The sequence below is a fragment of the Chlorocebus sabaeus genome, chromosome 21 (genome assembly GCF_047675955.1).
Source record: "Chlorocebus sabaeus isolate Y175 chromosome 21, mChlSab1.0.hap1, whole genome shotgun sequence".
In the NCBI taxonomy this organism is placed as follows: Eukaryota; Metazoa; Chordata; class Mammalia; order Primates; family Cercopithecidae; genus Chlorocebus; species Chlorocebus sabaeus.
Genome location: NC_132924.1, coordinates 44,775,589 through 45,929,021, shown reverse-complemented (window position 1 = coordinate 45,929,021; position 1,153,433 = coordinate 44,775,589). Strand labels below are relative to the sequence as shown.

Genomic DNA, 1,153,433 nt, shown 5'->3' with positions numbered 1-1,153,433 from the left:
GAGGTTTCTTCCTCTTTCTCTCTCTCTCTCCTGCTCTCACACTCCCTCCTACTCTCTCCTACTCTGCAATTCCCTTTCCCAGATATCTAACTGGATGAGAGATACCAGTCTCCACTTTGTTCTCAATTTTTCTAAGTGACTCTTAAGGAATCACTCACAAGATTGGAAGTAGGGAGCACTACATTCACGATTCACACTGCAGGGAAAGGAAAAAAGTGTTGAAAATTTCCCACTGACCCAAGGAGTCGTACTTCATTGACTCATTCTGTTATCTTTCCACTTACAAAGACTGATTGGGAGGCAGTAATGAAAGGATGTTTGGGACTAGCACAGTTAATTTGGTATCTTCCTAAGATGATTCTAAGGAGGTCTGATCCCCACATTTTTAAAGTATTTTATTTTCAATACTATTTATTTAGATATAATTCCATATTTCCTGAAGATTTTAAAGAATATTGCAAAGAAACTCATTTACCTAGATTTATCAATTTTGTATATTTTATTTTATCATCCTACCCACGTATCTATCTCTCTCTCTCTCTGTCTACCTACCTACCTACCTACCTACCTACCTATTTTCTGAAAGTTGGAGACAGTAAGTCTCTTTAAATACTGCACTGTGTATTTTCTTAGGTATCCGGTTCTTTTTAGAATGTGACAGAATCAGAAATTTGTCCCTAGCTTTTGAATCTAGTGACAAAACCCAGAGCAACTAAGAGTCTAACTCAGCCATACTATTATAAAAACATTCTACAAAGTATAATTTCCCTAAAAAGAAAATTGATAAACAGTAGTCTGACAGAAATTTATTATTATATATCAACTACTTATTCAGGTTTTAAGATATATCAGGCAATGTATTTGTAGTTTTACATACTATTTATTGTTCTCATCATATTTTTCTAATCATGCTATTCTTTACAATAAATTTATGATGGAAGCCTTATTTGAACAAATTAGCCATAAAATATTAGTTCACTAAGTAAGGAAACCTAAAAAGTATTACTAGTTAATGTTGTATTAATTACTAATGTATGTGCCTTTACATCAGAGGGGATGAATATCATGTTCTATTAATACAAAACATCATTAAGTGGTTAGGAATATTCACTAATTCTAGAAAATTGTACCCAAGATATAGTGAATGTGTTTGCTTTAGACAGCAAGCTTGGTTAGTTTAATTTTGTACAGGCTTTACTTCACCCTTTTTCAATGGGTAGTCCAGTAGTTCTTTGTTCTTGATTCTTGGAGTTGACTACTTGTTCACTTTTCTCCTGATGTCTCAATGTTCCTTTCCACTCCCTTCTACCCTTTTTATTTTCCTAGTCATATCTATGAAAGACTTTGGACCTTGGTGACCTAGGAGAATAAAAGCAACAGAAAGCCAAATATCTACCAAAAAAAAAAAAAATTCGATCTCTTAGATAGTCCAGGGTAAAACCATTCTAAGCATAACTTCAATGTTAAGATCTTCCTTTTCCCTCCTCCTCTATAAGTGACACAATTTACAATTTTAAAAAGTTGATTTAGCATCTTCTATGTAGCATGCATCGCTCAGTCACTTTATACATAACACAATTTAATCTTCAAAACAATCATCTGTGTAACTAATGACTGAGAAAAAAATTATTATTGAAAAATCTATGACCAGAATAGAAATATTATATACTAGAATATAATGATAATAGAATATAAATATAATAAAATACCAAATGCTTAAATATAAATAAAATAACGTGATACTCACATAATAATATCTCTTTATTTGGGGCCATTCTTTTGAAATCATATTTCTTTTCTCATACTATTGAGTGTCATTTGGAGAAAAAAAAATTAAGAAGTTGCTTCAGATGTTCTCCTTTCTTCAACTTCACCTTGTGTCTTCTTTTTCTGCTACCTGTAACAGATAGGATGGCTGGAGCTCCAGTGATTAACTGGGACCAAAAAGTGACTTTGAGAATAGAAATCTTGTGCTAAGCATGGCAGAGCAAAGGAGACTGAGTTTTTTGATGACTTTGTGAAACCTCCATAACAGCCTAAGTCATCCTGCCTCCACACTTTTTATATATGACACAGAAATATAATTTTCTCATTTATAGGCTACTCTAGTATCATTTTGGATTTTTCTATTAAATCAAAGTAAACCCAAAGCTCCTAACTACAAGTACTTAACTGTGCTATATATTTAGGTGCTTGCACTTTATTCCATCATAAGCTTTGCAGAGACATTAACGATTATTAAACAGAAATCCGAGTGTGATCAGAATTTTTGTTTCAGGTATTTCTGACTAAAATATATTCGATACATTTTTTGAAAACGCAATATTGGAGCAGAAAACCATTTAGGAGGTTGTTACAGTAATTCAATAAGAAGATGATGAAAGCCCAATCTAGAAAAGCTATACATAGGGTAGGGTAGGGGAAAGAAGGAATAAATAAATACTTTGGATCTAAAACTGTCAAGAGTAGATGGAACTAAGATGAGAGAGAGAGTGGGGAAATTCTAGAAACTCTTGAGTTTCCAAAACTGTGTGGTGCAACCAATAGTGTTAGTGAATATTGAGAGAAGCGTCAGTGGGAAAGTTCAACTTTGCACATGATGAATTTGAGTTATTTATGGGAAAGCCAAATGGATATATGCAGAATGCAGCTGGATAAAAGAAGACTCTTGCTGTTGTTTACCAGAGAAATTCTGAATTCTACTTACAGAATGTGTGTGTGTGTGTGTGTGTGTGTGTGTGTGTGTGTGTTTTATCAGAATAAAAATTAATCAACCAGAGAGGGAATGAAGAGTGGAAAAATTCATAAATTCAAGACGAAGTCTCAGGGAACCTTAAATTTGGGGGTTGGTGGAGAAAGACAGATGTTCAAAAAGGAGACAGAGAAGAAAGGGTGATTGAGGAACAAAGGTGTTCAAGAATTGTTTCAATAAATGTCATCTGAAGTGACAAAATAAAATGTGCTCAATGCAAGATCACCCTTGGATTGGGCAATGAAGAAGTCATTATTGTTAATGAGAAAAATTTCTGTTGAGTTGTTGAGTTGGGAAAATACTATATTAAGTTAGGGGGTAATTATAAATGAAGATGGTTGACCATTCTTTGGAGAAGTTTAGATGAAAAGTAAAAAGAAATATTCAGTAATAGGGAGAGCAAAATCTAGATTAGAAGATGATTAAATGACAACTAATTTAAAAATAAGAATTTTGAAGTTGTCATTATTAAATACTATTTGATTGATAACTTTTGGAATAACACCTGTATCAAAATGATGCCCCACATCCTAGGTTTAGAGAAATGTGGTTTCAGTTTTAAATATTCTAAAGAGAGAGGAGCAACTCAATACAAATTCCAAGTTCTGTGTAGTTATGGATAAGGTAATAGAGACAGAAAATTATAAATAATTAGTTTGAATATTGATATCAATAGGAAAAAATAAAATAAATCAGGAGAAGAGTGAGAACAATGTTACCATATTAATTGGTCCACTAATATGTTTTTACATGTCTCTTGGCAGTTAGGAAAATAATAAACCAACCACATCTGTACTTTTTCAGTCAGCATACAGATCCAGGAATAGACTCTAAATTAGTTACCATGAAGCCAATGAGCTCGTGCAAATGTCAGAACTCACGTTTCTGAATTTCACCATTTCCCAAAGCAAGTTGACCCAATGATCTATATTTGGTGGTGATTTTTATTCCCAGATGTTGAAAACAGCTTCTTTGCTGGCAGTAGGTCCTTGAGGATGCATGTTCCCTAAGCTTTAAATAGCATGCCCTAGGGAATTAGTATTACCCAAGATATAAAAAGATTAATAAGGATTTAAAATTGAATAACTCCAGTAATTCCTTTAATGGATGTGCATCCAAATTATTTCCTTGGTCAGTATTATAACTGCTTGTTTATCAATGCATTCCTAAGAGATAACTCTCTTAATTTAGTGCCCATAGGGTTTCAGTCATAATGCAGTGCTGAGGCGGCCTGCCTTATTTCTTGGCACATGAGCAACCTTGCATAAGTCCATGTGTGAGACTTTGGAGAGCCTATATCCTTCAATACCCTGTGTAGCTTCTTTTTAAAGACATCTGAATTTTCCCTGTGTCTTTCTGGCTTTCATTGAAGATGTTTATTCAATTCAATGTGAGATAATTGAATTCTCAACAAGGATCATGATGAATTTTCTAATTCAAACTGGGTACCAAGAGGTGGCCTGTCATCGTTTTCCTTTTGTTGTACTGGGGAAAAAAAAAAAAAAAAGGCGAAGAGTCTCCTTGAGAGCCGTTCCCATTTCTGTTTCAAGTTCCCCCAACAAGTCATTAAACATTCTCTGGATTTTGTCAACAGCCTGGTAAACATCCAGAGAAAGAATCAAAATAAGATTGTTTATTTAACATTCTTCAGCTCCAACTGCTGATTAGGGTAAATAGTTTGGATAAAACTCCTATATGATCCAAAAATCACAAGAAGAAAGCATTAGCTATTGGGCAAGTTTAGAATGAGTTAGAAATTCTTTAAACAGCAAAGACATTTTTGCACACTTTGATATTTTCTTCATCTTCAACTCATCTTGTGAAGGCATTGTTAGAGCTAAACATAAAAGTTGAACAACCACTGAGAAAGCTCCTTGGATTCTAAGTGAAAATATAGACAGTGATTTCCAGAACAATATGATGCCTCATATTATATAGCTGTGCAAGCTTTTTAAAGAAAATATCTATCATAATCCTGAAAAAAGATCTAGTGAAATATGCTGCTAATATATTTTTTAAAATGTTATTTTCTTCTTATGACCTCTAATCCAAATTTCAGTACATTAATTGTGCTTCAATAAGTGGAATATTTAGCAGATCAATTTACATTTTTGGTGGGGGGGGAAATGTCTCATTCTGTTGCCCAGGCTGGGGTGCAGTGGTGTGATCTTGGCTCACTGCAGCCTCTGCCTCCCAGGCTGAGGCAATTCTAATGGTTCAGCCTCCTGAGTAGCTGGGGCTACAGGTGTGTGCCACTGCACCCAGCTAATTTTTGTATTTTCATTTTAGTAGAGACAAAATTTTCCATATTGGCCAGGCTGGTCTAAACTCCTGGCCTCAAGAGATCTGCCAGCCTTGGCCTCCCAATAGATCATTTTTTAACATGAACTTTAACATAAATTTAAGGTTCTGAATAACACAAAATTTCCTCCACCAGCCTTGCTCTTATTTTCTGTCCTGCTCCAGATTAACTAATTTAGTTACAAGGGCCATAGGATAACACTCACGTCAATGCATTCATGTCTTTTCTTAGAAAGTTCTCTTTTCCTTCTTCAAGGCTGATTATAATCCTATTATTTCAGAATGACTTCAAATGACACCATGAAATATTATTTTACTAGAAATAATGATTGAAAGAAAAACTATCATTCTGCAGACTTGGATATTGGGCAGACATTTCCTTAAAAATGAATAAAATGAGCCTGGCACTTTGAGAAACACAAGTGACAATAATTATGATAAAATTTGAGCTGTCAAAAGAAAATAAAAATTTTGGAAAGTGTTTATCTACCTTCATGAATTTGGTAGTTTCCTGATACTTAAAAATATGACTTTTCAATAATGTATATCAACCTTTGGAGACCTACATAAGCCAATAATCTAATATATTACAAATGAGTAATGTATTAAGTTACAAAATCATATATGAGAAAAAAGCCATCTAAAGTATAAGATAAACCAGTAGATTTTGCTATACAAGGTAAGAAAAGTTTGTTGATATAATTTCGGATTCTTACATTTCAACTAACTTGTAAGAAAATACTACTTGTCAGTTGTTAATTTAATACCAAAGAAGAGTATCTGCAATTATCTCCAATCTCCTCCTCTTTTCAATTATATATCTGTGTAAAAGAAGATTTTCTTCATATACTTCACGTAGAAAGAAATATATTGCTACAGAGTGATTGCAGGAAAAATATAAGAACCCAATTGTCTTTGATTAAGACTTCAAAGAGATCTCCAAAAATGTAAAATAATACCATTCTTCTGGCCAAATTTTTGAATATATTGGTTATTTTTCAAAATGACTAATATTAAGGACAATTTAAAATGCCAGTATAAATTTATCCATGAAAAATATTTCCAAAGAAATGCAACTTTATATAAACTCTAGCTCATTTTATTTTCTTAAGTTTTATAAAATTTAGTTGCATTTATTTTTTGAATCCAAGCAAGTTATTTGCCTAAAGAAAAAAATATATCTAATCTCATTTAAATTTAAGGATTTCTTAATTATTTTATGTTTGATGCAAATCCTTTTAATCGCTTTCTTCCCACCTAATTTGGTGAAAGGAGGATAATTTGAGATGGGATTGTGCAGGTGCTATGAATCTCAATGGAGCAAGGGAGTGTTAACTTCTCAACCTTGATCTCAGATCACTTCGTGTACCATATATGGAGTAATTTGTCATCCGGTTCTCTACATTGCTGGTACTCAGGAATTTCGCAATGTTGCACAATGGGTACTAGAGAACAAGTTAAGTAACCTGATGTGAGAAGAGGGATGAAAAGCATATTGACTAGAAATTTGAAATATTATCATTACTGTGTTGATAAATATAGAGAGAGCTGGGTACAATGGCTGGCACCTGTAGTCTCAGCTACTCAGGAGGCTGGGGTGGGGAGACAGCTTGAGCCCAGGAGTTCAAGGCCAAGGTAGACAATATGGTGAGACCTTGCCTTAAAATATATATACATATTTCATCTTTTCTTGTTTTCTTGTTACATCTGCTTTATAAACAATATATTGGGGACATTTTATCTTCTTATTACATATTCCTCTAAATTATAATTTATAAATGTTGCATCATATTTTATCCTAATGACATACTTCATCTAAGAAATTTCATTTACATGTTTCCAATTCATCATTATTATAAACAATGAGCTTAAGACGGCTGTTCATCTCTTCACCCAAATCTCTGTATTCATTCATGATTATTTCATTAAGACAAATTCCTAGCAAAATAATTATTGGGTCAAAAGTTCTATATATTATTAAAGATTTGAGGGTTTTTTTTCAAGATTATTCTCTAGAACAGTTGTACAATTTAGAATTCACCGAGAACCGTATAAATATACTTAATTTAGTAGAGTGAACATTATTTCAGATATGAAATGGCTGTTTCAATATTTTTTGTGATCATTCTATTTATATTTATTGTCCATTTTATTGTTTGTATGTTGGGCCTTTTCTTATTGATTTAATTATTTGTACAATAATTCTTTGAGTGATCTTAATGATACCAGCCTATTCTTTCTTTTGGTTGTTTTACTTCTCTATCCTTTTATTTTTAAACCACAGCTATCATTCTGTTATGAATATATTCTTTTAAAAAGCAAATGTGCCTGGTGCTGTGGCTGATGCCTCTAATCCCAGTACTTTGAGAGACCAGGTGGGAGGATCACTTGGGCCCAGGGGTTCAGACCACCTGGAACAATACAATGAGGCTGCGTCTCTACAAAAAAAATAAAATAAAATAATTGACCACATGTGGTGGTTGTGCATGCCTGTAGTCCCAGCTACTCCAGAAGCTGAGGCAGGAAGCTCTCTTGAACCTAGGAATTTGAGCTGCAATGAACTGCGATCACACATCTGCACTCCAGCCTTGGCAACAGAGTGAGAGGCTGTCTCTAAAAATACAAATAAATAAATAAATAATAAAAAAGTAGAAAATGCTAGATTTTTGTGTTTTGTCAAATTTGTATAGAGAAATTTAACATATTGATATATTTTTATTTTATTTTATTTTATTTATTTATTTATTTATTTATTTATTTATTTATTTATTTTTTTAAGACGGAGTCTCACTCTGTTGCCCAGGCTGAAGTGCAATGGCACGATCTCGGCTCACTGCAAGCTCCACCTCCCGGGTTCACGCCATTCTCCTGCCTCAGCCTCCCGTGTAGCTGGGACTACAGGTGCCCCCCAGCACGCTTGGCTCATTTTTTGTGTTTTTTTTTAGTAGAGACGGCGTTTCACCGTGTTAGCCAGGATGGTCTCAATCTCCTGATCTCGTGATTCGCCTGCCTCGGCCTCCCTAAAGTGCTGGGATCACAGGCGTGAGCCACTGCGCCGGCCCATATTCATATATTTTTAAAACTAATATCGAAGTTTAGTTTCAATGCTGTCATCCTCATTGCTTTCTGGGTTTTTGTTTGTTGTGTTTTTCAGTGTTCCTTTCTTCTTCTATCTTTTGCTTTTAGATCATGTTTTCCTTGCAATTTTTGTTAGTAATTTGGATACTTTGCATCCTTCTTATAAAAGTTGTCATTACTTTTTAGTTATTAAAATACATCATAACCACAACAACAACAAAAAAAATTACTTAGCATCTGTTTTGTAATTAGAATAGTATCACTTGAATTATTTCTGTGTCTCATTACTGATCCAGGGGTTGAATTCTACAGGGGAAGAACCCTTTGGGTGAGTTTTTTGTGACAATTTTTGTTATTTTAATAGGATAATTTAACATACTCAAAAAGAGTTCAATGAAACTCCATGTACACATTATGCAGATTCAAGTAAGGCTTGGCTACAGCTGTGCCATTTATTATCTTTGTCTAAAATATATTTAAATCACTGTTTCTTCGAATTACCAGTTCCAGTGATGAAAAAGAATCTATGTAATATCTCTTGTAAAAATAACTCCAGCTCGTTTTCTTCCTATTTTTCTGTTTTTGTTGATATATGCCTTATTAATTTTTAAACTACACAATGTGGTAAGAATCTTTTGAATACAGATATTATTGTATATCCTCTGAAGTCAATTATTTAGACTTAATTCTGTGTCTACTGGTTTCATGATACACCACAGTTTCTTTCATGCCATTATTCTCCAATCTACCCTAGAATGTATTTGTGTCATCTTTACCAGGGAAGTATGTGGGTGACATCCTTCCTATGCCCTTGCATGCCTGATAATGTCAATCCATTCCTCTCGCACATAAATAGAGTTGGCTGGTCATAGAATTTTGCCGCTCACTGACAACATGACTCCTTTGTTTTCTGGCAGTTAAAATGTCTATATGATAAAATCCAAACATTTCAATTTATTATCCATGGTTGGGCACAGTATAATCTTTAAATAGTCTTTCTTATTCCAGCTCCCAAGTCTTCTGAACACAGTTTTTTGTTCAAATGAGACTGTTTCCTCATTGTTTTCCAAATAAGCCATGTTTAATTGTACTTGCTCTCTTTTCCTCACGCTGTATCATTGGTCTGGAAAGGTTTCTATGCTATAGGCAAATTCTCTCCATTATTTTATTTCTAGCTCAAGAACTACTTTTTTCACTGAGCTATGTAAAGTTATCCCAGTTTACACAGTATTTTCTTTCCTGTGACACTCAGATTAGTAATTAATTGTATGATGTCATATATTTGTTTTCATACATTGAATGAGGAGTTGTCTCATCTCTTCTACTTAGATAATACCTTAAGGTAAGTGGCAGTTAGCAGTAACAGTTTTTGATCTGCATTTTACCTTCAACATTGCTTTCAATAAGTACCTGCTGAATAAATAAATGTGTGAATAAACAGAGAAAACAAAACAAACAGACCTAAAAATTGATTTTCACTTTAAGGCACTTTATACGTTCTTGAAAAAAAGTCTAAATTTCTCACTGAAAAATTCAGTTGAGTTAAACTGAGCCTGGCATGGTGGCTCACACCTGTAATCCCAGCACTTTGGGAGCCAAAGGAGCATGGATCACCTGAGGTTCAGGAGTTCAAGACCAGCCTGGCCAACATGGTGAAACCCTGACTCTATTAAAAATACAAAAAATTAGCCGAGCATGGTGGCGGGCACCTGTAGTCCCAGCTACTCAGGAGGCTGAGGCAGGAGAATCGTTTAAACCCGGGAGACGGAAGTTGCGGTGAGCCGAGATGGTGCCACTGCACTCTAGCCTGGGCCACAGAGTGAGACTCACTTTCAAAAAAAAAAAAAAGTCCAAATTATTATAAATGAAAATTATACCACATTCACAGGGTACTTGAAATGACCTTCAAGGTATCCTTTCTAGGACGAGCAGATAATTGCCTCATTATACAGGCAGAATGGTGAAATGAGCTTTGAAGTGAGGTCGCTTTGAGTTCAACTCTCAGTCCTGAGTTCTGTGACTGTTTAATGATATTTTCTTGGACAAGTTTCTAATCCCACTTTGTCCTGTTCCTTCATCCGTAAAATGGGAATAATAATGGCATATGAATGATGTGTCAGACTAAATATTTAAAATATCTCTGGAAGCACAGGGTCTGGTAGAGCAGAGAATAATAATCACATCTAGCAAACATATCTTTAACCCCTTAAAATGCATTCATTCATCTTTCACAGCTTGATGAGTTGGGTAGTAGTATCACTTCAGTTAAAGATGATGAGACCGACAGATAAAATAAGTACTTTTCTAAAGCCAGATAGTTTTTTAAAAAAACCAACAAACAAGTAGCAGAACCAAACAATTGATTTTGTGTGCATCTAGAGCACACATTCCTGACCTTGAGGCTATCCTGCTACCCAGAGCCACAGGTATTCTTGGCCTGTTCTTATTCATCTTGACTCACACTGGCAGTCAGACCTTGTGGGAGTTACCCATCCTCTTGTGGAGCCGGTGTAAGCCTGTTGGGATGTTAATGGGAAATGATAATCCTCCATTTCCCTTGAGGTATGAACAGGAGACAGGAAGGATTTAAGAAAATAGATCACTTCTCAAAGAGTCATAAAATCTCTTTTCTGGAGATTTTCAACAATATTATTTGAAATGGTTTAGCAATTTCTGAATGAATGTTACAACTTCTCATGGTGCCCTTTGAGGCCTATAGTACAAAATTTGATTTTTTGATGTATGATTCAGATGTGTTTCCCTCCGTGCGAAAAATGAAATAGCTGGTATCCTAAGTGGGAAAGAACTCAGAATTTCTAAATTAGGCTTCTATTTATATTCATATATTTTGAAAAAGGTTTTAAAAGTTTATTCTATATGCATTTAAATGAGACTATGCCTTTTATAGTTAATGAGGGAGCTGTGCTGGAACGAAGTTCGAAATATCTCATTTTTAAAGTCCTTTCTGTGGCTTTAACGCATTCTGCAAATTTTGGTAAAAGTAATTAAATGTCTATCCTAACATACTCATAGCATAGATATATTGAGCAATATTAAAGCATGACAGGAAAAAAAAGGAAAGAAAATTACAGGTCAGCGAAGGAGGAACAAATCACGAGGCTTGAGGCACTGCTCAATATGTATTATCTGATCTCCAGTATCCACATTGGAATATGATGACAACTCTAAAGGCAGCTCCCAGGATCAGACTTGGATGTGGGTGGAGTGAACATGAACGAGTGTGTGAATGTTTTTTCCTGGCTGGACAGACATTTTGCCATTTTGCCAAAGCCATCTTCTGTGTCAAAAAGATGAACTCCCTGTTCCTGATGCCATCACATACACCAGGAAGCAGCAGGAACATCCTGGAGCCAACGCTTTTGGAAAACCAGACAAACTCTTGGAAAAATGCCTCTAAATATTGAGTTCATCTTTGCGTACAAAATCATTCTTTTGGAGTTTTGTATCAAGTTATTTAAATATCCTGAAACCGAGATAGGGAGATGGCACATTATAAAAATAGAAGGGGGCTGGCCTTAAATGCTCATGTGGATCTAGTCTTGTGATGCTGTCATAAAATCAATGACATGCAGTCATGCAAGAAGATGAGCCATCGAACTTCCTTAGCACAAAGAAAAATATCACAGTTTTCGCTTATGAGGCCATCCCTACATCTCATCACCTTACAGTAATTAAATGTCTCTTTACAGATAGTAAATGTAGATGACTACAGGTGTGGGATATGCAAGAGAGAAAGAAAATGAAAACAATGTTGCTTAAGTAGGTTAGCATCAGACATATCGAATATACTCAACAAGTATCTTCCCCTTTACAAAAATCAATTTTACAAAAATCTTAGTTCCTTTCCCTTTATAAAAATCCTCTCAATAGCCCTTAAATGATATCACTCCCATTTTTCAGACACCGAGTCCTAACTACTTATAAATGATGAAGATGGACTTGATCTGTTTGACCACAACCCCACATATGAGTTTTCCACAACATCAGGACGATTCCTCAGATTGTACTAGCTTTTCCAGAACCAAAGCAAAAACCCCTTTTCCTGCTTTTAATTGGTATAGTTTCTTACTGAGATATCTGATTTAATGGCTATACCTTCCTCTCACAAGGCATTATAAAGTAACACTTAAAGTTTGGGCCTCTGGAGTTAGAGCTGGAATCCAAGATCTTTCAACTACTACTGGAAGTTACTTTAAACATCTCATGCTAGGAACACTAAGGAGACATTAAGAATTAATGAAATCTAAAAAAGTATGGAGTTCAGTTAATAATAATATATTTTTATTGGTTTCTTATTTGTTACCATAGTAATGTAAGGTGTTAATAATAATGTTACTAATACCCTTGGATATGTGGCATATGCAAACTCTCTGTACTATCTTCGTAATTTTCTGTAAATTTAAAATTGCTCTAAAAATTTATTTAAAACAAAAACAAAAACACTGTGTTTCAGTGCTCTCACAGTTTTATTGTTAAAACTGAATGAATTAATTAATAGTTATGCAGTACTTAGTTTCTGATAAATGTAAAATGTGCAATAATTGTTAGCTATTTTTAAAGTATTAGCTATTTGGGAGGATGTTTGGAAAGAGGAGAGGGTTTGAGAAAGAAAGAAACTCTCATTTATTGGGAATGTACTCCAAGTGGCAATGGATTAGTAGTCAAACTAGAGTCCCTGCCTTTCTATGCACCAAAGGTTTGTGCACCTAAAGTCTTACCAGAAATGTGCTTTTTAAGGTTAACAAGTATCCTTAGGTCTTCTAGGGAAAGTTTATCTGCCTGCTTCTCTCCAACCTATCCCCAGTTATGAAGAAGGGTAAGGTGAGATTGAAGAGAAACACAAGAGGAATTAAACCAAGCCCCGAACAGAGGCAGACGAATCACACATACACATATAAGTTAAAGATGTTTTGCTTAGACTCAATGTGACCCTGGTTGCTGCACTATGAAGCATGTTGGAAACTCAATATTCTGTTGCCTAAGACTCTCAGTCACCAGTTGCCAATCACCAAATTCCCTCATCCCTCAATATTTGCCTCTATTGCTTTTGGTTACAATTTTCTTACATAAGATGAAAAATTCAGTGTAGTGCCAAAGAAAGAAAGCATATGTGAAAAGATAGCACGTTCATTAGGAAATGAAACTAGGTGTCAGATGAAAAGAATTAACGACTGAAATGAAGACCTATGAATCATCTTGGGAAAGCTTCCATTTGGATGACCTCCACGCGTTGGGGAAATGTCCTCCATCCCTTTCTTAAGTCCATGCTTCGTTCATTTTTTAAAGTACTATCAAAAAACAATAATCTACTAACTTCAAAAGATTTTCCAATAGCTGAAATTGTATATCGATCCTTTCCAAACTTGAAAGTGCATGTAAACCTCCCTAGAGAGTCTTGTTAAAAGGCACATTTTAAATTCAATGATTCTGTCATGCGGCCTGAGATTCTGCATTTCTAACAAGCTCCCAGATCTTTGAACCACACGTTGTTTAGTAAGGTTATAAAGGGTTAGCTTAAGATATACTGCATTGTCTGCACATGAAGACCTTAATGTCATCTGGTAAAGGGTTAGCTTAAGATACACTGCACTGTCTGTACGTGAAGAGCTTAATGTCATCTGGTGAGTTTAAACTCAATATGGATGAGCAGTCCTATCTATTTTTAGGTGAATAAACTCCTATATTTTGAAATTCTAAAGATACAATATACTTTTACATTTTTTTTAAATAGAAATATTCACTTAGCTCAATAATTCTTAACCCTGGCAGCACCACAGAACTTTTGAAAACTGCCATACCTCATCTACAGAGATTTGATGCAATTGATCTGGTGCAGGGCTGAGAATCAGTAGTTTTTAAAGCTTGCTGTATAATTCTACCATGCAACCAAGATTGAGAACCACTGCAGAAGAAAGATGAGATTAATGAATGTCTTTCCAGTCTGTTTTATTCATTGATTAGCTTCCTTATGACACCCAAGTAAAACACTAAATAAGTCACCAATGGCCTCTAGAACTCAGAGATCAAATATACAGTGATTGTCTATTTCTGTATACAGAATACATATCCTGTATATATACATTTCTTATCCTTTTCTTAGAGATTCACAATACATACGTTCAAGGTGTATATATAGATTATCAGAATTTCTGTTGAATATGAGAGGAAAGTCAGAGCTCTGGAGCTCTGTCATCCAGCTAATTGAAAATGAACTTTGGGCAGACATTCTGTAGATATTACACATCTGTGTAGTGTGTCTAAAGCCAGCTCCATCCAAAACCAACTGGTCTCTAGAGATCACTGTGAGAATAACACCAGTGACAGAGAGTCTCTCTGGCCTAATTAAGAACATGGATATCAAGTTAGTATCAAGGAAGTACACTCTAATAACACATTAATTGTAAGATCTTTAAATAGGTCTATGCTAGCGCTTGTTCCTCCTGCTGCTTATCTGAGAGGAGAAGAAAATTTAAAAGGTGTTACAAACAGTAGGGAAGAGGCCTTGCCTTCCAAAGGAAATGTGGTGTCTTCTGTGCGCAGCATAGGATCTTGAATACAATCGGGACCAGCTGCTAGCCAAATTCTCCTTCACTCCACCCTTGGAACCAGGCCAGAGCTGGGCTTCAAAGTATATTTCAGTGAAAGTTCATTTCAGCTTTATCAACAAACATGAGTGCAGCCAAGTAATGCTGAATTACCCTTATGTAAACAATGTTTATCTGTTGTTTCCCTTTGAAAATAACTATTGTGTTTTTTGAATAAGCCAATAAAATATTGTTTTTCTTTGTGATTCCTATGTTTTATTTTTCATACAAATTCCACCTATAAAATCTACTTTTAAAGGTTCCCAAAATTTAAAAACATGTAGTGTTTTGCTCATGAATTAGAGTACAAACACAAAGAAGGATATTCCGTATTGTTGACTATTCAAGAGTGTTGTGATAAGAAATGCTACCACAAATATTTTCCCCTTCTCAAACTTCAGTTTCCTCATCTGTAGAAGAGGGTGAAATCCATCTACCTGAGAGGATAATGAAGATTAAGTGAGAAAATATTCACTGTATTTAATAGTGCTAATGGTTTCTCTGTCAAGGGTTACTTACATGATGCATAACAAATGCAAATTAAGACTATTGTGCATTCATTTTGTGCTTGACCCAGTGGTGGGGGCGGTAGCATACTGAAACAAACAAACAAAAAAAGTGTCATGCAAGTCGGGTTAACTCAGGAAACTTCTAGAGTGTGCATCCAAATCAAAGACACAGAGATAACCTCTCATCTCCTACTCTCAAACTCAGTGATACTCATTTTGCTTTTAATCAGCGCAAGCAGGCACAAGGGTTGGTTGCATTTACATTTCCTTGATGGTCTTTACATTTTAGAATCAGTGTTTTCCAAATGGGTACTCATGGAGCCTAAAAACTCCTTGGAGGGGTTAGGTTGTGAGACATGAGTTCAAACAGGTGAGGCTGTGCCTCCACTGCCACCAGAACAGCTTTATGCCTACTCACTTATACTTCTGCTTTGGAATAAGGTTTCTATGGTGGAAAAGGGTTTTATAGCTAATGTAAGAGTGATAACAATTGCTTTAAAGAACCACAAGCAATGAAGCACACCCTACAACTTATATCAGTCCTCAATCATCAAAATAATAAATGTTTAAATGACCTTACATCTTCCTACAAACTCATTTAATATTCCTTTGAAGTGGTATGATAAGTGGCAATTTGTATGTTAAATTTCATTTCCACCTTGACTTTCTATGTGCTTTCAGATCTTTGCTTTCATTTAAAAAGTTGTTTCCTGCTGTCTCATTGAAAGGTTTCATCAATAAAAATGCTGTTGCCAAGTTGGTTAAAATCCATATATTTTAACCTAATTTTATTGGGACATGCTAGTTGAGCCATCATTCTGGGCATCCAACTGTTTAAAATGTGCAGAAATTAAATCAAGAACAGAAATGGCCACATGGAGATGCTTTCAGGGGCAGTACAAGGATCTCTAACATGTGCTTAGAAGATTCCTTTAAATTGCTAAGTTTTTAAAGATATTTGCTGATTCTGCACAGCAGCTTTTGTGTGTCGGCTGGCAGGATGACTTCAAATATAAAGAAATAGGCACCAGATAAACAAATGAAATTACAGTAACACTTCATTAAATGCAAGGATGTGAGAGTTCATTCAATAAATATGAATACAACAGACCGACCTATTAATGGAATTAATGGGTTAAGTATGTACCTTATTAAGAGGTATGTGAATCTCAAATACTATTTCTTAAATATAAAATTCAAAATGTGCTATTGCTATGAAATAATTTTTTAAAAAACATTCAATTATTCTCCAAATTTGATTCAGACCATTGTATACATTTGGACTGATTTTTAAAATGATCACAGGGGAAAAAATACTGTGTCTTTGGTCAAGTTCACCTAAGTAGGTTACAGGGGTAGGCACGATTTATTTCTCGTTTGTTTTAGAAAAAGCAAAGAAGAGAGAATATTTTTCTTTTTTCTTTTTCTTTTTCTTTCCTTTTTGTTTAAATCAGGTTCTGACTCTAGAGAGCGCTACAGGGGAGAATGGGTGAATTATATTAATACAATTATTTCAAGGAGTAAGCTACATTTTCCATGAGGTTATCATAAATCGACTTTTCAGTGTTCCTAAGAGACACAGAAAATTTGAAACCCCAATAGATTTCTCTTTGTTAAAGTTTGTTTTTATATGCCTTGAAATTGATGTGTGCAGGTCCATCAAAAGGTATGTAAGAAGATGTTAACCCTAGCATCTTTTTTGGTGGTGAGGAATTGGAGGGAACCTGGAAAGTCCTTCATCTCTTGGAGAACATATAGGTACAATGTAAAGGATGCACTCTATGGAGATTATGGAGCAGGTAGATGCTGCAGATTCAATTATACATTGCAATGTAAATTGATTTTGAAGTCATGATGGTCAATGGAAAGTACAGAAGAGAATGTGATATATAATACCATTCCATATATGTAAACTAAAAATGTGTGCATTCTAAAAGAACACATACTTTGCTAGAGTACCTATAAACTAAAAAATGCATGCAATGACTGAAAAGATAGATTATTTCAACTCTACATAATCAGAGGCCACTACACACAGGTGTGTAATGTTAGTCCTCAACCATATGTTGTTTAAGAAAATCAAAGACACAAAATAGACAACTCACTGCTTTATCATCCCCTTTCCCTTTTCTGACATTTAATTAAAAAAAAAAGAATTAATACTGAACATACACAGTACTCATGGAATAAAGGTCAAAGTTAGAGGTGACCTTGAAGCTAACTTAATTTAATCATCCCTCTGATACTCAAATTTTTTTATAACATTTTCTCCAGGTGCTTGTCAAGTCAACACAGGAATACTTGCATTGAAGAGGCCTCTATGGTCTTCAAAAGGAGCACACATTTTCTATGAGTGTATGAAGATATTCCCTAACAAGGAAACCAACTGGGGCATGAATAAGTCTAACTCCCTTTGTCCAAGACATTTTTTCATAAGATCTAAAGCAGTGTTTTCTCAAAATTGAGAAAAGGACCAATGGCATCAGTGGGAAAAGGAGAAAGTTATATTTTAAATTTACATTCCTGGGCCCCATTCCAGACCTACTGAATTAGACTCTCTGCATCAAGAAACTTGGATATTTAACAAGTCACTCACCACTACTAAGTGATGCTTGAGTTCATGAAAGTTAAAGAACTACTAGTTACTAAAAATACAAAAATTAGCTGGGTGTGGTGGCACATGCTTGTAGTCCCAGCTACTCAGGAGGCTGAGGCAGGAGGATCACTTGAAACCAGGAGGCGGAGGTTGCAGTGAGCTGAGATCGCACCACTGCACTCTGGCTTGGCAACAGAGCAAGACTCCATTTACAAAAAAAAAAAAAAAAAAAAAAATTTAAGGTGTTCCAGTGATGAATTATTTTTCCTGTATTTACACTTCTTCTTTCTTTTCAATCACTGCTCTAAAACATTGGATACACGCTGAAATTTAAAATAGAAGAAACATAAATCTATTAGCTTATTTTAAATTTAAAAGTGTTTGTTGTTGAAGAATGCCAAAAAATCAGGAATAACCTTATAACATTATGGTTATAATTATGTACTTCCATTATAGCAATAAAAAATATTCATTTAGTAAATGTCCCTATAGTTATCTAATTCAAAAAATTCCTTTTCCTTTCAATACTGTTGAAGAAAAAACAAAACAAACACTCATTCACTGGCAGAGTTGAGAGAAGGCATTAGGGATAAAATGTTCAAGTCTGGCACTGATGTTAATACTTGTCACATATATATGTATGTGTGTGTGTATGTGGGGGGTGCTGTATACACATACACATATATGTAGGTATTTTACAAGAAAAGGACTTTACATGAAAATTCTTAACAAGGATAACCCTCTTTTAAAATGTAAGTTTCAAAGCCAAAATTCATTGCTCTGAGTTGAGAGGATTACTTTCCCCCCCTCCTCCCGCTTGGTCATTCCTTCTCACCCTTAAAATTTGAAAATTTATAATTATGCTAAGCAAAAAAAAAAAAAAAAAGGATAAAATATACTTTTCCTAACAACATCCAGTGGAAAGGGGCATTTAGTAACCAACTCATTGTGTTTTGTAAGGCTGTTATCTTCCTCATTCATTCAGCCTTGCAATTTTTGGAATTCTGACAATGATGCTACAATCTGGGACTTGGGACTTGTAGTATTTTTCTTTCTCTAAAAGTTCAAAGAAAACTACTCCCAGTCAACCCACACACATTAACTACACACTCACAAATACAGGTGAATGTATGTCCATACACCCAAACACAGCCCGTCCTTCTGAAGATAGAAATCTGGCCCTTTGTTGCATTACAAAGAATACTAAGGACCAAACTTTTTAGGCCTGGAAAATAGCTAATGTTCTTGCCAGAGAGTTAAAGCTGGAATATCCCCTTTGTCATAGTCAAATTTATGGCATGGATCAAAAACTATAAAAAGCTACGTTGCATCCTGCCATTAAGGAGAATTAATATTTTCAGTGGTATGTTAACCAACATTTTTCCAGTGTCTCTCGTTAAAAGCAGATTGTTGACTTTTCATCGTGGTGTGCCAAACATTTTCATTGAAACCCTAACAAGACTTTCATCTTAGAACCATTATTTCTTAATGGACTTGGATAAGGGCAATGTAAAGGAATGGCTTTGCTTTGCAGCATTGTGGCATGTGGCAATGGCCTGTCATTAGCGCATTGGGCCTTGCTGAATCATTACACATGTAGACACTTAAGGCATTTCCAGTGTGATTTGATTGTTTTCCCTGAAGCACACTTCATGTTTTATCTATTACACTTAAACAACAGAGGTTCTTTTTCCACTTTCATGTATCTTTATTATGATTCTTTCTATTCAGCTGTTCAGTAAAAACCACAATAAATGAAATCATTCACACTCACACACACATACACACAGACACACAGAGAACTTTTGCTTTTTTGTTTTTTATTGAGGATATCTATGAAATTTTTCTCTGTGCTTAGGAAATCAATGCATCTTTTTAAAACCCCTGGGCTTCAACGACTTAGCAATAAACTGCGTGACATCAGTTGTTCAGATTCCTCAAATATATATATTTTCAAAAAGCCTTGTCTCCATGCAAACTGGAATCAACTGTACTATAGCAAAAGAAGTCTGTAGTCTTGGAGACAAAAGGTGCTGTGTAAACAGCTTGCGTCTTTTTTCTGGACCCCTCGATTTGGCTGAATTTGATATACATGATGTGAAAATGATTGTGATATAGTTAGTGAGCTGATGTCGACAGGCTCTAATTTGCCCAATAGGCCTTCTTTTTCCTCAAATACATATTCAGAGTCAATGACAATTAAATCTAGAGATGGAAACTTTGGCTTTTGGCCTGGGCTCTCACTTGAATGTGTTGGCCAATATTTCTATTGAGTGTTTTATGATGTGGTTGATCAAATTGTGGGGTATAACTACAGGCCCTACCACTGATTCTGAAACTGGCAAGCTGAGAGTCACCTGAAGTTAGCTATCAGAGTCAGATAAACTGAAATTTAAGAATGCCTGGAGGAAGGCTGGTTATCAAAGAAATAATACTTAATTCTAGAATCTAGATTTTATGGAGTTTAATATGCCTCCCAAGAAGTTTTATGATTTGGAAACCTGCATGAACTAAATACATATTACAAAATCCCTTACTTGGAATATAAGTAAAGACATTCCATTTTTATTCCTAGGAAATAAAAGTCATCCCACTTCCTCTAAAGGTATTATTTCAGTTCAGATGCTTTTCACTGCAAGTAACCGATTTTCAAAACAAAAGTGGTTTTTAAAAAGAAAATTATCAATATAGCTCACGTAAGAAATTCAGAGGTTCCTTTCCAGGTGGGTTAATTGAGCAACTCAAGTTTGCAGGGCCCTGGGTCAGCACCTCTGCCATTTGCTTTCCCTCACAATTGACAGACTGTTGTAGCACCACTTCCCTCACTTCCCTACACCAGAATCTTCAAGATGAGGACAAAAGTAGTGAAGGCTTCTTTTCACATTTCTCTTTTTTGTCCCCAAAGAAAAGACATTTCTAGAGAACTCCTCAATAGATTTCCACTTACGTTTTTATTTGTTTATTTGTATGTTTGTTTTCAGCCAGAAGTGAAGCATATATAAGGTAAATACATTGTTAAAAATATTTGAGAGAATACCAAATGATTATTTCTATTGGATCTAAAAAGTCATGCTACTAAAAATGTTTGTAAATGGTGCAACTTGGGAAATAACCAGAGTGTATGCAGTGACTAGTCAGAATGGATGACAGGTGTGAAGACCAAGGAGGCATCAGAACGGGAAGAATGACATGTGTTCATTTAGACAGAACATGGACGGTGACGGAAACCCAGACTGGCATGTCTTCCCCTGAACTGTGTGTTTTACTCATGATTGAATCCTTAATGTATAGCATGATGCTTAAAACATGGAAGGCAATTTCTATTCAGTTAATTAATGAATGAATAGATATAACCAATCACAAAATATCTGGATGTAGCTTAATATGAAATTAAGGGTTTTTTTTTTTTAAACTCTTCCATCTGTTACATTCTCTAATTACTTGCTCAATAGTTTTCTTTCTCTATGCTTTTTTCTTTTTGTGCAGTATAGATATAGTTGGTTGGAACATGTTATTCTTCATGTGACAAAATACCTAACCGTTTTATCATAGGCATTATAGAGTTTGCATAGTCTATAGCTTTGAATTAAATAAATGTAATATAAATGTTCTACAAAAATATACTCTTTATGTGGCATATTTTGCTTCTCCTATGAGGGCAATGATGAGGTTAGAAATAACAGTTCATTTTATACTTTAGCATAACCTATTTGGTTTGTTTCCTCTTAATTTCTGGGTGAGGAAATAATCTGTACACAAGAATTTACCTTATTATGAGATTATTATCATATAATGTGTGATAAGAGTTTACCTATGTAACAAACCTTCATATGTACCCCCGAACCTAAAATAAAAATTTTAAAAAGCCCAAAATAAAAGTTATCTTTAAGAAACATCTTGATTTAGTATATTAGTATGCTGTCAAAGTTTATAAATGGAAGACTATGATAATGAAATTGCCTTAAAAATATAAATAAAATAGTATGATCGTGAAATTAAGCCCTTGTTATTGGTGCCCAAAGAGATTATGTATTTATAAAATTTATACCACCAGGGAAAATCTATGAAAAAAACAAAATATTCAAAATGTGATTTTTTTAAAAAAAATGGAAAGAACACTATTAATACTACATTTGATGTGCTAAAAATACTTTTAATTATTTTCGAATTCAGAGTTGCTTTCTCTCACTTGAAATTGTTGCATAACTCAAAAGTACTGTTATAATTCAGCCCAAATGGTACGGTACTTCAGTGAGCTGGTGAAATTGATTCAGGACATTAAAGAGATGTCGGCAAAGTTATAAATCGCTATTCTAATCGGGAGTGAAGAGGTTAATTCAAGATTCCACTAAAAACAGACTGGCAGAAATGTTTCCAGGGACGTGCGTATTTTTTTTTCTTTTCTCTCTCTCTCTCTTTTTTTTACTCAGTAGGGGTTTGGAGAAGAGGTTTGGAAGGGAAGGAGAGGGCTGGTTCCAGGCCCCTTGCATTCCCCAGAGCCCCGTTAAGGAAGGGGGAGGGCTTCCTGCCCAGGCAGCCATCTGTAACATTCTATGAACAGCAGGAACCTGGGCTGCTCCAGTCCGTAAACCCGGGTGAGGATTCTGTCTGCATTCAAAGAAAAAAAACAGAGGAGTTTCCCCTCTTATTTCTGCGTTCTATCATTTTTCTTTCTTTCTTTCTTTTCTACTATCTCTTGCGAGTGAGCAAGGTAGTTGGGGATCTCGGAAGTTGCTTACATACGTAAACTATCATCTCAATGATATCTGAACAGTACTATTGAGAACTGGCCCAACTGGTACCAAAATGCCGGGCCTGCCATCTGGAATGTGCTGGCAGCAAGCTGGGAATGTCATCATCCCCGCTAATGTCACACTGTCACACCGTGGAACGCTTTCTGGGATCAGTGGACGTGTGTCTAATGTTCCCTTAAGTTACTGCTTTCTAGGCTTGAGTCAATTAGAGCTGGCTTTTTGGAAAGTGGTGTCATTTAAAACCTATTTTATGAAAGTTATTTTTGTGCCTATAATTTTGGGGCTCACACGTCTGTTATTTCCTCCAGTTCTTGGCTTGCACAATATGCTGCCTATGGAAAGTAGTAAAGAGTGACAATGGAAAAAATAACAAGCACTTTTTTTTTTAACTTCCAACATCTGGAGAAAACACATTTAAGGAAATGTTAACAAATAGGTACAGGGATTGATAACATTAAAAAATATATATACTTCCTTATAGAGGGAAAAACAATCAGAATAGATAGAATCTTTTAGATCAGTTTTATACAAAGAATACCAAAAAATTTTACAACAAAAATGATCTCATTCAAGAGGCTTCAGTTCACATCCTTTCCTAGGGTCAATCAAATGACTAATGTCAAATCCCCAAAGCACATAGGTACAAAAATCTTTTCTCCAAAAGAAGAAAGACATAGAATTTCGATTTCCAAAAATTTTCTATTTTCTATTTTTCAATAAAGTTTTACAGTTACATTTAACTTCCTGGCAGCGGAGTAGAGAAGTAAACACATTCTCATGTAGAATATGAAACTTAAAAATAAAAAAGAAAAATTCAAGAAGCAATTCAATGCAGAGATAAATATTAGAACGAACAATGCAGCAACAGTTTTATTGAAGAAAAAAAAAAAGCACAAATGTGAATGTACTCTGGTCTTATACACCGAAATAACATAAAGACAAAATATGCTTCAAGGGAAAATAAATCATAATGAATACCTACTACTGTATTACCAAAAGAGTGGTGGATACATTTCAGCCCAGTTTTTCTACTTTCATTTATTCACATTTTTATACCTTAAAGTAAATATTGGTAAATATTCCACATGTGTCTAAGTTTTTTCCTTTTTTTATTTTTTAACCGAGTTTTACACTATCAGTATAGACTAATTTATAAAGTCATTGCATCAAAATCTGAAGACATGAAGTACCAAATATAACTTTTTTTTTCCTGGAATTACTCAGTGTTCAGATGAGGAAAAAAAATCCAAGCCAGTATTTGGAAATAAATAAAAAATCTTGGTAAAATACTTTAAGAAACATATTGAAAATGGAAAAATCAGGTTTGTAGGAAGTTTTAAAGTTTTAGAAAATAAATGGATTGTTCCCAGGTGCATGGGGAGGTGGCCAGTGCTTATGGGGTTATAAGTGCTCTGGATGGAGTATGGGGGAGATACTTCCTGAGGTGACATTAATTTTCTTCTTGTATCCAGTCATCTTGGTGTCATGTTTGGGGTCAAGATTTGAGTTAACATCTCAGAAACTTCATTTTAATCTTGCAAAAGCAAAGGCAGTGCCATCAACAGGATCAAGGACTTCCATATAATACCAGAAGAGTCAATTGTTAATTTACAATGACAAATGATTATTGTAAAAAGCAAGTTGCCCTCATCCACACAGTCAGCCTCTTCCTTACCTGTAGTCAAGTCACAAAGGAAACCAAATTATATTTCAACCAGTTTATTGTTTTGCTGTGAGAACTTCTGTGCATGATGAGAATGGTCCAAATTCTATGACCCACATGATTTCTCCATGAGGGTACATATTCTTTCCTTAAACAACTTAATACATTGAAGAATGTTACAGTCCAGATAGGAGGGTCTGGGATCCATTTTGACTTTTTAAGGAAAAATGTAAATATGTTAGATGATATAGAATTCTAAAGTAAAAGTATCAGTAAACAATTTTATCCTCCATTGTTTACATTTTTTCAGGTGCTTTTTGTTTTACTCAATTTCTAAGTATTGACAGCAGAGTTTACTTATATTTATTGACTTTTTTCAATGACTATTCAAGAGAAATGGTTATTGTAACAAACTCCGAATTAATGGAAGGAAGCCTCCATTTTTCCAGCCTAAAGCAAGATATTCATGAACTCTTAGCTATATATGTGCCAATAAAAGGCCTTGAAATTTATTACAGGATGTCTAAACTCAGTTAACCACATTAAACTGCCAATCTGGTTAATCTACAAAACCCTAGGATAAGAAAAATTACCCCTATTTTTCTGGTAAGAAAATTCAACTTACATAAGATTTTCTAGTCATTCATCTGATAAAGACAGAGAAGGTATTTGAATTAGACCTCTCTGACTGCTCAGTATGACCACCTGACTCTTCTCTATGTTGATTTATATTTCACTAAATAAAAATAATGCCTCCTAAATTAGAGATAAATAGAGAATAGGAACTATGGCATATGACTTACACAGTCCCAGAAACTAGCACAGTGAAATAAATATGAAACATCCAGTATTTTCTGAATGAAAGAAAGGAAAAAAAAAATGAATGAATGAATGGTATAAACTCAACAAAACATTCAACTGCTGCTTTGGAAAGCTGTGGGTTGAATATAAAATAAACTGACTTGTATTTCATTAAGCTGTTTCTTTTAAATTTATACTAATCATTTAAAATATATACACTTGTACTATTTAAATTCATACAACTTTGGAATTTTCTTTTTATTTAGCTCTTTTTTCTTAGAATGGTCAAATGGCAGGGAAAACAGTTTCATATCTACACAATTAAAAATATATATAATCAGAGAAAAATACATTGGTCCACACATGTAAGTTCCTTTTTGGACCCTATTCAGCATTGCCCCCTCTCCCAATATTTGGTTTGTTACTTTAATATAATTTATAATCATCCAATTGTTCTTTTTATTATGAAGGAGAACATAATGATCTATGGATGCTGGTTAATTACTTAAGTGAACTTAACATCTTTCAAGTTGAAATAACCTCTTTGATCCCAGAGATTCCTGAAAAGCCCATTCTTAGACATCATAGGAAATATTGCTGGAAAGTCTTAAGAAAATCAAGAGTTATAAGAAAATTCAGGATTTAAAAAAAAAAACATTATCACCAATACCACCATAGTATGAATTACTTGTTAGCAACAAAATATAATTTATTAAGACCTAGACATAAAGAGATAGCAACAGCTAATTAGAATTGTTTCCTGTTCCACACTCTATGGATTCTACGAATTGATTTGTGAATTCTAGCTTCTGATCAAAGATGTACCTGCGGGCCATATGTTTATTTAGTCAGCAATTAATTAAAATATGTATTTTTTAAAAAACTAGCAAATATTATTGATCACACATTCTAGCCCTGAGTAGGAAAAATACAATAAATATGGTTGACATGGACATATTAAAATGTGTGTTTCTGTAAAGAAACAACTCTTAAATAGAAATAATTACTGTATATTATACACTTTTGTTTTAAAAGTGTATATAACTCAAATTTCCAACATTGAATTAGAATGGCTAAAATATAGCCCTATAATTGATTGGAAAAGTTTTAAACATCATATCTTTCTATTAGAGTTTACAAAGAGTGGTGGTCAAATTCGTACGCTTATGGTTAAGAAGCCCTTTAATGATTTTTGTTTCTGTCCTGTTTAATAAGATCAAGAATGATGTACTGTATACTATATTATTTCTCTTATGCCTAATTTTATATTTTGTGGCCAATTATAAACACTCAAATATTTAAGAATTCAACTAAAAGAACCATTAAGGAAGTAGAGATACGCAGAAAGGACTCTCAATATTGATTCAAGTCAACAAATACGCTTTTGGCCACAGAACACATTGTTACATGCTATTAAAAGAGTTAGGTAAAAGAAGGCCATGTGGTGTGCTCCCTTCCTTTATTCAGGAGGGTGTCAATGCCAGCAGCCTTCTTTAGGTGATTTGAAACCACTTGGCTTCCAAAGGGAAACTTGAGGTGAATGAACTGAAGTAGTTAAATTTCGCACACAAACCAAGTAGCCAGGAACTCCAAGACACAGACAGGTAATCATTATGGTATCTGGAGGAACTCTTTTCAATACAGAAGTTCAACAGGTAACAGCAGAAGATACTTTTGATACTAAGGAAGCATAAAGCAGAGAAGGCCGAGAACCTAAGTAGCAGGATTCACCCACTTTGAGATTCACAGCATGGGCTTCTGGGCACGTGTGTTTGGTAAAAGGTAGCAGCGAGTAGTTTGTGGAGGGGGGAAAAAAGAGGGCAATTAGTTATTAATAAAAGCAGTCATTAAAAGCTTTCAAAAAGTAGAGATGCCCAGTTTTCATTTTGTAATGCTCGGTTCTGGAAAGACTTTTGCAGAAAAACAAATTCTATATTCATGAGGAACATGAAGATGGAAGGGAGATACAGTCGGTTATGGTGATTTCCCCTGCTGCCAGCGCAGATCCATCTTATCCCAGCAGTGGTTTTATCCTGGCCAGACAGGGGATCAAGAAGTAGTAGTGTAGAGGCAAGTAGAGAGCAAATGACAACTTCCCCCCACAATAATCACATTCTACTGTTTTTTCTAAGTCTGAAATTGGAGTTGAAATTGGAAGACTATAATCTATTGTGGTAGTGGTAGATTTCTCTAAAATATGGCACTCATATTTTATCTGTTTTAATTCATGATCAACTTAGTATTTGCGATGTTTGGACTACTGCAAAATAAGTTAGACTATACATATATTTCACAGTTTGTATAACTGGTTTCACATGCAATTTGTGTTTCATACATTATAACATGTGAACAAATAGTTTCTTCCCCCATGCAGGGTTATTGGATTATAACTTTGTTACCTGGAAGGTGGCAGATGTCTTGGTTTGTGGTGGTGGTAAGTTTATCATTACAATTACAGAGTAACATGGAAGACAGACATTGTGAGTACTATGAGAAGGTAATTTTTACATTTGCCTAGTGAAAGCCAAGGGGACTACAAAATGTGTGACAAATGAAATTAGTAATATTGAATGCAGTAACTTTTGAAGATGTGAATTCAACCATGACCACTCTGTGCTCTTTCCCACTGTTTCTTTATATACTTACATGGTTATCTCATTTGGTCCTCATATGCATTCTGTATTTACCCCATTTCAGATAAAGCTGAAGCAATATGACCAAGTAGAAGTGGGGGAAATAAGGCTGGGATGGGGGCTCTAAATCTAAGAGTCTGTTCAAGGCTTACCAAGCATGCTCTCAATAAACACATTCACCAACAGAGACTGAGGATGACTTCCCTGAATGTCATTGTTTTCCTGAAAGACCTTTCAGCAAGAATTGCACTAAAAAATAAATTGAGACATAGTAATTTGATGCTCCTGTATTGTTGTCTACTCATTGTCTCTCTTTTAAACAAGAACACATTGAACATCCATTTCTCAACAGCATCAATGAATACAACTATCTAATTTAAGCTTCATTCAGGAAATAAACAGCAAGTTCTAATATGGGCTCCAGAGGCGTAAATACATGTGTATACATACCAGCATGAATGTACATAAGTGCCTTTGCTCTGCCCGGTCACAGCAATTACTACAAAAGCTTCAGTAACTTCATTTTGGCAACAGAATGACAGATCTGCAAACCAAATGTTATCCTTAAGTGTGTTTTTCTCTTAGATCATTAGGTTTCTTTTTTTTTCTGTGCTTAACAGATGCGTGGAAATTAAATGGGTCTGGAATCATTAATATTTTATGAATATGAAAAGCACTATCCTTTGAGTAAAATCATTATCCAGTTAATCTAAATAAAATATTTCCCTGCATTAAAAAGAATTTCTGTGCTCTAACTCCAATTTTTATCTTCTTTGCTTCTGGAAACATGAACAACAACAACAACAACAAAAAACTACCAGGCTGTGGAATGGAATAAATCCCTTACTTTTGCATTCTTCCTCACTTGCCTGTTAAACTCAACTCATGTCCTTTTTAAAGAGCAGTGAGTGTCATGCAAGTCCGCCGGCCCCAACACTGTAAATAACGCTAAAGCATGTGCTATGTCATCACACAGGAATCATTGTAAGGAATAACAGGAAGGGACTTCAAAGATTATCTGGTTTAATTCACCCACTTTATAGATGAGGAAACCAGGGTCTAGAGAGGGAAGTCCCCTGAACAAGGTCACATGTATAATTAGTGGGAGACCATGTTTGTCTGTATTAATACGATTCTACCTTCACTGTTCTCCAAACAGCTGGGGGCCCTACAACAGGGGGAAAAAAAAAAAAAAGTATAATACTGTTTCTGTATGAATAGTGAATGAATAAATATTCATTTATTCAATCAATTTAGTCAGTCAACATTTAACAAACATGTATTGAGCCTTCCCCTAGGCAAGGCAGTGTGCTAAAAGTTGGGGACCCAGAGTTGGACATATTAGGTGGAATCCCAGCAGGAAAGAGTTGCTCTCTGCTTCCACAGGCAACAATTACAATGAGCTGGTCCTTAACAAGCAAAGGCCATTGAGGACTCTTCATGGCCTATAGGCATGGCACCAAGATAATGTCTCCTGCTACATGGAGTGAAAAAAATCAAAAGGTCCTATCTTAATATTTTCAAAATCAGGCCGGGCACGGTGGCTCATGCCTGTAATCCCAGCACTTTGGGAGGCCAAGGCGGGCGGGTCACAAGGTCAGGAAATCAAGACCATCCTGGCTAACATGGTGAAACCCCGTCTGTACTAAAAATACAAAAAAAGATTAGCCGGGCGTGGAAGCGGGCGCCTGTAGTCCCAGCTACACAGGATGCTGAGGCAGGAGAATGACGTGAACCCGGGAGGTGGAACTTGCAGTGAGCTGAGATCGCACCCACTGCACTCCAGCCTGGGTGACAGTGCAAGACTCCTTCTCAAAAAAAAAAAAAAAAAAAAAATTCAAAATCAGTCACAGGTGCCACTGACTGTTAGTACCACAATCGTGAAAGGCAGCATGTAAGTAGCGAGAATGGAGGTTATGCTAGGACATTGATTCGCACCCTTCACTGATTTTTGAATTGCAGTTTTCCTTATACTTCCTACTCTCTAAAAACATTACTTTAAAAAATTATTTATTCATTTATTTATTATTTATTATTATTATTTTTTGAGATGGAATCTCGCTCTGTCACCCAGGCTGGAGTGCAGTAGCGTGATCTCAGCTCACTGCAACCTCCGTCCCTCTAGGTTTAAGTATTTCTCTGCCTCAGCCTCCGGAGTAGCTGGGATTATCCACCACACCTGGCTAATTTTTTGTATTTTTAGCAGAGACGGGATTCACCATCTTGGCCAGGCTGGTCTTGAACTCCTGACCTCGTGATCTACCTGCCTCGGCCTCCCAAAGTGCTGGGATTACAGGCGTGAGCCACCATGCCCAGTCAAAAATGTATTCTTTAGGTTCAGGAATAAGGGTCAGGAGATTAGAGGACTTTTCCATCAGGTAGATACTCTCAAGGTGTTAAAAAACAAAACTACATTGCAGTTATTTAAGAATATCAGGTTAGATAAATGTCAGCGTTCCTTTTAGAGAACAATTATATTTCAGTAAATGCTTCACAACATATTTTTTATAGAAAGTATATATGTATCATTGAAGTACTTTTAAATAGAAACATATCCTAGGGGTGAATATTTAGAATCAGAAATAAGCACCTAGGATATCCTTGTATATACAGGTCACAAGAGACCACTGAAAAATAGTGAACCCTCAGAGACTTTCGACAAATCTCACAGGAAGGATCCCAAATCCTAATACTAAAGTTAAAAACTAATAGAAAATTGGTCGGGTGCGGTGGCTCACGCCTGTAATCCCAGCACTTTGGGAGGCTGAGGCAGGCAGATTCCTTGAGGTCAGTAGTTTGAGACCAGCCTGGCAAACATGGTGAAACTCCGTCTCTACCCAAAAAATACAAAAATTAGCTGGATATGGTGTGGGCGCCTGTAATCCCAGCTACTTGGGAGGCTGAGACAGGAGAATCTCTTGAACCTGAGAAGTGGAGGTTGCAGTGAGCTGAGATCCTGCCACTCCAGCCCAGGAGACAGAGGGAGACCATGTCTCAAAACAAAAAAAGAAAAGAAAGAGAAAATATGGTTAATTTCAAATAGGAAATTGTATTACTCATGATACAACTAGTTCACTAACAAATAGAGAGACTATAATTTCTAATTCTAAAAGTGTATTGATTAAGAGCCTTGACCCTGGGAAAGACAGATCCATTTTGAAATACTGGCTCTGTCACAATAGTTTCAGTAAGATTCCGTAACATTGATGACTATTAAGATAAAGTAGCAGAGTATTATATTTTATTTTCTTATGTCCAAAAATATTTGAAATTGAAAATTTTTTATTTAGTATTCCAAGCAACATTTCAGAAATGTGTACAGATCATATTACATGTCTCCTTTAGTCCAGTAAGATGCATATTTCACCAAACACTGTAAATCCCTTTCTGGTTTCCTCACACTGAGATCTTCCACAGCCAGTTGTTATCTCTTATGGACATTTAACCACAACCAGATTAAAAACTGAAGTTAAAGAAGTGACTGAAAACCAAAAAGGATTTACTTAATTGCCTATTTTATGTAAAAACAGGCCTTAGGCCCTAAAGAGGAAAGTGAGTCTGTTTCTTAACAGTTAATTACTGGGAGGATAGTTTCAGTGACCACTCCACTGCCAGAAGAGTCAGCAAATTGGCAGCTTGTTCTCTCCTTCTCTCTTCTTGGTATTTCACCAAGATAAGGTGGTATGAGATCAATTTCCCCCACTTTCTCCCTCCCTAGGCTTTCCATCTTTCTCTAGAAATCAAGAACAGTTCCTTTCCTTTTTTCAATGCCAGTCCCCCACCCTGCTTAGAAATCAATGGAATCTGCCTTGGTTTAGGAAAGTTCCAAAATACTTCCTAGGCAGAATCATGGAAATTAAAGATGTGGAAGACCTCATTGGATCATCTAGTTCATCTATTTCCTATTAAAGAGTTTTCCAGATGGAAGATTTTTGTATGTTGGATGCCTCCTCTCATTTTTGCAGGGCCTGAAGTCAGATTTTGAGCATCCAAGTCTAATGTAGAGAGGTGAATAAGGCCTGCATTCAATAATTTCATAGACAGAAAAGTGCCTTATCCCAAAGGTGTTATCATATTACAACAGCTTTTGGATGGAAATAGGCGACACCTCATCAGAACAGTTATGTGAGAGTGCTGGATGGTTCTCCAAGCACCATGGGCTTGACATTTCTTTTGCAGAGAACAGTGTTTTGTTGCTGTGTCCTGAGCACAATGGAGCCCATTGGGAGCTCAGCTTTTTCTTTCCTTTTTTTTTTTTTTTTTCTTTTTCAAAAAATTGCTCTAGGTTTCTACATATAGGAATTGCTGTTTTGGTGACTTTTCCAGAAGGCTCTTGGAAGTGGGAGTATTGTCCGACAGTACATAGATAGAATTGCAGGAGGCCATCGGCCAGTAGCAGACACTTGTTTTATTAGCAATTTATTTATGAATATCCCCATTCATATATTTTCATCAGCATCATGCAGTGCTTCCAAAAAATGACACCAGTTTCTTCCTTAGTGTTATATTCAAGAGCTATCTTGAGTAAGCGCCATTGTGTTTACCTGGCTATGGTTATATTGTAGTCAAGAACGACCTTCAGTTTTATCACAATATAGAAACATACTTTAAAATCAGGTGAGGTGGAATCCTGGCTGGCTTGTTGTATTAACTCTATAAATTTGTATAGATTATTTACCCTGAGTCTCAATGTACACATTTGTGCTGTGATTTTTTTACAAGGCAAAACTAATGGTAAAATATCTGACCCATGCTCAATGCAAAATGAATAATAGTTTCTTTCTTCCCCTTTCAAAAATGACAATTAATTTGAGAGCCTTGGAAGAATCCTAAACATCAGAAATAAATGTTGTTTTTCTCCCCAGTGGCACTTTACAAAAAAGCCCAAATTAATTCTACACTTTTCTGGCAATAATGGTTTGCTTTTGAATGCATAGCTCCTTGATACATCTAGTATAGAGTTGATAAGAGCAACTGAAAGAATTTTAGATACTGAGTTTATTAGATCCTTCAGTACTCCATTTACCCTTCCCCTAATAAATTAAAATTACGTCCTTTAAAAAATTATCTAATGACATAAGAATCATCAGACCGTTCACACTCAGGGGATCCAAATTATTAAGTCTCTTATTTACCAGTAGCAGGAAACAACTTGAACTAACAAGCATAAAGGGCAAAATATAGGAATGGTTTTGAGAGTCTTTGCTTAGAGTCCTCTTCCCTCAGATACGTCTCAGTTTTTCTTGTTTTTCCTTAAAATCGTTATTCAAGTGTAACTTTCTGAGGTCTTACACGACCTCTTTTAATAAAATTATAATCCCCTATAGATTCTCAACTCCTTTTACTTGACATATTGAATATTGACTTATTTATATTGTTTATTTTCCATCTACTCTCACTAAATATAAGATCCATGAGGGCAGAGATTTTATACAATTTTAAGATTTATATATAGACCAATTGCTTTGGCCTCAGCAACTAAAACAAATGGCATACAATGAGCATTCAAATATTTGTTGAATAAAGGACTGAAACTGAATTTTATAAAATCTGAGAAAAAATAAGTTGTGACTTCAGAAAGAATCAGGGTCATGTCATTTCAAAAGAAGACTATTTAGATTTTTCCCCTGGAGACCTACCATTAACATGGAAGACCATTTTTATGGATAGAATGTGTCTAAAGTCCCATTAGATGTTCATTCTCTGTTAGCATACCCAAACAGTTAGTTTGGAGGAAGATACAACTAACTTGCCTGTCATTAAATATCATTAAATAGCACCTCAAACATTTCTGTGCTTAGATTCTGGAGCAGTGACTGAAATGCCTACTTACCATGTTCATATAAAGATGTGAGACAGTCTAGGTGTAATCCAGTGGGAGAAGTGTACCCTGGTAGTGTACCCTGGTGAGAATGTGTTGAAGTAGAAAAAAAAAAAAAAATTCCTCTTTGAAAGAGCAAAGCTCCTATTCCATTTTGGCTGAGTGTTCTATTGGGTCAAAGAACATACATGTTGTTCAGAGCTTCTTATTTTAAAAAGAAGCTGCATATATGGATCTTTTTATAAAACTTCTCAATTTCAAAATTCCATCAACCACTTAAAATATTGAATTAAAATATACTGCAAAGGTCATACAAAGTGTATCTAGCAGACTGGTGTGACTGACAGACCATGTATTTATAATTTCTGGTCTAGCTTCCAATTCTAATTATCTGAGTATATCTGAGCCTCCTGTCCACTCAGCAGTGGCATTAGATTCTCGTAGGAGCACAAACAATTGTGAACTGCACATGTGAGGGATCTAGGTTGTGCATTCCTTAAGAGAATCTAATTAATGCCTGATTATCTGAGTCTGAGGTGGAACCATTTCATGCTGAAACCATTGTCCCTGGTCACCATCTGCGAAAAAATTGTTTTCCTTGAAATTAGTCTCTGGTGCCAAAAAGGCTGGGGACTGCTGTTCTAAGCCATCTTCACTTTATTTGTGACCTTTATACAATTACTAACAAAATCTACTGCTTTTCAAACTAGATTTCTAATACATATACATTTTTTTTAAGTTTTCTTTCTATAGAATCCCCTTTGCTCTTTTGATTATTTTAGTATGCTCTTTAGGATTTTTCTAGTTCTTTATATCCATATCTTCCTTGAGTGCTAACTAGCACAGATTAAAAACAAACAAACAAACAAACAAAAGAAAACAGAATTTGCCTACAGAAAACCTAGACTCTATCCCTGGACTGATCTACCTCTCACTAGCTATGTAAGTTTGACATAAGCTATTTAAACCACTTAGATCTATGTAATTCTACTTGTAAAATGAACGTAAGAGCCCTGTTCTTTTTCACCTGATGTGAAGTCACGTATGTGAAAGAATTTGCAAACAATAAAAAGCTTTAAATGTTAAGTCTTGCCCATGCCTATGTTCTGAATGGTATTGCCTAGGTTTTCTTCTAGGGTTTTTATGGTTTTCGGTCTAACATTTAAGTCTCTAATCCATATTGAATTAATTTTCATATAACGTGTAAGGAAGGGATCCAGTTTCAGCTTTCTACATATGGTTAGCCAGTTTTCCCAGCACCATTTATTAAATAGGGAATCCTTTCCCCATTTCTTGTTTTTGTCAGGTTTGTCAAAGATCAGATGGCTGTAGATGTGTGGTATTATTTCTGAGGGCTCTGTTCTGTTCCATTGGTCTATATCTCTGTTTTGGTACCAGTACCATGCTGTTTTGGTTACTGTAGCCTTGTAGTATAGTTTGAAGTCAGGTAGCGGGATGCCTGCAGGACACAGGGTGGGGAACATCACACACTGAGGCCTGTCTTTGGGTGTGGGGAGGGGAGAGGGATAGCATTAGGAGATATACATAATGCAAATGATGATTTAATGAGTGCAGCACACCAGCATGGCACATGTATACATATGTAACAAGCCTGAACATTGTGCACATGTACCCTAGAACTTAAAGTGTAATTTAAAAAATTAAAAAAAAAAATAGAATAAAAAAAGTTAAGTCTTATTCAAGTGGAGGAGCATCGTGGCTTTACAGAACAGTTGGGTCTCTCTGAATGCTTTATTTCTAATAAAATGCTTTATTGCCAATAAAACTCTTTATTTTCAATAACATTTAGAATGCATAATTGCTTGGTTTTGTTGTTGCTGCTGTTACCATTGCAACAATATTCTACGGTGTTTTCTAGACTCCATGAATTTTTCCTAGGTCATGATTTATAATTCAGAGTGTAGTAACTTATACATTTACTTTGCCCCATCCTAACTGATCCTTTTTTCTCCCTTCAATCAACTTTCTGAGTATTTTTTTTTATTATTGTTAACTATCTCCTTTCAGTCACACTACATTTTACTTAGGAAATCATATTCAGTCCTTTCTTATCATTTATTTTAAGTCATTTCCTCTAGTTTTACCTTTAAAAATCATATTCACACATCAATAGCTACTCAAACAACATGGTTTTTATGAAGCTCCAATTCTTCCAACTAAAATGTATCATTTACTATGTTGAAACGTCTATATAACTTTGTAACTTTGAGGCTTAATGCCTTTTATTTTGGGGAAAATTTGCATTCATGTTTCAAGATACAATGACTCAGGTTTGTTCACTTCTATAACCCTGCAGTTTTTAAAATAGGACTTTGTATTATATATAATAAGTACTCAAAATGAGTTGAATTAATGGGTCTTCTTTAACTCTATTACTTTTCCTACATCAAAGTCAAATGTCATTATTCTTTATTTTCATTGCTTTCATTAAATTCTTCCCTGCTATATCTACCAACTCAATATTTCACTACACAGAAGACCTTGTAATAAGAGAGAAAAAACTTAAAAATTTTTTTGTCTTTATTCTAAGCAATATATTCAACGTATTAGTTGAGATTGTGTTCCAGCCTCAGTCCCTAGGGAACCTTGACACTAACCCTTCTCTAAGTAGAGAAATGCTCATTTATTCCTACACATTACTTCCTGTTATTAAGCCATTTCCACGCTTAAAGACAAAACACTTTCCATAATAACAAGGAAATCGGTTTTTGAAAATTGTGTTTGACCACCTATAGGATATACACTTTCAATCTCTTTGAAAGTGGAAATAAAATTACCTTCTCTTTTGTCCATATCACCTCTGAAAAATCTACACTCGTTTGTTTAATAAATCTGTACTGATAACCTTCTATGTGCCAGGTACTATAAGAGACTCTAAGGATACATACAAGAAAAGCCCATTTTGCTTTCAAAAAGCTTTGCTGTCTGCAATCTGCTAAGAGCTGTAATGAGATAGAGAGGCAAACCTCTAACTCTACTTTCATGGATGTCTACGGAGATTTAACTGAGGTGAACACTTAAGTCTTCAAAGACAACTCGCTTGATACCCAAGGGACAGGAGTTGCATTCTGAGAAAAAGGAAGAGCATATATTGAGGCATGAAGGCAGGCACCAGCATCATAATGTGGTGGAGGGCATGCAGGCTAGCAGGTGTTTCAGGAGAGGAGCTATGGAGGAAGATGAGATGGGAAGAGGCCCTATTGCAGAAGGCCTTCTGAGCTACGGTGGAGAGTTCCTACAGTCTGGGCAATTAAATATTTGCAGGCAGGGGTGGGTACCAATAAGAGATATGCTAGAGAGTTTACTCTGATGGCAGAATAAAGAATATACTATGGAAGGCAAGGCTGGAGGCAGGCAGGCATGTTTGCAAGTTATCTGAAAAATCTAGTCTAATACTCTGAACCATTAAAGAGTAGCAACAGTAAGGAAAGGAAGGGAGAAGATGTATTTTTAGAAGATTTAATAGGAATTTCCAATTGTGATTGAGTTAATTAGTGGGACACTATTTTCCCCTTATAGAAGCTATGTTACATATCTCCCCAAAAGTTGTGTTTTTCTAGGAATTCATGATGCCATCATTCTTTCCAGCTGCTGCCCTCCTGACAAGTATGGGGATACGAATCACCACTCTGAAGTTCCCAGGTTTGCTTCCAGTTTCCTCCCAAAGGACACTGTGTACTGAAAACCATTAGTCTTTGCTACCACAAGTCAGCTTAGCATGACAGCTTGCACATTCTAGCCAAAAGTTTCACCAGAATCCCTGATGACTTATTTATACTAGTCTGTCAATTAAATATAGAGCATAACTCTTTATTTACCAAGTAAAACTTTGTTTTACTATTTAACCTGCCATAGTTTGTGTATCTCTTGATTTCCTTTAAAGATGATCTTATCCCTTCTCTCGACCATCTCTGATCATTCCTCATTTCCCATTTTAGCTTGCCAACGTGAGCTACAGTCAAGTTATTTTTTATATGTGACACATATTTTTCCTTAGGTTTCTGATAAGGTCATTGTAGGAGATTCCAGGCTTCCTGTGTTCTAATTCCTCTCTAAATGATTCCTGTTTCCTTTTACCAGTTTATGTCAATAAGTGAAGATAAAGGATTATGGGCAAAATGGAATTCTGATACATTGTAATTTATATACCATAAAATTAAAACTGTTGAGTCTACCCTTAATTTTGTAATGTTGTTATTTATAAAGAACCAGAAATACAATTAAAGTACTTTGCACTTGTTCCAATAATTCCATATATTAACTCTAGCATTGTTTTTAAGCACAGAAAATATTTAAAAATAACCTAAATTCTCTAAGATTGTATTCTTAGTGACAGTCACAGTGTACACAGATAATGTGCTAAGCAGCTATTAAAAATTATTTTAGTATTTTGAAATGAAAAGCTATTCATTATATGTAATAAAAGAAAAGCATGTTACATAATTAGATATAAGCTATGAACTTACATTGTGATAGGTTTTGTCCATAATTCTATTTGGGTAATAGAATTTCAGACGACTTTAATTTTTACAATGTCTTACCTTCTGGCAAAGAAAGCTTTCTTTGAAAATTCAGCTCCTTGAAAATTCAGAATCCTTTCTCTGTTTATTTGGGAATACTTATCCTGGGTTTAAGCTCTGCTAACATTTTCAACAAGATATTAGTCATGCAAATGACCAACATTCTATTTTAAGAATGTTTTCAAGAGATATTGCAAAACAAAACAAAAGTAAAACAAAAGCCTTCCATTCATCATTTCCTCATAGTGTGGAGCAAAGAGAGATACTAGGTCTCACCTGTGCCTGAGCCTAGTCAGGGTTGTCTGACCAAAGAGAGCTACTAGGCCTCACCTGTGCCTGAGCCTAGTCAGGGTTTATTTCACAAGTAGTAATGCCATGATGACTAAATCAAATTGACAACTCCAGAGTAAACGGAGGTAACATATTGTGAATATGTTTAATCAATAAAACTTTCTTATTTCCTATTTCAAGGTTTATTTTGAAACTTTATGTCTATTTTGTAAAATACCAAACAGTGTCTTTTCCCTTTTTTTATACTCTGTCTTTGGAAAGAATCTGCACCCCATCACCCTTCAGTCCAGCGACCAACAGCAGCATTTAGCATCGTTATTCCTATACTAAGAAAAAGAAAGGACAGTTCCTGGGCCCGCTGACATTCTAATCTATGATCTCTATTTACTTGGTGGCTCACATTCTGCCATTTCACACTTGATAACTAGCGTGGGTATATTGCATGCATTTTTCTCTTATTCCCCTTTACTTTGGCAAGTCTCATGGAAAGGGGAGGTGACTCCTTCCAATATCTAGTGGTCTTTTTTCCCTCACAATCTTGGAAATTACATTATAAAATGTGAAACTCAATATCATGCCACCAACGCATTTTGCATGTTAATTCACCGAGAAGATAAATCGCATTTTCTCATGTTTCCAGAATCTCTAGGATTTTACGGCATCCAACACTTGCTCCTGGGATGCTCTACCCTGGAGCCCCATCTGGTTTTCTTTTCTAACCATGTTCCCCTGAGATCTTCTTTAATTTGAATTGAATTAAATTCATCAAACTCTTTAATGAGCCTTGGGCATTGTTCGACTTGTGTGGTGGCCTCTCCTGGATAGTAGCAGAGGGGAATCTTAACTGCCTTCAGTGTATATACTTCTGGGCGTTCCCATCAGGTCTAAGCGCTGTTTCACATTATGTGAATGTCATAAATAACTTGGTTGAAAGGGTCAATGTTTTCTTATCTTGAAGAGAGTCAAAGGGCAGTTTGCATTTATCTAGGAAATGCACCTCACAGATGCTAGTCTTAAAAGCTCCTCAGGGGATGGGTGGGGAAATATTATTATCCTTACATAATTCTAAAAATCTGGGGGGTAGTAAACCAACTGCATAAGTCCTTCCCTTTCCTTTTAATCAAGGCTATAGCAAAAATAATAATAATAATAAAAAAATACCGCTCATAACCACAAGTAATTTTATTTTTCTTACAATATACTGTTTTTCTCAGTAGTATATGCTTTCTTTGTCCCCTCTTGGCTTATTTTTTAGGATCTCTTTTACTTGTATACAAAGTGGGTTGTAAGAGGCTTACTTCAATAGTATCCTCGAAACTGTCTTAAGTACCCCTCCCCATATTAAAAGAGAAGGAGCCAAAGAATTTTGTTTGTTTTGTTTTGTTTTTGCTGTGATGAACTGGGATCTGATTTAAGATTTTAACACAAACCAAGTTAAAATAGAGTTTTGCAACTGTATTTTAAAGGCCCCCTACACAGTCTACAGCTGTCTGGATCTGTTCCTGGATGGAAATCATAGATGAAGTCGGTAATATCTCCCTATTGAATTCTTAGTCCACCACCCATTTTCAGTTCATGCAATCTGTCTCTTGCCAAATTCCACTTCCTTTAGGCTGAATCTATGTCCATTCATTTATGTTTAATGTCTGGGAAAATGAGCTTCTAAATTCCAAAGAAGTGGAATTTTACCAGTGACTTTAAAGAATTGATAACACATTCCTGCAAAATTCTTTTTTAAAATAAATACTGTAAAATCAATTCTACTTTATTGTTGAGTTCTACAACTGAACTAGTGAATCTATTTTTGTTGTTGTTTAGCCAACTTTGTTGAGGTGTATTACAATGTACCTCAACAATACAATATACAATAAAATTGACTTAAAATATACAGTTTGAATTTTCACAAATACATTTATATCTATCCAAGTAACAACCAATTCAATCACGATATAGAATATCTTCATTCCCCTAAAAAATTCCCTTATGCCTCTTCCAGAGAGCACAAACAGTGCAAAATTTGTAAGGTGGGACTGAGCTTGGCAGGTTAAGGAAACTGACAGAAAGCTAGTGTCGCTGTGGCATAGTGAAGAGGCAGAGAAGAATGACATGAAAAGAGGTCAAATAGGCAGGTGGGTCCTGATCTTGCATAACCTTTTATTTTGTGGAGAGAAGTTTGGCTTCCATTCCGAATTCAATATAAGAAACACTACTGGACTCTTGATTGGGACCTTGTACATAGAAGAACGTTATGGTGTGATTTTTCTTCCATCTCCAGCTGTTTAGCCCTGCACTTTCATTCTGGCATAGGTCCTCTGCTTCCTGCTTCCCTGTCACATCCACCGCTGCATTAAATCATTTCCTGTGAACTCTCTTTTTTTTTTTTTTTTGAGACAGAGTCTTGCTCTATTGCTCAGCTGGAGTGCAGTGGCACGATCTCGGCTCACTACAATCTCTGCCTCCCAAGTTCAAGTCATTCTAGTGTCTTTGCCTCCCGAGTAGCTGGGATTACAGGCACGACCACCACGCCCAGCTTATTCCTTCCCCTGAACTTTCATAATACATTGTGCCTTCCATTACTTCCATCGTTGATTCCATTCCATCTTTGAGCATGTAAAAGGAATGGAAGGAAAAAAAGAAAAAGAAGGAAAAGGAGGAAAGAAGCAAGGAAGGACTGGGAGCCCTTTCTTGGCAAATCCCTTGCACATAAATGTTCGTCTCAGGATCTGCTTGTGAGGGACCATGCTTAAGGCAGCTTTCCTTGGAGGTCAATCGTAGTCATAAATGTAGTTAAGAAACTGAAGAGCTCTGCAGAACAGAAACCCACTTCAAGTTGTTTAACCAGCATGTCCCTGATTTATGGAACCATACTTAACATTGAGTAGACAATGAAAGTAGTTAAGAAAAACCATTTTTAACCTTTGATAGAGTACTCAAACTCTTAAACAGCCTACTCTAAGTGTAAAAACTATTTTATATTGTAATTATGTCCTAAGGGGATTATAAGCACATAATTAGTCATTATTTTTATTCTGACATTTTTACCCCCAGACTCTCCTAAATTGAACTGCCAACCCCTCACTTCATGTGGATATAGTTAAGGTGATCACTCATGCTCACATTCATTTGCAAAAGTGTTAAAATTTGGGTGATCAACTATATAAATCCCTAGTTATAGGGAAATCATAATTTTAAAACATTGTCACACTGGCTATGACACTAAATTATATATTTGTTCGGTAATACAGCATTTCCCTAATTGGGACTTTACTGCTTGATATGGTTTGGCTCTGTGTCCCCACCCAAATCTCATCTTGAATTGTACTCCCATAATTCCCACATGTTGTGGGAGAGACCCAGTGGGAGATAATTTGAATCATGGGGGCAGTTTTCCCCATACTATTCTCATGGTAGTGAATAAGTCTCATAAGATCTGATGGTTTTATCAGGGGTTTCTGCTTTTGAATCTTCCTCATTTTTCCTCTTGCCACTGCCACGTAAGAAGTGCCTTTCACCTCCCACCGTGATTCTGAGGCTGCCCCAGCCATGTGGAACTGTAAGTCCAATTAAACCTCTTTTTCTTCCCAGTCTCAGGTATGTATCAGAAGCATGAAAATGGACTAAGATACTGCCATATAAGTGGTTATATGAAAAGTGAGACAAAGTAAACAATCTCAAAGAAAACTTATCTTTTATATTTCATTGAAAATGAGACTCAAAGAAGTTAAGAAGTTTACTCGAACTTGCACAGCTCACTGAGGCAGAGCTGGTACTTGATTCAGCTGTGATGGGTTCTGATACCTACATTCTTTGCACCTAATATTAGAAAGTATGGCCATAAAGAAGAGTCAACATGTATCTCTTGGGCTGTAACTGACACAATTGTCTTCTTTGATTACAACAGATAAATACATAAATACGTAAAGAGTTGGACGTAGAAACATTTAACATGAGATTACATTAGTCTATATTTAAAATTTTAACTACTTTCAACTATTATTATTTAGTTGGGTTCTTTAAAAGCATATATACAAAGGACTTATGAAGTAATGGTTTGACTTAGGCCAAGGACACATTATGGCTTTGAGGTTCTATGTTTGTAAGAAATCATCCCTTAACATCTCCACTCCCAATGCATTCTTCTGTACTTGGTAGGACATTTGGTGGATTTGGTGTAACCTCCAGATGAATCTGATATTACAAATATTGATAGACAGCCAGAGATTCCATGAGAGAGTCTCTCTAATCTTTCTCTGTGTTCTAGGCAGTAGTATTTCCAAATAATTGTGAATAGAAGTGATGTACAAAATCTGTTCTGTCTTCTCTTAATACACAAAGTCAAAAGACTGCTGCCTACCCTCCAAGTTTTTCTCTCCCCAACTCTCAAACCACTAGAAAAGATATTTAGAAAATTCGAGTGGATCTTACGGACAACAGATTCTGATGTGTTGCTGACTTTTTCTGGGGTCTTTTAAACAAATTGTCTTTTAATAGATCCCAGAAAAAAGAAATATCTAGAGCATATGATTTGGAGTTTATTATTCACACCAATTTTGAAAAGTGGATGTCTTACATACATGTGTACGTTAATTGAAGCACTATTCACAATAGCAAAGACATGGAATCAACCTAAATGCCCATCAGTGATAGACTGGATAAATAAAATGTGGTATATATATGGTACATAGAATACTATGCAGCCATAAAAAAGAACAAGATTGTCTCCTTTACAGGGACATAGATGGAGCTGAAGGCCATTATCCTTAGCAAAGTAATGTATTATCCTCAGAAAACCAAATGCCACCTATTCTCATTTATAAGTAAGAGCAAAATAATGACAACACATGGACACAAAGAGGGGGACAATACACACTAGGGGCCATCAGAGGGTGGAAGATAGTAGGAGGGAGAGGATTAGGAAAAATGACTAATGGATATTAGGCTTAATACCTGAGAATATAATCTGTACCACAGACCCCCATTACACAAGTTTACATATGTCACACACTGCACATATACCCCTGAGCTTAAAATAAAAGTTAAAAAACAAAAGTGGATGTCTTGCAGTGGTACTGATATCTTAAACTACCCAGGTAATGCCAGCTGAATGCTTGTTCTGAAAGTATTGAGGAGAAAACAAGAGAAAACTTCACCATGATCATCTCAGTATGCTACAAATCAATTTCTGCACAGGCAAAGAGAATTTCTTCACTAGAATGTATCATTTGCAGCCAGGGCCACCACTGTTTATTTATGTAAATTTATTTTCAAATCTGAAAATCCCAATTAGAAACTCAAGGTATACCAGTTTGAACTGAAAATCATTTTAATGGCTAGTTTGGCTCTGTGCCATCTAATGATATATTCACAAAGAGGAGATATGGATATGGAATGCATTTGTGATTTTTATACTACCTTTATAATGATCTAGTTCTTGTTTGTGAGATCCTAATCTAATTATCACAATATAAATTATACAAGTCAGCATATTATAAGAGTCTTCATGTTAAATATTAACTTAATGTTTTAGAATATATTTTACATACTAATCAATTTAGGCCATTTAATATTTTATTCAGAATTATTGGGATTTTTGCCAAGTAGCAACTTAATTTAAAAAAGGGAAAAAAGGGTGCTTATTTTTTTTAATGGGTTCAAAATTATTTCTAGATATAATCAGTGAAAAGTCACTGATCCAAAACTGCAGTTCTCCTTCCTAGGACAATGGAGAAGAGCAAAGTAAATCAGTAACCAAATAAATGCACATCTTGATTGGTCAATCAGATAAACAGTCCAAATGGATCCTTTTAACTTTGGTAATGAAAGGGACTGGCTTTCAATGACAACACCTGCATTGTTAAAGATAAAATTTAGAAATATATGTCAAGGAATTTATTGCATAAAGCATACCTGGAACAGATTCCTTTTTATTAAAACTATTATGCCAAGGGCTTTTGTGACTTCCAGTTCTTTTATCACCTTGCAGTCTTCCTGCTGATCAATTGCCTGCTGAAATGCTCCTCTGTGTTTCCCCCAGAGAAGGCAACTTCATTTCTCTTGGAAACAGCTCCATTTCCTGTTCTGTGGCTGGGGGCTCTGAAGTGTAGACCTTCTCATGCTTCCATCAAAAAGTGTCATTAATTCTAGGGCACTTGACAACCATGTTCTCTTTCAAAGACACGGAGGAAGTGGAAGGGAGATCATTGACCCCTCACTGCCAGTGCAAGATTTTTCAATTTCATCTATGAATGAAGGTTTCTTTAGAATACGTATATTATGCACTTTTTTATTAGCTCCAGAAAGATTATGCCAACTTTTCCTTTCACATTCTACTTGTGACACTTTTTGCACCTTGGAATTTGCCATCCTACTTGCTCAAACACTTTAGCACTACTCAGAGAATTGTCTAGAAAAGGTAAATAGAAACTGATTTTTCTTTTGGTTAATATGCCCACTTTGAAGGTGTAAACATTAAGATTCATATTTGTAATGAAAGCAATCCCTACAGACGTAATGCCTCAAATATAAACATTCCCTTAATTTTTAATTGCTGGCTGTGTTCTTCAATTGATTCCTCTAAATATGTTAAAAACAACAAAAATAATAATTAAAAAAAACCCTTACAAAAGACTTTGTTATGAAGGCCTTCCTGTTCGCCAGAGCATCAGCTGGAATTGATGTGAGGTCAGAATAAGATGTAATGATGCTTATGTTTAAAGTTATCTCATAGGCAAATCTTCTGATTTCTCAATATAATGTTTCTTCTTTTTGGAAATAATCTCTTGAAAAAACACAAATTAAAGAGCATGTATCCAACTGTAATGGAGACTTTCTAATGATTTCTTTCATAAAGCGTACATCAACTCTCAGCTCATACTTTGAATATGGGAATTTTCTTAGTGATGAAAGCTATACTTAGCAAATGTGGAATGTGGGCTTCATACTTTAAGTGTTCTTGAAAATAATAACTATGCCAGTGAACTTCAAGACGATGAAGTTTAATGGGCCCTGGAGTCTGAACAGATCTCACTGCTTGGATCCAAATATGAGCTTGCAACCAAGGAGTGTGTAGAATCAGCACAAATCAGCAGAGAGTCATGGCTTTGGTGGGAAAAGCATGTGTGCCCATCAGAAGAGCCCCTGGCTGGTGTAAGTGATTGAGGAATTGAGAACCTTGGCTCCACTGAAGTGTAACTGGGTGCTAGACAGGATTCCACTAGCAAACTTGCACTGAGATTATAGTGGTTTGTAAAAGATGCCAAGAAAAGCACAGTTGGTGCTGCTGGGGCAGACCGAGGCATGAGTAAAGAAATCATTAGACATTATACAGGATTAGAAAATATGAAGAATTATCAAATAAAAAGTGTTGCTTTAGTCTTTGGACCTGCTTTTTTGTTTATTTTCTTTTCCCTTTTCCTCTACTTCGGTGGTTGACCTAGAGTTAGGTTCACTTATTTGAATTTTCTGGCACTAGTGTCATCTGGCCTGGGAAATCCAATTAATTATTTTTGTGAAATAGCTACTATCTTAAAGCAATTCATTTATACTGGCAGGAGGTCAAAGCTAGTTCCAGAGTTTGGGGTGCCTAAAAAAACGGAAAATGTTCTCTTCTCATGCCCTGACAATGAAAGCCAGTAGGTAGTACTGAAGGGAATTGTGAGGCTTCTGGCATTATTGGCCTTTGCTTTGGTACCAGGAAGAAAAAGGAATGACTTGGAAACATATTTAGCTCTTACCTGGATGAATCGCGTCAAAGTTTTGGTTTTTCCATTTCTCTACATTTCATTTATTTGTGGGACAATGCTCTAATTTCACAAAGTGGTTGTGGAAACACTGCTGACATGACAGTTGTTTATATCTGTGGGTCAGGATGGTCACCGAGAGGTTGGGTCCATAGTGAGTAAAGAGGAAGACTCTGGGAAGAGGTAATGGGCACAGAGGTATTCTTGTAAATAGCACAAGATATGACCCATCTTATTTTTTTTCAATCAATATAGTTACAAAGTATTTAAACTCTCAAACCCAGTGTGAGGAAAGAAGTAACACATGTAAATTAACATAGGCACAATGGCTCACGCTTATAATCTCCATGCTTTGGAAGGCTGAGTTGGGCGGATCACTTGAGCCCAGGAGTTTGAGACTAGCTTGGGCAACATGAAGCAACCCCATCTCTACAAAAAAATATAAAAATTAGCCTGGCATGGTGGCATGAACTTGTAGTCCCAGCTACTCAGGAGGCTGAGGTGGGAGGATCGCTTGAGCCTGGGAGGTCGAGGCTGCAGTGAGTCTTCATCATGCCACTGCACTCCGGCCTGGATGACAGAGTGAGACTCTGTCACTAAAAGAAAAAAAAAAAATTCATAATAATTTTGAGTTTCAAAAATGTAACACAAGAAATACAAAAATCTCATATATACACAAGAAGGATATATTAATATATTTGAAATTTGGAATTAAATGCAGTATTATTGCCAAATAATGACTGAGTTATCTTATTTCCAATAAGGTCAAGGAAAGAAAACAATCAAACCAATCCACTGAAAACATTTCTTTAACTATTTTGTCGATAAAAACTTACGAATCGAATGAGTCTTGTGATCCATAATCTAGAAGAAAGAAAGCTTATCTATTTTTCTCTTGCCATTATTTGATGAAAATCTGTAGACTTTTATAAACTCACAGCTGTGTGCCTTACTGTAAAAGAAGGAAAGTCTGAGGCCAGTATTTAGAGATATCTCCTTTATACCAAATGTTTTCTGTACACTAACTCAGTCTGAATTAAATGCCATTAAGGGTAGCATTATAGTTATCCATTTAGTGAATAAAAACATGAATCTCCAAAAGAGAAAATAACATCACCAAGAGCATGCTGTTGAAAGTGAAGTTGGATTTTGGGCCAAATCATTCTTATTCACAAAGGCATATTTTATTTACTTCCCTGACAAGTGAGAAATGGAAAGCAACTAAACACAGTTTTTAAACTGTACTTAATACCAAGGGAGTAAAAAAATAAATAAATGGAAGAGATTTGGCTTCATTCACACTTCATTCATTCGGCGAGACTCATTTGGAGCAGTGAACTGACCAAGGCCCAAGCAAAGAAGCAAAGAAACAACAAATGTGTCTGCAGCTTCTCCACATATCCTTGCTCCCTGGGAAAACCAGACTGCCTGCCTCACCTGTCATGTTTATTGCAGGCTGTTGGCTTTTTTGGCTTTCAAGTCACTGTCCCTTTAGGCCTTTAGTTTGAGAATACAGTAAATATTCTTGGCAACCTGACTAGCAGACACTTTTTGTTTGCCTTCCAGAGAAGCCTGAGTCAGTTTGGTCAGGTTTCCAAACATCCTTCATGCAAACCATGTGCCTCAAAAGAAGGGTGACTGTATCAGTCTCTGCTTATTAGTGGGCATGATTCATCTAAGGTAGCTTCCTTCTTTTACTGGTAACTGAGTCAAGTATGAATATGTGACTTCACTTTAGCTAAATAGACATAAAGTGTTCTGGAGGTTCAAGAGAATTTCTTTATGGATCTGCTGAGAGGGACAGAGGGAGCTTCTCTTTCACGTTAGAAATGGACTAGATCATTTGTGACTTTAATGGTTCAGACAACTACTCCCTAAGCCTAATAAGAAAGAGCTTCAGGATGAAGTCAGCACTGGGTAGGGCAAAGCAGACGGACAGAACTTGTAAACTCATAAAGGTTTGGTGGGGCCAGGGCTCCATCAATCCTAAAGCATGCCCTACCTCTGTCCTTTCATTGTTTAAGCCAGGCTGAATTGGATTTTCTATTGCACATATGGCTCCAAAATCTTGCAAACTGATATAGGAGCTTTAAGACAAGTGGGAAAAGGCTGAGAGGATCCCTGCCCCTATGTTGGCTCTGCTGGTTATCCAGGACCATGGATTAGAATCTCTACTAGTCCATTTTTGCCTTCCAGAAGGTGTCATATTGAAGGAAATAAGAATGAAGGAAGGCATTTTCAGTGAACCTATTCCCGGAATTGAATCACACAATAGGAAGTTAGTTGAGCCGTGTCAATCACTCTTCTAGGCTGGAGAGAAACAGTAGAAAATCCAACAAGATTTCCGATGACAAGCAGTTTACTGTTTCAAAGGAGCAGAAAGGCAATAAACAAATAGACCGGTCTATAACCTGTCATACGGGAATAAGTGCTAGGAAGGAGAGCAAGAATGAGAGTAAGTGGTAGAGATGATAGATAGTACGAGTGTGTGCTATTTTAAGGAAGGTGGTGAGAAAAGTACTTAAAAAAAAGAAGGAGGAGAGATTTAAGCAGTAACTCAAAAAAACAGAGAAGCCATCATGCAGTTGTCTGGAGGAAAAATCTTCAGGCAGTAGGAATAGGCCATGCAAAGGTCCTGAGGTGGAAGAACACCTGGTGTGTTATAAGCAAACCAAAAAGACAAGTGTGGCTGGAGTAGAGTGATTAGCAGAGTGATGAAAAATAAGGACATGGAGAAGAGGACACAGACCTTGGAGCAGACGTAGAGGTAAGGACTATAAGTTTTAGTAGACCATGATAAAGGCTTCAGAATTTCCTCTTCTCAAGAACTTTGGGCAAAGGTGTGACATTCTTTTTTTTTTTTTTTTTTTTTTGAGATGGAGTCTCACTCTGTCACCCAGACTGGTGTGCAGTGGCACGATCTTGGCTCACTGCAACCTCTGCCTCCCAGGTTCAAGCGATTCTTGTGCCTCAGCCTCCCAAGTAGCTAGGATTACAGGCATCTGCCACCATGCCTGGCTAATTTTTGTATTTTTAGTAGAGGTGGGATTTCACCATGTTGACCAGACTGGTCTCGATCTCCTGACCTCAAGTGATCTGCCTGTCTCGGCCTCCCAAAGTGCTGAAATTACAGGGTAAGCCACTGCCCTCTGGCAAGGTGTGACATTCTTGATGAAGTGAGAAAACAGACTGTGTAAGGAGGCAAGGTTAGAAGCAGGAAGACGTATTAGGAGGCAAATGCAATAGTCCAAAAAGGAAACAATGGTGGCTTGAACTCAGGAGACAACAGTGGAGGTGAAGGAAGTTGCAAGATCCTGAATATATTCCGAATGTTGCTGAAAGACTGGCTAAAGACTGTGAGAGAAAGAAAGGCGTCAGGAATGACTCTATGGTCTTGCCCTGAATAAACAGAGTACTCTTTTTCTAAGATTCTCGCACCTGCAGATAGGCTATTTTGGAGGGAGAGAGAAATACGAGTTCAATATTGGAATTAGCAATTTTAACATTTGGAATTAGTGGGGGAAAATATGATTTTTATGGATATTCATTGAGAAGTGTTGAAATGGTTGGGTATACAACTCTAGAGTTCAGGAAAGAGGTTGAGATTAAGGATTTATATGTAAAAGTTACCAGCATGTAGATGTATTAAAAGTTATGGGATAAGAAAACATTATTTGGAGTTGTGTGCAGACCAAGCAGAGGCTTAAGACTGACTCCTGGGCATACCAGGGTTTAGCAGTTAGGCAATAAGTACATAAACTAGGGAAGGAGAACAGAAGTGGAGGCCAGTGAGTTAAAAAAAAAAAAAATGAATCAAGCCAGGGGTGTTCCAGAGGCCAAGTAAAGAACGTAAAGAACGTGTTTAAATGAGGAAGGAATGAACGAGCGTGTTTAATGTCACTGATTGGTACAGTAAGATGAGAACTGAAAAACGACCACAATTTTATGAGAAAAAGACCAAATTCAAGCTGCTTGGCTTTTCTTTTCTGCAGGTACTGCCTTATCATATTTCCTCAGCATTTGGAATGCAGACTAATTAGACTATTTATTTTTGAGATTCTATTTGACTTCTTATCCTAGCTTAAAATGAGAGTCAATAAATGGTGTAATATTTAGTATGATTAACAAGCTGAAAACCCCGCAATGGTGCTAGCTAGACTCCAACTATATGAGTGAATTAGGAGTACTCTGAGGGACAACAGGAGACACTTGAGAATATGCAAATAAACCAGCAGAAGCATTACATCTTTCATTAAACATCAGTACACACATCTACAAAACCAACATGAAATAAGTTTAAAACCAACCTGATTGGTTATACCAACAGTCAAAGGACAAGAAGAGTAGAGAGTAATGTTCTTTGCGGACATAGGTAGATACATGATTTGACTGAATGTTTGGCAAACCTTTTGAAAATTTTTATTTAACTCTCATTATATATAGGTGTTAAATTATCAGAGACCTTATGTCAATATGATAGAGTTAGTCTTCCAAACCAAAACATTTATACATCTGTGAAACACCAGAATATATGTAAGTTTGTAAGTCTACGTACTTATACATTTAATTAAGTTCTAAATGGTGTAATAATGAACAATGCAGACTTCCCAAATTCATGTTATACCCAGACTTGAGCCTCTCTTCTGTGTATTCCTTCATCTTGATAATGAAATAGTCAAAGAAAATGTTTTGGGCTTTATTTTTGTCATTTAAAATTTGTTTGTAGGCTGAAAGAAACTAATGCAGTGCGGTGCAATAAAATGAAGGCCACGTTGTTATTTAAATAATAGGTAGCTTTTACCCTTAAGCTTTTTCTTGGTTATTTTTATATAATAGGAGTAAAAAGGAAGAACTGCCCATTTGAAATTTTTGGTTCTTAGTCCTACTTTTTGCTGAAAGATTATTTTTTCTTCCTAATGCATGATTCACAGATGTGTTAGTTTGCATTATGTTGGCATTAGTGAATTTCTGTGACTAAAAATTTGAAAGATCCTCAGTGACACTGAATGAGCTAAATAGTCATAATAATCATGTATTGTAGACAATATATGTTAATCAGCATTTTTATAGGTAATTATACTACTAAACAATTATTTAATAGTTTTTCATGTTTCAGACGATGTACTTAACACTTGATATGTAATTAATTCCTCAGAAGGATTCTAAGGGATAGGACTATTTCACAGCAGAGCCCCATTTTAAACAATGGAGATTGGGATTTGGAAATTTAAGTAATTTGGTGAAAATAACAGTAATTTGGTGTGCCAGGGTCTTAATCAATACTCTGTATTGTGCTATGTGCAAGTAAATTCTACAAGGCTAATAGTACGATACAAAGTCTTTTACCATTAAGAACGTCTGTTCCCATAGGCGTATCATTTAAAGTTTCATCATTAGAATATTTGTGAAGATCTTCTGGACTTTTAAATGTACTAAGAGATGAGGTTTCCTTAGCCCTAGCTAATACAATAGCACAGATTCATTATTCATTATTAGTCATTACTTTCATGAGTACCTAGAGACTTAAAATAGCATAAATCAATAATCAAAATTTTTGCTAGTGTGCCTCTAAAAGAATGTTTTGAAAGGCAAGTTTAATGCTTTAGACACATTTAGGTGTACATTTTTTAGAATATCCTCTTTCAATTTGTACCATTTAAATTGTAACGGAAATACAATAGCCATTTGACATTCAACATCTATCAAAATACTCATGGCAAGTTCTTCTTTAGTATTTGGGAATTTCACTTCAGTTTATTTTTTTCCTTGAAATACTATTTCTGTTCTCTTTCTCCCCAAATTCATCTCTAAGTAACATATTTTTATATTTGAAAGTCTTTATATTAACCATCCTTTTTTTCACCCTTTGCTGTGACTACAATATATATTCATATATATTTACATTGAATTTGAAATTTTTTAAATTTCCTGTGACAATAAGTTCTTAAGGCTTAATACTTTTCTTCTGGATTTAATTTTTATTAGGATGATTACTGATATGAAAATGATCATTTTTGAATTATTACAAATAATAATTCATCAACAGAACATAAAATTTATTTATTTATTTTGTCTCTTCATGAAGTGGAAATTAATGTTTCCTTATTTAGTGCCCTGAGGTTTTACATATTGAAACAATATATTATAGTAAGATTTGATATGAAATAAGAGCTATACTTATTGAAAAAGTGTGATTATGATGATTGCGATAAGGAAGATAGGAAAGAAGAGTCATCTTCACATGACCTCAGGCATATTCTCAAGACAGATTAGTTTTAGGAAAGGTGCATATGAAATTCAAGGATATTGCAATTGATTGCCATCGAACCTTGTGTACCATAATATCACCTGTGACGAGAATTCCTAGAAATCTCAGGTACCATTAGTTCTCCCACAGGGAGGAAGCAGGGATGTTTCCACAGGTGAATCTTGCAGGTCAAACAGCCTTATGGCCCTGTGTGCCAAAGGGACAGAGGGACAGACGAGAAAGAGAGGGAGAGGCATTGAAAAAGGAAATAAGGCCTATAGAAGAAAATGAAAAACTACTATATACTATTTTATTTTAGACAGGATATTTATTTTAGCACAGATTTACCTGTGCTAAAAACAGGTAATTTGTTTTTACAAAACATTTGGATTTTATTGAATTAGTATTTTTATAAAAATACTGGCATAAATGATTTTTAACATATATTTTACAGTGCACACATGCATAAGTGATATTATTGGCTTAAACTGTATTAAATGGTTATTCAAGTTGTAAATTTTATCAAGGCATTAATCTTTTAATTCCTTCCATGGATATGAGTTGAAATGCTGACTCAAACATAATCATGTAAAAAAATTATAATCCACTCTCTGAGAACGTGTTCATTTAATCATTTTTTTTTTCATTCAATAAACATTGAGTACTTTGTATGTGCCAGGCACTATTCTAATTTCTGGATATAATAGTATTGACTAAAACCAAGTCATTGCCCTTACGAGGCTTCCATTCTAGAGGAAGATATAAACAATTAAAAAGATCAATATATGCAGTTTTCTCACATTATCCCAAAGTTTCTCAAGATTTTATTTTTTCTGAATGGTAAATAAATCCAACAGATACAAATTTTACATCTTATTCTTTTTTAAAGCAAGACATATTTTAATTGTTTACTAATTAATAAACAAGGGATCATTAATAACTGTTATTAAAACTATTATTAATAAATGAGCCAACCAGGACAATATTAGAACATGTTTAAAAGAAAACTAAATGAGTACAATATGAGCACTCAGGGATGCTGAAATTACTTTGTAAATAGGTACAAAACTGATTTCTTGGAGGTGCATTAGATAAAACTGATTTATGTTTTTATGAATAAGAATATTTTTATTGCTACTATTTCTCTACAAATTACAGTAAGAAAATAGCTCAAAAACAATGGGAGGCACATATAACCCAAAAGAGTATGCTAGACAGGACACCAAATAATCTTTGCCTGTTCAAAATCTTTCACATTTTTTCTGACAGTCTATCCCCCTGTGATCATAATCTCAAACGTTATTCCTGATTATAAAAGGCCTATTATATTGGACCTGATTATTTACATAGGTACAGGAAGAGTATTAATTTACCATACAAGCTCCTTGAGTTTGCTTTGCAATTCCTGAGTCATACAGTATTGAACAGCTACAAAGTCCATAAATTAACCTTTGCCTGAATATGTCATAAGGAATCTCAGATTGTACCTTTTAAGAGACTCTATTTTTCTATCTCAAGGTCAGGAAGCTAAGCCTAAGAACCTCTCCCCATCAGATTTCACCAGCAGTATTGGTACATTGGAATGAATTATACCATCTTCTGGAAGTCCCCCAAATTTTTTAATGTTCCTTGCCTGCCAAAAATGTTTCTTACGATTCTTAAGGGTAAGCCTTCCCCCTGTATGCCAGGTATCACTGGGTCAGTTTCCTTGGGAGAAGTTTGGAGGCATTGGCTCCTAAACAAAGCCCCCCCTTTTTTTTCTTAAATAAAGACTTGTCATACCTGATTTAAAAAGCATAATTTTCAACTATAACACCTCAGGCAAAACATTAGAGGATAGATTCTATTTGTCCCTATGTAAATATTTCCATGCAAAGTTGGGAGACTTACTAAGTTTCTGAATTATGGAGATGGGGTGGTAGTGGGTTAAACTATGTCCCCAAAAATGCTATGTTCAGATTCCAACACTTGTGAATGAGATCTTATTTGAAAATAGGCCCTTTGCTGCTGTAATTAGGAATTTTGAGATAAGATCGTCCTAGCTTTAAGGGGGATCCTGTATCCAATGACTGGTGCTCTTAAAGAAAAGAAAGATTTGAGACACAGACACATTGGGGTAAGACCATGTAAAGACAGAGACAAGAGATTAAAGTTATATACATACAAGTCAAGGAGCGCCAAGGATGCAACCACCGTCAGAAGCTAGGAGACAGGCAAGGGACAGATCCCCTCTCAGAGTCTTCAGAAAATACAAACTGTGATGACACCTTGAATTGTGGACTTGTGACCTCCAGAATTTTAAGATAATAAATTTCTGTTGTTTAAGTCGTCAAGTTTGTGGCAATTTGTTATGGCAACCCTAGATAACTCATATAGGTGGTTATTAAGAATAAAGTATTATCTTAAAATGCTTTAAGTTTAAAAAAACCGATTTTACTAAGTTATATGCAGTATAGACAGCTTAAGAAGAATAAGAGCTTCATATATTCAGAAAATTGAAACTTAAAACAACAGCAACAGTATGCCCAATTATGATAAAATTTTCTTCTTTGATTTTTTTTATTCCCAGGAAACTAATTTTTGTTCTGCTGGTCCTTGGATTAGTAGTCTGCTTTCATGAGGCAGTCTACTAACATGGTTTTAAAGTTGTCTATGTGATGATGTTAGCTCTGAAGCCTGTACCTGAGTCTAGTCTTTGAAGTGTCAATCATTTAAAAACTCAGAGACTTTCGGCAGGGCGCGGTGGCTCACGTCTGTGATCCCAGCACTTTGGGAGGCTGAGGCGGGCAGATCACGAGGTCAGGAAATCGAGACCATCCTGGCTAACATGGTGAAACCCCATCTCTACTAAAAATACAGAAAATTTGCCGGGCGTGGTGGCGGGCGCCTGTAGTCCCAGCTAATCTGGAGGCTGAGGCAGGAGAATGGCGTGAATCCGGGAGAGCCGAGATCGGGCCACTGCATTCTAGCCAGGGCAACAGAGTGAAACTCCGTCTCAAAAAGAAAAAAAAAAAAAAAAACCTCAGACTTACTTTATTGGTTTATAGCTTATGTCAGAGACTTCAGGCAAGCATCAGAATAAAACAAAATTGTGTATAGATGAAAGAGACTTGATGGCTCTTATTAATTTGTTACCACAATCAGAAACATTGTTATCATAATAAAAAGTATCCAAATAAAAAATAGTAAGATTTTCTATTGGGGTATAATACATAACAAACTTATAAGAGTTTTGAGCAGTTTTCCTCCTGGGGATAAAGCACATTAAATAGGGAAGACATTGACAAATTCTGATATGGACAGAAGACAGGAAAATACTGGGTAGAAGAGGGTGGTTCCCCAGCAAATGCTCCGCTCTCAAGCCTGGTTACCCACGGCCCTATGTGAGAACAGGCACCCAAATTTTTTAATGTTTTCATGACTAAAAAGTTGCCTTTTGGCCCTCCACACCCCCTATCCTGTACCCATATAAACCCCAAACCCCGGGCTCCAGAAGCAGACAAGGAGATGATCAGACAAATGGCAGAATGGCATGGCAGAGAAGGAGAAGAGAAGGAACATCGGGAGGAGTTTAGCTGGGGACGGTCAGAGAATTGGCCACTGGAATGCCAAAATGCAGAGGAAGATCATCTTCCTGCACCATCGTCTGTCCAGCTCTCCATCCGTCCTGCTGAGAGTCACCTCCATCACTCAGTAAAACCTCTGCATTCATCCTTCAAGTCAGTGTGCGACCCAATTCTTCCAGGATGCTGGACAAGAGATTGGGATACAGAAAACTGTCACACTGGCCCTCTGTTCTTGCAAAAAGGCAGAGGGTCCACTAAGCTAGTTAACACTTAAGCTGTCCATGGATGGCAAGACTAAAGGAGCACACTGTAACACATGCCCATCTGGGCTTTGGGTGTCACAGACACCCACCCCTAGATGCTGCCGTTGGGCCAGAACCCAAAAGTGCTTGCCTCAGTTCCCTCACCTGTCCATCTGCCTGCTCCCCCTCCCATAAGGGGTTTAAGCTGAACAGAGAGCCACACTCCTGTCACATGTCCTGCGGGGGGGAGGGGGCACAGAAACTCTCCTGTTTCAACTCCAGGATTTTCCATATTTCCAAATATTTGTATTAATACAATTTTACCTAGATAATACACACAGTATCCAGAAAAGTCTGTGTCTCTCCTAACCTGACAACTCTTCCCAAGTAACTCCTGTAATAATATCACATCACATGAACATAAATTTGACTCACATCTTTCTTTCTGTAAGGTTAAAGAACATATCTTGGTGATTTCCCATGGGGCCTCTCGGAAGTCTGAAATATAGGTTTAGGTGCAAAATATGCCTTTAAAATGTTTTCATTATTTTCTAAATTCAGGGACCAATTTAGGGAAGGCAAAATCAAGAGCTGTCAGAGGCAATTTTGGAGCTTTAATAGTCTAGAACGGGTACTAAGAAATAATTCCTAGTTGTCTATTTAATAAAACTGATGTTATTTTAAAAACAAACCTAGAGGATATCATTATAAGAACATTAGCTCTTGCATAAGTGAGGAAGTTTTGTTCTTTTTTATTTTTTTCTTAAATAATTGGGAACCTAATAAAGTCAATATAAAGCACAGAAAACTATTCTGGTGAGATAAAGCCTCTGCTATCTAGGCAGGTTGCATAGAAATAAAGAAAACCCTTTCATAAAGTAGCTTAAAGCACTAATCAGTAAACTAAGGATGTGAGCTCCTCAAAAGTGAGCAAATGTTACTAAAAATTTAACAGACTTCATAGCTTCTTTTCAGATATAGGTACATTAAATCAAGACTAACAAAATCCACTTTCCAAGTTTTGTCCTTTATTATGCTCTTTCATATTTGCAACATGTTGAGCCTTTTTTTTAGGATATCATATGGTCTGGGGTTCCTTGGAAAATCCTCAGAAGATCTGTGAGATCAAAACTATTTTTATAATAATGTTAAAATGTCATTTGTCTTTTTCATTCTCATCCTCTCATAAATGTGCATTGGAGTTTTCCAGAAGCTATAGGCATGATACTGCCATAGATTGGATGCAGAAGCAGGTTGAGAATCTTCCTGTTCTCTACTAATTTATATTAAAGACATTTACAAAAATATACATCAATGCTACTCTTCTCACTAAGGACATTTTTGAAACCATTATTTTTATAAAAATATTTTCTATTAACATGAAATTTGCTTACCACTTCTATCTCTAAATAAATCAGTGAGCCAGTATTTAAATAGCACTTAAACATTTTCTGTTATAATACAGAAATATATAATGGCAAAAAATTATAGTTCTAATCTGAAAAATTATGATGTTTGAGATCTTCAGCAATTTCTAAGAGTGGAAAGGTATTCAGAGACCAAAAGGTTTGGGAAATGCAGCTTTAAGAAAGTTCTACTTTTTCCTTAAAAAGCAAACACACATACACAGTCATTTTTCTCTGTCACTATTACTCCCTGTTTAGTCTCAACCAACATATTAATTACAACTTTTAACCAGAGTAACCAACTTCTATTTCTAAAGTCATTGGAAGAAACTTATTTCTTAAAATGTAATTTTAAATGTATACACAGGCCATCCTTTTAGTTCTGAACTATACAGACAGAGAAAATAGTAACATCTAAGTAAGTGAAAAAAAGCTCAGGAAGATTAAAGGGACTAGACACAAAGGAGCACATGTTTTAGAGATTAACAAAACATCATTAAAATCACAAGTTATCACACAGGGAATTCAATATTCACTAAGAGACAGGCTCCCTATTTTATGAATGTTGCCAGAAAAACCTAACAAGAGGACAGGAAGGAGGCCTGTCAGAATCAGAGCCAAAGCAAATAGGCTTTAGTTAAAAAGACTTGGTAGACTCACTGAACAGCAACACACTCCTGACTATCTTACTTCTCCCTAAAGGAATGGCAAAACCTGCACTATCTGAAAACTAACTAAAGGTCTAATGACAGACAGGAGCTCCCCAAGAGACTTTCTTTAGTAAAGATGATCATGTGACCTATGGTAGTGTCTCTATCTGTTCAGGTTGCTATAATAAAAGTGCCATAGATGGGATGGCTTATAAATAACAGAAGTTTATTTCTTACAGTTCTGGATGCTGGAAAGTCCAGCATCAAGGCTTCAGAAGTGCCTGGTGAAGGCTTGCATTCTGGTTCATAGATGGCATCTAAGCTGAGCTCTCACATGATGGAAAAAGTAACAGACCTCTCCTGGGCCTCTTGTATAAGGGTGCTTATGAAAGAGAAATGATAAGCCCTCCTGACCTAATGACCTTCAAAGGCACCACCTTCTAGTATCATCACACTGGTGATCAAGCTTCAACATATGAAGTGTGAGGAGACATAAACATTCAATCTATAGCATGTCCATTTTGCTTATTGTTTTCTGCAAAAACTGGATCTTAGTAGGAAATGATGACCAAACAACAGAGTACAATCAGAGCCTGGTGAAAGAGAAGAAACTACACGTGAATGTGGAAAGTCAGTTAGGCTTGAGGAATTTCTAGAAATTGCTCTGTGCAGTCAACACAGTTTTATACTGTTGCTAACAAAGTGATCCATACACTTATTGACTGAGAGAGATGGCACCATCTAGGCTTTAAAGAAGCATTGCATGAACAAAAAGCAATGCTGAGATAGCAAGTTTTTGCTATCACATTGGGAAGCATTATAGAGAATGATTATACTCACTATAGCCAATACATTGGACTAGAAGCACTCACATACCGACTTTACATCTTTTCTGGAGGACTACTGGCCAAGTAATTAAAGTGTTAAAACGATGACAATTCTTTTTTTTTTTTTTTTTTTTTTTTTTTTTTTTTTTTTTGAGACAGAGTCTTGCTCTGTCACCAGGCTGTAGTTCAGTGGTACGATCTCAGCTCACTTCAACCTACACCTCCCTGGTTCAAATAATTCTCCTGCCTCAGCCTCCCGAGTAGCTGGGACTACAGGCACGCACCACCACGCCCAGCTAATTTTCCTATTTTTAGTAGAGATGGGGTTTCACCATGTTGGCCAGGATGGTCTCGATCTCTTGACCACATGATCTGCCCACTTCAGCCTCCCAAACTGCTAGGATTACAGGTATGAGCCACTGCACCTGGCCAAATGATGACAGTCCTTTAATGCAGCAATTTTACTAACAGAAACTTACCTTAAATAAACACTTAGATGTTGTCACAAAGTTATTATAGTGTGTTAATACTAATACACAGGTTAGGTGAGAAATAACCTAAACACGCATCAATGCAGAATTGGTTCAAAATAGTAACAGTTCATCCATGTAATAAAACACTATTAGTAGTTACAAATAATAATGTGACTTCATTTAATTTGTTTATTCACTTGGCAAATATTTAACTGCTCATAATATTCTAGGTACTATTCTATATTCTGGGCACACAGAAATGAATAAAACAGAAAAAGCTCTGCCTCCCTAGAGATTACATTCTAGCTACAGATAGTATTAAGCAATGTACATAGTATATTAGCACTAAGAAGAAAAATTAAGCAGTTAAATGGGATGGTAGGATTTTAAATAATGTGGCTGAGAAAGGACCCTCTGAAAGGGTGGAATTTGCAACAAGATCTAAAGTAGGTGAGAGAATAAGTCACCCGTGTATGGAGGAATAGCACCTAACCCAGAGGGAAGGGCAAATTCCAGTGCCCCTGAGCAACAGAAAGGAGCCTGCATGGACTGAGGGGAATAAGCAAAAATGTGAGCAGTAGGAGATGAGGTCAAGGAGGAAAGGAGGTCCTGTGATGGGCTTTGGAAAGGATGGAGGAGAGAAGAAATGTGAACTTTCCACATTGTAATAAGATCACTCTGGTTGCTGCATTTAGAAAAGACTAGAATCACCTAAGAGTAGAAGGAAGGAGACCAATAGCAAAGTTTCTTCAATAATCTAAACAAGGGATAATGGGGGCTTGGACCTGGGCATAGGAGGTGGTAAACAGTAAGATTCAGGATTTATTTATGTTAACAGAACGTTTTTAAAAATCAGACCAGATGTGGGATATTAGTAAACAAGTTAAAAAATAGTTCAAGGTTTTTTTCTTGAGTAACAGAAAGGATAGAGCTGTCATTCAATGATATAGGGAAGAGGAGTAGGTTTGGCAGATAACATCAGAAAATCAGGTTTGAACTTAAACTTTGAAGTTTTTAATATTAAGTTTGAGGTGCCTATGAAACCTCTAAATAAAGATGTTAGTCAGTTGTATGCAGCAGTAAGGAATTCAGGGAAGGTAGCAGAGTAGAGATATATATTTGGGAGAGGCCACCATACAAATGATATTTAAAGGTATCAGACTGTATGTGTACTAAGAAAATGGTTGTGGAACTAGAGGGAAAGTAGTGTAAAGACTAAGCCCAATGATATTCCAATGTTTAGAGACATAATTGAGGAGAAGTCAGTCAAAAAGACCAAGAGGCTGGGCGCGGTGGCTCACGCCTGTAATCCAAGCATTTGGGGAGGCCGAGGCGAGCGGATCACCTGAGGTCAGAAGTTCAAGACCAGCCTGGCCAAACCCCGTCTCTACAAAAATATAAAAATTAGCCAGGCATGGTGGTGGGCACTTGTAATCTCAGCTATTCGGGAGACTGAGGCAGGAGAATTGCTTAAACCTGGGAGGTGGAGGTTGCAGTAAGCCAAGATCATGCTACTGTACTCCAGCCTGGGCAACAGAGTGAGACTTTGTCTCAGAAAAAAAAAAAAGACCAAGAAAGAACAGTCAGAAAAGCAAAATCAGAAGAGCTCTGGAAGTCACATGAAGAGAGTGGTTCAAGAAAAAAAAACAACAGGGATCCACAGTGTCAAGTAAAATGAAGAATGAAGCTTGCACATTGAAATAGAAGTTAGTGGGGAACTTATCATAGAACCGTTTCAATGGAATGGATATAAAAGTCCAATTAAATCTATATTTATAGATATGTAACATTTCTAAATCATGTTTAAGAGCAAAAGTAGCATATAAAACAACACATACTTGGAAAATTATATATACACATATATATGTTTATATGTGTGTGTTTATATGTGCATACATGTGTATGTTTGGTATTTAAATACATACATAGAAAAAATCTGAAATAAAATCTCCGAAGATAGTAATAGAGGCTATTTTAGCAAGTGAGACTTTAAAATATTTACTTGTTATGTTCCCTCTACAGTTTTTTTTTTTCTAATTACTATCTATTACTCTTGCAATCAGAGAAAAATAAAAATCCCAATAATGCAATCTCCTAAAAAATAAGGAAAAAAATACCTAAAGAAACAATAAGGTAATCTGTATTATGGTAAAAATATTTGTAAGATAAAGGATAAGTTAAAGAATTTTTAGTTCCTGTTAAATTAGGAAATGTTTCACAAAAGTTTGGTTGTAAAATATATTTGTATTTAAACATTTGAAGAAGCCATAGAACCCTTTCTTCTTACACTGTATTGTTTAGTAAAATGTGTTCTTTCACTTAAAAATACAAATCTGATTTCAATTTCTCTTAATGGTTTAAAAACAAGATGCTGAATTTACAAAATTGAAGAATATGCATTAGAAAATTGGAACTTCATTCCTTCTTGCTGCAAATTTATTCTTATTTTTTCTACAGCTGAATAAGTGTTTAGTGTAGTAAGAACTGATATTTGCACATTTTAATAGTGATATGCTTCAGGGAGGCCTCAGTTTACCAAAAAAGATTATCAAACATAATCATGACCCAGGAAGCAGCTGTATCCCATTTCCAAAGAAAAAAATGTACCATGCCGAACTGTTTAAAAGAAGTAATATAGTGGTGAATTTTTTTTTTTTCATGTGATTTAGTTTGAAATACTGTGCCTAAAATGCTGAGCTTGAAGTCCCATAAAGCTTGGTATGCTTTGCAAAAAGCACACCCAGTTTAATTTAGGCCAGGCCTCCTTTTGCTTTGAAGAAACAAAAAAGAAACATTAGCTGTTCTTGGCCTTATCCTTAGGAATCAACTCAAGACTTCCTAGTGGTCATGGTGATATCCATTGCAAACTGAGATAATTTCTGAATGAATGAATGAATGAATGAATGAATGAATGAATGAAAAGAAAACAGTGAGTTATATTTTATCTTGATAGAATGTAAATGTAAATCCTTGAGTGGCTTATAATCAAATATATTTTTCATTGATCTGAGGCAGTTTTCTTTCAAAACTATAATAGCTTTCTATAATAGCTTCAGGTATGCACTATTATTTTTAGGCCAAGTCTCATTGTGCTGTATCACCTATCTAAAATATATTTAAAGAAAATATTTATATATTTACTCCTAGGTTCAAATAATATAAATAAGGCTTAGTCTATCTCAGATTTGTTATTCCCATCTTCCTGTCTACTGTTATAAGAACTACCCTCCTCTCTCATAGTCACTCTGAAAATACCTTGTCTTTTCAATATCTCCATAATTAGAGCTTAGAACACAAATAATATTTGTGTTAAATAACCAAAAACTTTTATCCTGATCTCATAGAGAGAAGTTCAAATGACAAAAGCATATGGAATGCATATTTTAGTCTATAAAACAACAAAAAATAAAGCAATGAATTATAGATAAAACTTATTAAAGGGAATGATATGAAATATGTGAAAATATTTGATTGTTCCAAAGAAATATAAGAAATGAAGACTAATATGTATATTAGTCTAATATAATATACATAACTAATATATAAATATATAATCAATATATAAATATATAACACATAGTCTTATAATAATATGTCTAATATATAAGAAAGGAAGACTAATATATGTATTAATCTAATATATATTAGCTGAATATATTATATATAATTATATTTTATATACAGGAAAATGGTAGACAAATTCAACAGTGCCAAGAACTACATTAAATGTAAATGGACCAAACATTCCTATTAAGAGACAGAGAAATCAGTATAAATTTTAAGAAATATCCAAGAATATGCTTCTTACAAGAGAAACACTTAAAATTTAAAAACACAAAGCTGAATGGAAAAAGCGTTACCATGCATATACTAATCTTAAAAAAGTTGTTAATAACTATATTAATATCAGACAAAGTAGACTACAAACAAGCAATACTATCACACATAAAATGAAAGTTATATGATAAAGGATCAATTCATCAAAAAGATGTAACAACACAAATATTAATTTTAAAAGAGTTTTACATACCTGTAATCCAAGCCCTCTGGAAGGCCAAGGCAGGAAGATCACTTGAGCCCAGGTGTTCAAGGTTATAGTGAACTGTCACTCTGCCACTGCACCTCAGCCTAGGTGACCGAGCAAGATCCTGAAAAAAAAAAGTTTTAAATCAGGAAGAAAAATTACCAGAACTAAAGAAAGAATAAGGCAAGTTTGCAATAAAAGTAGGTTTTTTGTAGAAGTTTATCACTCCTTTTTCACTAATGTATAAAACAAATGGTTAAAATAAGCATATAGAACATTTGAACAGCACTACTGCCTTACTACAAACTGCTATACAAAAGTATCATAGACTGGGTGGCTTAAAAGCAGCAGAAAATTTTTTCTTACAATTCTGGAGGCTAAAAATCTGAGATCAGATTATGTAAGTCTGAGATCAGGGCATCATTGAGTTCTGGTGAGATCCCTCTTCTATTTTGCAGATTTCTAACTTTTCCTTGTATTCTCACATGGCAGAAAGAGAGTTAAAATCTTTCTGAGGTCTCCTTTATAAGGCCACTAATCTATTCAGGAGGGTTTCATCTCATGACCTAATTACCTCCCAAAGGCCTCGTCTCTTATTATCATCATATTGGGGATTAGGATTTCAACATACTAATTTTGGGTAGACACAAACATTCATTCCATTGTAGCTATCAACCTACTGAACATATATAGACCCAACAACTGCAGAATATATATGTATTTCAAATGCAGATAAAACATTCACCAAAGTAAATATATTGTGAAATAAAACCATAATAATTTCAGAAGGATGTCAAATAGGGTATAAAGACAATGGAATTAAATTTATAATAAAAAGTCTAGATAACTCATTTATTTTTTGTGCTGAATAATACATTAACAAAATATAATTTAAATCAATTGAAGATTAATTCCATTAACAACAGCATAAAAACATAAAATGCCTAGAAATAAATATACCAAAAAATGTACAAGAACTCTGTTCCAAAAACCACAAAATATTGCTGGGAAAGATTAAGAACACTTATAAACACATGAAGAAGTACACAATGGTCATGGGTCGGGAGACTCAATAATGTAAAGATACCTTATTGTGATGCTAATTTGTATTTCCTTGATAAAAAAAAAATGCCTACGATCATTCTCACATCTTTTTGAAATTTGATCACTAACTGATCCAGCTCTCATTTCACTGTATCTATACAGAGGAGTTGCATCCTCAAGGTATTAATTAACCCTATTTAGTGATAGCCCACTGACCTTCTGACTGAGCTCTTGGTTTATAAAGATAAATAACACAAGGTATCTGTCTTCAGGGAAATTGTAGTCTATATTGACTCTGCTGTAGCACACTGGAAGACACATGTTTTCAAAGCACTGTAGAGAAATTCAGCTGTAAAACCATTTTCTAAATTATCTAATGTACTGAAAATTAAATTAGACATCTTGATCAATATATAGTCTATCAAAATATTCCTTTAAAAAAAGTCTTCAGACTTTTAATTTGCCACTCATCTAACTGCTTGAACCATGAATAGTAGTTTTTATTCCAACAGACCAACATGCTAAATGTATGCCTTTATTTCTCAACTGGAAGTAGAGGCCTCAAAACCTCAGAAAGGAAACATTTGGTTTGGCCTTTTTTTAGCTGTCCTGATTGAGAATATACAGACAGCTATGAGAAGGAAGGATCCTGTTAAGTTTCCATAAAACTACCAACTCTGACACCACAGAACAGTTTGTTCCTTTTGTTGGTTTCACAGTCCCTGAAACTTGAAGGTGATGACAGGAAGAAAGGTTCATCAATAAAGAAATGAGAAAGTTACCTTAGAATAATTAGAAGCTTGGTTCTCCTGCAGAATATTTTTTATCTAATAAAGAAAATAGTATCAATTTCACTGTGAAAATTAAAACAATTTTAATTCTTTTGAAATGAACTTACTAAGAATATCATTCGGCCATAATATTTATTTTTCATTACTGTATGTCCTAAAGTTTAGGACTACCATGCTTAATTTTGCATTTTAAATTAACAGAACAGGATAAATATATATATAGTAACCTTTTTATCTTATTTGGACATACTAAAGTTCATAGCTTTTAATCTAGAAAAAATAAAAGATGTTAATACTTGATATGAGCTTTGTGACAAATTACAAATTCCCCAAATTATTGTGTGAATAGTGAGATGTGGAGCAACTAAAATCCTCACTTGACACTTTAATAAATGTCAGAAATAACTCTTATTTAACATTTTAGATGAGGTTAATATATTTTTATCCATTTTTATATAAAATATAATTTGCAATTAGTCTGCAGAATAAGAAACACTTAAAGTCTATAAATGTAATCATAAAAATAACAAAAAATGAGAATAATAGGAAATATTTACATAGTACTCAGTAAGAAAAGCAACTGGTGTTTGAATTATAAATCTTAATCAGGAATGACTATGAATATATTGAATAACTTGTTAAATCTTGTAGCCAGCCTGAATGAGAAACTCTGATCAAAAGAAGAACCCAGTTTCCATTCCTGGTTTTACCACTAATTAGATGTGTGGTGTTGAGTAAAAATAGAGAACTTTAGAATGAGATGAGGACTCAAAGGTCTCAGTGAAGACATTTTCTCCAATAGACAGGACTGTAACAGCTGATCTTACAGCCTCTGCTTTCACACTTACGTTGACAAAAGCTCACTACTTCATGAAGCATATAGTGTTTTCTAAAAATTACCTGCAATTACTTCAGTTTAAATACAGTGATATAAATGTGCATGTCCCCTATGGATAATTAGTTACCTGGAAGAATCCTAATCAAGACCACACACCCTGGGCTAGGCACAGTGGTTTACTCCTATAATTCCAGCACTTTGTGGGGATGAGGTGGGAAGATAGCTTGAAGCCAGGAGGTCCAGATCCCCATCTCTACAAAGTTTTCTAAAAAAAAAAAAAAAAAAAAAAAAAAGCAAAAAAACTAGCTAGGCATGATGGCATATAGTTGTAGCTCTAAATACTCTGGAGGCTGAGGTAGGAGGATCCCTTTGAGCCCAGGAGTTCAAGGCTGCAGTGAGCTAGGATTGTACCACTCCAGCCTGAGTGACAGCTCTCTTATTAAAAACAAACAAACAAACAAACAAACAAAAACACTTCACACTCTAGGGATGATTAACTACTACCTGGAAAATCCTAATCAGAATCTCACACTGGAGAATTATGGTCATAATCAATTCAATTGTCTTGAGTCATTATCCCTGCTCAGGGTTAGATGGTATGCTAGTCAGTCTAAGGAAAATTAGCAGTGCTTTTTCTGTGATAAAATGAGTATTGCCTCAGACGACATGGACGTATCACTTCTGCTACTGATTGAATAGGACATACCAACCTTGGTTGAATCCTTCAAAATAGTGCCTTACGTTTCAGGTTATAATCTCCCATGCTGACTAGCAAACTAATATAATTCTGCTACTGGAATATTGTGACATTTACCACATGGGGACCTTTCATTTAAGTTCATTGCAGGAGTGCCCCCACGTACCCCCCCCCAAAAAAATACTTCATCAGGTTTGCTGATGAATTTCGAAAGCCTGATTTGTGTGTGTTTGCTAATAAATACATCTGTGGCAGAATTCAGCCTGGGAGTTGCTTTTATTGTAATGTACCAAATGGTAGCAGGGTGCTGCAGGCTATAGATATCTAACCAAAGGAACCCAATCTTTCTGAGATTCATTTAGGTAAATTCACAAGAGCAGCCCCTTCTGTTTTATATTTGTGTTAATGTCTCAGAATACCATTTATTAATCTGCAAAGAGAATATCAAATTTGAAGTAGACTAAACCATGTAAATTAGCTGAACACATGAAATATCCTTTATATTGAGCTGACACAAACTTCTGTAAAACTTCTATGCATTTGTCATGGTTTTTGCCTTCTGGGCCACACACGTGAACTTAATTCTTCTAAAGTAGTGCTAAATTTTTAAATATAAACTCAAAGTAGAAGACCCAGAACATGACTTAATTTTCTATTCTGGCTGAGACTTCGCTTGCCAGAACAGCATAAAATTCCATCTCGGTCAGTTTGAGTGCTTGCCCTTTCCAAGTCTTGTGAAAACCCCAGAGTCTTACAAAAGCCTATTCAAGGAGTGCTTTCTGGTCTTTAGTTTGTGTTTATCTGCTCTAATTTACTATTTAAGACCAACCCATCCCTTGAAAGAGGCTACTCCTGTGCAAAGTGGAAAACCGGGGATCCTTGCCATAGCTCACAGGCCTGGTGCTTATACTGTAGAAGCTCTCTAGTTGCACCAGGTCATTTTACTCTGACATTTCGCCACTGCCGTGGAACACAGCACCTTGAGAATCTCTGCTATTGACAGAGCCAAATCATGGCCCTCTTCCTACTACTGGGGAAGCAATCCCAGCTAGATTTCTGCTTCCCCATCTCCAAAAACTGTGACCTTATACACAAGCACATGCACACCCGTTATCTTCATCCTGTGATGTTTCATCGTATCCTTCCCCATCAGTTCCTACTGCCATCCTCCAGAGGCAGTCACTGTTCTGATTTTTTTTAAACCATAGAATAATTTTGCCTACTCTGAAATTTGTGTAAATACAACCAGGTACATAGAACCATATAAAATGTACTGTATGTTTGTGGAAGGCTTCTTTCACTCAGCAACATGTCATGATTCATCTATACTGTTTGCATCAGAAAGTCATTCCTTTTCATACGTCTAGAGTGGTATTCCATGACATGCATAGGCCAAGTTTTAGTCATTCTCCTGTTCATTGAAAATTTGGTGATCAGCAGTTTTAAACTACTATGAAAAGTGTATTTGTAAACTTAAATTATATTTTAGCTAAATGTATTGGGGTGGCATTGCAGGGTCACTGGGTGGGTACATGTTCAGTTCTATAAGAAATTGCTAAAATGTTTTCAAAAGCAGTTGTACCATTTTACATTCTGGCTAAAAAATGAATAGCTCCATATCTCCATCCACATCTGGTGTTGTCAGTCTATATAGCTTTAACCTTTATACTGGTTGTGTAATAGCATCTCATTGTGGCTTAAAGTCATTCTTGTCTCATATATTTCTGTGCCTTTTAGTATTATTAACTTCAACATTAAGCAATAATGAAACCATCTCTTGTGTATCCAAGTTTTAAATCAATAACTTGAAAGAAGCAATCGACTTGGGAAAAGATGCATATACATGCCTACTCCTATTGTTTGCAAGGGCTGGAAAAGGAGTATAAATGGAGATCAACATATGATAGTCTAATATTTAAAAGTTCTAACTTGAGCTGGCAAACTCTTATGTAACAGGTTTTATCCTCTTACCTTGACATATCTACCTGCAGAGGGATCTAGGAGGGCAAACTCACAGTTCACACCTGAGTGTAGACATGTGAGGAAGCCAAGCCAAAGCCTTCTGACCTCCAGATTCCCAGCTCTGTCTCCTCTCCACCCCACAGAAGGTTACCCAGTGCACACCTTTGTGGACTGTCCAGATAAGGCATCTGAGCTTTGTTCCTCTTTCCATATACAGCTTCCCCTGAGCCATCCTTGGGTCTAGTGAGGAACATGTCAGTGTAATCATCTGGAGGGTGGGCCAACAGATGGACTTTGGTGGGTGTGTCGTTTCAGCCCTACCCAAATCCTTGCTCTTTGGAAGAAATGTGGCCAGAGGCACAGACTCCTTTAAGTAAATCTGAGCAGAGTAGAGTGGGCACACCCATTTTATTTGCTACTGAAGTTTCATTTCACTATTTGCCTCAGAGACATGAATTTCGTATTGGGCCACCACGGTTGCAATAGTGGCAGATCCTGAACAAATCTCTTATTTCCTCAGCCACCTTGGGCTTTCCCCAGCATTTGGCTGAGATGAATGTGATATTTTCACAAGGAAACAAAAAAGGAACAACAAAACTAACAAACAGATTGCAAAAGCATAGAAATGGATGTTGATCTATCTCGGATAACTTTTTATGGCTGACGTGTAGAAATACATTAGTGAAATAGTCAAAATCTAAATAACAAGAGGAAAAGAACACATACTCCCACAAGCAGGCACGCACACATTCCTACCAAAATTGTATACAGCTGAATTAGAAATGCTTCAGAAAACATTTATTCATAGAGGTTAAATTTGTAAAACACTATATCCACTAGTCACTGCTCTAAGTGCTCTACATGAGTTATTTAATGCTTACATGCCATTTCTTTTCTTTTCTTTTCTTTTCTTTTTAGAGACAGAGTCTTGCTCTGTTACCCAGGCTGGAGTGCAGTGGCGCTATCTCAGCCCACTGCAACCTCCACCTTTCAGGTTCAAGTGATTCTCCTGTCTCAGCCTCCCAAGTAGCTGGGATTACAGGCATGCACCACCACACCAGGCTAGTTTTTTTGTATTTTTAGTAGAGACGAGGTTTCACCGTGTTGACCAGGCTGGTCTCGAACTCCTGACCTCAGGTAATCCACCTGCCTCAGCCTCCCAAAGTGCTATAATCCCCCAAAGGGATTACAGGAGTGAGCCACCACGCCCAGCATTTTCATCTCCATTTTAGAGATGTGGAAACTGAAGATCAGAGAGATTAGGGTAAAAAGATTGTTACATTTACTTGCTAGGGAGTGGCATAGGCAACATTCAAATCCAGACAGTCTGGCTGCGGAGTCCACAGGCCTGGCCAGGAGGCTATGCTGGGTAGGTCTACTATGTGTTAGGCATTTTATGAGGTGTTTTATATAGATTAGCTAATTCAAACTGTGACATAGGTATAATTATCTCTGCTTGACAGATGAGAAAACAAAGGCTAACTAATTTGCCAAAATTATAAAACTAGTAAATGGCTAAGCTGGATTTTACTAACTTGCCAAAGCTATATAACTAATAAGTGGCTGAGCTCGGTTTTACACTTGATTAAATTATGTTCAGGACACTTTGCCTATGAAGGCTACATGTAATATTTTAAAGAATTAAATTTTTTTTTTTTAATTTTTGATTTATACATCAAGGAATAAGATTCAAGTATCTGAGTTTTTTTGTTTTGTTTTGTTTTGTTTTGTTTTTGTTTTTTACATGGAGCTCCTTGTCCTTTAACAATGCCTGATAAATGAGTCATTACTGTATCTCACTACACACAGGGGAGATGTGATTTAATTTCCAGTCTACAGCCAACACCAAACCTAGGGTTTTGAAGGGTGCATTACAACTGGCTTTAAATGTATTTGATTTTTCCCCAGGAGAAAAAAAAAGTGTCTTAGACATAGAAAGAAATATATCCATTAAGTATCAAACACTATTTCATTTCTATGTAAATCTATGGATAAGATAACTTAGTGATTTCATATTTCCCTGTGAATGCAATAAAATCTGATGGAAACTGAAGAAAAAATATCTACACCAAATCATTCAATATGCATTCCTCAGTACATTCCAGAGCTTGGAGCACATACAGGAAAGTATGGAAAAAATGACTGCCTGTGTTCTTCTACTTAGATTTAATTTTCCTTTTGAGCCCTTAGTGTGGGCATAGGTGTGGTGTTTTATTGTACATTTGTCACATGTTTCCAAGTTGCCACTGAATTAAGCATGTGCTTCTTGAATATAAGAGGAATTGAAACAGAAAAATTTCTTAAAGGAACCATTGCACTCTCTGTTCCTAAACAGATAAATACCTGCACATTTTAGCATAAAATGGAGAGACTTTTATGCTTGCAACCATACTCACCATGCCCTACTTTTACAATAGTGGGTCTTACTTGAAGAAACATTCATTAACTAATTATTACAGTTAAATTGTGCTTCAGAGTCTTCACACACACCAAAAAAAAAAAAAAATACTTTTCACAGATCTTGAAAATCCTAGAAGGTCTAAAAAGAAAGTAGTTCGACAATGGGAATTGCCAGTAGCATTCAAGGGCTGGTGATTAGAAAAAGAAAAGCAAATACAATCGTAGGTAACTCCATGACTTTTAAAATAGAAATGTCTGTGTGGCCGGGAGCAGTGGCTCATGCCTGTAATCCCAGAACTTTGAGAGGTCAAGAAGGGCGGATCACCTGAGGTCAGGACTTCAAGACCAGCCTGATCAAGATGGCAAAAACCCCTCTCTACTAAAAATACAAAAAATTAGCCAGGCGTGGTGGCACATGCCTGTAATCCCAGCTGTTTGGGAGGCTGAGGCAGAAGAATCACTTGAACCAGGGAGGCAGAAGTTGCAATGAGCTGAGATTGTGCCACTGTACTCCAGCCTGGGCAACAAGAGTGAAACTCTGTCAAAAAAAAAAAAAAAAAAAAAAGGAAAAGGAAGAATAAAGGAGAGGAAGGAGAGGAAGGGGAGGAAGGGGAGGAAGGGGAAGAAGAGGAAGAAGAAGAAGAAGAAGAAGAAGAAGAAGAAGAAGAAGAAGAAGAAGAAGAAGAAGAAGAAGAAGAAGAAGAAGAAGAAGAAGAAGAAGAAGAAGAAGGAGGAGGAGGAGGAGGAGGAGGAGGAGGAGGAGGAGGAGGAGGAGGAGGAGGAGGAGGAGGAGGAGGAGGAGGAGGAAGGAAGAAGAAGAAGAAAGGAAAAAGAAAGAAGAAGAACAAAGAAGAAAGAAGAAGGAAGAAGAAGAAAGAAGGAAGAAGAAGAAGAAGAAGAAGAAGAAGAAGAAGAAGAAGAAGAAGAAGAAGAAGAAGAAGAAGAAGAGGAGGAGGAAGAAATAATATTAAAATAGAAATGTCTGCAACATGTCTCCAATTGAGAATGCCATATCAGTATAGGTCTAGGTTTACCAAGCATGGCAACGTTGTTGCTGTTCTGTGTTTCTCTCAACCATATTATAAATATCAATGTATATTGTCACAAGATTTATCTGTGCTGTTTGGTTAGCTTTTGGAACTTGATTTTCCAAGATTGCTTCAGCAATAAATGGGAGGCACATGGTGAGAACAGATCCCACACAACTTTTGGTACCAAAGCCTGGGCACAGCCCACACATAGCAGGGAGCTACTCTCACACATTTGGCAGTCCTGCTGGGGCATGGAGCCATGGGCAACCTGGTTGCCCCAAGTCCTTCCCTAAATGAGAGGGTCTCCTTGGAAGTATGCAAACCAACATCTCCAGTGGCAAAGCTTAGAAATAAATACTTGGAGTAAAAGGAGATGAGAAGGAAAACAAACACATTGCAGTCTCTTTGCCAGCATCAACAGTGGGAGAAGAAATCCTTTAACTTGGTATTTTGGAAACAGGAGCTTTCAAGGTGAAGAATATTTTTCTGTTGTTTAGTGATTGAATTCTGTCCTGCTTTGATTTGTGACTTATAGCGTACTGGGTTTTTTTATTGCTGTTGTTTGTGACTTTTTTTCTTTAAGAAACAAAACCATATCCAATAGGACATGACAAAAGGCAGTTACCCTCCAGATTTTAATAAAGTTATGCAGAGGGTATTTCTAATGAACTTTAAAACATTTTATGGAAGGAAATACAATATCTTATGAATCTGCTATGTGCTAGACAGTATGTTAAGTGTTTAACAAGTTATTTCATTTGGTTCTCATAATTAAACTGATAAAATATTTATTTTTATCTCTGTCTTGTTGATGTAGAATTTAAGGAACAATGAAGTAAACTGACATGCTCATAGTCATACAGCCACAAATGTGATTTTAGAAACTCAAACTTCAGCTCTACCTTTGTTTAACAAAGAAATCCGTTCTGCGTTACCACACTATAAAGAAAAATGCATACATTTTCTCCTCAGTTTTAATTACTAAATAATTTTATCACATAACAATATCTTATACCAAGTATGAATTTAGGTATTTTCCAGAAATCTCCATTGTCAATTGTATAATTTTATTTTAACAGGATTTCTAAGAGATATGTTTTCAGCCTATCTGGTTACATGATTCGAATAAAACATTATTACACAGAATCAAAAACTAATTAAATTAGAAGACTACCTAGGGATTGTCTTGTTCTGCAATGTCCATGGTCATCACTAGCCACATGTGACCATTTAAATTTAAATTAATTAAAATTGACTTCTGGTTTCTGGTTCCGCATGTAACACGCTTGGAAACTGGCAACCCATTCTAACAGCAAGTAAAAAGCTATACAATCAGAAAAATTAGTAACTCTTCTTGAATCCAAAAGAGAGAGTCAGGACACACAACGAACTGCTGCCCCAAGATTGGAAAGACAGGTAGAATGCCAGGAGTCACAGCTTAGCACAACTGCCTCACAAGCAGAAACCTCCAAGGCAACCTGGGCTACAGTAAGAAACCTAACCGTAATTAACAAATTGCTGAAGGCTCAGTGTGGACAACTCCAAGAGTTAAAAACTCCGGGGGAACTCAGTGATTTGGCGGCCCTCACAATTTTGTAAGATTTATGTCCAGGAGATTGGCCAGGTTCTCACAATAAAAATCACAGAAAGATCCCTTCATGGTTTCTGTAGGGAAAAGGAAAATAAACCATTTTGAAATTTGCCAAAGCATCCTGTTCTTAATACGACCTGCCCTCAGAAGAAACTAGTTAATCACAGCCTAACATGCTGGGTTTTTATTAAAGCCTAACTAACCTGGAGGAAGAGAAACACTCAACTTCAGCCTACTGTAGCTATCCTGTCCTATCTAAAGTGGGTGGACTCAGTAGCACAGTAGCACACACGAAGTTCATAGTTCGGAGGCATAGACTAACCAGAAGACTGAGAGCTAATAATAAGTATAGAATGCTCCCCCTTCCCACACACCTTACCACCACATTTCTAAAGGGCTATTTACAGAAATTCCTTTTACCCAGTACATCACATCCCACTATCAATAAAATAATTACAAAGCACACCAAAAGACAAAACACACACACACACACACACACACAATTTGAAGAGATGAGCAAGCATCAGAACCAGATATGGCAGAGATGTTGGAATTAACAGACTGAGAATTCAAAACAACTGTGATTAACATGCTGAGGGCTATAAGGAATAAAGCAGACAGCATGCAAGAACAGATGAGCAAAGTAAGCAGAGCAATGGAAATCATAAGAAAGAACCAAAAAAGAAATACTAGATGTCAAAAACAGTGTAACAGATATGAAGAATGACTTTGATGGGTTTATTAATATGCTGGACACAAGTGGGGAAAGAATCTCTGAGTTTGAGGATAGATCAATAGAAACCTCCAAAACTGAAAAGAGAACACCAAATATTAAAAACAAATACAGAATATTCAAGGACTATGAAACAACTACAAAAGGTGTAACATATGCATAATGGGATAACAAAAGAAGAAGAGAAAGTGAAAGGGGGAGGAGAAAGTAGAGGAGGAAGAGGAATATTTTAAACAATAGTGGCTGAGGATTACCCCAAATTAATGTCAAACAGAAAACCACAGACCCAAGAAATGTAGAGAACACCAAGCAAGATAAATACCAAAAAACAAAACAAAACAAAACAAAACAAACCCCACATCTAAGAATACAAAAAAACTACAGAAAATCAAAAATAAAGAAAAAACTGCAGAAAATCAAAGATAAAGAAAAAATCCTGAAAGGAGTCTGAGAAGTAGGGGTAGAGATGAAACATCTTACTTATAAAGGAAAAAAAATAAAAATTACATCTTACTTCTCCTCAAAAAAACATTTAAGTAAAAAGAAATTAAGGGAAAGTATTTAAAGTGTTGAGAGGAAAAAAACTCCACAAATCTAGAATTCTGTACCCTGCAAAATTATTCTTCAAAAGTGAAAGACAAATGAGGACTTTCTCAGATGAACAAAAATTGAAGAAATCTGTTGCCAGTAGACCTGAAATGTTAAAAGAAGTTATTTAGAAAGAAGGAAATAAATATAGTTCAGAAATTTGTATTGATATAAAGAAAGGAGGAGGATTGAAAAAGAAATAAGTGAAGATAGGCTGGACTTGATGGCTCATGCCTGTTATCCCAGCACTTTGAGAGGCCAAGGAGGATGGATCACTTCAGGTCAGGAGTTCAAGACCAGCCTGGCCAACATGATGAAGCCCCATTTCTACTAAAAATACAAAAATTAGTTGGGTGTGATGATGTGGACCTGTAACCCCAGCTACTCTGGAGGCTAAGGCAGGAGAATCACTTGAACCTGGAAGGCAGAGATAGAGTATAGTGAGCTGAGATCACACCAATGCACTCCAGCCTGGGAAACAGAATGAGACTCCATCTCAAAAAACAAAACAACAACAACAAAAATAAATATGTACACATTTTTTTCTTACTCAATTAGTCTAACACTAACAGCTTGTTCAAAATAATAATAGCAATAATATATTTGACTAGGTATGCTTATGTAAATATTTGTGGGCTGTTTGTGTGTTCATGTGTATGTCTGTGTCTGTGTATATACCTATGTATACTCACATATAAGTGAAATAAATGACAGCAATGATGCAAAGGTCAGGAGGAAGGATTTAGGATTATTTTGTTAGCCTATGAAGTAGTATGGTGTTATTAGAAAGTGGGCTTGGATTAGTTGTAAACGTATACTGCAAATTCTAGGACAAACACTAAAAATTTTTTTTTCAATGATCTAGTAAGAAAGGAAAGAAAATTGAATCATTTAAAGTACTAAACTAAAACTACAAATGGCAGAAAAAGAATGAAAGACAAAAAGGTAACAAATAGAAAACAGGAAGAAATATAGTAGATATTAATCAAATTACATCAATAATTATTCTAAACAATGATATTCTAAATGCACCCATTAAAAGACAGAGATTCTCAGGGTTCACCAAAAATAGACCCAAATTTATATTCTCTACAAAAAACCCACTTTAAATATGAAGAGATATATATATAGAGAGAGATAGATTGACAGATAGAATAAAAATAAATGAATGGAAAAAAATACACCAGTCTAACACTAATCAAAATAAAGCAAGAGTAGATGTTATAATTTTAGATTAAACCCATCAGTTTGCTGTATTCAGGAGATCCATCTCACATGCAGAGACATACATAGGCTCTAAATAAAGGGATGGAGGAAGATCTACCAAGCAAATGGAAAACAAGAAAAAGCAGGGGTTGCAACCCTAGTCTCTGATAAAACAGACTTTAAACCATCAAAGATCAAAAGAGACAAAGAAGGCCATTACATAATGGTGAAGGGATCAATTCAACAGGAAGAGCTAACTATCCTAAATATATATGTGCCCAATAAAGGAGCACCCAGATTCATAAAGCAAGTCCTTAGAAACTTACAAAGAGACTTAGACTCCCATACAATAATAATGGGAGACTTCAACACCCCACTGTCAACATTAGACAGATCAACGAGACAGAAAGTCAGCAAGGATATCCAGGAATTGAACTCAACTCTGCACCAAGCGGACCTAATAGACATCTACAGAACTCTCTACCCCAAATCAACAGAATATACATTCTTCTCAGCACTGCATCACACTTATTCCAAAATTGACCACATAGTTGGAAGTAAAGTACTCCTCAGCAAATGTAAAAGAACAGAAATTATAACAAATTGTTTCTCAGACCACAGTGCAATCAAACTAGAACTCAGGACTAAGAAAATCAATCAAAACCACTCAACTACATGGAAGTCAAATTGCCCCTGTTTGCAGATGACATGATTGTATATTTAGAAAACCCCATTGTCTCAGCCCCAAATCAAGCTGATAAGCAACTTCAGCAAAGTCTCAGGACACAAAATTAATGTGCAAAAATCACAAGCATTCTTATACACCAGTAACAGACAGAGAGCCAAATCATGAAAGAACTCCCATTCACAATTGCTTCAAAGAGAATAAAATACCTAGGAATCCAACTTACAGGGGATGTAAAGGACCTGTTCAAGGAGAACTACAAACCACTGCTCAGTGAAATCAAAGAGGACACAAACAAATGGAAGAACATACCATGCTCATGGATAGGAAGAATCAATATCGTGAAAATGGCCATAATGCCCAAGGTAATTTATAGATTCAATGCAATCCCCATTAAGCTACCAATGACTTTCTTCACAGAATTGGAAAAAACTGCTTTAAAGTTCCTATGGAACCAAAAAAGAGCCCACATTGCCAAGACAATCCTAAGTCAAAAGAACAAAGCTGGAGGCATCACGCTACCTGACTTCAAACTATACTACAAGGCTACAGTAACCAAAACAGCATGGTACTGGTACCAAAACAGAGATATAGACCAACGGAACAGAACAGAGCCCTCAGAAATAATACCACACATCTACAGCCATCTGACCTTTGACAAACCTGACAAAAACAAGAAATGGGGAAAACATTTCCTATTTAATAAATGGTGCTGGGAAAAATTGGCTAGCCATAAGTAGAAAGCTGAAACTGGATCCTTTCCTTATTCCTTATATGAAAATTAATTCAAGATGGATTACAGACTTAAATAACAGACCTAAAACCATAAAAATCCTAGAAGAAAACCTAGGTAATATCATTCAGGATATAGGCATGGGCAAGGACTTCATGTCTAAAACACCAAAAGCAATGGCAACAAAAGCCAAAATTGACAAATGGGATCTAATTAAACTAAAGAGCTTCTGCACAGCAAAAGAAACTACCATCAGAGTGAACAGGCAACCTACAGAATGGGAGAAAAATTTTGCAATCTACTTATCTGACAAAGGGCTAATATCCAGAACCTATAAAGAACTCAATAAAATTTACAAGAAAAAAACAAACAACTCCATCAAAAAGTGGGCAAAGGAAATGAACAGACATTTCTCAAAAGAAGACATTTATACAGCCAACAGACACATGAAAAAATGCTCATCATCACTGGCCATCAGAGAAATGCAAATCAAAACCACAATGAGATACCATCTCACACCCGTTAGCATTGCAATCATTAAAAAATCAGGAAACAACAGGTGCTGGAGAGGATGTGGAGAAATAGGAACACTTTTACACTGTTGGTGGGACTCTAAACTAGTTCAACCAATGTGGAAAACAGTGTGGCGATTCCTCAAGGATCTAGAACTAGAAATACCATTCAACCCAGCCATCCCATTACTGGGGATATACCCAAAGGATTATAAGTCATGCTGCTATAAAGACACATGCACACACGTCTGTTTATTGTGGCACTATTCACAATAGCAAAGACTTGGAATCAATCCAAATGTCCATCGGTGACAGACTGGATTAAGAAAATGTGGCACATATACACCATGGAATACTATGCAGCCATAAAAAACGATGAGTTCGTGTCCTTTGTGCGGACATGGATGCAGCTGGAAACCATCATTCTCAGCAAACTATCACAAAAACAGAAAACCAAATACCGCATGTTCTCACTCATAGGTGGGAACTGAACAATGAGATCACTTGGACACAGGAAGGGGAACATCACACACTGGGTCCTATTGTGGGGAGGGGGTAGCGGGGAGGGATAGCATTAGGAAATATCCCTAATGTAAATGACGAGTTAATGGGTGCAGCACACCAACATGGCACATGTATTCCTATGTAACAAACCTGCACGTTGTTCACATGTACCCTAGAACTTAAAGTATAATAATAAAGATTAATTTGCAAAAGTCAATCACTTTCCTATATACCAGAAATAAACAAGTGAAATTTGAAATTAAAAACACAATATTATTTATATTAACACCCCCAAAAGGAAAAACTTAGGTATAAATTATATATGTATATGTATGTGTGTGTGTGTATATATGTGTGTGTGTGTGTGTGTATGAGGAAAACTATAAAAACTCTTATAAAAAAATCAAAAAAGAACTAAATAGATAGTCCATCTTCATAAATAGGAAAACACAATATTGTCAAGATGTCAGTTCTTCCCAACTTGATACATAAATTGAATGTAATCCTAACCAAATCCCAGAAAGTTATTTTGTAGATGTTGGCAAAGTAATTCTTACGTTTATACAGGGAGGCAAAAGATCCAGAACAGTGAACACAATATTGAAGTAGAAGAACAAAGTTGGAGGACTGAAACTACCCAAATTCAATACTCACAATAAGCTATAGTAATCACGACAGTGTGACAGTGGCAAAAGAACAGGTCAAAGATCAACAGAACAAAACAGAGAGCCCAGAAATAAATCCACATAAATACAGTCCACTGACCTTCGACAAAGAGTGAAGGCAATCAGGGAGCAAAGATAGTCCTTTTAACAAATGGTGCTGGAACAACTAAACATCCACATATTAAAAAAAAAAAAAATTAATCTAGACACAGACATTGTACCCTTCACAAAAATGAATTCAAAATAGATCACAGACCTAAGTGTAAAATGCAAAATTACAAAACTCTTAGAAGACTATGTAGAAGAAAATATACATGACCTTGGGTACAGTCATGACTACATACCAAACCAAAGACATAACTCATAAAATAAATAATTTGTAAGTCAGACTTTATTAAAATTAAAAATTATGCTCTGTGAGAGACAATACCAAGAAAATAAAAAAGATGAGCCACAATGTAAGAGAAAATATTTGCAAAAGATACATCTGATAAAGTAGTGCTATCTAAAATATACAGAAAAAAACAAAAAACAAAACAAAAAAAAACAACCTCTTGAAACTCAACAATAAGAGAACAACCCAATGGAAAAAAATGGACCAAAGATCTCAACAGAGAAATAAGATATAGATGGCAAATAAGCATACGAAATGAAAAGATGTTCCACACCATATGACATCAGAGAAATTCAAATTAAAACAAGATACCACTGCACACCTACCAGAATAGCCCATACCTAGAATACTGACACCACCAAAGATTGGCAAGAACATGAAGCAACAGGAACTCTCATTCATTGCTGTGGGGAATGCAAAATGTTAGTCACCTTGGAAGACAGTTCTTCGGTTTTTTTTTAAAAAAATAAAACATACTTTTATCATGTGATCCATTAATTACACTCGTTGGTGTTTACCCAGAGTAGCTGAAAACTTATGTCCATGCAAAAATATGCACATAAATGTTTATAGCAGTTTTATTCATAATTGCCAAAACCTGGAAGCAACCAAGATGTCCTTCAGTAGCAGAATGGATAAACTGTGGTACACTCAAACAATGGAATACTATTCAGAGTTAAAAAGAAATAAGCCATAAAGCCTTGAAAAAACATGGAGGAAACTTAAATGCCTTTTAACTGAAAGAAGACAATCTGAAAAGGCTACATACTGTACAATTCCAATTACAAGACATTGTGGAAAAGGCAAAACTATGGATACAGTAAAAATATCTGGTTGGAAGGGGTTAAGTGGGAGGAAAGGATAAACAGGTAGAGAAGAGAACATTTTAGGGGCAGTGAAAATCCTCTGTGTGATACTATAATGGTTGATACATGTCATTACACATTTTTCCAAACCCACAGAATGTACACCACCAAGAGCAAACCCTAATATAAACCACGGACTTTGGACAATTCTGATGTGTCGAGATAGGTTTGTCAATTGTAACAAATGACCACTGTGATGGGGGATGTTGATAATGAGGGAGGCTGTGCATGTGCAGGGGCAGGGAGTATATGGGAAATGTCTGCATCTTTCTCTCATTTTGTTGTGATCCTAAAATTACTCTAAAAAAGTAATGCCTTTAAAAATTAATTAAAACTAAGTGAACTGAGAACAATTCATTCATTAGTCACATGTTTCAAGGGTTTAATAGCTACATGTGGCTTATGACTACCATATTGGACAGTGCAGATTATACAATATTTCCCTTGTCACAGAAAGTTCCATTGAGCAGTACTGCTCTAGTCCTTACTACTTTACGTTTCCTATGAAAACACAAAAGCCCAGAGTTACTGATCATATAACGAAACCTGTCTTGATGTGCTTTCTCATCCTGCTTTCTTGTCACCACACCACACTGTCCCCAAATAAGTTTTATGTGAGCAAAACTTTGGTAAACAATTATAGGAAAAACTGTGAGAAATGCATTTCCTGTTTATGACATGCCAAAGTGAATGAGAAATAACACTTTTATAATTTCATCATAAATTATAGGATTGATGGCAAAGGTAGTATTCATCTGCCAAAATAGCATGTTCTTATTAAACTGCGTCATAATCTTAAAAAAAGGCTATGAAACTTTAATGAATATTTTTTTCCTAAATACATACACCTGTAAGAATTTACCTCTTATTTTTAAGTGGTAACAATTTAAATGTCCATGTTGTGATAAAATAAAGTGATTCATTTAATTATACTTAAATTATAAGGTTAAAAATGGAAACTATCAATATGCTTTATACATGAGAAAATAATTCTCAAATTGTTTTAAACTATAATTCTCACGGTACTTGGATCCTCAAAATACCTTCATGTACAGATGCTCCTCATTTTACAATGAGTTTACATCTAGATAAACAAATTGTAAGTTGAAAATATTCTAAGTCAAAATGCATTTAATACACCTAACCTACTGAATACCGTAGCTCAGCCTCATCTACCTTAAACATTCTCAGAAGCCTTACATTTAAAACTTCATGTAAATAATTGCAAACATATAGGTCAAGACATTATGATTGAGACCAAAAAGTTTCTCTTTACTTATTTACTGTTAACTTGGAGGATCATGTGATTGCCTATTTTCCCTGTAGTAATTACAGCTGACTTTAACACTCCATTGAGGCTTTGCAGTAATACTGGTGCTACTGCATTGTAATTCATATTAGTTTACCAGGAAGGATTAAAAATGATTCAGTGATTAAACTTTCCTTACAGCGTTCTCCTGAAAAAAAAAAAAAAAAAAAAAAAAAGCTAAATTCTGGTTCACAGGTGGGAAGAATGAAGTGTAACGCTGTGATTATCTAAGGGCTTGTTCAATATACCAGAACATGCAGCAACTTGAGAGTCAGGAAACCTGGATTCAATGGCTCACAAATGACCACAAGCCATGTAAGACTCTTGGGCCTTAATTTTCACATGTATAAAATCAGTGTAATAGCTAAAGGACTCTGACAGATGTAACATCTTATGAATACACCTCGTATACTTGTGAGTACGTTCATCTCCTAGGATATCAACCAGGGGGCTGGATTGTATGAAGTAGCTTGGGTGAAGTAGCATGATTGTAACATTTGAAGATGCAGTGTCTTTCATTTTAACCCTCCCTTTCCATCCTTTTCCACTATTCAGGGTATCTCCTGAGAGAGATTGAAGAAACTTAGATTTTATCTCTTACCCTTTAGTGTAGACATTTCAGTTATTTTAAGTTTGCTTCCTTCTTTGCTTCTGTATCATCCAAGTTTTTATTTCTTATCTTTGTTTGTTTGTTTTGGTCGCTTTTCTTTCTCTTAGGGGCTTTTTTCTGAACCGTGTAGTGATCTTCAGCAGTGATCTTACATGATGGGTGTAGCATGAAAAACTGATCAAGGGGCAGAGGCTGCACATGGGTGGGCTACGTCGGTGGGGCTCTGACTGGCCTGGTTCATGGGCGATCCCAAGTGTAACATCTGCAGACTCTTTCTCTTGGAATACACAGTTTCTCCACAGAATTGTTTTCCCAGCTATTCCCAGGACAATTATTTTCTGAAAAAACTGCCCCCTCCCGATGAGGGAAAAGGCCTGAGTGGAGTTTTCTCCTCTTTGCCTGTGCTACTGACCTGTGAAAACCAAAAGGAAAGATGGTCCCACAAACAAATGAATCCTACCCAATTAAGTTCCAGATAAGAGTTTCTGGACCTTATTTTGGTCCCCAGAAATAGTAAAAAAAAAAAAAAAAAAAAATAGTTGGAGCTTCATAACCAGATCATTCTGCCTCCAGCACATACTTGCTTAACCACCTATTGCTTCTCACATCTAATTCATCTCTCCTAATCACAATCTCCCTCCATTTCTTGAACCCATATTACCTCTCGTTCATTTCTCCCTTAATGTGTTTATTTTCCATGTGTTTTGTTCCTCAGTGCAATTTGAAGGACATGATCCCGAGACCAGTGGTTCTCAAACTTCAGTGAGCATGAACATCACTTGGAGGGTGCAGAAGCATAGAGCATTGGGCCCTGCCATCAGAGATTCTGATTCAGTAAGTCTGAAATGGAGCCTGAAGATGGCATTTCTAATAAGCTCTCCTCAGATGATGTGCATGCTGCTTATCCAGAGACCATACTCTGAGAACAATAGACAGAGAGTCTATATTCATTGAAAGATCATAAGGCATAGAAGTAACAAATGACTTCAAGCTATAGCCTTGGTGGGAAGAGAGTTTCTAATATCATTTCTGCTTGGTTGGGTTAACATTTATTGAAAGCTTTATTCAATTATGATTTAAGGCGATACTGCCTTTAATATTGAGGGCTAATTTTCATTTTCTTACATTTAACTTTTTATTCATTCAACATGCCTTTTAGTGAATAAGATTAGAGATAGGAGTACGCTGTTTAGTAAAAGAAAATAGCGTGGGAAAGGCAGAATATGGGAAACAATGAGGTGGTTTTCTGGATGGGTAAGTGCCCAATTTGTTAAATAATACACACACACACACATACACATACACATCCTGCTGGTTCAGTTTCTCTGGGGAACACTAGCATAGTAAGAGAAGAAAATTGTGTATATGTGTGTGTGTGATAGCACATGTATGAAGAGCTAGCACATGTGTGGACATACATGCATATGCATTAGCTCTTACATAAATGCACGCATACATGCTAATTATTCACATATGTGTTAGGAAACATATATGTATATATGTATATTTACATATATTAACATGCATAATGTGTATAAAGCACAACGGTTTGAATTAACATTTTAATAAAAGCAGATGTTTGAATAAGGAGTTACAGGAAAAGAATTCAAGCTTAAGTGACATGGAGGCAATAGCATGATGAGCAAAAATAGCAAAATCAAAAGGAGTACTTATTTGGGAATAGGAGATAAGGCAGTACAATGAATTCAGGTTTATTTTGGAACATGTTACATTTGATTTACTAAATGGATCCCCAGAAAGGAAATTTAGGTAGTGAGTAGCGAAAGATTAGTAATGTATAATAAAATAATTGGGGAGGATAGCAACATCTAAATTCTAGTCTTTTTTTTTTTTACTTTTTTTTAGCAACATCTAAATTCTAGTCTATTTTTTTTTTATTCCAGTTATTATTTTAAACTGGAATAAAACTGTCAAGATTTTTAACGCATAAATATGTATACTTCTATTAACAAATATTAAGGAAAGACTAAAATTTTAATGGAATGGATAGAGCAAATTCTGTATTTTAACAGTAGTTTCTGCCAGTCCTTCTATTAAAGCATAGGCAATTAGGTGTTATGAATTTATAATACATTACTTATATTTTTCATTTTTGTAATGCTTAAGGTGAACTGCTACTTCATAAAAGTGAGTTCATGTGTCAGGTGTCAAGTATTATTAAGCAGAATAGTATTAATGCTGAACTACCAAAGAAGTAAAAACTTATGGTCATACATACCTATGTATAATTTGTTACAGTGATCATCCATTGTATGTCAGACTCTGTGGTATTTACTCTAGTTCTTCCTCAGAATATACCTGCTGGGTAAGTATTTCTTCCCTAATCTATCCATGAGGCTCTAACTAATTCCCTTGAGCACAAACAGCTAGTAAGGATCCAGTTTGATCAGAACCCAAACTCTATGTGATTTTGACAACACTTAGGTGTGTGGAATAGTTAACAGAAGAGATTTTTTTCACCCGATGGTTATCAAAATTAAGCATTTCTATTGGTTAGAAATGCCTCAAGAGCATTCTGTGGCTTAGGGTTTTGTATTCTTTTTGGGTTCTGCTCAGAGTCACAGAGGAAGTTGTAATAAAAGTTCTCTCATGGAAAGACACTTAATTTTACTTCAGCTACTGTCTCCTCCCACTCGCCATAAAAAGTTTATGTACCACAGACCATAAAGAATACAACCAAAGACAGAGACTCACAGAACAGGGTTGATGTAATCTGTGCTCTGCAAACACTCTTCCTATACGCCATTTGTGGAAAAGCACAATAACTTTTCAGACATCTGTTTTTGAGGTTACCAAATCCGAAAACATCTACAGACTTCAAATAACTTTGTAAAATTTAACGCAATCTGCCATATTGGAAACTAATATCAGTCAAAATGTATCATCTTAAAGCAACCTTTTCTTCTTCTATATATTATTTGGACAATTATTCCATTATCCATTTGTCTAGCACTGAGTATATTTACTGTACCTAGGGATGCTTCCTAGAGCTAAAATAACACTACAAATTGAACAAGATTGCATACTTATTGTCCTTTCACATGTTCAAGCTTTGACAAAAACCAGGATAAAAGCCTTTGAAGATAGTCCAGAATCTTGTAACAGAAAGGGATGCGTCAGAAATTCAGCTTCCTGAGGTGCTGGAGCTCCAGAAGCTCCTGGAGCTCTGTGCTAAGTTACAAATTGGCTACGGGGCGGGGCAGGCAAGCGACTGCTTACAAAAAGCACTATAAAAGGTAAGTGGAAGCTGACCCCCAACCAAGAACCTAATCTGTTCCTGTTCAGTGATCTCTCATAGGTCAGTCTATTTTTTCCTCTAGATGAAATATTATAAATTTCACCTACTCTTGGGAAAAACATTCCATACCTCAAAATTACCAAAAGAAAAAACTTATAAAAACAAAGCACACATATATGCTTTAAAAATACTTACTAAGTAAGTAAATTAAGTAGAATATAAAACCACTTTGTAAATGCCCTTTATGGTGGACGATACATAAGCAGAAATAGCAAACGTATTTAGAAGGCAAGCCCAGTGAAATTAGGAGTGTATATTCCTCCAGCGTCAACCTTTAAGAATACAGACATTTCTCTTTGCACCAGGGTCAAAATTAGGTTTATTATAAATTTGCTATGTATTAAAAACGTTGAAAGCTTTTGAATTGGTAAATGCCAGAGACAGGCTTGCTCTTAAGGTCTGCAGGGCCTGAGACCTGCGTGTTGCCTGTGAGACTATTTTAAAGCTACTAATCAAGCTGGTGTTGTGGCCTGGTTCTCACTAGGCCCCTTGAAGACTATTTCTGTACTAACCCTTGAAGCTGATGCTCAAGAGGTATCACTCTCCCCTGGGCTGTACCACTCCCTGAAAACCTGATTAGCAATCTGGATCTGCTGGCACAGGCCAAGGCAAAGGCCAGTCCAGTGCCCAGGATGCCCAGCTCTCACTGCACTTGCCAGAACTCAGAATGGGACTGACCCACTCAGGCTCCCTAGAGAGTCACAGGGGCAGAGTCTCCTCCCACTCTCCTCGCCTTTCCAACTCAAGATTTCTAGGCCATTCTAATCACATCCAAAGTTAAACCATCCCTGCACAGGGAGAGGTGGAATTCAGTTATGAAAAATCTAGTCTGACTAAACCTCACTTTGGGTGATTTGAGGCAGTCAGCGTAAAACAAGAGCAGATCCTTTCCCTTGGCCTTCAGGACAGGGGTTGTGATTTTCTCCCTTTCTCTGCTCAGCCTTCTCCCTACTGCCCCTGTGCACATGTGTGTACACACACAGGCACACAGATTTCTCTCAGCTCTGTGTCCTCTATCTAGAGGTCTGGATTTGGTTTCAAACATTCTTCCCAAATAATTATGTCTGTTTAGACAACCAGCTATCAGACTTTCAAAAATTTTCCTTAAAAGATCAAAAAGAAAAAAAGTCTTTGTATTTTTGTGTTTGGGATATGCATTGCTCCTCTGAAGCCTGGACTGACTCTAGGAGATTCCCCTTGCTTATATTTTAATACTATCTTCATTAATTTTCCCTAGCTAAAGCAAGTCTCTCAATTCAATTATATCTGCAAGAGAAACGTATAATTGACTAATTGTCATTCCAAATGCAGTTATATTGTTTCTCATTATGCAGTATTTCTTCCAAAGCCTTTCAAATCCTTTTCTTTAAGTTTTAGAGTATCTTTTTCATGTTTTATTTTATTGGGATAAGAAGGCAACATAAGATCTACCCTCTTAGCAAAGTTTTCAGTGTACGATACAGTCTTGTTGACTATAGGTATAATGCTATGGAGCAGATCTGGAGAGAAAGGCAGAGCATCTTATTACCTCTCTATGGTTAGATTGAGCTTTGGAAAGAACAGAATATGCCAACCAGCATTCCCCCTTTCCAGCAGAGAGTCACCCCTCTCCATTTCATGCAGTTCTCTTGGGATAGTCAGTCGTGGATTTTGACCTGAGCACTGGCACCTGGAACAGGAATGTAACCAAGGATTGGACAACCTGAGTATTTCATGCCCTGGTAGCATGACTGGGTCATGACAAACTAAGTTAATCTGACAGAGATACTGAGAAAAGTTATGTTCTCTTCCTCAAGAATCAAAAGTATGTAGAATTAGGAAGGTCAGCTGCCATCTTATTGGCTTGTAGAAAAAACCTTTCTGGAATTGAAGCCAAACAGAAGCAGGGAGAGATGAGAGATAATGTTCTAGCGACAATGTTTAGATCTCTGAATTCAGCTGTGTCCATTTGCAAAAGTCAATAAATTATTTGATTTGGCTTAGTTTGAATTGGATTTGTGTCACTTGCAACAAAACGTGACTGGAAAATAGCATTTCATTCTGAAAGCAACAATTCCATCTGATCCCTGGCAAATCCACACAGATGTCTCAAAAGCACATCATCTTACAAAATAAACTTGTTTTCCTCTCCCATATTCCATGTCACCAACAAACAAACAAAAGACAAAAAACACTCTCACTGACATTTAGCTTATATAAGTACTGCCACATATACACCTAAAAATGCTTGAACCCATCCTCTCCTGTTTTTCCACTCTTGCTGCTTAATATATAATCTCGATATATTTTTGGCTAACCTATTGCAATAATCTTTTCCTAATTGCTCTCCCCTACCTCCAGTTTTTCCCACATCCAACTGTATTTCAGTTGTTGCCAGAGTGAAATTTCTAAAGTGTACATTTAAACAGGTGACACCCACATGAGCAATTTCAATAGCCCATTACTGCCTAAAAGATAAAGTTCTAATTACATAGTATATCCATAGCTCCTTTATAGCTTGGTTTCAGACTCCACACTTCTAACCCAGTCTCCTGCCACTACTACCCTGCAAATAATCTGTGTTCCATACATAACAAATTATCTCTGTTCCTTGAACACACTAGTTGTTTGCATATAATGTTTCTCCTTTACCTGGAAAGATCTTGTCAACATTTGGCCCTATCAGAAAATTATGTGCCTTCTGAGACTCAGTTGAATTTTGCTTCCCTCTGGTAGATTTAAGGTTCTATATTATCTAAAAATCCTCAGTCCTTCTGCTTTATAAGCTTAGTATTCTATTTGTACCCTTTTTCTTAAATTCACTTGGAAAATCAGTGAGGTATGTCACAAGGGAACAGGAAGTAGTAATGTATCCAAGAACTTTGCTGCAAAGAGGCAATGTTTATTATCTATTGTTCTGGGAGCCAAGGCAAAAGTAAAAATTTAAATCTTTTGATCCTGTACTATTTGGCTAGCTCAATATATCCATGGATTACATACTTGTTCTATAATAGAAGCCCTAAATATGCACTGGCATTTGCTGAAATCATAGAGGACATGCCATGTTGTTTAGGGCCTGCCCCCTTCAGCATAACTTCTTTCCTAGGGCCCAACTGGTAACTTTGCTACACAAAAAAATTAGGGATTTTCCTGTGTTTTCACAAGCGTCTTGCTTTGGGCATTTCCTCAAGGTCTCTGGCACAGATTATTTTTGCTGGCTGTCTCCACTTCAAGCTACTTTGTAGAGTTTACCTATTGTAGCCAACCCACTGGAACTCTCTCCTTGTACATTCCCCCACTTCTTATTACTGACCAGAGCCTCCTTTTAAGTCTGGTTAAGAAATATGGATGTTAGCTTGGCCATGAGCACACTTTTAAAGCCCCAACAGTGATCATGAAATCCAGCCAGATTTTTTTTTTTTTTTTTAGTTACTTAGCACTTCTTCCTAAGTCTTATGTTTTAGCGTCTAAATGGAAGGAAACAAAAGTTCCTGTTTATTTCTCTAAAGAGCCTGCCTGCAACACTGATTTGTTCATTTTGAACCAGAGAATAGCCAAAGCCAGCAATAGTGAGACTTACTCATTTAAAAAGGTTATTTCGGTCCCTCTCAGCAGCCTGGCTCCTTGAGGCTTTCCAAGGCAACAATACCTGGGTAAAGGTGGTTTATCATTCACTCCTTGATTGAATGATGCTTAATGCTAGATTTTTAGTCATAGGTGTTCTAAGAAACCCTCAATGCCCAGGCAAGAGACATGCCGAATATATTCTGTGCATTCTGGTAAATACATCAAGGTAATAATTACTTCCACATTTCCCCTTTTAAACACACATTTTTTACTCAGGGCCACAGTTTGCCCTTACATACACCCAATGCATTTCAGATTTCTGTGTAATTTAAAGAAAAAGCATTGCTGAGGTGAGCCAAATTTATATATGAGCTCTTTGTGTAAGCTATTTCAGAGCTACAAAGGCTATGTCCCCACGCTTATATACAGTTTGTTTCCTCAAAATGGCTTTCTGCCATCAATTGGAATACCTTTCTTACAGTACCCCAGATCCCAATATGAAAAGCATTTACTTATTTTTATTATTTTTTTTTAAAGAAAGAGTTCTTATGTATGTTTCTAAAACAGGAGGACTGGTTTGCATTTTTGAGATCCTCAATCTGAACATAATAAAAAAGGTGATACATTGGGGGGAAAATAGTGACTTGTAATGCCAGTGGAAAGAATGGGCTCATTTTCTTGCTTTGGAAGCAAGGTAGGGGGTCATATATAACTTTTATTTTATGGTACGGAAACTGAAGACAAAGTATTATTACATGTCTCTATGAAGCAAAGCAAATGTAACAAAACATACATTTGTAATATTATTTATAAAAGAATTCACCTCTGTTATATGCATTTCTTCCTTATGCACATTATATATATAGTATATACTATATATATATATAGTTTTATAATACTTTGAAATCTTCACTATGATTATCAATTAGGTTAACATTTATAAATTCTGTTCAGTATTGATAATGTCTTTTCAAAACGACAATTGTTCATCTACAAGCATTTTTGTTTTATTAACATTTGAGACTGACTTTAATATTTTTTTCATCACAGGTTTTCAATATAGAACTATGTTTCTTAGTTTCAACTGCTCCTTCTAATTATATTTGATTTGAGAACGTTTGGGACTTGATTTTTGGAAGTGGGTTTCTTTGTGCATTATTTTCACATTTTTCTAAAACAGCCAACAGTTTATAGATGTATTGGGAAGTCACCAGGTTTTACTGTGTTTCTTACTTTTATCCATACTTTCTATTAAAATACCAATTTAAAATAACTCAAAATTCTGTCTGTGGTTTTGGAGACATTAAACTTAAGTGCATCTTGTGAATCAAATACATGTCTCTGCAGAGACAATCAAAAAGAAAAAGCAATTGAAAACTCAAGTACAATGTTGTTATGTTTTATTATAAAGAGTATTTAAAAAGCCAGATATTGTGGTGCCAGATACATTACTTTAATGGTTAACTTCTTGGCATCTCGTCAAAAGGTAGAATTTGTATCTGGAAAAGCTTGATGAGAAAAAAATGTCATAGCTTTAATTTTACTGCCTCAGACTATACAAAATTGTCTGTTCAAGTTTTACCTGCATAAGTCTGTGAACAGTCCTGTGTTCAGCACCATCCACGGAGGTTTGTGAAGGCGGTTATCCAGGAACACAAAAAACAGTCATTTGGATGTTTCCTTAGATTGTTTGCATAAGTTCAAAATTAAAAATGACTTTTGACTACCTTAACATGAATTAAATTCAAACCTAGACTTAATTGACCTATTCTCCAAAGGAGAAGTCTGAAATTCCATGAATTCTCAGGATTTTTGCAGGCTTTGTATGGGTAAATCAAAAGACTCAGGAATTATATTTTAGAGTATACATTCCTTTAATCACATTTATTCTTCTCTATTTTAATTAAGATCTTCATATCTGACTTCCCAGTAGGCAGAGGGACAATCAGAAGAACAGGGACAGTATCTTTGTATCTTTAGCATCAAAAGCAATGCAACTTATAAATGTGAAGAATTCAATGACTTATCTGTAAAGCAGGCCAATGCCACATAGCAGTAGGGACGTGTCATAAGTGAAAACATTTATGTCTGGCATTCAATGGATGCCCCTTCTCTTTCTTTCCCTGAGTAGTTAGTGGTCTATTCTCTGTAAATTACTCAAATGTATTTTTCTTCCTGTGTAATTTGCCTTAGTTGATCCTTCATACAGCAATGTAAAAAAGATTTTACCCAAGGAATGAGGAGAAAGAGAAGAGGTAGCTACTAAATGTTGAGCATTTACTTTCTCTTTGAGATAAACAACAGTGCCTCACTTGGGTTGATGCTTCCAGTTGTTTCTAGTCCCATAGCTTTTCTTTGGAAGAGAGTATAGTCAAGTGACTAAATGCTTTGACCCTGGAACCATGTTGAAAGTGTTCAAATGCCAGGGTTTTAAAATCCTGTGCACTTGGGAAAATGATGAGTCCTCTCTAAGCTTTAATTTTCCCTGGAAAACTTGAATAAATGTTAACCTACATCATCAGGTAGTAGAAAGGATCAAATAAGATTGAAGCAAGTAAAATGTTTATCTTAGACTCTGGCACATGGTAAGATTTGTTAAATTATTTCCCAAGTGTTAAAGATGAGGCTGAAGGTAAGGAGCAGAGGGAAAATGCATTGATTAATGGCATCCTAACACCGTTTGCTAACTTTCTGATAACAGGAAGATGTTGATAACATTTAATATGGGTCCATCTTTATCTTCCCACTTCTCTTTGCAAGCCAACTGTCTCAGTCACAAGCTCTGCTAAACTCAGAGCAAAGTGGGCATTCTGAGCTGCCAGAGAGGGTGGCAAGCTACAGAAGGGTAAATGTCTGTTAGTGCAATGGCTTCTTATGCTATTAAAACTGCAGTGTAAGGATTGGGTGGATGAGCATGTGGCTTACCGTGTCCCAAGTGAGACCATATCTGTTACACCAGTTGCTCTTCATCACAATTAAGGATGGAGAAGGGTCGAGCACGGTGACTCATGCCTGTAATGCCAGCACTTTGGGAGGCCGAGACGGGAGGATCACCTGAGTTGGGAGTTTAAGACCAGCCATGACCAACATGGAGAAACCCCGTATCTACTAAAAATACAAAATAATAATAATAATAATAATTAGCCGGCCATGATGGCACATTCCTGTAATCCCAGCTACTCAGGAGGCTGAGGCAGGAGAATCACTTGAACCTGGGAGGCAGAAGTTGTGGTGAGCCAAGATCATGCCACTGCGCTCCAGCCTGAGCAACAGAGCAAGACTCAGTCAAAAAAAAAAAAAAAAAGAAAAGAAAAGAAAGAAAAAAAAGAAAAAAAATTAAGGATGGAGAAAATTGAAATGTGGAAAATGTGAGCAGCTTACATGAATTCACAAAATGTTTAAGAAGAAGAAGTGAATCTTGCCCGTGTTTTCTATAAAAGGTAAATACAATAGCTGTTAATTCCTTGCTCATTATTTTAGAGGCATTGCCAAAGAAAGATAAGTAGCTGCATGTATACTTACTGAGTTGTTTTCTTCAAAAAAGAATGTGTAATTCAAAAGACTGATGTCAGTATAATATAAAAGTGACTGTTAATGTGAAAAAAAAATCCACAATATTTTCTTGAGCGATTGGCATAACATATCACTTCCACGTGAGTGAAGATTGAGAGGGAACGTATCAGTGTCATATCCCTGGTTCAAAATGACAGGTCTATGCACAGGTTTATTCCGGCCTGTGTCTCTTGTTTTTGTGTCAATCTTTGTTCTCCACCTACATTTTAATTTTAAATATAGGGGCCATGACTTATCCTTCTGCTAAGAACAGTTATTACCAAATAAAGTATACATGAACAGATAATGCTTAGTAAGCCATAACTATGTCTCGAGAAGAATTAGAAGCTTGGCAAATTGGTCCAAGTGGAAGCAAGAATTCATGAATACTTAGTTGAAGTCAGGATTAGAGAATCTTACTGGTTCATAGGAAGCTAGAGGCAGAGTACAAAGGCTGATAACTTCAAAATCAAAGTCCTGAGGAGATGGTCAGGCAGTCCACCCTAGGATGTTGTCAACCCAAAGGGACTAGATCATTGAGAAAGAGAGAGAGAGAGACAGAGAGAGAGAGAGAGAGAGAGAGAGAGTCTAAAGCAGTGAGTGGTAAACAAATTAGTAAGAAAAAATCAATCAATCCCATCAAAAAGTGGGCTAAGGACATGAATAGACAATTCTCAAAAGAAGATATACAAATGGCCAACAAACATATGGAAAAATGCTCAACATCACTAATGATCAGGGAAATGCAAATCAAAACTATCATGCAATACCACCTTACTCCTGGAAGGATAGCCATCATGAAAGAATCAAAACACAGTAGATGTTGGCATGAATGCGGCAATCAGGAAACATTTCTACACAGCTGGTGGGAATGTAAACTAGTACAGCCACTATGGAAAACAGTGTGGAGATTCCTTAAAGAAATAAAAGTAGAACTAAGATTCGATCCAGCAATCCCACTACTGGTATCTACCCAGAGGGAGAAAGGTCATTATTCGAAAAAGATACTTGCACATGCATGTTTATAGCAGTACAATTCACAATTGCAAAATAGTGGAACCAACCCAAATGCCCATCAATCAATGAGTGGATAAAGAAACTCCAGTATATGTATATATGTACATATATTATATACACATATATACACATATATAATATATACACATATGTGTATATGTGTATATATTATATATGTGTATATATATGTGTGTATATACATGTGTGTATATATATGTGTGTGTATGTGTGTGTGTGTGTATATATATGATGAAATACTACTCAGTCATAAAAAGGAACAAATTAACAGCATTAACAATGACCTGGATGAGATTATAGACTATTATTCTAAGTGAAGTAACTCAGGAATGGAAAACCAAACATCATATGTTCTCAATGATATGTGCAAGCTGAGCTATGAGGACGCAAAGGCATAAGAACGATACAGTGGACTTTGGGGACTTGGGGGGAAGAGTGGGAGGGGAGCCAGGGATAAAAGACAATAAATGTGGTGCAGTATATACTGCTAGGGTGATGGGTGCACCAGGTTCTCACAAATCTCCACTAAAGAAGGTACTTATGTAACCAAATACCACGTTTACCCCAATAACTTATGGAAAATTAAAAAAAATACATAAGTAAATAAAGCAGTGAGTGGGAAAATAATCTGAAGTAAGTAGATGAACTAAAGATAGTTAACTGTAGCAATTTTTTTTCCAGGGAAAGGGCAAGACAGGGAGTGGTGGTGGTGGTTTTAACCCGGGACAAGCAGAGGAAAGCAATCATTAAAGAGGTCAAGCCCCTGTGGGTCACTATGGCTATTTATTGTGAAGACACATTCTCTTAACTTCTCAGTCTCCATCAAGCAGTCATGCTAAATGATAAATGAGTCAATCGGATAATATATTATAAATATTAATTTTTATTAATATGGAAAAAAGATTAAAAATATGATTAATTAAAGAAGGATATGGTATGATCTATCAGAGACAGATTTGTGTGTGTGCATATATGTGCAATGTACACTTGAAAGAGGAATTGAGAGTTTACACACTGAATTATTGGCAGAATTCACTGATAGGTGCTGGTAATATGGTTGTTTACTCTTTCCTTTTTGGTGTGTAACTTTTCTACAATTTTTGTTTTGTAAATGTGTTTTACTTTTGTAATGAGAAAATATACATTTATACGTGAAGAATAACTCTAAAAAGTAAATAGCTACTCGGTCATATTATAACCACCATAAGAATAGGTTATAATGGAGCAAAAATATGCATGAGAATCATATAGTCCTTCATTGGACAATACACCAAGGCATACTACACTTTTCTGATTTCTTACACGGATATATCACTGACTGTCCAAAGTCCCTTAGAATATTTTACTTCTTGTCTGCCCATCACATTTCTTAGCTTTGGCTAAGTTTCTTTGCCTTTTTCCCAGCCAGTGTTTCTAAAACTAATACAGAATGAGAACATAACGACATTGGTTCTATAAAGAAATTGTTCTCCAGCCTGGTCAACATGGTGAAACCCTGTGTCTACTAAAATTACAAAATTTAGCCAGGCGTGGAAGTAGGTTCCTGTAATCCCAGCTACTTGGGAGGCTGAGGCAGGAGAATTGCTTGAACCCAGGAGGTGGAGGTCGAAGTGAGCCGAGATTGCACCATTGCACTGTGGCCTGGGCGACAGAACAAGACTCCGTCTCTAGAAAAAAAAAAAAAAAATGTTCCTCACCTGCAGAGATGCTACAGAGGCATTGTCAGTAACACATGCACTTAGAGTTATGTGTTTGCAAATGTAGATGATGGTGTTGAGTCACCCATACTCTGTCTCTTGATCCTCTTTTCATCAGCAGCAAACATTTGCAAGGCAGCTGGCTGGAATCATGGTTGCATGCTGCATGAGCATAACACTAGCTTTGGTCATATGTAGGAAACTAAAGGGATAAATATCATACCCTTGGCATTATTAACACTGTATTCTCCACAACTGCTAAACTGCACGCCACTTTGTATATTTGAACTGGGAGCAAATTCACTGTGACATCTTAGACTAACTTTAGATTCACTATTGTTGAGAAACACAAATCAGAATTTTTATAAGTATCGTGTGCCTAGTGGGTGGGTGGACTAGAACAACAGTGGTTTAGAAGAAAGAGACCTGACTTACTTAAATAAATCATCCTTTAGATAAGTAATTTTCATTGGCCTTAATTTTGGTATCTGCAAAACAAGGGATTTGAGTAGTTCATTGTTTCCAAACTTATTCAGTGTTAATAAGTTCACAAAGTACCGTCTTATGTGACATTTCCCTGTTTGCTGTACATTGCTATTTAGCAGGAATGGAGCCTACGAACTATGATTTTAGCAAATACTCCAAGTAACTGATATGATAAGAAACACTGGATAACACTGGATGAAGTGTTGTTTGACCTCCCCACCCTAACCGTAAAAAGCCGATGGTATGCAAGGTGGTCATCAGCACATTATTGTTAACACATTCCTGTATGATTGGCTACGGTGAGAGATTTGCCTATTGCAACAACAACAAACAAATCTAAGAGATCATTTCCTTTAAGGACACATTGTTTTGCTTTTACAGTATAACTAAATGGCCAAAGAGAGATTCACTCATACATACTGTGCCTTGAAACCAATGGAGCGAACATGAGTCCTTAGAATAAATGCCTGTTGACATCAAGCATTCAGCTGTTAATCAGAGGGAAATCAGTTGTACTTTTCTACGTTGTAGTCTTATCTGTAGTGACAGAATTCTTTTGCAACATTTACTCTTGTAAGATGTAGAACATGGTGAAATGTTGTAGAAATCATGGAAATGTAGGCTTGAGATGATGCCAGCTTTGAAGATTGTAAGTGTGGACCCTATTAGCACATCAACATGGCACATGTATACATATGTAACAAACCTGCACGTTGTGCACATGTACCCTAGAACATAAAGTATAATAAAGCAATGAATCAAACAGAATATAGTACACACACACACACACACACACACACTTGTGCTCATACTCAAACATTCACACACAGAAACATACTTATGCTCCCCAAAACAAGAACACATGCACCCCTTTTCCGAACACATGCTGTGCCAAACTTTCAACTCTGGATTGAGTTTTTCGTTGATTAAACACATGAAACTGAAACTATCCAAATAAACTCTTTTGGCAGTTATTGAAAGTCTTTTGAAGTAAACCAGAATGCCTCTACAGTCAATGTTTCCATACTGAATCAGTCCCTGTCACAGTGATATTATGTTTATTTTTATGCTGGAATGTAGATTTCTTCTTTCTTTGCACCAGCTCTGCAAAGATAAAAATAAGAGGTAATGAAGCAGAATGCTGTGGGTTTGAGGACCTCTTCCCTGGAGAGTGTGTAGGCTCTAATTCTTTTTAGAGTCTCTTTATAATAAGATTGGCCTGCTACTTCATAGTGGTAATTGCAGCCTTCTTCTATTCCTCAGAAAGAGAAACTATTTTCTCGCTTCTGTGAATCAGTAATCCGTCTTAATACTTAGTGATTCCCTCAGTCCTCTTATGTTTCCAAAGCCATGTGGTCTCTTGGAGCTTGTCATCTGTGACAGGAATTGACTGGGAGCAACCCATGTGGGAAATTCTAAAGGTACTTTTGAAGATTTCCCCAAATGCTTGCTTGTTTATTTCAGCACCCTTTACTGATCAGAAGAAAAAAATAAATTGATAAACCAAACTTAAAACTTGAGTACAAGTATGACAAAATTAAACATATCCAAAAGTGAACTCACAATTTTCTGCACTCCCCATAAAACTACTTCCTTCCTCTAAAAATCCCCATTTTTGGATAATGGCATTGAGCTAAGTGTTAAAGTCATAAACCAGAGTCACCCTTCTCTGCTAGACAAATCCAGTTATTCATCACACACTGGCTATTCTAAATTCAAAATATCTCTTATTTCTCATCTGTCTGTTCACTCCCCACTCATGAGACCTCAAAGTAGGATCTCATTGATTCTAGCCTGTTCATCTCCCTGCCATTAGTCTTTGCTTACCTAAAGTCCTGATTCCACTGCCAACAGCCCTATTTCTAAAGTAGGAATCTGATTTTGTCTTTAACAAATTCTTGAATAAGATGATAAACAATGTTTTTTGATTGTTAGCTCCTTTATAACCCAACCTCAGTCTGACATCTCAGACCCATTAGTTATTATTTCCTTTAGCCTTTATTGACTTTCTTTTAGCTGCACTGACTTTCTTACTTCCTTCCTAATCATACTTCCTTGTTATTTGTCTATCTTTGCATGGACTATCTCCCAAAAGATGGAATTCCATTACCTCTTACACCACAACACTCCTGCTCTAGTCTAAAAAACTCCATTCAACCTTTAATCTTCTCATGTCACCTTCCCTATGATGCATCCTCAATTTCCTCACAGAGCACTGCATTCCTAATCTATTAATAAAGTGCAAATCATATTATGGATGGTGCAGTGGGTTGAATGGTGGCCTCCCTAAAAGGTACATCACATCATAACTCCCTGAACCTCCGAATGTGACCTTACTTGGGAAAAGGCTCTTTGCAGATATAATTAAGAATCTGAGGATGAGATCATCCTGGATTATATGTGTGGCCTTTAAATCCATTACAAGTGAACCATTAAGAGATACAAAGAGCAGAGCCACACAGGGAAAATGGGAGACCATGTAAAGACGGAGGCAGAGATTGGATTGACCAAAACCCAAGAAACTCTGGAGCCACATGGAAGAGGCAAGGCAGGATTGCCCCATTAGAGTCTTTGGGAAGAGTGAGCCCTGTAGATACCTTGACTTCAGACTGCTGGCCTCCAAACTGTGAAAGGTTAACCTTCCATTACTTAAATCCATCAAGTTTGTGGGAAGTTGCTATAGCAGCCCTACGAAACTAATGTAGGTAGCTATTTATACATTCGCTCCTAACTATATCTTAAAATTCTGCAGGGCAGATGTCACAGATTGTTTTTGAATTGATAGACTTTATTTGTTGAGCAGTTTTAGCTTTATGGAAAAATTGAGCTCCAAGTACAGAGCATTCTCATATATCCCTTCCCATTTCCCTTATAATTAACAGTCTGCATTAGTGATGTACAGTTGTTACAGTTAATGAGCCAACAGTGATACGTTATTCTTGACTGAAGTTCATAGTTTACATTAAGGTTCACTCTTTGTATTGTATACTCTATGGGTCTAGGCAAACGTTAATGACATGGATCCATGAATACAGTATCATACTGAATAGTTTCACTGCCCTAAAAACCCTGTGTTCCACCTATTTATTCTTCCCTTCTCCCAAACCCTGGAAACTGCTGTTCTTTTTTACTGTCTCCACCCGCCTTTTCCAGAAAGCCACATAGTTGGAATCATACAGTATGTAGCATGTTCAGATTGACTTCTGTTACCTTATCAGCATTTAAGTTTTCTTCATGTCCTTTGTTCGTTTGATAGCTCATTTTTTAAAAATCACTGAATTATCTTCCATTTTAGAAGTATAAGAGGCCATAGATTTGTATTTCACCCTTGTAGCCTTACCACACCACTCAGAGTAATACACACATGTTCATTAAATTAATAGATACACAAGTAGATACATATACATGGATGACTGAATAAACAGTGAATGAGTTTTAATGACTTACTGAATATAAAGTGAAAGCATGAAATCCTATAAAATGACTAAGGTGACTATGTTATTTTTTTGCTGTCACTGAAAGCACCCAGTGGATGTCACTCAGGAGTTCTAGGCTCATTCTGGGTTCTGGCTTGCATTGAACTGGTTTGTGTTAGATCCTAAGGCCAAAGGAATAAACTGAACTGAAAAAGTCAGTATACCTAAACGACTCCTGGCCACATAAGAAATAGCCTTAAACTGCTAGGAAGTGTATAATTCATCTTCACAGATTGAGTGTACTTTCAGTTTCATTATTGTTGAGTTTTGTTATTGATTTTAAAAACAGTTAAAAGGTAAAAAATATGTAATACTTATGAAGCTTCTTCAGGCCACAGTTTCAGGCTGAATAATATTTCTCTGTCCAATAGCTGAATGGCTGAGATCAGAGGTGTTTGCTTCAGTTACCCTTTTATCTCACCCTCTTTTTTGTTGAAAAGATTAACTTTCAGTAACACTTAATATTTATGAATGAAATCATATGAAATAGAGAATTCAAAATAATTTTGAAAAGTCTTATGGGAAAAGGAAAAAGATTGGTCCTGAGAAGATAATTGTTGAAGCTGAGTAACAGAGATAAGAGGGTTTGTTTTATTATATTCTCTACATTTGTATATGTTTGAATTTTTCCATAGTTAAGAAAACTCATTTTATAAAATAATGATGAAAAGAATGTCAACATATTTTGTTGTTATTGTTATTGTTATTGTCGTTGTTGTTGAGACAGAGTCTCACTCAATCACTCAGGCTGGCGTGCAGTGGTCCAGTCTCGGCTCACCGCAACCTCTGCCTCCCGGGTTCAAGCAATTCTCATGCCTCAGCCCCTCAAATAGCTGGAATTACAGGCGCCACACTATCTCGCCCGGCTAATTTTTGTATTTTTAGTAGATACAAGGTTTCACCATGTTAGCGAGACTGGTCCTGGCTGCAAGTGATCCACCCATCTCAGCCTCCCAAAGTGCTGGGTTTGCAGGTGTGAGCCACCGTGCCCATCCCACATATTTTTAAAATATGTTTTAAATGTAAACTGAAAGTTGTTTTAATCTGATGTCAAATCAGAATTTTTGATACCCCTAAAAGACCTAATACCCTAAAAATCTGTGTGAATTAAGCAACTTCAGATCTTTACATTGCCTAAGTTGCTTCTCTCTCATTCTGCCTCCATATATATATTATTATGTAATTATATTATATAATCTCTCTTCATATATTTATCTCCATATATAAAATATTACTACAAAAAGTTCATATATTACTATTAAATAGTATAAAATATACACTGTAAGAAAGTTGCAAGAGAAAACATTCGAATAGTCTCTTAAAGCTGTCAGCATATAATATAATTTCCAGTGCATTTTTTCATGGTGACTTCAGAGAAGATACAGGAAATATTGTCTGATAATGCAACCTCACAGCAAATAATTTCGTTTATTCTCAAATTATTGGTACACCACAAATAGGAAGGATTCCCCTTCCCCCATTGTTGGCAATCCTTAAATAAACTGCAAATTCATGTCACCATCTGGCTGGCAATGGACACAGGCAGATTAATCATTTCCTTTTTGAATAATGAAAAAAGTTCCCTTCAAAATGCCCCCAAAATACTGGATAGGAAAGAAAAACATGGAAGTTTTATTTACAATTTCAAATGGTTTGCAACACACGAAACCCTGCAACAGAAACTTGCTTTGCTCAAGCTGGCATTACATAGTTTGATTTCTTATTAATAAACATATTTATTATGTCTATAAGAAATGTCATTTAATAAAAGAATGATATAAAAAATTGAACTTTCGGTTTTCAGAAACCACAGATTGCTCAAACACAGCATCTTAGCTCCCCAGGAAGCTCCACTCAGTGCCTCCCAACACCTCTCACACTTCAGTCTCCTGCCTTTTCATTCTTCTCTTCCCCATTGTTTATAATAAAAATTTTTAACACATTTATCATCGTTGGTAAAGTAAATCATTGAAACCTGAGTTGCCACCACCTTGCTGTTGAACATGGAAAAGAGCCGAAATCCCTCTGAAATAACCTGTATCACTTGGTTGATATTTTTTTCCTGCCCATAGCAATGTTGCTTTGGTTTTGTTGTTTTGAAGCTTTCTGATTTATTTTGCTACACACTTTGATGTTTGACTAATAGAAAAATACTTCCTTATTTTCTTAGTCATTACTATGCCAAGTGATTCATTTCTTCTCTTTTTTTGTAGCCTCAGGCATTCTTAGTGGTGCCACTAAATTTATCCTGCAGATGTTAAAAAAGAATCCCCACTAGAATCCTAGTATGTAGACTTTTACAGTGTTATGAAACATGCCTATTTTTTAAGATTTAATTAATATTTTAATGTGGTATAAAAAACAGCATCTCTGAAGCCATTGCTGTTCCCAGGAGTCAGGGCAGGCTACATAGAAGACTGTCTGTTACAGTAATGTTCTAATGATTTGGATTATAGTCCTTGCTTCCTTTTTCTGGTGCTGTAATAATTTGACCCCTGACCCATACCAACTTCCTAGTCACCTATTCAGTTTTTATTTATTTATTCAAGAAATATCTCTTGATCACTACTTTTTTGCCATGCACTGAGTTAAACATTATTAACTATTAGTTTAATACATTGTTAATACATTCAAGTAGCTCACACATCCTGAGGCCCTTTTGTGTTCAAAGGGTGTTTATAGACAAGAAAAATGGGAGTAACAATGTCCTTCTGTGACATAAGCATAATTGAAAAAAAAGTAAAAGTATAAAAGAGAGAGTTTTTGGAAAGAAGAGAAGGTTCTGAAACATTTTAGATTGGGAGAAAATATTTGGATTTGAACACCAGGCTTTCTAGCTTTTGACAAAATTCAAAACCCTTTTATATTAAAAACCCTCAACAAACTAGGTAGAGAAGGACTTTACCTCAACACAAAAAAGGTCATATATTAAATATATATATACACACACACACACACACACACACACATATATCCCACAGCTGACATCATACTCAATGGTGAAAAACTGAAAGATTTTCCTATAAGTTGAGAAACGAGGCATGAATGCCCCATTCCCTACCACTTCTATTCAACAGAGTACTGGAAGTCCTCAAGATGACAATTAGGTAAAAAAGAAATAAAGTCATCCAAATTGTAAAGGAAAAAGCAAAATTATCACTGTTTGCAGATGACATGACCTTATATGTTGAAAATGTCAAAGACTCCACCAAAAAAAAAAAAAAAAAAAAACTGTTAGAATTAAGAAATGCAGTAAAGTTGTTGATTCAAAATCAACATACAAATATCAGTTGCATTTCTGCACACTATCAAAGAATTGTTCAAAAAAGAGATTAAGAAAGCAATCCTATTTACAATACCCTCAAAAAGAATACAAATTTAGGAACAAACTTAACAAAGGAAGTGAAAGTCCTTGTACACTTGAAACTAGAAAACACTGATAAAAGAAATTAAAACACAAATAAATGGAAAGATGGTCGGATGCGGTGGCTCACACCTGTAATCCCAGCACTTTGGGAGGCCGAGGCAGGTAGATCACCTGAGGTCAGGAGTTCGAGACCAACCTGACAAACACGGTCAAACCCCATCTCTATTAAAAAGAATACAAAAAAATTAGCTGGGTGTGGTGGTGGGTGCCTGTAATCCCAGCTACTTGGGAGGCTGAGACAGGAGAATCACTTGAACCTGGGAGTTGGAGGTTGCAGTGAGCCAAGATCACGCCATAGCCCTACAGCCTGGGCAACAGAGTGAGACTCTGTCTCTAAATAAATAAATAAATAAATAAACAAACAAAATAAAAATAAATGGAAAGACATCCCATGTTTGTGAATTGGAAGAATAAATATTGTTAAAAGTGCTCATACCATCCAAAGCAATCTACACATTTAATGCAGTCTCCATCAAAATCCCATTGACATTTTTTACAGAAAAAGAAAAAACAATCCTAAAATCCACATGAAACCACAAAAGACTCCAAATAGCCAAAGCAATCTTGAGAAAGAACAAAGCTGGGGGCATCACATGTCCTGATTTCAAAATATGTTACAAAGCAACTGTAATCAAAATAGTGCGGTAGGTATAAGGAAAAATATATAGACCAATGGAACAGAATAAAGAGTTTGAAAATAAACACACAATATGGCCAACTGATCTTCAACAAAGGTACCAAGAATACACAATGAGAAAAGGGTAGTTTCTTTAACAAATGTTGTTGGGAGTGGTGATGGAGCAAGATAGCAGAATAGAAATCTCCACTCATCATCCTTTTTGCAGGGACACCAATTTAACAACTTTCTATACCAAAAAAGCACCTTCATAAAAAACAAAAACAAGATGAACACTCTACCTGGTTTTAACTTCATATCCCTAAAAAAGTCACTAAAAAGAGAGGAAAAGCAGTCTTGAATTGCCAACACCACCCCTCCTCTATCCCTTAGCAGTGGTGGCATGGTGTGGAAAGGGAATCTAAGTGCTTGAAAGAGGGAGAGTACAGCAATTGTGAGACTTGCATTGAACTCAGAGCTTCCCTGTTAATAGCAGAAAGCAAAATCAGAATGAACTCAGTTGATACCCGCCTGTGGAGGAAGCTTTTAAACCAGCGCTAGTCAGAGGGGAACTACCCATCCCAGCAGTTGGATCTTAAATACCTGCAAGCCCCACCACCATGGGCTAAAGGGCACTGTGGCCCTAAATGAGCTTGAAGGGTAGTGTAGGCCACAGGACCACAACTCCTAGGCAAGTCCTAGCGCTGAACTGGGCTCAGAGACAGGGAACTGGACGGGTGCACCACTTACTAAGACAAAAGTGCTGGCACCACACTTCCCCTAGCCCCAGCCTGTAAAGCTCATGGCTCCAAAAGAGAACCCTTCATTCACATGAGGAGAGGAGACAGAAGAGTGAAAAGGACTTTGTCCTGCATCTTGGGTACCATCTCTGCTACAGGAGGATATAACACCATAGTTGCAAGGTCTCCTTTCTAGGCCCTAGCTCCCAGATGACATTTCTAGACACACCTGGGGCAAGAAGGAAACCTACTACCTTAAAAGGAAGGACACAGTCCTGGCAGGATTCATCACCTGGTACCTGATGAGCCCTTGAGCCCTCAATAACAAGCAGCAATATCCAGGAAGTATGCTGTGAGCCCTCGGGTGAGGCTCTGAGACTTGCTGGCTTCAGATGAGACTCAGCACATTCACATCTGTGATGGACACTGGGCAAGACTCATTTTGCTTGAGAAAAGCAGAGACAAAAGTAAAGGGAAATTTATCTTGCACCTCAGGTACCAGCTTGACCACAATGGGGTAGAACACTAAGTAGCCCCTTGGGGTCCCCAGTTCTAGCCCTTGGCTCTTGGATGACATTTCTGTACCGGCGCTGGGTCATAAAGGAGCCCACTGCTTTGAAGGGTAAGTCCAAGGCCAGATAACAATTACCATAAGCTGACTGAAAAGCCCATGAGCCTTAAGGGAACATCAGCAGTAGCCTCCCCGTGGGCCTCTGGTGCCAGTGGCCACAGGGTGAGGTTCCTCTGCCTTTGGAGAGGGGGAGGGAAAAGTGGGAAGGACTACATTTCATAGTTTGAATGCCAGCTCAGCCGCAGTACAAGAGAACACCAGGTAGACTTCTAAGGTTTTTGGCTCTAGACTCCTAGATGATACCTGTGGACCCACCCAGGGCCCGGAGGAACTTACTACTCTGAAGAAAAGGACACAGACTTAGCTGGATTTTCCACCTGATGATTATAGAACCCCAGGGCCTTAACTGAACATAGACAGTAGCCAGGGAGTAGTTAGAGCAGACCTTGGGAAAAACCCAACACTGTGCTGGTTTCAGGCCTGACCCAGCACAGTCAGTAAACTACTTTTATCTTAAGTATAAAGGTTAAATGATGAACCAATTAAAAACAATCAATAACTACAACAACTTTTCAATACATACGGAATACAATAAGATATAAATAGAAAAAAGCAAAAAGTTTAAAAGTTGAGGTAAAAAGTTAAGGCATAGAGTTTTTATTAGTGTCTGTGTTTATGCAAATACTGTTAAGTTGTTGTCAGTTTAAAATAATGGGTTATAAGATAGTATTTGCAAGTCTCATGGTAATCTCAAATCAAAAAACATATAATAGATTTATAACAAATAAAGAGGAAGAAGCTAACTCATATTTCCAGAGAAAATCACCTTAACTAAAAGGAAGACAGGAAGGAAAGAAAGAAGGAAAAGACCACCGAACAACCAGAAAGCATACAACAAAATCACAGGAGTAAGTCCTTACTTGTCAATAATAACATTAAATATAAATGGAATAAACTCTCCAACAAAAGACATAGAGTGACCAAATGTAAAAAAAAATAAGACCCAAGGATCTGTTGTCTGAAATACACACATTAATCAATGTGATGCATCATATCAACAGAATGAAGAACAAAAACCTTCTGATCATTTCGATTCATGATGAAAAAAGCATTTGATTACATTCACCATCTTTTCAAAATAAAAACCCTAAAAAGATTGGGTATAGAATGAAAACGACACAGTAAAAGTTATATACAACAGACCCACAGCTAGTATCATACTAAATGGAGAAAAACTGTTTTTTCTCTAAGATTGGAAACATGACAAGGATACTCATTTTCACCACTGTTATTCAACAAAGCACTGGAAGTCATAGCTAGAGAAATCCGACAAGACAAAGAAATATGGCATCCAAATTGGAAAGGAAAAAGTAAAATTATTTTTTGAATATTACGTAAACTTATATTTGGAAAAACCTAAAGATTCCACACACAAAAAAAATCCTAGTAGAACTGATAAACAATTTCAGTAAAGTTACAGAACACAAAATCAACATACAAAAATACAAAAACCAGGAGCTTTTATTTTATTTTATTTTATTTTTTTGAGACAGAGTCTCACTTTGTTGCCCAGACTGGGGTGCAGTGGCGTTATCTCGGCTCAAGTTCCACCTCCCAGGTTCACACCATTCTCCTGCCTCAGTCTCCCAAGTAGCTAGGACTACAGGTGCCCACCACCACACCCAACTTTTTTTTTTTTTTTTTTTTTTTTTTTTTTTTTTTTTTTTAGTAGAGACGGGGTTTCACCTTGTTAGCCAGGATGGTCACAATGGCCAGGAGCTGTTTTATATACCTACAGCAACAATCTGAAAAATAAATTAAGAAAGTAATCCCATTTACATTAGCTACAAATAAAAGACCTAGGAATTAACCAAAGCAGTGGAAGATCTCTACAATAAAAACTATGAAACACTGATGCAAGAAATTGAAGAGAACACCAACAAATGGAAAGATATTCCATGTTCATGGACTGGAAGAATCTATATTGTTAAAATGTCAATAATACTCAAAGCATTCTATAGATTTAATGCAATCCCTATCAAACTACTAATTATATTCTTCACAGAAATAGAGAAAAGTTCTAAAATTTAAATGAAAATACAAAAGACTTGAATAGCCAAAGTAGAAAGAAGAAAACTGGAGGAATCACATTACCTGACTTCAAACTATACTACAGAGCTAAAGTAACCAAAATATCATGAAACTGGCATAAAAACAGACCATGCGCGGTGGCTCACACCTGTAATCCCAGCACTTTGGGAGGCTGAGGCGGGTGGATCATCAGGTCAGGAGTTCAAGACCAGCCTGACCAACATGGTAAAACCCTGTCTCTACTAAAAATGACAAAAAAAAAAAAAAAAAAGTAGCCAGGCATGGTGGCAAGCACCTGTAAATCCAGCTAATCTGGAGGCTGAGGCAGAAGAATCACTTGAACCCAAGAGGCAGAGGTTGTAGTGAGCTGAGATTGCACCACTGTACTCCAGCCTGGTCAACAGAGCGAGACTCTGTCCCCGCCAAAAAAAAGAAGACACATAGTTCAGTGGAACAGAATAGAGAACTGAGAAACAAATCCATACATCTACAGTGAACTTGTGTTAGACAAAGGTGCCAAGAAGATAAATTGGGGAAAGGACAGTCTTCTCAAGAAATGGTGGTGGGAAAACTGTATATCCACATGCAGAACAATGAAACTAGACCCCTATCTCTTCTATATATAAAACGATCAAGGATATGGATTAAAGACTTAATCCATTGTATTAAAGACTTAAGCAGATTAAAGACTTAAATCTAAGACATCAAACTACAAAACTTCTACAAGAAAATATTGGGAAAACTCTCCAGGACATTGGAGTGGGCAAAGACTTATTGAGCAATACCCACAGGCACTGGCAACCAAAGCAAAAATGGATAATTGAGATCACATCAAGTTCAAAGCTTCTGCATAGCTAAGGAAATAATAAAAAAAGTGAAGAGACAACCCACAGAATGGGAGAAAATATTTGCAAACTGCCCATCTGACAAGGAACGAATAATCAAAATATATAAGGAGCTCAAACAAACACATATGTCCATAAATAATCTACTATCAAGTCTCTGTAATCAATAACAGGGGTCACAGGTTGTATTCTGGTTGCTTTCTAAGTCCAAGTCATGCCCAGTTTTGCTCCCAGAAAAAACATTTTTTTAAAATAGGAGTTAATGGTGTTACTTTGACTTTTTTAACTTTTTAACTCAGGATTCTTCAAAACTTCTCATTATGTTACATTAAAATTCAAAATCCCTAACAGGAACTGAAAGAACTACCTGATTTGACTCTTCCTATCTCCCCAAATATATCTTGAGCCCTTCTTTTCCTTGTTTGGTCCACTTCACAGTGGACATCTTTATGTTCATTTGAAGGACATGCTCATTTCTAAATTCAGAACCTTCACACATGATCTTCCTTCTGCCTGAAATGCTATTCTGTAACTCTTTTCTTTTCTATTGCCTTTTTATGGTTTAATCTATATGTTTCATCCACAAAATAAAAAGACTCATCTTGAGTCCTCTCATAACAAAGACTTCATCCTCTATTCTCATCCTTTTTAAGTTGTAATATAAACTGCTAGAAATATTGGCTATTGACTACCCACAGTTTCATCTTTCACTGGAAATGGTCATTTGCTAGAGCCTATACCATCTCTGAGATAGGGACAAAAATGCCTGGCGCTATTCACAATAGCAAAGTCATGGAACCAAGTTAAGTGTCCATGAATGTTTGATTGGGCAAAGAAAACGTGGTACATATACACCATGAAATACTATGTAGCGTGTGGTACATATACACCATGAAATACTACATAGCGATAAAAAGTATGAAATCGTGTCCTTTGTAGCAGCACGGATGTAGCTGGAAGCCATTATCTTAAGTGAAAATGGATTTCATTATCCTAAGTGAAATGTTTTCTAACTCAGAAACAGAAAACCAAATCGTGCAGGTTCTTGGTTATGAGTGAGAGCTAAATAATGGGTACACAAGGTCATAAAGATGAAAATAAAAGACACCAGGGACTTCAAAGGAATGAGGCAGGGGTAAGGGAAAAGGTTGAAAAAGAAGGTTTCTTCTAGTGTTTCTATAGTTTCAGGTCTTACATTTAACTTGTTAATCCAGCTTGAGTTAATTTTTGTATATGGTAAGAGATAGGGATCTCATGTCCTTTGCAGTTGAGCTTCTTAAAGAGTTGTTACATTTACTATTTCTGCTTCTTTTCTTCCCAGTTCTCTCCTCAGTCAGCTTCAACCAGCTTTGTTGAATCCATTATTCTTCTAAAATTACCCACACCTAGATTGCCAATCTGATTGTTGATAAATTCAACAGAATATTTTCAAACATCAGATTGCAAAGCCTATCTTAAGGTTATATAATAGTTGTCCTGTCTCCTGAAATGACGTCTTTCTTGGCTAGCACACACCTGCTAGCTTTGTATTCCTCCCATCATTGTTCAAAATTGTTCTCAGCCAACTTTGTCAACAGTGTTCTGCAACTTCCAAAATTGTTGGAGTTTTTCTGGAATTCTTGGCTCTCTTTTTTCAAGGTTTTATAATAATCAGAAGGTAATACCATTCAGTTTTTTGGTCTTATTTATTCCATCCATAACTCTAATGCACATCTCTATTTTCAGTGTCAGATCCTGCTCCACCCCTTACTCTACATAGTGCAACCCCACATTTCTAACCGTGAGTTCATTATCTTCCTCCCTCCTCTCTACTGTTCCATTCATCCAGCAACACAAACCAGGAACTTGAGACAGATATTTATCTCATCTCTCCTGTCTCTAACTCACCACACAACTATGAGATGAAACTTTCTAAAATTGTACCCAGTTATGTCAGCCCCTTGCTTAAATCCCCTCAATGATCTTTATTGTCCTCAAGATAAAGCCCCATTTTGTTTGCAAACCTCACTAAAACTTTCATGAACTAAACTTCTCTCTCATCAGAGATATTCTATTTTAGTTATCTTTCTCTGTCTTGTCTAGAAAGGCAGTATAATTCAGAAGAGTCTTGTTGCCTAAATTTGAGTCACATGGTTTGCTATCCATGTGATGTTTATTTGTATGGAGCTAGAGACTGAATTTGCCCAGGTCTCATTTTTCCCTTCAGGTTAAAATAATAATAGTATTCATTTGGGTATGTATGAGACTTGACATCAGACCTGTAAAATCCTGTCACGATGCCTGGCAAGTAGAAATCACTCAACAAATTGTAGCTGTATTCATTATTATTAACAGTAGTATTTCATTTTAGACATTAAGTTTCTCCAGAGCAGGTGCTATGCTAGGTATACAGTACATATTAACTAAATAATTGTTACTTGGATATAAAATAGTAGAGCTCTACTTTATAAAGCAAACTTATTATACCACCTAATATTTCACTTCTTTAAACTCTGAAATAATTGTGCAAATTAAGCACACTTGAATGAATTGAAGTAAGTATACTCTAGGAGGTTACAGTAGAAATAACATATTCTAATACATATAAAATAAGAAGAGACAGTAAGACTAACCCAGGAAACTCAATTACTTCACATGTAGAGGCTTGATAAATATTTTCTGAAATATCTAAAAAACAAAAGAAAAGTTTTCTGTTAATCTGTTGTGCCTATGCCATTGGAGAAAGTAAACTTTGTAAAAGAAAACTCAAAGGATGTCTTTTCAAGCTTTTTTATTCAACCTTCTGGCAGAGACTGAAAACTCAGCCACTTTACTTATCAAAGACTGCAATCAATATAGCAAAGCTTAAGAAAGATAGGAATGAATAAGCTGCTCCACAGACTCTGAAGATTATTAGAGTCTGATAGAGTCAGAGCCAGCCACACCATATGGTTGCTGAAAATTTCACTCATCAAGGAGAGTCATAAAATTGCAGTACATTTCTAAAGACATAAACTCCCTACCTGTTAAGGTTCAAAAAAAACCAGGGACAGAGAATTTGCCAGGAAGGAAAGTAAAGCAGGATGAGAAATCTTCACAAATACCATTCCAGGATTTGTACTATATACAATTGCATAGAGGCAGAGAAACACATGAATTGTCTTTAGACAATACTGCCTCAATGCTTACCCACTACTGACATATGCACATCCATTGGGCGTTTCACCAGTGTGTGTCCTGATTCAATTACTGCCATAAATTTTCTTCTCTTCCACAAACTTTTCAGAATGAAGCAAGCACAATTTTTTTAAATAAAACCACAACATTTAGATATAAAAGCATATATATTTCCAAATCAAAGTAAGTCCAACTCTGAGTCACTAGTGAGAAATTCTCTCTCTTGTATTGCAAAGCCCCAGGTCCCACGGATTGCATATAATTCAGAACAATTGAAAAGAACCTCCAGGTTTTTTTTAAATTTCATTTTCCATTATTCGTGGATCAAGTGGGAATGGTCTTCTGAGGGCAGGAGTCACCACTTGTCTCCCAGCAGGCTTGAGAGAGGAAATTTTGCCCAGACTGGCAGCCTCGGTGTACTGGATCTAGCCTTTCTAGGATCACCCTAAAGGTATGACCCTCCAAAGTTCTTCTACTTCCTCAGAGGTTTGCAAAGAAGCTGGAAGTGAGTCTTCCAAAATAGCATAAATCATGAATTGTAACTAATCAAAATGTGACTTTATTTTTGTTTCCCACAGACCTTTTAGGTTTATTCAATGGGTAATTTTTCTTCATTCTTGGATGAAAACTTAAGCCCTGTGATTCCCTGCACATTCTTACCGGATTGGTTGCTGTAAGTTACAATCATTGTCTTGTTTCAATAATTAGCATGTCCAGAACAAGATTTTAATTAGAACTTTGAATTTGTTTAAATATAAATCTCTCTTCTAGTTTAGACCAGTTTTATTCTGGAGCCTGCAAAAGCCATCAGGAGAGTGGGAATCAGATATTTTAAGTCAGCTGTACTCACTGCTCTTGGCACATGATTAAACTTGACTCTTGTGAGGCACTTGTATAGGCTTTTCAGAGGTGCTCAGCTCTAGAAACTTCTATTCTGAAGTCCCATGGCCATCTGATGTTCTAAGCAGATACTCTGATTTTTCTTTCAGAATCTAGTGATAAATCCTAACTAGCCTCTCTTTGATGGGATCTTTGCAGGCCTCTATTCACCCTCTTTGGCATGATCTTAGATTACCTCAAGCCGACTCTCTATTCCACGTGACCCACCACTGACCTGCCAATCACACTCTCACATCCTTTGCTCTGACAAACTCTAGGAGTGCAAGATGTTTGCAATGATGCAATGCTCTGTGGGCTCTGTCACCAGGCAATTGGCTTGTCGGTCTTCTGCCCACTACTGCTGTCAATGTGACCCCAAACTGCAGAGACACACATGGCTTTCCCACTTATCTCGTGAAAGCCTTCCTTACCACGCTTAAGGAAGTGCCACAGACCCAGGTACATTGTGTGGAAGGTGCCAAATTGGTCATAGAGCTCACAATACCATTTTCCCAAAGATATTGTCCTCAGAAATCTGCTGTCTTCACATTTCAAACTTTTGTATATTCTTCATCTGCTAAGAGTTCTCAGATTGGTGAAGATGGAACTCAAGATATTTTATATAAATATATACTGCATGTAAAGATGTGCCTCATATCCACTCTGGCATCCCAGTCTCTCTTATGTTAGCATATTCGAAATGGAGTCAACATGAGTCTCCTAACACCCTGCCATAGCAGCATCCCCTGCCAACACCACAGCATTTCCAGTTTGGGGCAGGGTCCCAGACTTTCCTATAATATTGCTACTTCTTTCTCTTTTGTTGATCTCCAGAAAAACACACAATTTCTCCTCAATTTAAATTGGCTTTTAAATCCTCCATTCTTGGACTGGAATGGATAAATAAGATGCTCAGACCAATTTTATTTTTTTCTTACGAATTGATCCTACTGTATGAATAATAAAATGAAAGAACTGCAAGGGTTTCTCATGATCTACAGAGGTCAGTTACTGCTGGAAAATTATATATATTTTGTATATGGATATACACTATATGTAATTTCCCCAGAGTAAAAAAATACATGTATAAATATACACATGTATATATGTGGTTTTAAATTTTACTATCCAAATATTTAATGCATTTGTAAGCTCTGACAGCATTTGTGATGAATGATAAATCTCTAATTGCTACTGAAACACTCCTTAGACATGCCAAGTACATTCAAAAGAAACTTTCACTGAGGGTGAAAATATCAAAATCAATAATCCTAACAAACAACTTGTTGGTATTCCCAGAATATTCTGACAGATGAGAGAGAAGATTGTTCATCTCTAGATTTTTCCCTCTCTTTTTTCTTTTGATATCGAGTGAGCATATATGTCTTATTTGTGTGCAGAAGTAAAAATAATGCAATAAAGGATTACAAAAGAGGACCTCCATCACAACTGATGAGCCTTTTTTAAAATTAACAGAAGAAAAAGATAAGGACCATACTGAAACAATTGTCTGAGGTCCCAGAGGTAAACCTTAACACCTACATTTTAACAGGTGTTTGAAATTGAACCAAGTATTGGAATAGAGGAGGCTATAAAAAATGACTATATTGCCAATTATTTCACACTTCAGAAAAATACACATTTGAAATCTGGCAAGCATGAAAAAGGTCAAATGGAAAAGAACTCTGCTACAGATGAAGGTGTTGCTTTGCTGTCTTACACATAAACTATTGAATAAATTATAGTATTTACAAGGAAAGAAATATTTCAACTGTCTAATAACTAACAATGCCACCTATCTCCCTCCAAATAGGATGAACTTTGAACATTTTTCCAGGTCTATTCAAAATTATTTTCTCATTCCTTATTGTATTAGGTTGTGATAAGAATTTTTCTCTGTGTATATATGTGTATGTGTACACACACATATGCACCTACACACACGTACACATATATACACATACACATATGGAGAGAGAGAGTTTATTCAGTTGACGAATCAAGAGTGGTAACATAGGAGAAAGAATGGTTCATTATAATTGTTGCAGGACATATAGTATTTTCTGGCCACAGGTAACATAAATAAGGAGGCGATAATGTCCCTATATTTACAATAATTAAAATGTGTGTGGGACATGCTTAGTGACATATTTTAAAGAGTATTTTAAGCACACGGAATAAGCAATAACTCATTAAAGTTGTGGAACAAACTTTACACCAATTCTTACATTTCAAATGACAGGAAGAACTAGGAAAGTTTTCTCTGGAGAACACAGCATTTCGTTGAACAGGTACACTGAGAAACATGAGTACTATGTTCACATGTTTAAAACAGCTATGTGGAACAGGAGATAAATGTTTCTTTAGGTGCCAGAGAGGAATGAGAAAAAGATAGAAGGAGATCATATTTGGATCATAGATAGAATGGGATATCTCAGAAGGAAGCAAGTTCTCTACAATCTGAGGTGGTCAGATAGGTGATTTGAATCATGTCTAGGATGGAATTTGACTTGGCTCATGGATAAACAGTATTCATACTGTTTCATCACCTAATGTCACATTAAATTCATATGGAACATATTCAAATGGGTTAAAGAGGTACAGTAGACAGATGCCAGTGGATCCCTGCCGCAAGTAGGGCCCCAGATTGACTCCTACTTTTGGGCCTTGGGCAGAACAGAGCAAGTAATTCGGAGTCACAAAATACTTCTGTGTTTTAGCCCTTTCAAAATGGTCAGCTTCCTCTAACAAGCTCTAAATCTACTCTTTAAAATCCTCTATTTTGTTGTTCAATTAATTTATACCCTCGTTTTTTGTTTTCAACCATAAAACTATTCTTTATGGATTTCATAACTTAAAAATTCATATGCTACATTGACAGCCCAAAAAAAGAAAAGCACTTTCCTTTTTCAACATCTGTACTATTGTGATTTATGACCTCTTTTTATTTGGTTCTCTGTCTTACATTTTTTAGTTGGTGGGGGAATAGGAATCTATTCTTTGAAGAGAAACATATATAAATATCTGAACTGAAGTACAATAACGGGTCTGTCGTGATCACACAGTAGAACCAGAAAGATAAATAATGTAGCTGCATAAAAATATCTTATTATGCTTATTATAAACACCTTTGATTTTACCTAAACACAGCCAAGTACACAGTGTTCATACTACCCTAGTGTTTTCCATAGAAACCATGAAACATATAAACTTGTATGTGTGTTTTTCAGTAATCTCTAATCATTCAATGGAGTTTAGTGTTAGTTCATCTTTAAATTTAAACGATTATTCTATACACATGGAGCTATAACATTTTTTTCCACATGGTGTCATATTTATTTCCACAAAGGAAAAGTGATGACAGAAACATTTTTTTTTAAAAGGGGGTTCCAAAAAATATGTATTAAAACAACAGTAGATTTCCCATTAAGCAAAGAATTCAGTACCTCATTTTTCAGCCAGTTGAAGGAGCGCCGAGAATGTACTGGCTTTGGAAAAGATACCTCTTTCCAGCCAAAACTCTTCAGAGAAGTTCAATAGGAATAATTTCCATTCAGGAATTCCATCTTTCATATGCCAGGTGTCAGGACTGTCAAACCTTTGGACTGTTTAGTCTTATCAAACCTAATAAAACAATCGTACATAACCACAAGGAAACATTTTGTTGCTCTTTTCCTCACAGCATCACTTTTAAGTTCAACTCAATTTACAAAAAACCAGTTTTGCATTTTTGAACATCTTGTTCAGATTTCTAAGGAAGATTTTTCTTGAAAGCACATCAATATAATGAGTTATTAACATATACACATAAAACAAGAGAGATATTCAAGTGGTTATATACTGAATGTAAACCCTGAGACATGAAGTTTAAATGGTATTCTTTCTGGAGAAAAAAAATCTGTGGTTGAAATATTTTAGCCTTATCTTACACAGGGAGTCAGATAATGCTGGCTGGCTGCTGCTTTGTGCCAAACATTGGAAATTCAGTATAGAAAAGGGGCTTGTGAATTGTCTTCTTGACCCATGACTCAGTTTTGTGAGACGATGGTTTTCCATGCAGAGTTTCAAGTTGAAGATACCCTTGTTTTCTTTATTTCTCACAGTTTGTAGTTCTACAAAAGGAATGCAGTGGGAAGAATTTCTCAAACCAAATATTTTAAGGGTCACCTACAATTGATATTGTTTAAATCAATTCCTTAACACCATTTCATTAAAATCTGTTTTAGTTTCTCCATCAATATATTAGTGATAAGAAAGCAATTCATTTTCATAGACCACTGTATTGCTCTAGCATAGGAGAAAGCATAATAGAGATTGCATTTTAAAAACCCTCCCTAGATCACATTTCTCCTGATTTAGAAGATAATAATATAAATTATTTCTTTACTGACCTATCCTGAAATGGTTTTGAATGATCTCAGTGATTCCTAGATTTAAAAATTCCTGGCATTTAGGAAGGAGGTAAATATTTATTTTGCCCAAGTGCCAGACTATGGGCTGGGTGCATATTGTCTCACCTAAGGGTCTCGAGTGTCCCTTAAGGCCTTCAATCAGTCCTGCCCTTAGTTAAGGGGAGGTCTAAGCCACGACTCATTTTCAAATCACTGGGTCCATGAGGCCCTTTCTGACCATAAATTGTAGTTCTAAATTCAGGGAATCAGTATTAGGTTCAAGAGCAAGTCCTCGAGCTCTACATCAGTTTTAGCAGGTGGGTTCATAGTTTATTCTGCCATGCCTGAGTCCTTCTCTCAATAACTGATGTAATATTTCAGTTCCTCCCAGAATGTTTAGTCCTGTTTGCTTTAGCTACATTTCTACAGTGACTGGAGTCTAGTTCTAGTACTTGCTACTGGTTCTGTATCTTTTATTGCTGACTTCCAGCATATCCAGTCATTAATCTATTCTAGCCTCCTATGATAAAAACATCCCTTTGAAATTACAACTAATAACTAGTGGAACGGAAATATTTATAAACCTGTATATTCTCATAGAAATGCGATACTTTGTAACATAAGCTGTTATATTTACCATGTTAAAGAAAAGGAGAAAATCATTAATTTTAAAGATTACTGAAGTAATGTGGAAGTTGAATTTTTTATTTTGTCCCCGAGTGTGAAAAATCCTCAAAACCAAAGAGCTATATTCATCATTGTATCCCTTGTCACCAAAATGGGACCTGGCCCAAAGGCCTCTGTCCCACCAGCAGGTCTAATTCTCAGGTTCTAATTCTTTCCAGTCTGATGCCGGAGCTTGATTCTGGCATCTGATAGCTTCATTTTAGAGCTTTCATGGCGTTGAAAAAAAATGTCAAAGATGTCAAGATAAGATTAGCAGCTGCAAAAGTTTCTGACACAGCAGAGCAAACAGTTAATAAATTGAGGCAAAAGGGATAAGGAGAGAGTAGGCCTCCTTTTACATCTTAAAACATCAAATATATAAGGTGAATCAAGGTGACTTATTGCTTGTTCCACAGAGCCACACTTGACAAAGGAAAACTTTAGCTTAAAAAAATCAATGTGTTAGGCTAAAAGTATGTAACCTGCATCTTCTTGTTCAAGATTATCCTAATTTACTTAAATTTCAGATTGTTTTTTCCATATTAGTTTCCCTAGCAATTAATGTTCCCATGCATGGACGTATCCAGGGCCAGGCATCAAAAATCTACAATTTTGTTTCCTGTAGTCAGTAAAGCATGGAAATGTGAACAGCATAATACATATTACCTTGATTCTTCAATCACTATTAAAAGTAAAATTTGTACATTTATACATTTATAAAAATGCACAAATATACTCTATTTCATACATCTAGTTGCATTATTAATAATCATGAGATACAATATGTAGTATTAATCAAATGTGAACATTAATCTCTGTTCTGTTAACCAATTAAAATTTAAATACAAAAATATGGCTTACCAATGAGAACAAATCATTTAAGTATTACAATAGATAATAATTTTTTGGACAAGGGAAACCTTTCATATTTTTCAGTGACAGTATTTAGTCCATTTTAGTAACAAACAGTATATCTTCTCAGCCGTCCAACAAAGTGACCATATAGCAGGTACAACAGGAAATGCTTTTGGAAAATGCCGGGCATTCAGAAATTGACATCTACAAGGTCCATAAAAGAATGTCTAAATTACAAGTTTTATATGGTTGTGTACAAAAATTCAGGTAGCCTATAGAACTCGATAGTATATTAGCCTTCTTAAGGAAATATTTGTGAATCCTAAACACATACACACATACACACACACACACACACACACACACACACACAGAGAGAGAGAGAGAGAGAGAGAGAGAGAGAGAGAGAGAGAAAGGGAAGTTAAGAAAGACAAAAGTATTTTTTAAAAATGTACATTAGACTGGGCGCGGTGGCTCACACTTGTAATTCCAGCACTTTGGGAGGCCAAGGTGGGCAGATCATGAGGTCAAGAGATCAAGACCATCTTGGCCAACATGGTGAAACCCCGTCTCTACTAAAAATACAAAAATTAGCTGGATGTGGTGGCACGCACCTGTAGTCCCAGCTACTCAGGAGGCTGAGGCAGCAGAATCGCTTGAACCTGGGAGGCGCGGAGGTTGCAGTGAGCCAAGATCATACCACTGCACTCCAGCCTGGGAAACAACAGCAAAACTCTATCAAAAAAAAAAAAAAAAAGGGAGAGAGGGAGAGAGGGAGAGGTAAAGGGAGGGAGAGGGAGGGACGGAGGGAAGGGGAGAAAGTGGGGGAGGGAGGGAGGGAGAGGGAAGAAGGGAGAAAAAGAAAGAGAGAGAAAAAGGTATATTAAAATGTACATTATTAATATGTTTTGAATGGGTTCATCCAGAACATAATGGGAAGACACCCATACATTTCCTAGAAACAATTGTTTTCTTAAAATCTCAGGCATAGCATACCCTCATCTCTTGCCTAAAATCATCACCTTTTAGTAAATGATTTTAGTTGATGTTTCCATGGAGATCAAAAAGTGCCTATGTGAGAATGTATATGTGAAGTTCCTTCTAAACTGCATACCATTAAAATGATTCCTGTTAAAATGATGGGGTTTTTTTTACACACACTTCTACTTATCTATCTTATTTTTTGTATTATGGTTCTTCAAACTATGACCCAAATGTCCCCTGCTAGTTCTATTTCCTGAGACTTCCAAATATAAAACCCTCTCACTCATTACATACAGTAGGGATCATAGTTTCTTGTCATGAGAAGATGTGCTATGAGATTCAATATAGTGCCACTAGAATAACTTATTTCTCAACCCTCATGATGGTCAGAGACCAAGATGGCATACAATAGTCACACATATTATAGTAAAACACAAAAGATAACTATCAATGTTTAAATGTATATAAAAATAATGGTTTTGCCTAAAACAGATTTGGATTAAAAAAATAGTAATGACTGATGTCTTTAAACATACATGAACAAACAGTTGTTAGTGGTGTAATGAGAATGATCAAGTCCTCTATCTTTTTTATCTAATATTTATCCAGTCTATTTTATATGTGCAATTTTAAAATATCTTTATGCTTTAAAATATAATCTTAAAGAAAATCTTATAAATGCAATTCATGAGAACTTACAAAAGTAATGAGGAAATATTTTCACCAAGTTGGAAACTACATTTTACTAATAATTTAAAAAGGTAGCAGTTGGTAATTTTCTCAAAATTAATGTTGAATTATTTTAGTGTTTGAAATTATTTTTCTCTTTTATTTCTGATTTCTCATGTCATCTATATAGACTATGGAATCATGTTAAATATTTTAAAACATTTCAAAAACACATTGTACATATATTACATAAATATATGTGTAATATGCATATATATGTATATGTGTGTATTCACACACACACACACACACACTTTGGAGAATATTTATCTATGTATTTGTTTTACCTTGAGTTTTGATTCAAAACCTATGTTTTTCAATAAGATTGTAAGTTTCATGAGATTTAAATCTAATTCAATACTGTTTATTTTCAGCATGTGTTATCATTCCTTAAGGATAATGCTCATTTTTGTAGCTAGCTTTTTGTAGCTTCTATAAATTGTCATTCCAGATGGCACTCCATTGTTTCAAAGTTGATGCCACTCACCTTCTTTTAGGAAAAGATTGTATTTAATAGGAAGCCTGGGCAGTGTTTTTCTACAAAAAGAGAAGGTGTAGATTGAGGAATGATATTAGGTTTTGCAATTGAATTGTTCTTCTATGAATTACTTCCTAAAGACTGATGTAAGCAAATAACTCTTCCAAGTCTCCAAGAACTGCTTTACCACAGGAAATATCCCAACAATTTGCTGCAAATATTTGCATCTGTTCACTCAGAAAGTGAAAATCAGAAGTGATTATTATCTTTTTCTCCTTAAAGAAACCATCGTAGGTTCCCTGTGTCATCCAACACACACCCTAGCTATGGGTGTATGCTGTGTTGAGAAATGCTAATAATACACTCTTGAAAAGAAACGTATCTCTATGTTTCCATTGCAGCATATATTTTTTAATGAATTAAACATAAAGGTCACTGGCAGCAAGAAAATACTTTTATTATTATAGTCAACTCAGTGCCCAGGTTAGAGTCTGACACAGACTAGATGCTTGATAAATATTTACTAGATGAATGAATGAATACAAGTTGTTTATAATCTCAGCTGCTGAATAGGCTAATATACTGCTGCCTCTCCCTGCACATTTTATCATCTCCAGAGATTAAAGAGACCTAAAAGATGTATCAATATCATTTTACCATTCCAAGTGATAAGGCTTAAGAATTGCTTACATTGTGTCTGGTAAAGACCAAATATGGAAACAGATGGTATATGAAAAATTGGCAGGAAAAAAAATCACGCAAGACTGAGAGCCAGGCAAGGGATATTTTCTTGTAGTCCAGACTATCCCTAGCTTGCTGTATGTTCCTAAGCAAATGACTTTATATTTCTGGGGATCTTGGCACATCTGCTACATGAAGAAGATGCTCTAGCTGCCAAAGTCTCTCACAGGTTCCATGTTCTCAAATGAAAACAACTAGCAATAGTGAAGAGTGGTTAGCTTGCTGAGCAATGAGGAGCACCCATACATTGCTGGTGGAATTTTAGAAAATGCCACAACCACTCTGGAAAACAGTTTGGCAGTTTCTTATAAAGTTCAATATGTATCTACCCATAAAATCCAGGAAGTCCACTCCTAGGTATCTACTCAGAAGAAATGAAACATTATATTTACACAAAAACCTATTCACAAGTATTTACATTAGCTCTGTTTATAATTCTTAACAATTAGAAACAACCTAGATGTCCTTCAACCAGTAAAGATGTAAACAAACTGTGGCACATAGCTCAAATGCAGAATTAGCAATAAACAGAGCAAACTAATGGTTCAAAGGACAACATGGATGACTCTTAAATACATTTTGCTGAGTGAAAGAATATGCTCTAGTTTGTGACTTTGTTCCTTTCAGGGATATGGATCAGGAATTCTAAAATAATTACATTTTTATATTAGGATTAAACAAATAAATGAATGTATTATACATAACAAAAGCCAGGTATCCTGCTATCAGAGAAAGAAGTTGTAAAAAGTGAGGGGGAAGATTAGAATGGCTCCTATGGTGCTGACTTGTAGTAAATGGTATCAATATTACCTTATTTTTAAGTATGTATATGTATACACACACACATATATAAAGACATGTAAACATATACAAAAATAGCTATGAAAATGAGTGTAAGCATGAATTAGTATGCTACATGTATTTCTTTCTTTTATCCCTGAATGGGGCTAGAATCACTAAGACCCCTGTAACAAAATAGCACACCTAGCACCCACACATTGGTTTCTAAATACCACTCTCCAATAAATGGAACCAGGACTCCTGTGAGACATGATTGATTCCAGGATTGAGACAGGAAAGTTCAAAGTGAGCCTGAAGTAACTTCATAATGCCAGAAAATAAGAAACTGGGGTAAAATGAGAAATAAAGAAAACAAAGGATGGAGGAATACTGAATAATCACAAGAGCCAAACTGAAAAATCTCCCAATGGCTAAAGCTGGAATAGCATGAACAAAAAATAAGTAATTGGTATTTGAGATAAACTCCTAAAAGTAAAAATTTGAGTTCATAGTAACATAAATAAATGGGGTGATATTGTCTGGCTATGTCTCCACCCAAATCTCATCTTGAATTATAACTCCCGTAAATCCCAGGTGTCGTGGGAAGAACACAGCAGGAGATAATGGAATCATGGGGGTGGTTTCCCCCATACTGTTCCCATAGTGGTGAATAAGTCTCACGAGGTCTGATGGTTTTTTATGAGGTTTCCCTTTTCACTTGGCTCTCATTATGTCTTGTCTGCCGCCATGTCTGATGTGCTTTTCACCTTCTGCCATAATTGTGAGGTCTCCTCAGCTATGTGGAACTGTGAGTCCATTAAACCTCTTTTCCTTTATAAATTACCCAGTCTCAGGTATGTCTTTATCAGCAGCATGAAAATGGACTTATACAGTGGGGCATGGGTAATGGTTCTTCTTTGTGTGTGTGTGTGTGTGTGTGTGTGTGTGTGTGTATATATATATCAATGGAAAATCACAATTAGAATACCACAGTAAAAATTGCCACAGGCATGATCCAGAGATGGACGCTAAAATGAATGGGCAAAAGTTTAAGCTAAAAGCAGGTATTTGTAACAAGGAAAACAGAAATTTAGAGTGGAAACTCTTCACAGACACTACTATAGTCAAGTGATTAAAGTTAACATTACCTGTCATGCAAACGGTGTCATCTTCAGTACTCTGACGTGATGCCCGGAGACAAGCACATTATCTGTGACATTCATCTCATAAATGCATAACCTCAATCTAATCATGAAAAAACATTAGACAAGCTTAGGTTGAAAGTTTAAGTATATATAAATATGTGACACTTCCACTGACCAGTTCTCTAATCCATCCTCTTCAAATGTCAAGGTCAAGACTGATGATTGTCACAGACTGAAGAAGACCACAGAGCTTTGACAATTAAAAGCAATGTGGGATTTGAGATTAGATGTAGAAAACAAAAAGTACATTAATGGAAGAATTGGGGAAATTTGAATAAATCTTGTGCTTTGATTAATACTACTGTACGAAGGGTAATTTATTTTGATAAATATTTTTTAGTTATATAATATATAAACATAAGGATAAAATGATTAAGGGTAGATTGAACTCTCTGTGCTATTTTTGGATTTTGTAACTGTAAAATTATTTCAATATTAAAGAGTTACATTCCTTGATCATTCAACCAGTAGGTATTCATTACATGATGCCAATTTGAGATTTTTTTTAAATTTAGGATAATCTCTAATTTCCTCCTGTATGTTTTCTATGATCATAGGGAAACATCAAAATATCTAGGCACTCCCTAGTCTTAAGAAATTTCTTTATATATAGCACACATCACTTTAGCCTGAGATGACACTTTAAACTGAGACATTTGGCCACATCTAACTGTAAGGAAGTCTGAAAATGGTATTAGTTACAATTCTAGTGCTGTAGAAGAAGGGAAGAAAGATTTTTGGTGGTTGGCTATTAGCCTGTGATGCAAGAATAAGGAACATTATAGGAGATTCTCAACCTAACATTTATTTATAACGTTGATGCACTTCATACCAAAAAAACGCTCTTAAAGAAATATGAGTACTGTCGTAAATATTAATTGCAATAGCTAACATTTAAGGTTTTATTTTACAAAGGATCTTTCTGTGAAATACTGCTTTTAAATCTATGAAGTAAATATAACAATCCCAATTTATATATGAAAAAATTAAAGCAGAGAGAAATTACATATCTAGTGACACAGCTGGGATAGAGAGATATTACATATCTAGTAGCGTAGCTGGGATATAATTCTAGATTTTCTGACCCAACATGGACATTTTTCTGTATAAATTATTTATAGATACTATCAGTTTAATTGTTAAGAATGTTTTAAAAATTGAAAAAAATCTCACCCAATATTAAAATCATGTTGTCAGAAAACTGTCTATCTCTTGTCTTCAGAGAATTAGGAGTTTAAGAATGAGTCAAATTCTCCTTTTGAACTTGACCTATCCATATTTGTGAAGTTCATAACGACTGAATGTTTCATTTGGGTCAAAGATCCACCAATTCCAGGCTCTGGGTATAAGCCAGACCTCGAAGTCTCCTATTATTCCAAGAGTACATTTCCAAATATTTTATTTTCTTAATTTGTCTCGTGCTCTGGTTTTGTCCCAGTCAGGTCTCGTTCAAGTCCAAGTTCAAACAAGAACCTTTTAGTCTCACAGTCTCTCATCTCTGCCCCAATTTGTTTTGGCTGATCGCCTCCCTCTGTGGCCACACTATTTCTCTCACTCAAACAGTTGATCCCATATGTCAATGCTGTTTGCAAAGGAGCACTTGAAAGGGCAGGGTTATTCATAGGTAGCATTGTTGACGGACAGAAAGCCAGGAGAAACTCCTCAGTCTATAACATTCCATTATCTACTACCTTACTGTGGAGTGATAAAATAAAACCCTATGTATCACAAGATTCAAAATCAGTATCTAGTCCTTTTTTCCTATTCATATAAAATTGGTATATCAACATTGCAACAAGACTGTCGAGAATGCTAGTCTGATTTGCATCAATGAGTGGGTAAATGTTCTGAATGGCAGAGCTGATATATATGTCCTTGCTCTGTGATAGTCAAAGTATACTGGAGTCTTTAAGCAAAAGTCATAGCCTCATTCTTTAAAAGACCTACAGAACTTATGCCTGTAGAACTGTATGAAGGGTAAAGGGACTCAAAGACATTCAACAGAAGAATAACAAGGGAATATATGAAGACTACAGAAGAGAAAACTGCAATTGGAAGAGTTTTCTCCAACTGTCTTAAGAGCAGCCCTGAAGAAGTCTTTAGTGAGGCATCATTTGGATTAACTAAAAGGGAAAGCCAGACTTTCTAAATGGTAATTCTTAGGAATAACATATTAGCTCAACATAAAGAAAGATAAGTGTAAGTATAACAAGTATCAAAAAAAAAAAAAAAAAAAAGAATGGATATCTCAGCAGACAGCGAGTTTCTCATCTCTTGGAAGGCTTCAGGCAGTAGATCAAAAGTAAAAGACTCTGACTATGTAGCTACATCACAACTGACAAAGTTTATTTAACTATTTTAAAAGTCAATTTAGATTTATTACTGGATTTACTTTTTAGCTGTCCATAAATCTGTTAAGGTAGGTGTAATGGAACTAGTGCAAGTCAAAAAAGTGAGCAAAAGAAAAACAGTATCATAAAAGGAAGGCATGCAAATGAATTCCTCTCTAGATAAACATATATACACACATATAGATATACATATATATATATATGATGTAAAAATTACCAATAATTTGAAGATAAATAAATAGGCTTCTTGTAAAGAATTAATGTTGCCAGGGATCCCATTTGTCTCCAAAGCTATGGTGCTGGATGCCATGTTGAGATGTTAACGTATTTTCTCCTCTCCCCTTCAAGGAGTTATTTAACTCTATATTCAATCATTTCAAGACAGACATGGCAGGACAAAAAAGAGGAATTGGTCACAAGTCTTTTAAGATCTTAGGAAAACCTGGAAGATTTTATGATGAAGCCAAGATTCTTTGGTTTCATGGGCATAAGCTTCTGAATGCAGAGGGAGAAGAATTATCTCTAGACTGGAAAAATATGCCTGCAGTATATAAAGAGGGACATATAGAAGGAAGCTATAGATTAGAGACAGGGAGAACTACATCTGGTTTTCTAGCAGTTCCTCTGGAGAGCTAACAAGATGGCAGACAAAAAATGGCTTGACTGTGTTGTGCAGCTCAGTACACAGGATCCCTGAGTCCTATGTTGGTCAGGGTTCTCCATAGAAACTAAACCAATAGGGTCTGTCTGTCTGTCTGTCTCTCTCTCTCTATATATATATATATACACACACACAAAAAAAATATGTATATGTGTATATACATATACACACACACACATATATAAATTTCTCTCTGTGTGTGTGTGTGTGTGTGTGTGTGTGTATAATTATGGAGGCTGAGAAGTCCCATGATCTGCAAGAACCAGGGAAGCTGCTTGTTCAAATCAGTCTGAGTCTGATAGCCTGAGAACAAGAGAGCCAAAGGTATATCTCTCCAACTGAGGTTAAAAGCCTGAGAAACGGGGAGACTACTGGTATAAATCTGGAAGTCTGAAGGCCTAAGACCTGCAGTTCTTATATACAAAGGAAAGAGAAGAATGATAAGAATGATGTCCCACCTTCGGAAGAAAGAGCAAATTTGCCTTTTTTCAGCCTTTTTGTTCTATCTGGACTTTCAGCCAATTGGATGTTGCCCTCTCACATTGGGTAAGGGGAGATCTTCCTTACTGAGTTCACTGATTCAAATGCTAATCGCTTCCAGAAACACCCTAACAGACACACCCAGAAATAATGCTTTTCCATCTATCTGGGTGTCCCTTAACTCAGTCAAGTTCATAACTAAAATTAGCAAGCCCTCTAGACCAAGCATGTCAGGGAAGCAGCAGGGAGCAACTGAACTTGAAGAGTCTAGAAGGGATCCTCAATGGACATCATGAAGGCAAATCACAGGAACCAATCGCAATGGTCTACATCTTCGGTGACCAATGATCTTGGTAGCCCAGGACTTTCTAGGTGTTAGCACTGAGAGATGCATATCGAGGAAAATCCTTCAGTTCCATGCAAAGCAGCATTTGTCATTTCCCCATCCCATTCTGTGTCTGCCGCACTAGTCCAAGAAGGATGGATATTTCAAGGACTGAAGTTAAACCTTCTACCTTTTTCCTAAGTAGTAGAGATTCGGGTCAGAATTTTTTTAAAAAATGACCGAGAATAAAGTTTTATTTTCTGACACAATGGAGTTTGTGAATCAAGAGTAATGCCTACCATAACTGAATACCATAAAAAAGGAAAGAATGAAACTTTTTCAGAGGAAAATTGCTAGCCTCCAATTCTATACTGAGCCAAAATACTCTATAGAACCACCAAATAGGCCCGTCATTGCAAAAGTTAGAAAACATTATAAATATGTATTTTAATGAAAGTACAAAATAAAAAAATACAAAGAAAAGGCAAAGAGCAGAATGTATTACACAATTACTCAAGTAGGATTCGTCATATTGCTTGTGATAATAAATATTAATGAGTTAAACTCCCTTTTAAGTAACAAAACTCTCCATTTGTATTTTTAAAAATAATTCATTCACATGCTGTAATAAGAGTAATGCCTAAAATCAAACATGGCTCTGAGCCATCCAATATTCAGGCTCTCTCCTGAAATCCCACTATAACATGAATAAAGATGTTATTCTAAAAGACACAAAGTGAAAAATGGAAGAAAATGAAAGTAGAGACACACCAACAGAACCCTGAAGCCTGGAAAGCATATGAATAAGTGGCTTTATTCTGATTTACACTGCCAAATCTTTCAAAGGCTCAGAAATTGATGTCCAAAGACACTGTAGTGGGGCGGTGTTGAGAAAGGAGGTTGGTTGAGAGCTGCTTGAGGAGTGTTATCTGCCTAGGTCTCTCCCACTCTGTACCCTTAGTGGCTCCTCCCTAACCTAGCAAAATAGATGTCTAAAAATGTATTCTCTGGAAACTTGAAAGAGAGGGTCTCTGGAAAGAGGGACACCAGGAAAAGTTGAGAGCACATGTGCTGCAACAAAATATACAAACAACAATAAAAGAGAACATCTGCAAACTGAATGATGAGACTTTCTACTCAGTTATCCCTGCCTTGTACCAGAATGCTACAGCCAGGATTTAACTTCCAGGCAAGAGGCTAGAGGGATTTTTCCTAGGAAATACAACCAGCCCAAGAGGAGAGGACTTAAGAGACTCTCATTGAGGAAGCCCCAACAAATGTCTCAGATAATCTTACTGTGCCTTACTGTGAATCCCAAGGCCAATGAGTCCCATTCTCATGCAGAGTTTAAAATTAGATTTTCAGATCTTTCACTCTTAGACACACTAAAGGACCCAAAGCTACCAGGTGTTTTAGGAAAGTCTCTCAGATAAAAGATAACAGGCCAAAGCAAACAGAAAAAGAAGACAATCTGGAGGAAAAGAAAATAATTTAAAAAGAAGGAAAAAATATCATTAATAACCTAAGAGAGATACTGAAGCTATAATTAAAGTATATACGGAATCTTTTTAAAAAGAAATAACCATTTAGATAATTTTTTAAGCCTTGGAATTAATAACACCCTGAAAGCCAAGAAAAAATGATATAAGTTTTGATAACAAAAAAGTTAATAAAAAGATGGAAAATAACTAGTAGGAGTAAGAAAAATAGAAATCTATGCAAGAGATTTAACATCTGAATAAATGGATTTAAGGAAAGAGAGAATTGAGACAAGATTAAACAATGAATGATGTAATTTAAGAACATTTTCCAGAATTAAAGGACTTAGATTTCTTAATGTAAAAGACCTATCTAGCGCCCAAGACAATGGGGTAAAAAAGTTGTACTCCAAGGTATATCACTATGAAATTTCCAAATAATAGAAAAAAGAAGTTCTATAAGCTTACAGAAAGGAGAGAATAGGAAGGCTCATTTAAAAAAAAAAAAAAGTCTTCCTTCTACACAACAACACAAATAACCAAGAATATGAAATCATGCCTTCAAAATTCTGAAACGAAATAACGATCAATCAAACAGAATTTTATTGCAGCCAAAATATCAACAAAGTGTTAAGATAAATTAAAGATATCTTCTGACAACCAATGTCTCAAAATATTCACATGTCATTTCAAAAAATATGTTATAGAATATGACACGCCAAAATCAATGAGAAAAAAAGAAGATATGAGAATATAGAAAACATAAAAATCTAACAATGGAGAAAGCGAATCTCTATGAGGATGATGACAGGAAATTTCATGGTGACAGTTGAATTCTGAATGGACAAAATATCTAGTGAAAAGGTGAAGCTGGCCCAGATTCTTATTCATTATTGTGCTGATTTAACCACGTACTGAGAAAAGTTTTATTCTCTCCTTCATGCCATATAATATTTTTTCTTTGGTGGACTTGTAGGAGCTAGAGGTAAACCATAGTAATTTGAGAGGCAGAACATGCAAAGCAGCCCCAAACTCCCTTCCATGCCCCTATGGAATACCTGGTACCTGTCCCAGACCACAGCTCTGCCAGACAACTGGACAGTTGTGATCCTTGTGTTTTGACACCTACTCTAGGCCACATGCTCTGGCTTTCTCAGGAAACAACCTTGAAATCATGCTGTAAAATCTTGGTTCAACTCATCTTCTTCAGAAAACGTTTGTCTAATAATACAACTATTGCCCTTTTCTTGAGCTTGCAGAGTGCTAATTATGAATATTTCATATTCATTTGGATTAACAGTGGTTGATATAATTTTTAAAAAATCCTTGAAAAAAATGAAATAAGAGGAAAGGCAAAAGCTTACCAAAATATGCCAAACCAATGATAACAACAAAAAAATCTAAAAAAAAAAAAAAAATCAAATGAGGAATATTAATTACAGATAAAGTATATTTTAAGGCCATGAAAAGCAGAAACATTGTGTTGATAAAGTGTACAACCCACAATGAAAATATAATAGTGTTCAATATGTACATGTATTGTGCTATGTTAATGCATACTGATAACTCACATCAGAATTCATGAAACAAATGCTGTCTGGAAATTGATGGATATAAAATTGTCATGGGAAACTTGAACTTGACAAAATAAATACACAGAAAATATGACCAAAAAATTAATATTAAGAACTATTTATGACAAACCCATAGGCAATATCATGCTGAATGGGCAAAAGCTGGAAGCATTCCCTTTGCAAACTGGCACAAAAAAGAATGCCTCTCTCACCACTCCTATTCAACATAGTATTGGAAGTTCCAGCTATGACAATCAGACAAGAGAAAAAAATAAAGCATATTCAAATAGGAAAACAGGAAGTCAAATTGTCTCTGTTTGAAGATGATATGATTCTATATTTAGAAAACCCCATCATCTCAGCCCAAAAACTTCTTAAGCTGATAAGCAACTTCAGCAAAGTCTCAAAATAAAAAAAATAAACGTGCAAAAATCAAAAGCATTCCTGTAGACCAACAATAGACAAGCAGGGAGCCAAATCATGAGTGAACTCCTATTCACAATTACCACAAAGAGAATAAAATACTTAGGAATACAACTTAAAAGGGATGTGAAGGACCTCTTCAAAAAGAACTACAAACCACTGCTCAAGGAAATAAAAGAAGAAACAAACAAATGAAAACACATACCATGCTCATAGATAGGAAGAATCAATATCGTGAAAATGGCCCTACTGCCCAAAGTAATTTATAGACTGAATGCTATTTTCAACAAGTTAACAGTGACTTTCTTCGCAGAATTAGAAAAAACTACTTTAAATTTCATATGAAATCAAAAAAGAGCCCATATAGCCAAGACAATCTTAAGCAAAAAGAAGAAAGCTGGAGGTGTCATGCTACCTGACTTCAAACTATACTACAAGGCTACAGTAACCAAAACAGCATGGTACTGGTACCAAAACAGACATATAGACCAATGGAACAAAACAGAGTCCTCAGAAACAACACCACACATCTACAGCCAACTGATCTTCAACAAACCTGACAAAAACAAGCAAGAGAAAAAGGATTCCTTATTTAATACATGGTGCTGGGAAAACGGGCTAGCTATATGCAGAAAGCAGAAACTGGACCCCTTCTTTACACCTTATACAAAAATTAACTCAAGATGGATTAAAGACTTAAATGCAAAACTCCAAACCATAAGAACCCTAGGCAAAAACCTAGGCAATACCATTCAGGACATAGGCATGGGCAAAGACTTCATGACTAAAACACCAAAAGTATTTACAACAAGAGCCAAAATTGATGAATGTGATCTAATAAAACTAAAGAGCTTCTGCACAGAAAAAGAAACTATCATTAGAGTAAACAGGCAACCTACAGAATGGGAGAAAATTTTTGCAAGCTACCCATCTGATAAAGGTACAATATCCAGAATCTATAAGGAACTTAAACAAATTTACAAGAAAAAAACAACCCCATCAAACACTGGACAAAGGATATAAACAAACACTTCTTAAAAGAAGACATTTACACAGCCAACAAACATATGAAAAAAAAAGTTCATTATCACTGGTCATTAGAGAAATGTAAAGCAAAACCACAATGTGGTACCATCTCATGCCAGTTAGAATGGTGATCATTAAAAAGTCAGGAGACAACAGATGCTGAAGAGGATGTGAAGAAATAGGAATGCTTTTACACGGTTGGTAGGAGTGTAATTAGTTCAACCATCACGGAAGATAGTGTGGCGATTTCTCAAGGATCTAGAACCCTAAATACCATTTGACCCAGCAATCCCATTACTGGGTATATACCCAAAGGACTATAAATCATTCAACTATAAAGACACATGCACATGTATGTTTACTGCAGCACTATTAACAATAGCAAAGACTTGGAACCAACCCAAATGCCCATCAATGATAGACTGGATAAAGAAAATGTGGCACATATACACCATGGAATACTATGCAGCCACAAAAAATGAGTTCCTGTCCTTTGCAGGGACATGGACGAAGCTATAAACCATCACTCCCAGCAAACTAACACAGGAACGGAAAACCAAACACCACATGTTCTTGCTCATAAGTGGGAGTTGAACAATGAGAACATATGAACATCACTCACTGGAGCCTGTCAGGGAATGGGGGGCAAGGGGAAGCAGAGAATTAGGAGAAATACCAAATGCATGGGGAGCTTAAAACCTAGATGATGGGTTGATAGGTGCAGCAAACTACCATGGCACATGTCTACCTATGTAACAAACCTACATGTTCTGCACATGTATCCCAGAACTTAAAGTAAAATAAAAATAATGAATTTGTATGCAACATTTATCTAGATAAGATTCACGTTTTAAGGAAAACATATTACTAGAATTGAACCAATAGGAAGAAAAATCTCAATAATTACTTCCCCTAAAAGACGCTGGAGTCAAATGGTTATGATGGTAAATTTTCTCAATTTTCAAGGAAGAATATGAGAATATTTATATAGTCTCATTTTGAGGATTATGCTTCTACATATGCAAGTGAAGGCAGACTCAAAAAGCAAAATATAAATAGTACCTAAATGCTTTATGTAAAAAATAAATAAAATGTAAAAGGAAATGACAATCTTAGAAGAGGAGAAGAAAATTGTGAATATATATGACAGAAATTTAATATCCTTAATATGTAGGAGTTCTTAGAAGCAAATTAAAATTATAGAAGGCGCAAAGGGCAAAATATTGAGATTTGCTCAGGTTTGTGTGGTGGGCACACAGGTTGCTCAGAAAGATTTACAAATGACCAAAAAGTTATGAAAAAATTATTTGATGACTATTATTTAAAGAAATGCAAATTACATCCACAATGACACCTAATTTTAATCTGTTTCATGAAGGTTAAATACAATAATTACTATAATGTATTGCTATAAAATGTGGGAAGTGGGAATTGCCAAAACAATCTAGGAAAGAAATATGAAATAGTAAAGGAAGAGATATTAAAGCTGACATAATATTTTTGCCCAAAAAACCCAGTTCTAGAAAATGATCTTAGGAAAATAATTATACATGCACAAATTGATATATAAGAACAATATGGATGTTTTCATGATAAAGTGATAAAGTGAAAATAAGGTGAGTTTCATTGAAAAGTGAGAAACATTCCAAATGTGTATCAAAATTGAATAGTTTGCATATAAGGTGATTTATCTACTTAAGAAGTTGTTTTAACCATGAGAAATCATAGTAACAATTAAAAATTTTGGAAATTTCTGTAATATTGTGTAAATTAAATAACTCAATAGAAAATTACATATGTGGTACAATCCCAATATAAACATGTTTAAGCATGGATGCATGTGTTTTATGTGTATACAATTATACACAAATGTGAAGAAGAAAAGGCTAACAATTCTACAAAAATTTAACTGTGCTTATTTCTGAGTGATGGAATTAAGAGTGATATTGCTTTTCAATTTTTTCTATTCATATTCTACTTAATACTTTTATTCAGAAATAGTAAACATTCCAAACAGCAAGCTGCAACGCTCTTCAATGGAATTGGAAAGTGACAAATATGAAATGAATGGTTCTCCAAGGCATTTGATTGCTATTAGAATAGGCTTAGTCTTCCTACTGGCAGAAAAAAATCCAAAATAACCAATAAAACTTGTTCACACAACTGTGCTGACAATGATATTAATGCCTAGAACAACACAGCAGTTAACTAAGGGAAAACCATGCTGGGTTTGACTCAATGAGAACCAGAGGAGGGTAAAAGAAAATGGAAAAAGATGAAATTGACAGGAAAAGCAAATGGTAATTTCAAGCTCCCGGCCTGGGTGGGCAGTTTGGGTGGGAAACTAACCTCTCCAGAGTTTGGGTTCACTGACCACAAGCGAAACAAGGATTGGCAGAGCAGGCCAGATTGAGGCAAATAGTTATAAAAGTGTTCTGCCCTGTAAGTACCACCCTGAAATATAATTAACCACCAGAACAAAAGAAAACAGTGCCCAGGGTTTCTCCATTCAGGAAACAAATCTAAAGAGCAGGAACTGGAGCCATGTGCCAACACTTCCCCAAGATCAGAGGCCAAGAAAATAGCATAATATCTGAAAAATAAATTTGGTTAGATTCTCGCAGGACTTTCTAATTCACCTCTTTGGAATTGTACTGTTTAGTTCTAAGGACTACTTATGAAAGAAGACTGGGTATTAATTCTATCCTAAAATCATAACAATTATGAAGTTATGTTTACATGGTATATTTACTTTGATAAACTATATGAGTTATTTCTGACATATTGGAAGCAAGAGCTAATCTACCTGGATTATGAAAATGTTTATTCTACTTTAAATATAAACACACACACACATACTCATATACTTATAAGTATGTATATGTAGATTTAGTAGCTTCAATTCTTTTTTTTTCCTTTAATCCCTTTACACATTCAACCATTCAACAAATATTCTCTAAATACAGGACATTTACTATGCCCTAGGCATTAAGAAGTATATAAAGTTATACAAGTCACATGCATACTTTTTAAAATCTAGTGGGAGGGAATAAAGTATTAATATGTAAATATAAATAAAAGGCTCTTACTTTCAAGAATAGGCTAGGCTACACTATAGTAAATAACAAAAACAACCTGGTACATCAGTGGCTTCCCATAATAAAGGTTTATTTATCATTCACCAAAGTCTTAAGGAGGTAAATTGGTTCTCCAGAGCGATGTTCCATCACATGACAACCCAAGAACACAGGATGCTTCTAAAACATGGCCTCCAAAGTTGCTGTCAAAGGAGAAAAGAGATGGACGAGGCACACTGGCTCTTATTTATCTCAGAGCAAAAATGACGTGTCATTTCATTTACTATTTGTCAGAACTCAGTAATACCAGTCTTTGGTTGGTTACTCTGTGAAACAGACTCAGTCAATGTTTTACATCCAACTGGTTTATTTCACAAGTAATCCCAGGAGAAATCAATAATGAATGAGAAACACAAGATATGAAACCTAAGCAAGGAGGCAATTTCAGTCATTATCTACGAATATGCCATTGGATTTGGTGAAATGAACACAGATATAAAACTCAGGCGTTTCCACATCTTAAAGATGAGGCAGCATCAGCACCTGGAGGAAACATCTAAAAGTGAATGTACCAATCATTAGCAACAAGCTGGCTGATGGGCACACAGACTGGTTACAGGGGATCTGAGGGTCTGGGCAGGGCAACAATAGTGTCTGCTCCAAGTTGTAACAAAAATTCAAGAGAAGTTGAAAAGTAAGAACTGTCTTCAGGAAGAGGAAATTTTGTAGTAAACATGTGGTGTTGAGTCTGCCATGTTCAAGGCTATGTCATGTAAGTAGAGAAGAATACTGCAATGGCTTTGTTATAAGACTGAAGTTTGACAGCTCTGTTCATCCTTCCAGTGATTTGAAAGATGAACAGAACAATGAACAATATCAATATTAATTCTTTATTGATCAAAGGATGAGTGTGTGTTTTATATATCAGATAAGCATTATACTATTATGTCTAATAAAAGAATATGGACTAAAATTCAGATTTCAACAGTAGTTTCAAAAAGCATAGGATATCAATGTAAAGAGGGCTATTTTCTTCTTTTAGTAGAAAAGGCTTTTGATGTATTAGCCTTAGAGAAAAATGTTGATCACTTATTTAAAATTATACATTTATTAATGTAAATGAAGGAAGTTACTTAGCACAATGCCTGCAAAAAACAAGTTCTTAATAGATATTTATTTTGACATTACCTAAAACCAAAATAAGAAAGTGACGCCTTAGCAAGCACAAAATAATGTACGACAATGTTAAGCTCTTAAGAATTTCTTTATAATAACAAAATTTTTTCGAAAGAACCTTAAGAGATAAATGATCTGATTGTGATCCAGACATGTAAGAGAAACCTCAACTCAGCCTTCAAGCCCAAATTGACCACATTTCTAATTCAAGTGAAGAACACAAACCGTTTTTTAAAATTCAACATCATTACAGACGTAATAAGTGATCCTTTTCAGAGATTGTCCTACTTATAACTTTGTAGAAATTTCTTAACAGATTTTCTTTCAATCTTGATTATGTTTTATTCCACGTTTTCCTCTTTTTTTGTTAATTTGTTCCATTTTCATGTAATTATGCTACTCATATGGTGATTTTCACATTAATACATACAGAACTACTATGCTATGTGATTATAAAAAAGATGGTTCATGGCCCAATTTTTCCGTTGCACTGTCACTAACCAGAAACACAAGAATGGTATCAACCTTAAAATATACCGTACCTGGGTTTAAACAATCATCTCAGCTACAGCATTATCATTATTGAAGGTAAAACAAAAATACTGCACTAATGCTATGCAGCCATAAGAAAAGATGAGTTCATGTCCTTTGCAGGGACATGGATGAAGCTGGAAACCATCATTCTCAGCAAACTAACACAGGAACAGAAAAGCAAACACCGTAAGTTCTCGCTCAAAAGTGAGAGTTGAACAATGAGAACACATAGACACAGGGAGGGGAACATCACACACCAGGACCTGTCGGGGGTTGGGGGTCTAGAGGAGGGATAGCATTAGGAGAAATACCTAATGTAGATAACGGGTTGATGGGTGTAGCAAACCTCCATGGCACGTGTATACCTATGTAACAAACCTTCACATTCTGCACACGTATCCCAGAACTGAAAGTATATTTAAAAAAAAAAAAAAAAACTTGACTGTCAAAAAAAAAAAAAAAAATACAAAAACTGAACAAACACATTGAAAACATTTCATCCATAACACTATGTCTTGAAGATTGTTCCTCACTGATTCTAATGACTTGACCCACCCAAACAAAGAAAAATTCCCAAAAAGAGCAAGTACTGATAAAGACAGATAGCAGTACTGTGCAAAGTCCTGCTAAAAAAAAAAAAAAAAATCCTAAAACATTTTTCTTATGCAATTATCCTTAGAGCAGCAAGAACACAGCTCTCAGTTGGCGTTAGCTGCCAAAATGCCAAAATAAGACCCAAAGAGTTGTAAAACTCCCACAAATTTAGTTCAACTGTTTAAAACATATTTTTGAACCCCCTACTATGTGCTGAGCCCTATTGGCTTTTGTAAGTACAAAAATGTGTAAGATGTTTTCATGCTGATACTGGAGTACACACATTTAATCAAAGCCTGATATCAAGTCTAGATAAATGATGGCTATCTAAAGAATATTCCCAAAGAGATCTATTAGCATTATGATTCAGTCAAAACTGGTGCTTAAATAATAGTTAACAATCATTTGTTAAGCTCCCATAGCACTCTAGACTCTTGAAACCAACCTAAATATATGAAACTTTCACTTGTTCCCATGGTGATGTTGGGAATAATGGCCCTATTGTTTGAAGGTCTCTCATCTCTAATGACTTATCTGCAAAAAAACACCATGTACATTGAGATGCTTTGTTTCATTACATTTAATAGAAAATTTACACACGGAGACTGCCCGGTACTTTGTACATACGCTACACTATTTGTCCTTAAGTCTAGGGATTTCCTTTACTTGGCATGAATTATAGGAGAAGTGCCTAACACCCAGACTGAGTGAGTTATTCTAGCTTATGGTGGTGTTGGAGAGAAAAGTGCATAAACCAGAGGATGTCATTAGACCAGTGACAATGGAGGAGAAAATATCTAGTGCTGACAGCCCTGCTCACTTGCAAGCTGATGGGTGTCAACGTGCAGAGCAGTACAGACAGAATGGCTTAGGAAGGGGTTTGCCGCATCTGGCAAGAAAGGAAGTGTAACAGCAAAAAGAGAACGAAATATTGTATGTCTGTGTTTGCTCCACCTAGGAAAAGCAGACACAATGAATCTACAGTATGTATAGAGAAGGAACTAACCACATGTATTAATACCGTCTTTGTGCCTCAGCTGTAAAACAGATTCTGGGCTTGTAGTTAAAGTGGCTGCACAGATGGGGACTGTTCCCCTTTCTCTGCAATATTCCATATTCTAATTATGATTTGCACTGCTTCTGGCATGAAAGCAAGGCCACTGATGTGGCCCCAAGAGTAGGCATGATAAAAAGCCAGGCTCATGAACTCATGCGGCTGCTCTTTTCCACTTCCCTCCTCCTCCCTCTGCTAATTCACTATGAAAATTTTCTTTTTTTGGACAGCATTTGGAATTCTTCAGTCTGTCTCTGGTTCCTTTTCACTCCCTGAAAGAAAGAAGATTCAACCTTCTAAAGGAACTCAAGAATTACTGGCAGGAAAGGAAGCATAGACTGATTAATAATGTGGTACAAAACTCTGTAAGTACATAGAGTGCTAATAGCCGATTATAGTAAAATAACTTTTAAGAACTAACTAAATTATCTTGGAGTCTACATAAAATCCAAGTGCAAAATCTGTATTATAGGGCACAAGTCTCCCAGCTCATATGGTACTTCATTTTGGCTCTATATGTGAAGTTAGTTCATTGTAATCCTTACAGGAATAACACCAAAAAGTTAATGAAAATCTCTAAATATGATGTTCTAAGTCATCTTATTTTATTTATGTTATTGCCAGTAGAGCCTTACAAATTTTCTGTCCCATAAAATTGATGTTTAACTAACGAACTTCACCTTAATATTCCGTCAAACTCTTATGAGAACAAATGTTCTTAATAATAATTTATCATGTAAACTGTATAGCTGTAAATACAGGAAAGAATTTTACATAATTTGTACAAATGTTTAAGCTCTTTAATATTCTAACACAATTACCAGGTATGCCCTTCTATTTCAGTGTCATCTTTTTAAACAATCAAAGAGAATTTTTCCTCTTTTTTGTCTGTTGCAGCCATTTTTTCCCTCAGAATCTCAATAATAGGTTTTGCCATTAGGTAATCAGAAGCATTGCTATACCTACTCATCAACTCACTCAGTTTTTCATTCAGCAAATATTTACTGAATACCAACTACGTTCCAGGCATTATTCTAGGAAGTACAGTAGTTCATAAAACAGAATGGAGCAAAAACGCTACCCAATAGAGGTAGATAATAGGTAAAATAAACAAGTAAAGTGTATAATAAGCTAGATATATGAATAGGTGTCACGGAAAAAAATAAATGAATATATAAACAAACAGAATGGAATATCAAATATTGTGACCAAGAGATGTTTCACTGAGAAGGACAGTTAAGTGCATCTGGAAAGACAGAAATACAGTTAGATGGATTTATGATAGAAAGTTGTTCTGTAAAGGAAACAAGCACAACAGTTTTGAAGATAGATTATGAGAGAAGTATCCAAGGAAGAGCAAGGTGGTGAATGTGGCCGAAATAGATTAACAAGTAGATGATGATCACAGAGCCCTGAACAGACCATATTATGAAGAACAATGTAAGCTCATTCCTGCTCTGTTTAAGATGAGAAGACATTGGACAGTTTGTGTAGAAGAGTGACATGTATGAATTTACACTTTATAAATCTCTTATACTGATGATAAACTGTTGGGATAACAAAGTCAGAAATAAAGATACTAGTTAGAAGGTTATTGCAATTACTTAGACAAAAATTAATAATGATCTGGAATGAACTAAGAGCCGTGAAGAGAGTAGAGATTGGTTGGATTAATGATGTATTTTAAAGGTACAGTGAGCAGCACTTGGTAACAGATTGGACACATGTTATGAAAGGAGAAAGGTCCCATATGACTCCCAGGGTTTAGATTTGAGAAAATGAAAATGTGGAGTTGCCATTTATGGAAATGGGAAGACTCTTTGAGAGCAGGTTTGGAGAGAAAGATGGAGTGTAACTTTGGACTTGCTAAATTTCAGATGCTTATTGAATATCTAAGAAAAGAGGGCTGAAGTTGAGGAGAGAGACCTAAGCTGGACACATTCATTCAAATAATTTTTAAAATAATGATAAAGATGAGGTTGTCAAAATAGTGAGAATAGGGAGAAAAGAGCAGAGTCTAAGGACTGAGCCTTGTGGTACTTTGGCAATTTGTGTTCTGAGAGGTTAAGAGAAATTCTCAAAGGAGACCAAGAAGTAGCAGTCAGCGAAATAGAAAAAAACTGGAGAGTATAGTGTCCTGGAAGCCACATAAGGCAACTTCTAGGGAGGAGGGAGTGATCAACTGTATCAAAATCTGGTAAAAGTTTAAGTAAGATGGTGAATAAATAAGAACCTACCATTGGATTTAGTAATATGGAGGTCGCTGGTACTTTTGATAAGAAAATTTTATTAGAGTAGTGGGTTCAAAAGCTTATTTGGAGAAGGTTTACGAAAGAAGGTAGTAGAAGAATTGGGGAGTACATTTAGACAATGTTTTGAAAGGTTTTTCTGTAAAAGGAAGTGAGGAAAATCAATGGTAGCCGCATGGGCTATATGGGCAATAATATCCTCTTTTCAGAGGGGAGGAATAAGAGCATGTTTATAGGTTGACATAAACAATTCAGTAGAAAGTAGGGGGAAATGATACAGGAAGGAGAATGTCCTGAAGCGGGAGAGAAAAGCAAGCAGTCTCCTGCTACATGGAGAGATTGTCATTGGATGGGAACACCCTTAAGTCATCCACTGTCCAAGAAACACATGCAAGTATGTAGTTTGTTATGATGGCAGGAGCTTATGGAAACTCTCTTTTAGGTGTTTCTATTTTCTCTGGAAACAAGGTCATCAGCTAGGGGTTAGGGTTTAGGAGAAAGTATTGGAAGTTAGAGGAGAGAATAAAAAAGTATGACGTATTTTTCAGGGAGAGTGGGAGAATGAATGATGTGAAGAAATATGATTCTCAGGTGGCATTAAGGACCCACTTGAGATTAGACGTCATAAAGTTGAAAGAAGACAATCATTAGGGTTATGTTTTTCTACAACCATGTCTAGCAGTATAAAAGCAGATGTGGAGAAGGTAGAGAGATGGATTTAATCACAGGTTAGCCAGGGATGAAAATGTCAACACAGATACACTGTAAGGAGAGAAGATTATTATAATGATAGAACATGGAATGTAAGGTGAGTAAATAAAAGGACCAAAAATTGTGCTAATGGACAAGAAAAAAGTGGTATGAACAGTTGATTTCAGCCCCAGTGGGATATAGTGGGAGTGAACTGGAAAGACAAGTGGTGATCATAGAGAGAAATGCCTGAAACTGACATCTTTAAAAGTCAACAATTGTTGATAAAAACAAGAAACTATACTGTGTAGCCATAGTACCAACTGTCTTACATAGATGAAAGGTGATAATTTAAGAGGAAAGGATATCAAAGAACTGAGAAACTGATTGAAAATAGGTTTTGAAATCACAAAGAATTAAATCAGGAAAAGTTTGGAGAAGAGCAACTTTTACCTAAAAACTAAACTGCTGAAGGAAAAAGAGAGAGTGACCTCGAGGTCAGTAAATGAGCACAACAAGGATGGAAGGGTAATGTATAGTCTCCCAGCATGAGCTTTAAAGCTGCAAAGATGTGCAAGTGAAAGAGAACAGATTACCTAGAAGTGGCAATGAGCAACAAGTGCATCTGCCCCATTTCCAGGCGAGTTTTTAAAAATACTTTTAAAAAGCATTTTTCACTTTTACTGTTTAAAGTTCTCGGACGAGGCCTGCCATATGATTCAACCTAATTTTTCAGACAATTAAATTGTATGATTGCTATTATTTACATCCTCTATTACATGGCTAGAAAACTGTCGAAAGTCATGCACATAAAGTTTACATTATTCCAGATGAATTAATCAAATGTGAATGGACAGAAAACAAACTCACTTAAATATTCTTTTGGTTTTTAAGTTGGAACTCTCAAACAATAATAAAGGTAAATCCTCCTGGGACTGGGCGCAGTCGCTCACGCCTGTAATCCTACCACTTTGGGAGGTCGAGGTGGGCAAATCATGAGGTCAGGAGATTGAGACCATCTTGGCTAAACAGTGAAACCCCATCTCTACTAAAAATACAAAAAATTAGCCAGGTATGGTGGTGCACGCCTGTAGTCCCAGCTACTCAGGAGGCTGAGGCAGGAGAATAGCTTGAACCTGGGAGGCAGAAGTTGCAGTGAGCCAAGATCGCGACACTGCACTCCAGCCTGGGCGAAAGAGCGAGACTCCATCTCAAAAAAAAAAAAAAAAAAAAAAGATAAATCTTCCTTTATGTGTTGCTTTGAAGCCTGGGAGTCGAGTGTGGCACCAGTGGGAGATGACTGCTGGTACAATTACAGACAAGCCAGCCTGCCATGTGGCACTAAACACCCATGCTGCAGCCATGATGTCAATCTTTCAGGCACTCTACCCAAGGTGATCTAGAAACTGGTGTTAGTCTACCATATTAATAAGAAATACTACGTTTCTTTTCTGTAAGGTGCGTGGTATATAGTTAATTATACAAACAGGGCCAGATAAAAAGTCAAGTGCTTAATTATAAAAGATTAAAGACCCAATTCAAAACTATTTTTTGAGGTTATTTTATCATCTGTTATTTTTTCATTTATTCTCTCAAACAACATGTTTCGAGTGCCTCATAGATGCAAGGCACTTTGCTGGCCAGTGGAGTGGCGAATGGAACCTTAACTTGTGAGAGTTTACAATCTTCTTGCTCTTATGAAAAATAAGAGTTATTCACCGCCAAAAAGGCAAGATATATATGCACCCGCACAAATATATGGGGGTGAGAATAATTTTCATTTGAATATGTTCTCCTATGTATTTCCTTAAAACTCTTGTGAAAACTGAATATAGGTAGGAGGTCTTACAAAACTTGGAATGAAGAATCAAATCAAAAATTCAGAGAAAACCAGCTTCTAGGTAAATCTCCTGTGACTTTGAAAGTTAGAAATAAATGTTTCTGTCACCCCTGGTGTGGGGACTAGGTGATTAAAATCAACTCGTATATCTTCTTAAAAAAAAAAAAAGTATGAATACTAAAAACATAGGTAAGATTAAATAAAAGCAAGAGAGACCGAGGGTTTAAAAAAATGCATTTGGCCATGATTCCTCTTAGGAGCAGCTAAGACAAAATAGAGTAGTGTTGCAGAAAGAAATGAAAATCCCCAAGGCAACCTAGCAAAGGAAGAAGAGGCTCTCTTAAAGTATAAATGGGTCTTTGTTGAATTTTAACAAGCCCTCAATGCACAGATTCCTGGAGATGTCTGAAGTTCTTCATTTAATGTAAAAATACTTTACACTTTTCCTTAAACAAAAAAAAAAAAAAAAAAACCACCCCACTGGCAAGGAGCCAAAGCTTGCACATTTTTTGAGCCACCACAGGAAAAGAGAAAGATGAGAGAGGCCAAGCACTTCCACACTCACACTGGAGGAAGAATGTGCCCCACTTCCCCGAGTTCTAATCAGTGGCAGTTCTGGATCCTGATTAATGAGCCCTTCCATGCTCTTGGCCTTTCTACCCCCAACTACTGCTCTATAGTTTCAATTTTCACTCCAAATCTGGAAATGCCTCCTCAGCGAAGAAAGCCCTGAGATGATGTGGAGGGAATAAACGGGAAATGCAGATATTAGTGCTACCTGGCCAGCAGGAAATTTGAACTGTATCAACTGAGATGGCCCAAAGAGCTGCTGAAATGTAAGATGAAGTTCAGAATGGGACTACTATGTCAAGAATACGAATTTGAATTTCTTTTTGGAGGAGAGAGAAGGGGGTCAAAGTTTGAATTAAAAGTTTATGAGTCAATGGGACACACCATCACTTTTTTGTTGTGTCCTGCTCTGGACTGAGACTTCTCTGAGTCACAGCTGCAGGGAGCCTTTTTAGTACTTAACCTTCTGAAAAGGACTTTCTGCACCATTTGGGTGGCTGAGCTGGACTAGCTTATCAATGGGCTATGATTTATTTAAATATATAAATATGACATTGACAGACATATGTAATAATAATAAAACACCTGTATTTGCATACGATTTACTGGGCACTGTTCGGGTTTTATAAATATTAACTCATTTAACCTCAACAGCATGGCTATATGGTATGAAAACTGAAACACAGGAAATGCAAGTAATTCATCCATGGTCCCACAGCTAGGAAATGGTAGTCCTGGGAATTGATGATGGTTCCAGAGTTGGTGCTCACAAGTAATAAACCATCTGCTTCACTTTTCCAATAAAATCTCTGATATGAACACTAGTGATAATTTTCAAACAGGTATAGATGCACAAGAGGAACTAACACTTTAGTAAAGTAGAAAAGGAAGGAGTATATAAGAAGGCAACATAAAACAGTGGTTAAGAATTGATACTGAATTTGAGTTCTGCCTTCTGCCTGTTTTCAAGCAGACTTGGACAAGTAGAAACCTCTTTAAGACTCAGTTTTCCCATCTGTAGTATGGGAGCAATAGCATTACTGTAAAGTTAAATGAGATGATACATATTAGGTAACATACAAGTAACATAATAACATTATAGTAAATTTTAGCAATTACTTTAATGTCTTTTATATACGTTGCCCCCAAGCAACCTATTAGTGAACTCACCCCAATAAAATCTAAATTTTCCATTTATTTTACTCTCAAAATATATATTAAAAGATTATTTTCTATAGACCACCAAGAATTCGAGAATGGCAAGGGTTTTCTTGGTTTTAAGGGATATGAACATTATTTTTAGTACATCCACATTTTTGACAAGCTGACCATATGAATGAAGAAATAATTAAATTTAGAAGACACTAAGAAGTGGCTGTCTTAGACACATCAGAACAAATAATGCCTCCTTAAGGAGGAAACTAAGAGTTTGCACCCCAATATGTCCCTCACTCTTAGGTTTCTTCTAGACCTTCTAGTGTATAGTTAATGTGTCCCTGGAGCAGCAGTTACTTATAGTCAGCATTGTGGCTTATGGTACCAAAAGCAGCTTTGTGACCAGATCACCCTAAGTCACTCTGATGTTTCAAGCTGCCAAAGACTTCATGGTAAGAAGAATGGTAGAAGGCTTCTATAATTTAAGACCAGAGGGGTTTTTTTTTCCACTGGAGTGATTCAATGTGCCTGGTGTGTGCACATGTGTTCCAGTACAGATGGAGACTCAAATGACTATCAGACCCTTTGGTGTGAGTTCAAATTTCCTGAAGGTGTTGGAATGTCTGTAAAACATCAGATGCCCTTTTGCCTGCATTTAAAAAAATAAATATAATTTAATTATACGCTGATTTGACGTTTTGCTTTATTTTGGGTACGACTTCACAGTGTCTTTGAAAAATTGTTCACAAAAAACGTTTTTGAGTTTCTGGCAGGTAGCTGACTTTTGTTAAGGAGTTATATCTGATCTGTCTATAACAAAAGACCAGTCTTTGTTTGTGTGTGTTCCCTCCCAAAAAAATCTTAAATCTTTATTCTTGTTCCAATACTACTAGTCATATTTTACAGAATTATTGGTGAGCTGCTGTCATCACTCTTACAATGCATTTTTCCTACTTAAGCTTCAGAAATTTTTTTCAGGGAGCCTTAGGCAATGTTATCAATACAAGTGCTGGGTTTTTTTTTTCCCCTAAGCTTTTTGGTAATTGCAAAGAAAGTTTCTCTGAGTTCTTAATTTTACATAAATCACAGTTGTTATAGTGGAAGGAAAGAAGCCTTCTGATAATGTTGTACTTTAAAGCAAGTGAATTCTGTAGTCAATGTCTCCCATCAGCTACTCATATATTTTAGGTAATATCTGAGAATCAAAATGCTAAGAAACTGTATGAGAGGAGGAGAATGGAGACAGATATGACCTTAAGTAGGTACCCATATTTTCATTTTTAACCAAAAACTCAAAACACAAAAGTATTGATCAGTTAAACTACCATCAGCAATTAACCTTGTAAGTAGACTGAAGTGTAGCTTCTTATATTACATGCTTTAAGGAGCACATAACAATTCTATTTTCCCCAATTATTCTTCAGCATAGCAATTCTTGCTCCCTTTATCATGGCAGAAATTTTACCATCAGTCACTCTTATAGATTCCATACCAAAGATTAAATCAATGCCCTTAGAATGTCACTGTGACTATCTAATGCATGCTACTATAACAGTCAGCATAGGCTAGCTTATACTATTCTAACAAACAACCTTCAAATCACAATAACAATACAACAAAGGTTGTTCTTTTTTCTGGTTCAGATTACATCACTATTAGTGCAACAGAGGGCTTCTGTTGAGCACAGTCACCCAGGGACTTTCCTTATCATCACTCTAAAGGAAAAAAGGATTCCTCAGTCTTGCAGTAGCAACTGGGTGTTCAACCCTCCAGAGTGACACCTATCACTTCTTCCTACAACTCATTGGCCAGTCCTAATCACATTGTGCCCTACAACTGCAAATGGGCCATGAACTGCATATAATGTGTCTGAATTTGGGGAATATAAAAGCATTTGCCAAAAGCCCTCATGACTACCAACAGCTACTTCAAAGAAGGACTTCTGATTTTGAAAATAGCATTTTCCTTTTAACCTGCAAATTGTAAAGTAAGTGCTTAGTGAATAGAGGGAAAGTAGAACAAGCACCATTGAATTGAGAGGCTTCATGGGATGGAAGTCAGAAGGAGAGGACCCTGTTCATTTGGAAGCAAAAACAGGTGTTAGCAATGCAAAAATGAAAGAGGGAGACCAATTTACTATGCAACTTTGTTCATATCCATTTTGCTTAAAATTACATTGTTTTAATTAGAGTCCATTATTTTAATGCAGATATACTTTAAAATCACATAAAATAATCAAGATTGTTCATGAGAAGACTGTCACCAAAAATATTGCATACATTTACATTTGTGGGGTACTACAATGAACAAAACCAGGTTAATTAACCTGAAATAAAAATCATTGAAATTTGAAATGTACATACACAAAGGTTTATCTATACAAGTTTCTATGCATGTTTAGATAAGTGTATTATAAGTATCCTCTGGATTCACTAATATGGATAGCAACTTGCCAGATAATCAATTTTACTTTGAGGACTCCTTGCCAGCAGCTACAGTTCAGTTTGTCTATTTCATTCTGAGATGTCAATGGCATTATAATTAATCGCACTTTTATTTGCAGTCAATCTCTCTAAGCATTAAGTTACCCATGAATGCCAGATTACTCACTGGTTCTTAATTGTGTCTCAATAACTAATTCCTTTTTATCTCTGCATGCCATCATATTGTATGAATATACTGCAATTCCTCTGTTGATGGACATTTAGGTTGTTTACAGTTTGAGGCTACTATAAATAGAGATGCTTTGAACATATAGGTGCAAGTCTTTGTATGGACATGTTTTCATTTCTCTTGGATATATACCTAGAAGTGGGATGACTAGGCCATAGGAAAGTGTATTTTTTTACTTTTTAAGAAATTGCTAAGCTGTTTTCCAAAGTAATTGCTAAGCTATTTTCCAAAGTAATTCTACCATTTTACATTCCTTTGAGCATTATGTGAGTTCCAGTTGCTCCATATTTTCACAAACATAATACAGTCTCTTTAATTTTAGCCATTCTAATAGGTGTGTAGTGGTAACTGTGGATTTAATTTTAGCTTCTCTAATATTGAGCATATTTTCATATGCTTATTCACCATTTGTAATCTTTTGTGAGGTGACTGTTCAAACACTTTGTTTATTCTTTGATTGATTTGTCTCTTTTGTAAGAGACTTGTAAGAACTCTATATACTATTGACACAAATCTTTTGTCTAATAAATACACTGTGAAGTGTCCACTAGGTTATGACTTGCCTTTTCATATCCTAACTGTGGTTTTAGAAGTGTAAAGTAGGCCAGGCATGGTGGCTCACGCCTGTAATCTCAGCACTTTGGGAGGCCGAGGCGGGCAGATCACAGGGTCAGGAGATCGAGACCATCCTGGCGAACATGGTGAAACCCCGTCTCTACTAAAAATGCAAAAAAATTAGCCGGGCGTGATGGCGGCGCCTGTAGTACCAGCTACTCGGGAGGCTGAGGCAGGAGAATGGTGTGAACCCAGGAAGGTGGAGGTTGCAGTGAGCCGATACCGCGCCACTGCACTCCAGCCTGGGTGACAGAGCCAGACTTTGACTCAAAAAAAAAAAAAAAAAAAGAAGTGTAAAGTGCTTTTTTAAAAAAGGCAATTTAATCTTAGATTAGATATTAGTTTTCTTAATTAAGGAACTGTCCTCAAAGTTGCATCCTATTCCTTCCGACTCTGAGATATTGGGAATCATTAAGATGAGAACAGTTCAAACCTAGACATCCTCATAACAGCCACCACCACTACAACATACATTTCCTGAGTACCTAGATTCTATCAAGCAATGTGGTTGGTTACTCAGATAGGAAGTGACTAAGACAGAGGCATTCTGAAAATTATACTTTTATCTCTGCCAAACCCAGCACATTTCTAGTAATATTTTGTCAGTATTCTGACAACTTAAAAAGCAGTAAATTAAACACACACACACACCACACACACATTTGTAAACATCTGCTTCTGGCTTTTGTAAACATCTAGCTCTTTTAAATACTGCAATACTGAGATAGAAAAGAAAAATCATGCAGGTGATCTCAGTACGCAGGATCAAATCTCTTTCCATTCACCCCAGCTTTTAGGAATTGATTGAGCCAATGATATAGCATTACACAAAATAACCAATAAGAGGGCTTGTTTATTTTTTATTAGTGGGCACTTTACATATAGTTTTAAATATTAAAGCAAATAGTGTATTAAAGTACACTGTGAGGAAAATACGTGTGAATTTTTAAAGTAAGACATGAAGTTTCTAGAAAATTTTATTGTTATAATGACTTCTGTCAATTCTACTCTCACGGCCTAGGGTTCTTTACTCATTGGTGTGCGTCATTTGACTCAATAATAACTGAGTTTTAAGCCAGAGAGAGTTTGATGTTTAAGTCTTGAATGGTGGTAAAAAGTTACACATGCAAAGAGTAAGCTCTGGCTTCAATATAATCAGATTTTTCAAGTTAATGGGCTCATATTAAATAAAAAAAAATTCAAACTAAAAGAAGGGATAAAGTAGAGCAAAGATATGGATGTAAAATGTGAAAAATATTGTAAGCACATAGTAAAATGTAGGGTTAAACACAAGTATGTCAGTAATTTCAGTAAAATTCAATCCAATAATATTTAATGAATTAAATACCCTATTAAAGTCAAAGATTTTCAGACTGAATTTATCAACAACAGCAATAAATTTATGCTTATTACAAGAGAACATCTAAAAATAAAGCTAAGAAAATAGTTAAAAGTAACAAATAGGAAAATATAAATAGCTGAAACCAAACTAAAGAAAAAGCAGCTACTATAATGATGTTGATATCAAAGAGTTTTATAAAGTGGAGATATGAGTCTAGATAAAAAGGAACATTTTATAGTGATAAGGGGTGTGATTGACCAGAAAAACTTGACACTTCTAAATGCTTAATTACATGGCTTTAATTTTATGATACAAAATTAACAGAAAAAGAAAGAAAATAGAAAAATAAATATGGAATATTTTATAAATTTTGACCACACCCTGGGCTAGAAAGCAAGAATTAAAAAATCATAAAAATCACAATGTGAAAATTCTAAAGAAAAGATGTACAAACAGAATCTAACAAAATATAACAGTAAAGTGTTCCAGTAAGGATGAGATCATTCCAGTAATGGTAGGTCTGTTCTGTGTGTTTCATTACCTTAACAGAATTTTAAAATTCAAGAGACTTTGTTTTTATGTACAGAAAAAGAATTAGCCAAACATCAACATGTATTACTTATAAACACTTTAATAAAACTGAATTTTAAAAATCTTCCTTCTGTAATAAAGTACATCTACAAAAATCCATGGCAGAATACAGAATTATAAAATATTAAAAGCTTTCCACCTGAATATCTTATTATCAATTCTGCTATTCAACATTCTATGGGATTCCCAAGCCATTTTTTTTCTTTTTTGAGACAGAATCTTGCTCTGTCGCTCAGGTCAGAGTGCAGTGGCACAATCTGAGCTCACTGCAACCTCCGCCTAGCTGGGACTACAGGTGAGCACCACCACGCCCAGCTAATTTTTGTATTTTTAGTAGAGATGTGGTTTCACCATACTGGCCAGGATGGTCTCGAACTCCAACCTCATGATCCGCCTGCCTTGGCCTCCCAATGTGCTGGGATTACAGGCGTGAGCCACAGCGCCCGGCCCCAAGGCATTATTTTTTAAGCGAGTTTATTTAATATGCATCATAAACTGCTGTCTTTCAGTGAATGGAAGAGTTTGACAGAAAATATCTTTGTAAGCAAACATTGAAAATATGTTGTTAGAACATATTTCTTTCTAATGGTTTGTATTATGAGTTTACATACGCAGCTATAAAATGTAAGCATGCTTTTCTCTCTCTCTCTGTTTTCTAATATAGTTTTATTTGTGCAGGTTTTCCCTAGCCATTAAAAAAAGACAAGAAAGGAAATAAAATATGTAAGGAATGGAATAAATAAAATGCTTATTCTTCATAGTCAGAAAACCCAAAATAAGCTACATATGAATTATTATAATTAATAAGTGGGTACAAGATACTTGCTGGATACAAGATTGTATTAGTAAGGTTTCTTCAGAGTAAGAGAGCCGAGAGGGATTGATTTAAATAAAATGGTTCACACAGTTTTGGGGGCTGGCAAGTCTGAAATACGTAAGGTCGGCCAGTAGGCTGGAAATTCAGGTTAGAGTTGATACCGCATTTCTGAGTTTGAAATATACAGGGGAAGCCAACAGGCAGGGTTTCTATACTGCAGTCTTAAGGCATTTGTGATTGAATGCAGCTCACACTGTGTAAGGTAATCTGATTTACTCAAAGTCTAATAATTCAACTGTTGATCACCTTTTAAAATACCTTCACAACAACATCTTGACTAGTGTTTGGCCAAACAACTGGGCACTATAGCTTAGCCAACTTGAAACATAAAATTAACCATCATAGTTCACCCCATGTCAACTTGAAACCCATAGGCATCTCCTTAAACAGTAATTAAATCTAAAGACAATCACAGAGTCATACTTCTGCCTAACATGATACAATGTATCCTGTGTACAACTAAAAATACACTAACCTTTTTATCAGAAGAGGATGCAAATTCCTTGGGTGATAAACACTCATGTTCTTGATAGTCTGTAACTTAAATACAATGATGTAAAGTTAACAAAAATACTATGATGTGAAGTTAATACATCTTATGTTTCATGATAAGGAGTAGAGAGGAAAGAAATAAAAATATTATACACACACATAAATATATTCATGACAAAATAAGGAATAAACCCTCATAGCAATTACAGTTCTAATTTCTGCAACTAGTCACATGGTCATAGCTGATATTTATAACTACCTTTTCTCTTTGTTCTGTGACCTCTGAAAGCACCCCACTGGTCAGTTGGTGGTGTTCAGGTCAGTCAGCATCTCAGTTGGTGGAGTGACCCAAACCTTCATTCATTCCTTAAGGATCTGGGTCATTAGTAGTTTTGCCTAGATTGAGTTGTTGTAGTTTTCCAGTGGCTTTAATCAAAGCATGGTAGTACTAACAGATGCCCTACGGGATCTCCTTCAGTCTTCCTTATCTCCATTATATAATAGGCACTCAATTTCTTCTGGGTAGTCAGGATTAATCACCCCAACCAGTATAATAACTCCTTTCCTTCCCAACTGATTCAGAGACATGACGATCCCAAAGTTGCCTGGATGGCAGTTTTAACTTCCATTTCCATGGAATCGTGGATGTCTCTTGGTAAAAACATCCTTTTCTTTGGAACTATAACCTCTGTATCAGCATAGATAAGGTCATGAGAACAGGAAGTAAAAATGTTGCTAGTGAATCACTATGGTTAATAGCAAGTGGTGCCACTTCATTTCTATCCCTTGATTCTTTAAATCCATGAAACCTGGCTATGAGAGAAAGAGTACCATATGCTGAGCACTCATATAGGACATATATAGCCTGCTGGAAAACTTTGTTTCAGCCCTGCAAAGTTTCACTACCTATCTAGCAATGTAATTGAATCTTCAAAAGGCCATTCCCCCATTCTGTCAAGCCTGTTTCTTTAGGGTGGTAGAGAACATAAGACCAGTTAATTTCAAGAGCATGGGCCCATTGCCATACTTCGTTTGCTGTTAAGTGAGTTCTTTTATCAGAAGTAATGTTGCCTGGAATACCCTGATGGTGGAAAAGGCATTCTATAAGTCCTTGATGATAGTTTCGGCAAAAGCATCTTGTGCAGGGAAGGCAAATCCCTATCTAGAGTCTCTATTCCAGTAAAAACCAAAACACTGCCCCTTTAGTAATGGAAGTGGTCCAATCTACTCAATCTGCCACCAGGTAACTAGCTGGTCACCCCGGGGAAATGATGGCATGACAGGTGCTCACTGTTGACCTCTGCTGATGACAGACTGGGCACTCAGCAGGGTCTGTAGGCAGGTCAGCTTTCATGAGTGGAAGTCCATGTTTCTGAGCCCATGCATGACCTCCATCCCTGCCACTATGGGCTACTATGTTCATGACCCATTGGACAATGACAGAAATCATAATCTTTTCAATAAATTTCATTCAGTTAGTTATATATTAATTTTTAAAACAACAAGAAAACAAGAAAGGAGTTTCTCTTTTTTACCATACTCAAAAATTAATTAAATTCCATGTAGATTTTCAGACTAAACGTAAAAGATACAACATTACAGTTTTTAAGAACTATATAGGGAAATACTGTTACGACCTTAGTTTAGGAGCTTTCAAGAGAACACACACACACACACACACACACACACACACACAACATTAATGTCAAGAGTAAAAGATTGAAAATGTGGACTGCATTAAAATTAAGAACTTTGTTCATCAAAATACTACTCAGAGAAGTAAAATGGCAAATAATTTAAGAACATATGCCACTCCTAAATGTGACAAAGAGCTACATCAAATATATAAAGAATACCTGCAATTCAATGAAAAAGACAGGCCGCCACACCAAAGAGGCAAATGGATAGAAAACAGGAACAAGATTTTTCACAATATTTTAGAAAACAAACTACTAGAAATATATCAAATGCCCATCACAGTAGAATGAATAAATAAAAGGTAGTATATGAATATAGTGGAATGAAATGGCAGCAAAACAAACTATGGCTACATAGAACAACACAGGTCAACTGCACAAAACAATATTAACTGCAACATCTTTATTCAGTTAGTAAACATGTCAAAAATAGACAAAATGATTATTTAATACTAACATAAGGATATTTAGGGGAAGGGGTGTGAAATGGACTTTTGGGAGAAAATATTTGCAGTTCACATAGTTGACAAAGTATTATTACTTAGAATATAGAGATAACTTCTAAAATTAAATTTTTCACACATGAAAAATCATCCAATAGAAAATGAACAAAGAATATAAATTCTTTAAAAATGTAAATAACTAAAAATCATATGAAAATGTGCTTACTACATGTCTAATTAGGTAGACAAGTAGTAAATTTTAAAATGAAATACCATGTTATGCCTACCTCTTAGAATAGCAAAGTTTTTCATTTCTTTATACTATGTGTTGGCAAAGATGGGAGGAAATAAAACTTAGAAGGATAATTTGATACTTTAAACATTTAGTAAAGTTGATGATGCATAAAACCCTTTGGACCAAGATTTCTTTTTTTTTTTTTTTTAATTTATTTATTATTATTAAACTTTAAGTTGTAGGGTACATGTGCACAACGTGCAGGTTTGCTACATATGTATACTTGTGCCATGTTGGTGTGCTGCACCCATCAACTCGTCATTTACATCAGGTATAACTCCCAATGCAATCCCTCCCCCCTCCCCCCTCCCCATGATAGGCCCCGGTGTGTGATGTTCCCCTTCCCGAGTCCAAGTGATCTCATTGTTCAGTTCCCGCCTATGAGTGAGAACATGCGGTGTTTGGTTTTCTGTTCTTGTGATAGTTTGCTAAGAATGATGGTTTCCAGCTGCATCCATGTCCCTACAAAGGACACAAACTCATCCTTTTTTATGGCTGCATAGTATTCCATGGTGTATATGTGACCATATGACCCAGCCATCCCATTACTGGGTATATACCCAAAGGATTATAAATTATGCTGCTATAAGGACACATGCACACGTATGTTTATTGCAGCACTATTCACAATAGCAAAGACTTGGAATCAACCCAAATGTCCATCAGTGACAGACTGGATTGGACCAAGATTTCTATATCTAACTTAGGGAAGAATACTGTAGGAAAATTCTTATCTATGTGCATAAAGAGGTGGAAACAACCTAAATGTCTTTCAGATAGGAGAAAGAATAGATAATGGTATGTTCTTACAACAGATTATTAAGAGCTTTAAAATACATGTATATTATTCACATAGTCATAGCTCATTCTTTAACTTGTACTTTACTCTTACTATTTTTTAGATTCTCTGCTATTTATGTATCAGAGAGATATAGAGAATTTTGTTAGTCAAAATACTATTCAAAGAAGTAAAATGGCAAATAATTTAAGAACATATGCCACTCCTAAGTGTGACAAAGAATACATAGAATACATAAAGAATACCTGCAATTCGGCCGGGCGCCGTGGCTCAAGCCTGTAATCCCAGCACTTTGGGAGGCCGAGACGGGCGGATCACGAGGTCAGGAGATCAAGACCATCCTGGCTAACACGGTGAAACCCCGTCTCTACTAAAAAATACAAAAAAATAGCCGGGCGAAGTGGCGGGCGCCTGTAGTCCCAGCTACATGGGAGGCTGAGGCAGGAGAATGGCGTGAACCCGAGAGGCGGAGCTTGCAGTGAGCCGAGATCCGGCCACTGCACTCCCGCCCGAGCGACAGAGCGAGACTCCATTTCAAAAAAAAAAAAAAAGAATACCTGCAATTCAATGAAAAAGGACACCAAATAGGCAAATGGGTAGAAAACAGGAACATTTTCCACAATATTTTAGAAAACAAACTACTACAAATATATCAAATGCACTACAAATATATAAAACAAATACTACAAATATAAAACAAACCACTACAAACATATATCTATATACACATATTTATCTATCTCAGGGTATCTTGAGTATAGTAGTAAAACACAAATTAAAGAATGAACTATATATTTATTGTACCATTTTATGTAACATATAAAAGCACACATCACAATATTAAATATTGTTTAGAGATACATAAATAGTAAGATACTAAACAACACTGAAAGGCTACACAAAAATGCAAGGAAAGGGTTATTTTTAGATAGGCAGGGTAATCGAAATATAAAGGAGCCTTCAATTTTTAACTTTTTATTTAAAAAAAATAAAAAAATATCTGAAGCAAATACAGCAAAATACTATACTTGTCAAATGAAGCACCTGAGTCAAAGCTATGAACTGAATTGTGTCCCCTGAAAAAATTCATATGTTGAAGCCCTAACCCCCATGTGATAGTAATTGGAGCTGGACCTTTGGAAGGTAATTATGTTACCATGAAGTCCAGTAGCGTGGGGCTCTCACAATCCAAGGTTGCTGTCTCTCTAGCTGTCTCTCTACCATTTGAGGACAAGGGAGAAGGTAACTACCTCCATCTGCAAACCAAGAAGGGAGCCCTCGCCAGAATCTGACCTGGCTGGCACCCTGATCTCAGACTCCCAGTATCTAGAACTCTGTTGTTGAAGGCACCTAGCCTATGATATTTTGTTATGGCAGCCCAAGCTGACTAAGGCAGTCATCATTATATTATTCTTAATTCCTTATATTTGAAAAATCACTCATACTTTTCAAAAATGTATAACCATAAATACCTAGGTTATATTGGCCTAAGATTATACAAAGAAACAGAATATTATTACAATTAAAAGTAAACAAAGGTATTCTTCAAACAAATCAATGTACTGTAAAATCTTTGTAAGCTAGAACTGCAAAAGTATCCTGCTACACACTGGTGCTTAATGTTTGTTGCAAGTGAAGCATACACAGGTTAAACAAAAATTATAATGCTACCTGGGAAATAAACTCCACAAATCAAAGTTTTTCTGAAATCCCCAGTAAAGAAACAAAGCTACAACAACAAAATACTTGTTTTCAAACATTTAATGTCTAGAAACAAGCTTTTCAACTTTTTTTTTTTATTATTATTATACTTTAAGTTCTAGGGTACATGTGGATAACGTGCAGGTTTGTTACATATGCATACCTGTGCCATGTTGGCGTGCTGCACCCATCAACTCGTCAGCACCCATCAACTCGTCATTTACATCAGGTATAACTCCCAGTACAATCCCTCCCCCCTCCCCGTGATAGGCCCCGGTGTGTGATGTTACCCTTCCCGAGTCCAAGTGATCTCATTGTTCAGTTCCCACCTATGAGTGAGAACATGCAGTGTTTGGTTTTCTATTCTTGCGATAGTTTGCTGGGAATGATGGTTTCCAGCTGCATCCATGTCCGCACAAAGGACACAAACTCAACCTTTTTTATGGCTGCATAGTATTCCATGGTGTATCATTTTCTTAATCCAGTCTGTCACTGATGGACATTTGGGTTGATTCCAAGTCTTGGCTATTGTGAATAGTGCCGCAATAAACATACGTGTGCATGTGTCTTTATAGCAGCATGATTTATAATCCTTTGGGTATATACCCACTAATGGGATGGCTGGGTCATATGGTACTTCTAGTTCTAGATCCTTGAGGAATCGCCATACTGTTTTCCATAATGGTTGAACTAGTTTACAATCCCACCAACAGTGTAAAAGTGTTCCTGTTTCTCCACATCCTCTCCAGCACCTGTTGTTTCCTGACTTTTGAATGATTGCCATTCTAAATGGTGTGAGATGGTATCTCATTGTGGTTTTGATTTGCATTTCTCTGATGGCCAGTGATGATGAGCATTTTTTCATGTGTCTGTTGGCTGTATGAATGTCTTCTTTTGAGAAATGTCTGTTCATATCCTTTGCCCACTTTTTGATGGGGTTGCTTGTTTTTTTCTTGTACATTTGTTTGAGTTCTTTGTAGGTTCTGGATATTAGCCCTTTGTCAGATGAGTAGATTGCAAAAATTTTCTCCCATTCTGTAGGTTGCCTGTTCACTCTGATGGTAGTTTCTTTTGCTGTGCAGAAGCTCTCTAGTTTAATTAGGTCCCATTTGTCAATTTTGGCTTTTGTTGCCATTGCTTTTGGTATTTTAGACATGTCCTTGCCCATGCCTATGTCCTGAATGGTATTACGTAGGTTTTCTTCTAGGGTTTTTATGGTATTAGGTCTAACATTTAAGTCTCTAATCCATCTTGAATTAATTTTCATATAAGGAGTAAGGAAAGGATCCAGTTTCAGCTTCCTACTTATGGCTAGCCAATTTTCTCAGCACCATTTATTAAATAGGGAATCCTTTCCCCATTTCTTGTTTTTCTGAGGTTTGTCAAAGATCAGATGGCTGTAGATGTGTGGTATTATTTCTGAGGACTCTGTTCTGTTCCATTGGTCTATATCTCTGCTTTGGTACCAGTACCATGCTGTTTTGGTTACTGTAGCCTTGTAGTATAGTTTGAAGTCAGGTAGCATGATGCCTCCAGCTTTGTTCTTTTGACTTAGGATTGTCTTGGCAATGCGGGCTCTTTTTTGGTTCCATATGAACTTTAAAGCAGTTTTTCCAATTCTGTGAAGAAACTCATTGGTAGCTTGATGAGGATGGCATTGAATCTATAAATTACCTTGGGCATTATGGCCATTTTCACAATATTGATTCTTCCTATCCATGAGCATGGTATGTTCTTCCATTTGTTTGTGTCCTCTTTTATTTCACTGAGCAGTGGTTTGTAGTTCTCCTTGAAGAGGTCCTTTACATCCCTAGTAAGTTGGATTCCTAGGTATTTCATTCTCTTTGAAGCAATTGTGAATGGAAGTTCATTCCTGATTTGGCTCTCTGTTTGTCTGTTACTGGTGTATAAGAATGCTTGTGATTTTTGCACATTAATTTTGTATCCTGAGACTTTGCTGAAGTTTCTTATCAGCTTAAGGAGATTTTGGGCTGAGACAATGGGGTTTTCTATATATACAATCATGTCATCTGCAAAGAGGGACAATTTGACTTCTTCTTTTCCTAACTGAATACCCTTTATTTCTTTCTCTTGCCTGATTGCCCTAGCCAGAAAGTACCACAGACTTCTTAGTCTGATAAAGCCAGTTTCTTAGTATCCTCTTCACACAACTTTCTAATTCTGGCCTCAAAAACTGTGATGAAGCCCTTTCCCTTACTCTCTTTACAATCTGCCTTCCCCACTCATCCTTTTGTAGTCCAAATCTTCGATCCTTGCAGACTAAACTGGGGCATATAATAGCTTCCTTCTTTGCCTCCTTTTGAGCTAATAGTCTGGAGTCGGTATTACTTTGGATCAGTCTCAAGATGTATACTTCAACTTTGTCAAAAAAAAAGTGATCATATTTTGTTTGTAATCCTTCATCACATAAGGCTCAGAAGATGTTTTAAATTGATATACTGATAAACTGTCATTGTAGGGAACTGCATCCAGATTATGGGCCTGGGTAGAAGTTCTAGAGATGGAGCTATCAGGAAAAATCTGAAATGTGTGGCTCCAAGAAAGAATTTTACGTATGGTCCTCTCCATTTTTTTTAACATCATATGTGTTTATACTTTCACTAACTTTTCAAGTGTTAATTCAAATTGGTCTCCTAAGTATTCCCTCCTGTTGGTAGCATTTGGCTGTATAGTCAAATGAGCAGCTGCCTCTCAGCATTTGCTAATGTTTCCTTCCTCAAAGGAAGACTAACACAAATTTGTGTTAATTTCCACCTGAGGCATGATGGCCTCTGTTGGTTTTTGGCAAGTTCAGATAATTGCTACGAAATATTTTTTTTCTTATTTCCATAATATAGGGCTGTAGCAACAATATTTCCACTGTATTATTAACCTGTTTTATAGTAAATGTTGTTTATTTATGGTATTGTACATGTGGTATCTATTAAGTAACATCTCAAAGAATAAAAACCGCTTACTTGTTAAATGGAAAGCAAAATGTCAAAAACAATTTGGAGGAAAATAAAAGTAGATGGCAAATGCTGATAGTCATGAGGCTTACTGAAGTTATCAAAAATGCAGATTACTTAGCCATTAATGAAAAGAAATAATAATAGTTTTTCAAACTTGACCAGGACCACTTACGGCAAGATTTCAACATCACTTCACACAACTTGACATATGCAAATTTTTCCAGTGCAGTTTCAATTATAATGCCATACAAATTTTATTAGTCACTTGGTAATACTGTAGATAATTGGAAAAGTCAGTGAATGATTTATAAAACAGAGATTGATTCCATGAGGCCTTCTTGATTTCAAGAAGAGAGAAAATTAACATTTTTTATATAAAGGAAAAATATCATATACTGTTTTTGTTATTGAATTCATAGCTTATATTTCAATTGTCGTTACAAAGGATTTGAGATGGCTAGCCTAAGCACAATGCAAAACATGTTAATTTTTAATGTAAATAATCAAGACTCATTTAGAAGAGGAGAATCTCGAGTACTTTGGCCTTAGTATAAAAATGGTATTTCGTCAACTGTTTTTTGCTCAAAAAGAGAACTGCCATTGCCTGAAACCTCATGTGATATCAGATCTAATACCAAAATATTCAACTATTCTTCCCTAAGACTGTGCTACACAGAACCTAAGCAAGAAATGCCTGTGGGCAATTGTTCTGCGTAATTTAACCACCTCGTTCATAGTGTGGGAGAATAATGGAGCCTGACAGAACATCCAAAGTGTTGGAACCACTGATCAGTAAATACTTGTGAGCTATGTCCCTACTTGGCCCTTGATGTAGCAGAGTATTGTAACACACATTCCAAGACTGAAAGAAATTGGGAGATGCCTACTATATTGACTATGGAGAGGTAGAAAAAAAAGAACTAAAAAATAAAAATACTATAATTTTGGATCATTAATTCAGCTTGCCGATTTTCATTGATAAATGATAATAAATCCTAATACAAAAAAATACTGCATTTATTTTTTTATTTAATCAAACTCCTTTTAAATCTGAGTTCCCATCCTATAAGACTGATGGAAGATTCAACCTTATTCTTGGGGCTCCCCTGATACAGTGGTGTGAAGCTGCTAGTGTTAAGAAAAGGGAATTCTCTTTGGTTGAATATCTACAGTTGATACTGGCTGCTGAGGGAGGCCTGATATTTCATTGCTCTCAGAAACTCTGGTGCTGCTCCCTTTTAGGCATCTCTGAAAAAACTGGGATTCTGGAGCCGCCTTCTCCACGAATTTCTAGAGGCTTGTGTGACTTACGGATTTCTCTCCCTTGGGTCACAGAAAAACCCTCCAAATTTTCTGCTTCTCCAAAGCACACCTCTTTGTCCTGCCCTTGCCAGACTCTAACATAATGCCTTCACTGATTTTAGGAGGTATCTACGTTATACAGCTTCTATTTTCTGCTGCAAAGTAACCCTAAGGAAAGAAATGACAAAGATTAACTACCAGCTTAGAATAAAAGGATAGGGAAATATGTAGGAAGCATAAAAGCTATTTAATGTGAAAATAAAATGCTGCCACAAGAGTGAATAAAGAATAGTGAAAAGTTTGTCACCAGACTTTAATTTTAATATAATCTGAGCCTAAATCCACAAGATACTTTGTCTTGTCCCATCAATGCAACCATTCTAAGAAATCTTCAAACACATGATAGGATTTTTCCCCTGTCACTTTTGTTCATTTTCCTTTGAACTCAAATTAGAATTGACTTCATTATTCACTAGATTTCCCTCTCCAACCTCCTTCCATCCAATCATTTCTCCTCTCTCATCTTCTGTGAATTGGCAATTGCACTGCCAAGGTAATTCCTCAGAAGTGGTACATCTTGTACTTACTGACTCTCAATGTTTCAGGAACATGTATTGATGTAAGCTGGGTTCTGTCATAGATGCATTCCTTCACAAGTCAACCAGTGATATTTTGCCCACTAGAAACTCAGTTACCAGGTCCTCTTGATTCTACTGTTGTCCACTAATTTCTTTGAAGTGGCATTTATGGTGTTTTGGTTGTCTCATAGCACTTTATCCAGAACCTTGTCTTGAAAAATCTGCCTGCCTACATGCAGATTTCCACACATTCCATCTGCACATCACGAGTCTCTCGACAATGCTGGTTTTGCTTGCTGTGGTCCTGCCCAAAAGTATTAACTCTCTCTGTTGTCAATAAGATTAAGTTCATGCAATTCAGCTTGGTAATTTCCAATCTTCTAGCATCTAAATCCAACATTGCTTTTCCATCTCTTTTAAAACAAAAAACAAAACCCCAGTGAATCTAGCCAAACACTCAAGTTGCCCTCCATGCAACCTATAGATCTCCCCATCCCCTATTTTTATGAAAATTATTTCTCTAGGATATAGATTCTCTTTCTACATCTGGGAAAATCCCTAATATTCTCTAAGTTCAGGTCAGGGCCTGCCTTCTCCAAAATGTGCTTTACAACTTTCTTTTTAGAGGCAGTGGCTTCTCTTGTCCAAAAACTTCCAGCTTTGCTTTACTGTAACCATTCATTGTTTCTTTGAAATATATACTTGATTTAGACTTCTTGGTATTGTCTGACATTTTTAAATCATTCATATTATTAAGTTTTACCTCTGTGTCTATAGCCTCCCCAACCAGGCTATAGACTTTGAGTATGAGGCTATGATTCTCTATCTGCCCCCACTTAGAGCTTGGCACAGCCTGTGAAACTCTCTTTTCCTCCCATTAAGAGATCTGAAATGAATGAACAGTCACACATTATACCATAGTCTGGTGACTACAGCAGAGAGTTTAGAGATGAAAATGTCTCTAGTGTTAACATAAAAGAAGTTGCACTCTTATGTCTAAATACAGCCATTTGATTCTTTTATAATTTTCACATAATACTATTTTTAAATGTGTTCTATTAATATGTACCTAGGTGTTTTTATACATATACCTATTAAAGTGCCTATTATAAGTACAATGGCTAAGCGCACATCCTAATTTTTCAGAGTTAGAGAAAGGGATCCCACATTTCCCTGAAACAAAGAAAGTAGTAATTTAACTGGTAGAGGCAATGTCTGTCCTCCAAGAGAAGGGAAAAACAATCCCTCCAACAACTGAAATTAAATTTAATTTTTAAAAATAGTTCATACGCATGTAAATATATTTGAATTATCCATTTGTCAAAGCGTAAAACAAAAAACTCATTTCTTCTCTCCAGAATGGCACCATTGCACATTTCTACTCCAGAGCAATTCTGGTGGATATATCTGGCAGCCAAACATGAAAGTGTGGGTGCTGTGGTGCTGGCAGCCAGCCCAGCATTTAACCCTGCTGTTTTAGAATGTCATAAAATAAGCACAATTTAATCTTTTCAAATCATTTGGTCAGTGGCTGTGATTTCCGCAGAAAATAACTTCAAAGAAGACAGGCACCTTTGTTGATGCATGTTTAAGTGCCTTGAGTGCCAATGCATTTAAGAATAGGAAGCGAAAACCTCAAAGCCTGGAACACATTCCTGGGATTAGATACCAAGAGGATGTATAGTCTGGCCTATTAAATTTCTCTGGTGGTAAGGATGTGCTCAAGTTGATATAATTAAGAGAGAGAGAGTCATCCCCCCCAAAAAAAATTAGTAATCACAAGTGACTAGACACTGCTTATTGTAATGTATCTAAGCAGAGATGTTCATATAGGGCACAGAAATCAACATATAAAATACTAATGTTTACTTCTGACATGGGCTGGGGGGAGCACTTTATGACATGGGTCTGAAATGCATATAACATCTTTTTTTTTTTTAAGTTGCAGGATACACATGCAGAATGTGCAGGTTTGTTACATAGGTATACATGTGCCATGATGGTTTGCTGAACCTATCAATCTGTCATCTGGGTTTTAAAACCCACATGCACTCAGTATTTCTTCTAATGCTCTCCCTCCCCTTGCCCCCCACCCCACAACAGGCCCTGGTATGTGAGGTTCCCTTCCCTGTGTCCATGTGTTCTCATTGTTCAACTTCCACTTACGAGGGAGAACATGTGGTGTTTGGTTTTCTGTTTGTGTATTAGTTTGCTGTGAATCATGGCTTCCAGCTTCATCCATGTCCCTGCAAAGGACATAATATCATTCTTTTTATGGTTGCATAGTATTCCATGGTGTATATGTGCCACATTTTCTTTATCCAGTCTGTCACTGATGGTCATTTGGGTTGGTCACAAGTCTTTGCTATTATAGTGCTGCAATAAACATACATGTGCATGTGTCTTTATAGTAGAATGATTTATAATCCTTTGGGTATATACTCAGTAATGGGATTGCTAGGTCAAATGGTATTTCTGGTTCTAGATCCTTGAGAAGTCACCAAATGGTCTTCCACAATGGTTGAACTAACTTACGCTTTCACCAACAGTGTATAAGCGTTCCCATTTCTCAACAGCCTCGCCCCAGCATCTATTGTTTGCTGACTTTTTAATAATGACCATTCTGAGATGAGATTGTATCCGATTGTGGTTTTGATTTGCATTTCTCTAATACTCAGTCATGTTGAGTTTTTTTTCATATGCCCACTTTTTGATTAGGTTTTGTTTTTTCTTGTAATTTTTAAGTTCCTTGTAGATTCTGGATGTTAAACTTTTGTCAGATGGGTAGATTGCAAAAATTTTTTCCCATTCTGTAGGTTGCCTGTTCACTCTGAGGATGATGATATTTGTTTTCTGAGCAGAAGCTCTTTAGTTTAATTAAATCCCATTTGTCAGTACTGGCTTTTGTTGCCATTGTGTTTGGTGTTTTACTATGAAGACTTTGTCCATGCCTATGTCCTGAATGGTATTGCCTAGGTTTTCTTCTAGGGTTTTTATGGTTTGGGGTTTTACATTTAAGTCTTTAATTCATCTTGAGTTAATTTTTGTATAAAGTGTAAGGAAGGCGTCCAGTTTCAGTTTTCTGCATATAGCTAGCCAGTTTTCCCAGCACCTTTAATTAAATCAGGAATCCTTTCTCCATTGCTTGTTTTTGTCAGGTTTGTCAAAGATCAGATGGTTGTAGATGTGTGGTGTGATTTCTGAGTTCACTGTTCTGTTCCATTGATCTATATGTCTGTTTTCGTACCAGTACCATGTTGTTTTGGTTACTGTAGCCTTGTAATACAGTTTGAAGTCAGGTAGCATGGTATCTCCAACTTTGTTCTTTTTTCTTAGGATTGTCTTGGTTATACAGGCTCTCTTTTCATTCCATATGAAATTTTAAGTAGTTTTTATCTAATTCTGCAGAGAAAGTCAATGGTAGCTTGATGGAGATAGCACTGAATCTATAAATTATTTTGGGCAGTATGACCATTTTCATGATGTTGATTCTTCCTATTCATGAGCATGGGATGTTTTTCCATTTGTGTCTTATTTCTTTGAGCAGTGGTTTGTAGTTCTTTTTGAAGAGGTCCTTCACATCCCTTGTAAGTTGTATTCCTAGGTATTTTATTCTCTTCGTAGCAATTGTGAATGGGAGTTCATTCATGATTGGGGTCTCTGCTTGTCTATTGTTGGTGTATAGGAATGCTTGTGATTTTTGCACATTGATTTTTGTATCATGAGACTTTGCTGAAGTTGCTTATCAGCTTAAGGAGTATTTGGGCTGAGACAATAGGGTTTTCTAAATATAGAATCATGTAATCTGCAAACAGAGACTATTTGACTTTCTCTCTTCCTATTTGAATATCCTTTATTTCTTTCTCTTGTCTGATTGCCCTGGCCAGAACTTCCAATACTATGTTAAAACAGGAGTAGTGAGAGAGGGCATCCTTGTCTTGTGCTGGTTTTCAAAGGGAATGCTTCCAGCTTTTGCCCATTCAGTATGACACTGGCTATGTTTTGTTATAAATAATTCTCATTATTTTCAGATATGTGCCATCAATGCCTAGTTTATTGAGAGTTTTTAGCATGAAGAGATGTTGAATTTTATCAAAGACCTTTTCTTCATCTATTGAGATGATCCTGTGGTTTTTGCCATTGATTCTGTTTATGTGATGGATTACGTTTATTGATTTGTATATGTCAAACCAGCCTTGCATCCCAGGGAAGAAGCCAACTTGACTGTGGTGGATAAGCTTTTTGATATGCTGCTGGATTCAGTTCACCAGTATTTTATTGAGGATTTTCGCATCAAGATGTCATCAGGGATACTGACCTGATGTTTTCTTTTTTTGTTGTCTCTCTTCCAGGTTTTGATATCAGCATGATGCTCGCCTCATAAAATGAGTTAGGGAGGAGTCTTTCTTTTCCAATTGTTTAGAAAAGTTTCAGAAGGTATGGTACCAGCACCTCTTTGTACCTCTGGTAGAATTCTGCTGTGAATCCATCTGGTCCTTGGCTTTTTTTGGTTGGTAGGTTATTAATCACTGCCTCAATTTCAGAACTTATTATTGGTCTATTCAGGGGCTTGGATTCTTCCTGGTTTAGTCTTGGGAGGGTGCATGTGTCCAGGAACTTATCCATTTCTTCTGGATTTTCTAGTTTATTTGCATAGAGGTGTTTACAGCATTCTCTGATGGTAGTTTGTATTTCTGTGGGATCAGTGGTGACATCCGTTTTATCATTTTTGTTGTGTCTATTTGATTCTTCTCTCTTTTCTTATTAGTCTAGCTAGCAGTCTATTTTGTTATAATTTTTTCAATAACCAGCTCCTGGATTAACTGATTTTTTGAAGGGTTTGTTGTGTCTCTATCTCCTTCAGTTCTGCTCTGCTCTCAGTTATTTCTTGTCTTCTGCTAGCTTTTAAATTTGTTTTTGCTTGCTTCTCTAGTTCTTTCAATTGTGATGTTAGGGAGTCGATTTTAGGTGTTCCCCACTTTCTGATGTTGGCATTTAGTGCTATAAATTTCCCTCTTAACACTGCTTTAGCTGTGTCCCAGAGATTCTGGTATATTATCTCTTTGTTCTCATTGACTTCAAAGAAATTCTCGATTTCTGCTTTAATTGTATTATTCACTCAGGAGTTATTCAGGAGCAGGTTGTTCAATTTCCATGTAGTTGTGTGGTTTTGAGTGAATTTCTTAATCTTGAGTTCTAATTTGACTGCACTGTGGTCTAAGAGACTGTTATGATTTCCATACTTTTGCATTTGCTGAGGAGTATTTTATTTACAATTATGTGGTCAGTTTTAGAATAAGAGCCATGTGGCACTGAGAAGAATGTATATTCTGTTGATTTGGGGTGGAGAGTTCTATAGATGTCTATTAGGTCCACTTTATCCATAGCTGAGTTCAAGTACTGAATATCCTTGTTAATTTTTTGTCTCATTGATCAGTCTAATATTGACAGTGGGGTGTTAAAGTCTCCCACTATTATTGTGTGGGAGTGTAAGTGTCTTTGTAGGTCTCTAAAAACTTGCTTTATAAATCTGGGTGCTCCTGTATTGAGTGCACCCATATTTAGGATAGTTAGCTCTTCTTGTTGCATTGATCCCTTTACCATTATGTAATGCCCTTCTTTGTCTTCTTCGATCTTTGTTGGTTTAAAGTCTTTTTTATCAGAGACTAGGATTGCAACCCATGCTATTTTTTGGTTTTCATTTGCTTGTTAAATATTCTTCAATCTCTTTATTTTGAATTTATGTATGTCTTTGCATGTGACATGGGTCTCCTGAATACAGCACACTGATGGATCTTGACTTTTTATACAGTTTGCCAGTCTGTCTTTTAATTGGGACATATAGGCCATTTACATTTTAATATTGTTATGTATGAATTTGATCCTGTCATCATGATGCTAGCTGGCTATTCTGCACATTAGTTGATGCAGTTTCTTCATAATCTCATTGGTCTTTATATTTTGGTGTGTTTTGCAGTAACAGTTTTTCCTTTCCATATTTAGTGCTTCCTTTAGGAGCTCTTGCAAGACAGGCCTGGTGGCAACAAAATCCCTCAGCATTTGCTTGTCTGGAAAAGATTTTACTCCTCCTTTGCTTATGAAGCTTAGTTTGGCTGGATTTGAAATTCTGGGTTGAAAATTCTTTAAGAATGTTGAATACTGGCCCCCACTCTCTTGTGACTTGTAAGGTTTCTGTGGAGTGATCTGCTGTTAGTCTGATTGGCTTCCCTTTGTAGGTGACTTGATTCTTCTCTTTGACAGTGCTTAACATTTTTTCCTTCATTTCAACCTTGGAGAATCTGAAGATTAGGTGTCTTCGGGTTGATCTTCTACTGGAGTATCTTAGTGTTCTCCGTATTTCCTGAATTTGAACGTTGGCCTGTCTTGCTAGGTTGGCAAAGTTCTCCTGGATAATACCCTGAAGTGTGTTTTCCAACTTGGTTCCATTCTCCCCGTCATTTTCACGTACACCAATCAATCATAAGTTTCTTCTTTTCACATAGTCCCATATTTTTTGGAGGCTTTGTTCATTCCTTTTCATTCTTTTCTCTAATCTTGTCTGCATGCCTTTTTTCAGCAAGGTGGTTTTCAATCTGTGATATTCTTTCTTCCTCTTGATCTATTTGGCTACTGATACTTGTGCATGCTTCACGAAGTTCTCCTGCTGTGTTTTTCATCTCCATCAGGTCGTTTATGTTACTCTCTAAACTGGTTATTCTAGCCAGCAGTTTCTGTAACTTTTTATCAAGGTTCTTAGTTTCCTTGCATTGGCTTAGAACATACTTCTTTAGCACAGAGTTTATTATTACCCACCTTCTGAAGCCTACTTCTGTCAATTTATCAGCCTCATTCTCTGTACAGTTTTGTTCCCTTGCGGAAGAGGAGTTGCAATCATGTGGTGGAGAATAGACATCCTGGCTTTTGGAATTTTCAGCATTTTTGTGCCAGTTTTTCCTCATCTTCATGGATTTATCTACCTTTGATCTTTGAGGCTGATGACCTTTGGATGGTGTTTTTGTTGGTGGGAGGTCTTTTTTGTTGATGTTGTTGCTTTCTGTTTGTTTCTCTTCTAACAGTCAGGTCCCTCTTCTGCAGATCTGCTGCAGTTCGTTGGAGGTCCACTCCAGACCCTGTTCACCTGGGTATCACCAGTGGAGGCTGCAGACCAGTAAAGATTGCTGCCTGCTCCTTCCTCTGTAAGCTTCATCTTAGAGGGGCACTGGCCTGATGCCAGCTGGAGCTCTCCTGTGTGAGGCAGTTCTCCTGCCTTGCTGGTGTTCCAGGTGCCACTGGTGTATGAAGAATGTCATTGGTATTTTAATAGGGATTGCATTGAATCTGCAGATTGCTTTGGGTAGTATGGGCATTTTAACAATATTGATTCTTCCCATCCATAAACATGGAATAGCTTTCCATTTTTTGTGTCCCCTTCAATTTCCTTCATCAGTGTTTTATCAATTTCATTGTAGAGATCTTTCACTTTTTTGATTAAATTTATTCTAGGTGCTGTATTTTATCTATAACTATAGTAAATGAGATTACTTTCTTGATTTCTTTTTCAGATCATTCACTGCTGGCATATAGAAATGCCAGTAATTTATGTATGACCATTTCAATTGATGGTGGAAAAGCATTCAATAAAATTTAGTACCTCTTCATAAAAACTCTCAAAAAACTGGGCATACAAGGAACATACTCAACATGATAAAAGCCATATATATGACAGACCCACACCTAATATACTGGGTGAGAAAAAACTGAAAGACTTTTCCCTAAAATCTGGAAGAAGATGATGACTTTCACTACTGTAATTAACACAGTACTAGAATTCCTAGCTAAAGCACTTCAACAAGAGAAAGAAACAGAACACTCAATTGGAATGAAAGAAGTCAAATTATCCTCATTTGCTGACTATATGGTCTTAGAGCTAGAAAAATCTAAAGATTCCACTAAAAATAAACTATTAGAATTGATAAATTCAGAAAAGTTGTATAGGATAAAAAATATATGTGCTTTTATATATTTAGTCACTTTATATTCATTATAGAAAATTTGTTCTATAAATAAGTATTTTCAGTTTAGCAACAATTGCTGCAAATAAATGTTATTTAAATAAAGATTATTAGGTTATTAAATGTTACCCTTTCTAAGCCTTTTCTATTTGCATGACAATAGAAAATTGTTTTCCAAGAACAGATCTATTGAAATTTTCTCTTGCAGGCAATAGAACTAATGCCTCTATATTTCTGTTTCAGAGGAGAAACAGTCTTTTAGCTGAGCAACAATATATCCACCTAAATTTGGCTTTGTTTGCAGGATATGAGAATAAATTTGAATGGACTTTTGAAATAAAACCTAAGGAAAAATGAAGTGACAATTTAATAAAACAAAAGCCGAGTTAATTATTTAGAAATAAGAAAAACAGTAGAACACACAAAAAAACTCTGGTTCTTTTGTGGGGGCATAATAAAATGGATTAAATATTAACTAGAAATATCAAGAAAAATAAGAACACATATTGAGAAGGAATAAAAATATTTATAAATAGAAGAAATATTTAAAATTCTAACAGAAAATTCAGTGTAACATAAAAATGATTTTGAAACCATGGATCAATTGATTATTTAAATGAAAAGTGTAAATTACCAAATTGATTAAAGATATAAAGAATTGAATGAGACAGTATCTATGAAAGAAGTTAAAAAGTTTATTCAGGAACAAGGTCACATCAGGACAAATAGCTAATTCACGCGGGGCTTCAAACCTAGATGGCGGGTAGACATGTGCAGCAAACCACCCTGGCACATATGTAACTATGTAACAGATCTGCACGTTTTGCACATGTATCCCAGAACTTAAAGTTTAAAAAAAAAAAAAAAAAAAAAAAAAACAACTAGCTTACAACGAGCCTAAGTACAAATTGTAGAAACCCTTAGGAACAACAGCAAAAGTCACCTGTCATGTGACTATCTCAAAGCATAAAGGAAGCCTATATCATACAAAAAGGAAATTAAATTCCAGTATGACTTGGTTTATCCAAGCTAATAAAATAACATATACTAAAAAATATTATAATCTAATTTGTGATATATTAAAATGCATATAAAATCCAACAATATATTAGATAACTTAAGAATTTCTTTCAAAAAGAGTAAGGATATTTGGTATTGGGAAACTTATTAATAAGATTCACTACATTAATATATTAAATAATAAAATGGCACATGCACCTTAATATAAATGGATAATCATCTGATAAGATTCAATACCCATTACTAAATCAGAAATATGTCAGAGGTCTTTAACAAGTCAAAATAACTCTCCTATCACAAACCAATAAGAATATACTTTAGGGTAAAAGTTTAATTTTAAAGAGTACTAAAGTTAGAATTAGCATAAGGGTATCAGTTATCACTATTATTTTATTTTTCCATAAGAAGTCAACAAATCAGTAAATGCATAAAAAAACCAGCAAAGAAAGGATGAAACAGAACCTTAATTATTTATAGAAGGTTGTATAATCATATCTATATCAAAGTATAATTACTATACAGATTATTAAGAATTATAGCTCATTTCAATACAGTAGCCAGTAGCAAAATATTCTTCTCTACCAACAGTAACTAAATATAAAACATTTATTTTTCTATATTTTTTCATCTATAAAATTGGTAAAAATATAATATACTTATAAGTAAACTTTTTATAAAATAGCTAATACCCATACGAATATGATTATAAAAACTCTACTGAAGAACAATTCAGAGATCATGAATGGAGATAAATATTGTATCTCAAATAGTAATATTACATTTTCTACAAGATTTCAAAACATCAGTTATTCCTAAGTTAATGTAAAAACTCAATGTATTCCTAATGAAAGCAGACATTTGTCTCTGGTCTTAAACATAAGTAAAGCTAAGAAAATATTTGAAATAAAAGCAATGAGTGTGACAAATCTTATATAACATTAAATTTTACTACAAAGTTAAAGTGATTGGAAACATTTGGTATGATGCAGAAACAAATATATCAATAGCATACAATAGAGAATCTAAAAATAGATGCAAGCACACATGGGAAATTCATATACATGAAAGTTGACATTTCTAAGTAGTCTAGATCATTCATCAAATGACAGTGGGCCAACTGGCTTGCAATTGGAAAAAAAATAAAATAAACTTGGAAAATAAATCTGAACACCTACTTGCACCAAAATAAATCTCAAATTGACTTCAAAGTGTCATGCATGTAAAAAACAACAAACATACTATAAAAAATCATTTGTAAATATCTTTCATCTTTGAGGTAGGGAAGCTTTTTTAAGCACGTTACAAAAATCCAAAAATCACAAAGAAAAAAAACAATTTTAAAATATAAATTATACAAGCAAAACAAAATTTTAAAGACTTAAAAAATTTGAAAGAAAAAATATGATGGCCAAATGGTCAACAATTACAATAGAGAAAAAATGTTACATGAGTCATAAAGTAAGTGAAGAACACCACAAAAAAACTTTAGCAAATTTCCTGATGTGGCATTTTAGAGTCAAAAACTTTTGATGACCTAAAAACATTTATTTATTGATTTCAACAATATAACAATATTATGAGTACAAACGATAAAATATTGGGGCACTGTGGCTGGAAAATGTATTCAAACAATTAGAAAACTTGGCAGAATTTATCAAAACTTCAATTGTGCATATTTTGACCCCCTATTTCCAATTCTAAATATTCTTTGCAAATACACAGGTGGCAAAGATTTCTATATGTACTTCATATGTACCGATTTTATAATAGGTAGTGATTTTATACTGTTGGTAGAGAAGAATAAACTAGTTATAAAACCTAAAAATAACCTAAACATTGTTCAATAAGGAAAGAACTAAATTAACATATATACTACATAATACACAGACATTAAAAGTAACATGAAGATATACATGATACATTTTCAAGTGAAGAAAACAATGTTGAAGAATAAAATATAGAATAAGATTTTATTCATGACTAATTAGTAGTATTTATATTAAGGAAACATGCTCAAACAGAAATGCTTGGAAATCCACAGCATGCACAGTGGAGAGGAGAATGAGATCAGTGTGTGAGTGTGGCACATGGGGGAGCAAAGAGAAGGATGGTGAAAATGGCCTTGTAATCTTATTTTATATAGTTCTGGGTTGCTAGAAGTTTTTTGTATGAATATGTACTATTTGCATTATTTTAAAATGAAAAGAAGAAAAATGAGAGGGGTTGCTTTAATAACTATGTTTGTATAACAGTAAAAAGACAGGTATCCTCTGACAATTTTATGACAATGTAAGTTGTTACAATTTTTTGGAAAGCATTTGGTAGCATCCATGAATTGAGTAATGTTCATACACATTGAGCCAATCATGATATATTCAAAAATTACACAATAGCTATATAGGCCCAAGTGAACAAAACTGTTTGAGAGAATGTTCATTAAATTATTGTTTCTAATATTCAAAATTTAGAAATAATCTAAATATTTGACCAGTAAAGAATTGGTTAAACAAATTATAGTAAGTTTATTTATTACAAGGATACACAGCAATATTTAAAGTATTGAAGCAGATTTCTGTGTATTAGCAGAAGTGGCCCATGAATTATTAAGCATAAGTAAGAAATTGCAGGACCTGACTTAAAATTTGATAATTTCTGTACATTGATAATAGTAACATTATTTATGTAACAATGAGAACCATTAGTCTCTACCTTGTTAGTGTATAATAAAAAATCAGCAATAATATACACTAATCTATTTACATATATATAAACCTTTGTTATATTTCAAGGGTAGCATTAAAGGGGTTCCCTGAATTTCTGCTGTCATATTGATGAATTCTAATGAGCATTTATTACTCCGAAAATCACAAAAATTAAACTGTATTACAAATGATAATTTAAAAACACCTCTTTTTAGTTTGGATGTCTATACAAATACATCATTAACATGAATGGTAACTTGACTAGTGAAATTAAGCATTGTGTCTTTGCCATAAAGTAAATCAAAGTTAATCTAATATATGTGAATACCTATCAATACGACGTAATTTCTGTTCAATATCCACGAGCTTAAATATTGTCTATTTACACATATCACAGCAATAACTCAGGTGACATTCATAAGTAGATATGCCTGAAATTATTTTCAGAGCAATTAATTTCTCTGTAGATCTGTGCAATATCACTGTAAACAATTTCACTGATGCCCAGATCCTAAAGTTGGTATTGTTTTCTCATTCAGTAACATAAAAATAGAATAACAAGGTTTTTTATCCTCACCTCCCTTGACTATAGTTGAGAATTTTTCTTTTCACAGAACTTCAAATGTGAAAATTAATGAGCTACAATGGTGTTAACCAACCCATATTTCTCACCGTATGCATTATTGGCACACTCTTAAAAATTAATTGCTCAGATTTTCTTGGAAGAAACACTCTGAATATCAAATCTTCTCTGCTAGTTATCTGAAATGTTTCCAAAACAAAGAAATAGTATATATTTGAGGTGATGAATATCTTAATTATCCTGATTTGATTTTTACACATTGTATGCACATAACAAAATATCACATGTAACCCACAAATATGTACAGTTACGTACTAATTAAAAATGTTAAAAAAGAAACCTTGTTCTCATATGATTTTGACATTTAATCTGAAATTCTTGAGCATAATATTAAAAAAGAAAATTTTATATTTATCTCAAACTTTGGCCATAATGAAAATATCTAATTTTTACTTTGAGTTAAAGAAAAAAATAATATAAAAATTTTTAGATTGGTAAGGTACATTTTAAATATAAGAAATTAAAATAAAACTATGAACTAAATCTAATATAATTGAGGTTGAGAAATACATCATTTAAATTAAAGTGTTAAATAGCTAATGTTAAATATTTAATTTATATTTAATTTAAAATGGGCTATAAATGCATATTTAACATGATCTCCTTGAATACATGTTTAGTGAAAAGACTACCTTAATAATATTTATTTTTTATTGTTTAATTTGGAGTTAGTTCTAGAGATTTTAGGTTTCCTAGACATATAGTAATTATGCACCTTAAAAACCCAATTAATTTTTATTTTACACAAAGTCACACAGGAAGGCAAGAACTCTAACAATTCAAAAATTCTAAAATCCAAGCTGATAATATAAATAACACCAGGAATCTGGGCGCAGTAGCTAATCCCAGCACTTTGGGAGGCCAAGGTGGTTGGACCACCTGAGATCAGGATTTCAAGAACAACTTGACCAACATGGTAAAAATCCGTCTCTACTAAATATACAAAAATTAGCTGGGTGTGGTGGCACATGCCTGTAATGCAGCTACTTGGGAGGCTGAGGCGGGGGAATCGCCTGGACCCAGGAGGTAGAAGTTGCAAGTGAGCCGAGACCACGCCATTGCACTCCAGCCTGAGCAACAACAGTGAAACTCTGTCTCAAAAGGAAAAAAAAAAAAAAAAGTAGGTGGTAATGTATATTACACACATCACAGCAGTAACTCAGGTGATGTTCATAAGGAGGGATGCCTCAAATTATTTTCCTGGGCAACAAGAGGAAAACTTTTTGGAGGTTTTATGTTACAGAAGTCAAAGGTTGCAAAATAAGATATATGGATTACCATTCCTTTTGTACAAATTATTTAATCATATACATAATTTCACATGTGCATGTATATAAACATATACACATGTACTGCATTTTACATATGTTTACATATATATAACGTGTATGTCTACATATATAGCACACACGCATATACACATACATGCCTAATCATGCACCTCCTGGACTCTAGAATCAAATTGCCATCTCTCAAGTACAATCACACTCACTTAACAGTTTAAAGAGTAGGGTATGCCATTCTTTAATAAGGCTGTTTTTAAATTTTGAATAGTTTCCTCTAGATTTCCATGGCAAAATATATTTTTTAATATTTATATTTTTAAAATACTGAATGGCCTTATTAGCTGCAAGCTATAAATGCCACAAAACAGATTTGGAAATTGGAACACACCCAACATAAATGGTTACCAACAGCAAATGGGAAGGCATAAGAAACAGGGCAGTAAAGCCACCACACAATATGAGGAAAATCATTAAACGATCTGGAAAAGCATCAAGATGGCTGGCCTCTTTGTAGTTCCAGCACAAAGACTGAGCCTTATTTCTAAATATTTTCCCTGGTGGGGAATAACAGCTTGAAAATAATCCCAGATGTATTCATTTGTGTAACTATTTGCTTCTTGCAGCATATAGGCATGGAAAAATTATTGAAGGTTTCAATTTTGGACTTGTATTTTTTAAATGTCAGGCTTTTGAAAAATAGCACCATTTTTCTTTAAAACCATTCATTTACCTGGAATGTTGGCCAGCAGGCCTATAATATGGACTTGGTTTTGTTAAGATTGAAAAAATGCCCAATGGCAAGAGAGGAACAGGCAATTTTAGTGGATAAAACTAAATTTGAACCCAAACTCAGCTGAGCAAATGTCCAAGCAGAGTATAAAACAGTGTTTTTACAATTCTCTAAGCCGGCCAAGGACTTCTAGATCCCGTTAAAGAAACATAAATTTAGAGAAAGAAAGTAATCTAGAAAGCGTTCTTTAAAGATACTGAAAACAGCATATTTAAAATAAAGTTTAAGGCAGAAGTCAACTTTACACTCAGGCACTTTTTTTCTTAAAAGCATTCTCTCATTTGAGATGATTCTAGGTAGTGAGACAAGAGCTCCCAAAACTAAAATTCACTGTTATAAAACCATTTTTAACACAAATATAGATTAAATGGATTCATAGTTCTCTATCCATTGTTGACAAATTTATTTAAACTCAACTTTTTGGAGTCCTAAACATTTATGCAATCTTAAAATTAAAACAATTTCTCTTAAATATGTGTATAACATGGCCTCACTTCTGCAAATGGTCTGTTAAGTATCAGTTCTGTTTTCTACATTTGAGAATACATTATTTTCTTAAAGCAGGGTCTCTTGTAAGTGTGGAGTGTGTGTGTGTGTGTGTGTGTGTGTGTGTGTATGGAGAGAAAGATTATTATCAGCGTCTTTTTTCCTTCACTTATTTTTTTTTTTTTAATTTTAAAGGATACCAGAAATTTAAACAATTGAGTGAAAATAGCAAAATTTCTAGTAAGCATTCCAGTGCTAAAATAAATGTTGTTGGTGGTTGTTTTATAATTACACTGTTATTTAGAATGTGAAGGTGTGTGTTTGAATCCACCATCCATTTTACAAATATTTAATGAGCTCTGTGGTATGCCAGGCAGTCTAGCAACTAGGATTTTAACCATGGTAATGTAAACACGGTACATTGGTCCTCCAAAATGCTTCTTCAGAAACAGCTAGAATCATATTCCTGATTATCTTAGGAAGACAATCTGAAACAAGAGATAAATGGAAGAGTATTTTTCACTTACAGATCTCTACATATTTTATAAACATTACATCAATCCCCACATAATTTATGTAGATGATTTATCACCTGAGCATGTGGAACTGCCATCCTCTGCTTTAGAAGAAAAAGATCTCCTTGACTCAAGTGATCTCTTGCTTTGAGACATACTATTAGCCATCTGACAATGACACCAGGAGGAATGGATTGGATTAATTTCAAACAAAAATAAGGAACTCAATCTAAACTATGTAAAACTCATCTCTGATTTATCACTTTTTTCAGACCATAGAAGCTGCAAATAAAATTTATGAGGGAAGAACAATAAATTAGGATTGGATAAAGGCATAATTTTAGGCCTCAAGTTGCTTGTACAGTTAGATTTTAACACATAAAATTGGGAGCATAATACTAACAAGTTAATAAAATTAGCTGAGTGCTGACATGTAAAAACATTTCTTTAAACAATTGGTGGGTTCAATCAGTTAGCCTTGTTGACAACTTGAAATTTTAAAAACCTACATTACTTATATTCAATGAAATTAAAAATGTAGAAAAGTTCATAAATGCGTGCATCAGAAATTCATTGGTCTTGGAATATATTTGGTGGGGGAGGGGGGAAGTTACCTTTAAAGTTAAAACTGTAAAATTACCACATAATAAAAACCTGTGCTTTGAACACTAATTGCCCATGCATTAAGTAAGAAAAAGCTCTCTTCCTACCATTGTGAAGGTTTGATGGAAGAACTTTCTTTTGTTTTACTGAGCTGTGTTTTATGTATTTTTAGTTCTACTGCTCTTTTTAGTTTATTCTTGATGTTAATTTTACTAATATGCATTAGTATCAATAAAGCATTAGGTCTATGAAGATTCCCACAGCGTTTTAATTGAGAGTAAATTGCCTACAATAAAAGGGGCCTCCTACCAGCCTAGAAGGCTGGCCCACCCTAGTGGCTGGGCACAATTGCTTGTTTGAAGAGTTAAACCGAGGCACGATAGCCCACTTTGTCAGCTGCCTAGAGGGAAGTTGTCAAGTCTGGGACCCTGCTGCTTTATTCCTATAACTGTGTTTTAGAAACACCTCACAAGTGGAATTGTGGTTGCCTCATCCAGAAAATGTGGAAAGGATTAATGTGGCATGTAAAACAAATCACTCCTGAGCTCAGCTGAGAAAGTGGGTATTAAAAGCACTCCAGTCAAAAGAGCTTTAGTGAGAGGGTCACGGTGATATACAGTCAGCATATGTTGGGCTGGTAATGCTGCAGGGTGTTTGGAAATGGTAATGGTCCATGAGTGTAAAGTCTTTCAAGACCTCTTAAAGGCACATGTGTTTCTTGAGCGTGTTCTCCAAACAAGGACCTGTTATGGGTTAGATTCACTGAAGCTTTTAAACTTTATTGATTGGTTTGTGAGATTCCAGGTTCACTTACTGCTTTAAAAAAAAAAAATGTTGATAAACACAGGAAAGAATCCCACTTTAATCTTAACCTTATGAATCAATAAACAATGTGGGATGTTGCCTCCTCATCGATTACAGTACACGCTATTTATTTTTATTATGGAAGTGTTTGCTAGTTTTCAGAGTTAATGGGCAATATATCCATGTTGTTCTTCTAAATCCAGGTGCTTTGTAGATTTATTTTGAGGGGGAAGAAAAGGGAGAGACCTGAAGATTTCTTGCTATTTGAAATATGAACCATAGCCTTAATAAAAACTTGTGGGTTTCAAGTTGAGAGAGAACAAATAAACCTGCTAAGTGTAATTTCATAAACTGAAATGATTTTCCTTGGTATTTCCACTTTTGGAAAGAATTCGTTCAGACCCCACATTATAATACAAATATATAATTGTAGCCAAAGATGCATGAACTTGTAAAGAAAAGAAATGTAATACAACAGTTTTGTACACGAAAAAAAAAAAAAAGAAAAACTCTGTGTCTCTTCTCTTTGGTTTACATTTGCACTTCTTTTATGAGACACTCATGCTTTTTCCTACAAAGTTATACCTCATCAATTCATTCATTTTTCTAAATAACCTATACCAAAGGATCACACAAAGTCTTTGAAAGATGAAAGCACAGGCAAAGGTTGCAATAAATAAGGAGTGCTGCATCTAAGTAGTTGTTAGCACATGTACACAAAACAAGGCTGGGTTTTTAGGTAGGACTTGGTAAAATATCAAGATAGACTAGAAGGAAGTACTAGTTAACTAACCTAAAAATCTCATCAGTAAAACTAAACAAATAAAAATATGATGTGAAACTGAAAAAAGTCAGGGTGCTTTTGGGTTTAGGTTCAGTGCTTCCAAGTTTCGTCCCAACTTACAACCATGACTGCAAATATTTTTTCACTAACTTCAAGCATGACATTATTTGTTACCTTTGCTTTACTGCAGGCCTAGTAAAAGTCAAGATCAATAATTTCTCAGGAACAGCTCCACTCTACACTGAAATTACAACCAGCCTGAGGGACACGGCAGATATAAAATTTCTTGCCATCACTGTAAAACTCATAAAGCATCACCATTGCCTTGTTTTTAAACTGAACTTCCTGTCTTAGTCTCATTCATGTCATTGCTCTTTGCCTCACACATTTGGCACAGAGAAAGAAGATGGTAAGTGCTCATGGTATTGAATATGAAATGAGTATGTATAGAAAGGAGAGAAAAATGTAACAATAAAATAACAAGATGGTAAGGACAAATGAAGCTGCCATTATCATATCTTCCGGCTTAGCTTATATTTCCAGCTACTCTTTCAGAACTCCTATGTCAAGAAAGTATTTCTGCATTATATGTAAATGGGTGCAACTTTTATGCTCTCTGTTAGAAGTCATCACTTTCAAACATAAAATGATTCAAAATTGTCTATTCTAGGTTTAAAATTTTTCAAATGATTTCCTGATAGTTAGTAAAAGTACAATGTTTGTCTGTCCTGTATTATTGACAAAGGTATTTTTTTTTGTCAGTAATACTGTAATGATGATGGGAAATGGATGATCCTGAAAACAGTCTTGATTTTGTTAAGTATGTGTGAGTCTGTAACATTTTTGCCACTTTAAATTGAAAAGGATTCTGAGCCTGAATGATGGATTCTGCAGCATCTAACAGTAACCAGGTTTGGATTCTGGTAACAAGGAAATCACTGAAAGCTTGTTCCCTGTGCTCAGTGGTACCAACTTTGAATGCTTCCTCAAACACTAATTGGGGACCTGGATTATGTTGAATTTTGCAGGTTTCCACATCTTCCAGACAAACTGCACATGAGGGCAGACTAACCCACGCCAAGATGTGCTGCACACCTGTACAACAGATGACCAATTTTAATGTGCAAAGAAAAAACTCCACAAAATAATATGATGTTACTTCACATGGTGTACATACAACTCAGACAGCTAAGGGGCTGAATCATGCCATTTAGCTGTAAGTTTTCATTGCTGAAGACATTTTATAGGGCTTAAATTTTATATAGTCCGGTATCAAGTAGTACCCCTAATTGCATGACTTCAAAGTAGACATATGAGCCCCGCTTTCATATTATTTTAGTGGCAAGCAATCATTGCCCTTCCAATTGTTCCTATGAGATCCTATATTAATATTATTATTGGGAATTTTATTTAAGTTCAATTTTAGTGAAAACTATGCCTCCTTCTTTGAATGAGAATTTGAACATTGAGATTAAATTGATAGAGAAAATCAAGTCTGAATCATTTTATAGCCAAGAGGTACATTGTGAATCCCATAAAGCATTGTTTCAGGAACCTGGTTAGTGTTCTGTACACCTGCTTAATGTTTTTTTCATCATCACAAATGTCAAAGTGCTCAGTAAGTCACTGGGGTTTGAATGACAGCCATGCGCTAAGCAAGCAGTTATGTTTTTTCACTACTAAATTGGACCATAAATGATGAAAAAGAGGTCAAAAAGGAAGTATGGAACCATACAAATTTGAAAGGGGAAACTGCTAATAGCCATAAACCCTGTGCAATCAAAGGCTTGGCAAGTCATTGCAAATTACCTGCTCTGTGAATTACTGATCGCACTGTGTTATGATATATAACTTTCTAACTCCTTTCATCTGTAGTAACAGTGCTTCTAATAGCTCACAGATCAAAAGCAAAACTCTGCTAGTGGAATTCTGATACAACCATGCCACGGTTGCATAGGCATAATGCATGTGAACAAAATGTTAATATACAACCAATGCTGCTTTTGATCAACTGTTTAATATAGTGTATGTGTTTTACAATCAAACTTGCCAATAGAATCATTATAGGAAGGGAAGATTGGTAAGGCATGCATGACTAATTTAAAAGGAAGAGTGAAATATTGCATGATACTTTCATTAGGGATTAATGTAGGTTGGTATGCTTTAAGCAAGATCTTGGCAATCTTTCAGATGCAAGATGCCAAATTCCTAAATCCTTTACTTTTAACTCAAGACTAAGACATGTGGGAATCAGGAGTACTCAAAAATACCCATCCAAATACTTTTTCTATTAGGGAAAATATCTGTATCAATAAGTTTCTCTTTTAAATGTGACATGCCTATGAAGGGTGAGGTTTAATCAGATTGCTTTTGTCCTTCCCCTTTGCTGGAAAGTATGGGTACTGATTAAATGGATATTTTTATTCTAAGTGGAGAAGAAGAAAAACTACTGGGCCATGAGATATTTCATAGCAAAGATTTGGTTGAAGTGTTACCAAGCTAGATTTTCCCTAATACAAAAATAGCTCCAGTGCCTGGGAGGTAGAGAAGAGGAAGAATTAGATGAGGTAAATAGTTGCCAAAGAGAGATTTTCAGTTATCTTGCTGCTTTACTTGATAACAACTCATATGCTTACAATGGAAAATCATTTTCTCATTGGTTTTTAGATCTATATTAGAACCATTATTTGTTTTTTGTAAGAATTATTCATCAATTAGTGCTACTCATTGCTGTAATGCTGCAAATGTAACAATGAAATAAGAGATAGCATTCCCGTCTTTATGGGAAAATGCACATAAATGCACACATGTATATAAATGCACACATTTATATAAATAAATATAGAATATTATAGTGCAATAAAGAATACAAATAGGAGGCTGAGAGAGTTTTTGCATAGGGGTGCTATTGCGGGTAGGATGGTCAGGTGACATTTGAGCTGGCATATGGTCAATATGAAAAAGCTAGCCTTGTATAGATCAAGGTAGATGGAAAAGATCTGACAGATGATAAGAATAGCCAGTGCAAAGGTCCTAAGTCTACACAGAACTAAGAGTGGTTAAGAAAGAGAAAGAAGCACAATGTGGCTGAACCATAGTGAGCAGGGACAAAAATAGAAGATGATCAGGACTGATGACTTAAGACTGTGTATCACATTAAGGAGAAGAACAGCATGTTGTAACTGGCTATTCTGTGAAAAATAGGCGATACATCGAAAAGAACAGAAGCAAGAAGACAGGCTAGGTCAATATTGCAGTTGTCCTACATGATGTGGTTTGGACTAGAGTGATGGCAGAAATGAAAGTAATCTGTCTACATGCATCAAGCTCCCAAAGACATTTTGAAAGGCTCTCTTAGTCCTCCAGTACTTGTTGATACAGTGGCCCAACCTTCTGGTTGAAGTGTTCCAGTAAATGAAACTCTAGCCTCAACTCTCCAATCAGAACATTTGTTTCTCTTAACATTACACTCCTTAAATTGGTGAAGTATAGTTTAAAAAAAAACTGTTTAATTGAGCTAAGTACAGAACTAGTTAAAAAAAAAAAAAAACATGAATTCTTCATGAGAAGTTTATTTTAAAGTTGTTTCAAATATTTTTTGCACCTGTGGGGTTATATATCCATTGTTGAATAAATTGCAGTTGATGAAATCTGAGCAGCTAAGATAAAGTTTTATTATCATCAGAAATAAAGGTTGGGGAAAATTACCTGGGCAATGGGTATGACACTGGGGAGAGTTTTAGAAAGAACTGTAAGTTCCCTTGTACATACTCTTGCTTACTATGATTTTCACAAATAGCATGCATTCCTGGACTCTGTATAAACTAAGCAAGTTTCTCTATATTAAAGTTCTTTCAAGCATTTGAAAGAGAGACTCTGGAGACTCTCTGCAATAAATACCAGACTGAAAAGAGAAGACACAAGCATGTGGCAGAAGAGCAGACAAGAGAAACGAGAGGTAGGCAAAGGAGTAACTGTCTATCAAACGGAAATGCTAAAGTCTAGTATCCCAGCATTCCTGGGGCCAGGGTTCTGGGAGAAGCAGTTGATAGATAATACTAGATACTTATTCCTATATCTTACTTATAATTGCTTTTGGTACTTACTGGCTCCTTTGTTATTTTATAATTTCTCATGGGAGAAAGTAGTTTTAATTCATTAGTAAATGAAGTGAGATGAGCAATATTGGTCTGTCAGTTATCAGTAGCTGATACTATAAATGTAAGGCAAGTAACAAACATGCCTTACTTCAGGGCTTCCCCATGCTTTTCTAGTCATAGCATACAGAGAAAATGACGATATCTGCATGGCTCACTAGAAACCAGAGGGATTTAAGTGTGTCTATAAAACTCCTTTTGGGAAAAAAAAAGCATAACATTCTCTTAACATTATACAGTTATAATAATACAAAGCATAAGGGAAAATATTTAATGTTAAATTTGTATCATACTTCCAAATGAATTATTTTCAAATTTCCAGTGAGACACTTGAGTTAAACTTTACACTAGCTTTTCAGCTTGAAGAACTCATTCTTATCTTTCACTGATAAATGTATTGTTGGCATTTCTAAAGGTAAAACATTTTTAATCCAATTGAGCTTTCTTATATAAAATATTTCAAACTAGGACTGAGAATGAGTATGCATTACTAAAGCAGTCAACATACAAGAATCTCGCTATAGTTTGAAAGTGTTCTCAAAGTTCATATGTTGGAAACTTAATCCCCAATGCAACAGTGTTGAGAGGTGGGAACTTTGAGAGTTGATTAGGTCATAAGGGCAGAAGGATTAATGTCATTACTGAGGGGATGCATTAGTTATTTGAAGATTGTGTTTGTTATAAAAACAAATGATGCCTCTCTTGCTCTCTCTCACCATGTGATGCCTTTCACCATGTTATGATGCAGCAAAAAGGCTCTCACCAGATTTGTCACCTCAACCTTGGACTTCCCAGCCTCCAGAATCATGAGCAAAATAAATTTATTTTCTTTATAAATTACCCAGCCCTGCTATTCTGTTACTGTAGCACATAATGGACAAAGATGAAGTTTAAACATTATTAGAAGAATATACATATCAAAAATAGGTATAAGTATCCATATATGTGAAGACAGAGATTGAGGCTGCTAGTCACAGCTAGGTCTACTAAGAGTTCTTGCAAAAATATCCTCCCACTAAAGGCTGTGTGCCATGATTTTGGGTGTTGGAGACCTGATCTGCTTTTCTAGTACAACTAGCACAATCTGAACCTAAGTCCTGAATAGATGACCATGTGTAGAACACTTTCTTACCCAGGAAGAAAGACTATTCAGATTGTCTGATGGCTGCCGGCATTATTAGGCCTTCCCTCATATTTGGGTGCTTTCAGGCCATCCATACATGGATCATCTGAATATTGCTTATAACTAGAGGTTACTGAACCAGGATGACAGCCACCCTAGGCCCTTCCTGGACTCCTGGGGGCTGCAAATCTGCAACTCATTGCTGAGGTCACTTGTTGGAAAGTTCTGCTTTACAGGACACTGTGGAACCAGGGCATATGCCTTCTTCAGAATGCATAATTTATATGCACAAAACATTTGATCACAGGTTTATAAATATAAGTTGTAATAAAATGTAAGAGCAGATTTCTACTTTAGCAACTAATTGCTCTTAAAGGAAGACTTGGAGAGTTAGATAGACCAAAGGAGGTAAGTAGAGCATTCTGTTTCCTATGTGCACAGTATAAAGGAATGAATCCAAGCCCCGAATGTTGAGTGTGAGTTTTAAAGATTTGTCTAATACAAGAATAAAAATTAGGGCAGGAGAGGACTACCATTCTTACTAATTAGGTAAAAAGAGAAATTACTACATTGTATTCTAAGGCAATACTGTCTGACAGCAGTATAATATTAGCCACATATATAATTTAAAATTAAAAAAATTTTTAGTACCCACATTTTAAAAACTGAAAAAGGTGAAATAAATTTCATAATATACTTTATTTTTAACCCAATATATCTAAAATGTTAACATTTCAAAATATATTCAATATTTTTTCAAATTATTAAAGAAATATTTTATATCCATTCTTTCAGAGTCTTCAGAAGCCCAGTCATCTATAGCACATCTCAAATGAAACTAGCCATCCTTGAATTTTTTTATTTCAATAGTTTTGAGGATACAGGTTGCTTCTGTTACATGGATAAGTTGTTTAGTAGTGATTTCTAAGATTTTAGTGCACCTGTCACTCAAGCAGTATACACACGACCCAATATGTAGCCTTTTATCCCTCACCCTCCTCCTAACCCTCCTCCACAGGTCCCCAAAGTCCATTATATCATCATGCCTTTGTATCTTCATAGCTTAGCTCCTACTTGTAAATGAGAACATATAATATTTAGTTTTCCATTTCTGAATTACTTTACTTAGAATAATGGCCCCCAGCTCCATCCAAGTTGCTGGAAAATATATTATTTTGTTTCTTTTTATGGCTGAGTAGTATTCTATGGTGATATATATATATATGTATATAACATTTTATTTATCCACTCTTTGGTCAATGGTCACTTAGGTTGATTCCATATATTTGTGATTGTGAATTGTGCTGCTCAACATGTATGTGCATGTGTCTTTTTCAAATAATGACTTCTTTTCCTTTGGGTAGATACCAACTACTGGGACTGCTGGATCAAATGATAGTTCTATTTTTCTTTTTCTTTTCTTTCTTTTTTTTTTTTTCTTTCTAAAGAGAATCTCACTCTGTTGCCCAGGCTGGAGTGCAGTGGCACGATCTTGTCTCACTGCAACCTCTGCCTCCTAGGTTCAAGTGATTCTCCTGCCTTAACCTCCCGAGCAGCTGGGACTACAGCCTACTTTTATTTAAGGAATCTCCATGCTGTTTTCCATAGAGACTGCACTCGTTTACATTACCACCAGCAATGTAAAAGCATTCCTTCTTCACCACATCCATGCCAACCTCTATCGCTTTTTTACTTTTTAATTATGGTCATTCTTACAGGAGTAAGGTGGTATCTCATTGTGGTTTTAATTTGCATTTCCCTGATGACTAGTGATGTTGAGCATTTTTTCACATTTGTTGGCTGTTTGTCTACCTGCTTTTGAGAAATGTCTATTCATGTCCTTTGCCCACTTTTTGATGGAACTCTGTTTTTTTTATTGCTGACGGTTTGAATTCCTTGTAAATTCTAGATACTAGTTTTTTCTTGGTTGCATAATTTGTCAATGTTTTCTCTCACTCTGTGGCATGTCTGTTTACCCTGCTGATTATTTCTTTTGCTGTGCAGAAGCTTTTTAGTTTAATTGAGATTTATTTATTTTTTTGTTGTATTTTCTTTGGGGTCTTAGTCATGAATTCTTTCCCTAAGCCAATGTCCAGAAGAGTTTTTCCAATGTTATCCTCCAGAATTTTTATGGTTTTGGGTCTTAAATTTAAGTCTTTGATCTATCTTGGTTTGATTTTTGTATCATATGAGAGATAGGGATGAAGTTTCATTCTTCTACATGTGGCTTGCCAGTTTGCCAGCACCATTTATTGAATAGGGTGTCCTTTTCCCAGTTTATATTTTTGTATGCTTTGTTGAAAATCAGTTGGCTGTAAGTATTTCACTTTATTTCTGTCTTCTCTATTCTGTCCCATTGGTCTACATGCCTATTTTTATACCAGGTACCATGCTGTTTTGATAACTATAGCCTTGTAGTATAATTTGAAATCAGGTAATATGATGCCTCCAGGTTTTTTCTTTTTGCTTAGAATTGCTTTGGCTATTCGGGCTCTTTCTTTGTTTCATATGAATTTCAGGATTTTTTTTTTAGTTCTGTTTAGAATGATGATGGTATTTTTGATGGGAATTACATTGAAACTGTAGATTGCTTTGGGCAGTATGGTCATTTTCACAATATTGATTCTTCCCATCCATGACCATGGGATGTGTTTCCATTTGTTTGTGTCATCTATGATTTCTTTTAGCACCCTTCAATTTTCAGTAGCCACTTGTGGCTAGTGGCCACTGTATTGGATGGCACAGCCCTCAGGAATAACACAAGCAAAAGTCCACCTCAACTACTGGCTTCCTGTTGAAGATAGTTCCCTGATACATTCATGCCTAGCAGGCCAGAGGGAGAGGGAAAAGAAGTGGAAGTGAGGAGAAAAGCTAAGTGACTGGTTCTGCTTAAGGAATGCTGCATTTTTTCTTCATTAGGCTATATAGCTGGCTAATCTTTACAATATTTCACGGGCTGGCCTCTTTCTTGGTAATACAGAAATACTCCAAATTCTTTTTCCTACCTCATGAAAATGAAAAAACAAATTCAGACAGCACAGTATAATTGCCTGCATTAGGTGATGGTAGAAAAGTTACATTGATGGAGAGGCAGGCACATTAATTAAAATGGTAAAGGAAGAAAAATTATTTCTCAGTTATGGTCAAAATACCCGAAGTGTTTTTCTTTGAAACAGGAATAGCTGGTATCTCCAGATAATCCATTTGCATGTTTAATAATAGTACTGCAACCATTTTATCATGGTGTACCTTATCCAGCCTGAATTTCAACTTCAAACCCTCTGATCTTCTGTACTTAAGCTTTGTCTGCCACATGTGCACATTGCTAAACTTCCTTTTCCATATTTTGCATTTTATTTATATGTTTCTTTTTATATGGGCGCAATGCATACGCAGAGCATTAAAAAAAATAACATAAAAACCAAAAGCATTTTTGTATTTATACATGTAGTGCACTATTTTTGAGCGACAATATTTTTTTAGTATTTTTCCACAATGTATATTTTCCTCTGAAAAATAAAATTTGAAAATAATTGCCAAATCTGTCTTGGAACTTCCACTTTAAATTTAAAACAGATCCCAAATGTCTACTGGGATATATCTCTAGTATGACAAAGAATGTGCACCTGTGATTACCTAAACCAGCCAAAGAATGGCACCATTGCTTCACATAAATGTAGTCACAGATATTTTTTATTTGGTTATAGAATTGTATCATAAATCCCATGGCTCAGTGTAGAATTCTATCTGTCCTACAGGTCCACTTTTTGCCTTTAGATAACATTTTACAGCAAAGGCTTAATGTATTGCTTCTGTCACCCTTTGACCACTAAAGGAACTTAGTACAGCACAATGGGTGAATAATAAGGAGACAAAGGGAAATCTCTGTCCTTCTGGCTCAGTCCATGCATATGGTCATAATTTTCCTACTTTATGATAATAAGGGGAATGCATTTATCATTCCTCTGCTCCTTCTCAAGTTGATCCTCTACTGTTAAGTTCAGCAGTTGGCCATTGATATTATAGAATTGTTAAATAATGTTCAGGGTAATGAATGAGAAGGCCAGTTGAGTTTTACAAGGAAATAATGAATGAGGCAGAAAGAGTGGCAGATTTGAAGGACAGTTTCAGAGAAGCATTAACCAAATCAGATGGTCATCTTAAGATTTCCAAGAGTTAAAATAAAACTCAAAAATAGGCTGACAGATGCCAGACTAATTTGTCCTGTCATGCTCTGCTCCAGATAGGACAGCTCTACATTAGCCCTAGAGTAATTGAAATTAAAATCATATTTTTTTCTCGTCGATTGTAGACCACACCTGATGGCACTTAACCTGCTTTATCTACAATCACTAGTACATTTGGATGGTTTTATAAGACTGAGTTTTTCAGGCAACTAATTAAATATCAGTGATTTCACCTGAATTCAATATTGCTCCGTTTTCACTATCAGGCAAGAATAAACAAGCAATCAAATTTTTTAAATTGGGCAAAAATATTGAACAGTTTACAACTGTTTGGTTAAAAGCTATTGAAATTGCCAATTTGCACATGAAAAATTATTCAGTGTCATTAATTATCAGGGAAATTAAAATTAAAACCAAAATGAGACACCACTAGGTATACTCCAGAAAATCTAAACTTTAAAAGACAGAAAATATCAAATGTTGGCAAGCTTGTGGAGTCATCAGAATGTTCATACAGTGTTGATGAGAATGTAAAATTATGCAAACCCTTTGGGTAAAGGTCTACCAGTTTCTTTCTGAAACTAGGCAAATGCCTACCTCATGATCCATCAATTCTACTCTTAGATATTTACCTAAGAGAAATGAAAACATGTGTAAATTAAAAAGCTTTGTGCAAAAATAACCATAGCAACTTTATTGGTAAAACCCTAAGCTGAAAACTAGCTGAAGTTTTCATCAGCAGAAGAATGGATAAACAAACTGTGATATGTTCATACAATGGAATATTACTCAGAAATAAAAAGGAACAAATCACGACAACAACTTGGATATATCTCAAAAACATTATGCTGAGTAGAAGAAGTCTTACAACAAATGAGTTGGAGATTATCTGATTCCTTTGAATGACCATGAAGTCTAAAATGGGTAAAACTAATGTATAACCTAAAAACTGAAACTAAGTGTCTCGGTTTTGGTCAGCAGAGGCCTAGGAGGTGAGGATTAAGTTGTGAATTTGGAATAGTAACATTCTGCACCTTGAAAGTAGTTTTAGTTATACAAGTATATATACACATATACTTTTATATAGATATATATACTTATGTATTTATATACTTATGTTCTTATATACTTATGTACTTACATACTTTAATATACATATACATAAGTATATATGTACTTATATATGTATATATGTATATATGCATATATATACATATATACATATATAACATATATACATATACTTATATATACATATACATATATGTACATATATACTTATACATATTCACCAAAAAACCATCATATGATACACAAGACTTGTGCATTTTGCCTTATATAAAATTTATCCAAACAAAAACGCTAATAAATATTAAACTCTAGTTAATGACATGCATACTAAGTGTTTAGGGGTAATGAGTACTGATATCTGCAGTTAACTTGAATTGCATTGGAAACATAAGATCAATTGATTTAATTGTGTAATAAATCCCATGGCTCAATGTAGAATTTTTTTTTCTTTTTTTTGAGATGGAGTCTCGCACTGTCACCCAGGCTGGAGTGCAGTGGCGCGATCTAGGCTCACTGCAAGCTCCGCCTCCCGGGTTCACGCCATTCTCCTGCCTCAGCCTCCAGAGTAGCTGGGACTACAGGCGCCCGCCACCATGCCCGGCTAATTTTGTTTTGGTATTTTTAGTAGAGACGTGTTTTCAGCGTGTTAGCCAGGATGGTCTGGATCTCCTGATCTCATGATCTACCCGCTTCGGCCTCCCAAAGTGCTGGGATTACAGGTGTGAGCCACTGCGCCCGGCCGGCTCATTGTAGAATTCTATCTGTCCTCCAGGTCCACTTTATGAGAGACAGATTGATGAATGGACAAGTGAAATGTAAAGCCAGCAAAATTATAGATGCTGGGAGCTGAATATATGAATGTTCATTTTGTAAGTCTTTCCAATTTTCTATGTGTTTGGAAATTGCCATGATAAAATAGTAGGAAACAGATCATGCAGATGAACTTTTTTAGGATTGCTCCTGAAAACTAAAAGTTGAAATGAAAACAGCAAGAGAAATATTGAATATAGCTGTCTAAATACAAGTCTTTCATGTTCTGCTTGCTATTCTATTTAAATCAACATCGTGCGATTTAACAAAGGAATTTTGTATTTAACATACAAAGAAATGATTTTCTTACCTAAAAGGACACCATTCTCAAAATGAAGGGCATGGAAACCAATGTAGAAGTGTGTTGGCCAGGGAATGAACAAGCCTGGTGCATGGCTGCCTGCTCACAGACGTACATCATGACAATGAGCAAATGGCACAAGCTCTTCCTCTATACATAGGGGGCAAAAGTCATGGTGTTTTAATCTTGAGGTCTTGAAGTCAGGAGAATCTAAGTTTGAATTGGGCTCACCCCCTCATTAGCTTTGTTTCCCTGTAAACATTATTGAAACTTTCTGAGTCTTGGTTTCATCATTTACCAAATGAGCAAATTATTGGCATGTACCGTTAAGAGTCCTTCTGAGGAATAACAAAGTAATGTGGGTATTAACAACTATTATCACACAAACACACACACCCCTACACACACACACACACACACACACACAAAACTGAAGAAGAAAACAGAAAAGAAAATTAATTTGATGGGATTTAATGAAAAGTAAATTTGAGCCAGACTTGTAATGATAAAATAAGGAGCTGGAAAGAAAGTATCAAACTACAGAACTTCTAATAAACTGCAATTACTCTGTTGCATTTTTTCCCTTTTTTGCACTACTTGGGTTGCAGAAGTCCCTCCCCCGCCATACCCTGCCCTCTTACCCCCCGTAGAGGTAACAGCAATGATTACTCTTAAGCACAAGTTTGAATGAAAAGCCACATTATGGACTTTTTTTTCACTTTCCCTGTAAATCTTCTCTCAACCTTGTCATAAATAAATGGAGCTAGAATCAAGGAAACTGGACTAAATCCCTCTCTCACTACTTGGACTTTTCCCAAATCATTCATCATGGATACAGGCAGATGGGAGCTTCTTTCTGGCATATATCTTCCCCTCCCCACAACCCCCCGAGACAGAGTCTTGCTCTGTCACCCAGGCTGGAGTGCAGTGGCGTGATCTCAGCTCACTGTAACCCCTGCCTCCTGAGTTCAAGCAATTCTCCTGCCTCAGCCTCCCAAGCAGCTGGCATTACAGGCACATGCCACCATGCCCAGCTAATTTTTGTATTTTTCATAGCGATGGGGTTTCACCATGTTGGCCAGGCTGGTTTTGAACTCCTGACCTCATTATTCACCTGCCTTGGCCTCCCAAAGTGCTGGGATTACAGGCATCAGCCACCAAGCCCGGCCTCTGGCATGTATCTTAGATCTGGCTGGGCTAAGGATAAGAGACAAAGGAGATTATGGTCAAATATTCAGGGTATTTTTTGCCAATCTACTGCTTTAAAAAAATACATGAACAGCATACTTAAGTCAATAAATCCTCTCTTTGCTTAAATTGGCGGTGATGAAAATTGTTCAGGTAGCTCAGAAATCATTTCTAGAACTTTCAGCAGAAAGTGAAGTGATCAGTGAAGATGGGAATGTCTTTCTCTTACTTCTAAGGTCAATGACCTCTAAGAATTCCTAGTGGTTTTCACTGGACTAGAATTCACAGACTCTTTCAATTTGAGTGCTATCTATTTCAATTTTGCCATTATTCCTGGGCAAGGAGGATGATCATGTGCAGGGGCACTGGACCAGGGTAGGAATAAAAATATCCTGATCCCAGGGAAATTATGGATGCTGTACATGTTATGGTCCCAGGGAAATATATGTATGGTAAGAGCCACAAAACCCACAAGAGATTGCTCTAACAATGGATCTTAACTCTGCCTGAAGTTCTATGTTCTATTTTAAATCTTTGGAATAAAATTTCAAGCCATACAGTTCTCAATGAGAAGAAAAGTTAAAGGGGAAAAAAAATGAAGAGTAAAGCTGAAGCAAAACAACTTTCACAATATGAGTGGCTGTTATTTTCCTTTAACTCAGAGAAACACATTTTTAAAACTGTGCTTTCAATTTTTTTAAATGCTTTTTTTATTGCTTTATTTGGGGGGAATAAAATTATTTATGGTGCTTGGGAGTAGAAGACCACCATGCCTTATCTTTGTCGAGCTCCTATGCTTGAAAGATTTTGCCTAATTGTGGTTGGGCAAGAAAACTTCAAGTGAAAAGTGCATTTTATATTTTATCTAATTAAATATGATCAAAGGTGCCCTCAGAGCATTTGAATGAGCATTTTCCGAGTTATGTGGCACAGTCTGTATAAGAATATAGCCATTGGCTCAATGTCCTTGTTATTGATTCAATAGTTCCTTCTGCTATGGACGACCAAAATTTTCCATTCTTTGAAACCTCATGCTTTGCCACACAGATGAAACACACCTGTTTCTGATATACAACCACTTTCAATTCTTGTTAACTGTGAAAAATTCATGAAATGTAAAAAGAAATCTGCATTTCCCATTCTGAAGTTAAATATAATTTGGAACTTCACATTGTCAATTAAAAGAAAAAATAGGGGACACCTACTCCATGCAACGCAGCCTCTATGGAGTCCAAAAAAATCTGAAGATGTTTATTGAACAGCCCCTTTAGGTCAGGCCCTCTTGCAGGCTATGAAAGGTGAGCTATAAAAACAAAAAGAGGAACAAACAGGGAAGGAAGACAGAGTGCTGGAGGTAGGTTGACTTTTAAATAGGATGATCAGGAACATGCTATTTGGGAAAATAAAATGATAGCAGGGAAATTCTAAGAAAGATTGAAGGAAGTAAGGGTGTGAGCAATGCAGGTCTTTTGGAGAAGACTGCCCCCCACAGAGGGAGCCGTCAAGGCCTTCAGGTGGGAAGTCCTGGACACTTTCGAAAATACAGAAGGCTAGTGATGCTGTATGTGAATGCCTGGCGTGGGAAGTGGTAAGAGACAAGTTTGCAGAAGTAACAGGGCAAATTATAAATGGTCCATAAGCCATTAGAAATTTTTTTTTTTTTTTTTTTTTTTTTTTTTTTTTTTTTTTTACTGTGGTGAAATGGGAGCTTTTGGAGAGGTTGACTAAGGGGAGACAGTATCTAATTTCTGTTTTATTAATAACGTAATAATGCCAAAAACAATATGGTTGCTTTGTTGCCTATATACAGTAGAGTGTTAGTATACAAACAGAGAAACCACTTAGCAAGCCATTGAGTACCCCAGGTAAGAGATTATTATGACTCCTGGAACCAGGTGATGATGTGAAATGGAGAAAAGTGGTCTGCTTCTGGGTATACTTTGAAGGTAGAACCAGCAGAATTCGTTGAAAGATTGGATGTACCATATGAGAGAAAAATGAATCAATGATGATTCTAATATACGGATTGCCATTTACTAAAGGTAAATAAAAAGGTACCTCCATTGACTAAGGAAGTAAAATAAATTTTGTAGTGGGGGTAGGGGGTTGGAATCGGGATTTCCATTTTGGACACATTTCAATTGAGGTGCCACGTAAAGATACAAGCAAAGATGATGTGGCATGCAGATAGACATAACCATCTGGAGTTCAGTGGTGAGGTTCAGGATAGAGATATATATTTGGTAGTCATCAGTATATAGATGGTATCTAAAGTCATAAAATTCATTGAGATCACTTAGGGAGGGAGTGGATATTAATCAGGTCCAAAAACCGAGCCTTACCACACGGTTAAGAGTCCAGATTAAGGAGCCAAAACCAAAGCGGGGGGAAAAAAAAAGACAAAAAACAGAGGCAGAGGAATAGAGATAAGAGACCAAGAACTAACTACCATGTGGGGGCCTAGGGGAGACAGATGGGGGGTAGAAGTTAGGAAAGTATCATGTCCTGGGAGCCAAGAGAAAATGGTGAAATAAAATGAGGACTATACTTTGTAGTTATGTAGAAACAAATAAAGAAAATAAGATGATATAAAACAATATTTAAAATGTGGTATAGTAAGTGGTAAGTGCAACAAAAACCCTTAGAAGAAGTGCTCCAGTTGTACAAGGAACTTCATGCCACTCAGTTCAGGAGAGGGCTGCTTGAAGTAGGCAGTATTTAAGCCCAATGTTGAGAGATGGATGGAAAAGTGAAAGGCAGAAGGAAAGGAAAGAAGGACAGTTAATTAAGAGGTAACATTTTATAAGAATAGAGCAGGGAAAATGTAAGATATATTCTGCGAACAGTGAGGAGCTCAAGCTAGCCTGAGTATACAGGAGTTAGAGCGTAAGCCTACTTTCTGCACACCTCTAACGCAGGAGTCCTGGGGCCAAAAGGTGTTCAGACTTTGTTACTCTTGTAGTATTTTCTGAAACCAAATCTTTAGCAGCAATGGGTATAAGAATTAACACAATATTGAAATGCTTTTTTCAGTCCTTTTTCCCCTAATTTAACTCTTACTTACCAAAGCTTGTATTTTCATCTGCAAGTGTAGCAAGAACTATTCAGAACATCTATCTCTATCCATTAGCATCTATTGAGTTCTTGTTCTGTGTAAATTCTGGTAGGAAGAAAAAAGGACTTACATAAATATGCAGAAACATTCACTATGGTGCAAGTCCCTATTGTGTTCCTATTCTGGAGGTTGGGGAAGGAGGCAGAGACAGGGGAAATATTAATAAGATAAGGCTCACTCTTTGGACAGCTGTTCAAATTTATTAGTTAGGACAGTCTGCCTTAACAATTAGAAAATAGAAACTCCATGCTAAAGTTTGGAATTTGGCACGGCATAATCTGACCTATGCTCCAACCCCATGGAGACAGGGAAAGTTGTCTTGCCTATAAACATACACACAAAATTCCTTAGGAATAACAGTTATCATCTCTGAAGTCTGATCAACTCATGGCATTGAAGAGAGGAAGGAGATAAAAAGAGAAGCAAGGAATCACAAGAGTTTGTGGGGTTTTTTCCTAGTAATAGGAAATATCTTAATAGATTCCATTCCTCAAAATATGAACATGGTAAATTTTCTTACAGATTTTTAAATGTGACTTAATTTTAGGGCCAATTTTATTGGTTATTTCCCCCATCGTTGGGTTTCCAATGGCATAGTGAAGTAAACTGAGTCACAAGACCTGTTTCCAGTCCAAACACAGACATCAATTTAACTTCTTTATACTGCATGGCTGTCATATGCAAAATTAGGAAGATAGAGGCATGGAACAGAGTGGAAAAGATTCAACATTTTAGAGTCATACAGACTTAGTAATTATATGACATTGGGCAAGCTACTGAATCCCTGTGAATTTCAGTTGTTAAACTGCAAATTAGAGAGAATAACAGCTCTCACACAGTGTTGTTATGAGGATTGAAAGAAAACATTTATGGAAAATTTCTGGCACATAGTAGACCCTCAATAAATGTTAATTTCCTTCATTCTCTTAACTTGGGTATTTCAGTTCCAATATCACATCAAGCCTTTGGCTCCTTAATTTGGATAAAAACCATTTAGGAAAGAAATTATCCAGTTTTACCATTATTGGCCGTTTTGTAAGTTGTTTTTTTCTTTTTAATTGGGATCAAGTCTGTTTTAGAGCATAAGACAACCTGTATCTTCTTTAGGGTAAAAATAAAAACTGGAAGAGTGTTTTTACCTTATGAGCAGTGAGGAGAAAACTGGTATTTCCCTTGAGTAAAAGTTTAAGATTATTTGGGAGGAAAAAAAAAAAGGAAGGACGGGAGGAAGGAAGTTAGCTAAACAGTTAAAAGGTCTGTAAATTTAAAAGGAACAAAGTAGGAGAAGGTATTTGCTGTGTTGCCCTCCTGGTAAGACAGGTTAGGTATTATGCATAGAATGACAGTCATCTTTCTCTCTCCCAAAATGTAAAAAAATATATATTTTTCTATGAGACCGAATGAGTTTACGGCAGGAATGTCAGTTCAGTGAATGATTCTGTGCTTTTTGTAAGAGGAAATGTATACTTTACAACTTTGACCTTTCTATATTTTTCATATTTTGACTGGCTATGTATTACAACCATTCCTTTCAGTTAGCAATTAAAATCTAATTTGCAGATGCCTTTATAAAACCCTCCCACAAATGAAAATTGTAAAGTCCTCTTGTTTGATCTCATATGATTGATATAACTCAGTGTCATACAATTCAGTATTTGAAACACATAAAATGCCCCAAATATGAAGAAAATGCAATAAAAAGTCACTGGCCATTGGCACCATTGTTTTAATTTGTCATATAGTATAAAACATAAATGAAGAAAAAAGGAAAGGAAGACGTAGTAGTAATTTACACCTGTCTAGAAAGTTTGGCACTGCATCCCCAAGTACAGGGAACCATTTACAGGGGAAAAAATGTAACCAGAGACGATGTAAGTATAGAAGATGAGATCATCTACCAACAGCAGTCTTTCAAATTCATAGACACTTCTGGATTCATGAGCTGAGAATGAGCCGTGCAGAGGACTGTAAAATTCATCTGTAGTGTTTGAATTTGTTAACACACATTATCAAGCTGTCATTGTTATGAGATAGAGCTCATATTGTAAGTGAAAAAATAATCAGTATAGAAAACACCTCTGTTAATCAAAATCATGACAGTCTTAAGTATCAGAAAGACAAAATGGAGCTCTGAAGTGCTATTTGAAGTGGAAAAGTAAGTCAATTTAGCAGAAACTTACAATCATATTTTCCCCAAAATATTTACCTGCTGTTCCTTTTAAAGACTCATTTGAATGAATTAATTAATTTCAATTCATTTTAATGCATTTGTCTTCTATTGGGCATAATTACATTTTTATTTTTTTTCTAAAGTTCAAGACAGAATTAAATTTATCAAGAATTTAATAAAGACAAAAGAAAAATAATTTATAGACTTGTGAAACTATCCATACCTCTCTTCTTCCTTTCCTCCTATAAAACCCAACGTAGATATTATTTCAGCTTCCAGATCAGGAGAGGAAAGCGAAAAAAAATCTATCTTAGTAGTTTCTCTAGAAACAGGCAACTTAAAGTCAAAATCTATGATTCAGATGATGAAAGGAGTAAGTTGTTTCAGAGTGAGACAGGGAAGAGTAACTGTTATCAATATTGCCTATTTGGAGCCTAGTATGTATTAGAAAACATTAAAATAATGTTAATAAGTAAAGTATTGCCTATACTTTAAGACCTGTATAGCCATTATTGGGTTAAAGAAAATATACAGGAAAAATGATAGACATTATTACGTTAGGGGGAAGGTCAGAAAAACCTGAAAGGATACCTAAGGACCTCAGCTGTATAGACCAGGGTTTTCAAACTTTAAAATGCACACAAATCACCTAAGATCTCATTAAAATACACATTCCCAGTCAGCAGGTGTGGGATAGCACCCCAGATTCTACACTTCTAACTCCCCAAGCAATGCTGATGCTGCTGGCCTGCAGACCACATTTTAAGAAGCAAAGCCCCAGGTAATGACAAAGGAGACAAGATTTATCCTAGAAGTTGCATCTAGGGAAGTCTGAATAACAAATGATCTTTCTCACCAATTATTTTCCTTTCAATGGAACTCACTCTAATAAACATTAAAAAAAAACTCTAAAAAACTCCTTCTGCCTCTCCCATTCTTTTCCTTTCAAAGCAACTCACTCTAAAACACATAAAAGTAGCTAACATTTTAAAACAATCACAGTATGACATTTTACTAAGGTGAACAAATTATTTAATCTAACTCTCAAACAGCCTGTGAAGTAAATACTTTTATTATCCCCACTTGACAGAAAGAGGAACTTCAGCTTAGAAAATTTAGTTAATGGTGTCAAGGCCACGTATACAGGATTTAGAAGCAGAATTCTGAATCAGACAATCTGACCCCAGAACCTAAATGTCTTAGTCAATGTGACAATTATCAAGGCATTCTTGAATGAGTTCTTTGCTTGGTTGCAAACAAAGAACTGGATACAAAAGGTACGATAAGGGATATAGTTATGTAAGAACTTTAGAGGACGCCACTATCATTGCTAGCTTCTAAAATGGGAGTCCCCCGGGAATAACTGCCTTTAACATTAGAAATTGTAAATGCATGATGAATAAGAACCTCAGTGCAGTAAACAATCAATTGCAAGAACCATAATGAATAAAAGATGTGGATAAAGCACTTGCTGGATTCACCTACTTAGACTAAAGAAAGCACATATAGACTCTAGATACGGATATACTAGAAGCTCTGCAGACTCGAACATATGGGATAGCCCTTAAAACTTCACGTCAGAAAAAAAAAAAAATAGCTCTTAAACTTTAGAATCTCTAAAGGACTTTTACTATTGAAGGGTACACTGTTAAATATTTTATGCATTCTGTTATTTTTAAAGGGTATAATCCCTCCTAAGGTGTGTTGGCCTTAGGGTCTTTGAACCAGTCTAGATCAGAATTAACTAGGAGTCATCATGTTCATTATAAGCCTGTTATAATTATGTTTGCTTATTTCACACTGTTTAATATACTCCCTCCTGTTAAACTACATCACAATGCCTTCAGCACCTGTTGCTTATTTCTGCCAGGCTGAAAATATTCCTTTCTCTTTATTATTCATGTGTAAGGATAGGATGAACTTGCCAAGAGTTGTCATTCTTGAATGCACCTGCCAAGTGTCAGACTTTAATAGTTGAAATGCTTATAGCATATGCTGTGGTTGCTGCAGCTACCAGCTTCCAGTGTCCAGTATTTCTTGAGGAATTGAATATATTTATGGTGACAGATTAACCTCTTGATGTATACACGTGAACATATACCTACGGGTATATACCATTTTGTTTATATAACACATCCCCAGATTTCCTTTGGCTAAAAATATATCTTACAGAAATTTACTACCTTACACCTTCAACTTTTTCAAATCAAGAATAAAGCTCTTAGACTATAATTATAGATTTGTTGGTAGTTGCTCACATTAATGATGGCATTAAACCATGTACTAAAAAAAAATTAAAATTAGGTTTATGGCTACAAGTTTGAACTTTTCTTCCTGTTTTGATAAGTTCTTTAGTTTTCATTTCTAAAGATGCCTAATACCTTTTCCACTCTTTTTAAAGGTCTTCCATCCAGATAGGAGTACTTCTAAGCTACATTATTCAGAAGTGAGCTCAGCTTAGATAAATAGACAGGGTGAAACTATTTAACTGCTGGGACCTGGCCAGTTGACCCTGGGAACACTAGTCCATTACGTAAAAGACAGCAGCCAACATCCTCCAGTTAGGCTTTTCCTTAGACATAGATGAGGAACAGGACCTAACAAAGAGTTGTTCATTCTTGAATCCTATGTAAAGTACCCACTATGGTAAAGATGGGAAGGGAAGCCATCTCTTTTCCATGATTTATTCAAGTTTATCCTGCCAATATTTTTAGATCTTATCACTGAAGTAGAATGCAGAGAAAGAAGGGTAGAGAAGGCTTTGTAGAATCCTGGCATATGGCTAATACTAAGAAAGACAAGAATGGAGATGCACTATTGCTTTACCACATTCCCAAGGACAGGTGAAGACCTCACAGTTTTGCTCAGTTCCTGGGCAGTTCACATGCTTCAGTATACCTTCCTTCCCTGCCCACATGAGTATGTGTCATTGGCAGCACGTGAACCTCCCTTTCTTCACAGATATAGAAAAAATGCACCTATCTTGTTCTTGGAACTCACAGTGAAATGGATCTTGGCAGCAGCCCTATTTCAAGAGCACCCTGCCTGAAGCAATCTCAGAACCAAGGACAGTTTTCCCTTCTGGAACAGCATAGCAAAATATTCCTAGGTCTTTCCCTCTGCTGCTCCCTTTTGTTCATGTGTACACACACACCACTCAGAGCCCAAACTGCTTCATAATTAAAGACTGAATTATATATCTTAAGGCTTTTCCTATTAGGATACACATGACTTTAGTCTGTTAACGGCAAGCTTTTACGAATCTAATGCTCAAGAACCTAGGCTGGGCGTGGTGGCTCACGCCTGTAATCCCAACAGTTTGGGAAGTCCAGGCGGGCAGATCACTTGAGGTCAGGAGTTCAAGACCAGCCTGGCCAACATGATGAAACTCTGTCTCTATTAAAAATACAAAAATTAGCCTGGTGTGGTGGCACACACCTATAATCCCATGCACTCCAGCCTGGGTGACAGAGCGAGAGTCTGTCTCAAAAAAAAAAAAAAAAAAAGAAAGAAAAGAAAAGAAAGAAAAATAAGAACCTTCATAGTATAGCACCAGGATGAGATCAGGGACTTTTCTCAGAGGAAGACTCTCCAATGACATTATTTTTCAGAAGTAACTTGGCTAAGCTCTACGTGGACAAATTCATTGCAGTTCCTGGAATGAGAGCTCTTTCTGCAGAGCCACAGTCAAGCTGGATTTTCCTCATCCTGGGTTACTTATGGTGCCTCGGTAACAAAACCTCCTTGGATAAGGATATGGTTCAGTCACAAGTAGGATTTTCTCAAAGCTCTTTGTCATACTTAATTTCTAACTGATGCCACTGATGACATAAAACAAGGACAGAGATAAACTGGAAAACACAAAGCATTTTCTGGTATACTAAGCTCATTTTACCCAGCGAAGAAACAGAGCATCTGCATGTAAGTCCTCTTTGTTCCCATGGGCTGCAAGTCTATTACCTAGCTGGTAGCATGATTGGATAATTATCTAGAAAAACAACACAAGAAGAGGGCTGCTGGTCTTCAGCGTACTCAGAAAAATACAAAGGAGACAGAATTGGACCTCTTTCCATTAGGGCCTAGGCCACTAATCAGAGAATTCCAAAGAGAGTTCTGTGCACAGACACAACTAAAATTTAAAAGGAGATTAGAGACCTATTTCCATCCAGAATAATTTGAAAGGCCTGACATGTACCATTAGATTGTTTGATGAACATTTCCAGAAGAATGAGATGTCTGTTTTGACTTTTGCAGTGTGAGTAACACGTGTCGAAAAAGCAGGACAGGCGGCTTATTTTTCTTCAGATAGCAGAAAACTTCTCTACTTGTTAAGAAAGTATGGCAGCCTGCTTTTGTCTTTCTTTTTCCTTTGTAATTTGAAAGTCCTCCCAGATAAACCTTTGTGGTATACAACTTGGTTTTGACATCCTGGCTTTATGCCTCTGACTGTTTACAAGTCATGCAAGGAAGTCATCTATCTTGACCAATCTGACTCAGACATATTTTCCATGTTAATTACACATGTTTGGACTGACATTGTAGTGATACTATTTCATTTGTTTAAAACAACAGAAGGACTGGCTCTTTAACTCAACAAATGTAGGTAAAAATTCTTCCCAGGGTAAGTGTAGCAAGTCTGGAAATTATAAAGTCACAGGCACTGGTGGGTGAAACCCCAGAGACTAAGAGGCTGATATTCTACAAGGATCCCTTATTTAGATTAAAAGCATGTTGGAAAAGTACAACATCATTATCAAAAAAATCATAATTATAATAATATATGTGTTAGGCCCTCCAACAAGATTGGCATCCTAAAACTAATCACCAGTTTAAAAGGAAGAGAGGCATTTTTCACTTTGACCCAATGGAAATGTTCACATTTTGGCTGTGTTTTTGAGCAGGACCTCAACATTTTTTTACACTTACCAGAACACCAGTAGTTAACCCCGTAATGGCCAACAGCTAGTTATTATTCTACATTTGGTCCACAGCTGCATGGTTGTACTCACTTTATTGTCGTTTCAGCCCTCAACCCATTAGCTGCCTGGTGACCGCTTGCATGCAGAGGGGCCTTTGGTTAACTAAATCCCCATCAGGATCACAGCTGTTGTAAAATATGTGGTGACAAAAATATCCATGTGCAATGCATTGTAGATAAATCTGTAAGCCAATTTAAGCAAAACTTGAAAAGCAAATGAGGGGACTAGTTGGATTCCCTGGCTTCTGAACAGTACTAACTACATTTCCTTTATTTTTAGGAATATCCATCATGAAATTCCAGTGTTCCCTGTTTTATGCATTGGATGATGAGGGCTAAATTTCAAAGTGATAGGGACAATTCAGCAAAAATACCCTTTTCTAACTTCTTCACTCAGCAATAAGAAGATGAATGTCATACTAGATAATTCAAACAAATTCCTCATTTTGGCACAACTCTGAAGTCAACATTAGTATTTATTCAACTGTATGTCTCAACTGAAACCCCAAATGCTTGTCTCAGTTTCTCCAGCCAAGAGGCTTAGCTCTGTGCTTCTATACATATGAATGTATCACACCATAATTATTTAAAGGCGCCAAAGCTGCCACATCTGACGCACCTACCAGACCGCCCTAGAAGCCCTATAGGTAATTATGGTTGGAGTTAGAATGGCCACCCCATGTCTGGTTATGATATTGGGAGATTTTGCGTCTCATAATTTGAAAACATTTAAGAATGGGAAGCACACAAACAATTAAATGACCTATACCAAAAAGGATGGAGAAATCCATTTTCTCTATTTTATCATTGAATGCCACTCTTTTATCACTTTTTCAAGACCCCAAATCAAGTGATAGAGGTGATCTGAAACTTTCTTAGCTCTAACTAAATTTCAACCCACCAAGGGGAAGTTGTTTCTGGTTCTAATGTAAAATTTAGTTTTTATTTGCTGGTGCTTATTGATTGGAGTCCCCACCCCAGATTCTGTTCTTTCCATTTAATCATTAAGAATGATTCTTAAAAGTCAGTGACCTAGAGTTTTCTTTTTAATTAATTTAAACATGCATTAAGCACCTACTATGTGCCAGATACTAGAGATAAAATATTGAGTCACAGTCCCTGAATGCAAGGAACCTAAGGTTCAGAGGCATGTAATCTCCCAAGTGTAAAAGAATGAAGATATTTTTCCCCTTCCATTTGTCCTCCTTATATAGTGCTAAAAATGATGCAAATGAGAGGGAAAAGTGCCATTAGCTCCTGGTAGCTGTTTACCCAACTTGGTAAGGTAAAAGACAATTGCTAAGGTATGTATATTAACTATGCATTAATGACTTATTAACTCATTTCTCAGTAATGTTCACTGAAGAGAAAAATATTAATTATCAGGTAAGTATCTGGAGCATAACTAGTGTATTTTTATGTGTGTGGTATCTAAAAATAATACAAGACACAAGTTTTTTCTTCAAGGAATTTACAGTTAAGTTGGAGAAAACAAAATTTTAACAAATATTTTAAAGATAGAATAGATTGCATTGCACTTTTGTGTGTGCATGTGTAATAATTGATTTTAAAAATGAGAAATGTTCGTTTTATAGATAGGAGAGAACTGCCCAGCAAATCTTCATTAGATTCTCATTATCTCACATTGTGTTGCGGTATCCCAATTAAGAAAGAGTAGGTATATGTCAAATAGGTGAAGGGTGGGGATCAATCAGAGGAAAGTGTGCCCAAGAGGAAGACAAGTTCTCAATCCAGTCCGAAGATTTAACTCGCAGCATGGCTTTCAGGCTTTAAACTGTCTTCAACTTGGAACGATGATTAAATTTCCACTGATTTCTCATCAGAAACAATATACTTTATTATATTATATAATATATATTAAAATATACTTATATATGTTTTTAATATATAATTATATTTATAATTTTTATAATTTATAAAATATAAAATATAATTTATAAATTATATTTATAAATATATAATTTACTTATAAATTATAATATATAATTATATAATAAAGTATTAAAATATACTTTATTATATAATATATAAGTATATTAAAATATACTTTAAGTAAAAAAGCTTTTATATTACTAAATTTCATAAGCTAGATATCAAAATAATGAAAAATATACATTTTATGTATCTCTTGAGCACTATTGTTTTATTATAATTATTTTAAAAGTGACTATATAACTTTATTAATCAGGAAGTATAATTAATTAAAAATTTTTGTTTTCAGTAATGCTGAATAATGGAAAGAAGCTGAATGTGTTTCCTTCATTTTTAATCAAGTTCTGCCTTTCAAAGGTGTAGCATACACAGTACTAACTGAATGTACTAACAGTTACATTCATCAAGACCACATAACTGGAAAGGAAATGACATACTCCAGAGAATGCCTTAAAGAAATTAGGAGGCCCATGTCATTAGTTGGTCTTTGTTTTCAATTTTGGATTATATCAAACTTACGAAAACTTATATTTATAATTCATTAAAGCAAAAGCAAAGTTTAGAAAGAGAACATTAATCAGTTCAATTTCAATAAGTACACAGATTACATAGGCCAATAAATCATGCAAGCAGCTGTTTCTTTTTTTTAAAGCATTGGTAAATAATCAGTTGGACTGAAATTAATTGCATCCGTTCTACACACCCCTACACTCAGCAGTGTGAAAGCATCTGCACACAAAAAATAAATATAAGATTGTCATAAATAATATAGTATCACAAAATCATTCAGCATGCATAACAAGTAATACATAATAGAATCATAGAATCATTGAGTTAATATGTCTACAGTCAGAGTATTAAGAAATTAGAATGCAAATTTTCCCAAAGAACACAAACATTTTTGAATGTATGAAAATTCATATATATACACATATATGGATTTTATTCCTTTTGTGGCATTTCCATGAATAATTGTTTTATTTACTCAATTATGTTTCTTAAACTCATCAATTTAATCCAATTATTTCTGATTATAACCCTTTGTGTGAAATAAGAATATACAGGTTGTAGATAACATCTCATTGTACGCTATGAAATTGGGATAATGATTGTGAAGAAACTTTGTTAATTCTGAAGAGTTCTATGAAGGTGAAGGGGGAAGTAGAGGAGGGCTGCCTCTGTATAGTTCCTTCCCAAGCACACCTGCCATCTTGAGCACCAAGAATAAAACTGAATTGTGTTGCTCACAAGGAGCTCACAGCAGACAGCTTCAAGCTTTGAGCTGCTACAGAGGACAGGTACCCTGAGGCCTCTACTTCATCACTTTGCATATCAGCCAGGAAAAAAAAAAAATTCCACACCCAGAAACTTCCTAAAGTATCTTTCCTCTCTCGAAGGTAGAAATCAGAGAAGGCTGAGACTGTATGTTATGGATTCAAAACTATCCCTGGAACTGATTATTCTTTTCCCTCTAGAGACCTAATCAGGACTAATCCTATCAGGACTCAAATTCCTGTTTATTTTGGTCGACCCTAATTTTAAATCTCCCAAACTATTATTATCTCTAGAACTGCTGAGAGGCCACGTAGCCTGGACAAAGATTCTAGAACTCAATTGCTACTACGACCCTGGATCAGTTGCTTAAATTTCCAGCATTTCAGGTTTTTTCTCTATAAAATGGGAAAATATCATAAGGATGTTAGGAGGATTAAATTATAACATTTGTTAATCATTTAGAACAATAGCTGACACAAAGTTTTTCCATGTAAATATTTGTTAACTAAATAAATAGAGTATATCCCCTAATGTGACTCAAGTCTGCCCTCGCTCTCAAATCTTTGTCCTAGGTCTATGAAATTCCAGAATATGTAAGGCCAGCTTCACGGGTATGTGATCTGTACAGTCACACACAGGATCTCACACTTAGAAGGGTCCACACTTGGTATAATGGTTGGAATTCTTAATCTTAAATATGATATCCTGCATTTTCATTTTTTACTAGGCCTCAGAAATTATGTAGCAGATCCTAAACAACATGTCATCAAGAGATATCCTTATAACTTCAAGTTCACTCTTCTCTGGATATTCTCATTAGCTTCTTAATTTGAGTCCTGCTGATATTATTCTCCCTACAACAAACAGTATAAAATGGAGGATATATTTTTCTTTATACCCTATATATCACAGTATCACAAGCCAGGAAGTTGAGATACTTTCTGCTTCCAATTTTCTTTATCAACCCCACCCATTTGAAGCTTGAACTACTAAACTACACATTGTACCTCCTTCCTACTCTCATATACTGACCCATTCATTCTCAAATTTGCTAGATTCATTTCCTTCTTCTTTATCTTCATCTCTTATTTCTTTGACATATTTTGAAATGGCTGCAACAGGGGTTACCTCAAAGAAAAAAAAAAAAACCCAGGGTTTGTTCTCCTGGTGAATAACAAATGACTCTCCAAGAGAATGCTGGTTTTGATCAAATAGGAGTTTTATTACTTGGCACAAGTAAGGAGAACACAGGGTGTATTCTCCAAAGCAGTGTTCCCTGGACGGAAGGTGACAGGAGGGTTTTATGGGGTGATGGAGAGGGGAGAGGGTGCATCATCTCATGTAGAGGAGGAGTCCCAGTTGTGCAGACGTAGTGAGTCATTATGCCAGCTCATAGGTTGCATGTTATGGTAAAGAAGATACAGCTCTTTCCAGGGTAATGAGGAAAATTCACTAGGGTTCATCTACAAATTGTTGGGGTCTGTCAGGAGCTGGTTCTAACCAACTAGGTGACTGCAATCCACACAGTTTAGGAAGAAACAGGCTACAGGGCAGGAGGCCTTAAAACAGGCTGATTACTCAAATTGATTAAATTCCTGTAATCCCTGAAGACTCTTCCAGTTGGCTGACACCAGCCGACTAAAATAACCCTGAAAAACTGTCTTTTGTGGGGGAAATTTGCATCCAGAGAATCTCCATTAATCCAGGCCTTTCCTAAATCTAGAAGAGATTGAGAATTGACACCTTTAAAGGTCTGAAAAGTAACATTTGCCATCTATTCTCTCTGAAGACTGTTACCTATGAGGATTCAACTACATAACAACGAAACTTTGCTAGCCAGGCCTCTTCCTTTCTACCTCCCATAACCTGTCTTGCCACTAAAACCTGGTCTACCACCATAACTTTTTTTTGGCCATGCTCTGAGCCCTTATTCTTTTTATAACCTCAAGACGGCATATAAGCTTCTGTATCTTATTGGTAGTTAGGTCTTCATTCTGAAGGCTCCCATGTACACATGTTAAATACATTTGTATGCCTTTAGTCTTACTAATATGCCTTTGCAAGCTGATTTTTCAGCGAACCTTCGGAGGGCCAAGAGGAAAGCTTTCCTGCATCACCATTCTTGATAACTTCAGAATTCATAGGGATGAACCATTCAAACCCTGCCTGACAAACACTTTCCTTCCTCACTGCCAATCACCTTTTCCTCCACCAATCCCCAGCCAGTGGTCACACCCTTGACATTGCATCAGCACTAACTCACCGTACCTCAAAAGCTTAAAATCAACCCCGGTCTCCTCTGGCTGCCACTTGGTGTTTTGTTTGCATTCTCAAGTACTCATTTTGCAATAATTCTTCAAACTTAAATGAAACCTCTAAAACATTGACTTTGCTTTTCATTATCTTCCTATGTGCTTCTGTTTCCTCTTCCCCCTTTACCTGGCTTTTAATCCACGTTTCACTAATTGAAGTAATTATCTTTTCATTATTTTAACTTGCTTGTCTTCCCTAGTATCCTCCCTTGGAAACCCAAATACTGATTAAAAACCATTCAAAAACTCTTTTTCATGCCAATGCCTGAGAAGCTGAATATAATTGTAGAAAATCACACACTAGGAAGAATAAAATCACATTAAATTTATGCTAAAACATCCATATACATACTTAACACTGCCTGACAAGCCTATTCTCCCCAGTAGAATTGAGACAGCCAGGTGGGAGAGGGTCCCTGGAGAAACTCCAAACAGCCTGTCCACTGGGGTGGAGCCTCAGGAAGTTCACTGTTTGCAGAGGGGAGGAGCCTGGCTCCTCCTCTTCCTGTGTGGAAACTGGGATTCCAATGGCCCGGCTGTAAGCACTCTAGCAGGGACTGTGGACTAGCTGGAGTCCCTGTTTCCTCCTCCTTTTCCTTTTCACCCAGTAACAGCCTGTATTGGCAGGGCACGGTGGCTCACACCTGTAATCCCAGCACTTTGGGAGTCTGAGGTGGGCTGATCACGAGATCAAGACATCAAGACCATCCTGGCTAACACGGTGAAATCCCATCTTCACTAAAAATAAAAAAATTAGCTGGGCATGGTGGCGCACACCTGCAGTCCCTCTGTTGGGAGGCTGAGGCAGGAGAATTGCTTGAACCTGGGAGGTGGAGAGTGCAGTGAGCAGAGATTGCACCCTTGCACTCCAGCCTGGAGACAGAGTGAGACTCCGTCTCCAAAAAAAAAAAAAAAAAAAAAAAAAAAACCTGCCTTACTCACCAAATTGTCTGCGAGCCTGAATTTTTGTGGCCGTGGGACAACGAACCCTGCCTTTAACTGAACTAAGGAAAAGTCTTGCAACAGAATCACACACACACAATAAAAACCCTTTTGTATTTTCTCTTCTCTTCAACTACTGCCCATCACTCTGCTCCCCTTCAATGCAAAGATACTGTGATGATTTTTTCACACTCACTGATCTTTTTTCCTACTCTTCACTCTTCAACATACTACAATGTAGCTTCTTTCTTCATCACTCCTCAAAATCTTATCTTCTTTAGGTAATTTGTGACCACCATCTTGTCAAATCTGCTGTTCGATTCTCCTCTTCCTTGACATTCCCTGGCATCCTATGGTTGGCATTCTCTCTTTCTTGAAACCATCTTTTCCTTTGGTTTCTGAAAAATCTGACACTTTCATATCTTCTACCCACATCACTGGCTATAATTTCTAGGTTTCTCTTTCTTCTAAACAGTTCCCTGACTCAATACTTCTGTGTGATCTTCTTGGTTGCTCTCTTATACATACCGTTTATCTAGAGTATCCAACTGTCCTGGTTTGCCAAGGACTGAGAAGTTTCTCAGGACTTGGGACTTTCAGTGCTAAAGCGGGAGTGTCCTGAGCAAACCAGGAAGTTTGATCACCCTAGATCTACATGCTGCTAACTCCCAAGATTATGTTCCCAATCCAGACATCTCTGATGAGTTTTAGATCTGCTTGAATTTGTAATATTCATTTCAGACTTAAATTTTTTCAAGACAGAACTTGATTTTTGCCTTCAAACTCATTTCTCCTTATGCTTTATCTCCACAGATGTCATCAGTAATTATGGCAAAATAAAATAAAGCAAAGAAAACTAGAAATCTTTTATGGCTCCTTGTTACTCTTCTCTTTTCCTCACCCCTCCCCAGCAGCTGCTACCCTGCCCAAGCCACCAGCAGCTCCTCCCTGGACCACAACAATAGCCTCGTAATACCTTCCTTAATTTAACTCCTCTTCCTTTGTAATCCATTCTGCACAATATAATCTAGGGTAACTCTGGCTTTAAACTAGAGTTCTTTTGGAAAACATATGTAAAAATTCACTTCTTTATAAAATATTTTGGTGGGTTTCTTTGCTCTATGAAAAGCAACCAAATATCTCTCCAGGACTTAACAACAGTGTTTCTCTACCTATCTGTAAAGAGATGAGTTTGTTTTACTTTTGTTTTTCTATTTCACTGTGGCTCTATTTGTACATGGTTAGGAGCAGTTAGCAATGAGATATACCATGTAAGTTTGAAACACCTGAACTGTTCTATGTCCTGAAATGAGTCCAGTGATCAAGTGTTGGAGTCTCAGCAATGTGAAAGGTTACAGTAAAGGTATTTAACTTTCATGACCAGAAGTGGTCCACAATTTTACGCTGATCTTCATTTATACAACCCATTCTTTTGCCCCTGAACACAGAGGGCACCTTGGCTTCTTTGTCATTCAAAAGAGCTATCAGGTCCATGGACTCAGCTTAGAGTGTTTTTTGCCCAGCTCTCCACAATAAAGCTTGTTATCCTTCAGGTCTCTTGAGAGGGGCAATCCCAAACCACCCTTTCTAAATTAGCTGAATTCAATTATTTTCTGACTCATCATACAGCTTATTCCCTTTATAACATATTCTAGGATATTAGCATCTATATTTGTCCAGCTTTATTGAGGTATAATTGATTCATAAAAATTGTGTATTTAAGGTGTACAAAGTGATATTTTGATACACATACTTTTTGTATGTCATTTTTATGTTTTAATATACAACTTTTATTATAATTATTTTCTTTTTAGAGATAGGGGTCTCCCTATGTTTTCCAAGTTGGTCTCTAACTCCTGAGCTCAAGCAATCCTCCTTCCTTGGCCTCCCAAAGTGTTGGGATTATAGGTTTGAGCCACCATGCGCACCCTGTATACACTTCAACTTTTTTATGTCAAACAAATCTCTGTTTTTTGTGGGTATCTAGTTAAGAGGTTTCCCTCAACCCTTATATTGTTTATGTCACTTTGATGACTTTGTTCTTAGTGTTTTATATTTATAATTAATTGAGAACTATATATAAGATATAATGTACTATATAAAATATATTTTATATTTATGTATATACATTTATGTTCATATTGACATATACATATATAAATTATACATAAATATAGCTAAATATTATATATAGAGAGAATGAGACAGAGAGCATTCTATCCAATTGAATCTTTTGCAATGATGGAAAAGTTTTATAATCTTCATTGCCTGATAAATTATACACTAGTCACATGTAGCTTTTGAGCACTTTAAAATATGGCTAATGTCACTGAGGAGCACACTTTTTAAATCTTATTCAATTTTAATCAATTTACATTTAAATGTAAATAGTGCTTCTTGCTAGTGGCTACTATATTGGACAGCACAGACATAGCGAGAGTGGGTTCAGCTTTGTTTCTCTCTGGATAAATAGCCAATTGTCAGTCTTGAGTATTAAGTAAGTCATTCTTTTCCCACTGAATAGAAATATGAATGTTGCCGTATATAAAGTTTTCATATACAGACATCTATTTTCCAGATTGTTTGTTTTTTCATGGATCCATATGGCTAAAAACCATATTGATTTGATTATGGGTTGACTTTATAGTCTGACAAATAATGTGTAAAGCAAGTTTCCCAGCTTCTCATTCTCCTATATCAAACTTTTCTTGGCTGTTCTCAGACATATATTTTTCCAAGTGAACTTTAATATCATTGTATCCAATTCTAAAATCAACACTTGAAGTTCTATTTGGAAGTGTCTTGAATTTATAGAACAATTTGTTTAAGAATTGGCATTTTTACTGTATTAATTCTTCTTATCCAAGATCACAGTATGCCTTTCCATAGTTCAGATGTTATATTATGTTCTTCAATAAGATTTCTCAGACACTTTTGCTTAGATCCTGTGTTTCCTTTTTTAAATTATCTATAAGGATATTATGTTGTTTATTGTAAATAGAGTGTTTTTCAATTTTCATTGCCATTTGTTTACAGATAATATAGACAAAAACGGTTTATCTGTACTTATTTATCATGTTTCTATTCTAATAATTCAGTTATCCAAGGTTTTATTCATTGGTATTGATTTTAACAAGAATCTTGGGAGTTTAGACATACAGTGTTATAAGAAAAAAATCAAATTTTCCAATGTTTACACTGACTTTAATTTTCTTAGTTCACCATATCAAAGTAATGGTGGTAGTAGAAATTCTAACCTATTTTTCATATTAATTAAAATGAGAGTTCTGTAATTTAGAACCATAACTAGATTTGATTTGAGGTAAATTATTTTGTTGGATTCTGTAGTATATTTTTATTCCTAGAGTTTTTGTTTAAAATGCTTATTAAATATTATATAATCTTTTCAGGATTAGCTGATATATGGTTTTGATTTTTACAGATCGATACAAACAATTTTACTGATAATTTCTGACTATTTGGAAATCTCTCTTATTTTACAACTATTTTTGCATTTGTACTTATATGTGAAGTTAAGCTATACTTGTGGGTGTTTTCTAACTTTATAAGGCTTTATATTAAACTTTTTCTGAATAGTCTGTAATAGCATAAGTAACATCAAAATTATCTAGTTTTTAAAGTTTTGATAGAACTCAGCTGTGAAAATCTATAGTCCTAGTTACTTTTGTTAGTGACAGATTTTTAAATTTCTCAATCAGTTTTATGATTATTGGGTTTTTTTTTTTTTTTTTTTTACTTTCTTTGGGATCATTTTGGAAATGTACATTATATTAGAAAAACATTTTATCTAGGTTTTCAAATTTGTTGCCATAGAATCTTCTTTAATTGCATTTCTCTAGTTATACTGAGAGGTGAAGCCAGCTGGACTTCCTGGGTTGAGTGGGGACTTGGAGAACTTTTCTGTCTAGCTAGAGGATTGTAAATGCACCAATAAGCACTCTGTGTCTAGCTAAAGGATTGTAAATGCACCAATCAGCGCTCTGTGTCTAAAGGATTGTAAACACACCAATCAGCACTCTGTAAAAATGCACCAATCAGCACTCTGTGTCTAGCTAAAGGATTGTAAACTCACCAATCAGCACTCTGTATAATGGACCAATCAGCATTCTGTAAAATGGACCAATCAGCAGGATGTTGCTGGGGCCAAATAAGGGAATAAAAGCTGGCCACCTGAGCCAGCAGCAGCAACCCGCTTGGGTCCCCTTCCATGCTCTGGAAGCTTTGTTCTTTAGCTCTTCACAATAAATCTTGCTGCTGCTCACTCTTTGGGTCCACACTACCTTTATGAGCTGTAATACTCACCGCAAGGGTCTACGGCTTCATTCCTGAAATCAGCAAGACCACAAACCCACCAGGAGGAACAAACAACTTTGGACACGCCACCTGTAAGAGCTGTAACACTCACTGCGAAAGTCTGCAGCTTCACTCCTGAAGTCAGCAAGACCATGAACCCACCAGAAGGAAGAAACTCCAGACACATCTGAACATCTGAAGGAACAAACTCCAGACACACCATCTTTAAGAACTGTAACACTCACCACAAGAGTCTGCAGCTTCATTCTTGAAGTCAGCGAGACCAAGAACCCACTGGAAGGAACCAATTCTGGGAACAATAACTCACATCTCATTCCCTCTCTTGTATGTTCTTTTAATCAGACTTATTTTTCATGCTTCTCAAATTGCATATCCTTTGAAATTACATTTCCCCTTTGGGGAGTCCTGACACTGACAGGAGCTGAGATGATTCCATGCAGCCTTTACCTCATGCATGGCACTTATCCTGTGTGTGGACTCAAGCAGTGTGCCCTTTGCTTTGAGAACCTCTGAAGAAGAGAGCCAATCCCAGGCTCCCTCTCCCTGATTCTTCTATCAGCTGCAGCTAGTCACTTAACTGTGACCCTTAGATTTAACAGATTGTATCCAGAAGCCAGTCTATTGTGTCTCCCCTAATCTGCCATAGTTTCCCATCAAGCTCTCAGTGTTCTCTCTAAAGCTCTTCCTTTAGATCTAAAGAGAAGAATAAAGCGCATTCCCACCCTCTGCTTTTATATCTTGTACTCACAGCACAGCTATTTCCAAATAATTTCACTCTTTAAATTATAATCGTAGTTCAGTCTCAGAAAACTAAAATGACTCTAGCAGTTTTAAGTAGAAAAAGGATCAATCTATTTAATTACTGCTTACCAAATTTTGGCAAGGTGGTATGATATAGTTTGGATTTATGTCCCTGCTCAAATCTCATGTTGACTTGTAATCCTCAGTGTTGGAGGAGGGGCCTGGTGGGAGGTGATTGGATCATGGCAGCAGATTTCCCTCTTGCTGTTCTCGTGATAGTGAGTGAGTTCTCGGGAGATCTGGTTTTTAAAAGTGTGTAGCACCTCCCCCTTCACCCTCTTTCTCCCGCTCCAGTCATGTAAGATCTGTCTGCTTCCACTTCATCCTCCACCATGATTGTAAGTTTCCTAGGCCTCCCAGACATTTTCCTGTACAGCCTGTGGAACCATGAGTCAATTAAATCTCTTTTCTTTATAAATTACCCAGTCTTGGGTTGTTCTTTATAGCAATGTGAGAAAGAACTAATACATGGTGAAACAGCCGCTGAGTTGGCCTGAGGATTGACTCCCAGACAACTGGAAAAATGACCCATCAGAAACTGGCCACTTGTGCTACAATCAGGAAACAACCAAAACTATATACCAGGTTCTACTGTAGTTCCTGAGGATGCAATAGTGAACAAAATAAACAAGTTTCTGTAGTAACAACACTTTACTTTTAGGAGTAGAGTGGAGATGAGAGTCAGGGAGAGAGAAAGGCAAATATGTAAAATATGTATTATGTTTGAGGCTGATGATTGCTATCAAGACACAAAGCAAAGGAGGTTTGCAATATCAAATAGATTAAAGGAGGGAAGGAAACAAGATATGTTAATAGAGAAAGGAAGAAAGTCCCAGAAGGAGGAAGAATACCTGGCATGTTAAAGAGATAAGGAGACCAATGGGGTTAAAGCAGAGTGAGCAAAGAGTTAAGTCATAATAAAGTGTGGTCACAAGGTTATGAAAGTAGGGGGTCATAAAAACCAAGAACTCTTATTGGGGCTGCAAAGCAGGTTCACCAATTACCAATCCTAAGGGAAGACACCCACTCAGTGTAGGATGGCGAAGATCATCACTACGGAACCACCAGGAATAGGAATCCAAACACCTCTGCCCACTGCATTTTGGGCTACAGTTTTACTAAATGCCTGAGTCCAGTGGGACAGATCTCACTCACATGCAACAAGTTACGTGAAGCAGGTTTATTACTTACAGACAGGCAGTAAAGGGAAAGAAGTTTCAGATCTATTGTGAGCCAGTCACTCAAGCCTCGAGAAAGCTGCCTGGGATGGACAGAGTCTCTAGTGGACTTGCTTTGCTAGTATCATAGCTGAAGGACCTTAAAGACAGCCTGCCCAGGTTATATACCTCAGAGGCTACATTAGTGGTCCCCAAACTTTTTGGCACCAGGGACCAGTTTCATGGAAGACAATTTTTCCATGAACCAGTGGGGTGTGGGGAAGGGATGGTTTCAGGATGAAACTGCAACTGTTCCACCTCAGAGCATCAGGCATTAGATTCTCATAAGGAATGCACAACCTAGATCCCTCACATGCTCAGTTCACAATAGGGTTTGTGCTTCTATGGAGTCTAATGCAGCAGCTGATCTGATAGGAGGCAGAACTCAGGTGGTCATGCTCGCTTGCCTGCTGCTCACCTCCTGCTGTGTGGTCTGGCTCTCAACAGGTCACGGATCAGTACCAGTCTGCCGCCCAGGGGTTGGAGACCTCTGGGCTACATGACCCACTGGGAAAAGCTTTGAAGGACATTTTGTTTCCAGGGGAGAAAGGAACAAAGCCCTGAGCAGCTCCTCCCTAACTCAAGATATTACATTCCCTAGGAGGTACAGAAACAAGGCCCAAGCCATTTCAGGCAATTCCTTCCTATCTCAATATATTGTATTCCCAGCACATTCTATGGTTATTCTGAAAGCTGCATGCAGGAAGTAGGGGGAGCACTGGGTCAGTGCAAGACCACCCAGAGAACTGTCCTGCAGGGACATGACATGCAGGATCACCAGCTGATCCTGAGGTGGGATAATCTCCTGAGGCCAGCAATTCAAGACCAGCCTGAACAACATAGCAAAACCTGTGGCTCAGACAAAAAAGGAAAGAGAGAGAAAATCTTCTATTGTCTCATTTGTTACCCTGGACTTCTACCATGGCATCCATACTGAGGACTGAAAGCATGTGTTTGCTCTTTCTTGTATTTAAAATAAAAAATTCACACCTGTAATCCCAGCACTTTGGGAGGCTGAGGCGAGTCGATCATGAGGTCAGGAGATCGAGACCATCCTGGCTAACACGGTGAAATCCCATCTCTACTAAAAATACAAAAAATTAGGCAGGCGTGGTGGTGGGCACCCATAGTCCCAGCTACTCGGGAGGCTGAGGCAGGAGAATGGCATGAACTTGGGAGGCAGAGCTTGCAGTGAGCCGAGATCACGCCACTGCACTCCAGCCTGGGCAACAGAGCGAGACTCCATCTCACAAAAAAAAAAAAAAAAAAAAAAAGAACTCTCAGAATGGTCCAGACCCACACTTTATCTGCTCAAAATTTTGTTCCTTTTTAGGGGAGAGGGAAACAGAGGTTCCAAACCTCCATGGGATATCTTAAAGTGAGAAAAGGAAGAAATGTAAGCTAGCATTGATTTAGCACCTAGAATGTGTCATGCATCAGGCTAGGAACTTCCATCTTATCTAATCCTTGTAACTATTCCACAAGGTAGATCATATTAATTTCATGTATATATGAAGAACCCTGATTCAGAAAGAAGATAAGAAATTTATCAGGATCAGTGTCAATGCAAGTCTGTCTGAACCCAAGCCCCATGGTTTTGCCATTTAACTCTTTTTACCCTTGAAATATCATTACTTATCTCAACAAACTGACATATATAAGTATGAATGAACATGCTTTAATTAGATTTTTTTAATATTTTCTGCATGTACTATCTTTTTTTTTTTTTAAACAGAATCTTGTTCTGTTGCCCAGGCTAGAGTGCAGTGGCATGATCTCGGCTCACTGCCACCTCCGCCTCTCAGGTTCAAACAATTCTACTGCCTCAATTCGCAGCCTCCCAAGTAGCTGGGATTACTGGCACTCGCCACCATGCCCAGCTAATTTTGTTTTGTTTTGTTTTGTTTCAGTAGGGACGGGTTTTTGCCATGTTGGCCAGGCTGGTCTCAAACTCCTGACCTCAGGTGATCCACCTACCTCAGCCTCCCAAAGTGCTGGGATTACAGACATGAGCCACCATGCCCGGCCTGCATGAACTATCTTTTGGGATAATCTTCCACATCTCTCAGCCAGTTTCTCTGACAATAAATGGTGGAGTGGACCTTGGAACCCACGAGTGGCTATCTCCAAAGCATATGTTGTTTTCATTTTCTGTAGCGAAATACAAATGATTTTGGATTGATAAAATTCCCCATCTCTCTCTATTTATATACACACTATATATATACACACGCACACTATATATATATATATAAAATTAAGAGTTGATATTATTATCAACTCAACTCAGTTCCCCTTTATCTATCTATATATTCATATCTATCTATCATAGCTATCTAATTAACGTTGGTATTATTTAGCAAATTTACAGGACTTAATTTTTTTTTTTTTTTTTTTTTTTTTTTGAGATGAAGTTTCACTCTGTCGCCCAGGCTGGAGTGCAGTGGCGGGATCTCGGCTCACTGCAAGCTCCGCCTCCTGGGTTCACGCCATTCTCCTGCCTCAGCCTCCCTAGTAGCTGGGATTACAGGCACCCGCCACCTCGCCCACTTAATTTTTTGCATTTTTAGTAGCGACGGGGTTTCACCGTATTAGCCAGGATGGTCTTGATCTCCTGACCTCATGATGCACCTGCCTTGGCCTCCCAAAGTGCTGGGACTACAGGCGTGAGCCACCACGTCCGGCCCAGGACTTGAATTTATCAAAGAAAATTTCTCTGTCTTCCTTGCCATAAAGCAATGCCTGGAAAGTTCTGATCCTTTGCCTTGAGGCAGCCCAGTTATTGTTCAATCTGACAACATGGTGCCTTGAGTTTGGGCCTTGGAAGATGCCAACGATGTCGGCAGCATAGAATTGCTGAGGTGTGTTTGGCATGAACTACTTAGTCCTTCTAGTAGTCCCAGAACGACTCTAGTCCTTCCACTTTATTATACTGATATGCTCAGGAGCAATCATCACTCAGAAGTCTGGACTTTGTCCAGGCCCAGATTCCTGGACTTCTCTGAAGCTCTTATAATGGCCCCATAACCAAAATCCATTAACTGCTAAAGACCACCCAAGAGTAGCCTTTAAATTGGATGTGGCCATATCAAATTTCCCAGGGCTTCCCCAAGCTAAACTGGGTCACCCAGGACCACCCAGAGGCAGAACTGCAGATCAAGTGGAGTTTTGGTTTGGACTCAACTTCCAAAGAATGTGTGTTGTCTTCTCCAGCATTGAGAAACCTGGCTAGAAAGGCCAGAGTCTACTCACTCATGAAAACAGCTTGGATGGAATATATCATCCCACCACTTGGCTTCAGTAATATGTATAGCATCAGCTGTCCTCATCTAAGAATCACAGGCTGTGAATCCTAAACTGTGAACTTTCCAAGAATGCTGCAAAAGTCATCTTTCTCAGCTACCCTATCCAAAAGATTGAGGGGAAAAATGAACTTTGTCTCCTCTCAGTCATCTGATTCTTGAGAAGTTGAGAATATTTTACTCTGGATTTTACATACATTATTAACTGACTGATCATATAGTACACTGCAATTTTTTGATGAAATTTGTTATATACATAAAAGATATCAGCATTATTTGTCATTTAGCTAATTTCTTTGCATGAGTTTTGAAAATAAACATCTATATCATAAAGATTATATCAGGATGAATCCTGTGAATTGACAGTAGGTTGGGATTTAGTACTTTGTTTTTAAGTCTGATTGTGCAGGTGCTACAGTTCAACTTGCATGTAGTTGTATGTCTTTGTTTAATATAAGCAAAAGTAGAAAGTGATGAATGAGCATACTGAACCATTCTCTAGCTGAGAAATTTTGACCTTCTGAATGTGTATTACCATGGCCATATTCCAAGTCGCTGTATTAAATCCCTTGAGCAATTCCAAACTGATATTATTTAACAAAAATTTTTTCTTGTGTACAGATGTAAAGAGATACTAGTATAGTTACACTGCAAGTCACCATATAATCTGACTTCAGCATAGACATGTCTCTGAAAAACCTAGGATGTTGCTTTTCCTTCAGCCATCTGTCAACTCAATGACAAAATGTAAGAAAATTATATTATTTTCCACCTTCCCCCAAAAAACAAGAATTAGAGGTTTCGCTAGTTTGTGAAATATTTAAAATTTCATCAAAGATAGATAAATTGATGCCCAAGTGATAGTTTAGTGAGAAAAGAGAAAATCCTGGTAGATTTATCTATTTCTTGGATAGGAAGAGGGGTTAACCCAAGAGTCATTTGTCACCTACCATGTGGAATCAATTATGTCAGACTGAGCCACCAATTAAATTGGAAGGCATTGCCGTTATGCTTTCTAGATTATAGAAAAAATCTTATACAAATGAGAAAGAGAAAGCAGCAAGATTGTACCTGGTTGATTGAAACCCCTGCTTTCCTGCAATTCTATTACTAAAGATTGTCTTTCATCACATCCAGGATTTTCACCTATGACTGCACTGCAATACCAGCATCCAGTTACACATCCACACTACTGCTTAGCAGACAGACTAAGAAATCTCTCCAGTTTAGTCATTTATGTGTCAGCAAGCAGGGAGCCCCACTTCCTTCATTGCCAGAAAACTTACTTCTGCAACACTGGAGTGATGGCTAGACATTTACAAGCCATTTTCTTTGGCTGACAATTTTGTTTTCAAACCCTTCATGAAGCATCTGCAACTACTGTTTTATTGAACTAATTTCAAATGCAGTTGTGTTTCCAGTAATCTATGACAGTTTTAAAAGTTTGAAGAGATGAGGACTTGGAGACAACAGTAGAGCAGATGTGTTTCATTGGGACTTGTTAGCATCTTGCTAAACTATGTTACAGACATTTTTCGGGAGGCAAACATCAGGTCAAGCAACAACAAATCCTCTCTAACCATACATAATTTCATGTCAAGAGATAAAATGGGACTACACAAACCACAAAAATTTTAGCTCATCATGCAAGGATTACACATGTACATAAAATATAACATGAATGATTTTTTAAATCTTGAAACTATCACAACAGATTATTAATTGTAAAGAAAATACGTTTGTTAAAAACGGGCACCTATGATATGCCAGACATTGCTCTAGATCTGTGCAATTCATCAAAGTCTAAGGGGCTTGATTTCAAGGAGTTTCTGTCCAAAAAGGGTTGGGGGGCAGGAAGGGTGGCAGGGAGCAGACAGAAACAAAGAAAATAACAAGTAAATTATAAAGCTTATGGGAAGATGGTAAGTACAATGAAGAGATGAACAGGTGGAGTAGGGGAAGGGAGGTTCCAAGTGCAGGGATTGGAGAAGGAGGGCAGGTCAGAGAATCTGAATTATCTATATATTCTTCGATAAGGTGACACTTGAACCAACACTTGAAGGAAGTGAGGGCATTAGCAAGTGTTTTTAAATATACTTGCTATATTATACTTGATGTATTTTACATATACTTGCTATATTTCAGTTCTGTTTATTAGATCAGTGTGTAATTCTCAAATCCATAGAATTACACACCAATCTGATAAATGAACTGAAGACTAATCATTAAAATTTTAGAGAGCACAAATAGTAAAAATACACTTTCATCTCACTTGGATTGCTTCTCCCAAAGGCTTCTTTTCTATACCTCTTTCTTCGTTCTTGTTTCTTGCTTTACTCTTCTATTTTTCCTGCCAAATTAATGTGATTTCTCTGTTTCTATATAAGCACTTTTAAAATTAAGTGAATAACCAGAAGTGTTTCCAGTATTACTATCTTCTCAGGAAACCAACGTGCCCACTTACCTTATCCTTGCTGTGAACACTTTTCTTTACTGAGGTGACCATAGGAATCAAGGTAAAGTCTATGTCTCATTTAATGATTTTAAGTGTGTTCCTGAAACCCTTGTCCTAAAATGAAAAGCCACAGATTGAAAAACCAAAACAAAAAAAGCACCTCCACTAATTTCAGCAGGAAATTAACATTCATATTATCCCAATCCAAAATTCCCAATTTTTATAGATTTGAACATACATCAATTGAACAGTGAAAACAAGTTTGTATAACTAATATATATGAGAAAGATCTAGTTCAAATATAAGATGTAATGTAATGAAGTTTCTTATGCTCACCAAGGAAGGCAGCAGTTGAATTGGGGTGGCAGTTGGTGCACATCATCAGGCAGGCATTTGATATCAAAGTTGGATATGCTGGATGTATTGATTTCTTTGGGTTAACAACAAATTATCACAAGTTTGGTAGCTTTAAAAGGTAGAAATTTATTCTCTCATAGTTATGAAGGCTGAATCCAAAATCAAGGTTTCAGCAAACTGTCTGGACGTGGTAAGGGAGGAGCCATCCCATGCCTCTTAGCATCTAGTGATTGCTGGCAATCTTTGCAGTTCCTTGGCTTAGAGACAGATCAGCCTCTGTTTCTGTCTTCACACAGCATTCTTACCTGTGTCTCCGTGGCCAGATTTTCCTTTCCTTATATGGACACCAGTCATTGGAGGATCCACCCTCCATTGTGACCCCATCATAACTTGATTACATGTGCAAATATTGAGGTACCAGAGGTTAGGACTTGAACTTAACTTTTTATTGAACACAATTCAGCCCACTGGATAAAAAATGTCTTTTTCTTGGACTACAAGAAATTAAAGGCTCAACCTGAGACCAGTTCAAAACATAGAAAACACATGTGTAAAATAAACTGAAGATTCAGAAGATGCTTCCTCTTCATTCTTCCCACCTGGCATATCAACAAAACAAAAGTGACTTTTTATTCCAAACATGATGCTCACTTTTAATTTTTTCCATGTGATACTCTTTGATTAGAGATTATTATGTGAAGTGGATAAGTGGGTCTTTTCTAAAATATTATTAATTTAGTATATTGTATTCAAGGTGTTTTGGGATTTAAAAAACTGTTATTTCCACCCCCCAAAAAATGTTACTTTGAGAAAAGTGAACTGCGTGGTAAAAGTGTTTAACTGAATAGTCATAACATGAAATAAATATACATCTTCAGATTCACAAACAATCCCGCTGTGATCCAGATAATTTCATAAGGACTGAAAGCAATATTTTCAATGTATGCCATTAAATAGGCCCTTAAAAATTCTCAAATACCTCTATAGTCTAAAATTTCCTCCAATGAAAAGGAAATGATTGTTGTAATGTGGAGGCTTCAGGGTTAGGTAAGGGATCCTCCAGGTTCATTTTTTAACAAATGAATTTGCATACCAGGTATTATGAGATTGAATTATGTCCCCCTAAAAAAGATATGTTTAAGTCCTAACTCTCAGTATCTCAGAATGTGATCTCATTTGGAAATAGGGTATTTGTAGATGTAGTCAAGATGAGGTCATTAGAGTGGGCCCTAATCCAATAGGACTGTTATCCTCATAAAAAGGGGAAATTCAAACAGAGACAGACACTATGTGGAGATAAAGGCAGAATGACATGTAGAGATGAAAGCTGAGATTGAAGTGATACATCCACAAGCCAAAGAACACAAAAGGTTGCCAACAACCCACCAGAAGCTAGGAGAGAGCCATGGATCAGATTCCCTTTCATACCCCTCAGAAGAAACCAATCCTGCCATCACCTTGATCTCAGACCTCTAGTCTTCAGAGCTGTCAGACAGTAAGACTCTGTTGTTCCACTTGGTGAGACTTTGCTATGGCAGTCCTAGCAAACTAATATACCAGCCTTGGTTGTAAAAGTGACTTGACAGAAAAAGTTAAAGTTATTGTATGCCATGGACTTTAAAGGTTGGCCTTATCAATGAAAACCTCAAATGTTGAATGTCAGAAGTCTGTCCTATGCTGTAGCTTTCCTAGACAATCTCATCCACACCTTTCCGAGTGTGTTCTCATTGCTGCTCCATTAACAATGAGAGATGAAACTTAGCTTCCCATTCCAAGGGTCACTGTGGATGAAGTTCTGTTTCTTCTCTTTCACTTTGGTTGCTTAACTCCAAACAGAAGTCTGAGATGGCACTGAAATGCTACATGTATGTAACAGTAACTCTTCACTCCCAGTACTATCTACATTCTTTACTTCTTCCTTTGTAAGAGAGAATAGGGGAAGGCCATGTACGCAGCTATAAACGCATTTCTCAGCCTCACTTGCTCAAAGAATGGTCTATAAGTATACATATATATATTTATTTTATTTTATTTTATTTTTGAGACGGAGTCTTGCTCACTGCGCGATCTTGGTTCACTGCAAGCTCCACCTCCCAGGTTCACGCCATTCTCCTGCCTCAGCCTCTCAAGTAGCTGGGACTACAGGCGTCTGCCACCATGCCTGGCTAATTTTTTTTGTATTTTTTGTAGAAACGGGGTTTCACCGTGTTAGTCAGGATGGTCTCGATTTCCTGACCTCATGATCTGCCTGCCTCGGCCTCCCAAAGTGCTGGGATTACAGGTGTGAGCCACCACGCCCGGCCTATAAGATATATCTTATAAACAAGATGTTGGGTGACACTTTTGGAAAAGTTTATTCAGCTAACAGATCCCTGTTTACCCTTCTCATTTTTTTCTTTTGCAAAACATGGTGGTAATATCTTGAGGTCCAACAGCCTTTCAAAGATCATGAGTAAAAGGCTAAGAGATCCATCTCTGAGTTCCTGACACTCTTGTGCTATTCAACAGATACCAACAACTGCCATCTCTATACTTTTTATTGATTGACAGAAATAATAGCAATATAAAAATAACATAATTGACATCATTAGCCAGTTACAACTTTTCACATATAAAAACCTATCCATGCAGAAATCATCTAAGCTTGTCATACTTTACAACCCAGACTCATATATTAACATTCTTCATTTTTGTCTTTAAAAAACAGTTTTGTCATTGTTTGACCAAGAGAATGTTATTTCACAACTCAAATAGCACAATGTTAATCAAAATAAATACTATTCTTCTGAGGTTTATTCTCATTACATTAGGCAGCTACCACAGAAATACAGAAAACAAACAAACAAACAAAAAAGATCTTTGACCTACTTAAAAATTTTTAATTCGTCAGAGCAAGTGATCATCTTTCAGTGGCCAAAGAATGGGCAAAGTCTAATTGTTCGATATGGGTTCAAGAAAGTTTTAAATTTTGTGGGCTACTAAAACATAGGAAGGTAGTCAACGCTTATTCACTATTCACTGAGACCTCTCCAAACAGCTTCACTAGCAGAGGAGTAGAAAAGTAGGAATTTTAAAAAGGAAGACTTGAGGATTCTTTATTCTTTGGGTATATTAGCCACTTTTCTGAAACTCAAGGAAATGTCTAGGGCATCGTTCTAAGAAAAGGATAGGCGGTTGTCAATACAAAAATCACTTCAAATATTATACCACTGAACCTGAGGACCTATCAGTCTGGAGTTTTTGGTTTTGTTTCTACTTTTAAACCATAGCCTTATATATAAGAGAATAAATGAAAGCTACCCTTTGCTTTTAGTAATTCTTATTTCCTTTCTCCATGCAAAGAAAAAGGAAAGGAAATAGAAAAGGAGGCTATCATCTGATTTATTCTAAAATGAGGCTACATCGTTACTTAAGATAAGGTATACATAATCTTTAACATCATAAAGTTAAAAGCATATTGTCAAAATGCCTATTTAAAACAAAGAGTGAATTTTTAAGAGATTTTCCCTTTGTTTTCTTAGTTAACAGAACTTATTAAAAACCTATACTTTTTTCAGCAATTTCTCCCTGCCAATTGCATTATTTCATTTCAGAAGCCTTAGTTCAATTCAATTGCTGAACTGTCAGACATTATTTCTTTGAGGGAGTTACCTCCCATGTGAGAAAACAAGTTGCCATGATGAGCAAAAACCTGAGATGTTTCATATGATTTGGTTTTCCATCTAAACCACTCCTTGGCTCAGAAAAAGCATGTCATTCAAAGGCACAAGGAAAAATATTTTTGATTAATCACCATCCCAGAAAATTCAGCCAACAAAACATTTTAGGATAGATCTTCCTGATGCTACATGTCACTCCCTGGCAATCTTAAACAACAACAGTTTAAGAAATATGCCATAGTTCTTGGCCATAGGAACAAAAGTCTTAGGTGTTTCTTGCATTCTCATCTTTTTATCTTCCCCGAGGCAGATTTTCAGGTTAGGACTTCTAAATCTGCTATCTTAAGGTAGAGTTCCACCTTGCAACCACCCTTCTGTTTTCCTTTTTATTTTCATATCTATTAACCTTTCAAATCTCATTTCTAGATGATAGCATTCTTCAGTTTTTTGACACTAATATGGATCTATAAGTGTAATATCTTAAATGTGTATGGCATCTTAGAGTATAATGAGATTTCATGTTTCTTATCTTGTTTTTGATGAGGTAGGTCAGGTAGGGAGTGTTACAAATATAAATTTGGAGATTGAGGATAAGTTCAGCTATTTATATAACTTAGGTTCATTTACAGTAAGGGAAGGAGCCAAGCCTGGAATCCAGGATTCAGCTTCCTAGTCCAGTTCTTCACCCACTCTCCTATACTTTCCTTCTGTTGTAACTTGGGAAATGGGTACTTTTGCCCCATCAACTAAGAATGAAGTGACCCATAAAAAAGAGTTCTCTCCTACTGAATGGAGACATTCAATAAATGTCTCCAAATTGAATTATTATTGGTGAAAGCTTAAGAAGGTACTAGGGTATAGAAAAATGTCCTTTTGAAATAAGCAAATTATATTACGTTACTGTCAACAATTAGGCCATTTACCAAAACTGTAATATTCAATGCCATTCATTGCAAATTTAATACAAAGACATTTTTAAAAGCTGAACAACTGACAAATATTTCCAGAGGTATCCTGTGCCTGAATTATATGTTTACCTTAGGAAATGTTACAAAGCCAGGTACAGGATGTCATAACAACCTCTGCTTGGATCAGAAGATTGTTGCTCCGAAATTTAGAGGACAATTGGCTTGTATTCTTTGTTCCCCTATCTCATAAGCTATTTTTAAGGAAACTTATATTAGCACAGTATTGGGAAATAGTCCATAAGGTTAGCAAAGGCTGAAAATTGGTGGCAAAAAAAATTTGGTTTCTCTCTTCTGTTCTTCCATTTCCTACTCAATTTTAGCTCTATCTGTAGCGATGATAATCAGCTTAGCACAACTACAAATTAAGGTTGAATAAGCACACTCACAGCCTAAATAAATGAAAACAAAATTGCAGGTGAGGGTGTAAGTAGATAGGCTTAAAAATCATGTATCCCTGTATTTTTTCCTTCATTTTTTTTTCTGTTTGTTTTTCCTGGACATCTTTGTGGGAGAGGAGTATTCTGAGTTTTTATACATTAGAGCAAAAAAGTTAAACCTTCTCTCAAACCAAGAAGTAATTTGCTCATTCAGTTATCCATTCAATAAATATGTATTTTGAGAGTTTGTTCCAAGAAAGCCACTGTAATAAACAGTGGAATATGATATATGGTATGTACCTTCATGAAACTTATAATCTCTTGAGAGACAAACAAAAATTAAAATTAAAGTCAAACATAATCAGTGCTACAATATTGAGAATACAGGATTCTGTAAAATAATTTAGAAAAAAACATTTCCATGGGCATACTAAGATCAAACACAATTCACTGAATATTTTGTTTAAATCAACTTGAACTTTCTCTTGTCAGAAAGCTTTTAGGAGTAAAAATAAGAGTGACAGTACTCCAAGGATATCCTTGAGCCTGCTATAATGCAGACAAAAATTAAGACCATTCTTAAACTTGAATTCATTAAGTTTTTGGAGTACGTTAATTGCAATGTGGTATATTGCAACACTATAATTGTGATTATTTTGAACATGGGTTTGGAGTAAAATAAAAGGATCTACTCTTTTTTAACAGTGGAACTCTACCTTCCTTGGTTCATGTCTTAAATTGGATGTGCTTAAGGGTGTAATTCCATGAGGAAATAAAGTCAACTTCAGTCCATTAAAAAGGTAAAAAAAAAAAAAAAAAAAAAAAAAAAAAAGGCAGCTAATGTGTATCTGCATTCAAACTGATGAGGAAATATATCATCCCATAATGGAGTCTGTGCTTTAGCATAGTAATACCACAAACATAACATTTTCATATTGTTTACCTAAATCACCGTTAAACTGTGAGTTGTAGCCTGGTACTGATTCTAATAGTCAAAAAATAATAAGGAAATGGAGCAAAGTACAAATTTGTCTTCTATGTCCTACTAAATATACAAAGTATTTCTATGAGACATAACCAATAAACTTTTGACAAGACTCCATATTGATTGAACAATGCCAGCACAATAACTTTTGGTTGCGGTAGAATCCTCAAACCTCAACTACAAAAATCTCAGCTTTGTGTTGATAATTTGAAAACAGCACTCAAATAGAAGAGACATGAACATTTATTTCTGTTTATGGGTTTGTACTACTATCCACTGGTTTATAAAAACTTTCCAAAGGAACTTTATTCCAGTAATTAAGATAACCCACAACTGGGATAGATAATAATACATATCCAGAGATTAGCCAGTTTGATTTTCAAGGTCTTTCATAATTTGAAATGCCTTTTAATTTCAACAGTAAGAATCAAGTCTACTGAAGTTTAGTTTTTTATATCAGAGTTATTGTGGTATTAATTTAACAAAGGAATATCTTATCGAAGACATTTCTTCCTTGTCTTTCTAACACAATACATGTCCTCTTAACAGTGATGCAGATTTAAATACAAAGATCCATGGAACTGACATGGATCAGTTTTCTGTGGAACTGACACAGCTCAGGCTCCCCCAATCTTAGAATCTGAGAAAAAGTTTGCCAAACTCAGATTTACATCAATCCAAAAGAAATACCTTCTAATTTCTCCATCTAGTCTTATCTACTGAAGGTTACCAACCCTGGCAGCTGCTACACTAAACAGCTCTAGCTAAGCCCATTCTAGAGCAGACAGCGCCAAAGAAAAATTTTTTTGATGTTCACAATCCCCAAGAGAGTAGTTGTCAGCTGGCCAGGGAATGAGTCTGTGTGGGCCAAACCACAGAAATATTCTTATCTAGTGTATATTTATTTTACTATTTGGCATATCATAAATTTGATCCAAATTTCCCTTTCTTTATGAAATGTTAATATATGTGTTCTGATCAGAGGCCGGAAATCTCTGCCATACTAGCTTTTAAAAGAATAGAAAAAAAAAAAAGTTTTATATTATATCCAGATATTTTGACTTAACACGTTTGTAAAATCTACATTTATATAACTAGCCTCAAATAATATTTAAAATATGCACAATATTCAAAAATAGAAGAATATTCTTATTTCTTTAGCACAACTCTAAGGAAAATATCCTAATTTTTTCTGTGAATATTTTTACTGGGCATATAGCATACAGTACATGCTCAAAAAGATTGAATTTATTGCAAGAACAAATTAGACATATAATTGTATATAATATCTTATCATATTAGCATGTTAATTGTGATTGTCTAAACTTTCATATATCCAGTTCAGTATAAAATCTTTTTTCACTAATCTACTACCAGTCTTTCAAAATAAAAAATAAAGAATATCAGATATTTATTTTTTTAACTTTCTGCTGTCTTCTATTTTGAAAATTAGCATTTTAAAAGAAGTAATTTAGAAGACTTCTCATAATTTATAACTTGAATTTGACTATATTTGTCTTCCTTTCCTATGGCAGTTCACGTAAAATGACAGTAACAATAAAATTAAAGAATGCACTCATTATCGTAGAAGAAACAGAAGAATAAGTAGCATACCAGAGAACTTAAGAACAACAACAACAACAAAAAATAGATGAGGAGAATTCTTTTTCTGGCAGTGTGGCAGCCTAACATAATCTGCCCTGAAAATAACTAAAATTGCTGGATACAACATGCATAGCATCAGTTTAAATTTGTGAATGTGCTATAAAAAGGTAAGAGTTATTTGAAGGCAAAAAGTAAATGACAAGAACTAAGCAATAAAACTGTTTTCACCTTCAGGATATTTTCCAAACCTAGGTAACCTTGACTGCCTGTCAAGGATACACAGGTCACAAGAAGTATGAGATAAGCCCTATAACTAATCCAACCCTACCGATAATTTTTCTGCATAAACTGAAGACGATGTGGTTAACATAGTCTTGGTTGGAATACATGTAAACTCTGTTCCCTAGAAGCTCCCTATAATTCCCCATTCTCATCCCGCCCCTACGCACACCTCTGCTGCTAATGATAAAAAGAATAAATTGCTCATCTCGAAACTTAGTGCTGGTAGAGGGGGGAAAAAAGTAACTCTCCTAAGCATTTGTAAATACATGTGGGTTCTCAATGAGTTTTGCAAACCAATGCTATACTACCTGGAATGTCTGAAAATGTTAAGCCGTAAATTTATTTTGAAGTGGTCCCAGATTAGTAGTAACTCTAGGCTCTGACAGAAAAAAACTTAATATCCTTGTTGGGGACACCAGTGGTAAGCCAATACCTTAAGGAAATAACAGACACGTTTCCAAGAAATATGAACTCATCAACAAAATTACAAAACATGTAGGAAGTCAAGCACCATGAAGGTGTACAAAAAAATAAACACAGTAGAGCCAGATTCTCTGTGTGTCAAGTAACTCATTAAAAATTAATATATTTTTTCTAGCCAATATATTTATATTGGCCTGGATAAATCAAAATTCAAAGAAAGAATTAGATATGTGAGTACAGAGCAAAAAGCTCTAAAATAACTCAGATTGGAAAATAATCAAATTTAACTGTTTTGGCCAGGCGTGGTGGGTCACGCCTGTAATCCCAGCACTTTGGGAGGCAGAGGTGGGCAGATCACCAGGTCAGGAGATTGAGACCATCCTGGCTAACCCAGTGAAACCCCGTTTCTACAAAAAATCCAAACAAACAAACAAAAAAAAATTAGCCGGGCGTGGTGGCGGGCGCCTGTAGTCCCAGCGACTCCAGAGGCTGAGGCAGGAGAACGGCGTGAACCCGGGAGGCGGAGCTTGCAGTGAGCCGAGATCACACTCCAGCCAGGGTGACAGAGCGAGACTCCAACTCAAAAAAAAAAAAAAAAAAAAAATTAAATTAACTTTTTTAGTAATAAAAAAATGAATAACTCAGTGGCTAACTTTTGCTTCTGGTCAAATTAAAATATCAGGAACCAGCTTTCTCTTTCTGCCTTAAAGAAACAGAAAATTGACAAAATATATGAAATTATAGTTTTCAGATATTATACATCAGAATTTTGATCCTATAGAAAAGCAGAAGTAATGAGGAGAGTTCTGATTGTCAACCCAGGCAGGGGAACCACGCAGAGCCCAGTGGTGTGAAAGAGTTGAATACAGAGAGACAAATTTGGAGAGGTTAAAACAGCTAGCATTTGTTGTACGGCTGCTAAATAGGAGGGAGCTGCATATAGAAAAGGCTCCAGAGAGCAAGTATTTGTTGGAATACTGATCTGCACATATGTGAGATAAAATTGCCTGAGATAGTAGAAATAAAAATCAGGAAACCTTTAGGCTAAACAATCTCTGGCGTTCACACAAATATGAGAATAGTGTTTTATATAGTTCAAAAAAAAAATCCTAATACATGGGGTATAGAGAACAACTTTCAAAGATTTATATATAGAGGTTTTATCTATATATGTATTTTTTACATTATATAAAACCAAAAAGATTGTTAATTGATAATTTCATCACTAATTGATGATGCAAAGTATCTGATAAATGTAACAACAATTCATGGCAAAAAAAAAAAAAAAAAGAAACAAAACTCTCAACTAACTTAGAGGGAAACCTCATTGTCCTGATAAAAAGCATATGTCTAACCTACATGCAAAAATCAATCAAAAATCATACTTAATTCAACCAAAATTATACTTAATGAAAGACTAATACCTACCCATTATAACTGAAAAAAAAGGGCAAAAATATTCCCTCAAACAAATTTTATTTAACATTGTACTGAAAGCTCCAGCCAGTACAATAACACATAAATGTATATAGACATATATGCATTAGAAATGTATACACATTGAAAAGGAGAAAGTAAATCTGTCTGTATTTGCCCATCATCTGGGCATCTACATAGAAAATCCTATGGAATCTACTCCCCCACCTCAAAAAAACAACTACCAGAACTACTAAATAAAATAGGAAAACTACACCACATAAGGTCAATATACACAAATCTATGGTGTTTCTATATGTGAATGACAAATAATTAGATTAAAAGTTTTAAAAATAATACCATTTACTACATGACCAATAAAGTGGAATACTTAGAGATAAATTTTTAAAATTATGTTTAAGACCTCTACATTGAAAATTACAGAATGCATAAGAAATAAAGCACTAAATACATGAAAAGATATACTATTGCATGAGTCAGAACACTCAGTATTGTTAAAATGTCAGATCTGTCAGTTTGATTTTTAAATTCAACTCAACTTGAATTTTGATGGGCTTTTTAAAGTAAAAATTAACAAGTTGATTTTGAGATTTATATGCAAATACAGTAATAAACCTTTGAAAATGAAGAACAAGTTTGAATGACTTATACTACATGATTTCTAGACTTGTTTTAATGCTACAATAACCAAGACAACACACTATTGGTATAAGATCAATGGAAGAGAAGAGTCTAGAAATGGACCCCTACACATGAGGTTAATTTTTAACAAATATACCAAGATAATGAGAAACTAAAAGGTGAAAGGTTTATATGCACTAAAGAGAAACCAGAGAACCCAAGATAATGCAATAGGAAAAGGGTAGTATTAAAAGAAAAACTTTTGACAAATTAAATTTAACAGAATGTAACTGAGAAAAAAAAAAAAATGATTTGCAAACCAGGCAACTCTCAGCACCAGAAGATGCTTAGAGAAACTGGGGCTGCTGCATGGTTGGATAATATTTCTGAGCAGAAAAAGGAAAGCGATATACAGAAAATAGAAGTGAGATACAGAAACTGCTGATTTGGTTACAGCTCAGCAGTTGCTTTATTTGAACAGTTTGAACAGTTGGTTGTCTGTGATTGGCTGAAGCACAGCTGCTGTGGTTGACTGAGCCTCACCTATTTTTACAGACACATACTCCTAAGTTGAGTTTTCAATTTATTTATGTGCTAAGTTAGGTTGCAATTCATGAAAACTGAACTATGCAAGTTAAGAAGCCTTTCTCAGGTCAAATTTAGTTTAACAATAGTTGTATTAGTACATTTTCATGCTGCGATAAAGAACTGCCTGAGTAATTTATACAGGGTAATTTGTAAAGGAAAAAGGTTTAATTAACTCATAGTTCAGCATGGCTAGGGAGGCCTCAGGAAACTTACAGTGATGGTGGAAGGTGAAGGGGAAGCAAGGCACCTTCTTCATAAGGTGGCAAAAGTGCTGTGCAAAGGGGAAACAGCCCCTTATAAAACCATCAGATGTTGTGAGCACTCACTCACTATCACAAGAACATCGTGGGGGAAACTGCAGCCATGATTCAGTTCCCTCCACCTGATCTCTCCCTTGACACATGGTGATTATGGGGATTACAATTCAAGATGAGATTTGAGGGGGAACACAAAACTTAACCATATCAGTAGTCTCTCTAACAAAGTATGCTGAACAATTGAATATAAGGGAAAAATTCACCGTAACCCTTATCCTATGCCATATACAAAATTTATTTTGAAAAACATTATCAAAATAAAAGTTAAATATAAAACTTCTAAAGAAAATATAGGGAAAGACCTCCACAAGCTGTGGGCAGGGAAAGATTCCTTAGGGCAGGAAAAGTAGAAACAGTAAAAGAAAAATTAATTGATAATTGAATTTTAAAATATTTATTTGTCACTAGACATTGTCAAAAAAAATAAAAGGCAAGCCATAGACTTGGAAAAAAAATTTTGTAAAACATATAATTAGTAAAATACTTGTATGCAGAATATATACAGAATATAAGCAACATGATAGAAAATAAGAAAAACTAACCATCTGGACATGTTATACACACACACACACACACACACACACACACACAATGAGATATCACTATCACCCTCCAGAATAGCTAAAATTATAAAGATTGATCATACAAAAAATTAATGAGGATGTAAAGCAGCTGGGACTCTCATACATTTCTAATGGAAATGTGAAATGGTACAACCACTTTGGAAAACATTCTCGTACTTTCTGATAAAGTTAAACAAATCACCCAGAAATCTCACTTCATATTTACCCAAGAAAAATGAAAACATACATCCCCACCAAAGATTCGTAAGCCAATGTTTATAGAAGCTTTACTTACAGGAGCCAAAAATGGGAAACAACCCAAATGTCCACTCTTCATTTAATGTGTAATAAATTATGTTTTATCTATATAGTGGAATGCTATATAGCAACAAGATGGAATGAACTACTAATATGAACAGCAATGTGGTTGAATCTCAAAAGCATTATAAGTGAAACAAGCAGGCATAGAAGGCTACATAATTCACGATACCATTTACATAAAATTTTAGAAAAGATAAAAGTGTAGTGACAGAAGAAGATCAGCATTTTTCCTGGGGTTGGATTGGAGAAAGGGTTGATGACAAAGCAGCATGAGAGAATGGAATTGTTGGAGATGGAAAATATCCATATCTTGATGCAGTGGTGATTATATGACTATACACATTTTCAAACTCATTAATTTATGCTTTTAACCTTGATGACTATACTCCATGCACTTATACTTCCACAAAACCAGTATTTTTAAACCAGTGGCAAAAAATATAATTAGGTGAAAGCAAGTCAACCCCTTAATGTGATTGCATTTGGAGCCAATTTAAAGGAAAATAAATGAAGAAATCATTGAATACCAAGCACTGGAGAATATGTGGCTAAATGCAACATTTTGTGCATTACTAATGGACGTATCTTCCAGTTGCAACACATTATAAAACATTTTTGTATTAACTTTTGAAATTGGATAACCATATACTCCATAGCCAATAATTTTACCATATGAGCATATTCAAGTTAACTCTTACCTATATGAATCATAAAACATGTTTAACAATATTCATTTTAGCACTCTTTGTAATATAAAATAATGAAACTATTAAATGTATATCACCAGGATGACAAGTTACAGTATATTCTCTCAAGGGAGAATTATACTATAGTAAAAATCAGTTAATCAAAGCCACATGTGACAACACTGAATGAATGTTAGAAACATAAGAAAAATAGTCTCAAAAGATTACAAATTGTGTGATACCCTTTTTATAAAACTCAAACAAAACTGATATTAGTTTTCTAATCCTTGGTTATTGTTGTGAGAGTTCATTATATTAATAATATATTAATGTATGGATCAGTGATGGCAATGTCATAAACAAATAATTATAATTATTTTAATTCTGTATTCTTAGAAGTTATTTTAAAATAAACATATAAATATGCAACTAGAAAGAAAATGAATAAACAGATGAAAGAAAATAATAGAGCAAAAATATATCTTTTGTCTCTTAACAGGAGATAGAAATGTAAATAGGAAACAGAAAGTGGAAATGTTTCAGAAAAAATTGAAAAAAATTACAAAAACATAATGAACTAAAAAAATGAAGCATTGAGTTAGATAGCATTGAGAAAGAAAATCCATTTGAGACTGTTCTAAAATTCTTTTTTCTTACAAGTACCACATAGGTTATGACATTTGACCCTTTTAGAATTAAGTGAGAGAATATATTTCCAGCACAATTTTTGGTTTTGTATATTATTTATAATAATCATAATTTTAAAAAATTTAGGATTATACTACTAATACAGGAGACAAAATTTAAAGCATTCTGTGCTTAAGATTCTAGCACAGTATGTAAACCTTATCAATTTTGAAAATGCAAAAGTAAAGGTACAAATGAACAAAGTTAGGAGATGGAGGAAAGAGGGACAGAAGTTAGTAGCATGAATATTCTCATTTATAATTGGGAATTACAAGAAACTGGTATTTGATGAAATTAGAAAGAATTGTCTAAGTGCTTTAACTCAATAAAACCAATAAAATAAAGAAATAGTATTGTAATTATTGAAATTCGAAAACAGGGACATTTTATCCCTGCTACTGTGGATAAACTATACCACCATTTGTCAGATTGGAAAATCCATAGTTAATATTTCATAAAACCAAAACATTGTTATAATGATATTAATAGGAGAGACCTCCTCTACTAGGTAATCTTTCTCCTATTTGAATAAATCACTTTCATCTAAATGAGTAAATAATGAATAAGTGATAAATAACACAACACCAAAATAAAATGACTTGTGCAGAACTTTTATCACTGAACTACTGTTAACTAGATGACAGAGCCTTATCTGACATCCTCCACGCAAGACTATTTTTACTCCTGTGTCCATGCACTAGCCCATATCATGATACCTATCTTCCTTTGCATGAAGAGAACCTGAATAAATCCTAGAGATGAATTGCAGGAAGTTTTGTCAATAGCTTGTAAAATATTTTATCATCATCCTGATAAGTGAGCTGAATTGTCAGTGTCAGTCATGGGAGAGGAACAGAAAGACACAATCAAAGAGTTCCTGAAATCATTCAAGGTAACCTATAGCCAGAGCACAACTGGAATTTAGAGATCCCACAGGGTTGCACAGATGGTTGCTCAGCCCTCTGAACAGCACTGCCCCTTAATCCAAACACACCTAAACAGATGCAACGATGATCTCCGTCTGAGGATCACTCAATTAACCTTACAGTGACATAGAACCAGCCAGCAGAGATGTGGCTCCTCTGACGAGTCGGTCCCATTCTGTCTCTAGTTACCCCTGTACAAAGTGTACTTGGTTTGCCTTTTTTTTTTTTCAAGCTTTAAAACTGAAGAAAATATTGGAGTCAAAATATTCTCTTTTTGCTTTCTTCCCATAGAAGCAGGAATTACAAATTGAAAATTCGTCCCCTAGTGTGGTAGGTGGCTGACGTTCGCTCAGTTCATTGGGTTGTTTGCTGTTAGCTACCTATGCTATCAATGCAGCTCCCTAGACGCTGTCAAAGAGAATGAAGGATCTTATCAAGGGGCCAAAATGTATTCTCTTCCTTTTGCAATTAAAAGAGGAAAGAGGGAGAGTTCCAATCTTTGTCTTATTGCTAGTTTTATTTTTCCTTTTTTTTCTTATTTTGGCGGGGCTGGGGGCGGGGGCTAGCGCAGGGGGACAGAGTTTCACTCTTGTTACCCAGGCTGGAATGCAATGGCGCAATCTTGGCTCATTGCAACCTCCACCTCCCAGGTTCAAGTGATTCTCCTGCCTCAGCCTCCCAAGTAGCTGGGATTACAGGCATGCACCACCATGACTGGCTAATTTTTTTGTATTTAGTAGAGATGGGGTTTCACCAGGTCAGGCTGGTCTTGAACTCCTGATCTCAGGTGATCCACCCACCTCGGCCTCCCAAAGTGCTGGGATTACAGGCGTGAGCCACTGCGTCTGGCCTTATTGCTAGTTTTAATTTATTCTTTCTTCTTTCAAGAGATTACTCCCCAGCACATTGCAACCCAGGAACATAGAAACCCCAAATCACATCTTCCTAAAATTATCCCATGTTGGTGGACAAGTGTTCATTGCATGAAACGGATAATTAATATCCCACTTTTGAGTTTCCTAGATCTTGTTTGCTGACTCACCATGTATTCCTACGTCCTGTCCTATTTATTCTCTGCAGTTTTACTTCATCAGAACTGAATGAATCTTGCGTTTGTATCATTTACAAAGCTATGCAAAGAGAGACGAGGAAATAACTTTTCAGGCTAGGCTTCCCAAAAAGAAAGGATTAGTAAGGAATCACTGCCAATCTTATGATAAAATCTGTTTATAGGTTTGGAGTGCTTAATATACAGTTAAACATTAACACAATATAATCACTGTAATGATCAAATAACTACAAACACACCAGTATGTTCTCTAACCTGACAGTTGCTGACTTAGGGCGGTGACTTGAGAATCATCTTTCAGCTCCCTGGGTTTGCTGAACTTTCCATTCTCATGCAAAGAGCAGATTTTCCAAAGTTCAGCTAAGCCTAAATTATGAATAGTATCCCTTCGCATTCAGTGAGAAAAACTGTGTTATTGAAGAAGTATTTGCTCTAAATCTCTCTGGCATTTTGAAGCACCTACATGTATGAAGGAGAGAGGTGTGTCTGCACACACACGTGTGTATGTGATGTGTACTTATGCTGGCCGGCACAGTACTGTGGTATACATATGCTGGCCAGCATAGTACATATGGTGTGCTGTTTCTCCAACACACCACATGTCCCCTGGGCTCAGGCCTCTTTTGTTTACTTTTCACTGCCTGCAATGGTCTCCTGAAGGTGACTATATGGTTTGTTCCTTTCACAGCTTTATGCATTGCTCAACTGTCACTTTCTTAGTGAGGTGTCACTGGACCACCAAATTTTAAATTACAACCCCACCATCCCAGCACTCCATACCCTTCTTCTGTTACATTTTTTTCCATAGCACTTAATGTCTTCTACTGTATGACTTAGTTTTTATTTTATATATTTATATTAAATATAACTTTTTCTCTGTTCTCTAACACCAATACACCTGGTACATCTAGATGCATGAAAAAACATTTTTTGAATGAATTAATACATTTAAAGATTATGCAAATGATGTCAGCTGTCTATCTAGACATGGCTATTAATGTGTCATCTTTCCACTATAAACATGCATTTTCTTTTACATTTTATGTTTCTTCTAATACCCAAATGCTGTGGGATTTTTTTTCCCCTCAAGAGACTCCTCAGCTTCCTCCATTTCCAGTTGCTAACATCTCACTGGCTATCTAGTCTGTCCTCAACCAGTGTTTGACATTTCCTAGTTTACTGAGAACTAACTCAACAAAGAGGGGTTTTCCAAGACAAAAAAAAAAAAAAAAAGGATCCCACAGAGAAAAAATAATTGGCCCCATTACAAGGGTGAAGAGAACTTGCTGCAAGAGGTCACATAAGCAAACTGAAAGATACCAGAGATATAGGCTACATCCACTCAGGAGGAGAAAGAAGCTGGACTGCCCATGGGATCCCCTGGTCTCCTTCTCCTTCCTCAGATGAGATGTCTCTGGCATAGGTTCCATCTACTCCTGTTCAAAGGCAATAATTCACTAGTGGAGCCATTTGGACACATGACTACTTTCCAATCACTTGAGAAGTTCTCCAGCAAATGAGTCCCGTGAAGATGTCTACAGTGTATGATTTCAGAAGATGGATCTGCCTGAATGATTTCTTGTCTGGACTTGGCCAGGACTCTCTTCCATGTAGTCTAATTTTTTCAGTCTAGATTTTTATAAGTATCAAATAATAAGAACATTTTAGATGTCTCTAGTAGCTGAGATCAAGTCTTAGACAAAAGACCTCTAAGACTGAAATATAAATAGAGAAGAGTTCAGGATGACATCATGCTGTATGCACACCAGAAGTGACCACAAATAACCTACAATAACCTTTAAAATTAGTTTTTTCCTGACTTCATAAAACAATATTTTATTTGGCAGGCATCTATTGGCAAGCTTTTTCAAAAGCTCTATTTGTTTTCTGTATCCAGGAAGACACAACCACTGTTTTCACATAGGTTTCCTCCTATGCTGTGGTTTTGCCATTTTCTGCTTCTTTATGAGTGGCTGCTGCAGAATATTTTTCTTTGGGACATTTATTAAGAGCAATAAGGATATGAATGAAAAACCATCCTTGTAACAATACAGGGTGGGTTTCTCCTTCCATATGTAATGCTGACCAAATCCAAAGTCAGAAGTGGAATATATCAACAGTTATATTATTGCTTTATTCTAAAGCAATTCTATAATACTATACAGCTGGATAAAAATACTCTATAATACATTAAAATAAATCAATCCATGTGCCCTTTGATGCATTAATTAAATCCAAGTTTAGAAAGATAATGTGACATCGTAACATACCTTTAGAAAAAGGTATAAAATCATACAAGCCAAATTGAGGTGTAACAGAGAGCAGGAAAACATAATTCCAAAGTTCTCTCATAGGTTAGCCAATTGTTCTAGCTTTTAAAACATGTTCCCATTTAAAGTAAAAGTGATATATTTTTTCTAAATGTGTTAACATACTCTAAAACTTTTTCTGAATCTAATTTCACATCAAAATCTTCTTCCACTATTTCCTAGAAGACAAAGTTGAGTATGTGTAAAATCTTTGAAAGTATAATAAAAACACTTCCCAAATAAACAGCACTTCTAGAATAAGTCACTATATTACATTTTCTTCTATTTCATGTTAATATTGTACTCTCACAGAGGCAAAAAGAGGAAGGTTCCAATAATTAACCTTGTGCTATTGACCTAACCAAAATTAACTGGCTATGCAACAATTTAGTTGTCCATATAAAAACAGGAAGAAAGATTTCCCCAAGTAACCCTTATTCACCATGAGAAAAACAGCTGGTGCTCTCTCCTTCCATGTAAGCCTGTGGGGCACGGATGAAAGGATGTATATTTCTGATATCCTCTCTTGTAAATGGGTGGTTTTTTCAGTGGAAGTGTGCCAACAGTCAGTTCCTGAGAGGCAGGGGCCCAAGAAAATCTGGTCAAAATATTTAGAATTATTTCAATATAACATGAAGTCTGTGAAAATGAACAAACTTTCCTTACCAGTGTTACATGAGTAATCACTGCAAAATCATAATGGAAACCTATACCTTTTCCACCTAAGAAAGGAGGGAAAGATTAATAAAAAACATTGCCCTTCCAACGACAAAAATCAAAGTTTTAGTACCAGACTTTTTTGTGTCCCTGTTTTCCAGTAGTTCTGCTACATTTCCCACAGTACACTGCTGGGATTTTTTATTTTTTATTTTCGCTACGCATGCTCACACATCTGTTGCACATGTGTGATCAACCGACTAGATTTTCAAGTTAAATGGACAGAGTGGGCAGAGTATTCCTTTGAGAGTTAGGCTCTGCCTCTGGTGGATTGCCGCCAAATGCAATGGTGTAATAAAGAAAAGAAATCTGCTCATTTGAATTGCATTGAAATGAACTGTGTCGTCTCCTAAAATACCATATGGTAATGATCCCTGGAGGTATGGTGCATAACACCTAGGTCTGGCAGACACCATAGGAAGGCTGTAAACGTCCCTGTGTAGTCAGACTGTGAAAGGCAAGATAGTTGACAAGAAGCATGCAGGGTGAAACAAGAATCCTATCTGATGTCCCTCAATCAACTCGAAATGAAAGAAAATAGATTGAACAAAGAAATCCTAGCAAGTCGTCTTGGCGAAATCCTTCTTTTCCCATTAAAAAGCATTCTTGAATCTCACCTCCAGTAAAGTGAAACCTTATGGAAAGAAAGCTGTTTCACCTGAGCAGTAGCCAGAGTTTCTTTGCAGCAAATTATCTCAATAAGATTCAAGTGTATGTCTGTAAGGCAAAATGCAGTCTTCATAGTCAAACCTCCACCAGAGCAGAGCGCAGATGGACCAAGTAACCGGAGACGCTAAGAGTCATGCCTCTGCTTTGGCTAGCACTCTCGGTGAACCTGATCTTACTGCAGGTAGTAGCAGCTAGTGACCTGCACGTCATTCTGTGAAGTCTCTCAAGGGAGACACACCACACATCCACACACCACACTATACACACACACACACACACACACACACACACGCAGAGTTTTTTAGTGAGGAGAAATAATTCAGGTGACATTGGAGAAGTGGCAGTGAGATATCTGAAATGTCTGTATGCCAGACAAGAGAAAAGGATAAGTACAGCTATAGAAACTTACAGTATGCACTTTACAACAAAACCCCAATAATCATTAGTAGTTACAAAATTTTCATGTATATCAATAGTACAATTTTGATCTTTTGTCTTCCTTGAAAAGGAATAAATTCCCCACTAAGTCTAAAATCCTGATACATTGTATAGAAATAACATGGGAAGTTACCTCAAGACAAGAGGTTATCCTTGCTTATATTTTTTCATTTCTAATAATTTGATAATGGTGTATGTTAACGTGGTGCAAGAATTCCTAAAACTCTGGCTTCTTCTCAGCCTTCACTTTTCTTTCTCTAGAAGTGTAGACAACTAAAGAAAATTCTATCCATAAACCTAAATATCAATTTTAAATTTATTTGACTGTGGTTCTTAACTTTCCTGAAAATTAGCTTCATTTTTTATGTCAAATGTGACTTTGCATTTTGATTTCTACAATTCCTTTGTGACAATTTGGAGGAAACTTGGTTATCATTACTTATAAAAACAAAAGATACTGTGTAATCAAGTAGCAGTTAGTATACATTGGTAGTTTCATCTCATATCAGTTAATAGTAACTCATTTAATCTTAACCATAACCAAAAAAGATAGGTGTTATTATCCTGGTATTTTACAGATGAAGAAACTGAGATTTATCAGGATTTTGTAATTTGTCCAAGGTCAAAAGTAAGCAATACACCGGAGATGCAACCCCACCTTGCTTTTCCAGAGGCAGCATTCTGAAATGTCTATCATACCATCGTGATAAAGGGTTTTAGGTTTGGTTTCGTTTGGTTCTTGAAATTCAGATTCGAGAACTGTCATTTTAAACATGTCTTCTTTATATTTTAAGACAATCAAAAGGGAAAATTCTATTTACCTCAACAATTTCATAGCACTTTTAAAAACCATTATGTAACCATTTTTCCTTTCTTCAGATCTGATTTCCCATGACTAAAGCATTAATCCATTGTCTCTGATTTCTGCCACTAATAATATTATCTAAAAAGCTTAACTTCTTCCTCAACCTTTTTTCCTCCCACAGAAAAAAAGTTTTAAAATCTCACCACAGAAGTCATTACTCCCCTGCATTCTAAACTGATGAACTTTGCCAAAAGTAGAGATCTATGAGTAAATAATATGTAAGTAAATACGTGAAAAATGAATTTTGAATGAAGTAAATATGTTTTCAATCAGAGTCTTCCTATCTGTAAGGTCTCTTTCTTTTCATGAGTCATTTTTAGTTGAGGACCTCTGAATATTAAGATCACAAAAATGACTCTTGGAAATTATGTAGTAGGCAGCTGACATTTCCAGGGATATTCATATTTCAGAATAAATCTTATAATATCAACAGAGATGTTTCTTTTTTTCATTAACTCTAATGTCTTCAAATTTGGTGATACGGAAACACCAAATAAATTTCAGTCACTCTTTGTTGATAAAGAGAACATTGGATTCTGAAGCCATGCTCAAATTCATGTATTACAACACTGCTTATTGTTTCAACAGAGGAGCTCTGAGTGTAAAATGTGTGGGAAGAATACTTTTCTTCTTACAGCTCAGAAAGCTGATGTATAGAGATTAAATTATATTTATGAAGTCAACAAAATATTAACAGAACTGTGATGAGCCAAATCTGCATTCCATAAAAAGTCTAAAATTAAATTGAGTTTCCAAATGACATGTAACCAGTATTTGAAAACATCTCACAAAATTAATGTATTCCTGTATCTATGCTTTTCACTTCAGCTCTAATTTGGACTGTCAACATTTTATCATATTCTCAGGAAATTCCTAGGAGTTTGTCAGTCGATCTCAGACATAAAGTCTGAAGAAGTCACATACATACACATATCCCTTTTTTAAATTTAAAGAACGTCTATCTCTAAAATGCACAATATCATCTGTACTAGGTCAACCTAACAGTACTGAGCTTGCTTTTCGATGAGGAAAAAAAACTGCAGAAACGCAAATTCTCTCTCTTCTCAGCTTGGCACTAACAGGTATTTTCTGGCCATTTTAAGGATGCTAATAATTGACCTGGATGGAAAATGAGTTTTTTTCCTAATTATTCAAATCTTGATTCCAATAGAGACTTGATTTGTTCTTTTGGGCGCCCATAAGAACAATTCCGATACCGTGCTGAATTTTAGTAAAATTGTTAGATGTGTTTTAGTGAAAGTGAGTAGCCATCTCTGTCCATTCGCATTTCCAACATTTTAAGAAATAAGCTTCTCATCAGAGATGGTCTGATAATATTCTTAAAAATTCTTTTCAGATTTGAATTACAGTTAAGACACTAACATATGTAGCATCTCTCTCTCTGCTATGTGTGGATGAGAGACAGTGAGCAAATAAGCCAAAAATAAGGATTTTGCAGACAAGCCTCAGATGAATGCCTCAGAGACTCTTTAGTCCAGTTGCATTCTCTCCGGTTAGCATACAATGTACCCTGTGTGCAAACACTCACAAGTAAACAGGAATCTGAGCTCAGCAACACTCCTGCTTACTTTCTCTTCCTCTCTCCTCCCCTCCACATGTCTTTTTACTTCCTAATCTGCCAAATCAAATGCTAAATCAGGAGCAATAGCCTACAATTAGCTTTTTCAATTAAAATGTAGAGTTCAAAGTTGACTCTAGAGTGAGTAATTGCTTTTGAAAACCACAACCAGCAGGCAGCTGCCAGATTATTACAACAGTTTATTTAACCTCAAAACATCTGATCAATTTTATTATTTGGGCAGAAGGCAGATATCCTGGAGAGTAGGATTTAAAATATACTATACATCCTAGTTGTCTGAGAGAAAATTAAAATTCTTCAACACCATAAATATCCTTTTGCCATCACCTTGCTGAGAAAACAAACTCAAACCACACTTTCTTCATTCGAAAGTCAACGGAAAGGAAGAACATCGTGACATTCAGCTGGGGTGGGAGGGTGGGGAAGGGGCCAGGAACAGACAATTTACAAAATTACAAGGTTTAAAAACATTCAAACATCCGGCTCATGATGTTTGGGGTTTTTATTCATCCAGAAAGGAGAAGCAGAGAGGGCTGCCAACCTCACCAAAACAAAGAGTATCACATTTCGAGAATCCTGATTTGGCTGCCTTCGCACTGGTGACCTTATTATTCCGAAATCCACTCTATGGCTCTAGTAATGCCCTGGATTGAAACCGTGGTAATATATAAATTGACTGGAGGGCTCTCAGAGCTCCTCCCTCCATGGAGTGGCACCTCAAGGAATTTCTCCCCACCCCTTTTTCTTTGACCCTACTACCCACAGACTAACAGCCTTTCCTGCAGAACCCTTGGATTTAATTCCACAATGTCTCTGCAAGTCCATTAGAACCTAAGACATTAAGCAGGTTGTATTATTTCAGCCCCTCCCCAATCTTCTTCAGAGGCAATATTGGATAAGAACGTAAACAGTAGCAATCTCTCCGAGTTTTGATCCCAGTTCAACCATTTACTATTAGATAATAGGATGATCTTCAGCAAATAAGTTTTTCATTGCTCATTTTCCTCATTCATAACCCCATACCTTTGTTGTGAAGACTGAACGATTATGTGTAAAGTGCTTACAACTGTGACAGGTACATAATAAGTGCTATGAAAGTTTTAGCTGTTGGTCTTTATCACTCACTCAGGATGCAGGCTTTAGTTCCCCCTGGCTCTAAGCCTTGCCTGTTGGACAGCTTTACCCAGTCTCAGGCCCAGCTCCCAGCTCTTGAAACATCTCTTCAGATAGTCTGGATGAAGGTTCAGACAGCTAGCTACCTGGGCTATCCTTGTGCCCTTACTTGGAGGTCACGTTGTAAGAAAGCTGTAATACAATCATGTACCTCTCATATTTCCAAAAGTTTAACTACCTTGAACAATGCCCCAGATGGATGCAGAACACAAGTAACTCTCAACTGTAATTGTCTCCAAAATACACCATCATTTGCTGCCACAAGAGTGTTGCTGGATACTACTTCCCATCTCTGCATTGGAGGAACATTTGCATTGCATCTTTTCTGCCCTATTCCAACAAATGTCAACTTGACAGAGAAAAAAATTCTCATCACAAGACAATTTAGAAAGTGTTCATTGCAAAGGAACCATTTATTTCTAGAAAACAACACGTCAGTGTCCCTGAAAACACAAGAACACCATCTTTGTGCTTTATTTTTTGTAAAAGATCTTTAATGCCTATTCCCCAATCCCCATTTGCTTTCCCATCTAGAACCATACTAACGTATTTGGTATCATTGAATTTCTATGAATTCTTATGGAATATGTAGCATTTTGTACTTTAGTGTAAAGTGCACTGATTTATAACCTAATAATCAATGAAGTTTATTGAGTCACACAGATTGTTATTGTTTGTCACTTTTAAGCTCTCAACAGTGTTCTTATAATATATGCATGTTATTTTGTCTATCTGTCATTTGTTGCTTTTAATTACTCCAGAATACTCCAGAGTATGTGCCTACCGCATTTTTACCTAACCACTCAATGCTTGCCATATACAAAAATATTAACATCCAATAGTTAACCTCATATTCCATTAGCCTCATCTAAAGTCACAGCGATTCTGGTTAATTCAGCAAGGGAACTTTTTCCCTCCAATCTTTTATGTAAGAGTTTTCCACCTGAATTATCGAGACAAATAATTCTTTCACTTTCTAGTAAAGATGCACCTAGAGAAATCAGCTTTTTTTTGTTTTGAAATCTGATTGTTGGCAACCAACATGTTTTCTTGATAAAAGTAAATATCTTTCAGAGACACTGAACAACATAAAACACAGACATCTTAAAAGCTTTGTGGAGGTAGTCAGGCCATGAATGAAATCTAAATAATAACAAGCCAGCTGTGTTTTCAATATCTGTCGGATTTTATTTAGAAAAATGTAGAAAATGCACACGATCCAAAGGTGTTTATTCAAGTTTCTCCACTGCAGCACTATTTGGTATAACGAAATACTGGAAACAATTTAAATATATATTAATAGAAGTCTGGAGTCTAAATAAAATATAGGATTTTATGCAACCATAAAAAATGAAGTACTTCTGTAAGTACTGACACAGAAACATCTTAAAAATACATTACTAGCAAAAAAGTCAAGCCACTGTAGAATATTTTTCATATGACCCAATTTTTGTAAAAAAAAAAAAAAAAAGGAAATATGCATAATAACGTGTCTATATACAGGATTGCATGTGCTAGAAAATATCTGAAGAGATTTCAAACTGCACAGAGGAATAGCAAGGTCTAAGGGAAGGAGAAAAAATATTTGTTTACCTTTTAATCGTTATCCTTCAGTACAATTTACATATTTTTATTTATCTACAACCAATATGTGCTAATTTCATACTGAACTTTTCTAAACACAAGAAAAATAAAATGTGACGGGTAAGCCTGGCTTTTGAGGTAGGTTGGAGGTATGGTTTTACTTACAAATGAGAGTAACGAAGGAGCCGACCTAGTCCTAGAGTCATTCAGGAGAGGAGGCAGATGTAAAAAAAAAAAAAAAAAAAAAAAAGGATGTGAAGAGCAGGTCAAGGAATCAGCCTTATCCCAAGTCGCTTATAAAATGGCAACGTACAATCAAAATAACTTCATTGTTTCCCTGTTGACACATCACTTGCAAAGGTGTGTGTGTGTGTGTGTGTGTGTGTGTGTGTGTGTGTGTTTTATTGCAATGGAAAAGAGAACAAAAATATTTTCATTTAAAAAGCAGGAATATTCAGTAACTGGAGGAGTTGTGGCCACTGATATTAACAATAGGTAACTAAAGAAAGAAATCAGTTAGAAATGGTTTTCAAATAGCTAAGATCATATGAAATTAAGTTTTTTTCATTAAAAATAAATTTGAAATAACCATACATGTGCTTTTTTTCTTGCCGAAAATTACGTAAATTCAAATTTAAAATGTACTTTAATATATAAGGAGCTAATAGCATCTCGATTTTTCATAAAGATTTTCCTTTTGAACTTTGAAAATGCTGTTTCATTGCTCAATGTTTCAAAATGAGTTACAGAAATTATTTTTAGTTTATTTCCAAATGATCAAACATAAAAAGTGCAATCCAAAAATCGAACTTGGAGTCTTATGTTAGAATTTGACCATATTTCAATTTATGGAAACCAGGAAAAACATATAAAATTTTTAATGAAAATACAAAAAAGTTAAAATACAGGCCATTCATTTTACCAGAAGGGCTTTTACTCTTGAGAAATACTAATTGCTATTTTTCCTAATGCAGGTAGCAGATTGTTGCTTTGAACTTGAGAATTAAACATTTGATTTTGCTACTGTGTAACCAAAACAGTTGCCCAGTAAAAAAAATTTATCTTAAATATCTGGGAACACTGTAACAAAAAATGACAGACTAACAGGTAAATATATTGATCATATCCAAGGCAAATAAAAACAACAATAACAACAAACCCCCCCAAAATTTGATGATGTATTCTCCTACTCCAAGATGCTTTACACTGTTAGATGCAAACAATCTATATTTCATTTTGAGACAATGATTTTAAATTCTGAACTTTTCACATATAAAAATATTAATGTTACATATTATATACTAATTTTCTTGTTTTTCTTTGCTCATCAGAATATTTCATAAAATGTGAATAAGAAAAAATTAGAATATAAAAGAGATTCTAGATATTTGCACTCAATCTTGCTTTCCTGCCAGCTTTTACCAGAAGCAAGGCAGCAAGCAAAAGGAAATATTTATGATGTTATACTCCCTCTAGTGGGCACTTTTTAAACGGAAAGTTCAGCAACCTCCCTGCAAGCGCCAGTGCATTTTGAGTTTCAGGATTCTCACCATCCTGAATGGGAAGGGTCTTTGCAGTTTGTCTTGTGTTGGAGCAGTTCTAGAGTATATCAGCTTATGATTTACCTAAGTGTCGTTCCCTCAGGAAAGGTACTGTTTCTATATTAGTATAACTATTGTTAGGAAATTATGTTTATAACAAATCCAAATTCCACTCTTTGTACCACGTAATTAAGAGTATACTCTCTTTCTCCCATTCTTCCAGTCCTCATGGTATATTTCTAAAATATCTCAGAATGAGAGAAAATGCTAAAAATATGAAAATCAATAACAATAAGAAGCCATTTTAAACTAGATTGTTTCAGGCAGGGGTAACAAAATAAGAATGCATTAATAATCCATGAAATTAGAAACATCAAATGGTTATATTCTTTGCCATTATATATGCCATTGCCCATCACAACCAAAACTAAGGGTTGAATCCAATAGACAATAGTTTGAGCATAGAAAATATGCCCCAACAATGTTTAATTCAAATTTTAAAATGTTTTTCTCTTCGTATGAAACTACATAATTAATTTCTACTTGATGGAAGATCTAGAGCAACTCATTATTTTTGCTAGCCCACAGCAGAAGAGCCCCGTGTGAAGCCTAAAAGGCCTCAGAAGACTCACCGCCCAAAGGGTGAAGCAAAAATATGTGTAAAAAATAGCAGGATTTAGTCAAAGTGACTCAAGGTATGCCTATCTTACCAGATGGTCGAATTCATCTTCCCAGTTTAAAAGGGTTCATACTACCAGGCATAGTGGCTCATGCCTGTAATCTTAGCACTTTGGGAGGCCAAGATGGGCGGGTCATCTTGAGGCCAGGAGTTCGAGACCAGCCTGGCTAACACAGAGAAACCCCATCTCTACCAAAACTACAAAAATTAGCCAGGTGTGGTGGCGCACGCCTGTATGCCCAGCTACTTGGTGGGGGTACTAAGGCATGAGAACTGCTTGAACCCCGGAGGCTGAGGTTGCAGTGAGCCCAGATTGCACCACTGCAGTCAGCCCGCACAATAGAGCAAGACTCTGTCTCAAAAAAAATAAATAAAAGGGTTCATACTGGAGGTTCCTCAAATAATTAAAAATAGAACTATCATATAATCTAGCAACCCCACTCTGGGTATATATCCAAAGGCAATAAAATCTCCACCTTGAAGTATCATATGTACTCCCATGTTCATTACAGTGTTATTCACAATAGCCAAGATACGTAAATAACCAGTGTCATCAATGAATGAATGAAGACAATATGGTATGTGTATACAATGGAATATTATTCATCATTCAAAAATAAGGAAATCCTGCCATTTGTGACAATGTGGATGGACCTGGAGGACATTATACTAAGTGAAAATAAGCCAGAAATGGAACGAAAAATACTGCATGATCTTACTTATATATGGAATTTTTAAAAAAAGGTTTAACTCATAAAAACAGAGTAGACGAGTGGTTACCAGTGGTCAGGCAGGGGTGGGGGACAAGGATACATTACTGAAAATTCACAAACTTGCCATTATGAGTATTTCTGGAGGCCTAATGTACACTGTGCTAACTGTAGTTAATAATATTGTTACTAATATTACTTACTTTTGCACCAACCTAATATATACTTAATATTTGCTAAGTGAGATCTTAAGTCTTCTTTCCATACACACAAAAGGTAAATTTCTGAAGTGATACAGATGTTAATTAACTTGATTGCAGTAATCATTTCACAATGTATCTCAAAACATCACATTGTACACTTTCAATATATACAACTTTTGTCATTTATACCTCAAAAAAGCTGAAAAATAGGATAAAGGCTTTTTTTCCTCAAATTCCTACTATTATATGCTCTTTGAGCAGAAAAATCTTCCTGTCTCTGAGTTGGCACAGAACCTACAACTAAGTTGATACTTAAGCCATGCTTATTGTTGATGAAGATGAAGCCCTAGATTGAAAATGCTTGGGCTTGCCAACATTTATTAATTCCCATTTGCACCATATGATAATTATTACCTCTTGGATTATCTGCTGCTGAAAGAAGCGTTTTTGTGGGAAGAGGGAGTCAGGAAAGGTATGGAGATCCATGTGATCCTGGACAAGCCTTGTGGTGTGTGACGGTGGGGAAATCTTGGCAGGCAGAACATTATCAACATAGGATGAGATGGTATTTGAGAAAGAGTGGTAGAGATACCAAAGATACAAACCTATCAAGGGCCAGGTCAGATCTGCTATGCCACAGAAAAGAAAGCTTAACCTTTTTTGAAAGCATAGTGCTACCTATGCCAGAGAATTACGGGACTTTTTGGCAGTAATTCTATCTGCCCTAGGTCTCCTCATAAGCATGACTTTGTAAAATCATGGGGTGGAGTCGTGAGGCAGGGGAGAGGTATCAGGACAGGGACCACTATGGCAGCAAATTTACTTGTAGATGGGGTTGCTTTGGCAACTATTGAAGATTGTACAACTAAACAACAATGTAAGTGCACCAAGCGATCTAAGGCAACATTTCTCACAGCGTGGCCTTGGATCAAAACTTTAACATTGACCTGCAATTTTTATAAATACTTGCAGCCGAAAGGCTACTCAATCTGTATTCCTACGGGGGCTACCTGATAAGCAACATATTTAACAAACTTACCAGCTGACTTTCTATATAGAAAAGTATTAACATATGAATTATAGCACCAAGAATGTAAACATTTTCCATGTGGTGGGAGGGAATGGTGGTATGGGAAACTTCAGGCTTTAAAATATCGGCCGTCATGAGGGAAATCACGTATAAATCTTTACAAATCTCTTAAAAATTGACATCTGAAGACTAATATACCATTCCTCAATTTTATTTTCCTTCTGTGTGGAAAAAGAATTTTTCTTCTTTGAGCACTACATTACATAAGTCGGCTAACATTTAGAGGCCATATTGAAAAAATATTTATCTTTGAATTCTAGAACCATCTTGAGCTTAGGAAATTACACTCTGAGAAGCCCAGGGCAAAACTGAGACCAGCTAAAGTGGCAGCAGCTTTAGATCCTTTTGGTTAAGTGAGAATATGTGCCAATAAATGGAAAAGATGGATGTATCCATTTATTACTTCATCCACCCATATATTGAGCAACTACTATGTTTAATGACATGAATACCAAGATAAATGGTGACATTAGCATTTGTTGTGCTTCCAAAAAAATAACATGGTGAAAAATTTAAAACGTAATGTGAGAACTTTCTACCCTAGATTTTACTGTCAGGTTGATATATTAAAACACATTAAGTATTCTAGTTAAGTTGGAAAAAAAAAATCCATAAGGATAACCAGTTAGAAGTTTAGAGATAGGTTTCAATTATTCATGGGTTAACAGAAAGAAAACAGCCAAAAAATAGTGGCTCACACCTGTAATCCCAGCACTTTGGGAGGCCAAGGCAAGAGGATCACTTGAGGCCAGCAGTTAGAGACCAGCCTGAAGACCATAGCATGACCCAGCCTCTAAAAAAATTTAAAAATTATTCAAGCATGATGGCATGTGCCTGTAGCTAGGAGCTACTCAGGAGGCTGAGGTGGCAGGATCACTTGTGCCTAGGAGTTCGTAGTTACAGTGAGCTAAGATAGCACCTCTGCACTCCAGCCTAGGAGACAGAATAAAACCCTGTCTCTATTCAAGAATAAACTTTTTTTTTTCTGTAGAAAAGATGTATTTAAATGTTCATTTTAGAGTATCAGTTCATTGACCTATTCAGCTGATAGTATTTAAATGCAGTCATAGTATCCCTGGACTTCTCTGTGCAAATCCAGCATATTCTCAGGAGTAGCCAACTGTGAGATCTATTTCCATGAATTTCTGCATCTGGGGGCTTGACTGTGAATATGTGTTAACTACATCATCCCCCTTACACCACCACATACCTGACAGTCAGTATACTTGTCAGTGATACTACACAGACTGCAAAGCGGGTCTTACAGTGCCATAATCTCATGGAAACATTTTAAAGCATCATTCTCCTAGCAGGTTGCAAGGTGGTTCAGTAGTTTTCTGTCATTCAAAAGCAACAGAAAGTTCTTCCTAACAAATATTATGCACCTCAGAGAATAAACAGCAATAATGTGAACAACATGATAAATAACACATACTCTATTCTTAAGGTGGTCATCTGCAAGGGCCTGAAAAGGCTACACAAACTTATGCTTTTAGTTTCTAAATATTATATTCATAATAAAGCTGGAAGAGTATTGACTCAGACTTTTTTGGCTATAAAAGGAGCATTTCCAAATTGGAGAGAGCGTTCTGCAATATATTTACATATAAATATGTGATGTACATTTAAATCCAGTTCTATTTAGAAATTCTCAGTATCTTGACATCTAAACTCTCTCCCACTTCCCCACTACAGATCAATTAACTATGCTTCCTACTCAATCCCTTCAACCTACTTTATCCTCAAAAATCTACATACTATGAGTCTGAACCTGGATGTCTTTACGTCTGTAACACCAGTGGCTATGGCCTTTCTATCTCACTAGAAAAACTATGAGCAAAATCACCTCTACTACTTTGAGAACATATCCATATGTCATTTTAAACATCTATATAATCTACCCAGAGACTATGGTAATCTTCAGGAAAAAGAAAGTTTATCTTTTGAAACCTCCTCCCTATTATTAACTCTTACCACAGTTCTATTTGCCATGGCCTGCCCTCCTTGCCATGCTACAGAAGTACAGTTCTTTAACCATGACCTTCTCTCCCTGCTATACAGGGGTAGGGAGGGATTAGAAAAGTAATTCTCAAGGGAATAAGGAGCGCAAGGAAGGGAATGGTAGGCAGTTTGCATGCTTAGTACTATAATTTAATATATTGAAAAAATATTCTCACAAGAACTTCAGAAAGCAAACTTCAAAACTTCTTTGCTGGTGTATTAGTTTTTTTTTTTTATTATTATTGCCCTAACAAATTACCACAAACCTGGTGGCTTAAAACAACACAAATTCAACTAAATATCTATCATACTATTTGAAGTATACCTACTACACCACTAAGCCATTGTGAAAAACTATAGAGAAAGCAATTGAATACCATTTGGGTGGTTTTCGTTCATATTTTTGATGGTTGTTAACTCGTTTCATTTTCTCCTTGTGCTAAACTAAAAATTTCTCAGAGAGACATTACAAATAAAATATAGTGGTCATAAATGTGAATGACTACAGAAATCAGGCAATAATGAGTGAAGAAGGCAGTGTGTTACCTCAAGGGGTAAAGGGGCTTGAGAAAAATAAGTGTGCCTGTATTAGTCCATTCTCACACAGCTACAAGAACTGCCTGAGACTGGGTAATTTATAAAGGAAAGAGGTTTAATTGACTCACAGTCAGCATGGCTGGGAAGGTCTCAGGAAAGTTACAATCACGGCGGAGAGCAAAACTGGGCACCTTCTTCACAAGGCGGCAAGAAGGAGACGTGCTGAGTAAAGCAGGGAAGAACCCCTTATAAAACCGTCAGTCTCGTGAGAACTCACTGTCGTGAGAACTCACTGTCATGAGAACAGACTGGGGGAACCACACCTGTGACTCAATTGCCTCCACCTGGTCTGTGATTCAATTACCTCCACCTGGTCTCTCCCTTGACCTGTGGGGATTATGGGGATTACAATTCAAGATCAGATTTGGATGGGGCAAAAAACCTGACCATATCAGTGCCCCTTCTTAAAAGGCTAGCTACTCTTCAGGTTGAGGTCACTTGCCTTGAAGGAAAAAGATCCCTTGGCTGGGCGCAGTGGCTCACGCCTGTAATCCCAGCACTTTGAGAGGCAAAGGTGGAAGGATTGCTGGAAATCTGGAGTCTGAGACCAGCCTGGCAACATGGCAAAACCTCGTCTCTATAAAAAATACAAAAATTAGCCAGGTGTAATGACAGGCTCCTGTAGTCCCAGACACTTGGGAGCCTGAGGTGGAAAGATCATTTGAGCTCTAGGAGGTTGAGGCTTCAGTGAGCTGAGATCACACCACTGCACTCTAGCCTGGGTGACAGAGCAGACCGTGTTTCAATAAAAGAAAAAAGCCCTTCATTGCTAGATGGCTGCATTTTTATAATGAAATGCCCCAATTTGCAAATATAAGCACCTATTTTGTATTTTTAATACAGATCTAACAACAGATCTGTGGGCTAAATCCAGCTGGAGGGCTTCTAGTTCTTATAAAGCTAAATGTTACAAACTTCTGTCACTCAACATAATAATGCTCTTACATGAGAGAGAGAAAAGACATAGTCATGTATTAAGAGTTGGACGAACCAGCACTATTACTTGAGTTAATATTTTCAAGTATTTCTCCATTTTTTATTTTATATTAGTCATAAACTACTATTACTATCAAAGCATAAGTCAAATTCTTTCAAAAACAATCTTGATATGAAACAGAGGAAAGATTTTATCACAATAAGATCATTCTGGTCACTGATGGGAGCCTGAACATCATGAGACATTAATAAGCAAATGCTGAATGCGTTGCTTTAAATGCCAATAAAGCACAAGAGTAAGCATAATTCACAACTTTTGTGACAGAACATTTGAAAACACACACACATATAACACATCAATGTATACATATGTTTCGATGTATACAGATTTTGTTTCCCTGCTGAATACATCTCAGTGGACATGCTGAAGTCCAAAGACAAAAACCCATTCTACCACCAGGTGGAGCTTAGTTTCCATTAAAGCAGCAGATATATAAAGAGGATTTCCAATGCTTGTTTGAATTCTTTGTGTCCCTCAGGAAAGACCTGAAGAAAAAAGGTGAACTTCAAAGGAGAGTGTGTGTTTTAAAAGCCTGTCACAAGTGCCAGTTACCACAGGCCTTTAAGTATTTTTCATCAGTACTCATTTGATCAGGTGCTAGGGGACCACTCATGAATGGCTTGACAACTGACTTCCTTCCTTTCTGTTCTTTTTCGTTTCTTTGTATGAGAATGTTAAATTCCTATACATTTAAGTGCCTGACTTTAAATAAAAATTACAGATTATCACAATAACAGAGCCTAAGAAGTAAAATTACCAAAACAAATCGCCTATATTATGTAAACATTGACTCTAATTCACACAGCAGAACATGTTTGCCATTAGATGAAATGAAATACAGTACAGAAAGCACCTAGGTGTAGTGCCTGAAATAAGGGTTAGCTGGTAGCAAAAGTGTCTTCCAACATATTCTCAAAGAAGATAACCATAATGATTCAGTCCTACCAAATCAACGTTTGCATATATATGAATGTCATTGTGTGTTCAAATATGGCAGGGCCTTGCAGAAGAGCCTGTTGTAAACTAAAACATGTTGCTTGTTCTTAAATTGAGGAGAAATGATGCTACATTTAATTAGTATATCCCAAGTCAGCATGTATACAGTATGGATTTGTGAGTTTACAGCCTTTAAATATCAAAATAATGGAAAGGTCCGAGAAGGTATGCTAGTTGAGCAGCAACAGGAATAAATACTGTAGGAAGCATGGGAATTGAATAAAGAGAGGGCAGGTGATGTGTTCCCAGTAAGAGCAAGGCCATCAAAGTGCAACAGCAAGAAGGGGATGCATGGGTATGTGGTCAGGAAGGCAACTGGTCTGATTCCACTGAAGGTGCAGGACTAATGTTGGCCTAATAGGTAGGACTAGAATGCAAATAGAGAGGTGGACTACAATGATGAAATATACAGTAAAGGAAAAATGATGGATTTACTTGCCAGAGAAATAAGTAGAGAGTTACTGAAGATCGTGGAATAGGAATGTAGAGTGAGAAGAGCATTATTTGTGGAGCTTAGGAAGGGAAAATAATTGGGGAGGCTCATTTAGTATTGATTCTGCATTTCTAACTTCTTTTATACCTGTCACCAACATTTATTCTTCTAGATTCAAAGAAAATGAAGAACATCTGTATGCCATCGATATGCCCTCTTCAGTTGTCTAGTGTTAAAATACTCTAAGTTCTATAATAAAATATGACATAAGTCTAAAGAAGAAACAAATATATGTAAAAAGATAACAGCAGGCCACATCAGACAGCAATAGCATATTCAAGGACACAAGGCAAAAAAGACAGTGCTGATCAGGAAATGGCGAGTGGTTTGCTGGAATGTGAAGCACGTAGGGCGTGAGTGGCTTGTGATGATTGTGTATGTAGATGGAAGTGATGGAAGGAGAAGTGAAGAAGCCAACTTAGATTTGAGGGATAGCTCAAAGAGAACTAGGTGGTTGGATAGGGAAGAAGGAAAATAGAAAAGGGTCCGAAACTCCAAAAGCAGGAGAGCAAGAGTGAGCACCAGTAACATCAACAAAGACAAGAATGTGGAGAACAAGTCAAGCTTGGGGGAGAAAACATAGTCTGTTTCTAACTGAAAAGATGGACAGATATAAACATGTTTTTCAGTAGACAAAGATACAGGATTGCAGGTCATGCAATAGTCATTGGGAGGCAGCATAGGTCTGGGAGGGAAGAGAAAACTGCACTGCAAAGAGAGGCATTCATAATCTGTACCTCTCATTTACTACTCAGTATACAGAAGGCAGGACTACTTTGATTATTCATTTATTTTGTCCTGTTCTTTTTCCTCCCCATTCTACTGAAAAGCTTGTAGCCTGGTTTTACAGTTCTTTGCTTCAGAGATTTCAGAAGGAAGGTGATAGGGTTTGGCTGTGTCCCCACCCAAATCTCATCTTGAATTGTAGCTCCCAGGATTCCCTCGTGTTATGGGAGGAACCCAGTGGGAAGTAATTAAATCATGGGGGCAGGTCTTTCCCCTGCCATTCTCATGATTGTGAATAAGTCTCACAGATCTGATGGTTTTATAAAGGGGAAGTTCCAGAACAAGCTCTCTTACCTACCATGATGCTCCTCCTTAGCCTTCTACCATGATTGTGAGGCCCCCCAGCCATGTGGAACTGCCAGTCCATTACACCTCTTTTTTTCCTTTTCTTTCTTTTTATAAATCCCTGTCTTGGGGATGTCTTTATTAGCATCGTGAGAACTGACTAATACAGAAGGAGAGAAGGAAGAGCCTAAATTTATAAGTGCTACTGGTTGTGGTGTAAAAGACAAAATCCATTAGATTATACAGATGATCCTTGGGTAAGGGAAATGAGGCAAGTTAATTTTAATGAAAACTGGCATTAACCACATAGGTACAACTTAATGATTAGCCTGAAGGAGATTACATCTTAAATGTGAACAGAGATACATAAAGAGAGCAATCTGGAATGTAAACAGCAAAGTAAAGGTGTCCACTGGTGCTATGTGAATACCAAGAGGATATGTTGCCCTCTAGGAAAGTTTAGGGAAGGAATTTTGTAGGAGCCTAAACCACACCTTGAATATCAAGGCCATAAAGACATAGAGTATTCTCTGCACATCAGATCCTGGAAAGTTCTCTCCTCTGAGCTTCTATGACTATGTGACAATATAATTTACTTCACTCTTAGCATATACCACTTTCCATTGTCATAAATTGTGTCTTTCTCACTTTTCCAGAAAACATATCAAGGAGAATAGGAATCCTGACTTTTATTCCTTTTTAGAATTTCCATGTAAGCTAGAGGTCTTGATCATAAGAGATGCTCAATAAATAATTAGGAACCAGGATTTGGTCTGCTACACAGTTCTCATCTTAATGACCAAGAGGCACACATCTGTTGCTAATGACACTGCCAACTGGCCTGAAGCCCATAGAAGCATGAGAATCAAAATAAAAAAACTGGAACACAATTGAATATATAGACTCTAAATATATATTTTGTCACCAGATTATTTTCTTATTTTTTAGGATCACTTTTATATCCTAATTGATATGAAGCAGTGTAGGGAGAATACAAAAAATAGGGGCTTTGGGTACTGGCCATGCAACTTACTAGCAGTGTAATTTCAGGATCTTCACTTGGCTTCCATGAGGCTCAGGCTCTTCTGTAATATACCAGTAACTGTAAGTTCTCAAGAAAGTTACATCAGATAATGAGAAAATTATTTGGTAAAAAGTAAGACACAACTTACTGGTAATTATCATTAAATAACTCATTTGTTTCCAAGATACTTTTTTACCGTAGTAAAGATCACAGAGGTTTTATAAAGAAAAAAGCAGTCTGTCTTTTATATACATTGCCCATGCTTGTGTTCCTTGGTGAAATCGTATGAATATATTCAAGTCACAAAATATTTCCCCCAGTTAAATATACTTTTGAAAAAAATCATTTTTTAAAATTACAATGTTACAGTTGACTGTGGCTACTCCAGACTTAGGGAAATGTATCAATACCCATGCTATTTTGTGTTTAACTTGCTGGACACATGAGCATTTTTCTTGAAGAGAATGGATGATAGTGGTATCACCCATTCTAGGAGTATCTAATCTTCATATAACCAATAAGGCACATCCTTTGGATGGGGGTAGCTATTGCTTGCCCTCTGGTTTAGGAGTAGTTAGGGTCAAACATCCAGTGATCTGAAGTGTTTCTGATAGGCAGGTGGAAACAGGCCTGATATGAGTGGCAAAGCCACCTTTGCTTCTGATTGTAGTACATGTTTCTGTTGTCCAGAAAGATTATTGAAGTTTCAGGGAAAGTCTAGCCTCTACCTCCTTCAATTGCATGCATCTGAGATCAAGCTGGAAGAGCATCCCAAACTGATACCTTCGATGCAAGGAAAGGATAGTTAAGACGGGAGGCAGCAGTGCCAGGCAGAGTGGCTTTCTCATGAGGATCATCAGCATCAGAGGTAACAGCATGGTGACAAGATGAAAAATTAAAGGTATAAGAAATCAAGGGGCTTATTCTAGAGCATGCATAAAATTGCTAAGAATAACTTGAGTCAGGTTAATTTCTAGCAGTAATAATGTGGGCTGATGTTACAATAATTTGGGTTAAAAAAATGAAAGTGTAATCTCATTTTTATGTCACAGGCTTTTTATGTCGTCAGGCTGCCAACATAAAAGATATGCCATTGCTTTAAAAATGTATTTAACCTGCATTGCCAATGCGCATTGTTAATTGTGCATGTATCATTATTAGGTATAAACATGTATTTTTTATGTATACATATGCACCAGATATATTCATTTACTCTGTTTTCCTGCTTTGCCAAATCAGTGACACCCAGTCTCTAGAAGTTATTGTATATGCATGCAAAGCACAAAATCACAATGAAATTGTTTTCCAACTCTTTCTAGAAAATGTTCACCAAAAATACACCTTTCCTTCTCTACACTCACACGAAAATTAATGGACATGTCATACTGGTAAAATAAAACTTTTGTGTTATCTTTCTTAAGAGGGAGTTTTACATTTAAGTTGTAGCCCTGGGTCAAAGGTAATAAAACGACCAGAGAACACCATATTACTTTGTATCTCTTCGAACACAGTTTTTAGTTCACAGGCTGAGACTGACAGTTTCAAGAAGAGAGTATATCAAAAAAGCTCTTGGAGGAAAATCTCTAGTCTTTCAAACTATACCTTACTGTATTCATTGATTTATGTAAATATATAAATAATAAAAATAAGTAATTTGCATATTTTAAATATGTAATAGGGTTTGAGAATATAAGTAGCTTCTAAGTTGAATAGTTGTTTGATATTAAGCAACAATTAAAAGTTAGTAAAATGAAAATAAAATTCTCTTTAGGCAACATATATAGGCTTGGGAAGGAGTGACATTATGCAAAACGTCATGATTAACCCAAATATTTTAATATTCATTAAGATTACCAAACCAGAGCCAAGAATAGTTGGTCTATAGCTGCTTCTCCTGGCTATCTTATTATAACATACTGCATTTATCTTCATTTATCTTAAATTCCTGTATTATAGCAGAACTTATAGATATTCCCGCTGGGATCCTCAAACTCTTAATTTGTTTACATATTTTGGCTTCTTTCCAGATTTATGTGAATAGTAACTGATCCAAGAAACAAATAGGCGGAAATGTCTTTGAATAACATTCTTTTACCATTGGGTCATACATACCTCCATTCAGTAAAACAGGCAACTGAATTCCTGAACTGGGCAGTTCAATAATACATTTTTGAAACTCAGGTGGGATTAAAGAGAATGATCTTCTATTCAAACAAGAAAAGAAAAAAGAACTATGAACTTAACAAGGTCTTAAAAACACACACAGGATGGAAAAAAATCCTCCAAACTATTGAAGAAAATTAGTAACACAGATTTTATCATCTATTTCCTCATCCTCAAAGGGATGTTTTGTTATCCACTTAGGCTGAAGAGCTTGCTTTCAACCAAATTAAGAGCTCAGATGTTAAGAATAGAAAAGGAAAAAAAAAAATAGAAATAAAAACCTGACATACCAATAAACCAACCAATTTCAATAGCCCACTTTATAATGAGGTAGAACAAAGAACATAATGGATAGCGCCAAATGGCAAAGCTCCAGAAAACTCATTCAGTTAATCTTACTAGATGCTTTGCCAAACCTTATCCAAATAACACAATTATTACAGTCTGCAGACTAGTGGAAATTCTTACAAAATTGGCCTCTACCTAGAATCTCAAATCATGTCTCCAACTCGAGTCAAAACCATCTCTACGATTGTCTTGTTGAAGCTTTTGCCTCTGGGCTTAACTGCAATTTTGCAAAATGGAAAATAAGTGAATGCATCCAGGTAAAATTCTGGATATAGATTTAAATCGAGTTTTTTAATCCTTAAGAACAGTCCTTCCTATATGTGATACAATTTCCTAAAAAATTATCCAGAGTAGATGGGCTATTATTGGTCCAAAATTGTCCTCCATTAGAAATGCTGGAATTCCAGTCTGGCTTCCAGTGTGCCCAGTGATCACAAGTTCTTAATCTCTGCATCTGCCTTTTTGCAACTGTCATATCAAGAGGTTGATACAGACCTACCTCGTAGAGATCCTGCAAGGACTAATTAAGGTTAAATTGAAAGCAAAAAACTCATTTGACAAGCTAGGCTTTATCAGTGCAGCTAAACAGATTCAGATGTTTTAACAACTGTTCAGATCATTTGGTAGCAGCCTAAGTAGAATTAATTTGCATAATACATCTCAGCTGTGAAGACATTGTTACAAGCGTCCAATGTTTCAGATAAAGGAAAACCCACCTGGCTCCACTCTGGCCTCTCATCAAACTAGGCACCATTCACCCCAAAATTTTCCTGCTGACCAAACATTGGTGAACATACGTGATTAGGAGAATCCCAAGACAAAGAAAGACTTTATACTTTCTCATTCCTAGGCATTTCTCTGAACCTTTCTCTCTCTTGTAAGGATAAATAGATTTCAACTCTCTTTCATGTCTTGCTGTGTTGCTGAGGCACAAATGGCTACCTGCATCTTTTGTCCATCAAGAAAGTGCTTGCTTCTATTTTCATCTTCCACTTTCAATATCCAAGTGTATCTCATCATTCATTGCCTGAGGAAATCCCAACAACTTTAGAGCTCAAAGAGGTAACACTGATAATAATCTTATGTACATCAACAGTCTTCATTGGTTTCACCGGCACATACAGATCCAAGGATGTTCTAAAATATGTCTTTTGGGCATGGAGATGGGGAAAGGAAGAGTACTGAAACACTGAAAAGTAATGGGCTTTACCCATTTTATTTCTCTTGTTATTAAATTTTAAAAAGGTCTCATTTTTGAGAGTCATTTGTTTAAGGGATCTTAAAATAGTATGTTTCTAAATATTGCATAGCATACTGCTCACAAATATAGGTTCTGGGGCTCAATAACCAAATTTGAATCTCATTCCTCCCACTTGCTGCTTGGTTGACTCTGAATATCTGAATAAGTTATTCAAAATGTATGCGTCTTGGTTTCCACAACTTTTTTTTTTTTTTTTTTTTTTTGAGACAGTCTTGCTCTGTTGCCCAGGTTGGAGTGTAGTTGTGCAATCTCGGCTCACTGCAACCTCCACCTCCCAGGTTCAAGCAATTCTCCTGCCTCAGCCTCCTAAGTAGATGGGACTACAGGCGCGCACCACTATACCTAGCAAATTTTTGTATTTTTAGTAGAGACGGGGTTTCACCGTGTTGGTCAGGCTGGTCTCAAACTCCTCACTTCATGATCTACCTGCCTCGGCCTCCCGAAGTGCTGGGGTTACAGGCGTGAGCCATTGCGTCCAGCCGGTTTTGACATCTTTTAGATGGTTATAGGTGTACTACCTAGCACATAAAGTAATTATGAAGAATACAGAAGTTACGCACAAGTAAAATACTAAGAACAGTTTTGAGAACACAGTGATCATTCAGCAAGTTTGCTATTTTTATTATTTATTATTTTAAATGCCCATATATTTAATTCAATATAATTTCATGTCTAAGAAAGTTTCACCTCTTTCAAAAACTTTTCACAAACACTCAGGTCTATCTTTCTCCTTTAAAAACTATTGAGTAGGAAATGAGTGATCCTCAGAACTTTCTAGTACTTTGGGATCATTGCTCTAACAACTCTCCTATAAGCATTCTGCTTTAGCAAAATGTATGTCTCTAGGTATGTCCTAGATTTGTTAAGGTAAGTATACCTCACATTGCCAAAGATTTTCATTTGTTACCAATCGGTGTGCAATAAAACTACTCAAAACTCAGTACTAGCAAAATCTATTAGCATTCATTTGGCTCACATATCTGCTGGAGGCCAACCTAACGGGGCTAGGTGGCTCTGCTGATCTTAGCTAGGCCGTTCGTCTGTTTTTGGGTTAGCTGGAGGTCAGCTGATGTGGGCTCTCGACTTCCTTCTGGAGGCAGCAGGCTAGGCTGAGTATGTTCTTCTCATGGTGGTGGTGGAAGCAGGAGAGTAGAAACATGAAAGGTCTCTGCAGGTCTAGTCTTAGTGGCACACTGACATTTTTGACCCACTGTACTGGCCAAGGCAGGTCATATGATGAATACCAAAGTCCTGAACAAATATTTCTCCAGAAGGCAATGGGAAGAAAAGATTATTTCTGAGCAATAATTCACCTGATTACAGAGATTAAGTCATCATCATACTTTTCTTCACTGTGCCCAAGTATAGGTTTTATATCCTTAGCAGCCACTATAATTGCTAAAAACTTGGAGAAGAGGAAATCTAATTAAGACTTCTGCTTTTATAATTATATATACATGTTTATACACGTAATTATATATATGTGAGTACTACAAAATATATATATTTACATACATATATATTTAAATATATATATTTAGAGAATATAGATCTGGACTTCAAATTCTATCTTTCTATAATATAAACTATCACAATGTTATACTTTGAGAATGTTACATGTAGTTATTCAATTGTGACTGAGTTTGAAAAAACATGTATAAACTAAAAAAAAAGAAAATGCCATTAGATTTTAAATCAATTTATTTACGTATATTTTGTTTTGTAAAAACAACATATTTAGACTCTTTATAGTACTTTTTCAATGTCACCTTAAAAATATGCATATGCTTTTTACAATTGTGAAACTGAAATTAATAAGAACATATGTAAATGCAACTATAATGCCAACCACCACCTACACAGCTACTTCTAGTCCACTGATTTTAAGCCATATTAACAAATCCTGTATCAATTAAAATGCTCCATTATTCTATTTTCAAATGAAACTTTCTAAATAACTTCTTTTTTCTTGCATATGGTTGACATTTTAATTAAGATGTTATGATTTATGCCTCTGAATTTGCAGTTTCAAAATTAAAACAAAGTGAAATGTATAGATTTTAAGACATTTTTCAATTTGATTTTTATAAGATGATCTCTGTATTTACATAAAGTTGATACTTATAAGTTAGTGAAGAAAAAAAATTTCTGTTAAATTAATGCAAAATGCTTAAAATAATAACCATAACAATGACTCTGAGAGAATATAGGGAGCTGGCGCTTACCCGTAAATGAGTATACTTGCGACAAGTCATCTCAAATTGAGCACTTCTATGAAAAAAAATAGGATCTCTACCAAAATGTCATTAATCCAACCCACTGCTTACGCTGTGATGAACTCCTAAGACGACTAACTTTAATTTGCATTTAACTAACTAGCATAAGTTTAGAAAGAAAATAATCATTTTTCAACACAACTTCTCACAAGTAGAAGCATTTTCAGAAACCTTGAAGCATAATCACTATTATTTTTTACGAGATTTTGGAAAATAAAGTGAGAGTAGACAGCTTTTACTAAAGTAAATTTACAGAAGCAGTGATAAACATGTAACTGTAAAGTTGCCTCTGGATCTCTTTTTCTTTTTTTGAGACGGATTCTCGCTCTCTCCCTCAGGCTGGAGTGCAGTGGTGCAATTTCGGCTCACTGCAAGCTCCGCCTCCCGGGTTCACGCCATTCTCCTGCCTCCGATTCACTGGCGCCCGCCACCTCGCCCGGCTAATTTTTTGTATTTTTAGTAAAGACGGGTTTTCACCGTGTTAGCCAGGATGGTCTCGATCTCCTGACCTTGTGATCCACCTGCCTCAGCCTCCCAAAGTGCTAGGATTACAGGCGTGAGCCACCATGCGCGGCCAAATCTCTTAAACAACAACATAATTTTTCTTTTGGTCAATACTTCTCTTCATTCCCTTAACTTTAGCTACAATTTCTTTATGTTGGGAAGGTGACAGGATAGCCAAAAGCTCCAGGACTTTCATCTAGTCCTTGGACATGTGTGTCCCACCCTTCTTGTCCCTTTCGCCAATGTTCATTTAGTGCCTCTGGCTTATATATCACATCTTTCAGGTATCTTTGCCAGAGGTCATCGTTAGACATGAATATAAGCTTAACATTTATTATCAGTCTTCCTGAGTTTAAGTCCAACCTTTCATTACTATTCAGTCACATGATTTCGGCAAGGTACCTAAGATCCCTGAGCTCTAATTTCCTCAAGAAAATAGTGAGGGACACACACACACACACACACACACACACAATATATAAATATAAATATATGTATAAATATATATAAATATAAATATATAAGTATATATAAATATAAATATATAAATATAAATAAATATAAATATATAGAAATATATAGAAATATAAATATATAGAAATATATATAGAGAGAAATATATATATATATATTTCAATGTTGTGAATTGCTTTGTCTGCTACGAAGGACCAAATGCTATTTTGTTAGGCACAATTTAATATTTTATTAACTAAATTATACTAAATGTTACCAGTTGCCCAGGGTAATGTTATAGTAAGTGCTCTGGGATAAATTCTTGTCTGCCGTAGGATTCCTTAAGCTGAACTCTATGTTAACTCAGCCAGCGCTCCAGAGATCAGAGTGATTTTGCTGTGCCACAGATATGCCCAGTTTTCTTCTTTCTTCTTAAAGGCACTTACCCTGTCTTTAAAGCCTTGATAACATTTCCCCTTCTTCCTTCATGAGCACTTTCAAAGTCTTAAACATTTTCACCTGATGACTTCAACAGGTGCATGTTGTGGACTCAGCAGCTGTGGTTTTCGCCACACACACGGCCAACACCTGAACAAAGGCACAGACATTCTAACCACAATCCACACGTTGCTTACCTATTTCCACCCTCAAAAACTTAAATTAATGGGTTTTAAATTTCTTAATATTCCTAGAGAGAGAAAAAGTGGCAGGCCCAGGAATTTAGATACAAGCCTACATTCAAATAACACATTTCAATTAGGAGAATGTAAAATAGAAATTCTCCTACTATATAGATACTTGAACACTAGAGGGAAAAATCACCCAACATGTTAAATAAAAATTCCACAAGGTAGATATTGTATAGTGTATCTTTAATTGAAAACATTTCATGTAACTTTTATAGTTTCCATGTGCAGCCTAAGCCCTAATCTGTTTCAATAAAATAAATGTATGTTGGCTGGGTATGGTGACTCACACCTACAATCCCAGCATTTTGGGAGACCGAGGCAGGCAGATCACTTGAGATCAGGAGTTCAAGACCAGCCTGGCCTACACGGCAAAAACCCTTCTCTACTAAAAATACAAGAAAAAAAAAAAATTAGCCAGGTGTGGTGGCAGGTTCCTGTAATCCCAGCTACTTGGGAGGCTGAAGGAAGAGAATTGCTTAAACCCAGGAGGCAGAGGTTGTAGTGAGCTGAGATTGTGCCACTGCACTCCAATCTGAGTGACAGAGGGAGACTTCATCTCAAAAAAATAAAAAATGAAGTAAATAAAGTAAGTGTATGTACAGATTAAAAGGCACCTCTAATGAATTAAAGGACAGCCATAATTATAAAATATAAGGGAAAATATTAATATTTAAGATGGATATACCAATGGAAAATGGAAATAAGAACTTGATTTTAAAAGGTAGCAGCATCTGAATCAAAATAACTAATTTAACTCTACGATGTATAGTAAATTCTCTACCTGGAAGATAACTAACCAGGAACTGACCAAAATCACTTACGAAACTTTCCAGACACTTTTAAGTTCATTCAGAAAACTAGAGACCCTTCAAAATAATGTAAGTCATAATTATAGTTCGCAAACCAAGAATAACATACAATTTAAAAACAGAAAAGAAGGAGATGACATCTCTTTTAGAGATCTTGAGTAATACGTGGCAAATGGGGAAAACACTAGAAACAAACAGTTCCGTTCCTTGGTATCCCCTCACCCTTTTTTACTAAGGTGTAGAAATTTTTGACACAAGACAAAAAGACAAAATATCACCTGGTGACAGGACAATTACAGAAGTGAGAACAATTCTGAAGTTTATCCATTAGCTTCATAATAGTGTGAATTATTAATTATCAGTTAGGATAATAGCTGAAGTTTTCTAAATTCTCATTCCTTGAAAGAATAGCTCACCCATCATTATTTCTATTTGACCTTTCATGTCTCTGTGGAAAGATTCATTTGAAGGCTATTATTTTCCACTTATCTACTATTTTTTTCCGGTTCAGGCAATTAATATTTGTCATACACAAAAGTATTCTTTATTTTATAAATATAAATGTTAATCTGCTTTATAATCTAAGCATCACATCCTACATAGAGAAGATATAAAAAAGACAATTGAAACATTCTACCACACACAGTAGTGGGGGCATAAAGCACAATGAAGATACTCAAGTAGATGTTTTAGAAAGTAGGTAATTTTCTGTGTTCTTCATGCTATCAGAAGCTGACCAATGAGTCCAGAATTTCTTTCCTTGACTAATGAAGCAATAATGATAGCACCTTGCCTTAAACTCTCCTGTAGCTTCTGTTCATCCTGAAAAGAAAGGATAAAAAAATAATATTTTAGAAAAAAAATATGCCATGTGTTAAATTTGAAAAAAAGTCACTTTTCAAAATCTGCTGCTGTCCGGATTTGGCATTTTAGAAACTCAGACTCTAGCCACTGTCATGGACACAGTTCCCAAATAAAGAGGAAATACTTTCACAAACACTTTGCATTAGAGACCAAAAAATATTTGCTTAAGATACAAGGAAAAACACGACACAATTTCAAATGCTAACAGAAAGAAAAGATTATTTTCCCTTAATCCAATTTCTGACAACCTTTGGCTCTTCACTGAAGTGTGAATATTTCATCAATGATGCAATCCTTTTATTCATCTTGTTTCTGAGTGTTCTCCAACTTTGTTAGGAACTGTTTGTGAGTACTGGTATGGGGGGAAAAACCCTGCTTGCTGTTTGTAAAGTAAGAATAGAGAAAATTCAAGAAATGAGTTATTTCACAAGTTGCTAAAAAGTGGTTTTGCCTTTGAAATCATATTGCCTGTAAGAATCCATTTATTCTAATTATTTATAACGAGGACATTATAATGTGAAGGGAAAATAGAAACAGAGCTAATATCTTTCAGGTCTCTGTGTTGTGAATTGTGCTATCTTTTAAAAAAGGATGTGGTAACCAGTCTCTGAACTCCAGAATCATCCTTAATGCCTTAACCCAATATCCAATATATCACTAGGATCTATTGTAGCTCCTTCTTCTTGTTTCTTGCATCCATATACATTGGGATAAGGCATTACGGATAAGGTTGCTCAAGCTGCCACTGCCAGCATAGCACCTTCTGTCCTCAATAACTGGAATATTCACACAGATAGTCCCTCTAAAGTCTTGCCCTCTTATACTCCATTTCCCACAGGGAAGTCAAAATACTTATTTTAAAATATAGATCTGATCACATCAGTATCCTGACTAAAATCCTTTGCAGATCACTTTTAAACCTCAGGATAAAGTCTGATCTCTTTACCTGATAATAAAATGTCTCTTATCCTCTTGGCCTCTTCTTGATATTCCCCTAAAATTGCTCAATTCTCCAAGCCACATAGAACTGCTTAAGATTGTGCAAACAAGCTATTTTTCTGAGCTTGAATCTTTTTGGGCCAGCTAATTCCTTTGCCAGAAAAGCTTTCCCACACCCTTTCTAGCTTATCTGACCCTAATTACTCTTCACGGTTCAACCTAGGTATCAGAGATTCTTGAAATCCACTCTGACTCCTATCCTCCAGTCCAATTTGGGTGAAGTGACTATATGTTTCCACAGCTGTGAATTCCTCTAGCACACTAAATTTTAATCGTCTTTTTTAGTTGACCATCTACTTTACCAGATGATGCGTTTTTTGATGTAAAGAATTTTTCATTTTATCTTTGAATATGGAACACTTTTCTCAATGCCTAACACATGGTAGCACTTCATAAATTACAACAAATTCAAAGCAAAAGAGGTTCTGACTATGATAGACATATCACCCTTTTAGTTGAGCTCAGTTGTTAACACTAACTGCAATTGCTTACTTTGTTTTCTCCTATTTGCATATTTAGCCTAAAGCCTGGCAATAGTACAAAATGAATATGTTATTGAAGCCTCACCACAACTACTACATGCTCCCACCACCGTGTCTGGGTTCCTCAGCTATGAGGATGATGGTGAGAGGCCATCTCTGCTTAAAGTGCTCTTTTCTATCAATTTCTCCGATTGTGTTCTAAGGGGTAGAGCTGGAAAAGATCTGCAAGATGCTGAATGTCAGCTGCTTTGCTTCTTGAAAGCGAGTTTTATATGACATTTTAAAATTGGATTCAAATGCCATTTTGGTTTCCAGAATATCACAATACCTAAACCACATCTAAACAAATCATAAAACTATGTATGTTTGGGCTTAAAATACGATTGATTTATATAAGAGTAGATTTCATCTGTGTCACATCATTCATAAACATATAAATATTCTAAAATGAGCAAATACAAACAACTATTGATATGTATTTGTCATTCTTAATGATCAATTAATTACAGTGCTGCAGGGTCTATAATACATATCTATTCCTAAGTCTCATTCATTAAATTGAGACATAACACAGATGATAATTAAGGTTCCTCTTTCAAAAATAAACAGAACAAGTCTGTCTCTATCACCCTGTTGAAACCAGTTTATACTTGTTATAATGAAGGCAGCACAGTAACAAATGAAGAAATTAAGGAAAAACTGTTTAAGATCCCAGGGCTAGAAAAATTACATTTCTATATCTTACAATAAATCATCTATGTTCATTTTGATATCTCCATAATGTACATATTTTTAGTAAAGAATTTAAGATGTCCTTTTAAAGATTAATTTACTTATTCAATTTTTTACAGGCTTCATTTTGAAAGATTAGAATTGAAGGACAAGAAACTATGTCATTCTACTGAACATTTGTTTTCCCTCTCTGTCTGAACTCATTTGATCATTCTACCCTTAAGAAACATGGAAATTTAAAAACTGATTAAGATGGTTAGACACACATATATTCAGGAAACTCTAGTATGTGGAAAGATTAGATAGTCACACAATTCATGGATTTCAAACTAATCTCAAAATTTCATATCTCTAGAACAGTATTAACACAGGAAAAAACTGCAAATCCAATATCTCTTATAAAAGCACTTCTTGCCTCCAGCAAATCTACAAAAAAAATGGCTTTAATCCTTGGGGAGAGTGGGGAGCAGAGGTGCCATACAGGAGATCATTTTATTATTCACATACATAAATGTGTGTGTGTGTATATATACACAAACACATTACTTTGTGAGTTCCAAATATTATAAACATTTAAAATGTTTATTAAACTCAGGTAAGGAGGGTCAATATGAACAGTGAAAAATCATGCTGATAGTATACACTCTTTAAATTATGTGAAAATGACATTTATGTCTGTGGGCTTCCTCCCAAAAACCTGTACCTCCAGGCTAATCATGAGAAAGACATCAGAAAAGTTCCTATTGGAGGGACATTCTACAATATACCTGACAAGTGCCCCTCAAAACTGTACAGGTCATCAAAAAACAAGGAAAGTGTGAGAAACTGTCACAGCCAAGAGATGCCTGAAGAGAACTAAAAGTAACATGGGGTACTGGAACAGAAAAACAAATTAGGTAGAGCTATGGAAATCTGACTAAACTGTGGACTTTGTTAACAATACATAAATGTTGGTACATAAACTGTAACAAACATATCATATTAATAATGGGAGAAGCTGGAGGTGAGTGTATGGGAACTTTCTGCAGCATCCTCTGAATTTTTCTGTATGTCTATAAACTGAAGCATATTCCCTTCAAAAAGGCATTTTTTAATTGATGACCATTTACAAATGTTATGTGCTGGATTACAAAACCTGAGTTACAAAGGTAATTTCTTTTTGCACATTGGCCCATTTGTATATTCCTTGAAAAATGTACAATATTCCTTTAATAAACTATGCAGTTGGGAAGTCAGATTGCTGCTATTTATATACAGCTTTGACAACTTAAGTGATCTTTGAGCAAACTGCTGAAGTTGTATAGCTCTCCATTTTTTCGTCTAAAAATGGGATAACATTTTTTGTGGGAATTTAGATAAGACATGTAAAACACTGGTACCTAGTAAATATTCAATAACAATCGCAGTTAGAATTATTACCTTTATGAAGTAAACTAATTTCAGCTATGACAGAGTAGTACATATCTCTCTCTCACCATATATAGCCATTAAGTCTGGAAAAGTTATGTGAGAATATTTTTTGCAGGTCTTGGACAGTAACATATGCATGTCTACAATCCTTGAAAGAAGAGCCTCCTAACATTCTCCCCAGCTGTCATGCTGAGAGCATTTTTGCAATCTACACAGAAGAAAAACAGAACCCAAGGAGAGCATAGCAATCTCTCTGGGTAGAAAAGACATAGATAACAATTTAAAGCTGTCAGAGTGGCTTGTATTTCTGCAGGCAGCATCCCTGACAGGAAGGAATTGCTGAGAACTCCTAAAAATCTGCTAAAAATTCCTTCAGTCCTTGGCCAGCTCCTAACTGTGCATGCCCAGGGAAAAACTCAACGAGGCCTAGCAGAGAATAACTGCTGGAAAGTTGGAGAGCTGAAGAGAGATTTTTGAGGCCCCACTGTGCCAAGGAACAGGAGGTTACATTTGAGTCCAGCTAGAATGAAGAGGCCTTGGTGAACACCCACGGCTTTCACTGGGATGTCTGAAAAGCCATGACTACAGCCTGGGTATAAGGCAAGACTGAACCCAACCTGCCCTAAAAAAGCGTCAACAACATCCACAGGATCAAATTGATTCAGCAATACAACTGCTTGCTAGAACAAATTTCATATTCCTTAGAGGACATTAAAATAATCTAGAGCTTTTATAATGTTTGTACTCAAAGCGTGGCATCAAAGATCACTAGATAAGCAAAGACGTAGAAAGCAAAGATGCAGAGAAAAAAAAAAAAAACTTATTATCAAGAGAAAAAATAATTTAAGCAGACCCAGAAATGAGACATACATTGGAATCAGTATGCAAGGATTTCAAAATAACCATGCCTAACACATTAAAAAATAGAACTAAAGATAAAAATGTTGATGAAAAATGGAAATTTTCAACAAAGAATCTATAATAAAGAGAATTTTACAGTTATAAAATCCTTGAAATTAAGAATTAATTGGACTGGTTTTATAATGAATAGGCAGTGCAGAACACAGTATAAGCGATCTTGAAGACAGTAAAATAACATTTGACCTGTAGCACAGAGAGAAGAAAATGACAAATTAGTTTTATAGTCATTTTAATACTTCATGATCATATTACTATTCTATTTTTCTATTCTTACCTTATCTATTGGTAATCCCCTTAACATTAGGAAACCTGTTTGGAACATTTAGAAAACCACATGTGGGCTATCCTAGCAGCCAAGTCATTTGGGAATATCTGCTTTCATGAAACAAACAAGATAAAGGAAACATCAACCCCATTCCTAGAAAAGCAATGTGATGTAATAAACACAAATAAGTATAAAGTGAGAAGGTAGACAGTATCACCATTGCTGGGCATAAAAAGATGAGGGAATTCAGAGCATGATAACATTAAATAATGCTGAGATGATTCGTAAAAGAAGTGGAATCAAAGGATGAGAGAAAGAGATGGCAAAATACGTAGCATCTTGCAAGTGTGTAAGTGGTCAGTTTTATATGATGCCCATGTCCTCACAAATCCTTACTTACTAACAGTCCCTTTCAATTTTCTCAAAGGATAATTTTGGGAGAAACTATTCCCAGAGTACTTAAAATTGACAAACCTTTTTGAAAAGTATATTTTAAAATATTAAATCCCATAATTGAACTACACAAATATCAGCATTTGAATTTAAAAAGTGTAAACAAATTTATAGTAGGCTGTTAGAATCAAATTTATGTGGATTTGGTGGAATACCATCTCAAAGAATAGCAGGAAAAGCTATGATGTAATTGTCCTCTAAATCTTTATGGACAAGCTGAAAGGAAATCTCTTAGCGATATCTATCTTCTATACACATCGCTTCTAAAGAACACAATGTACTCTGCTAAAAGGAAAACTATAAAGTTAAAATGTATGCATATGTATTTAAGCTTTAGATGTCTCAAGAGATTACACAATGTTTCTTTAAGGGTAAACATTACATTGTCTCAGCAAATTCCACACCTAAAAATTGAATTACAATTTCCATGAGTTACAAAATCTCCTGAAAATCAGGTTGCTTATAGTTTGATATTAATACCCATCTTCCATCCTTGTTTTGGTGAACTTATGCAAAAAGTATTATTTAAATGTCACAAAATTTCAAACACTAAACAAGTGTACTAGCTATATTTACATCTAGTCATAAATATACACATCCCTATCTCTGTACCATATACAATATACAAAAACCACAAGTGTTAGACTTACTAAACCTTCAACAAGCTTGTTATAAGACCATTAATATCAAATCAAAATAATTTGAAGCTAAATTTTCTTTTTGTATACATTTTGCCAATATGGAAGAAAAAACTTAACGGTGATACACTGTCCCCTAGTGGAGATGAAAGTAACTTTTCAGTGTATGTCAATTGCCAAAACTGTAGGAAAAAGCGATCACCTATTGATAAGGTGTGAGAAAAACAAAACAGCCCTCTCTGAATGAGAAACATTTTCCTCTTGCTCCTGTGAGTGAAAACAAATGTCTCTCAAAAACTTAGATAATACTAATGAAAAGACACTTGGGTTTACTGATTAACATAATCATCACACAACAGTTTTAGTCTTTTTTATTTTCTGTGTCTAGAAACAGGGCCTTACAATACAGTAGGAATTCAATAACCGTTTCGGAAAGAGATAATTAAGAAAAAAGGATCAGGAAGACAGGTGCCATGGCTTAAGCTCTGTAGTTCCAGCTACTCAGGTGGCTGAGTGGGGAGGATCCCTTGAACCTAGGAGTTCAAGGCTGCAGTGAGCAATGATTGTGCCACTGCACTCCAGCTTAGGTGACAGAGCAAGACCCTATCTCTTAAAAAAGACAAGAGGGAGAGGAGGGAGAGGGATAGGGACAGAAAAAAAGGAAAGAAAAAAAGGAAAAGAAAGGAAAAAATGAAGGGACAAGAAGGGGAGGGAAAGGAAGAATAGGGGAAGGGAGAGGGAAGGGAAGGGAAAAAGGAGGGATGGAAAAGGGCAGGAAAAACAGAAGGAGAAGGGAAGAGGGAAGGGAGGGAAAAAGGAAAGGAAAAAGGGAAAGAGAAGGGAGGGAAAGGTTAGTCAATAAAATTCAGTAAAACCCTGTAAGGCAGCACCAATACTTTGCTGAGTAGGAACAGAGAGTTGGAAAGACCCAAACTTTACTGAGCAGGAACAGAGAGTTGGAAAGACCCAAACTACAAGTGCTCAGAGCCAGACGGCAGTGAGGAAAAATGTAGACAGCCAAAAGGCATCAGACATCTGGCCTGAAGAACAAAGAGTTCATTACTGCATCCAATATTTCTAGATCTGGGACTCGTGACACTGTTACACTTTATTTTCTGAAATCAATCATAATGTAAATTCCACAACTTAATAAAGTTGAAAAAGCAGTGTCATATACAATGTCCTTTTTAATCAGCAAAAAATGTTTTGATCCTACACAACTCACCCAGCAGGTACCAACACCTGCTAGTTTTCTACTGTCATGCTTCAACCACTGTAAGCTACATTAACACCATCCTATGCCTGGACTCCTCCAGGATGCTCTAACTGGCACTTCTCTCTGTTTTTGGCTACTGCTCCAACCTCCCTAAAATAGTTACCTTCACTCTATCAAACCCAAATTTTCAGCTACTCCTCTTAGCTTTCAAGGCCATCCACGATCAACCTAATCAACTCTTCTAACTGCAATTCTCATTCTTTACTGTTCAGAATCCACTTTTGTTGCCATCCCAGTATAATCATTATTTCAGCCCCCAGAAAAATGGTTTCCCAGCAACTGTCTTGCTAATTCACATATTTTTTAAAGACCCAGCTGTAATTACTACCTCTTAAGATGTCATCTATTTTTTATTGCATGTCAGTAATTTATGTTATCATAGTTTTTCTCAAAATCCCTAATGTTTTCATCTGGTTTGCAATCTACAGGACTTAATTTCTCAGCTAAATCGTAAGATACTAAAAGAGAACTCTTCCAAATTCTAAGCTCAAACATAGTACTGTGTCCATAGTAGGCACTTGGTAAATATTTATTAGTTAGAATAACTGGCTAATTAACTTTATAAAGCAGTGACTTTTTAGCTGACCTTAAGATATCTTTGAAATATCAAATGTTTTAGGCTGAGACAATGGGGTTCTCTAAATATACAATCATGTAATCTGCAAACAGAGACAATTTGACTTTCTCTCTTCCTGTTTGAATATGCTTTATTTCTTTCTCTTGCCTGATTGCCCTGGCCAGACTTCCAACACTGTGTTGAATAGGAGTGGTGAGAGAGGGCATCCTTGTCTTGTGCCAGTTTTCAAGGGGAATGCTTGCAGCTTTTGCCCATTCAATATGATATTGACTGTGGGACTGTCATACATAGCTCTTATTATTTTGAGATATATTCCATAAACACCTAGTTTATTGAGTGTTTTTAGCATGAAGCAGTATTGAATATTATCGAAGGCCTTTTCAGAATCTATTGAGATATGTTCCATAAACATCTAATTTATTGAGTGTTTTTAGCAGGAAGGGGTGTTGAATATTATCAAAGGCCTTTTTGGCATCTATGAGATAATCATGTCATTTTTGTCATTGGTTCTATTTATGTGATGGATTACGTTTATTGATTTGTGTATGTTGAAACAGCCTTGTATCCCAGGGATGAAGACAGTTTGATCATGGTGGAAAAGCTTTTTCCTGTGCTCCTGGAATCAGCTTGCCAGTATTTTATTGAGGATTTTTGCATCATTGTTGATCAGGGATATTGGCCTGAGACACAACTTTTTTTGTTGTGTCTCTGCCAGGTGTTGGTATCAGGATGATGCTGGCCTCATAAAATCAGTTAGGGAGGAATTCCTCTTTTTCTATTGTTTAGAAGAGTTTCAGATTAATGGTACCAGTTCCTCTTTGTACCTCTGGTAGAATTCGGCTGTGAATCAGTCTGGTCCCAGGGTTTTTTTGGTTGGTAGGCTAATAATTATTGTCTCAATTTCAGAACTTGCTATTCAGTGATTCAACTTCTTCCTGGTTTAGTCTTGGGAGAGTGTATGTGTCCAGGAATTTTTCAATTTCTTCCAGATTTTCTAGTTTGTGTAGGTGTGTTTATAGTATTCTCTGATAGTAGTTTATATTTCTGTGGGATCAGGGGTTATATCCCCTTTATCATTTTTATTGCATCTGCATGATTCTTCTCACTTTTCTTCTTTATTAGTCTGGCTAATGGTCTATCTATTTTGTTAATCTTTTCAATAAAACAGCTCCTGGATTGAGCAAAGTCTCAGGATACAAAACCAATAATTACTAGCATTCCTACACACCAATAATAGGCAAACAGAGAGCCAAATCATGAGTTAACTCCCATTCACAATTGCTACAAAGAGAATAAAATACCTAGGAATACAACTCACAAGGGATGTGAAGGACCTCTTCAAGGAGAACTACAATCCACTGCTCAAGGAAAAAAGAGAGGACACAAACAAATGAAAAAATATTCCATGCTCATAGATAGGAAGAATCAATATCGTGAAAATGGCCCTACTGTCCAAAGTAATTTATAGATTCAATGCTATTCCCCTAAAGCTACCATTGAATATCCTCACATAATTAGAAAAAAAACTACCTTAAATTTCATATGGAACCAAAAAAGAGCCCATAGAGCCAAAACAATCCTAAGCAAAAAGAACAAAGCTGGAGGCATCATGCTACCTGACTTCAAACTATACTACAAGGCTACAGCAACCAAAACAACAGGGTACTGGTACCAAAACAGATATATAGACCAATGGAACAGAACAGAAACCTCAGAAATAACATCACACATCTATAGCCATCTGGTCTTTGACCGACCTGACAAAAACAAGCAATGGGGAAAGGATTCCCTATTTAATAAATTCCCTATTTAATAAATGGTGTTAGGAAAACTGGCTATCCATATACAGAAAACTGAAACTGGATCCCTTCCTTATACCATATACAAAAATTAACTCAAGATGGATTAAAGACTTTAATGTAAGACCTAAAACCATAAAAATCCTAGAAGAAAACTGAGGCAGTACCATTCAAGACACAGGCATGGGCAAAGTCTTCATGACTAAAACACGAAAAGCAATGGCAACAAAAGACAAAATTGACAAATGGGATCTAATTAAAGCACTTCTGCACAGCAACAGAAATGATCATCAAAATATACAGGCAACCTACAGAATGGGAGAAAATTTTTGCCATCTATCCATCTGACAAAGGGCTAATATCCAGAATCTACAAGGAACTTAAACAAATTTACAAGAAAAAAACAAACAACCACATCAAAAAGTGGGCAAAGGATATGAACAGATACTTCTCAACAGAAGACATTTATGAGACCAACAAACATATGAAAAAAAAAGCTCATCGCTGGTCATTAGAGAAATGCAAATCAAAACCACAATGAGATGACATCTCACGCCAGTTAGAAAGGCGATCACTAAAAAGTCAGGAAACAACAGATGCTGGAGAGGGTATGGAGAAATATGAACGCTTTTACACTGTTGATGGGTGTGTAAATTAGTTCTGCCATTGTGGAAGACAGTGGCGATTCCTCAAGGATCTAGAACTAGAAATACCATTTGATCCAGCAATCCCATTACTGGGTATATACCCAAAGGATTATAAATCATTCTACCATAAGACAGATGCACACATATATTTACTGCAGCACTCTTCACAATAGTAAAGACTTGTAACCAACTCAAATGCCCATCAATGATAGACTGGATAAAGAAAATGTGGCATACATACATCATGGAATACTATGCAGCCATAAAAGGAATGATATTATGTCCTTTGCAGGGATATGGATGAAGCCAGAAACCATCATTCTCAACAACCTAATACAGGAAGAGAAAACCAAACACTGCATGTTCTCACTCATAAGTGGGAGTTGAACAATGAGGACACATGGACACAGGAAGGGGAACATCTCACATCAGGGCCTGCCAGGGGGTGGGTGGCTAGGGGAGGGATAGCATTAGGAGAAATACCTAATGTAGATGATGGGTTGATGGGTGCAGCAAACCATCATGACACGTTTATACCTATGTAACAAATCTGAACATTCTGTACATGTATCCCAGAACTTAAAGTATAATTTTAAGAAAAGAAATATCAAACGTTTTAGATGAAGGCTACGTTGTCATGAAAATAACACCATAAAAATAAAAACCTTATATTTGTACTTGGGAACTGGAAATGGTGTCAAAAATTAGGAATTTGTACTCCAGGATTCTTCCTCCTATGAAAAAATACCCTGTCTAAGAAGTAAGTATAAGGGACACAGACAAATCTGCACTAACACACCCAAGTCTGGGGGATAAGGGCAGACAATGAGGCAGGCATTCTCTTAAATGGGGTGGATGCATAAATAGAAAGCTATACACAATCTGTTGTTAACCAATCAGTTGTTATCAGACAACTGATACAATTTCCAGAACATATGTTAACTTATAGGAGGGATAGAAAGCTTAACTTCTCTAGTTAATGGTCCAGGTATCAGTAGAATAATATTGATAATTTCTTATGAAGCAGAAAGACTGGTTAGATTTGTTCGCATAAAATTTAGTTTCAAAATTTTAAATTATAAACTTAACACCAAAGAAAAAAAGAATAAAATGGACCAATTCAAACATATCTTCTTGGCAGAAACATGGGGCAAAGAAAAGGATCATTTAAAGGATATTTTTGACTAGTGAAAAAGACCCCTGGTTAATAACTATTAGGCTTTTGAATATTGGTTAGTGGGTGGATAGTTAGTATCCAAAGTATTAATCTCAAAATTTCACAGTTGTTTACCATTATATTAGAAATTATTTCCTTCCAAGAAGGTGGCCATGAATTACAACCTGCAAAAGTACTTCTGTTCTGAACAGAGTAGTGCCAATTTTTATCCGCCTTAGTTATCAAAATCCTAGCCTGGCAAAGCTCCCTCCTAGAATGAAGAGCAGAAGCAATCCCTTCTCGAGGTCACAGATGGTAGAATTATTGCCTATAGAGATTCTTCCCAATAGGGAGGTAGAAAAAAATCAGCATATAGATGAAGTAATTCTCCAGGTAGAAAGAACTTCTAAGAATCAGTATAATTAAATGTCTCTCTGAAACGATACTTTTGAGTGAAATTGGAAAACATGTTACACATTTTCTGATTTTCTGTCTCAGGAAGACTAAAGAAGATGTTTCAACTATAGAGGTGGGCACAAAGTAGGAATAATCTGTGTCAGAAGAGTTCATGTGAATATTTAATGTATTTTGAATTAAAAGTCTCATTAGAGGCTGGGTGCGGTAGCTCACACCTGTAATCCCAGCACTCTGGGAGGTCGAGGTGGGTAGATCACGAGGTCGGGAGATTAAGACCATCCTGGCCAACGTGACGAAATCCCGTCTCTACTAAAAACACAAAACAGTTAGCCAGGCATGGTGGCATGCACCTGTAGTCCCAGCTACTCAGGGGGCTGAGGCAGAAGAATTGCTTGAACCCAGGAGGCAGAGGCTGCAGTGAGCCGAGATCATACCACTACACTCCAGCCTGCGCAACACAGCGAGATTCCATCTTAAAAAAAAAAAAAGAAAAGAAAAAAAGAAAAAAAATCTCATTACAGGTAGTGTACAACTTACTTTATCACCAAAACTGTATTATATACATAGAAGATATATTTGAAATGTCTAGAACTCAGAAGAAAACAGTGAAAACAGTGACAGTAAAATCAAGGCATTAATTTAAAATCTAAGGGAATCCTGGAGATAAAACACAACAGATATTGTGGAAGTCATTATACAGGTGTAGAATGGGTGAGGTCAGCAAGATGACAAAATGGGAAGTCTTCTCCTCCACTGCCCTCCAGAGAAAGTTCAACTAGCAACTATCCACAGACTAGAAGAATATCTTTTTTAAAACCCTAACACTTGGAAACAAGACTAAGACACCAATGTGGTCCATAGAAATGAATGAAATTACAATGAGAAAGGTAAAAAGAATGGTCTCACTCCAACTATGAAATCCCATATGCTCCTTTAAGTTGGCACAATGCCAAATGAAAAGAATTTACTTGGGCCCCCATAGTTTCTATGAGTTGAGGGCAGGGGTGTGAAATAGAGGCAGTCATACCCTCCCTACCATTCTGGGATGCTTCCTAGACAGCCCACTTTGGTTTTATTATTTCATAGAAAACCGTAGTGAAAATGTCATGGCTAGACCACTTGGGATCAAGTAGAAACAAAGAAAGGAGGCAGAGGTCCTAGTGATCAGGTCACGGATCTTGGTGGTACCTCTGTGTTCCTACCAGTTGTGGTATCCAATTGCAGATACCAGTCAACGCCCACAAAGCTGAGCTGGTTGCCTTCAGAAACCTGATGGGATATTCAACAAAAGTTAAGTCCTAGCCATCATAAGTTGTCCTGCCCAATCTCAGAGACCACCCGAAAGATCCTGTACAGGCAGAAAGGTGCTCACTTCCTTCCATTTCAGAGACATGAAGAGCCTAAATTGGCTTAACCCAGGAAGCTAAGCAGCAGCTCTATGAAGCTAAAAAGTCTACCCAATGACCCCATTCAGGAAAGAAGAATCCTACTTCTTTAGATTTTAGAGAAATGAATGGATGACACCAGTTTGACCAAGAAAGTCAAACATTGGCTCCCGTAAGCCAATAAGCTCTCCTAACAACTTTGCACAGGCAGGAAGACTTCCACCTCTGTACATCTCAGAGAACTGTAGCCAGCTTGACCTAGGAAGTCAAGCAGTGGTTCCACTCAGCCTAAATCTCAGTTGTTCCACTCAGTGGAACCTAAATCTCAGGGGTTCCAACCAGCCTAAAAGCCCACCCAATAACTTTCCCATTTCCACAAATTTGGAGAAGCATAAGAGCTAGACCTGCTTGACCACGGAGCAAACAGCCACTCAATTCTGCAAAAAGACCCATCCTGTGGCTCCACCTTGACAGGTAGTCAATTGTCAATCATGCATTTCTAAAGAGTATAGCCTCTCTTCTGACCTGTCCTGAGCAGCAATTCTGCCTAAACTTGGAGTCCAGCCTGAAGCCCTGCCCAACTATAGATCCCAAAGAGTTGAATTGGCCATCCAGGGAATATATCTTGTGACTAGTCTGACCAGAAGCTACTACAGTATCCAGCCAGAAACTATGCCTAACAGCAGACCCCAGCCACTGGACAGCAGAGCCCAACCAGTAGCCCCACCTGACATTTGAGCAAAAGGCAGTGACTCAGTCAACTAGAGAACTGACAACAAGTTCTACCTGTCTGGGGTTGTTACCAGCTGTCCCTTCCAGAACCACAGGCTAGGCTAAATAGTGAAGATCTATCCCTGCCAAAGAACACCTGTTAGGCTAGAAGAGGGGGCTGCTGTCTCAAATGTACAGACGACAATGCAAAGACATAATAATTACGAAGAATAAGGGAATCATGACACCTCTAAAAGAAAGTAATAAAGCTCCAATTTTCTACCTCAAAGGAATGTACATTTATGAAATGACTGATGAAGAGAATTCAGAATAATACTCAAAAAATTCAGTGAACTATAAGAATATACAGACAGGAAATTTCATGGAATTTGGAAAACAAAAAATAAGCTTGACAAAGCAATAAAAATAATTTTTAAAAATCAGATAAAAACCCTAGAAATAAAAAATACAATTACTGATCTGAAAACTCAAAAGAATCCTTCAACAACAGATTCAATTAAGCAGAAGAATCAATTAGTTGGAAGACAGACATTTAAAATTATATAGTTAGTGAGGAAAAAACACAAAAGAAGAAAGAAGGCCTATAGGAATTAAGGGACAGCAGCAAAGGACCGAACATTCCATAATGGGGAACTGCAGAAGGAATAGAAAGCAGAAGGGCCAGAAAAGAAACATATTCAAAGAAATAATGGCTGAGAAATGTCTTCCTGGGGATGCATGCCAACAGCCAAGGACAGAAAGCACAGAGGTCTCTAATCAATGCAACCCAGAAAGAAGTTCATCAAGGCACATAATGAACTATCAAAATCAAAAAATAAATAAAATTCTGAAAGCAGCAAGACATAAGAAACATATCACAAACAAAGGAATGACAATGTGACTATAAGCAGATTTCTCAGCAGAAACCTTGTATGCCAGGAGAAAGTGGGATGATATATTCAAAGTGTTTAAAAAAAAAAAAAAAAAGACAAACAACAAAGAATACTTTATTCAGCAAAGCTATCTTTCAGAAATGAAGGCGAAACAAAAAGTTTCTCATAAAATAAAAGCAAAGGGAGTTCATCGCTGGTATACTCACCTTACAGGAACTGATAAAGCAAATTTTTAAACTGAAACAAAAAGTTGTTAATTAATAATATGAATCATAAAAAAGCAAAAAAAAATACATTGTGTAAGTAAAACAGTCATATTCAGAATACTCTAAAATTGTAATGATGGTAAGACTAGTATGAGGGTTTTATACTAGTATGAGAGTTTAAAAAACACTATTAATAAATATAGCTAAAATGGTTAGGGATATATATTATACAATATGAAAATTCTGACATCAAAATTATGAAATGTAGAGGACAGGGTAAGTACAAAGTAGAGTTAAATGCAATCAAAGTTAGTTTTTCACTTTGAAATAACGTGAAATAGACAAATAGACAGAAGATGTTCTACATAAGCCTCATGGTAACCACAAAGAAAAAATATTTAGTGGAAATACAAAACAAAAATAAAAAGATTCAAAGAATACTAGCACAGAAAACCATTAAATCACAAGAGAAGAAAAAAATACAGTATCTACAAAATAACAGAAAACAACAAAAATGGAAATAGTAAATCCTTACCTATCAATAATTACCAAGAATGTAAATGAATTGAATTATCTGAGACATAGAGTCACTAAATGTGTAATAAAACAAGTAGGCCCAATTATAGGCCTACTAGAGACTTACTTCACTTTTAATGACACACATAGACTGTAAATTAAGGGATGGAAAGGATATTTTATGCAAAGGGAAACCAAAAGATAGCAAGGGTAGCTATACTTATATCAGACAAAATAGACTTTACACCAAATACACCATAAAGAGACAAAGGATATTCTGAATAATAAAAAGGTTCACAGAATATAACAATTATATATGTACCCAACAACAGAGCACTTAAATATATAAAACAAATATTAAAGATCTGAAAGGAGATAAATATTAGAATATAATAATTGTAGGGGACAACAATATCCCACTTTTAACAATGAAAAGATCATCCAGACAGAAAATTAATAAGGATTTGTACTTGAACAATACTTTAGGCCATATGGACCTCACAGACTCATACAGAATATTCTGTCCAACAGCAATAGAATACTTATTCTTCTCAAGCAGATGAAATATTCTGCAGGACAGATCTCACATGTTAGAGCACAAAATAAGCCTCAGCAAATTTATGATATTAAAATTACATTAAGTATCTTTTCTGCCACATAGTGTAATATATAATTAGACATCAATAACTGGAGAAATGGTGGAAAAAATATAAATACATAAAAATTAAACAATACGCTACTAAAAGACCAATAAATCAATAAAGAAAAGGAAAATTTGTTAAATATTTTGTGACAAACAAAAATGGGAACACAACAGCAGGCCTTAGGAGAAAGTTTGTAATGATAAATGCCTACATCAAAAAAAGAAAAAACATTTCAAGGGAACCACCTAGTGTTACATCTCAAGGAACTAGAAAAAGAAAAAACTCAGCCTTAAGTTAGCAGGAAAAAAAGTGGTAATAATAAAGATAAGAGCAAAAATAAATAAAAGAGATTAGAGGACAACACGAAACACAAATAAAACTAAGAGTTGGTTTTTGGGAAAGATAATTAAAAAATATTTAGGCACAGTAAGAGAAAAGAGAAGACTCAAATAAAATATAAATGAAAAAGGACACATTACAACTGATAACACAAAAATACAAAGAGTAAGAGACTATCTCAAACAATTATAAGTAAATTAGTTGGGTAACCCAGAATAAATGTATAAATTCCTAGATAAATACAAACTACCAAAATTGAACCATGAAGAAATGAAGAAATGGAAAATAAGCCCAGACCAATAACAAGTAAGGAGAGTGAACCAGAAATAAAAACTCTCCCACCAAAGAAAAGTCTAGGACCTGACAGTTTCGTGGCTGAATTCTACCAAATATTTAAAAAACTACAACAAAATAAACTGTATTACAAAAACATCACACTACAAGAAAGGAAAATTACAGACCAATATCTTTCAGAAACATAGATGCAAAAGTCATCAACAAAATACTAGCAAACCGAAAAACAAAAGGATAATCTACTATGACAGATGCAAGGATGATTCAACATATACAAATCAACAAGTGCTGTACATCATTACTAACAGAATGAAAGACAAAACCATATAATCTCATTCAGATGCAAAAGAAAAGCACTGGACAAAATTCAGCATCCTTTCATGTTAAAACTCTCACATTAGGTACAGAATAAACTTACTTCAATACAATAAAGGTCATATATGGGAAACATTATGCCACAGCTAACAGTATAGTTAATGCTGAAAAACTGAAAGCCTTCCTATAAGTTCCAAAACAAGATAAAGACGCCCACACTTACCACTTCTATTTAATACAATATTGGAAGTCCCTCCCAGAGCAATTAGCCAAGAGAAATAAATAAGAGACATCCAAATAGAAAAGAAAGAAGTGAAACTCTGACTGTTTGCAGATGACATGATCTCATGTATATAGAAAGCTGTTAATACTTGAAAAAAATACACAAATACAATAAGGTTGCAAAATACAGAATCAATACACAAAACTTGGTAGCATTGCTATATGCTAGCAACATACCTGTGAAAAGGAACTCAAGAGGACAATTACATTCATGATAGCAGTACAAATATTTGGGAATAAATTTAATCAAGAAGGTAAAACCCTATATAGTGAAAACTGTAAAACACTGATGAGAAAAATTGAAGACAACACAAATATATAGAAAGATATCTCATGTTCACATATTGGAAGAATTAGTATTGTTAAAATTCCCCTTCTATTCAAAGCAATCTATAAATTTAATGCAATTCCCATCAATATTCTAAAGTCATTTTTCATAAAAATAAAAAATATTGTTAAATTCATATGGAACTGTAAAAAACCTTGAATAGCCAAGGTAGCCATGAGCGAAAAGAACAAAGCTGGTGGCATCACAATACCTGATTTCAAACTATACTATAAAGCTATAGTAATCAAAACAGCATGGTACTGATTAGAGAGAGAGAGAGAGACATACACAAACATACCCAAAGACCAACAAAACAGAGTAGAAAGCTCAGAAATGAACACATGCCTATACAGTCTATTGATTTTTGACAAAGGTGCCAAGAACACACAATGTGAAATGGATAGTTTTTTCAATAAATGGTGCTGGGAAACCTGGATATCTACATTCAGAAGAATGAAATTGTTCTCTAATCTCACACCATATATAAAAATCAACTTGAAATGGACTAAAGACTTAAACACAAGAACAAAAGCTATAAAACTACTAGAAGAAGGCTGAAGAAAAACTGCACAACATGGGCAATGATTTCTCAGATGTGACTACATAAGTACAGGGAACAAAAGCTAAAGTAGACAAGTGTGATTAGACCAAACCCAAAAGGAAACAACAGTAGGAAGAGACAGTCTACAGATTGGGAGAAAATATGTGCATGCCATATACCCGATAAGAGGTTAATATTTAAAATATTTAAGTAGCTCAAACATTCCAATGGCAAGAAAACAAAACAAACAAAATAAAAAAAATTAAAAACGGCAAGGGACGTGAACACACATTTCTCAAAAGAAAAAATACAAATGGCCAACAAATGTATGAAAAAATGCTTAATATCAGTAATCATAGAGAAATGCAAACTTAACCTACAATAAGATATCATCTCACGCCTGTCAGAATGGCTACTACTAAGAAGGTAAAAGACAAGAAATGTTGGCAGGATGTGGAGGAAAAAACTCTTGTGCACTGTTGGTAGAAATGTTAATTAGTACACTGTGGGAAACTGTATGGTTGTTTCTCAAAATCTAAAACTAGAAATACCATGTAATTCAGAAATCCTACTTCTGGATTTTTTTTTTTTTTTTTTAGACAGAATCTCGCTCTGTCGCCCAGGCTGGAGTGCAGTGGCAGGATCTTGGCTCACTGCAAGCTCCGCCTCCCGGGTTTATGCCATTCTCCTGCCTCAGCCTCCCAACTAGCTGGGACAACAGGCGCCCGCCACCTCGCCCGGCTAGTTTTTTGTATTTTTTTGTATTTTTTAGTAGAGACAGGGTTTCACCGTGTTAGCCAGGATAGTCTCGATCTCCTGACCTCGTGATCTGCCCGTCTCGGCCTCCCAAAGTGCTGGGATTATAGGGTTGAGCCACTGCACCCGGCCCACTTCTGGATATTTACCCAAAAGATTTAAAACCAGTTTTTCAAAGAGATGTCTGCACTCAGTCCCATGGTAATTGCAGCACTATTCACAATAGCTAAGTTATGGGATTAACATAAGTGTCCACCAACAGATTTATTGTTTAAGAAGATGCAGTACATATACAGAACAGAACACTATCAACCTTTAAAAAAGAAACTGTCATTTGCAACCACATGGATGGAAGTGGAGAACATTATGCTAAATGAAATAAGCCTGGCACAGAAAGACAAATACCACAGGTCCTCACTTACACATGGAATCTAAACAATTGAATTAGAAGCAGAGTAGAATTGTGGTTACAAAAGACGGGGTTGGGGGAATGGGGAAATAATGATCACAAGACATAGAAATCTCAGACAGGATAAATATGTTTTCATTTTTATTTTTTAGTTCTGTAGGAATGTGGTGAATATAGTTAATAATGGGAATATTGTACATTTCAAAACTGCTGAGTAAATTCCAAATGTTCTTACCATAAAAAATTAAGTACTTGAAGAGATGTATATGTTAACTAGATTGATTTAAATATTTCATATTGTATTCATAAGTTATAACATCACTTTGTACCCCCATAAACTTATATAATTAAAAATTGCCATGGCTGATGCCTGTAATCCCAGCACTTTGGGAGGCTGAGGCTGGAAGATTGCCTGAACTCAGGGGTTTGAGACCAGCCTGGCCAACATGGTGAAACCCTGTCTGTACTAAAAATATAAAAATTAGCCAGGCCTGGTGGCATGCGCCTGTAATCCCAGCTAATCAGGAAGCTGAGGCAGAAGAATTTCTTGAACCTGGGAGGCGGAGGTTGCAGTAAGCTGAGATTGTGCCACTGCACTACATCCTGGGCAACAGAGTGAAACGGTGTCTTAAAAAAAAAAAAAAAAAGCCAATTTACTAAAACATTTTTCAAGAAAGAAAATACCATTAGTTGAACTAAGATCAGGATCTGTAGATAGACAGCTATCATTTGGTGCCTTACAAAATTAGTAAAAGAACAGTAAAAAAGAAGTCATATCTAGAAGATAGCTTCAAATTTAAAGAAAAAAAAATCAATAACCTCCAGCAGACAATACAGATTGTTTTTAAGAGAAGAATGATTGATGTGTAACTTCTCTAGAATACTAAGTAACAAAAAACAATGGAATATAAGTAGTTACCTAAGACTCCTGGCTGTCAGAGAAACAAAAAAGGAGACATTGTACTATGTGCAAGGACTTTGAAAGTAGTGCAATTAATGAAAACTTTCTTGGGGGGAAAAACTGCTTACAAACTAGAAACTTAATTTGTCCAGTGATTAAATAAGTAAGGTTGTGGGAGAAGGGAGAAGAATGGGAACTCCTTTATTCATTCAAGGACTATATTTCAGGAACTTACCTTATGCCAGACTCTAAGCTATATATAAAGATATGAATATATAGACTTTTTTCCCCTGATGGAATATGTAGTTAGGCAAGACAGACACATACATAAATACAGAAATGCATTCATAAAATAAAAATCTATGAAAAACAGACCCATTAGCATCAAAATAAATTCAGCATTAAAATTTTCAGGCACAAAATATCTTTCAAACTACGTAAAATATTTAAATAAATACATATAAAATCATGAAAATAAGAAAGCAAGACAAGGCTGTCACAATGAGAGCCTTGAAACAAAATAACAAACAGAAATGAGACTTGAAACACAAAAGACAGATTTTTTGCAAATGAAAAGCATTGTTGAACATAAAGGAAAAAGAATCTCAAGAGCAATAGATTAGATGCATTTGAAGAGAGAATTACTGAAACTGGAGAAATAATTAAGGAAATTACTCAAAATATATATTAAACAGACAATGAAATGGAAAACATAGTAGGAAGTTAAAAGATTTGGCAGATACAATAATATATATTTAATCAGAATCCCATAAAGGGAGAACAAAAACAACAGGCAAAAAATAATAATAATTTATGGTTGTAAATTTTCCACCAATTATAGAACAAAAATTCATCAAGGAAACCTAATGAATTTCAAGGTGGATTAAAAAAAAATCACAAGTAGATGAACTGTAAGGAAACTGAAATACTAAGTAGAGGCCATCTTAAAGCAACAAGAAGGAATACATCAAAACAGACCAACAATTAGCCTTGCAGTGTCTCTCCCAAAAATAATGGCAGCAAGAACACAGTGACAGTATTTTCAAAGTGCTAAAATAAAAATAAAAACTACCCCACCCCTCAACAAAGCTATCAAACTAGAATGTTTACAACCCTCCCCCCTCCAGACAGCAACATTATTTTTCAAGGTTAGAAATAAAATACTGCTTCCTTGAAATAAAATATGAAAGTGTATCCTTAAAATCCCTTCTTACACTAAAGTCTGCAACTCATAGGGAAGGAAAATAATCTCTGAATCAAGGTCTAAAGAGCAGGAAGGCTTGAAAAATTTAAAAATGATTTTAAAATAAGTACATAAATCTAAACACAGCACTGTCCAGAAAATTACAAAAAAGTAACATCTAAATATAAAGGATATTTAAAATAACAAAATCAAAATACTGGACAAGAACAGTAGCATAAAAGTTAGGAGGTAAATGATCAAACTTGAAATGCTCTAAGACTGATAAAAGTGTTGGGAGAGTAAAATACTGACTTCAGATTTTCAAATAAATATGCAAAGAAAAATTTTAAGAGACTGCTCAATGCATAAAAATAGGATGTGAAACTTCTAACAAGTAGAGAGAAATTGGAGTAAAAACAGTGGGGATCTCAGGTGGCTACAGCCAATGGAAACTCTCAATACTTTCTCCAAAAATAGTACTGAACAAGATCAAAGTAGACACACACACACACACACACACACACACACACCCCTTTGATATCATTTAAGACCAAAAAAAAAAAAAAATCCAAACTTCAAAGTAACTGCAAGTTAAAGAAAATAAGAGAAAAACAGCAAATCTCAATGAGCAATTTCTCCTTCTTCTGTTCTGCCATAAATGTTTGTGTGGCAACTAAGGGCAAGCTGAAAAAATATGAAAAGAAAGAAGGGAGCTACTGATGAGTATAAAGTTTATTTAAAACCACCACCAAAAACAGTAATCCTGACTTAAATGTGAAAATACTAAAATGTGTGAAGGTATAACCAGCAAGACTTTAAAGAAGGGACTTATGCTTGATTTGGCAGACTTCTCCTGGAGAAAACACACACAACAAGAACAAGGGAGAAGAAATCTTTGGCAATAGAGTAATGAAGAGGAAAAGGAAAAAAATTAGGGTCCTGAAATACAAAAGACAACCAAACAACTGGAGGACACATAACTCCTTTCTCCACCATTAAATAAGACTAATTAATTAAAGAAGCCAGATTCTGCTACAGTGACAGAAGAGGGCAGCATTGAATTAGGTATCTTGTAAACCCTAGTCAAATCCACAAGAAATTAATCAGAGAGAACTTAATAAATGTATAGTTATTACATAAAATAAAATTCAATTATCTCAATTAATGACTCGCCTGCTCTTCAAAAAACAATGAGGCAAAAGACTAAGGTAACACTCCAAACTGAATAGCCTTTGACTATCTGACTTTCAAAACTATGTTAATGTTTAGCACACTCCAAAAAATAATTAGAATCAAGCAGGATGGAATGGGAATACTCCAAAATCGATTAACAATATGAAATGAACCAAAATATACTATAAATAAAGAACCAAACTGAAGAAGGTGGCCCTAACTAAATTTGGAAATTAGTATTTTGATTCAATATTCTAAGACAAAGAGCTATATATAAAACTATCATAGTAATTAGTACTATTGTTTTCTAAGAGATATGGGTTAGCAATTCTGAAAGTATACTATGTGTTTGCTGTGTTGAGTAAGGTACTGTTGGAGAGAGGGATTACATATCAGAAAAAGGAGAGCTAGAAAATTCTATGATGTTGGACTGAAAAATAGAGATATCAACAAATGGTTTCTTTTAGCTAGATTATAAATTACATATAAATACACTCAGTTACAAATGTAGAAACAGTTATAGATGAGTTTTTCTACGTATAAAAACAGATATATTCCTAGTCCTGTTTGCTTTGAAAGGGCTTACAAATTGTGACATGCAAGTTGCAATGAGCACCCTTCGTGCTCAGGATCTTGGTTTCTAAATACCAATCTTTAAAAAAATAAATTTAGGTTTCTTGCAGAAATTGCTCATTTCAAACCTGGATGAAGAATAAAATGAGTCTGAAATATCTTTTGGTGCCAGAATGTAGGGACATCCTCAAAATCTGATGAGAACAGTGTTAAAGACAACATAAGGCAACACGAAAGAGCTCCCAATCACACGTAGGAAAACTGGAGCAACAAAATCCTAAGACTATGGAACAGAATCCATAAAATAAGACTAAGACTAATGAGTTCATTCAGACAGATTAGATAGATAGAAAGGGGAAAAGAGCAGAAAGAGATAGATGGCACCAAAGGGAAAGATATTCTTTATTGGAAAATTCCAATCAATACACATTTGGAAAGAATGATGGCAACAAAAAAACACTATATGACAAGCAATACTATATAAAGGCTTCCAACAAGAATCATCGATGCATGCTAAAATTATCATGCAATGGTATGATTAAAAATTGGGATATTTACATGGTTTACAAATATTTTACCATAATTATTAATTATAAAGGTAGTAATATATTTTCAGTGGAGAAACCCAGCAGATGCCACTTTAACCAAGTGATCTAGGTTAATATCAGCAGTAGTGAGACAGACATCATATGATTCCTGATATGACACACTGAGAAGGATATAACACTAATTCAGTGGTATTCTTGCCTAAATACATTTATTCATGAGAAAACAGCAGAGAAATCTAAATAAGAGACATTATACAAAACAAGTCAGTATTTGCCAAAAGTACAAAGTCATGAAAGACAAAGAAAGAATGAGTGGCCAGGTGCAGTGGCTCACATCTGTAATCCCAGCAATTTAGGAGGCCTAGGCAGGTGGATCACCAGAGGTTAGGAGTTTAAGACCAGCCTGACCAACATGGCAAAACCCCATCTCTACTAAAAGTACAAACATTAGCCAGGCCTGGTGGCACTTGCCTATAGTCCCAGCTACTCAGGAAGCTGAGGCAGAAGAATTGCTTGAACCCAGGAGGTGGAGGTTGCAGTCAGCCAAGATTGCACTCCAGCCTGGGCAACAGAGTGAGACTCTGTCAAAAAAAAAAAAAAAAAAAAAAAAAAAAAAAAAAAAAAAAGGGAAGGGAAAGGGAAAGTGAAAGGGAAAAGGAAGGGAAAGGTCACTATTGCCCATACAGGTCAGTTCCAGAGTCCTCAGTCTTGCTCTTCCAAATATGCAACATTTCCCTTGTGTTATTGTAACTTACTTCCCCACCTTTGAGTCCTGGAGTGACTGTCTCCTAAATGTGCCGAGACATGACTAAGCTTTAGAACATAACAGGTCAGTGTCAAGGTGGTAAGAAGCTTCTGCGTTCTAATGTAATTATATATCCCAAAATCATGCCATTAAGATCATCCAACTAACTCCCTTTCCTCAATAAATCTTCATCAGGTTTTTGAATTGGCTCTTAGAATGTATCCATTCATTAAGTACTTACAAGGTCTCAGTTCCATGCCAACCACTGTTCTATATCAACTCCTCATGAACTGGTCGCCAAATCCAGCCAATTTTGGGCGCACCAGCCAAGAAGAAGTTTCACTTCTGTCCCTCTGAAGCCCAGACTGTGGAAGGTCTTACCAACATGGGGCCGCCTTGTGTAGCCTTTTCTCATAGAGTAGAAAGCCAGCCAACCAAGAACACATCTCACTCGGCCTATGGGACATACTGTGCCTGCACTGCTCCTACACGTGACTGCTGGCATTGGGTTAGACTGATCTAAATCCTAGACAAGGAGCCAGAAAACATGCATCCAAGCCCTGCTACTTACAAACTGTGTTCTTGAATAGTCACCTAGCATCTCTTCTTTGACTTCTTGTCTTTAAAAGAAAGTACAGAGGCACAAATACCAATCCCAGTGTATAGCCTGCTTCCTGAGAGTCAGCACAAGTGAGATAATGTGTGAATCAATAAAATGCTGGACAAAGGCAAGAACTAGGGCTGCCTGGGATTCCTTTTCATTGATAGTTAAGATGAATTCATGACTGTTAACTGTGATGTCTGCAGTGTCTGAGGATGACTGGAAACAAGGTTCCCCAAGGCATTGCTTTCTACCATGTCAGCTCTGAAGAAGTTGGCTAAGGAAAACTAAACCTGAAGTATAAATCCTAGCATCATGGAGCTCAAATGGATAAGCTTTTGTTTTTAAGACATTGATTATTTCTGACCTAAAGACCTCCTTGGTTTAGAGATACGAAGCCTGGGCAGTAGTTGTGTCCTCAGTGGCCCTTGCTCAGCTGAGGATGGAGGGAACCTTTGAAAACAGATCAGAGATAGGAGAAGGTACAAAGGAGGGCCATGGGCTCACCTGGGCCTGTGCCCTCATCCTCAGACAACCTCTGCCCCATTCACTCACTTGTTTTGCCTGGTCTCCGAAGGAGTCTTCCTTGATGCCCCAGCCCCACAGCCAGCTCCATGCTCATTCCTGTCCCCAACTTCCAGTCTTGATTAAAACCCACATTTTCCAACCCTGGACTGTCCTAGATTCATCACTTAACTGCTTGATAAGACTCAAAACAATTTCTAATTACAGGGAAGGCTACTATGTGCACAGATGGTAAGACAAGGACTGTGCCCTCTACATCATGTGGCTCCTTTGCCCAGCTCTGAGCAGGCACACAGTAGGATCATAGAAAGTGGGTGCTGAATTGAATTATACATCTCATTGGTAGACTGTGTTCATTTTCAATGTTTCCATTAAATCTAAAAATCTGAAAAAATATTAAAAAAAGAGAAAAACATCAAAATCCTTAAAGAGCTAAGAAATAAAAAACAAAGACAGAAAGCAAAAAATAAGCTGAGATATACAAGTCCAAATAATTTTCCACTTTCAATAAATGTAAATAGACAAAACTTGAGGTGAAAACACAGAGATTGTCAAGATGGATTAAAAACTAAATATAACCATATGACCTTTATAACAGTCATACCTAAAACACAGGGACCCAAAAGTCTGAACGGAATTTAAAAAGATATGCCAGACCAGGCATGCACCAAAAGAAACTTTTGTTCACTATATTCACCATAAAATATAGACTTTAAAACAGAAAGCAGTATTATAGAGTGTCACTACAAAAGTTATAAAAAGTTTAATTCACCAGAGGCTGGTTTTGGATGTTAGGAGCAATGAAGTATGCTTTGGATAAATCTGAAATGCCAGGACGACATCTAAGAGAAGGTATCAAGTAGACAGTTGTATATGTTGAGTCTGAAACACGGAAAAGAGTCATTTGCAAATCAAGGGTATTTAAATCCTTAGAGGTGTGCAAGAATTCCTAGGGATCACACAGGAGTGTCTTAAGAATCTTCAGTATTTAGGAATCTAGTGGAAGTCAAGCTGGCAAAGAGTCCAACAAGGAGCAGACACGTTTTACAGAAAGAAGCCAGGACACTGTTATGTAATGGAACCTGAGATTAAAAAGTCATAAAGAAGAAAACGGTACCTTGTTAACCATTAGTATTTACAGAGTATTACTAACAAAGCCTTTCTCCTTGATCAAACTGTAATCAGGCTCCTTTAAGCCCTTTAGGTTTTGACCTTGGTCAAGTCTGTATCATCCAGTTTTATCAGGAATCTTGCTAAATTAATTTAGCAAAAATTCTCCACCCTCAATATCTTATCTACTTCAATATCTGATCAAATTTCTCATCCCCCACCATCCTTCAGGTGCTATCTCATCACCCTGGTCTGCCTTCGATAAGAATCCCATCAAGTGAGTTTAACCAGAATTACCCCTTACCCCTAATGTTTCTCTTAGTGATTGTAAAACATTAAATCCAATCATTGTACTATATAGATGTCAGCACTTAAAGAAGGGCAAACAAATTTATGGTAGCTTTTAGAATCAAATTTATGAGGATTTTGTAATGTCTCAAAGAAATGTAGAAAAGGCTATAACATCATTGTTCTCCAAATCTTCATTTCCACCCACTGGCTCCTCATCTTGTTCCTTGGCTATAAATCCCGACTTTTCCTTGCTGTATTCAAAGTTGAGGCCAATCTCTCTCCCCTACCACAAAACCTCATTGAAGTCATCCCTTGAATAAAGTCTTCTTTACTATCTTTAACAAGTATTAAAATAACATTCAACATTATAGAAAAAAAGAATTGGTCATAAAGAGATAGACAATTGTTCTTAATAGATTATGAAGCAAAGCAACATGTCTAATAATTCTGCAAAGATAAGGATTTTGAAAATACATTATTTAAAGTATATCATAGAACCTGGGAATGTAAAGAGATAATGATAGGGTTGAAAGTGGTAGTGAATTTCTCATTTTACATAACGACAAGCTAATATATATTAAATTATCACTGATCTTAATAAGAAAAAATATACATAGAGAAAGAAAACAATCAGCAATAGTATAAAACAAGCTTATGTCTTACAAAATGACTAGGGATAGAAGGTAATAAAACTTGAATAACTTGTCCAAACTCACATAGGTAGTGACTGAAAAACCCAGATTTCAAACCAGAATTGAAATCTAGAGAGTCCAACCACTTCATAGCTACATTAGAAATATTATCTGAGAAAACATGCTTTTAAATGATAATTTGAAGTTTAGATTCATTTGTTATTTTATGCAATTTTATATCAAATTTCAAAATAGAATCCCTGTCTTGAGATTTTAAATGATTTGGCAGCAGAAAATTGGCTGTGTGGTCTAATACACATTCATACCTCCATAGTATGTATAACTTGCCTCCAGGAATACCCCCTCCACCTCCAAAAAAAGAAAAAAAAAATACCTAGTTAATTTATGTTTACAATGTGAATACAGACTAATGAGAGAATCAAATCTCTTAGGTCAATAATAATAAAAACCTTAACTTGAAAATTGGAATACTAATGATTCCCGAATTTGCAACATGCAGACAAAACGCAGAAATAAGCATTTTTTTCAGTGAATATTGATGGAGGAATAAAAAAGACTTCTGTAAAACAGATGTAACGGACATAAAGCAAATATTTATTGAGTCAAAATGTCATTTTCTCTTATAGTTTATATTGTCACACATATGCATTACAAAGGTAGGCAGGAAGCCTTGTCAACTTCAGGAACTGTCATGCCATAAAATGATAAGCCATAGGGAAAAACAAATACCAGAATCAAGTTGCTAAAGCAAAGGCAAAAATAAAAATTTAAACCAAAACATACATTGATTTGACTGTCATGGTTGGTCGGGTTTGGCATGATCCCTGGCAGGATCTGTTTTATATTGAGAAATGATGAACATTTGCTTTCTCTGCCGACATGTTTTCAGTGAGGTGTAGGACATAGGAAACGCTAAGGAACATTTAATTATTGCTCCAGCATTATAATAAACTGAAAGAGATCTGGGGAAAATACAAAAAAGCAGCACATTACAAATCTCCTGTGGCTCCCTGGAAACCCTACAAAGGAAATGTTAACATGTTTTCCATTCACTCAGCCTAGGGCATAATTCTCCCATTTCCTGGATATACTAATTTCATAAAGAATAATTTAACTGTTACATAGAACACACACAATCAAAAGGAAAAGAAGGGCTAGAGCTACAAAATCTTTCTTCCTTTTAATTGTTTATTCATTCTGATTGGGATTGGAAGGCCTTTAAAAGACAAATGTCTGGCAGCTATAAATAATTAAAATACTGGCAAAGAGCAATAATAATTACAAAAAAGAAAGAGTCCATCTTGATTATACACATTTCCAATGAAAAGAATGAGAGACACCACTGAATACTAAACTTAGAAAATAAAAAACAATTGATAATCTTTATAGGAGCATGTTGTAAGACAATTAAAAGTCAACATGTTCAATAAGAAGTTCTTATAATTACATACATCATTCTTATAAAAACATACTCCTCTTACAGAATAAAATATTTATTTCCATGACATGAAAAATGAAAGGAAAACTTGCACTGAAAACCCCATCTCACTCAGATTTGTTTTGTTTTACTGTCTTACTTGGAAATAAGTCATCATGGCAGGCACAAAAACGAAGCAAAAACATAAACTCATCTAGATTATCTATGAAAACTGTAGCTTACACTGACATTCTTGACGCTATTGTACTCCTTTTTAAAACAATGGTAAGAGTTTAGGAAGAAAGGGTGGGAGAGTTTTGTCTAATTGGTATGGGAGAAACTGGAGGGCCTGCTCTTCATGTTTTCAATAATCAATGCAGGAAGAATATACTGATTTACAATATTTTCAATATGAGGTGACAACTTCTTCGTACACCCCTTTATAGCGTATTAACCTTTCTGCCATTCATGAGTTATATAGCATATAGAAGGAATCAAGTAGGTGTTTTCAGAAGGAGGCAAAACAGATTTGTTTCAAAAATAGTAAAAAGTGTCTTGGTTTTAGCAAGGCACATATTTAGGTATGAGGTTACGGGGCACATAAGGCGATGCAAAGATCTTTTAATATCTTATAGTTTATTTATGCTTATTAATCAAAAAAGTTATGAGAAATTATAAATATAACTGATATATGCTATAGTTTAATATGCTTGAAATTTAAACACCCTAAGACATGACTTTAAGCTTGTAAGTACTTATTTTTCTTCCCTTCAAAACAAAATAATTAGTTTTCATTTTCTTAGGTCTAATGTGTTGCTAATTTCTAGGGTGCATAAAACAGTAGGAAATCCATTTAAATTGGAGAAGAAGAATATCAAATATAGATAAGCCACAAGAGACTCAAATTTAAAATAAGTCCAAAGGCAAACTATGTCAGACTCATGAGAATTTGTACGTCAGGAAACAAAATGCAAAAACTCCAGTGACTTAAGCTCTGTCCAGCAATACTCATTTTCACATTAATCACAAGAAGCCAAGGATAGTTTCAAAAAAAAGAGTTTTATAGCTCTTAGCAGGGACAACCTAACATGTTAAGCCACCCAGTAAATATCATGTAATAGTGATGATAAAATCAAATATATGGATTGTATGCCGAATTGTATGGTGCCTAAGAGGCATGGGAAGAAGTCACTGCAGCACATGAAACTCTGGAAATCCACGAGTCGAGGATTTAAAGGAGATTCTAAATTTGTGATTGTTTAATTGTTTTACTTACAATTTTTCACATTTTAGAAAAACACCTAAACGAACAAAAATATGGAAAGGTCTTCTCCAACACCAGTCATTTTACAAAATAAAACTTTATTTTAAAACGTGAATTAAATTTAACTTAAATAACAAACATTCACCCTATTTCTTAATTTCTACTCATTGCTTTACAAAACCCACATAGACATCCATACCGACATTTAAAATAAAATGCCTTAGGTTGATTTCATATCTTGGCTATTGTGAATAGGTCTTCAATAAACATGGAAGTGCAGATATCCCTATCACATACTCCTTTCCCTTCCTTTGGATAAATAACCAGTAGTTGGATTGCTGGATCATACAGGCTCAATTTTTTTTTTTTTTTTGGAACCTCCATACTGTTTTCCATAATGGCTCTACTAATTTACATTCCCCTCAATGGTGTGTAAGAGTTCCATTTTCTCTGCATCCTTGTTATTGCCTTTTTGATAAGTAGCCCTTCTAACTGGGATGAAATATCTCATTGTGGTTTAGATTTGCTAATGATTAATAATGTTGCACATTTTTTCCATGGAATTTTTTGGCCATTTGTATTATTTTGAGAAATGACTTTCAGATTAAACTGTACTATATATATATGCAATGGAATACTATTTAGCCATAAAAAAGAATGAAATTCTGTCACTTGTGATAACATGGATGATCCTGGAGATACTAAGTAGAGTAAGTCACGCAAAAATAAATTTGAAGATAATGTAAGAAAACTATTGTATATTTTCAAATAGCTATAAGAGACAATTTTGAATATTCCAACACACAAAAAAATGATACATGTTTGAAATGCTGGATATGCTAATTACCTTGATTTAATTATAACACATTGTATACATGTATCAAAATGTCACACTGTACCCATAAATATGTACAATCAAATGTCAATTAAAATAATTTAAAAATAAAAAATATATATAATCCCCTATTTTCATTAAAGAGTGGAAAGAGGAAGATAAAAAGAAAGAATAGCTTTTCTGAAACCAAATCATGCTACTTTAAAACTGTGAATTGGCCGGGTGTGGTGGCTCATGCCTGTAATCCCAGCACTTTGGGAGGCCGAGGTGGGCAGATCACCTGAGGTCAGGAGTTGTAGACCAGCCTGGTCAACACAGTGAAATCCCATCTCTACTAAAAATACAAAAATTAGCCAGCCATGGTGGTGGGTGCCTGTAATCCCAGCCACCTGGGAGGTTGAGGCAGAAGAATTGCTGAAACCCGGGAGGCAGAGGCTGCAGTGAGCCAAGATCGCCTCACTGCACTCCAGCCCGGGTGACAGAGGGAGACTGTCTCAAAAAAAAAAAAAAAAAAAAAAGAAAAGAAAAGAAAAAAACAACTGCAAAAAAACGCAAAGCAGAGTTTTTGTTCCTTTAAATATAATAACTTCTCAATTTCTCGCCTGCCCCCCAATTATAAACAGTACCAAGCATAGTCTGTCGCTTATTACGGGGCCATTTATATAATGTACAATTCATCTAAAAATAGCTTCTCTAATACAACCCAATAGAATAGTTCAGAAGCTGATTAAAAATTAATTCAATGAGTCAACTAGAGAGTAAACACCATAAATTTGAAGATAATGTAAGAAAGCTAATAGCCAAGACATGGTATACTCTCAATTGACTAGATCATAAGTAAAGTTACAGTAATGGACCCCCTTTGTAAATAAGCAAGTGTTACAAATCCTAAGCATATCTTTGAAAAAGAAATCATTATTTTTTAATCGTATGAAACAGGTTGTCTAATGGGTGATGAGTTCAAAATTTATCAGAAGGCCAATATTTTATCATTGTAAGAATTTATTTCAAAAAATTTTCAAGAAGCTGGATCAAGATGGTAGCCTCAGGACACACGCCTTTGTCATTTTAAATCCCTACAAATATATATTGGTGATAGCGGTGTTAGACGCACAATAGAAGCATGCCCCCCCACACACACATACACACACACACACAAATACATACAAAATAATACTAGAAAAGAAAGGTGAATTCTATGATGTGACAAGGAATTGGAGAATTTCTGAGAAATAGAAAAAAATAAAATTAGACTGGAAACAAAAATCACAGACAAAAACATGCACAAGGTAGGGCTCTATAAAAGCCAACACTGGATTTATTTAAGCTTCGGGGATGGGGGCAGGAATCAAGAAGCAGAAAAAGATCCTGCGCCAGTCTTCGAAGTAAGCACCCCTAAAGCTATATTCTTAGCAGTCAATAGGCTCTTCCCCCATTCCCTACGTGAATTAAAGAACTAGCAATAAGTACGTTTATCTACTGTCTAATAAAATCATGTGGGCACTTCATCCAGAGAAATAACAGTGTCTTAGGTTTCCGGGAAATCCTAGAAGGAAAAGGGATTCCTCTATAAAGGAAACAAACTATCAGGATGCAAGGCCCAAATGTCTCACATGTTGTTTGTTCTCTCACCCCAGAACCACTGAGTTCTACTTTGGCTAATTTCAAAGATTAACAATACTCAAATGTGTATAGAAGGCCAATACCATGAAAGGAAGTCAGAGAATTTAACAAAATATTCAAAGAAACTGTTGGTAGTTCAAAAAAATAAAGAATGTTCCTAATATAAGGTCCATATCCAAATGAGAATTAAAAATCTTCCATGTCTAAAATATCTAGAATTGCATTTGGAGATACTGAAAAACAAAAATATAATCACTGAAAAACTCAATAGAACACTACATAGCAGAATGAGTACAGGTGAAGATAAAATTAGTGAGCTGGACAACTGACTCTAGGAGTTCTTCCAGAATACAGAGAAAAAGAAAGACAGAAATACAGATGCAGACATAAGAGTTCAAAAAATGACTGATAACTTACATGATGTGCTTATGAATGAAAGGAATATTAGAGTTTTGTCATAGAAAAATGAGGAATAAAAGGCAAAGAAAATTGAACTAATGATTGATTCCCAAATTTTTACAAAGAAAAAATAGTATGCTACAAGACTCAGAAGTAAATACTATTTATACAATGAAAATAATGTGAACAGTGAATACTGTGTTAACTAAAAGTTGTAATAATATGCAGACAATGTTCTCTCACTGCATTACATTGTGAGAAAGAAGTATGTATACTAGGGTTTCAAGTTTGGTTCACATATAAAAATCAATCAATGTGATTTAATACATTATGAAATTAAAAACCAAACAATATAAACTTTGGACACCAAAAAGCATTTTGCATTATTCAACAACCATCTCTATGAAAACAAACAAAAACTAAATAAAGGAAAAGAGGGATGATTTTTACTTCATGATTAAATGCATAATATATAAATTATTTCAGTCTTACAGTTCTGTTACAAACAGGAAATGTTGGTATATATTGCTTCAAGTATTGTAGCTAAATCATAAGAGTAAAAGCATATGAGCGAAAGATTAAAAATTTCAGTAATCCATTCAATTTTAATTAGTATTACCACACCCCCTATTTTCAGGGGAAAATGACATTGATTTCTCTTGCCACATCATACATCATGCTCTCCCTTTCTCTCATCTAACCTAATTAGTTCATTTTCAGTCCTCTGATTTTAACATTTCCTCTGTCACAAGACCCTCATGTATGTTCCCTCCCCTCTAGAATGCTCTCTTCTACCTTCAGATCTCTGCTTGGATGCAAAAGTTGCTATTCATTCTATTCCTCTACCTCAACAAAGTCTTTGAGCTCCTGCCTAGGTCAAATCCATCTGTCTTAGGCTCTCATTATCTCTCTCATTTTTAGCACATCTCTGTCCCAATTTTTTTGTGTTAGAATGGAAAATTTGCTATTCATTCCATTCCTCCTCCTCAAGAAAGTCTTTGATCTCTTGCGTTGGTCCATCCCTCTCAGGCTCTCATTGCCTCTCTCCTTTTCAGCACATCTTTGTCCCAATTTTTTGTGTTAGTTATTCTCTTCTTGCCTGAAGCTTAATGCCACAATACCAGAGATCATGTTACATCATCTGTTTTTGCTCAGAATTCCATCCTGAATATGTGCCACGTTACCGAAACCTGAGGAGCTGCTCAGTACATATTTTATCGTCAAGGGGAGGGGAGCTAAGCAAGCTTTGTACAGATTCTGAATAAGTAAAAGTATAAGGAATAGAACTTTGGTTTCTGGAACTATTTGTTGCTGAGTTTCTGCAGCTGTTTCAGGATGCAACTTTTTGTCTTTTCCCATAATATTTACAATTCATCTCCCTTCCTCTCACCTGTTCCTTTCCTCATTGGTATCCAATAGCAATGACCAGAAAAGACATTTCTATTTGTGGGTTCCAACCCTTCTGATATATAACCATTCCAACTCACAGGACCCATTATTTCCTGGTTGGTGCCCTAGCTTCACAAGACTGAGGAAGCACACAAATAAATAACTATTGAATTTTTAAAAACTTGTTCCCATTCTACCTTAGATCATCAAACATTCCATCCATAGCATGCCTATCATACCCCTCAAGAAAACCCATTGTTCTGACTAAACTCTTGACAGGAGTTATCTGTAAATAATAACACTATGATGTTAAAAATAGTACACATTTTGTTGTTGTTGTTGTTAATGGGAAATGATGATGTTCTGCTTTTTAAAGCAAGATTTCTTTTTTTTTTTTTTTTGAGACAGAGTCTAGCTCTGTCACCCAGGCTGGAGTGCAATGGTGTGATCTCAGCTCACTGCAACCTCCACCTCCTGGATTCAAGCTATTCTCCTGTCTCAGCCACCTGAGTAGCTGGGATTACAGGCACCCACCACCATGCCCAGCTAACTTTTTGTATTTTTAGTAGAGATGGGGTTTCACAATGGTCTCGATCTCCTGACCTCGTGATCCGCCCGCCTCAGCCTCCCAAAGTGCTGGGACATAATTTGTTTCTTTAGTGGTACAATATTGGATATTTTCCAGGCAGGAGGAAGTAAGCAAAAGTGAAAACAAAGGGTATCTCTAAATAAAGTTTCCAGAAAATCTTTAGTTATATCACAGAAGCCACATCAAGCTACAACGCTGGCTGGGAAATGCTATCCCAAATAAAAATTGAGTTTCTATAGTGAAGAAAAAAAGAACTCAGCAGACTGTGTCTTGAGTTTTATTTAATTCTTAAAACAGAATTAAACAATAAAAGGAAAAGTTCCATTGCTCTGTTCTACACTATCCATTCCTAAACTAAGGAATGGATTTCCAAAGGGCAAGAGCTAACTTTGTAACACTGACCTCACCCCCGCTTCTGCCAAATTGCAGTAATTGGAAGTCTTCTTGGAATATTTTCTTTTCCTTTTGTATACTAAATAGTACATTTATTTATGGGAAATAATGAGTAATTAGTGTCTATATCCTATTTTTAAAATTAGGTCCAGATGAATATCACCTGGAAAGTATTCCCAGAAGTTTGGGCTTTAAAGATGACAAAGTTTCCTCCCATAGACTGAATATTTGTGTCCCTCACAATTCCTATGTTGAAGCTTCATGCTCAATGAGATGATTTTTGGAGGTAGGGTCTTTGGGAGGTGATTAGGTCATAAGGACAGACACATCATTACTGGGACTTGTACCCTTGTACAAGTGACCCCAACAAGTTCCCACGCCCTTCCACCATGTGAGGACACAGTGAGAAGATGACCATGTATGAACCAGAAGGCAGGCACTCACGAGACACAGGATCTGCCAGGACCACCTTTACCTTGAACTTGCCAGCCTCTACAACTGTGAAAAACAAATTTATGTTGTGTCTAAAACCACCAAGTCTATTGTATTGTTACAGCAGCCTAAACACACTAAAAGAAAATTGGCACCACAAAGTGGGGCTGCTGTAACAAAACCGAAAAAAGTGGAAGAGACTTTGGAACTGGATACTGGATAGAGACTGAGTTTTGAGGTGTATACAAGAAAGAACATACATTGCCCTGAACAGACCATTAGAGGCAATTTTAGAAGGAAAAGAGGAAAGCTATAGAGAAAGCTTTAATTTTTTTACAGAATAAGTGTTCCTGAATACAGTGTTGATAATAACAAGGAAGGGAAAAGTCATTCTAATGAAGTCTGAGATCGAAATTAGAAACATGTTATTGGAAACTGGAGGAAAGGTGATTCTTGTTATAAAGTGGTTGCCCCAGGTACAGCTCCAGTGGGCTGAAATGTGACCTGGGATGTGGTGGAAGCCCATTTTGGAGTACAAACTCAGCACATTTTGGCAGCCATGTGCAGAGTGCCCAGGTGTCAAGGCTTTGCCCACGTAGATTTTTCTTTTTTGAGACAGGGTCTCACTTTATCCCCTAGGTTGCAGTGCAGTGGCACAATCTCGGCTCACTGCAGCCTTAACCTCCTGGGTTCAAGTGATCCTCCTGCCTCAGTCCCTCAGGTAAATGGAACTACAGGCTGCACCACCATGCCCAGCACATTTTTGTAGTTTTTGTAGACGGAGTCTCACCATGTTACCCAGGCTGGTCTCGAACTCCCAAGCTCCCGAGCTCAAGTGATCCGCCCAGTTTGGCCTCCCAAAAGCGCAGGTGTGAGCGAGCCACTGTACCCAGCCACCACTTAAGTTTCAAAGGACATCAGGCAGAGCTTCAGGCTTGGGATCCCACCCATGGAGAGTTACAGTATAGGACCCAAGCCAGTAGGGCAAACCCTAGGCAGTGAACCACTATAGGGGAAGGGGTACTGCAAATAGCTTCCATTAGGGCAACGCCTAGCGGAGCTGCAGTGGGTGGGAATACCTACAGCCTTGGGGAACCACCTCCTGCCTGGCAAAGCTGTAGGGGTAAGACTGCCAGCTCCACTGGCCTAGAGAAAAGAGTATGGAACCAAAGAGCGATCTTGAGCCTTATGATCTAATGGCATTTGCCTTAGGTTTTGGACTTACTTAGGACTGGTTACTCCTTTCTTCTTTTCTATTATTCTCTTTCAGAGTGGCAATGTCCACCGTATGTCTGTAACATCACTGTATTTTGGAAACATATAACATGTTTGTTTCACAGGTTCCCAGCTAGAGAACAATTTGCCTCAGGAGACCTTGACTACGGTGATGAAGACAGGATCTAAACAAATGAGTCTTACACATATAATGAAGAAAGTATATATAGAATTCTCATTGAAAGAGAATAGAAAGGATTAAGAATGACTCAGGACTTTGTAAAGGGAAAATAGTACTAAAAAATGTAAAGTTAGAGAAGTATATGTTTTAATGAGGTGAGAAAGAGGTAGAAAGTGAAAAAGAGATTAAATTATTTCTTCATATGAAACTAAAGTCTATAATAGGTTTTATAATACCGTTGACTCTTGAACCACATAAGCTTGAACTGCATGGGTTTACTTATATGCAAATTTTTAAAAAGGAAATTTACTGAAAAATTCTTTGGAGATTTGCAATAATTTGTAAAAATTGGAAAACACTGTAGCCTAGAAATACCAAAAAAATTAAAAGTTAGGTATGTCATGAATGCACAAAATATATGTAGATGCTAGTCTGTTTTATCATTTACTACAATAAAATATGCCCAAATCTATTGTAAAAAGTTAATATTTGGCTGGGCATGGTGGTTCAGGCCTGAAATCCCAGCACTCTGAGTGGCTGATGTGGGAGGACTGCCTGAGCTCAGGAGTTTGAGACCAGTCTGGGAAACATAGTGAGACCATGTGTCTGCAAAAAATACAAAAGTTAGTCAAGCATAGTGGCTGGTGTCTGTAGTTCCAGCTACTTGGGATACTGAGGCGAGGGGATCACTTGAGCCTGGGAGGTCAAAGCACTTGCGGTCAGGAGTTCAAGACTAGCCTGGTCAACATGGTGAAATCTCATCTGTACTAAAAATAAAAAAAGTTAGTTGGGTATGATGGTGCATTACTATAGTCCCAGCTACTTGGGAAACTGAGGCATGAGAATTGCTTGATCCCAGGAGGTGGAGGTTGCAGTGTGTTAAGATCACACCACCGCACTCCAGCCTGGGTGACAGAGTGTCTGTCTCAAAAAAAAAAAAAAAAAAAGTTAAAATTTATCAGACCTCAATGCATACAACCATTTACAGACAGTAAGACAGTACACAGCACCACTTGCAGTCAAGAGAAACAAATTTATAGTATTAAGCTACAACTGCATAAAATTAAGTGTAATACATACTATACTACTGTAATAATTTCAGACACCTCCTGTTGCTATTTCAGTGGGCTCGAGTGTTGTAAGTATCTGCTAAAATGCTGTGTGATGTTAATCATCTCCACATGAGCAGTTCATCTCTCCAGTAAAATGTGTTATTATAGTAAAAAGTGATCTCCCATGGTTCCTAGGTATTTTTCATCATGTTTAGTGTAATACTGTAAACCTTGCATAACACCAGGGGAGCTATACAAAATATCACTGATGATGCTGGAAGTGCTCTCAAAAAGTTAAGAAAAGTCATGGCATTACCAAACAAAAAAGCTGAAATGCTTGATATGTATCATAGATTTAGGTCTGCAGCTGAGGATGCCTTCCATTTCAGAGGATTCATCTTGTAAAGTAAGAGATGAGGTAAACTTACCATATCAACAAATACGGTATTGCACATGTGCTTATGATTTTCTTAACATCCTCCTTATGATTTTCTTAACATATTCTCCCTAGCTTACTTTATTGTAAGAATACAGTATATAATACATACAGCATACAGCAGGGGTCTGCAAACCCCAGGCCACGGACCACTACCAGTCCATAGCCTGTTAGAATCTAATGATAAATGTAATACACTTGAATCACCCTGAAACCATCCTTCCACCGACCCGTCTGTAGAAAAATGGTCTTCCATGAAACTGGTCCGTGGTGCCAAAAAGATTGGGGATTGCTGGCATACAAGATATGTATTAATGAATTACGTTATCAGTAAGGCATCCAGTCAACAGTAGGTTAGTAGTCAAGTTTTTGGGGAGTCAAAAGTTTTACACACATTTGACTGCATGAGGGTCAATGTTCCTAGCCCAATGTTGTTCAAGGGTATAATAATCAATAATCAAGAACACTTTCTGAAGTTTCAACAGATAAGTAAAAACAAAAATAAGATTAAATAACAGAAAAGACCTAAAAATATGGGCAACCCTGATATTTCTAAGACTTGCTTTTGTAAATTACAATTGAATCACAGCCAGATCATGTGCAAATTTCTTAATTGTCAAGATATTAGAAATGCTCCTAAAAAGTACACATAACTAAATCTAATCATAAAGCAAAGGTAGTGTGAAAAGATTTAAGTGAATACTATGTAAAATTTTTCTGAAAAATACAGAAAAAATTTTATATTATGATCACTTACTCATATACCTGTTTTGTTGTCTGGATTTTTGTATTATGTTTTCTTTAAGTGGAACACACTATATTAAATTCATAAATAACTAACACTAGGAACCCTTGGCCAATATCTCAAAGCCATATTATTCCAGTATTCCTGGAGGAAGCAATGGGGATGGATGATTTTCTAACTTTTGAAGATCATGTTTACATCAATGGTTACATGCTCTTTGAATTGCTCACAACAAAACAGAAAAACTTTGCAAAGGTTTTTAAAACAGGATTAATCTAAAATGCATACCCAGAAGGTTTTAATAAATCTAAGCAAGTACAGTGTCAAGCAAAATGTTAACATATACCTTTGTGAAGACCTCTGCTTGACTGGTCCTTGAATGTTTTGTGGTTAGGTAAGATTTTATTATATAAACTCTATATTGAGCCTTTATGCCTTATAATTATGTTAAGTGGTTTTTTTTGTGAAAGTTTCTTCAAATTATTTGGAATTCTGCTTCCTCAGCTGGCAGCAATTAGACCCAAAGACCACCAGAAATAATTCTTCAATCCCTTTTGGGATCTATGAACTTGTTATGAACACTTAAAGAAGCATACAGAAACATTACATTCTGATTAAAAAAAAAAAAAAAAAAAAAAAAAAAAAAACAACGCCAGAGGGAAGGTTATTCTTTTCCCTTAGAAAAGGAAAATTCTGCTCATAAATGATTCAAAAGCCAAAAACAAATAAATAAATAAATAATTCTACCAAGGTATGCAACTTTATCTGAAATCAGAGCCACCTTCTATAGAAACTTGTACTTTGAAAGTAACAACTCACACAAATTATTGACTACTTCTTGCCCAGTCAGTACATACATCTAACAAAGCAATTTCCATATGAGCAACCACAAACATTTGGGGCTTCAGTTGTTAATCTCCCATGAAAAACTATTTCCATAACTATTTTTAACTTGTATGTGTTAGTGATTTTCTGTTTATCTCTGGAGCATGAAAATTCTTATGGTGCCCTTTATTATGTATTTATGTATCATTTTCCCTTATGTGCCCTCGGCAGATGGAAGATTCACATCTTCCTCCCAGGAACAAAAGTAGACAGGCATGTCGTTTTCTTTACAATTGGCATCTATTCTGTCTCCCAAATTCTCGCATTATTGGGACTAATTCTTAACAGCTTTTCAATTTTCCCTTCTTAGATAAAAAGTACAATTATATAATACTTGAAACCAACTAATGTGGAAGAGTAGATGAAATGCAAAATGAAGTTCATAATTCACTTTGACCACGTAAAATTAAGTATTACATCTTATACTACAAATTAGAAACTGATATTTTAAAAGTATAAAAATCCATTTGAGGTATTTAAATGTAGATCTGAACTGAGATTTCTTGCATGCTTTTTATCAAGTTTGTAAATTAACTCATTTAATACACTTAATAACCATGAGATAAGATCATTATTTCAGTTTTGCAAATGAGGAAAATAAACTTCACAAAGATTAAGTATCTCATCCAAGTTTAAAAACAAATAATGGTCCTGGGTATTAAAATCAGTTCCATCTGAATTCAGAAAACTATTCTTTTTGTGACAATGTTGTATCCGTTTTGAAGTTCAAGAAGGACCCAATTACAAACTAGACTGACTTCAAATAGGTAGATCCTGAAACAGAGTTACAGTACAAATTATTGCCAACAATATCACACATTCTTAAGGAACTCATAATTACCGTTGGGCACAAACATCTTTATTTCCAGCTGTCTCCATTACGTTAAATATGTGGATATAAGACCTGCACTAAGATGATTTCCTGAGAGAAAGAAGGTGTCTATTGTTTATTGGAGTGAGAGTAGTAGGAAGTTTATACACATATACACACATACACAAACATTTTGTACACACAGATCTCTTAAAAATAAGATATATATCTTTGAAAATTTATGTCTAGATTATGATATCTAAGAGACTTCACGAATGGGATTAGTATGCTGCTTAAAGAAGCTCCAGAAAGCTGCTCGCTCATCTTCCATGTGAGGAAACACACAGGAGGCACTCACTGTCTATGAACCAGGAATCAGGTCCTCACCAAACACTGAATATGCCAGTGCTTGACCTTGAAATTCTCAGCTTCCGAAACTACAAGAAATAAATTTCTATTGTTTATAAGCTACCTAGTGTATAGCTTACAACAGCCCAAACAGACTAAGACACCTCAGGAAATAAGTAGAATAAATGGATGAAGGAAAACATTTTATCTTTATTTGATATATTGCTGTATTTTAAAAATTGTTCTCTAAAAAAAGGGCTCATGTATTAACTTTTTAAAAAATGATAATAGCAACAAAGATAGCATTCAAAATTAAACATTCAAAGGAGGGCTGAATTTCACAGACAGCTACACAAAATATCCTTCTATTAGCATATGATTAAGAATACTATATAATATTTAAACTGATTTTCAATTATCCGATTCCAACAAGACATTTAACTTTTCTTTCAATTAGACTGATCCTATACTTTAGTTTTTATTAGAATATCCAATATTTTGATGGTTTTATTTTTTGTAAGCATTTCCTACAGAAAACTATCTTGGGAATAAACTTAATAAACAATTCTGCACCAGACTTAAAGATAACTATAACCTTTGCTTTTTTATTACCACAATGTATGCAGTACACAAACCATGATGAATTATATAATAAATGCTTGTAATTATAATTTTATGCAAAATATGAGCCCTGAGTGTTCATTAAACTAGTAATGCTTCATTAAAACCTAAGAAAATATCCTATAGGAAAATATTTTACAGCATAAGCTTTATTCTTTTTTGAAGTGACAAAAAATAGATAACATAAACATTAAGACAACAATAAAACCAGCATGCTGTGAAAGTCAGCAAAGTTAAAAGATCATAAACTATGTCAACCATTTATATGTATATATATTTGACTTCTTTCTCCATCCAAAACCTTTATAGCTAAAGATATTTATGTGAAAACAAGATAATCACTTCTAAAGAATGTATGCTGTTTAGTAACCACCTACAATAATAAACTTCCAGGTAGAACAATTGGTTTACAGCTGAAATATCTATAATACCTCAAGAAGAGAATTTGTCTGTGCAAGGATAGCACTGGCAAAGGTACTACATCTCACAGAAAAAGGGAAAAGCTAAAACTGTATACCAAGAATATTTTAGAATCATTTAAAAGCTTTTATGTGAACATGAGAGGATATCCAAATTATACTGCAAATCTACATTTACCTATATTAACCTATGTTTCATGTTTTATCTACTATCAATTAGAAGTGAGCTTGTTGTAACTGCAATCCTACACAAGCTCCAAAGCATAAAAACAGGGAAAAAAAAAAGGTAATCTGATGGCTTTGATATACTTTTCTCATTATGTAAAAATGTTTACATCTGGCCGGGCACGGTGGCTCAGGCCTGTAATCCCAGCAGTTAGGGAGGCCGAAGTGGGTGGATTACGAGGTCAGGAGATCAAGATTATCCTGGCTAACACAGTGAAACCCCGTCTCTATTAAAAATACAAAAAATTAGCTGGGCATGTGGTGGCGGGTGCCTGTAGTCCCAGATACTCTGGAAGCTGAGGCAGGAGAATGGCATGAACCCAGGAGGCAGAGCTTGCAGTGAGCCAAGATCGCACTACTGCACTCCAGCCTGGGTGACAGAGCGAGATTCTATCTCAAAAAAAAAAAAAAAAAAAAACTCTACATCTTACGAAATTATAGTATAATTTTCTTTAAAGTTATCTTATACTTTGACCAATGGTAGAGAGTAAGAATGAGTTAAAATATCTATTAAATATTGTAAAGGGCCCATTTACCCCCCACACACATTGTTTTTTTGTTTTGTTTTGAGATATAGTTTCGCTCCTGTCACCTAGGCCAGAGTACAATGGCATGATCTCGGCTCACTGCAACCTCTGCCTCCCAGGTTCAAGTGATTGTCCTGCCTCAGCCTCCCGAGTAGCTGGGATTACAGGTGCCCACCACCACATCCAGCTAATTTTTATATTTTTAGTAGATACAGGTTTTCACTATGCTGGTCAGGCTGGTCTCTAACTCCTAAGTGATCCACCCGCCTCGGCCTCCCAAAGTGCTGGGATTACAGATGTGAGCCACCACGCCTGGCCAATTTACCCCCTTTATGAGCTCACTTCAAATGAGAAAGCCATTAAAACTAATAATTGAGGAAGAGGCAACATGGAGTATTTGGAGGAATACAAGGGGGTGGAAACAGTAGTCTAGTCAAAGATCTGAGACTTAAGAACATTGTGACCTCGGGTAAATCATTAAGCTTTTTAATTTTTTTCCTTTTGCAAATCAGAGACAACAAAACTTGACCTGTACATCCCTGAACCTACCTGTTCATGCCAGAATTTGTCTAAGGTTTAAATGAAAAGTCTAAGAAAGTCCTAATCAAATATAACATGTTATGAAGTTAATTCTCATACACACTTTATGACTGATTCATTTGATATTACTGGGGGTAAAGGTAAATTTAAAACCTTATATAATGTGTTTTTCATATCTAAATAATATTAACACTAAAATATTAGGCTGGTACAAAAGTTACTGTAGTTTTTGCGATAAATTTTAATGTTAAAAACTGCAATTACTTTTGCACCAATCTAATAATTTAAAATAGAAATGCTGTCTAGAAAAGAGAAGCTTCTATCTTTCTCTTTCAACTTGATTATACTTGCCTTTGGATCCCTTTTGCCTGGAACATAGTAATCACAGGAAAAATCGATCAATAAAGGAAGAAAGGAAAAGAAAAGTGTCCCTTGAATTACCCAGGCTCAACTCTGCCACATGATTTAAGAATTAACACAATTTAAATATTCCCAACATAGATACTTAGTATAACGTTCTATTTTGGTGTTTAAAGATTAACCACCCAGAATTTCATTACTTTTCCAGAGCAGATAATCTGCTACAAGATGCAGAAAAGTATCTTGTTTGACATACTCTGTCTGGTTAGCCATACTTCTCACAGACATAATCAAATTTAAGATTACTAGTATCTTGACACCATTAAGATTTCTGTTAAAAAAAAAAAAAAGTCAAGTAAAATTATTATTTTTGATTAAATATACTCAAAGGAATACTATACAAGATAGAGTAAAAATGAAAAGTACCATATTTATGTTATTATAAATACTACTGGTTTTTATTTTTTAATTAATCAATTATTCATTTAGAGACAGAGTCTCACTCTGTTGCCCAGGCTGGAGTGCAGTGGTGTGATCTCAGTTCACTACAATGTCCGCCTCCCGGGCTCCTGAGTAGCTGGTACTACAGGCGTGTACCACCATGCCAGGCAATACCAGGCTAATTTTTTTGTTTTGTTTTGTATTTTAGTAGAGATGGAATTTCACCATGTTGCCCAGGCTGGTCTCAAACTCCTAAGCTCAGGCAATCCACTGGCCTTGGCCTCCCAGAGTGCTAGGATTACAGGCATGACCCACCGCGTCCAGTCCTATACTACTGATTTTTAAGAAGTATGGCCGTATATGCTTTAGTCATACAAATTATTACACAGAACATAAGGATATAACACATGAAGTTGAATCAACAGAAGCCCCAGAGGCAATCTGTCAAGTACTTCTGCAGAGCAGTTTGCAAACTGTGATCTTATATAATGCTTTTTATTTCAATCTTGTATAGGACGCCCTTTCTGACTCGCAGGAGACTTTCATCAGGTTTGAAATTTTTGCAGACAGCAGTTTCAATGGGTATCAAAAATTCCCCAGCATCTCCTGTATATCTTTTCCAGTAGTCCAGAATGTTTATTTATAAATTTCCGCCATTTCTTACCAATAGAATACCTTTTAACAGGTCATGAAATACTAAGAACTATTCATTCATTTATTGTTTATCAAACTGTTTTTTGAGCACCCAGTATGCCCCAAGCACTAAGGATAAGCATGGAACATTTCACATGAAAAAGGAACCAGTACACAACATTTGCTTGTGAATGCCTAAAACTGACTAAGGGACCTGATATTAAGAACCTTGCCTAGAGTAAACATCCCCACTTGTCTAAGATCTCGTTTCCCGTGTCTTCTTTTTTCTATGTCAATTGGCATCTTAGACCAGAAGTCAAGAAACTGTTGCCCTCCGACCAAGTTTTTATAATTCAAGTGCCATTGGGACACAGCTGTCCATTCATTTATGATTTGTCTATGGCTGCTTTTTCATTGCAATTGCATTTGAGTACTCCAAAACTCCTGTATCTTCCTAAACCCTTTATAAGAAAAAGAAAACACCAATTTATAAATTATTTTGAAACCTAGGTTTTAATGTATGCATTCTGAAATATTTAATCAACCCTCAGCATCTGATTTGTAAAAATTATCAAGAACCATTTTTTCCATCTATTCTTCTGTAATTTATGCAAATAAACTAAAAAATAGATCCTAATTAACAGCTATTCAGAGATTTTTATTTAGTGTTCAACAAAACTAAAAAATCTGAAATATTAAACACAAGATAATTTAAGTGAGCTAATATGAATATTAAAACATTTCATTTTAAAGGGCATATCAAAAAGGCATCATATTATTCTATCATTCGCTATAATTCTTAATCCTTCTCAAGCTAGTAATCATCAGTGTGTTAGAAGGATTGTTTAATCATTGCATTTGAAACTGCATAAGAAAAACTCAAGCCAAGCATCTGTATAAGCGATTTTATAAGCCTTGATCTTCCACTCAGTATAATATATGCATGTACTCATCTACCAATGTCAAACATTCAACTTGCACATTACTCTTTTTCTGGCTTGAAGAAAACAGAAATTTATTTTCAGAGGTTGGGTGTCAAGTGCTCCTGTGGGGCTCCTTGGGTCAGACTGTCCTCTATCCTGTCACCCTGCCATCCTAGATCATTGTCCTCACACACACTGTCATAGATGGCCCACCCTCATGGTTGAATTTCAGCCTGTAAGAGAGAGAAAATAGGGGAAGGGGAAGGAGAATCACCTTTCTCTTTAAGAAAACCACCAAGAAATTATACACGTCATATGTACACATGAACAGAATTTAAATCAAATGGCATAGCTAGCTCCACAAGTTCTGTTACCTAAGAGGCACAAACGAGAATGAATATTAAGGGGCATCTAGGAACTCTGCCACAGCCAAAAACTGGCTTCTACATTTGAACTAAGGCAAAAGAATTTTCTTCTTTTCTTTAGCTCCTATTTTAGGTTCAGGGGTACATGTGCAGGTTTGTTACATAGGTAAACTTGTGTCACAGAGGTTTGTTGTACGTTATTTCATCACCTAGGTACTAAGCCTAGGACTCAATAGTTACTTTTTTCTTCTCCCCTCTCTCCTCCCACCTAACTTGTATATTAATTTAAATAATGGACAACACTTAATGTGAAACAGTTTCCTCTTTCAAGAATGAAGTCCTACATTGTTGTATTAAAAAGATTGTGCAGGAAGAGAAAAACTCTATTTACAATTTGAGTTGCTTGGTAATTTGAATATAAATGCTGGTAAAACTTTTAGATGTTGAGTTATTCTTGGTCAAATAGATCTTCCAAAGTAGTTCCCACTTATTTAAGTAAAATCTGTGATAAGGGTTTTCCTAGGTTTGTATTTACCCACTATCATTTTAAATTCACTTGGACATTTTCATAGCCTACTTAAAATGCAACATCTAAACTGTAGTATAGATCTGTAATAATTCTTCCCATGAGAATAATATATAATTCAAAATTCTATCCTGTGTTAAATTCTAATGAGGTATTAAGCAATTTTGTATTTTTAGAACATTAATGCATTATAAAATAACTAGCACAAAGAGTAATGAATCTCAATGCTAATTCACCTATAACTTACTTTTTTCATGTCCAAATAAAGTTTGTGATAACAATTCACGAAGATGATTTAAAGGTGAATAATAAATGCCTGATATATATCAAGAACAAAATAATTATAGTAAAGACTTGTAACTAGGTAGGGTTGGCAGTTTTATACTGTATTCAAAGCTCACAGTTGACAATGTTGGAAAAAGAAAAATATCTTTTCTTGTATTTGGCTGAGTTATTGCAAACAAGGTACTGAGAACAGTTCCTGGCACAGAGTAGGCAGTACCCAAAGTCTGCATCACAATCATTACCACCAACACCATTATTATCACATCTTAGAAATAAAACAAAAACAGAAAACCTCATCTGCAGACAATTTTCCTCTCTAGGAGTGAAGCACTTGAGAGTACAAGAGGTGAAACTGTATGTTTCTGGATATTTACAAGGTGAACATTTCCACCATTCAGGAAAGGTTTATCACAAGACATTCAAGAAATAAAAAACTTCTTTGGCACAACAATGTCAATATTAAAGTCAGTGGAAATACAGGGCAAAGAAAGGGAAGCAGTGATATCTATGAGGTAAGAGATCTATTTAAGCCAGGGGTAAGGAGGATAATAAGTATCCATAGAGACCAGTTTATGATCACCTGAAATGAGGTATTAACAAGGTCACTGCATGTACAACTGCTACTCATTCCTCAAAGGAATCCTAAAATGCTGGACACCCAATTCTGACTGAAGAAATATTAATAAAGTCTATTGCTCTCTGACAGGGGAATGATGGAGCTATTGGTTTCTGTAGTTACGTATAAAGCACTAGCGTACCAAGCATCACTCTCTCTTAATGGTAGCACAACACATTAGCAATGGAATAAGAAGATACAGTTACATGTTTAAACTGTAAAATGCAGGGTAATTTTCAGAAAAGACAACTCTAGAGGGGTAACATCTGGAAAAGTATGGCAGTTGTCCTGCCAAGTGGTAACCAACACCTGAACTACATTGGTCACAATAAAAACAACAACAAAATAAAAGAAAGGTGGGTAATGTCGAAAAAACAGAACTAGAATCCAAAACATTTGGAGGGGCATATTAACCAGATGGGGGAACAGGAGGTCCTCACACTGAATCCCTCTACAGAAACAAATATCTGACAGCTATCCACAGACCAAAGTGCCTATGTGTAGCTTTGGAATTTAGGTAGAGGGCAGAAAATTCTAGTGGAGCCAAAGACCCAGGAGGACTGCTTTAAGAAGACAGGCTTATACATTGATGACAAGCCCATAGACCTTGACACCAGCTTCAGAATAGAAACAATGTTGTTCCCGTGTGGAGCAGGCTCCAGTCCCACTCCTCCCCAGTCCTGCCAAGAGCCCCTTTCACCAAAAATCCAGGGATGAGCCATGCCCATTCATGCCCGCAGTAACACAGCCTGCCAACCTTAAGCCCAACTGAAGTTCCTGAAGCAGTAGTGTGACCTGACTTCCAGCTCCATTCTACTTCAGCCGAAGGCAGTCCTACCTGTCTAGAGACATGCCCAAGGGAGCTGGGAGAAGTCATATGCAGGAGTTCAGTCAGGGTGGTGAGAAAAGTTGTAAGAAAATGTTTCAAGGAAAGATGCAAGCCTTCTTGGAAGGCCGGAAGGTTTTGCAAAGCTTTGGGGAAGGATGAGCTGAAGGCCGCTGTTCTTACCCTGGGGCTTAGGGTATAGGTACAATGGAATGCAGAGGAGTTTATCTAAGTAGCTTGTTTACTCAAGTTGTCCTAAAACTTGCCTTTGATCACTCACACACAGGACTTCTCTACTGTGCAGGGGGCAGGGACGGGCGGGGGGCAGTGACGTGGTGGGGGGGTGGTCAACAATGTTTTAGTCCCCACAAATTGTGTTTGCTCCAAGCCTTTGTCATTAAATCTGCACTAAATAAATGTGAGCGGGGCAGGCTTATGGGGGCTGCACTCTTGGTTGCTGCATTCACAGCAGCTGCACTCTCTCAATGGCTGCCAGATTCTCCAATCGGCAGTGTAGACCTGAGCGGTATGGTCCCCTAGCTGCACTGTCAGGTAAAATACCTGTGTCAGTGTACTTCTTTCATCTGTTGCTAGGCCAGACTCTGTGGGACAGACTCGGCAGTCATACCTATAGGCATTCCAGGTAACAGATGTACCAATCTCAGATCCAACTTTAACCTCTGAAGCAGCACAAGGCTCCAGGCTTATCTTGGCCAGGAGGCTGTTGTGCTCACCCAGTTATCCATCAGGAGTCAAAACCATAAGTGCCCCAGGATTTGGCCTATCAACCTCAGACCTGACTGCTGTCCCTGAAGCAGCATAGTGACTTACGCTCCATCCCTGTGCTACCATAATCTAGAAGCAGTTCTACCTGTTTGGGGACACGCCCTGGCAGACACATGCTCAGAAACCTGAAGGAAGCTACACTAATCTGTGCCCCTAGTAATAGGCCTGACAACTGCGGATATGAGTGAGGATCTTGGCACAACCATAGGACCCCACTCCATCTCACCCAAGTACAATTCCAGAAACAGTCCTATCAGGTTAAAGAAGGTCTGTACCCACTGAAAACAGTTTATAAAAAATGAAAGAGGAGTCTTCTGTTTCACAAGCACAAACACCAATGCAAGGTTATACAAAACATGAAGAATGAGGCAAATATGACACTATCAAAAGAAACTAATAAACCTTCAGTAACCAATGATAAGGAGATGAACAATCATGAATGGCTTGACAAAGAATTCAAAATCTTTAAAAAGCTCAATAAGCTACAAGAGAATGTGGATAAACAACTTAATAAAACCAGGAAAACAATATATGAGAAAAATTAGAAGTTTAACTTATAAATAAAAACAATCATAAAAAAAAAAACAGAAACCCTGTAGCTGAAGAATATAATCCCTGAAATAAACAAATAGAGATCTTTAACAGCAGACTCAAGCAGAAGAAATAATCAGTGAGCTCAACGACACGTCATTTGAAATTACTCACAGGAAAAAAAGAAAAGAAAAAGATGGAAAAAATCCAATTTAATTAAGGAAACAGCATCAAATTAAGCAACATATTCATTATGGGAGCACCAAAAGAAGCAGAGAATGAGAAATGGTAATAAGCTTTTTCAAAGAAATAATGACAGAAAACTCCCAATGTCTGGGAAGGGGATTGAACATCCAGCTCTTCAATGTACAAAGAACCTCAAGTAAGTGGAATTAAGAGGTTATCACCCAGTCACATTACCATCAAATTGTCAGAAGTCAAAGACAACGAGAGAATTTTGAAAGCAGCAAGAGAAAAGTGAGTTGTTAAATACAAACATCCAAATGACTATGACTGGATTTCTCAGCAGAAACCTTTCAAGCCAAGAGAAAATGGGAAAATGTAATCAAAGTACTGAGAAAACAAATTTTAAAACCTCAAACAAACAAACAACAACAACAAAAAACGCTACCAACCAAAAATATTATGTCCAGCAAAGTTGTCATTCAGGAGTGGAGAGATAAAGACTTTCCTTTATCTCTTTATTTGTCCTTTCCAGACAAATAAAAGCTGAGGAAGTTCATCACTACTAGACCTACCTGACAAGAAATGCTAAAGGGAGTTCTCCAAGTTGAAACAAAAGACACTAGTTAGCGAGATAAAAACAAATGACAGTATAAACTAACTGGTAAAGATAAGTATATAATCAAACTCAGAATACTAATATTGTAATGGTGGTAACATAAATCACTTTCAACTATAGTATACAGTTAAAAACAAAAATATTAAAATTAACTATAGCTATAATTTGTTAATGGATGCAATATATAAAAGATATAAACTGTGACATCAATAAACTAAAATGCATGAGAAGAGATGTAAAAGTGTAGAACTTTTGTATTAATCCAAAGCAAAATGTTATCTTAAAAGAGACTGTTATACCTATAAGATATTTTATGTAAGCCTCATGGTAATCACAAAGATAAAATGTACACAAAAGATACAGAGAAAGGCAGGCAAGCAAACCACTATAAAAACTCATTAGACCACAAAGGAAAACAAGTTAGGGAGAGAGGAACAAAGGAATTAAAAAGCAAGTCAGAAAACAATAGATGAATCACAGTAATAAGTTCCTACCAGTCTGTAACAACTTTAAATGTAAAGAGATTAAATTATTTAATCAAAAGACATAGGGGCTACACAGATTTTAAAAATAGGATCAAACTCTATGCTGCCTGCAAGAAACCCATTTAGGAACTCATTTTCAGGGTGAAAGTGAAAAGATCTGGTAGTTTTAAAAATGGGAGTTCCTCTGCAGAAACTCTCTTGCCTGCCTACTGCCATGTAAGTTGTGCCTTTGTTCTTCCTTTGCCTTCCGCCATGATTGTGAGGTCTCCCCAGCCCTGCAGAGCTGTGAGTCCATTAAACCTCTTTCTTTTATAAATTACTCAGTCTTGGGTATGTCTTTATTAGTAGCATGAGAATGGACTAATACACTCACCTTACCTTTCAAAGAGACAAAATCTCTGGCTTCAAGGAAAGCATTTCCCTGATGCAGGCCACATGTTTTACCTCTATCCCTTCTATACACTCCCAGGGATTAACCCCCAAAATCAAACCTCCCATCAGTAGCCTGATATAATTATGTGTGGTTATAATACCTTCAGTTTAACTTATCAGTCACTAAACATCCTTTGTTGAATGTCTCTACCAAGCACAGTCTTCTTATAACCGATGTCATTTATGCACTTATTCATCCTTGTTCAATATGTAGAATAACTTATTGAAGAAAATCAATAAGTTCAAGTAAATGAACTTCCTCCCTTTTAAGAAAAATCTGAAAAGGATGTTTTGCTACTCAGAGTAAGTTGTACTCTAAGCTCTTTGAGGAAATAAAACATTTCTGACATTTTCAGTGCCTATCACAACGTCTTGGCGCATACTGTGGATTCAAAAAATATTTGTTCAAACAATAAATAAAGGCAGATTAACAGGTATCCCAAGCATTCTACCATTTTTATTCTGACTTGCCTAACCTCCTATAAAATTTGACATTCATCCATATTTTACACATATTTTAGTACAAACTATGTGTCAGGCTTTTCATCCTGTTTATTAATACAATGATGATTTGATCCCACCCTCATTCTTATAACTTGTGGTATTTCGGGTTTTTCAGCCTTAACAAATTTGATGTTGAAATTTATTCCATGAAGTATTTCTCAATCACCTCAAACTAAAATAATCAGTCTCTTCCAGCCCTTTATTGTCTATCCCTAAACTGCTTCATACAGCTGTTATTTATATACATACCTTATTTCTCCCAATGCAAACTTATATAGCATGTCAAAAACCATTTTACATATAAACAAACATGTATATACACTACACATATACATAAAATAATTTCAGCATAATTAGACATAACTTTTTCCTCTTAAAAGAACAACCTCCAATTTCTCAAAAAAATCAAAAATACAACTGTGATATCAACTAGCAATCACACTACTCTTTATCCAAAGGAAAGGAAATCAGTATTGTTAGATATCTGCACCCCCATGTTTAATGCAGCACTATTCACAACAGCTAACATGTAGAAATAACTTCATGTCCATCAACAGATGAATGGATAAAAAATGTGGTATGTATATACAATGGAATACTATTCATCCTTTGAAAAACATGGAAATCAGGGCCCGACGCGGTGGTTCATGCCTGTAATCCCAGCACTTTGAGAGGCCGAGGCAGGTGGATCATGAGGTCAGGAGATCAAGACCATCCTGGCTAACACGATGAAACCCTGTCTCTATTAAAAATACACAAATTAGCCGGGCGTGGTGGCAGATGCCTGTAGTCCCGGCTACTCGGGAGGCTGAGGCAGGAGAATGGCGTGATCCCAGGAGGCGGAGCTTGCAGTGAGCGGAGATCACCGACAGAGTGAGATTTCGTCTCAAAAAAAAAACTGAAATCCTGTCATTTGCAGAAGCATGGATGAACCTTGAGGATACTTAGTGAAATAAGTCAGGCACAAAAAAAAGAAATACTACATGCTCTCAGTCATAAGTGGGAGCTAAAAAAATGAACTCATATAAGTAGTAGAGAGTAGAACTTTGGTTATTAGAGGCTAAGAAAGGTAATGGCAAGGAGAAAACAGGGAAATGGTTAATGTATAGAAAATTACAACTAGATGGGAGAATAAGTTCTATAGTAGGGTAAATACAGCCAATAAGACAGAACAAATCTGTGATAATATTATGGAATGCATTATTATAATTTTTGCATATATTTATAAAGTTAGGTAGATTTTAAATGTTCCCAGCACAAAGAATAGATAAAAGACTGAGCTGATGGATATGCTAATTACCCTGATTTTATCTTTACACATTCTATATGGGTACCAAAATATCACTCTATCTCATAAATATGTACATTATGTATCAACTAAAAATGAAGAAACTGTATAAAACCTCAACAAAAACTTACAAAAAATATGTTTTCTACTCTGAAATGTAATTTATATTTTCATTGAATTTATTTTGTCTTTATCAACAATAAAATATTCATGAATCCTAGTCAATAAACATATTTAGAGTATGATTACAAAGTAAAAGTAGGGTATGAATATACATATGGTTTGTTTCACCAAGTCACCATGAGCCAAGTGCTTTGGAAGGAACTGGGTTGACTCAGATTCTATGGATCCCAGGAATCTATATTTTAAAATACTTTTCAGAGGAGCTATGAGTAGCCAGTTTTTGCTCCTCTTGGTCAAGTTCACATGTAACAGATTTGAATAGTGAGGACATTTAAACATTTTTACTCTATCCTGCCATAGCATGGAAAGACAGACCAAGTCCATGAAAATGTTACAGAATGCACTATCTAGAAAAGCGTTCTAGAAGAAAAGGGCAGGAAACATGCATAAATCCTTTTCTTGCCATGACCATTAATTTCTCATTAGGGTCTGAGAAATTCTAACAATACACATTGGAAACGAGGAAATTAAGGCCATTATCTTGTACTATTTCTACAAAATTTAGCATTCAAGCATACTATCACTTATATTTAAAGAGATACTATATAGCATGCCTCTAAATTCAGAAGGTAACTAGCAAGTTGATTCATAAAAATTACAGTTAAGTTCTGATTACATCTATATAATTGACAGAAACTATTGGCCAGGAGTGGTGGCTCACGCCTGTAATCCCAGCAATTTGGGAGTCTGAGGCAGGAAGATTGCCTGAGCTCAGGAGTTCGCAACTAGCCTGGGCAATACAGTGAAACCCCATCTCTACTAAAATACAAAAAATTAGCTGGGCATGGTGGCGGGCACCTGTAATCCCAGCTACTCGGGAGGCTGAGGCAGGAGAATTGATTGAACTTGGGAGGCGGAGGTTGCAGTGAGCTGAGATCGTGCCACTGCACTCCAGCCTGAGCGACAGAGTGAGACTCATTAAAAAAAAGAAAAGAAAAGAAACTATCATTTACCTCCTTATAGATTCAGCTTATTTTTTAACTTCATTGAGATATTGTGTGTACAATGAAACCGGTATTCCTCATTTTATATAGTCATAGTATTTTTGTAAAATCATTACTTAACCCTTTTATTCTTATAATTAAACAAATATTTTAAATGAGCAAAATGCCTTTGTAATAATGTTAGATTTATCAAAAACTGTAACTGAATACTTAGTGGAATAGGGTTTATTAGTTTTATTTTTCCTCAATGTAGGAATAACCAGCAACTTTCTGACTTTCTAGTTTTTAAAACTTATTTTAACTATTAAAATATAAAGTTCCTTGTCTTATTAAGAAGGATAGATATCCTCAACATTAACCAAACAGCTGTGCATTGGAGAATGTTAAAGGGATGCTGGGGATAAATCATCATTTTGAGGATGCTAAATGATAAGACTGAATTTGAAAGAAACCCAAGACACTTTGAAAATATGAAGCATGGCTTTTTAATGATTGTTTTCATCTCACATCAAAAACATGATATAAAATAGGAAACTATGCTATTTTGCTATTTTTAGAATTTAAAAACACTACCACCATACAAGAAAAAAATGAGTAAGAGTTAAGCCTGTAAGTCAGCAACATTTACTGATCACCATCTGCTATAAGAAAATTTGAAAGGTGCCTTGTCTTAGTCCATTCTGTGCTGCTTAACAGAATACCAGAGACTGGGTAATTTACAAATAAAAAATTATTTCAGTCCTAGGGGCTGGAAAGTCCAATATCGAGGTGCCAGCAACTGGCAAGGGTCTTTTTGCTGTGTCATCCTATGGCAGGAGGACAAGTAACAGAGTGGGATACCAAACGAGTCCTTTTTATAAGAAACCCACTCTCCAGATAATAAACCCACTCTGGCAAATGGCATTAATCCATTCACAAGGGTAGGGCCTTCATGGACTAATCTCAAACCATAGCATGCCTGTTTTGCTGTCACTAATCAAAAAATCAAATTCTTTGTCAGAATTTTGTTAACAAACCAGTAGGGTTCACTGGTAGACTGATAAAATGAGACAATGTAGATGAGGTGGGAACTGTGTACCTCAACGACTAAATGAGTCAAAGATAATAAATCATTATTCATTAGTGTGTTGCCTCTTCTAAAGCAGGTAATATTTCAGTTAATAACAAACATAAGACAAAGGAGCTTCAAACTAGAAACCATCACCTGAAATCATCAATTTAGCAAAATCTATTGAATAGAAAAAGTACTTATTCAAAACTGGCCTCAGGCTCAAACTTGAGATAATCATATAAAGGAAATGTAGGTTGTGATGATTTGTTTTTTCAAGCAATAGTAAACAAAGGCACTCTGCTCACAGAGGAGCAGAAATACTATCTTGCCTTGTTCCTTGCTACAGTCAGAAGATAACACTAGAGTTATTATGCCCATCTCAATGGTTATATATATTCCTAATTCCAAAACATTCATTGTAGATGGGTATAAAAACATTCTAAAATACATTTTTTAAAAAAATTGATTATCTTCTTCCTAGACATTTTGAAGTGTATTTCTGCCATATGCTTTCTATTTACATATTTACATTCATGTACATACTTTACAAATTGAAAAAATATTGTACCTATTGTCTGATCTTCTAGTTTACCATATATTAGTTAGATTATTTTAAAGACTCCACTTTAAGAAAAGCATAAAATAAAACATTTTCAAAGTAATTTTCCTAGAAAAATACTAGTAAATATTGTAGGAAATTACAATATTCTATGTCTTAGGTTAAAACTATGTGCAAATTACACACAATAAAGTTATTCCTGACTGAAAACATTGTGAGCAAATAAAAAAATTCACTCCAAAATTTCATGAAATATTCTTCAAACATTTGAAGTTCTCAAGAAATTCAAAATGGCAAAGAATCTATGTTCCATTCCTCCATAAATAATTTTTAAATCATCACAAATAAAGAATGATTATATATAATCAATGTGAATGTGGTAATAGAAAAGAAGCTCTGCATTTTAAAAGTGTAAGAAACTATGATGGAAATGTGATACCATGTAATTCTAGTATTGTATGTATAAGTAGGTAGGTATTTCATAATTAAGATACAACTGGGAATAAAATCAAAGTAACAAATACATGAGATATTAATTTGAAGTACATTAAATGTGTACAAAGTATTATAAAATATACTTTATATAAATTTAAAAGTTATATAAGATAAACTTGACTTTATTTTAATAGAAAAAAACAGTAATTTTCTATTTGAAGTATAATACACTCAAAAAAAATGATAAATATCTCCCAGTGAGGGTATAAAAATGTTACACTGGGACTTCTATTGGACGAATACTTCTTTTGCCTTACTGTGAATTAAAAGTGGTATTCCCATTGTTTAAAAGATTTTCTGCTAACTATTTTATTATTTTCCATAAATATTGATAAAATGAATTAGTATTAGGACTGAAATGTTGTGAAACTGAAGTTAAAACAACAGAAAATACTTTACCACTGCTTTTCTTTTTACAGTTCCTCTAATAAAACAATTATACACTGATTCTGCCCTTAGTATTTCAACATGAAAGGCAGGGTCTTGGTTTAAAGTTATGAATATGATTTTTAAATTATTTCCAAAGCCTTTAAGTGGTTCACAATGTAAAACAGGACTTTTATTCTGTAGCACCAATACAACAAACTCAAAGATCTTATAATATATAAAGTTCTCAAAATATCTTCAGAAATGTGAATTTGTTCTATTTTTCTCTTATATGAGTTTTTAGTTTCTAATGGGCACTTCTTAGGGGGCTCAATGTATTTTCCAGAAAGAAAGCCAATGTTGTATGTTGTTCAGCATAAATTTTACTCTGCATATATTATGATTAGCCTAATTGTGATATTCTTAATAAAAAATGAATATTTGGGATTTTCTATATTTGGAATATTCCAACTTTTAGGGCAAAGGAGAATGTTGCTCACAGCTTCTTTCATTTATGCTTGGCTTTACATAAAACTAACAATGCCAATTTTGGCTTATCAAATTGGGAAAAAATTAAAGATTATTACCCTATCAGAAAGATTCACTGTCAATTTCTTTTCACAATTTATGTATAAATTACCTATGAGATATTTAAACTATTATGACATCAACATAAATCAAGGGTCAACAAACCACAATCGGTGAGCCAAGCTTTCCCTGTGGTCTATTTTTATTCAGCTCATGAGCTAACAACAGTTTTCACATTTCTAAAAGGTTTATTCAAAAGGGAAATAAGAATATGTGAGAGACTATCAGTAGCCTATGAACTCTAAATTATTTACAATATTACCTTGTAGAAAAAAAGGCTTGCTTCCCTGGTATAAATAATTTATTAAATATTTTTAATTGAAAAGCTTGAGCTAACTTTCAGAATGTATTTACTGAACAAAGCAAAGCAAACTGCAGGTAAACATATAAACATAAACATTTACCAAGTCCTATTTCCTATACTTTTCTCACATGAAGTGACCTAATTTTTTTTCAATATATCATATGAAGCAGGCAGATATTACACAAAATACTTCACATTAACTTAATATGTCTCGAATAATCTCATGTCACTGGTATCACGAGGTCCATTTTACAAAGAAGGAATCTAAACTTCTGTGAGAGTAATTTTTCTTTAGAAAACTAAACTGTTCACTTTTTTTAATCATAAGTAGCATTATCTTTCTACCTCTCCTCTTGAGATAAACTTTAGGAAAGGTAGAATCAAGTGTTGCATTTTAATTTTTTAATGAAAATAATTTGTTTTGTGTTTTATGTAGCAGACCATTAGATATTTAACTACTTAATCCAAAACTACAATTATAGATTTTCATTAGAAACAACTGTATAAGGAAAGCCTTTCATTGAATAAATTGTTTGTAGTGACTTGTGGCTCTCAGGTCATTTCATATGGTCAAGTAAACTACTAATAGGCAGCAGTATTAAGTAAATAACTTGATGTTAGCAGGGGTTGTGGCCTGCCTCCCACTCCTTGTAATGTGGTAAACAAAAACTCAGTTTTTCTTTCAAGAAATTCAGATATAAACACATTTATTGAACACTGGGTAAGTTTTCATTTTTTGTTATTTCTTCTTTAAAAAAAATAAAAATAAAACAGGATACATGTGCAGAGCATGCAGGTTTGTTACGAAGGTAGATGTGTGCCATGGTGGTTTGCTGCACCTATTGCCCTGTCCTCTAAGTTCCCTTCCTCACCTCCAACCCCCCAACAGACCCTGGTGTGTGTGTTCCCCTCTATGTGTCCATGTGCTCTCATTGTTCAACTCCCACTTATGAGGAATACCAGGTACATTTTAAGGACTTGATTTCCCTCATGAATTATGTTAAATGTGAGGAAATGCTTACGGAGAAGAGTATATCATATATCCTCAGAGTAATAAAACTAAACTTCTGTTACACAATTGTAAGATAAAAAATGTGTGCCCAAGTATTAGTTATAAAGGTAATCACTGTTAAACTAATGTCTATATTTGATCTTTTCTTGTTCTTGACTGTACAACAAAACATGAGTCTTTCCAATAGTTACCCTTGATTAATGCTTTTAAATACTATTAATTTTATTTTACAGGTGATTCAATCTTCAGAGTTTGACAAAAATATAATCAATATTCAAGATGAGTCTTTTTTGTTTTTGTTTTTGACGGAGTCTCACTCTGCTGCCCAGGCTGGAGTGCAGTGGTGCAATCTCAGCTCACCGCAACCTCCGTCCCCCGGGTTCAAGCAATTCTCCACCTTTAGCCTCCTGAGTAGCTGAGACATGCACCACAACACCCGGCTTTTTGTGTTTTTTTTTTTGTTTTTTTTTTTTTTTTTTGTATTTTTAGTAGAGACAGGGTTTCACCATGTTGGTCAGGCTGGTCTTGAACTCCTGACTTCAAATGATCCACCTGCCTTGGCCTCCCAAAGTGCTAGGATTACAGGGGTGAGCCGCCACCCCAGTCCTCAAGATTAGTCTTTATTACATTTGAATACATCAGTACTGCCACTTTGTGTAGTGTGTATTGTTCTATTTCTTTTTCTATAGCTGTGGGCCAGCTATCAGTGCCATAAATAGTCTACAAACATAAATCGTCTTGCTTTAGAGGTGCAAAAATTTCTGCATATCATATTCCCCCCATATTCAGGGGGAAATGACATCACTGAACAGGCTACACACTGGTTCAGACATAAACTCTGACGGGTCTTATTTACAGTTAACTCATGGACAACATAAGTCTATGCAGGTCCACTTATCCAAGGATGTTTTTTCAATACAAGTTACACTGAGTGAACTTGCCTCTCTTGCCTCCCTTTCCACCCCTGCCACCTGACACAGAAAGATCAACTCTCCTCTTCTGCCTGCTCAGCATGAAGATGATGAGGATGAAGATCTTTATCATGATCTGCTTCCACTTGAGAAATACTACATATATTTTCTCTTCCTTGTGATTTTCTTAATAACGTTTTCTTTAACTTACATTATTGTAAAAATATAGTATATGACACACATAACATACAAAATATCCATTAATGGACTGTTTGTGTTACCAATAAGGCTTCCATTCAACATTATGCTATTAGTAATCAAGTTTTGGGGGAGTCCAAAGTTGTATGTAGAGTTTTAACTGTGCAGTGTGTCGGCACGTCAATTCCCACATTATTCAAGGGTCAACTGTGCAAGCTGCTTACTAGGCATGAACAGAAGAAACACAATAATAGAGGGAAACTTTCATATACAACAAACAAGGGTTCCTTAATCTCATTTTGGGAAGCCCTGCTATCCAGGATATGGCAGGGATATAAGGGGAAGTGAACAGGAGGGGGTAGCATAAACAAACATGATTAAGGCCAATATGGATACTGGATACATTTCATGAGGACTACATCATTTTTTTTTTATATTAAGCCAACACAAATGCAGCTAAACCCTGTATAGACTTACTGAGTTATTCAAAAGCAAAAAAAAAAAAAAAAAAAAATGCTATTTAATTACACTATCTAGAATCTTAAGAAGAAGTGTGTTTGGGTAACTGGTCAAGGTTCAGACCTAAAAATAGCTCTAGGGGCAACACTCATTTTATTTCACTTGCTTTAGCTAGTAACTGTCACTGTTCTATCTTAGACAAGACTTTCCGAAGTTTTGGCCACACTTGTACTTTGCAGTCAATTTTTGTGTCTGTACAGATATTGGCAGCTTTTTCAAAGGGCTATGCCAAGGGGTTAACGTCCTTTCTGATGGTGTTCATGAGTAAAGGGAAGAAAATCGAAATAGGCTTCTACTCTTAAGGGTCAAATGGCAGAAATTTTGACCACACTCAGAATTTCCCTCTGGTGACATCTCTGTAACTTTGCTCCTATTCCTGCCTCTCCCATAGGGACCAGATGCTGGAATTTTATCAATGGTATCTTGGAAGATCAGAGAAAAACTAAAAGACAAGGCACAACCTATGAACGAATTTGTAAAATAATACATCTACATCTAAGAAAATTCCATTCTATGTTATGCTGAATATTTTCACCTCCATCAAAATTCATGGCAAGAAATCCAGTCTTCATGTTAAAATGATCATTATAACGTTTCTTAAAACATCTTTTGGGAGTACCATAACCCTAAGAATCTGCTGAAAGCTGTCGATGTTGTTGTGGAAGAGTACTTGCATTAGTAGAGACTATTTTTCATTAGTAGAGACTATTTTTCATAATATTTTAGGGGGCTCATAGATTAACTGAAATCAAGCCAACAACCCCAGGAAAATTTTGATTCAATAAAATAGCAAAATACAGCTACAAAGAGGTGACATCTTTTGCCTAACACAGCAAAGCATGTTAGCAGCAATAACATACAGGTTTTTTTTGGTGGTGGTTGTTGTTGCTGTTTTACTCCCAATCTAATGGCCTGAAGAAAGTACTTAACCTAATTCCTTTGGTAACAAAGACTTCAAAGTAAATTGCAGGAAGTTTTACAGAAGGAGAAGAAATATTTATTGTGTTTTTGAGGCATTGGGAAATCTTTCAGAACACAAATGCTGCACTTTTTTTTTTTTTTTTTTTTTTTTGCCCTAAAGAGCTGAGAAATGAAATTCATAAGCTTATTGCTATTCTGATTTGGAAAAACAAAAGTGAGGAAGATAAGCAACTGGAGTTAAAGAAAGTACCTGGAAGGACATCTGAGAGCTGGGAGAAGGTTCTCATATGGAAACAATATGATTCTGCAACAAGTCCGTATTTATTAGGATAAATCCAAGTCATCCCAAACATTATTGCAATTATATTAATGAAATATTAAATTTCTAAACCAAAACACATGTTCCAGCTCCCTCTTCTAAAGCTGCTCCCTCTCTCCCAGTCCCCACTCTACTTGACATCACCACCACTTATGCAGACTGCAAGCTTGAAACCAGAGTAATTCCAGGTTCCTACCCTCCTTTGGCCTCACTCTCTAAGACCTGTCAATTCTATCACTATGTTTGAAATCCACCTTGTGCTTCCCTACTCATCATCCCAGCCAAGTCTCAAGCTCAAGTCATCTCTCACCTTGCTTCCTTTTTGCTTGCATTTCTACTCCCGTATTTGTCCAATTCATCCACAAAGCTGCTCTGAAAGGGATCTTTCTACAAAGCGAATCAGATCTCATTATTCTCAGGTTTGATCCCCCTACTTCACTGTCTACCCTATTACCTACAACTTCACTCCAAAAAGTTTATTGGATTTCTAAAACATTTCTAAAATGTTATGTGAAAACCACTTTATGGTTTTACATGGCTTAGAATAAAGCAGAATATTTTAGATCATTGTATTAGCAAATATTGTACCAAGTTATACAATGTAGTCTTTAAACTCATTTTATTGACTAATTGAAAGAGGATGCAAAAAATAAAATAAAGAAGGCTGGGTGTGGTGGCTTATGCCTGTAATCTCAGCACTTTGGGAGGCTGAGGCAGGAAAATCTCTTAAGTTGAGTAGTTCAAAACTAGCGTATGCAAGAAAGTGAGACCCAGTCTCTAAAAAAAAAAAAGTTACACAGGAACTGAAGCAAGAGGATCTCTTAAGCATAGGAGGTCAAGGCTACAGTCAGCCATGTTCATGCCGCTGTACTCCAGCCTGGGTGACAGGACAAAACCCTGTCTCAAAAAATAAAATAGAAAAGGGATGGATGCTATTTGTATTGTTTTGTGTTTATTATTTAAGAAAAACAGATGTAAGACATAATGCATATTAAAACGACCGAAATTTTATGCGATTATAAGGAAAAGCATACTATTGTTTCACTATTTTGAGCTACTACAATTGCATAAAAATTATTGTACCCTGAAATTTGAATTTCATATTTTGAGGTTAATAAATCAGCTAGTATTGTTTTAATAATGATACGCCTTATGTTTAAAAGCTACCAAAAAAGGGACTACTGTATAATTCCATTTGCAAGGACTTTTCCATAGCGACATACATCCCAGAAATACCTTCACCTACACCTGTTTTAAACAGCCAAATAGGTGAAATACCTTCACCTACACCTGTTTTAAACAGCCAAATAGGTCCTGCTGACTTGCCAGCAAAGCACCAAGGTCTACCTTAACATTTTGCCCTATCTCTGTCCCTCACTCGACTTAAATCAACTAATTTGCAGTTCCCCATGCCCTTGAACATACCATACTTGCTTCCTGTTGTGTCTTTCTGATTTCCCTTTTTGTAAATGTAGATATTTCTTTCCTTTTTTTTGTTTTGTTTTTGTTTTGTTTTTGAGACCAAGTCCTGCCCTGTTGCCTTTCTGGAGTAGAGTAGCGCGATCTTGGCTCACTGAATCCTCCACCTCAGGTTCAAGCAATTCCCCTGCCTCAGTCTCCTGAGTAGCTGGGATTACAGGCGCGTGCCACCACGCCTGGCTTCTTTCTTTTTTTTTTAATATTTTAGTAGAGATGGGGTTTGACCATGTTGGCCAGGCTCATCTCTATCTCCTGACCTCGTGATCTGCCCACCTCGGCCTCCCAAAGTGCTGGGATGACAGGGGGGAGCCACCGCGCCCGGCCAGATGTAGATAATTCTATTCATTCTGTACATCCCAGAGTAGGAATCGCCTATTTTATGAGGCCTTCTCTAAAATATTTTTCCTTTGTACCACGCTTTTATTTCATATATTATACATTATTGTCATTACATACATTTCCCCTTCTGAATTCTGTTTCTAGGGAGTAGGAACCCCAAATCCAAACACAGTATGGAGCAGCAAATACTTATGAATAAATTTCTAATGAAATTTCTAAATGGAATAAAGTTACTTTAGGAAAATAACTCAAGATATTAGGAAATATTAATAGAACAGGGACAGGTGGAAATTTTCTACCCACTGGCCTTTTACACAATTTTATACTAGCATTCTCTCCTTTAAGAGATGTTTTTTATATCTAAAAGATGTTACATGAACTTCATGTATTGTAATTGAATCTACAATCGCACAGAGTAAACTAGTAAAATATTAATGTGACAACCCAAAATTTTACTTTTCAAAAATATCTTAATGGGTATAAAAATACTCTTAAAACAGTATAGCTTTCCTTATATATCCATTAGTATCCATGCTGACATTTGTTAGCTATCAGCTAAAGACTTTTCTTCACCCTTCTTCGTAACAGTAAAGCGTGGTTGAGACATGACTGCTGGCTAGGAATTGGGTTTCCCAGTCCCCTTTGGCACAAGTGTGGTCATGTAATTAATCCCTCATTGCTCATAGAATCCAAGCAAGAATTATGTGACTAACTTCTTTTTTTTTAATTTTGTGTTTTGTTTTTATTTGTTTTTTAGCAATACTTATTTTGCAATCTATAAACTGAACTGATTTCCATAAAATACGTAACAATTTCTATTTAACTTGCCTAAGAAGATATCCATGGCCACGGCTTCTGTTTTTTCACCACCACTTAGAGTGGTTACAACCAATGACTTTGAAAGTTATGCATTAAAAATTGGGAGAGTGGCCGGGTGCAGTGGCTCACAGCTGTAATCCCAGCACTTTGGGAGGCCAAGGTGGGCTGATCACCTAAGGTCAGGAGTTTGGGACCAGCCTGGCCAAGATGGTGAAATCTTGTCTCTACTAAAAATACACAAATTAGCCAGGTGTGGTGGCAGGCGCCTGTAATTCCAGCTACTTGGGAGGCCGAGGTATGAGAACTGCTTGAACCCAGGAGGTGGAGGTTGTAGTGAGCTGAGATCATGCCACTGCACTCCAGCCTGGGCGAGAGAGCAAGACTGTCTCCAAAAAAAAAAAAAAAAAAAAAAAAAAAAAAATTGAGAGAGCCACTGCTGCATGAAGAACAACTCCTAATTGCCCTGGACAGTCTACCTTGACTGTCACCAAAGACAGAAATAAACATCTATCTTGTCTGAACCACTGCATGTTGTAATCTCCTTGTTAGAGAAGATTAGCTCTTTCCCCTAACTAGTACAGTATGATTAGCTCTTTCCCTAACTAGTACAGTATGAGGTGTGAGAAAAGTACAAAGCTTTGTATATGCCTAGAAATACTATATTTTTATCCTATTTCAATAGATCCTCAAGGCAGAACTTTTAAAACTAGCAAATATTAATTTTTATAATGACAAATATCTTCTGAACTAAAAAAAAAAAAAAAAAAAAAACCTTTGGATACCAAACTTTATCAAACTGATCGTAAAAAGTTAGCTTTCTGTTTTATGTTTATAAGTGATTTGCTGGCAAAGGAAAACCAACTTTTATGCAGAATAGACATGATAAAATTTCTTGTTATGAGGCCCTATAGAAAAGAATGCATAAATGCAAAGATACTAAAAAATAACCATCCAGTAAAACTCCACCACGTTGGTGTTTTCTATAAATCACTGGGTTACATTAAGTTGTTTTGAAGTTAGAGTAACTTCTGAATCATTAAACATAACTAAAAAAAGTATCAGTTTCTTTTGTTATATGTGGGATATTTAATTACTGAAGAGATCCTAGCTCCTTTGAATATACATAACAGTATAAATACAAGGTAGAATTATATTTGATATCTAGTTTCTGTTAGTTTTCAAGTTGACTTCATTTAGTATAAAAAGTTCTGGTTTGTCTGTGTCACATATTTCATAATTCATAATGGAAATAAACATGGTAATAAAGTTTATCTTCTCTGTTTATCACCAAACAGAGGAAAAACACATAAAAATAGGTCTATTAAGAAAAACTGATTTTTTTGTAGGAAGGTATTTAAAGGAGTTTTTGGTACTACAGATATACAGATGAAGAGGTAAGTACTTTCTGAATATTTTTCCTAACATTTGAAGATCATTTTTACTCAAGGAAAAAAAGAGTTGACAGCTCTACAGTATCACTTTTGGCATTATTTTCAAGACTCTAATCAAGATTTGTTTAGTAAAACAGACTTTTGCCTCCTTGGGATGCTCATCAATGCCACCAGACCAAAGCTTCATCATCGTTGGTCCTGGGTACTTACAGGGTTCCAACAGAATGCTAAACCATGGGATCCTATTTCTTAAATAAGTAATTCCTATTGAATGGGTCCAAGATTGATTGCCTCGGCTGGGCGCAGTGGCTCACACCTGTAATCTCAGCACTTTGGGAGGCCGAAGTAGGCGGTTCACCTGAGGTCGGGAGTTTGAGACCAGCCTGACCAACATGGAGAAACCCCATCCTTACTAAAAACACAAAATTAGCCGGGCAGACACCAGTAATCCTAGCTACTCAGGAGGCTGAGGCAGGAGAATTGCTTAAACCAGGAGATAGAGGTTGTGGTGAGCTGAGATCCTACCATTGCACTTCAGCCTGGGCAATAAGAGAGAAACTCCGTCTCAAAAAAAAAAAAAAAAAAAAAAAAAAAAAAAGATTGATTGCCTCCATAGCTATCAAATTTTACTCCAAGGTACGTATAATACTTCTTACTTGGAGACTGGGTTTATATAGTTCTCCTTAAAATGTACATCTTTATTTCAAGACAGTGTTAGCCACCAAAGTTTTGTACCAAAGTTACAAAGTAGCTGTATAAGAACTCAGTCTTTTCTCCTTGCATTCTGTTATAACCCAGCAGTCTGCCTCTTTCAGGCTCACCACGGACTGTATCTTAACCTGCTAGCTATCCTTACACAAGCCCCTCTCTATCCCCACATTGCCACCTTCTTAGTGTCTCTTTACCATTAGCATGTTTTCCCGTCTTAAAACAACACAGATCCACACCTGTCAGCTGCATACTTTCCTCCCCTCCTCCACAAATATCATCATTGTTCTACAGTTTTCCAGCTCTTAGCCTATTACTTCCTGCTATTTGGTTTCTCCCTAACAACTACACTGTAACAGTTCTGGTCACAGGTTACCACTTTTCTACTTAGCTACAACTTTCCTACTTAAGCAAATGCTTTATCTTTCACTAACCTTACCTGGCACCTTTTGGAAATTAGAGAATCCTCTTTGCACCAGCCAACTTTAAGAATACCACTCACCTTATAAGATATGAACATTACACAGAGAAGTCTATCTATATAGATTATAACCTAATGGTGACATGTGGCATTATGAAATGTTGCAAACTGTTTTTATTTGTTTTTTTTGTTTTTGTTTTTGTTTTTGTTTTTTTTTGGTATTTGGCAATGTTAACCAATTGTTTTTTCTTGATCTCTTCTTTTCCTTAGTTTCTACAATATCATATTTGCCTGATTTTCTTCCTATGTGTATGGCTACTTAGCATGTCCTCATTCCTCTACTTGTCCCTTAAATGCTGGATTCGTTAGGACTCTGTCCTCGGTTATTTTCTCCACTCTTCACAAGTTGGCCTAGGATACCCTCTCAAATCTTATGGCTTCACCTTCGTATACTCTGATAAGATCTATGTTCATATCCTAATAATAATGATCATAGATAGTATTTCTGTAGCCCTTATATTTTGCTAGACACTTTACAAGTTTAACATTTAATACAACAAATCCTATGGAAAGTTCTGTTTTTATTCCAATTTCAACGATGTGGAAAGTAAAGCCCAAAAAGTTTTAGGAAACTTGCCCACAGTCACAGTGCTAATTGGTCACAGAACGAAGATCTAAACCAGATAACTGGCCTCCAAGTTTCTTCCTGCATGCTTACAATATTACTACACAATTGCCTAGCTCCAAGTGCACACCATTAAGTCTTATCCACACTCTTCTCCGTAGGTAATCACTCAACTGAAGAGTCATTCCAGTGATAGGACATTCTCTTTAATTTTGGGGCTGAAAGTGCTGTAGAAAACACTGTTTTACTTTAGACCATTTTCTTCAAAATGATACAAAATACATTTGTCTACACTCTGCTTTTGCAGAGTCTACTAAACCTAGCTGGTGTTTTAGTGATGGAGAAACATATAATGCCTTTTGAGGTTATTAATAAAAAACTACTTTTTTAATAACATTGCTAAATTTTATTTATAGAAAATACAGCAGAACACATTAAAAAACCAAGCATACAATAGATGATGAAAGTCATTTTTTTAAAAAAGCTGACAATTATCACTAACATCACAAAATCTAAAAAATTACTTTATACACTCCTGTAATACTTTTTATTTTTATTATAAGTTCTGGGATACATGTGCAGAATGTGCAAGTTTGTTACATAGGTATATATGTGCCACGGTGGTTTGCTGCACCCATCAACCCATCAGTTACATTAGGTATTTCTCCTAAAGCTATCCCTCCCCTTCACCCCAACCCCCCAACAGGCCCTGGTGGTGTGTGATGTTCCCCTCCCTGTGCCCATATGTTCTCATTGTTCAACTCCCACTTATGAGAACATGCAGTGTTTGGTTTTCTGTCCCCGTATTAGTTTGCTGAGAATGATGTTTTCCAGCTTCATTTATGTCCTTGCAAAGGACATGAACTCATTCTTTCTTATGGCTACACAGTATTCCATGGTGTATATGCACCACATTTTCTTTATCCAGTCTATCATTGATGGGCATTTGGGTTGGTTCCAAGTCTTTGCTATTGTGAAAGGTGCTGCAACAAACATACGTGTGCATGTGTCTTCATAGCAGAATAATTTATAATCCTTTGGATATATACACAGTAATGGGATTGCTGGGTCAAATGCTATTTCTAGTTTTAGATCCTTGAGGAATCGCCACACTGTTTTCCACAATGGTTGAACTAACTTACACTCCTGCAAACAGTGTAAAAGCATTCCTGTTTCTCCACATCTTCTCCAGCATCTGTTGTTTCCTGACGTTTTAATGCTCGCCATTCTCGTTGTGGTTTTGATTTGCATTTCTCTAATGACCAGTGATGATGAGCTTTTTTTTTTCTTATGTTTATTGGCCACATAAATGTCTTCTTTTGAAAAGTATCTGTTCATATCCTTTGCCCACTTTTTGATGTTTGGTTTTTTTCTTGTAAATTTAAGTTCTTTGTAAATTTTGGATATTAGCCCTTTGTCAGATGGATAGATTGCAAAAATTTTCTCCCATTCTGTAGGTTGCCTGTACACTCTGATGATAGTTTCTTTTACTGTGCAGAAGCTCTTTCATTTAATTAGATCCCATTTGTCAATATTGGCTTTTCTTGCCATTGCTTTTGGTGTTTTAGTCATGAAGTCTTTGCCCATGCCTATGTCCTGAATAGTATTGCCTAGGTTTTCTTCTAGGGTTTTTCTGGCTTTAGGTATTAATGTTTAAATCTTTAATCCATCTTCAGTTAATTTTTGAATAAGGTATAAGGAAGGGGTCCAATTTCAGTTTTCTGCATATGGCTAGCCAGTTTTCCCAATACCATTTATTAAATAGGGAATCCTTTCCGCATTGCTTGTTTTTATTAGGTTTGTCAAAGATCAGATGGTTGTAGAGGTGTGATGTTATTTCTGAGGCCTCTATTCTGTTCCATTGGTCTATATGTTTTGGTAGCAGTACATGCTGCTTTTGTTACTGTAACCTTATAGTATAGATTGAAGTCAGGTATCATGATGCCTCCAGCTTTGTTCTTTTTGCTTAGGATTTTCTTGGTTACATGGGCTTTTTGGTTCAATATGAAATTTTAAGCAGTTTTATCTAATTCTGTGAAGAAAGTCAACGGTAGCTTGATGGGAATAGCATTGAATCTATAAATTACTTTGGGCAATATGGCCATTTTCACGATATTGATTCTTCCTATCCATGAGCACGAAATGTTTTTCCAGTTGTTTGTAACCTCTCTTATTTCTTTGAGCAGTGGTTTGTAGTTCTCCTTGAAGAGGTCCTTCACATCCCTTGTGAGTTGTATTCCTAGGTATTTTATTCTCTTTGTAGCAATTTTGAATGGGAGTTTGCTCATGATTTGGCTCTCTGTTCGTCTATTGTTGATGTACAGGAAAGCTTGTGATTTTTGCATATTGGTTTTGTATCCTGAGACTTTGCTGAAGTTGCTTATCAGCTTGAGGAGATTTTGGGCTGAGACAATGGGGTTTTCTCCATTTTCTCATATACAATATACATATACAATCATGTCATCTACAAACAGAGACAATTTGACTTCCTCTCTTCCTATTTGAATACCCTTTATTTCTTTCTCTTGCCTGTTTGCCCTTGCCAGAACTTCCAATACTATGTTGAATAGGAGTGGTGAGAGAGGGCATCCTTGTCTTCTGCCGGTTTTTAAAAGGAATGCTTCCAGTTTTTGCCCATTCAGTATGATATTGGTTATGGGTCTGTCATAAATAGCTCTTATTGTTTTGAGATATGTTCCACCAATATCTAGTTTATTGAGTGTTTCTAGCATGAAGAGGTGTTGAATTTTGTCGATGGCCTTTTCTGCATCTATTGAGAAAATCATGTGGGTTTTGTCATTGGTTCTATTTATGTGATGGATTACATTTATTGATTTGCATATATTGAACCAGTCTTGCATCCCAGGAATGAAGCCGACTTGATATGGTGGATAAATTTTTTAATGTGCTGCTGGATTCTATTTGCCAGTATTTTATTGAGGATTTTTGCATCAATGTTCATCAGGGATATTGGCCTGAAATTTTGTTTTTTTGTTGTGTCTCTGCCAGCCTTTGGTATCACGAGGATACTGGACTCACAAAATCAGTAGGAAGGAGTCCCTCTTTTTCTGTTGTTTGGAATATTTTCAGACAGAATGGTACCAGCTCCTATTTGTACCTCTGGTAGAAATTAGTTGTGAATCCGTCTGGTCCTGGACTTTTTTTGGTTGGTAGGCTATTAATTCCTGCCTCAATTTCAGAAATTGTTATTGGTCTATTCATGGATTCAGCTTCTTTCTGGTTTAGTCTTGGGAGGGTGTATGTGTCCAGGAATGTATCCATTTCTCCTAGACTTTCTAGTTTATTTGCATGGAGATGTTTATAGTATTCTCTGATGGTAGTCTGTATTTCTGTAGGATGAGTGGTAATCTCTTCTTTATCATTTTTTATTGTGTCAATTTGATTCTTCTTTCTTTTCTTCTTTATTAGTCTGGCTACTGGTCTATTTTCTTAATCTTTTCAAAAAACCAGCTCCTGGATTCACCGATTTTTTGAAGGGTTTTTTGTGTCTCTCCTTCAGTTCTGCTCTGATCTTAGTCATTTCTTTTCTTCTGCTAGCTTTTGCATTTGTTTGCTCTTGCTTCTCTAGTTTTTTAAATTGTGATGTTAGGGTGTCAATTTTAGATCTTTCCTACTTTCTCCTGTGGGCATTCAGTGCTATAAATTTCCCTCTAAACACTGCTTTAGCTGTGTCCTAGAGATTCCGGTATGTTGTATCTTTGCTCTCATTGGTTTCAAAGAACTTACTGATTTCTGCCTTAATTTTGTTGTCTACCCAGGAGTCATTCAGGAGCAGGTTGTTCAGTTTCCATGTAGTTGTGTGGTTTTGAGTGAGTTTCTTAATCCTGATTTCTAATTTGATTGCATTGTGGTCTGAGAGATTGTTTGTTACGATTTCCATTCTTTTGCATTTGCTGAGGAGTGTTTTACTTCCAATTATGTGGTCAATTGTAAAATATATGCAATGTGGTGCTGAGAAGAATGTATATTCTGTTTATTTGGGGTGGAGAGTTCTGTAAATGTCTATCAGGTCTGCTTTGTCCAGAGCTGAGTTCAATTCCTGAATATCCTTGTTAATTCTCTGTCTCATTGATCTGTCTAATATTGATAGTGGGGTGTTAAAGTCTCCCACTATTATTGTGTGGGAGTCTAAATCTCTTTGTAGCTCTCTAAAAACTTGCTTTATGAATCTGGGTGCTCCTATATTGGGTGCATATATATTTAGGATAGTTAGGTCTTCTTGTTGCATTGATCCCTTTACCATTAGGTAATGCCCTTCTTCTTTGTCTTTTTTCATTTTCTCTTTTTTTTTTGAGATGGAGTCTCACTCTGTTGCCCAGTTTGGAGTGCAGCGGTGCGATCTCGGCTCACTGCAAGCTCCACCTCCCGGGTTCATGCCATTCTCCTGCCTCAGCCTCCCAAGTAGCTAGGACTACAGGTGCCCACCACCATGCCTGGCTAATTTTTTGTATTTTTTAGTAGAGACAGTGTTTCTTGTGTTAGCCAGGATGGTGTCGATCTCCTGATCTCGTGATCTACCCGCCTCAGCCTACCAAAGTACTGGGATCACAGGCGTGAGTCACCGCGCCCAGCCCCTTCTTTGTCTTTTTTGATCTTTGTTGGTTTAAAGTCTATTTTATCAGAGACTAGGATTGCAACCCCTGCTTTTTTCTTTCCATTTGCTTGGTAAATATTCTCCATCCCTTTATTTTGAGCCTATGTGTGTCTTTGCACATGAGATGGGTCTCGTGAATACAGCACACTGGTGGGTCTTGACTCTATCCAATTTGCCAGTCTGTGCCTTTTAATTCAGGCATTTTTCCCATTTACATTTCAGGTTAATATTGTTATGCATTAATTTGATCCTGTCATCATGATGCTAGTTGGTTGTTTTGCCCATTAGTTGATGCAGTTTCTTTATAGTGTCAATGGTCTTTACATTTTGGTTGGTTTGTGCAGTGGCTGGTACCAGTTTTTCCTTTCCATATTTAATGCTTACTTCAGGAGCTCTTGTAAGGCAGGCCTGGTGGTGACAACATCCCTCAGCATTTGCTTGTCTGTAAAGGATTTTATTTCTCCTTCACTTATGAAGCTTAGTTTGGCTGCTTATGAAATTCTGGATTGAAAAATCTTTTCTTTAGTAATTTTTTGAGATGGAGTCTCGCTCTGTCGCCCAGGCTGGAGTGCAGTGGCATGATCTCGGCTCACTGCAAGCTCCACCTCCCAGGTTCATGCCATTCTCCTGCCTCAGCCTCCTGAGTAGCTGGTACTACAGGCGCCTGCCACCATGCCTGGCTAATTTTTTGTATTTTTTTAGTAGAGACGGGGTTTCACCGTGGTCTCGATCTCCTGACCTTGTAATCCGCCTGCCTCAGCCTCCCAAAGTGCTGGGATTACAGGCGTGAGCCATCGCGGCCAGCGTTCTTTAATAATGTTGAATATTGACCCCTACACTCTTCTGGCTTGTAGAGTTTTTGCTGAGAGATATGCTGTTAGGCTGATGGGCTTCCCTTTGTGGGTAACCTGACCTTTCTCTCCGGCTTAACATTTTTTCCTTCATTTCAACCTTGGTGAATCTGAAAATTATGTATCTTGGGGTTGCTCTTCTAGTAACTTCCAGTATCTTTATGGTATTCTCTGTATTTCCTGAATTTGAATGTTGGCCTGTCTTGTTAGGTTGGGGAAGTTCTCCTGGATAATATCCTGAAGTGTGTTTTCCAGCTTGGTTCCATTCTCCCTGTCACTTTCAGGTACACCAATTAACCGTAGGTTTGATGTTTTCACATAGCTCCGTATTTCTTGGAGGCTTTGTTCCTTCCTTTTCATTCTTTTCTCTCTAATCTTGTCTTCATGCTTTATTTCATTAAGTTGATATTGAATCTCTGATATCCTTTCTTCCACTTGATCCATTTGTCTAATGATACTTGTGTATGCTTCATGAAGTTCTTGTGCTGTGTTTTTCAGCCCCATCAGGTCATTTATGTTCTTCTCTAAACCGGTTATTCTAGCTAGCAATTCCTCTAACCTTTTTTCAAGGTTCTAAGCTTCCTCGAATTGAGTTAGAACATGCTCCTTTAGCTCAGAGGAGTTTGTTATTACCCATCTTCTGAAGCCTACTTCTGTCAATTAGTCAAACTCATTCTCCATCCAGTTTTGTTCCCTCGCTGACGAGGAGCTGTGATCCTTTGGAGAAGAAGAGGCATTCTGGTTTCTGGACTTTTCAGCCTTTCTGCACTGGTTTTTCCTCATCTTCATGGATATATGTACCTTTGGTCTTTGATGTTGGTGACCTTCGGATGGGGTTTTTGTGTGGTCATCCTTTTTGTTGATTTGATGCTGTTGTTTTCTGTTTGTTAGTTTTCCTTCTAACAGTCAGGCCTCTCTTCTGCAGGTCTGCTGGAGCTTGCTGGGGGTCCACTACAGACACTGTTTGCCTAGTTATCACCAGCAGAGGCTGCAGAACAGCAAAGATTGCTGCCTGCTCCTTCCTCCGGAAGCTTCTTCCCAGAGGGGCAGCTGCCAGATCCCAGCCAGAACTTTCCTGTATGAGGTATATGTCAACCCCTGCTGGGAGGTGTCTCACTGTCAGGGGCATGGGTGTCAGGGACCCACTTGAGGAGGCAGTCTGTCTCTTAGCAGAACTCAAGCACTGTGCTGGGAGATCCACTGCTATCTTCAGAGCCAGCAGGTAGGAACATTTAAGTCTGCTGAAGGTGCGCCCACAGTCACCGCTTCCCCCTAAAAGTCACTTCTCTTTAATTTTATAAGTCTATTTTCTTACACATTCTCTTCCATACTTAAATTTAATATTTATAATTGTTCTCTATGCATCTCTCCCAACCTCCTCCAAGAAAAAACAACTATTTTGGACATTTTAAATTAATATCACCTGTAAATATTTATGATTATATATGATAAAGGAGAAATACTAAGAGATGAAATGATCTGTTTCGATTATAAAACAAGCAAACTAGCAACAATACTAGAAGCTTAATATATTTACATTTGTCTCACAAACTAAACCCAGATACTTAAATTTTGGCATCTAGGAGAAAGCAGCCACATTTATAAAATATGTTCAGTTATCATCAGTTCCAGGAACTAGGTCAATACCATACACATGTTCTTGTCAATGGAAAATAATGTAAGACCACATATGCTTCAGCAGCAATGTCTGTATGGAAACACCACACATGACGAGAAGTCAACAATTAACTAACTCTCATATATTCATTGTCAGATGGAATCCACATGCAAATGCAAATTCAAAAACAGCCTTTTCCTTATAAAATACTTAGAACAAGGTTATAAAAACATCATAATTCCTTTCTTCCACATTGCTTTCTCTTTCCTCCCCCACCCACTCCCAGTTAGACTGTTATAAAAATTATCTGCACCTAAACATAAAAAGGTGGCATAGCTCATGTTGGTAGAACTGGTCAGATGGACTTCTACAGAGGTCATGGCTCAGTGAACTATAACACTTCATAACCCTTTTCAACCTGTAAAATCTTCAGGTTGAAAAGACCATGGAGTTCTAGCTACTTTTTCTTTGCTTTTCCTTCACTTGAACAGCTCCAAAAGCCTATATTAAATTTTTCTTATTTGAAAGAAAGGACAGAATTCCTCTGATCACATTCTGTCTGAACATGAACGTTTTATAGCTACCCCTTTATTCCTTATCTCTTAAGTAACACCATTATTGGTACACAAAGTCAAACCTGTGGGTCTTTTTTTTTCATCAGACTTTGTTAATTACACCAGTTTAACCTGTTTTCATTTGTACAGTCAGACTAAAGGTGATGTGGCTGATAAATATTTATTTCAATGGTTCTTTTTGACAGCATTAGGAGTAGATAGTTGCATGAAGATTCCTAACACTATTGCTACAGCCTAAACTTTTTTTTTTTTTTTTTTTTAAGATAGAGTCTTGCTCTGTCACCCAGGCTGGAGTACACTGACACAATCTCAACTCACTGCAACCTCTGCCTCCCAGGTTCTAGCGATTCTCCTGACTCAGCCTCCCAGGTAGCTGGGATTACAGGCTCATACCACCAGACCCAGCTAATATTTGTATTTTTAGTAGAGACAAGGTTTCACCTTGTTGGCCGGGCTAGTCTCGAACTCCTGACCTCAGTTGATCCACCCACCTCAGTCTCTCAAAGAGCTAGGATTACAAGTGTGAGTCACCACACCTGGCCAGCCTAAACTATTTTTAACAGGCTATAAGGAAGTACATTCTATAATTCTCATTTGTTATCAATTGGTTAAAAATACATTGTCCTACTCGAGAGTCTCCAGAGCCTCCTTACTAGCTACTGTGCCAAGTGTAAATTCTCCTGATGACTTTTCAGGACTCTTACATCATGATCTTGCCAGGTTTCCACTGCTCTCAATATGAGCCCAGTACTACTCTGTAAAAACATCCTACTTCTGCCTACCCCTTCACCCATGCCAATGCCCTTCTTCTTGCTTTCTTCCTACCTAACAATACCATCTTAAGCTTGAGTGCAACCTCTTCAAGAAAGCTTTCCCCTTCTTTTCCAACCTGCTTTAATCACCAACTTCTCCAAATTTGTAAGGTCATAACACAAAGTGGCACTCATTTATACGCTATCTCTTACCTGTTTGGGTTGAGCTGATCAAATCTTGTCACCTAATTCATAAACTTTGCAAAGCTCAGGAAAAATCTCATACTTTCTTTGTATATTTGCTGTCAGAAGGTGCCCATATATAAGAAGGTGATCAGTATATTCAAATGTATTAAGAAATTAAAATTTTATCTGCCCCAAGTTTTCCGAGATGGACTATCCAGTCTGAAATAAAGGCATTGGGTCCAAATTGCCGGGTCCATTACTTATAAATGTGTCTCTATTACCCTGGTCAGTGTAGTACAGTATAAAAGAAATGGGCTTGTGAATATTCCAACTTTCTGCTTATCGGCTGTCTTATTTAGGCACACAAGTCAATCTCTGAGCCACTGACACCTTGGAAAAAAAAATCAAGGATAAGAATATTTACATTTCACGGACTTCTTTGATTTCTTTGAATGTATGATGCATACTCTGCCTCAGGGCTCTTCCCTCGGCCTAAATATTTCTTTCCCATCTATTTACCTAGTTAATCTCTATCAATGTATTCTTAACAGAGCTTTCCTGACTCCTCTCTCATCCCACCCTATTTATCTAATGACCATCTTTCCTAGTAGAGACTGTAACATGCTAGCAAGAATGGATCACACTGTCTTATTCTGCATTGTATTATCCCGTGCTCTGTGTAAATATGCAAATATCTGTTACTATTTTTCCCTTCCCCTTTCTTCTTGTTATGTATGACTTACTTTTAGCCTAAATTCTGTAAGTGACTTTTCTTATTCTTTGATGTGTTTCTTGGCAATTGATTATGGTCACCAATCACTATGTAATAACTTGATATATAAAATATTTTTTAAGTTACATAAGAAAAGTGACAAAATCAGCCAAAAAATACAAACAGGGGTCAATATTTCCTTCGTGTCAACTGGCTAAATAGATAATTCACATTCATTGCCAAGTTAGTTGCTCACTTTAATACCAATAAATACTTCTTACAACTTGGTTTCCTATAAATGTACTTTTTAAATAGTTAATGTAAAATTGTAAAATTAAGTGAATAGGGACATATAAGGAATATGACATATCTGAAATACTTTATATACAACCAGTATTAATGGTACTACATTGAAATAGATTTATATGATAGATAACATAAAACTATTAAATTTATAGTCCCCATTTTCATACCTAGTATCCGTGTTTTCAGTCTAATTAAGTCTGAATAAATTAGGACCTAAAATGACACAAGACACTGAGTGAAGTAAACACACACACACACACACACACACACACAATTAACATACAATTGAAGAGAGAATGGACATTGATATTCTTATGGAAACAATACACTTATGGCCAAAACAAGAATTCTAACTCCATTCAACCAGAAATATTAGGATATCTATCTAGAATTCTAAAAAAGGGAAACTCAGAGACTGTACAAATAAATTATCTTGTTCAATGTTAGCCAGATTGACGGTTAGGTTAACAAATACACATGCTAAAAGAGAAAGAAATGTATACTACATGGCTTTATTTACACAACAGTTAATAAAAGGAAAGTTTCTCAACAAATGAGGTGATGATAACTACTCAAGCAATTGCAATTAGATTTGGCTGAGGGTACCTGGAAAACCAGTGGTCCCTGAAGGGGTTCTCAAAATCACAACCCTATACCATTAAGGAATTGCAGTCAATGTCGAACTATATGGGAAATTGTGTTAGGAAAGTTTATGAATGTAAGGTTTTTAGGAAACTGAAATTCAACTGTCAGAAACAAGAACTTCTATTCTCCTTAGCTGGCAGAATTGAAACATCACACCTGTCTTACATGAATAAAAAAGATCACAGAAATTACATGTTATTTCCACTCCAATACGTAGCTTATATCTTCCTTAACTTATACAAGGTAAGATATAATTAAAATGGAGAAAAATATGACAGGGGACGTTTAAAAAGTATATGTGCTACATTAATTAAATGGAAATTAAGAACAGGAAATAATGAGGTCAAAAAATTATTCCATCTGAAGAAATAAAAATAGATTAAAAAAGCTGCAGCTATATATTTGTTTACCTTTACATTCTGTCTAATAAAGTCTCACAATTAAACATTGCTAATCATAATCTAAAACTGTGTGCCAGAAAGGTGAGTACCAAAATGGAATATTTCTCAGACTGGTAAAGTGATTATCTTGCTTTATCGTTTTACAAAGTATTAAGTATTCATAGGAGAATGCTTTTAGACTAGAATGTAGGTAGCTTACACATGAAATTGTAAGGCTTTAAATTCAAGAAAAAAATATGCATTTAGTGAGACATTGTCCAACTAACAATATGACTCTGTTGCCCAGACATAACCGTACTTGAAATGAAGTTCGTTTTGTGCTATGCTGTATCACCATTTCACTAGTGCCTCTCTCATAGACTATATCAGGAAAGAAAGTCATACACTTCTTCTGGACAACTGGCTACAATGAGGTTATTTCCAACAACAGTTGTTTTGACTACTTAGACAATGGAAAACAATTCTCCTTAGATCCAGAAAACAAGAAGCACTGTACTGAAGGAAAAGGAAGAGGAACACAAAAGCTAATATTAAGCTATAAATAATTTAGATATTACTGGTAGATATAATACACTGAGTTTAGGAAGCTCTACATTTTTCTGTGACCAGCAGCTAGCATTTCTAATTAATCATTAGGTTGGTGCAAAAGCAATTGCGGTTTTAACACATATTAAAGTGAACTTTTAGGCCCTAAATAAAATAGACGATTATAAACAAATAAAATACAGAAGTCTAAATCATAATCTAAAAGTAGGATCTGATTTTTTTTTTAATTTATAGAATTGACTGTCATAGCTCCTTAACAGGGTTATTTGCCAATTTTCTTCTGTTTCTTTTCCAAGAACAGAAAGTAAACGATTAAATTATACATAATTAATCAGCAAATTTAGAAATGAGCTGCCAGAGGAAAAATATTGGAACTCAGTATCTTCTGAAAATTACTACATGATAGATTTTTGGCAGAAAGACATTATTTTTAAATCTCTTAGTAGAAGCATCTGTATAGCAAACATTTAAAATGTTTCTCCAACCTTTTATGTAACTCAACATTGACTGCTCATCCCTTTATGATTAAAAAGCTAATTCGTATTAAAAGTTACACAATAAAATATAGACGTTACATATCTTTTTATACTACTTGTTTCTCTTTCTTACTTTTTACCTATCTGTTGTTCGATTTTGAATGTATCTTGTTGATTTTTAAACTCAAAGTTTTTCCAACTCATTAAATAGATCTAAAAGTATTTTCCAAGAAAAGTTGTTTGGAACAAAGAATGCATTTTCTCTTAAAAATAAGTGCTTTCTCTCAGAGGTTCTGCACATTGACACTTTCAGTATACTACACATTTTAACAGGTACGCTTGCTCACTGATATCCCTCTTCAACCAATCCTTTGGATAATTGTGGTATAAATGTTTTCCAGTGGTTTAGACACATAATAAAGGCCAACTATCTTACAAGTAGCTATATTTTTCCTCATTTTCTATTGAAACTGTCATTTCAGTTCCCTATGGTTCACCTTCACTTACCAAAGCATGCTTTCTTTGCTTCCTCCCTCAAATAAGCAATGTGACTGCTGTTCCACCTCCTACACATTCTTTACTTGGCAATTACAAGAAATTATTTCCCGATTACTTGCCTACCATAGGTAAGGCAGTAGAGACACTGTGGAATTTCCCCTCTGCAATCATACAAGAAGACTGTAAAAAGTAGAAACTAAGGAGCTTGATACTCATTGTTCTGAAGTTGGGTCTGCATCTAGAAGGGAAAGTGCAGCTATCAGTCAGCTGCTGGGGTGGGCTCCATCCTCACAGCCGGAACAGTCAAAAGCAAAGTGGCATGAGGATTGGGTGGCAAAGGAAAAAATGGTAAAGAGCAGAGGACCGGTGTGTCCTACAATACAGGGAGTCTAGAAGGAAATTTCTTGCTGTAGTTACAGTCCAATCAGCCAAGAATATGAGTGTTGAAGAGATAACATTTGGTTATATGTCATGTCTGTCAGGTTAAACAGAGGGTTGCCAATATTGGAGTATTGAATAAATGCATGCTGATAATATATGTGAATGAAGACCTCTTAGAGGGTGTTTTTTTCATAAATTACTCATGTATGATCATAAATATTTGAACTGTGAAACTCCTCTCTCTCCTATGTGATTCTTAAATAGTTCTAGAATAGGCGTGTAGGTAATGGACAAGATACTTAACATGGTAATTTCAATCCTAACTCATTTTAGGAACATTTGAATAGAACATGAGTGATCCTGGGGTGGGACAGATCTTTTAAGAAAAATCAATTTAAGTATCAAGAAGTCATCAACACAAACAAAATATTATAGGAATGCCTTTCTCCCTAAGAAACTAAAACTGTCTTCTTAAATATTAAAATCCATGATACCCGTGAAGCATTCCATTAAACATACTTTGTTTTTAACTGGAGAAATCCACAGTTCTCTACAGTTTTATCACTATAATTTTAAATGTGTAGTCAATATTTAACATTTTAAACTAATTTAGACATGTATTCTTTCACAATTAATTAGTGACCTGCTCCAGTGATTATCAAGGTAGTTGCATATAAGCATTATCTGAGAATCTTGCTGATGCCTGGCTCCTAAACCAGACCAATTCAATAAAAAATTTAGGAGTAAAGCCCAGATTTCACTAAGTTCATCCAGGTAATTCTAATGCAGGCTAGGAATAAATTCATTAGTCAAGTGCCATATCTACTTCTTCTGGGGAATATGCTAATTGGTATTCTGGAGAAAAGTATTCCATTGTTATATGTTTGAGACCTAAACCTAGAAAATCACTATACATAATAATATGCCAATCATTCTTTTAGTGAGAGAGAATATGACAAGTATTTCTACTCTCACCACTACATTTAAGGTAGTTGAGCAAGTCCTAGTCAATGCTATAAGAAAGGAAAATGAATAACATATGGAACATGTGGAAGGATGAATAAGATTGTTACTCTTTGCAACCTACTACATGGGTCACTTAGAGAAACTAATAAACTGTTAAAACTAATCAGAGAGTATAACAAGATGCCCAATAAAAGACCAATTTATAAGAATCAATGGTACTCCAGTTTAGCAATAAATATCTACAGAATATGATAAAATGAGAGACCACTCACAAAAGTAAAAAGCTATGTAGGAATTAGTTAGCAAAGTATTCACTTATCCCTACAGAAAAAAGGTTACAAGCCTTTTAAAAGGCGTAAGGAACAGAGAATAGATTGAGATATTCCATGCCACCAAATAGAATATTAACAGCCATGATCTACAAGTTAAACTATGCTTGTATATTTAATACAATCTGAATAAAAATGTAACCCGTATTTGTCTAAAAACACTGATTAATAGATGGCATTGAAACAAGTAGCTCATTATATTGAGAAAAAACTCAATTCTTACCTAAAACAACATAAAAATTGGACTCCTGATGGGTTAAAATTTCCAGATGTGGAAGGTAAATAAATGATAACATATACGATAATGTAGGAGAATACATTGCCTTTGTGATCTGTGAGGAAGGACTTCTTTAAACACTTCAAAAAAAAATTACTACAAGAAGCCAGACCAAAAAGGCCACAAACTGTATGATTCCATTTACAAGACACATTGCAAACATGCTTTCAATGTAAACAGGTGGTGGCCCAATAGCATCATCCTGATGTAACTTAGAACTGGGTTCTAGAAAAACCTCAAGGATAGGGGGAAAATGCAAGGTTCAGGAGTGGCAATCTTCATCTTATGAAGTCAGGGTCAACAAATCTTTTCTGTAAAGAGGCAGATAGTATTTGTGGACCATATGATTTGTGTCACAACTACTCAATTCTGCTGTTGTGGCATAAAAGCCACCCCATAGACAACACATATGAGATTGGCTGTATTCTAATAAAATTAGTTAGAGAAATAAGCAAATGGAAGACTTGGCCCATGGGTGTAGTTTGCTGATCCTTGCAAAAAATCCACTTTCAAATAAAGAATAATGACAAATTAATAGTCACTGGTCTTTTAAGCATATTCATAATGAAAAAGCATTAAATGATGAAGACAGGGAAACTGAGTTACAGAATTAGAGGAAATACCCAGTTCTAATTTTTATTTTTCTTTTTGGCAGAAAGTACCAAATCAACCACAAAATACTTAGATGTCATAATTTCCATTTTTTAAAAGTAGCACGTGGATATTTATATGGAATTCTGTAAAGATAAGTCAATGGATTCTGAATTATTTAGAAGAATTAAATATTTCAGTTAATATATTCCAAACAGGACTTCAAAGGAACCCTTACATTATTCAGCAAACAGCTCAATTTAAGATCAAAATAATCTATAATTTTCATCCTACTCTTTTTTAGAGAGAAAGGGTTAAACAACTAACCTGGAAATATTTCCACACATTATTTTCAATAACTAGAAGATATATCTCAGGTCTCCAACTGAGAAAAGAGTGATATTTTGTTTGGTTTTGAGCAACATCTGGAAATTCTTCATAGTTATACACTCATATGGCTCGATGGAAATGTACTGTACTTTAGGCAGTCCATGGAAACCAATGAAAATGGTTCTTAGAGGCAAAGTCTTAATATTAAAGTTAAACAAATTTATGCATATACATAAAGAGAAGTTTTAAAACTGGACAAATTTGAAAGCATGCTGCTTAGAAGACTTAAACTGATCAGCTTTAAACATGATAGAAACCCAAATCACAGTACTCTCTATTCTACCTTAAAATAAGCAAAATATTAATATTAACTACTATTAATATAGTAGATTAAAAGTCACAATCTCTCAATATAATGTTTGTTTCCATTAAAGTGATTCCACTTTTAACTACATTTTTATATACATTACTTGTTTTTAAAATAAATCATCTTTAAAGGCAGTGAATATCCATTCTAAGTGCATGCATTATTCTAGCTTACTCTTCAACGCTAATGAAAAAGTTAAAAATACCAGATGCAAAGATTCAAACTCTTCTCCATCTTGTGATTCTGTGACTATAACCACTGAAAGACCAGAGAACTCTGAGAACAATTTGTTTCTGCACAGAATCTGCACACCTACCTTTGTTTGCTTTGTAAGCTCTCCAGTCTTTCCTCATTAGATTATCCTTTTAAGAATGTTTCTATGCTAGTCTACAAAGTGGCAATAATGAGAAAACAATGTTTTAATAATTATGCAAATTATGTATAAATTATATAAAGTTTTGAAATTTAACTTTACAAATGAAGCAGGGAAAAGGAAAGATAAATTGTGCTTGAAAAAGATTATTATGGAATGCAGAGGACCAAAGATTTTGGCATTTCTATTGGATCTCTGAGCTTTTATCTGAAATTAAACTGTATATATGTCTCTCCTATTGATGACATTACTAAGAATTTCAGAAAATGGTGGAAATATTTAGGAGTCATGAATATCTAAATATACCCTTAAAAGACACTGGTGCAAAGCTCCTCATTTATTGTGGGAATAGTAGGCCCCTAAGCTGCCAATCTTTTTCTCTTATGAAGAATTGTGGTTAGAAGAAGTTACAGATGATATACATCCTGAAGATATTAAGCTCTATATTCCATGTTCTCTGTAAACAACCTTAAGTCCAACTGCCCTTCAAAGCTACATTGTATTAAGAGAATATGATTCCAACCATCTTCTTCAGTAATAAAAATGCCATTAAAATAACAAAATATTTAAAGAGAGAAGACCAAATGTCAGTTTAATATCCTAGAGGAAATTGTTTTTCCTAAACACTATGAGTCATTCTACACTCAAAATTTGTTGAATGTTTTCTTATCAGTCCCAATGCCTCTGAACTCTTGACACCAACCAAAGCAATTTACCAAAGTAGCTATATAGATAGCAAACAAGGACATAAAGAGATATTCAGTCTCATTAGTAATTGTAGTTATTTTATGGAAATACAAATTGAAACCACATGAGGTACTATTACACACCTATGAGAATGACTAATATAAAAACAAGAATAGTAAGTGCTCTTGTAGGCATGAAGCAACTATCAATTATACATTTCTAGCATAATGCAAAATAGTAAAATTATTCAGAAAAAGTACAACAGTTTAGGAGCTTTTCTTAATAGATGGATTCTCACTATGTTGTTCACACTGTACTCTAACTCCTGGGGTCAAGTAGTCCTCTCACCTCAGCCTCTGCAGTAGCTGGGAATATAGGCAGGCACCACCATACCTGGCAAAAATGTCTTCCCCAAGTTAAATGTGCACTTTTCATATTATCCTCTACTGACCCTCCCAAGTGCTTACTCTAGAAAAATGGAAACATATGACCATATAAAATATTTAATAACTGAACATGAATGCTTATACAAGCATTATTTATAGTCACAAAATCTGGAAACAAAATATCCTCCTATGGGTTGAGTAAATCATTATATGGTACATCCATAAGAATACAATTCAGCATTAAGAAAAATCTATTGATATACGCAGCAACACAAATTAAGCTCAAATGCACATGCTAAGTGAAGGAAGTGAGACTCAACTCAGTAAGTTACATATGGTTTCATTGCATTTATATGACATTGTTGAAGAGCCAAAACTATAAGCACAGAAGAGAAATCAATAGTTGGCAAGTTTTAAGGGTATGGAGGAAGTATGACCAAAAAGAAACATGACGACAGAATTTTTGTAGTGAGGGAACTGTTTTGTACCCTGGTTGTGCTGATGGTTACTCAATACATTTGCTGAAACTAATGGAATAGTACTCTAGATAGGTGGATTATTATATGTAAGTTTTAAAACTAAAAAAAAAAAAAGTATTACATATAAAATAAATGAAAAGGAATGAAGTATATAATATGTCCTATTTGATATAAATTCATTAATTCAACTTTTTACAAAACAATGCAACATACAGAATCGTAATTTTGTGAAACAGTTACAGTCAAGGTTGTGGAGATCAGATAATCAGGTAGGATTAGAGATATTCACCTGGGGGGTCATCTCCATGTAGATGAAGACAATAAATGTAATAACCCAGAGTAGAAAAGAACGTACGTATATGTTTCTACTAAACACTATACAAAACTAAAAAGTTTGAAGGAAAATGATAAAAATACCAAGAGGAATTATATTTATTTTTACTATTTCTAAGACATCTTGTTATAGTACTAAGAGCAATTAATTGTGGGAAAAAAATTCTCTAGAAATAAAATATTCTAATTAACATTTTTCTTCACAGTTCCAGTTTTCTTTTTAAATAGAAGTACGCAGGAGCAAACAGCAACAATTATATACATTATCATTTTATAAAACCAACTATCTTCTTATATAGGCCACCAAATGGATGGCTACTTTCCCTCTGGAATTTCTGTGAGCCTACTATAACCATTGTGGTTCTTCCAAGCTTGAGAATTCTTAAGCAAATTCTATTTTTATCTTTCTGTACACCCTCTGTACCAACTTTTTCCAGAAAATCAAGAGGAAGAAGATAGCTTCAATAAACAGCAGAGAGATTAATGAAGATTTCTTGGCTGTTATCTAAAAGAAGAAAAAAAAAAAAAAGGAAAAAATATCAAGTTTGACTAGAATTTAAGACACTGGAATATTTTTAAAGGCAACTATGTGATCTTTTCCTGATTGATAGAGAGTTCTGGATGCTGAATTTACAGGAGGAGTGTTTACTTGTAAGACTTTGGTCCTAACTCAGTCAGATGTATTGCAGGACAGTGACAGATGGAAGTGACATACGCAAAGGACCATACAGTAATTACTGTGATTCATCTGCTGGCATCTGGAGATGGGTAAAAGTGGGTTATTAGTGATTCCAACACCATATGAAGTACAGTTGTTAAGCAGAACTTCTGAAAATTTATGTCTGTAATGCTTCAGAATTTAAAATAAAGAATTAGTAAAAGATTAAGATGAAAGAAAACATTTATGCCTGCACAAACTTTTACATGAATTACTGAGAAATTGTGGGATAAACCACGTTGGTTCAGTTTCAAGAAAGAAATGTAGTATTTATACATTATAATCAAACTAAAATCATTTCTCTGTATCTCTCTTAGACTGCTTTTAAGTTTCCTTGCTAAATAGGATATTATCTATTCAGTTGAGGGCAGAGCATCAGTGACTTATTTTTATATCACTATGGCTACCTCAGGATCTCAAGAGTATGGATACACAAAAACATTAAATGAATATATAGAAGATACACAAATCACCAAGTCAGACAATAATTAAATGTTAATAGTGTCAACATGAGCATTTTTAAGAGATAAATCTACTATACTGACAGCAAGTATTAATTTATGTCTTTATTATGTTCCTACCCCTGTGTGAAAAACACTGAGTGCACTTCATTGCTTCAGTATCAAACCCCCATAAATTTGGTTGAGTCTCTATTTACTGACAAGAAATACGAAGACATGGAGAGATACAGAAATAGAGCAAACAGTGTATGCCTTGGGAGTGTTTCAGGCACACACAAGTCTTATCTCAATTTAGACACTATGTTGTAAAATCAAATTCTAATTGCATGGTAAAACAATCAGAAAAGTAATACAGAATAATGAGCTAAAATATTTTTACATAATTCAAACGCGTCAATATATTTTATAGTTTTCTTAACAAGTGTCAAGTACTTGTTAAGAAACAAGTATCAAGTACTTGTTAAGTATTGTTTGCACTGTCCTGTTTTCTGAAACTCTAGCACTGAAATTTCTTTTTGTTCTATTCTTCACAGGCATCCTATGCTATGAAAAATTTAAAATGCTGCATTTTAAAAAAGTAGCTCAACTTTATAAATGATAGACAAAATAAAGCCTTTCTAAAGATGTCCATTCACAAATTCTAGAACCCGTGAAAATGTTGTCATGCATAGCAAAAGAAGTTTTACAGGTATGATTAAGTTAAAAATCTTGAAATGAGAAGGTTATCCTGGATTATCTTTATCTGAGCGGGGTCAACATAATCACCAGATTCCTTTAAAAAAGGAAGGTAGATGGCTAAGAGAGAGAGAGGTGTAACGACAGAGGCAGAGGCTGGAGCCTTGCGCTTTGCAGACAGAGGACAGGGTCACAAGCAAAGTAATGCAGGCAGCCTTGAGAATCCAGGAAAATAAGGTATGGAATCCTCCACTAGAGACCCCAGAAGGAATGCAACCTGGCTGACACCCTGGATTTTAGTGCTTGTGACCTCCCAGAACTATAAAATAATAAATCTGTGAAGTCACTAGGTTTGTGGCAATTGGTTACAGCAGCAACAGGAAACTGATACACTGTGACATACATTTGTTCAGTAAAAAATACCCAAGGGTGTTTGCAGAAGTTTTTTCTTAGTTATAGTCAACCAATCATGATGTTCATTTATGTCAGCAGATGATTTTCCAAAGAATGACCAGCAATAGCAGGAGCATCCATTACATTTTGTTACATTACATTCATTTTAACATGTATTAAATGAAGAAATCTATGTTTTCTGAGCATCAGCAATAACATCATAAGGTTGTAAGTCAAGAAAAGGTTTTTTCCTAATTTGCTAGGTTTGTTAGAACTCTATAAGTCATGGAGATAAATAAAATTTTATTTCAGTGGTGTGCTATGATAGTTTTATATATAATCTTGTACCACACAGACAAGAGGTCCTCAACCCAAACTGCATGTTAGAATTACCAGGATAATTCTAGAAACAAATTCTATTGCCCAATCCTACTCTGAGAGATTCTGATTTAATTGGTTTGTGGTGGGACCCAGGCATCAGTATTTGTTAAAAGCCCTTTTGGTAATTCTAATATACAGCTAGGGCCAGGAACCAGAAATATAGATACAATTTAAAAAATATACAACACTATATTTTCTATGACTCTTAATTAGTAAGAAAACTTACTTGAGTCAAAATGTTAAGTTATAATATATAACAACATAAGCAACAAATACATGAGTGTATTTGTTACACTTTTTAAATATTTTAATAAGATGCTATCCTTCATAGATAATGTAATGGTAGTTTTATTGATCTAGGCCTAAGTGGTTGCTAATTTCTCTAATCTCATTACATGCATTTGTGGCAAGCATTATGTTGTTCATTAATTTCAAAATCATACAATGGAATATATTCATCTAACAATATTTTCTACAATTTTATTCTGGAATTCACTGAAGTTTCACTGTGAAATGCCAATTCTCCAATTGTTATAGTCAGCTTTTTGTCAATAAAAACAGAAAGCCATAAATTCTATGGTAAATATTTAAGGAAAGAAGTCCTCCGTAAAATATAAATATAGCTTATTGGAATTATGTCTACATGTGCTATCTAATGAAAGTCAAAATCAAATATTCATAAAACTAACATTTTATTAAAAAATATCAAAGATGTATGTGACTAAGATGGCTAAACTTGTATCTCCAAGCTGCTATGGTGCCTTATTCTTGTGCTTTTATATAAAAAGGAAAATCTTTTTTGATTGTGTGTTTCACAGAATGGCAAATAGGTGCGATACACATGATTAGAAAAGCTTCACTGTAATTTTAGGTACAATGTTTGTAGAAAAGCCATTATATAAAGATGAAGACTTTAAATTTGTAATATTTTTTCCTCAGGTTTTGATCTTTACTACAGTCAAAATTTTTAAAATTCTAATTTTTAATTTTATTGAAAATTTTAAAAACCAACTATATGATTAAACAATTTTTATTTTATATGTACCACTGAAATGTGATACAATGTAATTGTTTTAAGAAAATGTATTTAGGACTTTTCCTTAGGAAAAAAAATTAAATAGTAATTATAAACCCTTGAAAACATACTTCCTTTCCAAATGAATTTAAAATACATCCATATCCATAATCATTGTTCATTAAAATGTTCTAATAAGATTAGAATCTCTTTTATCATTCATTAGCTATCACCATAATCAAATTGAACAGGTCAAAGAATATATTCATGATGTTAAACAGGTCAAATTATTTAATTTTGTTATTCTTTATGTGACTCATTTATCAAATCTCTAGCTTCAACGCATAAACAAAACACATATGTAGTATCAAGTACACCAAAACAAAAACACAAACCTAATGATATGAAATTGATTATTTTCACTGCTATAATCCAAATCATCCTGTCAGAGTACATTTTTTTTTTCAAAATCACATTCTCTTTGAAAATAACAGAGCGCTTTTCTCTACTTAAAAAACAGCATAGGCTAGGCGCGGTGGCTCAGGCCTGTAATCCCAGCATTTTGGGAGGCCGAGATGGGCGGATCACGAGGTCAGGAGATCAAGACCATCCTGGCTAACATGGTGAAACCCCGTCTCTACTACTCGGGAGGCTGAGGCAGGAGAATGGCGTGAACCCGGGAGGCGGAGCTTGCAGTGAGCCAAAATCGCGCCACTGCACTCCAGCCTGGGCGACAGAGCGAGACTCCGTCTCAAAACAAAAACAAAAACAAAAACAGCATAAATTATTAAATTAATTCAAGGATATTTCACAACATATGTGTAATTATTTTTCTCCACATATATAACAGCCTCTAAGATCCTTTTATGTTTTAAAATAGAAATATTTGGTGATATTACAAATGCTGAAAATAAGGAAACAAAAAAGTACTATATTCTTCAACAATTATAAATTGTTTCTTTTTTTATTATTATACTTTAACTTCTAGGGTACATGTGCACAACGTGCAGGTTTGTTACATATGTATACATGTGCCATGTTGGTGTGCTGCACCCATCAACTCGTCATTTACATTAGGTATATCTCCTAATGCTATCTCACCCCCTCCCCCTCCCCCCAGTAGGCCCCGGTGTGTGATGTTCCCCTTCCTGTGTCCAAGTGATCTCATTGTTCAATTCCCACCTATGAGTGAGAACATGTGGTGTTTGGTTTTCTGTTCTTGAAATATTTTGCTGAGAATGATGGTTTCCAGCTGCATCCATGTCCCTACAAAGGATATGAACTCATCCTTTTTTATGGCTGCATAGTATTCCATGGTGTATATGTGCCACATTTTCTTAACCCAGTCTGTCACTGATGGACATTTGGATTGATTCCAAGTCTTTGCTATTGTGAATAGTGCTGCAATAAACATACGTGTGCATGTGTATTTATAGCAGCATGATTTATAATCCTTTGGGTATTATAGATTAATTACATTGTTTATATGTTTATGTATATGAACTGTATATTAAACAGTTTAAAAACCGGTAACCTATTTACTGTTAAAACATTGTATTTAAGAAACAATTTTGGCAATGCGGGCTCTTTTTAAAGTTCATATGGAAACAAAAAAGAGCCCTCATTGCCAAAATTGTTTCTTAAATACAATGTTTTAACAGTAAATAGGTTACAGATTTTTAAGTTGTTTAATATACAGTTCATATATATACATATAAGCAATGTAATTAATCTATAATGAGCAACAGAACCATTATAACTATATCATCAATATTTATTTCTAAATTTATAAACCTAATATATAATTGCTATAAAGGTTGGTAAACATCAGTGAGCAATAAATAAAAACATATGTAATACATACTCTACATTTGCTTTATAAAATATCTCTGTGCATCTGGCTGAAATACACTGTTTAACATTGTTCTACAACTACCTAACTAATTGCTGCTAGCAGCATTAATAGGGATAAGAAAAATATTTTGTCCTAGAGAAACTATATCAACTATTATATAATTTTAACAGTAATAATATTACTAATAATTTTAATTAGTAAAGTTTATGAAATATAAAAAGGTTTATTAGGAATTTGGGGAGGGCTGGGGTGTTAGTAAATAAGCCACAGTAAAATTCCTTAACAGAAAATGAACATTTAAAATCACAAAAATATATTGTCACCATAGTTTGTAAACATCATTTCAAGAGCATCCTATAATAACATCTTGGTCCATTGTTACAAAGGGGCTTTGTATCCAAAGTGTTAAATAAGTGAAGTATTTCATAAATTATCCAAAGCAAAACTCCAGTGTTAACCTCAACAAAATAAATTAACAACCAGGAACCGGATAGGTCTGTACAGAGCATCTACACAATCTTATTATAATAAGAGAAACTGGAATCCAAAGAACTATATTTGTTTTCTTCATGACCAAGTTCTCAGCCCTGGTTCCCCAATTCTCACTTTGAGGCACTGCTCACTCACAGCAATTTTAATCAATCAGTTAGAATCCACCCAAAGTTTAATTGTGACTTATGTCGAGTTTGTCATCATCTTATCTTTCTTTATTTCTTTTACCTAACCTGTGCCCCTCCACTTTGAGTGTACCCTCATAGAATATGCCAATGACATTGAGTTGGGGAAGTAACAAAAATGCAGTTAAGCTACTTTCTGCAAAGGCCCAAGAAACATCTATCTGTAAAAATCTTTATGTTTTGAGTAATAGAAAATATTAAATCACAAGGGCTGACTCAAGTCTAAAAATGACTACTTCTATTTCAAAGTTCAAGTTCTTTACAGTCAGAGCATCAGTTTCTCATCTCAAAGATCTGGGGTCTGTAACTAAAGACCCCAGGGAACTGTAACTAAAGACCCCAGGGAACTGTAACTAAATGATAAGGTAACTATCTCTTCACATTTACACATAAATCGGTGGTAGAGAAAAAAACAGAATAGCAACAATGACAAAGAGAATGACAGCAAAGGAGTAAATGAAAAGCAATCCAGCATCATCCATAACACCCTCATAGTCGATATTCCTAGCACAGGAAAGTACAGGTTTCCAGGTTTGGGAAGATAACATGTTCCTGGATAGCCCAAGTTTCTGCTTTCTGAAGGGCTGTCTCTTGTTCATTTTCCCCCATGGCCATACTGAGAAAAGTATTGTGGAGAAAGCCATTTCTGGGAGCCATAGTTATCAGTTCATTTTGTCAGAGATGGTAAGCCTGAGAACTTGCCTGATTGATTGAACAGTCTCAGGCTGTTACCAGGACTAGCATTTCTTTGGATACAGGTTTCTCATAAAAATTCGTGAAGCTTCTAGTGTGTCTGAATCTAGTCAAATCTATGGCCTTGTAACTATAACTAGTGAGTTGCTTTAGAGTCCTTCTAGGACTCTGGACACTCTAGTGTTTCAGAGGCATAGGGCTCTAACCTTGTCTATTCTACCATCCTCAGTGTAATGACCTGTGGCATAGGCAATTGAAAAGATGAACCCAAACTGAATTTATTACATACAATTCTGCCCCTTTGATAGAATAGAGAATGCTCAAAGGAAGGTGCGTAAGAGAAGCCAATAAGGTTAGGTTTGGTCTTTTCCCAACCTTATTTCCTGAAATATACCCAACCTGATGACCGTTGCCAGCATTAATTTTAGTTTAAGGTACAAAATTAAACTGTTTTTCTTTATAAATTACCCAGTCTTTGGTAGTTTTTTTGTTTGTTTTTGAGACAGAGTCTCGCTCTGTCATCCAGGCTGGACTGCAGTGGTGTGAACTCGACTCACTTCAACCTCTGCTCCTGGGTTCAAGCGATTCTCCTGCCTCAGGCTCCCGAGTAGCTGGGACTACAGGTGCACACCACCAAGTCCAGCTAATTTTTTGTATTTCTAGTAGAGACGGGGTTTCACCATGTTAGACAGGATGGTCTCAAATCTCCTGACCTTGTGATCTGCCCACCTTGGCCTCCCAAAGTGCTGGGATTACAGGCATGAGCCACCACGCCCAACCTGGTACTTCTTTACAGCAGTATGAAAATAAACTAATATACCAAACATAATCCATTTTTTTCAGTAAATTTTTATAAATGCATTTCATAGAAACATACAATATTCTAATTAGCAAAGAAAATATAAAATACTCATATTGCTTCATCTCATATTTCATATTTTGTAGAACAAATCTGCTTTTCATATTTTATTGCTATCCCACCTATCTGACAAGTATCACATTTAGTAAATAAAGTAAATGACTTCACTATGAACTAAATATTTAACATGAATAGAAAGTCATATTATTCTTAATAAAAACTCAGAAGATACTGTTTGAGAACTACATTTTTTGCTGCTTCTCAATGGCAGAGACACTCTAGGGCAATATAATTCAAAGGCACATTCTATTTATTGAACATTTTGTTATAAAACAAATACAGTTTCCTTGAAAGGCACACAAAGACAAAGCCCCACAGTGCCTCATCATACTACCTATAGTCACTCTTGGTAATTTTACTTATGTTGTCTTTTGTTTCCCCCAAATGTTTAGGCAGATTGGGTTTTTACAGTTTTGGTATAATTTTGATTGTTTATTTAACAAATATTTCCCATGTTTCTCACAATTGTCATTAGTGATTTTTAATAAATTCATACTCTACCATTGAGGGTATACATCAGTTTATTTAACCATCCCTATAGAGTCTTTTAAGTGATTTACAATGTTGTTTTGGACATTTTTGTGCATGTGATTTTCTACACTTATGAAAACTTAAATGGGATGGACTGTCAAAAGTAAACTAACTGGTTGTAGGTACCATAGACTATTTTCAGACAGACATATCTCTCCATGTGTATTAGTCCATTTTCATTCTGTTGATAAAGACATACCCAAGACTGGGAAATTTACAAAAGAAAGAGGTTTAATTGGACTTATACTTCCACGTGGCTAGGGAGGACTCACAATCATGGCAGAAAGTGAAAGGCATGTCTCACATGGCAGCAGAGAAGAGAAGAGAGCTTGTGCAGGGAAACTCCCATTTATAAAACGATTCAGATTTCAGATCTCATGAGACTTATTCACTACTTGAGAACAGTATGGGGGAAACTGGCCCCATGATTCAATTATCTCCCACCGGGACCCTCCCACAACACCAGGGAATTATGGGAGCTACAATTCAAGGTGAGATTTGGGTGGGGACACAGTTAAACCGTATCACCATGGCTCATTTTACTAATCCACACCTTCATGTTTATAGTAGTGTTATTATAACAAGGCATAACAGAGGTGGTGGCAATAGGAATAGAAAGAAAACTCCAATATTTTTGTATGTGGCTCCTGCCTCGCTTCTCCTCATCTGGATAAGCAAGTTTATACTTTGGATGACCATTTCTTTAGTTTTGTCTCAAGTCAATTGATGATTAAGAGAATAATAGTAATTGCAATACGAGAACCACTTGAAATACGTATTTTATATTCCACGAGGGGTTGAAAGTCAGGCAAAAATAAATTTTCTAGGTATCAAGTTCTAACAGATACACCACTATACAATTTAGCATCATGGTCAGGAGGCATTGATTGGAAAAGTGAACAAGGGAAAGAAGTGGCAGTCAAAATAATGACTTACCTATGATAGAAATGAATAAGGAGGCAACTATAAAAGAATGTTTACCTAAGAATTCCATTTCTTAGATTTCTCTTTTGCAGAAATAAACACACATGACTGTACATATTCATACATCTTAATATTCAGAGCAGCACCAATAGACCATAAAATAGCTTATAGCAGTGAAAATAAATGATACATTTAGATAAACTGGCATTGAAAGTCCTCCAGGACATACAAATCCATATGTATACATACATATGTAGACAGATTTGATAATGCAAGTAAATTTATCTAGGTAGATATCTATCAAAATGTTAGCCATTATTTTCTTTGGAGGATTTTATGGACTGAATGTATGTGCTCCCCATACCCAGTTTAAATATTGAAACCCTAATATCAATGTATTAGAGTTCAGTTAATCCTATGGTATTTGGAAATGGGTCTTTTGGAAAGTAATTAGGTCAGAAGGGAGAAGTCCTCATGACCTTCCTGTAAGGGAGAATAGTATCCTTGTAAGAGGCTAGAGAGCTAGCTAGCTCTTTTCTGCCATGTGCGTGTACAAGAAGTCAATCTTAGCAACCTGGAAGAAGGTGCTCACCAGAATCCAACCATGCTTTCACCCTATCTTGGACATCCACCCTCCACAACTGTGAAAGATAAATTTCTGCTGTTTATAAGCAACCTAATCTATGGGAATTTGTTATAGCAGCCTAAAATGAGTAAGACAGAGGGGGAACAGAATTGAAAGGAATTTACTGGTTGATACATTTATTTTTTATTTTTCAAGAAAAATAAATCTTACAAATGATAGGCTACTTAGTCAAATAAAAATAATAGACTATCAAAAAGAAGTCTTAGCCTCAGTATATGGTACTACACAATTTATATGTATTAAATAGTTTGAGTCCTGATTTTTTGTAAGCTCGAAAACAGAATTTGCTCCCAGGGTTCCCAAATATACACAGAGGATATAGCAGATATAACAGAGCAAAACCTAGAAAACTCAGAGAAGGAAAAATACCAAGGAGAGAATTTTGTCCCACCATCAATGGATTCAATGCATTCAACAATATTCGTTAACCTACACGGAAAGTTTGCTGAAAGAATCAGACAAGATCTAAGATTAAGATTCACATTTTAGGCATACAATTTTAATCTTTGCTCAGGTGCAAAGATGAAAATTAATTATTTAAGTGAAAGTTCCTCTTTCAGATTCATAGTCTCCACTTTAATAATTTTATTTTTATTAAGTTTCATGTATGCTTCGTGAAAAAGAAAATATTTTTAGTATCCAATATTATTCAAAAACTGAAACAACAAAGATAAGGTTTTCTTTCCACAAGTATTACCCCAATGATACCTAAATCATTGCCTATCAAAACGCTTAGGCCCATTAAGCATATGCACTATATTATTCCTATCTGTTCTACTCATATGCATTTAATTAGTCATGGTACACTAAAAACATACACTCAGTTTCTTGACAGATTTCTAGGGGATTTACCGTTCCTAAAACTAGAATATTTCTGAATTATGGACCAATATGTATATTTACAGTTTTCTGTTTAGACAAAAAGACATTTTATTAGCATTTCAGTAATCCATGCTAGCACAAGCACAAATATTGTAACAGAGAAAACAAAGGAACTGGGACATTTTTCTGAATCCCTTTCAATTCTAACTTCTGCTTGTAATATAATAAAATATTCTTGCTACTTCATTGTTCTGTTAACCTTAAGAGATTCAAGGCAACTCAAAAGTTGCTCAACAAAGAGCATGTGTCGACAATGTGTATAGTACAATTATAAATGTCCTGAAGGAAATAAAAATGTAGTAAAACAAAAACATGGAAGGCTTCATGTGAAGAAAAACGACTGTGACTTTGTAGATCCAAACTCAAATTTGGTAATTTTGAGGGAATATGGGATTTGTAAGAATTAAATAATTCCTTGAGAAAAAGGGAGTTGATGAGGAGGAGACATGGATTTGAGATGATGGGAAGGAAAATCTCCTTTACTGAAGCAGAAGCAGGAATAATGTAATGAAGAGTCTAGAGATTTGTATGGTTGAAACAGAGAATTACATTGACGATGAATAAAACATCCTTAAAGATTAGGAAGTGCTAATACCCAGGAAGAGTGTTTCAGGCTGCAAGGTAATCTAGTTTGTGGTCTTAGATAAATGAAGAACTGAACCAATGCCAGGACAGTTTGTATGAATTTGGGTGAATTCTTTTTTTTTTTTTTTTTTTTTTTTTTTGAGACGGAGTCTTGCTCTGTCGCCCAGGCTGGAGTGCAGTGGCAGGATCTTGGTTCACTGCAAGCTCTGCCTCCCAGGTTCACTAATTTTTTTGTATTTTTAGTAGAGAGAGGGTTTCACCGTGTTAGCCAGGAAGGTCTTGATTGCCTGACCTCATGATCCACCCACCTTGGCCTCCAAAAGGGTGAATTCTTTATTTCAATCCCTAAATAATTTTGTCCTATTCTATAGTCAGGACAATGAGAACAAATGTATGGTGTGAGCAAAGACAGGAGGTGAGGGAGCACATTAAACAGATGACTATTAAATACATAGTTCAATGATAAAGATAGCACTATAGTTTCAAACCATAATTACTGTTTGAAACAGGTGCAAAACTATTTGGAGAGTATTTTTAAGCAATGCAACATATAATATTACAGTTATTAAAGACTTAGAAATCATACTGGCTTGGGATTCTATTCAATGTCTGCCTCTGCTAGCAGTGGGAGATTGGACATATTACAGAAACTCTCAGAGCCTTGTTTTTCACCTATCAGGTTAACCTAGAGAAGTCAGTTCATTGCAGGAACACAGTAGGCCCTCAGTAAATAATATTCATCAACAACCCAACTTTTCAAAAGCAGTATAATCTATATTAAATGTATTTACTTTTATGTGGCTTTCAAAAGAAATGTACATATACGATGATAATCTGAAGAGTAGCATGGGAACTTGTCATCATTCCAATTCAAATGTATTTTATTAATATAAACAATTGACTAGTATACAGCAGGTCTCCAGCTCCTTGAGAAGTGGCTTAACAAGTTCCAAAATATAAACAGCCATATTTTCAGCTTTTCTAGTGAGAATAATTGAAAATAACAAAAATATAAATAAAAATAAAAGAAAAAAATAACTTAAATGCAGATTGGATGATCCACACTCACGCAAACATTTAGTATGTTGCAACATCATTCAATGTCTCTCAAGACTCTAGTAGATATAAACACACATTTTAAAAAACCTTTGAATGCACATTTCAAAGTTTCCAATTTCCTCTCTCTTATTGTTACAGATCATCAGGACAAGAATAAATCTCAGCAAGAGTGTGACTCAGACTATCTCACAACCTTTATTAGAAACTGGTATATTAACAAGGGAAGTAGTCCCTTAAGCGTGAATAAAATCACTGCAACTCTAGAAATCTGAGATATCACAGAACGGGTTGGGCACAGCAGAGCTATTTTGCTGTAGTCCAATCTCATTTGATATTCACAGAGGTAAAAAGTACACAAGAAAAATTCAGAATGTACATTGATTTCTACCCAGATGGCAATATTATCTGCAAAATTATGGCTGCATATTTACCATCTAACAAGTGAAAAGTATTAGCTAATAAGCATCTAGATGTTTGAGCAAGAGCTACCACATAGCCACATGTGTGTAAAATCTGAATCAGGAACAAAGCCAAAGGCTAAGTCTTACCAAAGAATGAATATTCTTGAGGTTGCCAAGTACCACACAGGTTACATTAAACACAACTGTTATAATTTCATATTGTTATTCTGCCTGACAGCAACATCAAAGATCAAAATAGAACATGATATAAGATAATTCATTGTGAATGTGTATTTACTTAGTATTAAGAAATGAATTAGAGACTAGCAGTAAACACAGAGGAATGTTTCTTCTGAGTGGGAAAGAATATTGTACAGAAATAGAATATAGACCACATGGAGAATCCCAAGTGAAAATATTCAAGGTAAATAGCAGGTTTGAGAAATCCTCTACAAATATGTCATGCTTTAGTCTTTTAAATCTGAATATGTTGACACCCATCTTTCTTTTTCTCAATTCTCTTAACAAGTATTTATCTCAGCTCTAAAAAATCCAATATTAGATAACAGTAGAGGAACTTTTACTGATAGTAAACATTTTGAAATCTCTCATACAATAACTCTTTGGTTCACCATAGTCTTATCAAGATCAAATTGAAAACTTCAAATACAAAAGACTACACTTTCAAACATGAGGCTACAAAGAAAATACATCCAGACTTACAAGTGTCAAGCCAGCCTGCAGACACATAAAACAGATACCTACTAGCATGTACATATACCTGCACAAGTGTCTGCCTTAATTGTTCCTAAGGTTTCACTTGAAGTTATCCAGGCAGAGCTAAAGTAGAAAGCCATTTTCAATTGCTAACTTTTAATAGAAGACAGTTAACTTAAAAACATTGCTTTATTTAATGTTCAATGCACAAAAATTGGAATTTGAAGCTGTTTTAGGATAATAGGAACAAACAAATTAGGTATGGTAGATTAGGTCACCATGTTACAAAATGAAAATAATAACTATAATGAAACAATAAGCATTCCTCAGTAGATTTATTCCATTTGGCTTCACTGCATACTGAAAATAAAAAGTAATCTTCCAAACAACACAGGTCTGATTATGCTATTCCTCCTGTTAAATTTTCAAAGATCTCCCTTGTCTTTAGAAAGAGTACATTTTGCTGTGGCTTTTAGAACTAGTATTTTTTTTTTTTTTTTTCAATAGGTTTTGAACAGGTGGTGTTTGGTTACATGAGGAAGTTCTTTAGTGGTGATTCCTGAGATTTTAGTGCACCCATCACTCAAGCAGTGTACACTGCATCCAATGTGTAGTCTTTCATCCCTCACTCCTCTCCCGCCCTTTCCCCCAAGTCCCCGAAATCCATTATATGATTCTTATGCCTTTGCATCCTTGTAACTTAGCTCCCATTTAGGAGTGAAAGCATGTTTGGTTTTCCACTCCTCAGTTATTTCACATAGACTAATGGTCTCCAGTTCCACCCAGGTTGCTGTGAATGCCATTATTTTGTTCCTTTTTATGGCTGAGCAATATTCCACGGTATGTATGTATGTACGTATGCATGTGTGTATATATACACACCACATTTTCTTTATCCACTCATTGAATGATAGGCATTTGGGCTGGTTCTATAATTGGAAAATTAGCAATTTTCCAATTGCTAATTGTGTTGCTATAAACATGTGTGTGCAAGTATTTTTTCATATAATGACTTATTTTGCCCTGGGTAGATACCCAGGAATGGGATTTCTGGATTAAATGGCAGATCGACTTTTAGAAGAACCAGCAATCTTACTTTCATAGTGTAAAGCAAAGGTCTGCCCAGTATGTTCCAGAATTAAGACCCTCTCAATATCTGAAATGCTCACAGACTATACAACTACTGAATTCAATACAAATAGTGAATTTTCAGTATTTATCAGTTGAAAATGCATAATTATGAATTTAGAAATACTTTTAAATTATCTTAATCAGTTATAACACCCATATATTTGAAGATAATTATTTATCTCTTACAAAGAATTCTGAGAGTAAAATACATTTGCAGACTTTGATAATGGTGGTATGGCTCATGGTGTAGGAACCACTCCTAAGGTGAAAGAGGAAGGAATTAAGAATTGCCTTGGCACTGTGTTTTTGCTGTTGTAGCTCCAAAGGTCAGCACTATGCTTGCACACAGTTCACTCGATATTTATTTGCTAAAAGAATGAACTAGTGAATATAAGAGTACTAGTCTTAGTTATATTGGGCTTTGGGACTTTGCACTGGTTGCTTCCTTTAGTGAAATGTGCTACCCCAAGGTATCTCAAGGCGATTTCCCTCAGCTCCTTCAAGAATTTGGCTAAATGACATCTTCCCAACGAGGCAAATCCAGATCTGGGATCCTCAATGGCTCCTCTATTACTTTATTCCACTTTATTTTTCCCCCTAGAAGTTATCACGGTAATTATCTTACCATATAATTTTCTTTTGTACTATTTTTACTCTGTCTCCCACTTACAGAATGTAAGATGTACAAGGGCAGAGAGATTGTATGATTTTTTCACTGTGCAGTCCAAGCTTCTAAAACAAAGCCTGGCTTAGTGAATTTTTTAATGATTTAATCTTTGACAAATCATTCCATCTTAGTGTTTCTGATCCTTCTCTATAAAAAAGGGATGAAGTCTCCCCTGCTCAGCTCAGAGTGGTTCAAAAAACAAGTGGATTTCTCATTAGTAAATGAAATTCAATGATAGTTCTTAAATTTATGTAATTATACTTGTAATTTTTCCACATAGGATGGTGCGGGTGATAAGGTAAGAGAATAGAGGCATCCTCTCTCTGCTAGATGCTTACTGTTTGGGTGGACGTGATAGTTCACCCCTTCAGAATATATATATATATTCTGTTGGTTCTGTGTCTCTGGAGAACCCTGAGTGCTACATAAGGTTCTGAGGCAGGCTAAGTTGTAAAACACAATGTTAGTGACATGCCTGCTTAAAGATGCACAGATAACATGTACAATCTGATGTGATTTCTTAAGGAAGCTAGTTGCTACAGAGAACTACAAACTGCACATTTCAAGTGTAAAGCTTAATGAGTTTTAACAAATACATAAAACTGTATATCCTCCATGCTCATTAATATGTAGAACATTTCCATCATCTCTCTTGCCCTTTTCCAGTATTCTGATTTCTATTACCTTAGTTTTGCCTGTTCCAGAACTTCAAAGAAAAGGAATAATACAATACAAATCTTTCATAAATGGTTTCCATCGCTGAACATGTTTGAGATTCGACTTTGTTGTTGTATGTCTGTAGGTTTGTTTAACCTCCATATTTACATTTCTGATCATCTTGAGTTTACTTTTGTATTAGGTGATAGGCAGAGATTGAAACTCAATATCCTCTAACAAATGTTTCCAATTCTATAACAATTTGCTGAAATGACTTTCCTTTTCCTATTGAATCACCTTGACACGTTTGTCAAAAATCAGTTGTCTATATATGTGTGGGTCTATTTCTAGACTATTTTAATTCCTCTACTTATTTTTCTCACACCAATTCTACACAGTCTTGAGTCTGTAGCCTTGCAAGTCTTTAAATCAATTGGTATGAGTTATCTAACTTTGTCATTCCTTTAAAAATTACAGCTAACCTAGACTCTTTGCATTTCCATGCAAATTTGAAAATCAGCTTGTCATTTTCAAAAATAAATTCCTGTTGGCATTTTAATTACGATTGCATTGAACTACCACTCACTCAGTGGAGAACCGCCATACTGTCAATCCATTTATATACATATCCATTTATTTGGGTGTTATTTAATTCCTCTCAGCAGTATTTTGTACTTTTAAGCATAGAGATCTTGAACATTGCTCTATACTTATATTCCTCTTTTATATTTTATTATGCTACTGTAAGTGATATTGTTTGCCTCTAATTTCCAATATTTGTAGTATATAAATTTTTTATGTTAACCTTATATTTAAGAAAACGATTTCTCTAAAATTATTAACTATGGGACTTTTTCATAAAATTCTTACTAAACAAGTTTTTTCTCACTTGTGAAATTAACATTTTACATAAATTACTTCTAAGGCAAATTTGTTTCAATAAACAAGTCTTCATTTACATTAGTGATACACTCATGCTCTCAGTCTCCGTAGTTTAAAAAATATAAACATTAAGATAATAATTTCACCATATTTTAAGTTTCTGCTCATATAAGCTTGGGAAGAAATCAAATACTTAAGTATAAATACCATAAATATAAAAGGGATTAAATGTCAATTTTATATATATGTCTGTGTGTGTACCTATAGGTATGTATACACACACTCAGGCATATATATAAAAGTCTTTACAAATCAAAGAAACAGCACTGCTTTTGCTGAAGCCGGACAAAGATACCTCAAAGCACAACTCCTCTGTGTGCTTATCCCCTGGAGTGTAAACAGGGCCAATTCACTGGGTCTTGTTTCCTTTACTTAGGCAGGATTATTTCCCCAACTTTTAAGGAATTCAGAACTCTCCAGACCATTTCATCAGCAACCTCCTTCAACCAAATAGCTGTGAATCTCATCTTTTATATGTTTTGACTGATATCATGAAAATTGAAAACACTAACGGTAAAATTTTACCAGGATCAGACCATTTAATACTTAATGTAGAATTAAACAAACTTACCTAAGACAAAAAAATTTATTTGTAAAACAGATGAAAACCTAGAGTGACAGATGAGAAAAAGAGGCTTTTTTTTTTTTTTTTTTTCAATTTATTTATTATTATTAAACTTCAAGTTGTAGGGTACATGTGCACAACGTGCAGGTTTGCTACATATGTATACTTGTGCCATGTTGGTGTGCTGCACCCATCAACTCGTCATTTACATCAGGTATAACTCCCAATGCAATCCCTCCCCCCTCCCCCCTCCCCATGATAGGCCCCGGTGTGTGATGTTCCCCTTCCCGAGTCCAAGTGATCTCATTGTTCAGTTCCCACCTACGAGTGAGAACATGCGGTGTTTGGTTTTCTGTTCTTGTGATAGTTTGCTAAGAATGATGGTTTCCAGCTGCATCCATGTCCCTACAAAGGACACAAACTCATCCTTTTTTATGGCTGCATAGTATTCCATGGTGTATATGTGCCACATTTTCTTAATCCAATCTGTCACTGATGGACATTTGGGTTGATTCCAAGTCTTTGCTATTGTGAATAGTGCTGCAATAAACATACGTGTGCATGTGTCCTTATAGCAGCATAATTTATAATCCTTTGGGTATATACCCAGTAATGGGATGGCTGGGTCATATGGTACATCTAGTTCTAGATCCTTGAGGAATCGCCATACTGTTTTCCATAATGGTTGAACTAGTTTACAATCCCACCAACAGTGTAAAAGTGTTCCTATTTCTCCACATCCTCTCCAGCACCTGTTGTTTCCTGACTTTTTAATGATCGCCATTCTAACTGGTGTGAGATGGTATCTCATTGTGGTTTTGATTTGCATTTCTCTGATGGCCAGTGATGATGAGCATTTTTTCATGTGTCTGTTGGCTGTATGAATGTCTTCTTTTGAGAAATGTCTGTTCATATCCTTTGCCCACTTTTGGATGGGGTTGTTTGTTTTTTTCTTGTAAATTTGTTTGAGTTCTTTGTAGGTTCTGGATATTAGCCCTTTGTCAGATGAGTAGATTGCAAAAATTTTCTCCCATTCTGTGGGTTGCCTGCTCACTCTGATGGTAGTTTCTTTTGCTGTGCAGAAGCTCTTTAGTTTGATGAGATCCCATTTGTCAATTTTGGCTTTTGTTGCCGTTGCTTTTGGTGTTTTAGACATGAAGTCTTTGCCCATGCCTATGTCCTGAATGGTACTACCTAGGTTTTCCTCTAGGATTTTTATGGTATTAGGTCTAACATTTAAGTCTCTAATCCATCTTGAATTAATTTTCATATAAGGAGTAAGGAAAGGATCCAGTTTCAGCTTTCTACTTATGGCTAGCCAATTATCCCAGCACCATTTATTAAATAGGGAATCCTTTCCCCATTTCTTGTTTCTCTCAGGTTTGTCAAAGATCAGATGGCTGTAGATGTGTGGTATTATTTCTGAGGACTCTGTTCTGTTCCATTGGTCTATATCTCTGTTTTGGTACCAGTACCATGCTGTTTTGGTTACTGTAGCCTTGTAGTATAGTTTGAAGTCAGGTAGCGTGATGCCTCCAGCTTTGTTCTTTTGACTTAGGATTGTCTTGGAGATGCGGGCTCTTTTTTGGTTCCATATGAACTTTAAAGCAGTTTTTTCCAATTCTGTGAAGAAGCTCATTGGTAGCTTGATGGGGATGGCATTGAATCTATAAATTACCTTGGGCAGTATGGCCATTTTCACGATATTGATTCTTCCTATCCATGAGCATGGTATGTTCTTCCATTTGTTTGTGTCCTCTTTGATTTCACTGAGCAGTGGTTTGTAGTTCTCCTTGAAGAGGTCCTTTACATCCCTTGTAAGTTGGATTCCTAGGTATTTTATTCTCTTTGAAGCAATTGTGAATGGAAGTTCATTCCTGATTTGGCTCTCTGTTTGACTGTCACTGGTGTATAAGAATGCTTGTGATTTTTGCACATTAATTTTGTATCCTGAGACTTTGCTGAAGTTGCTTATCAGCTTAAGGAGATTTTGGGCTGAGACAATGGGGTTTTCTAAATATACAATCATGTCGTCTGCAAACAGGGACAATTTGACTTCTTCTTTTCCTAACTGAATCCCCTTGATTTCTTTCTCTTGCCTGATTGCCCTAGCCAGAACTTCCAACACTATGTTGAATAGGAGTGGTGAGAGAGGGCATCCCTGTCTTGTGCCAGTTTTCAAAGGGAATTTTTCCAGTTTTTGCCCATTCAGTATGATATTGGCTGTGGATTTGTCATAAATAGCTCTTATGATTTTGAGGTACGTTCCATCAATACCGAATTTATTGAGCGTTTTTAGCATGAAGGGCTGTTGAATTTTGTCAAAAGCCTTTTCTGCATCTATTGAGATAATCATGTGGTTCTTGTCTTTGGTTCTGTTTATATGCTGGATTATGTTTATTGATTTGCGAATGTTGAACCAGCCTTGCATCCCAGGGATGAAGCCCACTTGATCATGGTGGATAAGCTTTTTGATGTGCTGCTGAATCCGGTTTGCCAGTATTTTATTGAGGATTTTTGCATCGATGTTCATCAGGGATATTGGTCTAAAATTCTCTTTTTTTGTTGTGTCTCTGCCAGGCTTTGGTATCAGGATGATGTTGGCCTCATAAAATGAGTTAGGGAGGATTCCCTCTTTTTCTATTGATTGGAATAGTTTCAGAAGGAATGGTACCAGCTCCTCCTTGTACCTCTGGTAGAATTCAGCTGTGAATCCATCTGGTCCTGGACTTTTTTTGGTTGGTAGGCTATTAATTATTGCCTCAATTTCAGAGCCTACTATTGGTCTATTCAGGGATTCAACTTCTTCCTGGTTTAGTCTTGGAAGAGTGTAAGTGTCCAGGAAATTATCCATTTCTTCTAGATTTTCCAGTTTATTTGCGTAGAGGTGTTTATAGTATTCTCTGATGGTAGTTTGTATTTCTGTGGGGTCGGTGGTGATATCCCCTTTATCATTTTTAATTGCGTCGATTTGATTGTTCTCTCTTTTCTTCTTTATTAGTCTTGCTAGTGGTCTGTCAATTTTGTTGATCTTTTCAAAAAACCAACTCCTGGATTCATTGATTTTTTGGAGGGTTTTTTGTGTCTCTATCTCCTTCAGTTCCCCTCTGATCTTAGTTATTTCTTGCCTTCTGCTAGCTTTCGAATGTGTTTGCTCTTGCTTCTCTAGTTCTTTTAATTGCGATGTTAGAGTGTCAATTTTAGATCTTTCCTGCTTTCTCTTGTGGGCATTTAGTGCTATAAATTTCCCTCTACACACTGCTTTAAATGTGTCCCAGAGATTCTGGTATGTTGTATCTTTGTTCTCATTGGTTTCAAAGAACATCTTTATTTCTGCCTTCATTTCGTTATGTACCCAGTAGTCATTCAGGAGCAGGTTGTTCAGTTTCCATGTAGTTGAGCGGTTTTGATTGAGTTTCTTAGTCCTGAGTTCTAATTTGATTGCACTGTGGTCTGAGAGACAGTTTGTTATAATTTCTGTTCTTGTACATTTGCTGAGGAGTGCTTTACTTCCAATTACGTGGTCAATTTTGGAGTAAGTACGATGTGGTGCTGAGAAGAATGTATATTCTGTTGATTTGGGGTGGAGAGTTCTATAGATGTCTATTAGGTCTGCTTGCTGCAGAGATGAGTTCAATTCCTGGATATCCTTGTTAACTTTCTGTCTCGTTGATCTGTCTAATGTTGACAGTGGAGTGTTGAAGTCTCCCATTATTATTGTATGGGAGTCTAAGTCTCTTTGTAAGTCTCTAAGGACTTGCTTTATGAATCTGGGTGCTCCTGTATTGGGTGCATATATATTTAGGATAGTTAGCTCTTCCTGTTGAATTGATCCCTTTACCATTATGTAATGGCCTTCTTTGTCTGAAAAAGAGGCTTTTAAATCACAGGAAGATTCCTCTGCTAGTCCTGGAGGAAGCCTAATCTAGGCCTCTTAGTCTATGTTGTGGGCAGAGGAGAATGTGAACTTAGATTTTAACTCATTAGACATAACACTATTGCCCTAGAACACTGAAAGATAAGGTAGCCTTATACAAGTAGATGAGACATGGTGCTGTCTTTGGCTCCCTTATGACCTGAAATCTCTACTTCCTCAGAGCTTTGACACGCACAGATACTTTTGTTGCTACTTATGTTCCAAGTTTCATACTCCCTTACCTAATATCCATATATCTTTGTCTCTTAGCTGTCCCCTAAATTTGACTATAAAGCTTCTAACAAAGTAGCATGGCAAGAAACTACAATCTGTCAACACAAATTTTCTAAACATGTATTAGAAAAGAGAAAACCTACGGAAAGTATTTCCCTATACCCAGAACAATCTGAGTGCCAAAGAAAGCTAACTTTGGATTTACACCTTGTATTACGTTTTATTTTGCTGTATTGCTTTAATGGTAAGATGTTTCTTGCACAAACCATCTGAATTGCAGCATATAAACTATACTCTCAATTATAAGGGTCAAGACAGAAGGTAATGAAGACAAAGACCAAACTGAATGATAGAGTAGTAGGATCTATATTAATATTCTGGAAACTTGTGCGAACTTTGGAAATTATGCTCTAGTGAGTTTAAAACCTTGTTTTTGGTCTTTTGGTTTTTTTTTTTTTTTTTTTCCTTCTCTTAATATGAAGAATGTGACACTTGGATGGATATTGTTGGGAGGTGTCTTCTTGGAATCACTAGCATAAGAGATTGGAGTAGAGACTTTTGCAGCTTGAAACAATTCCCCAGATCATTCCGATAGGTTCCTGCAATACCACGATTATTGCCTCATCCCACCAAGAATGAGAGTGGTAAATTTTTTAAAAAGCATGCAAAACTCTGTTTACAAGGTTCTTTATATAATCTACAATTCAGAGCCCAACCCAAATCAAAGTAAACCACACAATGATGCCTTGAAGCAAAAGTAATTAAGATGTGCAGATAATTAAGGTGGGCATTATCAGAAAAGCAGTGTTACAGCTTTCTAGTTCCCTCTGGAATGTATCCCACCGAGCCAATTCTGGCAGCGAAACAAAGCAAGTGCCAAAGAACTATTCCTCCTAAAACCAAGTATTTCCACTGAGATTTTGCTTTTTTAAAAAAGGGTTGATATTTAAGTTGACTCACTCTTAATACTTCACTGAAAGATTTGCCCATCTCTTCCTCATACCACTGTAGCTGATTGAGGTAGCCCAGGTAACAGTCTATCTGTATCTTGATGATACTGTAGCCAATATTAGATCTAACTGAGATAGGCATTTCCCAGAAGAGCTGGGAAGGGCCTCAGCTTCCCCCATTTAGAAGTCCTGGGAATCCTCAGCTTCCCTCTGGCCAGAAGACAGAGTCTAAGAAAGTGCAGCAATACCTGAACTAATCAAGCAACTTTAATATCTTCCTCCCCATCTCTGGGGCCAGGCTGTGGCTGCTCCATTATAAAAAGCTTCTTTCCTTTCATATGTCTTCTTCTCAAGGAATCTCATTAGAAGACTCTGATCTCCAAGTCCCCTCCCACCCCTGCACATCCATTCTTGCCATGATGATTACAGACCATCTGCTCAGGTCCATTTCTTGCTCTGCACTCCTCCAGAAGAACTGATAATATTGTCGTGTTTTCCAAGCACAACCAGGCCAGATTCCTTGGTTCCTCTGCATCCAAAGCTGAGGAAAGGCCCTGCCAACCCCCATTCCCCACAGCATCCCATCCCCAAAAAGGCAAAGAGAGAAAATGAGACCATAAGATAATCTGGAGATTAATACAAACGAGTTTGCTTCTTAGGATAAAGTGAAAGCTCACTAAATATTGACAGTGGAACATGGCTTTCATTTTATTTTGTACATATATATGTGTGTATATGTAGTATATGTATATATGCAAACATATGTGTATAGAGATATAGAAGGTATATACATTGTATTTGTTACTTTAAGAAGCTCTTCTGCTAAAGCCTCACTGAGCATTTGAGCATAGTGGTGTATCTGAGGTCCAAATCTAGTTCAGTCGCTTATTAGCTTATGCATGTGAAGTGACTTGAGTTTCTGGGCCTGGGTTCCTCACTAGCATATGACAGAGCTAGCAATTCCCACTTCACGCAGCTATCCTAAAGTTTCTGTAAGAGTTTATATGACAGTTCCTGGTGCACACCATGCTCTAAAAAATGTCTTCTTTCCATACGTTATGAATGGCTAATTTTCATGAATACCCTTCATTTAGCAGCTTTACTAGGCTACTTATGTGAAAAAAATATATACAATCAGAAATAGTGAGGTTATATTCAGCTAGGATGACAGAAGACACACGGTAGATACTAACAAAAGCGCATTCAAGAGAAATGTAGTGTTTCTGAGTAATGTAGCTGGCAAATTCAGACAAACAATGTCAGTGAACTTTTAGACTTTCTACAACACATTATAGTATCTAGATAAAGACACTCAGGTTTGAGACTTCAGAATTACAGGACTCACTCATAGTCTAAAACAAAAGAGCCATCTTCCCTAATTAGGTGAGAAGGCCTATTTCTATCACATCAAATTTCTGGTCCCATGAAAGCAATAATCACTCTCAGTTTCATTTTTCCCTAAATAACCAAGACAGTGAAGCCACCTAGATCACTCTTAGAGTTTTGCTGCTGTTTCCATACTAATGTGTTTTCACAACCTAATGATGTATATTATTTTTTACACACAAAATAAGCAAACCCTGTTGATTACTCAAATGCTGACGCTTCTGTTTTAGTGAAACACAACAGGTGCTTTGTTCATCTGACAACATGTTGGGAAAAACCCTTGGAAAAAAAAAAAAAAAGCAATCTACCCAAACCCAGGTCAAACAGAATAGGGTAAACATGAGAAACATGGCACACCTACATCATCAATGCACCATTGTGAACCTGAAGAATGCTGGAGGGCAAGAAGGAAAACCAAGTTATGAAACCAAGCCACACACCTGGGAATCAGGGTGGAGAATGAGGACTACGTTGATAGGGACACAGTGGCTTTCCACTGTGTACAAGTATATGTGATTTAAGTTAAAAACCATGTGAATACACTTTCTCAAAAAATAAGCTAAAAAAGACATACGTACTTGAAACCTTTAAAAGAATCAGTAAATTATATTTTTTCTTTTTTGAGTCAGGGTCTCCACTGTTGTTCAGGCTAGAGTGTGGTGGTGTAATCAATCATGGCTTACTGCAGCCTCAGATTCCTGGGCTCAAGCGATCCTCTGGCCTCAGTCTCCAGGGTAGCTGGGATGTCAGGTATGTACCACCACATTTGCGCAATTTTGTTTGTTTGTTTGTTTTTTGTTTTTAAAGAAACAGTTTCACCATGTTTCCCTAGCTAATCTTAAACTCCTGGGCTCACGCAATCCCTCCTGCCTCTGCCTCTGAAAATGCTAGGCAAAAATTGGTAAATTCTTTCATCTGAATTTTATATAATATAAAGTAGTAAGAACTGTGAAACTTCCAACACGTAATGACTCCATCCAAATCTCTGCACTAGAGGCAACCAAACTCCATCAGCAGAATAGGAACCTCTGTTTCCAGTCTCTCTGGGTAAACAGAATCTTAACTTCTTTGATTACCAGCTAACATACACAACTAGTCTAAACACATACACACTGACCAACCGTTTGTAATTTTTTACTGGAGTGCTGCCCTCTCCCAGACTCCCAATACATTGAGAAGCATTGACCTGGACCCCGATGGCTAGTTGAGGGGTCTAACTGGACCAGTGGTTCTCAATTCTGGTTGTACATTACAATCACCTGGAGATTTTAAATTATCCTCTCCCCATCCCTTCATGCTCCCTTAAAAATGACCAGTCACTTCTGCACAAATCGGAAGGAAGCCTCACTCTTCACCCTATCAGTAGTTACTAAATAAAATTTGTTCTCACCACTGTAATCAATGTCTGCCTTTGTTTATCTTTAATAGTAGTTAATGCCTTTCCTATGTGTAAAGGATATGTCCAAAAACCTTAACTTAAAAAAAAATCTGTATCAAAGAATAAAATTTTCCCAATAAAATGGATAATAAAAGAACTAAAATATTTAACTGCCTTTCACACACCATTTAGAATGACTCTAAGTGCAAACTCTGCAGGATGAGCCCTCCTCAAAAAAATTAATCCCATAGTCATTTCTTATTACCATTAAAATAAAATTCTCCTGAATCTCATTTCTATGTAGAATTTGCATGTTTCCTGTGCATATGCTCAAACCATAAGTTCACTTAAAAAAATTCAGTAAAGATTTTTCTCTCACTTGAAGTATCTTTGCACTGGCTAGATAATTCACTACAGTAAATTACTTAATGGTGTTTCTGGTTTCCAGATTTTGTGATTAACATGGATTCAAGAAAATCAGAAATTTACACTCTAATTTATTCCAAACCCATTACCTTCAGATCTGTAGGTTTTTTTGTTTTGTTCTGCTTTTTTTTTTTTTTTTTTTTTTTTGAGATGGTGTTTTGCTGTTGTCAGATTTTTTTGTTTGCTTGTTTTGTTTTGCTTTTTTTTTTTTGAGATGGAGTTTTGCTGTTGTCACCCAGGCTGGAGTGCAATAGTGCGATCTCAGCTCACTGCATCCTCTCCCTCCTGGTTTCCAGCAATTCTCCTGCTTCAGCCTCCTGAGTAGCTGGGATTAGAGACAGGCACCACCATGTCCAGTTAATTTTTGTGTTTTTAGTAGAAATGGGGTTTTACCATGTTGGCCAGGCTGGTCTCAAACTCCTAACCTCAGGTGATCCACCGCCTCAGCCTCCCAAAGTGCTGGGATTAAAGGCGTAAGCCACTGTGCCCAGCTAGATCTGTAGACTTCTAAAAGTGACTTTGCTTCTATAGGCATTACTGCTTTTCTCCAAAAATATAAACTTCAGTCACCTCTCAGGAGTTCTTGTGCAAGAAGCAAAGTGGTTATGCTTACATACTAAGTGACTTAGTCTTCAACAAAGTGACTCAATTGGAAAACATTCTCTCACACCAGAAATTAGAAATGTTGACTACAAACCTCAAATCTATACAGTATTTCAAAAAGTTGTATTACACAAAGAGTAGTATTAATTTACAATAATTGTAACATCGACAATGATCATGTGGGAGTACTACATGCATGATCTAAATTAAACATTCTCTGCAAAGCATTCACATCCTACAAATTCGAAACATTGGAATGAATTGACACATAAAAGTTCAATTAAAAATATATGTTGCTGCCTAATTTGATTTTTAGACATTATATAATTAATCAAGCTGCAGCTATCTTATAATGTCTTAAGATTTTTTACAAATCAATGGAAATCTGTTTACAAGAAATTTAAAGTCACAAAACTTCGCGCAAGGTTTTTTATAAAGTGTAAACATTATGTACATTTAAATGCTTAGTATTGTGAAAGAGTAATAAATTGGCATATCATCAATTCCCTTAAGCAACAATGCAAACCTAACAGACAATAAATTTTCACACGGTAATGCGGTGAGAAAACATGCAGAAACCTGAAACAAATATCTAATACATAGATATCAAAAATTGTTCTTGCTTAACAGTCTACCACATACACTGAATTCTTCCAACCCAAAAGAAGTCCTATTCTTGTTCATCTATGTTTTTTATATAAGCATTTTTCCTCAGTATTTTTGAGCTATGTCTAATAATGAAGAAAATTAAAACACACATGTGAATACATAAAAATATTAAATTTACTGCAAGGAAAATAAATTAAAATAATAGTCACATATCTCATAAGATGAAAGGAGAGATAAAGGGTACACACACACACCATTTAGTTTGATTCCATTTCATAAAATATAGCATTTGAAGTTTCAAAAATGTGTTGCATTTATGTTGAAATAAAAACATGTAAGTATTGCTCGCAACAGGAGACAGACAAATTCCCAGGCAGACAGGGTCGGGTCTCCAGTGAAACTCTACCTTCAAACCAAGTCTAAAGCCTGGAAAACCAAGCTACCAGTTACAGATTGAATCCATGAACCAGAGTGAGAACCTCCATCGCGTCTTTCTCTCAATTGGTTCTTTCTGAATGATGCCTTTTAGCCAATCAAATGGTGTCTTTTCCAAGGCCAACCATAAACCAAATGGCACACATTCCCCCATTCTAAGCCCACAAAAACCCTGGACTCAGCCTCACAGATGGCTACCCACTTTTGGATCCCCTCTTGCTGTTGAGAGCTTTTCTTTCACTCAACAAATTCTACTCTCCCTTACTTTGTCTCCAGTGTCCCTGTATCTTATTCTTCTTGGTTGTGGGAAAAGAACCTGGAACTTGCTGAACTGTGGGAGTGAAAGAGTTGTAAGCTCCTACATGCTGAGCTGTAGGGCAGTGGGAATTAAAGGTCTGTAACACTCTTGTCCACTGAACTACAGGAGTAAAAAAGCCACAACTATATGTTGCTTGCATGTGCAAAACTGTTGAGTTCTTAAATAATTGTATTATTTGCAAATAATGACTGATTTGTTTCTTACTTCCCCATCCTTTATTCTTTTACTTCTCTTTCATCTGACTGTGCTAGTTATAGCATCCAGTACCAGGTTGCATAGAAATGGTGATTATGGTCATTCTTTTCTTGCTCTTCAATTTAAATATAATGTTCCTAACACATTAAGTTTGATGTTCAATTTAGATTTTTGTTGTATAACTTTACCAAAACATTTTAATTTGCTAAGAGTTTATCATGATTGGTGCTGAATTTAATCACATCTCCTCTCCAACTATAGAGATGATGTCACTAACTTTTAACTTGAATATATGATAAATTACTACAATTCAATTTTTAATAAACTATCTCTGAATCCCTAGGATAAATCAGTTTATACTCATGTTTATGAATGATAATAGCCTGAAATTTGTAACTTGTTAACTTTTACCTCTATAACTTGAACCTATAAATATATAAATAATTTAACCACTATTCTGTTCATGCTTTACACACTTTCAGGAATATCATATCTATAGCATAAACAGAAACCATTAGGGTAGTACATTAAAAAAGTGCTACTACTCAAATCTATGATGTCCTTACACAGCTTCTAAGTGTTTGTTCATTTTGCATATTGGTCACTCAATAGTCACTGAGGGCCTACACTAGACCAGGAACCATTCCAGTTCTAGAAATAAAGTGGTAAACCAGACAAAAACATCTTGTCTTCTTTGGCTTCATATTCTAGATAAGGAAGTCAGATGATTAGCATGAATAAGTAAAGCATTTTGTGCCAGGTCATGTTAAATTGTTATAGAGAAAAAGCACGAAGAATGACAGGGAATACTTGAGTGAAAGATGGGAAGGTCATTTCATGCTCAATACAAACTGAAGCACATCTGGAAAGACACCAATATGATAAGGAAGCCAAAGCTAAGCATTATGATGAAAACTGTATAAACAAACTATTTTTTTGTGGAAAAGACAATTTTGGCAAGACTGACAGATATGGTAGAGTAGTATTTCTAAGCTCAATTCATCCTAATGCAACAAAAATAAGAAATGATGTCTATGATGTGACCTACCCTTTCCTTCCTTGCCTAGGGAATGTACTGGAACAAAGATGAGACACATGGGTATCACTATTAGTTATTTTTATTAAAATAAATCCCAAATTTTAGAATTATTTTTAGTGTACATAACTTACGTATATTTCACAAGTGGTTAAAAATCACTAGGTTGGCAATATTTTAAGGGTCTTATCTAGCTGTGCTTTAAGGTCCCCTGAAAATCTGAATCTTTATAATTCCACAGCTAATTAATAAACAAATATTCAAATGTTATATATTGGATACAAATCTTTAGTGTCTTCATCTTACTCATTTGCTAAAGAGGAAAACTGCTAAAAATAATAAACATAATGACCTATTGTTTGGGTGTATCCAGCATCTGTTCCCCATCCTGTGGGGAATGTACCTCATCCTTATTCTCATTCATGGAGTTTGGGTGGGGCTGACCTGGTTCCAGGTGTGGACAAGTTAACTAGGCCTGATTGACAGAAAGAACATTCACATGGGCCACAGTGGTTGAATCAGAAAATGAAGACATATTTTACAACAGGCTTAATGAGAATTAGAACTATGGTTTTTAGTGAAAATATTGGGATAGAGGCATTCTCTTTCCACTGAGTTTACAAAACATAAAATATAAAGTGGGAGCAGTATATTATATAGTATATGCTTGATAGTACTTAGAAAACCTCCTGAGAATAAAGAATCAAATTATTGGGTATAGATAGGGATGAGGAAGAGACTGATGAGAGAGGAAACTGCCCTTTTACCATCTGGGTTTGACAAAGCCTGAAGCCATTATCTTAGAATTTTTTCAGTTATATTTTTAAATCACTCTGTGTTGTGTTTCTGACATTTGCCATTAAAAAGCACCAACTGATAAACCAATTAGTTCATCAATTAATTCAATTGGATTAAAAACCACTCTTCCTTGATACTCCTCCAGTAAATTTAGCTGAAACTGACATGCATGGCTGCATTTTAAATCATCACAAAATTTTATTCAGGAAGCAAAATACTGGAATCCATATGGCAACAAATCTACATAAAGATTTGACATATGTATTAATTCATGTTATAAAAACAAAGATCACTATATTCAAAATTTTAAGGATATTGGTTAAAAATTTAGAGATGAAATTAAAATTTGCAACTGTGGTGAGCATGTATTTCCTAGCTCATTAAAAATTATCAACCTAGTCACCTAAGTTATAATTTTGCAATTTACACACATTAGTCTACATTTTACTTTTTAAATTTTTAAATAAATTTGGCATGTTGGACAAAACATTTTTACACACTTCCATCTAAAATGTCATAAGCATCAGAAAACTGTATGACAATTGAATTGAGGAAAGGTTAATCTGAATCCAATTAATATCCAAATAATATAAACCAATTAAAATTCTGAGATTTTGCAGCAACATGAGTGGAACCAGAGGCCATTATCTTAAGTGAAGCAACTCAAACAGACACTCAGATACTAAGTTTTCAGTTATTAGTGGTAGCTAAATAACGTGTACACATGAACAAAGAGGGGAATGACAGATATTGGAGACTTGGAAGTGGGGGAGGGGTAAGGGGGAAATTAATGAGAAATTACATAATGGGTACAATGTACACTATTCAGATGGTAGATACACTAAAAGCCAAGACTTCACTACTACACAACATATGCATGTAACAAAATTGAACTTGTTCTCCCTTAAATTTATACAAAATTAAAACAAAAAAAAAAAAACTGAGAAGGCACAGAGTTAGCAATCATGTAGCCACCACACCTAAGTCACATTTTGAAATTTTGAGTCAAACTACAGAATTTTGAAATAATTCATTCAAGTTTAGCACCAAGTAAAACTGAAAAGTCATAGAGAGATAATCGCCTGTCTTCATAAGCTTTGTTAAAGCCAAGGCATCTATAACAGTAGAATCAAATGTAGTAATTTCTGTGACTTTTCCTAACATTTTTTAAAAATTATAACTTGGTAACCTTTTGGATTTGTACTGATTATTTTTCTTTACTGTATATTTTACATCAGAGAATTCATAATTCAAAGACCTAGAAGAGATATCTCTCCACGATTCTTAGCACATATGCTTTCTTATTAAGCCCCAAATATAGACCAGCTGAAAAGATCCTTAATCTCAACACAATATACACAGCACTTCGCAAGACAGAGGCTTGCAAACAACTGTCCCACAGGCAGCAGAAGGCAAAACAGCTATTCACCATCACACTTATGTTCTTGCATTTACTACAAGGGCCACATTTGCTATTGCTCAGCTAACCTCACATGCCTGAAGAGATAATTAAATTCTAAATAACAAAAGGCATGCATTTTTTAACACCCAATTAACCTGATGTAACTCTGGTTTACATGACTTGAGAAAGTTACTGGTGAAGAAAATCCATGTTCTCATGATGTTGCTGGTAAAGCCTGGTGTTCTCAGTTTATTAGAAAAACTGAAATTATGATATAGAAGGTAAAACTGTAGAAAATATGAATGAGACTCTGAAATTATATTGGCCACATCACTTGTTAAAAATTACCCCCCCCCCCATCACCAGTTGTGTTTATATAGTTGCTTAAACTGGTAATTTTTAGGCTAAATACAATGCCTTCATTATTGAAATTGCTACCAAAGTTCAGAAAGATTTGCCATTGCATGTTTTAATGTTTGTTCTATAATCAGCATGTTTTAGAAACCTTATGTAACCATTTTCATGTAAAAAGTCAGACTCAGGAATCATGCTTATTCATTTCTCCATGGGCTAGAACTGGGACGTGAGTAACTAGATTTGAGCAACTTCTTATCTAGGGGCTTTGGCTTATTTCCTCTTATTACAGTGAGAAAATTACAAGCAAGTCTGTGCTAATGCTGGACTTTCTTAAACTATAAAAGTAAAAAAAAAAAAAACAAAAACAAAAAAACTACCCTCCCTGAAGAGCCAATATCCTTTAATATCATCAAAACATCTTAAATAACAAGCCAGAAATTTAATAAAGGGATAAGAGAATTAAGGTGGTGAACATGGCACAATTAAATTTAAATCCTAGTAATATTTTAGAAAACATATTATTCCTACTTAAAAACAAACAGATCAAGTCAGAATTTAAGATACCTAACCAGTAGATAAGCAAGAAATGACCTGACTCTTCACTGAAAGGCAACTAGAAATGAATAGTATAATGCAGATAGATGTATTATAAAACCACAAATGCGTATTTTCATACATTAAAAAACTGTATGTGGCTTAAAATTTAGTGATTGGTATATTTTCACAAAAGCATATCCCCACTGGAGGATCAAAATTTTTTTGTTACCTTACTTTATAGTAAGAATGGAGCATAAGGTTGGCTCAAACCAATGATGTAAATACATACCAGTAGGTAATATATAGTTTAGTGGTCTGTATTTTAATACATTTTATATTCTGCTGATTTCAGCTTGCAAGCCTATGAACAAAATTAAACTTCCTTTCCTTGCGTCTTAACTTAAATACTTCTAATACAAAAGTATTTTTGGTAAACAAAAAAAAGTAGTATGTTTAATAGTGAACTTTTAGTTTCTTGTGTTTCTGAACCCCTCTTTTGAAAGATTTGTCTGTACATAAGATCTGTGGTCTAATTATTTCAATTGTGACTTAGAAACTTTTGAGCCATAAGTACAAATTCTGAACCTTTTTTTAAAAGAAGAAAATAGTAAAAATGAAAAGATTACAAGGTACAATTTTAGCTGGAAAAAGTGGCAAATTCTCTGTGGTACTCTTTTTGAACACTATTTCTTTATATTCCTCCTTACAAAGTGTTTTAGAATGATACAGTGATTACAAACATACATATAAACAATGACAAAAGCATAATAATCATGAATAGTGTCTATGTAAAACATCTGTGTTTCTCCTGTCCATTAAAATCCAGAATCTAAAAGGAATTACTGTAGATGTGTTTATTATTAAACCAACTCATTTCTAAACAGCATTAGTACATTGTCACTTTCCATTCAGTAAGAGGAAGTTTGAATCTTAATTAAAGTATACTTCCTTACCAGTTGTCAAAGGTGAATAATGAGATGGAAGAAAAACTAATAAATCTTGCTATTTTCTATAAACAAAACTAAATGCCAAACATTACACACCTTCCTGATTCTCCATGGAGAAAGTCCTTTTATATTTCCATTGTGATCAAAATCAGAAACATTGATAGGATTCTCAGAGACTATAAACACATGCCCTAATTTTACAAACAAGTCTCTTTACTGAGTGGGAAAGAAAGTAAGGAATTTTGCATATGACCAAATTCTACCACTCTTCCACTCTCATTCCTGGAAAATGGTTCTTGGGCAGATAGCTCCTGATTCTGGAAATCACTTACCTTTGCTCTAAAATGATATACAGCATCTATAAGGCAATACACTGCAAATGTTTCAAAGCATTCAGACTTACTGCCATTGACTTAGAATGTCAAATCTTTAAAATTAGGTTGACTTCACATTTCTCCTATCTAGTTTCATTTCCTACCCTTCTTGATGCTTTCAAATCCTCCAGCATGAACGTGATGCTCTCCACTTGACTCCATTAAACACTGCAATTTTACAGTTCCTTGTACAGCTGCTTATGCAGTTTGGATAATTAGTGTTGCATAAAGTGAAAACAAACAAAGATCTCTCCCTCACTCACATATTATTCAAGGAAATTCTACATAAAACTGTTGCAAGCAGGATACACACATTTTATTTCAATGCACTAAAATAATGCCATGTACATTAGAAAACACTCAATTTTGCAAAGCCTAATTATTCAGTTTGTTCTTTTAGACTATTTGTCATGCCACTATTTTCTCTATATTTCATTACTCAAAATATCAGAAACTGGACAAAGACTAAAATCAAATCCCATTTTAAATTTTTCATTGATATAAGTAATAGAGCTGGAGTTTTACTGAGTAAATAGTTATAGGAAATCAGACGAATCCCAATGAAGTATATCAATATTTTCTGTAAGTCCACAACATGTTTTCCCTGAAGACTACCAGTAGGATTCCACTTGTCAAATTGCCTTCTTTTTGTTTCTATTCCTCTTAACTTACTATATAACTATCCCCTGGAAATACCTTTCTAGAACCTCTGCAACACAACACCTTTTGTATTACATGCTTTTACTGTATGCATCTCAACTTTCTGAATTGTAACACCACCATTTCTAGCAATTATTTTGTAACACCGACTTCACTAACGTGAATCAAAATAATATAGCCTACCTATGCACTGCCATTAATACAATGCTCTAATTCAAACATAAAACTCATAGTGTCAAAAATAATTCCTTTTATTATGACATGAGTTGGGATAGTGAGGAAGTCTCACAAAAACAAGGGATATGGAACAATTTTTAAAAAATAACTTATACCTCTATTTTTGCCAGTTTAATATTTGTCTTAAGTAAAGGTCCAGTCTCCTCTATTTATATTCTTAACACTACTTTCATTGATTTTGCAGTGTTCTATACTGAATCTCCTTTCAAATACGTAAGCTGAAAAAGCAATACATTAGGTAAAAAAATGCAGTCTGTAATTTCATAATTTCAATATAATGCATTTAATTTTCTCACTTCATAATGATCTTCTAAATTGTGGTGACTCTATGGAGTCTCCTTTTATGACACACAGAAGCTGCCCTGCACCAGGTGAGACAGCACGGCAGGCAAGGTGAACATTAGCCTTCCTCTTATACTATTGTGTGTCCCACCCTTATCAAAGAAGGCTATCTTTGACTAATTCATCTTAAAAATGTGGTAGAACAAGGTAGAGAATAAGTGTATAACACCCATTCTTCATATGTATGCCCGTGTAATTTTGAAGGATATCATCTCCAGGTGTATGAATTTCTTGAGGACTGAAACCTTGTTGGAAGTTCGTACTACCCCTTGGTGGCCGGCACATTACATTGTACAGAATAGACATTGGGCACTCAGAAAATAAGCTGGATGTTCGGACTTAGAATGAATAGAAAGATTTGAGTCTTTCCGTGCCAACAGCACTCCCACAAACGTGAACATTCCTAAAACCCATCAGATTTTCTGTGAGAAGTGTGGCAAGCACCAATGCCACAAAGTGACAGAGGACAAGAAGAGCAAGGATTCTCTGTCTGCCCAGGGAAAGTAGTGTTATGACAGATGGCAGGCTGGCTCTGGTGGGTAGACTAAGCCAGTTATCCAGAAAAAAGCTAAAACTACAAAGATGATTGTGCTAAGGCTTGAGTGCATTAAACCCAGCCCAACTGCAGATCTAAGAGAATGCTAGCTATCAAAAGATGCAAGCATTTTGAGCTGGAAGAAGATAAGCAGAGAGAGGGCCAAGTGATAGTTCTAAGGGTCTTTGTTTGTTTGTTTTTGTTTTTGTTTTTGTTTTTTTTGAGACGAGTCTCGCTCTGTTGTCCAGGCTGGAGGGCAGTGGAACAATCTCGGCTCACTGAAGCCTCTGCTTCCCAGGGATTCAAGTGATTGTCCTGCTTCAGCCTCCCCAGTAGCTGGGATTATAGGTGCTCCCCACCACAATCGGCTAGTTTTTGTATTTCTAGTAGAGACGGGGTTTCACACTGTTGGCCAGGTTGGTCTCGAACTCCTGACCTCAGGTGATCTGAAAGCCTCAGCCCCCCAAAGTGCTGGGATTACAGCCATGAGCCACGGCACCCAGCCCTAAGTGTCATCTTTTGTTTTATTATGAATAAAATAAAATCTTGAGTTTACATTCACACAAAAAAAGAAAGATTTGAAAGCAAATCTAAAACGCAGAGTTTTAGGTTGTACCATCTGAAATACAACCACTACGGAATGAGATCCTTTAGGAATGTATATAAGAACAAGCTATTAAACAAAATATTCATTTTGGTTTTTAAAAAAATTTAAGCTTGGTATCTAAAATAATATAGCCACTTTATAATTAAATCGAGAAAGACAAATTTTAGTAACTTGAGAATGACCACAAGGTTACTGAAGAACCAGAACTTAAAGCTATGGCTGAAGATGCCCATTTCAATATTACATCCACATTTTTTTTCACTTATATGCAATTTCTCTCTCTTTAATAAAAATTAGAAAATGATACAATTGCACTAATGTGTTTGATATGTATCTGATCCAAATCAAGCTCTTTAAAAACAATTGTACAGATAACATAAAAATAAGTTTTGCCTTTCTACTACCCTATGTCCTCTTCCAGCTGTTATCACTCTACATGCAACAAAAAAAGTATATACATATACACATGTGTATGGATAGATACATGTATATAATTGTATTTTTTTTTTTTTTGTATTTAAACATGTGTAGCCCTATTTACCCTATAAACTCCTTAATCTTCATGGCGGTGAGTAGCAAGAAATACTTAGCCTACAATATCAGCACTCCAGTATTACTGTGGTAGGCAGCATTTGATATGGTTCCCAATGATAACCCTCATGTAGTTACCTCCCCTGAGTGTGGGTGGAGCATAGTGATTTGCCTCTGGAGAACCGAATACAGCAAAGGGGATGGGATGTCAGTTGCTGATGTTACAGAGGACTGTGACTTCCATCTTCTGGTTCTCTCTTGCTTTCTATGATGTTTCCAGACACTCTGTGCAAAGGCCCTTGTGGCAAAGAACAGAAGCAGGCCTGCAGTAAGGAGCTCATGAAATCGTGAACTGAGGCCTCAGTGCAATAGCACACAAGGAACTGAATTATGTCAACAGCCAGGTGAGTGAGCTACTTGGGAAAATTTCTGGGAGAGCTTTGAGATGGTTGCATCCTTGATGGAGACCCAGAGCCTGAGGACCCACAGAAACCGTGAGACAATAAATATTGGGTTATGTATTAATAGCTAACAAATGCACTGTTCAGAGGAATTTGCTCATTAAAAATTTCCATGGCAGCACCCTCCCTAAGTTAGAGGATGCTTCTCTTCATTCTCATACAGAAAGTAGTTTTGATCCAGAAAAAAAAAAAAAAAAGAAAGAAAAGATCTGGATACAAACATACTGTTAGATAGAAATAAAACCTACTGTTCAATACGTCAGCAGGGTGACAATAGTTAACAATCAAAATACATTTCAAAATATCTGGAAGAGCATAACTAAAATGTTCCTAGCATAAAGAAAAGATAAATAATATTCAAGGTGATGAATATCCTGATTACCCTGATTTTATTTTTACACATGATGTGAATTGATCAAATTACCAAATGTACCCTGAAAAATGCATTATGTATTGACAAAAAAATCTGTAGCAGAAGGTGTGTGTTTAATATTGCATTTCATTTACATATTTCTAAGTAAAACAAGCTTAATGCCATTCTCTAATGAGTCTGCCAAGTAAGCTAACCAAACTCTCTAAAAACAGTTTTTTTCAAAATTACAAATTTTTGAAAACATATTTTATGACCTTTGCATTTTCCCAAAGAATGACTAAGTCTAAACAATAAAAGCCAAAACAATATTGAAAGTGAAAAATATTTAGTCTCAGAAACATTCCCACATCAAAAAAGCCTGATTACTTTGAAGAGGGTATTATGGGTTTCTGTAAACAGATTTGGTGTTGCATGTTTGGTACATCTGCCATATGATTCAGTGCCATGGAAAGTTTTGTGTGTTTAGTAAATAATTCCCAGTTAAATTCCAAGTAATCGTTCATTGCAGAAAGTCGAACTTCTAAATCTAACCTCACCCATAATTACCATAAAAAAAAAAAAACAGTGTTCTGCTAACTGAGAGCATACACCCATTTGTTCTCCAAAGGATCATGCATACTTAAAGATGATTTCTCTATCTAGTGGACACAGAGCAAATGCTGACCTTTGAGATGAAAAAATGGATGTCGGTGGTACCCTATACATTCAGATCTTTAGGACCAAAGCTGTAATAGAGCAGTGAAAACTGTTCCTGTATCATTATCAGTTGACTTAAGGTAATCACACGGAGTTTGACAATCAAGAATGTTTCTTGGATGTCCTTTACAGTGAACAGAAAACTTTCAAAGCCCAGACAATAGAGAAGAACAATAGTACTAACGTCATCGAGTAGAACAATATGGTTTATACTTTGTAACACAAGACCAATACATACAGGTTTATATAATTTAATTTCATTACCAAAAATATTTATTTTATTGTTCCATATCCTGTTTTGGAGATTGTTTTATAATAATTCTCATAAATCTTTTACAATTTTTTTTAAAAAAACAAAAATGTACAGAACTGCTTTGGCAACTTTCTTATTTGTATGTCTCTCAGATCTGCAGTTGTAGGAACAAAAGAAAACATAGAATTCAGGTTAAGGGAGAGGGTAAGAGTGTGCTTCTGCTTTATCCCGTGGCCTCTCCATGGCTTGGTTTTTGCAGGTCTGCCAATTAGTGCCATCCTTTCCAATGTCCCCATCGAGTTAAATACTGAGTAAGCTAACATGGCTTTCAAAAGTTCTATTTCCCACTATAAGTTAGTGAAATGACAGTTTAGTGGGGAAGAAATAAGAGAAAACAGATAGGCTAAAATGATATGCACTCCTCACCATGCTGCCACATTTAATATGCTCCTCAGCCTTCCTCTGATGGATCCTAACTCCCCAACTGTCTTCCACTGTACTTTGATCAAGTCATCTGACAAAAGAACAGCTCCCTCTCTGAACTCTACTGAAATATATACACAGTAATGAGTAATTTCTCCAGTAAAAGAAAGGAAATAATAGTGCAGGTGAAGTTTGTGGTTACACATGGAAAGGAAAGAAAAGCCAGGCTCAGTTCCAGAATGTCTGTGTCAGAGTGAGATATGTATGTAAAACGCATCTCTGGACACAGCCAGCAACACCATCCTCTGTCTCCACTTTCTCATCCAACATAGGCTTTAATGTGGAAGTTCTGACATCTGCATTTTACAAATGAAGAACCTAGGGCCTATAAAACTTACATTGCTTGTCTGAGGTGATATAACTAGTTTTTCCAATGTGGAGGGCAACAGACACTAGTTCAGTGAAAGAAACAATCAGTTGTAATAGCTTATGGGAAACTTTTTAACTTTGAACTTATGTGCTTCTATTGCTAAATCCCTAAGCACGTAAAATGCACAGGTTAAAGACAAAACTGCTTACAGTACTTTAGATATTTTATAGGCTTTAAAATTTTTACTGTCACAGAAGTTTACATGCAAAATTAATAAATATATAGTTGCAAATATTTGCATTAAAAAGTCATTATAGAGGTATTTTCAGATTTCAACAAAATTAAGACTACACACTTTAAGCTATTGGCTTAGGCTATTCATGCCAGAAATATTCTGTCTCTGTAAGTTCACTGCTAGATCAAATACAGATTTTTAGGTGATTAGTACAGGTTCCTCAAATATAATTTTGAATCATGGACCTTAACGATGACTTGCATAGCAAAGTTAGATTAATAATTACAAGTGAATAATATTTTACACATAGAATTATTTAAAATTATACTTAAAAGGGACTTACTCTAATTTAATTTTGCTACCAAAAAATCTCATTTTATTGTTCCATATCCTGTTTTGGGGATTTTTATAATAATTCTCAACAATCTTTTACAGCCAGGCACAGTAGCTCACACCTGTAATCTGAGCACTTTGGGAGGCCGAGGTGGGTGGATCACCTGAGGTCAGAAGTTCAAGACCAACTGGGTCAACATGGTGAAACCCCCGACTCTAATAAATATACAAAAATTAGCTGGGCATGGTGGTGGGCGCCTGTAATCCCAGCTACTTGGGAAACTATGGCAGGAGAATCGCTTGAACCCAGGAGGTGGAGGTTGCAATGAGCCGAGATTGTGCCATTGTGCTCCAGCCTGGGCAATAAGAGCAAATCTTTGTCTCAAAAAAAAAAAAATTAACAGAACTGCTTTGGTAACTTTCTTATTTGTCCCTTAGTCTCTTTTAAGTATTAAACTATGAAAGCTCATTTTAATTATCCACAGTCATGTCTATAGGATTATTTGAGAGAGACAGATAAGGCCTGGTTTCAATTCATTCAACAAATTGTGAAAGCAAGCTTTATGTTACACTTCTAATCTAGAGCAAGAATTTCAAATCATCCCAAATTACTTTACATGAGTTACGGAGCATTGGATAAAGTCAGAAAACTTTATACTATGTGTAAATGGCCAACCCAATAACATAATCCATAAGTCTATATTTAAGGTATCTACAAAGAGGTTGTTTTAAGTAATAAATTTTCTTTTTGAGTTAATGTTAAATCTGAATTTCAAGTAAACATCAAAGACTTTTCAATTCAAATATGTTCTATGTAACATTTGGAACATGCACTAAAAATTACTGTTTATGTGAAATTCAAATTTAACTGGACATATATAACCTGGCAACATTACTCTCTACTGGAAAGTCAACTACAGTGCAGTGCATACAGACTCTTTTTGCCTGACCAAATGAGAGTTCCAGCGATTATTTATACTCTCCAACTTCTGATTGAGATTTGCCTCAATAAACTCTATTTTCTAACTGCGCTATGTGACAATAGTAGCGTTTGTCAATGACTCCTTTAGACAACAAGAGAAAAAGAACAGATTTTCCCCACTGTAATAATCTGAGTACAACCAAAAAAGATTTTTTTTTTCTTTTTCTTTTTTTTTCTTTTTTGAGACAGGGCCTCACTCTGTTTCTCAGGCTGGAGTGCAGAGGCGGGGATCTCTGCTCACTGCAACCTCCGCCTCCACCTCCCAGATTCAAGCAATTCTCCCACCTCAGCCTCCCAGGTAGCTGGGACTACAGGTGCCCACAACCATGTCTGGCTAACTTTTTAATTTTTTTGTAGAGACAGGGGTTTCACCATGTTGGCCAGGCTCCTCTTGAACTCCTGACCTCAAGTGATCCACCCAACTCAGCCTCCCAAAGTGTTAGGATTACAGGCATGAGCCACCACACCCAGCCCAAAAAGAATCTCTTAAAGAGAAAATATTACTGACCATGGATACAGATCTGAGTTCTGTTATTCTACCAGTTATCTGTCTTTGGGCAAATAAATATATGTAACTCCTTGGGCCTTGGTTGTCCTGACTTCAGTAGCCTCCTACAGCATTAACATTTTGCAATTCCATTATCCGACATGAACTAAAATTTGCCTAGTTCTTGATAACTGAGGTCATGCTTGCATATTTTGGAAGCAGAGGAAACCACCACCTCTAAGTTAAAAGAAAACCAAGGGACTAGCTAAAAGATGGTCCTTATATTTAACTAAAATGCATAGTTTCAGAAGAAATGTTACCCACAGGTTAAAAATGCAGCTGAAATAATTTCATAAACAATAGCTGTTGTTAGCCATAAATAACTTTAAATATCTGTCATTCACTGGACATTCAGTACCAAATTATTTTTGAGACCACTAAAAAAAGCAGTGGACTGTTTAACTTGCTAGACTCTTGTATGGTACCTCCAAGAAACTCTAAAGTAGTCACAAATTCAGTGAAAGCTATCTGTGCACAAAGAACAAATCCACAGATTCTCCAAATTTTTTCCCCTAAATCTATTTCCTAATAGATTTTCCAAATTCTTTGTTTTAAATAGCATTTCTCTGCACAAAGAATCTGTAATGCTAGCTCATTGTGCCTTCAGTGTACCTAGCATGCAGCTGTTGAAGACAGTGACAATGAATGCATTTCTCTGGTTAAGTACCATGCCCTCGTATAATCTGAATGCTAGGCAGTGCTTTCAAATGATTAAATAACCTGTTTAGGAAGAGAAACAATTGACTACCAATACCTTTAACATAACATAAAAGTAAACAATCTTAAATTATATCAGTGGACAAGGATTCTGGCTTTGTAGGGTTTCCAGATAAATATAAGAATTTTATTAGATTTGAAATTCAAATTTCATATTTGGAACAAACTTACAAAAAGTATTATATATTTGAAATTAAATTTTAACTGGGCAAATCATGCTTCTATTTGATAAACTTGACAGTTCTATTTGAGATACCTAATATGAGATGTTTGCTCATTAGCATTTCCCCAATACTAGTGAGTTTTATTGGTTTCTATTTTTTTCTAGAGGCAAGAGGTTCTACTATGATAGCACACACATAGATGAGTAACTTTCCGGCCATAATTTCACTTATCATTAATATCCTCTGCTTTTGACAAATCAGATACCTACCATTAAAACTAGTCTACAGAACAGACATTTGGAAGATAAACATTTTACCTACCTGTGGGTAAGATATGAGAAGGCCATATAACAAAATATTTCTTTCTTTTACTTTCTTTGAAAATTCTTTAATCTGCATTAGGTTTTCCGTTTTCTGACTGGGAAGTACTAATTTAAAATCAAGAAAATGAACCTGCAAAACACAAAAGACAATCTTTAGAATATCATTCCCTTCAACTTTCTCTGTAGGGAAAAAACATTAAAGAAGCTCAAAACCCATATGATTACAATATTGCAATAATCTTTATTAACTTGTGTTAATTTCTAGTTGTGCTTCAAGACATACTTAAGATCAATGAATCCTCCTTTATAAATTCAGATGTAGTAAACACTCACTGAGAACACGAGGTTGAAAAACCAAATGCTAATATTCTCTTTCGCTTAGAGTCAAATGCATAAAGTATATGTGATTTCATCAAATCACTCAACTTAATTCATAATTTTTAACTAAGTGAGATAGAAATACAGTATTACACATACTAAGAAATTAACAATATAAATAAAATTCAAGAAGAGTGATTATCCATTTAAGTAAATTAAGTTTTTTAAAAGAATCTCTTTCAATGTAATCAATAATCATCATCTCTAACATGTAATTATTTCTTAAACTAAGAGGGTTTTTATAGAGACTACTTTTAAGCAGTTACGTTTTTCTTGAAAATATTCTAGTGATCATTTTTAAAACTTTTAAATTTTTTATCGTTACATAATACTTCTACATATTTATGGGGTACTGTGATATTTTGATCAAGTCAGTATATCTAAGTTGACCACTGATATTGAATATAGAACATTTATCATTTCTATATTTTAGGAACATTTAAAGTCCTCTTTTCTATTTTTAAATACACAGTATATTAACTCTTGTCACTCTTGGCCAGGCATGGTGGCTCACTCCTGTAATCCCAGCAGTTCGAGAGGCTGAGGCAGGCAGATCACTTGAGCCTAGAAGTTTGAGACCAACCTGGGCAACAAGGCAAAATGCTGTCTCTACAAAAAATACGAAAGTTAGCCAAGCATGGTGGCATATGCCTGTAACTCACTACATACCCCCATGCCAGCTGGACTAAGGAACAACACTGCTGCTTAATGTTAAAAGTCTCAACATACTATTTAACTTTTTGAACTACAGAATTACCTTTGTTACTTAGATGCCATCTACAGACTGACTTATTTCTATGTTATCCCATCAAACCAACTACTTAAATTACAGGAAAACTTCAAGACTTTAAGGACATAGGAGAAGTATTTACAGGCTCTTTCATGAATTAACTTAAACACAGATACAGAACTCAACCTTATGAAATGCATAATTAGGTTAACAAAATTCAAGCATGAAGAAGTAGGATGTATCTCAAAATTCTCTTTTACCAGATGGAAAGGCCTGATGATGACATGAAAACAGAAGACAACCTCCTGCAGATGTTCTTCTTAGTACCATGAAACTTAAGTATATACTTTAAATAGTGCTACTAAGTTTGAACTTCTAAAATATACCAACTACTTATATGTTCTAGGAAAAAAATTCAGTTGGTACAAAATCACAATTTTAAAAAAACAGGGCAGTTTTACATAACCACAGCAGATAGTTGCGAAATGATAACTCAAGAGAAATGTAAATGTTTTTGCCTTAATAAAATAAACTTACAGCCAGGACAGGCTTGCATCTGTTGAAATACAGCCAAGCATTTCATATAGGTTGAGTTCTGCAGATTTGCTTATAGCTACACATCCAGTAGATATTTTTTGATGTCTTTTTGTACCGTTCACTAATTCACTACATAGAAATTACAGTAAAACAGTATTTCCCATGTAGCGTGACATTTCCAACAGTTCTTTCTTGCATATACATAAAAAAGATAAAGCTATCCTTCTGCCCTCCAAAAAAGAATATCTAATTTCATTTTAATGAAAGGTAGCACATTTACTCATATAAACTGGTAAACTGCTTAAACATTTAACATGTGGTTAGCCTCATGGCTTGGTGGGTGGGCGAGGTTTCTGGCTCTCGGTGTTTGGAAAAGGCTCCTCTGCGTCTTGTGTGTCTTTACACTCAGCTCTATGCAAGCTTTATGTTTGTCTAGCAATCATTTCATATATTCCTGGTCCCAGATGAATTTCAGTTAACTTTTTATATGTTAAAATGGGATTTTTTACTTCTGAGAACAGACATATTAATTAAAGGACTATAAGAAAGTATCCAGCACGAGGTACTTTAAAACCCCACATTTCACACTTTCCTCTCATTGCAGAGTCTATGTTCACAATAAAAGGCATGCGAAGGGAGTCAGGACTGGTGGTATGAGGGGAAATAGTCTCTGTTTATTTCACTAAAAAGAAAGTCAATTTCTGAAGCTTAAGTATATACCTAAATATTGCACTGCTTAATGCCTAACAAAGTGGAAAGAAGGATGGTCAAAATGAAAATTCTTATTATGAGTTAGAAAGAATTGGCAGATAAGCTAGAGAGAGTCTGAATCTACATAATAGCTGCAAAATTATCAACATGTGCATAAAAAAGTAAATTGCGTTAATGAGACCCAGAATCTTCAAAACATCACTTTTCAAAAGAAATATAATGAATCTAAACACTGATGAAACCAGCCAATACTAAACAGGTCAAAGTAATATTTGATATGAAGGGTTAGAAAAGATTTTAGAAAAACTATCTTATCAACTATTTAAGAATTAGATTCTATTAATTAATTTAGTATATTATGTTTAAAAATAAGCTTCTAATAGTGAACCACTTCATTGTAGAACAAAATTAAATCAGAGTCATCATCAAAGTCAACTCATAATTCTGATGAATAGAAACTAAATTATAAACTATCATTGAAACTCAAAGCAAATGTTTAGCAACTCATTGGTAAATCTTCACAAAATAAAATACCAGCAACACTAAATGCAGAAATAATGGCATCTAATAGAAGGTAGTAAACAAAACACATTGCATTAAAACATTAACCATACAAAAGATTTAAATGTTTCTTTTGAGTCAAAGAATTAAAAAGTAAATGAGTTTCATAACATCAGTACAAATGTTACATGAGTATACACTGTTTCAAATCGTTATTCAAAAGATCAAAGTAATGAAACCAGAAATTCACATTTTAAACAGTTAATAAGAAAACCTAACTTCAAAAGTATTTTAAGTCATAAAATAAATATTTTTTCAAATTATTTTACTTTACAAGGTGGTCTCTCTTACAAGAACGTCACTTTAACACTTGTATTATAGAACAATTATCTCAACATTACATACATCTACAATTACCTTAATTAACATCTGTAACAAATTTTAGAATCAAAAGAACAATCCCACTGATTAATATAAAGCATTGATTTGTTTAGCTAACTAAAAACATAATTCTACGTTCATTTACTTTCTCCAAGAAAATTGTCAGAATATAAATCAGCAAAGAAGTTACAAAAAAAAAAAAAACAGGTATACGCTTCTTCAAAATTTACCTGAGTTTACAATGTCATGTTTTAGTGAATTGTCAAAATTTCATTTTACATCATAAAAACTATTACTGCTTAAGCATCAATCTGTAATTTATTATTAAGGTTCTCTGCAGGCCATGTAGGCATGCATTACTTGTCATTTAAAAAAAAAAATACTAAACAGTTTTAGAGTTTACTTCACAAATAAAGAGGACTTATGCATTTAGGCCAACTACTACAAGTCCATCATGCTACTTTTAATCTATAAGAATCAATTATGTTGTAGGTACCTACTTTTGCAAGTTTTTTAAAAAATAAATATATTTAATGTGTTCCAAAGGCGAAATAATCTTTTAAAAAAATCTTTTTAGAAAAGTTTTTTTAAGAAGATGAGGTATTCAGAATACACAGGAAAAAAAATATTCAAAGACGTGACCAAGATGCCTGTGAGGCAGTTATACACTGTATCCAAGTCATATTAGAACAGCCTCCACCAATTTACCCTGTGCCTTCTCTTAGGTGTGACCCAAATCATTAAAAGTCTTGGTAATGAGTAATTATTTAATAACCTCAGGAACAATGTTTTGGCAAAATAATCTTAGGTTTATTTGAGCCCAGGAAATAGATAATCTAATAATCACAATCAAGGTAGATACATGATTAACATCTTATACATATTTATCTGAATTTGTCATTAAAAATGTGAAAATCTATGAAAAACTGTGCTAAGAAATGTAAAAAGAATGACCATAGACAAAAAGATAATAACAAGAAGTTACAGTTACAGTGCTTCCAATAAAAAACGGGAAGGTCACTGTTGTTTTACTTTGTTGGGCTATTCTGGATTAAAATAAAATGCCAACTTAACATTTGATTTTGAATAGATTTTTTTTTTCCATGAAGCTACATCATGTGATAAAGCAGACCCAAATCAACGGTTGGCAAAATAAAACAGTCTACAACTGCACTGTACACTTGAGTAGCCATTAGCCATATACTGCTACATTTAAATTCAAATGTATTAGTATTAAAAATAAAAACTCAGGTCATCAGTTTAGCTATATTTTCAAGAGCTCATATCCTCAGTTAGATAGTGGCTACCACATATAAGAGAAAGACAACTTTTTGTTAATTTTCATATAGGCAGATAAGATTTATAGTTTACTCTATACAACACAATGTTCTGAAGTATTCATTAGTTGTAGAATGACTAAATCTATACAATGTACACATGTACAGCCTCATAGTTGAAAGTTTATATTCTTTGACATTTCCCTAACCCTCTACTATCTACTGCCATAATATCAACTCTTTCGGATTCCACATGAGCAACATCATTCAGTATTTGTCTTCCTGTGCCTAGCTTACTTCACTTAATATCATGTCCTCCAAATTCATCCACGTTATTACAAATACCAGGATTTCCTTCTTTTTCATGGCCGAAGAGTATTTAGTTGTGTATATTTCATATTTTCTTTATCCATTCATTTGTGGATACTTAGGTTGATTCTATATCCTAGCTACAGTGAAAAATGCTGCAATGGACACAGGAGTACTGATATCTCTTTGAAATAATGATTTCATTTCCTTTGGATATGTAGCTAGTAGTGGGGTTAGTAGACAATACGGTAGTTCTATTTTTAATTTTTTTGGAGCCTCCATACGGCTTTCTATCATGGCTGTGGTAATTTACATTCCCACAAGGGAATGTAAGGGGTCCCTTTTCTCCATATTCTTGTCAACACTTGTCTTTGTCCTTTTCATAACAGCCATTCTAATAGGCGTGAGGTGATATCTCACTGTGGTTGTGATTTACACTTCCCTGATGATTAGTGATATTGAGTATTTTTTCATATACCTATTGGCCATCTATTTCCTTTTCACATATGTCTATTCAGGTCTTCTACCCTTTTGTTAATATCTTGTTTTCTTGATATGGAGCCAAGTTTTTTTATAGAATTCTGACATTAAGTCTTTATGAGATGTATAGTTCGCATATGAGAGGTATGGGTCCTCTCATTCTGTAAGTTGTCTCTTCATTTTTCCTCAGGTGTGCAGAAGCTTTTAGTTTTGATGTGACCCCAATTTGCCTATTTTTGCTTTTGTAGCCATTACTCCTGGGGTCATATCAAAAAGTCATCGACCAGATCAATGTCATAAGGCTTTTCTCCTATGTATCTTCTAGTAGTTTCATAGATTCTAATCTTACATTTAATCCCTAATCTATTTTGAGTGGTTTTTGTATATGTTGTGAGACAAGGACCTAATTCCATTATTCTGTGTGTGGATATCCAGTTATCCCAACATTTATTGAAGAGACTGCCCATTCTCTATTGTGTGTTCTAGGAAATTTTGTCTAAATCAGTTGGCTATAAACATGGGATTTCTGGGCATTCTATAACATTCTATTTGTCCATGTGTGTTTTTATACCAGTACTATGTTGTTTTGGTTACTGTATCTTTGTAGTATATTTTGAAGTCAGGTAATGTGATTTCCTAAAGCTTTGTTCTTTTCCCTCATTATGGTTTTGGCTATTCAGGCCCTAGCAAAAGGTTTTCCAAAATTTTTAGCTCTTCAAAAAAATTCTTAGTTTTGTAGATCTACTCTACCATTTTCCTACTATTTCATTCATTTCTGCTCTAATCTATATTATTTCCTTCCTTCTCCTAACTTTAGGCTTAGTTCGTTGTTTTTTCTAGTTCCTTAAAGTGAAAAGTAGGTGAAAGGAAATGTTTCTTCATTTTTGATGTAAGTGTATATTGTTATCAACTTCCCTATTAGAACTGCTTTTACTGTTTCCCATAGATTTTGGTATGTTAGGCTTCCATTTGTTTGTCTCAAGGAATTTTTTAAGTATAACTTTAAATTCTTCATTGACCCACTGTCTAGTCAGAAGGATGTTTAATTTCCAAGTATTTGTGAATTCTCCAAAGTCCTCCAGTTCCTGATTTATAGTTTCATGTTTTGTAGTCAGAAAATATTATTTGGTATCTTAAGTTTTTTAACATGTTTCATAGCCTAACATGATTTACCCTGGAGAATGTTCCATGTGCAGTTGAAAAAAGTTACACTTTTCAGCTGTTCAACTCTTGGATTGAATATCCCGTGTATGTTTGTTATGTCTATTTGATCAAAAGCATAGTTAAAGTCCAATATTTCCTTATTGGTTTTCTGGCTAACTTGCTCATTGCTGGTGGCAGATGTTAAAGTACCCCACAATTATTGCATTGCAGTCTTTCTCTCCCTTCAGATCTATTAATATTTGCTTCATATTATATATGTAGGTATTCCAACATTGGTTGCATATATCACAACTGTCCTATCTTCTTACTTGATCCTTTTGACATTATATAATGACCTTTTTATATTTCTTTACTAAAAGCATATTTTACCTCATGAATACAGCTATTCCTGCTTTTTTTGTTGTTTCAATTTGTGTGGGATATCTTTTTCTACGTCTTCACTTTCAGTCTGTGTGTGTCCTTACAGGTGAAAAGAGTCTCTTTTTGGCAGCATATTGTTGGATTTTTAAAAATCTATTAAACTACTTTATGTCTTGTGATTGGAAAAATATACTTACATTCAAGATAATTATTGATAGGTACAGACTTACAACTGCCATTTTTGTCCATTATTTTCTAGTTGTCTTGCCAAGTTTTGTACCTTTCTTCCTCTATCTTCCTTTATGGTCAAGTAATTTTTTTAGTATTACATTTTTAATTTCTTGCTTTTTATTTTTTTTTTTGTGTATCTAATGTAAGTTTTTGCTTTGTGGTTACCATGATGCTTACAAAAACCACAATAAATTGTTTTAAGGTGGTGAACACTTTGATTTTAACAACAAAAGCTCTACACATTTACTCCACTCACTCCTCCATATTCAGTAATAATCATGTCACAATTTTCATATTGCATATCCTTAAATTCATTACTATTTTTAATAGGTTTGCCTTTTCACCTTCACACTAGTGATAAAAATGATTTACACACAACCATTACAATATGAGTATTGTGGATTTCACTGTATACTTTTACCATAGAGTTTTATATTTTCAAATGTTTTCATATTATTCACTAGTGTTGTGCTTTTTTTTGGCTTGAAGGATTCCTATTAGCATTTCTTGTATATCAGGTCTGGTGGTGATATACTGCCTCAGCTTTTGTTTGCCCAGGAAAGTATTCATCTTTTCTACATTTCTGAAGGACACCTTTGCTGGGTACACTATTCTTGGCTGACAGTTTTTTCCCCCCTCTTTCAGCATTTTAAATATACCCTTTTGCTTTTTCTTCACCTATAATATTTCTGCCAAAAAGTCTGCTGCTAGCTATATTTGAATTTCTTTACGTTATCTGCTTCCTTTCTCTTGCTGCTTTCAGGATCTTCCTAGCATTTAATTTTTGATAGTATTATAATATGTCTTGGAGTCACCTTATTTGGTTTAAATTTGATTGGAGATCTTTGACATTTCTGTCCCTGGATATTTACATTGATATCAAAATTTTAAAAAAAAAATTCTATTTAAGCTTTCTACCCCTTTATCTTTTCCTCCTTCATGAATGCCTGTGACTCAAAGATTGGCTCTTTGGATGCTGTACCATAAACCCTATAACCTTTCTTCATTCCTTTACTTCTTTTTTCTTCTATTTATTTCAAAATAACCTGTCTTCAAGTTCAGGTTATTTCTTCTGCTTGGTGAATTCTGCTGTTGATGAACTCTATTGCATTTTTCATTCCCTACATTGTATTTTCACCTCCAGGATTTGATTTTTTGAAAATTGTTTCATGCATTATCTAGTAGAAGCTAAAAAATATTATTTCAATCTCATTATGTTTCACATTCTGGTCACTTAGTGTTTTCTTCATTTTGTTGAATTGTTTCTCTGTATTTTCTTCAAGTTTGCTGAGCTTCCTTAAAGTTTTGAATTCTTTGTCAGAAAGCTCACATGTCTCCATTTCTTTAGGGTCAGTCACTTGTACATTTTTTCCATATGGTCATGTAATGTTTTCCTGATTGTTCTTGATTCTTGTGATCATTTCTCAATGTCTGCACATTTAAAGATGTAGATACTTATTTGAGTCTTCACAGATAGGGATTTGACTTTGCTTGGGATAGCTCTGTAGCAGGTGTGACACTGCCCGAAGCCTGAGGTTCACTACAGCAGGTGTGGCACCAGATCTGGCCAGAAGCCAGGGGCCACCTGCTGCTGCTGAGTGCTGTTCAGAGGACTGACACAAGCCTGGCAGTGGTATAAATTGGAGATTGAGTCTTCAAAAAAAGACTGAAGCATGGGGCTCTGGGGTCCCACCTGGGGCTACATCTGGTCTAGAGGTTCAGTCTGCAGTTACTGGCTTGAAATACAAAGTTGTGGGAATCACCTTGGTGTTGAGTATTATTGTGATGGGCCAAGTGTTGGAGTTCAAGGCAAAATCTCATACTCACTTCCTTCTTTTTCCTTAAGCGAACAATCTCTCTTCTCCATTCCATGCTGCCATAGTTGGGGAGGAGTAACACAGGTAACAAACTGTCCTTCCTACTCTCTTCAATGCATATTTTCTTACTACCATGCTACAACCAGGTACTGGAATCTCTCACTTGGTTTCTTTAGCTCTTTTGAAGGTATTTTGATATATGGATAGTTGTTCAAATTGATATTTCTGGGGGTGGGGTGACAATCACTGGATAATCCTGCTTTGTCATCCTGTTCCACCCATCCACAACATGTTATCATTGTAAAAAGTGTTAATAGAAAGGGTTTGTCTAAACAAAAGTAGTGCTTATATATTATGATTGGTGGCCATATATCCCATTAAAATTTTTGATCATTAATTTACACATCCATACTGCACAGGAATTTTTATTCCTACCTAGTGTTACTACTTAAAATATCACTGTGAAAAATTAGATCTGGAACAGGCAAAATTACACATAATCTAAACTAAAACAGACTGAGCTTGTTCTTCTTTACATAAAAATATTTCTGAAAATGTGGATGAGTATTAAATGTGTAAAAATTAAACACTCAACATTTCAATGCACCCAGTTTCTGTTTCTGACTAAGGAGGAGTACTAGGGATGAAATTGTTTTTCTTCCTCAACCAACTTAGAAAAGCAAACTATATGAAACAATGTTTTTTAAAGACATTATACATGTTACAATGAGGAAATAATCCCTAAGAGACACAAAACAAAGTGAGCTGTACATGTACCCCATCCTACTGCCCACAAGAGAGTTTCAGGACGTGGTACATGAAGGAATCCAGATTTCATTTCTCTTAATTGAGAGATGAAGTTAAGAATCTGGGGAGACCAAGGCAGACAGAATAGAGTCACAGGTAGAGTACCAGAGAGGAGAGAGCTTCACAGTGAGAGAGCTCTATAGAACATCAGAATATCTTCCTCATAGAGACAGCAGAGGTGTATTGATCAGTGCACCTATGTGAGAAAATTAGTCAAAGGACTAGAAGGAACAGTACTCCATGCACACACAGGGTTGGGAAGATTGGCAATAGCCATGAGCCATACTAGAAAACTTCATAATTAATATGGTTTAAATTTCCCTACCAAAACTCACATTAAAACTTAATTGCCACTGTAACAGTATTAAGAGGTAGGGCCTTTAAGAAGTGATAAGGTCATGAGGGCTCATGAAGGGACTAATGTCTTTATCATGGGCATGGATTAGTTACTGCAGAAATGTGTTCTCGACAAAAGAAATGAGTTCAGCCCACTTCTATCTGCCATGTGCACTTGTTCCCACCTTCTGCCCTTCCACTAGGGGATGATCTTCACCAATTGTCAGCAGCATGCTCTTGGACTTGCCAGTCTCCAGAATCATGAGTCAAATAAATCACATTTATTTATAAATTACCCAGTTCATGTTATTCTGTTATAACACCAGAAAACAGAGTAAGACAATAATTTATAGGGCATTAGGTAGAGTATAAACAAGGGTCTTTCCTCAGTTGTGGGAAATAATTATCTCTACACTAAATATACTAATTAGTCCTGTTAAAAGATCAAAAAAACAAGACCCAAATGGATCAAACTGTTTTGAATTACTTGCATCTGGAACAAAGTTCATATTTATAAGAATATAAAAATACCCATCTCCTAAGATAAAATTCACAATGTCTAATGCCTTAAATACCGAACATTTTAAAAAGCAGAAAATATGGCCAATTATGAGAAAAATCAACCAAAACCAACCCAACTGACACCAATATTAGAACTAAAAACATTGAAACAGTTATTAAAACTGTGTTCCATTTGTTCAAAAACTACAGGAAAGACTGAACATATTTAGCACAGATGTAAAATAGACCTAAACCTAACTTCAAAAGATGAAAACTATAGGATGTGATATTTTTAAAACTCCCACTAGAAATAATTAACAGAAGATTTGATATTAAAGATTAGTGAACTTGAAGACACAGCCATAGAAATGATTTTAAGTGAAACAACAACCAAAAAAAAAAAGACCAAAAGAGGAAATTAAACAGACCACCAGTGAGATATGGATCATATTTAGTCAGCCTAATACACAGGTAACCAGAGTTGCCAATAAGTTGGGAAAACAACAGAAAAACATTTGAAAAGTTAATGCTGAAAACATTCCTAATTGAATGAAAATTTTAAAACCACATGCCAACACATCTTAAGTATGCATGCAAAAAAGAAAAATCTTAGGCAAGGAAAGGAGGAAGACACTGCGACCATAATGAGGAGATACAAACTTCCTTTCAGTCTAACCCAGAACTGATAGGCATTAGAATCTTCAAAGATACTATAATGGTTGTTGTAATTAAATTACATATATTCAAAAGTTAGAGACTATATTAAAAAGGACCTAAATCAGACTTCTAGAGGTGAAAGCTACAGTGCCTAATACAAAAAATACGTTGTTTAAAATTCAATACATGTCTGCATACATAAGACAGTACAATGATGTATACCATCTCAGCACATGGATGCTGAGCTCAATTAAATCGCCAGCCAGAGCAAGGGAACATCTGTTTGGCACATGCTTTCATAATTACATAAGTTGTGCAACAATAAATGAATGAGTGAAATATCAATTCTGTTGACATATTATAATATTAGCGTTTAAGTTTGAAGGTAACTTTTGTTCTACTTTATATTGATGACAAGGGTAGAGGCTATTCACTTTCAGGCTGCCAGGTCCATTTAATTGAAAATGATAAGTTGCAAGAAAAAAATGCTTCTGTACCTGTTAATATTACCAGTATTTAATAGGGCAGTCAGTTTACAATATAATCTAAATAAAAGGAGACAGGAAAAAAAGAACAATTATCATCCATAATTTTTTATTTCAAACTTTTGTTTTCAACCTAACATTTCTAAATGTTGCACATATAAACTAAAACAGCAAATTAGTGTTCATAATGTAATTTTTGTTTTACTTAATATAGTAGTGATATATTTAAAATTTATTCTGGGATAAATAAAAGATGCTACCTCCAAAAAAAAGTGTGAATATCACTCCCCAAATTTAATTTTTAAGAGGAAAATGAAGTCCCATTTTGAAATGAGAAATACTTTAAAGGTTAATACTACTGTTCAGGACACATACAGAAAATAATTTAAAATAAGAAATAAGCAGTCATTTATTGACACAATAAGATGCTTCATAAAAACTAAAAGCAGGCACTTGTAAGTTAGACAATTTTGAAATAAAAAATGTTTTTCTAAAAGGCAAAATAAAAAAATTTAAAATTGAATTCTACTCAAAAGATCAAGATAGTAAAATACATGAAGTTGAAATTTATATACTGTAAATGTCATAAAAATGCAGAACTAGTATTATTATTCTCCTTAATAGCATGTAGCAATTACTTGAGTTGCAATTTTTATTATTTCCTCATATCAACCTCCTTCTTTTCTGCAAGTCACCACAAAGCACCTCGTTGTAGAAGACAGCACTGAAGCAGGGTAGGATAGCAGACAACATAACTTGAAACATTAAGGCATGTTCAAATGAACAAATATTTCTGAATGTCTACATATGCTGACTTGTCAAAGGAGAAGGGATATGAGCACAAAGGTATTAGGGAAGGATTCCAAGAGGAAATGTCACTCAAATTTTTAAGGAGAGTTTGGCAAGTAAACAATTAAAAAAAAAGTGTTTCAGGTAGAAAGAAAAACTCATGCAGGAAACACATCTAAATCAAGTTACAGGGTACATGTGGAGAACTATAAATAACTTAGTGATTTCCAGAGGGCAAACTACTCAATAAGGAAATGAGAAAGACAGAACAGTAGAATTAGCCAAGAGCCAGACCAGGCCAAGGCTTTATGATCTGATTTTTGTCCATTAGGAGATGAGAAGCATCTGAAAGTTTTCAATAAGGAGAGTAATTTGGTAAATGTATACTAGCAAAATCTCTCACAGTAGCTATGGTAAGCTCAACTGGAAACAAAAGATAGAAGCTGAGATGAATAGTTCAGAGAAGGAAAAAGACTTTTAAACATTTAAACTGCCTGCATTTGAACATTTCTATCAAAATTTTGAGAAAGGATGAAATTTAGGGATAAAAACATAAATCAGTGCATGAGTAATACTTTAAATCATGAGGCTTCATGACCCAGAGAGTGCATGTCTGTTAAATAAATGCCTAACACATATAGGATAAAGGTACTAATAACTGTGGCAAACTAGGTCATTTCAGATTGAAAATCTAAATCAAAAATCAGCAAACTATGGGTCAAGCCTATTTTGTAAATACAGTTTTACTAGAAAACAGCCATACCCATTCTTTTGCATATTGTCTATGACTGCTTTGACATGAAAACAGCAGAGTTGATAGTTGTGAAAAAGACTGTGCAGACAGGCCACAAAGCCTAAAATATTTACTATCTGGTTCTTTACAGGAAAAAACTGCCAATTCTCAAAATAAAACAAGGTATCTTAGAGCCAGGCAAAGAAAGTGCTTGAGTTACCTCTTTAAAATGAAAGCATTCCACTAAATGATTTTCAAGATCCTTTTCTCTTGTAACAAAATAGGTTTCTACTATTCGAAAAGGACAAGTATTGGCATTACTCATGAAAATTATGTGATACAGTGAAATGATCACTAGGCTTAATTTTGAACTGGGGATAATGCTATCTATGATAATCAACTCTCAGGGTTGCTCTGAAGACTAAAGCCCTGGGATCATTCATTTTAAAGGAAAAGAACGGTGACTCATTATTTCCAGCTTTTCAGTAAGTGTCTGTTGTTACTAACATTAACCTAATTATACTAATAACATACATTGGCAGGCCACATTTGCTGGGAAGGTTCTGGAAATTATAAACGTATTTGAAGTTCCATCTCATACCAATGGGAAGAGCAAGAAACACAAGGTCATAGTTGGAATTTTGATAGTTGAGGAAAAACTCAGAACTCAGTCATTACTATAAACACGTTAACTAAGAAAGTTTAAATCTAGAGGCCTCTCACTATATTCTAGAAGTGGAAGTAATACTTAGCACTCAGAGGAGCCATGCTGGTGACTTTAACCAGTCCTACTGTTCCCAAATAAGTTTTTCAGTATTGACTCTGGGACTACCTTGACAACACTTCCTACATTCCACCTCAGCAAGTACCAGTAGAATTAAGCTTAAGTATTGAGCATTTAGCTAAAATTAAGTTCCATAATTCCATAAAACAAAATCTCTGGTGCCCAGAAAATTGAATCATATAATAGTTTTCAAAATTATCACACATAAACTTATTGCTAACAGGATTCAAGCCAAAAAAATCTGAATCTAGAAGTTTCTGGCACTGATTCCATTATCTTTCTATACTTTCCATACCAGAACAGTTCAGGCTTTCCAAAACCTGCAAAAGTAATCTATTTTTAGGTGGCTACAGATCTTAATCCTAAGGCAACAGCATATAAGCCTGGTAATATTCTTACCATCTTCCTGCCTGCCAACAATTCAACCAATAGAAAAGGTTTTTTTCTGTTTTTGTTTTTCAGAATATGAAGTATTACAATAAAAACGATTTCACTAAAAAAATCATCTGCCATACAGACACTATAGAAGGCTTGGAAAAGACATTGTAATATAAAAGATATATTTTAAATTTTGTCTATCCCTGGAACTCTATTAAAATTCAATATTAAGAAAGTCATAAAGGAGTCTAACTTGCCTTTCAAAGTAAGCTTTGAGAGCTTTTGTACACACACACACACACACACACACACACACACAAATGAACAGAAAACTTTTGAATATGAATAAAATCTTTTAAATTATACTTTGCCAAAAAATCTGGGATCTTCATATGCCTATTCAACCTTAAAAAACAAACCACAAAGTTCTTGCTTTAATCTTCCCTAGCTTACTATCATTCGCCAAGTTTTATAAGACATAAAATTAGAGGCTATACTTCTTTTCTCTCATTTATTTAAGCTTCAATTCTTAATGCTTTGATCTCTTAAATATATCTTGATTTCATTTTGTTCACTCCCACTAAAACTACCTGCCTTTGTTTCGCCTGCTGTAACACATACCATCGACCAGATGGCTTATTAACACCAGAAATTTTTTTCTCACAGTTCTGGAAGTTGGAAGTACAAGATCAGATTGCCAGCATCATCAGGTACTCATGAGGGCCATCTTCCAGCTTGCAGACTGCCAACTTCTCATTGTGTCCTCAGGTAGTGAGAACAAACTCTGACTCTTCTTAAAATGCCATTAATCTCATTCATGAGGGTGCTACTCTCAAGATCTAATCACCTCCCAAAGCACCCATCTCCTAATGCCATCATTATGGGGGTTAAGATTTTACCATATAAATTTTGAGGGGACACAAATATTCAGTCCAATACAGTAACCTAGTCCTCACTACCACTATTATTTCTTGTACTATTATACTGCAGTAGCCTCCTAACTAAACCAGGAATTTCTCTGCTTATTTTAATCTACTTTCCGTCCTGCATCGAGGATGTATAAGATGGAAATCTGATCACATCAATTACTACTAGGCAGTGCTGCTTTTATAGACTTCAAACTTAGAAGGCCCAGCTCAAACTCAAACCAGTCAAGACCCCACACTCAACACTTCATAATCTGCCATTCCTTCAGTTTCAGACGCACTCAGTGGCTCTTTCTAATTCCAACCACTCTATGTGTTTCTTTGTCCATATAGAAATGCCAGTCCTCTCACTCCTCACAGAGTTGGACCCTGCTCCGTCTTCCAAATATTGGCTTCCTCTCACATCCTTAAGATGACTTCTCCAGGCTGAATTACCTCTTTCTCAAGCACACCTGACTAAAGTTCTCAAACCTTCCATGGTAGATAGAAGGGAAAGGGACCAGGGATTTTGTTAACTCCCAGTCACTAAAGCACTTCCCTGGCTAACTCTGGTTATTTTAAGTAAATTCTTATTACAAATCCTTATTTTGGAAAAATCAGACCAATACAATTTTTTCCTTAATATATAATAACCTGGAAAATTAGCTTATATAGAATATTTCAGTAATCTAAAGTAAGATGCTGGTTTTTTTAAAAAAAAAAAAGATTATATTATTAAATAAGTTCCATGTAGGCCAAAATATCTATCGCACAGACATTACATCAATACTGTGTGAGTCCATATTAAGTAATCTATTAGGTAAGGGAGAGAATAAGATCATTCCCTGCCAAGTGCTAACTGGATAGTATACACAAAATAAGTTTAAAATGAAATGGTAAGAAGAAACAGTGTGAGCATTACTCACTATGGAGTCATTCTCAGATGGAAGGGCTTGGATAGACATGAAAGGATAGATTCACTGATGAAAAAAATTTTGTAACAGTTATTAAGCAGAGAGAAAAATAATGAAACACAAAAAGGGAAAATTTAGACTTAATCTGTAAACATTAGATATAAAAAAGAGGATAAGAAATGGACAAATACAAGAGAAAACATCAAAATGACCTATGAGTCTTGTGATAAGAATTAACACAGAAGGTCTCAAAAATGGCTTGAAATAGGAATATCATATCACCTGATTCATATTTAATATAACTGTTTAAACCTGAATTATTCTACTAAATCTACACATTAAAATCATGCATAAGAGCATATGAAAGCAAAAAGACTTCACAGCATGTTCTAGTATAGAAAATAATTTTAGAAAAAAGAAGCCATTTAGGGCCGGGCACAGTGGTAATCTCAGCACTCTGGGAGGCCAAGGTGGGTGGATCACTTGAAGTCAGGAGTTCGACACCAGCCTGGTTAACGGGGTGAAACCCCATCTCTACTAAAAATACAAAAACTTAGCCAGGCGTGGTGGCGGGCACCTGTAATTCCAGCTACTCAGGAGGTAGAGGCAGGAGAATTGCTTGAACCAGGAGGCAGAGGTTGCAGTGAGCTGAGATCATGCCACTGTACTCCAGCCTGAGCCACAGAGCAAGACTCTGTCTCAAAAAAAAAAAAAAAAAAAGAGGCCATTTAGATGCCATCAAAGGCATCCTACTCTGTTTACAGATAAGGATTTTGAACTAAAGTTCAAAAACATTAAGTAACCTGGACAGGTAAAGAGACACTTGTTATTTGAAGACCTAGTACTTGTAACTTAAATCTTAACTCTAGATTCAGTATCCTTACCATGCTCATTTTACATTTATACATGAAGTAATGCTCTTTTAAATATTATAACAAAGCCATATTAAAAGGCATATTTAAATTGTATTTATTACAAAATATAACCATTAACTTTAATGATATTGAAAATATAATAGTTGGTTCCATCTTTGTAAATAAATAGCATACAAGAATTAAAGCTAAAGTCTCTTTCCATTATTTAAATAGAAGTTAGTAGCAAAAAAAAGAAAAGGTAGTGAGAGAAGTTGCCAGGCATCTTTTTAAAAAACTGAATGACCACATAAATTGTTCACGTTTCTTACCTAGGGCTACAATCAATGTGAAATGCCTAACAAAGTCTAGTTTCATTTATTTTGCCGCCTGTGCATTTCATCTTAAATGTTATAAAATGATTTACAAGAATAGCACTGGAAAATAAATTCACAATCTTGCCAATCTCAGTCATCTGACCAACTTGAGAAAACTACTTCCAATACGGAAATAAATGGCAATACCAAACTCTGTGCTTAATCAAGAAAAATTTACTCATAAAACTTAGACAAAGTTCTCTGGAATTCATTTTATTCACATATTGCTTCAGAATACCATTCTATCTGAAAATAACTTATCATTAAAAGAATGAATACTAGGGAGGTGTGCCCTGTGAGAATCATTTCTTTACACATCAGTTACATATCCATCACAACTAATCTCTGGGGGTATTCTATATCCCATAACACAAACTTTCCATTAACGATTTAGTCATAAGCAGAGATCCCTAAAACTTATAACAACACCCTCAATTCTTTCTATTCAACATCTCCTACTAGAATGATTTCATCAATCCTCATCTTTGTGTAAGAAATGAATCCATTCATAACTGCAACTAGATAAAATACGCAAAGGTATTTTAACCAGTATTTATTTAGGTTTTCTTATTGATTTAGGTAGGAAATACCTGAGACATACTACATTAGCAGAAAACAAATGAAAAAATTTATAGAATTTATACAAGTCATTGTATTTCTGCCACTGGAGCAGTGCACAACTATGAAAGAGAAAATTTTAACATCTCTTAAGTGCCAACATAAAAATTCAGTATATAATAAAGCTATACTTTTTCTGACTAAAAAAAAATGAAAGAATCCATAAGGCTACAGTAGCAATAAGGCTGAGAGAGGAGTGGAAGAGGGATTTGGACTGGTTTGCTCTTAAAGTCAATCATTGGTTATTACACACACACACACACACACATATATATATTCACACACACACTATTCATTTAAAAATGCAAACTATCAGGGACCTGAAACAGATTATAAAAAGTAAACCCAATATGGATGCAGTGAGAATGAAAATAGCCAGCTCTTTTGTTTGATATGAACTTGTGCCTTGAAAACACATTTTCTTAGTCTAGTAATAACAGAGTTAACAAAAGAACAAGTAGTTAAATAAAAGATGACAAAGATATGTCTGGAATCTGGTATTAAATTTAACAGCATCATCGATTTTTATAACAAATTCAGTAAGGCTCAATACCCTCTATGAAGCTAAAGAAGCCATTAGCACATAGAAGGAATCACTGTTTTTTAAATTGTCATTTTTTATTAAGAAGGAATATTAAACACATATATGTGTATATATTTTTACTTTTTCCATGTTATTACTTAGCACATTCATGAGAACATAAAAGTAACAAGTATATATGATACATAGTAATACACTAGATTGATTCAGCTCCTGGCTCTGCCACTGGTGAGCTTTGGAACATTCTGGAAACAATTTACATCTGTGACAGTTTCTCCAGATGTGAAAATATCGAGTGTAAATGGATGGTGACTTTCTTTTCTTTTTTTAATTTGCTGACATGTTCAAATGCTAAATATTTTCAAGTATTTTAGAGATAATTTATTGTAATGTCAATAAACTACTTCCTAATAACTAGAACTCAATTCAATACTTTTGAAGGTTATGTTTCTCACAGTATCAAAATTCCCCTTGGTAAATTATGCTTTTAGCTAAAGTAAATTCATGAGATTTTTAACTCTCATAAAACACCAATAAAATCATTGTATATACAAGCAGAGTAAAGCAAAGCTCTCATATAATTAGATAATTACAGTAAAACTTTTGCTATGGAAAATGCGATTAACTATTTCATCAAGCAAAATTTAAGAGTTTGCTTTATATTTTGAACTTAGATTTGTTGCCAATTTCTTCCCACTTTTAACAATTAAACACTTATTTGGTACCTATTATGTGAACTTGCTGTGTTTCTTTAAAAAAAGCTTTAAATAACAAAATATAGTCCACTATTTTACCTGATAGTAGCAAAGGATATTTTGTGAAAACCTTGCCAGAACCAAATACATAAGGAGCTCTATTTTACTTTTTGGATGTGGGAAGGTATTTTTTGTGGTTTTACAATCAGTTTTACATAATACTGCTAAAAACACACAAACAGTTAGCTTTTTCTCCTGAAATCTCCTTTCTCCATCCCTGGGTAAAAAATAGCTCTCTGATCACTAATTTGTAAGCAAGGAACTCAGCCTACAGTTCAGATTCTTACTACCTAATAAATCTTCTTTAATGTAGGTAATTTTTTTTTTTTTTTTTTTTTTTGGTGAGACAGAGTCTGGCTCTGTCGCCCAGGCTGGAGTACAGTGGTGCGATCTCAGTTCACTGCAACCTCTGCCTCCCGGATTCAAGCGATTCTCCTGCCTCTGCCTCCATAGTAACTGGTACTACAGGCACATGCCCCCACACCCCGCTAATTTTTTGTATTTTTAGTAGAGACAGGGTTTTACCATGTTAGCTAAGATTATCTCAATCTCCTGACATCGTGATTTGCCCACCTCGGCCTCCCAAAGTGTTGAGATTACAGGCTTGAGCCACTGTGCCCAGTGAAATCTAATCTGTTTAAAGTGATTTTTACATGAGAAATTTTATGAATTTACCTTTTAGTAGTACTGCAACACATTTACTATATTACTTCATTTTTCTAAGAATTTTTTCATCATTACTTAATGAACAAAAACACATAAGAGTAGAAAACAGAGAACTCGGTATGTCCCATGTTCATACCATATTTTTTGTGACAGGTCACCACCCAAAAAACTTTTAGAAAATCGTTTTTGAAAGATGCAATCTGACAGAGGTGTTAGCAATACTACCCACCCCTGTAAATGCAATGAACAGAAGGCTAACAACAACTTCAGTCAAATCAGGGCAAAAATTGAGCACCTCAATAACAAAGTGCAGACTAAGCACTTAGAGAAATCATATATGAAAAAAACAGTTTCAAATATAATTCTGACACAATTTTATTTTTACAAAAGAAAGTGCTGGTTTATAGCATTAGATTTTTCTTGTTAAGACATAAGGGATCTAAACTTATAAAATTCCGTTATGCTGACCAGTCTCTAATAAAAAATATATATATTTTCACTTAAGTAGGGATATTCTCTTAGTATAAGGTGTGCTTGTTATCAGGCAATTGTTTCTAAAAGCTCACAGTTAAAAGACTGCATAGAATCATATCATGCTAACATACACAGATTCATTAAGAACAGAATATTTATAATACGACCCACCCAACAATTTCAGGCCACTTGACGGTGAAATCTATTTTACTTCAAGTAAACAATATTACCAATCTCTAAATAATATGGTTTGGCTCTGTGTCCCCACCCAAATCTCATCTCAAATTGTAAATTCCCACATGTCAAAGGCAGGACCTATAATCCTCATGTGTCAAGGGAGGGAGGTGATTGAATCATGGGGGTGGTTTCTCCCATGCTGTTCTCGTGATAGTGAGTTCTCAAGAGATCTGATGGTTTCGTAAGTGTTTGGGAGTTCCTCCTTCATTCTTCTCTCACTTGTCACCTTTTGAAGAAGGTGCCCGCTTCTCCTTCCACCGTGATTGTAAGTTTCTTGAAGCCTCTCCAGCCATGCGGAACTGTGAGAATTAAACCTCCTTTGTTTACAGGTTGTCCTATCTAGGGTAGTATCTTTATAGCAGTGTGAAAACAGACTAATAGAGTAGATGATGGTAAAAATCTGTAGAATTCTGATAATTCAATGTAATTACAATAAAATAAAGTTACATCTAGCAAAACATAAGTATTGTATTAAGTTGGTCAAAGTAATATTGGCAGACGCCTTAAATCATGCTAAATACCATAGGAATGAGAACTTCCCAAAAGAAGACTACGTAAAACATATAAAAATAAAGGAGAATGATGACCAAAGAGATGGCCCAAAAATATTTCTAATATCAAAGGATTAATCATGAACATTTTTAGAGATCTAGAAGTACCCTAAAAATATTTTTGCAAAAATAACCACCTGAAGTCTGGGTGTAGTGGCTACATCTGTAATCCCAACACTTTGGGAGGCCAAGGTGGAAAGATTGCTCGAGCTCAGCAGCTCAAGACCAGCCTGGGCAGCACAGCAACACCTCATCTCTACCAAAAATTTAAAAAGCTAGCCAGGCATGGTGGTATGCACCTGTACTTGCAGCTACTCAGGAGGCTGAGGCAAGAGGATCACTTGGGAGATGGAGGCTTCATTGAGCTATGATCACACTATACTCCAGCCTAGGCAACAGAGTGAGATCCTGTGTCAATCAATCAATCAATAACCACTTGAAATGAAGCATATCATAACATACTATTATATAATGTCCACAAGATTATACAAAAAATTTAATTTTGCAAACATAACCTAAAGGATTTTTAAGAAGATAAAACTATTTTAATAAGTATCTTCATTCTTTTAAAAAAAAGTCTCAAATTTTTTTTTCTGCTCTTCATGGTGAAAATTTGCTCCCTTCTGTAAGTGGATCTTAGAATAGTAGCCTCTTACTTGTGCCAGTTTACCTTAGCTAACAAAAATTTCCCACGTTAAATAATTTCTAGCCCATTTCACCTTTCATCAGAGACAAAAAGTTGATCTTCATGTAGTCAAGACCTCTGCAGAACTTAAATAAAAACCAGTTATGCTACATACCAATGTACCAACAACCAAGCACCATTAACTATCCACTCACTGCTTAACTTCTTCCAGGAGAAATAATATAGATGAGGTTCAAAGTTACATGTCCCTATTGAATGACAGATACCAGGGAATTTCAAAGTATTTGTATATACTTGAGAATGTAAGAGACAATGGAGGTTTCATCAGTATTGTAGACTGAAACAAATTGCTACCGCTTAAACCTAACCCAATGTTGTTTTTGCCAAATGCCCACCTAAGTTGACATTCAGCTTCATTTTTCTTTAAATATCTGTTCTTGTAGAGTAAAAAGTGATGACATGGCAAATGACAACCTTAACTAGTCTCTCTATTGAAAAACCTCATAAATGCCTAATAGCTACAATTTTACTTGGCGTGTGACTCGTTCCTGCTAAGCCTTCCACTCTTCAGATGGACTGAAATTGGAACTTGACGACCCTTGCATAAGAAAAAGAACAATCATAAACTATTGTAAATCTCAGCCAAGACAAAATAGGCCTTTAAATATTTACAATAAATTCATTCAATATCTATGGAATCACATAACTCAAAAATAAAAATGGACATATTTTTCTATAACTTTGATATCACTTTGTAATATATTTTCTGATGAATAAAACCTACTTGTTTAGAGAGGCAAGTGATCACACTTCTTTTGAATATTCTTTTCAAATTTTAAAGTTGTTTAACAAAAGTATTATATTTAAAAAAAAAAAAAAAAAGCTTGTGGTAGGGCCTCTTCCTTGGTTTAATCTTCCAGAAAAGTTAATTGAGACAGAATGAAAGAGAACACTATAGCCTCTGAAGTGCCTAGTCTGCAATTTTCCAATTACAAACATATGTATCCATGTCTGTATATGAATTTGCACATGCAACACTCTATGTATGTATGTGCATTAATAGTTTTTCCTCTTACTAATGAGTAAACTGTGATATATCTAGATTTAAGACTTTCATTTTACTTTATTTTATAATTGTCATATTTTCCATACATCTATTAATTTGGTGCACATTTGAAATGTTCTGCCAAATTTTCATTAATAGGAAAACTGAAATTGCTTTCTGGCCATTTTTGGTGAAGGAAAAAGGATGAAGCCTAATCAGTCATATTCACAGTCACTGACAGGACAACTCAAACGTCCAAACACTATTCACTTGCCTCTCCATCCAAGAAGCCAGCATTACTTACTGTACCCTTTCTAGTGATTGGTTCCATCCTACAGATACTAGATATAATCTAGTGACACATTTTTCTATTAAGTTAATAATGCTCATAATATCACCACACTAAGTCTGCCTATGCAATGGGAAAGTAACAGGCCTGCCTCAAAAATATCGGGAGTTTCACTCCAGACTCCTGGAGCAAATAAAGCAAATATCATAATAAAATTAGTCACATGAAATCTTTTATTTCCCATGGCATGTAAAAGTCATATTTACATACTATCATCCATTAAGTGCACAATAGCATTGTGACTAAAAAATAATGTACATATCTTAAATTAAAACTGTATATTACTAAAAATCCTAATTACCATCTGAGCCTTCAGTGAGTCCTAATCTTTTTGCTGGTGTAATGGCTGCTGACTGTTCACAGTGGTGGTTGCTGAAGGTTGGGTGGATGTGGCAATTTCTTAAAATAAGACAACAACATAGTTTGCCGCCTAGAGTGATCCTTCTTTTCACAAAAAAAAATTCTCTGTAGCATGGGATGCTGTTTGATAGCATTTGACCCACAGCAGAATTTCTTTCAAAGTTGGACTTAATCTTTTCAAACCCTGCCACTGCTTTATCAACTAAGTTTATATAATACTGTAAATCCTTTATTGTCATAACAACAAAGTTCACAGTATCTTCACCAGAAGTAGATTCCATCTCAAGAAACCACTTTCTCTTTGCTAATCCATAAGAAGCAACTCCTCATCCATCTAAGTTTTATGAAATTGCAGCAATTCAGTCATATGTTCAGACTCTACTTCTATTCTCTTGCTATTGCCACCACATCAGCAGTTACTTCCCCCGTTGAAGTCACATCCCTCCAAGTCTTCCATGAGGGTTGGATTATGACCCCCCATGAATCATGAATGTTCCTAATGGCAACTAACAGGGTGAATCTTTTCCAGAAGGTTTTCAATTTACTTTGCTCAGATCCATCAGAGGAATCTACCTAGGACAGTGATAGCCTTACAAAAGGTATTTCTTCAAACATAAGACATGAAAATCTATATGACTCCTTGATTTATAAGCTGATGAATAAATGTTGTGTTAGCAGATATAAAGTAACATTAATTTTCTTATACTCCATCAAAGATCTTGAGTAACTAGCTACATTGTCAATAAGCAGTAACATTTTGAAAGGAATCTTTCTTTCTGAGCATTAAGTCTCAAAAGTGGGCTTAAAATATTCAGTAAACCATGCTGTAAACAGATGTGCTGTCATTCAGGTTTTGTTCTTCCATTTACAGAGCACAGGCAGAGAGTAGATTTAGTATAATTCCTAAGGGTCCTAGGATTTTAGGAATGGTAAGTGAGCACTGCCTTCAACTGAAAGTCACTAGCTACATTAGCTCCTAACAAGTGTCAGTTTATCATTTAAAGCCAGGCATTGACTTCTCCTCTCTGTCCATAAAAGCCCTAACTGGCATGTTCTTCCAGTAGAAGGCTGTCTCATGTACACTGAAAAATCTGTCATTTAGCATTGCTATGCTCATCAATTACCTCAGCTAGATCTTCTGGATAACTCAGTGCGGCCTCAACATCAGCACGCGCTGCTTCACTTTGCACTTCTCTGTTAGGAAGACAATGCTTTCTTTTTAAACCACATGAATAAACTTCTACTAGCTTCACACTCTTCTTCTGTAACTTCTTCACTTTCTGCAGCCTTCACAGAATTGAAGGGAATTAGGGCCTTGCTCTAAATTAGGTTTGGTAGCTTTTGATTGAAAGTGACAGACACAGGACTCTTCCTTTCACTTGAACACATAGGGGTCATTGTAGGGTTATTAATTGGCCTGATTTCAATATTGTTTTGTTTCAGGGAATAGGGAGTCTCAAAAAGAAAGGGAGAGATGAGGAAACAGTCAAAAGAGCAATCAGAACACACACAGCATTTATCAGTTAAGCTGGCCATCTTATACAGGTGTGATTTGCAGGGTTCCAACACAATAATAGTAATATCAGCGATCACTGATCATAGACTACCATAGTAGATATAATAAAGACGAAAAAGTTTAAAATATTGTGAGAATTACCAAAATGTGATAGAGACAGGAAGTGAGCATACACTGTGGGAAAAATGGTACCAATAGACTTGCCAGACACAGGGTTGCCATAAAACTTTGATTTGTAAAACACGTATCTTCAGAGTGCAATAACCTGAAATATGCCTGTGTTCAAGTATTATAAAGGGACAATGTTCTGATTTAGTAAACATTTTACAATATTTTAACACATAGGCTTTTAATTCTATTTTCAAACTAGTTGTGAGAGACACGTACACCCTAACTAAAGGGTTGTTTATCTTTTCTCTTAGCTTGGTACATGAACAACAGCCAGACAATTCTGGCATTCACTGGGACACATGACATGGAACTCAATAGAAGTCAAGAGAAAACTAAACTTAAATATTTACAGAGGAAACAGAAAGGCCTCAGATTGAGATACAATAGCAATGAACAGAAGAACTAACAGTTCAAAACTTAGGGCTAAGCACAGTGGCTCATGACCATAATCCCAGCACTTTGGAAGGCAGGAGCATTGCTTGAGGCCAGGAGTTCATGACTAGCCTGAGCAACAAAGTGAGACCCATCTCTACAAAAAACAGAAAAAAAAAATTAGCCAAATGTGGCGGCATACACCTATAGCCTCAGCTACTCAACGGGATGAGCTGGAGGGATCACTTGAGCACAAAAGGTTGAGTCTGCAGTGAGCCATAATCATGCCACTGCAATCCAGCCTGGGCAAAAGAGTGAGGCTCTAACTCAAAAAATAATTATAAGAGAGCCTAGGGGCCTGTCTGTGTGCGTTTGGTGGAGGGGGACAAAGAGAGAAACATAAAAGGAAAACTCATAGGTGGCAGATTCCAATTTGGGTGCCTGTATAGCCACAGCTGTACTACCATTAAGAAAAGAAGTCAACTTACAGAGAATGTGCTTCTGTGATAGATCTGATAGGCTAAATTTGAGAGGGGAGAACTCCAATGGAAATATCTAATAAAATGTTGGGAAATAGTGAGACAACTCAAGATGGCTGAATAGGAACAGCTCCCGTCTCCAGTTCCCAGCGAGATCCACGCAGAAGGCAGGCGATTTCTGCATTTCCAACTGAGGTACCTGGTTCATCTCACTGGGACTGGTTAGACAGTGGGGGCAGCCCACAGAGGGCGATCCAAAGCAGGGTGGGGCGTTGCCTCACTCGGGAAGCGCAAGGGGTCGGGAGATTTCCCTTTCCTAGCCAAGGGAAGCCATGACAGACTGTACTGGGAGGAACAGTACCCTCCTGCCCAGATACTGTGCTTTTCCCAAGGTCTTTGCAACTGGCAGACCCAGAGATTCCCTCCAATGACTGGCTCAGTAGGACCCACACCCACAGATTCCAGCAAGCTAAGATCTATTGGCTTGAAATTCTTGCTGCCAGTGCAGCAGTCTGAGATCAACTTGGGATGTTCCACCTTGGTGTGGGGAGGGGCGTCCGCCATTGCTGAGGCTTAAGCAGGCAGTTTTATGCTTACAGTATAAACAAAAGCTACCAGGCAGTTCGAACTGGGTGGAACCCACCAGAGCTCAGCAAGGCGGACTGTCTCTCTAGATTCCACCTCTGTGGGCAGGGCATCTCTGAACAAAGGCAGCAGCCCCAGTCAGGAACTTATAAATAAAACCCCCATCTCCCTGGGACACAGCACCTGGGGGAAGGGGCAGCTGTGGGCACAGCTTCAGCAGATTTAAACGTCCCTGCCTGATGGCTCTGAAGAGAGCAGTGGTTCTACCAGCACAGCATTCAAGCTCTGATAATGGACAGACTGCCTCCTCAAGTGGGTCCCTGACCCCTGTTTAGCCTGACTGGGAGACACCTCATACAGGAGAGCTCTGGCTGGCATCTGATGGATGCCCCTCTGGTACAAAGCTTCCAGAAGATGGATCAAACAGCAATAGTTGCTGTCCTGCAGCCTCTGCTGATCATACCCAGGCAAACAGGGTTGGGAGTGGACCTCCAGCAAACTCCAACAGACCTGAAGCTGAGGGGTCTGTCAGAAGGAAAACTAACCAACAGAAAAGATAGCATCAACATTAACAAAAAGGATATCCACACAAAAATCCCATCCGGAGGTCACCAACATCAAGACCAGAGGTAGATAAAACCACAAAGATGGAGAGAAACCAGCACAGAAAGGCTGAAAAGTCCAAAAACCAGAATGCCTCTTCTCCTCCAAAGGATCACAGCTCCTCGCAAGCAAGGGAACAAAACTGGATGGAGAATGAGTTTGACAAACTGACAGAAGTAGGCTTCAGAAGGTGGGTAATAGCAAACTCCTCCAAGCTAAGGAAGTATGTTCTAACCCAACAGAAGGATACTAAGAACCTTTAAAAAAGGTAGGATGGGACGGGACGGGCGCAGTGGCTCATGCCTGTAATTCCAGCACTTTGGGAGGCCAAGGCAGGAGGATCACGAGGTCAGGAGATCAAGCCCATCCTGGTTAACACAGTGAAACCCCATCTCTACTAAAAATACAAAAAAATTAGCCGGGTGTGGTAGCGGGTGCCTGTAGTCCCAGCAACTTGGGAGGCTGAGGCAGGAGAATGGCGAGAACCCGGGAGGCTGAGCTTGCAGTGAGCTGATATCACACCACTGCACGCCAGTCTGGGTGACACAGCGAGACTCCATCTCAAAGAAAAAAAAAAAAAGGAATAGCTAACTAAATAACCAGTGTAGAGCAGAATACAAAAGACCTGGTAGAGCTGAAAAACGCAGCACAAGAACTTCATGAAGCATACACAAGTTTCAATAGCTGAATCGATCAAGCAGAAGAAAGGATATCAGTGATTATTTAATGAAATAAAGTAAGAAGACAACATTAGAGGAAACAGTGAAAAGGAACAAACAAAGCCTCCAAGAAATACGGGACTATGTGAAAAAACCAAATCTATGTTTGATTGGTGTACATGAAAGTGACGGGAAGAATGGAACGAAGTTGGAAAACACTCTTCAGGATATTATCCAGGAGAACTTTCACAGCCTAGCAAGGCAGGCCAACATTCAAATTCAGGAAACACAGAGACCACCACAAACATATTCCTCAAAAAGAGCAACCCCAAGACACGGAATCCTCAGATTGACCAAGGTTGAAATGAAGGAAAAAATGTTAAGGACAGATAGAGAGAAAGGTCAGGTTACCCACAAAGGGAAGCCCATCAGACTAACAGCGTATCTCTCGGCAGAAACTCTACAAGCCAGAAGAGAGTGGGGGCCAATATTCACCATTCTTAAAAAAAAGAATTTTCAACCCAGAATTTCATATCCAGTCAAACTAAGCTTCATAAGTGAAGGAGAAATAAAATCCTTTACAGACAAGCAAATGCTGACAGTTTATCAACACCAGGCCTGCCTTACAAGAGCTCCTGAAGGAAGCACTAAACATGGAAAGGAACAACCAGTATCTCAAAATAATAAGAGCTATTTATGACAAACCCACTGCCAATATCATACCAAATGGGCAAAAACTGGAAGCATTCCCTTTGAAAACTGGCACAAGACTCAGTTTTATTTTATTGAGGATTTTTGCATCGATGTTCATCAGGGATATTGGTCTAAATTTATCTTTTTTTGTTTTGTCTCTGCCAGGCTTTGGTATCAGGATGATGCTGGCCTCATAAAATGAGTTAGGGAGGATTCCCTCATTTTCTATTGATTGGAATAGTTTCAGAAGGAACGGTACCAGGTTCCCTTTGTACCTCTGGTAGAATTCAACTGTGAATTTGTCTGGTCCTGGACTTCTTTTGGGTAGTAGGCTATTAATTATTGCCTCTATTTCAGAGCCTGTTATTGGTTTATTCAGGGATTCAACTTCTTCCTGGTTTAGTCTTGGGAGGGTGTATGTGTCCAGGAATTTATCCATGTCTTCTAGATTTTCTAATTTATTTCTGTAGAGGTGTTTATAGTATTCCCTGATGGTAGTCTGTATTTCTGTTGGATCGATGGTGATATCCCCTTTATCATCTTTTATTGCGTCAATTGATTCTTCTCTCTTTTCTTCTTTATTAGTCTTGCTAGTGGTCTATCAATTTTGTTGACCATTTCAAAAAACCAGCTCCTGGATTCATTGAGTTTTTGAAGGGTTTTTTGTATCACTATCTTCTTCAGTTCTGCTCTGATCTTAGTTATTTCTTGCCTTCTGCTAGCTTTTCAATGTGTTTGCTCTTGCTTCTCTAGTTCTTTTGATTGTGATGTTGGGGGTGTCGATTTTAGATCTTTCCTGCTTTCTCTTGTGGGGCATTTAGTAGTATAAATTTCCCGCTACACGCTGCTTTAAAAATGTACCAGAGATTCTGGCATGTAGTATCTTTGTTCTCATTGGTTTCAAAGAACATCTTAATTTCTGCCTTCATTTCGTTATTTACCCAGTAATCACTCAGAAGCAGGTTGAACAGTTTCCACGTAGTTATACAGTATTGAGTGAGTTTCTTAATCCTGAGTTCTAATTTGATTACACTGTGTACTGAGAGACAGTTTGTTATGATTTCTGTTTTTTTACATTTGCTGAAGAGTGCTTTACTTGCAACTATGTGGTCAGTTTTGGAGTAAGTGTAATGTGGTGCTGAGAAGTATATTCTATTGATTTGGGGTGGAATGTTCTGTAGATATCTATTAGTTCTGCTTGTTGCAGAGCTGTGTTTCAGTTAGGCGATACCATTCAGGACATAGGCATGGGCAAGGACTTCATGACTAAAACACCAAAAGCAATGGCAACAAAAGTCAAAATAGACAAATGGGATCTAATTAAACTAAAGAGCTTCTGCACAGCAAAAGAAACTACCATCAGAGTGAACAGGCAACCTACTGAATGAGAGAAAATTTTTGCAATCTACTCATCTGACAAAGAGCTAATATCTGGAATCTACCAAGAACTTAAACAAATTTACAAGAAAAAAATCAAACAACCCCATCGAAAAGTGGGCAAAGGATATGAACAGACACTTCTCAAAGGGAGACATTTATACAGCCAACAGACACATGAAAAAATGCTCATCATCACTCACCATCAGAGAAATGCAAATCAAAACCACAATGAGATACTATCTCACACCAGTTAGAATGGTGATCATTAAAAGTCAGGAAACAACAGGTGCTGGAGAGGATGTGGAGAAATAGGAACACTTTTACACTGTTGGTGGGAGTGTAAACTAGATTCCTCAAGGATCTAGAACTAGAAATACCATTTAACCCAGCGATCCCATTACTGGGTATATACCCAAAAGTTTATAAATCATGCTACTATAAAGACACATGCACACATATGTTTATTGTGGCACTATTCACAATAGCAAAGACTTGGAACCAACCCAAATGTCCATCAATGATAGACTGGATAAAGAAAATGTGGCACATACACACTGTGGAATACTATGCAGCCATAAAAAAGATGAGTTCTTGTCCTTTGTAGGGACATGGATGAAGCTGGAAACCATTATTCTCAGCAAACTACTGCAAGGACAGAAAACCAAACACCGCATGTTCTCACTCACAGGTGGGAATTGAACAATGAGAACACTTGAAGAAGGGTGGGGAACATCATACACTGGGGCCTGTAGTGCAGTTGGGGGAGGAAGAAGGGGGAGGGGGGAGGGATAGCATTAGGAGAAATACCTAATGTAAACGATGAGTTAATTGGTGCAGCACACCAATATGGCACATGTATACATATGTAACAAACCTGCATGTTGTGCACATGTACCCTAGAACTTAAAGTATAAGAAAGAGAGGAAGAGAGGAAGAAAGGGATGGAGAGAGGGAGGAAGAGAGGGAGGAAGAAAGGGAGGGAGGGAGAGAGGGAGGGAGGAAGGGAGGGAGAAAGGAAGGGAGGAAGGGAGGGAGAGAGGAAGGGAGGGAGGGAGAGAAGGAAAAAAAAACTGGCACAAGACAAGGATGCCCCCTCTCATCACTCCTATTCAACATAATATTGGAAGTTCTGGCCAGGGCAATCAGGCAAAAGAAACAAATAAAGGGTATTCAGTTAGGAAAAGAGGAAGTCAAATTGTCCCTGTTTGCAGATAACAAGATTGTATATTTAGAAAATCCCATTGTCTCAGCCCAAAATCTCCTTAAGCTGATAAGCAACTTCAGCAAAGTCTCAGGATACAAAATCAATGTGCAAAAATCACAAAGCATTCCTATACACCAATAACAGACAAATGGAGAGCCAAATCATGAGTTAACTCCCATTCACAATTGCTACAGAGAATAAAATACCTAGGAATCCAACTTACAAGGCATGTGAAAGACCTCTTCAAAAAGAACTACAAACCACTGCTCAAGGAAATAAAACAGGACACAAACAATTGGGAGAACATTCCACGCTCATGGATAGGAAGAATCAATATCGTGAAAATGGTCATACTGCCCAAAGTAATTTATAGATTCAATGGTATCCCCATCAAGCTACTGCTGACTTTCTTCACAGAATTGGAAAAAACTACTTTAAAGTTCATATGGAACCAAAAATGACCCTGCATTGCCAAGACAATCCTAAGCAAAAAGAACAAAGCTGGAGGCATCACACTACCTGACTTCAAACTATACTACAAGGTTACAGTAACCAAAACAGCATGGTACTGGTACCAAAACAGAGATATATAGACCAATGGAACAGAACAGAGGTCTCAGAAATAACACCCCACATTTACAACCATCTCATCTTTGACAAACCTGACAAAAACAAGCAATGAGGAAAGGATTCCCTATTTAATAAATGGTACTGGGAAAACTGGCTAACCATATGCAGAAAGCTAAAACTGGATCCCTTCCTCACACCTTATACAAAAATTAACTCAAGATGGATTAAAGACTTAAATGTTAAACCTAAAACCATAAAAACCCTAGAAGAAAACCTAGGCAATACCATTCAGGACATAAGGATAGCCAAAGTCTTCATGATTAAAACACCAAAAGCAATGGCAACAAAAGCCAAAATTGACAAATGGGATCTAATTAAATGAAAGAGCTTCTGCACAGCCAAAAAAAAAAAAAAAAAAAACTATCATCAGAGTGAATAGGCAACCTACAGTATAGGAGAAAATGTTTGCAATTTATCCATCTGACAAAGGTCTAATATCCAGAATCTACAAGGGACATAAACAAATTTAGAAGAAAAAAACAAATAACCCCATCAAAAAATGGGCAAAGGACATGAACAGACACTTCTCAAAAGAAGACATTTATGCAGCCAAGAAACATATGAAAAAATGCTCATCATCACTGGTCATTAGAGAAATACAAATCAAAATCAAAATGAGATACCATCTCACACCAGTTAGAATGGCAATCATTAAAAAGTGAGGAAACAACAGATGCTGGAGAAGATGTGGAGAAATTGGAACGCTTTTACAATGCTGGTGCCATTGTGGAAGACAGTGTGGTGATTCCTCAAGAATCTAGAACCAGAAATACCATTAGACTCAACAATCCCATTACTGAGTATATACCCAAAAGATTATAAATCATTCTACAATAAAGATACATGCACACATATGTTTATTGCAGCACTGTTCACAATAGCAAAGTCTTGGAACCAACCCAAATGCCCATCAATGATAGACTGGATAAAGAAAATGTGGCACATATACACCATGGAATACTATGCAGACATAAAAAAGGATGCGTTCATATCCCTTGCAGGGACATACATGAAACTGGAAACCATCATTCTCAGCAAACCAACACAAGAACAGAAAACCAAATACCACATGTTCTCCCTCATAAATGGGAGTTGAGCAATAAGAACACATGGACATAGGGAGGGGAACATCACACACTGGGGCCTGTCAGGGGGTGAGGGACTCAGGGAGGAATAGCATTAGGAGAAATACTGAATGTAAATGAGAGGTTGACGGGTGTAGCAAACCAACATGGCACATGTATACCTATGTAATAAACCTTCACGTTGTGCACATGTACCTCAGAACTTAGAGTTATAATTTAAGGTATAATTAAAAAAAAAAAAATGTTGGGAAATACTTGGCTGAAACTTAGGAATCAGATTAGAGCTGTGGAAGTTAATTTGGAGTCATCTCATCCAGAGCCAAAAAAAAGAGGACCAGACTATTAAACAGAACTAACCTCACATGCCTGCTCAGGGCCTAGCACTGTGATAGAAACTACATTTTGCATCCACTCACTTTCATCCTTATAACAACTTAAGAAGTAGAGTTACTAGCCTTGTTTCTACATCGAGGAAACCAAACCTCAGAACAATTAAGTAACTAGACCAAGAAACAAGTGTTCTGAGTTCAAAGCCTCTGTTATTTTCACTACATTGGACAGTCTCATCAGCATATCTGGGAACATGGGAAAATGAAATTTCTAAGCAAGGAAATGTGGAGAGAGGAATAAAAGGCCATAGAGCTTTGAACTTACCTCTATCCTACAGAGCCTCAGAGGCTTCCAACATTGGATATATTCCATATTGTTCCTAAAAAGCTCAATGAAAGCTTCTGTGTTCTATGAAGATCAGTTACAGAAGAAGCTTGGGTTTCAAAACCAGATGCAACCATGAAAGTTATCTTTATGGTATATGACGAAATAAAGAGGCTACTGAATTAATTAAATCTCCTATAGTTGCTCATTTGTTACTACTTGCATTACTTAGTCAAGAATTATTTATATTGCAAATTATCTTTATTCTTTATTACTAATCTTACCTGACAAGAATTAAATTCCCACAGTATGGGATGGGACTGAGCTTTAGGAACTGGGAAGTTGCTAGGCACTTCTGAGAGTTTAATGTCTGGAACTCCTTCACACAGCAAAATACTACCAACTATAGATTCCACTCCTCAGCCAATTTAGAGGGCTTGGGCTCTGATTTTGTTCCTTCCTGACTTTACTGATAGTCCCCTCTGCTATATAGTTTAATGGGCTAATCAAATAAATTCTGAACTAAACGCATACTTTTAGATTTTCAAGGAAAAATCTCTCCAAAATTTTCCTAGGCCATTCTTCTAGGAACTCTCTTTAATTTGTTGCTCATTCTACTTTTGCTTTCGGTGGAACAGAGAAAATGAAACAACCCAAGAATCACTTTTCTTCCACTAGGTTTTTTCCTCACATTAACATCTGGAATGCTTCCCTAATATGTGTGTGTGTGTGTGTATGTATGTGTGTGTGTACATATATATGTGTATATATATATGTACACACACACACACACACATATATATACATATATATATATATATATATATATATATATATATATTTTTTTTTTTTTTTTTTTTTTTTTGCGATGGAGTCTCGTGCTGTCTCCCAGGCTGGAGTGCAGTAGCGCGATTTCGGCTCACTCCAAGCTCCGCCTCCCGGGTTCACGCCATTCTCCTGTCTCAGCCTCCCAAGTAGCTGGGACTACAGGCGCCCGCCACCGTGCCTGGCTAATTTTTTTTTATTTTTAGTAGAGACGGGGTTTCGCCGTGTTAGCCAGGATGGTCTTGATCTCCTGACCTCGTGATCCGCCCACCTCGACCTCCGAAAGTGCTGGGATTACAGGCATGAGCCACCCCGCCCAGCCTATTCTGATAATATTTTAAATAAAGCTGTTTTACATTATCAAAACAACCAGTTGACTTAAGCTGAATACTTTGCCATTTTAATGAAGGAAAAAAAAATGAAATTGGTTGCTGGGTTGAAAAAGATTTCCAAACCTGTGAGTGCAACCAAATGATTGCAATAATAAAGGCATTCAGTCATAGAAGTCATAGCTAGACAGTAAGCAGAGGAATCCACAAAGAAGAGTTTCTTTTGAGTTTGGGTCAGTGCTCTCAACTGGATAAGTTTTTAAAAGTATGTACATTGAGTTACAAAGAAGGAAGCATAAGTGAAAAAAATCTGCATTAATTTCACTTACTGAAACAACAACAACAGGATATAAAATGGAAAGATTACTCTCTTCAAGCACGCTCAGTAACTTCTGGGTTTCTTGAAAATCAGAGGTCATAACCTAAAAGACGAGAAAAATAAAACGATACGAGAAGACTTTTTAAATGACTTAAAAGTTAATTCAAGAAATAAATGGAGAGATTCTGCATAACATTCAAAATATTTATCAAGCTTAGTTTTTAATTTAGAAACAATTTTAAAGGATATCCATAAAGTTATGCATGTCAAATTTTGATCTACTAATTGAGTCAAACCTGTCTCTTATTATCTACTTTGGACCAGGTACAAATAGAAAATTGAAAATATTGTCCAAAATACCACTCTTCTCATTATGGGAATTAGCTTCTTAAAAGTATTATTTCTCTTTCAAAGATAAAATCTCCAAAAACATGTAAAAGAACTCATCATAATCTCATATATAAATATTTAAGAATCAAATTAGTTCTCTTTCACATTACATTTGCTCATATCCTTAAGTGCTTTCAATCATTTGAATTGACTTACATTCACGCAAACAAAATTGTAGCATTGATCTAAGATGATTTGCTGAAGATGTCTGCCAGCATGACAGAGAGCCTCAGATGTGACTTTTACATGCTAGTAGGAAAAAACAGAAATGAATTCACAAATTAGACCAAACATAAACATCTTTGTTACAAAGGAACACATAATTGCTAGAAGAGAAGTACATAAAGTGAAAGACCATGTATTTTTTTAAAAAATTAATACATGCTGAAGTTCATCAGGCTATCAAGAAAAAGTCATTTGAACTATGCTATGAATAATGCATATTTTAGCAAACAACGATATAGAAAATTGTTTCACATAGGAAAAAAATGTAGACATACACAGAATATATTCTGGAACAGGCTAGTAGTGTGGTTTATCTTATACAAATAAATATTGAAGAGCATGTTGAAGGACTAAAAGAGAAAGGTTGCAGAGATGATTGCAGGCATCTGGAAGCACATTAAATAACACAGTTTTAATACAGGGAATAGACTTCACTGAACTGGACATAACTAGAAATGGGGAAAGCAGTAAGAAATCATCACAACAATATAAGTGAGAGAGAAATAAGACTTCAACTATACAAACTATTCCTAAAACTGTTGGGGAACTTTATTTCTACTGCTATAAGTAGTCCCAGATTAGATTAGATTTAGAAAAGAACACACATATTATGCAAACTTTCCTAGTAAGATATTTTTATTCCATATAGCTTAATATTCCATATAGCTTAATATATTCCATATAGCTTAATATTCCATATAGCTTAATATATTCCATATAGCTTAATATTCTAATTAAGCTTAATATTCTAATTAAGCTAATATTCTAATTAGCTTAAGATTTTTCTATTATAACAATACGAACAAAAACTTAAGAATTACTAGACATGGGATCTGTGATATCTTTGCTATAATAATTCCACAGGAAATCACATTTCAGTGATTCTTACTGGTATTACATTTAGAATGCTTTACATTTCACAGTTCTAAAAATAATAAAATGCTGTTCCTTAGTAAAACATCAAACTCTGTAACTCTACATTATGTGTTTAGTAGCTTAATTTGCTATAATTTTGACAAAACACTGGAGAATGAGAAAAGAAAGTTTGCAAGGCCTTAGCTTTGCTCCAGAAATAAGTAGGCTATTAAATTTTAAAAATTTCAGTTCAGTTTAAAATTTGGATTGAGCTTAAAGCTCAAAGATTATTAAGAAAAAAGCCAAAAAGTCCATAGTCATCAACAATATATTAACACTACAATAAAAAAGAAACCAGTATCCATTCTGCAATAGTAAGTTTGATAAAGTGGTAACATCTAGATATTACAGGGAGACAATTTTTCAAAAGTCTCTCACGTATTCAAACATTTTCAAAGGCATTAACAGCTAACTTGTTCCATACTTTCTTTGTAAGTATGTTTGTACAAATTGCAGAAATAGAGATATTTCTTCCTAGAACAGATTTATTTTCCAGTAAGATAGGGACATCTCTCTCCCTGGATTAGGCTTACTTGGCATTCCAGAGTTATCTCTTGAGGAGCAGATGGGCTGATTTGCCTGTATAAGGCCAGGGTTTCCTACTATCAAGGTTCTTTTTAAAGAACCCTACTGCCTAGCAACAACTAACCCTAATTGCATCTCTCCATGGAAATTGGAATTAAGAAAAAACCGAGTGCTACATTTTTGTTCTTGCTACTGCTATGGTTGTAATAAATGGTCTTTTCTCTGACCCTGTAGTCTCAGATCTTCCACCAGTATCTATGATACTGTGTCAGGTTGACTTATTTGCATGCAAGTAAGATATAGTCTCACATCCTGCCAAGTTTCTGACTTCACAGATATGAAATAAGGCAACGATATCACCAGATCTTAACTTCAGCAAAGATGCACAAGTGAATTCGGATTCAGAAAAAAAAAAAAAAAAATCTTAAAGTTTCCTTCTGCATGCAGAGAATGAGAACATGAGGGAGATTCTGATTCAGTTTTGTTGTTGTTGTTGTTGTTGAAGTATTAAAATAAATTTCTTCAGGACAGAGTTTGGGATCTTTGAGGACAGAAACATTCATGTTTTTACCACTAGCAAATGCTTAATAATGTTAAAAACAAACAAAACTTTGCCACCAGTTTTTTAAAGAAAAATATCTCGTGTCAAGAAAATAGTATATGTTCTTAGAACGAACAATGTGGAAAAGTTCTTTACAAATAAAAACTCATCAAAAAATACTACATAGAAATAATTACTCTGAAAGGTAAGTATCATTCCAACAATTCTCTATGAATAATATATGTAGTAATCAGGAAAGACAAATGAAGGACTAAAAGCATGAATGTTTTATTAAAATGGAATAATATGCATGTCATTTTAAATTATGTAATTTTAGTGAATACAAACCAAATGCAGTAAAACCAAAAGTATTGCTAAACTTCAGACAATTCATTTCCAGGAAGTATAATTTCTAAAGGTTAAGAAGAGATGCTATGGGAAGGATAAAGACACTATACTCTTAATAACTCACTTCTTTTTGTAAGTTGGTATTCACTGACTTCCTTCTGTGAGAGAAGGAGAGGGCACATTTTAAGTTCTACCCATAGCCTAGGTCTGGTCAATCATGTTGTTTTAAATCTAAAATGTTTATTAGATTCTTATTCTATTTTGTGGCCATAATTAACATTAGACATTATCTACCTTCAAGGAAAATGACTTAAAATTTCCCCTAATTCTAAATTTTTCATTTAATTCACATTATTAGATGAATATGTACAAGTAGTGGGTTGTTTTGGAGCAATTTTTTTTTTTTTTTTAACAAAAGCGGTAAAAGTTTTAGGTTCCTTGAGTTATCTTAATGAAATAATTTTTGCCCCCATTACAAGGTCTGGGAGATCCACGGGAAGGGTTTAGAAGACATCAACCTGATTATCATCTGCACTTACTTTCTTGACTGTTACTTTTAAAAACGTCTGCATTAAGTGGGGCCCCTCATGTTTGTTTGATTACTGTTAATTTTGCTTGTTTTCTATTGTTTTTAAAGCAATGGAGAAGGAAGATTTTTGTGAATAATCTTTATCAAGACTTTTGTGAATAATCTTTGTCACTATTATTTTTAAGTACTTTAAGGAATTATTTTATTTTTATATGTACATCTTTAGACAAAAGGAAAGTATTCCCTAACTATTAAGAGTATTTTAAGTATTCCTAGAAGAGCTTCATTTTTCTTATTAAGAATATGCAATTTTATATATATATTACATGTATATGTGTGTCATTCCCATTAGATTAAATCTAAAATAGTGGCTTTGACATTAAAGCCCTTCATAGTCTGCTTATATTCTACCTATTCAAATCCTAGCCACCCATTCCACTCTTCAACACAAATATTCTTAAACTCTGAAGAAATTTTTCTCTATTGTCACAAATACTGGGCTCATTCATACCTATGACAACTTCAGCCCATATTGACTTCAATATCTACTTGCTTCTTCAAAGCTGTTATGTATTTCTTAAACTAACAGTTAATAAGATGTACACTCTTAGAATATATAATGTAGGCCAAGCGTGGTGGCTCATGCCTGTCATCCCAGAACTTTGGGAGGCCAAGGTGGATGGCTCACCTGAGGTCAGGAGTTCAAGACCAGCCTGGCCAAGATGGTGAAACCCCATCTCTACTAAAAATACAAATATTAGCCAGGTGTGGTGGTGGACGCCTGTAATCCCAGCTACTCGGGAGGCTGAGGCAGAGAATTGCTTGAACCTGGGAGGCAGAGGTTGCAGTGAGCTGAGTCACGGGACTGCACTCCAGCCTGAGCAACAGAGTGAAACTCCATCTCAAAAAAAAAAGAAAAGAATGTACAATATAGATATATGGAAAGCACAATGCCCAGCCACATAGTGTTATTGTAATTGTAATTAAAATATATTTGTTCACTTACATGATACATTTAAAACTGCACTTAAAGTCAGTCTTCAGCTAATTGCCCATAGACTAAGACAGAAATGCATACACAATATTTACATAAAAGTTATCAAATATTAGTATTTTTGTATTCTTGAAAAACCAAACTGTATTTTTTTTCTTCTTGAAATTGAGATTCTTAATAATTGTTCCCAGTTCAGTGTAGTTCTTTTAGTCATACTGCTTTCCTCCCAACCAGAAAACAATCAGCATTTTCCATGCTTCAGTAAAGAAACTTAGATTTTACCTAAATATAGCAAAGGTATGTGTGACACTTTTAATCAACAAAGACCACATTAGACAATGCTATTAGGTTGTTTATAAAAAAAAAAAAAAAAGTCCTATGGCATCATCATATGCTGTCATTCCTGATGTTTCCACACTCAAACACAACAAATGGAACAATCTGCTGGCTAGAACTTCTTCTGTAAATATTTTTGTTCAAAGGACATTTAAACAAAATTTAAAACAACCTTCCAATGTGTTCAGTAAATTAAAGTACAACAACAAAAAATCACACTTTCCTTATGTCATAACAAATAAGAGTTTAGGAAAGATTTACCATAAACTAAATGCAAACATCTGTGTATTCACAATATTAATACTATACAAAGCATGGATATTAGGAATAAAGATGGATTGTCAAAAAAGTTTTCATTTCAAAAAGCATTAAGGCCTAACTAAGGCTGAAAGGTTTTGGTTCAATTCCCATGAGTCAGAGGTTCAACCTCTATGTGTTTCTGAAAAGTCAATCATCTTTTTGCAGAAAAAGTTGGCTGGGTCATCTCTGAGTCTGAATCTGCCAACTTCTAGCCTTTCTACCGTTCAAACAATGGCACTAATATAGGTATAAACAAGTGACTTGTAGAGAGATGTATTTTCTTTCCACTCTGTGAACATGACAATTAACAACCCTTTTTGTCTATCTAGCATTCAGCATTTACTATTTCTTAGAATAAGCTTTTAAGTTTTTCTTTTTGTATGTGTGTGTATGTGTGTAGTAAAGAGCATGGACTCTGGTACCAAGATCACTGGGTTTAAATCTCTGGAACATCGTTGCCGTGTGACTTTGGGTAAGCTACATAAGCCCTGTGGCTCGGTTTACTCCTCAGTAAAATGAGTACGTCATAAAATTGATATGAGGATTGGCTAAGTTAGTATGTGAAGGGTAAGGGTTAACTTTTCCAAGATGTCTTCTCTATAACTTGTCCTCATAGAAGGCTTTAAAGAAGTCAATCCTGGTAGAGTTGTGAGCTAATAAATAAATTGGGTTACCAGTCAGCTAGGTTGTAGAAGCTATAGCCTGCTAACCATGAATCATAAGCTGGTGGATCATACCAGTGGCCCTCCACTTCATGACCTGCCACCATAGGACTTAAACCCTAGCTAGCTGGTCATACTAAAGCAGGTTTGATACTTTCCCAATCCCAGACACTGGGTAGGCAGAATAGTACTATAACTAAGGTTCTGAGACATTGCACTGCTATTGGATCCCAATCTCTTATCACACAAGAGAGTGGTGCTTCCCTCACTATGCAACTTAAAAGTCCCAGCACAAAGACTGGAGTCTAACATTCAGCCCAGAAGATCCATTTGCAGTGCTACATAATGCAGTGGACACTGCCTCTGTCTGAGTCCAAGGACTTCTCCCAACAACTGCTGTTCCAGAAAGTCTAAAGTCTAACGTGTATGCTGTCAAGTCATTCATCTTTGAATATATGTAAAGACCCAATAACATTCATGTTTTGGGTCACCTAATGCACAGTGCTTTATTAAATGCTTGCTGTTATAACTCTACCCACTTCTTAACTTCCACTTTTAGAGGACCCTTTAAATCGTATCTCCATTATCCCTTTACATTTAATATATTGTATTTATTGAGGCTTTATAACTTTCCAGAATCTGTGCTAAATACTTTCAACAATTATCTTGTTAAAACTGCATAGTACACCTATGCACGGGCAGGTATTATCATCCTCATGTTATAAAGCCGCACAGGCACAAAAGTTTAATCAAAGATTACACAGCCAGTAAGGGGCTAGCACTCAGACTCAGGCCTGTTGAAACTCCCAGGTCCACATACACAACCTCCAAAGCACACTGGACATCAGTGTTACTCTAGGTACTATTACCTTGTCACAGACATCACAAGACCCTTACCCAGAGAGGAGTAATTCTACATGTCCCAAAGTTAACTCCAGGGGGAAGGGGTGCGGGGGAGGAACATGTATTCTGGAGAAAGTCAGTTAAGTACCAACAATCTTAATTGCCAGTATACACATTCCCTTAACAGTGATGTTTCTGGGTCCTGGATAGGGTAGAAAGTACTTAAGAAGTGTCCTCAAATTTCAGTCTTCAGATTTGATGTCGAAGTAATATCAAGTGCTTCTCACCCACTGCATTAAACGTGTGCTGAGCCGTTGGTGGTAGAAGACATTATTGTGGTAAGTCTTCCTTTGTGCATCCCTCTCTCACTGTTAAAACTCATGTTGAAAACCAACTATTGTTCTGATGCAACATTACAAGGACCATGGAATGGAAAATGACAAGCTCTAATGCTAACGAACCTTGAGCACCTAACACAAATAATTTAAAGCTCCTGTTTTATTTTTTATTTTATTTTATTTTTTGAGACAGGGTTTTACTCTGTCACCCAAGCTGGAATGCAGTGGTGTCATCTTGGCTCACTGCAACCTCCACCTCTTGGGTTCAAGCGATTCTCCTGCCTCAGCCTCCCAAGTAGCTGGGATTACAGGTGCCCACCACCATGCCTGGCTAATTTTTGTATTTTTAGTAAAATGGGGCTTTCACTATGTTGGCCAGGCTGGTCTCGAATCTCTGACCTCAGGTGATCCACCTGCCTCAACCTCCCAAAGTGCTGGGATTACAGGCAGGAGCCACCACACCCAGCCCCGTTTTATTATACATCCAAAGTTGTGTAGTATCAACACAAAGTGTAAAGCTGCAAAATACTACCCTGCTCCTTTTTCTGTTGAGCTTTCATGACAGATTACACTATAACTAAAAGACAATGTGTAGTAGATGGGAAATGACTGGCATTAACTCATAAATCATGTTTGGCAGGCATGTTCTGTCCTATTAGCGGAAATCACTAATGATATGTGAAAAAGATACAAACAGTAATATGATCCCTTTATATGTATTAGTAATGCATAAAACATTTGCAAGCTGAGAATTGGCAAGTTAAAATGAACAAATCCTATCTGTCTTAATTAAAAATAAAACAAAGTCACAAAGAACAGAGTATCTTAGCCATTGATGGATTAATATAATTTCATTCATTTGACCAATATTTATTGATAGCTACAAGCCAGACACTAAATTGTACACTGAGACCATGTCGATGACTAGACAGGTTTCTTCCCTCAAGAAGTTTATAGCCTAATGGGAAAACGAAATAAATTTTAGATGTGTGTTTCTCGAATTTCAATGTCCATGGGAATTCCTGAGAATCCTGTTAGAAATGCAGATTTTAATTCTTTTAGATTTGGGGTAAAGCTAAGAATAAACATTTCTAAGAAGCTTCCAGTTGATACTGATATAACTGTTGCCGGGATCACACTCTGAGCCAGAACAAGGTTCTATCATTTGAATCCACTTTAATCTAAAAGCCCTCTCTCATTTTGAGTAGATATTTACTGAGGAGTGTGTCTTCATCTAGCAAATGAAAAACAATTGCAACCTTACTGAACCAAAGCTATTGCCTTTATCTTTATTACATCTATTGGTATGGCAAACATAAATGACTAACATTAAACAATTCATTAATTCAACTTTTTTCCTTCAAATTCTTGCTAAGTTTACAACATAATTTAATTTAAATGCATAAAGTTTTCATTTTTCCTAATAAAGACACTGCCTAAATGTAGTCTGCCTTCAGAATCGGTTGGTTCCACAGCTAAGGATTTGAGCAAGGGTCAAAAACATTTGAAAAACAAAAACAAATAATAAAAATACAAATTTATAAAAATACAATGTAATTATATAGCATTTATATTGTATTAGAGATTGTATGTAATCTGAAGATGATTTTACGTATACAGGAGGATGTATATAGGTTATATGTAAATACTATTTCATTTTATGTAAGGGATTAGAGCACCCATAAATTGTGGCATTTGTAGAGCAGAAAGGTAGGTTCTGGAACCCCCCTCTAAATTGAGGGACAACTGTATATAGAAGTACAATTGCAGCCTGTTTCCATATTAAAATGATGTGATGATAAAATGACAATCACTTAAATGACATGATTGATCGACATTGTGCTGCAAATGTTACAATTGCTCTCAAAATGTCTAGATAAGAAATATTAAAAAGGTTCTCAACAACCTCCATTTTCCACTTCATTTTTACAAAATGATAGAAAATAAAGAAAATTAAAATCAGCTATAATATGTATGAATAGCTTACCAAAGAGTCCTTTCACATGTAATCCCAAGAAAATCACGCAAGAGTCTTTCAAGTAATATTCAAACATCATCCCAATATTTGTTCAACCTGAAAACTGCCATCAAACCCTATGTAATAAGCAAACTATTTTTCATTAAGGTATATTCCTCTTGTATGAGAAGTATACTTGCAATATTTATATATAAAATTTCCCTCTCATACAACTTTCCCATTATGACTTATTAGTAGCCTGTTGAATATACATTGTTTAGCTTAGAGGTTCAAAATATTTTAAAAATACTAAGGATAAATTACATTTTGAACAAAAACTCAATCATGTGACTTGTTTCAGAACTATGTATATACCATAGAATATTTTGTAAACAGTACATTTCTAGACAATATAAAAAATAGATTCAAATATCAACAGAATCTTATTGCAAATTCTACAGAATACATTTTAAAAATATTACTTATGGATTATCTTCTTCACTCCACTAAGAAGGTCCCCTCTGCAGTGCTCATTTCTCCATCACTGTCTTTCTTTCCTGACAGAAGGCTGCTCACCACCAATTTCATCACTGTTGCTAACTCCAGCTCATCTAATCTCTGCAACATCTGCTACCAACACCTTCTCTTCCCTCCTTTTGTGAACATAGTTTTTTCTTCTGGTTAGAAAATCAGTTCGACCTTCTTGGGTATGCTTTGTGTTTTAAACTCTTCTCAACCGGTCCCGTGATTGATGGATGGCCAGAGGCTACCTCTTTATCTCCAGCAACATATTTGGCTGTTGGCCAGGTAGAGAGGTACTCCAGAAGCTTGCTGGTTCATCATGCTCTCATCTTTAACCACAACTATTTATCTGGCTCCTTCCATCTCCACAGCACTATGTGAGGGATCAGTGATAAGAGATGGTGAAAGAGATGTGCAAATGGATAAATAATAAGCAGGATATGCAGAATGACACAACTATTGATGAGTAATTTAGAAGATCTAATAACTAAAAAAAATGATTGGGGACAACTTCATGGAAAGAGTAATCAACTAAGCCTTAAAACATAAAATTGACAAATAGAGAAGGCATGCAATCCAGTAGAATAGAGTGCAAGAGTTAGAAGACTAATCGCTTCAAAACATGTTGAGCCACAACAGCAATAGCATTGTGACAAAAAAGTTCAGTGTAGAGAGCAGAAGATCTTAAACGACGGATCAAGCTGTACAGACTTTTTTTTAACCTTCATATGCTGAATAGTCATTTAAGGTATATAATGCCAACGTGAGAGAGAAAGATAAAGATGTTTTTTTTAACACAAGTTGTAGGCCTTGGAAAGAAGGTCTCTGGTAACAAGATAAGGAATAATTTACTGTGGTTATAAGCTCAAAGTGGTATATTTGATTCAGTTGTCCCAGAACCACCAAAACCTTGGAACCATTGTTTAGCTAAAGCTACCAGAACAACAAAATAATCTATTTTGTGGCATTATAAAGTAAAATTATACTACACGCAAACACTTGACATAAAATACATTTCCAAACTCAATTATTAGGGATAACATAAGCATAAAAAGATGCTTTGCAGACATGTATCCTATAACTGGAGAAAAAAAATTTAATGAAATGAAGTGAAATCACTGAGTTCTGAAACTACATCTCAATTTAAATAGCGTAAGCAATTTAGTATATAACATTCTTCAAAATCAATTGCTGACGGTTAACTATAATCTACATACAAAAACAACTTTGGCAACTTTTTATATCGATTTTCCTCTGAACATATTTACTTTCTGTGTAAAATCAAAAAAAAAATTCCTGAATTAAAGGCTAAGACTTGACTTTATGAATACATGCCCAAAAATTGATGGTGGTTGGTTTCTGTTTTTATTTCATAAGCTTAGTATAATGGCTGTCCAGAACTTGTAAACAATGACCTCATTTCGAAGCAGACAAGATGCAAAAGACCGTTTTTACAGATTAACCATCTGGTTCCTTTAGGAAGAGTAATATTTCAACAGGTTCCTGTATTTCAAGAATATAAACAATTAAAAAGATGAAGATATGTGAAATATACAAAGAAAAAAATAGAGAAAATAGCATTTAAAGCAAATCATCCTAGCTCCCTCAATTAATATTTTAAAACCATGACAATCAGTCATTAATATAAACTGTTAATTTTATTTAATACAACATGAATGTAATTCATACCACCTTCTGCAACTAGGTGGTCTATCATTTTGGAGTTTCTTTCCACCTCTGGAGAATTGTTCAGGAAATCTGGCTAACATACCAAATAAACCAAATGAATTTAATAAGATGGTTTTTGGCTAGTTTCTGTATTCTTGTATATACATGCATGCACCACATAAATGTGGCACCATTCAGAGTGAGAGGCGCAAGAGAAAAAAAGTAGCTTTCCAGTGTTATTTCATTGTTATTGACTATACAGTATTCAGGTGCAAACAAATGAAAAACCTGTATATTCAGACTAAATATAATATGTATCAGAATAAGCATAAAATAACTGTTTTGGATAGGTCTTAGGATACTGCTGTGGCTTAATTTGCTCTGTTTATCTTCTCTCTGCTTTTCTTTATTGCATGTGCTATTTTTGATGTTTTGTTTGACTAATATGTCATACAGTGAATTTACTGAGGTCTATAATAAAAGGCATAGATCCATACACTGGACACAACCTTGAGGGCATAAGAAAAAAAAAAAAAAAACTAGGTACCATAGAACAGCCTCAACAAAATCAAAGCATGCTTTACACATGATTTTCAGTTACACCCTGCTTGTCATTTGTGATTACTCAAAACAATAATTAAATTATGTGCTCCAGGAAACAGGAAGGAGTGGATAACCAAAATACATGAAAAGCCCCTACAGTCCCTGTTTGTTAAGAGTATAGATCAGCATTCTTTAGGAGTTCCATTCTTTTATTACAGGAGTGAATATCGGGTTGAACCCACTTATATGCATTTAAGGTAACATGATGTATGAAAACAAATACTGCAGAGGTTTCCTCTGTAGAACTGTACTTTTAAGAGGGAGCAGCCAAAATAATCTTCTTGTAAAGATAAAGTGGATCATGTCATTTTCAAATAAAGTCTTCTCTCACTTCATTTTCCCCTGAAAACAATATATAAATGATAATAGTAGCAATGGTAACAGTAGAAGTGGTGAACTCAACATAAAAAGCCTACAAGGCTGTCTCTGGGTCTGTCCCCAGCTCTTTTCTCGTCTCCTGCTACTCCCACTTCCACTCCATTTCCATCTCCAACCACAGATGCTTTCTTTCTGTGCCCCAATGAAGCTCTTTATGTGCCTTTCACATACTGTTACTTCTGGTTTGTTCTTTAAATCGATAATTATTATCCTTAAAGGCTTAAGTTAAATACCACGTCTGCCAAGAGATTTCACTTACTGCCTTCCACTCCCAATCTAAGTCACTTTCTCTGGCTCTCTTATATAAGCACAGTTAGGTTTTCCTTAGAATATTCATCACAAGTTGACATTTTAATTTGCATTCGTTTACTTTTTTATCCCCAACTGGACAATATGCTCCTTGGAAATAGGAAATCATACTTGTTCAGTTCAACTCCCCATATCTAGTGAGTATATCATGATAGGCATTTATTATTTGGTAAATAAACTAGAGAATTTAGGAATAAAAGACTAATCACATCTTCCTACTTATAAATTTCTTACTACCTTCAGTTCAGTATGTAGTATAAACTATTTTGGATATTTACTGAAAATTGGGAAGAAGTGAGAGAGGTCCCTTTACAACTGTCTACCACCTTGATCTATCTCTGGAGAGCTCTATCTCCAAAGCTGGTAAGGTCTGTGAAATACTTCAAACTGCTGAGGAAAATGGAAGAGGAAAATAGCAAGACTGACAGCAAAGCCTTGTTCTTTAAGAATCAGTGAAAAGTGCCTGTGAATGGGGGAAGAAGGAGAGGTGCCTCTCCCCAAGTTAGCTCTTTACTTAACTTTTTAACAACCTCTTCCAGGTATTTGGTGTTCATCATTAAAGTTAGATGTTTGGTTCACCTGTAAGGTATGTTGCAAAATTCTAGTACAGATAATTACAATAAACATATCCAATCTTTTCCCTTAATTTCAAAGGAAAACATTTTTTCTTTTCATGTTAACAAAACAATCCTCCCATTATGTGTTGAGAAGCTCCACACCCATACTGATCTGCCCTACAGATGCCAGGATTTCAATAGTGGTGACATCATCCTCTTTACACATTCCTTTCAAAGTAGGATGAAAGTTTTGAGAGGTGAAAATGTTAGAATACATTGCATTTTGTGTTTGTAAGTTATTAAGCTGAAAAATGTCATGACATAAATTTACTTTCATAAAGGAAGAGAAAAAGTATATAAAACTAGATAAATCCTTTCCCAAGGGGATGTCTTTTAGACATTAGGTATTAGCCCTTTGTCAAACTTAAAAATCTCAGTCTTTTATCTCACCTTTCCTTAGAAGGATATTAATTAGTAAAGACCATTTTGAATCAACTAGCATCTATATTCACTAGTTACATGATCTTAGGCAAATCAAACTGCAAGTTTCCGTATTTCTATTTGTAAAATAAAAGGGGGAAATCATAGGATTATTTTAAAGAGAAAAGAACTGCATAGGACTGATACAGACAGGAAGCAGGGAAATACTGAGTAGAAGAGGGCAGTCCCCGGTGAGGGCCACACCCTTAAGCCTGGGTACTGTGGCCCAAAGTGAGAACATGCATTCCTGTTTTCCCACTCAAATGCTGCTTTTTAGACTGCCCTGCCTCCCATCCTGTACCCATAAAAAACCCCAGGCTCCACTAGCAGAGTGGTGTCAGAGGGGCAGCAGAGTGGAACAGAAGAGGCTAGAAGAGAAGCAGTAGCTGTCAAAAAGAAGCAGTTTGACTTCAGAGGGACAGCTTGAAGGTGAGATTTCAGAAGGAAATCTTGACGGTAGGACCTCAGAGAAGAGTTCAGCAGAGGACAGCCAAACTCCAGGGGAAGACCACCTTTCCACTTCATCCCCTTTCCAGCACCCCATCCCACTGAAAGCCACTTCCACTCCTCAATGAAATCCTCCACATTCACCACCCTTCAATTAACTGATGCGGCCTGATTCCTCCCAGACGCTGAACAAGAACTCTGGTACCAAGAGGGCTGGTGCAAAAGGCTGTCATCCTGACCCTCCACTGAGCTATTAAACACTTAAGCTGTTTGTAGAGAGCTAAGGTAAAAGAGCACAATGTAACACATGTCTTCTGGGGCTTCAGGGGTCATGGATACCCCACTAGATGCTGTCATGGAGCCACATGAAGTTCTACTCCTGTCAGCGTACCCAGAAGCACTTGTCCTGGCCCCTGTACCTGCTCACCTTCATGCTCCCCTCATCCCATGAGAGGTTAAGAGGTTAATGAGCCAACCCCTTAGCCAGTCCTACGAAGGGGTGAGGTAAACTACCCATTTCAGTACTACTCCTGACACTCCATAATCAGTGTTGTGACTGTTTCTTTTTCTTTTTAAAAAAATTTTAATTTAGTTTAATTTAATTTTTTGAGACGGAGTCTCTCTCTGTCGCCCAGGCCGGAGTGCAGTGGTGTGACCTCAGCTCACTGCAAGCTCTGCCTCCTGGGTTCACGCCATTCTCCTGCCTCAGCCTCCCGAGTAGCTGAGATTACAGGCGCCCACCACCACGCCCGGCTAATATTTTGTAGTTTTAATAGAGACGGGGTTTCACCGTGTTAAGCCAGGATGGTCTCGATCTCCTGCCCTCGTGATCTGCCCGCCTCAGCCTCCCAAAGTGCTGGGATCACAGGCGTGAGCCACCGCACCCCAGCCTGTTGTGGCTGTTTCTAAGAGAAAGCATTCTCTTAAGTTTGTGTGGTATAACAGGTTTTTAAACAAATTCTTTTTAACCAAATTAGAAGCCAGAGAAGGCTTAGCAGGAATATCTCCTTTCAAGGTGAACCAAGATTCTCTGAGTAAAATAACAGGACATCCAAAGTTCAGTTTTAGAAGTTCTACATTAGCTACTCATTAAAAATACATAAAAAGTCTAATTTATCTCCAAAAAGGAAGATATTACAATTGGTGATTTTCTTACTTTTGAATATATGAATACTTCTTAGTTTTATTATATGAAGGAAATCCCTAACTTCAAGTCAAACCTAATTTTTTAAAAATTCCAAATTTGCTATGTCTATCTATATTTATAGATGAATTCGATACTTGAAATTAAAAGAGAAATGTAAGTGCTCTTTAAAAATTATAAATGGCCAGAAGAGCACACAAAGAATAAAGGGGAAAAAGATTCTGGAACCCTAGAAATATCATTTTAGTCTTTGAATCTCTGCAGACCCTTCATAAAAACAGAAAAGGCAAGGAGGATATCAAAACCAAAAACCTACAGACATTATCTACTATAAAACCAATATTTGGGAGGCTGAGGCACGAGAATCATTTGAACCTGGGAGGCGTAGGTTGTGGTGAGCTAAGATCATGCTACTGTACTCCAGCCTGGGCAACAGAGTGAAACAGTGTCTAAAAAAAATAATATTAGTGGGTAGGGATAAATTGGTAGCACATATAAAGACACACACAGTTTAAGAAACTGTAGGAAAAAATGGGAGTAAACCAAGAAAGACAGAAAACAACAAAATCATCATCAGATTCTTTCTGGATACCGTAGCAGGCCATTCCATTCTGGGAATAGCAACAAAAACTAGCTGAAAAATGTCATGAGATAAATTTACCTTTATAAGAGAAGAGAAAAAGTATATAAAACTAGATAAATCCTTTCCCAAGGGAGGATTTTTCCCTTTCCCAAGGGATAAATCCTTTGTAGATAGATAAAATCCCTTTCCCAAGGGATAAATCCTTTGTAGGCTTTAATTCAAATTTGAAAACAAGCCACATGAAGGTTCTCTGCTAGGGATATCTGGGGGTATGGGTCCAAAGCACATTCAAAACCAATAAACAGAAGCACCCTAGTATGTTAAAGCACCAACCTGAGAAGTCTAGATGGACCAAAAGAGGTGCACTAGGAACAAAGGAAAGACAAAGTACAAGCAAAGCATGGCCACAGAGGTGTTATTTTGACTCATCCCTTCCTCCTAAAACTAGAAAAAGCTCTTTTACTTAAAAAGCAACAATAGGGCTAGGTGCAGCAGCCATGCCTGTATTTCTGCCCTTTGGGAGGCCAACATGAGAGGATCACTTGAGGCCAGGAGTTTGAGACCAGCCTGGGCAAGATATGGAGACTCCTCTCTCTACAAAAAGGAAAAAAAAAAAAATTAGCTGGGCATTGCAGTGTGTGCCTGTGGTCCCAGCTACTCTGGAAGATGAGGTGGGAGGATCGCTTGAGCCCAGGAGGCCAAGGCCAAGGCTACAGTGAGCCATGATAGTAGCAGTGCACTGCACCCTGGGTGACAGAGCAAGACCCTGTCTCAAAAATATATATATTATTTGATATATTAATGACAGAAAGAAAGAAAAAGAAAAGATTAAAAAGCAAAATAATATCCCTACAGGAAACACATGCACATCAGAAACAGCCAGTCATAAAGTAAATAAATACTGTAACCCAATATTTAATAAGCTAAAAGAAATTAAGAAAATGACAGAACTATAAAAGTCAGACTTGGAATAACTTAGAAACAAGGTGATGAGAAGAGAAAAAATTTTAAAAATATTTCAGAAATGAAGACTAAATTAGAAAAAAACACAAAAGGTAATGACTGAACAGAAATAAAAGATGGAAAGTAAGAAAATTAAGAAGAAATTAAGAGATTAGAAAAACTCAAGAGAAGGTAATAGCTGTAGATGGCCAAAGAACATGTAAGCTTCATGCAACAGGAATCTCTGAAGAAAAGTGAAGTAACCAAACAGAAAATACTGAAGAAATAATGTCATAAAAAAAATTTGAAACTACACAGAAGAATCTACTATGTACCTAGCAATATCAGCCAAAATGACCATAATTAAGAAACCTGTAGTAAAACAAATGGACTTTAAAGGAAAAGAATTATTTGAGCATCCAGGCAAACAGACTAAATCACTTATAAGACAAAGAAAGTCAGATTTTCATCACACTTGACCAAAATACTTTATGACAAAAGAAAATAGATTGGCATATCGAAGATACTCAACAAAAAATTACTGAATCAAGATTGTTTTTAATCTAGCCAAAACCACCTTGAAGATTTTGAGCAAAAGATAATTTTATTCACATGGAAGAACTTGGGAATACTGTGCCCATGAGCCCTCACTAGAACATCTATTGGAGGATTAGTTCCAGAAAACCGAAATGATTTTTAAGATATCAACATAAGGATTTGTAGTGACTATTACATATATATTTACTTATATGACTAAGAATAATGGTTTGAGGGAGAAAGTATAGTAGGTAATGACATGAATGTAAGAATATATACAGTAAGAAAGTTCACTGTCATCTTTCAGCTATAAACTTTAAGTTAAAGCATACTAATTCAAATTAGACTCTTCAGAAAGGAGGAGGTAGAAGACACTGGTTAATTTGTTAATTTTAACAACTCATGTATCTATATAGCACTAAAGTATGAGAACTAACAGTCTGTACTATCTAATACTGTCACACCACTCTGTCAACTTATCATTGAAAGTTTAATTATAGTTCAAATTCATTGAAAACGTACTGCATGCCAGATGCTTCTCTAAGCACTTTAAATATATTCATTTTATTCAACTCACCCAGCAACTTTAGAACATAGATGTTATTAACATTTTCAATGTACAGATAAGGAAATTAGGAAACAGAGCTGACATCCAAAGTACAAGCAGTCTGATATCAGAGCCTGTTCTCTTTCCAACTGCGCTATCATGATAAAATTACACAGCTAATGGGTGTGGTGGAGGCTGAGGCAGGAGAATCACTTGAACCCAGAAGATGGAGGTTGCAGTGAGCTGAGATCGCACCACTGCACTCCAGCCTGGCGACAGAGTGAGACTCTATCTCAAAAAAAAAAAATTACAAAGCTAAAATGAACTTTTACCCTCTGCTTTTGATAAGAATTATGTACGTTGTTAAAAAGTCATCCCATGTTGAATATAAACTCTGATTAGAAGTTATATATTTTAATGAAAACGGTAATTAATTAAAATATACAAAAATAAGTTTGGCAAACAAAATGCTTGAAAGTTGTCATAAAAATGATTAATCGCAGTGCTTGGTGGTAAAATTATAAAAAGTTCCTATAGACACCCTCACACTTATTGCATCTTCTATTTTCCTAGCCCTAATATTAGATATGAGTTTAACTAGGAAGTTGGTCACTTCATATTCACTCGCTTTTCCAATATCATGATTATTTCACCTTTTGTCATCATGTCTCTTATTTTTCCCGTCCCTCTGCTTAATCTCTCTAATCTTCATAGAGTCTACAAACTTTACTAAGCATCTAGCATGTGCTGGCCACCATGCCTCTTAAGACAAGTCTCAGCCTTATGCTAGGGAGTGCAGGCATCAGGCAGGGCTTCCTAAAGGACATCACACACGGAGACTGGAAGAAAATCCGCAAAAGGAATGAAAAGGGTGACGGAGTATGTTTCAGATCCTAACTGCTGGCAGACCAAAGGATCTCATCGTGGCAAAATAAGAAGAACATTACGATTAAAGGATTTTTATGGTTTTTTTCAAGAAAGATATCTTTATGCTATAAAAGTTTTTGGCAATCAGAATTTATCAAACTCAGTCTTTGAATACTTACATTTAATTCACTTTTTAGCACTTCTTCAAGAAGATGACCTACGTGTTTGTTATCTTCTTTTGAATCCATAACTACACAAATCTCTTGGGAAATTATCTCTGAAATGAAAAAAAAAAAAAAAGAGTTTTAAGTTTCAAACAAAACATGTAACAAGGCCCTAGGATGCTGAAACATAAACTTACCTGATGTTCTTAGCTGTTGACCAAGAATAGGGAGGTTTTGATTTCAGGCCAAGTGGAGTAATCTGTGTACACAATGAGATGGCCCTGATTCAGTTTACTACTCAAGTCCATAAATCTATCCATTAAACACTACGTGGGTGAAGAACCAGTCATTGTGCAACTAACAGAAATAAGATATTTTAGGATGCATTCAGAAGGGAGTAACTAGAGGTGACAACCATTTTAAGTTCAGCAATTCAATCCTTCCATGTTTATAAGGAGTCTCCCAGAACGTAACAGATTTCTACTTCTCAAACAGATTCATTCTTTAGGCCATAGGTTATCTCCTGGGCACAGATTCATTGTGCCATCCAGTGCGCTGGTTAAGTACATCTTTTTCTTTGACATTCCTCTAGATTTTCAATTCAATACAATTAATTTCCTGTTTTGACTATTGGAAGAAGCAACTGAAAGAATTTTCTTCACATCTGAAAGACTTGAGATGGTCTGGTTTAACATTTATAAACTATGTGACACAGTGATAGTCATGTCACCTCTGAAAACCCTGCATGCATTCTTCCAAAAGATATGAAGTCCTCCTCTACAGTAGGCAAATCAGAAGGCCCCCTGATTCAAGGTAACTTGACCTCTTGTTACAATAATACTAAGTTCAACCATGAGCTGAAGTCTGAGTAGAATTTTTCTTAATCCACATCTTTCTGTCTTATAATTAACACCAATTCTTCTAAGTCTCAGGTATCCTATAGAGAAATTGCCTACATAGCTGCCAGTTGAAGAGCCATTACACAGCATTATATCATGGATTAAGAAAACAAAGTCTAATTTTAAGATAGGATTCCTGAATCAAAACTATGTTTAGCTTTTGACCCAACTGCTTCCTACCTGAGCAACTCCAAAATACGATCCATATAAATCACTGATGTAGCAATAGCTAATAATTCTTTCAAGCAAAGCCAGGGAGAACAGGTTATTGAAAATAATATCACCAGTTAATAGCACTACTATTACTACCTCCTACTTAACAAGAATTTTATGTATTCCAGGAGCTATATGCTATATATGAATATGAATCCTCATGATGACCATACAAGATCAGTATCATTCTGAATCTATGTAACAGATTCAGGAAGCTTGAATTCAGAGAAGTAACTTGGCCAAGGCCACAGGGACATGAGTAGCAGAAAAAAGATTCAAATCCAAAAATAAATAAATAAATCTGTATTTCTGAGTTACATGATGCTAATAAAATTCAACATAATTAAAAACACAAATGAATGTTTTAGACAGTAATGCTATAGAACATCATTGTGGAGAGAGAAACTGGAGACAAGATCAGATAACTCTAAAACACAATGAGCTAGGAGCTCACTATTGAAAGGGGAATAGGTTTTGCTTAGGAGTGGGAGAAAGGAGCTTTACAAACAATCAGAAATGATAAGAAAGAAACAAGATTTTAATGTGTATTGAGGTAGGTAGTCACATAAACATAGTGTGACCAACAAGCAAGAGAATTACTTGAAAGCTATATTAGTTTGTTTTCACACTCCTGATAAAGATATCTCAGAGACTAGGCAATTTACAAAAGAAAGAAGTTTATTGGACTTACAGTTCCATGTGGCTGGAGAGGCCTCACAATCATGGCAGAAGGCAAAAGGCACATCTCACATCACAGCAGACAAGAGAAGAGAGCTTGTGCAGGGAAACTCCCCTTTTTAAAACCATCAGATCTCATGAGACTTATTCACTGTCATGAGAACAGCATGGGAAAGACCTGCCCCTAATGATTCAATTACCTCCCACAACACATGAGAATTCAAGATGAGATTTGGGTGGGGACACAGCCAAACCATATCAAAAGCCATAAAATGATTTAGTAGTGAGTTCTAAAGTGGGATAGTTAGTGAGATCAAATCAAAGGGGTCCTTTGCTGTCTTGGACACTAGAGTGTCCTAGGGCTTTCATTTAGAAGTTAACTCATAAAAACAGTGGCTTTTGAAAACAAAGTTAGCCCAAACTTATACATCATGAAATTACATGTTTAGAGAAATCTGGGCTTTGTAATGTCTTAGGCTAAAGCCCCAACAGTTCTATTTCTGAAAGCTCCTCATGAAAACATTAGGAAAACTAAAAAAAAAAAAAAATGTACAAATACAAAGTAGTCTGCAAATGCAACAATTAATGTGATGGTGCCACAAACATTTACATAAATTTGTAAAATAATGTATAACATTTAGATAATTTAATACAAAACAGCATATGTAGGTTTTCCTTGCTTTGTTTCATCATATATCCTTCTTTATAAAATTCTAAGCTCTACCCAGCAAGTGTACAGCAATAAAACTGGTATATTACTACCAACTTACAAAAATGAAATATTTTTTAAAAATGAATTCAAAATCTATTTGCTGGCCAGGCACAGTGGCTCTCTGTAATCCCAGCACTTTGGGAGGCCAAGGTGGCAGATCACTTGAGGTCAGGAGCTCAAGACCAACCTGGGCAACATGGTGAAACCCCATCTCTACTAAAAACATAAAAATTAGCTGGGCATGGATGGTGCACTCCTGTAGTCCCAGCTACTCAGGAGGCTGAGGAAGGAGAATCGCTTGAACTCAGGAGGCGGAGGTTGCAGTGAGCCAAGATCATGCCACTACACTCCAGCCTGAGCAACAGAGCGAGACTCTGTTTCAAGGGGAAAAAATCTATTTGGCATTTATCCTATGCCATGTTTCAGTTACCCTAAATAAAAAACATATTGTTGTTTAGCAATCTTTCATTGTCACATAAATTTTTACCATCATTTCCACAAAAACATCTGTTGAGTTTGGTATGGAAATGACATCTTTAAAATAACAAGCCTTCCAATTAACGTGATTTGTCCCCCATGTCCTGAAATCTTTAATTTGTTTCAATATTGCTTCATAGTTTCCAGTGCAGATCCCTTTCATCTTTTGTTAGATTTATTCTTGTTTGTTGATAATGCTATAAATTGATTTTTAATTTCCTATTTGTTGTTATGTACAAAAATACATTTTGATACAGACCTTGTATAGTCAGTAACCTTGCTAAATTTACTTATAAACTGATGGTTTATAGATATTAAATTCTTGGTATATACAAACATGCTGATAAATGATAAATTTTTATTTCTTTCCAATCTATAATTTTATCTGATAATGAAAATTTTTAAATATTGGCTCTATGCTCATGAAAAAAAATTAGCCTGCAATTCTACTTACTTATAAGGTCCTGTCATATTGTCATTAAACAATTATACTATCCTCACATAATGAGTTAAGTGTTTTTTCTACTCTCTAGAAGTGTGCAAGATTGGTGTCATGTCTTCTTTTGAATGGTTTTGTAGAATTCACTGGTAAAAGTCAACTGCTTCTTTGTGGGAGAGCTTTTAATAAAAATTCAGTATCTTAAATGGATGAATGACTATTCACATTCTCTATTTTCTGTCTCAGGATAGTAAGGTGTATTTCCCTAAGATTGTGTTCATTTCATCTAAATTCTCATTAACAGTAGTATAATGTTGTTCATAACGTCTTAATGTCTGTAGAATTGTATTGATTCTCATTTCTGATACTGCTTACTTGAGCTTTCAATGTTTTTCATGATCACTCTTGCCAAGGTTTTAACAATTTTATTACTGTCATCTGAGGAAATCATGATTGATTCTGTCTTGTATGTTTGTTCTCTAGTTTATGGGTTCTTGTCATTTTCTTCAGTATTTTCTTCCTTCCACTATCTTTGAGTTTTGTTTGCTGCTTCTCTTTTTAAAAACGTTTAAGTTGCTGACTCTCTTCCTTTTTTCTACTACTTATATTTAAGGCTCTGAATTTTCCTCTAATAACAATTTTAGCTGTACCTCAAACATTGTGATATATTCACTCAATTTAAATGACTTCACATTTAGTTTAAAATATTTCATTGCTTTTCACGTCTTTCATTTAGAATCACATTATTAGAAGCATCTAATTTCTATTGTGGTTTCTTATTTCACCTATGGATTATGTAGAATTTTATTGTTTTTATTAGAATGGTATGTAACAAATTACTATAAATTTGGTGGTTTAAACACCATCCCATTAAGTAGTTCACAATGCTACAGGTCAAGAGATGGAGGAGGAGGAGGAGGAGAAGAAAGGGTGATATGGAAAAGGTGAGAGGGGAGTACATGCACAGAAATGATAAAGTAAGTGAGGCAAAATGTAAACAACAAGGTAGGTAAAAGATAGGGAAGCTATTTGTGTTATTCCTGTATCTTTTAGGTTTGAAAGTTATTAAAATAAAAAAGCACCCTCTCCTGAAAACAAAAATTAAGAAAAAATATATGAAGCTATATTAATAGTAGGAGACTTTAAAGTTCACTTCTCTTAAGATAAGTGAGCAAAACATACGGATGTAGATTCTAGGCAAATTAACATCATAAGAAATATGGTGGATTTGTTATTGTATTGGTTTCTATATTGTCAGCTAATCTCAGGTATTTGCATTCCATAGGGTCTGCATCTGATAGGCCAATTTCTTACAGTGTCTATGGACCCAATCAATATGTCCTTTACTACTACTGATAAATTCTCACTCTGTCTACATTCAAAGATTAGACCACATACAAAATCATCATCAATTTCTAATGTGATGGTTATCAACTGGTTGCACATCAGAATCAACATAAATATCTTGTTTTCCTTTCATATTTTCAAATACATATGCCTAGTGCACAAACAAGATACTAGCCTATATTTTTGTCCAAAAGTGATTCTGATGTACAGCCAGATTAAAAACCTCTGCTTAGCTATTGCACTGATTTTTTATGATGTTGGAATTATGAAAGGGTTTATCATATAGAACCTTTATAAATATGGTTTCATATATGATACCACATTTATATTTTTTATATGTATAGACAGGATCTACTGATCTACCATACATATATATATATATAAATGATACTATCTATAGAGATCTACCTATTCACACCTATATTGTATCATATATATATGTTATGAAAGTTTTATATGAAAGTTATTTAATAACTTTCAAACTTAAAAGATACAAGAACACAAATAGCTTCCCCTTTATCTACTTAGATTCACTAATATATCACATATATATCATATGTGATATATATATGACACTACATACATGATACTGTATCTATGGGTATAGATAGGTAGATTTATATATATATAAATGATACTATCTATGTGTGTGTATGTGTATATATATAGATATACTATATATGTGTGCATGTGTTTATAAATAGTAGGAAATATACATATTCTACTATAGCTTATTACCTAAAATGGAATAAGTTTGGGGGTAATTTCTCAGTTTTCTTTAATCTTCTGTGTGGCAATTGGAAGATGGTGAGTTTAGTGAGACAGAGCTGTGTTCGTTGTCCATTGCACAGAGACTTTGACATTTCTGACATAAAACTATTTAAAAAACCCAAACCTACAACAACACTACTCTTATGTGCATGTCTCACTGGGTTTTACAATTAAGAAATCTCCAACCTTTATAAAGTTGATATTAAATAAGGTAACATATTTAATAACTACAGATATAGGAGACTTGATAGACATTCAATAATATTTGCTAAATTGAGGGAAAGACAATTTTTAAAATTTTATACAATTTCAATTCTATATTGGAGCAGATGCTGAAAGTAGCATATTGATACTTTGGCAGCACTTTGCATGTATGAAATGCAAAGAGACCAAAGAACTATTTCTATGCAGAGTCAAATTTTCTTTTCTTTTATTTTTTAAAAGAGTACTAGGAAGCACACATCTGTAAAAGGACAAATCAAGTGCAAGGAGATGGACTTGAAAAGTCTTTTCATTTATTGATGCCTTCAGTGTGTTAGGCATTATCCACTCAAAATTGAGTAAGAAGTGACCTCTGCTATTAGTGAATTTTCCAACTATTACAATGATTTGAAGATTCATCCCTCAGTATAATAAAATACTGCCATTTAAAAAATAGACCTATGTAAGATGAAGGCAGGAGATATCCGTAAAAGACTACACTTTGAGATTTTAATAAGGATTAGATAATGTGTAAAATTATTTCTAGTGCCTGGTACAAGAAAACACCTAATAGATGACAGAGTTATTGCTGTTATGGACACATACATTCAATAAGAACATAAATTGAAATAACTTTGTCCACTAAAAATATGATAAATTTCTGACTTCAAATTAATCTCTTCTTTATAGTCTTAATATTTCAGGGTTTGGTAAACAATCCATATCAACTGCATCCCACTAAGCCTTTGTTTCAAATTTCACTAAACATGCCATAATCATATGTGACAATGGAATATACATTTTGAGTAATACATCTATGTTTGCATCTCTGATTTGCTTTAAAACAGATGCCAACTCATTCTCATTGTTTATATCTTAGTTTGTCCACTAGGATCTAGGCTGAAGCATTTTATGCAATTGCTACTGATAATTTCAAAAGCATGCTGCACTGACAGTCTTAATTGTGAATGGCAATTAAGATTGTCTCAAAAAAAAACCCAGTAATGACTGTACTTGTACCATGTGTTTGGAAGTTCAGAACAGAAAAAATATATAACTATAGGAGCAGGGCTCCAAGGAGTTAACTGAACCTCCTCAATCCCAGAGTTATTCTAGGATCCCCAAACTAAAGGAGAAGACAAAAGGCACACAAAATATTTATAATTCATTTTTTCATGAAGCACAAAATTCTTTCCAAAGATTAATACTGATAATTTTCTCAAAGAAAACAAAGTACATAATAACTACCTTGAGTTTAATGAAATCAAAACAAAAATAGAAACCTTGAGAATTCTTAATCTTCTGTTATATTAATAAAGCACTTCCTAGAAAATTTCAGAGGTTGAAGTAAAAATATTGAGGGGAACCACAAAATCATTTTACATCCCAGAATTATACAAACTTTAACACAAAGATCTAGTCTTTGTTCTCTCCCTGAAAATAGACTGGGAATAAATTATAAAATACTTAGATTTAACATTAAATAATACATGACCTGTCAACTTGACTGATACGAGCCTCTGAGTTTTAGTTTTTACATTATCCTATTTTTTAAGTAGTTTCTAAAAAATTCCTAAAAGGCCAGTGGCAGATGGCAAAATATTGATGACATAACAAGTAAGGTTCCCCCAAAATAATTTCAACATATACTCTGATTTACACTGAATAACTCTTTTTTGGTCTACGGCATTTAAAGGTCACATAGCTTGGTGTGATTTAAGAGAGAGAAAATTCACGCCAGAATATGATAAAATCTTTAGACTTATATTGAAAACCGTAAGCATTAGTTAAGGAGCTCAAATTTTTCAGTTAATACCTCAGCCCATATCTGAGAACCTCTAAATAGTAAAGGTATGTATATAATTGCCAATTAAAATTATGTTGACTAGGCACGGTAGGTCATGACTGTAATTCCAGTACTTTGGGAAGCTGAACTCCTCACCTGAGGTCAGGAGTTCAAGACCAGCCTGGCTAAGGTGAAACCCTGTTTCTACTAAAAATACAAAAAATTAGCTGGGCATGGTGGCCCATGCCTGTAATCCCATCTACTTGGGTGGCTAAGCAAGAGAATCGCTTGAACCCGGGAGGCAGAGATTGCAGTGAGCCAAGATTGCACCACTGCCCTCCAGCTTAGGCAATAAGGGTGAAACTCCATCTCAAAAAAAAAAAAAAAAAAAAAAATATATATATATATACACACACACACACACACACACACACACACCCCAAAAAGAAACAATGTACAACTTAATTTTCCTGGCTCTGATGGTTAATTTGTGTATCAACTTGACTGGACCACAGGGTGCCCAGATATTTGGTCAAATATTAAGTGTTTCTGAGAAGGTGTTTTGGAACGAGATTAATATTTATCTAGGTAGAATGAATAAAGCAGATGGCCCTTCACAGTATAGGTAAGCCTCCTCCAATCAAATGAAAGCCTGAGACATCCAGTCTTCAGATTTTGGACTTACCAGCCTCCATAAGCTGGTGAGCCAAATGTTTATCTGTATCCATATCTATATCTCCTCTTTGGTGTTTCTCCATAGAACTTACACTGGCATTCTAAGCATTCTTCACCAGATAACTCATAATTCCCAGGTCCTCATCATAGGATTCATCAATCAACCAACACTTCCTACCAATTTCCCGAACGTATCTAAAAAATAAAATACATGTTCCCCTGCCTGTAGTATGATCTAATTCTCCAACAAGGTCCACCTCGAGTACCATCTGTTTTAATAACTATAGCCTGTGTTTTAGATATATTTTGGTTTGTGTGTAGGTTGGTTAGGAGAAGGAATGCACAGGTGACAATCACCAAGGAGACTTTCAAAACTACAAAAATTCCTATTTCGAATACATAAAAGTATCTCTCTCAAACATATATCAACACACACCCAGCATTCTCCTTCTACTCAAGTAGAAATCAGTGCATTATTGAATCTGAGTATTCCTGAGGAAAGGCTTTACAGTATAGGGTTTCAGGAAAAAAAAAAAAAAAAGAAAGAAAAGAAATCTATATGTCATACAACCCTTATAAGTTTATTCAGAGTTGATACCCATGCCTTAGGCACCAAGAGAGCCATGCCAGTTCCTTATAGCCAATAATCATTTCAATAGTCAGCAGATGCATTATGATTATTTAGTGCTCATGTCATACTATATATTTTTAATACTGACCTTGCTTTTTATTGTGGTAGATACTTTTATATATTTTACCTAATGATTACAATAAAGCAGTATGAATTATTTTTCCCATTTTATAGATCAATAAAAGGTGTCTATAAAGCAAGAAAATTGCCCAAGTTCACAGGCATAAAATTGTCAACTTTAAGATTTCCAGCAGAAATCTATGTGAAGTTAGTATCCTGAAAGATTTCTTTCCTCTAACACTGTTTTATGTTTTGATTTTACTTTGATTATAGTTTCTACATTACAGTACATTTTTTGTCTTTCTCTTCCACAAGATCACAAACTCCTGAACTCCAGCTTATGATTTCTCAGTATCATCCCAAGCTTTGGAACACAGTACCAACAAGAAGATATTCAAGACTTATTTTCCAGGCTCTGTGCTAGGATCATGACTAACACACATTGTTACGGGTTGAACTGTGTTTCTCCCACAATTAGCACGTTGGATTCCTACCCACCAGTATACCTCAGAATGTGACTTTATTTGGAGATGTGGTCTTTAGGGAGATGATTAAACTAAGATGAGGTCATTAGGGTGGGCCCTTATAGGCAAAAGAAGTATTGGCTGGGCACAGTGGCACGTAGTGGCTCACACCTGTAATCCCAGCACTTTGGAAGGCCAAAGCAAGTGGATTGCTTGAGGTCAGAAGTTCAAGACCAGCCTGGTCAACATGGCAAAACCCTGTCTCTACTAAATATATAGAAATTAGCTGACCGTGTGGGTGTGCGCCATTAATTCCAGCTACTTGAGAGACTGAGGCATGAGAATCTCTTGAACCTGGAAAGCAGAGGTTGCAGTGAGCCAAGATCGTACCACTGTACTCCAGCCTGGGTGGGAAAAAAAAAAAAAAGAAAGAAGAAAAGAAAAGAAATACGTACACACACATCTACAGAGAGAAGACTATGTATAGACAAATGATGAAGAAACCACCTGCAAGGCAAGGAGAGAGGCTTTAGAAGAAATGAAACCTACCAAAACCTTGATCTCAGACTTCTAGCACATAAAGTTGTGAAAAAATAAATTTTGGTTGTTTAAGCCACCCAGACTTGGTACTTTGTTACGGCAGCACACGTAAACTAACATACACATTTCCTTACATCAATTTGAATAAAAATTGATGTTAAAGACTGTTTAAAAAGGAAGAGAGAGGTAGAGATCAAGAAATTATCAGTGGATTCTTATTTTAGAGAAATAAAAAATACAACCTTTTTTCTTTCAAGCCAGTAACAACCATCAATAAGTCAAGCTAAAATATTTAAATATATATATTCTAAAAAAATAAAATAAGCCTTAAAAAATACCTTTAACATAGTGTAATTCCAACTTTATTAGGATGTAACATAACAAGCTGATGATGCACCCCAAGGAACTACAACAACAAAAACCCAAAATTTGTAGAAGGAAAGAAATATCAGAACTAAACAAAATAAAGACTAAAAACACATTATAGGCTGGGCACAGTGGCTCACGCCTGTAATCCCAGCATTTTGGGAGGCCAAGGTGGGTGGATCACCTGAAGTCAGGAGTTTGAGGCCAGCTTGGCCAACATGGTGAGACCCCCATCTCTGCTAAAATTATAAAAATTAGCCAGGTGTGGTGGTACATGCCTGTAATCCCAGCTACTCAGGAGGCTGAGATAGGAAAATTGTTTCAACCTGTGAGGCAGAGGTTACAGTGTGCTGATATCACACCACTGCACTCCAGTCTGGGCGACAGAGTAAGACTCTGCCAAAAAAAAAAAAAAAAAAAATCCCCCAAAACGAAAGACAAAAACAAAAAAAAATACAAAGATCAACAAAAGAAGTTTGATTGTAAACCACCCAAAAATAATAATCATCTTCAATAAACTACTACACAAAAAAAGAACCACCAAATAAAGAGACATTATAACTGACACTACAGAAATACAGAGGATCATGAGAAATTATTATGAACAACAATATGCTGATAAATTGGAACACTCAGAGGAAGCTGATGAATTCCAGGACACATACAACCTACCAAGATTGAAAGAGGAGGAAATAGGAAAACTTAACAGACCAATAATTATTAATGAGATTAAATCCGTAATGAAAAGTCTCTCAAGTACAAAAAACGCAAGACCAGATAGATTCACTGCTGAGCTCTACCAAACATATCAAGGAGAACTGATACTAATCCTCCTCAAACTATTTCAAGAAATTGAAGAGGAGGAAATTCTTCCTACCTCATTCTTGGAGGCAAGCATCACCCTGATACCAAAACCAGACAAGAATACAACATAAAAATAAAACTACAGGCCAATATCCCTGATAATTTTTTTTTTTTGGTTTGTTTTTGTTTTTGTTTTTTTTGAGATAGTCTCGCTCTGTTGCCCAGGCTGGAGTACAATGGCAGAATCTTAGCTCACTGCAACCTCCGCCTCCTGGGTTCACACCATTCTCCTGCCTCAGCCTCCCGAGTAGCTGGGACTACAGGCGCCCACCACCACTCCTGGCTATTTTTTGTAATTTTAGTAGAGACAGGGTTTCACCTTGTTAGCCAGAATGGTCTCGATCTCCTGACCTCATGATCTGCCCGCCTTGGCCACCCAAAGTGCTGTTATTACAGGTGTGAGCCACTGCGCTGAGTCACACAAAACTGCTGAAGAAAATATTAGCAAACCAAATCTAGCAGCATATCAAAAGATAATACACCACAGTCAATGGGATTTATCCCAGGGATGCAAGATGGTTCAACATACACAAATCCATAAATGTGATATACCACTATCAACAGAATAAAGGCCAAAGACCATATGATCCTCTTAATAGACATAAAAAAAGCATTTGATAAAATTCAGCATTCCTTTTTCACGAAAGCTCTCAACAAATTAGGTAGAGAGACATACTTCAACACAATAAAAGCTATATGCGATAAACCCACAGCTAACATTATACTGAATGAAGAAAAGCTGAAAGCCTTTCCTTTAAGAAACAGAGGACAAGAAGTGGATGCCCACTTTCTCTACTCCTATTCACCACAGTACTGAAAGTCCTAGCCAGAACAATCAGAGAAGAGAAAGAAATAAAAGTCATCCAAATTGGCAAAGAAATTAAATTGTTGTTCTATCATAGATGACATGATCTTATATTTAGAAAAACCTATGACTCCAACAAAAAACTCTTAGAACTGATATTTATTAAGGTTGTAGGAAACAAAATTCAACATACAAAAATCAGTCGTATTTTCATATACAAATAACCAGCTGAAAAAGAAATCAGGAAAGTAATCCCTTTTATAATAGCTACAAAAAGTAAAATAAAATACCCAGGAGGCAAAGACCTCTACAACAAAAATTACAAAACACTAATGAAAGAAATTGAAGAGGACATTAAAAAATGGAAAGACATCCATGCTCATGAATCAAAATAATATTGTCAAAATGACCATACTATATCCAAAGCAATCTACAGATTCAACGCAATCCCTATCAAAATACAAATTATATTCTTCACAGAAATAGGAAAAAAAAAATCCTGAAATGTGTATGGAACCACAATAGATCCCAAATAGCCAAAGCAATCCTGAAAAAAAAGAACAAAGCTAGATGCATCATACTACCTGACTTCAAAATACACCAAAGCTACAGCAACTAAAACAATACAGCATTAGTTTAAAAACAGACACAGAAGACAATACAATGAAATAGAGAACCAAGAAATAAATCCACATATTTACAGTCAACTGATTTTCAACAAAGGTACCAGGAATCACAAAATCAACCTAAGCATCTACTAATGGATATGTATGGGGAAAAGGACATACTTTTGACAAATGGTGCTGGGAAAACTGGACATCCACATGCAGAAGAAAGAAACTAGACTCCTATCTCTCATCATATACAAAAATAAACTCAAAATAGGTTAAAGACATAAATGTAAGATGCAAAACTATAAAAATAACTCGAAGAAAGAAGAGGAAATGCTCAGGACATTGGTGTCAAAAAAGATTTTATGGCTAAGATTCCAAAAGCACAAACAAGAACAAAAATAGAGAAATGGTACTTACTAAAGGAAAAAGTTTCTGCACAGCAAAGAAAATCAACAGAGTAAGGAGACAATCTATTGAATGGGAGAAGATATTTGCAAACTTTCATCCAACAAGGGACTAATATTTAGCATATACAAGGAACTCAACAGCAAAAAAACAAGTAATCCCATTAATAAGTAGGCAAAGGACACGAATAGGCATTTCTTAAAAGATGACACACGAATGGCCAACAGGTATATAAAAAAATTGTTCAACATCACTAATCCTCAGGAAAATGTAAATCAAAACCACATGAGTTATCAACTCAACCCAGTTACAGGGCTATTATCAAAAAGAAAAAAAACAACAAATGCTGCAGAGGATGCAGAAGAAAGGGAACTCTTATATACTGCTGGTGGAAATTTAAATTAGTATAATGCCTCTAGGGAAAACTATGGAGATTTCTTAAAAAACTAAAAATATAACTACTATGCTACTCAGTATATCAAAGGAATATCTGTACCCCAATGTTTATTGCAGCACTCTTCATGATAGCCAATAAACAAAATCAACCTCAGCATCTACTAATGGATGAACAAAGAAAATGTGGCATATTACACACAATGGAATACTACTCAGTCATCAAAATGAGTGAAATCCTGTCATTTGCAGTAACATGGAGAGAACTGGAAGTCATTATTTTAAGCTATATAGGCCAGGCCCAGAAAGACAAATATTGCACGTTGTCACTCACATAATGAAAGATAAAGAAAGCTTATTTATTAAAGATAAAGAAGAGAATGATGACTACCAGAAGCTAGGAAGGGTAGTGGAGAAAGAAATAAAGGGAGGTAGGGGGGTACAAACATACAGTCAGATAGAAGAAATAAGTTTTAAGGCTCAATAGCACAATATGGTGACTATCAGTAGTTAACAATATATCGCATAATTTACAATAGCTAAAAGAGAAGATGTAAAATGTCCTCAAAATAAAAAAATAAATGTTTGAGATGACTGATATTCTCAATACCCTGATTTGATCATAATACATTGTATCAAAATATCAACGCACCCATAAATATGTATAAATACATACCAATTTTTAAAAATCAGATTTTCCTGAACTTTAATGCAATAGGCACATGCATTATTTTCTCCTTACTTCCATTTGAGAATATAGATACACATACATTTACTTATTTCCATCTGGAAGTAGAAAATATTCAATTATGCACTTTATGGTAGATGAAGCATGGTGGAAATGTACTTGTTACACGCCTCCCTAATCACACAACATAATTCTCATTGACAGCTGCTTATCTAACAGAACATTAGTCATCTTGTACTAAAATCAAAGTCATACTGTCCTTCATTTGCATAGTTACATTAACCAATTATGAGTTAACAATACCCTCCAATAGTACTCCAAATCTGATGGTTATGGATATAGAACTTAAAAGTTTTGGCTGCTTCACTGGTCCACAATGTACTAGAGAAGACAATATCCTCAAATACCAAAGACAATTAGTATTTATTGAAGCACATACAATATGAATCAAGAACTTCTCAGGAGGTCAATTGTCCTTTTGTGCAGGACTTTTCAATGCTATAGCTGTGTACTATTAGGTCCAAGTAGAGGAAGTAAGAGAAGACATGGAGGCTCTTCCAAACAAAATATGTTCATCTTCCTCTACTTCTTTCAAGGAATTGATGGTAGCACAGAGGCAGAAAGAATTAGAATTCAAGCCATCTCCCCTGAAGGGTACGTTAAGAAATGCCTAGCTTGACATTCTGAATGTTCGAGTTTTGACTATATCCATCTGTCTGCCAGACTCCTTTTAAATTTTCTCAAATTTCAATCTAGTTGTAAGTGCAACAGAATTTCTTCAGGGGTCAACTCCCTGATTTAATGTTATTTGCAATCTAAAATATAGCCACTTTTCGTTCAAATACATGATTTAACAAAATGTAGTTGTATATAATGTGGTTTCATAAATTGAACATTTATTTATTCCAGTATTATTCTAACTAAAATCTCTCATAAGCAAAAGGATTTATAATGTATAAATCACAAAGTTTATAAAAGAGGGCAATCAGTAACACACATCTCTTTTAAAACTTCTTACTTTCCTTGAACATCGTATCTCTTGGTATACAGAAAGTATATTGTCCTCTATAGACAGAAAATGGATGTAATTGGGGGTCTTTTCATTTAATTTTACAAAACAGTAATATGTAAAGTTTCTTATACACACAGCTTCTGCTTTACCATATGACAGACCCATGACACATTAAGAAGCAAGGAATATGCATATGCCTGTATCAATTAACCACTCTAGTAAAAATGCTGTTTATATTTTACAGGAAACTCAGTAACAATAGAAGAAAGGCAAACACACACTGAGGTAGATCCTTAAGCAGGTAGGCAAAATATCCAGAAATCTGTCTCCAATTTTCTTGGAAACATTCAACACCATGCAATTCCTCCATCAAGCCTCATGGTCCAATGTACTGACCTCTTGAGTCAAAGTTAGGTGTGCCTCAAGAAATAAGAAACAAATATATCAAATCGAAAAGTAGCCATTTCCAAAAGATGTTTCAAGTTGTAATCCATTCAAAGTGAGAGCAGTGGTTTCCATTATCCTATTTCATTCCTTGAATCAAAAGCCAATCTTAGAGTCTGTTTTCTGCCTCACATGAAAGAATTTTAAAGTGATATTAAAGAGAATCACCACTATTGAGTCCTGATGTCTCTAAGTTTCATCAGTAAAGGATACCCAAGGTTTATCTGAACACCTTGCAATAGGAAGATATTAGAACAGGAAAAAGGAAGGCAGGCAGTAAAGAAAGGAAGAACAGCCAACAGGGCATTACTGCATTACAAATGGACAGAGACAACAAATAAAGACTTGCAAATAAACCATACATGCCCACACTGAAAGGTCAAAGTGATCTTCTGAAAAGTTAGCGTAGAAGCTAAATGAGCATGTTTCAACTGGAGGACAAATGGCACATAAGCGGATTTTTAAAAGACATTTAATATTATCAGATCTTAACCACATTTTTAAGTGAGTCACTGAATATAGGATGAAGTTTCCTAACTTAGAACTAAAAGTAAGGACCAGGCATGTGACATCTTGTCTCCTGCACGTGTTTTTAAATGTAAGCAGTACAGTCAAGCATATGACTGATTTCTAACTAAATGATAGCTTTCTTCCCCCTTCTTTCTTGTCTATTAAACTCCCTGCTCCTTAAAACTACTCCACGTGTGTCCATGTTTTTTCTAATTCAACTCAAAATGAAAAACCTGGTGTTCTCCACTCATCGGGGCTATATCAACACCATAATTTTTTTTCCTTTCAAAGTATATATTCTCTAAGTTACGTGACGGAAAAGTTAGAAGGAAAAGCAAAGTTCCAAGGTTAGTGACTCATGAGGATATTTACCAAATGTACTATTTGCTTTGAGCATAAATATCATCATTTGGGTTTTTTTGGGGTTTTTTTAATTTTAACTACCTACATCAGAGTGAAGTGTCAGTGGCTGGCTTTTGTCTGTTATCAAGTCTTATTTAGCTAGTTGCTTAATACCTCAATGTGACCTTCAAAAGTGACAGATTTACTTGTGTTTGCTTAAATTACTATTTCGCAAATTTATTTGACAACAAATTAAGGAAATGGTAAAACTAAAGCAAGTGAACTCTACTTTTCCTAATCCTGACCCAAATATTGAACTTTCCAATTTACTTTTTTTTTTTTTTACAGTAAGATTTCAAGGGGAACAAACTGCTCTTAAATCCTGTTGCAGACTTCCTGCTTTTACTAATTAAAGCTTGACGCAAATGTTCTTACAGATTCACAAAAAAATACAGTCACAGTATTCTTTGAGAGTGAAGAACAAAAAAATATTATGTATAAAGAAGTTATGGTGGTATTGTGAAAATTTGGAAAATGAAGTGTCATACTCAAAGCCAGAAACATCAAATATTGGGGTTACTATATAAATAATCTTAGCTGTCACTCTGCATTGTCCAAAACACATGACTAATCACATAAATGGTGTTATCCCTGGGTATTTAACAAGAAAAAGCCTGTTGAGAACATACTGCAGATGCGGAATGTTGTCTGGTCACAGATGTGGAAAACCTGATTTAAAGTTCCTCATCTTTCCAACTTGATCCAAGGGATTCAAAAACAAACAATCTTACACTTCAAATGTCATGATTTTAAGTAAAAAAGTTAAAGGATCACTAAGAAATCAAGGGACTAGTTTCTGCATATGCATAAAACACACTCCCACAGAGTCTTCCTAGTTCTCAGCAATTCTGAACCAAAGGTATTCTCATGTCATTTTATTCCTTGCCATCAATGCCAATTAAAAGTATATTTAGCTACTTTCAGTGTATAAACATAAAAGAATTTAACTGCTCTTCTATCAGTATAGTTTTTCAAAAACAAATAAACAAAATATGGCATGAGGATAACTTGACAGTTGCTAAGTACTTATTGAAAGAAATCTACCGGTATCACTTATCTGAATAGGATGTAGGTTTCTGAACCAATAAGACGCTATATTTCAGAGAAATCAACTTCCTTAAAATACCTAACAAATGGAAAGCATTACATAATGACTGGAAAAAAGATTAACTAAAGCCAGTTAAAACCAAAAGGGATGAAATGGATTTCCAATTTTACCTAATTTCCCTCTTTTTCAACACACACCACCATATATGAAAAGAGGCACCATGAGGCAATTTTGCAGCACAAGCTTACTTGGGTTTGTACAAACATAACCAAGAAAGAATAAAATAAAACTTTAAAAGTACTCTTTAGCCACAAAATTAGATATATTAAGTAGTTGAAGAATGAAGGTAGAAAATAAATGCAATATTTTATTTAGAAATTCCACAGGGGCTTTTCTTAGAAACTCTTAGAATATTGACCTTCATATGCCAGGATATGGTCAGCATACTAAATCAAGTGTGGGTTGGAACTGTTTGTATGGCTTATGTAAATCTATATAAAGTATGTTACCACTGGCATCTGTTACCACTTTAATCATTTGGGTTCATCTGAGCATGCAGAGCAGACTTGGGTGGGCTCAACCAGCTTGGGCGACAAAACTACAATACCTCTTTGTTAAGTGGATATTTACAAACTTATCAGTCAGTACAGTGTCTTGTTGTACCAATTAATCATACTACTCCCTAGAAAATTGTTTTAAATTTCACTCACAGTAGAAGCCTGAATGAGTCAAACATTAAAGAACAACCAAATCCAACCCTCTACCTAAGAAAAGGGATTATTATGAATCCTTTGTTTTATATAGTTTTAACAAATTTTTAATTATATTTTAATAGACTCTGAAAGACAAATGAAACTACTACTTTCTATACATGTTTTTTCAAACAGTTTACTGTAAATGGAAATCCATATAAACATATTGATGCTAACATAAATTAAGCTTTAAAATTATCCAAAAACATAAGATAAAAATCAGATTTGGAGACTTTCTGTCTACTACAATTTGGAGATTTTAGTCAAAACATGCCTTGAAGTTAGCAAACCTACACCAAATACCAATGAAAGAACATTCATTTTTCTCCCAACATCAAAATTCCCATACTAAACCAAAGATGTTGACTTGAACATAAATTAAGATGGACCAAAACACACAAGCTACTTTGGTGACAAGTAAATTTTGGAGTACAAAATGTTCTTGCAAAACATGAGACATGATATTTATCCTAGAAATGTTTTCTAGCACCTGAAAACAAACTAAGTAAACAACGAAATAGTTACTTTAATAGAGTACAATTTGTTGACCAGCAATAATTGTTATTTGAGAGAAAAAACAGCTCAGGAATGACACACACACAAAAAAAACAAACAAACAAACAACAACAAAAAAAAAAACCATGAAGCACTCATCACAGAACAAAAAAAAGTTCCATCCTGGAAAGGAAATCTGTTGTCTAGATAATGAACATCAACTACCTGAATTAACAACAACAGAAAAAAAAAAAAAAAAAAAAACAATTAAACAGTACCCCAAATCATTTTAAAACAATTATTTTGATTTGGAATTTTATTATTTTTTCTGAGCATGTCTAGAAATCTGTCATTACAACATTATATGCTTTTCACACACCTGTGATGCCAGTAACAAACACTTTCTAGAAGACTGTACTATGTGCTTAGGAAAACACTGGGATAGAAAATTTTCTGCCTTACTTATAGGATCATTCTTAATCACACCAGCTGAAGGTAGAGTTTTCAACTCAGAGGAATCAGAGATAGGCAAGCTGAATTTTATAAGCCACTGATGTACTCACCCAAGAGAGAGCTCTTGAATCCAGCATCTGCTTTAGCAGGCAGCAGGAGTAGCTATGTGAATCAGAGGTACAAAATGGACATGTCCTAGAGTAGAGTCAAACTTAAGGACGATGGAGACCTGAGCTTAAATAATGGATCTTGCTCTAACTAACTGTGTGACCCAGAGGAAAGTAACCTAGGTCAGTTTTCCCACCTGCAAAATGAGAGCAATAGTATATATCTTACAGCATTATTGTAAAGAATAAGTGAGATAACATAAGGCACCTAGCATAAGTTCAATGTCCTCCAACTCTTGGTTTTAAATCTTGACAAAGAAGGATCAAAAATACTATACCACTTCTATGTTTAAAAGGAAAAAAAATGATATAGTGATAGATATTCTGGTTCCCTATAAGCATGTGTCAGGAGCAGGCAGAGTGGTAAGGCAGGAAAGAAGGGCCATAAATTCCCTTAGATTCTAGGGAAAAACTGCAGCTGCATCTGTTAGCCTATTATGCAATTCAACTCAACTAAATGTTAGGGGATGCAACATAAAAATTAGACATTCTTTCCACCTTCACTGAATCACAATGTAAAACAGGTTCATACAGCATTGCAGGCAATGCTGAAATCTAAAATTTTCTTAAAACCATAATAAACAATTGTTTTTATATAAATTTGTGGGCAAAATCAGTCCTGAACTTGAACTGGCTTAGAAGCTTTATAGCCTTTATTACTGCTTTGAGCATAAACATTTATGCATCTTAAGTTTCACCTTGTGGTGGAATCCAAAATCCCACCTTTGGGTTTGTACTGGAACTCTACCATTGGCTTTCCTGGGCCTCCAGCTTGCAGCTGGCAGATCATGAGACTTAGCCTCCATCATCACATGAGCCAATCCCTCATAATAAATCTATGTATACATCTTATCTATAGCTCTGTATATCCTACTGGTTCTGTTTCTCTAAATAACCCTGATTAATACATTAGGAAATGCCTACAGGTAAATATACAGCTCTCATAGTATGCTATATGCTATATTATATTTTGGAATTTTGGAGTTTTCTCTTTCCTATGGCCAGAGAGGCATTTCTACTATCAGAGATAGTCTTGAGTACAAGTCATAAATGGAAGGGGTAATCTCAGGTGAGCAAACAAGCATTTGCAGCTGGGAGAGCATCGTAAGACTTAAAGCTCTTAATGCAATATAGATATTACTTAGAAATAAATAACCTATAAAAGACTGAGGAGCAAGCTAGAGGAAGATGTCTGGAATTTAATGTACAAACTAATCAACCAGAGCTCCTGTTAAAATGTAGATTCTGATTGAATCAGGTGGGGGCTGAGATTCTAGTTCTCAGGTAATCACAATGCTACTGGTCTAGGGCATTCACAGAGTAGAAAGGCCCCAGAGCAGTGATCCTAGAAGTGTACCAGAGGCATCAGAATCTCCTGGGAAGTTACTAGATACACAAACCCTAAAATATACAGAAACTAAAATTTTGTTGACCTAAATGAGTTGTGTAAATACCTTCCCTAAGAATAAAAGTAGAACATGTTTTAAATACTTTAAATAATTTAAAAATGAAATACTTTAAATACTTTAAAAATGAAAGTAGCAGACCAGAACCTATTACATAAATAAAAGCCATTTCTGCAAACAATTTCCAAAGTCATAGCTCCTGCAATAACACTTGCAGTATAGGTTTTTACATTTTAAGAAGCCTCTGATAATATGTAGGCCAATTATTACAATTATATTTCTCAGTTGAACTACTAATTGTTAACAACAACAAAAAAATCATTTCTATTTTTCCTACGTAGTACATGCAAAGCTCTGTGAAGAAACCAAACTGAGTTTTATATTTCCTTGTACTGAGGACATGACAACCACATCATGGTTCAGCTGACTTTTCCAGAGTAATGTTTACGCACTGCTTGGTTGATACGTAAATATATGTCAACATTTTGATTTATAGCTATAAATGATCTGTTTACATACACACAAACAGATTCATAAGTTATAGTACATTAATAGTTTAAAACAAAATATCCTTGAAGGACAAAGACCTTCAGGGCAAATCACAAATACATTGTCATGATCGGAGAAAAGATTTTCATTTTCTGAATGTGAAGTCCTTAGATGGTTAAATAGGGTTTCCAAAAATTGTTTAATAAATTGATGCACTCAGAATGCACATTCAGTACATTTTTTAACTTCAAAAAAGTTTAAATTTAGAAGTTCACCTCTCAATGAAAATCTGAGCATGTAGCTCTAGCCATAATCTGTTTTCAAAGAAATCAGTTACTAACACACTGTAAAGCAACACGTGTATTTCAGGATTGGGGTGAACATCTCTGATTTTGCTAGGAGTCCATATTTTAAAATAGTGGTTCTCTATTAGTGGAAATGTGTGTGTGTTTTTCCCCCCCGCCAGGGAACATTTGGCAATATCAGGAAACATCTTTGACTGTCAAAACCAGGGGAAGGGGAGTGAGGGATGGGTACTCCTGGCAGCTTCTGAGCAGAGGCCAGGCATGCTGCTAAACCACTTGTAATGCACAGAATAGTCCACACAGCTTAGAATTTTCCAGACTAAAATGCCAAGATAGTGCCAAGACTGAGAAAGCTGACTTAAATAACAGGCTACGAAAATACAGAAAGACTGTCCCTAGTGCATCTTAACTACATTCCTTGCACAGTGTTAAGCAAAATAACAAATACTTGTTGCTTATTAAATCAACTACCTCTATTTAGCTGGGATCTTTGAGTCAGAGATGAAAAAGAACTAAAAAAGAGTTACCACACCTAAGATATCTACGATTACAAAATTGCAGTCATTGTCAGAACCCAAAAGAAACTTTAAAAATCACCCTGTCCAGCCTAATTTCTCCATTTAGGAAAAATAATGTTTCTCACATAGAAGATGCTGTCTAATGTACTGATACGACATTGTTAATGGGAGAGGGCAGGCCTCTTCATAGTAAAAATGAAGTGAGATCTTTACAAAATTATTAAAATCAGGTTTTGCTATTTTCCTTCTAATAGTATCAATGTCCCATACTTCCCTCAAGTTAATAAAGTATTTCCTTTATAAAAATTAAAATCAATGTGGTATCATAATAACTGCTATTTCACTAGCATGAAACAACATAAAATGTAATTATTTTCAAAAAACATATCAGAGACCTTAGTGGCCTACAGGTTTTTCTGCTTTCAAGATTGCTGGGATTTAAACTGTCATGAGAAATTCCAAACTGGCTTACATTTTTGAAACACAGGAACTGACAGTCATAAGGCCAAACATACCCTTAATAATCGATTCAGCCGCATACAGATCTCGTTTGTAGGTCACCTAAAGGACAGATAAACTTCATTAGACTTAACAGAGCAGGAAGGAATGTGCAGGCAATAAAATAATGCCCCCAGGGAAATTCTTGATTTTTCAGAAGCTATAAACATGTAATACTGACATTTTCTCGATTAGAAAAGCATCAGCAAATTCACATAAAATATATTCTATTTCTACAAATGGCTGATTTGTTTTTAAATCTTTGAATAAATTAAGATATCATGTGGCAGTGGTTACTGAAATCTTAATGTAACTCAACTATTATACTTAAAGAAAATGTGGCAGCATTTAAACAACAGTGTTAACATGACTGCATAAAAATTAGGCTTTATACTAGGAAAAAAAAAGGGGCAGAAGTCTCCATATAACAAAAAAAGTCACCAATTTGCATTATTAGCTGAAATAATTCTGAAAGGTCAATTTATGTTAAGAGGGACTTTCTTCTGAATTACGTATATCTGTATAGACCTAGGTAAGATTCACCTTGTAAGATTTTTATTAAAATGTCAATAAAATAAAAAGAACCTATAGGGTACCACTATGTGCCTAAGAACAATGATGATCTTTCCTTAAAAATATGCAGCCTCCTCCTAATTGTAATCTGTTCCTTGTAATGTATGTGTCTGTCCTATGGCAGATACTTCACAGACCCCCACCCAGTGAGCTCAGGTACAGAACATGTAAGTGCACTGTGTTGCAGAATTCTATATCACAGAGCTGAAATACACAGTAAATAAAGACACAGTATTAATAAGCTTTTATAAGGTCCTAGAAACTGCACTCAAGTACCTAGGTATTTATGATGCAAGTGTTCTAAAAACCCATTTTGAGAAATTCCCACCATATTATTACCTCACCATGCCTAAACTCAGCTGAAATAGCACACAGAAGCAGAATCAAACAAAATAGAGAAAAACTGAGCTGAACTAGGTGAGTGCCAGGTGTTGGGTTGGAATTTCACCTGTACAGGTGAAAGGTACAGAACCTTTCCTCTTCTTCAGGTGGCCCCTGAGGCTCTAGTGAGCACAGTCTGAAAACCAGCAAATTAGAGGATTGAAGTTCTTTGTCATCACTACAGGACTGATTTTTTTAAGTAATTTTTCATTATAGAGTATTGTGCAAGGTCAAAGGAAGACTACTGATTATGCTAACAGAACAAGAGGAACTTTAATACTCATTATCAGGCTGCTGGTTTTTTTAATTAAAATAAGGACAAACCATATTGTAAAAGTTAGACGGAAAAAATGAATAACCCATCAATTGAGAATTACCACATTTTCCAATCATACCGCTTTTGAAGTATGTTAGTTATGTAGGAAAAAAATAAGGCTAAAAGTACATCAAAAGTCACTGGTTTGGGTTGGCATGTGTTGTTTAAAAGATACTATATAGCATTTCACATTTTAATAGATTGGCTGAATTGCTTGAACAACTTTTTATCTATGTTACCCAGTTAGCTGCTACTTTATTTCTGGATGGTAAGGTATAGTTTTGGTCCAGGATTTACCTGCCAGGATAAAGGAATAGCAGAGGAATCTATTTTGGATAGAAGTGCAGTAACCCACTTCACTAAACAAAGTTTCTGTACAAATCTAGTAGTTAGCTAATCCGGAGGATAAACACTCCAATCTCATAGACACGGTAAGGTAATAATATGGTGTGAATTTCTCATTCCTATCACGTCTACATGTTGTTCTTTCTGTGTTGAGACATAAAATGGTTAAAAAAAAATCAGACACAGCCAGTTGGCCACTATCTTCAATAACTTAAGATGACACATAATGTTCTCCCATCTTACCCTTCACAATAAATAGGCAAAACCTACATTTCAAAGATAACAGAATGTTTATTAGGTATAGATTTTTCAGAACTTATTTCCTTACCAATCACATATGTGTAGAAAATATTCTTTTCTGGACACCTATATAAAATGCTGGATAACTATATAAAAATATCTGAAGAGAAACAATTTCACCATATTGTGTTTTTGAAGTTACAAAAACCAAATAGAGACTATTTTGTTTCTTTTGTTTTTAAACAGATGCTGAAATACTTGGACCTAAAAAAAAAAAAGTGTATTCCCCAACAAAACGAATCCTCAAAAGTCATTCATTCCAATAATATTATGATTATACAAAAACTTCAGAAACTCCTAAAAGAACACATTCAGACAGACAATGGAACACAGTGGTTAAATTTCTTCAGTAACCTTGTATGGCTTAAAGACAGTTTTGACATTTAGAAACAAGACGTCTGTTCAATTAAGCCTGTACAGTGTAGTAAGAGACCAAGCTAATTAAAAGTATATGGGGTCAAAAATATGGTACAACTCTAAATTAAAGGGACTCAAGTTGTTATGCAGACTAGATGAAATCTCATCAAAATAAGAGTGTTTACTTGGGCCTGTCAAAGCAAGATTACTCCAAGGAAGCATGACAGCTGATCCCTACTCCCAGAACCAGTTCTGTACTCCTCAGTGCTCATCACCCTGCGGGGCAGTGGGGTACTGTGGTCATTTTCTACCCTGCATGGTATTTGAAAGAAAAAAATACTGATATTATCTCCAGACCCCAGAAGAGCTAGCACAGGAAGGTGACATCAGGCCAGAATGTTTACTTTTTACTTTTACCAAAACATATTTATAAAATACAAAATACAGACCAGCTTGGCCAACACAGTGAGACCCCGTCTCTACTAAAAACCCAAAAATCAGCCATGCATGGTGGCATGCACCTATAGTCCTAGCTATTCAGGAGGCTGAGGCAGAAGAATCACTTGAACCCAGGAGGCAGAGGTTGCAGCGAGATCTTGCCACTGCACTCCAGCCTGGGTGACAGAGCAAGACTCCATCTCAAAAACATAAATTAATTAAATAAAATAAAATACAAAATAATCCTCCTGGGACTTCTGATAGCAACTGAAATTCTACTACTGAAATTCTAGTACCACATGCATTCCTCAGAAATTTCAAGTCACTCTCTAAACCAGTGCGAAGTGAACTCCCTGACTTTTGACGGAAAGGGAAGGTATATTGCTCTGTGTTTCAGAATCCTCCTTTGCCTTATGCTGTTCAATGGTAATAAAATGCCTCCACTATGTCCAAATGTGTATTTTACTGTCAGATTTTGAATCATGTTTCAAGTACATGGCCATGCCATCTGAGTCCAGCATCTTTGGAGATAGTGTAGAATTAGGACACTAATTTCAAAGCATAAACTCCACTGTTGTGTAAAACAAATACTCTCGTCATACAAAATAAGATTACAAAATTAAAGTAAAAGCCTAATGACAAATCTTACAATGTTATCAAAAGGGGTTAAATAATCAGCTATGAAAATACCAAAAAGAGAAATCAAAGATGAGACAAGAGGCAGAAAGAGAAAATAGGGACACTGAAAAAAACCTGCAATATTTGCATTCTAGTATCACCTCACTTAACAGGAAAAAAAAATGTGATACTAAAAAACAAACAATCCAAAAACCCTCATAACGTCTATCTGTAAGACATTTTCCCCAATCCAGAGCATGACAGGCCTTTTAGGGTCCAAGCTCCCTTTGAAGCACGGCATTATTCCAATCTCATTCATAAGAGTAAAGTTCCCTACTTCCGTTCCATGTCGAAAGTGATGCTATGATGCTCATTTCTAGGGGACCTCGCCCTTTCGGCATGTGTTTCCCAGGCCTGCTACAGTGAATTACTACAAATTGGCAGGCTTCAAACAACAGAAATTTGGCTGGGCGTGGTGGCTCACGCCTGTAACCCCAGCACTTCGGGAGGCTGAGATGGGTGGATCACAAGGTCAGGAGATCAAGACCATCCTGGCCAACATGGTGAAACCCCGTCTCTACTAAAAATACAAAAATTAGCTAGGCATGGTGGTGCGCACCTGTAGTCCCAGCTACGTGGGAGGCTGAGGCAAGGGAATCACTTGAACCAAAGAGTGAGAGGTTGCAGTGAGCCAAGATTGTGCCACTGCACTCCAGCCTGGTTACAGAGCAAGACTCAGTCTAAAAACAAACAAACAAACAAACAAAAAACAGAAATATTTCTATTCTCTCACGGTCTGGAGATTAGACATCTCAAATCAAGATACAAGTAGGATCCTCTGAAGGCTTTTGGGAAGAATCCTTTCTAGCCTCTTCCTAGCTTCCAGTGATGGCTGGCAACCCCTGGCTTGCAGATGCATCACTCCAATATCCACCTCCATCATCACATGGCCTTCTCCCTGTATCTGTGTCTCTTCTATTCTTGTACAGATATTAGTCATGTTGGCTTTAGGGCCTACACTACTCCAGCAGGACCTCATGTTAACTTGATTATATCTGCAAAGACACTATTTCAAAATAAGGTCACATTCACAGGTGCCACAGATTAGGACTTGAACATACCTTTTCAGGGGACAGTTGAACGCATAACAACATCCCTAAAAAGGGACTCACCAGTGGAACCAAGAGAACCACTGTGTGGAAAGGCCAATCAGGTTAGCCTGCACTAATATTTGTTGCACATAAAAGGGGAGCAGAGCATCAAGACATACCTGAGGACTAACACTCTCGCTGGAGAGAACAGAGAAATATGAACACCTCACCAAAAAGAAAACACTGAAGACGGAATGTAACATTCAGAGAGCAATGTGCTGCTTCCCTTTCATTCATAGATCTCAATAGTGCTTTACAAACGTGATGAAGCCTCTGAACATGCACAAGAGGTAAATAATCATAGCCCCAAAGATGTCAAAAGTGAGACGAGGGATTATTGACATGTTAGTAGCAATAAAACGCCTTAGAGTTTTCACATTTTTTCTTGGTCTTCAAATTAGGCCTGCCAGACAGCCAAAGGAGTTCCAAAGAAATGTGGGTCAGGATCTTTAAGGAAGCATCTAATTGGTAATTGCCAAAAATCCTCATAATTAATATCACTGAGCCATATATAGAAAAGGATGAATAAAACGTTTGCCTGCTGGGTTGTCATCAACCCAGCAGGCAGGCATTTTAGGTTGTCCTTAAATGAAGAGTAATACTGCACGAATTTTCTCTACTGCAGAAATTTTCTCTACCAGGCAATAATTCAAACATGTCAATATTTTGGAGTCTTAGAATTCAACATTTTAAATATTTAAGATTATCCTGAGACAATCTTAGCATGCAGTGAGGCTGATCACGTTGTTGTGCAAAATAACTGATCAACTTATAGGGCTTTCTGTTTTAAAAATCAGTAAGGAAATATGCTTATAGACTCAATTAGAATGAATCTTTACTAATCAGATTTGGATGGATGTTTCATAAAGATTTCCAAAGACTACAAGCAATATTTCAAAAGCAGCAGTATGTATTTCAAGATTATGAAATAATCTTTTTTTTTTTCTTTTCTTCTGATATATATTTTTTTAATTTATTTATTATTATTATACTTTAAGTTGTAGGGTACATGTGCATAACGTGCAGGTTTGTTACATATGTATACTTGTGCCATGTTGGTGTGCTGCACCCATCAACTCGTCATTTACATCAGGTATAACTCCCAATGCAATCCCTCCCCCCTCCCCCCTCCCCCCTCCCCATGATAGGCCCCGGTGTGTGATGTTCCCCTTCCCGAGTCCAAGTGATCTCATTGTTCAGTTCCCACCTATGAGTGAGAACATGCGGTGTTTGGTTTTCTGTTCTTGTGATAGTTTGCTAAGAATGATGGTTTCCAGCTGCATCTATGTCCCTACAAAGGACACAAACTCATCCTTTTTTATGGCTGCATAGTATTCCATGGTGTATATGTGCCACATTTTCTTAATCCAATCTGTCACTGATGGACATTTGGGTTGATTCCAAGTCTTTGCTATTGTGAATAGTGCTGCAATAAACATACGTGTGCATGTGTCTTTATAGCAGCATAATTTATAATCCTTTGGGTATATACCCAGTAATGGGATGGCTGGGTCATATGGTACATCTAGTTCTAGATCCTTGAGGAATCGCCATACTGTTTTCCATAATGGTTGAACTAGTTTACAATCCCACCAACAGTGTAAAAGTGTTCCTATTTCTCCACATCCTCTCCAGCACCTGCTGTTTCCTGACTTTTGAATGATCGCCATTCTAACTGGTGTGAGATGGTATCTCATTGTGGTTTTGATTTGCATTTCTCTGATGGCCAGTGATGATGAGCATTTTTTCATGTGTCTGTTGGCTGTATGAATGTCTTCTTTTGAGAACTGTCTGTTCATATCCTTTGCCCACTTTTGGATGGGGTTGTTTGTGTTTTTCTTGTAAATTTGTTTGAGTTATTTGTAGGTTCTGGATATTAGCCCTTTGTCAGATGAGTAGATTGCAAAAATTTTCTCCCATTCTGTAGGTTGCCTGCTCACTCTGATGGTAGTTTCTTTTGCTGTGCAGAAGCTCTTTAGTTTAATGAGATCCCATTTGTCAATTTTGGCTTTTGCTGCCGTTGCTTTTGGTGTTTTAGACATGAAGTCTTTGCCCATGCCTATGTCCTGAATGGTACTACCTAGGTTTTCCTCTAGGATTTTTATGGTATTAGGTCTAACATTTAAGTCTCTAATCCATCTTGAATTAATTTTCGTATAAGGAGCAAGGAAAGATCCAGTTTCAGCTTTCTACTTATGGCTAGCCAATTTTCCCAGTACCATTTATTAAATAGGGAATCCTTTCCCCATTTCTTGTTTCTCTCAGGTTTGTCAAAGATCAGATGGCTGTAGATGTGTGGTATTATTTCTGAGGACTCTGTTCTGTTCCATTGGTCTATATCTCTGTTTTGGTACCAGTACCATGCTGTTTTGGTTACTGTAGCCTTGTAGTATAGTTTGAAGTCAGGTAGCGTGATGCCTCCAGCTTTGTTCTTTTGACTTAGGATTGTCTTGGAGATGCGGGCTCTTTTTTGGTTCCATATGAACTTTAAAGCAGTTTTTTTCCAATTCTGTGAAGAAGCTCATTGGTAGCTTGATGGGGATGGCATTGAATCTATAAATTACCTTGGGCAGTATGGCCATTTTCACGATATTGATTCTTCCTATCCATGAGCATGGTATGTTCTTCCATTTGTTTGTGTCCTCTTTGATTTCACTGAGCAGTGGTTTGTAGTTCTCCTTGAAGAGGTCCTTTACATCCCTCGTAAGTTGGATTCCTAGGTATTTTATTCTCTTTGAAGCAATTGTGAATGGAAGTTCATTCCTGATTTGGCTCTCTGTTTGTCTGTTACTGGTGTATAAGAATGCTTGTGATTTTTGCACATTAATTTTGTATCCTGAGACTTTGCTGAAGTTGCGTATCAGCTTAAGGAGATTTTGGGCTGAGACAATGGGGTTTTCTAAATATACAATCATGTCATCTGGAAACAGGGACAATTTGACTTCTTCTTTTCCTAACTGAATCCCCTTGATTTCTTTCTCTTGCCTGATTGCCCTAGCCAGAACTTCCAACACTATGTTGAATAGGAGTGGTGAGAGAGGGCATCCCTGTCTTGTGCCAGTTTTCAAAGGGAATTTTTCCAGTTTTTTCCCATTCAGTATGATATTGGCTGTGGGTTTGTCATAAATAGCTCTTATTATTTTGAGGTACGTTCCATCAATACCGAATTTATGGAGCGTTTTTAGCATGAAGGGCTGTTGAATTTTGTCAAAAGCCTTTTCTGCACCTATTGAGACAATCATGTGGTTCTTGTCTTTGGTTCTGTTTATATGCTGGATTACGTTTATTGATTTGCGAATGTTGAACCAGCCTTGCATCCCAGGGATGAAGCCCACTTGATCATGGTGGATAAGCTTTTTGATGTGTTGCTGAATCCGGTTTGCCAGTATTTTATTGAGGATTTTTGCATCGATGTTCATCAGGGATATTGGTCTAAAATTCTCTTTTTTTGTTGTGTCTCTGCCAGGCTTTGGTATCAGGATGATGTTGGCCTCATAAAATGAGTTAGGGAGGATTCCCTCTTTTTCTATTGATTGGAATAGTTTCAGAAGGAATGGTACCAGCTCCTCCTTGTACCTCTGGTAGAATTCGGCTGTGAATCCATCTGGTCCTGGACTTTTTTTGGTTGGTAGGCTATTAATTATTGCCTCAATTTCAGAGCCTGCTATTGGTCTATTCAGAGATTCAACTTCTTCCTGGTTTAGTCTTGGAAGAGTGTAAGTGTCCAGGAAATTATCCATTTCTTCTAGATTTTCCAGTTTATTTGCGTAGAGGTGTTTATAGTATTCTCTGATGGTAGTTTGTATTTCTGTGGGGTCGGTGGTGATATCCCCTTTATCATTTTTAATTGCGTCGATTTGATTCTTCTCTCTTTTCTTCTTTATTAGTCTTGCTAGCGGTCTGTCAATTTTGTTGATCTTTTCAAAAAACCAACTCCTGGATTCATTGATTTTTTGGAGGGTTTTTTGTGTCTCTATCTCCTTCAGTTCTGCTCTGATCTTAGTTATTTCTTGCCTTCTGCTAGCTTTCGAATGTGTTTGCTCTTGCTTCTCTAGTTCTTTTAATTGCGATGTTAGAGAGTCAATTTTAGATCTTTCCTGCTTTCTCTTGTGGGCATTTAGTGCTATAAATTTCCCTCTACACACTGCTTTAAATGTGTCCCAGAGATTCTGGTATGTTGTATCTTTGTTCTCATTGGTTTCAAAGAACATCTTTATTTCTGCCTTCATTTCATTATGTACCCAGTAGTCATTCAGGAGCAGGTTGTTCAGTTTCCATGTAGTTGAGCGGTTTTGATTGAGTTTCTTAGTCCTGAGTTCTAGTTTGATTGCACTGTGGTCTGAGAGACAGTTTGTTATAATTTCTGTTCTTGTACATTTGCTGAGGAGTGCTTTACTTCCAATTACGTGGTCAATTTTGGAGTAAGTACGATGTGGTGCTGAGAAGAATGTATATTCTGTTCATTTGAGGTGAAGAGTTCTATAGATGTCTATTAGGTCTGCTTGCTGCAGAGATGAGTTCAATTCCTGGATATCCTTGTTAACTTTCTGTCTCGTTGATCTGTCTAATGTTGACAGTGGAGTGTTGAAGTCTCCCATTATTATTGTATGGGAGTCTAAGTCTCTTTGTAAGTCTCTAAGGACTTGCTTTATGAATCTGGGTGCTCCTGTATTGGGTGCATATATATTTAGGATAGTTAGCTCTTCCTGTTGAATTGATCCCTTTAGCATTATGTAATGGCCTTCTTTGTCTCTTTTGATCTTTGATGGTTTAAAGTCTGTTTTATCAGAGACTAGTATTGCAACCCCCGCTTTTTTTTGTTCTCCATTTGCTTGGTAAATCTTCCTCCATCCCTTTATTTTGAGCCTATGTATGTCTCTGCGTGTGAGATGGGTCTCCTGAATACAGCAGACTGATGGGTCTTGACTCTTTATCCAGTTTGCCAGTCTGTGTCTTTTAATTGGAGCATTTAGTCCATTTACATTTAAGGTTAAGATTGTTATGTGTGAACTTGATCCTGCCATTATGATATTAACTGGTTATTTTGCTCGTTAGTTGATGCAGTTTCTTCCTAGCCTTGATGGTCTTTACATTTTGGCATGTTTTTGCAATGGCTGGTACCGGTTGTTCCTTTCCATGTTTAGTGCTTCCTTCAGGGTCTCTTGTAAGGCAGGCCTAGTGGTGACAAAATCTCTAAGCATTTGCTTATCTGTAAAGGATTTTATTTCTCCTTCACTTATGAAACTTAGTTTGGCTGGATATAAAATTCTGGGTTTAAAATTCTTTTCTTTAAGAATGTTGAATATTGGCCCCCACTCTCTTCTGGCTTGGAAAGTTTCTGCCGAGAGATCTGCTGTTAGTCTGATGGGCTTCCCTTTGTGGGTAACCCGACCTTTCTCTCTGGCTGCCCTTAAGATTTTTTCCTTCATTTCAACTTCGGTGAATCTGGCAATTATGTGTCTTGGAGTTGCTCTTCTCGAGGAGTATCTTTGTGGCGTTCTCTGTATTTCCTGGATTTGAATGTTGGCCTGCCCTACTAGGTTGGGGAAGTTCTCCTGGATGATATCCTGAAGAGTGTTTTCCAACTTGGTTACATTTTCCCCCTCACTTTCAGGCACCCCAATCAGACGTAGATTTGGTCTTTTTACATAATCCCATACTTCTTGCAGGCTTTGTTCATTTCTTTTTCTTCTTTTTTCTTTTGGTTTCTCTTCTCGCTTCATTTCATTCATTTGATCCTCCATCGCTGATACTCTTTCTTCCAGTTGATCGAGTCAGTTACTGAAGCTTGTGCATTTGTCACATATTTCTCGTGTCATGGTTTTCATCTCTTTCATTTCGTTTATGACCTTCTCTGCATTAATTATTCTAGCCATCAATTCTTCCACTTTTTTTTCAAGATTTTTAGTTTCTTTGCACTGGGTACATAATTCCTCCTTTAGCTCTGAGAAATTTGATGAACTGAAGCCTTCTTCTCTCATCTCGTCGAAGTCATTCTCCGTCCAGCTTTGATCCATTGCTGGCGATGAGCTGCGCTCCATTGCCGGGGGAGATGTGCTCTTATTTTTTGGATTTCCAGCTTTTCTGCCCGCTTTTTCCCCATCTTTGTGGTTTTATCTGCCTCTGGTCTTTGATGATGGTGATGTACTGATGGGGTTTTGGTGTAGGTGTCCTTCCTGTTTGATAGTTTTCCTTCTAACAGTCAGGACCCTCAGCTGTAGGTCTGTTGGAGATTGCTTGAGGTCCACTCCAGACCCTGTTTGCCTGGGTATCAGCAGCAGAGGCTGCAGAAGATAGAATATTTCTGAACAGCGAGTGTACCTGTCTGATTCTTGCTTTGGAAGCTTCCTCTCAGGGGTGTACTCCACCCTGTGAGGTGTGGGGTGTCAGACTGCCCCTAGTGGGGGATGTCTCCCAGTTAGGCTACTCAGGGGTCAGGGACCCACTTGAGCAGGGAGTCTGTCCCTTCTCAGATCTCAGCCTCCGTGTTGGGAGATCCACTGCTCTCTTCAAAGCTGTCAGACAGAGTCGTTTGCGTCTGCAGAGCTTTCTGCTGTGTTTGTTATTGTTTACTGTGCCCTGTCCCCAGAGGTGGAGTCTACAGAGACAGGCAGGTTTCCTTGAGCTGCTGTGAGCTCCACCCAGTTCGAGCTTCCCAGCAGCTTTGTTTACCTACTTAAGCCTCAGCAATGGCGGGCGCCCCTCCCCCAGCCTCGCTGCTGCCTTGCCGGTAGATCACAGACTGCTGTGCTAGCAATGAGGGAGGCTCCGTGGGTGTGGGACCCTCCCATCCAGGTGTGGGATATGATCTCCTGGTGTGCCTGTTTGCTTAAAGCGCAGTATTGGGGTGGGAGTTACCCAATTTTCCAGGTGTTGTGTGTCTCAGTTCCCCTGGCTAGGAAAAGGGATTCCCTTCTCCCTTGCGCTTCCCAGGTGAGGCGATGCCTCGCCCTGCTTCAGTTCTCGCTGTTAGGGCTGCAGCAGCTGACCAGCACCGATCGTCCGGCACTCCCCAGTGAGATGAACCCAGTACCTCAGATGAAAATGCAGAAATCACCAGTATTCTGTGTCGCTCGCGCTGGGAGTTGGAGACTGGAGCTGTTCCTATTCGGCCATCTTGCTCCAACAATCTGGAATTGGCTATGAAATAATCTTATTTCCAAAAGTACTTATTTCTTATTTCCAGACTCTTATTTCCAAATGTCCTGTTCAATTCAACTAATGAAACAAAGAATCACACTCTAAACCATCCCTGGCCTTGATAAGAAGCTGCAGTATGATAGTGCCATTATCTTGTTTGCAATAAGTACTCTATTCCCTCCAAAAGAGGTTAGGCCAGGCGTGGTGGCTCACACCTGTAATCCCAGTACTTTGGGAGGCCGAAGTGGGCAGATAGCCTGAGTTCAGGAGTTCAAGACTAGGCTGGCCAACATGGTAAAACTCTATCTCTACTAAAAATACAAAAATTAGCCAGGTGTGGTGGTAGGCACCTATAATCCCAGCTACTTGGGAGGCTAAGACAGGAGAATCGCTTGAAATCGGGAGGTGGAGGTTGCAATGAAGTGAGACGGCACCATTGCCCTCCAGTCTGGGCAAGAAGAGTGAAACTCCGTAAAAAAAAAAAAAAAAAAGAAAAAAAAAAAAAGTAAGTTAGCCATTAAAGGAGCTGGGCCCTGCCACAGGAAACAGTCTAATTCCTCACAGTGGGACAGAGAGTGGATCCAGCCACTACTCCCACTAGGTCAGAACTGTTGCAGATATCCTTTTAACCCAGTTAAGTTGGAGCAACCACCCAGGGCCTGAAAGGAAATGTTGATACTGCAGGCAAAGGTGTAGCTTTAATCCAACTGAGTGAAGGAAAAAAAAAAAAAAAAAGGCTATTGATATGGTTTGGATCTGTGTCCCTGCCCAAATCTCATGTGGAATTGTAATCTCTAACAATGCAGGTAAGACCTGATGGGGGTGATTGGATCATGGGGGCAGATTTCCGCCTTGGAGCTGTTCTGCAAGTGAGTGAGGCCCCAAAGTGTCTTACTCCTCCTTTGCCTTCTGCCATGATTGGAAGCCTCCTGAGGCCTCCCCAGAAGCAGAAGCTGCTATGCTTCCTGTACTGCCTGCAGAACCATGAGCCAATTACACCTCTTTCCTTTATAAATTACTCAATCTCAGGTATTTCTTTATATCAGTGTGAGAACAGACTAATAAAACTATCTACAGAGAGGAAGAAAAAGAAAAAAGTGAATAAACCAATCACAGGTTAAAATGAGATATGTCTGAGTAAATTATCTCCAAGTGAATTTTCTTGAAGCCAGGCAATAGAAGGGACACTACACACTGATGATTCAGTAAACCCGTGAGATTCCCTTAACTCCCAGTCAATGCACTACTGGTTTTAAATGTACACCCACACAAACACATAAAAGCACAGAAAAGAAACCAAGCAAGGTATCATCCCTCTTACCTTCCAGAGGTCTGGTGATCCTTCTACAAGTTTGGCTTTAGTGCGACAGTATTTTAGGGCCAATTGCAAACACTCAGTTCCAAATTCCAAGTCATAGTCAGTACACTGGTGTAGAAACAACAAAAAATTAAGCTAAAACACTATTTTAAGTAAAACTAAGGCTTTTATTTCATAATCAATTGCAAACAAAGGAAGAGCCTAGAGGGCTCAAACTATTTAATCAGCTACTGATTGAGCTATAATATCCCCATTAGCTAAAAGCAAAACAGTGAATAGGAATACTGCAATCATCATATGAAGCAAAACAAATAGTGAATAGGAATAGCGCAATCATATGAGTTTTGAGATTCCTCAGTAGTTCTAGGTGTAAAATAAATGTAATACTTGGTTTCCTGTGCTTATAAGTTACCTTTCCAAACATGTTTATAAAATGCCTGAAGGTATAGCTGAGGATTATCATAACTATTGATAAATATATATCTAATCTTATTTATCTTAATCTTAATCTCATATCTTGTATTTACATCAGGTCATTTGCAGGTCACAGTTCTCTTGTTTTAATAATTAAAATATCAATATCTTTTAATTATTTACATTTTGTTTATAAACATGGAACATTTAGTCTTTCATTGTGAGAAAAAGTGTAAACATATACATTTAGTAAAAATAAAGAAAACAATTTTTAGCATTTTAAGCAGAGCCATTAAAATAACCAAGTAATAATCCAATTCAGCTGAACAATACTTAGGGTACATATCCTGTCTCCAAGTTCTATTTTAAGTACCAGATATATAAAGGTAAATGACACGTGTATTATGCCCTCAAGGAACTCAGGTCTAGAAGGGGAGGCTGGCATCTAACAAGCAGTTTGTAACAGAACCTGATAGATGCAGCACTAGAAGAATGTCTAGAGGTAGATATTTTATCCATTCTCAGTGGATAAAATACTTAATTCTATGTGAGGGCATCAGGAAGGCCTATCAGAGGAAATGGCTTGATCTCCAACAGTATAATAAAATTGAACAAGGGGGATTATGTTTAAATCAAAAGGTGCCATGCAACGTTATGGAGGTTTGAGACATTTGGTAGACTAATTTTTTTTTTTTTGGAGACAGAGTCTTACTCTGTCACACAGACTGGATCCACCATGCCCAGCCAAGACTTATTTTAGAAAGCATATCCATGTAAGGATTGCAGGAAGGCAACAAATATGAATATGGCATCAAGCACCCCTTGCCAAAGCTGTTTTATTACACTGAAGGTTACAAAATTCCAACTGTAGTGATTTGTAAAATTAGTGAACAAAATATAACCAGATATGCATAGAGTGTTAATTTGACCACAAGAGTCCCAGTTTATACCTTCTATTTTTATATACTACATAAAACAACATATATGTAGGTATTTTTAAAAGACTACTATGAACAGTAGTTACATTCAAATAAGTTGTGATGAATGTTGGTAAACCTTTGTTTTGTACTTCCAACATCCGTACCACATGTAGTTGTTTGTGATTGAGATGTATGTATAATAAACGAAGTCCTCTTTAACATATGGTTAAATCTTAAAAATAACCTTGACTCTTTCTGAGTCACTCCAGAGGGGCAAAATATCAAACACATCCCTGGATTGCCTTAAAAGTACTCACACGTGCCATATTGAGAGGAGTCCATAGAAACAGGTACTTCCTATCTCAGGTAGTGGTATGAAACATACTTGATGCTGTGTTCCCACCCACAGTGCCACCAGGCACTGTCCTAGCCAAGAGTGCAAAAGCCTGCAAATTGCATGAAGCCTTTAGGATTCCAGTCACCAGTGTCAAAGGGAAACATGGACAATTATAGGTTAAGTACATTTGAAATATTTACAGAAAATGGAGGCTGGACAATCTTAGACTAGTCTGAATTGGTTATTAATTAAAACTGAGATTTTCATATTTTTTGCAAGAAAACCTTTCTTAGCAGTCAGTTCAAAAAATGTATGCTTGGCTGGGCACGATGGCTCATGCCTGTAATCCTAGCACTTTGGGAGACCGAGGCAGGTGGATCACCTAAGGTCAGGAGTTCGAGACCAGGCTGGCCAACATGGTGAAACCCCGTCTCTACTAAAACTACAAAAATTAGCCAGGTGTGGTGGCAGATGCCAATAATTCAAGTTACTCGGGAGGCTGAGGCAGAAGAATTGCCTGAATACAGGAGGCAGAGGTTGCACTGAGCAGAGATCGCACCATTGCACTTCTGGGTGACGAGAGCAAAATTCCATCTCAAAAAAAAGAAAAAAGTATACTTAGTAAAAAATTAAAGTCTAAACATTTTAATCAAGAATATTGATGACTTTTTTTTTGAGACAGGGTCTCACTCTGTCACCCAGGCTAGAGTGGAGTGGTATGAACACAGCTCACTGCAGCCTTTATCTCCTGGCCTCAAGCAATCCTCCTACCTCAGCCTCCCAAGAAGTTGAGTACACAAGTTCACGTTACCATGCCTGGCTAATAATTTTTTATTTTTTATAGATAGAAGATCTTATGTTACACAGGTTGGTCTCAAATTCCTGGGTTCAAACACTCCTCCTGCCTAGGCCTCCCAAAGTGCTGGGATTACAGGAGTGAGCCACTGCATCCAGCCTGGGTTTCTAATTTTGTCTAGGATACAGAAAATTGCAAAAAGTAGGGCTCATATCTGAACAAAAGAAAATGCAAATAAACTATAAAAGTATAATCTTTTATTCAACCCTTCAGAGCTGAAGTCACAGGACAACCTAGGAGCCTTAAACCTAAGAAAGACATGTCTCCCCACCCTGAAGGGAGAGAAGATGCGATTACCAGCACAACTAAGTCAGAGCACAAGAGGAAGAGACATTGGGTGCCATGCAGTCAGGTAAGAAGAAGAAAGCTAAAAACTTCAAAAATTGGTAAAGAGCAAACGGAAGCTACTGAAAGAATATAAAACCTCTAGGACCCACAGTCGCAAAAGGAGTTCACAAACACATGCAGGCTCCTCTCTTGTGATCTCCTATTGGGTGCCCATAACTAATATTATTGGAAGGAGACTGTCATTAGATGTATATTCTAAACTCAAGTCAATTGCTAAATGAAATTTCAGTTTAAAAAAATCAATAGTGTTGATAAAATGAAATCATAAAACACAGTAAATTAATCCAAAGGCCAACAGAAAAGTGAGAAAAAGAACAGGTGGAACAAATACAAAGCAACTAGCAAGATTATTTTAGACAAGAAAGTTAATGAATGAGAAAGGGTATTGCACAAAATGTTTTGACATTTGTGATTCACTATGGGGAGGATTATAGTTATAATGATATCATTGATTCCATGAGAAACACACACGCAAACATACAGACACTGAAAACCATCTGCCTCCCCAAACTTGGCCCCCCCAAAATAGTGTCTAACAGCCTTCTGCCAAGGCAAAAGCCCTAAGGACACTTATCAGAGATCCCCCAAAAAGCAAGTCCAATCAAGTTATGTTACAGAGAAACGCACAGTCAACACACCCCAAGTAGAAAACTCACCAAGTCTAACCAGTCCCCAGGTAAACATGAGCAGAAAACCCGTATTAAACTGTCATCCAAGGAAAGACTGTAACATGAAAGACCAAAATGGCAAAAATAAAGCACCCAAGAATTTCAAAACTGCAATTTTTAAAAAACTATTAATAGATCTAGGAAGATAAAGAATTTGAAATCAAGTGACAGAGTAAAATTTAAAAAGGTGGAAAAGGAAAGAGTCGTATGACTCATCAACTAAGTCAAATATCTAAATAAAAATATTAAAATTTCAGGAAAAACAGAAAAAGATAGACAAAAACAACTAAACAATTCAAGATATTCCAAAGATTAAAAACATTGAAATTCCAGATTAAGAGAAATTATAGAGTGTGGAAGCTAACGGATGAGGTGAAAGTATGCCAAACCCACTTAACAAAAATTATCTTACAAACAAGCTGTAATCCAAATGAGTTGGGACTTCATAGAAACAATAAAACTTAGAAGAAAGAGGCAAATTATTCACAATTCTTGGGGTAATGATTTTAAACATAGAATTCTACACCCAGGAGAGCTATCAAGTTTGAGGGCAGAATATGAACTTTTCCTCACATTCAAAGTATCAAAGGAATTTTATTACCCATGCATTGTTTTCTTTCCTACACTTTCTAAGACTTTAAATATTAGATTCATAGCAAAATGGAGCAAAAGGTAAAGATTTCCATATACCCTCAAGCCCCCACATACACAGGACCTCTCCTACTATTGAAACCTTGTAAACACAGTGGTATGTGTATTAGCATCAATAAACCTACATTGACACATCATTATCATTCAAAGCCCATAATTTACATTATGACCCATGCATGGTATTATACTTTCTATGAGTTTTCACAAGTGTACAATGATACACATGCATCACTGTAGTTATCATAGAGTAGTTTCACTATAGTGAAATTTCTCTGTGTATCATCTATACATACCTCCTGCCCCCAACCCTGTGCAACCACTCATCCTTTTAATGCCTCCATAGTTTGTCTTTTCCAGAAATACATAGCTGCAATCATAGAATATTTAGTTGTTTTACATTGGATTCTTTCACACCAAAATATGCATTTAAATTCCCTTTTGGTGATTTTATAGCTAATTTCTTTTTAGGAGTGAATAATTCATTATATTCAATAATTCATAATAATTCATTATCTTGATGTACTATACTTTGTTTATCCCCTCACCTAAGCTATTTATGTTGGTTCCAGTTTTGGCAATTATAACTAAAGTTGCTATAAACATTCACGCGCAGGGTTTTAATGTGGACATAACTCATTTGGGTCTTATGGTAAAGAGTATGTTTTGTAAGATGCTGCCAAACTGTCTTTTAAAGTGACTGTCACTTCACATTTGCATTTTAAGTTTTACATTTAGGTCTGATCCATTTTGAATTAATGGTTGCGGCAGGTTGAAAGTGTGTCCCTAGATTTATTTTTGGTATGTGGTTGTCTAGTTGTTCCAACAACATTTGGTTGAAAAGGCAGCAAATCTTTGCTATATTGTATTGCCTTTGTTTTTCTGCCAAAGACCAATTGATTACATTTATGTGATTCTATTTCTAGTGTCTTTATTTCATTCCATTGAATCATTTATCTATTCTTTAAGCCAACACCACACAGCCACAGTTTCTGCAGCTTTATAGCAACTCTTAAAGTCAGGTAGTGTCAGTCCTCCAACTTTATTCTTTGCTTTCAATATTGTGTTAGCTATTTTAGGTCTTGTGCCTCTTCAGATAAACTTTAGAATAAGTTTGTCAAATCTCCAAAATAACTTGTTGACATTTGGATTGAGATTGCATCAAATTTGTAGATCACAATGGGGAGAATTTTTATTTTGATAACTTTGAGTCTTCCTATTCACAAACATGGGACACTTCTCCATTTAAGTAGTTCTTTGAAGTCTTTCAGAGTTTTGCAGTTTTCCTCAAAAAGGTTTTCTACATTTTGTTAGATTTATGCCCAAGTATCATTTTGGGGGTTGCTAATGTAAAGAATAATCTATGTCTATTTTCAAACTACACATGTTCATGCTGGTACAAACAAAAGCAATAGGCTTTTATTAGCCTCATAGCCTGCAACTTTTGGGCTTTTATTAGCCTCATAGCCTGCAACTTTTCTATTACTGTCCACTAATTCCATAACTTCTGTCAATGCTTTCAGATTTCCCACACAGACAATCATCTCATCTGTGAAAAATGATTTCTTCCTTCCCAATCACAATACTTAGTTCATTTCCTTCTTTTATTAAATAGAAATTCCAGGACAGTGTTGAAAAAGAGCACTGAGAAGGCACATCCTTGCCTTGTTCTTGATATTAACAGGAAAGCTCTTGATTTTCTCACCATTAATAATGTTAGCTGCAGGTGTTCTGTGGGTATTTTTTTAAATCAAGAAAGATCTCTATTTCTCATTTTTGGAAATGTATCATAAACGAGTGTTGTATTATGTCGAATGGTTTTTCTGTATCCATTAATATGATCATGTGATTTTTCTCTTTCTGCATGTTGATGTGAGGAAATACATTAGATTTTGAATTTTGAACCAGTCTTGTGTGTATCCAAGATGAATCCCAGTCAGTTGTGGGGTTTTGCTTTTGTACATTGTTGAATTCAGCTTGGTGATATTTTGATGAGGATCATGACATCTCTACATCGATGAGAGAGATTGACCATAGTTTCTTTGTAACATCTTTTTTGTATGGTTCATTGAATTAGGATAATTCTGGTATCACAGAATGAGTTAAGGAAGTATTCCCTTTGCTTCTATCTTCTAGAGAAACTGTAGAGAGTTGGTATAATTTCTTTCTTAAAAGTTTGGTAGAAATTACCAGTGAACCCACCTAAGTCTAGTACTTTATATATTAGGTTGTTAATTATTGACTCTATTTATTTAACAGATGCTGCCTTAAGATTTCCTAATTCTTCCTATATGATTTTGGGCTACTGTGTCCTTCAATGAATTGGTCCATTTCACCTAAGTTACTAAGTTTTTAGGCACAGAGTTGTTCATTATATTCCTTTATTATCCTTTAAAAGTTCATGGGATCTGTAGTAATGTCCATACTTTCATTTCTGATGTTAATTTGTGTATTCTTTCTTAGCTTGGCTGATCTATTTTATCTTGTCAAAGAACCAGATTTTGGTCTGGTAGATTTTTCTCTACTGACTTCCTATTATCAATTTCATCTATTTCTGCTCCAATTTTTATTCGCTTTCTTCTGCTTAATCTGCTCTTCTTCATTCTAGTTTCCTAAAATGGAAGCCTACATGATTGATTTTAGGTCTTTCTTTTTTAACATATGCATTCAATGCTATCATTTTTCCTTTAAGCACTGTCCTTGCTGCATTGCAAAATTTTGGTGCATTCCATTTTATTTAGTTTGAAATATTGTTCTGAGATTTCTTTTTCACATGTGTTATTTAAGAGTGTGTTGTTTAGTCTCCGAGTATTTTTGGATTTTCCAGGTACCTTTGTTATTGATTTCTAGTTTAATTTCATTGAAGTCTGAGAATAGGGCTTGTGTTATTTCTGTTCTTTTAACTTTGTTAAGGTGTGTTTTATGGCCCAAAAAGTGGTCTATCTTGTTGAATGTTCCACATGAGCATGAGAATAATGTGTAATCTGCTGTTTGTGAATGAAGTAACTAGATGTCAATTTTACTCAGTTGATTGATAGTGTCATTGGGGTCAAGTATGTCTTTAACCAAGATTCTACCTGTGGATCTGTCCATTTACCTTTCTCTTCTTGCAATTCTATTAGTTTTTGCCTCACATATAAGGATGGTCTGTTGTTAGATGAGTACACATTAAGCATTGTTTTATGTCCTTGGAAGAGTGACCCTTCTATCATGATGTAATGCCCCTTTAGTAAATGTCCTAGATTTTGCAATATACTTTTACAACTAATCTGTGACCACTTTCCAATAATGGTGTGCCACTTGGTGAATAGGGCAAGTGTCTTACAAAATAATCCTAATTACTTCCTCCCATCCCTTACGTCATTGTCATTCATTTCACTATGTAAGCACACAATCAGATACATTGTTGCTATTATTGTTTTGAACAAACTTACCTGTACTATTCAGGAAAATAAATTTTACCTTCACTACCTCCTCAACTGAAGTTTTTCCTTTATGTATATCCATGTTTCTGACCTACATAAATTTCTGAAGATTTTGAACATTTTTTACAAGGCAAGTCTACTGGAAAAAAAATTCCATTTTTGTTTGTCTGTGAAAGTCTATTCCTTCTTTACTTTTGAAAAAATAATTTTGCAGGGAACAGAATTCTAGGGTGGTAGGTTTCCTCATGGCAAACATTTTAAAAATATTTTATTTTCTTCTTGCCTGAATGGCTACTGAAGAGAAGTGAGATGTAATTCTATGGGTAAGCTGTTTATCTTTTCAGTATATTTTTCTTATTTTTTGCTTTTGTGTAGTTTGACTATAATATGCCTAAGTGTAGTTTACTTGGAATTTATACAGTTTGGTATTCCTGAAGGTTTCTGGATCTTTGGTTTGGTTTCTAACATTGATTTGGAGAAATTTCCAGTCACTGTTACTTCAAATATTGCTTCCATTCCTTCCTTCTTCTGGTATGCTCATTATATGTGTGTTATGTGTTTTATAGTTGCTTTTTTATAGTTATTTTTTTCCATCTTTTTCTATTTGCTTTTCAGTTTTGCAAATTTCTGTGAAGATATACACTCAAGTTTAGATAGTCTTTCCTCATTCGTATCTAGTCTACTGATAAGGCATCAAAGGCATTCTTCATTTTTATGATAGTGTTTCTGATCTCCAGCATTTCTTTTGGTTCTTTCCATTTCCATCTCTCTGCTTACACTGCCTACATCTGTTCTTGTTGCTATCTACTTTAACCATTAGAGCCCTTGGCATATTAATCATAGTTGTTTTAAATTCCCAGTTGGGTAATTTCAATGTTGCCATATCTGGGTCTGGTTCTTATGCTCACTATTTCTTATACTTCATAAATTTTCCTTGATAGCTGGACATGATTACTGGGTAAAAGAAACTAAGGTAAATCGGACCTGTGCTTTCACTTTCTCAGTTCTCCCCCTCTCCCCAGAGGATGACTAGAGTGGGATGGAGTTGAGTGAGAAGGCTGGGGTTAGGTAGAGGCAATAGTTTAGGCCCTTACAAAACAATTTTTGAGGATGGGCCTCCTCGTTAATAACAGAATGCTCTAGCATTTTTCACAATGGTTGTTTCTTTCCTCCATAGGAAGCACAATAAGATTTTTCTCCAGTACCCATTTTAAGAACCTGGTCAAGCTCCTGGAAGTAAAACTCATAAGACTGTGGGGGCTCCCCTTTGACTGGGTCCTCCTGAAGCTAACTCACACTTGTCTATACTGAGTCTCTAACAATTCTTCAATTGTAATTTAGGTTTTCCTACCTTGTCACTATTTCCCAAGGAGATTTCTGCTCTGGTAAATTGTGATTCTCTGTAGTCACCTGTCTGTCTCTCCAGTTTCGGGGACAGCAATTTGCCCTATGACCTCGCCCCTCTGAAAGATATGAAAAGTTTATTTTTTGGTTGTTCAATATTTTACTTGTAAGATGGAATAACAACTCCTAAGTTCCCTACATGCCAGACAAGAAACCAGAAGTCCCCCATGCACTCTTTTTCAGGAAACTATAGTAGGATATAGTCCTCTATAAAACTGGGAGAGAAAAAAATGAGAAAATGACATGGGATACAGATATCCTATATAGAAGAGCAACAAAGGGAATTGCTAGGACAGTGGTGAAGAAAAACCTCAAGATGATTGCTGTGCAGGCGGCAGAATGAGAAACCAGGTAGAAAAGGTTAAGAATAAACAAAAGCTCTCAGAAGAAATGGGTTATCCCTGGGAGACAGAAGAGGATGGGGTTGGCATGAAGACTTTATTTTTGTACCCTTTGTCATGTGTATACTATTCTTTTATTAGTTCTTGCCCAAAAAAGTTATTGTCATGTTATGTAATGTTTAAGTTATATGTCCTGTGTAGTAAAACATGTTATATTCCTGAAAAACATGCTTATAAATAAGAGTTATGGTTTTGTTTCTGAACATATATATTTAATATTTCCAACAAATTAGTCTCATGTTCTGGTGATATTTAAGTTACAGATCATTTAAAATTTACACAACTGGCCAGATGTGGTGTTTCATGCCTGTAATCCCAGCACTTTGAGAGGCTAAGGTGGGATCAGCACTTGAGGCCAGGAGTTCAAGACTAGCCTGGGAAACAAAGTGACTCTCTACAAAAAAGGTAAAATATTAGTCATGTGTTGGGATGTGTGCCTATAGTCCAAGCTACTCAGAAGGCTGAGCCAGGTGACCTGCTTGAGCCCAGGAGTCCGAGGCTGCAGTGAACCACAATCACACCTCTGCACTCCAACCTGGGCAATGCAGAGTGAGACACCATCTCTAATAGAAAAATATTAAGTTATTTAAAAATCTAAACACCCATTGTAAAAAGAATACCTATGTGTTATTGCTATATTATAAAATTTTAGATCTGGTTACCATCATGATAAAAACACAGGGTATTCGTTTTCTCACAAGCCAATCAGCTTAGTTTTTTCTAATAGTAATTTAAACGAATGTACAAACTGTACATTACAACTCATAACATGTCCTTAAATAGGATTTGCTTTAAAAAAGTGTACATGCATTCTCAAGAATATGAGGCACCATTACCAATTGATTAAGAGCATGGACACAGAAGTCAAATAGACTTGGGTTCCAACCATGGTGTTGCCATGTAACAAGTTGTCAGACTCTGGACAAGCTATTCAATCTGTCTCTCAGCTTCTTCCACATTGGGGAATGGAAGATAAAAGTTATTATAAAAAACAAACCTAACAGCACATCTAATGTACCTGGCATAGTATCTAGTTTATGACAAGTTCTTCATAAAATCTAAATAATTACTGGTTATAGATGTAAATGGTTAACCCTAAAAATTGAGGTTTAAAAGTTCCCAGATGCTAATCAACAACATCTAATGGTTGTGTAGAGGCGTTCTACTTTCTCTGCAGAGAGATTGAGGGTTGCTCTGACAATACGCACCATCTTCTCCTTCTGCTTTTTCTTATACCTAATGTCCATTTAGAAAAAGGGCAGATTCATTCATGTTGTTAAAAATAGTGGGATTTCCTTCTTTTGTGGCTAAGTAACATTCCAGTGGGTGCACATGTGATCACATTCTATCTATTCATCAATGGACACAGGGTTTTTTTCCATATCTCGACTACTGTGAACAATGCATCAGTGACGTTTCAATGAATATGGGAGTGAGGCGCTTATTTCATTTCCTTGGGACATATCCATAAGTGAAATTGCTAGATTATATGCTAGTTCTATTTTCAATTGTTTGAGGAACCTCCTCATTGCTTGTTTTAATGGCTATACCAATTTATATCCCCATCAACAGAGACTCAAAGCCCTCTTTTGTCCACACCCTCACCAACACTTGTTATTTCTCTAGTCTTTTTGATAATAATCATTCTAACAACTGTGATTTCACCCTTATCTTCACTTGACCAACTGGTTTCTGTAATCAACCTGGAAAATTGGCTTTACTTCTCTCATGGCTCCTCTGGAATTTTCATTGTCAACACAGTCTCTAACTGGAAGCTCCATCCATCATCTCTCTTTCTTACTCCTAACCGAGGCCTTTTACCTCACTGAGGTGTCCAACCCCATGAAACCTCCAATTGCTCTTGGTTAGAAAACCTATTTTCTTAGACTACTCTTATCAACAAGGAGACTATGGTTAATGGCATGAATAATTTTATTAGTAGCACCCCAACTTCCTTTTCCATCCGTTAGATCTTCTTTACAAACCCTAACCACAATATCATGTAATCTGTTTTATTATCTTAACTTTTGGCTTATGCTTTTATCAGTCACACAGGCACATGGTTTAAGACCCAAATATCTCTACAAGGTCAGTTATGAAAAAAAGTCCACCCCACTCCCTTCACTCCATTTTGTCCTCCCTGTAGACAATCATTGTTCATTTAACTATTCTAATATGTTTCTCCATATGTAACAATTTTTGCTGAGTAACAAACATGCACAAAAAAAAAACTCAGTGGCATGCAGCAATAAACTTTCACTTCTCACTCACATAGTTGTGACATGGCTGAGGTAACTGTTCCAAGCTGCAGGGCTGTGACAGCTCTGCTCCTTGTGTTTACTCTGCAGCTCAGACCGGAGGGGCAGCAACCAACCACAGTATGCCTTCCTTAAGGCAATAAAAGTAGCAAAACAGGGCAAGTCCAACAGCACAATCACAATTTTGGCCCTCCACCTATATCAATCACATCTGCTAAAAATCTCATTTCGAAAGCAAGTCAGGCAACCAAATCAAGGAGAAGGAAAACAAACTTAATTCACCAGGAGGCCATTGCAAGGGCACAAAAGTAGAATACTATTGCTGAAGACTGAACAATTGAGACTATAATTTACCTTTCATTCCATATCTATAAATTACATTCTTATGATGATGTCTCTCGACTTTTCTGTCTTGGCTATGATCTACAGAAGAATTTTGTCCTTCTTCCAAACTTCACCTCAATATACACTAACACTTCCCATTCCCCCTCCTTTAAATATCATAATTTTGGTTAAATCAGTATTGAGTGTTTAAATCAGTGGCTATGTAAACACTACTCATAGCTGAGTCACATATTATTAAAATTCGTTTCCTATACAACTCTGTTTACCTGGAATTATAGCTTATCTTTTGTTTTATGTGGTTTTATGTATGTTTATGACTCATTCAATGCCAAACACTTAGCTATTCATTGAAATCTACTCTCAAAATGTTCAGACACAAGGCACTGCACCAATTTTATATTCCTGAAAAAGTCACCCTTAACGTCCTCTGATCTTATCCAACAGACTTCTTGTCTTCTCTGCCAGTCATTCAGCCATCATCCTAAGAACTCCCTACATCGTCGTCTTGGAAAGCGTCTTCATCTCTCTCCCATCATGGATCCCCTAGCCTCTGTATCCCATGCAATCTGCTTCCTTGATTGACTCATTTTGGAACTCTCATTTTGGAGGGTTGGAACAAATCCTCCAATACCTTTCTGTAGAGTGACTGGGTTAAGGTGTTTATGGGTACTTCTGAGGTTAGTATTTTTAGGTCTTTCTTCCTGCACTGGACAGACTGCCCAAAGAAAATTCTTCCAGTCTCCAGCCTGGAAAAAAAAGCCAAGCCACCAAGATAACAGCTGGCTGAGTGGGAGAAGCAGCCATGGACTTTCCTATTTGGCAGTCAGTAAGCATATGGTTGTTAGTCACTGTTTCTGGCAACACACTCAGTCCTTCTACAGCATCCTATGTTCTCCCAGTATAGACAGAGCACTTCATCACCACCTGCCTCTGTTAGGGTGGAAAGGAGATTTAGAGATCAGACTGCTTAAACAGCTTCAGCCAACCCTCCTTATTTTGTCCCCCTCATTCCATTCCAGAGGTACCTGGTGCTGCTAGGTCCTGGACTTTGAGAATTCTACAGCAGACAGTTTTAATTCCTAGCTTCCCCCAACCATTTGCTTGTAATTTGGCCTTCTCCAAGCTGAATCTGTTAGTACTAATTCACTTGTTTTCCAGCTATTCTTCATGTGTCATTGTCACCTCTCCTATTCTTTTGAGAATTTGTAATTTTTAATCGCTTTCTAGTAGCTTTTTTTTATTTTTATTATACTTTAAGTTCTAGGGTACATGTGCACAACGTACAGGTTTGTTACATATGTATACATGTGCCATGTTGGTGTGCTGCACCCATTAACTCGTCATTTACATTGGGTATATCTCTTAATGCTATCCCTCGCCTCTACCCCCTCCCCACAATAGGCCCCAGTGTGTGATGCTCCCCTTTCTGTATCCAACTGATCTCATGGTTCAATTCCCACCTGTCAGTGAGAACATGTGGTATTTGGTTTTGTGTTTTATGATAGTTTGCTGAGAATGATGGTTTCCAGCTGCATCCATGTCCCTACAAAGGACACAAACTCATCCTTTTTTATGGCTGCATAGTATTCCATGGTGTATATGTGCCACATTTTCTTAATCCAGTCTGTCACTGATGGACATTTGGGTTGATTCCAAGTCTTTGCTATTGTGAATAGTGCTGCAATAAACATACGTGTGCCTGTGTCTTTATAGCAGCATGACTTCTAATCTTTTGGGTATATACCCAGTAATGGGATGGCTGGGTCAAATGGTATCTCTAGTTCTAGATACTTGATGAATCACCACTCTGTTTTCCACAATGGTTGAACTAGTTTACAGTCCCACCAACGGTGTAAAAGTATTCCTATTTCTCCACATCCTCTCCAGCATCTGTTGTTTCCCGATTTTTTAATGATTGCCATTCCAACTGGTGTGAGATGGTATCTCATTGTGGTTTTGATTTGCATTTCTCTGATGGTGAGTAATGATGACCATTTTTTCATGTGTCTGTTGGCTGTATGAATGTCTTCTTTTGAGAAATGTCTGTTCATATCCTTTGCCCACTTTTTGATGGGGTTGTTTGCTTTTATCTTGTAAATTTGATTGAGTTCTTTACAGGTTCTGGATATTAGCCCTTTGTCAGATGAGTAGATTGCAAAAACTTTCCCCCGTTCTGTAGGTTGCCTGTTCACTCTGATGATAGTTTCTTTTGCTGTGCAGAAGCTCTTTAGTTTAATGAGATCCCATTTGTCTATTTTGGCTTTTGTTGTCATTGCTTTTGGTGTTTTAGACATGAAGTCCTTGCCCATGCCTATGTCCTGAATGGTATTACCTAGGTTTTCTTCTAGGGTTTTTATGCTTTTACGTCTAACATTTAAGTCTCTAATCCATCTTGAATTAATTTTCGTATAAGGAGTAAGGAAAGGATCTAGTTTCAGCTTTCTACTTATGGCTAGCCAATTTTCCCAGCACCATTTATTAAATAGGGAATCCTTTCCCCATTTCTTGTTTTTCTCAGGTTTGTCAAAGATCAGATGGCTGTAGATGTGTGGTATTATTTCTGAGGGCTCTGTTCTGTTCCATTGGTCTATATCTCTGTTTTGGTACCAGTACCATGCTGTTTTGGTTACTGTAGCCTTGTAGTATAGTTTGAAGTCAGGTAGCGTGATGCCTCCAGCTTTGTTCTTTTGACTTAGGATTGTCTTGGCAATGTGGGCTCTTTTTTGGTTCCATATGAACTTTAAAGCAGTTTTTTCCAATTCTGTGAAGAAAGTCATTGGTAGCTTAATCAGGATAGCATTGAATCTATAAATTACCTTGGGCAGTATGGCCATTTTCACAATATTGATTCTTCCTATCCATGAGCATGGTATGTTCTTGCATTTGTTTGTGTCCTCTTTTATTTCACTGAGCAGTGGTTTGTAGTTCTCCTCAAAGAGTTCCTTTACATCCCTTGTAAGTTGGATTCCTAGGCATTTTATTCTCTTTGAAGCTATTGTGAATGGGAGTTCATTCGTGATTTGGCTCTCTGTTTGTCTGTTACCGGTGGCGGGCGCCTGTAGTCCCAGCTACTCGGGAGGCTGAGGCAGGAGAATGGCACGAACCCGGGAGCGGAGCTTGCAGTGAGCCGAGATGGTGCCACTGCACTCCAGCCTGGGCGACAGAGTGAAGACTCCGCCTCAAAAAAAAAAAAAAAAAAAAAGAATGTTTGTGATTTTTGCACATTGATTTTGTATCCTGAGACTTTGCTGAAGTTGCCTATCAGCTTAAGGAGATTTTGGGCTGAGACGATGGGGTTTTCTAAATATGCAATCATGTCATCTGGAAACAGGGACAATTTGACTTCTTCTTTTCCTAACTGAATCCCCTTGATTTCTTTCTCTTGCCTGATTGCCCTAGCCAGAACTTCCAACACTATGTAGAATAGGAGTGGTGAGAGAGGGCATCCCTGTCTTGTGCCAGTTTTCAAAGGGAATTTTTCCAGTTTTTTCCCATTCAGTATGATATTGGCTGTGGGTTTGTCATAAATAGCTCTTATTATTTTGAGATACATTCCATCAATATCAAATTTATTGAGTTTTTAGCATGAAGGGCTGTTGAATTTTGTCAAAGGCCTTTTCTGCATCTATTGAGATAATCATGTGGTTTTTGTCTTTGGTTCTGTTTATATGCTGGATTACGTTTATTGATTTGCGTATGTTGAACCAGCCTTGCATCCCAGGGATGAAGCCCACTTGATCATGGTGGATACGCTTTTTGATGTACTGCTGGATTCGGTTCGCCAGTATTTTATTGAGGATTTTTGCATCGATGTTCATCAGGGATATTGGTCTAAAATTCTCATTTTTTGTTGTATCTCTGTCAGGCTTTGGTATCAGGATGATGTTGGCCTCATAAAATGAGTTAGGGAGGATTCCCTCTTTTTCTATTGATTGGAATAGTATCAGAAGGAATGGTACCAACTCCTCCTTGTACCTCTGGTAGAATTCAGCTGTGAATCCGTCTGGTCCTGGACTTTTTTTGGTTGGTAGGCTATTAATTATTGCCTGAATTTCAGAGCCTGCTATTGGTCTACTCAGGGATTCAACTTCATAATTTTAATGAAGTTTGAGTCATGAGCCAAATTAGGTAACTGCTCAGTTTGCTATCTTTACCCAGGAACAGGAGAGAAACAAGATAACATGCATTCTAATTAGATAAATATTCCAAATTGTCTTCTATAAAAGTGGTTTCAATTTATATATCCATAAACAATGTATGAGAATATGGCAGGGTTATTAACATGAGGTAAATGTATATGACTCAGAGGAACTGGAAAACTTCTGAAAAAATATTGTATATATAATGTGATTATTTTTCTGAGAAGGGATTCTACAACTTTCGGAGGTTTTATAACAAAAAAAAGTTAGAAACCACTGTTTTATGGTAACCACATAATGGTCCATGGCTACAGATAATCTGATTACATATCCTCCCAGCCTTAACATCATTCACAGTATTATTTCTGCTAGGCAGCCCGGGAAGTTTGCCCAACCAAGAACAATATATACATTAGAGTAAAACTAAATCAAAGGCATGCATGCACAGGTTTCTCACTCTGCAGTTATAGCTCCATGCTCACAATGTTTCAAGTAGAAACAAAATAGACAATCTTACAATTAGGTAAACAATGAACACCTGCATTCAATTTATCACCTAAAACTCAAACTTAAGCATTTTGCATATATTTACATTGTTTGAATTATGCAATGTATTTTGGGATTTCATGAGAGACAGTTATCCAAGCAGCTTTGTTCTTATATCAGTCATTTTATGAGTAAATAAACAACTTCAGACTAAGTCCATATGAGGCTCATAATATAACTACAACCATTACTGTTCCAGAAACAGTATGAATGATCTGGCCAAGGATAAGATTTCTTCTTTGAGTAAAATTAGTTAAATGGGCCTAGACAATTATATTCATGAGAAGTTTTCAAATGCCTATCCATGGGGAAAACAATAAGCTTATCAGTTTATTCAAAATTTTCTAGCCCCACCTAACCAAAAATCCATTACAAACTTAGAGGCAACACCAACCATATCTATCAAATACTGCCTAATTTTTTTTCAGAGTCCAAGTAATTGGGGGAAATAAGTATCACAGGAAACAATTTTATCAGTAACTCTATAACTGCCTTTTTAGACATGTCTATTGACCTTCATATCAAACTATTAAAAACTAAGAATCTCCTAAAATGTTTTAGACTATTATAACTTTTGATAAACTCATCAAGAATTAGACAATAAAAGGAGAAATTAAAATACTTCCCTAGCACACAAATTATTAACCTTATATGACAACACGGAGTAGATATATCACATGTAATGTATCTAACCCCAATGTAAATAACTTAGGAAAAAAAATTAAAACTATCACCATTCAACCCCAAAGGAAAGGTGTGGTTTATATTCATGCAAGGAGAACTGTTACAACGCTGTTGGCCATAATCTTACTAACAGGTTATAAGAATCTGAAATAAGTCCAAGAAATATAGGGAAGGGAGGGCCCAGATCCAGAAATTGTTTTATTAGCAACAGGACTGGCTACATCATTACTCAAGTTGGATGATGCAGCAAAAAGAGTAAGTCTATTGGTGAGTTGGAGGAATCAATCAGATTTAAGTTACTCATAGGATAACCACTAAAAGTATTCATAGGCAGTTAAAAATATATGCCTAGTATGTATTGGAGAAACATGAAAAAGACTAACTGGAAAACTGCGGAACATCTATCCTTTTCCAAAGCAAATATTTATGGAAAATTTGCCAGGCAATATACTAAGTCTTGAGAAAGATGGTGAAGCTTAGGAAAAACCATACATGCAAATGTAAAAGACACTGTAAAAGAAAAAACAAAGCATTGCTGGCCAATGGAAGAAACTAAAAGAGACAAAAACATTCTGCTCTGGAGCCAGAAAGAGCCTAGTGCCCTGATGACACCTCAATTTTGGACTTTTAGCCTCCAAAAAGTGAGATAATACATTCCTGATTTTAAGTCACTCAATTATGAAATATTTTTACAATAGCCCTAGGAAACTAATATATTACCCCTCAAAAATAAACACAAAATACCAAAACCTAGTATATGAGATATTGGCTTTGGAAGTTGGCACCAGGGGCAAAGAAACAAAAGTGGGAGGGAAACCCTTGTTATGTAGTGGCCCGTGACTTAGAAGATAATTTAATCAATTTACAAACTTGGGCAAGATAGCTTTCAGAAAGAAGGCTGAAAGCATCAACCAGCATCTTTAAGGTGAATATGTTAAGGTACCACACAAATGAGAAGGCCTAAGAACTGGCTAGTTCGTAAACAAATTTAAAAGGAATTTGAGCCCAGAATATGACAGCCTAGAAAAACAGAACTCTAATCTCCCATCTCCCCCAAAAACAATTCTCAAAAGAAGAAAATCCTGAGGGTGTAGATGAAATCCAGGGCCCCGGAGGCCAATTCTAGGAAGCAGAGAATTGCGACTTAACTAAGGAATAGTCACTATTCTCAGGGTAAGGAAACCTGACAACATTTGTTGAGCAGGATTTCAAAATGTCTACAGACTAGTGATTGGTATTTGCTTCCTCTTCTTATCCCAGGGAGGTAAGGGAGTATTTAATGAATGTGAGGGGGAGTAATTAATGTGATTATTCCATATAAGTTCCACAACTATATATTGGGTATACAGTGAACAATGTATCAGTCCGTTCCCATGCTGCTATGAAGAAATACCCGAGACTTGGTAATTTACAAAGAAAAGATATTTAATTGATTCACAGTTCCACATCGCTGGGGAGGCCTCAGGAAACTTACAATTATGGCAGAAGGCACCTCTTCACAGAGTGGCAGGAGAGAAAATGAGAGCAAGCTGGGGAAATGCCAGACGCTTATAAAACCATCATATCTCATGAGACTCACTCACTATCATGAGAACAGCATGGGGGAACTGGCCCTGTGATCTGATTACTTCCACCTGGTACCAACCTTGACACATGGAGATTACGGAGATTACAACTCAAGATGAGCTTTTTGGGTGGGGACACAGCCAAACCATATGAAACAGAAAACTTCATTTTTAATTCACAAGTCTCCAGGTAAAGAGCCGCTGAACATGACGGTGGGACTAGATGAGAATTTAAGAGGTCCTGGGATATTATTCAGCATATTTAGTGTCAAAAGGATATGACCTAACTCTAAACACTTGCCCATATCTATACCCTTTGCCATGTAACTTTACATTTTTCCCTACTAAGGGGTAAAATATATTTCCCCGCCCCTTGATTTTAAGTTTGGTCATATGATTGGCCTTAGTCAATAGAATGAGGCAGAAGTGACAGTATACCAGTTGCAAATCTAGGTTCTAAGAGGCCTTGTATGTTTCTACTCTTGTACCTCTGCCATCTACATGAGAAGAACATGGTTGGATAATCTGCTGGTCAAAGAAGGATGAAAACAAACTATAGCAGAGGCATCCTGCCAAGTCCATTCATCAAGTTCACTCCAAATCAGCAGAACCTCAGTTAATCCACAGAGGCATGAACATAATTTGTCAGTAAGCTACTATCTTTTTGTGTATTTTATTACATACCATTTGTGTAACAAGAGCAAACTGCTATAGTTGCTTAAGAAGTTGTTTGAGATTAGCCAAAAATGAGAAAATATAATGAATAATTCATAGTACATTAATGCAATCAACAAAAGTAAAAAGCTACAGAATAAATACAATAGAAATGAATATCAAACATTGTGCAAAAAGAAAGCACATCACACAAATATATTACCAGCGTTATTCTATTCATAAATACATTCAAAACTAGGCAGCTTTGAAAACACCTACACATGTGGTAGAACTGTAGAGGAAAGCAAGGAAATTAACAGAAAATTAAGGACAGCAAATAGGAAGGAAGGGAACACAATCAGTAACATGGATGCAAATAGAAGGAAGCAGAGAAGATGTCCATGCACTGGCAATGTTCTATCTTGTGAGCTGGATCATGACCACAAAGTGAAACACCTCTTATTTGTCTTTAAATCAGTTGACCAAGCGGATAGGATACATACTAAAAAAATGTGTTATCGCACACATACACACAAAAGCCTTCCTGAGGGGGAATGGACTAAGGCCTTCATGTCCCTCCTTCACTGGCAGAGAGCTAAGATGTGGTCCCCTATTCAAAATGTACTCCATATCACAGACAGCTGCAGACTGGTGAGCCATTATTTAAAGGTTATAGGTCAGGATTGTCTGATGACACTAGAAAACAAACCTCCTCAGCATCAAGAAGTTGAGATCATTTGTTTTTAACAGCTACAAAAAATGGGTAAACACATAGCCTAATGGACCAGTTTCCTGTTTCTCTAAACATTCTGTTAATTCTAACATAGGCCAGCTGAGAATGCTATTGGCAAACACCAACTCCTCTGGTCCCTCACACCTGACTTTGGGCACTGGTCTTTGATGCAGTTAGACCTCGGCAACAAGACACTGCATTCAAATAACTACCTTGGCTCTTGCCACCTTGAAGGCACCTCTAGCACAGATGGAGGGAAACAAATTGTGCATTACTATCAACAAGGCCTAGAACTACACTCTTTACATCACTAACTTCATTATCTGCTCATGACAAAACAACATAACTATAAAAGGCACTGATAATAATGAGATGAAATCAGAATTATCTCAATAGTGACAGTACCCAAAACATGGAGTTTGCCATCTTTGACTAAATTTATCCACTTTGGCTCCCATACTTGGAACATCAAATGAGATAATGTACTTGTGATGTTTTACAGTTGACTATACTACAGATGTTGAGTACTCGCCCTGTCCTCATCCTGTTTTAAGGAAATGTCTAGACCACAATTCCTGCTAAGGATGGTGCAGCCTTATTTCTTGTCATTCCCTGCCTCCCACTCACCTCCACTTCTGCTAATTCATCTACTGATGTAGACCTATTCTGAAAGCAGCAAACTTTTTGCTTTTGTGGAATTCATAAACACATTTCAAACCAAGCACTGACCCATCAGATAATCAGTGACTTATAATCTGGATGAATTGGTTGACAAAGATGAGTAAATCATGTTCCATCTGCAAGAAATTTGAACTACAACACGAAGAATTCACAAGTTGAGAAAGGAAGTCAAACCTTAAATGCTATGTACCCCTTCTTTGAGCTGGAGAAGGATGGAAACTAAAGCAGAAATTACAGGGAAACAAATTGTAGATTAGGTAGATTAAAGAGATGGGAAAATTAACAATACATTTATCACAAGGAAGGAAAAAGCCTAGAAATAACTCAGGTCTCAGCAACCTGCCAGTTGCCAATTATATTTTTCCAATAACATGTCTTTCTTGAAAATGGAGTTTCTTTTCCTTGCAAATACAAGAGCTAGTCAGGAGGATTCCATGGATATTGGACTGTTTCAGGGACAATAAGAACTATCAGAGGCAATCATTTCAAAACACTCCTGAAAGAGTGATGACTATATAACTTTGACAGCATCACTGACAACCATTTGTAAATGTGCCAAAGTACCAAAAAACCTTTTCCAAGGCAAAACAAGGAATTATTAGAATGAAATTCGTGAGTATACTATTAGGTATTCCATTCACCGGACATTTGAAATCACCATAATAGCTCATCTGTTTGAACAGTGATGGAATATTCTGATATGCATAATGGTCTTAAGATACTCTATGAAACAAAGGATTTGATTTTTAACATTAAAGTGCACCAATACAATGGAATCCAACTACCATACAACTAACATCAACAAGAATGATATTCATTCATTTTAGAATAGTATCTTGGTTACATGTAGTAAAATTGGCAACACAATAAAGGTAATCTATCCAAGAACTACTGTTAAAAACAACCATCATGCATAAAAATCATGGTCTAGTAATACTCTTTATAAAAAAAGATTAGAATGTTTTAACATAAGAAAATATGCTTTAAGTAAGAAAATCTCAAAAAAAAAAAAAAAAAAAAAAAAAAGCGCAGTGACAGTACTAAGGCTGAAACATTGAACTCCTATCTACCTCCAACTCCAAGTCCTCTGAAAGCTGTATTCCCTCCCTAGGTAATAAATATTTCCTCAGTGTTGACATTTATTCCTTGGTATTTAATGTAAGCAAAAGCATAGTCTCTCCCAAAGGATTATCATGATATTAAACAGACATCTAACAGACACAAGCCTAGATCAAGTACAAAGACATGGGAAAAAATAAAACCCAGCTTGCTGATTAGCTTTCACTGTGATGATATCAAGGTTAGGAAACATATGTAGATATTGAAGGAGGAAATCCCTCTTAAAGTAAATGTCATGGAATAAGATAGATCATCTTTCCTACAAAGTCAATCAAAGAGTTCTGTTCCTCTACAGAATTCTCCTGTGAGGAGAGGATTTAATAACCATCAAGTTCATTGCGAGCTAAAATTATCTTAATTTTTAGGCACTGGGACCACAACAAAAACTGAAGCAATGTTCACGGAAAAAAGTGATTAAGTAGATGTTAAAACCTTTTTTAAAATTCTGTGTATATTATATTCTGAAGTTAAAGAGATTCAGTACCTACCTACTAGTTCTTGCCAAATCCTATAGCATTTGTTAAGTAGTTGTGTGATTCTCTTTTTTGCCAATAAGTATAATGCTTGTGAAAAAAAGATCTCAGGATGATTACACTAGAGACTAAATGTTCTCTCTTCATCATTCAAATGTATACCAAAAAGGTATAACAAACCTCCTTTCTGATATAATTCCAAATTGGACCAATTTGGGAGCAATTTTGTCAAGAGCCTAAATACTACCAAATCACAAAAATGCTGCTTTATATTTTCACTAGCCAGTACTCCTCTTCTGGCTGTCCTGATGCAATGTATAAGAAAAAAAGTAGAAGATTGGGTCTTACCATCTTTCATGTTAGAACAGTGAAAATTCATGCCTGGAGTAAGACGTTCTAGCTCATTTTTGCCACAATTTAATTTTTTGTTCTATTTTTCCCCAGGAGAGTAAAAATATTTCATAGGATCTTTACCATCACCTACCTCAAACAAACAGCAGTTCTTTTGCTTTCCCTTTTCTCAAGAATGGAGATATCTTCAACTCACTCCAGGTAAAACTGATTATCTTCAAGTAGAACTCAACCTTAAAAAAAGCTAAGGAACATGGCTGGCCCTCGCCCTTTGTTCAAGATGCATCCTGTGGAGACAGGTAAAGAGTAACTCCAAGACCACAACTGTCAAGGAGATACACATGCTCTTTCCAGGGAAAGATAGTCCTACATTCATACATTCAGTTTATTTAAAATATTCAAATTAACTGTGGCTTTTATCTTAAAATTGATGCTTATTAAGAAAACCTATCAATATAGGCAGTGAAGGGGGAAGGAGCTCCTTGGTTTAGTAATAAAGGGGCAGCATGCAACACATACTCCTTCTGCTTGCTTTGCATGATGGTGGAAATGCACATCTGATCTAGGTGTGTCCTCAACACCAACTTGCTACAAAAAGCTAGATCACAGTCACCACCACATATTGTCTTTGCCCAAGGCTAAGACAAACCCTCCATAATTTTACTTTCTCACTTCTCCATGAAACGCAGTTGAGATTTCCTGTTTTTGTTTCTCCTTTCATCATATTTAATGTTTTTAAAATCTACATATGTATTTCACTTTATACTAGGTGACATTAATGAACCACATGTCCATTTATTATGTAATCTTTAGGGAGATAACATCTTCTGATTTGTCCAGGATACTAAAGTCTTTTTATTTTCATGGTTTCTCTTCCTGTAGTTTGTTGTTTTATTTTTTTATTTTATTCAGTCTTCTGAGAAAGTCAAGAATCTTGCCTTCATGCCCAAATGATTTATATACCTGGATGTTTCATTATGCAAAAATGCTAACAACTAAGCACACAATCTAAGTAGTTAACTACATTCAAAAACTACCAGTCTTGCTTTCAATTTTCTGTATGTGAAAAGCACTATATAAGCACTAAAATTATATTAAATCATAATATTGTTAGAAAAAAATAAGTGGTTGCTTTCTTTAAAATAACCACAGATAAATAGCACTCTAGCTCCAGGTTTTTTGGGGATTTTGTTTTGTTTTGTTTTGTTTTCCTGAGACAGAGTCTCACTCTGTCACCCAGGCTGGAGTGCAGTAGTGTGATCTCAGCTCACTGCAACCTCTGCCTCCCAGGTGCAAGCGATTCTCCTGCCTCAGCCTCCTGAGTAGCTAGGATTACAGGCACATGCCACCACGTTCGGTTAATTTTTGCATTTTTAGTAGAGACGGGGTTTCACCATGTTGGCCAGGCTGGTCTAGAACTCCTGACCTCAGGTGATCCACCCGCCTCAGCCTCCCAAAGTGCTGGGATTAAGCGTGAGCCACCCTGCCCGGCCTCCAGTTTTCATAATGGAATACTTACTACTGCATTGTGAGAGAGAATATATGGCAATTTGGGGTTATTTTTCAATGTGATAGCCTGCCAACTATCAAATAACAGCACACAGTTGGGCCACAGGAGGAAACATGGACCCTTTGAAAATTGCTATCTTGACTGTACATAACACCTGGACTTAAATCATTAAGACGAGTAACACTATAACTCCACAATGGCAAAATTCATAAAATTAGAAATCTTACCAGAAACCATATTATTCACAAATGTCCTTAAGGTACAGCTTTAAAATGAAATAAAATTTGGGGATTTTTCTATAGGCAATTTTAGTTACTGATTATATTCAAGAGGCAAGTCGGGCTTGTTCAAGACCCCACACTAAAATTAATTTTGTGGTGGCAATAGGAGCTACTAAGATAACGAGTGTTTTCCTTTACAGATGACTTCATTGCTAGCATTTCTACCTGTGCCTGACAAATGGAAGTTACAAATGAAAGGTTGCCCCTTGAAGAAACAGCACATTCAAGTTACATTCCAGAAATATCAAAATAGATTCTTACTAAAATTCATGTAAAGTCCTGGGCAGGCCCTGGAAGCTACAAAATATATTCCCCTCTAGATTATCTGGTAATGTATTATCTGCAGGAATTTTTCATCTGAAACTGGCTTTCAGAATACAATCAAGCCTTTGATTATCCAAAGAGTGTGCATACTCAGTAAATATTTGACTAAAAAACACAACTAGGGGACATATTTAAGTCAATCTGATGGTTTTAAACTACATACATGAAAAATAGACTCTTTACAAGTATTGTATCAGACCTTGCCTAATCTTTGCCTCTCATCAGTAAATTGCAGTTATAATACAAACACGTAAACAATCCTCCACACACACATACACAAAAAGCTGAGGATTCCGTGGTCAGAGTAGGCCTTAAATTATATATAAGAAATCTTTGATTAATAACAAAATGCCCAAATAAAATGTAGTTCTCTTTTGGCTGCAATCACAAAAGACATAAAAAGGAAAAGTATAGAGGAATCATGATGTTGGTTACAACTGAAAAGAATACTACCTGAAGCCCTGTGTGATTTTCAGATCCAATTAGGCCACATAATATTGATTGTTACAGACATTTTCAATAATCTTTCCTGAATTTATCTCAAAAGATAAATCTAAGTAACTGAGAATCAGGAGCTGAAAATTATAGTGTATCATTTCCTTCTAGCTTGCTTTCTTGTAAGTGATAAATTCTCTGGAACTAACTTTGAAGATCACAATGAAATCTATTCATTCATTACATAGCACACACGTTAACAACTACCATGTGTTAGAGACTGTGCAAAACAATTAGAACCAATTCATTGTATTCTTAAAGTTCTAAGACACATACAGAATTTACATTTTATAAGCTTATGAACACTTCATTATTATACAAACTGTATGACACAGCTTAGCAGAAATGAGTGGATTCCATTCTCCAGAGGAGAATTTAAAACAAGATTGTCAATACATATAGTTTTTGTTTCTATACATAAGGAGGTTGGAAGTCTCGCAACTTCATCCTAACATGCTGAACTGCTGAAATATGAACCACTCCCTTTTATATCCATAAGAGAAGTGAGGTCATTGGTCAAGCTGCTGTCCCCAGAATCATAGACAAAAACAGGCAGATTCAGACAATCACAACATACGGAAGCAGAAACCACTGGAGGAACAAGTGCCTGCATAGGGAAAGCTCAAATGTAATTGATGAATTCCTAGAGACCCACTGTGGACAAGTCTGAAAGTTAAAAACTCCAGGAAAACCCAGTCACAGAGGAAGGTTCCCATACTTCTGTGAGTTTTACCTCCAGGAGGTTGATCAGATTCTCATACTACTAATATAGGATAAAAATTTCCTCCTGCTTCCAAGCAGGGAGAAGGAAAACAAAATTTTTTTTTAAATACTCCAGAGGCTGCTCTTCTTAGCAAGGTCTACCCTGAGGAGACTCTAGTGAGCCAGAGCCTAAACTGCTAAAGGTTTTATCAGAGCATAATGAACCTGTGGGAAAGAAAATGCCCAACTCCAACCACCCAGTCCTCCATGTGGGAGAAGGGACATACCCACATACCCAACTCCAGCACACTCTAGCTACCCTGTCCCACTTAAGGTTGAAGAAAAAATTAAGAAACATGTGTTTTACAAGGTATAGGATCACTAATAGACTGTGATCTAATCATAGGACTATGGAATGTTTTCCCACCCCCACACCTTGTCACATTACTAAGGGTATATGTACCGCAGATCCTTCTACACAATACATTATATCTGTCTGTTAATAAAAAATTACAAGGCATAGTAAAAGGCCAAAAAACACAGAAACCAGCTTAAATAGAAGGAAGAAGATCAGAATCACACAGCAAGAATGTAGGAATTATCAAATATTAATAGAACATTTAAAACTATGATCAACTACATACCAAGGATTCCAGTAGTTAGATAGTATGCAAGGAGATGGGCAATTTAAGTAGGTGGAAATCTTAAGAAGGAATTGAAAAGAAATTCCGGAGATCAAAAACACTAATAGAAATGAAGAATGTCTTTGATGGGCTCATTAGTAGACTGAAAATGGCTGAGGAAGAATCTCTGAGCTTGAGGATATCTTAATAGAAACTGCTGAAAGTGAAAAGTAAAGATAATGAAGACTAAAAAAAAACAGAATAGAATAATTAAGAGCTATAAAAGGTGTAACATACAAGTATAATGGGAATACCTGAAAAAGAAAAAAATTAACAGAAGAAATATTCGAGACAACAATGACTGATAATTTCTCCAAATTAATGTAAGATAGCAAACCACAGATCCCAGAAGTTCGGTGAACAACAAGCAAGGTAAGTGCCAAACAACTCTACCTAGGCATATTATACTCAAACTACAGAAAATCAAAAATAAAGAAAACAATTCAGAAAGAAGCCAGAGGAATGAACACCTTAGCTATAGAAGGGCAAAGATAATTACATCTGTCTTCTCACAAACCATGCAAAAGAAGGATTGTTGAGTAATATTTTTTTGGTGGGAGGGGATAAATACTCACCAAGAATTCTATCCTCTGAAACTATACTTCAAAAGGAAAGGAGGAATAAACATCTTCTCAGACAAAAATTGTGGAAAATTGTTGCCAATAAATCTGCTTTGCTAGCAATGTTAAAAGGAGCTATTTAGAGGGGAATGATACAGGTCAGAGACTCAGATCTACATAAAGAAGAGCTTCAGAGAAAAAAAAAATAAAAAGAAAGAAAGTTTGTTCAAAATAACAGCAAAATGTATTTCTTCTTAAATGTGTACATATACATGCTTATCTATGCTTATGTATAAGTGAAATTAACGACAGCAATGTTACAACGGATGCAGGGAATGATAAAGACTATTTTGTTATAAAGAACTCACATTACTATAGTGTTATTTGAAAACAGAATTAGTTGTAAATGTGTACTAGAAACTGGCAAGAATGAAAAGAATTTAATGGGGAAAAAGCTATTACTGAGAGAGAAAGAAGAAAACACAAGTCACAAAATGTTCAATTAAACTAAAAAACAAGGCAGAAAAACACTGGAAAACAAAAATAGCAAGGACAACATATACAAAATAGTTTAAAAATGTAGTCAATATTAACCCAACTATATCAATAATCACATTAAATTTCAATGATCTAAATATACCAATTAAGAGAAAAATTGTCAGACCAAAGTACAAAACCTAACTCTTATCTACAAAAAACTCACTTTAAAAATAAAGACACATAGATGAAAGTAAATGAATGGGAAAAAAAAACACACTAACACTAATCAAATGACAGTGGGTGTAGCTAATTTCACACATAGCCAAATTCAGCACGATCAGAATTATCAGGGATAAAGATTATAAGATCATAAAGGGGTCAATACTCTTAAGAAGGCTAATAATCTTGAATGTGTCTGGACCTAACAAGAGAGGATGAAAACAGGCTAAAACTGATAGACCTGCAAAAAGAACTGGATGAATACACTGTAATTGGAGACCTCAAAACCTTTCTATCAGAAATGGACATACTCAGTGCAAACACACACACAAAAAAAGCAATAAAGACATAGTTGACCTCAACAGCACCAATCAACAGAATAGAATTGATATCTATTGACTACTTCATCCAATAACATCAGGACACATGTGCTTCTCAGACTCACATGAAGCATTCACCAAGGAAAACCACTTCTGAGGCCATTAAAAACCTGTTAACAAGTTTAAAAGAACAACTCAATAACAGAAAGATAGCTTAACATTCCTAAAACACGTGGACATTAAACACCTCTAAATAATACATGTGTAAAAGAAATGAATTTTTGAAATTCATGAAAATTAAAACAGAACTTAGCAAAGTTTCTGAATGCAGCAAAAGCAGTGCTTGGTAGAAAGTTTATAAAATTAAATGTATGTATTAGAAAAGAATAAATTATCTAAGCTTCCACCATGGGAAACCAAAAAGGGTCAATTAATTCAAATATAAGTAGAAGAAATCAATAAAATTAGAGCAAAAAATGGATGTAATGAATCTGTGACATCAGCAAGATGGCTGATTAGAATTTCTTTAGCTTCTCCCCCAATTTCACAAACAGAAATCCACATAGCAATTATCTGCAGACAAAAAATCACCATCTTGAATATCCCAGAACTTGGCAGTAAGGTTGAGACACTCCCTTGGACCACAGAAATGAGAAGCCACAATCAAACTGCTCTCTTTGACTATACTACCACTGCCCCAAGCCAGAATTCCCCGGGCACAATGGTTTCTATCACGTTTGGAAAAGTGAGTTGGAGGCGGACATCCACCTTCCTCACTATTCTAGTACTCTTCACAGGGCTCACTACTGTCTCATCTAAAAAGAAACATTGGGAGTACCAATGTGGCTAGACCACTTGAAGTCAGTTAGAAACAAAAAAAATCAGGGTGAGGGCCACAAACTCATGGATTTTGGTGGTTGCTCTACATTCTGGCCAACAGTGGCAGCACACCAGATAAACTAGCCAACTGAAGTGCAGTCCATGGGTCTTCCCATCTGGAATCCCTAGGCAGTTTCCCGCATAGCCCAAGTGTCCTCGTTCAGGTCAAGAAGCAACTACAGGTCAGCGATTACCTGCACAGGGAGCACTTGGGCCCACTTAATCCTAGTAGTAGAGAAGTAATCAAACTAAGCCCTGGTGTTCTTGTTATATCTTCCAAGGTAGGAGGTACCAGCAGGTTAAGGAATACCCACGGAGGGAGCATCTGCTCCCACCTAACCCTAGCTGCAGAGCTGTTACTCCAAACTTCAGTGCTCTGCTTAATCTTAACCTAGAAAGCAAGCCAAACTTCACACATATCTATGAAGCATAGTCTCTGGTCCTGCCCATCCTATGTGGCAATCTCATAAGACCTCACTCAGCCTTGAAGTCCTTCACACAACCCTGCCTAACTACGGATTCTGAACAGTACTGCCCAGAAAAAGACGACAATATACACAACTCTGCCAAATCACAGATGATTGCAGAGCCCAGCTGACAGCATCAACTGATGACAAAGTTGAGCCAGTGATTTTACCAGAGCACAGCAATACTACTCAACATCAGAACACAGGAAGCAACCAAGCCCAATTAGAGAAGCTGACACCAAGCTCTGTCTCTCTGGTGGTGTCATCAGTGGTCCCTTCCAAATTCCTAGACTAAATACTAAAGGTCTATTACAAAAGGACATCTGAAATAAATGGCTAGCTCCTCAAACACAGGCATCAATGTAAAAGCATGAGAATTATGAAAAATCAGGGAAATATCACACCACCAAAATACACTAATAAAGCTCCAGTAATGGACCCCAGAGAAATAGAGATGTATGAAATGACTCAAAAAGAACTCAGAATAATCCTCTTAAAGAAGTTCAAGCCAAGTGAAGTGGCTCACACATGTAACCCCAGCAATCTGGGAGGCTGAGGCAGGAGAACTGCTTGAGTGCAGGGGTTCAAGATCAGCCTGGCAACATAATGAGACTCATCTCTACAAAAAAAAAATAGGGAAAAAGAAAAAAAAAAGAATCAGGCGTAGTGGTATGCACTATGGTCCCAGCTACTCAGGAGGCTGAGGCAGGAGGATCACTTGACCCTGGGAGGTCGAGGCTGCAGTGAGCTGTATTTGTGCCACTGCATTCAAGCCTGAGTGACAAAGTGAGACTCCTTCCCCCACCCTCTGCAGACAGAGTTCAGGGAACTACAAGAAATACAGATAGAAAATTTACTGAAGTGTGGGAAACAATTCAGAACAAAATGAGAAGTTTCACCAAGAAATAGAAACAAACAAAATCCAAGATAAAGACTACAATAACTGAACTGAAAAATTTGTTAGAAAGCTTCAACAGCAGACGTGATCACGCAAAAGAACAGTGAACTCACAGAGAGGACATTTGAAATTGAGCAAAACAATAACAACAAAGAAAGAAAAGAATAAAGGCGGCCTAGGAGAATTACAGGACAGCATCAAGCAAACTAATCTTTGCATAATAAGAGTTCCTCAAAGAGGAAAGAAAAAGGCCTGGAAAGCATATTTGAAGAAACAATGGTTGAAAATTCCCAAATCAGGGGAAAGACAATAACCATATACAGGAAGCTCAGAGATTACCAATCAAACCCAAAGAGGGATTCACCAAGACATATCTTCATCAAATTATCAAAAACCAAAAGAAACAATATTCAAAGCAGTGCGCAGGTAAGAAATGTTATTCAAAGAAGCCCCAAGATGGCTTTCAGCAGATTTCTTAACAGAAACCCCTCAGGCCAGGATAGAGTAGGATAATATATTCAAAGTGCTGAAGAAAAAATACTGTCAAACAAAAATACTTTGCATGGCAAAGTTGTCCTTCTGAACTGAAACATAATTAAAACTTTACCCACAAAAATAAAAGCTCAGAGAGTTTGTTGCTAAAAGGCCTGTTTCACAGAAATTGATAAAGGAAGTTTAAGTTGGAAAAAGGCTACTAATAACAAAAATCATGAATTAAAAATCTCAATGGTGTAGATAATACATAATTGCCTTAGAATTCTGTAATATTGTAAGGGTGATATATAAATCGAATTAATCCCCTTTAAAAGAGTTAAAAGACAAAACTATTAAACACAACTGTAGCTGCAGTAAGTTGTTAAGAGACACAAATTATTTTTAAGTGTAAATTTTGACATCAAAATAATAGAAAGGGAGAGTGAACGCACAGAGTTTTTGTATGTGATTAAAGGCAAGTTGTCACCTTAAAGTAGGCCTAATATAAAAATATTTTATGTAAGCCTCATAACTATAAAGTAAAACCTACATTATAGCAGTACAAAATAAAAAAAGAAAGTATCAAAGCATACCACCAAAAAAAACTCATGAAACCACAAAGGAAAAGAGAAAAAAAAAAAAAGAAAGAAGGAACCTACAGAACAATCAGAAAACAAGTTACAAACTGGCAGTGGCAAATCCCTATCTGACAATAATTAGCTTGAATATAAATACAGTAAGTTCTCCAACGAAAAGGCAAAAGTGGTTGGAGTAAAAACTAAACAGGATCCAACCATATGCTGCCTAAATGAGATTCACTTTACTGTTAAGAACACAGACTGAAAATAAAAGGATGGAAAAAAGACATTCCCGATGAATAAAAACCAAAAAAGAGGGGTAGTGGGGTAGCTATACTTACAAAATAGATAAAGTCAAGACCTACAAAGAGACAAAGAAGGTTAGTCTATATTAATATAGAGGTTAAAATAGCAAGACCACCAAAAATTTATATATATGCATTCAACCTTGGAGCACCTAAATACATACAGCAATTATGTAAAAATCTGAATGAAGAGAGAGACTGCAATACTGTAACAGTAGGAGAGCTCTATATCCCACTTTCAAATATGGACAGATCATTGAGAAAGAAAAAAGAAACACTGGACTTTAATTATACTTTAGATCAAATGGACATAACAGACATGTACAGAACATTCAGTCCAACAGCAGAATACATTTCTCTCAAGTGCGCAAGAACTATTCTCCAGCATAGATTACATGTTAGGCCACAAATCTTAAGTTTAAGAGGCTTGAAATCTTCTTAAGTATTTTTTCAGATCACAATACCATAAAACTAAAAGTCAGTAACAGTTGAAATCATGGCAAATCTAGATACATGTGGAAATTAAGAAACATGTTCTGAACCAAGAGATCACAGAAGAAAATCAAGAAAACAAAATCAAGAAATACCTTAAGACTAATGAAAATGGGAATACAACATACCAAAACTTATAAGATGCAGCAAAGAGTCCTAAGTGGCAAATTTATAGCATTAAATATCTATATCAAGGTAGATCATAACCAAAATTTAGAAAAAGTAAGGAACATCCAGGCAGAAGTAACTGAAATAGAGTCTAGAAAAACTACAGGAAAAAAAAATTGACAACTGTTTTTTTGCAAATTAGAAAATTCCTTAGCTAGACTAGGAAAAACAAAGACTACTCAAATAAGATCAGAAATTAACAAGGGGACATTATAACTGATACCACCAAAATACAAAGGATCATAAAAGATTACTAAAAACAACTATACTCCAACAAATCAGATAACCTAGGAAAAAAGCATACATTCCCAAACACAGACGACCTACCAAACTGAATTTAAATAAACCAATAACAATTAAGGACACTACACTTAGTGTTAAGTTTCCCCAAAAAAGCCCAGAACCAGATATCTTCACTGTTGAACTTCACCATACATTTAGAGGAAAACTAATACCAATTCTTCTCAAACTCACTCCGCCCATCCAAATAGAGAGGATATTTTCAAACTCATTTTACAAAGCTAGGAGTACCCTGATACCAAAGCCAGACAAGGACACTACAAGAAAACAAAGTTATAGGCTAATATCCCTAATGAACATAGATGCAAAAATTATCAAAATATTAGCAAACCAATTGGGAATGATAGTAAGAGTACCAAAGAAAAAAATATTACTAAACAAAATTCAAAACATATTTTTTAAAAAGTGTTCACAATGACCAAGCGAGATTTATCCCTGGGATGCAAGGATAGTTCAACATAGGCAAAACAATAAATGTAATATACTACATTAACAAAATGAAGGATAAAAGTCATATGATCTTGACAGATGCAGAAAAAATATTTAACAAAATACACTTTCATGATAAAAACTCAGTGGTTTAGGTATATAGGGAATATATCTCAACACAATAAAGGCTATATATTACAAGCCAATGGCTAACAATCATTCCAATGGCAAAGAATTGAAAGTGTTTCCTCTAAGATTAGGAATGAGACAAGAATATCCACTCTCATTGCTTCTTTTCAACATAGATTAACCTGGCTAAGAAAAAATAACCTGGCTAAGAAAAAAAGAGGGTAAAAATTACTAATACCAAAATGGAAGAAAGGGCATAACTGCAGATTTCATTGACATTAAGATCATAAAGGAGTATTATAAACAACTCTAGGCCCACAAGTTTGATAACCTATATCCTATATGAAGTGTACCAATTCCTGGAGAGGCATAATCTAAAATTCACAAGAATAGAAAATCTGAATAGATATAATGTCTATTAAGGAAATTAAATCAATTATCTTTAAAAGCAGAAAGCACCAGCCCCCAATGGGTTCACTCATGAATTCTTGCAAACTTTTAAGGAAGAAATTATACCAATTCTCTACAATCTTTTTCAGAATATCAAAGCAAAGAGAATACTTCCTAACTCATTCTATGAGGCCAGGTTTCCCCTAATTCCAAAAACAGAAAAAGACATTGTAAGAAAAAAAAATAACTACAGACCAATAGCTCATGAATATATATTCAAAAATCCTCAACAGAATAATAGCAAATTAAACCTACTGTATAAGAAGAACTATACACCATGACCAAGGGGGATCTATCTCAGGTGTTTAAGGCTCATTCAACATTCAAAAATCCATCAGTGTAACCCATAGTATCAATAGGCTGAAGGAGGAAAAAAAAAATCACATGATCATATCAATAGATGGAGAAAATATATTTGATAAAAATCCAACACCCACTTATGATAACAAGTCGGCAAACTAGGAATAAAGGAAACTTTTTCAATTTTGTAAAGAACATCTGGAGGAAATCTACAGCTGTCATCATTCTTAATGGTGAGAACTCAAAGCAGTCCTGCTAAGACCAGGAACAGGGCAAGGATTTCCCCTTTCACCATTCCTTTCCAACATCATACTGGAATTCTTAGCTAATGAAATAAGGTAGGAAAAAGAAATAAGTATTCCTATTGGAAAGAAATAAAACTCATTTGCACTCATTTTCACAGGTGACATCATTGTCTATGCAGAAAATGTAAACGCATCAACAAAAAGAACTGGAGTAAGCTATTACGTCAAGGGACTGACAGTACCAGACTTCAACAGTTACTGTAAAGTTGCAAAAATAATGTAATCAAGATAGTGTGATATTGGTTAAAAAAAAAAAAAAAATGGTCAAAGGAAAGGAACAGAGAGCCCAGAAATAGACCCACATTAATACAGTCAACTTTGGCAAAGGAACAAAAACAATACAATAAAGCAAAGAAAATCTTTTCAGCAAATTGTGCTGAAAGACTGGACATCCAGATGCAAAAAAAAAAAAGTCCAGAAAGACTTTACATCTTTTACCCAAATTAACTCAAAACTGATCACAGACCTAAATGTAAAATACAAAACTATAAAACTCATAGAAGGTAACAAAGGAGAAAAACCAAGATGACCTTAGGGATGGCTATAACTTTAGGTAAAACCCCAAAGGAACAATAGGTACACTGTACTAAATAAAGAATAAGTTTCTGCTCTGTAGAAGACACCACAGAAAAAATGAAAAGACAAGCTACAGACTGGGAGATCCTAAGCACAAAAGATATGTGGTAAAATACTTATCACAAAAACACAAAGAACTCTGAAAACTCATCGACAAGAAAACAGCCCAAATAAAATAATGAGCCCAAGACCTTAAAAGACACCTCACCAAAGAGGAAGTACAAATGTTAAATAAGGATATAAAAATGATGCTCATAGGTCATTCAGGAAATCCAAGTAAAACAGTAAGATAATAGTTTACATAATACAAATGGCCAAAATCCACAACATTGACTACCAAACGCTGGCAATAATGTGGAGGAAAAAAAAAAAAAAAAAAATCTCTCGTTGGCAAGAATCCAGAATAGTACATTCACTTTGGAAGACAGTTTTGCAATTCCTTGGGAAACTTGATAAACTCTTACAATATGATCCAGCAATCTTACTCCTTAATGTTTACCCAAGAGTTGAAAACTCAACAACCTGCACAGATATTTACGGCAGTTTTAAATAATAATTTCTAAAGCTTGGAAGCAACCAAACATTCTTCAGTAGGTGAATGAATATAGAAACAATGGTACATCCAGACAATGGAATATCATTTACTTCTAAAAAGAAACTATGGAGCCATGCAAAAACATGGAGAAACCTTAAATGCATATTACTGAGTGAAAGCATCCAATCTGAAAAGGTTATATACTGTGTGATTCCAACTATAACATTCTGTAAAGGCAAGCTATGGAGAGAGTAAAATCATCAGAGGTTGTTAGATGTTGGGGGAGAGGGAAGGTAAATACAGCACAGAAAATTTTTAAGGCAGTGAAATATTCTATATAATAGTATAATGGTAGATACATGTCATTATACATTAGTTCAAAGCCTTGAAACATAGAACACCAAGAGTGAACCCTAAACTATAAACGCTAGGTGATAATGATAATAACGTATCAATGTAAGTTCAATGCTTTTAAAAAAAAAAAAAAAAACCGGTACCACTCTGGCAGGGGATATTGATCATGGGAAAGGCTATGCACACCTAGAGGGAAAAGGGCTATAAAGGATCTCTCTGTACCTCCTCCATCTTGCCGTAAAATTGCTCTAAAACAAAGCTTTTAAAAAATAAACAATATTGACTTCTAATTGCCACTACTTCTTGCCTATCCATATTTTCCTTTCATATTTAATTGACATGAAAAATTAAAATAAGTGAATAAAATTACCTACAAGTCCTGTTTGTTGTGCAGAGCAGCCCTATTTTCTCAGTGTGTTACCAACTGCCATCCACAGAAAGTACTGTGTATACATATAAGGTGGGGAAATGCTAGCTTAAACAAGTTTCAAGTTTATTTTAGGGCCTTTAATTAATAACATGTACCCTGAATACTCAAATGTGGGATATTATGTCTACCACTTCTCAAATATATTTTACAATAAGATTTATCTCAACAATGAATATCTTAGAGAATAATGTTCCATGTAACAGAGTCTGGGAAGCGATGGTTTAACCTTCCTTTCTAAGAGCAACTAGGAAAAGTAGCTTTTCCACTATTTCTGTAGAATCTGCTGTCTGACTTCCCTCCCTTTCCTTGTCTGTCTTCTATTTCTTTCTCTAGTCATTTCTTCCCTCCTTCCCTCTTTGCTCCCCACTGTGGAGTGTGTCACAATATTTCTTTCTGGCTACCTTTCTATTTATTGGTTTCTCACTCTGTGCGTATTGGTCTCTGTCGCACATACTGTACTTCTGTACCCCCTCCACACACGCAGGTACCCACACACCTTATAAAACTCTAATCATGGGTTTTGTGAGAACCATAACATCTAGGTATTAATAACCAACCCATACTTCACAAGTGACCCTCTGATTCTGTGTCCTAAAATTTTATTTTCAGTTCCATAAATGAAGGTGTATGCTTCAATTTATTTCAACATTAATGTTACTGTTTCCAGAAATCTTGTGAATAAGAGCTTAAACATCACCTAAGGAATTAAAAAAAAAAACTAATTCTTTCTAATGTAAAAATAATACATTTAATTGGAGAAAATGACACAGAAGAAAATATGCTAAGTTAAGAGATCAGGTAAATAATTATTCTAATGGTAATTAAAAGGTCAGAAGAGGCACAGACTTATATTTTAGGAAAAGACATTCCCAACTAAAGGAAATAAACACTTAAAATATTTGTATTTAGTACTGAAATATAATTTTAAGTAAGTAACAATGGATGTGGCATGTAAAAGTCAGTAACAAAGCTTTGCGTATTTGGCTCTTATTTCATGTTGATAATCCTCACCTCAGGAATAAGTGAGACTTAAAAACATGCACAAGGCTGGACACAGTGGATCACACCAGTAATCCCAGCATTTTGGGAGGCTGAGGTGGGCAGATCACTTGAGCCCAAGAGTTCAAGAGCAGCCTGGGCAACAGGATGAATGCTGTCTCTTAAAAAAAAAAAAGAAAAGAAAAAGAAAAAAACCAGAAATACAAAATTAGCTGGATATGGTAGTACCTGCCTGTAGTCCCAGCTACTTAAGGGGCTGAGGTATGACAATTACTTGAGCCTGGGAGGTAGAAGTTGCAGTAAGCCAAGATGGTGCCTCTCACTCCAGCCTGAATGAAAAAGTGAAATCCTGTCTCAAAAAATAAATACATACATACATAAATAACACATGCACAAAGCCAAATATGTGACAGTCAAATAATAAATTACATTTTATGGGGACTGAATCAGCAGAAATGGCTTAGTAAGCAGTTCCAAAAATTCATTCATAAAAGTCATGAGAACTTTGGAAAAATGATCAAAATCATTTTTTTCCAGAAATCTGAAATTAACCAAAAGCATACAACATCTAGGGGATGTTTATTCAGGTATAAAACACTGAATCCTGGTAATAGTTGAAGCTGTAGCAGTTTAATTAACCTTACAAAAAAACCACTTCCTCTCCACCTCCCAACTCTTCTGAATCTGAAGGGAGCCTTGAAAACTAACATTGTACAATCACAGTAAAACCAGAAGCCTAGTAGCCAATGAAGAAAGCAAAATAAGGTTGGATTTGCTCCATGTCCCAGTTCCCAGATAAGTGCCATATTCAACCTGTCTGGAAGTTCCCTGCAAAATCTATTTCCCAAGATATGTTTTACTTGACCTGACTCTGTTTCCCATTGCAGCATTTTCTTGGAGGCATTTGCAAAAACAGTCAGTGGTAATTGTTTAACATCACAGTTGCATTAGATGGTGATCACAGTTGAGGCGCACAACAAGCTTACCAAAACACTGAAAAGGAAACTCTGCAGAATGAGATGTTCACGGGAGACTTTGAAAAGCTCTAACCTATTCCTGGAAAATACCTAGAAAATGCCACATACATGCATTGGTATACAGAAAGTCATGTGCTCTCCCCTCTGGATGACCACGTGTCTCTGCACATATACAAACTGAGGACTAAAGAAGAGTTGTCAGTAGCCTCTCTGAGATTTAAGTGTGACCCCACACATGCATAGAGCCCCTAGGCAAAATATGGGACAGTTATTCCAGTTATTAAAGGAAATCTGTCTAACCATGGCTGACCATCAAGCTAATCTAGAAGAGATTTCAGTAACCATATGTAACAAAGAAAACAGACTTTATGGAATTAGTTCAGGAAAGTTGTTAAAGAGCAACAACAATAAATTAACACTAAATCCTAGGGAGAAGAGATCTGATTTTTACAGTTATCATATTATGTTAATGAAAATGTTCAGTTTTTAACAAAAACCCAGGAGGTAGGTAAAGCAGCAGAAACATATTACCAATATAGAGGATGGAAAAGCAGTCAAGAGAAACTGTCCAGCAGAAACCTAGAATTTTGACTTATTTAAAATAACTTGGGCCAGGTATGATGGCTCATACCTGTAATTCCAGGGCTTTGGGAGGCCAAGGCAGGTGGGATCACTTGAGGCCAGGAGTTCCAGACCATCCTGGACAACATAGCAAGAACCTATCTCTACCAAAGAAAAAAAAAATAGCTATGTATGGTGGCATGTGCCTAGTCCTGGCTACTTGAGTGGATCACTTGAGCCCAGAAGTTCAAGGCTACAATGAATTATGATCATGCCAACCTGAGCAACAGAATGAGACCTTGTCTATTAAAAAAAAGAATGAGCCTATTTATAGTCTTTTTCTAATATGTTCAGTCAACTTAAGGACTTAAAAGCATGAGAAAGTTGCCCTATCAACTAGAAGATGTTAATAAAAAGGTACAGATTATTTGAAAAAGAAGACCAAGGTATAAGTTCTGGAGTCAAAGTACAATACAAATGATTAGTCCACTAGATGGGCACAACAGCACACTTGAGCAGTCAAAAGAAAGAATTGGCACACTTGAAGATATGCTAACTGAGATTATACAAACTGAGGAATAGAAGGACCAAAAAACAACAACAACAATCTCAGAGAGCTGTGGATAATCATCAAGCATGCCAAAATATCCATAATGGGAGAACCACCCAGAAGGACAGGACACAGAAGGAGGCAGAAATAATTTTTGGTAGTAATAATTAAAAACTGCCCAATTTTGATGAAAAAGTATTAATCTACATACCCAAGAAGCTCAAACTATAAGCAGGATAAATACAATCAGGTCCACATATAAATGCATGAAAATCAAACTATCAAAAGCCAAAGGAATAAAAAAGGGAATCTTGAAAGTAGTAAGAGCTACTCGTCATGCACAACATTCACCAGTAAGATTAACAGCTTACTTCTCATCAGAAATCATGGCGGTCAGAAGGCAATGGGGGATGATGTTCAAAGAGCTAAAAGATAAAAGACTGTCAACCAAGTATTCTATTCCAGCAAAATAATCCTTCAAAATTGAAGTAGAAATTAAGACATTCCCAGGCAAGCAAAAGTTGATAGAATCTGTTGCTAGTCAACCTGTGCTACAAGAAATACCAAAGGGAGTACTTGAGGCTAAAATGAAAGGACATGAGACAGTAACCTGAATCTACATAAACAGGACCAGCAAAAGTAAGCACATAAACAAGTAAATATAAATGATTACATAAATGTACTTTTGGTTGAGCCCTTTTATTGTCCTGATTTATATGACAACTATAAAGAGTAATAATACAAATATTAAAAGGTATACAGTATATAAATATGGAATTTATGTGACAATATAGCACACAGGAAAGAGAATCCAGTATTGCTGAATCTTACATTGTTTAATGAAAAAATGAATTCCTATGCTAAAAATTTTCAGCTGAAAAATATGTAGATATACAGACACACTGGAGGCTATACTTGACCCTCAAGCTGTTAGTTTGGCAACCGCTATAATGTCACTCTCAATCCTTTAGAATTTTTGAAGAGGTAGAATTATCTTTTTATACATGGAAATTGACTCTATAAAAGTATAGAACTCTGCAGCTACAACTAGAACATTTATTCAGGTTTTATCCTCCAGAGTCCAAATGATTTCCTTTAATTCTTTGCCTCATTAAGTTATAAAAACTTCCGTTTACCCATTGCTGAATTCACTTATAAAAACATTTCTCAAAGTCTCGTTGTATATGTAAGTGTTCTAAGGTGTTATTTAGTAAATGCCTGTAATAAACTGATACACCAAAATGAGACACACTGGAAAAGATAATTTTATCTCAAATAGAAAGCTGTTTTCATAATTTCTCCAAATGTTTCCTTCTTATAGGAACAAAATAATTACTGAGTGGCTATTCAGTGCCAAGCACCATTGCTCAGCCCTGGGGATGACACAGTGAACAAGATAAAGTCCCTGCCTTCATGGACTGCATATTTTGAAAGGATAAAGGTAACAGACAAGTAAAAACAAACTAGATAATTACAAATGGAAATAAGTACTATGAAGGAAGTAAAAGAATATTAAAAACGAAATAAGAGGAATAACAACAAAGGCTTCCTAAGAAGTTTCTATTTAAGCTATGATCTAAAGGGTGGAAATTAAGCCGCAGGATAAGGAAAAGAGCTGAGTCAGTTGAGAAAAAGATGCGGTCAGTCAGGCTTGTAATGTGTTAAAACCACAAGAATGTTACAGGTTCAGCACCCATTGTGTTCATGCAAGAGAAAAAAAAAAAGAAAAGAAAAATTAAGATAATTAGTAGAGGCAATAGCTAGTGTTTGTTGACTATTGCAGTAGGCTGAATTATTTCTCACAATGGTTTTATTTCTCTGTGGTAGAATAATGTACTCATACCCTTGCCCTGTCTCATAGATGTGAGGTACACCAGCTTACTGTACTGATGTTGGCTTTGTCACAAGGCTTGCTTTGTCCAAAGGAATGTAAATGGAACTGGCAGTGTGCACATTCCATGCCTAGTCCTCATGAAAAACCACATCTGTCCAATTAATCTCTTGCACCTCCACTACTATAAAAACCTCACCAAGGTAGCTACCTCCCTTTCAGCATGGGCTCCAGGAGAAACAGTCCTTTGTACAACCCTCAGTAAAAAGCCAAGCACAGGCAGATGGGCAGCTATAAGCAAAACCACCCAGTTGGCCAGGCACGGTGGCTCACGCCTGTAATCCCAGCACTTTGGGAGGCCGAGGCGGGCGGATCACAAGGTCAGGAGATCAAGACCACGGTGAAACCCCGTCTCTACTAAAAATACAAAATACTAGCCGGGCGCGGTGGCGGGCACCTGTAGTCCCAGCTACTCAGGTGGCTGAGGCAGGAGAATGGCGGGAACCCAGGAGGCGGAACTTGCAGTGAGCCGAGATGGCGCCACTGCACTCCAGCCTGGGTGACAGAGCGAGACTCCATCTCAAAAAAAAAAAAAAAAAAAAACCACCCAGTCAAGCCCACTCTAGGTCAGCAAACACCAAGTCAATCCACAGACAAGTGATTAAGAATGATTGTTTTATGCCATGGAGTTTTGAGAATATTTGTCCATAATAACTAATAAATATTTCCAATATCAGGCATAATACTAGATGCTTTAAATGTGTTAGCTCGTCCCAACTTTCCACCAATCTCATGAGGGAGATATGACTTTCAGCCCTATTTATCAGACAAGGAAAGTAAGATTGACACATTAAATAATCTGCTAACAGTTATATAACAAGTAGGAAAACCAAAAAGCCCAACCAGTCTAGTTTCAAAATTTTATGACTCTATTACTGTGATATTCACCCTTTTCCTAAGTGGCTAAAGTCTTATTGCATTATCAAAACATTAGTATCAATAAGTATATCTTTGTCCTATTTCAAGTCTACCACTTACAGAGTGAACAAAAAATTAACCAAGGACTTCTGTTATCAGTTGTTCTTGCCTCAGTCAAGATCCACTTTACCTAGATGCAAACTGAATAGAGTTCTACCATGTTTTGATGCCACTTTAAATAATGCCACTATTTTAAAGTTCAGAAAACATAGTGAAGAAGCAGTCAGGGATAGTAAAATTAGCAATATGGCAGAACAGGAGGCTCCAGATTCCCCCTTCACCCATGGACACAGTGAATGGACATCTATTCACAGATGAATTCCCTTATATAAAGTCAGACATTAGTCAAGTCTCCTACCCAATAAGGCAACTGAGTAAACATCCACATTGAATGGGTAGAAAAAGCTGAGGCACACTCAGGCACAGATTCTGCCACAAGTGCTGTATCACAAAATTGGAAGAATCCCCAGCACCCAGCTTCTCCCTGTGGAAAAGAGGGTTGGAACCACATATAGCACCCTAACCTAAGTTTCCTTATGGCTTGGCTCTTAATTCACCAATGCAGGGAGTGAAGAGGATTAAAGACTCTCCAGACCACAGGAAAAAAAAATGGTGGTTTTCTACAGGCACAAAAGCACTTCTGGGGGCCTCAGTCTCTGAGAGCAGTGCAGAGAAGGGACTATAAACAGCTCCCTGTTTCTCCCTGGAAGGAGCTTTATGACATATTCTTCCAGTGGCTACTTGGCACAGCCCAGCTTCCAACTAGCTTGTATCAAGGAGAAAAAGGGTCAGCTAGATAATAGCTTGCTGGCAGCCTGAGCAGCAGATCAGCACTTCCTAAGCCTTCTTCCTCAGCTTACTCCAGCTATTAACTCCAGGTCTATTAATTTCTCCTGAAAAGAATTTGTCCATCCACTGAATGCTCAACTTTTACTGCTTCCACTTCAGAAACTACATCCTAAACTTCTTAACTCTTCAAGAGGAGAGCACAATAAGCAAGTCTCTCTAGACGGCAGAAAAAAGCAGCAATTTTATATGAGCAAACAAGCATGTCCAGGGGCTTAATCCCCTGAGAGTAGAGAAAGGGCTCAAAAACTGCTGCTCCCTATTTCACCCTGGAAGAGGTTTACACACACATTCTGTGCCTAATTTTTCACAGCTGCCGCCCTGAGGTAATGCATTCTATAAATCTCCTAGCTCTGGAAGCAGAAGGGACTAGGTATATTAGCATCTCCCCAAGAGCACCAAACCAAGAGGTAGTCTTAGACATGAAAATACAAGGGCTATGCCCTTTGAGAACAGTGCAGAAAAGAGCTCTCATTTTCTCTGGAAGGTGGCTGTTGCACACTCTTTCAGTGGTTAATTAGTGGTCTGGCTTCTCGTCAGCTTGCATCTGGGAGCTAACAAAGCAGACAAACAGTAGCCTCTCAGCAACCTGAGCCAGGGCACTGCACATTTCCTAAAACATTTCCTCTGGTTCACCCCAGTGATTACTTCAGGTCTACCCAATCTTTTTAAGAGTTCATCCATGCACCAAGTGCCACACTTCTAGGGCTAGCTCCCACCCAAGGGACTGTCTCCTTAACAACCTACCTCTGGAAGTCAATGGGGCTTTGTGTTCCTGAACAGCCCTAGACCACAGAGGACAAAGAGGTGGACATACAACAGGACCACTTTCAGCAGCTATCTCCCTAGGATTAGAGGATGCAGCTTGAATGTAAGTACAATATTTGAAACATATCCTCTCCCTAGTTCGATGCAGAGAATGGGAGATAAATACACATGCTTAGCTTCATCATGAAAACAGAAGAAAGTAGACACCATCCAACACCTAAACCTTTTCAGCTACATCTAGAGGGTCTTGGCTTCTACCTTACAGGTATCAGAGTACTGCCAGGATGTGGCACATCCTAACCTCCCGGAGGTCCACAAAAAACACACAGCAGTCTGAATAAACATGAGATCGATACGTACCTTAAAATCCCTGGCCAGATGAATTAGAAATCCTCTCACTACATGAAATTAGTCTGACAAGACAGAGAGGCAGATGTTTTACCTAATGTGCAGAAAACAACAGCGTCAAAGAAAATGAAAAAGCAGAAAAATACGTTACAAACAACAGAACAAGATAAATGTCTAGGAAATGACCTGAGTGAAGTGAAGATATGTGATTTACCTGACAGGGAATTTAAAACAATGGTGATAATAGGCCGGGCGCGGTGGCTCAAGCCTGTAATCCCAGCACTTTGGGAGGCCGAGGCGGGCGGATCACAAGGTCAGGAGATCGAGACCATCCTGGCTAACACAGTGAAACCCCGTCTCTACTAAAAAACGCAAAAAAACTAGCCCGGCGAGTTGGCGGGCGCCTGTAGTCCCAGCTGCTCGGGAGGCTGAGGTAGGAGAATGGCGTAAACCCGGGAGGCGGAGCTTGCAATGAGCTGAGATCCAGCCACTGCACTCCAGCCTGGGCGACAGAGCGAGACTCCGTCTCAAAAAAAAAAAAAAAAAAAAAAGGTGATAAAGATGCTCACCAAGGTGAGAAAAGCAATACAAAAATGGATAATTTCAGTAATAAAAGACAAAGTATAAAAACAGGTCAAACAGAAGTTAACGCAGAAGAAAATAACTGAAAACGTCAATAGATGGAATCAGCAGCAGACTAGATCGAGCAGAAGAAACTCAAAGTGAACTCAAAGATCACCAGAAATCACTCAACCTATGGAGCAAAAGGAAAAAGAGAATGAGAAAGAGTACAGATTACTTGTGAGATTTATGGGACACCATCAAGTGGAAGAACATATACATTATCCACATGCCAGAAGAGAAAACAGAAGAAACAGAAAACTGATTCAAGAAAAATTATAACAAACTTCCCAAGGTTGGAAAAGGAGATAGAAATCCAGATCTAGGAAATCCAAAAGATACCAAATAAGATGAATCCAAAGAGACCATATCAAGAAATATCAGAATCAGATGGCCAAAAGTTAAAGACAGAATCTTGAAAGCAGCAAGGGAAAAGCAAGTTGTTAGAGACATGTGAGCCCCCATAAAATGATCAGTGGATTTTTTTCTGCAGAAACTTTTCAGGGCAGGAGGGAGTGAAATAATATTTTCAAGAACTTGAAAAAAAAAAGTCAACCAAGAATAGTATACCCAGGAATCCTATCTTTCAAAAATGAAGAGGTAATAAAGACATTCTCATACAAAAGCTGAGAGAGTTGATCACCAGTAGACCTACCTTATAAAAAATGCTAAAGGGAGTTCCTCAGCTTAGGGAAGATGACACTAATTGGTAATATGAAACATATGAGTACATAAAACTCACTGGTAGAAGTACATTGTCAAATTCAAAACACTAATACGGTAATGGCAGTAAGTCAATTATATCTGTAGTGTAAATGTTAAAAAACAAAACTATTCAAATCACCTAAAGCTGGAATAATTTCTTAAGGAATACAAATTATTTAAAAATGTAAATTTTGACATCAAAAACATAAAACATAAGGGAACTAAAAGTGTAGTTTGTGTATGCAATCGAAATTAAGTTATCAACTTAAAATAGCCTGTTATAAAATGGTTTATGTAAGCCTCAGGTAACAATGAAAGCCTATCATAGACACACAAATGATTTTTTAAAAGGTGATCCAAAGCATACTACTACAGAAAACCATCAAACCACAAGTGAAGCAAGCAAGAAAGGAACCAAGGACCTGTAAAACAACCAAAAACCAATTGACAAAATGTCACCATCAGTAATTACTTTGAAGCTAAATGCACTGAATTATCTAATGACAAGGCATAGAGTGTGGCTTAACGGATAAAAGGTCCAACTATATGATCTCTGTGAGAGACTCATTTCATCTTAAAGAACACTCAGACTGAAAGTGAAGGGATGAAAAAATACATTCCATGCAAATGGAAACCAAAAGAGAACAAGAACAGCAGCACTATTTTCAGAAAACAGACATTAGGCCAAATACTGTAAAAAGAGACAAAGACAACCATTATATAGTGATAAGGCACCCAATATCAGAGCACCTAAATGCCTAAATGTATAAAGCAAACACTAAGTGATATGAAAGGAAATGAACTGTAACACAGTAACAGATTTCAATACCAGAAATCTGGTATTTAATAAATGGTACTGGGAAAACTGGCTAGTCATATGCAGAAAAACTGAAACTGGACCCCTTCCTTAAATCTTACACAAAAATTAACTCAAGATGGATTAAAGACTTACGCGTAAAACCTAAAACCATAAAAACTCTAGAAGAAAACCTAGGTAATACCATTCAGGACATAGGCTCGGGCAAAGACTTCATGACTAAAACACCAAAAGCAATAGCAACAAAAGCAAAAATTGACAAATGGGATCTAATTAAACTAAAGAGTTTCTGCACAGCAAAAGAAACTATCATCAGAGTGAACAGGCAACCTACAGAATGGGAGAAAATGTTTGCAATCTATCCATCTGTCAAAGGTCAAATATCCAGAATCTACAAGGAACTTAAGCAAATTTACATGAAAAAAAACAAACCACCATATCAAAAAGTAGGCAAAGGATATGAACAGACACTTCTCCAAAGACAACATTTATGTGGCCAAACATATGAAAAAAAGCTCATCATCACTAGTCATTAGAGAAATACAAATCAAAACCACAACAAGATACCATCTCATGCCAGTTAGAACGGTAATCATTCAAAAGTCAGGAAACAACAGGTGCTGGAGAGAATGTGGAGAAATAGGAACACTTTTACACTGTTGGTGGGAGTGTAAATTAGTTCAACCATTGTGGAAGACAGTGTGGCAATTCCTCAAGAATCTAGAACCAGAAATACCATTTGACCCAACAATCCCATTATTGGATGTATACTCAAAGGATTATAAATCATTCTACAATAAAGACACATGGACACATATGTTTACCACAGCACTATTTACAACAGCAGAGACTTGGCACCAACTCAAATGCCCATCAATGATAGACTGAATAAAGAACATGTGGTACATATACACCACGGAATACTATGAAGCCATAAAAAAGGATGAATTCATGTCCTTTGCAGGGACATGGATAAAACTGGAAATCATCATTCTCAGCAAACTAACACAGGAATAGAAAAGCAAACATCGCATGTTCTCACTCATAAGTGGGAGTTGAACAATGACAACATATGGACACAGGGAGGGGAACATCACACACCATGGCCTGTCAGGAGGTGGGGAGCAAGGTGAGGGAGAGCATTAGGGCAAATACCTAAGGCATGCAGGGCTTAAAACCTAGATGGCAGGTTGATAGGTGCAGCAAACCACCATGGCATGTATATACCTATGTAACAAACTTGCACATTCTGAATATGATCCCAGAACTTAAAAATAAATAAAACAAAAAATAATTTTAAAAAAATAAATGGGCAAAGGACCTGAATAGACATTTTTCAAGGACAAAGGGCCAGATACATATGAAAAGAAAAATGCTCAACATCTTTAAATACAGAAATGCAAATTCAAACCATAATGAGATATTATCTCATAACTGTTACATTTCATCTTTGATAATAGCAAATCTAAGAAGCACTGGTGAAGATGTGGCAAAAAGGGGACCCTTGTACATTGCTGGTAATACTGTAAGTCAGTACAGCCACTTTGGAAAACAGTATGAAGTTTCCTCAAAAAATAGAATTATTGTATGATCCAGCAATCCCACTTCTGGGTATAAATCCAAATAAATTGAAATCAATAAATATGTCAGAGATGTCTACACTCCCATATTCACCACAGGACGTGACATTAGCCAAGATATGGAAACAACTTAAGCAACCAAAGGTCACAAGGATTTAAGTAAGGTCACACATACACACACACACACACACACACAATGGAGTACTATTTCAGCCTGCAAAAAGCAGGAAATTGTCATTAGCAAGAATACGGATGAACTTAGAAGATATTATGCTAAGTAAAATAAGCCAGGGATAGAGACAAATGCTGTATGATCTTACTTATACTTGTAATCTTAAACAGTTGGCCAGGCGCGGTGGCTCACACCTATAATCCTGGCACTTTGGAAGTCCAAGCAGAGAGAACTGCTTGAGCCCAGGAGTTCAAGACCAGTCTGGACAATATAGAGAGACTCTGTTTAAACTAGAAAATAAAATTAGCCAGGCATGGTGGCACTGCCTATGGTCCCAGTGACTCGGGAGGCTGAGGTGAGAAAATCACTTGAGCCAAGGAGTAGAGGGTGCAGCGAGCTATGACTGAGCCACCGTACTCCAGCCTGGGTGGCAGAGCAAAGCCCTGTCTCTAAACACTAAGTAAAGATAAAAACAGAAAAATTAAATTCATGGAAGCAGAGAATAGAATGGTGGTTACCAGAAGCTGGAAGGGTGAGATGTTGGTCAAAGGGTATAAAGTTTGCTAGATAAGAGGAAGAACTTCTGGTGACCTATTGCATAGCATGATGACTATGGTTAATAATACATTGAATATTAACAAACAGTTTAAATTTTAATTTGTCAGCTGGGTGCAGTGGCTCTCACCTGTAATCCCAGCACTTTGGGAGGCCAAGGCAGGTGGATCACCTGAAGTCAGGAGTTAGAGACCAGCCTGGCCAATATGGCAAAACCCTGTTTCTACTAAAAATGCAAAAATTAACCAGGCATGGTGAAGCATGCCTGTAATCCCAGCTATTCAGGAGGCTGAGGCAGGAGAATCACTTGAACCCAGGAGGCAGAGGTTGCAGTGAGCAGAGGTCACACCACTGCACTCCAGCCTGGGTGACAGAGCGAGACTCTGTCTCAAAAAAATTAATTTGTCCTCGCTACCAATAATTCAGGTGGTGGGTATATTAATTAGCCTGATTTCATCATTCCACAATGAATACACACATCAGAACACTACATTGTACCGCATACATATATACAATTATCAAAAAAGTATAACCAAACTTATAAAAGGAATCAAGCAGCTATACCATTAAAAAATTGTTTTACTATTTATCATTTAAACATGACAGAAAAAAAATTGAGTTCAGTTTTTAAAATGTCCTGCTGAAAATAATATTGTCAGGTCACATTGTAAGTATACAATTTGATTGTGACAATATTCTCTTGGAAACAAATGATGCCAAGAATGTTCCTTTTATCAAAAATAATTATTTTATCTGTATTAATAAAGTCATAATAAAAACTGAAGTTTATTTAAAATGCAACATTCAATATATAGCTCACTTTTATCATGTTATTCCGCTTTGTATTAGCACCAGGACATGATATAACATGATTTGTAATATGGTTGAAAACAAAGGGCATTTATGCATTCCAAAAACAGAATCAGGTATGCAGTAAGTAGACTAGCCTACTTCTACTAAAAGAAAAGTCTGACTTCCTAAAACTCTTAATTCCATTTAATATTTTGTGGTAGGGAACACACAGACTGCACAAAATGATGTAACCCATCTTTATCAGCCTAATGAGACTTTGGATATTAAAAAAAAAATTTTAACTTACAAAGAAACTTGAGATAATTTTAGAAGAGAAAAATAGAAGAGTTCATTTTAGCTCTTCTGAGCAATGGTGGATATAAATTTTTTCCTTGCAGTTTTTATTATTATTATTACCCCAAAGACAACTGTGGCTAAGAAAAGGGTGTGTTTCCAAGAAAGGAATTTAGTGTCATTAAACACATATACTTAATGGGAGGTTTCCTGAACCTCCTCACTGAAATGCAGCCATCAGAAAATAATGGAGTTAGTCATCTTTTTTAATATATATTTCAAATACATTCATTCCCCTAAGGCATGTATATAAAAAACATTCAACATTAAAACTAAACAGTGAAGTTAAACCAGAAAGATGAAAACCACACAAATAAAGGTAGACAATATGCTATAAAAATGTACAGCCAAATATACTCCCAACTAACCAGCAAGAAAATATTCCTTAGCCTTTTCATATTAGGTTACCAAACCTAATCAAAAAGATATTTACATGAGTAATTGTATCTTTTATAGACAAGTATCAAAATGTATCAAAATAAAGCATGTCAATGTTGTAAGAATCAGCTTCAAGAAACATAACAGGTATTGTAATCAGACTAACTTATCTTGTTTTTGCCATTTAATATATATTAACCTCATGTACTACCTTGACTTCTTAACTAAAAATGGGAATATCACTTACCAATCACTATGGCTTCTACTGAGTGGGTAGTCAATGAACTAGTTTCCCTTTCCCTTCACATAAATCAAGAATCTCTCTTTAAAAGCAACTGTTTCTTCTCCATCATAATTTAAGACATCCTTACAGTGATTGACCCAGCCAATGTCTTCACCGCTACAACTCATCATGTACTTTAACCGCATCATTCCATCAGTACAGTCTGTTCTGGTTGTTCATATCTCATGCCTATTGTGCTCATGTAACCAAATGACCATTGTATGTCTTTTTAGTCTCTACTCGACGCTTTTTGGATAATCATTACTTTACCCAGCACTTTACTTGTTTCTCAGTCAAAGTCAGAGTTAGAAAGTGTTTTAGTCTAAACTCCTCAGTTACAGATGTGGAAGTAGTCCCAAAGAAATTAAAGTCTGGGACCATTATTGCTTAAGACCACTTAGCTAGAAACAAAAGGTAGCCATCTTGGACTCCCAACATCCTCATTTCTTCTGGCATCTACCACCATTGACTGGTAGAAGAGGCTTGAAGTAGAGAGGTTTGGGTGTTGAGATAGCAGGGTGGCAGGGCAAGTTAACCCAGCAAAGGGGCCACCCACCAGAACAGTGGCTTGAGTAGGCATCTGTTGATGGTTCTCATTCATTATTACAGTATAAAGATCTGTGTTCACTGATTACCTCCTATCACTGCAAGCTCTTCACTCTCTAAGTAATTCTAAAAGATCAGATGATTTGATCAGTGATAGTGGTGACAATACATTTTTACTGGTTTGACAACTTACATGCCATAGCTAAGCTAAGTAACAAAGGATTAGTGGAACTGGAAAAAAAAATTTTACAGAGAAAAATTCTAGATTGCTTCCAAGTTTATCCCAAAATCATGAAAGAAAAAAATTAATGTTTATAAACTTATCTAAAACTATCTACATATAAATACTTTACTAGGCACTGAACAAGTTAAGCCAAACAATAAAATTATTAACATGTAAGTTGTATTCATTTTTCTATTTCTACATACTTCCTTCTCAACAACCCAGCAAGGAAGGTACTACCTTCTTTCTTGGGTAAAATACCACAACTCAGAAATATAGCACATCAACAACAATAAATAAACTCAAAGCTGTCTGATTCCACATTTCCTGCTCTTATAATGATTGTGGTGGATTAAAGATAGCCACAAATGCTTTTGGAAGTGGGGGAGTATCTGGTTTTCCTCTTTTTAAACACAGGCTGGCCTCTGACTGCTCTGCTCTATGTGGTACAACAGCAGTGATGCTGCTTGAGGTCTGGCTCAGGCTATAAGGAGACAGGCAGCTTCTACTTTGTTCTCTTGGAACCCTGCATAAAGTTCCCCAATTCATTCTTCAACCTGCTGTTAATCGCAGCCAATAGATCCACTACATTTCACATTCAGGACATTTTTCAGTTCTGGGATTGCCATTTTTTACCCTTTCCACATCTGTCTTAAATTTCCTCATCTCTCATACATGATATCAACCTTTTTCTGTAGATTCATCGTAGTTGTTTTAAACTACTCTGCCATTTCCAACATCTGGGTCCTTTTCTATTGACCTATTTTCTTAGCACGAGTCACAATATTTAATAAGTTTTAACTACACACTGAGCACTGTAAATGATGTTTTACATTTAGAGAGTCTGTTAACTTTCTCTGAAGGATGTTGAGTGTGTCCTGGGAAGTGGTCTTCACTCCTAAAATGTGGTTCTCTGGGATATCAATGAAAAGCCAAAGATGTTTATCAAACTCCCATTAATATAGCAGGATTTGAACTCTAAACTGTTTCTCCTCCACCTCAGCAGCTGCTGAAGAATCTGCTTTTCTCTTTCCACCTTCCCATGGGAAGGTGGATGCTTTCCCATGAGTCCCTTAGAATATCGCTCCCTGTGTACACAGTTCAGGAGTCAGCAAAGCCTTTAGGGCATATTTATTTATTTTTGAGACAGAGTCTCGCTCTACCACCCAGGCTGGAGTGCAGTGGCACAATCTCTGCTCGCTGCAACTGCCAACTCTCGGGTTTAGGAGACTCTCATGCCTCAGCCTCCCAAGTAGCTGGAATTACAGGTGCATACCACCATGCTTGGCTAATTTTTGTAGTTTTAGTGGATACAAGATTTTACCATGTTGGCCAATCTGGTCTCGAACTCCTGACCTCAAGTGATCTGCCCTTCTTGGTCTCCCAAAGTGCTGGTATTACAGGCATGAGCCACCACCCCGGGTCAGCTTTAGGGGATTTTATAGACATGTGCAGCCTCCCTCCTCTGTGGCTCCACTATTCTAGGATATCCCCCTCAATTTCCAGCTGCCTTGGCAGCTGCAAGCTCCTACTTCACAGGACAAAAAGATAGTAGCTGTCTGCCTTGTCACTACAGGAACTGTGAAATGACCTCAGGAGAAAAGCTATCATTCAGCATTCAGTCAAGAGTCATAAATGCCACAATAATCTCAACAGGAAAGATTCCATATAAAGTGTTAACTATGGTAGTTTTATTGCTGAGAAGGAATAAGACAGGACTCAGAGATACCCAAAGTCTGAGGGGGAGTACCTGATGAAGGAGCATACCCTCTCCATGTCTGAGCTGCAGTCCACCGGATGGCAGGGAAGTTTCATGGCTTGAAGTGGGCCAGAGTTGGTGCGTGGACGGCAGGCCAAGGCTGTGTCAGAAACTGCAAATGCCTGGCAACCTGGGAGCACCCGACTGGATGGCCAAGGAGCCTGAGGCTGAACACAGAATGACAGACTGGCCTGACAAGCTGGAAGTCTACTGCTGGGGTACTAGCAAAATGAGCCTGGCAGGCACAGAGCCACAGGCCAGGACTGGCAAGCAGGAAAATCTCCACAACGGTGTACACAGGCAGAAGCTGGCAGGCAGAGAACAGCAGGCCAGATTGGCAGAGAAAACCTGCTAGAAAGTAAACACCACCAAGTGCCACACACATGGCCATGGCAGCTGTGGGCCAGCAGGGATGGAAACATGCCAGAATCAGGAAAAGAAGCCCCCTCCTCCCACAGCGTCCCTTGGGCACCCTCCAGTGATGAAGCTTAAGACATCTTAAGCAAAAGAGATGTCCAGCAAGCAATGATGGGTGGTTTTGGAGCTGGGAAGCGATTAAGTGGTACAACATATAAAGGTAGCTCTTACCCAGTACAATTACCTTTCACGAGCTAAATCCCTTCTGATTTTTGCCTACCTTCACTCTTAACTGCCTTTATACAAATAGGTCAAACCTATCCTGCCACCCCCATTCACCCATCCATAAAATACGTATCGCAGTTTATAATTTGTATCCAGAGGGTTGGGCATGCTATTCTGTCATTACTAGGAATCAAAAACCTTGGGTAATGACTTGACACAGAATCTGAAGAATACTATAACCAGAAAACTCCCACTATTTCACGTTTCAGAGTACCTACTTGAGGCAAATGTACAGGTATCTTGGCATTCAATAGTATAAATTCCACTTGTCCAAAATATTCTGAAAAAACTGCTTTCTACTAATTCTAAAAAATTAAGAAATTGATTAATGTCAAAAGCATTCAAAATGACTCTTCTAAATTGTCCATATAATGCAAAACTACATCTTTAGCTCCCAGCCTGAAACATCAAGTTTTTTCTAGATATTAATGCCCACAAAGAATGTCAGTAAATTGACAACTTCGAAATAACGTAAAGAGAAAAATGGATTTTTATTTGTTAAATCCATAATGTCTAAGTTCTTGTTGAAGAGCAAGTAATTTTGTAGGGCATGAATCCCACAAAACTATTTCAGGCTTGATTAATTTCTACAAAAGTAGTTCATGAAAATGCTTTAATATTAGCAGTTAATAATCTTTATGTTGTGTTTTTGGTTTGTGTTTTTTTGAGACAGAGTCTCGCTCTGTCACCCAAGGTGGAGTGCAGTGGTGCAATCAGAGCTCACTGTAACCTAGAACTCCTAGGCTCAAAGTGATCCTCCACCTCAGTCTCCCTCTTGAGTAGCTGGGAGCACCACCACACCCAGTTAATGCAAGTTTTTCATTTTAAACTTCATTTCTCCCCTGAAATAATGGCATTGTTACTAGTACACAAGTAATTCACAGTGTGATCACAAGTACTGTCGTCATTGAATTGCTTGGTAGTCAACATTGTCATCGTTGGAAGAATGTCAGAGCATTGCTTGGATACTGGTGTGCAAAGCCAGCAGTTTTAACTGTCAGTTATGTCTAATTCTTTAGTGTCCATCTGTGTCACTTCTCAACTTCCTTCTAACTTTTGTCCCCTCCTGACCATCCTCCAGAAGTGAGAACCTAATTTAAGATGCAGATTCTTGCAGTAAATAATCAAGAGAAGATATATCTCTCAGTTAACTTTTATTTACTCAGGAGAAGGAGCCTCCCTTGCCAAAGTCTGTAACAAAAAACAGGATTTTAGAAGATAAAACAAAAATCCTTTGACAGTGCCAAGAGGACCTTTTACCTATTGCTTATGAGAGAGTAAGTGTTATATGCCTCTTCTCTAGTATTTTATTCTCCATTTTAACTTTCTTACCAGAAAGGCACAAACAGCAATCTTGTGCCTTTGAGATTTCCAGTAATCTCTCAGACTAAAGTCTTTTTACCCCAGAATCCTACTTTCCAATACAATACCATGAACTCAGGACAAGACATAGGAAGGAAGTAACAACTCTATTATTGTTGGTGTCCCCACTCTAGCCTCTGCTTCTATGTCCTCCATTTTCTTTTTTGTCTTCTGTTGTTCTTTAGATGTTTACAATTGGACTTCATCCACACTGCATTTTTAGAAATTGTCTAGCCTAAAGACAGATGTTCATGTCTTGTTAAGACACGATTCCTACAGAACAAGTGTGAACTAGGATAAAAAGTATTTTTTAGAAAGTCATATTGATACCTAAGGATTCTACAATAAGTTCAATTTTCTATTCTGTAGTACATGAGGAAAATAAGTTGTTTTAAAAGCATGCGGTATTTTGTACTATTAAAAAGTCATCAAGTCTCATAGTAACATTCATTAAACATCTATTAGATTTGGGACACTACACTAGATAATAAGACAAAAGGAAGAAAGAAAATATGGTAAGAGTCAATTACATTAAGGAGTACTTTATCACTCCAAATAACCAAAGCAGTCTTGAAAAAGAACAAAGTTGGAGGTCTCATACTTCCTCATTTCAAATGTTACCATAAAATCACACTAATCACAACAGAAGAGGAGGAGGAGGAGGAGGAGGAGTTGAAGTAGTAGTAGTAAAGAGAGACCTATAAACTAATAGAGTACAGAAATAAACCCCACATATATGTTCAAATAATTTTGGCCAGGGTGCCAAGACCATTTAATGGACGAGAAACACTCTTCAACAAATGGTGCTGGGAAAACTGAATATCCATATACACATGAAAGAATTTGAACTCTTACATCATGACATACATAAAAGTTAACTCGAACTGGACCAAAGACCTAAATATAAGTTAAAGCAACAATTATAGAAATCTTAGAAGACAACATAGGGGCAAAATCTTCATGACTAACCTTGGCAGTGATTTCTTGGATACAACACCAAAAGCATAGGCAACAACAGAAAATAAATTGAACCATATCTAAATTTAAGAATTCTGTGCATCAAAAGATATATCAGTGAAAAAAGCAATCTCTGGAATAGAAGAAAATATTTATAAATCATACCTGAAAAGGATTAATACCTAGAATGCATAAAGAACTCCTAAACTCAACAAAAAATAACCACCCAGGGAACTGAACAATGAGATCACTTGGACACAGGAAGGGGAACATCACACACCGGGTCCTATTGTGGGGAGGGGGCAAGGGAGAGGGATAGCATTAGGAGATATACTTAATGTAAATGATGAGTTAATGGGTGCAGCACACTAACATGGCACATGTATACATATGTAACAAACCTGCACGCTGTGCATATGTACCCTAGAACTTAAGGTATAATTTAAAAATAATAATAATAAAATAAAAAGAAAAATAAATAACCACCCAATTTTAAATGGGCAGAGGAATTGAATAGACATTTCTCCCAAGAAGATACATAAAAATGGCCAATTAGTGGATTAAAAGATGTTCAACATCACTAATCATTAGAGAAATGCAAATCAAAACTACGATCAGATACCATTTCATCGCCATTAGGACAATTACTTTGTTTTTTTTTAAGTAACTGTTGACAAGGATGTGTAGAAACTGATTGGAAACCCTTGTGAACTACTGATAGAAATAAAAATGGTACAGCCACTATGAAAAAAGTATGGCGAATCCTCAAACAATTCAAAGTAGAATTATCATACTTTCCAGTATTTCCACTTCTAGGAATATACTTAAAAGAATTGAAAGCTGAGACTCCAACAGATTTATATACCCATATGCATTAGCAGCATTATCCCCCATAGCCAAGAGGTGGAAGTAACCCAAGGGTCCATTAACAGATGAGTGGATAAACAAAATGTGGTATGTACACACAATGGAATGTTACTCAGCCAGCCCAAAAATGGAAATTCTGACACATGTTCCAACATAGATGAACCTTAAAGACATGATGCTAAGTGAAATAGGGAGTCACATGCAATGATTACATGAGGTACACCTAGAACGGTGTACTGTTAACTCGAACTCAGAGTCAAAGTAAAATGGGGATTGCCAGGAGCTGGGAGAGAGGGGAAGAGGAGTTACCCTTTAATAAGCACAAAGTTTCAGTTTTGAAAGATATATTCTGAAGATGATGGTTGCAGAAAAGTGTGAATGGACTTAATGCCACTGAACCACACACTTAATAATTAAAATTGTAGATTTAGTTATATATTTCATCACAAGTTTACAAAGTAACTTTTTAAAAGAGTGCATGTCTCAGTCTATTCAGACCACAACAACAAAATACCTACAGACTGGGTAGTTTATCAACAATAGAAACTTGTTCTCACAGTATGGAGGCTGGAAAGTCCAAGATTACTGTGCCAGCAGATTTGGTGTCTGGGGAAAGCATTTTCTCATGGTGTCTTCGCATGGCAGAAAAGGTGGAGAGGCAAAAAGGAACACACACTGTGTCTTCACATGGCAGAAGAGGTAGAAGGGCTGGGCAGCTCTGATGCCTAGGACATTAATCTCATTGAAGACAGAACCCTTGTGGCCTAATCACCTCTAAAAGAGTCCTACTCCTAATGTCATCACTTTGGAGTTCAAGCTCAACATGTGAATTTTAGAGGAACACATACAAACCATAGCAGTGTGTCAGATAAGAAATTATCCACGCTTTGAAAATATGTATATTTAACTTTATAAAACAAAGGAGAGAATTATTTGCCTGGACACCTGAGGTATGAGAGAAAGTTATTAAATACAGGCTATAAGATAATGAAAGCACTGTATCTCAATTTGTCATGCTAGAGAAATTCTGATTGTATTAAGTATAAGAAATTAGCGGCTTAGAATATATTTACTAAAATCTAAGAAAGATTTAAAGAATGATCTATGTATTTAATTCAAGATGTATTTGTTTTACTCTTCCTTTTTTTGGCTGATAATGCTTGTCAGAAGTTTGTCTCAGTTTTTCTGCTTTTGATAATCACTTTTCTTCCTCCAACACCAGCTTCATCTCCCCTTCCCCATCCCCTACAGATACGTCTTCACTAAAACAAAATACTATGCCTATAAACTTGAGAATATAAAAGAACAGAAGTTTTAGAAAAATATACAAAGCGTCAAAATTGGCAGAAAAAAAGAGAAAGTCTAGATATTCAATAACCATTATGGAAATTGAAATGTTAATTATCAACACCATCAAAAGGCTGCTCCTCCGCCCTGCCCCACCAACCTCTAAAGAAGCTCCAAGTTTAGAAAGTCTTACTGAGGAGCTCTATTGGAATTTCAATAACGAGCTATGACTCTATCTTAAAAGTGTTTCCCAAAAAGAGCAAACAAAAAATGACCCAACTCATTTTATAAGATTGGCACAGTCTTGCACTGAAAGTCAAGGACAGCAAATTATGAAAAGAAGAATTTCACTTAAACAGAGGGAAAATATCCCAAATAAAATATCAGGTAGCTAAATCCAGTAGTCTGAAACATTGCAGCTAGCAGTATTCACCCCAGAATCACAAAGGCAGTTTGAAATCAGTAAGTCTATAATGCTAATTCACATTAGACAAAAAAAGTAACATGAGAGCTACATGTAGGAAAAGGATGAGATTTCAAAAAGCACAATAGCTATTTGATTTTTTTTAGAGAAATAAGCCTTTTTAGAAAAGTGAAAATTAAAGGTAGATTAAATTTGATAAAGTCTTTAGCAAAAAAACCCTGCATCAAGCATTATACTTAAAAAATGAAACAGTCTCTTTAGTGATGGAATCTAGAAAAACATACCCCATTACTGCAACAGGATACTGGAGGTCCTGGCCAAAGCAACAAAGATAAATAAATAAGGACCAGTGGGAAAAAAGTACAAATTTGTCATTATTGCAGACAATACAATCATGGGAGTAGAAAAGTTAGAATTCAAATAGAAACAACACCAGAGTTCAATAAATTTGCCTGCTATAAGTTCAATACACCTGACAGAAAAATGCTGTAAGAGCAAATGTCAGTTAGAAAATGTGATAGAAAATAACATATTAGAACAGATAAAAACTAATCTAAGAAATCACTAATATAAAAAATCCTTCAAAGAATGTAAGAGATCTGAATGAACTGTACTATCTTCATAAATAAGAAAATGTAAAGACATCAACTTAATCCCTAGATCTTTTTCAGTTATAAAATTTACTGAGGGCAGGAAATAATTATTGGAATACAGTCTTTACACTTAATGTGCCTGAAAGTTAAAGTTGTGTCTTTTTACATTAAGGCATAAAATGTGAGCATCTGAGCCTCAGGTACTTATACCCCAAAGGTCATAATAATAGTGTCCATCCTAAAAGCACTGGCCACAAAAGACAAACATCTTAAAAAATAATTTCAAATCCAAAATAAGTTTGATCAATTGATGAATGAATTCTTAAAAGTCAAAACATCCTAGCATCCAAACCCAAGGTTTGCCCTGGCAGTTGGTATGTGTATGTTGCCTTTTGTCCAGATAGATAAGGAATAGAGGCATCTGAAGAACTCAATTTTATTTTCTATGAGTCTCGATTGGTAAGGAAATCCCACAGCAGTGCGTTGCATGCTTTTCTTTATTTCAACTAATGTTTTCAGTGTGTAAAATGTTGTGTAGAAGCAGGAGACTTGCAGGTTGCTCAGTGAAATTGGCATGATGCAGATGTCACAGGTAATGTTCAATGATGAACTAATGCTCAACATTATCTGCCATATAATCAATGTGCAGTGTGGCCTAAGCACCACAAAACATCTGGATTTAAAGCATGAATTCTCTTGGGTTTCGAGATTGCTTATTTCCTGAAAATTTTAGTAAATTAAAATCTGCCCCTCAAGCAAATCAGGGAGTAATTGTTGTCATGGCTTGATTTTTATTAAACATCAGCCAGCCCACATAACAAATGTTGAACAACAACCTGTTGTTGATGTGTCTCCCAGACTGTGAGAGACACATCAATTTAAAATCTTAAAGAATTCCAATAAAATCTTCCAACTGGAGGGAACTTAACATAAGATTTCAAATGTATAGAAAAGATATAAAGGTCGATACCAAGTGTATCAGTCATATCTTGTTCCCTGCCTCAGTTTCCCTTGGTCTCATCTGTCTCCTAGGACCCCTCTACCAGAGTGACTAATTGCATGTGGGGCCTCATAGTCCTTTAACTGAGGACAGCAGCCAGAGTCTCTGGTTTCTACTCATAGCTTCCTCTGGAGACGGAGAATCATGATACAGGTCATGGGATCTGGCTTCTCCCTGTGACTGAAGGAGCCAGGAGTTCACTGCCTCTGGGAGAAATGCTAACACAGGGGGAGATGCCAGATGAACTCTGAGTCTTAGAACAGTACATTGGATGTAACAATACAACAGTTTTGGATAAGTCCGTCTGAATATGTCCCCATGTGATGAAATGACCAGCTGTGTTTGTGAAATAATGGCCAGATTTGTAATCATCATCTTACATCAGTATTTAAGCCTTGCCTAAGGCTCTATTTGCTAGGGAACCTGTGCTAAAACAGATAATCTTGAAAGTAATTAACAGAAAATAAAACAATATGGTGGTATCACAGGAGACAGTGAATAATGAACCCAGAAATAAATCTACATATATATAAAAAGTTGGCAACATAATAGAGGCACAAATTAGTCAAAAAAATGGATGATTTTATAAATGATGTTGAAAAATCTCTCTTTATAAAGATGAAAAAGGCAGGTGCCCTGTATCACAGAATATTTTTAAATGACCTCCAAACAAACTTAAGGCCTAAGTGTGAAATGGAAAAATAGAATAAAATAAAATGATGATACGATGATACGGACAACAACTTAAACAAGACCTTCCACTCAAGATTTGGCAACAAAGTAATACATGAATGTATTTAAGACAACACTGACAAACAGATTCAAATATATTTGTAACCTGTAAGACCAAGACAAAAATAGTATCTAGGATGTATAAAAAACCCTACCACATCAACAAAAAAAAGATAAGACACGCAGAAGACAGTGGACAAAATACATTAAAGCATATTAAAATGTTAGTAAGTGCCTTACTCCACTTAGGCTGCTGTAACAAAATACCTCAGACTGCATAGTTTATGAAAAGAATTTATTGCTCACAATTTGAGAGGCTGGGAAGTCCAAGATCAAGGCTTCAGATCTGGTTTTTGATGAGGACCCATTCCTGCTAGATAGCACCTTCTTGTTGCATCATCACATGGTAGAAGGGGCGAACACGCTCCCTCAGGCCTCTTTTCTAAGGGTACTAATCCCATTCATAAAGGCAGAGCCCTCATGATCTAATCACCTCCCAAAGGTGCCACATCTCAATACCATCACCTTGGTGGTGAGGTTTCAACAGGAATTTTAGGGGAAACACAGACGTTCAGACCACAGCAATAAGTAACACAAACATAAACAAACATACAAAGCTGCATCCTCACTAGCAATGTAGCTCTAATTAAAACACAAATAAATATACAACCATCAGATTGACAAAAGCTAGAAAACTAAAGAACATTAAAAGCTACAGAAAATGTGGCTGAAACTATAACCACTGCTAACCTTGTATAACCATACTCATTAGTCTTAAAGAAACTCACAGAAACTTACAGAACTAGAAACACTTATAAACTGCCATACATATGAACTGAACAACAGATAAAAGTAATTTATGCTTTTAGGCTAATTTATGCTTTTAGACTAATGGTTGAGAATGAAATTTCTGGGGGTAACAAATACACTCAAAGAAGATCCCAGCCAAGTCACAGGATCATTTTTTTCTACAGCTCTTCATAATTTTTCCAAAATGGAATCAAAGAAAATGACATGACTATATGAACCTACCTAGTAGAATAACTGACAGAAGTAAAAAAAAAAAAAAGGCAAGAGGGAGGAAAAAAAAAACATGGGAAATATGACAAGTAGGAAGATGCGTGACCTTGAAGAGTTAAATGCTTTCCAAATCCATCATCAAGATTGTCAATTTACCTTCTCTGATGAAATACCATAAATATATAGATCTTGTTTTCATTAATAACTGAGATGTGCCACTTTGCTACTGTGGTTTGCAACTGACTTGTATAAGAAACGATGGTTTGCAAATACTTTCACTAAAGTAACAAGTCAGCTCTTTCTGACTCAAAGCTTCATCTTTAAATCCCTATTCATCTCGCTTTATAAATCATTTTTCTTCGTATGTTCTTTCACTCACCCTCCTGAGAGCTTTTCATTCCTTGCCCCTTTCCTCAAATCTCCATTTAAAAAAACAAAACAAAACAAAACAAAACTTATGCCCTCTTATCTTTCTACTGTACCCCTTGCTCCCTGTGCCCACTGCGCCCCTTATCCAAAAACCCAGTGTGACATGAGGTTTCCCCTGAGGTTCTTCCTTATCTGCAAATCCAATCCAGGTTCAACCAAACAACTAGCAAAAACAGCCAGGGAGGAAGGCAGGAAAGGAGAAGAAATGGGGAACTACACTGTAAAAATGGAAATAAAACTTCTGAGAGTTGTAATGCTTTGTGGATATAAAGAAAAGACACTTCATAAAATTTCATCTTCTTCACTTATCCCTGTTAACTCAGTACTTAAAACCCAAACTTGTTGACAGTACAAGTCTTATTTATTCTAACGCATGTGGGGTACAGGCAGGCTATGAATTATGAATTGGAATTCCTGTCATATTTCTTTAATTTTACAGCTATTATATTCAGCTCCCCACAGATAAGCAACAGAAATCTTTAAAAATGGGGGGAGGGGTTGTTTCAATTAAGTTAAACAGGCATTTAAAAAATACAGCTTCTCAATCTCCCTTATGAGATTAACACTTAAATATTACATATCTCCATAGTCAAGTCTAGGATATCAAAGCAAAAGGTACATAATTAACACCCCAGAGACTCATTCTGTCACTGGCTGAATCCTGCTGTATCTTTCATGAATTTTCATTCAAACCTAATTAACAAATTACCTTCTAAAATTCTCTATGTACCAAAAACTTGTGTTAGAATCAAGGCCAGGTCTCTGAACAACAAAATTCAGAATACCATCTGTGTGCACAACAAAATTTTCTCAGGAAATGGATTTTAAAAAGTTTCTTTGTATAATAATTTATTATTTTTCCTCAAACTGCACAGAAAAGAATTTCACATTTGAAGATTCAATAAGAATCCACTGGACCAATCCGTGGGCTTTTCTTCATGTTCCTGGAGATCGCATAGTTTCCACTATTGAATTTGTATTATTCTTTTGTTATTTTCTTTAGAAATATTTTCCTTTAGCAAACTCCTAATGTGTCATTAAAAATTCTCAAGGATGAAACAGTTTTCTCCAATCTTAATAAAAGAAAACTGGACAAATACCTAGTTACATGGAAAAGTCCGAGATTCTTTGAAAACAAACACATACGAATTTATGTATCTTAAGTAAAATACAATAGATTTTGACTTTTAAATTATCAGTCATTGGCACTAGCAGCATTTTTGTATTCACAAGTGCAATCAACCTTTCTGATTTTGTATGTGCACTTACACTTACAAACAGGCGTATACACATTTTATATAGTTGTTATTACAACTTTATGTATTCGTTTCTCAGTAACATTCTAACATGTACAATTTCATAGTCAAATTCTGCAAAAATAATGTTTAGTGACCCTTTAAAGCTTCTATTAGTAAATGTCACAATTTTCTTGATCTCTAGAAATAAAGACTCAGTAAAAATGACGACACTTATAAAAATGCTGCAAATCACCAACCTTACACACAGATCTTTGCCCATACTTCCAAAAATTTTTCAGATGAATTTCTTAAAGATTTTTTAAGGGGACTTCATTAATGTGTATGTACTTAATATATGCACATATATTATCCACACCAAATCTGTTTATATAACTGGCATTAGTGTTAACATATAAAATATGTGTCTACATATATGTATACACATGAAAGTCATCCAACAATATTTAAGAACCTAATCCATGCTATAAACTCTTCTAGGTGCTAGAGATGAGACAAACAAGATAAAGTCCCTGTCCTCACAGAACTGAGGTTTTAATAGGAAAGATATACACCAAAAAAGATATATTAGGTAGTGATATCTAAGAAGCAAACTAAAGCAGAACAAAGTATGATCTTTTTTTTGCCCCCAAGGTGGCAGATAGCAGGCAGTGTTAGAGTGACTAGCCCACTTGGAAGGACAGAATAGGGAGTAGAGATTTACACTGTGATTTTCTTTCCCCAAGAACCACAATAGGAACTTAACAGGAAAAACCAAAAGAACCACAGACCCTTTGAAAGACGTGGCAGGCTGCAGACTACTCTGTGAAGACAGTTGAAAAACTCTAAGTGTCCAGGATATGAGAGGGGGAGAGCCTGCCTCCAATCATACATCCCCATGGGGGAATGTGAAAATCCAGACCACGGGAGAAGGCCTTAACCCTACCCGGAGCTGGACTGGATTTAGGGAGTGGTGTGAAATATAAAAGTAGAAGCAATAGCAGGAAGTCCCTTGCAGGCATTCCCAGTCTCCAGCACTAGCCAAGGGAAGCCATTCCTGACTATATTTCAGAGCATCCCTCAGGGAAGTTAGCCAATGAACTCAGGGAGGGGTTGCACGGTGAAAGAAGCTCCCAACTGAATTCTGTGATATAATCTCAAATGGGGATAAACTCCCTTGAACAGAACCCAAGGGTAAGTTGGAAGTGTGCCACAGATAGGAGTGCAGGATCTGGGTGCCCAGCCTTGTGGGCAGATGGGGAGGGACATGGTCTGAAAGCCATGGTTGCTATTTCTGCAGGGAATCTAATGGCCTGGGGCAGATTTGAGTTCTGTGTGCAGGCTGCCCAGATCTACATGTGGTGCTGTTAGCAAGGCACTATGGGAGTAACACAGGCCTTACCAATTATGTGGGAGCTGGGTAAGGCTTACTGCTGCCTGCTACTTCCTACTCACTTTGTGAACTCTTCTGAACAACAGAGGCAGTTATACTCCTCCCTGAAACACTACCACAGTGGCTGGAGAACCACCTGTTCCCTACAGTGGCCATGGCAGCCTCCACCCAAAGAGAGTCTGAGCTAAGATCCACCTAACCCTGCCCCTACCTGGTGGTATTTCTCCACCCTCCTTGGTAGCTTAACAAAAAGGACAAACTTTTGGGAACTTTACAGCCCCACTCATCTCCTGAGAAGCCAGAATACTTCCCCACGGCAACTTAGGGCAAGCTCAAATCCTACTGCTAATACCACAGCTGCTGCTCTCTTGCAAGTACCACCTCCTGGCTGGTAGCCAAACAACACAGGCCATTACAGCACCTCAGCAGAATAACCTATCAGACTAACAGCAGATTTCTCAGCAGAAACCTTACATGCCAGAGGGATTGGGGTCCTATCTTTAGCCTCCTGAAACAAAATAATTGTCAGCCAAGAATTTTCTATTCAGCCAAACTAAGCTTCATAAATAAAGGAAAGATAAAATCTTTTTCAGACAAACAAATGCTGAGAAAATTTGCTACTACCAAACCAGCACTACAAGAAATGCTAAATGAGTTCTATATCTTGAAACAAAATCTTGATATATCAAAATGGAACCTCCTCCACATAAACCTCACAGGGTCTATAAAACAACAACACAATGAAAAAAAAGTACCTAGGTAAGAGCTAACATGATGAACAGTACCTCACATGTCAGTAGTAACATTGAATACAAATGGCCTAAATCCTCCATTAAAAGATACAGAATGGCAGAATGGATAAAACCAACCAAGTATCTGCTGTCTTCAAGAGCCTTACCTAAGACATAAGGACTATCACATAAACTTAAGGTAAAGAGGTGGAAAAACATATTGCATGCAAACCAAACGGAAAACAAAAGTGGGCAGGAGTAGTGATTTTTATACCAGAAAAAGGGATACATGATAGATGCTGCTACTTTAAGATTATAAGATTATCAGGTAAGACTTCTTTGAGGAGGTGATGTTTGCTACAGACCTCAATAAAGAGTGGAAATAGGCCGAGTGTGGTGACTCATGCCTGTAGTCCCAACACTTTGGGAGGCCAAGGCAGGTGGATCACCTGAGGTCAGGAGTTTCAGACCAGCCTGGCCATCATGGTGAAACTCATCTCTATTAAAAATACAAAAAATTAGCTAGGCATGTTGGCGGGCACCTGTAATCCCAGCTATCTGGGAGGCTGAGGCAGGAGAATTACTTGAACCCAGAAGGCAGAGGTTGCAGTGAGCCGAGACTGTGCCATTGCAGTCTAGCCTGGGCAACAAGAGTGAAACTCCATCTCAAAAAAAAAAAACAGAGTGGAAATAAGCAGTTTTAGATCTGTGAAGAGTGGCCTAAGCAGAGGAAGAGCAAGTATGTGGACCATTTTAAAAATATATGCACAGCCTTTTATGATCATTCCTTTGAACGAATATATATACTTGGTATTAGTAATATACCAGGCAGATTGCTAAGAACAAGACAGGTACCATCCCTGCCTTCATAGGGCTCACAGCCTAGCAGAGGAGTTTGACATTTCACAAATGACTTCAAGCAATTATTCAATTATCAGTCTGATGCTGGGGAGAGAAGAAAAACAGGCACTAGAAGAACACAGAATGGGTCAGCCTAACCTGGTGTGGCCAGACAGGAAAGAATTCCTTGAATAAATGATAATTATAGGATAACTAAATAATAAGTAGCAAGGTGGGATGTAAACTTCCAGATAGTGGGAATCTTGTATTTGAAGAACTAAAGTGAACATGGCTAGAGCATATATAAGGGGACAAATGAGATAAGCCAGAAGAAACAGGGAGAAGCAGCAATCCAGCCAGTCAGCATATAGAATGGCAATTAGACACCTGTGACCTTCCAGCACCATTTGAAGAGGAAGAGTTATCTATAACCTAAAATTGCACACCTTTTATTTTACCACATTCTACAGTGACCACGGATCAGCTTGCAATGGGTATCTTCTAACTGACTCAACTTCATATGACACCTTGGTTACAATTGCCAGATATCTGTTTGTGATGGTTAATATTAGGTATTAACTTGATTAAAGGATGCCTCGATAGCTGGTATTGTTTTTGGGTGTCTTTGTGAGGGTGTTACCAGAAGGGAGTTACATTTGAGTCAGTGGACTGGGAGAGGAAAACCTACCCTCAATGTGGGTGGGGCCATTCAATTGGTTGCCAGCACAGCTAGAACAAAGCAGGCAAAAGAAGGTGGGATAAGCTGGCCTGCTGAGTCTTCTGGCCATCATCTTTCTCCTGTGCTGGATGCTTACTCCTGTTCCTTCTGCCCTTGGACATCAGACAACAGGCTTTTCAGCCTTTGAAGGCTGCACTCTCAGCATCTCTACTTTTGAGGCTTTTGGACTCTAATTGAACCCCTACTAGCTTCTTTCTTCCCCAGCTTGCAGACGGCCTATTGTGGGACTTCACCTTGTAACTGTGTGAGCCAATTCTCCCTAATAAATTCTTTTTCATATATACGTATACCCTGTTAGTTCTGTTCCTCTGGAGAACCCTAATGCACTGCTCAGTTCCCAAATGGTCAACACTATTATGTATTTTCTGCATTCATTCCTCAAAAGGGACAAATTCCAAGTCCTCTCATCACATCTACCAGTCTATCTGCATCTGTCTTCACCTACTCTTTCCTCCTGTCCCTATGGATGAACTACCCATATTCCCAGCCAAGGTCAACTTCAATACCACTAATGTAGTAGGTCCCATCCACTCTCACTTTACCACTGTCTTCTCACTGCGGAATCACCCTCATCAGCATAACAATGTGCTATTTTATCATCCATCTGAAAAAAAAAGTCAGTCTTAATCTATAACTATTCAGCTACCTCCTCCCATTTCTCTACTCAATATGTATAAAAGTTCCTCCAAAAATCAGCCCTTCTATTCTTAGATCAATTCCAACAAGATTTTCATATCCACCACGCCCATCAAACACTGGTAATCTCACACTGCAAATGTTTATGTACAGTTCTCAGTCCTCACTTTTTAGAAATCCTAGGCAACATTTAACAGAATAGACATCTGTGACCTTCCAGCACCATTTGAAGAGGAAGAGTTAGCTATAACCTAAAACTGCACACCTGCTTTTATTTTGTCACATTCTATGATGACCATGGATCAGCTTGCATCTGATTCAGCACAATCAGAAAGTACTTTCTTCATTAAGTTTCTGGGATACTACCCTCTAATCCTTATGGCCACTCTTCTATCCTCTTACCTAATTCTTCCTCACCTCCTATAGCAAGTTGACTAAAGCACTAGATTAATTACTCAAACTTATCTCATTGCAAAGTTTCTGACAAGCTCAATATCTGATATTCAATAACTATTTACTCAAATGGGCAAACAAATGACAGTAAAATTATGTAAGTACAGCAGTATTTCCAAAATGTGAAAACCAGAAGCAATCCAGTAATATTAATGAAAATACTTGATTTTTAAGTGACTTACTTTTAACTAAAATTTTGATTAACAAAATGTCTAAGGAGCTGTATAGATAACTTACCATAGTATATCTGAAACTGCTGTTCTTAAAAAGACTGGCTTATAAGACAGACCCTCAGCCAGCATCTGAGAATTAACTGATAAGGGCAAGTCACTGTGCCTGCCTAGACTGTAGGTATCAACAATATGATTTATGCTGAACACCAACTTTCCTTCTCGAAATCTGGAATTTTTGTATGTGCCAAGCAGAGGATATCCACATGACCAATCCAACACCCTGGGCACTGTGTCTCCAACAGGAGAGCATAAATGTCAATTTGCTGCATTTTCATTGCTGGAAAGAAAGTGTGCTTTGCATGATCCTTCAGGAGAGGGAGGGAAGAGAGCATCTAGAAGCCTGCAAATGGATTCCTAAAGATTCTGCCTGTGTGTCTCTCTTCTGATCCAGCTGTATAACCTTAATACTTCATTGTAATAAGTCTTAGCCTTGAGTATAACTATACGCTCAGTCCCATAAGTTCTGGAAATTTTCCAAATATGGAGGTTGTTTGGGGAACCCAACATAACAACAGCTTATTCAAAAAGCCTGAATTCTTACCTGCTGATATGCTTCATAAATCACATCAAATAGAAAAGCTTGGGGCATTTCACTTGCTCTGTGTCTGGCACGTTCTAGCGAGTGGTCTAAGCAACCATCAGCAGATGGACTGATGACAGTAGATACAAGAGGTCGAATGGCTCCTGCTGCCTAAAGAACAAACAGGCAAAGAATATATTATTTCACCTACAAGCTATTTTAAAGTGAAGTTCTGAATTTAGTATCTCACTTTTGATAGATCTTATTCATACCTTCAACAAGTTACCTTGAGAAAACATCTGAATAAGTGTGATTGGTTCACAAATGGTTATTTCAGATTAAAAAAAATCAATTTTATAGTATTACAGTTGCATACATTAATGTGAAATTTTTCTTCATTATAGGTTCAAAATCCTTCTGATCACAGGCCATTGAGGTCAACACTTAAAAAAAAGATGCTAAGATCCAACTGGGTATTCCCTGAAGATGAAGGAGGCAGAGAAAGACTATCATGAAATAATTGATATGGATTGCAAATGAATATTAATATACCCTCAGGAGATTTACATATTAGATACTTAAGGAAATAAACAAGTTCTTCAAGATCCCCTAGATGAGACTCAACAATCCAAACAATGTGGGTTGCTCTAATTTGTGTCTTGCTTTAATTCATGAGGAAAAACAGTTCCTTTCAAACACAGTCTCCATGCAATGCTTCCTCAGGCAATACCCACTGACTACAATTGCTATGATGAAAGCTGTCTTATTAATAGTTGCATCTGAACTTTAGAAGAGACATTTCATGTCTGACAATTTTTCCCTTTATCTTTAATGGAGTCTCATTGTAATACAGTTTTGAAGGCCATTACCAAAACAACTGCCTTAGTGAAACTGCTTTAAAACACAGTTCAATGGTGGGCAGTTAACCAAACTTTATATGATCTCCAAAACATCCTTTCTTCCACACAATTGCTACATGGGGATTGCAGCATATGAAATTAGTGCACAAATAAAACAAGTGTCTTCTTGATGAGACCAACATCTGAATAAGATAGATAGTCCACACACTGGTTTGCAAAAGCCAAGGAATTGGCTGAAAATCAAAGTGAATGTACGAGCCAAATAGACAGTTTATAAAATGTGTCACCCCTTCCAGTGCCTCAAGTAGAAATTTGGAACCTAACCATAAAAGCAAAAATGAGGACACAGGGTGACAAAGAGGAAGCGGTATCCAAGTAGGTGAAGGGTAGGTCAACTGGTCAAGCTCAATACCTATCAGTAGGGCTAGAAGATAAGAAGGAAATGCGTGTACACACAAACGTGTGCTGCTTTAAGAAAAAAGATTCTGCTAAAACTGTATATTTTTGGAATTCTATACCAGGGCATGAAGTTAAAAAATGCTTAAGAGAACATGAGACATCCAAAATGCCAATGCAAGGGGCTCTGTAGACTCTCTCATCATTGAAACTAGCAAAAAGTATTTTAAGAACCATTAAAAGCCTCTGAAAATTGTCCTAAGGACATTCAGCAAATGAAGAAACATTTATTCGAGAAAATCTACTAAATTTTGGTAAGAACAGACTGTGGTATTCGAGCCATGACTGATTTCTTCTTCTATCCCCCAGCCAGCTCAGTGTAATGACTAAAAAGATAGGGCCTCCTCACCCCAACTTCCCAGTATGAAGGGCAGACTGCCAGCATTTCCTATGCCCCTCAACACTATGGCACAGAGGCTAAAATCTATGCAAGTGTGGCCCACGAGGTTGAGGCCCACCTCTTTCACATAGTTCCCACCCATGCCCCCAGAATATTGGAGCCCTGATCAGTCTTCTTCCAGCTCACACATATGGCAATTTTCATACCAGTGGAAATAAAAGACTAGAATCTTGTACTGCCCCCGTGTAGGTCAGAGTAGCGATTTCACTCCCAAAAAATTAGTGCACTGTGCCCACCCACGGTTTCCAAGTAGTGATGTGGTGATTTTCCACAAGTAGAAGACAAAGGATGTGAGAGTAGAGAGCTATGAAGCACTCCCAAAGGGAACTCGCTTTATTTGGAAATTCAAACCTAAGTGTACTCTCAAAAGAGATCATCATGGTAAGCAATTAAAAGAATGCTGGAGATACACGAGTGCAAAAAGCTAAACTGTCAGACAGCCAGTTTACCAGTGAAAGCCAGGGGAAAACACAGCTAACAAAAGCTCTCCTGGGATTAGGAACAAACTTCCAACACTGGCCTCAAAAACTACCCCTGCAAAGGGGCTAGAATTTAACTGAGACTACAAGGGATATATGCCCAAGGCCCCAAGGCATTATCAAAAATAAAGGTGAGCATTAGCACACAATGAGTGAAGCTTAACAGCTAGGTGAGATATCAAAGGCAGACAATATAATAGAGATCAGGGAAGGAGACAGTCAAAGAGAGCCCCACTGAAACCACTATCATTCCAGGATGACTATATAATACTCAAGTGTCCACCCTCTGAAAAAGCAACATCAGAAGCTTTTCCCTGTGAAAGTAAAAGACATCACTAAAATAGGCCAGCCAAGTCATACACAAATAAGCAAACAAGTCATGCATCCAAATAGGAAAGTGATAGCCTCCAAGGATAGGGTGGGAGGGGAAGGGCAGGCAAGAGGAACTGCCTATGAGAAGGCCCTGCCCATATATCAAACTTAGCAGATAAAGACCTCAAATCAGAATCAGCTACTATAAATATCATCAAAGAACTGGAGGAAATTACACTCAAAAGTAGTAAGGCAAGGTATGACAATATCGCTAATGTTAAACAGTTTAAAAATATAGAAATTCTGGAATTGAAAAGTATAACTATAATGAACATTTATAAAGGAGCTCAGTGCCAAGCTTGGACTGGAGAGGAATCAATGAACTTACACTTACATCAATAGAGGTAATACAATCCAAACAACAGAGAAAAAAGGATGAAGATAAATGAACAGAGCCTCAGAATAAAGGACACCATTAAGTACACAACAATTTTGTATTGGGAGTACCAAAAGGAAAGACGAGAAAGAAGCAGAAAAAAAAAAAAATTCAAGGAAATGACTGGTAACCTCCCAAAATAAAGGAAAAATTAGTCGTCAAGAAGCTCAATGAACTCCAAAGTAGAAAAATCAGAAAAAAATCTACGTCTAGACACATCATAGTGAAAGTGCTGAAAACCAAAGTCAAGGAAAAAATCTTGAAAGTAGCTCGAGAAAAATGATTAGTAAGAGAACATCAATATTAACAAGTGACTTATCAGAAACAATAAAAGTTAGAAGGCAGTGGGGTAATAGTCACTAAAAGTAAAAATATCTCATATCCAGCAAAACCAGTATTTCACACATGAAAGCAAAATGAAAACACTTCCACAGAAACACAGAATTATCTGCTAACAGATTCATCTTAGAAAAAAATAGCAACAAATGTTCAGCCTGAAGGAAATCAACCCAAGACAGCAATTCTAATTCACATTAAAAAACAAAGTGTACCAGTAAAGATAATGTAAGTATAAAAGACATTATATAAAAGTATAAAAGATTTTTCTTTATATACTGGTTTTAAAAGCAATTATGGAATGTGAGAGTTCCCTGACCCCCTCACAGGACCTGAAACAGGGGTGTGGCTCATCTGTTTGGCTGCCACACACTCAAACCCCTTATGGGATGCGGAGCACCCAGATGGGCAGGTGCAATAGCCAAAGCAAGTGCTTTTGGGCTTCAGCCCCACAGTAGCATCTAGGGGTAGGTACCCATGACTCACAAAGCCCCAGTGGGCATTCATGTTACAGTGCTCCTTTAGCACTGTCATCCACAGACAGCTTAAGTGTTAACCAGCTCAGTGCCCTCCTGGTATCCAGGTACTTGTCCAGCGTCCAGGAAGAATCAGATCAAACATGAACTTGAAGGATGGTGAACGTGGGGGTTTTATTGAGTGGTGGAGGTGGCTCTCAGTAGGATGGATGGGAAGCTAAAAGGGGGATGGGGTGGGAAGATGATCTTCCCCTGGAGTTTGGCTATCCAGCAGTCAATCTTCTCTCCCGCCATCCCCATCTGAACTCCTCTCAATGTTCAGATGCTCTTTCTCTTCTCTCCTTCTCTGCTGCACCATTCTGCCATTCTGCTGCTCTTCTGTCTGTCTGTTCTTCTTCTCAAGGAGCCTGGGGTTTGGGGCTTATGTGGGTACAGGATAGGGAGGGTGTGGCAGAGCAAAAGGCAACATTTGGGTGTGAAAACAGGAAAGTCTATTCCCATTTAGGACCATGAGTTTCCAGGCTTGAAGATGGGGCCTTTGCCAGGGAACAGCCTTCTTCTACCCAGTATTTCCTTGCCTCCTGTCTGTATAAATTAAATTAAACAATAGATACATAGTTAACTGATTAATCTATAACATATTAAACTGTGTATATTTGATGAAAACAGCAAAAAGGAGGTGGATAGGAATAAAGGTGTACTGGATTAAGGGAATGATACCAGATGGCAACTTGTACCCACAGTAACAAATTAATTAAAAATGGCAGGCAAGGAAGTTAATACAACAAACTCTATAAATACATACTTGCAGCTGGGTACAGTGGCTCACACCTGTAATCCCAGCACTCTGGGAGGGAGAGGCAGGCAAATCACTTGAAGTAAGGAGTATGAGACCAGTCTGGCCAACGTGGGGAATCCCTGACTTTACTAAATATACAAAAATTAGCAGGGTGTGGTGGTGAATGCCTGTAGTCCCAGCTACTTGGAAGGGTGAGGCAGGAGAATCACTTGAACCCAGGAAGCAGAGGTTACAGTGAGCTGAGATCATGCCACTGCACTCCAGCCTGGGCAATAGAGACTGTTTCAAAAAATTTGTTTTAATTTAAAATTTTAAAAAGTACATACACACACACACACACACACACACACACACACACTTGCTTACCTTTCATCTTCTATAGAGAGCAAAATATAAACTAATAATTATTAGGTTGGTGCAAAAGTAATTGCAGTTTTTACCATTACTTTCAATGGCAAAAAATATAATGGATTGTTGGGTTTCTTACATAAATATAATATGCATAATAACAGTATAAAAAAGGAAAATAGTAGAGCCATGTAATTTTTAAATATCTCACTGGAATTAAGGTAGTACATTCTGAAGCAAATAAATGTTTGCATGTATACTGTAGGCCCCAGAGCAACCACTAACTTAAAAAAATTAGAGAATATAAAGGAATTAAAGTATTACAGTACAAATATTCACTTACTACAAAAGAAAGCAATAAGACATATGAAAAAAGTAAGCTAGCAGACAAATCTAATTATATATTATAACGAATGGATCAAAAGGCAACAATTGTCAAACTGTCTACAAGAGACAACTATGATTCAAAGACACAAATAGGTTGCATTTAAAAGATGTCCAAAATACAAGCAAAAGCGAACAAAGCTGAAGACATAAACAATCCAACAATAGTTACAAACATCAATATTCTACTTTCAATCGCAGCTGGAACTAGGCAGATCAATATGGAAACAAAAGACTTGAAAAATACTATAAACCAAATAAGCCTAACAGACATCTATTGAACATACCACCCAACAACAGCAGAATACCTATTTCAAGTGCACATGGAGCATTCTCTAGAACAGACCATATGCTGCATCATAAAACAAGTTTTAAGAGGATCAAAATCATACCAAGTATAGTCTCTTAGAAAAGAATAAAACTAGACACAAAGTTGGAAACTTCTTTATTCTTTTCTTTCTTTGGCGGTGGGGGAGGCAGGGTCTTACTCTGTCCCCCCAGGCTGGAGTACAGTGGCACAATCACCGCTCACTACTGCTTCAGCTTCCTGGGCTCAAGCAATCTGCCAGTCTCAGCCTCCCATGTAGTGGGGATTACAGGCATGTGCCACCCCACCTAGCTAATATTTGATAGAGACAGGGTTTCACCATGTTGCTCAGGCTGGTCTCAAACTTCTGGGTTCAAGCAATCTGCCTGCCTTGGGGTACCCAAGTGCTGGCATGAGCAACCATGCCCAGTCAAAGTTGGGAATTTAAAGTATGTGGAAAATGAACAATACTAAAAAAAAAAAAAAAAAAAAAAAAAAAAAAAAAAAAAAAAAAAATTAGTCAAAGAAACCAGTAGCAAACTTGAAAATACTTTTCAATGAAAACACAAACAATATGAAAATTTATGGGATAGTTAAAGTAGCCCTTTGAGAAAAAGTGTAACTGTGAATGCCTATATAAAAACATTCTAGACAAGTGTAATTTTTCACCTTAAGACAATGGGGGAAAAAAGAAATAAAATTAGAACAGACAAAGAGTAAACAAAGAAATAAATTAGAGAAAAGAAAAAGAAAAAAAGTCAAATATGGTTCTTTTATAAAATAACAGTTGCGCTGGGCACGGTGGCTCATGCCTGTAATCCCAGCACTTTGGAAGGCCAAGGAAGGTGGGTAACTTGAGGTCAGGAGTTTGAGACCAGCCTAGCCAATATGGTAAAATCCTATCTCTATTAAAAAATACAAAAAATTAGGCAGGCATGGTGGTGCATGGTTGTAATCCCAGTTACACAGGAGGGTGAGGCAAGGGAAGCACTAGAACCCAAGAGGCAGCGGATGCAGTGAGCCGAGATGGTGCCACTGCACTCCAGCCTGGACAACAGAGCAAGACTCCATCTCAAACCAACAAAAACAGTTCACAACCTTTGAACGAAAAAAATGCAAATTAGTAAAATTGGAAAGTAGTGACATTTCTATCAACCTCAGAGAAACAAAAAGGAATACAAACCACAAACTATATTCCAACAAATTAGAAAAGTGATAAAATTAAATTCCTAGAAAGACAATTAGCCAAAATTAACTTGATAATAGAAAGTCTGGATAGACCTATAAAAAGGAAATTGAATTAGTAATTTAGAAACTTTTCACAAAGAAAAGCCAAGATCCGGAAGGCTCCACTGGTTGTGCCAAAAATTTAAAGAACAGTTAATACTAATTCTTCAAACTTTTCCAAAAAAATAGAGAATGCTTCCCAACTCATTCTGTAAGACCAGTGTTATCCTAATACCAAAAACAAAGACAGCACAAGAAAAGAAAGCCAATTAGGGATATTGGTTTATAAACAATGCAAAAACAGATGCAAAAATTCTCAACAAGATACTTACAAACCCAATTCAGCAACATATAAAAAAGCATTATACACCATGACCAAGTGGGATTTATCCCAGGAATACCAGGTTGGTTCAACGTATCAAAAAAATATATAGTCAATGTAATATACCATGTTAATAGAATAAAGGACAAACACATGAACATGTCAACAGGTGCATAGAACTCATCTGACAAAATCCAGCACCCCTTTGTGAGAAAAGCACAAAAATTATAAATAGAAGAGATCTTGTTCAACCTGAAAAAGAGTGTCTGTGAAAAATCCACAGTTAAGATCATGCTTACTGGTAAAATATTGAGTGTTTTCCCTTTATGATCAAGAGTAAGCAAGGAAATCCACCGTTGCCATTTCCAGTAAACATTGTAATGGGAGTCCTAGCTAGGATAATTAGGCAAGAAAATGTAATAAGTTATCCAAAAGAAGTAAAGCTGTCTCTATTTGCAGATAGCATGATCCTTATATACAAGATACCAATGAAGTGTCTTGTAACTATTAGAAGAAGCAAGTTGTCAGCAAGGATACAGAGAACAAGCTTAGTATACCAAAAAAAAAAAAAAAAAAAAAAAAAATTCAGTTTATTGCTAGTATACAGAAATACAACAACCCAAAAATGAAATTTAAAAAATTCACTCACAAAAGCATTGAGAAGACCACTTAAGAGTAAATTTAATGAAGACGTTCAGAAGTTACTACAAAAACTCCAAAAAAAAGTCCTGGCTTCTAATGGCCAATGTCTCTACTTAGCTACTTTTACCCATTCCCTCTCAAATACTTCTCCACATTTAGTATTCTTTCTGTCCTGCCTCCTCAATTTCCAGTCTTCCATTTAATTATGCCCATTAATATACAAGTATGCCATAACTTCTGCCATCATTAAATCAATTCTTTTAATATATATCTTCTTCCAGCTAATAACAAGTTTCTTCACACAAGTATAAAGCCCAACTCTGAATTATCTGTATAAGAGCACATCTCCAATTTCTGTCTTCCTATGCTTTCTGGAATCTATTTCAATCAGGCCGTTATCGCCACACCACCACAAAAATACATTTAACCAGTGTCACCAATGACCCCCACATTGCCAAATCCAATTAATAGTTCTTAGTCTTCTTGAGTGTTTGTTCACTTAGTTTTCAAAAATCATTCTCAACCACACCCTCTCATCTGCCCACACTAACTCCTAGGTCCTTACTTTCTCAGACTGTAAATGGTAAAATATTCCAGAGCTGCATCCTCACACTTCGCTATTGTTAAATGGTAAAAAAAACTTAGACAAGTTTGCATTTTAATCGAGCTTGAGCAAACAAAACCAGCAAAACAAAAATGACTTGTGAATCGCACAGCCCTCCAAACTGGAGCAGTTTTGGAGAACTCCAATAACATAATCTGACAGCATTTACAGGAAATGGAAGTGCTGTGTAAAGATGACTTAATAGGTTACAGCTTAATTGGTTACAGGTCCTCCTGCAATTAACTAATGCTCAACTATTGTAGTTAAACTCTATTGGTTTGGTCTGTTAGGCTTAGTCCAGGAGCCTAGTGCAAGTCAATGGCCTCCTATAAATTTTATGTAACACTATCTACGCTCATTCTATTAATGACCACATGAAGTCCCATGACTTTAAACACCATCTACATGAAAACTTCCAAACTTATAATCCAGCCCAGAGTTCTTTTGAATTCTGGATTTGCACTTCCAAATGTCTGTTTAACATTTCCACTTAGTTCAAAACGCATACCTCAACTGCAACAAACTGAACTCAAAGTTTTGGTTTTACCCACTCCACAGCCTCCAAACCTGCTCCTACAGACACAGTCATCTATGCAAACATTAACTCTATTCTTCTAGTTATTCTTGCCCAAAATCTTGAATGCTGTCCTTGATTTCTCCCCGACTCTCATAATTCAGTCCATCAGTAATCCAGTCCCTGTCAGCTTCAAAGTATTCCAGATCTGCCACTTCTCACTGTCTCCACTATCCGTGTCTAAGCCACCCATCCTCCCTCTGAGATTACTCCAAGAGCCTCCCAATTGGTATCTCCTTCACTCTTGTCCTTCCACAGCCTATTCTTCACAAAGCAATAGAACAAACCTGTTCATGACGAGTTATATCATGTCTCTCTTCTGTTCAAAATCTTCCAAGAGCTTTCCATCTCAAATAACTAGTCAAGTTCCTTCTATTTAATTCAACGTAAATAATGTTAAAAAATTCAGTTCCTCATTTCCACTAGGAGCATTTTAAGTACTCAATAGCCACATGTGACTAGTAGCTTAAGTACTAGATAGTGGAGTTAGACTATTTCCATCACTGCAGAATGTTTTACTGGACAGCAGTGCCCTAGAATGTTCACTCCATGGCGCCGGGCGCGGTGGCTCAAGCCTATAATCCCAGCACTTTGGGAGGCCGAGACGGGTGGATCACGAGGTCAGGAGATCAAGACCATCCTGGCTAACACGGTGAAACCCCGTCTCTACTAAAAAAATACAAAAAAAAAAAAAAACCGGGCGCCTAGCCGGGCGTGGTGGCGGGCGCCTGTAGTCCCAGCTACTCAGGAGGCTGAGGCAGGAGAATGGCGTGGACCCGGGAGGCGGAGCTTGCAGTGAGCTGAGATCCGGCCACTGCACTCCAGCCTGGGAGACAGAGCGAGACTCCGTCTCAAAAAAAAAAAAAAAAAAAAGAATGTTCACTCCATGGCTGCTGTCTCTCCAGCACCTAGAAAAGTGCCTCATACATAGCATGCACTCAATACACAGTGAATCAGTGTTGTAGGTCTTAGAGATACTGATCAGGCCACATAAAGAAGTCAAAGTGTCACTTGGTAATACACATATGTCTTCACGATATTTTACACAGCAGCAGCATCTGAAGAAATTTCAAGATGAGGTCAAACCAAATTCCATTCCCTCACTAAGACACCTATCTTGCTTGATAGAAGCACGCTGTATTTGTAGTGTATGAACAATAATGCAAGTCTCATTTATGCCACTTAATAGCTGTGTTATTTGGAACAAGTTCATCTCTGCTTAATTAATATTCTTTTCTATGAAATGAAAAATTTTGACCAGGTATTTTATTTCAGGCCCCTCCAGCTGTAATACTATAATATTTTATGAGGAAAGCTTCCACATGTCAAAACTTCCAATCCAACAATTCACACTAAGTTGTCTCAATAGTCATCATACCCCTACAGAGTAATAGTTACGTGGTGACAGTTTCCAAAACCAAAATAGAAATATCAGCCTGACAAAATGGCAGAATATTGTGAAATCATCCAGAAAAATCCACAATATATATCATCACCCATGCAGAAAACATCCATCTCAGTAGAGCGCATGGGCAAACAGTAGCCTTAGATTCTTCATATTTTTGTCCTACTTTCACACAGTTATCTAGTTCATATGATAGATTTACATTATCTGAAAGAGCTTGACAACTATATTCTAAGCACTATGCTCCGCATAATGAGGAATGCGCAAAATGCAATCCTTGCTCTGAAAGGGTTCAGTTTCGGTGAGAGGGAGAGGGTAGATGCATTCCTTCCAGAGACCAGTTATTAGATGCTAAAGTGCTACAAATACACTATGAACTCATTTCCCTCATTTCAGTCACTTGATGAACATAAGCCATTAATAAATTGTTTTTGATATTTTAATCTCAGTTCCTAGTATGAAAACTTCCTAATAGTTTCTCAATACTATATTCACTCATTTTTATAACTTTTAAAGAATTATGTAGTTTAAATAAAAACTTGAACACCCTCTCATACACCCAGCCTCCTCCCCTACCCAAAAAACAGTGAAAAGCAGACAGGCTCACAATATTCTCTTTCCACCTGGATACTCCAAGTAAGAATCTCTTAATTACTCCATCTTTTCTCTAAAAAGTATTCTTGTACTTCTTTAAACATTTCTTGACCACTTTTTTTGTACTATGTATAAAGAAAGAATCCTGTTTTAAGGATTTCAACAAATAAGATAGAATTGCTCTTGTCAAGGAACTTAAAGTCTCATGAACACGACAGATTAGCAAAGCAACAACTATAAGATATAGTAATGCAAAATATTGGGGGTGGAGAGTCCTGAGTTCCAGATCAAGGTGGGAGTCTCTAACTTTCTGAAGTGGTTCTCAAATACTTGCTGGACAGATAAGTGATTGAACAAACTACTTCTTAGGAAACATTAAAAATTACCTAATAGTTTAGAATGCATATTTACACAGCAATATTAATATAAGAAAATTAAACAACAGAAGTGGTTTAAGAAGTATACTTAAGAACAGTAGGGAAAGGGACTTGATCTAGCAGTATGCAAAGTTATAATTAGAGAGCTGTCTCAATAGTGACTAAGACAGGGTACAAAAACAGACTGACAGCATGGAAGAGAGTCCCAACAGACCCATGCTTACATAGAAATTCAATATATGACAGAAGTGGCAGCGCAGGTCAGTGGAGAAGGGGATAATTATTCAACAAATGGTGCTAGGCAAAGAGTTACCTTTGTAGCAAAAGACAAAAGTGAAATCAATCCTTACTCCATCTGTAAACTCCAGAAAGAGATGGCAATGTAAAATTCAAAACTATAAAACATTTTTTTTAAATGGTGAATATCTTCATGACTTCAGTGTAAGACAAAAATTCTTAAACCAGGCAAAAACAAAAACCATTAATGAAGACATTAGTGATTTTAAGTATATTAAGATAAAAAATGCTTATTTATAACAACATCTTATGACTTTAATTATTCCAGATGGAAGAAAATAGTTATAAAATACAGCATACACTGCCCAAAGTATTAGCGTCCAGAATATGTAACTCCTACAAGTCAAAAGCTTAAAAATAAAAATAGGGTAAATTCTTACATGGGCATTTCAATAATATTTAAAGCCCATAAATATAACAAGATGCCCAACCTATTAACAAAACGCTAAATTTAAACCACAAAGAGAAAGCATTTTCCAGTAAATAGATTGGAGGAAAGTCTTATATCAAGTAGTGGTGAGGACTAGGGCAACTTGAATCTGTTATACATTACTGATAAGTATAATTCAAGACAAGTTTGGAAAATAATTTGGCATCATCTAGTAAAACTGATAACCAACATATGTCAGAACTGTAGAGAAATCCCTGCACATGGGCACAAGATATATAATAATGTCCATACTAGTAATGTTTACATCAGCAAAAACATGAGAAAACAAATGCCCATCATCTGTAAAATGAATTATGGCATATACAGTAGTGATTACGAACAAACTATAGCTGCATAGACTTATATGAATACATTTCCCCAAATATACTGTGCAAAGTAACTATGCTGTCAAAACACATGCCAAGCATGTTTAAAAATCATATAAACATAACCAAAACATTCTTTAGGAAAAGATGTTACACAACTAAAGAGAAAAGCAAGACAACGAGAAAAACAAAGTTTGGGTAATGTTTATTCACTGGGGGGATTAGATAAGACTTGGGAGCAGTTTTGGGAGAGTTTCAATGTGACTGGTGATGATCTAATTATACCAGTAGTAGACACAGAGGTGTCCAAAGTTCTTCAGTAGTTTTTTAAAATTCAACATGTGTATTCATGGGTTCCCATCTTGATTACCAAAAACTAGCTTCAAGAGCAGAAACCATCCATATTTCAGATAAAATTATGGCAGGATTGGCAAATTCCACAAATTACTAGGTTCTTGTCTGTGAAAGCCAGAATATCAGATGGGAAAGTAATACAACAAGAAGAGAGATCAAAGCACAAGGTGACAAAAAGCTTCAGACATCTTAAACTAAAGGCCCATGAAAACAGATAACAAGTGAAAATAACTTCTTGGCTGACTCCATCACTTGCCTTGCCATCTGCTATAAACAGATGCAGAAAATGCTAATGTTAAAAGGCATATATTCCACAGCTGTCTTCGTGTAAGAGACCTCTGTTCACAAGCGAACATGCAATGAATCCTCAATTTTGTGATGTTTTCTGAAATTCAAAGTATCAAAATTATGACAAGGATAAACAAGCTGGTTAGTGGCCTGCAAGGCACAGCTACCTGGGAAGCTTGTTGTAGGAGGCATCATTCCCGAGTTATCAAATACAAATGTCTCCTCAAGTATTAGTAATAGGCCCTGAATGGAAGCTTAACAGTTCAGCACCAACCTCAGTGATTACTTGTCTCTCAAGCTAATGTATCACCATATTTCCACATGTCACTGCATGGAAATCATTGATACAAATCATAAAATGTGGAATAATAAATCCCACCTCTACTGTTTGCTTTATTGTATAATACTATGATGCATCCATACAGCAGGCACTAACATGCATTTCTCCTCAGGCAACTACACTCTAGCTAATTACAACAATGTACAACAGAAATCCTCCAACCATGTAATTTTTATTTTAGTTAGGCAAGTTGTCTTAATTGAAAGGTTTAATCAGTGTTTGCAGAACGGCATCTCCAAAGCTAATCGTTGGGAATTATAAGATTGAATATTTAACATTTTTAATCATAAATTACTTCCAATCTCCTTCTGACAAACAAACTGAACTGATACAATTTGCCCAATATAGAAATAGAGGTATCTTAGAAAAATCTCTATTCATATTACTATAATACACCACTAAAAGTGGATATGCAGCAAAAAAGAATAGAGAGGCCTTTGTTTTACATGCTACCTATAAATTTCTAAGATTTCAATAGTACCATTTACCCTAATTATGACATGATTGGGAATATACTAACATGTTAAACATTATTTCATGTTAAACCATAGATACACTCATCTGTCTTTGACCTATCCTTTCCCCAACTTCCTTTGAAGGTAATTCATAGAGCAGAAACACAGAAGTGGGTAATTTGAAATCATTAAAGTAAAGCAAAGCTTTTTCACATAGTAGTTCTTTAGCATCAAAAATAGATCAAGTTTCACTTCATTCCCATAGCACTCCAGAGAATAAGTCAGTCCTTGCTCCAGGCAATTTACCCTTTGTCAAAATAAACCTGTATTTCTTCATGAATCAGAACTCACTGCTTTCTCACAAGTAAAACTTCTTTAGATCTAGGATTTAAACCAGTATCAAAGTTTCTCTAGGAGACAATGCTACGGTATCCAATAAGCCAGGAAAAAAACATTGTCTGATTCCCATGCAGAAACCAGGAAAAACCATTATCTTACCCCCACACATGAATAAACTCTGACCAGAAGTATATTGATCACAATAGACGAGTACAAGTCATTATTAGCCATGGTGAATCCTATTTAATATCACATTTCCAAATGCAGAGTTCAAAAATCTACCAACTGATGAGGGAAATGAAAATCAAAACCACAATGTGATAACACCTTACTCCTGTAAGAATGACCAAACCCAAAACCTCAAAAAAACAGATGAGGTGTGGATGTGGTAAAAACAGAATGCTTCTACACTGCCAATGAGAAAGTAAAGTAGCACAACCACTACGGAAAATGGTGTGGTGAGGAGATTCCTTAAAAAACTAAAAGTCAAACTAGCATTCGATCCAGCTATCCCACTACTGGGTATCTAGTCTGAGAAAAAGAAGCCATTATATGAAAACGATACTTGCACATGCACATATGTAGCAGCACAACTTGCAACTGCAAAAATATGGAACCAGCCCAGATACCCACCAGTCAATGAGTGCATAGAGAAAACTGTGATGAATGATGGAATACATATGTATGACACACACGTGACAAAACATGTGACATACGTGTGAAGGAAGACATGTGTAACATGCCTGTAACTGAAGACACGTGGCACATGTGAGGGAATACATGCTATATGTGACAAACGTAACAGAAGATATGAGACTAAAAGCATGTGTGATGTGACAAAAAAACGTGTATGACACGTGAAAAAAGATAAATGTGACGTGTAATAAAATGACATGACACAAAAGACATGTGTGACACTGGTGACACATGTGACACATTACCGAACTGGAACACATATGCAAAACAAGTGCTATAAGAAATGTGCAACACATGGGACACATGCAACAAAAGCCACATGATGTGGAAGACATGTGTGAAATACATAGACATGTAACTGACATGTCAGAGACATGTCTGACACATTACTGACACATAAACAACACATGACTGACACATCAAAATGTGATGGACGTGTGACACAACTGACATGTGATAAAAACATGTAACTGACATGTGCATGAAATATGACCAACAGGAGACATGGAGACAAGTCTGACACATGACATGTAACTAACACATGATAGACACGTGTGACATGACCAACACATAACACATGTGACACGTGATATGACTGGCACATGTGACGAAAGACACGTGACATGTGACTCGTGGCTGACATGTAACAGACATGACTGACACAACACGTGAACATGTGACATGAACACAATCAACATGATTGACAATCAAAATGTGACTAACACGTGACCAATGTGACCAACAAGTGAGACACACATGTGACAGGTGAAGTGTCTGACACATGACATGTAACACGTGACAAGTGTGTAAAAATAACTTACATGTACCTGACATGTTACTGTAAGACATGACCAACAGTGAAACAAGTGACTGACACGTGATACATGATCAACATATGGCCAACACGTTTGAGACACGTGACTGATGCAACTGACATGATTGACACGTGACTAACATCACTGATGTGATTGGCACATAATTGGCACGTGCTTAACATGAGACCAATATGTAATACACAAACTATCAACACATGATCACATTGATCACAAATGATCAACACGTGACACACAACCAAAGCTTGACTAAAGCGTGTCTGACACATGACCAATACAACTGGCAGGTAATTCACACATGACTGACACGTTTGACATGTGACTTACACGTGACTGAAACTACCACCTGACCAACATGTGACTGATAAGTGATTAACACATGATCATGTAATCAACACATGTGACACGTGACTGTGACCAGGGCATGATTGACATGTGACCAAATGACACACTACTGATATGACACGTGATTGACATGACTGGCACGACGCATTGTGACACATGAATGACACAACTGACACATGATCCACACATGACCAACATGACACTTGAGTGATCAACTATCTACGAGTGATCATCACATGATCAAGTATGACACATGACTGACACATTGACACGACCAACATGTGACAGGTGATTCACATGATTGACAATCAACACATGATCGTGTTTGACACGTGTCTGAGGCAAGACCAGTGCTTCATTGACACATGATTGACTCGTGACTGATGACTGGCACGTGACCATCATACGTGATTGGCACGTGTCCAACATGACTCACACATGATCGACACAATCACCCCATCACGTGATTGACACAGACGTGACCAACGTGATGCAATAGCATGATTGACATGTCACAAACACAACTGACATGTAATTGAAACATGACTGAAACATGACCAACAGTTTGGTGAAGTGACACGATTGACACCAGTGGCATGTGATCAACACATGAGTGAAATGTGACCAATGCTTAACCAATGACTGACGTGACCAACATGTGTGACACGTGACTGACAAGACACGTGATTGACCTGACAAGTCTGACATGTGACCATGTTTGACATGACTGTCACAATTTATACGATTGAAATGCATCCAACACATGACTGATATGTGATTGAGTCATAAATGACACGTGAGCAAGTGAGCAGCACATGTGACACGTGACTGACCCATGACAAGGACGTGACTGACATGTGACCAACACATGACTGACACGTGATTGACACGATTGACATGGGACCAACACGTTTGTGATAGGTGACAGGCAATTCATGACTGGCACATGACCAAAATGTGACTGATGTGATCATGTGATTGTGATATGTAACACATAACCGATGCCTGATTGACACGTGAGTCACACAATTGATGAGACAGGAGACTGATGCAATTGACAGGACTGGCATGTGGTCAACATGCTACTGACATGAGATCAACATAATAGACATGTGATCAACATGTGACACGACCATGTGACCAGAGCATTGACACTTGACATGTGACTGACATGACACGAGATTGACACATGATTGACATTTGTGACACAACTGACATGACTGAAATGATCAGCATGTGACCGACACATTTGTGACATGTAAGAAACAACTTACAAGATTAGCACACGCCCAACACGAGATGTAATCAACACATGATCCCAACACGTGATGATGATACATGGCCAATGTGTTACCGGAAATGACATGTGACCAACATGACACTTGACACATGACATGTAACTGACATGCTTGTCACAAGTGACTGACAAGCAATTGACACAATTGTACATGACTGATACGTGATCATCACATGATCAACATGTGATGCATGACACCTGATTGACATGTGACAAACATGTGACAAACCTGTGACTGACATGATTGACACATGGTTGACACATGATCACTATGTGATCAACATGTGTATAATGGGAGTGTTGTGGCCAACATGTAACGTGAGTGACATGGCTGACATGATTGACAATCGACACATGACTGACGTGTTTGACGTGATTGACTCACGAATGACACAATTAGAAAGCAATGAATACATGACACGTGATTGATGTTATCGGCATGTGTCCAACATGTGACTAATGTAATTGACATGTGATTGCACGTGTCCAATAGAGGGCACACATGATCATCACGTGATCAACACGTGACACTTGACTGGAGCATGGCTGACACGTGACCCACGATTGCCACATGATTGCCACATGATTGACCTGACTGACATATTTGTGACATGTCACTGACATGATTAGAACATGATACAACTCCAACATGTGACATGAGATTCACACAATCAACATGTGACTGTCACATGAACACCTGTGTGACATGTGACTCGACATGACATGGAGCGTGATTAACACTTAACCAACATGTGACCGACACATAAATGACAATTGGCATGTGACCAACATGTTTGTGTCAGGTGACTGACCTGATTGACAGGATTGGCAAGTGACTGGTTACTGACACGTGATCAACTCGTGATCGTCATGTGATCAACACATATGACCCGTGACCAATGCCTGACACGTGACCAACATGTATGACACACAACACATGACTGACATGATTGACATGACTGACATGTCGACACGATTGACACCTGACTGACATTTGTGACACGTGATTGACACGATTGGCATGTGACTGACAGGATCACATGATCACATCATGATTGACACGTGACTGACATGTGAGAAAACTCGTGACACATTACACATTTGTGACACGTGACCAACACATGTGACATGGCACATGTCCAATATGTGTGATGGAAGACGTGGACACGTGCTCAACACATTTCTGACCCATGCCTGACACATGTGTGACATTTACAAAAGTTATACATTTGTAATTGCAGTTTTAATTACAAAGGATACAACTGCCAAATGAAGACACACAGGGTGAGGTCTGTGGGAATCCTAAACCTTTTATGCCTTGTCTCCCTGTACACCACCCTTCCAGCACAGCCCTGTGTTCAATAACCAGGTATTCTCCTGGACCAGGGTCCAGAGTTTGAGGTTTCATGCTAGAGGCATGACTAATTCAATCACTGGCCACCTGGTTGAACTCAATCTTCAACTCCCTTCCTGTCCCCAGAGGCTGAACTGGTTCAAAGCCTCTAATCACATTATTTCATCTTTCTAGTGACCAGCCCACTTCCTAAATCATGTCTTCTCATTAGCATAAGCTCAGGTATAATCCAAGGAGCTCATAAACAACAGACTCTCCTGTTACTTCAAGAATCCCAAAGATTTAGAGTCTTCCTCCCAGGAACCTGGAATAAAGGGCAAATTCTTTATTATTCAACAGACTGAAATGCACATTTAACATGGGAATGAGGTAGTCACAGGTGACTTTGGAAAGAATGGTCAGAGGAAAAAGTAGCCAGACTGCTACGATTTATAACATAGATTAGGGGTATGGAAGGTGAGAAATGTGTAAGAAGTCGATCACCAACAAGAGCAAAAAATGACTAGAGGTGCTGGAGTACAAAGCTGAGGTAAGAAGGATGTACAAGTGACTTAGAAAATGCCTTCTCCCACCAGGAGCAATACTTAGGAGGTTCCTTTGCTGATATAGTCTCATTTGAGTTATCCTATAGTTAGTGTTCATAGAGTCAATGTAATATTTAACCTGTTGGTCCTTCTTAAAATTATTCTCACTTACCTTTGATTCCTTCACATTCCAATTTATTTTACTCTTTCCAACATTTCCCTTATAACAAAGTCTTCATCGCCACTTCTTTATCTGACTTAATTATGCAGAAATATACAAGTCATTCTGACTTAGAAAAGATTATGGACCTCTAATTTTGGTAATATGATAGACCAGGTATCTTGAAACATCTCTTTCACTAAAAAAAAAATAATAATAGTATAGGAGAGAATTTTACAAACAGCCTTTTAAGAGTATGTCTGGACTCAACCAATCACCTAAGAGTAAAACAACCTGATAGCTAGAAATCAGAGAAATAAGATGGCAAAGATGCTTTCAGTTAAAAAGAGGCTTTAGTTTTAACAGATGAGAAGAATGAGGACTAAGACCTTGAGGATGTGCTACTTGGTTATAACTGTAATTTCCACACTAACACCCATAAAAGCGAAAGTCCCTCATTTAGGTAGTTTGGGCAAGGGAGGAGAGACAAGTGAAGGAAAACAGCAAGCAAAATTATCTTTGCTTGGGATCTCAAAGGGCAGGGACAGTTTTCCCTGAGAAGTTATAACAATAAAGCTTGGCTTCATGTGAGTTTAGAGTTTCATTTAACATTACCACAGAATCTATAAAACTTCAAGCCAAGAATTAATGTAAAGTTGTTCCAAGTTAGTAAAGCCCTTAGGATCCCTGGCAGAAGGAATAAAAATCCATGCCTCAGAAACATACCCTTATCCCATGTTCACAGAACTCCTGATGATAAACTCTTGCCAAACATGGGCTTACAATCCAAATTATAAAACAGAGGAGGAAACAAATTATGAACAAAAGTAAACAGAAATGAAGAGTTAGTGAATTAAGCTACCAAGAAGTACTATTGGCTATAGTGTATAAAGTATAATGTTCAGAGCTTAAAAGGCAAAAGAAGATAAAAAACAGAAAGGAGATTAATCATACATTATAAGGGACAAAATGGGACTCCAAATAATTTCAAAATGTTGGTTTTAAAAGTCCTTAAACAGGATATTAGACAGAGCTAAAAAAAAATGAGAAATTGGAAACAAGTTACCTAGGATGCAGCATACAAAAACAGCAATATGAAAGAGAATTTAGGACACATGAAGACTGGATAAGAGTGTATTATACGTACAGTATACATAAAATGAGGGGAAAAGAGTTGTCAGGACCAGAAATGAGACAGAATCAATATTCAAATTAGATAATTATTCAGATTTTTCTAGAGTAAAAATACGAATCAACTTTCATAAAGGACAATAGATCCAAAGCAAGGGAAAAAGTCTATATAGACACATCAGAGAGACTAAACACATAGGAAAAATAAATTATCTCAAAAGCATTCAGAGAGAAAAGGCAAATTACTTTCAAAGGAATACAATTAGGTTGGTTAGACTTCCCAAAAGCAGCATAAAAGCCAGGAGTCAGTGATATAACCTAATTTCAAAATAGTGAGGGTGGGGGAAAGAATTGTAGACTTAGAATTTTATACCCAGAAAAACTATCATCATTAATGTAAGACAGATATATCCTGATGGAATTTGGTCCCAACCTTATGGAAGCCATCTTGCCTCCCTGTAGGGCCTGACAACGTAATATAGGCAAAAAGTAAAACTGGGTCCTTGTGACACTTTTGAGCTCTACAACCTTAATTGCCAGTCTTAATCGCGGACATCTGAGTCTCTTGAGGCATTCTCTTTACCAGTTTGTTTTTTTAATTAAGCAAAATGGAACACAAGTTAAAACAGAGTTATTGTTAGCATACATAACCCACCCCTCCCTAAAGATAATCACAGTGTAGCTTGTTCAGAAAATGTGTCTGAAAGGGACCTTTAGGTAGAACCTGAAAATTAATACCTGTGAAGAAAAATCATCAGTTAAGGAGTCTGTAGAAAACTAAGATAACAAAAGGCAATGAGTTAAAAGGAGGCATGGAAAACAGTCTGAACATTGTGTGACTGTGTTTATGTTGTTATGATTTAAGTCAGTACAGTGTGAGAGAACTGGCAGGACATAGTGCCTGTAGTTAACTGAGACTACTGGGACACTATCCTAATTGTTTTAAGAAAATTTAAAATAAACCAAAGAGGTTACAGGATGTCTGCAATGGACAACTACATGACTAATAGCAGACTCTTCCAGATTAGCTGAATCTAGCCTTGGGCTCTTTTACAACTTTCAAAGTTGTAGATAACCAATAGCAATGCAAAACAATTCTTACCTATAAACACGCAAATAAATTATGTCTACTGGAGTTTCAATTGACTCTCCCATGAAAAAGTCAGTTTTCTATTTTAATTCACTTCAACATCCCTTTTTACTTTGTATAAGTGTTTTTCCGGATTCAACTTCAAACCAGTTGTAACATCTGTCTGGTTCTCTCAATAAACTTGAAAAAATTATTAAACATGGATGTATATAAAACTCATGATTTTACCCTTTATGTTTTAACACCAACAAAAACAAGGCAATATTTCTAAAAGAAACCATATATCTGAGGTTTACTTAAACAAGTTGTAACGTTTTATTCTGAACCAGCTTCTTAATCTAACCAGAAAATTACAGATTTCATTGAAATATAATTTGTTTCATTTAAGATGCATTATGTGAGTAAACCTTACAAATTATATTCCAAGAAACAATCTAATAGGTACTCCCTCAAATCTGCAAAAAGTAACTGCTATGTATTTTAATATGTTCTATTAAATCACATGTAAGACAATGATATCCTTAGAATATTAATTGGAATAAGATAAAAGGCTTCTTTTGTCTTTTAAGACATACTACCAGAAGAATCACTTTATGGACAATATCTCAGAAAAACTTTCTGCTTATTACTCAACAACAACAACAACAAAATCACAAATGTGTGCAATTATTATAGTGAGTTTAAGTGAATTTTCCAGAAGGTAACCCAGGCAAAAAAAAAAAAATTGTATATATGCATTGGAATGAATGTTGGTCTACCAAATTGTATTGTCATCCCTAAGAACTTTTCCAAATGCGCAAAATGTACTCAAATTCTTAAGTTGAAAATCCTTTGCTTCTTTATGTCTTCTCACCACCCTTGCAACTGATTACCTTGCCTCTACCATAATTGAGCTGTCTGGAGAAGAGGAAGGAGTCAAGGGGGAAGGCACAAGAGCCAGGGGAAAGTTTTGTGGTCATTAATGGTTCCTGGACCACAAGTTTTACTACCTTAAATACCATTAATCCTTTTGTTTAAAGGCAAATCAAAATATTTCATTTGGTCTATGAAATTCTTACACAGTTTTAAATTTAAAGTGAAATTCATGTTGCAGAAGGAAGAGATGAAGTTAGGGAAAATTTCCTATGGCAATTCAAATACACATGTGTTATTGAAGTTATAGACTGTGTTTCCTAAATAGGTTTTAAAGAGGAGGAAAAAAAAAAAACTTCTGGGCACCCAGATGACTAGGAAGGCTTGCCTCCTGTTGGTCTATAATCTTAAAGGAAACTATTACATAGATGTTACAATTCATCTTAAAATAATACCCTTTAAGCACTTAGTATTAATACCCTTTAAAGCACTTAGTATTCTAATAGTTAACATAATTTCCAATCCTAAAATAAACTTACAAGTATTAGTTTCTATATTTTCACAGGTCGGGAAAATGGACTCAAAGTTAAAAACACGACATCACTAGTAAATAAAAAGACAGATTTGGGCCTAGGTCTGTCCAACTTCATACCCTATTTCTATTATACAATACCATGGTTTGGCAATAAATTTCACTAAGTCTCCAATTCAGACTGCAAACAAGTTTAGTATCTATTATCATATTTACGTAATTTTACTTGGTAATAGAAGGGAAAAAATAAACATGCTCCAAAGATTACAATAGGTCTTTTGCTATCCTGTGTTTATTTTGGAGAAACAAATGGAAACAATTATCATCTCAAGATGATTTACTCTAAGGGCTATGAAAATCTTATATAGTATATACTAGAAAACAAACCACTTCTGAAACTTTAACACAAAATTGAGTACAATGGACCACATTATACATATCCTATACTTCTGAGAGATTTCTCAGGTATTTTTAATATAACTGTCTTTTAATTTTCATTAAAGTTTCATTCATATCTATAACTGTAATAACTTTAATACATTCTTCTCCAAATACCTCATATCACATTATGGTAGATAACTATAGCAAAAGATATGTTCCAGAACAGTCTCAATCTATAAAGTTCCTACAACCAATCACCATAACATCTTTAGGTCATCATGCACATTTTAAATAATTTGACATTTAAACAGAATTGAATCAAAATTCAGCAAATGAACCACACTACAGTGTTTGTCCTTTCTATCTAGTCTCAAGTAAAAAGACTTACCCCATGTTCCTTAGCAGCTGTGACAACTTTAAGGAGGACATCTTCCTCAACAAATGGTCTCACTGCATCATGGATAATCACTACTTCTGGCTTAGAGAGTTTAGAGTTGAGCTGATCTTCTGCCAGTGCTTTCAATCCACTGAAAATTGACCTGTGGCGGGTCACTCCAGCTTCGACCAGTGAGATGCGTTTATGCTGATACTTCTGAATAATACTTTTCATGACTTCCATGTTCTCTCCAGTTACTGCCACAACAATGTCCTTTATCCAACATACTCTAAAAGGAAAGTATGTATATAATTCATAAGTTAATTCTTAGACAACTAAAGTAACAGAAAATTGAATCACTAATATTGGTATATTTACATAGGAAGATTAAAAGCTGCAAGTGAATAAATCAGTTTTATGTATTTTTATTAGGTCCAGTAAAGAAGTTGATGAAAAAGAATCAGTGAGTGTTTAACACTATAGCTCTAGACAGTGTTTCATATTATGTAGAATATCCTATATGACACAGTATATGTATATAGTATATAGTACTACCAGATGTCATTTTTTAAATTTGAATAATTAGAATATCAGATTGTATGAAAAATAGCCTATAGTAGGAATATGCTTTTAAATTTTTCCAAATACTTTTCCCTTCAATGAAACAATTCAAAGCACTTTTGACATCCAAAAGTTGACTGTCTCTTTCAAGAATTCCACCGAGATGGCAGCCAACCACTTGAACACCAACAAAGCTGGAGAACTTAGCTAACACAAGCCTTGCTAAATATGTACCTTAAATGGGACCATCATAATTAATATTGTAGCAATAAGGTTTAAGTAAAGTGGAAAAGCTTACAATTCATGAAAGATGATTGTTCTATTGAGTCATATATAAAACATAAAGCCATGTTTCTCTTCTAAAACATGCTCAAGAGAGAGTCTCACTCTGTGCCCCATGCTGGAGTATAGTGGCACCATCTCAGTTCACTGCAACCTCCGCCTCCTGGGTTCAAACGATGCTCGTGCCCCACCTCCCAAGTAACTGGGATTACAGGCACCTGCCACCACGCCCAGCTAATGTTTGTATTTTTTTTTTTAGTAGAGACAGGGTTTCACAATGTTGCCCAGGCTAGCCTTGAACTCCTGACCTCAGGTGACCCAACCACCTTGGCCTCCCAAAGTGTTGGGATTACAGGTGTGAGCCACTGGGCCCAGCCTGTAAAACATTTTCTTAAAGAAGGACCTACTGACATACTAGACTGCAAGTAGTCCACATTACTGAGTTGCTGCTGCATTCAAGTCTGGTAGACTTGTCTGGAACACCAGTGCAAATGGAGGCAAGTGTCACTGTAGACTCAACATACCACAGCCCAAAAGCCCAGACCAAGACAACTATCTCTGACTCATGATATCAATTCTGAATAAAGAATTAATGTTTAATTCTTAGCCTATGAGATCCTATACTTTTCATGCTAAAACAGTTAAGTCTTTAGAATCTTTTTAAAGACATGGAAGGGCCTGAATATTACTGCAGAAAGATGACCTTTACTGAGAAATGAAAGTGAACATTGGGCTGCTTCACTCAGTAATGTCTCCTACCTCTTGTTATTGAACAGATCCTTTCCACAACCCAAAACCCCATTCTGCCTGTAGCTAAAACAAGACTACCCTGATGAACAAAACCAAGAGCTACTTTAGAGGTGACACTGCCTTTTCATTTGAAGCCCATTTCTTTAATAAATTTTATTGAGCACCAATACATTATCAGCATCAGCTGGGCACAGTGGCTCATGCCTGTAATCCCAGCACTTTGGGAGGCTGAGGCAGGTGGATCACTTGAGATCAGGAGTTCGAGACCAGCCTGGCCAACATGGTGAAACCCGTCTCTACCAAAAAAACAAAAAATTACCTGGGTGTGGTGGCACACAACTGTAATCCCAGCTACTCAAGAGGCTGAGACAGGAGAATCACTTGAACCCAGGAGGTGGAAGTTGAAATGAGCCAAGATCGTGCCACCGTACTCTAGCCTGGGCAACAGAGCAGGACTCTGTCTTCAAAAAAAAAAAAAAAAAAAAAAAAAAACAACTTATCGAGGATACAATAGAAATAAACCCTCAGAACTTACAGACACGAAACAAGAACACCAATCAACAATTGCAAGCCATGATCATCACAATGAAGAAGTCCACATTCAGAACAACAAGTAGGCTGAGTAGCTAAACAGTCTGGAGGCGGCTTTGGGGGCATTCTACAAGGAAAGGGAGTTTGCATTGAGACACAAGGGATGGGTGGCAGGTAAGCAGGCAAAGGGGCTAGGAGAGAGGGAGAGAGGACTGGTCCAAGTAAAGGCCATGGCAAGGTCCTCATGGGCTGAGAGGAAGCGGAGCTGGAGTCCCCCAAACGAGGAGAAGGCCCCATGCAGAGCCTGGAGACCCAGGCAGGAGGTAGGCAGAATCCTAGGGGTTTTAAAAACTTTAATCCTAAAAACAGGATAGGCAGCCATAGAAAAGCTTTAAGCAGGTGAGTATACTCAGGCCAAAAACCAATACTCACTCATCACATTCTAATAGCAGTTTTTGGTAAACAGAATAATGAACCCAGAAAGATGTGCACTTCCTTACTCATGAAACCTGTGACTGCATTACCTTAAATGGCAAACAGGACTTTGCAGAGGTGATAAAGGATTTTGAAACAGGGAGATGGTCCTGAATTATCTAGGTGGATCTAATGTAATCACAAGAGTCCTTATAAAGGAAAGGAGGTCACAGGAGAGTCACTGGAGAAGATGTGATGACAGAAGCAGATGTTAGACTATTGCAGGGCCCCAAGCCAAAGAGCATGAGTGGCTTCTAGAATTTTGTTTTTTGAAACAGAGTCTCTGTCACCCAGGCTGGAGTGCAGTGGTGCAATCTTGGCTCACTGCAACCTCTGACTCCCAGGTTCAACGAATTCTCCTGCCTCAGCCTCCCAAGTAACTGGGATTACAGGCACCTGCCACCACACCTGGCTAAGTTTTGTATTTTCAGTCGAGATGAGGTTTCACCATACTGGCCAGGTTGGTCTCTAACTCCTGACCTCAGGTGATCCACCCACCTCAACCTCCCAAAGTGCTGGGATTATAGGAGTGAGCCCCATCCATGGCCAGCCTCAAGAATTTAGAGAAAGGCAAGGAAATGGATACTACCCCAAATCTTCCAGAAGGAATGCAGTTTTGCCAACACCTTGACACAGCACAGTGAAACTAAATTGAGACTTCTGACCTCCAAAATTTTAAGAGAATGTGGTTTTAAGCCATTCAGTTTGTGGTAATTTTTACAGCAGCAATAGGAATCACAAGAGCATAAAGTTTACTCTGACTGCAGGGAGGAGAAAGGATTCAGCAAAGAGAGAAAGGATGCAGAGAGACCAGTTAGGAGGTGGCTGCTGTAATCTGGGCAATGCAATGATGGTCACCTGGGTACCAGGTGGAGCTGGTATATGGCGTTTTAGAGATAGTCTATTCTAGAGGTAACCATCTACATGAGTCAGGAAGAAAAAGTAGCAAAATAAGACAAGTATCACATAATAATAGGCAATATAAATTAAGCACTATGTCTTAAACATTTTTTATATTTCAACTCTTGTAATCTTTACAATACCTCTACACAATCTCTCATACAAGAGACAAAAAGATCAGAATATACAAAGACGTTACTTTTTTCTATACTACCATCTTATTCTTAAAAAAAAAAAGAAGCAGTAAGAAATTTTTACCATTTTTCAAAATAATACATCATTTCATTTTATTTCCTCTTCTAGAATTAGGCTCCATCATAGAGACAATGTCTGCTTTGTCCATTGCCTTACACCTAACTCCTAGTGGGTGCTCAGTACATTATTTGTTGAAAATGATTCTAGTCTGCCTCATCTACCGGGGGCAGTATAACATCTTACAACACAGCATAGTCTCAAGGATTATGAAAACAAAGGAGGCTCTCATTACCCCGACTAGCTACAAATATATAAATAAATCTAAGAATGAAAACAGCATTCCCTATGCACTGTGATTTTGTTGATTGTTTTGTTTCTAGGTATTTGACTCTCTGCTCTGATTTCTAGGTCCTAAGGCCCCTTGAGAGCTGAGATTACTTTCATGTTTCACACACCTTGGGAGGATTTTAATCACAATCAAAAATAATTCAATTCAGAACTCCAAAGAACAATCTGTAGTAATCTATACAGGCAATGGAAGTGATTCTGGAATAAGACTAAACGTGGGTTGTCCTTTGTTTTGTAGTCCATTTCCTAGGCCTTTCATTGCAAATTTAGCAATTGCAGAACTTACACTACACTCACAGTTTCAAATTAAAGTTACTAGCAAGTGGTGAGCAACAGTTCTTCAATCCCTCTTAAACGTGGGATTTCCCAAGGTTCTGGCTCCACTGCCACAGCTGTGACCCAGACGGTTATCTCTACCATAATTTACTGCACTAGCCCCTCAGTTGTTTCCTCTTACTCTTCTTATCCCAATACAATCCATTCTCACCACTTCTAGATGATCTTTCTCAAGCACAAATCTGAGGTCATCCCCTGCTGGCTCTTGGGCAAGACCCTTCAAGACCTGACCTCAGCCTACTTCATGCACATCACTTGGTCTCTTCCCTGCCCTCTTACTGTCACACCCAGTGCTCCCTGAAGGGAAGGCAATCTCTCACACTCAGGTATTTGCATGCGCTGCTTACCTGGCCTCTCAACACTGTCCCCATCTCTCTCTCCTCCCTAACTGCCCCACCTCCCTGCCGGCCCTGCCCAAGTCCTACTTACTCGTCAGTTCTCAGTTCAGAGATGGCTCCCTCCAGGAAGCTTTCCCTGACTGCCATTCTGCATACAACATCCCCGCTTCTCAGTTGGCAGACAGCTTATACACATAGAGTCTTAAGGACTATACTGCACTCTGTTTATAACTTTATTTTCCTCACTAGGCTGCCAACTCATAGAAAGCAAAAACCATGTCCCAGAACTTACCACATACTCAACTTTCCGTAACATGGTAGAAATAACACCTACAACATATGGAATGTTTGCTAGGTACCAGGCAATCAATGTGTAGACTATTTCGCCTGCAATATCTCAATATCCATATCAGCTCTATAAAGCATATTATCATCATCTCAGCTTTACTCATGAGGACACAGGCAGTAACCTGCCCATAATCACACAGCTCAGAAACTAAGGGACCAAACTGTGACCTCCAGTCTGACTTTGGAGCCTATAACTTTAGCTTCTGTAAATAATGCATCAACACTGTCTCTGAGAGGAAGGTGGAAAATCCAGGAGAGAAAAAATCATTTTGGATCATTGTGTCTACAGCACTTCATTTATATTAAGGTTGAAACACATAACATTCCTGCTTTTATAATCAAAAGCGCTCAAGTGTCTTAAAATTTCTTGTAACTCAAGCAGAAGTAGGTATTCTTTCTTGTGTTCATTTAGTCATTCAACAGACATCAATTAAGTAACAAACATTTGCCAGGCACTATACTAGATACTGGTGAATCAGTAATGAACAAAGACTGACAGAATTCCTAACTTCTCAACCACGTGTCAGTAAGTATCTGTTAAATAAATAGGAGAATGCTTGAATAATTAGGCATAAAAACTGCTCTTAGATTTACAGAAAGCTACAAAAAGCATTTCATACATACTTCAGCTATTTATTAGTGTGACATGTTCCCTTTTTAATATAGGAGTTATAAGTACGTGTTCAACTAAATCAGTAGTATTTTTAAAGGAAAGATTACAATTTGTCCTCTAAACTATTCGCCTGTTACTTTTCATAGTATATTCTACCAGAAAAAAATGGTTAAACTTTTAAAGAAATCAGGTTACTGCTTTTTAAAGAAAATTTACATTGACTTAAAATGTTAAAATATGATGAAGAATTAAGAGGAAGATAGGATAATACTTGACATAAAGTAATCATTCAAATATCTATTCAATGAATTAACTCCCAATTTTACTAGATTGCCTTAAAATAACTCAAATTCTCTGTTCCATCAGAGAGAAAACAGCCAAAGTAGATGTACTTTGGCCTTACACTTATGGCCTTACACTATTTCAAACAATTGTATGAGACTCCAAACAGACACTTATGGCCTTACACTATTTCAAACAATTGTATGAGACTCCAAACAGAAAACGGCATTTTAAACCAATATTTCTCAAACTGCCGATTTTGGGTCCCATTAGAGTGTCATAAAATCAGTTTATAGTACGTTTTAGACCAACATTGTTGGGTAAATGAAATGGAAATAGAACAGAAAAATTAAAATGCATAGCACAGAGATAGGTTATTTTCAAGAATTTTCTTTCAAATGTGTGTGAGTGTGTAAGTAAATATGTGTTTGTCACTGAGCCATGAGGCAAAAATGTAATTCTTGTAACAGGTCACAAAAAAAGTTTGGAAAACACTGTTTTAGAACACTCTTCAGAGATAGCAGGCTTATAAAGCTATTTTGGTCAGCAACCAAGCATACACCTAGTACTTGCAAGTCTTTTTAAGTACTGTTTGTATTTCTAAGGATTTATTCACATTCTTTTCTAGTTATAGAATTAAAAGTCTTTTACAGTATTAAAATTTAATAATGTAAAATCATGGGACTGAAAAAGACCTTAAGTACCTCACACAGTGCCTACCGATCAAATATTTGCTGAATAAAGAGATCTAGTTTACCTCTTAACTGAGGACAAGTCCACACCAAACCCTCAGCAGTCTAATTATGTCAAGTTCTCCTGAATATTTCCTTTCTAGCACATTCCATAGGCAAATAGGAACCTAGCCTTAAGCTCTATTACACCTACAGACATTGAGGAAGAAACATAGTAACTCAAAAGTTATTTTCTCTTGGAATAACAAATATTGCTTACAGGAATACTCGGCCCAGACAGTTTTAACAGATCAGTTGGGAACAGAACATTTTAACAAATGCTTTATGAAACAGATGGGAAGGATCAGTCCCTGTTAACACCTCTGAAAGCCCTCTCATCCAGTCTGCAGACTTTGGCTGCAAGGGGACAGTGGCAGCTGCTGCTCATTTCCATGGCAGCCTTCACGGAAACTTGGCCTCTGGATTGTACTGTGGACATAATTCATAGATCTCTATGTCTCCATACCGACCCTGACGTTTTAGCAGCAAAATATTGAATTGGCATGATGGGGCTGGCTCTTGGATTACCTTTGCAATGTCAAGCCTTCCTGCTATGGCCCACGAAGGCTGCCAGTTGTCAGGCCTCAGCCTACCTGCCTTGGTCTTATCACTTATTTTTAAGGTGTTTCATGGGGTCTTTTGGAAATGTGAAACTGACCTCTAATCATCTGATCTATACAAAATACAAGTCCCATGACTCAAACTTGACCGTTTTATTAAGGAAGCCTTGAGACAAAATTTTAAGTCAAATTCATCTAACCACGCAACTAAAAGCATTCCTTTCTCATTCTGAACCTCTAATACAGTTAATCACTAAGAGCTATCAACACTAGCTCCTAAATATTTCTCCTGTCTTCTCTACTCCATTTCTGTTATCTCAGCCTAATTCAAGTGATCAACATTGTTCATCTGGACTAACAGTTATATCTTTACTTGTATATCTTGTTCAACAGAATTTGCTGTGGTTTTCCAAAATCTAGGACAGAATATGCAAAAGTACACAAGAAAACAAATTGAATAAATGAAGAAAAGTTTTTTTGAAAAACTAAGCTAATATACTGAAACACACACTATGGAGTCTTAAACAATAATGAAACATAGACTTTCATTAATTTCCAACCCCAATCTCAACCTGAAGATTTAGTTTCCATAATATAAACACATACAGATCTACAAAACTGATTTTTCTCCCCAAAATTTACCTGGAGTTGTCTGACTCAAGGAGACTAATTCACTCTAGCCAAACTGAAAAGATTCTGAAACATGAATCATTGCCAATAGATTAACACACAATGATACACGCGACTATCATAAGGTCTAGAATACTTTCTGATCAGTGGAACAGCACATTTTCCAATAGATTTATAGGGGAGGCCGAGTCATAACAAACTTTGAAAGCATGAAACCATCTAAACGAAAAAGTTACCTCGAGCATTGTCCTCCATCTAAGAGTTCGAAAACCTCATGAACTATGAGGAAAGCCCTGCCAGACCTTGTTCAAATCCACTGTCAGGAATTCCCACCCCCTACCCAACTCATCACCAAGTCTGAATAAGCATGGCCAAAGTTTGCCTTTCTTACTCCCTTTCGTTGTAGTTGTCATCTTAGTCTATTTTTCAGCTATTTCAGGTTGACCACCCCCAACCCCAGCGCGCGCACACACACACACACAAACACACACACATACACACACACACACACACCCCATGATGCTTTCCTTGTATATTTAAACCAGAAATTAGATTACTGGCAGGAATTTTTGCCTCCTACAACAGATCCAGGGAATACATTTTTTAAAACAGTAAAATCTAGATACATGAATTTATAAATTGTGAGTGAATGTTACGGTTTGTCAGAGGGTTTATGCCCCTGCCAACACCACCACTGTCATCTGATTTCTTGGAGCAATATATCTTTACAGAAACTCAGGTCACAAAGCAATAGTTATCTAAGGGATTAGTACCCCTAATCTCAGTTTCTTGTTAGTAAAAGGTGAAAACTAAAATTCCCTTTAGTTTATAACCTGGGGTTCAATAATTATATTTCAGTTCAGTTAAAAAGCCAAAACAATTTTTGAAATCCTAGAAACATTTTTAATCAACTTCTGAAAGGGTCTAGTTCCCAGCGTAAAGTAGAAATGAGTTGTTAAGTGATCCTTCCTAGTAATATCCATATGCACAATTCTGGACTACCATTCTTTAAGATTGGAGTATATTAACCTATACACACATTCATATATACTAATACGTATGTCTATACATGTACATGATGCTTAATCATAATATACAAATATATCCACAAACAACATAATGTTGATATATTAAATACTTAGCTGTAAATCTCCATTTTCTCAGAGCCTTTAGCCAACATGCCTCAGATAGTGGTGGGTTCAGAGGTACTTTTTTTTTTTTTTTTTTTTTTTGAGACGGAGTCTCGCTCTGTCGCCCAGGCTGGAGTGCAGTGGCACAATCTCGGCTCACTGCAAGCTCCTCCCGAGTAGCTGGGACTACACGCGCCCGCCACCTCGCCTGACTAGTTTTTTGTATTTTTTAGTAGAGACGGGGTTTCACCGGGTTAACCAGGATGGTCTCGATCTCTTGACCTCGTGATCCACCCGTCTCGGCCTCCCAAAGTGCTGGGATTACAGGCTTGAGCGACCGCGCCCGGCCTCAGAGGTACTTTTTAATCTCATTTAATCTGATAAGTAGTTTTCTAAGCAGTTTCAATGGCACAAAGTAGAACTTGACTAAACTAAAAAAACTTTTCTGATTTTGTCAAAAGGAAAATGGACAAGCAATCTGAAGTTCCAGTCAATTCACAAAATGGATTTCTTTCAATGACTCCTCCAACTCCTTGATTTTAGAAGAATAACTACTTTAATATATGGCATGTCTGAAATGTTGAAAACTTCCTTGAGTCATCTACCTTAGGCACTAACGATCTCATTGTATCAAAATGTAGTCTCTCTTAATTCCCCCACTGCCATAGAGCACCTAACTCACGTCATTAGCTGTGCTAATTCTCAGCCAGAGAATAAGCCTCAGTATCTGTTAAAGATCTGGGAGTTTTACTCTTCCTTTTCAAGGATTCAATCAGGTGTCCCCTTTTCAGTGTTCTACTCCACCTTCAGAGATACCCTGTGCCTCTGATGCCTATACTTTTTCAAGGTCGTATAACTTTAATCATCTTACTTCCTGAGAAGTTCTACCTTAACTGAAGTTCTACCTGAAGGCTTATGTTTTAGCTTTCCTGGGTTCATTAAATCTGATTAGGTTACCACCGTGCTGAGTTTATTAGTACTTCTTATCTGCTGCACTTCCTCTCATTCTTTCTCGCTTCTGTAGGTATACATTTTTAGCTCCTTTAGGTGGGTCAAGGAAGTAGTGGAAACAAATGTATGTATAAGTGGCAGTCTTTAACTAGAGGCAAGACTGGTCATGCTTCTTCACAATTCCCTATCCGAATTTAGGAATTTGGGGCCAAAGTTCAGAAGTTTCTCCCTTTTCTTTTGTAGTCCCCAATTAGATTTTGTTCAAAATTCCAAAAGACAAATCAACCCATAAGTTATTTTCGACGGCAGTTTGAATTTCTTAGGTGAGATATTTAAAAAGTACACACAATTTCTCAACCCTCTATTAGTGAGATAGCAAAAGTTTGGGCAAAGAAAATCCTTACTTATGAGGGGCAAATAAAAAGAATTTTGAAGTCAAATTCAGGGCATCAATTTCAAACTATACTAGAAGGCTACAGTAACCCAAACAGCACAGTACCAGTTCACAATAGACACAGCCCAATGGAACAGAACAGAGAACTCAGAAATAAAGTTGACAAAAATAGGTAATTTTGGGGAAAAGGCCTCCCTATTCCATAAACGTTGGTAGGATAGCTGGCTAACCATATCCAGAGGAATAAAACTGGACCCCTACGCCTCTCACCATACACAAAAATTAACTTGAGATAGATTAAATATTTAAATGGAAGACCTCAAACTATAAGAATCCTAGAAGAAAACCTTGGAAACACCATTCTGGGGATCAGCCTTGGGAAAGAATTTCTAAGTCCTCAAAAGCAACTGCAACAAAAACAAAAATTGACAACTGAAAGCAATTTAAACTAAACAGCTTCTGCACAGCAGCCAGGTGCGGTGACTCACACTTGTAATCCCAGCACTCTGTGAGGCCGAAGCAGGTGGGTCACCTGAGCTCAGGAGCTCAAGACCAGCCTGAACAGCCTGGCCAACATGGCGAAACCCCATTTCTACAAAACATACAAAAAAAATTATCTGGGCATGGTGGCACATGACTGCAGTCCCAGTTACTTGAGGGCCTGAAGTGGGAGGACTGCTTGAGCCCAGGAGGTTGAGGGTGCAGTGAGCTGAAATCCTGCCACTGCACCCCAGCCTGGGTAGCACAGTGAGACCCTATCTCCAAAAAAACAAAAGAGCTTCTGCACAGCAAAAGAAACTATCAGAGTCAACAGGCCTTTGCTTGAGAGTGCAAAAACTAATATCCAGAATCTATAAGGAACTTTAAACAATTGAACCAGCAAAAAACAAATACACACATTAAAAATGCACAAATGACACGAACAAACACTTCTCAGAAGACAACATACAAGTATCCAACAAACAAAAAAATGTTCCACATCACTAGTCACAAATGCAAATCAAAACCACAATGAGATACCATCTCACACCAGTCAGGATGACTATTAAGAAAAAGTCAAAAAAACAGATGCTGGCAAGGTTGCAGAGAAAAGGGGATCATGTATACAGTGTTACTGGGAAAGTCAATTAGTTCAGCCACTGTGGAAAGAAGTTTGGAGATTTCGCAAAGAACTGAAAACAGAACTACCATTCAACCCAGCAATCTCATTAGTGGGTATATATCCAAAAGAGAACAAATACTTCTACCAAAAAGATGCATGCACCATGGTCATCACAGTGCTATTCACAATAGCAAACACAGGGAATCAACCTAGGTGCCCATCAATGGTGGGTTGGATAAAGACAATATGGTATGTATACACTATGGAATACTATGTAGCCATAAAAAGAACAAAATCAAGTTCTTTGCAGCAACATGATTGCAGCTGGGGGTCATTATTCTAAGCAAATTAACAGAGGAACAGAAAACCAAATACCACAAGTTCTCACAAGGGTACAATGGGTACTCATGGACATAAAGATGTCAACATCATACACCAGGGCCTACGGTGGGGAGGGGGAAGCGGGGAAGGATAGCATTGGGAGTTATACCTGATGTAAATGACGAGTTGATGGGTGCTGACGAGTTGATGGGTGCAGCACACCAACATGGAACATGTATACATATGTAACAAACCTGCACATTATGCACATGTACCCTAGAACTTAAAGTATGAAAAAAAAAAAGATGTCAACAATAGACACTGGGGGTTATTCGAGGGAGGAGGGAGGGGGCAAAGGTGAAAAACTATTCAGTACTACACTCATTACATGGGTGATAGGATCAGCCATACCCTAAACTTCAGCATCACACAATATATCCAGGTAATAAATATACACACACACCCTCTGAATCTAAAATAGAAGTTATAAAAAAAAATCAACTTTGGGGCATCACATACAGCTCTTGAAAAACAAGAAATGACATTCTCTCAGAATAACCTAGATGACTGACAGTGGTAACACCCATTGTTTTTCTTATTTGGGACAATGAGAACTGTAGTTTCTCTTTAATAAGTAAAAAGCATGCATAATTTCTCAACAGAGCAAAAAAGTAGTCTTATAAGGCATTTTATACTTCCATGTCCTTTTCCTTATTTGAATTTGTATAAATTATTTTTTTTAATGAAGTGACTGAAGACTTTTGGCACCACACCCTAAGAAAACTATCAACAGTCTGTAGGGTTGATCTTTTACAGAAGGAGATAGGGGCTTTCACTTGGCAAACAGCCAAGCAGCACCCACACACTGCTATAAAGCAACCTTTCCATGGACTTCCTAGGATATACCCAAACTATAATCATGTTCCATAAGTTCTTCAGACATAATAGTGATAAAAAGGAGCCATGAAATATTTCAGAATGAAAATTTTGATGAGTTACTATTGCTATTAGGATTTTGTGACTGCTGTTATCAATTAAGTAAAAGTGGAAGACAAGCGTTTTATTTTCCATAAACAAGGCCTTTCCAAACGTTCTTTTCCCTTAAAAGTGAGTATTAGTCTGTTTTCACACTGCTACAAAGAACTGCCCAAGATTGAGTTATTTATAAAGGAAAGAGGTTTAATTGACGCACAGTTCAGCATGGCTGGGGAGGCCTCAGGAAACTTACAAGCATGGTAGAAGGTGAAGGGAAAAGAAGGTGTCTTCTTAACAAGGCGGCAGGAAGGAGAATGAACACAGGAGGAACTACCAAACACCTATAAAACTACCAGATCTCATGAGAACTCACTATCAAGAGACCAGCATGGGGGAAACCAGTCCCATGATTCAATTACCTCCACCTGATCTCTGCCCCGTGTTTCAATTACCTCCACCTGATTTCTTCCTTAACACGCAGGATTACGGGGATTAAAATTCAAGATGAGATTTTTGAGTGGGGACACAGCCAAACCATATCAGTGAGATTTTTAGTGTCCACCTATCTTAGGCTGCCTCAGAAGATGACAAAAAATTCAAGTTAATGCAAAAGTTTTCTCCACGGGAGAAAAGTTTAGTGTAAAAGTGACTATAATCCCTATAGCTAATTACCAAGCAGACAAATATCCTGCTGGCCAAGAACCATTGTGTCCCATAGAAATGCCTGCATATATGAGCTATGTTGTCATGATGTTCATGGCACTGGAATATTATAGGTAAGTGGTTCATGAAATGGTTTCAGGGACCCCTCCCCCCATTACCCAGAGAAATGGAATATTGCAACTGGAATCATTTCAAAATTTGAGTTTCAGATGTAATCTTTGGGATGATTACATAAATCGGTGATTATGGCTCTTTACACTTCCATTTTTCAAACTCCAATATTCAAAAAGTAAAATAGTCATATGAGAACCTGAAACCGCCTTTGTGAAAACTATAACTGAGGAAATAAGGACAGTGAAAGATCAGTCCTAACTGACTCCATCTTGCTTCTAACCATTAAGCTGTCCTTGTTCATACCTTGGCGTAGGCCAAACTAACCTTGGGAAGGAATTTAGTTTATGGTTTGACTCAAACAAAATTGATAATAGCCCTTTCCCGAAAAGACCCCCTTCTTGCCTGGGGACCAGTCTGCCTTCATTGGACTAACAAATTAGCTACAAGATTAGAAATTACAGTTTAGGGGTCACGCAGCCTCTGGCTGCAAGAGTCTGAACCTCTCCAAATTGCTCCTGGGGATAACATCACTATTGTAAAACCTAAGGTCAGTGCTTGAGATATTTTACAGACCCTTCTCTCTCCATGAATCAGCTGACACCACCCCGACCAGTAACGTGTCTCAACCAGTTCTGCCATCCCACCCAGGAACAGAAGACACCAAGAAGACCTCACTTGGACCCCCATCTCCAAGCTGACCAATTAGCACTCCCCACTTCCCAAGTCTCTAACCACCAAATTATCTTTAAAAACTCCGATCCCGAAATGTTCCATTTGATAATAATTTTGAGTAATAATTTTTTGAGTAATAATTTGAGACCGATTTGAGTAATAATAAAACTCCAATGTCCCGCACAGCCGACTCTGCGTGAATTACTCTTTCTCATTGCAATTCCCGTCTTGATAAATCGGGTCTGTTTAGGCAGTGGCAAGGCGAACCCGTTGGGTGGTTACAAAACAACTTGAACCTTTTGGCTTTTGAAGCATATGTGAGGGTTTGCGTGGGGCTCCTTACTGGAGAACGTGCCACTTCCCTTGGACTAGAACCTCACTAGCTCGGTTTTCAAAACCTCCTGCAAAGGCTGTGTATGCTAAAGGATGACATCTATCTTGAAATGCAAACGGTTCGCATCAGTTCAAGGCTTCACAAACTACCACAGCTCCCCACTGGCTTCAGAAAAGTTCAGAACTATGTGGATATTTGTAATGCCGCTGCTTCCCACCCCTGCTCCCCCGCCCCAAGCTCCAACTCATTACTCAGGGCTAAAAACAAAGTAAGTTAATATTATAACATACCCCTCCATTTCACTTCCTCAGCTCCTCACTACTGTTCCCCTAGTCCTCCCTATCCCATTCCCTCTGTCTCCTTCATTTCCTCAGCTAGTTAACTTCAGTGCCTCTTCTAAGATAAAGGGGGTATGACCTTTATCTTAGGATTCAGGATTAAAGCCCTTTCCACCACTGAAAGGTTATTAAATTCTGCTCCTCTCCCCTCCTGCAGCACCTAGTAATTAGCGCAGTCTGTCTCACAGAGGGTGCTTGGTAAATGAATGAAAAAAACCAACACAACCCTGGAAACAGGTGTGCACGTACAACTCAATCCACGCATGCGCGGAGGCAGAGCCCCAGGACCGCGAGACTACCGGCACAGCTTCTCTTTAGGCCCCACAGCTAGAACTCCAAATTGCCTAGTCCCAACCCATGCACTCTCTAATCCGGCGCCACACGCCGGGCCTTCCCCACCACCTCATCTGCTTGGGAACGTAAAGGGTTCTGTGGGGCAGCTGCAGCTTTCGTGCCCATCGGTCTCCAGAGCTTCCCATCTCTGGAACGCTGGAGGGAACAGAGCTCTAGCCTGAATAACTGAGCCCGGCCCGGCAGTTCCCGAGGTGAAAGTGCCAGCGCTAGAGCAGCGGCAGGGCGGGGAGTGGGAGGCCGGGCCCCTAGGAACCGCGGGGCGAGCCCAGCTACGTATTACCTTTCCAGGGCCTGTAGGGTGTAGCTGATGAGCGGTCTCTCCAGGATGGGGCAGAATTGCTTCGGGGTGGGGACACCCATCCTCTCCCCGCACCCCCCGGCAGGCAACACGGCTGCCACGGCGAGCGAGTGGCGCCCGGGCTCGGTCCCGGCCGCGCTCTGCAGGGAGGCGGAAGCCGCGTGGTCCGCGCCGCGCTGACCACTCAGGCAAGGACCCGGCTCCGCGGGCCCGGAACTGCCAGGCGGCCCGGGCTCCATGGCTGCGGACGGAGCGGCAAACCACGCTAGCCCCGGGCCGATGCGACCCCACGCTGCTCCCACCCTCGGCCGGGGTCGCGGGGTGAAGGGCAGACCACGGAGAGGGACGCGGAGCGCGCAAGCAGAAGGCGCCCCCGTGAGCCGCCGGAGCCTCGCTGTTGCTGCCCCGCAGGGGACGATCCCGACAGCCGCGGCAGCAGCTGAGGCTACCGATCTGCCCTCGCGGCGCGGCTGCGGCCTCCGCACCCGGGCCCAGCGCCTCCGGGAGGGCTGACTTGCCCGCTCTGCGCTTCCCCCGGGCAGGCCCAGCTGTCGCCGCCAGTGGAAGTGTCAGCATGCCCTACATATCTAAAGATCGCAGATACTTAAGGGCCATGAGTATGCAGGAGAGGTCAAGCCTCTGTCCCATTCCTCCCTGCTTTAAAATTTTGGAAGAGATTGAGATTCAAATCACGGGATGGGACGTAGGGTGCGTATGCACCTCGATTATCTGAATTTCATTAAGCTCCGGAGGCTTCCTGGTTCCACCTGGGGTAAAGACAGATGGATTAGCAACTGTTATTGTGGCACATCAATAATTCAAACTGTGGTGGCTCTCAAACTTGCCTGCAAGTTGGAACCACCTGGGGAGCGTGTCCTGACACGCTCAGAGATTGGGATTTAATTGGTCTAGTGTGCACCGGGCTTTGGAATGTTTTTAAAGATCCTCGGGTGATTCTGATGAGCAGGCACGTTTTGGAACCATAGGGCCAAAGCGATACTAATTGCTGAACAATTGATACACCTTATGTCATTTAGTCCCTAGGAGAACTCAACTTTTGTCATTTCCCTTTTTACAAAGGGGAAAAGAAGTTAAAATGGTTAATTTATGTAAGATTGCACAACTAATGGCAGAGCAGCCTTAAGGCCCTCGTATAGAAGTAGGCCAAAGCTGAAGAATTCCAGGCCTAAAGCATATCTTACCTTATTTAGTACTCTTGTTGCTGGTGAGGTTTACCATGAAAGTATAGTGAAGAATTTGGAGGAGAGTACTATTGTATTAGTCCCTGGAATGTCAACTCCATGAAAGCAGCAACATTTTTCTTTTGGCTTGGGTTGTGTGTGTGTTCCCAGCTCCTGGAATGTAACAGAAGCTTAATATTTATTGAATGAATTGCTGATTAAACAGATGAATGATCATTAAAGTGTGTAATCATCAGTAAGTCAGTCTTAATCCAGTGGTTTATGATTCATAAGAAATAATCTTTTTAAACACTGGAAATGTTATCCAGTTATAGTATTTATTACAATTTTTATTTTTACCTATTTTCTCAGTTGAGAGCATACAAAATGATGTTTTCTGCTTTTTGTTTAGTCTTATTGAAGCCATTCTTTCACTTTTGTTACTTTTATTATAATTAGCATTTAGGTCCTGTGCTAGTTGAGGTTTGTTAGACTAATAACTCTTAACTGAAAAGTGGTTGCCATAATATACTTCCTTGTAATTTTTATTGCTATTGTTCCTTTCTAACTTGATCTCAAGGTCTCTCTCTTAAGAGTGGCCATAAGCCAGAACAGTCACTCTTCAGGAGAGCTCTGGCCCAGGGAGGAAAGCTAGGTTCTGGTGTGCAGGTCAGATGCCAGAGGAGGCAGCACACAAAACATGTAAAATAACAGGTGCATTTTATCACTTACAGATTCACCAGAGAATAAGCCTGATGGGAAGTCTGGAGATAACAGGACACCCAACCAGCAGGTGGGGAGCAAGAGAGAGGACCTGTGAGGCTATGCTAAGGTCCAAAAGGCTTTATCCCTTCTGCTTTCCAGAGGGGGTTGTGGATTGACTAAAGAAAACACTAGCAAAGGGGGAACTTGACTGTGGTGTCGACCATTGGGTTTTATCATGGTTAGCAGCTGCGGGATGTGTTGAGTTTTTGGTCATGGAATGAGGAATAAGTGTTCTGTATCACAGGGAGGCGAAGTTTTAAGTAAGCCACAGGTGACGTGATACAACTGGGTTTCAAACAGCTTATATCAGACCTAAAAATGAATGCTCAGGCAGCAACTATATGAAACAAGTTTGGCACATTACTTGACTTCGTAGCACCACTACCACACTTGTATCAAGCATTTAAATGTTTGTTGACTAACTGGGTGGATGAATGAATGAGTCTATGAGAGCAGGAAGGCAAATCAAGTTAGTATTTCTATTAATATTGATCTTTAAACCTCCCTTTTTAATCTAAAGGTGGAGTTGTTATAAAGGTATTCTTCCTTTACTTAACCTTGAGCAAAGAAAAGTAGAGTAATAAAGCTCTTGTTATACTAATTGCTATAGAATAATTTTATATAATTAAACATTGACAAATTTTAACTAGAATCTTATTTAGTTTTGTTCTTAGAGCAGATATATCAATTTAGATCTTACATGAATCCTTAGATCCTTATATCTTATATACTATAAACAATGTCTAGCAGACCAACTTGTAGGGGAAAAAGGGCAGATTATAGTATTCATTTATATATACAGTATGAAGCAACATTTTTCTCTGTGTCCTTTTTATATAAATATAATTAGTTCCATGTTATGCATACTTTGGGGTAACAGATGGAGCTTCCTTGTTACTTAATACCAAGTTATAGCAGCCACATTATGAGAATATCTTCTCTGCATCAGGCATGTGAAAGTACATATCCTGAAAAGTGAAATCCTCTGGGATCCACTGGTAATAACCATTGTAAGATATCACTTGAAGCGTTTAGAAAACATAAACCCCAACTGAATCATGAAGCAGAGCATGCAGAGTTGGAAGTTCTTGGAGTCGTTTCTGTTTTGAGCTTCCAGGTAGGCAAAATAATGACTCTCCAAAGATGCCCATATTCTTATCTCCAGAACATATGAATAAGTTACCTTACACTGCTAAAGAGACATTGCAGATGTGATTAAGTGAAAGATCTCAAGATGGAGGGGAGTAGCCTGGATTATCTAGGTGGGCCATATGTAATCTCTGGCATCCTTATAAGAGAGGAGTCAGAGTTAGAGAAGGAAGTATAAGGATGGAAGCAGCTATCAGAGTGCAGACAGAGGTGGGAATGTAGGCAGCTTCTAGAAGCTGGAAGAGGCAAAGAAACAGGTTTTTCTCTTAGAGCCTGCAGAAGAATATAGCCCTGCCACCCCATTTTCAGATTTCTGATATCCAGAACTATAAGATAGTATACTTGAGTTGTTTTAAGCTGCTGAATCTGTGGTAATTTGTTATAGCAGCGAGAGGAAACTAATAACAGGCTTCACACTGAGGAAGATTCTCATCTGGACTATAATCTCCAAATGAAGTTATACGTAGTTAGAAATGCAGTAATATGATTGAAAGAATAAGGCACTGTTCATTCAACTTTATGTCCCATTACTAGACCCCCAGTATTGATTTTTAAAATAAATCCTTTGTCTTATGAATTTAAAAATGTATTATAAATGTTTAAAGTATAACTTTGTTAAATATATACCACAATTTCACAAGCTGGCTTTGGCATGCCTTTAATTTTTTAAAGTAGTCTCTTTCTAAGAGTAGATTTAGGTTCACAGCAAAATTGAGAGAAAAGTACAAAAATTTCCCATAACTCCCTGCCCCACACATGCATAGCCTCCCACATTGTTAACATCTCCCACCAGAGTGGTACATTGGTTACAACTGATGAACCTACAGTGACACATCATTATAACCCACAGTCCCTAGTTTACATTAGAGTTCACACTTGGTGTTGTACATTCATTCTATAGGATTGATCAATTTACAATGATGTGTATCCACCATTACAGTATCATGCAGAGTAATTTCACTGCCCTAAAGTCATCTATCCTCTGCCTATTCATGCCTTCCTCTCCCCTAATCCCTGCCCAATCCCTGGCATCCACCTGTCTTTTTACTGCCTCCATGCTTTTGCCTTTCCCAGAACATCATATAGTTGGAACCATACAGTATTCTTTTCAGACTGGCCTTCTTTCATTTAGTAATATGCATTTAACTTTTCTCCATATCTTTTCATGGCTTGACAGCTTCTGTCTCTTTAGCACTGATTTATTTTATTTTATTTTTTTTGCTGGATGTACCATGATGTATTTATTCATTCACCTACTGAAAGACATCTTGGTTGCTCCAAGGTTTGGCAATTACAACTAAGCTGTAATAAACATCTCTGTGCAGGGTTTTTTAAAATTGTATTTTAAGTTCTGGGGTACATGTGCAGGATGTGCAGGTTTGTTACAAAGGTAAATGTGTGCCATGGTGGTTTGCTGTACCTATCAACCTTTCACCTAGGTATTAAACCCAGCATGCATTAGCTACTTTTCCTAATGCTCTCCCTCCCTACTCCCCACCTCCCTACAGGTCCCGGTGTGGTTCCGCTCCCGTGTTCTCATTATTCGGCTCCCACTTGTAAGTAAGAACATTCAGTGTTTGGTTTTCGGTTCCTCTGTGCAGATTTTTATGTGTACTAAAATTTTCAATTCCTTTGGATAAATACCAAGGAGAAAGATTGCTGAATTGTATGGGCAAAAGTATGGTTAGTTTTGTAAGAAACGGCCAAACTGTCTTGCAAAGTAGCTATACCATTTTGCATTCCCACCAACAATGAATCAGAGTTTCTGTTGCTTCACATCCTCACCAGCATTTGGTGTGTCAGTGTTCTGGCTGTTGGCCATTCTAACAGATGTGCAGTGGTATCTCAGTGTTGATTTAATTTGTATTTATTTGATGACATATGATGTTGAGCATTGCTCATATATGTATTTGCCATGTGTATCATATTTGGTGAGGTGTCAGAGTCTTTGGCCCACTTTTTAGTTGGGTCATTTGTGTTTTTATTGTTCAGTTTTGAGAGTTCTTTGTTTATTTTGAAGAACAGTTTTTTCCCTGATATTTCTTTGGCAAATATTTTCTCCCAGTCTGTGGCTTGTCTTTTTATTCTCAACAGTGTCTTTTGCAGAGCAGAAATGTTTAATGATAATGAAGTCCAGCTTATCAATTGTTTTTCACGGGTCATGTCTTTGGTGGTGCTTTTAAAAAAATCATCACCTAGATTTTCTCCTATACTATCTCTTAGGAGTTTTATAGTTTTGTGGGTTTTTTAGATCAGTGATTCATTTAGGTCTGTGAGTTTTGAATTAATTTTGTAAAGGGTATACAGTTTGTCTAGATTCTTTGTTGTTTTTCCACGTAGATATGCAGTTGTTGCAGCAACATTTGTTGAAAAGACTATCTTTGCTTCATTTTACTGCCTTTGCTTCTTTGTCAAAGATCAGTTGACTATATTTATTTGAGTCTAATTCTGGTTTCTTTATAATGTTCCATTGATTCATTTGTACATTCTTTCGTCAATACCACACTGTCCTGATTACTCTAGCTTTTTATATGTCTTGAGGTCCAGTAGTGTCTGTCTTCCAACTTTGTTCTTCTTCAGTATCGTGTTGGCTATTCTGGGTCTCTTGCCTCTCCATATAAACTTTAAAATCAGTTTATCAATATCCACAAAATAACTTGCTGGTATTTTGATTGAGATTGCATTGAATTTATAGATGAATTTTGGAAGAACTGACATCTTGACAATATTGAGTCTTCCTACTCACAAACATGGAACATCTTTACTTAGTTCTTTTGTGATGTCTTTCATCAGGTTTGTACTTTTTCTTCTATGGATGTTGTACATATTGTCTTAAATTTATACCTAAGGATTTCATTGGGGGGTTAATGTAAATAATATTGTGTTTTTAATTTCAAATTCCACTTGTTCATGCCTGGTATATAGAAAATGATTGACTTTTTTGTATTAACCTTGGATCCTACAGCACTGCTATAGTCACTTATTAGCTCCTGACATTGTCTTTACTTTTTAATATGCACAGAAGTGTACATTAAATGAAAGTGGCTCTCATCTTTATATCTGAAATACCTAAAACTTACTTTTTTGTTTGTGTGTCTTTACATGTTAGTATACCTCTCTGGAGTACTTGTCTTGGAGATTTCTTTTATCAGAAAATTTTAGTTTCCAGTGGGTAAATTTTTTTTAGTATTAACGCAAATGTAATTAGCACTACCAGTCATACCCCTCCTCCCCAGCTACATTATTGTTTTGGTACCCTTTCTAGAGATTAGTTGGGGTGTTTCTCATCAGTGCTAATGAACAGCTTAGTGGTTCATCCTTTAATTCCATTGAAATCAGAGCGAGAAGTAAATTAACATTCTACCATGGGGCATCCCCATCATTTCTGGCAGCCTATGAATTCTAATTTCTGATTTGCTATTGTGTATCTTATGTAAATGGTACAGTCTATTAACCTCTGACCTTTAACTCATTTTTATACATAAGAACGGTGACACTCAGAATTGAGGTCTCTCTGCAGATAATGCAGACTAAACAATACCACATGACAACATCATTATTACCTTTCATTTTCATAATATTTCTTGCAAAGTTATTGTCAATTGTCTCTACCATCCACTGTGCTTTTCCTGTATAACTAAAAAGGAAGCAATGGTGAATATTTAGCCTTAGGACTGAATTAATAATACTAAAGTTTAACTTTTCATAAGAAGCACCTGGAACAATGGTTTCTATATAGTATTTTTATGTATTTTATACAATATAATTTACATAGTATGTATTATATAATAATCTTAGAAAATATATTCCTGGCATCTACTGACAGAAATTTCAATTAAATGCCTCCAGAGTAGGCCCAGGAATCTGATTTTTGATATACCTCCATAGGTGATTCCAATGTAGTTGTGAGCCAGACTAAAATAAACAGTGAATTTAAAAGAATTATACCCCAACTCACTTTATATTCAATACATTTAATTTCAGTACCCAAAGCAAAATGCATGTAATATATTAAAATACCATATAAAAAATGCATAAGAAATTTATTTTAAAATTGTGTAAGTAATTCCTTAAACTGTTTCATTTCCTTGTTAATTTGTAAGAAGGGAAACACAAGGGAAAAATATTTAAATACCAGAAAAGAATGATGGAAGAGAAACAGAAAACCAGATCATCCCTGGTATTTCTACAAACGTGTCATTTTGTGTGTGTGTGTGTGTGCGTGCGCACTTAGTTTAAGATGCAAATGATCCAAAGGAATTCAAAGTCATATCTTTTATCTGAGCGATAAGAAAAAAAGAATGCAGACGTTGTGCATTGTGACCACAGCCACCGCCCCCATCAACTTGCCAAGCACAGAGTAAATACAGGAAGTGAGCTGTCCAATAGAGTCTGAATTTCAGACATCATTGCCTTATAGTGCCTTACCCATGAGGGCACCACATCTTTATCTTAAGCAGATTGAAAGGGACTATGGTAGGGTAGAAGCACAAGGGGTAACATGGAGAAGGGAGAGAGAGAAGACTGCGACAGTCGTTTCATATAATAATATAGTCTCTTCAGTGATGTCCAAAAGATATAAACAAGTTTTGATTTTTACAAAAAAGAATGTTTCATTGCTCTCTAGCATGGAATACTCACTGGGAAAGACCCTCTCTCCTTCCCCAAGAAAAAGAAGAAGAAAAAAAGAATATACAGAGTCTGGGAAGATGCTGTATAATCTACTTAGGAGAGCAATAAACTACACCGTTTTGGACAATGAAGACTTAGTGGTGACAAAAGGACAATATTTTATGTGGAAGTAACTTGCAGCAGATTGCTAAGAAGAATAAATGAGGTCACTGTGTTGTCTCTACTGTACGTGCATAGAAATAAGTTAAATAGAAATTAAGTACTCTCTTTTGTGACCATTGCTACCACTAATTGGCTTAAGACATAAATGAAAGAATAGATGAATAATTGAAAGAATGTTAAACTTACCATTGAATATAAACATAAATCAATAAAGAACAATTTATATGTACTCTTCAGAAAAATTAGAGTGCTTGAAACTATTCACAAAATAAAAAGCTTGTTTTGTTTTTAAGTTTGTACAGACTCTTCTCACCCCAACTTCTGACATCTTTTCACCTCTCCTACCACTTATCCTTGAAAGAATTCAAGATCTTGACAAGTGATTAAAATGCAAACCAGAAACTTCCCCCTTTGTCAAATATTCCTTAGTAATTATTCTCTCTTAACTTCATAAAAATATATGATTATTAACTGCTATAGTACAATAACAAAAATATACATGAAAGTAACCAACACTGGTCTTGGGGGCAAAGTTATCAAATTTCATTATGCTTGTCTTGGTTCTCCTGGCCTCTCGCCTTTCTATAGTCTTTATTTTTCCTCACTACCTCCTGAATTGGGTATGTCACTATCAGCTCTGCTGAACCGGAATTCACTTGTGTCTTCATCTATGAACTTAATCCTGCTAGTCCTGACCAGGACAGACAGCTTCACTTTGTGAATAGGGTGAATCTTGCATTTGTCTCATTGCCTAGAGACATGTCTTACTATTCATGGGGTGTACCCACCACTTGCAACCTTTTTCCCAAACTTAACCTCATTGACCCAGGTCTTATAACTGGCTCCTTCTTTCAATTTCACATCTCTCTTGCATGAAGTAAGACACAACCCCAGTTTGACTGACTAGGCTTGAGTCATCAGAGGGTTGACTTCTAATTAATTGGCTGAAGAACTGCTATGGAAGGATTAATCACATACAAACAGGATATCACCCCTTGACTGGCTTTAATTGTTATTCTTGTGACTTCTGATGCCTAGGTCTCCCTGGGATACTCTACAGGCTGGCCTTGGCTTACTTCCCATCCCCACCAGCCAGTGCTGCTAAGATCTGAGATTGCTCATGTTGTGACACTAAGGCCCTCCTGTCCCTACTTAATCTGGCTCTCAAGAAAAATCTAATCTTTTCATTTATCTTCAAGAATAAGTAGTTATAGTTGTTTGAGACATCTCCACTTTAGTAAATATCAGAACCATAATTGCTATGATTTGAATATGTTCCTTAAAGTTGATATGTTGAAAACTTAATTGCCATTGCAGTAGTATTAAGAGGTTAGGCCTTTAAAAGTTCATTAGGTAATGAAGGCTTTGCCCTCATTAATGGATTAATGCCATCATCATGGGAGTGGGCTCCTGAAAAAATAATGAAATTTGGTCCCCATTCCTTTTCTGTCTTATATGCTTACTTCTGCCTTTTGCCTTTCTGCTGTGCAGTAACAACCAACCAGATGCTATTACCATGTTCTTGGATTTCCCAGCCTCCAGAACTGTGAACCACATAAACTTCTATTCTTTATAAATTACCAAGCCTGTAGTATTCTATTCTAACAGCAGAAATACACTAAGACAATAATCTAAAGGCTTGGTATTCTAACCCTGGAAATTTCCAAGGCCTGGGAATAATGGCAAGAAGTCAAGAAATATACCTTACACATGAGCCAGTGAAAGACTCATCTTAAAAATGATTCTTCTTTATATTTGAGGGGATTATCAAGGGTAAATATGCTCTGTAACTGATAAATCAGATTAAGTTGTGGAGAATAAAAACTATAACGTTTGCAACTTTTTTCAATTGTCTATTACTCTATAAAAAATCATTCCAAAACTTAGCAGCTTAAAACAACACCATCTCATTGCTCACAGTTTTGTGGATCCAGATTTTAAGCAGCACTAAAGGAAACAGCTCATCTCTCTTTCACATGGGGTTGGCTAAGGTAGTTCAACTGAAGCAAAGGAGGATCCAAGATAGACTCCTTTATAGATTGGGGTCCTTGGTGATGGATGTTGCCTGGGGCATCTCAGTTCTCTTCCACATGGTATTTTTCTCCAGCAGGATAGCCTGATTTTCTTTATAGTGAATGATTTCTTTAAAAAACAAACAAACAGATTCTGCCAACCCCGCTTAAATGTCATGCCCCAAACTAGCACAGTGTCAAATCTGTCTCATTCTTTTGGACAAAGGAATTCACAAGCCCAGACAGAAATCAAGAAGAGAGAAAGTAGCTGCACGTCATGATGAAAGGAATTTTTACAGAAAATGAAGGAATTATTAATGGCCATCTTTGCAGAGAATCTTCAACAGGCACTGAGATGGTTAATTTTGTGTGTGAACTTGACTAAGCACAGGATGCTCAAATAGCTGGGTAAGCATTATTTCTGGGTGTACCTGTGAGGGTGTTTCCAGAAGAGATTAGCATTTAAATTTATAAGCTGAGTAAAGCAGATATTCCTCCCCAGTGTCGTGGGCATCATCTAATGTGTGGAGGGCCTGGATAGAACAAAAAAGTGGAAGAAGGTTGAATTGCCTCTCTGTTTGACAGCTTAAGTTTTACATTAATCTTCTTCTAACATAGGACCTCCTGATTCTTAGGCCTTCAGACACAGACTGGAATCTACAGCATTGGCTCTCGGGCTATCCAACCTTCAGACTACATGACCAACTTTCCTGGGTCTCCAGTTTGCAATCAACCTACCCTGGAACTTTTCAGCCTCCATCATCGCCTGAGCCAATACTTTATAATAAATATGTATCTTCTTCTTGGTGCTGTTTCTCCAGAGAACCCTAACTAGCATAGGCACCAAACACCCATTTTAATAATCCACTTGTCTTCAGATCACAGCAGTATCTACTCAAGAGATACAGACTCCATTGATTTCTGACCACAGGAGGGCAGAAGAGTCAATAGGTATTCTTTGGCGTTCCTCCCAGGAGGGAGGTGTCAAAGAAATTCAGAGTGATCTGTATGGCCCTATCTGATCTTTGGAATCATTTATTTCTACAGGCTGTTTGCTTTTAAGGTATCAATAGCTGTCAAAATCCCTCTTCTTTGCCATCATAAAATCCCAAACTAGGGTTGAAATACTAGCAAAGAGAGTATATGTTTAAGAAATTGTTTCTGATACTGATGACCCTGTTGTTATATATCCCAAGTGATACACAAAGAACTGATTTTCAAGATGTGACAACATTTAGGTCTCACTTATAAGTGAAGCTCTCCTTAGGACCATACTGTATGGACTAACACTTTATTATTAGAAGGAGAAATGGTAGCAGTGAGAATTTCTTCATATTTGGAATTTTTTAAAATTTCAACCATGCATATTAAATGTAATTTTAATCAGAGTTAAAACCATTTCACATGATGATCTTAATTTACAAGTCAACAAAACTACAAATATGAAGGAATATTTGCAATAACAGAGATTAAAAGCAATTAATTTATTTGAAAGTCAATGAACAATTTTTTTTTTCTTTTTTGGAGATGGACTCTCACTCTGTTACCCAGGCTGGAGTGCACTGGCGCAATCTCGGCTCACTGCAACCTCCACCTCCCAGGTTCAAGCAATTCTCCTGCCTCAGCTTCCCGAGTAGCTGGGACTACAGGCACGCAGCACCATGTCTGGCTAATTTTTTGCATTTTTAGTAGAGATGGGGTTTCACCGTGTTAGCCAGGATGGGCTCAATCTCTTGACCTCATGATCCACCCACCTCAGCCTCCCAAAGTGCTAGGATTACAGGTGTGAGCCACCGCATCCAGCCCCAGTGAACAATTTAGAAGGTGGCTTTTATTACCTCAAAGCTGAAAGTTACAACTCTGAGTATTATAATTTTTTGTGGCCATCTGCTTTAAGAGAGAGAAATGTCTACAAAATGATATGAGCTTTTTTCCCTCTACCTACAGTTGTATACTCAGAAAACCAGGAATTTCTGAACATTAAAACTACACTATGTTGGAAAGGGAGCCAAAAAGCTCAATATCTACTAGAGATGTACAAACTTTCTTTAGCAGAAGCCACCTACTTATCAGTTTTTGATAAATAACCCACTGGCAGTAACAATAGGAGAAAAACAATGTATTTGGCGTAATGTTCTATCATGTGGACATGGGATCCCACTTCAACGAACTTGTTTATCTGAGTTAGACCTCTCATTTGAAATCATGGGTGCCGTATTTGAATTGTCAATTGCTTTTTTATATCTTGGGACTGGAACTGGATTAAGAGTCCTGTATTTTAGGAGACTTCTCCCTACTTACACATCCTCTGAAGAGCATAAGTAAATGTGCCGGCCAGAAATAATGGAAGAAACCATCAACAAATGGGGGGAAATCAGATAGAGTCATGGTGTCACTTTGACTTTTGCCATTGCCTGCTATATTCCAGCTTCTGATTCCACTGCAAATGGAAGCAAAGAAAGCTCATGTAGTAATAACAGCAACTAAGGCAACAGTAGTTTTACACTGATAAGCTAGACATTTTGAAAGTAAAAGGCTGGCACATAAACTAAATTAGTAGTTCTCAGCTAGGCTACACATCAGAATCATCTGTGGGGTTTTTACAGCTACAGATGCTAAATCAGAATCCAAGACAGGGAAGTGAAAGTGCTTATTCCAATGAAGATCTTTGTTGATAGTCACCATACTAGATTATCTACAAAGGTGGAAAACCTGGTCTGATTTAACAATTTGTAATTGATAAAGGTGAACAGAGTGTGATATGATGAACTGAGTACTGAATCAGAGAATAGGTCTAATTTTACTCTGTGAACAGTTATTGAATAATTTTAGCTTGTTACATGTATCACATGTCAGGCACAGTATTATGTGTGTATATCAATAATTCTTTCAGTTCACAATGCTTTGTGATACAAAGATTATTCTTGCTCCTTTTTTAGAGATGTGAAACCTGAAATTAGTGATTTGCCAAAGGAAATGATGGCTATGATCCCAGGTCTGTCTAACCTATACTTGTCTCCAAAGGATAGGACAGTGTTTCTGTTCTCTCCATAATGAGATTCAGCCTCTTTAATGCCTCTTTTAGCAAAATATTACAATAAACTCTTCTCCAATGAACAGTGAGCAATGTCTCCTTGAGCAGATTTTCTTGGATGAAATGAGATGAGGCAACTGAAGAAGGCATTGAAAACTATAATATTCCTTAGAAATTAAGATTTCTTCTCATCTTGAATAATGGCTCTTACATCATCCTAAAGTTTAAAATACTTCTTTTCTGAAAATACTTGTTTCTTCATTTCATTACCTTACTTCAACATTTTCCATTATTACAAAATGTTTATTTCAAAAATTGTCTCAAAAATTTTCCGACATAAATCACCACAATTTTTCCTCAGTTGAAGTGTAATATAAATAAATTGAAATCAAGTTTTCTCTTCATTGTAAAAATATTCCCCAAAATTGCATAGTAACTCAATTTTTAATCAAATTTGTTATTGAATTTTGGAAAAACTTTTTAAAAGTCTTAAAGTTCAATTAGTTTTTCAAAGAGCCCGAGTATAGCACAAAAACATCATTACTCTTACAAAAACTGTATTTTTATTTCCCTAGTAATTTGCCCTGGCAGACTTGGGAGTCAAGGACCCTGTGTTGCAAAATTCTGGTAGTTACCATGTCTAGAAGATATACTGTAAATTATGGTTCCAGAAGTTGGGTCATATAATGGTACAAATGGAAACTTTGATTTATTATTTTGTTGCTTCTTGTTAACTAATTTTAGAAGACCGAAGGTGGGGGTGTCCATGCTTTAGATCCTTCAAAGAAAGGATTAAAATTTGTTCTTGCTCTCTGATAAAAACTACTCATTGAGCTAACAGCTAAAAAATTGAATTTCAATATTATCATAAATTTGAAGTGCAAAATGTTTCCTTGTGAAGTAGGGGTTTGGGCAAAGTACAAATAAGTAATTAAAATTGTGCTCAACTAAAGAGTTTGTTGTGGAGGGAAACGTGATCTCTTCTTCCTGAATGGAAATTAAATGTTTTTATAGAGTGGTGCCTTTATTGCGACAGTGCAAATTATATTAATAGCTAATAGAGAATTCAAGTAAAATGTTTCTAAGTTATAAAGGCCCACCCCTTTTAATTGAGTTTTGTGTGATTGTCACATGAATGAAATAAAATCTAAGTGTTTCTCATCTTTTCTGGTGGAGCAGACATTCATTTATTCAAAATTTTCTCATTTTTATCATTGGCATTAAAGGTTTTTGATGGTCGGGTTGTCCAAAAAGCTGAAAAGTGTAACCCAGAAACAGACTGGTAGGAGTGAGTGTGAAAACTTGCATCTCACTAGTGTTTAATAGAGACATTCATAATTGGAATCTGAAGATCAGATTTTTCTAGATTGCTGATTATCCACCCAAAGCTTAACAGACACCCAGAACTCATTGCAAGTATACCTACTCACATCGACTGTCCTCCTTTAAATACTTGTTTAAAATTTATTGCTTATTTTAACAGTGATCTCCAAAGAAAGATATGTATGCTTTCAAGTATAAGCAAGATAATCCATTAGGCTACAGGAAGTAAGGAGTAAAGCTTCTATTTATATGTGCTTTGCATTTCATCCCTTTTAAACTTTTAAATTTTTTTGAGTTTTGTTATGTGTTTACCATTAGTGTTAAATACATGTAGCACACACAGTAGCACATGTACACTACTTAAACTTTTTAAAAGATATACTGCTAGTACAGGGTCAAAATTTTCAGTAATAGAGATGCATGTCCAACAAAGTTTATAGCTAGTATCCTAAAGTTTTGTGCTCATTTTAGCTCTTAAGTAATGACTGAATCATCCTGAACTCGGACTATCTTTATGGTATTAGGTTAGTGAAGAGATCCCTTTGAGCTTTTGTTTCCTCATTAGATACATTATATAAGATGTAATGATGATTTATCATTCTTCTAAGAAGAGTTTTGTAAGAGATAAAGTGTTACTCGAATACATGTGGACACCTTGAGAGCAGAAAATAACTGAGTTTTGCATCCCCAGCACTTTCACAGTAGCTACCAAATAGATGTTTAATAAATATATGAACAGAGGAATGAATGAGGGTCTATCATTAACGTTCTTATGGGAAAGAGCAGGATGTGGTTACAAACATAAATGATAATAAGTAGAACAAAGTAAGTCTTGTTTCATTCCTGGGCTGTGATTTTTGAAAAACGTCATTCATTTCTGCCAAGCTCAGTTTCTTAAATTGAGCATCATAATGTCATTTTAATGTCCTACCTACCCCACAGGGTTACTTTCAGAATAAAATGTATGTGAAAACCTGTCATGACCTCTAAAGAAAACTTAATGCTAACATTGGTTATTATTTCTTATTGTTATATCATCTCCTGCTGAATTGCACTTGATTAGAAGGGAGGGTCCCTCACTACCTTGAGTTTTTATTACGTTCCCCTCAGTGTCTAATTGAGTTTTATATAGAATGAGATCTTAAAAAAAAAAAAAAAAAAAAAAAAAAAAAAAAAGCTTATTAAGGAATGGTGGGCTTCTGTTTTCAAAGCTGCCCTTCCTTTTCAGCAAAAGATGGTAGTGTTTGAGGGGTTCCAAGAAGTATCAACTTGTGTAGCCCCAAGCACTTTTTATCAATAAAAAGGCGAAGCATGAACTAGAGAGGATGCTTCATTTATACCTGTCTAGGCAATCAACCTGCCACCCACAGAAGTGTTGGAAATTTGGCAGTTAATCAGCAAGACAATTTTTGTGCTTTATTCTTTACTGTTGATCCTTTGTTTGTTCCATAATGGTGCTCGTTAGTCATTTTGTCCCATAATAAAAGCTCTGTGGAACTTTGTCCATATTCTACAGCATCTTCAGTGACAGAAGAGTGCCTACCAAATGCTTAGTGAATGCAGGAATTAACCCATGAAAATTAAGGATGTGTGTACTCATTCAAAAACTTGAGAGATTTACCCAACCATTCTTTTAATTTAATTCAGTGAAAGTTTTCCCCAATTTCCTTCTTTTTCTGGAAAAAGTAAAAAAATCTAGAGTTTGTGTTGAATTATTTTCCAGTGTTTTCAGCTTCTTCCTTATTTAGATTACATTGCAGTTTCTCTCCTGTGTCTGTATGTATGCACATTTGTTTTAAATGTATATAAATAATAGGCATCCTTTTGATTAAAACTGAGTCCTATTTATGTTCCTATTTTTTTGAGGACTATAATTTTAGTTTGAGGAAAATAAAAAATAATTACTGTGTGTTTGGGTATAAATACATACATTCTCAAAGATGTGCCTTTCTTTGGACTAATTAGGCTTTTTCTCCCAAATATATAACCTATAACCAATAATTTATTTATAAATATATAAAAATATATATTTCTCCCAAACATATATATTTTATATAACCAAATATATAAAGTGTTTTACAAACAAACGAGAGAGGTTATAGAATGAATTTTAAAATTTAACTATTCAAGGTATCATTATATTTACTTTCAGAAATTGTGAATTTGAAGATTTGAAAATAATCACATTTCGTGCACTATTTAAATTTGCTTTCCCTAAGACTCAAATTTTATATGCATTTTTTTCTCATTCTCCTAAATAGCATTTTTCTGAAACAATTGAGGATTATTATCTCCACAAGCCTTATAGAGTAAGAATACTGAGATGCCAGAGTTATATCCAGTTCTCGACTGACCAAATAAGTTCCTTTTGCTTTTCTCACCCTGCCTATCTCCTGGGGTTCAATTAATGAGAGGTCAGTTGTCCAAAAGGCAAGGAGTAGTAAGACATGGGGAGAGACAAAGACCTAATTAAGAAAACTAGGAAATTAGATCCCCAATAGTCTATATTAAAAAGCTTGATATAAAAAAGCTCTTTTCACAAAGAACTTCACATTATTGTCTCCTTGCCAGACTGGAGAGTTCAATTTGTCAAGATCTGTTGAGTCGCATGCAATTGATGTAACCTAACAGCTAGCAACATGTAGGGGTTTGATGACCAAGCCAAGACATTTGGAAGCACAGACTTCTTAAGCAGAGATGAATCTTTTTGGGATTCAATAAGATTGGGATGAATCTTTTGGGATTATATTTTTCAGACGTTTCTTAGTCTGTTGCACATTAACAACATGTTTTAAACACATTTTGTGCTTTGTAAAATTGTAATTACAGAAATGATTTTTTTTGGTCACGAATTAATTACAGGAAAAAGTAATGATGAAGGCTTAGCTATTGATTCATTACATCTCTTAAGACTTCCAGGATATTTCACAGGCAGATTGATGTAGTTCAACCTCTTTTTGGATGGACAACTAACTTAGGTTTACATAGAACTTAATTTAGAGTTCAGTCTGTAAATATTCACTTACTACAACAATGCAGTGGGAATCTTTTTTTTTAGTAACACATTCTACTGTCATTATTAAATATATGCATAATATTCCCCAGAGGCCTAAGAGTAAAGTCACACACACACACCAAAAAAATACTTTCAATGTTCTTAAAAAAAAAAAAAAGATTCATGCAATATTTGAATCTCAGCTACCAAAACTTAATTAATAAAATAAATTGAATGAAGCCAAAGTACCAGATTTCCAGATGTTCTTAATGTCACTTATGTCAATTATAAATCTTCAAATACCATTAGTACCTCCTTTGGGACAGAGCGGATGAAAAGGGAGAACAGATGCTAGCAGAGTCAGGTGGTGCAACCATAGGCATGGTAGACCGAATAATTACACTTCTTAAAGCAAGTTTATACAAGGAGCACTGCATAACTGTCCATTACTGGAAAATCACATGATCAACTGACCAGTCTACAACATCCTCCACTATAGATAGGGCACCTGCTTTTGGACAAATACTCTCAGTAAACAGAAGACAAATATCAGTTTTGAATCACCAAGGGTTCTACATATATTGACTTTGATTGCCAAACAAGGAATTATTTCCTAATTTGTATTTTCCCCATTGTAAATACTTGATTAATATTTGCTACACTCTCTTTGTTTCCTTCATTGCAGTTATTGCCATTTATTTCTGTTCTTATTTACTTATTTGTTTCCTATTCTAAGTAAGATTGTCATTTTTCTTGGGGAGGGAGATACATTTTTATGGAATTATAATGTTCTTACGGGAAAGTATACATATCACTAGTGTAGAACTCAATGAATTTTTACAAATTGTACACATCTATACAAGCAGAGTCTACATTAAGAAATAGAAAACAAACAGCACCCCAGAAGTCTCCTGGTACTATCTCGTAAGTTGCTATATTCCAAAAATAAACATTATCTGATTTTTAACAGCTAAGACTATTTTTACCTGTTCTTAGAATTAATATAAATGAAACCATACAGTATGTACTATTTTGTGTCTGACTTCTTTTGTTCAGTGTAATTTTTATGAGACTCATATTATTGGGGTAGTCATAAATCATTCATTCTTATGCTCTATGATATTACTGTGTATAAATATACTCCCATTTACTTATCCATTCTATTGGGTTATTTCCAGTTAGAATTATTCCACATAATGCTATAAATATATGTTCATTAAAAGTATACATTTTTGGTGAACATAATAGTATACATCTCTGTGGTGTGTGTTAGCAGTGGAATTGTTGAGTCATAGAGTATGCATATGTTTGCTTTCAGTAAATATGCCAAACCGTTTTCCAAAGTGGGAAAACCAATTTCCACCTTGCCGTCAGTGTTTGTGTGAAGGATTATATCTATTTTCTTCACAATTGTATCTTCTGTACTTGTCATAGTGCTTAGTACATGGTAGGCACTCAAGAAGTCTTAGATGAATCGACTCAATTGATATGTCAACAGTGGCTAAATGACTATTGTCATTTCATTGATCTTTTCAAGCTTGTAAGAAGCCAAAACAACTTTATAGTCCACTTTACAATTTTTCCAGAATCTTTCCCTAGATAATTAGTCCCTTGAGAAAAGACCTCCTCACTGAATGCTTTTTTCTACTCAAATGGCTGACTCTTAAAGGAATAAGCAGTATTCATTTGATAACATAATAGAACATAGATATATTAGCGCAGTAAGGCATTTTAACCTCAAATCTCCTACCTCCTCATTATACAGCTGAGGATACAGAGGGTGAGGCACAGTGGCTCACGCCTGTAATCCTAGCACTTGGGGAGGCTGAGGTGGGTGGACCATTTGAGGTCAGGAGTTCATGACCAGCCTGGCCAACATGGTGAAACGCTGTCTCTACTAAAAATATAAAAACTAGCTGGGCATGGTGGTGAGCACCTGTAGTCCCAGCTACCTAGGAGGCTGAGGCAGAAGAATTGCTTGAACCCCATGCTGTTCTCATGATAGTGAGTGAGTTCTCACAAGATCTGATGGTTTAAAAGTGTGTAGCACTTCCCCCCGGCTCACTCGCTCTCTCTCTCCCTCTCTCTCTCCTACTGCCATGTAAAGAAGGTACTTGCTTCCCCTTAGCCTTCTGCCATGATAGTAAGTTTCCTGAGGCCTCCCAGTCATGCTTGCTCTTAAGCCTAAGTCTCAGGTAGTTCTTTATAGCAGTGTGAGAACAGCAGATTTAACACCAGGCAGATTTAACCCACAGAAGGCTACCTCAAGGCCTCTAATGATCAAACTCTTAAAAGTCAAATATAAAGAAAGCAACAAGAGAGAAGAAACAACATACAATAGAGGTCCAATATATCTGACAGCAGACTTTTCAATGCTGTGTGGTAGCCCATTATTTTTAATTGGTGACAACTTAACACCAATTCCATATACAGACAAACATGGAAAAATAAAACTAATAAAAAGTCTACATTTTAACGTCTTCCCTTTGCTTTTTCACTTTTTGTTGTTTCTCTTTATGTCTTATTATACTGTCTATGTCTTGCAAAACTATTTTAGTTTATTATTTTTGATTGGTTCATCATTTAGTCCTTCTACTGAAGTTTAGTAGTTTATACTCCACAGCTACAGTGTTATAATATTCCGTATTTTTCTGTGTGCTGACTATTCCGTATTTTTCTGTGTTCTCACCATTAAATATTATGCTAGCTGGAGGTGTTCTGTAGATATTCTTAATCAAGTTGGGGAAGCTCACCTCTCCTCCTAGTTTACTGAGAGTTTTATCATAAATAAATGTTGCATTTTGTCAAATGCTTTTTCTGCGTCTATTGATATGATCACGTGTTTTTTTCAGCTTGTTGATGTGATGAGTCATATTAATTGATTTTCAAATGTTAGTGAGCCTTGGATACATGTGATAAATACCATTGGGTTGTGTTATATAATTTTTTTATACATTGTTGAATTCAACTTGCTATTTTTTTGATTTTTTTGCATATATGTTCATGACAGTATTTGGTCTGTAGTTTTCTCATAATATGTTTTGATATTATGTTCATGCTAGCCTCATAGAATGAGTTGGAAACTATTTTCTCTGCTTCTATATTCTTGAAGAGATTGTACAGATCTGTTAAAATATCTTCTTTAAATATCAGCTTTTGGTTGTGTAGATTTTCTCTATTGATTGCCTGTTTTCAATTTCATTGATTTCTGCCCTCACTTCTAATATTTCTTTTTTCCTGCTTACTTTGGATTTAATTTCCTCTTCATTTTCTAGTTTTCTAAGAAAGTTAGATTATTCATTTTAGTTAATTTGTCTTCCCTAAAATATGTATTCAGTGCTATAAATTTCCTTCTAAGCACTGCTTTCACTCCATCCCACATATTTTGATAAGTTATATTTTTATTTTCATTTAATTTGAAATATTTTTAAAGTTCTCTTGAGATTTCTTCTATAACTCGTGTTAGAAGTATTTTGTTTAATCTCCAACATTTTGGGATTTTTCAGCTATCTTTCTGTTATTCATTTCTAATTTAATTGCATTTTGGTCTGAGAGCAGAATTTTATGGTTTCTATTTTTTTTTTAATGTGTTAATGTGTATTTTATGGCCCCCATCTGGTCTATATTGGTGAATCTTTCATGTTAGCTTGAGAAAAATGTATAAGCTGTTGCTGTTGGATGAAGGAGTCCAGTAAATTGATTAAGTTCATCTATGTCTTTACTGATTTTCTACCTGGTGGATTTTTTTCTGATAAAAGTGTGTTAAAATATCCAATGATAATAGCATATCTCATTTATATCTTGTTGCAGTTTATCAGTTTTGCCTCATGTATTTTTCCCTCTGTATCTTCTTACTCATTAACTTATTTTTCTTTCAGACTGAAGAACTCTCTTCAGCATTTCTTGTAGGATAGTTCAGGTATTGATGAAATATCTCAGGTTTTGTTTGTCTGAGAAAGTCTTTATTTCTCCTTAATGCTTAAAGGATGTTTTCACTGGATAGACTATTCTAGTTTCCATTTTTTTCCTTCAGCACTTTAAATATGTCATGCCACTCTCTCCTGAAGGTGCAAAACTCACTGGTAATAGTCAGCACACAGAAAAATACGGAATATTGTAACACTGTAGCTGTGGTGTATAAACTACTAAACTTCGGTAGAAGGACTAAATGATGAACCAATCAAAAATAATAAACTAAAATAGTTTTACAAGACATAGACAGTATAATAAGACATAAAGAGAAACAACAAAAAGTGAAAAAGCAAAGGGAAGACGTTAAAGTGTAGAGTTTTTATTAGTTTTATTTTTCCATGTTTGTATATGGAATTGGTGTTAAGTTGTCACCAATTAAAAATAATGGGCTACAAGACAACATTGAAAATTCTGCTGTCAGATATATTGGACCTCTATTGTATGTCGTTTCTTCTCTCTTGTTGCTTTTAGGATCCTTTCTTTATATTTGACTTTTCGGAGTTTGATCCTAAACTCCTAAAAGTGAGGGCAGAAATCAATGAAATTGAAAACAGCAAATCAATAGAGAAAATCTACACAACCAAAAGCTGATATTTAAAGAAGATATTTTAACAGTTCTGTACAATCTCTTCAAGAATATAGAAGCAGAGAAAATAGTTCCCAACTCATTCTATGAGGCTAGCATGAACATAATATCAAAACCAGACAAACATATTGTGAGAAAACTACAGACCAAATACTGTCATGAACATATATGCAAAAAAATCAAAAAAATAGCAAGTTGAATTCAACAATGTATAAAAAAATTATATAACACAACCCAATGGTATTTATCACATGTATCCAAGGCTCACTAACATTTGAAAATCAATTAATATGACTCATCACATCAACAAGCTGAAAAAAACACGTGATCATATCAATAGATGCAGAAAAAGCATTTGACAAAATGCAACATTTATTTATGATAAAACTCTCAGTAAACTAGGAGGAGAGGTGAGCTTCCCCAACTTGATTAAGAATATCTACAGAACACCTCCAGCTAGCATAATATTTAATGGTGAGAAACTCAGCCTTCCCACCAAAACCAGGAACAAAACAAGGATGCCCCTTCTCACCATTTCTTTCAACATCATACTGAAAATACTAGCTAATGCAATAAGACAAGAAAAAGAAACAAAAAGTATACCGATTGGGGTGGAAGAAATAAAACTGTCTTTATTCACAGATAGCATTGTCATCTATGTAGGACAACTGAAAAAATGTAAAAAGCACTTGCCTGAGGCCAGGTGCAGTGGCTAAAGCCTGTAATCCTAACACTTTGGGAGGCCAAGGTGCATGGATCACCTGAGGTCAGGAGTTCCATGGCCAACATGGTGAAAACTTGTCTGGCCAACATGGTGAAAACTTGTCTCTACTAAAAATACAAAAAATTAGCCAGCCATGGTGGCAGGCACCTGTAATCCCAGCTACAATCCCAGCTGTAATCTGCAGCAGGAGGCTTAGGCAGGAGAATCACTTGAACCTGGGAGGTGGAGGCTACAGTGAGCCAAGATAGCACCATTGCACTTCAGCCTGGGCAACAAGGGCAAAACCTGAAACTCCCTCTCATAAAAAAAGGAAAAATCCCAACAAGTTATTTTGTGAATATTGGCAGACTCATTCTAAGGCTTATATGGAAAGGCAAAAGACCTAGAATAACCAACAAGATATTGAAGGAAAAGAGCAAAATTGGAGGAGTGACACTAGCTTACTTCAGATTTACTATAAAGCTACAGTAATCAAGACTATATTTGGTGAAAAAAATGGACAAATAGATCAATGGAACAAAATAGAGATCCCAGAAATAGACCTACATAAATACAGTTGACTAATCCTCAACAAAAGAAGAAAGGCAATAAAATGAAGCAAAGATAGTGTTTTCAAAAAATGATGCTGGAACAACTGGACATCCACATGGACAAAAATGAATCTAGACACAAACCTTACACCCTTCATACAAATTAATTCAAAAATGAACCACAAACCTAAATACAAAATGAAAAAAGTGTAAAACTGCTAGACAATAATAACATAGGAGAAAACCTAGGAGACACAGGGTATGGTAATGACTTTTCAGATGTGACATTAAGGGTACTATCCATAAAGAAATAACTGATAAACTAGAGTTTCTTAAAATTAAATACTTCTTCTGTTCTGTGAAAGACAATTTCAAGAGAATGAGAAGACAAGTTACAGATGAGGAGATAATTTTTTTAAAAGAAATATCAGATAAAGGACTGTTATCCAAATTGTACAAAGAACTCTTAAAACTCAACAGTAAAAACATAAAAATTCCCCCTCCCACCCCAACTCTTTTTTTTTTTTTTCAGATGAGATCTGGCTCTATTGCCCAGACTGGAGTGCAGTGGCACGATATCAGCTCACTGCCACCTCCACCTCATGGGCTCAGGCCATCCTCCCACCTCAGCCTCCCAAGTAGCTGGGACTACAGGCACACACCATCATGCCTGGCTAATTTTTGTATTTTTTGTAGAGACAAGGTTTTGCCATGTTGCCCAGGCTGGTCTCAAACTAATGAGCTCAAGCAATCCACCTGCCTTCGTCTCACAAAGTGCTGGGATTAGAGTCACAAGCCGCCATGCCCAGCCAACGACTATTTTTTAAATGTGAAAATTAGATATCTGAATAGATACCTCACCAAAAAAGATATACAAATGCCAAATTAGCATATGAAAAAATATTTCACATCATATATCATTCGGGAACTACAAATTAAAACAACACTGAGATACCACTACACATTATTAGAATGGCCAAAATCCAGAACACTGACAACACCAAATGCTAACAAGGATGTAGAACCACAGAGACTCTCATTCATTGCTGGTGGGATTGCAAAAATAGTACAACCACTTTGGAAAACAGTTTGGCAGTTTCTTACAAAAGTAAACATAATTTTACCATAAAATCCATTAATCTCACTCCTTAGTATTTACCCAAATGAACTGAAAACTTTGTTAATGCAAAGAGCTGCACATGGATATTTATAGTAGCTTTAATCGTAATTACCAAAACTTGGAAGCAACCAAGAGGTCCTCAGTAGGCAAGTGAATAAATAAGCTGGCACAATAAAAGTACTTCAGTACTTAGTGCTGAAAAGAAATGAAGTACGAAGCTATGAAAATACGTAGAGGAGACAAATGTATATTACTCAGTGAAAGAAGCCAATTAAAAAAATGCTACATACTTTATGTTTCCAATTATATGCTGAAAAGGCAAAAGCATGAATACAGTAAAAAGATCACTAGTTGCTAGGAGTTAGGTGGGACAGAGGGCTGAATAGGCAGTGAACAGAGGATTTTTAGGTAAGTGAAACTATTCCATATGATACTAAAATTTTGGACACATGTCATTATACATTTGCTAAAAGGGATAGAATATATAATACCAAGAGTGAACCCTAGTGTAGTGTGTCAATATAGGTTCAGTAGTTTCATTTATTGTAACAAATGTACCACTTTGGTGCAGGATGTTGATCCTGGGGGAGTTTTTTTTTGTTTTTTGGGTGTTTTGTTTTGTTTTGTTTTGTTTTGTTTTGTTTTGTATGTGTGTAGGGGAAAGAGAGTATAAGGGAACTATGTGTACTTTCCCCGTGATTTTGCTGTGAATCTAAAATTTCTCTTTAAAAAAAATAAAGTTCATTCATTTTTTTAAATGCAAACAAACAAAAACCCAGGACTAAGCAGGTTGTCTACATTCCTTAATGATAGAGCAATGCCATATTGGACCTCCAGTGAATGGCTTATTTGGTGCCTGTTCATGGTATCTAGCCAGCCTTACACTAAGCCAGTGGGCCTTACCTTGAAGTGTCATCAGAATCACTTGAAGGTGTTGTTAAAGCACATTGTTTTCAGAATCACTTTCTGATTCAGTGTGTCTGGAGAGGAACCACAGAATTTGAGTTTTAAACAAGTTTTTACTTGAGACTGAGGCCTCTGGTTTGGAAAGCACAGTTTGAGGACCCCTGCCCTAAGTAATAGGGTATGCATTCTTTTCAATCCAGGTCCGTTGTCTATGGGCAATGTCCTTCCTCAGAAAAGATTTTAAGAACTCAGACTTCATATAAGCACATTGCAGGCTATCCCTATATCGTTTTCTGTGGTTTTAACCAAGTTTTTCTTCTTGCGGATTATGCCTCCCCCTTCAGTATTAGGTTTAGGATTCTTAGTCTTGATAAATAAAACAAAAGTCAAAATATAATGCAGTTCAAATAGAGTATGTTTCTCTTCCATTTCATTCTATTTCTATTTTCAATTGAAATAGAAAAATTTAGAATATATTTCTATTTCAATTGATATATTTTACCTTTGGATTTATTTATTTCAGTCGATACTACACAGAATCAATTTAACCACAGCCAATATGACAGTCTCTGTCACATAACAGCTGTGTCATATCACCTATTGTAATAAATAATATGCATGATTCTTCTCCACAGATAACACAGTTTAACCAAAATGAAGAAATGGAGGTGGAACAATGACTTTTATCAAGTACTTGTGGCTCAGACATGGGGTTAGGAATAGAATTTGAGAACAGTTTCTACTTCTCTGATCTTACTGCTCACACATTTTATGTGCCATGTTCTGTCTCTCTAGAATTAAAATAGATTTTGTGTAAGAGTAAACTATTTACTCACCATAGGTCATTGCCAAGGTTCATTAAATCTCAGGTCCCATTTGGAGTGGAAAAAGACAATTTATTCAAGAAAAAACAAATTAAATTATTATATCAAAGCTAAAGTAAAGAGCTTGTCTAAGCTCTCTCAAGGTTCATCAAGTTAAAAGAATATGTCAATATTGATGCCTTTTTTGGCTGTGGCTTGCAAAATAATTTACGAGCATTATTGAAAGAAGCTTAGGAACAAGAAAAAAGGAGTAAAACAATCGTAACATAACTGCCTGACTCAACTAGCCCTAAAACCCTATTTTGACGTATGAGAACCATATCAAAGAGAAGATGAATCAATGAGATGTTCACAAAAACCTACTTTGTTTTATCCACATTGTTGAGATTTTTCTGTTTTATTAAACAATGATTCTTTGTGTAAAAGACAGTGTGTATGCACTGTAACTAGTCGTCTGTCTGAGTTTCAAAACCCTGCCTGGGATGCTGATTTCACCTCTTTAAATGACTGAAGTACAGAATCAAGAAGTACAGTAGAGGATTGGGAATGCCACACTAAGTTGAGATAATAATCCTGAAAAAAAGTTGGGAAAGCATGTTAAGAAAATAAGGGAAAATATCATCCACATGAAAAAGACTTTTCAGATATCCCCGACACATGCTGTATTCCCTCTTCTAGCAAACCTTACCAACACCTACCCCTCCTATTGATTAATTCACAACTGCCTATTTAGCAGTCACCTGTTACAAAGGGATCCCAGCCAACCAGGACTCAGGAGTTTACTGCATGGCCCAGCATCAACAGGAAGGTGGAGCTGCAGCCAGGCCTCCTTGCCATGGCTTGTGGAAGATTTCCCATGGTGGAAAGAATAAGACATGACACTTCTGGTCATCTTGCTATCTGAGGGTCTCAAAAGCAACAGCCCCAACTTCCTCACCTACTTGAGGATTCTGTGCTTTGGAAAAACAAGAATAAAATTCTTCCTTGTTAAGAGGGTATCAACCTATTATTAAAGAGCTGCAGAGATGATGCAAAACATGGTCTACCCCTCCAAGAAATTCCAATCTAATTAAAGAAAAAATTGTTGCACCTAAAGCCTAGTGCAATTAAGAGCTCAATTATGTGACTGATGTTATGTAGGCAATAGATGATATGGGCATCCAGTAATAATAATAATATTTCCATTTCCATTCTAGTAGAGTTTGATTGCTATTCTAAGGTTTATACTAATCAAAGCTGGTTTAATCTTCATATAACAATGGGTTTTCCTATGGAAAACAAACACAAAACAGGAAAGAAAAATCTAGATACGATTTCAAAATTATGAATTACACTTTATTTCTCATATAGAAAAGAAAAAAGAAACAAAGTTTTTTCATCTATAGACACAAAGCTTCTAATGTTCCCAGTGTGCCTTCTTCCTTTTCTAATATAAAAAAGACACTAGTGAAAGATTAATATTCATATTAAATGCAGCCATTAATTGAGGATATAAAGTTTCTAAAGACTGTCAAGCAAATTTGCCAAGCATATAAAGAGTATATACTGGTATAAAAATGGTTTATCACCTTTATACCAGGAAACTGTGCTGAAAGAATCTTTAGCAACAAAGCCTCTATTTATACTTCTTCCAAATATCCTCTTGTGACACTAAGAATAAAATATATTTCCACATATAGCAGGAAACATTTCCCTGGAATTTTGCCATCGCCTTTTGGAATGATATTAAATATTTTGTTTTCATTCATATTGTCTTTTGGATTTTACTCCATAAAACCATCTTGGCCTGTAGAAGAAAAATATATGTCAAAGAAACTAGTAAATAAGGGAAGGATTAATCAGGTTGTGATTATAGGACACTATAATTTGTACTGTTCAAGTGCTGATGGCACAGATCACTTAAGGGGAGTAGTAACAGTGAATTGAGAAATGTGCCAGAAATGCTTAGAATTATAGTTCAGATAGACACTATAAAATCTTATGCATTTTCCAAAATTATATATGGTTTATTATTTTCAAATAATATAGCCAAGTTTACTTGTTCATATTCTTCTTCCTTTATATTTGCCTTAATCTATTCAGGCTGCTATAACAAAATGCCATAAACTGGGTGACTTATAAACAATAAACATTTATTTCTCACAGTTCTGGAGGCTGGGAAGTCTAAGATAAAATCTGCACTAGCAAATTTGGTGTCTGGTGAAGGCCTGTTCCCCACGGATGGAACCTCTAGTTCTCCTCACATGACTGAAGGGAATAGCTAGCTCTCTGGAGTCTGTTTTGTAAGTTCAGTAATCCCATTCATGAGGTTAGAGCCCTCCTAACCTAATCACCTCCCATAGGCCCTATTTCCTACTACTATCACATTGGGGATTCAATTTTAATGTATGAATTTTGGGGGGACACAGACATTTAGACCACATCAGTATCACTATTATTTTTTAAGCTTTAATAAATTATTGGAATGTAGGGAGAAAATTTGTATTCAATTTTGTCTTATTCAATATCTGTTTTTAAATATGTATTTCATAATGTACATAAATTAATATGGTTATGTAATTATAAATAAATGAATAAAAGATACATGGGGAGAGGTGCTCAAAATTCCTTTTTTCTTGGGAAGAGCTTGTTTAAAATAATTAAACACTGACCTTAGGGAGTAACAACCCATCAGTTAACATGAATAATAAAAGGAAAAGAAAAAACAGAATAAAGCAATAATATGAACATTTAGGATTGGATTAATATATTTTGTTGGCATTATAAAAAAACAGGAATGAAGCTGCATTTGTTTCTTTTGTAGAAGAAACAGACAAGAGAGTGACCCCTGAAGTGATACACTGGTAAAGTAAGCAAGTACAGTAAAAGAATAAATGTGTAAAAATGTTTCTTATATCAATTTTTATGTTACACAAATACATGAAATAAATGGGAAATGACAACATAGCCAAGAAAAGCAAGCTTAAGATGATTCAAAAAAAGAATAAATAAAGGTATGGTTACAGTAAAAGAAAAACTCCCTCTTTGAAAACTAACACAAGGCCAAAGCTTTTTATCTTTATTTAAAATTAAAAAGATCAGTCCAGAATGTCCTCCAAAAGATACTTCAGGATTTCACCTCAAATCTTCCTCTCTTTTGAACTCTTCCTTCTTTCCTCTGCTTCTCACTATCCTGCTCTGAGCCTACTTTCTGCCGCCAGGACTTGGAGAAGATAAACTCCCTATTCAAGTGGACATTTTCCCTCGCTCAAATAGCTAATCTCAACTTAAGACACATAATAATAATAGCAGTAAAAGCTAATGATATGAGCTCTTACAAATGTTAACTCTTCTAACGTAGACATAATTATCCCTTTTATGGATGAGGAAATTCAGGCATATATTGCTCAAAGTAATCAACTATTAAGTGGCGAGGTCAGGATTCAAATCCAGGTATCTGGCTTCAGTACCTATACTCTTCACAACTATGCACTACTATCTAGTAACACGCCAAATAAAATACAAGTAACGTTTCCATGAATTTCTCATTTAAACTTTGTGTGTGTGTTCCCATTCCTAACATTCCAGCATTCTAGAGCCTTTATTTGGAGCAAGTAATATTACCATAAATGGATTAAGCTTAACATATGGCCTTTCAAGTTAAGGGAGTGGAATAAGAGGAAAAGGGAACTATTCCAGTTACAGAGTTGTTATTTCTACGCAATCAGATGTAGGTGAAGAAGAAATTGCAAAGTTGGCAGTGCTTTTTATCCTTTGTACATCTAAAGACTGCTCGGCAGTGTAACCACGAAGCAAAGCCTGGCACAGCTGTTCATTCTGTCTCATCATCTTTTATCTATGCAGTACTTTCCCCTTAGAGTGAGTCTTTGAAATGCTGAAAGCCGCGTGCTTCATTTCCCATCATTCTACACCTATGCCAAGTTTCAAGATTGGCTTTGATGTGTATCTAAAGTGGCTTGGCACACTGCTGTCATCATTCCCTGGATCTGTCCCACTCTGAAACTGATATGATCATCAGTGTCCCACAGGAGGAGACCAGCTGCATGTGGAACCCTAGTGATGTCCTTCTACAACTTTGTGTGGTACATGGGTCATGCTGATGACTGCTGGGGGCTACAAAGTGAATGGGTTACAGTTACATGTTTTGAAATCATGTAGGAGTCAAACAGCTACCCTACCTCTAAGTCATAAACCTTCCACCCTGAAGTTTTAGTTCTGGCTTTTTACTCTCACCATGGACTACAATGGTAGCCAAACTTCAAAGCTGCAAAATTCAAACACTTTCTTTTTCTTTTCTAAGGATGAGGGAAAAGCCTAGCATAGTATTTATTTGTGTTCTAGATAATGCCTTTTGGTGAGCATTAACATAGTTGATGGGTCATTGTTCTCAGTTAATTTTTCATGGTTTATAAAGTATATTGTTTCTATTCAATTAATGTCTTGTTCCAAAGCTTAAGTGACCATTTTGAAATAAACCCTCAAATAGAAATTGTGCATTTAATCATTCATGAATCACTGCATATTCTAATGACATGGTTGTTATTAAAACATCTAACAACATTAATAACAAAAACAAACAGCCGCCAGATGTGGTGGCTCATACCTGTAGTCTCAGCTACTGGAGAGGCTAAAGCAGGAAGATCACTTGAGCCTAGGAGTTTGAGACCAGCTTGGACAACATAGCAAGACACCTATCCCTAAAACAGAAATAAAAACACCCTCTCCAAACAGCCAAACCCTATCCTGACTCCAGAATGTAAACATGTGAAAAATCCTCAGAGTATATAGGGATCTATGCTTAACATTCTCCTGTTTTTCATAGGCTACCTGACGATACTGTGTGTGTGCAAAAAAAAAAAAAAAAAAAAAAAAGTCCTCAGTTTTCATGTGTTTTTTGGCTTTAATTTAGGTTTATTTGTTTCTTGAAGTACATGATAACTGACCTCAAGAGTAAGACATTCAAAGCTCTCAGAATTTCTCCCAAATTTCTCTCTTTCAGATCCTCATCTCAAGTATAAAGTAATGAATTGGGAAGACTGATGTTGAAAGGGTCCTTGGAGGGCATTTTAATATCTACCTTTTCAAATGAAAAACAAAATAAAACAAGAGATTCTATAATAATTCAATGCCAACTAAATGCAATACACTCTTTCAGATGTTGCAAAGAAAGGTAAGCCCAAGGCTGATCTGTAGGGGTTACATTCACCAGTTCCCAGCCAAGGGGGAGCTCTGGCAGGAGGTCAACTGGAAGAAGGAAGGAAAGTGACAAAGTTGTTACTCCCCTGGCCCCCTCGCTTTGTAGGTTCCTCTGACTGACTAAGACTGACCACAGCCCACTGCTTCTCTCCCTGTGTGCTCTCACCTTCCAGGTATCACCTCAACTCCTCCCTCATTTTTGTAGGGCTTGGGGTGGTGACAGCTTTGCTGTTGCTGGCCCTGGGCTTCTGTGCTCTGCCCTGCGCTTTCCCCATCCAGAATTTTATGATTAGTTTCCTTGTAAATAAGCCCTCCCTAACTTATTCTGAGTGTGCCTTCTGTTTCATTTTGGAATACTAACTAAAATAGAGATGTCAACTCAGATTTCAGGAAGCTTACATTTTAGCTGAATCTTCCAAGGCCCTTCAGGAGAGCATGAGATTAGCATGCTGCTCTCCTAACTTCTGAGAGATGATTTAAGTAGCCCCATACAGCCCACAGGACAGCTTCAACTAACCCAGCAAATCAGAAGGTATGTAGACTTTGGTAGGTATAGCATATTTTTAAAATTTGCGACTAACATTTAAAAATTGGTAAAATTTATATAAAAGATTTGGATCTATGAGGGTATTTGGCTGTGTCTAGGAGTAGACTTGGAGCTGTTTATACAGCTTTTCTACAGTCTCCACCATTTTGCCTTGCCTTACTCCCAGCCTATTGGTCTGAGTAGGTACTGAGTTTGCAAACCTTGTCTTAATGTGTTTTCTCTTCTAGAGATGTTTGTATGTGAGAGGAATCAAAAATTTCAAATAATAAAAATAATATTTTAATGGCAGAAATTAGGTATCTGTAGTTATGGAAGAGCTGCAAAGGGGTGTTTTGTTTTGTTTCTTAGCCAGGAAAAGAGAGCAGCAGGTCTTTGGATAGCCTTGAAATTACAGGATTTGAAGGCTCCTACTCTGGGCAGCAGTCCTCACGGACTGTGGCTTTTCAGCACTCATTCCAGGGCTATTCTATTGTGTTGATTGTGCATCCTTAAAAGTCTTTTTTTCCTGTTATCAGCATTTCCCAGCTCTTCACTTCAGCTTAAACATACAGCTGCTTGGTATCATGGTCATCTTCCCATTGAACATGCCTGTCATTACTACTGATAATGAAAGAGAGAGTAAAACACAACAGAAAAAGTCTTAACCTGGAATATCCGGTAACCACACCTGTTTTGGTTTAATAATATTACTGAATCATAAATGTCTTAACTCTAAAAGAACACAATGATCAAAAAAGAGCCTTGTTCCAGCTCCAACATCTGCTGGAGGCATTTTCTTGGATTTTTCCCCCATTATATGGATTGAGGAATGGGGATATAATATATATTTACACAAATGCAATTCATGTCTTTAAAAAAATTATGGCCCTCAAACATATGTTAATAGCTGAGAACCAGTGTAAGTTATAAAATAACAGCATGGCTTACATGATAGCATTGCAATCATCCAATGTAATCCATAAAATTTTCCATATTATTGGAGATTGCTTTCCTGGGACCTTACCATATGCAGCCAGGCAGATCATTCTATCATCACAGGCCCCCATGCAGAGCAAATTGATTACAATACCATTATTCGGAAAGTGTATAATTAATTTAAAATATCTTTTTAAATAATGGATACAAGCAATATTTAGTGGCCCAGATGGACCCGTCTTTACATATTTTGATAGTTTAATTTTTCTACAACTATTGCCTTTAACTTATGCTATCTTTAGCAATGAAATGGCTTCACCTCATACATGGAAACTAACATGAAACAGGAATTTTTTTCTTTAATATGAATATTTAGAAGAAGATGGACTGCAAAAAGCAACTTATGAGTACATGAATAGTTAATAATCAAAGGGAAAGATCTCTGTAAAATTTCTAACAATTTGAAACAAGAAGATAGGTCCTTTTCAAGAAGTTAGTGCTAAGATTTTGTCTGCTTACAAATAAAGGTGCAGCTCTATTTGACAGGCTTTACAATCATAAAGGAAGATGTCTACCTACCAAGTACAATGTTCACTATCTGGATAATGAGTACCCTAGAAGCCCAATCCCCAGCAGTATGCAATATACACATACATGTAACAAACATGTATGTGTACCCCATGAATCTAAAATTAAATTAAATTAAATTAATTTTTAAAATAAAGTTTTTTTCCACTTTGCTTATTATTATTTCCTGTGGTTTATCTCAAATATTTGTGGGGATATTAGCAATACCTTCTGAAATATACTCTTCTTGTTTTAAGTCCAGATAGTACAATTTAGGTGATGGATCATAGCAGTGACACATACAAATTTTGCTCAATAATGGGATTATATGTATTTGTCTTTACATTTTGCAACAGAACATTTGTTCCCTAATTGGATTGCCTTTTGTACACCAACGTGTTCTTAGAACCTAAAAGACACAGACTAGATTTTTAACAATTACTAAATAAAGAAGTAGATTAATGAATGAATTTCAGATATTATAAAATATATGGACTAGAAGTATCACTATCTCACCTATAATATGTAATATAATTTTTAAAATAAAAACTTTCAACAAAATATAACATCATTATTTTAAAATAAAACCCAATTCTCATTATATGTTCCAGCCACCTTTTGTTATTTTCTCTAGAAGGGAAGAGGTAATAGAGTAGTAATAGAGTTTTTTAACAGAGAAAAATCCTAATCTGTTTTGTACAGAGTTTCCTCACCTTCTCCCAGATCCTTAACATTTTCCTGGTGTTGGATCAAGTTTGGACTAAGAGTAGGAAATGCCTGATAAAAAGCTACAGTCTTAGCCCTCCTGAAGCTGGGTCTCCACTTTCATTCTATACTTCCTGTCTTATTGGTTATGATGGCCCATGTCAACTTCCATAACAAGTTTGACCAAAATGTTATTGCAAAAGTTCACATTTGAGTGAGCTGGGGACAGAATCAAAAGTAGAGAGTAGCATAAATCACATCTGCCTTTGTGTATGTCACTGTGACTGTAAATATGACCATATTGTTTAAGACAATAGAATGTGAATATTTCAGAGGGAAGATACTTTAGACATTATCTAGTTCAACTCTCTTAATTTACAAATGAAGTAAGTGAAGCTTTACAAAGCTGAATAAACAAGTGTAAATTCACGCAACAAATTAGTAGCCGCAGAGTATAATCCAGATCCCAGATCTTCTGTTTCCAAGTTCACATGTCTTGAAAGTCTCTTGTATAAAGTTACTACATTACAAAATTGCAGATGATTCCAATTGAAAACTTTGTTTATTATTTTTTAAATGTCAAACTCAGTCAAAGATTAAATGTAAACTGTTATTAGTATAAAAAGTAGACAAAGGCCGGGCTCAGTGGCTCACGCCTGTAATCCCAGCACTTTGGGAGGCTAAAGTGGGTGGATCATTTGAGGTCAGGGGTTCGAGACCAGCTTGACCAACATGGAGAAACCCTGTCTCTACTAAAAATACAAAATTAGCCAGGCATGGTGGCGCATGCCTGTAATCCCAGCTACTCTGGAGGCTGAGGCAGGAGAATCACTTGAACTCTGGAGGTGGAGGTTGCGGTGAGCCAAGATTGCGCCATTGCACTCCAGCCTGGGCAACAAGAGCAAAACTCCATCTCAAAAAAAAACAAAAGTAGGCAAATTAATCAACCTTAGGAAACATAGTGTCAATGAACAGGCAAAGTTCTTCACTAGATTATTAGATTAGATTAGCAATCCTTCACTAGATTATTAAATGCATTTTGCAATATTTTTGTCTTAGGTTTACAATAAATAAATTTGAAGCAAAAAAGTTTTATAAAGCCCTTTGAGCTTTAGAAAGTAAACCAAGAAAAGCAAAGAAATTATGTTATAACTTATAAAACATATTTGAAAAGTGAGGGAGGAAGTAAAGCAAACAATAATACAGGAAGTTCAGGTCAGTAAAAGTGGTAAACTAACATAAAATATAGTGTTGATTAAAGATTGTAAAGGATTGTTTAAAAGTGCTGGTTAGTGGATGGCTGGGTTCAGTGTTTTAGCCTGTCATTGAATGCCAAATTTGGGTTAACATCTCAATGAATAAAAGGAATTGAATGATCGTTTTGTGACAAATTTGCCGATGTTGTAAGATAAAAAAAATTTTTTAATTTCTATGAATTTAAAGACAAATCTTTAAAAAGAAATTTATTTCTTCTGAAAATCACGATGCCTATATTTTTATAGTAACTTATGTTTAAGCCATATCAAGGTCTTTTTTTGTCCATTTGTTTTTTGTTTTGGGGGGGGTTTTGACATTTATTTTAGGTTTGGAAGTACATGTGAAGATTTGTTACATAGATAAACATATGTCATAGGGGTTTGTTGTACAGATTATTTCATCACCCAGGTATTAAGCCAAGTACCCAATAGTTTTCTTTTCTACTCCTCTCCCTTCTCCCACCCTCCCTACTCAAGCAGACCCCAGTGTCTGTTGTTTCTTTCTTTGTGTTCATAAGTTCTTATCATTTAACTCCCACATATAGGTGAGAACACGCGGTATTTGGGTTTCTGTTCCTGCATTAGTTTGCTAAGGATAATATCCTACAGCTCCATCCATGTTCCTGCAAAAGACATGATTTTGTTCTGTTTTATGGCTGCATAGTGTTCCATGGTATATATGTACCACATTTTCTTTATCCAATCTGTCATTGATGGGCATTTAGATTGATTCCATGTTTTTGCTATTGTGAATAGTGCTGCAATGAATGTTTGCATGCATGTATCTTTATGGTAGAAAGATTTATATTCCTCTGGGTACATACCCAGTAATGGCATTGCTGGGTCTAGTGGTAGTTCAGCTTTTAGCCCTATGTGGAATCATCGTAGTGCTTTCCACAATGGTTGAACTAATTTACACTCTCACCAACAGTGTATAAGTGTTCCCTTTTCTCCACAACCTCAAAAATAGCAATCTGTTATTTTTTAACTTTTTAATAATAGCCATTCTGATTGGTGTGAGATGTTATCTCATTGTGGTTTTCATTTGCATTTCTCTAATGATCAGTGATATTGAGCTTTTTTTCATATGCTTGTTGGCTGCATGGATATCTTCCTATGAGAAATGTCTATTCATTTATTTCAATGGGGCTGTTTGCTTTTCTCTTGTAAATTTGTTAATGTTCCTTATAGATGCTGGATATTAGACCTTTGTCAGATGAGTAGTTTGCAAATATTTTCTCCCATTCTATAGTTTGTCTGGTTACTCTGTTGAAAGTTTCTTTTGCTGTGCAGATGCTGTTAAGTTTAATTAGATCTCACTTGTCAATTTTTGCTTTTTTGTGATTGCTTTTAGTGTGTTTGTCATGAAATATTTGCCCATTGCTGTGTCCAGGATGGTATTGTCTAGGTTGTCTGCCAGGGTTTTTATAGTTTTGGGTTTTACATTTAAGGCTTTAATCCATCTGAAGTTGATTTTTGTGTATGGTATGAGGAAGGGGCCCATTCTTCACTCTTCTGCATATGGCTAAACAGTTATCCCAGCACCATTTACTGAGTAGGGAGTCTTTTCCCCATTGCTTGTTTTTGTCAGTTTTATCAAAGATCAGATGGTCGTGGATGTGTGACCTTATTTCTGGGCTCTCTATTCTGTTCTATTGATCTATGTGCCTGTTTTTGTACCAGTACCACGCTGTTTCGGTTACTGTAGCTTTGCAGTATAGTTTGAAGTCAGGTAACACGCATATCAAACTCTTGATCAGTTTTAATTACAATAAACTTTGGTTTAATATGTCTGTGCCACTGATAATGCCATTCAATTTAGACATCTGTCTCAGATGTAAGTACCTAATCCCATTCCTAAAGATGAAATCAGTAATACAAAGTGACCCTTGGTTTGCAGTTACTTAAGTTAGAGGTAAATATTTTAAGTTTTTTCACAGGAAATCTCCCAAACTGTTTTGCTAATTAACAAAAAATAAATCCTTCAGCAAGTGACCCAAATGCAGATGATAAACTCAGTTTAGTTTGCTCTGGAAATAATTATGCATTCAGTTTGGTATTAATTCATTTTAATCAATTCTTGAACCTGAAAACCAAAACATTTTCCCTTTGAGATTTCAAAATTCCTCAGTAGTTGTTACCCTACAGCTCTTCAAGACAATTTGCGAAATATGCAGGAAAATGCACCAAATGTGAAATTAGCTATTATATTAAGAATGATGCACCAGTGGAACTCAAAATGACACTGACAAACACAGTGTCTTTTGGGATATCTATTTCAGTGAGTCTCTTTGCAGATGCAACAGAGATTTCTGGTGACCAAATGTCTACCTAGTTCACAAATCTAGACTCATTTCCATTCAACATAGAGCTATATTTTAGTAGGTTCCAATGAAACCAAGAAGAGAGTCATCTCCATCTGCCTTTGAGGGAAGGAAACATTCTAACAAGAGAATGCTGCTTTCTCACACTGAGCATCCTAAGTCATCTCCCCGCTGAACTACTTCTCAGTATCTTCAAGGATTCCATCAAAACCTTGCCATACATTTCATTTTTTATTAGTATGATATGATCATATAAAGCATATAAATGCCGAATTTAGGGCATGGAGTGAATTTTCATTTTAAGATTAAAAAGTACTTTTCAGAGTTAAATTAAATCTAAATCATGTTTTAATTCCAAATATAATGAATTATATTTTGATATCTAAAATTTCATGGTGACTGCAAATTCAGAAATTTGCAACATACTAAATTTAAGCTTTGAAAAGTTTTAATTTTATTCAGAAATTTGGAAGTTTTCTGATTTGGCTGCTGCTAAATATTATTCTCTCTACTCATGACTTCTTAATATAACTATTCCACTGAGCATCTATTAAAAACATCGTGCTCAGTAAACAGATTATGTTACATAGTAAAAACCACATTTTAACAGTATAGTAGATATTTAATAGTGATTTATAGGATGGATGATACTGCAAGATCTCCTGGCAAAACCTTACTCATTTGATAATAGAGCAGAAATGAATTAAGGCTCAGTGTCTTGTATTTAACACACACATTCTAATTTTGGTTGCTTTTCAAAAAATATATAGTAAAATAAACATGGCCAGCAGCGTGTTGCCAGTTATTGGTTGGTTGTAACTAACACAAATTAATAAATATAAATGATCTGTAGTTAAAATATTAACTTTTTTGCAAATATATGTATATGTGTGTGTGAGTGTGTGTGTGTATATATATATATATTTTTTTTTTTTTTTTTTTTTTTGAGATGAGTCTCGCTCTGTTGCCCAGGCTGGAGTGCAGTGGTGATCTTGGCTCACTGCAACTTCCACCTCCCAGGTTCAAGCGTGCCTCAGTCTCCCGAGTAGCTGGGATTACAGGCATATGCCACCATGCCCAACTAATTTTTGTACTTTTGTAGAGACGGGGTTTCACCATGTTGGTCAGGCTGGTCTCGAAATCCTGGCCTCAAGTGATCCGCCTGCCTCAGCCTTCCAAAGTGCTGGGATTACAGGTGTGCACCACAGTGCTCAGCCTGCAAATAGATATTTTTAAAGGTTATATGTCCATGTTTGGCTTAAGTCTAGCATACTATATATTAGTCATTTGTGTATATGCTATTAATTTTTCTTTCATTCTTATTATTGATATATATGTCAATGTACACTTATCTATAAATATCAATATATTTATGTCTATTCATTTGTCTATGTGTCTGTGAAACCATTTGAAGAAGCCTTTGATGTATAGTGGCCAAAGTAAATTTAATAAATTAATAATTCATTAAATTTAATATGCTTATTAAATTTAATTAAGAACACCTCTAAATTTCTATCATTTCATGGATAGATTTTATGAATGTAAACTAGAGGTAAGAATACGCTAAAATTATCATAATCTACCATTTTGAGATGATAGTTACTAAGGTGATAGTAAAATTATGCAGTTTATCAGATTGGAACACATGAGTTAACTGAAAGTAAAACACAAAAGATAATTAGCAGTTGAGGCACATACGATTTTTAGTATTTTAAAATAATAACTTGAAAGTTATTCTTTCTTTTGGCTTTTAATTTTTACTTCACTGAGACACTGATTTTATTCTAGGCCTTTCTTATCGACTGCTGACCTTTTCCTGTCATTTGATGTTAAAGATGATACAATGAATGCGTCATCAATGTAACATGGCCTGAAACAGATCAGTAATTGAATGTGATCATTAGAAATAGATCCAATTTTAAACTTAGCAGAGACTACAGAAGTCTTATTTATAAGCTTGTTTCATTACATTTCTTTTTTCTTAGTATATTTATGATCCATTTGCTAATACCCTATTAGGAATCAAATCACTGAAGATTTTAGCATTTTATTATCACCAAAACCTTTGTTTTAGTAAAACACAACAACATAGTCTTCTTGATTGTGAAAAGCTGTTGTCAGATCAAGTCGTTTTTATGCCTCAGATCTTAAGGCACACTAATTCTTGAGACCGTCTCTAAGGTCTTCTGTAAAAGGTGCTGTCTTATTGAGAAGGAAGAAATGGCCAAAGTGTCTGTATCTGAAGTTTTCTGTGTTATCTTAAATATCCCACATAGAGGATGGACGGGTAAATTAGACATATGAAACAAGACATATTTGGTATATTCAACCTATATTTATTATGAATTTTTCATGTAGTAATATGATGATATAATATGAAATAAGATGCTTATTAAGACTGAAGGAGAAATCAGTAGTAGGCTATGATTTGTTTCTTTATTTGATGGTATAACAGTTAGCATTATTATAAAATCTAGAGTTTTTTTTAGATGCTTCTACTTCTCACAGGGAAGCAACAATATTAATGTTCTTGTTTAGCTTAGTACGCTATATGTAATTTACATGTGATTTTCAGACTTGTAATTACAAAAAGAACAATCTACTACAAAAAAAAGTGCTAAGGAGTCTTTCATGCTCAGCATTCCAAAAGGCAAAACCCAGGAAATATTACCAATACATCATGAGCCTCTTTGGTTTTCTTCATTCAGAGTGATGAAGTCAATCATTTGATTGAATCGACACAACCGTCCTTCAACTGTATAATCTGCTTCAAGAAACTATGTTGCTTAATATAACAACATGCTAACATTGAAAACACTGAAAAATTAGCTTTTGTTTCCTTTTTTTATTTCATGTTTTTGGTTTGTGGGCCATACAATAGTATTCAATGTTCTCCAACATAAGATATTGATTTCTTCACAATTCCTTCCTTTCTCAAATTTAGCTGTACATTGAGATCATCTGGAAAACTTTAAAACCTACTGATATTTGAGCACTACCCCCAAGAAATTCTTATGTAATGTGGATGAAAACCTGGGCACTGGGTCTCATAATATCTCCCCCAGGTGATTATAATGAGCAGCAGACTTGGCATCCACTGGTGTATGTAAATTTGATATTCTCATGACTACTCATTGCTGGATTGACACCCAAGTTTTGCAACCTCCCATTTACTGAAGAGATGGACTCCATGTCTCCCTCTCTCTCTCATAGAATAGATACCTCTGTCAAAGCTTGAATGTGACTTAGAAAACAAAAAAGCAATTACCCTTACACATTTATTCTACAGTTTTTGCACCCTTTATACATGTTAAAGGCAACAACAATAACTTTTAGCAGTGTTTATTTTTGTTAAAAGAAACCGATTGAATTGAAGGTCAAAACACCTTCTGATTGCACAGATTAAACAAGAAAGTATTACGTATTTCAACTTTACAAAGCATCTTATTGATTTAAAAAGATCCATACTATGGATAAAGTTCACCATGAACATATATGTAATAAGGAGAGTAAAATAATCATTTTACATATCTACAACATGTATTTTCATATTTCAAGGTCAACCACAAGTCATATAGGAAAATATTTAGGTCCATGAAAAAGTTCCAAAACATTAAAAAATTAACATTTTGAAAAAAAATCACATGTGAAAGCTCATTAAATAATAACATTGACAAATAAATAGTTAATCAGCTTTACTTATTAGCCGCTGCCATGCATTTCTGGCATTCCATTCCAAGCGAGGGTCAGCATGCAGGGTATAATTTCATACTATGCAACTGTAAAGAGCTACAGGGCTTATTTTTGAAGTGAAATGTCACAAGGTCTTTCATTCTCTTTCAAAGGAAGATCACTCATGGCTGCTAAACTGTTCCCATGAAGAGTACCAAAAAAGCACCTTTCTGAAATGTTACTGCGAAAATTCATGACAACAATTTTTTTTTTAACCTTTCTGTTTTGAAGGGGTTTTGTTTAGGATATGGGATGGGCCAGTAGATGGAGGGTATCTGAGAAGCCCTTTTCTGTTTTAAAATATAATGATTCACTGATGTATATAGTATCAACAGTCTTTTAAGAACAATGAGGAATTGAAACTACAGGATACGTGGAATTTAAATGCAAATTGCATTCATGGATATACCTACATCTTGAAAAACTTGAAAAGGAAAAACTATTCCCAAAGAAGGTCCTGATACTTAAGACAGCTTGCTGGGTTTGATCAAAGCAGAAAGCATATACTTTCAAGTGAGAAAATAGCAATGGCAGGCTTGAGTTTTCCAGCAATCAAATCTGTAAAGCAGATGGTTACTAGTAAGTCTAGTTATGGGAGTCTGAGTTCTAACTCATGCTGTGCTTGCTGGATTTGCTGGCTCTTTTCCGCTCTCTGTGATGCTGGACGGGCTTGGCAGGTGACATGCTCTCAAAGTTGTGACTGGACTCGTTGTGCTGCCGGGTGTACCTCTTGCACTTGCAGGCAGTGACTACTGTGATTTTGTAGGTGCGTGTGCTGCCATCTTGGCACTGCAGCTGGATTCTCTGGGTACGGGTTTTGTCATTGACACACCGCCACTCCTGGGAGCTCCTCCTGCTCCAGTACTTTGTTCCATAGCCTCCTCCAATCCAGTTAGGGAGCACTGGCAGGGGCAAGCACTCACCAGCACACACCAGCTCCTTCAGAGGGCTGATGCTGGTGCACTGGCCGTCAGAGATGTATTTGGTGGAACGCAGTTCCCGGCAACCCACTTGAACCCGAGCTGCAGGAAACAAAAAAGAATGTGCATCAGAGACAAAAATGCAAATGAAGACCTTTTAAAAAGTGATCCGCAATGACAAAAATAATAGCCAAATGATAGAAAATTGCCAAATAGAAAGTGAGCACCTACTTTATTTTCACAATGAAAACAATCTGCCTGGATAGGATAGAGACACTTTCATGAAAATCATCAGTTTACATGGCTAAAACTTTTTTGGGAAAAAAAATGTAGGCCCGATTTTTTTTATATATATCATTAGCTGATTGCTCATTAGAGTGTTTGAAAATCCAATTTTCTTAGTCTCACTCTCCAATAAGGGGTTAGCAGCTCTTCCATTTACGTGTAAGTATTCATTATTCAATGAGTTAAAAGAGTATACTTTAATATTCTCTTTCTCAAGGGTCATATTGGTTAATGTCTGCAAGTGTTTTCAATTAGGCTTTTTAAAAATCTGTTGAAAAGAATGTGGTAGGGCCATTGAAATATTGTGTATAATGCATATGCTCTCAGTAATATTTTATTTCAATTTTAGACTTTCGCTGCAGAGACTCATACATGCATATGTGTACAACATCTGACATTTTGCATATCAAACTTAATAACTATGTTTTAAACATAAATTCCCAAACTATCTTTTAAAAAATACAAACAGTAAGATGTTTGAAATGCAAAATGCCACTACAACTCAAGATTCGAAGAATATAAAAGCCCCTAAATCAGGAACGTATGGTTGCCATAACAACTTGGCTACATTTCCATGAATTTTATGGCAGAAAAATGCCTAACATGTCTGATTTACAACTGCAAAAGGAACCACGGTGTTCATTTCCTGAATATTGGTCATGGCAAACTTTTTGTTTTAGTTATTTGGATTTGATAGGTATGTTCTCTAATTGGCTGTTTCTTGTTACATGCCTTATGTAATTAAAGCAAAAATTAATCTTTAAATATTTTAAGTTTTCCTTACCCTTGCTTTGTTATCTAAACTTGAGGAGAATTGCCTATAACAAGCTTGAAAAGAAATCAAGGCTTGCCAACCAGGAAAAAAAAAAAAAAAAGGATGTTTAAAAGTGCAGGCTGCTGACATTTTACAAATAGAAATGATAAGGGACACTGAAGTGGTTCTAGAAAGAGTACTGAAAGCTAAGTCAAAGTAGAACTGAATCAGGAGTTTCACTTCATCTCTGTATCCTAGTACTTCTGAGTTAAGAGATATAGCTTAAGGGGAACGTGACATTTGCGTAAAAACTTACTTATATACACATGCATGCATAGAAATCTAGAATTGTGGGATTAAAATGTAAAGCGTAAATTGTTTGGTTGGACAGTGTGCTCAGCGTGCCTGATTCTGCCTCCAGCTCACCTTCCTGCAGCTGCCTCAGGAATGCACCTGGAAATAGCCAGAAATAATTTTGACTTGTCAAGCTTTCTGTTCCTGTGTATATACAGATTTGGCATTTTTGCAGTGACAGTTCATTGACAACGAATACCCACCACATTGCTCAGTAATCTAATAATAATCAGATATGTCCTGTGTACTTAAAAACAACCATCTTCATGAAAGTTAAAACATCTTAGCTTTCTTAGACATTAACAGTCATATTTGCTTTGACTTTTCAAAGGTCAAAACTACTTTTCATAGTTGAATGGAGTGAAGAAGGAGAGGCAAAAGATTTGTGTAAGATTTCCTGTTCACTGTTTCTCTCTCTCTCTCTCTCTCTCTCTCTCTCTCTCTCTCTCTCAAAACCTGATTATTAGCATGTGGCCTCTTCTAAAGGAAAAGATGGAAATAAAAGTTAGGGGAAATTTGAATCCCCCTAACCAGTGGTCAATTAGTGTGTCAACTAAGCTGTTGTTTTAAATCTCTTAAGTTACAAAAAAGTCCCCAGTCTGTCACAGAAATATACAATTATCTAAATTTTGAATGGGACAACAAGGAATTAGTTTAGAAAAATATGATTCTCCAAAATTTTTAGTTTATCCCTCTTTTATATTGAGCTTCATCAAAACTTTTGACTATCTCACTAGGCATATTTTAGAAATCCAATGTAAACAAATTTTTTCTCCTGGAAGCTTCCTTTTTTCCTTTGTGATTCCCTATATGTATTTGTGGATGGTAACTAATAATACATGTTAGCTACCTTTATACACTTTACCAAAATTGCATACGCCCTGAAATAAATTGACAAAACAACCAGAACTTGAGCTATCTAAAACAATACTTTTTAAAACTCTCATATTGCATGATTTTGACAGAACCATAGTTTAATTCCTGGAAATGTTTTGTTTGTGGATGTTTGATAAAACTTCAGTCTGTGCTTGCATTATTAAACCACTCTTTTAGTTAGGTTAACTTTAAAATCACTACATAGGGAAGAATGCCAGCCTACGCATGCGGCAGATTACTCCCAAATTGTTTCACAAAATATATATGGTTCAGGTTAGTTACCAATAAAACAATTCTACAGCAATGTGAGCTAATGCTACCAGAAAAGAAAAAAAACAAACAAACCTGTACAAGTAAAACACACTTACTGTTCCGATCCAGTCCAGTGTTACTGAAATGCCTGCCTCCATTTCTGGCTTGATTCATCGTGCTGTTGCTGCTGGGGTGTGCTGGAACAGGTTTAACCACATGTGAATAAAGGATTTCTGTGGCATCATTTTTAAAAGCCAAACAGCTTTTCATTAGGATGCATGCAAGGGGAAGGAGATAGAAATGAATGGCAGGAGGAAGCATGGTGAGTAGAGGATTTGCTTGGCTGAAGAGCTGGTTAATTCCTTTGCCTCTGCTTCTGCACTGTATCTGTGAAATTCCTCCTCAAGCTTCCCTTTATATATCCACAGAGGTTTGGCGTTCATTCAGGTGTAAAGTTGTGTAGAGCTTCAGAGTGAAAACACAGAGAAGGGGTGGGATCCCTACATGACCCTGCAAAAGAATTTTACCAATGGAAAAGAAGACTGCAGAAAAGGAGGAGCTTGGTATACAAATTGCCTGAAATTTCAGAGTTGGGCTTCATCACTTGTCTGTGAGCCGACGCAGGCAGGCACATTCTATATCAACGACAGACTCTCCTCTGCCATTTCCTTTCCTGAGTCTAGTTAACATTCGGGTTTAATTTAAACGAAAATACATCGCTGTTCATTTGAAGAGACTGGCTTTCCCACAGTTCTATACTTCCCTCAGATTTTAGAGTATTTGCGTCAGGAAGGGAGTTCTTCCCAGGTAACAGGAGGAATTCGTGTGAGTTTAAATATTGTAGGACTTGCATGAAGCACCTAGTTAGCGAAACATTGCTTTCTCTCAAGAAGCAAACCAGTATTTTTTTTTTTTCCACAGAACTAAAACCTGCCCCCTGGACATGCTTAAATAATGCAGCTTTGATCTGCATGAACTACTGTGCTGCTAGGTAAATTATTGCCAGGGGTTCTGTGTGGAGAATAATGAGCATAGTTCTGTCTACATTAAAGTAAGTAATACTCATTTTCATCATAAAAATGTGTCACAAGCATTAATATCCATAGCGCTGTTTTACATAAAACAAAGCCATTTGTGACAGACTGCTTAGTGAATCCAAAATAATTTTTTCTAGATTTTTTCAGAACACAGAATCTACTCATATTTACTAAATATTTTGCTCATTACTTCCTTTGACTCTGCTGCCCAAGTAAGAAACCTATTTTTCTGAATTACTTTACCTACACCCAGAACACGTGTTCCATTAATTAATTATAGGCCACTGATAATCCCTTTAAAACAGTCATAAAATTCTATTTCATGATGGGACATCTCAATTGGAATAACTATTCTGAATCACCTTTTCAATTATAAATCCATTTTTGTCCTTTGTGTGGCTACCTAAATCACCTAATTTTGTATCTCTTTTCTGTATAAGTTTTTGTCCATTGTAACTGCTATTCACCTATCTGTCTGTCTATCTATCTGTCTGCCTACCTGAATTTCTCCATAGAAGCACTACGGACATTTTGCAAGAGACAGTTCTTTATTATTGGGGAACTGTCCTGTGTGTTCATCATCTTCCCTGGCTTCTACCAACTAGACGGCAGTAGCACCCCCTAGTTGGTAACAAAAATATCTCCAAACATTGCCAGATGACCCCTATGGGGTAAAATCACCCCCAATTTAACCACTAATTATCTATCATCTATCTCACTACAAAAGAAAGTAAAAATAAGAATAAAGGAAAAGTATTATAATACCAATAAATTATTGTTCTTTTTTAGGACAGAAATTGTACTGTAGTTTTGATTTAAAACAATTACTGCTTCTCTATCAGAGGTATATACTGGAATATCCTTAGATGAAATGATTTTATATACTCTTTTACATTATATGGAATAAGCAAGAATAAGCTTCAAAAACAATATGAGGAGGTTAGAGGTGTGAGTGGCAAAAGATTAATTATAAGTTGATGGTTGTTAGAGCAGGATGGTAAAGTATTATATTCTGTTTATTCTTGTGTATGTTCCAAATTGTACATAATAAAAAGTTTAAAAACCAGAGTCAGACAATCAATTTAATGGACATATACTCCCTACTAACAATATATCTCTATCCTATGATTGGATAAATAGTCATTTATTCTAACATCCTTCCTGGAAAATCATATGTCAGTTTATTTTGTGCAAATGGAGATTACAGGCATCCTTCTAAAACACTAACTATGAAGAATTTCTGTCCTACTTACCAAGGGACTTGATGTTAATTACACAAAGCATGTTAATATTAATCATTGACCTACAGACCCAATGCCTAAAGGAAATTAAAAGGTCAAAATAATCTAATCTGTTCCTCACTGCTCTTTCTTTTTTGTGTGTCACGAGCAGGGGATATTTTAATTGGAATTTAATTATCAGGTTGGGCTAATGAGGTTGACCAAACTCATGCACAGTTATTAAATCTGCTGCACCTAGTATTTTGTAGGCTGAACCTTAGGATATCACCTCAGGCAGAAGCAAAATTAGAAGAGAAGGCAATGTCGTTGTGCATGTGGACAGGACAAACTCAGAGTTCTTGGACCCAATTTACCTGACAGACCTCTAGAGAACTACTTTGAGGCTGGGTGCAGTGGCTTCTGCCTGTAATTGCGCACTCTAAGAAGCCAAGACAGGAGGATCGCTTGAGCACAGGAATTCGAGACCAGCCTAGACAACATAGTAAGACCTTGTCTCTGCAAAAATATAACAAAAACTAGCTGAGCATGGTGATTCATGCCTGTAGTCCCAGCTACTCAGGAGGCTGAGGCAAGAGAAACACTTGAGCCTGGGGTGTTGAGGCTGCAGTGAGCTGTGATAGCACTGCAACACTCTAGCCTGGGCAAGAGTGAGACCCTGTCTCAAAATAAATCAATAAATAAAAAGAAAGAAAACTACTTTGCTAAAATAGAAATAATCATAAATTTAATACTTAACAGTTATTCTGATCAGTTTAAAAGAGCTCCATTAAAAATAACCACAAACTATTGCTTCTCGGCCTTTTGGCTAAGATCAAGTGAAGGATAACCACAAACTATAATAACCCGAGAAGAATGAATATAGATATTTAATATTGAAATTGATTCTTTCTCATCTTCAGGCATTAGTATGTACCTGTTATTCCCTTTGCTTATAACACTCTTCCCTCACCCTCTTCCTTGACTAATCACCTACTTTTCCTTCCAGTCTCAGTTTAGACGGCACTAGCACTGAGAAAACTCGCCTTGGCCTCTCTTCCCTCTATCTGCTCGTCTCAATCCAGCATACATGTGTCAGAGCAGCTAGTTACCTGATGACTTGGCAAGACCTATGAAAGAAGAACCATTTCTATCTTATGGGTATTGTGGAATAAGTGGTTAAATTAAGTATTTAAGAAATATAGAAAAAATATTCTTTCATTAAAAAGAGATTGGCTAGTATTTGTGGTAGGCAGTCGCTAAGATGGCTCCTAATAATCCCCTTCTCATGATATTCACATCCTTGTAGCAATCCCCTTTTCTTCAGTGTGGAAAGAACTTAGTGATTAACTTCTAATTAGTATAACATACTAACGTGATGAGATGTGGCTTCTATGATTAGGTTTTCAAAAAACTGTGACTTCCGTCTTTCTGGCTACTCTCACTCTCTTGCTTGCTTTGGTGGAAGCCAGCTACCATAATGTGTACTTCCCCATAGGAAGGTCCATGTAACAAGGAACTGATGCCTGTGACCGACAAGGAACTGAATGAGGCCCTCAGCCAAACAGTTGAGAATTCCATCAACAATGACATGGGTGAGCTTAGAAGCAAATCCTCTCACAGGCAGATGAGGCTGCAGCCCTGGTCTACAACCTGAATGCAAACTTTAGGAGAGACATCCAACCAGAGGCACCCACAAGAACTATGAGATAATAAATGTTTGTTGTTTTAACTAAGTTTTGGGATAATTTGTTACATAACATAATCAGTACAATGTTATTTGTAATTACGTCATTTTGTGAATAATGCTAGGGCCTTGAGAGCATCAGATGTGGAATCATTAGACACAGTGACTGTGCATCTTGCACTCTTTGGGAGAGTGTTAAGACTTATTTTCTGTTCTCAGCTGTGCATCATTGCAAGAAAAATAAAATAAAAATAGAAAATTTTGTTAAAGATTTATTTTATAGACCTCAGCTGAGCCATCACTGTGGTGGCATTATTAACAATCAAATAATGGTATTAGAATTACTACTAGCAGTTTGATTTATAAAAGCCGGAAACCAATTATGATTTTCTAAATAGTATCATTTATCATATGACTTGGAAATTGAATTTGAAAATCTGAATTTGGATCTGAAATTGAATCTTAGTTCTACCATTTACAATATGTATGAACTTGGATATACAGTTGACCCTTCAACAACACAGGTTTGAACTGTGAGGATCCACTTATACCTGGATTTTCTTCCACTTCTGCCACCCTTGAGACAGCAAGACCAACCCTTCCTCTTATTCCTACTTATCAGCCTACTCACTGTGAAGACAGTGGAGATGAAGACATGTCTTATGATGATCCATTTCCACTTAATGAAGAATAAATGTATTTTCTCTTTCTTACAATTTTCTTAATAACATTTTCTTTTGTCTAGCTTACTTTAAGAATAGAGTATATTATATATATATAACTTACAAAATATGTGTTAATCAACGTTTATGTTATTGGTAAGACTTCCAGTTGACAGTACACTATTAGTAGTTAAGTTTCGGGGGAGTGAGAAGTTATATGTGAATTCTCAGCTGTCCAGGGGTCAGCTCCCTAACTTCTGTATTGTTCAAGTCGGTTATACTTTCTGAAACTCTCTTAGTCAGTTTCTTCATCTACAAAACATGACCACACTTACCTACCTCACAGAGGAACAAAAATATATGAAAATGTCTAACACAAAACCTGGCACAGAAGAAATGTGGAAAAAATAGCCATTTAATATGAATCTAGGAGCACAGTTTTATATTATAGCCTTCAAATTATAAACATGAGTTTGGAAAGACTAGAGACGTCTGAACAAAAATATGATTACCCTATTTAAGGTAAAGAACAAAAAGCTGAGAGAAGGGAGATTTGTTTACGCCAAAAAGTAAGAGATAATAGATAAATGTCATTAGGCTTAAAAAAATTAGTCCAATCAATTGTTTCTAATTTTTAACAGGTGATGCATCAGAATACAACAGCACCCTTTATCTCCAGGGCATGCGTTCCAACACCTCCAGTGAAAGCCTGAAACCAGTTCTGAACCTGACTGGCATCATTTGGAACACATTTCTGTTCATCTCTCCCATCCAGAAATTTAATGCCTTTTCCATCTTAACTAAGCGTTTATCATGTACTGTGGCTGTCACTTGTGCGGTTTGAAGGGCCACAGCAAAACTAGCAGGAATTTTTTTTCTTCTTTCATGGATTGAAGGTTCTTTCTTACCATAGATCTTAGCAAACTCAGCATACGATTTTTTTTTTCTTTCTCTATTAAGTCAAAAACTTTCACCTTTTCACTTACAGGAAACACTTTACGACTTCTCTTTGGCAAACCCGAATTGCCAGCATCACTACTCTTGCGCTTTGGGGCACCTATGAAGTAAAATAAGAGTTCATTGAGCACACAGCACTTTGATGCACAACAGGCGATCTGATAACCTAGATGGTCAGTAAGTGACTAATAGCACTACTCAGAACGGTGTGGAGTTTCAAACTTATCAATTGTTTATTTCTGGAATTTTCCCTTTAGTGAAACCAAGGAAAGCAAAATCACCGATAAAGGGAATTTCCATATATATAAACAAAAAACATTTACTGAATACAAGAATAAACTATTACTTCTCCTCTCTGGCTTAAAACTATTCTGAGCATTCCCCTTAAGAGAATAGCACCTGTTAAATGGAAAAGTGATTAGCTATTATAAGTTTAGAAAAAACGCAAAAACTACCATAGAATCTTTCTTCATAAAAATCCTTAAAACGAGAATGGACTAATGACTTTCGTTCATTTCATATTAGTGTATATTGTGCCCAGTCTTTTTAAAGATGGTGTCATCCAGGCAAAGCTGAATGAGACATGAAGCCTACCCTCTCTTCCTGTTCCAGAAAGTTCCTGGTTAGAATTTTACTAAAGGCACTCCCCTTAACCTACTCTTCCTGTACAATTTTCTTTCTTTCTCCCTCATCACCTTCATTAGTTGTCTCTTTATTTGTATTTTGTTTGAATGCTTGCTAGTCTTATTTGTTGAATATAATGTTTCCTTTATTATAAACCACCTCACCATGAATAACATTAATTTAGAGAACCCAGCTTACAATGCCCTGTGTAACCTGATATAAAACCCAAGTGAATCTCAAATCCAATAGATGGAGATCTAGATAGGGTTCCTCCAGTCTCCACACTATTGACCTTTGGGCTGGAAAGTTCTGTTGTGGGGGATGTTTAGCAGCATCCCTGGGCTGTACTCACTAGATGCCAACAGCACCTCCCCAACCCAGAAACTTCACAAGCAAGTGCTAGGGAGTAGGTGAGGACAGGAGGGACAGGGCTTCCATCCGATTGCACAAACTAGCGCCAGTAGGAAGTTGTCCTTTTTACTTCAATTTATTACATTACGCAATAGGAATCAATGCCCTCATTCTGTGCGTTCAGTCCAACAGTCCCTGAACTAAATCTGACAAAGGCTGGCAGCATATTAAATATCCTGCCCCCAGTGGTGAATGCAGATTGGAATTAGTTTCGTTCCACCAGGCTAATAGTTGGTCTAAAACAATGTTTCTCCTGAGAGCCTGTTAGATATGCAAATTCTGGGCCTGACCTCAGACATGAGTCAGAATCCCTTGGGCTAGAGCCCAGGAAACTGTATTTTAACAAGCTTTCCAAGTGGTTCTTAAGCATGCTAAAGTTTGAAGTAAACTGTTATAGGATATACACATGCCCTCATAACTGTAGCCTAGACTCATGATCTCCATGAGGATTGCCTAGTCTATTTAACTGGGCCTGTGCTCCAAATACTTCCAGTTTGCAGAATCAAAGGGAAGTCCTGCCCTGAAGCTCCACCCGCGAGGCCCAAACCCTAACCTGTTTGTTTCTGCTATATTTATTTCTCCCTAGGGACTGGATACTCTCAGTGTCCCTCAGTGCTGATTAATGCTTTGTTTCACAGAAACGGACACAGAGAACCATAAAAATTACTACCTACAGTAGTACTATCACTCATTAGAAATTCTGGAAGCCACTTCTGATTTGTTCAGAGATCAGCGTTGACCCAGATTTAGGTAAAATACTTGGATCATTGTGATTTTTATTATTGTCCAGCAGACTTAATGACATCCCACAGTCAAATTGGGCTGCTAGCCCTGGCCACATGCAGTGTTGTTCACTTTTCCCTGAGGGGTCCCTTATTCAAGTACCAGCAGACTTCATGGCAAGGCCTAAGTCAGTTATGATCTTACATCACCGGTAGAGACTTGGGCTTAGAGACTTTACAGTGTGAAGTTCCCTGGTGTGTCAGGATGTTGGAGAATCCAAGAATTTAGTAGGATTTGGCCCAACAATGCCACAGTCTTTCCTGGAAAAAAAAAAGTCCTTGCAGAAATTTCCAATTTCAATTTTCATTTTTTTAAATAAAATAATTTGCTTCCAAGTTATATACAGGTGGAATCTGTGGTGTAGGGCAGGGGTCACCAACCCTCAGGCTACAGACCAGTATTGATCCATGGCCTGTTAGGAACTGCACCACACAGCAGGAGGTGAGCAGCTGGGGAGTGAGCATGACCCCCTGAGCACCTCCTCGTGTCACATCAGCGGCGCATTAGATTCTCATAGGAGCGCAAACCCTATATAGTGTGAACTGCACGTGTGGGGGATCTAGGTTGCATGTTCCTTATGAGACTCTAAGGAAGGCTTGATGATCTGAGGTGGAAGAGTTTCATCTTGAAACCATCCCCATCCCCGGCCCCATCCATGGAAAAATCATCTTCCAAAATAGGGCCATGGTGCCAAAAAGGTTGGGGACTGCTGGCGTACGGGGTTTCACAGCAATAGCATAGCTGGAGTGAGGGGGTCAGCATTGGGAAGGAAGGAAATTTGACTCCATTGATTGGAAAGTTAGGTTGGAACAGATTATTGACTACAATTTGCTTTGCATTTGAGAAGTTTGGACATTCTTTGTTAGACAATGGAGAGCTATTGAAGGATGTATATGTGTGGATGTGTGTGTTTATTTTTCTTCTCCCAAAGGGAAAGCAGAGTGTAGCCTCCACCCAGGTCAAGTGATAGAAAATTTCCAATATCAGCTGAGCGCAGTGGCTCACACCTGTAATCCCAGCACTTTGGGAGGCTGTGGCAAGCGGATCACCTGAGGTTAGGAGTTCGAGACCAGCCTGGCCAATGTGATGAAATCCTGTCTCTACTAAAATACAAAATTAGCCAGGCTTGGTGGTGCATGCCTGTAATCACAGCTACTCAAGAGGCTAAGGCAGGAGAATTGCTTGAACCCAGGAGGCGGAGGTTGCAGTGAGCCAAGATCACATCACTGCACTCCAGCCTGGGGAGACAGAGCAAGACTCCATCTCGAAAAACAAAAAGAAAAGAAAATTTCCAATATCCAGAAGTTCCTCTCCTGTCCCATTCTAGAAACTACTTCCTGTCTTCTCCCTAAAATAAACTACTCTCCTGATTTCTGACACCAGTTATTACTTTTGACTGTTTTAGAAACTGATGTAAAAAAGCTGACTTTTTTTCACTGTTGTGTAGTATTGCACTGCATGAACACCCCACAATTTATTCATCCAGTCTACTAGATTGGATTGATGCCAATTGAGGCTACTATGAATAATGCTCCCATAAACGCTCCTGTACCTTTCTTTTATGTATATGGTCATACATTTTTGTTTGATATATATCTAACTGTGAAATGGATGCAATATAGGGTGTGTGTGTGTTCAGCTTTAGGAGATAATGCCAAAGAGTTTTCCAAAGTTATTTTAATAATTGAAATTTCCTCTAGCCTTGACAGATTTGAAACAGGGACAATATCAACACTATGTTTTGGGATGCTGAATCCAGCTGCAACGTGTAAGATGGTTTAGGTGTGGTTTTATTAGAACACAGGGAGGGGAAACATTATTGTGAGAGCCCAGGTGAAAAAGAATATAATCTTGAACTTGAAGGAGAGAGGAAAAGCTAGGACAGAGATTAGAGATACTGTGGAGTTTAGGTTGGTAGGTAATTGGAGAGGGAGTCCTAAGTGAAAATGATGTTTTAAACCTGAGTGAATGGGAGACTAGTGTCAGGAGAAAGGTGTCTGGGACAATAATGAGTGTGGGCTGAGTTAAGATGAAGTTAGTTTGCTGATGGGAATCTAAGGGAAGGTGTCTAAGAGACAACTAGAAACTGTATTAGTCTGTTTTCATGCTGCTGATAAAGCTATACCCAAGACTGGGCAATTTACAAAAGAAAGAGGTTTAATTGGATTTACACGTGGCTGGGGAAGCCTCACAATCATGGTGGAAAGCAAGGAAGAGCAAGCCACCTCTTACTTGGATGGCAGCAGGCAAAGAGAGAGAGCTTGTGCAGGGGAATTCCTCTTTTTAAAAACATCAGATCTCGCAAGACTTATTCACTATCACAAGAACAGCACAGGAAAGACTTGCCCCGTAATTCAGTTACCTCCCACTGGGTACCTCCTACAACATGTGGGAATTCAAGATGAGATGTGGATGGGGCACAGTCAAACCATATCAAAACAGAGCTCAAGAATTTGTCCAGGATGGGGAGAGCATTAGGGAAAATCCCTAACGGATGCTGGGTTGGTAGGTGCAGCAGACCACCATGGCACATGTTTACCTACGTAACAAACCTGCACATCTTGCATAGGTACCCCAGAATGTAAAGAAAAGAATCTGTCCAGCTACTGAAGCAATTTCATGAGGATGTTTTTCTACAACATTATTATGATAGACCTTGGTTTAGAAACCTATTATACTGGTTTAAGACTTTCCTTTATATATCTACAGTCACCTAATCATGCTCCTAGATTTTAAAATTTCACTCCCTATGTTCAGTAATTCTCAAGTAGGATGAACTATTGTGTAGATGTATTCGTACAGGCTTATAAAATGTATACCCAGTGGCTCACATCTGTAATCCCAGCACTTTGGGAGGCCAAGGTGGGGTGGATTACTTGAGGTCAGGAGTTTGAGACTAGCCTGGCCAACATAGTGAAACCCCATCTCTACTAAAAATACAAAAATTAGCAAGGCATGGTGGCGTGTGCCTATGAACCCAGCTACTCGGTAGGCTAAGACACGAGAATCACTTGAACCTAGGAGGCTGAGACTGCAATGAGCCAAGATCACGCCACTGTACTCCAGCCTGGGCGACAGAGTGAGACTCCATCAAAAAAAGAAAGAAAGACAGAAAGAGAAAATGCCCATTTGAAATGACGTTCTTTTATCTTGACACAGTTACCTGTGGAATTTTTGGGTATCCATTCTTTTATTTAAAAAAGAATTTCAACAAAAGTAAACCATACCTTTACTAGACTCTCAAGTTGTTAGTTTTGTTGTTGTTGTTGTTTGTTTGTTTGTTTGAGACAGGGTCTCATTCTGTTACCCAGACTGGAATGCAGTGGCACAGTCTTGGTTCACTGCAACCTCTACCTCCTAGATTCAAGCGATTCTCATGCCTCAGCCTCCTAGTAGTTGGGATTCCAGGCTTACGCTACCACACCCAGCTAATTTTTGTATTTTTAGTAGAGACGGGATTTCCCATGTTGGCCAGGCTGGTTTCGAAGTCCTGATGTCAAGTGATCTTCCCACCTTGGCCTCCCAGAGTGCGGGGGGATTACAGGCGTGAGCCACCGCGCCAGGCTTGTCAGATTTATTATATCACTTTGATCACTTTGTTTTCACACTGGCATCAAGCAATGTCTGAAATACATATGAAGAGACAAGATTTAATAATTTATTATGAAGAGTAAAAAATGCTTTATGAAGAAGTAATGCCTGCATTAAGACTCTTACTTTTATGTTTGTCCTTGCTTTTACTTTTAATTGATACTTTTACAATCTTTATTGAGGGATTTAACCTTGTTTAAAGTTGGCAAAAGATTAACTCAATTACAAATCTCATGGAAACAATTTAACCATTATTCTCTAATTTAGAGGCATTGATTAAAATTGTTTTCAACAAGGAAAGACAAAGAGGATCCTAAAAGTGTCTTATAGCCTAGAACTTTATGATGTCAACTCACACTTCATATTGTCTTTCGAACCTCCAGCATGTTTATATAGCACTTGGGGGCTGTCGTTCCGCCAGTGCTGGGGAAGCCAGGCTTCTCTGACAAACAGCCAAAGAACTTGAAACAGACTGTAGAAAGTCCACTCCTGCCAGGACTATGCAAGCTGTTTAGTGACCATCTAACTGTTCTGCTAGTTTTGTTGCCATACTTGGTAGTCCCAGGAATCTGGCTGGCTTCAGAAGTTAAGCAAAACAAAATACAACTGCGCACAGCCACACCCGAGGGTGACTCTGTCTCCAAATACCATACACGTCAATGGCTGAAGCACTTGAAAGGCTTGTATCCCTGCAGATGAAATCTTTGTAAGATTGAGTCTTTAAAGACAACCCTTAAGCACATAAATATTGTCATTTACAGCACCGTTTCAGTGCTATTTTGCCTTTCCAATTATAAAGGTGGCTAATGCACATGATAATTACAGTTCCTTAAAATTTATTTGCTCTTGAGCAGATCAGCTCAGAAATGTTGGCACAGTTTCAGGGTTCCTGCTTGCCAAACACCCTTTGATCCAGTGAAATCATCGTATGATTCAAAACAAGGCCTACAGCCTTTCAATAATTTACATCTTAAATCCTCATCTTCGTCGCTAACCCCCCCGTGTTCGATCTAAAATCAGTTTCCCTTATCAGTGACAAAGAAATAAGGTTTTTCCCTGTGGGATTCATAATATGCTTTCTTTTTTTCTCTTCATTTACTCATCATTTGAACTAACTTACATTGAGTGCTTCTTATGTACTAGAGACTGTGACCTGCCCTGCAGTTATGGAACTAAACTACCTCCCCTAAACTGCATAAGGCACAGACAGTCAGTTAAGCAGATAATTGCTTTGTAGTGCTTTAAGTAAGAGCAGGGTCGAAGGAAAACAGAGGTAGGACCCAAAGCCTTTTGGTGAGGGCCAAAAAGATTCCAAGTAGAGGTGAATGCTGAGCAGAACATTGAGGATAATAGCAGCAGGCAGATGACAAAAGCAAGTAAGTTGGGTGTTCGAGAGACAGAAGAAATAGTAGGTGCACCCAGATCTGGCAGTGAGAGGAAACGTGACCAGTTTTAGAGAAAATTAAAAATGCTTTGCTTGTCTTGAAAGACCTCCATGGAGTAGCTAGAAAAGATGAGGAATGGATAAGCACACCAAGATTTTAAATCACCATGTTTTGCCCTCCAAAGAAGTTTGAATTTTATTCTAAAGTCAGTGTGGTCCCTTAGAAGAATTTTGAGCAAAGATGTGACATGACCAGTTTGGGGTCTTAAATAGATAACTCTGAGGAACTGTAGAAGAAAGTTAAAGACAAAATATTTAACATAGAATGACCACGTTTCAATTCACATTATGGAGCACTGAGAAGCTATCTGGCACTGAAAACAGTGCTGGACAAAAAGCTCAGAGGTTGTTCCATTACTTCTGTCGATCAGGACTATCATAAAGAAAGAAAAACTAAGGAGAAGGATAAAGGGAAGGAAAGAAAGAAAAATAGGGGGAATGGAGAGCCAGAGAGAGAAGAGAAAAAGAGGGAAAAAAACTGTGGAGGTGATTAGAAGTAAAGCTTGTGCACATCATAGGTCTCCAATCGGAGATGAAAGAGGGCCAGGGAAGACATAAGATATTCACACGACATTCTATGTCTCCAAAAAAGAAACAAATCATTCTTTTATTCACCTTAATATCCCAACAATGTTGCAACAGTTATTCATTCTCATCTAGCCTGTTCTCAAAATAATACAATGATATTTGAGAAATGTCTTCATACCTTCCATGATTATGATTGAATACCATACCAAATTGATTTGATCAAAAACCCCCTGATGGCTCTCTTTCTGGCACACATATCTTAAATCTACCAACAACTATTATCAGCTCTCCCCTCAAATTATATCCAGGGTCCAAACATTTCTCACCATCTTCATTACTACCTTGGTCCAAGACACCATCATCTTTTACCTGGACAATTTCAAAACTTCCTGACTCTTACCTGCTTCCACCCTGTAGGCATCACTCCTTTGTTCATCATCCTTCAGTGGCTTTCCATCATCTTAATCTACACACTGTGAGTGATCTTATCCCTTGCTACCTATTTGTCCCCATCTCCTCCTCCTGTCCCCTCTTCTCACTCTTATCCAGCTACGCTGGGCTTCCTTTTGTCTCAGATGTACAGTTATCCCAGGGGCTGGGCGCAGTGACTCATGCCTGTAATTCCAGCACTTTGGGAGGCCAAGGTGGGCAGATCACTTGAAGTCAGGAGTTCGAGACCAGCCTGACCCACATGGTGAAACCCCGTCTCTACTAAAAATACAACAATTAGTCAGGTGTCATTGCAGGCACCTGTAATCCCAGCTGCTCAGGAGGCTGAGGCATGAAAATCACTTGAACCCAGGAGGTGGAGGTTGCAGTGAGCCTAGATTGTACCATTGCACTCCAGCCTGGGCAACAGAGCAAGACCGTCTCAAAAAACAAATAAACAAACAAAAAATAGTTATTCCAGGGCTTCTGCGCTAGCAGCATCACTCTGCTCAAAACATCCCTCCCTTGGATAACTGTTGTCCAATGTCACTATATCTGAATGGTTTTCATGAAGCCATCTTAAATTAAAATAGTACACCTCACCATTCACATTTTTCTTTGTTCCCTTTGTTTTTGTCTCTTCTCACTCCACACACTCTACCAGATGTAAACTCCTAAAGGAGGGACTTTAGTTTGTTTAGTGTTGGTTCCCACATGACGAAGAATTTATCTGGGACAAAGTTGGTGCTCAATATTTTTTGACTAAATTGATAAGCAAATGGATGAATGCAATTGTCCCCTGAACAGCACTTCTTTTTTGCTTGATGTTCCTAAGTAACCGTTATTATTTACAAAGGTTATCACAGAGAGCTCAATTCCTTCACTTTGAAAACAGAAATTCAAACATTGCCTGAATCCTAGAGGGTAAACATCTTTAGTATGGAAATGAAAATGGCAGTTATTCAGCAGTGGTTTTAGGCTAAAGATTAGTAAACTGAACCAGAACTTAAAATGTTTTTAGGATTTCCAAATCATCTGGAATGAGCCAAAGATCTATTCCCATGAAAATGGTAACTTTTCAAAGGAAATACCATCTTTGAGATGGGACAATTCAGAAATGCTTAAGGACAAAGTAAATTTAAAGATCATCCTTGTATGCTGAGAGATAACAGCTGCTATGTAGGTGCATCATTGATAATTTTGTTGACATGATATTGAATTGATAGATTCATTAGGAAGAGTGTTTAAATAAAATCTTGGCAATATTTACTCTTTCTATCCATTATTTTTATTCATGTATTCCATTTATTTATTTATTTATATGTGTTTTTTTTGTTTTGTTTTTTGTTTTTGACAGAGTCTTGCTCTGTTGCCCAGGCTGGAGTGCAATGGTGTGATCTCAGCTCACTGCAATCTCCACCTCCCAGGTTCAAGTGATTCCCCTGCCTCAGCCTCCCAAGTAGCTGGGATTACAGGCAACCGCCATGATGCCCAGCTAATTTTTGTATTTTTGTAGAGACGGGGTTTCACCATGTTGGTCAGGCTGGTCTCGAACTCGTGATCTCAGGTGATCTGCCTGCCTCGACCTCCCGAAGTGCTAGGATTACAGGCGTGAGCCACCATACCCAGCCTATTCCATTTATTTTTACCCTTGAATCAAATTTCATAGTTTCCTTTATATCTATACATCTTAAGTTTAATCATAGCTATTTTATGTTTTAGCCTGCTGTTGAAATCAGATGTTCTTACATTACATATTCCAAATGTTTGTTGAACTGCTTTTGAATTCAATAATTGATTTTGTACTGACCACAGTAATAATACTTTTTAATACTTTTTCAGTTTTCTCAATGTTTTTTGGTAATCCTATTATGTGTCAATAATAATAACTTTGTTCCTTCCTTTTCAATATTTATATTTTTGTTTCTCTCATATATTGTTATTTATCCCTTTGGTTAAAGTTTTCCACCAATGTTAAAACATGGCAGTAATGATGGGTTATCTTACATTGTTCCTGACTTAACTTGGAATGATTCTAGTATTTCATTTAAACTTTGATGACATAGTTGTGTTTCAAATAGACACTTTTTAATTATCTCTCTTCCCTTGATAATTTAAATTACACCTAAGCAAAGATCTTTGTGTATAAATATTTGTATTTCTTATTTTCTTTAAAATGGATGCAATGATGCTTGATACATGGTGCCAAACTGTTTTCAGTGTTTGCTGTACACATATACCTGCAGTGTGTAAGTCCCACTCTTATCAGCATTTAGCATTGCCAATGTGAAAACATCCCAGAATTTTAGTTGATAAAAATTTGGGGGCTTGGTGAGGTGGCTCAGACCTGTAATCTCAGCAATTTTGGAGGATGAGGAGGGAGGATTGCTTGAGCCTTGGACTTCAAAACCAGCCTGGGCAACATAGTGACACCATATTTCTACAAAAACATAGAGAAATTAGCTGGACATAGTGGTGCATGCCTGTAGTCACAGCTAAACAGGAGGCTGACATGGGAGGATCGATTGAGCCTGGGAGGTTGAGGCTGCAGTGAGCCATGATCACTCCACTGCACTCCTGCCTGGGTAACAGAGTGAGAATTGTCTCAATAAATAAATAAATAAATAAATAAATAACTTTAATAGATAAGAAATGTCATATGTTTAAATTTTCATTTATTTTCTCGTTATTGTATTTGGTTAGTTTTTCACTTACTGATTAGCTATTTGCATTTCCTTTGCCAATTCACTATTTTTTTAATTTCACAGTTTGATTTCTCTGTGAGTTCTAAAAGCTTAATAGAGAATTGCTTCTTGATTATTGTCTGTGCTCATTTTAGCACGTTTGCGAATTATGCCAAGCTGTTTTCAGAAATAACAAAATAGACAGTCTTCAGCCACATGTGAAAGTGCTCATTTCTTTCAACCACCCCAAAACTGAGAATAATATTTTTTAACTGACTTGCCAATTGAATAGGTGAAGAGTACATATGTTAAATATTTAATTTTCATCTCAGAGATTGTTAATGAATGGGATCATTTTTCATGTTTATCATGAGTTTTTTTCTTTCTTTATTTGCCTCTTCATCTTTAAATCGTATTTACTTTATTCTTTCTGTGGATGTTTAGTGTTGGTTTTATCATAAATAGAAAATAATTTTCCAGTTGGATTTGCTGCTTAATTATGCTTATAAAATTTTTTGTTGGTTCGTTATATTGAGCATGCTGGTGCCCACCCCTAGTCCTCCAGTCCAGTGTCATCTCTTATTCCAGCCACTGCTGTAATATTCAGCTTCCTTCCGTCTTTGCCTGATTTCATTTGGGTGCAGTCTGAGTGCATCTGCTTAAGCCCCTTATCCCAAGCCTCCTGCTTTCTGCTCTGGGGTTTCTCTCACCCCACAGTAGGATATCTCCCAAAACTCACTTGTACTCATTGATGCAACCTGAAAATATGGAGGAGTCAATATCCTTTGGTTGCTGCCATCATTGACTATTAAGGCCTGGGAACAATGGAGCTTCTTCTTTATTTCTTCAAGTGGACCTTCTGAGTCTTCTCAGAACATCCTTAGGGCTAGAGTAACCTGACGCATAGAGGGTGGCCAACTGAACAATGCATCCTTTTGTTAACTTTTTCTGCTAACCTATCTCCCTCCTTCCGTGACTCATTCCTGCTGTCTGGGATCATATTTCTAAATAAACTACTCACACATAAACCTTTGTCTTAGACTTTGCTTTGAGGCTTAGTTGTGTATGCTTTTTACATATAAGGTTTGTCTATGTCTCTGTGTGGGCATGGGTATGTATGATCACATATCTAAATCATGCATTTTATGGTTTCTGACTATAGTTTCATGGGTATAAGGCTTTCTCTGTCATCAGGGTCAGATAAATATGTATGTCCATTTTAATTCTTTTCGTATAAAGTACAAGGTCATGATCTGTTTTGTTATATTTCCCAAATAATTAAGCAAACTTTAAAATAAAGCCTACTGAACATCTAGCCTTTTCTCACTGATTTTTGTCAGTTAACATTTCAGTTTCAGGAGAATTACAGATTTACAAGAGACTAATCTTTTTCCTACTCTTCTTCACACGTGTTATGATTATGATTTAATTAGCCAAATATATATAAATGTAAAGATCCACAGTAGAGGAGCAGATGCTTTTTCTTGGCTTACTAACTGGAGTTAACAGAGACTGGTGACACTCCATATAGAGGCCTGTCACAGCAGAGTAATAGCCAAACACTGGCATTGCCATAAATCTTAAATAGTTGGGGTTATATCCTAATTCCAGGATAACCGGCATCAACAATGTAATTGCTTCTAATTATGGGTATTTTTAGGGGACACAAAATGATCTAGTTTTTTTTTTAATTTAGAAAAAAATTAAGCCAACTTACTTATCAGCAAGGTGACAGCCACATGAGGATGGGGTATAGAAAACAGACAGTACACTAGTGTGCATGATTGGTGTCACTGCCTTAATCTTCCCAACATCTCAATAAATGAATAAATAAACCTGTTGCCCCACAATCCTGCACTAAATATTTACGTGTACAGATGGCTGTTTCTGGCCTTCACATCTGTGTCACTGAACTTTCAACCCACTCCTGTGATGGTACTACCAGAGATTACTGAGGCTTTTAAAACATGTTTTAACACTGAACAGAACACATTAGAGAAATGCGAATCAAAACCACAATGCGATGCCACCTCACACCAGTTAGAATGGCGATCATTAAAAAGTCAGGAAACAAGAGATGCCGGAGAGGATGTGGAGAAATGGGAACGCTTTTACACTGTTGGTAAGAGTGTAAATTAGTTCAATCATTTGGAAGACAGTGTGGTGATTCCTCAAAGATCTGGAACCAGAAATACCTTTTGAGCCAGCAATCCCATTACTGGGTATATACCCAAAGGATATTAAATCATTCTACAATAAAGACACATGCACACATATGTTTATTGCTGCACTATTTACAACAGCAGAGATTTGGAACCAACCCAAATGTCCATCAATGATAGACTGGATAAAGAAAATGTGGCACATATACACCGTGGAATACTATGCAGCCATAGAAAAGAATGAGTTCATGTCCTTTACAGGGACATGGATGAAGCTGGAAACCATTATTCTCAGCCAACTAACACAAGAACAGAAAACCAAACAGCACATATTCTCACTTGTAAGTGGGAGTTGAACAATGAGAACACATGGACACAGTGAGGGGAACATCACCCACCAGGGCCTGTTAGGCGGTGGGGGGCAAGGGGAAGGAGAGCATTAGGACAAACAACTAGTGCATGCAGGCCATAAAAACTAGATGATGGGGCTGGGCACAGTGGCTCACGCCTGTAATCCCACGACTTTGGGAGGCCGAGGAAGGCAGATCACCTGAGGTCAAGAATTCGAGAGCAGCCTGGCCAACGTGGTAAAAACCTGTCTCTATGAAAAATACAAAATTAGCTGGGCGTGGGGGTGCGTGCCTATAATCCCAGCTACTGGGGAGGATGAGGCAGAATAATCGCTTGAATCCGGGAGGCAGAGGTTGCAGTGAGCCAAGATTGTGCCACTGCACTCCAGAGTGAGAGACAGGACGTGACTCTGCCTCAAACAAAAACAAAACAAAACAAAACAAAACCTAGATGACAAGTTGATGGGTGCAGCAAACCACCATGGCACATGTATACCTATGTAACAAACCTGCATGTTCTGCACATGTACCCCAGAACTTAAAGTAAAATTTAAAAAAAAAAAAGGAAAAAAGAAAAACAAACCAAAAAAAACACTGGACAGAACAAATCCCTTCTCAGTATTTTCCTTTTTCAAAAATGTGTTGTCTCTTTTTGTTTACTGATCATTCTTGTTGAACTTTAAAATGACACTGTCAGGTTTACCCCAAAAGGTGGTAGACAAAGAGATGCACCTGAGATGCCACATCAAGGAAGGGCTTGTTGCCCAGCTGCTGGGAGCACATGGACAACTTCCAGCTGTTGACTCCTTCCAGGTCATGCACTTCTGATGTCACTTCCCTCAGGTAACTGGGCAACGTGGTGGTAAAGAGAATCAGTCATTTCAGCAGACCTGGGATAACTCTGGTGGGAAACACCCGCTCGTGAGCTCCTTGCTGGTTTGGCCAAGGCTTTGTTGAGTCTGCATCTCATCTTCACTTCTCATTCCCCTCAATCCTATGACTTTCCCCTTCTTTTCTCAGATGTCAATCTCTAATCAATGTCTTATATCCTAAATTCCATCTTGACCTCTTTCTTTGAAGAATTCAAACTGTGACAAATTTAATTAAAATAGTGTCAAACCTATTTAAAAATTTACTTTCTTTTTTTCCTGTAGCAGCATCCGGGGTGAGAGGAACGTGGTTTTCTCCTCTCTCCGCCATGGCGTGTGCTCGCCCACTGATATCGGTGTACTCCGAAAAGGGGGAGTCATCTGGCAAAAATGTCACTTTGCCTGCTGTATTCAAGGCTCCTATTCGACCAGATATTGTGAACTTTGTTCACACCAACCTGCGCAAAAACAACAGACAGCCCTACGCTGTCAGTGAATTAGCAGGTCATCAGACCAGTGCTGAGTCTTGGGGTACTGGCAGAGCTGTGGCTCGAATTCCCAGAGTTCGAGGTGGTGGGACTCACCGCTCTGGCCAGGGTGCTTTTGGAAACATGTGTTGTGGAGGCCGAATGTTTGCGCCAACCAAAACCTGGCGCCGTTGGCATCATAGAGTGAACACAACCCAAAAATGATATGCCATCTGTTCTGCCCTGGCTGCCTCAGCCCTACCAGCACTGGTCATGTCTAAAGGTCACCGTATTGAGGAAGTTCCTGAACTTCCTTTGGTAGTGGAAGATAAAGTTGAAGGCTACAAGAAGACCAAGGAAGCTGTTTTGCTCCTTAAGAAACTTAAAGCCTGGAATGATATCAAAAAGGTCTATGCCTCTCAGCGAATGAGAGCTGGCAAAGGCAAAATGAGAAACCGTCGCCGTATCCTGCGCAGGGGGCCGTGCATCATCTATAATGAGGATAATGGTATCATCAAGGCCTTCAGAAACATCCCTGGAATTACTCTCCTTAATGTAAGCAAACTGAACATTTTGAAGCTTGCTTCTGGTGGGCATGTGGGACGTTTCTGCATTTGCACTGAGAGTGCTTTCCGGAAGTTAGATGAATTGTATGGCACTTGGCGTAAAGCCGCTTCCCTCAAGAGTAACTACAATCTTCCCATGCACAAGATGATTAATACAGATCTTAGCAGAATCTTGAAAAGCCCAGAGATCCAAAGAGCCCTTCGAGCACCACGCAAGAAGATTCATCGCAGAGTCCTAAAGAAGAACCCACTGAAAAACCTGAGAATCATGTTGAAGCTAAACCCATATGCAAAGACCATGCGCCGGAATACCATTCTTCGCCAGGCCAGGAATCACAAGCTCCGGGTGGATAAGGCAGCTGCTGCAGCAGCAGCACTAGAAGCCAAATCAGATGAGAAGGCCGCGGTTGCAGGCAAGAAGCCTGTGGTAGGTAAGAAAGGAAAGAAGGCTGCTGTTGGTGTTAAGAAGCAGAAGAAGCCTCTGGTGGGAAAAAAGGCAGCAGCTACCAAGAAACCAGCCCCTGAAAAGAAGCCTGCAGAAAAGAAACCTACTACAGAGGAAAAGAAGCCTGCTGCATAAACTCTTAAATTTGATTATTCCATAAGGGTCACATCATTTTGGACAGCTTCTCTTGAATAAATATCTGATCATACAGGCAGTGAAAAAAAAAAAATTACTTTCTTTTAATACTTAGTTTTTCCATTTAGAAATATAGTGTCTCTACAATGTACCAGAATCTCTGAGACACATTTAAAGCAGTGTGTAGAGGGAAATTTATAGCATTAAATGCCCACAAGAGAAAGCAGGAAAGATCTAACATCAACACCTTAGCATCACAATTAAAAGAACTAGAGAAACAAGAGCAAACACATTCAAAAGCTAGCAGAAGGCAAGAAGTAACTAAGATCAGAGCAGAACTGAAGGAGATAGAGACACAAAAAACCCTTAAAAAATCCATGAATCCAGGAGCTGGTTTTTTGAAAAGATCAACAAAATTGATAGACCACAAGCAAGACTAATCAAGAAGAAAAGAGAGAAGAATCAAATAGACACAATAAAAAATGATAAAGGGGATATTACCACGGATCCCACAGAAATACAAACTACCATCAGAGAATACTATAAACACCTCTATGCAAATAAACTAGAAAATCTAGGAGAAATGGATAAATTCCTGGACACATACACCCTCCCAAGACTAAACCAGGAAAAAGTTGAATCTCTGAATAGACCAATAACAGGCTCTGACATTGAGGCAATAATTAATAGCCTACCAACCAAAAAAAGTCCAGGACCAGATGGATTCATGCTGAATTCTACCAGAGGTACAAGGAGGAGCTGGTACCATTCCTTCTGAAACTATTCCAATCAATAGAAAAAGATGGAATCCTCCCTAACTCATTTTATGAGGCCAACATCATCCTGATACCTAAGCCTGGCAGAGACACAACAACAACAACCCAAAAAAAAAAAAAGAGAGAGAGAATTTTAGACCAGTCTTCCTGATGAACATCAATGCAAAAATCCTCAGTAAAACACTGGCAAACCGAATCCAGCATCACATCAAAAAGCTTATCCACCATGATCAAGTTGGCTTCATCCCTGGGATGCAAGGCTGGTTCAACATATGCTAATCAATAAATGTAATCCATCACATAAACAGAACCAATGACAAAAACCACATTATTATCTCAATAGATGCAGAAAAGGCCTTTGACAAAATTCAACAGCCCTTCATACTAAAAACTCTCAATAAACTAGGTATTGATGGAACGTATCTCAAAATAATAAGAGCTATTTATGACAAACCCACAGCCAATATCATACTGAATGGGCAAAAACTGGAAACACTCCCTTTGAAAACCGGCACAAGACAGGGATGTCCTCTCTCACCACTCCTATTCAACATAGTGTTGGCAGTTCTGGCTAGGGCAATCAGGCAAGAGAAAGAAATAAAGGGTATTCAGTTAGGAAAAGAAGAAGTCAAATTGTCCCTGTTTTCAGATGACATGATTGTATATTTAGAAAACCCCATCGTCTCAGCCTAAAATCTCCTTCAGCTGATAAGCAACTTCAGCAAAGTCTCAGGATACAATATCAATGCACAAAAATCACGAGCATTCCTGTACACCATTAACAGACAGAGAGCCAAATTATGAGTGAACTTCCATTCACAATTGCTACAAAGAGAATAAAATACCTAGAGATCCAACTTGCAGGGGATGTGAAGGAACTCTTCGAGGAGAACTATAAACCACCGCTTAATGAAATAAAAGAGGACACCAACAAATGGAATAATATTCCATGCTCATGGATAGGAAGAATCAATATTGTGAAAATGGCCATACTGCCCAAAGTAATTTATAGATTCAATGCCATCCCCATCAAGCTACTAATGACTTTCTTCACAGAATTGGAAAAAACTACTTTAAAGTTCATATGGGACCAAAAAAGAGCCCACACTGCCAAGACAATCCTAAGCAAAAAGAACAAAGCTGGAGGCATCACGCTACCTGACTTCAAACTATACTACAAGGCTACAGTAACCAAAACAGCATGGTACTGTTACCAAAACAGACATATAGACCAATGGAACAGAACAGAGCCCTCAGAAATAACACCAGACATCTACAACCATCTGATCTTTGGCAAACCTGACAAAAACAAGAAATGTGGAAAGCATTCCCTATTTAACAAATGGTGCTGGGAAAACTGGCTAATCATATGTAGAAAGCTGAAACTGGATCCCTTTCTTACACCTTACACAAAAATTGATTCAAGATGGATTAGAGACTTAAATGTTAGACCTAAAACAATAAAAACCCAGAAGAAAACCTAGGCAATACCATTCAGGACATAGACATGGGCAAAGACTCATGACTAAAACATCAAAAGCAATGGAAACGAAAACCAAAATGGACAAATGGAATCTAATTGAACTAAAGAGCTTCCACATGGCAAAAGAAACTACCATCAGAATGAACAGGCAACCTACAGAATGGGAGAAAAGTTTTGCAATCTATCCATCTGACAAAGGGCTAATATCCAGAACCTACAAAGAACTCAAACAAATTTACAAGAAAAAAACAAACAACCCCATCAAAAAGTAGGCAAAGGATATGAACAGAAACTTCTCAAAAGAAGACATCTATTCAGCCAACAGACACATGAAAAAATGCCCATCATCACTGATCATTAGAGAAATGCAAATCAAAACCACAATGAGATACCATCTCACACCAGTTAGAATGACAGTCATTAAAAAGTCAGGAAACAACAGATGCTGGAGAGGATGTGGAGAAATAGGAATGCTTTTACACTGTTAGTGGGAGTGTAAATTTCTTCAACCATTGTGGAAGACAGTGTGACGATTCCTCAAGGATCTAGAACTAGAATTACCATTTGACCCAGCAATCCCATTACTGGGTATACCCTAAGGATTATAAATCATGCTACTATAAAGACACATGCACACGTATGTTTATTGCGGCACTATTCACAATAGCAAAGACTTGGAACCAACCCAAATGTCCATCAATGATAGACTGGATAAAGAAAATGTGGCACATATACACCATGGAATACTATGCAGCCATAAAAAGGATGAGTTCATGTCCTTTGCAGGGACGTGGATGCAGCTGGAAACCATCATTCTCAGCAAACTATCACAAGGACAGAAAATCAAACCCTGCATGTTCTCATAGGTGGTAACTGAACAGTGAGATCACTTGGACACAGAGCAGGGAACCTTATACACTTCTGGGCCTGTTGGGAGGTGGGGGGCTGGGTGAGGGATAGCATTAGGAGAAATATCTAATGCAAATGATGAGTTGATGGGTGCAGCAAACCAACAAGGCACATGTATACCTATGTATCAAACCTGTACATTATGCACACGTACCCTAGAACTTAAAGTATAATTTAAAAAGAAAAAAAAAAGAAATACAATGTCTCTAAATTTATTCTTCTTACACATTTCTTAGCAAACCTTGCTTTATATAAGTTTTAAGATTTGTTTGTTTATTTGTTTTTGAAACAGTCTCGCTCTGTCACCCAGGCTGTAGTGCAGTGGCATAATCTTGCCTCTCTTCTGCATTCTCTGCCTCTCAGGTTCGAGTGATTCTGGTGCCTCAGCCTCCAGAGTAGCTGAGATTACAGGCGCCCGCTATCAAGTCCGGCTGATTTTTTTTTTTTTTTTTTTTTTTTTTGGTTAGAGATGAGGTTTCACCATGTTGACCAGGCTGGTCTAGAACTCCTAGCCTCAAGTGATCCGCCCACCTCGGTCTCCCAAAGTGCTGGGATTGGCCGGGCGCAGTGGCTCACGCCTGTAATCCCAGCACTTCGGGAGGCCAAGGCAGGTGGATCACAAGGTCAGGAAATCGAGACCATCCTGGCTAACACAGTGAAACCCCATCTCTACTAAAACATACCAAAAAAAAAAAAAAAAAAAATTAGCCGGGCGTGATGGCGGGTGCCTGTAGTCCCAGCTACTCGGGAGGCTGAGGCAGGAGAATGGCCTGAACTCGGGAAGCGGAGCTTCTTGCAGTGAGTCCAGATGGCGCCACTGCACTCCAGCCTGAGCGACAGAGCGAGACTCTAGTCTCAAAAAAAAAAAAAAAAAAAAAAAAAAAAAAAAAAAAAGGGCTGGGATTACAGACATGAGCCACCATGCCTGGCTGGTTTACAGATTTTTAAAAGAGTTTTCCTGGTTTTCTTATATTGGTTGTTATTGGTTTCTCCACTATAAATAGAACTCTTTTGTCATGTCATCTATGTGATCCATAATGTTATGTAATAAAACATATTTTAACAGTAACTTCAGCGAATTCACTTACAAAACACACTTATTTAAAATATTGTTTACATTTTTTTATCAAACTTTCTTTTTCTCTATTATAACTTTTACCTGACATAATGAAATTACAAACCTCATATATCAAAGAGATTTCATTCCAGCTTTCTACATTCTAAGAGCAATTTCAGTAATAATAGCAACAATCTATTGAATACCTCTAATGTACCAGGCGACAGCACATAAATGCTCTGGTGATATTATCTATAATCCTAGCAGCCATCCTGCAAGGTTGCGTTATAAACGACACTTTTCAAAGAATGTGTGCACCTTACCCATTACCAACAGCTAGCAAATTATTGAACCAGGAGTCAAACCTAGGGGAAAAAAGTCTAAAGACACTTATCACAGGCAACATAACCAAACTGACCTTTCCCAAGTTCTCTTTCACTTTTGTCACATATATGACACACCCACACAGACAAACACACACACACACACACACACACACACACATCTCACGGGTAATTTCTGACTGCATATTCTTTGTATACCATTCAAACAAAAAGAAGCTTATGGACTCAAAAGTTAAATTCCACCTTCACCTTACTCCCTTCCAAATACTTTTCCTTCTCCAGGGGCAGCAACTATGAATAATTTTTATAGAACCTGTAAAGAAAGTCAACTTCATTCTCTTTAAGTTCTATATTGTATCTCACAATGTATCTGTGCTATCGTTTATTTAATTAGTACCCTAATGGATATTTGGATTGTATGTAGTTTTTAACAATAGTGAAACTTTGTAACTTTTCTTAACTAAAAAACCTACTTTCAGTATTTTAATTATAAAAATAATATATTGCTCACTGAGTTGGCAAAAATAAATATTGAACCAAATAAAAGAGGCTGAGTTTGCTTTCGCCAAATTTGTTTCTGTCTCTTTAAACACACCTTGTATTTAGTAGGAAATTCTCAGGGTTTCTAGGCATGAGGAATTGCAGAGTATTCCCAATTATGTATCCTATTGGTTAAATCATTAGGAATGGAGAATATAGAGGTACAACATATGTGATCACACTGACATTTTGCTTGGTAGTCTTTTTTATAGCCCAAATTATTTAAATCCCAAAACAAAATAGATTTATTGTAGAAAAATACAAAAGGCAAATAAGTAAAATACTTTAAATCACTAAATAACTACTATTAAAATTTTGACTAGAGACCTTTTAAGAAATCTTATACATTATGTATAGATACACAAATCATTTACATATCCTATGTAAGATCATGTAATTTGTATTAACCATTTTTTAGCTTTCTTTACTCAATAATATGTCTTGAGATCTTTGTGCAAATCATGATTAATTTAAGTGGAAAATGAAACCTTGTGTTCTCTTTTTCAAGAAAACTGGGATGCCACTTCTATAGGTGATAAAAGTACAAGCAGAGCGGAATGTTTAAGCTAATGGTTCTCATTCTTTTATTTTTTCCCATCTCTGTGTAAACACTTCAGCCTAGCCTTAAGCCTCCATATCCTTACTTGTATTAAAATTGGACTCTACCATAATTGTACTTCACTTTAATGGACATCCAACTTTTATTTGCCACAAACTCCATCAAATCATGTTTCTTCTTATGTATGGTCTCTAGCATATATTTGCATACTCTTTAGCAATTTGTTGATTTGTCAAACATTTCAGTATCTTGCGACTGCTTTCTAAAAGCCTGTAAGGTTTCTTTAGTAGTAGTGATGACTTGAAACTTCTATGTCAGAAGTTGTTCCAAACTTAATCACTCCTCTAATTGTCTAATTTTATTGCAAATTAAAGAGAGCCATAAATCATTTTTCTCAACTCACAATTTCCACCTGTGGTTACACACAGCTTGCCTTGTACAGTTGTGCATGCAGTACACTGAACAAGTCTAGGGGTTACCATTTACACTGCAGAGATAGATAGACAGATACATACATATATATGCATACATACATACATCTTTCCAGTACATAGCAAAGAAATGCCCCGTTGTAATAAAAGCAGGTTCCTATGACAATTTTCAAACAGATGATAAGGGGCACATTTTTCTAATTTGCATGCTAACAGATTGAGGAGATCAGTTGTAGTGAGCAGATCTCATACTATCTGGGAAAGGATAGTTTAGCTTTATGATCAGAAGTCTGAGAAAGAAGTATATTTGCTATGTATCACACTCTTTTATTTTGATTGTACTCTGCCTCATTTTGTTGCAGTTGTTTGCAGTCTCCACCACATATGGGACTGCGGCAACCTCAATGCTAAACATATAATATTCTCCTTCAGGGGGCTTGAGTGCCAGCCTGGAGGTGGTCCTGAAGGCCAGAACTGGACTAGGCAAGGTCTTGATACCTCAGGCAATTGGGGTGCCAAAACCAAGCAGAGTTGAAGCAAAGTATTTTGTAAGAAAGGTCTTTAACTATTATAACTCATACAAATACACATGCAGATACACACACACATATATACACATGCATGTATGTATATATATAAACAAAATATTCTCATCTTACATGAATTTATTTCACTGCAAAATTAACTAATCTTGCCCATATTTTTGTCCCTAAAGACATTCTATCTTGGGAATTTAATGGTTTAGAATGAAGGTTTAGCTATATGCAATGCAAAACCAGAATCACAACAACTTGTTTAAGATTAATTTTTATTCTCCTGACTTGAATAACACAATCTGAATCGTAGACATTACCTGTGCTAACATATCGTTGGACTTAAAATTTAGTTATGTTAAAAAAAATATATATATATATAGCCCCACAGCCACAGCTAGCTGTAAGAATGTCTGGAAAATGTAGTCTTTGATCTGGGCCACCATGAACCCAGCTGAATATTTTATTGCTAAGGACAAAGGGAAGAATGAGTGAACTCTGCCCCAGGCTATGCTCAATAACCTCATGATTCAGTCCAGAAAAGAACCCTAACAACCACTTTTCTAATGGAAGCTTCTTGCTTTTTTCCTTAAAATAGTTGATCTAATCCTTTTATAACGCTTCTTAAAATTGAATTGAAAACGCAAGTAACTCAAAATGGGAAATCGAGTTTCGTGAAGTTTCTTTACCCGAATCTATTAGCTATGATGACTTGGGCCAACGTATTCATTAGAATGGTCTAAGAGTCATTCATTTGAACAAATATTTATTGAGCAATAAGTTGCTTACATGGATTCTGAAAAACATATCAGAAAAAAGTAACAAAGAAGACTCTCAGTATTCATTTACCTATACATATAATTTCATCTGAATCATCTGAATCGATAAATATTAAGGAAGAAATAGAAGCCAATTTACCAATGTTATTTCTATCATGAAAACAATTATGTATTTTTGACTTGTGTAATTTAAATTTTCTAGTAAGATTCAGAATGTAAGGCCTTTACTTTTACAAGCAAAAATAAAACAGAAAAGATAGATGAATATATGAACAATCTTATAGCCAGGAAATTTTTCACATAAGTTATTTGGATAACATATCTGATAAAGGGAAACATGTTTTTCGTGAAAAATAAACCTGTCTTTAAAGATAGAGAACAACAAGAATAATACAAAGTTAAAATAGAAGACAAAAAGAGTTTGAAAATGAACTTCAGAAATTCGTAACACACTGTCTATCACAGGGAGTTTATACATTCACCCCCAGTTATTTGAGGAAAGGCCTTTCTTGATATTAGTTGGACTCATCAGTGTGCATTGAAGGTGAATATTGATGACAGATCACAAGAAAAGGTTCTCAGGAACTGAGTGACAAAGTATAGCTGTCTACCAAATTCACTTTATAAGATAACATAGATGGCTTAAGCTTTTGTGAATTTTGCTGATAGGCATTTTAAAATTCTGGATCATGATAATACAACATGCTATATCAGAGGACTTTTGTCCTGAGGCTCTTTATGCCTAACAGGACGACAAATTAATATACACTACATATTTCTTCCATTTAGTCTCATGAAGCCTGTACGTATTTCTTCAGGCAGAATAAATACATGCATTTTCTGACACTAGCATTTACTTTTTGGGAAAGAAATATTCAGACAGTAAATATATGCCTTTCTTGGTTAAAAATGAAATCTTCCAAGGCATACCCCAACCAGACTGTGCTGAATGTGATAATTTGAACACTGAGTGTATCCGCCCCCATTCCTTACTGCCCATTTGCATATAACATTTACTGACCCATGAGCACAGCATTCCAGTAAACCCACAATGTACGGGAGTTCAGTGAGGCTCAAAGCAAGTACAAAGTAAACGTGTAATGTCTGTTACTGAGTAAATAGGATGGCAGTGGGGGATGCTGACACTTTCCTTTTTAAACCAGAAGTTACTTCCAACAGAGAAAACAATACCATGTCTGTCTAAGAAACACAAACAAGCATGTCATATCTTTTCTTCCTGTGTTACCAACCACTTACACTGAAAACGATGACACAGAAGGAAATGGAAAGACTGGGCAAGTCTAACTACTTTTCTTTTTAGTTCTTCCTTTCTCACCAGTATGCCAAAGGCAGAGTGTTGGCAGAAGGAGCATATATCAAGATGTGAAATGAAAGCAGTTGGGTTAGTTTTGTACAGTGTTTACACTCTCTTTGTAAGAACAAAATGCATATGCACATACAAGCTGTAATCTATGAATTGTGGTAATTTCTGTAATTCTGCGTGTAATTAAATGCTTTTATATTTCTATTTAAAACTGACATATCATCTTTAAAAGTGATATAAAGATAAATGATAAAATTCATACTCAAATTTTTTAATTTAAAAAGTCATTAGTTTTAAATTTTTCTTTACTTAGAACAACATGAAATGGCAAGAAAAAAAACTCATGAAAAGTTGAGAAAGGTTGCAGAATAAAGGAAAGAGCTTTATATTTTAGTACCTTCGATGGAAGTATTTTACTTGAACAAGTGGACTCATATTTTCATTTTGCACTGGGCCCCACAGTGTATGTAGTTCTTGTGTGAGCTCCACTGTCTCTGTCACTCCGCAGCCTCTACAGTATGACTTAGGCATTGTCCTTTTTATGTTATTGCTAAGTCTGACTCTGTGTCCCTCCTATCCCCAGGATTTATGAGTCACCTGGTTCCTTTGATAAATTCCTTTTCTGCTTAATCTAGCTGGGGCGGGTTCTATTTTTTGTAGTTAAGCACACCGATTGATAATAAAAATAATAACTAAAATTTATAGATTATTACTGTATGCTAGTACATAGTCCCATAATGGTGAAGTATACACTATTATCTATAATTTATAGACAAGAAAACCTAGGGTTAAAATCAAATAAATTGTCTGAGTTGACTAGCTAATGCATCCAGGGCCAGGATTCAAACCCTAGAAATCTAACTCCAATTCCGTGTGGAGTCGTGTTTATGTTAATATTTGTCCTCCTAAACATTGTTGATCCCTATGGCAAGAATTTTACTATGTTCTAAATAGGCACAGTGCCACCTAAACAAATAGCCATTGTTACAATCCAAGACAGTAAATGTTTAAGTATTGTTGCTGAAAACATAATTCTTAGGGAAGACACAATAAACTGTCTTTTCTGAGAACCACTTTGGTGGCGACAGAGAATGTTCAATGGCTTTTACATTTTGGGGAGTTGTTATCCCTGGGTTTGATTTCCCTGGATTTTAGCTTTCTGAGTTTTACAAGATTTTGCCAGCACATGATAACGTTGATTAGAAAAGGCAGATAAAGTGAGAAAGTTAGATAGCTTGAAATAGGAATACTCACCTTTTTTTTTCTGTTTATCAGAGGTGCTAAAATATCTTTCCCAACAAGTCTTTTTTGTGCTGCGTGTGCTATGGTTGCCCTATGGAAGTTCACACAGATATCCTGGCAGGATAAACATTTTGCAATTACAACTGATTCTTGAGAGTTCTTCACAAATAAATGAGGAACCATAAAGGTTGAGATTGATGGAATGTGGGAGCTTGAACAATACTTACCTGTACTAAGTGTATCATTTTGCCATGAGTCCCTCACTCTGTGAAAATTAAATCATTCTGACTTAGGGATGCATGTCATTTCAGTTTTTAATGTTTTCAAAGTTTTATGATAAAAGGTAACAGAGACACGGTACATTGTTAAAAGCATGCAATTTACTTTTTTTTTTTTAAATAAAACATGTTATGTGGGCTAAACTGTGCAAGTTAAAACATTACAAACCATAAAGGTGAGGATCATAGGACAAATATTTCTCTACCAGCTATGAGTGGGATGCTGCCTTTGTGATTTATTCTAAAATAACAAAACAGTCTGAAACAATGAAGTGTTTCTCTGTGCTTCATGAATATATATTAATTCAGTTCATGACAGAACAAGTCATTGGCTGCCTCTGCAAAACAGCCAAAAGGGAATGATTGATTATTTTATGCAGAACCTCACAGGGTCTAAAGGTACTTGAAATCTGGGTTGACAAAATGCAAAATACTGCCAAAAAATGAATGCAACTCTTGAATATTATCACGATATTTATATTGATGACCAGAAGTACTTGAGAATTAATAATCACAAGCTTCCCAAATCTACTACAGATATCCATATAAAAACTATGTTTTCATTACTTCCTTAAACAAAACTATTATTGCCTTTAAAGTATATACACACTAGAAAATAGATTTGATTAGCTTCAGTTGCTCACTTCCTACTTGCCAGTGGTTTACTGTTTTCATGAGAAAATGTTTTTACCATAAGTTAATATGAGCAAGTAGCTTATTTTGTTTACAGTCAAATAAGGAAAATGGCCCTTCCCAAAAATTAATTGACCAACGTTTTTATTTACTTAGAATCTGAAATAATATCTTTGTGTAATTAGGTAACCATTTATTACTAAACTCATTTTTCAAATTTCTGGCAACTTAAAATTATTTTAGGGGAATGAGATTGCTGACACTTACTTCTGTCCACAAATACATTGTCTTATTTTGGCCCCTAAACGTAGATCTCATGATACGAAATGAGATTTATTTAAAGGGCATTCACAGGAAGCAGGAGTGGTGGACCGGGGAGGTTAAGAAGGCAAGAGGCCAGCACAGGCATGCACTATTGCAGTGGCTGCTGTAGGCAGCAGCGGAGAGGCTGCCAGAGCCTCTGAGAAACAGCACACCCACACTCTCTACTTGAGGAAGAGCTACTGTCGTCCCTCAGTGCATGCAGGGTTCCCTGGGCACAATTACTCCCTCACACTGCTGGGCTGATGAGGCCCCTATGGTTTCAGAAAAAGATCTGGCTAACAGTGCCAGTAAAATACTAAACCGAATTCAATTCAGATTTTATTTTATTTTTTTGGAGACAGAGTCTCACTCTGTTGCCCAGGCTGGAGTGCAGTGGTGTGATCTCGGCTCACCACAACCTCTGCCTCCCGGGTTCAAGCAATTCTCCTGCCTCAGCCTCCCGAGTAGCTGGGATTACAGGCATGCACCACCACCTGGCTAATTTTTGTATTTTTAATAGAGATGGGATTTTGCCATATTGGCCAGGCTGGTCTAGAATTCCTGACCTCCGGTGATACTCCCACCTCAGCCTCCCAAAGTGCTGGGATTACAGGCCTGAGTCATCGCACCCAGCCTAAATTAGGATTTTAGATAGCTCTCCTGGCACCTGCTTGAGGCAGGGTGCTGTCAGCATGAGTTCGAGTTTGCCCAGACCTTGCTGCCCCTGTTACAGCTAAAATCAGAGGTGGCCTGAAGGGAGGTGAGGCAGGGAACCAAAAGCATCTGCTGCCCATGGGTATTTATTTTAAATAAAGAATAAATCTACCACCTTCACCAGTCACACCACCATACATATTCATCCTTATGCATCTTAATTTTTCTAGTCAATACTTCTATCGTTGGTAATAGGTCTCCACTTAACCTCCTCATAATAATCTTTTTATTCGATTCTGTGTAGTGCCAGCCTTGCTTAAGCAAGATTATATCACAGGTTACTTACGTTTTGAATTTTCTCAAGTCCTCATAGGTTTGCTTGTGCTATTTTCTTGTCACACTGTGATCACAGATGCTTCATGCACTACCAGAGTATGTTAGTCCAGGCCCTCTGAGAAGCAGGTTCCAAGAGAGGACTAGCTGTGCCAGAGATGTATTAAGGCAATGTATTAGTCCATTTTCATACTGCTATGAAGAAATACCCAAGACTGAGTAATTTATGAAGAAAAAGAGGTTTAATGGACTCACAATTCCACATGGCTGGGGAAACCTCACAATCATGGCAGAAGGTGAAATAGGAGCAAAGGCACATTTTACATGGCAGCAGGCAAGAAAGTATGCACAGGGGAACTGCATTTTATAAAAACATCAGATCTCATGAGACTTACTCACTATCACAAGAACACCATGGGATAAACCCACCCCCATGATTCAATTACCTTCCACTGGGTTCTTCCCATGACATGTGGGGATCATGGAAGCTACAACTCAAGATGAGCTTCATGTGGAGACATAGCAAAACTATATTAGGCAAGATCTCCTCCTTTGAGGAGGAGTTGGGGAGGGACAGGGGAGTAGGGACTGGTCAAACCAGGATGCAGCCTGATCACAAGTAAATGAGAGAGGAAAGGAAAAGGGAGGGTAGAAGTGTCATTTTTGTTGTTGTTGTTGTGATTGTATTTAAAATATTTAATTGACAAATAAAAATTATATATATTCAAAGTGTGCAACATGATGATTTCATATGTGTATATATTATATAATGATTGCTACTTTCAAATGAATTAACATTTCTATCACCACCTATAGTTACCATTTTTGTGTGTGTGTGTGTGTGTGTGTGTGTGTGTAGAGAACACTTAAAATCTATTCTCTTATCAAATTTCAAGTAGACAATACAGTATTATTATTAGATATAGTCACTGTGCTGTACACTAGATTTCCAGAACTTATTCATCTGAGAGATGAGCAGGGCCATGGGGGAATCCACCTTCACAGGAGTCCAGCAGCCTGCAGGAACTGTGCTGGGTAAGTGGTCCTACCACTCCATCACTGGCCAGGAACCACGCATGGGAAGCATGGCTTCCATGCAGACAGGTATGGAGTTTGTAGCAACACAGCTGGGCTCCTCGCAGTCCCAGATCTGTAAGTCTCACTTTCATGGCTGGCCACTAGAAAAGAACTTTAACCAGGAGAGATAGAAAAACATACCTGCTAAGCATATACTCATTAATGGACTGAGAACCCTATTTAGAGATAATTTTGAAAATGCTTAAGGCACATATTCATGAAATTTAAGCAACTGTGATATCTGATTTGTAAAGATATTTTGGAGCAGGGAAATTTTATAACATTTTTTCAAATCACAGCTACTTAGACATCAGCTTATTTCAACAGCTCCTTAGTTTTCTTGCAGTGAACTGATGAGATATAGTAATAGTAGCTACTTCATAGGGCTACTATAAGAATCATATGAAGATAATGCAGGTAAAGCTCTTAACATAATGCTGCCAAATAGTAAAAGTTCAATTAATATTACCTATTATTGAACAACCATTAAAAACTAATATTAATATTAAGCTATTGTTGAACTACCATTAAGTTTAATCAATATTAGCTATTGGTGAACTACCATTAAAAACTAATGTTACATGTATCCATATAAAAATCATCTATTTTCTGTATGAATCCTGGCTCCACATTCCCCAGGAAAGATACATCTCCTTTCCCATTGCTTAAAAAAAAAAAACTAAAGGAATGGGTCACCAAGTTTGATCTTTTTACTTAAAGTGACAGATCTCTGTAGGTATGAATGTACAACTCTCAATCTACCGATTCTATTTTGTCATCTGCTGCTGCCAAATAATTCACCCCTAAAACTTAGTGGCTTAAAACAACAAGCACTCGTTATGTCTCAAGTTTCTGCTGGTCAAGAACTCTGAAAGGGATCTTGTGTGAAGTTCTCACTTGGAGTCACTCATGTAGTTGCAGTGAGATGTCAACTGGTCTTGCAGTCATCTGAAGGCTTGATTGCGTCGAGAAGATCCATTTCCAGGGTGGCTCACTCATTAGGCTGGCAAGTTTATTGGAGGCCTCAGATTCTCTGCACAGAGCTGTTTGAGTCTCCTTTCAGCATGACTGCCGGCTTCCTCCAGAGCAAGTGATTTAAGAGACACAGGTGAAAGTTGCAATGACTTACATGACCTAGGGTCAGAAAAAACACATCATCACTTCCACTGTATTCTGCTAGTCACACAGGGTTAGCACACAAGGCTATGAACACTGGGAAGCAAAGATCATTCGGGCCACCTTGCATTTAATGTATATATTAATATCTCCTACAGAATATATATACATATAGTATCCAGAAGAAACTATGTTATGATAATAAGAGTGCTGACTGCACTGGAGAATACAGACAAGAACCATCTTTCAACAGAGCTCAACTAAGCCTTGGTTTCTCAGCCTTGTATACACAGGCAACTGCTACCTTGTGATCTGCCTTACTCTTTTAGGAAAGGTATAAAGCAAAGGCTAGAAATAGGCAGCTTTCAAGCAGAATTCAGCCCAAAGTCAGATTCAACTTGGCCTAATCAGTGCATTTCATGAGTAATGAATATGTAATCAAATGCCTTTAGAACAGCATTGGGTTCTTTACTTTGTCACCACTCTCTGCAGTCTTAAATTCTACAAGTTGTATATTATCTGCCTAAACCCTAAAGGCCCTTGCAATCCCTGCATTAAAGAAACTGAGGGCCTGGCGCAGTGGCTCACACCTGTAATCCCAGCACTTTGGGAGGCTGAGGTGGGTAGATCATTTGAGGTCAGGAGTTTGAGACCAGCCTGGCCAACATGGTGAAACCCCATCTCTACTAAAAATACAAAAATTAGCCAGGCATGGTGGCAGGTGCCTGTAATCCCAGCTACTCAGGAGGCTGAGGCAGGAGAATCATTTGAACCTGGTAAGCAGAGATTGCAGTGAGCCGGGATTGTGCCACTATACTCCAGCCTGAACAATAGAGTGAGACTCAGACTCAAAAAAAAAAAAAAAGAAAGAAAGAAAAAAGGAAAGAAAAGAAAAGAAACTGAGATGAATACAGAGAAAAGAGCGTGAGGGTGGAGTAGCGTTGGGAAGCTAAGAGGGACTGAGAAAGAGTTCTTGAAGCAGCTCCCTCAGCTGTCCTCCTTCCCCGTGAGAGTATTATGAGAACAAATAAAGGTCTTGGCAGTATCACTGAGGATTTAACATAGGCAATGACAGTATTCCTGAGAATGAAGTTTGTTAAATACTAAAGCAAGGCAATGGAAACTCCTTCTCAGGAGGTCTTTAGAAATAGGAAAGATTGTAATCTTTCTGGAAGAATTTAGGGGTGGTTTCTCTTGGGGGTAAATGGGTTGGTTTATATAACTTTGCAAAGTTTCCTATATTAATGTTTGACCCCTTCTATGACTTTTTAAAAAGTTACCCCCCTTTCTTCCTTTCCCTCCACGCCCCAAAGGCCCCTTGGGTGCAGAGTACATCATGACTTTATCATGAAGCTCATTATTTCCCTCTTCTGGAAAATGGGAGACCACCCACACTGGCAGTGATAGGCTGCCACCTAAAATCTGCATATTTGGCTTGCTGTAAATTGTCTGTCATTTCATTTTGCCATTTGTAGAATTATTTTCAAAGTCTCGTCATTCGTATTATTTTTTAAATTCTATATTATTTTGTATCTTTTTTCAAAAAGTATTCCCCATGCAGAAGTATTCTAACTAACTTTTAGTATATCCAATAATATATGTATATTTTTAAAGCTCAACACTTTCAAGGACACAAAAAAAGTAGTCTGCAATTTATGCTTTATCCAAGCCTCATCATTTTCAATGTGTGTGTTCTCATGTGAAGAAATCCAATGCTTCCAACATATTCTTTCAATGTTATGTTTTCTTTTCTAAACAAACAATGTGATGATCAATTTCAATCTTATGCCCAGGCTTCTATACAAGTGTGTTTTCCATTAAAGTTCATCATAACTTTTCCCAATGTGTTTCTCAAACAAATCAAGATCCTTTTATCCCCACATAGCTAAATAGTCTTGATTTAATTTGAGAAAAATGTTACATATCAGAGGTCAACAGAAATTGTAGATGTCTGAGTGCCACTGTTAAAAATTTTATTACACTAATAAAAAGATACTACATATATCACTTTTTATATACAAAATCTAGAAATTCCTTAACTGCCTTTTTCCCTGTGTGGTGCTATAACTTTCCATGTGTTCATACAAGGGAGTCTCACCTTTTAAAACCACATTCTTTCTTTCTTTCGTTTTTCCAGTTATGTACTGTAAAATTTCAAACTTAAAGCAAAGTTGAAAGAATTTTACAATGAGAACCGCTATGTATACTGTCTTTTACTATAACCTTACCAATATCTCTTTACCACATCCAGGCCCATTTTGGTTAGTCTGAAGCCATCACCCCTTACTCCCCATAGGCTAACACACAGGTTTACCTTGACAATCTTTGCTATGTTGCCTTATATCCCCACTAGACAAGAAAATTTAGACAGGCTTTATACGCTATGGTTCAAATTACAATGATAGCAGATTAAAAATAATAATGACTGCAATGGATTAAAACACATCAAACATGTAGGGATTTATGAATTTATAATAAAACTTGAACAAAACTTCACTGGTCGTCTTGGAGGTTGGTTAAGTCCCAATTTACCATTCTGAAAATGAATCCATAAAGGGAAAAAATAAAGCATTCGTTCTTTTTTTCCTATACAAACTGTATTTCTGGGTAGTGAAATCACAGACAAGAGAAAGTTATTCTTAGAAAATGATAGCTAATAAATGCAGGCAGAATAAAAGAAGAGTCATAATTTTACAACCCCTAATAAAATAAAGGAACTAGACAAACGCCAAAGGCTGCTAAAACCTTTAAGTGAAAGAAAGGTTAATAGGAAAAGTTATAATGAGATCATCAGGCTGAAATCTCTTGAATGCACTGACTTTTTTTTTTTTTTTTTTTTTTTTTTTGACAGTCTTGCTCTGTCACCCAGGCTGGAGTGCAGTGGCAAGATCTCAGCTAACTGCAACTGTCACCTCCCCAGTTCAAGAGATTCTTGTGCCTCAACCTCCCAAGTCGCTGAGCTTACAGGCATGGGCCACCACTCCCGACTAATTTTTGTTTGTATTATTAGCAGAGATGGGGTTTCACCACGTTAGCCAGGCTGGTCTCGAACTCCTTACCTCAGGTGATCCTCCTGTCTTGGTCTCCCAAAGTGCTGGGATTACAGGTGCGAGCCACCACACCCAAGCCCACAGATCAATCTTAATGTTAGGGACAGGAGGCAGGGAAATTCTGGGCAGAAGAGGTCCCCCACGAGGGCCCCACCTGCAAGCCGGAAAACCTGAAACCGTGGCCCAAAGTGAGAACTTACATCCCTGTTTTTCTGCTCGAACGTTGCCTTTTCCAGAACCACCCACGGCCCGCCCCACCCCCGACCCTGTGCTTATAAAAACCCCAGAACGCAGCAGCTGGATGTCAGAGACTACAGCTGGACGTTAGAGAGAAGCAGCTTGACTTTAAAGGGACTGCTTGATTGCATAACCTCAGAGAAGCATCCGGCCAGGGATAGCTGGATTTCAGGGGAAGATTGCCTTCCCTCCCTGGCCGCTTTTCAGCTCCCCTTCTCGCCGAGAACCACCTCTATTGGCAACAGCATCCTCCGCGTTTACCATCCTTCGTGTGACCACATTTCTCCTGGACATTGGACAAGAACTTGGAAACCACGAGTGTGGATGCAAAAGGCTGTCACACTTGCCCTTTGCCCTGGCTGGTGGAAGGCAGCCACCTCTCGCAAAAAGGCAGAGGGCCCACTGAGCTGTTAACACTTAAGCGGTCCGTGGATGGCTGAACTAAAAGAGCGCTGTACCACTCCCTCTGGGGCTTCAGGGGTCACGAGCACGAGTGTGTTCTTGCCGGGGCTCAAAAGCATTCACCCCAGCTCCGGCAGCTGTTCACCTGCGTGCTCCCTCTGGCGAGGGGTGGAAAGCGGCGGGTCTGAGTGAGTGGAGTTTGCCCCTGCCAGCGCCGAAGTGGCCGGCCAGTTCCAGCGCCCGTGCACTCCGGTTCCCACCTCATTTGCTCGCACGTTCCCTCCCGCGAGGACTTGAGAGCTGCGGGATTAGTAAATGAGGTACCCCCTTCACTAGTCCCTTCACAAAGGGGTCAGGGAAATATCCTGCTTCAATAGCACTGAAGGAGGACAGAAGACATTGTGGGTCTTCTGAATGATGCAATAGGCAAGGCTATCTGTAAAATACTCCTCCCTAAAACAATTGTGCTAGAAACCAAACCAAGCCTCTGAATAGGTCTAATTCCCAATATACCAAGAATACAGACAAAAAGGACATAATGAGTAGTAATGAGGAATCAAGCAACCAAATGCAGAAGATAGGACATTATATACAGGACCAATGAGCTGATTTATTCAAAAACTAAAGGATATTAAAATGGGATAGGGTGGTAAGTGGAAGTACATTAAAAGAGACTTAAGAAACACTTTAACCAAATCCTAATTATGGACCTTGTTTGCAACTTGACTGAAACAAACCAATTGTAAAAAGACATTACTGAAGCAACTGAAAAAACTTGAGCATGAAACAAATATTAAATGATATGAGGTAATTAATAAAAGTATTTAGTGTTTAGTTAACTTTATCTTTTCAAGTTATAAGCAAAATGATATGACATTTGGGATTTGTCTTAAAATACTCTAGGGAAAAAAAATGGAGATAGCTAAAACGAGATTAGCCATGTACTATTCTCTGCCCTTGCATATGTTAGATTTTTTACATTAAAATAAGAAAGAATAGAAAAAATGTTATCAGGAGTGGTGATAATAAAGAAGGCACGTGAGGAGAAAGAATAGAATAAGTAAAGTTTCCTTAAGCTTTAAAATATATGTTGTGCTTACTTAAAAAAGTAAGTTGGGACATAGGTATATGTTGAAAAATTATGTTGGAGTCCTACTGTGTGCGTGCGTGCATGTGTGTGTGTATGTGTGTGTCAAGGGGTTCCTTCAATTGCATATTAAGGATTCAGTAATTTATTTTGTAATAAATGTGAACCCAGGAAGGAATTTTTCACTGAACAGTAATATAATTAGCCTTGTTTTGAGAAAAATAAGTTATCTTAAAAGTTTTGCAGTTAACCAATATTAAGTCACTGGAGCATAACTTAACAAAAAGAAAATAGAAAGATTTGCTTGTTTGTTTATTTTTATACCATATAATAATATTATAATAATGAAAAAGTTTTTAAACTATTATTCACCTCCAGAGATTCTGAGATGTTCTGTACTTTCTCCATCCCACTCAAACCCTAACATTAAGGTGAGAATTTTCATTTAAGCGGGGATAGATAAAATGGCAGACTGAAGACAGAGAAGCAAGAGGTCCCATAGCAGCAAAGAGTGAGAAGCAGAAGGAAATAAATGCAGAAGCTACCATCAACCTCCAATACCCAAAGCCTTGCCATTTTCCCCACTGACTAGATATAGAAAATGAAGCATCAAGGTAATCAGGCCCAGATAGATTCTTGACAGAGTCTGTCATCAGCTAGAGCATACAGAATAAGGAGCTGGTCTATTAGATCTAAAGCTAGAAAATCAAGGAGAAGAAATAATGAAGCTCTCCATTGGGAATTGTAGACATCAAGTTCAGATAGCATTCAGCTACTATGTCGGCCTCCTTAGACAAGCAGGAGTTTTCCCTAAATATGGAGGACTTCAGTGACTCATTTCTTGAGAATGTTAAACAAAGTTTCACTGGGTAGGTCACTGCAAGGAGTCCCAGAGAAATCTGGCTGCAGTTTCAAGCTTCGCAGGCAGTCTTATGGAGACAGCAGGGAAATGAGGTCACACAGTTTAGGGAATGCCTCCTAACAGAGACAAAGATTGGAAATTGAAGAATAGATACAAGTCGCAAGAAGAGGTGGTATTGATGAAGTGGAATCAAGGAGAGGGCGTAGCGTGAGAGCTGCCAGGTGGGCTGATCTGGTGGTGGGAGAGGCCAGGGAAGGCAGGGAACCTAGGAAATGCAGAAGGCAAGGAAAAAATGAGGGGAAAAAAGAGAAGGTGGGAGAAAAAAAAAAAGGAGGTTAGGGGGAGAAAGGCAAAGAAACAAAGTACAAAAGTGGGTATTGAACCAGCCTATGGAGCACCTTTGTACATCTTTAATGTATAACACATATACACCTAACACCCAATGTACCTTGGGAAGAATAATATCAAGGTATAACATCAAGATGAACTCAAGTTGCCTTCTCCCTAAGATGTGCCTTTTTAATGAGATATTAAACTGTTTGGATTTTTTTCTCAGAAGTGAACAATATTCTTTGCTAAGTATATAGTGACGTATCATTATCTATTATTCAAAACAGTAAATATAGAAGCAATTTGTTAGACATTTGTTTTTATTACTTGCTTAGGTATTGGTTTCTATATCAAAATATGTCATATGCCATTTCCCATCTCTCCGCTGCTTGGACCATCCAGCAGTGTGAAGTTGGCTCTGCCCCAATAAAGGAGCTGGGTCCTTCTAGCCTATTTGCTTCATTGTGTGTGCTTCCATTTTTCCCTCTTGTCTCTGCTCTAGTTACCAACTCCAGACACTCCATTCCAGAGTCTTCACAATCTCTGTTTCTTTCTTATTGGACTTTACAATATGAGTGCATTTACCTGGATTTGACTTTAAATATCTGCTAGCCTAGAAGTAGCTTTAATGCTGTGCCTAGAGCAGAAGAGAAAAAGAGAAGCTGACACAAATTATAGATACCTGGTGGTCCTCAAGGGGGTCTAAGCCCAAGTATGATGCATGTCAACAATGAGATTTGTAGCAGGTTAGTCCTTGCTGGGAACACCTGGAACATTTTGTCTCCTAGGTTTCATTCTCCTTCCTGCCTGACTGCTGCTAGTTACTTTGGTTACCAGCCTTCATCTGACCCATAACTCGCATCTAAGAGTCATTCTCAATCTCAACTGCCTCTCCTAAGAGTCATCTATGAGACTTTAACAAATACTGTTGCCAAGGTCCTGGCCTTAGCAATATCATTGCAACTGGCTGTGGTGATGCCTGGGCTTTGGGATCTTTTGAAGCTCCTCACTAACTTTATTGTGCAGCAGAGATTACAAAATGCTGCCCTAGAAACATCTCTCAGACCTCTGGCTGCCTAAATTGTGCTTCAATCCAACAGTCTCCACTCATGTAAATCAGGAAGAGGGAGTGGCCTATATGGTATCTGAAGTGCCATTTACTGATAAAATAATAAAGCTAAAAATAATAGAGCGAGTCTATTACTATGCACTGAAACAATGTAGCATTACTTTAGCCTATTCAAATAAATTAACAAGCCATCTGGACTGAATGACCTATTTTGGATGCAAGGAAAATGTTTATGTGGCACTTGGTTTAATGTGGAAAAGGAGCATAGGAAGACTGAAATCAGAAATATGTGGTGTTCATGACAGAAAGTCAATGCCAGATCCAATTCTAGAGTATTATGGAGTACATGAAGAGAAGATGTCAAGCATTGGATGAGAAGGACCAAGAACTATAGCAGTGAAATGAGGATCAATGATCAGGAATGGAAAATAGAAAAGGCAAGAAGAGACAAGTACTAGATAGCTCCAATTAATTCTAGTGCACAGAATATTGCACAAAGCCACACCTGCCCACTTGTGCTGTGCAAGTATAATTTAGCACCTGGCTGTTCACAAGTCCTAAAGAAAGGTAGTTTATTTTGTTTTCTTTCAAGCACATTGTATCAGTCAGCATAGGCTGACTCCAATACGCAAGTCATGCCATTTTTCTCACTAACAACGGAAAATGAAGCAGCTGGGCCTGGTGGTTCATGCCTGTAATCCTAGCACTTTGAGAGGCTAAGGCCAGAGGATCACCTGAGGTCGGGAGTTCGAGACCAGCCTGACCAACATGGTGAAATCCCATCTCTACTAAAAGTACAAAAATTAGCCGGGTGTGGTGGCAGGCACCTGTAATCTCAGCTACTCAGGGGGCTGAGGCAGGAGAAGCTTGAACCCAGGAGGCGGAGGTTGCAGTGAGCTGAGATCACGCCACTGCACTCCAGCCTGGGCAACAAGAGCGAGACACCGTCTCAAAAAAAAAAAAGAAAGAAAATGAAGCATATTGCAATAACAAATAATGCCTTCCCCACAAAATTTCAGGGGAGCAAAACCACAAAATGTCATAGTCACAGACCACGCCCATTGGGAGCAGATAAGGTGGAAGGGGCCTCTTCAGTAGTCACTCAGGGGCCCAGCCTGATGAAGCAGCCACCATCTCCAATGCAGTCCAGCTTCATGACACAGCAATAAAAATGACCTGGAGGGTCCTGCACTGGCATTTAAATGCTCCAGCTCAGAATTGCCCCAACTTACTTCTATTTACAACTCACTGGTAACAACTAGTCGCCTGGTCTCACTCAACCAGGTACACCTATTATGTACACATAAAAATTCAGATTTTAAAAAAACGCCAAGCAAGAAATTTTTATAGCTAAATGATTTACCAACTACATTCAAATGATGCTGTCACCGCTTCCTCAAATCACTCCAGGAGTCTTATCCTAATTCAGATTAAGTACAAATTCTTTCATTTTAACCACAAGTAGCCAAGTCAGCCTTGAAATGTAAAAAGAAATCTAGGGGAGGTACAAAGAAGATGGACTTGCCTTATTAGATAGATTCTCAATAAAAAGAGCAACATTTTGTGCTCCTGTACCTAGATGGGAAGTCTTAATCATTTATGTTGATAGGAATTTTCCTTAAATCTACACATTGAATGCAGTCCTGGTCAAAATTCCAGTGGGACTATTTTCCTTATGAAAGTTTTTTTAAATTTTAATTTCATCAAAGTCCTAACTTCCATAGATCACCAAATCTTACCCAAAAAGTCTTTGACATTTGCTAAATAGCCAGATTCAGTTAGATAAATGCTCAAGACCATTGAGACATGGTGGTGATTTTGTGAAGAAATAAAACCAGATGGGGATAACCACCATGCCACCATGGGAAAGGATATGAAGCCCAGTGTTCTCTCCTACCCTGTGGCCACCCTCAGAGTGTAGTGATAGGAACTCTAAGCATGAGGTCCTTCCCCCTTTATCAGGCCCCGGGACACTCTCAACTACCTACTGGACCTTGTGACCAATTAGAGAGATGTGCCCTTGGAGTTCAAGCTGAGTCTTCCCCCAATCTTGAGCCCAGAGTCTGAGCTGCACAAGGGCAGAATCTGGCCATTGTGTGGTTTGAATCCAGCAAGGAAGCCCAATGTTACTGACAGAATGACAAGTGACATCATATGGTGACTGGTATAAAAAAAAGCAGCAGTCATCACTATAGGAATAGTTGTAGTTTTGTAGCCTTGCCTAGGGGGCTCTGCATTCTGGATGTTGGTCGTCCCTTGTGGTCATAAAGAAAACATAGCTTCTTAAATTAAGTTGCATGCACAAGACTCAAAGGCAGAAGGCTGGCACATTAGCCCTGGCCACTCATCCCACCAAACCAAGAACTGAGCCTCATTCCTGCTGTCTCATTTCTACACCCCAGAAACAGCCACTTTCCAAACTCATGATGGAATTTCCTTAAACTTCTCCTGAAGGGAATTAAATGGAAACCAGGTCAGGATGTTCCAAGTAGACCATTCATGCCTGAGGGCTGGTCAATCCCCAAAAGAAGCTCCAAAAGGGACCCTTGAGCCTCTTGGACCCCTTAGAGCTTTTCCTTCTAGTGAAGACCCTCGATGGACTTGAGCTCTGTCTGGGATTTACCTGGGGTGGACAGGTAGGCACAGGGAGACTGTTCAATTCCACAGGATGAATTATTAATTTCTTTCTCATCTATGGTTAGTTTCTCCTGGTTTTCTCCTGTTACAGATAATCCTGTAATAATGTTTTTTGTTTCTGTTTTTTTACCCAGGGTCAGCACACAGTATGGAGGATAAAAGCATGGAAGCCAGGCCAAATGAGAGGGGTAAATGCCTGCCTCTCTTACTACTTGTGTGACCCTTGACCAGTTTCTTAACTCTCTGTCCTTCAGTTTCCTCATCTGTAAAATAAGTCTAGGGTGAAAATCTTGCAGATAATACAGCGATATAAAAGGTCTATTGCCACTCTAAGTGGCCTTCTGGTGGCAAGAACAACGCAATTATTATAGGCACTTCTCAGAAGGATCATGACATTAACTCTAAAAAAGGCAACTATTCTGTTTCAACTTCATCTTTAGCAGAACAGAGTCAGATTCTTATTTTTTATGTTTTCTAATTGATTACTATCACTACAGTTATAAAAGTTAAAATGACAGTTGTAACTTCAGATACTTCTGATGGAAGTTGGAAAGGGGCAATAACTACACACATTTATTTATGAAAACCACATTTATTAGCTGTCTTAGGTACCATAGCAACAGTCTGCATGCACCATCACAGCTTTCTATTCTGACAACCCCATTAGATTCACTGTGAGTGGAAAAATCTCATAGATTTGTTTTTGTTTTTTGTTTGTTTGTTTTACTTTGTACATAGCTATTTGCCATATCAACTTGCTTCTTTAAATAGGTGCCTATAAAAATCGCGTCTGAGCAAGGTTTTAACTCTTAATGAAACAGACTTGCTGGGTAAGTGGTCTGTTTCAGTGGCTTGAAAAAGGGAACAGATGCTAGAGCCCAAGCTGAGTGAAGACAATGTCTGTGCAGTGGATCCACATTGGGGATTCAGGGCCTCAGCACGTTGTAGGGAGCAACCCTGTGAGTGGAAGTGAGTAGGAGCCCAGGCTCAGTGTCAGAGTTCAAGCCAAGTGAGAACATTCACATGGAAGCGGGGCAGCCCTGCGGGTGGTATAGGAGCTCCAGCAGGGTGAGGAGGGAGGTCCAGGTACACAAGTGTGGACTGTCAGGCTCCACCTGAACAAGGGGAGCATCAGCTTGGCAGAGGAACCTGGTATGGTGTATCAGAACCTGAGCAGGGTGAGGAAGGGGTATAGACCAAGAAGGGAGTGTCCTAGCTGTCATACGCGTCCATGTGAAGAGACCACCAAACAGGCTTTGTGTGAGCAACATGGCTGTTTATTTCACCTGGGTGCAGGCGGGCTGAGTCCTAAAAGAGAGTCAGTGAAGGGAGATAAGTGTGGGGCCGTTTTATAGGATTTGGGTAGGTAAAGCAAAATTACAGTCAAAGGGGGGTTGTTCTCTGGCGGGCAGGAGTGGGAGTCACGAGGTGCTCAGTGGGGGAGCGTTTTGAGCCAGGATGAGCCAGGCACAAGATAAAGTCATCGCTTAAGGCAAGGACCAGCCATTTTCACTTCTTTTGTGGTGGAATGTCATCAGTTAAGGCAGGGCAGGGCATTTGCACTTCTTTTGTGATTCTTCAGTTACTTCAGGCCATCTGGGCGTATATGTGCAAGTCACAGGGGATGCGATGGCTTGGCTTGGGCTCAGAGGCCTGACACTAGCAATGCAAGTTAAGCAGGCACAGGGAGACGGGTGTGGGTATTCATGCAGGGGCAGAATTGTTGTAAAAAGTTTGAGCCCAAGAAAGGTAGGGAGAGTATCCATGAGAAGGGGATACCCTCAGCCCTCCAAAGAGCTGGGATCACAAGCACGAGACACCATGCCTTAATTAATTAAAAAATAGTAATAAATTATAGTGCTGTCATCTGATTTCAAACATCCCTTTAGAGTGGGGTGAACACACCTCAACGGCACTGTGATGAGCACTAAGCAGGGTCCGTGCTGGGTGTGGGAAGAGAGATAGCTAACCTTTGTGGGCTCACATTACTCCACGCTCTAGGTAGTTGGGATGAGCTGGATATTTGTGTCCCCCCAAATTGCATATGTTGAAATCCTAACTCCTAACACAATGGCATTAGGAAGTGGGGTCTCTGGAAGATAATTAGTTCATGAGGGTAGAGCCTTTATGAATGGGATTAGTGCTCTTACAGGAAGTGTGAAAGGAAAATATCTTGGGTCCCCAAAATCACTAAGGAAAACTCCAGCTGGGAACTGCTTAGGGCAAACCTGCCTCCCATTCTATTCAAAGTCACTCTTCTGCTCACTGAGATAGATGCTTATCCGATTTGCCTCCTTTGGAAAGGTTCATCAGAAACTCAAAAGAATGTAGGCATTTGTGTGTCACCTCTCTGTGACCTGGAAGCTCCCTCTGGGCTTCGAGACTTCCTGCCTTTGCTGCAAGTTGTCCCACCTTTCCAGACCAAACCAACGTACTTCTTACATATTTCGATTGATGTCTCATGTTTCACTAAAGGTATGAAACCAAGCTGTGCCCTGACTACCATGGGCACATACCGTCAGGACTTCCCGAAGCTGTGTCACAGGCTGGTCCTCAATGTTGGCAGAATAAACTTTCTAAATTAACTGAGACCTGTCTCAACTTTTCAGGATTCTCAGAAGAAACATGAGAGCACTCTCTCTGTTCTCCACCATGTGAGGATCCAACAAGAAGGTGGCCATCTGCAACCCACAAGAGGACTGTCACAAGAACCCAATCACGTTGGTACCCTGATCTCGAACTTCCAGCCTCCAAAACTGTGGGAAATAAAATTTTATTGTTCATAATCCACCAGGTGTATGGTATTTGGTTTTAACAGCCCAAACTCTCCTAAGAAGGGGACCATGGAATGTAGGCCCTCTACTTTTTCTCAAGAGTGACATGTCAGTATGTGAATCCTGGAACTGTTATGGCTATGTCGTGATGGGGAAAGGCAACCTGAAAAGAAAGCCAACTTAGAGGAGTGTGGGATTTAAAACTATTAATAGCAGAGATTTAGAGCTCTGGCCCTGATTGTATGGAACGTAAAACTGCTCTCCCTTTAAACTTCTTGCTAATGGAAGCAAGACACTCCTTTTTTTTTGAGATGGAGCCTCACACTGTTGCCCAGGCTGGAGTGCAGTGGTGCAACCTCGGCTCACTGCAAGCTCCGCCTTCCGGGTTCACGCCATTCTCCTGCCTCAGCCTCCCAAGTAGCTGGGACTACAGGCGCCCGCCACCACGCCTGGCTAATTTTTTGTATTTTAGTAGAGACTGTGTTTCACCTTGTTAGCCAGGATGGTCTCGACCTCCTGACCTCATGATCTGCCCGCCATGGCCTCCCAAAGTGCTGGGATTACAGGCGTGAGCCACTGCTCCCGGCAAGACACTCCTTTTTTATTTAAACAAGTAGATCTTGGTGTTCTGATATTGTAATAAAAACATTTTAATTGGTAACAATACCTTTACTCCAAAGTTAGCGCGTATCATTGCCAGTGAGTCTGCTAGCAGCACTGCACATGGTAAATAGGAGATACTTATATTCTGGGTTATTGGAAACAACAGATAGGATTATTTATAGATAAACAGTGTAGAAATAGGAGGTTGGAAGCTTCCTCTTAACCAGGAGAAAGCCATAGCCCAGCTTTACGATTTCCCATTGGGTCTCATGTGGGACTACAGACAAGAGCCTCAGGGTCATTCCACTGGTTAAATAAAGTTTCTTTCTTTTTTTTTTTTTTTGAAACAGAGTCTTGTTCTGTCACCCAGGCTGCAGTGCAGTGGCACAATCTCGGCTCACTGCAACCTCCACCTTCCGGGTTCAAGCAATTGTCTTTGGTCCCAAACTCCTGATCTCAGGTGATCCACCGGCCTCAGCCCCCCAAAGTGCTGGGATTATAGGTGTGAGCCACCGGGACTGGCTTAAAGGAAGTTTTTTTTCCTTTTTTTTTTTTTTTTTTTTGAGACGGAGTCTTGCACTGTTGCCTGGGCTAGTGTGCGGTGGCGCAATCTCGGCTCGGCTCACAGCAACCGCCTTCCGGGTTCAAGCCATTTGCCTGCCTCTGTTGGAACCTAGTTTTTAGATTCCTTCCTGGGCAGGGGTCGCCGCGAGAGACCACTCGACACGGAAGTCACAGCGGAGAGATTTATTGCTAGCGCGCTAGGGTCCTATGTCCGAAGTTGGCCACAGGACCCCGAATGCTTGTTACAGACAGTTTATAAAGGCAAAAACCACAAAAATTCACAAAGCTTGAGGCGCAAGATGATTGGAGCAGGTTATGGCCTGAGCAAGGTGTCTTACTCTGATTGGTTGGTTTGAACCTGGTTTGAACCCGCGCGGGGTATTTCCCGGACTTGTTCTTCTGTTTGAGTTCCAGGAATTTGGGTGGGTGTTTTAGATAGCCACACGGACATCGGGCGGGTGCTTTAGATGGCCACCTGGTCATTGGGTGGGTGCTTTTAGATAGCCACCTGGTGTGGCTTTTCTAAGCTTCTAAGTTTCAAAGTCTCTAAGTCTCTAAGTTTCTAAGTCTATAAGTTTCTAAGCTTCTAAGTTTCTAAATCTATAGGTCTCTAAGTTTCTAAAGGTTTCTAAGTTTCTAAATCTATTTTCACCTCAGCCTCCCGAGTAGCTAGGATTACAGACGCAGGCCACCACACCCAGCTAATTTTTTTTTTTTTTTTTTTTTTAGAAGAGACGGGGTTTCACTATGTTGGCCAGACTGTTCTCAAATTCCTGACCTTTTAATCTGCCCACCTCGGCCTCCCAAAGTGCTGGGATTACAGGGATGAGCAGGGTCAATGAAGTTTCTTAAATGTCCATAATTAATACAAAGCATAAACTTATTACTACCATAGCTATATAGTTTAGGTGTGATCCATATCTAAGTAACAAAATTAAGTTAATGAAAAGAATTTTGTTCAAATAAGAATAATATATGAAAAAATGAGGCAAGATAAAAAAAAATAGCTGTAGGGTAACAAGAATTTAAGCTGGGGAAGCTAGAATTTCTTAGCAAAGAAACTGTCAAGTTTACCAACCTAATAATGTTCTTGGTAAATTTTCTTGTCAAAGGACTTCCGACAGACAATTCTTGAACTTTTAGAGAAAACATAAAAATACCAAGAGATTATGTCAGAGAACAGCATAAATTTGATAGTGGAAATAATTTTCATTGTGGACCACACCAAGACAAACAATTATGGAAATGCACATGTAATTCTTTGAGCCATTAATTTGTAAATGACAAAGATCGGAAATAAGGGATTTTCTTCCCCCAAGAGACATGCTAGTTACTAAAGCTATGATACAAAATATAACAAAAGTCAACAAAAGGAAATTGAAGAGGAATGTATGTCATTACAGCAAAGACAGGATGCATGATATTTTTCACCACCTAATATTACAATAGGTAAATGGATTAGCTAACTCTACAATCTGATTTAGAAAACGCAGAAAGGATTATTTAAAATAATGCCATGTAAAGGTCTTAGTTGACTTCCTTTTGTCTAATGGTATTCACACTTTACTGACAGTATGTTAAAAGTTTATGAGTAAAAGTAGGAATGCAGTAAAATATTTTTAGACCACCTACAGCTAGCATACATTAAATTACACAACACATTCTTTTCAATAAATGGCCTTTTTATATCATTCCAGTTACTGATAGAAACTGAAAACAGGGCTATGACATTTAATTAATTCACAAAATGCAGCTGTTCTTCAAGTTTTTGGCAGTTGTCCAACAATTTTAATGAAAATTTTTAAAAAGAGAACGAGGAAAAAAAATTCCACCAGAAATAACTTCCATTTTTCGATTAGTCCTTAATACGACAGAAAAGGTCAAAAAATGCAAGCTCTGGGCAAGTATTACTACAAAAATTAGAATCAATATGGGCAGAATATAGACCCAAGAAATGACATGTAAATTTGAAAATGCAATCATATTGCAAGCTACTTCCACAAGATAATGTTACCACATCACTGACTTGGTCAGACTCTTTTTTTTTTTTTTTTTTTTTTGAGACGGAGCCTTGCTCTGTCACCCAGGTTGGAGTGCAGTGGCCGGATCTCAGCTCACTGCAAGCTCCGCCTCCTGGCTTCACGCCATTCTCCTGCCTCAGCCTCCCGAGTAGCTGGGACTACAGGCGCCCGCCACCTCTCCCGGCTAGTTTTTTGTATTTTTTAGTAGAGACGGGGTTTCACTGTGTTAGCCAGGATGGTCTCGATCTCCTGACCTCGTGATCCGCCCGTCTCGGCCTCCCAAAGTGCTGGGATTACAGGCTTGAGCCACCGCGCCCAGCCTTGGTCAGACTCTTGATTTAAAGTAGAAAAATCTAATGCAAACCAGCTTAAACCCAAAGGGTAGTATATTGACCAGCATAACCAAACTACAGTAAACACAGGTGTGGAGCTAACTAGAACGAAGGACTCAAATACTATTAGAATTGATCTTCTCTTGCTCTCTGCATTAGTTTAGTTTTCTTCTACTGTCCATCTGCTTTCTATGTTGGAAGATGCATGGCTGATGGCAGCTTCTAGGCTCATGCACTAATGAACCTGGAAGACTCATGCTTAATGATAAGACAATGGAAACATTTTAGGGAAGGATTTTAACTGCCTAGTTTGTATGGTTGACCAAGAGTTGTGACTCAAGTTTTATGGTCCACTTCAGTCCCCACCTTTAGACCAGAAACTGTGACTGGGAGGTGGGCCATTTAGTTCCTATTCTTATTGGCTCATTAACAAATCCTCTCGTTATATGGATAAGATAGAAAAATGAATACTTAATACATATAGAAGAAATTTGAATTAGCATTAATTAGAGAAAGAGTAGAAACAGTCTGTATGAAATCATCAGGTTGTAAAGCAACCCATAGATTGTAAGAAAGTATTTGCAAATCACATATCTGATAAGGGTCTACCATTGAGAATAGATAAAGCACATTTCCAACTCAACAAGTAAAGGACAACTCAACTAAAAAATGGGTAATTGTCTTGAATAGACATTTCTCCAAGGGAGATTTGTAAATGGCCAACAAATGAAAAGATGCTCAATGCCATCAGTCCCTAGAGAGATGCAAATTGAAACTCCCATGAGTGTTGGTGAGGAACTGAGAAGTTAGAGCCTTCATACGTTGCTGGTGAGATTGTAAAATGTTGCCATCACTGTAGAAAAGTGTTTGGGGACTCCTCAAAAAGCTAAACATAAAATTAGCATACAACTCAACGGTTTCTTAGATACATACCCAAAAGAATGGAAAATAGGTATTTAAATGAAGACTTGTAAACAAATGTACTTAGGAGCACTATTCATAATAGGCGAAAGGTAGAAACAACCCAAATGTTCACAACTGATGAGCAGATTAACAAAATCTGACATACTCATACCATGGAATATTATTCAGTCATAAAAAGGAATGAAGTACCGATACGTGCGACAATGTATGTGAACCTCAAAAATATTTTGTCAGACGGAAGAAAAGAGGCATAAAAGCTCATATATTGTATAATCACACTAATATAAAATGCCCAGAATAGGTAAATTCATACAGACAGGAAGCAGAACCTGCTACTCAGGGATAGGCAACAGAATAAAAGAGCAGAACAGGAAGAGGAACTTGCAATTAGGCCATTTGAGGTCCTCTCTGTTTCACATGTCAAAACAACACATGATATTAATTTTAGGCCTTATGCCACACAGCTTCACTGCAAATAATACTGCTCCTTTCTCCTTAGTTCCAATTTGAAAAACCTGGGGAAGGGGAATGGTTCTGCTTAGACTGGCAAAGGTTGCATGCCTACCCTTAACGCCAGGAGTACAGCAAATTATATTTGTCAGCCTAACTGGGACACAGAATTGAGAATGAAACAGTGTCCCCAAAAACGACATTCTCTTTTCAAAAGATGAGGAGGATCAAAAGGCAGCATAATTCCTAACCACTCTTTTTATTTCTCTCTTTCCTTTCCTTTGCACCTGCTTCTGTATGTTAAACTTCCTTTCTCTTCCCTTCCCTTCTCTTCTCATCCTTTCTCTTATCTTCTCTCATTTCTTTTCTTCACTGTCTCTTCTCTACAAGCCTCTTTCCTTTTCCTTTTTTCTTCTCTCTTTCTCTTCCTTCTCTTCATTTTTGTTCTATTCTGTCTCTCACTCTCTTTCCTTATCCCTCTGCCCACTTTTAATATGCATTCCAACAAAAGCCACCCACAGTCATCACCTACACAAGTTGTAGGTGATCTGGTGGCCTTTAACTTCATTTCTACTTCTTCCTGAATTATTCAGATCACTAGATAAACGGTAAATAATTGGATAGAGCCTGCATTCACTGCTAATCTATCTTGCCTATCCAAATTTATGGAAAATTGCCAAGTTCTTGGCAAGTGTGAAAACAGATTTTCTTTCTTTGTTATAACTACAAATGAATTCATGACACAAAAATTATTTCCTAAAACTTTAGAAGCCTTGAACTTGCTCTGCTAAAATCTCTCAATACCTTTGCATTTTTTATGAAAAAGATTTCTTTTGAACTGCTTTCCAACATGTACTGCCTCTAATTAACATGATTATTGAACTTTACTCTGCTATTTGCTTTGTGTGCGAAGGTGGTAATGAAAACATCATCAATAAGAAGTAGCAGCGGAATAAAGGCCACAAAGAGCACTCAGTTAATGTGATAAGGAAGATAGTTTGGAATTATGTATGAAGGCAATTGAAACACTTCAGGCTCTAAGGAAGTAAGAGTAACATCTTTAATAATCCATTTGATTGCCAGTCTTATCAAACAGACCAAATACAATTAAGGTAGGCTTAAAGCTGTGGGTACTCAGGCTATTTGCTTCCTAATGGTCATTCCTTAGAAACTGTCTTATTCACATCCCCCAGTTCCTGGCAGAGTGTGTGGTTTATGGTAGGAACTCAGTCAATTTTACTGCCTGCCTGGCTAAATCAATAATAAATGAAGGGTGCCAGATTACCTAAAATAGTTTCTTCATATAGTTAGAACACTTTAAATCACTTGATGGTCCACGTCTGGCCACACACGGTGGCCCAGGCTTCCTGAAACTGGTTTGGGAGTCTCTTCCTGCCACTGTAGCTTGTAGATGAGAGCAACAAAGACTCTGCTACCAAGAATCCTGAATGCCACTGCTAACAGAGATCACCTGCAAAACAATTCCAAGACAACAAAGAAAATGACTTCCAAGGTGATTCTTCTTGCTGAAATTCACCTTAAAAATTATGGGAGTATGGAGAAGAAAATCCCAGTATATTCAAATGCTTAAGTTAAAAGGAATCAGAGAAATTCATATGTTAATAGATAGTGAAACCCATGTGTTCACAAATAATACCCCAATATTTTTTTATTAGGAAAAAACACATTACCTTTACTTGGTTAAATGACAAAATAACCAAGTAAATGAGTCAAATAATTCATTTATCAGGATAATCAAAATGAGTCAAAATAACTCAGAACAAATTAATAACGCTCAGACAGGAAGTGATAGACTGAACCCTAAGTGAGGAAAACTTCCCTGTGGACTCACATCAGTGATGGGGCGAACATTCATGACAAAGCTAGTAGTTCTTTCCAAGACTCTTTTTTTCTTTTTGGAATCCTCAATTCTAAACAACCCAGCCAATCCGGTCTATGTTCAAAACAGTCAGTGTCTCTCACAGAAGGGTGGGTGGGCCCACTTCAAACCTACAGGAGCACAACCAGAGTCATCCTAATGTGAAACCTGGTGCTTCCGTTTCTACCTCAGTCTGAATACTGACATAAACCTTTAGCAGATGGAAATCTTTCTTTTTTCTTTTTAAGAAAATTAACCTTTAGTGGTATAATCCCAAGACCATGTTTTACTTATTTATTTGGAAAAATAGAAGCTGGAGACCATTGTTTATCCCATGACAATCTATTCTATGAGAGCAAACAGGAAGAATCGTTGTTATGACTTTGAAAAATATAACCTTTAAAAATACTGATATTGGGAAGCTTTAAATATTACATTGGTTAGAAACATTGTTAAGGGAACTTTCTTTTTCTGCCTGTAGTGGTTCAACTTCTGGTGAGAGTATATGCTGATAGAAAATCTAGAAGTCATGACTTTTAGGGAATTAAAGAAAAGTAGCAAAATATGATTGATATGCAAAGATTTTGAATAAGGGACCTGGAACAGGAATAAAAGGCGATGAGCTCCAGAAAATAAGCTACCCCCAACTCAAGATAACCTACTACTAAAAGCAGATCTACCATTCAACCCAGCAAATCCCACTACTGGGTATCCATGCAAAGAAAAAGGAGTCATATCAAAAAGACATCTGCACGTGTATGTTTATTGCAGCACAGTTCATAATTGCAAAGATATGAAACCAGCCTAAGTGCCCATTGACCACTGAGTGGATAAAGAAAATATGGTATATATACACCATGGAATACTACCCAGCCATAAAGAAAAAAGAATGAAATAATGTATTTCACAGCAACTTGGATGAAACTGAAGGTCATTATTCTAAGTGAACTAACTCAGGAATGGAAAACCAAATAGCATATGTTCTCATTTATAAGTGGGAGCTAAGCTATGGGTACGCAAAGGCATACAGAGTGGTATCATGAACTTTGGAGATTCAGAAGGGAGAGGGTGGGAGCGGGGTATGGGATAAGAAAAACTACATGTTGAGTACTATGTATACTACTTGGGTGACAGATGCACTAAAATCTCAGACTTCACCGCTGTACAATTCACCCATGTAACCCAAAACCACTTACATCCCAAAAACTATCTAAATTAAAAAAAAATAAAGATAATCCAGAAAGAAAGTAATAAAGTCCTGTGAAGAATCATTAAGGAGGGAATATCTGGAGATAGCCTGACTAGCTGTGTGACCTCAAGAAAAATTAATTTATTTCATGTAATGATTGTGCTTTACACTGCCCCCATGTTTTTTAAGTATGTAGCACATTTGCAAAGCTTTTCATAAACAGGTAAGAAAAATATGTTATCGTTTTAACTTTTATTTTAGTGCAGGTTTGTTATATAGGTAAACCTGTGTCATGGGGGTTTGTTGTACAGATTATTTCATCACCCAGGTACAAAACCTAGTACCCAATAGTTATTTTTTTGTGTACTACTCTCCCTCCTCCCACTCTCCATCCTGAAGTAGGCCCCAGTGTCTGTTGTTCCCTTCTTTGTGTTCGTAAGTTATCATTTAGCTCCCATTTATAAGTGAGAACGTGTGGTGTTTCGTTTTCTGGTCCTGTGTTAGTTTGCTAAGAATAATGGCTTCCAGCTCTATCCATGTTCTGACGAAAGACATGGTCTCTTTCCTTTTTTTATGGCTGCATAGTATTCCATGATATATATGTACCACATTTTCTTTATCCAGTCTATCACTGAATGGCATTTAGGTTGATTCCATGTCTTTGCTATTGTGAATTGTGCTGCAATGACCATTCACATGCACGTGTCTTTGTGGTAGAATGGTTTCTATTTCTCTGGTATATATCCAGTCATGGCATTGCTGGATCAAATGGTAGTTCTGTTTTTAGCTGTTTGAGGAATCACCACACTGTCTTCCACAATGGTTGAACTAATTTACACTCCCATCAACAGTGTGTAAGTGTTCTTTTTTCTGCACAACCTTTCCAGCATCTATTATTTTGAGAAAAATATTTATTGACTTGGTAATAGTATACATTCTGACAAATGATTTTTTAAGTCAACATTCAACTTAGATTATTTAACATTAAAAATATTTGTTAAATAATCTCATATGGCAAAAAAAAATTATTTATTTTTATGTTTGAGTAGGAGGCTGCATGCAGATGACATTCCAAGAGTAAATCTGTCTTTCTAGATTTAAATAGTAACCCAGGAAGTGTTGGGTACGAAATTTTGTCAAATTTTTACTACATAGACTGGCAAGGATAAGGATTATTTTGAGAAAAGCTGAGTTTGACCAGAGAGATGTCTTTTTTGGGTCTTACGTATATTTGTAATTTCAATTTACATAGCATATATGTATAATAACAAATAATATACGACATAGATATCTACACAGCAAATTATCTCAAAACGTAGCTGCTGAAAACAACCAGTATTTATTATCCTCCTTTCTGAATGTCAGGACTTTGGGGGTTGCTCGGCTGGGTGCCTCCAGTCAGTCCCCCATCAGGCTGCAATCCAGGGCAATACTGTGGTTATCTCAAGGTTCCCTTTGGGGGGATCCACTTCCAAGCTGCCTCACGTGACTGTTGACAAGCCTCAAGTCTTCATTGGCTGTTGGCCAGAGACTTCAATACCTTGCCATGTGGGTCTCCCTGTAGGTCAGTTTACAACGTGGCAGCTGGTTTTCCTCACAATGGGCTAGAGAGCAAGGGAGAAGGTGCTCAAGATAGAAACCACAGTGTTTTTATCACCTAATCTCAGAAGTGATATCCTCTCCTTTGTATTCTGTCCACTAGATGTGAACAGAATCCAGCCCACATGCAAGAAAAAGGGATCAGACAGGAATGTGAAAATCAGGAGGCAGAGACTACTGAGGGCATTGTTGAGGGCATGCACATGTATGCATGTACGTGTATATGATCATGTATATGCATACCACTCATACATACACTCATATTTAAATACACACAAATGCATGTGTGTGCACACACACATATATATTTATGCATGCATGTATCTATATATTTCCAGAGTATTTATGCTACAAATGCCTGACTGTTGTATCATATGTGTGATAATATGTGGCATTCCTGCTAACATTCACAAGACTGTCAGTTTAGGCAGAGAATAATTGTCAATTATTATCACCAAGTCTAAATTAAGCAAAGTGAGGAAAGGATCAGTACTTTCAGTGGTTTCCAGCATAATGGAAGTTAACTTCTGTAAGCTATCTGACTTTTGCATTCTGTCTCATCTCTAATTTCAGGCTAGAGGCTTCTGTCCTTGACTCCATGATTTAGAAGGGCTGCTCTGGCCCTCCTCACTGGAGAAGGAGTTCCCACTGGAGATCTTACCCCCTCATCTTTTTCACACTCTACCCTGAAATGATGGGCATCTGCTCCCCTGGGGGCACAAGGGATAAGCAAATGGTGGCTGTTTATGAGGACAGACAGAGCTTAGACTTGGGGACCCATTATTCTTGGGAGGAAATACGAAATCACACTGAAGCTGTACTGGTTTGAATTGAAAATTGTTATTATTATTATTATTATCATTTTAGTGAAGCTGAAGTTGTGTCTAGAAGCATCTAGCTTTTCCAGACAGTGTAGGAATGTTTACAAATCGGACCCACTTTGTGTTCCTATACAGGTAGGTATTTGGAAGATTGTGTGCAAATTTTGAAAAAGATGAGGTGCATATGGAAGAAGTGGAAGTGGCTGCTTTCCTGAAAGAGCTTAAGAAAAACTGCACATGAGCAGTGCTTCTTCAGAACCTTGATGGCAAAGTGTCACATGGGTTTGGAGTAAGACAGTGTTTCTCCTATCAGCTCAAAACACACCACCACTCTAATAACTCAAAAACAAAAAAGTTGATACTTAGAACATCAGGTGATAGCATCCTGGGCATGGACCCTAGAGACTAGCAAAGGAAACTTGGGCTTAGAGAAATGAAGTTTATTTCAATAGTCTGAAGGGCAGCAGGCATTAGCCGGGAAGAGGAGGGCAAGAGAAGACAGCTTTGTAGGATGCTGCAAGGTGACTTGAAGCTACCCATGGATGACTTCAAGAAATAAATGGCAAACACTTTATAGATCCAGCTTGCAGGGCTTTATTCATTGGCATTTGGATGTTAAAAGTTAAGCAATGAATATGAAAAGACCCTTCACAGAAAAAAAAAATACAAATGACCAATAAGATTTTGGAAAGATCGTAAACTTCCCTAAACAAATATAAACCAAAACACTGAGATTAAAAATTTCTCCCATTAGATTGGCAAAGTTCAACAAAATTGATATCCAATAGAGAAAGATACCCTATCCAGAAAGGGGCATTATCATACATGATCCAATAGTCTCATGAGGGAATTTCAGCTACTGGAATAGTAATCCAGGTATGCAAAGACATGTGTTACAACATTGTTTGTTGCAGCAAAAACCTGGACAACATATATGTTCATCAATAGAGTAATAAGTAAATGAACTGTAAGATACAATGAAACATAATGCCACAATTCAATTTTGTAATTCTATGTACACTTACTTGAAAAGATGGAGGTTGATGAGATGGTAAAGAGAAAAATGAAGGAGGAAGAACGAATTACATGATTTAATCTCATTGAAAATCCACCTATATACACAGAAGCAAAAGTTAGCCTATCACAGTTTCACAGATGCTGGCAGAAGATGATACTTCTGGCTTAGAGACAAAGGATAGCTTATTACTCATGGTAACAGCATAGATAGAATATTAGTATTTCCACCAGTTCTCCTACCCACAATTTCCAGAGGGCAATGTGAAATGGGCCAGGTGATATGGGCACATAGAGTGGGTTGTGTTACAGAAGAGGAAATTTGAACTTAAGGAAGCCAGACCTTTTATACCGGGCAGTAAGTTGCCTGAGATTATCTTTATAATAAGTGAGGGAGACATTATCTTTATTACACTGCTCAGTAAAAATAAATAAATAAATAAATAAACAAACAAACAAACACCTACTCTTTGGTCTGAAGGTAGACACTGTATCTACCAAAGCTGCAGGTAGACACTGTATCTTAAAAGGCTATTTGCTATACAACTATCCTTGAAAATGTAGTCCTTACCAAAGGCAGTTAGTGCCTTTGCTTATGTGCAGTAACAGGAGAGACTCCAGGAGAATTTTCCCCTTAATATTCCATTGTTATTTGCATTTTAGGTAAACAAACAAAAAAAAGAATGGTAGCTATCAATTAAAATGGGATGTTATTTTACCTAAACTTATAACAATGAAAATTTTGATAACCTGGTCATTGACTATCATAAAAACATGTATTTTATAAATTTTGAATATTTATTTTTTTTTTTTTAGAGATGGGGTCTCACTCTGTTGCCCAAGCTGGAGTAAAGTGTGTGATCATAGCTCACCACAGCTTTGAACTCCTGGCCTCAAGTGATTCTCCTGCCTTGGCTTCCCAAAGTGCTAGGAGTATAGGCATGAGCCACTGTGCCTGGCCAGATATATCTTTTTATACATGTGATATAAGAATATGTATATTGATTGTGGCCGATATATTGTTTATTCTATGCTCATTTCACCCAGTAGAAAATGAGTGATAATGATCATTTTACCCAATACATATTTTTCAGTCACTTAGCAAAACAATATCTAGATTGATAACTGGAATTATTCAAGACAAAATTAGAAAGAAGTTTTAAAATTATGTAGCTTTAACGATAGCCATCACATGCATATTTTTTTCTCACATATTTTTCACTGAAAACTTCTTAAAAACCTATTCTATATCAATACGAGAATCTTTTACTCTGTAAACAATACACACTACCTGTCTAGGAGAGTGAATTAAATAATAAATTTTTTGAACTGAACTTCCAGCTTTTACTGTTGAAGAAACTGAGGCCCAGAGACATTAAGTGATTTGAAGGTGGCCAACAAGTAGTTAATGTTAGAGCTGAGACTAAATCGCACATGCCCTGACTTGGAGCAGAGGGTTCTTTCTTCTTATCCAAATCCATATACATGATATGATGGAGCTTTCAAACTGGGGTATGCATACCCCTGCGGGCAATGGCAGCAAGCCAGGGAGGTAAAGCCACAGGATCAACACAGGGTGTCTTGCTTCAATGTAAATATTACACAAAGATTTGAGGCGAGTTAGGGGAACTACTTTATTTTTATATTAAAACAAGATTGATTGTAAAGAAGAATGCATATTTTACATGAATTTTAAAAATTTCAGGCTAGATTCCTCAGGCGATAATCCCACCCCATGGAGGTAAAAGTTCTCTCTGTTCACTCTGCTGGGAATAATTCTTTTGTAAAAATTTCATGTCACCAAAGTGAGAATGTCTGGGAAGGAGCTTTTATCCAAAAACTGCCTTCATTAACCTCCATCCTTGACCTTCCATAATTAAATTTGCTTTATTTTAGCCTTCATGATGAGTTAATTTCTTCTTTAAGAAGGAACACGTTAAGATCTTATAATAAGTGAGTCTTGAGTTCCTTTCCTAAGAATAGGGTTTTTTAAAAAATTACCTTTTTAATATGAGGTAAAACGCTGAAAAAATAAAGAATAAAAATTTTAGATGTGATTTTAGTAGAAATTAACTGGCGACTAGTTTACATCCGCAAGATGCTTCTTAAAACTATTTTGCATATGGTTATTAAGTCACATTTGTGTAATGTAGAAAACTGAACAAGTATTGTTCATTTCCTTTTTTTCTTGTAGCACATTCATGAATAATATCTGCAATGCTATAACACACATCAACAGCAAAAATGAGCCAACGAATTATTATATATGCCTCCTCAGTGGACCATTTCTCTCATTTGAGTTTTATTTCTAGGATAGAAACTACTTAAACAATAGTTCTTAGATGATTAATCCCTCCACAATAACTTGGAGAGCTTTTACCCCCACCTCAGCCCCAAATACATATTAGAACTACTGAAACAATGTGTACTTGATTTCCCCACTGAGACATTTTTTAATGTTTCATTTCAACACCAGCATTTTTTTTAATGCAAGTAGCTTGACCCATTTCAGAAAGCTACATTTGATTCCCAGATTTCAGGTTCAAATTGGGAGCCAAGAAACCAATTCATTTAATCCAGTCAACATTAATTAAGCGCAGTATGTTAGGCTCTGGCAGAAGAGAGAGACGTCTTAAACAGGATCCTGCCTCCAAAGTTACCCAAGCTAGGGGGAACAAGGCTCACATAAATAAAATCACAAGATAATCTATGCTAGAGGTTCCAATACAGTTACAGGAGACAGCAATTTCAAAAAACAAAAACAAAAAACCAGGTTGAAAAGATTGGCCAAATAGTGGCTCAATTTATCCATTTCCTGTCAGAGAAAAGATTTCTCAGCTACTGAAACAATATGCACTTGTTCTTAGCCAATAAAGTCAGTAGAGAGTTCCTTCCATTTTTCTGTGCACCTGGACTCTTCCGGAGCCTTAATACTACCACCCCCATCTTCATCCCAGGTCTGGGTCTATGGTGAGGCAATTAAGGCAGTGGCCTTGGATCTGGATGTAAGAAGCACCAAAAAACCAAAAATTCAGCATTCAAAGTAAATTTTTTTTTTTTTTTTTTTTTTTTTTTTTTTTTTTTTGAGACAGAGTGTCCCTCTGTCACCCAGGCTGGAGTGCAATGGTCTGATCTTGTCTCACTGCAACCTCTGCCTCCCAGGTTCAAACTATTCTCCTGCTTCAGCCTCCCAAGTAGCTGGGATTACAGGTGCATGCCACCATGCCCGGTTAACTTTTGTATTTTTTTTAAATAGAGACAGGGTTTCTCCATATTGGCCAGGCTGGTCTGGAACTCCTGACCTCAGGCAATCCACCTGATTCAGCCTCCCAAAACACTGGGATTACAGGCGTGAGCCACTGTGCCCGGCCTCAAAATAAATATCTTAATGCAATATTTAAAAAAAGAAAAATCAAAATGTATGCAAATAACATGCATAATGAACAAAATGTCAAACTTTTAAATAGAGACACGATCAGAAGTACTGGCCATTTTCCTTTTGCGTCAAGATCCACAGTGACTCTGCAGGGCACCTCGTCACCCCCACCCTGTACGTGAGGCCAGTGGTCCACACACACGTCTAATTTTCAGAAACCTAAATTTCCTGATATTCAAATCTCGAATCAAAGTGATGATTACTGGGTGACTGCTGTTGAGGCGCTCTGACCTCCTCCTGGTCCCGGACATAGCTGAACCCCTCTCTCCGGCATCCACCGCACGCATCACCACGAGCAGGGATAACACACGTGTGTCCGAGGCGCAAGCGTGGGTGTTACAGAGTCACACGCGCAAACGTCACAGAAGTCAGCGTTTGGCTTCAAATATTTCCCAGTGTGGACTGGCTTTTAGTCAACGGGAATGCGGTAACTGTTGGTAACAGAACAATGAGCTGCGCGCCAAGCCAAGTCTCTCTTCGGTGCCACCCGCGGGCGAGGCCGGATTAATCACCGCTGCTGCCGGCGGCCCATGTGTCCTGATGTCCTGGAACCCGAACCCCGTTCCCCGTGCCTTGAAATGCTGGAGCCTACGGAGGGCGTCCGAAACTGCCCTACAGAGCAGTCGCCGGGTAAGCGGCACCTGCCTTCTCAAGCCATCAGCCCCTCTGCCCCCTGCCTGAGGACTCCAGGCAGGTACTGACTTTGGAAGGAAATTTCCGTATCCTGAAGATGGAGATAGGGCAGATTTCAAATTAATTGGTCAACATAAAAGGAGAACAAGGAGTCCAGCACAAAATTGGAATGTAAACAGCGTTGAGCGGTGGCGAAGCCCCCTCAGCAACTCTGCCTGGGCTAGAGGTCCCTAATCTCCTGGGTGGGGTTTGAGAACTTTCTGATCCACACTAATAGACTTACACTGACCTTTTACCACTCAGCATCTGCTGTGTATATAATTATGGTGGTTTGTAGATTAAGTGAAACGGAGATTAAGTAAATTTTGCAGTCTTGATTCTCCAACAGGGGCGTGTGGGTGTGGGTGTAGGTGTGTATCCCTAATATATTGTTCCCAGCAAGTGCAAATCGACACCTTGAAGAGGAAACGTTATTTGATGAGCCCTACAAGCAGAGTCCAGAGCAGTTAAAATAATGATTAAAAGAATATTTGGATATTTGGGTGGGGAAAAAGAATCTCAGAATCGTGCCAGGTGAGACCTAGCAAGGCTTTCTGGAGTTCTCTGACTCATCTGCAAAGACGGGGGAGCTGCTGTGATTAAAGGAGACTGAGAGTTCTGTGTTGAATTGAAAGCTCTTCACACTAAGTCCTAACTTGTGCCTGCGTGTTGCATGGAGGTACAAGAATTTGTCATCAGAGAGGACATTTTATTCTATAGGTTTTAATACTGACCTTATTCTTCTAGGATTTAATAATCCTACTATTTTCAAACATTTTTTTCCCTTTGATTCTAGATCTTCAGACATTGGGCGGTGGAGGAAGCGGCTGCTGTTCTCCCCGTGCTAGAACTGTTCACATCCCAATTTTGTGATGGCCTCTTTTTATTTTCCTTTTAGGCTAACCAATTAATTTGAAATCCAACTTTTCGCCATCTTCAAGCTACTGAAATTCAGGCCTCTAAATTCAGTACCTTTTCTGAGTGACATCCTCCACCAGCCAAAACAATGCTGCAAATTGAAATTCTACCTTCTTCAAATGCCCCTCTGCCTCCCACTGTCCTTTTGGTTTTCTCCCTCACTTGACCACGATCCTCCTCTGTCTCCTTTCCAACATGTTTCCCTCTCCTTTCTTTCCACGAAAGGAAAGACACTTCATCGTGATCTTCCTTGGATCCCACTCTCCTCTGGTTAACTGACTCATCAGATCAGCACAGCTGCCCCGATGAGATCTCTGATGAGTTCCACATTTACCCTTGCAGCTTTCCGGTGGATGCCTTGACCAGTATGTTCCACCATGGCCTCAATTTCAGCATTTCTCAGCTGCATCTGTCTTCCCTCCCAGTCACCTTTCTCATCAAGTCATCACATCATCATCATCATCACCTGTGACTTCTCTCGTGCTAATTCTCTGCCTCCTTTTACTTGCCAGTTCCCATTCATTCTCCCTAAACACGCCCCATGTCATATCTGTTCACTGCCCATTCACACTTGCCCCCACCCTAGGGCAGGTTCCTTAGCTGGCGGACTTTGTTTCCCAGAGGTAGCCTTGCTTCCTGTCTGCAGTTCTCACTGCACCCCAGGCCCCCATGCACATCACTGCTAGAGTCATCTTCCCGAAGCCTAGCTTTGTCACGTTTTTTCTAGTTCAAAAATCCAGTTATATCTTCCTATTGCCCCAGAAGAGAGCACAATGCTGAATCACCCAATAGTCAGTTCTGTGCCTTCAGGGTACCAACAAAGCAAGGGCACCAACGGAGAAGGAGGAAAAGTGTTTGTGACATAATTTGATATTGGATATTGTGTAAAAGCATTGACATTGTTATCCTTAATTAGACTTTCTTACATGAATTTTACCATACAGCTACTTAGAATATATATTTCATATATATGTACATATACATGTGTTTATATATCATATAAAATTAAATGATGTTCAGTTAGAGTTCTCAAGGCCTGAAGAAGTTTTCTCTGAGCACTGATTAAGTACACAGTTCTGAGCCTAAATTTCAAAGTTGGCATAAATAATATGATCCCAACCCACCTTTCTTATTTCTCACAATTGCCTTCCACATGCCTTTTACTTCAGCCAAAGGCTGTACAGCCCCACATACCTTATACATTCTTCTGCTTCTTCTGTTTTGTGTGCCTACTCTCCTCTTCCACCAACATCCCATTTCTAATTTCACCTCACCTCTCAAGGCCCAGCCTGACTGTTAGTTGTGCCCTGAAATCTTCCAACATGCCCGGGCTAACAGTACAGGCATACTTCATTTCTACTGTGCTTCACTATATTGTGCTTTGCAGATACTGGTTTTTTTTTTTTTTTTGAATGTTACTATCATATTTGCTTAAGGGACCACTAACTGTGCCCCTGTAAGATGGCAAACTTAATTGAATTCCTTTAGATGAGGGCATATGGTAGTAGTGAAGCTGTGTGTTAACTGGGAACTGGAATTGTTCCACCACGGATTCACTGAAATGTGAATTGGCACATTTTCATGTTTCTTGGTACTTTGATATTAATATTTTGTACCAGATTCATGTAAAATTATTGATTGGAAAGAAACATGCTGTGACAAAAACTTGTGTAAATAAATAACTATGATAATGATTTACATATTATGCTGATACATTCAATTTCCCTTTCACCTCATATTTTTTGAAATTTGATTTAAATTTTTAAATATTCATTCTATGGCTACAATTTTCAAAATGTGCATTACTTTCTGATTATCAAATTAATATGTGCTTATTGTAAAATACTAACACATCACTAAAAATAAATATTGCCTAGAAAGTGAAAGTCCCTCATGATCTCAAGTGATGACTTTTGCTAGTAATTTGAAGTGTGTGCATTTTGTATTCATATAAATATGACTTTTAACAAAAATATTGTTACACATATTATACTGCCAATTACTTTTTATTTATAAATATATTTTAGATATCTTTAGATGTCTGGATATCTATTTGTATCAGTTAGAGTTCTCCAGAGAAACAAAACAACAGGATATATAGAGATATATAGAAAGAGACTTATTATGAGGAATTGGCTCACTTGATTATGGAGACTGAGAAGTCCCACAATCTGCTGTCTGCAATCTGGAGCCCAGGAGAGAGCCAGTAATGTAGCTTAGTCCAAGCCCAGAGACCTGAGAACTAGGAATGCTGATGTCTGAAGGCAGAAGATGGATGTCCTAACTCCAGAAGAAAGCATGAATTCACATTCCTCTGCTTTTCTGTTCTATTGGGGGCCCTCACTGGATTGGATGATATCCACCCCCATGGGCGAGGGTGATCTTCTTTACTCAGTCCACTAATAGTAATGCTAATCTCTTCCAAAAACATTCTCAGAAACACACCCATAAATAATGTTTTACCAGCTATGCGGGCATCTCATAGTACAGTCAAATTTATATATAAAATTAGCCATCAGACCACCTCTCTATATTTGGAAACTACTTCACAGTATTCCATTGTGATGTCACATATCAATTTAACCTGCATTCCAGTTAATGGAGACTATTTCACAACCACAGAAAATGTATGCTGAAATAAGCAGTGATAATCACATTTGTCTGGGTGTATGCACCTGTGTGTTTCTGAGTCCTGGAGGTAGAATGGCCGCATCAATTTAAAAGCACATTTATAATTTTAATAGATGGCTGCCAAGTTTTAATTCTTCTTTGGGCTATACCACCCCAAACACTATGCAAAGATGTGACTGACTGTACATAGTAGAGGCTGATAGTTGACATCTTTAAGTTAAAATACCCAGATGAGGGCCGGGTGTGGTGGCTCACGCCTGTAGTCCGAGCACTTTGGGAGACTGGAGCAGGCAGATTGCCTGAACTCAGGAGTTCGAGACCAACCTGGCCAACATGGTGAAACCCCATCTCTACAAAAAAATTAGCTGGGCGTGGCGGCATGCACCTGTAGTCCCAGCTACTTGGGAGGCTGAGGCAGGAGAACTGCTTGAACCTGGGAGGCAGAGGTTGCAGTGAACCGAAATCATGCCACTGCACTCCAGCCTGGACAACAGAGCAAGATTCTCTAAAAAAACAAAACAAACAAACAAACAAAAAAAAAACAGATGAGAATGTCTAAGCCTGATCCAATGGGTTTTTCCAAGCCCCAGGCTCGGCTTGTGTAACTGGATAACAAAGCACCCTGATGGCAATGCCTAACCCTGAGCCTATGAATGCTCCAAGTCCCTAGATTCAGCTTGCTTAACAAGGTGTCAAGGGAAGTTCGGGACTATACATTTGCAGCTGCTGTCCATCACTAGGATACCTACCTTCCTCATTTCTTTAAATACGTTCATTGCACTAAATATAACTCCTATTGAAGTCCTCTACCAAATAGCAAAACTACTGTCAAAATTTCATATATCACCCAGAAAGATTTATAAGTCAGTTATAACCTCACCATTCATAACAAATCCCAGCTAAAATTCAGTGATTGTTTTGACTCTGATAATTACAATGTTTGTCAGATTCCAGGACTGCAATGATTATACTTTTCATTTTTGTCATGTCTTGTTAGCTCTACTTTTTCATGGCAAATTACAGACAGACTTTACTTTTTTCATCTTATTTTAGGTCATGTGGCCTATTAATGTTATTTTATAATTTAGCAAAGGACTTTAAAAGAAAAAAGCAAAGCATTTAAACAGCTGTTGCTAAAGTTTTATTTTTAAAACAGAGCTATGGGAATAAAAGTTGCTTCTCCACCAAAAATTCTCACAGTATGAGTATGTTAGCAACTCATGAAAAATGAAGTCACTGTTGCTTGCCAAGCAAGGGAAAATGTATTCATTTGTTCAGAGAAAAATGACATATATTCATTCATTTCACATTTTTTGAGAACTTACTGGGTGCCAAGCATAATGTGATAGGCACAAAAAAAGTCCTATAATAACATACATTTTATCCTACTCTTTCCACCTCCAACCCTATACTGGGCGAATTCTGTAGGAAACCTATCAAATACTAATTCTTCATGTTCAAAGAAACATTTAAGAATAGTTCTTTAAAGACCAAGTTACCTTGCCTCATAGAGAATAAAAACTTGCTTTTGGTGTATATGTACACATGCATATTTTTTTCTCCCTGATTAAAAATTATTTAAACATCTGTGCCGAGGATTAAGGATAATGAAATTCAACCACAAAAATGAGTAAATAATATATAATTGTAGTGTTGGAATTTATCAGTTTAGAATGGTTATCTCCATATTCACCTTTCTTTTGATCTTCTTGTAGACATTATTGTTATTGACTGCAAATGCCTCAGCATTTTTGTTCACTGGAATGTAGTTTGATAGATTAATTATATGTTATCAGGCAGTTGAAGATCAACTAAAGATACGTGGCCACAAGAGGGATGCTGATGTCTTCGAGCTGTTCCTTTCTAAAAAGTAAGTGTACTTAACATAAAAAAATGAAAGAGTATCATGTTATCATGATCATGTTAAAATGTTTCACAGATTCAAATGTTCTTTTCCATTTTTGCCCCTCAAGGACTGGGTAGGCAACCACACTCCAATTATTTTACCACTTCCTGGAGTCCACAGTTTTCTATTGGAGAGACAAAATACTGAAACTGATTAAAAAAAAAAAAAAAGATTATAGAGACAGGCTGTTTGAATCCCAGCTCTGTCTCTTCCAGCTGGGTGATCTTGGGTATGTCGTACAACCTCCCTATTAGGATTGTCAGATTTAACAAATAAGTATATAGGACATCCAGTTGAATTTGAATTTCATAGAAACAATGAATATAATTTCAGTTAGTGTAAGTATGTCCCACACAGTAGTTGGAAAATTCATTGTTTCCCTGAAATTCAAATGTAGCCCGATATCCTGTATTTTATCTGGCAATGCTATTCCCTGGGTATAATTATACTACCTCATTCTCAGGGTTGTTGTGAAGCTTAGGTGAGTTACTAAAAGTTAGTCAAAGTTACTGGCACACAGTAAGCACTCAATGAGCATTAGTATGGTTAATATTATTACTATTATTGGGAATCATTATACCACATACTATGATAATGACCCCCATTGTACTACAACCTCTACCTATCCCCATACAAATTTTACCGGTAAGTAGAAAAATCCCTCTCACATATCAACAGCCCACTTTGATTCCACTCGAACTCCTCAAGGGGGCAAACAACAAATTGGGTTTTTCTATAGAGTAGAATGAGATAGAACATAAGTATGAGAGGAAGAGGGAGTTATAAATAAAATTAGACTCTGATACCGCAGTTCTCACTGGCCAATAAGTGACACTGAAGTTTGCATTTTAAGCACAGTGACCCTATTCCTACATTGTGTCCCCCTTACTTTGTGCTTTTTAATGCCTCTGAATTCTGTGTATTATTTTTAAATAGGCTTCCAGTAAAGAAAATGCTTTAGTTTATCAACAAATTTAATCACTTTTATTTCTAGCAATTTGGGGAAATCCTTTCTTATTATACACATTTTATTATAAATAAATATTTATGTTTATCAGTACAGAGAAAAGTGTTTATCTTTGTAAGGGCTCTGAATCTCTTGGTAGTAAAGGAATACATTGATGACAAGTTTGAAATATTTAAAAATATATTTAGTATGCAACACGTATGGTAGAGTATTCTGACACATTTAAGGTCATGCTTTGAGCCACTCGATATAGGTCAGTTAGTTTTTTTTTGTTTTTTTTTTTTGAGACGGAGTCTCGCTCTGTCGCTCAGGCTGGAGTGCAGTGGCACAATCTCGGCTCACTGCAAGCTCCGCTCCGCCTCCCGGGTTCACGCCATTCTCCTGCCTCAGCTTCCCAAGTAGCTGGGACTACAGGCGCACGCCACCACGCCCGGCTAATTTTTTTTTGTAATTTTAGTAGAGACGGGGTTTCACCATGTTAGCCAGGATGGTCTCGAACTCCTGACCTCGTGATCCACCCGCCTCGGCCTCCCAAAGTGCTGGGATTACAGACATGAGCCACCGTGCCCGGCCAGGTCAGTTAGTTTTAAAATAACAATAAATACTTCATGTGGTCAAAAGATTGCATCTTTCATGATTTTGACAATTGTATACTATTGATCACTACAGTAAGTAGATAATAAGAGTAGCTTTAAAATACTAGAAAATTTGAGATATTGGTCACCTGACAGTAGGTAATTAATGGTCTCCTTATGAGAAGGATAATACCTTTTACATTTTGAGGATACTAAGTTACCATTTCATCCAGCTGTGGACAAAAACTATTTCCCAGTTCAGATGCCAATACACTGGTATACTGAGTTATTTATTTGCCTAAGTTTCTGTTGACTCTGGGAAATGGAAAGCATCTTATTGACGTGTTCTTGAGTGATCATGGAGAACATACATTGTAACAGGATGTTGACAAGTATTGTCAGCATGAGTCATAGCCATCATTAGTAGAATTACCTCTCACTTATCCTTTGACTGGCCTCACCTTATAACATAACAGCTTGTTATTGATTTCGGACAGGTTTATGTGCAGAATAAACCCTTCTGACATGAAATAGAGTACCCTTGAAAAGTGAATTTATATGATATTAGATGTGGGCTTGTAAAATTTTTTCTTAAATTAAATTTTAAAAAAGAAAAATGAAAAATGGATTTATTATATTACCTAATCAATGAAAATTCAACATTGATATTACTGCTACAAAAAAATTAATGACAGTAACTTGACACAGTTAATACTTTAAAGTTTTAGTGTATTAAAACAACTTTCACACCACTGCGCTCCAGCCTGGGAGACAGAGCGAGACTCAGTCTCAAAAAATAAAATATAAAATAAAATAAAATAAAATAAAATAAAATAAAATAACTTTTATGGGAAATCCTCTGAGTGGGGCATGAGATACTCTAATGTAGCCATGTAATGATTTCCTTATTATTTATCGTAGGAACAGATGAAGTTAACATACTCTCACTATCACCCAATGCAATAGTTATGGTACCCCAAGGTCCAAGTACTCTTTCCCTGAAATAAGCTACATATCTACAGTGAGAGAGGAGAATGTATTATTATTTGTACAAATTTCCTACTAAAAGTTGCTTTGAGGCCAGACGCGGTGGCTTACACCTGTAATCCCAACACTTTGAGAGGCTGAGACAGGTGGATCACATGAGCCCAGGAGTTTGAGACCAGCCTGGCCAACATGTGAAATCCTGTCTCTACAAAAACTTAGCTAGGTATGGTGGTGTACACCTGTGGTCCCAGCTACTCAGGAGGCTGAGGTAGGAGGATCTTATGAACCTAGGAGGTGGAGGTTGCGGTGAGCCGAGATGGAGCCACTGTACTCCAGCCTGGGCAACAGAGCCAAACCCTTTCTAAAAAAGAAAAAAAAAAAAGTTGTTTTGGAAGAGTCTGAAATATTTTGTTGTGCCAGGGAAGTGCTCAAAAACTAATGGTACATATCAAAGAGACACACGATTCTGCTTGAAATGTCTTTTATAAGGGATAATTTGATCATTGTTTTAAGTGATAAAGGATTAAGAAAAAAAACTCTTGAAAATTCAGGGAAGATGGAGAGGAGAATGAGTGAGATAGAAGAAGAGGGAACAGATGTTCATTACATAAGAATAGCAGCTAATAATATAAAAAGAATAAGAACATTAGGAAAATCATTTTATAATCCTAAATCTATTGGCTCAGATAAGGATCATCAATTGAAGCTAAAGTGATTGAGTAAAGAGTTGTCAGGGAGCAAGATATACACATGATCTCAGATATTCGCCTCATGTATGACTTTCCAATTATAAAATTTGTACTTTTATAGTGGCGAGAACCTCTTAACCAAATGACTGAATTTAGCTTCATCAAGAGTGGGGCAGACTGACAACATTTGGATCCTTATGTGATTCAGTAATTACTACCCATGTAATTGAGAAGTAGACATGATTTTCCTTGCATTTGATCATTAGGAAACAATCCAAAAAATCAATAATGTAAGACATTCTACCAGACGGTTATCCTGGACTCTCCAAAAAGCTAATGTTTTTTGGTTTGTTTGTTTGTTTGTTTGTTTGAGATAGAGTTTTGCTCTTGTCACCCAGGCTGGAGTGCCATGGCACGATCTCAGCTCACTGCAACCTCCGTCTCCTGGGTTCAAGTGGTTCTCCTGCCTCAGTCTCCCAAGTAACTGGGATTACAAGCATGTGCTACCACACCCGGCTAATTTTTGTATTTTTAGTAGAGACGGGGTTGCACCATGTTGGCCAGACTGGTCTCAAACTCCTGACCTTAGGTGATCCATCCACCTCAGCCTCCCAAAGTGCTGGGATTACAGGTGTGAGCCACCATGCCCAGCCCAAAAAGCTAATGTTAAGGGAGAAAAAGGAAAGAAGATGATTACCTTTAAAAAGACTCAAAGATTACATCACCCCAAATGCAATGCATGAATGTTAATGGGATACAGGATTTAAAAAAATCAAAGGAAATGTAGGAACAACAGGGAAACTTTGAACATGAATGGCATATTAGATTAAATTACTGAATTCCATTTCATCTTCTTAGGTGTGAGGATGGTATCATGGTTACACAGGACAATGCCCTGATATAGGAGATACACGAGATGAACTCCTTAAGCTGAGACACCTGCAATAAGCCTGCAACTTTATTTTCAAATGATTCACCAAGAAAATTATCAACCAATAAATATATAAATTAGATAGATAGGATAAGCATGTGACAATATGTCAAAAATTATGATGGGTATACAAGTGGTCATTGTACTATTCGTTCATCTTTTCTCAGGTTTGACATTTTTCAATATAAAAAGTTAGTGAAAAAAGGTTTATTTTGTTTAGAAATATTTGCATGCTTTCAAAAAATGTATGTTTTTATAAAACTTAGAAAAATATTATTCCTTCAGCGTCCCAAGGTTAAAAATAATTGCGATAAAATTTTACTGTAAACGAATTAATATCTGTAATAATAGTAAATATTGATATTTTTATGCTTTGAAAAGTACCTGGCACACAATATGTGATCTATAAGCATTTGATAAATAAACAGATAATGATATGTGATCTATAAGCATTTGATAAATAAACAGATATGTATATGTATACATACTTGGGTTCCACAATTTCTGCCCTGAGAAATAAGAGATCCAACTACTCCAGGCCACATCAATCAAATGACCAACTATCTCAGACAGTGCACTCTCCCAAACCCACATCTGCCCCTTTGATAAGTGAACTGCCTTAGGAATAAGAACCAAGACCACTTGGATAGGTGGAATCTCATACCATTCAAGAGAAGTGGGTAATATTTTAATCCTATAATCAATAAATAAAGGGAGAATAAAGCACTTCACACAGTGTCTGTCTCTTGGTGTCCTGCAGTTTCCATCTGAGTCCAGTCTGGCCAAATACTTCAAGGTTATTGCCCCACAGTAATAACCCACAGACGATATTGAAACAGGACCCAGCTACGTTTCCCACATTTACTTGAAAGTCCAGTATTAGCTTCACTTTTTTCCTTTGTCCTCTCCCCAGTAAAACTTGTTTTGAATTAAGGTTCCAATAAATTCAGTCATAATGAGGTGTAAATTTTTGCTAATGTGGTAAAGTGCTCCCCTTCAAGTATTAGCTTTAACTAGCTGACAAAATCTTAATCCAAATGAATGAAGTTATAATGATGGAATTTCTGAAATAAGCAGGTGAGTGTGACAACAATTTTGAAACGACAAAGAGAGAGAGAACCTTCTAGTTACTACGAAACCATACTAACTACATGCCCAGTCTTACCTATGTGTGAACTGATTGTTGCTAATGTTCACATTTTTTTTTTCTTTCCAGGGAACTGACAGAGGTCATTGATCTTTCTAGGTTTAAAAAATTAAAATACTTATGGCTTCATCATAACAAGGTAGTGTTATATTTTATCTTTCAATTACTAAAATTAAACTACTATCTTAATTTTATGTTCCTAATAGAGCTAATCTTTAAAAGTATTTATTTTTTGCTTAAAATTTAAATTCAGCTAAGAAACCAATATAAAACACGTATATCTGGTACATATATGTCTGGTGTGTATATATATATGTGTGTATATATATATCTGGTATACATACACATATACACACAGGAGATACCTTGAATAAGGACAATCTGTGAGGTGCTATCAAATTGCAATTTTACTTTTGTCTCCCATGTCCTATCAAATCCACTTAGTGGAAGCTATTCCTACTTAGGCTCCTGAAAGAAAACCCAGGCAGCCCCATAACCTTTTTCATCTCTCTTAGGTAATACAAAACCTTACAGCCCATTGAGTCATAGTCATAGTCCCAGTTCATAAATGAGAATATAATAGCCAACTGTCAATCTTCAATAACAAATGAGATATGCCCCCATCTATATCCAGCTATGGCTGACTGCAGATGGCCACTTGCCTTCTTTATTAACTAGAAAGCCATGGTTGGCTGTTTTCCTTCCTTCTTATCTCCACTTCAGCCTTCTCCAGGTTTGGTATGGAATGGGGTGGTGTACTGGTAGGAAAAAGGCAAGGGAGAAGCAAAGTTCTTTGCTTTGTACCCTGTAGTACTAACAGATGTTCAAAATTGATCGTTCCCTTTATGGCTTATTCAGAAGTTCCTCTGCTAGGCCTGTCCAACACTGACTCCTCTTCACTGGCCACTCCTGGCTCACCTCACCTTTATCCCAGGGCTACTTACAACTGAGAGTCTTTTGGCCTTGGCAAATCACCCTCATGTGCAGAATCCCTTATACAATGCCCTAGGTCAGCATACCTAGTCCTCAGACTCACATATGTTTGTCCTGCAATCAGAAGCCAAGAGGGTTGGTACCTCCCAGTTGCTACCAGATGTGGTTTGGCTCTGTGTCTCCACCCAAATCTCATCTCAAATGTAATCTCCACATGTTGAAGGAGGGATATGATGGGAGGTGATGGATCATGGGGATGGTTCCCTCCATGCTGTTCTCATGATAGAGAGTCAGTTCTCACAGTATCTGATGGTTTTTAAAGTGGCCCTTCCTCCATTGCTCCCTTTCTCACCTGCCACCATGTAAGATGTGCTTTGCTTCCCCTTCACCTTCTGTCATGATTGTAAGTTTCCTGAGGCCTTCCCAGCCATGTGGAATGGTGAGTCAATTAAACATGTCTTCTATATAAATTACCCAGTCTCGGGTAGTTCTTTATAGCAGTGTGAAAATGGACAAACACAGAGAATTGGCACTGGCAGAGTCAGGTACTGCTATAAAGATAACTTGAATATGTGGAAGCAACTTTGGAACTGAGTAGTAGGCAGAAGTTGGTGGAGCAGTTTGGAAGGGCTCAGAAGAAGACAGGAAGACATGGGAAAGTTTGGAATTTCCTAAAGACTTGTTGAATGGTTTTCACCACAATACTGATAGTGATATGGACAGTGAGGTCCTGGCTGAGGTGATCTCAGATGGAGATGAGGAACTTATTGGAAACTGGAGTAAAGGTCACTCATGCTATGCTTTAGCAAAGAGACTGGTGGCATTTTGCCCCTGCCCTAGAGACCTGTGGAACTTTGAACTTGAGAGAAATGATTTAGAGTATCTGGTGGAAGACATTTCTAAGCAGCAACATGTTCAAGATTTAACCTGGCTGATTCTGAAAGCATTCAGTTATATGCATTCACAAAGAGATGATCTGAAACTGAAACTTTTATTTAAAAGGGAAGCAGAACATAAAAGCTTAGAAAATTTGCAGCCTGACCATTAGGTAAGAAAGAAAAACCCATTTTCTGGGGAGAAATTCAAGCCAGTCACAGAAATTTGTATAAGTAACAAGGAGTCAAATGTTAATAGCCAAGACAATGGGGAAAATGTCTCTGGGGCATGTCAGAGATCTTCAGGGCATCACAGGCCCGGGGCCCTGCTGCTCTGTGCAGCCCCAGGACTTGATGCCCTGCTTCCCAGCCACTCCAGCTCCAACTGCTAAAAGGGGCCAAGGTATAGATTGAGCTGTTGCTTCAGAGGGTGCAAGCCCCAAGCCTTGGCAATTTCCACATGGTGTTGGGCCTGCAGGTGCACAGAAGACAAGAGTTAAGCTTTGGAAACCACCTAGATTTCAGAGGATAAATGGAAATGCCTGAATGTCTAGGCAGAAGTCTGCTGCAGGGGTGGAGATCTCGTGGAGAACCTCCACTAGGGCAATGCAGACAGGAAATGTGAGGTTGGAGCCCCCACACAAAGTCCCCACTGGGGCACTGCCTAGTGGAGTTGTGAGAAGAGAGCCATCTTCCTCCAGACCCTAGAATGGTAGCTTCACCAACAGCTTGCACCATGTGCCTGGAAACGCCACAGGCACTCAATGCCAGGTCATGAAAGCATCTCTGGGATTATACCCTGAAAGACCACAGGGGCAGAGCTGCCCAAGGCCATAGGAGCCCACCCTTTGCATCAGCATGCCCTGGATGTGAGACACGGAGTCAAAGGAGATGTTGGAGTTTTAAGATTTAATGACTGACTGCCCCACCTGGTTTCAGAATTGCATGAGGCCTGTGGCCCCTTTGTTTTCGCCAAATTCTCTCCTTTGGAATGAGAACATTTACCAATGCCTGTACCTCCACTGTATCTTGGAAATAGCTAAATTGCTTTTCATTTTACAGGTTCATAGGTGGAAGGGATTAGCCTTGTCTCAGATGAGACTTTGGACTTGGACTTTTGGGTGAATGCTGAAATGAGTTAAGACTTTGGTGGACTGTTGGGAAGGCATGATTATGTTTTGAAATGTGAGAAAGACATGAGATTTGGGAGGGCATGAGATTTGGGAGGGGACAGAGGCAAAATGATATGGTTTGGCTCTGTGTCTCCACCTGAGTCTCATCTCATATTGTAACACACACACACAGAGCCAAAACTTATCCTCAGTCACAGTGTGCGACTTCCGTCAGAAAAAGATGAAAATCATCAGGCATGGCAAAAGTGACTAATCTTTGTTTTTAGTGTGTGTTCCTGTGGTGTTCAATGGTGTCTAGTTTGGAGGGAAAGAACATGTACAAATGTCTAGAAGGGAGAGGTATAATTAGGAATTTTATAATTTTTTTGGAATATTTCTGGGAATGGATATCATCTGACTTCCAACTACTCATTGAATATTCACAAAATGGACTTGCAGATGCATCTGGCTTAGAAAGGGATTGCATGCGCCATCAACTGGTTTACTTTCTTTTGTTTTGAAGGGGTGGGGCAGGAAAGAATACAACAAAAGGCTGAATTTTTTTCTTGTGCTGGATTATTTATATGCAACAAACTATATTATTTCTGTGAACCCTAAATATCTGAGAGAGGTCTCAATCAATTTAGAAAGTTTATTTTGCCAAGGTTAAGGACACGTGCCCATGACAAAGCCTCAGGTAGTCCTGACAACATGGGCCCAAGGTGGTCCAGGCACAGCTTGGTTTTATGCATTTTAGGGAGAGTAGGCATCAATCGATTTTCCACCTGTGGCCTGAAGAGGGCTTCCAGGTCATGGGTAGATAAAAGACAAATGGCTGCGTTCTTTTGAGTTCCTGATAAGCCTTTCCAAGGGAAGCAATCAGATATGCATCTATCTCAGTGAGCAGAGGAAGGACTTTGAGTTCTGTGTCCTTTGTCCCCAAAGAATTTCCTTGTGGATAAATTGTGAGAGAGCTGTGTAGCTTTTTTTTAAATCTTAGTAGCTATCTTTTTTAGGAATAGAATGGGAGGGAGGTTTGACCTAAGTAATTCCTAGTTTGATTTTTCCCTTTGGCTTAGTGCTATTGGGATCCTGAGATTTATTTTCCTTTCACATTTCTAAAATCACTATCACTTAATTTGTTCTTTATAAAAGAGACTAGTTTAGTCCATGTAGTACTGAAAGGATTTCTTACCCAAAACAGCTTTTGAGTGGTCATGGGATAAGTAAATGAGCTAATATGAGTTTTCTTATTGATCAATAATTGACTGTGTGCTAAGCTACCTAAGTATTCATACCCCATCAAAAATTAAAGTCTTATTCAGATCCCAAACTCTATAGGCATATTAACTATTATAATATTTCGTCAAAGTTCACATATAAGTGTTAATTATGCGTTTTCTTTAAAATCTAGATTATACTAGATTGACCACTAAGAGGAAACTGTGCCACTGTAGGAATGATATAGAGATTTGTGAAAAACATTAACCCTGAGATATGAATATATTTAGAGTTATAACACACACATTGTTAAGAATGATCTGAATTCCTGACCAGCATTATTCTTACATTAGTGAATATTTTAGCTACCCTCTATCAGGAAAAAATTAAGGCAAAAGGAGTAAAATAAAGGGAATGCATTTTTTTGTTTATTCACTTATTCAATCCACAATATTTATTGAAGTATATGAGGTCATTATTTGTTGTCCACTCATGTCCATTTGTTCCTTCTTCCTGTCCAACAGAATTTGGGTTTGAGTTTTGGTACATACTCCTCCTCCATAATACTTAAGTAGGTGGCCCCACCCAGGTCCATGGGTGGATCCTGAACTGTCTAAGCCAACCAGAATAATCCCACTCTTCTGGTGAGTGACTAGTCAATGAACAGGTATCTAACCCAACTGTAATAGAGACAAGGGCACGTTTGCTGGGAGGTTCCTGGGAGAGGCTTTCTTATTCCTAAAAGGGAGTACTAGAAGATTACTTTTGCTTCTGGATATTTTCTTACCTGGATATGAATGCAGGAACTAACTATCCTATGAACTTGATGAATCCAATACTTAGAGAAAGGCAGAGCCGGGAGATTCATGGAGATGCCAAGACTAAGGCTATCACAACTTCTGCGCTTGGTGATATGTGAGACAATTAATGAAATTTCTTTATTTGCCAATTTGAGTTGGGCTTAAAAGTTACTTGGAGCCCAAAGCGTCCTACTTGGATACAGCTTATTCTGTACTTGCATTAGGCTGCTACAGAATTTAACAATAAATGTGATGATCCCTGCTCTAGTGATAAAATTAGGAGGGGTAAAGGGAGTGGCTCTGCTCCTAGCAAGTACACTGTATTTGCTAGCTGCCTGGAATGAGACAACACAGTTGTCTTTGAAGGCAATGAATGTAATTTGGTAAATTTGAAGCCTATTATGCTGGAAGGGTGCGTATTTCTTCAAATCATTATCTAGTGGGTGATAAAACTTGAGCTTCTGGTCCAAACGTGAACTAGCTGATGAAAATGCACAAGTTTATTTCTAAGGACCTCCAATGTCCTAACTTTCCTAGGTTTGCTTTGGCAACTCTACTTCTTTCATTATGCTCTGAGGGCTTGTTTAGCTTCATATTGCATAGATATTCATTAGTGCTGCATCTCCTCCTTATTGAGATCATGTTTTCCTAACACGCGCTGACATAGTTATGGGAGGCAGCTGCTCTTAGGTCTAAAGTCTTCCTTCCTCGTTTCATTCTCTAACAAGTCTGACCCAGAGAATTTTAGGTCCACGAATTCAGTCTTTCCAGCCTCTCATGAAAGGTTGAGTTTGGCTCAGATAAATGACCTAAGTGACCTATATTTTACACAATAATTTATATGGCACGTATATATAATCACCTATCTTTGCTCATTACTTCAAAAATTTTCTTTTATGGATGTCCAATAATGACTATGCATTCATAATATTGATGCCACAATGTTAATATCCTTCTGTTTCTGGAAGTACAACAGTAGCTTGGTATATTTTATTTCGTCTCGATGAAGAACCTGTCTAATGCCTCACTAAACAGCTATTCAAAATGGAATCTGGGTTCCTGCTGTGCAGCAAAAACCAATAGGTAACAAATTTTATAAATTCAGTTTACATAAAAAGACACTTCTGGCAAAGTCATTGTTTACAAACATCATTATATAAAGAATAATTGAAATATTTATAACATCACTCACACTGACTAGAGAATGGTCAGATTGGAATAAATGCTTTAACATTAGGACAAATACCTAATGCATACAGGACTTAAAACCTAGATGACGGGTTGATGGGTGCAGCAAACCACCATGCCACATGTATACCTATGTAACAAAGCTGCACGTTCTGCACATGTATCCCAGAACTTAAGGAAAAATAAAATAAAAATAAAGGGTAAATGTTTTAAGAAATGTCTTAGGCTCAGTCTTCTATGCTGTTATGATTTCCAAGCTCCTAGACATGAAGCGCATATTGAGAATTCAGCAAATAGCACAAATATATGTATTTTAGGAAGAAATATTGGTTTATAAAATTAGCAAATCATACTTTGAAAATTGAAATAATTATTTTTAATGTGCTGTTACAAATATTTGATAAAGAATTATTTGAATGGCCATACTTTTTCGGTAGATTTACAACATGCTTTGTATCATGGAATTTCTGTTGGCCTCTTTAATCAGATTTATTTGTTTATTAAGTTTGGGTATATGTATTTGTTTATTCATTTATACATACAATACCTTGTTCCAAAAACTATTTAGAGCAGTACAAACTCCAATCTGGGATGTAAGAGCCATTAAAAAAACAAAATGAATTAGCATACATTCCATATATTTTGGGCTCTTATGTGTTTCTGTTACCTTAGGGCAATATTAATTATATCCTTGGTGTCAACTTTGTTGAAAAAATTGTATTTTGCTCCATATTTAAAAACTTCTTTTAAAAGCAAATAAATATAAATAACCTAAATAATACTTCACTGCATGGTTGTGAAATTTGAAGATATGTACAATACATATCTAGTTATGGTTTTTAATGATTTAACCCAAAAAACCCCTATTTTTGGAAAGAACAGGTGCAAATATTTTAGTATGTTGGAAAAAAGAGGGGAAAACATGAGAATGAAAGTCTGGATTGGTTAAAAATAGTTACTTCTGAATATTTTTAAGGTATAGTCTGTGTAAGTACTGTATATATTTTAAACTAAGATAGAAAAATGCATTGTTTTAATTTATTGGATAAGAACACCATAAAAATAAACTTAGAAATTTTAAAAGTACATTGAAATGTTTCTTTTTTAACTCCTATATAATTCAGGGTATATTATTAAAATGCTTCCCAACTAATGTTTCACGTTCTATGTAAATTTAGTGCATATTGGAATTTCAGTACTAAACATACAATAACATACCCTTTTAATTAACACATAAGTCCAGAATTTTTCAGAATTTCATCATGTCGTTTAATCACTGGTCTATGTATGCATCTTTGCCCCTACGGTTTTTCAACCTTGCTGCTATTGTGATAATTCTTTTTTTATTTTTATTTTTTTTTTTATTTTTTTTTTGAGACGGAGCCTGGCTCTGTCGCCCAGGCTGGAGTGCAGTGGAGCTATCTCAGCTCATCGCACGCTCCGCCTCCCCAGTTGACGCCATTCTCCTGCCTCAGCCTCCTGAGTAGCTGGGACTACAGGCGGGCGTCACTACGCCCGGCTAACATTTTTGTATTTTTAGTAGAGATGGGGTTTTTCACCGTGTTAGCCAGGATGGTCTCGATCCCCTGACCTCGTGATCCACCTGTCTCGGCCTCTGAAAATGCTGGTGTGAGCCACCGCGCCCGGCCTGACCTGGATAATTCTTGGTGGTGGAGTATGTCCTGTGCATTTTGGGGTGCTCAGTAGCATCCCTGGCCTCTACCCATTAATGCCGGGAGATGCTCCCCAGGAGTGGCAAGCAAAAATATTTCCAGATATTGTCAAATGCTCCCTGGGGGGCAAAACTCCCCCCTACCTCCACTGAGAATCATTCAATACAGCAGCAGAGTGATCTGTGGAAACCTAAGTGAAAACATGTTACTCCTCTGCTCAAAACCTCTGATGGTTTTCTGCTACATTCAGCCAACTTCTTATAGTAACCAACAAGGTCCTACACACATCGGGCCTCTGGTTCTCTCTCTGGCCTTATTACCTGCCATCTCTCCCTGGCTCATTCTGGTTTAGCCACCCCAGGCACTACACTGTCTCGGGATCTGTGCACTGGCTTGTCCCCAGTGCTGTTCCTACAGATATTCCAGTGGCCCTCTCCCTCCCTGTGATCAACAGTCTGTTCAAACATTGCCTCCTCCATAAGGCCTACTCTGTCCAACCCCACTAAAATGTAACACTACCTCACTCTACCACTTCCAGTTGATGGCAGCGGCAGGCCGTTTGGAGCAGCTGCTGACATTACACCAGCTGCACCAGGGAGGTGTGGACAGTGGCAGCAGTAGCAGCTGTGGGAGCAGCAGTGGTACCCCCCATCCAATTGTACCACCTCCACCCTCGCACAGCCAGACAGGACCCGCTCCCAGGCCCAGAGCCTCCAGTGTGACCTTAACCTCACTCCTTGCCATATCTTGGGAACCTGTGATTACCCAGCTGAAGACACAGCCAGGAAAACATGGAGGGGAGGTGGAAAGGTCCTGGAGCCCAACCCTGGGGGACCCCACCAGAGCCTGCCACCCTGGGAGCAGTGTGGTTGGGCACGGAGTGGGGGGAAGAGAGGGGTCCCAAAGCAGAGCTGGGACTGGGGTGGTGCCATATTCCACAGAGACGGTGGGAGCTCCCCAGGCACAACTGCAGCTGCCCAAGCCATGGCTGCAAACTGGGTACCCCGGTGCTCTTGGGAGCTGGGAGTAGGCAGGAGCCCCATCCTCCCAGGCATAGCTGCAGCTGCCCAAACTGCCACTGTGGATCCACGCATCTCCCTGCACCCAGGAAGGCCCCTCTTATACCCACAGGCTCAGAAGTGCCTCCTCCTGCTGTCTGGCTTCTCCCTGCTGTCAGCACCCACTCCGATAACAGAGCAAAGTTGAGCCCTAGCCCGGGAGCTATCACAACCTGGCTGGGGGTACACACACTCAAGCAATGCTGGTATGCCAGCCCCCTGCCACCTCGGCCCCCTCCAGACTTTGGGCACCAAGAAGTGTGGGAGGGAGGCTAAAGAGGAGCTGAGGGCAGCTGGGCACTGACCTGCAGGTGCCCCTTGACATGAACAACCTGAGCTCCATGAACAGTGGCAGGAGGCACACAGGCTCCTGGGCAGGTGGCAGGTCCCTGGTGAGGCCCCGCCTTCAAGTTAGAGAGGGCCTAAAGGCTGAGGGCTGGGCTTTCAGTCCCATGGACCAGAGTGAAAACTTGTGGTACATTTTCCAAGCCTGCCTGTGGCTGCCCATGAACCAATCAGCAAGCACTTCCTCCCCTCTAAGGCCCATAAAAGCCCTGAACTCAGTCAGACTTGAGGAGACAACAGGATGACCAGCTGCAGAGAGGAGCTATCTTCTCTGCTGAGAGCTGGACACTTGTTGGGGCACCCTTGCTATGGACAGGAGCTGCCCACTGCAGGTCTTCTCTAAGATGTTTTATTGCTCAGTAAAGCTACCCTTTGTCTTGCATACCCTCCAGTTGTCTGTGTAACTCATTCTTCCTGGATGTAGGACAAGAACTTGAGACTCACTGAATGGCGGGGCTAAAAGAGCCATAACACAAACAGGGCTGAAAACACACCCCTTGCCTGCCACATTGTGGGTGACAAGAAGGAGACAAGAGAGAAGGAGAGAAGAGAGAAAGAGAGAAGAGTTGAGGCCCTTTGGGAAATCCACACCTAGGAGCTCCCCAAACCAGGGCTGTGACACCCTCTTTAGGGTTCTGCAGTTCCTGGCATCTTCAAACTTCTGGATACCACACCACATTCCCGTGTCAGTCGTGGAAGTTGCTTATGACACACCTGGTCCAACCACAGCCTCACAGGAAGCTGGCGCCCATGCCAACCCCTGGAGCTGCCTGTCCTGCTACAGCCGACTGGACCCCACACTTGCTCACAAGCCCCTCAGTTCTCTGTGCCTGGCTCACCCTTGACAGGCATGGGATCCAAGCTGGTAGCAGGAGCTGAGCACAGCCTTCCAGGCTGATTGGGTAGAACCAGCCCAGCAGGCCAGAGCAAAACTCAGGTAAAGGCACCACTGGCCATAGAGGTTTCCGGCTGGTGAAGCAATACCCCAAAGATCCCACAACACCATCTCCAAGTTTCATTTTTTTCACATAGCACTTATCAACTTAGGTCGTAATATATAATTTACTCATTGTATGTATTATTTATTTAATCTTTCCCTACTACAATAAGAGCAGAGATTTTTGTCTATTTTCTTCATGGCTGTTCCCCCAGAACTTAGCACGGAGTCTGGCACATAATAGATGCTCAACAAATGTTTGCTGAGTGGAAGAATGAGTAAATTAAAAGTCTAATATTTTCTCATAAATACAATATTTTCATTTTGTCAGTGAACCCAAATGGCGTGTAATTAGTCACCACTTATAAATGTCAGGAGGGCAAGTTGATAATATTTTGTTTAGTATTTTACTTTTTGTTCATTTGAAAATGTCAGTTTCTGTTCATTGGACATCATGGCTAAGAATATTTCTTTGCATGAGTACTAGTTAAGTTAACAGAAATTCACATGACAGAAGCATGCTTTGGCCAATTTAAGCAGAAAAATAATTTATCAAAAAGATATTGGATAGCTATTATGGAGCTTGACAATCAAGTTCAGAAAGTTCTCAAAATCAAAGGGAGCCATGGTCAAAACCATGTCACAGAACTACTTTCCACAAACACTGTTTGTGGAAAAACAATCAACAATAGAAGCAGTGGCTTGTACTGTTGGTGTCACCAGCACCAGCCACTGGACACATCCACTGTCACCACTGCCACCATTTCCACTGCTATGGAAAGCAATATTTTTTCTCTCCATCTCTACCACCACCAGAATTAACTTTCAACTGTCTCCGCTTCTTTGTATGACTAGTTCTTGATTAAAAGTTCAGAGTGGGTGCATCAAGGTCATGAATCCATGCCCTACCTGCCAGAAGTCTGGAAAAGCAAATATCTTGTATAATGGGGTGTAGTTTCTGATTGCCACCAAGACTTATTAGACAAGAAATCCTTGAATTGTGGGGAGGAGTTTTAGATGCTACACAGCCAAAAAGGTACAAGTGTATCCCATCTTTTATTAATGTTTAGAAAGATAAAAGTAAAAGGAATAGTACTAATATCTGCATTAATGATTCCTGTTAGAGTACCAGGAAACGATAGTTGTTAAATTAACAGATGTTTTCAGGTGAGGTGGCTCATGCCGGTAATCCCAGTACTTTGGGAGGCCATGATTAGAGGGTTGCTTGAGTCCAGGAGTCTAAGACCAGTCTGAGAAACATAGTCAGACCACATCTCCATGAAAATTTTTAAAATTAGCCATGCATGGTGGTGTGTGCCTGTAGTCCCAGCTACTTGGGAGGCTGAGGTGGGAGGATGCTTGAGTCCAGGAGGGTGAGGCTACAGTGGCTGTGATCGAACCACTTCACTCCAACCTGGGCAACACAGTGAGACCCTATCTCAAAAAATAAAATAAAAAACAATGTAGAACTGAGAACTGGAGTATCGCAATGGTCCTATCACTAACCAGCTAATAATATATAGCAAATCACATAATATCTCTAAAACGATGTTCTTCTTAGACAATATGGGATATTTATTCTTTCAGACTGCTTCCGGGGTTGGCATGAAAAATAAATGAGATGACAAGTGTAAAGTACTAATCAAAGAAACTTGCACACAGTAGTCACAGAATAACCAGTAAAACCCAACCTCCTTACTCCTTTTCTTCATGTTGTTCTTAACATAGCTATATAAACATATAATATTAGTTGAAAGAATTGGCTAATTCTCTAAGTTAGCAAGGGTTGTGCACATCTGCCCTCACTTGTCATTTCCCAGTTGCAACAACTTTCAATTCTTTTCAGTGATCTTTTGTTACTTATCAGCTTTTCTCTAAGTCACTTGCTGGTATTGCTGCTACTTCTTGATTTTTCTTTTCTAGAAAATAGCTATTGAATTTTCACTAAGGAAAAGAGCATTTAATTCTTTCTCTTTCCTGCCCTCACTTCTACCACACACATGCATACTTTCCATTCCCCATTCTCCTGATGTGGTTGTATTGTAATTTTGGTTAAATCAATATTCACTGGTATATTGTTATGACAAAATATGCTATTCAGAGCTAAGCCATGTATTCAGCTTTATGTTTTCCTTGATTATACTTCCTTCAATTCCCTGGAGTTTATATTTGTTTGACTTTTTTGTGAGCTTTTTGTTATGAACTGAATTGTGTCTCCCTCAAATTCATATGTTCAAGCCCTAATTCCCAGTCCCTCAGAATGTGGCTGTATGTGGGAACAGGGCATTTAAAGAGGTGATTAAGCTAAAATGGGTCATTAGGGTGGGACCTAATCCAATATGACTAAAATCTTTATAACAAAAGGAGACTAGGACAAAGAAAGCCAGAGACCAGACACATGCACATAGACAGAGGTCACATGAAGACACCAGAACCAAATGGCCACCTACGAGCCAAAAACAATACACTTTTTGACACCATTCTTTATATTGATGACACTATTTGAGTTTAATGGACGTCCCTGTGATGTTATGAAATATATATTTAGTCCCAGTCCTGATTTCCTGGCATACAACTCCCCACATCCTTGGAATCTTCAAAGTGATAAGCATCTTTTCGTGTGACTGATGGTTGGCAGCTCCCAGGCAGCTTCAGGATGGGGGCTGGTCATCGAAAACACTAAGGCAAAAGTAGAAGGTTGGGACTTCTGCTTCCCAGGAGCCCTACTTCCAGGAGGGGAGAGGGCCTGAAGGTTAAACTGATCACCAATGGCCAATGATTTCATCAATTATGCCTATGTAACAAAGCTTTCATACAAATCCTAAAATACTGGGTTCAGAGAGTTTCCAGATAGCTGAACACATGGAAAGTCCTGGAGGGTAGTACCCCTGGGGAGGGCATGGAAGCTCTGCATCCCTTCCCCCATACCTTGCCCTATGTAGCTCTTCATCTGTATCCTTTGTAATATCCTTTATTTAAAAAAAAAAAAAAAAAAGTAAATGAAAGTGTTTCACTGAGGTCTGTGAGCCACTCTAGCAAATTTCAAGTCCAGGGAGGGGGTAATGGGGACCCCAATTTACAGCCAGTTGGTCAGAAGCACAGGTAAAACAACCTGGGGCTTGCAATTGGCATCAGAAGTGGGGGGGGGGGGGGGCAGTCTTGCGGGATTGAGCTCCGAACCTGTAAGATCTGATGCGATCTCCAGGTAGATGGTGCAGAAATTCAACTGGAGGACACGCACTTGGTGTCTGCTGCATAATTAGTTGCTTGCATGGCATGGTATGTGGGGGTAAAGCCCCACACATTTGGTCAAAAAAGTCTTCCGTGTTGTGTGTGAGAGCAGAGGAGAAAACCTGTTTTTACAACTCAGTCCCCAAAACTGATTCATAAGCTAATAATAATGAGTTGTTATGAAGCATAATTTGAGGAACATTCAAAAGTTTTCTCAGATTGCACATATGTATTCAAGGATGTTAAAGTCAACAATTAGAGCATCATTGATTATAATCTTCTAATTTAAAAGAAATACCCTGAGATGGCTAATGTATTAATCTGTGGGGAGAATATAATAGTTTACCTCTGGAACACGCAGAAATGGGACTCCAGAGCATGTGAAAAGAAAGGAAGTGTGCAGAAAAAGAGGACATTGGGATGGTCAGGGTTAAGAAGATGCCAGGAGGAGAAAAAGGAATGCTGAAAAAAAGAGTGGAAGAAGCCAAGAACAAGTGTAGTTACTTATGCATGATGTTGCTTAGTGCCGGTGTTGGATCTTCTTTTTAGTTTGGATTGATTGGTGACCATATAAATCTATCTAGGTTCTGCTGAAAAGTCCTATAAAAAACATAAGAACACCACGTAAGAGGTGGGGAAAAGATAGGACAGTGCCTGGAACTCAAAACTAGCTTAAGAGATGGCAGCCCGGTTAGAGCAACTGTTGAGAAGAACCCAGAAAATTTGAGAGGTCAAGTTAGATCAGGTGGGTTTGAACAAGGCAGGCCAAGGCTCAAACCAAGTCTGAGAATGAGCTGAGCTGGACAGTTCAACTTCCCGTCCTGAACATTAGTAAGGTGCAGTGGTTTCCAGCAGGGACTGTGGAGCCTGGGTCAAAGCCTACCCAGTTCCACCATGTACTAGCTGTATAATCTTGGGTAAATTACTTAACCTTTCTGGGCCTCAGTTTCATCATCTTAACAAAAAACTAGCCAGGTGAGGTGGCGGACGCCTGTGGTCCCAGCTACTTGGGAGGCTGAGGCAGGAGAATGGCGTAAACCCGGGAGGCGGAGCTTGCAGTGAGCTGAGATCCGGCCACTGCACTCCAGCCTGGGCGACAGAGCGAGACTCCGTCTCAAAAAAAAAAAAAAAAAAAAAGATAATAATATACTCCTTCCTCATGAGTCTGTAGTAAAGATTAGTAAGGCAGCATTCTGTTTATTTTTACAATTTGAAAGTTTTCAGAGATTATTACATTTCTTCTTCTTTCCATTTCTGGTCAAAATTTTTGGATGCATTTTAGACACCTTTTGGGATTATTGTTGAAATACTGGGAATAAATTGATGCATCGAATATTTTCCAGTGCTCAATCTCACAAACTAATACATTTCAACATACTTCCAAATTAGTAACTTCTGGACGGTTTAGATAGAAGTCTCCCCAAATTAAAGAACTCCGTTATGATGTAATACATGCCAATGTTTGGTTTGGGAGTCAGATAGACTTGGGTTTGAACATTCACTCTGCTACTACTTACGATCTCTGGACTTTGAGAAAGTTGTTTAACTTCTCTGAGCCTTGGTTTTCTCCTAGGTAAACTGGGGATATGGGGGTCAAATAAATAACATTGGGCTTTTGTTAGGATTATATTGTATGATGTCTGTGAAAACATCTAGCTTAATGCCCAGCTCATAATAAGCACTTAATACACATATTTTCTTCTCTTGCATCTAAATCAGCAGTTGTCAACTGGGGGTGTTTTTGCCTCCCAGGGGACATTTCACAATGTCTAAAGACATTTCTGACTGGGATGTGTATGCTACTAGCATCTACTGAGTAAGAAGCCAGGGATGCTAATGTACAACCCCAGGGCAGCCCCTATCCCATCAACTCCAACGAAGAATTACCTGGTCCAATATATGTGAGTGCTGTAGAGATTAAGAAACCCTGAATTCTTCCTTAATTTTAAATTCATGGTGGTATACATTTGTGCCTAGTAGTACCCTAGTGATTACCTATATGTATTTTACATTAAATATAAAAGCTCCAGCTCTATAAAATTAATACTAATGGTTAAATAATAGTCATCTATTGGGCACTTGCTATGCTCCAAGCCTAAGCTAAAACATATGATTTGTGAAATGCGACACTAAATATAAATCCTACAGCAATCCTGAGAATTGGTAATACAGATTTCTCTAAACGGATAATAATAACAACATGTTATGGCCAGGCGTAGTGGCTCACACCTGTAATCCCAGCATTTCAGGAGGCCGAAGCGGGCAGATTATCTGAGGTCAGGAGTTTGAGACCAGCCTGGTCAACATGGGGAAACTCCCATTTCTACTAAAAATAAAAAAGTAGCAGGGCACGGTGGCGCAAGCCTGTAATCCCAGCTACTTGGGAGGCTGAGGCCAGAGAATCGCTTGAACCCGGGAGGTGGAGGTTGCAGTAAGTAGAGATTGCACCATTGCACTCCAGCCTGGGTGACAGAGTGAGACTCCATCTCAAAATAAATGAATAAATAAATAAATAACATTTTATTTTAATAATAACTGAGTATCAGGACAATAGCCTGTCTTATAATGTTCCTGACCTTAACAACTTGCTATCTTGCAATGTATATTGAATTCTACCTTGAAATACTCCCTCAATTTCCTCCACTTCTTTCTTCTCCCGCCACCATTACTCCATTTGGGCCACTACAAATTCTTCTGAATTAGGGAAACGCCCTCCTTATTCATCTCCTGCCATTGTACTTACTATCTCCTGTAAATCGGCCATTTTCTTTCTAAAATCTAATTGGGCAATAACATTCTTCTAAACAAGATCTTTTAGTAGCTCCCTAAGGTCCTCTTGATTTGGCTTTGACTCCACTCTACCTCCCTTCACTCCCCCTCACCTTCACAAACAACACACTCCTATAATCCCAATAATCATGGTCCAAGGATGTTAATGCTCGTGGGAAAACTATGATTCTATAACCAAGGTCAAACTGTGGGGTTTATTAGTGTTCTTCCTGTGTTAATGAGCAATGCAAGAGAAATTAAAGTCTCAGCTAATTAGTAATGTTCTATTAATGTGTGGTTGGCAGGTAACTGGAAGAAGAGAGAGGAAAAAGTCATGATTTCTGCTGGCGTTCTTTTCCTACATTGATGTCATGTGTGGCTACTATTAAAGCAGGGAGTGGTGAGAGGAAGAACAGAAGGCAGCGAATTGCTGCCAGGACGCCAGTGGGAAAAGTTAGAAAGCAATAAGGAGCCAACAGGGACACTCACCTTCTGGCTTTGAACGGTTTCTCCTACCCTGGGGAAACACGGCTTCTCTCATGACTAACAAAACCTTTGGTGAAATTACTAGTGGTCCTCCAGAAGGAGTGCTGGCATAATTTGGTGGAGATGAGTCTGCGAACAATCAGATGAACAGCACAGGAAATCCCTTTTATAGCTTCGTAATTTGTGAATGTTGCCAATATAAAAACAAAGTAAACAAAATTCCTCAAAGAAGTTAGTTTTCAAACCTTAAATACAAATCTAAAAAGGCTTTTCTGAGATTTGAGAGGGGCATGAATAAAATGTCCAATAGGCCGGGCGCAGTGGCTCAAGCCTGTAATCCCAGCACTTTGGGAGGCCGGGACGGGCGGATCACAAGGTCAGGAGATCGAGACCATCCTGGCTAACGCGGTGAAACCCCGTCTCTACTAAAAAATACAAAAAAACTAGCTGGGCGAGGTGGCGGGCGCCTGTAGTCCCAGCTACTCGGGAGGCTGAGGCAGGAGAATGGCGTAAACCCGGGAGGCGGAGCTTGCAGTGAGCTGAGATCCGGTCACTGCACTCCAGCCTGGGGGACAGAGCGAAACTCCGTCTCAAAAAAAAAAAAAAAGACAAAAAGTCCAATAAATCCTCACTAAGTCAGATGGGTTGGGATCCTTTTTCTGAATCTGTTCATCAATGAACAAAATATTTTTATTTAACTAATAATAATAGTTCCTGGACGGACGTGGTGGCTCATGCTTGTAATCCCAGCACTTTGGAAGGCCAAGGTGGGTGGATCAGCTGAGGTCAGGAGTTCAAGACCAGCCTGGCCAACATAGTTAAACGCCATCTCTACTAAAAATAAAATATTAGCCAGGTGTGGCGGCATGTGCCTGTAGTCCCAGCTACTTGGGAGGCTGAGGTAGGAGAATCACTTGAACCTAGAACCCAGGAGACGGAGGTTGCAGTGAGCTGAGATTGTGCCACTGCACTCCAGCCTGGGTGACAGAGTGAGACTCCATCTCAAAAAAAAAATAAAAATAAATAAAAATAAAATTAAATATTTCCTATGATAAGCTTTAGAAAACATACAAGAAAAAATTTACCATCAGGAACATATATTTTTGTATAGATAAAGTACTAAATACTTGATCAATAACTCTTTCACGAGGATCTTTTCCCTGCTAGATCCTGTGTTAAATGGTAAAGTTATCATTCTTACATTTAACTTACCTGCAGTTCTTAGAACATAACTGCTCCTCCTCTCTGGCTCTACCATGTCTCATCTTCACAATGCAAATACATCTTTTAAATTTGATGGATGTTATGGAGTCAATATTTAAAAAAAAAAAATAGCAGTTCTCCTTACGGGGTACCAGAATGATTGCTGACATACAGTTTAGCATTGAATACCCCGTATTATGTGTACAGTACCTAATGGTTCATTTGAGGAATTTCGAGAGAGTACTTTTTACTATTTCCATTCATATGAAAATTTTGATTCTAACCTTAAAAGTAAAATGTGACTTCTTCACTATATTGTTAGGAGAGTAGGGAGGTAGAAAGGATAAGGTGCTGAAGAAACATGGTTCCTTTCCTTGAGGAACGCACAAAACTCTAGTGTTCAAGTGATTAACTGTACAAGTCAAAATAAGCATATGAGAAGGTCAAGAAAATGGAGGTTCGTGAGCATAGGAGTTGTCAGGAAAGGCTTTGTGAAAAAGGATGAACTCTGAATGATGAACCGGATTGTACTGTGCCTTGCCCTCTAATTGCAGATGGTGGCTGGTTGAGCTGTTAGTTCTGGGCCTGATCTGGCAGAGCTGCCTCTTGCGTGTATTCAGATTGCAGAACCCATAGCTAAACTGAGATCTGTTTACTAGAGGGGCAGAGAACCTGAGAAGAGGAGATGGTTATAGACGAGGCCGTAAAGAAAGAGTCCAGGATTAGACCATCACTCAGGAAATCTGACTCGAAGTGCTGAAGCAAGTAGAAGTTTAGAGAAAATAAAGTGCGTCAAAATAGGGCACAAAGACAGTAGTAAGGTACAAGGAGGTCAAACCTTGGTTTCAACTGATTTCTGCAAGTGAAACCTTACTGTGGCTGTCCACTCACGCACGGTTTAGTATGCCTTGCTGGCCTAGGGCTAATCCTTAAAAATAACTTCAAGTGTACCAAGAAGAAAAGACGCACAGACAAAGGGAAATCATGACCCCTACAGATGCAGAAATGGCCTCAGCATAAGGAGAGAGCCCTTGGCACGTGATAATATTAGGTGGCGGATATGTGATGTCGGATCCGATGAGACTATAAGGAGCAGAAGTAGAAGAAATATTGTTAGCGTGAAAGAGCTAGGCCAGGTTGCAGAGGTTTTGAAAGCCAGGCAAGCGAGTTTGGCTAAGATGTGGTAAGAGAGGTTTAAGTTAGCTAAAAATATTCTTTTTATCACATTCTCCTCAAAGGCAATCCAAATGTAACTTACAGCCAGACCAAAAGGTCACAAATAATAATAGCAAAAGTCAAACTTTTATTATCTTATTACAATTAAATATATTATTTTTGTATATCATGTTATCTATATTTATGTTATATATGCAGTTATTATAAAAAGTATATTGTTCTCTAACTCTCATTTTTAGCTCCATGGAATAACATTTCTAACTAGAAACGATTGTCTGACAGAACTGTATCTAAACAATAATGCAATATTTGAGATAGAAGGTATGTCTTAAATTTTCTGTTGATTTAATAGATTTTCAATTAAGTACTTTCAAATATGGTAATTGCTAATGACATGCAAAAATCTGTTTTAACATTTCTGTTGAAAATATATTAAGGAATCTATTTTTAAATGTTTTAATGTACATTTTATATTAAGAAATGTGCTATTAGATTACTTTTCTAATTTAATATTGCCAGGTGTCTTATTCAAAATTTAAAATAATTTTTAACAAGTATTTTAGACATAAACTAGACAGTGGAAGCAAATTTTAACAATAGTTGGGAGCATTGATAAATACAAAAACTTAATAGTCTTAAGAAATTTTATTGGCAGTATGTTCCACCAGCCAAATTCCTGCTTTCACTCTGAGTTAATTTTATATGCAAAACACTCTCAAAACTGATAGTTTCAAGCCATTCGTAAAAGCACGTGGCATACCATGATCATCAAATACAGAGGTACAGTACAAAACACTTTTCTTTAATATCATATATCATAGAATAAAAATGTCATACATTTTAAGGCCCATCATGATTTCATGCACCACTAAGAAAGAACATCTTGCCAATGAAGCTATGACATGGCTATCAAAAGACACATCCCACTTTCATTTATGTTAAAAATGTAGGAAAATAAACAATTTAGAATCTATGAAAATAATATGAATATTTGGTTTCCAGTTATGTACAGAAAATACTTAGCTATGCAATTTGGAGGAGATGAGTAATTTTTCCCTTGACTAGCATTATAAATCTAAGTAACATTGACAAGCAAAAAAAAAAATCCAAAACCAAAACCAAACAAAAAGAAGGAAACTAAGCCCTCCAAAATCAATCAAACAAACAAAATCATTGCTACATTTTAAAAAGTAAGACAATCTGGTCACGGGGGCTCATGCCTGTAATCCCAGCACTCCGGGAGGCCTACGCGGGTGGATAACCTGAGGTCAGGAGTTTGAGACCAGCCTGGCCAACATGGTGAAACCCTGTCTCTACTAAAAATACAAAAATGAGCTGGGTGTGGTGGTGGACGCCTGTAATCTCAGCTACTTGGGAGGTTGAGGCAGGAGAATCCCTTGAACCCAGGAGGCAGAGGTTGCAGTAACCTGAGATTGTGCCATTTCTCTCCAGCCTGGGCAACAAGAGTGAAACTCCATCTCAAAAAAAAAAGTAAAACAATAACAGTGGAAAGAAATTTACTCTGTATTCCCACATCACAATTAATTGTATGAATTATACCTTATTGTATTCTTAATAATAATTTATAATACATTATTAATAGTTATTCCTTCTTTATCCAGCTATCATATGTTTTCCTTTTTAGTTAGCATGTTAATTAGCATTAAAAATGTTTATTTTTATTTGCAATAAAAAAATTGAAAAAAATGTTTAAAATCTTGTAAAAATATTCTGTTTTTTTCTTTTTAGGCCTGCATTGTTTGCCTTCATTGAATATACTCCTGCTACACCACAATGAGTTAACCAATATTGATGCAACAGTGAAGGAATTACAGGGAATGCTAAATCTGAAGATCCTAAGTAACAATTTGCAATTTTATGTGGCCATAAATTAAAATAGTATTAACATAAGACATTTTTCCATTTATCAAGTTTAAAATTAGAGGAGCAATGTTTATAATTAAGATATTTAGGCCAGGCACTGTGACTCACGCCTGTAATCTCAGTGCTTTGGCAGGCCGAGGCGGGCGGATCACTTGAGCCCAGAAGTTCCACACCAGCCTGAGCAACATGGTGAAACCCTGCCTCTACCAAAAATACAAAATTAGCCAGGTGTGGTGGCACATGCCTGTAACCCCAGCTACTCAAGAGGCTGAGGCGGGAGGACAGCTTGAACCTGGGAGGCAGAGGTTGCAGTGAGCCAAGATTGCGCCACGGGACTCTAGCCTGGGCAACAGAGCAAGACCCTGTCTCAAAAAAAAAAAAAAAAAAAATTAGATATTCCTGAAAGTAAGACTAGATCTTATTGTCTTTTAAGAAATGCTTTCGAGAAAACAACAGAAAAATTTTTGTGTGTGAAATGCTATCTATCACATGTCTAATGAAAATGACAAAAGTAGCAAGAGGATTTACATGTTTAAATTTATTTTGGGTTTTATCTCAAAAGTAAGTTTTAACACATATTATATGATTCCATTTATATAAGTGTCCAAGTAGGCACATCTATAGGACAGCAACACTGAGAGGTAACTGTTTTTAAATAGATGAGCCTTGCCAACGGCCAAGGAATTGGGGGTTGTGACAGCCAGAGAGTAAAGGGTGTGGGGTTATTTTTGGGGTGATAAAATGTACTAAAATTGACTGTGGTGATCAGTTGCATAACTTTGTGAATATACCACAAACACATGAATCATATGTTTAAACTGGTGAATAGTGTGGTACATGAAGTATATTAATAAAGCCGATACCAAAAAAAACCAAAAAACAAAAAAAAAACAGAAGACTTTTTAAGCTTTCAACTGGATAACCTGGATAACCAGCAAACTTTATTCATATATATTGAATCACACCCAGTAAGGAACTAACCTATTGAAAAGAAGTGTGAGATGAGTCAAAAAAATAAATAATACACTACTCCTACTCTCAATAAGCTTATGGTCTTGAAGGGTAGATAAACATGTATACAACCACAATACAAGATAAAGGATTCTGGGTGTACTAAGGTAAAAGACTTGCAGATCGAAGAGGAGGTTTTCAGACTTTAGAGTTTAGAGACCTCTTTATAATAATGTAATGCAATAGATATATTTTTAAATTCCTTTTCTATTCATTTCTCAGAATTGCCTGAGACAGTATTTTGAATAGTTATAAACTAGTATTGATGGTGAAGGTTCTAATCAGATAATCAGATCAATGTAGAGAGAGTTACTAAAGTTTCCATATGTTTTCAGTGTTGTCAGTTATATGTACTATACTGAGGGAAAATGATTCATTTGTAATAGTTAGATTATTTAAACCCAAGTATTAAAATCACAAAACTACACCAAGTTCATGGCAATTTTATGCTTATTTTGGAGACATGAGAAGGCTGCCTGCTGTCAGGAGTTTTTTTTACAGCTTTTGGATCTTCTGTGAAAGAATTGGCCTGCATATTTGAGTTACCTGGCCCATATCTGCTGAAAAAATGCTGCTATAATTAAAAGACTAGTTATGCTAGACCTAGGACACTTACCTTTGCTTTTCTATAAAATGGGCTGACAGCTACCCCTCAGGGTTGCTTTAAACATTAGGATAACTCTGTAAACACTTTTTAAGAAAACATTTCTCACCATTAATGTTATTTTGAAGCAACAACAAAAATTGAAATTCTAAAATAAGAAAAAAAATGTTTTATTGTGGATTATGTAAATCAGATAATGAAATAAGTTGCATCCAGTCTCAAAATTCTGCTAATAGACTCAAGAAAACAACTGCTATTTTAAATAATAATCATACAGTAACACGTTTGAATGTCTTTCTTGTTGAAAAAAATGTTTTATTATAGTCTCATTTAAATCTTTACAGCATCCTATGATGTGACTAGAATTATTCCCTTTAATCATGGAAATGCAAAGCTCACAGATTTAACCGAACTCTTAAGGAATGTTGAAACACAAATTCATGCCTTATTTTACTTATCATTTATTTATTTATTCATTCATTCAATAAATATTTATAATTTATTCATTCATTCATTTAATAAATGTTTATCACACATTCACTACATGATACTATTCTAGATAATAGGACTCAAATTTGAACAAGAGAGGCCCAGTCTATACCTACATAGGGCTTACAAATTTGTAACACTCAGACTAAATATTTCTTAGAGTTGAAGGGGTTTGATGCAAAATGATTTGCTACTTTAAAAACTCTATAATTTGAGGAAACTTGTTATAAAACAACATTTGGAGAGTAGTAAACAAGCTTACTCCCATAGTAATAAACAGAGTCATGCCCATAGTAATAAACAAGGTTATGCCTTGAACAAAGGTGCCCAGCCCAGGACCAAATAGATCCTGAAATCTAGCCCATGCCCTACTTGTCAAGGGTGTACGTGAGCATAGAATTGTGCCAGGCATAAGGGGTGGGAGTTTTCTAGTTTTTAAATACCAGTCTGGTAGTATAATGTCCGTATCATTACCAGTCACAATAGTTTACGACCACTATTTAAAATCATAGTGATGCAATTCAAGTTATGTAACTGTAATTTTCCAGTTGAGAATCTTGTTGTGGGATCATTTGTTTGAAATGGAGAAAATGTTATGTCCAATTACAAAAAACAAAAAGCGTTTTCTAAAAATTCACATTTTGAACTCATGTCCCATTTTGGTTAAAGATGTTGCATGGAAAATAGTTTGTATTTACTAGATAACTAATGTTATCTGTGCAGTCATGTCTTCAGATTAAGTTTCTATGAGCCTCATTTGCAATCACAGATTAGCTTTAGCTCATTAACTAAAATGAGAAATCTATGTGTTTTCAAATGTGGTCATTTTTGTCTTTTTAAGTTGTAAATCCATGTGCAATTATAAAGTGTTGTTATTATTTCACTTAAATGACAAGTTCTTCAGAGGGTGAGAAAATAGCCTGAAGGGCAGAAACACTAATCCATTCTCAGCATTGCACTTTCCATTGGCATGTATGAGGAGAATTGCCAAGGATTGCCTAGGAGACGCATGGCTGAGAGCTTCAGGGAGGCCTAAACCAGCTGCAGAGTGTGAGGTCCTGGGAACTGGAATTCCTGTCTTCCGGGCAGAGTCAGGGGACTCCACCTCTTCTCTCCAGGCAGTCTACCTTTCCACACCCTCTCTTTCCAACTCAGTTTTCCTCTTCCTTTCCCTTCCCTCCTCCAAATTCTTTCTAAATCAGAATCCACATGTGTCAAAGACCCACTTTGTGGTTGATGGCTTTCATTAACTCCTGCCTCCTTTCCAGTACTAAGGGAAAAAACACCACCACCACCAAAAGCCACAGCATCAAAATGCTTAAGCCAGTCTCCTGTTCTAAACCTTCAGTTTTCTCATTTCTTTCTAATTTTCTGTTTTATTAAGTTCCACTGTTGGAAAGTATGCTTAAGACTCCTGCATGCCATAATTGTTAAGACCTGCTTCCTACTGGAGCTTCCAGGAATCAGCATTGGGAACAGGGAGCTCCTCCTTTCATGAGAGGGTCTCCATGTTTCCACAGGTATTGCTTTTAAACATTGTCTGCCTTTGTCTTTAGCAGTGGCCCCAATCCACTGCCGATGGCAAAAAGCCAGGGGTGCAGAGGGATGCTGGGAGATGGGGTGGGACTAGGATCTCCAGGGTCCCTTGCTTTGTGCCTCTTTTCCTATAATACCCTTCCAGGTGGGACCACCCCTCCCAAAAGACAAAACAATTCAGCAAAGAAAAAGAACCAACAGTGGTTTTCACTACTGTTTGTCCTGAAAAAGATAATGTTCTGATCCCTCCTCTCTCGATCCTCTGCTTTATCCTAGTTTGCCTTTTACAATCAGGGGTGATTTCCATATTCAGTAAAAAGCACATGGTGTGTGGTGGCCACCGGATTTTTAGTTAAAACAAGATGATGATTAACAATGGAGATGCTGACCTTACTAAGTAAGCTTGACCCAGAGCCTCACAATCCTGGTATCTGATTATTGACAGCTGAACTTCCTTCCACGAGCTGCTCTCTATAGGCTTTTAACTTCTCCGTGTCATTTTCTTTTTCCCATATAGTAAAATTGGGATGTTGGTCTCTTATTAATTACCTCAACTTTCTTCGAAGGCAGCCTGAAAAACATTGGGGTTCATTTAAATAACGATTTTAAATACTGCTTTAAAAGTTTACAAAAAAATAACTGGAGCCAATTATTTAGATATCTTTTTTTTCCGCTTCTGTCTTGATAATAAGTGGCTTCATACCCGTGACTCATGTAAGTCAAGCTTGTGTGGTAAGGTAGTAGAGACATTTTGATATATCATTGGGTAAATGTAAATTGCTTAGACTCAGAATCCCAAATTAAGATAAGCAAGACAGTGCTGGCGCCACTGAGGTGTACACTGTAAGTAGCCTAGAGGGAAGGTGGATTAAATAGTATTAACCTATTGAAAGTGAAAGTGTAAGCAATTTCTCTTCATAGTTTCTAAAAGAATGTGCCCGTACATCACAGAAGGCTTTCAGAACATTCAGACACAGGAAACCGATTTCACATCTTAGACATTTAATTTATGTTGATTTTAGTAGCATCAATCCAAAACTCATAAATCCAAAATGTTAAATGTTTCATAGTATAGAAGGAAAAAAGAGAGTTAAAAATAAGATTGCTTCCTTCTAAAATTTAAGAGCTAGGAAACAGTGAATAATAATGATGAAATGCCTTTCAAGTTATTTAATTCAATTTTTTTTTAAGTTAATTTAAGCAGAGGCTGGGCTAACAGTTCAGATTTCTGATTTTATGTCATTCAGTTTTGACTTTATGATGAGATGAATGGTCAACCACAAGTCCATAGAGTTTTTAGTATCAATATGTTGTTAATAAGTAATGTAACATTAGTAATTCCAAGTTTTGTGTTTTATTTAGCTGAAGCTAGTTTTTGAATTTCCATATAGAAGTTACTTAACCAAGGCTTAGCAGAAAAAGCCAAGAAATGAAATGAAATGGATAGTAATGTCCTCAGAGGGAAAAGAGAAGATGAAGGGTGCACCTAGAGAAAATGTCATTGAAAGATGTTGGTACATTTTCCATTAACGTCATATGTAAAGGCAGACTCTACTTCCAGATGCTATAATGTGTAACAGGGTTATGAGGTGTCAGATGTGATTCCCCAAGACAGTAACCACAAAGCAGACTTCTGTGCTAAAGCATCTGTGACTTTTTCTTCCTTCTGAGTTCTCATGAAAAACAATTATGCTTTGCTTTTATATCCTTGAAGAGGGTCCTTTTCTTTACTTTCTCTGGCTCGAACTACAATTCATGAACCCTATGGCTCTTTTAAAATCTGTCCTTATTAGTGGTTTAATATACCTCTGTTCTATTCCCTGTCCTTCAGTTATAATTATTTGTTACCACTTTAAAATGCTTCTCTTTTAAGAATAAAATTCAGATCATTTTCTGTCACTTAAGAAATCTTGAAAAAAAAATTGTTTTGTCTTCTCATTTTCTCCATTACATACATATTTCCTTTCTTTTAAATTTCTCTGTGGCTCCTGGCTCTACATTTTCCTGTATGCCTTTCCTCATTCCTGTAACTTTTGTTTATTATGCACCAGGTGTCTTCCATTGCCTGCTTTATGTCCCTCTAAAGCTCGTGTTTTCCACAGGGAATAGCTATATATAACGCTTTTATTAGCCAGAAAAAGTTGTGTTTATACAACAAATATCAGAATGTTTTATTACTACAGAGAAAACTTCCAGATGATTGACCTTTTTTAAGTTTTTATCTAGTTTGTTATCTTTTAAGCATGCACCCACCCCAATCTTCTTTATGTTACAAACTGCTCTTTATAAATATTAATCAGTTTTTTTCAGAGGTTCTAATGCTTCCTATTTTCAGGCCTTTATCAAACCTCTTTGTATTTTATGAATAGTCTACAACAGTATTCTTAAATTTCACATGTACATTAAGTGAGTTTCATTTTGAGTGAAGTAGTTGTGCAGTAGCTGGAGCTCTTTCTCTTACTGCCATCTAGTGGTTCTCCTCATTAGTTGTATTTTCAGAAGCATTTCCTAGAAATTGCACGTAGGTAGGCAGAATCTGAATAACTAAAGATGCCCAGCCAGGCACAGTGGCTCATGCCTGTATTCCCAGCATTTTGGGAGGCCAAGGCAGGCGGATCACGAGGTCAGGAGTTTGAGACCAGCCTTGCCAACATGGCAAAACCCCGTCTCTACTAAAAATACAAAAATTAGCTAGGTGTGGTGGCAGGTGCCTGTAATACCAGCTACTCAGGAGGCTGAGGCAGGAGAATCGCTTGAACTTGGGAGGCAGAGGTTGCAGTGAGCCAAGATCATGCCATTGCACTCCAGCCTGGCAACAAGAGCAAGACTCTGTCAAAAAAAAAAAAAAAAAAAAAAAAAAAAAAAAAAAAAAAAAAAAAAAAAAAAAAAGCCCAACTGAAAATCTTTAAAGTTTTATTTCACATTGTGCTGAAAAAAAAAATGTTTATTATCATCTAGGATGAATAGGGAAAATATCATTTAAAAAAAAAAAAAAGCTCTCACAACTTCTAGTTGAAGATGTTTAAGAACACCTATGTGCTGATTCCCAAGGGATATGATGTCAGAAGTGCCAGGGCTTCTTCTGCATCCACATGCCTCATTCTTCCAACCACTGCATTAGGAAGTGCGGTTTATCGCAAATCCTAGCACCTGCACACCAGGATCTCAGAAATGCACGTGCCTGGCCAGAGATAGACAAAATGCAAGAGCCACATCTGCTCAACTTTGGTCCTGCTGAGATCTGAAACTACTATCGACACATTCTGAACTATGAGCAATGGTGTGGAGGAAATAAATTCTATTAGAGCAGGATGTTGTGTCTCTGCCTATCTTCACGCATGCACCCTTGTGAACTTGGAGACCAAAAGAAGACTACCAAGTTATTTTAATAAAAAGTAGCCTCCAATAGAGCTGATATCTAGTTCTTCATTTACTAATTTATTTATGGACATGTTAAAAATTTCCCTCATTTGTGGCAGATTTGGGTCAATGATATGATCATAGCCCTTAGCACAGTTCCTAGTAGATAGTAAGCACTTAGTTAATATTTGTTGAATGAATGAATTGAACAGATAGAAAAATTAACTGCTGCTCTAAGTAAAGGTTTCATGGGTCTATTGCTGGATATGAAGAAGAGCTTTATAAGTTCTTATGTTTTATATGAATCTCTTAATTTTTCGTATTTTATAAGTGATACATGAAACTGATTTTGAAATCTGACATTTTATTTTGAATTCTTCATTTGCAGGTCTATACCAAAATCCTTTGTGCCAATATAACCTGTATCGTTTATATATCATCTACCACCTTCCAGGAGTGGAGCTGCTTGACCGAAATCGTAAGGATCCTTCCTTCTTGCAAAGAAATATTTGAGAAGTAGTCTTATAGCTCAGTGGTTATAAATGAAGACTACCTTTGAAAATACGTTTTTGTAAAAAATATCCCTTTGAATAATTGTCTTTGTAAATGAAAGTTTTTCAATTACTTATTTTTGAAAGATTTGCTCTCTAAAATGTGCCCTGATTTAGAAATTCACGTCTCTTTACTATTTGATTAGAAAGGCCCTCTAACTGAGCATGAGGAAAGTGGTCCTTCTGGTTCTGGTTTTGACATTAACACGTTGGATGCCAAATCGTTTACCTCCCGGCACCTTAGTTTCTTATCTCAAAAGTGAGGGAATTGGAATAAATCTCATGAGGCCTATTTAAGTTCTAAAAGTCATGCTTTTAAAAATTCTGTAAATATGTATATATTGAAACATACAATGAATGATGACTTCTTTATGAATGCACCTTCAAGATAGCATGTCAGATTTCTATATGCCACATGCACACACACACACTCAACCTCAGCATATTACGCTTAACATTTTTTGAGGCCTATTTTGCTCCCAAATGCTATATTATCTATCTGCTTACCTCTCTGTCTCTATAGGTTTGAACATTCTTAATAATTTATTACTGAGTAACTACTTTCTATAGGATACATCAGAAACTTACGGTTATACCTCTCCTTTCTAATAGCCTTGAGGAAATGAAAGGATGTTTCATGCTAAAATTTTAATCATCCTTGGTGATATGTTAAAGGGTGTTCGGGATGCATTAGACTGAAGGATTAAGCTCTGTCTTGTGACATGTGGGGTGTATATTGAGTGCTTGTAAGATTATGGAAATAACTGTGATAGCCCCTTTACAAAATGATTTTGACAGGATGTTCACATATAACATAGTTTAGATAAATACATTCTTGAAAGTATTCAGTTCTATTTTGAATCACTCTGCCTATTTATAATGCTATGCAGTAACATTACTTTTTGCATTTATCAGAAGTTACAGAAAAAGAAAGAAGATCAATGATTACCATTTTTAACCATAAAAAGGCTCATATCGTTCAAACAATAGCATTCAGAGGAAAAGTAGACGCTTCATGGGGTCCTAAATCACCATTTAAGCAAAAACCAGCCCAGAGAGTACCTTCAGGTATTTTGCAAAAAAAAAAATTTAATGAAATTAAAACTTCTCAAACTTTTGGGTAATTTGATTGTAATAATAGCAACTAAAATTTACAATAAACTTAAGTATCTAAATAATGGAATAATTTCTAATATATTTGCTAACTTTATAATACTTTTAGTCCAGTTAAAGTAGGTATGCAATTTTCATCCTCACTCATGCATGTGAAATCAAATGGGCTGCTGTGATGATAATGAGATAATACATTGAAGCCTCTATCCCAGTATCTAACACAGTGTAAAGGGCTCAATAAATAAGCTATCGTTATTTTTATTACCACTGACATGGATGATTTTACCAATTAAGGCTATATAATTTTTGATAATATAGAAAAAATACAAAGAAGAAATAAAGATCATCTGCAATTCTACCATCCAGAAATAAGCACTGGTAATATTTTGATTATGTTCACAAGGTCATTATATGCAAGTATAACTTGAATATTTTCAGGATGTTTCCTTAGTAGGAATTTAATTTCATATTTGTAACAGAAATGGAAAAAAATAGGGGTTTAGTTTTTTCAGACAGCAAAGAATACAAAAATACGGTATCTAGGGTTAAAGTTCTATGATGGCATCAGTGTTTGAGGATATATCTGTCTTTTGTTCTGCTACTCTTAGTGTGCTTTATGATTACAAGGTGGTTGGTATACGACCAAGCCTTACATCTCCATTCCAGGAAGGAAGAGAGGGTGGATGAGAAAAGGTGCAAAGGTAAAATCCTTGTCTTTATGACACTTTGCCAATGAGACAACATACATTTTTTAAAAAACCAAATCAAGTATTTAGAAATAAAGGGGAAACTGAATTGAAAAATAGTTTGGAAGAAATTACCCAGGATACTACATGGAGAAAGAAAACGATAGAAGATATGAATTAGATATTGAGAAAAGGAGAGACATTAGAAAGAGAAGGTCCAATATAAGTTTAGTAATAGTTCCTGAAAAACAAATTATAGATAGAAATTGAGCAGAAGGTAATGTTTAAAGTGATAATGGCTGGAAAATTTCCCAAACTGATAAATAAATTCTTAGACCAATCAGACAATTACCAGAATTGGCAAAGAATTCGTAGATGCACCAGACAAAATGAATCCAAACACAAAAAAGACACACAACAACAACAACAACAACAACAACAACAACAGAAGTCTTCACTAAAGGCAAAACCATCTTAAAGCAGTCGGAGAGAAAACCCAGATGACCTACAAAAGAATAACATAGAGATTCACCACAAACTCCCCAGCTACAATCGTGGAAGTCAGAAAACAGTGATCAGAAGTTTTTAAATCAAAACCATAACGAGATACCATCTCACACCAGTTAGAATGTAGATCATTAAAAAGTCAGGAAACAACAGATACTGGAGAGGATGTGGAGAAATAGGAATGCTTTCACACTGTTGGTGGGAGTGTAAATTAGTTCAACCATTGTGGAAGACAATGTGGCATTCCTCAAGGATCTAGAACCAGAAATACCATTTGACCCAGCAATCCCATTACTGGGTATATACCCAAAGGATTAAAAATCATGCTACTATAAAGACACATGCACACGTATATTTATTGCAGCACTATTTACAATAGCAGAGACTTGGAAGCAACCCAAATACCCATCAATGATAAACTGGATAAAGAAAATGTGGCACATATACACCATGGGATACTATGCAGCCATAAAAAAGGATGAGTTCATATCCTTTGCAGGGACATGGATGAAGCTGGAAACCATCATTCTGAGCAAACTAACACAAGAACAGAAAACCAAACACCGCATGTTCTCACTCATAAGTGGGAGTTGAACAATGAGAACACATGGACACAGGGAGAGGAACATCACACACTGGGGCCTGCTGGGGGCTGGGGGTCCGGGGGAGGGATAGCATTAGGAGAAATACCTAATTTAACGGACAGGTTGATGGGTGCAGCAAACCACCATGGCACATGTATACCTATGTAAAAAACCTGCATGTTCTGCACATGTTTCCCAAAACTGAAAGTATACTAAAATGTGTATATATATTTACAGTTGTCTAACTCACCAGGCATGGTGGCTCACACTTGCAATCCCAGTACTTTGGGAGGCTGAGGCAAGTGGATCATTTGAGGTCAGGAGTTTGAGACCAACCTGGCCAACGTGGTTAAACCCCATCTCTACTAAAAATACAAACTTAGCCAGACATGGTGGCAGGCTCCTGTAATCCCAGCTACTTGGAAGGCTGAAGCAGGAGAATCGCTTGGACCTGGGATTTGGAGGTTGCAGTGAGCTAAGATCACATCATTGCACTTTAGCCTGGGTGACAGAGCAAGACTCTGTCTCAGAAAAAGAAAGAAAAGGAGGGAGGGAGGGAGGGAGGGAGGGAGGGAGGAAGGAAGGAAGGAAGGAAGGAAGGAAGGAAGGAAGGAAGGAAGGAAGGAAGGAAGGGGAAAAAGAGAAATATTTACAGTCTATTCTCTCCGAAGCCTGCTACCTGGAAGCTTCATCTGGATGTTAAAGCCTTGGTCTTCACAACCCCTTTTCATAACCCATTCATTTCTATTGATGATAACTCTTTCAACCAATTGCCAGTCGGAAAATGTTTAACTCTACCTTCTGACCTGGAATAGCAGCACTCACCCTGCTTTGAGTTGTCTTGTCCATCCAGATTGAACCAATCTAAATCTTACGTGTATTTGACTGACGTCTGTTATAGGAGTAGACCATGCTGTGGAAGGAAAGTAGTCTTTAGATAGAAAATCTCCCCTCTTAAAAACAGTTAATGCACACAATAACAAACAATGCAAGGTCAGCCCCCACAATCTATTTTTCAGTGCTATAATTATTATCGGTGTGATCGCCACCTTTAGGGCTCTACGTTTCTTTTGTTTAACCAGACTGCTGAAAGAACTAGAATCGTTTTTTAAATTCTCTTGGCTCCTTTTCATATTGAACCTCCAAAAACAAAATCAGGAGCAGAAAAGATAGGGAGAGTATTTTATTGCATTTGAAACTTTTTCTTCTTAATTAACAGATATGTTGACTAAAGCCTCTAATAATTGACGGAACAATTATTATAAATCTACTCATTTTCTGCAAAAGGTCACTATATCATAACAACTAAAAAGTATTTTTAGCCCAGAGTATGGCTTATTTTAGCATACCTTAATTAAGCAAACATTTATAGTAAAACACACTATGTAAATTTTTAAAATTTATCATATTTTGTAGCTTCTATATTTGTTTTGTTATAAATCTTACCTTATTGTGACTTTCTAAAAAATTATTAGAGTAATTCTAAGAGAAATATGAATTATTTTATTGAAAAGAAATTACACTTAAAAATGTTTATGAAGCAATCATAAAGCCACATTTTGATTTTATTATCCTTAATCTAAAGTTGAGAAAGAAACCAATTATATTTCTAATATCTTGAGAAGCAAGATCAATTTTAAGTTTTCTTCAAATCCCATCTATCAGTCCTTATCAAATAAGTATGGTTAAAAGGGTTGTACAAATTTTCATTACTGTCTCTGGGTTTTATTGCAAGATAGCCGGTATTCTCAGAACCAAAACACTTTGGGCTTCTACCTGGCATTAAGGAAACTCATTTGCAGATTTTTCACCAATATATCTAGATGTAGAAAGACATTAAGGGGAATTTAAAATAAAACACCAACAAGCTTTTAAAATGTCCATTAGTGGTCCAAAAGTGAGGCTGCCAGATTTCCACCATGTTTGCTGAAGACAGAGCTCCAGGTGCTGAGCCCAAGCTGGGGTATAGTGTCACAGAGCCTGGGCCTGGCAGCTGAGGCATGTACTATTCAGGAAAAGGGAAGGGTAAGTCCAAAAAGGAAGACCAGGCAGACTATTTAACAAACAGCAATTCACCAAAAAGTGCATCAGTACAGAGAAGGCAGGACAGAATCCAGGGAAAACAGATAATTGAAAGTTATGAGCTGGGAGATCAATGGCTCAGGAAATCAAGTCTTGAAGACGTTTCTGACTTTGGGTAGCTATGACATACCAGGCACACCCAGAAGAGTAAATGCCAACCCCTACCTATGCATGAAGGTTCAGGTAGGTATTAGAGGTCAATGTGAGATCTAGAGATTGTTTGGCATAGGGCTGAGCAATTGAGGGAGCTGTGTAGACTCAGAAAAATTTGTGAAAGCAAAAATCAGCAGTCAACAGAGCTTCCATGTTGCATAACTTCAATGGACACTATTAGCACAGCAAACATTTACTGAGGCCTCCTCTAGAATTGTGCCAGAAAGTAGCCCTGGGCCAAAGAGAGAAACTAGAACTACTTTCTAAGGGAGACATCATATACAAAAATAGATTCCAGAGGGATTGAATATCTAAATGTAAGGGAAATAAAAAAGTACTGGAAGAAAATACTTTCATAATCCCAAAGTGAAGGCTAATCAAAACCTCACACAAAACTCAGAGGCCATCAAAGAGAAATGTTGACAGATTTAACTACATAAAAATGAAAAACAATTATATGTATCCCATAAATATGTATAACTAGCATGTATCCACAATAATTAAAAATAAAAAGCATCATATAGGAAGAAAATTAAAATGCAAGATTGGAGGAAGTCTTTATAACATATATAATAGGCAAAAGTTAACACCCATAATTTCTAAAGGACATCTCCAAGTCAATTTAAAAATCTCAGTAGAAAACAAAATAAATGACATGGACAAGACATATGTACAAAGAAAGAAATGTAAATAATGATCACCTTCACTAATGATCAAATAAGTGGAAATCAAAACAATGAGATACTACTTTCATCCAACAAGTAGGCAGAAGTTTTAAAGGGTTGTTAAAGATGAGGGGGAAAGAGCACAATTCATGTTATTGATGGGAATGTAAACTCGTTCAACTCTCTTGGATGACCATATGGCAGTATCCACCAACAAACAAAATGTGCAAACCATTTGACACAGCAACTAAATTTGATCTCTCCCTTACAGAAGTGCTTGCACATATGGACAAAGAAAAAATATATGAGTATAAGTCTGCATTTTGCAATATTTTTTATAATAGCAAAAGTAGTAGAAACAATTTAAATGGTCATTCATAGGAGAATGTTAAATAGACTATGGCACATTTGTATAATACAAACTATTCCATTATAGAATCAATCCATAATATATTTGGGGGTATTAAAAACACCTTGACAAGGCGGGCAGATCACCTGAAGTTTGAGACCAGCCTGGCCAACATGGTGAAACCCCGTCTCTATTAAAAATACAAAAATTAGCCGGGCGTGGTAGTAGGCGCCTGTAATCCCAGCTACTCAGGAGGCTGAGGCAGGAGAATCACCTGAACCCAGGAGGCAGAGGTTGCAGTGAGGCAGAGATTGCAGTGAGCCGAGATCGTGCCACTGCACTCCAGTCTGGGCAACAGAGAGAGACTCCGTCTCAAACGAAAACAAAAAGCAAAAACCATACTCATTGGAAAAGCAGTATACTATGAGCAATAACAAAATTGGAATTTTGTCAACAAACAAATCTCTATGTATATGTACATGTAGACATGTGAGTACATATGTGACATACAGGCTGGAAACATACACACAAAACTTTTAATAGTGATACTTAATAGTAGTAAGAGGAAGTGGAAAGGTTAAAGGGAAATTTCCCTTTTTGCTCACTATTTTCTTTATTGTTTATATTCATTATAAGTAAAGTATATGCTCTTTGTAATTAAAAATGTAGAAGAGAACAGGGGAGTCCTGTCATTTTTTGACAATATGGATGACACTGAAGAGCATTATACCAAATGAAATAAGACAGACACAGAGGAACAAATACTGCATGATCTCACTTATATGTGGAATTACAATAGTCAAACTCATAGAAGCAGAGAGTAAAATGGTGGTTGCCAGGTGCTGTGGGGAAGGGGAGATGGGCAGATGTTAGTTAGAATGTACAAAGTTTAAATTATGTTACACAAATGAATAAATTCTGAAGATCTTACGTAATGTGACGATAGCTGTATTGTATACTTGAAATTTACTAAGAGGGTAGATCTTAAGTGTTCTCACCAATACACACAAAAAATGGCAGAGGTCTGGCTGATGAATATGTTAATTAGATTGTGTTGATTATTCACAATGAATACGTATATTAAAACATCAAGTTGTACACCTTAAATATATGCAGTTTTTATTTGTCAATTATACCTCAATAAAGCTGGGAGGAAAATGTAGAAAAAGATAGCCTAGGATGATCCAAAATGCATGAAAGACTTTTGTCAGCCACTTACGAGGGAACAATGCTATGAATTCTAAGGCAGAGCGGCTGTGTGGTCGCTACTGCTTGTGGAATGGCAAGAGCTGATACTGTGGGCTTTACTGGCACAACAGGTGCTGGTAAAATCCATCTCTGGACGGGCACTAGGCTTTCTGGAGGGAAATCAACAAAGCAGTGACCATCTCTGGAAGACACCATAAGAAATCCAGGTTTTGAGGACTAGTCTTGGAGCTTCAAAGCTAGGAAGATCTAGATTCTTGTGATCTAGTATTTGTTTATTCTGTTTCTTTACAGTTAATGCCAAGAATCCAAATAGTTGAAATGTTCCTAACTATTTCTCCTCATTTGGACTGTTAGTCCATTTAAAGACGCATGTACCTTTCAGAAGAAAAGGGATAGGTTTCAGTATCTTATATCAGCCTCAGTATATTAATTACAAAAATTTCCACTTGGATTCCATTGGTACATTATAAATTGACTAAGCTTTCCATTCTCAGGGTTTTGAAATTTCTATTGTATTAAAAAAATTGCCTCAAAACCTAAGGCAAAACCCAGTATATCTAAGAGAAAGTTTTGCTTTGGAGTTAGATAAAAAGGGATTTTTGACAGATTGAACTATTTGTGTAAAGGATAACTTGAAAGCCCTGTTTTATACTTTTCTTTTATAGCATCGTTCCGTTGTTTTCAAATGCTGGATAAATATTTTAAAATACTAACTTTAAAATGTATTTTTTTTAGATTTTGGATTTGCAAATAATGTAGACAAGTAAGTAATTTTATCTATACATTTATTATCAGATTATTTCATAATTGTGTTGTCCCTTTAAATCATCTCCATTTCCTAAAATAGATTTTAATGAGTTAAAAAATGACTCACTCTTCAATAGATGAGAAAAATTGGTAGGTCTTTCTGTGATGAATGAGTTCAAGCTCTGTATTCATATTTGACATACTTGGGCTTTTAATATTACTATCAAAATCCTAAATAAGTAAAAAGATAATTTGATGCTTAGAAAAATAAACCTCGGCCGGGCGCAGTGGCTCATGCCTGTAATCCCTGCACTTTGGGAGGATGAGATGGGCAGATCACCTCAGTTCAGGAGTTCGAAACCAGCCTGGCCAACATGGTGAAAACCTGCCTCGACTAAAAATACAAAATATTGGCCGGGCATAGTGACGGGCGCCTATAATCCCAGCTACTCAGGAGACTGAGGCAGGAGAATCGCTTGAACCCAGGAGGCAGAAGTTGCAGTGAGCCTAGATCATGCCACTGCACTCCAGCCTGGGTGACAGAGTGAGACTCTGTTTCAAAAAATAATATAATAAAAACTAAACCTTAACTATTAGCTATTGTGAAAGTGGGGCTGTACATTCCTTGTTTAGCTATTCTCTAAATATGTTCGGTCATAGCAGTTATCATGTAGATTTATATTCATTGGAATTTACATTTCCAAAAGCAAGCACCTCACTAAAAGTCCATAGAAGACTTTTCAAATTCATGAATACTGATGAATTTAGAGTCGTCATTCCTTTTTATTTTTTCACTTAAGATTTTTTTTTTTTGGATACAGTATGGAATATTATCTCCACATACATTTATAAAATATGGCATAATGTAGAAAAAAACTTAGGAATACAGTGAACTTAAGATAATAATATGCATATATCTATAAATATTTTAATCATCTCATTTAACATGGTTTTAAAACATGACTGCATTAGTATGTGAGACCTTAACTGTACTAATTGATCCCCAAATATGTTCAGGTACTTCATTTATAAAGTAAACAATATATACAATATAAATAGTGTCACTTAGCCTGAAAGTCATTTGTCAGTGGAGCCTGCAAATTATTTGTTAGTGGTACACAACTAATAACACAAATAACACAGAAAAACATGGCATTAATGCATTTGAATAAAAATTTCATTTTGGTCAAATTTTCATTTTTGATTGCTTTTTTTCTGACATAATTGCTTTTTTTGCAGAACTGTGTTCGATGACCCAGAAGATGCTGTTTTTGTGAGGTCCATGAAGAGATCAGTGATGACTTTGACCTCTATGAACTGGAACACAGTTCCAACACGAGAGGAAAGATACCTCGAAGAGGAAGGCACAGAGCCGGCTCAAATGCTCACAGTTACACTGAGATGAGCCCTGGTATTTCTAGAAATCATAGTGGTTTTCAATTGTATATTAAACTTCCCCGTGACTTAGCGTATTACATACTACTATGATATTATTTGAGATATTTAAATGTAAACAGAAACACCAATAATGAAAAATAATTCTTACATTTTAGGTTTTTTAATGTAAAATTGTTTAAGTATAAATGTGTACAGAAATGTATAAAATTCATAAGTGTCCAACTCAATGAATTTTTAAAAATTGAACATGTTTATGTAACTGGCATGCTAGATCAAGAAATAGAACACTATCAGGACTCTGAAAGCTCCCTCCTTCCTGTACCAGTCACTACTCACCCTTCCAAAGTAATCACTGTCCTGATTTCTAGACAATAAATTAACCATGTCTGATTTCAAAAGGCATATAAATGGAATCATAGAAGATGAATATTTTGTGTCTGGCTTTTTTCACTTGACGTTGTAAGATTCATCCATGTTGTTGCTAGAAGCAATGATTCTATCATTCTTACTGCTATATAGTATTTCATTGTAAGACTATATAACACAATTAACTTATCTAGTGTACTATTTTTGACTCTTCTCTCTGGAGATATTTGCCAGTTCTGGCTAACGACCTGGGTTTGGTATAGCCAGAAACTTGCTCCTTAGGGAAAAAAAAAATCCAAATGCTTTTAGCAGTTGCCTAGTACTGAGTGACAAAAGTGGACATTGAACATAACTCAAATTCATTACAGTTTTCCCTAAGGAGATAGATAAAAAGCTTACAAAGGGCAGAGTGACATCTCCCTCTAGCTGATGGTGCTTGGGAAACACAGACACACTGTAGAAGTGGACTGGAATCAAAACAGGCAAGAGATGAAAACCTAGAAGGAATAATGAATTGACATTGAGAATCTACAGCCTTCATTCACCTGTGGGCACTTATCATTCTGTGCACGGCCAGAGTCTAAAAATTCAGATATGGTCCCTGGAAGAAGGTTGCAGCTAGAATAAAGAAAATGCAAAGATTTGCCCATTCATGTAGGTGAGGGGCTGGTATCATGACAAAAGTGGTTGTTTTTGGCTTCCAAGATTAGGTGATAGAAAGATTTGAAGCGTTCTCTTGCTTGGGCTTGGGCCATAATCCAAAAGACAAAAGACATAGTCCCAAAAATGTAATTCTAGAAAAAATAATTTAAAAAAATTAAAAGACATTTGTTTACATTTTTAAAAACAGATTTGTTTGAGAAACATTATATCTACAGAACATTTTATAGGCTACTTAATGCAATAAAATAGGCAATAATGACATATACATTTTTGCAAGTATAAGCACTCAGTTATACTAATGACAGTTGCACAGGTATAACAGTTATGAGTAGACAAACCATATTCATAAAGAAATAGGTCAAAAAGTAAAACGTATATCGCAAATGCAGACATACAAAAAGAACATCTCTTCACTTATTGAGGAAGTTTCAGTGTTTTCATGCACACACACACAATGCTTAAACACAAAAGTGTTGCAATAACATACTTTTGTGAAGTCAGATTTGTGAAAAATGTATAAAACAAATTATAACCCTAAGTCTTGACATGATTCCCATATTGGAAATAGAGGTATAAATTAGCAAATTATAAAAAGTAATGCTCACAATTTAAAATCGTGAATAAAAAACTAAAAAGACAATTGTACATATGAAAAAGTATATTATGGGAATAGGTTATAAGCTATTGGGACGAAGTAGGCCATAAGAGTTGGCTGACTTTCACAATTATTTAAATATTTATTTATTTATTTATTTATATTTTTATGTAATAAAAAGTAAAAGTTCTTGTCCAGCCATCCTCCTGGGGCATCCATCTGTCTCTTACACAGGTCACTCAAGTTAATGGAAAATAAAGAACAGGGGACCTAAGTCTGAGGTTACAAATAACAGAAAATAAAAGATCTTCTGAGTCCAGCAGGGGAGTAGATAAGAGGATGGGAGGGCAATACTGGGTGGGGACAGGCAGGGACAGAGCAGGAACCCCCAACCCCTGCTGGACCCTGGCGCTGCCCTCTGTGAGGCCCCTCCCATTCAAGGTGCTTGGCAGGAATTCCCCAGCTCCCCTGGGGAAAGGGGGATGGGGAACTGGGAGTGGTCCGAGCTGCTGGGGGAAGAGGCATAGATCACTCTTCTCTCCACTCATGGAGGTCTCAGGTCTCGGCCAGGAAAATCTTCAGTTCCCCAGGGGGTGGAAGGGGAGCTGCTGGGAGGGGTAAGATTGAACTCTGGTAAGTCAGGAGACAGTCGGGGTCAGTGAGAGCTTGGGGGTGTCCGATGTAGGGGTAGGGTGAGGGTGTGGAAGCTGAGAATGCAGGCACCCCACTCTGGGGCGCTGCACTTTGGGGGTGACCTCCCATGACTCTGGGATGGGTGCAGCAGCATCACCTGGGGTGGATGGGGAGCCCCAGGGTGAGGGGGCGTGGCTGCGGTGATTCCAGTTTGGACATGAGCCTGGGGAACATGGACCATGTTGGTGAAGCCGTGGGGCAGACGCTGGTGGTGGATGGCATACACAGTGGCTGGCTGGGGGAAGCTGCTCTGAGGGGACCAGGCAGAAGGTCCTGGAGGCAGAGAGGGCAGCAGGCCTGCCAGGGCCCCTGAGTGGTACAGATTCTACTGTTGGCTGTCCACTGCCCAGGTGTGGAGCCACTCCTGCCTGATGCTGGACAGGACTGGGGGCTTCAGTCTGGTTCCAGGTAGGCATGGTAGCCGGCTGCAGCTGGTGGGCATGAAGCTGTGTGGCATAGTATGGGTAGGCCTGATGAACAGTGACATAAAGGGCTTGAGGGGTGGGCTGCTCTGCAGAAGGGTACTGAGGGGTGGAGGATGACACAACGACCTGGGGATGTCTGCCCGATGTCAGCATGCATGGGTTGCTTTGAAGCAAAGGGGCAGACACCGGCTGTGAGGCGTAGGGTCATGGGCTGCATCATGGCAGGTGGGCCTGGGAACTACTGAGTGTTGTAGGAGATGTAGGAAGAATAGGGCGTGGCAGCCACCAGAGGCAGGCCAGCAGCCACCGAGGTGGGGCTGAGGCTGGCTGGTATTGGTCCCAGAGCTATGGGCACAGGGAGCATTTTGCTCTCCAGTACTTGCCCGGCTGCTCAGACATTGAATTGGATACAGGATACGAATACATCTGAGATGCCTGCACAGCTGGTCTCATGTGGATCTGAGGTATGTAGGAGATGTACTGGGGGCTGTATAGCCCACTCTGGCCTGCTGTCAGCACTGGGATAGAGGGAGTTGAATGAGTCCGAGGCCCTGGAGAAGTTGGGGTACTGGTGGATTTATTCACAAACAGCAGAGACTTTGTGGGACTGAACTCCTTGGTATTGGGGTTCAACATTGATTACTTGTTCAGCAATAGGGCCCTCATCCTTGTCCTCTCCTTTGATGAGCCCAACTGGGGGGCTGCCGGTTTGGCTTGGGCAAGGTGGGGGGGGGTGCTGTTCTGGGCCCTCAGTGCCTCCTGCTGGTGCCAGGGGTGGTCTGTCTTCCTTATCCCATATGGACTCTGTCTTGGAGGGGACCCCATGGGATCTGAAGTCAACAAACCATCAGCCTCCTTCTCCTTTCCTTTGGCCTCCTCCTTTAAGATCCAGGGAGGAAAAGGATCCAGGCTGTTCTCAGGGGAACTATTGGGCTGAAGCTTAAACTGGGCCCCAAACTTTCTGAGTTCTTCCAGTTGGAATAGTTTCTGTTCATTCTGAAGACCAGGGACTTTCCCAGCTATCTGAGCCAGCTACTGGGCTCCAGGGTTCTCTCAGGTTCTTTGGTAGAGAGTTCTTTTACATCTGTGGGGTCCAGGGAGATCTTTGGAGAAACTGAGGAAATGGAGCCCATTCCAGGATCTGAGACTGATGAGGTCACAGGGATGGAGGCTGAAGATGTTGGCACTGCCAAGCCAATGGGAGGCTCAAGACAGGAAGCTGAGATTGGGGCAGGGGCAGCAGACTTGGGAGAACGCAGGGGTTATATCCGGCCCACTGCGGGAGGAGGAACAGAAGTTTCTCCAGAAGGCCTATTATTGGGTGAAGACAGGGTCTTGGCACCTCTCAGAGGCCTCTGTGCCTTTGGGGACATGCAGGAAGGGCCTCCATTGATACCACGGGCCTCAGAACCTGAGCCAGGGTTGCTATTGTCCAGATGGTGAGGGCCACGAGGTGGCAAAGAGCTAAGGCCAGGCCGACCACACCGAGAGCCAGGCTGATCACACCGAGAGCTGCTGCATCAAACTCCTCCCTGGGGACCTTCCTGGACTCATTGAGGCAGAGGGATGATATACTTTATCTTCCTGGATGCCAACCTGGGGCTCTCCTGCCCTGAATACTGCCATTGGGCCGCCCTGTGCTACTCCACTCCAGTGGCCCATCATCACTCCATGGCGATCCACAGGCGGTACTGAGGGCTTGATTCAATCTCTCATGCCAACTGTGCCAAACGCAGCTCTCGCTGCTGAAACTCTTCCGAGTTGTCCTTTTCTAAGGGCACTGTGTAAGAAAAAAGACTGCTATCACAGGTGGTCTTCACACTGCAGTTCTCCTCGTTGAACTTGAACATTTCATTGGGGTCCCATCCATTGGACATGTCGGACTCGAGGTCGTAGTTGTCGCTGTTGCTGTCACCCCCCTCCCAGCGCTGAAGCACCTTCTCTTTGTGTCCCCCATTCCCTTCTAGTTCATGGCGATGGCTGAATCGGTGAACTTGTCTTTAGCAGCTTAGTTGAAGTCAGCATTTCAGAAGTGAACAAGCATGACATCACTTGGCTTAAACACCATGGTGTCTACAATATCCTCCCGACAAGGACCACCTGCTGGCTCAGATGCTTTCTGGTGTACAACATCCACTGCTAGTTCAAAATTTGAGCTCAGCCTCCTGAAGATACCCTCATAGATGGTGTCATTTTTCACCTTTACATCACAAGTGGAGCCCACAACAGCTGTAAGGAAATGCAGCATTCTGGAATTGTTGTGCACGCCTTCAAACACAGGTGACTGTGGGGGTCCCTTTCCTGTGCTCTGTCCTCTGGCGCTGCCAGTGGCAGCGGCCCCCGGCCTCTCCTGGTGCTGCTGCTGCGGAGGCAGCTGCGTCGCCAAGATGCTTTCGGCTTCCCAGTGGAGCCCGCTCCTGGCAGCCGAAGGCCCCAGGCAGGGGGACGAGGCCGCAGGAGGCCCGGGTGGAGCTGCAGAGGAGGCATGGCCTGCTGCATGGGGGGCGGCTGCTGGGGCTTGGAGAGCTCTTATGGCGGCTGAGGCTTCAACATGATAGCAACGTCCGGAAGGGGAATTAAACAGAAGGGAGGGAGAGAGGGGGCCGGAGCTGGGGCCCGCGGGAGAGCGTGGGAAGCCACTGGGATTGGGCAGCCAGGCCCGCCATTGGCAGGCAAGGGGAACCCTGAGGTGTCGGGGGTAGAGAGAGCCCCAATGCTTAATTATATTTTGAAATGTTGATGCAGGATTTTTTTGCTCCTTAGTTCGGCTAAATCCAGGTTCTTGTCTCACAACCAGGAAAAATTAGGCATGCAGACATATTGAAAGGTGAGGAGGCCAGAATTTATTAAGTGAAAGGAAAGCTTTGAACAAAAGGAGGGGTCATGCACGCAGGTTTCCACCTCACAAACTGAATGCCAGACCACAACACGAGTTGAAAAGGTCAGGCTCCTCCCATGCGTTAGGCGTGAATTCCGGGTGGCTCCACCCCATTCTGCCAGTGCGTTTGGGCTTCCAGTCCTTTGTGGGCATGCCCAGGAAAGACCCTGTGCAGGTTCCCTTATCTGCACAAAATCATCTGGCATAAACACTTGTGGAGCAGAGATTCTCCAGGGACTCTTTCTTATCTGCATAGGCATTTGTCTGCCTCCGGTATCTATCAGTATTGCAGCTTGATGAATAGCTGCTTTTTTTTCTTTTAGGCATGGCTCTCCTTGTAGAATATGTTCCATTCTTTTCTTCTTCTTCTTCTTTTTCTTTTAATATTTTTATCTTTGTCTTTATTTTTTAATATTTTCCCTTTTACAAGAGATGATCATTTGACAACCAAATGCTGGATTTGAATGGGAAATTTCCAAGGATTATCCTTGTTAGGACAGATTTCTCCTACATAGAACAGCTATTAGCAGTAGCCAAAAAATAAAAATAATAAATAAATAAAATAAAATAGGCCAGGAGACCAGCCTGAGCAACAACATGGGGAGGGTGAGCCCACTTCTTTAAAAAATAAAATCCAGGCAGGGTGGGCGGCCCAGGCTTCACACCCAGCCCAACTGAGTGAAGCCATGTCGTTGTCTGGGGTAAATACCTGGGGTTGGTTGTCTTACCAAGAAAAAACCCAATAAGCACAACAAGTGGGGTTTAGGAGCAGAGGTTTAATAGGCAGAAGAAAGAGAAAGGAGAAGAGCTCTCTCTCTCTTGCGAGAGAGGGGCTTCCAAATGGGACTTCCAGCCCATGGCAGAATGCACCGGATTTTACAGACAGGCTTGATTTACATAGGGCCCACAGATTGGTTGGACCAGGTGTGACATTTACATAGTGCTTTGGGAAGCTGGCTAACTCACCCTAATCTTCTTCTTATGCAAATAGACTTTCCACTTGGCAGTGCCATATTATCTACTCCCTACTGCACAAGTGATTGGAAAGGAAAAGGGGAAATGGAGCCAGCATTTTGAACATTCCTAGTCCCAGGTGGCCTTTTCCTATTGGCACAGCTGCCGGCATTCACCCCTGCAAGCTTTTAGCTTGCTTGTCTATGTCTGCAGCTCGATTTTATAGGCTGCTCTTTATTAGAAAATAAAATAATTTGGGGATGATTTTCATTAAAAGGAAAACCTTATCAAGGACTTCCTTACTCTCACTATCAGTCTAAATAATTTCTTCTTAACTCCTATATCATCGGGAGGCTGGGGAGGCTGGGGCAGGAGGTCTGAGGATGTAGTAAGCTAGGATCATTCCCACTGCACTGCAGTTTGGGTGACAGAGTGAGACACTGTCTCAAAAAACAAACATTGGTTTGTATCATCTGAGATGCAAAAAGAAAGAAAGAAAGAGAGAGTAAGAGAGAGAGAGAGAGAAAGGAAGACCAACCAATAAAAAAGTTAAAATTCTCCAGTGATGCAGCTATAAGAATGATTTTATACTTTTTACAGCAACATGGATGGAGCTGGAGGCCATTATACTCAGTGAACCAACTCCAAAGCAGAAAAGCAAATATTGCACGTTCTCACTTATAAGTGGGAGCGAAACAGTGGGTATGCATGGTCATAAAGGTGGAAATAATAGACACTCGGGGACTCCTGAAGGGAGGAGGGTGGGAGGGGGACAAGGGATGAAAAATTCCCTATGGGATACAATGTTCGCTATGTAGATATTAGGTACACTAGAAGCCCACTTCTCACAGAATGCAGTATGCTCATTTAACAAACAAGCGCACGTATCCCCTGAATATTAAAAAAAAAAAAAAAAAAATTCAGACAAATTGCTGTCTATAGGCAGCAAATGCAAATCAACGCCCTTTCAAAAAAGGGAAGTAGAATAAGAAAAAAGGCTTATTGATCCTCTTGTGATTGATCGACACCATACGTCTAGATTGATCTGTATTCTAGGACTATAAGAAATCTTCAGTGTGCGGAATTAAATACAACAATGCTTTCTACAGCATTTAAAATCAGCAGAGTTTAGGAGCACTTCACTCAATGGGGCTTGTACCACTAGAAAAGAAAGGCAGGTTCGTGAGATGGATCTGTCTCAAAATTTTCGTTTTCAATTCTTGTATTATTATTATGCATCTGGACTGGAACATGGACTGGAGAGAATCAACACATCAAAAAAATATGACCAGGCCGGGCATGATGGCTCATGCCTATAATCCCAGCAGTTTGGGAGACCAAGATGGGAGGATTGTTTGAGCCCAAGACTTGGAACCTGGGCAACAGAGTGAGATCCTGTCTCAAAAAATAAATAAATAAATAAATAAATGAATAACAACAAACAATAACAATGAAATAACAATAATAACAATAAACAAGTGGGAGTGAACAAAGGTAAAAGGTAATTAAGATCACAATTAATTGTACTTAAAGGAAGTTTATTTTTACTTGTCTCTGTCTGTCTCTCTGTCTCTGTCTCTCTCTCTCTGAGACAGGGTCTCTCTCTGTCACCCATGCTGGAGGGCAATGGCACGATCACAGCTCATTGCAGTCTCGACCTCCCCAGCTCAAGCGATCCCTCTAGTCCCAGCTACTTGGGAGACTGAGATAGGAGGATCACCTGAGCCCAGGCAGGTCGAGGCTGCAGTGAACTATGGTAATGTATCTGCCCCCATTCATTTTCTACATGGTGCTGCTGTTTTTGAAATTCTTCTGTGGTTTAATATACATTCACAGGAACATTCCCTTTTAAATTTTCCCATCTTCTGTACCATGCTTCTATTTTGTTTGGAGTGCTCAGAATCTGTTCTGTATGCACTTATAGACAGACCACTAATTTGGCAGAAATGATATTGGTGATGGAACAGGAAAACTGTTGTGTAAGTGTTTTCCTGTCCTACTGGGCACATAATTATTTTCGAACCAGTCAGTAATTTTACTGACTTCCCCAGGCAAATGCAGAGAAAGCTATTAAAAGCTCCTAGAATTTCACAGCTGGAAAGAATGCCAATGCAGACAAATTTCTAAACTCAAGTTTTTGTCATTGCTGTATTATGCGACCAATCCACTTATCTGATTTTTTTTTTTTTTTTTTTTTTTGCCGAAAGCGTTGAGCTGATTGGAAAACACATGCTTTATTGATAACACCTTGAAAGTCACTTTTAGAAGACTTGATCATACCTAATTCCAAATCTGTCATTATGGTTTGAGGATTTAGTTGGAATCCTTTTTGTTTGTTTGTTTTTTTGCAAACTCCACCAAATCTTCAAATAAACATTTGTAAAGTGCTTCACTTTTTGCAGTCATTAATACATAAATGAATGGATACGCTCTGTAATTTTCAGATTCAATAGGGGCATGAATAGTACCTAGCTGATTAAAAACCAGTGAGGACAGTTTTGAATATGCCATTTGATAACTTACAGGTCACATTTGGCAGGCTTCCAAATTACCTGCCTGGGGAAAGTCTTGTGACTCATGTGAGTCCCCCAAATCTTATCATGAGTTCCTCAAACTGTTGATATACTGATTAATACATAACTTAATGACATTGGCAAGGACACTGATTTGTTTCTGAATCATGAAGTTGTATTGATTGTCTTGCACCTAGAACATTTAAACCTGTATTGTAGCCAATGATGATAACCTCTGTATTGTACCCTCCAAAGAAAAAGGACAAGTCCAATATAAGAAGTCCTTCTCCCTTCTCCTAAACTTCCTTATAAAAGCATTCCAACTTGTAACAGACTTTGGAACATGCCTAACTGTGTTGGTGTCTTCCCATGTCCATCCTCACATTCAGTTTCCAATAAATTTTTATCAAATTATTACTGCCTCAATAGCCTTAATTTCGGTCAACACATCCATGAGCCAAAGTGAAGCATCTGCTAGTTTTTCTATGTTATATTTTCAATAGACAAAGTCTGTCTTCTTCAATAGTCAACTCCCTTACCAAGAATAGGTCACCACTTAATTTTTTGTAATGCTGGAGGAATCTCAAAACCAGCAAACATCTTTGGTTCAGAAGATATCTGAACTTGAATTTTTTTTGTTCTCTGATGAAGGGCATATTTTTAAAAGGCAAGCATGGTGTTATGTGTGAAGGGGCAGGAGTAGTACACAACTGAATAATCTGGCAGGAGAGATTTTCTTTTTCTTTTTCTTTTTTTTTTTGAGATGAGGTCTTGCTCTATTGTCCAGGCTGGAGTGTAGTGGCCCAATGTCAGCTCACTGCAACCTCTGCCTCCCAGGTTCAAGTGATTCTCCTGCCTCAGGCTTCCAAGAAGCTGGGATTACAGGCATGCAGCCCCACACCTGGCTACTTTTTGTATTTTTAGTAGAGACAGAGTTTTACCATGTTGGCCAGGCTGGCGTCAAACCCCTAACCTCAAGTGATCTGTCGGTCTTGGCCTCCCAAAGTGCTGGGATTACAGGAGTGAGCCACCGCACCCGGCCTTTTATATTTTTTGCTTGCATTTTCATTTCTTTGATGACCTTTGAAAAACTAGAAACACTGAAGGCAGATCTTCCCCACCCAATCCACTAAGACTCAGACACTCATCTCTGGAAATACCCAGGCACACTGAAAATAATGTTTTACCAGATCTCCAGGCATTCCTTAATCCAGTTAAATTGACACTTATGGTTAAGTCCACAAGTCTACCCCTTGTCAGCTTGGCATCCATATACATCTCCTTAAACCATACTTTATTTCCAAATAACGACAATAACAAAGTAATAGTTCTGCCTAATATGCTGCACTATCCTGTGTACAACTGTAAATGCACTAATTGTGATTTGGGGGCCGGGGTTCGATGTTAGGGATTTTTAACTTTAGGGATTTTGATCTTTAGAGGTAATAACGTTTGGGATTATGGCATTCGGGATTGTATCTTTGGGAATTATGGTTGGCACTGCTCTCACTGTCTCTCCTGGATCACTTATATTGGGGGAATCCAACTGCCATGTCATTATAACATTCAAGCAGCCCTCTGGAGTAGTCCATATTCTGAGGAACTGATGCCTCTTTCCAAAAGCCAGTACAGTGCAAGGCCTTCTGCCAATGTATACTGCAGACCCAGTTAAACTCGCAGATGACTACAGCCCTATCTGAAAGCTTCACTGTACCTTCAAGCCAAAGAAATCTGAAACCGGAACCACCCAGTTAAGCTGCTTCTGGATTTCTGGACTGCAGAAATCATATAAGATAATGCTTACCGTTGTTTCAAGCTGATACATTTAGGGATGATTCATTCCACAGCAACAGATAACTAATACAATATCCCACTGTAATCCAGGGTCCTTCGGTGGAGTCTCCAGCTAGCACTGAGAGGAGAGTCACAGTGCAGGTTCAAGGGTTCTTGAACAAGGCCATACCATCTGCAGCAGAGAACTACTGTTTAAATAGCATGTCCAGGCATGCTGCTGCATAGATTCTACTACTAATTGAGGGTCCGACCCTTGACCAAGTAGCTGTTTGACCAAAGCTACTCATCATGAACTGAGTACTATCAGGTCCACCAAGCAGTAACATTGGGTGGCAACAAGCCATTTCATGATGGAAATAGTATATTTGGCATCAGGTTTAAAGTGGCCCATAGTTGCATAAGAAGTATTAATTTTTAATCAGATTGAAGTAAGTTAAGGATGGACTAATGTAATCTCTTGGTTAACCACTAAAAGAATCATTTTCAAATGTGTAGCCTTTGACATTATATTCATAATCCCACAATGACTGAAAATAAAACATTTACTCCAATTTTAAAATGTCTAAAACATTTTACTTAATCTGGTAAGAGGTAGAAATTATTTTTCTTTTTACAAAACTGTGTCACCTGCATGAAAAAAAAAGATGTGCTTTAGAACGCACTCCTTAATATTGGATATGTTATTCAACAATAAAGAGCTAATGAGTGGCCCTTCATTATTGTGAATGGGAAACATTGTATGAAATACCATTTCAGGAGAAACACAAAATAGAAGACATGATCTTTAAGTTACCTAAACCTCTGCCAAAATGGAATACATCATTATTGAGAGGGTATTTTAAATTAAGTTCTTTGCTTTAAACAAGAGACCAGATGGGTGGCTCACGCCTGTAATCTCAGCACTTTGGGAGACCAAGGCAGGTGGATTGCTTGAGCCCCGGAGTTTGAGACCAGCCTGGGTAACACGGCGAAACCCTGTCTCTGTCAAAAACAAAAACAAAAACAAAAACAAATTTAAATCCGGGAATGGTGGCATGCACCTGTTGTTCCAACTACTTGGGAGACTGAGGTGGAAGGATTGCTTGAGCCTGGGAAGCAGAAGTTGCAGTGAGCTGAGATTGTGCCATTGCACTCCAGCCTGGGTGACAAAGCTAAACCTTTTCTCACAACAACAACAACAACAACAACAAAAAAACAGAGAAAGAGAGAAAAGAAAAAACAAAAAAACAGTAACAACAACACAACAAGATGACCATTCAAACTGTCTCAAGTGGAAGCATATTTATTTTAGGATCCAGTGGAATTTCTCATGACTGGGAAACAAACAATAATGATATGTAGATCCGTAGAGGGTTTGGCTAAAAGCTGGGGCTTTGGAATCCAACAAATCTAGCTTAGCTGTTCCACTTACTAGATGTTACTTGGAAAAGTTAGTTGACCTGTCAAGGTTTTGATATCCTTTTATTTAAAACAATAATAGTAGTTACCTCATAGAGTCTCAAAGTTAGATAATGTATGTTAAGTGCTAGGTAGAGTGTCTTTCTTAAAGTAAGTGCTCCGTATATATTAGTTATTACTATTATTCTTATCCCAAGGGCAGTTGTGCTCCTTATGGACTATACTTGGTGTTACGGACTGAATGTTTGTGTCCTCCTAAAATTCCTATGTTGAAATCTAATCCCCATTGTGATGGTATTTGGAGATGGAGCCTTTGGGAGGTAAGTAGGTCATGAAGGTGGAGCCCTCATGAATGAGATTAGTCCCCTAATAGAAGAGGCCAGAGAACCAGCTCACCTTACTTTTTCCCCTTAAGTAACACAGTACTCTGTAGACCAGGAAGAGGATGCTCACCAAGAACTCAATCCTGCTGGGAACCTGATCTCAGACTTCCAGCCTCCAAAACTGTGAGTAATAAGTATCTGTAGTTTTAACCACCCAGTCTACGGTAATCTGTGACAGCAGCTTGAATTGCCTAAGACAAATGATCTATTAGTAGGCTTCTCCAGAGAAACAGAACCTATAGAATACACGCATATATAGAACTAGACATTCATTTTAAGGAATTGGCTTATGCCATTGGGGGGAGTGGCAAGTTCAAAGTTTGTAAGGAAGCCAGAGCTGCAGGTGTGAGTTGATGGTGCAATCTTGAGTTGGAAATACACAAGACAGGCTGGCAAACTGGCAGGCCTTTGTTGGGACTTTTTTTGGTCTGTAGCTGTTGGTGTTTCTGTGTTTCCAGCTTCTTCAGCTCCAAGTCTGGGCTACATGAGGCAGGAAGAAAACCCAGAGAACTCAGCAGGTGTTGCTACGCGGAACCCTGGGTCCAGGATCCCAAGCCAGTCTACTTCCTCTCCAACTTTCACAGTCTTCTTATTGCTTGGGGTTTTTAGCTTTTCTTAGTGGGAAGAATAGTGAAAAGTATGTCTACTCCACCTTTCCAGGAGCAGAAGTATTCAGATTATGTTTTAAATGTGGCTGAATTTGTTTCCTTTTGTGGTTTCTGGGTTTAGTATATTTATGAAGGCCTCCTTCATGCTAAAGTCATAAATAATTCTCTCATGGTTTCTCCTGGGATTTTTTTTTTTTCACATTAAAATCTTAACCATTTGGAATCATCAGATAAAGTGGTTTTGTGTGAGTACTTGAATTAGCTAGCTACATTGCTCTGAAATGGTCCATTACACAGCTACCTGATTTATTCTATGCAAAGTATGATCACCATTTGCCTTTGGCTATTTATAAAACTAAGACTTTAAAGGATATATACAACCAGCATTACCAACAAGGCTAGAGCTACCTTTGGGGGTAAAATCTGCTCATCTACTGAAATAATCATGAGAAGAAGAAAATTTCTTTTTACTAAATTAAGATAGTCTTTGTTCATAGAAATGATGCATTGATATTATCAAAGTTTACATAAACATGCCCTATTCCAATTTTAAATAAATACAAGTTTTTTTTTTTCTTCAAAATAAACATTAGTAAATAGATGCAAAAACATTTTGTGTTGGTTTTCTTTCCAACAAAAATAACTTCAATCTGTCCACCAAAAGAGTCAAACTCTGTAAAATATTCAAAGAGATTTATTCTAAGCCAAATATGAGTGAACATGGCCCGTGACACAGCCCTCAGGAGGTCCTGAGACCACATGCTCAAGGTGGTTGGGGCACAGCTTGGTTTTATATATTTTAGAGGGGTATGAGACATCAATCAAATACATTTAAGAAATACATTGGCTTGGTTCAGAAAGGTGGGACAACTCAAAGCGGTGGACTTCTAGGTTATAGGTAAACTTAAACATTTTCTGGCTGACAATTGGTTGAGTTTTTCTAAAGACCTGGGATCCACAGAAGGGAATGTTCAGGTTAAAGATAAAGGATTGTGGAGACCAAGTTTTATTGTGCTGTGAAGAGGAATCTCTCAGATAGCAGACTTCAGAGAGAGAGAGAGTAGGTTGTAAAATGTTTCTTATCTGACCTAAAGGGGTGCCTGGTTCTTAGCTGATTATCTCCTGGATCTGCAGAAAAAGGAAGGAAAACAAAGGGGGAAGGGGATTCTCTACAGAATGTGGATCCTTTCCACAAAACACTTTGCAGGGCAATTTCAAGGCATGGCAAGGAAATATATTTTGCAGTGAAATATTTTTTCCTTGTCTCATGATGTCATGCCACAGTCAGATTGAAAAGCAAGTCACAATATACAGGGTCAAATAACACCCATCTGATGAGAATCCATGGTTTGTAGGGCATGACTCCCCAGACCCCATGGGTAGGAATTTGGACAAGATAAATAATCAGAGGTTAGTTCTTATATCTAATTCGAAATTTGAACTGCCATTGTTAATTTTCAAGAGAATATAATCATAAAATTCAAGTTCTATGCCTTCAATTTTCTGTTACCTATATTTGTATATATTTAACTTTTGAAATTTGCTTTTGTTTTCTAGTTGCCACAAGATGTTATTAATAAGGATTCTTTGGTTCTAAGTGACAGAAATCCAAATGGGAATGTATTTGCTTATGTAAGCAGACCTTGTAAACCCAAATGTGGACTCTGTCAGAGCCCACTAGATTCAACAACTCAAATAGCGTTTCCTCTCTCTATGCTATCTTGCTGGTGTCCATTTAATAACTGTATTTTCAGGTGCCTTCACATGTCAGGGGTCATGGCCTCAGTTCTGGAGCCAAATCCTTGTACTTTACAACTCTCTAAAGGAGAAACAAATAAAAAAATAATAAAAGCCTCCCTTCTTCAACTTCAGGAATGAAAAAAATCTCTGGGAATTGCTCTGATTGTCCTCATTGTGACCAAGGAGGCCAATCACTACTGGCAACAACCATAAAACCACCTAAATCGGAACAGTCAGTTTCCACTCAAGAAGGGCACTAATTTCCTTCAGAAGTGGGGGGACAGGATCCTGAGAAGATGAAAACACTGTAAGAATATCCACTATAAGAATTTCTGGCTGGGTGCGGTGGCTCATACCTGTAATCCCAGCACTTTGGGAGGCCGAGGTGGGCGGATCGCCTGAGGTCAGGAGTTTGAGACCAGCCTGGCCAACATGGGGAAACCCCTTCTCTACTAAAAAAATGCATGAATTATCCCATCATGATGGCAGGCATCTATAGTCCCAGCTACTCAGGAGGCTGAAGCAGGAGAATCTCTTGAACCCAGGAGACAGAGGTTGCAGTGAGTTGAGATTGCACCACTGCACTCCAGCCTGGGGGAAAGAGTGAGACTTTGTCTAAAAAAAAAAAAAAAAAAAAAAGAGAGAGAGAGATAGAGAATTTCTATGATGTTTTATACGCAATAACATTAAAACTCAAGTAAACTCATATATATGAAAGATGACCAAAAACAGTGATTTTTTTTTTCAGGACCTTGTGAATATCCATTACACCCTGTAAAATAACAGCTTGTCTTCAACCCTGTATGATCTTCTGGTTGCAGGGATACTACAGTGAGGTTAACATGTTAAGAATGTATAATGTACTAGTTAAAACTGCAGACCTCACCAAGTACCAGCTCTACAATTTCGGATAAATTAGGCAACCTCTTTAAAGTTCCTCATCTGTGCTACTGGATAAAATCTAATTCAAAGGGTCATTGTGAATATTAAACAAAATTATTTCAGGGATAGAGTAACTTTCACTGTTAGCTATTATTATCTACTGAATTAAAAAGCAGAATCTGATTTCTTAAACCAACTGGTCAATTCAATATTGTATTACATCAGCTCTAGGTACAAGAAGTATTGGAATAGTAAGAGTATTCGAAATCCTTTAGGTCCTATTTTTGTTTGAGAAGAGTTTTTTGATAGCATATTGAAAACAATTCAACACGGGAAAAAAACAATCAAGATGACCGTGTGTTCTGTTGGTATAATGGAAAATGCTGTTTTAGATAATTTATGATAATCAGAACCAACCTCATTTTCTGGCCACCCCTTTCCTAACATACATCTAAGGAAATTTTTGATATTGAAATGGCTTATGCTTGAATTTCTCTTTGTCCAATGTTAAAGTTCCTATTTATGCCAGCTCTATCTGTTAGTTCTGATTCATTTAGTAATTCATGGCAATAAAGGAGAAAAGTACCTCTCTGTTGCCTCTGCTCTTTATTTGCCTAATTCTGTTACCAGGGCAGTCCAGGAGATAAAGCTGAAGAAGCTCATTATTTTCTTAAACAGCTTTTTTTTTTTTTTCCTAGTCTCTTTAAGTAAGTCTGCTTAAGAGGACTCCATGTGGTCCAGGAGTTTCAGGATCCTTCCCCAGTTACTACAGGAAGATAAGGCCTGAGTGAAATTCAACAAACCAGAAGCAGAGACTCCTTGCTACCTTTAGATCATTAGCATATCGTTATAATGCTAAGCTTCTCACCCAGAGGAGAATCGCTGCCTTTGCTGAACGTGGGGTGTATGGAGACACGTTTATGATCTATGCTTGTGCATCTGGAGTTCCTCTCTGAATATGCTTACCTATCTTCCACCCAACATCTAACTGCTTGAAGTTCCCCAGCTTCCCACAGCTTGGGAGGTAGGTGTCTTTAGAGCAAGAGCTCTCTCCTTTTCCATTCCTGGCCAGGAATAAAACCTGCCTGCCTTTTTTCCCCCAATTGTATGTTCTTTTTTTGCACCTAATGCAGAGCAGGGAAATAACTCAGTTTACTGGGTGACAATTTCTTCTGCTTTTCCACAACCCTCATGATATGCAAAGACAGGGGCCACGCCCTCTTGCCAGAGTCCTCCACAGTGTGTGACAGAGTGGGGTGAAGAAAAGGAGAACTGATGGTAACACAAACATTGCAAAAAATCACTAAAATCCCGGGAACTCAGGTAAAAAGCATGTCAGTGGGAGAGGAATGACTGGGGGCGTTCCTTTACTACCTAAAGATAAATGTTCATCAGTGTGTGTATAGATGAAGTACTTGGATGAATGATTTTTTTTTTTTCCAAAGGAGGCTTGTCATGATTAACAAATTCAGTCTAAATTCACCTGCTGAATTCCTAACCAGTTAACCCTCAACATTGAACTTACTCAAAGTTATCCTAGAGCCAGCATGGTATAGGGTCTGTGTGGTATAGGGTATATGTTAGGGCTAGGAAAAAACAGAGTGTAAGGAAGATAAAAATCCACAAGATAGCCTGGGCGCAGTGGCTCATGCCTGTATTCCCAGCATTTTGGGAAGCCAAGGCAGGTGGATCACCTGAGATCAGGAGTTTGAGACTAGCCTGGCCAACATGGTAAAACCCCGTCTCTACTAAAAATACAAAAACGGCCAGGCGTGGTGGCTCATGCCTGTAATCCCAGCACTTTGGGAGGCCGAGGTGGGCAGATCACGAGGTCAGGAGATGGAGACCATCCTGGCTTACATGGTGAAACCCCGTCTCTACTAAAAATACAAAAAGTTAGCTGGCGTGAACCTGGGAGGTGGAGCTTGCAGTGAGCCGAGATTGCGCCACTGCACTCCAGCCTAGGCAACAGAGTGAGACTCCGTCTCAAAAAAAAAAAAAAAAGTACAAAAGTTAGCTGGGTGTGGTGGTGGGCACCTCTCATCCCAGCTACTCAGGAGGCTGAGGCAGAAGAGTCACTTGAACCTAAGAGGCGGAGGTCTCAGTGAGCTGAGATTTCACTCCTGTGTAGGCGACAAGAGCCAAACTCTGTCTCAAAACAAAAACAAACAAATAAAATCCACAAGATAGAATCTGATCAGCAAAGTGGGGTGAGAATTCTAGTCATTTTGATCTGCCATTGTACATATTAAAATAATTGTTACTTTGCTGTTCTCCAATATTTGTCGTTCCCTATTATTTTTTAAGTTCTTTAATATTTCTCTAATATTTTCTACTCCCCAACAATAAATTATAAAACAAGATGAGTTGTTTATATTTGTAGGCACAATTTATTTTAAAATCCACACAAGAAACTTAGAAATGCAGCACTATCTTCAGACATCACATTCTAGCTCTGTTTAAATACTACATGTGCTAAAAACTGACACCAGGACATCCTCTAACAGAGTTACAAATCAGTTTCTGGAAAGGAAGTGCTCCATGAAAAGCTTATAGCAAGATAACTCAGGCTTTCAGGTGGAGTATGGCACGTGAATTAGCCTTACAATAATTGTGTACATAGTATGTTTAGCCATTATTGAATCAAAAGTTTCAGGAAGTACCTTTTTTGCACATGCTGAGAGAACCGTCAATACGCCTTTGTTCCTGCTGAGGGATCTGCCATTCTGGAGGTACAAATACTGCAGATAGAATATCACCGCAGGACTATGTCAAGTTCAGTGTGTTCAGGATCATTTCTGTATAAAACTACAATTAGCTGAACTATGGCAAAGGTCCTTAAACATGAAGCTTTTCTTCATTTCAATGCATCTTAATAAGTAGAATGCCACTACAGTAAATGCTGTTTATATGTATTTTATTCACATATAAGTTACGATTTTTCTAACTACCCATTTCTGTAGCTATAAATTTTTTCTTTCCTGAAAATCTCTCTTCCACATCTGTTCTGCTTGTCCCTTTGTTCCCTAAAGCCTCTATTTTTTCTTTAAGGGAATCTATTTTCCTTTGAAACAACTGCTGGAAAGCCAGCCTCAGAAAGGGAATAGGAATGTTTTTCCTGTATTTTGAAACAAAAAATTTTCCATAGGATTATCTGTTCAATTATAGAACAGAAATCAATAGGAAATTAGGGCATGGTCAACAGGGGTTTCCTTGAAAACCTCTATTCTATGAAATGTGGAATCCTGCCATGGTGCCATGCAGGTATAACAAGGCGAGGACAATGCATTCCCATGAGTTTTCCAGCTTCTTGCAGGGTGAGGACCATCCCCACTGGCACTTGCTCTGGCTGTTACTCCTCCGACACCTGTGGCCCTGCAGGAGCATCCTGTAAGCCTTCCAACTCAGCTTCACTTTCAAGAGATTCTTTCTTTCCTTCCCTGGAATCTTCAGGATTGGAATCTTTTTGGGAGATACCCACTTCAGCCTCTGGTTGCTCTTCATTAACACAGTTAGAATTGACATCAAGTTTGCCGTCTGATTAAAAAAAGAAGAAGTTATTTTGTTCCTACCATGTGTCAGACACTCTTCTAAATGCTTTACATGTATTATTTAATCTTCATATCAACTACATGACGTATATTATTATCTCTACTGTCATCGCTAACATTATTTTACAAATGAGAAAACTGAGAAGAGCGAGGTTTGGTAACTTGCTGCAAATTTCCTAGCTAGTAAAACAGCAGAACCAGCATTTGAACTCAGGCCTCTGGTTCCAGAGCCATCTCTAAATCAGGATTGTTGCTTGGGACTTGACAAAGCCTGTATTTGAATACAGCTTTTCTGTGAATTCGTTTGATGTCCTTGGAGAGGTAATTGCCTGCATGCAGTTGTTTCCCTTGTCTATAATACGTAGGTAATAAAGGCTAGCCTCCATTGGTGAAGAATAAAGGTGTCTGTAATATTTAGAGCAGTGTTTGGTGCATGAATGATGCTTAACAAATGGGAGTGCCCATTCTACTGACAATCTTCTCCCTCAGTGGTGTGTTAGTAATGAACATTTGTTACTTTCTGTCCTTAGCACATAGAATAAAAAAAGTCTGGTCAAGAAAACAAGAGAAGGCATGGCAGTCAGAAAGCCTGACTATTAAGGATAAATGGTTTAATTGTGTACAAATCATTTAATTCCACTGAGAGTACTTCTCAACCTAGTAGTAAAGGGGATATGGTTCCTTGAGAGGTGGAGGCAGAAATGCCTGGTATCAGAGTAACCGAGGCATCTTTTTCAAACTACATGCACTCCCCCAGAACATACGATATATTCTCTGGAATGAGGCATGAGGGTGGGGGCGGTTCTCCTCTCCAATCTGATAATCACTGCTGAAGCAACTCACTATTTCTGATGAAAATGGGTCACAAAACCTCAAGAGGATGGAGAAAAAAAATAATACAAAATTCACTGCTCTGACACTTGTAGAAATTTGATCGGTATACTAGATCTGCAATTTAATGATGTATAAATGTACTCTGTAATTTCACCTATAGTTCTGAAATTTAATCAAGGAATTTAAAGGTTTCCACCCTTAAAATCTTCTGGTAGCCATTAGTGGAAATTTAATTAATTCTGTTATTCGAAGACTTTAAAATCCTTCATGAGCAGCATATAAGTTAATAACCATTAAGAATCCCATTGTTCCAGGGCAGTCACCTAAGCTAGAATGTGGAATATGAAATAAACTACATCCCTCAGAATTTAACGTCTCTGTTTTCCAGTGATGTCTAGGCTGACTATATCCCAAGAACTTAAAAAAGGGACACATTTAAATTTAAATGTGATTCTTTCATTGGTCACTCCTGAGCTCCTATGGCTTCCAGAGAAGACTCAGTTCCAGTGTGTTAAGATCACCTATTATCTCTCTCTCCACTAAGAAGCAGGGTGAACTTGGTTTTTATATACGTACAGTTTTCCTCTTGTCTCTTTTCTTTGGCAGCCTCCAATTGTTGCTTTTCGTAAATGTCCTTCAGATTCTTACAGATTTTCTTATGAGTAAACCAGTGTGTTTTCTGGCAGGTTTGATCACAATATATCACCTGAAAGCAATTGTTGGTTTATTTTCATTTCCAGAGCTCGGGTTGTAAGATTTCCCAACTATGACTAAGCTATAAAAATGTCATTTTCCATACTTTATTTTAAAACCATAATATGTGGTTGATATAGTTTGGATGTTGTCCCCTCTAAATCTCATATTGAATTGTGATCCCAAATGTTGGAGGTGGGGCCTAGTGGGAGGTGATAAGATCATGGGGGGCGGTTTTCTCATGAACGGTTTAGCACCCTTCCCTTGGTGCTGTCCTCACAATAGTGAGTGAGTTCTCACAAGATCTGGTTGTTCAAAAGCATGTGGCAACTCCCCCACCTCCTCTTGCTCTAGCTCCTGCCATGTGACATGCCTGCTCCCCCTTCACCTTCCACCATAATTGAAGGCTTCCTGAGACCTCACCAGAGGCTGAGCAGATGCCCGTGCCATGCTTCCTGTACACCTTCAGAACCGTGAGCCCATTAAACCTCTTTTCTTTATAAATGTAATTTCTTTAGAAATATAAAAAACACCCAGTCTCAAGTATTTCTTTATAGCAATGTAAGAACAGCCTAACACAGTATCTGTGTGTTCACTTAGATTTATAGTTTGTAGCTTTACTTTAAAAGAATAATGAAGATATAACAAACAGTCTACCAAAGACTTTAGCAAATAGCTTATTATGAACCCACCATGTGCCAGAATTGGTACAGCACAATGACAAGGAAGGTAAGAGTCGTTGTCCCAAAGGTAGCTAGGGTCAAGAAAAAGAAAGATACGGAAGAAAGGAGAGAGGCAGGCACCTAAATACATAATTTTTAAACACAGTACAGGATGTAAGTGATGGAGGCATAGAGGAAGCAGCAACTCACTCTAGCTGTGGTGAGTCAAGGTAGACAGAAAAATGGGAAAGAAGAATTCCGACTGGAGAAAATATCTAGTACAAAAATGCAGGAACAGGGAAGTGAATGATATGTTCAAAATCAGCAAGAAGTTTTTATAAATGGCCTTATATTTTTGCAAGTGGGGGTGGAAAGGAGATGGGAATGAACGTTATTAAACACTTATTATATGCCAAGCACTGTGCTAGGCCCTTATACATATATTGTATTATTGACCCCAATGCTTCATTCATCCTTGCATTCATACACTGTCTCATATGATTTCAAAGTTCTCTGCACTGAAAGGGAGGAAACTTGACTTCATATTGGGCCATGTGATTTGTTATGGCCAATAGCATTACACAACATGGCAATTTCAAGGCTAGTCCTTGAGAGGCCCTCTGTGTTTCTACCTGCCCATGTGTACCTTTGCTATTGCCAAGACAACATGCTCAGCCTAGCCTGCTAGTACAAGAAGCATGAGAGTCACATGGAGCACAACTGCCTCAGCTGAGAGCAGCCAACCATAACTGTGAGAGAAAGACTAAATGATTACTGTTTTAAGCACTAAGTTTCAGTGTGTTTTTATAAGCAGTAATAGTTAACCAATATGAATAGTTTGATTTAATTCTGGAATTTCATTTAATTCAGGAAACTCAGGTTCAGAGAAGTAAGTCATTAAACAAGATGAAGCTGAAGAAGTAGGTTACAGTAGATTATAATGGGTTTCATACAACATGCTGAAGAATTTCAACTTTTAAAGTCAATAGGCAGTTGATGCTACCCATGGGATTAAGTGAATGTACAGACACATGCATGTGCTCAGTATCTGGATGTGAGAACACAATCAGATATGCCTTTTACAAAGTTAATTCTGGCAGAAGGGGGCAGTACAGTCCATAGGGATTAAAGACTGGCAACAGTCAGAAATTGTAGTTTTACAAGGGTATGTTGATGAAGACAGTCATTAAAGTCAACATCAGAAGAGTAAAGAATGTATATTTATGAACTGTCCTATTCTAGGTTTCATATCTGCACCAGCCTTGGTCTCCTTGCACCACAGATAATCTTTCTCTTATTTTCTCATATTCATTCATTCATATCCTTTCTTTTCATGAGGTGACCAACAAAGGGGCAAAGGAAGAGTGGCAGTGTAGCAGAAGACACAGTAAATAACTATACTGATCCTATCAATTATCTTGCAAAACTACTTTTTAAGTATTAAATAAAATATTTTCATTGCTACAATTTATTAGAAAACTAATGTCCACTCTTACAGAATATTAAAACTCAATCATCAGCTTGGCTGTATCTAAACCAGGTCAATGAACTAAAAAGAACTCCATTCTTACCATTTTGCAAACTGAACATCTTTTACTTGCTCCCTTTTCTCCACAGGTAGTGCAAAATTCCACATCCACAAAACCCACCTGGCCAGTGATGGCTTGGGTAAGGACGGAGAAAGCAGTGGGATCAGAACCCTAGAGTGGGCATGAAGAGGAGAAAAAACAAACTCTGAAATCACCATGGAAACACTACAGAGGTATCAGCCCACGGACACTGCTGTCCTATAATATTGAAACAAAAAGGAAGAAATCATGAAGGCTATAGATTACACAGGCTTTAAGACAAAATGACAAAAATCTTTTAGAATATACCATTTTCTGTACAAAATATATGAAAAGTCAGTCACAGGTCCAGATAATTAAAGAGAAAAATACACCCTTAATCTAGGATAAAAGTATTTTTCCAGTGAGGATAATTCAGTAAGCCCATAGTGATTCAGATTTAGGACAATGACTCCAGAGTGGAATTTTTTTTTCTGAGAACTGACATCCAGAAAATGTTCATATTCCTTTAAACAATTATAGGGCACATCAAAAATGTTTATCTTAATTCCAAAAAGTTTAGTATAAATATTTTAAAGGCAATATATTTAAACTCATTTGCTTTATGTTGGCTTGCAGTTCAAATAAATTATCACCATTATAATTGGTATGTTCCAAATTTGTTAAGAAACACACATGCAGTTGAATCAAACTATTAAGAAAAACCAAATGTGTGAAACTTATTACTAGTGGGCAATGGAAAATTTAAAAAGGTTGTTAAAAAACACTTATAAATTTTTTTTTTTTTTTTTTTTTTTTGAGATGGAGTCTCACTCTGTCACCTGGGCTGGAGGTGCAGTGGCTTGATTTCGGCTCACTGCAACCTCCGTCTCCCAGGTTCAAGCGATTCTCCTGCCTCAGCCTTCTGAGCAGCTGGGATTGCAGGTGCCCGCCTACGCCCAGATAATTTTCTGTATTTTCAGTAGAGACGAGATTTCACCATGTTGGCCAGACTGGTCTCGAACTCCTGACCTCATGATTCACCCACCTTGGCCTCCCAAAGTGCTGGGATTACAGGCGTGAGCCACTGCACCTGGTCTATGTATTTTTTTTACAAAGAAAATTATAAGGGGCTGGGGGCAGTGGCTCAAGCCGGTAATCCCAGTATTTTGGGAGGCCAAGGCAGGCAGATCATTTGAGGTTAGGAGTTTGAGAGCAGCCTGACCAACTTGGTGAAGCCCTGACTCTACTGAAAATACAAAAATTAGCCAGGCATGGTGGCACGCCTGTAGTCCCAGCTACTTGGGAGTCTGAGGCAGGAGGATCACCTGAGCCCAGGAGGCAGAGGTTGCAGTGAGCCGAGATCATGCCACTGCACTCCAGCCTTGGTGACGGTGCAAGATGTTTTATTTAAAAAAAAAAAAAAAAATTATAAGGGTAAGTATTTATCTGTCTGAGACGATGCTACTAAAACTTATTTAGCAAAAAATATTTACACAGTATCTATTTTTCTTACCTGTTCCTAACAGTTCTTTGTTCTGAGTTTTTCAAATTTCTTCATTTATTCCAAACCAGAATTTTGACACTTTATAATTTTCATTTTGAGTATTTGCTTTTTCTTCCTAAGAATATTTGTTTTATATTATCTTACCAATTGTACATAACAGAGATTTAAAAATATCACCCAGGAACAATGTCCTTCACTGTTCTGTATACTCAAGATAGTCAAAGAAAATATTCAAAGATTCAAGAAGCATTTTAAAAGTAGCACTCATTTTGGAACTGCCATGTTCTTCTTGAACACAAATAATAATGACTGGGTTTGCTTTCACATGAAAGTGCTATGAATTCTCTTTTGGAATAAAGATAGTATAATGAGGAAAAATTAGGTGAAATCAAGTTTCAGATATTAGACACTTCAGTTAATAATTCCATCAGGAATGAATGTCTATTTTAGTTGTCCTCAAATGCTGGACTGCATCAGAGAACCTGTTAAAAATGCAGATCCCTCCCACTGCCCCATACCTTGTAACTTAGAATTTCTAAGGATGTGGTCTAGGTACCTGCATTATTACCAATATTCCCAGGTAATTCTAAGACATACTAAAAGTTTGAGAATTACTGGTTCTTAATATAACACTGAAAGTTTACAAATCTGTATCATTCTTTTGCCTCAAAAGTAGAGTAGTCTACTTTTGTAGTCTGCTTGTTTGTGCAGTCTGCTCCACAAATCAACAGAATATGATATATTCAACAGACATTACGACAATTATATTTTCACGTTCAAATTTCTTCACAAAACTGCTTGAGACATGTTCAAAATCTCCCACGAAATGGGACAGTTGTGGGAGTCATACCACACACTGACATTCTCACAGATGTAACTCAAGAGAAAACTGAAGAATATTTTGCTAGGAGCACACCTGTTATGTGAACTATGGCTGACAAAGAAAAGTAACAGTGGTACAGATGAGTAACCATGTAGAATCTTTCTTGGTACTGGTGTTGTGACAATAAATCCCTTGTTATACAAAATCTTGTCATCTATTTTGTTAGAGAAGAATCTGCTTGGGTGTCAGAGCTCCTCCCATGGAAAGACACTCAGCCTAAAAACAAACAGGATGCTTTATTCAATGTATGCTATAAAATCACAGACATTTTAACTTCCAGAAGTTAAAATACATAGTGTCAATAGATAAAGCAAAATTATCTTTAACGGTATGATCTGCTATGATGCTGGAGCAATCTTTCTAAACTTAGCCATGCCTCACACTTCCTGCTGAGCCTTGAGACAGGCAGAAGCCAGAGTTCCACAGTAGGCAGAGGGAACCAAAAGCTGAGCAGAGGGCCCAGGCATTAGCACTGTCAGAAAACAACAGAGTGAAGCTCACAGCAGCCAGCCCTGGGAACCATGGTATGCCGGGAAAAGGTGGGCATCACGTCAGAGGCTTAGAACTTGCAGAATATGCAAACCCAATAGGCAGTAAACAATAGTTGTGATATGCACAATCACAAGCATTTGGGATCAAGTTTTCCAGACAGTAGAACATAAAACTTCCAAGAACAAAAGTTTTAAAAGAAAAGTCTTTCCAAAATGCATGAAATACTATCTTAACTTTATTATAAACCTTTTCTTGATGACTCAGATCACTGGGATAAACAATAATCATTATACTCTAGGCCAGGTATGGTGGTTCACGCCTGTAATCCCAGCACTTTGGGAGGCCAAGGCGGGCAGATCATCTGAAGTCAGGAGTTCAAGACCAGCCTGGCCAACATGGTGAAACCCCATCTTTACTAAAAATGCAAAAAAATTAGTCGGGCATGGTGGTGTGTGCCTGTAGTCCCAGCTACTCAGGAGGCTGAGACATGAGAATCGCTTGAACCTGGAAGGCTGAGGTTGTAATGAGCCGAGATCACACCACTGCACTCTAGACTGGTTAACAAGCAAGACTCCCCCTCAATAAATAAATAAATAAAAATAATAATTATACTCTATAAATTCTAATTACATTATTCTATTACACGGAGCTAAGATAACTTGTTGACCATGATATTGACCTGCCTTTTTTTTTTTTTTTTTTTTTTTTTTAAGAACTCTGGCTTGCTGTTTTAGATTTTCTGTTTTTTCCCATGAAGGTAAAAGGTCAGCAACCATTTGTGAGTGCTGGAAATCCCACATAATAGGTACTGCTAGTTGCTTCTGTGATATCAATTCTCCCAGCTTCCTCACTAACAGAAGTGTAATTTTGTTCAAAGCAGCAGTGTTTAGAAAAGCCAAAAATACTCATTTCCCCAGACTCCTGTGTAGCTAAGGAAAGTCATGTGATACAGGCAGAGGGCTTCTGGGAGAGCTTATGTTTTCCAGATATGGACCCCTTTGCTCTTCCTGGCTGCCTGGGATAGGAATATGAGCTGGAGGAGGAACATCAAATGCCTCGTAACCATGAGATTGTAAGTATGCGTATAAGAACCTACATAGCTAAGGAATATTGGAAGGGAAAGATGAGAAAGTGTTTGGGTCCCCAAACTATTTTTAAGTCACTATACCAGACCTAGTCTGCTACCTTTGGGCATCTATGTATATGTGAATACATAAACCCTTATCTATTTAATTCATGGCTGGTTGGGCTTTGATATGTGCTGCTAAGACACATTTGTAATTGACAAATCATAATTTGCTAACTTTATTCTTCCAAAAGCATAACCACTAAATAGCCAACTATGTTAAAAAGTATGAGTAAAGAAACCCTTGAAAGTAGGGGGAACACACATGAATAAATCAATACATGAACTTTATGAGATGGTCTTGCCTGCTCAGGTCTTTCTTGTTTATTTTATGGTTCAGACTAGGTAAATTATTAATGTACGAAGGAGCATCTGGAGCCCACTTTGAGCCCTGATGTTCTACACTGAGGATGACATAACAACCCAGGAGAAAGCATAGAGAAGGGAACCAGATTTGCCAGAGGGAGGGAGGAAGCCATGGGTGGGACTGGTCTTAGGATCAATTTCTTGCCTGATAGACAAAAGCTGGTCAAGTTTTTGGTTGAAACGTATAAAAGCATGAATGGGTATAGATAGGGTAAACAAAAATGTATTCAAAATAGAAAAGGTGGCTGGGCGCAGTGGTTCATGCCTGTAATCCCAGCACTTTGGGAAACCGAGGTGGGTAGATCACCTGAGTCAGGAGTTTGAGACCAACCTGGTCAACGTGGTGAAACCCCATCTCTACTAAAAATACAAAAATTAGCTGGGCGTGGTGGCGCACACCTATAGTCCCAGCTACTCAGGAGGCTGAGGCAGGAGAATCGCTTGAACCTAGGAGGTGGAGGTTGCAGTGAGCTGAGATTGTGCCACTGCACTCCAGCCTGGGCAACAGAAAGAGACTCTGTCTCAAAATAGAAAAGGCCAAATAAATTAAAATACATGACAAATGAATAGCAAGTAATTTAAATAACAGATAAAGTTAACAAAATGCACTTATATAGAGGGTAAGTATAAATAGGTTTTAGTATGGACATTTTCTAATCAGACGCATTAAGGTGGATTATAGGAAGCTGGAGCATACTTTGAGATTGTTATCAGGAACCACAGTGAGCCTTCCCATGGCTTATCCCACTACATCCCCACTGCCTGGACACTATCACCCTAGGCAATCAATTCATACTTGCATCTAGTGTATGACTTCGTGCTGGTAATTCATATAGCTACAAGTGTAAATGTGTACCTATATTGCACAGTGGATGTATATAAAATGTAAGTTCCTACCCTAACTATCTACATTTCAACATAGGGACGTCCTGTTTATTAAACTATGAACCACAATAAGGTAAGAAGAAGATTGTGAGATGGGAAATAAACAAACAGGAACAGGTTTGGCAGGCAAACCTATCTCCACCTTTGTTCCTAAAAATATTCTGAAATACTAAAAATAAATACTAAAGAGAACTTGCCTTTAACAATACAATATGTGGTAATTAGGTCTTACTGATAGAGTCAACTTAGGTAAGAGGAGCCTTACAATTTCAACAGGAGCAATGCTTCGAACCAGCTGCTGGAGGAGTGTAGCTTCACAGTAAGGAAATTTTCTGATACTTTCTCTAATGATCTTTTCTTGACACACTGGAAAGCCATCAGAAGCTCGGCCTTTTAACAAGCTGAAAGATATTTTTTAAAGAGTAATTGGAGTTGAATCACTAAGCACTCTCTCCTAGCTGAACCCAACAGTTTTTTGTAGTATCTTCTGTTACTTAGGATTTCCTTTGTCTCTTCAAATCATGATGACGGGCTCAATTCAAATTGCTCTTCAACCTATATGTCACGCTAGGCCTTATAAGGTTTTCGGGCCCATTAAATGAATATGCAAAGGTGACTATCACCATAAAACACGCTAAACACTGTTATCAGATTAGCTAGTTACTTATTACCATGTCAGTTATTTGTACTAAGAATAAAAACTCTCACAGGGCCACACCCTTCAGACTTAGTTCCCTTTTTTAGGTAAGTATGCAAGAGAATTTGATCTCTGGTGGTCAGAGAACCAGCATAACACACAGCTCTCCAAGGTACAGTAACAGAGACACCCTGGATGCCATTATAAATCCAGAGCTGCAACCTAAGGCATGAAATATTCTCAAATTTGGACTTGGGCCACTTTCTCGCTGTGTGATCTTACACATGCTATTTAACCTCTCCAAACCTCAGATTCCTCATCTGTAAATCGCTGGTAACAACAAAAACATCACAGTAAAGAATACAGAACTGAACAATCACTCAATGTAAGTATAACATTATTCTCTGTTTGTCAAAGATTAAATGTGATTCCAACAACAGCAATTGCTGCCAAAATGTTTGATTTTGAAACCCATAATAATCAGGCTTCATATAAAAAAAAATTCAGTTGAGTGTATTTTACAAACGACATAGTAAAAAGAGTACCTTTTGATCAAGGTGTCCAGTTTATTCTCTCCATCTTTCAAGAAGTTAATGCATTTCTGAAAGATACAGCTTATGTAATGCATTTTCATAGCCAATACTTCATTCATGTCTCTTTGCTTCATACATTTCTCACAAATCAAATCCATCACTCTGTAGCATTTATTCAGGGCTGCTTCTTCTGTCAGCAGAGGATTCTCATTTACAAGCATCACGATCTAGAGGAAATCCCAGTGTACTCAGGTATTAAAGGAGAGACTTTTCCATGCACAAATTAGGTAGTCCATTTAGTTGATTTCAAAAGATTGCCAAAGAAATCCTTCCTTAGGATCATGAAGTTATTATGCTATTTGTTAGACTGTGGATGACCCGGACCAAACATATAGAACAATATAGAAAGACCGTAAAATCGTGGAATCTCTTAAACTCTGTATATCAAAGTTATAATGTGGTCTGCCATCTACCTAGGCCAGAGTGCCAGTGTGCCACTCAAGAGTACATGATTTTACAGTCTCCGTTAAGTGCGCTTTGACTAAAGATAAACATGGCAAATTTGAACATTTTACATAAAGAATCAAATCATTGAGCAATAACTACTTTTAGTTAACATTACTCAGCTCTAGAATTTCATGGCTAGGAGAGCTACAATTCTCATTAATTCTTATTAAGCATAAGAAAATGAGATTTTTTCAGAATGAAGTCTAAAAATGAAATATGCTTTACTTTCCAATTAACTACATTTCTCTGCGGAAATTTTCCCGAAGATGCTTCCGATCATCTACAGTCACGAGAATAGGTCAAAGAGGAAGCCATAAATAACTTTAAGGGGGAAATATTAGAATGATCAAATCTTACACATTATGAGTACCACACTTCCTATGTATGCACAGATTAGGTGTAATTTAGTGTAATAAGTCAAATTTAGTGTAATAAGGAGTATTTTTGTATTAGCGTTGTTGTAGGGTAGATTATTTGAAGTGGGTCTGCATAGGACTGCTGTAAACATCCATGGTGGTATAACAGTAATGTAAACATGAATGTGAGTGTGGCAGGAGGCAGCCAAATGCCTGGGCAGATGGGGTGGGTCCTCGATGAAGCACCATTTCCAAGCCAAAGACAGTTTAAAGCCTGAAAGGCAAGCTACAAATTAAATCCTCGAACTGGACTGAGAACTTGTCTTCCTGTTTGGCTCAATTTCTTCTGACTGATCCTTACCCTTCACCTATTTTACATACACCTACCCTTTCCTAACTGGTTTTCTACACTGTCGTGCCCACCATTGAGTGGTGTCTTCGCTTTAACCTTTTTCACATACTCACAAACCAATCAGCATGCACTCCCCATTCTGAGTCCATAAAAGGACCTGGACCCAGGCACACGGGGGACTTTCCCACCTTCGGGTAGGGGAACCACCTCCCTGCATCCGCTCTTTGCTGAGAGCTTTCCTTTCACTTAATAAATTCTACTCCACTCACTCTCCAGTGTCCACATATCTAATTCTTCCTGGTTGTAAGACAAGAACTCGGATCTAGCTGAACTGAGGAGCACAAAGACCACAATAAATGTAACAGGGTCACAACTGTATGCACAGAGCAGAGAGCCAGTCAGTACTTGCTAACCTACCTGTTACAGCTAAATCAATACCAGGGACTGTACATGTCAGGGAACAACAGGTAGAGTTTCCTGAATTAGTTTCTTTTCTTTAGGCATGAAAAAAGATCATCTATTAGTAAAGCCCATAGCTAGCCCTCTAATTAGAAATTTAACACAGATTAAATGTCCCTGTAAAATTAAATGATTTTCACTTTTTGACATTATTAGATTTATATACAATCTAGTGTTTTACAAAAATCCAGCACTTAATAATAAGTTATTAGACTTAATGAAGCAAGTATAATCAGAATCCTTATTGGTAAATTTCTCGATAACTCTCTCTACCAAAACATACTTTGACAATTTATGGTAGAGAAGAAAAGACTCAGTAATCATCTGTTTATACTACTGCTAATTGTAATCATTTAAAATTGTTTGATCAGTATTTTTATATGTGGCATTTATAATCAACTATAGAATCTTAAACTTACAAGTGAAATTCTTTCAAAAAATTTCAAACAGAACCCAGATTAATAATTTTTTGTTTGGAGACATTAGACCTTATCTATTTTTTAATACACAGCACAAATATACACCAAGAAAAATGACAAATAACCACATCATTAACATGAGCTTAATGAAACAATTACGTAGCTACACACAAAAGAATAATATTTGTACTTGTTTCCTTCCTTAATCTCTGCAGCATTACGAAGTAATATATTACAAAGGAAATCCTTTTTATTAATTAATGAGGAGGAGCATTTAATAAATATATTTCTATTGGCATTAAACAGTAGATAAATTTTTACCATTCAAAGGATTGCTACCTGAGAATATGTTCATGTAGTGGCATTTTGAATCCTTTTTAGTTTTTAAATCCCATTTTTAAAAACTGCTAAATCTACAATACCAGGCTTGAAAATCACAGTAATCAAAGACAGGATTGCTGTGTGCACATCTGCCTCCTGTCCACTCATAGGCCCTGCTCTGCTGACATTTTTTCCTGTGATTTGGTTTTTCTCCTAGATAACCTTCATATTCTAGGCATCAGCACAATCCTCCAAGTCCCTTTTGAAAACAAATGCATCCTTATTGCTATGGCAGCCACTTATCCTAGACACAAATATAGCTATGTTAGGTGCACTGTAATGAAATGTGAGGTGTGTACTGGGGAGAATTTCTGAGCTTGTTTTAAAAGCTGTTTGACATTATACAGTGGTTATTACTTTTTAAATAATACTCCATAGGAAAGGCCATGCTAGCTTAGAAAGGGGTAGAGCAATAAAAACAGGCCACAACAACAAAAGCAACTGGGTGGCTTTTATATCCAAAGGATGGATAAAAGAAAAGCTTTCGAGTGAATAGATCGTTTAAACCTACAAAAAGCAAGGTCTGCGCTGGAGGAAAGTATATAATAGGATAGTCCCCTTTATACTCTAAAAAATATTATGTAGTCTATTTCAGACTATACACCTTTACAAATTATTGTCTGCATAAATATGTCCTCCATCTAATTTACTTAAAATATACACCTTCAAAGATAACTGAAGGTAGAGTACTAATAATTATTAGGACACGTAACCCTGAAAGACTGGGTTCCAAGTAAACATAAAAAAATATTCCAGAAGCCTGGCCAACATGGAGAAACCCCATCTCTACCCAAAATACAAAAATTAGCCAGGCATGATGGCAGGCACCTGTAATCCCAGTCACTCAGGAGGCTGAGGCAGGAGAATTGCTTTAACCCGGAAGGCAGAGGCTGCAGTGAGCCGAGATCTGCACCACTATACTCCAGTCTGGGCGACAGAGCAAGACCCTATCTCAAAAAAAAAAAAAAAATTCCACAAACCCTTACTGCAATCTGAAGAGGTAGAAACCTAGATATGAAAGACAGTGAATCAGAAAAATACAGGGAACTTCTTCAAATCAATATAAGCCAGAATATCCTGTATTGCTCAGGCAGTGGAGGAACAAGGGTCTTACAGAACCACACACATTCTCTACATTGAGAAATACCGTCCCCTGACAGAAACCTGTCTCCCCATCCCAGCCAGCCCATGCCTGAGACAGCACCATGGAGAGGAGCCAATGCTTCTCTAGGGAGTTCTCTTTTCCCTAGGTGTGCTGGGAGGCAGAGAACCACTAACAAAGAAGAAAATACGTATTTTTTAAAGGTTAAATTCTAAGCCCTCTGTAGTCTCCACTAAAAACATGAGTATGCAATTCATAGCTGAATTTGCCCACTTAGTATCATTAGTGTTGCCTCTGGCAGTTCTTCCAGAATATTAAGAAAAACTGTTGAGTTTTCTAAAATAAAAACAGCATATTTCACTTTTCTGTCTGATGGGAAAGGTATCTACTAGTTTGTCATCTCTCTTAAGGGCCTAGAAAATTAATTTGGTTGGAGGAACACACAATGAGTAAATTTGGTTTGTTTCTCAACCTTCAAATACTCAAGAAAGATGGACAGGGATGCATCAACAAAGCAATAAGATTATACACATTTTGGATCTTATATCTTTGAATGAGGGTCACTCTTCAACAGAGTTACTTATAAGAACTGTCCACTCATTTTCATGATGCTCAGCAGACTCCACAGATTCTTCTTTTGTAATAAACTTCTGGGAAAATCTATTTTCTACATGATAGTAACGCCTTATGTTAAGGAAGAACCTTAATTTTTGACCCAACTTACTATCTTGCTCACTTAAACAGCTCTGAACTACTATCAAATCTTTACCCTGTGAGTAAAAGCATGTGACAGATACTGAAATTGAAATAGGACCTCATCACTGTAGCACACATGTAGCTGTGTAGTTTTCCATGATGATTATTGAGGAAATTATACTTGTTTAGCTGGATTTTTTTTTTTAATTATGCTGTAAAAACAGTAAAAGCCCATATTTTTAAAATCTAGAAGACAATAGCACTGAAATATTTCAGAATAGCTCTTGAAATTTCCCAGTTAAGCCATTTGAACTTATGTGTTCATCTACGAAATTTGACAATCTGTTTGATTTGATGAATTACTGGAAAAACTATGTTACTTAAAGGCATCAAATAGCCACTTACCTTAAAAACGTGCCCATGATTACATTTCAGAATCTTTCTTAAAAAGGCAATTATTGTAACAGATGCTGTTAGTGCCCCACCTACATCCTTTTTACCAGGCCTGTATACCAGGCCTCAGAGGCTCTCAGGGTCAGCTACTATGGTCTTTTCTCCAGAAGACTGCCTCATTGAAAGGGAGTCACTTCACTTGGTACTATCTGGGAGGCTGTCCTTTCCCTCTGGAGACAGGCCCCATCCAACAACAGACTGATGAATACAAAAGTTGGACTCCCTTGCTTCTCTGGAGCCGCTCACACTCCAGAGCTCCCGGTGGGATGAGGTGGAAGCTAGGCTTCAGCAAACCCATCTCTTTGCATGGCTTTTCCTGATGCTTTAGTCTGTTTCTCTCTCGCTCACTCACTTCCAAGTTTCAATGGAGAGTGCTCCTTCAATAAATCAACAGGCCAAAAGAGCCCACTGCAAGCTCTACATCTACAAAACCCAACCCAAGACAATTATGATCCTGTATAATAAAAGCAGTTTAAGCTCTGAAGCAATATTTACATAAAAAGCAAATACAGTAGACAGCACACTACCTTGACAGGATGAAGATTCGTTGTGGTGATGATTTTGTGCAGCGGGCCTGCCAACTTTGGGGGCAGTTTTGGCTCTTTATCCAGTCCCTGGGGCTTAGTGTAATAATCCAGTCTCTCTCGAGGAAAGAAATTGTTGATTATGGTCACACAATCATGTTGACCTTTTCATAGAAAAATAGAAAAGTTGTAGTTTTAGTATTAAAAATAACACATCTGAATTTTAAAATTAATTATGTTGCCATTTTTGTGATGTAAACATGCACCAATATTTTTATTTTTCAGGAAAGGAGAGTAGAGGAGGAGGACAGGTAAAATATTTTAGAGAACATTTATAAACATTCCTTGTAAAGTTGATAAACAATCTTTGAAAGACACAGAATCCAAAATACATATGAAGATTATGTGGATTACAAAAGAAAGCACTGTTCAACTTGTAAGAGACCCTAAGTATTTCATAACAGTTGCTTGTAAGTTAAATGTCTCCTCTTCTCAGCCTACACAAATGATGTTCATGTTTCCCTAATCACATCCGGTTGTATTTACACAAAATTTAAATTTACTCCATATAAAGTATTGTTCTTATTATAATGATAATATTAAACTGAAACCCTCTCCCCCTTACCCACTACCCCCCGAATTTGAGAAAAGCTTGCCCTCTTTGTGAAATGTAGAGAAAAGGCTTTTGCTTCCATAAGCTTGGAATCCATATCGTGGCTTTGCATAGAATTCCAAGCCACTTCTCTAAGGCATCTCTAGTTAAAAATGGTTCTATGAAAGCAGACTCTCCCTGGGGAAGCTGCTGGCCTGCAAGTGTGCTCCTGTGGCCTCCCCTCCCTAGCTCCCTCTCCACTACCTCTCTGTAGCAAAGCAGTGGCCACTCTGGGCAAGCAGGCAGAACCCACAGGGCACACAGGAGGGCGCAGGCTCTGCCTGGATCTCCGGATGAGAGACTTCTTCCTCCATTCTGACCGATGAGGGCTGGGGGACCAGCGGAGGCGCGCCTGGGCAGAGCATGCAGACGCCATGGTCCCCACTCCCGGAAAGTGGTCCCCCCGGGGCAGTCTGCGTGGCCCCTGCCTCCTTGTGCTTGGTCCTGGGAGCGTCTGCTTGATCCTGCCGACAACAGGTGACCTGCGTGGGGACAGTACTATGGGCCGGCTGGACCCTGGTGCTTGAGGCTGGCAGAGGGCTCTGCTTGTCCCTGAAAGTTCCTGGAAGAACCCAGGAGTGGCGGGCTTCATCTTTGTGCCTCAGCTGGTTTGCTGACCAAACCAGCTTAATGTCTCAAATGGTTGAACACTTTTGATGAGATATTTTAGAACTTTTTTTTTTTTTTTTTTTTAAAATGGGAACAGCTATCTTTTTATTGAAGCTGGATATAAGATTTTGTTTTAAGGAAGCATATGCAGTTTATCTTCATCTTCTCTGGTTTCTTCATACACAGATGTAAATTTCCCCACAGTTACTTGGGTTGATTTTGATGCGGTGTTCATAACCCATTTGCATTAGATTTGCTTGGTTGAATGTCATTTTTCTCTCTTCTTAAAGATTCTGGAAGGAGGGGTTATCATTTTCTAAACTAATTAATTAATGTCTTAATTGAGACATTAAACTTTCTTCTTCCACTGATCCAGGACCCTATCAGCTTTACCTGATTGCCTGGGAGGTACAGAACAAAGTACCTATGGGGATCCAGCAATTCTGAAGATCATGCAATGCCTCCAACAGAGGGCTTCTTAGGTTGGAAGTGTGTGGATAACATTTACCCTAACAATAACCACCACAACTACAGCTAATTAGAGCATTTAAGTTAAGCAGATTCAATTATAATATATAAATAGACTTTCAAGAACCGCAGAGAGATTTAAATTTTAAAAATTAACAGGCAAACTGAAAGAGGTGATCCTGGTGACTATTGAGAATTAAATTAGTAACACAGAGGATCAAGGCCAGTCATGGTGGCTCATGTCTATAATCCCAGCACTTTGGGAGGCTGAGGCAAGAGGACTGCTTAAGCCTGGGAGGTGCAGATCACCCTTGGTAACATAGCATAACCCCTTCTCTACAAATAATTTAAAAAATTAGCTGGGTACAGTTGTACATGCCTGTCGTCCCAGCTACTTGGGAGACTGAGGCAAGAGGATTGCTTGGGGCCAGGAGTTGGAGACTGCAGTGAGGGTGTTTTTTTTTTTTTTTTTTTTTTTTGGTGAGAGAGTCTGGCTCTGTTGCCCAGGCTAGAGTGCAGTGGTGTGATCTTGGCTCATGGCTCACTGCAACCTCTGCCTCCTGGGTTCAAGCAATTCTCCTGCCTCAGCTTCCCAAGTAGCTAAGACTACAGGTGTGTACAACCACACCCAGCTAATCTATTTTGTATTTTCAGATGGGGTTTCACCATGTTGGCCAGGCTGGTCTCAAACTCCTGACCTCAGGTGATCTGCCTGCCTTAGCCTCCCAAAGTGCTGAGATTACAGGTGTGAGCCACCATGCCCAGTCAAAGCTGCAGTGAGTTTTGATCACACCACTGCATTCAAGCCTGGGTAAGAGACATCCTGTCTCAACAAAATAAACAAACAAAAAAGATCGAGTGGATGAAATATCTCAAAACAGAAAAATTCAGATATAGAAATCATTATGCAAGAGATGAAAGAGCTAAAGAACAAATCCACAAAATCTAATAGTGAAAATTAACAGAAATCTCAAAGGAAAAAAAGGTATAGATGGAGAATTAAACAAATGATAAAAGAAAACCTCCCTGATTTGAAAAGAGAAATTAATAGTGATCACAATACCATTTTTGGTACTCCGTGCTTTTATTAAGTACCAGAACACCCAATTTCTTTCTTTTTGGGGGGATTGGGGGAGGTGGGTATTTCTTTTATTCTTTCCCCAGTATATACGTCTTGAGAAGTCAAACAGTAGCAATCTATATTAAAAATGTGAAATGAGCCAAGGTGCTCTGTTTAGAAAATGAACACCTCTCCCAGAATCTTCAAGAGAGAAAAATGACATTCAACCAAGCAAATCTAATGCAAGTGGATTATGAACACAGCATCAAAATCAACCCAAGTAACTGTGAGGAAATTTACAACTGTATATGAAGAAACCAGAGAAAATGAAGACAAACTGCATATGCTTCCTTAAAACAAATCTATATCCAGCTTCAATAAAAAGATAGGTGTTCTCACAAAAAAAAAAAAAAAAGTTCTAAAGTAGCTCATCAAAAGTACTGAACCGGACATAGGAAGACCTGAAGATAAAGTAGTCAGAGAAAAATATGGAATTAGCTTACAACTATATCTTCTCATCAGTCCTCCAATTAGTACAGTCAGGGATTTCTTAATTATACCTTTTTTTTTTTTTTTTTTTGAGACGGAGTTTTGCTCTTGTTGCCCAGGCTAGAGTGCAATGGCGCGATCTCGACTCACGGCAACCTCTGCCTCCTAGACTCAAGCAATTCTCCTGCCTCAGACTCCTGAGTAGCTGGGATTACAGGCAGGAGCCACCACGCCCAGCTAATTTTGTATTTTTTAGTAGAGGCGAGGTTTCTCCAGGTTGATCACGCTAGTCTCTAACTCCCAACCTCAGGTGATCCGCCCGCCTCGGCCTCCCAAAGTGCTGGGATTACAGGTGTGAGTCACTGTGCCCAGCCTAATTACACCTTTTAAAAGAGAAAAAATAATATTACTTTACCTTTTTTCCCAGATTAAGCTTTTTCATTTTAGGTAGTGCTTATTTTGATATTTTCATTAATCTGCTAATAACATATTTGAATAATATGTTTAAAGTTTATCTTTGTAAATACTTAATCGTTTAGGTTTAAATTTTTGTAATTGAAATTCTTAAATATTTTACTGGTTTTACATTTATAAATTCTGAATATACATAAATAAAATAATACTATTAATATAGAAAATAAATGCTGCGGGTGGAAAAGCCAGTACATTATGTTGCTCTCATATTACAATCACTAGATTTGAGTCCTCTAGACTTACAGGGCTCACTGAGTGTGATTCATAGGAACACACACATACAACAAGACTGATCCTATTCAAATTTTTTATTTTCAAAGATAAGCTGAAAATCAAACGCTCTTCCAGAATGAGAAATGTAAAGCTTACAATGGAAAGTAAGTTGAATTCTCATTTGCAAAACCAGAACTTAGAAAACTGTAGAATAACTTCTATATGTCTCTGAGAAAAGAACTGTGATATGAGTCAGAAAGCTAGGCAAAATATGACTCACATTTCAGAGAGAAAGGTATTAATAGTTTTGTCATGATGGGTTTCAAAGAATATACAACCTACGTAACCCATTTGAAAAGGTCTATAACCAAAATCTAAATGAGAACAGAGATCTAAAGACAAAAATGGAGACAAAGGGGAGGAGAGAGAGGACAGTAAGAGAGGGAGTTCATATGAGTGGGTGAAGATAGATGACAGGCAAATCATACAGCTGGTGGTGTGGATTACTGAAAGAGAAGCAACACCCTGTCAATGACACTCTCACTACAGCTGGTACTAAAAATACTAGACTCTCTCAGCAAAGTCCACAGCTACAGGTATGATTGGCACAGGTTTTGAGGAAGTATCAGAGGAGGCAGAAAGGAAAGACCTGTGGCCTGACAAGGCAAAAACAGAGAATGTGGAGAAATAAATGAAGTATAAGGATTTCATCTTATAAGGTTGCTAAATGGGTAAATACGGGGCCTTGGGGATGGGGGATGTGGTACTGTACAGTTTTGACCAGCCAATCACTTTAAGGAAATACATGTGCGTGCGTGCGTGCACCCCCCCACACACACACAAGTGCACAATGTCAAGTAAAATAAGGAGTAAAAATGAGGTCAAAGAGGAGGAATGCAACCACATATATCAGTAATTACATTAAATATACATAAGCTAAATACCTGTAAGGAGAGGGAAACTATCATTTTGGATTATAAAACAGAACCCATCTATACATTTGTAAGTTATACTACTTAAATGAAATGATAAAGATTGAAAATAATAGATGAGCAAACAGCTTATTGACAAAAAAAGGAATTAGGAATAGTTGTAATATCAGTAAAAGTAGAACTAAAAGAATTCAACAAGAAAAAGAGTGACATTATACAATGATAAAACCAATAGCAATATCAAATTAAAAGTGAAAAGCTAAAAATATTTTCATTAAAAACAGGAAAAAGACATGTCAATTATCACTATTATTTCTTCTAACTTTGAAGCCCAAAGCAAATTCAAATAGAAAACAAGATAAAATTTAATAGCTAGAAAATCCATTAAACTGTAATAAAAATAAGAAAAAAATACAGAAATCAATAACTTTTCTCTTTATTATCCATAACCAGCTGGAAGGGATTGAGTGTGGAGGTGGTAGTGCAAATTCTTACCATATGAACAGTAACCACAAATTACTAAGAAATAAATTTTGAAAGAAAGGATTGATATGAAGGAACCTATTAAATATTATTGAAAGACCAAAAGTCAGTCCCCTCCCCTAAAAGAAACGTAAAGGCATACTGTGTAACTGGATGGAAAGTCCTAGCATCATACAAATGTTAATTCTCTGCAAATAATTATATAATCATTTAGTAAAAGATAATTTAGCTTACCACAAAGGTGGCATTTCAATTCAGTAGGATAATGTTAGCTGGTGTAATAAATGGTACCATCACAATTAGCTATATATCTGGGGAGAAATGAACTCTAAACAAATAAATTCTAGAGGTACCAAAAAAATCACAAAAAATAACTGAAGGATATTTAGGAGAATACTTATATAACTCTTGGTCAAGAGGCCCACTTTTAGCAAAACAAGAAACACAGAAGTTATAAAAGAAAAAATATGACTACTTAAAAGTAAATTTCCTGATGGGCACAGTGGTTCATGCCTGTAATCCTAGGACTTTGGGAAGGACCTGAGGTCAGGCGTTCGACACCAGCCTGGCCAACATGGCGAAACCCCAGCTCTAAGAAAAATACAAAAATTAGCTGGGTATGGTGGCACATACCTATAGTCCCAGCTACATGGGAGGCTGAGGCAGGAGAATCACTTGAACCCAGGAGGTGGAGGCTGCAGTGAGCCGAGATTACACCACTGCACTCCAGCCTGGGTGACAGAGTGAGACTCCGTCTCAAAATAAATAAATAAATAAATAAATAAATAAATAAATAAATAAATAAAATAAATATATAAATTTCCTATGGCAAAGGTCTCCATAAAGTTAAAAAAGAAGAACAAGAAAGAAGGAAGAAGAAGAAGAGGAGGAAGAGGAGGAAGAGGGAAAGGAATAAAAAGAAGGAGGGGGAGGAGGAGGAGGAGGACTGGCATAAAATATTTGAAACACATTTGTTAGATAATGGATTTGTATGCATAAAGCTCCTCAAAGCAATAACAAAGGGCATCCCCCCACAAAAAAATGAAAAAAAAGTATAAGTGGGTAATCCACAAAAGTGAAAATACAAACTACCAACAACAGAAGTGCTTAATTTCATGAATAATGAGGGGAAGGTAAGTTCACAATGTACCATCTTTTTAACTATCAGATTGGAAAAAATGAAAGAATGATAATACCCAGCTCTGGTGAGGATATTACTGTGAATTACTATGCCCTTTTGGAAAGGAATCTAGACTTACATTAAAATTAAAACTCTAGGCCGGGCATGGTGGCTGTAATCCCAGCACTTTGGGAGGCCAAGGTAGGCAGATCACGAGGTCAGGAGTTCGAGATCAGCCTGACCACATGGTGAAACCCTGTCTCCACTAAAAATACAAAAAAAAATTAGCTAGATGTGGTGGCGCATGCCTGTAATTCCAGCTAGTTGGGAGGCTGAGGCAGGAGAATCACTTGAACCTGGGAGGCGGAGGTTGCAGTGAGCCGAGGTTACGCCACCACACTCCAGCATGGGTAACAGGGCGAGACTCTGTCTCAAAAATAAGTAAATAAGTAAATAAGTAAATAAATAAAAAATAAAAACTCTGTATCCTCTGTCTCAGCAATTTTACTTCTAGGAAATACTTTAGAGATATTAAAGTTCTAACATGTAAAAAATATTCAAATACTAACTTATAAAAAATAGAAAATCAAGGATGATTATTACCTTATTTGTAGAAACGTGGTTAAAAACCTGTAAAATTGGTCAATAAGGGAGAGCTAACTGAACTGTGGAACATCTGTATCATGGAATATCACGTAGCTGTTGAAGGAAATGAATTATGCCTACTGAGATGGGAGGAACTTCCATGATATATTACTAAGTGAAGAAAACAAGTTACAAGGAATATCTGCTGTGTGATGGATGGCATTTTAAAAAAATGACAAAAATCTTATGTATGTATGTACACATGTATACATACTGATCCACTTGAAGGAAACAAAAAGGGGAGAATGAGCTTTTTTAAAGGCTAATTATTTGGAAAATACAGTAAGAACTGGAAGGGTGCAATGTAATTTTCTGTCTGTGAAATTAAATAGATTAAAAAGGAATGAAAACATTACTCTTATGTTAGGATAGGACTGCAAACAATTTTTACCGTAGTAAAAATTTTGTTAGTATTGTAGTGTTAAGAAAAAGAAAGGAGCATTGTATCAATGCCTGAAAGAAGAGACTCCTCCATTTCCAGACCTGTGATCTTGGGATAATTATTTTACCTCTATCTGAGCAATATTTTGTTACATTGTGGATATAAAGAAAACTTGTACCGTTAAATAGAACTTCAGAGATCACGTAATTCCCCTGCTTCTTTGCATACAGATCAGAAAACTGAGGCCTATGGAGGTAAAGGAATTTGCCCATGATCCTATAACTAATCATCAGCACACATGAACTAAAGTTCAAGTCTCCAGATTCCTACTTTAGTGTTCTTTCCCCCTGCAGTGACATCCTCAAAATTAGCTTAGAACTGAGATGGGGGCAACTTGGGGCCTGTACGTATGGGAGTTAAAATATTTCTCTGAAGCTTACACAAGGCCACACCTTTCTCAAGTCCTTCTGAAATTAAAGTAAGGATATTTCTTCTAACAGAAAAAGCTGTCATAAGGCAACTGAGTGTCTGGCTTAATCAATGGCAGCTTCTATTAGTAGTTTCAAGAAAATGGTATAATAAAATTTAACATAATATTCAGTTACCATCCTCCATACCTAATTTCCACTGTATCTGAACTTGACTTCTCTCAAAACCCCCTTGAAGGGGATAGATCCTCCTCTTCTAGGTATTTTTATGGAGCTCTGAATTTCTACCTTGGAGTATATATTTTTGCACAATTTGTCATTGCTATTATCCTTTAAGTGCCATGAAAGTATGAACAGCCTGTCTTATCACTATAACCAAGACACCGACAGTGATGCTTGCTTTATAGGTTGTGAACATTATTTGTTTAATGAATTATTAGTCCCTACAAGGCCACTTACTGCACTCTCAATAAATCAGATGTTGCTATCTTTGCTTTTCTCTCAGTGGAGTCTCTTCACCACCAATTCAATGGCGTCACAATACCAAAGAACAAGAATTCACTCCCACTCTTTCCTTACATTATGTCAAGTAATAGGATTAACACGCCAAAAATTACTGGGCACACAAAACAAATGTCTGTGGTTGATGAGAATGATAATGAAGTAGTTGTATATTATTATCAAGTACTCTTTCCTAAGAGTTACGTCATTGTTGTAATAATTATTAACAACACTAACTAATACCATTTATTTAGTGTTACATGGAAAGCTCAAGTCTATCACCTCTTTTAATCCTCCCAATAACCCTGTAACATTTTACCATGAGGAAAGTGAAGGTCAGAATTATTAAGTACTTTGCTATCATGCGGCACAGCCAAAATTTAACTTGGGATTACTGACATCACTCTTCATATTCTTAAACAGTAGGGTTAGCTACTTTCATTAGAGACATAAATATACACGTTATAAGCATTTGTGAGCAATTAAAATGGCCCCACTACTCTTTGTATTCCAAAAACTGGAAATTCGAAATAGCCATTTTTCTCCAGAGTCACTAGGTATTTCATTAAGTTACAGTGGACTGTAAATACTTTGTTTTTTAAAGCAACATGATAATATTTCCACCAAGAGAAGAAAAGTGGTTTTTTTTCTACAAGGGAAATTTTGGGTATAATCTAATGTAAAACTGCAGCAAAATCTCACCCACAAAGGCTGCCATCTGAGCTGCTGTTCTTCCCACAGAGTTGACAACATCTGTCTCAGCACCAGCTTCCAACATTACCCACGTGATGTCTTTATTACCTAGAGTTTTAAAGGGAACATATTTGTTAATGTTAAGGAGGACACAATTTAAACATCCCTTTTCTAAACTCTTTATACCTTTTTTTCCCCCATTTCGTTTTAGGTTTCAGTCATATGGATATTTTCATTCTTTTAAAACATGAATCATAACTACAGTAAAGAATAAAATGCTATAGAACCTACTTGGAAATTAACCTTATTTTCTGGAAAACAAATCAAGCAATGCAAAAGTAGTATGGAATTGAATATTGCTTTTTTAAACAAAATGAAATATGTTTTCCTAGAGGTAACGCTTAGAATAAAATCAAAATACACATAAAAAAACATTTTTAAAAAAGAGATAAAATGAATAGGGCTCCCCTTTAATATCAGCTAACCCATCCCATTCCTCACACTTACAGGCTCTGGAATAACTATCAACCACTAGGGTATCTATCTTTCTATACCTTTTTTCTATCTAAACATACACATGCTATTCTATTCACATTCTTCTACTAAAGTAGTCATTATGGGTATTTTGCTATTATGAACTATACTCAGTGAAAAGTATTTTCCATTCATTTTCACAAGTTTGAATTATGATTTGCTTAGGAACAGCTCCTGGGAAATACTGCCAGATCAAAGGTTATGCATATTTTGAATGCATTTTGCCAGGCTGCCATCCAGCAAGGTTGGACTGACATGCACTCCCCAAAATAGTGTAAAGAAGTTCCTGAGCATTATAGCTCTTTCTTAACATTTGCCAGTATAATAAGCTAAAAAATAAAATTTATTGTTCTAATTTGCATTTATTTGATTACTGTGCAAAATGTTTTATATTTTGATCAGCCAGTTGTATTTCTTTTGTTTTCCATCCAATTTTCTTTTTTTTTTTTGAGGCTGAGTCTCGCTCTGTTGCCCAGGCTGGAGGGCAGTGGTGTGGTCTCGGCTCACTGCAAGCTCCGCCTCCCAGGTTCAGGCCATTCTCCTGCCTCAGCCTCTGGAGTAGCTGGGACTACAGGCGCCCGCCATGATGCCCAGCTAATTTTTTGTACTTTTAGTCGAGACGGGGTTTCACCGTGTTAGCCAGGAAGGTCTAGATCTCCTGACCTTGTGATCCGCCCGCCTCGGCCTCCCAAAGTGCTGGGATCACAGGCGTGAGCCACCATGCCCAGCCAAGTTTTCCATCCAATTTTCTACTGCAGTATTTTTCTTTTTATAATTGATTTATAATAACTCTTTTTTTTTTTTTTTTTTTGAGACAGAGTCTCACGCTGTCACCCAGGCTGGAGTGCCAGGGCATGATCTCGGCTCACTGCAACCTCTGCCTCCCAAGCTCAAAAATCCTCCTCCTCAGCCTCCTGAGTAGCTGGGACCACAGACGTGCACCACCGTGCCTGACTAATATTTGTATTTTTGGTAGAGACAAGGTCTCACCATGTTGCCTAGGATGTTCTCGAACTCCTGGGCTCAAGCAATCGGCCTGCCGTGGCCTCCCAAAGTGCTGGGATTACAGGTGTGCGCCACTGTGCCCAGCTAAAAGAACTTCTTATATTTAACAATATAATCCTTTAAGGTATATAATAAATATTTTTAGTTTTTCGTTTGTATTTTAACTCTATTTATGGTATATCCTACAAATGAAAATGTTAAATTTTTATGAATATTGTTCTTTTTGGATTCTGTGGTTTATATAGTGCTTAGAAATGCTTCTGTATTCCAGGATTGTGAAAATATAGATTATTATCTTCAAAGTACAAGGATATTATATTACTTCTGTATTTTTCAAAGAGCTACACCAATTACAGATAACCCCACTTAATTTTAGACAGTGTTTCTAAATTGTCCTTATTCAGCAAATAATAAACAATACAAATCCGAGTAAGTTTCTAAATGGATCATCATATTTAGCACATAAGTGCCAGTGAGGCAGATAGCTCTATCACAGCGACTGTTTGTTCAAGAGAACAAAGAAGTTTTCATATCACTTGAAAATATAAAGATATAGAATATCAAAGGCGGTAACTTGAAAGAAAAACAGATCCAGTTCCTCAATTCCATCAAAATGTTGTCCACATAAAGAATCAATTGATTTAAATAACAAAAGAAACAGATCACCAAATTAACTATATAATTTATTTCCTGCATTATAGCTTTTCAAAAACCAATTGCCATCATTCCTTTCCATAAAACTTGATCATAAAATTAATAAAATCAAAATGCATTTAATCTTCTAGTATATATGTACTTATAACAAGTTTGTATAGGTAACTAATATTTATAAATACTAAAACTTCACCAGAAAGTGCAGCAAACATGAGGGCTGTGTATCCATGTTCATGCTGATGGCAATTTACATCGGCTCCATGTCGCAGTAGTAATTTGCACATATCGAGTTTTCCTTTATATGCTGCATGCATTAGAGGAGTCATTCCATTCTTTAATAGAAAGAGGGAAAAAGTATTAATTTTACTGTTTTTTCTGTACCTATGAACAATTTCTGCAATTAGAAATATAAAACGAATATGAATTAATTAAAATGATCTTTATAATATGTATTTGTATATTTACTTCCACATTTGGATCTTCCATAAACTTCTGAGGAAGAGATGGTTTTATTACTGGAGATGTTTTTACAGATCAGCAAACAGATTCAGAGAGGACTTGCTCAACCTCACATGACTAATAGTGGTGGCAGGGACTGAAACCCAAATTTTCCAAACATACTAACTTTCTCAGAAAGCAAATGAACAAACAGATACAAACACATTTTTTAAAAAGAAGAAAAATCTCAAACAGTGCCTCTCAAGAGGAAAGTTGAATTAAGTATGGCATATGCAGAACATGGGATATTTAAATGAATGACTTCATCTGTATGTACAGAATGGAACATTTTTCACAAATTATTGTCAACGAGAAAAGGTGCAGGAAATGCATATTACAGTGGTATCATTTTTTAAAACCATGATTCCCTAAATCACACATATATTTTGATTATACATATGATTTGATTATATGTGATTGTATAAATATGGAGAAATGGTTGGTAGTATTTAGGCTACATTGTTTGGTCAAATCACACGTATATTTTGATCATACATATGATTTGATTATATGTGATTGTACATATATGGAGAAATGGTTGGTAGTATTTACGCTAGGCTACACTGTTTGGTCTCCATATGCTTTGTGCATGTTCAACGAAACATCCAACCTTTTATGTACTAGCTACTACTATCATTTGGTAGATTCATGGATGAGCTGTTACTGTGAGTGAATTTTCTCAGTAATGTAGGCGAAACGCTGTAAGTACCAAAACATCAAAGTTGTTTTGGGTGAAACGCTCTGTAAAACATATAATCTGTTACCTTAGTGAAGCTTAGAATGCTAACATAATGTGAATTATTCTTGATGCTTCCAAATTATTATTATGAACATAGGCCATCATCTTGTTAATGCAGTACACACTATGTTCAGAGGGTTGTGGAGACGAGAATGATAGAGAGGCTGGGACCTTTCATTGTAAAAGAGAAAACTCCGTGGAAGCAATGGACATTGCTTGAGAGTAAGAATGGAAAAATGATAAGCAGATGATAACTTTGAAGACTCCCTTAGCTAGGAGTCTCTACAGAGATGGAATGTTAGCATGCTGGGAGTGGGTGGGTGGGTATGGGCAAATCTCCTTGTACAGAGGCAGCCAATGGAGTGCTTTAAGGGAGTAGGAATGGACTGCATGGCCTTTAGCTTTACAATAAGGCAAAACCATATCGCGAGCATGACTTGGGTGATATCTCCTAAAGGATGATAGAATCTGTCCATAAGAAGCTAGTGTGTAGCCTGAGGGGTGGTAGGGGAGGGACACAGGACCATCAGAAAGGCCACCACAAAGAAGCAAACAGCTATTTCTTTTGCAGATTTTAGGACCAGACTTCACCATAGAGTTAGTTTTTTTCTGTTTATCCAGAACAGGTGGGCAGTCAATCACCCAGCAATCCAGTCCTACAACAAGAGGTTATCTAGCTCTGAGAATGAATAATCCCCAGACTACAGAACTGACCTATAGTTTAAAAAAACAAAACAAAACAAAACACAAAGCTTTCAACAGAATGTGATGATCTGCTTAAGAGCAAAAGAGATATGCAAAGTTTTTGAATCTCACATCACCAACTGTCTTTATTTTCTTGTGTTTGTGTTTTCACTGTCATCTGTGTTAATCAATTCTGCCCATTTACCTGTCTCCTACTCCTCCCTTTCCTCTCATTAAAAAAAAAAAAAAAAACTTCCTGTCTCTTTTCTCTTTCTCACTTGTTGTTTTTTGTTCACCAGCTGTCACCTTAGCTGGAAGTGGTTTTTAGAGCAACCCAATGAGAGAAGTTTCTTTCCAGAAAAGTAAATATCGGCCGGGCAAGGTGGCTCACACCTGTAATCCCAGCACTTTGGTAGGCAAAGGTGGGGGGATCACTTGAGGTCAGGAGTTCAAGACTAGCCTGGCCAACATGGTGAAACCCTGTCTCTACTAAAAATACAAAAATTAGCCAGGTGTGGTGGTGGGCACCTGTAGTCCCAACTACTCAGGAAGCTGGAGAAGGAGGATCACTTGAACCGGGGAGGTGGAGGTTGCAGTGAGCCAAGATGGCACCACTGTACTCCAGCCTGGGTGACAGAGCGAGACTCTGTCTCCAAAAAAAAAAAAAAAAAAAGGTAAATATCCCAATCATATCATCTGCTGTGCAATCTCCGAACCTGCTCCTTTTGTCATGTTTATAATTCAGTATATGATTTTCCCATATCAAATTTCAGTGCTGTGGTAGATGGTCCTGGGTATTAAAAACAAAAACAAAAACAAAACAAAACAAAAAAAACTACTGATAAGTAACAAATTTACACTTATTTTTCAAAGAAGTGGATATCACATATACTTTCCTATCTTAGTTCAATTTTGTGTTATAAGAATTTAGAACGGTGCGAAGGAAAATTATAAATTTTGACTGCAATGATTACTATGCATTATCTTGGTTCTAGTACCACGTTGTTTATAAAAACTTTTCCATGGGCAAAGAAAAAAGAAGTAATATTAATAAATTTTGATGCTCCATAGAGATATAAACCCACCATGCTATAAATTTTCTATTTATTCTAGTGTTTTTATAGTATTTCAGTGTAAATATCCAGAAAAGGAAATAATTTGAAACAATACTGCTTATCTACTAGAAGTAGAAGAGAATATTCCCATGTTCAAAATACATGATGCAACTTAATTTAAAATGTTATATTACAGTTGTAAAGATGAAATAACTTAGCATCAGACAGAATATTAAAATAAATGTCCACCTCAAACTAGAAAGGTAGTGATAAGATTTCATAAAATGTTATCATACTGTAATTCATCAATTCTAAGATGCATCTCACTTTTATATTTAAAATCTCCAGAATTGTCACCTTACTAAAGTCTCACAAATTACCATCAGTTTCCACTCCCCTCATTTAAAAAATATCTAGATGACTTTTTAATCGATGGCATCTCTGATTCAATGATATGCAAGAGTAAAAATCCTCACGTCCTTGTCATTTCCCAAAGACAACCTTGCAGGTAGTCTGCTTAACTGAACTGCATGAGAAACGAGCTTCTACAATTCTTTAGATACAATCACCTTAAATATAAAGTTCCTCTCCCATAATTCTTAAGTCAAAGGATTAATCAACATTAGGCTATTACACTGGAATTCTGTCATTAAATTCAGCATCCATTCAGCAAATATTTAATAAGTGCTTAATATATGTCAGGCACTGATCTATACATTGGAGGTAGCAATAAGCAAACTTCATGCCTCCCACAGTCTAAGTCCCTGGGACTTACAGTACAGGTGACTAGATGGATAGTGATACAAGTGCTAGAAGAAAATAATATTAAGTAAAGGGGAGCAGTGCCAGAGGGAAAGAGAAGACTATTATTTTAAGGAGGACATTCAAGGAATGCCCCTCTGCAAAGGTGGCACTTGAACAAAGCCCTGAAAGAAGTTAGGGAGGCTAGGAATGCAAATAACTACAGGAAGAATGCTCCAGGGAAAGGGAATGAAAGTGCAAAAAACTCTGTGCTGTGTTCAAGGATCACCACAGAGGCCAAGTCTGTCTGCAGCCCACTCAATCTTCAGGAACACGTAGGAAGTTTCTTGTCTTGATTCTGGTACTTCTATTTGAATATTAAGTATGATGCTAAAGTTTGTGGAAGGTTTCTGCAAACCTTCTATCGGGTTACAGAAGAGTCATTCTGTCCTAATTTGTTAGTTTGTACCATCAAAGGTTATTATATCTTATAATGTACATTTTAGCATCTGTTGAGATGATCCTATTTGTTTCTGTTCTATTCTGTAATATAGTGAATTACACTGAAAGGTTTTCTAAAACTGAACCATCGTAACACTCTTGAAAAAACATTACTTGGTTATGGTGTCTTATAATCCTTTTAATAGATGGCTGCATCAACCCGCTAACATTTTTAGAATTTTTGCCTCTGTATTTATAAAGTGACCCGGGTCCATAGTTTTGTGGAACTTCTTACTATTTGGCATCAGCATTATGCTAGCCTTATCAAATAAAGGAGTATCTTCCCATCTTTTTCTAAACTAATGGTATAATTAGTGTAAAATGAGAATTAACAGGTCCTTAAAGTTTGGTAAAGCTTACTCTGGTTTGTAGCTTTTGAAGGTGGTAGGAGATTTAAAAATATTTATACAAATTTTCCTTAATTATTGATTATTCCAGTTTTTCTACTTTTTTTTTTTTTTTTTTTTTATAAGACAGTCTCACTCTGTCACTCAGGCTGGAGTGCAACGGTGCGATCTCAGCTCACTGCAACCTCCACCTCTGGGGTTCAAGCGATTCTCCTGCCTCAGCCTCCCAAGTAGCTAGGAGTACAGGCGCCCTCCACCACGCCTGGCCAATTTTTGTATTTTTAGTAGAGAAGGGGTTTCACCATGTTGGCCAGGCTGGTCTCCAACTCCTGACCTCAGGTGATCCACCCGCCTCGGCCTCCCAAAGTGCTGGGATTACAGGCGTGAGCCACTGCGCCCAGTCCAGTTTTTCTACTTCTGTATGAGACGAAGATATCCATTTTAATTTTCTACAACGATCATATGGGTTTCCAAATGTGTTGGCTTAATAAAAAAGTTATGACAATCTTCTTTATAATTGTAGTTATGTTTTTCTTTCTCCCTCCCTCCCTCCTTCCCTTTCTCATTTCCTTCCACCCATTTTTCCTTCCTTCCTCTCTCCCTCCCTTTCTCCTTTCCTTCCTTCCTCCTTACTGTTTATATATATTGTTTTCTTTCTTGTACTTCCCAAGCTGTATCTATATTTCAGTTTTAAGTTGATAATTTTTACTGTTTTTTCTTTCCTGTTTTATTGAGATACAATTCACACAGAATACAATTTACTCAATTAATTTGTACAAATAAATGGGTTTAATATACTCACAGAGTTGTGCAGCCATCACCACAATCAATTTTTGAACATTTTCATAATCCCTGAAAGAAACTCCATACCCATTAGCAGTCATTTCCCACTTCACCCCACTCCCTTACTCAGCCCTAGCCATCCACTAATTTACCTTCTGTCCCTATGAATTTGCCTATTTTTGGTATTTTGTATAAATGGAATCCTAAAATATGCAGTCTTTTGTGACTGACTTCTTTCACTTAGCATTAATGTTTTCAAGGTTCACGCACATTGTAGCAAATATCAGCATTTCTTTCATCTTTGTAACTGAATAATACCCATTGTAGGATTATACTACATTTTGTTGATGTATTCATCAGTTGAACATTTGGGTTGTATCTACCTTTGGCTATTATGAATAATGCTGTTATAAACATGCATTTGCATATGCAAAATTTTGTGTGGATATATGTTTTCATTTCTCCTAAGTATATATGTAGGATTTCTGGGTCATATGGTAACTCCATGTTTAATCATGTGAGGAACTTAGAGACTATTTTCCAAAGTGGCTACCATTTTACATTCCCACCAGCAATGTATGAGGGCTCCAATTTCTTTACATCCTCTCTAATACCTGCTATACCACCTTTTTGATTATAGCTATCCTGGTGGATATGAAGTGGTATTTCACTGTACTTTTTATCTGCATTTCCCTGATGGTTAATGATGCTGAGCCTCCTTTTATTATGTATTGATCATTTATATATCTTCTTTGGAGCAATATCTATCTAGATCCTTGGCTCATTTTTTAATTGAGTTATATATTGTTTCATTATTGAGTTGTAGAAGTTCTTAATATTTTCTAGTTACAAGTCCCTTATCAGATACAATTTGTAAAATTTTTCTCCCATTTTATAGATTGTCTTTTTGCTTTCTCAGTGATATGCTTTGAAACACAATAGTTTTTAATTTTGATTATTTCCAGTTTATCTATTTTTATATTGTTGCTTATGTTTATTTGCTTTACAATTTTTTTATTTCTGTTTTATTTTTTCTAAATCATTTCTATTTTTTTTTAGTATACTTACTTTTTAAATAATTTCATGAATTGAAAGCTCAGAACGCCACAAAGATTACAAGTGCAATGATAAACACTACAAAATTTCTTTTGAGTATCACTTTGGCCAGCAAACAAAGCTTTTGATAAATGTTGTATTTTCAGTTGTAAACAGTCGGCAATTTTTATTGCTTTATCTTCATTAACCTAAGAATTATTTAGAGTCAAAAAAAACAAATTCCAAGATATGTGCTTCATTATTTGGATTATATTTTTGTTTCTTTTCAAATGTATTATACTACATTTAGCAAAGCTGTCTGAAATAAGCTACAATTTCCTTTATAAAATAGTATAATACATGGATTAATTTTTATCAATGATACATGTAAAGAAGAAAATATACTATTTTTTTCTGCTAATATACAGTCCATGTACTGTTAATTGGGTTATCCAAATTTTCTACATCCTACGTTACTTTTTTTCTATTTAATCTGTTAGTTTCTAAAAGGTGCTATTGCGGTCTTACAGATTTCTTCTTGGAGCACCACCATTTTTTTCTTCATGAACCTCAATGCTTACAGCTGATAAGTTTATAAGAAAAGGCTTAAGGCTATTATGTTCTTGGTGGATTATTAATTTAACATATAAGACAGAATGTCCATATAATTACTTTTGCTTTAAATTTGTCTGATACTAATTTTGCTACCCATGTGTGGGTAAAGAGTTAACAGAACCCCTTTCCCTTCTGCATGAGAAATGGAAGTCCAATGAACTTTTTAGCACTAGACTATGCTATATAATATAGTCGCCACTAGCCACATATGGCTATTAAAATTTAACTTCTAATTAATTAAAATTAAACAAAATTAGAAACTGGTACTTCTAGCCAAGATTAGTAACAAAAGCGACTTCCTAGAGTAACAGAAAAACAGATGAAATAACAATTTGCAAGACACTGTCGGTTAGGCAATAAAACATGTGATCCCTGAGAAAGGGAGAGCAACTGAATTGGCTCCTACAATTGCCTAGCTTATCACCTTAAGAGGGTTTCTAGGTTACAGTATATGGACAGGTCAGCCAGACTGAGCCTGGCAGACTGCATTGAGGCAGTGGAGTTGAGCATCCAGGGTCACCAAGTTGACTTAAGTTCCCAGGAAGAGTAAAAGAGAGGACAGAAGAGAGCTGCACAGAAAGAGAATTCTAAAGATCTGCAGAGGGTTTCTTCAGAGTGTTTGGCTGGAGTACTGATCAACACACGCATATGTGGAAACTACCCAAGCCTGGGCAAAGAACTAGCTGACAGCATTACAAGGAACAGCATCCAGAGCTCACACACGGCCAGGAAGAGTGCCTGTTCCACCAGCCAGGCTGGAAAACCTCGAGCATCTGAGAACATTGCATAGAGGACAAGGAAGTGCCTTAGTTCAACACCAGGAAAAAAATCCTTCACTGAGCATTTTACTAGTTCCACCTAACAAACATGAAAAACTAGAACTGAAATAATCCAACTGCTTCCGAGTAACTTAACTGTGTTCATGAAAAAAAGCTCAGGAGTATTTATCAAAATACAGAATCATACACACCCAATAAGGTAAAATTTACAATGTCTAGCACCCAATAAAAAACAATCGAACATGGAAAGAATAAAAACATACAACCCATAAAGAGGAGATAAATCATTCAAAAGAAATAAAAACATATGTCCATCCCAACATTTGTATATAAATGTTCATAGAAGCTTTACGGTAATAGTCCCCAAACGGGAAACATCCCAAAACTCTATCAGCCGTTGAATGGATAAAAAGACTATGGTATACACACACAATAAAAAAAATTACTCAGCAACAAAAAGGAATAAGATATGGAACAGCACAGGTGAATCTCTATCCTAAATAAAAGATGCTAGATTAAAAAAAAGAGTACCTATTGTGTGATTTCATTCATACGAAATTCTTGGAAATGCAAACTAATATACTGTGACTAAAAGCAAATTAATGCTTTCTGCAGGAGTGGGTGGGGAAGGGCAGGAAGGAGAGATTACAAAGGGGTATGAGGAAACCTTTGAGGTGATGGATATCTTCATTATCTTGATTATAGTGATGGTTTTACAGGTATATACATATGTCAAAGCTTAACAAATTTTGTACCTTAAATATGTATAGCTTATTGTATATTAATTATACCTCCATAAAGCTGCTAATAACTGAAAGACATGAAGGAATCTAAATATCCAGTTCCTCAGTCACACTTTCCTTATTTGAAGTGTTTAATGGTCACACATGGCCAATGGCTACTGTAATGCTCAGATGTTACCATCATTTCCAAAACTTATTTTAGAAGCCACTATCCTAGGAAATTGAGTTTACATTCACTTAACTTTCCCTAGAAGTGAAGTTGCTGGATCAAATAATATACTCAGTTAAAACTGATACATATTCCAAAAGTTTCTACAGAATAGTACATCAATTTACACTTAACCATTAGCATTTAAAAGTCCATTTTTCCCCATGCTTGACAAGAAATAATATGACTTTGACTTTATTTGCATTTATTTGATTATTAATAAGACTAAACTATTTTTACATGCTTATTTGTCTTTTGTGACCTATTTGCTTACATTTAGTTTAGGAATTATTAGGATAATATGAGCAAAAATGCTAGGAAAAAAAACTTGTATTAACAAATTTGAAGGCTGGGCACAGTAGCTTGTGCCTGTAATCCCAGCACTTTGGGAGGCCAAGGCAGGAGGATCATGAGGTCAGTGTTTGAGCCCAGCCAGGTCAACATAGTGAAACCCCATCTCTACTAAAAATACAAAAATTAGCTGGGAGTGGTGGTGGGTGTCTGTAATCCCAGCTACTCGGGTGGCTGAGGCAGGAGAATTACTTGAAAGCGGAAGGCGGAGGTTGCAGTGAGCCGAGATTGTGCCACTGCACTCCAGCCTGGGCGAAAGAGCAAAAGTCCATCTCAAAAAAAAAAAAAAAAAAAAAAAAAAAAAAATTGATATATTATCTCTTCTTTTAGAAAGTAAAATCCTTTATTAAACTTCCAAAATCTTACCTCATCCAAACAGTTGACACGAACATTCTTGCTGGATAATAATGTTCCAGCTTCTTGGACAGTACCTTGAAAAAAAAAAAAATGAAAAGTAAGGTTATTTATCACTAGAATAAGAGAAAAATCTAACATCAAGGAAATAAACTTTAAGGAGTTACCTGTAAAAGTAAGTCTAGTCAGTGTAGGTTGCTAAGAAATGAAACATCCAATCACATACTATTTATTTTACAAATTAATTGTCCAGTAGAATAGATTTACAGAAACTAAAAATAGCTTCATCTTGTTTTTATTTTCACTGACCTTAAAGCATATTACATTGGCCACATTTTCCTGTTGGCAGTAATACAATAACCACAAAGCATAAGATTTAATACTGAAAAAAATCTTAAAGGGCATCTAATCCAAATCACCATCTGAAGCTTAAATTCCAGTCAATGTAATACTTGGAATTCAAAATGCAGTCAGTATTTATATAATTTGTCAGCACCACATCTGGTGAATTGATGGCATATTCATAATAGAATGCTTGGTTTGGAAATACTTAGGTGAAACATATCTTTAATGCCTAGTACTACATAAAAGTGCTCTGTGATCAGTACTCACCACCCCGAAAGTCAACTAATGTAAACCTGAAGGTCACTCCTCTGTAAATCTGGAAAGAAGCTATAATTGGGCCACAGTTGTCAGGTTTTTCCAGTATTCTACAAGGCATAATGACAGAAGTATACTTGCAGGAGAGAATGTTGCTATTATCATTAGCACAAGTCAGCCACACATTTTGCCAAGAAATTTCTGATTTACTGGGAAGAGAACAATGAAATTGAATGTGCTGAGGGAGAAAGGCTAAGATAAGCCTCTCCTATAAAAGAATATAAAAGAATAGGTAAATCTCCCAACCAGGTTATTTCCTCTCTTTAAATTTAGACTTGTAGTGTGAGAATGTGCTAAACTCTGCTAGCCTTCTAGAGTTAAAGATGAAATGCAAAGTAAAGATGAGCATGCTTCTTTCTCTCTGACCCACTTCTTAAGCAAGTCACCCGAGTTCCCCTCACCAACAGAGGAGAAACAGAAATGTCTCCTAGATAGACAGAGAAATAGCTCTGTTGGGAAAACGTCAAGTGAATGATCTACATGTCCCTGGAGTATGATGGCAGCTATTTTATGTATATGTGTGTGTGTATATATATATATATATGAATAGTGCATTTTTCTGACCCTGTATTCCATCTGAAAGCAGTTAGTATCACTGGCTGAATGGCTATGAGAGGGCCAAGCTCTTGTGTGTGTGAGCATGCAAGCCAGTTCTGCATGAAACCTTATTGATACCTGTGGCTTCTCATCAGAGACTTTCTCAAAAATCTTTATAGAAGAATAAAAGCAGAGCAAAAAACCCTGCACCCCACTTTCTCTTGAGGAAGATGCTTTATCCAAATCCCATTCTCCACGGAGAACCAAAGTTATTTTCTATCTTTTTCTATCTGCCCAGGAGATGTTTTTGCAAGAAAAGGAGAATACTATAGGGATTATGAGCATGTCAAAGCCTACTACATGTGAAGAGTAGAATGGGGATTAAGACCATAAACATTTGGTTCTCATTAGAGAACAGGCTGATAATTCTCTAAGATGTCTGCCCAACAGCCAACAATCTAAGTTAATATACTCTGTAAGGGAACAATATATTTTAAAGATGATGTATACATAATGGAAAACAAACTGTTCTCTCCTGCCAAACTCTCACTCAATAGTCTCAATCCTTCACTTCTGACACCAGATATATGGGGGTTTCCCCCATATACACAAAGCAATTCTCCACTGGACACCAATGGGTATCCTATAATTTAACTCATTTCTAACACTGTTTACCTGAAGTTAGAGTCACATCTAATAGGTAAAGGGCTCAGTCTACAAGACTGTACTCACTTCAGATGCCAATCATAAGCCCCTGTACTTCTGACTGGCTATAAGTCAGGGTTCCCATGATCCCCTCCTCATGTTCTATAATTTGCTAGGACAGCTCACAGAACTCAGGGAAACACTACTTACATTTACCCATCAATTGCAAATAATATTACAAAGGAAAAAGATGAACAGCCAGATGGAAGAGGGACAAAGAGCAAGGTATGTGGCACAGGGCACAGAGATTCCACACTCTTTCCAGGCACCCATTCTTCCAAGAACTTCCATGAGTTCAGCAATCTGGAAGCTCTCAGCAACCGGTAGTTCAATAATATTTATGCAAGCTTGATCATATAGGCGTGACCTATTATTAAGTCAGTCTTCAGCTCCTCTCCCTTTCCTGAAGATGGGGGGAGGGGTGGAGTTGAAAATTTCAACCTTCTAATCATGGCTTGAACTTTCTCATGACCAGCCCCCATCCTGAAGCTATCCAACAGTCACCTCATTAGAACAAAAGACATTTCTAATGCCCAGGAAATTCCAAGGGATTAGAAACTCTGTGTCAGGTAGCAGGGTCAAAGACCAAATATTAGAACAATAGATGCACCCAGCACCCCTATTGCTCAGGAGATTATATGGGTTTTAGGAGCTCTGTGTTAGGACTAGGGGCAGAGACCAAATAGATATTTCTTATTATATCACACACGTACACATATCCACAATCACACACGCACCACTCAACAGGTTAAGGTTAGCCTTTTGAAATGCAGGGACTGGAATGAGAAAAATAATCTGAAACAGATTGGGCTTCTAGAGAATAAAAATAGATTTGGAACATGGATGAGCAAAACACTCCAAGAGGAAAGACTGTGTTGATTTCCAGTTTGGTGTTCACAATGTAATGACATTGGTCGGAAATTATAGAAGGTCCAGAATAGCATAGAAATGTGAAACACATGGCTCACACAGAAGGATTTTTACTTTATGTCATTCCTACTGTCCATAGTAGACTTAAATAATATTTTACAAGTAAGTGTAGAAGATTAATTGCTTTATTCTGGGAAATAAATGTGTTAAATCTGATTTAACAAACTACTGGGGGTGGAAGATAGAGTGCCATAAGAAGGGATGTGCAAGGAGCCAACATTTACCTTCATTGGAGGTAAGAAACAACAGACCTAAACTAATGAAAGTAATAATTAGTGATTTATTTCCCTTTAGAGAATTTCTCCAACTGCTCAAACCAAAGAAGAAAATACAGCATAACCTGCCTCATTAGGGTGGAATTGATCACTTTATCTGGATGAACAAGCATTTTAGGAGAGAAGAGATTACGTACATAATATTTTCCCAGCATGGACAACATAGTGAGACCCCATCTCTACAAAAAATTTTCTAAAAAATTAGCCAGGTGTGGTGGCATGCACCTGTAGTCCCAGCTACTCAGGAGGCTGAGGTGGGAGGATTACTTGAGCCCAGGAGGTGGAGGCTGCAGTGAGCTATGATCATGCCACTGTAATCCAGCCTAGGCAACAAAGTGAGACCCTGTCTCAAAAAAGAATGATATTCTTAGTGTTACTGCTCTCTCTTCTACTATATTATAGCTTTTTCAGGAATACTATAAAATGGAACAAGACCTGCAAAACTTGGCCAGGCGTGGTGGCTCATGCCTGTAATCCCAGCACTTTGGGAGCCAAGGCAGGTGGATTACCTGAGGTCAGGAGTTCGAGAACAGCCTGGCAAACATGGTGAAACCCCATCTCTACTAAAAAAAAAAAAAATACAAAAATTAGCCGGGCGTAGTGGCACGTGCTTGTAGTCCCAGCTACTCAGGAGGGTGAGACAGGAGAATTGCTTGAACCCAGGAGGCGGAGGTTGCAGTGAGTCAAGATCACACCACTGCACTCCAGCCTAGGTGACAAGAGCGAGACTCTGTCTCAAAAAAATAAGTAAATAAATAAATAAAAAGACCTGTAAAACTCTGTTTCCTTACCTACGAAATAAGGATAATAATATCCATCCCACAGTTATCTCAGGGATAACTGTGGAGCACATATAAGCCTTTATTAGATCTTTTTATTTTGTATTCAGAGCAGCACAATATAATTCATTGGGACATTTCTAATATCTAGATCGGGAACACGGGTCTCTACTAAAGTCAAGCAGATGTAGCCAAAACAAACAGAACAGGAGAAACAAACATTCTGTTTTCGGCAATTCATCACACAGCCATGAGTTTCAAACACGTATAGATTTCAATCATTATTCATTATTATTATTCTAATTTTTTATAGATACAGGGCCTTACTCCATCGCCCAAGCTGGAGTGCAGTGGCATGATCACAGCTCACTGCAGTCTTGAATTCCTGGGTTCAAGCAATCCTCCTGCCTCAACCACTTGAGTAGCCAGGACTACAGGTGCATGCCACCACACCCAGCTAATTTTTACATTTTTTTATAACAGTGGGTCTCACTATGTTGAGACTCAGGCTGGTTGCAAACTCCTGGGTCCAAGTGATCCTCCTGCCTCTGCCTCCCAAAGTGCAGAGGGGTCACTCTACAGGCATGAGCCACTGTGCCCAGCTGGACAGCAATCACTATTTATTGGAATCCATGAAAATGGATATTTTAAGGAATATATAATCGAGGTAAGGATTTAGAAATCTATTTGGCTTTGTTAGTTGTTAGAGTGTTTACGTATAAGTAAAATCATATAAAAATGTTTAAAGTGCCTTAATTTTAAAACAAGAACATATGGATATAGATTTTGATATCATAGATATAAAGCTGTAAATATATTTTAAAAGTGAAACTCCATCTCTACTAAAAATACAAAAATTAGCCAGGCGTGGTGGCACACACCTGTAATCCCAGTTACTCAGTAGGCTGAGGTAGGAGAATTGCTTGAACCTGGGAGATGGAGGTTGCAGTGAGCCGAGAGTGCACCAGTGTACTCCAGCCTGGGTGACAGAGTGAGACTCCGTGACACACACACACACACACACACACACACACACAGTGGAGACCTCTAAGTATAACATGCATTTTGAAATCGTGAATTTGTGTGATGTTTCTAAAAGGTCTCCTACTCATACCTATTTTTAGACTTTGTAACAAAATGATCTTAAATTAGTATTACGGAGCACAGTATAAAATTGAGAGTAGCGGCCGGGCGCGGTGGCTCAAGCCTGTAATCCCAGCACTTTGGGAGGCCGAGACGGGCGGATCACGAGGTCAGGAGATCGAGACCATCCTGGCTAACACGGTGAAACCCCGTCTCCACTAAAAAATACAAAAAACTAGCCGGGCGAGGTGGCAGGCGCCTGTAGTCCCAGCTACTCGGGAGGCTGAGGCAGGAGAATGGCGGGAACCAGGGAGGCGGAGCTTGCAGTGAGCTGAGATCCGGCCACAGCACTCCAGCCTGGGCGACAGAGCGAGACTCCGTCTCAAAAAAAAAAAAAAAAAAAAAAAATTGAGAGTAGCTAAAAGAGCTGTTGTTGTGAGAATGAACATAATGAAGATAATGAAGCCCATATAGGCTGCATAACCTGTCCAGTCATCCAACTAATGGTAACCATATATTTTAAGTTAATTTTTTTCTCTGAAAGCTGTATTATAATTGGTTATAAGCAGACTTGAATGTTTCTCAACCATAACGACACTAGAAGCATTATTAATGACACAGGACCTTAGAATAGGATCTTATTTCAATAATCCCAAATTGGAAACAACAATTGGGCATCAATGTGAATGGATGCACAAATAGTAGTATATCCTTCCAGTGGAAATGAAAGAAGAAAATAATCTACGTACTATTGGTATACACAATAAATATGAACCCGAAAATCATACTGTTGAATGGAAGAAGCCAGCCCCCCTCAAAAAAAGGATACTTATTGTATGATTTCACCAATATAAAACTGTAGAATAGAGAAATCTAATCAACAGAGGCAGAGATCTGTTAGTGGTTGCCTGCAGATAGGGGTGAAGGTAGTGACAAATCACAAAGAGGCATAAGGCCCTTTTAGGGGGTGATGAAGATGTTCATTGTGTTGCTCTTAGTGATGGTTTCACAGATGTATATTTAAATCAAAACTGATTAAAAAAAAAAGTGTGTACCTGTAATATGTGCAATTTATTGTATCTCAATAAAGTTGGTAAGAAAAAGCCTTATTATCCAAACCTGTTTCATAGCTCCTTTACACAGATAAGGAAAAAAAAAAAAAAGAAGTATAATACTTTCTTGTTAGCAACAGTGAGCCCAGGAATTTCAGGTACTAAGTAAGAGAAGTAATGGGAAAATTATCTAGCTCATAGCCTTAAAAAAGGTTTAATTTATTTCATAATAGTGCTTGCTTGGAGATTAATGAAAAAGGTATCAAAGCTTAGAAGAACGGGTCACTCTACAAGTAATATAAGCCAGTTAAACACAGTTCAATTTTCTCTTATATATCGTTAAATGAATGCTGTCATTAACTATGATTTAAATGGGTATGTTGGAAACAGATTTTCATTTTCATCTGGAACTTCTTGGCATTCTAATAAATAAAAAGCCCCGCTTACAGTCTGGTAATTTCTGGAGAGCAGTGGCTGGCAGATGGAAATCACTTAAATGTTTGCTGAGTTTATTTCAGATTGGCCAAGATGCCAGGCCAGACTTTGCTGAAAAGTTATTGTTAGTTCAAAGTACTAGAACTTACTGTCTAGTCTAGAGTTCTTCAAAGTTGAAAAATCTATGAAAGAAAAAAAAAAAAACTCCTCACTTCACCCACTTTAAAAAAAATGCCTCTCTTCGGCACAAATATAAACTTTGCTTATGACCTTTCTTCAACTATAAAACAAAAATTTAAATTTAATGCACACAGAACTACAAAATCAGTAACATTTAAAACTGAGTTAACTTGACAGATGTTGTTTTGCTAAAACTAAATGGCCTCTCAAAGTGAATATTGTATGGACTGCTATGGCACTGGTTTCAAGTTTTGTTTAGTTTGTTTTTAAGTACAGCCTATTTATTACCTATGGGCCCTGTGATACCTCTTCTCTGCCACTTACCTGTTTGACACTGTTTCCTAACTTCCCAGTCCCTCAGTTTCCTTGCCTATAAAGTGAAGATTACCATATTTATCACAAACACAAGCAGTGTTTTAAATGCTTTAACTATACTAACTACTTTCATCCCTGTAACAACATTGTGAGGTGGCTATTATTATTATTATTCCTATTTTTCACACAGAGTACTTGAGGCTCAGGAAAAGTCACTTGCCCAAAGGCCACATTACCAGTAAATGAGTTAGAATTTCAAACCAGACCTGCATGGTTAACCACTATCCCATGCCGTCTCTCATACTGTCATAGCTTAAAATAGCTCATCAAAATTAAATGCATTAATATATGTAAAGTACTTAATATTATGTGTGGCTTGCAGTAACAGTCAATAAACGCTGGCTGTGATTGTTTTTCTCATATCTCCCATTACTTTTCTTTATGAGTGCAAGTGATGTCCCATAGACCTTCATTTGGCAAGAATGCGTCACATACTAGGTCCACATCAGTTCTTTTCTCACTGGCATGGCCCAATTAAAGTGATGAAAGCATCAGTGCACTCATGCAACTTGATGCACCATATGAGCCCAGAAATATCACAGCACTAACCAAAATAAATGCACATTAATTTAGGTGTATATGATCTTTGAAATAAATACTGGTGGACACCTGAGAATATATCCAAGGAATCCTTTCTCCCCTCTCAAAGACTCAATTTATAAAACTGCTCATTATTTTTCACTTTTAAGAGATCACATGATGGGCCAGGCCCAGTGGCTCATGCCTGTAATCCCAGCACTTAGGGAGGCCGAGGCAGGAGGCTCACTTGAGCCCAGGAGTTCGAGACCAGACCTCCCTATGGGCAACATAGGGAGAACCGCCCCCCGCTGACCCCCATCTCTACAAAAAAAAATCTTTTTAAAGTAGCCATCATGGTGGCTTACACCTATAGTCCCAGCCACTAGGGAGGTGGAGGCTGCAGAGAGCTGCAACTCCAGCCTGGGTGAAGAGTGAGATCCTGTCTCAAACAAACGAGAGAGAGAGGGAGAGTGAGTGAGAGTGAGAGAGAGAGAGAGAGAGAGAGAGAGGACATGTACTAGCTCTGTACTGCTTAAAATAATTTTTGTCCCTGGTGGATCCTTTGTCTCCTTTGCGCCCAACACAGTACCTGGCAAACAGCGAGAACTTACATGTTTGCTTAATTGAATCCCGGAGCCATCAAAGGCAGGGAGCAATTACCCAGAGACAGGAAGAACTGAAAGACTGAAATGCCAAATAGGTCAGAGAGAACCATGCAGTACAATGTAAACTCTAACCCAAATTCCCAAATTCCAGGCAAAGAACACATCATTGATATACATAGCTGTGACTGACTTAGAGTAGTTGAGATCAGATCGAGTGGGCTCAGCTCATCAGCACCTGTTGAGTTCAAACCTGATTTTTTTCTCCTTCGCATGTAGAATTTCCTTGTCTCTATGAAGAATAAATCTGCCTTATTCTCTAGGATCCCACATTTCGGCCTGGCTACTAAGTAAATAAAACTGGAAACTGGGAAGCCTTATGCTGCAATGACTGGCACCTCTGCCATTCGAGGACAAACATAGCCATCCTATTATTGAGTTTAAAATCACCACATTAATTGCCCGGAGTCCCACGCATCCCCATTCCCGCACCGTGAGGGTGCAGGAGAAGTATGCAGTCACGCTGATGTCACCTGCCAGGTAACGGGACTCGGCAGGGAACTCCTCTGGGACGTCCACTCGGGGACTCCGGGGAAATATGGCTTCTGGCTCGTCCTCGGGGTTCCCCGCTGGGACTCAGCACAGCGGAAGTGGGGCACGCACTGGGAGAGTGGACAAGAAAGCGCGAAGGAGCGCGATTAGAAGGTCGCATCTGTGCAACGTGGGCCAAGGGGTGGGTGTGGAGGCCTCGTCAATTTCCTTGTCTCTCTAGGGTTCCTGAGGCTGTCGGAGCTTCTGGAAGCCAGGGAGGCCCTGGATGCGGAAGTCTCAATGCAGCAAACTACAGACCTAGTTCTGTGCCCTTATGAAGCACCCCTCTCCCTAAGGGCGCCCTCCACTCCCAAGCGGGGGCGGGGATCGGCAAAGGATCCAGATCATTCGGCCTGCGGAAGTCTAAAGGGCCATTTAGACACCTGCCTAAGAACCTGAAACTACCAGGACCGAACGCAGTCAAAATCCCCGGGGAGCAGTGAAGAATTCACACACTGGGGCCCACACCTCGGGACGCTCGCATTAATCTAAGGCGGGGCGTGGAAATCCTTACGTTACCAAAAGCGGATTTAGAGGCCGAGCCTCTGTAACTACCTCTCCTGTCCCAGTACTGCTTCTGCCTCCCCACCTCTCCGCCCCCGCAACCCTTCCCAGACCAAAGGGAGAAACGCTCTTTCCCGGTTCCAGGCTGCCAACCTTGCAGAACCGCAGCCAAAGGTCACGCAGGCCAGGGGCGCCCCTCCGGATCTGCCACGCCCCCCGGCCAGGCTGGCCTCGTCGGCGTCGCAGCCCAGCACCCGTACCTTTCCCGATGACTTCCAGCAGCTCCTTCTCCTCCTGGGTCAGCTCGCCTTTCTTTATGTGAACCATTGCTCCCGCCAGCTTGAAGGTTATTCTGTTTCTTAGGAAGTATTAAAAAAGAAAAGATGCGTCTGTATTGGGAACGCCAGCCGCAATGAGGCAACTTGAGACCAAGACACTGAGTAGCCAACCGCGGAAACGCTGCGCTTCTCTCCTCCCTCCCGCGGGCTGGCGGACAGCGGGCGAGCTCGGGCGAGCCAGGCTGGCGGTCTCTGCAGGCCCAGCGGCAGTCACCGCCCGCCGCCTGTCATTGGCCCGGCCGAGGAGGAGGAGCCGCAGGAGGTGGTAGCAAGAGATCGCCATTGGAGAAACCGGGGAGGGAAAAGCCAAATGCAGAAAGCTGAAGGGGGGAATTAAATTCCTCTTATACGTTCCGCACCCCTATCCTGTCCGGTTCGAATATTTCGCCACATGCAATATTGAAAATGCTACAGCTGGCAGTTCTGTGCTCAGCGACGGCTTTTTGGGGCGTGCAGAGGTTCCCAGTTGTCGCCGTACCCCCACTATACCCCCAGGAGTGGCGCGGTCTGGGCAGGGGCGGTCTGGGAGGCGGGGGCGGTACGGGAGGCGGGGCTGCGCCGGGTTCCGTGTGTCTATGTCAATGTGTCTGTCCTTCACTCCTCCATTGTCTGCTGCCGCTGCTGCCGCTGCCGCCGCTGCTGCTGCACGAATCGCCGCAGCCCCCAGCCTTGCGCGTCGTCGCTACCTCCTCGGACAGGTGAGAAGCAGCCCAGGTGAGACAAGGGGGTGCCGGGAGGGTTGCGAGAGCAGCGACTGCCGCCCCGCCGGGGCTTCCATCGGGCCGGAGCTAGCGGGGAGGAAGCATGTGCCTCCTGGGGCGGCTTCCTGCCTCGGGGTGGAGAAGCCCCCGCTCCACCTCATCATCACCGCGCTTACGGGGTGTCAGTGACCTGGGATGAAGACCTCGGACTCGCAACGTTTGGCCGCCCCGGGAGACCCTGGGACCGCAGGCGGGCTGGTGGGGGCCAGCCACGCGGTGAGAAGTGGCGGGTGCACATGGTCTCGTGCGTGGCACCGCCAGACGCGGCTCCCGGGGAGGCTGGGGCCAGGGCTCTGGGCTAGGGGTCGGGAGGAGAGCGCCCCATTACTAGCGAGTCAGTGAGGACAGACTCGGGAGAAGGTAGTTTTTACGTTGGTAATCCTCGCCCTCCCCACTACTTGTCATCTCTTTGGCCTCTGTGGAAGCTGTAGAAGAAAACCGGACCTGATCGCCTAGTGTTGCTTGTTAAGGATGTTTGGAAACAATTTACACTTGCACTAATACTTCGTTTATGAGAGACAGCCTGGGGGAGGGAAGGGCTTCTTTGCTCTGCTAGAGTTCTTGGTTCTCTTTGTAACTCAGATCTTGAGATTTATGGAAATAGGGAGTGGAGGGTGGGGAGGTTGGAGAGGGCGGAGATTAAATTGGTGTTGCTGCCTATATATAGCCTTAGATTAGCCTCTTAATCCAACCTTCATTCAACGGTAATATGTAGCCTGGAGCTTCAACCGTAGGTAGATGGGGGTAAATACAAGTGTGTATTTAGAAATAAGATTTGCTTGCTAAAATGTGGGAATCAGTGATTTCTCCAGGGTACACATTTATATTTACATCATCAATGAAAGTTTCTTTGAAAATTAGTGTTTGTGTTTTACTGTTGTTTCCCTACAGAGTAGTATTGATGTTTCTCTCAATATGTGTGTCAAAGAGACATGTATGTGTCAAAGAGAAATATTTGAATAATTATGTAGGTGGTTTTTGTTAAGCATCCCCAGGACCACTGTTTCTTCTCATAGTGCCATACAAAAAGCGAAATCCATTTTCCTCTGGCCTTAGGCGTTTATTTTGTGTGAAGCTTTCACTAACACATCTGAAATCTCCTGGAATATGTTTATCATTATTTCCTGCCTTTAGCAAAAATCTTTCCTAAACTCCAGCTGTTTTTGCCCCCTAAAGCTTCAGCTTCAAAGGCTGGGACAGATCTGAGCCAGAACATCTTACATGAAAATGGTTTGAAATTATTCATCTCAGTGTATAACAAAGATACTTTTGTTGGATGATGCTTTAATAATGATGTGGTGTTCAGGCAAGTAGTAAGGCTTCTGAGAGTGACCGATCTTTTGTAATGCTGTTAGTTCCAGAGTTACAATTGATTTATAATATAGTATCATGCGGAAGAAACCCACAAACCTAAAAAAACGCTTGAGTAGTAACCTCCTGGAACATGTGATTTAGCATCTTACCAGCAGATGCATCCACAGAATTGGGTACTTCATTGCTAGTATTTCCATCTCTTGTGCCAAATCTGGGCCATGGTTACTTGAAGGTCACACCTGTTTGTCTCACTGGGGTTGTCAGTTCCTCGAGGATAGCAACTAACTATTTTCTTGATGCCTTATGACACTAGTTTGGTATTTAGTGCTCTCTGAATACATGACCAGTGAATTTAGAGACAATAACATTGAAAGAGAATCTAACATCTACCTAGAAATGCAGATAAATCATGTTCAGTTTACATTTCTAGAAACAGATTCATAATGGGTACTGTTCATTAGATGGATTGATCACACTAGTAGTTGTATGGTGTAAATATTTAATGTAGGAATAAGATTAGATAATGAGCATATTAAAATAGATTCACATCAAATAAGTTTTATTGATAATAAGATGGCTACTTCATATTGAGTAGTCTGTGCTAGATATTCTACCAGATGCTTTGCATATAATTATTCTATTGTTATGACAACTCAGGAATTAGCCAATTTTATCCCCACTTCTGCAAATAAGAGGACAGAAACTAAGGGAAATAGTTTGTCCACAACCCCATATTAGGAAGTGTCAGAGTCAGAATTGGAATAATGATTTCTGAAATGTGTGAAATGTTGTATGTGTCCTCTCATATCTTTTTCTACTACTACCACTCTAGACCTATTGCAACGCATCTTAAGTAGCCTGCTTCTCTCTCACCTGTCTCTATCTAGCTAATTCAGGGAACTACCAGTTCAATAAACATTGAGCACCCATCATTCTGTGAATGGCTCTCCTCTGGCCACAGAATAGAGGGCTGGGTCTGGCCTGGAAGGTTCCCATCCATCCATGGTCTCAGCAGGCATTTCCAGTCATCTGGGCCCTCCCACACACTGAGCTCTAAGGTCACCACTCTGCTGGTTCCCCAACCTGCCGGTAATTTCCACCCCTTTGTTCCTGCTTTTCTCCTTCTCCGAATGACTTCCCTTCCCTTTTCACTGAATCTCCTCTCCAGATCTGATGAACTATTCAACTTTCCAGACACAATTTAAACAAAAACTCTTTTCTTCAGCTTTTGTGTTCATCTCTCTCTCTCTCTGTCCAGTAAGGGAAATATACGTGCTAGTAAATACATTTATTCATGTCTCTTGGCAAGGGTTATAAGTAAAATCTTTGTATGTGGAGGATATTGATATGCAACATGGCTACTGGTATCACTGCTGGCAGCCTTTAATTCTCTCTTCTTATGGATTCTAGCGAACCCTCTTTTACCACCCCCCCGCCCCGCCTAAATTGACATCATTGCTTCTTCATCTGAATCTCCATGAAAACACCTAAAGCAAGCACTTTCTCATCACATTCTATTATACTTATTATTATTAATCTGTTTGGTCCCTTCTCATTCTAGAGTATACATTAACTAGGTCAAATTTATCTTTGTTTCTAAAGGTTTAACCCAGTGTCTTGCACCTAGTGTATGCTCAGTACAAGCTGAGTTGAATTCAGTTTGATCTCTAAGTTATTTTAGGTGGATTTGTTTTCCTACTTGACTAATCCTTCCTGGCAATGTGAGGTGAGGTGGCACTAAGCACGCACAATCATAACCAGAGGCAGAAAGTCTTTAAATGTTTTGGATCTCAGGCTTCTCGACATTCTGATGAATGCTGTCAACCAAGAAAAATTGTTCCTATGCACATGTTACAAATTTGGCATGCCATTCTTAGATTTCCCCATTAAAGACCCTGATTTCCAGCTCTCTACATTAAGAGAATGCTGCCTTTTAATTGCATGTTTGAGTATTACATCTTTCAGGGTACTGTTTTTCTTGACATTTGACTTTTTTTCCTTAGACTTAGGTATCTTTATTAAGAAATTTTGATTTTTTTAAAGTTTGAAGTAGATTATGGTTGTATTTTTAAAAGATTACTTATCTTTTAGAGATAGGAACAGATTTATTGCAGAACTGGATGAGTAGACAGCTGAGATTTGCTTTAATATAATTCTGTGACAGAAAGGAAGAGAGACTGAATGAGAATATAAATGAGATAAAATTGACTATGTTAACAGTTGAAGATGGGTGATGAGTACATTCACTTGATTATACTGTTCTCTCTACTTTTGGATATATTTGAGATTTTCCATAATGAAGTTTTTAAAAAGAAAATTTGGAAGTATTACAGCCTCTAAGAAATCTTTTTTTTTTTTAACACAACATAAGAAAGTAATATGAATACAAATGTTCTTTTTTCTATACTTAGAGTTTCGCTTATGTGATTATTCGTTTAAGTGTTAAAACAGTTACACCTAAATCTGCAAAGAACTGTCTTGTGAACAATGCATTTCCATAAACATTTCAGATCACATTTTAACTTCTCCAAAAAATGAAAGGTTGGTGGCATTACTCAGTGCTTGTAGAACAAATTGATGAATATCTTACTGGTAGTTAATCCCCATCTTTTTTGAAAATTGACAAAGTAATTTTCAGAAAATTTTGAAGAAGGGGTACAGATATATTTAGTTTAACTGAGAAAATCAAGAAGCGAATGAAGTGGAGATACTGATGTTCTTCTGTGTGTCATAATCCAACTCAGAAGGCATTCAAAAAAAAAAGAGTACCAAAACTGTTTTAAGCAATGTCAGCACTGTTAGGATAAGTATATTAGTCTAGGAAAATCAGGAGCAGGCCCAGGATAGGATGTGACTGGTAGGGTCTCACTCAGTGTTTGCTTAGCTGAGTACTTACTCTGACACCAACTTTATAATTTGTGCAATTTTTTAAACTTATTTTTTGATGTTTAAATTTTTTTTATTGTGTTTTAGATATATTAAATGTCCTTTATAGCATGTCATCCTAGACTTTGGGATTTTAAAAGAATATTTAATTAATATGAAATCCACCAATATTAGCAGGTCATAAACAAGAATACTTTTCATTCTTAACTCACTCATGTCTGTGTATGGAGGCCATGGCGCTCTTTAGCAAGTATCTTTTGGACAGTTAGGTGCCAAGTGGAATGATTTGCCCTGTTCTAAATTTGGCATGTATTAAGTGAAGAGTGCCAAAAATGTTCAGATAGTCATATTTGTAAACTATTTTGAAAATAAAGGTTTGGATATTCATTGAATGAACTATTCTTTGTTAAATGCCAAAAAGATGTTTTCATTATTCTGTCTTGATTTTTAGCAATAGGTGTTTCCATTGATGTTTTTTAAGTTTATGTCAAAAATGAAAGGAAAAAAGTATAATGACAATAAGAAAGAGTAAAGCGCTGTATTAATATTTAAGATAGTATAATCCTTTGGCTATCTTTAATCCTTTTAATTCTGAAAATATTAATATTTTAGTAGGAAAACAATAACTTAAGATGTAGAATTATTTTTTGTGTCAGATGTAGAATTATATCTTCTTTTCACATCTCAACTTATTTTTATGCTAGATGAGAACTGTAAAAAATATAACAGGTGTACTGTTATTTTTGAGGACTTCTAAATAAGTCTCAAGAAAAGCCCTGGGGCAGAGATGAATAATAAGGGATAACAGCACTGTAGAGAATATATCGTAAGCTACTATTGGATGATATTTTACTGTCATCCTTTTTATAATCCGCACAGAAGACTTTAATGCTTTTCAAACTAACCTGGATTTATGGTCATTTCTAAGAAGAAAAAAAATGTTATATGTTTTTCTCAGTGTACAAGGTAATTGAATGGCACTATTATAAACAGGAAAGAGAACCCCTGGTTGTTGGTGCAGAGGAAACTGCTGGCTGGAGGAAAAGGATGCGGTGTTAGTATTTGGGAGTGTGAAGATTGTGTTTTTGTTAGAGTTGAGCTTCTGCAGGAAACAATTTAAAAACTATCCTATAGTGCTAGAAATTATGGTGCCATAAATTTTCTAATATTTGTATGTCCCTAAGAGGCAGTATTGTTAAATTCTCTCTCTAAAGATAAATACCTTTTCCCTCCCCTTAATAGAACTCCTTGGAGAACTCTTTGGTATTTTGGAAGTAACATATGCTAATTCAATTTATCCAAGTGGTGAACCCAACTTTAATATTTATGCTCTACTCCATCTAATTCTAAACTATAAAATTTATGAGGCAAATAATGAAAAAGCTGCCTTCGAGAATCATATAAATAATTCTCTAAGACATTGCAGCAGCTTTAGTTGGCTCCCTGGAAAATGCACTGAGTGGAGACAGTGGATCAGGTTCTGGCCCCAACTCTTCCATGTACATAAGCTCCAGATGGGCAGGGATCTTTCTGCTTTGATCTCCACTGTCTTACCAATGCTAAAATGGAATTCCTGACCTCAGCCAAGTGGTTTGACATCTCAGTGCCTTATCTGAGGGTTAGCTTAGGGACTGGGCTTAAATCCATGGTTTTCAAAGTATTCCGTTCTGCATGAATGCCACTTGTAAGTTAAAAAGTAAAAAACGAAAACAAAAACAAAAACAAAACGCACTTGATTGTTAAAACGTTGATAAACACAACTGCAACTCAAATGCATCGTTTGTTGTCTTTAAACATACTGGAGACCATCCGTGCTTGCTAACTTGTTCTGCCCGATTGTGCAATACTTGAAACAAAGCTCCACCTGCTAGAAAGTGACCTCCATGAAACTTGCCTGATTTAGTGCTTGCTGCATCGCTATTGACTAGTACCAGACCTACTATATTTGGTAAACAAATAAATGAATAATTCTCTGTAAGTTTAAACCTTTTTTTTTTTTTTTTTTTTTTTGAGACGGAGTCTTGCTCTTGTTGCCCAATCTGGAGTGCAATGGTGCGATCTCAGCTGACTGCAACCTCCACCTCCTGGGTTCAAGTGATTCTCCTGTCTCAGCCTCCTGAGTAGCTGGGATTACAGGCACCTTCCACCACGCCCGGCTAATTTTTGTATTTTTTAGTAGAGACGGGGTTTCACCATGTTGGCCAGGCTGGTCTTGAACACCTGACCTCAGGTAATTCACCCACCTTGGCTTCCCAAAGTGCTGGGATTAGAGGCGTGAGCCACCATACCTCACTTAAACCTTTTTAAAATGTGTGATTGAGAGAACTTGTAGCTCTGTCCTAGTTCTTTTTTATTTCCTTTAATTTGACTTTGTATGGTCCACTTCTATAAAGTTGTGTCAGGGAATCCAGTCCGATATCATGGCTTGGCATTTCTAGTCAGTTCATGCTCTCATTGTGTAATAAGCATGCATATGGAAAGTAACTTTGTGTGTGTGTATAGCCCTTCAAATAAAGCTTCACCTGCTAGACAGGCTTGGGCAGGTCTCCTTCTGGGAGGATGGGAGTTCCTTGGTTGAGAGAACTAGTAAGTGAGCAAATATTTGGACTCATGCCCACCACCACCTTTGAGCTTCCTGAAGGCCCATTATTACGGTTTTTAAGCAATTGCTCCAAACAAAATTCTCTCACTGGTTACCAGTCTAGGCCTTTCTTTTCTTTTTATTTATTTATTTTTTCTGAAGATTTTATTTTCCCCTTTTCCTTGATTAAAAATCCTCTGAAGAGAGGCAAACACTTCAACACCCTTTTACTGTAGTAACTTTTCTTCTGACTTTCCATTGGACTAATAGTCACCAACACTCCTATCAGTTTTATGTCTTTCATAAACTAACTTGCTCTCTGGCGTTGCCACTCCACGCCTTGCTGATTTTCATCTCCTGGTTTTCCTTGCCTCAGTTAGCAAGGCCAGTGTTGTGTGTGCTGTCCATAGCTCCTTTCCTCTAGGTGGAAAGTAAATCTCATATAAAATCATCTTTCTCCTCTACTACATAAAGCTCAACATATAGTTAGACATCTTCCAATGAAAAAGCACTTTTCTGGAGGAAGGAACATTGGAGATGAGGAGACTCATTAATATTACTTTTGTCTTCAGTGGAGGTGAAAATCTCGAATGTATAGGCATTTTCTAAAAGGTTACATAGGATGACGTTAAAGGGTTTAAATTATTATTTCCATGGAGTGGGGCTGGGATATAAGGTCAGGAGTGAAAGATTGGGTAGAGCACTACCCTTCTGTACTGTGTTGGGGTTTTTTGTTTGTTTGTTTGATTGATTTTGTTTTGTTTTTGCCATCAGTGTATTATTACTTTATAGTTTTAAAAGACTCGTTAAAATAATATAGAGACTGGCCGAGCATGGTGGCTCATGCCTGTAATCCCATCACTTTGGGTGGCTGACGTGGGCAGATCACTTGAGGCCAGGAGTTCCAGGCCAGCCTGGCCAACATGACGAAACCCCATCTCTACTAAAAAAAAATACAAAAATTAATTACTTGAGAGACTGAGGCATGAGAATCTAAGGGAGGCGGAGTTTGCAGTGAGCCAAGATTGTGCTGCTGCACTCCAGCCTGGGAGACAGAGTAAGACTCTGTCTCAAAAAGTAATAATAGTAATATAGAAACCATCTTGCTTTTTTTTCTAAGCTTAAAATTATAATATTATTAACAAATTTCAAGGACATTTCCCTCTCTATTAGAGTTTCGGCTTTTCCTAAAGTGATGCAGTGGAACGCATGACTTTTAAAATAAAGATTCTAGAGGATATCACTGAATCAACTTATATAACTCCAAGTCCAAATGCAAATCATTTTTTAAATTGTACTTTAGCATAATATGAGAAATGATGGTAGAACTGAATTTTAATTTTTTTCTGTATGTAACCCTCCCCACCAAAAAAAAAAAACAAAAACCAAAAACGGAGGATATGTATTTATTTATGAGACGGAGTCTTGGCTCTGTCATCCAGGGTGTGGTACAGTGGCACGATCTTGGCTCACTGCAACCTCTGCCTCCAGGGTTCGAGTGGTTCTCGTGCCTCAGCCTCCCAAGTAGCTGGGATTACAGGCGTGCACCACCATGCCTGGCTAATTTTTTTTTTTTCAGTAGATACACGGTTTCACCATGTTGCCCAGGCTTGTCTCAAACTCCTGACCTCAGGTGATCCACCAGTCTCAGCCTCCCAAAGTGCTGGGATTGCAGGCATGCGCCACCGTGCCCAGCCTATATATACTATGTTTAAATGTGAACAGTGGTCGTTACTGAAAGTTAGGCTGATAGGTTTTTTTCTAATTTTTCCTTAAATATTCTATAATATACATGATAAGCTAACCTTATAATCAGTCATTTTTAAAGGTTACCTCTCACTTTCAATTAAAGATGCTGTTATTTCTCAGCTTAATCACCTACTTTTTTGCTTCTTTTCAGTATTTTGTTATAAAAACCTGGTTAGACACACCAGATAGCTTCAAAGTGGCCACCTACTTTTTTCAATGGATTAGACTCTGAATGATCTCTGACAATTTTCTAAAATTAAATCTTCTATCAAACAAGGAAATTTCTCATCATTGAGGATAATCAAAAGAATGCTCTCTAGACTCTAGAGGAAATTCTAGAACAGGTTCATAAATCTATTAATTAAAAGGGGTTTTGATTAATGGAAGCATTATTAGTTTATAGTTTATACTTTGATGGGCAAATGCTGGAAAATGTTTTTTAAAATTACTTTAAGATACTATATAACATTTTGTGTTTATGTGTATTGCTTTGATAAATGTATTTAAAATACTTTGTAGAAAAAATAATTTTTTGAATAGTTTCTTAAAGTTTTGTTTTTAACTGACATATAGTAATTGTTTATATATGGGGTATAGTGTGGTGTTTCCATACACATATACATTATGTAATAATTAAATCAGGGTGATTAGCATATTCATTACATCGAGCACGTCATTTCTTTGTGGTAAGAACAATCAAAATCCTTTCTTCTAGCTCTTTTGTAGCATATGATACATTATTGTTAACTATAAAAACTCTATTGTGCAATGGAACACTAGAGCTTATTCTTCCTAACTGTAACTCTGTACCTGTTCACCAATCTTTCCCCATCCCCACCTCACTCCTATTCTCCTCTGTCTCTGGGAAACTACTATTCTACTCTCTACTTCTATGATACCAACTTTAGTTTCTACATGAGTGAGATCATATGATATTTGTCTCCCAAAGTGCTGGGTTTATAGACCTGAGCCACCATGCCCAGCCCTAAAATACATATGGCTTCCTGTGTTTGCCATTGCTTCAGGGTTCTATGTATACATAATCAATTTTATTTCTTAATCATTTGAGAGTAGGTTGCATACACTTTCTGCCTTTATCCCTTATTTCTTCAGTATTTATTCTGTAAAAGTAAGATACTTTTCTTACAGAACCACAGTGCAAAAAAAAATTCAGTAAATTTTAACATAGATACCATAATTTTATCTCTATACTCCAACTTCTTAGGTTGTCACAATATTGTCATATATTTGTATGTGTGTATATATATGTGTGTGTGTGTGTGTGTATATATATATGAACCACTATATATATACATAAATATTTTTTCCCAGTACAGCATTCAGTCGAGGAATGTGTGTTGCATTCAGCAACGCTCTTTTAATTCTCCTGGAACAGTTCTTAAGCCTTTGTTTTGGAAAGATGTTGCCATTTATGAAGAATACAGACCAGTTGTTTTGGAGAATGTTCCTAGATATACATCTATTTCCTCATGATTAGCTCTTCAGATCATGTGTTTTTGTCTAGAGTACCACATGAGCAATATGTCCTTCTAAGTGTAAAACATCTGAAGTTGTAGTGGTTGTATGTTGTCCTTTGGTTAAGGTGTTGTCTTGTTTCTCCAATGTGTAGTTATATATTTTTTAAAAATTTTATGTGAAGATGCTTGAAGGCTATGTAAGTATCCTGTTGATCATCAAGCACTCCCCAGCACAGACACACACACAAACACACACACACACATCTACCCACCCATATAGGTTTAGCATACATTGATTACTCTTGCATGAATCAATTTTTTATTTAATTGTTGCAAAATGGTGATTTTCTAATTCAATATTTCATTCTCTGTTGATTAGTTGACATTCTACTGAAAGAAAATCTTTCACCTCCTTCCCTTTCCTTGTGTACTGAAAAATTTGTTTTCTTTAAAATGAACCAAAAAGTTATGAGCATGGACCTGTGGGTTTGTATTTTGTTGAAGGGGTTATTAGCTATTGTCCCTAGTTATTTAGGTCCTCAAATTGCCCCAGGCTAGGCCAGTGGAATTGTCCTCAAGAAGGCTCTTGTTTTGTTTTAGCTTGATTTTTTTTAAGGCACTTGTGAATTTTCTGACACAAGACATCCCAGGATCATAGTGAATCTCTCCTGCTCCAACCTTGGAATCAGCCATTTATCCAAGGAACCTTGGTTTGTCTCAGTAGGGAGTGATATTTAGATCCTGTGGCACATATCTTTTTATGCAAAAATGTTGTTATTGCTTGTGACTCCTTGAGAATTGGTTTGAACGTCAAAAGAGTTTAAAACCTTTTCACTTAAGTATATACATTTTTCTAATTATAAAAAGGATATGTATTTATATTACAGAAAATATGGACAAGCATAGGTAAGAAGAATAAAAGGTGCCTTGAACCCACTAATGTTGACCATCACTGGATGTGAGTGTGTTTTACATAGCCAAGATCACATCATGTATATAGAATATTGCATTTTGCTGTATCTACATAGCATGTCATTGTTTTCTCAAAGTCATAGAAATTAGAGAATTTCACTTTTAAGTCACACATTGTATATAAAAATTTCTCTTTTCCTTGTTTTTGTTTCCATTGATGCATTACCCTAAAGTAGAAAAAGTTTGCTGGTATTGAGCTTCTTTCTCTGCTCTCTTTAAAGCCTGTATTCTTGCCTATCCTCTGCCCTCCCACTGAATTGCATAAGATGTAAAATTACCAATTTCAGAAATAAATTGTTAGTATCAGAGACTGGGAAACATGTATTTTGTACATTCTAACTGTACTTTTGGTTTGAGATATGACTATCTATTCAGTGATAAACTTTGTTTTTTCTAAAATGTGACACCAGTGTTTGGCAAATACGAGTAAGTAGTTCAATGAAAACATGCTTAGTTGCCACGGGTATGTTTAGACCTGAGTGCAGAATTTTCAGCCCCTGAGAGCAGGGACCATCTCTGGCTTTGCTCACCATTGTTTTCTCTCTACAGTAGGGTTTCTCAACGTCAGCACTTCATTGAAATTTCAGACCTAAGGGTCTTAACTTATCGAGAGCAGAGGTCTTAGGGCATTTTGGTGAAGTACCCTGAAACATTATATTTGAGGGATAGGTTTTCTAAAAGCCAAAGTATGCTACGATGTGGGTAGTGTAGATGTGTTTGTGTCTTTCTGAGTGTTGAAAGACATGAGAATGACATCAGCAAAATTAGACCATCTGGAAGATTGAATGAGCTGGCCAGCTGTTGGGGGAAGGGCAGGGCCTGGGAGATAACTCATCTGGGGAAAGTGCAAGGGCCCAGAGGAAGGAATGCACTGCCTTAAGGGGCCTCTTAGAAAAGTAGAATTGCATTAACTAGAGACCAAGAAGTGATTCCTAGAGCGGAAGGATTTTAGGAATTAATTTATACTTCTTAAAAGTTTTTGAAAAAAGCGTCATTGAGATAAAGTAAGTGACATTGTGTAGTTGCCTTAAATTGTTTCTACACGGATATTTAAAATGTAATTTTTGTAATATTTTTATTTTTATTTAAAAGAAAATTTTAAAAACAAGCATTTACAACTTAGGTCTACTAATTAGTTTAAGGTGTAAAGTGGTTTTGGAAGTATAATAAAATGAAAACTTTATCATGGTGCCTTTATGTTTTATTAAAGGAGACTTTCATTAACATTTAACTTGAAGTGCTCTCTCATAGGACACAAGTTATTTGGGCTTTAATAACTCTTCATAAGGTAGATAGTTGGTGCAAGTAAAGAGTCCACCATTAAAGTTCGTCACTGGAAAATATATACAATTTTGAGGAGACTATACTTTAAAAAATTTTTTTTAAAAATTTTTTAAGAGACCAAGCTTCGCCATGTTGCCTGGGCTGGTCTCCAACTCTTGAGCTCAAGCAATCCTCCTGCCTCAGCCTCCCAAATTGCTGGAATTCCTCGCCTGACCCTGTTTAATGCTTTTTTTAAAAGTTATTTTTGTTCTTTTATATTATTCAGGATAAGAATGAAAGGAATAGGGATATGACAACTATATATATATATATATATATTTTTTTTTTTCTTTTTTCTTTTTTTCTGAGACGGAGTCTTGCTTTGTTGCCCAGGCTAGAGTGCAGTGGTGCGATCTCGGCTCACTACAACCTCCACCTCCTGGGTTCAAGTGATTCTCCTGCCTCAACCTCCCAAGTAGTGCGCCACCATGTCTGGCTAATTTTTGTATTTTTAGTAGAGACAGGGTTTCACTATGTTGGACAGGTTGCTCTCGATCTCCTGACCTCATGATCTATCCTCCTCAGCTTCCCAAAGTGCTGGGATTACAGGCATGAGCCACTGCTCCTGGCCAACAGCAATATTTTTGTATTAGAAAAAAGAGCATTTGACTTTATTTTTCCCTTAGAGCTGGACTATCAGCTATTTTTGAATTTTAATTTTTAAAAATTATTATAAATACTACAACTTTCATAGTATTTGTTGGTAATTAAGCTTTTTGTACCGGCTGAGTGATTTTGAGTAGGCAGAGCCTGTTACAAAATCATGATAAGGATATTAAACAAGCTAATGTTATTTCAGGCAACAAATTGTTAGTGTTATTATTATAGGCATATAGTTAATTTATTGCTTAGAGTATCAATAATTTAAACTTTTAAAACCAATTTAATCATTTTTTGTTTCTTTGGAGAAAATGATAATACAATGTTATCAACCCAAAAGACTCCTAGATTCCTTTATTTTCTGTAAAGGATTTTATATTGCTTGTTCTTTTAATTTTAACATTAATGGAAAGGAAAATGCTGTATAGATATGGGTAATTTTTAAAGTTTATTTTAATAGTAGATAATTTTACTCATTTAAAATATAGAATAAAAGGTAATTCTTGAAACTTGTTATTAAATACAAAGTACTTCATGAGAACACTGCAGTGAAGTGTCTCAATTTTACTGAGTTTTGTGTGTTGTTATTATATCTTTATGAAACATTTTATACTTTGGGAATGATATTGTTGCCCTATAATTTTTAGACTCCAAAGTCTTTTTTTTCCATCTTGGGCAACATGGGGAAACTCCTTCTCTACCAAACTATATAAAAAATTAGCTGGGCCTGCTGGCATGCCTGTAGTCCCAGCTACTTGGGAGGATCTCTTGAGCCCAGGTGGTTAGGGCTGCAGTAAGCAGAGATCACACCTCTGCCTGTTAGTCTGGGTGACAGAGCGAGACTCCATATTAAAAAAAAAAAAAAAAAGTCTTTTTTCCCTCAAGTCTTAAACAATATTGACTGCACACGGAATATTACTTTGAAATGCGGTAATTTTTCTTTTTTCCTCACTATGGCCACCTGGCTTTGAAATATGTGCAGAATACTCTTAGAGGTACTTTATTTGAAAAATATTAATTAAAAATTTCTATTCTTTAGATTTATTTTTACCTTTGTATCAAATTTAAGCGTTTTGGGACATAAGAATTGCATGGCCCAACATAAGTAACTATTAGTCATACTTTAAATTTAGTTAATGGAAATAAAATTAAATTAAACATTTATTTCTCTAGTCACTAGCCACATTTCAAGGGATCAGTAGTGGCTACCGTATTAGATAGTGCTGATATAGAACGTTTCCATCATCACAGTCACTTCTATCGGATACACTGCTCTAGAATAGGAGTTCACAAAGGACCTCCTGGGAGTCCAATCTGGTCCACGACTTGAGTTAATATGAAGTTTTATTGGAATACAGCCATGACCATTTGTTTGCACATTGTCCATGGCTACTTTCACACTGTAACAGCAGAATTGAGTGGTTGGAACAGAAACCTTATATCCCACAGAGAGAGTAAAATATTTTCTTTTTATTTCTTTACAAAAAATGTTGTATTCCCTGCTTTAGAGTATATATGCTCATAAAGTTAAAGTTGTTTGAATAACATATGCACAGCACATGTTAGTAATATAGCATGTTACATAAGGCAGGTTATCATAGTTCAAAGATGAGTCAGACGAGAACAGTCAAAAATAGAATCTAAGACCCAAGTGCTGGATAATTAGACAGGAGCAGTCATTCCCTTGTAGGGACAACTAGAAGGTAAGTCTTCTGGTAGATCAGTTCCTTTCCAAAATGGAGAGAAGTAAAGAAGAGTCCCAGGTAAGACCGATCAGTTTACATTGAAGGTGCTAATCCACTTAAGGTGGGGTGGGCAACTGGAAGGATTAGTGCACAGTTGTCATGAGATGCACCTGTGCCAGTGTGGCTCATTGTTACACCTGGGCCCAGAGTTAAGGGACCGAATCTGAAAAAGATGCTAGGACAGTTAGAAGATTAACAGAGTGAGGTAGGTAACAGAAATAGATGTAATAGGTTAGACCTAAAAACCTCTCAATTTACACTTAAAATAGGAATTTTTGCAAAAGTGTTCAATTCATTAATATAGTATTAAGTTTCTAAATATTTTATTGATGTGGATCATTTTAGTATTCTTATAACCTTCTTTTACTCTTTATATGGACTATCCAAGAAATGTAGTCTCTTAGATGACGTGTGAAATACTTACGTCCATTTTGTTTACCATTTTACATACAATTTTAATATTATTTTAAACCATGGAACTGTTCCATTTTGGTAGAATATGTGCGTATTTTGTGTGTGGCTTATAGTTTTTAAAACAGAATCCAAATTGTCTTGATGCATAGGTTGTACCCCACAGGAATTTCTCTCTGAGGATACTGTTAAACTTTTATTTTTTTAAACTTATGTATTTTTAGTTATTAGATTTGAAACTACATTGTAGGGCAGTGTACTAACAGCCTTTGACATTGGCCTAATAGAACTGTCATTGTTACTGTTTCTTTGTTATTTTCCTAGGTTGAAGCTAACAATTTCTTATTCAAAGTGTCCTTGCTTCTCTTAGGCCAGGGCTTTTATAAGGGCTCAGTGAGTACCTTATAAAGGCTGACCCTTACTGGAGCAGATTATAGTGTAGCATGAAGAGCTAAATTTAGAGGGAAGCGGGGCCTCTGCTCCAAATAGTAACAGCTAAAGGATAGACACTCTTGGAGAGCAGAATATCTTCATTTAGTCTGTCACCACCAGTGGGTGAGTTTTTGTTTGTTTGTTCTAATTTTGGTTGTTATATCAAAGTCTTTGCGTACATTTTTATATTTGCATGTTATTATGTGTTTGTGCACATGGAACATATCAAGGGTATGAAAAGTAAACCCACATAGCTGGGTTATAAAGAAACAAACTTTTATGCTTAGAAAGAAAGTAAGTATAAAAGCTAAAGATTTTGAAAATAGAGTAATTCTTTCATATGCTGTGTTTGGTGGTACTTCTCCATTAACAGAAATAATAGAAACAAGGTGCAAAGAGTTAATTAGGGAATTCCATGAGTTTGTATTCTAAACCCCAAAATAAAACTTTTAGGAGGGACTCACACTTTAGAATTTTTGAAATTACAAATTAAAAACCATTTTTAGCCTGGAACAGTGGTGTGTGCCTGTAATCCCAGTTGCTCAAGAGGCTGAGATGAGAGAATTGCTTGAGTCCAGGAGTTTGAAGTCACCCTAGTCAACATAGTAACACTCTCATCTCTAAGGAAGTAGAGAGAGAAAAAAAAAGGAAGGAAGGAGAGAGAAAGAAAAAGGAAGGACGGAAAGAAAGAAGAAAAACATCTTTGGCAGAGAAATCTGCTGGTGAGATTTCTGTCTAGTTGAGCTACATTCTTTTTGCATCTTGGTATAAGACCTAACACCCAAATTCTTTGACACATATTTTTCTTTGCTAACACAAATACATTTTGTGTAATATTTGTGTTTGGAAGATATGGAGACAATAATATGTATATCATCATCACTTTTGCAACAATAAAGTATTGGCTGATCCAGAGTGAATCTGTTTATAATGCCAGCAGGAAAGTTTCTGAATGAAACTTTTGCAGTGAATATAAATGATGCATTAGAAGCTCTGTTTTCAACATCCATCAAATGAAATGGGAATTCATTGATTAAGTTTATAGAATTTGTAATGATTTCAATATGTTGCTGTTGCCCCATACACATAAGCAATCACTTTATTCTTGCACTGGTCTGTGTTTCTACTGTTTGAACTATTACATTGTGTTGCAAATGTTTGAATTTTATCCCTCCCAATGAGTTTCTCAAGGGCATGGATTCTGGCTTAATAACCTTTGTATCTCAAAGCGTGATGTATTAAGTTCATTTTATTTTATAGGGTTGATAAAAACTATTTCTCAAACCATGTAATTACTTTTTGTGTTTTTATGTGACTTTTAATTAGTTTCCCTTCTAAAATAATGATTAACTTGAAGTTTTCAATAATAAACAGATTTTTTATTATGTGAAGCTACAAGTTTCTCTTTTATGCAGTAAGAAGGAAAATTGGTACATAAATAGTTTTTTCATGTTCTTAAGGATTTAAACAAAAACTTTCAGGAGTAATTAAATTACTTGAATAATGTAAATTTTTTATTGTTTGCTGGCATAAGTAATTAAGGAAATCTAGACATTTTCAAATGAATGCTAAAATCTTTGGAAGGTAATTAAATAATTTGCTTGAGTAATGCATGTTATATTGAATGTTTGGCCTTCATAATTGAAGCAATCTAGACATATTTTCAGTTTATGATATGTATATCAACAAGCATATTCTCAAGTTTTAAGAAGTCTTGTGGAGCAGGCCTTACATTTTTTCAAAGATAATATTACATTTTTTAAATTGTGTATTAAATCCAGTAAAATAGTATGAAGTACACAAATCCCTGTCCATTAAGGTAAACCAAAAAATAAAAAATTTATTAATAGTTTCTTTATCCTTTTTAAATTGTTGTTGCATAGAAAACCATATATTCTATACACCCTCCTTGTAACCAAATACTTTACATTCTTTTATTCAGCTTGCTTTTTTCCACTATCATTATCCCTTGAGCATCTTTCCATATCAGTCCAGCAACTTATTTGAAAAGTATTTATTATATGTTTATACTTTGCTCAATGTAAAAGGTGCAGAATGGAGGAGCTAAAGGAGCTCTATGGAATAAAAACCTACCAGGTTCCTGTCCTAGTGGAGGTTACACTCATTGGGGGTATAGACCCTAGACAAAGAGATAATAATAAAATGACAGGCACTGCTAAAGAAAAATAAAGCTAGGTAAGGAGAGCTATTGACAACGGGCCACTTTGGTGGAGATGGTCAGAGAAGACCTCCCTTTTCAGGGATGCATTTGAATGATTGCAAGGAGATAGCCATGTGGACAGCTGGGGAAGATCTTTCCTGAAAGAGAGGCAGGAACAGAGCCTCAGAAGCCACACCTTATCTGGCCTATTGAAAGAACAACAAAGAGATCAATGTGACTGGAACTCAATGAGCGATGAGACAAGATGTGTATTGAATATACATATATAGTCAGAAAGGTAGCCAGGATCAGAAATGTAGTACAGTTAGATCTAATTCATGCTTTCATAAGCTTCATGGTGTCCCACTTGGTGGCTGCATTATAGCTTATTTGAGGACATTTCATGTTCCATTTTTATGTATACAACAATGCTGCAACTGAAAACAATGCTGCAACTAAATCCTTTTACATATACAAGTATATTTGGATTCTTGTGTGAACATAACTATAGGATAAATTCCTGATAAGGTATTGCTGGACCAAGGTTATGCCCCTGTAAATATTTATAGATACTCACCGAAATTTTCCTCAAAGTATTTCATGGAGTTTAACCTTTACATCAAAGTTGGTGTCGTGGTGGTTTTTCCTATGTCCTTTGCCAACATTGAGTATTGGTAAACTTTAAAATTTTGGCTAGTCTGAGTTAAAATTAGATCTCATTTTTAAAAGTGTATTTATGCCGGGCGCCGTGGCTCACGCCTGTAATCCCAACACTTCAGGAGGCCAAGGCAGGTGGATCACGAGGTCAGGAGTTCAAGACCTGGCCACCATGGTGAAACCCCATCTCTACTAAAAATACAAAAATTAGCCAGGCGTGGTGGCTCACGTTTGTAGTCCCAGCTACTCAGGAGGCTGAGGCAGGAGAATCACTTGAACCCGGGACGCGGAGGTTGCAGTGAGCTGAGATCACACCACTGCACTCCCACCTGGGCGACAGCGAGACTCTGTCTCAATTTAAAAAATAAAAGGCATATTCAGTAATGAGAGAGGTTAAACATATGTTCAACCAAATTTATTGCCCGTATTTTTTTCATATAAACTGCTTATTTGAAATACATAATCTTTATTTTCTTTGTTTTCAGAAATTTTATGAATAAGCATCAGAAGCCAGTGCTAACAGGCCAGCGGTTCAAAACTCGGAAAAGGGGTAGGTTGTGTGTGTGTGTGTTTAAAGTTGTAACCAAAATGTAAGATTGGAGAAGAAGCTGAATGATTCCTGTTTCCCCCAACCTCACTGATTCTACTCATTTGAGCTCTGAGTGTAGAATCTGACGTGCTTTAGTGAAACCATAGAACTTCCAGTTACTTGTTGGACAAGTTATTTAATTGGCCTAGGCTACAGAATGGGATAGATATCTCTGTTCAGGTTGTCTTACTTTCATGTGAGGTTATGAAGGCAATTGGTGAATTTCACTGGTTTTGACGTTAGCATTGTATTTGATTTTTGCTTTCTTTGTCGTTTTATGAAAACGATGATGGCAAAGATGATAAAATGAAAAGTAAATTAGGAAGTGAGATATTGAAGAATTTCTTAATTTTTCAGAAATGAGGAAGTCAAAATAAATCTACTGCCCTAAATTCCCCTTAAAAACCATATTTTCAAGTGTCTTTCATTGTGGTAAGGGTAGTTATAGACCCATGTTGATGATGACTGGTGAAATTTCTATTTGTGTGAGTGACTTTTTTCTTTTATAACGTTCATCTTAGCATTCTTTTTGTGTAAATAATATTTTATACATTTTTTTAGAGACAGGGTCTTGACTGTCACCCAGGTTGGAGTGCAGTGGTGTGATGATAACTCACTGCAGCCTCAAACACCTGGGCTCAAGTGGTCCTTACACCTCAGCCTCCCAAGTAGCTGGGACTATAGGTGCACAGGTGCACACCACCACACCTGGCTAATTAAAAAAAAAAAAATTTGTACAGACATGGTCTTGAACTCCTGGCCTCAAGCAGTCCTCCTCCCTTGGCCTCCCAAAGTGCTGAGATTGTGGATGTGAGCCACTGCACCTGGCCTGTATAAAGACATGTATGTATGTATGTATGTATGTATGTATGTATGTATGTATTTAGAGACGGAGTCTCACTCTGTCATCAGGCTGCAGTGCAGTGGCACCATTTTGGCTCACTGCAACCTCCGCCTCCTGGGTTCAAGCAATTCTCCTGCCTCAGCCTCCCAAGTAGCTGGGGTTACAGACGCCCACCATCATGCAAGCTAATTTTTGTATTTTTAGTAGAGACGGGGTTTCGCCATATTGGCCAGGTTGGTCTCGATCTCCTGACCTTGTGATCCACCTATTTATTTTAAATTAATTATTGGCTTATTTTTTTTTTGAGATATGGTCTTGCTCTGACACCCAGGCTGGAATATAGTGGTGCCATCACAGCTACTGCAGACTTGACCTCCTGGGCTCAAGCGCTCCTCCCACCTCAGCAACCCAAGAAACCACTTTTTTGTGGAGACAAGGTCTTGCTATGTTGTTGAAGCTGGGCTCAAGCAGTGTTCCTGTCTCAGCTTCCCAGAGTGATGGGATTATAGGCATGAGCCACCACACCAAGCCAAGAATATTTTAAACATGATTTCATATTTAGTCAGTTTTGCATAATTATATAGAGGTCCTCTTGGATATAATAGCTGAACTGGGGCCAGGCTTGGTGGCTCACACCTGTAATCCCACGCTTTGGGAGGCCGAGGCAGGCGGATTGCCTGAGGTTGGGAGTTTGAGACCAGCCTGACCAACATGGTGAAACCCAGTCTCTACTAAAAGTACAAAATTAGCCGGGCGTGGTGGCACATGCCTGTAATCCCAGCTTCTCTGGAGGCTGAGGCAGGAGAATTGCTTGAACCCGGGAGGCAGAGGTTGCAGTGAGCCGACATCGCGCCATTGAACTCCAGCCTGGGCAACAAGCAAAACTCCATCTCAAAAAAAAAAAAAAAAAAAAAAAAAAAAATGCTGAACTGAAACTCAATAGGGAAACTTTTTCAAAGAGGAAACATGATATGAGTGATTAAGTTAAATAAAGTTGAAGGGAATTACTGAAAAATATTTAAGGTAGTGTGTATAAAGATAAAAGATGTTGGAGCAGAATCCCATGTAATGATCTTGGAGGACTAAATTATTTCATTGATAACTGACTTTATATGCCTTTGGCAGTCACTGCTAAGCAGCCTGTGTTGTCTTGCAATGCTATGTCCATTTAAGTAACAACTCTAGTCATGTAGACAGAAAAGAAATTGCAATATAATAGATCATTTGGATCAGAAGTGTTTGTAAGAGTCACTAGGAAGCAGTAAGACTGAATTTAACTGTGTGCTATCTGCTGGGAAGCTTCATGTTCAAAGTAAAATATAAAAATAAAAATAAAAAAATTAATTAACCAAAAAATACTTTGTACAGTTTTTCTGTTTTGCACTCTCCCTTTTCTATTTTTTTCATTTCTGGCCTATCCCCATAAAAAGAGTAAGTGCAAGTATAACCTGAGCCACTTCTCTATTTAGTCCTCATCTTAGTCTTTCAAATTGTGCCCCACTGCATTGCCCCTTGCCATCTGGAAGCGGATATCAAACACAAAGTGCTAACCAGAATTCATTGTCTTATTGTTCAAAGCAGTCTTGGAAAAAAGGACATGGGTGATTTTAAAAGGATTTATCAGTAATGAACAATATGGTTCAGAAACCTGTGATAATAGCTAATATATGCCCAGCTATGAGGCACAGAAATGTTTGCTATTGCCTGCCCCTGGGGGATCGTGTTAATCTCAGAGCTGGATCTCCAGCTCAAGCATCTTTATTAGTGTGACGCTAATCCACTGGAACTGAGCTCAAGGGAGGGCCTCAGAATGTGTTGCACAACAGCAGACGTGAGTCAGCGAGTAAACTGGCCCTTACAGTTTGTCTTCAGTTTAGAACCGGAAAGTTTCCTCTCCTTCAGAACCAGTCTGCCTCTGAATCACTTGGTGGTCAAGATTGTGCTGTTGGAGTACTCAGGGAGAGCCACTGAGAAATATATAATATTTGCCAGTTGATCTGGATTTATATAACTCATATCTCTTGGGGATTTAAGCAACACTTGAGCCATTTTGTGCCACACTCCTGATGGGGGAATAAAAATGGAGTCAACCTCATTTTCTGCTCCTCTTAGTAGTGAAATGCCTCCTGATGATTTCTCATCCTTAACTTTTCTTTGCTATTATGAAGGGGCTGACATCAAGTAAGTGGTTAGCAATTTTGTAGAGCTGGGGAAAATTACTACTGAGGATATTTCAAGGTACTTGTGATAGGCTGTTTTCTGAAGATATGTCTTCACTTTGAAACATTTCCTAGCAAAGCGAATGCTCCTGCATGCCAAGTTAGTATGACAGTGTATTTCTTATTGCATTGTCGTTATTGCTTAGCAGTAAAATACAAACGTCATGGCAGGACACATTATGTAATAGAACTCTAATCAGATTCTCTTTTCCTTTATGAAATACATCTCGCTCATGATATATTCTCCAAAGTAATTATGTTTTTTACTGTGGCTTGTGGAAATCTGAAACGATGAAAATTTCTCTCGTGAGCAATTGGATTATGCTTTGCTAAATGAAGCATTTAATAATCGAACTGGTCTTTCTGCACATTTTTAGAAAAATTAGATTACAATTAGTGAAAACAAGAGAGAGAAAAAAAGGTCAAACTGCAGGCATTCAGCATGACCTTGCGCTCAGGTTTCTCCCTGAGACTTTAGCTCTGTAATAATGTTTTTTGTTGTTGTTGCTGGAGACAGAGTCATCTAGACTCTGTCATCTAGGCTGGAGTTCAGTGGCACAATCTCAGCTCACTGCAGCCTCTGCCTCCCGGATTCAAGCGATTCTTGTGCCTCAGCCTCCCAAGTAGCTGGAATTAGAGGCGTGCACCACCACAGCCAGCTAATTTTTGTAATTTTTAGTAGATGTGAAGTTTCATCATGTTGCTCAGGCTCGTCTCAGAACTCCTGGCCTCAAGTGATCCATCCACCTTGGCCTCCCAAAGTGCTGGAATTCCAGCACTCCCAAAGTGCTGGAATTACAGGCTGGGCATGGTGAGCCACCGTGCCCAGCCATGTAATATTGGTTTTAAATCACTTTTAGCTTTATAGTAAGTGGTGTTAATAACTAAATGAGTAAACCTTTAAATCTTGAAATATGTATGCAAATATGAGTATATGTATATATATATAAAATTAGAAAATACATTTGATTTTACAGGAAAAAAAGAAAGTATGTGATTTTAAAATTCATTGCTACATCTCAGTGATATTCAGAAAGGGATGTAGGTTCTGCTGTTATATTACTTCACTAATGTGTTTTTAACTAGTTACTGTAGTTCCCACAATAAGCAAGTTAGTTAACGTATAGGCATATTTGAGTGTCAGAATTAGGCCCATTTCTTCTCTGTGTCAGTACAAGGGTTATTATGACTAACTCTTGAGTATCACAATTATGATTCACCAGCACAGTTTAAATTGGAGACCCCTAATTATATCCTTCTCACTTCAAGGGAGACTTGAACTGCCAAATGGAAAGCCAAGGAAGCAATGGCATATTTTCATTCGAATTTTGTTAGTATTTCTGCTAGACTGTCCTCTAATAAATGCAAACTACATTTACTGTCCTTTCAGATGAAAAAGACTCTTTAGGTCCAATGTTGTCTTGTTTCTCAAGTTTCCATTAGTGTTCTTTCCATTTTCTTATATGGGAATTTTCTAGTCCTTTTGATGGGCAGTTTGTTTTAGCAGCTGGGAGCTTTTTTCAGCCTGCAAAACAATTATTAGTCGTATCGGTCCATCATAAGTTTTTAAGATTCCCAAGCTGTAAGTAATCATTTTGACCTACCACCCTTATTGCTCACTGTTGAAATATCCTTGGCTGTAGTATGCTCTCTTCCTTTTTCTCTTTGCTGGTAATTCTTTTGGAATGGGAGGATGAAGATCCTTTTACAAACAAGTTTTCAAGTTGTGTCTTAAATTGAAAACAAAGTCCTCTGCTTGGATTCTTGGCATAGTCTGGGTTTTTCCTCATTTATCCATTTACATTTCCCAGTACCTCCATTTGTAATTTTCAAATCATCAAAATCTGTTCCACCATCTGAATCAACATCCAACCATGTTGCAGGGCCTTTGTGGGAATGACCTTATTTGATTTTGGAAACTGGTCACAAGACTTAATATAACAGCATGTAGTTGTTTTACTTCTACCATTCTCATATTATAGGAAAGAAAATATCTTTCTTCAACAGGGAAGGAGAATTGCCTGTTGGCTAGACCCTGAGTGGGAGGTGAAGTTTTCTGTGCTTGTCAGTGGGTTCCTTTTGTGTAGAAACACAGTTATCCCCTCCTCCTGCTCCACCTAATGTATTCCTCTAGAATTCCTATCCGTTTTCCTCCCCCTCTACACAACAAGACCCTAATTATATTTTTTCTGCAGTCACCATTTGCATGTTCTTGACTGCATAATGTTTTGCTTACAGCATCAAAAGGACTTTTTATCTCTTGTTCATGATGAATATTGTCCCAGTTAATTTATGTGTGTCTTTATGGTATCTCACGCTGCGTGACTCTGACTGGTACTGGGAATGCCATTCTTCTCTCGTTCTCATGCTGATGTGACTAGGGTTAACCACTTACAACCCAGCCCTTCTGTTAGACCACTTACAAGCAGTACAAACTAGGCAGTTGCTGTATGGTTTTAAAATGTAGCTTTTAATTGTGTCAAAGTTATGCATGCACATAGTATGGCTAGTTGTTGATTTTTCTGTTGGAGATATTAAATACACATTTTCTACTATGGAAAATGATGATTCCACTCTCTTTCATTGCTTACTTCTCCCCACCCCCATACTTCCTGTCCTTCTCTATTCTTTCATTGTATCATAGTTTCAGCTACACTAATGTTTAGGGTTTATATTTTTGTGACTTTGTACATGCTATTCACAGCTGAACTATGACATGACTGCATTTTTTAAAAATAACATTATTTTGTTATCGCTTGATTTAATAAATGTAATTATCTCTTGAGTGGGGTGGGGCTTAGTTTTCTGTGCCTTAAAATTAGACAACTCTAACCTTTCCCTTTGTTGTATAAATCTCTTAATACAAAACACTTAAGGAAAAGCTTTAAATGTCCTTTCACCATTATCCACAAGAGTACTATTGCCTGTCTTGTTTTTCCCCTCTTGCCTGGGGTCTCATGACTTACTCTTCAGTTATTATCTATTTTTGAGGCCTTGGGTGTTTCAGTATATGTATGTTCATATTGCTCTTACCCTTGATTAGTAGTTTGGCTGGGCCAGGCACAGTGGCTCATGCCTGTAACCCCAATACTTTGGGAGACCAAGGCTGGTGGATCTTTTGAGGCCAAGAGTTTGAGACCAGCCTGTGCAACATGGCAAGATCCTGTCTGTACTGAAGATACAAATCTAGTACCTGTAGTCCCAGCCGCTTGGGAAACTGAAGCAGGAAAATCACATGACCCTCCAGCCTGGGTGACAGAGTGAGACTCTGTCTCAAAAAAAAAAAAAAAATGTTTTTCTTTTGGCTGAACATTGACAAGAACTCTGGGCTGGAAATACTTTTCCCTAAGAACTCTGAAGAAATGTCTTCTGTGTCTCGTATTTCTGTCGAGCAATTGAGTTGCTTGATACTTTTTACATATCACTTGCTTTTTTTTTTTGCCCCGGAAACTTCAGATAATTGCTTTGTTCCCAGTATTCTGAAATCTCACAGTAATCAATGTACCTTGTGTGACTCCACTTTCAATCTTTGTGCTGGGTTCCCAGACAGCCATGTACTTGGAAACAATCTTTCATTTCTATGAGGTTTATTGAGATTTTTCAAAAAATTTCCTTTCCTTTGTTTTCTCATTCTGTTAGATGTATTTATTTATTTATTTATTTATTTATTTATTTTTGATATTTGACAGGTCTGCCCTTTTTCTACTCTTTTTGCTACTATTTTCTAGGTCTTTGACCTTTTTTCTAGTTTCTGAAAGATAATCTTAGCTTTCTCTTAATGCTTCCATTGAGTTGTTTACTTTTTCTATCATATTTTTTATTTCTAAGAACTCTTTATTTATGAAATATTTTTGTAATATTCTCTTCCCTCCCTCCCACTTCTGTTGCAGTATCTTTCACCACTAGAGATAGCTATGATGCGATTTTTTTCTTTTGAAGTTTTGGGTTTATCCTTTGCTGCTCTTTCCTCACATCCAGAGTTATTCTCCATGTGTGTGGGCAAAAAAGGTGATGTCCTTTGAGTTGAACTACAGACACTTTACCTTTAATCCACTAATTTTTTTCCACCAAATCTGACATGTAGTTTGTGATCTTCACTTCTTATCAACAGTGTATGATCCCTGCTTTGTTCAAGACCTGGCTCCAAGTCGACCTTCCACAAAGTTTTGCTAGAGTCTAGACCAAAACTCCTTCCAAACCCAAACTTCCAGTCACCACACAAACTACTTCTGTAGGTTCATGTGTCCATTTCACTGTGACAGCTCATTTATGCTTTTCATGTGTGCCTTTGTGATTGCTCTGTATTTGTCTTATCCACTTTGCTAAGGAAAAAAAGCTGTATCATATCTATATCCCTGTCAGTCCTCTGAAGCCCCACAAAATCAAAACCATTTTTATAATGATACCAATATATTATTCACATCTTTCACACATTCTCTGATAATTTTACAGAAGAGTTTTCTAGAGTTTAAAGATGTACGATCATTAAAGAGATTTGCAAGAGTATAAAACAATACTATCCTTCTCACTAATTTTTTTGTTAAATAAATACATAAGATGTTTTGTTTTAATTTCTTAAAATAAGTGTCCATAGATTGAACCTCCATAAACAAAAACTCCCTTTGGAATGCTTGGGAATTAGGATTCCAAAGAGTTTTTGGATTAGGATCCAAAACTTTGGAATTAGGGTTCCAAAGTTTGGGATCCTAATTACAAATGTACATTTTAAGTGTCAAGAGATCATGAGACCAAAAAGTTTAGCACATGTGTCCTGAAGCTGTAGATATACATATATGGCTCATTGCATCTATTAAATATTTAAATACTCTGCAATAAATTCTTTTTTATTTATTTTTATTTTTTTGAGACGACGTTTTACTCTTGTCCCCCAGGCTGGGGTGCAATGGCATGATCTCTGCTCACCGCAACCTCCACCTCCCGGGTTCGAGTGATTACCTCAGCCTCCCAAGTAACTGGGATTACAGGCACCCCACCACCACCATGCCCAGCTAATTTTTTATATTTTTGATAGAGACGGGGTTTCATTGTTTTGGCAAGGCTGGTCTCGAATTCCTAACCTCAGGTGATCCACCCGCCTTTGCCTCCCAAAGTGCTGAGATTACAGGCGTGAGCTAGCGCACTCGGCCTGCAGTAACTTATTTTAAACGAGACATCCCTTCTTATTCCCCTCCACCATCTTTATTTGTTTGTTTATATTTGTATATTCTCCTACATTCTTTGGCGATGCTCTGTGGATGTTTTTTCCTATCTTAGATAAAATAGAATTTAAGTTTTGATTGTTATACTCTCAGTATTTATTTATTTATTTGACTGTTATTTTGAATTGTTTTATTTTAGATGAAAAAGAGAAATTCGAACCCACAGTCTTCAGGGATACACTTGTCCAGGGGCTTAATGAGGCTGGTGATGACCTTGAAGCTGTAGCCAAATTTCTGGACTCTACAGGCTCAAGATTAGATTATCGTCGCTATGCAGACACACTCTTCGATATCCTGGTGGCTGGCAGTATGCTTGGTAAACCATGCATTATTGCTTCTTGTAGTATATTTATGTATTTTTAATTCTATTGAGGTATTTCCTTATAAGATAGAGTCTTTATAAGTTTATGTTTATTAGAGTGGATAGAAATACAAATGGAAGCCTATAATTTTTACCTGATTTATGATTTGGAATAGTATTAATGCGGATGTGAAGTAATGATTGGTTAATAGAGGCATAGGACGGAGGACTTTGGTTAACGGTACAATGAAGTCGGCCGCTTTGCTTTTCCTAAAAGCCACCTTTCTCATGTGTCCATAATCTGTCAATGTTTTTGGAGGGGCCATAAAAGGGGTAATTTCTGCAAAAGAGTGTAACTTAGTGTATAAATTTCCAAGGTTTAATTAATGACATTTCATCCATAAATAAAACTTACAAGAAATATAGTTTAAACCTGGTTTTTGAAAAATCATTTAAATTGTAAGTATAGGTAGAAAAATTAAAGATAGAAGATTAGAAATTGTTAAAGATAGGTAAAAACAAAATAAAAGCTATACCTTTTAGAACAGAGGCATCAGGAAAGAAGGCTTCAGAATACTATTTAAGTTTAAGTAGACGATTCTAATATTTATTAAGTATAACAACCACCCATTTTTCCTCTCATAGTCAGTTTTAGATCTGAGTTCTTATAGTTAGTTCCTGTGGTAGCTGTAAATCACTAGAGATGGTCGAATTTCCTAGGCCAGGAATGTTTAGTTTGCAAATGTGTGCAAGTGTTTCAGTTGTTAAAAAGACTTGAGGGGGGAGGGCAGGCATGTGTCTACTCTGCTATGCAAAGAACATGCAACATCATGAAACATTGCCTTGCCCAAAGTGCCATCATTGTCTTTCCTTGAGAAAACACTGCTTAAGCCAGCCTACCTTAGCTTTGAAAAAGAATGTGCATACATTCCTCCGTCTTGAGGTGGAACTGCCCATAAATTCCTTTTTCTCTGAGCTCTTATTTCAAGCAATCTGTTTGGTACATGGCCCAATTGACTACTAGGCCTTCTGTCATTCTGCATTGCTAGTTTTCACCACATAATGAATTAGTTTTGTTGTTCTTATTGTTATGAAGAGCTTACATAATGACTGTAGATAATTCAAGTATAACAGCTACCTATATTGAACTCAAATCCTATTACCTGAAAATAATCATTGTTAACATTTTGGTTATTTCCCTTCTAGAAATCTCTTTAGCAGCTGGGCGTGGTGGCTCACACCTGTAATACCAACACTTTGGGAGGCTGAGGCGGGTGGATCACCTGAGGTCAAGAGTTCGAGACCAGCTTGGCCAACATGGTGAAACCCTGTCTCTATTAAAAAAAAATACAAAAATTAACAGAACGTGGTGGCGGCTGCCTATAACAATCCCAGCTACTAGAGAGGCTGAGGCAGGAGAATCACTTGAACCCAGGAGGCAGAGGTTGCAGTGAGCTGAGATCGAGCCACTGCACTCCAACCTGGGTGACAGAGCGAGACCCTGTCTCAAAAAAAAAAAAAAAAAAAGGAACTATCTTTACCTCATAAACTTTTGAGAATGGGTGGTATTATGCAAATATGATATTATGCATGCTGATTTGTATTTATTCAGCAATATGTTGCTGCCTTGCACACCCATGAGTGTTATACTGGATGATTCTAAAAAGAATTAAAGCCGAACGGATGTTAAAGAATATTTAGAGGCCGGGGGTGGTGGCTCACGCTTGTAATTCCAGCACTTTGGGAGGCTGAGGTGGCCAGATCACCTGAGTTCTGGAGTTCAAGACTAGCCTGACCAATGTGGAGAAGCCCCGTCTCTACTAAAAATACAAAATTAGCTGGACATGGTGGTGGATGCCTATAATCCCAGCTACTCAGGAGTCTGAGGCAGGAGAATTCCTTGAACCTGGGAGTCGGAGGCTGCAGTGAGCCTAGATCGCGCCATTGCATTCCAACCTAGGCGACAAGAGTGAAACTCTCGAGAAAAGAAAAAAAAAAGAATATTTAGGCTGTTTGCAGTCGTTGCTATTATAAACAACGGTTATGAGTGTCTGTATGCACCTATCTTTGTGCTTTTACCTGATTACATCTTTATCTACTTAGCAAGGGATTAATGGATTAAATAAAAGATGGAGACATTTTTATCTATATCTATCTCCATTTACCTAGCTGAGAGAGAAAAAGTCTTCAAAAGGAACATTATGTTTAATATTTTATCAAAAATTATGAGTTCCTATTTACATACACCTTTAACAATGTTAGCTACCTAATTTCATCAGTTTTCTAGATATCTGAAATTAGGTAAGTGATAAGTATTTTCATTTTAAAACTTTAATAGTGGAGTTGAATATTTCCTAACATATTATTGACTTGCAGTATTTCATTAATTATGATATATTTTTATCAGAGTGATTTTCAGCGAGTTTTGGTTCTTGTCAAAGTCACGTGATTGTAGTAGTCGCTTATATGGACCCTTTTCAGACTGAGTGACCTCCAGGCAGCACTGTTGGCCCTTTTGTCATTCTTGAACTCTTTTATTTTCTTCCCTTACACGAGACCACTTAGACCTCCTCCTACCTCTCTGGATGCCACTTCTTACATTACTCCTGGCTTCCATCGTTAACCACCTCCCCATATAAAATAATCTGTGTACTTTGTATTGAGTTTCTTAAAATTTCATTTACCATGATCAGCAGATTTATATCTGCAGCCCAGATTTCTTTTTTTTTTTTTTTTTTTTTTTTTTTTGGCAGTTACAAGATTTAATAGAGTGAAAACAGAGCTCTCATACAAAGGGAGGGGACCCAAAGAGTGTAGCCGTTGCTGGCTCGAATGCCTGGGTTTATATCCCAATCATTGTCCCTTCTACTGTGCTCTCAGGCGATAGATGATTGGCTATTTCTTTACCTCCTGTTTTTGCCTAATTAGCATTTTACTGAGCTCTCTACTACCTGATTGGTCGGGTGTGAGCTAAATTGCAAGCCCCATGTTTAAAGGTGGATGCGGTCACCTTCCCAGCTAGGCTTAGGGATTCTTAGTCGGCCTAGGAAATCCAGCTAGTCCTGTCTCTCAGTCCCCACTCTCAACAGGAAAACCCAAGTGCTACTGGGGAGGTTGGCCGACGACTGCTCTAACTACTTCCTGCTGAACTGGGGTATAGTAGGTGTTGTGCAGTTGAGATTTCCTTGGGAGGGGTGCCTTCTATGTCATTAACATCAGAATATGAGCTAGCAGGCTGGTCTAGGGGTTCTTGGTAGATCTTAGTCATGGACTGCATCTGGGGCTCCATTTGTATTTAAGAACCATTTGTAGTTTTACAGCTTCGATTCTGGAAGAGACAGAATTAACAAGGAGGTTAAAGATACAGGGATTGAAATGTATGGACCGCAGTGCAGAGAATTATTTCTTTGGTACACTTCACAGGCCCTGACTATCTGCTTGATGGTTTTGAAAAGGCCTGGTCCAGTAAATAATAATTTGGCCATCTGATGGGTGCTATCAATGCCTAAGTGAAAGGTTTGGTGAAGGGTTTTAAGCAATTTCCATTGGTTAGTGCAGCCCAGATTTCACTTCACTCCATGTCTATACATTCAAGAAGAACATAGGGCCAAATGTTTGGTATGACTTGCTTAGCATAAGCTGTACAACACCAGATGTCTGCTGAGTCCGGACACGTAACGTAAGGACTGAAGCCTGCTAGGTACATTTTTCTTATATAAATACTTTGTTTAATTATTGTGTAGAAATTTTCTTGACACTCACAATTTATCTTCTTCCATTGTTCTTTTGTTTTTGTTTTTGTTTTTTTTTGATGTTGTCCAGGCTGGAGAGTTGGCTCACTGCAACTTCTGCCTCCTGGGATCAGGCAATTCTCTTGAGTAGCAGGGATTACAGGCATGTGCCAGCATGTCCAGCTAATTTTGTATTTTTAGTAGAGACGGGGTTTCCACCATGTTGACTAGGCTGGTCTCAAACTCCTGACCTCAGGTGATCTGTCCCAAAGTGCTGAGATTACAAGTATGGGCCACCACGCCCAGCCCCATTGTTCTTAAAACAGCAACTATCTTGGTCTTTCAATATTACCTTGTGTATAGTAAATACAATAAATATATTAAGTTTACTTCTACCTTGAGAAAAACAGCAGGCACTCCAAAAGCATTAGAAATGGCAAACAATACTTGGTCCTAATATCAGCAAAAATTTTAATGCAAGCTGTAGCAATATTATTAATATATAATGTGTTTTATTTCATTAAACAATGTAACTTTAAAAACATACCTCTCAAAAGTCTGTAGTTTCAATATCAAACTTCAGTTTTGTAATTTCTATCAAAAGCAATAGCAATAATTAGCCCAGAGGTTTTAGAAGATTATTATCTAAGTTTGTTCCATATCAGGGGAACCAGCCCCCAATATTTCAACGTAGGTTCTTTTCTATTCTCCCTAAGTGTTGGCTGGTCTGAGAAATAAAGAGAAAGAGTACAAAAGAAAGAAATTTTACAGCTGAGTCTCTGGGAGTGACATCACATGTTGGCCTGAGCCGCAAAACCAGCAAGTTTTTATTAGCGATTTTCAAAGGGGAGGGAGTGTACAAATAGGGTGTGGATCACAGAGATCACATGCTTCAAAGGCAATAAAATATCACAAGGCAAATGGGGACAGAGCAGATCACAAGGCCAGGGCGAACTTAGAATTACTGATGAAGGCCCATGTCCTGCTGGGCACACATTGTCATTGATAAACATCTTAACAGGAAACAGGGTTCGAGAGCAGACAACCAGTCTGACTAGAATTTCGCCAGGCTGGAATTTCCCAATCCTAACAAGCCTGGTGGCACTGCAGGAGACCAGGGCTTATTTCATCCCTTATCTACAACTGCATAAGACAGACAATCCCAGAGAGGCCATTTTAGAGACCTTCCCCTGGGAATGCATTCATTTTCCCAGGGTTTTTCCTTGCTGAGAAAAGAATTCAGCGATATTTCTCCTATTCGCTTTCTGAAAGAAGAGAAATATGACTCTGTTCTGCCCGGCCCTGCAGGCAGTCTGACTTTATGGTTATCTCTCTTGTTTCCTGAAAATCACTGTTGTCCTGTTCTTTTCAAGGTGTCCAGATTTCATATTGTTCAAACACACATGCTTCACAAACAATTTGTGCAGATAACGCAATCATCACAGGGTCCTGAGGCGACATACAGCCTCAGCTTACGAAGATGATGGGATTAAGAGATTAAAATAAAGACAGGCATAGGAAATTATAAGAGTATTGATTGGGGAAGTGATAAATTTCCATGAAATCGTCACAATTTATGTTCAGAGACTGCAGTAAAGACAGGCGTAAGAAATTTTAAAAGTATTAATTTGGGGAACTAACAAATGTCCATGAAATCTTCACAATTTATGTTCTTCTGCCGTGGCTTCAGCCGGTCCCTCCATTCGGGTTCCCTGTCTTCCCGCAACAGTTCCAGGTGGTTATATTCATTTAAAAGGGCTAATTAAATCTCATGCATAAATTAATTGAGTGAAAATAGACTCCTAAAGGGGCTGACTTCTCCAAAAACTAATTTACTTACTAAACCATATGCTGAAGTCTGAAACCCATAGAGGGGATGATAAGCTAAGGAAAGTATAACTCAATTGAATTCTCATTTGCCTATATCTGCTGAAAAAGGTGAGTATGGGTGGCCCTTTTAATCCAGAGATCTGAAATCACAAGTTAAATCAAGGTGATTATACACTAATACACAAACAAATAAAGGGAGTAGCTAATGAGTAGAGAGTGTTTGTCTTTTCAGCTTTGACCATTATTGTATCCTCGGTGCCTAGCACAGTAGCTGGTGTAAGTATATACACTACAAACATTTGTTGTGTATATGAAAGATATTAAGCTAACTGCTCAAACCTTCTACCTTAATTACAAACAGAAATTAGAAACCTTCTACCTAAATTAGAAAACAGAAATTCCTAATGTTCTCATTCTGCTCTTCTAATCAACTAATACTTCTAATGGCTACCACTGAAACTTATAGGAGGACCCTTTGAATATGGAAAGTTAATTGAAGAAAAAGGCATCTAATCTATTGAGTCCATGGGAAAAAAAAAATGAGAGAGAATAAAATAATTTCTTCTAGCCAACATAGCTGCTGGGTGATTAAATTCAAATAGCGAGCATCAGAGTCCATGCTATTCAACCAGTCATGGATAACTAGGTTAGCGAAGGAGGAAGCAATTGTAATAGCTACTCAAGTAGAAAGCAAAAAGATCTGAGTCAGGTCTGGTCAGTTCTGTAGTTGGTGATATCTAGGTAGAGTATCCACAAAATACTTGCAAAATGTTAGCAAGCCTGAAGAAACAACTATGTCCTGGAGTGGGAAGTATCTGGAGTTGCATTGAGAATAATGAAATTAAATTTACTGAATAAAGGTTGTTCTTTGCTTCCATGATTAAGAATATACTTTGGAAAGAACCAGACTTACAGTGATAGGATGTAGTGAAGTTGAGGATGTGGAACTAAAATGAAGTATACTGTGGTGGGAGCATGAAATGAAACAACTAATTTATATTATATTGGAAACATGAAGTATACAAGGCCAAGTACAGTGGCTTAAGCCTGTAATCCCAGCACTTTGGGAGGCTGAGGTGGACGGATCACAAGGTCAGGAGTTCGAAACCGGCCTGACCAACATGGTGAAATCCCATCTCTACTAATACTATAAATTAGTTGGGCATGGTGGTGCATGCCTGTAATCCCATCTACTCAGGAGGCTGAGGCAGGAGAATTGCTTGAACCTGGGAGGTGGAGGTTGCAGTGAGCCAAGATTGTGCCACTGCACTCCAGCCTGGATGACAGAGCAAGACTCCGTCTCAAAGAAAAGGAAAAAATATACAGCAACTTGTGTACATCTATGTGTGTCATTCTTTGACATTTTATGTGACTCTTAGATTTTACATCTACTTTCATTATTTTCTTTCATTTGCCAGAATCGATCTGTTCTGCAAATGCTGTTCTCAATTTCAGTATTATCCTAACTATAATTACCTTTCTCTTTTCAGCCCCTGGAGGAACACGCATAGATGATGGTGACAAGACCAAGATGACCAACCACTGTGTGTTTTCAGCAAATGAAGATCATGAAACCATCCGAAACTATGCTCAGGTAGAGCCTATTTGAGAGATTGCCCTGGAGTCAGAAGGGAAGCATTTGAAGAGGATTGAGGAAAACTCTATAGAAGCTCTACAGCCCACCCACTTTTTAAATAGGAATTTTAGAAAAAGCCTTTAAACATATGAAAATAATGGGCATTAAAACTACAAAAATAGGCCTAGCAGAGTGGCTTGAGCCTATAATCCCAGCACTTTGGCCATGGTGGGTGGATCACTTGAGGTCAGGAGTTTGTGACCCGCCTGGCCAACATGGTGAAACCCCATCTCTACTAAAAAATACAAAAATTAGCTGGGTGTGGTGGTGGGTGCCTGTAATCCCAGCTACTTGGGAGGCTGAGGCAGGAGAATCACTTGAACCCAGAAGACAGAGGTTACAGTGAGCCGAGATCTTGCCACTGCTCAACCTGGATGACAGAGTGAGACTCCATCTCAAAACAAAACAAAAAGAACTACAATAATATAATGCTTTTTCTTTTCTTTTTTTTTTTTTGTTAACCTCTCATGGGAATTTATTCTTGGATCAGGAGAATTCGTTTTTCTTGTATACATGTTAAAGAATATGTGAGTATTAGTGTAAATTGGAAATAAACTTTATGGGATTTTAATGTAATTTATTTCTTTTGCTTATCGTGTGTTAATTCCCTGCCTGGGTCATTCTTTCCCCATAAAGGGCAATTATTATTTTTACTCTTGGACTCTATCTTGATTACATTAGGAAACGAATACACCAAGAGTTGTAAGTAGGAGTATAGCCTGTGTATAGAAGAAAAAGGAACTAGATCAAGAAATCATTTCCACAGTTATTACAATAACCAATATTTACAAAATCCCCATTTAAATAAAAACATCATTCCACTTAAGACTGTCTAGATCCTAATACAGTTGCAAACTCTGCTTCACAGTTCTAATACAACCATAGGGGCCAGTCATCCTTTACTGCCAGTAAATTGTAACATTTTTTGCTCATCTGCTAGAAACATGTTTGTTGTTTACCTAGAGTAGAATCTGTCCTGCACTTTACTCTCCTCCCCATCATATCATTATCTAAGTGGTTATATCTTTATAATGAATGAATTTGTTTTATCTTACATGTACATTTTGATCGTATTTGTTCCCCTAGGTCATGGTAGCATCTTTGAAATGCTTATAGTTTTTATATTACATGTGAGCCTGTTTAACTATACACTTTTTTTATTGTAGATCTATGGTGTCATTACGGTGAGTTTCTGTACCTCCTTCTATGTCTTTTTGGTTGACCTAATATTTAATGGTTCTGTTTTATGTTTAGGTCTTCAATAAACTCATCAGGAGATATAAGTATTTGGAGAAGGCATTTGAAGATGAAATGAAAAAGGTAAAAATTCAAATATAATGCCTATCTGTTTTATAGTAATGAAATAGAGGTGGATAAAAATTTTATAAGTGGCCGGGTGTGGTGGCTCACATCTGTAATCCCAACATTTTAGGAGGCCGAGATGGGTGGATCACAAGGTCAGGAGTTCAAGACCAGCCTGACCAAGATGCTGAAATCCCGTCTCTACTAAAAACACAAAAATTACCCAGGCATGGTGGCCTATAATCCCAGCTAATCGGGAGGCTGAGGCAGGAGAATCGCTTGAACCCAGGCGGCAGAGGCTTCAGTGAGCCAAGATTGCTCCACTGCACTCCAGCCTGGGCGACAGAGCAAGACTCCATCTCAGAAAAAATAATAATAAAATAAAATAAAATTTTACATGTACAATGATATTCCAAAAGTGCCATATACGTGGTAACATGTAGTGAGTTTTTAATAAATGTTTGGTAAATAAATGAGTATGAAAGATCATTAGCTAATAGCTATAGGAAGAAATATGTGATTATTCTGGACTTTTTCTATTAATATTTAATGTAAGACAGTGTGCTTTGTTCAGTAAGAATAGTTTTATGGGGTATAATCTCTGACCGTGCAGAGGTTAAAATGAAAACTAGAATCAAGATAAAGTGGTTTAAGTAGTTAAAGCCTATGAAAGAACATAGCACAGCAGCTAATGTTCAGCAAAATTCTTTAATGCTTTGCAGTTTAGCAAAGAGAATGGAAGCACCTCTTTGGAGATAGAGTGTATGGGTGTAAATCTCAGTAGTCTTTCTCATCAGTGAAATAGCTGTAGTAAGAGGATATACCTTATGGTTGTTGTGGGAATATATGAAATAACATATAAGGAGCTCAGTGTAATAATTGGTCTCTAGTCAAATCAACAGTAGCATCTCCTTAAAGATGTCCTCTTTAGAGTAATTGCACGTTCCCTCTTCCAGTTTGTAACTCCTGTATTTATATATAGCACCCACTACCTTTACCTGTTTCAGATTTGTTTGTTACTTTGTCATTGCTTCTAGTTTTAGATATCTATCTAAAAGTAAAACACCAAGTGAAAAAAGTAACCATAACATATACTTACTTCTTCCCTACTTACTTACTCTCCCCACTCCTCCCCACACTAACTGCCCCCCTCCCCACCCAGTTTAAAGTGGTTCCGTGTATAATATTGAAGAGCAAGTTGACAATAGTCATTAAAAGAAATGTTTCTTATATAACCCATGCCCCTGCCTTCATGGATTTATAAGAATCCATTAGCATGGATATATAAAGCTATATGTATAAAGATGTCACCACAGTATTGAAAAATAGCCTAAATGTTCGTTGGTAGGAGATGAAGACTGGTTAATTAAATTACAATCTATACAGTGGAATACTATGCAGTCTTTTATACATGTAGGCATAACTACATGTATTAATAAGGGAAAATGCCCATGACAAATTAAATGGAAATGCGAGGTGCAAAGCAACCATTTGGTAGTAGTTTGACCTGGGGCAGGCAAATTACTTAATATCTTTGTACCTTAGTATTCTTTTCTGTAATTGGAGATGGAGCCTGTTGTACTTATTAATACACATAAAGTGATCAGAAGAGTTGTCTGGCCCACTCCACAAGTTTTAGCTATCATTAGCATGTAATGCAGTGAAAAACAATATGTGTGTATACATGTAATTATGTTTTAATGTTGATTAATATAATTGAGCAATGTGATTATTTTTATAATGACCTAATTTTTGTGCCATTTCTATGTGATTAAGTATATTTTAAATGAATATGGTCATATGCGTGAACTTGAAGAAGTGGTGTTAAAATTTTATTTTAGAGGCTATTTTTTATTATTCTCATTTAAATGTTATTTTTATAATGGAGAAAAAGGACAAATTGACATGAACTGTCTATACTTATGTTAGTTCTTTCATTCTTCCCCATTCTTGATGCTCCTTGGAGCTTAAGCCTTTGAAACCCTCATTCCCTCACTCCCTGGCACCTACTTAGATGTTAACTTCTTTTTAATTTGTTGAGAATTTAATAGGTATACATTGAGAGGCGAATGGACTGGTTTGGTTCCAGTTCTGCCACTTTCACATAATGTAAATAGTCTATAATGTAATAATCCTTAAATTATTGGGGAATAGTAAGTTAATATTTTCTTACCCCCTACGCAGCTAGTGGAATAATCACGTCATCAGGATGGAGACACTTAAGTCTCTATCAATGCCAGTGAATTTTGCATTGGCACAAAACAATGGAAAATCAGCAAGACTCCTGTAGTGATAGTGGCCCCTGAGGAATTTCCATGGCAAGCCTAATAACTGGTGAAATGGAGAAAGTAACAGTAGAATGTAGTCAAAGCACAAAGCAGAGGAGAGTTAGGAGAGAGAAGGACATCCCACAGGGCTGACTACTATAGGAAAATATAATATAGGAAGTGAGTTTTTTGTTTTGTTTGCTTTGAGCTTACATTCAAATTTTTCTAGGGTTGCTACTTTTTCAGTTCCCTGCCTCTGGGGCAAGAGAATCTAAAAGTGTACCCAAAAAACATCAAGAACCTAGAAAACCCCTTTCTCCCTCAACAGCCTTGTTTTGAAGACTGTTGTATTCTGTGAGCTCAGAAAAGTATATATTAAATGTCAAAAGCTTAACTTCGACTCTTTCCTGGTTTTTTTGTTTTTGTGGGGCTTTTTATTTGTTTGTTTTTGCAGTAAAAATTCTATTCAGAGAAAACGGGCATATGTAGCAGGGGAAGAGGTAGTCACCCAAAGAAGTGGAAAAACTTGAAAAACAATACATTTCAGAAAACATGTCCATCGTGTATACTTAACCCTTTTGCATGCACATAGTCAAACATAAATCCATCTGTTTACATATCATCCAAATATCTCTTTTCCTTTCCGTGAATGTTATCTACAGCTGTGAGTAAATGAACTGAGAAGAAAGGAACCTGCCTGCTCAAGTCACTTTCCACGGCATCCAATTTATCATGAAATGAATTACTATGCTTTGCATATGACCTTCTGTGTGTGTGCCACGTAGCCATGGATGTTCACACTGTTTATCTTCCCACTTCAGTCCTTTGCTTCATAGACATGGTTCCTTTTTTTTTTCTTTTCTTTTTCTTTTTTTTTTTTTTTTTTTTTTGACCCACAGCTTCTCCTCTTCCTTAAAGCCTTTTCCGAAACAGAGCAGACAAAGTTGGCGATGCTGTCAGGGATTCTGCTGGGCAACGGCACCCTGCCCGCCACCATCCTCACCAGTCTCTTCACCGACAGCTTAGTCAAAGAAGGTAATGAGGCTCCTGTTTTCTCGCCTGTCAGACAACAAAGGAAAAATAAAGCCACAGATAGCTATAAAAATGCCAGTTGCTCCTTTTGGTATCCTCTACTACTCATTCTTCACATAAGAGAATATCTGTGTATGTGTGTATATTGCCTTTCAAATAATAAAAGGAGTAGACATGTTAATTGTAGGACATTTGAAGGAAAAAGATATGCACACCTGTACAAAGACATATTAAGAAAGACTAATAGCAAATTAAAATCTCATGGGAGACTTGATGCCTAGGTCAAATACCCTGAAATCGATTTGGTGACCTTTTTGCCCTTCAATACAAAATGGCAGCCTTTAACTCTCATCCCTGTTGTAAGAACAAAAACTGTTCCCCTCTCAAGGTCTAGAGAAAATGATGCTCAGATACTCATTTTGATTGCACTTTTTAAGATATTCATTGTCTCAATTTTAGAAAACAGTTTTAAGTCTGCTGCAATAGAAGGAGTCTTGTTTTAATTTTAAGGCATTAAGAGTTGGATAGGCATGCATACCATGATTTGGATATAGAATAAAACAAAAGTGGGCTGTTTACTTGTAGGAGGATAATGATAGTCAAATCACAATGCAGCACAAAACAGTTATTTTTCCTTAAAAACAAATTAAAAGAGCTTTTGTGCGAACATCTGTTTCTTCTGAGAACTTAAAAAGTTTTCCTCCTACGTATATGAAGTCCTAGCCTCATTCATGCCTATAGTGAAAGGGGTTATAGTTTTCTTGTAGCTAAGAAAAGAATAGTAAATTGAGAGTCAATTGGTCTTATTCAAAGACTCTAGTTTTTAGCTTAAAATCACTCAGATTTATGACAATTCAGACTCTGTAATTGTTGGATGTTATTAGTATTATGACATTTTAAAGTATTTCCCTGAAGAAAATTCACAGTACAACACACATCTTATTTTTGCTGTTAGCCATTTTGCACACAGAAAATCAACATAGTATATAAATGTTAACCATTAATTATTTTAAATTATCCTAGCCAACATAACAGAAAATTATTGCCTTTCTAGTTATTTTAAAAATCTAAATGATGTCTGTAACTTCCTTTGTAATATATCCAAATATTACATTATTAGATGGATAGATATGTGATAAAGCAAGTAAGGCAAAATATTAGTTATAGAAACTAGATGGTGGGCATGTGAGTGGTCATTGTTCAGTTTGTTCAGCTTTTCTGTATGTCTGGAAATTATTATAGTAAAATGTTTGGGGGATGGTGAGGAGAAAAATAACTTTGCTATGGAAGTAGTATAGTGCCTCTGTTATATGGCTTTTCCTTAAACTCTGCCATCTTTTACAAACTAGAGGTTTAAACTCTTGCTTCCTAATTGGAAAAGCATTGAGAAAATGGCTGGGTATGGTAACTCATGCCTGAAATCCTAACACTTTGGGAAGCTGAGGTAAGAAAATTGCTTGAGGCCAGGTGTTTGAGACCAGTTTGGGAAACATAGCAAGACTCTTCTTCTCTACAAAAAAAAAAAAAAATTAAAAACTAGCCAGGTGTGTTGGCACACCGTGCAATCCTAGCTGCTCAGGAGACTAAGGCAAGAGGATTACTTGAGCCCAGGAGTTTGAGGCTACGGAGAGCTATGATCACATCATCTTACTACAGCCTAGGCAACAGAGAAAGACTATCTAAGATTAAAAAAAAAAAAAAAAAAGAAATAACGAAAATAGTTAAGAAATTATCATTTTCCCCAACTCATCCAATACATGACCAAGGGAGATGGGATTATCCTACTCAGTAGAGGGGTAACTATAAAGTAAGTTAAATCTCAATTTTAGGCTCCTAGTTTCAAGCATAGTTTTTCTTTACTTACAATACAGATTACAGCCTAGTATTAATTTATATTAAATTTTGTATGAGCTAATGATAATGCTAAAAATTCATCTTAACAACTTGTTTAACATGAACTTTCAGTTAAGATGTAATGCATGTTTTGTTGTCATGGCCATTTTTTTTTTTTAATTAGTTTCTCTGCTTATTCAAGGGAAGAAAATCAGGTTTAGTTGGTGTCTGTATGAATGATAGACGAATTAAATGCTTTGACTTTCCAGTTACTGGAAGACCTGGGTCAAATTGGTATATAAGGACATGTATTTCTTATGTAACAATAAATGGAAAATTAGGACAGACTTCAGGCTGAACAGAAATATCGTTCAGAACTTAAGTATTTTTCTCCTGTTATCATTCATAGCATTAACTTCATCCCAAGGATGCTGCCCCCTCTTGTTATAAGATGTATGCTGATACAGTTATGGCATAGTCTTCCTGGTTCCGGTTCAGTGAAAGAACACTTCTCCTGAACACAGGATAATTTATCTTTCCTTCAGCTGATTGGCTGACACAGACTGCATGACCAGTACAGGTCCAGTAGCAATTGCCAGGGGGGTGCCTTGGGCAGATGAGTTTAAGTGAGGTCACTAAATCAATCATCAGAAAGAGGTGGTACCAGAAGTTAGGCTAATGAGTAGTCACCTGGACTGGATAAAATGGGACCTCTTTTAGGAAAGAGGTAAAGAGAATAGAGGATGCTTAGGCCACATTATCATTAGCTCATAACAATAGTAGAACCTTCAGTTTAGAAAACTCAGTTAAATGTTTCAACTACATGTTAACTCTTCATTAAATAACCACAACATAAATTTAGAAATTTGAAGTGTTCATAGAACTGTCTTCTTCTTATCTGATTATTTCTATTTGGAAATAAGTGGTAATGTAAATGTGGACATGTGATTGAATGGTTTCCTGATTTAACATAACTAGCTTAATAACGATTTTTTTTAAATCCAGAAAAGTTTAACTTGAAACAGCCTTGATATTTTTATAGCTTAACTCAAGAATATTTTAAAATGCTTTTTATGGCTGGGCGCAATGCCTCATTCCTGTAATCCCAGCAATTTGGGAGGCCAGCACAGGTGGATCACCTGAGGTCAAGGGTTCAGGACTAGCCTGCCCAACATGGCAAAACCCTGTCTCTACTAAAAATACAGTAATTAGCTGAGTTTGGTGGTGCATGTCTGTAATCCCAGCTACTTGGGAGGCTGAGGCAGGAGAATCACTTGACCCCAGGAGGTGAAGATTGCAGTGAGCTGAGGTCATGCCACTATGCTCCAGCCTGGGCAACAGAGTGAGACTCCATCCCCCAAAAAATAAAAATAGAAATAAATAAATAAATAAAATGCTTTTTATAAAAAGTAAAACTAAGGTAAATGATGTATGTTCATCTATTCGTAGCAGTACTTATTATATCTATCACTATCAGTGTTCTTGTACTGGCATCCTTTATTAGCAAATTACTTGATAAAGGTGACATTACAGTTTTGTGTCTCCTAATTTTCTTGTGCCTCAAGATCACTGTTATAAACATGAAATACATATGAACCAGAGGGTGAAATAAAGGCAATAACACCGAAGATACTGGGTGTTAAATATGTTTTTGACCAAGGTAAAATAACTTACAGTTAGACCAGGTTGGATTCAGAGAGTCCAAATTTGAAAAATACTTTAATTTATTTTCCTTTTCCTGAAAATGTTCTATTTTGAGTAACGAGAAGAGGAGAATTTGCCTAGAGGTCTATTGACTTTTCCTTTGTACCAAATTTAGTCTTTTAGTTATTTACCCACTTCAGGAAACCTGGGTGCTTTGCACACCATCACAATTGGTTTTGTTCATAAAAGGAATGAAATTCTCTTTTGTTTTTGACAGGCATTGCGGCCTCATTTGCTGTCAAGCTTTTCAAAGCATGGATGGCAGAAAAAGATGCCAACTCTGTTACCTCGTCTTTGAGAAAAGCCAACTTAGACAAGAGGCTGCTTGTAAGTGTTTTCTGGTTAAAGGGTTGTATGTATGATGCCTTTCTTGGAGCTTAAGCCATGCCTGCAATGTAGTGTATGAGTAATATCCCTGGATCTATGTTGACTTGGAGCACTGTTCCTTTTATTTCTGTGTAATTGTTAATAGAAACTGATTTCATTTTAATCTTTATTGTCACCAAATGGCACAATAAAATTAAAGAATTGTGAGGAATATAGACTTCCAAATTTGTAAGTTTGTTGACATAGTGTTAATATTTAATCAGAATTAAGACTTTCTTTTATAGCCATAACTTTTTTTTTTTGGAGACAGTCTGGCTCTGTCACCCAGGCTGGAGTGCAATGGCACAATCTCACTCACTGCAACCTCTGCCTCCTGGGTTCAAACGATTCTCCTGCCTCAGTCTCCTGAGTAGGTGGGATTACAGGCGCTCTCCACCACACCCAGCAAATTTTGGGATTTTTTTAGTAGAGATGGGGTTTCACCATGTTGGCCAGGTTAGTCTCAAACTCCTGACCTCAAGTGATCCGCCCACCTCAGCCTCCCAAAGTGCTGGGATTACGGGCGTGAGCCACCGCACCCAGCCTATAGTCATAACCTTCTAGACATTTTAAGGTTTTAATATGATAAAAATTTCATCAATCTCACTTAATCAAATACTTGTGATCTCTATTTTGAGTAGCAGTCAGACTGTGCTCATCTCAAATGTGTTAAATAGTTTGCTTAAAAAAAAAAGTTTAAACAAGATTGCCTTAGAAATACTTAAGCTGTTGCAGAAAGTAAACAAGTTGATTGTGTCACAGTTGCTTGATTATATTTTTATTTCTCCATCTTTGTGTATTTCTAAGAAAATCCAGAAAAATGTTTTGTTTTTATAATTTTTTTTTTTTTTTTTGCCGTGCAATATCTCATTTTATTATTATTTTCTATGTGCTCCCTACAATTTCTTTCTTCTTGATGCAGCAGCTGTGAAATGCCAAGATTTATCCAGGTGGAACTGCTTTTACAGTTCTAGGATAAAGTGTAAAAATAAGACACATCCCTGCCATCTTCTTTTCACCTGGCCTTTTCTCTGTTGTTCTCTTCCAGTGTGTTTCAGTGTGCAAGGGTCCAATCCCATGAGATAATTCTAAGACTATCTCTCTTCCTCAAGAACACATGAAAGTAATTTTAAATGTAAATACTTGCAATTTAAATCACTTAAGAATACTTTGTTTCTTGACGTTTACCTTAAATAGATTTGTGTGTTTACAGTTTTTACATTATGGTAAAAGTCTAGGTTCTAGCTCATAATAATTTTCATTCCTCATATGTTTACTGAATGCCTACCCTGTGCTGGGCATGGTACGACAAGCTGCAGAGCCAGTAGAGAACAGGATAGAAAAGTTGCCTGCCCTTGTGAAACCTACTTTCTAGTGGACTTAGGGCAAATCCCTGTAAACAGAAGCAAAAGTCACAGAAGATAAGTGAATAGGTTGCTGAGGAAGGTGGAGGTTCATACAAAGGGAACATATTTCTTGTCCATGAGGCTGTGGGTTATCTATAGGTTAGCTCTATCTTGGCTAAGCCTGACTTAGTTCCACATGCCTTTTCATTCGGGCACAGGCTGAGGGAGCAGCTCCCATCTGGCCCATTCTGTCTTCACGGCAGAGTACCAGAACACAGAGACTGAACTGAACCTCTCAAGTATCTTAAAAACTCACCTATGGATGCTGCCATACCTGGCAATAGACTGGGAAAATCCAGTCCACTAATAGGCTGCTTCTCCACCTCTGCAGATAGACATAGCAAGGAGGGGGTTCTCTTAATACTCTTGAAGTAGAGGAGGTGGATGATTGGGAAAAAAGATACAGTCTATCTGGTTATTTCTTAAAGCAGTAATTTTCTTAAAGATATTCACAACTATAGCCCGGTTAGCTTAATTAGGTGACTTCATTTAGAAAATTCATTTTCTTTTTGGAAACACATGCCATCTAGCTGTTTTTACTAGGTTTGTGTGTGTTTGTGTGTATACGTGGAACATAGGTGGTGGTTTCTGCGAGAAACACATAAACTGGGTGAGAACAGGGTAGTTACCTATGCAGTATGCCTGCCTGATATTTGTTGAATCAATAAGAGAATGAGGAACTAGTGAGTCAGTTCCCACTCTTTAGGAGGAAATTTTGTTTCATGAACATATACAACAAAATTCGCTTTAACTCTGAACTACTACATTTTAGGAAAATTAGTGTATTACCAGACTTTAGCTCTCACCCACTATTATAACACAGAAGAAAGAACAATTTATAGCAACTCAGAGAGGAGAGGGAATGGGAAAAAACAACCCATATTACTGACAAAGCAAGTGGTGATTAAGAAATTAAAGATATTGCTCTCTTCCTTTATTTATTCAATAAGTATGTGTTGATTATATTATATGCTGGAAACTTCCAAGAGCTGGGGAGATTGAAAGGAACCAAACGAACCGACCCTTTCCTTCATGAAGCTTATATTCTATTTCAGGAGAGTGGGCCATAAACTAAAATGCATAAAACATGTATTATAATAAAGGTAAAAATTAAGTAGGGGCCCAGTGTGGTGGCTCACACCTGTAATCCCAGCACCTTAGGAGGCAGAGGCAGGTGGATCACTTGAAATCAGGAGTTCAAGACCAGCCTGACCAATATGGTGAAACCTTATCTCTACTGAAAATACAAAAAATTAGTTGGGCGTGGTGGTGCACACCTGTAATCCCAGTTCCTCGGGAGGCTGAGGCAGGAGAGTTGCTTGAACCCGGGAGGTGGAGGTTGCAGTGAGCTAAGATCACGCCACTTCCCTCCAGCGTGGATGACAGAGCAAGACTCCATCTCAAAACAAAATTAAGTAGGAAAGAGTTAGAGAGCTTCCAAATGTGGGCTGTGATTTTCAGTGGTGGAAAGCTCTCTGTGATAAGATGACATTTGTGTAAAGACTTGAGGGAGGTGTGGAGCGAACTGTTTAAGTATCCCCACATAGAGCATTCCAGGCAAAGGGAATGGGGAATGGGAAGGCCCACATTGGGGACAGCAAGGGGAGAGCAGGTAAGAGCGAAAGTTTAGATAAGCTCAGAGAAGTAGCAAGGCCCGTATCATCTAGGGCTTTAGCTTGTATTCCAAATGAGATAGAAAGCTTTTGAAAATTCTCTGCAGAATGGTGTATAATGTGATTTTGAGTCTCAACAGGATCACTCTTGCTGTTACTTTGGGAATAGACTCAGGAGCAAGAGCAAAAGCAGGGAGACCTTAATCTAGGGATGAGATGATAGAGATTTGTACCACGGTAGGGTTTCTCTAAAAAATACAAACCATGTTCCAAGTCAAAAAATGATATGGTATGATTCAGACTGGCTTCCCCTCAACTTAATCTGAATAATAATTTTCAATGTATTCTATACTATTCATAAGAATTTGGAATGTAGTTCATAAGTGATATGTATGAGTGATATGAACATAACTTTAAATCAAACTTTGCAGTCACAGTCTTCCTAAATAGAATATTGAGTGCCAGCACAGAGTAATGGAATAAGTATTGACTTTGGGGCACACAGCTCTGTTCTTAAATATTTTTGACAGCATAAATTGGGTCAAGCTGCTTAACCTTGTTGAAACTTAGTTTATCATCTACAAAAAATGTCTGCTTTACCCAGTTGTTATGAGGAAAGTGCCAGTACATTTTGATTCATAGAAGAAACTCAATAAAAGTACATTAGTTCCCTGCCCTGGAGATTTGGAAGATGTGGAGTGGTAGAGGAAATATCAGTGATGCAGTTTCAGTGTGGTATAAAATGTTTGCTTTATTATGAATGCATGTTTGATAGCTGCTCCCACTAGCTCTCTTCTGACATTTTGAAACATATGACTCAACAGGGGAAATTAATAGGATGATAGAACACTGAAATTTGAATCCTGACATAGGAGCCCTCCAGCTGTGTTCCTATAGGTGGTGGCAAACCCATTACAGATCTACTGAGGCTTTTCCTGGAACCACATAGCCATTGGCCATATGTATGCAAATCTAACCAATACAAAAGCCTGGATATATTTTTTAGACCCTGCAGCAGTCTGAAAAATGTGAGAGCTTTGAAAATCATCTTAATTTCATAGATGGGTGTTGAACTCACCCAGGATTAGATCGTGACTAAGTGTTACTGAGATTCTGCCAAACTGTGTAGGGTAAAATGGAAATGAGGTGAAAATATGAGAGCAGCTATGGTATATTGCTCTTTTTGAAAATTTCCATCAGAATTATGTAATAAACTAGAATTGGTATGGTGGGTGTCTTAGACCTTTTTTATTACTTACAACAGAACACCTGAAACTGGGTTATTTATACAGAAAAGGAACTTATTTCTTACAGTTATGGAGTCCCATGTCAAAGGGTTGCATCTGGTGAGAGCCTTCTTCCTGGTGGGGACTCTGCAGTGTCCCACGAAGGCTCAGAGTATCACATGGCGAGGGGGCTGAGTGTACTAGCTCAGGTCTCCCCTCCTCTTTTTTAAAGCCACCAGGTCCCCTCCCAACATAACCTATTAATCCATGAATGGATTAATCCATTCATGAGGGCAGAGCCCTTATAATCCAGTAACTCTTTAAAAGCCTCACCTCTCAATACTGGCACAATAGGGTCCAAGTTTATCTCAATTGCTTACCTTTTTTTCCTTTTCTTTGTGAAACTGCCTAATTTCAGAAGATGTTTAGCTCAATAGCTCAATAAATAGACCAGTGATTTGTTGTTTTGTAAAACAGTCTTATTCTTTTCTTCGAAATATGAGATATTCTAAGTGAAATGAAGATTTTGTCCTTTATGCTTGCCGAAATTGGAATGGCTTTGTGTATAACAGTCTCCCTTTTTCTCTTTCAGGAACTCTTTCCAGTTAACAGACAGAGTGTGGATCATTTTGCTAAATACTTCACTGACGCAGGTCTTAAGGAGCTTTCTGACTTCCTCCGAGTCCAGCAGTCCCTGGGCACCAGGAAGGAACTGCAGAAGGAGCTCCAGGAGCGTCTTTCTCAGGAATGCCCGATCAAGGAGGTAGGAGAACACGGGCAGACATCACTGCAATATACATGAATGGGAGGAATTACATGGGCTGTGTAGCAAAGGCTTTCCTTAAAAAGTCTGCCCTATGCTTATTGCTGTAAATTTATCCACTTATTCCTACCATTTAAATTAACTCAGCTTCAAAGTATAGATTTAGAATCCTCCATTTTTGTTAACACGCTAGGATGGTCCAGAAATTAATAGTGATTTCCACACAAATGACATTTTACCAGGCTGCTATGATTTTCAAAATATGTCATCTGTCAAATAGATTTGACTATCCACTATCAGTATAGCCCATTATAGGGTAGTTTTTAAATTTTGTTGCAGATTATCTAACCTGATTAAGCATCTGCCTAGTGTTTGGAATTAACACTGGATTTTTTGTTCATCACTCTGTATGAATATGTAGGCTTTTTATTTGAAAAAAGCTTGAATTCCTATCATGGGAAAAGACTAGTTGAATGTGTGACTTGTTTAATCCCACTCACACTTGAAATAGCTGTGTTTCCCTATAATGTAAAAGCTATCTTTTTTATAATATGCATATACATAGTTCATATATACATGCTATAGTTCACAAAGCTATGACTATATCTTTTTTTTTTATTTTTAATATATCTGGAGAAAGCTTTCTATTTGAAGTTTCAAATCTTTCACACAACAATCTAAAAATTAATATAAAGCATCCTGTCTTTTTTTCCACCTGCTCCAAAATGCCTGACCTGCACCTACTTCCATGCTCCAAGCCCTGCATGGCACCTCACATGGTTGAAGGCTGGAGAATGTAGGACTGATACTATCCAGCAGGTGGAGGTGTTGGAATGACAAATATTCTTAAGTCTCATGATATTAAGGATAGCAGTATATTCAGTCATATTTCTCCAAGCAAGAATTTGTACATGATTTTCCATGGAGAAAAGAAGGAAACATAAAAAGCCTTGTGATGCTTGTAGATGCCAGGATGTCACACTTTCATGTGACTTCCTCCAGCCAGCACAGGGACTGGGACTGCCCAGCTCCTTCTGCTTTCAAAGGCTACTCAGGTCACTGCTGGCATTTCTGCACGCCAGGCCAGAAGTAAAGAAAGCATTGTGTTTCCACTAAACAAGAAAAGGGAGGAAAAAAAGGTTTTACTACTACTCGCAAACTAGTATACTGGAGATATCACGATGACTTTTAATCACTTCTGAGGCCCAAACCTCTATTTATTATTTTATTTTAAAAGGAAAAAGCCTTTCAAATAAACTTGATATAAAATACATTGTTAGGCAAGCCTGTATTCCATACTGTCAGGGTTGAGTATAAATTTGCATATTTATACATAATTCAAAGGGGAAAATAAGTTACTGAATACTGCTGAATTGATGTATATGAAATCTAAAAATTGCCTTTGCACTTTACAGTTTATTTACAAATTAACTGTGCGCTGAGATGGGGCATAACGATCATCAAAAGTAATGATTGAAGAATAAATTGTGGAGAATGGACCTGTACAAACCCAAGATGGTATCCATCAAGCGGTTTTAAAGTTTAGGGACGGAAATAAAAGTTCACTCTACTGCCTTCTTTAAATCTCCAAAAAGTCAAACTGGCCCAAGTATCCCTACTCTACTAGACTCAAAGGGGTTTCTCTATGAGGAAACAAAAATCCTCTCTCACTCCACATTATCCAGCAGCTCCTGACCAGAGCTAAGCCTATTAATTTTGGTACTAAAAATAAGTCTGCTTGAGAACAAATCATTGTATTTTTTCTTCCTCTTCCAGTCTGAGAATGCAGACAAGGAAAAGAGAAGCCAAGCAGATTGTTTCTTAGCTGCCCCAAAACGTTGACTCACTGGGCAGCTAGCGGGGAGGAGGGAGCTCTCCATCTGCCTGTTACTTTCTGACCCCATTTCCATGAAATGTAGGTGGTGCTTTATGTCAAAGAAGAAATGAAGAGGAATGATCTTCCAGAAACAGCAGTGATTGGTCTTCTGTGGACCTGTATAATGAACGCCGTTGAGTGGAACAAGAAGGAAGAACTTGTTGCAGAGCAGGCTCTGAAGCACCTGAAGGTAACAGCCCTTAGCAAGGAACTGACAAGGGCAAACTGCAGCTTTTTTTTTTTTTTTTTCTTCTTTTTTTATTGAGACAGAGTCTCATTCTGTTGCCTCGGCTAGAGTGCAGTGGCACAATCTGGGCTCACTGCAACTTTGAACTCCTGGACTCAAGCCATCCTCCCTCCTCAGCCTCCCAGCTAGCTGGGACTACAGGTGCTTGCCACCACATCTGGCTAATTTCTTCATTTTTTGGTAGAGATGTTGTTTTGCTATGTTGCCCAGGCTGGTCCTGAAATCCTGCATTCAAGCTATCCTCCTGCTTCGGCCTCCCTAAATGTTGGGATTGCAGGCATGAGCCACCACCCCTGGCCCACATTTGTCTTAATTGAGAGTATGACAAATGGGTTCCAACTACAATTACCCCAGACTCAGACTAAACATATACTTTCTAATTTTTTTCAAGTGTGCACCCACCGTTCATGAGAACATAGCAGTGAATAAACTATCCATGTTACTTTGATCAGGGAAGGCCCTTTAGAAGAGATAAGTATTGAATTGAGTAAGTCTCAGAAAAACAATGGCTGTGCATCAGTGTCAGAAAGTCAAGGATATTTCTAAATGAATGCTTTTTATCCCAGCAGCTCATCAAGATTCTTTCTCTGTACCCACTAAGAGTCCAAATATGAGAATCTGCCTCTATTAAAGATAATTGCTATGCCTGCTATGTCTAAGAGATATTGTGAAAATGCAGTCATATCCTCATACAATATCCATTGTATTACTGGACTGTAGCTCTGCCATTGAGAAAGTGTGAATCTTCTTCCCAGTTCCCTCACAGGTCTGCCATACTGCTTTGTTCCTACTATTCTGTTCCCCTCACCCTGTTGGACACAATATGATGATAACAAGGTATTAATCCTAAAGTAAGTCTTTTCTAAGCAACCCTCCAGGTTATTGTTATGGTTCCAGCAGTGTCAGCTGTGTACCTCCCACGCAAGTGATGGCTTTTACTCTCCACTTCTGTTCTAGCAATATGCTCCCCTGCTGGCCGTGTTCAGCTCCCAAGGCCAGTCAGAGCTGATCCTCCTCCAGAAGGTTCAGGAATACTGCTACGACAACATCCATTTCATGAAAGCCTTTCAGAAGATTGTGGTTCTCTTTTATAAAGGTATCCATCCATGTGCCACTGCTGTGCTGCTGTGTTTTGCTGAAGCTCTCTGAGGGGCAGAGCAGGGAATGAGGCAGAGGAGGTCGTGGGGCTCTGTTTAGAGATGGACAGCAAGATGCTAATTTGTGGAAGTTTTATTGAGGCAACCATACCACGTAGAGAGAGGAGGCATACACGCCACATATGCGTTGGCTTGGAAACCCTGCTTAGGCCCCTGGGCACTTCTCATTGGTAGATGAACTGGTAATTGTTTCTTGGGGATGGTGGAAAAAAATGTAATTATATAAAATTGAGCCTGTTTTTCAATTGTAAGGATTAGCTCTAATAACAATGATTATCAAAATGCTATATATATTATGTTCAGACCCTTTTAGGTACCATAAATCTGACTTTAAAATTACTGAAGTAATTAGCCTTTTTACTTTGTATTTTAGTTACTTGGCCCAGCCATTCTTCTATTTTCCAAGGGAATGGCTATTTTTAGGTTTTTACATTTACTGTCTTTTCATTGTATTTATAAGGATTAGGTTGCCATGACAACTGGCACTAAAAAATGAATGCTAAAGGTTTTAACTGATCTCAATCTGTATACCTACAGCATACAAAAATGTCCTAGGCTATTTTTTGGGCCTAAATTTGTATAGTTTTGTGAGGGAGAAAAAGGAACACTTAAGAAATGATACATTTTGAACATTCTAACATGTTTATGTTATTATATTCATAAATATCATGATATTAGAAAAGTTAATACCAGCCAAATGTTTATTTTCTCTTTGATGTGTTCCTAAATTTGTCTATTTTGAATTATATCTTGGGAATTTGGAAAATAAAAGTTTTACATAAATAATAGCTCTTTTAAAAATGCTTAATAGCATTTCACAATGAATTTTAATTGGCCACATAGATTCTTCAAATGAATGAATCTTGTCCACAAGTGTTTGGGTGATATTTTACTTTTTCAGAGCACAGAGTATTCAGCAACAATTATAATAGTCAGTAGGAAAATATGATGGCCACCCATTACCACTTGAGGTTCAGTAATTGGTGTTTTCTCCAACCAAATCTGAGTTGGGTCTTCTTGGATTTAGTCATAAGATAGCAGTGTCCTAAAACTAGGCCCCACCCAATGATACCCAAAGCGATCCACCCACCAGAACCAAACCTGCAAGCCCTGTTACCAACTCATAGATGGTACCCAGCAGCCAAGAATGAGAAGTGGGGCCCAACCTTCCGTGGCCACAGCTGGCTCCATTTGTAAAACTGGCAGAGAGACTTATGGAACAGGTTTCACTGTTTTGAGGGTGGTAAATTTTTTCCACTACAGAAAACCAAACTGTTCATAAACTAGTTACCTGAACATAGCTTGCTTTCTTGTCATTTAAAAGATAACTCAACCAGTGTTTCTCACCAAATTTTTTTTTTACTGAGACATCATTGTTTGAGTCTCATCTTCAGGAGCACCCTATCTTGTTATTGCAATGAAATCACAAAGAATCAGCAAACCCCTTGTTATGGGAAATGGCATCTTGGTGGCATATGAACTATTAAAATCCTGCAGATTTCTCTATTTTAACCACTAATGCCAACCTCCTTTTCCTTTAGACTTCTTATAACAACTACTGACAGGTAGTAAAACTGGCTACTTTGAGTTTTTTCTCATTCATCAGCCCCAGATGCTAAGGGTCAGTATGACCCGAAATTATAAAGTAACTCAAGAAGTAAGCACTGGGAAGTAAAAAGAAGAGGCATGAGCTCTTAGGCTTATTGATTAACTAGGTAATCAGCGTTTAAATAACCTAAAATTAGTTAGGTCTGTGGCAAGTATGACCTGGCCCCAGGGAACACAGGAAGGGTGAGTTTCAACATCAATTTTAATTCTGCCTTAGTTATTTTTGGAAATGAAATTGGGAAACTTTTTTAAAAGTGGAAACCTAAAATACATCACTGAACTAACATTTTAAATACCATTTTCTAGGTAATTTTGTAATTTTCCACAAAATGATATATATAGTCTGTTTTCCTAAGTGAAATAATTCCATGTTTTCTCTTGAGAACATGGAATCCCTGAGGAATGATTGTTCCATACCACGTTAAGAGCATTACTGTGTTAACTATGTTTACCGTCTTGTCTCTTTTTTGCCAGATTTTTACTTTCACCTTATTTTGTCCACCAAACACTTGTGCACCAGGAGACATGTATTTGATTTGTTTCTGTAAAGATCTGATGCTCTCACTCTGTGTTTTATATGCCTAGAAAGACTTAATAAACAGTGAGTGTTAAAGCACTCTTTTCCTAATATGCCTAAGAATTACCCAGAGAGCCTGGTATAAAACACAGCTCCCCCAGAGATTCTGATTCAGTAGGGCCAGGATTGGGCCTGAGAATTTTCATTTTAGCAAGTTTCCAAAGTGATGCTCTGACTGTTGTACCAGGACCACTGGTGTAAAAAGTATATAGAATTCAAGAAGCAACAGATGCTATGAACTCCAGTAACATGTTCAAGATTATACTTACCTTTGATTTCATGTACATATCCACATCTTACAAATACGGAATAGTGTCTTCTCTGTCTTCTCTGCTGCTTTTACCAAGTTTCTGTGGATTCCTTTAGTTTGTCATAAGGAACATAGTTTTTAAAATGTGGTTTTTAAAATGTAATGGAAACCGTTGCTCCTTTTTAATTTTCATTTTTATCTCTCTCTTACACACACAGCACACACAAACACATACATGGACATACACACACACAGCTCCCCTTTCCCAACATGTCCAGAACTTGAGGATAACAGAAACTTGGGCATATGATTAGCCATGGCAAATCCAATTACTTAATTGAATATCATTATTGAAAGATTTATGAATCTTTTATATAAATAACAGTGGAATAAAAGCAAATTAAATAATACTAGTCAGCAAAGAAAAAAGTGGTGATGGGTCATTTTGCAAAGATTCTCTTTCTGTATTAAAATCCAGATTTGTATATTTCAGGCAGTAAGAAAGAGTAAATCCATTGCTAACTTTCAAGCATCACATTATTGACTTTTAAAAATAATTTTCTCTTCTTTTTTCCCTGAAGATAAGTCCCATAGACTCAGCATGGTCTAAAACGTATAAAACTACCTTGTCAAGTACTGTTATTATCTCTGTCATGGGTTTTCTTGTTTGCAGAAGTTTTTTAGGTTAAATTCTATCCTGCATGCAAATTTTTCTAAAAGGAGTTTTTTATTCTAGTTCTAAAAAAGGGTGAGTGCCCTTCTCAGCATATATTCCCAGCATTCTTAGGGTAAATTATTTTTGACTTGTGTCCCTATGTGACATTCCTAATAAAAAAATTCTGAATTTCAAGAGTTTCAAGTGACATAGTTTTAGACTAACTTTCTAAATAACATGATCTAAAATTTAGCAGTTCTCAAGCCACTTTTACAATATTGTCTCTTTGATCCTCATGAATACGTTAGAACTCTACAAATTGAGAAATATTCATTTTTTTCTCATCAAGTTAACAAATTTATTCCTTATACATGTGTTGAATGGATACTATGGGGCAGGTGTTTCATTAAATGCTGGAAATGAGATGAACAAAATATAGTGCCTGACTTCCTGAATTTCAGGATGTAGAAGAAAACAAAGAATTACAGTCACCATGTCAATTGCTGAAATAAGCCTCACACAGGGTGTCAGAAGGGATAGGACCACAGAGGAAGGGCACCTAACTTGTTAAAGCTAATTTGGAGGGGGAGAAGTGAAGGCTCTCGAGGTGCATGCATCTCACCAAACATTGTGAAGAAGTTGGCCAGATAGAAGGGGAAACATATATTCCAGTCTCTATGTGCCATCATACAATGTCTTCCTTTCTTACTGTCTTTTACTGTTATTCTGTATTCCTAAGAGGCATTTGTGGAATATCCCACCAAACATGATTTCTCAGTTTTAATTAACTCTTTTCCCCACTTTATCCTTAGTGAGGGAAGAAATTGTCTGATTCTTTATCCCTCAAGGAGTTCTTTCCTTTTCAGACCTTTCCTTTCACTAAATAGAAGTTGAATTTCTTCTTACACTCTTTGATGTTAATGCTTTGCCTCTATGGTGTTCCATGTAGATACTTCAGTAGCTTTTAGTTAATAATTCTCCGGTGCTAGAAGTTTGATCTTTCAGCCAGTAGTTATTACCAAACTGGGTTCTTCTAAGAACTCAACATTGCACCATTAATATGTAGACTCCTCTTATTTTAAATTCTCCTTCCTATTCTTAACATTAAATATTCTCAATTAATGGCAATTTAAGAATATCAAGGCACAAGATTTGCAGTAAACAATGCATTTGATAGGTTTTGCCTATCATTTAGTGTGCTTTTCACAAGCACTGACGTCGACAAGCATTTCAGTAGTTGCATGGTCTCTTTCAGCCTCTGTGGGGCAATAAAACACAGGAATGAGCTCTCAACCTTCAAAAGGAAAGCTCAGACAAATAGTATCACTAAACTGCAGTCTACATCCGCTTTCCAACCTGTACGTTGTATCATCCTCAGTTCAGTAAGGTGTGGAGAAAAAAATCAATTCTCCTTTCCATGTTTGTCACAGTTTAAAATTATATTGTTTGTTTAGAACATTAATAACGATAGTTCAGTAGTGCATGAATATAATTTATAAACTCAAAAATATACATATGTTGGGTGTGTATGCCCAAAATTATTCTACAGACAGGAAGACATGATCCAGTTTGATAATTACGGATCTAATCACAAGCATCTTAAAGACAAATTACAAATTACATATTAGGGACTTTAAAAATCTCTGTTAATGTTCTTTAAAAGTCTCTGCAAGGCAGTCTTGCATAATAACAGGTCAATTCCTTGGGACACAACTGCCTGCTCCTCAACTCTATGACAGTTAGGCTCTGATGGCTAGTAGAAATTTCTTTTATCTCAGTGGAGAGCTGGAAACAAAGAGCTAAAATAATTAGAAGCTAAGAGTAATTCTATAGGACCCCTTATTGTAACTCTTGCATCCAGTCTCTGTAAGTAAATTCAGACTTCTTGCTTCCTTTGCAAAATGTAGTGGTTTTAGTGATAATAATAAACAAGTTAAAAAAAAAAAAAAAACTTTTATTTTCATAAACAAATCATGTTCATTTTAGTCAGGTCAGTCTCTTCAATTTAATCCAAGAACATTTTCCAAGAGCCAATAATTCTTTAAAAATAAAAAAGCCAGTGTTTTTGTTATGAAAATATCAGTGATGTTTTAAATGAAAACAATATTAAATTGTTTCTGTCATTTTCATAAGTTAAAATTACATTTTAACTGAAAATATATCATTCGAGTAATTTATTAACATTATATGGCTTTATCAGTATTTGTACTGAATTGAGCACATCTCAGGGACAATAATAAATGCTTTGTACCTGTTTTCTATCTCGTTTCCCACTACAAATTCCCAAACAACAACCCATTAGGACATTAGAACATTGGGAGAATATGTACACTTATTTTTTTTTTTTTTTTTTTTTTTTTTGAGACGGAGTCTGGCTCTGTCGCCCAGGCTGGAGTGCAGTGGCCGGATCTCAGCTCACTGCAAGCTCCGCCTCCCGGGTTTACGCCATTCTCCTGCCTCAGCCTCCGGAGTAGCTGGGACTACAGGCGCCCGCCACCTCGCCCAGCTAGTTTTTTGTATTTTTAGTAGAGACGGGGTTTCACCGTGTTCGCCAGGATGGTCTCTATCTCCTGACCTCGTGATCCGCCCGTCTCGGCCTCCCAAAGTGCTGGGATTACAGGCTTGAGCCACCGCGCCCGGCCATGTACACTTACTTTTATATTCTCATTCTTAACATTAAATGCTCTCAATTAATGGTATCTTGAGAATATCAAGGCACATTTGTGGAATTTAGAGTTTTAGACAAAAGATAGTTAACATTTTTTTGTTGTTGTCACAAACCTGTAGGAAACTAGCTAATGTGTCTGTTTTCTCTTAATGTAGTAGAGGAAAAATATTACTCTTGTAATTTGATATACTGTGGGAAAATAAGTCGTGATTTAGTGATGGAGAAAGTGTAGAACTTCAGTTTATGTGTGTATTACTCCCACAACCCAGAAGTTCCTTTTTATATCTAATTGCTAACATTATTGCATATTATCTACATTTTTTTCCTTTGCCATTTTTCTCCTAAAAAAGAAAATCCCAATCCCCTTAAAAGACACTGGTGATTTGAGGTTGCTCTTTAATCAAGATATGGTTGAACTTGGCAGGACACAAAATGTTCTAAAATGCTGGAATTGCTGATTCATTTGCCAAATTACAAAATAATTCTATTTCCTACCAGCAAATTAGCACTGTGAGAGATTTCCAAGTCCTAGTAGTGAGCTATAGGCTTGCATTATATCATGCCTAAGAAGATGTGTATCATCCTCATCACTACTTAAGCCTTTAGTAAGCTATCAAAATAGGGCACTGTGCTACATGAAAATCAACTTGGTTCCTCTCTTCTGATAAGTAACAGAATGCTTTATATTAAAAACGATTGCTTTCTATTAAACTGTAAGACATGAAGTTGTTTTGAAACATGACATTTGTGTAGTAACTTTGAAATCTTTGATTTCAAATTGCAGCTGATGTTCTGAGCGAAGAAGCAATACTGAAATGGTATAAGGAAGCACATGTTGCTAAAGGCAAAAGTGTTTTTCTTGACCAGATGAAGAAATTTGTTGAGTGGTTACAAAATGCAGAAGAAGGTATGAATCTGTTTAAAAATTTTGATGACCTTTAAACACTGTCTCATTATATGTCAAAATATTTACCACAGATTTTACTTGCTTTCCTAAAACTAAAATTCTTGAGTTATCTTTTGTATCAAACATTTTGCCAACATCTTAGCTTTCCTTTCTGAAATCACGGCAATAAAAATCTCTACATGTAAAAACAAAGAACGAAATGAAATGCTTAAATTATCCACTCTGATGGAGGACAGTAAAGAAGAAATGATCAGTAGATGTGAAAGGAGAAAAATACATTTAGCTTAATCACACATTATGGAATTCTATAGATTTTTATGACACCTTTACCAATTAACTGGCAATTTTAAATAATGGAAATGTAAGATGGAAGGATAATAATGGATAAGAGTGAATTCAGGCCAGGTGTGGTGGCTCACACCTGTAATCCCAGTGCTTTGGGAAGCTGAGGAGGGCAGATCACCAGAGGTCAGGAGTTCGAGAGCAGCCTGGCCAACATAATGAAACCCTGTCTCTATTAAAAATACAAAAAAAATTAGCCAGGTATGGTGGCACATGCCTGTAGTCCCAGCTACTCGGTAGGCTGAGGCAGGAGAATCGCTTGAACCAGGAGGCGAAGGTTGCAGGGAGCCAAGATCGCGCCACTGCACTCCAGCCTGGATGACAGAGCAAGACTGCATCTCAATAAATAAATAAATAAATAGAGTGAATTTAATTAAGAATAAGAAGTTTAGGCCGGGCGCAGTGACTCATGCCTGTAATCCCAGCACTTTGGGAGGCTGAGGCAGGCGGATCACGAGGTCAGGAGATCGAGACCATCTTGGCTAACACAATGAAACCCCGTCTCTACTAAAAATATAAAAAATTAGCCAGGCGTGGTGGCGGGCGCCTGTAGTCCCAGCTACTCGGGAGGCTGAGGCAGGAGAATGGCGTGAACCTGGGAGGCAGAGTTTGCGGTGAGCCAAGATCGTGCCACTGCACTACAGTTTGGGCAATAGAGCAAGACTCTGTCTCAAAAAAAAAAAAAAACAAAGAATAAAAAGTTTATCTTAGGTGATCCAAAGAAGAAAAGTTGTATTGTTTAATTTTATACATATTCAAATTTTTATATAATTTATATGTATATATGTTTGTATATTTTTATATAATTTATATGTATAAATTTTTATGTAATTTTTATATAATTTATATGTATAAATCTATTTTTATATAATTTATATGTAATTTATATACATATAATTTTTATATAATTTATATGTATAAATTTAATATATATAATGTATGCATTTATAAGTATTCGTATATATATGCATGTTGCATTTTTAGACAGGCAAAATTTACCTGAAAGCAGAAAAGAGCAAGAGTTTGCCATCTGCCTTCATGTGACTATTTTACCTAATAATGGGTGCCTAGGGTAAAAGTATGCTGGCGCAATGGCAGGGTTCTGGGTTGGTGACTGTAGTAATTTATGACCTTTATTAGAGGAATCTGGGGGGAAATACCTAAATTCTTTCTTTCTTCTCTCCTAGAATCTGAATCGGAGGGTGAGGAAAATTAAATGGCTCAACAAGCACAATACCTAGGTTACCACACACCACTTTTTGATTGGGAATGCTGATCCATTTGAGAAGAGAAACTTGGCTTCTGTTTTCGCAAAGGAAAAAATATAGGATAGGCTTCTCTTGTGCAGAGGGAGAAATGGTTTTGTTTTTGTTTTGTTTTTAAATGGAGCCCTGAGGCATCACCTATTATACTTGGGACTCTACCTCTCACTCACTATATGCTAACTTAAAGCCATTCAACAAGGAGTCAAGTAGGAATCTGAAATTAAATACTCAACAGACTCCTCTTTTTTTAGCTGTATTTTTCAGGTACTGTGTGGTGCCCGCCCCACTGGTGTCTATTACAGGCCACTTTGGTAGTTGTGTATCTGCTCATGTATGTGATTTGACAAACCAGTTTTTTAAAATAAATGGCTTTTTAAAAATCTGGGCTTATATTGTCAGAGCTTTTATTTCTTTCCTATACATGACTTCTTACACAGATGGTATTTCGGTGTTTTTTCTCTTCCCATCCACAATATTGAATGGTTATATTTCTTGTCATCTATTAAAAACTATTCTGCTCATGCCTGTAATCCCAGCACTTTGGGAGTCCGAGGCGGGCGGATCACGGGTCAGGAGATCGAGACCATCCTGGCTAACACGGTGAAACCCCGTCTCTACTAAAAATACAAAAATTAGCCAGGCGAGGTGGCAGGCGCCTGTAATCCCAGCTGCTCGGGAGGCCAGGCAGGAGAATGGCGTGAACCTGGGAGGCGGAGCTTGCAGTGAGCGGAGATGGCACCACTGCACTCCAGCCTGGAGACAGAGCGAGACTCCATCTCAAATAAAATTTTTTAAAAAAAGAAAAAAACTATGCTGTTTCTCTCATGAGTAATACATTTCAGTTATCCTCATGGCAAAGGAGAAATTAACCCCAAAATACATGCACATTGGTCTTATTAATAATACCATGGTTTTATTATTAATAATTAAGCATATAAATATATGTTCCACGTTGCTCATGTTTTCCTCAGCACTATTTTCTCCCCACTTAGAGGAGAGCTAAAGATTTATGTATATAGGTTTAGGTCTTTGTTTATATTTATTTATGACTAAGTTATATTATCTTAAGTTATTCTCTCAATAGTATTAATAACAGTACAAAACATCTGAACATTTGGGAAAACTTTATACAGAAGTCTTTTTTTTCTTTTTTTTAACTATTGAAAAGCTTAAGGTACTGCCCTGGTGCTAGCCTGATGGTAATCTCTTAAGAAGGAAACATTTTATCTAAGACTAGAAGCAAAAGGATGATACATTAGTAACCCTTGTACTCATTCAGATAAGCAAAAGGAAAATTGTCATTGTATCATCATCATCCTGTATCTAAAGAGGGTTTTCTGATTTCCTGTTTGTCTTCAGGAAAGAAAAATATTTTCCCTATGACTTGACCACTATTTATAACCATAAAATGATAGATCATTTTCTCTTTTTTTGAGAGGGGCTGGCGCCCTCTGTGGTCCAGGCTGAAATGCAGTGGCATGATCACAGCTCACCGCAGCCTCAACCTCCCAGGCTCAAGCAATCCTACTTCAGCCTACCAAGTAGCTGGGACTACAGGCACGTGCCACCACACCCAAGTAATTTTTAAGTTTTTTGTAGTAATGGGGTTTCACCATGTTGCCCAGGCTGGTCTTGAACTCCTGAGCTCAAGCAACCTGCCCACCTCAGCCTCCCAAAGTGCTAGGATTACAGGTGTGAGCCACTGTACTGGACCAGTCTTCCCATCTTTTAAATATTAAACATTTGATAAATGTCTTTCTTTCTGCGTAGTTAGAGCACTGTCAAGTTCTCTGTCCCAGCCAAAGTTCTTTGTCCCAGGACAAAGTAATATCTGTTTAAATAGATATGTTTTTGTTTTGTTTTGTTTTTTTGAGACTGAGTCTCGCTCTGTTGCCCAGGCTGGAGTGCAGTGGTGTGATACTGGTTCACTGCAACCTCCATCTCCTGGGTTCAAGCGATTCTCCTGCCTCAGCCTCCTTTTGAAAAATCATCTATATGTGAGAATGCTATTTTCATTGCACAAGAAATAATGACAGGACAACTGTGGTCAAGAAGAAAGTCATAGAATAAAGAGCTTATGTCACCTTGGAGTGCTTAGCATAGCCCTGGAGGAAACATATGTATTCTTTCCTAAAGTTGACCTACTAGATAATGTCCCTTTTTCATATCCTGATTTTCCTTCACGGTTGCCTTCCTCCTATTTTATAAAAGAAAATACTAATGCATCCATTCCAATATGGTACACTGCCCCAAGGATGACAGGCAGATGGCACTAAACAAAGGGACAGTTGTAGAATGTGTGGCTCTTTTAGGCTAGTCCCTTGAGAGAAAAGCTGGAAATTGATGGGAGAGGTGGCTGATTTCTAACAGGCCATCAATTCGTGGCAAGTCTCCATTATCTGTCTACTCTTCCATCTATTCTTTTTTTTTTTTTTAGAGACAGAGTCTTGCTCTGTGACCCAGGCTATAGTGCAGTGGCACTACCTTGACTCACTGCAACCTCTGCCTGGGCTCAAGCAATTTTCCTGCCTCAGCCTCCGGAGTAGCTGGGATACAGTAGGGAGCCACCACACCCAGCTAATTTCTGTGTTTTTAGTAGAGATGGGGGTTTCACCATGTTGGCCAGACTGGTCTCGAACTCCTGACCTCAGGTGATCCACCCACCTCGGCCTCTGAAAGTGCTGGGATTACAGGCGCGAGCCACTGTTCTTGGCCCCCTTCCATATATCTAAAAATTATAATATTGAAGATAAATAGTAATTACACCATGTATGTCTATTAATGTGCTTATTTGAAATGAAAAAATGCAAAATTTTAACTGAAAAATAAACTTGGCCAACTAATTTGACACATCCTGACTGCCAGTTAGGATACATGGCTAGAATATTCTATAAATTGAAAAAATTAAATATCATATCTAATATATTAGCAAAATTTAAAGATGAAATATTGAAAACATGCTACAAATGTTATGTCAACTTTTATGTGTTTTTACACGTCAATGTGTAAGAGAGTTATTCCTCCACTTTAGCAGAATATGAGTAAAAAATGTGAGCCAACAATTTTGTTGGCTCCAGCATTTCCAAGGTAACCAAAAAGCATAGTCATCCAAGGGCTTAGAATGGAACCAACATGGAACTAGAAGTCTATGGAATACTACTTAACATTTTCCAGCACAGAGTATTTTTCCCAAACAAAACTTGAGATAGCGATTGTAAGGTCAGCACGCATCGGGAAGAGAGAGGAATGCTCAAACCAAAAGCCCTGTCTTTCTCTGAAAGACAATTTCCTGTTTTTTGTTTGTTTTTATATAAAACCAGTTCCTATTTTAAAAGTAGTTAAGTTAGTTATCCATGGCTGTGGAACAAATTACCCTAACATTTGGCCATTTGGCAGCTTTAAACAATAAACATATGTGATGCCACAGCTTCCATGGGTCTGGAATCTGGAATCTGGGACTGGCTTGGCTGTGTGGCTTCAGCTCAGCCTCATGAGGTTGCCATCAGGCCATGGACTGGAGCCACTGTCTTCCCAGGGCTGTAGAATCTGCTTTCAGGGTGACTCACAAGGTTGTTGGTGGACCTCAGTTCTTGCTGACTTTTAGCCAGAACCTCAACTCAACTGCCTGAGTGACCTCATGACATAATCGCTGGCTTCCTCCAGATTGAGTGATCTGAGAGACAAGGAGCCCAAGAAGGAAGTCATCTTTAATAACCTAATATTGGAAGTGACATAACATCACTTCTGCTATATTCTATTGGTCACATAGACCAACCCTGTATAATGTATAAGAGAACTGAATGAGAGTGTGAATACCAAGACATCAGGATAATTTAAGGCCAACCTGGAGACTGGCTACCACAGTAGTTAGTACATACACAAAAATAATTTCTGGATAAATTAAAAACGTTCACCTTGCCAGGCATAGTGGCTCACACCTGTAATCCCAACACTTTAGGTGGCCGAGGCTGGAGGATCCCTTGATCCCTTGAGCCCAAGACCAGCCTGGGCAACACAGTGAGACCTCTTATCTACAAAAGTTAAATAAACAAACCTGGGCATGGTGGCACCACCTGTGGTTCCAGCTACTCTCGAGCCTGGGGCAGGAGGATTTGCTTGAGACCTGGAGGTCGAGGCTGCAATGAGGCGTGATCATGCTATGCACTCCAGCTTGGGTGAGAGAGTGAGACCCTGTCTTAAAAAAAAAAAAAATTAAAAATTAAAATTTTCACCTAATGGTAAAACAAAGCACTAAAAAAAACAAAGAAATGTCTTTATAGCATTCACATAGAGAAAATAAGACACAAAAGCAAAAAATAAAAAGCTCTGAATATGGAAAGTTTAAAATGTGTCTATACTGAAAGGCATATGAATGATAAACACCAAATACATATGAGATCAGTAGAGCTTCAACAGATGGATAAAAATAACAAAAGAGTTAATACAATATAAACAGCTTCTATAAATTAATAAGAAAAAATAAAGAATTTAACTGAAAATATACAGAGTATGATGAGTCAATTCAAATGGATAACTAAAATGAAAAGATGCTCAACCTTACTGTTAATTGGAGATGTACAACTTAATAAAGTCAGAAAAAAATTACTAAAATCAATAACGTTGGTTGTATGAAAAGTGAGTTATTTTCACATATGGCCTTTACAGTTACAATCTGGCAATAAATATCAAGATTTTTAAAATGCATGTCCATTGATCCACCACTCCATTTCTAGAACTCATTCCACAGTTGTACCCAAAGACCTATGTGCACTGATCACTGTATTAGTGATAGGCTGGTAGATGTAAAATGTGTATAAGAAAAAAACCACCTGGCTAGGCATGGTGGCTAACGCCTGTAATCCCAGCACTTTGGGAGGCCGAGGCAGGTGGATCACCTGAGATCAGGAGTTTGAGACCAGCCTGGTTAGCCAAGATTGTGCCATTGCACCCCAGCCTGGGCAACAAGAGAGGAACTGCCTCAAGAAAGAATGGAAGAAAGGAAGGAAGGAAGGAAGAAAGGAAGGAAGGAAGGAAGGGAGGGAGGGAGGGAGGGGAAGGAAGGGTGGAGGGAGGGAGGGAGGGAGGGAGGAAGGAAGGAAGGAAGGAAGGAAGGAAGGAAGGAAGGAAGGAAGGAAGGAAGGAAGGAAGGAAGGAAGGAAGGAAAGAAGGAAATGACTACCTTAAAACCCCGTCTCCACTAAAACTACAAAAAAACTAGCTGGGCGAGGTGGCGGGCGCCTGTAGTCCCAGCTACTCGGGAGGCTGAGGCAGGAGAATGGCGTGAACCCGGGAGGCGGAGCTTGCAGTGAGCTGAGATCCGGCCACTGCACTCCAGCCCCGGCGACAGAGCGAGACTCTGTCTCAAAAAAAAAAAAAAAAAAATCATGAATCTATATCATGGAACAATTTTTTTTTTTCCTGTGGAATAAATTATCCTAACATTTAGCAGCTTTAAATACTGAACATTTTTAAACATTTTTTCTGCCATAGTTTCTGTGGGTCAGGAATCTGGAAGCAGCTTAGCAGGGTGGTCCCATATATGCATTTCTATCAATCTATGACTCAACAATTTTAGAATACTGCTTGACATTTTCTAGCACAAAGTATTTTTCCCAAACAAAACTTGAGATAGTGATTTTAAGTTAAGGTAAACTAAAAAAGATGTTAATAATATATTATTCAAGGAAAAATGCAAGTTTTAAAGAATGTTTTTTCATCAAAAAAGTTAAGTGTATGTATACTTTACCCTTATAAATACATAAAAAGAGAAAAGAAATACTATCTAACAATTGTTACAAATGTTATTTTTGCATGTATCTTGGACAGTGATGGGATGAGGAAAGGGAAAGAATAATTTTTCTTTTTATTCTTCATACCTATTTAGATTTCCTTAGAAAGAGTATCTGATACATTCATAATTTTAAAATTAATGTGTTTATTTTGGAAAACATCAAAAAGCTTTAGGAAAAAATAGACACTGTATTCAATCAGAAAAATGAGAACTTCTAATGTTCTTATATTTTTACAAATACAGTTTTGCTTAATTCTTTAAAAAATTAAGTCCATTCTATATTGTTTTTATATCCTGCTCCTTAATCATACTCTGTATTTTTACCATATCAATAACTATTCTTCAAAAACATGTGTTCTTCATCCAGAAGGGTCACAATTTATTTAATTATTCCAGAATTCTGTTTAAGGTATCTTTAACATTTTGCTTTTAAAAATTACCATTTAAAATATACCTTTATATAAATTTCTGTTCATGTGTGGTTCACAATTTAGAAAAAACATGGAATTTGGGTCCAAGGGTTTGAACATTTTAACACAATGTGATCTCACTTTCTGGATTTGCATTTATACATTTAAATACATTTTACTCCCATTTTGGGCATAGTTCGAGGCAATATCATTTCAATAAGAAATTAAAAATTATATGTTAGTGTCTAAAAATAGAACACTACACTTCGAAACTTCTGGAATTCAGCAGTTTCTAATTTGCAAAATTTTGTTGGGGTAGAGGGAAATAAAAATCTTTCATTTTCAAACCAAGAAACCAAGAGTCGTGAAACGTATCATGTCTTGCATAGTCATAGAATTGTTTGGCTTGAGACAATATGTGTCCCATTACTAATTCTAAAACACCTCCCAGCTCATGCTCATTCAGTGTTTCTGACCTCATCTTCTCTGAACTAATGGAAATCATTTCCTTTCTGCTGTCTGTACTTTTGAGGAATCATAGACTTCGAAGTCCCTCCTGGTATACCCTACACCTGATATATACCCTGGTATACCTTTTCTTGTGAAATACATGGGTGTAAAATGCTTCTTCCACATAAAACACCTTTTTAGAACTAATCTTTGCTGATTGAAACTTTTACATCTTGTGTTTAATGTGTGTTTTAACTATTTTATTGACATACAGCATCTAGAAAAGTGCATCTAAGTCTTTGGCTTGAATGGAAATAGCACACCTGCGTAATCAGCGATCCAATGAAGAAATGGAACATTAGCCTCCTTCTGCCTCTCCCAACCTCAGCCTCCTCCTGAGAAATCATGATCCTGGATTCTTTTTGCCTGTGTTTGAAATGGATGCATTTAATATTATTTTGTTAATGTCTTCTTTTACTCAACCTTGTTTTACCTTTTTTGTTGTTCTTTGTGTTTAGTTGTTTTCTGGTGTGTGATTAAGTAGACACAGTTGACCTACCAACAATAATGCCCAGCTCTTTCAGCAGAAACCTGTGAAATGAGAACATTATTTTTTAACGAGCCTGAATGTTGCACTATGTTCTTGGCAGAGAATAATTTCTAGGTACATACCTGTTTTTCAGAGATAATCTTTGGAGCACATGCTTTTCCTCATTACAAAAAAAAATCATCCGTGTCTTCTCTGGAAGAGTAGTCACATCTTTATGGACAAGATAGATTTTTTTAAATGAAATCATAAACTACTGTGGCTTCAGTCCTCTGGACTTCTTTCCACATTTGGCTTTTGTGGCTGTGTAAGTAGAAAGGTAGAGATAGGAACTTGGAATTGATTGGCTTGAGCATGTAGACACCATTCTGCCATTTAATTTGCTGTTAAACTAATTAGCCACTTAACTCTTGGTATTTACTTTGCTTAATTGTAAAAATAAGAGCTTGGACAAGGTTCAGCCTTAAACCAATAGTGTGAGCCACCCAAAGTAATCTGCAAAACTCTGTTTTCATCAGATTGTCAGTGGTCTGTGACTTAAGGAAAGTAAAATATGACGGGGCTACCTTGCTCATCCTCAAACTTCAGCATGCATCAGGATCACCCAAGGGTTTGTTACGGTTGATTGCACCCCTGCCAGCGTGTGTCTGACTCTGAAGGTCTGGGTCGAAGGATTTGCATGTCTAAAAAGTCCCCAGATGACACTATTCTGTGTCAGAACCACATTTGGAGAACCGCAGGGCCAAATGGTTACTAAGCTCCATTTCTGCGCTGACTTTCTGAAGTCCATTATGTCTTCAATTAAGGAGACAAATGTATTTTGTTTAACTCTGTATCTTCAATTGCCTTATAGCGTAGCACATAGCTTGGCAGGAAGTTGGTGTCCCATAAAGTTTGAATGTCTAAATGAGCGAATGTGTATTAAGAATTCCTTTTTAGGCCATGCATGGTGTGGCTCACGCCTGTAATCCCAGCACTTTGGGAGGCTGAGGCGGGCGGATCATGAGGTCAGGAGATCGAGACCATCCTGGCTGACACGGTGAAACCCCGTGTCTACTAAAAATAAAAAAATTAGCCGGGCGTGGTGGCGGGCACCTGTGGTCCCAGCTATTCGGGAGACTGAGGCAGGAGAATGGTGTGAACCCAGGAGGCGGAGCTTGCAGTGAGCAGAGATCGCCCCACTGCACTCCAGCCTGCGAGACAGAGTAAGACTCCATCTCAAAAAAAAAAAAAAATAGAAATCCTTTTTAAAGAGCTGATCATAAATTCATCCTAAATGTGTCCTATACCTTCTTTAAAAATTTTGGCATTGGAGCCACAGCCTGGCTGTTACTTCACGAGAATTTGGATTAATGCACTAAATAAAAATGCATCATTATTGATTGTGTCATTCTCTAGAACAGAGCCAATACAATGTGGGCCCATAATTTATTTACAAAATATTCCTGACACTTTCTTTTATTATTTGTTTTCAAACGGAGCCAAAAGAACTTTACTGTGAGGATTGTCTAACCAAGTTCTGTAACAATGCCACTTATTCTTTTGTAAAAGTTGTTCAAATTTTTATATATTTAGGGAGTACAAGTACAGATTTCTTAGGTAAATAGATTGTACAGTGGTGAAGTCTGGGCTTTTAGTGTACTCACCGCCCAAATAGCATACATTGTACCCGACAGGCAATTTCTCACCCCTCAGTCCCACCCCTGCCTTTTGTAGTCTCCAGTGTCTATTCTTCCACTCTATGTCCATGTGTGCCCATTGTTTAGCTCCCACTTGTGAAAGTCAATACATGTGATATTTGACTTTCTGTTTCTGAGGGATTTTTTTTTTCCTAAAATCCTAAAGGTTTTTTTGTTTTTTGTTTTTTGTTTTTTTACTTTTTAAGTATTTTCAAGTATTTTTATTTTGTATTTTTAAAAATACTTTTCAGCCAGGCGCAGTGGCTCATGCCTGTAATCCCAGCACTTTGGGAAGCTGAGGCGGGTGGATCCCCTGCGGTCAGGAGTTCAAGACCAGCCTGGCCAACATGGTGAAACCCCATCTCTATTAAAAATACAAAAATTAGCCAGGTGTGGTGGCTCACACCTGTAGTCCCAGCTACTTGGGAGGCTGAGGCAGGAGAATAGCCTGAACCCAGAAGGCAGAGGTTGCAGTGAGCCAAGATTGAGCCATTGTACTCCAGTCTGAGTGCCAGAGCCAGATTCTGTCTCAAAATAAAATAAAACAAAACAAAACACTTTTAAAGTATTTTAAGAGGTACAGGAGGGTGGGAAATATCTCAATTCAAATAGTCTTGACTTTTTAAAAAAATTTTTTAATCCCCAGGGAAGAAGTAGTCCTTGATGTTTTACAACCAACTAAATCCTTTGAGGAATCTTCGACCTTTTTGTAACATTATCTTTTCTTTTTAGCAGGAAATCCTCATGGTTTTCTGAGTGTAGTCTCCAGACTGGCAGCACAGATATTCCCTGGGGGCTAGCTGGACATGAAGACTGTCAGGATCCCCCCAAGACATGCAAAATCAGAAACTCTGGAGGTGGACCGAGCAATCTATTTTGAAAAGCCCTCCTGGTGATTTGGACACTAGCTTAGGCTTAAGAATACTGACCTAACCCAAACTTCAGGTGTCAAAACATCTTGGAACACATTCCCAAGGAGACATAAAGGCAAGCAGACAAGAACTGAGGCAGGACCAGGCTTTGGCACAGGATAAGGGATTAGTGAGATGGTAGATTTCATTTTTCCTGAAAGCTGATTAAAGTCTGGCAAATATCTCTCCGGGCAAGATGTCCTGGCATCCTTCAGTGGGTTTTACCTGATGTAAGAGGATAGAAGACGTCAGTGCCCTATAGCTATATGACAGCTAATCTGAACTCATTCCCAAGTGTGTGGGAACACTATGAAAAGTAATAGTCCTAAAACTGGTCTTTCTTGATTTTTTTATCTTAGTGAGCAATAAAGTGAAAATATAATTACCTTTTTTTCTTTTTTCCAGTGTGCTCACAATTACAACTAAACAACAATTTTTGTTGTAGTACCAAACAACAACTTCTAAATACAAGAAAATCTAAGAGATGACTATTTACAACATATCTAAAACTTTCAGAGAATAGAGAGTAACACAGGCTACCGAGTAGGGAAAGATGAATTTTCTGTGTATATGCTTCTAGCAGTCTAGATAGGAGGCTAACTAGCTTGCAACAAAGGATTTTAAAATTCTGATACTGAGGATAAAATAACATATGAAATACTTGATTATTTATCTTGCTTTGGACCAACCTTAAAGTTTTTCATGGATTTTAGAAAAACTGTTCACTTTGCCAATATGGCCTCTAGTGTTTTGTTCAAATCACAACCTGTTTCACATCATAGCTTGTACCTGCTAAATGACTTTGAAATATTTTGAGCAATAACAATGGCCAATGAATTATTTACAAGTGCATTGTTTAATTTCCATATATTTGAGGTTTAAAATATATGGTTGTAATTACTTTCTAGTTTAATTTCATTGTGGTAGGAGAACATAAATGGTAAGATTCCAAAGCTTTTAAATTTATTGAGACTTGTTTTATAGCCCAGCATATGGTCTATCTTGGTGAATATGCCATTTGCACTTGAAAACAATGTGTATTCTACAGTTGTTGGGTGGAGTGTTCTACAAATATTGATGAGGTCTTGGTAGTTGATAGTGTTGTTCAGAAGTTCTGCATCTTTAATGTTTTTGTTTTGTTTTTGTTTGCCTGGTAATTGTATCAGTTGCTGAGAAAGGGGTATTAAAATATCAGACTATGACTATAAACTGTACATTTCTCTGTTTAATTTGGCCAGTTTTGCTTTATACATCTGGAAACTCTGTTATTAGATGCGTACAGATTTATGATTGTCATGTCTTTCTCATGAGTTGGCCAATGAAATGTCCCGCTTTACCTGGTAATAATCTTGGTTTTGTCCCCTTTTTGATCCACAGATATCTGATTTTTATAAAACAACTTTAACAGTCTTCAATTTAACTTTCTTTTTTTTTTTTTGAAATGGAGTCTCGCTCTGTCGCCCAGGCTGGAGTCCAGTGGCACGAACTCAGCTCACTGCAACCTCTGCTTCCCAGGTTCAAGCAATTCTCCTGCCTCAGCCTCCCGAGTGGCTGGGATTACAGGTGTGCACCACTGCCCTGGGCCAGGTCTTGCTTTAAAAAAAATTATTATGACAATTCCAGCCTTCTAAATGGTATGTTTGGCTCGTTATTAATATGGTTGCTTTAAGTCTATAATTTTAGTTTTCTCCTGCTTGTTCCTTCTGGTTGTATTCCTCTGCTCCTCTTTTCCTGCCTTCTTTTTGGATAATTGAATATTTTTTAGAATTCCATTTTAATTTATCTGTTGCCTTTTAGCTGTACCTCTTTATGTTATCTTTGTAGTGGTTGCTCTAGGGATTTCACTGTACAATCTTCAATTTTCAGTCTAGTGAGAGTTACTATTGTAACCTGTTGCATAAAATATACCGTGTAATTGTACAGGTCTATTTACCCTCTCCTCAATCATTTGTATAATAGTTGTCATATATATTACATCTGTAAACATTCTGGACTCCAAAATACAATGTTATATATTTTTGTTTTAAACAGTTCTATTCATTTTTAATTAAGAAAAATGTGTTTTTCACTGGGGTTTGTTGGGGCGGGGGGAGGGACTGGATCAGGAAGAATAGCTAATGGTTGCTGGGCTTAATACCTAGGTGATGGGTTGGTCTGTGCAGCAAACCACCACGGCACACGTTTACTGATGTAACAAACCTGCACATCCTACACATAGACCCTGAAACTTAGACAAACCAAAGATAAATTTAAAAACAAAACAGAAAAAGCAAAATATGTTTTATATTTACCTATTTATTTACTATATCTAGTGTTCCTCTTTCTAAAGATCTGAGTTTCCATCTGGTATCATTTCTTTTTTTTTTTTACATATACATATAATGATTGTACAAATTAATTACAAAATAAAAACAAAACCCTACTTTTAGAATTTCTAGTAGTGTAAATCTGCTGAAAAATGATCTCGTTTCCTTTTGTATGAAAATGTCTTTATTTTGCTTTAATTTTCAAAGTATATTTTTATTGGATAGAGTGTTCGTCTGGGTTTGCAGTTTTTATCTTTCAGCATTTTAAAGATCTTGTTACACTGTCTTATGGCTCCATTTTTTCCTGATGAGAAGTCAGGGAGCTTTCAAATCATTGTTCTAGACCTGCCCCCAGGCTAAAAGCTATCTCTCTATACTATGTATATATGTACATATGTATGTATGTGTGTATCTATCTATCTATCTATCTATCTATCTATCTATCTATCTATCATCTATCTATCTGTATCTATCTATCTACGTACCTACCTACTGATTAGGTCCTGTAGGATAAAAATCTTGATTAAAACTTAGGAACCGGGAATTTATGTTGATGTGGGAAAGGAACACTTCCTTTAGGTCATAGCTTATCACATCACAAAATTAATATCACACAGTGAATGAGCATCAGTATCATACCATCTGAGCAGGGGATCCAAGGCATGGCAGCTGTCAGGGCTCTGATTGTTTTGTGGGCTTGTAGCACCTTCAAAACATATTATAGCATTTTATGCTCTAGTTGATTGGAAAAACACAAAATTACAAATCTTGCCATATTCCCTGATAGTTTTTGAATCACCTCCGTTGGCAACTTGTTCAAAGCACTTAAGAGATAATGATAATAAACCATTTTAGAAACAGATTATGGGTTTCATTACTTTCCAGAGCTTACTCAATGTCTCAATTATTTGCTGTAGTGTAATATCAATATATAAGGATACTAAAATCTATATTAGTATTCTACCAGAGAAACAGAACCAGTAGAATGCAGGAGATATATATATATATTTATATATATACACACACAGACACACACTCACACATACACACAGATATACAGATGCACGTACATGTATGTAAGTGTGTGCGTGTGTCTGTGTATGAGAGAGAGAGATTTATTGCACAGAATTGGTTTATGTGTTGTAGGGGTGACGAGGCAAGTCTAAAGTCCACAGAAAAGGCAGGCTAGAAATCTTTAGCAAGAGCTAAGATTGCAGTTCACGGGTGGAATTTCTTCCTGTGAAGACCCAGGAAACCAGAAAAACCTAATTTTGGCTCTTAAAACCTTTTGACTGATTGGATAAGTCCTACCCAGATTATGAGGATAATCTCCCTTACTTAAAGTCATCTTATTGTAGATCTTAACCACATCTACAAAACACCTTAACCAAGTTGAGACACAAAGCAAACCATCACATATTTACATATTTAAGAACATTAAGTACTAAATAGGACGAATCATGGAATAACCAAAACAAAAAACAAACAAACAAAAAACTGTGAGTTACAGACCTGCTGGAAATGGAGAATGTGTAGCCTAGTAGGAAGTAAAATAAGATTTGTTTGTTATGGCAAAAGTCCCAATACCGTTGAAATCCTCCCCTGATAAATTACTCTACTTCTCCCCCTCCACTCTCACTCCCTATGCGGGTCCCAAGAGAACCATACACGCAAGAATCAAGAGTAAATAGAAATGATAATATCACAATGTCCTATATATTACAATATCTTTTACAGGGTGTGGGTAAAATTAAGAGAACACTAATACACTCTGAGCCTACTCCTTCCCTTTACCTCCCCACATCTGTCTATATCTTGGTTGTAGCATATTTAGAGGTATCTTTAGACAGAAGGAGATTATCAGGTTCCCAGAGAGACCCTGATTCTATTTACCTGACAAGCCACATGGAAAAAGAAGAAGAGATATTACTGGCCAGAGGGCAGGGCCTGCTATCTGTACTTACAGCATGAGGCAGGAAGAGGTTCAATATCGAGATGTTCACTTTCTGACACAAACAATGTTTCTACTCATGAGCAACTATTTCCTCATCCATGGCTTTAAATACAATGGTGAGATCAGCAGCTTCTCTTCCCTGGAAGTAAGGATGAGGCATAAGTAAAATGTGGACAGACACAGTGCTTAGCATAGACAGAGGAAGTTTTACGATCCCCTCTTCCTATTCGACTTTTAGTAAAAATTTAAACAAACAATATCCTTAGAAATCAGGGCAGATTACTAAAATACTTTCTTGGTTTTAAAAAATTCTTATTAATTAATTAATTTCTTATGAAAATTTCAAATTTCTAACAATCTCATAAAACACTACTAAAATATTTCTTTTAGTGCATAATTAAATTTGGCAAAAGAAATGGATTTTTCACATTTCTCTACATTAGAATCAAATGTATATTCACAGGTTGTTTTCATTTAAGGTTAAATTCTAGTGCTTAGTAAAAGGAGAATGAGAAGAGGTAGGCAGAAAAACTTAGCAATGACAAGATTTCCATTTTTCTCTTTTTAAATTCCATATATTCTTTTCCCCTTCTCACTACTGTACTTGACCAGTCTTTTAAAAAAATAATAAATTTTTTTTTGAGACAGAGCCACTAGCATCCAGGTAGTGAGTGCTTGCCAAAAGTAGCTCATGGTAGTTACTTATAGCCAACAGCCCGCCTCCCATGTGAAATGTATGTGCCATTTTGAATATAAGAGTCTCTCTCTTTTTTTTTTCTTTTTTTTTTTGAGATGTGGTGTCTCTCTGTTGCCCAGGCTGGAGTGCAATGGTGTGATCTCGGCTCATTGCAACCTCCACCTCCTGGGTTCAAGGGATTCTCCTGCCTCAGCCTCCTGAGTAGCTGGAATTACAGGCATGCACCACCATGCCTAGCTAATTTTTGTATTTTTAGAGATGTGGTTTTGCCATGTTGGCCAGGCTGGTCTCGAACTCCTGACCTCAAGTGATCCACCCACCTCAGCCTCCCAAAGTGTTGGCATTACAGGTGTGAGCCACTGTGCCCCGCCTCACTTGAGTAGTTTTAAAAAAATAAGTTCCACCTATTGATGCATACAGATCTTAATTATGGCCAAAGCAAAGAGACTTAGAGACTAGAAATAGCATATTTTAATGCATAAGAACACTGATCTTTATTACGTTGTGTGTGTGTGTGTATCTATATGAGTATCTTTAGTTATCATCCTTTTAAAAAATTAGTAACCATTGATCTATTAATTCTGTAGTTTACTTTTAGTTCAGATTAGCTTCTTTTTTAGTTCATTTCATCGGGGTGAGAATAGATGAATAGCAACAAAGGAAAAAAACTCATTTTCTCTAACATATCATATCTCTCTAAACACATATTCTTACTTGATGGCAAAATTAATGTCTTTCTATATTTATTAACAACAATAAAATTAATAGTTTATATTTATTGGGTGACTTCTATATTTCTAGCAATGATGTTCAACATGGTGTATGCCTTATTTTATTTGATCTTCACAAATTTTTTGAAGTCAATGTGATTGATTATATTTTCACATATTACAAAGATAGAAAAGTTAAGGAACACACCCAAGTTCATACAGATAATAAAAATGGATCCAATGCAATCTTATTTCAGAAACCATGTTCTTAACCATTATGCAGTTATTCCATTTGATATGGTTTAACTCTGTGTCCCCACTTAAATCGCTCCTTGAATTGTAATAATTTCCACGTGTCAAGGATGGGACCAGGTGGGAGGTGATTGGATCACGGGGGCGGTTTCCCCCATGCTGTTCTCATGATAATGAGTGAGTCTCACAACATCTGAGAGTTTTACGAGCATCTGGCATTTTCCCTGCTTGTGCTCACTCCATCCTGCCACCCTGTGAAGAAGTTGCCTGCTTTTCCTTTGCCTTCTGCCACGATTGTAAGTTTCCTGAGGCCTCCTAAGCAATGCTGAACTGTGAGTCAATTAAGCCTCTTCCCTTTATAAATTACCCAGTTGTGGGTATTTTTTCATAGCATTATGAGAACAGACTTATACATCATTACATGGAGATAACAAGATTACATTTTTTAAGTGCTGAAAATATTATGAATTCACGTTTTCTTCAGATCAAAATTATATTTCCCTAAACCGTCCAGAAAAATCTCTAAAATCGATATTACAACCTTTTTATTCTTACAATAGTTTGTGGGGAACCATGTTTGTTTATGTTCAGAGTCTGAATTGGCATAATTTTGGAGACAAGTGCATCGTGTGGGGAGTCAAAAGATCACAGTTTCTCTGTTGTTCATTCTTATCTCCTCTTGTCTTGAGTTCCTTCTCTTGCATTGTCAGAGGTTAGACATGATAACCTCTAGTATTTCTCTGAGTCTTTCTAAGAACTATTCCACACTTCCATAAATAAGACCTGAGACTTGGAGATGATCCAGAACTGCCTTCTGACCTCTTTGAATCAACACTCTCAGGATACCCTAAAAAACGATTATAAGAGTAAGATTAGACCGGACATGGTGGCTCATGCCTGTAATCCCAGCACTTTGGGAGGCCAAGGAGGGAGGGTTGTTTGAATGCAGGAGTGTGAGACCAGCCTGGGCAACATAGTGAGACTTGTCTCTACAAAAAATAAAAAATTAGTCGGACGTGGTGGTGTTTGCCTATAGTTCTAGCTACTTGGGAGGCTGAGGCAGGAAGATCGCTTGAGCCCAGGAGTTTGAGGTTACAATGAACTATGATTGTGCTACTGCACTCCAGCCTGGGTGACAGAAAGAGACCCTATCTCAAAAACAAACAAACAAAAAACAAAAACAAAAACAAAAAAAACCCAGAGAGATTGAAAGATTTTCTAATTCCGCAAATCACAATTTTTTAACAATTGATGAAATTCATAAAAGCCACTGATATTCCCCCCTTCTGTTAAAAAAAGTTATTTCTATGTACAATGACCAACAAAGTTGGAAGCAAACAAATTAACTCCCCAGAATCTATTATGATTTGTGCATTATGTTAGATATGGGGAAAATATTCTAATTCTTAAAATCATTCTGAAAGTAAAGAATGATTCTAACAGTGAAAGATTTGTAACTGAAGCAATACAGTAGATGCCTTTGAAAATTGGACTGCAAAATACGCTAAAAATGTGTGCACTCAGGAAAATTACATAGGACACATGAAAGAATATGCCACTTCTACAAAAAACAAATAGCACCCAGCTAGTGAGGGCTTCCCAAAAGTAACTCATGGAAGTTAGTTATAGCCAACAGCCTGCCTCCCGCATGAAATGTATGTGCCATTTTGAATATCAGTCTCTTAACTGAATCTCATTTTTGTCTTGAGGGCTGTTCTTCCTTCTGACATGTTCTCACAATGGAAAAATGAAGAAGAAAGGGGAAAATGTGGTGTGAAGAGTAAGAGAGTTACAGAAAGGAATTGTATGTCAATCGGTGCTGACATAACAAAGTGCCTGCTCCAATGGCCCCTTTCTCCTGTTCACAAGTCAGCAATTAACCTAAGAACACTGCATAATACTGTTTGAGGGGAAAACGATTTTAAAAAGCAAAAGCCCATGTTCTAAGAAATACGATAACTCAAATTATATTTTTGTTTTTAAAAACCCAGGTAATAGGTCCGCTGCAGTGGTTCACCTGTAATCTCACACTTTGGGAGGCTGACAAGCCGATCACTTGAGCCCAGGAATTCCAGACCAGCCTGGGCAACACAGTGAGACCCTGTCTGTACAAAAAATAAAAAAAAAATAACCAGGATCTGGTGTGGTGGCTCACGCCTGTAGTCTCAGCACTTTGGGAGGCCCAGGTGGGCAGATCACTTGAGGTCAGGAGTTTGAGACCAGCCTGGCCAATATGGTCAATATAGAAACCCCATCTCTACCAAAAATATAAAAAATTAGCCAGGTGTGGTGGCTTGTACTTGTAATCCCAGCTGTTCTGGAGGCTGAGGCAGGAGACTGCAGTGAGCCGAGATTGTGCCACTGCACTCCAGCCTGGGCAACAGAGTGGGACTCCATCTCAAAAAAATAAATAAATAAATAACCGGGCATGGTGGCATATACCTGTAGTCCCAGATACTTGGGAGATGGGGTGGAAAGATCGCTTGAGCCTGGGAGTTCAATGCTGCAGTAAGCTGTGATTGTACCACTGCACTCCAGCCTGGACAACAAAGCAAGACCCTGTCTCAAAACAAAACAACAACAACAGCAGCAAAACTCAGGTAATAAATTTGAATTGTCCTATAATAAATTAAGGATTATGGTCTAGTAGTGTTTCTTTTGGATGCATTCTTCTTTTCTTCTCCTAAACACTGAAAACAAAATTTAAAAAATGAAAACCAGTGTTGAAGATCTCAGTTTTGCAACGTGACTGGCATGGTTAGAGGTAGTGCTAGTTCCCAGGATTGCGATACCCAGAATGAACTAAATTTAACTTTGTGCCTCGCCTTTTTTAAAATGTGAACTCCCACAGCCCATCTTTCAGCAGGATTGTAGCAGAAAGTGCTGGAGGACACACACAGCAGAACAACCCTCCGTTTACTGCCTCAGAACATAAATGAGGCCAGGACGAGAGAGCAAGCACTGAATTTGGCCTAGAGAATGAAGGGGGATGGAATAATATTTTTATTCTAAGTGGAGGCAGAAGTAAGCAGTAGACAATCTGGGCTCTGAATCAAATAGGTGAGAGGATAGTAAGAGGAAATTTCCAAGATCAATATTTAATTAAGGAAAATAAAAGTATTGCAGTGGAGAAACATTTTTTATATCAATTTGGTCTGACGGTTCTAGACTTATCTCAGATAATAAAGGTTCAGGGTGAGTTAATTCTATTCAAATTTGCAGGAAACCCAAATTAGATTCAGCAGGGATGAGCAGTTAACATTTCCTGATAAGAGTCACTAACTGAGTCTAGGTACTGGCATTTCCTTGAATCGTCCTCTAAATTGTCTGTCTTAAGATTAATTTGTTAGTGATTTTGTTATAGTGAATAAGCCTTCTAATCTATATCTTAGCCACATGTAGGAGAATCCTAGCTTTTTTTTTTTTTCTTTTTTCTTTTGAGATGGAGTCTCACTCTGTTGCCCAGGTTGGAGTGCAGTGGCACGATCTCAGCTCACTATAGCCTCCGCCTCCTGAGTTCAAGCGATTCTCCCACCTTAGCCTCCCAGATAGCTGGGATTACAGATGCCCACCACCACACTCAGCTACTTTTTGTATTTTTAGTAGAGATGGGGTTTCACCATGCTGACCAGGCTGACCTCAAACTCCTGACCTTAAGTGATCTGCCCACCTGGGTCTCCCAAAGTGTTGGGATTACAGGCGTGAGCCACCCTGCACCAGCTTCTAGCTACATTATAAGACAGCTTAGGCAACACAATTCACCTGAGACTGCGACTACCTTTCAGGTTGGTCAGCAAATGGAGGCAGTGACTTGAACAGCATTAATCTCACAAACACAAACCTAAAAGCGACACCACAGACTAAATGTGCAAATCCCACAACAGAGATGACTGATAGCTGATTACATACAGATCATTGCATTTATTTCCTAATGACATTGAAACAAATTACCACAAATGTAGTGGCTTAAAACCACACAAATGTATTATTTTACAATAGCAGAGCTGCTGTATTCCTTCTGGATGCTCTAGGGAGGAATCCAGGTCCTTTCCTTTTCTAGCTTCTACAGGCTGCCCACATTGCTTCCTCCAGCCTCAAAGCCAGCAGCATAGCTTCTACCTCTCTGGTTACAGGGTCTACTCCCCTTCTTAGAGGACCCTTGTGATTCTATGGGACCCACCTGGATAATCCAGGATACTCTCCCCATCTCAAAATCCTTTCTTGATCACATCTGTAAATTATACTTTGCCATGTAAAGTAACATATTCACACGTTCCAGAGATTAGGAAAAGGACATCTTTGGGAGCTATTATTCAACCTACAACAACTGTCAAAATGTGAATCAGAATATAAAGCAGTTTTATTACAATGCTCATTCACAGCGAATAAGGTAAAAGAAATTATAATCCCCAGATACTTTAATTAAGCCTTGATTAAATTAAGGGGAAAGAAAATGTACTAGACAAAGATTTCTAAAAGCAAAACTGTAAGGAAAAATGAAAAGGTGTTGAAATAATAGACTGAGAATGCAAGGTACTACTAGGTTAGTCATTACTATGTGCTTATTAGAGAGGTAAGGGAGAAAGAGAATGAATGAAGATGTTTAGACTTTATTTGCCATTAAAAAAAAGTTAAATCTACACTTAGTCTGTCCCTTATCATCCTAAAACAGAATATCTTAGTCCGTTTACTAAAAAGGGAAGGGAAATCTCCCTTAATATGTCAATTTTTGTTTTTTTTTTTTTTGCATTTATATTATTTTTATTAGTTATGCTGTAAGGACTATTGACCTTAGAACCCTTTCATCTTATGAAAAACAATGTTTGTGAAAACATTCATTTTAGAGAATTGCTTATTCACTTAAAGTTGCGAAGAATGTTTGCTTAGGAGGTTGGATTTACTCACTAGCCTGGTGATCATTATTGACTGTGACTTCATTGATACTGTTGTAATCAATTCAGCCAGTTAAAAAAATAGAAGTTCAGTCATATAAGTTAAGAAGGCTATTTACTCATAGCCTTCTTACTTGGAAAACTTTATTTACAAATCAATACTAGTTGATTTTTTAAATTGTCATTTTTAAAACACAACAAAAAAATCTTCCCATTCTCTATAGCACAATATGTTTGTCTTCTGATCCTTCTGACTCTTCTCAATAGACTGCATTTGTGCCTTGCATGTGGATGTCCGATTCTCCCAGCATTTCTTTTTTTTTTTTAGGTTTGAAATTTTCATAATTATAATTAAAAAAATATAAACTGTGCTTATGACCGTTCAAAAATATACATTTGAAAAGAAACAAAAATATACATTTGAAATTATATTTTAAGAATCTAATGGCACGTCACTTCTTTCATTGCCACATGTGATATTGAAATTTCTGTGATAATGCACATGGTTTCAAATCCATACAAACTTTGTAAATGTTAAGTATGTCAAAGCAATATGGAAGCTTTGATTTGCAACATGGATTTTAGAGCAATGACACTTCTGCAAACCTAAAGCCCACTAATAGTGCACACCATCTGTTATAAATGGAGAAAAGTCCCAAAGCATAGGATCTTTCAAAAGTCCCGCTGCAGTTTTAAGTTTTAGTAATTTCAGAAGAATAAATCCTTCAAAATTTAAAAAGTGAAATGTCAGGAGTTAAATATATTACAATCAGGACATTTTGAGAAAGTTTCAATACTACTTTTTTATTGTAGTAAAAAATATGTAATGTAAACTTTACCATCTTAACCATGTCTACATGTATAGTTCAGTAGTGTTAAATATATTAACATCGCTGTGCAACCAATCTCCAGAACTTTTTCATCTTACAAAACTGAAACTCTGTATCCATTGCAGTGCACTGATATTTGTGTCTCCCCAGAATTTATAGGTAGAAATCCCCCAATGTGAAGTATTAGGGGGCAGGGTCTTTGGAAGAGAATTTGGGAGGTGACAAGGGTGAAGCCCTCATGAATGAGATTAGGCCTTATAAAAGAGACCCCCAGAGAGCTCTCTAGCCCTCTTCCCCCTTATGAGGTTACAAAAAAATCGACAATCTGCAGCCTACAAGATAGCTCCCACTAGAACCTGAGCATGTTGGCATCCTGATCTCAGACTTCCAGCCTCTCTGTGAAATACATTTCTGTTGCTTATACACCACCCAGTCTGTGATATTTTGTTGTAGCAGTCCAAACTAAGACACCATTAAATAATAACTCCCCATTTACCTCTCCCCTCAGCCCCTGGCAACCACCATTCTACTTTCTAAATATTTGACTACCGTAGTTACTTCATATACGTAGAATCATACAGTATTTGTCTTTGTGACTGGCTTATTTCACTTTGCATAATGTCCTCAAGGTTCATTCATGTTGTTGCATGCGTCAGAATTTTTTTTCCTTCTGAAAGCTGAGTCATATGCCCTTGTGTGTATATGCCACATTTGTTGATGCACTCATCTGTTTCTTCCACCCCTTGGCTATTGTGAATAATCCTGCTATGAACACGGATGTGCAAATAACTCTTTGAGACCTATTTTCAATTCTCTCAGATACATGTGTAGAAGTGGAATTGCTGGATCATACGGTAGTTCTACTATTAGTTTTTTGAGAACCACTGTGTTTTCTATAGCAGTAACCCTATTTTACATTCCCACCAATGGTGCAAAGAGTTCCACTTTCCCCATATCAGTGCCAGCACTTGTTCTTTTCTTTTCTTTCCTTTTTTCGATAGTAGCCATCCAAATGCGTGTGCGGCGATATCTCGTTGTGGTTTTTCTTTGCATTTCTGTAATGATTATTTCATAGACTTAGCCAAATAATACATTTTTAATTTAATCTTTAGTGATGTCAGTGTCTGCCATCTTTAGAGGGATTACAATGTTTTAAAAATTAATTTTTCAAATATCTCAAAACTAAGTACAGATAAATTTAAATAGTCTTCATTTTGTAAGTTTGTAAACTCATTTTGTATGTTCACAGCATCTGTACTACTGAAGATATTAAAACTTAAAACTGAACTAAGACTTTTGGGACACCATGTATGTAAAATCGGAGATTCAGGTTTGCTGGCTGGAGCCATACCTGGCCTGAGTCCCCACTGAGCCACTGGGTTTCAAGCACTGCCCCAAAACAGTCATACCTGGAACTACTAGACTTGCTTTTGGACACATGGAATGTAACTCCTACAATTCATCCCTGAGCTCCTTGCCCATGATGGGCAGTGTCAGCCTCTGAAGCTGTCCTGCAGTACATGTCCCGATGGCAGAACACCTCTTGGACACCATCAAGGTATCAAAGAGGAAGGGTGGGTGGCCGTGTTGCTAATTTTGCTCATTGTTTTAGAGGTGCATGAATATCCCCTTAAACTCCTCTCCCTTCAGGCATCCTCAAGGCAGACAGCTGCCCGTGTCTGGAGTTCACCACAATGGGGATGTCAACACCCTCAGAGCCTGCTTAGTCACCACTGAGCTGCAGAGGTCTAGTTGCATTAGATACCTGAGTCTTCTTTCTTTGGCTGTGATTATTAATTAGCTCTTAAAAATCTGTATGGCTGAGCATGGTGGCTCACACCGGTAATCACAGCACTTTGGGAGGCCAAGGCGGGCAGATCATGAGGTCAGGAGTTTGAGACCAGCCTAGCCAGCATGGTGAAACCCCATCTCTTATAAAAATACAGAGAAATTAATTAGCCGGGCCTTGTGGCGCGTGCCTGTAATCCCAGTTTCTTGGGAGGCTGAGGCAGGAGAATTGCTTGAACACGGGAGGCAGAGGTTGCAGTGAGCCGAGATCACACCATTATACTCTAGCTCTGGGTAACAGAACAAGACTCCATCTGAGGGGCGGGTGGGGGGTGGGCGGGGAGGATCTGTTTGTATTATCAGCCTGATTGTTCTCTTTTGAGCTAGCAAAATTTTTACAGCTTCAAATTTCTCAGAACTTTTAAAGAAGTATTCAGAATATTTCCAGCATCTCCTTGGCTTTTGATCTCAGCAGAGACTGCATTAGCTGGCAGTGTTCTCTAAAGGCTAATGAATACAAACCCAAAGAAGTAAAGTCATAACAAGACTTTGAATTTACCCTGAGTTCCTTTATGCCAATGGGCCCAAATCTGTAAAATGTCACTTGCTAGTTCTTCTAAATCATTTGAATACCCTGAGTGGTACATAAATAATTGAGTACTGGCTTTTAATTAAGGCTCTGTAGTGAAAGCTTCTTTATGCAAAATTAAATGCTTTTTAATAGCTAATTTAGAGACCACTTTTTAACACTGGAAGTACCATACCAGGAAACTTAGCACATTGCTAATTTGATCTGGCAGTGTTCCTAGATTACATGTAGGATTCAGTTCCGTTTTATAAATAAATATTCCTTACACACAGCTCCGAATTTTATTTCAGTATTACCAATACTTCTCACAGAAGAAAGATATCAAGTGAAAAAACTTAGATCACATAATATTTCATAATCGTATGAAAATTAATATAGCCTGTGAACACTTGAGAGCTTAAAAAAACCAGGTTTCATATCCTTATCTAAGCTGTATGGATATCAAAGGTAACTAGGTGTTATGGGTTCAATTGCATCACCTTCCAAATTTATATGTTGGTGTTGTAATCCCCAATACCTTAGAATGTGAACTTATTTGAAACTAGAAACATTGTAGATGTAATTAGTTAAGCTGAGGGCATAACGGGCCAGGTGCAGTGGCTCACACTCATAATCCTAGCACTTTGGGAGGCAGAGGCAGGCAGATGACTTAAGTCTAGGTGTTCGAGACCAGGCTGGGCAACATGGTGAACCCCATCTCTACAAAAAAATTAGTTGCCTGGCATGGTGGCATGCACATGTAGTTCCAGCTACTCAGGAGGCTGAGGTGGGAGGATCGCCTGAGTATCTGAGCCCGGGAAGTGGAGGCTGCAGTGAATCAAGAGCACACCACTACACTCCAGCCTCAGAGTGACAGAGCAAGACCCTGTCTCAAAAAAAAAAAAAAAAAGATGAGGTTATAATGGAGTAGGATGGTCGCCTAATCTGACTTGTGTCCTTATAAAGAGGGACAATTTGGGCACAGGCATGCACAGAGGGAGAACAACATGTGCCGATGGAGGCAGAGATTGGGATGATTCAGCAGAAACCAAGGAGCACCAAAGGTTGCCAGCAAACCACCAGAAACTGAGAGAGCAGCATGGAACAGATTCTCCCATGCAGCCCTCAGTAGGAACCCACCCTGTGGCCACATTGATTCCAGACTCCCAGCCTCCGTAACTGTGACACGATAAATTCTATTTATCCCAGCAGCCCTAGCAAAACGTTACTCACTGAATGTTTGTGTCCTGCACAAAATGTAAATGTCGAAGTCTAACTCCCAATGTGATAGAGTCTGGAGATGGGGCTTTGGGAGGTGATTAAGTTTAGATAAGGTCACGAAGATGGGGCCCTGTAGTGAATGCTTATATTTATGCTGCTTCAGCATCTATTTTGAAATATGTTGGGCTTTCCCATACTAAAAGCTTGGCTCAGTCACCCTTGACAGTTTCCAGTTGTATACTTCCTCCCAGTGTTTCTGTGTGGCCGATCCAGATATCTGCCTTATACAACTGCTCCCTGCTGACCACTTGCCTATGGGACTGCTAGAAGCAGCCTAGGTGACTGGCCCGCTGCCCCCAGACCCATGGACTGTGCAGACATGCCACAGTGACCACCTGCCAGTCACTGTGCGACCTCCTGAGAGTCCTGCTTGCTTGCTCTAAACCCACCAATTAAAACTCCCCATGGGAAACCTGTTGGGATAAATGCCCTGGACCCAATAAGGGCACTGGCTCGTAGGTCCCTCTGTCTCTCCTTGCCTGTACTCCCTGACCTCCATGTAGGTGGCCTACAGGCATGCGAGGGAATCTGCCTTCCAGAGTCTGTAGGTAGTAAAAACTCTTAAACCTTCACACTGTGGTTGTGTCACTGAAGCCGTGCCCGAAATCCAGCCCCGATGGCAAGGCCATTGTGAAGGGGCACATGCAGGTGGATCCGCTGCTGGTGATTTTTCCTCTAGACCTCCAGTGGCTGCTGGGGACAGCAGCTACTATCTAGTGTGGCAAAATGGAAGAGAAACTCCAAAAGTTTCATTTCCAACAGGCCTTCATTATGGGACAAGTCTCTCTTTTATATATATATATACACACACACACACACACACACACATATATATATATATAGAGAGAGAGAGAGAAAGAGAGAGAGAGAGAGGGAGAGAGATATATATCGAGAGAGATACCAGAGAGATTGTTCTCTCTCTGCCATGTGAGGATATAGCAAGAAGCTGCCCTTGCAAGCTGGGGACGGGGCCCTCACCAAGAACCCAACCACGCTGGGTCCCTGATCCTGGACTTCCCAGCCTGCAGAACTATGAGAAATGAACATTGGTTGCTTAAGCCACCCAGTCTATGATTTTTTTTTTATAGCAGCTGAAGCGAAGATATCAAGATGCCAATTAATACACTATACACTACGAATCCAATAAGGAAGTCCAGATTGAGCATGAAGTACAACAGCTCTGCTAGTATTCTTTTTTCTTTCTTTTCTTTTCCTTTCATTTCGTTTCTTTTCTCTTTCTTTCTTTCTTGAACTGCTGGGTTCAAGTGATACTTCTGCCTTGGCCTCTCAAAGTGCTGGGATTACAACTCTGTAAGCTCGAGCTATTAATCTGACTTTGCAGCTGATGAACCATTTTAGCAAAGCTGAGTAACTCATATAAATCTTTACATAATAAGTCATGGAAACCTGACTTCCAGGCATGGGTACTTAAGTATATGTTCTACTACCTTAAAGAAAATGGATAACTTTTTTTTTTTTTGAAACAGAATCTCACACTGTTGCCCAGGCTGGAGTGCAGTGGGGCGACCAGAGTCTTGACCTCCCCAGGCTCAGATGACACTCTCACCTCAACCTCTGGAGTAGCTGGATGGACTATAGGCACATGCCACTACACTGGCTACTTTTTGTGTTTTTTATAGAGATGGAGTTTCACCATGTTGCCCACGCTGGTCTCAAGCTACTGGGCTCAAGCGATCTGCCCACCTTGGCCTCCCAATGTGCCTGGATTACAGGCGTAAGCCACTGCACCCGGCCCATAACTTTCAAAGTACAAATTCTAATAAGTTTGTTTTGCAAGCCTATTATTGTATGAATTAAAAACTTAAAAATGGGCCAGTCATGGTGGCTCACGCTTGTAATCCCAGGACTTGGGGAGGCCCACGTGGGAGGATCTCTAGAGCCCAACAATTCAAGACCAGCCTGGGCAACATGGTGAAACCTCTACAAAAAAATTTTTTTTTAATTAACTGCATGTGGTGGCATATGCACCTTCAGTCCCAGGTACTCAGGGGGCTGAGGTAGTAGGATCACTTGAACCTGGGAGGTCAAGGGTGCAGTGAGCCATGGCTGTGCCACTGCACTCCAGCTTGGGTAACAAAGTGATATCCTGTCTCAAAAACAAACACACACAAAACTTAAAAATGAAAATTATCTTTGAAATTTACCATATCTAACCTGTGATCTCATGGAGCTTATATTCTCTTGGGGAAGGTGAACACATAAATGCAGAGGCAACTTTTCCACTGCAATTGTTGGGAATGCTTTGAAGAAAAAATGCAGAGTTAGAGAATTAACTTCAGAATTAAAGGGTAAAAGAAATGTAGTCAGGCCTCACTGACAAGAAAGCGGTGTGGGGACCTGGTGTTTAGGGTGGGAGAGGAAGAAGAAGGGTTGAAAGTGGACAATTCTGGTGGAATGAACAATGAGTCTGCATGAAGATGCTTTAAGAGACGAGAGATTTGAGGAGGCTTCAGAACAATAAAAGGAAAGGAGGTCAGTGGAGAGACGGAAGCAGGGGAAGTGAGGGCAGTGGACAAGTGGGCTGGGCCTAATCAGTCAAGTTACACAATTTGGATTTTATCCCAGAATTTATAAAGCTCCTGAAAGCTCTTCAGCAAGATTGTATCATAAATTTTGTGCTAAGAGAATAAGAGGGGAAGAAGAGAAGCTGGTCAGAGGCCATGCCAGGAACCCAGGTACAATATGAAGGGTGATTGGGCACCGTGAAGGCAGTGGAGATTTTGTGATACATTTCTTGAAAGTAAAGCAACAGGACTTGATGACAAAATGTGAGCATGGAGTTAGGTACAGGGACACTCAGGAGGCTTCAGTGAGCTGAGATCGCGCCACTGCACTCTAGCCTGGGCAACAGAGCAAGACTCCGTCTCAGAAGAAAAAAAAAAAAAAGAAAAGAAAAAAAGCTAGGATTCTCCTACATGTGGCTAAGATATAGATCAGAAGGCTTATTCACTATAACAAAATCACTAACCAATTAATCTTAAGGTAGACAATTTAGAGGACAATTCAAGGAAACACCAATACCTAAGCTCAATTAGTGACTCTTATCAGGAAATTTTAACTGCTTATTTCTGCTAAATCTAATTTGGGTTTCCTGTAAATTTGAGTAGAATTAACTTACCCTGAACCTTTATTATTTGAGATAAGTTGCAGTGACCCAAGTTTGTGCCACTGCACTCCAGCCTGGGTGACAGTGCAAGACAAGACTATCTCAAAACAAAACAAAACAAAACAAAACAAAACAAAAAACAGCAGTACCCATTCCCCACTAGCCCCTTGTTCTCCAAATTATTCATAAAAACCCTGAACTCTAAACCTTTGGGCAGACTGATTTGAGTGATGACTCCAATTCTTCTGCATTGGCCAGCCTTGTGTCTAGTAAACTCTTTCTCTGCTGAAATGCCCCATTCTCAGTGAATTGATTTTGTCTGTGCAGTGAGCGGGAAGAACTCACCATGCAAATACAGCCCCATCATGTCATCTTTCCATGTCAGTTCAACCAAAAGAATAATTTCCCTTTTGGTGAACTGCTGCAGCCAGGCCTTTCAGAAGCCACCTCTAAAAATTTAAGTATACATAATTTGAGGAAAGTCTGTAATCAGTGAGTTAAAATTTCAAGGATCAAAGATAATAGGTCTCTTAAAATCCCTCTCATCTCTATAGAGCTGTCACCAGGCTAATAGCTCAGACACTCTTAGTCTCTCTCTTTCCTGTCTTTTTCATTCTCTCTGTTTGTAGCTTTGTGTTCTGTCTCTTTCTCTCTTTTCCCCCATCTCCGGTTTTAGGAATATGATATTTGTTTATTTTCCTTTGGTGATTATCCTGTGATTGTCTGTTTCTATTTTCTGTGCCCATCCTGCTGTACTTCCTCCTGTCCCTCCCACTAAACAAATACACAAATATTTATTGAGCTTCTACTTTGTATTAGGCTCTGTGCTAAATTCTGGATATTTAACTAAAAACAGATAAGATTCTTGCCCTCATTTGTAAACATGGTGCTTGCATTTCCCCTTTCCTTCAGTCTTTCTGCTTTCTCTTTCTCTTTTTCTTTTTACTCTTCCAACTTCATTAACTGGGTATAATGTGAAATTAAATTTTTGCATTTTATTTTATTTTATTATATTATATTTTTGAGATGGAGTCTCACTCTGTCACCCAGTCTGGAGTACTGTGGCATGATCTCGGCTCACTGCAGACTCCACCTCCCAGGTTCAAGCAATTCTCCTGCCTCACGCTCCGAGTAGCTGGGATTACAGGTGCCTGCCACCACACCCAGCTACTTTCTGTATTTTTAATAGAGATGGGGTTTCATCATGTTGGCCAGGCTGGTCTCAAACTCCTGACCTCAGGTGATTCACCCTCCTTGGCCTCCCAAAGTGTTGGGATTACAGGCATGAGCCACTGTGCCTGGCCTCAAATTAAATTTTTTGAAATACCACTTATTTATATTGAATCTAATATTCTACCTCCCACTCCATATTTTAATGCATTTTTCCTTCAAAAATCAAAGTAAAATGATAAATAAAGCTAATTAAGCAGGATTTGGGGTCTTGCCCAGGATTCAAGAACATTGATAATTCTTAGCAAAATGTATTAAGATTATTTACATCTGGCTGGGCACAGTGGCTCACACCTGTAATCCCAGCACTTTGGGAGGCCAAGGCGGGCGGATCACAAGATCAGGAGATTGAGACCATCCTGGCTAACATGGTGAAACCCCGTCTCTACTAAAGATGGAAAAATTGGCTGGTGCCTGTAGTCCCAGCTACTTGGTCGGCTGAGGCAGGAGAATGGCGTGAACCCAGGAGGCGGAGCTTGCAGTGAGCCAAGATCATGCCACTGCACTCCAGCCTGGGTGACAGAGCCAGACTCTGTCTCAAAAAAAAAAAAAAAAAAAAAATAGATTATTTACATCAAGTGAACTAAATAAAGATTATACTTAATTTCATGTCATTTTAGGTCAAATTTTGCTACCAAAACAATCTCAGCACTAGATATAAAAATTTGTATTTCAAATTTTCAGAGCTTTTTAGTTTAGAATAAGCATAAAGGATTTTTCGTTTGCCAAGTGCATGGCTAGTACATAACATAAACTAAAAATAAAATTCTAAGGCTCCCAACTGACTGAACAGACCATTTATTGGCCAAAAGGACCCAGAACTACCTTGAAAACTTGAGTTCTTGGCGATGATGGGACAGGGGTAAGATGTACATCTTATACCCCTTCCCTTGCAACCTATGATTCGATTTTCTTCCATAAGGGCTAAATAGAAACCACCCCTTTCAAAAGATTCCACCACAGATACCAACCAATCACCTGATACTGTCACTCATGTTTTGCCTGATAAGAGAGCACGAACAATCAAGTTGCTTTGGCCAGTCTATACAGAATACACAATAAGGATTTTCAGGTCCTCTGCTTTATCTTTTGATACTCGGATCATGCTAATGCCACCATTTTTTGTACATTGACCCAAGAAGGGGCATGAAGCTCAATTGCACAGGTGCATGTTTCTCCTTTCATAACTATTCATGACGCCTCTTATGGCTTATTGAATATGTATATCTGGGCAGCCTGCTCAGCATAAATTCCTGTTCCTCTTGCCCCTCCCTCGAAATATCTGTTTTTGATTTCTGGTTGGAGGTTATGCTTCCCAGCTTGTCAGAATGGCCAACCTGCAGGCTGCAGCCCTTTATGAAAAATAAAGCTCTCCTTTCCAAAGTTGTGTATGAACCTCATCATTCTTCAGTTGACAATAGTAAGGAATCTTAGAAATATTTGTTGGATGAAATTTCACCTATTTAATTGTCTTGTATACCTACAGTCAAAATATGTGCATAATGAAAGGGCAAATACAAATGAAAAATAAGAGGCTTATTTCTCCCTATTGAAAAGGGAAGCATTTTTTTCTCTCCTCTTATTTTGAGCATTTGCTTTTAAAAAACTTGTAATTGTAGATACTCTCTTCTTTTTTTGAAATGTATATGAATCCTTTTGAAGACTAGATTGAGGTTTCCAGCTTTATGACCTAGGAATGCCTTTTTCAAGGAACTGGGGGCCATTACTTTGAAACGTAAACATCGAGGGAGATAGCACCCTACATACTGGTTTCAGTGGAGATTATTTAGGTTGGCACCTTGCTTCAAGTTGCACAACTACCTCTTGTCATAAAGATAGGAGAAGTTTGTTTTTCCTCTGTGATTTTTTTTTTTTTTTGAGACAGAATCTCACTCTGATGCCCAGGCTGTGATCTCGGTTCAATGCAACCCCCACATCCCGGGTTCAATTGATTCTCTTGCCTCAGTCTCTTGAGTAGGTGGGATTACAGGTATGTGCCACCACACCCGGCTAATTTTTGTACTTTTAGGAGAGGCAGGGTTTCACCATGTTGGCCAAGCTGGTCTCAAACTCCTGACCTCAAGTCATCTGCCTGCCTTGGCCTCCCAGGGCACTGGGATTACAGACATGAGCCACCATGCCTGGCCTGCCCTTCTGTGATTTTTTTTTTTTTTTTTTTTTTTTTAAAGAGGGATTCAAACATCTTGCGATCTGAGACACCAAAACAGATTCCCCTTTATCAACTAAGAGGAACTCCACAGTTGAGGAAACAAAATCACCTATAGGAGTTGAGGGTTCAGGGCTCGACTGGCAAGGCAGATTTCTAAATCTTTATGGCTCTAAACTTCTAACAATAGGAGCTACTGGACCTCTCCTAACTGTGATTTATAACCCAAACCACTACACTCTGACTGGACAAAGGATAGACATCTTTTCTGATGAGCTATTGCAGACTTTAAGCCATTTCAGCCAGTTTATGGAGCCTGCACACACACGAACTATCTCTGTGTTCATCTTTTGAGATAAAGAGCCAAATTTCACTTCATTTTAATGGTAAAACTTCACCACAAGGTGAACATGGAATGTACATGACATATGTATTTACTCACTGTGCATGCACTCAGCTCCTCTCCTAAATGTGTGTAGCTTTCTCTCCCAACCTGTTGAATATGTATGACTCTATTGTGTGATACAGGCCCTGTGAGGCATAAAATCCAACCTGTCCTTCTCCTTTTCCAAGACAGAACACCTTTGGCACATGCCAGAGAATGTCTCTTCCGAGTTTGCAAACCAATATTGCCCAAAAAGCTCTCCTTTCTGCCATTTAACCATCCTGGTAGTCTTTTGGATGACATTCTGGATAAAGTCAATTAACTAATATAGATAGTGTGATATGGCAAAATATGTATTTGGTTTTCTTCCTTGTTTCCTGGCATACAACTCTTAAAATTCTTAGATACTCTGAAGTGATGTCTTTTTGTGTGCTAGTGAGTTGACTGATGGCCCCTAGGTAGCTTCAGGATGGGGGATGGTCACTGGAAATATTAAGGCAGAACTAGAGGACTGGGACTTTCAGCAACACCCCTGGCCTAAACTCTGGGGAGGAGAGAGGGGCTGAAGGTTAAGTTGATCACCAATGGCCAATGGTTTAATCAATCATGCCTATGTCATGAAGCTTCCATGAACACCCAAAAGGACAGGGTTTGGAAAGCTTCCTGCAGCTGAACAAGTGGAGGCTTACAAGAGGGTGAACAAGAACTCAAGCATGTGCAGGGAGATGCGGCACCCCAAGTCCACGGGGACAGAAGCTCCTGCACTCAGGACACTTCCAGACTTCACCCCATATGTCTCTTCATCTGGCTGTTCGCTTATATCCTTTAAAATATCTTTTGTAATAAACTGGTAAATGCAAGTAAGTTTCCCTGAGATCTGTGAGCCACTCTAGCAAATTAATTGAACCCAAAGAGGGGGTCATAAGAACCCCAACTTGAAACTGGTCAATCAGAAGTTCTGGAAGCCTGGACTTGCAACTAGTGGGAAGGAGGGGACAATCTTGGGGACTGAGCTCTCAACCTATGGGATCTGAGGCTATCTCCAGGTAGATAGCATCAGAATTGAATTAGAGGACATAGGGGACACCCTGCTGGTGTCTGCTGCTTGGTGTAGTGGGGAATCCCCTGCCCCATTTTTTCACAGATGTATTTTGTGTTGATTGTTGTATGAGACCGAGAAAAAACACAGATGGTCACCCCAATTGCTAGGTAAAGTAGGATAAACTATGGTGTGACAAATGGTATTGGCAGTCCTCTTATTTGAAAACTACTTGGCCAGGCATGGTGGCTCATCACCATAATCCCAGCACTTTGGGAGGCTAAGGCTGGAGGGTCGCTTGACTGCAGGATTTTGAGACCAACCTGGGCAACATAGCGAGACTTCACCTCTACAAAAGCTAAACAAAATTAGCCGGACATAGTGGCACAGACCTATAGTCCCAGCTACTCTGTAGGCTGAGGTGGGAGGCTCTCTTGAGCCCTGGAGGTTGAGGTTGCTGTGAGCCAAGATCACACCATGGCACTCAAGTCTGGGTGACAGAGTGAGACCCTGTCTCAAAACAAAAGTAGTTATTGCTTATCTTGAAAGCATGTATGTAGTGGATGATATCTGGTTGACGATATAAGAGGGTGAGATTACTTTTTGTTTTTGCAATCTCTTAGAAGATTGCCTATGATGTACATCACATTCTGGTTTAATGTTTATTCAGTAATAAAAGTGTTTTCTTTCTTTCTTTATTATCATTGTGATTATTTCTGGTTTGGGAGAACATTTTTTTACTAAGTTGATTTTTCCCAGTAATTTACACCATGTTATAGTAGCCATAGTTTAAAGATAATGTTCAGCTAATTTTAATTCCTTCCTAGTATAATTAGTGGTGCTCACCAATTATTCCATCCATTTGATTCATTCTGGCCAAAGGACTGTGAGCCAAGTTGCATGAATCACTTTTGAGTGGAGGTTTTGACGAGCATATGTGTGTTCTCCAGGCTCTCTCCCTCTGGTGTGATAAGATAGAAGCTGCTCAGATTGCTGGGTCACTGTACGAAGGAACGCTGCTCTGACTCAATTTTGCACGTGGGAGGAATAAACTTTCTATTACAGCATAGTCTACCGTATCTGACTAATACAGAGCCTAACCCAGACCTAGGAGTTATAAAGGCCAAGAGTAAAAAGAATATCAGAGAATTAAAAATAGTTTAGTGTGACTGGATCAAAGAGTGCTTGAAGGTCAGTAAGAAGAATTAGGTTGAAATATAGATAAGGTCCAGGTTTTGAAAAACTTTGTAAACTGTTAAGGAATCTTTAAAATGGCAAAGAGCCGTTGAGGATTTTAAGCTAGAGTGACAATCAGGTCAAATTTATTTTTTAGAATGATTTCTTTTGTTGAAGGGTAGAGAATAGATGGAAGCAACTAAAGTCTGAGATAAGAAGACGACTTATAGATGCTATAGTAGCATGTCAGAAGAAAGTGATCCTGAAATAGGCAGAAACTGAGGGTGTAGAACAGGAAGGAATTAAAAGATTATAAATAGGTCTCTTCCAAGGTCTTGGGAGGGATTCTGGGAACGTGTTCACACAGTCCTATGCTTTTGTAAAATTTGCAAACTTAAGATACTTAAATTTCAAACCGTTAAGGCTGTTGACTCTACTACGACTTCACCTCTGCCAGGTGGCTTTATAGAGGCCATCAACATATTGTGATTTAGTAAGGGGTAAGTTGAGTTAGGGATATATTTAGTTTGGACTCAGTACAATGTAGTTATATAGCCTGCAGTCACTTCCATATATAGTTAATTTGTCGTTGGTCCCAGGTATGAAGGTGCCTCCACTGTGTCAGTTCATGTGGTGCCATGCCAGAGATCGTAAAGAAATTTGTTAGGGTGTAGTAACTAGTGTCAAAGATGGCCCCCAATGTTTCCTGGTATTCATGTTGTTGTGTAGTCTTCTGCTCTTGAATCTTGGCTGGCATATTACTTTATTTTGACCCAAAAACTGTGGTAGAAGGATTGGGTGACTTCTGAGACTAAATCCTCAAAAAGTCTTGGAGCTTCTGCCTGGATCTCTTGAAACATGTAGGGGAAGCAAGACATCATATAAGAAGTTCAACTACCCTGAGATTCTCACGCTATGAGGAAGGTTAAGCCAATTATGTAGAGAAGGCCAGTATACCCCAGCTATTTCAGCCATCCCAGCTGAGGCTCCAGAGAAGTGGTAAGAAGGCCATCTTCTATGTCCAGCCCATTAGAGCCTTCAGAGGACTCTAACCCCTGCTTCCAACTAACCGGAGCAGAATGAGGAACCTCAAGTGAGAAACACTGAACTGAGTCCAGGCAATCCACAAAATTGTGAAAGATGATAATAAATTGTAGTTTTAAGATTCTGTGTTTTGAGAGTAGTTTGCTAGGTAGCAGTAGATAACTACAACTGAATCACTGGCCACAAAATCTTTGCTGCAACTCCTACCAAGAGGTTGAGTCTATTTCCTCTCTCCTTGGACCTGTGCTGGCCTGTGACTGCTTTGCCCAAAAGAGTACAGCAGAAGTGACCCAATGCCAGTGCTGAGGCCTGTCTTTAAGAGTACTGGCAGCTTCTACTTTGTCTCAGCACAGTGAGCCACTGTGTAAGAAGTCCAACAACCTTGCTGGAGAAACCACATGGAGAGGTCCTGAGGCTGTATGGAGAGGGAGAACATCCCAGTTGAACCCCAGCATGTGAGGCTGGTCCCTCCAGACCAGCCTGAGTGTCACCTGAATACCACAGAGTGACCCTGTTGACACCATAGGGGCAGAATTGGCCCTCCAAGCCCTGCTCAAATTCCTTACCTACAAAATTGAGAGGTAGAATAATATGGTTAGCATTTTAAGCTGCTAAATTTGGGGGTAATGTATTATATAGTAATAAATAATTGAGACAAAGAATTTCCGCAAAGTTATATAGTATGACTAATAATGAATTGTGACTATAAGTTGTAAAGAAGAAAATAGTTAACGTAAATTATTGATAATAAATAGCCTTAATTAACCATGCTAGAGGAAAGACTTAATTATTTTTCTATTCTCTCTGGAAAATATTACAAAACTATTGTCATACGAAGAAGATATGAAAAAGTAAGCAGCCAAAAAGGTATTAAATGCTGGGTGTGGTGGCTCATGCCTGTAATCCCAGCACTTTGGGAGGCTGAGGAAGGTGGATCGCTTAAGCCCAGGAGTTCGAGACCAACCTGGGCAACGTGGTGAGCAGCCTGGGCAAAATTTCTGAAAAAAAAGCAAAAAATTACCTGGCATTGTGGAACGTCCCTGTAGTTCCACTACTCAAGAGGCTGAGCTAGGAGGGTCACTTGAGTCCAGGAGGTTGAGGTTGCAGTGAGCCGTGACCATGATCTTGTCACGGCAGCCTGGGAGACAGAGTGAGACCCTGTCTTAGAAAGAAAAAAAAGAAAAAAAAAAAGGTAGGAAAAAATGTATTATAGAGCTATTTGCATATTATAAGGCAGTTCATTAGTACAAACTATATAATATTTTTCAGGATTTTGTGAAGGAGGCTGTGGTATATATAATTATATCATTTGTTTTGAATATTTGTAATTTGCTGTTTTTTAAATGTAAATATTCACATTTGTACCAAATTTTGTACTTTGTACTTTGTATTTTTTTTCTGAAAGAGCTTCAGCAAATTTTCAGAACACTGCAATCAAAGTCAAGATTCTACAAACTTCCAAAGGGAAGGAAAAAGATAATAATAATAAAACCAAACCCAAATCACCGCATACAAAGAATCAACATAGCTTTGGACCTTTCTACACCACTGGAAGATAAAATTTAACAGCCAAAAGCCCTCAAACTTCTAGCAGGAAATAATTTCCAACAGTGTAGAATTTAATACACTGTGAAACCCTTGATCAAAAGAGAGAGAATAAAAATATTTTCTGACGGGTGTATACGGCTTTAAACATTTCAACCATTCACCTTATTTCAGGAAAGTACTAAACAATGTGTTCCAGTGTAGTTGCACTTGTGTAAACAGGATATGACTTAACTCTGACACACTTTTATTTCCAAAACCTCTGTGTCTTTGCCATAGGTTGTATCTAGTAGACTGTCAGAAATATCATGAACACACAACTGGTACATTTTGACAGTAACAGCCAATACGCAAAGTCCTTTGAAGTGAAATGAGAAACGTCACCTCACCATCTGCATTCTTTAATAAACAGCTACTGTTCTAAAGAAAAATGTGTGTAAGAAATTAAGTTTGAAAAAGTACACAGATGGTTTACTAATTTTTTCTATGATAACATTATATAATCTAAAACTCAGATTACTGGTACATTAGGCTATAAGTATTTATCTTACATTCTCTGGTCTCTTTTATAGCTTAATCATAAAGTAATCATCTGGGTACATTATCAACACGCAGGGATTCAGACCCTGTGGTCCTTTCCAATTACTATTTTCCCACCCCTGGACCCCTGAAATGCGTGACTCCCCTGACTTTTATGATTATCTGGCCCTCACTTTTATTTATAATGTCACTCTTTAACATTTATCCCTAAACACTGGAAGTTTATATGTTTTTGTTCTGTAAAGGGAATCATACAATATATATTTTTGTACTTCTGGTGTCTTTTACTCAACTCTGTCTTTGTAAGGCACATTCATATTGTTGCTGTAGCTGTATTTTGTTTGTTTCTTTGTTTGTTTCTAGTATTGGATAGGTTTCTGTTATGTGAATGTACCATGATTTAGTTATCCATTTCTAGTATTAATGAAGATTTGAGTTGTTTCCATTTTGGAGGATTGCCAGTACACCAGGAGCTGCATTAGACTGATCAATCTCCCTTTTAGGGCTCAGAAATTCTTCATAGGTAAGAGACAGAAGGATGTTTTTATAACATTTAAGAACATGTAATCACTCTTATAAACGCCAAGGTTACTTCCATTTTCTTAAACGCAATGACAGCTTATTTAAATAAACTCAGCTGGCCACTTGAATTGCACTTTCCCCTGTTCGTTCTTACCTATTACTCTCTGATTTATGTGTATTAATTGAGGCAGTATTGATGCAGGATTTTTCTTGGCCACTTTGTCAACCAGGGACCTCCACAACTTTTGATGGCCCTCTCCCCTCTTTTTTTTTTTTTTTTTTTTTGAGACAGAGACTTGCTCTGTCTCCCAGGCTGGAGTACAGTGGCGCTTTCTCGGCTCACTGCAACCTCCGCCTCTTGGGTTCACGCCATTCTCCTGCCTCAGCCTCACGAGTAGCTGGGACTACAGGCACCCGCCACCATGCCTGGCTAATTTTTTGTATTTTTAGTAGAGACAGGGTTTCACCGTGTTAGCCAGGCTAGTCTCAATCTCCTGACCTCGTGATCCACCAACCTTGGCCTTCCAAAGTGCTGGGATTACAGGCGTGAGCCACCGGGCCCAGCCCCGCCCCTTTCCCCTCACCTGGGCCTTGTTCAGGCCCAGGCCTGCCACTGGAGGCACCCCACCCACTTGGCCCACCTGTGCTATAGCTCGTACCCATGTTCGGTGGCTCCTGAGCATTTGTCACACGTCCAAGAAGAATGAGGATACACTGACAATTGAAGGGTGAAGATGGGCAGAAAATAATTGTGTTGAGCAATGAAACAGCTCCCAGTGGAGAGGGGAAGTGGTGGGGGAGGTGGTCCCACCCCCACAGTCGGGTGATTTCTCTCCCAGTGTGGCTGAGGCCAGGACTTCTATGGCCTCAGAATAGGGGAGTGTGTACTGATTGGTTTGTGAGTATGTAAAGAAAGCCTAAAGCAAAGGCACTACTCAAAGGTGGGCACAGCAGGGGAGAAAACAAATTCAGAAAGGGTAGGCATATGTAAAATAGGTGAAGGGTGGAGATCAATCAGAGGAAAGCATGCCAAATAGGAAGACAGGTTCTCAATCTGGTCTGTGGATTTACTCTGGACTTTTAGCTAGGCTTAAACTGTCTTTGGCTTGAAGCTTGGGTTTCACCGGGGACCCTCCCCTATCTTCTTAGGCATTTGCCTGCCTCTTGTCACCATCAGCATCATTAGCTTTCAGAGACAAACAATGTGCATCTATTGAAGTGGCCCTTGGACACAACACATTGGCCCACAATACTCAAAATGGAAACAGATTCAAGCCTCAGAATCTGAAAGTGAGTAAAAGACCAGTGGAAAGGGAGGATGCAGAGAATAAAGAGGCAAAGAGTAGATGGATTATTCAGTCATTAAAGCTGATTGTCCCCCTCACTGAAGGCAGGTTGTCGGTGGCCAGGCTGGATTTGTCTGGTTTTCGAGCCGGATTTGCTCTTTAGGCTCTGGAATTATATGTAATACTGTAGTAGCTAAATATACCACTAAAAATACTCACTTCTAGAAATTTAGAATTGAGATGTTAGTGCTAATATAATCTAACCGGATGGTCAAATAGATATGTATGTTTTACTCTTGATCATATGAAGGAGAAAGAAAAAAAGAATTTACATCCAACATCTGGCTGGTAAAAGCCAGAAAAAAACTTCACATTTAATTTGTGATTGGAAGAAAAACATTTTCTGAAATTGAATTCTGGTTTGAAGTCCTCTGGTAAGAACAGGGATACATCCTGCACAGCAAAAGGGAGACTTAATATTATTGTAGGAGCAATGAATGTGTTGCATTTAATTGCTAATGTTTGGCAATACATTAAAAAGAGTAGGATAACACAGATAAAATACAGCAAGGGATAGACTTAGAAGGAGAGAGACTTCTGTTGTTGATCAGCTTCTTTGTCTCATTGTCAGCCAAGAAGCTTCCTGCCCATGCTTCGTTCAATCCGAAAGATTGCAAATCATTACAAAGGAACGTTTTCAGTTCTTTTGTTTGCTGAGGAAGCAGAAGAATCAGGGGAAAAATGGAAAAAAAAATGTAATAAAAAATCTATTTGTCATTAGAAATAATTTAACCAAATCAATCCACTTAAAATCATTGACTGATGTTTTTAAAATTGTCACTTAATATATTTAATAATAATATTTTATTGGCTAAGGAAATATTACACTGAAGTTTAGCGATAGCAATGTGGACTACAATTGAAGCAATTTAAAATTAACTATACCACTGATATTTTATGTGACTATAACTTATCTATGATAAACAATTAGATAAGCAATTACAAATTTATCTAATTTCATGTTTATATTTCAGAGAAGTCAGGAAAGTATTTTGGTAGGGTAGGTAACAGTGCTGTATAACAGTTTAGGAGTAATTTTGCTTAGGATTTATTGGTGATGATCAGATCCTAGTGTTCAATTATTATTATTTTTTTTCCTACTATGGTCTTGTCTGAAAAGGATTGAATAATATTTGGGATTTTTTTTTTGTTTGTGTTTATTTTTTAGAGAAAGGATCTCACTATGTTGCCCAGGCTGGGTTCAAACTTCTGGGCTCAAGTGATCCTCCCACCTCAGCCCTCTGATTAACCAGGACTACAGGCATGTGGCACTGCACCTGACTGTCATGTTGAATTCTTTAAAAGTAAATGTTGACCTTATGTTTGAATAATAAGAATTTCACAAATTTGAGTTAATGTCAAGCTAAACCTTAACCGTGAAAAGAGTTTTACAATAAGAATTGTTAAAATTTGGCCAGGTGTGGTGGCTCATGCCTATAATCCCAGCACTTTGGGAGGCAGAGATGGGCCGATCAACTGAGGTCAGGAGTTCGAGACCAGCCTGGCTAAAGTGGTGATACCTGTCTCTACTAAAAATACAAAAATTAGCTGGGCGTGATGGCATGTGCCTATAATCCCAACTAGGCAAGAGGATCGCTTAAACCTGGGAGGCGGAAGTTGCAGTGAGCTGAGATCACACCACTGCACTCCAGCCTGGGGGACAGGGCAAGACCCTGTTCCAAAAAAAAAAAAAAAAAAAAAAAGGAAGAATTGTTGCACTCCAGCCTGGGCGACAGAGCTACACTCCGCCTCAAAAAAAAAAAAAAAAAAAAAAAAAAAAAAAAATCTGAAATTGATTACCCAGTGAAGTGAGAGAATTTTCTTCCCCGATAAAATGATGAAGACTCCAAAACTGAAAGATGGCTTGAAATGTGACTAGAGAAATCTTTGTAGAATACAGGGAAAAAATGTAGTCAGAATTATTTTTCAAGAAAATGTACTTCTAAGATCTATTATGAGGAGCATAAATGAAGCCAGTCCCATGTTATGCTCTGAAATCCATCACAGCATTTGTACTGATATTTCCAGCCTGTGACAGTGTGGCAGGGACACTAAGACAGGGTCATTCCAGGAGAGCATGTGGGATTTCTCTAACATCTGGCTTGGACTCCCAGTTGGCCTTGCCAAATCTCCTTAAAACTGCACTGCAGTCATAGACCCTTTCTTCCTTCCTCTCTCTCCCCTTCGTTTCTTCTCTTCCCTTCTTCTCTCTCTCCTTCATAGAAGTCAAACCTGCATTGTGGTCTTTTAGCTCTCCCAGCCTCCAAGAGCTCCCTTCCTATTTCCCCTCATGGACATTCCTCCTAATTAATTGCTTGCACATCTAACCCAGTTTTGGCATCTACTTCTCAGAAGATCTGGACCAATGCACAAGAATTCTCTCATTGCCCTGACTCAAAAACATGTGTATATATGTATATATATATTTTAAAATGTATATATATGTATTTTATTATTTTTATATTATTTATTTTATTTATTTATTTATTTTTTTGAGAAGAGTTTTGCTCTTGTTACCCAGGCTGGAGCGCAATGGCACTACCTTGGCTCACTGAAACCTCCACCTCCTGGGTTCAAGCGATTCTCCTGCCTCAGCCTCCTGAGTAGCTGGGATTACAGGTGCCCGCCACCACACCCTGCTAATTTTTTGTATTCTTAGTAGAGATGGGTTTTCAGCATGTTGGCCAGGCTGGTCTGGAACTCCTGACCTCAGGCGATCCACCCACCTTGGGTCCCTCCCAAAGCGCTGGGATTAAAGGTGTGAATTACCATGCCCAACCTCAAAAACATATTAAATGAGCAGGAAGAAGAAGGAGGAGGAGGAAGAGAAGGAGGAGGGGAGGAAGGGGAGAAGAAGGGGGAAAGGAGGAAGAGGGGGAAAAGAGGAGGAAGAGGAGGAGGAAGGAAGTGTACCCATCTCCTAAATTGTTAGAAGGTCATCTCATATTAAAGATTTATTCAGAGACTAAGAAAGTATATGTAAACTGGATGTTTGTCTTTGTTATTCCTAGCTGAAAATTGTTAAAAATAGTTTGCTTAAGTTATAATTTTATGCTACCACGGCCTATATTTTGAAGTTGGACTCATATCAGAAGCAGGGCTCAGTTTCCAGTTCTACACATTCCCAGTTTCTCAATGTGGCCAATCCAGACATCTGCCTTATACAGCTTCTTCCTGGTGACCACCTCCCAGTGGGACGGTTATTAATAGATGCAGCCTGCCTGACTGGCCCGCTGAGCCTCACACCCTGCATGGACTGTGCAGACATGCCACAGTGACTGCCTGTCAGTCACTGTGTGACCTCCTGGAAGTCATGCCTGCTTGTTATGAACTCACTAATTAAAACTCCTCACAGGAAACCCCCGGAACCAATAAGGGCATTTGCCCACAGGCCCCCATCTCTCTCCCTGCTCAGACTCCCGGATATCTCTGTGTGTGGCCTCCAGGCATGCCAGGTACCCAGTAAGTAATGAAATCTTTATTTCCATCTTATATCTCTTCTAATCATTGGAGGGGTACTCTGCATCTTAAAGATCTTAAATTAAAACAGTTTAGAAGACCCAGTTTTTAAGAAATAAATTTCAATTATCCATTCTATTGATTTTGTGGATAAAGACAACTTTATTGGATAAAAATAAAACCTTGGCCAGGCCCGGCATCTCACGCCTGTAATCACAGCACTTTGGTAGGCCAAGGTGGGTGGATCATCCAGGGTCAGGAGTTCCAGACCAGCCTGGCCAACATGGTGAAACTGCATCTCTACTAAAAATACAAAAAATTAGCGGGGCTTGGTGGCACGCATCTGTACTCTCAGCTACTTGGGAGGCTGAGGCAGGAGAATTGCTTGAACCTGGGAGGTGGAGGTTGCAGCGAGCCAAGATAATGCCATTGCAATCCAACCTGGGCAACAAGAGTGAAACTCCATCTCAAAATAAAATAAAATAAAAGCTCTCCTTCCACTCAGAAATATACATAATCTCATAGCTTAGTCTCCAGTATAACTCTAATATAACTGTAGTCCAGTGTCCCGTTCTTTTCTTTCACTTAAAAAAAGCAGTTTTTCATCAAAGGAGCAACATGGAGGCATAATATGAAATAAGGACATTGCCTATGGCAGATTTTATTTTCTAAAGACACCACAGTATGTCTCATCACATACGCTCTTCCAAAATGTGGCCTTTTACCCTTGAAGGAAAATAGAGCCTGAAGTAAATAATATTTACCCCCAGAAAAAAATGGCACATCCCTTATTCTGTCAGGCTGCTGGTGTGGGTGCCTAAGTCCGTCTAAACTATAGTTAAGCTGGATTAGGGTTTGCTATAGGTTTAATAGATTCAGTTCATTATTGGCTTCAAATATTCTTGAAGGCGTGATCAAGACTTTCCTTTTACAGAAAGGAGGTCTGCATAGCGATTTCTTTGTGCTTTGCAGCCTAGCCACCAGCAATCTGAGCCTTGGGAGATCTCTGTGTTTTACAACCTGTTACTTTTTTGTTTGCTGGGGAATAGTCTTTGCTCTCCACTCACATCCTTGGCTTTCTGTATCTTGTGAGATCTCTTGCTATTCTGCAGTTCTGTTCCAGTCATTGGAGGGCTCTTTCAGTGTACCATAGAGAGAATTTTCTTTTCTGCTGCTATGTTAGCCCTGGGGTTAAAGAACCAGATTGCTTTACTGGAATTTTTCTCATTTTTCCTCACTTAACCCCAGCTTTTAGCCACTATCTTGCATTTGGGGAAGGCCTATGCATGTTGAAATAGCTGGAGATGAAGAATATCTATTAGCACTTGACATGGTTTGGCTGTGTCCTCACCCAAATCTCAGCTTGAATTCTATCTTCCAGAATTACCAGATGTTGTGGGAGGGACCAGGGGAGGTAACTGAATCATGGGGGCTGGTCTTTCCCATGCTATTCTCGCGATAGTGAATAAGTCTCATGAGATCTGATGAATTTATGAGGGATTTCTGCTTTTACTTCTTTCTCATTTTTCTCTTGCCACCACTATGTACGAAGTGCCTTTCGCCTCCCGCCATGATTGTGAGGCCTCCCCAGCCACGTGGAACTATAAGTCCAATTTTCTTCCCAGTTTCGGGTACATCTTTCTCAGCAGCACAAAAACGAACTAATGCAGCACTCTTGCCTGACCACAGCCTTTGTAGCTTATATTTCCGGTTTTAAAAGAAGGCCCATGGGTTACAGCTGGCAAGTAGTTGTAGAGTCATTCTGTAGCTGGGGCTCTGGATTATAAACTGTCACATAGTCCAGGCAGGGGCATTAGAAGATGGTTAAATAGTCATTTAGTTTCTTCTTATCCCCCTCAAAGGTAGTGTCTCCCTTCCATAGCCAGTCTATAAGAGTTGAAAGTGACTATGGGTGTTTTTTCCTCCTCTGATAAAGTCTCATCTCTTCTTGGATTTTAGTTCCTTTAGATGCCATTAGCCCCTCAGCTCTTCGATAGTTTTTTGTTGTAAGTATGATTTGGTAGCTTATCTAGCTCGTTCTTACTTACCTTGAGACGGGGTCTTGGTCTGCACTCCGGCTGGAGTGCTGCGGCGCCATCACAGCTCACTGCAGCCTTGATCTCCTGAGTTCAAGCAATCCTTCCCCCTCAGGCTCCTGAGTAGCTGGGATAGCTGGGACTACAGGTCTGCACTACCACACCCAGCTAATTTTTTCAATTTTTAGTAGAGATGGGGTCTCACTATATTGTCCAGGCTGCTTGTTCTTATTAGGGTGGGAGCAAATGGTCTTTTGAAAATTTCTATATTCAAATCACGAGAAATCGCAACATATCCATTTGTTTTCTTTTCCTACTTTCAGTAGTTGTTTTGTTTCCTCTATCAAAAGCCGTATCTCCTATCAGACAACTCTCCTACAATTATAGCTCTTGCCTGGCTTCTGTAACTGTTCCCTTAAATCACTTCCTTAGTCTTAGGGGTAATTGGAACTTCCTGCTCTTACCATCTCTGAGCTGCCTCATCATCCTTTGTTGGTTTCCTTTTTTTTTTTTTTTTTTTTTTTTTTTGAGACAGAATTCCACCCTGCTACACAGGCTGGAGAACAGTGGCACGATTTTGGCTCACTGCAACCTCCACCTCCTGGGTTCAAGTGATTCTCCTGCCTCAGCCTCCCAGGTAGCTGGGATTACAGGCACCCGCTACCATGCCCAGCTAATTTTTGTATTTTTAGTAGAGACGGGGTTTCACCATGTTGGTCAGTCTGGTCTCAAACTCCTGACCTCACGTGATTCACTACCCTCGGTCTCCCAAAGTGCTAGGATTACAGGTGTGAACCACTGCACCTGGCCGGTTTCCTTTAACTTCATTCACACTTTTGAAAATAGTCCCTTTATGAAATGCTTCTCAATTATGCTATTTGGATGAGTCATCTCCTTTTTGCTGGGACCCTGACTGATAGGTGGTACTTCTCTGGGAAAAGAAAGTGATTTAGCCTATAGGGAGATAGTAGAGTATTATGCAGAAGGCAAAGACAGAGTTGCAATAGTTGGTTGAGTAATAGTTGAAGTGGTATTTATATTGGTGACACCCAGGAATAGGAAGAGAATGAACAGATCTCACTGCCAATACCTCATCTTTCGTAAACCTCTGGCTATTAAAAAGGAAAGTTGAGCATCATCAAAGCATTGTTTGTGTTTGAGGATCATTTTCCAGGTTAGTTTTTGGAATATTTCTAGCTGTATATAAAAAGTTAATGTGGAATACAAAACCTAACAAATCAATGAGGTCTTGTTGGTATGGTGGGGTCAGGGGAGGGAAGGAGAGGCTGCAAGAGGGAGCAGAGAATTCTAAGAAGACAAATTATTTTATTTTATTTTATTTTATTTTTATTATTTTTGAGACAGAGTCTCGCTGTGTCGCCCAGGCTGGAGTGCAGTGGCGCAATTTCGGCTCATTGCAAGCTCCACTTCCCGGGTTCACGCCATTCTCCTGCCTCAGCCTCCCCACTGGGACTACAGGCACCCACCACCACACCTGGCTAATTTTTTGTATTTTTAGTAGAGATGGGGTTTCACCGTGTTAGCCAGGATGGTGTTGATCTCCTGGCCTCGTGATGCGCCCGCCTCGGCCTCCCAAAGTGCTAGGATTACAGGTGTGAGCCACAGCGCCCGGCTGACAAATTATTTTAATCAGCTGCAATGTTTAATACAAATTTAGCATTTACAATTACATAATTTACTCCATATAAACCTTTAGGTTAGATACAGTATTGTAAACTTGCAAATCTCTTTATAAAACCTTTTTCTTTGGTAGAAGCTGCTATAAAATAACTAAACCTTTATTGCCTTAGCTTAGTGCCTGGAACACAGTAGGCCTTTACAAAATGTTAGATCTACGAATACCAGCTGACATTTATTGAGGCCTTACCTTGTGCCAGGCACTATGCAAAAAGTGCTTGACATACTTTTAAAATCCCAATTTATAGGTGAAGAATTAAGGATACAAGATGCATTTCTATAGTAGAGAAGCAGTAAACTGATAATGAATTAATTGAGGTGAAGTCTGAGTTATTTGAAGATTTTCACAGTTATTTTTGTGAAAAAGTAAGTTTACCGAAATTCACGACCAGAACACAAAATAATCTCTCTTGATTTTCTTTTTAAATTTTTTTTAAAAAAACTTTTGTTGACACATAGTAGGTGTATATATTTACGGGGTACATGAGATGTTTTGACACAGGCGCGCAATGTGAAATAAGCACATCGCGGAGAACGGGGTATCCATCCTCTCAAACATTTATCCTTTGAGTTACAGACAATACAGTTACATTCTTTAAGTTATTTAAAAATACACAATTAAGTTCTTATTAACGATTGCCTCCTTATTGTGCTGTCAAATAGTGGGTCTTATTCATTGTTTCTATTTTTTGTACCCATTAACCATCCCCACCTTCTCCCTCTCTTGATTGTTCTTTGCATGCATGTATTCATAAAGTTTATTAGTATTCTGCAAATCTTTATAGGATACGTCTGACCTGTCACAGGTCACAATTATAGGGCACATATCTTATTTTCTGAGAGAAGCAGGGATTTTATTCTTTTTTTAAAAAAATTGTTTCACTTATTTTCTCCCTTTCATTTCCCTCTACTTCGTTCTCTTTTAAATCTTTCACATGTTTTCATTCATTACTTGCTTCCTGCCTTCCTTCCTTGAATAAGACCAGGTGCTTAGTTTTGAAATCTCATTCAAAATGGTGCCACGTCATCTGCCAGGACCAAGAATCCAGAGGTGCTGTCATATTTCTCCTTGCCAGCGTGGATCTCCTCCGAGCCCCGCCCTCCCTCCTCACCTGCTCCTGGGGAAACCACACCGATGTCGCCAACACCAGTTCTGGCCTGGGGCTCCCTCCTACACTGCCTTGGCCCCTTCCCCCTCTCCCGGGGACCGCTCCGCCCCTCCCGGATCCCGGCCGGCGGAGCGCATTTATTTGCATATTTCTACCTTTGTTCCCTGCCAGCGACCAATCAGCGCGCTGGGCGAGACGAAGGGGCTGGGCGGGGCTAGGGATCCGGCTCCGACTCAGCTGCGGCGGCCGCAGGTTTCAGAGCTGGTCCGAACCGCCGCGCGCGCCCCGCGTATTGCAGCCCCAGGCCCCGGCCCCGGTCCCCCACCCACGTCCGCGCTGCTGCCCCTCCTGGGCCAGGCCCCAAAGGCAAGGACAAAGCGGTTGTCCGGGAACCTCCGCCGGAGTCGAATTTACGTGCAGCTGCCGGTAACCACAGGTTCCAAGATGGTTTGCGGGGGCTTCGCGTGTTCCAAGAACTGCCTGTGCGCCCTCAACCTGCTTTACACCGTGAGTATCCCCAATTCGTTCCTGTCCGCTTGGGGGTTTTGCACCTGCTTGGGCGCTCTTTGGCTTCCCCAGCGACTCACTGGTTGCATCCCGCGCCCCCTTCCCGGCTTCCCACGCTCTGCGCGCCCCCGGCCTCACCATCCGTCCCCGCCGGGGACCGGGCGCCGGCGCTTGTCGCAGTCTCTTCCTTTCGTTCATTGTGAAGCCGCCTTCTTTCAGGCTCGCTGGCCGCGTCTCTGCCACATTGCTCCACCCCGCCCCCTCACCCACCGCCTTGTTTTTCAAACATTTAACCGGACCTCCCAGTTTTCCCACCCCGAACCCTTCTGCCGCTCGCTTCTGGCATCCAAACGCGTCTGGGCCAGGCGTGGAGGCGCGACAGCGGTCCGGGCTTGCGGACAGTTTTGCAGAATGGCGTGACCTGAAACTGACGAGGCGGCATATGGCTGGTGTGCCTCTGGGTTAGCTCTACGTGCCCTCCGGATTTTAATTGAGGCCACTGAGTAGGTTCACAGGATATCCGCTGCTTCCGAAGTTTGTTTCGTGCTCGCAGTAAAGGGATGTCTTTTTGTTGTTGTCAGTTTTGCTCGTACATGGTGCTTTTTCTGCGTGTCTTGTCCATGATCAATATCCTAACTCCATTTTAAACCAAGTCCTCCAGGAAATAAGCGAGCCCCCACCCAAGTCGTTTCTTTCCCTGCCAGCCAGCTTGGGCCTCTTAGTTTTAACGCTGCAGGCTATCTGTGATTTTTTGAGGCGCAATTCTGGGTGAACAGAAGGATGGGCAGGACAGATCGACGTTTATTGAATGCCTATCACGTCCCAGGTTTTACGTACACAATGTTCGTTCATCATGCTGCCAACCTTCAGAGGGAATGGGGCATTGTCTACATTTTATACATAAGGTAAACGACCAAAAAGGTTTTAATAAGTTTACATAGATGGTAGTTGACGAGTCAGGAGTGGAACCTAGGCTGTGGAATCCAGATCTTTCCACAGGCTGCCTCTACCAGGCGGAAGAAACTTCCTCTTCTGTCATCATCCCTCCATTGTAGTCTTGCTCCCTTCTATAAATATACCTGGCGCTTTGCAGCACCCACCCTGAAAACGAACCCAGCACCCCTGCATTAGCAGAGAGCTAGGCCATCTGTGCAAGCTTAGATTACATCCTTGGAATAGAGAGGCTGCCTTGTGGTCACCAACAGGAGAAGGAGGTTGGGTCTTTTTACCATTACTCTTCCTTTGTATGTGAACATGATTGCAAGCTTTGAAGGCAAGACAGAAACAGGCATTGAGTACGCTTTTATGGCTAGTTAGTAAAGAATATAGTCAACATGGCCATTAATAGTAGACTTGGGGGAAAAAAATTTTAGAACACCTGGTGATACAGTTAGTTCCTTGGAGACACATGTCAAGTTTCAGATCAAAATTCATCTGTATCAACCTGAGGCATGCTTATCACCGTGGCTGTTTATTAAGTAAATGCTGACCAGTTCTCTAGTTTTTTTGTTTTTGTTTTTTTTTAAATCAATGTGAATGGCCTGCTTAGAACTTTAAATTCCTTATTTTGTGCCCTGAGTTCTGTTTTTTTTTTCTGCCAATGATTTAGTCATCTGTTTGCCGGACACTTAATCTTGCAATGTCTGCTTACATAGAGTAGAATGTCTACTTTGCATACTTACTTGACTGAAGGGTCTATATAAATTAATGTATAATATTTTTTAGAAAGGCAAGTGATTTAAAAATGAAGTTCCACTGCTTTCTAGACTTACCATTTTTAGTTGTATTTAGAGTATATCAGGAAAGTGAGGCAAAAGAAAGGTGATTCTAAAGGGACATATTAAGACTATTTAATATCTATTCTAAATCATTGACCTTCAAAGTGTGTATTCTATTGGTTTTAATAGCTGCGCAGTAAAACTTAATGAATTGGAAATTCACGGGACAATAAAAATGGCTAGCTCTTTTAAATCATAGACTTTTTAGACAAAGGGACATTTCTTAAAATGAATTAGTGACTACTTGGTTCTTTTACACTGTAAATAGGCTTAAATAAATGTAGCAATTTAAAGTGGAGGCAAGTGACAGGTAAGGTGGATCAAGTCTTAGATAGATACTGAAAATGTGCTATGGCCGTTATTTAGCTTCTATTTCTCCCCTGATCTCTTTCTCACATTTTAAGATGAAAAAAATGTGAGGCAGTTGGGGATGGTTTGAGCATGAAGGTTTGGGAGATAGTTCTTTAGAAGTCATGAATAGAAACACTCTTTGTAGGTTCTAATCCCACCCTGGTCACTGTCTCTAAAATGTGCTCCACACTACAGGATTACATTTGAGGTCATTTCTAAAAGTGTTGGTTAAACCAGGATTGCATGTGGGAACAGCAGGTGCAGAAACCATGGCTGCCTGAAGCATCATCACTGCTGTGTTGAAGCATTTGCTCGAGGAACTTAGGACTCTATCAGCTGAACTGTCCGCATGCTCTGGTAGCTTGCTAATGAGCCTGAGATTCGTGCCACATTCATGGTGAGCTCAGAAAGCATGTCACTAAAAACAAGTTGCAAGTCCCAAACAAGGAAATTTGATCACTAGGCAGAATTTTTTTTTTTTTTTTTTTTTTTAAGATGGGGTCTGTTCTGTTGCCCAGGCTGGAGTGCAATGGCATGATCTTGGCTCACTGCAACCTCTGCCTTCTGGGTTCAAGCGATTCTCCTGCCTCAGCCTCCCGAGTAACTGGGATTATAGGCGTGCACCACCATGCCTAGCTAAGTTTTTGATTATTAGTAGAGACAGGCTTTCAAAATGTTGACCAGGCTGGTGTTGAACTCCTGACCTCAGGTGATCCATCTGCCGTGGCCTCCCAAAGTGCTGGGATTACACGCATGAGCCACAGCGCCCAGCTGGCAGAATGTTAGCAATTGGTTTTTGTTGTTGTTTGTGGCTTGATTATCCTAGTTAATAGGATCGCCAGTACTGGGCAAGCTTAAATTAGTGTAGTATGTGTTAACAATTTGTAAATATAGAAGAAAAGGGGGAAGCTACATTCCCGAATTCACCTTCACGGTATTCTAAGAGAGTGACTTGCCTCTGAACGTCCTGCATTTAAAGAAACTTTCAGTTTCTTCATTCAACAAATACTTGAGTGCCTACTGTGTGCCAGGCTCTATTCTCAGTTTGGAAATACAGCAGCAAACCAAATAGGGCTTAAAAATCAATATGCTTTTATGAAGCCTCGTTTTTATTTACTCCCTTTTCTACACATGTTTTCAGGAGTTGTACTCAGTCAATAAACATTTGCCTACTGTGTGCACTCTTTTGAGAACTGTGGGAAATAAATACCTACAAAGGCAAATGCACTCTGAAGACAGGATCTAGATGAGAGATATGGAGTGGGAAAATTAAATGGCGTATAAGGAATATACTGACTTTAGGCACCATAAAATTTAGGAATGTGGGAGATATTTGTGGGTTAGAGAAGTAGGGGGAATAAAGGAGGTGTGATTGAATCAAGGAAATGTAGAAATAGTGTGTAGGTCTTTTTGATACCATTTAGGATATACATAAAAATGAAAACGATTTGGGAAAATGACTTATTTTTAATAGTTTATAGGAATATTGTAGGCTGAAAAGAGTTTGAAAATAGTGAAAAAACTTTTGAAAATTATGCTTAGCGATTTATGGGAAATTTTAGAAAATATGGAATAAATTTTGTATGAAAATATGTAATATTTTGAAGCTTTATAATACATCTGCTTGTGCTTCTTAACCAGAGAAGAAAGCTCTATTGAAAACACCCAACCAGAAAAAAGGTAGCTGACTTTGTTAAATAGAACCAAACTGAAAAATATGACCAAGCGTCTATTTACTGGGACTTTTTAAGAGTTGCCCTGCCGGTTTTAAAATCAGGAGGGAAATTTCAGAAGTTGCTGTTTTGTTTCTCCTGTGTGTGTTCATTCTTCTAACATCTGTCCGTGTTTGTTTCTTTCTCTTTGTCATAATGCTTTTTCCTTATACTTTTGGTTGTTTTGAGAAAAATTCTCATGCAGCATAAAAATTATACCGAATTACATTATTTTGAAAACACATTAATTTATATTTTTATAATCTCTGAAATTGGGATGCATTTTATTGTTTTCATTTTTATTTTTGAGGTGGAGTTTCGCTCTTGTTGCCCAGGCTGGAGTGCAGTGGTGCAATCTCAGCTCACTGCAACCTCCGCCTCCTGGGTTCCAGTGATTCTCCTGCCTCAGCCTCCCGAGTAGCTGGGATTACAGGTGCCCGCCACCACGTCCAGCTTATTTTTTCTATTTTTAGTGGAGACAGAGTTTCGCCATGTTGGCCAGGCTGGTCTCGAACTCCTGACCTCAGGTGATCCACCCGCCTCGGCCTCCCAAAGTGCTGAGATTACAGGCATGAGTCACTGCTCCCAGCCTGGGATGCATTTTATAGTAGATAAAGTGTGCCATATCTATTAGATTAAAAAATATGACCATACAATTTATGGGAAGAAAATTCTGTTTTTTTATCTGTTAGATAAAAAATATGTCCATACAAATTATAGAAAGAAAGATCACTGGATTTATGAAGAAAACTGAAACTTTTCCAACTCTATTACTAGACAAACAGCTTACTTTGAGTTTCAGTTTCTTCATGTGTAAATTGGTGATGATATTTTTCAGTCTTCCCTCATGAAGCTGTGTACGGATAAAATCAGATAGTGTATAAATGCTTTAGATGTATAATAGAAATAAAATTAAGTTGTTACAGCTTCAGGTGGAAAAAGTTAAATTTTGCTGAATTTATAGACTTGGCTGCTTCTTTCCAGCTATTCTTCACAGGTAAAACTTGCGTAAAGAAAACGCATATAAAACAATATTTTGTTTCTTTTAGCCCGTAGTGATCAAGATTAAATGCAGAAGCACAGCTAAATATTTTAAAGCATGAAAGTTAGCATTAGGTTAAAAAGTAGTAATATTAAGTAGGAATTACTTTTATTTATCCACTGTAGAATCGGATATTTCTTATAATACCCTTTTTTCCCCCCATTCTTGGCCAACCTTTCAAACATGTCTGTGGATTTCCTCTACCCTTTCTCTTGAACAAATATACTTCCTGTAAAATTGTATTATAATTGTAACTGGTTGGGGTTATTTGTGAGTCTAATGTAAGTATAAGATGTGCCCAAGTTATTTTCTTTCTGTTCTTTATTGTAATCATGAATATTAATTGAGCATCAATAGCAGTGAACGAAACCCCAATGGCTTGCCTTCATGGAGTTTACATTTATGGGGGCAGACAGATGATAAATAAGTAAGTAAATTATATATCATATTAGAAGGTAAATAAGTGCTATGGAGAAAAATAAAGCAGAGTAAAAGGAACGATGGGTGGGGCAGTGGAGTGGATGTGGGAGGATGGGTACACAGCTTCACGTGTGGTGGTCACGCTTGGCCTGCATAGAAAGAAAACAGTGTAAGAAAGGTGTTAAACTGTTCTTGCATTGCTATAAAGAAATACCTGAGACTGGATAAAGAAAAGAACTTTAATTGGCTCATGGTTCTGCAGGAAACATAGTGCTGGCATCTACTTCTGGTGAGGGCCCCAGGAAGCTTACAATCATGGCGGAAGGGGAATGGAAGCCTCTGTGTCACGTGGGGAGAGTGAGGGGGAGGTGCCAAACACTTTTCAAACACTTTTAAACAACCAGATCTCACGTGAACTCAGAGAGGGAGTTCACTTATCACTGAGGGGATGGTGCCAAACCATTCATGGGGAATCCACCCCTACGAATCACCTCCCACCAGGCCCTACCTCCAACACTGGGGATTACATTTCAACTTGAGATTTAGAGGAGACAAATATCCAAACTGTATCAAAAGGCTTAAAGGAGATGAAGAACACTTATCTGGGAAAAGTGTTTCAGGTAGAGGAAATGGTCTTTGAAAAGATCCTGATGGAAGAATATTTCTGCTTTTTTTTTTTTTTTCTTTTCTTTCTTTCTTTTTTTTTTTGAGATAGGGTATTGCTCAGTCACACAGTGGCATGATCTCAGCTCCCTGCCGGAGAGCTGTCTCCTGGTCTCAAGTGATCTTCCCACATCAACCTACCGAGTATCTGGGACTACAGGCATGTGCCACCAGGCCTGGTGAATTTTAAAAACTATTTTGTAGAGACAGGGTCTGTGTTGTCTGGGCTAGCATTGAACACCTGGCCTCAAGCAATCCTCCCACCTTGACCTCCCAAAGTGCTTGGATTACAGGTGTGAGCAACTGTGCCTGGCCAGGAGGAGTATTGCTGGTTTATGCAAGGGACAGATGAGTCAAATATGAGTGTGACAGAGCAAGCAGGCAGTGCAGTGTAGGAAATGAGGTCAGAGAAGTAATGGGTGGACCCAGGAGAGCACCATAGGGACATGAGCTTTTATACCAAGTGAAATAGGGAGCCAATGGTGTGTTTAGGTTTGAGGGCTGATATAGTCTGATTTTTATATAAAAGGCTATATGACTCTTGAGTTAAGAATAGATTATAGATGGCGCAGGTGGGAGCATTGAGACTAGTTACAAGGCTATTGCTACAATTTGTGCATGAGATGATGGAGGCTTGGATTAGTATGGTGGCAACAAAATTAAAAGAAATAGATTCTGAGACTGTTTTGGAGGTAGGGCGACCTGATTTACTGAAAGAGACAAATCACAGATTACTTATGATTTGTGGCTCAAGGAACTGGCAGGATAGATTTGCCATTAACTAGGATGGAGAAGATGGTAGGTAGAGCAGGCTTTGGGATGAATTAGAGGATTCAGTATTAGATGTGATGCCAAAGAAACCCAAGTGGAAATGTCAGGTAGCACTTATAGTAACCACACTGTCATTCAGGGGAGAGGACTTTCTGGAGATTTAAGTTCAGGGAGCCATTTAAAGAGTTGGGATTGGATGAAATCAACAAGTTAGTGAGAGTAGATAGAGAAGGGCAGTGGTCCATGGATTGAAGCAGTGCCATTCATACATCAAGAGATGCAGGAGATGGGGAACATTCAGCAAGGGAGCCTGAAAAGGACTGGCCAGTCAGGTAGGAGGAAAATTGCAGAGAGGTTGGTGTCTCAGAAGTCAAGTGCAAACCCTTTCAAGGAGATGGGGACCAAGAGTTGGTTCCTGAATTTGTCAGTGAAGAAGGCATTGAAAAGAGCAATTACCGTTTTATTTTTCTTATAATCCTCTGAACAATAAAGGCCATCTCCCAGTCATTCTGGCTTTCCTGCCTGCCCGCCACAGCCCTGGCATGTGGTTGGCATTTAGTTAATTGAATGCAGGAATCAGTACAGGGTTCTTCTACCCATACTTCATTTCTTGACTTCCAGAAATGCTCCAAAGAAGGAAGTGGTAGGGTGGGGTTGGAACTTTGTTGGCAGCTGTGGAAGTCACCTCAATTAGTTGGAAAGTGACAAGTGGAGGTCCCTTACTTTCAGTCACCTTTATATAATTTCCATATACTTTGTATTTTTTGTTTAGTAAGTATAAAAGCAATGGCATCATAGAGAACCATAATGAAGAAAAATATTTGCAAGAGCACTTCAGGCTTTCTGTGTCATTTGAAGAATGATCCTAAAGCAATCAAAGAACTGAGGTTTTGGCTTCAACACTCAATGTCTGGCTATTTAGCAAAATCTAGATTATTTATAGAGTTTTCACATTTCCATCAGATGTTTGGCATCGTAGAAACACATGCTTGATCTTTTCTGAATTGCTCTTTAGTTTTCCACATTAAGCAGAAGTTCAAAAGAGAGTTCAGTATTCACACATAATTCCTCATTGTGAGTGTTGAGGCATATTGAGGAAGATAGTTTGGGGCTTTGTTTTCTTTTTTTAGGGGCAGGGTCTCTCTGTCACCAAGGCTGGAGTGCAGTGTGTGATGATAGCTTACTGCAGCCTTGAACCCCTGGCTCAAGCAATTCTCTCACCTTCTCTCCTTCTGAGTAGCTAGAACTACAGGTATACTCTCCCCTACCCAGCTAATTAAAAAAATTTTTTTTGTAGAGACAGGTCTTGCTATGTTGCCCAGGCTGGTCTTGAACTCCTGACCTCAAGCAATCCTCTTGCATTGACTTCCCAAAGTACTGAGATTACAGATGTGAGCCATTGAACCTGGCTACCTTTGTTTTCTTTACATGTCTATGGATGCCATATTACGTTTTGTTGGTAGAGTCCTTCTGTATCTTACTGCTGTTTTAAATTTGCTTGCCTTCCACTACCGTCATAACTTCTCTCTTGCTTTAGTGCTAACAAAACATTTTTGAATAATTTACAACATCTAATCTGGCTTTTTCAAATGTTTTAAATTCTTTCATCCTCAAAGCAATTCACTTACCTTGGAAGAATTTTGATACTCAAAAAAAAGGTAGTTGTTTTCACAATATTAAAATCTGCCTTTTCATCTTGTTTTTGAAATGTGGTGGATATTTGATGAAAGATTGAAGGTTACGTAGACAGAGAATAATATGGAACATCATTAGGCTGACTTTCTTCCCCTCCAAATATTGTATAGATTGGAGAATTAGCATTTCCTTGTCCTGAAAGGGTAATGAGCAATATCATATGCTCTTTCATTCAACAGTATGTTTTGAGCACCTCTTCTGCTTCACAGTCTTGGCCAGGTGCTAGGAATATAAGATAACTTGGGCCTTGATTGTCTGGCGCTTAAAGTGTAGAAGGCCCATCAGAAGAATTCCAAGGATGGCTGGGAGGAGGAATGGTGGCTAATGAATAACCTCGGGCAATAATCCAGGCCCTTCACATCTTGGGATTTGTCAGCCTTGGAGTGTGGACTTTATCTCGAGATCAGAAAGAAAGGACAGCCAGCGTAGAAGTGACTTGATCTGACTGGCTTTAAAACAAAGACCACAATGTTAGGAATAGAGTTTAGCCCAAAGTAATAGAAACCCAGCTATCACTGCTTAAAATGGTAAGGTTTATTATTTTCATGGAAAAAGAAGTCAAGACCCAGGTAACCCAGGGCATGTGCACAATTCAAGCATATTGTCATGGGCCCAGTCTCCGTCAACTTTCCTGCCCAACTGTCCTTGGCATGCCGCCAAATTACATACAAAACTCTAGGTACCATGAATTGTTCCATGCCAGGCAGAAGATGGTCTAAAATGTCTTTCCTTGTAAAGCTTTGTCTTTTGGGGGAGACAGATCTATTGAAATATTATTGACACAGTAAGGTGAATATACTTAAAGTGTAGCATTTGATAAGTTTTGGCATATGTGTACACCTGTGAACCCATGACCACATTCAAGACCCCTGAAAATCTCCTCATCCTTCTTTGAAATCCCTTTTTCCCACCCCTAAACCCCCCTCCTAGTCTACAGGCAACCATGGACCTGCTCAGTGGTAAAACTTACATTGGTGTTAAATTTAGTAACGCCAAGGAGGGTGTTTGTAGAAAAAAGATGGGACATTCCTCTGGCTCATTGATTCCATTCTTCTTTTGATGGCAGAGTAAGAAGCTTTAGGGATGTCTTTTCAGCTAAAAGGGAGTGCTCATGGTTTTAAAAACTTATTGACAAGGTGAGAATTTAGATTTGGGGTTGGTAAGGAAGGTGGTCTCAATGGTGAAGGTAAGTAGGGTCAGTGCAAATTTGCAGGTATTAAAAAATTGTGATAAACACAAGGTGAAGCTTATGTTAATCAGGTTACTTCATGGGTTATCGATGTTCTTGAAACAATCATATTGGCTCATATAACTGGGACATCCAATAGTTGGGTCATAAGCTTTTGCGGGATCAAGGGACTCAGAAGTCGCTCGCCCCTTTCATCTGCTTTTCAGCTTAGCTTGCCTCTGCTTGGTTTCTTTTGGGGGCTAGATCTTTCCCTGTACATGATGGCCACTGGCAGAATCAATGTTGTCCTTATAGCTTGCTAGGTCAGACGAACCTATTGTTTTTTCCTTTCAATATTCCTTTACTGATCTTACAGGACACACTTATTGACCCTGTTGGCTTATGGGCCCATCCCTTGGATCAATCACTGTCAATAGAAGGATGGGCAACCATGATTGGTAGGCCAGAATTTTGTGTGTCTGCTGCTGATGATGGTCAAAGGGGCCAGTCATTAAGGGTTGTACTGGAAATATATGTGTTAGGTTGCAAAAACAACACATGTCTAGGACAGAGGTCATTCTTATTCTGGGCAGCAACTTTCCCAGTTCTTCTATTCTTAATTCTAGCGTATCCTAGCAATTTCTTCATCATCTGCAAGGCTTAGTATAGTGGTTTAATATTTCAACAACTGCAAATACTGGATTATAAAGAACATTATGCATATATCTTTCTTTGTTCTTTATTTTTATTTATTTATTTTTTTGAGGCAGAGTCTCGTTCTGTTGCCAGGCTGGAATATAGTGGCGCGATCTCAGCTCACTGCAATCTCTGCCTACCAGGTTCAAGCGATTTTCCTGTCTCAGCCTCCTGAGTAGCTGGGATTACAGGCACGCGCCACCATGCCCGGCTAATTTTTTTTTTCTTTTTGTATTTTTAGTAGAGACAGGGTTTCACCATGCTGGCCAGGCTGGTTTTGAACTACTGACCTCGTGATCTGCCCGCCTCGGCCTCCCAAAGTGCTGGGATTAAAGGTGTGAGTCACCGCTACTGGTTCTCTTTGTTCTTTAATACCATTTTTGTATATATCAATCCGAAAGATACATAAACACTTGTTGCTTTATGTTAAAACAATGCTGTTTGCTAGAGTGATCTCAAATATATTAAGTTTCTTAATTCCAAGCAGAATTTCTTGTTCTTCTATTCTAGACAACACACAGTGTGCTCTTCTGCTTGTATGTGAATGTACGTGTATGTGACAAAATTTCTGAATCAGATAAAAGTAAAAAAGCCCAAAATGGGAATAAGCTTAACATTTTGTAGTTAACTAATGGAAAGGTCAAATGAGTGGAGGGCATTACTGGTCCTTAACACATCACCGTGTGACTAAATCTCATAGGAAGTAAATTAAAGAAATACTATTCAAATACCTGTTGATATGCCTATAAAGCAGGAACTACAATTTCTTATGCATTATAATAGTATCTTTAATATTACATCTCAGTGTAAAAAATTTCTTAAATATATTCCTAGGCACTATGATGCAGTTCTATAGGGAGAAAAAAAGTCACATTACTCCTCACCTATAAAATGAAAGGAACAGATTAGGATCTCTAGCCAGGTACTTCAGTGCCGTGGTGTCCTCTCTCTCTCTTTTTTTGTTTTTGTTTTGAGACAAGGTCTTGCTGTGTTGCTTAGGCTGGTCTCCAAACTCCTGAGCTCAAGTGATCCTGCCTCAGCCTCCCAAAGTGCTAGGATTATAGATGTGAACCACTACGCCCCACCTGTGCTGTGGTGTTCTGTGTTTGTGCTGTGAGCCCTGGCTAAAAATTTCTTTCTTTTTGAGACAGGGTCTTGCTCTGTTGCCCAGGCTGGAGTGCAGTGGCATGAGCACAGCTCCCTGCAACCTTGACCTTCTGGGCTGAAGCTATCCTGAGTCAGTCTCCCAAGTAGCTGGGACCACAGTTGGTTGCCACTGCACCTGGCTAATGTTTTTATTCTTTTGGTAGAGACAAGGTCTCGCCATGTTTCCTAGGTTGGTTTCAAACTACCTGGGTTCAAGCAGTCCTTCTTTTTTTTTTTTTTTTTTTTTTTTTTGAGACGGAGTCTCGCTCTGCCGCCCAGGCTGGAGTGCAGTGGCGCAATCTCGGCTCACTGCAAGCTCCGCCTCCCGGGTTCACGCCATTCTCCTGCCTCAGCCTCCCAAGTAGCTGGGACTACAGGCGCCCGCCACCTCACCCGGCTAGTTTTTTGTATTTTTTAGTAGAGACGGGGTTTCACTGTGTTAGCCAGGATGGTCTCGATCTCCTGACCTCGTGATCCGCCCGTCTCGGCCTCCCAAAGTGCTGGGATTACAGGCGTGAGCCACCGCGCCCGGCCCAAGCAGTCCTTCTTTCCCGACATCCCAAAGTACTAGGGTTACAGGCATGAGCCACTGCGCCTGGCCTGGCTGAGAATGTCTGTGTTCCTTGCTGTAGCACCTTCCTGTTTATTCACCTTCATTAGACTCTGTTCACCTGTACACTTGCAGTTTTGCCATTGCCACTTTCTCTTGGGGTTTACTTGAGGAAGAAATGCTAGTTTTAGACACTTTTTATGACCAATTTTATGATCTTGCTTTGGTGTACCTTTTCCATTACAGCTCCTTTAGTTCTCTTTTTAAAACTCTTTTAATATGATTCATCTTTCTTTGTCTTAAAGAGAAAACGGGAAAGGTTGGTGCTTCCTTGCTTATAAAAACATTACTAGCAATGAATTAACAGATGCTGCATAATTCCTTTTTTATCAGCATTCTGTCTCCCAAAGGGAAGGAAACTGTTTGTCATAGGTGTACATTTACTTTCTATTACAGTTGATTTCATAAGAAAACTGTTATTATAATGGAACAAAAGATTCTTTGGAGTCCCTTTGTCTAGCAAGTTCTAGTGACAAACCTAGGCTTTTTAATTATGCAGTTAGAGTTAACTATTTGAATCAATTTTTAGATCACTAGTTTGGAAGACCTCATATAGTCTTACTCTCTTCACACTTACGAACCAACCATAACAAATAATTATCACTACTGAGAAATAAATTGTTTTATTATTATCTTTAAAAGTCTCCTTTTTAGTAAAGTTAAAGATACGCTGATAATCAGATCTTATTAGAGGCATATTATAAATCTTTAGGTGTTATAATTTTAAAAGTTAACTTGGGTATTTGGGGGATTTTAAAAATAATGTGTTAGAAACACCAGTCATACACAAGAAAAGACATTATTTTTTACTTTTTAAATGAACAAATCCAACATACTTTTGGTTGTTTATTAAAAAATTGGTTAGCACAAACAAGTTTATGATGTACAGTTTCACTGTTACTGTAATAAGTGCAAAATTTGTTTTGGATTGGACAGTTGAATCTATGTTTTCTTTCACCTTTAGGAATGGCCCTTACAAATGAGAATGTGTATTTGCATGTGCATGTGTGTGCGTATGTGCACCTAGGAGTTGGGCATGAAAATGGGGCAGGGCAGTGTCTTGGTTCACATTTGAGACCATCTGAGTGGGATGAACCTAGAGCATTGCCTTCTGTTATAAACATGTGGAGAATCGGCAACTTACTGCCTGTTGCCTTCAGTTGTATACCACCTTCATTCCCAAGCCTCCTCTTTCCTAAATAGAAACAAATTATAGGAGGGAATGTGGACTGCACTTGAATATACATAGATGGGAATCGATGTGAAATATTTGAGAGAGAAGTGAGAATGTCTAGATTTAAGTAGCTGGGTTTGGGAGATCGTGGGAGCTAAGGCTGGATGAGGAAAAGTTGAACTAATTTACAGAGGAAAGCAAAGCAGAAGAATTTAGAATTGGTAACTTAGTAAGAAGGGGGTTGTTACATTTTTCAAGGCTAGTTTTAATTAGGAAATTTCATGTGTGCAGGAAATAATGCGGTAGACCCCTCTGAACTCACTGGCTTTATAAATTTCACATATGCCAGTGGTTTTTTTTTCTCTCTCTTTTGAGATGAGGGTTCTCTGTGTTGCCCAGGCTGGAGTGCAGTGGCTATTCCCAGGTGCAGTCACAACGCTCTACAGCTCAGGACTCCTGGGCTCAAGCGATCTGCCTCAGCCTCCCGAGTCCCCGCTACTGTTGAGACTATAGGCACACCACTGAACCCAGCTAATCTGTCTTTTAAGAAGATAAATGTTGCTCTATAACTAAAGGCCCACTCTCCAGTCCCTTTCCCATTTTCCCCTCTCAAAGGTAGTCACTGTGCTGAAATCAAGATCTGTCATTTGCATGAATATGCATGACAGTGTCATATATTACATACATTAATCATCTACAAATAACATATAGTATTGTTTTTTTGTGTTTGAAAATTTATATAAATGATATGTTTTATCAGTATTTATGCAACTTCTTGGATTTTCTTTACATTTTTGTAATTTGTCAATTTAATAGAAATAGATAAAAATCATTTGTATTCTATTGTGTGATCACACTAGAGTCTGTGAATTCCCTAGTCTTGATGTTTGCAAATGTTTTTAATTTTTTACTGTAACAAGCAAGGCTGTGGCAGAATCCTGGTATATGTCTAGTTGGGGACATAGGTGGCCTCTTGGGGATTAACCTAGAAACAGAATTGCTGGGGTAGTAAAGGATACATATCTTTAATTTTCCTAGGTGTTGTTAATTTGTTACATAAAGTGGCTACAACAATTTATATTTCTACTTATACACGAGTTCTAGGTTCTTTACATTCTTGGTGTCATCAGGCTTAATTTTTGCCAGTCTAGTGCATGTGAGATGGTATTTCCTTGTTTTAATTTTTGTTTCCCTGATTTTGATGCGATTTAACATTTTTCATGTGTTGGTTGACCTTTCAAATTCTTCTTCAGTGAATTGCCTCTTACTGTCTTTGACCACTTTTCAGTTTGCTTTTTGTCTTAAGTTCATTTGTAGGCATTTTTATTTTATTTTTATTTTTATTTTTGAGATGGAGTTTCGCTCTTGTTGCCCAAGCTGGAGTGCAGTGGTGCCATCTTGGCCCACTGCAACTTCCTCCCCCTGGGTTCGAGTAATTCTCCTGCCTCAGCCTCCCAAGTACTTAGGATTACAGGTGGGTGCCACCACACCCAGCTAATTTTTTGTATTTTTAGTAGAAACAGGGTTTCACCATGTTAGCCAGGCTGGTCTTGAACTCCTGACCTCAGGTGATCTACCTGCCTTGGCCTTCCAAAGTGCTGGAATTACAGGCCTGAGCCACCGTGCCTGGCCTTGTAGGCATTTTTAAATATTCATGTGTGCTGGAAATATATTCTCCTAGTCCTAGGCTTCTCCCACATTTGTCTTGTATTTTTCACTGTACAGTACAGAAGTTTAAATTTGTAACAGGTAGGATGGTATGGTAGGCAAAAACACAGATCTACAGCCAGGTAGCCTGGGTTCATATCCCAGCTCTGTCCCTTCCTTGCTGTCTAACCGTGAACAAGTTACTTAAGATCTCACTCTGCACAGCTTTTCCCATCTGGAAAATGGAAGCAGTAGTACCTACCTCTTAGGAATTTTGTGAAGATTAAATTAGTTAATAAATGTAAAATCCTTATAATATTTTCTTAAACAGAGTAAATGCCATGTCAGTGTTATATGTGCATTTTTTGAAACTTGTTTCAAAGACATTTTTCCTTACCCACAAAGTCATTAAAATTATTTCTATACTTTTAAGTTGTGCTTTTAAGCCCAGAGTTTATGGTTTGAGGTAGGGATAAATAATATCAGTTTTCAAAATGAGAAGGTGATTGTCACAAGGCTTTTTATTAAAGCCTACTCTTTCTCTACTGTCTTAGAATTTTGCCTGTCTCAAAGACTACGCTGCTGGCTTATTTAGATCTGTATCAGTTACCTGCTTTAATGACTGAACCATTAAAATGAGGTATTTGTCATATCTCTTATTTTATTTTTATTTTTTTTGAGACAGAGTCTTGCTCTGTCACCCAGGGTGGAGTGCAGTGGCACGAGTGCAAACTCTGCCCCCCAGGTTCAAGCTATTTCTGGCTAATTTTTGTATTTTTAGTAGAGACGGGGTTTCACTATGTTGGCCAGGCTAGTCTCGAACTCCTGACCTCAAGTCATCTGCCCGCTTTGGCCTCCCAAAGTGCTAGGATTACAAGCATGAGCCACCATGTCCGGTCATTATAATAAGTTCTGACATTTTTAGATGGTTTTTAACTTACTTAGTTTTAAAATTTTATGTATTTAATTTTACTTAAAAAAAAAAGGAAATATATCCAAAATTTGTAGAGTCAGGCTCAAGTTTTACAGACATGGGTGAAAACAACAAGGGTGGCATTCGGGACAGTTAGACTGAATCACTGACAGGACTGATTTGCTACCCAGGAGCATTTCTTCTTCATGGTTCTGGTGACAGTGCAGCTGGGCTGAGAAAACGTGCAGCAGATACAAGCTTTTGTCCTTAATCTTTATCTCTGTTTATTTTAGGTCTTTTTTTCATGTGCTTCAAATACATTTCACAATTTTCTTCATGAAGATCTTGGACTACTTTTGTTGGATTTCTTCATATATACCTTATATTTTGGGGGCATATTACAAATTATAGACTAAAAAGTACATGAAAAAAAATTTTTTGGTGCATCGGCATGTTGTTGATTTTTGTGTATTGATTCTGTTTCTAGCAACTTTGCTGGTTCTTACCAATTTTAATTTTTTTTTTATTTTTTGGATTTTCTTTGTAGATACACCTAATAATTTGTGAATAATGAAAGCTGTGTTTCTCTCCTCCCATTGTTCTTCTGTATTTACACTTAGTTGTCTAAAACCCCACTGTAGTGCTGAATAGACGTGGTGAAAGCCCACATCCTGAATTTTGGAGAAAATGTTTACGATTTATTTTTATCTTTCCATTGGCTAGAGTAATCTTTCCTGTCTTTTGTCACTGAGTGTGATTTTTGCTTTGGATTTTTGATAGGTATTTATCAGTTTAAAAATTTGGAAGGATTTATTATTAATCTTTCTGTTAAATAATTTTGCCACGGGCTGTTACTTTTTTCTCCTTTAATGAAGCTTTATGTATTCTTTCTATTGTAAGTTTCTCTTCTTTCTCCTACCATTGGGTTTGTTTTATGTGGCTCTTTTTTAAGTTTGCATTTGTAAAAGTATCATTTTTTTAATAGTTTTTATTCCCCCTTTATCTTTTTATTTTTTCTTTTTAATATTTTTTAATTTTTTTTTATTATTATTTTTGAAACGGAGTCTCACTCTGTCATCCAGGCTGGAGTGCAGTGGCACGATCTCTGCTCACTGCACCTCTGCCTCTCGGTTTCAAGCGATTCTCCTGCTTCAGCCTCCCAAGTAGCTGGGATTACAGGCGCCCACCATCACACCCGGCTGTTTTTTAAAAATATTTTGGTACAGACAGAGTTTCACCGTGTTAACCAGACTGGTCTTGAACAACTGACCTCAAGTGATCTGCCAGCTTTGGCCTCCCAAAGTATTGGGATTACAGGTATGAGCCACCACGCCCAGCCCCCTTTGATCTTTTTAGTCAGTTTAAAATGTTTTGTTTTAGTCTCCTTCAGTTAGTTCTGTCATCTCAAGTTCCTGGGAGCTTTTATCCTTCTTTTGTTATATTTGTCATATCTCTCTCATGGTAAATTTTTTTCTTAGTCATTTTGTGATTTATTGATTGGCACAATGTTTTTATTTTTTTCTTTGGAAATCCTATAAGGGCTGGGATTTGGAAGGGTCCATCCTGAGCAAATTTTGGATATGCTTTTATAAACTTTTCTCCACCAAGTGCCATCAGCTTTTATTTGAAATGTTTGTCTTGAGGATTCCTGCATGACTGAGGCAGTGCACTCTTAGACTGCAAGCATGGGCATGGTAGGCTCTTGTTTGATAGGCTCATGTTTCTCTTTCTTGCAGACTTTTTGAAGAGACTGACAAGTCTTTACTGTCTTTCTGGATAGATTGTTGTGGTTTTTCTCTAACCCCTGACACTAAAAAGACAGCTTTCTGGACATCCCAGTTATGCAGGAGTCTCAGTTACACTTCCTAGCTCTGCTACGAAACCTAAATCCATTCCCGTTAGGGACTGTTCTGACGCAGGAACTCCTTGCCCACCTGCTCATGGGACCCCAGAGCATCAGCTGTATGCTTGCAGTTCTAGCTTTCAGTTCTCCTTTCATTTCTGACCTGTAGGAATTTCCCATAGTTTCTCTGTGCTCAGTTACATATTTAAATAAAATGTTACAATCTTTTCAGTGTTTTAAAATATTTGTAGCTGAAAGGATTCTATGGTAGCTCAGTTGCCCATGTTCCAATAACCCTCTGTGGTGGGCTAACACACTCCAAAAGTCGTTCATATCCTAATCCTTGAAACCTACAAACACGTTACTTTACGTAACTAAAAGGGCTTTGAAGATGTGATTAAATGAAGAATCTTGAGATGGGGAGATAATTCTGGATTATCTGGGTGAGCTTTATGGAATCACACAGGTCCTTAGAAGAGGGAGGAAGGAGGGTCAGAGTCAAAAAAGGATGTGCATATTTGAGGGCTTTGAACATGGTATGCTGCTGGCTTTGAAGACAGAGGAAGGGGTTATATGCCAAGGAATGCAGAAAACCCCCCAAAACCAGACGAAGCAAGGAAACAGATTCTCCCTCTGCAGTTTTCAGGAGTACAACCTGACCAACACGGCCTCCAGAACTGTAAGGCACTACATTTGTGTTGTTTTAAGCCACTACACTTGTGTTTATTTGGAAAAGCAGCGATAGGAAACCCTCTTTGATGGTTTTAGAGGACTGCCTGGTAGTGGTAATTAGGGTAGATGGAAAATTATATTGAAGACACAGCAGAATCAGCTTGGTGAGGAATGCCCTTGACAGAGGGTTATATAGAAGGAAGCAGCCTCTTTTTTCCCCCTATCTGCAGGAAAAGAAAAAAATAGAGGTACTTGTGAATATTCTAGATAACATTCTCAATAATAGCATAATGCCTAATCTGAGAATTAAACTAGTGCTCTTTTTCCTCTTTTTGGTTGTAGAGATCTTTTGTTTTTTACATTTACATTAATAGATTCTCATTATTAATGAGCCTATTAGTTGGCAACTGAGTGAGCATTGAAGAGTTTCCTTATTTTGCCGAAACGATGAGGCAAATAGTGTATTTGCTTTGCTGGGAGGATGCTGATGAGGGCACCAGAACACTTTACCCCAGCTACATGGTAAGGGTTCCACTGATGGTAAGATTCCAGGCAGGTTCTATAAGAGTGAGAGGTTCCTGATTTGTCAAACTCCAAATAGGTGAGTTGTTCTGTATTTCTTTTCTAGGACTGCTGTAGCAAATTACCACAAACATGGTGACTCAAAACAACAGAAATTTATCCCCTCTGGACCTGGAGACCAGGAGTCCAAAATCAAGGTGTCCACAGAGTCAGGCTCTCTCAGGGACCTCAAGGAGAATCTGTTCTTGCGTCGTTCATTTTCTGGTGGCTGCTGGCATTCCTTGTGGCTGCATTAGTCTCTGCCTCTTTTTTTTATGTAACTTTCTACATTGTGTGTCTCTCTCTCTAATTTCCCTGTGCCTCTTTCTTAAGGATACCTGTTATGACATTTAGGGCCCACCTCATAAAAGGATACAACATTTAGGACCCACCTCATAATCTAGGATAAGCACCTCCTTTAAAGATCCTTAATTTAGTTCCATCTTTTACCATATATGATAATATTTATTCTTGGCCAGGCATGGTGGCTCATGCCTATAATCCCAGCACTTTGGGAGGCCGAGGCAGGTGGATCACCTGAGGTCAGGAGTTCGAGACCAGCCTGGCCAACATGGTAAAACCGCGTCTCTACTAAAAATGCAAAAATTAGCTGGGCATGGTGGCATATGCCTGTAATCTCAGCTACTGGAGAGGCTGAGGTGGGAGAATCACTTGAATCCGGGAGCCGGAGGTGGCACTGAGCCAAAATTGCACCATTGCACTCCAGCCTGGGTGAAAGAGCAAAACTCTGTCTCCAAAAAATGAAATAAAAAAATAAAATAAAATAAAATAAAATAAAATAAAATAAAATAAAATATTATTCTTTTACTACTTAAGGTTATATTCACAGAGGGGTCAGCTGGCCTATTCTGTTTTTCTGGATTTTTTTTTTTTGTGTGTGTGTGAGATTATTGTTCTGTACTCTGACTCACCTTATAAAAAATCTCTGGTGTAGCAATTATTTGTCCTATTGTAATTTTTCATTTTCTTCTATACTGACTTCTAGAGCAAGGGTCCAAAGACTATAGGTCACAGCCAGATCCATCTCATTGACTGTTTTTATACAGCCTGCTAGCTTAGAATGGTTTCACATTTTTGAATGTTTAAAAAAAAAGGAGGAATGATATTTTGTGATACATTACAATTATATGAATTCAAATTTTGCTATGTATAAATAAAGTGTTATTGGAACACAGCCCTGCCTGCTCATTTGTTCACATATTGTCTGTCACTGCTTTTGTGTACAGTGGCAGAGTTGAATAGTTGTCGCAGAGACCATGTAATCTGCAAAGTCTGATAATAAATAACTGGCCCTTTGCAGAGAAAGTTTGCCAAGCCCTGTTCTAATAGGGATGTCTTGTCTCTGGCGTTTAACACACAGTCAGCATCAAGTACTTGTTGATGAATAATTAACTTTTAATTTAACATTTAAGCATGTGTAACTTTTAATATTCTCATATTTAAGAATTTCAGTAATATGGTAAGGTTGTAGTATAATTCCCAAAAGGATTTAAAGAATCTTTTAAAGATCTTAAAGAACTATGGGGTTAGAAGAATTTTATTAATAATACCAGGTTGTTCATGCTTCTTATCTTTTTGACGCGAAGACTTAAAGGATACAGTGTAGTTCTCCCTGTGAATTTAACTGAATTAGGATATGCATCACACCCAGGACTTGGATGTTGGCAAATGTGATGGTTAATTTTATATGTGAACTTGGCTAGGCTATGGTGTCCAGTTGTTTGGTCAAGCACTAGACTAGATGTTAGTATTTTGTAGATGTGACTAACATTTACAATCAGTTGACTTTAAATCATGTTACCTTCCATCATGTGGGTGGGCCTTATCCCATCAGTGGAAGAGCTTAAGAACAGAGATGAAGATTTTCTGAGGAAGAAGGAATTCTGCTTGAGTTTCCAGCCTACTGGCCAGCCCTACAAATTTCTGACTTGCCAGTCACGACAATCATGTGAGCCAGTTCTTTAAAATCTCTCTGTCTCTTGTCTGTTTCACTGTTGGTTTTTCACTCAGTAGATAGATAGATATAGATATAGATATATCTCCTATTGGTTCTGTTTCTCTGGAAACAGAAATACAGCAAGCTGCTCTGATGTCTTGCACATGTGGACCGTCTTCAGTGTTTGGTACCATGATGCAGCAAGGATGCTAAGCACAGCCCTCCTGCCGCGCGTCATCCCGCTCTCCTTCTTCCTTCGCACCTCCTTCAGTCTTCTGTCTTGTACAGCTCCCGAAAGGAAATGTGTTAAATTTGAATACCACAGAGTCAGAAATAAGCTCACTTGTGAAGGGGCAGAAGACTTTTTCTCAGTCCAAGACTGTTTGAAGTTGTGAGAAGACTGTTAGTGTGTGTGATAAAATGAAACAGAGGCAAATGGGCCTGCTGATAAGGAGCAGTTGGGAAAATGAGAAGGACTAGGTGAATTTCTGAGTGGCAAAATTTGTGAAAATTTTTGCCTCTCCTTGTCCCTCTGAAAAGAAAAGCTTGCTGGGTGTACCAACTGCAGTGGAGCCCACCAAGTCCATATAACTCTCTAATTTGATTCTATTATGCTGTAGATGGTGCCTTTTATTTTCAAGTTTTGTCTCTTTGGCAAAAAAATACAAAAAAAAATTTTCTGTAAGAGTACAAACAGACACTCATGTAGCAGTTTTGCTTGTATCTCTACATATATAAGAAGGTTTACTATACCAGTAGATGTTAAATTTGCCTGATAAACTATTATATTACATATGAAAATTTACACATTTGAGCAGAAAAAGATCCATTTGAGTAAGTGGTAATTTATGTTTATATTTCTAAGCAAAGTTTATCAGGCTTTTAAATGGTACTAGAAAATAGATATTTTGTGTTTTGATTCTTCCTAATTGGGTATTATGCTGTCAGATTGCTTCAGAAAATGGTTGATCCACGATTGAAGTGAAGATACTGTTTCCTTCCTGTTCAACAACCTGTCCCCCATTCCTCCCCTAATATCTATGGACGCTTCATCTTCTATAAATGAATTATCATCTTTATGTGGCATACTATTTTTAAGTGGGGTTTTAAAGAAGTAATGTCATTTTGAGTTTTACAGGTCAGAACCACTAGGCATGTGCTCTTCAGCCAGTGTTGTTTTATAAATACATGGATAAAACAATTGGAATATCAAATAATTTCTTTTTGCTCAGAATACTGGTTCCCTTTAAATAGCTAAAGTATCTTACATTCTTTTTATTCTGCTAAGAGTTTTAATGATCTGTCTATATATGATTTTTAATAAAATAGATGATGACATTTAAAGCAATTAATTTCAGCAGCAATTCTATGAGCAGTTTTTGAGTATTCCCCAGGGACCTGGTCTTGTGCTAGATTCTGGGGCTATATAGCCAGGTGAAAAGATGTGGGTCCTTGCTCTCAAGTTGCTGTCAGTCTTCTGGAGAGTCAGGCTTGGAAACACAATGTGTGATGAAGGGAACGAGAGAACCATGTTCCAGGAACAGAGATCGACCAGACAATGGAGGGATTTATTTAGTCTGTTGGGGACTAGGGGGGCTTCCCAGAGAAAATTACAGTGCATTTGGGCTTTGAAGGAAAGATAGGTGATGTCCATTTGAGGAGATCAATATGTTGGACTGAGACTGGCATCTAGAAGTTTTTGCGTGTATGATTTCTTCAAAATCTTAAGTAGCGTGCATTTAGGCTCTACAAACAGATGACTTCTGAGGCTTTGTGAGAATTTTGGGTGTTAGTATATTAGTCTTTTTTTTTTTCTTTTGCAAGGATAAAGCACAACTGGGGATTAATGTAAGTTGTTAAGAAAATACTGCCTACTGAGATCTTGTGTGTATTCTTCTATTGAGTTTTAGGTGCTTATTTGTAAGAGACTAAATAGGCGCCTGAAGGATGTTGTTGATATTTAATTAACTGGCATTTTCCCCATGCTCTCTCTTCTCCCTCGTCCTGTACCCCTGTCCCCGGGTGTTTTTGCAGTTGGTTAGTCTGCTGCTAATTGGAATTGCTGCGTGGGGCATTGGCTTTGGGCTGATTTCCAGCCTCCGAGTGGTCGGCGTGGTCATTGCAGTGGGCATCTTCTTGTTCCTGATTGCTTTAGTGGGACTGATTGGAGCTGTAAAACATCATCAGGTGTTGCTATTTTTTGTATCCTTTTTAAAAATCAAGATTTTACCCTTGATGACTATTTTGATGGTTACAACTAATTTAATATTACCACTAGGAAATTTATTGCCAGAAAGCAACTCCAAGCAAGCCTTATGCATATTTGTTCAAGAACTATTTGAAACATTTCTTAGGGTAATGTTATTGTATGTTTTCATGTTCTCACTCTGCCCTTGTGACATCCTGAAGAATAAATTCTGCAAGTTCAGTGTAGTCCTATTTATCATGTATTGTAAATTCAGAGTTAAATTGAATTGATTTGGTGACTTCTAGGCCCTTTTTTACACATTCATGTTTGGTTGAGAATTTCAGTGTTTTTTAGACTTAATATTAAAAAACTTACATATATTTATACTTATTTCTGTTTTGTATATGTAAGAATTTTTATTCTGAATGAAATTCTAATCTATTTTTAGTTATGTAATTATCATGACTAGTATTTTTCTATATAAATTTGATGCAACTGTGTATTATCAAAATAATATGTGTATCCTTTTTGAACTTTTCTAAGTGCCATCTGTTCTGTATTCTGGGTTAATTGCTTCTCGTGCAATCTAAAGTTGTCGGTACCTCTGTACCTCTGTTTTATGCCATTTTAAGAATATTTAGAAGTATCCTTAACTTCTAACTCTCAGTATATGATTATTCTCTTACTTGTATTTATTGTTCAGTTTTCTGTATCTTGTGCTTGTTTAGCCCTGAACCAGGAGCAACAGGTAAGCTAAGACTTTTTTCTTCTAATTTATTATACCACATAGCATGAGTATGAAAAAAAGGAGAGAAATGATTAGAATATAAAATAATTTCATCTTGCGCAGAATGCCACCTTCACTCTGGATAGCAAAACTCTTTTGTTCCCTTGCATTAGTGCAGCAGGTTGGAGCCTGACACCATCAGGTGTTGCTATTTTCTGTATCTTTTAAATCGGATTTTGCTCTCACTGGGTAAAAAGTGCTATGGCTATAAGATGTTCCCCCAATCTTTTCCCACCATTATGCAATGAAATATTTGCTCCAGAATGTTTGTGGCTCCGTTCTAGCAATGACTGTTTTCAAGCTCTAATTTGTAGACAAATTCAGATTTCTGTCATGGAGCAACAGAACTTTTGCCTTGTTAACACTCTGAGAATTATGCCTTTGAACCAAGTGCTTCTTTTAAATTGCATGTAAATTCTTTTAAATGCATGTAAAAAATTAGGAGTTTTTCATCCTTGGGATAGAAATAGTGCCTTAATTTTTGCTGCAAACTGAGGAATAAGCCTTTGAAAAGTTTTACTGATTTTTAAAATAAAAATTATTTTAGGTACACAGTACTAAAAGTTACAGGCCCCAGCTGTATACATTTTCTGCAGGGATAACACATTTTATATGTTAAATACATTTGCTAGGGTCAGCTTCTGGAGGTTGGTTGGAACAGTACGGCAAGCGCTCGAAGTGACATCCAGAGAAATCTAAACTGCTGTGGGTTCCGAAATTTTAACCCAAATGACACCTGTCTGGCTGTAAGTACATTGTATATTATATGTTTTTGGAAATGTATCACATACAGATAAATAATGATTAACATGGAAGAAATGGACTTTCTGATGCTGAGTTGTATTTCAGAATTATTTTTTGTATATATATTTACATTGTATTTCCATGTCCTCTGTTATATCATTTGCCTGTTCTCAAATACCCACTCCAGAGAGTGCTGAGAATTTCAAGGCCCTGTTGGACACAGATGCTAATGGTTTATTGTCCCTAATTTCTTCCCATCCTTCTCTTCCTAGAACAAGTTATTAAAGAAATAACATTAGGTCAGTTCATGTGTTCATATTTTGGGGGAATTCCTGTTATCACCTCCCTGAGCCCTAAGCTGAATATTTCCTCAATGAGGCTTCTTTTGTGAGATTATCTCCTTGTATGGGGTCTGTGTTATGTTTCTGTTGCTGCATAACACATTATTACACAGCAATAGAAACACACTGGCTTTACAGTTTAGTGGCGTTAGTATCCATTTAGTGGCTTTAAATACCCATTTATTATCTCACAGTTTCCCTGGGTCAGGCTTGACTGAGTCCTCTGCTCACCTGGCTGAAATCAAGGTGTCCTATCTGAGGCTGCAGCCTCATCTGAAGCTTGAGGTCCTCTCCCCACGCTCAGTGGTTATTGGAATAATTCAGTCCTTGTGGCTGTGGGACCACCCCTGTTAATTTTGCTGCCTGTTGGCTGGAGGTCTCTCTCTGCAACTAGAAGCTGCTATCAGGGACTATGTTACTCTTTCACAATGTAGCAGCATCAAAGTCACCATGAGAATCTCTCCATTCTGTTAAGATGGAGTCTTATGTAATGCATAATGGAGTCTTATCTAATGTAACGTAACACGGAAGTGACTGTCCTATCATTTTCACAAGTTCTATCCATACTCAAGAGCAGTGATTGTACAGGGTGTGTACACCGTTGGGGTGGGAGTGCAGGAGTCTTGGGGGCCATCTTAGAGATTTGCACACTAAAAAACCAAGGCCTCAACTTGGATGTAATACTCTTAGACACTAGTTTTGTGTGTATGCAGTTTTTATGTGCTTTTTATGAATGTATTTTGAAGTAAAAGTTTTTTACTTTAATTGGTGCAGAGCTGTTTTAAAAGTGGCCACCCGTGCTCGCCATGTGCTCCAATCATAGGAGAATATGCTGGAGAGGTTTTGAGATTTGTTGGTGGCATTGGCCTGTTTTTCAGTTTTACAGAGGTATGTGCAAATAACAATATTTTTCCTCCTTTGTCACAGAGGTTTCTGTTTTGTATGGCAAAGGGCCTTGATTCTTGTAATGTTATCAGTGAGCATTTTCATTGAGAACTAGCACTGTAAAAAGAGGAACCTTGGTTCAGAATTAAAAGATCTTACAAGTCTATCAATAGCACCAACTTTAGGACCGGGTGAAATGCTTGATCCGTCTCCTCTTATGTAAAATTTAATGAACTAATGAGTGAGGTTAGACTGAATTATCTCTAGGATCTCTTCTATTTCTAGAGTTGTATGATGAATTATAATTTTAAGTTTAATTTGGAAAAGGTAGGAGATTTACATTCTTTAATGATTCACATTCTTTAATATGTATGTTAATATCTATAATACACAGACATACTTACATAAAAAGATATGCTTTGAAAAATTACCTTCCTACACCATTTTTCATTCCCCTGTTCCTAGCCTTCTAAAACCTATGCATAATGTCTATATGTGTATAATGTACTGTGTATAATATGCAATATATAGTACATTATATATATGTGTATTTATCATATATTTTATTCAAGTTTAGTTTCTTTTTTTCCTCATCAAGAATGAAATATGCACATTTGGCTGTCATTAATAGCATAGGAAAAAAGAAGACCAAGATTAGTATTCATTTTTAATTTTTATTTATTTATTTTATTTATTTGTTTTGAGACAGAGTCTTGCTCTGTCGCTTAGGCTGGAGTGTAGTGGTACGATCTCGGCTTACTGGAAGCTCCACCTCTTGGGTTCAAGTGATTCTCCCACCTTAGCCTCCCAAGTAGCTGGGGTTACAGGCATGCACCACTACACCCAGCTGATTTTTGTATTTTTAGTAGAGACAGGGTTTTACCATGTTGGCCAGGCTGGTCTGGAACCCCTGGCCTCAAGTGATCTGCCGACCTCAACCTCGCGCCCGGCCCAGTATTCATTTTTTAAAAATTCCCTCTGACTTCCCTTTTTAGTTTGACCATTTTTTCATTTCACTTTTTCTCAGAAAAGACCTATCTGACTTATGAGTTGGTTGTGAAATTAATTCTAGAAAAATGATATACAACTTGAAAAGAATTCTGTGATTTCCCTTTTTTTGTTTAAAAACCATAGATTTTTGTTATGAAAACTAAAAAGCACAGATAGAGAAAAACTGGAGTGAGTAATGTCTCTCCACACACCAGCTAGAGTCAGCAGTTATCAGAATTTTGCCACGTGGCTTCTTTTTTATATCTGGAATTTATTTTGAGAATTTAGTTCTTTTGAGCAGCCCAGTTTTCTTGTCATCAGATTCACACTGCCTTCAGTTATGCTATTTTTTAAAATAGAAGTTCTTTAAAAATAGAACTCATGAGTCTTAGATTTCTAAAGTGTTCTTTCATGGAAGCCTGCTTTATATCTTACATACTATCTCCTTTGGAAACCTGGCTAGAGATTTTTATAACTTCTGCAACCTGATATTTTTTGGTTAGTGATAGTGGTAGGCTCTCTCACTTTTTAAGTTTATATTTTGCTCAATATTTCACAGAATCACAGATTCTCAGAATTTGAAGGGATGCAGTTACTTAGCTGATGACTTCTCGTAGGTGAAATAGAAAGATTTGATTTGAACTATTTATTATACCTTTAAGCAAACCTAAACCATGAGAGAAACATTGATTTAGAATCTGAAAAAATGGTACGATGATTCATATATGTTCTTTGTAGTAACTTGAGAAAATACAAAAAATTATGAAGATGAAGAATTAGATGTAGCTACTAAAATTACCTACTCAGAAATAATCATTTATATTTTGGCATATTTCCTTCTGCCTGTTCTATATTTAATAAAATGAGTACCAACTTATTGCCTGTTCTACATATAATTTATTTTTCTACATATACGTTTTCATGTTATGAGCAATATATTTTGGTAACCTACTGCACACTGGGTGTAGGTTCTAGAGACCGCATAGTTGATGATGATGTTTAATCAAAGTTACCTTTGAAAAGTGCTCTCTTAATTATGAGCACTTTTGTAAGCTTGAAGTTCAATAATTATCCAGTTTTGATCTTTTTGCATTTTGGATGTGGCCTCCCCTTCCATCCCTCTCTGAACAATGGGGCAAGGAAGGAGAGAGATTTTCCTCTTTTGTCACTTATAGCCGAGTTGGAGGAATACAATTCTGGTAAAATGTGGCTCTAGATTATGAGTATTTAGTATGTTTGATTGCTTTGCTTCCCCTAAGGACTGTGATTTACACTCTCAGCGTATATCCAGGGGTGATAGTCAAAATATTAACATCCTCAAAAATTCTGACCAGAAGCTCCCTGTGCCAAAAATTTCCAAGGTGGGGAGCTTTGGCAAATGATGGTTGGGCAGGTTGACATGGGGGTGGGGGGTCTCAAAGAAGTAGTTGTTTAACAACAGATATGTAAGTATTTCCGTGTTGTAAAAGCTGGCATGGTTGAGAACAGCCAGTGACATGTCAGATTGCTGAATAAAACCACAAAAGTGGGGTAGTTTATGGGCTCCGGGTTTGAACATGGGCTCTACCACTGAGGACCTGTGTGATGATTCTGTTTAACCTCTTGTTGCCTCAGTTTCCTCACTGATAAAATGACAATATTGTATCTATTTTATGAAAGCTGTTGGGAGGATTATATGAATTTGTAGTTTGTAGAATGGTACCTTTCATAAAGTACTCTTTGTTATGTTTGTTAAATCAATTTTTTTCCCCCGTTAGATGGATTCCAAAAGAGATGACTTTCCATGTCTTCAAATCAGGCTTACCTTTCCTTGATTCAACCTGCAGACCTCAGTCCACCAGCCCATACATGTTGTAGCTATAAACACTGCCAGTTGTGAACCTTATAGTAATTTGTGGATTCTTATTGTGGTCAATGGAGAGACTCTGGGACTTAGCTAATTCTCTAGAAGTAGTTTAAAGGGGCTAATGGTGGCTACAAAGTCACATAAACAAAATTTAGGTTAAAAGTTGGCACACATGTAAAGTGGAAGATACAGTTTAAAATTCATTTTATTCTATTAAAATTTTGTATCTTTTTTAGTCTAAAAAGTTAGAATTTTCATTTATTTAAAATAAACCAACTTTGAAATAGAAACAGAGCACATGTTTCTTAATTTAAAAAACTGTACTGGCTAACAATTTAGTGAACTTGGTGTGGAAAATGGCACGGTAACAGCTTAATCACTTCCTACCAAGAGAGGTAGGAATTACAACATTTTAAATTTCTGTGTTGGAAAATTTATTCATTTAAGATTTTTGCTGTTGCTTACATTTTACTGAATCTAGTTTATTCCTGAATTATCCAAATATCTGCTATTTTAGCTATTTAGACTACTGAGACTTTAGTTTTCCATATTTTCTGCAGTAACAAGTTACCTTGCACTTAGTTGCCTAAAACAACACAAATATATTGTCTTACAGTTCTGGAGATCAAAAGTTTAAAATAAAGGCACCTTCTGGAGGCCCGGGTCACTAGCCCCCCTTTTACATCTTCAAAGCCAGCAGAGTTGCAGCTTCTGCTGCAGAAGTATTTCCCTTTACTTCTGCTGTCACAGTGCCTTCTGTCCGTGTTTCTGACTCTATCCTTCCTGCTTCCCTCATATAAGGCCCTCTGTGATTATGTCATTGAGCCCACCTGGATAATAATCTCTTTATCTTGAGCCACTTCACCACACCCACGAAGTCCCTGTTAATCTGTAAGGTACCGTATTTGCAGGTTATAGGGGCTAGGAAATGGACATCCTTCGGGGCCTGTCATTCAGTTTACCACAGTGTTCGTTTTCATTTTTTCTTAGAGTGCCTCATGTGGTTTACTTCATTTCAAAAAGAAAAAAAATTCCTCCCTGTTGAACAAAAAGATGCAAAGCAATTCACATGTTCCAGAGTTATTTTATTGATAAACTGAATAAATATACATAAATGTTACTTTCTTTTTCTTCTTCTTTTTTTTTTTTTTTTTTTTTTTTTTTCCGCATTCCAGATCCTGGGTGTTTGGCTGACCTACAGATTCAGGAACCAGAAAGATCCCCGTGCGAATCCTAGTGCATTCCTTTGATGAGAAAACAAGGAAGATTTTCTTTCGTATTATGATCTTGTTCACTTTCTGTAATTTTCTGTTAAGCTTGATTTGCCAGTTTAAGGAAGGAAACACCATCTGGAAAATTACATTATTGATAGTGGAATTATATATTTTTACTCTATGTTTCTCTAAATGTTGTTTTCTTTTTCCGTTGCTGAAAAATATTTGAAACTTGTGGTCTCTGAAGCCCAGTGGCACCTGGAATTTACTGTATTCAGTGTCGGGCGCTGTCCACTGTGGCCTTTCTTAGCATTTTTACCTGCAGAAAAACTTTGTATGGCACCACTGTGTTGGTCATATGGTAAATCTAAATGTACATCTCACTGGTATAATTATATGTAGCACTGTGCTGTGTAGATAGTTCCTGCTGGAAAAAGAGTTGAAGTTTATTAAAATCAGAAAGTATGAGATTCTATTATGTTAAGGGAAATCCAAATTCCCATTTTTTTTTTTTTTTTTTTTGTCTTTTTGGGAAAGATGTGTGGTGGTAAAATGTGTTAGTATAAAAATGATCATTTACTTGTAGTAGTCTTTTATGATTACACCAATGTATTCTAGAAATAGTTATGTCTTAGGAAATTGTGGTTTAGTTTTTGACTTTTATAGGTAAGTGCAAAGGAGAAGTAGTTTCATGAAATGTTCTAATGTCTAACATTTACCTTCAGCCTCTGTCAGGATGGAACGAGTTTTGAGTAATCAGGAAGTATATCTATATAATCTTGATATTGTTTTATAATAATTTGAAGTCTTAAAGACTGCGTTTTTAAACAAGATACTATTAATGCGTTGGCCCATGTAGCAAAAAGATATTTGATTATCTTAAAAATTGTTAAATACCTTTTTCATGAAATTTCTCAGTATTGTAACAGCAACTCGTCAAACCTAAGCATATTTGAATGTGATCTCCCATAATTTGAAATTGAAATCGTATTGTATGGCTCTGTATATTCTGTTAAAAAATTAAAGGACAGAAACCTTTCTTTGTGTATGCATGTTTAAATTAAAAGAAAGTAATGGAAGAATTGATCGATGAACCAAGTGAGGTAGAATTCTTTTCCTTCTCCTTTAGGTTCTCTCTGTTGGACTTAGAGCTGGGTACTGCTATTTTAGTGTATAATCAAGCTGTGGAAATACATTTCCAGCATTAATGTCTGTTGGTAGTCATCCTCAAATCCTTTCTTGAAATGTTTCAGTGGCTAATGTTATCTCCATAGTGAGAAAGAGTTTTTCTAAAAAGAGAAACCATTAATATTTATTTGGGAAAAATATGTAAGTTCTTTCCCATTACTAAAAATTACTAATTTCTTGTTTTACATTCTAGGTAGCATGTGGTATTTTATTGTCTTACTGGGTTTTTAGACCGAGAGAGGGTAAGTGGTTGATCTATAGAATTTTAGAGCATTTTGTAGGTTTGTCACTTCTGTGACTTTGCAACACTAGCTAGTCTTCCAAGGAAACAGAATTGTGCCATTTTCATAATGTCATATGAGCTCTGGGGTAGCCCTGACGGTGTCCCCACTTATACCATAAGATGAGATTATAAGTGACATGTGAAGGGAGATTTTATTATTATTTTGTGTTATTATACTATAAGTTCTGGGATACATATGCAGAATGTACAGATTTGTTACACAGCTCTACATGTGCCATGGGGGTTTGCTGCACCTATCAACCTGCCATCTAAGTGGGAGATTTTAAAATTCTATCTTCCTTTGAGGCATTTGGCATTTTCCATGTTTGTTTTGTTACATTTTGAAATTCTTATAAGGCTCTGAAATCTCCTAATGTGATACTTTCCTTGGTACAAATGATTATATGTGGAAAGCGCTGTTCCATAGAGAATCAGCCCTTACCTTGGTTTGTGCTCTAATTGCAGTGCCCTTATTTGGGTCAACCCAGTATGCTTTATGCATCATCTGAAGTTAAATGATGCATCCTGGAAATTCTAACAAAGGAAGATCTCTCTTCTGTTCAAATATAGATTGACTGATGTCAACCTGCCTCAAGTGTGTTACTTAAAAAGCAAGGTGCAAAGAGAACAGCTGTCAGGGTGAGAAGTCTAAACACATTTTTGAAAGTAGCCTGGTGCTGACAAAATGCATTTAATCATGCCCAAGACTTCATGAAATTGAGTTCATTAAATTAGGATTTTAAATCATTATGGCTAAGCAAAACATGTGTATCTAAATATTAAATAAAACAAAATGTAAAGATATCTAAGATGTTAAGATTTTAGTAAAATAAGTTAATGAAAAAGAAAGTCAGGGTCTGGGAAGTATGAATATTTAGGACTACTAAACTGTAGGATTATAAGAGTGGGTATTGACAGCCACTCAAGAAATACACATTTTCAAGCACCAAGGTTGTCCCTGTCAAATGAGTCTGGGCTTTCTGTTTTCTCAGGCAGATCTGAAGGTGATAGATTGCCTAACACCTTCTGTGATTCTTCCTGTGATCTTTGTGTCTGGGTGCATATTTAGTGGAAAAAACCTCTGAATAAATCCGTCCTGAATTCCAGATGGCCCTGCTATGATCCTGCAAAGGTCATCCTGATCCCAGGATTAGAGAGGGCCACTGCCCATGTGCACAGAAATGCTGCCACAAACACGTAGTGTCAGAGGAGGATGAGTTTCAGATCAGGGTCTGTCCTTGAATTACAACAAAGGGCTGTAAGGCAAACCAAGACCCTAGATGTCCTTTCTTCCCAAACCTAGCATTTCTTTAAAAAGGAACTGTACTACTTTAAAAAAATATATATCTTATTCTCTATTTGCACATTCTATTTAGAGGAATATTTTTTGGAATATTTGCCGAGTCAGCCTTGATGTTAAGGGTTAAATTTTATATAGAGAATATAATACTGATGCAAAGGAAAAAAGAGTTCAGCTATAATTTCTAAAATCTGAGCTCGTCGTAGCTTAAATTCATCTCAGATACTCTGTTATCTAAGCAACAATGTGTTTGGTATGAAAACCAGTTTTGCATGTTCAGCCTAAGTTACATGCTGCTGAATGGAACCTTTCAGAGAAGGAAAGGAAACCAGAAGTGTGGCTTTTAGTTCTTAGTTTCCTTGAGCCAAAACCTCCTCCTACAGTTTTTCTAAATATTTGTTTAACTCTGTTAAAGTTTATTCATTATTTTGCAAATACACTAAATACGTGAAGCTGTTTCAATTTTTAGCTGGTACTAAAAAAGTTAGAACCAAATTTTTCCATAGTATTTCATAGGAGAAAAACACTTTCAGTCATTGTGATTGTACAGACGTGATCATTCACATGTGAATTGTTTTTTATTAGAGATGACAATAAAGTTAAAACCCAGCTTTTCCGGGGACCTGGACAAGTGGGGGGATTGGTATAAAGTTTAGCTCTATATTTGGTATGTTTGGGGCTAACATAATTTTTAGACCAGGCTTTCTATGCCAAATGAAATTATAATATGTGTTAGTGAATGTGTTTTAAATAAGTTTAAGGGAGCAACCCACCCTTTCCCCAATACCTCCACTCCACAAGAAGAGGAGAGGGAGAGAAGGGAACGGGGCTTGTCACATTGATGCTTTTCTTAAAAATGTCATAACTGAGCAATTGTAGTCATTGGAATACCTCTTGAAAATATGAGAAAGGGGAAAATCAAACTCCTCTGCCATGTGCCAGGCCGCTTCTCATCCCTCTCCTTAGGAAAACCAGCTTTTGGAATTCATTTTCAAATGAGGATTTGAGGCCTGTGAGTTAAAATATATGTCAAAGAATGGACTTTGACATCCCTTGGAGGGTGAAACCACTTTGCTTACTTTTAGGATCTTGCTTTTCATAGGTCGTGGAGTCCTAACTTGACAAGTAGCCTTAATAGGTTAAGCTGACTTGAATTGGACTTTGAAGTCAAGGTCCTTGAACTGAAGGAAGTTCTATTCTTGCCTTAGAGCTTTTAATGATTTTCTCCTGACTGGTATTCTTATCAGTGATTGCTAGAGGGTTCTCAGTAGACTACTAAGAATTACTGAATTAAAGAAAGGAAGAAAACAGAGTTAGACAGTCACGGAAGATCATTTGAAGAAGATTGTTGCTCTGAAATCGGCAAAAATGGTTTAATTAGGCATGTTGACCGTCTGTGTAAATGACTTTTACAGATGATTTATGTTAGCTACATTTTTTTTAACATGTAATTCCTGTTTTTTTCTCCCTAAGCTGTTGGATCTCAGATAAAACTGAAATTTTTGTTATTGTGGTAAATACATATAGCATAAAAGCTATCATTTTAACCATTCGTAAGCTTGTAGTTCAGTGGCAGTAAGTACGTTCATATTGTTATACAACCATTGCCACCATGCATTTCCATAACTTTTTATCTTCTGTAACCATTAAGCAATAACTCTTCATTCCCCTCTTCCCGTGGCGACCTCTACTCCACTTTCTATATGAAAACTATTCTGAGTACCCCATATAGGTGAAATTGTATAGTAGCTATCCTTTTGTAACTGGCTTATTTACTGAGCATAATGTCTTCAAGGTTCATACACGTTGTTACAGGCTGGTTGTGAACTCCCGGGCTCAATCAGTTCTCCCACCTCTGCCTCCCAAAATGCTGGGATTACAGGCATGAACCACCGCGCCCAGCCATGAATTTTCTTCTTTAAGATTGGATAATATTTCATTGTATGTATATGTCACATTTTGTTTATCCATTCATCCATTGGTGGACACTTGAGTTGCTTCCACTTTTTAGCTATTGTGAATAATGCTATGAGCGTGGGTGTATAAATATCTGTTCCCTGTTTTTAGTTCGTAAGCATATACCCAAGAGTGGAATTACTGGGTTGGATGGTAGTTCTATGTTTAATTTTTTGAGGGACCACCATATTGTTTTCCACAAAACAAAAATGGCTGCACCATTTCATATTCCCACTATCTTATTAACATTTTTATTTGGCTGTTTGAAGTAGCACTCTTCAGTCTTCTAGTACTCTTCTACTTCTCTGTAGTCAGAGAAATAGTCAAGATATACTTTCACTTGAAATTTATTTAAATGCAAATGAAAGATTGTGAGATGACAGAAGAGGGATTTGGTAGAAAGAACAGGCATTGCTAATATTTCAATGAGTTTAGAACAACCATTTCCATGTTCGTATCTTCTGTTTTTTTCTTTTCTTTTCTTTTTTTTTTTTTTTGGAGACGGAGTCTCTCTTTGTCACCCAGGGTGGACTGCTGTGGTATGATCTCAGCTCACTGCAACTTCCGCCTCTCTTGGTTTCTCATGCCTCAGCCTCTCAAGTAGCTGGGATTACAGGCATTGGCCACCGTGCTCGGCTAATTTTTTTGTATTTCAAGTAGAGTCAGGGTTTCTCCATGTTGGCCAGGCTGGTTTCACACTTCTGGGCTCAAGTGATACGCCTGCCTCAGCCTCTCAAAGTGCTGGGATTACAGGCGTGAGCCACCACGACTGACCTCAATTCTGTTTTTAACTGTGTATGTACACATTTCCTGTAGTTGCAGTTATAGCATAGAAGGTCTTAAATTCTTTTTTACTTAGGCCTTTTCTGTTTCACCATTATGTTTATTATTTTTGTAGATGACAACATAATACATTTCGTCTTAATATACCATGTAGCCATTATGTTTTCCGGAGGTTGCTTTTCTTTGGTGTATTTAAATAATGTTACCATTGGCCTCTTGACAGAACTGTTTCTGTTGGATGATTTCCTTAGGATAAAATCTCGGTAGTAGAGCAGACTGATGGGACAAAGTCAATTAATGACTCATGCTTTGTGTTTCTCCAATGCTTTTAAAAGGGGGACTTATTTTCCTTACAGCTGTAACATTTGATTTCCTGAATATTTATTTATATTTAAAAAGTATTTGTATGTGTTAAGATGTTTTGCCATTCAATACATTTTAAGAAGTTAATCTTATTTCATGTCAGCCCAATGAAAAAAATACTTTGCTATACTATAGGAGAAACTTGAATCACTTAGAAGTTGTCATTTAAAATACTTGTTTATGGAAGGGAAACCTCTTTTTCCTCTTGTTATCCCTCAGAGAGCTTTTTAAATGGAATGTGTTACCTTTTTCAGCACGTGTAGGTTATCTACTTGTGAGAAGGGAGCTGATTAACCTGTGATACTTTTGCTGAAGATTTGTATGTCATTAAATCAGCAGTATATGCTCAGCACCTACTAATCATAGTAGTCACTATGAGAGATAGAAAAGATTGAAAATATATCCCTGGAAAAATTAATAATGCCAAAAGATCTGTTCAAAAAAGGATCTCTCCAAAAAAGTTAATCAAGACAAGCAACAGATACTGCAAAGCATTATATAAAGCACCATAGTCCAGGGGCCAAAGAAATCAGTAGGGTCTGGGCAGTAGAGGAATTCCATATCTTAATGAATGTGAGATTAAGTATATAGTGAAGAAATTAACACACAATTCTAATTTCTGTTAGGCAGAATGCTCCCCTACCCCGATGCCACCGCCTTTCACGTTTCCTAAACCCTAGTGACCTCTGATCTCCATCTGCCTCATCAACACGTCACCACCCTTTGCTCTTCGTCCAGTTAGTCACATGTTGGCTGAATTTATTTCACTCCGGTACTTTAGGACCTTGACAGACAAACGATTACAAGGCCAATTCCCAGCATTTCTTTAGGGTGTGTTCAGGGGTGCAGATGTTCTTTGGATGACCTTTCTACTAAATTAGACTTCTGAAGGAGAAAGCTACCCTGAGAGAGGCTTTCCCTGAGAGCATTAAGTGGGGCAAAATCTGACTAAAATTTAATTACTAAATGAAAATGTGTACATTAGAGTTCCTGGCCAGAGTTGATTCTAGGTAGTGACATGATTTTCTTGGGATGTTTTTCTAAATATTCTTTTATGCTAAAGCACATGGCTTGATACTCCTGTTGATTAAGCTCAGGTCTACTTATAGTCATCTACTGAGAACCTGTGGAGTGGTGAGATAACTTGGTCTTTGGTCTTCATCATTTGAAATAGTTTTGGTTTTGTCTTGTCCCTTCCTTGAGCATTTTGTGTGTGTTTAATCCTATTTGGTAAACGAACCACTGTGAAAGACCAAGTTGGAAAAAACAGAACACCCCCAAAAGGATTTATTTTTTTCAGAAAATCATGGCTCACTATGGTAGTATACAATGTTGTTTTCACACATGTACACTTGAAACCAGATTTCTAAAACTTGTTTTTCTTAAAAAATAGTTGTTGTAACATTAAACCATAACCTAATCAGTGTGCTCACTATGCTTCCACACTTGCCAGTCTTCTCACACTTCTTCTGGTTTCAAGTCTCAAGGCCTGACATAGACAGAAGGGCTTGCAGATTTTTTTCTTTACAATTCGGTCTTCAGCAACTTGAGAGCTTTCTTCATGTTGTCAAGCACTAATGGGGGATAAAAGCAGGAGAGTCAAGACACCGTCATACATTATATCGATATAATAAACCCCAAAGTTGGATACTTAATTCATTATTTAATGGGGTGCTTTTTTTGTGAGACAAGGTCTCACTCCTGCTCAGGCTGGCGTGCAGTGGCGCAATCTCCGCTCAGTGCAACCTCTGCCTCCTGGGTTCAAGTGATTCTTTAGCCTTAGCCTCCTGAGTAGCTGGGATTAGAGGTGTGCTCCACCATGCCCAGCTAATTTTTGTATTTTTCGGACAGACGGGGTTTTGATATGTTGGCCAGGCTGGTCTCGAACTCCTGAGGTCAAGTGATCCACACACCTTGACCTCCCAAAGTGCTGGGATTACAGGCGTGAGCCACTGTGCCCAGCCTGATAGGATGCTTTTTAATCATGAGGTGAATAATTGGTAATCTTATTGTAATTTAAAAACATTATATGAAATGGCTTTTGTGACAATCTAGTTTTCTACTGTATTCATTCCTTCCCAGATCCTTCATCTCCAATCCTCACTTCCAAAATATTCCTTTTATAAGCTCTATCAGCAGAAAATAATTTTGGCTCATTTAGAAGTAAATTTAAACCACGTTTAAAAGAAATGTCTATTAGTAGGTATGTGCACCTACTGTAAGTTGTTTTAGAAGTAGGGGAAATATAAATAATAGCAAATCAAGTGCTTTATGCACATGAATTATTTAATCCTCATACAAACATGATTAGAACTTTACGTATACATAATGAAACAGGCTGAGAGAGGCTGAGTAGCTTGCTGAAGGTCACACAGCTAACAAATAATGGAGCTACTGTTCCAGAGCCCAAACTCTGGGTCACTGTTTCTTCAACAGCAATTCATCAGAATGAGGTATGTGATCTACTAAAAATAAGATGTCCACGCGACAGGCACTGAACAGCTGCTTATTCACTCCTCCTACAAATATTTATTAAGTGTCTGTTCTACAAGGCATTGTGATATTACCTGTGTAGGACATCTGCCTTTAAAGAGCTTAGTCTTATTAAAATGTATGGTATTATCTCAAGAATGGCTGACACTACTTGGAATGTGCTTCCCCTGGTCCAGCACACACTGGAAACGTTGCTAATGGACCACGATGATCTCTCCTGTTTCCTAGACATGGCCTCATTTCTCTTCACAAGATGACGTTCTAAGTCAGCACTGGCTAATAGAAATTCCTGTGATGATGGAAATGTTCAGTGTCTGGGCATTGAGCACTTGGAATGTGGCTAGTGTGGAGAAATGAATTTCTAACTTTAACTTAAATAGCAACATGTGGTGAATGGTTAACATATTGGACAGTGCAGTTCTAGGCAGCCACTACTAATTGATCAGAGTTGGTTCCTAGGATAAAACCCACTTTTCTTCCCAGAGGACTAATCAGATGTCACAGCTAGCTACAGCCTTGCATTGAGGTACCTCATCTGCCTTAAGTCAGTCTCTCTCTCTCTCTTCCATTCATGGCAACCACAGGGAAGGTGATTTTCTTGGCAATCATGTGGATCATCTTTCCTACTGATCTTTACATTGAACCTGAATTTAATTTTAAGCTGGACCGCACATTCTTTCACTTTTGTTATTTAAAAAATTAAGACATGCAGATTATTACAATTATTACACACAGTTCTGTGATAGAAGGAGTGTGTGCTAGTGTACCTAACAAAAAACCTGAAAATCAGGTAATGTGGTCATAGAATCCTCCTAGAGAAAAAGATACCTAATCTAAATAATTCATCTTCAATTGAGATTAAAAACAAACAAACCTGAGATGGAAAGAGAGTGTGATTTGCCTGAGGATGCAAGGCTAGTTAGGGTCAAACTGAGTCTGAGGCGTCCCTAAGCCTAGCTCTCTCTCACCTCACCATGCAGCCTCTAGTCCCATCACTACAGCAATAGAAGTGTTCAACTCTTGGGCAACATCCAAATTGAAGGTAACACTTACACAGAGCTGTATCTGCAGGTTCGTAAGCATAGAGACGATTTGAATATCTTCCAGTGATATCGGCTCTAACTGTCAGAGATGGGTCTGCAAAGATAAACGAAGCAAAAGGGAATGGAATGGTTTGTTTTCAAAAAACCTCTGTTTAATGCCACGGGGTGCTGCAGTTCACGTATTCTTGGCCCGTGAAGGAATGAGGTGTGTCTGCACTCACAGGAGCTCTGATACATCCACTCTACTACCCAGCCCCTGGCAGTTAGTAGCAAATGCAGGGCTGCAAACATCAACAGCTGTGCAGTGCTATTTGTGGAAAATGTTATGAACCCTTCTGTTCTATGTATGGCAACCTGAAAACAGAATAATATATATTTAGGGGTTACATGGTGTTTTTTTTTGGTGGAAACATTAACATTCTGTACTGCAAAATTATTTTAAATTCTTGAAATGATTATGTTGTAGTTTACATGTTTCTAGATCATTGGAAACCCACATCCAGTGCTAGTTTTCGAAAGTTTTTTTTTTAATTAATAGAGGAATACAAGTCCTTAATAGCAAAGTTCAAATAAGCATATAGTACCTTCACTATATTTTACTTTATTGTTAATTAACTGCATTTTTAAAAGTAGAGATTGGTCTTCTCTTATGTGTACATATATCCCTCTAAATTTAAATCCATCTTGCCATGTTTTATATTTAACTTGAAGTGATCTAATTAATGAGAAAAAGGGGTATTTTAAAATTACGGTGCATCCGAAAGGGAAGCGTGAGGATACAGAGAGATCTGGAAACCTTGCCTTGAGAGACGTAATCGAAAGAACCTAGGACACGTGCCCTGAAAACGAGACAAGGAGGACATGTGAGAACCATCTGCATGTTTGCAGAGTCTGTCGCTGGTACTGGAGTGGGCAATCTGTCATTTCAGAATGTTGGACTAAGGCCAGACACATAAATTACAAGAAACAGATGTACATTTATTCACCAGATTTGAGACCGACTATACTTCTGTTTGGTGCAGAGGATACAAAGACACGGTCTAATCTTTGTAAGAAATTAACCTAAGAAGGGCCTTTTAAATACCCAACTAGCAGCTTACAACCCTGGCTGCACATTGGAATCATCTGGAGAACTGTAAACACTACGGATGCCTGCGTCCCACCCCCAGAGATTCTGACTTAATTGGTTTGAGGTGTGGCCTGGTCAACTTGATCTTTAAAATCCTCCAGGTGATTCAAACATGTAGTCAGGGTGGCTGCTGCGGAGCTAGAAGAGCAAGCTGCCTTGGAGCTGGTTCTTAGGACTGAAGGAATTGAATGTGGGTTAAAATGCCCTTCCACAGGGATGCTGTAAAAATAATTCCTGTACAAGGTATGACCGGACAATCTATAAATTCCTTTTCACTGTTAGGATACCAAATGTTCTAAATTCTAACAAAACTAAACCTATAAAATTAGTGCTTTAGTTCAGCCTTCCTTTTTTCTGTCTCTCGTTTTTCTTTGCCCTGCTTTATACATTCAGTGTAAACTTTAATGAATTACACAGGTGAATCATATGATTAGCATGAATTCTTGTGAGTGATAGATTTCATTATGGATTGTCCTTAAGTCAGTATGACTTTGAACAAAGCCAAACTCAGTACAATCATCAAGTAATTCAACACATACTGATGGAGAGCCTACTGCAGGGTCATGTTGGGAATAGCATGGTGAGCAGAAATAGGTACAGTCCCTGCCATAGGGGCTTATAGTCCATGGTGGGATTTATTACATAACCACCCCCAAAATGCAAAATTATACCTGACGAAAGTATGACTAAAAAGAGAGACATGGTGCCACAAGAGCATGTAGTAGGGATTTGACCGGGTCGATGAATGATGATGATTGGGGAGTTAATGATGTGAAATTGGGGGACAGAGAAGGAAGTGGGAAAACCACATGAAAAAAGTACCAGTGGCAGGAAGGAGCATGTGGCTCCTTTCATTTCTTTTTCCCACTTCATATTCCCTTTTTTTTTTTTTTTTTTTGAGACAGAGTCTCGCTCTGTCGCGCAGGCTGCATTGCAGTGGTGCTATCTCGGCTCACTGCAACCTCCACCTCCCGGGTTCAAGCAATTCTTGTGCCTCAGCCTCCCAGGTAGCTGGAATTACAGGCTCCTGCAACCACGCCTGGCTAATTTTTTTGTATTTTTAGTAGAGATAGGGTTTCACCATGTTGGCCAGGTGGTTTCAAACTCCTGACCTCAAGTGATGTGCCGGGCTCAGCCTCCCAAAGTGCTAGGATTACAGGCGTGAGCCACCCAGCCTTATTCCTAACTTTCTTCAAAATAATAAAAAATGTCAGAAAAATCTAATATACAAAGTGAAAGTTTGCTGGATTAAAAAATAAATATTTGCAGGCCTCTTGTATTCAGGAACTGTATCAATATGTTTAAATAGCGAATAGGGTGCTTTGTTATCAGATGTATTATAGCAGAAGATGAAAAGTTACAATTAGCACGTGAGAAAAGAAAGTGTTGTGTGGAAATAGGTAAAAGCTCACATTTTCTAAAGAAAATATGTTGTGGAACTTCAAGGAATGTCATACTCCTTGCTAGAGCTTAGTGATGACATGAGCCATGGCAAAGTGGCAAGGGACAGTGGGGAGGAGAGAAGATGGCAGCACTAGTATGAGCTTCCGAGTTATCTCATTGTACTTCCACTTACCAACAAACATAATCCTGGGGACATACTGGCCATCAGGAGAAAGGTGTTTGTCAGTTGTTTCATACTAAGATAAAAAGAAAAACGTCTTTTAGTTTACTTTTACTTTTCAGTCATTTTCAAACTTGTTAATACAATAATCCGTCCATTTCTGGCCAGGCATCTTACGATATCATAAGGTACCTCTCTTCCACAAAGAGTTTATTGTATAGATGAGGAGACAAGTTGCAAGCACGAAATAATAAATAAGATAGAGAACAACATGAGATAAAGTGCTGAATGGATGTGATACAGAGCAAAAAAATTAAGGGAGAATTTGGAAGGAGTTATTGTGTTTGCGGAAGACATCTTGGATGAAATAAGAGGCTATTAAGGAAAAAAGCAGATGTAATTTCTAGAGAAATTGCAGAGACAAATACAGGGTTTTCTTGAGTATTCATTTATCCATTTACCAATTTTTATTTAGAACTGTATTTAGCAAGGCACAGTGCTAATCTTTAATGAATGCACATTCTATTGAGAGATACAGGTAGGAAAATGAATATTGAGGACTCAGTGGGTGAAATGTTATGGTGTAGGATATGCAGGTTTGGTGGTTGCCTTGAGGAAGACATTTAGCCCAGAATGCAGATTCCACCCCGACTAGGACTTTCTGAAGTGGATAAGGAGGGATCTTTAAAAATGAAGAGGAGTCAGTTATGTGGAAAAGAAAGACACTTCATGCAGGAGGAAGAGTATGGAGAGGACAGGTGGAGCATTTTCTCCTATGGCCAAGTGCTGGGGAAGGACTGAGTTGGGGGAATGCACAAGGGCCAGTGGCGAGAAAAGGCGCTAGAGCTGCTTCAGGGGCCAGCTTAGGAATGACTTTGCACACCTGCCATAGTGTTTTCCTTTGTTCAGAAATAGTTAAGAGCCACTGGAGGGATGTTAGAAGAGACACTGTGACCCCAGTTTGGTCTGTAAAGCAACTACTCTGACAGCCATGTGGGATTAGACAGGGTTTATCTTGTAGACTGGGAGCCATTTAGCAGTATTACAGTAAGCTAGGGAAAGTGAAAGAGGCTCACTAAAATAGTGGTCCTGAGTTTATAGAGAAGTGACTAATAGCAGGAATCCTTGGAATTTAGAAGCACAGGGCTTACTGAATGCTGTAGGTGAGTAGGAGAGTCCAATCTAGCACAGTACCACTTTCAATAAAATAGGGAATAGAGAAAGAAGAGCTATTGGAAAAGCGCAAACCAAGATGATTAATGTGCAGTGAGGAACATTCTGAGTTTAAGGTGATTATAAGATATCTGGAATATGGTTGGATAGACAAGTTGGAAGTTGTTTCATGTTTGGGTAAGATGTAGGAATTATTAGTGTGTCAGAATTGATTAAAGGCAGTTGTAGATGAAGTTGTTCACTGAATACAAAATACGGAAAGAGAAAAGGGTCAAGTGGAGATTCATCATGTCACTCACATTAAGGAGTAGGAAGAGGAACCCATGGAAGAGAGGCAAGGAAGAACTACTGGTGTGAAGTGCTCTTTCAGGAAGCCAATCTGTGAAGAGGAAGGGCAGCGGGGCTCAAGAGGACATATGACTAGGTAGAGTCATTTTTTGTTGGCTTTCTTTTAGAGGGAACATGAAATGTTTGTATACAGTAAAAAGAACTTGCCGAGACAGAAAGCTTGAGCACCATGAGGGGTGGTGATGGTGAAGTAAGGTGGGAATGCATAAAGCTAAAGCACAAGAGGCATGATTAGAGTTGGAAAGCCAGAATGCTGTCTCTTCCTGAGAGGTGACCAGGATCAAGAATGGGTGTAGAGAAGCCAGGACTGTAGAGGGATGGGCTCAGCAAGTAACAAAAACCTTCTAGCAACAGAAAAATTCTGACTACAGGACAGAATTTTTCAGACGAACTGAGATGATTAATTACTAAATACAAACAGACATGCCAAATGGATTATTAACAAAATGAAATATCTTTTTTTTCTCTTTAATCTATGAGATGGGATATTTGGAAGCAATCCCAGTTAATGCGGTATGACTAAGATGTATAGGAAAAATGAATCATCTATTTCAAGTAATGAGCCATAGAGAAATGTTAGTAATGACGAAAAGGAAACTTACAACCAGATTGAGGAGGACAAACTGCTCTGCCAATTTCTGGATTTCTTTATTTTCAGCAAACACTTTCTTTAAAGCTATAATATAAAGAAAAATCATTAAGCATCCATCTTAGCATTGGTTAAAAAGCTTTGTTCTATTTTAAGTTAAATTGCATTTTATTTATTTATTGAATTGCATTTTAAATACAATATTCTACTTTGACCTTTTAGCAAATGATTAGTGAAGTAATATCTATGGCATTGACTACCTCTGCTTTTTATTCACTCATTCATCCATTCATTCATCCATTTATTTTTTCTCCAGCTCATATTTATTGAATGGCTGCCATGTGTTAAACACTGTGTTATACACTAGGGATAGTACAGTGGAAAAAAAAAAAAAAAGCATGTGCGTTTTTCATAGAGCTCAAATACTTGTGTGGGAGACAAACCATAAACAAAGAAATAAGTAGATGATAATTTCAGGTAGAGATACGCACTTTGAAGAAAATTAAAGCAAAGGGTTTAAAAACTGTGAGCGATCCAGGCAGATCTTCCCGAGGGGCTAACACTGAAGTGAGGGAGTGATCCATTCTGGGCTAGGCCACTGGGCAGCGGAACTGCAAAGCAATAGCGTGAGGTGGGAATGAGCTCAGATGTGGGAGGAACAGCATGAAGGCCAGGCTGGAGAGGGTGAAGAAAGCAAGAGGAGAGTGGTAGGAAGGGAGAGATAGCCAGTGGCCTGATCCTGTCAGCCTCATAGCTTGTGGTCAGGAATCTGGATTTAATTCTGTGATAAGAAGCCACTTGAGCACGTGAGTGATAGGATCTGATTTACGTCTACCAGCCTCACTCTGGCTTCTGTGTGGACTTGGCTGTAGGGTGGCCAGTTAGGTGACTGTTAGGGTAGTCTAGACAAGATCTGATCTTGGCTTGCCTTCCTAAGGAGGCAATAGGAAGTGGTTGGATTTGGGCTCAGTGCAAAATGAAAGTGTAGAGCCCCTTGTTGAAGAATTACTAAGACTTTTAAGACAATGACAGCAGAGTTTAAACCAAGTGTGGGAACCTTCTAAGCTCAGGGCCCTGTGAGATGGCACAGGCTTCATGCCTGTGGATCTGGGGCTGGTTTAAGGGTATATTTTGAAGATAAAGCCAGTATTTGCTGGTGTATTGAATGTGGACTGTAAGAGAAATCAAGAAGTTGAAGATGAATCCTCAAGCTAGTTTTTCAAAATATGTACCAACAGTTATCACAAAACGTGGAGATATTTGAAGTCACTTTTAAATATGTTTTTACTATAGGAAATACTCGTTTTTCTAAATGCAACCGTGGTTCTAAAGATACAAACATGAGTGATCTAAACCCTGGGCCCTAAGGCTAAAAGCCTATAAAGGAAATAATATTTAGAAGAATAAATTACCTTGACTGTGTGGGCATTCATCCAAGTGATGAATAATCATCAAGGGTTTGTTGCTTTAAAAGACAAACAGAGATTAGACAAATTTTATTGAGTAAGACTTCACATATATCTAGATGTCACTAGGTGGTGCTCTTGAGAGCTTTGAGGGACCTCTGAGTAACCCTGATCTTTACCTTGTCTTGGATTTGTATAAAGCTTCTTCATATGTCTGAGTCCAGATGAGTTGGTCACCCCAACCTAGAATGAAATGAATCAGTATATTTGAAGCTTTTCTAAATTCACACCCAAAGCTGTTGTAAAGCAATGGTAAAGACTGGGATAATAGACCTGATACTAAAGAAGAAGAAACCCCCCTAGAGAAAGTAGAAATAATTATAAACAATGATAAATCTAGAAGGAACACAACCCAAAATAACCTGGCACCAGGTTAGCACCAGGTTTAAGCACCGAGAGAGAGGAAATCTTTTCCAATTAAGTAGCAGTTGGAAGCCAACAAGAAGCTGACTCCTACCTCTGGAGAGGGTCTGGGGCAGTTTGGGTCGAGAGTCCTTTGTGTCCTTTTTAGCTCCAGGTTTGACTGTGGTATCTCTGGCCAGAGTGTAGGAGAGGGCCACAAGGAGCAAGAATGCTGACACTGAAATTTTCTCCATGGCAACTCTAGTATGGAAAACCAACCAAAATCAGTAAACAAAAATGAACTAGCAGCCTTCAGGGTCTGCAGGTTGCCCCACAACGGTGGAATATACCAGAAACTGAGGCTCTGCTGAGACTGGACATATGAGATTGGAGTAAACAGCTCCGTTCCATGGGATTTTCCTAAGAATACAGGTGGTCTTTGACTTACAATCGAGTAATGTTCCAATAAACCCACTGTAAGCTGAAAATATTGTAAGTCAAAATACATTCAGAGTAGTCTCTCCTTTCCCAGGGTTTTACTTTCTGAGGTTTCAGCTATCCATGGTCAACTGCATCCAAAATAGGTGAGCACAGTGCAATAAGATATTTTGAGAGAGAGATCAAATTCACCTAACTTTTGTTATAAGATACTGTTGTAATTGTTCTATTATTAGCTCTTGTTAATCTCTTATTGTGCTTAATTTATAATTTTGACTTTATCATAGATATATATGTATAGGAAAAAACATAGCATATGTAGTGTTTGGTACTCATCTGTGGTTTCAGGCATCCACTGAGGGTCATGGACCATAACCCCCACAGATAATGGGGGAACTACTGTAATACAGCTAACCTAATGATCACCACAGCTGAACCTACCTTAAATGTGCTGAGAACACTCACATTAGCTTACGGTTGGGAAAAGACATCCAACACAAAGCCTATTTTATAGTAGTATTGAATATCTCAAGTAATTTTTATGAATACTGTATTGGAAGTAAAAACCAGAATGGTTATATGGATACTTGAAATACAGTTTCTACTGAATGTGTATTGCTTTTGTACCATCATAAAGTCAAAAAATTAAGTCAAACTACTGTAAGTTGGGACTGTCTATATATAGTATGGATAGCTGTCTATTGATCCACATAGATACAGACAAAAATATAAAGATCTCTATAGATATAGAGTTATCTTTATAGATATACATCTATATAGAAATAATATAGTTATATATTAAGAAAATAGATGTATATACTCTAGTAGCTAAGGAAATTTACATTTACGTTTTTTGGAGACAAGGTCTCACTGTGTTGCCCAGGCTGGAGTGCAGTGGTACAACCTTGGCTCACTGCAACCTCCACCTTCTGGGTTCAAGTGATCCTCCCTCCTCAGCCTCCCAAGGAGCTAGGACTACAGGCACGTGCCCCCATACTTGGCTATGTTTTTGTATTTTTTAGTAGAGATGGACTTTTGTCATGTTGCCCAGGCTGGTCTCAAATTCCTGACCTCAAGTGATCCTCCTGCCTTGGCCTCTCAAAGTGCTGGGATTACAGGAGTGAGCCACCACACCTAGCCGATATCTTAGTTAAATTACTTTCTCTTTCTGGTATTCCACAGTTGATTCCCAGGAAAAGCTAAAGCCTATGAACAGGAAAATAAATGACCAGATAAGTTTAGTGAGTGAGGAGCGGGGGAGGGAGCAAAGTGAGTTGCTCTAGCAAGTCACTAAGGTTGTCCACAGGGCTGTAACATGGAAGGCTGGAGATTTGGGATTTTGATAAAACCAAACACTGAAAGTGCTAAAAAGGAAATGTGAAACCACAGCACCTAACTCTCGTATTGGTGAATGGTTTTGAATGAAGTCAAATAAACTCTGCAAGGAATGACTATTGTTAAGCGGGAAGTTTTTCATAATCTAATATCTTGAGTAGAAACCTTTGCTAAGCATTAACTGATTTTTTTTTTAAAGGTGTTGCTAAGTTACCAGATCAAAATGACATTTTGTATTTAACTGACCAATTATTAACTAATTCATAGTACATAAGCACAAAATGTCTTACTCAGAAAAGATGTAAGCAAAAATCAGGGATATACTTTGTTCATTTTCTATACCCATAAAGATGTGGAAATGCCAATAACTTTTGTCTTCTAGAGTTTTGCAAAAACAACCTAAGTGTACACTGTAAGTCAACAATTCTCAGCCTTCTTTGTATAAAGACTTCTTTTTAATGTTAAAAAAATCAAGAACTTTTACATGAGAATAATTATACTTTTAGAATACTGGTTGATTCAGAAACATATGGCAAATAACTTCTTTGAATCTATCAACAAACATTGGATTTTGTCCTTTATTTATAACGGCATCTATGTATATTCTAAAAAATAGTAAATTGATGGTAAAGCATTTTTATTTACTTAGCCCATTTACAGTTCTTGTTTTACAAGTAGCTATTAGGACCCTGCAATATCTCCAAAGGTTACAGGTTGGAACTATTGATATATTGCTTGTGTTTTACGGCAGGATGACTCAAGGAAGGCTAATATAACTCCTGCTGTACAAACATCCTGCTCTGGGGTGACTTTCTGAGATTCACTCCACTGAGTTTTTGTAATATGAATAGATTCTGCTCTGCAAATTTCCTGCATAAACCACCTCAAAACACAATTCCAACCATGGAAAATACTGATAATTTGGAGACACACAGACACGCACACATAGAGACACACACACACGCACACACACACACACACAATGTGAAGCCAGCACTTTTTACTCGTCACCATATCCCTGTCTTCTCATCTTTAGCAAAGAATGAACTTGCAAGACATTTTAGTGTCCGTGTTTGTAAATGCTTCAGGAAAGCAACCAGCCGTCTCCTTTAACAGCCTATCCCATGAATTTAAAGATTGCAGAGGCAACAAGAATGTCTTTGCACCAAAAAGAGAAAGAAAACTGTTTTCTGATTTGCAATAATATATTCCAAGCGGACAATCCGGGCTGAGGTGTCATAGTGGAGATGCGTACGGGGCTTTGCTTTAGCCTGTGGGAAAGAAAGCTTTAGATGGTGACAGATGAAAATCCCTGGACCTTGTCCCATGCTTGAAAAATCCTAGGATTCACCTACTCTTGGAAATTTTGTTTCCCAAAGGAGAAAGCCTTTCTCTGAACTAACTCAGGAACGTCACACTGTGCCAGCTCTAGCCAAAGAAAGGCCCCAGTAAGCCTTTGGTGGAAATTCCATATTTCCCTTCCAAATTCTACTTCATTGCCCTTGGAAACTTGCAGTTCTCTGTTGCTTGATTGCCTACAACTTTATGTAGCAGAGGCCAAAATTCACTCCAGCAAGTGCCCATCTAAAGCTGCTGTCAGGAGCCTTACCTGGATTTCCTCACCCACCTACCTTGTGTGAGCCGGCGGCTAGGATGCAGTCCAAGCTTCTGAGTGTGCCAGCACAGCTGAGTCTCTATTTATGCACCAGGGCACACCTCAATCCCACCCACTAGTGCTGCATTTACTTGTTGCTAACTCAGAAACGAACCTTCTTTTTCCCAAGTGATTATCTTCCCTGGGTTAAAGAGTTCCTTGTTTTTAAAAATAACATTGCAAAAGTAGGCTTTTCAGTATACATGTTTTTAACTATTTGTGAAGTGTATTGTTAAGAGGTTTTGAAACGATGGGCAGAGTGCCAAATCCAGGTAGACTTTGAATGAAGACATTTGATTTGCCTGAAGGCTGATTTGTCTTTTTGTGATTGGATGGAGTTTGTAGTTTGTAGATTTTTTTTTTTTTTTCTGCCCCGTGGGCAGATTGCCTTTATTTACTTGAAAACACACAAGAGATGATTCACAATTCTGATCCTCACAGTCACATAACCTGCCATACTCCATTATGATAAAAAATTATTTTCTACAATACTTCCCCACTCCTGTCAAAAAAATGCACCCTAACTTCTGCAGGTATGAAAAAAATACAAATCAAGTAACCCATATAATATTTCAAAACTGAGGAAGTATTGGAAAAAAAATAGCCTAATACTGGGAGCTTGTAATAATTACCTTGCCATTGAATGTGTGCAGCAACTTCCCTCCACAGAGTTCAAAGGTATTTTACAGATAATTTCTTACTTAAAGGCAAACTTTCCTGCTACGCAAGCAGGAAGCCATTTACTCCATTTTTTCAGACCTAAAAACTAAGATCTGCAACTAATTTTTTTTTTCCCACTCAAGATTATTTAATTACTCCCTGAAGATTTTAAAACTGGAATTTAAATTTTCTGTCAGAAAATGTTAATCCTGTATTTTGTTCATGAAGTTGCGTGCAGTCTTTAAAATCTCAGAATGGAGAAAATTTTAACAACAGAAAGTTAACGAATGGGATGCAAGCCCTATATAGATGACTTTTTAAAATGAGTTAAGGTCATAATATTTCAAAAATATTTGCAAGTATGTATATTTTTCCAATAAATCCTTGAATTCTGTGGGCAAAATTGTGATTCTCCAAATACTGAATTTCCTTTCAATTCTAAATGAATTTACAGAAATAATTTCTTCAGGAGTTTGAAAACGATGATTTGAGCAAAATTCTTAAAACTAGCAGGCCCTTATATAGACCCTTGGAATGTTCAATTCCATTCCCTCATTTTACAGATGAATAAATGAATAGCAAAAAATTCCTAACTTTTTGAAGGTCTCACAACTAGTTTAGGGCAGAGTTGGGACCAAAGTCTATCAGTCCCTTATTCCCTGAAAGTAACAAGTAGATGGGATTTGGAGTCACAAGATTCCCATCTGAGTCCTGCACCCGGTGCGTGCTCATAGGAGGATCTGAGATCTCATTTAACATCCCCAAAACTTCCGCTTCTCCATCTATAATATGGGGATAATATTAACGTATGGGACCGTTTCGAATATTAAATGACTTAAGGAATATGAAATGTTTTGAATATTAGATGACTTAAGGAATATGAAATGTTTTGAGTATTAAATGACTTAAGGAATATGAAATGTTTTGAATATTAAATGACTTAGGGAATATGAAATGTTTTGAATATTAAATGACTTCGGGAATATGAAATGTTTTGAATATTAAATGACTTCAGGAATATTAGATGTTTTGAATGTTAAATGACTTCAGGAATATGAAATGTTTTGAATATTAAATGACCAGGAATATTAAATGTTTTGAATATTAAATGACTTCAGGAATATTAAGTGTTTTGAATATTAAATGACTTCAGGAATATTAAATGACTTCAGAAATATTAAATGTTTTGAATATTAAATGACTTTTCCCTGTGTTGCCACATGGTTTTTCCCTCTGTGCCTGTCTGTGTCATTTTTTTCCTTTTCTTATAAGGACACCAGTCATATTGTATTTGGGTCCAGCTAATGACCTACTTTGACTTAATTACCTCCTGGAAGACCCTATTCTGAAGTTTTGGGGATTAAGACTTCGACATATGAGTTTTTGGGGAACACAATCCAGCCCATAACATTTGATAAAAATAGCTAATGCATGCTGGCTTAATACCTAGGTGTTGGGTTGATCTGTGCAGCAAACCACAATGGCACACGTTTACAGATGTAACAAACCTACACATCCTACATAGGTACTCTGGAACTTAAAAACAAGTCTCTGATTTGTTATAATTAATTATAGTGATATAATTATTCTATACTCCTGTGCCTAATCTCATGTTAGGAAAAACCCAGAGTTTGTCATAGTGGCTGAGGGATGGCAAGGAGGAGGTAATTATTAGAACATATCCTACACATGCTATTGTGGCCATGGAATCTTTGGCATATCTGTCTTGGTGTGAGGTAACTAGGGTTCTGTAGATGGTACATATAGTACGCTTTGAGACAAGCAAAGGAGGTGTTTTTCTTTTATGCTATTAAACTTCATCACTTTTAACAGTGATGCCATGTGATCAGTCCTTCACGTTTGCCTGATATTGTAAAGATATGTTGCTCTCAGGTAGATATTTTGGATAATACCTGAGTAGGACTTCCTGAAGTAGGATTTGATAATTTGATATACAGGTCTAATGTTTAGTAAGTAAAACTAAGCTTGGTATCAGGGACCCTGACAATGGTTGTAATTAAGTGGATATTATACCTTTGTGTTTTAAACATTTATGTCATTATAAGTTTAGAGGCATTTATTCAAGCATATTTTATTTTACTTTTTAATTCAACTTTAATTTAGGGGGTCTATGTGCAGGTTTGTTATATGGGTATATTGCGTGATGCTAAGGTTTGGGGTATGTGATCCTGTCACCCAGGTAGTAAGCATAGCACCCAATAGGTGGTTTTTCAGCCCTTTCTTCCTTCTTTCCCTCTACACTTTTGGGGTCCTCCGCGTCTATTGTTCCCATCTTTGTGCCCATGTGTACCTAATGTTTAACTACTACTAAGGGAGAACATGTGGTATTTGGTTTTCCATTTCTGCATTAATTTGATTAGGATAATGACCTCCAGCTGCATCCATATTCAAGCATATTTTAAAGTGGATTATATCCTATTTTTGAGTTAAATCAGGAGACTTATAACTGACTATTATTGTGTGTCTAGTATGCATGAGTAGTTGACTCTTGTGTCTCATTTATTCACTCATTCATTTATTTTCTTCACCAAGTATCATCAGTTCTGTTTATGTAGCAAATATTGTGCCAGGCATTAAAAATATAAAAATGAGAAAGTGATGGTCAGTTATTGAGGTAGCCAGACAATCATACATAGATAATTGCAATTTGGAGTGATGGGCAATGCTATGGGGAAAACACATAGCAGTTTACAACACTGTTTCTACTCTAAGGTTACTTATGATCTGATTGAAGAATTAAGATGGAACAACACTAAAAATCAGCCATTCACATGGGAATGGCATGCAACAAGAAACAAGTAAATAAGATAGACATCAGGTGTGATTATTTTTTTCAGAGACAGTAGAGATTGTGACCTACTAGAGTGCTCAACTTGATGGCAGAAAGCAAGACTTCCAAAAGAGATGGTGATATAGAATTTGCAAAATTTATTTGTGGGATATTTAAGGACCAGCCTAGTTGAAGTGAGAGCCATCTGGGTAGCTCATAGACAATAGGGTTGGAGAGATGCTTTGGGGCTATTAGCCTGGGCCTTTAATGCCATTCTGAGTTTAGACTTTACCCTCAAGAGGAAGAATGTGAGGGTTAAGAGGGCAAGCTGTAGATTCAGATTGGTTCGAGTTTGAATCAAGTTTCCTGACTATTATATACTTTACTAATCCTGGCAACTTACTTAACTTCTCTGTGTTTTAGTCATATCACTTGTAGGTGTTCCTATCCTCACTTTTTTACTATATAGGATCTGTGAAAGATTACATAAGATTATATATATACACACACATGCATATATATACACATAGTGCTTAGAATGGTACATAGCACATAATAAGCACCCAAAAATATAAGTTATTAATACAGAATGTATTACTTCTCTGTATTATGATCATTTAGGTCTCAGTCTATGACAGCAGAATCTTTGTTTGATTATCCTTTGATTATAGCTTATCACAAGGTTTAAATTTTTAACACATATTTATTGGGAAAATTAATTTGTCATTATAACAATCTCACCAGACTTCATTATTTTCTTAGAAAAAAGTAAGAAGGCCCAGGTGAGTGGACGTAATTAGCCCAAAGCCGCAAAGCTGATGAGCAGAGAGAAGACCTAAAATTTTCCGTAATTGCTTGTAATTAATCCAGTATTTCTTTCAGTCCATCAGGCTGCCTTCTGATGTCAGGAAATAAAGACATAAGCCTGTAGGTGCATATAATTCCACATTACTGAATTATTATGAGCTTTATGCAGAGGGAAGTGCAAATGACTTCTTGTACTCAAAGGGTTTGCCTCAAAGAAGACTTGTCAAAACTGCTGACCAAGTTGCTGAATAAATTCTCCCTAAACTCTAGCTTAGAGAAATAGACAAATAAAAATTCGTGTTTTGACAGAGGAAAACTTGGATACCATTTGAATTTATTTTAATTTCTGAATTGGACTTTTGTGCACAGAAATAATGGTTTATAGTTTCTGGAGTTTTAATTGCTATTCCGTAATGAAATTGTTAACAATAGTTCAAACTGTACTTATATATCTAATTCTCCTAAACTTTCTAAATGCCTAACAGAGCAGGTTTGCAAACATAATTACCAAAACCTTTCTAAGCATTTTAGCAACTCTTATAAACATTATACATAAAAATTACTGAATAATAATCCAGTTCTATTAGTTATTTGAATCTTGCTTCACAAATAATTATTTTGTACTTTTAAAATTAAAATCCAAATTATAAGCACAAGGCTCATATTTGCATTGTAAAAATATAAACTTCTTTTATATATTACAAACACTGAAATGACAAACACATAAAGTTTATTGCAATATTTTCAAAACTTAAAAGTCTTAGTACTATAGAGTATTGAGGGTTAGGTTTGAGTAAGCTTATCAGCTTTATTCTTTGCATTCTTTCCTGAGACTAGTGATGGAGGAGCAGATTTACTGCTTGGGTGGACGAGGGTTCCTGGGTCTAAAGTTTGGGACCATGATATGGGTGAAAGGCTGAGAACCAGTCACTGATATGTTAAACTTAATGTCGTGCAATTAGATGTGTTTCTTGCAGGAAAGTATAGAGCAAAAGGCCCAGCATACAACTTTGGTAATAATTGTCCATTTAGGAGTGAGGAAAAGAAATACTCGCAAAGCACGAAAAGTACAAAGTATGCGGACAGGCAGGATAGTGCCATAACCCTGGATCCAAGTCCAGTAGGAACTACAAATCTCAAGGCAACAACTGGTGCCAAATGCAGCGAGACTTCTAACTAGACACTAGGAGAATACACTGATTGTATAAAAATCAGTGGCCTTAAATGAAAATTCATGAAGTGTGCTTGGGTTGAAATAATGAAAAGCTAAGTGCTCTGGTGCAGTAGTGTATTACCTTTTGGGGTTATGAATGAGGTGATTATACTTCTCAATTTGCCCAGGGGAGCCTCAGTTTAAGCCGGTTGCTGGGTATAATAAATGAGAACGTCTACTTTCATTCTCAAAAGCATCATGATTTGGACAATAAGTTACATGATCTAGATGATGAAATCTATTGAATTTATCTGCAGGTGAGATACACGTGTATATGCATATGCATAATTTTACAATTACTTCAGAGGGTTCACTTATATACTGAATCCAGTCCTAGGATCTCTTTGAGGGATTTATAAGCCCTCAAACATTTGCCCTTGTGTTCAAGTTTCTATGCTTAGCCTGCAGGTAAAATCCTGCAGGTTAAAAACTTTTGCTCTTGTGTTTAAGTTTCTATGCTTAGCCATTCTCAAGGAGCCCACGGCTCACAGCTTGAGATTTGGCAGGTAACCCTCCACACGTGTTTTACAGCATAATCTAATATTTCTTCCTGGTGAGCAGAAATTTTATACCCTGTACTAAGCTGGAAGGCATACTAGTCTCACAGCCATTCAAATATCTTGTTTCCCTGAATAAAGTCCCACAGCCTGAAATCCTTTTAGATCATGGTGGAGGTGTGCTTTGTAGAGAACGAGGAATGAAAAGTAATTTAAAATGTAATAACACCCAAAGTTATTAAGTGATTTCCCCATGAACTCTAATCTTTTAGAAGATGGATATTTATAAAGCAGACATTAAGATCTTTCTTTTAGAATTTGCAGTGAATAATCTCAGTCAATACTTAGAATTTTCCATCGAAATGATATGCTACTAATGAGGTTCAATAGGCTACAAACGGAGTGCACTAAAAACAAATTGGATTCAGCAACTACTTTCACCATACATGAAAGGGAGATTTTGTACAGATTAAGGCGACGTGTCCTTAGCAGTTTGAGTCTGACCCTAGAGTCAATATTGTTAGATGACAAATACACTCCTTCGGGTGGAGCACTGAATAAACAGAGATGCTGTCAGAAGATGTCATTCTTCCTTAAGCATGGAAGACTTTTAAAAAAAAAGTCTAATTCTACCTTGTAAGACAGCTTTACATTGACTAAATTCCATGAAATTTCTTCTGATTCTTTTTTTTAATCTTATTCCTTCAAAAAGCTATTATATAGTTATAATCCAATGTAAACAGTTATCTTGTAGTCATGACTAGATCTAGAGTTTTCTATCTCATTATCTAGCCATCTGTACACTGAAAAGGCAGGTGTTTCATAAGGAACGTTAGTAAATAAAAACCAACATATTATGGAAATAATAAGTGTATTACATATCAATATTAACTTGGTAAATATAACACATGGTATACTATATAGTGTAATATAATACTTCAGTTTATGAAGTTTTCTCTAACAGGCAAAACCCCCCAAATTTTAATATTTTAAATCCACAACAGAATACACACTGTATTATTAAATAGGCTCAAAAGAAAATATTATTATGCTTATATTTTTCTCATCTTTCAAATAGTAATAAGTAACTTTTTAAGACCTCACATTCTGTGTGCATGTAATTGAATGTATTTCTAGGAAGGCCAAACTATTTTTTCTGTTATCCATGATTCCAAATTTGCCTCTAGTGAGTGGGCTTGTGCTTGTCTTTTATACCAATTGATTTTCTTGTATTATTTCTCCAAATGAAAGAATTGGTTTCAAAGGTCAGAGTTTGGGTAACCTTGGGCTTTCAAAAAAAACCTGCCATATTGTTACTTAAAGATGCAGACTCACTTATTGCTTTCACAAATTGTTTTGGGATTCTTTACCCTGCTTTTTTGTTTTATCCTTCATGTTAAATACCAATGAGAGAATAACACGTACTATGTTCTCAATATTCTTCTATTTGCAAGTGTTTTCCATATGACTCATTCTGTAATAACTTTTTTTCTCATAGTCCTCATCAATAGGTCAGCCCAGAAAGCAAACAGAGAAGAAACTCGTCACATTTACTTTCTTCCTGATTTCTTTAAGTCCTCGTCATCATTTGAAGACTAAGCTTTGCTATATTCACTGCATTCCATTTTTGTTTTTCTAATCTGTGATTTTAGGGAAAGATCACACTTGTTCATTATTTATGGGCCTTTAGACTCTGTATAATGGGGGAAAATCGGTTTCAATTCAGTGAATATTTATGATGTAACTTTATACGTGTCTCTTAATTACAGTCAAACTAGTTTTCTATTATTCCCAGTTTATGTCGGCTTGCCGAATGAAAGGATCTCTTAGTCCAAGCAATTCAACCAACTAATTAGTATAAATGGTAAATGATTTGATGAACTTGGCGAATTTTCTGAGGCTGTCAATATGGTTTGAGAGATATCCAAATGTATCCAAGACATGAAATGTAGATATTCCATAAGGAGATTTCCATATGAAATGATTAAGATCACTTTGTTTAAAAAACCAGAATTAGCACTAAGGCATTTTTTTGTTTGTTTGTTTTTTAAGCACCAAACTATTGACAGGAAAGTAACTTAAAAAAATTTCAAATGAATATATGGACATTTTGTTTGTGACTTAAAAATTGGTATCATTAGATTCATTTTTACTGGCATGGCTCAGGCTGATTTTATACTGCTCTTAAATGAAAATCTTTTTTCTCAGGGTACTTTCAAATTACTTTTACGTGACATGTCCAAAGTGTATCATTTACAGTTCAGATTAGTTTGGAAAACTGAGATTAAGGACTTCCTGAAGACACAGAAAGGAAATAAAGCAGAAAAGCTGTGAAAATTGTGATAAAAATTTCTGAAAGCACACCTTCGTATATGTCTTAAATTGTTATTAATATCTATAGGTATGATTTCTGAAGTTTTATTATGGTACTTGTTTATTAACCATGATACTCTCAAAATGTAATTGGTCACTTACATTCTATATTTTCATTATTATTTGTAGTGAGTTGGTTGCCATAGTTACTTCACTTTCAGCACTATTTGTCAACTTTTTATCATAAGGTTTTTCTGCATAATTTTGCCTATTAGGTCATTTAGATAATTTAGTATTACTGGACGGTGGAAAAGTTGATTAAAGGACAAGAAATGATTGCTTTGAGATTACTAAGATATGAATTTGGAAGATATTTTTCTATAAAATGACTTTTATGTGTAAAAATGAAATTTATATTTTTATGGGTTATGAGTGTTACTTTTATAACTATCTTGAACAGTATACACTACTCAATTTTGGCAAAACTGCCTTCCTTTGTTGACTAACTACATGTTCTGGGCCAGAGTAAACCAGAGACCATGTATAAAGTAATGTAATATTTATTCTGGCATATGTGATCCAAGAGAAATTAAACTTTAAAAACTAATCTCCAAAGCACATTCTACCAGAAACAATAGTACATCCTGTGGCATCTTGTCACCTGAAAACACCAGATTTCAGTGGAGCTAAAGATTGAGTCTAGCACACAATTTTTTTTTTACATGACAGTTTTGACATGGGAATTTTGCACACATTTATTCTGAGGTTCAGAGTTTGTGGCCATTTTCACTTTGGTAAGGCACTCTGGAGGAACATTTCAGGTTAGGCAATAACCCAACACAAATGTATTAAGCTCAGAAGAAGGAAGTTACCAATGCAAAAGTAGTGCCCAGGGGGCCAGTTTATGCTTGTAGCTAATTGCCAGAATTCTAGGGTGCTGGATACACACAAAGAGTTTTATAGTTTATTTCCAACCACAGTTCAGCATCAAAGATACGACCACAGAAATGCATTGTTTAGTGTGTCTTACCTAAAGTTGGAGAAGGAAGTAGTTCCAGAGTCATAAATGGGCTCAGTGCTTATTGCAAAAGGAGAATAAATAAGGTAGTGCTTCCTCCACCTCACAAGACCTGGAAGACCCCTTAGTTCTCTATACACTCTCGGCATCTGTCCCAGCAGCTAGACTGGCTATCCTCAAAGTTTCCTTTGCAAGGATGCCTCTGTATTCAGTGGGCAAAGTGCTATGTTATGACCGAAAAAAAAAAAAAGTGTTGGGAGGCCGAGGCGGGCGGATCACAAGGTCAGGAGTTTGAGACCAGCCTGGCCAATATGGCGAAATCCTGTCTCTACTAAAAATACAAAAATTAGCCGGGCGTGGTGGTGGGCACCTATAGTCCCAGCTACTTGGGAGGCTGAGGCAGAAGAATCACTTGAACCTGGGAGGCTCTTGTCCTTCCAGAGGTTGCAGTGAGCCAAGATTGTGCCACTGCACTCCACTCTGGGCAACAGAGAGAGATTCCATCTCAAAAAAAAAATTTGGAGAGAAGTATTGTGCCAAATCATTGCTAGAATTGGGGCAGAGTGCTGTCTTTTTGACATCTGGGGAAGGTTTCCCCTTTATAGAATGCAAATGAAATTACTTCAAGTCCTCTCATACAGTATCCGAATGATATTCCACTTTCACCACCCCAAGGTGTTGACCTGATACACTCTCAACATGTTTTGGTGGTTTTATTTTTCATTTATAGACATTTTATTGGGTTCTTTCTCAGCGTACCTGTTTATTTTTATAGCCTTCTACCTTTATTGTTTCTTTTCTTTTAAACTTTTCTTTAATAACTGTAAACATATTTGAAGTGGAAGTACTAGAGAAACCTATTTGTTTTGCTCATTGACTCTACCTTGAGGGGATGTTTTTCTTGGAATGGTCCATTTTTTTTTTTTTATTTGTGAACTCCTCTTCCTTGTGGATTATTTTTCTGTTGGAATCTGGTGTGCTGGGTTGTAGACAGGTTTCCATAGAGCCTTTTCAAGTTTGTGTCTGGCAAGTGCCTGAATGGTATCTCTGGTCCACAGCCATTTTTATGTTAATTACTTTCCTTAAAAGATTTCAGCACAATGAGGATAGCATAAACTTCACTTCCAAACCCACACTTAGGACAGACTTAGAATTTTGCTTTTTCATAAGAGCATGTTTTGTTTTATTTTGATTTTCTCTACCAGGTCTCTGAAAAAGACAAGTTTCTCTTCTGGGTTTCTTGGTCATTAGTTGGTATTTTCTAGCTCTCTTTCCCCAGGGTCCCTAGTTTCAGCAGAGCTCACAGCTTTAGCTCCCTTCCTTGTACCCAGATCACTTTTTCTGAACCCACTTGACATTTCCGAATGTTCTCTGCAACTGTCAGTTGGAGGGGAGTAGAGATAAAAGAAATCCTGTCTCCTGGAATATCCAGGTCTGAATTGATTTGTGTTAATGTGAGCTCTCATGATTGTTTTTTTTTTTAACCGAGTATCTGCTCCCTGGACAAGAGGATCCAGGGGGACAGCTTAGAGAGTGTTGTCTAAGGCCTGATTATTGCTATGGTAACACAGGAGTGGCTTTATTTAAAGTTTTGGTGGAGCCAGCGCCAGGCTTTATTCATATTGATTGGTGAGAGGGAGATTGAAGAAGGGAAGTAGGTGAGGTGGGCAGTCAGGGGCCAGCCTGGGCCAAGTCAGATGGTGACTATAAAGGTGGTGAGCAGCAGATGGGTGCCCAGAGAGAGGCCTGGTTTAGGGTGGGTGAAATCACAATAGCACCTCATACTTCTTGTAGAAGTGGAAGAAGGCCTCTATTTCCTGCTTTTATGTATTTGTCCTTGGAATGAGAAATGATAACATTCAGGATATGTGTGCTCTAGTGTAAACATCTAAGAAAGTAATCTCATGGGATAGAGGGTAAGTCGGCAGATTTCCCAGGATGTGCCATCTTTATTCTAAGAAAACTCACTGTTCAATACTAAGCATGTTTTTAATATATCTAATATACTATCCAGGGGTGTGTGTGTCTGTGTCTGCATATTTGTGCACATGTGTATGTGTGTGTACATATGTGTTGTGTATGTATATGTACGTATATGTATGTGCCTGTGTGCATATAACCAGGTAGTATCTTTGGTGCTGATGACTGATTAGTAATGGTGAAGGAAACTTCATCCAACCAAAAGGTAATTGTGACATGTCCACTATTTCCAGGCCCTTTTTTAGGCACAGAAGATTCAGCAGCAAATAAAACAGCAACATTCTTGGCCTCCTGGAATTTACATTCTTGCACAGAGAGGCACACAATCAACAAAATAAGTTAGTGAAACACCTAGGGTGTTAGATAGAACTAACAAGGATGGAGAAAAATAAAACAAATAAGGAGGACATGGAGCGTTGGTAGAGGTGTTTGCAATTTTAAATGGAGGGAAGGGTGACAGCCAGGCAGAGGAGAAGGCAATGGCAGAAGCCTGTGCTGGGGGTGGAGGAGGCCATTTGGTTGGAATCACATGAGCTGGGGCGGGTGGAGTAGAAGATGCAGCCAGAGAGATGCTGATTTTATTGTGCGGCAGACAGCCTGAAGGGCAATCTCTGTGGAACTGTGAACACTGGGCAAAAACTCTAGTATCTGCGTAAACTGATTCTCTGGATTAAAGGGTGATGCAGGATTATGGGTAGGTGTCGGAGAGGACACATTTCGTTCCCAGGGTCAGCCTCAGGAAAGGCAGAGTCCATGAAGCGTTTCTCTGAGGCCCGTCTTACCTACTTCAGCAGGCTCAGCTTGTCCTGACTCCCAGCACCATTCTCTCAGCATCCTGTGCTCAGCTGTGATGCTTCCAAAGTCACTGACAAACTCGTCCCTGAACAGCCAGGACCTGGCTGACACTGATTTAAGGTTGCCACTCACTTTGCCTCTTTAAGATGCTTGAAGATGAACATCCTTTAAGACTCAAAGATAATTTAATTTGATTCCTTGCACACAGAAAGTTACCTTTGTACTTAACTGTGTGTGTGGCATTGTACTAGGTACCTCAGGGAGATACAAAGAGGAGTGAGACATGATACCTGCTCCCAGGGTACTTGATGCATAAGACAGGGATGGGGAGGAAAGAGACTTTCACAACCAACCGTGAAGTTCTGCTAATGATAGCACTTCAGAAACGGTTAATAACCAGTGTAGAAGATATTTTTTGGGACGGAGAACTTGTAATTTTTAAAACGTAAGGATCCCAGCAACTGCAAAAGCTGGTCTTGTGTTTCACTGTGATCTCAGCCACCTATATTAGCCTGGACAGCCTGCAGCACTGTTGGGTGGTGTGAGGCAGTGGGAAGAGCCTGGGCCGGTAGGACTGTTCCCGGGGTTTGATCCTGCCTGCTAGCTGAGGGGCCTTAGGAAGTTTCTTGATCTCTCTGTAGCTCAGTTTTCTCATGGGCAAACGAGGAAGAAAATAGTAGCTACTGCACAGGGTGTTTCAGAAGAACAAGCGAGTTAACACCTGTCATGTACTAAGAATAGTGCTTGGAACACAATAAGGCCTCTGCAAATGTTATATATTATCCCAAGCAGCAAACCCACTTCTTCCTCTTTTCTAGCCACCAATTCTCTCTAGTTACTTTATCTTTATTAATAATTGATGCTTGCATAAACAAATAACACAACTTTTTCTTCCATTAGGAGCAATCTGGAGACTTTCAAGAGATAAATATATGAAGAGATCCTATAAACCCTGGGGGAAAAAAGTTCTTAAATTTCAAAATTGTTCAGTGTTACAGGAGTTTCTGGATAGGTGAGCTTCTAGAATTAAACGTTAACGAATGTTACTTAGCAGTATTTCAATATAATTTTCTTTATAGCAAGTGTTTTAGTAAATAGAAAAATAATTAAAAGCATGAATATATGTATATATAAATTACAAGTAACTTCTGTGCTTTCCAGTTATTTGTAAATTAAAACTTAGAAATTTTTATCTCACCTGCATCTGTACAGAATTTTTAAAGGGTGTTTCGAAGGTCTTAGAATCTGTAATTCATGACATACAAGGAAGCTAAAAATGTTTGATTTGTTCAGAAGCTATTGTAAGTTTGCCTAGTCACATTTCACATCTGTAATCTGAGAATTTACTAAGCTACTTGCTTCTGAATAAGCTGACTCACAGCACACCCAATTCATGCTTGAGTTTGTAAAAAAAAAAAAAAAGTCTTTTGTAGTGGCATAGCTGCTACCAAATAGAACTTGACTCAGAGTTTTTCTAAACGAACATATGATTGAGGGAGGACAAAATATGAAAAGTAGTTGGCAAAAAATTGGGGAAATATATGATCTATGAGAAGTAAGAGAGAGAGAGAGAGAGAGAGCGCGCACGCGCGCCTCTGTGTGTGTGTGTGTGTGTGTGTGTTTTCAAAGCATAGTATTTGAACATCAAAGGCACCTTAAGGTATTTTTACAGAATCTCTGAAGGATCCTGTGGAGGAAGAGAAAAACTAGGCAGTCTCAAATCTCATTTAGAACAACTCTCACTTTTTGTTTTACACAGTGGACTCTGAGTGAAAACTTCTTTTGAACAAATTTTTTTAGAAGCAAAACATTTGAAAGTCCCTGTTACAGACCAAACTCTTCATTGCTAATCTATTTTGCCCATCCTGAAAGGGCCAGTACCTTGCATGATGCCTCGCACAAGAGGAATTCAACAAACATGCATTCAGTGAATAAAGAGAGAGAGAAAAATGCACCCCATCCATTTGGTTGCTGCATAGAATATGTTTAGGGGAAAAGTAGGAACCAAGATTTCAAACAAGGCAGCCGCAACTGAAGCATGGAAAGACATGGATTGCCGCACTAGGGGTTTGACACTTGATTTGGTCAGTAGTGGGAAGTACTTGTTAAATTAAATAAGCAGGTGCGGGCACGGTGGCTCATACCTGTAATCCCGCACTTTGGGAGGCCGAGGCGGGTGGATCACGAGGTCAGGAGATCGAGACCATCCTGGCTAACACAGTGAAACCCCATCTCTACTAAAAATACAAAAAATGAGCTGGGCGTGGTGGTGGGTGCCTGTATTCCCAGCTACTTGGGAGGCTGAGGCAGGAGAATGGTGTGAACTCAGGAGGCGGAGCTTGCAGTGAGCCAAGAAAGCGTCACTGCACTCCAGCCTGGGTGACAGAGCGAGACTCCATCTCAAAAAAAAAAAGAATAAAATAAAAAATAAAAAATTAAATTACGTTAAATAAACAGAAAGAAATTAGCCTGAGGCTGTCTTCATACTTCGAGTTTCTACATAAGAAACTGCAACCTTAGTATGTAAACAAACCAAAACCTAATTTAAGAGTATGTTTTTTGTAACAAATAGCTAGGTTTTAGCCAGTCACAGGTGGCCAACTCATCATACCATGCCCAAATAAGGTAAGTGCCTCATTATACTATACCCCAATAAGGCAGACACCTAGCTGTAGCCAATCAGGTGATTTCTCTACTTTCCTTTCACACTCAGCCTATAGAAGCTTGCTGCTCCCATCGGTGAGCAGATCTCTCTGAACCTCTTCCGGTCCTGAGTATTACCCAATTCCTAAATTGTTCTTCACTCAAACTCTATTAAATTTAATTTGCCTAAAGTTTTTAACATACCTTTTTTTTAATTTTAAAGTTTTCAAATTTTTAGATAAAAATGTGTTGAGATGTAATTCACATACAATGTACCCATTCCAAGTGAATAATAAGGTGTTTTTATTACACTCACATGTACATGCAAGTAACATCACAGTCAATTTTAGAATATTGTTATCACCTCAGAAAGAAACCTTGCTTCTATTAGCTGTTCTCTCCTATTTCCCTATCCCCCTCCTCCAGACCTAAGTAACCAGTCGCCTACTTTGTCTCTAGATTTTCCTGTACTGGACATTTCATATAAATAGTCACATGTAGACTTAGCACAATATCTTTAAGGTTCTTTTACTTAGCATAGCATCTTCAAGGTTCTTCATGTTGTAGCATAACTCAGTACTTCATTCCTTTTTATGACTATTATAATAATTAAAAAAATTCAGATGCTGACTTAAAAAAAATTCAACTTTTATTTTATAAACAGGGGACACGTGTGGATTTGTTATATGGGAATATTGTGTGATGCTGAGGTTGGGGATATGGATCCTGGCACTCAGGTAGTATGCACAGTACCAATAGGTAGGTTTTCAACCCATGCCCTCCTCCCATCCCTTCCTCCCTCCCTCCCCATTCTTGTAGTCCACAGCGTCTATTATTCCCATCTTTATGTCAGTGTGTGCTCAATGTTTAAAGGATATTTAAGTGAGAATGTGTGGTATTTAGTTTTCTGTTCCTGAGTTAATTAGCTTAGGATGATGGCCTCCAACTGCATCCATATTGCTGCAAAGGACATGATTTTATTCTTTTTTAATGGCTGTGTAGTATTCCATGGTGTATATGTACTACATTTTCTTTATCCATTCTACCATCGATGGGCACTTGGGTTGATTCCATGGCTTTGCTATTATGAATAGTGCAGCAATGAACATACAAGTAAATGTTTCTTTTTGGCAGAAGGATTTATTTTCCTTTGGGTATATACCCAGTAATGAGATTGCTGTGTGGAATGGTAGCCCTGTTTTAAGTTTTCTGAGAAATCTCAAGACTGCTTTGCACAGTGGTTGGACTAATTTGCATTTCCACTAGCAGTATATAAGAGTTCATATTTCTTTGCAGCCTCACCAGCATGTTGTTTTTTGACTTTTTAATAAGAGTCATTCTGATTGGCATGAGATGTATCTATTTGTGGTTTTGATTTGCATTTCTCTGATGATTAATGATGCTGAGCATTTTTTCATGTTTGTTGGCCACTTATATGTCTTCTTTTGAGAAGTGTCTGTTCACTTCCTTTGCCTATTTTTTAATGAGATTATTATTTTTTTGCTTACCAATTTGCTTAAGTTCCCTGTAGATTCTGGATATCAGGCCTTTGTTAGATGCATAGTCGGTGAACGTCTTCTTTCATTCCATAGATTGTCTCTTTACTCTGTTGATAGATTCTTTTGCTGTGCAGAAGCTCTTTAGTATAATTAGGTCCTACTTATCTATTTTTGCTTTTGATGCAGTTGCATTTGGGTATGTAGCCAAAAATTCTTTGGTCAGTCATTAGCTAAGAGAAAAAAAAATTCTTTGCCAAGGTTAATGTCAAAAAGAATATTTCCTAGGTTGTCTTCTAAGATTTTTATAGTTTAAAGTGTTATCTTTAAATTTTTGTTTGATTTTGAGATAATTTTTATATATGGCAAAAGGTAGGGATCAAGCTTCAATCTTTTGCGTATGGCTAACCAACATACTAATGCTTCTCAAGGAGGCTCATATGATTCAGGTTGGGCTTTTAATTAAAAGTAATTTATGTTGTTTTGAATAGGGAGAAAAAGTGGTATAGAAGACTATTTGGAATTTTAGATGATACTTTAGACTAAATTGGGTCATGCCAGTGGGAATGTGAGGAACAGGAGGTAGAAGAGATTGAACTGGCAACTGATTTGGTGTAAAAATGGGAGAGATATATTTTACTTTGAGATTTTTTCTTTCTTCTTTCTTTCCCTCCCTCTCTCTTTTCTTTCTTTCTCCTTTCCTTTCCTTTCCTTTCCTTTTCCCTCCCATCCCCTTCCCTTTTCTTTCCTTCTTTCTTTCCCTCCTCCCCACTTCCTCCTCCTCTCCTGCTGCAGCCTCCTTCTCCTCCTTCTCCCCCTCCCCCTCCCCTCCCCCTTCCCCTTCCCCTCCCCCTTCCCCTCCCCCTTCCTCCTTCTCCCCCTCCCCACCCCCTTCCCCTTCCCCTTCCTCTTTCTCCTTCCTCCTTCTCCCCCTTCCCCTTCCTCTTCTTCCTCCTCCTCTGCTGCTTCTGCTGCTTCTGCTGCTTCTACTGCTGCTTCTTCATCTTTACAGTTGAGGAAAAAAAAACTTCAAGATTTTTAACCTAAAAGATTTCTAGTGATGAGGTGAAAGAATAAATGTGGGATCGACTTATTGTATCTGAAGGGCAGTGGATGACGGAGAACGAAAACAGGTCATGAGAAATGGAAAGAAGCAGACCTTTGATTTAATGTTTGGAGCAAACAGTTTATTTTTAACTTCCCTAGTATTTATTCTCTGCCACTCGAAACTCAGACTCAGGAGTGAGGCCCCACGAGATACCTGGATTTTGGTAAATGAATTTCTGTGTTATTTCATTTAGGTCCCTTTGCCTAAGTTTCACCTGCTGTGGTCCTTCTGAAATAGGGCCTCATCCTTATTCTTCCAGAACCTTCCTAAAACTAGCATTCAGTAACTGGAACTCTGCTATCTGCTCTCAGAATTCCCTTATGCTGTCTGTTGGGATATCTAAATGTTGCCTGCTTTAGGAAATTTGGGTATTTCCATGCTCTGTTTTACTTGTTGGGGCTCCCTGGCTCTCCAAGTTGAATCTCTCCTCTGGAATTGTTTGTCTGAAATTGACTGCCACTTCTAGGTAATGTTTTCTGCTTGGTTGATTGAATTTTCTACGAAAATTAGCATCAGAATCTGAACATTCAATGCTGCCTGGCTCTCCGAGGTCTCTTTCCAGGGTCCTTGCTCCCTCACTTTATGCCCCGCACACTGAATTGGACTGGATCATTCCTCAAAGGCACCAAGTGCTTTCCTGCCTCAGCTCTTTGTATAGCTCATTGCTCTGTTCTAAAGGGTCATTCTGCTTTCTTCTTAGAACAACTGGCTCTTTTGGTTTGGTTTTGTTTTGGTACAGGGTCTCGTTTTGTCACCCAGTCTGAAGTGCAGTGGTGTGGAGTACAGTGGTGTGACCTTGGCTCACTGCAACCTCCGCACCCTGAGCTCAAGTGATCCTCCTATCTCAGCCTCCTGAGTAGCTGGGACTACAGGCGCGTGCCACCAAGCCTGGCTACGTTTTTGTGTTTTTAGTAGAGATGGGGTCTCGCCATGTTGCCTAGGCTACAACTGGCTATTTTTGCCACCATTTCAGAAAAGCCTCCGTAGCCATTGTATCTAAGAAAGTAGGCTTCCCTTGCCATCATCTATCCTTTTCCCCGTTTCTTTCCTTCATGGCTGTTTCACAGATACTTTAATATCTGCAAGTATTTTTTTAATCTGTTCACCTGTGTCTTCATTGTTTCCCCCACTATATTGTACACTCTATATCACTGTTGCACTTCCAGCGCTAAGCATAGTATGTGTTCCAAAAGTATTTGCTGACGGAATACATGTGCCCTTTTATATGATGTGAAAGTTGGTAATTGGGAGCAAAAGCCAGTTTTTAGGGCTTTGAGATGTGATTGGGTTGAGAATAATTTGTGGAAAACTAAATACCAATAACTCAAGAAATGGGTGACAAGAGAGGATGATAGTTTGAGAGAGTAGCAGGGTGGATAAAGGTTTATTTTAGAGTAGATGCCATCTGAGCTTGTTAGAGATAACAAGGAAAGGATTTCCAAGGACTGCAAGAATTGAAGAGACACAATGATTGAAGAAATACAATGATCCATGGTGAAGCAGTGGAAAAACTTAGGAGGAAAGGTTTTCCTTGACAATCAGAAGGTAGACTATCTCTTCTTCAGCAGCAGATAAAAATTTGGAGGACAGCGGGAGGGAAGCTGATGGGGTTCAGTATGGTTGTTTTTCATCACCCATGTAGGTGGGAGGTAGTTTTGTCTACTTAAACAAGTTTGGGTATTGTAGAAGGAAAATACTTGAAACAGTAGCTGAGATCGGAGAGCCTGACTTCAGACAGCCAGGGTTTATGACCTTTCTTCAGAAAAATCAATTGCTTTTCAATTAGAGAAGTTATACAGTAGAGATTGTGGAGTTACATTCACTTAGGGACTTTTCCATTTGTTTTCTTTCTTTATTTTGCAGTTTCATATTAGTGTGAGATAAACTGACAGCATTTTGTGGGTCAGTTAGCAGATATTTGGGATAAGGGGAAAATGACATTAGAGAGAGAAAGGAGAGTTCTTGCTATATTAAATAATATAGTAATTTTTTTTTATTGCTTGACATGGGGTGCATATTTTATTTGAGACTTTTTTTTTCCTGCTAGAATTAAATCTTCTTTGCAAGGTTAGTTATACTTAGGGGATAATTTTTTTTTTTTAAAGCTAAAAGTGTTATTCAACTTGATGACTTCTCACTTGACTAAAAGAGTGAGAATAACATTGGTTGCTAAATTTGATAAATTGTGTATGCATTGGGGCCTCAGCCTCTCCATTTTAAAAAGGTGTATAATAGTAATGAACTACATTGGGTTGCTAGGAAGAAAATAAACAATGATATTGTAAAGGGCTGGCTAAATATTAAATGCTATACAAATACCTTTGGTGCTGCTATCCAGGAAGGACTCATAACCTTTTAGATAAAGTTTATTAAATTTCCAAGGGAAGAACATGAATGAACAACAAAGTAGGCATTGCTATTGGCAATCAGTGCCCTGATACATTACTGATAAGCAAGACTGGTTTTCAGTTATACTTTCCTGTTGAGGAACTGCAAACACTTTAGTACATGATTTTACAAATAATCTTAGTCTTATGAAGCAGGGGGCCATTTTTACAAAGAAGGGAAGCTTGGTCAGAGAATTTGAGACTTGATAAGGATCAGCAAGATGGCAGATGAGAGGGAAATTTACATTAACATCTGGTTCTGTAGGTAATGAGTCACATGCTCCATGATTCCAGCAGGCTTGCACCAAGAACAATTCCTGGTACCTAGTAGGTGTTCAATAAATGTTCATTGCTTCAGTGAATATTATTTTTAAAATGTCCCATTGTTTAATCACCAGTCCGCTAATCAGTGTGAAATACATTCTGCTCTCTTCTGCAACAATAGATTTGTTCATGACTCAGGGTTTCATATGGGTTTTAGGATTAGGATTGTAATTTTGAGGTTATATCCCATCCCCCAAATAAAATAAGAAGTGATCTAAGTGGAGTGACAGTCAGTCTCTTTCCTGAGTGTTACATGTTACTGTTTGCAGCATACTTTTATATTCATTTCCTCTGCCAACCCTACTAGGGTAGAAAAAGTGAAGTCTCTACCCTAGTAGGGTAGTCTCTATTTAACTTTGCTTAACCAAGCATGAAGGGTAGGTAATAGTTCCATTTTTCTGAAGAGTAAACTGAAATTTCAAGAGATTATTTTCCTGCCTAACATGTTACCATTAGAACTTTGCAGAAACAGGGCTAGAAATGAGATCTCCTAGTTCATAGCCCCATGTTTTTTTCTTTCCTAAAACAAGAAACAAAACAAAACAAATGAATACATAAATAAAACTTCAGGATAAGTCCTTTAATAAAACTATAAATTACAGTAGCAAGAATCTGTGTTAAATAAGAATAAAATGCCTAGAAGTCTATTATTATTTTTATCGAATATTGTATTAGCTAGAGTAATAGAAATAGCAAACACTATCGCCAGATACTGTCATAAGTGCTTAATTTAGTGCTCATGACAATTCTTTGATGTAAGTATAGCAAATATTGCTATCAAATCTATTTTATCATTGAGTTTGAGTAGCAAAATTGGAAAATGACAATATCATACTATCCAAATCAATTTGGTTCCTCATTTTAAGACAGCAAGTAGTAGGAGTTTAAATAGCAAGATATTTATTCCAATCCATTTAGTTCGTATATTTAGACAATGAGGATACTTACATTATTATATTTGCTTTATGTAAGAGGCAACTGAGGCCAATGGAAGTGAAGTAACTTGCCAAAGGCCACACAGGGCTTCAATCCAGGCAGTCTAGCTCTGGAATAAGTTCTTATTTACTAGACTATTCTATCCTTTACCAGGTCCCCAGTAATGTACCAGAAAGTTCAGGGCCTTAAGTTTTGAGGAGAAGGAAAAAAATAGGAAAAACAAGGGATTATTACAATATAGTCAGGAAATGAGAAGGGAGAACAGCTCTAATGATGTGGGTGGGTGAATTTGGACCAGATGACATTCACTTACCTATGGTTTTACTTCAAAACCTGGGAATCAACAGATGCATTTTCTCTAAAATATCTGCTGCTCAGAAACCCTATGTATTATAATGTTATTAGAAAAGTGATTAACCCAGCTGGGATCAGTATTAGCTACTTTACCTTCCTTCTAGGTGTGTGTCTGAAATTCCAGCTCTGGAGTACATGCTGAACAGGTTCTGCTTCATTCTACCAGAGAAAACAATGTATTAGTACTGTTTCCTAAGTGATACTTGCTGGGCAATATTTCCAAGAGATGTTCTCTAGAAAAATGGTTCTCTGCTCAAATAAGCTTGGAAATCACTGTATTATATAGTGAGGATCCCATGGAGGATTGCACATTGGCATATTAAAGGTTTTATGAAGTTTTGCAGGAAAGAAGTCATTTAACTTTGCTTAACCAAGCATTATTCAGCCTATTTAATAAAACATTTTTTAAGGAGCTTCATTGTTGTAATCATCTATTAACATTCATGGAACAAACTTCAAGAAATCTTGAATTAATGTAAAAAAAGTCTCATTAAAATAGATATTTTACAGACTCAGACCACAGCTTAGTTGACATGATAATGTACAGTCTATTCAGAGAAAAATACAGTACTTACAATCTTTAATGTCAATAATGCTCCCAAGTGCATAATTTCTTTTATGTACATTATATCATTTGACTCTTAAAACCACTACTTGAGAAAGTAGAGTAGATATTATTAAAGTTAATGTAAGAAAAAATGAGGCTGAAAAGGGTAGCATCACCAACTACTCAGACGCTCAGAGATATGGTGGTTGATGACAAGACACTGCTTCACAAATGTACCAAACCACCTTATCTCTTGTGATCTTGCTTGGTTGGGGGGACTTGTGTTTAGAGTTGTATTTTTCATAATGGTTGCTGATTTATGTTGATCTAGCAACATCCTCTTTGGTGATTCCCATTAACAGTCATTGGAAAACACCTTACATAACATCTGGCTACAGTGGAAAGAGAAGTTTACGGTCATAGAAAGAAAAATACAAAAACAAATAATCTATGAGAAAAGATGTATGAATTTGTGTTCCAGAGAATTGAAATAACTAAAAAATACAGTATAAAAAGAATGATAAAGATTGGTTATTATGGAGTTGCATTCACTTTCACAAAAATTGCTGGACATTGAGTAATAGCCCACAAATGAATAAGAATTATAATTACAATGTTCTTCAAGCAAGTAGGTGTAGAGGTTTGTCTCTAAAATTTTTTCAATAGAATTACAGAATTTTACATTTGAGAATGATTTTAGAGGTCAGTTAATCCAGATCCTTTATTTTACAAATAAGGAAATAGGCCAAGATGAGTTAAGGGCTCTAACAAACACCTACTGCTTTAGTGCAAAACTAGACAAGATCCCAAATCATCTCACTTTTCAAGAAAAGGCTGCCTGGAAATTTGGGAGCAAGATGGCCAAATAGAAGCCTCCAGTGATTGTCCTCCCTACAGGAATACCAAACTGAACAACTATCCACACAAAAAAGCACCTTCATAACAACTAAAAATAAGATTAGTGATCACAGTGCTTGGTTTTTACATCATATCAAGAAGCACTGAAAGGGGTAGAAGACAGCCTTGAATCCCTGATATCACCCTTCCCCATTCCCTGACTGCAGCCATGTGGCACAGAGAATCTGTGTGCTTGTGGGGGGAGGGAGAATACAGTGATTATGGGACTTTGCATTGGAACTCAGTGCTACCCTGTCACAGTGAAAAGCGACACAGGACAGAACTCACTTGGCACCCACAGAAGGAGCATTTAGACCTGCCTGAGCCAGAGACAGATCATCCATCCTTGCAGTTAGAACCTGAGTTCTAGCAAGCCCTGCCGTCATGGAGTACACTGCTCTGGGATCTTGAATAAACTTGAAAGGCAGTCTAGGCCATAAGAACTGCAATTCCTGTGGAGGTGTGGACTTGGGTACATGTGACCTAGTGAGACACCAGCTAGGGTGGCCAAGGGAGTGCTTGCACCACCCCTCCCCCAGCTCCAGGCAGTGCAGCTTATAATAAGCTCCAGGAGAGACTCCTTCCCTCTGCTTTAGAAGAGGAGAGGGGAGAGTAAAGAGGACTTTGTCTTGCAACTTGGATATCTGTTCAGCCACGGTAGATAGGGCACCATAGTCCTGAGGCCCCTATTCCAGGCTCTAGCTCCTGGATGACATTTCTAAATACACTGTGGGCCCGAAGGGAACCCACTGCTTTGAAAGGAAGGACCCAGTCCTGGGAGGATCATCTGCCGACTAAAGAGCCCTTGGGCCCTGAATATTCAGCAGTGATGGCCGGGAAATACTTGCTGTGGCCTTGGGTGAGATCAGAGCCATGCTGGCCTCAGGTGTGACCCAGTACATTCCCAGCTATGGTGGCTATGGGGAGGAACTCCTTCTACTTGAGAAAAGGAGAGGGAAGAATAAAGGGGACTTTGTCTTGCAGCATGAGTACTAGCCCAGCCGCAGTGGGATAGAGCAACAGGAGGGCTCCTGGAGTCCCCAGTTTCAGGTCTTGGCTCTTAGACAGCATTTCTGTACCTGCCCTGGGCAAGAGAGTAGCCCACTGCCTGAAGGGACAGATTCAGGACTGGCAGCATTCACCATAAGCTGACTGAAGAGCCCTTGGGACTGGAGGAATAACACAATGGTGAGTTCCATGGGGATTTTTTTTCCCCTCAAACATTCTAAAATTGAGACAGATGAAGCTGGTAACCTGAAAGTTCCAATGGGCATAGACAAAATGAGCTCCGATAAAGGCAAATCAATCAATGTGTGATACATTATATCAACAGCATGAAGGACAAAAACCATATAATAATTTCAAATGATGTTGAAAAAGCATTTTATATGATCCAACATTCCTTAATGATAAAAACCTTAAAAAAACTTGGCATAGAAGGTACATACCTCAACACAATAAAGGTCATATTTGACAGACCCACAGCTAGTATCATACTGAAAGGGGAAGACCTGAAAGCCCTTCCTCTAAGCTCTGGAACATGACAAGGATGCTCACTGACATGTTAGTACTGTTATTCAACATAGTACTGGAAGTCCTAGCCAGAGCAATCAGACAGGATAAAGAAAGGGAATCCAAAAAGGAAAGGGAGAAGTCAAGTAATCTTTGTTTGCAGCTATTATCTTATATTTGAAAAAACCTAAAGACTCTACCAAAAAACTATTAGAACTGAAGAACAAATTCGGTAAATTTGCAGGATACTAAAATCAACATGCAAAAATCAGTATTATTTATCTCTCTCTCTCTTTTTTTGAGACAGGATCTCACTCTATTGCCCAGGCTGGAGTTCAATGGCATGATCTTGGCTCACTGCAACCTCTGCCTCCCAGGCTGAAGTGATCCTCCCACCTCAGCCTCCCAGGTAGCTGGGACTACCAATGTGCACCACTGTGCTGGCTAATTTTGTGTGTGTATATGTGTGTGTTTTGTAGAGACAGGGTTTCATCATGCTGCCCAGGCTGGTCTCAAACTCCTGAGCTCAAGCAATCCACCTGCCTCAGCCTCGCAAAGTGCTGGGATTACAGACATGAGCCACTTATGGTAACCTCAAATCAAAAAAAACTACAACAGATACAAAAAAATAAAAAACAAGGAATTAAAAAAAAAAAAAACAAACAACACCAGAGAAAATCACCTTAACTAAAAGTAAGACGCAAAAAAAGGGGAAAAGGAAAAGAAGATAAAAACATAACCAGAAAACAAACAAAATGACAGGAGTTAGTCCTTACTTACCAATAATAAAATTGTAAATGGACTAAACTCTCCAATCAAAAGATATAGAGTGACTGAAAGGATAAAGAAAAAAAATCTGCGCCTAACCCAGCAGCATTTCTACATACTAATAGTGAACACTCTGAAAAAGAAATCAGAAAATTAATTCCATTGACAATAACTACAAATAAAATGCATAGGAGTAAATTTAGCCAAAGAAGTGAAAGATCTCTATAATAAAAATTATAAAACATTGATGTAAGAAATTGAAGAGGATATAGAGGAAATGGAAAGATACTCGATGTTCATTCACTGAAAGAATCAGTACTGTTAAAATGTTCATACTACCCAGAGCAATCTATAGATTCAATGCAATCTCTATCAAAATACCAATGATTTTTTTCACAGAAATAGAACAAACAATCATTAAATGTATAGGGAACCACAAAAGACCAGAAGAGCTGAAGCTATCCTGAGCAAAGAGAACAAAACTGGAGGAACCGCATTACCTGACAAACCTGCATGTTGTGCACATGTACCCTAGAACTTAAAGTATATTAAAAAAAATAATAAAATACAGTCCTTAAAAGTAAAAAAACAAAAACAAAAACAAAAAAAACCGGGCAAAAGATCTAGATAGACATTTCTCGAAAAAAGACTTACAAATGGCAAACAGGTATATGAAAAGGTGCTCAACATCATTGATCATCAGAGAAATGCAAAACAAAACTACAATGAGATATCATCTCACCCCAGTTAAAATGGCTTTTTCCCCCGACAAAAGACAGGCAATAACAAATGCTGGCAGGGATGTGGAGAAAAGGAAACCCTCATACACTGTTGGTGGAAATGTAAATTAGCACATCCACTATAGAGAACAGTTTGGAGGTTCCTCAAATAACTAAAAATAGAGCTACCATATGATCTGCCAATCCCATTGCTAGGTATATAAATATACGCACCTACTATGCACGTACCCCATAAATATGTGTGCCTGTTATATACCCCTAAAAATAAAAAAACATGCTGCATGTTATAGTGAAAGACAGGAGAATTCCCAGGGTCAGATACGATAGCTTTTGACATGCAAATATGTCTCCAGAACCTGAGTAAAAACCTAGCCACTGTACCAGAATCTGACTGTAAGACTTGTTTTTTCAATTGTCCTCTTACATCTAGGAACATTTAATTACCTGCTATCCTGAAATCTGTAGAATTCCCATACCTGATTATCTCTTGCCTTGAGTAGCTTGACTCAACCTCAGTGTAATTTAACATCTTGTTCTCCTAATTCACCGTGGCTGAAAATATTTTTCTCTTGTTCTGTCTTCATTGAGTTTTAATAGATTCATTCTGCTCTCATGGTTTAAATACTTTGGGTTGTCTGTTGGCCTTGTGAATCTAATTCCTGTTAGCAATGTTTCTCTCTCTTCAACTCAATTTCTTCTGGCATTTCCTCCTAATGAGAACACTGAAGTAATAAATTCTCTCAATAAAATTCTCTATACAGTCACAGTCTGAGTAAGTGGAGCCAGACTGCTTACTTAGGTAAGCCAGGTATAAGCACACCTTCAGGCCCAGACACTTGTAAATGAGATAATATCTGCCTTGTGGGGCTTGTTTTAAGAATTAATAACTTTTACAAGATGTCTGGTATGTAACAGGTACCCAATAAATGGAAGATACCAGTATTATTGTTAACATTAGGTGCAGGGGTATCTCTTTGAAAAGCATTCACATTAATGTACCAAAATGAAATATTTATATAATAAAAGCTATCCCGTGTGTGTACGGGGAAGCTAGGAGAGGGGTACAATTCAGTGAAGTCTAATTGCCTTATCTCTTGTGATCTTGCTTGACCCAGGGTTATATCAATTCTTTGGCAAAACAGGCCCCTTGTTCCTCAGACAATCAGCCGTAAGTATTATTTTCCTCAATGTACCTTCTGATTAATATTGAGTGTGAGACTGTAATGGCTATTAGTGGGGGATGCATTGAGTATTGACTCATGTTAAAAATCAGTATTCAGAATAGAGGGAGGTTGAAGCTGAGGTATAACTTACACTGGGGAAAGCATGGCTAAGCCATTAGCAATTTCTACCTAAATGTAAGAAGAATGAGACCTTTTTCCTGTCTTCCTATAGATTATGTGAACAGTTTTTAGAATTCCATTTTGACTTATCTATAGCATTTCTGAGTATATCTCTTTGTTTAGATTTTCTAGTGGTTGCTCTAGATACTACATTCTTTCTATCTATAATCTTAATAGTTTACTGTCACTGACATTTTGCCAGTTTGAGTGAAGGGTAGAAACTTTACCTCCCTTCAAGTCTCTTTACCTTCTCCTTTTAAAGATAGAGTTGTCTTAAATATTTCCTGTATATATCTTAAGTATCACATAATATGATACTATAATTTTTGCTTTAACCATCAAACATAATTTGGAAAACTCGAAAGAAGAAGGCAAAAATATTGTACTTCCCTATATGCTTACTCTCTGTTGCTTTTTCTTCCTGATGTTCCAAAATTCCATTTTTAGCATTTGCATTCTGTTTTAAGAATTTTCTTTAGCCATTCTTTTTGGGTGTAGATGCTGACAACAGATTCTCTTAAATTTCATTAACTGGAGGAATGCTTGATTCTCCAGATGCAGGATGCTAGGTTCACAGTTTTTTCTTAAAACATTACAAAAATGTTGTCCCTGCTCCTGTCCTCCAGGGTTTCTGATGAGAAATCTGCTGTCTTTTCAATTATTTTTCCTTATATGTCATACATTGTTTTTCTGCCTGCTTTTTAAGTCTTTGTCTTTAGTTTTCAGAAATTTTATTATCATATCTTAAATTTCTGTAGGTTTCTCTATCTGGATTCTGTGGATTTCTGTCTTTTGTCAAACTGGGAATCTGTCAGTCAAATTATTTTTTTCAAATACCTTTTCAGTCCCAACATCTCTTTCTATTCCTTCAAAGATGCCAATGACATGAATGTTAAAACTTTTGTTATAATCCTACAAGCTCCTGAGGCTGTGTTCATTTTATTTTTTCATCATATTCTCTGTTGTTTAGATTTAGTGATTTTTTTCTTCTACTTCAATTTTGCCAGTTCTTTCCTCTGTTTTCTTCATTTCTCTATTGAGTTATTATTTTTTAAAAAAATTTCAGTTGTACTTTTCCACTTCAAAATTTCCATTTGGTTTTTCTTTTTATTCATTCTTCTTCTAGTTCTTTCCTGAGACTTTCTAATTGTTGAATTTGCCTTAAGCATGTCTGTAATTGCTCACTGAGGCACTTTTATGATGGCTGCTTTAAAATCCTTGCCAGGTAATTCCAACATCTGTGTCACCTCCATGTTGACATCAGTTGGTTGGCTTTTCTCATTTAAGTTGAGATTTTCATGGTTCCTTGGTATGATGAATGTTTTTTGTTTTTGAATGTATTCTGGACATTAACTCTGAGAGTGGTGAAAGTCCTTGCTTCTCAGTTGGTCTTGACACCATCACCTGTGGGAGGTGGTGCCTCGTTATCCCCAGGGGTGGTGGATATCCTGGCTTTCCACTTGGCCTTTGCTGACAAAAGTGGTAGTAAAGCCGTAACTTTTCCAACAGTGTTTGGTTGGAGTAGAGTGGTTATTGTCCAGAAGTTTTTTGTCTTTCTGGCTGTGCCTGTCTTGTTTCTTTGGTTAGAAAGAGCACGCCTTTATTGGAGCTTATTTTGTCTATGCCCATTGGAACTTTCAGGTTACCAGCTTCATCTGTCTCGATTTTAGAATACTTGAGGGGGAAAAAAAAAAAAAAAAACCCAGGGAACTCACCATTGTGTTATTCCTCCAGTCCCAAGGTCTCTGGTTTGCCTTCTTCTCTATCTCTAAGAGTCTTCTTGTGTTTGTTTTATTTATAATTCCCATGATTTTTAGCTGTATTTAGTGAGAAGAATAGAAATAAGTATATTTACTCCATTTTATCTAAAACTCTAAAAGTTTTTCTCTGAGATTTTTATCCTTATAAAGGCTGAAACAACTCAGTTTAAGACTAAAGTTTAGAATTAGGGAGAAATAACACAAAGAACTTTAATAACATTACTCCAAGCTCTTGAATGCCAACTATATGCCAGAAATGTGCAATCATTTATTTCTAATCCTTACAATAATATTATAAAGCAGTTATTACAATTCCAATTGTATAGATGAGGTAAATAAGTTCATAAAGATTAGTCATTTGTCCATGATTTCTCAGTGACTACAAATTGAAACCAGGAATCAAACCCCTATCTGATTCTAAAGAGTGAGCTTTTATTCATAAGTTAAAATATAAAGATGAGCCTACCCAGTAGGTTCACCTAGCCCACTGCCTAGACAGAGCCAATTTATCAAGACAGGGGAATTGCAATAGCGAATTTAATTCACACAGAGCTGGCTGGATGGGAGATCAGAATTTTATTGTTGCTCAAACCATTCTCCCCCAAAACTCAGGGATTGGGGTTTTTAAGGATAATTTGGGGGACAGGGGGTTCAGAACATGGGGAGTGCTGATTGGTCAGGTCAGAGATGAAATCACAGGGAGTCAAAACTGTCCTCTTGTACTGAGTCCATTCCTGGGTGAGGATCGCAAGATCAGATGAACCAGTTTATCCATGTGAGTGTTGCAGCTGATTCACCCAGAGCAAGGTCTGCAAAATATCTCAAGCACTGAAGTTAGATTTTACAACAGTGATGTCATCCTGAGGAGAAATTTGGGAGGTTTAGAATCTTTTAGTCTCCAGCCACATGACTCCTAAACCATAATTTCTTATCTTGTAGCTAATTTGTTAGTTCTGCAAAGGCAGTCTAGTCCCCAGGCAGGAAGGGGTTTTACTTTGGGAAAGGGCTGTTATCATCTTTGTTTCAAAGTCAAATTATAAACTAGGTTCTTCCCAAAGTTAGTTCGGCCTATGCCCAGAAGTGAATAAGGACAGCTTGGAGATTAGAAGCAAGATGGAATTGGTTAGGTCAGATCTCTTTCAGTATCATAATTTTCTCAGTTACAATTTTTGCAAAAGCAGTTTCAGGGAGAATGGAGGTTGGGCCTGCAGACGAAAAGGAGAGTGGGTATCTCCAAGTTTCAAGCTATTATCATGATGATATGACAATACAAATATTCTAAGATACTCTCATATACAGATAGTGTGTGCTGGACTATATGTATGGGCTGTCAGAAAATATTCCTGTTAGTGGTGATTAAAATATTTCCTCTTTTTATACTTGGGTTGTTGTGGTGAAGAGTTCAAAATACATGAAGATTAGGAGGGAATTCAACTCAATTTATTCAACTCATGATTCTTTGCAGCTCATAATGGTAACATTGGATAAATATTTATTGAATGAATAATTACTATTTATCAAACACTTGTTAGGTTCTAAGCTTGGTGTTTTGCTACATTATCCCTCTTTCTTAAAACAATCTATCAAGTGGGAATTATTATTGTTAATGCAATTATAAATTATTTACATAAAGCAATGGAGGTTTTGAAACAAATTAGGTGATTTATCTAACATAGGTTAAAAATGGCTGAACTGGAATTTGAATCTAGCCCCTCTCTAACAGCTGGGTTCTTGGACATAACACACCCTACCAACAAGTACTGAGAGAAACTAGAGGAAGCCTGACTGCAGAGATGAGACAGGCCCAACAGACAGCAGAAACATTCCTGTAAATGCTGCTATACTGAAGCCAGGAATCAGATGATGTTGTTAATTGACACCTATTGGTTAGAGCCACCTAGGTAGATACTTCAAATTCTCCCTTTTAGAATGGTTGGTACTTTGCCTTTGTACTAAGATCCAGCGACATTTGCCCCTAATTTACCTTGCTCTGTTAGTTCTGTCCGGAAAGTTCCACAGTCACTGCATAACTCTTGAGGAGAGGATACCATTATTTATTTATTATTTTTCTCTGGTTCCTTTTGTTCTTTTAATCTAATCTAATCCTTTGTTATTGATGAGTCTGAGTATCTAGGTACAGCAGAGGGAAAAAAAAGTTAACTTTGGGTTGAACACTTTTAATGCTGCAACTCCATAAATAGTGAAGTGCCACTTTGAAACAGTGTCTTTTGTGTTGCTCTGATGTCATACTGTGAATTATCATTATTTTGGACTTTATGATAATATATATCCGGCTAGGTGACGTTAAACTTTGATTAATGTTTAGAATCAAATGCCTTCGGAAAAGTGAGCCTATGCCAAAAAACGGTGTAAATAAGATTTCAAGTAGGAACATTTACTTATTTAAGCCAACAAACTAATTAAAAACTTGAGTAGTCATAAAACCAAATAGCATTAGGTTGAAATCACTCTGTCTATACAGTTTATCTTATATATTAAAAACAGACCATTTTTATCCATTCACTAAAGTGAAGTCTTTAATAGAAATTGGATAAGCTAGATCCAGTTACTGCCTAAACTTGAAGGTAAACTATACTTATTTTTAGCTAGTTCATTTTGTATTACTTCCTGCAGTACAAATGAGCTATTCACTGAGAATCTGGGGAAAATTCCAGATCGTTAGCCAATTCAGCAGTCTGCACAGTGGTTGACTGATGGTGTTGATTGGTGTCTGTGAGATTTTGAGAGCTCTGAAAGTATCAAACAGAACGACACACACACAAAAGTAGGGAATGGATTGGAAGACCTGGGAGTGTTTCTAACCCAAAGGACTTTCTATATCCTTTAGTATCTAAAAAATTCTTGGCCTTCTATAAAGCTGTCCCCAGCAGCAGATGAGGGTGGCGTTCTGCTTACTGGTTACCTTCCCCTGGGGTCCTACTTGTAGTTCCAGATCAGAGATTGGAAAACTAGTTCAGATGACCTCCTACTCAACAATGGATTTGAATTTAGAAACTTAGGTGCAAATGAATAATTATGTTTATTCCAAAAGAGAGTGTTTTTCTAGTTTTGAAGATAAATTGAAGATTACAAAGGACGGCCCTTTGAGTAGTCATCATTTACTACTGGGTGAATGTTGATCAGTGTTAGGGTCTGAAATTATTACTTCCCTTTTCAGGTATTAGTCTGAAGCAGCCAGTGTATTTAAATAAAGTAGGTAGCTCTTGATTGGCCTCTGGTGATTTTGTTTAAGTTCATCCATCCTGGGTCAGATGACCTAGAGGTAACTGCAGAAACAGATCTCCTGGTAATCGTTGCTAGCTGCAGACATATTTTGATTGCTGGTTTTCTTTAAATTACGATTTACTCCATGGTAAAATGGTAAAGATCGCACTCTTAATTCCAAATTTTGAATCTAAAGGTTAAGAAAAAATCAGGGTCTCAGATATAGAAGTTTTGGAATAGGGAAGGATTTAAACCAAAGGTAACTAGCTTTAGGTAATACAGAAAGACAGTTAAAAAAAAAAAAAAAAAACCCAAAACAAGAACGGCTCCCACCACCCACCACTGTTTTATTTCTTGGCTCACTCTATTCACTTGTTCACATTTAAAATTACTCTCAAAAGTGTTCAATTAATAATTTGGTTCTAAAACTAGTCGGGGTGATTTTGGCATTTTGTTATAAGACAGTGATATGTAAACTCTTACTGGGTAAGGCTTCAGAAAGGAGTATTTCTTTTTTCTTCTTTTAAATAGTCAGAACTAGCTTATTTGTGGAAAGAATGTAGTTTAATATTCTTAACTTGCTTTTGGATTTTCTGCTTGTGCGTCTGTACATTAAAAGTTGGTCATGCTTCTCAATTTAAGAAGGAAAAGTGTTTTCCTAACTTCAACAAGATCTTAGGTAAATAGTCAACTTCATAAGAGAGCTTTATGCACTACTTAGATGGAAGTATCAGCATCAGATTATCTTTTATAAAGTTTTATAATTTGTTTTGTGCTGTGACACATTTTTTAAATACTCAGGATTCCTTCTGGCTTACATATCAAACTACAACAAAAATCCCTTTATATGACTATACTGAAAATCTTTTGAAATAACAAAATCTTACTAGCTCAATAAAATACTCTATTATCTGAGAGAAAGTGGAAAGGGCATGTTAATCTAGACAATAAGAAAAATGTAGGCTGGACCTGGTGGCTCACGCCTGTAACCCCAAGCACTTTATGAGGCTGAAGTGGGCAGATTGCTTGATCATAAGAGTTTGGGACTAGCTGGGGCAACACAGTGAAACCTCGTTTCTACCAAACAACCACAAGAACAGCAAAACAAAAAAACAAAAATTAACAGGATGTGATGGTATAGGCCTGTAGTCCCAGCTACTTGAGAGGCTGAGGTGGGAGGATCTCTTGAGGCCCGGAGTGGGTGGTTGCAGCGATGCGTGATCCTGCCACTGCATTCCAGCCTGGGAGATAGAGTGAGACCCCATCTCAAAAAAAGAAAAGAAAAGAAAGATACAAATCTAAAGATGTCCCTGAGGGAGGTTCAGGTCACTACTTAAGGAGAAGTCAAAGAAGAATAAAGAAAAATGAAAAAGTCTGCTATGTTAAAAGTTCTGAAACATTTTCCTGTAAATGTCTATTTTTTAATGGCAATATTAAGCTTCAGAAACACTGGTTCAACATTTATATTTATTCTTCCAGCCAATCGATGCAGACAACTTCAGATGTGTATATCTATTACTTTTTTGTCTTTATTGATTTCTGGAACTATCTCTCAATATTTATTTATTTTTGTTCAAAATTTGTGTTTTGTCACGTTAAGAAATCTTCCTGAAGATATCTGCTATCCACCCATTTCAAATTAATTAATTTTTTTCTCCTGGTTCATAATCTTCACAAAAACACTCAAAGTTAACCTGGCCCTATTTCAGACTCTGAACAGAAATGTCTGGGTTATTTTTAACTTAAGTGTCCACTGGAAGATAATTTTATAAACAAACCAAAAGTAGTCTTTGATAATAGAATGTGCGTGAATTTGGGATGCAGGTAGAATTAGTTAAATTATTTAGACTGAATTTTAGCTTTCTTATTTATAAATCAGAGAGGAATATACTAATTTCATAAAGTTACAAAGACTAGGTATTTAAAAAGTGCACATTCCACTCTTTGCACACGAGTGCACAATATAGGACCACTATTTTTAAATCATAAGAATTTTACAATTTCGTCCTGAAAATGAACAGAATGCTTACAAATAGTGTTGTTTTTGTTCATTTTCTAGGCATATGCTAGCTTGACTGAATTTTTCTCCTTACTTAGTTTATGATATCCAAATATACTAAAAACTTTTTAAGTATTTATTTATTTTTGAGACAGGGTCTCACTCTGCCGCCCAGGCTGGAGTGCAGTGGTACGATCTCAGCTCATTGCAACCTCCACCCCCCGGCTCAAGTGATCCTTCCACCTCAGCCTCCCAAGTAGCTGGGACTACAGGTATGTGCCACCATGCCCAGCTGTTTTTTAAAAACATTTTGTAGACACGGGATTTTACCCTGTTGCCCTGCCTGGCCTCCAACACCTTGGTTCAAGTGATCCACCCCTGATGGCCTCCCAAAGTATTAGGGTTACAGTTGTATACCTTTTTTTAGTAGCTTAACAGTTTAATAACTTAGTCCACAGTTTCTGGGATCCAGGAAACTGTGAATTAGTAAATCTAAGCTTAGAAATCAAGATTAGCTTTAAATTCTGTCTTTTACAATTATATTTCTTCTATCCTCAGATGCTCATTTTTTCAACATTTTGCCAACTTTGAAATGAGAATGCCTTCTACAATTGGTCATGCTTTATCATTAAATTGGCAGTATTTTAAGTCATTTTTAGTGTTAATTGTAACATAATGATCCTTCTTACAATAGATGCTGTCTTATTTTGGTAATATGCATATATTTTACATTTTTAACCTATTAGATACTGGAATCTGACATACACTATTGTTGCAACAGTGGCATACATAGATAAGGACAGGACAAATAATTCAAGAACCCTCCTAAGTGGTTGCTGCAATGTCAAACTGAATAGTAAAAGAGTGTCCAAGATCTAGCAGGCTCTAAAATAAGGCCAGTGTTAGCATCCATTGTTACCTTGAAAGTCTATGTATGAAAGCCTATTTCCCTTTGGTAATTGTCTTCATATACAGACAATTGGTGATCAATATTTAACAAAGTCACTGCTAGAATTAGGTTTCATAGGGATACAGCCCAAACACAGCCCAATTTACTTGGGGAACTGCTGGTGTTGCCAATTAGTCTACTCTTCTGTACATAAAAGCAGCTCCTGCATCAAAGTTCTCTGGTACCTCATTTTATTCTGACATTTTTCTTGTAATATTTTTTCCTAAATTGATTATCTTATATTTAGCTTTTTCCAAAATATCAGAGTACCTTGTAAGCGTTTATATCAACTTACAGTTTTTTTCGTCATTGGTAGTGGTGAAAGTGCTAAACATTGCTGATTCTTGTTTTCATCCACTGTATCCAATTTTCAGAGTTCAGTCATGTTCCTACGGGTTTAACTTAGTGATTTTCATGTGTTTAGTGATTTTCATGTGCCCTAGTGGGCCAGTCCAAGGTCCTGATAGTCATTAAAAGAATGATCACATTATAATAAGAGTTGGGATTCTTTTAGATAGTGCTTATAAAAGGAAGACACTGTAGTGACCAACCAGGTGGTAAATGGCTGATCTACTGGGGCCATTGTAGCCATAATCCCTGACTCAATAGCTCCACATCTTTTTGTTTACATTCTTTCTTTTTTTCAGGCTCTTGCTCTTACAACTGAATTTCTGGTCTGCTGAGGAAGAAAGGTTTCAAGAGATTGGTTCCTTCTATACTCCTCTGAGAATTTCCTTTTGTTTCAAAGGGAAAAATAGCGAGTAACTTTTTAGATTAAATTAAGCATCTATTTCAGTTCATAATGTATAAATTGTAGTAATTAAAGGTAGAATGACTTTTTAAGTAATTATATTGCATGTGATGCAATCCCAAAAAGATGTAGTGCTTTCTAAGACTACACATTTAGATGGTTGGTGTGTACAACTGCCAGGGTTTACTAAAGCCAAAGAGGCAGTGTTCTGAGTTTAGATTAGAGAACAAAAGGAACCAGTCATTTGAAGAACTGCCTGGGAAAAAGCGTTTCAGGCAGGAGCAGCAAGTGCAAATAATCTGAGGTAGGAAAGAGATTCTCAGCATGATAGAACAAAGTAAGCAGCCAGTGTCCCTGACATCACAAGAAAGAAAGAGAGAGACTGATATTCAACTGATGGAGAGAAGAGCAGGGAAACAGAAATGGATCATAAGCACTTGACCTGCTAGGAATCATTGATATTGTTAGTTGCCTCCTTAACTTCCATTTTCCTCTTTTTGATGTTTCCTACTTTTCGAGTATTACCTTCCTCTATGCATTGATCATGTACTTCAAGAGGAAGCTGACTCCTCTCCATCTCCATGATTGGGTCCTGGTTGGCTTGGGCCTATCAGCATATTTCAACTCTGTGGTCACGACATTGTTTCCAGGGTGAGCCTGTGACTCAAGAGAGCCAATAAGGGAAAGCCGCAGGACCCTTGTCCCTTCCTTTTGGACATGAAAACAACCTGTTGTCCTGATTGCATTTTGTAGACATCTTATGAGCTGTCATTAGGAGAAATTCAACATTGTGGATAGCAGAAGAAAGCAGAAAATGGGACTTTGATGACAATTTTGAGCTCTGGATTTTTAAAATGTAAGTTAATAAATGTCCTTGCGGGCGGAGCAAGATGGCCGAATAGGAACAGCTCCAGTCTCCAACTCCCAGCCCGAGTGACACAGAAGACCGGTGATTTCTGCATTTTCAACTGAGGTACTGGGTTCATCTCACTAGGGAGTGCCGGACAATCGGTGCTGGTCAGCTGCTGCGGCCCGACCAGCAAGAGCTGAAGCAGGGCGAGGCATCGCCTCACCTGGGAAGCGCAAGGGGGAAGGGAATCCCTTTTCCTAGCCAGGGGAACTGAGACACACAACACCTGGAAAATCGGGTAACTCCCACCCCAATACTGTGCTTTAAGCAAACGGGCACACCAGGAGATTGTATCCCACACCTGGCTGGGAGGGTCCCACGCCCACGGAGCCTCCCTCATTGCTAGCACAGCAGTCTGCGATCTAACCGCAAGGCAGCAGCGAGGCTGGGGGAGGGGCGCCTGCCATTGCTGAGGCTTAAGTAGGTAAACAAAGCTGCTGGGAAGCTCGAACTGGGTGGAGCTCACAGCAGCTCAAGGAGACCTGCCTGTCTCTGTAGACTCCACCTCTGGGGACAGGGCACAACTAAACAACAACAAAAGTAGCAGAAACCTCTGCAGACGCAAACGACTCTGTCTGACAGCTTTGAAGAGAGCAGTGGACCTCCCAACACGGAGGTTGAGATCTGAGAAGGGACAGACTGCCTGTTCAAGTGGGTCCCTGACCCCTGAGTAGCCTAACTGGGAGACATCCCCCACTAGGGGCAGTCTGACACCCCACACCTCACAGGGTGGAGTACACCCCTGAGAGGAAGCTTCCAAAGCAAGAATCAGACAGGTACACTTGCTGTTCAGCAATATGCTATCTTCTGCAGCCTCTGCTGCTGATACCCAGGCAAACAGGGTCTGGAGTGGACCTCAAGCAATCTCCAACAGACCTACAGCTGAGGGTCCTGACTGTTAGAAGGAAAACTATTAAACAGGAAGGACACCTACACCAAAACCCCATCAGTACGTCACCATCATCAAAGACCAGAGGCAGATAAAAGCACAAAGATGGGGAAAAAGCAGGGCAGAAAAGCTGGAAATTCAAAAAATAAGAGCACATCTCCCCCGGCAAAGGAGCGCAGCTCATCGCCAGCAACGGATCAAAGCTGGACGGAGAATGACTTTGACGAGATGAGAGAAGAAGGCTTCAGTCCATCAAACTTCTCAGAGCTAAAGGAGGAATTACGTACCCAGCGCAAAGAAACTAAAAATCTTGAAAAAAAAGTGGGAGAATTGATGGCTAGAGTAATTAATGCAGAGAAGGTCATAAATGAAATGAAAGAGATGAAAACCATGACACGAGAAATACGTGACAAATGCACAAGCTTCAGTAACCGACTCGATCAACTGGAAGAAAGAGTATCAGCGATTGAGGATCAAATGAATGAAATGAAGCGAGAAGAGAAACCAAAAGAAAAAAGAAGAAAAAGAAATGAACAAAGCCTGCAAGAAGTATGGGATTATGTAAAAAGACCAAATCTACGTCTGATTGGGGTGCCTGAAAGTGAGGGGGAAAATGGAACCAAGTTGGAAAACACTCTTCAGGATATCATCCAGGAGAACTTCCCCAACCTAGTAGGGCAGGCCAACATTCAAATCCAGGAAATACAGAGAACGCCACAAAGATACTCCTCGAGAAGAGCAACTCCAAGACACATAATTGCCAGATTCACCAAAGTTGAAATGAAGGAAAAAATCTTAAGGGCAGCCAGAGAGAAAGGTCGGGTTACCCACAAAGGGAAGCCCATCAGACTAACAGCAGATCTCTCGGCAGAAACTCTTCAAGCCAGAAGAGAGTGGGGGCCAATATTCAACATTCTTAAAGAAAAGAATTTTAAACCCAGAATTTCATATCCAGCCAGACTAAGTTTCATAAGTGAAGGAGAAATAAAATCCTTTTCAGATAAGCAAATGCTTAGAGATTTTGTCACCACCAGGCCTGCCTTACAAGAGACCCTGAAGGAAGCACTAAACATGGAAAGGAACAACCAGTACCAGCTATTGCAAAAACATGCCAAAATGTGAAGACCATCAAGGCTAGGAAGAAACTGCATCAACTAACGAGCAAAATAACCAGTTAATATCATAATGGCAGGATCAAGTTCACACATAACAATCTTAACCTTAAATGTAAATGGACTAAATGCTCCAATTAAAAGACACAGACTGGCAAACTGGATAAAGAGTCAAGACCCATCAGTCTGCTGTATTCAGGAGACCCATCTCACATGCAGAGACATACATAGGCTCAAAATAAAGGGATGGAGGAAGATTTACCAAGCAAATGGAGAACAAAAAAAAGCAGGGGTTGCAATACTAGTCACTGATAAAACAGACTTTAAACCATCAAAGATCAAAAGAGACAAAGAAGGCCATTACATCATGGTAAAGGGATCAATTCAACAGGAAGAGCTAACTATCCTAAATATATATGCACCCAATACAGGAGCACCCAGATTCATAAAGCAAGTCCTTAGAGACTTACAAAGAGACTTAGACTCCCATACAATAATAATGGGAGACTTTAACACTCCACTGTCAACATTAGACAGATCAAGGAGACAGAAAGTTAACAAGGATATCCAGGAATTGAACTCATCTCTGCAGCAAGCAGACCTAATAGTCATCTATAGAACTCTCCACCCCAAATCAACAGAATATACATTCTTCTCAGCACCACATCGCACTTACTCCAAAATTGACCACATAATTGGAAGTAAAGCACTCCTCAGCAAATGTACAAGAACAGAAATTATAACAAAGTGTCTCTCAGACCACAGTGCAATCAAACTAGAATTCAGGACTAAGAAACTCAATCAAAACCGCTCAACTACATGGAAACTGAACAACCTGCTCCTGAATGACTACTGGGTACATAACGAAATGAAGGCAGAAATAAAGATGTTCTTTGAAACCAATGAGAACAAAGATACAACATACCAGAATCTCTGGGACACATTTAAAGCAGTGTGTAGAGGGAAATTTACAGCACTAAATGCCCACAAGAGAAAGCAGGAAAGATCTAAAATTGACACTCTAACATCGCAATTAAAAGAACTAGAGAAGCAAGAGCAAACACATTAGAAAGCTAGCAGAAGGCAAGAAATAACTAAGATCAGAGCAGAACTGAAGAAGATAGAGACACAAAAAACCCTCCAAAAAATCAATGAATCCAGGAGTTGGTTTTTTGAAAAGATCAACAAAATTGACAGACCGCTAGCAAGACTAATAAAGAAGAAAAGAGAGAAGAATCAAATAGATGCAATAAAAAATGATAAAGGGGATATCACCACCGACCCCACAGAAATACAAACTACCATCAGAGAATACTATAAACACCTCTACGCAAATAAACTAGAAAATCTAGAAGAAATGGATAATTTCCTGGACACTTACACTCTTCCAAGACTAAACCAGGAAGAAGTTGAATCCCTGAATAGACCAATAGCAGGCTCTGAAATTGAGGCAATAATTAATAGCCTACCAACCAAACAAAGTCCAGGACCAGATGGATTCACAGCTGAATTCTACCAGAGGTACAAGGAGGAGCTGGTACCATTCCTTCTGAAACTATTCCAATCAATAGAAAAAGAGGGAATCCTCCCTAACTCATTTTATGAGGCCAACATCATCCTGATACCAAAGCCTGGCAGAGACACAACAAAAAAAGAGAATTTTAGACCAATATCCCTGATGAACATCGATGCAAAAATCCTCAATAAAATACTGGCAAACCAGATTCAGCAGCACATCAAAAAGCTTATCCACCATGATCAAGTGGGCTTCATCCCTGGGATGCAAGGCTGGTTCAACATTCGCAAATCAATAAACATAATCCAGCATATAAACAGAACCAAAGACAAGGACCACATCATTATCTCAATAGATGCAGAAAAGGCTTTTGACAAAATTCAACAGCCCTTCATGCTAAAAACGCTCAATAAATTCGGTATTGACGGAACGTACCTCAAAATAATAAGAGCTATTTATGACAAACCCACAGCCAATATCATACTGAATGGGCAAAAACTGGAAAAATTCCCTTTGAAAACTGGCACAAGACAGGGATGCCCTCTCTCACCACTCCTATTCAACATAGTGTTGGAAGTTCTGGCTAGGGCAATCAGGCAAGAGAAAGAAATCAAGGGTATTCAGTTAGGAAAAGAAGAAGTCAAATTGTCCCTGTTTGCAGACGACATGATTGTATATTTAGAAAACCCCATTGTCTCAGCCCAAAATCTCCTTAAGCTGATAAGCAACTTCAGCAAAGTCTCAGGATACAAAATTAATGTGCAAAAATCACAAGGATTCTTATACACCAGTAACAGACAAACAGAGAGCCAAATCATGAATAAACTCCCATTCACAATCGCTTCAAAGAGAATAAAATATCTAGGAATCCAGCTTACAAGGGATGTAAAGGACCTCTTCAAGGAGAACTACAAACCACTTCTCAGTGAAATAAAAGAGGACACAAACAAATGGAAGAACATACCATGCTCATGGATAGGAAGAATCAATATCGTGAAAATGGCCATACTGCCCAAGGTTATTTATAGATTCAATGCCATCCCCATCAAGCTACCAATGAGTTTCTTCACAGAATTGGAAGAAAACTGCTTTAAAGTTCATATGGAACCAAAAAAGACCCCGCATCTCCAAGACAATCCTAAGTCAAAAGAACAAAGCTGGAGGCATCACGCTACCTGACTTCAAACTATACTACAAGGCTACAGTAACCAAAAGAGCATGGTACTGGTACCAAAACAGAGATATAGACCAATGGAACAGAACAGAGTCCTCAGAAATAATACCACACATCTACAGCCATCTGATCTTTGACAAACCTGAGAGAAACAAGAAATGGGGAAAGGATTCCCTATTTAATAAATGGTGCTGGGAAAATTGGCTAGCCATAAGTAGAAAGGTGAAACTGGATCCTTTCCTTACTCCTTATACGAAAATTAATTCAAGATGGATTAGAGACTTAAATGTTAGACCTAATACCATAAAAATCCTAGAAGAAAACCTAGGTAGTAGCATTCAGGACATAGGCATGGGCAAAGACTTCATGTCTAAAACACCAAAAGCAACGGCAGCAAAAGCCAAAATTGACAAATGGGATCTCATTAAACTAAAGAGCTTCTGCACAGCAAAAGAAACTACCATCAGAGTGAACAGGCAACCTACAGAATGGGAGAAAATTTTTGCAATCTACTCATCTGACAAAGGGCTAATATCCAGAACCTACAAAGAACTCAAACAAATTTACAAGAAAAAAACAACCCCATCAAAAAGTGGGCAAAGGATATGAATAGACATTTCTCAAAAGAAGACATTCATACAGCCAACAGACACATAAAAAAATGCTCATCATCACTGGCCATCAGAGAAATGCAAATCAAAACCACAATGAGATACCATCTCACACCAGTTAGAATGGCGATCATTCAAAAGTCAGGAAACAACAGGTGCTGGAGAGGATGTGGAGAAATAGGAACACTTTTACACTGTTGGTGGGATTGTAAACTAGTTCAACCATTATGGAAAACAGTATGGCGATTCCTCAAGGATCTAGAACTAGATGTACCATATGACCCAGCCATCCCATTACTGGGTATATACCCAAAGGATTATAAATTATGCTGCTATAAAGACACATGCACACGTATGTTTATTGTGGCACTATTCACAATAGCAAAGACTTGGAATCAACCCAAATGTCCATCAGTGACACACTGGATTAAGAAAATGTGGCACATATACACCATGGAATACTACGCAGCCATAAAAAAGGATGAGTTTGTGTCCTTTGTAGGGACATGGATGCAGCTGGAAACCATCATTCTTAGCAAACTATCACAAGAACAGAAAACCAAACACCACATGTTCTCACTCATAGGTGGGAACTGAGCAATGAGCTCACTTGGACTCGGGAAGGGGAACATCACACACCGGGGCCTATCATGGGCAGGGGGGAGGGGGGAGGGATTGCATTGGGAGTTATACCTGATGTCAATGACGAGTTGATGGGTGCTGACAAGTTGATGGGTGCAGCACAGCAACATAGCACAAGTATACATATGTAACAAACCTGCACATTATGCACATGTACCCTAGAACTTAAAATATAATAATAATAATAAATAAATAAAAAGATACAAAGTAGCAGATAGGTAGAATGAACAAGGTTAGAGATCTATGTACCAAATAAGGACTTAGTTAATAAAATAGAACCAGGAATTTTTGTTAAATAAGTAGATTTTAGCTTTTCTTGTCACACAAAAAAGTAGCTGTTTGAGATTATTAATATATTCATCTGGTTCACTCTAGTAATCATTTTACTGTCTATATTATACCCACACTTCATATTGTAAACCTCAAATATACACAATAAAGTCTATTTTTTAAAAAAAAAATGTCCTTAATTGTTTAAGCCAACTTGATTTGGATTTTCTTGTTTTGGCCTGTAGAGTCACAGTCCATTGAAAAGTAATTAAGTGGTTTTATGCCAGGGAATGGCATTGCCCTTGTGCCATTTGTAAAAAGTTTATTATAGTTTAAATAATAAAGGTATCTATTGACTCACAAAGGGAAAAACCAGAGCATGGAGAAAGGGTAAGATGAAATTGTAGTAACGTATACAAGAGAGTAGTGATTAAACCTAGGCTAGTGACGTTGCAAATAGAGAAAAATACATATGGAGAAAAATGTATTTTGGCACTAGCATCAACAGGACTTGTTAAAGGGTTGCTTTTAGGAAACAAGGAATAGAAATAATCATGGATGACCTCCCCAAAGCCGTAGGAAGGTTTTGTTTTAAAAAATTAAGATGATGCCATTTACTGAAATAGGAGTAGCTAGTTTGGGGATGGGTAGAAAACAAGGATTTCAGTCCACGATATGTTAAAGTGTAAAATAAATGTTTTTCTTTGATAAGGATATGTCAATTATATATAGTTTTATATATGAGTGTGTGACTCAGTGGAGAAATCAAGGCTGGAGATATGGTTTGCAAGGCATCAACATGTAATTGGGTTTTAAATAAATGAAATGAAATGAAGTAATCTATGGAGAGATTGCAGATAAACAGTTAAGGAGAGCCTAGGATAGAGCTCATGCACTTCGAAGTTTGGAGGTTGACTAGAAGAGCTTGGGAGGAGATTAGGGAAAATTGGCCAGAAAGGCAGATGGGAAATGGAGGATGGAGAGTTACAGTGACAAAAAGAGGAATTGTTTCAAGAGAGGTAGTAACACTGTGGAATCCTGATGAGAGTTTGAGCAGGGAGTGAAAGATGTGTAAATAATCAAAGAATAATTTAATCATGTTTTATATTTAAGACAGGTATGTTCTAATATCTATGCTTTGAAGATAATATTTCATGAATGATGAATCATAATTAACCAGAATGTCACTTATATAAGTGGCATTCTTTCTTTTATTCCGGCTGTTGCTCTTACAACTGACTTTCTGGTCTACTGAGGAAGAAAGGTTTCAAGAGATTGGTTCCTTCTATACTCCTCTGAGAATTTCCTTTTGTTTCAAAGGGAAAAATAACAGGTAACTTTTTAGATTAAATGAAGCATCTATTTCAGTTCATAATGTATAAATTGTAGTAATTAAAGGTAGAATGACTTTTTAAGTCCATATATTTGAAAGAAAAATAAATAAATAAAGTAAGCAGAATATTTTACCAAAGTAATGATTCTAATTCAAATAGCTGTCAGGCACCATACGGCTCTATCCAATAAAAAGAATTGAAAATATTCCCATATTTACTTGCAGTTCTCAAAGAACATTGATGGAGATCTATGCCATAGTTCATAGCCTCGTTTCTCTTAAGTGCCTTTCCTTTTCTCCTTTAATTCTCTCAAATTTGTAGAAGAGAGAGGGGAGAGGGGAAGAATGAATGTGTGTGTATACATATGTGTGTTTGTCTGTCCCGAATATTTTTCCCACATCTCTTGCAGATACCCATCTCTTTCGTTTCTCTTTTATTCCACCTTCCCCCATGTCTTACCACATTGCCATCTCCCCATGTTTGCTGAGATTTTTGGTCTTAGTACCAGCCATTGGAGACCATTCTTGGAGGATTAAAAGACCCAATTATTGCATTTGTCTGGACCTTCCTCCTGGAGGGAAATGCAAGTTCCTTGGAAAATGTATGTTCTTCTTTCACTCTGATTGATATTTCCTTGCAGAGAAACTCAGATGAATCAAATTATCTTTCTTCCTAAATCTAATTTTCTAGCCGTGTTGGATGAGAGAGTTTAGGGTTCAAATACCTTCTCTTTTTGGGGGAATATTCATTTTAAATAAATTTTCTTACTCATTAATTTCAAAAGTCAAAATGCCAAATTTTAGAGGACTTAAAACATTCACTGAATTTGTGAAATAGTTTTTTCATTCCAGTGACTCAATCTTGCTTTTCTTTTGTTGCTGCTTTGGAGGAGGTTAATGTGCTTCCCATAATGTCATCACCTTGTTGAAATCCATCTGTCCCATAGCTCGGCAGTGGGGCAGCCCTTTCAAGTTCTGCAGGGAAACCAGATCAAATAAAAATATCCAGCTCTTCAACAAGTATATGAAAAACAAAACGAAAAAGCTTATTAAGAAGAGACAGAGCAGATACCTTTGCCCTAAAGGTGTAATGTGAAACTAATATTCTGTTAAATCTGTTGAGCATTACTCAGATTTCTTCATGAGTACATTCACACCTGGGGGAAAAAAATGACCACTGTCATACTATGGAAAGAAATAACAGAAATTACTAGAGAAATAAAAGTAGATAGGCTCCATTTTCTGGTTCCAGTTGGAAATTTAACTTGAATCTTTTTGTTAGAGCTAAAATATGCTTAAACTGTATATTTCTAAGAGTTCTATCAATGGGAGAAACATAGCAATTCCTGAATATAACTCACTATGCTTGTGCCTTCCAAACATATTCTTTCATTTTTCAGGGCAGGTTTTAAGCAGAAGAAAAAGGAAAGATAGGAGTTGTGGCTCATTCACTCACTTCCTATTATAGTTTAAATGCTGAGGTGTCCTAAAACTTCTGATATTCTTTGGAAGCTAAGCTGAAGAATTTTTTTTATTTATTCTGGTCCAGTACAAATATTTGTCCATTGAGCAATATACGGCACATTAGAATCATAAACCCACCATCTGCTTAAAATGAGCCAACACCCACCTGTAAGGAGACGGTTACAGGCTGGTATCCTGTTCCTCTAGTGCTTAAGTGAAGGCCACTGACGCTGTGGGGCCCTGCTTTGTTTGAGCTGCCCTGTGCTAAGATTGCCTGATAAAATTCCAAAAGGGTGTGTACGTTTGCTGCAACCCACAAAGATTACTTTCACGTTCCCTTGGAGAAATCTTTTCACAGTAATGGGGGCCAAAATGCTGTCAGCTTCTGATATGTGGGTGCATTTGTGGATTCTCCACTCTGATATTCTAGTGCAAGGAATGAAACGAATGAATAGATCATTTGGCATTCTGTGATTATGTTAGCAGGCATGACTGCTGTCACATTAACTGAGCAAGAAAGGGATCTTCATTACCTTATTCCTAGCAAGTACTGAGAGCAGGGTAGAAAAAAAGACACTCTGCTCATAGTATTTTATTTATTTTTTATTGATTTGTTTAATTTATTTTTTGAGGTGGATCCTCACTCTGTCACCCAGGCTGGAGTGCAGTGGCGTGATCTCAGCTCACTGCAAGCTCCACTTCCCTGGTTTCAAGCCATCCTCACACTAGTTTATCTTTTAAATGACCGTAAGTCCCCATTTTAAACTGACAGACATTCGACTGATACTATGCCTTAGAATTCTCCATGAAATATTTGTTCTTGCTACTCAACAGGAAGCTTATAGAATCTGGAAAATGAATTTGTAGTGGAGGCTTGTTCCTTGAAGTAGCTACTATTGCTTTTAAAAGAAGCCCTCCTGGCTGGGCGTGGTGGCTCATGCCTGTAATCCTAGCACTTTGGGAGGCAGAGGCAGGAGGATGACTTGAGCCCAGGAGTTTGAGACCAGCCTGGGCAACATAGTGAGACCCTGTCTCTACAAAAATATAAAAAGTTTTCTAGGCACGGTGCCATGCACCTGTGGTCCCAGCTACTAGGGAGGCTGAGGTGGGAAGGTGGCTTGAGCCTGAGAGGTCGAGGCTGCAGTGAACTGTGATTGTGCCACTGCACTACTGGGTGACAGTGAGACCTTGTCTCTTAAAAAAAAAAATGCTCTTTAGAAGACAAAAGTTTCAGATTCACCGTAACACATCAAGTGTTCCCCTAAAGGGCTTGCCTCTGAGATTATTCTTTAGGAAAACCCTAATACAAAATGAAGGCCAAAAATCAACTAGTTATTGTATTTTAGATTTTGAAAGTTGGTTGTCTATGACTCCTGGGTGACTTAGACAAATTTATACATGTTATTTGCCAAATCTAGGTAAGAAAGCAAATCAAGCAAAACCTGTTCGTTTGAGGTGTAGTGCTTTACTCTAATTTTTTATTATGCAGGTTTGCTACATGGGTACATTGCATGATGTAGAGGTTTGGGCTTTTAATGATCCCATCATTCAAGTAGCAAACATAGTACCTCATAGATAGTTTTTCAACCCTTGCCTCTCTTACCTTTTGGAGTCCTCAGCATCTATTGTTCCTATCTTTAAGTACATGTGTACCCAATAATTAGCTCCCATTTATAAGTGAGAACATGCAGTATTTGGTTTTCTGTTTCGGTATTAATTTGCTCAGGATGACAGACTCTATTGCATCCATGTTGCTACAAAGGACATAATTTGTTCTTTTTTATGGTTGTGTAGTATTCTATGGTGTGTATGTACCACATTTTCTTTACTCAATCCACTGTTAATAAGCACCCGGATTGATTCCATGTCTTTGCTATTGTGCATAGTGCTGTGATGAACACAGGAGTGCAGACGTCTTTTTGCCAGAAGAATTTATTTTCCTACGGGTATATACCCAGTAATAGGATCTGCTGGGTCACAAAGTAATTCTGTTTTTAGTTCTTTAAGAAATCTCCAAACTGCTTTCCACAGTGGCTGAACTAATTTGCATTCCCACCAACAGTGTATAGACAGTCTCTTTTTTCCAAAGCTTCAGTCACATCTGGTATTTTTTGACTTTTTAAAAATTGCCATTCTGACTGGTATGAGATGGTATCTCATTGTGGTTATGATTTGCATCTCTCTAATGATTCATGGTATTGAATTTTTTTCATATTTTTGCTGGCCGCTTGTATGTCTTCTTTTGAGAAGTGTTTGTTCTATTCATATCCTTTGCTTGCTTTGTAATGGAGGTTTTTTGTTTGTTTGTTTGTTTGTTTCTGGTGTGATGGTTAATTCTGCAAAAAGGCATTTTATTTTACAGGCAGCATGGACTTCATACACATACAGTATCAGTGTCTTAAAAACCAAAGAATTTTAAAAGTTAGCAGTAGTTTCTAGTTTCTGCAGAAAAATACACATTTATTTATTTATTTATTTGAGACAGAGTCTTGCTCTGCAGCCTAGGCTGGAATGCAGTGATGTGATCTCGGCTCACAGCAAACTCTGCCTCCCGGGTTCAAGCGTTTCTCATTCCTCAGCCTCCCGAGCAGCTGGGACTACAGGTCACTGTAGGCCGTGAGTCTGGGCTGGCCACATACTCCACAGGCCAAGAGCTGGTCCGCAAATATTTTCTCCCGTTCTGTAGGTTGTTTTCAGCTCTGTTGATAGTTTCTTTTGTTTTGCAGAGATCTTTAAGTCTCATTTTTAATTTTATTGTGTTTGCTTTTGGGGTCTTTCTCATAAATTCTTGCTATTTTTTTTTTTTTTTGGATACCAGAGCTCTGTGATTAGTATTAGTAAGATTCTTAAGTGTTCCATACAGGTAATAAAATCAGAAGAGTATGACTTCAATATGGTACAAGATCCAGGTTTTGGTAGATAGAATAGGTGATTTTAGAGTGGATTAGTCTGTTTTCACACTGCTATAAAGAACTACCTGAGACTGGGTAATTTATGAAGAAAAGAAGTTTAATTGACTCACAGTTCCACAGGCTTATCAGGAAGCATGACTGGGAGGCCTCGGGAAACTGACAATCATGCCAGAAGGCAAAGGGGAAGCAGGCACCTTTTTTTCACAAGGTGGCAGAGTGAGTGAAAGGGGAAGTGGAACACACTTTTAAACCATCAGATCGAGTGAGAGCTCGCTATCTGGAGAACAGCATGGGGGAAATCTGAGCCCCCATAATCCAATAACCTCCCACCAGGCTCCTCCTTCAACACTTGGGGATTATAATTCCACATGAGATTTGGGTGGGACACAGAGCCAAACTGTATCATAGAGGTACTTGAAAGCCTCACTTACTCTCTTTCGTCACTTAATATTGGGACCTGGAACTTCAAAAGCTTTGATTTCCTCAGCTTTCCACTGTTAAATATAGAAATCCAGGTGAGAATACTGTCAATTGCAAATACCTTACAGAAGATATTTGCTACTTTAATCATGAATGATTTCTAAGGGGAATCTAGACAAAGGGCAGATAAGATTTTGAGAGAGATTGGGGCAGGGGTGGCGAGGAGGGGGCAGGAGGCTTGAGGAAAAGCAAAAGAGACTGAGGAGAGCAAAAGATCCCAAAGTAAGAGTTTACCTAGAGCAAGTGTGGAGGGGATGGGGTTGAGAGGTGAGTGATGTTAACAGGGCAATGAATGACTAGGGAAGAGGTCCGAAAGAAAGTTAAGAATGCTGCCAAAGATCACTTGTCTTCTTAAAAATTCTTTTATGGGTAACATTGCGTAGCATTATAGAGTAAGAACACTGGGGCATTTAGATCAGGGATTTTAAAATGAGGGTGCATGTGTACATGATATTAAAACAATACTACTTTCTCCCTCCCCTCCTGGCCCCCAAGCCTCTCATCTTGAGCATCACAGTTACACTGATCCGCCAAAAACTGATAGAACCTCGCCCTTTGGTTTGTTGGGGGGCATAGTGGAAACTCAGGGCTGGGGAAAGAAGAATTGCCTATGATTTTGCTATAAAACAATTAAAATAGATGTTAACTGCCTTTCTTTAATAAAAGATATACTCTAAGGATTTTCAGTCATTGTGAGAGACAGGACTAGCTGGATTTCCTAGGCTGACTAAGAATTCCTAAGCCTAGCTGGGGAAGGTGACCACACCCATCTAAACACAGGGCTTGTAACTCAGCTCACACCTGACCAATCAGGTAGTAAAAAGAGAGCTCACTAAAATACCCATTAGGTACCAAGCAGGAGGTAAAGAAATAATCAAATCATCTATCACCTGAGAGCACAGGGGGAGGGACAATGATCAGGATATAAACCCAGGCCTTTGAGCAGGGATGGGCAACTCTCTTTGGGTCCCCTCCCATTGTTTGGGAGCTCCATTTTCACTCTATTAAATCTTGCAACTGCACACTCTTCTGGTCCGTGTTTGTTCCTGCTCAAGCTGAACTTTCACTCACAGCCCACCACTGCTGAATGCCGCAGTCACAGACCCGCCATTGACTTTAACCCCTCCAGATCTGGCAGGGTGTCCGCTGGGCGCCCGATCCAGCAAGGCGCTCATTGCCACTCCCGATCCAGCTAGAGGCTCACCATTGTTCCCGCATGGCTAAGCGCCCGGGTTCGTCCTAATCAAGCTTAACACTGGTCACTGGGTTCCACGGTTCTCTTCCGTGACCCACGGCTTCTAATAGAGCTATAACACTCACTGCATGGCCCAAGGTTCTATTCCTTGGAATGTGTGAGGCCCAGACCCCAGATCAAAGAACAAAAGGCTTGCTGCCATCTTGGGAGCTCTAAGAAAAAAGAGGCACCGGTAAAAATTGTACAATGTCAATTTTGATTGTCTTGTGTTTTTTACAATATGTAAAATAAAGCAGAATAGTATAAACTCAGGAGCCAGACTTGCTGGGTTTGAGCCCTGGCTCCATTCATTAGCTGTGCAACCTTTTTACCACGTTACTGAAAATCTTCAGTCCATAGCTAACTCAGTAGTAAAATAAGTATAACAATATTTCACATTGATAGTAAGGTGTTAATCAGATAATCCATGCGAATACCTCAGCACAGTGACTGGAACATAAAAAGGGTTCAATATATGTTGGTTTCAATAATAACAAAAATACCAAATATAGTAATTAGTTCTTTTTTTTGAGATGGAGTTGTGCTCGGTTGCACAGGCTGGAGTGCAGTATTGTGATCTCAGCTCACTGCAAGCTCCGTCTCTCTGGTTCAAACGATTCTCACCCCTCAGCTTCCCGAGTAGCTAGGACTACAGGTGCATGCCACCACGCCTGGCTAATTTTTTTTGTAGTTTTAGTAGAGATGGGGTTTTGCCATGTTGGCCAGGCTAGTCTCAAACGCCTGACCTCAAGTAAGCCACCCACCTCAGTCCCCCAAAGTGTTGGGATTACAGGCGTGGGCCACTACGGCCGATGGTAATGAGCTCTTTCTCTGAGAATGACTGTTTCTTCTGAATTAAAACTACAGCATTGACTTCAGGTGTTTCATAGACTTGATTCACTTAAACAATGATACAAAACTCTTTGAGTACTGAAATAATACTTAATAGGGTAGAAGTTTGTTTGAAAGATAGAACAAAAACCTGACAAACTTATTATGAGAAATGATTCGTCCATTCTAGCACAGCTCCTTTTGAAGTGTGTGATAGAAAGTTTTGGTGTTTCCCCACCCGTAGTGGAAATCATGTAAATTGGAGAGGCAAGGAAAGAGCATCTGTATTGGTTTGCTAGAGCTACCATAGAAAGTACCACACACTGAGTGGCTTAAACAATCAATTTATTGTTTCACAGATCTGGAGGGTAGAGAGCTGAGATCAGGGTGTTGGCAGGGTTAGTTCCTTCTGAGGGCTGTGGGGGAGAATCTTTTCCGTGCCTGTCATCCAGTATGTTTGCTGACAACCTTGAGCATTCCCTTGGCTTCTGCTGCATGATCACACTCTCTGCTTTGTGCTCACATGGCATTCTTTCTGTATGCATGTCTCTGTACCCAAATTTCTTCTTTATATAAGGAACTCAGTCATACTGGGTTGGGGGCCCATTCTAGCATTACCTCATCTAATAACATTTTCCTTTAAAAAATTTAATTGACACATAATAATCATACATGTCTATGGGGTACATAATGTTATGACACATATAATGTATAGTGATCAGATCAGGGTAATTCAATATCGGTCATCTCAAACATTTATCATTCCTTGTATTGGGAATATTCAATATCTTCTAGCTATTTGAAATTGTGTATTGTTGTTTACTATAGCCATCCTACAGTACTAAGAACACTAAAACTTATTCCCATTTTTAACGGCCTTATTTCCAAGTAGGAAATACCTCCATTCTGAGGTACTGGGGGATAGGACTTCAACCTATAATTTTTTTTGTGTGTGAAAGGGACACAATTCAACTTGTTACAGTATCCTATCCTGGAAAGTAACTATGACATACTTCCGGAGGTTGCAGTAATCACTACTTAGCAAAAATCTAATTGCATTCCAGTTAATTCATTCCAGAAAAAATGTTCAGAAACTGATTCACTGCTAACACCAGGGGAGTCAAGTGTTTAATGACCTCCTATTGTGGGTGCTCCCCACAATTCTGTTGCCCTCCTAACACTCACAAGACTTATTTTGTGAGATTGTGTGTGGGTGTGGGTGTGTGAAAGAGAAGGGGGTTGGGGACAGGGACTTTCTGCTCCCAAGGACTTTCCATTTAGTGAAAAAGATGGATGTTGCACAAAAAGCAAATTTTAAAAGAAGAAAAAAATGCTTATCTTTCTTTACTCAGTAAGGAGGTTCATGAATATACATACTGTATGTAATTGCATTTTAAGAAGTACTACTTGTAAACTCAAGTAATCTTTATGTGTGTGAAATCAATGGGTTAAGAAAGTATACTTCCCTGAGGCTTGGCCTACTCTTATTAACTCTAATCTAGAAGTCTGAAAGATGCTACCTAGAAAACTTTGTATACTTACGTATTTTAAGATTGTACCAATGAACAACACTTTCTTTGGCCCTTATAATCTACCTGATTTTCTATTTTTTCATGTTGTTTTCCATGATGTTGAAATACGTTCTCCTCTCATTCAGGATTCATGAGCACTGCATCTTGTGTAAAGCCTGACAGTTCTACTAGAAGGTTGAGCTGTTTCTCTACTGATTTCACATTATTTTATTAGCTTATTTAGGAAGGAGTTATTTCCCACCAGTGATATATCTTACCACTAGACTGTGACTTTCTTTTAACCAGTCTGTCTTTGGATCCACAGCAGTTAGTATCTGGCAGAGTGAAAATTAATCATTGAATAATTGGGAAAGATTAAATGCTAGGAAATAATTTAGGTTTTATTTTGATCTCAGGAATTGAGAGCTTGATCTGAATAGAAATGTTGCTATTTTAGGAAAACAAATGGGAAGGAGGACAAGGAAGAGGTGAAGGATCTAGGGCAGTAATTCTAAACTAGTATGGACAATATTAGCAAATAAAAATACAGGTCGCCCAGTTTAATTTAAAATATCACATAAACAACAAATACATTTTAGTGTATCTCAAATATTAAACAGGACATGCTTATATTTTGAAAATGTTGTTTATCCCTTATTTAAATTTAACTGGATGACCTGTACTTTATGTGGCAATGCTGGACCTTATCTAATTAATCCTTTTTGAATGTATAACTTTTTTGACTGTTATCTCTTTGAAATGCAAATGAAAACGCTGAAAGCCTGCATTAAAATGCTTTGCATACTATTTCAGGTAGTTGATGTTGGTAACTTTTTAAAATGTTGGATGTGTTAGGAAAGGAATAATTTCTTGGAGGTTATAAGGGTAAAAACAAATGGAAGTAAAATTATACACACACACACACACACACACACACACGCCTATATGTACATACACAGACACAAGTTCAGTAAACATAGTCCTACATTTCCAAAGTAGAGGTAACCTAAGAAGGAATGGAATCCAAACAATTAATTTTATAAAATAGGGTAGAAATATCAACTACAATATAGAAAGGTTTTTTTTTTTTTTTTTTCCTCCTAAGAAACAAGTTGGGGTCTCACTATGTTGCCCAAGCCGGAGTACAGTGGCTATTAATAGACTTGATCATAGCTCATTGCAGCCTCAAACCCTTGGGCTAAAGTAATCCTCCTGCCTCAGCTTCACAAGTAGCACAAGCCACTGTACCCAGCGAGGATTATAGAGTTTGTTAAAGTGAGGAGAGAAGGAAAACGAAATGGGTTACAAGATTACAATGACTGAAACTGATTATCGAATATTTATATGTAAAATATCTACATATTAAATGTTGGCATGCATATAATTACATGCATAATAAAAGTATATATATAACAAAATAACAATATATGCATATTAAAATGTAAAGGTATATACATTTTTATTACAAAGAACAATTTATCACTTAGTAACATTTTTTTGCTGCTTGAAGCAAGATAAGTGAATAATCAATTTTATTTATTCTTTAAAAAACTAAATTGTCAACTGATCTCTTTTATAGTTCACTGCCAATAACTGCTAACATTTGGATCCTCTGAACTATTTATGCAACCATGGAATCAGCTATATTTCTTTAGTCTTCGTATGTTGAACTATTAAATCAGAGAATGCCAGTGCATTCTGATCTCTTAGCATCCATTAAGATAAAAACTCTAGACTTTTATCTAAAAAGCCAAAATAGTCTGTAATATAAAAATTAAAATAGGATATTTAATATTCTTTTGTAAATAAATAGGATAATGGGTATCTAGTACTGATAATCATATAACCTATTTATATTCAAATAGATCAATTTACTACAAACCTGCTTAAAATGAACAGAATAGTGATCAAATAACACCCAAAGAAAATCTTTTTTTTTCTCAGACTCATCAAATGTTGAAATTACAGGGATCTATAACATAATATCATAGACATTGCATATCTATCTCATATAAAAGTGTAGTTCTATATCACAAAGCAATTCAAATTTTGCTAAATGCAATAAAATCCTATGAGTTAGGAAAATTTTTGCCCATCTAAAATATTTTCTTTCTTTTTATCTTTTTTTTTTTTTTGAGATGGAGTTTTACTCTTGTTACCCAGGTTGGAGTGCAATGGAATGATCTTGGCTCACTAAAACCTCCACTTCCCAGGTTCAAGCGATTCTCCTGCCTCAGCCTCCTGAGTAGCTGGGATTACAGGCACTCATCACCATGCCAGGCTAATTTTTGTATTTTTAGTAGAGATGGGTTTCACCATGTTGACCAGGCTGGTCTCGAACTCCTGATCTCAGGTGATCCTCCCATCTCAGCCTCCCAAAGTTCTGGGATTACAGGTGTGAGCCACCATGCCCAGCCTCTAAAATATTTTCTACCTTCTGATAATTACTCCCAGCTGATTTTGGGATTTCTATTAGCAGAATTTTTTTCTTCTTGTTGTTATTTAAATAAATAGAAGACACGGTATTAACTCTCTGGAGGCTTCCTGTGGAGAACCGAGTTGACGATTGGATATTTGATCATTTCAGAATAAATATAATCCTTCCCTACTAGTTAATTGGAGAATTCTTCAATTTTCCTGAAGTAGTTACACTTTTCTTAAAATTATTAGAAGTTTTAAAGTATCTACCCACTAATTAAGAAAAACATGTAGCTGGATGCAGTGGCTCAGGCCTGTAACCCCAACACTTTGGGAGGCTGAGGCAGGTGGATCACCTGAGGTCAGGAGTTTCAGACCAGCCTGGCCAACATGGTGAAACCCCATTTCTATTAAAAATACAAAAATTAGCCAGGTGTGGTGGTACACACCTGTAATCCCAGCTACTTGGGAGGTTGAGGCAGGAGAATTGCTTGAACGGGTGGCGGCAGGGGCACAGAGGTTGCAGTGAGCCAAGACTGCACCACTGCACTCGAGCCTGGGCAATAGAGCAAAACTTTGTCTCAAATAAATAAATAAATGTAGTTGAATTTTAAAAATATAATTGGGTTTTAAATGTCTGTCTTAGTGTAAAGTCAGAAAAGAAGTAAGTGGTTAATGCTGCAATATGTAGCTAAAATTTAAAATCACAAGTGGGCAGAGATTTATCTACTTTTTTTGGTAACATGGAGATCATTTATGACCTGGGTTGGCAGGTATGGTACAGTGGAGGAGACAGAATTAAAATTAGATTAGTTGGTGGTTGGACGGGGAACAGCGGCTCAGGCCTATAATCTCAGCACTCTGGCAGGCCAAGGTTGGAGGATTGCTTGAGCCCAGTTCGAGACCAGCCTGGGCAACATAGTGAGACTGCATCTCTACCAAAAAAAAAAAAAAAAAAAATTAGAAAATTAAAAATAAAATTGGATTAGTTGACGGAGTGAAGGAGAGGTGAAGAAATAGAGACAAACCGTATAGGTACCTCTTATTTAGGTCCTCCTGTCTCCACTATTACTCTTGGCAGGCTTTCTTTGCTACTGATGAGGCAGAAATAAAACTATATTGTCAGTCTCAGATTTAAAAAACATTCATTTTAATAAGACTATTGCAAACACATTAAAAAACTAAACAGTAATATTACAAAATCTATATACTTGCACATTTAATATTTGTCAATGTGCCAGAGGTTTTCTTCATTCACTTTGACTTCTTCGAAGTGAAGGCATTTTTCCATCATCCCTTATAACTCTGATTGAATAAGTCTTAATGCTTTCTTCATGTTTTCTATCACTGAAATAAGAGTTAATATATATTATGCTATTAACAAATGAAAGTACAAATGCTATGATCTATTAACTCTAGAACCTGAAATTGACCCAATAGCTTTGAAAACTTGGGAATTCATCTGTGACATTAAAGAATATGCTAAAAGTGTACATGTAAATTTAGGGATTAGACCATTGAGAGCTGGTTGGTAAACTTTATGTTGAATAATTTCATTAGAGGGGTTTTGAGGAATACCTCTTTTATTTTTTAATGGACCATTTTGTATTAGTATTGCTAGATCTTACAGGCACAGTTGTCTTACTAAATGTGGTTGACAATGAATGTTGTAAAAAATAGATTTGGCCAGGCATGGTAGGTCATGCTTCTAATCCCAGCATTTTGGGAGGCTGAGGTGGGAGGATCACTTGAGGCCAGGAGTTTGAGAACAGCCTGGGAAACATACCAAGACCCTGTCTCTATGGAAAAAAAAAGAAAAAAAAAAAAGAGAGGATTAAAGTCCTAAGTAAGACTGTACCTCCTTGCTTACAGGCATTAAAGAAAGATGAAATGATTTGACTATCATTTGAGGAAATCACATGAGATCTTTGATACTAGGAGAATGGACGGTCTCAAGTTTCTGTCATTTTAAAGTGTACTATATTCTTTTCAGTGATCTCAGAATTTAGTAATCATAAAAGCCCTTAGGCATCCCTGTTAAAATAGATTCTGAGCTACCCCCAGAATTCTGATTTTGGTGGGAGCCAGAAGTTGGCATTTTAAACACCACCACTAGCCTCAGTGATTCTGGTGTGTAGATAGAACTGTTTGTGGAGAAGCACTGATGTAGGGCATCATTGTCCCTTAACTAACAGTCAGGGGTCAGCTATGACCACTGTTTCAGATCGTTTGTGAATACTTACATAGGGGTAAATCCTGAGGTTCATATGTGTACAATCTGTTAGAGTATCTTCCAGCTATATCAGCTCTGACTGTTAAAGAAGGGTCTGTCAAGAAAAAAACCAAGTCAGTAAAGTATAATTTAGCATGTTCTTTTTTTTCACTCTTGTAAAAATTTTATTATTATTATTTTATATTTGGGGGTTATGTGTGCAAGTTTGCTACATAGATATATTGTGTGATGCTGAAGTTCGGGCTTCAACTGAACTCAACACCCAAATATTGAACATAGTACCCAACAGTTAGTTTTTCACCCTTTGGCCCCCTCCCTCCTTCCCTTGATTTGGAGTTCCTATTGTCTATTGTTCCCCTCTTTATGTCCATGTGTAACCAGTGTTTAGCTCCTATCTATACGTGTGAACACGCACTGTTTGGTTTTCTGTTTCTGTGTTAATTTGCTTAGGATAATGGCCTCTGGCTACATCCATAAAATGTTCTTAAAATCATTTTTGTTTCTTAATCTAGAACAAATGTCAAGCAAATTTATAAGCAAAATTAGTTTTCATACATGTCGGTTCATGATGAATTAACCTGAATTCTCCTTTTAGTGTGTCGTAGATCTCTGTCAATCTAGTCTGGGGCAGTGTATTGAAAGTACATTGGGATATAGATTTAATAGCAAATGTGCTTTGAAAAAATATTTAACATTTTCAAATTGCAGAGATAGTGGATTTTGGTTGTAGAACTGACAAGAGCTGATATTGATTGGATTAGAAATGACTTCTCTTTAAAAAGAATAGTACTTGAGCCAGCATTTAAAAATAAAAGCAAGAATGCTGACTTCTACTAATTTTGTAGATCCGATGAAATGAGATCACATACATACCTACAAACATGATTCTAGGCACATATTGCCCATCAGGTGATAAATTCTTATCAGTGGTTTCATGCTAGCAGAAGAAAAAAAAAATGTTACTGGATTCATTTGTTTTTGATAGTTTCAAGATGATTTTGTGTGAACTAGACTGTCAGTAAATTCTATTTTGGCCTTTTATAATTCCACATAACTTCCTCTATTAACCAACATTTAGCTCTTTGTGCTTTAAAAATAGAAAAAAAGGCGGCCGGGTGCGGTGGCTCATGCCTGTAATCCCAGCATTTTGGGAGACTGAGGTGGGTGGATCACCTGAGGTCAGGAGTTTGAGACCAGCCTAACCAACAAGGTGAAACCCCATCTTTCCTAAAAATACAAAAATTAGCTGGGCATGGTGGCAGGTGCCTGTAGTCCCAGCTACTCGGGAGGCTGAGACAGGAGAATAACTTGAACCAGGGAGGCTGAAGTTGCTGTGAACCCAGATCGCACCATTGCTCTCCAGCCTGGGCGACAGAGCGAGACTCCATCTAAAAAAAAAAAAAAAAGAAAAAGGAAAAAAAGAAAAAAGGGATTCAAATTTTCCATGAAATTATAATATTAAGAAAACATCATAAAGTTTATGTACCATAAGGTTTAGCATGATGAACTTATTCTGAGCCATTTCTTGTATTTCTTCATTTTGGGAAAATACTTGTTTTAGTGCTGTAGGGGAAAACAAAATTGTCAGTTAGTTTTAAGGATCAAGAGAACTTTAATGTAGCATAGCAAAATAAAGCTAATATTTAGCATTTGTTTGCATATATAACTCAGGTGTAAATATTAATAGCTCATTGGCCTATTGCCACTTTGCAATGAGGGACAGTCTGTTCAAGGAGACATCAAAGGATAATCACAGTGAAGACACTAGTTTTATAATTTTATGTAACTCATTGACTCATTGGTTAAGACAACAACTTTTTTCTTTCAGTGTTTCTCCACCCTCTCAGCTCACCCCTTTCTTTTTATGGGAAGAAGAGGAATATCTAATTTCCAAGGGGATATAATAGAAATATTCAGTAGATTGGTAACAATCATTGTGGTCTTTAAGCACTTTAATAAAATGATGGTACTCTGGCAGTTGTCTAATTTTTTTTTTTTAATGAGATTTGCTGAGTGCCTTCTTAGTTATTATTACCAGGTCACTTTTCCTATTTTATATTGGAAATATTATGTATTATAATAAGAGCTCAGGGGCTAAAATTACCTTGGGAGTATTGACAATCTTCCAGGTGATGAATAACCATTAATGGCTTCTTACTAAACAAAGAAAGTATGGAATTAAGTCAAATGATTAACTTTGAGTCAAAACATACAGTGGAGTTAGATTTGAAGTTTTATTAGTTTCAATAAGACTTACAGTAGTAACTCAGATTTACAAATCATAGCACTGTAGTCAATAGCAGTGTTACTCTATTTGTGGCCCCAGAACTGACAGTATCAGTATCACTAAGTAGCTTATTAGGAACTTAAATTCAAAGGCTCCATTCCAAAATTAGCAAAGGCTCCATTCCAAAATTAGCTGGGCGTGGTGGCGTGAGCCTATAGTCCCAGCTGCTCTGGAGGCTGAGACATGAGAATCACTTGAACCCAGGAGGTGAGGTTGCAAGATAGCACCACTGCACTTCAGCCTGGGCGACATAGCGAGACTCTGTCTCAAACAAACAAAAAACCAAAGGCTTCATCCCAGACCCACTAAATCAGAATCTTTGGGGGTGAGGGGTGGTTTCAGGCATCTGTAGTTTAACAAGCTTGTTAGGTAATTCTTATGTACTCTATAGTGCAGTTAGAGAAAATCAGTCGTGTATCCAGAGATAAAGGGATATTATGAACAATGTATTCTTTTCCAGTGAACACTTAGTGTAAGATTTCAGGAACGTCAAAGACTTAAATGTAGTTTTAAAAAAAGTTTTACAAAAAAGCTGTTAATATTTGGCGATTTTCATATCCTTTCATTCTTGCACATTATAGAATGTACAGACAACATAAGTGGAAGTTTCCTAGTTAATACATTTTTGGGGGGTCATTTTGATTTTAACCATAAAAAAGTGAAAAAGATAAAAATTCTTCCTCCTACTGCTGACTTCTATAACTATGCTGTATTACTTTTCTTTATATTTTCTCCCAGAGGTTTTCAGGTCATGTAACTGAAAATCTATATTAATATGTATATATTGTATATACCCAGATGCATGTTCATATTTATGTGCATGTATTTCTTTCTAAAAAACAAAAATACTAGCACACAAGTATCTACATTTTGCTTTTAAAATATAACATATATCTTAGTTATGCCACTGTTCTTTTATATTATATTCTATTATATGAATATATTTTATCTTATTAGTCCCCCCAAAGATGGATATTTAAATTGTTTCCAATCTCTTGTATTTAGATTGTTCCTAAACATTTACAATCTACTCATCTGACAAAGGGCTAATATCCAGAACCTACAAAGAACTCAAACAAATTTACAAGAAAAAAGCAAACAACTCCATCAAAAAGTGGGCAAAGGATATGAACAGACAGTTCTCAAAAGAAGACATTCATACAGCCAACAGACACATGAAAAAAATGCTCATCATCACTGGCCATCAGAGAAATGCAAATCAAAACCACAATGAGATACCATCTCACACCAGTTAGAATGGCGATCATTCAAAAGTCAGGAAACAACAGGTGCTGGAGAGGATGTGGAGAAATAGGAACACTTTTACACTGTTGGTGGGATTGTAAACTAGTTCAACCATTATGGAAAACAGTACGGCGATTCCTCAAGGATCTAGAACTAGATGTACCATATGACCCAGCCATCCCATTACTGGGTATATACCCAAAGGATTATAAATTATGCTGCTATAAAGACACATGCACACGTATGTTTATTGCGACACTATTCACAATAGCAAAGACTTGGAATCAACCCAAATGTCCATCAGTGACAGATTGGATTAAGAAAATGTGGCACATATACACCATGGAATACTATGCAGCCATAAAAAAGGATGAGTTTGTGTCCTTTGTAGGGACGTGGATGCAGCTGGAAACCATCATTCTTAGCAAACTATCACAAGAACAGAAAACCAAACACCGCATGTTCTCACTCATAGGTGGGAACTGAACAATGAGATCACTTGGACTCGGGAAGGGGAACATCACACACCGGGGCCTATCATGGGGAGGGGGGAGGGGGGAGGGATTGCATTGGGAGTTATACCTGATGTAAATGACGAGTTGATGGGTGCAGCACACCAACATGGCACAAGTATACATATGTAACAAACCTGCATGTTATGCACATGTACCCTACAACTTAAAGTATAATAATAATAAATAAATTAAAAAAAAAAGAAAAAAACCATTTACATTTGTACATTTATTTGGTAAACATGCTTTTTTTTTAAGGCACACAGTTTCTTTACACTCATAATTGCATACTAAACTCTTATATAGTTCATATTTACAACCCGCCATAACGTTTTTGCATTCTGAATTAGTCCTTCACATTTTGATATTTGGCATAGTGTTCAAACACACTTTATACACACTGACCTCTCCTTAAACCACTCACAGATTTAATAAATCCTACAGAAAAACATTCAGAGATTATTGGAAGGCTTGATCTTCAACCACTCACAGATTTAATAGATCCTACAGCAAAACATTCAGAGATTATTGAAAGGCTTGATCTTCTATTTACTTCAAGATGACAGAAGAGTTAGTTTCTCGTGATGAAATACTACTAGAATGGAGAATTAACAAACTGTTGTGTAATTCATCAGAGAAGCATATTAACTCTGCTGAAGTACCACTGAATGAAACAAAAATGAATCTGTGAAATAGCAATCGGATTGGCAGGCTGGCTTCTATGTCCCATCACTCTCATAGTCTTCTATTATTATGTTTTCTTCCATGTCTCCTTAGGCTGAAAAGGGCTGAGGCTGGCTGGCAGGCAGTTCACTGGTACTATTCTGACTCAGAGGAAGAGACCAGGTTTCTGGCTCTGTGTCCTGAGCGGGTTCACCCAGAGATTCCTCTGCAGAATGCCCTCTATTAAGCTGGGCTTCATCTCCATTGTCAGGGTCGATCATTCCATGTTCCTTGTCAGTCAGGGCTTCCATTTTCAATCTTCCAAAGTGTTGCTTCAGAGGGAGCCTTCCAATATCTTGGATAAAAGAAATCTGAGCTTGATTTCTCATCGGAATGGTTAGTAGAGCAAGGTATGACAGTAGCTGAGTTTGGAGGCATAAAGCTGGTGCTCAGAAGTCAGGAAAAAGTGCTTTTGCTGCCAGGCAATTTTCCTTGATACTTTTTATTTATTAGAAACCACTGGGTTGTGTGCAAGGGTCAAAAACTTGATCCTCCTCCTTGGCAATGAGCATATCCTTGGGCTTTGGTGGAATGTATCACACCTCTCGTAGCTATAGGTGTCCTGTATTTCCTGAGTAAAGAGTGTGTATTCCAGTCACCACTGAGGATATCTGCAAAACTTAGAAATTCACTGGCTCTCACAATATCATCAATTTCATGAAGAAATCTATGTAGTTTTGGTGAAGATATAAATTAAATAAGTCTCCTGGCATATGTGACATTTCTACTACCTCCTCAGGTTCAACAAGTATGTATCCGTTCATATTCTGATAAATGAGAGGGCAACCGAGGTGAGTCTAATTCTGTTAAAGATGCTCTTTTATGGTATAGGATTTTCCTCAAAGATCGGAATAGAAACAGAGAAACATCTTTGCCACCAATAGCTTGGACCTCTTGATTTTCAAAAACCCTATCAGGTTTTTTTTTTCGTTTTGATTTTGACAGCACAGCATTCAATTTTAAAGACGTTCTTTTCTTCCTTGGCCATAAGTTGTTTTCCCCTTTTGAAGAAGAAATCTGGAGGCTGTTTATTGCACTTCTCATATCACCAGAACGTCCTTGACAGAGCAACTCTAGAGAAGTTTTGTCAGGGACAGTAATTTTTCTTCCACTCTTGTTAGCTTCTATACTCACTATTCGATTAAGAAATTTCATCATCATTGTTGGTGGCACAGGGTTGAAACTAATATTTGAGATAGAACACTCTTCCTAGATTTCTTCGGGAAACAAGAAACTTTGATTATTATCACCACTGAGACTGTCAGAGATTATAAATGTAAGAGGACATCGATCAATCTTCACATACTTCCTTAGAACTTCATGTAAAGTATGAGAATCCCGACAAAACTGGTTAGGTAAATCTTCAACCAGAATTATCTTCTTATAAGCTCTCAGATGGATCAGTAAACATGTGTAACTTGTTATACTCTGTTGCTCTTAGTAGAAACTTTGAAAACTGCTATCTGAGACTGATAGGGAAACGTACGGAAGCTTGATTCAGTATGAAATATTTCCTTGAAATCATCTTTTTGGAAGTCTGGTAAAACTGGATTAATCCACTCTTGTACTTGAATACCATGCTTATTTGATAGTATTTTTTGATAGTTATTGTTTCACATCCAGGAGGACCTGTTATTAATAAAATAGATCCATCCTGTTATGGTTGCCTTTCTAAGACTTGAGCTTTTTACCAGGTTTCAACTTCTTCAGTTTTCTTTTTATGCACAGCAAATGCATGCTAAATTTCTGGTTTATATTTATCTACCCATGATTCATTTTCAGATAGATAGTCTTTTGAATTTTCTAAACCATAAATCTGTTCTAAGGAAGATAGACTTCTTATTTTTCTAGCTGGAAATAATCCTACTTTCTAATGTAGAAGGCTCATTTTTTCTCTATGACTTGAGTTATTCACACCTAATGATGTGGCAGTAATAGTAGAGATGACTCTACACTCTAGAAAATCATTGAAAGATGGGTCATCCAGTCTGTTACCTTTGTGGAAGATACCTTTAGTCTAAGAAAAGTTTTTGACATTATAAGCTGTAATAGTTCCCATCCATAGTATAGGACCTGTAGTACATTAAACTATAATTCACCTCCTTTAAAAAGCAGGTAACTGTTCCTGAAGATGCCAGATTCCTGAAATGAGAGACCATGCTGTTTTTTTAAAATGATTTTGCACATAGATGGGTATGTTTGTAAATACATTTCCAGAAGTAGAATTTCTGGGTCAAAGAGTGTATGCATTTATAATTCTGATATATACCCTCCATAGAAGCTGTACCAATTCATATTCTCTCTGGTAGTGTGAGCAGTAATTGTTTTTGCTATTCTCACTAAAGCTGGTTATTAGTTTAAATTTTTTTTAATACAACAGGTGAAAAGAGGGAAATGAATGTGGTTTGTCTTTCTTATAAAAAACAATCTTATATATTTGCGTTACTTATTTTTCTATTCTGTGAACTTTCATATTCTTTGCTCATTTTTTTCTGTTGACTTGTTGACCTTTTTCTTATTAATATGGAGTATATTGTATATTAAAGCCACCCTTGTAATATGTGCTGCAGTTTTCCATTTAAAAAATATTTTTCCTTTGTTTACTGTAAGGTTTTGGTTATGCAGAAAATTCCGTGTAATTGAAAATATTAGTCATTTCTTTCAGACTTTTTCTTTTCTCTTCTCCTTTTCTTTGGTTATACTCAAGCCTAGCAGACAGGACTAGCACGAGGCCAGGTAAGCATCTAGAAGACTAAAATTAGAGGCTTTATTTTTGTATCCCAGGTATCTTTCTTGCCTCACTATAATCTTGGCTCTCCCCTATTCCAAGCATTTAAAGAAATAAAATTTTGCAGTAGTATCTTCTAGCACCTTAATGATTTAATTTTCATGATTTCTAATTTATTTTTGCATAAATGTGAGATATGGATGCAAATTTATTTGTTTTTCCCAGATGGCTATCAACTTCTCTCTGACACTAACTATTATGTAACCTGTCTCCCCTATTCCTGATTTAAAATACCACTTCCTGTATTAAAAATTTCCTGTAGTATCTATTTATCTATGGAGTTTGTCAGTTATCAATAATCAATTTACTTATTTATTTGACAAGTAAAAGCCGTATACATTTATGGTGTACGGCATGCTGTTTTGATATATGTATATTGTGCAGTGGTTAAATCAAGCTATTTCACATATGCATCACCTCACATACTTATTTTTTGTGGCGAGAATATTTAAAATTTACTCTCAGCAATTTTCAAGTGTAAAATATATTATTATTAACTATTATTCCCACAATGTACAACAGATCTCTAAAACTTATTTCACTTAACTGAATAATGTGTCCTTTGAGCAAGAACTCCCCATCCTTACCCCCAGACTCTAGTAACCACCATTTTCCTTTGTTTCTATGAGTTTGACTTTTTTAGATTACACATGTGAGATTATGTGATATTTGTCTTTCTGTATCTGGCTTGTTTCACTCACCATAATGTCCTCCAGGTTCTTCTATGTTGTTGCAAATGACAGTGCAGATATCTCTTAGACATACTGATTTTATCTTTTTGATATATGCCCAGCAGGAAATTGCTGGATCATATCGTAGTTCTATTTTTAATTTTTTGAGTAATCTCCATACATTATGCTTTCCATAATGGCTGTACTAATTTACATTCCCACCAACAGTGTAAAAGGGTTCTCTTTTCTCCACATTCTTGCCAACACTTGCTATTATTCATCTTTTGGATAATAGCCTTTCTAAAAGGAGTGAGGAGGTATTTCATTGTGGAGTTAATTTGCATTTTCCTGATGATTAGTGATGTTAAGTATTGTTTTCATCTACATGTTGGCCGTTTGTTTGTCTCCTTTTTTTTGAGATAGAGCTTTGCTCTTGTTGCCCAGGCTGGAGTGCAATGGTGCGATCTCAGTTCACCACAACCTCTGCCTCCCAGGTTCAAGTGATTTTCCTGCCTCAGCCTCCCGAGTAGCTGGGATTACAGGCATGCACCACCATGCCTGGCTAATTTTGAATTTTTAGTAGCGATGGGGTTTCTCCATGTTGGTCAGGCTGGTCTCGGACCCTCAACCTCAAGTGATCAGCCCGCCTTGGCCTCCCAAAGTGCTGGGATTAGAGGTGTGAGCCACAGCACCCAGCCTGTATGTCTTCTTTTAAGAAATGTCTATTCAGGTCTTTTGTCCATTTTTAAAACACAAATTCCATTTTTGTTTTGTTATTGATTTGAGTTCCTTACATATTTGCCTCTTTTCAGATGTAGGGCTTTCACATATTGTCTTCTATTCTGTTGGTTATTTCTTCACTCTGTTATTGTCTCCTTTGCTGTACAGAAGCTTTTTAGTTTGATGTAATCTCAGTTGTCTATTTTTGCTTTTGTTTCCCATGTTTTTGAGGTCATATAAAAAAAATCATTGCCCAGACTAATGTCTGGGTATATAGAATGATTTTTAAATACTGCTTTAATTTTAAGTGAATTGTGAGCGTCAAAGGAGATAGGCTCTTTGGATAGCTATTCAGAATTTCCTTCTTTCCAATGGCTAAATAGTATTTTATTATGTACATATACCATATTTTATCAATTCATCTGTTGATGGTCAGAAAAGATACTTGATATAATTTCAGTCTTCTTACATTTGTTAGACTTGTTTTGTGGTCTATCATGTGATCTGTTCTAAAAAAGAATCCCTATGCTATTGAGAATGTATCTTCTCTTGCTGTTTGATTAAATGCTCTGTATATGTTTGATAGGTCAATTTGGTCTAAAGTGTAGTTCAAGTCCAATGTTTCCTTATTGACTTTTTGGATGATCTGTTCATTGTTGAAAGTGGGGTATTGAAGTCCCTTACTATTGTTGTGTTGTAATCTATCCCTCTTTTCAGATCTATTAATATCTGATATATGTATTTAGGTACTGTGATGTTAGATGAATATATATTTATAATTGTTATACCTTCTTGGTAAATTAATCTGTTTGTTATTATATAATGACCTTCTTTGTTTCTGTTTACATTTTTTGACTTAAAGTCTGTTTTATCTGATGTAAGTGTAGCTACTTTTTTTTTGGTTTGTTTTGTTTCCATTTGTATAGGATATGTTTTTTGATCCTTTCAACTGCAGTTAATAAGCATCCTTCAAGGTGAAGTGAGGCCCAGCATGGTGGCTCATGCCTGTAACCCCAGCATTTTGGGAGGCCAAGGTGGGAGGATTGCTTGAGCTTAGGAGTTTGAGACTAGCCTGGGCAACATAGTGTAACCCTGTCTCTATCAAAAGTACAAAAATTGGCCCATGTGGTGGCACACATTTGAAGTCCCAGCTACTTGAGAGGCTGAGGCAGGAGGATCGCTTGAGCCTATAGTTGGGTCTTATGAGTTTTTTTTTTTTTTTTTTTTTTTTCAGGGGGCAGGGGGAATCTGTCTTTTAATCCATTGAGTCACTCTATGTCTTTTGACTGGAGGTCCAAATCTATTTACATTCAAAGTTTTATTTCTATACTTTTATTATGTTTTGTTTATTTACAAGTAACATACTGTTTATTATTGCTTTGTAAAATGTTTAATAATGATTAAGGCCTAATCCTTATTGCTCTCTTTTCAGAATGTTCCTAACTATCCTAACTACTCATGTCTATTTTTTAATTTCAATTTTAGAATTATCTTTTAAAAAAATCTTATTGCAATTTATTGTGATCATCTTAAAAAGTTTTTTAAGTATAGAGAGAATTGGCATTTTTATGATGTTAAGTCTTGCAATCCAAGAATATAATATGCACTGCCATTGGTTTGGAAATGTCTTTTTTCTTTTCAGTGTATTTAGTTTCATATAGATTTTGCACATCTTCTGTCAAGTTTATTCTGGAGTATTTCCTTTTTTGTCATTGTAAATGAGGTATTTTGCAAGTTTTTTTTGGATGTGTTTTTCTATATATAAATACAGTCAATTTTTAAATATCAGTGTATTCCCATCTAATTCAACAGAATTTTTGTTATTCTGAACATTTAAATTTTTAAAGTTTTTCAGGTATATAAATTATCATTTGCAAATAAAGATACTTTTAACTTTTCCTTTCTACATTTTCTACTTTTTCCTCCTATACTTGCATTAGTTAGTACCTCCAGAAAAATGTTAGTAATTGTTGTGATTATAGATATACTTGTCTTATCCACACTTTAATGGGACACTTCTATTTGTTTTCCCAGTAAGCATAACGTGTTCATTTTTTTTTGTTGTTGCTACTGTTGGAATGCTATTTCTTTGTTAGGGTTAATTTAAAGAAATTAATATTGTCAAATGCAAAGTCTTAAAAATTCAAATATAGATGTTTTATTCTATTAATGCATTTTCAGAATTTATGGAGATGAGAGATACTTGTATGGATTGTCTCCTTATAAATATTAAATTATTTTAATTACTACATTTTTTAATCCTAAACCATGCTGGCATTATCAGACCAAACCTCAATTTATCAGGGTATGTTTTTCAAATGTTCTGCTGGTGCTCCTTACTAATATATTGTTTGTTTGTTACACTGATATTTGGAAGTGAGATTCTTCTGTAGACTTTTTTCTTTTCTAATACTTGTCCAATATTGAAAAAATAGTTAATTTGAAATCTTTCTTCATCTTTAAAGAGTATTGCAATAGAATGTTCTTTAGATATTTCCTTAATTTAATAATATGTTTCTCAGCTTTATTCCCAAAGACTCAGTAGGCCTTTAAGAATAAAAACAGTATCATACTTGGTCATTGAGCCTAAAACAGTGTCTGGCACATAGCAATGGACATTCAAGGAATACTTGACTGATTAATTATAAATTTGGATTTTTAAAAAAGCTACTCAAATTGCTCTGATATTCAAACAGGCAGGCCTTAGAACTGCTGCCCTAAACCTGTTTTCTGTTTAAGCCTGTGCAATGCCTAATAAGTAATACTACTTTGTTTATACAACACACTCAAAAGCTTGATTGAGTAATAAATTCATTAATACAGAGGTATTTAGAGCTTTCGTTTATAAAATGCATTCTAACAGCAACTATTAGTCCCACTGGCATACAATAGCAGAGCAAATACTTGTGACATCTTTTTGAAAACTAAAATGCCTTCTTTTGATTCTTCTCTGAGGTATCTATATGATCTGTTAAAATTAACGGGGAGTGGAGGATACAAAATCAACACACAAAACCAGTAGCATTTCTATACAACAATAACAAACTAGCTGAAAAAAAGAAACAAGAAAGCAGTGCTATTTACAGTAATCACAGAAAGGCCAGGCGTGGTGGCTAATGCCTGCAATCCCAGCACTTTGGGAGGTTGAGGTGGGCGGATCACCTGAGATTAAGAGTTCAGGACCGGCCTGGCCAACATGGTGAAACCCTGTCTCTACTACTAATAAAAAATTATCTGGGCATGGTGGTGTGTGCCTGTAATCCCAGCTACTCAGGAGGTTGAGGCAGGAGAATCACTGGAACCTGGGAGGTGGAGGTTGCAGCAAGTTGAGATCGCATCACTGTACTCCAGCCTGGGCGACAGAGTGAGACTCCATCTCAAAAAAACAACAAACAAAAACCACACACACATACATGCACTCACACACACACACACACACAGGAATATATTAACCAAGGAGGTGAACGATCCCTACAAGAAAAACTATAAAACATTGATGAAAGAAATTGAAGAGAACACCAAAAGTGGAAAGACATCCCATGCCATAGATTGGAAGAATGAATTTTGCTAAAACGACCATACTACTGGAAGATATCTACAGATTTAATGTAATCTCTATCAAAATTCCAATGACATTTTTCACAGAAACAAAGAAAAAATCTTAAAATTTGTATAGAACCACAACAGACTCCAAATAGTTCAAAGCAATACAGAGTGAAAAGAACAAACTGCAGGCATCATACTACTTGACTTCAAAATATACTGCAAAGCTATGGTAAACAAAACAGCATGGTATTGGTATAAAAACAGACACCTAGACCAATGGAATAGAATAGAGAACCCAGAAATAAATCCACATATTTAAAGTCAACTGATTTTTGACAAAGGTGCCAAGAATATGCATTGGGGAAAGGACACCCTCTTCAATAAATAGTGCTGGAAAACATGAATATTCATATGTAGAAGAATGAAACTAGACTCCTATCTCTCACCATATGCAAAAATCAATTCAAAATGAACTAAAGACTTGAATGTAAGACCCCAAACTATAAAACTCCTAGAAGAAAATATAAGGGAAGACCTTCAGGACATTGTTCCCAGCAAAAAAATGTATGGGTAAGATTTCAAAAGCAAATGCAACAAAAACAAAAATAGACAAATGGTATTGTGTCACCTGAGAAGCATCTGAACAGTAAAGGAAACAAAAGAATAAGGGGATAACCTGTAGAATGGGAAAATTATTTGCAAACTATTCATTTGACAAGGGCCTTATATCTAGAATACACAAGGAATTCAAATAACTCAGCAACAAAAAACCCCAAATGATTTGATTTTAAAATGGGGAAAAGATCTGAATAGACATTTCTCAAAAGAAGACACACAAATGGCCAAGGATATGAAGAAACTCTCAACATCTCTAATCATCAGGGAAAGGCAGATCAAACCACAATGAGATATTATCCCACCACAGTTAAAATTGATATTATCAAGAAGACAAAAAATAACAAATGCTGGTGAGGATGCAGAGAAGAGGGAATTCTTATACACTGTTGGTAGGAATGTAAATTAGTACAGCCATTATGCAAAACATATAGAGGATTCTCAAAAAACTAAAAATATAACTACCATATGGTCCAGCTTTCCTACTACTGAGTATTTATTTAAAAAATCAGTATATTAAAGAGATATCTGCATCTCCATATTTATTGAATCACTATTCACAATAGCCAAGATTTATAGAATCAACCTAAATGTACGTCAGTGAATGAATGGATAAAGAAAAAGTGTTACATATTCACAGTGGACTATTACCTAGCCATAAAAAATAATGAAATGCTCTCATTCACAGCAGCATGAATGAGCCTGGAGGATGTGTTAAGTGAAATAAGTCAGACATAAAAAGATAAATGCCATGAATTCTGACTCATATAGGGTAGCTTAAAAAAAACTTGTACTAATAGAAGTAGAGAATAGAACTCTGGTTATTAGAAGCTGGGAAGGGTTCAGAGCTGGAAGAATAAGGAGAAGTTGATTAATAGATGCAAAAATACAGCTAGATAGGAGGAATAAGTTCAAGTAGTCTACAGCACTATAGGGTACATGCAGTTAACGATAGTTTATTGTATATTTTTAAAAAGCGAATAGAGAGGATTTTGAGTGTTCCCACCAGAAAGAAAAGAAATGTTTGAGGTGATACATATGCTAATTACACTGATTTGATCACTACACATTGTGTACATGTATCAGCATATCACTCTATATTCCATAAATATGTACAATTATTATGAGTCTACTACAGATAAAAGGAAAAAAATGAGCTGAGAGTCATGTTACCTTTTTTGAGCATAAAAGAGACCTTCTTCATAAGTTTGTACCCAAGTGATGTCATCTCCCCATCCTGAAATAGAAGAGAGAAATCAATGCAGTAACCCAGAACTAGAGACGAGCTCTGAAATGGGTATCTAATAATCAGATATCTACCTACAGATATTTAACTAAGCCTTCAAGCTGTTGGCTGATACATGGTGCAGAGGACCCACAATTTTCACTAGATATGGAGGTGGTTTCCCTTTATGTTGTAGTACTGAGGTTTTGCTACTGTATTTCAAACCTTGAGGCCCATGGCCTTGAAGCCAGTAAGTGCTTAATAAATATTGTTATCATTAGAGCTGATTGAAAGGACATCTTTGGATAATGTAAAAGCTCTGGCTTTAGGAATGTTTGGAAAGTAACAGTTCATCTTTGCATACTTCGTAAAATTATTAGGAATCCTTTGGGCTGTACTCTACAATGCCCTCTTATTTTGGGTCCCAAGAGATGCTGACCTCTTCTAAGTCAGTATACATTGTGAAATAAGGGAATTCTGAATTTTGCTTTGAATTCTGACATGGAAAAAATTCTTGTGTGGGAATTTCATGGCCGAGAGACATAATAAAACACATGTGTTTTGGAAACACCCAAAAGAATGGAGAGAAAAAAACAGAAAGCAATAAATATAGAGAGAACGCATTAGCCTTAAAGAAATGGTATGAGTATTTGGGAATGTGTATTAGCAATTAAAGAATAAGATCATCAAGGAGACGAATGCACAGAACCTCCAAAAACATTACTGAGTATTTTCAGAAAGTGTCTCAGTCTATCAATGAGAGAGATTGAATTAATGTGAAAATTAGCAATATTTGGAAGTCAGTCTGGGCCCAGATTTTCATGTACATTTCAAATGTTGTCAGACCACAGTTTCTGGCCTTAATGTCATGGTAAATATAATAATAATTTGAAAAATATGATTCCATGATTTTTGCTTGTTTGTTTTTCATGTTTGTTTTCTAGTGACAGCTTTATTAAAATAAAATTAATACACCAATACAACTCACCTATTGAAAATGAATACTTTTGGCCAGGCGTGGTGGCTCATGCCTGTAATCCCAGCACTTTGCGCGGCTGAGGTGGGTGGATCGTTTGAGGTCAGGAGTTCAAGACCAGCCTAGCCAACATGGTTAAACCCCGTCTCTACTAAAAATACAAAAATTAGCTGGGTGTGGTAGCATGCACCTGTAGACCCAGCTACTTGGGAGGCTGAGGCAGGAGAATCCCTTGAACCTGGGAGGTGGATGTTGCAGTGAGCCAAGATTACACCACTGCACTCCAGCCTGGGAAACAGAGCAAGACTCCATTTCAAAAAAAAAAAAAAAAAAAAAAAAAAAAAAAAGAAAGAAAGAAAATGTATACTTTTTTCAGTATATCCACAAAGTTGTGTAACCATCATCACAATCAATTTTAGAACATTTTCATCTCCTCAAAAAAACCCGCTATACCATTTAGCTATCACCTGCTCCCCATTTTCTTCAACTGCCATAGCCCTAAGAAACCCCTAATCTACTTTCTGTCTCTATAGATTTGCTTATGCTGGACTTTTCATATAAATGGAATCACACAATATGTAGGCTTTTGTGACTAGATTTTTCCACTCAGCATAACCTTTTTAAGATTCATCCATATAGTGACATGTATTATTATTTAATTCATTTTTTATGGTAAAATATTATTCCATTGTATGGATATACCACATTTTATTTATTTGTTCAGCAGTTAATGGATATTTGGGTTGTTTCCACTTTTTCTCTTTTATGAATAATGCCACTGTGAACATACATAGGCAAGTTTTTGAGTGGTATATGTTTTCATTTATCTTGGGTATACACCTAGGAGCGGAACTGCTGAACAAATGGTAACACTATATTTAGGTTTTTGAGGAGCTGTCAGGTTATTTTCTCAAGTGGCTGCATCATTTTATATTCTCACCAGCAATGTTTTTTTTTTTTTTGTTTTTGTTTTTTTGTTTTTCTTTTTTTTGCCTGATTTAAAATCTTAACATTGAAAAACATCTCTTGTTAGTTTAATGCAACATCTTAACAGGAACTCTTGCTCTCTGTAATACTCCTGAAAGATTCTCTTTCCAACTTTGGTTGAACACATGCAATATCTATACACCACATTTTGCGGTAAGTAAAAGTTATTCTAAAACAGCAAGTGAGACTAGGCCTCTGCTTAATTTTCCCTCTTCTGATGCAAATATCATTCAATGCTGGAGCATTAGCAGTGGGGAAAATTTCTATTCTCTGCTCCTGCTCAATTTGGTTCCACAAACAGTAAAGGAACATCTGCTGCATAACTTACTCCACAAAGCAGTGGGAATACAAACATAGACAATATAATCCCTATTCTCAAAAAATTCTCCGAAGCCCCGTAGGAAAGCCATATTGCATTATAATAATTTTTGATATACTCTGTTATAATCACAATAGGTCAAAGCTGGTACAGTTTAAATGCACCTCATGGCTTCTGCTCATTACTCTAATTCTATCCCTATCTCTGTCTCTGGCTATGTTTTCTTGTCTTTTGAGATTTTATTCATTTATCTAACATATATTTATTAAGTATTTACTATCTGCCGAGCACTGGACTAGGTACTCAGCAATTCTGATCCAAAGGGAGTTGGGATTTTCTTTTTTTTTTTTTTTTTTTTTTTTTTTTTAACTGATGATTACATATTTATTAAACAATATAAATACTGTTTTTGTTTGCTTAATTTTCCCAAACTTTTTTTTTTTAATTTATTTATTATTATTAAACTTCAAGTTGTAGGGTACATGTGCACAACGTGCAGGTTTGCTACATATGTATACTTGTGCCATGTTGGTGTGCTGCACCCATCAACTCGTCATTTACATAAGGTATAACTCCCAGTGCAATCCCTCCCCCCTCCCCCCTCCCCATGATAGGCCCCGGTGTGTGATGTTCCCCTTCCCGAGTCCAAGTGATCTCATTGTTCAGTTCCCGCCTATGAGTGAGAACATGCGGTGTTTGGTTTTCTGTTCTTGTGATAGTTTGCTGAGAATGATGGTTTCCAGCTGCATCCATGTCCCTACAAAGGACACAAACTCATCCTTTTTTATGGCTGCATAGTATTCCATGGTGTATATGTGCCACATTTTCTTAATCCAATCTGTCACTGATGGACATTTGGGTTGATTCCAAGTCTTTGCTATTGTGAATAGTGCTGCAATAAACATACGTGTGCATGTGTCTTTATAGCAGCATAATTTATAATCCTTTGGGTATATACCTAGTAATGGGATGGCTGGGTCATATGGTACATCTAGTTCTAGATCCTTGAGGAATCGCCATACTGTTTTCCATAATGGTTGAACTAGTTTACAATCCCACCAACAGTGTAAAAGTGTTCCTATTTCTCCACATCCTCTCCAGCACCTGGAAGTTGGGATTTTCTTGGATCACTGTATGCGTATTTTTTTTTTTCTCCCTGAATCTTCTACTACCTTTTTCTAATTAATCTTCCTTTTCTTCTTACTTCCTTCTCTACTTAACTGGTGCTGCCCTGTACTCTAAGGGGCTCCATATGCTACTCTCTGTACTGTATCCAAACTCCTCCCACTCACCCCTACATTTAATCTTCATTCATTCTGAGCCTCATTCTCTCCGTTGTTTACCATGTAGCAATAGATGCTAAAAGACTTTGCCAAATATAAACCAATTCTCAGTAATGCTGTTCTCAGCTAATATCAGTAATCTGTGTTAAATTAGTTTCTTATCAATTGAAATAACAGAACCTTTAAGTTGTTTAAAATAGAGCATACAAATGTAATATATTTTTCAAAACATTCAACAAGAGTTTTAAATAAATATTTAGAAGTGAGCACACAGAATGTTGATGCTTTGTGGTACAGTTATCACAGTGCTGCTTAATGCAGACCTGGAAAATCTTTAAGGGCAATAACTAGTTTAGTCTTTGGCACTTTAAGGCTACTGAGCTCATTGTTTTGCAACAATTATGCTTATATAGAGAGACAGTTATGTTTAGGAAAATATTTCAACTTTTTCATTCATTTCTTTTGCAAAAATATATTGACTTTCTGTATATATAGTTTGTGTGCTTGTTAAGCTGAAGTAGAGTTAATTAGCTTAGGTAAACATTGATGAGCACTTGGCTGGCACTCAGTACATCTGTTAAGAAATGAATGTACTTGGGAAGCAAGTCAATCTTTTAGAATTTGAAATTATATAATATATATCTATAACTATAGCATATATTTATATATAATTTATTATATATTATAACAAATGTATACTATTGTATATTATATATAATTTATATGTTATTATTATAATATATATGATATATATATATCAGAGATAGGAACAGAATTACTTGTTCCCACATGGTTATTCAAAACTAGCAGTATTACTACTACAAGGCACTTGACCACTATTTGCAGTAGTAATGTGAATGGAGCAAACAAATATTCAAGTACTTGGTGGTAATACTGATAATTTTAAACAGCTATGTGGGGACAAATAATTCTGTTCCTACTTCTGTTACTTAGAGATATAGAAACCAACGTTGAGAATTTTTTCTTTTATAAAATGTTTCTTTACAGATGAATATATATTTGTTTCTTAGGCCAAAGTAAAACAGTAAATACAAAAAGAAATGTTTTCTAAACATGTAGCCAATGGCAATCCTTGATTATGTCTAAAACCACTGTCTTCCAGAGTCAATATAGCAAAGACTTGGGTACCCCAAATTCTCAGGGTTTGGGGTACAGTATAATTTTCTGGGAAGGCTTATATAAAATCATTCCAAATTATTATTTTTTTTTTGGAGGACTGGGAAATAGAGGACTGAGAATTGGAGCAAATTTTGAGGAACCTTAAATTGCTTTTAGGACACCAATATGACATAGCAATCAATCATTATTTTCTAGGACTCTGGTTATCAAAGTTATAGACAGCAAGTCAATTCTCCATTATTTCAGCAAAAGATAATGCAAATTTATGTTATTGTTTGCTAATTGATTTGATTCACTGCCTAAAATAAACTGATTCTTTCTGTTTTTAAAAATCCATTTTGAAGTCACGCACAATAAAAATCATTCAGTTAGTTGAATTTGTTTCATAATTAGACCATGAGTGAAGACACCAGATATTTTAAAAAGCAATCCCAATGACTGAGTTTAGAAAATAAAATGAGATTACAGCACCTCTTGCAAGTGTCTGAGGAGGCCTCTTTTCCTTTTTTATTGCAATGGCAAGGTTGGAAGAAACTGCGACGAGTAAGAGGCAGAGAGCCAAAGCTGAGTGTAGCATCATGTCTTCTAGAGAATCTCTCAGAAGAAGCTAGATGACAGAAAGGAATTCTCAGAATCTACTGAGTTACTTCAAGCTATTATTAGAAGATATTTGCTAAGAGTTGAACCAATACTGTGACGACAGACTGTTCTGCTTTTTTGGTTTGACATGGTGTAACCAACCACATAGAACTTTCATTCACATGTGATTTTTAAAATACTTAATCAACTCAATACATGCTCAGTTGGTGAGAAGTCACGTTCTGAGCATCCTGGGCATAGTACTGTATAGTTAAAAGACAGCTGGTTCAGGGCACACAAAGCCTGCTTCTGAATCGCCCTGTAGTGTTCACACCACCAAGATGAAACTCAAATAAGATTATGTTTTTTAATGTCTTGTAAACTATAAAGTGACTTTTAGCATGCAGAAATATTCTTTGCCTTTTGATTTGATTCTTTGCCTTTTGATTCTCCTGCATCTAGTAGGTCAAAACATTTTGACTCTATACCAAGATAAGATTATACATGAACAAATATTGCTTAAAATAGAAATCAGAGGAAAAATAGAATATGGAGGATTCTTGTCCTTCAGTTCCTTTATAGTTTCTTACCTTTCTCATCCTTCCAACAATTACTCAGAATTTTGCCCTTCAGTTTATAATACAGCTCTTTATAAAAATAAAATACTGTCATATTACTATAAATTAGACATATGTATAGAGATGCGTAGATGTGCCATGATTACATTCTCTCCTGGTTAGCTAGAATTCAAACCGATTCTTAACTCAATGTGAGTCTTTTATACTTTGCACATTAAGATAAAAACTAAAGTCTAAAGTTGGGCCTGATCTGGATCTGGTCATAAACCACTTGATGAATATATTACAGGAAGTCTGTAATATTTGTGAGATGTTTAGTTATAGCATTAGCATATAAAACTCATTTGAAAATGGTTGGCGCATGCAGTTTTGAAACTTTACCTCAAAATATAAAATAAATATACAGAAATCCTTGACATTTATTTAAAGTTCCTTTAAGACGTCTTTCTTATTGACTTACATTATTTAGTATCGAATTTGTCACCAAAATAGTAAAATTTCCTTAGCCAAGCGAGTCTCCTGCCTTGGTCTCCCGAGTAGCTGGGGTTACAGGTGTGTACCACCACACCTGGCTAATTTTTCTATTTTTAATAGAGACGGGGTTTCACCATGTTGGCCAGGCTGGTCTCAAACTCCTGACCTCAAATAATCCACCTGCTTCAGCCTCCCAAAGTGCTGGGATTACAGGGGTGAGCCACAGCTCCCGGCCTCCTTTCGTCTCCCCTCCTCTCCCCTCCTTTCCCCTCTTTTCCCCTCCTTCCCCCCCGCCCCCCGTCCTCTTCCATCCTTTCTTTCCAGGCATATAAAAACCCTGTTAAATAACGATCATGGTGCCTGATAAGGATTTCAGTTTAAGTTTCCATAACTTATTAAACCATAAAACATTTCAGAATGTCATCTTGTACCTTAAGGCCTCGGTCATCTTGTACTTTAAAGACTGAAACAAAGAAAGGGTGGATTTTAGTAGAGGACAGGGACATTTGACTCTGGAACATGAAACCCAACCCAGCAAAGGCAGCGTTAGTTAGACAGGTTGGGAGTTGCAGTGGAGGAACTGAAGCAACCATCTAGGACAGGATCTTAAACTGAATCCAGCAGCCTTCTAGAAGGCCTGTGGATGAGCTACAGAAGGCTCAAAACCCCTGGAAATTGCGTGCAAAATTTTATCTGCCTGTTCCTTTTCCATGGGAATAGGGTCCAAAACGTCATTAAAATTCTTCCAGGGATCTTGGATATAAAGAAGAGTTAAGAAAAGTCAATCTGGAGAAAGATTTTTCTATGTTAGGTACAGAGACAAGCAGGTGGAATCTGCATTTTAAAAAAGAAAAGCATAACTTCATCATTTTTGCTATTTTAAAGCTGCCAAGCTTAGAATTAGGTGGGAACAATTTTTTCTTTAAAATTTCAAATATTTATGTATTATTGTCAAATACTTTCTAATTAAAAAATAAAAATCTTGGTTTTCTGGTTTTACATTGATAAATTATAAAATAGATATTAAATATATTCTGTGACAAAGCAGTACAATTTGTACATTGTAGATTTTGAATAAATAATGCTTTCCTTGGTAAAATACAGTGTAAATTGCTGAGGGTCCTTTAGAATCAGTTGCAAGGTTAAGCTACTCGGGGGAACACAGATAAATATGGCATGGTTACAGGCCTATAGCAGCTTAAAATGCATTTGGGAGGCATATAACCATATGTCAGAAATTAGGTTGTATAAACATTGGTCAGTTAGCATTTTCTGACATTAGTATTTTATTTTTCAAAAGTAATTTAACATAAATAACTGATATTATAAGTGCCTATATTTTAAAGTAAAACAAGACTTAAAAGAATATAAAGAAGAGCTATTATTACTTGTAGAATAATTTTTAAAGAGTCGTTTTTGTGGTTGACGTCAATTTATTCTAACACCATTCATTTAAATAGAGATAAAACTATGAAACCAGCAAAGGAAATCCAGTTCGGTAAAAGAAGAAAATTAAAAATTCATTTCACTTTCCCAGCCTTTACTGAAAGCTTCACTTTTATATAGCAAAAGGTGATTATTTAAATATTGCAAAGCTTGACCACTGATTAAGTAATCTGGAAACTTTGCTTGCTTACCTGACTTGGCCAGTGCTCTTGTTGGAAATGTACTCTCGATGTTTCTGGTTAAAAATGGGTGTGGATTTATAGACACACACACACACCTGACCTACAACCTCACCTGCATAGAAACAAGAGCATAGTTACCGGAAAACAAACTTTAAAAAGTAGGCTGGTCTGAAAAACTCTGTGCTTCTTTCCAGTTCTCATGCTTCTCATACTAAAAAAGCTCTTTTCTTTTTCTCTAAATTCAGATTGAATGTCCTCATAAAATGAGGTTAAATACCATCTTTGTGGTTCTTTCTCTTTTACTTTTTATTTCCCAAGGTAATTTAATGTTTGGCTGAAGTTCAGCACACACACAAAAAAAAGGAAGAAGGAAACCGGACTGAATTGAAGAACTGTGTGCATGCCATTGTTCTTGATGCGAGTGCTGTGAGGCTTGCAGATTAGAAAGAAAGCAAATAGAAATTCCTAAGGGTTACTCTGTTTACAGGAATATAATTAACAGCTAAAGAGATTGAGTCCTTTTTTTTTTTTTTTTTTTTTTTTGAGAGAGAAGGAAATAATTCTGTTTTAAAATTGAACATTTTCATCATTTGATTATTCTTTACAATTTTTTTATAAAACCTTTACTGTGCACAAAAATTGAAAACAGCAATTAGATAAGTTTAAATTTATCTAATAGTTAGATACTATTTAATTAATTGAGAGTAATTATTTAATTACTGTTAAAATAATGTAGGGCAGGATGTCATCAAATTTGTTTTTTTGCATAGCCCAGGAAACAGGACCGATTTTGACATTTTTAAATGGTTGGGGAAAAAAACCAAAAGAATCATATTCTGTGATATGTGAAAGTTATATGAAATTCACTTTCAGTGTCCATAAATAGAGAGAGATTTGGCGGATGGCATGCAGCCATGTGCATTTACTTACTAGTGTCTATGGCTACTTTTGCACTGCAACAGCAAAGTCCGGTACAGTCCAGGACAGTGGATACCAAAATCTGTGCACACTAAGTCCCATATCTGGCCCCGCATAATCCACAGATATGAAAAGTTGGTCCTCCATATATGCAGGTTTGGCATCCCGTGAACATGGTATTTTTGATCCACTTTTGGTTGTGGATGTAGAACTTGCTCATATGAAGGACTGTATTTATTTAAAAAAAAATTCTCCTCTATGTGAACCCACACGATTCAAACCTATGTTGTTTAAGGGTCAGCTGTGCTTGTGACAGGGACTGTATGATCTGCAAAACTGAAAATATTTACTATCTTTAGTAAATGTTTACAGAAAATGTTTATTGAAGCGTAATCCAGGGTATTGTTTATAAATTCCTTTCCTTTCCCTCCCTCCCTCCCTCCCTCCCTCCCTCCCTCCCTTCCTTCCTTCCTTCCTTCCTTCCTTCCTTCCTTCCTTCCTTCCTTCCTCCTTTCCTTCCTCCCTCCATCCCTCCATCCCTCACTTCTCTCACTCTTTTTTTTGTTTCTTTGTTTTGTGGGGGAGGGTCTAATTGCTCTGAATATATTGACAAATGTACTGTGCAGGAATGGGGGTGATGATCGTCTTGCTCCTGATATTAAAGGGGATGTGCTTCTAGTATTTTAACTTCAGACGTAGTGCTGGATTTGGCTGAGTTGACCATATTAAGAAGGTAACCATTATTCTTAAACTACATCTCTTAAAAACAGGAATGTTGGATTTTGTTCTATAAAGATGGGTATATGAATTTTCTCATTTGATATAGAAAATTTTACTGTTTTCGTAATTAAACTTTCCATGGTCCTGAAAGAAACCTCATGTAGCTAGGTTGTATATTCTTTAACTGTACTGCTGATTTGTGTACTTGTCTAACTATGCTTTCTTCCTTACACAGGTTCTCAAAGGGAACCTTCCCTGGAACATGCTATTCAAATGGAATCCTTCTTGCTGAAGGTTAAGAAACTTGACCTATAATTTTAATTTTAAATCCAGCCAGTCTTTGCAAAGCAAAGAAATGGCTGGGCAATGATCCTTAAATTTCTCTGTTAATGAAAAGTCTGGGAAAGCTTTCAACTTCTTGTTGACTGAGAGTGGTTATGGAAAAATCTCAAAATATTCTGCATCCCTGTCAAACTTCTCACATAGTATTCATTTAAATAAATATAAGATAAGAGTGAAAAAGAGGAAGTTGAGTACCCGTGGGATAGTGAAACTAGATCCTGTAATGTCTGAGCTGATCAGTGTCTTTAGGTCTCTCCCACCAGGGTGATAATGCAATGTGTCCGCTAACCCAGGACAATTTTGAAAGTAAAAGGAGGCAATAAAGTCATTGGAATTATGGCATCTTAAAATAATATTTTGAAATGTATATTTGTTAGCCAAAATTGGTTTTATTGTGTAATAGATCACAAATAGTTCTATGAAAGATTATTCTTAGAAGTAAAATTATTTAAAGTATATTCATGTACATGATGGCAAATTATACAAATTATTCTTTGTATATATTTATGTTAATCATTTTCTTAACTGTACCTATCTGATACCAGGTGGGTGGTATTTTTTCTGGCATTAACTGTCTTTATTTTTTCAATGTGACCTCATATTTATTTTTTCATAAAATTGCCTGCAATAATCTTCAAAGTCAATCTTACGATTAATGGATTTGGAACTGTCAACAGCTTCAATTTACTCTTCCTGTAGGTCGTATTACATCCTATTTTTAATTAAGAAAATAATCTTTCTATAGCTGATGGTTTACGTGGTATTTGAGAAAGTCCAGTTCACCAGAGGACAGTTTTAATTCTAATTTTAATCTTATTGAAATATTATCACAAATATTGTCTTTTAGCCTCTGCTTAGAGTATCTTCTTCAACAGAAAATTTTACAAGGTGAAACAAGTAAAATAAGTCATCTTGCCTTATAATTATTTTAAATGTTTCATTAAATTTCCAAGCTACAAAATTGTAGGGCCTCTCTATTTCATTCTATTCAGGAACAGAATATAAGTGTGTCTAACTATATACTCTTTTAATAATAAATCAAGCTATTTTTCTCTTGGAGTTGATTCTTTTGAGGGCATTGTTCTATGTTTTTACAAGTTTAATTGTTCACACAAGTCATTAGTTAGATAAAGGATTAGGATCACCTATTCACTTTGTGTGTGTGTGTGTCCATCTGTTTGTCTGTATTTCAGTTTATCAGTCTCTTACTAAGAAAATTTATATATATTTTAAAAAGCTGACAGTGGAAAGTAGGTATTCCTCTTTCCCAGTCTATGGGTCTTCTTTAGGCAATAATGATTGCTTTCTGAGCCTTCTTCCAGAAATACTTTCTCTCTGTTAAAGCATATCTCTATCTGTTTATCATCTCTCAATAATCTATCTATTTATCTCTTTATCTACCTATTTATATTTGTATATTAACACAAATGGTGCCATTCTATTAATACTTCTGAACCTCTTTTTTATGTAATAATATTGAAGATTGTACCATATTAGGACAGGTATTTGGAAACTATTCAGTAAATGAAAGCGAATAATGTCTTGCCGAGAGCATTTATGTATCACTATTTTCTAAATCCTGTAGAGGCAAATAGTTATTTTTTAAAATATTGGGTTTGGAGAAAGAAGGCTCTTTGGATTAAAGGAATAGATAGCTCCAGAATTTGTTACTGAGCAGTGTAATTTTATACCAGATATTTAAATGAATAGTGTTTTTATAAGCCTCTCATAATCAATGTCTGTAACCTACAGGTTCTTGCTCTGTCAAAATTAGTTACACTTCCTGTTGCAAAATAATAATGCTTTATTTCCATTAAGCATAAAGTCTCTGAACTTACAGGGTAGTACATCCAAACACTTGATAAACCTGTGGTATTTTTACAATATAAATGTAAATGAGATTTATTCCTTGGTATTTGCCCTGTGAGCTAAATAAGATTAAGTAGAATTGTGCATGTAGCTTTTGGATTCGAGATTCAAGTCCTTCAATCAGGCTCTTACCTGTAGCTTGTGGTGATAAACTTTGTACTTTTTCCCATAAAAATGCTCTTATATCTTAAGCAGGCGTAGCATTTTTTCCTCCCATGGTGGAGATCAGGGACCTAGCCTGGCCAGTTTCCTCAGCCCAATTCAGGGAGGGCCTGTTTTGGAAGACATGAATAAAATTAAAACGAATTGTGCGTAGCTGGGAGGCAGCCACAGTAAATCTGAAGTGAGATCTCCAAATAGTTCTCAAGTAGATGAAGAATAGATACAGATAATGGGAAGAAGAAAGCAGAGCCAGAGAGTAACAGAAGGAGGGAAAGGAGGGAGTACCCACTGGATTTGAGGAGGAAAGAGAGGTAGGGCTCTTGAGTGATGTGTGGGGCATTTGGCTCCATTCAACAGGCTGGAGAATACGGATGTGGTCGTACCATGAGATTAGAGGATAAAGAACCTTTTTAAGATGGCAAATAAGGTGTTATAATGTGATCCACATTTTAAAAGTTATGTTTTAATCTAAAAGAATAAATATATTCATAAGCTGCAGACATAAAAGCACCAAGCCATAGAATAAAGAATCTTTCTAGGGAAACTATGAGTCTTTCCATAGGGAATCATTTTATTTTGATAGCTTCAAAAATTCTAATAGAAGATTATCTCCTGAAAGAGAATATAGCTCTTCTAGTTGATCTTATTCTTAAGGGCTAAATATTGTATATACAAATCTACAATGAAAATTCATTTTCAAAGATGAATTTTAAAAGTCAACTAAATTGTATATTCTTATAAGTACAAATTGATATTTTCTGTGCTTGATGATTAAACCATACATTAACAGTCCTTAGTCCTGCTAAAACTCTTCATTCATTTCTCTCTTGATTTTATTTATTTATTTATTTATTTATTGAGACACGGTCTCACTCTGTTTCTCAACTTGGAGTGCAGTGGCATGATCACAGTTCACTGCAGCCTCTACCTTCTGCGCTCAAGTGATCCTCCCACCACAGCCTCCAGAATAGCTGGGACTACAAGCACGTGCCACCCATACCCAGCTAATTTTTGTGTTTTTTGTAGAGACAGGGTCTCACTTAGTTGGCCAGTCTCCCAAAGTGCTGAGATTATAGGTGTGAGCCACTACACCCGACCCCTCTTAGTTGATTAATACAGAATTTTAAGTTCATATTTTTTGCCATTGCTATATATTGTTTTTATAGAATTACCATACAAAATATTGTTGGTTATTTACTTAAGACTGTTTTTCTTTCATATAGCTCTCTTTTCTGAAACATATTGAGTTGGTTCAGCTTTTCCTTTTCTACTGTGCTGTTTTATATTTAAGGTGGGCCCCATACCCAGACTTAGGGGCTAGATTGATTAGTGTATTTAAGTAGTTCTTAACCAGGGACATTTGGCAATGTCTGGAGACATTTTTGATTGTTGCGATTGGGGAGGGTGCTATGGGCATCTAGTGGGTAGAGAGCAAGGAGAATTTTAAACAATGTACAGAATAGCTCCCTCCAACAAAGAATTATCCATCCCAAAATGTCATTAGTGATGAGGCTGAACTCCTGGTCTACTTTTACCCAATCATGGTGGTCCCCTTTCTAAATCACTGTTGGTTTAGGCATAAACATGTGATATAATTCTTGCTGATGAAATAGGGGAAATCTAAGGAAAGTTTCTACTCATTAATAAAAATCAATAAATGTAAAGAAAATGGCTCCCTTTTCCACTGATATGGTCCTATCTGGATGCAGTGTATTGAACTCTGACAGCCACCGTAGTTTCATGAGGATGATTAGGAAAAACCATGTTGATGTACCTTAAAGAACCTGAGTGAAAGACGGAGAGAATCTCTGTGTGTGTGTGTGTGTCTAAATATCAGAATCACCATTTTAATCAGCCTCCAGCCTGAAGCTGTCATATCTTAGTGTTTTTTCTAAGAAAAAAATTTTCTTCCCATTGTTTAAGCCAGCTGAGTTTTTGTTACTTTTAGCTATCAGGCAGTATCCTAATTGATAATATTATTTAGCATTTGCTTATTTCATAATTACATATTTAACTTTTTTGACATTTAGTTTCATTTTTGATTGATTTTTCTTTTATGTCGTATCTTTATCATTGTTTATTTTGCTTTACTAATAGGCTGGGTAAAATTTTTTTGTGCATATAATTTTAGAAGAAACGTACACTGGTGATATTAATTAATCTTTGTAAGTCTAAAATGCCTTTTTGTTCATCTCCTGGGGATGGGAGCTTGTGTGAATGTTGGATTATTCATAGTTCAGTACATTTTAGATATAGCTGTTGAGGGTTCTACCTATTTAGTGTGCACCATCTTCTACTTGGTATGGAAGAAAGGTTTGAGGACCATCTGTCGTTATTATGTGACCTATTTTTTTTTCTTGTCCAGAAGCTTGTAGAATTATTTGCTTGTTCTTAAAATTAAAAATGTTAATCAAGGCCAGGCGTGGTGGCTCACGCCTGTAATCCCAGCACTTTGGGAGGCTGAGGCGGGCAAATCCCCTGAGGTTAGGAGTTCGAGACTAGCCTGGCCAACATGGCAAAACCCAGTCTCTATTAAAAATACAAAAATTAGCTGGGCATGGTGGTGCGCACCTGTAATCCCAGCTACTCAGGAGGCTGAGGGAGGAGAATCGCTAGAACCTGGGAGACGGCTGCTGCAGTGAGCCAAGATGGCACAATTGTGCTCCAACATGGGCAACAGAGCGAGACTCTGTCTCAAAGAAAAAAAAAATGTTAATCAAGATCAAGGCCATTTCCATCACAGGTATGGCGGCTAACACTAGTACTAGCTCCTTACAGCTGCTACTGCTAGAGCTTATAGACAAATCTAAGAATCAAAAATTCTCATTGTGATGAAGAGTGATAAAGAAATTGTTGATACTCTTCTAGGATTTGATAACTTTGTCAATACGGTACTGCAAGATATCACTGATTTTGAAATCCTACCAGAAGAAAGAATACTAAATTAGATCAGATTTCACTAAATGGAAATAATATAATAATGTTGGTTCATGGAGGAGGAAGACCTGAAGTATGAATGTGTTTCCTTGACTTATGCTGGATTCTGTTTTGTCTTGTAATGAAAAGAAAATAGATATTTTTTTCCCACCTTTTAGTGTTTAGATCTTATAAAACTAAGTTTCCTATTAAGGGAAATGTTTTGAAGGCATATACCCATTTTTGTAAGTTAATCATGGTTATCTTGGAAAAAAAAAAGAAAAGAGTTTCTTTGAAGATTAAAATGGAAGTGTTTTGGTTAAAAAATTTCATCAAGATATTATACAATATAAATTGCTACTTCTTAATTTTGCCTAAGATTCAATAAATGTGTTTAATTATAAACACCCAAGGCTGTGTTCAGTTTCTAGAAGTGTTTCTTCTTATCATCTAGCTGGTTATTGATTTTCGTTATGATCAACTCTTTATTTCTGGAAAACTTGTTTTCCAGATTTGAGATGTTCCTCGACTTATGGTGGAGTTACATCTTGATAAGCACATTATAAGTTGAAAATATTGCAAGTTGAAAATGCATTTAATATACCTAAACTACTGAATATTGTAGCTTAGCCTAGCCTACGTTAAGTGTGTTCAGAACACTTATATTAGCCTTCAACTGGGTAAAATCATCTGGCAACACACTGCACTGTAGAGTATTGGTTTACCCTCCAGATTGCATGGCTGACTGGAAGCTGGGGCTCACTGCCTCTGCCCAGCACAAGACAGTCTGCTACTACATATCACTAGCCTGGAAAAAGATCAAAATTCAAAATTTAAAGTATGATTTCCACTAAAGGCATATCACTTTTGCACCATTATAAAGTAGAAAAATTGTTAAGTCAAACCATAGTAAGTCAGGGACCATCTGTATTGGAAATCTGACATTATTTTCTATGTGTCCTTTACAATTTGCATCTCTCTAGCCTACCTCCACAGAGTCCTGAATTTCTCGTTGTTGTTGTTGTTGTTGTTTTAAACCGATTTGATCCTTGTAGTAGTCAGTTTATTCTTTATTGTTCCCATTACAGTAAAAAGGTTAGCAGTCACACTTTTCATTTTGAAACCTCTTTTCCAGCTTCAAATTGTTTTGTTTATGACTATAGATCTTGTTTTTATATCTGTATGATAAGATGCTTCTGTAAGGGGTGTAGCCAGCTATTGAACCTCCAGAGTGACCTCATTTCCTAAGCCTGCACCTTTGCCAGGTTTACACTGTGGGTGTCTTTGTGGCTCCGCACTGCATGAAGACTGCAGATTTTATTGTACTTCCTGGAAATGCCAGCAGAATGAACAATTTCTCTCACAAATCATCGCATGACTTAGCTTTATTTTCAGGCCCCACTGCAAACCTGTTGGAGGCAGGTGGTGTCCCTTCACTTACGCCCTGCGGGCTGTCTTTTATACATATTAGATTATGGATGTGTCAGTCCTCACACTCTGATCTTGTCTGTGCTGTCTTAGAGAGATTTCTTGAATTTTCAGTTTGACTAAGTACATCTTTCTGTCATTTTCAAGAGGGTATAATTGTTTCCTTACTATGTTCAAAAAAGAAGAATGTGGGCTGAGTTTGGCATCTTGTACAGAATGCTACCATTTACTCCACTTTAAATTGAACCTAACATAGGTTGAGTGACTTGTCCAAACTCACAGTAAGTAGCAGAGCCTGGTCTTAAACTTAGATCATTTGAATCCAAATTTTGTGTTCTTTCCACTAGGAAGGCAGTATGCATAGTAGTTAAGAGTGGGAGTCCTACAGAAGGAGAGTAGACAGGTTCTAACATCTGGAGGAGTGGGCCTATAGGGGACCATGACAAGGAATTGATTCTCCAGTCAAGCATGAACATGAAAAGAGAATTTTCTTTTCACACTTTACCTTACAGTGTGACCACTGATTTCAATCCCACCTTCTGTGATGCTTCCTCTAACAATGTTGTCATTGCCTTAACAATTGTAATGACTTGTTAGTTATGTGAGGAGAAGTGATCATGGGGCCATTTGCCCTGAGCATCCAGCCTCCAGTGGTCCTTCTATTCTGGGGCTAGGATGTCTGGGTTCCAATCCTGCTTAGTAGCCACCATGACTACAGACAAATTACTAATGCAAATAGAAATGATGATAATGTTTATCATACAGAAGTGTTGTAACGATGAAATGTGAGAGAACATGAAAAGTGACAGCAGTCAGTACCTTCCCAAACATGTGAACCTACCTTAGAGCAGGTTCTTTGGTTTCTTTGGTAGTTAATGAAGATAAAACAGCAAATACAAAGGTCAAGTTGCTCTCTTTTTTGGAAAAGAAAATAAATGAGTGTTTTAAAAATGATAGCTGATGAGTTCCCAATAAATATTAGCTTCTCTTATTTATTATATAACTATTATTCAAGTGAACCCACTAAGCCCAGAAACTAGTGAGAAAACTCTTTTAGCAATAAGATGGGCTGACGTATTAGGTATTTTCCCAAAACATGATTTTTTAGAGGGTAGACTTCTCTCAAGATGAGTAGGAGCCAGTTTTGAAAATTCATGATTCAAGTACTAATTCCATTTCAATTTTAAACAAGTTTAATTCAGTTTTGTTCATATTTTTCTTGGCCCAATAAATTATCCTAGTGAACTGTTTGTCTGCCGGGAGGTAGGTTTACAACCTGAAGAGTCAATTTGAAAGTTCAACAGGAGCTGAGCTGAGCTACTCTCTGACTCTGGCATTAGATGTCACTGCAATCAAAGGAAAGTAGAGCGGGCAACCTAGCAGTGAAGTGAAACTTCAATGTGCTGGAGGAAAGAGAAGTGTTTAAATTGTGGTGCAAAGTTCCTGGATAAGAACTTGTGACATGATTTGCGTATCCACCTTGCCATGGGGAAAAAGGAGCATTTTAATATATGTATGGCAACTGCATTCATTTTCCTAAGACATTGACTAGGAAAAACTCCTAACCACTTTGCACATCTTGGTATTTCTTCCCCTAATAGATGATAGAACTGATAGAGGCCCTCAAAGATTTTCCGTGCAGAATATTCCTAACAGGTTCTAAATGATAATTTTACAGACCAGATCACCAAGTCTAGTTCTTCTGAACTTAATTTAAGGCTTAAGTTGTCTTTCAAATATTCTTCAATTATATACTTTATCATGTGTTTCCAAAGTTTCTTTGCTTAAAGATGTGAAGAACCCCAGGTTACTAGTATTTGTGTGTTAAGAGTAGAGTTACCAGATACATTCACATTTGTTTACTTAAGCAAAATATCTACAAACAGTTAGAGGGCAGGGGACCAAACTAATGTTTCCATTTATTGCTAGGCAACTGGGTGAACTGAAAAGTCCATCCTCCCAAGGGATATTATATTAAATATATCTTTTTATGTGTGTGAACTGGTACACACTACTGGAATAGATTCAGAATATCTAACAATTGATGCGATATAGGTACCAATGAATTAAATCTAGTCATGGCTAGGGCTTTCAGTGGAAAATAAGGGCACTCTATATGGGTGTAGGGAGGATCCGATGGGGAACAACTGCTGTAGTACCTATTTATCAACTCTTGAGGGAAGTACTTTGACATATTAATAACTGGGATGACTGTACCAGTATTTATTGGTTGAATGTCAGCCTGCGTATGTATAACTTGGCTTATCAAGAGACCACAAGATCTCTGGTTTAGATTCCAAGTACAAGTATCAAAGTTCATTCTCATTACCCTCCTGATAATGGTCTGAGCTGCTAATTTTTACATTGCTTTAGTAGTGGGAAGGTCCCACATGGAGAGAAATATTATGAAATATGCAGAGAGAAGCTTGGTCTTTACATGTCTACATCTTTTTTCAAGCTATGATGAAGGCCTTGATTCTGATGGGCATCAAGAGGCAGATACAGCTCTGAAGATTCAGAAAGGCAGATTTGTGTCTAACATAACTACATTACCTTGGTGATCCCAGGAAGTAGACTGATACTGGGGATAGGAGCGGGGTTCTCAGTACTGGTGACAAAGTTTATTTTAAAGTGTCTTGATTTTTTTCCTTTGTTCTATGTGATAATTAATGCAATATATGTAAACTGTTTCATGTAGATTGGTTGAAGAAGAAAGACTGGATGACAAGGGCCTGAGAGCAGGCAGTTTTCATGTTCAAGGTGTTTTTGCATCATGTGCAGTACTTAGATTACTGAGTCTATAGTGATTACCTAATTGTTATTTGACACTTGGTTGATATTTTTGTTTTCTGTTGGTTATTCTCATAGAGAAGAAATGGAAGTATTCAGAAGCTGTTCTTCTGAATACTTGTATCATTTTCTTGGTGATTCTGAACCAAACTTACAGCTAAATTATCTAGGTTATATTAATCTTTGCATGCATTAAAACTGCTAAGTTTTTATAATGGAAGGAAAGAGGACTACTGCTTATATATGTCTCAATGTGTCTGTGCCACTCTGTTTTAATTATGCCAAGTATTCACTGACAAAAGGATGAATGGAGCATACAATTTAAAAATATGGACATGTTATTAATATTTGGTGCTATAACTTTAACAATCACTGATTACCATCATGATTAAGGACCTTGTTTTGCCAATACCAGACACATATTGGTGTCACAATGAACTGTATTTTTCTACTGTTTAATTCCACCATTTCTCATTGTTTGGCCACTTCTACTTAGGGGTTTTCTATTTCATTGTTACATGTATTTTTTGTTGTTGTTCCAATGTCTTAAAAATTCCAATTCTTAAGGTTGATTCCATTGTACATCTTTGGATTTCACAGTATATAGTTAGGCTGTAGTCTTGTCAAGATGAGAAATTACCATGATGCCATGATAGCTTCTAACTATGCTACTGTTTCAGAAGTCAGGATCCAAGGTCTCATAGACCAAATTAAGACCTCAAACTACATGGTTTATTGAGTCAAAACACAGTGAGAAGCAAGTGGCAAAGAGTAACATAACTTGGATGGGATGCAAATGAGAAGGAGGGACTACAATACTTAAATCCAGAGCTGCATTATATCCATATATCCTGCCCCTTTCCACTTCATTAGTATTCCCTGCTAATGGTAGGCTTATGATGACTGAGTTGCACATGGGAAAGGAGGCTCAGCAGAAAGAAGGTGCTCAAAGTCATGTTGGTATATACAGGGCAAAATGGCCAGTAGCTCTTTTTAAATAACAATGATTTTTGTCTCTATGGGACAGAAAACATGAGGAGCCAGAATGAGTGTCAACAATGGGTGACTGACTTAACTATAATGTTAATGAAGGTGGCATGATTTGAATCTAGAAAAAAATATATATATACACATACACACTTATATGTATATACTTTTACACCTTTAATGATATTTAATTTGAATAAAATGCATCCATTTAAAATTATATTTCTAAGACTTTTGAAGAAATTACACACTCAGGTAACTTCTAGCACAATCAAGATATAGAATATTTTCATCAGTTCCCAAAATTTCCTTGTGCCACTTTGCAGTCAATGGCCCACCCTAAACCCTAGACAACCACTACTCTTCTTTCTGTCTGTATAATTAATTTTGTCTTTTCTAAATAAAATTATATAGAATGTGGTCTTTTGTGTTTAGCTTCTTATGCTAACCATATTTTTGAGATTTATCCATGTTATTTAATGTATCGGTATTTCATTCCTTGTTATTGCTGAGTGTTATTCCACTATACAAACAGATCTCAATTTGTTTAGCCACTCACCTATTTTTTTTCTTTTCTATTTTTTTAACTTTTATCTTAAGTTCAGGGTTACATGTGGAGGTTTGTTACATAGGTAAACTTCTGTCATGGGGGTTTCTTGTACTGATTATTTCATCACCCAGGTATTAAGCCTAGTGTGCCTTAGTTATTATTCCCTCTCCTCTCCCTTCTCCTATTCTCCACCCTCCAATAGGCCCCAGTGTGTGTTGTTCCCCTCTGTGTATCCATGTGTTCTCATCATTTAGTTCCCACTTAGAAGTGAAAACATGTGGTATTTTGTTTTCTGTTCCTGTGTTAGTTTGCTGAAGATAAAGGCCTCCCGCTCCATCTATGGCCCTGCAAAGGACATAGTCTCATTCTTTTTAGTGGCTGCATAGTGTTTCATGGTGTATATGTGCCACATTTTCTTTATCCAGTCTATTATTGATGGGCATTTAGGTTGATTCCATGTCTTTGCTATTGTGAATAGTGCTGCAATGAACATACATGTGCATGTATCTTTATAATAAAATGATTTATATTCCTTTGGGTATATAACCAGTAATGGTATTGCTGAGTCAAATGATATTTCCATCTTTAGGTCTTGAGGAATTGCCACACTGTCTTCCACAATGGTTGAACTAATTTATACTCACACCAACAGTGTTTAACCATTCCCTTTTCTCCACAAACTCACCAGCATCTGTTACTTTTTGACTTTTTCATAATAGCCATTCTGACTGGCGTGAGATGGTATCTCATTGTGGTTTTGATTTGCATTTCTCTGATAATCAGTGTCACTGAGTTGTTTTTTTTTTTTTTCCAGAGGATTGTTGGCTGTATGTATGTCTTCTTTTGAAATGTGTCTATTCATTTCTTTGCTCACTTTTTAGTTTTAGTTTTTTTTTTTTTTTTTTCCCTTGTAAACTTGTTTAAGTTCCTTATAGATGCTGGATACTAGACCTTTGTCAGATAGATAAACTGCAAAATTTTTCTCCCATTCTGTAAGTTGCCTGTTCACTCTGATGATAGTTTATTTTGTTGTGTAGAAGCTCTTTAGTTTAATTAGATCTCATTTGTCAATTTTGGCTTTTGTTGCAATTGCTTTTGGCATTTTCATCATGAAATATTTGCCCATGGTTGTCCTGAGTGGTACTGCCTAGGTTTTCTTCTAGGATTTTTATAGTTTTAGGTTTTATATTTAAGTCTTTAATCCATCTTGAGTTAATTTTTGTGTATGGCGTAAGGAAGGGGTCAAATTTCAATATTTTGCATATGGCTAGCCAGTTCTTTCGCACCATTTATTAAATAGGGAATCCTTTCCCCATTGCTTGTTTTTATCAGGTTTGTAGAAGATCAGTTTGAAGTTGGATAGCATGATGCCTCCAGCTTTGTTCTTCTTGCTTAGGATTGACTTAGCTATTTGGGCTCTTTTTTGGTTCCATATGAATTTTAAAATAGTATTTTCTAATTCTGTGAAGAATGTCAGTGGCAATTTAATGGGCATAGCATTAAATCTATAAGTTACTTTGGGCAGTATGGCCATTTTAATGCTATTGATTCTTCCTTTCCATGAGCATGGAGTGTTTTCCCATTTGTTTGTGTCCTCTGATTTCTTTGAGCAGTGGTTTGTAGTTCTCCTTGAAGAGGTCCTTCACTTTTTTTGTTAGCTGTATTCCTAGGTATTTTATTCTTGTTGTAACAATTGTGCATGGGAGTTCATTCATGATTTTGCTCTCTGGTTGCCTGTTGTTGGTGTATAGAAATGCTAGTAATTTTTGCACATAGATTTTATATCCTGAGACTTCACTTAAGTTACTTATCAGCTTAAGAAACTTTTAGGGTTTTCTAGATATAGGATCATGTCATCTGCAAATAAAGGTAATTTGACTTCCTTACTTCCTATTTGAACACACTTTATCTTTTCTCTTTATCTTTTCTCTTCCCTGGCCAGAACTTTCAATAATCTGTTGAATACGAGTGATGAGAGAGGGCATCCTTGTCTTATGTTGATTTTCCAGGTGAATGCTTCCAGCTATTGTCCATTCAGTATGATATTGACTATGAGCTTATCAATAATGGATCTTATTATTTTGAGGTATGTTCCTTCAATAACTAGTTTATTGAGAGTTTTAAACATAAAGGGATCCTTAATTTTATTGAAGGCCTTTTCTGCATTTATTGAAATAATCATATGATTTTTGTCTTTAGCCGTATTTATGTGATGAATCACATTTATTGATTTGTATATGTGGAGCTAACCTTGCATCCCAGGGATGAGGTCAACTTGATTGTGGTGTATAAGCTTTTTGATATGCTGTGGATTCAGTTTGCCAGTATTTTATTGACAATTTTTGCATCAATGTTCATCAAGGTTATTAACCTGAAGTTTTCTTTTTTTGTTGTACCTCTGCCAGGTTTTGGCATCGGGATGATTCTGGCCTCATAGAATGATTTAGTGGGGAGTCCCTCCTTTTCGATTTTTTGGAATAATTTCAGTCGAAATGGTACCAGCTCTTCTTTGTACCTCTGGTAGAATTCCACTGTGAATTTGTCTGGTCCTGGGCTTTTTTTTGGTTAGTAGGCTATTTACTACTGCCTCAATTTCGGAACATGTTATTGGTCTATTCAGGGATTCAATTTCTTCCTGGTTCAGTCTTCAGAGAGTGTGAGTGTCTAGGAATTTATCCATTTCTTCTAGATTTTCTAGTTTATGTGCAGAGAGGTGTTTATAGCATTCTCTGATGGTTGTTTGTATTTCTGTGGGGTCAGTGGTGAGATTCCCCTTATTTCTGATTGTGCTTATTTGATTCTTTTCTTTTTTCTCCTTTATTAGTCTGGCTAGTGGTCTATTTTATTATTATTATTATTATTATTATTTTCAAAAAGCAGCTCCTGGATTCACTGATTTTTTGAAGGGTTTTTTTTGTGTTTCTATCTCTTTCAGTTTGGCTCTGATCTTGGTTACTTCTTGTCTTCTGCTAGCTTTAGGGTTTGTTTGGTCTTGATTCTCTAGTTCTTTCAGTTGAAATGTTAGGTTGTTTACTTGAGATCTTTCTAGCTTTTTGATGTGGACATTTAGTGCTATAAATTTTCCTCTTAACACTGATTTAGCTGCTTTCCAGAGATTCTGGTACATTGTCTCTTTATTCTCATTAGTTTCAAAGAACTTCTTGATGTCTGCCTTAATTTTATTATTTAACCAAGAGTCATTCAGGTGTAGGTTGTTCAATTTCCATGTAGATGTGTGATTTTGAGTGGATTTCTTAATCTTGAGTTCTAATTTGATCGTGCTATGGTCTGAGAGACTATTTGTTATTATTTCAGTTCTTTTGCATTTGCTGAGGCATGTTTTACTTTGGCTTATGTGATCAATTTTAGAGTAAATGCCATGCAGTAATGAGAATAATGCATATTCTGTTGTTTTTGGGTGGAGGGTTCTGTAGATATCTATCAGGTCCACTTGATCCATACCAAGTGGATTTTAGGTCCTTTGTTAATTTTGTCTTGGTGATCTGTCTAATATTGTCAGTGGGGTGTTAAAGTCTCCTACTATTACTAAGTGGAAGTCTAGGTCTCTTTGTAGGTCTCCAAGAACTTACTTTATGAATCTGGGTGCTCCTGTATTGGGTTCATGTATATTTAGGATAGTTCCCTCTTGTTAAATTGAACACTTTACCACTATGTAATGCCCTTCTTTGTCTTTTTAAAATCTTTGTTGGTTTAAAGTCTGTTTTTTCAGAAACTAGGACTGCAACCCCTGCTTTTTTCTGTTTTCCATTTGTTTTGTAAATTTTCCTCCATTCCTTTATTTTGAGCCTGTGTGTGTCTTTGCACATGAGATGAGTCTCTTGAAGACAGCATACTGATGAGTCTTGGATCTTTATCCAGCTTGCTATTCTGTGTCTTTTAGTTGGGGGCATTTAGCTCATTTATGTTTAAGGTTAGTATTGTTAAGTGTGACTTTGATCCTGCCATTATGATGCTAGCTGGTTATTATGCAGACTTGTTTGTGATTGCTTCATAGTGTCACTGGTCTCTGTATTTCAGTGTGTTTTTGTAGTGGCTGGTAACAGTTTTTCCTTTCCATATTTAGTGCTTCCTTCAGAAGCTCCTGCAAGGCAGGCCTGATGGTAATGAATTCCCTCAGCATTTGCTTGTCTGAAAAGAATCTTATTTATCTTTTGCTTATGAAGTTTAGTTTGGCTGGATTAAAATTCTGGGTTGGAAACTATTTTCTTTAAGAATGTTGAATATTGGCTCCCTAATTCCTCTGACTTATAGGGTTTCCACTGAGCGGTCCACCGTTAGTCTGATGAGTTTCCCTTTGTATGTGACCTGGTCTTTCTCTCTGACTGCCCTTAATGTTTTATCTTCCATTTCAATTTGGAAAATCTGACAATTATTTGTCTTGGGGTTCATCTTCTCATGAAGTATCTTTCTAGGGTTTCCTACATTTCCTGAATTTGAATGTTGGCCTGTCATGCTAGGTTGGGGAAGTTCTCCTGAATGATATCCTGAGGTATGTGTTCCAACTCGGTTCCATTTTCCTTGTCTGTTTCAAGTATCCTAATCTGTCATAGGTTTGGTCTCTTTACATAACCCATAATTCTCAGAGGTTTTCATTCTTTTTTTCCTTTTCATTCTTTTTTCTCTATTCTTATCTGCCTGTCTTATTTCAGAAAGATAGTCTTCAAGCTCTGAGGTTCTTTCCTCCACTTGGTGTATTCTGCTATTGATAGTTGTGATTGCATTGTGAAGTTCTCGTGTTGTGTTTTTCAGCTCCATCAGCTCAGTTATGTTCCTCTCTAAACTGGCTTTTCTGACTATAAGGTCCTGTGTTGTTTTATCATGATTCTTAGCTTCTTGTATTGGGTTACAACATGCTTCTTTAGCTTAGCGAAGTTTGTTATTACCCACCCTGAAGCCTCTTTCTGTCAATACAATCATCTCAGCCTCAGCCCAGTTCTGTGCCCTTGGTGGAGAAGTGTTGTGGTCATTTGGAGGAGAAGAGGCATTCTGGCTCTTTGAGTTTTTAGTCTTTTTTTTCACTGATTATTTCTCATCTTTATGGGCTTATCTACCTTCAATTTTTGAAATTGCTGACCTTTGAATGGGGTTTTTGTGTTTTTTGTTGTTGGTGGTGGTGGTGTTTTCTGTTTGATGGATTTTCCATCTTGGCAGGGATCTGGGAGTCAGAGTATGTAAAACTCCTAGGTCTCTGCATGCCTGAGTGGCTGCTCTGCCAAGACTCCCTACAGCTCTGTGTGTTGGACCCAAGGCCCTGGTGGTCTGGGCTCACAAGGGGATCTCCTGATTCACAGATTGCAAAGATCCACAGGGGAAGTATGGCTTCCTGGGCAGGGTTGCACGATCACTTACCACCTCCACTGGTTAGGGGTGGGGGTTCTCTTGATTCCGTGCCACTCCTGGGTAGGCCACTGTCTCTCCCTGCTTCTCCTTGTTCTCCATGGGTCCAGCTGCTTGCCTGTTTATGAAAGAATCTGGATACCTCAGTTGAAGGTACTGAATTCACTCATCCCTTTTCTTTCCTCTCTGTGAGTGCCGTGGACCCTTGCTTTCTAATCAGTCATCTTGCCTCCACCTATTTTGTTGTGCAAACACGCCTCCATTTCTTTATTTTAAATATGTGGTAGAATTCACCACAAAGACAATTGGACCTAGAGTTTTATTTGTGGAAAGTTTAAAATTAAAAAAAACCTTTTATTTTGAAATAATTATATATTCACAAGGGATTGCAAAGATAGTCCAGAGACATTCTGTGTAACCTTCAACAGTTTTCCTTATTGATTATATCTTACCTAACTACAATACAATAACAATGCCAGGAAACTGGTATTGCCACAAAATGTGTATATAGTTCTGTGCAGTTTTTATGCTATTAATATACAGAGCTATTCCATCATCACAAAAATCTCCCTCATACTATCCTTTTATAGTCACCCCTATCCTCTTCCCTCTTTCAACTCTGAGCCATGACAATGACTAATCTCCATTTATGGCCTTTAACCTTCCTCTTCTTATAATATAATTATCTTAAAAATTTACTCTACATAAATTAAGAACTACTTCAGCATTCTAATGTTTGCTTCAACCTTGAAACATAGTTTAGAAAACTCAAGAAATTAAGTCCGTTGTATTTATTTATATTCTTACTCTTTCTGTTGTTCTTCCTTCCTGATGTTCTCAGATTCTATCTTTTGTTATTTCCATTGTATTTCAAGAACTTCCTTTAGTCATTCTTTAAGGCAGATCTGCTGGCAACAATTTCTCTTCATCTGATTTTGATTACTTGTCTAATTTTTAAAGAGTATTTTCACTGGATGGAATTTTGTATTGATAACTTTTTTCTTTCTGCTCTTGAAAAATGTTGTCCACTGTAGTCTCTGATGATAGATCTGCTGTCATTTGAATTGTTGTCACAAATTAATTGACAATATATTTTTTCCCTTTAGGTAATGTATAATTTTTCTCTCTAGATTTTTTTCTTTGTATTTAGTTATTTAGAATTTTTTATTATGATATGTCTCTAGGAGGAGTTCTCTGGGTTTTCTTCTGTTTGAGGTTCACTCAGAATCTTGAATCTGTGAATTTCTGTCACTTACATTTTTGGAAATTTATTAGCCATTATTTATTTTAATATTTTTCCAGCTTCACCTTCTTTCTCTTCCAAAATTCCAATGACATGGATGTTAGATCTTTTGTTATGGTCTCACAGGTCCCTGAAGCTCTGTTTATTTTTTGCCAGTTGATTTTCTTTTTGTTGTTTGGAGTGGGTCATTTCTTTTGTTCTATCTTCTAGTTCACTGATTCTTCTGTTTTCTCCATTCTGCTGTTGATCCCATCTAGTTAGTTTTAATTTTTGTGATTGTATTTTTCAGCTCTAAAATTTCCTTTTGATTTTTTAATAGCTTCTATTTATCTATTGAGACTTTCTCTTTCATTTCTGTCTTTTTAAAAAAATTTGTTTTTATCATGTTTGTAATTGCTCATTACAGGATTTTTCTTATCACTGTTTACAAATCCTTGTCAGACAATTTTAATATTTCTGCCATCTATTGATTGTCTATTTTCATGCAGGTTGATATTTTTCTGGGTCTTAGTATGATGCATGATTATTCACTGAAACCTGGACATTTTTGGTGTTATGTTATGAAACTATCTTAATAAATTTTCTGTTTTAGCGGTCCTCCTTTGACTCCACTCTTGTAGGGGTAGGGAATTAGGAAATAATGCCCATTTATTTTTAGGGAAAGATGAAATTCCAGTTTCCCCAAATGACCTCAGTTGGTACTGAGGGCGGGAGTACGGACTCCCCACTATGCCTTGCTAATACCACTCTGCCTGAGAATAGGAGGACTTTGCCACTTTTCCCCATGCATCCTCCACGGAGGCCACAGGGGAGATGACCTCATTAACACTGAGTGACGGTGAATGTCCCGACTTTCTACTAGGTTTCTGACACTAACCCGGAGGTGAATGAAAAGAGTATTTTCTTATGACCTAGTGGGTGTGGAAGTCTAGACTTCCTGTGTGGTCCTCACAGACACTGTGAGAGTAGACCTCACTGTGACCTCATGAATATAAAAATCCAGGTTTCTCCTTAGCCTTCCTTGACATCACTCTCACAGGTAAGTTGAAGTGATTCCTTTCAGCCTGGCAGTGATAGGAGTCTAGATTCTTTATTTGACCTGTGTTAGTGAGCGTGAATTTGTAGGGGTTTTTCTTCTATGGTATTTTGGTGGAGTAGAGTGGATATTGTCTAAAAATGTTCTGTATTTCTAGGTTGTTCCTTTCCCGTTCTTTGGTTACATGAACTGGCTTTTTATGAAACTTCTTGTTGATCAGCTCCAGCTGGTGTTGCTGCCTTGTTTGACACTAAGTTTGGGATACAAGAGGATAAAAAAAATTCCCAAAATTCAGAAATGTAATCTTTTTGAAGATCAGAGGTCTCTAACTTGTCTGCTTTCTTCTCTTCATCTTTCAGAGTCATCTTATGCTAGTTTTATATATAAATGTCCTGACTGTTTAGTTGTACTTAGTGGGAATAGTAGGAAAAAGTACTTCTTCTACTCCATATGTGCAGAAGTGGAATGGAAAAACTTTTGATTATGGAATTCAGTTTTGTTAAATTGATAATTCTATGCAGATTGTCTCTTTCTTCTTGGGTCAGTTGTTGTAATTTGAATATTTTAAGGAATTTGATCATGTCATGTATATATTCAAATTTGTTGGAATATAGTTTTTCATAAAGTTATTTTCTTATGCTTAAAATCTCTGCCATAATGTCCCTTTTTCTCTAATATTGGCATTTTGTTTCTTGCTTTTTTCTAGATAAGTCTATGTTGTAGTTTATAAATTTTATTAATCTTTATTTTGAATGTTTCATTGATTTTTCTCTATTTTCAGTTATATATTTTACTGGTTTATACTTTATTATTTCCTTATTTTTTATTTCTTTCTATTTAATTTGCTCTTCATTTTCTGACTTCTTAAGGTAGGAGTTTTGGACACTGATTTCACATCTTCCTTTCTAATAAAAACACTTAATTCACAGATTTCCCTTTACACACTCTTTTAGCTGCATCCCCCCAAATTTTGACCTTTTAAAAGAATTTTCATTCAGTTCAAAAGATTTTCTAAGTTTCTCATCTTTTTTTCCTTTTTCACACATTGGTTGGCAAAATGTGTTAATTTCTAAATTTTGAGAAGTTTTTAGGTATATTTCTATTATTGACTTTTAATTTCATTTTGATGTGTTGAATTATTTCTGACAAAAAAACTATGATAATACTTAGATTTATTTTTATTTGGGTGTGTATATATATAAATATATAAACATATAGATACATATATATCACAGATATATAACAAAAAGGTATATGTTTTGTCATTCTTGGGTAAGGTGGTCTATAAATATTAATTAGATTAGGGTGGTTGATAGTGTTCATATTTTCTATGTCCTTATTCATATTTTGCCTACTTGATCTATCAGTGGTTGGAATAGATGTGTTGAATTATATTTCTAAGTGTTTAAACCCCATAATACGTTGAATTATTTTTGCCTTATACTGTCAATTACTATTTAGAGAAATTAAAACAGATTTTAAAAAATGTTTTCCTACATACTATTTTAAGCTTTATTCACTCCTTTGAGTAGAACCAAGTTTTCATTGTGATCATTTTCCTTTTGCCAGAAGAATGCCCTTAACTACTTGCTTGAGTACATGTTTGTGGCTGATAAATTCTTTTCACTCCCACTTGTCAAAAATATCTTTATTTTGCCTTTTGTTTTTTAAAGACTATTTCTTTAAAACTGGATTTAGAGTTCTAGATAGACATTCTTTTATTTCAGCTATAGGATATCATTACATTGTTTTTTGTGTTAAATTGTTTCTGACACAAAATTTATGACAATACTTAGATTTATTCTTTTTAAAATATTGAATCCTTTAATTCTGTCTGGTTTTTAGAATTTTTTTCTTTATCACTATTTTTCAGAAATTTGACTTGCTGTGATTGACTTTGAGTTCTTCCTGCTTGGGATAAATTGAGTTTCTTGTATATGTGAATTCAAAATTTTACCAAATTTGGAAAAGTTTTCAGCCATTATATCTTAAACTTTTTTTTTTCACTTTCTTTCCTGTCTCTCTTCTATCACTTTGTGAATATGTTAATATATTATATACATATATATGTATTTGGCATTCTTTAGAAGTCACTGAACCTGTTTATCATTTTTCAGTGTGCTATTCTCTGTACTCCAGGATGCAGTTTCTGTTGTTATATATTTTCGTTGGTCATTTTTCCTGAAGTGTCTGATGTGCTGTTAATCATAACCCATGAAATTCTTATTTCAGATATTGTATTTTTTTATCTCCAACAGTTTCCTTTGATTATTTTTATATTTTCTATTTCCCTCTTTACTAGATTTATGTTTTTCTTTATATTCTTAAAAATATCCTATTTATATTTATAAAAGCTTGTTTAGAATTATTCTTTGTAAATTCTTTCATCACTGTCTTTCTTGGATCTGTTTATATTGGTTGGTTTTTTTCCTGTATAGTGGTTAAATTTTCTGCTTCCTTACATGTTTGGTAATTTTTGATTGGATGACAAATATTTAAATTTTTACGTTTTTGAGTGATTTTTCAACAAGTTTATTTAAAGTGTGTAGAATCTTTTCATGACAGTCTTGATTATTATAAGCCATGTTTTTAAGCTTTTTGAAGGTGGTCCTGGTGTAGCTTTTATTCTAGGGCAGTTTAGTCTCACTATTAAGTGTGACCCAAGGGCTTTCTTGTGAATGTTCATATGTTCAATGAGGTCTCTTCACTCTGGCTGGTGGAAACTCAAACAATTCCCAGCCCTGTGTGAACTCGGTGAATTGTTTAGTTTACAGATTCTTGATATTTGTTATTTCCCAGCAGTAGTTCTTCTCTGGCCTCCTGGAATGTCACTTTATATGTTTGTAAATTGGCACTCAGCCAAAGACTTAAGGAAAACCTTATGCATATTTCTGTAGTTCTTTCAGTATATAACCCTTTGTATACCTAACCCATCCTCTGGTCCACAATTTCTAACCCTCGTGGTCTCCCTGAACTTGAATCTTTTTCCTCTCAGCTCTGTTAATATTATCCTTCCTTGTGCTATGGTCCAGAAATTACCTCCAGGCAAAAAGCTGGGGTGATTGTAGAACTCACTTCATTGTTTATCCTCTCAGGAATTACCTCCCATATTGCCTATTGTGTAATTCATGAAAAACAGTTGTTTCAGTATTTGTCTACTTGCCTTGTTGTCCAATCTTGTGACAGATACTCCTTTATGAAAAGAACTGAAGGTTTGTGCCTTACGCATAGTTAATGTTTACCTCCTTCTCTTCCTCCTTATTCCTAAATAATGCTCTTGGGTTGTTTTCCCCTCATTCTTTTAAATCTATGTAAAAATATCATATGTGCTACTTGCTTATTTCATTTATTCTATGCTAATATGTTTCACAGGTTACTTACTTGCCATCTATACTGGACAGATTTTACACATATTTTCCACCACAGTTTTTTTGTTCTCTATAGTAATTCTTTATATGTTTGAGGTTTAAAATTTTCAAGTACTTATTAAGAATTGTGCTGACAGCTAGTTTATAATAGATTTCTCCATAAATGTATACATGTGGTTATTTTCTTAGATATAAGAAAAGAATATCTTTAAAATTTTTTAGTCAAAAAGGTCCCTGGTACATGATGAGACTCGTTCATTTTTTCATTTTCGGTCAAGCATTATTGGCGTGATCTCTTCCTACAGTGGTTCTTCAGGTCAAAGGTACTTTGTGATATTGTTCTGGGTCTCTTTTTGTGTGTATAAATGATTATCTCAAGCTGATTGAAATTTTGGAAAAAAAATACTATCCTAGGCATTTTATTATGTATTTACTAAATCTCTTTGGCCTGGCTGGATGCAACTGTGAGAATAAAACTAAGCTTGAGTTACCCTTTTGCTATTATACTCTACCTTCCTTTACAGTGTTCTGCTGGCCTCCCTGAATTCTGATCCCTTTCTTTGAGATGTTTAAAAACTCTCTTTGCTTATTTTATTCCTTGCAGAGTAAAATTCCGACTTGGGTTAAGGGTGAAGTTTTCACTGGGCTATTGTACTAAAGGAGTGAAATGTACTGGTGAAGCTCAAGGAGGTTAAACGCTTCTGTTTCCTCATGGTATGTTCAGTTTGCCGCCTCCTCTCAAGGGGTTTACATGAAGCAGACATGATAAAACAGCCCAAGGTGCTTTTTTCTTGGCAGAGGCTTATCAAGGAACATTGTGGTAGCTGACTTAACTCTGTTTTCTCTTATTGAACTTTTCCTTGAGTTTATATTTCTTTGATTCTTCTTGATAGAGTGGAAAAATGCAAAGGGCCAAGATATGGGTGCAAATTTAAAGGCCAAAGACACCATTCATTACAAATGGCCAACAAGTATATGAAAAAATGCTCAACATCACTAATGATCAGGGAAATGCAAATCAAAACCACAATGTGATACCACCCTACTCCTGGAAGAATGGCCATAATCAAAAAATCAAAAAACAGTAGATGTTGGCGTGGATGTGGTGATCAGGGAACACTTCTATGCGGCTGGTGAGAATGTAAACTAGTACAGCCACTATGGAAAGCAGTGTGGAGATTCCTTAAAGAACTAAAAGTAGAACTGCCATTTGATCTGGCAATCTCACTATTGATTGGGTATCTACCCAGAGGAAAATAAGTCATTATATGAAAAAGATACTTGCATGTGCATGTTTATAGCAGCACGATTCGCAATTGCAACATTGTGGAACCAACCCAAATGCCCATCAATCAATAAGTGAATAAATAAACTGTGGTATATATACATGATGGAATACTACTCAGCCATAAAAAGGAACAAATTTATGGCATTCACAGCAACCTGGATGAAATTGGAGACTGTTATTCTAAGTGAAGTAACTCAGGAATGGAAACCAAACATCATTTGTTCTCACTGATATGTGGGAGCTAAGCTATGAGGATGCAAAGGCATAAGAATGATGGACTTTGGGGCTTGGGGGGAAGGGTGGGAGGGGGGCGGGGATAAAAGACTACAAATAGGGTGCAGTGTATACTGCTCAGGTGATGGTTGCATGACAATCTCACAGATCACCAGTAAAGAACTTACTTATGTAACCCAATACCACCTGTACCCCAGTAACCTATGGGAAAATACAAAATAAAAAGGTAGAAAAACAGGTGAATTAAAAAAAATAATTTGGCAATAAATATCAAGGAACTCAAAACAATAAAAAAGACTTAGAAAAGTCTTCACCAAAGCAGTTCAGTGCCTCACCAGAGCTGGCTGTTTTACGTAAGATTTTGACTTCAATGCCTTACAGTACTGAAAGCATACATTGTCTTGAGTGTCCACTTTCTGACTCTTCATAAGCTAGTGCTGGTAGTGGCAGGTTGGCTGAAGCTTTAGCATCATTCCTTAACTTTGTTTATCTTAACTTTTTTTTTAACATGAAGTCTTGGGTAAATTTTAGCATAGTTTGACAGATTGTAGTTAGAATATTCAAGATCCACATGTTTAAGAAATAAAGTTCCTCATAAAGTTTAAAACTGGCATCAGAAGCGGCCTCTGCTCTTAATACTACAACTTGCAAGTATTGTAAGTGCTAGGTGTAGTTAGCAAAATCTGGACTGACAAAAACAGTGATTCTGAAACTTTAGGTCAAAGTTCCATGTGGAAAAACAAGTTTGACAATGGAGAATATCTTTATCTCTGCCTCTTGCTAGTAGAAAAGTGGTACTAGCTAATTATTTGGGGGGACAAAAAGTCTCATCTCAAAACAGGCAGCACTTTAATATGTAACACTTTGGATTTTGGATTGATGGTGCCATGAATGGTGGATTGTACAGAAATTGATCACCTGGATTATTGTCCTTCAGTTTCAGCCTCAATTTTCCTTATGTGACCACAATTGATATCCACTTGTCAACATCTACAACCAAAGAGGCAAACAAGCGAGGAATAAATTCCTAATTTCTCTCATTCTTCAACAGGCTATTAATTTAACTCTGATTTATTTCTTAGACATTCTCTAATTTCTGTAGTTGTGTGTATGATTATATCCAAAGAGAGGAAAAAAATGACCAAGTGGTGCCGATTTGAGTGATTGACATGAGATACCCAAGGCTTTTATTTTTGTTCAGGGATCTTCAGTGGATGGTCATGAAGTCTTGCTCTCAGTTGTCATTTCAGGAATTTAGAACAGAGGTCAGCCACTGCTTGAAACAAATGGAATTAGAGATTAGTGGTGTCACCAATGCAAATTCTTTAAAAAAAGTGTGTGTGTGCCTAGTAGGTGCATATACTTATGGGGTACACGAGATATTTTGATGCAGGCATACAATGTGTAATAATCATCTGGTCAAATGGGGTATCCATCATCTCAAGCATTTATCCTTTCTTTATTGTTGCAAAGCATCCAATTATACTTTTATTTTTAAATGTACAATAAATTTTTGTTGACTATAATCACTCTGTTGTGCTGCAAATTCTGACTTTAAGAGAAAAATAGTTTATTTCAGATGCCAATTTCTCACCTGGCAATAAAATTGCTCCCTCAGATAAGGTGAATGCAAGAACAGAGTGGTATCATTTACCTCTTTTTAAGAAAACATCAACTATTTATTTATGTATTTGTTTTTTTAATTTTTGTGACTACTTTATAGGTGTATATATTTATGGGGTACATGAGATGTTTTGACACAGGTAGGTGACATGAAATCAGCACATCATGAATAATGGAGTATCCATCCCCTCAAACATTTAGCCATTGGGTTGCAAACAATCTAATTACACTCTTTAAGTTATTTAAAAATGTACAGTTATTATTGACTATACTTACCCTGTTGTGCTATCAAATAGTAGGTCTTATTCATCTGTCAAACTATGCTAAATTTACCCATGTCTTCATAATAGAAAAAGTTAAGATAAGCAGCTCTCTATGTCCATGAGTTCAATTGTTGTGATTTTTAGATTCCATATATAAATGATAACATACAATATTTGTCTTTCACAATTGGTTGCTCATAGTAACCACCAATGATCCTTTGAACTTCCTCAATATCAGTTGTAATGTCTCCTTTTCCATTTCTGATTTTACCTATTTAGAGCTCTCTTTTTTTTCTTATTTAGTCTGACTAAACATTTGTCAATTTTGTTTAACTTTTCAGAAAACCAACTTTTTGTTTCATTGATCTTTTGTGTTTTTTTCAATTTCATTTATTTCTGCTCTGATCTTTATTATTACTTTTGTTCTACCAATTTTGGGTTTGGGTTTGCTCTTGCTTTTCTAGTTCTTTAAGATGCATTGTTAGGTTGTTTATTTGAAGCTTTGCCTCTTTTCTTGCTATAGGCACTTACTGCTATGAACTTCTCTCTTAGTACTATTTTTTGCTGTATCCCCCAGCTTTTAGTATGTTTGGTTTCCATTGTCATTTGTTTCAAGAATTTTTTCAGTTTATTTCTTCATTTCTTAACTGATCCACTGGTCATTCGGGAGCATATTGTTTAATTTCCAGGTATTTGTATAGTTTCTAAAATTCTTCTTGTTATTACTTTCTAGTTTTATTCCATTGTGGTCAGAGAATGTACTTGATAGTATTTCAATTTTTCAAATGTTGTAAGACCTATTTTGTGACCTAGCATGTGCTCTATCCTTGAGAATGATCCATGTGTTGAGAAAAAGAATGTACTCTGCAGCTCTTGGATGAAATGTTCTATAAATAGCTGAGACCCATTTAGTCTGTAGTACAGATTAAGACTGATGTTTCTGTGTTGATTTTTTGTCTGGAAGTTCTGTTCAAAGCTGAAAGTGTGGTGTTGAAATCTCTAGCTATTATTGTATTGAGGCCTATCTCTCTCTTTAGCTGTATTAATATTTCCTTTATATATCTGTGTGCTCCAGTGGTGGGTGCATATGTATTTAAAATTGTTATATCCTCTTGCTGAATTGACCCATTTATCATTATATAGTGACCCCTTCTTCTTGTGGTTTTTGTTTTGAAATCTGTTTTCTCTGATATAAATATAGCAACTCCTGCTCTTTTTTGCTTTCCTTCGGCATGAAGTATCTTTTTCTATCCCTTTATTTTCCGTCGGTATGTGTCTTTATAGGTAAAGTGTGTTCCTTGCAGGCAACAGAGCAATGGGTCTTGTTTTTTCATCCATTCAGTCTATGTCTTTTGATTACAGACTTTAGTCCATTTGCATTCAATGTTATCATTGATAAGTAAGGACTTACTACTGTTATTTTGTTGTTTGTTTTCTTGTTGTTTTGTGGTCTCCTCTTCCTTCTTTCTTGTCATCCTCTAGTGAAAATGATTTTCTTTGGTGATATGATTTAGTTTCTGGTTTTTTATGTTTTGTATATCCATTGTATGTTTTTTGGTTTCAGGTTACCATGAGGTTTGCAAATAATAACCCATTATTTTAACCTGATAACAGCTTAATACTACTTGCATAAACAAACAAACAACAGAAAAACTATAAAAACTGACCTTAACTATTGCCCCCCCCCTTTTTTTTTAACATTTTGTTGTTTCTGTTTGTATCTTATTATACTGTGTCTTGAAAAGTTGCTGTAGTTATTATTTTTGATTGGCTTATTGTTCAGTCTTTTTATTTAGGAGTGTTAGAAAGAGTAGTTTTCACAACACAGTTATAATGTTATAATATTCTGTGTTTTTCTGTGCACTTATTATTACCAGTAAGTTTTGTACCTTCAGGTTATTATTGCCAATTAATTTCCTTTTCTTACTGATTAAAGTACTACCTTTAGCGTTTCTTTTAGGACAGGTTTGGTATTGATGAAATCCCTTAGCTTTTGTTACTTTGTGAAATTATTTTTCCTTTATGTTTGAAGGATATTTTTGCTGGATAACTATTCTAGGGTAAAACATTTTTTTCCTTCAGCACTTTAAATATGTCATGCTACTCTCTCCTGAGAGTCTTTAGTAAGTAAGTAAGGTTTCCATTGAAAAATCTGCTGCCAGATGTATTGGAGCTCTGTTGTATGTTATTTGTTTCTTTTCTCTTGCTGCTTTTAGGATTCCTTATTTATCCTTGTCCTTTGGGAGTTTGATTATTAAATGCATTGAGGTAGTCTTCCTTAGGTTAAATCTGCTTGGTGTTCTATAACCTTGTACTTGGATATTGATATATTTTTCTAGGTTTGGGAAGTTCCCTGTTCTTATTCCTTTGAATAAACTTTCAACCCCTGCCTTTTTCTCTACCTTCTCTTTAAGGCCAATAACTCTTAGATTTGCTCTTTTGAGAGTGTTTTCTAAATCCTGTAGGCATATTTTATATTTTTTTATTCATTTTTCTCTTGTCTCCTCTGACTGGGTATTTTCAAAAAGTTTGTCTTCAAGGTCATTAATTCTTTCTTCTGCTCGATCCATTCTGCTATTAAGGGACTCTGATACCTTCTTCAGCATGTCAATAGCATTTTTCAGCTCCAGAATTTCTGCTTGTTTTTAATTGTTTCAATCTCTTTGTTAAGTTTATCTGATAGAATTCTGAATATCTTCTCTGTGTTATCTTGAATTTCTTTGAATTTCCTCAACACAGTTACTTTGGATTCTCTGTGTGAAAGTTCACATATCTTTGTTTCTCCAAGGTTAGTTCCTGGTATCTTATTTAGTTCACTTGGTGAGGTCATGTTTTCCTGAATAGTGTTGATGCCAGTAGATGTTCTTCAGTGTCTGGGCATTGAAGAATTAGGAATTTATTTTAGTCTTCATTGTCTGGGCTTATTTGTAGCCATCCTTCCTGAGAAGGCTTTCCAGATATTTGAAAGAACCCAGTAACACTGTGCTTGTTACAGACTTGTAGAGGTGCCACCTTAATGGTCTTAGACAAGAATTAGGAGAATTCTCTGGATTACCAGGCAGGAATTCTCGTTCTCTTCCCTTATTTTCTCCTGAACGTACAGAGTTTCTCTCTCTATTCTGAGCCTTCTAAAGCTAGGGGTGGAGTGACATAAGCACCACTGTGACCACCACCACTGTGACTGTGCTGGGTCAGACCTGAAGCCAGCACAGTGCTGGGTCTTACCCAAGGCCTGCTCTAACCACTCCCTGTCTACTGTCCAGGTTTGTTGAAGGCCCTGGGGCTCTACAATTAGCAGGTGGCAAAGTCAGCCAGTCCTGTGTCCTTCCCTCCAGGACGGCGAGGTTCCTTAGGTCCTGGGTGGGTCCAGAAGTGCTGGGAGTCAGGGACTAGAGTCAAAAACCTTACAAGTCTACCTGGTGGTTTATTGTATTGTGGGTGAGCTGGCACTTAAACCACAAGACGGGGTCCTTCCCACTCTTCCCTTCCCTTTCCAAAGGCAGAGGAGTCTCAGGCCATAGCACCACCACCCTAGGCCATGAGGGGTACTGCCAGACTACCACCACTATTCCCTTAAGGTCCAAGGACTCTTAAGTCAGCTTGTGGTGAATGCTGCAAGGCTTCGGACTCACCCTTCAGGCCAGTGGGCTCCCCTCTGGCCCGGGGCAGGTTCAAAATGCCATCGAAGAGTCAAGTCCTGGAATTGGGGGCCCCAAGATCCCAGCTGGTGCTCTGCCCCCTTGTGGTGGTATTGATACCTAAAGTGCGAGACAAAGTTGCCCTGTCATCATCACAGCTGGTGATGTGCTGAATCTCACATGAAGCCAGCAAGTCCCAGAGGCTCATCCATGGCAGTTGACGTACTATCTGGGTATTGCTGTTGGTTATTCAGGGCCCAAGGGCTCTTCAGTTAGCAGGTGATGAATGCTGGCACCACTAAGTCCTTTCCTTCAAGACAGTGGGTTCCCTTCTGTCCTAGGGTATGAGACCCCTGGAAAGGGGGCCTCATGACTCTGACTGGTATCCTATCCTGTTGTGGCTGAGTTGGTATCTAAGATGCAAGACAAAGTCATCTCCAGTCTTCCTCCTCCTTTCCTCAAGTGGAAGGAAGGGATCTCTTTTGGAGCTGCAAGCTGTGCAGTCTAGGATTGCAGGGGGCGACGATGCCAGCACTTCCTTGGCTTACCCAGCTGGTGTCTCAGTATGTCACATGCTCCCACAGTCTATAGTCTCTGGACCTAGTTCAGCCTAGGACTCTCCTAAGAGTTGCAGTCCTTATGGCCTAGACTGCCTTTCAAATTTACTTAGACACCGAGCACACCTTGATCCTCAGGGGTAAGGTTTGCAAGCACTCAAGTTTGGACCCCTAGGGTGAGCAATTCCCCTCTGGTTAGGACTGGTTTAAATGCTCCCTCTGTGTTTGGTCTGTTTTTCTTTCTGCTCTGACAGGACAGTACTGAGTTCAGTGCCTCACAATTGCTGTGTTCTCTTCCCCCAGTGCCCAGAGATGCTCTCCGCACCACACTGCTGCTGCTGCTACTGAGGGAGAGGAAGGGGTCGCGTCTGAGATTCAGGGTTGTTTTATCTGCCTCTTCAGTGCCTGTTTCAGTGATATGAAGTTAAAACCAGGTACTGTGAGTGCTCACCTGATTTTTGGTTCTTAGGACGCTTTTCCGTTTTGATAGTTGTATTCACCCATCTTGCTCTGCTTCCCCCTCTTTTATTTATGTTTTAAAAGATTTATTTATTTAAACAAATTTTAAAATAATTTTTATGGATACAGAAGAGTTGTATGTATTTATGGGGGGTACATGTGTTATTTTGATACAAGCATACAATGTGTAATGATCAATCAGAGTAATTGGGATATCCATCAGCTCAAACATTTATCATTTTGTTGTTTTAGGAACATGCCAGTTTCACTCTTCTAATTATTTTGAGATATATGATATTATTGTTAGCTACCCTACTATGCTACAGAACACAAGGGTCTTATTCATTCTCTTTAACTGTTTTTCTGTACCTATTAACCAGCCCCTCTTTATCCTCCGCCTCCCAAGTTCCCTTCCCAGATTCTGGTAACCATCATTCTACCCTCTGCTTCTATGAGATCAGCTCTTTTAGCTGTCTTGTACGAATGAGAACATATAATATTTGTTTGCCTTTCTGTGCCTGGCTTATTTTGCTTAATACAGTGTCCTTCAGTTCCATCTATGTTTCTACAAATAACAGGATTTTATTTATCGCTTGATAGTAGATTTCTCCAAGTCTAAGCTCCTTTAAGTTTATAGATGAAAGACTGTGGAAAACTAAGGTTTCTTGTAAAAATGACAACAGGAAAAAATATAGTATTTCTTTTAATCTTCAACTTCTTCTTCCTAATATTTTAGGATGACAGATTCCCTGCCATTGTGTATATGTGGCTCAATACCCTGCATCTAGATCCGTGATGGTAAATATGCTACGTGAGTGCAATCACTCCTCTGTTTCATAACTGTGCAGACGTTACTCCCTGATCACAGCCTCTGTTGGTGTCAGACGTTAGGGAGGAGCCCTCTGGCTCTGAGCACTGTGTGGATCATCAAGAGACCTGGTGTGCTTAGGCTTGCTTGGCTACTTTGAAGTGTTCATTGGCTTGGAGCTATTTATGTTAGCATTTTAAGCATTCTATGATCACCAGAAGATATTTTTGAGGTACAACAATTCTCAAAGTCCCTATTTTAAGATTCTGATTGTTAGGGGGTTAAATTATTGAGGAAGAAGATCTGTGAAAAGTATTATAAAGTATTTAACCTATGTAGACTTTGGTGAATATTATTTGACCTGAAATTAAGATGCTCCCTCTCTTATTCCCAAGATGCTAGTGTGTGTCATGAAGGAAATAAAAATCGTAAGGGCCTGCACACCGCAGTGGTTTCAGTCTTCAATATGTTACCTCAACAATTTCCAGGAAGCCATAACTACTTACTGTGGGAAATTATAGAACTGGTTAAAGCATTGTCACAAAATGTGTGATGTAACATACAACCTACCCTGCAGGCACAAAATGGTCCAGAACCTGTTCCGCAACACTAGAACCTTAGTATCTTCATGAATAGAAAGTGTTTAGATGGGCTGTCAGTGCTGATTGTGAAGCCAGGAGAGTTGCTTACCCCAGGGTTTATTGAAAGTGATGTGGAATGCATGGTTGTTTATTGTGGTCTAGATGTGGAATGTACTGGCAGATGCAAAGGTTTTCTACTATTTGCATGAGGACAGTGAGACACAGAACTTTCACAACAAGTCAGGCAAAGCAAATTTATTATTCACTGATAGACAGCAAAAACATAGTCTAGGATCCATGGTGAGCTGGTCCCCCAGGGCTCAGGAAAGCTCTCCAGTGTGAATAGTCTTGTCTGTGCATGTCCCATATTGTACTGCAGTCAAGGGACCCCCAAAGCATATCATCTTGTATTTTGCACCTTGGGTATCACTTGCTCCCTGGGCTCAGGTGTTGCAGAATATCCTCTTCTAGAGGTTTATAGCTCTGGCTATTCTAGCCTGTTTCTTTTTTTCTTATGGTAATGCACTCTGAACAAACTCTACAGTTCTGAGAACTACAAGTTGCAGAGGGGAGAGCTGGGTCGAAAAAGGCCACCCGAGGACCTGCCCTCCTACAGCAGGGGAATTTGTATCCAAATATTGCTCCCTATAGGGGAGCAGCAACTTGGGAGAAAAGACCTAATACTTAAGGGCCAAGGAAGGAGTTGCAAGTGATCACCCAGCATGGAGAAGCATCTGCCTGAGTCAAGGGAAGTTTACGAGAGAAATCCCCAGTGTGCATCTCTGTGAAGAACCCACAATGGTATTTCTATAAGAGTGAGTCATCCTTCCTTCTGCCAGACCCAGAGAGTTGCAAGCTGTCTTTGGTACCATTTCAGGTAAGATATTTCTCATCCAGTTTCAATGCTTTGCTCTTTCTCATTCTGAACCCCGCCCTTCACTCCATTCAGGAGGAAGAAGAAACCAGCTAGGAAACAGGGAAGGAGATAGGAGGGAGAAAAGTACAAGTGGGAGAAATACAAAATAATCCATCTGTGCCTCTTTCTCCTATTGTAGGTTTAGCCTGAAGCCAGCCTGAGCCAAGAAAAGGGAGAAGGTTTTGCTGTTTAATCAAAGTAGGAGTTTTGATTTATATTTTGTATTGAAAATTTTATTTTTTGTAATTAGTCTGTTGGCCACTTCCAATGTATGTAGAACTGTGTTACCTAAGAATGAGCAGAAAAAGCATGGGACATGCTCTTTATCCAGGGGCCAAGAAAGATTACTCCCACTGGATATGTTTTAAAAGGCATCAGGAGGCAAAAAATAAAGCTGTGTTTTGCATACAACATGAGATATGCTTAGTCAACACACCAGAAATAGTATCAAAGGGAAGAACACTGATGGGCCGTGGTGCTAGGAGTTGGGCGGAGGGCAGCGCAGCGTGAAGAATGAATAAATTGGAAGCGATGCTTTTGTATGTTGGGGCCTCTTGGGGTTGCTTTTGTCCTTATGTTCCCTCCCATGTGACCTGTGGGATCTGCCATGCTTAGGAGCTTAGAAGGCCTCTCTGCCCCAGAGATGCCTGAGAGAGCTCTCTCTAAGCTTGGGTCTGTCCTGATTTGCTGTTGAAAAGGTGAAATGACAAGGGCTAATGTTCAGATGTGGCTTCCAGTAGAGGGACTCTGGTTTTTGTATTATGCTGGAGAAACAACATGGTCTAGTCCAGTCCATGAAGGTTGATCCTCAGTGCCCGGGAATAAAGTCTTATTGAATTTATTAAAACCACCATCATGTGCTTGAAGTGTTCCTTCTTCTCCTGAGGGTGATGGCATCAAATGACTGAATGAGAAAATGGAGCAATGGGTTCTGACCAGTCCTCAGTTTATCTTTACTTGTGAGATGGCTAACGATTTTTTTTTTTTTTTTTTTAGAGAGAAGAAAAAACTCTCATATAGTGTTCAATTTGTTAAAAACAGATAACCTTTATAGATCCTTACGTAGGATGTGCCTGTCAGAAAGATTTAGAATACTTACACTGTGCTCTACTTCCTTTTTCTTCAACTTTTGCATTATTATCAAACTGTTTACTCAGAATAGTGTCATAACAGAAAATGACTATCTGATCGTGGAAAGGTCAAATTTCAAGTGTGCAAATAACCTATTTCTTTCTCCCTTCTTTGCTGCTGGAGTTTAGCTTCCTTTTGTTTCACACAGTAAATGGAGTTGGCGTGATTTCTGTGTTTCAGGGTGCCTTTCATTCTGAATGTTGTGCAGTCTTTGTCCTACACAGTTTGACTCAATGGAATATCACCTTACACTCTTAACTTTTCCCAAACAGAAGTAAGGTCAAACTTGTTTTAAGCTTTGACTGAATTCTGAATACAACTGGCGCTTAGGAGTTAAACGAACTTAGCTGTCTAAATGGTTTGAATGAGGGCCACCTGCATGTTCAGTGGTTTCAGGTTATCCGCCTCAATATTCATCTAGTAAACCTGTCTTTGAATGTCTTTCCAAAATGCTGGGAATCCTAGGGCAGTATGGCACTATGTGTGATGTGGGGTGACATGGTTGAGGATGTGGGCCTTGGAGGGAGTCAGTTCTCACTGGATCCTGGTTCTACTCCTTGCAGAGGTATGTGAGTTGGGCAGATAACATAATTTACCTATCTGTTTTCTCCTTTTTAAAATGAAAATAATAGCCTTTAAATTTATCAAGATAAAGGAGAAAGCTGATGTGAGGGTGCAGTAAAGTGCCTACCAATAGAAAATACCCTATCCATGTTAGTTAATAACAACGGATGTTTTAAAACATTAATAAATAATGTTTTAAAAGCTGTTTCCATGAGTTAATTGAATTAAATTTCTTAGGATTTCAGAACCTTAAACATACCCAACTAATGCCAAGAATAGTAAAATGTATTTCAAGCATGAAATGCATTCAAAAAGTGAATTATTCTATATTTCCTATATAATAAAGGGCTTGAAGAAAATGGCCAGGCAGCTTTTAAATTTCAGAGTTATGTTGGCAGCGCCACCTGCTGTTAAAAATAAAAACACTTCTGGAATATTTTGAGAAGCAAGAAATACAATTATGAGTTCTTTTCTACTTTTTTAAGCAAAGGTGGACCAATCTGTCATTTTTTCTAATTGAGAAATGTAACTGTATTGAAGAGCTAGGTGGCAAATACCTGTAACATTCTTTTGAAGTATCAGTCACTGTCTTTAAAGAAATGATTCCCTAATTGTGTCATCATTAACTTCTTAATCCACTTAGTGACTAACTCTTATTATAAATCAAGGGATTAGTTTCTTTATTTTAAGGTATCTTGATCTCACATTAACATGTTGCAATAAAAGACCCATATCACTCTAAATTTTGCATGGTTTTTATTGCTTAGCCCAGGATCAGTTTAATCAGGACATGACATTGGTTGGCTTTTTACTCCCTATTACAAAACAATCTGTAAGTTTTAGGCCCACATGAAGGAATTTTTGGGTGTTACACTGAGAGGTCACAGGCAGGTGTCTGTGTGTTATAAACCCTAGATTGTACCCTTGCTAACAAAGGAATAACTCAGGCCCTGAAGCCACCTGGGGCAAGAGCAGCATTTCGGATAGCTAACCATAAGTTGAAATGGTTAAATAATAAATTGTCTATCAGTCATGTCGCAAATAGAGGAAGATCTCACATGAAATGCATTTCCCATCATCTTTTTTACTGTGGTAAAATTCACATAGTATAAAATTCACCATTTTAACCATTAAAAAATGTACAATTCAGTAGAGTTTAGTACATCAACATGTTGTACAACCATCACCACTCTCTAGTTCCAAAACATTTTCATTACCCCCAAAAAGAAACCCTGCACCCATTAAGCATTTACTTCTCATTTCCCCCGGCAGCCACGAATCTGCACTGTGTCTTGATGAATTTGCCTATTATGGATATTCCATATAAATGTGATCATGCATTATGTAGCCTTTTGTGACTTCTTTCACAAAGAATAATACTTTCTAGGTTCATTACTGTTGTAGCATGTATTAGTTCTTCCTTTTTATGGAATTTTTAAATAATATTCCATTGTGTGTATATACTAAAATTTGTTCCTTCATCCATCTACAGATGCTTTAGTTATCTCCATCTTTTCGCTATTGTAAGTAGTGTCACTGTGAACTTTCATGTACAAGTTTTTGTTTGAATACCTGTTCTTTAATTTTTGTGGGTGTATATGCAGGAGTGAAATTCCTGGGTCACGTGGTAATTCTATGTTTAACTTACTGAGGAACCGCTAAACTGTTTTCTGTGGTGGCTGCACTATTTTGCATTCCCAGCAGCAGTGTATGAGAGTTTCAATGTTGTTGCATTTTCCTCAAAGCTCTTTTGAGGATAACCATCCTCGTGGGTATAAAGTGGTCTCTCCATGTAGTTTTGATTTGCATTTCCACAGTGACTTTGAGCATCTTTGGTTGAGCTTCTTGGCCATTTGTAGATCTTCTTTGGAGAAAGGTCTATTCAAGTTCTTTGCCCCCAGTGATTTTTTAAAATTGCATTATAAGGATAAGACTAGAGAGGAGAGAATCGTGGTTAGGCTCTTGAAAATTGTAAAAAACAGGCTGGGCACGGTGGCTCATGCCTGTAATCCCAGCATTTTGGGAGGCTGAGGTGGAAGGATCACTTGAGGCCAGGAGTTTGAGACCAGCCTGGCCAACATGGTGAAACCCCAACTCTATTAAAAGTATGAAAAATTAGCTGGGCGTGGTGGGGCGTGCCTGTAGTCCCAGCTGCTTTGACAATGAGGCAGGAGAATCACTTGAACCCAGGAGGCGGAGGTTGCAGTGAGCTGAGATCATGCCACTCCACTCCAGCCTGGGTGACAGAACACAACTTCTGTCTCAACAATAAAATAAAATAGAGTTGTACAAAACAAAACCTACTCTGGTCATCTGAGGTGGGGAGTGGTTATTATAAGGCTGCATGGGGAAATATGGAAGTACAACCAATCTTAGCAGTAATGCAGTGCTGTCTCATGAAGAAATGGTATGCACTTTACTATTGTTCAAATGTTCAGCAGTCATTTGAGGGCCCCTGTGCAGGATTATGGTAGGCACTGGAGCCATGGAGAAGTGTGGCGGCCTGGTCTCCAGAAATTGGTGTCCCTTACTCCCGACTCCATCCTATTGGCCCCTTAGCTTTTTTCTCCATTTTTCCCTTCCTGTCTTTTTTGTATTTCCTGTTGTTTTCCTTAAAGTTTTATTGCCTTGTCAATGTCTTGTACTCAAAAGTCTCTGGGAGAGAATCTGATTCCTTTGGTTAGTCACTGTCCTTCCTGAAGTGTCTTCCAAGGCAGACTTTGTTCCAGGCTTCCTCATAGCCATAGGCCTGTGCATGTAGCTATAGGGGGTCCAATCAGATGTAGCCAGGCCGATGGACAGATTATTCATGAGGAACGGACTGACCACTGTGCTCAAACAGCAGTGGAAAGCAAGGCAGATGTTGAAGGTGTTTCATGGGCTGTCTACAGTGATATTTCAAACTTAAATACATTTACAAGAAAGTTGCTGCTGCAACAAGTGTTTGCCACATACTTAGTGGCTACAAACAATACAGATTTCTTGCCTCAAAGTTCTGGAGGTAAGAAGCTTGAAATGAGTCTTATAGGGTTAAAATCAGGGTGGGGGGCGGTGGTATCTGATTCCTTAGGGAGGCTCCAGGGCAGCCTCTGTTTCTGGCTCTTCCAGCTTCTGGAGGCTGCTGTGTTCCCCAGATTGTGCTTTCATCACTCCAGTCTCTGCCTCCATCGTCACATTGCCTTCCCCTCTGCCTGACCTTCCTGTATTCCTTTTATAAACACCCTTGTGACGACAGGGCTCCACCTGGGTAATCCAGGACAATCTCCCTATCACCAGATCCTTAACTTATCCACATCAACAGAGTCCCTATTGCCATGTAAGGCCACATCCAGTTCTCAGGATTAGGATGTGGACATCTTTGGGGGAGTTATTATTTGGTCTACTATAGGGTCATAGTAAAAAGCAAACAAACAAGCAAACAAACAAAAAACTAAATAGCTTAGGCCACGGGATTTTAGTCTTTAAAGCACTGAGTAGAACAATTCACAGAAGTGAATGTAATTGAAAGTTTCTGCTATTTCTTTTAGCATTTTATTTATCAGACTGTGGTTTGCAAACAGTGTTGTTGCCTTAACGTTAGCATTTTGGAAATGAGCCATGAAAGGTTGAACACAGAATAAGTATTGCTTGGCAAAATTAATGAAGTGGATTACTCACAGGAATTAAGCAGTTCTAAAAGTAATTAGGTCACTCCAGGGGTTCTTTACAGCTTGTGGATTCATTAATATTTAACAAATCATGCTGCAGGAGGCACAGTGGATTCCTCCAGAGCAGCATACAAGTAGAAGGCCCTCTCTTTTTGAAAGAGCTATGCAGTATTTAGTCTTAGAAGTTACCTTCCATAGAGGGTTCATTTCTTAGGCAATTCATTTCCCACATGATTTTCTGTTTTCACCAGGTAGGCCAAGTCCCCAGGCCATGAAGAGATAGGGTCAAATTGTACAGTGGCCCAAGGTGTTAGACTGGTTAGACCTTTTCTAGAGCCAACCTATCTTAGAGAAATGGGGTGGGGTGTTACCTCTACAAGGGAGATTAAAACACATCTTTTTTTTTTTTTCTGTTTGTTTGAAATATTTGCCTAGGGAGTAGGCAGGAAATGTCTTTTACATGAAACACTAGTGTTTCTCTAGTGAAGCATTAATTTTTATTTCTGCTTATATGTCACCCCATCCCCATTCCCAGGAAGTACAGGACTTCTAGCCCAACGTATTTTTTAAAAAAATTATTATTTTTGTTTTGTATTTTTTAAACACACACACACACACACACACACACACACACACTTTCTTTTGTGATTGGTCACATTTCTTCTCATCACACCTTCACCTACCTAGCCCCAAACCTGTGCATGTAGAACTTTACTTTCCTTTGTGAGGTGGAGGCGGGCAGATCACCTGAGGTCAGGAGTTTGAGATCAGCCTGGCCAACATGGTGAAACCCTGTCTCTACTAAAAATACAAAAATTAATTGGGCGTGGTGGTACGTGCCTGTATTCCCAGCTACTCGGGAGGCTGAGGCAGGGAATTGCTTGAACCAGGGAAGTGGAGGTTGCAGTGAGCCGAGATCACGCCACTGCACTCAAGCCTGGGCAACAGAGGGAGACTCGGTCAAAAAAAAAAAAAAAGAACTTTCCTTTCTACCTTCTCTAATAGGAGAAGTGATTGGGGACTTGGTCGGGTTCCTAATTCCTGTCATGAAACAAATGAGGCCTAGCGTCCTCAGCCTGCTAACAGTTTGAGCATGCCTGATTTTAAAATCAGCATTTTAAAATCCTTGCTTTGGCTAAAATCTATTTCTCCCTAAGCAATACAAATTCCCCTTTGAGAAACTCTCAGCCCATCCCTCATTTCCACCCAGAGCTGTCCTAGCTATTTTTTCATTGTATACAGTTTGGTAGTAGGGATCTGTTTCACATCTAAGTTCAAATTTCCATTTCTGGTGAAGAAGTCTTTCAGTTTCTATCTTTGCCACTATCTTTTTTGAGATCTCAAATACATTCAGTCAGAGTATAAGTTCAAGGCACTGACTTTCTTCACTCTTTCAGTCTCTGTATGATAAACATGGTTTTCAACACCCAGCCAGAGAGTGAGCTTGAACTCCACCTCATCTTCCCACCCACTACAATTGAGAAGAGGTCATGGCAGTGTCATGATAGTTGCCAACATTTTGTACTGAAAATAGGCCTAGAGGAGCGTCTCCAGTGACCGACATCCTGGCCATTTAACATAGGTTTCACTGTTACTGTGCTTTGGGATCTAGTCTTCAGCTCTGAAATGTCAGAAATTTGGCATTATCCTTGAAGCTGGGCTGATTCACAAACAAAACTCATGAAAGACAAATATGTAAAACCAGAACACTAGTTTATTACTTTACCAAGGAAAACAAATTACTTTCCAGTAAGGCAGGTTAAAGGAATTACCTTTAGAATCAGACCATGGTGCCTCTGAGTATAACAACTTCTCTAGGTATTGGTTTAGTCAAATGGGAATGAGTATAATGCCTGCATTATGGGGTTGTGTGAAGAATGATTGACAGAATGTAAGCAAGTGGTTTGTTTGGCATAAAGGAAGTCACTGTTATGATCATTTATATCATTTTACAATATGATGTAGAGAGTAATTGATTAACTCCCAGGTAGCAGAATCGAGCTGGAACCGGGTTTTCTGACATGTGTTTCTACAAGAGCTTTGTGATCATGGATCTCAGCAGTTTGCTTCACACTGAAGGTTCTTTCCACATCCAGGGCTGCCCGAGATTACCCATCACACTTTGCCTTCTATGAAAGTGCAAATCTCACCTTCAGAACTGACCATTCAGCAGTTGTGGAGAAGTAGTTCTGGAATTTTTATCTCTCTTAAATCATTTTGCTACTAGATATAAAATCTTCTGATAAATTGCCATTTTATAGGCCAACGTATTTTTTCTTAGTTCAATATTTGTGACTAAAACAATGTGTGGCAATTGTCTAAGTTCACGGATACAGTTTTAGAAATCCCCACCTTTCCTTTCTTTATTGCTTTCCAACTAATCTTACAGACATTTTTTCTTTAAAGTCTGGCTTTTTTTTTTTTTTTTTTTTTTTTAAGATGGAGTCTCACTCTGTCACCCAAGTGCAGTGGTGTGATCTCGTCGCACTGCAACCTCTGCCTCCTGGGTTCAAGTGATTCTCCTGCCTCAGCCTCCCGAATAGCTGGAAATATAGTCACACGCCACCATGCCTGGCTAATTTTTTGTATTTATTTATTTATTTATTTTTAGATGGAATTTCGCTCTTGTTGCCCAGGCTGGGGTGCAATGGTGTGATCTCAGCTCACTGCAACCTCTGCCTCCCAGGTTCGGGCGATTATCCTATCTCAGCCTTCCAAGTAACTGGGATTACAGGCCCCTGTCACCACACCTGGTTAATTTTTTGTATTTTTAGTACAGACGGGGTTTCACCCTGTTGGTCAGGCTGGCCTTGAACTCCTGGCCTCAGGTGATCTGCCTGCCTGGGCCTCCCAAAGTGCTGGCATTACAGGCATGAGCCACCGTGCCCGGCCTAAGGTCTGACTTTAAAGTCTGACTTCAGCTTTGAGTCTTGCAGTAGATGACTTAGGATCTTGAAGGTGGCAGTAGAGAATAGTAGGAAGAAAGCAAGTGAGGATCCAGGAGATATGGTTCTACTCCTAGCTCCAGCTCTTCTGGACCTTGGGCACATTGCTTTCTCTCTGTATTGCCAATTTCTTTACTTGTTAATTAGGAAAGATGTTTGCTTTACCCATATGGGAGAAATAAATGAAACACTACAGTGTGTTGAAAACTGTAAAGTCAATGCAAATGATTGCAGAATGAGGTAACCCTGGCCTGTGCTAGCCCTCAGCCTCTCAGCCACTACCAATCTTTGCTCTTTCTGAGAGCAGAATCACAGTCTCTAACTTTAATGGGATGATGTGCACTCCACATTACAGCATTTTTGTAAGGTTCAAATGAAGGGGACAAAAGGACCTGAAAGCATTTTGTAAACTGCAAAATACCATATGAATGCAAAGGTGACATCACAGGACTTTACTACTTCCTTGCTCTGTGTCCTCAGGCAAATTGGGCACCTGCCAGGTCCCCAGTTCTTTACCTGAGGGCTTATGCAATTTTTAGTTAGTGTCAATTTAGAAATCTATTTAAACTGACTACGTATATATATATTTTTCTTTTGTAAAAAAAAAATTTAAGGCTTGTCAAGTGTATTTTTAAAAATAATGGTAATACTTCTGACTCTTAAATACTTTGCAAGTGCATATGACAAGCTTCTTCTGCTCTAATGGCATTTGTTACTAATTGCTTCATGAAATCGTAATCCTTTGTTTATTACTTACAGAAATGATTTCCAGACAACATTCTTTGACCCTAAAATAAGTTAAAATTCCTGAAATATTGAACAAATCTTGACCATTTATAATTTGCTTTTTGTTTGTCACAATGGGAGTGAGCCATGACTTGGATGGACAGGGCTGGGGATGGAGGCTCTGGAAGATGTTCTTTGAAGTATCACTTTCAGCTCACTCTTCTCACCAATGGCCACCCAGCAGCCCTCTCCTCTTCCCCACAGCACACATTTTGCATTTGTAACCAGAGAAGGGAATGATAATGTGGTAGCACTGTCCTTTGAGTCTCATCTTCTCGAGGGTAGAGACCACATTTTCTAGTGTTCTATGTAACCAGTTTTTGTATAGTTAAAAAAAAATCAGGCAAGTTGTCAATGTGAAAAATCTTTCAGCCTCGTGTTTGTACACATACGAGATGAGAAATGTTTTAATGTGAAACTAAGGATAGTGGCAATTCATCTCCTTCCTCTTCCTAGGTTACAGCTGCTCAGTAAAGTTGGGCTGCATCTCAGGAACAGAGAGCAATTTATTTCTACAGCTGTGTGAAATGGGGCCAGCTTGCATCCATGGAGGCAGAGATGCCCTCAAGTTTTTGGCTTACTTTTAGTTCCCATATATCAATGTACACACTTGTGATAATATAGTATAGTGCATCCAACAACACTTTTTAGGCCCCACATTTGGGATTTCAGATGGCAGCAGCAATTCTTATTTTTTGGATAAATTTTGTGGAAGTCTAACAAATAGGTTCTCTGAGTCATTGAAAGGTATACTTAAAAACTGGTACTCTGTATAAACAGCTGGTCAAGGTTTTGGATTAGAACCTTGCAATCAAGTAACATCGTGGGAGGCTTGTAGGAGCAGTACAGGCCACTTGGTGGTGCTCATGACAGGGCAGCCTTCTTCCAAAGGATATGAATCTTCACAGCTGTGACATTTTAGTTGTGCTTTACTGAACAGAAAGTGGTTCCGTTCCAAATTTGATCCTAAATGCGAAACTACAGTGTACTATAAAACATTGAACATTCCTGTGAAAACAGACAGAGGTGGAGTTTGTTTGCACAGATCCAGAAAAGTCTTCTGTCAACAGCCTCTTCTCACAGAGAATCATACATCTAATGTGTGACTACAAGGCATTTGAATATGTCAAGTCCAAGCAAACCATAACTAGCATTCTAATGACCTTCTATTGTTAGATAAATGATAACATTATAGAATGAAGTTCACAAGGGAAAAGGAATATATTCTCTTCCTCGCTCAGTAAATTTATGACAGCAAGGATCCAGAAATCCTAAGGGAAACAGGCCGAATACACCTTTTGTGTGAGGTCTATTTAACAAAATGAAATGAGCAGAGCAGGGAAGTTTTTTAAAACTTTGCTTTATTTATAAGTAAACATTGGACACCAAGATTTATATATTATATATGACCTATACATACCTTGAGGGCTGTTTACTGTACCTTGTCTGTCTTTTTAAAAATTATTATTATACTTTAAGGTCTAGGGTACATGTGCACAATGTGCTGGTTTGTTACATGTGTATACATGTGCCATGTTGGTGTGCTGCACCCGTTAAGTCATCATTTACATTAGGTATATCTCCTAACACTATCCCTCCCCGCTCCCCCAACCCCACAACAGGCCCCGGTGTGTGATGTTCCCCACCCTGTGTCCAAGTGTTCTCATTATTCACCTATGAGTGAGAACATGTGGTGTTTGGTTTTACGTCCTTGCGATAGTTTGCTGAGAATGATGGTTTCCGGCTTCATCCACGTCCCTACAAAGGACATGAACTCATCCTTTTTTATGGCTGCATAGTATTCCATGGTGTATATGTGCCACATTTTCTTAATCCAGTCTATCATTGATGGACATTTGGATTGGTTCCAAGTCTTTGTTATTGTGAATAGTACCACAATAAACATACATGTGCATGTGTCTTTATAGCAGCATGATTTATAATCCTTTGGGTATATACCCAGTCATGGGATGACTGGGTCAAATGATATTTCTAGTTCTAAATCCTTGAGGAATCGCCACACTGTCTTCCACAATGGTTGAACTAGTTTACAGTCCCACCAATAGTGTAAAAGTGTTCCTGTTACTCCACATCCTCTCCAGCACCTGTTGTTTCCTGACTTTTTAATGATCACCATTCTAACTGGCATGAGATGGTATCTCATTGTGGGTTTGATTTGCATTTCTCTGTTGATCAGTGATAATGAGCATTTTTTCCTGTGGCTGCATAAATGTCTTCTTTTGAGAAGTGTCTGTTCATATCCTTTGTCCACTTTTTTGATGGGGTTGTTTGATTTTTTCTTGTAAATTTCTTTAAGTTCTTTGAGATTCTGTATATTAGCCCTTTGTCAGATGGGCAGATTGTAACAGTTTTCTCCCATTCTGTAGGTTGCCTGTTCACTCTGATGGTAGTTTCTTTTGCTGTTCAGAAGCTCTTTAGTTTAATTAGATCCCATTTGTCTATTTTGGCTTTTGTTGCCCTTGCTTTTGGTGTTTTAGTCATGAAGTCCTCACCCATGCCTATGTCCTGAATGGTATTGCCTAGGTTTTCTTCTAGGGTTTTTATGGTTTTAGGTCTAACATTTAAGTCTTGAATCCATCTTGAATTAATTTTTGTGTATGATGTAAAGAAGGGATCTAGTTTCAGCTTTCTACATATGGCTAGTCAGTTTTCCCAGCACCATTTATTAAATAGGGAATTCTTTCCCCATGTCTTGTTTTTGTCTGGTTTGTCAAAGATCAGATGGTAGTAGATGTATGGTAATACTTCTGAGGGCTCTGTTCTGTTCCATTGGTCTATATCTCTGTTTTGGTACCGGTACCATGCTGTTTTGGTTACTGTAGCCTTGTAGTAGACTCTGAAGTCAGGTAGCGTGATGCCTCCAAGCTTTGTTCTTTTGGCTTAGGATTGTCTTGGCAATGCGGGCTTTTTTTTTGGTTCCATCTGAACTTTAAAGTAGATTTTTCCAATTCTGTGAAGAAAGTCATTGGTAGCTTGATGGGGATGGCATTGAATCTATAAATTACCTTGGGCAGTATGGCCATTTTCACGATATTGATTATTCCTATCCATGAACATGGAATGTTCTTCCATTTGTTTGTGTTCCCTTTTATTTAGTTGAGCAGTGGTTTGTAGTTCTCCTTGAAGAGGTCCTTCACATCCCTTGTGAGTTGTATTCCAGGGATTTTATTCTCTTTGAAGCAATTGTGAATGGGAGTTCACTCATGATTTGGCTCTCTGTTTGTCTGTTATTGGTGTATAAGAATGCTTGTGATTTTTGCACATTGATTTTGTATCCTGAGAGTTTGCTGAAGTTGCTTATCAGCTTGAGGAGATTATGGGCTGAGACAATGGGGTTTTCTAAATATACAATCATGTCATCTGCAAACAGGGAAAATTTGACTTCCTCTTTTCCTAATTGAATACCCTTGATTTCTTTCTCTTGCCTGATTGCCCTGGGTAGAACTTCCAACACTATGTTGAATAGGAGTGGTGAGAGAGGGCATCCCTGTCTTGTACGAGTTTTCAAAGGGAATGCTTACAGTTTTTTCTCATTCAGTATGATATGGGCTGTGGGTTTGTCATAAATAGCTCTTATTATTTTGAGATATGTCCTATCAATACATAGTTTATTGAGCGTTTTTAGCAAGAAGGGCTGTTGAATTTTGTCGAAGGCCTTTTCTGCATCTATTGAGATAATCGTGTGGTTTTTTTCCTTTGGTTCTGTTTATATGGTGGATTATATTTATTGATTTGCATATGTTCAACCAGCCTTGCATCCCAAGGATGAAGCCAACGTGATCGTGGTGGATAAGCTTTTTGACTTGCTGCTGGATTCCATTTGCCAGTATTTTATTGAGAATTTTTGTATCGATATTCATCAGGGATATTGGTCTAAAATTCTCTTTTTTTGTTGTGTCTCTTCCAGGCTTTGGTATCAGATGATGCTGACCTCATAAAATGAGTTAGGGAGGATTCCCTCTTTTTCTGTTGATTGGAATAGTTTCAGAAGGAATGGTACCAGCTCCTCTTTGTACCTCTGGTAGAATTCGGCTGTGAATCTGTCTGGTCCTGGACTTTGTTTGGTTGGTAGGCTATTAATTGTTGCCTCAATTTCAGAGCCTGTTTTTGGTCTATTCAGGGATTCAACTTCTTCCTGGTTTAGTCTTGGGAGTGTGTATGTGTCCAGGAATTTATCCATTTCTTCTAGATTTTCTAGTTTATTTGTGTAGAGGTGTTTCTAGTGTTCTCTGATGGTAGTTTGTATTTCTATGGGATCAGTGGTGATATCCCCTTTATCATTTTTTATTGCATCTATTTGATTCTTCACTCTTTTCTTCTTTATTAATCTTGCTAGTGGTCTATCAATTCTGTTGATCTTTTAAAAAAAACCAGCTCCTGGATTCATTGATTTTTTGGAGGGTTTTTTGTGTCCCTATCTCCTTTAGTTCTGCTCTGATCTTAGTTACTTCTTGCCCTCTGCTAGCTTTTGAATGTGTTTGCTCTTGCTTCTCTAGTTCTTTTAACTGTGATGTTAGGGTGTCAATTTTAGATCTTTCCTGCTTTTCTTGTGGGCATTTAGTGCTATAAATTTCCCTCTACACACTCCTTTAAATGTGTCCCAGAGATTCTGGTATGTTGTATCTTTGTTCTCATTGGTTTCAAAGAACATCTTTATTTCTGCCTTCATTTCGTTATGGACCCAGTAGTCATTCAGGAGCAGGTTGTTCAGTTTCCATGTAGTTGAGCGGTTTTGATTGAGTTTCTTAATCCTGAGTTCTAGTTTGATTGCACTGTGGTCTGAGAGACAGTTTGTTATAATTTCTGTTCTTTTACATTTGCTAAAGAGTGCTTTACTTCCAACTATGTGGTCAATTTTGAAATATGTGCATTGTGGTGCTGCGAAGAATGTATATTCTGTTGATTTGGGGTGGAGAGTTCTGTAGATGTCTATTAGGTCCGCTTGGTGCAGAGTTGAGTTCAATTCCTGGATATCCTTGTTAACTTTCTGTCTTGTTTATCTGTCTAATGTTGACAGTGGAGTGTTAAAGTCTCCCATTATGACTGTGTGGGAGTGTAGGTCTCTTTGTAAGTCTCTAGGGGTTTGCTTTATGAATCTGTGTGCTCCTGTATTGGGTGCATATATATTTAGGATAGTTAGCTCTCTTGTTGAATTGATCCCTTTACCATTATGTAATGGCCTTCTTTGTCTCTTTTGATCTTTGTTGGTTTAAAATCTGTTTTATCAGAGACTAGGATTGCAACCCCTGCTTTTTTTTGTTTTCCATTTGCTTGGTAGATCTTCCTCCATCCCTTTATTTTGAGCCTATGTGTGACTCTGCACGTGGGATGGGTCTTCTTAATACAACACACTGATGGGTCTTGACTCTTTATCCAATTTGCCAGTCTGTGTCTTTTAATTGGAGCATTTAGCCCATTTACATTTAAGGTTAATATTGTTATGTGTTAATTTGATCCTATCATTATGATGTTAGCTTGTTATTTTTCCAGTTAGTTGATGTACTTTCTTCCTAGCATCGATAGTCTTTACAATTTGGCATGTTTTTGCAGTAGCTGGTACCGGTTGTTCCTTTCCATGTTTAGTGCTTCCTTCTGGAGCTCTTGTAAGGCAGGCCTGGTGGTGACAAAATCTCTCAGCGTTTGTTTGTCTGTAAAGGATTTTATTTCTCCTTCACTTATGAAGCTTAGTTTGGCTGAATATGAAATTCTGGGTTGAAAATTCTTTTTTTTAAGAATGTTGAATATTGGCCCCCACTCTCTTCTGGCTTGTAGACTTTCTGTCGGGAGATCTGCTGTTAGTCTGATGGGCTTCCTTTTGTGGGTAACCAGACCTTTCTCTCTGGCTGCCCTTAACATTTTTTCCTTCATTTCAGCTTTGGTGAATCTGACAGTTATGTGTCTTGGAGCTGCTCTTCTTGAGGAGTATCTTTGTGGTGTTCTCTGTACTTCCTAAATTTGAATGTTGGCCTGCGTTTCTAGGTTGGGGACATTCTCCTGGATAATATCCTGCAGAGAGTTTTCCAGCTTTCTCCCTTTCACTTTCAGGTACACCAATCAGATGTAGATTTGGTCTTTTCACATAGTCCCATATTTCTTGGAGGTTTTGTTCATTTCTTTTTACTCTCTTTTCTCTAAACTTGCCCTTTCACTTCATTTCATTCATTTGATCTTCAATCACTGATACCCTTTCTTCCCCTTGATCAAATCAGCTACTGAAGCTTGTGCATGTGTCACGTAGTTCTCGTGCCATGGTTTTCAGCTCCATCAGGTCGTTTAAAGTCTTCTCTGCAGTGTTTATTCTAGTTAGCCATTTGTCTAATCTTTTTTCAAGGTTTTTAGCTTCTTTGTGAAGGGTTCGAACATCCTCCTTTAGTTCGGAGAAGTTTGTTATTACCGATCATCTGAAGACTTCTTCTCTCAACTTGTCGAAGTCATTCTCCATCCAGCTTTGTTCCATTGCTGGTGAGGAGCTGCATTCCTTTGGAGGAGAAGAGGCACTCTGATTTTTAGAATTTTCATCTTTTCTGCTCTAGTTTCTCCCCATCTTTGTGGTTTTATCTACCTTTGGTCTTTGATGATGGTGACATACATATGGGTTTTGGTCTGGATGTCCTTTCTGTTTGTGAGTTTTCCTTCTAACAGTCAGGACCCTCAGCTGCAGGTCTGTTGGAGTTTGCTGGAGGTCCACTCTAGACCCTGTTTGCCTGGGTATCACCAGTGGTGGCTGCAGAATAGCAAATATTGCAGAATGGCAAATGTTGCTGCCTGATCCTTCCTCTGGAAGCTTCATCTTAGAGAGGCACCTATCTATATGAGGTGTCAGTCGGCCCCTACTGGGAGGTGCCTCCCAGTTAGGCTACTTGGGGGTCAGGGACCCACCTGAGGAGGCAGTCTGTCTGTTCTCAGATCTCAAACTCCATGCTGGGAGAACTACTACTCTCTTCAAAGCTATCGGACAGGGACATTTAAGTCTGCAGAAGTTTTCGCTGCCTTTTGTTCCACTATGCTCTGCCCCCAGAGGTGGAGTCTATAAAGGCAGGCAGGCCTCCTTGAGTTTCTCTGGGCTCCACCCAGTTCGAGCTTCCCAGCTGCTTTGTTTACCTACTCAAACCTCAGCAATGGCAGATGCCCTGCCCTCAGCCTCAATGCCACCTTGCAGTTAGATCTCAGACTGCTGTGCCAACAGTGAGGGTGGGACCCTCCGAGCCTCTGTTGGCATGGGACCCTCCAAGCCAGGAGTGGGATATAATCTCCTGGTGTGCTGTTTGCTAAGACCATTGGAAAAGTGCAGTATTAGGGTGGGAGTGTCCCGGTTTTCCACGTACTGTCTGTCATGGCTTCCCTTGGCTAGGAAAGGGAATTCCCTGACCCCTTGTGCTTCCCAGGTGAGGCGATGCCCTGCCCTGCTCCACTGCCCAACAAGCCCCAGTGAGATGAACCCAGTGCCTCAGTTGGAAATGTAGAAATCATCCATTTTCTGCATCACTCATGCTGGGATCTGTAGACTGGAGCTGTTCCTATTCGGCCATCTTGGAACCTCCCCTGTACCTTGTCTATCTTTATGTTGTTAGTTAAATAAAACAGTGAGCCATAAAAATGCCCCAATAACACATTTTCTATCAACTGTACAGGAAAATCTAATTCCTTTACCACATAGAAGCAAAAGTGATATTCTTTAAAAGGAAAACCAGATAATATCCTTAAAAAAATGGCTTCCCAGTGGTTTGTGATAAAATCCAAACTCTATTAGGCTGACATAACACTCTTGCTTGTTTCTCTGCCCTCATCTCTCAGGATGCTTCTCTCCATTCTCTGGGCTCCAGGGTCCTGATTTCCTCACACTCCTGCAACCTGCCTGGCTTCTTCAGACTGCAGGACATAGACATGCACTCCTCACTCTTCCCTGGTTTGCCTTGCCCAGGTCTGTTCTCCGAACCATCCTTTTTATCCTTCAGTTTTCAGGTGAAATGTGGTCTTCTCATAGAAGTCTTTCCTGTTGACCTTATCTTAAGTGGTTCCCTCATTATTTCTGGATCTTTCCTTGTTTTATTCATAGTATTTATCCAGTCATTAAAGTTTGTTACTTGTTGTTGCTTACTTATTTTTAAAAGGAATTTTATCTGCTTGCATTCAAACTATGACTCTAAATATTATGAATTAGGGACCCTGAACAATAATGTGGTTTCTCTAAAACTCAGTTTTCTCATCTAGAAAGTGAGCTTACTGTTTACCTGATAGAGTTGTCATAAAGAATTAACACATGAAAACAAGCAAAGTGTGTAGAACCTGCCCTGGTACATAACAAAATGTCAATACCTATTAACTATTATTAGTGCTATTTTAATCAACACTGCCTCTGGGTGGTAGAACATTCCTCCCTTGCTAATTGCACCTTCCTCTCTTTTACTTCCTTTAGGGGGAGTTTCCCTGACCATGCTTCATAAACTCAGGCCAGACCCCCTAGTATTCCATTCCCTGTCCCATTGCCCTGCTTAATCTATCTCCACAGCAATTAAAAAATTTGTATATATTTATCTGTTTTTATTGATGTTGTCTCTTTCCCACTATAATTTAAGCTTCATGAAAGACCCTGTATTTCAAGGGTCCAGTAGAGGCAGATATTATGCACTCAATGAATATCTGTTGCATGAGTAAATAATTGAGAAATCATTATCATTGTCACCATCATCATTGTTTTCTCTCTCTAAAAAGTAAGCAGAGATTGTACCTGCCTAGCTTATGTGTATGTTCCTGATAGGAATCATAGTTCTCGGCAAAAAGTCCTCTGTTGATATTTGTCAAAGGAATGAACATTTTTTTTTGAGATGAGAGTCTTGCCCTGTCACCCAGGCTGGAGTGCAGTGGTATGATCTCAGCTCACTGCAACCTCCGCCTCCTGGGTTCAAGCGATTCTCCTGCCTCAGCCTCCCAAGTAGCTGGGACTACAGGTGCCTGCCACCACGCCCAGCTAATTTTTGTATTTTTGGTAGAGGTAGGGTTTCACCATATTGGCCAGGCTAGTCTCGAACTCCTGACCTCAAATGATCCAACCACCTCAGCCTCCCAAAGTGCTGGGATTACAGATGTGAGCCACTGCACCTGGCCTAGGAATGAATTTTTTAAATGTGAAAAAATTGTGTTTTCAGACTGTGCCAAAATCATAGGCACAGGAAATCTTAGCAATCAACACATTAGTGATTATCACTTTGTATTGATGATAATTATGATATTCTGTGGTTAAATCAATTTTATAAAGGACTACATCGATTTTTGAAATCCGTTACTTAAATTTTATTTTGTTGCTTATCCTTTCAGTCCAATTCGTATACATATAAAGGCATTCCCTTTCTTTCTTACATACTTCACATGAGAGATGACACCATGCATATGGTACTTATACCATGATCCAGTCGGATTATGTTTACCAAGCACTTGGTGCAATGCCCATACCTCCATCTTTATTTTTTTCCCATTAGTTTTTCAAATCTCTCAAATTGATTTGATGTAAGTAATAAGTTCAGTCACTAGACATCTGTTGAACATCAAGCATTTTCCTTTTCATTTTAAAGATATCTTGGCAAGTAAAATCTACTTTTCTCCATCGATATTTTAAGGGATACCACTAGCATCAAACAGATACCATTTCCATTTACGCTGCAAAGGCTGATGGAAGAATAAGAAGACACATTCTTTGCCCCCTAAAATCTTCAGATCTATTGGTGAGCGTTCAGATACCCACACAAAGAGAGTTAAACATGTTAAGAGGAACACTGAAGGAGCTGAAAAGTCGAAAGAGGAAGTAGGTGCTGAATAGTTCAGAAAAGGAAGCAGTTCACCAGTTCTATTGACCACAGTTTGCCATTCTTGAACAGGGTTGCCAACGTCTAGTATTTGTATTTTGTTGTCTGACTCTACAAGTTCCAGAACTTCTTTTTAAATGATGTATGGGCATACCTTGGAGATATTGAAGCTTCAGGTCCAGACCAGTGCAATAAGGAAATATAAAAAGTCAGTCACATGAATGTTTTGGCTTCCCAGTGCATATTGTATACACTATACTGTAGTATACTATGACTTCCTCTACTGAAGTCTTGAAACCCCTCGAAGGTCATCCATGAAAGTTGGAATCAACTTCTTTCAAACTCTTGTTAATGCTGATATTTTGACCTTCTCCCATGAATCATGAATGTTCTTAAAGGTGTGAAAAGAAAAGAAAATCTTAGGACGCCATACTCACTATGCCAAAAGGAAAAGTTAAGCTTAGAAACTGAGTCACCAAAAAAAAAAAAAAAAAGCCTTTCCTTTTGTTCCTGAACCTGCAAGATAGAAGATCACATATCTTCCCAGGTGGTCTTCCTCACCCTGACAAGGTAAATTAACAGCTTATCTTCACAGGCATGGAACAAAGACATATTTGACAGTTTGGCTTCCTTTACTGTGTATTTTTATCTTGCGTAAAATGCAACTAACTTATTGCATGAGACTTACTGATTGCATGAGACTTAACTGATTGCATGAGACAAAGGTTTAATCAACTGCTACTCTACTTCCTCCTTTCACTTGTAACACTGGATTCAGTAAACACTTATCAAAGCCTCACAAGAATATGACCTCTTACCTCACTTTATACCCTCCTTTTTTTTTCTTTCCTCCTTCCCCTCCTGCCTGCTCTTTCCCCTTTAAATATTGAAACCCTCAAAATCCTCTTTACAAAAAGCGTGAAGCACAGATCCTATTGTGATTTGCTACTTCTCCCAGGTATGTCCTCAACCTTAGCAAAATAAACTTCTAAATTAATTGAGACCTATCTCAGACACTTTGTTTTACAAAGTCATCTAGTATGCTGAATCCTTTCCAGAAGGCGTTCAATTTACTTTGCCCAGATCCTCAGAAAACTCACTATCTACTGAGCTACAGGCTTACAAAACGTGTTTCTTAAATAAAACTTGAAAATCAAAATGATTCTCTGATGCATGGACTACAAATTGGACGTTGTGTTTGCAGGCATGAAAACAACAGTAACCTCCTCGTGTATCTCCATTAGAGCTCCTGGATAATCAGGTGCATTGTTAATAAGCAGTAATATTTTGAAAAGAATCTTCTTTTTCTGAGTGGCAGCTCTCAACAGTGGATTTAAAATATTGAGTAAACCATGTTGTAAACAGATGTGCTGTCATCCAGGCTTTATTTTTCCATTTGCAGGGCACAGGCAGAGTAGTTCGGTATAATTCCCAAGGACTCTTGGATTTTCAGCAGCACGAATGAGCATTGACTTCAAGTCATCAGCTGTTTTCACTTCTAATAAGAGAGTTGGCCTGTCCTTTGAAGGTCTGAAGCCAGGCATTGACTTCTCTCTAGCTATGAAAGTTCTGGATGACATCTTTTTCCAATATATGGTTGTTTCATCTGCAATGAAAAACTGTTGTTTACTGTAGCCACCTTCATCAATTAACCTAGCTAGATATACATAACTTGCTACAGCTTCTCCATCAGCACTTGCTGTTTCACCTTGCTTTTTTATGTTGTAGAAATGGCTTCTCTCCTTAAAATCTCATGAACCAACATCTGCTAGCTTCAACGTTTTCTTCTGCAGCTGCCTCATCTCTCTTCACCTTCGCGGAATTGAAGAGTGTTAGGGCCTTGCTCTGGATTAGGTTTTGGCTTAAGAGAATATTGTGGTTGGTTTGATCTTCTATCCACACCACTCAAACTTTCTACATATCAGCAATAAGTCTGTTTCACTTTCTTATCTATCATTTGTAGATTCACTGAAGTAGCACTTTTAATCTCTTTGAAGAACTTTTCCTTTGCATTCACAACCTGGCTAACTGGTTGAATGCAAAAGGCCTACCTTTTGGCCTATCTTGGTTTTTGATATGCCTTCCTCACTAAGCTTAATCATTTGTAACTTTTGGTTTAAAGTGAGAGATGTGGGACTCTTCCCACATTTGAGCACTCAGAGGCCATTGTGGGGTTATTAATTGGCCTAATCTCAATATTGCTGTGGCTTGGGAAATAGGGAGGCCCAAAGAGGGGAGAAAGACAGGGAGATGGCTGTTCAGTAGAACAGTCAAACACAAGCAACATTTATTAAGTTTGCTGTCTTATATGGGTGTAGTTTGTGGTGCCTAAAATAATTATAATAGTAATATGAAATATCATTGATCACAGGTCACCATCACAGTTAATACTACTACTATTACTACTAATAATAAAAGTTTGAAATATTCTGAGAATTACCAAAATGTAACACAGAGACACAAAATGAACACATGCTGTTGGAAAAATGGCATTGATATGCTTGTTCAGTGTAGAGTTGCCACAGATCTTCAATTTGTAAGAAAACACAGTAGCTGCAGAGCACAATAAAACCAAGTGCAATAAAACAAGGTATGCCTGTAGTGTTACTTTCTTAGCTTGCTCTTTAAATACTTTGGAGAACTAATGCTTTTACTATATTTGTTGCTTGTGGCATTTTGATTCTTCAGGCTAGTCAAGATCTTTCTCCTGAACTCCATCCTCTCTTCCGAATATTCTTTCCCAGCATTGTGCTCCTATTTGATGCTCACTGTCAGACATAGCTGACAATGGCATAGAAACCTCTTTCCGGTGATTTTCTACCCTTTACCTTCTCTTTTACTTTCATTCCAAGCCCACTGTTGTAGTCCTAAAGATGCATTTGCTTCTTTTTTTCCCCATTTGAGTATTTTATTCTGAATCCCATCCTTTATTTTTTCCTAAAAACCTGATCTAACTGATGTAACTTATTTTACTCTTACTAGAAAGAAACATTGTAAGGAAACAATTCAACCATTTTCCCACTAAACCCTGTAACTACTAAGAAAGACAAAATCGATTCCTCATGGAAGTCGATGCATAAAGAAGGAGAATAAAAGTTTTTGGTATTTATTTTTGTTCTTCAAAAAAACCGCTTGGATTCTTATAGGAAACTCAGTTTTAATAATCTTTGCTTTCTGATTGTGACATTTTCCAGATCCTTGATATTTACTTTACACAAGATTTAGATTTTTTTTTAAAAGAACTAGTCAGTAATATGACAGAAGCAAACATTTTTTACATAAAATTAAAATATTTTCAAAATTTAACTTTATTATGTATACTTAAGATTTAAATACTAGTATTAACATTTTTAGGCATAGGTTGAGATAGCAAATGAATTAGTTTTCTTCTTTAGTTGAGTTTACTTTTCAGCATGAGAAATGATCAGCATTTCTGGATTTATAAGTTGGTTATGATTCTAAATGCTTGAAACAATGTGAAGAATATAATTTACTTTTTATTTAAATAAGTACCATTCAGTACAGAGTGCTTTGAGTAGTTTAGGCATGTTTGCTTTTCAAGAGAGCTTTGCATTTCTCCTGGTATTCTTTGCAGCTGCTTCATTCTTACTAGTGAGAGGATATTTTCAGGCTGAGCTGAATAAACATCTTTTTTTCCCCGATGTCTCCCAGGCTGGAGTGTAGTAGTGCAATCATGGCTCATTGCAGCCTTAATCTCCTGTGCTCAAGTGATCTTCCTACTTCAGCCTCCCAAGTGGCTGGGTCCACAAGTGCATGCCACCACACCCAGCTAATTAATGTTTTGTTTTGTTTTGGTAGAGACAGGGCTTCTCTATATTGCCCAGGCTGGTTTCGAACTCCTAGGCTCAAGCAATCCTCCTGCCTCACCCTCCCAAAGTGCTGGGATTACAAGTATGAGCCAATGCACACAGCCTGAGTGAACACCTTGAAGACAAGTGTGCTACCATTGCTACTAGTTTGTGCAGGCTGTCCAGTGGGGACAGTGATCTAGAGTGATAGCAGCCATCAGCAAAGGATCTGCTGTGGATTAATTTTTGCCCTATTACTTTTTGTTTGTTTCTGTCAAATTATATTGTCTTCGAAACAGGAACTAAAAATAAAGAATTCATTTCTTCTTGGCCTGTCTCAGAAGGAATGTGGCTTGTATTTCTCAAGGGGCACAGGGTGGGTTGGTTTCTCTTTAAGACAAAATACAAAAAAGAACAAAGGGACATGGCACATACTTTGGAAGGTCAACAAAAATGACTAAAATGCTCACTGGATTAGAGCTTTGTAAAGTCATACTAATTGATTTCTTAAAATTAACTACAACTTAAGATGGTGAGACCAAATGAGAAATGCCTCCTCTGTACTAAGAGCCACAGGGCTTTTGATGTCCTTCTTTCCGTCTTGCTGTTCTCGTGTTGATTTCTGTTGTGTCTCAACTTCAAGTACCATTGTGATGAGACTGAACTCAATGTGCCAACTGTGCCCTCAAAGCCTCAAGTGGTTTTGCTTTGCTGCTGACAACAATAAAATGAAACAACAACAACAAAAATGCCTAAAATACTTTACATTAGGCCTCTTCCAGGTTGTCATCTGAGCCAGAAAACATTGTCAAAACAGTGAACATTTTCATGGTGCCATTTTCCCAAGTGGAAAACCAAAGGGGCACACAGCAGCCATTTCAGATGTTGTGAGATGGGGCATGAAGATGACTGCACTTTTCAGCATCTGTGCTGTGAAATATCTCCACTGAGGCTGGCGGCCTATTTCCTCTGTCTCTCTGTTGTGGGTTTGGGGGCAGGCACGGCCACTTCCTCTGCTCTACTACCTCTTCCTGCACCCTTTTTATTCCTTCTGAGCTGCTTCCCTTTTTGATCTCCAGCTTCCTCTTTCTCCTGGTGCCCCTACCTAAGGGTAATTCCTCTCTTCCCCCATCCATAATGTGTGTGGCTAAATACAGACAGCATACTCACACTTCGTTAAAATTTGAAAATATTATTTTTGTTTTATCAGAATCCATCCCCATTATGGAGTCTGCTGCTTTTAAGTTATTTATAAAGCTGTTGTTGAAATACTAAAAGGCCCAGTCACATTTGATTCTACTTTAAAATAACCTACAACTTTTGTTGATCCCTTTTTCGAGTGTGAAGGTAAGAAGATGGGCTGTACATTTGGCTGGGAAGGTGCTGCTGCATGTTGTTTATGCATGTTTACACTTCAATAGTCATGAAGGTCTTCATCAAAACAAACTTCTTTTCTGCTTTTTAAGGAAGAAAATCAACATTTTCTTATAAACAAAAATGCAAATATACACTATCCTGTGGAATATTTCCTTACCTTTATATGTGATGAATTAATTCTTTTTATGGATGTACACTTGCAGTCCTGAACCACCCATGCCCCTTCTAGAAAACACTAGATGCTAACCCATCCGGCAGGGAGGAATGGATTTTGCCCCTTTTGTGTGTGTGTGTGTGTTCATCCTACAGTAAGGTTATAAAAAAAATGGCTCCCTAATTTTCCCAAGTTTATTCTTGACAAAACTTGGACCCAACCCTTCAACCCATGGGCTACTTCAAGATTACACTCCCATAGTGGTAACTCTGCTCAAGGGGCCTAAGGCACTCCATCTGCCAGGGTGTGCATCTGCCACACTGCTACCTCTGCATTTGACAAAGAAATGGAATGGGGTCTTCCTCCCAGTGTCCTCTCCCCCAGCACATGGGTGGCTCAAGGCATTTATTTTGCATCTCTGATAGCACTTACTTATGCACAGACTCAAGATCCAATTGTCACCAAGGGGAAACACGTTAAAATTCAGATGCCTGGGAGGTCTATTTTTAATTGCTTGGGTTTGGAGTAATGCCCAGATGACTCGCTATTACCAAGCACCCCCAAGTGTTTGACTCACAGACCACACTTTGTGAAACCTTAGCTTTGTAAAAAAAAAATAAAAAATAAAAAAATAAAAATAAAAAAATCCGTCAGATTTCCCAGGGACTAAAGAGTAAGCAAAGCAATAAGGACATGTATTTATAATGAAAATATAATACGGAGACTTCCTGTGTATATAAAAGATTATAAAAATCGAGTAATGAATTTGTATGCTAAGTTACAACAATTCCAAACAATACCATGTAAATAATACACATACTCACAACATGATAAAAATTAGGAGTAGTTCCAGGCTGGCTCTGATTTTTGTAACTTCCTCATAGAGTTCAGCCTTGTAAGGGCTGTGGTGATGTAAATGTTAACTGTGCCAAGATTCTGCCTCTCCCAGGTGACAAAGTCATGCCAGCAGGTAAGGACATATTTAGACTACACTTTACCTATGTTTAGTCTCCTGAGAGGCAAGGAGCAGGAAGAAAATGCTCTATTTAGAGAAACATAGACAAGATATGAATTACTCATCTGTAGACAATGAAACAATCAAGTTAAAGAATACACAGCAATTGAATAACTCTAAGTGTACAGAATGTGTTCAACAAGCATTTATTATTTAAAATGATTGAGCATTTCAGTGTATTTTATTCCTTTGGGGTGCTACTTACCCTTTTCCTGTTTTTTATTTTTTATTAAAATTTTTTATTTATTTATTTTTTAGAGACAAGGGTCTCGCTCTGTTGCCCAGGCTGCAGTGCAGTGGCACAATCATAGCTCACTGCAGCCTCAAACTCCTGAGCTCAAGGGATCCTCCTGCCTCAGCCTACCAAGTAGCTAAGACTATAGGTGTTTTCCACCACTCCTGGCAAATTCTCTTCTTTTTAATGTAGAGATGGGGTCTCGCTATGTTGCCTAGGCTGGTCCTTTTTCCTGTTTTCCTTTCCTTATTATTATTATTTTTTCAAACTGAGGATGTCTGATATTGCCTCCAATTCTCTTGGTGTGGTTTTATCTCTAACCCAGCCCCCCTCTAGGAGCCCTCACTGGGTAGATCTCCATTTTGTCCACAAATGTCAGCTTCCTGTATTCCCTGACCCTCTCCCTCTCCTGTCATTGTATTCAGAGCATAGAGAAAAACTATGAGGTCCCTCTTCTAAAATGTAAGACTCCCAGTGTGGGTCCTCTGGCCCTAAATTAAACCCCTCTCCATTCTGGCATTGGGCCTTCCTCACCCAAAGATTTCCTATCTGAAGACCCAACCAAAGCCAGCAAGTTCCAAGTCATGCTCAGGTACGTAGATTTATACAGAGAGAAAAGTAGTAGAGGTAAAATATAAATGCATATATTTTTATACCCAAGAGAAGGAATTCAACACCTACTGAGTAGGGAAAACCTACCAGCTACTTGGCAACACAATCCAAGATGTCATTGTAAATTTAGAAAACATCCAAAATACATGAAGAACTCCAATAGCATAAAAAAGAAAAACCGATAAAAGAACACATTCCAATAGAAATAGAGATGATTCAGTAAACAAAGGATAATGTCATACAAAAAAGGAATCTATAAAATGTTAGAGGACAAGAACAAACTTGTAGACATTAAATATGCCTTTACTGAAGTAAAATATTCTGTAGAAGAGTTTGTAGATAACACTGATGAAATTTCTTAGAAAATACATAACTGATAGAAGTAAAGGTAACTAGAAAGAAAAGATAAAACAGAGACAAGTCAGTGTTAGAGTTACAACGTGGAGGGTCCAGAAATGGAAAACAAAAATAAGGGGTGAAAATAAAAAAAAAAAAAAGAGAGAAAGGTAAATTTCCCACGGCCGAAGAGAGAACTGAGGCTTCAGAGTAAAAAAGCTACTGACAACCAGAGCAAAGGAAGAGAAGATACACTTGGATTCACATTTGTAAAATTTCCTGTACTAAGGATAAAGAGGTCTTATACACTTCTAGAGAGTCAGGGAAAATGCTTTCTACGTGTTAGGAAGAATCACAACAGCATGGGAATCCTGAACACCAGAAAACAACGGATCAATGCATAAAGGCTCTGAGGAAAAGTGGATTGAACCTAGAATTGTATACTCAGCAAAACTATTAATCAAATGGGATGGCAAACTAAAATGTGTCAGAAACACAGGGACTTACAAAGTGTAATTTTCATGTACCTATGTTTGGAAGAATTTACTTGAAAATATATGCTAAGGAAACAAAGAAAAGAAAGAAAGCAAAAAAGAAAGCAATATGAATTTAAGGAGTTCAATGAACAGTGGCACTAATCCAGGAGTTTGGTTTGTGTTAATTTCAGGATAGCAGTTGTATTAGCAGATCTGAAAAACAATAGTTCCAAAGAGTAGGTCATATCATTTTAAAGGAGAAATTTTAAATGGATATAGTTAAGATGCTGGATGGTTAATAATACAGTGACAAAAGCATAGGTTAGTTTCCATCAACAAGAAAATAAAAAGTTCAACTCCATGAAAAACAAAGCTGTGGGTCAAGTGTGGAGGAATCGTAAAGGGGGCATGATGCTAAGCAAGGGACGTGGGGTAAGCAAATGTTTTCTTTTGCATGGTAATGCCATTGGATCTACAAAGAAGGAGTGTATTCCAAACACATTACTTGGCTTTTCTGTGAATGAAATATTTATAAACATGTGCCAGTCAGGTTTCAGTGTGGAAAAAACACTGAATAGTCTTTTAAGGAGAATGGATTTTATGGCAGGGGATGAGGTGCTTACGTAATCATTGAAAGCACTGATGGGTGAAGATTACGGCACCGCCAGTAGGATTTTTGGTCCCACTTTTACAATTTGGACTTAGAGGTTTGGCAGCTTCAACTGTCTCCTAGGGGAGAAAGCTGCAGGAAATCCTCACAGAAGTCACAAGGCACTCGGCTGGCCCCAGGGCCGGAACTGGCAGGGGACATGGAATCTAGCTGGCTGCTGCAAACACTTATGTTTCTGTAGTCCAGGTGTGCCCTCTGCTATCTCTGCCTGGGAAAGAATGGCTTCTCTACTTCTCTGGCTTCTAACATTTACCTAAGTGCATCTCACTGAATGACTCTTAAATTGATTCTAAAACTCTCTAGCTTATAATATTGTAATATTATAATCTATACTTAAGGGACTGGAATACCTTTATTTTATGAGAAAAAGACACTGAGCTGTCAAGGTAGAAAATAATTTTGCTAAATACAGAGGGATTTGCAAAACTGCAGATCTTAGGGTAGGATGTGAACTTACATGTAACATGGCCAAGCAAAATATAGTAATAGGAGCACCATTTTGGATGGCTCCAAGAAGTGATTCCAGAAGTGGAATCACAATCCAGAAGTGAATTAGGGAATTGGGTACAACTGATTGGTAAACATCTGGTTGCTGGCAAAAACTGCCATAGAAATGGCTGAAGGAAAGCGCCCTTATGCTTTGATGAGGAAATGTGGTTTGAGGCGTCCCACCCCTACAAGAGTAGGCAGAGTTTAGAACAGATTAAGGATATATGTGGAGTACCAATAAGCAAAATCCCCTATTAAAGATAATAGTAAATTTGTTTTCAATTTTTAGAATGGACCTATAGGCAAAATATGGAAGATCTAAAAAGTAGCCTTAGTACAAAACATAAGTATTAATATTGTTTAAAGTAAATGCAATAACAAAATATTTAAATATGCTATTAACATATATGAGTGTAATTAACTAAAACACAACCAAAAATGATAATTCTATTTCTTAGAGCAGAGTGAATAGATAGCACTTTGAATACTTAAGAAATTATGCTGTAGGCATATTCTTTAGAAGAGGTAACCAATATGAAAAATAAAAACAGAAACAGAAGTAGGAAGTGGTGGTAGTGGGTGGGTAGAGGTTGGGCTCAATATTATTGCTTTTCATTTTAAGATCCTTTTACAGATATGCTTGATTTTTTTAATCGTACACACATATTGTTTTAATAAAAAATTTAAAACGCTCTTCTTTGTCACAATCTTCAAGTAAGGATATTGCTCCTAGCCAAAAAAAAAAAAATTCAAGAAAATTTACCTCTTTAATGATATTCATACTCTGAAGGATTATCAGAACTACTTCATTCTATTTGAATCAAAGTTACTAAGATTTTGTTTTTCATTAGTGTTGGAAATGATTCTCACTAGTTGCTGTATCAAATTTCGCATCACGCTATGGGGCCCTCACCTGTGGCAGGAGAGTCACTGTCAGTGATGTGCTGTTGCTGAGCTCTGCCTCTTCTGCTGTTGGTTTTCAGGAAGACATGCATGAACAGGACTTGTAACTCTATTTCAAGCAAAGCGGATAGGACCAAGATCCCAATGTGCCCAATTATATCAGATACCATCTGAAGGCTTCTGGGGAAGGAAGTTTCATAGGAAATCACTTGTTGAAATATGTGTCCCTGAATTGTCTAATAGTAAGCACATATTAATTCATAAAAAGAGTTAAATAATAATGCAGTGAAAAGTAACAAAAGGAATACATGTGCCCAAATCTATGCTAATGTGATGTACTTAATTTTGTTTTCCATTTAAATAAGACAGCTTTGGTTGATTTTCGCCTTTTCTCTTCCAAGCAAGTAAAGCTACTGGGATCCATGAAACTAAGCTAAATGGAAAAGACTCTGTTTCTCAAAGCGCACAACAGAGAAGAATTCCAAGTCCAAATAAGTTTAGGAAATGCTCGTTAAACATCTAAATAGGCTTCTTTACTGCAGGTTTTCTCAGGAGGGCCACTGTGAATATCTAAGACTGATAACATTTAGGTAGAGAAGTTGGTATTTCAGAAAATAATTGAAAAAGGAAAATTATGTTTTAGTAAAAATGGGTTTAGTCATATTGTGCAGGAAGGATTCAAGATGCAAGAAAAAGTAAATGTAATAAACTCAGTGATAAGGCCATTGTAGCGATCCCTGGTGATATAGTTTGGATATGCATCCCCGTCCAAGTCTCGTGTTGAATTGTAATCCCCAGTATTGGAGGTGGGACGTGGTGGGAGGAGATTGGATCATGGGAGTGAATTTCTCGTGAATGGTTTAGCACCACCCCCCTGGTGCTGTCCTCATGATAGTTTGTGACTTCTCATGAAATCTGGCTGTTTAAAAGTGTGTGGCACCTCGCTCGCTCACTCTCTCTCTCTTGCTCTTGCTTTTGCCCTGTGATGTACCTGCTCACTCACTCACCAATCACCTCATGCTGTGCAGCTGGTTCCTAACAGGGTGTAGACCAGTACCACTAACATGGGGTTAGGGACCCCAGCTTTTTGGCATACTTTGATCAACCTTGATGATTTTTTGTTTTTAATTGCTATACAGAATCTTAATCTGTTGGTTATTACCTATATAAATGATTGCTAAACAACTACTTGATATGTAGAAAACAAACCATGCTACTAGATAAAGACCTTATATACTTACTTCATTTATCTATAAGAATTAAATACTACATGATTAATATTATAATATTGGGAAGTAGTCTAATCTCTTGATCTATCTATCTATTTATTTTATTACTTTTTTAGTATACTGACAATTTAAGGTAGATTCTAGATTGACTCAACACATGTGATCCAGTTAACTGAATGCAATTTTGGTATCAATTCTCCAAGCAAAAATTTCTTGATTTGTAAAAATAAAAAGTAGCTATTTGTAGCAGCACTAGTTATTCTAAAGCTGCTTTCCTTGATCACTGATTTCAGGAACAGAAATGTAAGAACTGTAACAATCTAGTTAGAATTTAGGCAAATGTATCTGTAACACTAATAAGAGATGAAAGTTGTTATCTTTTAGACAAGAAAAAGCTGATGTTATCTAGTCTAGACAGGACTTCCTTTTAGTTAATTGGAAGCTTTGTGGCAGGAACTTGGGCAAGCCATAGGAAAGAAAGAATAGGAACACACAAAGGAAATATGAAGATAAGAAACCCTTTCATAATATAATAGCTTTGTTCTCTTCTCAGTTGCACTTTCTTTTTTTTTTTTTTTTTTAATCTTGTCAATTCCCCATAGAGTGCAGAGCTTTCTTTACCATTTGAAGTACAACTTTAAAGAAAAGGCATAGCCTGATAGGCTAATATTTACTGGATTATTTCAGTAGATGAGGCTGCAGTGGTGGTTTGGTATTGTGTGGACATTAGACGATGGAAACTTGCTTGTAACAGATGCTCTCTTATCAGAGACACACACAAGTTATTAGTGGAGACTTTTAGTCCCAGAATGTCCTAGTGCATGTTTAAGTGTTTATCGAAATACACATGACTGCTCATTGACGTTCCCCTGAGATTATTATGGGGAAAAAGGCTTGGTATGCCTGAATCTCATTTAAATTCATTGTTTCAAGTTTTATTTTAAAAAAGACATTTTCCAGGACTGCTACAATTATTGATATGAAGCATTTTCCACTTTCTTTCTTTAATGATTTCTCTAACTTTTTTAATTTTTTCATTTCACAAGAAATTCATGATATTTTGTTGGCTATTGTATAAAATACAGAAAAATCAAAACAAATAAAAAGAAAAGGGAAAATCTGAAATGTAACTATTATCATTACTCTGCTCTCCAGGTGGAAAAAGAAACATTGTACTCTTTTGGCTTTTAATGCCGACATTTCTAAGTAAGCACACACAAACATAAATGGAAGGATACTTGATCATTATTATCTTTTTTATTCTCTGCCACATGAATCAGGAAATAAAAGTGAAGAACTACCTCTTGTGCAACCCACGATGGTAGCCACGTGTTGTACTCCAAGATTCTTATTTATGACTTATGTGTTGACTGGCCAGAAGTAAACGTTGCCAGGTACTCAGAAGATAATCTCCACCTATGCTTTTCTTTTTGGAAAAACCTAGTGTGAGAAAGACAAAAGCATACAGTCTTTTGGAAGAAAAATATTTCTTGCAGTTTTTTTCTGGTTCTTGATATTTTCTTTCTTTCTTCTTCTTCTTTTTCTTTTTTGTTTTTTGTTGTGGGTAAATAATGGGTCATAGGGCAGATCATGAAGAATGATTGTCCCAGAGATTGCCAAGATCTGTGGCCTTGGGAAATCAGTGAAGAATCTCCAGGTGATACAGGAGTTAAGAAGAAATTATTTAGACACATAGTGAGGGTAAGAAAGTCCTTGGTAAGGTTTTCCTTTTAATGAAAGGCAGCCCCCAAATCATTTTCTTTTTTAACGAAGAGCAGCCTGTAAAATCGAGCTGCAGACATAGACAAGCAAGGTGGAAGCTTGCACTGGTGAATGCCAGCAGCTGTGCCAATAGGAAATGGCTACGTGGGGGCTAGGCATGTCCAACATAGTGGCTCCATCTTCTCTTTTCCTTGTCATCCACATGCACAGTAAGGAGCAGGCAACATGGCATGGGTCAAGTAGAGACCCATTTGCAGAAGAAGATTATGGTGGCGTAGGCAGCTTCTTTGCGCCCTATGTAAACATCACACCTGGTCCAACCAATCTTTGAGCCCTGTGTAAATCAGACGCCAGCTCCTCAATCCTGTCTATAAAACCCTGTGCACTCCACCGCAGGCTGGAAGTCCCACTCAGGTGCCCCTTTTTCTCTCTTGCAGGAGAGAGAACTGTTCTCCTTTCTCTTTCTTTTGCGTATTAAACCTCTGCTCTTAACCTCCCCCTATGTATGTCTGTGTCCTTGATTTCCTTGGCTTGAGGCAATGAACCTCGGATATTTACCCAATGACACCACTTCATAGGTGACAGATTGGCAAGGAAGCTGTGGCACTATGCGAATTCTAGTGAGTGTCCATGAAGACAGGCAGTGAGAATGCCAGTGGTGTCAAGTATGGACTGGGGTAGGGGCCTCTCTGCAGGTGTTCTAAGTTGTGTTAAACACTTGTGATTCTTCCACAACACTCCATGGAAGTTTCCCTCTTTACATATGACAGAATTTCTTTTTTTTTTTTAAATTGAAATATATATATATATATATATATATACTTTTTAAAAATCATACTTTAAGTTCTAGGGTACATGTGCACAATGTGCAGGTTTGTTACATATGTATACATGTGCCAAGTTGGTGTGCTGCACCCAGTAACTCATTGTTTACATTAGGTATATCTCCTAATGCTATCCCTACCCCTTCTCCCAAAACCAGTGACAGGCCCTGGTGTGTGGTGTTCCCCACCCTGTGTCCATGTGTTCTGTTTGTTCAATTCCTACCTATGAGTAAGAACATGTGCTGTTTGGTTTTCTGTCCTTGTGATAGTTTGCTCAGAATGATGGTTCCCAGCTTCATCCATGTCCCTACAAAGGACATGAACTCATCCTTTTTTATGACTGCATAGTATTCCATGGTGTATATGTGCCACATTTTCTTTTTTTTTTTTTTTTACTTTATATTCTTTTTTTAAACATTATACTTTAAGTTCTAGGGTACATGTGCACAGTGTGCAGGTTTGTTACATATGTATACTTGTGCCATGTTGGTGTGCTACACCCATCAACCAACTCGTCAGCACCCATCAACTCGTCATTTACATCAGGTATAACTCCCAATGCCATCCCTCCCCCCTCCCCCCCACCTCCCCACAATAGGCCCCAGTGTGTGATGTGCCACATTTTCTTAATCCAGTCTATCACTGATTGACGTTTGGGTTGGTTCCAAGTCGCATATGACAGAATTTCTTGACAGCCAAGTAGATGTTTTTTTTTTTTTGGCAGATTTATCTGATTTAGGTAAAGATGAACAACATGGCCTTAATGTCCCCTCAGCTGGACTAAACTTTAGACAGGTTTCTTCCTGACTGTGGGTCCCTGACCTTTTTCTTAGAGAATTTACATTATTAGAAAACTTGCAAATTCTAAATTTCTGCCTTTCTGAGATGTAGATCTACGATTGGGAATGTCCTTCTTACAGATCTAGGAACCATTCCTTTGAAATGTAATGATTCAGAAGGATAAGACTCCTCTTTCCCAGTCTATGGGAAAGTAAAGTTTAACTTTGTTAAGCACAATTAGCAAACACAGGTGACCTGATCACATTGAGCAGCCTCTCCTAACCCCAAACTTACTCTAGCTCACCCTAGGACTAAAAACTCTCTGGAGCTGAGCTTTGTAAACCAAAAAGTGACCTAGGCAGGTCTGAGTCAATTAGAGGTTTATTTTGCCAAGGTTGAGAACCAGCTGGGGAAAAACACAAATCACAGGAGCATCTGTGATCTGTGCTTTTTCCAAAAAGGGTTTTGAGAACTTCAATATTAAAGGGGAAAGAGCAGGCAGGAGGGGAAGGAAGAATGAAAACAGAAGTAGGAGTAGGCAGTGAGGTAAGTGGCTACATTCTTGTGAGGCTTTGATTTGCTTCAGTAAATCTACATCTTGCAGGAGGGAAAAGGGAGTAGAGGGAAAAGGTCAGATTCTCTCTCAGACAGGAAATCTCTATTTTACATAAAATAAAGTGAACATGTGAAAAGAGGGAGTAGAGGAAATGAGGCTATGACACAGGGAGTTGCACATGGGTTCTGAAATTACAGCTACCTGTTTGGGAACAAAAGGAAGATAGTTTGGTGACTCAGTTCCCAAGCTTAACCTTCCCTATAGCATAGTGAGTTCAAGGTCCTAGATTGTATTTTTCTTTTACAGTTTAACCTCTCTTCCCTATTGAAGTCTTGACCCTTAATGCAATAGAGTCGAATAAAGTCTTCCTTACCATTTTCAATAAGCATATGGTACAGTTTTTCTCTTTAACAACAAAAAGTGGCATTACTTGCAGCAGAGTATTATGAAATATAGTCTCTTTTCTCTGTCTCTCTTTTTCTTTTTTTCCCCATTGCTCCCTCTGGATAATTAGCTGAGATATTCATTCTGATCTTGTTTTCTTGTTGTAAGAGATGTGAAAGATTATTCGAGTCCTTAAATCTGGAGGAACAGCCAGGCCTCTGTTCCAGGCTTCCTTTGCCTGAGGTGAAATTAACTATTTTCAGTGTTTCTGCAACCTTCCTGATAAGGCTCCCCACCAACGCTTTTGTTTACAGATTCTGGGAAACTTTGAGAGAGAAGGCAGAAATAGCCTGGGATGATGGATGGGGGGAGTCTGTTACTGAGTGAAAGGGTCTGATTGGCCAGGTACTTGATAAGGATCTGGGTTTTAGGTGTGGAAACTACACAGAGAAGTTCCACACTCAGGTCTGGCAGAAAAGGAATGAAGCTATGGACTTCTGGGTGGAGGGCTTGATGTATAGGCAGGGTGGATAGGCCCTTTTTCTATTTTTCTTTCTCCTATTTTATTTTCCCATTTCCTTACATAGAAAAATAAGTTATGTAAAAAATCTCATTCCTCCAAGAACATAGGATACAATTTTTTTAAAAGACATCCTGTGTTGTAACTAGGTTACTAGTGAAGACTAACTAATAATCAAAGATATGAAAGTTAAACTGTGAGATAACTTACTACATGTATCAGAATGGCAATAACTAATATTTGTTATATTTAAGAGAATATATTTAAGTCATAACATGCTTGTGAATGTATAGCCAAAAGTGGACAATGTTGGATTTCAGGCAAGTTGCTTAGGTACTCTAAGTCCCTAAGTCTCCATTTTTTTATCCATAAAATGGGAAAAATGTGTGTGTACTTCCATAGTGGTTTTGATTTATTATTATTAAATGAGATCCAGATAAGGTACTAAAACAGTACCTGTTGCATAAAAATATCAACCAATAGTAGTAGCTCTAATAATGTTACTTTATTTTAATCTTTAAAGTGATTAGACTTAAGAAGAGTCTCCGTAGAAATGTATGTGTTTATCTAAGTGAACCTGGCAAGTCCCAACCTCTCCTAAGCTTGATTTTCTTATTTATACAAACACTAAATGTATTTGCTTGTCTCACATGGTAATTGCTGCTCTTGTGAAATAATAATCAAATGTAATCATATATGCAAGAAGCAATTTTGCAAGGGAGCATGTTATTATTGTTATTGCCATTCTTTACTATTTAACTGCTTATTAAGACCTCCATTAAAAAGAGGTAAAGGGCAACAAAATAGACAAAGTTCCAGAAAAATTAGTTGGAAAGAAAGAAGTAAATTCATAAATGCTCTTTAATAGATCTAGTCAGATATAAAGAAGACTAGAAATGGAAACTTTTGGTAATATAAAAAAGTGAAAGAAATAAATACCTTTGAAAAGACAAAAATTACATGGTGAATTTTAAATAATGTCATCAAAATATAAAAAAGCATTATAGAAGATAAGTCATCTTGTACACCTTCCAAATATGGATACCTTTTATGCATGCACTGTGATTTTAAAATCTGTTATTTGAAATCATCTGGTAGATCACAACTGTAATAAATATATCATCGACTAGTATTTGAGCTTGTCCGTCATCATGGAGGGTACATGCCAGGCATTGTAAGAAATGAGTAATGATGACAAAAAACAAAACAGTAATGGGCTTATCTAAAGGAGGTTATATTTTCAAAGACTCTTGTCAGTTTTAGAGTGAATTTGATTGGCCTGACATAGCTTTAGAATAGACATAATAGTAGATTGGAGTCATTGATGATCAGACATTTTAATTTTATAATGATAGTAAATTGTTAGGTTAGGTTTTCTTTTTAGTGACAAATGACATTTTGACTTTACTTTCTTATGTGTATTATAATATTTATGAGAAATCATTACCCTACTGATATGGTTTGGCTGTGTCCCCACCCAAATCTCATCTTGAGTTATAGCTCCCACAGTTTCCGTGTGTCATGTGAGGAACCCGGTGGGAGGTGATTTTATTATGGGAGTGGGTCTTTCCTGCACTGTTCTTGTAATAGTGAATGAGAATCCCTAGATCTGATGGTTTTGAAAATGGTAGTTTCCCTGCACAAGCTCTCTTTTTGCCTGCTGCCATTCATATAAGACGTCACTTACTCCTCCTTGCCTTCCACCATGATTGTGAGGCCTTCCAGCCATGTGAAACTGTGAGTCCAAATAAACCTTTTTCTTTTGTAAATTGCCCAGTCTTAGGTATGTCTATATCAGCAGTGTAAAAATTGAATAATACAGTAAATTGGTACCAGTAGAGTGGGGCATTGCCGAAAAGACACTTGAAAATGTGGAAGCAACTTTGGAACCGGGTAACAGGCAGAGGTTTGAACAGTTTGGAGTCCTCAGAAGAAAACAGGAAAATGTGGGAAAGTTTGCAACTTCCTGGAGACTTGTCAAATGGCTTTGACAAAAATGCTGATAGTAATATGAACAATAGAGTTTAGGCTGAGGTGGTCTCAGATGGAGATGAGGAACTTGTTGGGAACCAGAGAAAAGGTGACTCTTGTTATGTTTTAGCAAAGAGACTGGTGGGATTTTGCCCCTGCCTTAGAGATTTGTGGAACTTTAAACTTGAAAGAGATGATTTAAGGTATCTGGTGGAAGAAATTTCTAAGCAGCAAAGCATTCAAAAGGTGACTTGGGTGCTGTTAAAGGCATTCAGTTTTATAAGGTAAGCAGAGCATAAATGCTCTGACAATATGATTGAAAAGAAAATCCCATTTTCTCAGGAAAAATTCAAGCTGGCTATAGGAATTTGCATAAGTAATGAGGAGTCAAATGTTAATCCTCAAGACATTAGGGAAAATGTCTCCAGGGCATGTCAGAGGTCTTCATGGAAGCCCCTCCCATCACAGGCCCAGAGGCCTAGGAGGAAAAAATGGTTTAATGGGCCAGGCCCAGGATGCCCATGCTGTGTGCAGTCTAGATACTTGGTGCCCTGTGTCCCAGCTGTGCCAGCTGTGACTAAAAGGGGCCAAGGTGCAGCTCAGACTGTGGTTTCAGAGGGTGCAAGCCCCAAGCCTTGGCAGCTTCCATGTGGTGTTGAGCCTGTGGGTGCACTGAAGTCAAGAATTGAGGTTTGAGAACTTCTGCCTGGATTTCAGAAGATGTGTGGAAAAGCCTGGATGTCCAGGCAGACGTTTGCTGCGGTGATGGTACTCTCATGGAGAACCTCTGCTAGAGGAGTGTGGAAAGAAAATGTGGGGTCAGAGCCCCCACACAGAGTCCTTACTGGGGCACTGCCTAGTGGAGCTATGAGAAGAGGACCACTGTTCTCCAGACCCTAGAGTGATAGATCCACTGATAGTTGTCATCGTGTGCCTGGAAAAGCCACAGACACTCAGCACCAACCTGTGAAAGCAGCTGGGAGGGAGCCTGCACCCTGCAGAGTCACAGGGGAAGAGTTGCCCAAAACCATGGGAGCCCACCTCTTGCATCAATCAGCGTGACCTGGATGTGAGATATGGAGTCAAAGGAGATCATTTTGGAGCTTTAAGATTTTACTGCCTCACTGAATTTCAGACTTGCATGGGGCCTGTAGCTCCTTTGTTTTTGCCAATTTCTCCCATTTGGAATGGTTGTATTTACCCAATGCCTATACCCCATTGTATCTAGAAAGTAACTAACTAGCTTTTAATTTTATAGGCTCATAGACAGAAGAAACTTGTCTCAGATGAGTCATTGTACTGTGGACTTTTGAGTTAATGCTGAAATGAGTTAAGGCTTTGGGGGACTGTTGGGAAGGCATGATTGGTTTTGAAATGTGAGGACATGCAATTTGGGAGGGGGCCAGGGGTGGAATGATATGGTTTGGCTCTGTCCCCACCCAAATCTCATCTTGAATTGTAACTCCCACAATTCCTAGGTGTCATGAGAGGAACCTGGTGGGAGGTGATTGAATTATGGGAGCAGGTCTTTCCTGTGCCGTTCTCATGATAGTGAATGAGTCTCACAAGATCTCATGGTTTTAAAAATGCAGTTTTCCTGCACAAACTATCTTTTTGCCTGCTGCCATCCATGTAAGACGTGATTTGTTCCTCCTTACCTTCTGCCATGATTGTGAGGCCTCTCCAGCCACTTGGAACTGTGAGTCCAGTTAAGTCTCTTTCTTTTGTAAGTTGCCCAGTCTCACGTATGTCTTTATCAGCAGCATGAAAATGGACTAATACACCTACTGTATTTAAAAAACAATTTAATTTTATAAATGCATTGTTTTAAAATAGTCTATAAAGATAAAAAGTATATATATAGCTTCACAAAAGCTAGTCAGCTTTTCTAAATCTGAGTCTTTATTGGTATATCTAACCTGGATCTAGTTAATAAATCAATTTTTTTCAGTCTTCCTGTTTATATAGTTTTAGTTCCTTAGCTAAATTAGGTAAAGTGAAATCCCTAGCATTCTAAACATATTAACTTGTATATAAACAGGAAGATTCAAAGGAGGTTAGCTGGACCAAGAGCTAGATCTACTCATGAATTATAGTCATATGTTGTAAAGGGAAACATCATTAGCTTTGGTGCATTTGCCAGAAAAAAATCTCTATTTTTTTTTTCTTTTTTCTCTTGTGACTATGCAAGAAGATTAAAACTGAAAATCTGTCATTGGAAAACATCCTTTTTAAAAATGGGTGTAGAATAGTATTGAATGTGTACTTCCAGACCATGTAAGAAGTCAAGGAGATAAAATTGCACTTTCATTCTGCTAAAGCAAACAGCTGTTTCCAAGATTTCCTGCAGGAGCAGCAAGAAGACTATGAAAAATTCACAAGATTGTTAAGCTGGGGAAGGGTGAACATATTCTGCAAGATTTTGAAACATGCAACTTTAAATCTAAAGGAATAAGAAATACCAAATTGTATACCCACAGCTATTGTTAACTGCTTATTTGTTCATATATATAACAGCAACGAGGATGTTACTGACTTAAGGTGGTTTGGTCATTGTGAATGATTATTACAAATTTAATTTCAGTCATATAAAAGACATTTTTCCTAGGTATTATTTACTTTAGTAAAATGTTCTGGTACTCAATGTTAACATTATTGGATAAAATCAGAGCTACTGACTGTGACTCTGTAACAAATATTTTCTTAATACGGAGATCAATGGGTAAACTTGACATTGTACCTGTGACATTGGAAGCCAGTGCATATTATTTTAAGTCCCTCATGTGGTGACGTATGTGTTTCTGAAGAAGTTATGGAAGGTATTTAGAATACTCTTCTTTTATCTAGGGGAGCCTTTCTGATGTGTTCCCTAAGCAAGCTTATTGTACTGTTTGTTTCATTAAATTGCACGCATGTGTGGGGAAAGGATGATGGTTCCAGTTGGATTGTCTAGCTCACTGTAACCTATATTAAATTTAGGTTATGGAATTTCTCTTTATCTCCTGATTTCTCCATCTACTCTTGTCTCACGAATATCCACTTCTAACTAAGTAAACATAACTTCAGAAGATTTTCATTAGCAGGAGTAGGAACAGTTTCTGTAAAGGCAGCAGCCAAAAGACTAAATAGGTTGCCAATCACCCTCACCCTCATTCTCTCCATTTCAAAGTACCAATGGCATGTAAAATTATGTGCATTAGGCTTAAAACAGAAATGAATTCCTCATCCTTGTGTATTTCAACAGAAATGTGAATTTTCTGTTTAAAGTTTTTGGGTACACTAGGCATAAGATTTAATTGTCTAGCCTGGCCAACACTTATGGCAAAATCCACGCCATCCACTTCATTCTGTTTTTCAGACAGATGTATATATTCCTGATGGCATGATTTTATAGCCACCCCCCATCCCCCCCGAAAGAAACTCCATCCAAAATCTGGAACTGTTCTCAGGTATGGTACTTTGCCAGTAATCCTTATCAATGTTGAAAATGTTACCCTTGACATGTGGAGGATTTAACTATGTAAAGACTGCAAAATACCAAGTTTTTCCTTAGTTGGTCTGATGTTGTCTTTGAGACAGTGTTGCATAGCAAAACTTTCATTGCCCTTGATACTTGGCTCTTGAACTTTAATATGAAACTAACAGCTGAGCTCACAAAAAGAAGCTGTGTTTGAAAAGGCATCTTCATGAATTGAGTAATTAAAAATATATGCCTTCATTTTATACATTTATGGCAATACACTAAGTCTATGCAGTAAATATACTGAGATGGCTATGAACTTTTCAGATGTGGTCATGGGTTATTGAACATTGAGACTGATTCATTCTTGCACATTGAGAAAATAATGGTCGTGTGTGTGTGTGTGTGTGTGTGTGTGTGTGAAAAAATGAAAAGGACATAAAACTAAATTGTAGTTAAGATTCTGAATCAGGTCAGAAATAGTGATAGCCTTAAGAGTTTTCTTTTTAATTTCCTGTAAAAAGGATAAAAATGCACAAAGGAAACAATTGTAAGACATGAGAGATTCCAACAGAGGATAAGTGTCTTGCTCAATGCTCTGTGTGTTCCTGGGAATCAAAACTCTCTTCATCTGGACTTTCTTTCATTTCTAAATCAGGGAGAGAAGCAGAGTAATAGAGACCTGGGCCAGGGACAGAATGGATTCTTTAGGGGCATTATAGGGTAACGGCACTGGGCACAGGCATTTTAAGTAAAAATGGAAGTGGCTAAAAGTGTGTTTATACATGCCTTGTTTATTAGATTCTGTCTTCTTGGAGTGATGGCGTCTCCCTGGTGATTAACTCTTACTTCAGATTCACTTTCTATTTTTCTCCCGTGTAGCTGGACAGAACTCAGGGGCTTCTTTCCCTCATACCCCTCTAGCTCACAGAGACAGCCCAGCCAGCTTACGGAAAACTCAACAGAAAGCACACCTGGATGGAATAGTTTACACTATTGTTCAAAGCCTGAGGGAAAAATGCCTTCTTTCTCAGCATACTTTTTCTGGGTTCTTCTCTCTTTCAGAGTGCTACAGCCTAGGGGCCAAGGATAGGGTCTGAGCTGAGGGAAATGGGGTCAAGAGAACTGTTCATCCTCTGTCAGGGAGAGGGGTGATGGACTCAGGCTTGTCTTTAGCCTAAAGGAGAACTTCACTTTTTAAATATAACAAACTTGCTATGAATAGGAGCTGTGTGTGTATTTGGGTCCAAGCCTTTACTTTAAATTTTGGGTGTCCTTCTTTTCCTCTTTGTTTGTGAGTGTGTACATGAACACACATACACACACATACAGTTAGAATACATAAGAGACTCATTGTGTTGGATCAGGCCATGAAAGGCAACCAGTAGTGTGGCTCTCTCTCTCCATCTTGGACATAATATTAATATCATATAACTTTCTCTCATAGTACTTATCATTTTCTCTCTTGTTTTACCCTTGCACACATTCAAGGTTTATCTTCTTCATTAGGCTGAAAGCTATTTGGAGGCTGAATCTATGATTTACCTTTAATTCTCAATAGTGCCTTCACATAATAGCTACTCAAACATGTATTGATTGATTAACTAATACTCCCATAGCAACATTTAGACAAGCACTAAGGAAATATTTATGAGAAACTGACAACTGGTTCTTTGATTGGGCAACTTTTGATTGGATATCTATAGAGACAGAGATTAGAGTTGATGTCCTAGTAACTACCTGCATTTTTCAAAAAAACATTTTACATTGAAAATTAGCCACACACAAAAGTGAGTAAGAGTATAGTGAGCCTGATCTACTCGTCACTCAGCTTCAACAATTATCTACACATAAACAATCTTATTTTATCTATACTCAATCTCCATAAATGCAGATTAGTTTGAAGCAAATCCAAAACATCATTTCATTTTAGCTGTAAATATTTCAGCGTTCTCAATGCATCTTAAATGCTATGCTGAATATCTCTGTTGGGTCACTATGCAACTTTCTGAAATGATTACATATAATGTGTGCTTGAGTGTTAATTGGGTGACTGTTATACAGTAGCCTTAGGAACATTTAGAAACCTACTGTGAGCCCCTTGGTGAGGCAATTAAGATTGTGATGACTTAGCTGTACAAGAAGACATGAAAGAAAAGCTAAGAATCCAAAAAAATGTTGTTTTTTCTTTGTCCTGTTTGTTCCTTGTCACACTGATTTGAGTGCCAACATCCCACAGTGGAATCAATTTTCCAGACCAAGCTCAAGTTTAGCAATATATTATGATGGTAAACATACCAGGTGACACCTATTCTTGGGTCTGCCATGGGCACCACTTTCAACATCTGGAATGGTTAAAGAATAACCCCCAGAAACCACAGTGAAAAGCCAAGTAGAGACAGGATCACAAATCCATGTGTCCTTGTGTATAGCAATCTGTCAACCAGCCAGCATAGCAGGGCTCTCTGTTACTCAGCTCAGTTGGATCATGATTTTTTTTTTTTTTTTATTCTTGAGATGGAGTCTCACTCTGTTGCTCAGGCTAGAGTGCAGTGGTGTGATCTTGGCTCACTGCAACTTACACCTCCTGGGTTCAAACGATTCTCCTGCTTCAGCCATCCAAATAGCTGGGATTACAGGCATGCACCACTATGCCCATTTAATTTTTGTATTTTTTTTTTTTAGTAGAGATGGGGTGTCACCATGTTGGCCAGGCTGATCTTGAACTCCTGAACTCAAATGACCCGCCTATCTTGGCCTCCCAAAGTGCTGAGATTATAGGCATGAGCCACCCTACCCAGCAAGATTATGATATTTTCTAAGCAACTCCTGACTAGTCAGTTAAAAATCTCTTTAAAGGCATATTTGCATCTCCACAATATTTAGCAGAGTGCTTTTACAGGTGCACAGTAGGTACTTAGTATCTATTTACTGAATTCAATAGTGAATGTGAGCAAAAGTAGAATAGCACTTAGATATCAGGGCAGCAATAGCTACCTTAAGGAGTATTATGAAATATTGCTAAACTGTTTATTTTTAGAAAATACTAACAGAAGCAGAAATCTATTTTTGACACATAGCAAACAGCAAAAAAGGATGACTGTGCTTTACTATTACATAGTCAAAAATATGTATGTACTCTGAATAGTTTTACATAAGACAGGTGCATTTCAGATGTGTAATGGGTACACAGTGGCAGGAGCATCCCTGGCTCGTAAGCAGTCTGTGGAAATCACATTAATGAATTCCTTCCAGCAGAGGCACTGATATAAATAGATTCAACTCCCACTGGGGAATTGTTTTTTGGCAGCAACTATCCATCCGAGGGTCACATTACCATTCACAATATTGTGCTGACGGGGAATGGGGAGTTTGATAAAGATTTGTGATACAGAAAAGTTCTCTGTGATCCTGTTGTCCCAAAGTAGCTATGTAAATGATCATCATATAGATTTTCGAAGCCTTCAAAATTAATGGAATTATTTAGGCATTGTTAAGAATGTAGGCAGAGAGTGTTGAGATACTTGGTAAACATACATAAATCCTGTCCATCAATCATTTTTCTTTCATGTGGGCTAAAAGGGATGTTAAATACCCATATTATTAATAGCTAAAGAAACACCTATTATTGCAAAGTAGAGCTTCGGTTACAGGCCAACTTGGAGTGTATGACTTAGACTAGAGGTTTAAGTTGAACTTCCTCCCCTATCCACCCTCTTCCCATTCCCTTCTAGAACTTGGGACTGGTATATTTTGCTGTGCCTATACACAGAGAAGGATGGACAGCCCTACATGGGCTGTATGAAATCTGTGAGCGAGAAAGGGTCAGGTCTCTGAGAGGATGTTCCAATTTCACTCGCTAATCCTGCTGTAAGGAGCGGAAGAGCAGTTTTAGAGGGGGAGGACTCACAGGTCCGTGTCTTGGAGGGGACAAGGACTTTACCCTAGAGTAACTATGACCAACAAATACCTCTGTTTCTAACCAATATGATTAGCAACTCTTTCTATTTTGTGGAGGAGAGTTGCCAGGGAAGTGGACAGAGACATGAAGGGTGAATATATGAATGTAGCTTCCTCTTTATTATTTATTAGTAGTTAATAGTTATGTCACATTAAAGCATTGGCTACAAGAAATATTAGTATTTATCCATGTTCCCTAACTTATTGGTACAAATAAAATCACAGAACAGCCATACTTAAATTTTATTGGTTAACTGCTTATACCTGTTAATACAAAACCTCCATTCCCCTGATCATTGTCTCTAAGTATTTTTGTAAGCAGCTAAATCATGCGTGTGGCACTCTTTCAGCATCCATGCAGTCTATATTGTCACTCAACAAGGGGCTACGTCAGCTTTTCCTGCTTCCTTGTCATACACGATTCCCTCTTAATGTCTGTTTGTGTTCTAAAGGTGTCAGCATTTCCTGGTACTTTGCAGTGCAGTGAGGAAGAAAGGCTATTTTCTCTTAGATTCACACTGTACTAGTGGCCCAAGTCAATGCTACTTGGTCACACGTCATTCATCAAACGAGCGTCTCCATAAAACTCTCTTAAACTAGGACCCAAACATGTGTCCAGGCTCATCGAGGTATTGGTTGAAGTAACAGCCATCATTTAGTATCAAGGTAAAGAATCACTTTACCTCTTTTGACACTAAGGTTTTCTAACTTGATAAAGGTTGTTACCTGCTGCTGCTTTTCCTTTTGGAAAGAACTTTCTAAAGTGGATTCCATTTGCCTTGTGAAAACAGGTTTCTGTTGGGTCACATCTACTTGAAGCTCAGCAGTGTCCAAAGCTTCAGCTTGTTCCTTCCTTGAGTATTCTCAGGCCCACTAAAAATGGCCTTATGATGGCCTCTCCTGTCTAATGTGCCCAGATTCTTAATCCAAAATTAGACTCAGTTGACATCACTGTAGGTGACTACTCCTCTATCTCAGACATGTCACTCAAAAATCCAACACATCTGACTTTGATCCATAGATTTCTCAGGATTCCACTTGCACATCCAATTCAGCCCATGTGGCTTGCTATCTTGGTGCCTCGACTGCTTCAGAATTTAGGATTTGGAGGAGATCTTCCTAATTTTTTTTAAATTTGGTAATATTCCTTTGTATCATTTTCTGTCTGCCTGTCTCTTGTGTTTTCCTTTTTAACTTTTATTTTAGGTTTGAGGGTTTGTTGACAAAGCCCCATGCCACATGTTTACCTATGTAACAAAATAATTGTGGTTTTTGCATTGTTGAAGTTTGCCATGTGATATTGAAATACATTCTTAAACGAAGTTGTGTTATATTAATATATCATTTTAACGCTCATTTCTCACTTTTTTTTGCTAATTGCTTGCTACTTGCTGTTTATGTTTATTTTAGACTATGGAAATGATGTTAGACAAAAAGCAAAATCAAGCAATTTTCTTATTCGAGTTCAAAATGGGTAATAAAGCAACAGAGACTATTTGCAACATCGACAACGTGTTTGGCCCATGAACTGCTGACAAATGTACAGTCCGGTGGTGGTTCAAGAAGTTTTGCAAAGGAGACAAGAGCCTTGACCTTAAGGAGTATTGTGACCAACCATTGGAAGCTGACCATGACCAACTGAGAGCGATCATCGAAGCTGATCCTTTTACGACTATAGGAGAAGTTGCTGGAGAACTCAGTGTCAACTATTCTATGGTCATTTGGCATTCGAAGCAAATTGGAAAGAGGAAAAATCTTGATAAGTGGGTGCCTCATGAACTGAGCAAAGAAAAAAGTCATCATTTTGAAGTGTCATCTCTTATTCTATGCAACAACAAACCATTTCTGGGATTGGATTGTGATGTGCAACGAAAAGAGGATTTTATACAATGATCAGTGATAACCAGCTCAGTGGTCGGACCTAGAAGAAGTTCCAAAGCGCTTCTCAAAGACAAACTTGCATCCAGAAAAAAAGTCCTGGTCATTGTTTGGTGGTCTGCTGCCAGTCTGATCCACTACAGCTTTCTGAATCCCGACGAAACCATTACATCTGAGAATTATGCTCAGCAAATCAATGAGCAATGCCTGAAGCCAGCATTGGTCAACAGAAAGGGATCAATTCTTCTCCATGACAATGCCAGACCACATGTCGCACAACCAACGTTTCAAAAGTTGAATGAATTGGGTTACGAAGTTTTGCCTCATCTGCCATATTCACCTGCCCTCTTGCCAACCAACTACCACTTCCTCAAGCACCTTGACAACTTTTTGCAGGGAAAGTGCTTCCATAACCAGCAAGATGAAGAAAATGCTTTCCAAGAGTTCATCGAATCCTGAAGCACAGATTTTTACACTATAGGAATAAACAAACTTATTTCTCATTGGTAAAAATGTGTTGATTATAAGGGTTGCTATTTTGATTAATAAAGATGTGTTTGAGCCAAGTTAAAATGATGTAAAATTCACGGTCTGAAACCACAATTACTTTTGCACCAATCTCATATTTCATCATCCACGTATTAAGTCCAGTACCCAATAGTTATCTTTTCTACTCCTCTGCCTCCCCCTTCCCTCCCCGCTTAATTAGGCCTCAGTGTCTGTTGTTTCCTTCTTTGTGTTCATAAGGTCTTATTATTTAGTTCCCACTTATAAATGAGAACATATGGTATTTGGTTTACTGTTCCTGTGTTAGTTTTCTAAGGATGATAGCCTCTAGCTCCATTCATGCTCCTGCAAAAGACATGATTTTTCTTTTTTTCGAGATGGAGTCTCCCTCTGTTGCCCAGGCTGGAGTACAGTGGCATGATCTCAGCTCACTGCAACCTTCCCCTCCCAGGTTCAAGTGATTCTCCTGCCTCAGCCTCCCGAGTAACTGGGATTACAGGTGTCTGCCACCATGCCTGGCTAATTTTTGTATTTTTGGTAGAGATGAGGTTTCACCATGTTGGTCAGGCTGGTCTTGAACTCCTGACCTCAGATGATCTGCCCGCCTCGGCCTCCCAAAGTGCTGGGATTACAGGCGTGAACCACCGCATCCGGCCTACATGATCTCTTTCTTTTTTATGACTGCATAGTATTCCATGGTATATATGTACCACATTTTCTTTACCCAATCTGTCATTGATGGACATTTAGGTTGATTTCATGTCTTTGCTATTGTAAATAGTACTTCAATAAACATACGTGTGCATGTGTCTTTATAGTAGAATGATTTATAATCCTCTGGATAAATACCCAGTAATGGGATTGCTGGGTCAAATAGTAGTTCTGCTTTTAGCTTTTTGAGGAATCACCATACTGCTTTCCACAATGTTTGAACTAATTTATGCTCCCACCAACAGTGTATAAGTGTTCCTTTTCTATGCAACTTCACCAGCTTTCCACAATGTTTGAACTAATTTACACTCCCATCAACAGTGTATAAGTGTTCCTTTTCTACGCAACTTCTCCAACATCTGCTATTTTTTTTGACTTTTTAAATTGCCATTCTGACTGGTGTGAGATGGTATCTCATTGTAGTTTTGATTTTCATTTCTCTAATGATTAGTGATAAAGCTTTTTTTCATATGCTTGCTGGCCACATGTATGTCTTCTTTCGAGAAGTGTCTGTTCATGTCCTTTGCCACTTTTTAATAGAGTTTTTTTTTTTCTTGCAAAGTTGTTTACGTTCCTTATAGACATTGGATACTAGACCTCTGTCAGATGGATAAATTGCAGATATTTTCTCCCACTCTGTAGTTGTCTGTTTACTCTGTTGATACTTTTTCTTTTGCTATGCAGAAGCTCTTAAGTTGAATTAGATGCTACTTGTCAATGTTTGCTTTTGTTGCAATTGCTTTTTCTGTCTTTGTCATGAAACCTTTGCCCATTCCTATGTCCAGGGTGATATTGCCTAGGCTGCATTCCAGGGTTTTGGGTTTTACATTTAAGGCTTTAATCCATCTTGGGTTTATTTTTGTTTATGGTGTAAGGAAGGGTCCAGCTTCAATCTTCTGCATATGACTAGCCAGTTATCGTAGCTCTGTGTATTGAATGGGGAATCTTTTCCTCCTGCTTGTTTTCGTCAACTTTGTTGAAGGTCAGATGGTCATAGATGTGTGGCCTTATTTCTGGGCTCTCTATTCTGTTCCATTGGTCTATGTGTCTGTTTTTGTACCACTACCATGTTGGTTCAGTTACTGTAGCCTTGTGGTATGATTTGAAGTTGGGTAACCTGATGTCTCCAGCTTTGTTCTTTTTGCTTAGGATTGCCTTGGCTATTTGGGCTCTTTTTTGGTTCCATATGAATTTTAAAATATTTTTTTCTAGTTCTGTGAAGAATGTCATTAGTAGTATGATAGGAATAGCATTGAATCTGTAAATTGCCTTGGGCAGTATATCCATTTTAGTGACATTGATTCTTCCTATCCATGAGAATGGGATGATTTTCCATTTGTTTGTGTCTTCTCTGATTTCTTTGAGCAGTGTTTTGTAATTCTCTTTGTAGAGGTCTTTCACCTCCCTGATTAGCTGTATTCCTAGGTATTTTATTCTTTTTGTGGCATTTGTGATTTGGCTCTTGGTTTGGCTATTGTTGGTGTATAGGAATGCTAGTTTTTCTTTCTTTTCTTTTGGACATTGATTTTGTATCCTGCAACTTTACTGAAGTTGTTTATCAGCTGAAGGAGCTTTTGGGCTGAGACTATGGGGTTTTCTTTCTTTTCTTTTCTTTTTTCGAGATGGAGTCCTGCTCTGTCACCCACGCTGGAGTACAGTGGCACAATCTTGGCTCACTGCAACCTCCGCCTCCTGGGTTCAAGCAATTCTCCTGCCTTAGCCTCCTGAGTAGCTGGGATTACTGGCGCCCATCACCACACCCAGCTAATTTTTGTATTTTTATTACAGATGGGGTTTCACCATGTTGACCAGGCTGGTTTTGAACTCCTGACCTTGTGATTCACCCGCCTTTGTCTCCCAAAGTGCTGGGATTACAGGCATGAGCCACCACTCCCAGCCAAGGGGTTTTCTAGATATAGAATCATGTCATCTGCAAACAGAGATAGTTTGAATTCCTCTGTTTTTATTTGGATGCCCTTTATTTCTTTCTCTTGCCTGATTGCTCTGGCTAGGACTTCCAATATTATGTTGAGTAGAAGTAGAGTCAGAGGGCATCCTTGTCTTGTGCCAGTTTTCAGGGGAAATACTTCCAGCTTTTGATCATTCAGTACAATGGCCTTGGGTTTGTTTTAAATGGCTCTTATTATTTTGTTCTTAAAACTTGAAATTTATCTTAAACTAGGTATGTTCCTTCAACACCTGGTTTATTGAGAGTTTTTAAGATGAAGGGATGTTAAATTTTATCTAAGGCCTTTTCTGTGTCTATTTTGATAATCATATGGCTTTTGTCTTTAGTTATATGATGAATCACACTAATTAATTTGCATATGTCAAACCAGCTTTGCATCCTGGGGATGAAGCCTACTTGACTATGGTGGATTAACTTTATCATATGCTGCTGGATTCGGTTTGTGAGTACTTTGTTGAGAATTTTTGCATTGATGTTCATCAAGGATATTGGCCTGAAGTTTCCTTTTTTTTTTTTTTTTGTTTTTTCGTTTTTTCTCTGCCAGGTTTTGGTATCAAGATGATGCTGGCCTCATAGAATGAATTGGAGAGGAATGCCTCCTCCTCAACTTTTGGAATAGTTTCTATAGGAATGGTACCAGCTCTTCTTTGTACATCTGGTAGAATTCAGTTGTGAATCATCTCTTATACAATTATGAGATAATTATAACATTAAAATCTCTTTTTGGAAATGTCTGAAATTTAACAAGTTTTGAAACTCATCAACTAATGCACTCTAAAATGTATTTGAAGTAATTATAATTTTTTTACCATATGCTTATTATATACATAAAATGATTATATAAAATAAATTTTTTCTATTTACTTTAGTGTTTGTCAACTTAATAACATATACTTATTTATATATTAAGCTTACATTTTTGTATTTATATATTATTTACTTATTTATCACATATATTTATTTAGTGTTTGTTTAGGGATTGTAAAATTGGCATCTGTTTATAGATGATGAACTCAATTATCTTTAGCTCCTTTTGTGGCCTGAGGATTCTGTTTATTTTCTTAGAACCTTGTCCCTAGCTTCTTCCTATTCTTATTTCCAAGCTAAAATAATGGGATTAAATTGGCCAGAAACTCTTAGCTCATTTGGAAAATTTTGATAACGGGATGCTTTTAAGTTGTAAAAATGTACACTTTCATATAAGAATAAAAGTGTTTGAAGTTTTTCAAACTGAATATTGATCATGTAATTGAGAATGCTTGCCGTAACATTTTTTATAAAATTGCATGCTTTTTATTTTAATAGTAAGAATCTAGATTTTGGCCACGTGTTCTCTTTGTCATGGAGATTTAGAGCATTCTAAATCTGAATTTAAGGAATATACTCCTAAAAGGAGCAAAAAGAGTTAGAAAAATAGATTCTTAAAAATTCACAACTGCAATGCAGAAAGAGTATTTTGAAGAAGTGCTATTATATGGGAGAAAAAGTGTTATAAGCAGGGCTTTGAAGAAGTGAAATGTAAGCAGTTGTTTCTGCCTTTTTATAAACATTTGTCTCACACTGGAGATGTAACTCAGGGAGGGGTGTGCAGTGCCACTTAAGAAACAGATGGCTATCCTAATAGCTATCCTGAGAATGGGCTGGATTTAGGAAATATGAAAGCTGCAGAGAGGGGCCTGGTAGAGCTCTATTTTGAGTCTACAAAGTAAACGCTAAACTATGTAGTGAATCACAGGCTTTTGGTTGGCCAATAAAGGCAGTTGAAATCATAGACTTGGAATTAGTAAGATCCAGTGGATGGAAGAGAGAATAGCTAGGGTCTATTTTTTTACCCCCGTCTGGAACAATAAGTACTTAAGGGGATAGCTGAGTTTTATTATTCCTTTCTGGAACAAGGAAGTTATCATGTGCAGATTCCTAAGTTTGTCCATCTGAAACATTTGGATTAAATGCTTCCTATAATATAAAGGCATTGTAGAAGTGTAGAGTAATGTAAACATGAGAAAATGCCAGAATTATAGAGCTGGAAGACATTGGAGATTCTAGTCCAAATGCCTTCACCCAATGGAGGCCTAAAATATCAAGGCCATTCTGCAAGTGGTAGAGTTGGGTCTAATGCTCAAGTTATTTTCTCTGTGACATCTTACTGTTTATTTTGCAAACAGAGGAAATGATGACCAGAAAATATCACCTATATTACTATATATCAATGTAGACAAAAGGGCGTTATAACTTTGTGGCCAGTTTCCTGGAGTTAATGAAGGAAATAATTTCCTTCAATGAACTTATATTATAGGCAGTAAAAAGGGCATTTAAAAAAGGGCGTTATAACTTTGTGGCCAGTTTCCTGAAGTTAATGAAGGAAATTTTTTCCTTCAGTGAACTTATAGGCAGTAAAAAAAGTCAGGAGAATATGAAGGCTATATGTTTGCCTCTGAACATCATATAATCAATGATATCTGGGAGCATATCAGAGTGAAGAGGCTAAGGGTATAAGCTTTGGAACTAGATCAATCTACTTGGGTTCAAGGCCTGCTTCTAGCTTGGTTCAAGAACTTTCTAATTTGACTGGTTTTGGCAATTTAACCATTTTGCTGAATGAAATGGGTAATAATAAAGACACTTATCTCATTTGTTAATCATTAGATGCGTAAATATATGTAAAGTGTCTGGCACAGAGTAGCTAGCACATTATGAGTTCAAAAATACTAGCTATTATGGTCTTAATTTAAAAAATAAATCCCATAAAGAAGACAAAACAAGACAAAATAAAGCAAGTAAACAAAGAAATAAACAAGAGCAATTCAGGTGTGGTATGATATATGCTATGGTAGAGAATTACGGAATCGTAGAGTAGAGGCATTTTAATACAGGCCTGGAGCAAGGGATTCAAAACTCAAATTGTAATCTACGTGTATTTTAATTGATTCATCTTCTAATGTTTACCTCATCAAACCCACTCCTATGGTCTCAAATTTTCATCTCTTCCGGTATTATCTCAGTGGTTGTTTACATCAGAAACATAAAACTCATGCTAGACATATTGCATTTCTTACCTCCTGACTTAAAACCTTTCAGCAGGGCTAATAGTGTTTGGGCAGGGGCTAAACTCTTTACCCTAGTAATCACAGCCTGTCAATTACCATAGTCTCAATTTTCATTATTCTCCATACATTTTGTCTTAAGTTCATTCATTCAAATCTTTTGCAGTTTCGATTCATGGCATTCTTTCAGCAGGCTATGTTTTGAAGGCTGGACTTTCTAAAGTATAATTTTTGGTCTTCCTGATTCTTCTCTCACTCTCTCCTATCTACTCTTTTATAATTTTTCCTCCTCATCAGAGAAATCTTGTAGAGAAAGAAATGAATGTTTTGGGGAGTGGTATTAGAAGGAAACCAAGCTACCCTTCAAAAAAATCATCCCTCCCTATTGGAAGATTTGTTGACAAAGGGGAAATAAAGACTAGTTTGTGTCCTGTAATTATATTGCTGACTGTATCATGAATTCACACAGGAAGGTATATTTTACTTTTTGGAAGGAAGGAGATGGTGCAAATGAATTAGAGGGTTAGAGGCAGAGTGAAAGAGTTGGCAAGTAGCAAAAGGCCACTAGGAGTTGAGTATCTAGCAGAAATCTTGTGTCAACAGCTCTCTAAGACAAGCAACCAAAGAAAATTCCTGTGTAAGATAGATACAAAATATCATTGGATAAAATAAAATAAAAATGTTGGTGTTCCAACTTATTTCCCCACCTTCAATCATTGAATGTATTTAAGAAATATAACATCTATTTTTTTCCACATATATAAACCTGATTATCAAATGGCTTATTGATTATGATACTTATGAGTAGTTTCATCAGTTTTCAAAATGCTAATATTAAAAAAAGCTTGAGCTATAATCTGGAGAATCTAAAATATGTGATGATGATCCATTCCTGTGAAGAAATCATATTGGGTAACCATAATATCTATGCTGTGACATCTTCTATACCATCCCCATATCTGCATAAAAGAAAGCCCAGCTGTATAACATTTTGAGAGAACTAGTCAAATCAGGCTGAGTGGGGTGGCTCACGCCTGTAACCCCAGCACTTTGGGAGGCCAAGGCATGCAGATCATGAGGTCAGGAGATCAATACCATCCTGGCCAACATGGTGAAACCCCTCTCTACAAAAAAATACAAAAATTATCTGATCGTGGTGATGCGTGCCTATAGTCCCAACTACTTTGGAGGCTGAGGCAAGAGAATCACTTGAACCTGGGAGGTGGAGATTGCAGTGAGCTGAGATGGCGCCACTGCTCACTCCAGCCTGGGCGACAGAGCGAGACTCCATCTCAAAACAAAAACAAAAACAAAAAAAAAAAATTCAAATCAAAGCCAAAATGACACCACTTGCTTTACATATTATAGATGAGAAAACCAAAATGGTTGACTGAAATCTGCTTTTCCAAATGTTGGAGGTAGCGGCTTTAGAGTCATTACATCCTCGCCCTGGGTCATGGCACCGTCTGCACTGCCTCTGGTCACCTCCCACACAGGATGTGGCTCCTGCTAGAGATTCCCAAGGTTTACGCCTTAACTCACCATCTATTGCCACTTATTCACTGTGGTCCTCTTGGGTCCTGCGCTCTTCTTCTTTTTCTTTAGACTTATCCCGTCAATGTGGAAACTGCCGTGCCTCTTCTAAAACTGAACCTCAGTGTCTTCCTTGAATGAGAATCTGTATTTGCTCTCTGAGAGTCTGTCATTGCATCCAGGCTAGGCCTGAGCCCCATAACCATGTTAGGGTGCCAGTATATCCTTGCTGTTAGAATTCCCGATTGCTGCTGTTGTGTGTGTGTGTGTGTGTGTGTGTGTGTGTTTTTTTTTTCTTGAGACAGAGTCTTGTTCAGTTGCCCAGGCTGGAGTGCAGTGGAGTAATCTCAGCTCAGTGCAACCTCCACCTGCCAGGTTCAAGCCATTCTCCTGCCTCAGCCTCCCGAACAGCTGTGACTACAGGCACGGGCCACCACCCCCTGCTAATTTTTGTATTTTTAGTAGAGATGAGGTTTCACCATATTGACCAGGATGGTCTCGATCCCTTGACCTCGTGATCCACCTGCCTCAGCCTCCCAAAGTGCTGTAATTATAGGCGTGAGCCACCGTGCCCAGCCTCTGATTGTTTCATCCTTTGTGTAAGCCATTCACTGACCTTTCTCATTTAAGCTTCTCCTGTACTCTTATAGCATACCTTGCACACTGGCACCAAACCCCCCCCCCCCCCCCACACACACACACTCTGTCTTTTTAAAAAATATTCATTTGTAAACTTTTTCTTCAAGCTGTTCCTTCTGTCTGGAAAACTTCTGCCCCACAAATAATTTCTACTGATTAACTGATCAAAGGCCATCTCTCTGTGAATCCTTCCTGGATTCCCTCAGTTGAATGTGGATATGCTATGTTCCCACTGAAAGGTGAAGCCAGCTGGACTTCCTAGGTTGAGTGGGGACTTAGAGAACTTTTCTGTCTAGCTAGAGGATTGTAAATGCACTGATCAGCACTCTGTGTCTAGTTAAGGATTGTAAATGCAACAATCAGCACTCTGTAAAAAAGCACCAATCAGCACTCTGTGTCTAGCTAAAGGATTGTAAATGCACCAATCAGTAGTCTGCAAAATGGACCAATCAGTGCTCTGTAAAATGGACCAATTAGCAGGATGTGGGCAGGGCCAAATAAGGGAATAAAAGCTGGCTGCCAGAGCCAGCAGCGGCAACCCGCTGGGGTCCCCTTCCACCTTATAGAGGGTTTGTTGTTTCATTCTTCACAATAAATCTTGTTGCTGCTCACTCTTTGGGTCTGCACTACCTTTATGAGCTGCGACACTCACCGTGAGGGTCTGCAGCTTCATTTATGAAGTAAGGGAGACCATGAACCCACCGGGAGGAACAAACAACTCTGAATGTGCCACCTTTAAGAACTGTAACACTCACTGCGAAGGTCCACAGCTTCATTCTTGAAGTCAGTGAGACCATGAACCCACCAGAAGGAAAAAACTCCAGATCACATCTGAACATCTGAGGGAACAAACTCTTGACACACCATCTTTAAGAGCTGTAACACTCACCGCGAAGGTCCGCGACCTCATTCTTGAAGTCAGTAAGACCAAGAACCCATGGGAAGGAATAAATTCTGGACACACCACCACCCATCCATGGGTCTCATCTCCCATCACACAGTGTATGGATTTCTATTATCATGTTTCTGAAAGGCTGCTTTGTAATATTTTCCTGATTGTATTATGACTGTAGGTGTTTGACTCCCTAACCAAGATATGATTCTGAAGGCCTGAGAGTATGCCATTAATTTTTATGTCCCCATAGAACCTAACATGGTGCTTTGAAGGCCACTGTCATTCAGAAAATATCCATGGAATTTAATACAAGCAGGGAACAAAATATGGCTAATTAATCCAGTTGGATGATTGATGTTAACAGACATTACTTGCTGAACAATGGGTACTCAGAGAGGTGTCAGTGACGATTTTAAAATCATATTTTAGAACATTGGTTTCAGAATTTTTTTTTTTTTTTTTTTTTTGGAGGTGGAATCTCTTTCTGTCACCCAGGTTGGAGTGCAGTGGTGCGATCTCGGCTCACTGCAAGCTCTGCCTCCTGAGTTCATGCCATTCTCCTGCCTCAGCCTTCCAAGTAGCTGGGACTACAGGCACCCACCACCATGCCTGGCTAATTTTTTTTTTTGGTATTTTTTAGTAGAGTTGGGGTTTCACCATGTTAGCCAGGATGGTCTCGATCTCCTGACCTCGTGATCTGCCTGCCTCGGCCTCCCAAAGTGCTGGGATTACAGGCGCGAGCCACCGCGTCCAGCCGGTTTCAGATGTTTTGAGGTGAATAGAATGTTAGAAACGTTACGGCTTATAATTCAGGCACGTAGTTAAAAAATTTAATATCACCTCCTCTCTTTTTGTCTTAGTATTAAAGATTTCAAATTCTAACAAAATAGCCTTCTCATCAGTTTTCAAACATACTTGGGCTGACAGAAACTTGTGTTTTTTATTCTTTAAAATTAACATTCATAAGATGTTATTTGAGTATAACTTTACGTCTTACAACACTTTAAAACTATGAAACTGGAAATCATTTCCCAAGGGAAAAGTGAAATGGTATTCTTTGTGACTGCTTCAAAATCTAGGGCCCAATGAGTTAGTAGATTCTAAACTTGGCAAGCCAATGTCTACTATTCCTAGTGGGAAATATTTTGGTTTTAACTTCCTTTGGAAAATCTCCCAAGCTCAATGGGAAATAAACATACTCCAAGAATCAAGGCTCCTTTTAGAAATTCAATTTAAAAAAAATTTTTTTTTCAGGGATTCTGGCTCTGGTTCTTTTTAATTTTTTTCCCCTTGTAATCAACATTTCATCCTTGTCTTGTCTGCTGCCAAAACCAGCCTTTTCCTGGGCTCCTAGAAATCTGAAACATTTTGGCAGGCTACAGAGGAAAATGGGTGGGAGAAACTCTCAAAGAGGGTAAATGAGTAATGATGTTTCCACTTCCCAATATTCTTGGCCAGATTGTTTTTCTATGTGGGGGAAGAAAACCTCTGGAATCACTTCAAGTACTCCATGGAGATTCATAGAGCTGGACTTGTAGGGCTGGACTCACTAAATCAACAAATATTTAGCATGTTCTGGGAGCTTTAGTGCATATCAAACTTTTAAAAACTCAGTCCATACTCCTAAAAAGCTAAGATTGAGTTGCAGAAATAAAATGCTTGCCACGTTTAATGGCAATATAACAAATGAAAGCACCTCTGAAAAGCACATGGTCAGATGCCAGGTGCATGATGAAACCAGTAAAAGAAGAACTTGGAGAATGAGGGGATATTTGTAGACTTCATGGTAATATGAGGGTGATCTGAATTTCCAGAGTCCTTGGAGAGGAAATTGAAGTGTTAGAATGTATCACAGAAGATGGATATTTTGCTGGGTTTTGGAGGATTATTAGTAATAACTATTTTTTTTCTGCCCACAATGCTGAGTTACTTGCTTTGCATGTATTCTCTTTAGTTCTAACACTATGCAATGTGGGTCTTACAGGATTTTATTAATGTCTCTCTTTCGTTGGCCTGGAAGTTCCGTGAGGACAGAGATGGATTTATCTGCCTTTGGTCGCCCTTGTATCCTTAAGCCTAGTGCAATCTTTGGCAGATGGGAAGTACCTAATAATTATTTGTGGAGTACAGATGAGGATCTGAGACTGAGGGTCTGAGGTTAAATAACTTGCGCAAGGTCACAGTGCCAATAAATGACAAAGCTGGCCTTTGCATCTCAGTCTATGTGGCTGCAAATCCTAAGGCCTCTTGTGATATAATGCTCTGAAGTGATGGATAAGATTTAAATATCTGGAGAAAAATGAGATGGGCAAGTCAGGTTGGAAAATAAGCACAAAGCAGATTATGGAGATACCAAAGACTGATTTAGCTATGGGAGATTTAGGAAAACTAGAAAAACAAGTTGGAGTCAGAATATGTAAAACTGTATATAAGGCTCAAAACTTTTCATATTTCTTTCAGTTAATGGAAAATAATAAAAAGTTTTTGTTTTAATTAGAGAAACATATGATAAAAATAATGTTTTAAGCAAATGTATGCAGCAGCTGTGCAAAGGAGGCTTTGGAAGGAGGAGCAGCTGACGTCTGAGGCCAGTGAGGAGACTGTTGCAGTACTCTTCGCAGAAACTCATAGTTACACGGTCAAGGATAACTGGGGCTCTCTTATAGGGAAATAGGTCCTTCATCAGATTAGTGCAAATGGAAATAATGGGAGTAGGCAAGAGATAACTTAAAGAAAAAATCCTCAGGTGTTCATGACAAGTATGGACAATTAAAAAAACAGAAAATTTAAGGACAACTGGTTTGTTGTAAGCCTGTAAAATTGGGCAAATAGCACTGTTGAGAAGGTAGAAAGAAATCTAGCAGAATTCAGTTTTAAACCTGTTCTAGTGGGATCATGAATGGCATGTCTAATACGAATAAATTTAAATGTTCAGGACTGGTACTAAAATTAGATGTCAGAAATAGGATAGAGTTACAGAGCTAATGCATAGAGGAAATTACTTCAACCATAGCAGTGGATGAGGAGAAGCAAGGAGTGATGTTAAAGAGAAGCTCCATTTAACAAAAGTTGAATTGCTTCTTTTGGTAAAGTTTGTATTTAAATGTAGCATAGTATGATGTTCAAATTTTAAGCAAAATTTTAGAAAGTGACACACATAACACAGAAAATTATGATGTATAATACTACCGCCATCTTAGGAGTTTTCTCCTAATCTTCTTCCTGTAAAGATAGTCATTATTCTGATCTTTGTCACTAGAGATTATTTGGAACCTTGTATACTTGAAGTTGTCCAGCATCTACCCCTTCATGTTTGTCTTATTTGCTCAGTTTTATGACTGTGAGATGTTATCTTTTCTAATTCGACCCATGGGCTATTCAGAATGTGTTGCTTAATTTTTAACAAATTTAGAAATTTTCTAATTTGCTTTCTGTTATTGATTTTAGCTTAATCCCACAGAAACCAGAAAACATTCTTGGTATTATTTCAATCCTTTGAAATTTGTTACGACTTGCTTTATGGCCTAGGAAATTTTCTATTTTGGTAAATGTTCCAATGCCTTGGAAAAGAATATGGACTCTGGAATGTTGAATACAGTGTTTTATAAACATCAATTAGGTCAAGTTTGTTCATCATAGCGTTCAGACTTTCCACAATGCTTCTTTAATGCTGTTTTTGTTCTTTCAGTTAGGGAGAGAAGTATGTTACATTTTCCCATTATCATCATGAATTTGTTTAGTTCTGTTAGTTCTGTCTCTTTTTTTTCTTTATTGATTTGGAAGCTTGTCAGGTGCAGATGTATTTAGGCTCGTTATATCTTTCTGTTAAAATTAGATTTTTCTACTACAAAATATATCTACTGATCTTTAGTATCATTTCTTAAAGTTTGCTTTTTCTAATATCATTATGGCTCTACAATTTCCTTTTCATTGGCGTTTTGTGATAAAGCATTTTTCTTTCCTTTTATCCTATTCTGTATCCTTATACATAAAGATATCTATTAAATTTTAAATTGTAGTCGTAGTTGGGGAAGCTAACATTTAAGGAGGTGGAGCAGGCAAACATAGGAAAGAGGCAGAAGAAAGAGAAAGAGACAGAGGAGTAGGAGAAGAATAGGCTAGAAAGGAATTCATGAAACTACAAAATAATAATTTCAAGGAGGATGGATGATTAAGCCTGCACTACTATTTTAGCGGAGACACATGTCAAGTGCTGTAGAGATACTAGGTCAAATAGACATAAAGGAAAGCCCATTAGTAGTAGTAGTAATGTAGTAGTAATGCATTCATTCATTATTTTTTGAGTAATCTTAGAGTAGATAACAGGAAGCAGGTTTAAAAAGATAGTGACAAGAAAATAGAAGCAGCAGATTGAGACATTATTTATGAAATTGAGCAGTAGAAAGAGTAATACTGTGCTTATATTTTCTGTAGAAAGCACTCTACCACTTTAGGCCTAATAGGGTTGCATCCTTTGACCTTTCTAATAAGTTATTCAAGCATTCACCTGCCTTTTTAGTGGGTCCTTTGGTTCTTCCTTCCAAGTCAACACCTTCCTCTTCAATTTTACAGGACTCCCACGGGCTAACACAATCCATGCAGGGTGTCTGTCTACCCTGAGCTGTATGAACACTCAAGCACCACTGCTGTCTCTGACCCACAAGGTCAGGGGTGGAAGCTGCATCCTGCACAGTGTGACTTCTAGGGAAGGCTCCCTACAGGGGTGGTACTTGGCTGGTTCATCCCTGATTCCACTTGTTTCCCCCTTCCCCCCAAAGATAAAATAGTTTTCTGTTTTGCTTCAGAACACAGAGTATATGGTTAAATAAATTATGACTCAGCCATCCAAAGGAATTGTTTGCATCTGCAAAGAAAAAGAAATAGAATGAGCAAGCTGACTACTGACCTAGAAAGACCTGCAAGGCATACTGGTACTGAAAAAAGGGAAGGTGCAGAACAATGGATATAGAATGCCGTGCTTTCCCTGGATAAGGGGATTACTTGCCGACATTTCTAAAGGAGGTTGCCCTGGGTGATCTTGCACATCTGTTCCTCCCCTTCTGAGGGGCATTCCCGAAGTGATTCTAGGGTACGCATACATCGCTGGTTAGAAGTCACCAGACTTCAGTCATCTCAACTTGGTGTTCCGATACCTCTTTTCATAGAGAAGAGAGAAATAGAAATTGTGTCCTGTGATTTATCCTTTTGCTAGGTGGCTATAATCAGCAAACAGATTTTAAATCTATGTCAGCTTGTGCCTACTTGAGTGCAGATGAGATTTATGGAACACATATAAAATGCTCTAAGGATAATTGGATAGGTTGTTGGAAAAAGTGAGGGGAGTTAGTTTTGAAGAAGAGGACAGACAACTCTTTATCCAAAACAGAAAGCAAAGAAGACTCACTCAGACCAAATGCAGCAGGTCCTTGAATAACGTCATTTCGTTCAACTTGTCGCCTTATAACCTGGATGAGAAAAACAAAATGAATTCCTATCTGGGGCCTCTATCTGTATGGAATTGACACATTCTCCCCATGTCTGTGTGGGTTTCCTGTCATATCCCAAAGCTGGGCACGCTGGGTGAACTGGCGTGTCTAAATGGTCCCAGTCTGAGTGAGTGTGGAATGCAATGGCATCATGTTTAGGCCCAGTCTGAGTGAGTCTGCAATGCAGTGGCATCATGTTTAGGCCTAGTTAAGCAGGAGAGAGCTGGGAGAGGCTCCAGCCACCCTCTGTCCTGAGCTGGAATAAGTAGGTTGAAAAATGAGTGGATGAAAACAAATGACTGTAAAATACCAATTTGTAAAGTGGACGATAATCATACAAATGCATGACAGTAAACAACAAGGCAGGAAATCCCACAGCGAGTCCACAACATTTATGATTCTTTCTGAACTTTGTGGTGGGTGGTAGGTGTTCCTGACAATTTTTGCTTTGCAATTTTTTGTTCCTTGATTTAACCCACCTGCACTATGACCACAGCCACTCACTGACTCACCAAAAATTGGGTAAATAATTATTTTACTTGTTTTTATTCGTCTTTCTTAAATGTAGCTTTCATTTATTTCCATGTTTAATATTCTGAGTGTTTTGGTTCTTTCTTAGAAGCGCCATAATGTTTTTGTGACCTGAATTATGCCCTGGGATCTTGCTGCCTTTTATATCAATTCGCCTATAGGAAAATTGGTTTTGCTGTACATCGTTTTACTTAAAAGTTGACATTCCCAAAACTTTACATGAGAACTCACTGTATTTAAAGTACATGAGGATGAATGGAAAATTCAGAGTTGATGATCTTAATTTTAGTGCTTTTCTTTCTTTCTTTCTTTCTTTCTTTCTTTCTTTCTTTCTTTCTTTCTTTCTTTCTTTAAGAGAGGGTCTTTCTCGTCTGAAATTCTAAACACAGCTCACCGCAGCCTCAATCTCCTGGGCTCAAGTGATCCTCCCACCTTGGCCTCCTGAATCGCTGGGACTACATGAATGTGCCACCATGCCCAGCTAATTTTTCTTACGTTTTTTTCTTTGTAGAGATTGAATCTCCCTATATTGCCCAGGCTGGTCTTGAACTCCTGGGCTCAAGTGATCCTCCTACCTCAGTCTCCCAAAGTGATAGAATTACGAGTGCAAGCCACTGCTCCCAGCCTTGATTTTCTTAATAAAAGGTTACTAGTAAAGCATTTAATTGTGATTTCTCTCTTGACACTAGCATAGAGAAAGAATAAATGATGTGCCTAAGTCTATATAGTAACTAAATATTACAAACAAACATTAGAACATGTCCACAAATTTATTTTTGTTTTTATTATGTAAAAATTTTAGAAAAATAAAAGAACAGAGTGATTAACCTTCGCTGATTCATCACTCAGTTTCAACAATTATAAGCATGAAGACAAGTGTCATTCACCTATACACATTTTTGCAGATTATTTTGCAACTAATCCCAGGCATCATATTATTTCATCCTTAAGTAATTTCAAATGGGATAAAGGAAAGAAACTACACTAAGGAATACATTCAACTTTATAGCCGTAAATTAAAAAATTTGAATTTAACAGATGATTTCTATCAAAATACAAATTATCAAAAATTGATCCAAGAAAATATAATACTCAAAGCAATTTCCATAGAAGATACAGGAATATCATTAAAAATTTCATCAAGACCAGATGGTCTTACTACTAAATTTTATCTGCAAAGTTAAAAAATGTTTAAAACATACATTGTTTTGTGTTACTTAAAAATCTCTCAGGACATAGAAAAAGAAGAAAATTTCCCTAATTAATTTAATTAAGATATTTATGACAAAATGAGAAATAATTGATACAAGCACAGGAAAGAAATTAAATTTTCTTTGTGCTGATGATACAAATTCAAGATATTCTGTTTAAAAATTTTAAAGTTAATACAAAAATGTAATAAGTTGCATAGCACAATATAAATCAAAAATCAATAGACTTTCTCTACTAGCTATACACACCTAGAGGTGAAATACAAAAAATTATATTAAAATATAGATGAGCCGGGTGCAGTGGCTCATGCCTATAATCCCAGCACTTTGGGAGCCCTAGGCGGGCAGATCACCTGAGGTCAGGAGTTCAAGATGAGCCTGACCAACATAAAGAAGTCCCATCTCTACTAAAAATACAAAATTAGCTGGGCATGGTGGCACATGCCTGTAAATCCCAGCTACTCAGGAGGCTAAGGCAGGAGAATTGCCTGAACCTGAGCGGCGAAGGTTGCAATGAGCCAAGATTGTGCCATTGCACTCCAGCCTGGGCAACAAGAGTGAAACTCTGTCTCAAATAAAAAAAAAAAAGAGAGAAAAAAATATATATAGATGAATACTATATAATAGATTTAACAAGAGAAGCACAGGATATATATGAAGAAACTATCACATCTTCTTGACTTATGAAGAATATAAAAACAAATCCAAACAAATGAAAAGACACCCTATTCTTGGATGGAAAGACTTAACATAAACAACAACAAATTTACAATTAGAAAAAATACAATTCAATAGGAAAGAGGCAAACAATATGAAAAATTTAATAGATGAGTAAACTCAATCAATGCAGGAAATGGGTACTCATGAATGACTGGTAGATATATGAATTGTTATAGCATTTGGGACAATGTATTTAGTGGAACCTCTTAAATTTAGACATACACATACCTTTCATCTCAGCAATTTCACACCTGTGAATTTAGCCCACAGAAATAAAAAATAATAATAAAAAGACCAGTATATATGATATAGGAACAAGATATTTGTAGTGAGACTGCTTGAAATGATAAAAAAAAAAGAAAGAAAGAAAGAAAGAAAAGTGTGTCAATCTGTTCTCTCACTGCTAATAAAGACATACCCAAGACTGGGTGATTTATAAAGTAAAGAGGTTTAATGGACTCAAAGTTCCACATGGCTGGGGAGGCCTCACAATCATGGCGGCAGGCGAATGAAGAACAAAGTCACATCTTACATGGCAGCAGTCAAGGAGAGCTTGTGCAGAGGAACTCCCATTTTTAAAACCATCAGATCTCATGCAATTTATTCACTAACCCAAAAATAGTATGGGAGAAACCAGCCCCGTGATTCAATTATCTCCCACTGTGTCCCTCCCATGATGTGAGAATTATGGAAGCTACAATTCAAGATGAGATTTGGGTGGGGACAGAGCCAAACTGTATCAAAAAGGTAATGCCCAGGAATAGAAGAATGTGTCAATGTGTGAGTATAAAGTGTATATAATATACCATTTGGTAAAATCAGTAATGTATATGTATTTAATTGCATATAATAACATTATCACAAAGAAAAATAAGAAAGAACAATAGATTATTAAAATGGGATGACTAGTTGGAAAGAAAATGATTATATTCTTATTGGGGGAAAGGCAAGGGAGGAACTATAAAAAATTTTAAGAGACTGCACTAAAATCTACACCAGTGTGTGAAATGGACTATTTATGCATTTTTCTAAAAACAAATTTTATGCACACACATATACATGTACATGCACATACACAATTTTTCAAAATTAAAAACACAAGACAAGTTTTCTAAGTACCTTGGAGTTTACTATTCAGGTTATAATATAAAGTAGAAATTGAACATACTGAATAAACCTGCTTAGTTTTACCTTACAAATCACCTTCTTATTTGATCATCAAAAATTCTCATTAATAATTATTTTTGAGAACATATTTTCTGAGTAGGCTATTGGTCAGAGATTTGGTTTATCCTGCACATTTTCTTCCTTGGAGGAGTTTTCATATAGAGAATGCATACAAGCCACGAAACATAAGATGCCAGAATATTACTTAGAGCTAGGACGAGAAGTCATCCAATGATGAGCTTTTTGGTTAAAGAAAATGTAGCTTAGACTAGAGGTTAAAGTGAGGTATTCTTCCTCCTATACTGAAAATCTAAATCTCAGAATGAAAATGCTGAGGGGTGCTTGTTGGAGGAGTGGGTTATGATCATGTAGGTAGAGTAGACTCTGGGATCCAGTTGCCCAACCAGCTTTTATGGAATAAGTCTACAGGCCCGTCTCACATCTACTCTCTGAGAATGGATACGGGGTGAATGGCATCCTCCTCCCAGCCTTTGGGGAAAGCATAGTTCACATTTGCTAACTGCTTGAAAGAAGAAGCATTTGAGGAAGAGGTCACACCTCACCTAAGGGTAAGCAGAGAAAGAGGAAGTGCTTGCACTAATTCTTGCTTTTGAGCTGCTGCAAGCCTCCAACAGTGAAACGTAGTCCATGAACATCAAGTTCAGGATAATCAGATTAGTTATTCTTTTCTTCTGGAGGAGCAAAAAGGGCATCAGAGAGAGGAGCCAGAGACATTGCATCTCACACTCCTCAAAGAGAGAATCAAGGGAAGATACGCCTCCTTCTGCAGGCTGCCTGCAACTTGAAAAATTGTCCCTGACACTGTCAATGATATTTCATAAGAATGATAAGATCTCATTTCATAAGCATGATAACCATTAGGTGATAGTCTTCAAGCAATTTTTGAAATGTCCACAGATAAAAAGAAAAAACATTTTCCACCTTGTTTTTGGTCATTTGTTTACCTTAAATATTTGATTTCAGTTATGCCAAAAAATGTGCAAGAAATGAGAACTCTTCAGGAATACTGCCAACAGTGTTAACTTGAAAGTCACATTTGATTATTTTGTAGACATAAGATTCTCCTTACATTGATGCAGGAGTTACAGACAAAAGAATTGCTATTATTATTGTTTAAATTGTGTAATTAGAAAAGATGGTTATATTGTGCTAATAGTTTGCATTAACAACTTGGAACCAGTTTTAAAATGACTGGGATTGTTGTTTGCTTGGAAATAGCATTCAAACAGCTTGAGGGATTGAGTCTTGAAATTCTCAAAGGTTACAAAAGTGTGCAGTAACACATATGAGGGTACATATTGGTAAATATGTGCATTTGTATCTGAACACTTTCAAATTTGCTTTAATACTATTTTTTTCTCTTAGTGTTAATGCAAATATGCATCTAAATATTTACCTAGTACTTACTATGCTTCTAGAATAATTCTCAGCTCTGGAGATTGACAAATTAATGTCTCTATAGTTGATACATCTAAGGAATAAGTGCATGGCTTCATATAATTCACTTGTCTTGATTGTGGAAGAAAAAAGTAAGGCTCATGTCTCAACAAGTGTCCAGTACTTTTATGGCATCCAAGCCACAGATCTGGGAGTTTTCGTGTGTTTCTCCTGACACTTTACCCTCCCTAGCTTGAACTACCCTGCAGCAGGCCACATACCTGGTTTTTTATCCCCAGTTTTGTCTTCCTTGCTATCTCTACTGCCCCTTCATTTGACGTGTCACTTCCCACATTATAATTCCTCCATGAGTTAATATCCAGCTACACTCCAAGAGACATTTGTAACTCCAGAATCTGAGTTATTAATACTGTCTCTCAATAAAAATCAGGGTCTTATGTTCCCCTAGTTCCTAAATCCTATCCAGTCTAATTGGTTGTGTCTTCTTACACATCTCTTCCTCTTTCCCCGCTCCTACTTTGGTTGACTTGTTTCAGGCTCTCAACACTTTCTACTTGGATTATGATTAACAATCTCTTGCTTCCAGCCTTCCCCATTCCATGCCATTTAACCAACAGCTGGTAGCGTGGCCTTATGAAACACAAATTTGATCAAGTTGCTGCCTTAAAGGAAAGGCAGCAGCAACCATCAGCACCCGTTGGTGGTTCTCAGCAGCTTTCAGGATGAGGTCCACTTTTCCTTGCATGGCACCCTTAGCACTTGATCTGCCCTTAGCACTTGATCTGGCCCTTGCCTAACTCTCTGGTCTCATTTTTTGCTGCTCTGCTTCTCCATCAGCCACAGTCAATTTCACTGTATTACCTGTGAGTTTCATAAGACCTTTTCCCTGCTTTCTTGGACTCCTGCAGTTTTGCTCTCTGGTTAGAATTCCCATCCTCTTTTTCTCCTCACAGTTATTTTGCTGGTTAACTCCTAGTTGTTTTAAAAACTTGTCTCATTTTTCCCCAGAAACCTTTTCCATTTTTATGAGAAGACCACAGCTTATTTATCGTAGGTACATCTTCAAGGTGCAGCAAGTTGCCCAGCACAGGCAGACCCGCCTAAAGGTAATAATCTTCCTGACCTGAGACTCTTCAACAGACTCTTCATAGGATTCTGATGAAGAGCTGGTTTTGTTTTCTTCATATTATTATTTTTTGAGACTAAAAATAAAAAGTAGTTGAAGACTGAAGAGTGAGATCAAATCGTTCCCTAAATATTGGAATATGTTATCAATTAATTTGTTTGGAGGTATAGATTATTCAATTCCACTGTAGTACTTTGATTGCAAAGTAACCGGAGATGTTGAACCAGTAGGTGATGCTGACTTTCTTAAAAAGCAGCATCTGTATTATTTTTACAGGCTTTTGTCATAGTCACCAGTGCCATCATGATGAGAATGTTTTTCGTCTATAGGTAGAGTTAGTCTGAGAATAGGCTTCTTTCTGTTTTAAATGATAGCTTCATTTTTGCTAAAAATGCTTTTTGATTAACTAATTTTTAAGACTTTGCTACATGGTTAGTCAGGCTCTGGGTTTCTGGCTGCATTGTATAATTAACGTAAACTTAGAGAAACTTGTTTTGTTTTGTTTTTAATGATCCAAATTTAAGTTGCTTTTAGTCCCAGAATTTCTGTAAATACAAGCTTATGTCAGAAGAGGCCTTTATTTCCTTTGTGATTCAACTCAGCATGTTTATTTAATATGCAATGATTCAGCTTACTGGCTCCTTTAGAAACTTGGAGTGTGTTCTCCTGATGGCTGAATAAGTTGATGGCTTTAATCTGAACTGTAAAGGCTCAGAGGGCATTTTTTCCTTGCAAATTTGCCTTTGGACTTTCTCTTTCTTTTCTGGTAGGAAAGTACTATTGTTTGACCATAGGGCCAATCTCATGTAGTTTAGGTTCCCCATACTTCCAGAATTAGAGTTTTCTTCTTCATTACAGGATGGTTTTTGGTGCTTCCAAATGGAAAAAGCAGAGTCATTCCAGGCACTGCAGAAATCTGTGCTGTTGATTTTTGTTTCCTTCCTGGATGTTCCAAAGGAAATACAAAAGAAGATACTGATATTAAACTGTTAGATCACAAACAACCAATGTACAATTAAATGAACCTAGATTATTTTTTCCAAAACCCAGACAAAAGAAAGATGAGCAGTATGTAGTTCTTCTTTAGGCAAGACTGACTTACACAGTCTGTCCCCTGAATCACTGGGCTTCCCAGCTCAATTAGTCTGCATTTGCTTATTTTCCCACTCTAACATTTCTTAGTAGTAACCAGCTTCTATCTTCTCTTTGCTTTATAGGGTCACTCTTCCTTTTGTGATCATCCCCCATATATCTCTTTTCTCAATTGGCACT

At 37.1% G+C, this 1,153,433-nt stretch overlaps 8 protein-coding genes, 2 long non-coding RNA genes and 4 pseudogenes across 19 annotated transcripts; 7 read left to right on the top strand and 7 right to left on the bottom strand.

Moving 5' to 3' along the window:
• Positions 1-262,007: 262,007 nt before the first annotated feature.
• On the bottom strand, positions 262,008-592,086 carry CRPPA (CDP-L-ribitol pyrophosphorylase A). 3 transcript variants are annotated; one of them, XM_007981984.3, is made up of 10 exons: positions 591,617-592,086; positions 576,122-576,398; positions 552,393-552,542; positions 483,027-483,131; positions 470,104-470,149; positions 447,575-447,672; positions 429,455-429,547; positions 428,919-429,011; positions 393,768-393,899; positions 262,008-265,867 (listed from the first exon to the last, which is right to left on the bottom strand). In XM_007981984.3, exons 1-10 carry the CDS (start codon positions 591,871-591,873, stop codon positions 265,763-265,765), a joined length of 1,356 nt encoding a protein of 451 aa, XP_007980175.1. In that variant the 5' UTR covers positions 591,874-592,086; the 3' UTR covers positions 262,008-265,762. The 3 variants fall into 3 exon arrangements, with proteins under 3 accessions (XP_007980175.1, XP_072865181.1, XP_037860615.1); XM_073009080.1 differs by lacking the exon at positions 483,027-483,131; XM_038004687.2 differs by lacking the exons at positions 428,919-429,011; positions 429,455-429,547.
• On the top strand, positions 590,871-684,115 carry LOC119626258 (uncharacterized). 5 transcript variants are annotated; one of them, XR_012090352.1, is made up of 6 exons: positions 590,871-591,527; positions 593,550-593,608; positions 596,238-596,285; positions 622,549-622,719; positions 681,460-681,513; positions 683,935-684,115. It is a non-coding gene; the product is annotated as an uncharacterized lncRNA (long non-coding RNA). The 5 variants fall into 5 exon arrangements; XR_005242441.2 differs by lacking the exons at positions 622,549-622,719; positions 681,460-681,513; positions 683,935-684,115 and adding exons at positions 601,762-601,943; positions 602,171-605,732 and having other exon boundaries at positions 590,878-591,527; XR_005242440.2 differs by lacking the exons at positions 622,549-622,719; positions 681,460-681,513; positions 683,935-684,115 and adding exons at positions 601,762-601,943; positions 602,154-605,732 and having other exon boundaries at positions 590,879-591,527.
• On the bottom strand, positions 630,594-637,145 carry SOSTDC1 (sclerostin domain containing 1). The gene is made up of 2 exons (XM_007981988.3): positions 636,349-637,145; positions 630,594-633,813 (listed from the first exon to the last, which is right to left on the bottom strand). Exons 1-2 carry the CDS (start codon positions 636,551-636,553, stop codon positions 633,398-633,400), a joined length of 621 nt encoding a protein of 206 aa, XP_007980179.1. The 5' UTR covers positions 636,554-637,145; the 3' UTR covers positions 630,594-633,397.
• LOC119626259 (uncharacterized) lies at positions 637,290-643,949 on the top strand. Its single transcript, XR_005242442.2, has 2 exons — positions 637,290-640,081; positions 641,477-643,949. It is a non-coding gene; the product is annotated as an uncharacterized lncRNA (long non-coding RNA).
• On the top strand, positions 655,928-657,381 carry LOC103226449 (large ribosomal subunit protein uL4 pseudogene; annotated as a pseudogene).
• A 15,227-nt stretch (positions 684,116-699,342) lies between the features above and the next one.
• LRRC72 (leucine rich repeat containing 72) lies at positions 699,343-748,372 on the top strand. The gene is made up of 9 exons (XM_007981980.3): positions 699,343-699,561; positions 704,949-705,022; positions 710,424-710,493; positions 729,601-729,682; positions 731,111-731,221; positions 738,634-738,723; positions 739,712-739,864; positions 746,880-746,907; positions 748,131-748,372. The coding sequence occupies exons 1-9, from the start codon at positions 699,472-699,474 to the stop codon at positions 748,294-748,296; spliced, it is 864 nt and encodes a 287-aa protein (XP_007980171.3). The 5' UTR covers positions 699,343-699,471; the 3' UTR covers positions 748,297-748,372.
• A 2,037-nt stretch (positions 748,373-750,409) lies between these two features.
• Positions 750,410-753,584, bottom strand: LOC103227377 (ataxin-2-like protein; annotated as a pseudogene).
• Positions 753,585-766,548: 12,964 nt separating this feature from the next.
• Positions 766,549-813,688, bottom strand: ANKMY2 (ankyrin repeat and MYND domain containing 2). Its single transcript, XM_007981979.3, has 10 exons — positions 813,409-813,688; positions 803,934-803,998; positions 794,682-794,820; positions 792,305-792,403; positions 783,150-783,310; positions 777,910-778,124; positions 776,993-777,128; positions 771,493-771,621; positions 769,143-769,272; positions 766,549-767,718 (listed from the first exon to the last, which is right to left on the bottom strand). Exons 1-10 carry the CDS (start codon positions 813,473-813,475, stop codon positions 767,534-767,536), a joined length of 1,326 nt encoding a protein of 441 aa, XP_007980170.1. The 5' UTR covers positions 813,476-813,688; the 3' UTR covers positions 766,549-767,533.
• A 344-nt stretch (positions 813,689-814,032) lies between these two features.
• Positions 814,033-874,369, top strand: BZW2 (basic leucine zipper and W2 domains 2). 2 transcript variants are annotated; one of them, XM_007981974.3, is made up of 12 exons: positions 814,033-814,184; positions 833,042-833,106; positions 841,567-841,743; positions 848,780-848,883; positions 850,180-850,245; positions 853,394-853,529; positions 857,281-857,390; positions 862,267-862,437; positions 864,357-864,503; positions 865,518-865,656; positions 872,260-872,382; positions 873,912-874,369. In XM_007981974.3, the coding sequence occupies exons 2-12, from the start codon at positions 833,049-833,051 to the stop codon at positions 873,938-873,940; spliced, it is 1,260 nt and encodes a 419-aa protein (XP_007980165.3). In that variant the 5' UTR covers positions 814,033-814,184; positions 833,042-833,048; the 3' UTR covers positions 873,941-874,369. The 2 variants fall into 2 exon arrangements, with proteins under 2 accessions (XP_007980165.3, XP_007980169.1); XM_007981978.3 differs by having other exon boundaries at positions 814,052-814,200.
• A 47,329-nt stretch (positions 874,370-921,698) lies between these two features.
• TSPAN13 (tetraspanin 13) lies at positions 921,699-952,837 on the top strand. The gene is made up of 6 exons (XM_007981972.3): positions 921,699-921,985; positions 944,839-945,006; positions 945,660-945,740; positions 946,412-946,525; positions 947,639-947,752; positions 951,761-952,837. The coding sequence occupies exons 1-6, from the start codon at positions 921,923-921,925 to the stop codon at positions 951,833-951,835; spliced, it is 615 nt and encodes a 204-aa protein (XP_007980163.3). The 5' UTR covers positions 921,699-921,922; the 3' UTR covers positions 951,836-952,837.
• Positions 952,838-958,935: 6,098 nt separating this feature from the next.
• AGR2 (anterior gradient 2, protein disulphide isomerase family member) lies at positions 958,936-972,094 on the bottom strand. 2 transcript variants are annotated; one of them, XM_073009079.1, is made up of 8 exons: positions 971,224-972,094; positions 967,935-968,080; positions 967,597-967,660; positions 967,424-967,476; positions 966,025-966,098; positions 963,914-963,977; positions 961,219-961,302; positions 958,936-959,246 (listed from the first exon to the last, which is right to left on the bottom strand). In XM_073009079.1, exons 2-8 carry the CDS (start codon positions 968,071-968,073, stop codon positions 959,197-959,199), a joined length of 528 nt encoding a protein of 175 aa, XP_072865180.1. In that variant the 5' UTR covers positions 968,074-968,080; positions 971,224-972,094; the 3' UTR covers positions 958,936-959,196. The 2 variants fall into 2 exon arrangements, with proteins under 2 accessions (XP_072865180.1, XP_007980160.1); XM_007981969.3 differs by having other exon boundaries at positions 971,202-972,086.
• Positions 972,095-1,026,024: 53,930 nt separating this feature from the next.
• AGR3 (anterior gradient 3, protein disulphide isomerase family member) lies at positions 1,026,025-1,051,161 on the bottom strand. Of its 2 annotated transcripts, XM_007981967.3 has the most exons (9): positions 1,050,905-1,051,161; positions 1,049,699-1,049,730; positions 1,048,108-1,048,243; positions 1,042,880-1,042,943; positions 1,030,704-1,030,756; positions 1,030,086-1,030,162; positions 1,029,473-1,029,536; positions 1,028,610-1,028,693; positions 1,026,025-1,027,713 (listed from the first exon to the last, which is right to left on the bottom strand). In XM_007981967.3, the coding sequence occupies exons 3-9, from the start codon at positions 1,048,214-1,048,216 to the stop codon at positions 1,027,664-1,027,666; spliced, it is 501 nt and encodes a 166-aa protein (XP_007980158.1). In that variant the 5' UTR covers positions 1,048,217-1,048,243; positions 1,049,699-1,049,730; positions 1,050,905-1,051,161; the 3' UTR covers positions 1,026,025-1,027,663. The 2 variants fall into 2 exon arrangements, with proteins under 2 accessions (XP_007980158.1, XP_007980159.1); XM_007981968.3 differs by lacking the exon at positions 1,049,699-1,049,730.
• On the bottom strand, positions 1,032,719-1,038,751 carry LOC103226437 (cell cycle checkpoint protein RAD17 pseudogene; annotated as a pseudogene).
• A 6,490-nt stretch (positions 1,051,162-1,057,651) lies between the features above and the next one.
• Positions 1,057,652-1,057,922, top strand: LOC119626189 (U6 snRNA-associated Sm-like protein LSm5 pseudogene; annotated as a pseudogene).
• Positions 1,057,923-1,153,433: the final 95,511 nt, after the last annotated feature.

Bases quoted from the DNA above. Each gene is read 5' to 3' on its own strand.
- CRPPA (XM_007981984.3), bottom strand. From the start codon at position 591,873: ATGGAGCCCGGGCCGCCTGGCAGTTCCGGGCCCGCGGAGCCGGGTCCT. The intron at 552,543-576,121 runs GTAAGTCTTTTT...TTTGTTCTTTAG, and splicing joins CAGCTGCTAAGGAACATGGG to GCAGCAGGAGCCATTCGACC. The intron at 265,868-393,767 runs GTAGGTAAAATG...CTTTCTTTTCAG, and splicing joins TTCTCATATCTTACCCACAG to GATGAACAGAAGCTACAGGA.
- SOSTDC1 (XM_007981988.3), bottom strand. From the start codon at position 636,553: ATGCTTCCTCCTGCCATTCATTTCTATCTCCTTCCCCTTGCATGCATC. The intron at 633,814-636,348 runs GTAAGTGTGTTT...TGTTTCCTGCAG, and splicing joins CACTGGACTGGATCGGAACA to CTCGGGTTCAAGTGGGTTGC.
- LRRC72 (XM_007981980.3), top strand. From the start codon at position 699,472: ATGTCCTGGAACCCGAACCCCGTTCCCCGTGCCTTGAAATGCTGGAGC. The intron at 710,494-729,600 runs GTAGTGTTATAT...TCTCATTTTTAG, and splicing joins TATGGCTTCATCATAACAAG to CTCCATGGAATAACATTTCT. The intron at 731,222-738,633 runs GTAACAATTTGC...CTTCATTTGCAG, and splicing joins GCTAAATCTGAAGATCCTAA to GTCTATACCAAAATCCTTTG.
- ANKMY2 (XM_007981979.3), bottom strand. From the start codon at position 813,475: ATGGTTCACATAAAGAAAGGCGAGCTGACCCAGGAGGAGAAGGAGCTG. The intron at 803,999-813,408 runs GTACGGGTGCTG...TTTTTTTTCAAG, and splicing joins GCTGGAAGTCATCGGGAAAG to GTACTGTCCAAGAAGCTGGA. The intron at 783,311-792,304 runs GTGAGATTTTGC...TTCTATGAAAAG, and splicing joins TCAGATGGCAGCCTTTGTGG to GTCAACATGATTGTGTGACC.
- BZW2 (XM_007981974.3), top strand. From the start codon at position 833,049: ATGAATAAGCATCAGAAGCCAGTGCTAACAGGCCAGCGGTTCAAAACT. The intron at 841,744-848,779 runs GTAAACCATGCA...TTCTCTTTTCAG, and splicing joins GGTGGCTGGCAGTATGCTTG to CCCCTGGAGGAACACGCATA. The intron at 853,530-857,280 runs GTAATGAGGCTC...TGTTTTTGACAG, and splicing joins CGACAGCTTAGTCAAAGAAG to GCATTGCGGCCTCATTTGCT.
- TSPAN13 (XM_007981972.3), top strand. From the start codon at position 921,923: ATGGTTTGCGGGGGCTTCGCGTGTTCCAAGAACTGCCTGTGCGCCCTC. The intron at 945,007-945,659 runs GTATCCTTTTTA...TCTAACTCTCAG, and splicing joins ATCAGGTGTTGCTATTTTTT to TATATGATTATTCTCTTACT. The intron at 946,526-947,638 runs GTAAGTACATTG...TAATTGGTGCAG, and splicing joins CAAATGACACCTGTCTGGCT to AGCTGTTTTAAAAGTGGCCA.
- AGR2 (XM_073009079.1), bottom strand. From the start codon at position 968,073: ATGGAGAAAATTTCAGTGTCAGCATTCTTGCTCCTTGTGGCCCTCTCC. The intron at 967,477-967,596 runs GTAAAGATCAGG...TGTCTTTTAAAG, and splicing joins TTATACAAATCCAAGACAAG to CAACAAACCCTTGATGATTA. The intron at 959,247-961,218 runs GTAAGTGTTACC...ATCCCCCATTAG, and splicing joins ACCTGCAGATACAGCTCTGT to TGCTTGACAACATGAAGAAA.
- AGR3 (XM_007981967.3), bottom strand. From the start codon at position 1,048,216: ATGATGCTACACTCAGCTTTGGCTCTCTGCCTCTTACTCGTCGCAGTT. The intron at 1,042,944-1,048,107 runs GTGCTGTAATCT...CTTCTATTTCAG, and splicing joins TCCTCAGACACTTGCAAGAG to GATGGGGAGATGACATCACT. The intron at 1,027,714-1,028,609 runs GTAAGTATTCAC...CTCTTATTTCAG, and splicing joins ACCTCAGGATTTACCCCTAT to TGATAGAAAACATGAAGAAA.